The 1098031-nt window shown below is 34.7% G+C and overlaps 22 protein-coding genes and 1 pseudogene across 43 annotated transcripts; 11 read left to right on the top strand and 12 right to left on the bottom strand.

The window, feature by feature from the left end:
- Window positions 1-15551: 15551 nt before the first annotated feature.
- Window positions 15552-35335, top strand: LOC143177622 (uncharacterized). Of its 4 annotated transcripts, none has more exons than XM_076375677.1 (9): window positions 17493-17597; window positions 24273-24742; window positions 29795-30017; window positions 31818-31954; window positions 32034-32255; window positions 32336-32518; window positions 32616-32732; window positions 32814-33015; window positions 34424-35335. In XM_076375677.1, the coding sequence occupies exons 2-9, from the start codon at window positions 24614-24616 to the stop codon at window positions 34489-34491; spliced, it is 1281 nt and encodes a 426-aa protein (XP_076231792.1). In that variant the 5' UTR covers window positions 17493-17597; window positions 24273-24613; the 3' UTR covers window positions 34492-35335. The 4 variants fall into 4 exon arrangements, with proteins under 4 accessions (XP_076231794.1, XP_076231792.1, XP_076231793.1 ...); XM_076375678.1 differs by having other exon boundaries at window positions 17517-17993; XM_076375679.1 differs by lacking the exons at window positions 17493-17597; window positions 24273-24742; window positions 29795-30017 and adding exons at window positions 15552-15963; window positions 16038-16225.
- A 2937-nt stretch (window positions 35336-38272) lies between these two features.
- LOC143177624 (zinc finger TRAF-type-containing protein 1 homolog) lies at window positions 38273-43229 on the top strand. Its single transcript, XM_076375681.1, has 6 exons — window positions 38273-38522; window positions 41184-41422; window positions 41502-41713; window positions 41960-42120; window positions 42201-42403; window positions 42494-43229. Exons 1-6 carry the CDS (start codon window positions 38289-38291, stop codon window positions 42519-42521), a joined length of 1077 nt encoding a protein of 358 aa, XP_076231796.1. The 5' UTR covers window positions 38273-38288; the 3' UTR covers window positions 42522-43229.
- On the bottom strand, window positions 43109-61960 carry LOC143177621 (atrial natriuretic peptide receptor 1). Its single transcript, XM_076375675.1, has 19 exons — window positions 61448-61960; window positions 60741-60909; window positions 56732-56897; window positions 55076-55150; window positions 54551-54830; window positions 54373-54482; window positions 52944-53132; window positions 51452-51672; window positions 50971-51210; window positions 50557-50677; window positions 50272-50480; window positions 48987-49137; window positions 48692-48851; window positions 46658-46818; window positions 46421-46587; window positions 44927-45073; window positions 44658-44850; window positions 43659-43932; window positions 43109-43473 (listed from the first exon to the last, which is right to left on the bottom strand). The coding sequence occupies exons 1-19, from the start codon at window positions 61545-61547 to the stop codon at window positions 43187-43189; spliced, it is 3420 nt and encodes a 1139-aa protein (XP_076231790.1). The 5' UTR covers window positions 61548-61960; the 3' UTR covers window positions 43109-43186.
- Window positions 61961-61966: 6 nt separating this feature from the next.
- Window positions 61967-65701, bottom strand: Ttll1b (Tubulin tyrosine ligase-like 1B). Its single transcript, XM_076375680.1, has 9 exons — window positions 65640-65701; window positions 65341-65472; window positions 65200-65265; window positions 64947-65122; window positions 64683-64869; window positions 64402-64603; window positions 63775-64005; window positions 62574-62683; window positions 61967-62184 (listed from the first exon to the last, which is right to left on the bottom strand). Exons 1-9 carry the CDS (start codon window positions 65699-65701, stop codon window positions 62049-62051), a joined length of 1302 nt encoding a protein of 433 aa, XP_076231795.1. The 3' UTR covers window positions 61967-62048.
- A 3517-nt stretch (window positions 65702-69218) lies between these two features.
- Window positions 69219-70502, top strand: LOC143188792 (uncharacterized protein CG13380-like). Its single transcript, XM_076393235.1, has 3 exons — window positions 69219-69539; window positions 70046-70262; window positions 70366-70502. Exons 2-3 carry the CDS (start codon window positions 70083-70085, stop codon window positions 70441-70443), a joined length of 258 nt encoding a protein of 85 aa, XP_076249350.1. The 5' UTR covers window positions 69219-69539; window positions 70046-70082; the 3' UTR covers window positions 70444-70502.
- Mrpl23 (mitochondrial ribosomal protein L23) lies at window positions 70306-71491 on the bottom strand. Its single transcript, XM_076393233.1, has 3 exons — window positions 71342-71491; window positions 70925-71204; window positions 70306-70833 (listed from the first exon to the last, which is right to left on the bottom strand). The coding sequence occupies exons 1-3, from the start codon at window positions 71353-71355 to the stop codon at window positions 70684-70686; spliced, it is 444 nt and encodes a 147-aa protein (XP_076249348.1). The 5' UTR covers window positions 71356-71491; the 3' UTR covers window positions 70306-70683.
- Window positions 71492-78097: 6606 nt separating this feature from the next.
- LOC143188791 (uncharacterized) lies at window positions 78098-78955 on the top strand. Its single transcript, XM_076393234.1, has 2 exons — window positions 78098-78335; window positions 78798-78955. Exons 1-2 carry the CDS (start codon window positions 78098-78100, stop codon window positions 78929-78931), a joined length of 372 nt encoding a protein of 123 aa, XP_076249349.1. The 3' UTR covers window positions 78932-78955.
- A 7153-nt stretch (window positions 78956-86108) lies between these two features.
- On the bottom strand, window positions 86109-89015 carry LOC143177249 (uncharacterized; the record flags this gene model as incomplete). Its single annotated transcript, XM_076375112.1, has 1 exon — window positions 86109-89015. A coding segment is annotated over one exon (537 nt), but the record flags the coding sequence as incomplete, so codon positions are not given.
- On the bottom strand, window positions 88877-142191 carry LOC143177176 (TWiK family of potassium channels protein 18). Its single transcript, XM_076374988.1, has 6 exons — window positions 141278-142191; window positions 96283-96715; window positions 91858-92215; window positions 91300-91691; window positions 89961-90408; window positions 88877-89128 (listed from the first exon to the last, which is right to left on the bottom strand). The coding sequence occupies exons 2-6, from the start codon at window positions 96535-96537 to the stop codon at window positions 89016-89018; spliced, it is 1566 nt and encodes a 521-aa protein (XP_076231103.1). The 5' UTR covers window positions 96538-96715; window positions 141278-142191; the 3' UTR covers window positions 88877-89015.
- On the bottom strand, window positions 127509-128141 carry LOC143177247 (uncharacterized; annotated as a pseudogene).
- Window positions 142192-193041: 50850 nt separating the features above from the next.
- Window positions 193042-221332, bottom strand: Galene (potassium two pore domain channel subfamily K member galene). Its single transcript, XM_076375111.1, has 11 exons — window positions 221135-221332; window positions 219483-219602; window positions 219281-219407; window positions 198990-199116; window positions 198099-198200; window positions 197900-198022; window positions 197669-197814; window positions 197455-197607; window positions 195970-196212; window positions 195615-195893; window positions 193042-193361 (listed from the first exon to the last, which is right to left on the bottom strand). The coding sequence occupies exons 1-11, from the start codon at window positions 221330-221332 to the stop codon at window positions 193042-193044; spliced, it is 1938 nt and encodes a 645-aa protein (XP_076231226.1).
- Window positions 212543-218988, top strand: LOC143188674 (uncharacterized). The gene is made up of 5 exons (XM_076393069.1): window positions 212543-212655; window positions 215530-215712; window positions 218033-218177; window positions 218251-218346; window positions 218737-218988. Exons 1-5 carry the CDS (start codon window positions 212543-212545, stop codon window positions 218986-218988), a joined length of 789 nt encoding a protein of 262 aa, XP_076249184.1.
- Window positions 221333-294168: 72836 nt separating the features above from the next.
- On the top strand, window positions 294169-814799 carry Sli (slit guidance ligand). The gene is given in 30 exon segments (XM_076393084.1): window positions 294169-294278; window positions 761743-761814; window positions 763824-763967; window positions 775441-775512; window positions 776005-776076; window positions 776210-776423; window positions 777163-777326; window positions 778144-778215; window positions 778293-778364; window positions 778440-778511; window positions 780480-780623; window positions 781725-781888; window positions 789183-789333; window positions 791672-791818; window positions 795220-795291; window positions 795369-795440; window positions 796846-797009; window positions 797804-798005; window positions 798094-798165; window positions 799817-799888; window positions 801204-801275; window positions 801355-801557; window positions 804722-804920; window positions 807886-808195; window positions 809047-809260; window positions 809654-810115; window positions 810978-811124; window positions 813308-813475; window positions 813985-814130; window positions 814565-814799. Coding segments are annotated over 30 exon segments (4269 nt in total). The 5' UTR covers window positions 294169-294231; the 3' UTR covers window positions 814652-814799.
- A 10556-nt stretch (window positions 814800-825355) lies between these two features.
- On the top strand, window positions 825356-849153 carry Axo (axotactin). Of its 10 annotated transcripts, XR_013001524.1 has the most exons (31): window positions 825356-825565; window positions 829196-829546; window positions 830922-831247; window positions 832701-833033; window positions 833125-833282; window positions 833659-833762; window positions 834757-835109; window positions 837272-837440; window positions 837518-837633; window positions 838340-838446; window positions 838523-838868; window positions 839674-839951; window positions 840319-840559; window positions 840618-840848; window positions 840928-841335; window positions 841417-841620; window positions 841758-842157; window positions 842248-842495; window positions 842575-842853; window positions 842926-843125; window positions 843186-843483; window positions 843623-843773; window positions 843882-844047; window positions 844118-844274; window positions 844446-844624; window positions 844764-845193; window positions 845966-846045; window positions 846635-846796; window positions 847435-847532; window positions 848142-848196; window positions 848448-848530. XR_013001524.1 is itself a non-coding variant. In XM_076374753.1 (30 exons), exons 4-30 carry the CDS (start codon window positions 832715-832717, stop codon window positions 848594-848596), a joined length of 5988 nt encoding a protein of 1995 aa, XP_076230868.1. In that variant the 5' UTR covers window positions 825356-825565; window positions 829368-829546; window positions 830922-831247; window positions 832701-832714; the 3' UTR covers window positions 848597-849153. The 10 variants fall into 10 exon arrangements, 9 of the variants coding, with proteins under 9 accessions (XP_076230868.1, XP_076230870.1, XP_076230872.1 ...); XM_076374753.1 differs by lacking the exon at window positions 847435-847532 and having other exon boundaries at window positions 829368-829546; window positions 848448-849153; XM_076374755.1 differs by lacking the exon at window positions 847435-847532 and having other exon boundaries at window positions 843885-844047; window positions 848448-849153.
- Window positions 849154-855436: 6283 nt separating this feature from the next.
- On the top strand, window positions 855437-855850 carry LOC143177245 (uncharacterized). The gene has a single exon (XM_076375110.1). It carries the CDS (start codon window positions 855437-855439, stop codon window positions 855848-855850), a length of 414 nt encoding a protein of 137 aa, XP_076231225.1.
- Window positions 855851-862084: 6234 nt separating this feature from the next.
- On the top strand, window positions 862085-864304 carry LOC143177443 (nudC domain-containing protein 1). The gene is made up of 4 exons (XM_076375338.1): window positions 862085-862524; window positions 862610-863579; window positions 863660-864024; window positions 864092-864304. The coding sequence occupies exons 1-4, from the start codon at window positions 862410-862412 to the stop codon at window positions 864289-864291; spliced, it is 1650 nt and encodes a 549-aa protein (XP_076231453.1). The 5' UTR covers window positions 862085-862409; the 3' UTR covers window positions 864292-864304.
- Window positions 864305-864554: 250 nt separating this feature from the next.
- Window positions 864555-868070, bottom strand: Cmtr1 (Cap methyltransferase 1). The gene is made up of 3 exons (XM_076375334.1): window positions 867508-868070; window positions 865141-867388; window positions 864555-865041 (listed from the first exon to the last, which is right to left on the bottom strand). The coding sequence occupies exons 1-3, from the start codon at window positions 867515-867517 to the stop codon at window positions 864555-864557; spliced, it is 2745 nt and encodes a 914-aa protein (XP_076231449.1). The 5' UTR covers window positions 867518-868070.
- A 312-nt stretch (window positions 868071-868382) lies between these two features.
- Window positions 868383-881909, bottom strand: LOC143177442 (uncharacterized). 2 transcript variants are annotated; one of them, XM_076375336.1, is made up of 4 exons: window positions 881857-881909; window positions 881588-881719; window positions 878736-879186; window positions 868383-877378 (listed from the first exon to the last, which is right to left on the bottom strand). In XM_076375336.1, exons 2-4 carry the CDS (start codon window positions 881617-881619, stop codon window positions 875723-875725), a joined length of 2139 nt encoding a protein of 712 aa, XP_076231451.1. In that variant the 5' UTR covers window positions 881620-881719; window positions 881857-881909; the 3' UTR covers window positions 868383-875722. The 2 variants fall into 2 exon arrangements, with proteins under 2 accessions (XP_076231451.1, XP_076231452.1); XM_076375337.1 differs by having other exon boundaries at window positions 878736-879180.
- Window positions 881910-882385: 476 nt separating this feature from the next.
- On the top strand, window positions 882386-908670 carry LOC143188830 (leukocyte elastase inhibitor). 3 transcript variants are annotated; one of them, XM_076393299.1, is made up of 7 exons: window positions 889753-889967; window positions 903210-903514; window positions 905698-906033; window positions 906426-906682; window positions 906992-907121; window positions 907209-907730; window positions 907791-908670. In XM_076393299.1, exons 2-7 carry the CDS (start codon window positions 903212-903214, stop codon window positions 908145-908147), a joined length of 1905 nt encoding a protein of 634 aa, XP_076249414.1. In that variant the 5' UTR covers window positions 889753-889967; window positions 903210-903211; the 3' UTR covers window positions 908148-908670. The 3 variants fall into 3 exon arrangements, with proteins under 3 accessions (XP_076249413.1, XP_076249414.1, XP_076249412.1); XM_076393298.1 differs by lacking the exon at window positions 889753-889967 and adding an exon at window positions 882386-882431 and having other exon boundaries at window positions 907209-908670; XM_076393297.1 differs by having other exon boundaries at window positions 907209-908670.
- A 1724-nt stretch (window positions 908671-910394) lies between these two features.
- On the bottom strand, window positions 910395-915327 carry LOC143177185 (GTP-binding protein 2). 2 transcript variants are annotated; one of them, XM_076375009.1, is made up of 7 exons: window positions 915090-915327; window positions 913746-914024; window positions 913359-913655; window positions 912971-913231; window positions 912507-912894; window positions 912146-912431; window positions 910395-911692 (listed from the first exon to the last, which is right to left on the bottom strand). In XM_076375009.1, the coding sequence occupies exons 2-7, from the start codon at window positions 914020-914022 to the stop codon at window positions 911408-911410; spliced, it is 1794 nt and encodes a 597-aa protein (XP_076231124.1). In that variant the 5' UTR covers window positions 914023-914024; window positions 915090-915327; the 3' UTR covers window positions 910395-911407. The 2 variants fall into 2 exon arrangements, with proteins under 2 accessions (XP_076231124.1, XP_076231123.1); XM_076375008.1 differs by having other exon boundaries at window positions 915126-915327.
- A 2783-nt stretch (window positions 915328-918110) lies between these two features.
- LOC143188701 (BTB/POZ domain-containing protein 7) lies at window positions 918111-950122 on the top strand. 4 transcript variants are annotated; one of them, XR_013003565.1, is made up of 12 exons: window positions 918111-918548; window positions 921204-921481; window positions 921681-922045; window positions 922310-922860; window positions 922995-923158; window positions 923249-923633; window positions 923709-923861; window positions 923938-924094; window positions 924208-924386; window positions 945510-945722; window positions 947756-948530; window positions 949957-950122. XR_013003565.1 is itself a non-coding variant. In XM_076393105.1 (12 exons), the coding sequence occupies exons 3-12, from the start codon at window positions 921240-921242 to the stop codon at window positions 948047-948049; spliced, it is 2703 nt and encodes a 900-aa protein (XP_076249220.1). In that variant the 5' UTR covers window positions 918111-918548; window positions 920473-920638; window positions 921204-921239; the 3' UTR covers window positions 948050-949933. The 4 variants fall into 4 exon arrangements, 3 of the variants coding, with proteins under 3 accessions (XP_076249220.1, XP_076249221.1, XP_076249219.1); XM_076393105.1 differs by lacking the exon at window positions 949957-950122 and adding an exon at window positions 920473-920638 and having other exon boundaries at window positions 947756-949933; XM_076393106.1 differs by lacking the exon at window positions 949957-950122 and having other exon boundaries at window positions 924214-924386; window positions 947756-949933.
- LOC143188702 (uncharacterized) lies at window positions 924803-942033 on the bottom strand. 3 transcript variants are annotated; one of them, XM_076393107.1, is made up of 2 exons: window positions 941951-942033; window positions 924803-926742 (listed from the first exon to the last, which is right to left on the bottom strand). In XM_076393107.1, exon 2 carries the CDS (start codon window positions 926733-926735, stop codon window positions 925500-925502), a length of 1236 nt encoding a protein of 411 aa, XP_076249222.1. In that variant the 5' UTR covers window positions 926736-926742; window positions 941951-942033; the 3' UTR covers window positions 924803-925499. The 3 variants fall into 3 exon arrangements, with proteins under 3 accessions (XP_076249222.1, XP_076249223.1, XP_076249224.1); XM_076393108.1 differs by lacking the exon at window positions 941951-942033 and adding an exon at window positions 935450-935583; XM_076393109.1 differs by lacking the exon at window positions 941951-942033 and adding an exon at window positions 926978-927347.
- Window positions 950123-976833: 26711 nt separating the features above from the next.
- On the bottom strand, window positions 976834-1025027 carry Apolpp (retinoid- and fatty-acid binding glycoprotein apolipophorin). The gene is made up of 26 exons (XM_076375501.1): window positions 1024877-1025027; window positions 1001273-1001299; window positions 999938-1000122; window positions 999568-999750; window positions 994444-998997; window positions 993842-994351; window positions 993573-993759; window positions 993268-993484; window positions 992769-993061; window positions 992044-992238; window positions 991737-991963; window positions 991115-991607; window positions 990850-991034; window positions 990559-990779; window positions 989881-990454; window positions 988685-988929; window positions 986994-987237; window positions 986659-986895; window positions 984955-985091; window positions 984419-984576; window positions 983552-983735; window positions 983285-983423; window positions 981886-982074; window positions 980716-980961; window positions 980380-980586; window positions 976834-977781 (listed from the first exon to the last, which is right to left on the bottom strand). Exons 1-26 carry the CDS (start codon window positions 1024950-1024952, stop codon window positions 977752-977754), a joined length of 10143 nt encoding a protein of 3380 aa, XP_076231616.1. The 5' UTR covers window positions 1024953-1025027; the 3' UTR covers window positions 976834-977751.
- Window positions 1025028-1098031: the final 73004 nt, after the last annotated feature.

Below are 1098031 nucleotides of genomic sequence, written 5' to 3'. Positions count from 1 at the left end.
AACGATCCTATTAATCAGGAATTTTGGACTTTGAAGTTTTATTCACAAGTCTGATTCTTTGTGATGTACATGTAACTATAATATTTTATCGACTGAATTATTTCACATTGTCGCCGCGTGTTCATTTTTGTTTCTTAAAAATGCTAATTATATAATTATTATTGCACAAGATATTATGGCTCTACTTAAATGATTCTGCACAATGTTAAGAAATCAGATATTAAGTCATTTTTGAATGTACGATCTTTAGTTATTACAGTTTGGATATAAAAATATCGTATTATAATAGGTAAAATGTTATTGTATTATTCATGAGTTTATTAAAGACAGATCTCTGTTACTATATTGTAATATTATTTAATGTCGTACTGAATGAAAAACAGACATTTATATTATTACAATTGAGTTGAAACAACTATTGATAATACTAATTTATTTGACCACTACTTTGTTATTTGAGTTCCTGATTTTACAAGTATGTACATAAATTTAGGTACTTCCCATGTTCCTGAATTTTTTTTAACATCTGTGTTGTTACTATGCGTGTATGTTATTGTTATTTAGTAAAAATTGTTGTTAAATGAGTCAAGGCTAATAAGATTGAATAATAAAGGAGTTGAGAATTGAATTTTCTCTTTTTATTACATTTAATAATAGTATATATCTATACTTTCATTAACATAACTAAACCTCCTTTATTAATATTATCAGGTGAAATTTGACATGCTCTACCCGCTACCCGATAATGCCGATAACAGAATTTACCATGATAACGGGAAGTTTCTCGTAACTACGTAGTTCTAGTACTGATTACTCATCGTCACACTGTTCATTGATTGATCGATTTAATTTCCTGTTTCCGAACCGTGGAGGCTTACGTGAATAACAGGAGAGCTATTATTGCATCGAATCAAGTTCCGATGCACGAGTAGATCTTGATTTAGAAAATAGGAAACTGTTTCCTTATTATCCATTCAAACTCTTTATTGATAAAGTTTATATTGTAATATAAATTATTTTATTACTTCAAGACTTTCTTCTAAGAAATGTGTATTTCTCAAATTGATAAAATATTCAAAATAATGTTAAAAAAAATTACACTTTAATATTGGGGACGTTATGTTACTTTATATTGAATGTAAGAAAATTCATCTTTTTTCAAAATACAAGTCTTGCAACGAAAAGATTGAAAAGACAATTAATGCGTATTTAAATTATAGTATAGCGAAAATAATATTTAAAAATAATTAAGCTTTAACAGTGGAAATTCAACGTATCTATGTACATACGTATAGAGCGTAGAAGGATGCAATTTGCATGTTCTATTTTTTGGTAAACGTTATCTTAATTACACCATTGTTCAATATTCATGTTTTGTAGACAATGATTCAAAAATATAAGCAAAAGTACTTTTAATAGCAAAATAATACTATACGCATAGACCTAGACTCCGTTTTTCATCAGTCAACCATCATATTCTCTTAACTTGGTACCATTGAATCATCATTCTCTATTTTAATATCCCTTGAATGAAAGAAATTACCATTTAACGCTTTCGCTGTAACTAAAATTTAGTTTTTCTTTCTTAGGAGCGGTATATTTTTTTTATCAAAAATATCTTGTTTTACGAATAAAGTTCTTCTTTGGCATCTAAGGACGTGACACTAAAGGCTGATTCGAATTACTTTAGTTATATTCAAGTAGCTTGATATTAAATTTGTGTTTACACAAGCCAGGTTATTTAAATTCAATTGTGTAGTATATACATAATAGTATACATCAATCAATGTATATTTCAAAGCAAAAGGAAATTGAAAGGACCTCAACTTTATTTGAAGCTTAAAAGCATATTTCAAATCAAATAAAACAGCATGTTCACATTAGTCAAGTTTCCTCAAATTACTTACATTTAGATCACTTATAAAGCATTCGAATTGAAGTATCTTGTCTAATCTAAACCAGCCTAGACAAAATAGAAACTTGAAAGGATATTTCAACATAAGCGAATAAATAAGATCACATTGGTGAATTCGTCCAAAATTACTTGCATCCAAGTCGCTTAAATATATGTAACTTGACTAATCCGAATGAACCATAATGGATATTCGATAAGAAGAAAACGCAACAGTAGTGTCGAGAACATCGTTGGAAAAATTCACGGAACGAACCATATGTGTCAATAGTAGCGAAAGTGTTGAGGGAAATTCTAAGCTAATTCATATCTTTTTATATTATCGTATCTATCAAAGAATCGGTGAATTGAGTTTGGTATTTACCGATTCCCCTGCGACCTACAAACTCAGCTGAACCTTTTGCAAGGTAGAGGAATGTTGTAAGTTTGATTGTTCCCTCTCTGTTCCTCGGTCGCTCCGTTTCGTAAGAAATGTGTCAATATTGACGCACTGGCATCCTGTAAGACGAGAACGATTTCCTGGTTAAAGCGAGCTACGGCTTTCGGTGTCGTGACACTGATCGTGCAAACGCCCGAGGAACCGTTCTCCAGGCGACAGGTCGATGGTTCGCGGATCGCGGAACGCGAGGAACGTCGATTTAGGAACGCGATAACACGACGAAAAGCTTATCAGTCATGGTTACGCGACAGAGAAATGAATATCGTCACTGATACTGTACAACCAACAAGTTTTTTCGTCGTATCTCTTCTTTTTACATTCCTTCACTTCGATGAACACGTCCTATCTCCTTGATTATCTTAATGGAAATTACCGGTCCAGTTTGTCGAAGATTCTTGAGGAACCATGAAAAACGATAACAATCGGATAGTGATAAGGCTTAAAGAGGATGTCGAAGTACTCATGGCGAGTTTTTGAGGCGATGCGTTGGAGAAATGTACGAAGTCGGAGTGTTGATGGTGTTTAAAGTTGAAAAACAGGTGGATTTTGTGAATCAGTGAGGTTTTTAGGGCACTTTTGTGAGCAAAAATGGTAAGGATTTTATGCGTTGATAAGATAATCTGTGGGCGATTCGGAAGGAAAATGAAGGGAATAGTGTTCATATACAGAATATCTTGAAGAAACAGAATTAAAAAATAAGAACTAACATCACTCTTATTTCGAATCCTATGATTGTATTATTTCATGAAATTTTGATTTCAAAGTAGTCGCCTACAAGTATTGAAAGATTGTTACTATTCTTTTGTATTTAAAAATTTCAATTATATAGCTTCTTTCCTTTATTTTAAATAAGTCGTTAAAGTAACCCTCTCCAAACTCTGTGAGTTAAAACTTCCTATTTGAGATCCACTATTTGCAACTTATATATTTGAAGTAAACAATCAAAGAACTAAAAGGAGTGATTTTTAAAACAAGAGTAATCTCTGTTACAATCTTCAGTTTTCCTATTTGAGTCAATCACTAACACAAGTGTAAGTAATTTTAACTTCAGTCGAAGAATGCAGTAAAACAGAAATAACAAAGATTTCGCGATGGAGATTGCTTTGGTGAAAGATTCATCTCGTGGGTGAGAAAATTGAGTCAGATTATCGAAAAGCAAGAGATTAGTATGCAGAACCTGGAGAAAGTCCTCACAGGGATTGTGAGCTACCGTTTTTCTTCGTGTATTCACGTGACGAGCCACGAGCCGAACGAGAGGAAAGCAACAGGATCTATGGGAGAATGATTGATCAGTAAGCGAGACACGTACGTGTAAGGATGAATAATATAAGACTGTAGCACGACGTAGGTACATGAAGAATTGAGAGGAACGCGTGTATGCGTACGTTCCATCCGGTTCTGACTATGTATTTGGATTTTGGATATCTAAGTAATTTCCACCTTTGAAAAGATGGACTATTACAAAACATGTTCTGTACGTAATCCTTTAATACTTTTTCGAAACGTAAAGAAGTAATTTGTGGAGTCCAAAAGTTATGATGTATTTGTTAAGTAGGTATAAGATTAACGTTAGTTATACTATTATAAAACAGAGGCGGATTTATGTATAGTTTGAATAGACTATAGCCTAAAGTGGTAGATTTGAGGGGGCGGCAATTTTTGGGGAAAATTTCAACTTGAAAGCGCATAAAAAATTATTTAGGGTAGAAAGACAAATCTAGATTATTACATGCATTAACATTATTCAATATAGAATAGGACGTTATAATTTTATTGATTTTAATTATTTAATCAATACAGTTGCAGAAGTTAGGTGTACTTAAGTTAATTACTGATTATACAAATCTTATATTTTTGAGAATTCTGCATTCTGTTTTATCTCAGTACAAATTTGCATTAGTCATTCAAATATCTAATCATTACTTTTTAATTAGATATTTAAATACTTTTATTGTAATCAGATGTACCTATATTATATTACAATTAAAGAGGGGGTTTGACAGAGTTTGAAACTATTTTATTTTGAAAAAAACATTCATTGCTAAATATTGGTTCTTCAGTACCATTCAAACTGCATGTAAAATATTTTTTGTGTCGTCACAATTAGAGAACGAGATATTTAAGTGGCATTGTTTAAGTGGACCACCCTGTATACATACGTAGACTAGAAATTATAATAATTTGACAGCATTAACGCGGTTTTTAAAACCAGAAATATAGATAGTGTCATATAAAAATACAATTTTTTGGAAGGTCTTCTTCAACTTTTCGATGTTAGTTTTTTAGATCATGTATTATTGTATATGAGTATTATGTTAGCTATTATACAGGGTGTAACAAAAATGTCGCAGTTCTTTAAAAGGGGTGATTTAGGGGGTGATTTGAAACAACTTTTTCCTTAGCGTAAATGTAAGATGAGGCTTCGTTAACGAGTTATTAACGAAAAACACCGGCCAATGAGAGCGCGAGTTTGCCGCCCGAGCGACCGCGGTAGCGTTGGGTACGCGCGCTAGATGCTACAGTTGTACTCCGAACAAGAAAGTCGTCATACATCGAAGAAAATAGCATTATAATAGCAATAGTATATGTTCATATGAATGAGAACAATTTTCTTCAACGATAAACAAAGCAAACTTTTGTCTTTAATCGAGAATTTGTAATATAATGAACAAATAGATTACAATTATTATAAAATTACAAATATTTTGATTAGAAAAATAGTGGGAAATTTATTTACAATATATGTAGATGTAGAATACAAAAAATAAATATATTATTATTTTCTTCTCCTATGAAGAGTAATTTTAATTAATTTAGAAGTAGTATTTGATGAAGCGTATCAGAAAAATTGGACGGCACCCTTGAAGAAGGGAAAAAAGAACGAAAGTTGCAAGAAAAGAGGAATATAACGAAAAGTGGGCCGCGGTCGGCTGTGCAAATGAGCTAGTCTGTTCGACGTAGCTTTGTGACTAAAAGTCAGTTGCCTGCTAATTACAGAATAAACAGGTATAGAGTACCTACAACGTGGGGTTTAGTTTAAATGAATTCCAATGGGTAACAAATTTTCATATCGAGAAACTGTGACTGTAAAAATTTAAAAATAAAATTGAATAAGCTGTCATTCTAACTTTATCAAATTGTAAATGATATATCTATGACGGTTTCAAGGGCAATTGTAAAGTAGCGATATTGAAGTTGAGTTCAATGAAATTATGGATTCAACGATAAGGTATCGTTGCTTCTAATTTTCAAGATATAAATTGGAGATTTAGTCGTTAAAACTGATTGATTTATCTACGATTCAACCTCTTATATGCTTTCTAGTCTTAATTCTGACTAATTAAAAATACCAATTAGCTCTATTTAAGAGAGCAGCGATAACAAATCGCACCTGGTACCTTCTTGACCAACCAGCTATTTTACAACCAATCCATAATTGCGTGACACCTTAATTTGCGAGCTCTCGATACGATTAACGCCTTGATTGTTAAGTTCGTTAAAACTGTAACTCTAATACGTGCTTAAAGTGAATAGAGGAATGCTTGTTTGAAGGATATCATTTTTACCTCAACTTTTTCATAAATATTAGAACATCAATTTCAATTTGAATTGGCTGACTGATATTTTTATAATCGCTAAAATATAATTTTGAATTTTTCTTATATTTGTCACTCTAAATTGTGTTTTAACATTTAATTTTACACGTTGGATTTTTTAATTGATTTACACATGATATATTCAATGATCTTAATGAGCTAAGTTTATCTCTATAATTTTGGAGTGCTGTATATTTTTTACTAAGATAGGTAGAAGTACATTATCTACATATATCTCAGAAGTGGAGTATATTACAGACAATATCGTACGACTTTTTCATCGATATGATAATTGCAATAGACAATCACAGTTTCATCATTTATGTTTGTTACCCTATTTTAACCTAGGATCTGAAATCTAATCTAAAATCTAATCTAAAGTCAGATCTAAAATATTATAAATAACTGTTTTATCAATTCTCTTATAAGAAAAACTTAGTAAGGCAAAAACAGTACCGACAAAGCATTTAAGCATTTAAAGTTTGGCTATTTTTGGAATATTAAATTATAGCATAGCTTTATAAGTAAACGCCGAATCGTGCCTATTATCATAAAACGTTAAATGAATTTTATATGAAGAAACAAAGTTAGGTAAAATTTAAGAACAAAATATTTCAAATATTAATTTGGGTAGTACATATTAGAAAACAATATTTTGATAACTGAAAGATTTTAATTTTAATAAACTAAAGCACAAAATAAGATATTTTCAGTTCCTATCTTAAACATTACTGTTTTAAACTTATAATTCAAATATCGTTTAAAAATCGAGATAAGATAATCAAAGAAATGTTATTAGATATAATGCAAAAAACCATAATTTGCAAAAGAAATTCATTTTTCATTTAAATATCTACAACTATATGTACACTCAATAGAATCGGCTAAAAATTTTAATTTCTCACATTACAGCTTCTACATTTTATTTTTACTGTTAACTGGCATTTGAAATACATATACAAAATATCCAATAAAAATATTTAACATTATTAAACTAAAAATATGGTCTCTTTAAATGGATTAAAAGTGAATTAAAAAATTCAAAATAAAACTACTATTTACAATACTGTTACAAATAAAATATTAAATATAATTCTAAAAACTTAATTCACGCGAAATACTACCTTATTTCCATAATATGTACTTCGCACGTTTCAAAATAAAATGGACACTCTTTAAAAACTTATATTTCACTTTCTATTAATAGATTATAATATTATAGTCCATTATATTATTATAGTTTATTATACTATAGTCTATTGTAGTAGAACCTTGATTACCCGAACTAATTATGGGACATGTATATCGAGAATGGAATTTTGGTACTATTTTAATGTCGATCTTTATTTATTTCAAAAAAAAAAAAAAAATTATATATCGTAATAGCAGTCACAAATAATAAATTTAAACCTGATTGAGTTAAAGATTTGTGGGTCCAAAATTTAATTCAGCTTCAAATACTTCAAAATGATGAAAAATATCATCATAACATTTATGTCACATGTTATGGTTTACATTATTACATTACCCTATTATATTATTACATTATATTATGTTGTGTTGTGATTGTACTAGACTAAATCGTTACAACGTAAATGGTGTTGTGTCCGGATTACTTTAAATTGAAGTGTTTATATAATAAAACGTGTTCGGATAACTAAGTGTTCAGATAGTAAAGAATTTGTATAACAGGGATTCACATAATCGTTATTCTACTGTAATAATAATATTAGTCTATTAGTTTTACACTTTCTTTTAAGTCGCCATGTGTAATCGAACCGCTCATTTGCTAAATCGATTAACTCCACAAAACAAAGATATTAACATTTATTTTAAATATAAAAAGTTAAGCATCAGTCAAGTACTTTGGTACTAAAATTGAAAAGAATTAAAAAATTGAAGTTAATCACCTTGGTCGGTAAACGGTTCAGTTATCAAACTACGCAAATATCATTAAGCATTAAATCAGTTTTATTAACAGAGAAGGTTGAGTGAACTACAGGAAAAAACCGTCGATGTTAGTAGAGGCCAAGTACACCTTCACGTTCATCTGCGCGCATGTACACGCAGGTGAATAGGTACAACACAGAGCGTAGTATGATGTCACCGATCCGAGCTTGGTATTTGGTACAGGGGAGCGCGTGATTCGCATGAAAAAGCTCGCGACAACGAAGCGACGCTGGCGGCGGCTCTCGAACGATTTGGTCAGTCGGTTCTTTGCCATATCCGGTCACCGTCGGTCTGACACGCGCGCTACCCAAAACCGGAAGTCACGGAGCCTTCGGGGGATCCTCGATGAGCGTGTCCAGGAACCTCTCCGACGCTTTCTACCTTTATGCGAGTATATTTTCGTCCACTTTGGGTCATGCTTCCGGTAAGGTGCGCGCTGGATCGCCGAATTTGATCCTTTTTTAGAAATCGTCGCACGTTCGCGAAGAAACCTGTCAAGGCGCGGTAAATTTGAATGTAGGTGAATCATCTTTATTTCCCAGTGAAATATCGAACAATATATATTAGCATTCTCTATGAAATATGGGAATTTTCTATTAAAAGTTTTATTTTAGAGGTGAGTCAGAATCTAATTTTTAAATTCTCGAATCTCGAATTTGAAATTTTGTAAAATTTCGAAATTCTTGAAACTTTTGAAAATCGAAATTCTCGAAACTTAACGTACTGATTTTGTTTTCTCAAGGGAATATTTCGTTTTAAGAATATAAGTCTCAATAAAATTTTTGTATACATTTTTAATGATCTGAGTTAGACAAGTCACAAATTAAAACATAATTATATACATAAACAAGTAATCTAGATTCTTGTTCGAGAACATTAATATCTAAACTCTTTCTGGATCTCACCTATGTATTTCTTTTCTGTATCGACTATTATATCAGATCTGTTAAAAACTCTTTCAAAGAATACTGTTGATGGTAGCTTGTTGCAATATTTTTTGATTATTATTTTAAATATAGATATATTTTTGTTACCAGGGTTTCGAAAATATCGAATTACAAAAAGGTACAAAGTTTCGAATTCTCAAAACTTCAAATGTTTTGGGTTTCGAGGATTTCGAGTAATCCATACCTAGATCATTCATAGGCTGAATTTTTTTTATCAATCATATAAAGAAAAGTAGGGAATTATTTGTGTTAATCGAAAAAATTAGCAATTGTTTGTTATTTAATTATTGTATTTAATATATATCATCATTAAGAAATGAACAAATAGCGTGAAACAGAGAAGTTTTGTAAAAGACATCGTTGTTAATGATGTTTGATCTACTACAATTGATGGAAAGCTCGCTTTATGTACGAAACTAATTTTCACAAAAAATATAGGTATTTACTAGAAAATATCATTTCTGAAGTGTGAATGCTTATGCATTTATGGAAAAGTTAAATAACAAAAAATATATAAAATGACCAATTATAGATGATATATGTATAAAAGGCAGAACAAATATCTGTTTAGGTTCTATTTATCTACTTCTGTTTATACAATAATTAATAAATTTATACATAAATTTATACATAAATTTATACATAAATTTATTAATTTAATTATATTTATACATAAATTTATTAATTTAATTATATTTATACATAAATTTATTAATTTAATTATATTTATACATAAATTTATTAATTTAATTATATTTATACATAAATTTATTAATTTAATTATATTTATACATAAATTTATTAATTTAATTATATTTATACATAAATTTATTAATTTAACTGTTTATACATAAATTTACATAAACGTTAATATTCTAGAACTAGATTTTCTCATAGGAATCTTAATTTTTGTGAAAAATACAAAGTGATATAAATCTTTCATGTTCCTTTTCTTAATCTTTTCAGATCTACACTCAGTTAACAATATCTGTCACAATAAAAATTTCATAAAGCAATATTTCTCATGCTTAATCTTATTGTATTCATTAAGTTATTTGAAGTCACCAAAATAAGAGAAGAAGTTCTTAGAACAAAAAGCCCTTCGCCATCAATTAATCCTTTAAAATGTTAAGATTACTAACATTTGAACTATTTCTTTAGCAGAGTACAAAGCGCCAATAAGTAGCCATCAACATGGAACGGTTTCGCGAGCAATGCGTAAACAGTCGCAGAAGCGTCGATAGAGGCATCTTCATTAGCGCCTTGTCTACCGGAAGGTGGTAATGCGTTAAAACTGGCAGTACGGAGACCGGGAAGAGCAGAAAGCGGTGATTCGAGGTGGCAAGACGAGGAGGAAGAAGAAGAGGAAGAACAACAATCGGTATCGTCGACCAATAGAATGAGAAGGGCAAGGGAGCTTCCATCCCCTCTCGAGTGGTCAGCTTGCTCTTCTCCACATCCGGCGACGTGGATATCTTCGAAGAGTCCCGACGCCCACGCTATCAGTTAGTTATTTGGCGAGCCTCCAGGCTTGTGCAGGTGTCTTTTGGATTACACGTCGATCTATCATGTTTTCCGTGCGACTTGTCTTCTTCGTTCTTGTTAAAGAACAATTGCTTGGCGTCGAAGAAGATAAAGACGGACAATGAGAAAAATTGGATATATCCTCGCCTATAAGAATCGTTCAGGTGTTGATCGAGTAACTTTATTTGAAAAGGAAAGAGGAAGCAAGAACTAGGGTAGATTATATGAGATGGAAGACAAAAAAGTGGAAAAATGTAAGTATTGTTGATAGAAGGTAGATCATCCGTATTTGAAGTTTTTGGGGTCGTTGAGAGTTTTCGTAGAAATTTTTCCTAATCTATTAATTTCTTCTACATTGATTCGAATTAAATTTAGCTTAATGTTGCTAAGCTAACTCTAATTTTAATTAATTTTTATTTAGAAGAAAAGGATTGAGAAGCAGAGAAGTCTGACACTAAACACTCTACTGATCATTTATTATCATTAAAGAAGGCGGGATTTATATAAACTGAGCGCCTCGAAGGCAAGATGTCGGCATAGCTGATGTTTTCCAAAATTCGGCTGTGTCACATCCAGCCAACCGAACGTTCAGGTGTCAACGTGTTTTCCAAGTTTTGTTGTCTTTTAAACAAGTACGCATTTGATAAGTTTTCTAGTGAAATTAAAAGTTTTGGATAATTATTCAAGTGACAGTATAAAAGAGTAAGTATTAAACAATACAAATATTAAAAAAGAAATAAAAAATTTTAATACAATTTTAGATATACTTTGACAAAAAGGTTTGATATCATTTTCTACTTGTATATTGACTACATTTTACTGGTCGCAAACTATCTTCTTTATAGAGTGCAAAATACGCGTTTCTTTGATTCTAATTAACGAGAAAAATCAATTTTTTCCATAAATTATCAGTCATAAATCAAATGTAGATAGTAGTAGCTGAAAAGATAAAACATCATAAAAAAGAAGGAGAAAGATACTGTATACTTTATTAATTTATTACTAATAATATTTATTATTAATTCTAATAATTATTTATAGCGTTATGTCGCGGAATAAAATTTGTTTAAAGTCATTTTACAAGTGACGCATAAATTACAGGAAAATAATATATGCTGAATACTTTGCCTGTCAAGTATGAAATAATTCTGACAAGTAGGTTGCGGACGTTTATGCAAATTTCTATTTTCATACATAAAATTAGAGAAATACAACCTAAATAACGACTTATTTACTTATATTTTTCAAATTTTATAAAATGGATATATCTTTCAATAATTTCTGCATTTCTCTATATTACATGGTGGATTCTGTTCTTTCGTGCGCATTAAAATTTTCCATAAATGCATAAAGATCCGCAGTCTACTATTAAGCTTATTTTTATGTTTCTGATAGTCAGTTAGAACAATATGAATTTCCATTTAATTATCATTCGACTTATTTTTTATTTAGAGTTGCTTGAAAATGAAGGATCCAAATATGTATTGCAATCAGTGGAGAATTAGAAGATTTAATTTATACGATGACGATGATATGGATTTTTATAAACCAGTGAATCATATGCGACACACGTAAATCGTTTTTGACTGAACTTCAACCGGATGCGATGCCGTCTCCAATGGAAAGCGTCGTAACGTGCTGCGCACGCTAATTAATACATTAGAAGGACTATTCTTTCGAATTGTTGTACCTACAGTTTTTCTCAGTACATGACAGAGCGCAATGGATTCAAAAATACTATTCTTAAAGTTCATTTTTTTAAGTACAATGTAATCGTTCAAAATCTTTTGTACTTTAGTGTACTAAACAGGCCTAGAGTTATAGATATGAGATCTTCACAGATTAAAGTGATAAACTCCACTTTTTGAATTTTTTAACCTTTAATATTAAAGCACTTGATTGATGCTTAACTTTTTATATTTAAAATAAATATGAATATTTTTGTTTTGTGGAGTTTAATGGATTTAACAAATGAGCAGTTCATGTACAGAACGAATTTATACGGTAGGAAAGTAATGCAATATTTGGCTAAAATATATTCAATTTACATTTAAAAGGTTAACCAATGTAGCTTTTATACAGTATATGCACAATACATTGGTACCATAATACGTATGTACATATCATCAAGGAGATAAATTGTTTCATATTCAACTCACGATCGAGATCTAAATACAAGAAACGCAATACTTATGCTTATAGTCAATCCCGTTATGATTCAGATTTTACATAAAAACGTTTAAAAATGTAAATTCAGTTTTCCTTCTACTTTTATGATAGAGAACTACGAGATGACAAAAATTCTTATCCATAGCCTTTTTGCGATGATTCCAAGCGAATGCGTGGAATTATTGATAATATAGGTACTACAGTTTACTTTACAGACTTTGTTAAAACACATTTGCAGCAAATATTATATTAGTAACAGAATACTTCATACTTTGCGATTTAGAATTAATGTCTCAAATTGTATATTTTCTGTTTGTCGTATTTATAATAAAAATGATTCATAATTATCTCTTTATTGAAAGGGCTAAAATGGTGCATGACTTTACAATTTTCAATGAGAATCTATACATATATATGCATATACGTACAATCATTTTCGTAAAGCAATTATTTTTACATTTATGATTGCCTCACGAGAGTTATCTATAAAGATAATTCATTAAAAATGAGAAAACCTTACTCCGTAAACGTTTTTTCGGTCACTTTAAACCCTGAGCTAGGGTCATTTATGTACTGAAGGTTTTTCGTAGTGTAAAAGTCTTTGAAAAAAACTAAAAAAGAATCATATCACTCTTCGAATTTTCTAATGTGAGATTAGAATGGAACATATTAAAAATTATTTACTTAAATATATTAGTATTATAAACATGTAAAGTGAAACACGAGAAAAGTAGCGTTATGTTTAAAAAATCATAAATTTTGTATACATTAGGATAAAACAAAAGATCACTCAGGAAATTAAAATTTAAAGTTCACATTTTGATAAAAACGATAAGCTACGTTTATTGTCTGCAATTAAATTCTTAAGTTTATGGTATGAATAAACGGAATTTTGGAGGTATGTAAAGTAAGGTTTATATAAATATTAAAATTTGTTCCACTTTGAAACATTCTTTAATACAATAATGAGTGTAAATGAATGGTGTGATATTAAGATGTTTTGTGTAGATAACAATTTAATACAAAATAATACGTTACTTAAGAATTTAAACACTGCGACATTCTTATTTCACGAAAATACCGCATGTTCAGTGAAAGATCGATTTTTTTACAGAGAAGTAGTGATTGTGTATATAATTTTTTTACATAGATATACGAAATAATTTATGAAAGTAGTATGAAAAACAAGTTTTTAATGAAAAGTAGAAATTTACTTACCTCCACGTAAAGAATACGCAAGCCGTAAACCAGATATACACGTGTCCACAAGCAATATTCACTGGTTGTTGTCTATTAACAAACTGACCTAAATGTACTGTACAGCGACGTCGTACACTCAAGTCATTTACCCAACACCTGTTTTCTTTCTTTTCTTTTTTTTAGAAACAAAGCCAAGAATCCGCTATCTGCTCGTTTGTGAGGAATTATTATTTTTAAAATTTGCTAAGATACCAATTGCTCTGGTTTACGGAGCAAGAGTTAATAAATTAAGGCAACTAAACAATAAATATGAAATGTAGCATACTTTAACTTATTAAATAGATGCTCAAAATGTTAGTCGGCTCCGTGCAAACTGTGATATCACGCTACTTCGTGAATCTTCAATCGTATATAACTTTTGAAGGGTTAATTGTAAAGAAATGTATGTACATATGCATACTTCAAATAATAGTTATGGAAATGATTATAGACGTATATCGCACATGTATTTCAAAAGTGACACAGCTCAAAAAAATGCATTTTCTAAGTGAACCAAAAGCTATTTATGAGCTCAGAAGAATATTACTTACTATAAATAAATAATCTTGACATGAAGAATAGTTAAGAGTAGTTACCTACTAAAAATTATCTTGCTTGAACAATTCGTCTGAGGAATATTTATGCGTTATTTCCAATAGATAATTCTGTGCCTGAGAGCCAATATGACTCAAGTCCTTTTTTATTATTTTTAAGGAGAACTGAAAAAATATGCGATTATCTATTTCTGAACATAGTACATATAGTGATGCCATATTAACGGTAGGGATCATATCTGGACCATTATCAAGGGTGGTACTACTTCTAGGAATATTCGAATATTTTTTCCTCGGGCTTTCTTTCATCGAGGCAGGTGTGAAGGTAGTAAGAGTAAGAGTGAGAAATACTGAATGCAAGTAAGACACGGATACCCGACAGGGGGTAGCGAGGTCATTGAGACTCGTTATGGGCTACTTGGTTTATAATGTGTCACTCGGGGGTGTCAGTTCTAAGAATTGGTGGGGATAGAAACGGATCGTAAACCCGGGAGAATCCTGGACCGATATGCCAGCATCACTGTATTTGAAATTTGAAACAATTTATATATACTATTAAAATTCCTTTCACTTATAACGTAACTTAACTAAATTCCTAATATTCTAATCAAACGAAAGGAAAACAGTAAGATCCTGTAAAAAACTTAATTTTGAAAAAATAAATAGGTTTGAGTTAGTCTGGCTCTCAGGTACAGAATTTTCTTCTCATTATTTAAATAATTTGTAATTTATGTTTGAAGAGTGCTTTGAATGAAGTTTACAAGTTCGAAATTTAGTATTTGTAGAATGATGTGGTATATTTAACAAATTTTGTAGTAACCCGAAAATCGTGTTTTTTAAGTTGTGTCACTTTTAAAATATATATGCGATATGTATAATATATTTATATTTTCTATAGAAAATTAGGAATCTCCGTAAACAATTATGAAGTCATGTCTTAATAAATTTGAAATCAGAATGATTAAAAGTAGATTCGTCTGTATACACTCAATAGTCCTTTAAGATTATGTGGCCCATCCTTGTATATTTTCACGTTATGTTTATAATATTTCCTTTATTTTCGCTACATGTTTCATCTGTTTTTGAAAAAAGAATGAAAAATTGGTTTCAGTTTTAATGTAACGAATTTTATAACGATGAAATTCGTAGTGAATACGTAACTGTAATAAATGTTTCCTCACGTTCGCTCGTTTTCCCGTCAGGTGTCAGCAGATACAAAAAGAAAGCATGCTGTGTAAAATGTCAGAGTATAGGTTATGTCGCAAAGGATGTAAAGGGAAGAGAACTTCCGATTGCAAACCGTACCAAAGCAATAATATGTGAGAATTTCGCGAAATGTTTAGTCAGTTTTACGTAATATGTAGTCAAAATAAATAGAGCGTACGTTAAACAGTCAAACTTCGTGTAGTCCTTTTGATGATCAACAAATTAATTAAAGAAGTTATGTTATTGGGCTGTCCGTCGGTACAATTTTTTCTTCGTCCATCAATTTCGTGACCCGTGCTTTACTATCCCGATGAAAAATGAACAATTCGAATAACAAAGAAACTATAAATCTTCTCGATCTGCTGTCAGATAGCGATACTGATGTATCAGATTTAGTGCTTACTCCTAAAAAGAAGAAAGTTAAACGGTAAGAAGGAATTTATAGCTTTTCTTTTAATCTATCTTATTTGCATTATTTAAATGATTTGTTTCATGTTACAGAAGACATAGAAGAGGCAATGCTGTTAAAATGAAGCAAGGCGATGCTTGTGGTTGCGGCAAATCTGACATGAGAATTATATCATTATGGTTGGCAGCAGTTTTAATTACATTCTGGCTAATAGCTTTATCTTGGCTGGCTGTTATATTGTATGGAGAAATTAAAAAGATGGATATTTCTATAAAATCAGGTAAATGGATAATCTTTTATTTATATGTGTTATTAAAATTAGTTGCATTGTTGTCTTCCCTTTGTTTGCAATAATGGAGATTGAGATACTGATATATTTGCTTTGCGCTGTTTTTATTCTGGAACCGATAATGGAAAAAATCGAAATGATCAAAGTTGCAATTTGAACTAATGTTGCAAAATAATATTAAAAACAATTATGTATTTAAGCCATTTATTTTTGTCATTTTTACCTTGATTGCTTTGCGGCCATTAAATATATTAATATTTTTGTATTATTATTCCTAATAATAGCACTTAATTGAAATCAATATAAAAAGAGTATTACTATAAGAAATAAAAGCTATTATACTGAAAGAAGTTCTGCACATAACATTTACATATGCTTTATACGATTAACCTAAAATAGGTGCAGCACCCTTGAACCCCTTACATACGAATATCTATTTTTGCTCTTTCCAATACCATTATAAATTTAGATCGTCATTCACCTTTTCAAATGTAAATGCGGAAATGCGCGTAGAATACTTCGAGAAGTATAATTCATATGATCGTTTTATTTAGTGTGTTGTGATAAAAAGTAAACAATTTTTTTAAATTTCTTCATACGATTAATATTTTATTAATGATGTCGTTAGTTTGTATTATCAATAAGTTTTAAGAGATATCAATTTATTGATGTTATTATTATACTCTATCGATTGCATACTTATTAGTATTAAATATGCAAATGAATATCGATAGCTTAAACTACTGTGAAGTTTTTAGGTCTATTCATATTTAGCAACATCTTCAGTTGTTAAACATATTAATACGTATGTATTACGTTCGAATCTTAACTTATCAATATTTGAACGAATAACATCGATAGCATGCATTATCGATTATTTGCGAGATTCATCGATATATCGATATTTTTGACGCTATAGCGCGCTTACTTTTCAAATTTCTTGTTCTACGTGATTTCTTATCTTCTTCTGTAATCGTTATTTATTCTTCAAAAGCAACATATTTTCACACGATACTAGTTAGATTTTGTAACTTTGTTAACTATAAGTCATTATAACAATTGGTATCACTTATGTCACTAATGTCGTCAGCGATATACCTCTAAAAAGCTCAAAATGCGCGCTACTTTTTCTCATTCCAATTTTTTTCGTATCAATTCGAAATTCCCTATGCGCAGTGAATTGTTATTGCAAGAACCCCTAGCAGATAGGCACCGCGAGCCGTGGTCGCGTACCAACCCTCAGTTCAGTCGATATCTGGCGCACGGCGCGAGTGGCACGCAGCAAAAGCGGAGGCGGTGCCCGAATAACGCTTCGCGTTTGTCGTTCATTTTCCAAGACAGATTTATCAACGTGAAAATACCGGTCAGACCATTAAAATCCTTTCATCGTGCCTCACATTCGAAGTTCGAAAAAGGAATTTCAATTGCGGGGTGTTTTGGCGGACCATTGATCGCAATCGTTCTATAATTTATCCTAGACGTAGGTCAAGTTCCGCATGTACGAAGCAGTCGAGGATTGAACCGCGTCGAGTGGCCTCGACAGGTGTGCACGGTTTCGTTATTTGAGGTGAACACATCGATTCCCAATCGTGGTGGACTCAGCGAACACATAGAAGTGTCTCCGACGGAGTGACGCACCGACAAGGCCTTGTCGTAACGATGAGGGTGGAGATACGGAAGGGTCGTTCATGTGTTAAAAAGTAGCTGATGCTTCTTGAGGGCGTATGTGGTTGTTCAGGTTACAGAGCATAAGTACATGGTAAATGTATGGTGTGTCTCTAAGCTGTCGAGCCTGACTCAGCATGCAGGGAAGCGCGAGAATTCGGTTGTGGATAGGAGATACTGGTTGATCCCTTTTTGGGGTTGCTTTTAAATTCTACGATTTTCGTTCAAGTACGTTTCATCGTCGGTTATAGTTGTTACTATAAAATTAAGGAAGGTTTTAGAACAAAAGATAGCTGAATTAGATCTGCATTGGACCGTGAAAATGGTAGCTTAGAACTTTTTTGGAGGGATTGCTGAAAAGTATACAATACATCTGTGGTTGTAATGCAAAATGACCTAAGTCACATGATTTTGTTCTTGAGATACTAGTATTTAAGGTACGATTTCACGTGACAGTAAAGTTGTAACGACACTATACAACAATGCAATAGCATTAGGTTTTATTGTCACCTCTAGTTTTCACGACAACAAAAATCATGACATTCACTACCACGACTGTAAAAGTCGCGATTTGATACTACGTGAAAACGCACCTTTAAAGTTTGTCACTTTCATACTGTCTTCTAGACTTGCATTTTCTTGAACCCTTATTTCTAAATGAAAAGGTTCTTTTAATGTCCTTTCTTCTTTTTGAAAATATCAATTCTATATTCTAGATCTCGATTAAAATCTTAACTTCAATGTTTTGAAAATGTACAACAGGTCATGTTATGCCATATAGATATTATCTACGTGATATTTTGCATATTATTCATTTTAAACGGTTTAGGAAAAAATGTAAATGTATTTAATTAGAGTAGCAAAAAAGCATTTCAATGTACACGCTTGATGACTTTATAAACGTAAATATTAGCAGGCGCTTATTAAAATTAATAACACGTTGAACGATTAAGAAAAAAGGCTAAAAAATCGATGACATTCTAGTGAAAAAAGACGAATGTTATGACACATAAGTTCGAGATCAAAGTCTTCATCTGTTGCGTGCAGGTAGAATAGTTATTTACCTAACTATTGAATATCATAATCATTTTAGAATACTTTTAAACTTTTTCATTGAGTATGTTGATCATGGTCGAGTAATAAACCAACAAAATGGTAATAAAAAGAGAAAACAGCGACTAGTGTAGTAGTAGAATTTCCAAATAGAATTACGATCTTGTTTTTATCTTAAGGAAAGAAATGGCGACGTAGTAGAAAACTTCACGTAGGAAATTTATATAGCGTTTATAAACGTTTCTTTTTAGCTTAACCCGTTATAACATTCAGTAATTTTAAAGTTACATATACATGTATTACATTTTTTAAGATTTATTTATTTAGCTTTTCTTTTATTTATTTTTATTATTCATGAACTTCTATGCCTGATCTAACGCAAATATCAATAGTCTGACTAATTGGATTGACTAACTATATGCTCTTTTTGCCAAGTACATAATATTACATATGGCACCATCCATTGCGACTTTAGAGTTACAAACCATTTTTTATATGCATAACAACGTACTTCTAAATTGTAATTGAATTATCAATTCTTACTTAACACGTAACATGTGTCATATTTTTAATTTAGGTATATCATTTCATTTTAACACATTAAATAAATATTACGTTTTAAAGAGAGTTAGATTGAAATATTTAAATTTGAATTACTTCGATAGAATGCAAAATTTTTATTTTAATGTATAATGTTATCACATCACGTGAAAATATATCATTTTTCAAGTGATATTCATAGTGTGAACTGACGTTTTTTTCTTGTTTTAAATCCATTATGCTATAATATGAAACATTGCTCTAATATGCAATGTGATTGCATATGATTTCACATGATGTAATATTAATGTGTTTCTGCATTAAATTTTTTAGTATCGTATCAATTTTTTTTTGAACCTTGAATTTTGCAAAGAATAAAACATGGATTAACAGTGCAACTTACTACGTGCGTTGCGCGTAGTAAATAACAGACGTCATGCCGGTGGCTCCGATTAAGTGTGAATCAACCTAGTAATCCGTTTATCATTTCCGCCACTGGATTACGTTGCGATTACAAAAATGAAAACTGTTCGACGTAAATGTGAATTTAAACAAAAAGAAAGCAGAAAGGACGTATTGTGTTTTATTTTCTTTTTCTTTTACTTCGATGAAAAAAGACATTGTTGAATATTTCATGAAGTTACTTAATTTCGCATATGTGACAACATCTCATGAGTTATATGTACAATTATATAGTAGATAATGCGTATCGGTTGTTAAATTGGTAATATTAGTATAAGCAATGACTAACATATACCTATTCTAACTTGTGCTTAGTCTTAATAGTAAATTTAGAAATGAGAAAATTTAAAAAAATAAACTGTGCTTATACATCTTTTTTAGTGCCAGTTAGTACCAATTTAAAATGGATATTGTATTCTCAAAAAGCAAAGTGTACGTAATACATAAAGTTTATCACAAACCAAATTCATTAATTCCGTATAATAAAAAGTTACGAGATAAATTTGTTGATAATGTAAACATTATAAAATTTGAAGAATGAATTGGTTTGAGTTTAAAGAGATTTAATTGTCGACATCATTTTGATAGCTGAAATGATTCTAATCTCAACAATATATTATATCATACATTTTTGTCATCTAATGAAATCTTTTATCATAAAATGTCGTAAATACTTAGAATCCACGAAATCAATTCACACTAAAGCTGCGACTTTTGCAGTGTTGTTTTTAAACTCTGATATCTTATCGAGCATGGCGCTATATTGACTTAAATGCGTGAAACTTTGTTTTCACTCGGTCTGTTATTCGTAGATATTTCGTTCAGGGATATTCCGATTCAATTGAAAACAATCGATTATTTTTTTATCATATCTAATTCTTGCTTTTAGTATTGTTCCTTCTTTGAACAAGTGAAGTTTCTCAATACACTAGACTGCAATATGGTGAAAATTTTCACAGATAAAATTTAAAATTGAAAATTAAGTTATTACTTCAAAATAACAATGTGTTGTAAAGAAACCTTGTTCTCGCAGAAGAGTGAAATTTTCAGCCAATCAAATCGTGTGGCATTACCTCTGTAGGAGGAGTACTACTCCCACTCTTACTTACTTTGCAATGTAGTGGAAGGTATACAACTGATTAAGACTTTTCATTGGTCGACGACACTAAATACGTTACTTCCTTGTTATAAACCCGCGATTCAATGCATGTAATGAGTTTATAAAAAATCAACGGTATTTTCCTGATGCAGCTTGTATGTTGCTAATTTTTATTGTTTGCTTTTTCGAGATGTTTTTAACAAAAAATACTGTATTTTCGAAAAGTTTTACAATATAGTACAAAGAAACAGATCATTTGTGATGTATAGGCACTTTTTTCAAAACTATTTATTCGCTTATGAAAGCGAAATTTGTTTTTGAATCGAATATCATCGATTGGTTTACTTCATTTAATGCAAACTTAAGTTCACTTTTAATGAATTGCTAATGACGCCTAATAAGCACGTATTATCATTTGCATTGCATAGATTCTACGAAAAAAAAAAAGAAAATCACGCGTCTTGTTGGTTGCATTATGTTTGTACTCACTCTTGTAAGTTTTTAACTGAAATTGTTTCAAATATAAATCGAAATGAGAATTTTTCGAAAATTTTTGAAAGACTTATTGTGGAACATAGAAATTGTATGTTATAAGTAATCCACCGATATACATATATCGCTGGTATGTTTCAATGAATTATAAATAAATTATCAGTCTCGAGAAATGTAATAATTAGAGAAGTATACAAAAGTCTTAAAAGCCTTGATAAACTCTTAAGGATAATTAACTACATATAACAGACACAAAGATAACGAAGTCTCATTTTCCAACTTTTATTACTCAAATAATTTTTCAGTAATTCAGTTAACAATTTTCTTATATCATTTAAAACGCTTCATTCGTTTTATCCATATGCAGAATAATTTTATACATCTCATTAGGCAAAATTTACAAGTTACCTTGAGCGCTCTCAGAGCTCAAACTCTATTAAAATTTCACGATTCAATGAAACGATAAAAGTAGAAAAATTGACATTATAATATTAAACTTAAAAGGAAATTTCATGTAATTTCGTGAAAACCACTGACGCCTCAATCCTCTTTGCATGCATCTGACGATTATTCGCGACAGATACGCTCTGCCAGCTACGTGATCACGCGTACTCAATTTACATCTTTGAATCGGCGCGTGTGTACACGCGGAAAGGTGTTATTTGCGCATGTGACACAGTGCAGACGCACCAACACGATCGCGTTTGTTACCTGTAGTATCGTCAGGTAGCGAGGAGACCGTGATAAGTCACCAGTAAGACGTAATTCGCGACGCGTCGTTTGGGCTGCGACATGATTCGTCTTGATTGTACTCGGTTCGTTCTTGTTACTCTCAGCCGTGACAGTGATCTTCCTTGCGTTTCGTAATCCTGATGTCGTAATACGATCTGTACTTGTCACACGGACGATATAACAATTTCTTTCGAATAGTATCGAAACAAACGTTCGTTTCGATCGGTCCTCTCGGGTGGGTGTCCATATTTTCTCAGCTTCCTTGGCAATGATTGACTCTGTTTAGACTCTAATCAAGGTTTTTTGCTTGCGGTATCTATTTAGTTTGATCGTTTAACACTGTACTGCAAGGTTTATTCGAACAGGTCGTTTTATCTTCCTTATCTACACAAGTCGACTGCCTTGAACAGCTACCACTGATACGTTTAAATCGTCGTAATCATCGTGGCCCCGTTATCGTTCGTCGTTCCCATTTTCTTCATTGTCTTCCTTACCGTTTTGTCTTGGGCAAGACGCTTCAGTTGTGTTGCGTATGCTTCTCCACCCTTTTGTTCTCTATGACCTGTTTTGGTGTGAGTACAGGAGCTACCTTCCCTTTGGACCTTGTTTGATCAGTGAGGTGAAAATATTGTTATCGTGACGGTGAAATATGATGAAATGAATGATAGTGCTCGTGGAGATAGCGTTGGCCACGTGATACGCAAGGGATTATGGCCTTCTTCTGATTACCTAAGTTGAGTTATTGGAGTAGGCAAAGGGAACTAAATTTTGGAACGTTTCAGAAGATTAAACTAGTTGTTGTAGTGGTATAGTGCCTACTTGTCAGTTTGAAGGATTGGCAGATTTTGATATTTGAGTGAAACAGATTACTGAGATTAGTGAAAATCTATAGGGACCTCTGTAGTGAAAATCTATAGGGACCTATCGATTAGTAAATAGTGATGTTTATTAGTTTAAATACATATCTCCTACAATCAAACTAAACGTAGTGATCATTGAAGTTAGACTATTGGTTCAAACTATGTCTTTGAAACTTTTTTCGAGCTTCGAGCATCTCATTATCACTAAACTGCGGACTTTTATGCATAAACGTAGTTAAAGAAATAGAACCTAAATAAAAATTTGTTCCACCCTTGAAATATCTATTTTAATGTTTACTCTACTTTCTGTATTTTATACATTTTGGAATATTATATTTATTCTACAACTTCTTACATGTTCTAAATTTCCATAAACGTATAAAGATCCGCAGTCTAATTATCATTGTTGCAAATATTTCGTTGTAGTCGCGTGCTAGCATACGATCTACCGACAACATCACGCCGCGTGACTGTTTCCACGTGAAACTGTCGTAGGCAGTGATTAGTAATTTTTAAGCATTGATGAAATATGATTGTCAGGTCCTCACTTTTACCCTGTATAATTATACTATTCGAAGATATATTATTCTAAAGCGAAAAGAATTCCTTTTTAATTGGTATTTTCTGGTCCTCACCTCCGATGTATTATCACATTTCACAGTTTAATAGTCAGGGATTTAGAAATACTGAATTTCGACACAGAAGTCGAGTATTTCAATATAATTTATGGTGGACCATTTTTTTATTTTCTAGAAAGATTGCCATGTTGTAATAAAACAGTTTAAAGGATTATTAATCTAGCAATAACAACATTTGTAAACATTTTTAAATACTCTCAAGAGAAGTATACCATGTGATAAAGTTACCTAAGTTAAATACGATTAGCACTTATTGCTAGATACTGGGCGGCGCAAAGATTAACTCAGACTGTTTAAATCCACAATAAGGAAGCACCAGTGATTAGCATTTGATGAACATTTAGTTAGAGACCATAGATAGTTTAGATCGTATTGATTCTGTGCCATAAAGACACTAACGCTTAGAAGCTTCTCACCCATTCCTGGAGTCGATACAATCTCATCTGCATGACAAGTGGGAAAGACGAGACTCTTGAACGCCCGAAACTTGATTTCAGAAGTGGTCACGTGACTCGATTTCAAAGAGTTCGAAGAACAAACGCGACAGAAAAATGTGACTGCAAGCGGACAATGATGGAGTATCGCCGCGAAAATCATTAGCGATATTTTAGTCCTTGACGAGCCGCGCGATATCGTGAATCTTTCCGTTATCGTAAATGAGAAGGGTGAACGGAAGTGTGCGATTTTCGGTCGCGGAAATGAACCCGTCCAGAGCACAGCAAGGGCCACGAACATTCGGCGATAGTGCACCGTGCTAGGGTCCGACGAACGATCGTAAGTTGTCGCGTGGGATAGCGTGTAAACGTTCGCGAAAATAGGCGGTTCGGTGTTGCTTGAAATGGACTCCGTGGCGGTGACGGTGCCGCTTCGTCAACCGACGAAGAAGATGAAGAAACGGAAGGAGCTCGATGCCCTCGCGCCTCCTCATACCGTCTCCCGTCGGAGTTCCGGAAAACGTAGCTCGCAAGTACGTATTTTCTCTATCGATTGATTACGCGTTCACGATTCTCTCCTCGTCGTTTCTCGTTACTTCGTCTCGATCATCGAAGGTTACGTATAAGGTGGATGAAGTTTGGAGAATAATTCATTTTAAACCTTTATTTTGATAATTAACCTTGGAACAGAACAATGTTTTCTTCAACTATCAAGTGTTACACTGGGTACTTTCAGGCTTGCCTTGATTTTTGCACATTGGGAATATGTACAAGATTCTGTAGAGATTTATTGAAATACTTTCGAGTAGGTAGTTTAAAGCTATAAAGGTTAAATGTTGAAAAACTAAAAAAGTTTTATTTATTTTGTAATAAGAGTAATGAAAATTAATATCCCGCAAGAAAAATTGTACTTGAGGGTGTATAATGAACAGTAAAAACTGGTCTTATAGATTAACGTTTATGATTTTAAGCTTCCAGAAAAAATACTGCTTCAACAAATTTTTTTATTACAGAAAATAAATATCATAAATTTTCACTTTATATTACATTTATATCATAAATATCGAATAGACTTTCTCTCTCGATTCGCTGTGAAAGTAGTTTTATATCCTTATTGTGGAAATTGTTTCTTCACATCTTTGCTTTATCAATTACAAACATAACTTTCATAATATTACGTTAAAAAATCTTCTTATTACTGTACATAGAATTCTTTTATATGTATATCTACTAAGTATTCCAATCAGTTGAATTTAGACTTGAACTCAGAGTCTAGTGCATATTTTCCTAAATTCTATTATTAATATTAAGATTTGTTACAAAATAGTGCCAATCTTATAAAATAAACCACTTTTTATTTATATATGCAAAAAAATACTAAGGTTATGAGAGATCCTGGTGTGCCATTTTAGGGTTAACTCCTTGCTTTGTAACGAGTTGTACTTGTTCTACCAATTATATTTGAAATGTTGCAACAGAAGTTGTAATATCATTGAACTTATAAAAAAGAAGAAATTGTACAATCATTCTAAAACAATAATGTTCTTTGCAATTATTTAATTTTTACGTTAATCTATTTTTCTCTTCCTGAAATTAATTATAATGCATTTATCCTAAGGATAATCCTAAGTTACGCGATTAAATAGATGTGAGGCAACCATCGTCGAAGAAAACTTTTTGAAACTGTTCACAATCGTTATGTTCACGTTCGTAATTCATTTTCTGATATCTATTTTAATAACCACATTACATTGTTGTGAGGTTCAGAAAACGATTAAAATGCGCTCTTTTCTTTTTCTAACAAAATTAATTGGAGACTGCATTCGTTTCAATCGTTTACCTTTAATTTTATTTTACTTCCTCCAATAAAAAGAATAGTAGAAACAAGAAGAATATATGTTCATTTATTTTCTGCACTTGAAAGTAATGTAATGCGGATATTAAAACAGAAATCAGAAAGTGAGTACTAGAAACGTTACGAGCAACAGTTATCACTGTAAAGTGAGTGTGTACAGTTTTAGCTCATAAAGGCCCAAAGTTGTGTAAATGCAACGTTATTGAAAAAAGTCAACGTATACCTTATCTAACTGAAACAAAAAAGCAATATTTATAATAATAGACATTATGTAGATGCCCACAAAATGAAATGATTCACAAAATAGTTTGGCTTACCAAAAGCTAGTGTACTCTAGTACTATAAATACTTCAATTCATTCAATTTTCAACACATTGTATGAACAACATCAGAAAGGAGAAATAGTAATGAAAAAAATATTAGTTTTTGGAATCCCCTTTCAAGAAAGGGGCTTTTTTGGAAGAAACAGAGTTCAATAATATAAATTCACTAAAAAAATAGCGAGTGAAATATTGCGTTTACGCAACTTTGGGTCTTAAGGGGTTAAAGACTTCCTCAAAGGTGATGTCCTTACATCATTTCCAAAATAAAATTTTTAAATGAATTAATTTCGAAACTGTATTGTCACTTTTCGTACAAGAATGGGTTTATGCCTTTCTCCATCGGTTATGTATCTCGTTCAGACTGTAACGTATAAAACGTAGATGTTAATAAATAATTTTTATGCGTACGGCGTGCTCGGTTTTTGCTGCTCGCAGACCGAGTTGTATACTTCCGGGAGCGCGCAGAAGGTTATGAAAACTGACAAGAAAAGTACTCGAACTCGAAAATTCTGATTTTAATAGAGCTTCGTGTGAAGAAAGAAAAACGAAATATAATACCTTCTCGCTGTAAACTTGAATTACTTTTTCATTTTTATGCAATCGCGCTTCTGATAAGGTAAAACGTGTTGCCGGTACACGAATTAATTTTATCCTACGCTTCTGATATCTTGTAAGCTCGTTATTTGCAGCACGTTGCAAGTTTATGGCGAGTAAATACTGTATACCGGAAACAATTTGCTTTTCCAGCGGAAAATGATTTTCAAGGGATGAACTCAGCTGTTCAAATTATCGCACCTTTCCATTTTTACATATAATTTTGTAATAATAGGGGATAGAGTAAACCTTCAAATATAAAAATTGTTCAGTTTTTATTACATCATTAGAATGTTTTCTCGCTACACGTAATCATAAACGAATTTACTTTTATAAGTATTCATGTATTGATTCTTAGCTATTCCTAATATGAAAAATAGCTTATTTTCAGTGTCTTATTCGCAAGAAATAACTTTTTACTTTTATAATTATGTGCTTAGTCTATTAAACGCTTCCTATTACATTTTATATATTTTTTCTTGTATTTTAAACACTTCGAAAAATTTCAGTATCATGCATACTATCGTTTCAAAGTTCGAGGTCAGTATCTTTTGTTACATTTTAGTATGAATGTTTCTAACACTTAATTGCTACTACCTATTTTTACAAAATGTTTATTCAGTACAGTTTAAAGTTCAAAAATTGTAAAATAAATGTACGGTAATAATAAAATTATTAAGTATTATATAATAAAATTAAAAGTATTTGTATTTTTGTATGATATACAATTATTATTTAACTATTATTTCAGTTATAAATATAAAATACCCTTTAATGTTAATCTTTTATATGGTTATACAGATCACATAAAATTACAACATTTTAATATTTGAAGGTATGTTCTATCTATGCTGTAAAATTGTACTTAAACAAAAATAAAAACACTTAGTACTTTTGATGATTGATATCATCTCTTCAAAATGAAGGGTATGTTTTCGGCAGTAGATATTAGGTGAAGAACGAATGATTTCTTTGTAGTCAATAAATAAAATCAGTTTATAAAGGTTTCCACAGGCCAACGTGTGAAATATTCGTAGCGTCAGCGATTCACAGTACATATTTCTCGGTGATGTATGCATAATCGAATTATACAGAGTGTTCGACACAGGTATCAACAGTTTTAAGAAATAATTCTACGAGCTCAAATAAAATAAAAGTCAAAGCTGTCAAGAATGCATTTCAGGCTTCGTTTCCGAATTATTAATTGTTAAAGATACACTCAAACTTAAACTGTACATGAAGTATGTCTGAGTTCTACTGATTTGTTCTACTGACATCACTGCGTCTGACTAGATTAAATCAGTAGAATCAGTTCCAAGTTAGACACATTTCACGCTAACTTTAAGCGGTTTTGTACTGATTTATAACTCTGAATGAAAAGTGAAACGCAATTTCATCATTCTTGATTCTCGATCTATTTTGGCATGTACATAGAACCGTGTCTTAAAATTTTTAACACCTCTAGTGGAACATCCTGTAGTCGTGGCGTCTTACATATTTAATATTCGCTTATATTTTTACAACTCTTACCTTATTTACTCGTCTTATCGTCTTATCACTTTATCGGAAGATCTGTAGCATTAATCGATCACGTACGAATATATGTCTGATGTGTTTCAATGCGAGAACATTCGCGTGGTACTAGTGCTTGTACAGTGCAATGTTTTCGAGTTCTTTGGACGAAGTAAATGAAGTATTGTATTATGCAATATAATATATTTATATAAAGTTTTATTAAAATCAGAATCTACGAGTTCATATACTTTCTTTACAATAGAAAGATATAACCTTAAACTCTTAACGTATTTGGTCATTTCATATTTAATGTCGATTCTATTTCATGGTTTTTTAAACTTGGAAATTATTCAATAAATGCTTATAGAAAGTAACAATCTACATACCAATAATCTAAAAATTATATAATACAAACTGTATATTATAAAATTATAAACATTAGTTTTCCTACAAGATTATTGCATCTAAATGACCTTCAAATGTATAGAATTGTTTGCATTATTGTGAAATGACCTAGTATTTTTTTTCTTTTAATCCTTCTGTCCACTTGGAGTGCTTTTATTCCATATCTCAGTGATCGCTCCATGCGTTACAATCGAGTGAAATACCGTATGATCGCATGGCGAAGCAAACGGAAGGATCGACACAGAGAATCAGTAAAGCGTGTTTACTTCTTAAGCGGACCTTCTCATCAAATTGCTTAAAAAATAGGTGACTATTACGATTTTTTTGAAAGTAAAGTATACAGTCTATAGTAAAAGCTGTTGTGGCTTTTACGAATACACTGTTGGAGAGAATGATAAAATTTATTTTTATCCCCCGTTGCTGTATTTTCTAAATAGCATTTACTATACTACTGCAGACGAGAGAAGCTTCGATTGTCAATTAGAATATTTCGAAATTAGAAAACCAAATAAGTTCTCAAAATTTACATATGTATATTCATAGCTACTGCATCACACACAGTACATGTTTTATTCATATTTTTGAACGTAAAACAATCACTTTTGCTTTTCAATTATGGATTCAATGATTGTAGGGTTACCATCCATCGATATAAATATAAAAATTTTGTTAATCTTTTAACTTTGGAAAATTCAACGCCAAGAAAATAAACAAGATACGTTGAGCTCTCAAGTAGTGTAATTAATAAAAAATCCAAACAAATTTTCTTCATTACTGCATACTTTGTTTAAAAACAATCGTAAAAATCATCTATTGTTTAAATGATTTGATGGAAAGGTCTCCTTAAGCATTGAGAGAAGAGGAGTCGACACTGACTTTGCCTGCATTTTTAGGAATTACTATCAGATAGCAGCGACGAACGGTCGGAATACTGGAATATATCCACTAGAAATGGCCGCAAATGCAGAGGCAGACGAAGTCGAGCTTGCTCCGGATTTTTTAAAGCTTGTAGTGCCTTTCTGGCTTGCGCCTCTGTATTAGCAACCGCTAGTTTGATTTGGCTGTTCATCGACGTTCGTCAGCAACTCACTGCACTACGGACCGAACTGGACCAAGGTATAATACTCGAGGGTGGCAGAGAGATCAAACACGTTCTAAAGATAGCAGAAAGATGGTTAATTAAATCGATTTTTTCATTATGAGTTCCAGAATAGAAACGCGTCTAACAGATATATTAACTGCTTGTATATGATCATGTCCTTTCAGCCGATCATGATACTTCATGGATCATAAATACTTCTTAGATCATATTGATAGCATGATGTTGTAATCAGCACATAACGTAGCGATCAGAGGGTTAATACGCTTACCAAGTAAGATCATGAGACGGAATGTTTAGAAATAATAGATTACGTATGCTCTTTGTTGGTCGCATATGGAACAATCTATTATGCTCCATCAAGCGAGCCTCTGGGAATGAAAACGTTTATTATGTAAAGATTAGAGAAGAGCTTATACAGTTCTATTAATGTATATAGTAATGTTACAGTGGCATTGTTTAATAAATGTAATGGCACTATTGTACCATTTATTGTATATTTTTATATAATAACAATGAATCAGGAGGTTCTACTTTGGTAGTGTATTCCACATTTCTTGAGGTTAAAAAAGAGGCATACAAACATACGTCCAAAAATTCTTTTTATCCACGATATAAACACTTTTTATTTATGATAGAATTTTTTTTTTTTTTTTTTTTTGCAATATTACATGCTTCACATCCATATTTCATGAACTTTTCAAGGTGTTAAAAAATTCCTAATGTGTTGAAAATTTTGACAAATGCGGTAATAGTACGGTTTTTAAGTGTATCTAGATTTCGTAACAGCATTATTATCAAAAAGTAAACCTTTTGTTTGTTCTTGAAAATAAAATTCCATGTAGTTAGGTTGGGAGAGCGTGCAGGCCATGCAAGTAGTCCTCCTCTGTCAATTCCTTACTCGTGTAATCCATCATATAAAAACCGCATTGAAATATGAATATATCAGTGGAAATTACTACTTACTATCCTCCTAATAGGAAAAATTAAAAAACAGATAAAATAAATAAAAACTGTGTTTATATTTCACATGGACGAGTTTTGGACTTGTGTTTATATATCCTTTTTCTATTCTTAGGAAAAATAGAATATACTATCAAAGTGGGATCACCTATTTCGGTGTTACCCTGTATGTCAGAATGTGATTGTATAATTGCTGCACAAATACATTGCAATTGGGACCTAATCACAGTGTGATCACATTATTGTATTATGATGTAATGTAGTCATATAGGTATTGTTCTATATCCGCAGAATTGTCCAGTTTGTACATAATTGAACTTTAGTTGCATAACCAGCATATAGCTGCTTTATAGTTGAACTATATTTGTACAGGCACTCTGTGATTGTCGTACAGGCGAAATATACTTGTAATATATTTTAAAATTGTATAAATTTGCATGATTGTGTAATTGTAACAACATGAGTAACATTAGTGATTGATATTATGCAATGAGTTTATCGCTCTCGTTCTCAGAGGTTCAGTCATTCAATCGTTTACTTATTTCTAATTTGAACAAATTCGTTTTACTAAAAGAACAAATATAGTACTGATTTGCAATACATTCGCAATTTGAAATAAACGACAAGTGTATGAATAATAGACACCTCTTTCAAGATAATTTATGTATCAGGAACTAAACTTTGTCTTATGAAAGCTATAAATGTAAGAAAATGCGAGATTAATAACCAGTTTGTAACGAGAAAATACATTACTATATTTTCAGTGAGCATACTTTTGAAATCCTTCATTATGCATATTTATTGTATATTATAATACGTTTAATTTCTTAGACAGGAACATTTCTATTTTACAGTAATTGCTGGCAGCGAAGGCGTTCCCGACGCATTGCAGAAATGTCATTCCCTATCTAGAGACCTTCAAAACAACCAAACTATTATATTCTCTCATTTATCCGATCTCAAGCTTCAGATTAATAATTTTACGACACAGGTAAACTTCTTATTAAAGGCAAATAACTTGTTGGGTTATGTTTTAATAAATGTTTGATTTCCAATGATATCGTTTTCAGTTAGGGGTTATTCAACGCGATTTACATAGAGTAGAAGAGTGGTTCAAAGCTGATCCCGAATTAGCCAACGTACCAAGAGACTTGAAAGCACTTTCAAGTAGCGTGGTATCATTTGGAAGCCAAATACAGGATCTGAGTGCCACAGTAAAGACTCTGAAGGAGTCGAACGCAAGGGTGCAAGATGCTCAGACTGTCATGCAACAGAATATTACTAGTATCAAGGTTAATAAAGAAGAAATGATATTCTTATCAATGGATAGTAAGAGTTCATGCTAATCATTTATTCCTTTCTCAAATTATAGAACACAGTATTGGAATTATCTAACATTACCCAGAGGCCACAGATGCTGACCACGAACGAGACGAAGATAAAGACTGATGAATTGGATGCAGCGATAGTACATTTAACGAATAACTTGTCACGAATCAACGAATCACTATCAAGAGCTGTGCAATGGGTCGCCGAGGATCAGAAGAAGGATCATGTAAATAGAAATGGATAATTTCACATAAATAAATTACATAGTGACTATGTAATTTATGTGATAAAAATTATATAGTAACTAATATCATATTTTTTAGGAAACGTTGGTATTGCTTGAAGAAACAACGCAAAACGTTAGCATGAAAGTAATATCTCTACAGAGAGAGTGTGTCAAAACTACCGTATTAACATCCATTCAAAAATTAAACGATCAAGTAAGTATTAATAGAGAAAACTATTTGATATTTGTATACAGTATACTTTCAAATTTCTTAATTAACTGTGAATTTTTTTAGGTAAGCGAGATTTACAGCGTGAATGCTGGACTTAATGAAAAGGTGAAGCAATTGGAACAGTCATATGGCACTTTAAAGAATTCCACAAATTTAATGCTTGCTGTAATGCCAGAGATACAGAATCAGAAATTGAACAAGGCAAAAAGTTTGGAACAATCTGTTAGTGAAGATATAACAACAGAGCAAAATCGCAATGTATTGGGTAAGTGGATTCGTTAAATTAATCAATTCCTTTATTTTGAAGAAAACCTTCTAGTAAGATAAATGGAACAACAAATATTTAACTTTCGCATTAAGAAACCAACTGATATTATCAGCTATGTGTGCAGGAATGACTCTGTTCTCTAGATTTATTACATATTTTTATAAAGCAAACGCATTTTGTTTGTACAAAGTAGAACGCGTATAGTCGCTTTCAACTGTTACAGTACATTGATATAAATAAGTTGTCCTAAAAATTTATTTTATAGATCATAATGATTTTTATTTAAATTAATTGTAGCAGGATATACTTTACCCCTTTATCTTGTATTAACTTTTTTTTATTTATTATTTAATTGCATAGTAAGTTGTTTTAGTCATTTTAATATAGGGTGACCCAACATTCCTGGTACAAATGAGGGCAAACCGATTCTATGGCTCAAAATAAGACGAAAATAAAGAATAACAAAATTGCATTGAAGGCTTCGTTTTCGAAACAAATGCATTTAAAAATTAATCTACATAGTATTTACACAACCACTAAATTGACGATGTTATAGATATTACTATTGACAACTACTGTGAATGTTTTCGCATAGAAAATAATGTCAAACACTGTTTAGTATCAATATTTATCTTTACTAAATCGTCGTTAAGGTTCGTAATAAGTGCATGTAATAAGTGCAGATGCATTTCTATCACAAACCACCAATGCAAAAATCATATCAGCGTATTCTTCATTGGTGTACCGCGTCATGTCGCTTGTCCTGATAGTAAAAGTACCTGACATTGTATCATATACAAAAACAATTATAATAACCGTCATGCATCAGCTAGGTACACGATTAATTATAAAATACATTTTTCTCGAAAATGAAGCCTCCAATGCAATTTTATTATTCTTTATTTTCGTTTTATTTTGAGTCATAGAATCTCTCTGACCCCATTTGTACCACGAATGTTGGCTCAGTCTGTATACATTATTCTTTGTATACATATCTATTTTTTATGTAACTTTTCTTTTGATATTCCCTTTACACATGTCTTGTTATGTTTTTATCTTATAGTAACACATAAGCACAGTTTATCTTATAGATTTCTTAAAGAAGGGAATAAGTCCAAAAGCACGATAACAGTTTAAAATTAATCTGTAAATTTCATGGCAAGATTTTTGTTTTTTATCACTGCTAAGTAGAGCAAGCTTTTACTATTAGTAACAGTATCGTAATTTTGATTTTTTGTCTTTATTCGTTTCTTCAAATTACCGATTTAATGTGTATTAATACCATATTTTCTTTGAATTATAAGTCGAATTTACAGTCATTCCTGTATTATATAGCCAGTAATATAGGTAGACTACACTCGTGTACACATGAGTGAGCATCAATTTCTTTTCTTTTACTTTGCAGTCACTGATGAGGTATCAATAAAAAAATCTTCGACGAGTAGACCGAAACGCTCAAGATTAACCCCGTAATATATATTCGACAATATATTGCGGTAATATTTGAGCGAAGTTTTACTTTGTACGATAAAGTAATTCTTGTCCTGAGGAATACAAAGAATTGTGTGTATTTGTAAATAATAATAAATTAAGTATGTTGAAAATTTCATGTATATAGGAAGGTGAATATTTATGCCCTGGATCATGTCAGTTTCATGCACAGAATAATCAGCAAGAATTATGCCGGTATTAATATTTTTGTTAAAACGTGCCTGTGACCGAATCATGACCAAGGGAGAAGTTATTTATAACGAGCAATAACGTATACGTTAATCTAGTATCACCAAAATTGAATACTATGTATTTGAAGTGTACTTCGAATATAACAAAATGCCAAACTCTAGATGATGCTACGGCTACATGTAATTACCTGAGTATTTCAGATATACCATTGAAAAGTACAAAGAGCGTTTACACTTATCCTTGCGTTGCAAACAAAGATGTAGAGATGTTCAAATTCCAAACGTTTGTGTGTATTCGCAGTAAACTTTTCTACTCTTCTACTGTTTATAGCGCAGTAATAGCGTCCATGAATTTGCCAAACTTTCGATAATATTAGAGAAAAATCAAAATTTTTGCTGAATTCAAAACTTCAATCCCTATTTCGTCCTTCATTTTTAAAGTATTAAACATTTTGGTGCTGAGTAATATACAGCGCATAATAAAAATGATAGCTATGGTAAATACGCTATCCGTATCACATCGGAAAATTATTTTAAGAATGATGTAACACATAACTAATGCAAAGAAGACAAAAATTTTATGAATCTTTTATCATTACAATTAAATGAAATATACAAGACCATAATACAATGCGTCTTGATTGATTTCATTTCATATTCCTGCAACAAGACATATAATATTTCAACATTTACAGGGAGTTTGTTTATTTATATACAAATACCAGGTGTTCAATTCTAATCTACAAAAAAATATATTCTGAAAAATACATTGTATTAAAAATAATTAAATATGTGCTAATCGATTAAAAACATCTACAAAGAAGTTTAGATCTAGTTAAATTCATTTATTATCTGCTTCATATATTGCTTTAAGAAAAAACTGACCTTTTTCTCAGTTTTTTTATTTAACGTATTTTTTAATGAATATATATTTCATTGTTGATTATAATAGGGCACACTGAATAAACATATTTAAATATATTGTATTCCATAATTTGTATTATTAATTTATAAATGCGCTTTAATATGAGTTGCACTATTCGAAAAAAACGTAAAAACGAATATTCCACGCGAATTATGTTATATGTTTTTACGTGTAGTCATCGAGTGGATTGTAGTGTTCTGTGCATATAATATATATATACATATACATATATGTATGTATATACATATATATTTAACCGAGTGTTCGTCCATTCTAGCCAGAAACAAAAATATATTTAGCAGAACGTATCATTTACGACATTTATTAATAATGAATTATACAAGGGGAATATATAAAAAGTTTATAAATTTAGAGGGGATTACAAAGTGCAAAACAAATAAGATGACGTATCGAATTGTGAATAAAGAATTGATTATGCAAATTTAATTATCCAATTTTATTCTATCTCCTGTTACTTATTTAAATCTTATTCTACTTTTAACCAAATACTGGTATTATTATTGTCATATTTGTAATCAATAAATTTTATTTCACCATTGAATAAAAAGAAGCATCTCTTTTTTATTAATGAGCACAAAATTCGTAATAATAATTGGATTAAAGACTCACATTGTATGAATAGTATGATCCGAATTTTAACCTTGATATTGAAGTTTTCCAGTAACGTTGCTCTTGCCAACAAATACTGAAAAATATAAATTTGTCAATTTTTCATGAGCTAGTTAATGTAGAAATCATACTTGTGGATGTATATTAAACAAACAAGTACATACAAGGAACACATGTAGACAAGTATTTAAATAAATGTGAAATAGAAACCTCTAATATGTGGGTACTCGTGTACATATCGCACACGCATTTCAAAAGTGATACAACTCGAAAAATGTAATCTTTTAATTACAACTATAAATCAGGTTGGTAAATGCACTTCTATTCATTATAAAAGTTTATTAGCTAAAAATCAAAATTATTGAATTTATTTAAAGAAATCTTCAAATGTAAATGAAAAATTATTTAAATTAAAACAAGAAAATCACTTAACGCAAGTAACACATACATAATTATTTTTTACACTAATTATTCAAGTAAGATAACTTTCATTAAGTAAAACTACTCTTTATGTCAATATTATGTATTAAACAAATAAATTTCTCCTACACTCATATGTAGTTTGTTGTTTCCCCTCGAAAACATACTTTCTTGAGTTGTGTCGCTTTTATAATACATGAACAATATGTACATACACGTATAAAAATTACATAAATTGAAGTATAAATACATTTAATATATGTGAAATAGTGATCTCGAATTTATAGTTCGAAAATTTGATAGAAACCGCCATTTTATAAAGAAGCAAAAACCGTTAAAAATTTTGTAGACGACAGTTACGTCATTAAGAAATGCTAATTTTATATCATACAAAAGTAATTCTGTAACATAATTGTAATCTGTGGTATTGCATATTATTCTTTATTAGAGCACCCTTTAGCAAAGATCTGAAAATTGAAACCAATTCACGATACTGTGATACATGACTGAACACAGTGTCCAAGATATTTGAAAATTATGGTACAAAAAGAAGTGGATATTTCTGTAAATATTACACATTTATGAACGATGATGTAATAAAGTTGAAATTAACGTGCCTCATTTAATATTTTCTTATAAATAAATGTATTTAACAAATAAAATTCAATCAAATACAAGAATATCGAAGTCACCCCTTCGAGACTCCGTGATCGACTGTTGTCCGCCGGGAGCGCGCGAACTTACGTCGAGTTTCAAAACTGTATTTGAATCATTTTATTGGTCAATGTCTACCCATAATAGTAATAGCGAAAATAAAATTAAAAATAGATTATAAAATATATTAAATTTTAATCGAGTAATTCTTTGTGTCATAAACAAAATATAATAATTGATTAATAGTTTTTTATATACAGTTTTCATAATTACTCAAAGGTTTGCGTATCGATAAAAGAATAATATAATCGAGATTGAGATCAACAGAAGTGTAGACACATGAAATTCAATGTTCTTATTTCCCATTATTTGAAAGATGCAGTTAATACATGTAAATAAAAAATAATGCACATTCCATTTTAAAATAGAAACTAAAGATTGTTAGATTTTTCTGATCACCAATCGATGAATAATTGCTTTAAAAATTTTTTACTACCTATGCTACCCATAACAAATATAAGAATTTTTAAGTACGAAACTAGCATGAAAATTATTAATTTTAAAATCAATTTTGTCTATGCATTTCTTATAAGTACATATAAGAATGTTAGTAAACAGAAATACAAACGCCTAAACAGTTATTACATCAACATCATAATCGAACATTTTAATTCTACCTTAAAGAATACCAGACAATAAAAAAAAGGTTTATATGTAATTCGATGAAAAAATTTGTTCAGTCTTTTAAAAGATAGTTGTCAAACTTACATCGTTATCAAAATAATTCGATAAGAGTCCGCTGGGAATCCAAGAACGAGAACATCGACACGTTCGATAAAATAGGGACCAAGTGGCGGATCAGTGGTTGCCCCTATCTAGGCGACTATTGCGTGGTCTGCGTTTGACATCTGCGCATTATTTCTCGCGGCTTGTGGCGAAGAAAAATCAAAACAATCAATATGGCGGACCCGAGCAACGAAGCTGCTTCGTCGAGTAGCGTTTCGGAGCAGGCCCCTTCGGCTACCCCGATTCGCGACGACCTCGAGAAAATAGAGGACTTCCTCGAACCCGACAAGAAACGCCGTAAAGTGTCGCGAAGCGATGGGAAAACCGAGCAGAAGTTGGAGCATCGCTTGGGCGGCATCCTCTGCTGCGCAGTTTGCCTCGATTTGCCCAAGGCGGCTGTCTATCAGGTAAGTTTCTAATAATCTCTTCCCTTGAGCCCTATTTGTATCATCCGCAGTTGATATTTACGTATTATACATTATTCTGATCGATATTGGCTGTATCTTAACGTTGGACGTCGTTATTACGACCGATGTTGTTTCTATCCGACATTTTCACCCGAGGTCGATGGGTGACTTCTCGTTGTACCCTACTGCAACATGTATATACGTATATGTATATAGTATATCTACATACTTGCAAACATGATTTATCTAAACTTGCTCTTGATCGTATACTGTGTACTGTCACAATTTGTTGCGTTCTCCGTCTGCAACTGTCTTTTGTTCGTTCTCGGTTATTATTCTTTAACTGTGGTCAATATTCTCGTATCTAGTAACAGTTTCGCGTTATTTAAGATAGAATGTACAGTGAGAGTTACATTGTTGGAATTCCTTTAGAAAATTGCACCTTTATTATTTAATTTCTATATTACTTTGATTGTTAACCGTTTGAGTGCTGTGAATGTTGATGGGTGTTCAGTGTACTGCACTACAATGCTTGAGGTGAACACCTATGAGCATTTGGCAAATGTGGTTGACAAATATACTTGTAGGATTATTGCACATAGCGTATGCCGAAGCTTGAACTGTAAAGAGAATTGACAAACAATGAATACCAGTTTTGACGAATGATCAAAGGTCATGATTTGTTATATGTCGTTATCGAATACCTTCTTGTGATATTATTACTGATTTTATTGGTATTCTGATTGAGTTGAAGTTTTGATCAATTAACAATGATCATTGATACTACTTCATTTTTATATTGTTGAATTCTTTCTCTCTCACTCTGCCCAATTTTTCTTACCTTCCTTTTCTCTTGACAATTACATGTTTTTAAATACTTTGTCCTTTTGATAAGGTTTATTTTTCTGGTATTATAGGAAGATAAGATCTATAGTTGTATAAATTTTGATTTTATTTCAGTTGTATAAATATTTAAGACAAATTAAACTATTTTCTTTGCAAAAACCTAAAGAAATCATTCATATTGCTTTCTTTGAAATAATAAAATAAATGCAGGTAGGTAACTAAATGTTTTTCTCAGTAAAAATGGTATTAAATGGTGAAATAGCAAATACATGAAATATTTTATTGTTAAATGTATTTATAAAATTAGCAAATTCCAATTTATAATAAAACTTTGTTATACATAGGATAACAATAAATTTTTTGAACTAAAATTTAAAAAACATTTAATATTGCAGTAAATTACATTGCTTGCTTCCTATTGTACTGTTTATATTGTACATAATGAATCATACCTATGATAAAATATGTTTATGCATGCATGTAAAGTAATTCTCATGATGAGGTACGTTCTATGCGAATTCTTGACAAACTGCGAGAAAGAAATATACTCAATATGTCAAAGAGAATTATTGTATGTATGCATGCTCAAGCAATGAGCCCATTTTTTAGTAATATTTATTTTAAAAAGCTCCTCTATCATTAAATTTGTAGTATTCCAGTCCACTTGTACTATTATGTTTTGTTCTCAGTTGGTCCCTTTGGATTTTATTAACAGGAATATATGTATAACACATTCTATATTCGGTATTTTCAGTAACTGTAAAAAAGTGGGAAAAATATTGCGTTTATTCCCATCACAGTAGAGACATGTATATATAAGTTATTTATTGCGCTGATGAAGCGCATAATGTACCATTTTTATTTGTGGAGGTACACAAATTGTATTCATGCATTTGTGAATTTGTAGATACTACGCAAAATATTTGGGTTTTATAAGTATGCACAAGTAATTTAAATTTCAACTTTACATTCGTGTTAGTATTTCAATAAAGTCAGTTAGAAAGGTAAAAGATTATTTAAGTCACCAAATCTTTATAGTCTTTAGTACATAATATTAAAATATTTTTTTATTACAAAGTATTATGTTTATTGTAAGAGGCAATATCGAAGTGGAGGAAATATTCAGAAACTAGTTACTAGGAAAAGTTATTGTAGACCCATGCGAAATTGATGTTTATCAATTATAATTAATAGCGAGAGAGTGAGAGTGAGAGAGAGAAAGCGTATTTTCAGAAAATCTGTGTAACATGTATAGTTGAGAAGCATTAAACAAAATAAATATTGTTAAAGGTTATTAGTTAGTTATTTCGCATATGATACCCTTTTTCACTTATCCCAAGCATCATTATCCTTTTCTCTTCCTTTCTATTATTAACATTGGCAGTATTAATGATGGTTGCTTTTGGCAATATTCACATTGTTTTGAACCTGCTGGTTTTGCAAATAATTACTTGAATTATTAATAGCACTACTACGATTTTGTGTTTCAGGTTTAAAAACATCAAAATCATGGTAATATACATGACATTAGTTTTGTTATTCTAGTTTGTTTAATGTATTGTTGCAAGGGTTGTATATGTTTCTTAAGAAAGAAAATAGTATGGGAGCTTGTGCAAAATACTAACGACAAAGGAAAAGTTTTTAATTTCAATTAATCTTATATCAATAACGATAGGATTAAAATTTTGCACATAGCTGTACATACTTTACGGTAAATTTACCTCAGGTTGATCAAATTTTCAACAATGTTAGGATTATATTTTCCAGAAGATTGAAACTAAGAGCATTAGTAATATGTTGTAACAATGTTCACAGTGTACAAATGGACACTTGATGTGTGCTGGTTGCTTCACTCATGTCCTCGCAGATGCCAGGCTGAGAGATGAAATGGCAACATGTCCCAATTGCAGAATTGAGATCAGCAAAACATCTCCATCTCGAAATCTGGCAGTTGAGAAAGCAGTATCAGAATTACCAGCAGAATGTCAATATTGTGCCAAGGAATTTCCTCGAAATTCCTTGGAACGCCATGAAGAAACAATGTGCGAAGAAAGGTGACTAAAGGTTGATAGGGGTAAAAGTGCTGATAGATACGTTCATAGTATTATTAATATTATTTTTTCCTTTGTACAGAATATCTAGCTGCAAATATAGTAGAATAGGCTGTCCATGGCGTGGGCCCAATCATGAACGTCCAGAACATGAAGAACATTGTGTACATCCTCATCGTTCAGGCTTAGACGTTATGGAAGCTTTACGTGAAATTGACGCCCGAACCTTAGAAGAACGTAGGCTGTATGACAATGTCTTTGATCTTTTGTCCTACGAGAAAATCACATTCAACGGTCTGTATCCGTTTCTTGTGCATTAAGGCCTTTGAAATCTCATTCAAACTTTATTTTCTGCTTTGTCTAGCAACAACAGGAATAATTGTCTTTCATCAGATAATTGAATTAGACCTGATTCTTTGTGTTTTTTGTATCATTGACTGATTTGGAATATTACTAATTACTATATTCAATCTTTTCATTGTCATTTTCTAACGTTTAAACAGAGAACGTAATTTATCTGTTGGATTTCATCATTTATAGATTTACAGATGAAGCCGTATCGTACAGACGAATTTGTACATAAACTCTTTTATGAAACTTCACGTTTTACGGCGTTTAACAATCACTGGGTTGTAAAAGCAAGAATCAACAATAGTCAGCGTGATCCTACACAAAGTTCTGAAAGGGACATGACTTATCAAGTATGTGTTATGTATTTTTATCGTGCGATTGTGAAAATTTTAGGTGAATGGAAATCATTAAAAATATTGTACTTTTATAGTTGATTTTGAAAACAAAAACAATCTATCCGTTACCGCTTCATTATTTGATATTGAAAGGTCCCTTCGGAGATATGAAAGTACAACCAAGAATTCATAAGTTTGAATTTACTGACCAAGAGAATGAAAGTCCTTACTTACCTTTACCCTTACCTGATACGGCAGAGTGCAATAGACTTCTTGCTGCGAGAGCTATTAATTTTAGGTGAGTAATCAGTATGCATTTACACAACAAACTTTATTGAGCCGTTTTTAGAGAATATCTTTAAATGTACATACTGCTTCACTGTTACAGATTAATAATGTTCCTGGCATCCAAGTAGTTTGACGCAGTAATTACTGTTGTCAAGATTTTATGATAAATGAATTATTGACACTTTTTAGAGTTAACAGTAAAGAGTATAGAACACAGAGGTTTATAATCAATTATGGTAGTGATAATTGTAACGATAATAAAGATGCTAATTCTGCTGTAGTCTTTACACATATACACATGAAAAAATGTACACTGTGTTGATACTAAATAGTATGGCACAAATGTTATAGCAAGTAATATGCAGATACTCGAAAGAGTAACTTTCGAAAGAGCAACAATTTTTATTAAAATTTCTTTTGGTAACCTTGCTGATTTCTTTTAACTAAAACAAACAAGCTTTATGTAGATTTATTGTTGATAGACAAGTGTACTAAATTGTGTTCATCAATGCATCATAGTCTGCACAAACAAAGATTAAATTTTTAAATAGTTGTGCTGCCATTAAAATTGTCAATTTAATGCACATGTCTGTCGACAAAAGCCTATTGCAGATTCTTCTATTTATATATAATATAAACTATATGTCATGTAAAATTTTGAATCCACATATTGTAATAGATGAAATTTAAATAAATTTATTATAATTATAATTTGTAGCGTGAAATTTAAGTTATGTTGAATATGTGAACACTGAAATGGTATTTGAAAGTGCATAAAAAATAAAAATGCATTTTATTGTAGCTCAGATAAATTAATAAAAGTATTATTATTTGTCTTTGGTCCGTTTGTATTATTTGGAGGGAATATCAGAGGATTCAAATTGTTTTCTGGAGAACTAACGCTATGTCTACGGTATTTTGGAGTTGGTAATCTAGTATCTGGTTCTGAGCAACCTTTCAGCCAGTAGGAAGTCACTCTTCCTTTTCCCTTTAGCTCCACTTCACCCCTGAGTTCCAGATTGAAAGATCCAAATTTATCGAGGATGCGTTTCGTTGCTTCAGACACATGGATACGTAATGCTGCGTAATAAAAATATTATTTTATAGAACTTAGACTTAGACTTTTATTAATTATTGTTGAAGGAATTTAAGCGTAAATTTGTGCCTTTTAAGGATTAGAATCCAGAATATAATTATTGAACAATCTAGGTTTTGGATCTATTTATTTTTAACGTAATATTATTAAGTATTTTTCCGAAACTTACGTAATCCTGAAGATTCCATTCTTGATGCAGTATTTACGGTGTCACCAAAAAGACAGTAATGTGGCATCTTTTGGCCCACTACACCGGCGCAAACAGGTCCACTGTGTACTCCAATCCGAACACTTAGTTGAGCATTCTGTTTGTGCATTATAGTGAAGGATTTTACGGAATCCAAGATTGCTAGTGTCATCAAAGCAATTTCTCTCGCATGTTCATCACCATTTCTTTCTGGTAAACCGGATACTACCATGTATGCATCACCTATTGTTTCCACCTGTGTATATTAGAGTTCATTTATTAATATTATAAAAACAACAAAATGTTTTTGGCGATGGAAGTCTGGTAAGCAAAGCATTCTTATAACTAATTATAAAAAGTATGTTATTTTTTACTAAATTTCAGTTGTTCATATGTACATATATCCATAATAATTAAATTCCGCAAAATGTTTTTTATCAAATCGTATAGATTAGCGGTGGGTTGAAACTTAATTTTTAAATTCTCGAAATTCGAATTTCGAAACTCCTAAATTCTTGAAACTTAAAGTGCTGGTTTTGTTTTGTTTTAAGAACTGAAGTTTCGACAAAATTTTTAGATACATTTATCGACCATAGTTAAACAAAATAAAGACATAACTATACAAAAAAGGTAATCCAGATTTTTGTTCAAGAATACTAACGTCCGAACTCTTTCTGAATCTCATCTACTTCTTCTTTCTATCGAATATAGTGCCGGATGTACTGAAAACGTTTTCAAAGAATACTGATTGAGGTTTGATGTAGTATTCTTTAAAATTTGGATACTTTCTTTTTATCTGGGTTTCGAGAATTTCAAATCATGCAAAAGTACAAAGTTTCGAATTCTCGAAACTTGAAATGTTTTTAGGCTGTGAAGGATTTCGAGATTTCGACGTTTCAAGGAACCCATCCCTAGTATAGATATACATTGTATGTAGAAGTGTTCTCTCTGTAGATAGCATTTAAAATTAAGGAAAAGTACCTTGTAGACATCATAGAATTCGATAATACGATCGAAGGTACTGTAGAGGTCATTCAAAAAGTCCACTACCTCCATTGGTGTGCTTTGTGCACAAAGAGCTGTAAAACCCACTATGTCGCTGAAGTAAATCGTCACACATTCAAATTGCTCCGGTTGTACCAATTCACCAGCCATTAATTGACATGCTACTTGTCTGTAACAACCGTTAAAGTATACAACTCTTTTTTTGAAGAACAGTTACTGAACAAAATAGTTAAAACAGGAATTACCTTGGAAGTACTTGATAGAGGAGTTCCTCGCTTCGTCGCTTCTCCAGACTTAGTTGTTCCGTTTTCTCTTCAACAAGAGCCTCCAGATTATTAGCATACTGCTCCATTCGTCTGAGCAAATCATCCATTAAATTTTCGCAGTAACCCCTGGAAAATTATAAAAATTTTCTACGATGTTGCGATACTTTCCCGACACTGAATAAGTAGCTTATTATGAGAACTTCTGCCCGTGGTGTTGAGAAAGGTAAGGTCAATGTTCCAGTTCCTAATACCTCAATACTTAAGATACATCTCAGTAAGTGGACAATCGGAAAATGTATGTATATCTCAACACTTGAATTGTAGCTCAGTAATTGAACATACTATTTTAGGATATTACTTTTTGATTTTTATTAGGTAAGTACATTAGAATTCAAGCTTAATTTGAAATTAAATAAAATTAATATTACTATTAAATAAAATTAATATATAAAAACTTTTTTACTTTCGTAGATTCCCTGCCACAGAAATTTCATGCAGTTTAAGAATACAGGGGAAAGCGTGATAAAACCATATACTTAACTTTCTAGGCTTATAACTTCTTAATTTATAAATCCAATTGTAAAATTCAAATTTTACCTATTAAAAGCATTTTTAATTAACATTTTTAATTAACAGTTGAAAAGTTTAAACATACTACTTATATTAACAATAAAACGAAATGTCTACTTTTTCCAGTTTTGCCTAATAGAGGTGGGTAAAACCGTATAAGGGAGACTACATTGCCCTTGATCTCGACTAACAATGGAGAAGATAAAAATTTCATTCACCATATTTGGTATATTGTTCCCAATTTTCATTCAAGCCATTCTTTTGCAACTATATACACAAATATTACTTTCACTATTATTTCGTCTAAATTCATTTAATATTAAATTTCGTTTGTTTTCGTTAATTTCTGTTTTTTAGTAATATTTGTGTTCTAGATTGAAAATTGTTATGATTTCAATTAAACATTACTTTACGAATTGTTGAGTAAATCGAAAATAAGATCGAAGCATATAAGTATAAATACAATTGAATAATTCATTAGAGCACACGTGTTTTATGACAAAGTTTATGGACGAACAGTTAAGTATCACTGAAGACAATTATCAAATGGTCATTGGATTTTTCTAATTAATTATTAAAAAAGCATGGTATACGGTTTTCAATTGATAGACCCATTACTCAAAAAGAATTTTTCAGGGACTGTCATGATACGCGACACGAACGGTTTTACATACATATTTGGATAAAATAAAAAATTATATAATTTTTGATATGCTCAAAAGATATATAATAAAATGTCAAAAACCATAGATTGTCATCTTGTTTATTTTGTTATAAAAAGTCTAAAAATGACATTTTTGTTGTCTCCTAGAAAAAAATCTTTCCTTAATTTCGTTTTATTTTGTCTTACATTTATTGCATCGACATCACTTTTTAAGCAGAAATAACGACGGAGGTTCTTACTTCATAATACCACGTATTGTTCCACGAATCGTGTGAAAGGACGGCCGTTCCTCGGGCACTTCGTTCCAGCATTTCTCCATCAAGGATAAGATATCTGGAGGGCAGTCTTTCGGAGTCACTTCCGGTCTAAATGGTGGCGTTTCAGAGGTTGCGACACGGCTGACGATCTTTATTGAATAAAAAAAAAATTCTCAACAACACATGTAAATAGATACTTTAATTACAAGAGTTAAGTACCTCTTGCGAGGTCATGAACGCTTTGACGGTCTCGTACGGCCCACCACGGACGACAATTTCCTCTAAAATAATCGCGAAACTGTAGACATCACCCTTTTGGGTCGCTGCACTTCCTGGTGTCACTGTCACTGGCAGGAGTTCTGGTGCGATCCAAAGCAGTTCTGTTAAACATTTTTATTACAACTTTAAGAGATTTAATAATTCGAGGAGACCACAGAAAGTCAATACCAAAGCACTGATATTTAATCTTATCAAATCAATTTGATTAATTTTGGTACTATTTCCTAAGGATGAAAAAAGTCACAAACATACGTTCAGAAATTCTTCCTATCCAAAATATGAATATACATAGTTTTCAGACATTGAATGTCCCGTACTATCTATTAGAAATCGTAATATTGGTAATACGAGTCTGAATGTGATCTATGCACGGTGGAAATTTAGTCTTTTTTAAGTTTGTTGCAGACGAGCGTTGTTTTGCCGCTTCGGCGATTTGCCACAGCGAGTTGTAGCAACAAGGATAATTCCTAATTTTCAATTGTAGAAAACATGGAAAGACATACTAACACGGCAAAAAACGCATATTTGCAGCGGGCCTTTGAACTGTACGAAATTATCTTAATGACAATTATATTGAGGAAGACTAATTGCATGATTTGCATGTTCTACTGACCTAACTTGAATTTTTATTTACGGTGACATTTAAAACAATTATTTTATAACAATAATACACACTTAATACACACTAATAAACATTTAAGAACTGAATACGTAATTGTCATATGTGACAAAATTCACAATACGTTAAGAATTTTTTGATACCTTTAACAGTTCATGAAATATTGATACCTATGAGGCGTACATAATAATGTAAAATAGCAGAAGAAAATAATTTTCTGTAAAATAATTATCTCAATAAATGTTCCCAATAAATGCGGTTTTATATTATTTTTTTTAATCCTTTTAGAATTTATGCTTACAATTAAATATAATTAATTTTAGTGTTTAGGTATCGGAACATGATCAGCTACTGGGAAATAGACTGTAACTTCCTTAAGTAATTTTGAAGTATTTTTAAACTATTCCATCATAAATAAAGAGTACATTTATCGATATCTTGGATAGGAAGTTTCGAGATCTGTGTTTATATGACCTTTATTCAGTTTAGGAAGCGTAGAATACGCAACCAAAGTCGAACTATCTATTTGGGTGTTACTTCGTATATAATAAATTAACATTTAAAGTATTAATAAAAAAATCCTTTCAACCCTCTGTCTGCAATCTGGGTCGTTTACGACTAAGACTATTTTTGCTTTTCAGTTGTCTTCAAAATGGAAAATAGGCGAAATCTGGATTCTATTCTTAATAAAAATTTAAGGTATAAATGTAGGATTCTGTTAAACAAACGACGCATTTGAATCGTTCGTATTCGAACGCGAACGTGATAGTTTTGAGAGTAGGTCATAAATTACCTAGGTTGCAGACTGCATCAGTTTTTTCTAAGGTTTGAAAATTTTGCTTTTTGCGGGTTTTTATTAGCTTTTAAATTTTTACGTGCATTAAAAGTAGATATTCAGTTATTAGATCAGTATTTTTTAAAATGATGAAAAGAAACGTTGACCAATTTATTATTGTACAAATTGCATATGTGTTGCATGTAATGAGTATTAAGTTAAATAATTATAGCTACTCGTTTAGGTCGGTGTTGCCAAATTATTTTTTTCTTTAAACATCATACTTAACGTAATGTAAAAATCCCCAAAAAATGTTACTGTATGTCCATTAATTGACATACATTTGACTACATTTTTCTACATTTTTATTTACGTTTTGCTTTGTATAAAAAAGTTAAAGTAGCATATAGTAATAACATCTATTGGATGATGTTTTGGAAACTTGGAAGGTATATAAGGAATTTTTTTAATTCTTTGGATCCAGTGTACAGACAGCGATGCGCGACGTACCATCAGTAAAAATCTACCATATATTTAGTAATAAACAACAAAAAAAAGAATCAAATTCATTTTTACATACTGGTATAGTAAGTGCCATCCATGATTAGATCTGAGGGTGTAGTGAGAGTTTTCAAACCAAAATCTGAAATTTTTAAGACAAATCGACCGTCAATTAGACAGTTGCACGATCGAAGTTTTCCATGTGCTGAAACTTCACTGGCATGAAGATAGGACATTCCCTGTGAAAAATACAAGATTTTTAATACTTATGAATTCTACTTATTATTTTTGCGGTTGCTAGAAAAAGTAGCATTGAGTGAACAGAACTGAAGTTTTATAAAGAAATAAACGCACAAACTCTGCACCTGCTCTACCTTAACAATATCGTGGATTAAGGACATTCGAAAATTCCAATCCAGTTTGATGGCGTCATTCTCGAGCACATCCTTTAAAGATCCTCGAGGACAATACTCTGTCAGGATTAAGACTGTTGGTGAAGGGGAACAAATACATGCTCCGATAAATCTGAAACCAATTTAAAATATTTTTAAATTACTTTGTATTTTGAAATGTTTTATTGCTAACACCTCTTTTTAAATAATTTCATAGTTCAACAGGTTTTAAATTTGGACTTTACGATGGTCATTGAAGAATGTTTACAAAGAAACTTAAGTCACGGTAATCTATTCTTTTTCAAACTTTTTAGAGTAATTAATGCAGCTCGTCATTTTCTACGCACAAAAAAGTATTAATCTATTTATGATAGAAAATCATTAATCTAGAAAATATATTAATCCAACAATTACAAAGGGATAGTAGTATACCAATCTACGATAATGTTTTTTATGGGATACATTCTCTTTTACGAAATAGTAAAGAAAATGAAACAAGTTCATCCGTATCACTTCGTTTACGATTTCATTAGAAAGTTTGCGTAACAAAGCAACTAACTTTTCATAAACTTTAGTATGGAGTATATTTTAAAAGATAATTGATATTAGTATCTAAAACAAAATGATTTAGCGGTTAGTCTGGTTCAAGTTATGTCAAAATTCTATGCTATTTTGTAAAAGACTATTAATATAGTCTCCGTGATACGTAATCGTATCACTAAATAATACATAAATCTAAATAAGTACAAATATTACTTCTCTATTTTCAAATTAAAACATCCCTTAAATTAATAGTTTTATATTAATTTACTTAGTATGTTTTTGTAAAAAATACGGGTTGTATTAGTTGATATATTAAAAAGTATGTGATTTCATTTAAAACAACAAACTTGACCTTCATATTTCTATCCATAAATCATATACCCTTATATCATCCTTTGACATCAAATTAGGTGTCCCCTCGAAACCAATCAAGTTTGTTCTGATGAATTTTTTTATCACTAAGAGCAGGCGAGTTTTTGCAGTGATCTGTTTCAGTTGCCTCAATGTTGTACATGTATGTTGAAAAGTTTATGTAATTTAGCAAGCAACAGGTTGTGGAATTCATAAAGAGGTATAAAAACAAACTGTCAATTTCTAAATCTTTATTTAAATAAATAAAATTATAAAAGTGACTGTTCTTTCATTTGAAAATTAAATATTGTTTATCTTGTTTATCACAAAAGTGTCTGTTCTCTTATTTGAAAATTTCTATATTTAGTCGTACCTGACAGTATTTTCAGAAGTAACATCTCTCACTTGCTTGATCTCCCACAGCAGCTTCTTCGTGATGTCAACGACCTTTTTCTTGGTAACTTTTTTAATAGCCACTCTTTCGCCCTTGTAAATTCCAACTGTGGTAAAAACTATAGTCGGTGGCAGAGAGCCACAACTAAGTTGCGATCCTCGTCTAATTCGTGACTCCAACCCAAAATTCTATCACGGTAGGAATAAACTCAATAATCTCACTTAAATTTCCTCTTCACATAGTTTATTTAAATCTTTCGCTCACCTCAGCTATCGCTTGGTGCAAATTAATTTTCGAAGAGAAGGGTTTCCCAATTTCGAGAAGCAATTCTTCAGGTCTAATCCTCCAAGACATATTATTTAAATCCGCAGACAACCTCAAATGTCTGTAGAAGAATCAATTGAATCGGTGAATTGAAGAACAGGTCGAGTTAAAAAACATATTTTCAGATATTTAATTCCAACATGTAGTTCTACGTTTTTTACATATCTGTATCCCAGAATCAAAGTGCATTAAGTCTACTGATTGTTAATGTAACTTAATACACTTTGGCTCTGGAGTCCAGATATAGTTTTGAGATTATTTGTAAATGGCTAATTTTTTAGTTGTACTGTTATTCAACTCACAGATTCTATTCATTTTAGAGTGAAATTAATGTTTTCTAATCGAAAATCTTACCTATACAAGACGCAAGTAGCAGCAACAGCAACCAGCAAGAACGCTGTCAAAGCCAAGCTCGTGTAAGCGACGAACGTGTAAGCCTCTGTCCTCGAAGTACACGCTGGGTCATTCCCTAGGAATCCACATTCAGGAACATCCGCTGGAGGACCTTCTCTACCCCCAGGCCAGTGGATCTTCTTTCCCGGAACTGGGCTGTACTCTCGGTTCACTCCTAAATAGTGAGCCACCACCTCGAACCTAGCAGTTTCATTCTGATGTTATCTAATGTGCTGTCATTCAGGCAACAAGGGTCACGGTTGATATTTTACTATGAGATATTAATTACGCTCACTTCAACGGTCTAAATGTCATTGAAAATTAAATTGAAGGGGGATAGAGAGACTAAAGCTCCCCAAACTAAATTCGTCTCTTATCTTCACAGAGAATGGGGCTTGATTAGTATGGCCAACGATAGAAGGAGCGTTTAATTGCTTCTGACCTTCCTGTGATGGGGTCTAAATCCAGGATGCTGTAGTCCGCGTCCCGGTCTCCATTGTCGTCTATCCTCACGTGTCCTGTAATACCAATGAAGTCCCTGTCCCACATCCTTTTGGTTATCGATATACCATCCCTGATGTCGCCCCCTTCAGCCAAAGTCTCGTTCAGTGCTATCCCCAGCAAATAGACGCCATCGTAGAAAGCTCCGATGAAAAAGTTCACCTATAAGTTTGGGGATCAATCAGACGTTTCGCTTGTGATCCTTTAGGGGCGGCAATTTCTTAGGGGCTCGAAAAAGAGATACGTATTCCGCAATTTGTAGAGACAGGATATAGGTGGAAATTAATTAAATGTCCCAAGTTAGATTTTTTTCATAATTTGATGGGAAACCCCCATGTAGCGCAAAGACGTCTTAAAAATGTCTTGAAGACATTCGATAAAGTCTTAAAAGTGTCCAAAAGGCGCTTTAAAATGTCCGAAGTTACAACGCAGTGTCTTTAGGACGCCTTAAAGACGTCTAAATTACATCTATTAAAACGTCTTTGAGAAGTTCAAAAGTGTAAGTCTTTAAGACATCCATATAGAGTGTCTTTAAAACGTCTTATGAACGTAAGTTTCGAAAATCTTTAAGACGTACGCTGTCGGATGTTTTTAAGGCTTCTAAATTATGTTGTAAAACATTCAGGCATAAAATGGACATAAAACAGACATTTTTAAGACGTTGTGTGTTTCTGGAATATTGATAATTAAAGCAGATATGGCTCTCATATTTAGTTACGTAAAATACACAGAACTACACGTTGAAATCAAATATCTCAAAATGTGATTTTCGGACTTGGACAGTTCTCCAACTCTCCGACTTAATTTAAATTTTAGTTTCACAAGAATAATTATAAGAAGAGAAAGGTTTTTGTATTAGTTGCATGTTTTATTTATAAACGGTCGTAAGTTTCTGAAAGTGTGTACAATTTTTGTAATATCTGCCAATTTATTTATATTCATCGAGTAACGTGTATAGCAAAATACATGTATACTAGCAGTGATATCTTTGTTAGTAATATATAATTATAAGATGTCCCAAAACTGATGGTACAAGCAGAAAGGAGGTGATTCTACATGAAAAAATAAGACGAAAATGTGGAATAAAAATTTGTTATATCATGCTTCATTTTTGAGGAAATTGACTTTGAATTTTGGCTGAGTACATGTGTACCGAATTACAGTTTTAAACGTTTGAGAGGTAAACGGGGAAAGAGAAATGTTTCTAGCACATTGTAGAGTTAGGGACCCAGTAGAGTTCCCAGTAGAGTATACCGTAAAGTTCAAGCATTCAAAACTGCACTTCCATATATTTGCACCTGACCATAATTTCAAAATTTATTCTATATTTTCGCCTTCTTTTTTCATATAGAATCACTTCCTTTTCGCTTATACCATCAGTTTTGGGACACACATGTATTTTAATATTTATCATTTTCATGTAACTATCTCACCTCTTCTCCTTCCGAGAACGTATAATTATAATCAGTTTGCGCCCTCTGGCGGACAGATTCCGCGAAATCCTGGAACCTAGGACTGGTTGGTTGCAAAAGGGAAACTCTCAGTAAAGCTTCGTAAGCTTTTCTAGCCACGGCGTCATCTTCATCACCGACGTCCCAGTCGTGTTCACCCCAATAAGAACCCTGATTATTTCGAAGATATAGTGGAGGGAATATAACTTTAACACGTTCGCTACCGCCGTTTGAGGAAAAAGTCGATTATTGTAGCTCACGTTTGGATTATATTAGTTTTGCACAATATGACACTCGTTTTTGTATATATGTATAATATTATTATTGAAATATGCTCAAATCTGAAGCTGAGTCGTTTGTATATTACACTACACAAGCATGACGCTGGATTATGGATAGAATTTTCATTCTTATAGACCACCTGTCAACATATCGCCCATTTGCTGCAACAGTGACATAACTAAAAAATCATGATCTTCCTGAAAACGAGGTGATGTCATCATTTAATGCAAGAAATATTTTTTCTACTAATAATTCAGAAATAGAAAAAATTTCGAGCCGTGTCATTATTGTAGCAAAGAACTATGTTTTGAGATAAATAAAATAAAAATATATTTTATAATGTATCGCTTTTATTTAGGATCATATTTTTTAAGACATAATGTGTAAAAATACTTAAACTGAAATGAAAATTCTAAGTGTATTTCACCACTCTTTTTACTGTGAAGAAACATTTCCATTAATTAAAAAAAAAATTACGTGAATGTATAAAACTGAAAATTGAAAATAAATTCTATCCCACCTACGTGACACGAGTCTTTGAAAAGGAATAGGGGTGTCTCACTATGTGACGTATGGTAGCGAACGTGTTAAACCTGTTGTTGCAAGGCAAAACGACTTAAGTCACATGGTTTGTTTTCGAAATATTGGCGTTTAAAATTTTCAACTTCAGTACCATCTTATGGACTTATGTCTTCTCGAAACCTTATTTCTTTAATCTTTAAGTGAAAAAATTCTTTTAATGCTCTCTTTTCTTTCTGTAAATATAAATTCTATATTCTATATTTCAATTAAGGGCTTAATCTGAATTTTATGAAAATGTGACATACACTATCCTACGTAAATATTTGGATGCTTACATTATTGGAATTGAACAAAATACACTTCAAGTAGAATTTTTTAATATAATTTTGGCTACAGATCTTACCTCAGACGACTATTGTATAAGGTTTATAAATACCGATAAGAATAACATGTGACATCAATTAATATAACTAAAAACGTGTATTTCATGCACTTTCAATTATGTGAAAGTGTCCAAATACTAATGCACATTAGGGTAGGTTGTTTCGCCTTATAGTCACAGAAATAATGTAGCATTTACAGACGTGGAAAATTTGGTTTCTCCTACCTGGAAGATTTCTACATCCAAAAAGGCCCAATCACCCCTCGTCATCCCCAAATCGTGGGCCGCCAACATGAATTTTCTGACTAAAGTGCCACGAACACTGAGAATCAAAACTATCGACAGCAGTTTAGGTTTGTAGTCTTGCTTTAGGTAACATGGCTTTAGAATCTGAGATATTTACCTCTAGCATACATGCTGGCGTCGCGCAAATAAAACTGGTATGATTCGTTCTCCGAATTGCCATCCAGTTCCCTGACGAATTTCAACAGTCCTTGTTTACGTAAACCATACTCTAAATTTTTCCCTACTGTCCACGAGAATAGGTCCGATCTGTCCAAAATCAATGCTACGTGCGACCACCCAAATTCTTTGAAGATACTGGAGAAAACCAATCGAAGTCGGCATTGACAGTAGGACATTCGTGTCAGGGTCGGGTACTTGGTCTTATCTTTGAAAATACCCTTTCAACAGAGATTAAAAGCTTCTGAAGAAGCATTCGTTTTATCCCTGGTTGCTTTAACAAGATAGTGGCTAATTAAGAATACTAATGGGCTATAAATATGATGGAAACGACGCGATATAGCCTTCCGTGCTCTTTTTCAAATAAATTGTAGACAGAACTCACGATAATTACGAAAATACCATTAATATAATGAAGAGCTATGTAAACAGTTATAGAAAAATTATTAATAAAAATATTTTTTACCGAACTCTCGTTTTTCCATTTATTGATCCTTCCGAGGATGCCTGAGGTCACGGACAGTTCGCCTTCCGAGGGTGGCTTAATTATTAAAAATATTTCAATTATGTCAGACGATCTTGTTTATTACTAAATAATTTTATTAGTTTATTTTACGTATTTCTATTATTGATTATATACATATATACTATGGTTTAGTGTTTACTATAAATTTATGTCTTATTGTAATTTTTCTCTGAAAGCAGGAAGTTTCTTTAAATAATTCTTCGTTTATTATAAAAAGAAATTCTACTTTTTAAACTGCAATTAAACCAAATACTCAAATTTACAAAAATTGGGACTTATGTCGTCTTTTTTCCAGCCAAAAATGTACCACTAGAAATTAATCATTAGGTACATAAATTGACTTCAAGATCAGCAAACATAGTATTTTCTCGAGTTCAGCTATGTTTTTTTATTTCATTTTTTCTTTTAATCATAAAATAAAACTCTTACAAAACCTCAGCTAAAGTTAGGAAAAGTTAAAAAACTATAATAGTATAGTTTTTAGATTCTAGAAACTAAGCCGGGTTGTAGCTCTGTTCCAGGTGAATTTAGGAAAAAGTTGTAGAGGAAAATTTTACACTTTTGGGACTTTTTTCAGAAGTACATCGGTGCACTAATTATTAACTAATTTTTAACATTGCTCCCAATTACTTTTTTATGCAGAATACTCTACAGAATCGATCTACCTGAAAGATATGCAGCTCCAGTTTAAAAAAGTGCAGTTGCACATTGCAAGTGTATCGATGCACGTATGAAAAAAGTCGTACTATCTGATCATAGAATCTGTTAAATATAGTGTAAAATTTTTTTTCACAACTTTTTTCTAAATTCACCTGGAACAGAGCTATAGTTCAGCTCAATTACTACAATCACTCCGTATACTATACATATAGGTATATGTATATCTACTACTTGAAGTTTAAAGACAGTAGTAATAAAACTTTGACTTATAAAAGTAAACTTCGACTTGCAATGGATGTTCTCTGAATCCGAGTTACGAGACTAAAATAATCTATATAATCGTATGACAAATAATTCAATTTAAAGTAAATTTATATAGGGTGTCTCAGAACTGGTGGTACAATTAGAAAGAGTGTAATTCTACATGAAAAAATAAGAGGAAAATGTAGAATACAAATTTTTCATATCATGCTTCGTTTTCGAGAAAATTAGGTTTGAATTTTGACCGAGTAAAAGTGCACCTAAGTACAATTGTAGGTATTTAAGGGGTAAATGGGGAAAAAGAAATACTTCTAGCGTCCCGTAGAGACAATCAGTGATCAGATTGAGAGCGTTCCCCTGACTCCGTGTACTCTCCAAACACCCAAAACTGTACTTTCGTACACATGCTCCCGACCTTAATTTAGACTTAATTTTCTCGAAAACGAAGTACGATATTAAAAAAGTTGTTTCTATATTTTCGACTTTTTTTTATGTAGAACCCCTGCTTTCCTCCCTTTCTGTTTGTATCACCATCTCTGGGACACCCTGCATTTTGATTTGTGAAAATTTCTTAAAGAGATTTTCGAACTATCGAGATTGGAATTATTGAGACTCGATTGTATATTTGTAATTAAAAACTGAAATCTTGAATCAATCGATTTACTCGGAACATACTTGATCTCCCATCCCAGTGATGATGGGGGTATTCCAGAAAGCTGCAAGTCTTGCGACAGGTTCGAGGGCAAAAGCGCAAGCTGGCCCTATAAATGCGATGACATTGTCCTGGAAGTGCATGTCAGCCGCCAGACCGGGCGCCATGGCTCCACTGCACGATGGATAACTATTCAAGTGTAAAAGAACCATTTACTTTCAACCTACGATGTTCGACGGAACTTATAAGGAAAAAGAATTTGAAATCATCTAGGACTTAATGAAATGATAGTTGGTAAAACGAACACTTGGTGAAAGAATCTTACTGTTACTATTAAAACTTCCGAAGAAGTGAACCGAGAACCAAAATAGTAACATTATTTATCATGAGACCGCGGATTTTTATGCAATTTCATAGTTTTATAAAGACAAATAAAAATTTGCTTCATCTTTCAAATGGTATAATTTGTACTCTATTTTTTATATTGTCTGTATTTTTGAATAGGTGTATTATACATATTCTGTAACTTTTTATACGTTCCAAATTTCCATAAATTCATAAAGATCTGCAATCTATTTATCGCAGAGGATTTATTCCTTAAGAATACTGTATTTATTTTGAGTTGCTCTTATATATATATCATAGTCATTCAGCAGACGGTCGAAGAAAAACCAAGTTTTTGTGTCATTTTCTTTCATTAAAAAAAATCCATCGAATCAATTGTCCGGAATTTTTGTGACAATTTTTCTCAGTGTTTGATCTTTCTGGACACAAGATTTCAAAAACTTTGACCTATTATTTCACTCTTAATTTTGTCGTTATATTTCTCAATATTGCGTTTCCCATAAGAATGCATGTTAAATTGAAAGTTAAATATTTTAAAAACTACCGAATCAATTCTTCCAAAATTTGTCAAGGGGTTTTACTATTGCATAAGTATTCATTCCAAAAATTTTTGCTTATTTTTAATAGTACTGAAGTTCATCCTTAAAGAACTTAACTAATTTTTATTTCAGAACTACCACATATACATGTATATCTATACCTATATTCACTATAACGTATCAAAAAATTATTAAACGTGTTATAAATTAACATTAAATAATATACATTCACTTTTTTCTTCTTCAATACTGCTTCATACCATTACAATTTTTAAAATTTTGTTAAAGTCAAATCATATTATAGAAATGCTAAGTTGTGTTCTACGAGAGTTGTCTGTGATTTACTATTGGTTTTGATATATTTGTTGATTGAAAAAATTTCTTTCTGCATGATTAAACTGGAAAAGTATAAATAAATTAAATGTTAATATTTCAAGCCACCACGCATTCAATAATATGAACAATAAATATTAATTGTCTGAGGATTATTTTAAATTCATAGAAACGTACACAGTGATCATTGATCACTGATCAATAATAAATATCGAAAATTTTGATAGGTGATTCTACATGCCAAAGCCGAAATAGGACAAAAATGAAGAATGTTTTACTTGGTAAGTAAAGTGCAGCGATGCCAGTAGACTAAGTTAAGTCAGTTACAGTTCACTTGCATTTTATGTGCACGTATCTACAATTAAATTAACAATTCAGAACTGAAACCCAAATGCAATTTCATCATTTTTGATTTTCGTCTTATTTTAGCATGTAGAATCGCTCCTTAAAACTTCTGACGTCTATCGGCGAACACTTTCTATAGAATGATCAGCTTTAACGTAACCCCTGTATCAATATTTGCTGTGGATTGCTTCCTCGTTCACAGGCGCAATCTTATACGATCACGCGGTCCATATAGGAGTAGTAAGTGCGATTGATTCTTTTTTTCGGCGGTACGACCCACTTATCGTGGAGTGGAACAAGAGGAAGCCATGGACAATGGGTTATCGGAACCAAACAATATCGCGAAGGGGACGAGAGTAAACGATTTGATGGATGATCACGTTCCATGGGGGCAAACATTGTACTATACGATCGAATTACTCGGTCTAGGCAATCGAATCTTGCGTGATACGAGTACCCCGACCGACGTCCTGAGAGAATCCGCAGATACATATTCAGTTACGAATGATCGCAACCGATGCCTCCCCCTTCGGTCGAACGATCGATAATTGCCGGGGTGTAGAATCCGCTGTCATTTTAAGTGTAAATAACAATTTGGGATAATGATAGATTAATCGTGTCGGTGAATGGGCAATGATTGGATTCTGATCGATGTACCGGGAATTATCGTCGAAGACGATTCTTGCCCATCATTCCCTTCTTTATTGAAGCACAATGTATTCACCCCTGCTATCCAGTTAAACATTTTAAAGGAAATGTTTCTTGGATCTTCCGCGTCATTTGTCTTAGCTATTGGTTTTACTTTAATCCTTTGTTATTGAATTAGGTGACGAAATATAAGTCTTTATTCATTTTTTGGAACCAGTTTTTTAATCGTCCATTTGCAATCTGAGTCATTTACGGCCTAGACCATTTTTGTTTTTGAATTTTCTCTTACCTTGTTTAAAAAAATGAAAGTGACACATAACAATAAAAACTATTGGCTGATATTTTAGAAATTTGGAAAACTATTTAAGAATGTTTTTGGATTTTTAAAGTACAATATAAAAAAAAACTAAATAGATTCGCTTTGCAGATGGCCTCAGTAGAAATGAGATTACAAGCGGAGGGTTGAATATTCAGTATCTTGATGTTTAACATACGTATACGATTGTAATTGATTGTATCGAGTATGCGTTAATTTAACACGTGGTGTAATCAAGCACACGCATATTTCAGTAATTGCGTATTCCAGTAATTGAATGTTTTAGTATTAAAATGGTCTGTATTTCCTCAATATGGCCTTTTTGTTACATTTGCTACAGATTAAAATTATTTAGAGTGAAGAAGTTTTATTTATGAGCACTATTATTTCGAATTTTTTATAAGACCAAAGTGGAATACAATGAGCATGAATTGGTCTCGCAAACGTGTTCAACGGTACAAATTTGCCAATGGATCAAAGACCCTATATCGAGGAAATACTGTAAATTTAAATATCAATATGTTTACTATTGGAGAAAAGTTTTACTCATAATTAATATATGGTTTCTTGATCTTCCACCATTTGGAAAATAGATTAACTGGAAAATAATATCATAAAGCTGGGTCTACACAACATGGTATTTAAATACATTTTCTATCGTTATAAGTTTGATGTTCTTTTCATTATGTCCTGGAATTAGAGAAATTAAATTTCATTTTCACGCATTCTCATTGGTACCTTTATCTTTGTATGTTATCAGCTTCTCATTGACTTTTAGCTGTTAGGGTACGTGTCCATTTGGGAGAAAATTATTACGAGCTTCTCTCGGGAGTACTCTCCGATAGTATGTCTATCTTGGACTATAATTCTCAGTTACTCACAACGCAGTGTCTGATAGTGAATAATAATCTGAGAATACTCTCAAGAGCAACTCGTGATAGTTTTCTCTCAGGTGGACACGTATTTACCCTAAGCCTATATCAAGGAAATATTTTACATGCAATCGCTAAAAGATATCGTGTGTTTTAACACAAGTAAATCCTTAATAATAGAATCTATAATTAATTCTCTACCCTTTGCTAACCATATAATTCATCAAATTATGAATATCTACTTATATTAACTTAGAGCACAAAAAATTTGTCAATCGATTGCACAAACGCCCTAGATCTCGCATAAAATTTGGTTCATATTCACTTTCGTTTCACCTAAACGTGATGTAGTTGTCGAATCTCGTCGACTATCGAAGGCCCGCTTTTTCATGCAAACGTTTGTCCAATTGAATTAACGTAACGGTATGGAAGCAATGGAAACACGTGGTCAGAAGCGGATCAACTTTCGCAGGGTCATCCAGTAAACGTATCTAGGACAGGCACAGCCTCTCTTTTCGTTTCTCATACACGTCGAACATCAATCGAATTGGCTGAAAAAATTCTCTAGACGCTACACGTAAATTTTTCCCATAAATTAGGGACAACGCAGAAAGGGGAACAAAGTTTTTCGTACCTTCCTTGGACCTTGCGCAATTCTACGTTGTGGACGTTTAAGAAATCGTTTACTTCGGCCAAGGCCAAGTCGACCGCTGGGCCACATCTCTCGAGATCGAAAGGACTATTCAGATGGGAAGCCATTAAGACGCCGACGTTGTAGATCCTTGGGGAATTTTCATAATACGCTGCATAATGAAGGTTAGATAGAACGATACTGTCCATATGATTACAATGGGACAATTTATGATATCGAGAGGGAGGACTGTCACAGAAAGTTAATGGCGGAAAAACTACAACGTTCGAGTTTTCAAGCATTCTCGCGCCAGCAGAGTCCAAAACCAAGCAGACAGAATTGTTGTGTCAGCCGTCGGGTCAAATCGCACAGAAAATATGATTATTTCATTCATTCGTCCAACTGCTCGTGACACCAAAAAAAAAAGGGACGGCCGAAGGGATGCTCGATATCATTAATATTGTGTCACCTTGACAAAAGGCGGTAATATACTCTATCGAATCTCGTGAACGTAAATTGGGTCAGAAAGGATGTTGAAGTTAAAATACTCTCGGTGATTTTTTATTCGATTTTAAATTCCGGCATTACTTTATATTGTACAGAAAAATTGAAGAGGAATTTGTGGCGCCAAGGATAAAACTGTGCAAATAATTACTCGAAATATACATCTTGGTTAAATAATTGACAATAAAGAATAATAATAATCTTACCTGGTGAAACACTGACAGAGCACAACGTTTGAGCTATCGCAACGATTATTAGAAACTTCATACCCATGAACAGCGCGTTTTTGCACAAGGCACTTTCCATCTTCTTTACCGCGATTGTTTTAAAGATTCTATGATTCACATTCGGCCGACATGATTATGTTTTAATATTTTTTAATTTAAAACTCAAGCACAAAGTTCGCGAGGAGAATCACGTGACGGAGCGCCGGTTCGAACACATCTAAACCACCCTCGAAGAAGATACATCTTTATATAGAGATTGTTATAACGTATTTGCAATCCTTCATTGAAGTTGCCTTTCAGAATTTGATAACTTTGACAGTCGGATGCCACTTTCTCCAACTTTTCCCTCGATAGAATCTTAGTTTCGCGACACATGGGAGTAAGAAGTAAAATAAACTGGTTAGAACAGTACACATTTGGAAGTTTTGATACATGCGCCTTACTGCCAGCGGCTTGCGAACCACCCCTATTGCGTCTACGCATGCTTCAAATTCTGCACACCCTCTCGATGAGGCAATGTTCCATAGAATCGTTCTAAACGTAAAAGCGGTATGTATCAATGCAAAAGCAAACGAATCATTTATTTCCATTTACTAGAGGAGTTTCGACATTTGCCAGAGGAACATTCTTTGTCTTCCTGAGCGCACAGTTCCTCGTCTAGAAGGAGTTCGAAATTGCCCAAGGCTTCTGAATGCGGGCATTTGTTCCATCTTACACTAAAAAATGCAATCTTTAATGCTATTTCATGGGAATAAAAAAAATTCGTTAAGGCGAATTTAAATGTTTTCATTTTGGATATGCATCGCGGATGATTCATTTACTGTGAATGTGAAAGATGAAAGCTGGAGTATTTACAACAGTTCAATAGTTGTGTAATTCATTTCATTAGTTTTCAAATAGATTTGTCACTATCGTTTTACTACGAATTAATCGTCCATGTATTTCATCAAAAGTGACCGGCCCTACATACTGCGTGCACAGTTCACTTTGGATGAAATGCAGATGAAAACAATTTCTACACCTTTTACTGTGGATGAATCTTTCGCGATGTAAATCCAACGTAGAAAGTCTAAATTTGTCTTTAGATAAAAGCAAAATAACCTACTCTGGCACACCATCCGGAGGCACAACGATCGAAATGATATTGTCTATCAATTTGTACTTTAGGATTCGATCGTTTGCTGTAGTAGAGGTCAACGATGGAGAGGCATTCACCTAGACATATTACAAAAATTGACGTTTTTCTTAAATTGACAAAACTGATGAGGCAGAGTTTGTATTCTCAAGTCTGTTCATATGATCGAATCAAGTTTCAAGTAGTTGCTCTTCCACGGCCGACCCTTGAGTAGCTTTTCACGGCATTCACACCCTTGCTCCAAACAAACAGACTTTCTGAACGTAACTTGAAACTGAAATGGCTATGTTTTGTGGCTAATGACACTTTACGTTGGATATGTCCATGGTGGGTCACGCTCAAATGCTTTCAGCAACAAGGATACAGACCATTCCACGCTATCTCGATCATTTTTGCACCTCGATGTCAGGGATTCTGATTACATTGAAATATGTTGTAGACCATGTGCAATTAGGGGAAGTGTCATCGTCTTTATAATTTTGAAATTATTTAACAAATACAAGCTTTCGAACATTACAGTTTTTACCGATTTTTATGTAAACTGCCTTCACATTTGAATTTACATATATCTTCGAAACTATTGAAAACACAAACTTACCTTTCTTTTTGTTGATCTTAAAGGATACGCATATCTTGATCATTTGAATAAATGTTCTGAAAAAGATTTTAATTAAAAAGAAATAAAAATATTTCTGTTTTGCAAATTTGACACTCGGTTAAAAAAGTGCAATTAAAATACGATGGCAAAGATCGCAGTGTACTCGGATTACACTAAAGCAATCGGTGCGGGCGACTAAGTGTTGCTAAACTAGTAGTACCAAAATACCTGAATCTGGGTACAGTGCAATCTTGAAAAAAAAATGTGTTCAAATTTCATATCTTTAATAGTTTCGGATATTATATATAAATTATAATATTAGTATAAATTCAAATGTGAAAGCAATTTTCGTAAAAGTCAACGAAAAATGTAAGTTCTGGGGGCTTGTATTTCTTAAATAGTTTCAAAATTATAAAAATGATTGCTTAAATCCTCCTCCTAATTGCAGATGGACTACAATACATATTTCAATATAACTAAAATCCTTGACATCCAAATACAAAAGTGATCGAATTGGCCTGAAATGGCCAGGCTCATACAGTAACGTAAAAGATGATGAAATGATTATCGAACCTCTATGAGCCACGGTTTGAGCTCGTTGTCGATAATGATATCGTAGCCGTAACATTCGAAGCAGTGTCGATCATTTGCCATGACTGGAGCTACTGCCTTCAGAGAATGCACAATGCACCAGGTGATATTTGCGAATAATTTTTCTGTGACTGTTTTTCCACGTGTACTCTCCAAGTATAGTCTCAAATTGTGCACGCTCAATTTTCCACCATGTTTGCTGTTGTATTCCTCCTGGAACGAAGATATTTTTTCACAATAGTAAGATCAACTGACATAATATAAAATACGCGACTATAAGACAATAGAATATTGGAGAGCCTTGTCAGTGTTATCTGTTGTTAAATAATTTAATCAGTTACTTTGGTCTCTATTTTTTTAATTGTCATTTGTTGCAATTAAGTGAGGATATCAGAATATTAGCATGTTTTTGCTGCAATAAATCCTAATTCGTTAAAAAACCATAGATTTGGAGGTCTATGTATTGGAGTATTGGTGTATTGGATTTGTAAATTGTTTTGTCTTATTCTTCTATTCTTTGCATTAAAGGGTTTAATCCGTGAATAATAATAAACATTATTATTATTAATTTTTAAAAAAAGAATAAGATAATTTAAAAATTGTACTCACGCCATGTTTCTGCACTGATACATTCGTCAAATGCACATACATATTGTCCAATTCCTGTATACTGGTATCATATTTGACAGTGCAAAAACGGCAAAATCCTAGTTTGAACAAGTACGCTTTCAAAGGACGAAAGGACGTAATAAGAACGTACAATCGAAGATCAAACTTTTTTCCTCCGATTAGGAGAGGATTGTCGATGTACCTGTATATTTGACATTTATTTTTAACAATATTTATTATCATTAAATTTAACAATATTTTCTTAAAAAAAATCGATATACCTAGATATAACGTATGATTCCTTCGTTAAATTCGGATTAAACGGATTTTTAGCCTCGCGAGACCATCTTTTCAATTTACTCAATTTGTTGATGAGAAATATTCCTGCGCCCTGCGACTTTCCACACGGTTTCATGATCCACGTACTTTGTGGCGACTTCCGGTACTCCTCCACGAACATATTATAGTCTATAAATGAACACAGGCAGTTAAGTGTTTTGATCGAAATGTAAAACAGATAAATATCGATTGCAATTGTACTTTGCCTGCTGGCAAGACAAATGTGACGGGGATAAAGTCAAGATAAAGATATTTTCCACCGTCTCCCCTCTCTGCGAGCGGATTTCCTTCCCGCTCTAAATCCTTCCGGTAGCGTTTTATATTCTTCACCAGAAGATCCTTTCGTGTCAGTTCGTAGTGATTCGGAAAGTGATTGATCATTCTAAAAAGCAACAGGGTTATTTTTGGGAGATGTAATTTCATAGACATTTATTATATAGCATTAGGTAAATGTTTAACTGTCTGTCGTCCATCCTGTATCCAGTTTCCACGCTGAATATACTTCTGCACGATTGAGTGGCCGCCCTATAGCAGTAATAATAGTAATAGCCGAATAATGATACTGGTTGCTTAATACGGTATATTCATTTTTTCTTTTACCAATAAAAATTCCAGTCATCATCTGGACCAACTTGGACCCATCCCCTTTTTTCAAAATTATGTACTATCACGGACTTGTCTACGTCTGTGCAAAACGTAACTTTTACTTTATCCGTCCCACTCGTTGATATTCTGTGAAAATAAAATTTGAAAGAAAAGCATGAGTAATCACAAATTTTTAAATAATTTCTCTCCTTTAAATATTATTGTAATACATATTCGTGTCACACTTTACATTTTATTATTATTTAATCAATTGATTATCGATTTTAATGTTTTATGTATACATGTCTATTTACCTGCCATAATTAGTGGTTAAACTGAAATTTGCAGCACGTCTGCCTTCTGTAACCGACGCCATTCCTGACGCTATCGTAAGTTAGATCGATTTCCCGTAGTTACACGGGGTTTTAGTATTCTATAATTCCTCGTATCACGAATACATATATTATTTTTACATAATAAACAAATAAAGAAAAATAAAAACCCAGAGAGAGAGAGAGCAATTTTGAACGTATCTGTTATTATATTCAATGTTAATTTTATTTTCTATTTTATTTAATTTTATTTATAAAAAAAAAATTTTGTTGATATTTTCATTTTATGGAAGCTGTTTGTATTGTAATTTAATTTAATTCAATTATAATAATATTATTTATGTGTAATTACGAACATACAACTTTTAATAATAGTATAGTATTAACAGTACTGATACATATGTGTATATTTTATCTGTTCTGTTTCGTAATATTGATTAATCATGTTGATATGTCGGGTATTATAATAGTATTTAATAATATACTGCACTAGTATTTCTTAAATTATCTATTTAATACACATAAAATAGACATTTTTGCATAAAAGTTAATGTAATGCATGTTCTATGAGAAGTCCCCTGGGAAGTATTGCCTCTAATGCTTTCCAGGGAACTTCTCATGGAACACGTGCAATAGTTCGTACCTACTTTTGTAATATACGAATTGCTTATTAAAGATATCTATTTCAAGCATATTTAAATATGAACCATATTGGTATCTATAATATTATTCTCATAACCATATTTTTAATTTAATTCATGTAATTTTTAATAACATGGAAAAATACCCACGTAGTAATTTGCAAAACAACAAAATATCTATTTTGCAGATTACAGATACAATTGAGGACAAAAATAGGTGGACAAGTAGTAGGTCAGGGCAAAGTTTAATCTAATTAATATTATTGTTACATACATCAATTTTCATACATCAATTTGATGTTGACATACATCAAATACTTTATAGTATATGCATTATTTAGTACATAATTGAAGAATAATATTTACATTTTTGAATAGAGAATTCAATTATTTTACGAATTAGTCAGCTATTTTTCGAGAGACGAAAATAAGTGGACACTTGTTACAATGTCGTGGCAGAGCGCTAGATGTTTACAAACACTATGCTTTTATAGCGCTTACCTGCAGAAGCCCTAAATAAATATGTTAGTACTTATTCAAGTTTTATAAAAGTAACATCACGCTTGAAAAAATATCAAAATAGCAAAAACGGAAGAAATTTCTTGAATTGTTTCGGACTGCCGTAATAAATTAAGTTACTGTGAAATTGCGCGGAAGTACAGTGTATCGAAAGATGCTGGAGAAAAAATTTATAAAAAATATTGAATACATAATACTGTGGAGAATTTAAGTGGCCATGAACGCATATGTTGTACGACGGTAAAAGAAGATCGCCGAATTGTTCGAAAATGTAGACAGGATCCAACAATCGCCTCGAGAAGTATTGCAGAAACATTGCAACTAAATATTTCAACAAAAAGAATTAAAAGAAGACTGCACGAAACTGGTTTAAAATGTTGCAAGGCTAGACGCAAGCTACATATTAATAAAAAATATATGAAAAAACGTTTAGCTTTTGCTAAAAAATATGTAAATATACCAATATCGTTTTGGAAAAGTATAGTATGGACTGATGAAAGTAAGTTTGAATTGCGACAATTAAAAAAGAAACAAGTTTGGAGGAAAAGAAATGGAGCGTATAAGAAGCCGTTTGTTACGCCAACGGTTAAAGACGGAAGATCATTGATGGTATAGGGGTGCTTTTCCTGGAATGGAATCGGTACATTAGCACAGATTGACGCAATAATGACTGCAGATAAGTATATTGATATATTAAATGAAAATTTAGGAGAAGCAATATTAAAAATGAGTCTCGACGAAGAATTTGCCTTCCAGCAGGACAATGATCCAAAACACACTGCCAAGAAAAGTGTAAAATTTTTAAGGATTTGGACATCAACTTGCTTGAATGTCCGGCACAGAACCCCAACATGAATTCAATAGAGAACTTATGGAATTTATTAGACAAAAAAGTTCTTTTGGATAAGCGAACGAACAAAATTAAATGTTCTAAAAATTTACAGTTTGCATTTACAAATATTAGTAAAGATTATATTGAAAATCTTATAAAAAGTATTTCAAGTTGCTTGGACGCAGTAATTAAAGCAAAAGGCGGCAATATTAAATTTATTATGCATTTTATTTACCATATATTTTATTATGTGTCCACTTATTTTTGTCTCTCGAAAAATAGCTGACTAATTCGTTAAATACGAATTCATTATTCAAAAATATAAATATTATTCTTCAATTATGTACTAAATAATGTATGTACTATAAAGTATGTAATAAATAAAATTGATGTATGTAACAATATTAGTTCGATTAAACTTCACCGATACCTAGACCCTCTACTTGTCCACTTATTTTTGTCCCCGATTGTAAATTAATTAATCTTTCATTTTGATACAGAAAGATAAAAGCATAATACGGATACTGAAAATTGAAATGTATAGTTACTCGCATAGAAAGAATATTATTAGGCTTAGTGTATACTAAGCTGAAATGAAAAAATCAAAATTGTGTAAAAAGCTAGTTTTTGTTAAAACAACGTTTGAGGTGTAATGGCCTTGATATTTTAGTTTTTTGTACTTAAAGATATATTTTAAGAATTTTGTATATAAGTAAACTGTTACATTTCTCTTTAAATGGAGATTCATGTAGAAAGATAATTTTATCCTTTGAGACTTTGCATTTTTTAAAATTTTTATTTTCTTTTATACTTTAAAATAAAATAAATAAATGTAAGAACAGTTTGTAAAATAAATAAAATTAATTATTTTTAAGTGGCTTCTGGCGTCATAACATAGTTGTTGATCAAACTTAGACTTTGACGATTTAAATATCATTGTAAGAGGCAAGTTTCATCAGCTATCAGCAATCATAAATAACAAAATTTGCACTATGTACATTGTGGTAGAATGAAATATAAAGACAGAATTAATTTCATTGTACCTCAATGTACTGTAATACGTATTTAGAAGTATGACCTCTAATTGTATTACGGCAATTTAAATTAGAACATATAGCAGTGAAATGACGTTATACCTTGTTTTCAGAACTATCATAAATTAGCACGTTGAATTATATAATCATATCCAATTAATTCAATCATACAATCCAACGCACATTTCCCTGCTAATTGAATCCAAATTGAAAGAAAAACTAACGTGACGAGCAATTCGTTTTTGATATACCTTTTCGCCATATCTACTAGCACCGTGGTTTCCTGTAGATCTCAAATCGATCATGCTTTTATTCAATTTATTTTATTGATATTTACATCGTGAGAAAGGTGGGATAGGTTATAACCCTAAAAAATATAACTTTCAAGCTCAGCTGGTCATAGTTTGTATTTACGATAAACGACAACCGTCCAATTTCTAGTGCGTGTGTTACTTCGCGCTCTTACTTTTTTTTCGTCTTTGTTCATCTTCGGGATGGACGCTTCACGAGTCAGATACGCGTCAGCACACCGACAGTCAAGACGTTACAACAAAGAGACTATTTCATCGGGGTGAATCCTGTCGTGACTTGTCACACATTTTTCAACCTTCCATATTTTCTATTTTGTGTTCTATTTTTTGTCACGTGCTCATATACCAGCGAAAAATACTTCAAAAACGTATTTAGTCTACTGATCCGTACATTACATACAGGATCTAAAACCAGCAGAAGAACGCATAAGTATCTACGTTGGAGAGAAATTCAAAAACTGTGGGGAATCGAGCAGAATCGAGACGTTTAAAGTATCCTGGGCTGCAATAAGAATTGAATACAAGGCTTTACGTGAATTTTCTTGGTACGTTATCATTTATATGTATTATTTTAGTTTCAAATTAGTTTATCTTCGTCACGATCTGGGCACGCGTTACTCTCGTAAACAAACGGGACATACCCGTTCTGTCACGATGGATTCTTATTTGAACGAGGTAATGCACAAATTAGACGTAAAAAATTAGAATCGCGAAGAGGCGGCTGTTAATTTGTTAGGCGGAAATTGAACTCCACTCGGTAGCACCAAAAGCGTCTGCGAATGTTATTGCATTCTCTGTTGAGTGAATCACGTTTGCGCATAGGAATTTGTGTCACGAATTTAAAATTCGAGCTGCATCCTTTCTTAATGATACCGTTCATAAGCGCGAGAATTACATTTTAGAAAGTATCTGGTGCAATGCGCGATTTTCTGTCTATTCTGAGTGTGAGTGTGTTTCAATAGATTTTTATTGGATAAGTGAGATTAATAAGCATTCATGTGGTATTGTGTATCAATTGCTAAAAGTATATTTATGTTATTTGTTGATTAAGAAACGTTAAATAATTTAATTGGGAAGACACAGACAAAATGTTTGTCAATGCTGGAAGGTCCGACACTGTCAGGGCAGCAAAAGGAAGGGGAATAGCTTTAAGTCATTTACCTCCTAATAAGTGTCTGTGCAATAGACCACATTGTTTTGTACTTTGCAATGTGTGTGGATATTGGACAAAGGGTAGAGTACGTTACTGTTGCCCTCTTCATCCACAGGTTTGTTTATCATGTATAAAATTTACACAGATGTGTGCTCATGTGCTATTTAAGTTTGATTTTTAATGTTCATAATTGTTTGGTTTATTTTTTTTCTTTTCAGACAATCTTCTTATTTGACATTTCACAATGCCCTCAGTGCAAATCCTATGGCTTTATGTTGACTGAGTTGAAAGATTAAATAATATATGCTTCTTGTTTAGTTATTTCTTAAGTAAGAATACTTATATATGTACAGATATGCCTTATATTTATTATATGCAGCAAATATTTTATTTTGTATATTCACTCAAGTATTGTATCTGAGATGTAGTTGTTAAACAACAGTATTATGTTCATTATAAGAAATGTAACAATGTGGTAAAAAGAAACTATGAATTCTACAAGCTTTATTTTTTTTTAAATACATAAGTAAAATTTTTTATATTCTAAACCATGAGGGTAAACCTGGCATTGTATTGGGTCTTACAAATTGTTTATATCCTTTTTTGTACTCTTCAAACTTTTCCTCATCGGTCTTTTCTTCTTTTTTTTGGAATAAATCAGGGTATGTAAATGTCTGGTCCCTGGGCTGTAATTAGACAAATAATATGCATAATTGAGATTTGATACAATAAATAATTTAGTATATGATGCAAAATATTTTCATTCTTTAAGTTTACCAAATGAACGTAAGCAATTTTTATGTCATCATCTTTAACAACACAATTCTGTTGTGGACAGATCCTTGTTCTCCCAAGTGCTATTCTAGTGTAAACTTTAACAGGATTTACATTGTAAATCTTTTCTAAATAATTCTTAATATCATGTTTTGTCATTTCCATTGAACAGTGAAACCATACTATATAATTTGGTTGTTCATAGGTAGGCTTAACGAGCTTTAACCAAAAATTTGGAAGAAAGACTCTAAGCTGCGGATTACCTTTCTGATATAATGGATACCTGAAGAATGGGTTACACAGTTAGGGCAAAAACTAATGAAATAATTATCAATCATGTTAATTTACTTCAAAATGTATCGTTGAAATATTTTTAGAAATATTGTTGTTGAGTTGGTATTCCATATCATTAGTACTTACCAACGAGTTGACATTTTGGTTCTGTAAGGTAAATTTGAAATTCACCGTTTATGTTGAATTTCCTTATTTCGGATAGATTATTTACAAATAAAATGGTATTATTGATTTATATACAAACCATACAAACAGTAAGGTTACATCGTATGTCTCTCATAAATATCATTTTGTCCAATTTCATCTAGATGGCGGGACTAATCTCATTCTAGTTCTACAATTCATTAGTAGAGGGCTACAAACTGGAACTATTCCTCACAAGTTATGCGATACGGAACAAAGTAAGCCTTTGTAATTTAAATGTAAATTCAGTTAAATTACAGTTTAAATGTGAATTCAGTTAAATTACAGTTTAAATGTGAATTCAGTTAAATTACAGATCGAGTATATCAGTACAGTCGAGTATATCGAGTATATGGTACATGTTTCTCGTCTGTGATTAAATATTGCGATTATTTGTTACGCTGTATTTACTTGCTATAAATTGCCAACCCAATACCCCTAATGTTTAAAGTATGTTTCTGGGATTAAGGGTGCGAACACACTATTATTACGTCATGTGAATTCGCGTCACATACTATAGCAAATTCATAGTGTTAGTCTAGATTTTTCCCTGGCTTTAAACCTGTTTTGCTATAATATGAAACAAATTTGTTATATGTGACGTGATAGTAATGTGTTTGCACCCTAATTCGTGCATTGGCAACTTATTTTATCCAACTAAAGACGAGATTGAGAAAAAGTAAAATATTCTGGTATTATTATCAGTATAAGTATTTCCACAGACGAGGTAAGGAAACGTATAGGTATACGTATAGAATAAATTGTATTACTGAAGTAATCTGCTTATCCCATGACTTTACCAGCGACGAGAATCTTCGTCTTCATGAGCTTTATTATCACTTTTGTATCATGCTCAACGTTAGCGGCTACGTATCAAATGATTGCAACACTTCGAGCGGTAAGAATTAATACAAGGAACAATCGTAGTAATGTATGTTTATTTTTGTTAAAAATAAAGGTATATACTATCTTGATTTGAATTTGGCGGATACGCTTGGGGCGTCACACTGCTAGTGACCATGTGAGCTTGCGGTGTATGTCTGTGTACGAGTTAGTATGTACATATGAATACTAGATGTTTGATAGCAGATTCTAAAGGTGGAATTTCTTGCACGCGTCTGGACCTGGAGTCCTGGACGCTTGCGGCTGGCGCTGTGTCTAAACGTTGGAAAAAGGAACGTTGTTGCGTTTGTGTACGCAAACGACGGTTTTCAATACACATATTATCTACTGCATTTACTTTTCATTGCCTTCTTGATGTGTAGAGGTAAGTCGCAGCGTCAGACGCGTACTGTGCTCCCATCGTCCCATCAAGAGATGATCCCCGGGACGGCACAGGGGCAAGAAGGGTTTCTCGATCTGCATTGTGTGTGTATCTGGCGGGGCGAATCGTATGCGAGAGCCGAAAGTATATGTGAGACTGGGCGTGTCCTCTTCCACTCTGACCAATTAGATCTGCATACCTTTCGGGAATCATCTCTTGAGCAGAGCACAGTGTTATAGAAGATCTTGCCTTAAATTGGTAGGGTAGTCTCGTGACTTTTCGAGATTGACAGGTCGGTATCTGCTGTTACAGTTTTCGTTCAGGAATAGTCTTACCTATAAACACGTGGCTGTCTGATGATGGCGAGATGAAGTCACTTTATGATTCCAAATTGGAAACGCGACTTAGAAAATTTCCCCCTTCACTATACATACTATTACACGAGTCACGTGTATGTTGTTTCTGCGCATTGGATAGCTGAGAAAAGTCGAGAGAGAAGGCAGATGTGACCCTTACTTTCTCGCTCTTGAAACGTTGAGATTCAACTCTGTTCAAGTTGTCGGCAAGCGACATGAGCCACGCACGATTTTTTCAATTGTCAAATATTTTCCTTTTTCAATTTGTTAAAAGGGAGCAGTGGTGGATCTACTCTTCAAGAGGGTCGAGATATCACCAATTTTTTGAGCCCCATTGTAATAAATAAATTATGGGCAATATGTATTGTTTTATTTTTATACAAAATTAAATACACATAAAATTAAGAATATTTGGATCAAGTATTTGAAAAGACATCTGTTTTACATTTATTGCGATAATAATGTAGCTATATAATCCACACTCTAGGTGTAAAAAGCTAACAATAACTTAGTATACTTTCATCTGATTTGCTTCAAATTTTTGGTAGTTGTTGTTAATGCTATTCTGTTTAATTGCACCACCTATCTTGCATTATCTATCTTTATATATACATATCTTTGGAAATTAATAATAGCATTCTAAATGAAGGCTGTTGGGTTAGCTGCGGATGATGATTTCTTTCTGAGTGTTAGATCCTGCGTTCAGTCAGTACCCGCTATGGAAAGAACTTTATTTATTTTTCTAAAATATTTAGATTGCATGGAAATTTTTTTTCATTTAAAAATTCAAGTATAAAAAATATACTTGAATATTCTTACTTACTACAAATATACTTGAATTCAAGTATAAAAAATATACTTGAATTTTTCTCTAAAATAAGTACATATTACATATATATATACATGTATGTACGTGCGTATGTAGGTTTTACGGAGAATTAAAATAACGTGTCTGATGTTCCGGTCAGTTTGTCAGTCGGTTCTTTGTATACTTTTTTTAAATGAGAGGAAGATTCGATGTATCGACATTTAAAATCAATAAAGACGTGTCCCTGTGTTGTAAATACTATTGTGTTTTATAAATATTATAAATTAAACTTGAAAGTTAAAATTCAGGATTTGAAAATTTAAAAAGCGAGTTTCTATTATTTGCTATTTGTTTTTGTTTCAAGCTCAACAGGCATTTCCTGGGCAATCCATTGAGCTGCTTTCGTCTTGTAGGTATTAAGGTAAAGCATGTTTGTTTCTTCTAATCGTTTATTCATGTGGTAAACATCAATTTGAATGTAAAGGTTCAAAACGGCAGGGATGATTAATTATATTTTGTTTATTGTTTTATATTATTTTATAGTGACTGTGAATATACATATGTATGTATACTTGCGAGTAGTAACATTCTTTTTATGTATCTATTAAGTTAAGAGTTTTTCAATAAGATATGATAAATGGCCTGCTATAATATTGAAAACATTAATGTGAATACATGAATATTCATAATTGAAAAAGCATGGAAATGAATGTTAGTAAAAAGTATGATATGACTTTGATTGTCATGTAGTGGAGATATTGGATCTTTCGATTTCATTACTATAAAAGTTATGGAATAACAATACAATATAACTTCATATGAAGTGAAAACTATCACGTGATAGAATTAAATGTATAGAATTATTTATCATATTCGTATATCGACATTGGCGGTAGTAAATACGTATTAGTATAATATAAAAAATAATTATCTGTTTCATTAGAATTCTTTCTTATTAAAATTCAATTGTGTAAAAAGAAAATGAATATTCCACTTTTTATACAAGAAGACATTTCGCTATGGGTAAATTTTGTTATGATCATGTAATGAGCCTGAGTAATGATGTTATACTTGTGTAGAAATTTTTTTCTAATAATGCAATCATCCGAAATGTATTTAGTAGTTTGAATTTTTTGAAATAGAGTTTACGTGTGAATCTTTTTTCACAAAAAAAATTTCCAATACCGTGCTTTGGTTTTGTTTTATATAACAAATTAGCTTTTATCTGCGGCTTCGCTTGTATGGATGTTATTGATTAATAGTTAGCTATGAAAAAACAATAAGGAATCGGTTGCCATGCGACGTGTGAGGCGTGGATCGGCACTAGGTCCGAGATTTTTGTTTGTTATGCGTGTATCAATATTGGTCTCTTTACATAGCCTAATACAATATAAGATTAGTCTATGTCGCTCGGGAAAAATAACCTTTTAAACAATGAAAGAATTTTTTAAATCGGTTCAGTAGTTACAGAGTTTACCCTGAAAAACCAAAGCAACTTAACCTGTTTATACATAGATATACAAGTATACATAGAAGTATAGATATACAGGGCGTTTCCAGATATGCGAGACATTTTTGCAGGATAAATTCTACATATCTAGACAATGAGTTCATGCGAGTACATGTCTGGAAATGCTTAGTTTTTTAGTTATACGTTATTTTATGTTGCGTTAAACGCTGGTTCGAACCCTGTAGAAAATAAGAAAAATGCGAAACACTTTTGAAGGATAGATTCTATAGATATAAACACAATGAAGAAAGTTTAAATGCATATATGCCCGAAAACGTACAGTTCTTTAGTTACATTCTAGTTTCTATTGCGTAAAATACTGGCTCATTTCTTGCTTGCATGATACGCTATCCTCTTTAAGGTCGTAGTAGGCCCAGGGATACAGGCTGTCCCAGAATAAGTGTAAGTCCTGAGAAGGGGTGATTTCTGGGGTAATTCTAAGTAACTTTTTCCTTAGCGAAAATTTGTATTCCGGGTCCTTGAATGAGTGGCACACTGTAATAGATCGTAAAGAAACTATCCATATGCAATATAAAATAGCATATAACTAAAAAACTAAGCGTTTCCGAATACATATACCAATATACCCACAAAAAATGTCCCATATGTTTGAAAACATCCTGTAGATTCAATACAATTTAGAGTTATTTGGCTTGCTAATACATGTAATTTTGATAAAGTCAACTCATCTGTATGTACAATACCTATGTAAAATTAAACCTTAAGATCTGCATTGTGGGTTTCCATAGCCTGAGGAAAGGCTGTAACACAATTTCAGTTTTCTGGAATAGTGTTGCATACCATGGGATATGGGTACGTAGGTTTTTAATTTTAGTGTTGAGGGTGTATGTAGCGTCTTGTGTGGCTACTTGCTTACAATTAACGTCTTGTGTGGCTGCTTGCCTAGCGCCCTATGTGGCTGCTAATAGGTTTCTGGTTTTCCTATTTTTATTCAAGGACAAAAATAGAGCAAAAAGGTTTTAATACGTCTTCGTGTGTCTTACAGTTTAATTTTTATAAAGTTTTAAGAATCCGAGCTCCATTTCTTATAAATGTGTCGGGTCTTTAAAGCTTTATAAAAGTTAAATCGTAAGATATATAACAAAATGTATTAAAACTCTTTTCCTCTATTTCTGCTGTTTAGCGCATCCGTAAAATTACAGAGTCCTCTGATTGTTAGTCTAACATATAGGAATGTTAACTTTAGGCCATTATTATTGCAAATTGAAGGCAGATCGGACAATATGTCATAGGATATTTTGTGTTCCATTTGAGTACCTCTTCCACTCTAAATATTGCTATGTATATTGTTATTACATATTTACTAACTTTCTTGAAATATTACTTGCTTGATATTTTTCTGAAGTTTTCACATTAATCGGGAAAAATAGAATATCTAGTAGTAATCGCATACATATATTTCTACGTGTTAATACTTATCTTTTGGCTGTTTCTTCACATACGAATCAAATAAATACGTCTTTGTTACGGAGTTGTTTTTCCTTATGTTCTAACTGTATGGATATCATACAGTGACAAAATCTATCCGACCGATCAATAAGATACTAGATAAACAAATACATAACATTTATATATGACATGTTAAATATTATAATTAAATAATATTTAATTATAATATAATAAATAGTTAAATAACTATAATCGTGCGATTCATAGTTCACTAACACCGATCAGTGATTTCATCAGTGTTTCAAAGATTTTGCTGTTGTGCGATATTTAAGTAGGATAAAGCCATAGTAAAAAAATGAGATCATTAATAAAAAGCAATCTAAAGTAGGTATTGAAAGAATACAAAATGGAACTTCATTAACTCGAAATTGAAATGGGGTATGCATTAAACATTTCTTCAGTCCGTAAATCTACTTCAGTTAATGAATAGTTTTCAAACTGACAGTTATATATGAACAAAGGTCTCAAAAAACAACATTAAATTTCTGTTCATACAATTAGAATGTGATTTCAGTTAAGCAGTAGAGTATGTACATGCATAATTCCTATACAGTACATATTTGTTGGCTATAATTTCGCAACTTGGTATCAGTAATAAAGCTAACGCTGAAAAAGAGTCAGAAAATAATTTCGAAAAATGAAAATGTGCCTATACTGCAATGGAATTTATTTTTCAAAATTATCTGACTCTAAATTAGCATCTCTTCAACCGTGTAGTATTTCCATAAAATGTAAGTCAATTTTCTTTTATTTTCAGTAACATGGAACGAGTATTTAAAACTTAAAGCTTTCTCAGACCAAATCGAATTTTTCGTGGCATTCTCTTCGCCTCAATCTCAATTCCTAAGTCTGTTTTCTCAATTCGCCGCGAATTCGATGTTGTTGCGGAAAATACGCTTTGGCTGTGGGAGCCTTTATTCTTGATTCACTGAAGGTAGTTGCAAATCTTACTGATATTAATTCTGATTTTTTCTTTTCTGTCATTTGCGATTTCCTCTTTCAAATATCATAATCGTTTGAATCGATAGTCATGATAGAATCGATAGTCGATTTTACAAAACATTTAACTTCTGAATCCAGATCCAACGTTGCAAAAAGACGTACAGATGTACGTCTTCAGCTAAATTAACAAGAATATGTTTCACGAAATTGCTTTAGAAACAGTTCCATTTTGACATTGTAACACGTTCAAAACTATTGCCTTGATTTCGCAAGGGATAACGAATTTTTCGAGGGTTAGGTTGAACTCGATTTCCAAGATTAAGACGATTTAAATTATTTTCAATCGAAAATGAGTTGCGATTTGTTACCGGAGTGGCTAAACCTCTTTTTAGACGATGTAGAAACCACTTTGTGCCTGCCTATATTACTTGTCATGGTTCTTTGTACCATTCAATTTATAGTTAATCATGCAGTGGATATTGGTACCACATTCTATCAAACTGTAATCCAAAAATCGGGTGAAGAAGATGACGAAGCGGAAGAGGGTGAGAAGGAGAAGGGTGAAGGTTTTATGGATAAAATTAAAGGTCGGTTAAAATTTCTTTCAAGCAAAATCCTCTAAATTATTTTGTTGCTTTAATATTGCTAAAAAAAAGATTTCCAATTTAATTTAATACTAAAATACAGAAATCAATTTATTGAGGATGCAAGTAAATTTTTGTTTTTTATTTCTGTAATTTTCGAACTAAACAACGGATTTTTTAAATGTTTTCATACATTTTGTACAAAGTATTCAATTTTTGGAAAAACTTTCAAATTTATATTTGAAGAAATATTCATTTTTTTGGGTATAGAACATTAATTTATTATTGTTATTCTTTACCAGAGCGTTTAGTTACTTCCACACTAGCTTTTCTTCAAATTTTCTTTGTCGCAATAGAGTATTAGAGAGAATAATATAGTAGCACTTGCATCTTTTTTTATTTAAATTTTCATCATCAAGACAAAACTTGAATGGATTAAGTATGATGATGTTTCATACTTTGCAGGAATAATATGTAATTTGATGTCTCATAACACTAATACGGATTCAAAACCTGAGAATAATTTGGTGATACCAAAACGTAAGCCAAACCGTCGAGAAGAGGAATGGGATTACTGTGAGGAAGATGACGATCTATAACTGAAAATTTTTAATAAATATCGTGAGACGAAATGATAAAGTATGTTGATGATTGAGATGAAGTTTTTCTATACTTTGTGTAACAAAAAATTTAATACGTGTGTTAAGGCGTAATGTGATTTTAAAGTGATATATGGCATTAATGTTAATAAATAATACAACAATAAAATAGCATAATAAATTAGAACAAGGTTTTTTGAAGGTCTAAGAAAATTTTTAATTACCACTTTTCTCAAAGCATTGAAAAAATTGAAAGGTTAAAAGGTTAAGAAATGTCTTACCTTAAATTTTTCAGAAGATGAAGTTTGAATTTCCTTTTAATTTCGTGTCAAAGTAGATGTGCTTGTATTTGACAGATTCTTGACTGCATTTATTGTATTTTCAGTAGAAACTTATAAATTGATAGGAGTTAGTCAAACTTTTATTATAAACTTGTAGACAGGCTTCAGCTTCTTGGTTTTTGTAAACATCAAGTCCTATTGTCTGCGGCCGTTGTATAATTTAATTTTGAAGTTCGTTAACATCGCATTTTGGCCGTAATACGCCTGTCGTTGTGATAATTTTTCATTATTTCAATAAAAAATATTGAGATACTTTTGAGTAGTTCGTGGATAATCAAAATTGTCCATTAGAAAGGTGGACAATTTCCAGGAAAAATGTCAATATTTCCCATGAATGTGATCAATGTGATTAAATGTAACTGTAATTAGATAAATTAGTGTTTATAGCTTTTTAATCTTCAGTCTAGTCTTTTAGGTAAGTGATATAGGTTTTATATTTCATATTTTGAATTTATTATAAAAAATACCGAGCTTTGAATTTTGCGATTTTTTGCTCTTTTTTGTGAAAATCTCAGAATTTATTTATCGTATTCAGGTGTTTCTACTTTGGTTTTAATTGAGAAGAATTGGCTTTTTCAATCAAAAGTTCCTTTTTTTAACCAAACAAAATTTCATTTTTTTTTAATTATCAGCTTAACGTCGCATCAACTGCTAGATTATTTGCGACGACTGGCGAAGTGATATTATGCAAGATACTTTATAGAATTTTGTTAAAGAGTTATGTTTCTTCTATGAATTTCAATAGATCGTTGTTTTTTTTATCTTCTATGTTATTCTTCATGTGTGGTATCAATGTGTATTTCTTCCGAGATATGCTATACTTTGGACAGTGTAAGATTAGTTGGTCCATTGTAATTTGTGTATTACATTCCTCACATAGTGGTGCTGGTTCCTTAGTCAGAAGATATGATAGGATGATTCTGGAATGTCCTATACGAATTTGGCTGATTACAACTTAGTCTCTTCTAGGTCAATTGGCAGGTGTTGTGCGGTTAATGAAGAAGTTCTGTTGTATGTTTATGATGGGTTGCTGTTTGTCTCCATTCAGTTTGTCATTGTAATTTTAAGATATTTTTGGTTATTTTTAGTGCATCCTCCATACACAGTTTACAGTATTGGATTATTGGTGTAATAACTGCTTCTTTAGCAGCTTGGTCCACTTTTTTATTTTCGACTATTCCTATGTGACTGGGAATCTATATGATTTTAATTCTGTTTCCATCTAAAATAATTTTTTGTTGTGTTTCTAAAATCTGATGGATGTAGTAATTTGGTGATGACTTGTTGTTGACTGATGTTACACTGCTATTTGAATCAGTGAATATAACTGACTGTTTGTAGGATTCTGTATGAGCAGTTTGGAAAGCTTGGTTAATGGCTATTGGTTCAACTGAGAAAATTGTTGTTTCGTTTGAGAGTTTGGGTTTGATAGTGAGATATGGTGTAATAACCGACTATCTGATTCTTGATGGGGATTTTGAGCCATCAGTGTAAATATGTATAAAGTCGTTTCGATAATAGTTGCTACTAGTTGCTGATAGATTTCTGAGTTGGTGCAGAATTTTTGATGTACTGTTAGACTTGAATCTATTTCGACAGTATTGATTTTCCAGCTCCGGGGGGAGTTTTCTTGGAACTGCGCTTTGTAATCTTAAGTTTCATTCTGTTGCGTATTGTTTAACTTGGAAGGTATGGTTTTATTGCATTCTTTTGGGTGTACTCAATGGTGCTGTGATTAGAGAAGATGTTTAGATATGTGGGTTTGGTCGAAATATTCGCGATTTTTATTGCTCGGTTAATAGTTGATAATAGTTTTCTTCTATATTGAAGTGATAGTTCCTGCTTCTAGGAGAATGCTAGATATTGGGCTGGTTTTGAAGGCGCCTGTTGCGATTCTTAGAGCTGTATTGAGTACTGAGTCTAATTTATTTAGTACTTCTTTTTCTGCTGGTCCGTAGATTATTGAGCCATAATCAATTTTAGCTCTAATAGTGGCTATATATGTATTCATTAATAATTGTTTGTTTGCTTCCCAGTTATTTGCTACTATTATTTTTAATACGTTTAACCGTTATAGACATTCGTTTTTGAGATTTTTAATGTGTGGGTTCCAGGTAAGTTTGTTGTTCCATGTTAAACCTAAGATTTTAAGGTAATTAACTTCTTTAAGGTCTAAAGTCCCGAGATACAGTTTTATTTTTGACGGTTTTTGTTGCCTGGGAGATTATGTATTTGGTTTTAGTTTCTAAAAATTTAAGTTAGTTAAGTTAAGTTAAGTTGTGTGACTTCTAAGCTTTTTCCTGTGTATAAGATGATTATGCCATCAGCGAATAAGTAGGCGTTAACTGAGTTGGTTGTTTTTGATAATATTCCGTTTATTGATATCAAAAATAGAGTGAAACTTGGGACAGAGCCCTGGGGGATTCCGTTTTAGACGGTCAGGGTGCTAGGAAAGGTGTTTTTTATTCTGACTCTCATGTGTCTTATTTTTAAGAAATTTTCGATGAATTTTAATAAACTCTCATTGATGCCTAGTTTTTTGAGAATATTTATGGTTCTCTTCCTGCATATCTTGTCGTATACTTTTTCGAAGTCCATAGCGATTAGTGTCATGCATTGTTTCCTTATGAATTCGTCACTTATGTTTGTTTTCATGACCAAAAAATGAAGTTGATCCATTGTTGAATGAAACGCTCTAAATCTACTTTGATCAAGGGATATTACGTTATTGGTTTCAAGTACCCATCTAAGTCTATGGCTTATTTTTTCTTAGTTTGCATAAGGTATTTGTTAATTATATGTGTCTGTAACTATTTGGTTCACTTGGATTTTTTCCAGGTTTAGTTATGTTACTGTTTTTCTTGCTATCCCTTGAAGTTTTTTGAACATAATTAGGTTTTCCTTTGTTTTGCCTTTTTTATATTTATTAAGTGCATGCTTCGACTTTTTGATGGCTATTTTGCATTCTTTGTTCTACCATGATACCGTTTATTTATTCCTGTCTGTTTTGGTTGCCGTTTTTAGGATGCAGTCGCTTGGAGTTTGCTTTATGATAAAGGTAAGTTTTTCTATTATTTTGTCTATTATTTTGTGGGGGTTTAAATTAATAAATGTGTTCAGTTGAGGAATGCGTCGGTCGATCAGTTTACAGGATTTCACCCAGTCTGCATTTTCTCATTTCCATCGTGGGATTGGCTCACAGCGATTTGCGGAACGATTTGTGTGGATTTTTACTAGGATCGGAAAGTGGCCACTATCGTAAAGTTCTTGCATTATAATGCACTTGTATGCTAAGTTTGGATTGCTCATGCATAGATTATTCGTACTAAAGGTCCCATTTGTCACGCTGAAATGAGTTGGTTGGAGATCACTGAGTAGAACTATCTTGTGATTTAGTATATTTTCTAGGGTTTTTCTTTTACTATCAACTTTTTCTGATTCCCATAGAGTATTATAACTATTGAAATCGCCTGTTGTTACAAACGGTTTTTATAACTTTTCAAAAAGTTTGTTTTATTCATTTTCGATTAAGAGGTTACATCTACCTAGAAGCCCGGAAAAACTATAAAACTTCGAGAATTTTTTTTTTATCTGTGAATGAAAATAATGCAAATGTTTTTCTTCTCAAAGATACATCTTTCAACTGTATTATCCTAAATTTTCATAAAGGAATGTTAACTAAAAGACATATTGCCGTCAATAGAAGACGTATTTTTTTTTAAGCATTTACTGGTGGATATTCTTGAGCCTAAACTGAAAGCAAAAAACTAAATCGATATTAAGAATAGATGAAATTAGAAGTCTTTGACGGTCTCTAAATTTTAATTTTGCATTTCATTAGAAAATGGCAGCCAAGTAAAGTAATAATTTGGAATTTCGATGGAAAAATCGTCGTTTTTTCTATTATTGAAAAATTGGAAATAAATTTGAAAAAGGTTAGATCGTCATGAACAACGTAAATTTCTTAATAATATCTCTTATAAATGTGAAGTGGTTCTCGAGATATGATGTCCACCGGATTTGAAAATCGTACTTCAAGAAAAACGCGTTTAAAGTTTTAGACATGTAGTTTCTTGTATGTAAATAGTAGCACACGACCGCGCGATCCTGTACCGTTCAAGGTAAACTTTATCAATTTTTGTGATATCGATATGAAATTTTCAGGATATATTCTTGAAATCTCAAGTTTTCCAAGCATGTAAGTAGCTGTTTGGTATGTACATATTGTAGATGTGAATGTTTGTGTTTAGGGTTAGTTTTGTTGTTACTATTTCCATATTGGATGTAATTGAGATTTGTTCACTGTGAAGAGTATTTTTAATTAAATTAGCTACTCCACCACTTGCATGTTGTGAGATCCGATTTGCGAAGTATGAATCGTAATTTTTGAGTTTTATTATTTGGTCAGGTTTGAAGTTTGTTTCCTGGAAGCGTACTACATGTGGTTGATATTGATCTAGCAATAGAAGTTCGCATCAAACCTTCAAACCGTTTGGATGTGTTTACGTTGACGTTCTCGAATGCTAATTGATCTTAAGTGACAGTATAACAAGTCAAATTTATAAGCGTATTCAGTCTATACATAGGCACCTCTCGTCCGAGAGTGCATAGTATGACTAACCACACCACCAAATGGAAAGTAGTGAAGAAATAGTAGTGGATATACCTGATCACAGAAATCTTGAACCAAAAAGTCCACCCAAAACCATGGAAACTCCAACAACTAAATCAACTCCTTCTTACGCTATACATAGTTACAATGACGAACATATACCCTAGTAAAGAATCCATAACCAATTACGCTTGTGCTATAGAAAAAATAACTGTGAAACAAGCGATTCGATTCATATCTCGAATATCTAACGACCATATATGTGCATTTTGACTATAAACAGACTGTACACTAACTTCTATCGCAATACACCACAAAAACAGTCAAGAATACCAGTATCATAATAAGATCACTAATCGCTCCGTCATACAGAATAATACTATCAAATGTGTCACCATGCATACCCAATCAATTTATAGAAAGAATATTCATACAAAACAATATAAAAAAAAGTTCCAAAATAACCTTTCTAAAGGCCATGATCCAAGAACCTCGTTTCAGTCACGTCATGATTTTTAGGAGACAATTATATGTAAACTTAGATGGCATACCAAGAATATCGGAATCCTTTATAATAAATTACGACAACACAGAGTATCAAATATTTACATCAACAGATAAAATCGGGTGTTTCATATGCAAGAAAGAAGGCCATGTAGCAAAGCAGTGCATTGCAAATAATAAACCCGTTGATACAACCATTGAAAATCTGAAACCAAATGGAAGTAACATTACAACTACCCCCATAGAATCTGACAATAAATTTCCATCCATCGCTGATCCTCAACTAGAAACAACAACCTCACAATCAAACGTTGTCAATACAGGTAACAAAAGAACACTCACTAAAGATACAAACTCCTCCAGCTCTACCATTCTATAAGACAATGACATCATTCTTACCCCATTAATGCCACAAACAAACATTTTACGAAACACAAACAGACAAATCAACGAACAAATTAAAACCCAACAAGCAAATGACGGAAAGTAGTATCAGATCTAACCAAAAACATTGAAATTGTGATCGATTCAGTGTAAGACATAGTAAATGATCAAAAAGCAGATTTCCCATAATTAATTAGCTTTCTAGAAAATGCAATGGGAGCTGAAAACGCGACAGAAATTGTACGAAATTAGACTCAAGGCATAACTGTATTAATTAATATGCTGACTATAATCCACCCCCATCTAATTGGAAGAGGTATAAAAAATAGAGTTCACAGAATAACAATAAAACTATACAGAAGTACACAACTTCAAGAAACAACGTTAGCAGATAATGTAGTACTCAACATTACCCCATACTCGACAAAAATCCAAGCAAACCACAACCAACACATATCTACGAAATTATCAATAACACCCAACCAAAAATGACGTACGCAATTTTACAATGGAACCTAAATGGAGTTTTTCTTCGCTTACTGCATTTACAAAATTTCATTAGAAATGTTAATTTTTCCTAATTAAAATAAAACTTGAAGCACCTGAATACGATAAACAGTTTTTGATGTTGGTGTTCCACAACGGAACGTTTGAATTTCGGCAAATTCAATGATATTGAAGTTCAATGTATTATTTTTATAAAACGGAGATATTACCGTATTCTTTTACAAACATTTTGTAATCCATTTGTACTTTTCTACTATCGCCTAAATACTGTAAAATATATCAATCTATATTTGATCTTGTATGTGTATATAATATATCCGGTTTTGAATGTAATTAATTATATTTATACTAACTATTTAAAATATGAAGAAATCGTTTTTGTAAACACTTTTTCATATTAATCCTCGTCTATCCATACCCGGGTCTTTTCCAACCCAGGTGTGGGTCTCCCCTTAAACAGCTAGGAGTGCGAGGGTTTAACATTTCAAGAAATTATTATTGACAAACATTTCAATATCAGTTTTATTTATTTTTAATGGAATTGCATATTTTTATTATGCTCATCTTATTGCGCATTTAAGAATGCGTCTAATATGGTATGTAAATTTATATAAATAACTTTTCTATTATTTTTATGGATGTTAATTAACAAATATTGATTTTGGTTTATGTATCTCGGCAATGTTATTCAGTCATTTTTTTTATCAACAGACAATAATATTCATTTAAATTTGTCGTGAACTGTACAAATACATAATATGTAATGAAAATGTGTATTTCTATTTAAAGAAATAAACTTAAAAAAAAATATGTATGCAAATAATATTGCATAGGTATTATCAAATACTTAAACCTTTCTCTAAATTTGTCCTTAAATATGAGAATCTATTTGTATAAACAAGTTCCTCATATTTTGTACAGTTCGAGAAATAATTGAATGCATAGATTTAATAAACTGGAGGTACTCTTATATTTTAAGAACTAGTTTGTATGCTCTAAAGCTAGGGGTTAGAAAATATAAAAAAAAATAAGCACCATTATGATTGTTCTGTTTTTACTTCGTTTGTTTTAATGAAAATCCATTTTTATCGAGAAAGGGACACGTATTGTATATAAACAGCGTATTTGAACACTCGTTTTGAGCCTCGATTCAGCCTATAGGTCAAACGATTTCGAAGTCACCGACGACGACTTGGTCCATTACAATACCGAAACCTTCCTTTAACGTTCCACATTTCGATGATTCGTACGAATTCACTGTTCCACTCATTCTGAATGTCTTACGTGCAGCATACTTTATTCATACACTTGCTTATTAATTTTCATATTAAAATTAAGCGGTTCTCAACGGTTCGGTTAAACGAGTTCCTTAAGAATTACACTAGGACAGACCGTTTCGTAGCCGTGCACATCTTTTTCTCTTCCTATACTTTATATTTATCTGTCTTTTGTAACAATAATTAATTGAACCGCCAGTGGGGCGCGTTTTAAGGCTGTGTTCTTCTTTCCCCTTTTACACTGCCTCTTTCTTCGTAGGTGTGTATGGGAAAAGTATCAAAACAAGTAGTAAAAGATTAAAATAAAAAGATATATCTTCTGTAGTTCACACAATGTATGTACTGTAAGAATATTTTCTTATTATAATTTATGAATTTTTGACAGCATCCACTTTTAAGATCATTTTTAATGTGCAAAAGTATAGAATGGAATTTCAAATACAGTTGAATGACAAAAGATTTTTCATTAAAAAATGGGTGAAGAGTGTGTTATACAAACTTTTCGCGCGGCATTTCTGTTTGAAAAGAAATCGGATTAGAAGACTTTTATCTATAACCCCTCCTTGCTATTCAGTTTTTAATTTTGTTTGTACATTATGTTCTATTCTTTTACACCAATTTTATAATTTTCATACATTATATATTTAACACAACTTATATAATCATTTCTTATAGGAGAAACCGGAAAAATAATTTCTTATTACAAGTAGTCTCCAGTTTCATTAAATATCGTACGTATCATAGGCGTTGTGAATATTTAAGGGCAATGGGATTCTCGAAACAAGGACAGAAATAGGTATTTATTAAAAAAATACTAAATTTTGCATTTCTCATTAGATCTTCAGGAGAGTAAAATTAATAGATTCTTGATGCCCTCTATTACTAGTAAAAGTGATGCTAAATGTGATTTTATTGGGCTACTTTTAATAAAACTTGTATTCCTTGTTTTCACTACTTTATTGGCAATCCGTGTGACCTTATCAATCTTTGTTTAGAACCTGCTTAGTAGTTTTTTATAATCCTATTTATTGATTCTCTCGATCAATGTCTAAGGCCTAACACGAGTTCCCATTGTCTAGCAAATAAAAAGTGTTAGTTGGAGCGATTCAAATGCGCTTATTTAGGGCTGATAATGCCATTAATAGGAGACTACTTTTACTCTATCACATTCCAGTTTTAACACAATTTGCATTCAAACAAAAATTACGATAGAGAGAAAGGGACAGTGTAATCGCGTGTTTTGGTAATTCGCTTGTCGTACAAATTAAGTTTGCCAGCGAAACCATGATTCCGCGGACGGTAGTGTAACCTATCAACGATAATGGTAAGAAGAAGAGTATCAGCAGCGATAAGAGTTATAATTAGTGTTATGGTAACTGTTGTTATAATTTAAATGGTAGAAATCTAGTGTCCTTTTTCTCGAATTCCGAGAATTTCTGGCCTCTGTTTTGTTGACCCTGCCTATAGCAGTTTAATATCACGAACTCTGTACACAAGCAGTCTTATCGACGAATAAAAGCACAAAGGGCTATGGGAAACGTCATTGTGCTCTTTGTACTCTTCTCTTCTTTTGTGGTACCTAGATTATGAATAGCTTACCTTGCATTCTTCGTGATCATTATCAAATCGTATTTCTTCTTGTTTTTCGTTGCTTGCTTTTATCTTATTCTCATAATTTATTCCTCAGTCTTTTCCCCGTTGTGAGACAAACACTTCTTTAATGATGTAGACACTATGTATCTATTTTATTATTTCCACCACCTGTTTATCAAATTTCTCCGATTACTTTGAAATGTGACCAATTTTATAGTAAACCTAGTCAAACTCCCTTCTAAACGCTCGAAGTATACACTCCCAAAAACTTTCTTAAACATACTCCAGAGCTTAGTTTCATACAGTGGCCCTATTCATCCATGATTACGTCACATAAAGACATTATCCAGGCCAGTTACGTTCTTCCTGGTAGGCGTCGAGGTGGCACAGTTCACACCTTCATCCTCGAATGTGACCATTTTCTCGCGGCTTCTAGTCGCTGAACTCGAAGATTCCAATAGTCGGGACTGATTCGAGACGGCTTGATTCGCGGCGGAAGCTACTGGCGGCGCAATTGCTGAGGAAGGTCTCAAAACGGAGGAAGGCGGCGGGGGTGGAACAGCAATGTCGGTGACCGTAGCAGCAGCCAGGTTGAACTCGCTGACGCTACGGGGCACGAAATACTCGAAGTGCAACGAGCTCTCCTGCTGGCGGTGCTGATGGTGTTGATGATGATACTGAGTGGGCGACAGACAGCTTCGCCTGAGCGACTGAGCCCGTTGAAATTGTTGCGTTTGAGAGGTGTTTCTGGCTTCTGAGGGTGTCTTCTTGCGTGGTAGAGAATGATGGCCTGGCGATGGTTTTAGGGCAGTGCTGGACGCATGGGCCAGGAGCTTCCCGTCCCCGGGGCTCCTGGCCTGATGCTGTCAGGAGGCTGGCACCATGGACATTGCGATTGCTTCTTCTTCCTGCTCGGACAGCCGTGAGTCACTGGTACCTCCTGTATCGTCGAGGTCGCTTTTGAGCCCAGGGCCGGCACCTGTTCAGAAAGAGTTTATTTTTTATGATGACGATGTTATCGAATCGTTGGCTAGGTATTGAAAAGGGGTTATGCAAAGTGGTCAAGATGCTTGAAATCCCCGACGCGATCTGATCAGAACCGCTCTTTGACGCGTGAAAACTTGTGGATTTCAATGGTAACTCGATCCTTCATTATGGGGAGCAGAATTCGGAGAAATTGAAAGTGTAGATTATTATATAGTTTTTTCTGAGAATTAGTATAAAAAGTATACAAAACAGCAGCTAATTTCAACAGAAATTTTATAGATCTTCGTTTCTTAAAAAATGTTATCACATAAAACATATGTACATATTTATAGAAATTTCAATACGTAGTTTTAGAAATTTAGGATAAACACTAAAAAACTATTTTTCCATATTTTTTATGACATTATTAAGAAATATTCAGGAACTAGTGTAAAATATACGCATAATAAGGATTCCTAGTCGTGTAAATTCGCAATAAAAGTTATAAATAGTAGTTTCTGTATATTTGTTAATGTTTTAATAGAAGATGTGGATAAATAATTTTTTATATAAAATTTATGCTAAGGTCTTGTGTCTAGATTCTCAAAGGGCTATCTTGACTCTAGTATTTTTATTGCTTACATTATTGTTAATGTCCCTATAACGTACAATATCATAAGAGAAGGTGCAGCAATCGAATGTATTATAAGGCGTTTATAAAACTATTATTTGTAATAAAATTCTGCTTCCCGTAATAGTGCATAAGGTGGACGGAGCCGAGAGATTCTTTCTCGTCCAGAATACGATTCTAGCGGTTCCCCGTCGAATGCCTGCATCAGGGATACCTGTACCACCGATAGGTCCGACCACCACCCCCGACGACATGCCGCAGGTTCTACCGAAGACCCTGACCACGCGTACCACCTCCTCCTGGACGAGGTTGAAGCACATGGCGATTAGGCCCATCCCAGCGAGTATGTAGAGGGAACAGGCGCACAGGCTAAGCTCCTCCAGGGTGGCGGACGCGGCGTTTCGTCCGATTGGCATCAGGTCGCCGAAACCGATGGTTCCGAGGCTGGTAAAGCAGAAGTAACCGCCCTCGAGGAGGCTCCAGCCCTCCAGACGGTTGAACATCACCGCACCCCCACATATGTAAATCAACATTATCACCAGGCAGAGGCTTATCGGTATCCTAACGGGATTTGTCTCCACCACGTAGCTGGGTGACGAGTTTGCCGATAGGGACAGCGAGCATGGGTGAAAGTGGCGTTTGCCGTTGCCGGATGTCACATCCTAGTGATCAGGAAAATGATATTTTTGATTGCACTATAGATTACAATTTGGAAGCTTGAATATTGATTTCTGATGATGATCAGATATTTGAATTCACAACAAAAATTAAGCATATATTTTTTTCAATTTAGTTTTCAACGTTTTTAACATCTTAGCGTGATTTTTTTATTCTACTCGTGTCTATATTTTTAAGATGTTATTATTTCAAATTATTAGTAGGTATTATACAATTTATTAAAGTGGTTAACCGTTTGCTTGTCTATGCTCAGCGTGACTAAACAGTGTCGCTGTGAAAATAATTACGGACTGCAAAAGGTTATTAATTCTCCGAATCTTGTATTACTTTTTTGAAGGTAAAGGAGAATCTATAAGTTTTTAGTGAACGGGGAACATGTTAAATTTTTAAAAATGGATGTTCTTTCTTACCTATTGTATATAATTTTTTAATATCGTTAGTGTTAATTTACAATCGAAATGTATCAAAATATATTCATTAAGAATTTTTGGATAAACCTGTCATGTATAATTCGCTAGTTTTCGAAGTATTTTCAAGAGTAATCATTTATAGGGATAATTCGTGAATGTAGTGAACCCTTTGGATTGAGTAATAATATTAGCCACTTAGGCACCAAGACAGCATGCTCGGTACACCTCGATACTTGTGTTTTAGCTTGTGATATCAGTTACTCTTGAAAATTCTGTATTATAAAATATTTGTGATATTCAGTAATATCATTTCTTCAAGCCCTTACACTATTGTTATTTAATAAATAAAAGGCTTTACAATTTTCTATAAGGCTTTCACAGTACCTCAGTACAAATTTTGGAACTTTAAAATTATCTTGTGCTGTGAAATCGCAATAGGTATTTATAAAAAAAAATTGGATGTACCTGAAGCGCAGCGGTTGAGCTAGTGGTAGCATGTAGAAGACCTTCGCTTCCACAATCAAGCAGAATCGCGCTGCTGGTACCACGTGTTCCCAGGTCGTCGCAGGAGCTCTCCCTGCTGGCTGAGTAGTAATTACTAGATTTCGAGTCGACGTGGTTATCGTATCTATACGTCTTGCTCATGATACCACCAACAGGCGGTGGTGGTGGTGGTGGTTGTTGCTTTCTGGTGCAATTTCGAGGCCTGCAGAATCGACCGTACAGGCGTCGAAAGCTTCTCGCGAGGACATCACCCACAGTGCTTAAATAGACCAACATTAAGGGAATCCCAGCCAGGGCGTACACTATTGTGATCAAGCGACCCCAAACTGTACGTGGCGCTACGTTGCCATACCCTAAAAGGATAAGTTAATTTGGGTAGTGTTCGTGTATCGTGATATGAGTTAGGACTGTAAACTATGTTAAGTAGAATGACTCATAATTTTACTTTGGAGCTTAACCAAAGGATTATGAAACTTAAACATTTTTAACAGATGAATTGAAATTAATGTAAAATCTTACCGATTGTAGTGATCAACGTCAAGGAGTATAGCAAGCTACCGCTGAAAGTCCATCGTCGGTGCATTCTTTTGTCCATGGGATGATCTCTAGATCGGGATGATGGTCCAATCGGTTCGTATTGAGAAGAAGTCCTCCTGAGTCCTCGTGCTAAATTTTCTTGAAACTCGAACACTTCCCTCGCTGCCAATCGTGTCCAATTTTCTTTGTATAATACATTCAGATCCTCCGTGATACTCCAAAGCCTCTCAACGGTGCGCGCTCTGAGTTCCATTGTCATAGTTTCATCCTCGACGCTTGGCACTACGTAAGATCCACCTTCAGTCTTCGAACCGCCAGGAACAAGCAGGTCATTCGACTCCTGAACCAAGCATGAGTAGCTGATATTTTAAGTTAGCATAAAGGCAGCTTCCCACGGCACGCAATTTGGCGAGCCTGACTCGGCGAGTGATACGGTGAGCCTGCCTCGGCAAACGTCGTTGACTCGTGGAAGCTTGTACGAATTTGAATTTCCAGGTTTGCTGTATCACTCGACGAACCAGGCAGGCTCGCCGAGTCACTCGACGAGTCAGATTTGCCGAGCCAAACTCGCCAGATCACCCGCCGTGGGAAGCCGCCTTAAGATAATTGTAACTTTGCGCTGGCTCGAGATACTTTCAAAGTGGATTACAAGCAAGAGATGCCTATACCTATTGGGAAAAGTTCTCCGAAGGAAAAAAATTCATTAAAGGAATAGACACGATAAGAAGCATTAAAGTAGATTAAAATTGTGAGCGGGTCTTGAAAACTTATTAGGTGAAACATAGCTTTTGCGAGTCAGTTACGAAAAAAATTGTACTGCGATATTTAATTAAAAATAATGGGATAAAAACAGTTTAATTAATGAATATAAGCAGGGATAGTTTAAAGGCTTTAGTAGGCTTTAATATCGTCTCTTTAGTAATCTTTATGAAAATATTATTCTTAGGCCAAGCGTGTGTTATAGGAGTAGTGCAAGACACAATATTGCCACTGATGTTGCTATTCCAATATTTTTGTAGATGTTATGATATTCCAAGCGCATTGTTACGATAAGTCGTCGTTCGTATTTTGTATGGAGTTTGCTATACGATTCAGTACCCGTATATTTATTGCTGTAAGGCGAAACAACATAAGTCACATTTTCATGAAATAGGAGTTCTTGCATTAATTGAAGGCTATAATAGATAAGATTCACATTTTGAGCATAAGCAGTAGATGTGTGTTAGAATTCAAAAATATCGGGTCGGGTCGGGATCCTGAGGATCTTTCTCAGGATAAAGTCTACTCTCCAAAATTATCTTGCGACTCAGGGATGTCAGGGTCTCTGTAAACCTCGAGAACTTAAATCTCATTTCAAGATAGCCTTTTTAGGAAACGAATGTTTTTTCGAATTTTACGATGTTTAAGCTTATCGGGATTGAGATTAATAATATTTTTTCAAATTCTATGTGTTTTATTTTAAACTAGTCGTTTGAAAATGGAATTTAGGTTTTCGATATTCTCAGGAATCCTGAGGTTTTGGAAACGCGAATTAGTTTCGGAATCCTGGTCTGATTCGATCTGTCTCGACTTGATCTATCCTGGACCCGTTCCAAGCATCGGGTTCCCGACGTTTTCGGGTTCTCGCAAACCTGTAGTGAGCAGATCAAATTGAAAGAACTTCTCCCTTGAAAATAGTAAATATATTAAATATATATTTTCAGTATCTCGAAAATAGAAATATGTGACTTATGTTGTTTTACTTTATAACTGCAGATATTTTTAATGATCGTCAACAGTCAAACTACGGTATGTCACATTAACATTCGAGCACTAGTATAACTTTAACTTGTAAGCTCTATATTTTGAATAAATATAAAACCAGCAACAAAAATGTGTTACCCAGTATTACAGTATAGTATACAGACAAGGTGTTCGACAACAGGTGTCGAAAGGGAGCGATTCTACATGTTAAAATAAGATGAAAATGAAGATAGACAAAATTATGTTTCAGACTTTGTTTCCCAATTATGAATTGATGAGAAAACATCTGATCTAAAATATGCGTCAAATGTGACGGATTTGGGACTTATTGTACCGACTTCGCTGTGCCTAATCTACCTAGTCATGTTTAGTGGCAGTAGAATAAGTACCATGTCAGACACATTTCATGCAAATTTTAGACCTATCTGCAACAATTAATAACTCTAACACGAAGCCCCAAATGTAATTTCGTCATTTTTTATTTTCTTCCTACTTTGACATGAAGAATCACCCTTTTTGAGACTTGTTGAACATTGTGTATAGGTACGACAAATGAGAAAGCTGATTTGTTACATACTATTGTTTTAATTTTAACTAAAAAGTGAATAAACACAAATTTTAATGTTACACAAACATTCGGCAACTCAACTTAAAATAATTAATCCAGAATAATCATATTTTCATAGAGCTTAGAATGTGGTTATATATAGTCTTTGTTCAATAACACGTTTTAAGTTATCAGAAATTATTTTTCATAAATAATCAATTACTGATTATTATTCTTTTGTTGCGTGATTTTATGCTTGTTCTATAGCATTTATTTTTGTTTTTAAGATTTATACGGACCAATTTATTTCATAGAAGTGGACATACTTTTGCGATAAAATCGTTATTTTAATTAAAAGAATTTAATTTGTAATATATCTGAATATTTGTATGGTTTTAGAATCGGCATGGCTTCGATTGTTGTTCAAATATTTACACATTGGTATATGATACGCTTACAGTTTTTTTTTTTATTTTCAGCGTCTATTTACTAAAAAAATATAGAATTTAAAAGTATTAGTGTGCGAATATTAATCAGGGTTACGGTCTATTTTCGGTGCGAAATAGTAACGATCAAATCGCGCATCGTGTCGCAGTCTACACTAAGTTAATGCCTCGTTTAAATTAGTCAAATAACTGGAATTCAAGGAGTTTGACTTGCAGGCCTTATTAGTCAAGTATTACTTGAATTCAGGCCTTTTGAATTCAAATAGCTTGAATTTAATTAATAAAACTTGAAGCAGGAGCTACTCAAAATGACATAAAAGGAAGTTAATAATTACTTTTCACGTACCATGTATTTGCATTACCTTGCTTTATTAAATTTATTATTGCCACAAAAAAATTCACACTGTTCAAGATGTACTGTGTATTTCACATTAAGGAAAGTTGAAAGAACCTCAGTTTCGCTTAAAACTTGAGAGGACACTCAAATCATGTAAAATAACAGGTTCATATTGGTGAAGTAGTTTCAAATTATTTGATTAAAAGCAGCTTTACTAATGAGCACGAACGGAGAAAGAAACGAAAAGGTATATGAAGGAAAGTATGTAATAGGTTTGGTAAAATTTTTGCTAAATGGTTTGAAGTTATTCGAATTGAAGTAAGTTGACTAGTCTTGGATTTAAGATCTTCTGATCGTTTTCTACTTCTCGCACATTCAGTAGTCGCCATTGAAATTGTATCGCCTTACAAATGTCAATGTTTTTGGTGTAATTGCCATATGAGAATACACGATATCTCGATGACGTCCATTTTATGTCTGAACGTCCTACAACGTAATTTAGATTTCTTAAAAACATTTGACAGGTTTACAAATTTTCGAAATTTACGTTCATAAGACATCTTAAAAATACAATACATGGATATCTTAAAAACGTCCGAAATTTACGTTCATAAGATATCTTAAAGACATGCTACATGAACGTCTTAAAAGCATCTTAAATTTACATGCTTAAGACATCTAAAAGATGTACCAGGTGGATGTCTTAACATCTGAAATTTACGTCTTTTAGATGTTTCAAAAGGCGTATCATACGTTTTCTACTTATCACAAGTCCCAGTCTTCTACTCGTTACATGTATTGACGTCGCATCTAATGTCTTAAGATGTCTTTAAAATGTCTGTATGACGTATTAAATACGTCTTAAAAACATCCTATAAGGCGTTTGGAAGGCGCGTGTAGGACATTTGTAGTACATTACCGGTATTTGTAAGACGTCCTGAATGTCGGGAACAAACGTTTTTAAAATGTCTTTCAGATATCTGTATGACATTCTAAAGACGTCTTAAAGATGTCATATTTTGTAACAACAGATGTTCACATACCTTATCTACGACGTTTGCAGAATATTACAGATGTCGTTGAGACGACTCAAATGTTAGGTACGAGGTACGAATGTCTTTATGACGCTATTAAAACGTTTCTGTGCTATCTAGGAAGTAATCAGACGATTACTGTCTATGTCATTTGTCATTAATATAATTCCTTTTTTAGATATCACGTTTATAATTACTTTCATATACAATAAATCGTATTTTCACTGAGTGTTGCAATTTTGTTGGCTACTATTGTATGTACAAGAAAGACACGTTATTGTTATGATTATTATTGCTCACCGACTTAAGACCACCTTCTAGGGCCATGAACGCGAACGCGCCAAGCAGCGTGTAGCCCAGCACGAGTACGCAGACCCCGAGGCTGGCCAGCAATCCAGGCGTTTTGGTGGAGGTCGCAGTGCTGCAACTGCAGCAACAGCAGAGCAGTTCCGCGCCTCTAACGGACGCGCTGATCCTCAACGCCTCGGCGTTCGCGTTCGCGTTCCTTCCTGGACAGCATCTCGGCGCCCTCTGATAGTAATCGGTGCTCTGCATCGTTCAGCGAGCGTTTCCGTTTGCTGGTGCACGCTGCTACCGGCAGCGTCGTCGCCGCCGTCGTCGCAGCTGCAGCTGCAGGTGCAGCGACCGACGCCGCAACTGCAGCCGCAACCGATCCCCTCCTATCGTTCTGCTATCCTCCCTGGAGCCTCGTCCATCTGGCGCGTTGGCAAGCCTGTCGCAGAGATTACCCGCCCCTCAGATTAGATGTCAAACTAATTGCTCCTTACTTGGCAATTAGGGAGGTACCGTGAATCCTAAGATGCTGGGCTAAACGTACACTAGATGTCGCTGATACCATGCTGGGTATATTAGTGATGAGTGTTAGAGATCGTTCAGGTAGACAAGAGTGATCGATGACCCTGTGATAGCGTGAGAGATTTAGAGTGCTAATTTGGAATTTTATGAGGGATTGCGTTTGTAGGTTTGAACTTATGGGAGTTCTAATATAGAATAATAGCTCAGGGGGATTTTAGAGTTTATACACAGATCATAGAGGGTGGCTCATGAGTTACTTTCCTGTTCAAAAATTCAATAATGTTTCTGTTTTCTGAATTACTTGTATTTTTTTGTAATTTAAAATGTAAAACATGAATTTTTTTACTATATACGTGAAAGGTGTTATCGCATAAATTATGCCTATTTCCATTTCGCAAACAGGAGTCCTTTCAATATTTTTCATCACAGCTTTTAATGCTTTTCGTTTCAGAGCTTGAATATTTTCATATACTTTGTTATTTTTACGCTTCTACTTTGTTCCGGGCTTCTAGGTAAATATTCGGCGTTTCAAATATTCTCAGATTGTTTTCCTCGTCAAAAATAGAAAAGTTTTATTTTCACCGTTTTACATCACGAAAAAATGTAATATATATGAGTAAAGAAGAAAAAGTATTCATTTTTGAAATTAAAATGTGACTTATGCATCATTCTATACTATTTATAGAGTAAAAATTATGGAACCATTTAAACTTTCTCGATTTCCACCTTGTGTTAATGATTGCTATTGTGAGAATTCAGTTTATCGTTGATTATTGTAATTGTAATTATTTTTCAGAAGTAAGTATGGATATAAAAGATTAAAAAAGTCTTCTGCGTTCATCCTTTAACTTTTTCATTATAATTATACATCAGCGGCCAAAAGTTTGGAATCACTTCCCAATGCGCATTATAAGTTATACTCACTGCATAGCAAAGTAAGTACGTACCTTTGAGTCGAAGTTAACACTTTCAACAATAATTATAATGTTCGTTATATTAATACACAACGATAAATTATAATTGATATAATTGTTTGTTATTATTTTAGTAATGTGTTTAATAAGCTAAGTTTAATTCTCTTTAATTTAAAAAGTATTTTCACGACTTTGGCTGATAGTGTACAATTATTACTTACAAAATGGAGGATATAGTATAGTAAAATGTCATGACAAAAGTCGCTTAGAATATTTTGATATGAACTTCATTATTGTTTCTGATCTCATGATAAGAAATTTTCTTAGAAACGATAAAGGGGCATGGGCTTGAGTACCTATTTAATTTTTTCCTAACAAAAACTTCAACTGTCAGACGTACTCTATAATAGAACATTGATCGATGCAGGAAAACTGAATTAAAAGTACGTGTAAATATCAAAATTAGACTAATACAGAGGTTCTTCGATGTTTTAGTGTTAATACTTTTAGTTTATATATCTTCATTATCAAACAATCACATCATTGTTTAATGAAATACTAAATATTGTAGTTGTTGTAAAATTACATTAACATTTGTATTAATATTCATACAAAAATGTTGAATTTCCACGTAAAAGCCACAATTAGGTACATAGAAGAATCAAACTCAAATCAAAATGAAGTTAATAATCTAGAGTCACAAGACAAAAGAGTATTATATGAAACATGCTTTTTTCGCGTTATGTTGTAGAAAATAATTTACTTTTTACCACTGATTCGCAGTTTATTTCAGAACTCGGGCTACTTTGTGCAGAAATAGTATTATACATTTAAAACACTATATCAGTAGATAACAGGAGATATGAGATTTTTATAAACTACATATGTATATCGCGTGAGCTAAAACTTGCTCCGTCACATTGGCCAGGAAGTTTTCTCGCTGGCGGGATTCTTGTTTGATAAAATGACATCGTTAGAATTTTTGCATGCGAGAGATGACGCAGCAAAGAAAGGAAAAAATGAAATAGGAACGAAGAAGCTGAAATCCGCGCATTTTTGGTGTTAAAACGAAAAATACTTTCCCTCTATTTTTTGTTCTACGAGTGTGACATGGGTTCAGGAAAGGAGACGACCCCGATAAAGAGGTGAATAAATCTTACAATTAGTGTTGCTTAATATTTTCTAAAAATCATAAATATACTGCTGGCCAAAATTATAAGAGACTTCAAAAGTGATTAGAATAAAGACTTTAATGAGTACTTAATATTAAATAACGTAGGTACTTAGGTATAAAACAGAAACATTTTGTTTAACTAACATCTTCATAAACTCAATGAACATTAGAACAAATTTTCAGTTTAAATTAAAAAAATACAATGTCACTTGGACAAAATTATAAGACACTGTCTTTGAAAATGAAACAAAATTGTCACATGTTTTTAATTTCGCATGGTGTATAATTTTAATAATTTAATCCAAGTCTATCCCAGAATGTAAAATCGATTTTCCTAAAACTTACTCATTAATGTTATTAATTGTCACCTCCATACACCTTTTTCTTAAGTTGTCCATATACATTTTCTACAATATTAAAGTCCGAAGACCATTAATTTTCTCATTATTCTAGGTTTCGAATTCAGGAATGTCATGTGGAACAGTTAGAAGAATGTCAAGTTAGACATTGGTATTTACGTCTTTCTATGTAAGGTCTCGTTTTTTGTTTCTAGAGCCTTATATTCTTTTTTCTTTACCTCTGTTTAGTGTAGATTACGTGTTCTAAATTTTAGTCATATTATAAGTTAGGTTATTGTAATTCTTAAACAGATTAATTAAAACGTCTTTTGCTATCTTTTCTTCCTTTTCATTGAATTCCTCTCTTGCCACTAGTTTCTTTGTAGAAAATAGTGCAAGGGATTAGAGACGAGGGAGAAGGATAAAGGACTAAGTAGTGTACATGTATATCTACTGTTTATACATGTACAGGATACGAGTTATGTACGACATCTATAACCTTTGAGACAGAAAACAAATTTTCCCTTTACATTGTCTTGTCGTCTACCTTTACAGTTACTATTGCTTCTTCAGTCTTGGTACGAAAACGAAAAAGGGATCAGTTGAGACAGAAAGCGAAATTGGAATTCAAAAAGTGCGAAAGGGGAAGTTTTATTCCTACTTATTGTTAGTTTCAGAACAGATTGAGAATACACTGTAAAATATACTCATAACCATACATGTTGCAACTTTTAGAAATTCTGGTTATTTAATCCTCAATTGTGATTACAGTATTTAAATACTAACACAGCTTTCGTGTTCTGCATGAAAGATATCTATGGATAATTTACAGAAATTAATAAACTGAAATTTTTTAAACTATCTGCACACTGTGACCATTTGTTTTTTGATATAAGTAATGATATCGAGATATTAGTATTTATTATTACATGAAAAATTATAATAATGTCTTATGTATACAAGGAATACCAGCAAGATAACATTAATTCAAGTTTAAATGTATTAAGACAGAGATTTTTAAGTGCGCGTAATTATGACACTAACGTAACACAATGTTACATTATAATACAATAATTAAAACATTAAAAATTATTTATTACATCTTTTTATTTTTTATTCATAAGTGTACTCAAAAGTACAACTAAGTATATCTTTAATCATAGTCATAAAAGTGTCTTAATCAATTTGCTCCGAATATTTAATGATGATTAATTGAGTTCACAAATGTTTAAAAGGTAGTGTAATTTAAAACTAGTAAAATCAGTTAAAAACTTTTAAAAAAATCTAATGATTGACTATCTCTACGCACAATTTATTGAACTCTTTCTTTTTTTGTTGCCAAAATATTGAATTCGTGATGTTCCATGAAAGAACTTTTAAAAACTGCATTATGCTCTGTACTGTAGGTACTTTATTGATATAAGTTTTTGTTGCTCCTATCTAGTCATTAGGAAGGGTTAGGGTACGTGTTTACTTCAGAGTAAAATTGTAGCGAGTCATTCTCGAGAGTATTGTCAGGTACTGAATCTCAGACAGTATCTTCAGTTATTCTCAATACAGTGTCAGATAGTGAATACATTATCTGAGAGTATTATCGAGAGTACTATCGAGAGCAACTCGCGATAGTTTTCCTCTCAAGTAGACACGTACGCTTAGGAGAATTATTTTTGTAATCTCTTCAACTAACTCTTAGAATTAATCTCTTCTTCCTTTTTTCTTTGTTCTATTTTTCCCCACAAATATTAGATGAAAAAGGAAGTAAGTGATAAATAAAGGGAGGAGGGGAATTGTTAGTTCTTTCTATTAGTATCTCTCTATTGACTAGAGTCACTAGGGACTAGAGTTTAGTCCCTAGTCTCTTTTCCTTTTCATTGTCACTTTTGTCCTAATGTAGCTACACATTGATCCCATTTCCTAATCACTAATTTCAATCTCTAATCCATTTTCCTAATTTCTGATTCTTTCTTAAGATTTTTCAAATCGATGGATTATAGTCTCTGGTGTCTAATTCTGGCTACATTTGCATTTTGAAGGTTCGATGCATATTAACCTACGCGCACACTTACCGACAATCGACGACTGACAATTTTGTCGGTCTAAAGGCTGCTTACAGATTGAACAATCTTTCTTTTTCTATCTTAGACCGATAAAATTGTCGGTCACCGATTGTTAATGGGTGTGTGTTTAGGCTTAACATTATCAAATTCGAGAGAACAGTTCCACCCTATTGGCGAACATATAATTAAATCAATAAAACGGGAGGAAATTTCTTTGACTTCCTTGGACCCCTTGTGGAAAATAACTCCTAAACTAACTCACGTTGTATCTTTGGTTCGGTTTAGGGCACAGTTGTCTAGGAATTCTACGTTCCCGGCAATAAAGAATCTGCGAATTGTTTAGACGATGTCATCGATGACCAAACTGTGGCTCGCGAGTCACATCTCTTGTAAATACCTACTGTGGTTTCTATGTTCTGATTGCCAGTATTTAAATTAATTTATAATAGAGCTGCTGCGCCAGACAACGCCCATCTGTAACATAGTTGCGTTGCTTGGAGAACACTCTAGAAAAGGACGTGTAAGCACGTTCTGCAAAATCAGCATCGGCATCTTTGCCGTCAACGATATTGCTACCAGGACCATATGGTAATGTGTGACCCCACCGCCACGCTGAACAGAATTCGAACATACGCAGAAACGAGGAGTTCGAAGGCGACCACGACCAAGCATAGGTCGAAACGATCACTTGTAGGCACCCTATCTTGGTTAGATACTTAGCTCAATAAACGGAGATTTGTTGAAATCACCCGGGGGATTCTGATCTTTCAACCGCTCACGAATTCTAAAGATAAAATCCCGTACCTTGTTCTGCGAATCGTCTTGCGGGTTACAATAGAGCTATTGTCTCTGAAAAATATTTTTTTAGATGGGCTTATTCTACATATCTATACACAAACGTTCCATTCCTATCCCAATATAATAGTGATATCTATATACTATAATATCTTAACTGTATCCACAATAGTGAATATTCATATGTATAAAATAGTACTCCAATAGAGGATGTAGCTTTCGAGTATTTCTGATATGCAAAATATAACGGTTGTTACAATAGGGTTTGGTCTTCAGTCCTCTATGTATTTATGACACAACAGTCATATTATTAAAATATACAAATCTAACGATTTATATTCCCCAAATTATCGGGTGTAGTATACACATAAAAATATGAATAGCCATAGATGCACCATCGCACATAAAATACATCGAGATCAGGGATGAAAAATTCCGATTGGATTCTCAATTTGAGAACCAGCGCTCCAAGAAATGTCTTTCCATTATTCTCAAAATTTCGCACGCGAGTACCGTGAACTCTCATTTCCCCGCGTTACTGCGAAAAGAATCGAATCCCAACCAGCTAGATTTGTTCCGGCGTATTTTTCAATTTCCTGCCAACGAATGTGTTCCATTACGTAAAGGGAAAGAGGGGAAGTTAATAATCGGACGGCTCGATTTCCCGAAATAAATGTCCCGTTTTCGCGCTTTTAACCGGCTTTCAACGGTCGCGGAGGAGAGCAGCGGACTGATAAAGCGATCGTCCCACCATCGCGGGTACACGCGCGCAGAAATAGCCACACAATCGACCTCCCCCTCTTCCACGTCGGTGCAACAGCCACCGTGTCCTTTATAACAGATGTACCTGTGCACGATTCCGCGCGTTCTCCCGCTATCGCGGCTGAACTACATCGTAAACTGCTCTTCGCTTCTCCTCTGTTGCTCGCGTCCACGTTCTCGTTTCGATACACCCACGCGTGTATCGCGTCCCCTGTATCTCCCTTTTCACCGACCTGGTTATGCGCACGTTCAGTGGAAGATATAAGCTGAATAAACTCTCCTCGAGACTTGCTCGAGAATTTGATGATTCGGAGAAATTCTCGGAATCCTTGCTTCCAAGAAGGTTAACACGGTGGTCGCTTTTCGTGACGTTATATTTTGATCGTAAAAACTTTTTCTTCAGCAAGCTGATATTTTCGTTGTACGCATCAGGATATTTTATGGAATAACGAAGTAATTGACAGTTTTAGGTAACATTGTAGAAAATTGATGGTAAAGCTAATGAACTTGTAGAACAATGAAAATTTTAAAAACTATTAAACTCTCGTTCGTATTTATTATTTTCACGGTATATTCTTATTTTTCAATTTTTTACATATCGCACATGTATTACAAAAGTGTATTACATAACTCAAAAAAGTATTGTTTTTGAGGGGAAGCAGAAAACTATTTATAAGTTTAGGAGAAAATTATTTTTTTAAATATATAATATTGACATAACGAATAGTTTCACTTAATGAAAATTATCTTACTTGAATAATTAGTCTAGAAAATAGTTATGTGTTACTTGCATTAAATGATCTTGTTATTATTTAAATAATATGTAATTTACATTTAAAGAGTTATTTGAATAAATTCTATAACTTCCATCTTTAACTAGTAAACTTTTTATAATGAATAGAGGTGCCTTTAACAAACTGATTTATAGCTGTAATTGAAAAATCACGTTTTTTGAGTTGTATCGCTTTTAAGATACATGTGTGATATGTCGTTGGAGTTATGTAGAGATATAAGTAATTAATTTTAAATTACATGAGTAGAGATTTAATAAATTCGGCGTAGTAACTAGGACTTGGATAATAAGTTACAAATTTAAGGAAAATACAGATAAAATTTATATTTCTACAAATAGATTACCTATTAGAAAAAAACAAGTAATCACAGTAGTAACTCGAAATTTATCAACGAATCGCGCCTATAGATGAACATGTTTGAAGGTTTGTTTCAATATTGACAAATTATCATGTTCTTAATTGGTCAATTTTCTTGTGATTTTTCATGTTTCCTGTCCTTAACTCCATCGAGATTCCTAGAGAGGGACGATTTGTCATACCCACCCTCCTTATTATCCGAAAAGCGTGTGACACAAGCCAATTCGCCTCAGTTCGACGAACACGGTGAATCGAGAATTCATCCGTGAATAGGCGTATAACGGTCGGGAACATCCGCGGTGTGCGCGTCCGTAACGTCGACGTCGACGTCGACATCGTCGTAGGACGCCACGCGGCGACCCACATTCCGTCGAATTTAATTTCATGCCTTATCTCTGGTAACCACGGTACAATGTCTCAACTGGGGCGGCTGCGAATCCTTCTATCTTTCCTTTCTATACTTCACATACATCCATGCAACCCCTTCGCGCACGACCCTACCACGATGTCTTTAGCCCCCGTTTACAACGCATAATTTTTGCTCCAATTATTTTCACTTATGTAATGTGTTTTACTGTTGTGAAATTTCTTGCGTGAATTTTGTTCAAGGAATTATATTTTCCCTGTTATACACTTTTTGTAGTTCTTGATTTGGTAGATTATTCGTTCGTAATTACATTTTGCTTTTGGTACTGCAAATACGAATCGCTAACCCATAAATTGACTTCAGAAAGATACTTTTTAGTTTCTATGAGTTTATTTTTTACAGTTAATCGCGAGTCTATAGTGAATAAATAGTGTTAAATGTACCGAATAATGTAGGGTGATGAGGGAGCCTTTCAAGACTCACTTCAAAATGAATAAAACATTAATTATATGATCGAAACGTTAGCATTAGACTCACTAGATATATTTGGATAGAATTTCTAACCAATATAGCATAAAAATCAAATTGTGTTAAAATACCTAAAAATTTTTATATAATTCAATGAAACTTTTTGATATTGTGCCTGAAATTTTCAGTTGCAAGTTTTAATTCAGCATAACCTTTAATTGAATCAGAAATTGAGTTAATGTTGATATGTTCCATTGATTCATGAAAAAAATCGACTACCTTCTTTTTATACGTTCGCCAGATTTTGTTCGTTATATGTTCATTAGTATCCCAACCATTTGCAGGGTATATTCCTCGAACTTAATCAAGCGTGAAACGTGACATTCATTGCTTGGGACCAGGAAGAGATATTCACACACACTCATATCTTTTCTCATACACTTCTCTTCAATTGCCAATTGTTGTTATCAAAAAAACGTAGAAGAGAACCGAAGACTCAATGTTATGCTTAGACAGTTGGCCCTACTTCAAAGGAGGTATAAATTAATTACTTTGTACGCGATATATGCTCCTGATCGGTCTTAAACGATGAACATTAACGAGAATTTACTGTAGACCTTGATATATCTATAATGCTGAAACCTGGTCTTGCACAATAAACGAGTTCTTATATTTTGGATCCTTTTCAACTATTACGTATGTACATAGACGAAAATTTGAGAAACGGTCCATTAATAAGAATTAATTTAATTAAATCAGAATTGTGATACTTCATAAAGTTGTGAATAAGATCAAAGCCTAACCTTTCCATACTTCTTCCTATGTACATATCGTTCATTCGCAGCAGTAGTAATATAACTAAAAAATTTACTCCTTTTAAGTTATTAGTCTATAGAAAGAACGCTTCTTGTATTAAATAGTGATGTGATATCATTTTTCTAAAACTCATGACTTTTGAGTTATGTCATCATTACGGCAAATGAATGCTATATAGTATAGCTTTGCGATGATATATTACCCTTTTAATTAAAAATTTGTCGATTACCTTACGGAACACCCGGTATAAAATTCACGGTGTTCAGTTGCAAGGTGCGTTAATAGGTCGAGAGAAAAAGCACGTAGGGATGTGGAGAAAAAGAGGGTGGAAGGGTGGAAAGATACGGTCCGGTCGCGGTATAATCGTGAACAGGGTAACTCCGCGTAACGAGTTAGCACAACGAACTGGAGCCAGGGGTCTTCGTGGCCCTGGCAGCTCGCAATCGATAGTCGGAGTAGCTGGAGGCGTGGGAGTTTGCAGCCTCGGGGTAGACAGACGGCGAGGGAGGGACACAAAGAGATGTTGGACCGAATTTCTTCAGCAAGGCAACCAACTTGCGAAGAAGAACTGACAGAAGGAGACGAAAGAAGAAGGTGGAGATCGAAGAAAACGCGACGCTAACTAAAAGCCCAGACACCGGATGCAACAATGGTCTATTGGAGTGTCCAGTTGCTGACAAAGGGAGCGTACCGAGCTCGAATTACAAATTTGCCTCTAATTTTTCACAGTGTGCGCGTACTGTGTGGAATAACGTATTGGGACGAGGATACCTTTTTCGAGTGTATAATGAGCTGAATTGAAACGGAGGGGTCGAAAGTCACGGAAACCTTTAGGAAATAGGTCGAGAACCAATAAGTCGTTTAAGGGACTCTTCACAGCTTAGAGATTCATGGAGCTAGGCTTTTAATTAAAGCTTGACCGAGCTGTCCCGAGTTTTCCCTTGGACCGTACTTCGAATAACAGAGAATTGCGTTTAAAGAGGTTACAATTACGTCTAGGGAGATTGAAGTTGCAACTTTTCAGAAACAGACATTGGGGACGCGTACAGGAACCTCAAGAAGAAGGAAAAGTTTGAAGGCAGCGAGTCCTGCTTACGTACAAATATGTACAATGACATTTTTCTCAACTTTTGAAATCAGTAATTCCCAAATTATTATTGCTAAGCTTTTTATAACATAAGTCTATCCGATGTGACATTGATTATTCAGATGTTTATAAACTCTGTTAATTACTTTTAATAAAAATTTTCAAAGGATTTATACCCTATAGGAGTAATTAGGATTAAGTTATGTTTCACGAATTTATTTTTCAGTATTGAGTAGTTATAAGCGGTTTGATATTGTGCTTCGTTTTCGAGAAAATTGAATTTGAATTATGATCGGATACAAGCGGATGGAAATACAATTTTGGGTGCTTCAAGGGTTGGGGGAACATTCATGGTCTGACCATGAAAACTAGATGCATTCTCTTCTCCCCGTTTACCCTCCAAATGCTGAAAAATATATATAATTTTATTTTTAGTTAAAAATTTAAAGTTAATTTTTCCGAAAACTTACGATTAATATGATACCAAAACATTTTATTCCATAATTTTGACTTATTTTTTCATGTCGAATTACCCTCTTTCTCCTTGTATTATCAATTCTGGGAAGCTTTGTATTACAAAGGATAAAATTTTCTTATATATATATATATATATATATATTACACTAAAAAAATGATAATTTAAATTTGAACTTCATTTCTTCAAAAACGATCGACCATTCGTGACTGAAATGAGCATAAAAAGTCTTCATTAGAAATGGTTTATCACTTCTCAAAGTTCGGCTAGAATCGATAGAGGTTAGTTTCGATCAGCTCCTTGTTAGAAGTGGTATTCACGTTACCATTACACATTGCTGCTGGTGCCAAGTTGCCGGTGTGTTTTGAATGACCATTAGATATATTCTAGCGTGTATATAAGTATTTAGACATTTTCACGTTATTGGAGTATGTAAAATATACCAAATAAAATTCTATAATATAGTTTTGACGACAAAGCTCATCTCAAACGATTATATCTATAAGGTTTACAAATACCGAGGAGACTAACATTTGATATCAGTTACTAATAAATAAAAAAGTGAAGGTATTTCATACATTTCCAATTAGTTGATAGTGTCCAAATACTTATGCACTGTACTGTTTTAATTACATTTAAATATGAATCAGTAATAAATCAAGTTTCTAGTTAGAAAATATATAAATATAAAAAATGTATGAGTTTGTCCATTCCAAAATTATTAAACAAAACTAAATAATGCGAGACAGTAAGTGCATCAATTTGAATTTAATAGCACCTGGCGATATTTAGATCTGAGCCCCCAAGTTCGATTCCTTCCCAGTAGCAAAGGAAATGGAGAAACTTACAACTGAAAAGGCGCGAGAGGAGAATCGTGTGCCGTTTGGAAAATATTTTCTCGCGACGTTATCGAGTTTCTACCATTCATTCCGTTCGAATGCCTCCGCTGTGAAAAGCGTTCGTCACGATGGAAGTTACGCGAGAAGCTTTGCTAATGTGAAACTGGAGAACCGTTAAGAAGAAGTTAAGGGCCCGTTTAGATCCAGGGAAAGTCGCTGAAAATCCTGTCGCCTTGTTACTGAAACTTTCCGTCCCTTTTACAATTTTGTTTAATTTATAGCATAGCATGGAAATGTTTCTTGAATCTCCTCTATCGTTGTAATTCACTCAACTCTATTGGACAATGAAAAATGAATATTGAAATTTAGTAGAATGGGAATCTCTTTGTACGATAATTTTGGCTTATAGTGTAGAATTCTTATTACTTTCGGAAATGGAATTTTGATATTAATAAGTATTTAATTAATCTTGTTGACGTGGGAACGCTTTTGTCGTCATTAGTAGCTTATAAACACTACATACTACCAATCATACTGATGTAAAATTTTGTTGTGAATGCCGAAGTGGAGATATGTAGGTACATGAAAAAGTAATTAAAACTTGAGCTGTTTTAATTGCGAGATTTGAGAGTTCTCCATACTGGGCTATGATTACAGCTTATGTAATTACAAATTACTATGTATACATTTATATTAATTTTAAATATTGTTTTCAATTCTTAAATCTAAAAGCATTATTGAATGTTCACTTTGTAAACACCTTAGATAAGTATTTAAATATTAGGATAAATTGCTTAACCCTTAAATGGCCAGACAGGGCGCCATAAAATTAAAATAAGAAAAACAACTCGATCTCCGTATGAATTGTTGTGACGGTGAGTCGTCGACGACGGCCAAGTCCTGCATACTTCACCCTCCGACATTAGTATTTTATTTACAACTATGTACAATAGTCTGTTCGGTCGTTTCACATACGTAAGTCACGAATGCGTTCATGATTAGGACTGACAGCTGTCAAGCTATCAGTGCAGTCGATCTTCGCTCTTCGACCATCTTCTCACGAGTACCAGTTGGCTGTGGCTGCATACTGGGTGCTCGCAATAGTATGCATATGTTACAGACTTTTTTGTCTAAATAGACAAAGTCCGAAGTGTCTATTCAAACCAAAATTCAGACCTATCACTGCTAAGCAATTCAGACTTTGCCTAGACAAAACGGAAATTGTCTTAGTTCCGCCTTCGTCTGTAATATACCAATATTTAGTGTAGCGCGAAGATACAGTATGGATCGTAAATCATGTCACAAGTGATGTCACGAAGATTCTATACAAAATTATATTCGAGGTTTCGTTTTCGGAAAAATACATTTGAAAGTCAATGAAGTACGTGTGTACATAATTATTTAGGAACTAGCGTTTCAGCTTTCACTACAGACAGTGAGAGAGTTACTGTTACCATTTTTGTGCGAAATGCAATGTCTCTTTTATTAATAATGCTTACCTATTACTCGTTTATATATCTTGTTTGTATTGTGTGCAAGAAACACAATGATTAGTAGTAATAATCTAACCATTGTAGTTTTAATTAAGTTATTAGCTTAGATTATAGGTTTCAATTGAGATATTGTTTAAAATGTCAATTGTTTTGTCAAAACTTATGATGTTTCTCAATAACTTGACATTGTACCACGTGTAAGTACAATACATAAGAATATTTTCTTTAAAAATTCGCTTATTAGAAAATGCTTGATTTTACTAAAATTTTCAAACAACAAATTAGTTTAAGAATAAGTTTATATTTCGTATAATAATTAATGTATTGAAATACATTTTTTTTCACAAATACAATACATTTTGTAAGTTTCATGGTTCCTTCACACTCCCTGAAAATTTTGTTCAAAAACAATGTCTTTTACGAGAAATACATTAATTTTCCTAGAAAAAGTACAGCTTCTAAAATACACATAATTTTGCTGGCTGTACACTTAAATTTTGCTCTGAAAGAAAGACGGTTAAGTGCTAAGTATGGAAAAGAATGTCGCTAAATGTCCTCCAGGGATTCGTGTGGTACGGAAGAAACCGAATTTTTTATGACATTCTCACATGTCATAAATCAGCCTCAAAGGTCGTGTAATTGAATTTCTTTGGTCTATTTCTTGTGGGAATACGCTAAATCTCGGATCCATGTTACAATTAACGACTTTAAGAACAACGTTACTCGTGTTATTAGTGAAATTAATGAAATAGAGCCTCAATTGTGCGAGAATACCATGAAAAATTGGGATTCTTCCAAGAAGTTATTAAACGAAGCCGTTGAAGATATTTGAACGATATTCTTTTCCATACTTAATTGCACTGAATATATTTTAAATTTAAATGAAGATTTTTACAATACTTTACATACCTATAACTAATTTTATTTAATTTTAAAGATTTATCACTCTTAACGAAAGACCCTATCCTATTTGTATCCAAAAAGAAATGTCTTGAAAAGCATGACTCCGTGTGTTTTTCAGGGAACTTTTTTTTGGTCACGAATAATACTTGAGCATTGTTGGTCCAAAGGGTCGTGTTGAGCGTTTACGCAAACCTCGAGAAATTTGGGTCTTGCTGGTCTCTCGAAGGATGGAACACAATAGTGGAACCAGTTGAGCGTTTGCGATCCATCTCTCAGAGCAGGTACTTTAAAAAAGTAATATACGCGACAACCACAAATGAAATTTACACACTTGTTGTTTTCTCTAGATCAAAGTACAGTTAACCTTCTTATAACGAGACTAATTCGTACCGTGTTATAAGAAACTCAGAATTAATGTAAATCAGAATAATTTGTACCCTAATAGTGATGTACGCGCATGAAAGAAGGGGGGTTCCTCATTAATTTCAACCAATTATAGAAACATCGTGTTTTAAGACTACCGCGATATATGGAAACCGCATTATGTGAGTAACGCATTATAGGTGGGTTTACTGTATTTCCAACTTATGGGCGAGATTTTCCTGATAAACATGAAACCAAACACGACGTAATTCGGATAATTTAGAGCCCCATTTTAAAAATATTGTAAACATATTATAATATGTTTTATAATTTTATTAACAATAGGTACTAGATAGTAATAAAATTTGTCACCAGTTAGCAATATTTTTATTACCAGTTCAATTAAAAACAATTAAAAAACATGAAGCAAATTTTTGTTTTTATTAAAAAAAAGGAGACAATTTTGTGGATATTTTAAATTAGTCAGAATTTTATTGGAAACAAAACATCGAAAACAAATTCAAAGCTAGTAAAATAATAAAAATAAGTTGATATAATTATGTCCATTAATTTTCGGACACCGTAATGCTTTCAATTTGCACATATTGTAAAAATATTTGTTTAGTTGTTTCTCGTTATGTTAAGTACTAATTGTAAATTACAGAAATATTGACAACTATTTTGTACTTGTAATATTTCAACTTTAGCAAGGCAATGTATGTATAGCAACCGCGTTATCAGAATATTTGGACACTATCTAAATTAAATGTATATAGTTAAAATAATAATTTGTAATTGAATATTAATACTGTGTGAGATATTCAGTTTCTTATGTAACTTATGTTAAGTATATTAGTGTATTAAAAATAACGTCTTTATAATGACGAACATGAACATGGTGTTATTTCCACTTAGGATATGTTTTAAAATAGTGTTAACTACCAGCAAAGAGCTATGTATGCCGATAATTGAAGATTGTTTCTAAAATGTACAAGTGATAAGAATTTTTGTCATTTAAAATTAAAAATTTGAAAATGTATATAGACTTATCCGAAAAAGTCTTAATTAACTTAAAATATTCAAGGAATAATTTAAGCTCTTTTAACCCTTTGCACTCGGTTGTACCTTCTAAGGGGACAAAATGAATGGAAAATAAGAACCTCGGTGTGCAAAGGGTTAATAAAAGCAAAAATTGCGTTTTTTAGTGGATTTTAATTGTACTCTCCCCTCGAAAAAGATGTATCACTGTCTACTATAAAAACATTGTTAATACAATAAAACTGTTACATCCTGAGGAGGTTCTTTTGCTAGGCTCACGTTCATGTTCGCTGCAGTATGTACCTGGGGTTAGGTGCGTATTCGATTTATATTTAAATACATTGTTCTCTAAAATAAAGTCGTCAATGTAATTTTGTTACGCTTAATTTTTGTCTTATTTAGAGTCATACAAATTCTGTTCTCACTTGTATCATAGATTACGACCCACCCTGTCATTTGATCCTATTATCTTGAAAAGGAGTAATCTTCAGAAGTATAGAATTTCAACTTTTTAATGAATGAGTATCTCGAAGAAGATCGTATGTTATATTTCATAAAATTTAGAGAAAAGCGAAAAAATATTTCATTGCTAACTGTAGCAATTTTTTTTTGTATACTACGACAGGTTCTTCTTTGATTTTGAGAAATAAATAATAATCCAATGATGGGAAAGTAATTTACTTAAGTAAAAATACAAAATTGAATATGAAGATGCATAGTGTTAGACTAAAACGACATAATGGAAAATTTGTTATGTTCTTCAGAAGTTATAAACTGTACCATATGAAGTCAAACTTTGCCAAAGCGTTTTCTTTAAACATATTATTTAAAAAAATTTGCGACATACGCCTTTCTTCCAGACACCTATTCAATTATGTATTGAATCAAGTGTATATCCCTTGGCCACGCGAAGTAACTTTCTTACATTTTTGAAGCATTTGTTATTTACTTAACGTACACTATTAACAGAGAAAAATTGAGATGGGTTAAAATATAACGAGATTGCGGCTTTCCTTCGTATTCAATTATTTGAAAAAAAAGACACGTTTAAAAGTGTTCGACAAAATCGAGCGTGATAGAGATCTCGTGACGAACGGGACGTAACGAAAAAGGCGGGTGAAAAAGGCGGGAAGAAAGTGAGCCGGGGCAACGAAAACCGATATTTCGCGCGTTGAAAAGGGGCAGATCAGGGGAGAAAGTTTTCAATTTAGCGGAAGGAATTAAAGCGTCGACGGAAACGAGAAGTTAAAGCACGAACGTGAAAGCCGAGAAATAGAGAAGCGTCGAAAAGTATTTTTGTCTTTTTTTTTCCGTCACGACTAACGAAAATTTTCAAAATGCAACTCTCTCCGTCTGATTTTTACGATTTTCGTCTAGCGAATTATGGGAAAAAACGCGCGCAACCGAAAGTACTACCAGTTAACGAACAATACCTTGCTGAAGGGTCGTGTAAAGCCGTAAAGAGGATTTCGTCGCGACGAGCGGAGAAAAATGCCTCGCTTGGAAATCGAATATCCCAGTTTTGTTTTAATTAACTGCAGGAAATGGTAATTTTTGCTTCAGTGATATTTTTCAATTTTTTTACCATCATTTTTCAGAGAGACATTTATTCATACCTTCATATTGTAGATTATCCCTCCATAATGCAAGCTTTTGTTTTACTTATGAAAATTGTATTTAATTTCAACAGATGAATATAGTATCTAGTGATTGTGCGTTGGACAGAAATTAATAATGAAATTAAACTTTATATGCAGGTATCTTGTTACCAAGTATCGATATATGTAGCAGTAATATCATAATGAATGACAGTGATAGCTTTGATAGTACATGACGATGATGGGCTACTGCGTATCATTTGGAGCGAAGACTACTGTCTATGTTTATATGGGAAAGATTAACGTTTTCAGTACTGAGTAGAAATATACAAGGTGTAAACAATATACGTGGTAATATTTTAAAGAGTGGTAGGAGAGCTCAAATGAAATACTAAATGTGCTATGACATAATATCCGATGTACATTTATTTTGCAATAATATACCTATATACTAAATTAATAATCAGAGGATTTTGTAATTGTACAGGTGCATTAAAGAGTAGAAATAGAGTAAAAATATTTTAATGCATTTTGTTGTATCTCTCAAGGTTTAATTCTTATAAAACTCTAAAAATTTCAAATGTTCGTAGGAAATGGATTTTGGATTTTCAAAGCTTTATATGAGTTAAACCGTAAGAGACACAACAATACGTATTAAGACTTTTTTGCTCTATATCTGCTCCTCTATGCACGTGTAAGATTACAAAATCTGCTTATGAGTTTAATATACAGGGTGTTCGACGACAGGTGTCGGAAATTTTAAGGGACGATTATATACGCTAAAATAAGACAAAGATTAAAAATGTTTAGAATACGATTCAGGCTGCGTTTCAGAGTTATTAATCTTAGAGAAAATGCATAAAATACGCGCGAAATATGTCTGACTCAGAGCTTACTCTACTACTGACGTGCACTAACTAGGTCAGACACAGTGAAATCAGTGGAATAAGTCACACTGATCTGTCTTAGTCGGACACATTTCTCGCGAATTCTAGGCGTTTACTCAAGAATTAATAACCCTAACACGAAGTTTTAAACGCAATTTTGTTATTCTTGATTTTTGTCCTAGTTTAAGACGTAAAATCACCTCTTGAAATTTTTGACACATATTATCAAACACCCTATACAAGGTAGGTGGAAAATCATAATAAAACCGGCCAGAGGGTTCTATGTAAAAAGATAAGGAAAAAATCGAATTTGAAGTTTGCTCACCTAGGCAATATAATTTACTCATCGTGTATTCTATTATCAGTTGTCTCTGTTTATGCTAGTATTTATAAACACTGATAATGATAGGATACTGTAAAAAATACCCAGATAGTTCGATATCTGACAGAAGTCATAGTTTCTCAGTCTGCGTAAGAGTTCATTTCGTTTCTATTGTTGCAAATTATTAAGTTATGGCAAGGTATTTTAATCGAGAGTATGTTGACATGTTACTCGCTTTGGGAGCTTGTGGAGGTAACACTTCTGTTGCAAGTAGATATTATGCAGAAAAATTTTCTAATCACCGATATCCGGATAGGAGAGTCATACAGAGAGTGGAGCAAAGATGTTAGGGTGTTAATTATTTTGTTATCACTCGTATGTTTTCATGTGCATTAGCCTTTAGCATGTAACGCGACATCTAGTGTAGATAGGCTAGAAGGAGTACTGCCCATTGCTTCTGAGTGACTGTGTTGTTGAGATGTATTCTATTAAAGTTTATAAATGTTCACATTAAGATATAAGTATATTCTATTTACTAAGGAAGTTGTATTGTTTTTTTTAAATAATATATTGATGTTAATGAACGAACAAAGGACATTATTTTATTAACAACAAAAGACTGACTCATTTGTAGCGTATCATAAAAATCGTGGTTGTAGCCGACGATTGCACAACACCATTGAAGAAAGTGTTCTTCAGAGTGTAAATGACACACCTAGCATTAGTACAAAAAATCTTAGTTCTACACATAATGTTAGTACCGAAACAATCCGTTGTATTCTATACAATAACCACATGTGTCCATACCACGTTACGCGGGTACAGAATCTTCTGGAACGGAACTACGTGCCAAGAATGAATTTTTGTTAGTGGTCACTCGAATGTTATGCCGCAGATCAACGGTTCCTATCACGTATTTTATGGTCCGACGAGTCCAAATTTACATGAGATGAAATTTTCAACGTCCAGAATACGCGTTGGTGGTCAAATAAAAATTCTCGTATTTATCGTGAAACTCACTTTCAAGAGAGATAAAGTGTCAACGTTTTCAAAATCATAAAACCTTATTTTTTCAATCAATTATGATCAAATTGATTATGATCAAATCATAAGACCTTATTTTTTCCTAGACAACCTAAATGGCAGCAGATACTTAGAGCTTTTACGTGACACGTTGCCTTCATTGTTGGAAGAAGTATTTTTAGATATCAGAACTAGAATTATTTTCCAACATGATGGTGCCCTGGCACATTTCACGAGATCAATTTGAAATTTCTTAAATGAAAAGTATTCGTGCTCGATAGGTCGTAGCGGTAAGATACACTGGTCTCCAAGGTCCCCGGACCTCACACCCCTGGATTTTTGCTTATGGGGACACGTCAAAGAAGAAGTGAACAAAGAAAATATTCACAATATTGCACAGTTAAAACGAAAAATTCTTCAAGTGTTTTAAAAACTAAAAAATTATCGTTTTTTATTATCATACGTTACCATTCATTCAGTTGTCTTTAATTCGTCAAGCACAGTTATGTAGGCAGCAACGAGGAGGACATTTCCGACAGTACTTGTAAAGTAATAAACTAAAATGAAGGTAATAAACTTCAAATTCGACTTTCTCAAAAACAAAGCCACGGATGAAAAAATTGAATTTTAAATTCTTTCCTTATTTTTTTATGTAGAATTATCTCCTGGCCAGTTTTACTATGGTTTTCCACCCATTCTGTATAGGCATGTTAACACATTGCGGAAAGGTGACGCAAACTTCCGTCGGAACGATGTAATCGTAGAAGTCGGGCGACGCAATTTTGCGTTTTTAACACGTGTTTTGTTTCCACGTACTATACACTTCTCTCATGCGTCAAATATATCAATGCAGAAGGTAGGTTAAAAGGCTATAAATCCCCAGGAACAGGCATTTAAATTATTTAAATACCCCATCTGCAATGTGTTAATAAAATGTCTAATCCGGAATATGTTAACTGTGAGGCATTATTATTACAAAATGAAGGCAGAGCAGACATTATGTTACGTATATTCCATTTGAGCTTCTCTATCACCTTTTAAAATATTTCAACGTATACTTATTGTTAGTACAACCTACATATTGACGAATATACATATCCAGTCAGTAATACTGAACAGATCATAACAATGAGTGAAAGTAAAACGAATGAAGTCATTTTAATACATTATTGCCAGAGCTATACTTTCGTCTAAAAATATTAGGATGTTTGTTTGATCACAACAAATACGTATTATATTTGGAAAAAGAATTTTACTGCATGTTAAATTTTGTTTTGTACTGTTTTAGATTATAGATATATTCTATAAATAATCCATTAAATATCTTATCTATAACATTAAGTAATATTTATGTTTCTTTTACTTATACATACAGGGTGTCCCAAAACAGGTAGTACTAGTGGAAAAGAAGTGATTCTACATGAAAAAATAAAATAAAAGTAAGAATAAACTTTTTTGATATCCTGCTTCGTTTGTAAAAAATTCAGTTGAAATTATGGTCGGATGCAAGCGTACAGAAGTACAGCTTTGGGTGCTTGAGGGGTACACGGATTAAGGGAGAATACTCTTGGTTTGACCAGTGACTGTCTCTAGGTACGCTAGAAGCATTCCCCTTTTCCCGTTTACCCCTCAAACGCTAGAAACTTTAGTTCGGTACACTTGTACTCGGTCAAAATTCAAAGTCAATTTTCTCGAAAAGAAAGCGTGATATCAAACATTTTTATTCTACATCTTCGTGTCACTTTTTAATGTAGAATCACTCACTTTTTGCTTGTGCTGTTAATTTTGGAACACCCTGTATATCCATCTCGTTCTCTCATACATGCATTTACACTCCCAGGTGTTGCGTCGTGACTATTCATTTTGATATTGTGTCACATGTTATGTTTCTCATTAACTTTCTAAAACTTGGAATTTTTTAAAACTGCCTGTAGATTTTAGAATGAATTACACAGAAGATACATTCTGTAGTTATTTAATAGTTTTGAGGATTTGAATAATTAAATTATTCATATCATCTAGCCAGAGTCCATTTAATATATATTTGCAATGAAATTTGTGAAAAGAAGGGATTTAACATTCACAATTTATATTGTAAAGTAAAAGATTGTTGAAAGTGGTAGATATCCTAATGCTTTTGGACGGGGGTATATGTATACAATTTAAATTGGAACTTAGTAGAGGCTTTTTGAAGGAATATTAAAAAAATGTTCAAAACATAAACAGTAATAAAAGTGTCATAACCTAAAAATAGAACAGTGTGGCGTGACAAAACAGTTTTGAGAATAAATTATTTAAAAATTTCATTTTGAAAATTAAATAGACGTGCTATTTTTGGGAGCATACACCTTCTGCTGTCTGGCTTATGCCTGTGTTATTTTACTCTAAAGTTAAAAAAGAAAATTGAAAAAGTCACAAGAAGACAAATCAGACAAATAAGAAAAACGCTGCAATGCTGTGACTAATTTTTCAATTAAAAATTCCTTCCTTCAAGTAGCTAGTTATGTGGGAACATTGTCACAATGCAAAAGTTGCAACAAAGCATTTTCAAATCAAATGTTATATTTAATTAATTTTCGATCTCTCCAAGACTTTGAAGAAAAATCGTCGATTGGCAGATTCATTGGGTGGAAGGAATTTATTCTCGATTATTACTTTTCGATTAAAGAAACAAATTAACATGGTTTTTGTTTTTACTGTTTTCACACGTTCAGCCATTTTAGTGAAAAGAATTTTAAATTCAAATTAAATAAAACGTTGAAGCACCTCCTGTATTTGCCTGACTTATCTCTTTGTGATTTATGTTTCACTTTTTGCTTTGAAAGGGATAAAACAGATAGGAGGAACGTTACAGTAGAAACATGTGTACAATTTCAAGATGAGTGGTTTGAGGATGTTGGACTGACAAAAGTTTTGAATTTAACAAAGGTATTACATATATGTGCACATAAGCGTGTTGAACCCAATTAGACCTCAAACTAATTTTGTTAAAATTTTATTGTTCGTTTTTTTTTTGTTTTTTTTTTTAATAGATTAAAGCGAATCGAAAATCATTAAATTCCAGCACATTCCTATTGTAGTACCTACTATTTGTTTATACTTTTTATTTGGTGCAACACTCTATTATTTTGGTGCATAGTTCATTCGTCGCTACATTCAACATTCGAGCAATAAATACACAAATACCTACATAAATCAATCAAGTATTTGTTGGCAATTGAACGTGAAATAATTCAAAAGAAATCGTAAAATAGACACTTTAATAGTATTCATACTAAATATAAGCAGACCTTACCTGTATCATGGTCTTTTATTTTAGTGAGCATTCAAAGAGTTAATCAATAACATAAGATTGGAGCGGATAGTAATGCTTTTAAAATGATTCCTACCGTATTTGGGACGATAAGCATAAATGGGTTAACAGATAAATTCTGTTAAATAAGAGTATCAATAAAAAGACATAAAAAAGTGTATTTAAAACTGATTCATAGAATGATATCAGTGGTTTTAATATACCACTGCCATATACTTTTGTATAAAACGTTCTCTCAATAGTCACCATAAGTACCCACCATTTTCACTATCTAATAGATAATTATACATATATCTATCCTTTGCTACTCCCTGTGGCTGTGGAAGAGATTAAAGAAATGACATTTCACCGTGCATCAACCCGGAAATTCTCGCTTGCTCTTTGCTGCAAAGAAAACGCGTCCTCGTGCCCTCTCGACAGTAATTACAGTCATTAATCTTCTGCGAGAACAAAGAGGCAAATGAAACGTGAGTTTATAAAACGCGTCACTGGAGAGCAAGAAGGAAGAGACTGCACACATTCGACGGTTTCACTCGGCGCGAAATGGAAACGAGATATTGGCGCGACTACCACGCAAAAACGGGACTTGTCTATTGAATTCTGCGAAACTGAGACAGCATTTTCGCGTTTCAATGAGCAGGAGGCTAAATCGCGGAGGAACCTAGGGGGTAAGTTGAGAAGGTGGGGAGAAGCCGTCGCTCAGGGATGCAATGGAATTTTCGCCCGCTTTCTTGGGTTCTCCCTTTCTCTCTCGTTTCTGCCCAGTCAAGAGAGTGTTTCGCTGTTTCCAGTTACTCGAAAGTCTCGGCGACTGGTGGTAGAATTTCCCCAAAAATCTCCGCATCCTTAAGGATTGCCAAGAAATTTTAATTGCAATATTTTAGATTATTTTGGGCTACGTAGAGTGAACAAATATAAATAGAGTGTGTTGTATATGAAATTTTATTTTTTACGTCCAATCAAATTAAGGAGGGAGCATTTTGTGACTTGAATATAAGGAAGATTTTTAACAATTTTTTGTAGAATAATTAAAGCATTGAGGCTAATAAGAATGAACTCAACAATATTGAAAATACTTTTATTTTATTCGCTCTTATAGAATATAAATAAAGAGCGTTTTTCACATTACAGAAATTAACTTCGAATACCATATCATCTATACAGATTCTACGACAGTAGTCTAAGCCCTGACGAACTCTCTTAAAAAAGAAGAAAACATATTATTAGCATGTACCGAATTCGACAATATAAATAAAAATATAACATGGATACATGGATACCTTCATATGAAGGAATAACTGGAAACGAAAAAGCAGACTCCAATTCCAAGAAAGCAGCAACACTCCCATTAAGTTCTTTGGTCCCTATACCCTACCAAGAAGTAACAAAACATGGAAAAAGTTATATCGAGGAAGAACAGATTCGAACATGGATCACATCGAACAAGATAAAAATCCACAACGTAGTTAAAGATTTTTATCAAGAAATGACAAATAAGAGAAAATAGTAATGTCAAAGCTAAGGGCAGGACACTCCAAAATTACACATGAATATATACTAAAGAAAACAGAACTATCCTATTGCAACAACTGCCAAAAATCCATAACGACCCACCGTCCTCTATTTAAATGCAGAAAATTTGAAACCCATAGACAGAAACATGGAATCAACTCGAATACTACTGTAACATTTAATTACTTAATAGAATCTATCTGCTAAAATATGAACGAAACCATCGATAATGACCTAGATTCGATACGACGTTAAACTCGTACATACACAAAACAAAGCGTTTTTCTTGAAATGTGAATTTGTTGAGTTCACGTTTACTACCTTATACGCATCAATTCTAAGGTATCATATTGTTCTAGGTAGATTTATCTATACTTATTTAGATTTGAGTTTCGATTCTTTTATATTCGGAAATTAGATAAATTTTATTTTTTAATTATTAATTATTTTTTAATTATTTTTTAATTATTTTAATTATTATTTGATTATATTTTTTAAGAAACTTATATCAACAATTGGAAAATGCTATGCGTTATAGATTTGTCAACAAAATTTTTAAGACTGCAGTTACAGTCAAACTTCCAATAGAAATAGATACTATACCATTAGATGCCGAATAATTGTGAATGTATCTAATTACAATTTTGGTTACATTGTTGTAGAGATTTAATGATAATCAATTACTATATTATAGGTATATATAATATTGAGTTCCATAGCAGTGGCGAAATACTCCACGGCAATGTGAGTAATGAGAATTCGATTCCGCATACATTGTTTACATTTACTTTGTCTTCAACACACAATTAACCCATTAAGGATTAATGTTATGTTAATACATTTTGTTTGGAATTTCATTTGATCAATCAGTTTCTATTTCTGTTATTAATAACAAAAGAAACAAAAAAAAAAAGGATTATTATTTATAAGGCAAGAAACAGAAAAACGGAATTTAAGAAAACAGTATAGTATTTATTGAAGGAACATTACTACTAAAAGAATTAATTCTTTTTAAATGAACTACTAAAATCTTATAAATTTGTTGTCCTGTCTTAATTTTGTAAAGAATATAATTTGTAAGAATGAACAGTTTTAACTGAAAAATTACATTATTTTATTCTGTTGAGTGGATATAACTGGCTATTAACTGGTTGCTTGAAAATCAACTAAAATTGCATGTACAGTACCGGACAAATGTATTCGGACAAATGATTTCTCTTAGTTTTTATGAATAAGTCACGATATTAATATAAAATGAATTGAGCAGTTTATGAAAGTCAGGGTGATAAATAATGTGTGTAAACCAATTTAGCAAATTGTAACATAAAATATATATTTTGAACAATAAACAAAAATTTGATTGACAAAAGTATTCGGACAAAACTTATATCTTGAAAAAATTATAATATAAACGTATGTTATTCATGAAAATAAAAGAATAAATTAATATTTAGTAGAATAACCTCTAGAATCAATAACTGCCTGCATTCTTTTGGGCATAGATTTCAAAAGACTATTTAATGTAGCAGGAGTAATGTTTTGCCATTTTTGGCAAAGAGTGTTGTACAATTTAGCAGTATTTAGAAATTTTTCATTTTTTATGGATAGTTTCAAATGTTCCCAAAGATGTTCTATCGGATTTAGGTCCGGACTTTGCGATGGCCACTTAAGAACGTTCACATTATTTACACGAATCCAATTTTTCACGGCACAAGAGGTGTGTTTTGGATCATTATCATGTTGGAATATCCAATTTTCGTCCATGATTTCCCTTGCATGAGGCAACATGTCTGTCTCTAATATTTCTATGTACTGTTCCTTCTTCATTATACCTTTAATTTGCCGCAATGGACCAACGCCGTGACCGGAAAAGCACCCCCAAACCATAATGCTTCCTCCTCCATGTTTTACTGTGGGAATTTGATAACGCACGTTGAATCTTTGACCTTTTGGTCGACGTACCCACTGAATTCCATCAGATCCAAATAATTTAAATTTACTTTCGTCGCTGAAAAGTACATTGGACCAGTCTTCTATTGACCAATGAAGGTGTTCCCGAGCAAATTTAAGTCGGGCCATCCTATTCTTTTTCGAAATCAATGGTTTCTTTACTCCATGTCGTCCATGTAACCCAAAAGACATTAGACGACGTCGTACTGTACGCACACTAACGTCCAAGTCGTCAGTTTCGATTAAACTTCTATGGATCTCTACTGCAGTCCTCCTGGGATCAGCAATTGACAGACGTCGTATTTGCCTGTCTTGTCTAATCGAGGTCTTTTTCGGACGGCCAGACTTTAATTTATTTTTTAAGTGTCCTCGTTCTTGAAATCGCTTTTGAATGCAGTACACGGTTTGTTTTGCGATGTTAAAGCGTCGGGAAACGTCAGATATGGATTCACCATTTTGTAAAGCATTTACAACCTGTTCCTTCATATATTTCGGTAAACTTTGTCCTCGCACCATCTTCGTAAGAATAGAATAAAAGCACAAAAAAAGAATTTAACAAATATATCAATATTAAAAAATAAATTACACGCATAAATGAAACGTCCGAATACTTTTGTCCAAGCAAATTCGAATAAAACCTATCTTATACGTAATATAGAGTAAATATCTACCTCTAACTTCCTCGTGAGCTAGCTTTCAACTAATAGAAAACAAAACACAGAGTGGCCTTCTCCCACCAACAATGTCATAGTGTAGGGAAACAAAAATATTTTTGTCCGAATTCATTTGTCCGGTACTGTACCTATCTTGTAAAAAATGTCACACACTCTAATATACACAAATGCATCACTAGTAACAAACCTTATAACTGGGTCTATGTCTACATCTGATCAAAGATTTTGCGTTTTAACAAAAATGCATTACCTATAATTTGACATGCCATTGTATCAGAGTGCAACACATACTTGACTACCTTATCTTTGTTGGTGTATGTACATAAAATATATATTATTTTTTAGCACACTGTATAGTAGAGTATAAAATCTCGCTGAAATGTCTCTAGACAAAAAACTGCATAAAGCAGTCTGCATAAAGAAGTCTCATCATAAAGTGCAGAAAATACCGCATCAAAGGATACGTTATTTTGGTCTTCGGTCTTAAACCGATTAATCAAGATCCAATTGTGTAAACTCCAAACGTAAATGTTAAATTCAGCGAGAAGTCCAATTCACATCGAGATCGCCAAGCGCACCGAGCTCAACATTCAGAGAAAGAAGGTGAGACAAACCGGGGAGAGACAAATAATCGCTCTATATTTATCCTTTCACAGAGCAACAAACGGTGTCAGTATCTCGTTAAGTAATCTCATCGGTCGCGAGGGGGTAGTAAATAAATAGTCGTCATTGCAAGACACGTTAAACGGTCAGGGGTATTTATAGCCGCGGCTTAAGAGGGGTGACGAAGGGAGCTAGATAAGGAAGGAAAGGCGGGTTTTGTACCGGCTAGGGGATGCTAAGGAGAAGGCAGAAGCAGCCTTTTTGTCCTCGGAGGCCGGTTCTCGTTCGCAAATGAGGCACGAGCGTCGAGAGATAAGGGGGTGGAAAGCCGCGGGCCAGGCCACGGTCGGGGCCGTATATACGCGAATAAAGGGCGATCAAATGCGATAAAAACTCCGCTCGAGAACTGATAAGACCTAATTGAATGTTCCCTCTCGATTTTAGCCGGCCGTACAGCCGGAAACTTTAGACAAGGGCTGCTGCCCGATAACCCCTCGCTCGACCTCTCCGCGCAGCCCCTCGTTCGACACACATTTCGCTTTTGCATAACCTACTTCCCCGACACAAGGACGTCGCATCGTCGGCTCCTCTTCAAAACTTGTTCGTTTCGCGAGCATAATGCGCAGAGACGGGCGAAACTTTCTTTTAGATAAAAATTTTTGAGTGACAAGTAAAAGTTCAACGTGACACGACCTTTGTAAATCTCTCTGTCTGCTGTTTTGGAAGCTTTTATGATTTACCATTACTTTGTGCGATCATTTACCTGTGAAAAATTTTGGTTTATTTGTTTGTTTGGCAACTACAGATAGAAGCTAAAACTGGGAAACATTTTGGATTGGACTTTTGATCAAATGAGTTTATTGGAATAATTCAGGTGATGATGGATTTTTATTTGGCTGAGATATTGAACCAGAAGGTTCAATATTTGAGATAAATGTTCATTAGAAATAGTTCGAATAGTGTCTATTTTGATAAACAATTAGTATTATATTTATAGAAATGTATGAATGCATTAAATTAAATCCGCTTCATTTAAAAGAGTGCATCAATTCTGAGAAACAATCGATAAAACTGTATAGATGTTCTGCAACTTTTTATATTGCACTAATTTGATACGAATAGAGAAATTGTGTTTAAAAATTATAGTTGTAATATATAAATGTTTTTAATTGCAATGTTTCAGAGGAAATTAAGTATATGCAGATTAATAGCATTAAGGGAGCAGACTACAGTAGTTGCTCGATTAAGAACCGCATCGAGCATCACGATCGAGAGCTACGGCTATCCCCACTACCTCGTTTGATATGTGCGCGGAGAAATCAATTCTTGGAACCATTGCGCTCGAGCTCGACGCCCGAGAACAAGGGGGCTATAGAAGACAAGGATAGCATTAGGGATTAAGAGTAGGAAAAATTGAAGTTTCTTATTTGCAAACGGATTTTCACGCAAGTAACAGTAATCGATTTCTTGTGCTCTCCTAATGAAAATGATATCAAATAAGACGTTATTCCGATTATTTATAACAAAGATACTTAATAATTTAATTTGTGAAAAGAAAGAGCTTACTCGTCTGTGCTTCGATTTATTAATGCGCTAAATATCATTCAACCTTTCTATGCACATAGTACAGAATTATATATTATTTTACATATACAAGTATATACTAATGTAAAAATATATATGTATATGGAGCATCGACAGTCGAGCGAGACTCTCTTTTTGTTTTTGCTATCGTGTATCAATTGTCTCCGCAACCGAGAGCAAAGGAAGCCGAATCGATTACCATCACGATAGAAGCTCGCGCCCAGACTCTAGCGCGGCTCTTAATCGGGCAAGTACTGTAATCACGTGACTTTTCGAGATTATCAAGTCGGTATCTGCTATTACAGTTTTCGTTACAGGAATAGCACTGCCTACAGACACGTAGCTGTTTATTGAACGCGAGATGGAGCCATTCTATGATTTCGAATTTGGACGCGGCTTAGAAAATTTCTTCTTCCACTATACATACTATTACACGAGTCACGTACATGTGAGCTCAGCGCATCGACAGCTGAGAAAAGTCGCGAGAGAAGGCAGATGTGACCCTTACTTTCTCGCTCTTGAAACGTTGAGATTCAACTGTTCAAGTTTGGCAAGGGACACGAGCCACGCACGATTTTTTCAATTGTCAAATATTTTCATTTTCAATTTGTTAAAAGGGAGCAGTGGAGGATCTACTCTTTAAGAGGCCCAAGACATCACCAATTTTTTGAGCCTCATTGTAATAAATAAATTGTGGGCAATATGTATTTTTTTATTTTTATGCAATATTGAATACACATAAAATTAAGAATATTTGGATCAAGTATTTGAAAAGACATTTGTTTTACATTTATCGTGATAATAATGTAGCTATATAATCCACATTTTAGGTGCGAAAAGCTAACAATAACTCAGAATACTTTCATCCGCTTTGCTTCAAATTTTTGGTAGTTGTTACTAATGCTATTCTGTTCGATTGAATTGTTGCACGTACGGAATTTCTGGTGAAGTAATGCATACGTACATATTTTTCGAGACCCTGTCTTACGGTTTTCGAGGTGACTGTTTGTGCGTAAATCCGCTATTGGTGAGACCCCCAGAGATTTTTATGAAATTTTTAAAGATGAGTCTACACTGCGTTCACTGAGAGAACGCAGTCGTTTCGCGCAGATGGCTTCCATTGCCCCGACTGACTTTTCCACTGAGATTGGTGAAGGATTCAAGAGCCTAAAAGGACACGCCTTGCTTCTTTCTACTCTGTATACCTAGTGTCCAAATGAAACAAATGTTTCTATCTATTAAGAAACAATATTTATTGAGATATCAATGTATAAGAATCCACAGCTTATTTGATTATAAAGAAACAGCAACGGTAGAACTGTTTCCTGGATTTCCTACAAAATGTTCGATGCGACCAGGTAGTTTATGACACGGGAAATCTAGGGTCGTTTATGGTATTGCAACGCAGTAAGAATTCTGACTAGTACCAGTACGTTTTCGGTCGACAGAGACGATATTCAAGAAGATTTTTATTTGCTAACAGAGCCGCATTAATACTATCGGAGAAAACTAAAATCTAAAAGAATATCGTTTGCTTGCTCAAAATTTCTTTCACACCGTTTATGCGCTAACACTTGAAGAAGTGACTTTCTTTAGAAATGGTAGAACCTCCAAGGGCCCAACAAGGGGTTCATGGGTAGGGATGTGCTCGGGAGTGACAGAGCCAATAACTAATGAGCATAGGCGTGAACTGCGCAAAGGGTACGAAAACTCGTCAACCGACAACTGCGTTCTCCCAGTGAACGAAGTATAGGAATAATGACGTTTTGTGGAATATCTCTATGCGTATTTTTTATGAACAATCAAAACAACTCTATATACATATCTTTGGAAATTAATAATAATATTCTGAATGAAGGCTGTTGAGTAGCTACGGATGATGATTTCTTTCTAAATGAAAGATTCTCGTTCAATATCTAGTATGGAAAGACCTTTTTGTCGTCTTAAAATATTTAGATTATATATAGTGATGGTGATTTTGTGGATCAATAAACAAAATATATTTATTCACTTCGACTTTACATCGTATGTTAATACACGCTGTATCGTTCAGAACTACGCAATCGAATCTAACAGACAGAAAACAAATTACGACCGACAGACACCACTGGCGCTACACTTGCACACGCCTCGTGCGTCTCCAGTACCGCGCGTATTTCAAATGTGGGACAAATCTCTATCATTCCCCCACTTTTGTCACACATTTAACTCTCGTAAGCACAACTCTCATACAATCTTAATCTGTTTGAATGAATACATACTATGTTATGAGGCAATGCCTTTGTAAGTATATCCGCAACATTATCACTGCTCGCGACATATTTTAGTTTTATTAACCCTTCCTCATACTTTTCCCTGGTTATGTGATACGCTATATCTATATGTTTTGATCTTGATCTTTCTACTCTACTATGGGTAAAATCTATAGCTGATCTATTATCGCACCTAACAATGTATGGTTCACGAGGAATATCTAATTTTTTCAATGACCGTAATTCTTTGAACATCATGTTCATCCATATTGCCTCTTTTACAGCATTTTCTAACGCAACATATTCCGCTTCCATAGTTGAAGTGGATATGGATTTCTGTTTACTGGATTTCCAAGAAATTGGGTTACCTCCCAAAAATACTACCATGCCACTATATGAATGCCTATCGTCAACATCAGTTGCCCAATCTGCATCGCTGTATATTTCTATATCATTACTTCCCTGACTATACGTTAAAGCTTTCGTTTTAGTAGTATACAAGTATTTTAACACTCTTTTCGCTTGCACCCAATGTATCTTACCGGGATTCGACACAAATTGCGCTAATTTCGACGCCGCATACATTATATCCGGCCGAGTCGCTAACGCTATATACATCAACGATCCGACTAGTTGTCTATACGGGACATTTTTCATCTCGTCCTTTTCTGCTTCGCTTGAAGGACCATGAAACTTTGATAATTTTAAACCCAATTCAATTGGCGTGTTAGTGGTTTTACATTCTATCACATTATACTCGTCTAACAGTTTTTGTATGTACAGCTCTTGCGATAATTTCATGGTTTGGTTAGTAGTGTAACTTATACTTATTCCTAGTAAATAAGATGCTAAACCTAAATCTCTTATTTCATACTTTGACATTAATAGTACTTTCACCTTTTCTAACGTACTCGCATTTTTACTAAACAATACAATGTCATCTACGTAAATAGTTAGTATGAGATCACAATACGTGTATACGCAATTATTACTTACTAATCTTTGGAAACCATTTTCGACTAGAAACATATCGATTGCATTGTTCCAATTCCGACCCGATTGTTTCAATCCATAAATTGGTTTCTTCAATTTCGCCACTTTGGTATCTAAACCATTATATCCTGGCGGCAATCTCATGTAAATCTCTTCGGTTAACTCTCCGTATAGGTATGCGCACTTAACATCTAAATGGTGTACTTTCCAACCTTGACACATGGACATTGCTAGTAACAATCTAATTGTTGAAATACTTGCGACTGGGGCATAAGATTCAAAATAGTCTACGTTCTTTTTCTGACCGAAGCCCTGTGCTACTAACCTCGCTTTATATCTAATGATGTTTCCTGCCGGGTCTGTCTTAACTTTATAAACCCATTTGCTTCCAATACATTGCATGTGTTCGACTTTATCAACAATTTCCCAAGTATCCCTATTCTCTAAACTTTGAAGTTCCTCATCCATGGCTACTTTCCACTCCTCGCATTGAGGTAAAGACATCGCATGTTCAAACGTTAATGGTTCTATTACCTCAGCTAGGTTGATCTCTACGTTCTTAGGCTTACCTTTACAGCCCCAAGGATTTCTCACTACCTTTCCCCGTCGCCCAGTGCGAATAGGTGTTTCCTTATAGGGTACTTCTTGGAAACTAGCATCGTAATCAACATCAGTCTTTTCATTGTTATATTCCACTTCCTGAGTTTCGTTCGTTAACGAGTTACTCGTATTTTTGTCTTCACCTGGTTCTGTATCTTCTTCTACCTTTTCTAATTCTGCTTCATTCCTTGTATCAACTATAGTTTCCCCGAAGTCACTTACTGCCTCATATGTGTTCTTCCTGTAAATATAATCGAATCCACATATCTCCTCCACAAACTCTACATGTTTTGAATGTATAATATCATCTTTTGATGAATCCCATAATCTATATCCTCTAGTCTGATTCGAATAGCCTACAAATATGCACTCTTTTGCCCTCGAGTTGAGTTTGCCATGCTTTGGAAGGTGCACATACGCTAAACATCCAAAAATCCTTATGTGCTTTACGCTTGGTTTATTTCCAGTCCATATGCCTTCTGGAACATTATTGCCAATTGCTGCATGTATTGTTCTATTTTTAATATAGCATGCGGTTAATAAAGCTTCCGCCCAGAACTTATCAGGTAATTTTGCTGTTTTCAGCATTGCACGCACAAGATCAAGCAACGTCCTATTGACTCGTTCTGCTACCCCATTCATCTGTGGAGTATACGCGTTCGAGCGCTCATGCTTTATTCCCAAACTGTCAAGAAATGTAGTCATATCTTTATTACAGAATTCTAGACCATTATCTGTTCTTATTCTTTTTACCTTTCTATCTGTCTCTCTCTCTACTCTAACAATATATCTTTGTATGTAGCTCATTACTTCATCTTTAGTTTTTAAACAATAGACTGTTATTTTTCTTGAGTAATCATCCGTGATTGTGAGAAAGTACCTCGAGCCCCCTATTGACTTTACAGGTAAAGGTCCACATAAGTCTGAGTGGATTAGTTCTAATACATTCTTCGTCTGTCTAATCCCTATGTTTCTACAAGGTGCTTTTGTAGATTTTCCTACACTACAACCATCACAATGGACATCCTTGATTTTTACCTTTTCTAGTCCTCTAACTAAATCCTTACTAGATAGCTCATTAATATTTCCCACGTTCACATGACAGAACCTTCTATGCCATTTATCACTATCATTCAATTTATTATTGCAAGTAATATGTGTCTCAGCTGGATTTGAACTATTTCTAATGACCTTAGCTCTAACTATGTATAACCCATTCTTGCAAATGGCCTCCCCCACTATCATATTAGTCCTTTTATTTAATATTTGTAACTTATGATTATCTATAATCAGTCTTTTCTGCCTACTCTCTATTTGTGACGCAGATAACAAATTTCTTCTCACATTAGGAACATAATACACATTATACAATGTAATACTGAACGTCTTATTGCCTACGTAGGTTTCTATGTCAATGTCGCCAATACCTACTGCCTTTAAACTATTTTGCGCACTGCTATCCGCTGAGTAAATGGTTTCATCTACTATAGGTTTATAATTACTAAACCAGCTTTTGTTTTTGCATATGTGATGTGTCGCACCACTGTCTACTAACCATGAATTATCAAGCTGTACATTATTTAATTCTAGCAAGAACGCATCTTTGTACTTACATTGACTCGACGTACCACTTTTCCAATTCGCCCTTTTATTTTTATCTTTTAACCTACAGTTGGTAGCAATGTGTCCTTGTTTTCCGCAGGCGAAGCACTTCCTTTCATCCTTCTTCTGTTCAATCTGCTTATGCAACGTTCCCTTAACCTGGTGGTATGCTTCCTTCCGTTTTTCTGTATACGTAGACTCCTTCGCTGTCCTCCTCTCGTACTCGCTAAGTAGCATTCCTTTTACTTCTGATGACTTGAATTTCTCGTCATCAAGGTTTGCCAATGCCATCACAATTCCCTCATAACTGTCTGGCAAACCGCACAGCATCGAATATGCCAAATCGTCATCACTTATGTCGTAACCAGCCTCCTTCAGGCTGTCGCTGCATATTTTCATTCTTGATAGATATGACGTCATGGTTTCATCTGTCTCAAGTTTTATTGAGACCATTTGTTTCTTAAGCTGTAGTATTCTTGGCCGGGATTTTGGCTCAAAGACTTTCGCCAAAGTTTGCCAAGCCTCAGATGGCTTTTCGCAGTCCATAATATGAATCTGGTGTTCTGGTTCGATGCTAAGTGCTATCGTGGCCAAAGCTTTCTCTTCTTTTCGGTTAAATCTTTCTCTCGCCTCTGCATTGTCTGCCGGCGGCTGACCAGCTTCGCCGGTTACGTGTTGCCACAATTCGCGTTGAACTAAAGCCATTTTTGTGTTGTATTTCCACGAACGATAATTGTTTCCGTTTAATTTATCAATTCGATCCACGATCTGACTCGAATTAGCCATTGCGTTTTTACTTTCACTCGTTCGTCTATCAAGCACGTGGTTGTACGAACATAACCTTACTTATATAGCCCTTTTCACGTGGGTAATCTTTCTTTACTTCGTACTCACTTGCCCTGATTTTTGCGCAGTGGAATCATTGCCTGGACCCATAACCTTGATGGTGATTTTGTGGATCAATAAACAAAATATATTTATTCACTTCGACTTTACATCGTATGTTAATACACGCTGTATCGTTCAGAACTACGCAATCGAATCTAACAGACAGAAAACAAATTACGACCGACAGACACCACTGGCGCTACACTTGCACACGCCTCGTGCGTCTCCAGTACCGCGCGTATTTCAAATGTGGGACAAATCTCTATCATATAGCATTATTTCATAAATACTGCAGTTGTTTTGTACAAATTTTCATTCTTGAATACGTATCTAAAAAATATATTTGAATTTTTCTATAACATAAGAATATATATTACATGTATACAATGCATGTAGGTGCGTATGTAGGTTTTATGGAGAATTAAAATAACGCGTTTGATGTCGCGGTTAGCCGCTTTGTTCAACGCACACAACCGCACACAACCATACACAACACATGAGAAAACAAATACAATAAATCACATATACACGGAGACGTTGCGTTGTGTCTGTTTCGACACTGCACCTAAGCAGTGGAAATTCCTCGATAAAACACAAAGAAAAAAGTAGAAAAAAGTTCAAATATATCTGTTAAATATTTATTTACGAATCAAAATTTGTGTAAAAAGATTACAATGTTTGTAAAATACTGTTATATGCAATTTAAGTATTTAAAAAAAGAAAGAAAGAGTAGTCTGTATACTAGGTATCGAACCTGGGACCTGTCACTTACAATTAAATTACCATTCGCAATTACCTAACCGCTCATTTCGGGATACTATTAACTCCTCAACATATGTATAGGTTGTGGCAGGGCGTATGGTACAATTGAGAAGAGGGTGATTGGATGAAACTGAAAGTAACGAATATAATCTTTGTACATGGTACTTAGTTTTAGTTTAAAGATTCGTCTGATATATGTGTATTTCATTACTCCTGGGACTCATACATGTATGAAAGTATAAGCGGTGCTAATGTTATTACAGTTCGTACTCCAGTCTGCGTATAGATTTGTTTTAATTGTTACTAAGAAATACGCATTAGCACGAGATATTTCACAAAATGTCATCGTTTAATTTCTAGATTCATCCCTCAGAATTTCATACAACTCTCTGAGGGTCACACTGAAGAGTCTCTTTCTAATTGTAAGTTGGAAAGTGAAAATATTTGGATCATCCAAAAGATCGCGCGTGGCTCGTAACTCTTGCCCGCGACTTGGATAGCGTTTGAGTTTCAAGAGCGAGAGAGTAAACTTCACTTTAAATTGGGCTTCTCTTTTAACTTTCCGAAGCTGTCTGAAGTGGTCTGAAATACCGAATTCACGTACACTCAGCTGGCACGGTAGTGTGTGTAACGAAGAGGGAAATTTTTAGTAATGCACGTCGCCAATTTGGATATCACAGATTCCGATTGCACATCGGCAGCCTTCGTAATTAGGTACCGCCTCGTTTGCACAAGCCCAACTAAACTTGTCACATGTTTTACTCTGTTTTATCGATAACCCAGCAAAAAGTAATGCTGATATATGAGTTTACGGGAGCTAATTTTTCGTCTTTATATGAGAAGCTTTTGAGCTGGGAAAGGGTTCATTCGAAAGAAAAAAGTTCAATGGAGCGTAGTTAACTCGTGATTTTGTTCAAAACACTATCTAAATTACATAAAATTGCTTGTATTTCACGACTGTGAACGATTGATTTTTGCTCTGCTTTATAATACTCGTATTACTAAATATTAGCAGAATCTCGTTACATCACAAGTTGACAGCGCTGCATTGAACTTTTTTCTTTCGAATAAACCCTTTCTCAGCTCAAAAGCTTCTCATACAAGGACGAACAGTTAGATCACGTAAACCCATCAATTTTTTTGAAACTACAATTTATATCATTTTTTGTTACAGTCACACATGTTTACTGTATGTACTATACTTATGTAAATATTCTTTAATATGTGCTCACTTAAATCCAATTATAAATCAGGTTATCACTTTTTAATTTTTACTTCTTAAAATGTCTTACTTATTCCTACCTCTAATAATGAAAACATATTCAGAATAGAATAAATAAGTGTTAGCAGTGTATGCGTGGTGGGATTAAATGAAATAAATATTAATATATAGTTATTACATGTATAATAATAATAATACTGTTACGATAAAACATAAGAATAGATGAATGAAAGTAATTTATTGATTTATAGAGATTAAAATTTTAACAAAAGTTATTTCATAATTGAATTGATTAAGGAATGAAATAAAAATTCTAGGTAATTTATTTTTTGTTACAAATAGAATCCAAACAAACGTATTTGTGAATAAAGTTTCAGAAACAGGAACGTCTTTTCAGAAATGATTTATTGACACCTAGACTGTCATGTTACATTTTATGCAATTGCAAGTGATATTGAAAGAAATATCCAACGGATATCACTAGAAGTTATAAAACAGAACAAGGTACTATAAAATATATATATATATAAAGATGATTAGAAACAATATAATTTTAAATGTTATATTTAAATTTGTTTGTCATTTTTATGACTTTGATTATAATTTTTAATAATAATGGCGTCGAAATCAAATAGTTCATCAAGTTAAAATTATATATTAGAGGCTATTATTTTCATTTTCTATTTGAAATCTGCGCCCTTCCCCGAAATTCAAAGAATTCACAGAAAAATCTGCAACCCCCCTACATTTTTATCATCAAGGTTTTCGAGGGTTCTAAGTTCCGAGAAGCTTTTGTCGCTTCGGAGACAAATCGAATTCTCTAAAACCGCAGAATCTTTTAGAGATTCCTTTGCACCCGAGCTTGTCGAAACGAACGGTAAACAGCTTGGCTCTCTCGTCAAGAGTGTTAAGTGAAAATTGTTCTACCAGAGGATTAATTTGTTGAACCTTGTATCATTCCACGTATTTATCTACTTCATCCAATTACGCTGGACGATATTAACGTGGTTTCTTTCTCTCATCTCTCGTGCGGAAATTTCCGCATTCCGAAGTGTTCGCCACAAAATGGCGCGAACGAGAGGCAATTCGAATTTCCTCCTATCCAATTTCTTCCTTTGCCTTTTTTTCTCGTCAGGTTAAAAAACAGCGCTGGCTGAATGCTTTCGAGAGGTTGTAATCCTAAGGGTCTCCCTGGTAAATGGGGCTTTCCTTTTTCACTTTCACCCCCTCCTATCTCCGTGCTCTTACGCCTTTCTTTCTCGTCCAGCTAGAAGAAGAGGGATTAAGGGTAGACTTTAGGTGAGTATCCTTGCCGTCTTTCTTGGTCCTTTGAAGCCTTTATTAGCGACGTTTATGTACTCCGGGGCTCGTGAAACTCTCCTTTCCGGAAACTTATCGCCCCGAGCATTTCGAATAACACCCCGACCACGATGTTTTCTTCCGGCTCTCGCGCACGCCCTGTTTTTCCACCCCTGCCCCTCCACAGCAACCCTCGTTTCTCGCCGCAGCCGTCTGCAGCGTCAGACGCGGAGCTTAATTAAGCTCCTCTGCTTCGACATATCTTTCGCGTTTCGTATTTCGCGCCAGACGGTTTGAATTAATAAAATGAAAGAAGGAGAAAGGATAGGATGATCTAAAGATCGAAATGAAGCACGTAGATTTCAAGGAATTATACATATATGTCTATCTCGAGGTCTGAAAGGAAAATACAAGTTGAGGGATTTGTTTAGGAAAAAGTGTAGGATGGAAATGAATTAGTTTTTACATTTTAATACCTAAGATAAATATGTACCATAGTAAGTGATGTGTCTGCCTGGGTTAGGTATAAATCATTACAGTATTTCCATGATATAGGCTTATTACTTAATGGCGAATTTATAGCGTGAGATTTATTATCGTGGTTAACTCATGCTTGTAGAATAGTACTTTAGTCTTCTCAAAAATGGTAAATGGCAGTGCTTGCAAATAAAATTTTTCCACTCTAACAATTTCAAATTATAGAGAATGCAATAAGAAGGAAATGCTGTATGTATACAGATTTGTTATTGATGTGTGTTCATAAGTTTTTTTTATGGGAGACTAAATTATTGTTAAGAAGCTAAGTTAATGTTTCTTAATGTTATCTTCACTGTCCACTAATGTCTATATTTACAATAATGTAGTAGAGAGTAGAAATCATCTACACATTTTTGATACATATTTATTACTTATTAGAAATTCTTTTTAGATATGTTTCCAATCGACGAGTCTGGGGTAAATGCCGTGGAATTTATCACAATCCTCTTACCAAAAGCTCTCCTCTTGGCCACATTCTTCAGAAACAATATTCCTATTTTTTAGCAATATGGCGCCGGGCCGGTTGCCATCTTTAAACACTCGCTCTTCTTCCAAACAGTCACGTGACACCCGATAGCTTGAAGGCCCAACATAGGCATTAGCCATTGATCGCCAACGGGACTGTTTAGTTTCATTCATGACCTCTTCCATGGCTATGCACCCTGAGTCCCTATAATAAATCCTTCTAAAGTCAAATAGCCTGGCTAACTGCCTTCGAAACTCTTCGAAAATAAGCTATCGCTAACATATTAGTATTATGCATTACAATGGGGCATCAGATTTGTCCATATTTGTAGTGAAGAGTAGTATTGCAACGTTAACAATTAGTAAAGATGTCTCTACCAATATGAAGTCTGTGATTTATTTCACGCAAACTATAAAATTAGACAAAAATTATTTTACACTTTAATACAGATACATTACTAACAATATCATATTAGGTATGATTAATTTAATAAATGTATTTGTCTTAAGATGCGAGATACTTTTTTATTGGCTGTGTAAAACCAAAAAAACAAGAACAGCTAGAAAGTGCATTGCTTGGAGATCTTCAATTGTTAATCATATTTTCTTACAAAATACTTTATCACAAAATAATGATGACTTGAAAGTGAAATATGAAATACATCAGTGTAGAAATAATTCTTTCATAATTATTAAAAAGCTGGAATTGAAATTAAAAGGAACCATATCGCCGAGTATTTCTGCATTCAATTTGTTTCTCAAAAAATACATTTACTAGCAACTATATGTTTGTTGATCATTAACATTTTTAAAGATGAATATAGAAAAATCTAATACATGGTACTTAACTACACGTTTAGTAGGGTTCCATGTCCCAGAATAAAATGAAAATAGAAAATATAGATATTGCATTTGAGACTCCGTTTCCTAGCCGTTACTAATTGTTGAAAATATGCGTGAAATGTGTCTGACGCGAGGACTTATTCTTCTTCCAGCAGACGTTACTTAGGTGATTCGCAACGGAGCTAGTAGAATAAGCCGTTGGCAGTAGTACGAGATAATCCCCTGTCAGACGCGTTTTCTGTGTACTTTTAAAAGTTAGTAACTTGAAAATGAAATTTCAAACGCAGTATTGTCATTCTTGACTTTCGTTTTATTTTGGTAGGTAGAATTACTCCTTAAAATTCGTAAAATGTGTCACATATTTTGTGTAGATATTGTTATTATTTCATAAATAAGTGTTTGTATCAATTTATACCTGAATTTTTTTCTGCGAAATTGTCTGAATTTGTATTTTCTTTCTGCCCTGTACGATTTACTTTTTCAAGAATACGGTAAAACCTCAATAGTGAGAATATTAATTAACAATGCGATGAACTATTGGAACACTCTTTTACAGAATATTTGTTTAGCTAGCTGTAAAATTAAGAAACCGAAAAAATTTACTAAATGCTGTTTTAAAGCATTTTGCATTTATATTAATATTAATGAAATGTTTCAACGTAAACAGTTTTTTTGCCATCGAATCCGATGTATTCTGTTATCCAAGAGCTGTATGGTATAATTTATTTTGAGTAGCTGAGGTTTTATAGTGTAGAATATAACATAATTATCACTTTTATTATTTGATAAATCAAACAAGAGTGTATTTATTATCACATATAGACGGTTTCGTAAAATGTAAAAAACGAGATTCTGATAATAACAGAATAAACACACATTCTGTAGAGTAAAAAGTTGATACAATTTATCTGAAAATTACACCAGTGATATTATTATCGAGGACAGTATAATCTCATTTTGCAGAGTCAGATGAGCAAAATCCCCATAAACTGTCAATCATTTTTTCGATATTCTATAAAAATATTAGAATCATGAAAATATTCGAATTTTTGACAGTTAGTCCCCGAATAGAAAATATAGAATACAGTTTTTCAGAGAGTGCTTTATTTTGGAAGAAATTAAATTTTAAGGTAAAACCGTGTACGAAAAAACTTCATTCTCTATTTCCGACTCAGTTTTATAAAGGAATTATCACTCTACTGGTTATATCACGATTTCGCAAACATTATATATAGATCTTGTTTCATAAAATAGATAGAAATCTAAGTCCGAATAGTTCGTACAGCTCTGAAGGACATTTCCTACTGCACAGTAGTCACATTCTTTATGTAGATTCTACAAAAGTGCAAAAATTAGTCGTCGTTTTCTGCATATTTTTTTGAAGCCTTTCCCTGCGCTATAATACAGAGTGTTTCAGAATCGGTAATATAATACAAGCTGAAGCTTAGTGATTCTACACAACAAAAGAAGTAACACATATGGAATAAAATTATTTGAAACCGTGCTTCGTTTTTTGAGAAAATTGGTTGAATTTTAGCCGAGTACTATCGAAGTACAGTTTTAGATACTTCTGGGGTAAATGGAAAGGGGGGAATTTTTCTAGCTTACAGTGGAGAAAGTCAGTGGTCAGACCGTGAGTATTCCCCTTACCCCGTATACCCCTTAAGCATCCAAAATTATACTTCCGTACGTTTGCATCTGACCATTATTCGGACGCTATTTTCTCGAGAACGTAGCACGACATAAAAAAATTTTATTCTATGTTTTTCATTTATTTTTTCACGTAGAATTATTACCTTTCTGTTTGCACCACTAGTTCTGGTTCAGGTGTACTCTATATACGAGGTATTCGACAAGTGTTAGAAATTTTTAAAAGTGATTCCACATGTTAAAATAAAATGAAGATACAGATAGACGAAATTGGGCTTCAGACTTTGTTTTCAAGTTACTAATTGTTGAAATATCTAAGAGATGCGTGAAATATGCTTGATTCAGGACTTATTTTACTAATACACACTGATAGTAGAATAGATCAAGATACACAACACGTGAAATTTAGACGTTTTTGTCACAATTAATAACTCTAAAACAACAACCCCAAACGCAATTTAGGGTTTCGTTTAGCAATTAATTGAAACTTAATTTTCTCGAAAACGTAGCACAATATTAAAATGTCCACTCATTATATTTTCCGCTCATTTTTTTACCACTTATTACTTTTCCATTTGTACTGTCAATTTAGGCATACCCTGTGTAACCATAACTGGATAACCCTATATTTAGAAAATATTCAAATTATACTAACTATTTGAATGATCAAGTAGTTTTCAAATATTCAAATACAGGACTCAACAAAGAGTAGAAACCTCACTTTATACCACATTTGCGTGATATCAACCTGTAACTGTCCCACGTAATCTCGTCGTTCCCTAACCGAAAATGAACCTCAAATTTCCTAAATTGTCCTCGTGGTACAATAATAGTAAACCAAGGGGAAAACAAAGGGCGTCATTTGTGTGCCTCATGCGTAGAATACGCATGGGACCAGTTACGTTAAAAGATTCGTTATACGTTCTCGGAATTACAAGTATGTTCGAGGTGGTGGTAAGAGGGGTGAAAGAGTCGCGGTAAGACAGGAGCAACGTGAACGAACGAAGCCAAGAGGGAGAGGAAATAACGAAAAGAAAAGGGTCGATGGGAAGAAGGGCTGAGAGGAAGAGGTTTCCGTGCGCGGGAATGACAACCATAGCCGGAGCTTCGTCATTATGAATTATCTATGTGGAAGTGACGCCTGCGCCTTTACGCCGAGTAAAAGCGAATTTCACTGACGAATCGACAGACGCGTCTCGCTGTTGCCGATCGAATGACATAACTGTACAGAAGAACAGCCCTTACGGGAAATCATTCTGATCTCGTTCTTCGTCTCGTGCATATAAGGTGACCTAGAAAATCTGATGTTCAAACAGTGATCAAAAACGTATAATTTAATGAAAATTTGATAAAGGCAGAGAAAAATAATGATCGATGTGCGATTCAATATAGTAATTGAATTTATATTGGATTATGTTAGAAACATACTATACGTATGATCAAGCAAACCATAAATCATGTTGTATGTCATAAATGGAATTTAAATTGAATCGTATTTCTGTGAAGATTGAATTGCAAATTTATACGATGCTTGATGCTTTTTATAGATAATATATTTTGTGTATTTTAAAGAATATTGCGAGATTAATATGCGTATTTCATTTCTGGAATATTGAACAAAAATCTTAATGAATATTTGCTTTTGATCAAGTATAAATAAGTAGACAGAGTATATCTGGTATAGGTATGCTATGTCTGCGAATTATATTGTTGACTAATACACCTGTAGCTGCTGATTAAAATCATACTACCGTTCATATGGCATTTTTCCTATAAAATAAAATTGTAATTAGAAATATAAGTATTTTATAAATGAATATGTTTTATAATTAGTCTTATATATTTTCTCATTGCTGTGGTGGCACCTCATATATGTATATCTATTATGTCTAAATTTTCAATCTACTTTTTAAATCGCTGGTATATTTCTCCAATGATTTTTAATATTGTTTTCGTCTTAGTTAAATCTTCCATCTTTTATGAATCAAAATTTTGAATTGGAATTTGTCTTTTATCACTTTTTACCACGTCAAAACTGACAAATTTAGTTAAAATTTGGTGAATCTAGAGAACATTTGTCGTGAATTGGATTCGAACGGATCGTTTAACTTTTCACGCTCGAGGAGGCCTCGTCGGGTGAAGTAATTTCGTCGATGTCCTGTTCATAGTGTTAATAGCTTCCGATAAATGTCCCTCGTGTCTTTGTTGGCTGTTCCGGCACGTTTTATGTCCGTCGATTCGTCAGCGAAATTCCCTTTCATCGGCTTTCATCGAATGACTTTTAGAACCACGTTCGAAAGCTTGGTCAAAAACCCAATCATCCTAATCTTGGTTCGATTTTCGTCAAATTTCTACCTGCATTTTAGAGGACGTATGAATGAAATAGGACAAGAATGGCATTTAACCTAGAATACAATCTTTTTACTGTCAACAAGTACGTATCTCCAGTTTTGTAATTCAGTCACATATTCGTATCATTTTTGCAAATAATTTAATTCCCTTCTTTGTTATTTTGTATACATATATTATATAGGTAAGCTAGAACAGAAATCTAGCAGCGTCAGTTGCTTTATAGATCAGAAGCCCCAGCCTACCTACCTAGGTTAGCAATGGTACCCTTGGGATTTTTTTATTTCATAAGTATGTACTTAAAGTGTTTTCATTTCGAAATATAAAATTAGTAGATCTTTCATTTGCCAGATTAAAAGGTGAAGCGCACCGGAACTGCGGTAACTGACGATAAAAATCGCGAACGTGTCCCGGATCCACGGCGAGCGCACATGTCTCCGGCAGTGGCGCATTGATTCGAGGAACCGTTCGAAAAACTTTCTTCGAAACTCCTTCGCAACTTCCCACTTACCTTGCTAGTCTCGTATCGTGGCAGCCTTCAATATCCCACGGCCGTTTCGCGAAGCATTTCAATCCTGAACGAAGTTTCCCCAGTTACTCGTCGAATTGCCCGAATCTGCCTGACAAGAACGCTGCTGCCTTTTCTGGCCCAGAAATCTTGAAAATTCACTCCTTGAGCGATTTCTTCGTTAAAACGACAGTTCTCGAAATTCTTTGCTGCTGGTTGATTCGAAGGAACACTTTATGGTGGAACTGACGAGATGATTTAGATCCTTAGATGGGGTTCCTTGATTCGTAAGAAATACACTGCCTTGGAAGGTGTGACTGAAGTTTCGGACACTGACCGCACTGATCGACAGTCTTGTTTTCTATAACTCTACTTTTGGGTGTTTACTTTTGCTTGAAAACGCCTAGGAGCCAACTTCCCTGTTGTGTACATTGATTCACATTCATAAGCACAGCCCTGTCATCTATTACTTATGTATGCTTAACACAGTCTCTTCACCGGGGAAATGAGAATCATGGCTTTCCAGCGAATGGAATTTAAACTGCCCTGTTTCTTGACAATTTTTGTTGAACCAAGCTTTTGTTCCATCTTGAACGTTCGATGACAAGAAACCCCAAATATTCCACTATCCTTCGTCAGAGCCATTGATGGAATCTGTGTAGAAGGTTCAGCCTAGCCCTACGTGAGGATATATTTCTTCAACTTGCCACGTTGGTTTGCGCTTCGTCTCAACGCAGCATCCTCGCAATCCTGACGCGTACCCACGACATCGAACCTTGTTTGGACGCAGCTGGACGTGGGTGAACGGTCGATGGACATCGATCAGGACATCTGGCCGATGAGGGTCAGGTCACAGCAGCAATATCGGTGCGATTCGACGAGAGAGGCGAGGTTGGAGATGAGACGGCGTTCGTCGAGTGCCGTGGAAACTATCTGCCGTCCATGAAGAGCGTCGCCGGCACGGACGCACCCCGTAGACGGGGTGCATAGGGCGCAAGATCAGCCACCAAAGGTTCCTGTGCGCGTGCGCAGCCTCGTGCAGTCCGATCGCCGCATAAAGTAACGCCGCAGCCCCGTTCCGACGACCCTCTCCTGCTATTTCTAGCCTCTCACACTTTTATCCCTCCTCTAACCGTTCTCTGAAGCTTCTTCGTGATCTTCCGTCTTCTTCGTCCTTCCTGACTAGCGCGGAGACGTCGAAGGCCGAGGCCACGCGCTGCGATGGGCGATCTCACGATCTCTCGTTCAGATACTCTTTTTTGCTGGATGAATGCTTTACGGGTGAATCCTATTAGGTGTTTTTAATGTAGACCAATTTTGCTATGTACACGTGGCGTGTCAATAAAGTTTTGAGAATAATTTCAGAAATTTGATTTTTAAAATTAAATACAGGAGAGGCTATCTTGTTCAAGCCAATCTTCAAGTTGTATGTAACAGTAGAAGTCACATTTTGTCATGATAAGAGGTTCATTTCGCCTATCAGAATTAATCGCTATCAGAGCAATATTTTATGCATATATTAAGTATATAAATGTAACGTATGGGACAAAAGATACAATTATTGTCATTTTAGGGATTAATTTTTGAGTTTATTGCATAATGGCTTATTATTAATAACCTTGAAATGTGAACTGTCGAATTTCCGACATTGCATACCATGTTTTTCGGGAATCCCCTTTTATAATAATCAAATTCCCATGTAACAGAAAATATACATTGAATCAATGACTTCAATTTTTTTCGTATAATGCACTGAAAAAAGTAATTAACTGGCTACCGAATATTAATAACCAATTATCGCTAATGATAAACCGCTTAAGCGGTTTTGGTTGTAAGCGATGTAACAACCTTAGCAATTACTCAAATAGTAAATAAAGAAGCTGAATTAATTAATATCTTCTATTATAACTATGTGGTGTGAACAATTATAATTTATAACAGGACACATGATATTCTCAAAATAACTTGTTTCGGGGATCAACATCGCGTCGCTTGAAATGCGAACAATTGAATAAATGAACACGACTAGATAAGGGATTACGAAAAAAACATTTTTTTGAAAGGGTTATTCCTGTTTCTAAGACTGATAATAACGATATTTTTTTAGTAATCATAGCATGTGACATTATATAGTTTTTCACGGAACTTTAGTTATATTAGAAGCATGTTCACATATTTTATACATAGATTATATTATTGTATACAATAGAATAATTAAAATACTTGCATATACTTCAATATTATAACTACGATCGTCATACTTATCTAAACTAAACTATACAATATTTCTTCGCTATAAGCATATCACCAATTGGTCACAGCTTGAAATGATTTTGAAGGAAATAGTATCTCTCAGATGCACTGTCACTCGTGTCTTTGATAAGACCTAAGTAGACTACCATGAACTTGAGCTGATTAGCTGAAACATATCTCTCGATATAAAGTCCTGAGCCATGAACTTACATTGAATAAAAAGTGTGTATTGTTTCTACTAAAACAAAACATAATATTAAAATGTTCTCTACTCTAGCAAAAATTTATATTGATTTTCCTACTTCAGTTTTAGAAGAAATGACAGATTTTACATTAATTTAGATCCTTTGAATTATTCCTTTTTAGATGATCTAAGTGATTAAAATTAATCGTTGGTACAGCTTGAAGAAAGGTTAAATATTTTAATTGCTGTGCAGCATCAAAAACTTGAATTTAATATAAGTTTAAAATATATTTGAAATATAAATATGTGTATGCAGGGTGTGACTGATACGTATTATAATTTTTTAAAAAATAAAAGTTGTAGCAATTTGATTAAAATGTGGTGTAATTTTCCAAATGGAACTGTTAGAAAATTGCTATGCAAGATCGCTGCATTGTTCAATTGCAGCACTTTAATGCAGTATGCAATTTGCTATATGCAAATTGTACTCGCTTGAGTAGCAATCCGTCATACAACTGTCGGCGTGAAAGATAAGCAGTACTCACAAGACTCGAAGTATGTATCGCTAAATGCAAAGGAAAATGCTTCTGTGTTTATATTTGAACAGCACAACATTCCTGTTTATTGTTTAAGTATATTGGATATTCTGTGTTTGGGGTTCTGTTTCCATAAAACAAGTAGGAATTGTAATCATTGACATACGAATTAACCTCTGAAGCGAACCTCATACCTTATAAGCCATGCGAATACAGAGAGAGTGAAGCTCTCTCTCTCTCTCTCTCTCTCTCTCTCTCTCTCTCTCTCTCTCTCTCTCTCTCTCTCTCGTGTGTTGGTGCGGCCAAAATCGTCTGAGGTAGGTGTACATAATAAGTTTAGCAAAACTGTGTTAGTTGAAATTAACATGAAAACGGACATACGTTTTGTTGATCATCTTCTGTCACACACCTTTCCACACCTCTTCTGTTACCTCGTAATTTTATGTTACACAATATAGTAAATACGAGTTTCGTGGGTTACGTCGTACAGATTTCCACTTTTCATGCATCAATATCAAATACATATAACAATAGTGGTCAAACCACGATTCGCAAGTCGCATATGGCTATTTTAAATAACTATTGCAGCTCCTGGGTCCACATTATTAAAATTAATTTATAATACATACAGTTATTCTCTAAGAAAGATATTTGTTCTATTCTACAGCAAACTAGAAGAATGAGTCCCAAGTCAGACACAGCAAAGTTAGTAGAATGAGTCTTAATTCAGGTAAAGCGAAGACAGTGGAATAAGTTCCGAGCCACACACAGCGAGGCCAATAGAATAAGTCCAAAATCAGACACATTTTATGCGAATGTTGAATTTTTCAAAAATTAATAACTCGGAAACGAAGCCTCAAACACAATTTCGTTATTCGTGATTTTTATTCTGATTTAGCATGTAGAATCACTTTCTAAAATTTGTGGTATTTATTGTTGAACAACCTGTACTATTGTATAAAACTGTTTTAATGGAACCTGCAGCTCTTGAGTATTTCTAATAAGCGGAATATGGTTCCTATCATAACAAGCTCCAGCCATCACTGGCATATAGTATACACCATAAAATAGTTCCATTCAAAAGAGTTTTTCTAAATAATATTTTAATAGTTGCAGGTAATTTATTGTAAGTAGATGAAAATAAATAGGCCATTCTGTCCTTGAAGCGTCAAATACGCATCGTGTCTATGTAACTAACGCAAGAAATTTGTATTAGGTATGACTTTTAATCACGATTTCTTTAGAGTGACATTTTTCATATAAAAATTTTAAGGTTTTCAAAGATAAAGAGGCAAATGTTTACGACTATTTTCAACGCAGCCTTCATTTCTCATCTACCACCAAATGTACCTACTAGTGACGATACACTAATAGCTAGCTTCGTTGAAGAAAGTTCCGTGGTTAACATTAAAACGACTTCGCTCCAGGGGACGTCTCGCTAAAGCGTCTTTTGATGGTCCAAAAGGACGATAGCAGAACTCGAAGTGTCGTGGTAAAACCTCGTTCTTATGTGTACAACGTGTGTCTCAAAATATACTTGATGAACATAGAGAAGACAGAGAAAATTGTTTTTCAGAAGTTGTCAGGGTTGGGAAAGCTTTTGAAGCCACGTTTGCATGTGTACAGAATGCAGTATATGATATAGTTAATTACGTTGGTGATGTGCCTGTAGAAACGTGGAATAATGTCACGTCTTGAAGAAGAGTGTTTTTCTTAAACTTCATATAGGTAGTGGAGAACACTTGTTGAGTTATGTTTATCGTGGGAGTAATCGTGATTAATGATCTTTAATAATTATACAGCGTGGTCAACGACAGGTATCGTCGGAAGTTTTGAGGGGAGATTCTCCATGATAAAATAAAACGAAAATTAAGAATGGTGAAAATCCGTTTAAGGCTTCATTTTTGAGTATTATTAATTGCTGCGAAAAGGCTTAAAATTCGCGGGAAGTGTATTTGACTTTTACTTCCGGCGTGCACTATACAGTTCAGACATAGCTAAATCAGCAGAGTAAGTTCTAACTCAAACAGATTTAACGTAAAAGGTGTTGTCCCAATGACTAATAACTCTGAAAGGAAGCCTTAAACGCAATTTTATCATTCTTGATTTTCGTTCGATTTTGATATGTAGAATCATCCCTTAAAATTTCTGACACTGCGGATGTTGTTATAATTTAACCCTCGGACGGCGAACGCTGGGTCAAAAGTGACCCTGAGACCACTCGCTCTGCACATGAATGTAAAACTGTCTGCTGTCCAAGGTTTAAAATATAAATTTCTATACAAGTTAATATTAGGAAAAACAATTTTTTTCAAAATATTACGCATTTAATAATTTTCAGTAAATGAAGGCCGAGTCCACAGAGATCAGTGATCAAACAAAGATTTCATTACAAAATCTTGCAAAACTCTTGATCGTAAAACTTTAGGGTTCCTCTAACTGCGAAGAAGTCCCGCTACGATTTTACTTCAACGATTTTCGACATTTATCTAGCGATCGTAAGACCTGACAAAGTTCCCTGCGTAAAATGTTTAGGAGTCATCCCCTTTCAGCATCTCAAGAAGACACTTTTCACGTGACTACGTCACGTAAATCGAAACTTCGTCTATCCTTGATGTGCCACCCCCATCGATCGCTTCCGATCGCCATGTAAGCCACGTACAATCACGTTTTCGAGATATTCCATGAATAAAACGTAGCAAGATTGAACTCACCGAACGTCGTGGAAATTGTGGAGCGCCTCGGAGATCAGGCTCGATCACCTGTCGCATCGAAATATATATTTCACAGTACGCACGAATCCGCGTACCTTTGCGATCACCTCCTCCTGCATCAAATTGAAGCACATCGCGATCAACGCCATACCTGTAACATTTTCAGTGATAAAATAATAGTAAGAATAACTATGACAATATTGATGGAGATACATTGTGATAGAACGAAATTTTAGAAAGTATATCAGTTTTATATGTGTAAAATGTTTCAGTGAGAGAGTTTTTGAAACTGCAATAATTGATGAAATTACAGCAATGGTTGATGATCCAATATTTTAGGTACATTTATTATGAACAAAATTTTCAAATTTGAAGTTATTCTTGATCGAAGTTAATGACACATGATTATCTATTATCATATGTCACACCGTCATTTTGGAACATTAAGTAACAAGATTGTTAATATGTTAAAATAAAAAAGCAAGGTAAAATACAAAAGAAACTTAGAAAATTGAACAACATGATATTAACATAATAATTAGAAAATTTGATTAAAGAATCTCAATATTTCATCTAATAATTATGGCAAAAGTTTAAAATTTATTTTGTCTGGCTTTCAAGATGGCGTACCCCTTTAACGGCAGAATTATATTTCTTATTTATGATTTTTAATAGTAGGTAAAAGTTATATTCTATAATCGTATTTAAATTTAAAAAATTTGAAATTGATTCAGAAATTTGTTAAGATTCTATTAGTTATTCAAAAATCTTTGTTAAAGATATTCTTAGTTCTTTGATTTAATAAAATTTTATGGGTACTTTTTCATGGTTCCACGAATTTGCAATGATATTTTATTCCGTAATACACTCTTTCCGCAATACAATCTTTGCATAGACAGATGCAAATACATTTGGTGTTAGAACCCAAATATTGTAGCTTTGACTAGGTGTACAAGTAATTTAATAAATAACAGTTTTAGTAAATCATAATTATACTAAAAATGACATCAGAAATAAACTATATTTAGTTCTTTGTTATGAGTTTGTAACTCATCGTTAGTACAGGCAATGAGCTCGTGGAAAATATTTTTGAAGTCCATTTACAAGCTAAATGTTCTGTCAAAGGACAGGAAAACCGAAAGAATTATTTTGACAGAGATTGACGTTTATAATGAGAATGAGATTGAGTTTACAATGAGAAGATATTATATTTGAATATTAATAAAAAATTATATTTGAATATATTAAAAATATATTGTTTCTAGTTTTCAAATTCTTAGAATGCACCTTTTCTTTTACATTTATGTTCATTTCCATAGAGATACCGAATTACAGTAATCCCTCGTTAATAGATCACATACGGACCAACTCAGTGATCACTTAACGAGAATTTAATGCATATACATATAACACAATATCGAGGCAGACTCCACTAACTGATGCAAATATCATCGTTAAAGGTGAATCAAAATGGGGCTTCAACGCCAGTATCAAGAGGAGCTTGTCGTTGTCAAACTTTTGTTCCGTTACATACAAAGTGGATGGGTTACTAGAAAGCAATCGATCTCGTAACCCTTGACACGTTTCGCGACGCTTTCGGCAACCTCGGGGGCTTCATTAAGTGGGACGAAACTATGCACCTTAAAACTTTCTGCTTCCTCGGTAAATCGAACTAAGAAACTTGGGAAATAGCTCTACGGTCGATCTTCCTGATTCCAGAAAATCGAGAATTTTGATTTTCAAATAGTTTCGTGTGATTTGCTCGCGTGCTTAGTAAAGAAAAAAGAGTGTCAGTCGGTTATTGAACACATCGAATAAACCTAATGCGCTTACGCTTATCCAAAGCGGATACAAAGTCCCTGTTCGAAAATTAAAGCTGTTCAGTTGTTTTAAAACGATTAAGTCTGCCCATGCGACATCGAGCTACTCTTTTACTACATGGAAATCCTTGGAAATCCATGGAAATCCGATTGTTGCTTAGGAAGGGAACATTTACGATGAGAATTTAGTGTTTATCCGTTCAGTGAAAACTGTAGTTTGTTGATAGCTTGTGAATATTTAGGGTTCGGATCTATCGATGTCTGTCAATTTTTTCAATATAATTGATGAATTCTTTTGTGATTATTGACAGTTTACTAGTTCAGTACGTAAATTAATAACCTTTTTTTCATCCTTATACTCTTAGAGAGACCTTTTTTTATCGATTTTCCACGTAGTTATAAAGTAATTAAAACAAAAAGATTTATAAGAGAAGCATCCAAATTATGCACTTTTAATTTTGATGTACTTTTTCTACATAAGTTAAAAACATCCAATAGCGCTACACGCGAGTATCTATGGTGCTCACTGAACAGTTTTTTTTTATCGCTACTTGTTGATTTGCTGTTATGAATAATGGAAATGAACTAAACGAATTGAAAATTCATTTCAATTTTAAAATATTATAATATATACTTCACTTTTCATACTTTGTATGTTTTTGTATGTTATATGCACTTTATATTTTTGTGCATACTTAAATTTTCCATAAGTGCATACAGGCCTGCAGTCTTTTGATAATAATCTATTTAGAGAGATTTTCAATGAAATAAAGATATGGACGTTTTAATCAAGTTCTACTAAGTCTCCAAATAATTGTAGACAGTAATGTATGTAATAAAAAGAAATTCCTTTTCAACGCGTGACACTTGTGAAAAGTAACTTTTTTAAGTACTTTTCAAGTGTTTCTAAATTTCCTATTCATGTTCCGCACATGACAACGCAATTTGAGAGTTCGTCATGAAACGTAGGTTACTTTGGCCTGTCTAAAACTCAATCTATGGTCCGTGTCTAATAACCTCTCCCTCGAGATAATAATCCACTTTAATATACGATGCGACCCTTCGACCCTCCGTTTGCGATCTGTCTCGTTCCAAACGGCGGGAACCCTCTTAACCATGCCACCGTAACGAAACTGCAACTGGACTTTCACGTGTTCATAATTCTATTTAGATTACCTCGAAGCGCGTGGGTAGTTAGCTAGACATTGGCAAATGAATGAAACGCTCTATATCATTCGCGATGAAACGTTTTATTGAAACGTTTGGATGATGTCTTATCTTCGAAAAGCTAGACTGAGTGTCCCGTTTTAATTTATAGATGGAAGTATTTTAAATGATACATTCGCCCGATGACTGAGATGAAGCTACTGACGAAGAATGTGGTTCTTTTTCGAAGTCTAAGTATAAACAGTCACTATATGGAGTCAAAAGAATTTTTAGCCTCTTGCATTTCTTCAATTTTTATTAATATCTTTTCTTAAGTCAAATGTAAGAGACTAATGGAAAGTGATCAATACACAATAAGTTAGTTTGTTGAACTAAATAGATAACATTATCAACTAATGTGTGTAAGTGTAACATTAAATAAAAATGAACTGAATTAATTTACTCAATAAATGATTATCGTCAGAAAATTTCAAGTCCAAAAATTTGAACCTTCGTTATAAATATACAGATTGTAATATTATTTTTAACAATTAAAAGATTTCTACTTTTTTAAATATTAAACTTCATAACTTGTTATAAACTTCAATTAATATTTGAGGAAAAATTAAAATAGTAACAATATTATTAAATCGCCCGTGATAGTTAAGTACTATATCCTAGTATTTATTTATCGAGTGACAATTAATACAAATAACGAGCTTATAAAGTTTAAGAAATTGTTACACAGATGAACAAATGAACGAAAATGCTTTTTAATGCAGATTTGCGGCTAATCCTGCCTTTAGGTGATTATATCTTAAATTTTTTAGAGTTAAATATTATGAAATGAAGCCACGTTTCTACAATTAACTTCAGTGTTTTCACTTTTATCTTATTTTATCATGTTCATTTATTTTTTTAACTTTCTTCCATGTACGGTTGGACATTTAAAGTGATTCAAAAAAGTCTACATACATTGTACATACTTCAGACAAGTTCATCTAATCTGAAAATTCTGATTTTAATGGAAATTTATGTGCATGTAGAGCAGGACGGATTACAAATGACGCAATTTTTTTAAATGGAATATCACTTTAAGGAGATAAAATCAACGCTTAAAATTTCAGCATTTTTCTTTTTCTGTAAACGTAATTTTACAAGACACAGCAAAGTTTTTCCTGGAAAAAAATGTTTAATTTTTTTTTACAATTATTCCATATACTAGCCATTATGTTTTACATGCACATAAACTTCCATGAAAATCAGAATTTTCAGGTTATGTGAATTTTTTTTGTAAGATAGTGTATGTAGACTTTTGTGACTAATTGTATAAGTACCTATGTGTAGTGAGTATACTTTAACTGCTAATCGCAGAATAAAATACCACTATTTCTCTTATCTTTCGAGTAGAAGTAGGTAATTAAACGTCAAAAGTAATAAAACTCACCAAGCATCAAGTACATAGAACAGAAAATGAAAGATAAATCGAGAGCCTGAGCTGCGTAGATCTTGTCACCCGGAACGATATCGCCGAAACCGATGGTCGATAAGGAGACGAAGCAGAAATAGGAGCCGTCAAGCATGTTCCACTCTTCCCATTCGGAGAACAGGATCGCTCCGCCCCAAATGTACCTGAAAAGTCGTTCAACACGAAGACTTCAAATCTCATTGGAGAAATGAAATGTTATCGAACAAATTAAATAGAGCGATTAATTCTTCCAGTTGTCTAGTCACACGAGACAGAAAGAAAAGAAATAGCAATTGATTCAAAAATATCATAGTGTTTCAGTGAGAGCAAGTTTATATCGTATAGTATTTACTCGCAATTTTGTATAAGTAACGAGCTTATGAGCGGTCCGCACACGATCAATGATATTGTTCATTTAGTTTGATAATAATTTTGCCAATTCATTTCAATGTTTTTGAAACCGTACGTACACGACTAATATTGTTGACAATACATTGATTCATTTAATAAAGAAGAAATAATTTAATACATACCCTAATTAGTGTGAATATTGATTTTAGGTATTGAATCTTAACTGCAAATTGTTAATATTGCACTTAGGTCACAAAAATAAAAATGTTATCAATATTCAATCACTTAAATTGGAATTTATCGATGAGTACGTGAACTATAAGTGGCTATTTAAGTTTTTAGTAATTGACTAAGGAGAATATTCAGTAAAGTAATAAAATATAATGTGTATGGTTTTTGTAATTATACTAGTATAAAAATGTGCATTTTACTATTTAGAATTAATCGTTTAATTAATTTAATCGTTAACTCTGTGCCCACAAAAATGATTCAAATAAATTGAAAAGAATACTATATCAAAATAAATATTATGTAACTAACAAAGATATTTATTTCAGACAAATTATTATAATAAAATAATATTTATTTGATTGATATAAAAGTAACAATAGTCAAAAGTATGCAACACCGGAAGGATCAAAATGGTTTAGTTATAAATAAAACAGTCCTAAATTTCAGTGAAAACTGTTTATGACGGCAAGAAATACGAATAACCCTTATCAAAGTAAAAAGAACACGCTATGTATGCGAGATATGCAATTCACTATGGCGCCGAAGTAGCCATCACGTGTGAGAGACGCTATTCCAATCTAAGTGGTTAATCTTCATTCCTTCAATATCAACTACACACAAACAATAATATTGTCAATGTTTAAAAGTATTGACAATATCACTGATCGTGTGTGCGCCCTTATATGGGGTGTTACAAGCATGTATCAATATTCATAAGCTGGTGATTTACTTTAGTCTTAACAATAAGTAGACAAAAAGGAAATTGAGACTAATTACAAAAAATTATGCTAATAGCAACTACTTTATAGCAAGAAAGTATTGCTATATGCAAACATACCCAACCATTATCGCGATGCAAAGGGTTAGAGGCACTGTGACACGTTGTGGGTCATAGGTGCTGCTGCCGTCGCCATCATCGTTATTTCCGTCATCCTCTCCCATCCTTTCATCGTTTTCTAAAGATTCGTTGTCTAGGCTGGACACGTCGATTTCGTTTCCATGCATATTGATGAACTGTTGATACATAATAATACAATTTTTTGATATCATGCTTCGTTTTCGAGGGAATTGATTGGATTTCAGCCGAGTATTGAAGTATAGTTTTAGGAACTAGAGGGGTAAACGAAGAGAGGGGAATGGTTTTAAATTTCAGTAGAGAAAACCAATGGTTAGCTCGTGAGTATTCCTCTTATGTCGTGTACTCTTTAGATATCGAAAACTGAACTTCTGTACCCTTGTATCGGACCATAATTCAAACTTAATTTTCTCGAAAACGTAACACGATAAAAAAGCTTTATTCTATATTTTTCATTTGTTTTTTCATGTAGAATCACTACCTTCTCGTTTGTATCACCAGTTATGGAACATCCTGTATATGTATAGTCAGAGAAAAAAGTAAATGGATAGATGATGAAAATGAAATTAATAAAATTTAATTAATATGGCATCATAATTACATGTTTAAGCTTTATTTAATGTTTATCTTTAGTATACAGGGTGAGTCACCTAACGTTTGCACCTCAAATATTTGTATTGCCTTTAAAATACGTCAAAAGTCTCAAGGAGAAAGTTGAGTGGTTCAATACAGCTCATAAAGTACCAAACAAATTTTTATTTTTTTGCCATTTTTTTAGAGATATCAAAGCCAGCTCCATTTTTTTAAACAAAACCACCACTTTTTAAACACCTAGAATGATAGTTCCTTTCATTAGAAATTCAGTGTCTATAATTATTCAAGGTCATTTAAGATCACGAACAGAGAAAACGTACAAGAAAAAGACAATGGAGCGTAAATGTGTAGTGTGATATTTTGAACGAAAAAGTCATTGGGCCATATTTCATTACCGAAACGATGACAGGACAAAATTGTTCTCAATTTTTGCAAGAAGATCAATTTTGTTGAAAGATGTCTCTTTACAAAACCGTCATGATATGTGGTATCAATATAACGGCTGTCCTGCTCATTATACACGAGTAGCTAGAGAAACGTTGGATTCTAGGTTTTCAAACCAATGGACTGGACCAGGTAGAACTGTTTCATGGCCAGCACGTTCACTTGATTTAAATCCACTGGATTTCTTTTTGTGAGATCTACTAAAAGAGACCATGTACATGAATGCTCCAACACAGTTGAAGATATGCATCAGGGTATTATCATAGCATATGTAAATATCATCTCGAATATACCTATCACAGTTTAACATTCTTCTAGAGTCTATTTACAGCAATGTATCGATGTAAACGGCCATCATTTCGAACATTTATAAAACACAGGTTTTCGTTTTCATATTTTAAATCTTGTACGTTTTCTCTGTCCGTGATTTTGAATGATCTTGAATAATAATAGTCATTGAATTCCTAATGAAAGGGACTATCATTGTAGGTGTTTAAAAAGAGGTGGTTCTATGTAAAAAAATGGAGGTGACCTTGCTATCTCTAAAAGAATGATAGAAGAACAACAATTTTATTGATATTGTGTGAGCTCCTTTGAATCATTCAATTTCGTTTTTAAGACATTTGACCTATCTCTAAAAACAACAAAGATATTTGAGGTGCAAACGTTAGGTGACTCACCCTGTATAGATTACTGTAATGACATTTAAAATAAATATTAACAGCCAGTGCAAACCCAAATTAAGTTTAAATAAAAAATCAACCAACAAGATCACGAAGAAACGTTTAGCTTTTATTAAAAAATATATTAATATGCCTATGTCATTCTGAAAAAACATAGTACGGTTTGATGAATCAAAATTTGAAATGCGGCAATTGAAGAAAAAACAAAGAGTCTTGAGAAAGAAAAATAAAACATACAAAAAATCATTTATCACACCAACGGTTAAATTTGAAGGTGATTTAGTAATGGTGTGGGGTTAGTTTTCATGGAATGGGACTGGAACCTTACTACCAGTTGATGATATTATGAATGTTGATAAGTACATTAGCATAATCAACGAGAATTTGAAAAAGGCAACAGTAAAAATGAACTTGAAGGAAGAATTTATCTTTCAACAGGACAATGATCCGACACATGTTGTCAAAAGGAGCATGAAATTTTTTAGCGATTCAGATATTAAATAACTCGAATGACCAGCACAAAGTCCTCACTTGAATTCGATGGAGACTTTGTGGTGTGTGTTAGTTTCAAAACTTCCTCTGAACAAGCGAGAGAATAAAATGGACTTTTTTAGTAACTTGAAATCAGTTTTTGACAATATTAACAAAGATTATATAAAAAATCTTATAAATAATATGCCGCAACGACTAGAGACCATAATTGCAGCAAAAGGCAGCAGTAGTAAATACTAATTAGCAATTGTTGGTAGTGTCCATTTACTTTTGTCTTTCCATAATTGGTTGATTTTTTGTTTAAACCTAATTTGGGTTTGCACTAACTGTAAATATTAATTTTAATTGTTAGTCAAATAATCTATATACTATAAGGATAAATGTTAAATAAAGCTTAAACATATAATTATAATGATATATTGATTAAGTTTCATTGATATCCTTTTTCATTATCTATCCACATACTTTTGACCCTGATTGTACATAGAAGATGTACGAACATGCATATGTATTTTTGGGTGTACTATCAAAGTTGGATTATCTATTTTAGCATTGTTCATACTCGTGTTAGTTAAAATTAAAAAATAATTGATAAAGGAAAATGATAAACCAGCCAATATGAACAAAAAAATGAATTATAATTGTAATCAAGGATGCAACTTTCAGTGCTTACAAATTTTTACATATGTGTAAATAGTTCTGTGTTAAAAGATAGATGAATTGTCATAATTTGGAAATTACTCACTTGCCAGTGATTTCGCCTGATACTGACGCCATCGTATTGGGTGTTCCTCGTCGTCGATTCACGGGATCTCGTACGACACCTTGACAAAGGACGACTTTTATTTCGTGTTTCACGTCGCCAAAAAAGGGAACAGAAATTGTTCCAATTCAAACTTGAGTTCTAACGCTACTGTAACGATCTATTGAAGTCTTATTCTTGGTGAAGATTGCATTGGCTGAAATGGATGAAATAGAGGAACGATGCTTACTTGCACAAACAGCAACGAGCATAGGTCCATTTGAAGCTTTTCGCGAGAATGTCGCCGATGTTGCTCAGATAGAGTAGGAAAAGTGGCATGCCTATTATAGCGTACACTATAGTTACCACTTTACCCCATTTTGTTTTAGGACAAATGTTCCCGTATCCTGTGAACCAATGACCAATAAAATGATTAGAAAATTGCACTTACGAGTACTTATGGCATGTCGATTATCGATGTTATGAAATGATATTATTCTGCTTAAGTTTACTATTACATACTGGGTAAGTGGAATATTAACTATAGTACATATGGTAGGATCACTATAAGCTATCAGTGATCCATGCAATGGGCGGTATTTTAAAAAGGATATTGTAGATAAAAGTACAAAGGTATTCGGTTATAGGTACATTTTTCGAATTCACATATGAAACTGTTTGCAAGGAAATAGGCGACTTGATTTCAGGAATGGAAATCGAGAAGTGGAAACAAATGAAAAGGTTCTGAAAATTGTTAAAATTTAAATATTTGGAGAGTGAGAGATATGAACATGTAAAAAGTCAAAAATTTGAGAATTGAAGATTTAAAATTTGTAATATTTAAAGATTTGCAGGTCTAATGTTGCGATAAAAGACTGAAAAATTAGTATATTTAATGATCTAAAAGTGTGAACATTTCAAGGTTTGAAAGTTTAAAAAAATGACGATGTCAACATTTACGATTCAGGATTTATGCCGTTGGCAATGTGTCTATTGAAATATTATTTATTATATTTAGGATGCTTGTCTTTCCATGCTGAAAAATATTTTAAATTAAACATTTATTCACTGATGGCCCACGGCAGCAAAACACGCTTTTTTCCAAATATGTTTTAGAACTTATTCCTTTCCCTAATAATTTTATTTTATAATAATTTCTTTCTTTCTTTAAAATCGAAGCAGTTATCTCTTCATAAAACTATGGCTCGATATAAATAACGAGTATATAATGGACAAAGGATATTTGATATCAGATTAATTTATGTACAAGTTGGGAAGAATAATTCATCTCGTAAAAGTTGAGAATGTAAGAAAATTGAAAGTTAATAATTCAAGGTAATGCAAGAAGAATTAGGAATATGTAGGTTTATAATGAAAAGATACTATATTAAAAACTTCACAAGCACAGGTATTTACTCATATTCATAGTCTTTTCATTTCACTTGACAGTAAAAACCATTATAGCCTTAACGCCAGCAGAGAGAAAATTTCCGATGAAACGTTCTTATGCGTAGAATTAATTACTCAATTGACCATAAGTTACCATGGATCATTTCCACGCAACCGATCTTCGTTGTTCGACATTCTCTGATGATCGTAAAGATCGAGAATTCAAAAGTTTTTCCAATACAGCGGAAAATCATTTTCTTCACGGGTGTTTCTCTGATCATGTTTTTACGACAGCGCTAGCGTTACTCTCAGGAACCTTATTCCTTTGTCTTATGAATCGTATTTGTGAGATACGGCAGAAAGGATCGTGAATATCGAAGGAGTGCTACTAAAAATTGTTTACAGTTGCAGTTTCAGCAAGTTTTCTCAATTGCTCGTTTACGTTTTAAGCTGTTGGCGTCTATATTGCACTTTGTGTTAATTGAATATACTTTTTAGGTAGTATACGTATACGATTGGTAAGCGTTCAGACGGAGAAAATGCTTATCGAATTGATTGCAATGAAATAAGTCAGCCTACACGGGCCGCAATTATAGAGTCGGGCGACATGCATTTTCATTATTTGGATGAATTGGTTACATCTACTAAATGGTACCTGTAACTGACAAAGGTGGAATTAAGTATCGTCCCAACTGTCAAGTTACCAGACGTACACAGTAAGAGTAAGTCGTCGTGAATTTCTTCTTCGATTGAACAGCATTTGATTTTTTCTTGATAGAAGTATTTTGGAAAATTTGTGTAATGCGATAAATTAAACGTATTAATTCTTTGATTTATAATTTTTTTAAAGAAAACTACTATGCTTTACATGATAACTGGGAGAAAAGAGATCGAATTTTATGTAATATGATAAGACAACTCCAATAAGACATCTCCATCATATCTATATCGTTTTAGTTTATTAATTAATGTAGTATACATAAATACATGTTAATATAATATATTAAAATTTAGTCTTGTCCCTCGCTATAATCCTTTCTTTAACTGCAATACTCTTTATGTTCTGTTAAACTGAGAAGCAAATATAAACGATAAAGTAAATTGTTAATAAAATGGAATATGCATGTAGGTACTACTATAATTTTATTAATACAATGTTTTATCTGTTACCCCGATTAAGCTGGCATAAAATCACCTTCTTCACTATCTTTCGTTTACTTCAAATGTATTTTCGTGATCAAGAATCATAAAAGCAAAAATAGGAATAGTTACTATGGCAAGAAAAATATAATTTTGTATTAATGGTTACTGTTATCTTTGTCTGTTAAAATGAAACATTTATTCCAGTGCAGAAGCACATAAAACTCAGCAAAATGTAAAATCGAAGGTGTGAAATTCGTCTGTTGGCTCAAATAAAAGATAATTCTCAATGTCTGAAATTATCAGAACCTATATTAATATTGCTGTTATTATTAATATAGTAAATAATAAGTCTAATAAGAGGGTTACTTGAGAGAAATGATCAATTTTATTCAGGAATTTACTTACTAAACTGTTTTTTCACTGACAAATATAATAAGGATTTAAACATAGCATTAATAAGCTTTCAAGTTCATAGATTTTCTTCCTGTAAAAGTTTATAGTAATCCATACGTTTTTGTACTGATACGACACTAGAGGGGAGTGCAGGAATATGAGATGCCCATTTTATTTTTTGACCTAGAGAGTCTCACAATAGCCGTAAATTAAATAATCAGGTGTATAATTTTACGAAATTTTATGTGACATGTGCAGTTTAAATATACATATCTATTGCGAATTTTACAGAATCTTCGAATATTTTACTGCTTCTAAATTGAAACATAATTAGACGTGCAGGAATTTAGGTACTAATGTGAGACAGTATCGCTTTTGCAACATGCTTTTAAATACTAAATTCATAGTTTATTATTAGAGTGTGAACTCTGTCTCATAATATTACTATAATACTGTTTAATATTATTATCCTTATTAGTATTATACTAAAATAGGTAATAGTATCTTACAATTAGTATTCAGATACTAAACTCAGTACTTTACTTCTTGTCATTATATCACATTTTAAAATACAATATGCCTTAAGTTCTCATTAATATATAAGAACTGCAATTATTATAGAATAGGTTACCCTCTTTATTCCCTTGAAAATTAAAAAATAAAATCTTTCTATTGTGGCCCAAATAACAAAACGCCCATTAAACAAAAGAGCAATAATAAATGACAACAGCTGCTGTGAGCAGGTGTTATAATCTTCATAATACTTAATTTTTTATCATTGTAATATTTTATTATAACAAGGGTAATATTTTAAAGGGTAGTAGAGGAGCTCAAATAGGAGACAAAATGTCCTATGACATAATCATCAACCTGTTTCTTTATTATAATGAAGTCTTAAAGTTAACATACCTACATGTTAAATTATCAGTTAGAGGATTCTGCAATTTTACAGATGCATCGAAGAACAGAAATAGTGGAAAAAGCTCTTAATATATAGGGTGTCTTGCATTTGCCGTTTATATTTCGACAGTATGTTCTACGAACGAAACTAAGACTAAAATGATATACATACATATATTGTATAACAAAATGTCCATAAATGCTTTGTTAAAAAGTTATAATGCTATTTCTCTCAATCAGAATAAAACGAGATACATAATATTTATGTTAAGTAACTGTTATGTTAGCGTTGAAAATACTACGAGTAGTCCACAAGATTATGATTTGTTTATAAGGCAAAACGAAACTGAAATCACTACATTCAAAGTGTATAGTGTGCCTTCATGTGGACTCAATATTACAAAACTAGTAAAAATATCCTAATCTACATGTTTATGTCATATTTAACATAAATATTACGTATCTCATCTTATCCTGATTGGGAGAAATAGCATTATAATATTTTTCATATTTCATATTCTTGTTATAACTTTTTAACAAAGTACTTGTGCACTTTAATCTTATTTTTGTTCGTAGAACATACTGTCGAAATATAAACCGAATAATGCGGGATGACCTGTACTTTGTTGTATCTCTTATGCTTTAATTTTTATAAAGTTTTAAAAATCCGAAATCCATTTCTTACAAATTTTTCGAATTATGTCATAGAACATTTTGAGTTCCATTTGAGCTTTTCTACCACCCTTTAAAATATTTTAATGTATTTTTAAAATACGCGATAATATTATGACATATATTGTTTATATGCTCTACAAGTATATCAAAACTTGATGTTTATATTTCTTGTTCCTATCCTGTTTCATATTCCTACCCTCTTACCTACAGTAAAATTTCATCACAAAAAAGTATAATTAGCAATTTCGCATGGTACCACAAACTTCTTTGACAACAGAACATTTTCATCAGATGTTTGCTGTCCAGAAGTTGTTGAAAATTTACCCCGACACGAGACACTCGATACGCATTAGAAATCAGCCCCGTTCACTGAATAAACGAGGCGTTCGTCGACAGCTTTATTCTTCTCCATTCTTTTCTGTTAGTTTTAAATATTTGCAGCTGACGTGGTTGCAATTAATAAACCAGCGAGAAGCCGCGGCGGCCCGGTTTTCGTTCAGCTGATTTTTTCGCCGCGATTTTCCGCCAAGTTCTCGTTAACTATTCGTGCGTCAGGAAGTCGGGTAGCGTGTGCATACATATAGGTACGTATATGTGAGCTGTATTGTGCGATCTCGAATGACAAACGTGTACAAAATACCTTGCGCTTTAATACTCGTACAAATGCATCGCTAGTAACATAACCTGAATATGATTGGTCCCATGCGTTGCTCCGTGGCTTGTGATTGGTCAAATTGGCAGCGTACTCGTGTTAGAGTGCCAGATACCTTTTGGTCGGTGCACATAACAATAAAACCGCGCGCACGGATTATTTTCAGGCAGCCCGAGGTATTATAATTTATCGACTTCGCGGAATGATGATTTATTTTGCACCGTTTTCCCTGTGACAGAATTTTCGAGGTCCAGTTGTTGTCCATAAAGGAGTCGTGGCTATTTGAAATTCACGCGCACTTTGAGGTGATTTTTCGAGCGAGTAGAGCAGTTATAGAAATAAGTAGGGGAGATCAGAGTAAGGTGGCCTTGTAAATAAATGTAACTTTTATATTACTTATGCAAGAACAAAACTGTTTACGCAAAAAATTTTACATATTTTAGGAATAAAATAATCTTATTGTTACCTTTAGTTTAAAATAAAAAATTAATTTGTGTGAAGGAGCCACCTTACCCGACTATTGGGTAAAATGGTTCGCTTACTAGAGTAAGGTAGTTTTTTTGATTCAACGATTACAGACCTGGGATGTGAGTGAATCAATTCTTTGATATTTCGTATAAGATGAAGTAGTTTGTGGCACATATTGTGCTTTAATGAAACATAAGCATGTTTCATATCCTGTAGTGCAGTTAATAAAGTATTTTGTGATCACACTCATATTCATAAATCAACTTGATTTTTTAACACTATCTGCAAGTCGCACGCAACAGAATCAGCATTAATCTTCTTCACAGATAGTGTGTTAATATAATTTCGTGGCATTGTAGTGAATAACTGTAGAATACAAAAATTATAAAGCAAATGTTTCACCATCTTACTCCCGCCATCTCACCCCACACAGATATATGGATAAATAATATCAAAAGAAAATTGAGACATCAAATTTCTTTTAAAGCACTATGTGATATTCTTTCTGCACTTGTGCAACTGCTAAAATTAACTGTCCAAAAAAATTCACTTTTACTTAAGTTTGCATTTACTAGTTTACAATTTGAAATTCTTATAAATCACACACGTCAAACACGTAATTTCGTTAGAACTTTTTGTTGCATCATCTTCTGCCTACTTTATCATGCTGAGTTAGATTATTGATTCATGTACATAAATGGCGTACCAAGTAAAATCGGCCTACGTTACCAACAGAAACAAAAACTAACACTGGTCATTTTAGGCCTGCTGCAGATGAGCGTTTTCAACAATTCCCAATTTTTAGTTGTGAAAAACGAGAAAAAACAAATTCACGCAAAGTGACGAAACAAAATCTCCGTTGTATTAAAAATATGCAAACGTATCGCCAAGTTGTCGCGTTCGTACACCTTTGCTTGTTTTCCACAATTGAAGATTGGGAATCGTCCATGCTGCTACATCGCACTGCGGCAAATCGCCGCGGTGGCAGAAAAACGCTCGTTTGCAGCAAGCCTTAGTTCCGTTGGACATTCAGAATCGTCGGCATCAAAATCCGTCCCGTTTGTCCGGAACGAAGACCCACGAACTGCCATCCGAATTGAAATACGAGCCCCTCATACTCGCTATCATACGATTGGTGTCAGTGAGATCGCCCGCGAACTTTTCGTTGACGATCTCGGTAATAGAAACCAAGTCGTAATAACTCGGAAACGAAGTCCGAAACAGTATTTCATCTGTCTTCATTTTCGTCTTATTTTAGTATGTAGAATCATGCTTTAAAATTACTGACACTTAAAATTTCTTGTTTTAGTATGTAGAATCATATTTTAAAATTACTGACACTTAAAATTTCTTAACTCGAAGGTAATACTTTTTACAATGATTATAACGTTTTCTATTTTAATATAACATATTAAATTAATATATGTGATCGTTTGCTACGGTTTACGCTGTGTATGTATAATAGTAGCAGAACACTTTTGTGTATGTATAAGTCGACTACGCAAACTTATAATTAGTGCAATGGGATAAGTGTTGTGTTCCCTTAACTTTATGTTTTATTACAAGTACGAAACTTACAACTATATTATTATTAAACGAAAAACGTACACTTGTCAATGTATAATAGATATTCGTACATGTAAGTCTTAGACAATTAAATGGTCTGTTGTTGACGAATAGAAGTAAAAGTCTGCCTATCGAAACCAGCATTAGATCTATATATATGTTCAGCAATTTTAAGAGTGGGGTTATTTTGGATGTAATAGATTATCAAAGGATGAGACACTGAGGACAAGGTTTGAAAATGGATAAGAAATGAATAACTGAGGACAGGATTCACGGATGACTCATGAGAAGGACTCATGAAGGAAAGAATTTGGGTACATATTGAGTATTAGTTTAGCTTTGCAAGAGATACATGATAGAGATTTAGAAAGAAGAGGAAAATTCAGAGTTGATATACAACATAAACTATGTATATATATAGGCTGAACAAAACTAAACAAGCAATCAGTTTCTGTGTTGCTTAATTATTAGTTACTTAATTATTACAGTCCTCGTTCATTGATTTTCATTATCATTTAATTGTTCTTTTAATCATGGTTTCAAATGCATGGGAAATTAGAGACAATACATATTAAATTATATGTATTTATATGATAGATTTTTAAATAATATTTAACATAAAATATTACAGTGTGTATGGAAATGTATGGAAATCATTACTGTGCAAAATTCTTCTGCACATAAATGTAGAGGATAAATGTCCCTTTCTTCTATCTCTTTGAGTACACAAGCGCGCTGCGCCAGTCGCGTCAAGTTCGCGTGTTTAACCTGAAATGTAGCTTTAAGCATATATGAATGTATGGTTTATTAAATTAGGTGAGCTTTGTTCTACCTGTCACACATGTGGAAACACAGATTTAAATTTACCTTGCGTCGAATGTTATAATATAGAATATAGAGGATACGTATTAAGAATTCTCCATAGGAGAAACAAAGTGTGACGTAATGATCTTCTTAACAAGAAGTAAACTGCATTCTCAGCAATACAAAGTTTCGCTAAATGACATTTGAAACTAAGATAGAAGAAGGTAATTCTTCTACGTACATTATTTGCTCGCACCATCAGCCAAAAGTTTATAACTATTTTACAAATTAGAAAAAATACAATGGTACTTATTTTATTAAACACACAATTTAAATAATAGTAAACATTTCCGATAATCTTTTTTATATGAATATTTATGTCGCCTCAACTGTACAATGTGGTTATTACAGACGACTGTCATAGTTTGAAATAATCTGATGATTACAATTTACTAGAGAATAAGGAATATTTTAGGAATGAAATAACTTACGATATTTACTATTATTAAGGTTATTGTGTAGGGTTGGTTTCATTTGAAATTTGATACAAGATTCTATATATTTAGAATAGTTCAGCGCGACACGCTTTACTGTAATTTTGGAAGCTACAAATATTATACATTGTAAAGTGACTTTGGAAATTAGATGGGAATATGAATTTTGAATGCCCTATTCTAAGTCTATTTATTACTACTTATTGTTTCTGGTCGAGATGTGGTGTAGGTATTTAAAGATCTATTAAGGAATTCTTCATGGATTTTCAAAGCGTGTGGCTTTGTAGAGTGCTTCTATTTATTGTTCTAATGGTGTTTGGAGACGTTGTTCAAAGGTTTTTTGAAGACCAGATGGGTGAGTTTTATATGGGTTCTCTGCTGCTTATTGCATTATATTGTAATAGAAAGCTGTCACGGCGTGATACACGCGTTTAAAATATTTATTCTTATTCCAGTTCTGTATAGCTATGTATTTTTATTATCTACCAATAGCTTTTGTGGATTTTTCCGTCAAATGTTGACTGTATTAGAGAACGTGACTTAGCGTTTATTACTTTCGGGATAATATAGTTACTTTACGAGATGTCGTAAACAGTTTTGGAAAAGTTTTGTGACGGTGTCGGAAAGGTATTAACAATAACCATCTCACTCCCTACTCTGTCCGATATAAAGAACTTAAAGAAATTAAACTACCAATAGAAGTTACCAAAGTTCAATAACCAATGATGTCTGTGACAGAATTTTTTAACGTCTACTTCTCCATCTCTAATATCGTGATACGATTCACTACCAACCTACCATACCAAAGAGTATTAAATTCATTTTGAAACTCACGAAATACATTTTAAAAACCAACTTACGAGCTGATTCTTGGCTTTAAATTTTCAGTAAACTACCTATAACAACTTTAGAAACAAAGACATTGTAATAATTGTTGAATCATCTTTAAGTTAAAAATGTTTTGTCACATTATAGTATAATTTTAATGAAAAGTAACAAGTGATCTGAAACTTTTCGCTGGTGGTGTATGTTCTAATTCTAGTACCTTTTGTTTTACATTTTGTGGACTTGTATGTAACGAAGTGACCGTAACATGCACCGACGAGACGTGCAATAGAAACTTTAACATTACACATGCTATTACAGTACCTACATAGTGTGTTACGTGTGTGGAAATGACGTGAAACACGCATTACCGTGTTCTCAGACATACATTACGCTTGTAGAATCGTGGCTTTAACAAGACACAGCGTCGACCGAGAAAATTATCGTTGCGAATTAAAGAAATGTATACCTGAGAGTCAAACGAAATTAACTTTCATTTACTGTTTTAAGAGAATAGGAATACAACTATGATCATTTATTTCTTTAAGGTATGTATTCACCTGAGAATTTTCCATCATAATTGCTTTTGAGAATACTCTCAAAGTATGTGTCAATTTCTAGTTCTGCACGATAGTTGCATCTCCACGAGCATTCTTTGTATTGTATACATTGTTGAAGAAGGAAAGTCAAAAATTACGAGGTTTATCGGTCTTCAGGCACTTAAAATTTTAGTACGATTCCATTCTATAAGGCCATGAAAATACAACTATTTATAGCTAATGTGATGGGAAAGCTGTAAAAAATGTAGATGAAATTAACGGTGCACCGAAAAACGAATTGGAATTTGTCGACTTTAATGTATTGAATATATGAAATACAAAAATTTAGATGCTCTTTCGCGAAAGAAACTTGACATTTATATGGTATTTAAAAAATTGCCCAACTTGTTAATTACTAATCATAGAACGTAATAAATAAAAGTAAACTATTAAATATAAATATTCCACACCATATGTTTCTAATTATGCTCTGACTTCTAAAATAAGATGAAATGTATTGTACACGAAAAATTATTGTTATATTTGATCCTTCTTTTCTTCGGATCAGAATTTATATTTTATTTACTGATTTTAATGTTACGATCACTTGAGGTAAGTAAGATTTAATTCGTCTTTCGGTACACCATCAATTTCATTTACATTTTTACCACTTAAATGCTTAAAGCTACATTTACCTTAAGCAACTTTTAGTTGGGGAATCGAGTTGGTCAATCTGAAGTTGATCAAAGCTATCCGTGTAAACATAATTTCAACCAAGTTGAAACGAGAATTTTAATTGACTTTAGGTTAAACTAACAATAAGTTGACTTGTGTAAACGTAACTTAAAGGACTATAAATTTTGTCATTTTCTACATTAGTAAATCTTCTTTACTTATCACATAAGGCAAATAGATTTCTATTCTTCTAATGGATTGTCCGAAAAATTCATGCTGATTTTTGAATAAAATAAGAAGCTTTTATATTTTACTGTACTTACGTTTTTATCAAGTTAGATGTAGACTATAGATACACCATTTTTTTCTACAATTTTTCGTGATCTGTGGGTTTATTCGAAAATTCCATTTTTGGGAAAGACGTCAGATTTTTTAGTAATAGGTACACTGAAATATACGGGCTTACAATCATGCACCATCTTAATATTACAAAATTAAAATGAAGAAAAAGCAGCAAAATAGTGCATAAAATTTAATTTTTAAAAAGTGGATTTGTGATAATTTAGCTGTTCGCTATAAAAATAATATGAGAAACGACAATTGATTCGTTATAGATCAACATTCAATCGCAAAGAACTGAGTTTATGGATTCCAGTAGACAAATATTTTTGAATTATTAATAAATTAGAGGCAAATAAAGCAGTCCAGGCTCGAATCGTCGAACATGCCCGCGATTAATCTTGATAATTGATTGGCCCACGGCGAAATTGCTGGCCAGGGAGTATAACAAGCGCGTACGTCCTCCTGTCTATCAAGGGGATATCGGTTTCCGTACTTTTGGTTAATCGCCAATAATTTCTTGGCATTGCATCACCTCACCGCTAATGTTCTCTATCCGTCAACGAACGTCATTCGATACTGATTACCACGTCGTGAAGATCATCGATGATTTATGCGTTTCGTGGCGTAAGTTCGAAGAAGTTTGACTGGTGGATGGCACGAATTTATCGGCTCTTTGCAATTTATGTTCCATCTTCGAAAAACAGGCCGATAACGGAGTAGCACAACTTATTTAGATAAATCTATTTTTATGGTGGCTTTAAATAGATGCATACTGGTACTAAATAAGCTTAGAAAGGAGTTATTGCAAATTTACATGCAGAAAGTTTTTAGAAATGAATTTGCAACCTTATATGACTAATAATCTCCTTTCAACCACTTATAATAATGAAATAAAGAAAAATAAACTGAAAAAGTAAGATATAAATGGCAATGTATGAGAGGTGAAAGAATTACTTTTCGTTAAAGAATTGGAAAATAACTTTTCATTGCCTTAATAACAGGTAAATTTTGTTCTGTATGTTAAGTAATAACTGACAATAAGTAATGAATTAAGTGATCCGTGTAACAATACGAATGAAAAGCTTGCTATAGGTGTTCAAAGATTTACATAGCGTGAAATATTTCAAAGCCCATGATATAAAATCCATACTTTTCAGTACTCGTAATATGTATTAATTTAAATGAAAAAACTTTGTATTGGTCATGAAGTAGTCGCTTACTATTTCTTAATGACATTTCATGCCATTCTTATACAGTGTTTTAATTAGAGAGTGTGGATTTTGAAGCCAATTTTCAAGTTAAAAATTATATAAATTGATTATTCTTGACGAGAGCTTTCCAATGATATATGTACATATAGATCTTACTTGGGTTAGTTTACACCTTAGAGATTTAACATTGTTCTTCATTTATTCTACAGTAAATGTTCAATTTCGGCTTCAAGGTATTTTCGTGGAAAATTTTGCGAGCAAAATGAGTTATAGATTTAAGACTTGAAATAGTTTGTCAGAAAGACACCTATACTGAGCATTTGAAAAGTTATCTGAACAACTAAATATTTGATTAAATAAAAGAAATAAAAAATTATCTTATTTGAGAGTCAAGTAGGAAAATGAACTAAAGAACACTTATTTGTCTGTGCAAATAAACTAACACACGATTATTTAAAATAATATCAGACCAAATAAAATAATATATTATCATTCCTCAAAAACTTTATTTCGAAACGTCTAAATCTTCTATGAATAAAGGATAGTTTTTATTGTACATAAATAGTAGTTTATAACACTAAAATACAAAGCCCTTGCGAGAGATTCTGTTCCGATAACAAAAGGTCCGAATAGCCGAATGTTCGGATGTTAGAGTATTTGGATAATATAAGCGAGGACATGGTAGGCTCTAGTGGCTACTGTATTTCACGATTAGCGTAAGATTCGCGTAACCCCAAATTTCGACGCGCTTCAAGCGGTTATCGTGGCGAAGTCGCATGGGTCGGCCCGCGAATCGATCTGGCTGTCGACTAGTCGACCCTTTTAGGCTGATGCTGCTGGCCTGTAATCACGGTCGAGATAAAGTGGATAGCGGGGTCTCGTCTCGAACGAGAAGAGAGAGCAGATGGGGTGAGGGGCCGAGGAGTGGCACGAGAGACCCCCCTGGAATTAATTAAACGGTCGCCACCGCGCGCCCCCTCTAATGTGCCGAAAGTTCGCGTCGTTAATTCCCTCTATTGCCGCCCGCCACCTCACGAGGCTTTGTCTAAAAAAGAAATACTGGGGAAAAAGGTCGAATGGAATTTTTATGCGAGGTGAAAACGTGGAATTTCAGTTACATGGGAGGGGAGTCGTGCGGCCACCACTGTTAAGACAAGTTGTCCTCGATGTGGATTTTCGTTAAGGCAGGCTTTTCGGAAACTAAATTAAATCAGAGTATTTTTAGCGTAGAATGAAGGGTTTCCCACATATTTGGTGAAGTTGAAAGTTTTCAGATGTAAAGATTTGAGGGAGAATGGTTATACATATGTATGTATAAGAACATAAGAAGTGAGTGTATGTAAAAGCAGTTAAATGTTTGGAAAGAACGGTGATCTGGGTTTAAATTTGAACTGATTTTCGAATGAGAAACCACTACTTTCGAACTTACCAGTTGGTACATTCGTCATGGAGTAATGTGTACATAAAAAGGGAAATTAATAGGAACACATTTTGGAGTCTGACCGGTTATAATATTGTTAGTCGGCAACTCGTTAATTATTCGGAAACGCGAGGAAATTTAGACCATTGTTGGTTATATTTGAAGGGTGAAATCGATAACGACGCAGGGGCCGGTTTACACGAGAGATTTTGCTCGAGTTTACTCGCGAGTTTGTTACTCGTTATACAAATTGCGCATCGTTCGATCATTTGGGTACACAGAGTCTACCGTTAACCCGGCAAAGTTTCGTCGAGCTGTTATCCCAACTGAGCCCTTTGTCAACAGGCACGTATTTTCGACAAAAATATTCCAAGATCATGACCGGTGACCGTATCAAACGTGTAAATTAAATGTTGACTCGAACGTCGAGAAACAGAACGTTCGTTCTACTGTCCCGAAAACGAGATTACAAGCCTTTAGACCTTCGAGCGTGTAACGTCCAGTAGAATAAATCTATATGAAACAGAATCATTGTAAACTATACAAAGTGAGTCACATAACGTTTGTACCTCCAATATCTTTGCTGTTTTTAAAGGTACGTCAACTGTCTTAAGGAAGAAGTTGAATGGTTCAATGGAGCTCACATAATGCCAACATTTTTGTTTTTTATCATTTTTTTAGAGATATCAAGGTCATCTCTATTTTTTAAATGGAACCACTTCTTTTTAAAACTTACTTACAATGATAGTCCCTTTCATTAGGAATTCAGTGATTATTAGTATTCAAGGTCATTCAAGGTCACGGATTGAGAAAACGTATAAGATTTAAAATATGAAAACGGAATACCTGTGTTCCATAAATGTTCGAAATTATGGCCGTTTACGTCGATACATTGCTGTAAACTGGTTTTGAAGTAATGTTGAACTATGACAAATATATCCGAGGTGATATTTGTGCATGCTATGATGATACGCTGATGCATATCTTCAACTGTTGTTGGAAATCTATATAGAATCCAACGTTCTTCTTGCTACTCGTGGACAGCCGTCATGTTGGTACCACATATCATGACGGTTTTGTAAAGAGACTTCTTTCAACAAAATTGACAGATCTTCTTGCAAAAATTGAAAATATTTTAGTTATTCCGGTAATGAAGTGTGGCCCGATTATTTCGTCGTTTAAAATATGTACCACGCTACACATTTACGCTCCATTGTCTTTGGTCAATTTCTCGCAGCCAGTGCGGATTATCAGCTGATCAATAATGGGTGTACCATAGATTAATTGAGCTAGAGAATATTTGAAAATATTTAAGAATATGGCCTTACTATGTTTACAAGTCTCACTCCTGATAAACGTATTTTGCTTTCATATTTTAAATCTTGTACGTTTTCTCTGTCCGTATCCTCGAATGACCTTGAATAATTATAGTCACTGAATTCCTGATGAAAGGGACTATTATTATAGGTGTTTAAAAATGAGTGATTCCATTTAAAAAATGGAGCTGATCTTAATATCTCTAGAAAAATGACAAAAGAAGAACAAAAATTCTTTTGGTATTGTAAGAGCTCCATTGAATCATTCAAATTTCTCCTTGCGACATTTTACGTATTTTAAAAAATAACAAAGATATTCGAGATACAAACGTTAGGTATGTGACTAAACTCATTGATGGTCAGTGACTTGTTATATCATGTTTCGTAATTTATTGCTTAAAACGGAAGAAGAGTATATAACACGGCTGTTCCTTCACCCGCGTAGAAACAATGATTTGTTTGTCTTTTCTACTCTAAAATTTGGGAAACGTAACATACGCCCTTATTCCAGACACCTAAACAAGGAGGAGTGAATCATGTGGCGAAATTTGTATGTTTAAATGAGTGAAGTACATATATTTTAGGTACATGTATTAAAGTATCTGGTTAGGTTCGATGCACACGAGGAATATTTTGACGCACAATCTCGTTGCAATCGTATGTCTGTCTTCGTTGTTTATAACTGGGAAAAGAAAGAATATATGATTGCAACGAAATCGTGTGTCAAAATGTCGCTCGTGTGCATTGGTTCTAATAATTACGATTTAAGGCTGTCGCTCACTTAATAGCGCAGCATCGGACCAGCAATGTTAAGTTGTCTACGTATTGATACTGGAACGACATCCAGTGTGATCATTTGTGTGTCCTTTTTATTCGTTCATATTAAAATATTCAAATAATGAAGTATTCAAGTAACTAAATATTCAAGTATTAAGATACTTATTAAAGTATTAAAATATTGAAGTGGTCAAGGTAAATTGATTGATATCATTTTCAATTTCGATTCGATTATTGTGATTTCTTTTTCCAAAAAAGAGTTTATCTTTCATGATACTCTTGATAATTAGCAGTTTTACAATAATAAAGTTCAGATTACGTATAGAGTTATAGTGATTATTAATAAACCGAGAAAACTGTTTGTCTGGTGCTGTTTGATTATCTAGCATTTGTGAAGAAGCCTTTTGATTATACAGTAGAATTTCAATTAATCCTGTTTAAATTGTGCACAGTCGTGTTGATTCAGGTTTATTTTTATTCAAAGTAAAGTTAATAAGAATAAACTAGAATATTGATTAAGACTTGGAATATGATACATAACAGTCTATCGAAAATAATAAAATTACCTATTAGAAATGTACTTCAGGTTTGAGGAAAGTGTTGAGTCAATTAATCAAGATTCTACTATAATTTTTTTCAATTTTCTTATGAAGTATGTGTAGCACCAATTATGTTCAAGAAAGTCATATAGGCTACTTTTCAAATTGGAATTAAACTTCAAAAAGAGTTTACCAGTCCCTATTGCTATTACCCATCAGATATAAAAGATTAGGTGTTATACAGGGAATAAAATCGACTTTAAGCGCTAGTGACCTTCGCTGGATGATCTTCTGAGGTCACCGGGGATATGAGTCAATTAATTTCCAATTCAGCGTCGTTGACCGCATTTCCCAAGGACATTCAGCGCAAACCAACGGCAGTCTGTTACTTACGGTAGGCAGTAACTAAGTCTTAATTGAGAAATAAATTGCCTATTAACGCATTTCGAACGAAAGATACAACCACGTGCGACGGATACCAAAGTCAATCATTTTGAGGAAAGTGGACGGTTCAGCGGTAACCCACACCGTTCAGAATATAATCAGAACGACTTCACAATTTACAAAATAATAAATAACTATAATAAAATTTTAAAATAATTAAAATATTATATTAAATAAAAATTTCATTATAGAACGCGATTGAATAATTATTTCATGGGAAAATATTTTTCTACTGTAAAAGTTTAGTTCTGAAAGATTTTTTGTGGATCATTCATAATTTCCAAGTTATAAAACATTTCAAATATTTCTCCATGCCAGACTATCTTAATTTCATATCCCTTAATGGTAAAAAGGTAACCTGAAACTTAAAATTGCCTATGTCTAATGATCGACATATTATACAATAGGCATACATATACCTACATTTTTTCATTGAATAATTTTGGTTTGCCACAATAATAATAAAAAGAAATTTTTTATGGTAATTTATATTAAATTGTGAATTTTTACGCATGTACGGGGAATTTCAATATGCAAGAAAGTCTAGAATCCATATAATAATCTTGGAACCAGATCTTTGTTCTACTTCCCTGATTGTGTTTATGAAACTGAGAATTTGCATAAACATCTGTAGTTTTAACTCCAGATGATAGTAAATGGAAAACATGAACATTAATAACATTGTGATATTTCTGACAAGATTTATCTTTTAAATTTTCTTTTGATCATTGCTACTATAATAATCAGAGCGTCCAACGTACCACTGATATAAGTGAAAAGATGATGCTTTTACATGAAAAAATAAATTGAAATCAAGAATAACTACCTTTCGATTTCAAAACAGTTGAGTGGAATTTTCAACGGGTACTAGTATAGAGAAGTACAGGTTTAGGTGCATGATGGACGCACGGAAAACGAGGAACGTTGTCAGTCTAACTACTGACTCTATCTATTGTACGCTGGAACTATCCTTCTCGCTTCCTGTTCTTCCTGATCTTTCAAAGAATAGCATGCACTGACAAGTGTAAGCTGATAATAAAACGGAATAAATGTACTGCTAACTCGACGAATTAGAAGCCCAAAAAATGTGCGTAGAATCAGTCATAGGTTACATCACTAGCGATACATTTGTGTAAGAATGCAATTTAACCGATTCTGTTTATTATACGTATACCTCATGTATTTAAAATAGAAGGGTGTTAAAACAAAGTTTAGAACTATTGGAGCTTATAGTTCTAATCCAGAGAAGTAAAAAACGTTTAATCAATATAAGTCCTAAACACACAATAAACTCGATGTAAAATCAACTTTTATTATTTACAAAAAATATATATGTACGTCATTCTATATAAGGATATAAGTTTTGTATGAAAATGGAAGGAAGGTGTATTGAATATCTGACTCAAATGTGAGAATGAAGTTTCGTCTTTTTTATCAAAACGATTATTTCCAGGAATTATGTTCATTAAGGGGTTAAATATCCATTGAGAAACCTGCAAGAAACCTAAGGTACGAGGAATAAAAAAACTATTAGTGGAAATAGTGCGAAATGTTTTTTTACTAAAAGATTCTTCTCTTAGCTGTATTGTCCTGAATTTTCATGAAGAAATATTATCAGCAAAAGGAGACGTGTTTTTTTTTGTTGGTGGACATTCCATAGTCCAAACGATGTATCTGAAAGCACAAAGCCGAATGAATATTAAAAATAATAAAATTTAGAAGTTCTTAACGATCTAACTTTTTAAATTTTATTTTCAATACTTAAAAAAAGAAAGAACAATTTGTCCATCGAAATACTTCAACTTCACATGACAGCCATTTTGTAAAGATTGCAAAATTGAAATTTGGAGATCATGAAGGATTTTTAAATTTTATTTATTTTTAATATCCATTCAGTTTTTTGTTTCTAGATGCATTGTTTGGACTAAGAAATGTCCACCAGCAAACCCATAAACAATAAACACACGGTTTCTATTGACGACATCTCCTGTAGTTAATAATACTTTTTTAATGAAAATTGAAGGTAATATAGTTAGGAGATGTACCTCGTAGTGGCAAAATATTTGACATCACTTTCACTGAGTTCTTTTTTTTTAATTTGTCGAACTCAAATGTATGTTTTCTGCAGGTCTTTAAATGGATGTAACCCCTTCAATATTTTCTGCTATTCTCGGAAAATACTAAAACTTTTCAAATACTCTACACCGTTTGTTTGAATACCTTTGTATATACTTACTTATAATATTGTATATACTTACTTGTATATACTTACTTATTATACATATATACTTACTTCAAATTCAAAGATAATTTTCTCGGGCTCGAAAACGAAGCGTAGGATTAAAAAATTGTAATTTATATTTTTAATTAATTTTTTCTCAAGGATAAGATTTCTCACTTTTCAAAATTTTTAACTTTCTCAATTTCAATTCCGACTTTTCACCCAAATATATAGGGTGTTCAATAACAGGTGTTAGAAATTTTAAGAAATGATTCAATATATCAAAACAGGTGCAAACATGTTTAAAATTTGCACGAAACGTGTCTGAATTGTTGAGTCTTATTCTTCTGTCGGCGTGTATTACTCAGCCCAACACAGTAAAATAAATCCCGAATCAGGTATATACAAACATTTTAGACGTTTTCTCAACAATTAATCTTTTTCTTAGCAATTAATAATGGCTTATTGTTAGTTTACGAATATTTTCTACACCCATTCTATGTACAATGAGATTTCTCATTTCCTTACCGAAAAATTTCCAGGTTTAAATACAAAATAAGGTTCAGTATACAAATCTTAAAAAAGAAATCAAATATACGGGGTGTTCAATAACAAGTGGTAATAACAAGTATTAGAAACTGTAAGGGTTGATTCTACGTACCAAAGTAAGACGGAAATCAGGAATGACAAAATTGCATTTAAGGTTTCTTCCCAGAGTATTAATTGTTGAGAAAACATTTCAAATTCGCGTGTCTCATTTGAGACTTATCCTACTGTCTTCGCTGTCTGACTTATCTAGTGCACCTTGTCAGTAGAATAAGTCTCAAGTCAAACACATTTCATGCCAATTTTAGACGTCTTTGTAACAGTCAATAACTCTGAAATGAAGCTCAAACCGCAATTTTGTTATTCTTCCTTTTCACCTTATTTTAACATGTTGAATTATCCCTTAAAATTTCTAAGATCTATCGTCGAACAGTTTGTACAATTCTCTATACACTGCCAACTACTCGATGCCATATGAAACATATTATTTTTCTTAATAACAATACTGATACTACATGCCAATAATTCCATTAACTAAAACATCGATTTATTGCAGTAGTAGCAACGTTCGATCTTTCCCGATCATCGACGCAACTTCGATCTATGTAACGAAAATCGGTGAGTAGAGGATTAATTAATCGGCGACGATACGCAGTGTCAAACGGAAAATCGATTAAGATCAACGTTCTCTCAAGTAGCTTCGTTAATCTCAGGAGGTCGGCCGATTGCCGTCTCGGCTCGACCGTTAATTAATTTCCGGCCTAACGAACTCCCTCGCGTATGATTCGCAGCTTGTCGGCTGTCGTTCCTGCACCGAAGTAATTTTCCAGCCTGATACGGAGATACAGTTTCAGGGCGATTCGATATCGGGGGAAATACGAAATCGTTGGACCGACGTGATTAAATTTTTAGACGTCCTCATTGCGACGGGCATCAGTCTAGGCCATTTTTTTGCAGGCCGATTATTAGTCAGGGCTCGTTGAACGCGAATCCTCGTCCGTGGACGTACGCAAATATCCCTAGTATGTTTCTCTGTCTAGTGCAATTTGCGCCACACTGCAAACGTTAAACCTCATTTTTCGGGGCAAATTTGCTGGCGTAATAGGATCGTAAAGAGAGAGAGGAAGAAAGAGTTAAATGCACGACCTGTCAAGAATATTCGAGTGGTAACAAGGACATTGATCGAACGCGGAGAAGGTAAACTCACCGATCGTTGTGATCACTGTGAGAGAGTAGAGGAAGGCACCAGCGAAGCTCCATCTCTTGTTTTTCTCTGAACCATCGTAACCGTTCTTTATGGCAGTTACCATTTTTCTCTGATACTTCTCCAGAATTGCTCGTACTTTCGCCTTCCAGATTTTTTCGGAAAACACGTTCTCCTGTGCGAAGAAAAGGAACAACATGAACATGAGTATTGGTGGGTGCTTCAATAAATAGGGGAGAGTTGCCTAAATTGTACTACCTATTTATATGTATGCATAAGTCATTTTACGTTATGTTTTAGATTGATTTGTTCAACCGTTAACATTGGATATCGTATACTATATTCGCGTTGAAAATACGTATTGCCACGTAATTAATTATTTTTTGGGAAGAAATCATTTGTTATAGCTGTTTTTCTAATACGATGTAAAAATAATGATTTAAGGCAGTCTACTGTAGGATGAGATATTCAAAGTTTTCTGTACTTATTTTTTTACAAAAAACTTTTTACCTTGAATGTTTGTGTACATATACGAAGGTGGGCTGAAAAGCAATGCACATTTACATATATCTTGAGAGCGGAAAGAGATATTTAAGAAAATCAAAATAAGAATTCGTTCTTATTTTGTTTCGTTTACGAGACATGAAGAAATACGTTTATTTTTCAACATAATCCCCATTAAGGGATTAAGTTTTTTCATTGAGGTATTCCAGCGGTTGATTCTTGATTCAGGATTTTCATAAATTCTGTATGGTACATCGAGCCACTGAGGAACTTGATAGGACGTGTGTAACATATATGAAAATCCAAGAATTGGTTATGTTACGAGCACAGCACGATAACGTTGGATCACAGACATCGCACGTAGCTTTTGACGTTCTCGGAAAGTTAAAGTTTGAACTCGTCCCACGCCGCCTATACTCATCTGATTGGGCACCCTGTAATTTTTATCTCTTTCTACATCTCTAATGAGATCTCAAATGCAATGGAGTCATGGATAAAAAATCAACCGCTGAAATACCTCAGCGACACAATGAAAAAACTTGTCACACGTTGAGAGAAATAAAAACGAACGTGTTATTTTGAAACTAAGAAATTGTACTTTTATTCTTATTTCGATTTTCTTCAATATCTCTTTTCATTTTCAAGGTATACTTAAGTGCGCATTACTTTTCAGCTGACCTTCTTATATTTAAATTTTAGTCGTGTTTAAAGATTTTTTGAGAGAAAAAAGTCAAAATTGAGAGTAACGGTTGTCTTGATTTTAATCATGCTGTTCATCGGAAATAAAAGAAAATGAAAAGAATTCTCAATTTATGTGAATTAAGGGGGTACAGCAGGCACGTGATTTTTCGAGATTGACAGGACGGTAGCTGCTGTTACAGTTTTCGTTATAAGAATAGTATTACCTGCAGACACGTGACTGTCTAATGAAGGTGAGATGGAGTCACTCTATGGTTCCAAACTGTAAACGCGAGTGAGAAAATTTCCCCCTCCATTACATATGTTACGATACCAGGTACATGTACGTGAGCTCAGCGATTCGGACAGTTGTGAAAAGTCAAGAGAGAAGGCAGATGTGACCTTTACTCTCTCGCTCTTAAAACGTTAAGATTCAACTGTTCAAGTTGCCGGCAAGCGACAAGAGCCAGATACAGTCTTTTCACTTGCCCAAATATTTTCTTTTTCCGATTTGTAAAAGGGGGCAGTGGCGGACCTAGTCTTCAAAAGGCCCGAGAGGTTTCAAATTTCTGGAGCCTCATTAAAATAAATCAATTATGCAGAATATGCAGTGATTTATTTTTATGCAAAATTAAATACACATAAAATTAAGAATATCTAGATCAAGCATTTGAAAATATATCTGTTTCATATTTATCGCGATAATAATGTAGGTATATAATCCAAGCTCTAGGTGTTAAAAGCTAACAATAACTTCGTAAACTGGCGCAAACTATCATCCAATGTGCTTGCAATTTTAGCAGCGGTTACTAATACTATTCTGTTAGTTTACACGTACGGAATTTCTGGTTAAATGATGGATATTTTTATTGTATAGGGGATTCCTGTCTTATGGGTCCCGGGGCAACCACCTAGCGCCTGTGCATAAATCCGCTACTGACGCAGTCCCCAGAGATTTTTATGAAATCTTGAAAGATAAGTCTTGCGATCAAATGATGACTTTGTGAGGAATATCTCTATGTATATTTTTTATGAACAATTAAAACATTGTCTGTATATATGTACTTAGAAAATAATAATAGTCTCATGGAAGTGTGTTGACACATCCTGTGTTGGATACTCAGTATAGAAAGGATTTTTCTGTTGCCTTATATTAAATATTTAAATTGTATGTAATATTACTTTAGAAATACTGCAATTTTGTTATACAAATTTTCAGCCGTAAATACATATCTAATAAATGTTTGAATTTTCTCTACAATAAGTAGACAGGGTGTAACAAAAATGTTGTAGTTCCTTGAAAGGGGTAATTCAGGGGATAATTTGAAACAACTTTTTTTCCTTAGCAAAAATGTAAGATAAAGCTTCGTTAACGAGTTATTAACAAAAAACACTATATATATTGCATGTATTTACAGAAAATTCAAATAACATGTTTGACGTGTGGCCAGCCGCGCTACGCTACACATAACCACACACAACATATAAGAAAACAAATGCAATCGATCACATATCACGGAAACGTTATGCGTGTTCGACGTTGCTGCATCTAGGCCCTAGGCAATGGAAATTCCTCGATAAAATACACAGAAAAAAGCAGAAGAAAGCTCAAATATATGTACCTATACTATATTCGATATGTATTTATGAACGAAAATTTTTATAAAGAAATTACAATATTTGTAAAATACTGTTATATGCAATTTAACCATTTTAAAAAAGTAGTTCTTTTCATACTAGCTATTTCGATACCCAGCTTCGGCTGAGACGTGTTACTTATAATGAAACTATCATCAGCAGCAACTCAACCGCTTGTTTTGTGGGTACCATTAACTTCTGAACATACATTGTATGGCAGGGCGTGTGATACAACTGGGAAAAGGATGATTCTACATACATATAAAAATAAACAGAAAACAAAGAATACAATTCTGCTTATAAGGTACTTAGTTCTCAGGAAAATTGAATATAAAGCTTCGTCTAGTTTATGCGTACCTCACTATCTCACTACCTCACTTCATATATACATAACGGTTATTATTTTCGGTTTATTTTTACCTGTAGACGCCTTTCGCGGCTGTACCACGCGTCCTACTGCAGCCTGTATATAGATTGGTTTCAATTGTTAATAAGAAGAAATACTCAGTGGCACGAGGTATTCCACAAAATGTCATCGGTTAATTTCTGGATTCATCCCTCAAAATTTCATACAACCCTCTGAGGGTCATACCGAAGAGTCCTTTTCTAACTGTAAATTGTAAAGTGAATATATTTAGACTTTAGACAATTGAAATGATCGCGCATGGCTCGTTTCAGTTTCAAGAGCGAGAGAGTAAGGTTCACTTTAAATTCGTCTTCTCTTTTGATTTTCCGAAGCTGTCCGAAGTGGACCGAAACGCCGAGTTCATGTACACGCGACTCCTGCGGTGGTATGTGTAGTGGATGGGGAAATTTTCAGAACTCGTATTGCCAATTTGGGTATCACAGATTCCGACTCCACATCGGCAGCCTTTCAAATTAGGCGCCGCCTAGTTCGCAAAAGCCCAATTAGTTTTGTCACATTTTTGGGATGTGGACTTTCGCCCTGCGACTTTTCGTTTTTATATGACAAGGTTTTGACCTGGGAAAGGATTCGTTCGAAAGAAAAAAGTTTAATGCAGTGCATTCAACTCGCAATTTCGTTCAAAACACTCTCTAAATTACAGAAATATGGTTGAATTTCATGGCTGTGAATGATAGGTTTTTGCTGTACTTTGTAACGCTCGTATTACTAAATATCAGCAGAATTTCATTATATCACGAGTTGACTGTGCTGCGTTGAACTTTTTTCTTTCGAGTGAGCCAATTTCCAACTTAAAATCTTCTTATATAAGGACGAAAAGTCGCAGAGCGTAAACCCATGTTTTTACCTAATTTTATCGATAATGTCGCCGCTTTGACATATCTCATCGTAGCCCCTGTTATTGAAATTATCAAAATAAGCACAAAAGAACAATAAAAAGATGACAACATTTTGAACTTTAACTTTTTTCATTTTTTCATATCTCTTATGGATTAAACGATTTTTAATTAATTTTGCTAAATACGGGTGATATTGATGCATGCAATTAAGATATAGATTAAGTTTAAAGACTTCATTGTTAAATGATTGCGTTACTCCACCTTCAACTTTCATTCTTGTTGTTTAATAAAAATGTTTGAATGGTACTAAAGTATGAATATATGCATATACCTATGTACTGTGGCAATAGTAAAACATTCTGTATTTCATAAAAGATTTAAAAAAGACCTAGAAATTCTGCCCTATAATATAACACTTCTTTAAAAAACTGGTCTCCTGAATCATACTTGTAAGTTTTCAAAGTTGTATGTTGTTTAAACGTGCTGAATTTGCAAGTAGAAATAATAGTAAGAATAGAAGTAACATCCAACATACAGGATGAGTCATTTAATTCTTTCACTCATATTTACTTGTAAAATATATGCTACATGAAAAAAATGTTTCCAGCGAAAGTTATTTGGTACAAAAAGGAGCATACAATACGATAGTTATTTTTTTCACTTTTTTATCAAAGTATGAGGGTCAGTTTGAGTTTTTAACTATAACGTACAACATTTGATCATACCATTCGAATGTCTATTGGACATAGAATGAAAAATTATTAAGGTGCATGGTGGAACTCTTGTTCATGAGAAATCCACACAATGCTTACTTCGGTTTCAATATTTATAAAATGTCTAAAAAATGAGCTTTATCGCGAGCTATCTACGACCATTGAAGATATGATTGACAGCATCGTCAGAGCATGTGCTAACTTCAGAAACACTTATACATGTATTACTCCCATTGCTTGATCTCCCACGTGCTTGCGTTAATTCCAAGAGACAACATTTTGAACATTTCTTGCATTAAAAATCAACTAAGGAATATCTGGGTAACTCTTCATTTTTTACCTCATCTAACTTAATAATTTGTTATTCTGTATTCATTAAACATTCTAATGGCATGATCAAATGTTGTATATTATAGTTAAAAAGCTCTAGGGGACTTTCATATTTTGATAAAAAAGTGAAATACAAAGAGACTAAAGTCGGGGGCTGTTCTGAGAGAGGGAATAGGTTTTCCCTTTCCTTCAGTCTGCCGCTTCTTCCCACATTCACCTGCGCTTCTTTAGGTCCGGTACTCTTTGGTGCAGCAGGCCCTTCTACCTATGTTTTCAACAGCGGGGCATCGATTGTCTGTTCAAACACACGCCGCAGAAGATTTACTCAAAAGATGACAGAAAAAGTAGAGGATGCTTGGTATATGTATATGTAAACATACCAAGGGGTGTCGGGCCTGAAGAAGTGGTGGTGGATATGGGAGGAAACAGTTCAGAAAGGCCCGATTTTAGTTATTGCACTGTATGTTCCTCTTTATACCAAACCACATTCTTCCGAAACATTCAGCGTATAGTTTACAAGTAAATTTTCGTGAAAAAGTTAAATAACTCATCCTGTATAATGATTTAAAAATAAGATATTTTTTTATATTAATTCACATCCCATCGAACATGATGTAACTGTTAGTGAGGAATATATTTCTACTATTCAAATTTTGTTCAGTAAGTAGAACAATATTATTTATTTTTATTTTCTAAGAAACTTTGCCTTTTTGTTTTGCCGTTTTGTTGAAGAAGATTTACTTTCTCTAAACTCTCACGTAAATGCATACATGAACTAATAACTATATATTTGTTAAACGCCCAACTTACAAATCTTGTGATCATACGATTTAGAAATCATGCTCAATTTACTGACAAATATTAATTCAATTTTCATAATAAATTTATATATATTATTCTGTAATGTTTTACAGGAATTCCACTTTTAGAAAAGTGCACAGATATAAAATGCAATTGCATTCTTAGATTATAATTAGTAGAATGTGAGTTTTTATATATTTATGAAAAATTTATATAAATGACAAAAGTTCAGAATTCATATAATTTGGTAAAATGAAGAAATTATCACAATATAAATACACTTTATAATATTTGAAGGCTGAAAGAGATCTTTAATTATATTCCATTTCTCCCTACTTTTGTGCAGAAATTTTCGACAATCGGTGACCGACAATTTTGTCGAATTAAAGGCCAATTACAGACTTAACAGAATTTTATATATTTATTGTTTTCTTATTCATTAGGTAGAAAAAGTAAGATTATACAATCTGTAATCGACCTCTAGAACGACAAAATTTTTGATCACCAATTGTTGATCGTGTGGGGTTAACTAAAAGCTAAACATTCGCAGTCTAACAATCATTAAAAGTAAAATAGTCAGAAGTTACATTCCATCGTAGCTCGCACGATGCAAGATTTAATCTCGAAATATTTTCTTTCTATTTCTCATTATTTGTGCATTTTATATTTTCAACACTAGGGATTATTTTTATTCGCTATACCAAAGAAATCAATGAGGTACAATTTAGGAGACCAGTACAATGCGAACAACCTTCCCTTATTAAGCGCGAGAAACTTCATACCCCGCAGAAGCACAGTAGTTAATCAGGGACTCCAATATTTCACTAGTAATATATTTATCGAAGCGAAAAGCAACGGGGGATAAAGAACGGACACAGAGAAGGCGCTAGAAATAGGGAAGATTTATTAACTTTCCTTGTCCCCCATCATTCTGACATTTCCTGAACATTTTTCTCCACATACATATGTAATGTTGCGTATCCATATTTCAGCACGTTTCCAAAGACAGTGAAAGTGGACATGTACATTAAATGCCGTTCCATTAATAATGCGATCGCTTTGTTGTACATTATAACAAAAACTGTCGACACGTGGTTTTCAGAAGTTCCACGATAGGGGGCCATAGGGAGGAAGGTTAAAAATCGTGCTCCAGGAAACGAGAAAGTTGTTGAAGACAGGAGTTCCTGGCAGAGAGCAAGTGTGGAAAGAGGAGAAACTCGTCACCTCGGAAGTGAGTTTCCAGAGGTTGGCAGCTGTCACGTTTCTCAGCCTGATCATGTCTCCGGCAACGTCCAGGTTGTTCCTACCCTCAATGTGGGTGAAAAGAAAAGCGCCGGCTATAGTGTATCCGACCACCAGGCACACTATACCGACATTGCTGAAGAGGAAGGCTATCAGGGTCCTGGTCCAGTCTGCTATCCTCTCGCCCCACGGCTTCCGTTTTCGTTTTCTTCTTCTTCCGCCTCGGCTACGATAACTCCCATGCTGCCAGTTTCTGGTCGATGACGAATACGCTGCTCGATTTTCTTCCATTTTTATTTAACTGTCCTTGAGATGTTGGTAGATTTTCTTATGGTTCTTCATGGTGTTTTCCTCGTTTTTGGTCTTAGTTTAGTAATCAGGAATAGCTCTCCATAGCGTACGTTTCATTTTTGACCACTGTTGTACGACGGTGTGTTGCTCAGCTATGGAAAAAGTAGTATCTAGTAAAAATATTTTACTGCCATTTTGCACTGAAACAAGATTCAAAATGTCTAAAATTATCCAAAAATGCAAAAAAACAGTTTCACATTTTTGTCTAGTTACTGCGTTTCTCCATACATTATTGGGCAGTTTAGAGTTATACCTAAATATATTCCAATTTTTTGCTGCTTCTTCGTCTTTGTTAAATTGTTAACTTAACCCAAGAATTATGGATTGTATAGTGATCATAAAAGTATATGACTAAGGGTATTATACAGGGTATTTTGTAGTATGTGAGAAGTATTGCGTTAAATAGTTAACGAAAAAAATTCCTATAAACATACACTGCTAATAGTGTGTCCTCACTTGACTTTTTGTAACTTTTCATGGTGTTAACAAGTGTAGTCTGATCCTACGACAATTTAATGTTTATCTACATTTAATACATTGACTGCCATGTCACCCATATATGAATGACAATTTTTACGTTATTATAAATAACATTAAAAAGTACAATTATAAGTGGTGTTAACAAATATATATTATAGTAACAGCTAATTAGAAAAGGGGGAACACTAGAATAAATACAAAAATGAATTACAAATAATTTTTTTAGGTTGCAGCCTCTGCCAAAGTGATCTCTAAGGAATTTAGCATAGCAGTCTACGTGTTAATATAGTGGCTTTTTTATTACTAAACTTTTTTTTACTTATTAAATCCTCAGTAAGTAATGATTGCGCTCGTATAATGGTTTTGGTCGACTGTATATGTTTGATAAATTACGAGTAGATTTATAATTTAACTCATTTAACTCGATCAACGGAAATCTAATGTTAGTGTATCTTTATGACATTTACATGTAATTAACAGGAATAAAATAATCCATAATAATGTTTGATATTTATTTTCCTTTTATTCAAAAAATAAGTTAGAATTGTACTCTTCTGACTTTCTTATTTCACAATTCATCAATAAGGTTTGACCCAGTGAATTAATTATTGTGTAAAACGTTGTATTAACGTCTATAAATTCCAAAACCGTTTATGTTATGTGGTTATGTAATTTGAAGCAAAATATAATCATAGAGACGTCGGGACTCCAATTACTGAATGTTTTTGTAGTTACCAAATACGTTTACGGTTATGTTTATATTTTTATTGTGAATGTTGGGTAAGACCCGCTGCAAACGAGCGTTCTTTTGCTGCCGCGGCGATTTGCTGCAGTACGTTGTAGCAACAAGAACAGTTTTTAATTTTCAATTGTGGGAAACAAGGAAAAACATACGAACGCAATAACTTGACGACACATTTGCGTATTTTCAAAAGGACGCTGATCTTGTTTCGTCGCTAAAACTTGCTGCAAATGTATCGCCAAGTTGCCGTGCTTGTATGTCTTTTCTTGTTTTTCACAATGGAGAATTTGGAATTGTCCTTATTGCTACAACGCACTGCGGCAAAAAACGCTCATCTGCAACGGTTTTGTGTTTAGTTTTTATTGTAAATGGGCGTTTAGAGAATGCAAAAATTACACTGTCCAACAAATTTTAACTTTTTTTTTGTGTTCCGATATTCATTATACTTTTTTTTATAAAATTTCATGCGTTGATTACGAATCTGAAATCCGTTTTTTTTCTATTATCCTCAGTTTTTGAAAAATTTAATTTTTACGAAATTACACATTTTTCAACTTTGAACTAATTTTATGACGTTATTACAAAAGATATTTCAGTTTTGTTTATATATAATGATTCTGTAAACTTTCCTCTATACATTGATGCCAATTTTAATTCTATTGTGAATGATTATACATATATCTATATTATACATGTATACATATATCTAAACAGTAAAAAGTATCGTAAAAAGTAAAGGTCCAGCATAAAATCTTTTTTTCTCAAGGAAACGTTCTGGAAAAGTGGGAACACAAATATTTTTTCCTAAGCAGGAGGCAAAATTGATCCGTAGTCCTTTTATTTGCAAAACTGTCTTATCTTACTTCAGTATTATATTTATTTTTATTATATTATGTATTTATTTTCTTATCATTATGCATATACATATATAGGGTGAATCTCGTAACGTGACCAGTGTCGAGTAACTTATGTGTAGCTTGTGGTAAGAAAAAATGTTTTAAACACATGTTCCTTGGTTTATAAGAGGACATGCAGTATCGTAATTTGTTTTGGTAATTATTTAGAAAAGGGACGCGTTCTCTATTTTGATGATTTTGATATATGTTGTAGAAGTTAACATTTTGAACAACTCTGACAAATTTTTACCTGATGTGGTGTAGGTATTTGAAACTAATACTTAAATATTTATGATATGTAGTGAAGGGTACTTGATTTCATAGTATAAATAATGAGTATACTAACCGAGTGGAAATATAGTAATCGATATTATAATGAAAATAAGTATACTATTAAAGTAAGATTTGCAAACAACACGGTAGCATTGTATTAAATGACAAGTCGCGTTGTGTCACGTCGTGTCGAGCGCTCGCTGTTCCTGAGCACCACTGTCAGCAACTCAGCGCCTATGAAACAATTTTGCCTCCTACTTAGGAAAAAATATTTGTGTTCCCACTTTTCCAGAACATTTCCTTGAGAAAAAAGACCGCTCTATTGCGTTGTGTAGTTGGATTTTATGCTGGACCTTTACTTTTTAAGATATACTCAAAGATCTGTTGCCAGATCGGTGTCACTTAATCTTCAATGACTGTTTAGATATATATAATTAATAACAATAGAATTAAAATTGATATCAGTGTATAGAGGAAAGTCTACAGAATCATTATATATGGACAAAACTGAAATATCTTTTGTAATAACATCACAAAATTAGTTCAAAGTTGAAAAATGTGTAATTTCTTAAACATTAAATTTCTCAAAAATTGAGGGTGATAGAAAAAAACGGATTTCAGATTTATAATCAACGGATGAAATTCTATAAGCAAAGGATAATGAATATCGGAACACAGATTGGCTGTTGGACAGTGTTATTTTTTTTTTTTAATGTGTAGTAGTGGCCGCCCTAGTATTTCGGTCACTTGCATGCATGTACGCACTGCAAACCTACGAAAATCAATCATAGTTTTGTTGTCCAATTACAGCCAACTATCAGTTGTTCATTCATTTTCATAGAAACTGACTCTTGCTCTACTAAACACAGTTTGTGTACTAACTGTTGTATTGACAGTACAAAAAGTACCCGATAATGTGTATAAATCTTCCAAATAATGTGTTTATTTTTCATATAAATAGTAAAGGATTGTTACGTCTATACATATGAAAGACTGTTGCAACACAAAATAAACTGTATTTCAGAAATAACGTGATATCCAATATGTACATTCACATGAACTTAGTTTGTTATTTTTGTGTTGCAATACTTTTCACCTACTACGAAACACTCCTGTATATCAGCAAAGAAAAAATAACTCGTAATATATTCGTAACAAATATTTAACAAATATTTTAATAAAATTATAAAACATTCAGATTGTCGGATACTTTTGTGATTAACTGTGTTAGATGTTTTTTTAAAGGTTGCTTCTAAATCATGTGAGTTTAGAGAGGGTGCCTCGGCTGTTACTGAATGTATTATGATTTTTATAATAGAAAATTATGTGGTAAAAAATTCCCTAGCAAATGAAATAAAGTAAACTAAATTGAAATAAAAAGTTGGCTTTGGGCCAGCTGTAATGGTCTCCATATACATCTATCCCAAATTGTAAGTAAAATGTCATGTTCTAACATTAATGATAATATGTTTTTTAATCACAAAATGGGTTATTCTAAGTGAAAAAAATTGTCATCGTGGTCTGCGTAGTGCAAATTTATTTAAAAATCTTTATTCTATGTAAAATATAAAAAATTTGTACTGGATTAGTAGCACATGTGTTTCGAAGTCCTATACTCAAGACCTCTATGTTAACACTAAAATTATCAACAATTAGGGTAGTAGTTTTATTTTTATCGAAGAATCAAAATAAGGTCTTTGAAAAAAATGTAACTGACGGATATAATGGACATGTGTGTCTTGTTTGAATTTTATTCAGTAACAATTTTATTTAACACATATTTCATATGTTTCGGAAATAGTTTATATATAATAAATATTTGTATCAATAATTTCCATTATTCTAATGACATAAAATGATTTAAAATGATTTACGTGAGTGAACTGTAAAGAGATTGAAAGACACTTGCTATATCTCACGTACAGGTTACGTAAAACATATAAGACGTACAAATATCGAAAAATGAAATCATATTGACCGATTATGTGTTGTGAAAATACATGTTAGGGTAGAGTTATAGAAAACAGGTTAAATGCATGTAAAGATCACAAAGGAAAAATGTGACAATTCACGTTACAGGAGAATAATTTTGAAATTGAAGATACCTCAACTAATTGCTAAAATTGTATTCTCATTCAGTTTTACGGAATCAAATGCGTATTTTCTCGTTCTCTTGAATATTAAAAAAAAAAGGACATTATTTATCATTATCATTAATATTATCATCATAATAGTTATTCAGTTGTTTTTTTTTTTTACCAAATCGTGGATTTATCAGCTTTATTCAGGTTAATAATTATTTGTCGAACTATCTATTTTTAAGTTACCCTCAAATTGTCGTTTAATTCCGCAAATTATTGGTTAAAATTGTTTCATAGAATAATTCTACTTTATATTCAATTTCTATTTTTATTTAAAAATTTGTATTCAACCTATCTTTTTGATTGCGTAATTCGATATTTTTCGTTTCGATAAATTATTAAATTTCTCCTGAATTCGAATTGCACGTATCGTATTTTTGTTTTGCGGTCTAATAGATTTTCTCCTATTTCAGCGATAGCCGACATATGAAAGTTTAAAATTAAAATTGAATGCAAATTATGAATACCTGTAACCTCCATACTAAGTATTGTATTTTGTATTGGGAGCATTCAGATACTAATATTTTTTCATTCTATACATGTAACATAGATTATAGATAGTTTGTCATTTTTAGGTAAAATTAAGATATATTTTTCTTTTACTTATCTATTAAATTTTCTTTTGAAATTTCACGATTAAATTTTCGTTTGAGATTTCGAGAAGTATATTTCTTATTTTTACCTTTATAAAAATTGTTCTTTTTATTTTAAAATATTTTCTAGCAAAATATTCTAATACACACTGTGCTTCATTTTTATATAATAATCACTGTTCAAGAGACAAATCATGAAATTCTATTTTCAAATTTGTTATTATAAAACCTAGTTGCCTTAAAATAAAACAATGAAACTTTTAATTCGTGTTAGAGAATTAAAGATATCGTGTTCGTATTTGATTTCCAGAAACTGAATAACAGTAATCAAGAGTTAAGATAGTCTCTCTCATCAGTTGACATAAAAATAACAAAAATCAATACAAATGGACTTATCATATTTTCTCTTGCAGTCTTCACATGCTATTAGCAGTTACTTCAAGATTTCTACTCTATTCAGAAGGTTACCTGAGCGTGAAGTCTGGTCTCTTTTTCTGAGATCAAATTGACAGATGTTTCTTCGAGGAATCGCAACTTTTACGATCCTTTTCAGATAACCCAATAGGAGGACATGCCAGAATGCTAAAAAGGGGAACGCAGATTATACGCGACCGGTGACCCGGCGTAATAGAAAATTACAGTAGCGCATTTAATAGAAAATGTCGTATCGCGGTCTTTTCTGCTCCCCTGAATTATATCATTCGAGGGTCTGGTATCGACTTCGTCACGGTCCGTGGAGAATCGAAAACGCGTTTCGCGGAACAGCCTGCCGCTTAACGAAATCTATTGTGAAACCGTTTACGTCCCGCTGGAAAATGATATATTCCTTAAAGGGTCAAAACTGTGCCGTCTTTATCGTTCGACGTCCTAGAACGTATCTCAATCGTGACACTTTTTCGGTGACACACGATTGTTCCACCTTCATTCCTCTATTTCTCGCAACGTTTTCAAACTTCATCGTAAGATTTCCCTCGTGGCCTACCCCCGGCTAAACATAGACGCGTTTATGTCTTCGTCAGCGTAGAACACTCTAACGCGACAACTTGCCACGTGTTGGCACCCGTTGCACACTCGATCCTCCTCGACAAATATCTACGTTTCTTCATATGGATCACCTCTGACCTTTCTTCTGTTCGTTTCGAAAAAATTGTTTCGCACGTTCCACAACACACTCTCCTTTTTTCGCTGCTGAACCAAATCTCGTCAAGGGTTGAAGATTTTCCTAACACTCGATGGCTACGATTCAGCACGCAGGTTCCTGTGGCTGGTAGAGGACATCTCAAATTGAGGTTTCTCTGAAGATTTTTCTGTTTTTCTATTATTTCTTCGATCGGGGTCTGCTTTTTCACGATCACTGTAAACAGTCGCGACGAAACGAGCAGCTTCCTCGAAGTTTCCTCGGGCACTGATTCCGTACTGCTTCACTCGATACGCTGACTGAAAATAGCATGTCGCTAAAAATACGGAGATCCATGCTGCCCGTCCCTGACCGGATTCTAATTTCCTGGACACCCGGTAGACGTGGATATCGTTCGGAAAAAGACGATTCAAGAATTTACCGTATATGAAGTAAGAGGCTCTTGATGCTTCTTAAGCGTTTTCACCTCATCTTGATGAGAAGTTTAGGAGCTCTTCTTGTATATGTATCTACTTGCAGTAAGGAAATAAACCCATGAAATACGATTCTGCAGTCGTTTAGAGCGAGAACCATCAATCTGACGTGAGGATTTTCTTAATTTATTGAAGAAATGGAATGAGAAGGTGCAGTGTTCATGTGCTATAAGTTCGCGACTGGCTCTAACATTTCTACTGTTTCCCTAAGGTTGCTCTTGATCTTATTCGATTTTACTTGCAACGAGATAGATATGAATTTTACGATTAGTTGAATTGTCATTACACATATATTAGGTTGTTCCATAAGTCCTTTTCGGTTTTCCATTAGACCGATCGTACAAATTACGAAAAGAACTTATGGGACAACTTAACATAAAACTTCTCAACTTGAATTCATTAACGTTCCTTATTGGAAGCATATAATAAAAATCTGCATGAATATTCTTAAAGGCTTTGACGACTTCAAAATGTTCAGATTTTTCAGTAAAATATTTAAACTGGCAAATTAGTAGATATCTAAATTAAATATTAAAATTTTTTAAATTTCTAATAGTTGTGTATAGTAGTTAACATTGATAGTATTCCAATTTTCAAATATTCCAACTAGTCACGAAATTTTATTTTAAGAGAACATACGGAATATTAATTGTTCTGTGTCTATTAAGAACATATTAAAAAATATATGGCATACTTGCGGAGATCTCTTCCTGAGAAGCATATCTTTTACGCTTTATAAACTCATTACTAGTACTAACTCGCGAGACTATAACGAGTGAAGACTATCATGTACAGTATTTTTTCAATATAGTTCTTTAGTTCTATAGTTCTAATAGACTGAAATTATTTAGAGTAAAGAAGTTGTATTAATGAGCCTTATTACTCAGAATTCTTTATAAAATCAAATACAATGAGCATGAGTTTTCCTCGAAAACATATCCAACGGTACAGATTTGCTAATGGAACAGATACTCTATGTTGAGGAAACACTGTAATGCATACAGGGTGTAAACAATATACGTGGTAATATTTTAAACGGTGGTAGGGGAGTTTAAATAGGACGCAAAATGTCCTATCTGTCTCTATTTTGCAACGATAATGTCCTAAAATAAATATACTTATCTGGTAAACTAATAATCAGAGGATTCTGTAATTTTACAGATGCATTGAAGAGCGAAAATAAAGCGCAACGGTTTAACTGTATAAAGCTTTAAAAATTCAAGATTCATTTCTTATAAATGTCACAGATTTTTAAAGCTTTATAAAAGTTAAACCGTAAGAGATACAACAAAATGTATTAAGACTTTTTTGCCCTATTTCCGCCTTTCAATACATGTGTAAAATTTCAGAATTCTCTGATTGTGAATTTAGCATATACGTATGTTCACTGTAAAACATTAGTATTACAAAATGGAGGCAGATCGAACATTATATCATAGGACATTTTGTGTACCATTTAAACTCTCTTACCATCACCTAAAATACTACCACGTATATTGTTTACACCCTGTATATATTGAACCTAGAATTTCGGGTTTTCTTGTTTCACGTCTATCTATAAATGCGAAGCGAATGTTGTTCTTTATAAATAGAATATAAGGTTAGGAGTAACTAGGATTCTCCCTTCGTAAAAGATGACCAATATGGCGACTAGACTTACAAGGAAACATCCCGAACCCGGAAATTCAAAAAATTATGCAACTTCGGGTATATGTAGAGCATATGTAGGTATGTATTACGCAATTTCTTTTTTGCTGCACAAATTCACTCTAAGGGGTTGAAACTATCCTTCGAAAATTTAGCTATTTTTCGATTGTATTTTATAACTCGTGAACTATGCGAGATAGGAAAAAGCTTTTAAGACAAAACTTATTTCTTTCGTTTATATCTACCAAATGGTAAAATATTGATCAATTGTTTAAACAATTAGAATAAAGTTATAAACAAAAATGTTGATAACTTTTAATAAAATTAGTTTTTCACGTGAAAACTTAATCGGTGGTACAAATAATTATGAAGAAGCATAATCCATGTTTTTTTCTATACGTATATAACCTGTGTAACATTGACGAATTGTTCCTCGATAAATTCTAGATACCCTTGTATAATTGTACAAAAGCCGCACAAATTCTGGATACCATTGTATCTTATTAAACTGTATTATTGTATTATAGATACGTGAAGAGCAGTACTCTTCTAAAATACATATGTTACATACATACCTATTACATATGCTCCACATATACCCGAAGTTGCATAATTTTTTTAATTTCCGGGTTTGGGATGTTTTCTTGTTAGCTGCGCAGTAGCAAAGACCATTAAAGTTCAATCATGAAATTCTCAAGTCAGTTTAGGAAACTTCCAAGTTAATTCTTAAATATAATTTTGATATAGTCGACGTCAAAGTGCGATTTAAAGCAGAAGAGTGAGGGAAGAATGTCATCACGAGTGAAGTTACGCGACAGGTATTCCGCGGGCGTTCCTTGTCATCGAGTGAGATCGAGGGTTATCGAGGGCGTAGCCCTCGAACTCGTTGTCGACCTCGTCGTTGTATTCAACGTCGTACGCGTCGTAGTCGTCTACATCTTCCTCATCATCGCTCTCTTTGATGATCCCGAGCCTCTTCGCGACGTTCTTCACATTGTTGATGACCTCCTCTTGGACCAGATTAAAACTCATCGCCAGCAAAGCAATTCCAAATAACAAGTACAATGAGCAAACAGCGATCCCTTTGTGTGCGTCGAGCTTATAAGCCGGCACGAAATCTCCGAATCCTGCAACATGTCAAATCCCAAGAAATTCTTACCATTTTTCACTATCATTCACGGCAGTATTTGGCTTTGATGACTATGCTAGTAGTTTTTTACGAGAGAAGATGTGAAAATGACAGCAACCTTTCATCTATCTTTATCATAGAGTTTAGACGTGCCTGTTTAATACATAAGGTGTATCAGAAAATGTGGGACATTTTTGCGGAGCAGGTTCTGCACACCTAGAAAATGAAAAAAATTCGTGTGCACATATGTCTGGAAACGTCTAGTTTTTTAGTTCTATGGTATTTTGTATTGCGTAAAATGCTGATTTAAATCTCATAAAAACTAAGAAAAACATGGACACTTTTGGAGAATAGGTTCTAAAGACAAAGAGAATGAAGAAAGGTAAAATGCACATATATAACAAATTTGTTTCGTTTTGCTATACAACATGTTTCGAACATGTTTCTAACATGGTATATAAGACGTTATAAAAGTATGTTTTGCGACAAAATTACAAATAAATCTTATGTAACTTTTATTTTGCTTTACAAAACACGAAAAATGTTATATAACATGTTTCTTTTTCTTTTGATAGGTTTTATGTGTAGATACTGTAGATCTACCTTTCAGTTTGCTAATTATAAACATTTAAAAATTGACAAAATCCGCTCGAAACTTGGCAAATTCAGTGGCATAATAATCACGGCTCCTCATGGCCCAATTCCTGTTACGAGCTTCGCCTTGACATTGGTGAAATTCTACTTATTAAATTCAGGCAGAGTTTTCTCATTTTTAAGCTACATAGTTGTCCCGTTTGGTCATAATCTGAGAAATAAAATAGTCTTCAATAATGAAGCCATGTGCAATTAATATTTTAATACGATTGTACCGGGGCAACTACCTTAAACCTTAAATGCTTGTAATTCACAAATAAAGGTTTTACCGTAATTTTATTATTCTTGACTTTCATTCTATTTTGATGTCTAGAAGTACCCCTTAAATTTTCTTCCACCTGTAGCTGCACACCCTGTACGTACCTAAATATTTAAGTACTGTTCAGAACAGACGAGTTTTAACCTGGAAAGCTACATTTATTGCGCAGAACATTTCCTGCTAATGTTATGGAAAATATATTATTTCTATAGCATACAGTTCAATTACTCAAGCATGTGCGTAATGTTAAATAACGTATCAAATTAACATATTATGATAAATGATATTGTTTTGATATCTTGTATTGCGGTTAATAGAATCACATCAAAATTTATTTACTTGCAACGGCACATGTATTTATTCATGCACCTACTTCATAATAAGTATTGTTCCAAAATTAGCTATTTTCAAATAATCTGAAAACTATATCTGGATCTCAAAAGCAGAGTGCGTTAAATAATTTAATTTAAATTGCGCAGAAAATAAGTGAACTTTTACGTTGGGATCAAATATCTCAAAATATGGTTTTTAGATTTGTACTGTATCTCAATTTATTAATTCAATTGTAACACAATTACTTTCATTATAGCGTTTGCTATATTTATTGTAATGTTTAATACTATTGTAACGCTTATTGTAAGTGACATACTGATTATATTTGGTGCTGGAACTTTACTTAAAACAGCGAGTAACTTTCAGCATGATGGTATTCTGTGATAGAATAACATTTAGATATAGAAAAAATTCAAATGGTTAAAATTCTGATTCATTCTTCTTAAGGCATCACGACACAGCAAATTTGGAAAAATAGTCACTATTAGTCGCGGTTCTATTAGTCTTCTTTGTAAAGAAATACCATGTTTTGAAGTTTTAGGTTCTCAATAAACTTTAAACGACAGAAGGGTTTGTCTGAATAGTACTGAACTTAACTGGTTAATTACTATGTTTAGGTTACGGATTCTTATGCAAAATCAAACTTACAGATACTAAAATGTATTATCTACATTTTTATACATAGTGTACATTTTGTACTTTTTTACACATTTTTGTTTTAAATGCATAAATACCCGCAGTCTAGTTATGTCATGCATATATTTAATTTGAATACGCTGAAAAGTAGGGCTCATTTTGCATTGGGAATGTTAATTCTACCATAATAGTTAGAAAAAATCCACATCAAATGTTTAACTACGTTCACAGCATCAGTTTTTATTCCTTCAATCTACCTTTGTTTCAAGGAAAGAGAATGTGCAACAGAAACATGTTGAAAAATTAAAGGATTATACTCCAATTAAATAAACCAGTACCCTAGTAAATAGAAAAAAAAATGTTACTAACCAATTGTAGTGAGAGTAATGAAGCAAAAGTAAGCAGAATCGAGAAACGGCCACTGTTCCCAGGCACTGAAGAGGAAGGCACCCCCAAATATATAACTGACCACCAGAAACACGCACAGCCAGATTGGTACTGGTTTTACAGGCTGTCTATCGTTATCTTCTACAGTGGTATAGTATTCGTAATCAGAGTCAAAGTCATCGGTATAAAGCTGTCTGTGAATTGGGAGTCCCATTTGCGGCATCATATCTGACGGTAAGGTGTCTCGTCTGTAGGATCGAGCTGAAAAGTTCATCAGTCGAAAGTACAAAGTTAAATAAAATTTTAGGAAATGATTTTTTGGTAGGAATACACCTACCGACAGGGTAATTGCTTCTGTAACGTCTGGTTCTGCTTGTTTGAGATCTTCTTGTATTCTCTATTTCTAGATAAATGGAAGGTGTTCGTAAGGGAGGCGCCAGATTCGTATTGTAATTCGTGGTAGCACCCTCCACTGATAAACATCTTCTGGGCAACGATCTCGTGGTGTAAGCAGCTGGTTTCTGTTCGCTGTTACCATTGTTCCCTACTTCTGTGTCTCTTGACTTATTCGAATTGTTCACTACAAGTGAATTAGGCGATAGAGTAGAACTTTCTACATCTCAATCCTCATTTTCTGATAATTCTAACATTTGAACATTTTGTTATCCGTACAGAATATCTCCCAAAAACCTCGATTTTTCCGTTATTAATATACACATAGTATTTCCAAGCAATAAATATATGTTTTCTATCTTTACAGTATGTACAATTAGCATACAAGGTGTTCGATTGCAAATTATATGGTACAGAATATTTATGAAATGATTCTAGATGACAAAACACAGCGGAAGTCAGGAATAAAGGGTTCATGGTTAAACTTTCATGTTTCAATTATAAACTGATAACAATTGGTGAAATACCATTTCACTTTACTTTTGCCAACAATATTTGTAGTACCAATTGATAAAGTATATTGCATAAATTGTCTTCAGCTAAAGCCGGAATTAGTGACGTAGGTCTGTAAAGACAGATGTTGAACTCGCTGAGCACATGGAGGGAGGTCAAGTGGGAAAGGAGAAGGTGGCCTTCACCGGTCTACATCGCCGATTTCGATTTTAGACAAATCAATTGGAATCATTATCAGCGCGAAGTTTAGAGATAAGGTCATGGAAGACAGTGATTACCATAGCCACTGTCTAGGTCGAGAATTATAAAATTCTACCGCAGCTGTGTGAGACAAGTGCCTTTGTGATAGTTTTTTTAGAATCTTATAATCAATAAATATCGGTTCAACCGCAATTTCGTAATCTTGGTTTCCATCTTACTTTTACATTCAAAATCATCCTTTCAATTATTCTCCACTTGTACCCAAACAACTTGTATACTTTTTTATGATATTGTACAAATTAAAATGCAAACGAAATGATGGTAAAGAAGTGTTTCCTCATGTCGAAGCATTTAAGATATTTAAAAAAGTTCATCGATGGATTGAGGCATGAAAAGAATGTAACTCCACAGAATTACTTATGTTCAAAAGTCTATGTAGTTTAACAGTCAAGAGATATGGGATTCCTAAGTATTGTAAAAATTGCAAATTTGTTCGTTTCTACTTGGATAAATGAAGTTTAAAATCAAGAAAATGATTGTTCCATTATTTGAAAATCGTTTTAGCCATATACTTTTGCCTCGAATACAGGAGACATTGTTACATATAGAAGCTATGTAAATGTATGTTTCTTTAGTAAGCTTATAGAGAAGGAATTTATCATTGATTTGGGTGATCTAGCTGTCTTTAGTTTACGCGTTAAGATAACATATTTACATCTGTTTTCAGTGGCAGCTTGCCATCTCTGGAATTCGTTCTCCAAGTCGTCTAGAGCATACTTGTTGCACAAAACTGGTGAACGATCCGTATCATTCAGAGTGCGGTTCATCAAGAGTCTTCTATCCAACGATTGTGTCATCTTGGGGCTAGCTAATCATGAAGGATAATTTTTTTTTTATAAAGCTTGAATATTTTATATGTATTTTGATACCTCTTGTAATTTGTGGATTCTCCATTGGTAAGTCTGAGTACCTAGAAATTGTCGCAGATTTGAAACCTAAATTTGGGTTTCCTGAAGCTTGGACCGATGATCTCGGTCTCTTATGTTCCATATCTTCGTACCTTCGAGTATTATATCTACATGAAAAGAGAAAAACAAATAATAATTATATTTGAGGTGTTATATAATTTCCTTTATAATTATATTCTCAAAATATCATACTTGTATTCCACATCGGAGAACGAAGATCTTGCCATACCTTCTGATAGACCCAAAGCTGAATCAGTGGATCTTTGACTTACTCTAATGGACCGTCGAAAACTACCTCTACTATTCCCATATCGTCTTAAAAGAATGATTTCCTATTACATATTTATTGCTCAATTTAATGCTACTTTATTCTATAAAAATATATACTTACCCTGGCTGTCTCATAGAGTATGATCTGCCTAAAGCAACTCTTGGTCGCCTTTTTTTCGGTGGTTTTGTACATACATAACAACAGACCTTCCAATACAAAAATCTAGGAGAATATTTATGACATTAAAAACTAAAAAGAAAAATTACAAAATTTAGTGATATATGTATCATTAAAAGTAAGTTCAAAATTAGCAGTGGCAAAATTTATTTCTTAAAAATACTCCCATTTGATTTTACGTGATACAACTGCGTTCTACGTTGATTAGACTGTATTGATAGTTGTTAAATTAGTGGTATAGTTAATCTTTAAATTTCAAACACATTTATACTCATAATTTTTTAAATTATATTTAATGTTGTATCAATTGCTCATAATGATAATTGACGGCACTATAAAAATTGCTTAAATTAAATGAACTTAACTTTAATAAAAATTAACACAGTTTTTCTGCGTGAAATTTAAATCAGACTATCAAACGACTTCGTTTCTTAAAGAAAAGTTATGTTGTTAGGGAATGTATTGTATTAAAATTTGATGCTATTTGTTTTTCCAGACGAGCAGTTGGAAATTTAAGACAATCAATGATGAGGTGTTTAATGTCTCTACCCACTATATAATATTGCAAATATCACAATGAATAACTGAATATTTAACTCAAATCATAGACTAATATTCAAAGCAAAAATTAATAACCGCTTAAAGTCACTTTGTAAGCACTGTACTTTCATCTCATTTTTAATTACCTATTATATTACCGTACGACTTTCTTCTCTTTATATTTTTAAAAAGGTAGTAATCATCTTTAATTCAACTTCTTAGGAGGATATAACCTTGAAGGGGCAATATTTTTCGCTCTAGACGTAGAGTGTCAGATGCAGTACGTTTAATTACCTGAAACTCGACGCCATAATGTCGCCTATATTCGAGAGGCAGAGTAACATCAGGGGAATACCCACGATGGCGTAGAATATGGTCACGACTTTCCCGTTCTTAGTCTTCGGGGCGATGTGGCCGTATCCTGACAACCAGGAACGCTCGATTAGCCTTGCGTAATTTCCCGCTTGCGTAAAATGTAATTAGTCCGTAACTAAAACCTTAACTGTAAACTTAAGGCGAACTATCTTTGCTCAGACAATAATTACTTCCTTAATTTTTGTATCTAGTATTTTTGCATGTTTCTATTTCATTAGACTTCAAAATTTTCGCTAAATTTGGGTAAGTTTAAAGTAATGCTGTACTTTTAATGGAAATACAAAAAACCAGAATTAAAACCAGAAGTGTCAAGCAAGCTTATTCAGAATGAGAGAACTTACAAAATTTAGGAGTTTTAGTAAAAATAGTGGTTGTAATAGTTCTTCCATTAACCATACTTTTTGTGAACTATATCATATAGGAAAAAAACTAAAAATTTACTTTTAAAAGTAATTTACCTGATATAACGGAGGAATATCTTTTTTTCCTGGAAATACATATTACTCATTTTCTGCAACAAGTACATGACGAGACAGTTACGATTTTTCGAGAAATGAAGTAGGTTATAATTTTATTTCCCGGAAGAACCAGTTTTAATAATAAATCAAAAATAATTATTTTTTGAGTTGTCTCATTGCAGCAAGCAAGTGATATATGTGCATATTCTAGGTCATACTGCAAATATGACGAAAGGTAACATGAATATAAGAAGACTAATAATGTGGTTTCCTTTTGCAATATCTTGCCAGTTGTTAAACAAATAGTAGTTTTGAATCGTGAAGAAGGTACTAGCACAAGGTTAACAGTCGAAGTAATTGTCAAGGTTGCTTTAACCTCCTACGATTACGCAATGACCTTGAAAAAATGTTTGTCTCTCAGATCCCATCCGCGAATCTGGGTCAAGGTTGTCGGGATTCTGGTTTCAAGCAGCTCCTTCAATTGTCGAGTAGCATATTTCTCCGTTCATCGAACACCAATTTCTAGTCACTTCAAATTTCCTTGTTTTTATGTTGTAACGCTCTGAATTTCTTCTTCAAGTAATCAAACCACTCATACATTATAAACCGGAGAAAGTATTCAACGATTCGAAAAAGTAAAAAGCGAGAAAATAAATTGCATCCGCCGGATATGGACAAGGATCGATCGATCAAGCATAAAAGGGGAGTAGATGTCGAATGGTTAGTCTGATTTCGAATTGCAACTCGGCCACACGCTGTGTGCCTCTGTTCCATTGATTCTCCTTGTGTCTATGATACGGTTGTGCCACCAGATTTGAAATAACACATCGCAGTATTAATTTCTCCTAATTCTGTAATTTTTTTCTTTTTTTGTCTTCATATATTTTAGTGAAACTTTGATATAATTATAAATACATTACTAGTTTGATTTAAATACAGGATATTACGTTTGAGATAGATTCAGCTATATTTGAATTACATTTAATGTTCACTTAGCCTAAGTTTGTGTTAAATTTTGATTAAATGTACATTGCTATTCCAGTAATATGCTAGCCTTATACCAAATCTTAATTAAATCTGAATTAAGCTTACGTAAATTTGAACAAGAGAACAAGAAGAAAGGTACTATTAACTCCTTTATATGTAATTAAATTATACAGGGTTATTTGATCATTTTAATACAACCAGGCAGGAGGTAATTATACGTAAAAAGAAAAGGAAAACTATTGGTGTAACATTTTTTGTTCGAAGCTTCAGTTTTAAAAAAATTGATTTTGGAAACTGATCAGATAAGCACGCACCTGATTGTCATTCAGATAATGGGCGAATGACTGATTGTATAGATACGCAAGCGACTGACAAATAATGGTACGAGACAGTTCAAATCGATTGGCAGATTTTTTATTCTCTCACTACTAATTAATCATTACTGACTTTGTTTGATGGGAATATCCTGTAGTGGGATTTATGACATACGTTTCAAGCAATTGCTCTTTGTAGAAGACAATTACTTAGTTGACTCCAACAATCATTTTCCACATTTTCTGCATAACTTTCACTCGTTGCCTCCGACAAGAGCCAAACGTAACACATAGGTGGGAATTTCCAAAAGGTTGAGTAATTCATAGCATTGTTGACAGGTTGAAGTGACTAGGTCCCTAGAAAATCTAGGGTTCTGTTGCATAGGATCATCAGATATTCGCCTCAACGTCTTTTTCTAGTCATCATCAGGGTTGCTGGAGGAATCCCCTTTTTCTCGTTTGGGAGAAATAGGAGAAGGTAGTACGGGGTAGATCGGTAGGGTTTCTTCCGGTTCTTTCGCTCCACCGATTTACCGTACTACATTCTCCCACTCCCCTTCCAAACAGGAAAAAGGGAATGCCTCCAGCAACCCGGATGATGACTAGTAAAAGACGTTGAGGCGAATGCCTGACGATCCTATGCAACAGAATCCTAGATTTCCTCGGGACCTAGACATTGTCTCGTCATTCGAATGGTTTTGTAGCCCCAGAAAATAAATACCAATGTTCTTGTATCAAACTTTCAACGTTTGTTCTGCCTGTTTCAAAATAAATTGGACACTGCTTATTAACAATTAGTCAGCAAGGAGCAAAAGAAAACGCGTTTAAATTAAATTTCCATACCCCGTACACATTCATACTACTTTTGATATTGATAATATAAATATTATTGATCCTGAAAGGTTAAAGGTATGAAGGTTGGCTGTTACTGAAATTTTGATATTTTGACAACTACGCGTCAGTATTGGTAGTGGTGGGGATATTGGTGACTAAAATTTGAGATCCTCGAAATTTCTGCTAGTGGCAAAGTACCGCGGAGTGACCACTAATTTTTTCTCAATGGGCAGAGAGGGATGCATATTCGTACTGTTTCTTTTAAAAAAAGGTTTTACCATTCTTATAAACTGTTGCAATATTCACTCTAAAGTAATTAGAATAGATTTATCAATATCAGATTTATTATTGAATAAATTTATATGTTAGATTGCTCCCGATTTTTATTACATTGTTCTATTCATCGCTTGCGTTTTATATAACATTTTGAATAAAAAAAATTGCTATAGCTAAGCACACTCTTTCTTAGCTTTCATATTGTTTGAAACAAAATCAACAAAATATACAATAACTGAAATACATATTTCAAATACAATACAGAATGGTATGCACAGCGTGGTATCTTAAAGGCAACTAGCAGAATTTATAATTAATATGTATAATATATTGCAAAGTACTAATCATGTTCCGTTTCACAAAAACTTAATAAGATTAACAAAATTATTGTCAAACTAAATTGACAGTATTATTGATCGTGTGCGGACCCCATAAGAGCATAGACAGCTTTTTCTCCACAAAATTGTGAAAAGGTTAATCGACGAGGTTGCTAGCCAACGACTCGAGGAACATAAAAATCAGAGAAAGCGAATTACAGTCCCCTCGTAACTTCTTTGCTCGAGGGAAAAGTGAATTTCCTTACTAGCCGGTGCACCGGCACCACTGGAAATGACCTTGATCATTGAATTTTCTTTCGAAGATACTATTTGATCGTACCTTTTTCCTGGGAATAGAATTATACCGAGAACGAAGACGCGCCGAGTGTTCGACCATTTCCTTCCTTCGATCAAAGATTTCGTCCTAGAATCAGCCTCTGATACAATTTCCACTGCGTTTCCAAGTTGTGCAACGGTAATGCCACGTGAAAGAAAAGCGTAACTATTTTATATCCACAAGAAAAAATTAAAATTAACATACATTGTGTTAATATATAATATATTTTATATGTATCTTTCTTTTTATGTTTGAAAATAAATAACGTTTCACCTATTCAGTACTGTCGACGGATATATCCGCCAATATACACAGCGTTCCAGAACTGGTGATACAAGTGGAGAAGGGATAATTCCATAATGAAAAGTAAGTCGAAAACATACGATAAAATATTTTCAAATCATACTTTATTTTCGAGAAAATTCGCTTTGAATTTGAACATACGTTGAGTGTATCGAAATACAGTTTTAGGGTTTTGAGGGGTGAGCGGGAAAAGGGAAATGCTTCCAGTTCACCATAAAGACAGTTAATAGCCAGATCGTGAGTATTTCTCTTATCCCGTACACCAGCGATGCTCAAGTGTCTCTGAGGAATCACAGAATCGTTCGCGAGCTTTTTCAAAGCCGACTTTAGCAGCAGTAGAGTAGGGAGCCGTCGAAACCATTCTAAGACCGTTCTTCAAGGAGTGGGGGAATCGCTCGGGTTAGGCCGTTTGCGAGCGATTTTGAGCTTCTAAACCTGTACTACTGTATACTTGTACTCGATCGTAATTTAAACTCAATTTTCTCAAAAACGAAGAATGATTTGAAACAATTTTATTTTTATTTTTGACTTACCCTTTTACCTGAAATCACCTCCTTTCTACTTATGTCACTAGTTTTGGAACATGCTGTACATTATTAATCCGTACCAGAAAGGTTAAGTTAGGGTTTGAAATGGTTTTAGAAATATAGTAGAGACTTCCATTTTCGAACTGCTATTTCGTAGCCAGAAATCTTGACATTTAAACGGACGACGTAGATTTACATAGGTTCTTCCACAATTACTTGCTATTAATCGAACATGTATTCGTGAATGGTTACAAATAAAAACACGGAACGGATATACGCAATATAATGATACTCAATGTAAAGAGCAAGAAGAATCCATATGTTAAATGCTAATATCTAAACGTTCTATTATCAAATAGTCCTGATATTCAAATAAAATGTCTTCTAAGAAATGTGCTTTCTTTTATTACAGTTATATAATATTTAAATGTAAATAATACATATTTTTCTCTTTTTATAATATCAAATACACATATATCTTCTCGCCATAAAGATGATGATGAGAATATATTATATATATAAATTCTACGCAAAGTAAAACAATAAGAACCTGGTCTTATTGTCATTCGACGCATTTGAAAAAAAGATATTAATGAATGAGGACACAAAAAAGATGTAACTCTATAAAATTACTTATCTTGAGCAACTTATGTCGTTTAGTAGTCAAAAGAATATGCAATTGCTAAATATTGTAAAAGTTGTCAATTTTGTTGTTGAATAATCATAAATAATTATAAATCATAAAAATTTAATGATATCGGAGAAGTGATGGTTCTATATTCTAAACATTCCTGTATACATGGCTTTATTGTAGCTATTGCGTAATATTTATTGTATAAGGTGTTCAGTTACAAATGGACACAAATTTATAGGAAGTGATTTTATACAAATACGACCAAAATAGAAAATAAAGAAATTACATTTAAGCTCACATTAATCAAGTGGTACAGTAGTGTTACGACGCCAAATAGCCATATTTCATTATACTATAATGATCCACTTTACAAGTGCCATCACGTGAGAAGTAATCATCTGTGTTTTTTTACTTTAAATTTTGATGACAATATAATTATTTTTGTATTCAACAAACAATATTTTTAGTTTGTGCTGTAGTTTTATTTTTTCGAACGTCAGTACCGATGTTGCAATCAAATAAAAAGCCGTATACATATTTTAATGTACTGTAGTGGCTAATAGAATTACAACACTAGCTAAAAATAAGATCTGTTGAATATGAAAGTAATTATAATCCTGATAATTAAATACATCTAAATTGTTATAAATACCAAAATTTTGAATAAAACAAGGGAATACGGCCTTTAATAACTAACACAGACGATTAGTTCTTACGTTAGTCAAACCAAAAGCATCGGCACCTGCAAGGTAGTATATGCAAAGTTTAGCTGGCACAATCGATTAAATTTATTGGAGTTCTACGCATGGATACTTTAAATCGTGAGTATCATTTGGACCGTAGCTCAGTTCTAAAATTCAATGGTATTATCCTAATATAATGTTCGTACGACCTTTCGATTAAACCTAATTTCATCAAAATTAGTGCATCTGTTGCAGAGATCTCGCGATGAGATCCAGAAAAGTGTCACTTTCAACATCTTATTTTTAAGACTTTTTTCTCCCAAGACTGGAGAAGTACGCATGCCCGGATGTCCGTCACGCAAAGGCGCAAGTGCAACCATACATTATGCGAGGGATACCTGGCGCGGCAGATTACTAGTACTCGATGCCTCGATCTTACAAAATTAAAATTTCATCAATATTTAATCCATCCTTCTTTAATATCAACTGTAAACAGCCAATAATGTCGTCAATAATTTTCGATAGTGATGATATTAATTATTTTGTGCGGGTCCGGTACACAATACTTGCGTACAGGCTTAAAGAGGATAATAATATTAAACAAATTATGTGTTACTTTCATAGCGATAATAATTACTTTTCCATTGTAAATCAGTCGTATACTTTCAGTGTTTTAGCATGTGTATTACTTTAACACAAATCAATACTTAATCCACTTACACATAAGGAAAAAGAAAAATATACTTATTTTGCAGCCATTTATACAATTAATAATTTATTGACAACTACGTACTTTGCAACTCTTCAATTTCTGTTCTTTTAATGACTAGCAACATTGGATCTATTTCTCATTCAAGAATATCTTGTGGAACTTCATTAATCAAATTAAACAATTCCTTATATTATTAAATAAGTAGCTTTAATTTAAAAAAGTGTGTAGCATTTCTCCTTTAGGCTCAAATCAGCTTGATTAACAATAATCAAACATTTATTCAATGTCATAAAAAGGCGTGAAATCCTTCCATAAACTTTAAAGTGGTAAACAAAAGTACGCCAAGTATATGCAGTCTCTTGAAAAATCTACCCTATAGAATCCAACCTCCCACAAAGCATCAATCATTTGAAAAAACCAATTTAAGATATTAGGGCAAACAAATCCATTGAAATCATTGGAAAACGTCAAGTGCAGGAATTTAATCTTCTACCCAAACATTGCCAATATTGGAATCTCAACAAATATCACTTGTAATCTTATTTCTGTCACCTCATTGTGTCTCCCACTAAAAATATTTTTAACACTACTTGCACACGCTAGACGGAAATCGTGTTTCATCCTATGAAGTACACCTTCATTTTTATGACACGAAATCAACTTACAAAAGTCATTGCTTTCAGTAGCTTACTTGATTAAAAAATACTTGGCGGGCCCTTTTGTAAAGAAATTCAGTTGTTACAAACACAGAGTTACTACAGAAGAAGTAGACTCTTTTTATATTTTATACAAACCAAACTATTATAGGTATAAACAAACATATGTTACCTGGTTTTATGGCCAATATATTTAAGTTTATATTAATCGGTTATAGATGGTCTATCTGCACATCAAGGATGCAAATGCCAATGCGATAGTTTACTTGGGCAGGAATGACGATCTGGCGGCCCGCGAATTCGTTCAGTGTCTGTAGACCATATGAGAGTGACCCGTGGTGGAGAAAAAACTCCTTGCCCCTGACTATCCTTACTGCTACAAGAGAATTGTGTCGTCATTATTATAACTGAACTTCTTTACAAAAGGGTCCACCAAGTAGTTTTTAGTCAAATAAGCTATTAACTGTAGCATAGGCAATGACTTTTGTAAGTTAATTTCTTGTGATAAAATTGAAGGAGTGCTTCATAGGATGAGACATGATTTTGCGTGTAGCATGCGCAAATAGCGTCAAAAATATTTTTAGTGAGAGATACACTATAGCAGCAGAAATGAGATTAAAAGTGGTGTTTGTTGGGACTACAATATTGGCAATGTTTTGGTAGAAAATTAAATTATTGCGCTTGACGTTTTCCAATGTTTTCAATGGATTTGTTTGCCCTAACATCTTAAATTGGTTTTTTCAAATAATTGATGCTTTGTGGGAGATTGGTTTTTGTAGGGTAGATTTTTCAAGGGAACGCCCATACTTGGCGTGCTTTTATTTACTTTTTTAAGGTTTGGGGGGGGGGGGGGGGGGGGTATGTATATAGGGTGCTAAAAAAAAATGTTTCAAGACTTTAAGAACTTATAGTGCTCGGCTAGAGGAGTAAATGTCAGTGACATTTTATGGGGAGCGACTATAGTCGCCCGTAGTAACGAAAGGCTTAATATCTAAGACTATTTAATAACGTGAGTGAATTTTTCCATGATGCATTGAATGTAAATAAATTGATTGAGAGGTACGTTCAAGGTTATCAATACAAGATTATTAAATTACCATCAAGAAGGATTAGTTTATAAATAAATGAAAATTTAAGACAAGCCTTCTTTGTTACAGTAAATGTTCGACTTCCTTCTGTTGCAATGAAAAGCTCGCATCTACTAGACGTGCTATTAATACTAAATGAAACTCTCAATACTAAATGAAAACTGAAAATTTGTATTACTTTTGAAGCTATGAATTAATCTTTGTTGATGATAGTTTAATAATCTTGTTTTGACAACCTGGAAGGTACTTCTAAATTAATTCCTCTATTTACAGTCGATGCGTTGTGGAGAAACTCATTCACGGTATCGAATATACATACGTAGATATTAAAAGTCAATTTTTCGTCGAGAGGACTGACTTTAGGATCTATGTCGATACGACATTTTTCACTTCTCTCGCTGAGTACTATAAATCCTTAAAGTTTTGAAACATTGTTAAATTCCCTGTATTTAAAAATTCGTGAGATTCACCTGAAACATTCGACAAACCACCTGAGAAACAGTATTCGCAGCATAAAGTTCGTGGTAGAACAATGACTATCATGAATGTTCGAGTTAAGTGAGCAATATTTCACCGCATCTATGTAAAAGAAGTGGCTTTTCGTGGTAGTGATTATAACAACCATTGCTATTTTTAAATGTTTGTAATTAACAAAGGAAACACAATCGCAATTTTGTTATTTTTTATTTTCATTTTATTTTATTTTCACGTCTAAATTCACTTTCTATATTTTCCCCTAGATGCAATCCAACACTCTGACGCTAAAAATTTGAAGAGGCGTTCCTACAGATCAAAATAATCAAGAATGTCAAATTTGCATTTGAAGCTTCGTTTGTGAGTTATTAACTATTAAAAATGTGCATACATGCTCGTACAATTGTGCCTGAGTTGGGGACTTACACTACTGAGATCGTTGTGTCTGCCTTGGCTAATGTACGCATACACGGTGACAATTTTACTTATGTCTGTAATAATTAATAATTGAGATACGAAGCCTACAACGAAATTTCCTCATCCTTGATTTTCGACATGTAGATAAAATTATCCCTTGAAAATTTCATCACCTATTAGACATTCTTTGGAACTTCTGATAGTTACAGAGATCCAACATAATAATAGTTATAAAGGTCCAACATAATAATGTAATCGTTATAATTTATAATTATAAAAAGTTCGAATTTATATCGTTTTCTATTAACGTAGTACAGTTTCCTCAAATTTTGAATGTCTATTGTATCCATAGAGGTCTCATATCAATTTCAAAATTGTTCTCCTATTCACTTTAAAGGGATTGAAACCTCTAGATGTCCGAAATTATGACACTTCATTTAATAAAACTAAGAGACATCATCTAGTTGTAAAAAAAGTTTCGAATTTTGAGCTCATGAAACTTTAAGTCTGGACAAAGATTAGGATGAAAGAATTGCTCTCTTTGTATATTGCAAGTACCACGGCACTGTCATAAACAAAAATGACTCGTTTAATATTCTATTTTCAGTTCCTGTTTAAATAATTAAAGTAATTAAATTTATTTGATTAATCTTACTTTGATGGAATTGGAAAAGAAAAAATATCTAATATGTAACTTATGTTGAAAGTATTCAAGTAGTTTATGTAGAATTGTTTTTTCTATAGGTATTTTGGTCGTTTTTATAATTAAAAAACGAATTTTCGAATATTTTTTGGTATGAATTGATCCAGTACAAATAAGGAGTAGGAGAGATTATCATATTGTTATTTACAGATGTTTAATAATACAGAGATGCGTGATTTTGATTACGCTTTCCCAATTCATACGTGAAACTCTTGATAAAGAATTCCATGACTCGTCTCAGGAATTGTAATAGAGAAATTAAAACAGATAAAAAGATTTTCAAAATATGAAAATTGAAGAAATTCGAAATTATAAATATTAGAAAATTTTAACATTTTAATTGTTGAGCACTGAAATATTGAAGTGATATAAAATTGTGTATTTGCATATTAGGAAATTAAGGTTATTTGAATATTAGGGTATTTAAAAATTTGAGTATTTAAATAGTAGTACATCTGAAATATTAAGTAGGCATTTAAATATTAGAATATCTCCAGATTTTTTAATTAGAGATGTCCAATCGGAGAGGATGAAAGAGATAGCGGGTTTGTGCGATTATAATTTGGGATAAAAATCATAAGTATAATCAGATACTTCTGTATAAATACCCTTTTTAAACAGTCAAAACAGTGAAATAGTTTCGCAGGAATGTTATTTTTCAAAACACGATGAAAGTTTCTTTTTATGTTATAGTATCCTTTTAATACACATACCTAATTCCTTAAAACATTACATTAGAAAAATCATTTCTACAAAGAGTTTTACTTGAAACATTAACAATTTAAAAGTTCAAAATTCTCAGGTCTAATAATAATAATTTATACAATTAATATAGCATTCATGAAGTTTTTTAGTAGTATTAACACTTAACCGTCCGATTCTTTCAGAGCAAAATGTAAGTGTACGGTCGGCAAAATTATGTATATTGTAGAAGTTGTATTTTTTCTAGAAATATTAAAGTATTTCTCGTACAAGACATTATTTTTTAACAAAATTTTGTTAAAATGTGAAGAATCCATGAAACTTACAAAATATATCATATTTGTGAAACACAGTAATGTGCTGCTGGACGGTTAAGTGTTAAAATAATAAGTTTTAAATTAATAGCACCAAGTTATGGATATTAAGCTAAAAATGTTTGAAATTATTCAAAGAATGTTTAACAGATACACCTATAACCAATATAAAATCAGAATTAAATCGATATTGAAACTGTAAAAAAACTATACAAAATGATATCTTCGCTTGTGCCCTCATAACAGTTACAGACAGTGCTACTTCTTCGATGCTGCTTTGAGAGCTGAAATCGACATTACAACAAGTTTCTCGTCCCTGGTTTAAATCGATAAAATCTCGAAGCAGTTCCAGAGATTCGATTCGCGCCAGGAAATCCACTTCTACGATTTTCAGCCTGTTAATTCGTCAGACATGCTTTCCAACTTGCGAATAGGAACGATTACAAGCGGAAGGAAGGTTCGGAGTCATTACCGTCTCCTGTATTGCGCAAACAATACAAGAACGTTCCGATTATTGTAACCCACGATCGAGGTCGCATCTGGCGTTTTTACGTAAAAAATTGTCATCTTCGTTAGTCATTCTCGTTTACCTACGAACAATGCAAACATTACACGTCTCGTCTTATGTCATTTCACTTGATTTTATTCAAAGAAAGAGGCCAGAGAGAGGACCACCTGCAATCGGTCGCTCCCCTCTCCGAGACCACGGATTTTCCCAGATCGAAGGACAAGTACGAGAAAGAATGGGTCCACGTAATCCTCCCACTTTTCGCTGACTACCTCATTACGTCCACGCACTGGGTGCCTATCTGTAGATATTTGCCATTTATCGTTGCGTGTTCCACGACAATACAGAAAGTAATTCGTGTCAATGTTATTCCACTGCATCGCAGAATATCTTCTTTTAAATGGAGACCTCGAGATTTTGGGTGAACCAAGGTTGTTCGTCCTGAGGTTACAAGGAAGATCTAATCTTGTTGAAATTTAATGTTGAACGCTGTCTGAAATGTTCGAAGGGGAAGTATCAATGGGAGGAAGAGTCCAAGGCTACTGAATTCATTATGTTGGGCCTCGTCTGGCTTCTATTGGAACATGCTCTTCACCTTTTAAGTGTCGGTCATTCACCTCGAGATGTGGTCGTGCCAACTTGGCTTGGACCAACTGTTAATATAATTATGTTGATTTATTAATGATATTGTGTGAAACTTATTTTAAGATCAGCGTGAAAGAAATCATTTCTAGGAGAACCACTTTCCCCGTATATAAGTTGTGTGCCAAGACCTTTCAAAATATTCGGACTGATAAGTTGTACAGTAGACTTAGTGAAACGATTTTCCTGAATGTATGATTTACTGCACCTCTATCGAAATCTTACCTATTATTTAAATCATTCGCAAATGCTATCCTGATTATTCCAGTTACAGTCAGTGTTGTGTAAACGCAATGTGTGTGTATATTGTACTTTAAACTCACGAAAACGGAAGAATAAATAGTATATATAACTTCTGGGTGGAAAAAATACGCGATTGAAGTTCAACTTGATGGAATTGTATACGCAAACAACTTCTTAAAATTTCTGTTAATAACTGATACTGATAGCTCGACAGAATTAGGTTCTACAAGAGTTAAGTAAACATTTATATTAATTGAACCAGTAAAAGTAACCCTTAGCTGGTCATTTATGCTAATTCAAGTTTTTATACTTGACATAAGAAATGTTCATGGGTAACTTACAGAAATGAGAAAGAAGAAAAATTGTGAATTTTCTGTATCCTATTATTGATATTACATTTTTCATAATAAAACCGTAGAAATCTTCCTACCCTATGTTATAGTACTAACACAATACCAAATGAAGAAGAAAGGTGTAGGTACTGAAACACAATAAAAAACAGATACTTCCTTTTGATTTTATTTTTTAAAAGGTTATCTTTAAAAGAAAAAACTGTCCTCTGTTTTAATAGTGATCTGTGTACAATGGCTCAAAAGTTTGGAATTGGTTTCTAAATTACGAAAGTGAAAATTACTTTGTTCAATTCACAATTTAAGTACCAGTAGTTACTTTGATTAATTTATTACATTCTCTTAATATAAAGAAAATTGTAATTACCGTAAAAATAATAGCTTCGGGCTAAATGTATATTTGCTATATACTATATGTACCTAATTCGAATGAGAGTTAGCAAATGATTTCAAACTTTTGATCGATAGGTACTTAACTAAAATACTCAAACGAGAGCACTAGAAAGGTAAGCTTATTCACTCTAAATAATTCTAAGATATAAGTACATTAACAAATTTATAATAGTGGCGCAATTTGATGGGCTTTATCTGAGCGATCCAATTACATGAATTGTCCTTTGTCCCTAATATGTCTGAATAAACGGAGTTCTACTGCACCGTTTCTGGCGCTCATCCTATTTCTGCAGGTTTCCCAATTTCAGTGACCGAAATTACCGTGGATAGGGTTGGCTCTCTTTGAAGGGTGAATCAACCCAGAGGAAAACTGTTGATCCGAGATTGCTATCGAAGGGACCTCGAAGTGAGCCACACGGTGCGTTCACCTTCCAACGGTGCATATATAAAGAAGCGATTCACTTTCACTATCGTTTAGTCGTATACCAGTGATATTCGGCGCTGTGAAGCTGACCAATAGCACCATCGTCGGTAGTCTTTATTGGAATCCCAACTACCACTGTTCTCGTCGATGACCGAAATTTCGTGCGATCCAGCGACATGAAGTCCTTGATTCCTATCTGTTGCATCACGTTCATCGTTGTCGCAGTACACTCCGAAAATGATGGATGGGTTTGGAAGGATGTCGAACAGAAAAGCGAGGCAGATAAAAGGTGCGCATCATTTAGAGTGCTTTTTTGGTCTTGAATAGCTTTTCGATTTTCTGGTTATTTCTTTTTCCTCACTTTTCAACTGTCTGTCGCTATTTATTAACGTTTGTCAATGGCTACCAGTTTTAATTATTGAATACTTGTAGTTATCGGTTGTGAATACTGGTTATGAGATTTGAAGAAATGCTGTTAATGAGAGTTAATAGTTACGAGTAAATATTGGAACCTAATTTTGAATATTTATCAGTGACTATCTGTATGTACTAATAACTATAAATAGTTTCTGATGATTAACAAATAATTTTAATAGATATATTGATAAGTATAAATAACTTTCTTAATTATCAATGGCTGTAATCAATGTGTGCAGTCGGTGGAAAGACTCGAAGAAGGTACGCAAAAAATGGCTGCTGTAACTCTTTCCAGTCTGCGCAAAGGGCGTAACGAAAGAAGATGCCTTAGACGGCCTGATTACCACTGACCGAAATTGCGATCACCCAGTACGAAATCACACCCTACCTTTTTAAAGCCTTACCACCGACTACATTAACCCATTAGCCAATAATTATTAAAATTATTTCTATATATTATTATATCTATCACGTAACTGTATCACCTGAATTTTTTTTCTTTTTGTAAACTATTTCTTGTATGAAAAAATGTTTCAAATAAAAGTTGATTGGTATCGAGAGTATACTCCTCTTTGGTATGCTGCTCTCGATACCAGACAACTTTCGTTAGAATTATTTTTTAATACAACAAATGATTTACAAGAAAATTCAGGTGATACGGTTGCATGACTCACCCTGTACATAATTCTCTATGGTATTTCTTCTTCTTAAATATTGGTAACCATAAATAATTAATTATTAATAACTATAAGGGTTTATTAATATTTATTAGCCACTATCAATAACTACGAATTAATAGTATTATTAATGAATATCATTAATGTTGATAACTATCTATTCTATTATAACAAGCAACCTATTACAATTAACACGTTCACTATCAATTATTAAATGTACTGTTATCACGTTATCAGTTACATTTACGAAATCTATCATACATGCTTTATTTAACTGGGTATGCCTACTTGGAAGCATCCATTTTAGTCGATTTTACAAATTATTACAATGTAAGTTTCGTGTGATTATCTATATTATTACCTAAGTTATTGCATGTTGCATATACCTACAGTAGAAAAATCAAAGATGATACATAGTGTTGTTAATTAATATGAGTGCAATTACCGTCCGAACTAGAATAAAGTAAAAAAATATATTCTGGCAAAATTCCAGTTAACATTTTTTTCTGGTCATTTCTTTGGAGACAAAAAGATTATTGCAGATATGGACATAATTCTATTTCAGAAGATAATTAATCGGGTATGTATTCTACATGTGTGTAAAATTTAAAGAATGTCGAAGCAAACTATTATTAAAATATCATAGCAATTATTCAAAACGATACACGCCGAAAAATGTGCAATAACTTGAATAATAATAAAGATAATTCCATGAATATACACTGTGTTATCTGGAAAAATGATTAAACATTTAAGAAATATTTTTAAATTTTGGGTTTGTAATTCGGTATAGTCTGGTATAAGTATAATAATTGCTTATTATAAAAATCATCAAAAAATCAATGCCAATAAGTCGAAATACCTCCTTATTAATTAATTATTACTTTTTACGTGAATATATACTGATACCCACATCTTTAATTTCTGTACGCTGTCCAAATAGCTGTTACGTATCAGGCTATTCCACGTACAACGTATAGATTCATTTATATACTAATGATAATGATGTTTATACATATTTATAAAAGGGTGGTTGGAAAATTAGTAGACAGATGAGGAACAGATGATTATAGAATTATTCTTATCGTTAATAAGAAGGTACATAAGAAGGGCGTTGAAAATATTACATAGTTAAAGAAAAAAATTATAGAAGTATTTAAAAAGTTAAAAAGCGAGAGTACATTACAATCTGGTCAGTAATCTTCCATTCGTTGAGCAGAGTTATGTATACAGCAACTGAGGCAAACATATTTAAAAATTTATAAAAATCAATGATCTATAAATAATCATTTTTATTACTTGAATCACTTCAAGTAAGGGAATGACACACATAAGCCGTACTCATTCTTAATTACAGGTATGTCGGACAGATTTTCAAAATCGATTTTATTGAAAATAAAGATTCTACTAAAAAAAAGATTCTACTAAACTTTTTCTTACTTTTTTACGTACTACGATTACCATCCTATCGTATCCTGTATACATTATATGTATATAGGTGATTGTTAATTATAAATACATTATTTTATTTCATATTTTTCAAAAAGAGAATAATATGTAGTATTTAAGACCTAAAATTCAGTAAATTGTACGTAAATGAAATTGGTATCGTGAAAGCATTGAAATTAAAATTAAACTTCGGTTTAAATTAACTCGAATAGGTCACAACAAGGAAAAAATAATTAAATCTTTCCTGCCTATTACACAAAATTGACAAAGCATACATTGATTTACTCAAACAGGGCACAAGGGAAAAATAATTAAATCTTTGCTTACCTATCATACAAAAGTAACAAAACATATACTAATTTGCTTGAATAGGGCATAGAGGAAAAATAATTAAATCTCTGCCTGTCTATCAAAAAAAAACCAATACATTAACTAGTTAGTTAATTTCATACTATACTCATTAACTGGATAGTTAATTTTATACTATACTTTTATACTATACTCATGTAACTTATTACGTAAAGCCAAAACTCGAAGCGCCGTCAAGAATTCTTAAAACTCTTCTTTGTGCGCTTCATACAATAAAAAGTGGTCTACATATTTGCGTTCTCGACTTATAGGTATTTGGTAAACGAGAATCTAGATGATTTCGACAACAACAGACCTTTGACAGGATTTAGACCACAAAACGCCGGACCTTACGGTCCTAACAGTAGACCCATTGTACCTGCATCATATCCTGGCAACAAAGGAACGCCACCAGTTCTTGTCGGACCGGGTGGGCCAACAGGCATTGTGAAAAGGTATTCACATCTTTTTCGTTAGCTTCCAACCCAGTAACTTTGTTTCGACGTTTGCTTCCCGATTTTATTGGTTTTATATAATACGTATCATTAGAGATTATTCATATGAAAGCAGTCTGTGGAAAACTGCTCTGTGAAAAGCTGATATAATCCGTTTAGAAAATTTAGAATTTATAAATTCACAGAATTAGTGAACATCCATTCTGTGTAATTTTATTACATCTCTACTTTAAAGAAATGCGCTAAGGGAAACAGAAGGAAAACGAAACAGAAAAGGAGTGTTATATAATAATATATGTAATATATATTATTAATATATATTATTACATATATTATATATATATTTGAATATAATTTTATATATATATAAAACTTGGTATAAATAAAACTTAATGGAAGGAGATAAAAAATGTTATAAAAATTTATTCATTAGAATTAATAAGTCGGAAAAGTAAGGAAGTTGCAATTCGTAGGAAACGAGAAATTGTTATCCAGTATCGACCAACAATTTAATTAGCAAATTTTTACATTTAAATGATTAATAATATTAATAAAAGGACTTTCAAATGTTATAGTTGCATTCGAACTGTATTTTTACATACACCACGAGTAAAATAATTAATATTCTTTTGGTCGATGCATTTAACTTGTACCTAACCGTCACATTCCATACACTGCATCCAATTTTCATCAAATAATTCCTTACAAACAATACACTGAGTGACTTTTTCATTAAAATGTGATCTCCTGTTTATTACATTACCGCAGCTTTTTTATTTGTATCTTCCCCTAACTTCCTTCTTTTATTTTTTCAGATTTTCCTAATTATTGTTTCTCAGCTTTTCTCTTCTCTCCTCTTGCTTTTCCTTTTTTTCACTTTTCCTTAACTCACTTCTAGCTCTTCTTTTATTTACATTTACCTTCTTTTTAAATCAATTCCTTTTTTCCTTCAAGTTTATTTATAAAATTGTTGAAGTTATAACGTTAGTTTGTTGCGTTTGTTTTTTCCTTTTTTGTCTTTGCTTCTAAAACTTCATTTCTAGGAACTTAAAGCATCATCTGATTTAGTTTCGGTTACCGATAGATTGAATTTACAGATAAGAAAGAATTTGATGTATATTGGTTAATAGTCGGTTGGTCGATACTAGACAATAAACATGTGAAAACTTTTTAGATTATGGTGTATTAATCTATAAAGAAGATTCCAAAGCAAGAGCTCTTCATTATACTTGAAAGATTAAACATAGTATACATTAAAAAACTAATTCGTTTATTTACTTGAGATTACACACTGACTATCAATGAAGATGTTCATATCTCACAAAATCGAGAACAGTCGAGTAACTAATACGGCTCAGAACTATTTTAAAAATATATCAGCTATATTTATTTGTTTTCCTAAACAATAGCGCTGTTCTCTGTTGAAAAAAAAACCGATAATTAATTTTGGTTGATACTGTAAGCTGGTCGGTATTGCATGACACTTTCCTAAGACTTGTCTACTTTGTATACAGTAATGGTGACCAAATCTTATTGTGTTGGACGCCCTTGTACAATAGTACAAGTTGTTTAACAAGTATTAGAAACTTTAAAGGGTAATTCTACATGCCAAAATAGAATAAAAATAAAAAATGACGATATTATTTTTGGGGCTTCGTGTCCGAGTTATTAATTATTTCAAAGTAGAAATTTATTCTACTGCTGGTTTACTTATGAGGTCAGACGTATCAGTATCAGTAGAATTTTAGGTCTATTTTTACAGTTAATTACTCAACCCGAAACCATTCTTGAGTTTTGTTCTAGCTTGACGTCCAGAATTATGCTTTAAATTTTGTTTCACCTTTAGCTAAATACCCTGTACTGTAGTTAAAATATTGTGGTAAATGTCATTGTTATATTGGATCAAAATTTGTAGAGGTACATTTGTTGTAGAAACAAAGGCGAAAGGCTATCTTCCATATAAAATAGGTATATTAAAAATTAATTTTAATAATCTGGACTGATCTGGTTTGATCATTATTGCTATACAGTAAAGAAAAATTGAAATCTTTTATTTACAATAAAGAGCAACATAGAAATGATTTGCGACGGTGCAAATATTTGATCTCCCCTTTTAAGAGCGCAATTCATATGTGTTGATTTTAATAAATCAATGGATAAATGTTATTTAATAATTGTTTCTTCGAAAGAAAGTTTCATTGGAATGTTAGTCAATATACTATGAGCGAATTTCTCCCAAAGCCTAATCGACATAAAAGTCAACCACAGAAAAAACAGTGTTATTGATGATTCATAATTGATTATATGTCGATCTTTTTAGGCCTCCTTATGCTGAGAATATCGACAACGGCTATTTAGATTCCGGTTTCGTGCCATCCTGGGTCAGGGACGACCCTCGATACCGAGAATACGATACTTGCAGGTGTAGATACAGCTTCAATTGCCCATCCACGGGATTAAAATTCGTGAGTATCAGAATAGAAATAAACTCACTCTCATTATCAGTATAAAAAAATGATTTCTTCCACAATTTTTCAGGGGAGTTGTTCGAAGGACAAGGTCTACTGTTGCTTCAATAGTAGGAAGTATCCAGCCTTGGTTTCTGGCCAATATGGCGGCGGACCGTCGTACCCGGTAGGTTGTAAAGTAATTCAAAATGGAAACGAGAAAATCATTAGAAACTGAAATTAAATTTTTTTGACAAAACGAAGTTAACTCTGAAAACCAGTTCTGTATTCCAATTGTATCAATGTGTATAGATAGTACTGTTTGTATTAACGATGTCCATATATTTGTATACTCATTGGTTTGTTTATTAGGAACTGTTTCGGTGAGCTTTACAATCAGGGCTATATTGTAATTATCATGATAATCTCTGCATGATCAATTATTTGTATTATCAAGTGAATCAAAAAGTCAATTCGCCTGTTACAATCATGACATGTATTCATGGTTTTATGTACACGCATTTCCCCTTTTGTGGACATAACTAGTTACAATCAAAATTTTCCATATTCATTTTAGGGTTATCCCAACAAGTATGGGCCAGTAAACTTTGGCCAATCGCCAAATTATTATGGCAATCGGAGACCTCCAGGGAGCTTTTATCCTGGTAACAGGTACCCTTCTGGAAATTATCCAGGAGAAAATATTAATTTCTTCTCAAGACCACAGGGCAACTCTTATGGATCACCCTACGACTACGATGACATTGAAATATTTAGTCGATCTTTAAAGAAAAATCAAACGAAAACTGAGGCTAGTGAGAAAGCTTAATGATTATGTTTGATTGTAGGAAATATACGCAAATATTTGTTGTCAAACTAATTTAATTAAGCATTCCTAAGTATGTTGGTTATATTAGTCGACTAATTTTGAGTTTTATCAATTTGTCCATATTTGGAAACTTATAGCCTGATACTTCGACGAAAATACCAAAGACAATCAAAATGTTCTGGGCTAGTAGCCGAAAATTGTATTAATAAAGAGTCCAGTATCTCGTATGATATGTAGGAAATTCTTAGTTTTATCAGAAAACAGTTTGGTGACTTCTATAATTTGAGCTCACCAATCGTCGTGATGACCACAATTGAATAAAACAGAGCTCCAGCAAATGTCCACTGGATATCGTCTTCGCCTTCTCTGCCATCCCAGCCTTCCTTTTCCATCATCCATATGAGATTATTTTCGAAATTCTGTAGAGTAATAATTACGGAGTCTCCAGTGTTTACTATGAACATTTATAAATGTATATTCGTTTATAAATATACCTTTAATTCGGAGATCGCTTTATCCGTCCAATTTTCACGGATCAAGACTTCGACATCTTTGGTAATCTTCCAAAGGTGTTCTGTTATGTTTCCTCTGATATCTTTGATACTTTTTTTTACCTGTTATAATTAAGATAAATGACAATGAAGGAAATTGGTAATAAATATAATGCAATTCTTTAGTAGAATGTTTTGCAATATGATATACTGCCTTGTAATTGCCCAACGTAGATACACTTAATAAGTGCGACAAATGATCCCTTAATGACTATCCTACAACAGCGATCGGTAAACTGCGAATATTTGTGCAAATTCGTATTTTTATAGACAAAATAGAGTCTTGATTAACAGGTCTTCCATTATTTACGATTTCTTTTATTCAGTGTAGTGCATCTTGAATGCACTAATGGTATAAGTAAGATAAAAGACCCACATCTTTATTTTGCTGAAAGCCTTTCTAAATGGATTTTCATTAATACATGTTATGCCTAGATACCTAAGGATGCTGCTAGTACGAGTTGTGTATCAAAAATTTGACCAGCAAATGGACTATTAACAATAAATTAAGAATTATACTCTGACCACCACAATCATTCGATTGCAATACAATTGAGAAATCTTATGGCGAAGTTCGTCGTAAAATGCGAGAAAAGCGTAAAAGCTTGCAAAAGTACCTGTGAACTTATCTATAAAACGTTTGAAACAGCACTCAAGAAACAACGTTAAATAAAATAATTGCTACATTCTTTCTAACAGTTAATGGCGTTGTTACTCGACGAGACGAACAAAGTGGTACTACTTTTCGTCACTTTTTTAGTAGGATTGTTAATGTATAATTCATGTTATTTCTTTCAGATGTTAATCACATTTATTCCTATGAATGAATAATGTCATAAATGCATAAAGATACATAGCCTAATCATCATCAAATAAAGTATTGGACGTATCACAATATTGTTTAGAAAAATGTTCAATGTATCTTCTTAATAATTATTGTAATCGTTCTCACAGTACTTTTGCGGATAAAAAATATGCCATCATTACAAGATTCAATTAAAGCTATAAATGTTCTACTTATCTTCCACCAAATATTCAAGTATTTATGGACAATGAATTATGAAACATAAACTCAATAGCAACAGGTTTTACTAATGAATTATGTTTTGTTTACAATATACACAAGCTGTCGTCTTTAGGGTGCGGCCATACAGACAGAAAGTGACAGAGCGTCAGGCTGGTAATTTATAAATACATTAAAACTATGTGACAGCCATAAAGATTATAAAATTAAGTCTGCCACACATAATATATGGGAAGTAGTAGAAAAACAGTATAGTTATAGAAGTAAAAAGTATATTTATTGCTTACTGTTCTGTCGCTCTGCCGCTTAAATTACGTTTACATTAGGCAACTGTTTGTCAGGCAACTAAGTTGATCAACCTAAAGCTGATCAAAATTGTCTTTTCAGCTTAGTTGAAATTGGATTTACATGGACAAATTTGTACAACTTCAAGTTGATCAACTTAGTTGCCTGACCAAATGTGGCCTCATGTAAACGTACCTTTACCGTCTATATGGCCGCACCCTTGTCCATTCATTAATTACACTACAATATATATTATTTAATAAGAATATTAATAATAAAAAAATACCTCTTTTTCATGGCCTGCTTCGAGTGCCTCAAAGGCATAAGCACCAATCACACAGTACACCACAACTAACGAAACTAACGATACGTGGGAGAAAACGCATCTAAAGAATTTCCAGAGGAAACGCAGAAATCGGATGCATTTGGAGGGCTTCCGTGTTTCGACTACCAAATCGAACGTCTCTTGTCGCGAACGCGGCATCGTACTTTCCGTTTTAATGCACAGTCTCCTCTTAAAACTTTCTCTCTTCACGTCTCCATAGTTGCTCTTCGAATCTTCCTCCTCTTATTCCGATTTTTCAATATTTTCCGCGTCATGTAGTTACACTCTATCAATTCTCGAACACTCGAGGAAACAAGCACGTGTACTCGGCTCAGACTTGTTTTAATTACTTGAACGATCGACAGTTCATGGTTTTACGTTCGCGTTAACGTCCGTACGTAATCGTCTGACATATTGGTTTGGCAAATGGTACACTCAAGAGACTGAGAACAGCGCTTTTATTATTTTTTATCCTTCAGTTGTAGAGGATTGTTGGGTTCTCCATAGCAATGGCGACGTTCAAGAAGCTATCCCCGACGCGTAACTGGCGTGGATACGTGAAACGCAACCGTGCGTTTTGTGCGAGATGGTTGTTCCAAATTTATCCCACCTCTACCAACGTTAAAATTTCGTTCCGAGGCGACGTGTTATGAACAGTCCACCTACAACCACAAACCGCACGCTTCGAAAGAATTCGTTTCCTTGTCTTTGATTGCCTTTCGGAGCACTCGGGGTCCGTTGCTTTTCGTTAAACAGAATGATGTGTGATTTGTTAGCGTATTCACGTGTCGAGGGTTCGAATCTGTTCGTATTTCCTCGTTGAGAATAACGCAAAGTTGAAAAGATGTTTAAAACGGGGAGCTCGACTAAGCATATACTCTTTGCATTTTACAGACAAACTTTTTTATTGTATTCTAATAAGAATTCTAGTAAGACTTTTTATTATATTTCATTCTATTCTAATAAGAAATTGCAATTTCAAGATGCAATTTTGTGGGTTAATAGCTTAAATGTAAGATTTGGATGATAAGAGTTGATATTTCTTACAGTTGAATGAAAACATTTGTGTTGTCTTTAATGTTAAAATTTGCAGACTGAGTGAGGCCTTTTTTAAGATGACTGTATGTATACAGAATGCCCGCGAATGGATAGTATTAGCTGTAGTATAATATATTTTCGTAACGCATTTCATTTTTGAAACAATAAAATTAAATTTTTTACTGGGACCTAACGTAAAGGTCCTGAAGGTACTGTTTTAAATGCTTAGGAGTACACAAGACAAGAGGAACACTCATAGTCTGACCGCTTGCTCTATCTACTGCATAGTAGAAGCATTGCCATCGCGCTATGTGCCTCTTTGGATTCTGTGACACGTGTAATTGAAAATACATTTGGTATAATTTTCATGTGGAAGTCTTACATCTGTGGAAGATCCATGAAGAATACATTGATGGGACTAGTGCCAAAATTCAACAAAAAATATGTAGCTTGATACTTTCGATTCCTGAACTCTAGTCCTTCCATTTTCCTTATGGAAATCTTAGAGCATGTTGAAGGACAATACACGAAATTAGTGTCAAGAAATGTATAATAACACCACGACGGATTCATAATAACCGGAACAATTACACGGACTTTATTAAATTCTTAAACAGCTAAAACTGAACATATGTGTATCGATGTCTACATATGTAACTAAAACTCAAAGTCCATTCTGTGAAAAATGAACTGCGGTATAAAAAAATTATATTGTATATATTTACTTATTTCCCATACTTTTAGGATTGTAAAAAAAAATGTAAAAAATAAAGTTTAGTGATGTTTTGTACACGACATTGGAATCATAGATACCTGCTGAATCGATCCTTCACGAGTTAAATTCTGTTCACCATCTAATGGTGCGTTTCGCACCAAGAGCGAAATGATCGTTTTTCTCTCACTTCGGCAAAATTCAATCCTATTATGAATGAAAGAATGCTCGTGTTATCCGAATTTTGCTGAAGTGGAGGCAGAATTGGAAAGGTCGCTCGCTTGGTCTAAACGCATTAACTTGTTTTCATCTGTAAATTTTCCCTACAGTGGATTGTACAGATTTCTACATTTATCACTTAGCAACCATTTTATTAGTTTGCTGTGTGAATGTATCGACGCAGTTCAGAATAGATCGACGGACGAGTATACAGGATAAACTGGACAAGAAATGTTTTTTCTGTCCCCCACCCCTCCCAATTTTAGAATTTGGAATTCTAAAGCCCCCATTACTATTTGTGTGTCACGTTCAACATTAGTGACTATACCCGAAATAAGAGTGTAGCACTATCAATCGTAAGAATTACAATTATTGTTATGTCTTATAGTACAAATTTTGCATATAATATACCGAGCTATTACGCTCAGGAATCTTACACGGTTGTTAGCCATATGTAGCCCCCTGTGTGGAAGCAGACAGTATCCAGATCTCCATCAAAAAGGGCTTTCAGGAAGGTCAGCTAGGCCGTCTTCTCTCTTCTTTTTACGCCCTAAAGCTAAGGGTTAGAATGACCATTTTTCAAGGGTCATCACTTCGGACGAAACAGTTATACTGTCCACATCGCATTGCTTGTTTCAATAAAAGTATCCAATACAAAATAACTCTTTTTTCTAATTAACAACGCATCAATTCGAACATCATAGCTGATTAATATTTAGATATTGTTACGCGATCTGCTCTGGACGAAAAGGAGCTTCGCGGACGTAACAATTGTAATACACAAAATTTAATATACCATAGACTGAATTAAATATATCAGAAACGATGAGTTTCAGAATAATTGTTTCGTATTTTTATATAGAATTTCGTCTTGTGTAAAATGTAGTTTCGTTTATTATTTGAACTTATAGAAATGTATAAAGGAAGATTCACACATAGCCGTACCGTGATGTGTAAAAAATACTGTTCTCTAGCTTTGGAACGAAGCGGTTCACGCTTGCCCGTACTTTTTCCGCTCGTGTTTGAATCATGTGTGTACCATAAAATCACGCTTAGTACCAGTGATAAAAATATCGTTTCCTTGTTTTTGAATGGATAGTTTTCATACTAGTCCGCATTTTATTGGCTGTACTCGATCGGTATCTGTACCATCTGTTCTAGTAATGAACATGGTTGATGATGTTCTAGTAACGAACATGGTTGATGATGTTCTAGTAATGAAAATTCTAAATTTTATGTTTCTTAAATCTTATTAGATCTTCATAGAAATGTCATCGATCGATTTTTTTTTTTTTTTATGAAATGGTACCAAATATGATATAAGTCTGATTACTTTTTCGGATTCTATTAACTCGAAAACACTGAAGAATACTGTTTGGATAGGTCTGCTTGTCAGTGAAATCAGGGTTGCAGCATGGTCATGGCACGATCACGGCATGGTATGGCCACGGTAAGGCTACGGCCCAGATAGCACACGACGTTTTGAAGATGTCTATTTTATATTCATTGTATGCCTGAACGTCTTACGACATAATTTAGACGTCTTAAAGACATCCAAGAGCGTACATCTTAAAGACTTGCAAAATTTACGTCTATAAAACGTCTTAAAGACAGAGTACATGGACGTCTTAAAGACTTATGTTCTTGGACGTCTTAAAAATGTCTAGTTTTTATCTGAACGTCTTATATATGTAATTTGGACGTCCTTAAAACGTCTTATGAATGTTTCTTAAGACGTCATAAAGGCATACTGATTTATAATATCGAGCGATTCAAAGACGTCTTTTGAACATTTTTAGGACTTTACTGGACGTTTTCAAGACGTTTTTAAGATGTCTCTGTGCTATGTGGGAAGCAATTGTACAAAATACTATCACCTTTTAGATTTTGAATTTCTGTAATTATAAATTTACAGACACCATATTTTTGCCAATTTTGTCCCAATTTCAGCACTTTCGAGAGGTTTAACTACTTTATATTTTATTTCAATAGTTAACATTTTGTTGTCCACGGCCTACGTTGAACCATTCTGGTAAGTTAAATATTTATTCGTTTATTGATAAAGTCAGTGTTACCATTCCACAATGACATATTTCCATCGGTTAACCGGAAAGATAAAATAAGCGCGACTTAAAGTTCAATCCTAGATGACTAATATGAGAGCTGCCCACCCTAGATAACTAGTTCTTTTGTCTGCAACATCGCCACGAAACGCTGTTCGGATAATAGTATGTTCAGATAACAGATCGGTCGGGTATTAGAGTATTCGAAAAATGAGTGTATGGATATGGGAAGCTCTACTGTATATCTAATAAACAAATATTTTGTCGTTTACAAAATTTACCAGTATCAGTCATAAAAATGAAGACACAATGTAGTTCTTACATCTACCGTTCGAAAATCGCAGAGGACGCTCGAAAACCAGTGGTTTTTTAAGAAATCAATATTTCAGAACTGAGACATGAAACTTCACAAGCTGTTCAGTCTGCTTTATGTACTCGTCTGTGATTTCAGTCACTTTTTATTCAATTTTCCGTTTCATACACTTCACCCAAATAAGATATCATTTCGGTTTAGAACTTTGTTACCTTTACGAACTCTCTTTATTACCGAGTGTAGGTAATCGTAGATTACCAGTATAAGATACGAAAGTAATGTGGTATTTGTTTCATAAGAATGGAAGAGGGCGCTGATGGATCGAAAATATGTATGACAATACCTACTCTATCAGCAAAATTCTTAATGTTTTATTAGGATGCAAAAGAAAAATAATCCTTTGTATAGGGAGTTCTCCAAGTGTAACATTCCTTTTTTTAATGAGGCTTTGGTTATTTGTAATAATAATGTGAATGGTTCATGAAATACATGTATATTACTTAAAATTAGTAGACAAGTAAAGATGTTTCCCTGTGTCTTATTTTCTTGTAAAATTTGAACAGTTGGAAATTTCAAATTTCAAAATACTTAAATTTAATGGAATGAAGAATGATATTCTATTAAAACACTATTTGTAGGCTGCAGTCAACAGTATCGGTATTAATATTTTTCCTACAGATAATGTATTAAATACCTGATTCTTAAAAGTTCATAAATTAGATCACTTATAAAACTCAGAAACATTAACATTATTTCAAAACAATAATTTTTTTATCAGTTTTCCTATAAAAATTGTAAATTTCCATTAGACTTTTTAAACTATTTGGAAATATCCTCCAAAATACCTATTTATAACTGTTTGCAACAAGTTAGATTCGGTCAAAGTATATAAATAATTATTAATATCATTACAAAAACATTTGAAATAATTCCAATATTATGACATCAAAATTCAATATTGCATGGTAGACGTGTGTAACTCGTAGATTACTTAATTGACTCCATTTCGTAACATGTTATCTCGTTATCTTGGTCCTTTTGGGTTGATGATTCGGTAGCGTGTTGAAAGTCATTCACGCAACGTTTGTAGACACAAATGCACGCGAAACAAACTAATTTGGCAATTTGGCGTTATAGCCCCATTTTTTCTACCCTCCACTCTTAATAGATCCCCATAACCATTAAAAGTCTTCCTTAATCAAAATTTCACACGAAAGAAAGGTATTTACGAGACTCTGTGATTTTATTTTAAACAGATTTACAATTAGTGTAGCTAGATTGTCAAATGAAGTAGACGAATACTTTAAATTAATTACAATAGAATAGATTATTCACACCTCTGAAAATAAAGAAAATGATCAAGACCCACTTTTACAGATTTCAAACGGAAAATGAACTCATAATGGAATATAATGTAATCCGCGGAATCTTCTTCCAGAAAGACTGAAAGAAAAAACAGTTTGGAATTCAAATAAACGAACCAATGCAGACAGTGCAACAACCGAATGCTCACTTTGCGATCGAGTTTTGGGAACAGGTATGTACGTACCGCGTTAGTTTTCGTCTCTGGTTGTCTTAAAATTGATTTCGTGCCGCTCTAATTGGGTTTCTCTGTACCCTCTATTTATATGTTAGTTATGAGGCGAATACTTCTGTTAGAAGATTTAAAAACGTATCTTATTTAACTTAACACTAGACGAAAATGAAAGCTAGAAAATGTAGAAATTCGTGGTAACATTGGCAACATTTACTTGGAAAATCAGTTTTTGTACTGGAATAAGATACTACTGTGGCATTGAAATAATAAACTTCTATGCCAAAATTGTATTCATTATTTTTAAGACCACAGATGTTTATGTATATTAACTCACAAATTTGTTTACGGAGGATTATAAAATTAATCTGACTACTTTTTGTATTAAGGTTAAGGAAATAGAACAAGAGTTGAATATAGAAGTTGTAACTAAGACAAATAAAGAAGACATACAAAACAGTAGTTTTTATAAGTGGTTAATATTTTGAATACACGTAAAGGAATCTTTAAGTTATTGTATTATATACAAAGTTTTCGACAACAGGTGTCAGAAATTTTACAGGGCTATATGTCAAAGTAAAATAAGGCTAACGAATGACAAAATTTGCAACGTTTGGAACTTCGTTTTAGAGTTATTAATTATTGCAAAGATGTCTAAAATAGACGTGAAATGTATCTGATTTGGGAGTTATTCTACTGTCGACGTGCACTAGTTAGGTCAGACACAGCAAAGCTACTAGTATAAATGTCAAGTCAGACACGTGAGTTTTAAGTGTTTTCTAAATAATTAATAACTCTGGAAGGAAACCTCAAATGCATTTTTGTCATTCTTGATTTTCGTCGTATTTTAACATGTAGAATCAGCCTACACTAACAATAACTTGAAACATCGTAAATTTCTACATTATAGTAACTTCATGAAAAGAAGTCATACACTAATCTTTCTGGTGCTATTTTAAAGGGCGAATTGTCTACTTTCACATTCGCAAGTTAAATTTTCACGAAGATGTTCCTACACTAAAAGCCAAATAGAAAAGTGAAGATAGTTTTTCTCTAAAAAATTATACAAATTCTTCGGTTTCCAGTTTTGTTAAAATATTTTTTTGCAATCGAAATCACCATATATAACATTGAAGTCTCACATATACAAGAATCTTGATAGAAGATCGTATACAATTTTTTATTTCCGAGTTATTCCACTTTGAATGAAGGGAAATGATCGAATTTAATTTGTATTCTGGATATTTCGATGTCAGTAACATATGGCATTCAAGAATATCATATGATATTATATACTTCACGTATGCCTTAGCATTAACTTCCATAGTCATTCAAAAATATCAAGTAGGTGTTTTTTGAATCATTTCAAATCTATTCTGCATCCTCTCTCACAGATCGTGTATATTGTACTCTTGTGTTGAATACAAATTAGATTTTAAATGGCTCCAAAATTAAAAATTAAAAATACAATATTAGGTTTAGAACAGAGTTGGGTCACATCGCTTAGTTCATTGCTTTGCAAAGATGTTATTTAAGTATATTCTCACTGTGAAAAGGAAACCAAGCAGATACACCCTCGTATACGGGCCACTCAAGAACTAAAATATGCTATCAGAAGTGGGAAAAATCTTATTCGATATAATATACATGTTATATTTATAGCTATAAGACATGTATTATTTTGTGCATTCTCCGTAACATCTATAGAAAGACACAAAGGAAGAAGAATATTATTTGCACCCACATAGATGACTGTAATGACAGATGGATCTTGGAATAAATTTTTCCTTTCAATATTTTCTAAAGCAGCTATGACACATTCGTCTTTAGCGACCAAAATGCACTAGAAGCCGCACCTGGTTTTGCGGTAAGCTGGATTTAAGCGAGTTCTTAACAAGTTTCCACTTGCAAGTTATCTGCCAGCCGACTAATACTCGCGACGCCCACTTCGCTCGTGATAAAACTTCTTATCGGATCGCCGAAACAGAGTTTTAGATTAGATTCAGACGTAGCTGCGCGAGGACTTTTTAATGCACTTGTCGACTAATAAGAGTCCGAGAAGCAACGTCTATAAACGAATTACAAGTTAACTCGTTCCAACACACAGTGGTTTCATCTTCCTTATCGGTACATATCGCCTTGCGTCCTACGGTACACTTCTTTCATTTCTTTTTTACAGCGACAAAGGAACACCGGAAGTCGTTGTTCATTCGTTGATCGCTGAAAAGGAATCTCGTTCTGGGACGCTAGCGTGGATCAGAAACTCGTTTCCCTTCGCTTCAGGTGCGTCTCTGGTTTCTTGAAATACTTCGTAAAGGAAAGGATAGCTTCTTTGCTACATTGGAAAGTATGCTTATTCGGCAACTATAAAAAGCAGAAATGAGTGCCTTGCTGTTTTGAGTAAAATATTTATAAGTAGCTGATAATTATAGTTAAATTCGTTTAACAAATATCTATAACTGAAGGTAACAAAAAAATTGGAAATCATGAGAGTAAAATTTAATACTGAAAGTAAAATATTTAACTTAGTATGTTGTACATTTTAATTCAACCTAATTTATAATATTTATTAAATGAGTATTATTGACGAGCGAAAAAAAGGTTCTTTAAGAACTTTTTGAAAGAAAAATACAAGGATGATTAGTTTGAGAATTTAAAGCTGTGTAGAATATTGTAAAGTAGAGAGCATTGACAAGTTTTCTCGTGTAACATAAAAATGAAAATATTTATAGTTGTTTTAAATACCTTATTAAAACATCTCTTGCTACTTTGTTTTTCTTCTGTCTTTTTAAAAATATATACGTTGATTACCTACCAATATTTAATGAAGAAGAATACCTTTCTAAGGGAATTTAATCTAAATTGATTAATGAGTTAATTTTGAACTCAATCACGTAGAGGAAATTCAAAATGGTCTAGGCGTTACATTTATCAAAATTGTAGATTCAGTTAATTGAGATTTCAAACTAAATCCAGTACCTGGATTCTGAAAACTATCTTAATTCCGACCAAGTTACCTATATGTATCTATAATTATTATTGTGTTCAAGGCGACCCATAAGATCATTATGTACATATTTAAACGAATAATCGTAAAACTTTCATTTTATCTTTGAAAACTGAAGCTCATAACTGCCAACATGAAAACTCGTAATAGTATCAAGATTATTAATATTTTTGTCTTAGGACTTAAAAATTTATTATTTTACACTGGAATATTTCCGATACAGGTAATTCATAACGTAAAATTTTACCACGAATAATATGAACACTGCTTCATGGCAATTTATACTTCCGCATACCGATTTTGACGACAGCTACTAACAATTTTAAGAGTATCATGAACCGCGCTTTAATGACGCTCCCGCCAGAAACCATTCCTGCGGGACTTAAATTTATAGCGCTCTATGGAATCGACAAGCAGCGAACAAAACTCTCATCGACGTAGAGGCGTTTGAAAATGAAATAGTCGTGGGCTCCTCGTTTATGTACGCTCGATTGCGAGACATCGTGTTCCTCTGTCGATACGTTCAAAGCAACGCTTAACGCGCATGTTTTTCGCAGCGTCGAGCTAAACCGCTGACACTATTGGTGTCCGCAACGATTTGCATTAAAGCGACATGCTGCAAAGCGGGGAGAAACATTAATTGAATCGGCTGAAAAGAGAAAAACCTGGTCCGCATTGTTGTACGCTTCCATCCCCTCAGTGAAACAGAAAGTTTGCGTTCCTGTTTCGTTCAAAGCAGCAGACCGAGGGAGACGATTTAATTTCGCGCACTCCTCGCAACACTTCGCGAAGGCATCGTTTTATACGTACGATCAAAGGCTTTTCTTGCTATTTACTTGCGGCTGCCGCAGGTAATGTTGCCTCTGCCATTTTGCGCGCATTAATGTACCTTTCTTTGCACCAATTACCACGCTTTGCAAAGATCAAACGAGAAGATTGTGTACGACTCCTGGATGTCATAATCATTCGTCGCAGCTGTTGCGACGCATTCGAAGGAACGATTGAAGTTGAGTGCTGCAAAATAGCAAGATGCCTTTGAAATGAGGGAAAAGAGTCCTTTAGTCTTTTTGAAGGAATCCCATTGTTTAGATTCGCGGACAGGAGGACTCGTTTGTCCTTTGTTGCTTCGACACTTCATTGTGAAATTAGCAATTCCTTTTGTACGAAACTTGCTGGTAAAAATATGCTGAAGCAACAACTCGATTTGGTCTTCATTGGCAGAATAACAGGGACTATATCTTAAAGGTCGTGTTACTTTCACGTCCAAGTTCTCTGTTTCCTTGCGTCTTCGTTTGGAACCTCTACAGAAATGGAAGACAATTTTCATTAAAAAGGCTGGCATCCTTAATTGAATCATAATGCCGCAACATTATGTTCATTAGAGTAATGTTTCGTTAGGTGATTTCGAAAGATGGAAAAGTAGTAAAAAATTAAATACATTTTTGGTTAAATGAAGTTAAAGCAGGGGTTAATTATTTTATAGTGTTTTAGAGAGAGAGAGAGAGAGAGAGAGCGATAATTAATTTAGTTACTATTATTTGTGCCATTAGTAGTCGTACAAGAGATTGTCATAGTTTGTAATCTGCAAACAGATTTAACATGAAGTGAGTTTCTAATTCTTCTATTTAATATTTACGTCTGATTAACGACTTATTCAGACTTTAACAAATTTGACTATGAAACACTTGTATCTTCATTACCGATGATTTTATATGAAGTACAGGAATAAAGTCCTTATCATAATATTTACCCTAATTAAAACCATTAATCATTTGGTGATTAGTGGGACATGTGCGTGTTATTAAGAATAAAATAAAAGAAGATTAAATAAAATTAAGAATAATAGATGTTGAAGAAGGAATCAGCCGGTCCCGATAAGATTAAAACAGAATGCTGTAGCTATTATATATGTAGATATTATATTAATATGCTAAAATTGTTAAAAATATAAAAATGTAATGATAGTACAATATTAAAATATATAGAATACCATTGTATAATTTGAAAGAATAACTATGTACTTGCTATTAACTCTAATTGAAATAGATATGCATAATTCGAATCCTTCGATAGAAAGTAACGTCTAAGCGACAGTGATAATGATGCATCCACTGCTGCTATAATTTTGACCCGGTTTTCGACCAAGCAAGTTCCTCCCTACCACATTCCCTGTGATTTACAGGTTTGTGGTTAAACACGTTACAGGACGTTTGGGACCAGCCTGTTACACCTCAGAATCAAAGTAACTGACCGCATGTACCACAAGTTTATGACGCGTCAACCTCTATTAAGGACTTAGGATCAACGTGTCCATTATCAGAACACCTTAGCTACTGACACGTGTAAATTCCTTTACTGGCCAGTTCAGGTCCTTATCATCCATATTACCTGCAATCCAATCTCACAATCTCAAACCAAACTTCTACCCATAGTATCCTACAAAATCTTATCTGACGATTGCATCAGAAACTCAACATCGGCAAGGTCTATTACAGTCTGACCTTCGCCAGTTCGTTCAAACGTCTAAAAGTCTAACTGCTCAGAGACAGCACTTCCTGTGACACTCGTTGTGACCTTATTTCGCCTAGATAGAGAAGGTTCGCCCTTCACATAGAGCGGCCAGACCAGTCCGCGAGGAGGACGCGCAAAAAGGAGTCTCGACTCGATCCCGTGCCGTTGGTACTTGTCACGGATCCGCTCGAAGACCTTTGACAGTTCGAGGAAGACGAAGAAAAGGACAAGGTACGGAACGAGGCACGGCTTGAAAAACGACGGAGGCATTGATGTAACGAACGTGACCGGCACACCTTCGACACTATTACTCGGCTGGAAAAAGACGCGGGCCAGCGATTCGATATAAATCGGCGTTAAGTCGAAATTACGATCGCACGGGGGTGTCAGTGGCGCGACGGTGCGTGCCGTAGCAAGCGGACAGAGGCTTAAGCCTCGTTCTGGCACCATCTGTGATCGTGGACCGGACGATCTCCCGCTCCTGCCCCCGTATTGATGGTAATTGCTCGCGGATGGGCCATTTGCACGGTTTTTATGTGGGACTTCCCGGCTGGACCGACGGTTTTGTCGTTCGATCGTTGGACATGACGCTTATTGTTCGTTACGCGCCTGGATAGACGCGTATGTCGATTCGATTTCTTTGGGGTGCATGTATGATAGGGACATTTTCAGTTGAGGGAATCTGTGTGATTGAATGTTTTGATACTGGAAATCACCGTAGTTTGTAAGTCGTTTTTGTTTTACTCCTGATTTTATGGAGAAAATTTGTGTGAACTGACAGAAGGGTGTTCTATGTATGCAAGTACCTATGTACGTAAATAAGACTACCTTTAAGATTTTCAAAAGATTACGTTAAACAGAAGTTGTATTATGTTTAAAATAAGAATGTTAGGTTTTGTTCTTTAAATGGAATTACATGATATTCAATTTTAGTCTATAAATACGAATTACCTGTTGTGTAAAAAAATCAATCAGTGGGGAACTGAATGGTTTCATAGACTACAAAAGCTACTGCAATTGGTTCTTCTGTAAATGAACGCATACAAGTCATACGAAGATCACACAGGTTTTTTTTTAAAATAGAACTATATAGAATTATTAATATATCAATTGATACAGTTTGTTATTTCCTGCAAAAAAGTATTGAGCTATTTATATCAAGAAACTATTAATTTAGCAGATATTTTCATACGAATACAGTGAAATTCTATTTATATGAACCTGGTGGGGGAAAAGTAGTTTATATAACCGGGTAGATTCATATTTATAATTTAATCATACATGTGGTTCATTCTTCAGATTATAACAATACTTCAAATTCTGAGAATTTGGAAATGGATTGTGGGGACAATAATTTCATAAAGCTTGATGAACAAATTCTTTATTTAATTAAAGAGTGAAAACAACAACTACAAATATGCTTTATTATTTAGTAAACATGGAATAGACATTAATACAAAATATATAATGAAATGTTAATTAGTAAATATACATATAATGTATGTTTTGTTAATTATAAACAGAGTTAATTATTTATAATTAATTACAAATACATTAAATTAGCTTCATTTGCTGCCGGCTATACTTCCAACAATTCAATAACTGCATTTAAAGAATAGACGGCGCCAATATGTCTGGGAACTAATTCATTATCGCAATCTGTAGTATTGTCCTTATCTTCTGTTGGATCTGCTGCTATCAGTACTTTAGTATTTCCGTGTGTTGCTTTTGCTAGTATTACATTATCGTTTGGATATCATAATTGTTATTATATTTTGTTTACATTTTTGTTAATAACAGATGTTCAGATAGGAGGATTGGTGAAGTTCCCCTTTAAGTATTTTTTCACAATACTCCAATTAAAATATCGCCTAAATAGTTTCCGAAGATACTTTTTTATGTAAAATAATAGGTTAGATCAATAATGCGTTAAAAATTATACGCATTCATTTATAGCAAAAGTAATTTAATTAGGTAAATCAAATTATGTCTCCCTTGAAATCATTCAATTCTTGTCCGAACTATTTTTTCATACAACAAAGAACTTTTGAATTGGACATGCTGTATACAATTTCAATTAATTAAGTAATTTTGCATTTATTACTATTTACTCTCACAACGATCTTTTTTAAATATTATACGAATTTTCTACTTTAAATCTTCTATATTTTCAGTCGGTATAGCGTAGACTACGTGTTGTAAATGGTCACTCGGGAAAAAGTCAAATACAAAAAAAATAATACTGCCAATGAATATGAATTATCGTTTACAATGTGAATTTTTTATCTTCCTAGTGTCACATAAAACAAAAAATATTATCTTTGAAGCAAATGTCTTGATATATGTACCATAACGTTACAAAACTTTTATTGAATTTTTATATTTGTACCGTTTGCGAGTTTTTTATAACATGTGTATAGGTTTTGTGATTACTTATTTTCATCAAAAATATTTATGAAATATTATCTAGATATCATGTAGTTCAATGAATGGTAGATACTACTAGGTACCAAATGTAGTTAAATTGTTAACACAATTTCTGCAAAGGAAAGTCCTACAATTTCGAAACGGTATTCATTTACTTACTTAGTATTACTTACTTAATATTACACTATAGCTATTATAGCTTCAACCTGTTTTAATGTTATAGGGTAGGCACTTCAGTTTTTGAACCTGTAGTAATGATGTGAAGATGTAGAATTTTTTCACGATAACATTTTTCGTGAAATAAGGAGATAGAGTTATCTCAAAACAGGCTTGCGAAAAAGATGTTGCAAAAGCAGCTGAGAGGACAGAACACAGGAACAGTATACAGAATGAAAATTTTTAATCGATAGACAAAAGCTTTGATTCATTATACATAGAGAAAAAGAAAAATAGTCTTTCCTCTTAGAAAGTAGCCATCACGGTATAATTATTTCCCAACTAATTATTAATCCTTTGAGGCTGCAAGCCGCAGATTGCGGTCACCCTATGGGTCTCAGGCAAAGCTTTCCATGTGATAGGAAAATTCTATTCTTTCTTTTTTCATTTTTTTTGCAACTGTTTAAAAAAGTGGAAGCAAAGGAACACGCTCTAAATGATTCTACCCCTAATCGATTTCATTTTCCGCTGCTTTGACTATGCAAGTATGTATTCTGTGTACAGGAGACTCTTCCATGAAAAAAGGAGAAAATAAAATAGGGCGGTTCGTTGCTTGACAATACTTCAGGGATAAATCAGAGTACAAAACAGGAAAAATATATGAACATCTTATATACAGGTGATATCATTGAATTTATAGGTTAAGGAGAAATTGGAGTTAAATATGCTATAGTTTCCAAATCATGAAGTAAAATATTAGGTTTACACTCAATGGATTGCCCTTACAGTTAGCGCTTTCTTTTAAAATGTAAAAATGATGAAATACTTTTGTGTAGTTTTGTAGAGCAAGGTTACACAATAATCTTTAATAACTTATTCTTTGCCTGGTTTAGTTTTACTCTTGAATGTATTATATGTTGATGAAATATCTATACTTTGGTTACTTATTAGTTTGAATAATTGTGATACACATTCCCTGCTAATATGAGCCCCTTAGTTGACAAGTGAATTAAATCCTTTTTCTGAATATTGTAAAAATTGGACTTCGTGTAACATCGTATAAAAAATTAAATACAAAATGTAACTTTATTGTAACAAGATAAAACGAAAGAATAGTAATTATGTCATTATAACTTAAAATAGAATTCATATTTTTTCCAATAATAAATAAACAATAACGTAATGAATAATGAAGTGCCATTATTGCACTGAATTGTGATACCACTTCTTTATGAGAAAGTGACTTATGCCATGACTATTAACGTATTAATAATCATAAGTTACACAAATATTATTTTTAACACACTACAAATTTACTGAATACTACATATTAAAAAAACTTATTCGTTGCTGAATTCTTCACCACTTTCTTCAGCTGGTCTTTAATGCTTGAAAAAATGCATGATGAATTGGAGGAATAAATTTCAGTAAGTCTATCATGTCCTTTTTTTTGGCCGCAGAGACAGGACGCACAGATGGATATAAATTTTTCTCTAGTATATTTTTCAACTGCAATGACCTGTCACACCGAGTACGCTGAATATTTAATATTTCGAACTCAACATCCAGAGAAATTTTAGTTTTATAAAAAATATCAAATTCTTTTCTACGTTCATAATGTAACCACTGAATTCTGAGCCAATTTACAGTTTGTACTAATGTATTTTTTATGCTTTGTTGTTGACTGTTCTAGTTGTTTAGTTGAAAAAACTTCGTTTCTTTTCATTTTATAAATCACAAACTTGTGGTTATTCAGGGACGTAAATAGACGAATGGTGTGCTGCAGATTCTACACGTCCAAACCTGAATCATTTGGTAAAAATAAATGTCCCGATATTAACTTTTGTTCTATATCGCTATAATATCATCACTTTGAACTAATTTTAACAGAGACAAAGCTATTTTTATATTACGATTTTGTCCAGTACAAGAGTCATTATAAATAGTTATCTTTTGTTTATTACTAGCAACAGATTTAATATGTTTAACTAAACATGATGCTATTTCTTGTAATCCTCTGGATGCTAATGTTTCACCCCAAACATAAAAGTATCCTTTATTTTCACGTAAGTCGTGAATACCGAGATTATAACAATATATATTTTTTTTATAATACGCAATCAGAAACTGTTAATATTGAAAATGGTAATGCTTCCTATAAATCGATACTACATACATAAATATTATTTGAACACTTTGCTATTTCTATATCCTCTTTCATAGAATTACGTGTTACTTCAGCTTCTCGTAAATGTAACTCATGTTCATCTTTGAATATAACAGTGGAGTAAGTCCATTCAAGTAAGTCCTATTCAAGATATTTTTACAGTCACTTCATTTATGATGTAATATTTTTATTAACATTAAGCAAAGTATACACAAGTTGATGTGTTAAGTAAAACAAGCATTCTTAATATTTATTATTTCTGTAGAAAATCCATTTTTCATAATTTTGGACTTATACCACTTGTTAACTAAGGGACTCATATTTCAGTTTGTATATCTTGAACTCTATGTATAGTCGTATATTAAGTAAAGTGTGACTATATTTTATAATCAAATTTATATTTAGTGCATTATGTAATGCATATTAAATTTTCATTTTAATTTACTAATCTATAGTGATATTTGCAACACCCTTTATATATACGAATCTATTCACATGCTTCTATTTTTTACAGTTTATCAATGAAGTTTAGAGAATACGAATTCATATAGTATTTCTTTCTCGCATTGTATTTGATATTCACCCCTTAAAGTATCCCACTCTATTGATTCTCCAAAAGCGTTATTGTATTGGAAAATTTACACGTGCATAATAAACCGTGTTCATTCATTTACGCCACTCGTGCCATCCACAGCGACGCTTATGCTAATTCTAAAGCCCTTTGAATCGTCGCGAAGGGTGTGGAATACGAACTGTTCGCACGAATCTTCGTGTCAGCATCTCATCACTGTCACCTGGGTTTAAAATCCGGTTCTCAATTCACAGTGCCTTATATACGAAAATAATAAAGCTGCTAGATCATACCAGTGATATTTTATTAGCGTATTCAATAAAATTATATTTCAATGCGCTAAACGAATAAAAACATTTTAAAATATTACCAAAGATAAATTTGTTCTAAAAAAATAGTAACCAACGCATGTTTGTCATGAAATTTACTACTGTACTTTTTGTTCTAATCCAAGATGGGACACAGTTAAAGTTATATGGTACCATTATATTAACTAAACTGATAGCGACTCGGATTTTTTTGCTGCCAACATTATGCAAATGTTGCATGTGCAATTACACGTCCAAAGTCGACTGATGTAATATCGGGAATTTAGAGAAAAAGGAACACGATAAAGTCCTTAAATAAATGGTGTCCCGACACATTTAAAATCGTTTTAAATTGCACAGTTCGACACGATTGTTATCAGTTAACAGTCATCATTGGTCAGTTTACATACCTGGACTGCGTTATCGATCGACATTCCCGGTAATTACGTATTGTCTGTGGAACGCTATACTGTGAGTATTAAACAGCACAGCGCGTGTTTCAAAGTCTCCCTTTCGCGTGTGTACGACGGGGTTCCGTGAAACGTGTCACAAACACGTCCTCGGTGCCAATAAAATGGCATTCGCGACAGGAAGAGACGACCCGGTTAGATTCTTTCACCGGATAGAGCGAAAAAATTAGTTCTTCACTGCATGCAGTCTAGTGCCGGGATTGTCATCGGTTTTATATTGTGTTTTCAACGTAGAATGAGGTTCTGTTCTCGCATTTATTTTGTGTGATTGATAACTATCCCCATCTGCAGTACTGTTCAAACAGTAGGTGCTGCAGTTCGTGTTTTATAATTAAAGTGCTAAAGACAATATAAGAGAGTATGTTCTAATAAGAATAATGATTAGTTATTATAGAAATATCGTATACGTTAGGGTTGGCTAAAGGTATTTTTTAATGGCGGTGACGCAGTATTCTGAAAGATATTAATTATTGTAGTTATAGTAGAAACTAGCGTGAAAGAACTCCAAAAATTTCATTGAAGATGGGAGACCGTATCTACTAATACCTTTTCACTGCAAGTTTTGAAATAAGAAATTATAATATTTTCTTAAACTATGACAGTAGCTTCAGTTACGTATATGGAGTTAAAGAAAACAAATTTAGTACAAAATAGTAGAGTTTTGAAGAAAGGATATCGAAGAGGTTTGAAAAAATAAGCATATATTTTAACATCATGTAGAAACTAATTTGAACTAATTGAAATGTATAGTATTAATATTAGAAACTACCACACAAAATTCGAAGTAGATTGGATAAAAATTAACTGATAATAAGCTACATACTGATCCATCTAGTTTGAAAAATACGGTTTCGACGAAAACGCGTTTAAAGTTTAAAGTAGCCAGTTTCGAGTATTACACTACATCTAATAAAAATTGCATAATTTTGTCAGTTTTGTAAATTTTACTTTAATATTTTGAGGGATTATTTATAAATCTCAAATATTAAAAGGAGATGAAAAAGAATTTTGTATCTTTTGCAATTCTTCTCAGTGGTTTTTCCTCTCAAGTTCCTGAATCATTGTAAATCCTTGTTTTCAATGTTATTTATTTATAAAAACAGTTTAAACAGGATAATTTTTGCACAGAAGTCTCTACAACCATAAAAAATGCTACTTAACGGGTTATGTTTTCTGGAGTAAATGATAATGTTAACATTTTATTATTTTATTCTTCACAAATCTTGTGGTGGAGAATAAATTGCGAAATTCTTGCGAAAAAAGAAATGGAAAAATTTGTAATAGTAGATGCTCTCTAAAAGAGTCCATTTTTTTGGTACTGAGTTCTTTAATTCTTGCATAAATTAGTTGCTGCTTTTTAGTTCGTTTATGTAACTTAGAAATTAACAGAGAGCTTGCGTTCAGAACAGAGAGTATGAAGCAGAAAATTTGTACGCCATCTAAAAAACCTCATTATTTCCGCAATATATGTATTCTTAGTTCAACAACCGATAGACAATTTATAGAGTGTATTGTTCAATAGGTCTATGCTTACGGGAAAATGAATTGCATTTTTAGCATTTAACTGTAGTTAAACACTCAAGTGTAGGTACCATGACATTGCATTAATTATATTCATTTTTATATACTACATTTGTGTTTTGTGTAATCTATGTCGGTACTTATAATATTTAATTCTTACTGTTGAAGTTTTCACTGATATGTATGAGTGTGTCTCTTGAGATAATTCTTCTAAAAGGGCACAGTTTACACCCGAAAACCTCAACAGTAAAAACTATATGACGCGGAATCGTGGAAGTCTCAAATGTCTGTAAAGTTTTTAAATTTATTAACTGATTCTAATAAGAAATATTTAAAAAGTACTACAGTTTTACTCGAAAGATCGAAACTAATATTCTCATTTCTGAAAAAAATGGAGATAAAAGTATTTTAACTTCCAAAAACTAGGTCAACATACAGATATAGTTCAACTAGGTCCAACACAAATGCTGATAAAGCTCAATGAAAATTCTGAAATTTCATGACATCTACCCGAGACACTATATTTTTCCATGAATTTGTTCCGAATCACAGTCTGAGAAGACGTATTACAATGTTTAACATCAATAAAATCACAGTGGATCTTTTAAGTTTTCCTGCAAGTACGGAAAACGCAGACTGAGGCATTTCGTATTTCGTGCAACAAGGGCAATCGTTATTACACTCCAGGTACATTTCATAATTTACCCAAATATAGAATCTGAACTACGTCGGAATGTAGTTAATGCCAACGCGAGTCTATGATGCGGTTTTAATTGCATACAAGTGGGAATCGCGATCAAAGCAAACTGCATTCACAGCGCGGTAACGTTAACGAGACGGGCTCTCTTCCGTTCAGCCCTTCGAAGGGAAAGTCAAATAGGAACGATCGCAGGGAAGTTCCATCGGAAATTGCAAGATTTTTCACGCGGTAAATGCACGGAAGGCGGCTCGTTCCTATGCAAAATTAAATGGCGCTGTTGTCCGGCGAAGTACTGTTGCAAACTAGGCTTAATCCCAGAACGCGAATTTGAAATACTTTTACGAGGCGGCGCGCCCCTATTTAACGAGGGCTTAATGTCACTATCGGCAAACCGCGTGGGGAAATTTCAAGGGCGATCTCCGCCCTCGAGCCTTCCGACGCGACACTCTTCTATTTACACGACGCAACGCCGCTTTCCGCAATTCGATTTCTTCGAGGAATTTCTGCTACCGGTATAATTAATTTGCAGTATTTAAGATGGTACATGATTTTGTAAGCCAAAGAAAAAAGGTGCATCTAATATTTTTTTTATTAGGCTAACTACTGAATAAAATATTGGTATCTTTTAAAGGATTGTTAGGCAATATTTTAATTTTCTTTCGTACCTTATTTATTAGATATTTAATATTTTTGTTATATCGAATTGGAGCTTGTCAGTTGGCATCGAAAGTAATTAAAACAAAAATACTGAAAGCTTTTTATGATTTACAGACTGTGTCATAAAAGCATGGACGCGATATCTCAGTGCAAATAAATCTTTTTTGTAAAAAATGTTACATAGGTCGAAAGTCCATCTATAAAACTAATACGCACTCACGTAATAATGTGTCCAATCACCACCATTAGCGATTATTGCTTGACAACGTCTGGGCATATATTCAACCAACTTTTTGGCATATGAGACAGGGAGTGATTTCCACATTTTTCGAATACGTCGAACGATAGTGTTTTCAATTCTAAAATACGCTTTTCTCGGAGTTCGTACTTCATAACAGACCAAACATTTTCGATCGGATTGGCATCAGGGGACTGAGATGGCCAATCTAACACGTTAATAGCGTCCTCTATTTTCCATTCGGTACAAAGACGGCTTCGGTGTTCGGGATCGTTGTCCTCTTGAACTGTCCATTGTTCTCTGGTTCTATCAAACCAATGTTTCATCGATACTAGGAGACCCCTTTCGTACAATTTAAGCATCTTCTGGGCATTTAAACTATCCGTAAAGACGCAAAAGGTCTCGAAACCCTGAACGTTGAAGCACCCCCAAACATGAACTTTTATTGGGTGTTTGATGCTTCTTTGGATAATTGGATTTTCATGAGCAGACCAGGCTCGCTTGATAGGAGTCCAAGCCCAAAGAGATGACTCGTCGCTGACACAACATTGTTCCAATCATGATCAACGTTTTCGTGTGACCATGTCAACCGTTTTTGGACGTGCTTTGTTGAAAGCAATGGCTTTGAAATTGTAACTACGGCATACAACTCTGTTTTCTTCCAACCGACATTTGATTGTTAACCTGCCTATATTTATGCCCTTTTTTGCTAAAACTGTTTGTCCTTTACGTAAGGAAAGTGTCGGATTTTTAGAAAAAAGCTGCAAAATCACTTTATCTTCCGTGTTCGTCGTAGTTCGCTTCGAACTTCGATCAGGGAAATCATCAAGACACTTTGATTCCTTATACCGTTGCACCCACTTATTTACAAATTCGGGAGACTTATGCAAATATTTTGCTGCATCTCTAACACTCATTTTGGGTTCTTTCGGGTAATAGCACAAAAAGACCGCTTCGAATCGTTTAGCGTATACGGCACTCATCTTGAAATGATCTGAGCTTCTCAGTGACAGAAACGATACTAAGAGAATTGGGGTATTACAGAAGACTTTGTATGTTTTGACTAATAAAATCTTTGACTCATTGTGGTACTTCTTGTGGTACAGACTATTTGAATAAAAATAGATTTTCTTAGAATGGTGACTTTTAGAAAATAAATTCCTTTTTACTAATATAAAATTCATGTTAAACATTTTAGATAGTTTAGATCTGCTGAGTTTCATGTGAAAATTCATGGTTTCGAAAAACAGACGTTAAAAGTTTTATCGGCATATACAATACTATTCTCTAATCATGCAGATTTAGGCAAATTCGTGTGCCACAATATTCTTAATATATGAAACTTAGAAAACGTAAATGCAAACGGAAATTTTTTAAAGTTAATAAAGTGATGGTGTACAATCATAAGGAGGAAAGGAATAAATTATAAAAAACGTTTTATTAGTCAATCACGAATTAAGTTCGGGAAATTCATATCACAAAAAAGACTTTGGAAATCAAATGAAATTTGATTCCTTTCAAAAAATTGTATTTAAAATTTTTCATACTTTTTTCAGAATCTAAATCTAAATAGTCACTTCATATGCATTACTTTTCTTTAAAAAACGCATGCACGAGAAGTTCAATCTGAGTAGCGCTAGTTTAAGAAATGTGTAGATATGGCTGATTTGTGCACTTTGAAAAATGTTATCGAGTATCTACTTACTAGAATTGTTCAGGAATTACAATGTTTCATCGTTATAGGTTTATGCGTCATTGATAAATTTATAGTGAGCGACATGTTTTTGGAATTAATTCATAAGTGATACATAGTGTGCACTTAGCAAACTATATTTGCACTAAATAATTTTAAGATATAACGAATATAAGAATGAGCTTGTGGCAAGAGACTATGTAGTGTAGGTATAGAGTATGTACTATGTATGAACCTGCTTCGAATGGTGCAATGGAGAATAACCGAATACTTAACCTTATAAGGGTAAGATGGCGACACCGGCACCATATTATAATACTTTTCTAGAATTGATGGAATTTCAGTATTGTTTCTTAAAATAAATATGCACGAACATATAATCAAGAACTGCAACCTATGTCAAAACCAAATGTTAACGACTGATCAGATATTGTACGAGTATAGAGAAATTGAACTAGAAACATAAAAAGTATGAAATCAGACATGGTCTTAACAGCACAGAATCATGAAAAACACAGTAGACCATCTTAAAACAATAAATATTCTTAAGTACAAGTCGTTTACACAAAAATGGGAAAAAATAGTAAAATTCAAAGCCCTATATTTCTTAAACAAATCCAAAACCAGTAAAATGATGATTTAAACCCCCTCCCTCTAATATCACATGGACATCATATTTCAATTTGATCTAAATCTTAGACATCAACGGGTAAAACTAATCGATTTGACATGAAATGACAGACAAAAAAAATGTTGTCTGGATATACTTTTGATGGTATATTCCTTTTTCTTGGAACTATTTTTCCACTTTATCTTTTTGTAGCTTATAAGAAAGTAGATTCAAATGACTAAATAGTGTATAAATTGATCTTAAAGACCAGTATCGTACATTTTACAATTTGTTTTACAACTTTACAATCGAAATAACACTATATTGGGGGTATATTTTGACCAAAGTAGTATTTTAAAAAGCACCTCAGAAATTGCTTTGAAGATACTTTGGATAGTTCTTCGACAACGGATTTGCAAGTTTTTCACAGGATAGAATATATTATGTCTACATACATGAGCAAAACAAATTAGTAAACTTTCTCACAATGCATCCATCATTTTCATCTCAATATTTATTCCAACGTTGACGTACAGAAAGAGACGGGGAAGCCTTTTTGTTATGCACAGCCGCTTGCATAGCTTAAAAGGAGGCCTCTAAAAGGAGGCGACGTTGGCAGCCGAAATGTGAATTGTAGCTTTCCAAAAGGTATTCTGCTGTAACGAAATATGAAATTTCGATGGAGAAAATTTATAACAAAAATTTTCTTTCAATACAGTGCATCGAGTTATTGATAGGGATTCTTCATTGAAAGAAATTTTTAAAGTGATCCATATTTACTTTTGGACGCTAAATATTTTCATAGAAATCAGGTTGGCACACTTTCAACCCTTTGACTATTTAGAGCATCCTAGAAATATTGCAGCGATATTGTCATTGTATCATGTTATTCACGCGGAATGTTTTGTCAGTGCTCGGGGTTCAGTGTATTTCTGATTGAAAATGCTCTCATGTACCCGTTAGTCATCAATTTTTTTCAGCTACTGATTGTTCGAGTTGTTTGCGCGTGTAACAAATCCAGTTATTTCAAGTAGACTTCCATACAATCAATAGGAAATTACGTTCTCCTATATCAGATGTTGATACAGCTTTTGTTACGTGTCCTGGAAACGCGTCACTCGATTCCGATAAGATCACTTGCCATTGAGTACTTTTTAAACCTAATTAAACATTGAAACTTCGCAATACTCATATGATTCAGATTCGATTGATTTATCAGTTTTCTTATTCGAATATTTTTGCAAAAGTACCTGATATGCCCAGATAAGGTGCATACCAGGCAGGGACGGTCATTTGATACGCGATGCAGTGAACGATTATAAACTATGTCAAGAACGTCATATCATTGTCTTTTGTACGTTTCTTCGATTGTAGCTGTTGATAAGTTAGAAAAGTTATGAACATCGTTAGAAGAAGAGAAAGGTTTATTTTATATGTTAGAACTTGGCATTTAATAGTATGATAGGCCTGTCTTCCTTTATACAGAATGTTCGGCTACAAGTTGGAGAACATTTAAGGGGGGACTCTACATATCAAGATAGGATGAAAATTCAATATAAGGATGTATTTGCATCCTTGTTTATAAATCGTTGGACTGGGCATGGACCGAGCGCATTGGGCTTTCCCCTGTGGGTCGTCATCATCTAAGGGCTGATGAGACGTCGTCGTTGTATCGCGTCGTTAGGTTTAAATTAAGCTTTCTATTCGATATTTAAAAATCATTTTTAATATAATCATTCTTACCTTACAAATATTTATACAACCACAAATTCCATAGTAAGGCAATAGCAGCAATACAACTTGAAAGTTTGTCGCCTATATTTTAATTCGGTTTAGCCTAGGCGCTTATCCATAACCGGCGAACGACTAAAATGTCGCCGAATCCGCGTACACGTTCAACTAAAGACGATTCTTTATTTGCAACGTGCATTATAGTTTTTCAATGGCAATAGGCCTATGTTGTAGCTTTCTCCGAGCCTAATCTTCTGTCTAATCGACCTTGGTTATCATAGCCACTGACCTACATCAACATTCGTCTTATACGTATTGGAATTTGACATAAACGCTACGACGTCTGATGACAGAAAAGAAAAACATTATTAACACTGCGTTGGAAACATGTTTTCTTCATCCAAGAATAGATGTCTTCGATTTTAATTAATAATTCTCATATTAGTTAAGACAGTTACGTGTATTTCGCTTAATGGTTTATACGTTGCAGTGTATATAGGATGTTAACAAAAATTTGGGATACTTTCATAGCGCAGATTGTAAACGTCAAAATAAGGAAGGGAGTTCTGTTACGTATACATATGTCTAACAACTTTTAACTAGATTTTCAGATACACTCTAATTTATACTGTCTAAAGTATTAGCCCAGGACACATACAAAAAAAAACAAAATAAATAATACTTAGAATGAAAATAACAAATCATGAAATATTTTCGGAGCATAGATTCCAAACACGAAAGAGTGAAAAAAAGTGCATACATATATGTCTCTGGGGAAGTTTAAATTGTTATAAAACACGTAATATCTACATACATAGAAATAACTCTGTAATATAAAACAGTGTTTAATTAAAAACCTAAATTTTCTAGAGCATGAATTGTCAACGTTCTGAGGCAGTACTTTTGATTAATGCAGAATAGTCTATATTTACATATTATAATCAAGAAAGCATTATAGGACACATTTGTAGATATTGATCTTATTCCCTTAGTTTCATGCCTCTAACCTATCCTGTAACGCTGCCCCGTATTTTCATCAGCACCCTTATTTTACTTTCTTTATTTATAGTATTTATTTCGCGCCTCTGTAAGAAAATTCTCACATCACAAGTAAAAAATACTCAATTTTTATTTAATTATATGCAGCATATTTTAAAAGGTATACAAATTTATAATCGTTTAAAATTTTAACTCACATCCGTCTGTCATATATTCAACTTCATTTGTTACATGGTATCAAATTGACACAGTACTAAAAAAATTAGTATACAAATAAAAAATAAATATTATAGATACATTCTTCACATTGTTTACAAATAATAAAGCAATGCGCAGGTTACTTTTTTGCACTTATCACACATTTGAGAAAAAAATGTATTAAGCTGACACCAGGCACAGTTGAGCATTAAACAATAAATTTCTAAGCAAATTTTAACATATGTTTTATAATGATATAATTAACTAATTTCGCAAATAGAAATTGTCTTTTTGCGTTTTTCAAAAATCTCACAGTTTTGTCTTCTGACACATTTTCTCGCGAAGGTGCAATGTATCTAATTATTCTCCCCATTACTGCCCAATATGCTCTTATTACTAGCATATAAATCGCTTCAAACAAAAAATCCTGAAGAACTCTTACAACAAACAAATCCCTATTCCACGCAAGCTTGTCAGAAATCTGTCCAACTGACAAACTCGAATCATCATATTCATACCAATTACCATCAAATTTCTCTTCAAATAAAACTTCCCTATTTCACGATTGCAAGTTCCCCGAGTGACAGGTACAGAGGGAAGTTAGACAATTTTTGCGGGCCGCGATGATCGCCGACAGTGTCGTAACGCGCGGTAATATCGCCGGGCAACAACGCTTCCCGCTCGGGCGCATTCGCGTGGCCTTTTACGAGTATTTTCTTAACATTATGCAAAACGATTCCCGGCGGAATTACCGAAGGCACTCTGATAATTCACGGGGGCGCGCCTCGGGGGTGCCAGTTGGATTCGTGTACGCGAATGGAAAGTCGTTTCGGGGAAAAATTCGCGTCACTCGGGGCGACGGATACTACACCCCGTCCCAGTGTACCGAAGGCGGGCTGAAAAAAGCATTATGTGGAACCCCCTGTGGAATTGCCCAGCAAGATACACCAGGGGTGGAGGAGGAGCAGGACTCTGACAGACGCGCGGAGAGACGAAAGATGGTAAGTGTATGCGACTATAGGTCGTAATAAATGAACGGGAGTCGATACCGAGGGAACTTTCTTTTGGACCGTGTTTTTCGGCTCGTATCCTGTTATGTCGACAGGAAGTTGCGTAAAAGTTATGTAACGAGCCTGCACCGTTTCAGTCGGGAAAGATTCGAGGAGATTTAAAGCGCGACGAACGCGCATGTATCGAGTGGCGTCGAGTTACACGTATTTAGCTATCGAGTGGCCGAATATTTATGGACTTCAGTATTTCGTGATTATTTGTATCGTCTATATTTTATTTTTCGTCGAGGCAATTGGCAGGAATGATACATCGAGCAAGAAAATAACTTGAATGTACAGCGTGTTTCAAAATGAGATTTCAACGTTTTTGGGAGTTCGGTAGAGTTTGTTAAAGCTCAGGGAAAATTCTTTCCGAAATTTGTTAAGAAATTGTGCCAAGAGGTACTCAGAGGGACATGAGTGTCCTTGAAGATTCCTCGACGCTTTCATCGATTTTTCTTCTTAGCATTTCAGCGCTTCCTTTTAGGTCCACCTTCCCTACAACCCATTTATTTGCACAATATACTTTTCGAAATGTAGATACTATCCATTTTGTAGATTAAAATGAATAACTCCAAACATAGAGGAAAGTGAATACTGAATAGCGCTAGCAATTTTCGTATTAAATGGGAAATGAAGTCAACGATCATTCAAATTCTAAGTAAACTACGGTTTTTGTAAGTTCGTCGAGACTAGATAATTCGATTACGAGGATTACGCTGAGAACTGTCGGTTGAACTAGCGAATTTCTCCCGATGGAAATAGGGATCGACCGCGGGAGAATTCAAATCTAAGAATTTGCAGCTGGGTAAGACTTCACGTGCTCGTACGATCGATCCCTGACACTTCCTCAGGAAAATTTCAAAGTTCGCGGATGATTTCTAGAAGGTAGCACGGAAGTTCGAACGCAGCAAGTTTCGAACGACAGGCAAGAATAACGCTTCATGGAAACTTGTACGGAAGTGAGTGCAACGTTTGCACGATTAGGTTCGTCGAAGTGCTCGAGTTAGAAACTGGTGAGGAGGGAAAATTGAATGCTCGTCGCTACTCTTGTAGAATTCGATAGAAGATAAAATGATTTATTGGGATCTAATATCTCTGAATAGTGTGGAGTAGTGTCAAGTTTGAGAAGGCAGTGACTGAGGTAGCGGAGACATATTAAGGGAATTGAGTAACGTAGATGGTATTTAATATAAATTACTAAGGTATTCGTAATAGCGCTATCATTATTCTTACTATCATTATTTAATGGGAGAGTGACAAAACAAGGAATATTCATTTTTAGTTATTAACGTTGAATAAAATTTATTTTATTGAATAAAATACAATTCAGATAAAAGTAATTTAAATGTTATTCTCAGATTATGAACAATATAGTACAATTTTTCGATCTCTGTATTTTTTACCGTTGGATGAAAATATAGAAATTGATAGTCTTATTAAAACTGTTTTGTAACATTTCCTGGTTTCCCTTTGCTTTCACTCTTCATTTATGCTACGTACTGTTAGGAGTAATGATACCGTTATAATATTTTTATGATTACATTACCAGTACCATTATTATCACTATTACTATCCTTACTACTATTTCTATAGCCATTATTACCATAATCAATATAAAGTAAAAATAAAAGTAATGATAACGTTAATAAAATTAGAACGTGAATGGTGACATTACTATAAAAGCATAAAGGGATAAAGGTAAAGGCGGACAAAACTGAAAATTTAATTAAATTCAATTGAAATATTTTCAGTTGATGCCCCAAATAAACCAGAATGTAGATCAATAAGTATTGAGTCGAATACTATAAAAATTTTTGACAGCGGTTATGCTATACAAGTAAAATATATAATAAAATCATAGTAATAAGAGATGCCGTACTTTTTTAAAATTTTTATTTATTTTTATAAATTTTTATTTTATTTGTTTCGGTTATTCTGTGAAATGCAATAATAGATAAGTTCTTTAGACTCGATGTTTTATGATATTATATTGAGTAATGTAAATTATTTTTAAGTGCAACCTTCATTCTTACATGTATTATATTACAAGAGCGAAGGAAAAAGTTACTCATTAAATTTTATTTTTAATTTTGAAACAGTATGTTATTTGCAAAATCACACCAAGGTTACAATTTTATTATCTATGTCTGACACTTCGCTAATGTAGCCGTGACTGCTGCAAACGAATTTTAGTTCAATGACAGACAAATATATTCGACATTTGTTTACCGGAGGATCCTTTCTTCAGATGTAGTCGTCACGAAGTAATAAATACTCATAGTTTTATGATGATACTCTTGAAGGTTACGAGCTGCAACAGAGGGAGGATATTGAAGAAACAAATTTGTTTTATGTGTACATAATACAAGAAAATAATAAAATAATAAAAGTTGTCTTAATCAATTATTTTGTTTAATTTGTTTCAGGAACAATAAAGCTTCCAATTTTTAAAAGAGTAATCAATTGAGGTTGATTTAGTTAAAAGGTCAGTCTAATCAAAATATAATAACGAATTTATAAAAATCGATTTAAAGATTGACAAATATAATTGAAATTAACGTTGTCTTCATATAGCTCATGTGATCGAACCAAACATTTTTAAAATAGGATTTTCAGTAAGTTTTGGCATGTATTTTGCTTCTTATTATAACAATTATTTAACTATAGCACTTGCTAGTAACACAGTATTTATTTTTCCGCTGTTTGTAAACTGGTGTAAAACAATTTAAAAAATGAATATTTCCAACTTCTGGAGCAGGTGTGTAGCAAGAAGACGCTACTTTATCCGGAGGTTGAAGGATTATGTCATACTCATTTAAAAGTTTGAACGTTAAAATATTTCATGTTAATAAGATCCTTAAGAGAAAATTTAATTTATTACGTTTTTTTTCAGAAACAAAAAGCATGTTTGAAAGTACAGTACATTTTTACTTTTATCGCTTATGGAAAAGTTATTTCGATTTGCTTCATTAACTGATATGTTTCATTTGATTAGATAAATAAATAAACAAACTTAAAATAGTTTTTAAAGTTAGAAACACAGAATATGTACCTATATAACTAACAATTGTCAAAGGGATGAAGAAATATTGAAGATAATAGATTTAGAAAAAACATAATTGTTTAATACAATACAATTTATTACATTAGTGAGATCAATTAATGAAAACGTAGTGACTGGAATGTAACAAATAAATTAATTATACTTGGATAACTTCATATTGTACTTGAAATGAATATTGGTACATGACTTTAACAATGCTAGTGCTAACGTTCTATACACCATTTCTTAACTTTGTTGCTTCCAGTGCTGAATTACTTTTTTAGGTCTGTTGTTATTGTTTTTTATTAAAATGGTTATCTCTTTTTTTGTATTTTACAATTAATTTTTACTTCTCAAATTTATAAATTTAATGTGAAACTTATAATTAGTGTAGTAAGATTGTGATATTTATGTAATCTAAGAAAAAGTCAATAATATTATGTTTATAATACCTAAAGAAACAATAATTATAAAATTGATGGTGATAGTATTTTATTTTATTACATTATCCTATATTAGAACTTATCATATTATAATCACACATGATATATTTTACATAACATGTTTCAATAATCAGTCACACCACTAATTACTATATCTGACAATGGAAAATTAGATAATTCACACTCTATAGTGTTCGAAAAGCAACTGGATGGCTGTCTAACAGCAGGGTGGATATTACAAATTTCTCGGAATGAGTTTTTTCGTGAAACAAGAATTAATGATATGTTGAAAATGCTTTTGCAAATTTATGACTTCATACAGTACAGTTTATGACTTTTGAAAAATATAATGAATTTTATATCCTATCAACTTCAGTTAGTATTTTCTACTTTTGTACCCACTTTTGTGTTTGTAGTTAATAAATTGCTTTCTTGTCATTGAATTATCATTAACTTTTCAAAATAGAAGAAGGGTATATGTTACACCAGCTGCTCCTTTAATTCCTAGAGCGAGCAATAAAATGTTTTCTCGCTTTTCTATAAATTTTCCGAAACGGAACACACCCTTCTTCCAGACAACCATTCAACTACCCTTATACCGTTGACAGATGTTATTTAGCCTAAGTGCCACAAAAATTTTCCTGAAATTAGCTTGCCACTCAGTAACTCAAGCAAAGAAAAACGAAAGGGATACACGGTTCCGCGGCACACAGCCGAAGGGTAGAGGGGGTAGCGTGTCGTGTCGGGGGGTTAAGCCTAAGGTACGATACGCACGAGGCAAAGTTGCGGCGCGCCGCGCAGTCTCGACGCCGATTGGCTGACGTGAAATCCGCGCGAACCAGCGGAGACCAGTTGAGCGCGAGACTCCGAGCCGAACGGTTGTATGTACGGGTGCACCGCTTCGTCGAGAATACGATACGCTGAATTTTTTCGTCCGACAATAGTTCTTCGCGAACGGTCTCCGCGTGCTTCCGGCAATCAACGAAAACAGCGTTTCCCAATTTCGGTTTTTGCATTTCCATGCCGTGCGACCACGCGCCAGTGACTGGTGACGCGCGCCAAATAACCGCGTTTCGAAAGTAGTGATCGTCAAAGGTGACTTCGTTCAAGTGGCTGCTTGTGGATTTTTATGCAGTGAGTCCTCCTCGTCTGTGACGTTTATCTTCAAGGGTGTTGCAACGACGCGGAGCATCGTGGACCGGTACACACCGGTGAGTCCGATGTTTCTGTTTCATTATTTGCGACCAGTGCGCGCGAGGTGTTGCCTCTTCGTTGAAAATTCGAATCCCCGCGATACCATAGCGGATCAGTGAAGTTGGCGTTGACTGACAGCTGCAGTAGGTTGCGTTTGACGGAAAGGTGTCTTATGGCGCGTATGTAATGCCTTTTGAAGATTGATAGTTCTCGAGAATTTGACGGTACCTGAGGATGTTTTGGTGAGAATTTTAAGCGAAGATTTACTTTCTGTGGACGATGAGGGAAATGGATTTGACGTTCGGAGAGGGTTGAGTGGAAGAGTATTTGATGTTGATTTTTGAAGTTTGTAGATCGAGGAAGTTGTGGTGTTGAAAGTTTGAGTTAGGAATTGACTTTAATGAATTGTGAAATTTTGTGAATTATGAATTTTTGAGAGTCCAGTGGGAATAATTTTGTGGTGGATTTCTTGTAGAGGATTTTATGACTGAACGCTAGTTGGTACAAAATTAGTGCTAATATAAGTAAAATAGGAGTAATTGATGAGAAATCTACGCGAGTTGTGTGAATTTTAAAAATTACATGAACAAGTTGAAAAAACATTGTCGTTGTGTGGCTCGAAAGAATTAGAAGCTGAAGATACAGGACTGAATTAGATGATTGGAGTAACAATCGTATCAAGAAAATTCGTGTTTTAAAGTGATAAATGACATATACATGTGTGTACATATTATTAATTGAAATTTAATGTGGAATATTGGAATAGTTTTAAACTCTTTAAAGATAACAATGAGTAATACTCGTGATATAATTTATATTTCGAATTTGGACTAACGAAGCAAAAGTTGTATAACTCTTGAGGATTTAAATTACTGTCGTACTTTTTTTCTAATAATCATAACCTTATCAGGTAATTCGTATACTTCTTTTTTGTTTATCAACCAAATAAAAATCGTAAATCTAGGAATTAACCTCTATTTTCTATACGTGTCAGTGAATCTAAATGATAGTTTACACATGTGTTAGCTTTACTGATTCCCAACAGACATCTTAAACTACTTTATATCTATAGGTTTCATTTTTCATATTCCAATATCATAATTTTCCATTGTTATATTCATAATAATTAAATTCAATAACAGATATGGAAGACATACATAAATACATATACATACATGTATACATATCTGAAATGAGTAGAAAATAATATAATAATACTGAATAAACAATAATCAGCATTGTTATATTACAAACAGATCGTCTTATTATATGTAAAATTTAATTTATTTGAATATCTTATTTTCGTAAAATACAGGAAAATGAAATAAAAAATTTACAAAAGTAGTAGTTGAAAAATTTGCAGCTTTTAGAAATTTCTTACCTTTATTTGATTAATATTATACATTCAAATTCTCATTCTTATTTCTTCTGATAATTAATTAACTTCTTGTAAAATATAAAAGAATTCTAGATGGAAAATTTGTGGCAATTGAAATTGTCAATAATTAAGAGCAATATATTCTCAATTTTTCATTTGATTACATATTTAAATGGAGATATGATTCTTAGACAAATTCTCAAAAATAGAATTCTGCGAATAGCATACTTTCAATAAATTTTCTTAAAGTAAGGAAGCACGATGCTTGAGAAAACCGTGAGTAATCGTGTGGAAATAGTTTCCATTAAACATACAAATTTTGTATGTAACTCACAAAGTTGCATGGTTCCAGAAAGAGTTCGATCGAAGAAAATGACATTTTGCTGCGTGCCAACCGAGAATATTTTGCGGGTTTCTTGCAAGGTATCGACGTACGCTCCCGCGAACCTCTTTTCCGCCGTGCTTGCTAGCAGGAAATAATACGAAGACCTTTAACAGTTCAGGCAGCTGACTGCAATCGACTAAAAAAGAAAAAAGATGGTCTCCATTTGAGAACGGATCGACGTGTCTCGCACGTGACTCCGTTTTTCGCGAGTTTCTTCGGTTACTGAAATTCTTCTCTATCAGTGTTCTATTATACTTCATTCCTCCGTCGCTCAATTAAACTTTATTCAAGCGTTCGCATCATCAAAAATCAATTGGTGAGCTGTTGAATACAAAAATATTTCATAATCGGAATAGATGTCTATTAAGGTTTATCAGATAATTATAGAAATCTTTACACATATCTAAAGTTTATTATCCTATAAAGAAAAGAAGAGAGGATTCACACATCGCTGATTTTTGTTTACGCTTCATAAACCGCTTTAACACAATACTAGTAATAAGTTGAGTAGGCAATAACTTTTTATAACTGATCTTTAGTGACTTATATGTATTATGATTTAGTTTTGTATTGTAAACTGATTTGACGTAAACAATTTACTACTAGCAGATAGTGTTATTTCGAAATCAAGCAAGTAAAAATATAATCGAGTAAAAAAGTGTTATACTTAATCACGTTTTTTGTGATAGCAGTCAACCTAAATCATCATTGCGCCTATTCGTTCAAATATGTAATAGGTATCTTTAAGCAAAATACATCTAATTATTAATGTCTATCTTTCTTGTAATTATACTCTTGAAAAACAAGTACTTCGGTTAACAAGTATAAGTAGAGTATGTGAATTGAAATTCACATTTAGTTATCAGTTATTGCGTTAATTCTTTTAATACAAACTACTGGTACAATTACTCCATACGCTTTTGCGTTGAAGATTGCCGTCGGTCTTCGTTGCTTACGGTATTTAAGGTCTTCATTAAATTTCAGTCACATTCTGTGTATTATAATTTGCTTTATATGAAATGATATTCGTATAGATATCAGTTGCAAGAGTATTCCTACTAGGAATAAGATTGATACTAGATTTTTAAAAGTGTACTTCATTGTTACGATCAATTTTAATCTAAATTGCTTGTAATCGATTAACTGGCTTGATAATTATAAACTTTAAACACATTCTCAATTATGTGCTTCCATAATTGTTTAGCTGACCCATCAAAAGACTTTTAATTAGCGAGAAATGAACCAGAATATGAGTAGGTATATTTGAACAATAGATCACGCCTGATGAAACTAGGTGCATAGCTTGCAAAAGCTTTGGAAATTCCTTTCGAAAAGACATTGCTTTCACCTAAAAATTTCAATAATGCGATCTAGTATATGATGCCACGCCATGAAAGTCTCAAATCTTTAAGAGGAAACCGGAATAATTGGTAACACAGTCCGCCATAACTTTCACACGTACCATTACAGGCGATTCTAAACCCCAAATTTTATAGCCAACATCAGAGAAGCTTAAACGGAAGTCATAACGATAACCACGACTCCTGCTCAAATTTGGCGCGCCTTTTGAAGTGCACAAGCCACAGCGTCTGGCGCCTCTGTTTTTCTTATCTGAATTCGAAAGCGTCTGGCGATTTAAAGCGCCTCGAATTGGAGCAGGAGGGACAATCAGGGGTGGCTGGGATATTTCCCGCTCACTCCAAGGCGTGGCAGTAGTAGAAGTAGCGCAAATAGAGTGTTTGGAACTGGTCTCCTGATTGATCCCGTTTTTGGTGGGCTCTTATCTCGATGGTGAGACACTAAGGGAATCTTGAGAATACCACTGCAGAGTATTCTGGTGCAGTAATACACGTCGATTTTCGATATTCCATGAATCGGAAACGGCGTTCTGACGGGCTCCCTTCTATGAATAGTTGTTAGGTTATAAAATTAAACGCGCGAGCACGATGAACTGTCTGTAATTATACTGTGAGCAGGGCAATTTGTCGTCGCGGGGCGGGGGGCTATCTTTGACGTTTAATTTTGCCTCGTGTAGTACCGTCGTTATAGCATGTTAACTTTCTAGCGTGAAGCTGAAGTTCAATCAATAAGGCGGAAAACAAATTGCTAGGTTAGAACGCAGTGATTTCCATTCGACTATCTAACGTTTACTTCGCCTTTTTTTTCATCGTTCTCAATTTCCGATTGGCTGTTGGCTTATGAACAGGAATTGAAAATTTAGCGTTTTCCGCAACTCGTTGAGTGAAATTGTTTAAACGAGTTTTGATAATTACAGTGATCGTTTTATCTCAACATATAATTGAAATTTGCTTGGAAGGAAAATGAAGTTGGGCGTTGTTTGACTGCAGTTTAATTTAAATGTTCTAGTTTTCTGTTTGGACGGCGGTAGGTGGAGCTAGTTGTTTCTCGTGGGATGGAAACTGCACTATTCGCAACTAATTATAGGGACAAGTAATTTGCATATGAAAAAGTATGTTGTAATGAAATGTAATCAAAATTTTTTGGTTTATTCTTTATTAAAATACTAGTGTTGATTCTACTTTTCATTTTGCAATTTATTTGTACGTATTTACTTTTGAAGCGTTTTTAATTCTAAATTCAAATATTTATTTTCTAATTTATTATTAAATGCATTCATTGCATATACTGAGATTATATTTTTTCCAAAGTTATTAACGTTAGTTCTTCCATAAGAAATACATCTCACGCTTTTTATTTTTTCTCTCGAATTGTAAAGTTTTTACTCCAGGGCATGAATTTTCTAATGCTTATTGTTGGCAATATAATTAATAAGTACATTTTGTTTTCAGAACAAAATTTCGTAATTAAAATTATAACGCGCACTATATTCATATTAGTATGTATATCATAAACAACTCATTTCATTATAGTTATAATGCAGTATAGATTCTTATGTTTATGATGTATTTTAATGTTACATAATTAATAACTTATAATTAATGCATCATCGCCTAATCATCCAAGTAGTTATAATATATTAGAACTGTAATTAAGTATGTAGAATTGTAATTAACTATTAATAAATTCTTTCTAAGATGTTAATATTGGATACTAAAATAAAATAGTAAATATTATAGTCCTTACTATTCTAAACATACAGTATTGTATGCTATGATACATTATAAATTATAGCCATTTAAATAATAGTGGAAAGTACTGCTTGCTACTAGTACAGTTTCTTATGCCATGAATATTCCATAAATGTATCCAGGATTTGTCACGTATAGTATTGCGTTTCACAGTGTCTTGAATATTGTAAACTGACCAGACTGCCACTAGCTTAGCTGCTTAAATTTTCATCGCCTGCGGGTTCACAGTAGTGCTCCAAAACTTACACTTGTTACATCAGAACAATGGAAGAAAATATATTTCCATTAGTTTTAAGCAAACTGTTCTTGACTTTGGTAACTTCGACACAAAATGTCTTTCACAAAAATACACTAGATACTCAGTTTTATAAGTATAAGGTCATGAAGATTTTGAGTCTTGTATGTATCTTGCGGTTAAAATAATATCCATTTTAGGACTTGGATTTTTTAAATATTTGGGTGTATAAATATTTCGATATATTCTACAGATTTATACATATAACTTATGTACGTAAGTAATGACATAGAGCAAATTTAATTAAATTTTGTTCTACTACGTAATCGTATTAGAACACAATCTAATCATCACTTAAAAAGAAACAAGTTGATCAGTTCCTCACTATGGCGTAATTATATGTTTTTAGTAGGACTCTAAAAAATACTTAAGAAGCAGACTACAGTAATTCAGTTTAAAAAAAGAGTTAGTTTAACTTCTTCATATGTAGTTATTTTTTACCATTTTGTCTTGAATTTAAATTGCTGGATAAGTTTATCAGTTCGATGAACGTTTCATATCGTATAAACGTTATAGACCTCATTCAACTCATGCATAAAGAAATATGTATGAAAAAGAAGATAGCAATCAAACGAAAACTGATCATTCATATTATTTTCGCATCGTATAGTTCTGGAGTAAACTCTTCGCAACCCCCCGTAATCCAGCTATTCTTGCAATCAGAAGCTTCATGATGGTCGTTGGTCTTCATAACTTCTAGAAATCCGTGCAATTATCCTTTTCCAACAGTTTCAGCTTCGAAAACGGACTGTTTTTTTGCTCTTTCAAGAAGAGTACTTACATACATACCCTTTTCTCCCTCGGGAAAATCGCAACAGAAACAAGGGCGTTAGAACTCTGCTAGAGCAAATCGTATGCGAGCGCGTGAAGTGAAAAGTTTGAAAAATTCCGCAGAAAGTAGGCCTTCATGGAACATAGGAAGTCGCGGGAGCGAAGACACTGACGAGATCGATCCACTTTGTCAGCTTAAAAGACGGGAGGAACTCGAGATACCGAGGGTTCACTGAGACCCTTTTTTAAGAAGCTCAAGGGATGTGCTTACGAGACCAGCTTAAAATTCTCTCTGCTCGTTTCTATAGATTCACCTATTTACACTCTACCGTAAGAAGTTTTGATGACCTTTCGTCCTTTGAACTAAACCTGAAACTGTTTATAAAATATACGAATAATCGCTGAAGCTTTGCATCTTCAATAGAGTCTTGAACCAAATGTCAGATTTTTCTGTGTTTGAAAATTGTTGTAGCTTAACCGTTTAGCAGACTAAAATATAATTCAGATGTTACATGAAAAGTTTCGAAACTGATGATATTCTGACGATAACTTGAAAAAAAGGTGATTTTACACGAAAGGATGACACTTTTCTGTATGAAGGCTTATTTCGTCATACTTACATAAGTCGAAGTTGAAAGTCGATGTTCAAAGTGAATCATTTCTAACAATTTTAACATTAATAAAAAAAGATAATTCTCGAGTAAAAGACACTTTTGTTTCGTTCTTTGATTTTATACGATTAATATAATAAATCCGAGTAGTAAAGATGGCTTACAGTGATATCTATTGAACTTACTTATTCCTAAGAACAACTGTGCCTATATGAATGAGGACAACTACAGACGAATCAAAATAAATTTGTCTCGAGAGAATACTTCGTATGAAACTATATTAGTTTATATTTTTCACTTATTTTTTCACATAAAGCCATCATCCCTCGAGTTGTACCTTGTACCTCTCATCTAGAGACCTTTTGCATACTAATGTTGGTATTTCTGAATATCCAAGTAATAATACACTTATGAATTGATTTGTGTGACGAGTTCAGTGTTTTGAATTAAATGTCCATCTTATTTATATAACATCACTGCATAAATATTTCATATGCAAGTACTATTATGAAGTACTTCGTAAAGTGTTCTTCGACAATTCATCTATATCTGCACATAAACAATTTGACCTAAAACGGTATTGTTTTTCTCATCATTATTCTTAGTAACTTAGAGAGGCTTTACAACATGGAATCGCAAACAAAGAATACACTACAGTCTTTGCATAAGTTCCCGCACTTTTACCAGTAGACCGTTAAGCCGCTTATCTGGTCTATCGAACCCTATTAGGGCTAACAGGAATATCCGTTGCCAGATAACGAAAACGCTTCGTCTATTGACGAAGGTGAGCTGCACGAATTCCGATCCTCTCATGCAGATAAGCAGCAGATGTCGATCAGTGCACGAGTTATCGTTGACCGCAGAAATTCTTCCATTGTTCCACCTCACTGTTAGACATTCGAGGAATGATTTTGGAGTTCATTCCATTTTGAACTTGTCGTAACTTTCCGCAGTTTTAACATTACAGAAGGAACTCTGGGTATTGGTTACCATGGCTGATGGACATCTTGATCACAGTGGCTATACACATAGTTGATTCGCGTTCGAGGCGACATTTTTGGGTCCTGTTCATTAAATGCAATGACTCATACCATGTACACTTGATTACGTTTCGTTATAATTACCTCGAGTATTCGGAGATTATGTTGTGCGATAGATCTGTTGACTATTGAGGAATTTGTGATTTATTACTTGGTACCTCATTTTAAGCACTAAGTGACTTCCTAGGTTCAAGTAAAAATTAACATTAATTAGAAATTTTGACGTTGAAATAGTCCCATTCTTTATTACTAACTTTTTAATTAGTATTTTATAAATTATAGTTTGAGCAGAAATACTTTACATTATTGAAAACCTTAATGTAATAATTTTAAATTAAATTTCTTATATTTGCTGTTTAGTATTCTCTGTAGTCCTCTCAAAAGCTAAAGTACAACTTTTTCGTCCCACTGTTAGAACCCTAAAGTACAATCAACGCTGTATACTTTGCTAATAAATTTAAGCAAACAGTTTCCTAAAAAGATCCGTAACCCACTTTCGTCCGTTGAATAGCAGTGAAATCGAATTCAAACTTGCCGCCTAATTGCTTCCGACGGGCAGGCGTCCCCAGGCAGGCGGCTTTAATCTCGTCTCGAGTTTCTGAAAACACGGGCAAGGACAGTCGTTTTGTGAGCAAATCGGAACACAATGGACGTCTCAATCGGTGAGATTCGTGGCAAGTATGCAACGATATGTTGGGCGCCGCAGGAAGGGTCCTTTCGGTCTACGGAACGAAATCCATTTGTCTCGCATCGGTTGGGTAGCGGCTTAAAAGGCCTTTCCATCCTCGTCTCTTTGCCGTCTCAGTGCCGGACGAAAATTACTCGTAACAAGATTTATTTCATTTAAATGAGGATGTGCGCTAGGCGCCCAGCTAGAGACATTCCATCGTCACTCCTCCATCCGAACGCTTTTTTTTTTCTCACTCTCCAGTGCTCACAGTCTGCTTAAATAACCGTACCAAGTGAAGTCGAGGCGTGAAACGAATTGTCCTTTGCCGTGCTTCTTTCTCGACTATTAGGGAGACAGGACGACGATCGATCGATCGTCCGCTCGGCGTACTCTTTCCATCCCCCTCTGATCGGGAATATGGCTGTCGATATCAGGTAGATTTCATCTCTATTGCACCGCGAAGTATCCAAAAGTCGTAAAGCAATCCGCGGAAGAGAAAGCCGTTGCCTGGGAACCCCAACTTCGACGAGTCGGGGATTTATTCGGCCTTGTAACGCTGGATAGCCATTTATTGTCTTGCTATGTTAATCTCGTACGCTTTGTTCCTTATGGCTTGTGAATGTGAACAGATTGGTAGGTGAGGTGTAAAATTTTACAAGATGGTAATATGTATAACCAAAGAGAAAATAACGAAGAACTTTATATGTAAATAAAGAATATATGGGATGTTCAGAGTTATGATGAACATCCCAGCTGTTATACAGAAGGTTTTCTGAAACCTCATTTTGCTGCAGACCTGATTGCATTTTAAATCATGAAAATAATCAATTTATCAATAATTACTTCTTTTTTCTGCATTCGCAATTATACAATGACATTACTGTTATTTCAAACAAAACAATATCTTTTTATTATGAGATAATTGAAAATTACGAACCTACATATTATTTCAAATGGTAATTTTTTATTTTCACTTCAAATAAAATTTGCCTAAATCTTTGTTATATTCTGTTGTGAAATCAAAAGTAGCGTTTACAGTATTTTTTCATTGTAAGTATAATTTTGCGTTATATTCGTTATAGTTTGCTATTAAAGAACTAGAGTTTTATTTGCATGCACTATGTCTACCTTGATAAGATCAAAACGAGCTACCTCAAAGATATGTTCTTCGTTATAAACTCATCATTGAACCGTAAGTTTATACAGTACTGTCCCACACAAGAGCTGCATATCAGGACTATCCACAGCCATTTTACGAGACCGGTATATTGTGTTTTGCCTTTCATTCTCGGTACGGCACGACGAGGGACAGGCACGAGTCATAAATTTCATTCGGCACTGCCAGGATACATGTGCGACGAGAAAAGATGGAATTAGGATACTCTAGCAGGTTGAGTCGCATTCGACATACACTTGTCTCTTATTAATTGTTGGATCGCCAAATGTACTTCCCAAGACATTTCGCGATCCAATCTGCTAATTCGTGGAGCGTTTACATACATCCTCTTGGGCGTCAAGCCTCGAATTGTCGCGCCAGATGGGATTTTATTACAGGTTTCTTTTTTGTTCAAAACCACAAGATCACATACTTTGAGGCCATTTCCTGCGCTGCGCTTTTGCAATCTCACACTCTGATTTTTCCATGCATTTTCAAAACTGCAGAAGAACTCTCTGATTGTTAGTTTAGCATATTAATATGTTAATTTGAAGGTATTACTATTGTGAAATCAAGAAAAACTAAACACTAACTAAATAAACTAGTAATTCATCTATATCTGTACATAAACAATTTGACCTAAAACGATATTAACTAAATACTACTATAAACTAGTAGTAACTAAATAACATATGTATATGCATATTATCCTTAATGTTAAAATAGTTAGTATTTATAACTATAATTAATGTTTTAGAATCAATAACAGGTGTATGGCAGCGATTTATATCCGAGCGTGATTTGTAAATGTACTTCTCCGCGTAGGCTGTGTCATGTACAGGTACTTAAAGGTCAACATGAGAAAAACTATCCTAATCGTCTCTTTTTCCTGGCATACGATACACCGACAACATCCAGAAAATTTATGGCTCGTTGCTGTAAGGATCCTTACTGTCACTTGATGAGAGAATCCGCTAAGTAGTGGGGATAGTCGCGAGCTGTTTCCAGCGTCTGAAAATGATCCTTTTTGTGGGACACTATTGTATTACGAATGTTAATTAAAATTTTTTCTTGTTTTGTATCTTTGTACTATAAAATGGAAAAATTTGTTTTTTTTTGTTATATAATCTGTTAAAAACTTCAAAAGTTGGTTATTACATTCGTTTGACAGAAACGATCGGTACTAAAAATATCTACATATCAACCTTTGTTACCCATTCACCAAAGGTTAGGGTAACCTTTGTTACCCAAACTTTCTTCTATTTTTGAATCACTTTTTTCTTGTCCCCAAAGGTGTCACTTTTACGCTTTTCCACATAAAACTTCCACGTAAAACTTCTTGGATAAAGCTCCACTGTCGCTGCAAAGAATCATATTAAAGGTAGTCGAATTTTCACACGGAAGTTTCAATCATGGAGAGGTAAGGAATTTCTCACGACACATTCTCCCTTAATAATCTACGATTCAATTTCGATATCTTAATCCGAAGCATGGTCGCCTTGCGTGCCAACGGAACTCGAGATTCCGCGCGCTATTATCTCCCAGTGGCTTTTTGTTCGGCGATCGGAAGCTCGAAAACGCTTCGTCGCTGATAGAGAGAACCCGTTCCAGGCTCGTGGACTTGTTTTCGACCGAATAACCGTAAATTCCAGGGCCTCGAAGGTGCTAGCAGCTCTCCTCGTAAAAGAATATCTACGAGTCCGTGCGACGGCTGCGGAGGGACGCGAAGAGATGGCGGCGACGTCGGTTCGGAGACGTCGTCTTGGCCGTTCGCGACGCGAAACTTCGCCCGTATAAGTCAGCACGATCATATAAAACTATGGTCTCGGATGTTACGACTATCCTTAGAAATCGGTGCTGAATATTTCATACGCCCAAAGCGGTGGAAAGAGGGACGAGTAATTTGTGCGTTGCCTCGAATTCGCGGCTGCCGGGTCCGCCAGCCGTAATCTGCATAAATTGGGCTGTTACTTTCGCGAGCGACTCCAGAGGAAGAGAGAGGCGGACAGCGACTTAAAAAAGTAAGTTTCCGTCAATGCTTCTGGTGGAGCTGCCACGTGAGAAAGTCGGAACTTCTGATTTATAAAGCGGCCTAACTGTTCGAACTTTTACCCGATCGGTTTTCAAAGATCCTTGGGGGCAAGGGAACCATTATATCAAGCCGTATTGGAATTACCGATTTTACGGAGAAATTTCATCGGACCTGGCATTGATACAGTTGCAGTGTGAGTAGCTTATCTCTCTCCTGGTCGTGTTCTTGGTACACTTGCCCTTTTCTCGATGCTTTTTTTGCCCTCGTGTTGGCTACAAAGTAGCCACCCGTAAATCCTGCGGTTCGTGGGGAAATAAATTGGATATTTGCACACAGGTCGGTGGTTGCATACGATTACCAGGCCTGTGGAAATTTTGAATGTAGGGTCTTGTGAGCGTTTCATTTGAATTAGCAAGGAAATATGAATGCATAAAGAAATGCTTGATGTTGATATACTTCAAAGAATGTAATTTAGCTTTGATATGTGTGTCAGGAGTTAGCAATTATTAAGCCCTGGGATTGTGTTCATTTTTTGGGTAAGAAGATAACAAGTTGAATCGACATAGGGATGGCGTTTTTTTTTGTAATATCTGGAAATTTGAAGTTGTAATTTTTTTATGCATTTGGAAGAAATATGTTTTTCGTTTTTGGCCATTTGCTTACATGTGTTCTTGAAGTTCATAATTGTTTAGTTGTGGAACATAACCTACTTTAAAACCGGTTTTTTATTTTTTTATTACTGCGTATTTTTTATGTATTTTCATCATATTACTATGTACTAAAATCTGAGTTCATGCTTTTAAAGTTTCAACAACTTCAAATCATATAAGCGGTTATTACTACGTCTTGTAATATTATCACGATACAATAGATTATTATTATTATTGTCATCGATCATTATCTACCGCTTGAAATGATAATTAAAACAAAACTTAAAACCACTGCGTCACATCTTGATAGTTAACTTTCTTTATCCTGTGACTACTATCAATTTATTTGAAAGACTCGGCATAATTTTTATAACAAAAATAGATAAATCTATGAGTAGTTGTGTTTCATCAAAGCATCTTCATATTGTTGTTATGGTATACTAGCAAGAAAAATGTTTTAAATAAAAGTTTATTGGTATCAAGTGAATAATTTATTCGTAGATAGTTATAGGAAACGTTCAAATGTTCTTTATCGTTTTTCAAAAATATTTGAGTCTGTTTTCCAATTTTGAGGTAGTCTCTAGCACAGTTTTAAATTTGTAATTGGTATATCTCTTTTTTTATATGAGCAAATTCCTTTTTGCACATGATGCTATATTTTAACATTCACAATTTCTTCTAAAATTTATTTACTTGGAATCTAGTCTGGCTTACTAGTTATCAGCCAGCTGACTAATGAACAAAAAAACCAAAAACCTATCTATGTAAGCGTATTCAACGATTGTTCGTCAATTTCGTCAGCTTTATTCATCCCATCCCACAGTAGGGATGATCCACTGGCGTGTGATCACGGTGGTTCGAAAGCCGTTTCCTTCCTGCAGTGGTCTCCGGGTCCACATCTACACCACATTTTACGTGCGAACGAATCAGAAGGGATGGAATGCAGTGGCGAGGATTCGGTGGTTACAGGCGATAGGAAAGTTAGATCTCTGCAGTAGATATCGAGAGTAGACGTTCGACACGAATGGTGAAGCTTGACATGCCGATTGTCATCACGTTTGTCAGCTGCGCTTTCACGAGGCTGGTTGGCCGGGACCACGATCGAAGACATAGAATCCTCTTTTCCATTCTTTTTTTCATCTTGCAGCGTCGACCGACACGCGCAGTCGACATCTGTCGCGCGTCATTCGGAAGGACACGTGTCAGCGTGCGTTGTTGCGTGGTGAACGGGTGTCAACTCGACACTGTCAACCAAATTTGATCCGTTGTCTAGCGATGGTAACGAATTCCTGTTGTAGAGTCCCATCAGAAACGGGTGTTACTTATCCAGGAAACGGCCGAAAAACTGGGGACCCACTTCTGTCGTTCTTTTTAGTGTATCTTAAGAACTACGAGTCCGTAATTAATTATAAGAACTACGAGAACTTCTCAGGCTCTACGTGCATGGACGGGGGAGGGGGTTCCCCATCCCGTAATTAATTAGTTTTCGAGCATACACGCGTGAGACGGCATCTTAATTAACGAGAACGCGGTGCACCGCTTTTTCAGTCGCCCACGTAAGAAGATAAGTGCGCGAGACTTTTATGTAGCCGCCGGTAGAAAAGTTTCCGTGTATAATGGTAGCCTCCTTCAGAAGTTAAAGAGCTCGGAAGAGTCGTAAAGAGTCGCGGTAAACTGCGAATAACCACGGCGAATGCGATTTGTTAAAGCTGTGATACAACTGAGAAGACGCATGGGAAACAAGTAAGAGACATGATCGAACGTGCGAACGCAAACTGTGGTCAAAGAAAATTAGCGCGACTTGCGGTTGTCGTGTATATTTCGGAGCAAGTTTTAACTGGTTGCTAATTTTTCACTTTGGTATGAGTGTTATGCTGATTAGAACTAGGAAATAAGGTCGAGTACATGTTCAGAAACAGAAGAATCGAAATTGTATGATTTTTTGAGAGTAGAAAAAGCTTGACTTTAATCTTACAGATTAAGTTTGCAGAAACTTTAAAAATAATTTTAAAATGATTCCTTAGGTGCTATAAGAGTCTTCAGATTTTTCTTAAATATATTTAAAGAATGTTATATTTATCTTTTTTATACTCTTGAAGTAAAAAATGCTTTCTCATTATTTCTTTTGAAATAGAATTCATGTTGGTTTATTGAGTATCCATATTACTGGAAAGTTTTTAATTTTTTTCATATCTTATCGTTGAAAGTATTTTTATAAAATTATATGGAAGCAGGAAAATAAACTAAAAAGATTGTAATTTTTTAATTACCGGTAGTATTTTGAAAATGTAGATGTAAAAGGCAACTTTCATCCACTATTAGAAATTGTAAATAGTAAAACAAAATTCTGCTCTTATATTTTGCTGTATTCTAATAAATAGTGCTGGAATATAGAATTAAATATTTGAGATCACAGTATCTCTTCTAGATAAGTTCGTAGCTATCTTTAACATTGTTTCCACGTATTCTGTTGTTTCCTATTATTCGTATTTTCAAGTAGCTGAAAACGAGGTAGCAACACAAGAATTAGTTTCATAAAGTTATAGCAAGAAGGTACTTATGATGATTGTACGTTAAAAATGTTTAGTTTATTACATAAAATGTCTTCCAATGCATAGCTTTAACATAATTTTTAATGTGAAAAAAGACAGCAACTCTTTATGCATTTATGGATGTTTTGAATATGTAAAAAAGGGAAAAATGTACGTAATATGTAAAAATATACAGAATGCAAATTTTTATTTATAGATCCGTTTTATAGCTGCGTTTATGAAAATATGCATTTCCTTAAAAATCTCAAATCTATTCATAAATCGGTAATTAAGTAATTTCCCAAAAATTTTTATATTTCCGACTTGTAACAGTTTTCTTCCGAGAGTACGATACATGTTGGTAGTCGTGAAAAAATTGGTCTACGAATATGATATGAAATAACATTATACATTACCTATTGATTTCTGTAAGAAGCTCTAGTCAACATACATATTCGACAATATAAGAAAATACCATGATTAATTTTCAAGAATTTCGTCTCGTTATTCTACAAAATCTCCCGGAGAAGAGCATAGTAAAGAGATCACTTCATGTGCCAAGCGCATCACGAACGTCGATTTGAATTTTAAATTTTCCGCATCTTGCATTTTGCCTACTCCGTTAATTTTCAACAGTATCGTCACTCTTGTATAAGAAGTTTCATGTGGAATAATTAATTTTCGTCTTCTTTTCAAACAATTTCTAATCTATGAGATCAAATATGAAAACATACGTAAAAAGAATTTAAATATGTATTCAAATAACAATTGACGTCTGTATTTAAATATAATATTATAGAATGGTCTAGATGTAAGTATAAATTTATTTTGACTATAAACTTTATAAAATGAATGGAAACGCAAACTTTAGTTAGGAAATTATTTATCATTGAAGCGGTTTTTCTTCTAATTAGGTATGGATAATCATATCCATTACATAGTCACTTTTTGACCGTTCACATATTTGAACCCCTATTACAATATTTATTACTATTTCAATTAAAATTTCAGGTGATATATTGCTTATTTTTTCAGAGACCTGTTTTAAGTGTTTTAGGTGACTCATGTAGGCATCAGTATAATTAAGACTTAAATACAAGATACAAATAGAGATTAACTTTCGTAATGTTGATCATGCTAAATTTATCTTTGACAAGAAGTAATTAAATTTTCATAATTTTCATATACATATACTGGTAACGCGTGTACATATTTCCTTATCCATTATACAATTTTTGCGTTATACTTCCAGAAAAATCAAGAAATGCAAAACTTATTAAAAGTGAAGTAAAATAAAATAAAACGATTCTTCGAAATGAAAAAGTGACCTTTGACCCACACTGTAGTTAATTCCCTACAATCTTTAACCGCTATAAAAAAAGTTCGGTTAATTTAATATTCTTTCCGTGATAGCAACTTGAGTAGTAAAGTAAAACGTCTTATACATCTCTTTTCACTTTCACGCTATCCCCTTTGTACAAGCTTCCTTAGAATTTTTTACGTCCTTCCCGTTGACATAGTTTTCATCATAACACGATTTATCATAACATTATTTATGTTTCCATAAGTATTCTGTTAATTGAAAGCATCACAAAAAAGTATTGCAACAACGGCTCAAATATCCAGCCGCGTTATCATACCGTTCTTCCTTCGTTCCGATAAGCGCTGGTCATAAAAGTAACTATTCCCGACAATCATTCGAATGTGGTGGTTGCGGAATGAGAGAGGAGCGAAACGAGCGTGAAAAATTGCGGAACGTAAAAAGTGCACGCTCGTTAATCGTGATCGGCAAGGACGTTTGGCCCGGGCGAACGATTAATCGCTCGAAATGATGTACCTCGGGAAAAACAGGGCGTGTCCCGCTGTCGAGTCGTGTTCGTGAGGCACGATTCGCGCGTGAAATACCCCGGTGACGCTGCAACGTTATTTTTCAACGGGACAAATACTTTTTCCACGGGAACGTACAATGGCCTCGCGTTGATTTAGCCCCGATACTGTGCTAAACCTTGTTTCTGTGCGTTTGATCCACGTAAAGCTCCTTTGAATTCTTAGCGAGAGAAATATTCTCGCTGTTCACGCGTCGAAAATATCTTCTGGACGTTCTGCCTGCCTGGTATTCGGAATCGTAAGAAAGGAAGTTCCACGGGTGGATCTTCCGATCTCGTTTTTCACTTGAGAAACTCGTCGAAAAAGGTGTGCACGTCTTCTTCCGCACGACTTTCACGTGCTCTCGTCGACAGAAGAGCCGCGATACAGGAGAGGCGTGGCGATAAAGGAGCAACCGAGAGAATTCATCGACTTGACTCTGAGAATCTTCTTTTCACCCTCTTGGAGACGAGCTTATTTCTCGCGTAACCCCCGCCCCTCTGTCCTGAGCGAAGCAATCGTCTACTTATCTCGAAGATACTACGATCTTTGGGTAAAATACAGTTGAATGAGCTGAGGTTTCTGCGGGGTTTCGCATGTTTCGTGGCTGTAGGATAATATTGACTGCGTCAATGATAGGGTATAGCACTTTACTATTATTTTTATTAGATATTGAATACATATCAAATTTTACCATTTCTCTTTAATATTATAAAATTCAAAGAACTTAGCCTAGAATTTGAAAAGGTAATTTTATAATGAATAATTTTTAACAATTTGAAACGTCTTTTGAGATATCTTGAATTGAAATATTGTCGAAGACTACAACAAATTTCAACTTTTAGTGAATTCCAATGTTATTCTAAGAATATAAATATGTTAATCGTTAGTGTTTGAGTAATTTTAACGTTAATATCAATTTTCAAGAAAATTTTCTGGTAGATATTGCCACAATTAAAAATTAGTTTTTTATCTACTGATTGTAAATAATTATGATATTTTAACGTACACAATGCATCTCATGAATTTTTTTATGCGTAATTATTAAATTCATATATTCAATTTTCAAAGATATTTTACCTGTTGTGTTAAAACTCCAAAAAAAAAAAAAAAAGAAAAAGAATATGTATGGTACACAAAAATATAACCTTCATTATTGTAGGGTGTGGTAGGGGATTCAAATGGAAGCATAAAATGTTCTACATCCTATGGTATAGTATCCGATCTGTCTACGTTTTGCAATAGTAACATCGTAAAGGTAACATATCTGTATGCTAAGTTAACGATCAGACGATTTTATACCTTTACAGATATTGGTATTGTACGTCAGAAATAGAGCAAAAATGTCTCAATACATTCTGTTGTATCTTTTACAATTTAACTTTTATACAACTAAAAATCTGCGATCCATTTTTTACAAACATTTCAGATATTATAAATAATTAATTTTTATTTAAAGTATAAAATTAGCAGTCGAATTTGTACTATTATTCGAATATAAATCAGAGTTACTGCAAGTAATCTCTTATTTTAAGTACTTCCTAAAGCATTACTACCTTCCCTCGCTATATGAACGTAAATGGACACAATCAGCTCGTACATAACGAGACTCTACCGTATTGCAACAGATTATTTCCTCATGTATTGTGCTCATCTCTTCCAAATTTCACGTTTTATATTTTGTTCTCTCAACAGTAAGTAGACTTTAGACTTGATTCATGACTTCAGCAGATCATAAACTTGGCTGTACTGGCGAATAGAATACAAGGTAATAATCGGTCTTCTATTTTAAATAAGTCGAGTAAGTTTCTTGAAAGATGTTCCCGCGCGTCTATCGCGTACATAAAGTTAAATTGGAAGTACGACGAAGAGGAGTCTTTGCATCGAGAACGCGAAACGATACGTGCGAATATTATTAACGACTTTTGTTCCCAGTCGTTTCTGAAGACACAATAACATTTTCATTTTAATACGTTCGACTTGTATCGTCGTCAGGAGTCGAATAAAATACGGAAGTTTGGCTCCAGTCGTCGCCTTCGGTCCTTTTGCCTTGAACAAGCTATTGTGGGATTTGAATTCATCGGCGTTCGTTTATACACGAGCAATGCTAAGCACGGAATAGTAAGATACTCAACGATTTTGCGAAACCTATGTATTTTCAGCTGCATCCTCGACTAACCCATTTGTCTGTCTTCGATCATGAGTTTTTTATTCTCGTTCCAGCGTTGACATTTTTTTGTGGTGCCCGATTCTCCGACTCCCATTTGAATTCATTAGTCCATTCACGACTGCTTCGTTGTTCTCGTTCCTCTCCGCTGCTCCGTCCTTGTCAGCTGTTCGATCTCCCAACTCGTCTACTCCTTTTTCCTCGCGTTGCGCTTCGTTAAGGATACAGAAGTTTCATTAAGGACAATGTATCGCAAGATATACGTGAAATATGTGTTAGTAACGATTAAACCGAGTCTGCTGTTTAAAAATTCATAGCAAAAACGTGAAACGGTCGAGGAAGCGCGCGGATGTGTGACACTGGTTCAACAGGGTGATTCACGGATAACATCGAGATACTTTATAGTGTACGCTGCTGGCGATTAACTACGTCTACTCTGTAAAAGTTCGTTACTGTAATTTGAAATATTAAAGAAGTGTAGGAAATTGTAGTCATAGTACCACAGGTCAGAGAAAAGAGGGTTAAATATATTTGAAGATAAGGGGCTGAATATATTCATAAACATACAAAATATACTTTGAAATAGCTGCTGAAAGCAAAAGACATGTTAGAACAATACAGTAATAAAATACTAAATACGCTGCAACTAATAATTATTTTTATATAATCATCATTTTTTGAGTGTAATACTTAATATAACTATAAATAATAGATAATTTCCATAGAGAGCTCCCTAACTTATCAAACATTTATTTTAAAAAAATTGATTCATAAAAATAATTATTATAATCTAGACTCCAGACAACAGCTAATTTTTATCGATTGTATAACAACTGTATTAGCAAATGATAAACAAACAGGGATAACATCAAACTTACCAACTAAATTAAAATTTTATTTTCATGTACTAACGAAATTCCTTTTATATTCACTGAAATGTAAATTATCCCGTAATGTTAACAGAAGTGTATAACCTATGTACTCCATTAAGATACACAATATTTGAAGACCCCATCAAAGAATTTTATTTACAGAGTACAGTGAATATCTGAATTTCTTTCAACATAAATTTACCTCTTTGATTCACACACGCTCCTAGGATAGTAAAAAATGCTAGTGAACGGTTAATAAATTCGAAATTTAGTCAGAGTTCGTTGCGTCAAATGCGAAACATGCGTCATGACAAACAGCATCCCCTCCGTCGACAAATATGTCCATTTTCCCCAAAACGAAAGATAAATCGCAGCAACGAGAATAGATTGAAATTGATTGTAGGCAACTAGTGTCTTCAAACGTGTAAATCTTGTACAACCGAATTCATGTTCGACTGGTCATTTCGACATATGCCAGGTCTTAGGCTATGAATGTCAAATATTTTAAGCACAGTTAGAAGGAATCCTTCGTTACCTCCGTCCACATTCGAAATTAAACGGTCCACGATTACGACCTCATTTCTGTAAATTTAGTCCTAACTTGGTCCGACACGAGACGTACAAATGGCAGAAGTATTAATAACCAACGTGACAACGGGTGGCCCAGAATTTCAAGCGTTCTCCACAGAAATCGAGAGACGACAGGGTGCGCTGGTCGATTATCGTCGCGTAGCGTTTAATTTACACAAGAGAAAGAGGAGAAGTCGGAAAGTAGGAGAAGGGAAAGAAACAGGGTCCCTGGGTCCACTGTGAGAGCTGAATTATTCATGGTTCCGCCAATGGAACCGATGATAAGGAGGGCTGAATAAGGGGGTCGCGGTGGATCGTAAATTTCAATTTACAAAACTGTTAACCGACCCGTCCACTCTTGGTTCTACCTGCGTCTACCCTCTTTTTGACCAACTATACATGTATATGCGGGTATTGGCGAAATTCCAGCTATTTTTCGGAAAAAATGGAAATCGAAATTGGGGAATAGCTGGCGGTAAATATGCAAATGGGAAAATGTTGATGTCTGCTAGAGGTGCGATGCAAAGCCCTTTCAAGGAGTTTCGGAAATATCTTGGTTAATAGATGCAATTCAGCGAAATTTGAATTATTTTAGATTCAAAGTATTAAGGTTATAAATGTTTATTTGAGATGAAAAGGATGAGCATCGCTCGTAAACTGCTTTAACAAGTGTCAGTAGTACTGTGTCTTGTTATGAAAATCACTCAGTACAAGCACATATGTATATGCATACCTATGAAGATAGAATTGATTCTATCAAATACATTGTTTAAACAATTTGGTGTATATCCACTGACATCTCCTTATTTCGAAAATCTATATTTTCCTACATAGAGCTTTATTCATCTTCAGAGTACAATTCTTCTCTAACGGTTTTAATTTTTCAATTTTCTCTGCTCTTCATATAATGTTTCAAAACTAAAAGTTATCAATAACAATTTAGTTAATTCTTCATGTACCGCACAGAATGTAAAAACAGATCAATTACCTTAGAATGTATAAAATTATATCCTACGTATTCAGGACCATCTTTTTTTAAATCTGTGCAAGAAAAAAGTTCCTGCCACCTTTTTATTCTTTCTTTTTATTCTTTCTATATTAAGGACCAATCGCTCAGCAATCGGTTGCATTACGATTTTCGTCCCTCTCTATACGCATACGTGCAGCATACACCTTCATCAGGTTACATCGATCTCCCTCGCTCTTTCATGGCTGTCACTGTGCGCGTATACGCGCACGTTCCGTTTCACCTGTCTGTTTTACCGCGTTTCCGTTGTGTTGTGCCCATAAAACGAACCCTAGCCCGCTCCCATGGGGTCGCACTAATGCCCGTCGAGAGGATGAGGAATGCCTATGCGTGTCAGGGAGCAGCACACATCCACGTGACCAGTTTTCACGGTGTCTCTTTGCCAGCGATCGCGCGCGTACGCACTCTACAGGGGGTAGGTCCGTATACCTCAAGCGGTGGCTTTTCTTCCCACGTTTCGAGGGGTGAAAATGCGCCCCCGGCGAGCAGGAAGGGTAGGTAATTGTTTTGCTCTAGCTAGCCCCGTCCTCGTTTCTCATTCCTACACGTTCGTCTTTTCGTTTGACCCTCGCACTGTTTCTGTCTCTGTTCAGCTTTAGAGGCAACCTTTAAGACAAGGGATGAGGTAATGTTGTTAGTTCGTTTCTTACCAGTGGCAGTTTTTAGATTCTGGTCTGATATTTTGATCTCTTTTTAAGCATATTTATATGGAAGAATTTAGTTGATAACTTTTGTACGAAGTATAGGACTTCTGCGTAATAATTGGTATGGACATACTGGTACTATAGATATTTTCTTATTGATTTGTGGAATTTCACGTGTTAGCAGTTTTAAAAAAATTTAAGTTGCAAAAAAATTTACGTAGGTACAAGTTAATTCGTCGATAAAAAAAGGAAAGGATTTTTGCTTCTTTGTAAGGTTGTTCTACGTATCCTACCTTATATTTAAAAAAGAAATATTTTAAAAGTTCAAATTATACATAGTAGATGCAAAGACATAATTTAGGCTTGAACAAACCTATAAAATCCATGAATTTGAGTTGATTCTAATTCCAGTGTAATTTATGTTTAATTCTACTTAGCCTGGGTCCAATCTAAATGTAGTGTACACCTAGCGCAGCTACAAATTTAACGCATTCAAGTTCAAATAAGTCAATTTCTTCAACCTTAAAACTGTGGATACTTTTTGACAACGTCATCACGTTACCGTCATTTATTCCCTAACCATTCGCCATTTAGTCTGACTTTTACAAAACGATCGTATACAGTTAAAACCTAAGTTACTAACCCGCGATTTTTCTCCGCTCAGGTATGGTTCACTCTACTCGTTAACGAGGACCGGTGCATCACGAGCTCTATTCTCGATGCTTCCGCGATGAGCCGCACGATCTTCCATTTGACATGGGATGGTCAACCTGTACACGTCTAGCATATGGTATTCGCCGCACAGTTCGTGGCCAAAAGATCCGCCGATCTTTCGATATGTATGACGAGATAGATCGAAGTACAGATCGGAAAGAGGATGTTGGGCTTGAAGGTCTTCACACGGGGGCTACGGGGCTTCTAACATCGCAGCGTCACAGCCGCGATATTTATCATAATTCGACGGTAGTCGACATACTTGTCTCCCTGAGAGCCTCGTGAAACGAGAATTTCACCGTCCCGGCTTTTTCCTTCCTTCTTTCCTTCCTTCCTTCCATTCTATTTTTCCTGGATGCTCGACTAGCCCCTTCTATCTGGCTGATCTAACCTCCCTTGGACTTCCTGCGCAGAATAAAGAATAAAGCCGCGAGACCCGTGCCTGATCGCTATCTATCGTGAAAGAGTACATCTCCTTCGTTGTGTGTTGGCCATGATTCCGTATGTAGCCGCCACGCTAACGTATTTGCGGGGTGTATTGCAATTCCATGGTCGTGATCTTCCGCCGTTTTCGACTTCGTCCCCGGGTCAAGTATTATCTGAAATGAAACTACGTTTCCTCGTTCTCGATACATTTTTTATTATTAAAAAGTGTTTTGCTTAGTTCTGCGCTAGGAAAAGTTGAACACTCTTTTCCTTAAATTATTTCTTGGTTAGACATAAGTGAAATTCAACATTGAATTTATGTGTAACGCATTTTGTAATTTTAATATACTATATGTATATGGGCGAGGGAAGCTTCCCTTAGTTCAGCGCTTGCTTTCTAACTAATTTTTACGAGTTTATAAAACTCGTTGAGTCAAGTATGTTACTACCTTCCTTTGAGAGTAAATGTATAGCTAGTAGAAATATTAATGCTTGTATCTTTGGGTATTTCATATATTTTGAAAAATATTGGCTATATGTTCACATAGGGACTATTGCCATATTTGGTTTGCAAACCTTTGTTTGTGTAGTACCTATTTACTTAGATATAACTCGTTCGTCTCTGAAGCAAAAGATTCATTATAGCATTCCTTCATCATACTTACATTCATACACCCAGGGTCATTTCAAACCCAGTGACCTTCTTTACCGACTTTTTTTTTTTAAATTTAGCGTTTTGTATGTTTACTCTTATATATCGTTACTTCAAAACGGGTATTAGTTTATCCTGGTAATTTTTCATTTGCACGTAATGAAACTAAATAATTATTTCGTCTCAGGTTTTTTCTGAGAATGGTATGCATTTATCAACCTAAGTATCACTTCAACAACAAAAGATAAACGTTTTACGTAGTGCATACACTACGCTTTAACGCTCGATAAGCAGCGTAATTGATTAACAACAGAACGGAACCGCTCACATTTCCTGGGGTTGAAGTGCGCCGTGTACGAGCAACGAATTAACAGTGCTCGCTAATGTACCCGACATCGTTATCAGGGTTGAATCGAGATTCGAAGCGCCTCGACATGGAGCAGAGGTGCGTGATCGATCGTGCCTAAGTACAACGAACAAATTCGTTCTTTGTATGCTGAATCATGCGTCAATAGTCTGCTTGCAATACACCCTGGCAACCGACAAATTTCTTTCGTAAAATAGAAGACCATTCGATGTTCGTATTTTATTCTTGTCTAGTGTCGCGTCATACGTTATATCTATAGACAAATAAGAAAAGACCTTACTAGATTAGCGATGGAGAGTAATTACACGAAGATGAAGTTTACTGTTGTTAGTAAGTTCGTATGCCCGACTATCTGTTTGAACTTTTTATTTAATTCTAGCATAAGTGGATGTGTTAAGACGATTAATTTGGAAATTTCCAAAAATAAGATTACAAGTTTTAAGAATGCATTTACATAAAAAAGATTATATGATAGATATTACCTTGGCTATGAAAAATTACTAAGAAGTGAGTAACCAAAGCATATTGGCTGGGTTAAAATCACTGGATAATCCTTTTCGGTAGACACTAACTAATCTTTCTAGAGTTAAATTCAAGAGTTGGTTACTCGAAGTCTGGCCACGAAATTTTCACCATTCTATTCCAACTCCTGACGCCATTTTCCACTTCTCCTCACTTTCTCCGTCCCTTACCTGGCCGTCGAACCACTAACTGCCCACGGCTACCTCCTCAATTGAAAATGAAATATACATCGAAAGACGATGGAATTGCGCAAGTGTACGAAACGATCCCCATTAATCACGCGAATGGGATTCCACGGAATTAAAAAGTAACCAAGATATACGTTTCCTAGACCCTGGCCGGGCACGGTGTGAACGCGGAAAGGCGTAAATAATATATTTGGAGTGGGGAAATAGTGTTGCTTTCCGCCTAGTATTTCATTCGCTGCCATGTTTTACAGCCAAGAGCGAGATGTGTCCCGAGGACACCTATGTGCTCACACATAGGGACCTTGGTACAGTTGCCATGGGTCAGCGGACCATATCCACGCACGCGCGGCCAATTTCGATAACTGTTATACGTAAAACGATAACGAGCTGCGTGGCTATCTCTTGTATGGGGTGCTTTAAGATAGGATACTGTGGTTAAGTATGACCCAGAGTGCCAAGTATAAACTGTATCGAGACGTTTAGTCCCTTCTGAGAAGTTCTCATCGCTTCGACGCCGTTGATAACGAGGCACTGTCCTGTTAACGAGGGATTGTTAACCATTCTAGGACAGGGCGCCTTTTAAAGACGATTATCCATCCGGGTAAAATGGTTTCTGCAAGAAATGCAATTGCAGTTTGACGAAAATCGTCAACTAGACAGATGGCTCTCGGCCAAGCGCTAATTGTCAGACAAATGTGACCCAAATCTGGCCTAAACGTAACATGGGCGGTTTGCTTTCTCTGTTTTGCGATGTTCCCGAATAAAGGACGTCGAAAATGTGGAGCAAGGCTTTTTTCACAATCCCTCATTTTTAGAAAAAATAACAATGCAAGTGGTCATGTGTCTAGCTGTTAAGAAAATGGCTTCAGTGATTCTCAGTAGCTTCCTTGGTGTTACTTCTATTTGACGTTTTATTGCTTATATTATTGTGAGTAATTAAATTTTGCATTTTAGACAAGTGTCCAATGTAATGTATTTAAAGTTACCAGTAAAACAACTTTAGATCATCGACAAACATGAACTTATCTTAAGATTGATATTTTTTTATTTATTATCGACGGGATTATTCAAATATTATTCACAGTCAAATCAGCATGAAATGTTTGAATGTCATATGTCCAATGTATCGTTTCACAGCGAGAGATTTTACTTGGAATTCGATGATATTTCCATTCACGACCGTAGAACTCGATGAAGCAGTTCTGCCAGTTGTAATCGGACAAATAGAAAAGTTCATTATGCAGTCAGCGATTATCGCGTCGTGCAACATCCTTATCAGTCTGTTCATCTTATCAGGGACATGGTGTTTCACTTGGTGTTGCATTTGTTATCCATCCGTTCGCATTAGTCGTCCTCAAAAGTGTATTTCGCCAGAAATAGATCTGCTCGGGTTCTTCGAACCCGATTTATCGACGATTACGCGTACCCAGGCCTACGTGTCCATCGTGTCAAGATTAGATACATGTCTCTGCTTACTCTCTACGGGAAATTATCGGGATACATCGAACTGGAGGACGATCGATCTTCGTCTTTCGAACTGCTTCTTTTTGTAAGGCCCAAATGGTAGACGTTGTCCATCGAAACGAAGTCTAGGTGTTTAAGACGAAGAAAAGGGAAAAAGTACAGCGAATCTTTCAGAGACCATTATAGATTTACCATTAGCACACAAGGTAGGACCTTTTGGTGGATGACTTTATTTAACAGTCGCCCTCATCTCGGAGGGGAAAATCGCTGACTCCGACGATCCTGTCCGTGCTTTTTCCTTGACTCTTTTCTCTCTGTTCGCCGAGTGGCAGCGGAATAGATTCTTTCTTCCGTCTGTGCGGTGTGATTAATGTCGCACACGTGTGATAAGACGGCGTCGTGTCAATATTGGGCTACGATGACACCCTAGGCGGATATTGTCGCATCCATTTAAACACTATTCTCGTCGTATTGGTCTGAACGATAAGCTCGGAAAGTTTGACGACCTCTCGATGGAATCAATGGAGCTCCCACTTTTGAACCACGACTACTCGTGAGAAAATTGGTGTGTATTTGATTGATGGGTATTTATTTTTTTTCGTTACTTGTATTGATTTACGCTGATGAATGTTATATCTTCGTTGATATGATAATATGGATCTTGACCGTCGATTTTTACGTATGTGTTTTCATTGCTCTTATGACTTCCACTTGCCCTTGTTCGGTCGATTGACATACTTACACGCTCTCATGATTGAACATGCTGCATTCCTGAACTTGTCACGATAAGGCCATAAATTTTGTTGTCCTTTCTGATGAATTTATATTCAATTGTGATGTTGGAGCTGTGCAGGCAATTAGTATTTGAGCTCGGTTTTCATTAATAGACGTTTGGTTAATAGAAACAGATAATGTAGACAGAACTATCTGAGTCAGTTTAATTTTCTACGTCATGAATTTAAAATGATGACTCAATCAGACATATTGAATCTAGATTGTAGGATGTTAGGCTATACCTTATCTCTGATGTCGGTATACTTGAAATAACTTGTGTTTGGTAAATCAAACATCTCATATTTGATGATCGACTCCAGTTATTAAAACAAAAATAACTAATTTCCAACTGTATAAGGTAAGAGTGGATTGAAATAGACGTCACGTAACGCAGAAGGAATGTACTAAGAATATTTTTTACATTATTTACTAACATAGTCTGTTTACAACTGCCCAGACTTGGTACTGATTTGCTACTTATTTTGTTGTAATTGATGCAAATTTTTAATAGACGGACATCGTTACCCATTTAGATGGTTTAAGCTTCGAAAATCAGTACTTAAATTAAGATAAATGAATAAAATAAGGATATAAAGCATTCAGTTCAAGGCAACAGTTGTGTACTTGGTTATCGGCACTTCTCATCTGTGGTGTAGAATATTGTCCTGCAGTCAATACGTTTATATACATATTACTTAACAGAATTCTAGGGATGACACTAACTGGAATAATAATGGGAGATTTTTCAGTAAAGTTCGAGCAGGCAGTTCATTGATTTTCGTAAAAAAATAATTGTGTAACTTGTACTACTTCTGCATCAGATTGTAAACTTTTCAATTTATCTTTCTATGTCTGGTGACTACTAAAATGTGTTATAGTTCGTTCTTTAAGATTAATCATTTGCTAACAACAGTTAAACAATAAGAACTTCGTCTTAAAATGTATGCTACCTGGACACTTGTAATATGTATAATAATAATATGCATACATATATCCTTTATTCAAGATTATTGTTATTCAATACAATGGCAACACAAACAAAATAGAACATGAATTGAAACTTGTAATCTATGTTAAGCGAATTAATCGAAGACATACTCTACAAAACATGTTACTTTAATGTCTAAAATTGTAAAAATCAATTATGATGTTATTATTACAGGAAACTGAGTTTTAAATTAAAGATTGATTCATAAACTGACTAATACTGCAGTAAAATGAAATACTTGTTTCTTTAATTTTCCGACTATTATTAAATTATTGCTTGAATTAATTACAGTAAGCCTCTCAGTTTTTTACTGTTCCTAAGCTAATTTGCTACGTTTCTCTTAGATACATATTTCTACAAGTTTTTCTACAAGTTTTTATTACACTTGGCATTTATATGCACAGGTTCAGTTATTGCACATCAGTTTTAAATACCCTGTATATAAAAATCAAAAGTAAAGTATGAGAGTATTAATATTCCATAATACATACTTGCATTCTTTATTTAAATTGCATGCTGATGAAATAAGCATCCGGTTGTTTTGAATGATAGTGTGTACCACCGTGGAATGATGGATACCAACCAGTCGAGATTCCTCCATCGCGAAGCTTCTGCGAATCCACGGAGCTATTAAATCTCGCCGGTCGGCAAAAACTCCTTCCGAATTCTATTTGTCTTTCCCCAGGCCCCTTTCCATCTTCCCCATCCGCGTTAGAAGTGGAAGTCCAGCCACTTCCGTCGGTTTTCTGAGCCCGTCTCCGAGTTCCGGCGACCAAACGCTAATCGGTCTAGACTCCGCTCTCCCTTGCCCTTCCCATCCTTCCTGTCCTACGAAATCTTCATCCCCCTTGTCGGATCTTTCCACCCGCGTTTCTTTCCTCGCCCTCCAACGTTCGTTGCGAGTTCCGAGGGGGACACTTTTCTTGCTTCTCGAGCGAACGTTCGCGGGACACGTCAGCAATTGGCCAGCTACTGGGGATAGATGGAGGATTTTACTCTAGGACCTGTTCAGACGCGAGGACTTCCGTTATCCGGAAGTTCTAATATTGAGGGCGAATCTACCGTTTACTCGATCCAAAGTGAAACCGACCATTTGGATCTGGGAACTATCCGTACTTTTCGTCTAGTTGCGGACGCGATTAATGAGTGAAAGGAACGAGGATTGTTCTTTAACAGAGTTTTTGTCTTGCTTATGGTCTGGCAATGAATAGAGTAAAGTATTTTAGATAAGGAATTTGTGTGAGAAAATCGAGGACAATTCTTGGTATTTTGTGCAGGTTATTAAAAGTTCTTTCGGATATAGATAATAATATTGCACATTAGCTTTATAACGGTCTTGCAGTTAGTTGTGATTTAACTCAGTTTCTCAATAATTTTCCTGTTAAAGACTTAATTTATCTTAAAATTAAAGAAGGTTGGGGGGGGGGGGGGGGGGGGGGGTTAAGATATTGATCATACAGCACATAAGTAGTTGCTTTGTTCGTAACCGCTGCTGTTAAAAGCAAATGAGTTTTGACCTCATTGTGTCACTTAGAATATAGAATTGAAGACATTACATCATTTATTGTATGTCAATGTGTCTATATTATGTATCGCATAAATAATAGCAACGTATTACATAGAATCACTTATTACCTATGTCGAACGTTTTAAGCCTAGGTATTCCATTTGCATCACAATCCTTCACTGATTAAACGTCACCTCTTTGTAACAGTATTCTGTTTAATCACTAATTCTCGTATTTTATCTCTACTCACAAAAGCTTATAGACGAAGGAAATCCTCCGTTCTGTTCTGTCTATAACACTCTATAACCTACGTATTATATTAACCTATAATCAAACATGCTGAGTTATAATACACTATCCAACGTGCTAAATAATGAACAGTAGCAGTAGATTTCCATAACTTCAACTAGGGCATCATTCCAGTTTCTGAACTTACCGTTAACTCACTCATTAAAGCCAACGCTGATACCCAGTGACGTATAAAAAGCTAAATAAATACATTAATTAAGGAACCAAGAATCGTCCTCCACCAGGAAGAAAGTTTCATCACCGTGATCGGAGCTCTTGGTGAGAACCAACTACCAAACTCGTTACCGAAGCAACATTCCCGGGACTGTTAGACGTTGCGTGAGATAATGTACGACACGGTACAGGACGAATGCGAAATGTGTCCTAAGTGATCGAGAATCGGGCCAAGACAGCAGCTACCAGATTTCTTTGCTGCGGTTGCTGTCGGTTGGCGGGTAGCTAGAAGCACGCAATGCGCGTGTAGTCCTGCTAATCAATGCGCTATCGCGGGAGAAAATTTATAGATCCACTGTAGGTGACTCGTAATCTAATATACAACACGTATATGTAGCCGTATGGATAGTTAGCCGCAGGTGGCTGCTGGGAATTGTTCGGTAGCAGTTACTCGAAGCGTCTGGTAATACAGGTCTGCTATCTTGTGTCGGTATCGCAACAGGCGACGAGATTTTTGCCGTTTTTTAGCCTCTTTCCCCGACCACCTAATTGAATGCTCCGCCGTACCTTAATCGATTCAAATTATCGACCAGTCGGAGGAAAAGGGAACGCGTTTAATTTATCAGGCAGCGCGCGCCCTCTGGATAAACGCGGCAAGATGGCGGTTAATTCTTCCATTCTAACGGACCGATTTCCCGCTCACCCTCAGGCCCCACGACGCGTCGCCCATTTGTAATTTATCGGAAGCGTGTAATTTCTGTGCCGCGTTTACGACCCGAGCCCGATCCTTTTTAATTGCGCGAGAAATGAAACTTTCATCGGTTGGTTCGACGCGATTTATAAAGCGGCTCTTTGGAAACATTTGACGTCGATTACATAGCACTCGTTACATTTTGCTGCTCTTCTAGATCATTACTGCGTAACGCATGCAGAATGGCGAGTGGCCGGTTCTTTTGGGATGTGTAACTTGCCGAGTTTCCTGAATAATAATGATAGCGATATATCTTTGTTGGGTATGGTTTGTGCAAAGCCTGAGGGAGAATCGTATAGGTAATTGAGGTTAGAAAGAATTTGCTATTGTTAAATCTAATTATACATATCAGATTTCTGTAATGAAACATTGGCGTGACTGGAAATGTGTAGAACTTTGAATAAACGATGAAACTTTGGGGGAGGTGATCAGCAGAGTTTGACTAAAGATTTTTTCAGACATTCACTGCTCATATGTACACCATCGTGCATAAGTATTTGAACATATCCATATCGTGGGAAATGCATCAAATATAATTAGGGACATATTTGTGAAATCAGAATATTGAGAATCTTGTACTGACAAGCCATTATAGTTTTTCTAACAAGCAAAACACGTTTCCTCTATTTACAGCACCGAGCTTATAACAAGACGATACTGTATCTATGGCGAAACTACTTAATAACTTATTACAGTAACTTATTTCAAAAGTACAGGGTAAAGTCGTCTGACGTTTAACCATAGACTATTTAGATGATTTAAACAAATACTTTATTTAGAAGTATAAAATTGACTTTCGTATTACTTCTATACTTTGAGAAAACATTAACATCAGGTTATGTCCTCCTTGGAGCCAAGTAAAATTCGTTTCATCAATTTTTTCTATTAGATATCTGTGTCTACCACTATGCCTCATCCAGTAGATTAAAGCAAGTTCTTGATTAGACGATGCTCCAGTTGATCATCTCAACCTTAAGCTGGATGTAGTCGGTCCCTAATTTATCAAAACTCCTCGATGAAGGAAAGCGGTATTGACTCGCGGCAATCACCGAAGTGTCGATACATCGTCACAAAATACAGCCTCTCAGATAATCCTTTTCTACCTTTTGCGGTCCCAGGGGCTGGCAGGAGTTGTTGCTAAAAGGAATGAAAGAAGATCCTTCCCCGATTAATACATAGCACGGTCGGCGTGTCACCAAGGGCCGACGCGCGTTCCACACTCTTGGACTTCCCTCTCAAGAACTCCGAGAGGTGCAAAAGAGAGGGAAAGTGCTTCGCGTGCGCTCTATCATGGAGGGTGAGGTGTCCAATTCGTATCTAGTGTGATTTCCCCAGGGTAAAGTCGACCGATCAACCGATCGAGTGGGTGGTTGAAAACCGCACTGGGAAACCTAATATCTGGAGGTCCACCCTTCTTGCTTTCTTGTCGTGAGATCTGTAAAACCTATATAAAAAGGTATATTCCAGCGATGTATTGCTTTGAGCGGGCCGTTAGAGCTGTTTCATTTGTTGCCAGTCGATATGATTCACGGGACTGCGTGTTCCTTCTTAATCCGTCGATTGCGGGGAACGAAATGTGTGGATTAATTCACTGATCAGAACTGATGTGAAAGCATTTTGCCGAGATTTGTGTAGTTTAACTATTGTAATATAATATGGCACATATCGCAGAGCCCCACAAGAAAACTGTTCGTTTAATTGAGCGGAGTGTCTCCTAATACACAGATTTAATTTATTTTAAATTTATAATTTTAAATGGTAGATTTTGCAATAAGTTTTAGGTAACGTGTAACATATGTTTAACAATATAGTAATTAAGTAACTATGCAACTAGAAATTTTGTTTTCAGTTTTCTTTAAAATTCTTCTTCGGTTTACTGTTAGTTTTTTCACAGTGGTGGAGTGACATATTCACGTTGCTTGTGAAGGTATGTTTTGCTATTGTAAGGTGTCATTAGCGATAGGACTAATTCAGTTATTATTTTAGAAGTTCTAATTAATAGAATCAATAATTGTTCAGTACTAGTGAATTGTAAGTGTAAGCAAGAAGTATTTATCTGGCTCAACAGAATGAGCAATACTTATTGGTTATAATCAAGTATATAAATAAAAGTGTTAGAAAAAAGTGAAGGTTATATTTGACAAGTTTTTCTTGTTGTAATTGTATTCATATCAGACTTGCGATATGATATTATCGTTTAATCTACAACGTTTTTATACATATATATTACCGTATCTGTACTATCTTATATGCCATTCGACATATGTATACTGCGGTGGATATACTGTCAGTATTGGAGAAAACTGTTTTACATTTCCTGCTGACTGGGCAATTGCGATGAACCGATATAATTTCCCAAATATCGCACTAGTATTAAACAATTAATATAAACTTATTAACAAATACTTACTTGCGAAATGTTGATAAATTCTGTATTTAAAATATCCTGAAACATTTTTTCTAATAACTATATAATTGATATGTTTCCGAAGACATAATTCCCATCACAAGAGACTACTAGAGCATCAATAGTCATACAGAAATTAGTCTAGATAATGCGTTCTTACTTCCCTCTGTGTCAATTTCCATATTTGAACTTTACGTGTTTAATAAATATGCATCAAACCATAAATTTTCAAATACATAATCTATATTGTATAACCTTTATGATTCGTATAATACGGAACAACATATTCCTCGTGTTATGTGGGAGTCTAGCGTATTTTCTCATGCCACTTATACGATTCAACGTAACATATCGCTCCAGAATTAATTGACCCCTCCACGATAACACTTAATCTATCCTGCCACCTTGTCCACTGATCGTGCTTCCATGAACTCTATGTCCCTCGGTGATAATTAAATTTGCCGACAACCCCGAAAGAAGAATTTAAAAATGCGTTCAATCGAGTGGAAAGGCTGCTTGTTGGACCAATGCACGTCAATAATACTTGCGTCTCGTCGCTCTCGCGCATCGAACATTCATTATACGCGCATCAAGGTCCCGGGGATAACAGTTTCGCCGTTTCCATCAACTTTCGATCATGGTCTCCCGTCGTACATACTCTCGTCACGGTCCTCATCGGGGACATCGATTCTCGATCGATCTCGTTCTCTTTTTCTCGCGCGTACAGCGTTCTAAGGACGGAAACCTTAAAAATCCATTTCGCACGGGCCATTAGGCACACATGTTAACCAAACATCTCCGCCTCCGAAGCAAACCATGCCCCTTGGCGGCGGGCTTTTCACCGAAAAATCATCGGCTCCGTGTGTCTCGTCCGCTTGCCGATGGCACGAGGAAAGGGACGGTTGGAGGAAAATCGTGTTAGCCAAGGAAAAGTCGAGAGGAAATGGGAAACCACGCGTGCCATCCCCTGGTGTTATGTTTTCCGTCGTTACCGAAGCTTGCGCTTCGAGACGAGGGATGTTCGCGATGGCTTTACCCTTTCTCGATCGCCCTTTTTACATCGTATGGTAAATTCTGACGCGTGTCGCGATATCCGAACAAAAATATTTTGGGAAATTTGTATCGATCGTTAAGGTATATGTTCAAAGGTGGCCATACAAATTGCAACACCTTAAAATATCATTGGTTTTGGTTTAATCCTTTGCATTTTTGTGTTGAATGTGACTTGACAATAGTTATCTTAAAAGATACTCATACACTGAGTCAGTCAGATAATATAAAAAAAATTGGGAGTGTAAAGAGTTAACTTGTATTGGAGCAGATCCGTTTGTGTCATTGGGTATTAAAGGTTTAATTATCCTTTTTTACCTAAAGATTTAGTTTGTAAAACAGTTTAGTGTAGCTACCAAGTTTGGAATGTACCCACGTACTGAACAAATTGTATTTTAAAAGTAAAAAAGTACTGGGGTAAAATATAAAAAACTGATTTGTTTACGAGATGTTTTATACCTTCTTTCCCTGACATTTCATTAGTTACGATTTGAAACTATTATATAGTCCACCCTGTATATCTATTTTTCCATGACACGTTAGAGCTATTTCACATTATTTGCATCGCATACGCGTGTATGCGATATGCATCCGATATGCCGCCGACCGATCGAGGATACCGAAAATCAGTATCGCGATTCTATATCTCACGAGAATAATCATCTGATAGATATTCAGTATATGCATATGAGATACAAGCATCATAGTGTGAAACAGCTCTAAATTTTGTGAGTGGTATATGTTATGTATTATATCCACATAACATTTGAATAGGTGAGTTGAATAACAGAACAAGTCCGAAACCACATTTTGAAATATTTGATCTCAACTTGTATCTAGCTTTGTACAGTTTGAGTACATGTATTAAGTCCATTTGTTTTCTGTGCGACTTAATATATCTGAACTCTGGGGTTCAGATATAGCTTTAATATTATTTAAAAATGGCTAATTCTGGACTTGTACTGATCATCAACTCACTGATTCAATTACTATTAAATATATTAATTTTGTGAATGTTTGATATGCTTTAATTAGAATCGAACCGACTCTGCCCGTATTAATGTCCGAAAATGGTGTCAGTAATTAAGAGTGAAATATATTATTTGCGACCTCAACTATTAATATTATAAATGCATAATTGTAATATAGCTGTCGTTTATACATTCTTGTTATATTGTGTAATACGATTTCTCTTTGATCGAAGTTAATATTTCCTACGATGATTGCAATGTTATTTATTTTGCATCAATTAGAGAAATGGAGTTGTTTATCCATTAATTTATTAACTAAATGTATTGATATGTAGAGGAAACCAGTACTTCTCTTAATTGACAATGTGATTTCAATTTGTTCTCGACAATACGTATAGGCAATATGACAATTAATGCAAATATAGAGATTTATATAGAAAAGGTGTTCCTATTTACAGAATAACAACAAGCTACGACCAGTGTGAAATTAACTGATTGTTTAATTGTTTGATACAAAATTGCCACCATTCGATGTTTTGTTTGGTTCTGCATATAGTATACATATACATATGAAAATATAATTTACACTTCGATATGTTTCCTTGTGAGTTAACTATCACACCCATTAATAATCATAAAAGGTTGTCATAGAAAACCATACAGAATCTGTTTTACATTATTAATAAATAAATTACTTTGAATAGTATCAAATTGACTTATTATTAAACAAGTCTAATATACAATTCTGTTTTATTAATTGGTAGATGCATCATTATAGTATATATTGACGTAGATTATTAGATAAAACTATTTCCATAATAATTCTCCCTAATCTATGTGAAGTAATATAGAAAATTAAACGTAAAGAACTCAAACAAGATATTGTTCTAGCAAGATGTGGAGTGATAAACTAAGAAGAAATTGGCAAAGGTTTCACAGAATAAATGACTTCGAGAACAACTGAAATTTGTTTGCTATTATCACGATCAGCCTGAAACTGAAGAAGATAAAGGTGAAATAAATGTGGAACAAAGGGGCTCCCGTTTCGATGAAACTCTCCCTTTCTGTCCTTTGTTTCTCGTGAGAATATTCGACGAATAATCGACCTCCCCTCTGGCGCAGTGTAATGATATATCTCGAAGGAATATTCCTGTATCCACCTGCCTATACTCGCGCGCCATCAGATGAAACTGTCTGGCGAAGTGGCTTACAAATATATTACAATAAGAACGCAATATTCCCGGGGAACCGTGTATTGGTTATCCTCGAACCGTCTGATTTTCCCTGCAGTCTACCCTTCCAAAGGGAATTCACTGCTCCTCCGTATATCATATACTCTTGGACTGCTACATGCGTCGGAAGGACTTTGCAGCAGCCATGGGAAACGTAATTCAGTCGACACGAGTCCTTTCATCATAGACACGAGTCTGGAGTCGATATTAGTTTCATCTGTTTCTTCCTGGTACGTTTTCGAATCGGTTCACTTCACTGGTTACCAGTGTATTTAACCATTGCCTAACCCACGTGATAATTTGATTGGTTTCAAAACAGCGGTTTTTGCACTAAATGAAAGCATGATTTTTTAATTGTGTTATAATTCGTGCACATTAGAGAGGTACAATTAGATTGAGAGAATAAAAATTTCTTAAAGGATACGAACACAAAACTAATCTGGAAGATAAACAACTGTCATTGGAAACAGTGCCTACTAATAAAGAGATAGTCTAATAATAAATGGTATGAAAAATATTTGAAATAAACCACTTAGTACGTCCATCAGGGCCAAACGCGCAATCAAATTCGCTGTAAACTTGTTAAGAAGCTAAAGGATCACGACAGTTCCGTGTGCTTGCTCAATTAATTCCATTAAAAGCTACAGCATATGTCCCCGTTTTCGTTTCACAATCTGTTCCAAAGGCGGAGCACAAATTGAAAGTTGCAACGTTCAACGGGGGGTCGCTGCATTCTCGTATCTGTGTCAATATTATCCTTTCAGCCCTTTTTTACGGGGGATACACGTCAGCGGGCCATTGTTTGCCGAAGAATTTTAAAAGCATTAATACACTTTCCAAACAAGTAACACAGCCCTATAGAAAAAGAAAAATAGACTCGTTGAATCACGTGATGATCGAGCGTACTTGAAGTGTCAATCAATGGGGCGAAGAAGGCAAATATTTGTTCTCCCAATTATTCCGCCGACACACGAGTCAACGAAAGACAAGGCAAAATGTTCAATTCTGTGCTGTTCTCTCCGCGACGGACGTCTGCCCCTCTCTCCACGGTTCGATTTTATTGTAACATTTAATTTCCCTAATTACATCAGCTGCACGCACCGTCACGTTACGTTTCGACCAGTCAAGGGCTCCTAGTGACAGACAGAATCAATTTTCCGCTCCTTCTCTTCTCTTCTCTTCACGCTTTACGCGTATCGGAAGGGGTTGAAGGGGCAAAGGAAAAAGTTTCGAACGAAGCCAAGCGACGGTTCGCTACCCTGCCTCAATTAATATGCACTAACGTTATTAATTAATGCTGAGCACTCGTCGAACGACAAGAGAATGGAGGGAAAGGAGTATTCTCTGTCCTCGGTCCGTCTCTTGTCGCGTTCGGAGTTGGCGCCACCCCCTGGGCGTCTTAACTTCGACATCAGAGGCTGGCTGGCAGGCCCCGATATTATATGTACGAGGACGCTTGAGAATATTATACGTGCGTGGTGTACATATCCCCTCCTTCCGGTACCGAAGGCTAGCTACTTTAACCACACTCTGAAGCACGACGGCGCAGCGTCTGCTGAGAGAGGCAGCGTCTCGCCTAACTGTTCTCAGTGTCGACTCTACTGTTAATCGAATTATCGACCCTTGCCCCATGTTCCTCTGTCCAAGGGAATATTAGATTTTCTGTCGAATCTCCATGCGCGACGCGAGTTGCCGCTCGGCAGCTTCTTTCCATATTCTGCACTTTACAGCGCTTCTAAGTAGGTCGTTTCTGTTAGTCTTCGCATGCACGAGGTATTAGCTTTTATGTAATTGGAGAAAGATTGGAAAAATTGGGTTCTGTTAGTTTTCGGAGTCTGTTAGTTAGTGTTAAGTATTTTTTATCGAACTTGATGAAGAATTGTAAAAGTTAAAACTAGAATTATAATTGCCATTGTGTTGATACTAATTCGATGGTATAATGATACTTTCTTGCAATTCTTTCATTTTATGTAGTCCTAGCTTTTGGGAAGGCAAAATCAGATTGTTAGTGTATAAATTGACTTTCGAAATTAATTGTTTATATTCTCGAAACTTCTATGTGATTTCAAGTTGTAACTTTGTAATGAAACAAGTTCAATTTAGTAGTATTAGATTAGTAATACGAATTGTATATGAGTTGACGTTTTAAATATTCAAATACTAACAATGTTCTAGTATTCGAACTTTTTTGTTTTCAAAGATTCCAATATACATATACAGGTTCAACTATTTCAATACGTAGGTAAATATTCTATTATTCAAGTACTCAAATTTTGTAATATTCATATCTTTAAAGTTTTTTACTTTGTTTCAATTCTTGGAGTTTGATTCCTGGAGTAAAATTGTCTACATTATCATAAAAAATTTCACGTACAAATCTGAAAAACCTAATTGTACACACGTAATTCTGTATGTAGATAGTAATTTAAAAATTGAACGAGGAGACCGCTGTGACATTGAAATTATAGTTGCCCCGTTTTTCCGAGTTTCTCCACATTTATTTTTCCAGTAGACTTCAAAGAGAAAGTACATTTTTCATATTTAAATTTATGTAATTGTGATACTTTAAAAGAGAGGGAAAGTATTAAAAAGTTCTGACAAAAATTATGGAGAGAGTAGTGCAATAGGGATACAGTCACAAAAAAGTTAATTGACTTTTACTTGTTCTGGGAAAAAAAACTCAAACACAACACTTTCCTTATTTTGTCAAAATTGAAACACAAACAGCACATAAATAACTTTTCCGAGTCGAAATATAAATTCTATTGTACTAGGACTGCACACGCTTGGTCGATTTAATTCAGAGCAACTGTGACACGCTTTATTTTGCGTGCAACGGAGACGCCAGCAGACATTCTATTTCCAGGTGTTCCCAGGTACTGATAAATCGTGGAAACGTATCTGGGAGCACTTACGAGTGAGCAACATGTACATGAGACATCACGTGCGGTTGGTTCGAGGCACGTTCCCTCGGCAGACGAGTAGAAAAGAAAAGAGCAGGAGGGATGACGAAGGGGGCGTGTAAAGAAAGAAACGGAGAGGAGGGAGCGGGGCGGAAGGAAAATGTCGGGGAAAAATTCCAATATGCCTCGCAACTCGAACGGCTGTGCATGGAATGCGTTCGAGTCCTTGATTGTGCTTCGAAAGCATATTTTTCTCGTACTTCCGATATTGCAACGGTGAGTTCCTCTCTTTGTAACGGCTACGCCATTCGGTTTCTTCGTCTTCCTCCTTTCTCCTTCCGTCCGAGAGAAGAACGCTCGGCGCATTTGCTTACATTGGAAGATGTATTTTTCGTCGGCGCGTATCGGCTATGACGGTGGAGAAAAAATTGTCCCTCCGTCGATTCGCGACCGCGTGTTGAGCCTCTCCTTGCCGTAGGGAGGGACAGTAGTTCCCTCTATCTAGAATACATCCAACTTCCGCAGCCAATGGTATATCATATATGCGTGGAAGACATCCATCTGACTGACTGAATTGTGGGTTTATTGCGGAGTACAGCTTGTACCTCGCCTCGAACAATTTCCACGCATCTAAATATCCTTCGAGAGACGTAGTACGCTTCTCGAACTAATGCACATCGAACGAAAGCTGTTAAAACTACCGTGTTACTTGACGTCTTCTACTTATAAATTTCATACAATTTGCTCACGTTCGTTTTTTCCTGTTTCCTGTTCCAGGTGATGCATTATTGCCGCGTCAAGTATCTGGATCAACCGGTAGGCAAATCGACGGATCTATTGCCCATTATAATGCCCGTGTAACGAGAAGTTTGCAATCGTGAACGGAAGTTTCGCCCAGAAAAGATCAACAGATTTTGCAAATATCTATCTCTACTTTTGTTCTAAAAGAACACGAACGCTCACCGAAATACGTGAGAATTGGAACACTTGAAAGTGGCAAACGTAACAACACAAATCGAGAACCAGTAAATGACTTTCGTTATATCGTTCCTCGGACAACCGTAGAACCGCTGGAGCCACGTACCCGTCGGGGTACGTTAGATACTAGGAAACAGACCAGCGTCAAGATAAAGTCAGTGAAAGTGGTCGCCCAGGATGCGCAGGAACGGGTGGTGCCGTTAGTGGTGTACAACAGCTCGCCGGAAGGACCTGTGGAGCAAGAGGGGGGCCACGAACACGGCCCCCAAAAGGGCCAGCTGGATGGTCTAGCTCACGAGCAGCCATCGTCAGTAGCCTCAACCAAGATCGATTTGAAGAAAGCCAACGAGAAGGTTCCATCTTCGGCGGAGGACCTCGGTGAGGTGTGTGGTCCGGGTCTCGCGGTGGCGAACACTGGATACGTCTCCAAGGTGGATGAATCGAAGATCAGCGAGGCGTCGAAAATCGAGCGCGGAGTAATTTTGAACGAGACGTCAGTGTTGGTGCATCAGTGGCAACATCAAGAACAAGCCAGCCCCGCGTTGGATCTACAGATAGGGGACAGCACTGAGGTCCGTTCGAAGCGGCCACGGAAGACGACGTCGATTGATAACAGCGACGAGAAACCCGAAAGAAGAGGACACTGCCCGGCACATAGGCAAAGAGTGTCGTCGTCTGGCGTCTCGAGGCATTGCGCGGATAGCACGCGAAGGAATTCCAATCGATCGTGCCGCGTTCATGGTCGAAGGAGGGACAGGTCACGAGGTACAGCTACGGAAAGACAGGGTCCGAATTCGAGGGATTTGACGTCGAATGAGTTCGAGTGTTCGGTCATACGGTTGGAACAAGACCCGATTCTCGAGCCAGTGAGGATCCTCGGTTGTCCGCCCACGGAAGGACTCGAGATATCCTCGTTCCTTGAACCACCGCCCAATTACATTTACCCAAGCATCACCGTCGGTCGGGTAGCCAACAGTGGAGAGACGGCCTGCTTCAGTCTGTACGAACCAAACAATATTCTACCGAAGAGCCGCGCCGGGAGCATCGCCAAGATCCTCGAGGGACCAAATCGTGCCGTGAAAGACATTAATCGAAAGGTGTTGGCGATGGCGCGTGCCATGACGCCTGCCTGGTCGCTGCGTTTACTAGGCGTCAGCTGCGGTTCCGTGGTCTGCGCCTGGGGACTCCTGCTAATCTTGTCTGTGTTGGGCGGTAGCGCCTCTCACGGTACCGCCCTCGGTAGTTTCGGTCTTGGTAGCCTATCCGGGACGATGGAGGACATGAACAATGCTAGATGTCCGTGGTCGTGCACGTGTACTGGTCAAGAAGTGAACTGCTCTTATCGGGGACTGATGCAGATTCCTGCGAACCTGGCCACCCTTCTCACTGCCGAAAAACTGTGAGTACAATTTTATATCTTTCGGATTGAAACTGGATGGTTGTGAGTATAAGAAGTATAGTGAGTCTGCAGATAGATTTTGATAGTACGAATATAGAACGCAGTAAGGTCTGGATGTTAGCACTTAATTTTATTATTTTCGATAGAATACTATTAAACTACAGTTCAAGTTTCAGTTAAGTGTATTTTTGCCATCGTTAAACCGAATAGCAGTTAGTTTTATTACACGAAATTGCATAATTTAAACCTAGTTAATCGAATTTATACACTTTATACGGTATTAGATTGAAATAATAGCCGAGAATTAAAATGCATCACATGTCTAGCTTGACCTAACTCTAAAGTTACTTTAGGATAAGATACAGTACTCTTTATTAACCTTTCATCGTAAAGAGTCTGAACATAATTTAGATCAGATGAAAAGTACTCTTACGAAGAGTAGAAAAAAAAATCATTTCACAAACCAGTTAGGTGTTCTCCGATTACACTATACTTATTTTAGACTTAATATAATATAATTTAAGTTGTCTAATTTAATTATAAATCTTTAAAAGAGCTAATATCTATCCGGATGCTTAAAGTATAGGTTATAGGGGGATTAAAAGTGGAACACAGAGTTAGATTTACAAATTAGATACAGCAATTCTGTATTTAATTACTTTGAAACTCCACATTTTCTGCGATTCATTTTAGTGTTTGCAGTATCTGAATTTAATGTAGATACATATTTCTCTCGAAGGAGTATACGTGCATATAAAGTATCTTCCTCAATGTCATTTACATTGTACTTTATAACGTCATTTTCTGCCATGCTTAAAACCAATAACAATATCGATAATATCTGGTAACCAATAACCATTTACAAAGTACTACACTCAGAGCTCTCTTTTACCAGATATCTCAAAGAGTAGCACAGCCTTTTGCAGACTACATATTACGTACTTAATCAAGCATCGATGCAAACGGGACAATCGCCCCCGTCGCAATTGCGTTATTACCCGTCCGATTTCTTGCAACGACAAGCGATTGAATGAAAAATGCAATGGACGAATCGTAGTACTTTTGCAAGGAACGCAATTTAAATGGAATCGCTTTCAGTTTGGTACGTTGATGCGTAGAAAGAGAATCGAACACTGGTCGTTAAGCACTCTCTTCCTCGTGTTCCCTCTCGCATATTTCGTCCTCTGTTGGCAGGACGCTGGTAGCAGAACGCCAGTTTAATAGTTTTGCATTTCCTCGAGTGACGGGGGTCGAAGCGGTGCAATAAAAACGCAACGGTCGCAGTAAAACTCGTTACAACGGTGGAATAAAACGTCAAGGATATCGTATCCTCGAAGGCGGTCATCGCGGGCTGCGTTTTATCGATGCGGTATCGCGATGGACATAGTATCTCAGTGACATGGGAATATACCCATCATTCGCTGGTAGAAAACACTTTGCTCCTCTGCTATATTGTCAAGTTATTAACCCTTTAACATGTTCACTGCTCACGTCTCAGAACCAAGACGCCATAAACTTTTGCGTCGGGTCTGTGTCACAATCCATTAAACGGACCTTCTAGAATCTAAATTGATGAGTTCCATGTTTTGTAAAAAATTCGGTTTTATCACCGAAACAATTTTGCATAAATTGAAAAATTATTACGTACGTTATGAATGTACATGTTTCGGTATACAGTAAGATCTTAATTAACCCGCTTAATACGAAACCGAAACCTGAAGCACTCTTTTGATGGCTACTTTAATTATTTTTGGTAGTCTATAATTAATCCGTACTTCAAATCTATACTGACGAAACTCAATTAACCCCTTATGAAACAATTTTCCCTAAAGCACTTAAATAAGAATTCATTTAAATGACTTAAATTTAAATTACCCAAAACTTAAATTAACTAAGTGGTTCGCAGCTTTTGACCTGTAGTATGTATAATGAGTAATATTTTTAACAACTATATACATATACATAAGTTTGATATCTTATTTTATATATTTTCTTCGAATTATTGCAATGCCTAAGGAGTTAATCATAGTCTAATCAAATTTAGAAAATTCGGTATTAAAAGAACAGTTTAATTTCATTTCAATCTGGTTTAAAGGTTGATTCGCACATATCCGTCTGTCCGTCTCCATCCGTTTTCCTCTGAGGCGTGGTGCAGACGAGCGTCTTTCGTCGCACAATAGTACATCTGTCTTTGATATTTTCTACTGGAAAAACGAGGAAAGAAGTCGCTTGTCTGCATCAGGCCTAAATCGAATGCGCATCATAACCTGTAGACTGTCCTGACTACAATTTTTCAATGACCATCAATTAAATAAGTTTAGACCGAACTAGACCGAACAATTGTCCATTTTTCAATTACTGTTACCTTGTAAAAAGAAGTCATGCATTAACCTTCCTGGTGTCATTTGAAATGGTAAATTTTCCATTATTACATTTCCAAGTTAAGTTTCCAAGAAGACGTTTCAACATTGATTATAAGAAGCATATGAGAAAGTTTCTGTAAAAAATTATACTTTTTAAAAACGCTGGAGTCGTTTGAATTTTCACAATTTATTGGCCAAAAACTTAGTGTAGAAAGATCTTCGTGGAAATTCAATTGAAGAATGTAAAAGTAGAGGATTCACCTTTTAGAATGACATCAGGAAGATTTACTGTACGACTACTTTTCGGGAAGTGATAGTGATTAAAGAATGGACAATGTTTTGGTCTAGTAATTATCTTAATCAATTTGTGAGTTACTGTATTTTTATTATACTTATGTTATGAAGATCTCATTTGTAATTCACGAAAAATTTATTCTCAAAAATCTAAAATTAATTTGAGAAACCTGTGTGATTAAAAAAAGGGGCCGAAGTCCGTTTTCTAATAGTTTTGGAGATAATTCATTTGTGAACGCACTGTACATAAATATTAATGAAAGCTGAGCAATTTTAAGCATTAGTATTTTTTAAATAATTTCCAAGTTAAAAAACTTACGTAATTAGACCTGCACTACAACGTATTTTAATATTGCCAAAATTACTAATACTGAAGAGCAAAAGTAATCGAGTTGGTGTGAAAGGGCCTACAATTATATTATGTAAAAACGTTCACAATGGATCGCGTTGGTACCACATGAAATTGAAATACCTACGTTTTTCATTACAATTATTGAAAATATTCCGAGTTACGTCATGTTTGGTATCATTTTCATCAGGAATACATAAAGAATCTAGTAATAATAATACTTTCATAGATAACTAATAAGAAATATAATTAGGTATCTACATGTTTATTAGAAGATGGCCTACTGTTTCCTTTTATGACGGTCCCCCGTGGTGCGCCTTTCAAGACGTTCGACTCGAGAACCCATCAGGGTCATAGAAAGGGGTCTACTTCGCCCGATTTTCAAGAGGCCTTCCGTCGGTCTACGGCAGAAAGCGAAAGTATCGTTGCCAACGATATTAGGTTTTCCAGACGGGTACGGACAGAACAGAAGAAAACTGATGTCCGAATGGAACCATACGTCGGTTTTGCCGAACGACCACTGAACGTCAAGTGTGAACCACTCCATTTAAAAACAAGGGAACGATATTTTTTGTAACGGAACAGGACGAAACAGATTGGACGGCAACGGATGTGTGCTAATCCACCTTAAGAGGAAAACGGATGGGAATGGACGGACAGGCACGAATGGATATGTGCAAATCAACCTTAAGTCGATAAATCAAGTTCTTGGCTGTGCTTGCACAGCCGCAGTCAAAAGGTTAAACACGGAAGTTAAGCTATTTCTTTGCGAATCTGTTCTCAGAATCAAAGGTTCTCGAGAGTTCTTGGCTGCTGTCGACACGTTGTCCTTGGGCGCATAATTACTTGCGTCGGTCGCCGACTATAAGTTAGACGGGCAATATCGATATGCGTGAATTTCACTCGCGACATGTTCCATCGTCGCCGATAAACGCTCCTGTCGAGCAAAATAATTTATCAGATGAATGGCGGAGATTCCTTTTCTTGCTTTCCTCTTCGCGGTGGATCGAGGCTGCGCGCCGCGGTAAACCCGCTCTAAACGGAGACCCATTAATGACGATATCGATTAGCATACGATTAATATGCCGTCGACGGCCGAAGGGATACCGCGAATAATTAAATCCTTGAAATACATTATTACAGACGCGCTGGCACGAAAGCCCGATCCGTCGCTGAAAGAAATGTTTGTTGCACGACCGTGTGAACGAAACATGAAAATGTCTCTGCATAGAATGCGTAATTTCAGGATGAAATTGTTTTTCTCATGATACGACGTTACATTATTTTTAAAGAGAAATTCAACAATATTTTTGGGGAAAATGTTTCTGATTTGTTTTAATCTCTTGTTGAATAAAATATAAAAACAAGCGTAATTGAAATTTTACTTAAATCTAAGTATAATATGATACAGACGTAACTTAAATTTAATTAAGGTTTAATAAAGACTTGACTTGAATTTAATTAAGACCTTATTTAAATTTAACCCAGATTTAATCCTACTCTTGAATTTTAAGATCAAGATGAAATCTTGGAGCTCGATTTTTTTAAAATGAATGTTTGGGGAAGTAAGGTGATTTATCTATATGTATAGCTAATTTGTTGGAATCGTGACACATTTAATAAATTTTCATTATTTATATACATATTTGCAAGAATTAGGTTTATAAGTCAGCTATTTTTATTTGAAAAGTATTACTTTTAATTTAATGTTTTTATTTCAATTGTTTCTTCCATTACCCTAGTAGTACGTAATAAACCGAAACAACATTTTATTATAGATTCTAATAACGATTCAGAAACTTATTGGCTAAGTTGTAAAAGAAAAAAATTTTCTTCCTAATGTCACTCTTCTAACTAACTGTCAACTTGTTTTAATTTGAAAAATTTCTTTTTTTATTCTTCTGCACTTATTTGATAAAGTGGTATGAGTTTAAACGGAGAATTATACTTCAAAGGAAGAAGTCATTTTACAGAATAATTTTTAAAATACAATTTAAGAAGATGTCTTAAATTACAATTTTTGCACAATCTGCACATGGCAATAAGAAATGACATCAGAAAATTTTCTCACTTCTGGAACGGAATTTTGCAAAAGCTTTTTCATAAATGCTTGTTCAATATTTTTTATGGTAAAGTAGTAATTAATCAGAAAGTAGCTTTCGTATGAATCCTTTTGTTTCGTGTAGTACTATAATATTAAATAATTTGAATTTCATATTATTCAGTTCGAGTTGGTGTAACGATATGTACATACATAGCATTGTGCTACCACTTATTTGATATTCTTTGATTATTATTCACTTTCCACGTACTTAATGAATGAACTAACAGTATAACAGAACTTAATAATACTTAGTACATATTTAACTCTTAATTACTTCGCTATCCTTTTCATGGATTTAATTATGTCTAATTTAGTTTAATTTAAAAAATTATAGTGATATTTAGTAACACACGAGATGAACGTATGAAATTATAAAAAATCTCACTGTTGGATATAATTTTATAGTAAATTTAAATGATGGAGTAAAGGACTATTAATATTTCACACATGTGGTTAAGATTTAATATCGTCAATTGTAGCTTATTTCGTTAAACAACTCGTATTTTAAATATAATTTTCTTATAAAGAGATCACAGTACCTCAATTACATTAAAATCTGTTGTAATATTAAAATCACATTAACTGAAAGCAAATGATAAAATTCCTTCAGTCAAATTTCCACCAAAAAGTAATTATAAAAACTGAGTCAAAATCCTGTTCATATACTGAAAATAGTTGTACTCCGATGGCATTACCACCTTTCACAAATTCTACTTTCATATTTACACGAAGATACTCCAAAAAGTATCTTCCTGCATTCCCTCGTGCAGTTTGCTCTCGTACACATCGTACCTGGTGTAAAGTTTCGGTCCGTTGAGGATCACTGTTCTACCTGTTCACCCGTAGCGACCCGATGTCAAGATAATTAGGGACTGGAGAGCGGGGCCAGATTTCCCTCTTCGTAGTCCGATCTAAATCTGCGGTCTGCGGACAGCTAAACAGTCTCGTGTTATACACGAGCGCGTGGGCGCACCGATTGCTAGTGACACGGGCCATCAGAGTTTCCAGCAAATCTCCTGGGGTTGTTTTAACTCGCCCGCGGATGTTCTTCGCGTATACGATGCGCCCGTAAGTGGCTCGTCCTAACGAACTCATCGAGCTTGAAAGCAGTTGCAATAACTCCTCTAGCTGCGTTGTGAGCATCAATTTCAATTTTTGATGATACTTGTCTAGCCAGAACTTGGGAAGAGCAAGTGGTGCTTGAACTCTCGTTTCCAGGTGACAGAATTGCGTATTGTAGTTGAAACAAAAACAATTGGCTGTTCAAGGTCATTCTTTTCATCATACAGATAGTATCGAATTTTTGTAAGTTGATGTATTGTACTATTATTGTTTGATCAGTGAATATCAAATTGCAAACGTAAATGAATTATTCGAAATAAAAAGAAGATATCTTGCAGTGACTCGGACTCAATTGCGGTAGTAGTGAAAGTGTCTTGTGACATGATATTTGTGAAAGTACCATTAAAACACCCCAAAGAAATACCGCGATTAATTTAAATAGTAATACTTAGGTGAGCGATATTTTGATGAATCGTAAATTTAATTTTAATGTACTATTCCAAAGTTTTCAATTTAATACTTTTCAATTTTTAAAATCTTTATTCGGTGAGAAAATAATGCAAATTACTTACGATCATTATTTTACACATGTAAATAACATTTAAATACAATTATTTCACATTTATCAAATGTTTGTATTCTCACAGTCGACAGTATACATATGTAATTAGTGTTTCCGTATTTTCCTCTCCGCTAATAATTATAAGTAGTTAATTAACCTCGTTTGATTATGAAATAATATACATCCTAGAATATAGAGTGTCCCAGAACTGCTGGTATAAGAGGAAAGGGGATGATTCTACACGGAAGAATAAGACGAAAATGTAGAATAAAATTTCTTCGTATTCAAGAAAATTCACTTAAGTTTTAACCGAGTACAGGTGTACCAAAGCTCAGTAATAGGCATCTGAAAGATAAATCGGAAAAGGGGAATGCTTCTAGTTTACGGTAGAGGCAATCACTGGTCAGACCAAGAGTGTTTCCCATACCTCATGTATTCTTGAAACACCTATAACTGTACTTTCCGTACGCTTGTGCCCGATCATAATTCAAACTTAATTTTCTTGAAAATGAAGCATGATATCAAAAAAGTTTATTCTATATTTTCGACATATTTTTCCATGTAAAATCGTCCCGTTTCCAGTGGTACCACCAGTTCTGGGACTCCCTGTATAAACGAACTACTCTTCGTTTCAACCCCACATCTTCCAAATACATACTCCTTTTCTGAATCACGATTGTTCAATCACGGCTGATATTTCCTGTTTCTCACTACTTATTTAGTTATCTGTTTTCCCACAAATTTTGCGCCCTGCTGTAAAAACATACCTCTTGTAGCCATATCCAGCAGTTGAACCGCGTGAAGGATGCTCATGATTTTTCAATTAAGCTACACAAACAGTACGCAGTAAGGAAAACAATCGCAACATGGCAGGGGCGAAGTGTTTGAGGAAGCCCGATACGATGTTTTCCCAAGCAACGGCGTCTGCCGAGCGTCGCCCTACATTTCCTTTCGTCTAGCGGGAAAATATGATTGAGGCGCTTTTCGGCGCTGTAAATACACGGCGCGGGTCACGTGGAGGCCAGAGAAGCGCGGCGATCGATAGCCCACGAAGCTGTGTAACTCGATTTTTCCCGGAAGCCGAGCGAGAGAAGTCGCTCCGTTGAAAAGTTGCGCTGGAAACATTAACTCGAACTTGGGGACTCTCGGTGGCTTGAAATTGCCTTCCTTTCTTTACTCGTCCACGCTTCTTCGAGATTCTTCTCGCGAGTGCTTAATAAAATTCATCAGCCGATAAGCAAAGGCTAATGACCCAAATTAATCCGATTTACCCTGCTCAAAGAGGCAACGAGAGATGCGCGTCAGCCCGCTCGATTATCCTCGGAATGAGGGATGGTCCAGAGAAGAGGTAGGGCGAAAGGGAAAGTCCGTCAGCGACGTCGTTCCTTCTGCCCGCCCCCAAATTGTAATTAAATTTTTTCGTCGCGGTGTTTCACTGCTTGGCGACGCGTGAAATCGAGGAACACACGCACCAGACCTATCTAGATTCTTCTCTTCGGGTGCAATGTGGCGGCCCGCATAGTTGCTCGCGTTGCGTGAAACTGCTGTGCCCAGGAGACGCGATCCCTATGAAATACTCGTGTTTACGTTTCAGAACGACGCACAGTGTTCTGAAATAGATATTGAAATAGGTAGCAATAGAAATCTTAACCATTTTCAGTTCTTTAATTTCTGATACCATTAAGTTCCTAAATTCTTGGGGATACTTGCTTAGGATGTTATTTGTGTATAAAAATAGGTTTATTTTTACATAAGACTTTGTAATCTCTAGGACCTTCAAAAATGCTAATTGGCAGGTTATATCTTAGTTTACAGTAAGCGGTTATTTTCTTCTCGTTCATGGGATTCGTAGGTACCTATTTTATTTTTCTAAAAGACATACGGAAAAATTTAGAATAATTTCGAGTAGCTATATTAAAAAACAGCTAACTTTTTGGTGCAATAATTGTAGTTTTTAGGACGAAAGTCAACCTGCCATAGCTGGGTTAATAACTTATTGCTTAATATTCAGTCTTTTATTTTTATCAAAATTAGTTGTTTCCTTTTCTTACTTTTCTATAACATGATTGGAAGAGTTGAGGTTCAAACATTTCTAATACAAAATTGTGAAATGAATCTTAGTGCTATTTCGAAACCCACTCCTTTGGTCTTTGACGTTGATGAATCCTTTAATTAATCAGCTTACTGAAATTCAAACCGTTTGAATTCAAGTAATTTGACACTACATTACCAACATAAACCTGTTATTTTACTTAACTTGAAAATTTGAAATATTCTTTCAAATTTCAAGTGAAAGTTAGGTTTTATCAACTTTCTTTGACTCGAATATATCTTGAATTATGTGCAAGTCACACAAATGTGGATTATGTGAAGGCTAAATTATTAATTTCCATCGCTTCCTTTTTGGTTATCTATTGCTTTAAACTAAATTAATTGAATTCAAGTAACACTTGACTAATCTGAACAAGACAGAGATCATAACTCTTCAGCGATCGCAATATCTTTATAATCATCCTATTTACAGTAATTCGCTTGGGACTCGGTTTACACAGTGGATATATATCATGTAAAAAAAGTCGTGTAGAAATTGATTTGTAAGTTGTAATATGGAATAATTTGTACACTAATTTTGTACACGATTTTTTGTCGTGATACAGATCCACAAAAGATCTAGGTATAGTCATATTATTCATAAGAGTCAAGTAGTTATTCTATGCCAACTGTCCAAAACTTAACACATTCAAAAGCCAACGTCCATTTAGGTTCCCCGTAGAAAATATTTTGTTTTGCTTGAACTTGCTAGTTCTGAGCGTACAATTGCCAAATTATTCGCGGCGGCTTGCATGCGCCCATTCGGTGGTCTTCATCTCGCAGTTATTTTCCTTAGCCATGCATAATACGCGCAAAGGCTGGACCATGGTGTATCGTAACCCGTCGGATGGGGAGTTGCTACATTTTGCTGCCGCAGAACGGGGAAACGCTCGGCTAACCGCAAATATTTTACGCCGCCTTCGAGCGAGCCTCACGTAGCTCCGTTTAGGTGTACGCGGTGGCGAAGCTGGTGTCTCTGGGCCTGGCACGCTTCCTGGGGCTTGCAGTATTCGAATTCCGCGCATGCACGTTACTCGAAGTTGCGAAGGATGTGTTTAATCGTGTCGAAAGCTCCTGATACTTTATTTTCGGCTTCCTGCACTTCGGAAGAATTTCTCGTCGCCTTTTTTTACTGCAAGCTGTAATTGCGGTCTTGTATTTGGCATTAGCGGTGCTGGCTGTGATATTGGAATTTCATACCAGAGGTGTTTATTCACTTCTGCATGGTTGGTGCTGTGGGTATCTGATATTTCAGGTATTTGGTGCTTTAGACTGTCTCCACTTTTTGTGTTAAATAGTTCAGGTATTTGATACTTTAGGCTTTCTATATTTTTTATTTTCAATATTTCAAGCATTTAATGCTTCAAACTTTAGTTTAGTATTCAATACTTTGAATATTTGTGATGTTTTAGACTTCCTATATTTTTGATGCTTGAAATTATGTTTGTTGTTGCTTTGAGTATTCAATTATTTAAAAACAAATATTCAAAGAAATTAGTATTTGTTACGAGACTGGTACTCATTGTTAATTCTTGAATACTGTTTATGCATTATTACAGTCAGTAACATCTGATGTGTTAATACTTAAGCAATCATAATTTCAGATGCATCTGTACACAAAATTTATAAACCTCGTTTGAATACCATGATTTGTCAATATTTATACAAGAAAATGTTTAGAACATTAATAGACGGATAAAAAATAATTGTAGAACATAATGATAGAGAGAGAGAGAGAGAGAGAGAGAGAGAGAGAGAGAGAGAGAGAGAGAAAGAGAAATAGTTGATGGTTATCCTCTTCAAAAAGGATAATAAGATAATCTACAAATTATTATTTAAATTACTATAAATTAATTAATAAAGACTTCATACAAATATATCTGTTATCTTAAAAGACTGTAAATCGGATAAATATCGCCATGATCACGTAAATATATTCATTTCCAGTTTAAAAAAATTCCCAAGAAAAATCATTTAACGCTTTTCATTTCTTTTCAATTTCATTTCGAACGTAATGGTTAAAATGATTTAAATCTTTGAAACGTCTATCCATCGAGTCACTATCGTCGAATCCTCACCTGTCACTGGTCGTAAACACTGTAATTAATTCACCGATCTATAATTAAGTCGATGATAAACGGAGTGTCTGCGCGATGATTAACATTATTATTTATAATAACACGGTGAGCTGTCGTGCGTAACGCGCCTTCAAGCATATGCACTGCCTCTGGACAATTAATCACTACTCAAACAACAATTACATCCGATTATAGAGCGCAGACTGATCGAGATGTACTGTAATTTACATTATTGAGTCAACTTAACTTGCGTATAATAGAGTATAATAAAATATTATCGTAGAATTATTACCTTAAATAGAAGTAGCAGCATATACTTTTTATAGTCTTTACTTACATTTATAAAGTCTATAGTTAACGTCTCTTTAGTTCTCAAAATTATTTCTGTTCAAAAGTAGTTTCTGACATGTTTACATTTAAAGTTCTAGGTGCTTCCATAACACCATTGAACTCTATTTTCTCATGTAGTTTTGTATACATTATTCGTATGCTTTTCATGGTCAATGAAATTTATGTAACAATAAGTACAAAAATTTTAATAATATTCAATAACTGCGCTGTAATAATTTGAAAATTAAATTTTAAAAATCGAGTAAAAATTAATTTCGACCTTACATGAGTGACTAAAGATTAATTCTGTCCTAGTGGAATCCTCTTTACTGTTGAAACCAAATTTTACAGCTGGTACAGTTGTAAAATTAGTTAAATTCTGATAAAATATACATATTTTGTTTTTATCAAGTAAATATAATGAAACTTCAGAACAGGATGAGATCTCAGGTTCCTTATAATGTTGTAGCAGGTTAAACTAAATCATTAAATAAAATCTGAAAACTGTAGTCACTTTATGAAAAAGGAAGATAGTCGAGTAAAATAACTTTATTAACTTTATTTGGCGACCATGTCTTTTTTCTACACCGATTTGTTGAGCTTTGAACATAATATGGTTTGTAAATTTTTAACAAACTTAATTCTACGCCTCACACTCTCAGAATAATAGTTCTCAAAAATTTCAATTTTTTCAAAACAGTACTCATAAAAACAACATTTATTGAAAATACAACATAGTACTATGAATGTAATTGTAGAACCATAAGCACATCGCACACGTAGAAATAAAGTCCGCATTCCCTTCATCCAATAGAAAGAAATCGAAATGCCCGTCGCGACGGCGCGTTTCCCGCGAAAGGAAACCACTAGCAGCAAGTGTTTTGCCGAAGTCCCGACTCTGCGCCGGGCATTTTCGCCAGCTTCCTTTTATTGTTGTCTGTTTGGAGCATACCTACGAGTGCACTCTGATCGAGACTCGGCGAAACTTCCATTAGATGGTTGCTCCGAAGAGCTTCCATCGGAATTCAGGAAAGGGTGTCGATATGTCTGGCCAGGCACGATTTCCTACCTGAGGTCTGTCCGGCTCCATTCTGATGGTGAAATTAATGGTTTTCTCTCGACGCGAGAGTGGGTAGGTCAAACAAAGAATTACCGCATGGTGGGTTACTAGGGGGCGAGGGCGGTGCAGGGGGTTGCATTTTTTCACGTTACGGGATTTAAAGGTCCCCGAATTTCTCCGGGACATTGTACCAGCGAGACTTTCATTGAAAAATGATCCCACACGCTGTTTTTTTCCTGTTTCTCGAACCGATCGACCATTTTGCCATGTGTCCGCCGAGCCACGGTCCATTATCCGTTGATATTTAATCGCGACCACCTTTCGTGCTTCTGCTTTCTTTCTTCCTCCTGCCTGGTTCACGGGGAAATTCATTACCGATCTGAATTCGCTAATTTAATTTAAGGACGTTGCTTCTGGGTGGAGATTAATGGGTCTCTCCAAGACAACGTGTCCTGTCGAAGGAACTCTATAGCCCCGAAAGAAGTTGCGCGTTTCTTCGTGCTCGATTCTCTCTCTCACTCTCTCTTTCTCTCTCTTCCTTTCTCTTCGTCATTCCTTTTTCAGATTCCAGCATAATGAACTCCTGCAGTGCGTGTCTCGAGTTGGAGCCACTTTTTCGCAGCGGGACTGTTGCGATTTCCGCGGTCGGCTAGCGTTTTTCTGGCAGTTTTCGGAATGAATTAACGACAGGGGTGGCTGCTGGATACGTGGCACGTGACCGTGCATCGGCCCGCGACCATTTCCGAAATTTTCGACGACATTTCACGATGCGCACGTCCGCGCGCGCGTTTTTATGCGGGGGCACGTTTTAAAATTCCGGTTGATCGCTTGGGCGCCGGTAGGTCTCCTTTTTATCTGCTCATTTCATCGACGACACGGTTATAATACTGACGAGTGACGCTCAGTCCATTTGTCCGATCGCTTGTTTGTCCAGTCGTAATTAATTCTAAATGAAATGAAACACTGAATTTTTGTAATAATTTTCTTGATCTCTCGTAGAAGATTTATCTAGTTAATATACTCTACCATCTTAGACTTTAATTATTTTCTAAATTAAGAAAATGGAAGTTATCTTGTTAAACAAACAGTTTAGGTAATAATAAGTAAATTGTATTCATTTATACTGTTGTGTTGAAATAAATACTTTTATAATTCTTATGTAAAGTACTAACTTAAAATTAAAAGAACCTTGGCACGAAACATAATTTTACTAAAAATTAGCAAGGATTCCACATTTTTGGTTTATTTTGACGAACTGAGCAATTTTCCTGTAAAAAATTGTGTTATTCAAGAAACAGAAATTTATTTAAAAACATTGTTCTCTAACTGCTGTGACATTATCTATGATTTTACTTAACAGTGCTACATTATTCTGCATAAATATTCTAACACTTTCGACATCTAGATATTAATATTTTTCTCTTGACTTAACTGATTTTTTATTTAATAGATTTTATTTAATAGATAAGCAATCAATTTTTTATTTAACAGATTATAAATAGTTTGTAATAACTCTTAATCTGTAAGTATTAAATGGAGATCTTTAGACCTAATACGATTAAAAATTAGGACATTTTATGGCACGTCGATAATTAGTCGATAATAAAATCAAACAGAAACTGAAAATTAAAATAGCTTCTATAATATATATTTACAACTAAACAATTATTCAAATAAATACATATGAGCAAACTTATGAATTACCATAATCCGTGTACTGACCATACTACTTTCCATTCGTTCAGTAATAGCGAACATATTCGTCCAACGTTTAATAGACCACTAAAGAGGCGAGATCCACAGTGCACAGTATCGCGTAAACGGCTAGGAAGAAATTCGACGATGGTTTACGCGAAATCGCCGATATAAATCAGAATTAGGGCTGGAAGCTGGCAAGCTGCACGGTCGATTTAGTCAAAGGATGTCGATTCGTGAGCATAAGGGCGCGCCGGCTGTCAGCGGACAAATCTCCGTTTAGAGGGGCCATTGTCGGCGGATTATGCGCCCGTGGAGATATTCCGAGTGCTGGCGGACTGTACGGAATCGCGGGACGTGAAACCCGTTTTGGGAGCGTCAGATTTCGGATTTTCAATTGGGAGAGAAGAGACCTGTTGAAGGGTAGCCCAGCGGTTAGAATGGCACATTTTACGAGATTATCGGTGAAGGCTAATCCGGCCGAACGTTAACGACAGCCAAAGTATTCCCTCGGAAAATGTTTCCGCTCAATTACCCTCTGGCCGCGTTAAATTCCGAACGGCCGTGTTATCGTTGGCTCAGGATCCTTGATCGCGTGGATCCCTGCGGTGCAGACTTTCAACGTCACGCGAATGTGCCCATTAAAAGGTGATCGATTATTTCTTTTTCCCTTCGTAGTATCAGAGGTTGGAGTATTTAAAATCACCGTGTGTATTATAGGTACATAAATCTAATATGTATAGATACTAACGAATGTGCTCGTCGTGCATGATCACTGATTGATGTATACATACAGTATGTCCGGTTTAAATATCTACACGCGATTAATTATCTAACTATTAGAAATACAAAAAACTGTTTCAGGCAAAAGTTGTATGGCGTTAAGGAACAAATATGTGTGACCAATTCAGCCGATAAGGGAAATCTTTATGTGTGTTTCTATGAAGCCAATCAGATTCGTTGATATCTTCTGAGCTCCCGTCAGTACATTATTATTACATATTAAATTTACATTATTATTACTTATTAAAGAAGAGATCACTACATACTTAAAAATTTTACAATTTCGCTGTTTTTGTTACGTTATCGGATGTAACAACATTTCCTTCAATGTGAAGTTTGAGACTTTCACGACTTTATATCATACAGTTCTCATTGTTAAGATTTTCGAATGTAAGTCGTATTCTTCTAAAATAAATTTCTTAATATTTCACGAGCATTGCAGTTAGCTTCATCAAAGGTTCGAATAGCACACTGACACTGTACTAATAGAGAACTGAGGACACTCACTTTCAGTGAAAATGCTTCCTCCAGTATTTGAACATGTCTACTTGATACCACAGGTGAAACTCGTTGTAGGGCAACGAAACACCTCGCCTTCCTGTGAAACAGTGAGTCACTGCACCGAAACTCAATTCCTCGTGACAGCATTTTCAGCCACAAATAAATCTACGTGGTTGCTTTGATCGTAAGTCCCATGTTCGTTACCCATGTCCCGGAGCACATTAGCGTTTCGATATTCTTGAAGAAGCATCCGGGAATCTCGACGCGAGAGGCGCGCTACGGGAACCGTAAATAACAGAAAAGGGGGGACGTTGGTAGAATGATGTAGAACATCGCAGTTTTCACCGCGGAACGCCCCTGGACTTTCGGGATCGTGTCCTCCGCCCCGGGGGGCGAGACTGCGCGTCCGCCTCGACGCGCATGAATCACGTGATGCATGCAAATGAAAAGATGCGTGCGGGGGTGGAAGCGACTTTCAAAAGATCGTAAGTGTGGGTCGAGGGGAGGAAATCCATGAGATGGACAAGGAGAAGCTTAGGGGCGAAAAGGCAAGAAAGAGAGGTGGACGTGGCGAACCTTCTTTTTCTTGAACGACCACGCAAGTACAGTGAAAATATTGTTTCAGTGGCCAAAATTTATAGCGGCAGTGCATTACATGGCTTGCTCGAAAACATAGTTTACCTAAAGGTTGCTCTTCGTGCTTCTTTTAACTGGCAAGAACGTTCAAAAGGATGTTTCAAACGTCACGTCTATTGATGATGGAATTTACATGCATGTTTTGGAAGACTAGTTAAATAGCACTGTAGAATTTTTTAAAGCTTATTATGGTCGTAGGGAATTCTTTATATGTTTGGAATTTATTATTTTTTCTGTTTATTTCTTTTACCTACATGTGTGTGTGCCCGCGCTATTTTTGTGTACTTCTATACACAAAAACCAATCAAACATAAATGCCATCTTCTCAGCTCCCAAAAGTAAGTATTTACATATCCATCTTTCCACTGTGCCATCTCGCACCTTTGTAGTTATACCTAGTAGCTATAATTCACAGTAAAAAAAAAGGTCACGAACCGATTAACTCTGTTCCAATTTAATCATAAGTTACAAATTTCTTCTTTCACATTCAACAACAGCATTACCGATAGAAAGGGACAAAAATTGAGATCTCAGAGTAATGGAATCGTAAAGGTAAAAGTTTCCATACATTTTCCCTGCGGTTTTGCCATTCGACCCCATAACGTCTTGCTCCTCCATGTTTCCTCCCTTCTAAACTATTTTTTTCTCGCCCAGAGTCCATTAACATTTATATTGCCTCGCTTTCCGCTCTCTCTCGACCGAGCTCCACATTTTTCGGACAATACAGACCGCCCGTGGAGAACCGCGCGAGAATCAACGCTCCAAAGGGCCTTGGAGAAGCTTCTATTATTCGCACAAATCGCGTCGAGAGCACCACGACATCTCACCTGGGGGTCACCGTGTGAATTCGATCAGAGTGACGGATCGCACGCACCATGGGACGATGTTCCGAGATCAATCGTGCGGAATTCTAACCCCCTCAAGGACTGTCGATTACGCGAACGCTTTGTACATAGACCTCGGCCACCGTTTGTGAAAAGGCAAGAAAGCTTTCTTCGGGTAATAGCTCCTTTTATTGAAGTGGCCCACCTAAAGCGACCATCTCGAATATCTTTATTTCAAGCAATTTTTTCCAGAGCAGAAAGCCTTCGCAGCTTTAAAGGCTGGATAATTTGAACTTTATCGCTTAGCTTGTATTTAGGAATTTAGAATTAAGAAACCTTTATGTTTTGGAATTTTGCAATTGTTGTTTGGAAGTCAGTATTTTATTGGGTAGTTTTAGTCATAATGAATATAAAGGTGATCTGAATGATGATTTTAATTTTTGTGAGAGGTTTACTTAAGGTACTGAGTTTACTAAACTTCACAGCAGGTATGGTAAAAATAATTTATTGATAGAATGTGGATGATTATCGAAATTTCTTAAAGTTTGACACGGTTTTTTGGAAAGAAAATGATAGTAGCAAAGAGAGGTAGTGAGTCTGTGATAATGATAACAATAACTTCATATCCGTAGTTTTCGAAAGCAAGAATGATGCGATGTTTATGAAGATCGAAACTGAAAGTGTAAATGAGTAGCAGAGGCACGTATGTATATTAGATAGTTCTGGTTCTGACGTACTGAATTGTGAAACTTTCCCAACTTTTGCGTTAGATTAGTATTCTGCACTTGAACCTGTTCGAAAATTCTGAAACTGTTCAAGATTACTCAGAATTGTGGTCTACAAACTTCAGCTTCCAGTGGCTAATCTCAATTCTCAGAACATTATAAACTTCCTTTCAAAACTAGAAGTCATGTAATTTTTCCCAATTTTCTGTTCTGTTAACATACTTAATCTAGATCACATGATCAATACAAAAACTTTTGAAAATCTTAATCTTTGATTAAAATAGTGTAACATAGTAAAATCTACTTAAGTAAGGAATATAAAATTCACAATCTTCCAGGTCGTTGAAAGCTCACACTGGCTAAAAAACATAGTTACACTTTTAATTTAACATGTAGCTTGAACAGAAATAACTAGTCTGAAAACTTACAATGAAACTGACTACGGCCTATTGAAGAAAATGCTCTAATTGTAAGTATAATTTTGCCGAAAATACTGTCCTAGCTAATATATATAAGTTACAATTGAACTATGACTAACAATAAATTTAGCCTACGCCTAGTGAGGAGAGGATGAATAGAGTCCTAGATGACTAAATGAGTAAGCATGATACTTTATGAATTGTATTTTGAAGTGAAAGCAGGAATGACTCGTTGTTTTCGATAAGCTAGCTAGCTAAGATTTCAATTAGTCTTTTTAGTAACCGAATGTAACTAGTGGTTCAGAAAGCTGGTCATCCAATTAGTTGATTACTCTCTGTGTTACCTATAGATGCTTTCAATCTCAAATATTAACAGTTGAATCAATACAAGTCCTATAACCCAGCCATATTAGGTCAAAGTTGATACTAGAACTCCAACGTTCTGTTAGAATCTCTTTTTTGAAGTCTTTGCTACATATCTACCTACTAGTGTTATTCTATTACAAGACAACCTAATAGATAGAGTGGCATAGAGAAATCAACACAAAAGGACTGATAATGTCTTTCACCAAGCTCAACCATTTACCCAACGTTTGCGTACATCCAAGCAGTACCTTAATATCCCCGAGAGGGCGATCGAAGGAGCGGATTGGCGCGTTAAGATTTCATCGCTCAACGATTACGGAAGGGGACACGAAATGAGGCGATGTTTTGGCGGGGGGATGGGGATGGGGAGGGGGAGGGGGGGTAGCTTATTTTTCACGGGCAGAGAATCTGGCGAGAGATGATGCGCGGGTGTTGAGCGCGAATAAGATTTATGTGGGCAGCGAGTGAGAAGGAAAATAAGTGCACCGCGGGACGACGAGATATTAGAGGATCGAACGAGATGACAGGCAGGACAAGAAGGGCGGAAGGGGGCGGGCAAAGAATGAAAGGGAAGTGGGTCGTTCAAAAGACGAGCAAACAAAATGCGTATGTATCTTTGGCGTCTGTCAAAACAAGAGACGTCGAGAGAAGGATTTTCTGCGAGCATCACCGTGTTCTCGTCTCCTTCCCTTGCACTCTTTTTACTCCCTCGCCACTTACAAAGGCCACTGATGCTCGAAAAACACCTTCGTACAGCCTCATCGATAATACACCGAAGTCTCATAAAATTCTTGAAATTTTCCTGCATTTTTAAAATTTTTGTAATTTACATTCAGATGAGTAGATACTCTGTTATATGTAGTAAATGAACGCGATTGCAAGGTAGAATTTTAAGGTATTTCTAAAATAGTAGTAGAATTCTGTTAAATTTTCTTTTCCATGAAAATGGGGTTGAGGAACTTGTGAGGTGGAAAGAGGTGTGTAATACTCTTCATCAATTTACGACCGCCTCCTTCTCTATAAATCGCGCCAGGGGAGATTGAATGGTGGGAGCAATACCCTTTGGCGCTCAATTGATTTCGTACTTACTATACGGTGGGTCTCTGCGGTGAAAGATACCTTCCATCATATATAAATTTATTTTTAGTGTTTCAACTTCTAAATCTTCAAAATGACTTCAAGTGAAAAATACAACTAATGCTTAATTAAGTGATGCGAATATGTAAAAGGTACATTCAGTCGTATCTATATTATAACTTTATTTATCACGTCAGAAGAAGTTTGTAACAATTTATTTTATTACTTTATATGGAAATTATTACAAATTTTAACCTTAATGTACACAGTCAAGTTTATTTCCTTTTAGTTTTTAACATTATTGCGGTATCAGTTACTTTGCTTTTGTCCTTAAAATTTTAAATCAAATCTACAATGCGAAAGTCAATCTTAAAAAATGCTCTTCAATTTCTTATCAGTTTATGATTTATGTTTGCTTGTATTGCCAAATTATAACGGATTGAAAATACCGTACTGTGTTATATACATAAAACTTTAACACATACTTCGTTTCCTGCATTAAAGAATCAAAAGTTAACTAAAAATTTTGTTTCTCCAAACTTGTTGCAACAGTGAATATACGTCAGAACGTTATTCCAAATCACAGAAAACAACTTTTAGTTAAAAAAGTTGTTACAAAAAATTTATATTATCTTGAATTAGTACCATTCCGATGTTGCAATGCGTCATTTCGAATAATTAGAGAAGAGAAATTCAATGGGCATTATCGTAACAATATTGGTATCCAATGGTAATACACTGGTCTATTGGGTCATTATCGATTTCCTTCATCACCGCCTTGAAGACTCTATTCATGTTCCTTTCATCGAGCCGCATGTCAATTAATTACCCGGTTCTTATATTTCATTCTTTGTAACTTTGATCGGATGGCCCACGGAAAAATTGATTAATCTTCAGGCCAGAGGCGAAATCATATTTCTGACCTGGCTACGAAACGCCTCCGCGCGAAATCGATTGAGAGACACGGAGTACAGAGCGTCCCGGGGCTTTCAAGGAATTCAGTCGTAAGCCTGGATTAAGTTATGACAGTCTTCTTTCTGTGCATCTCCCTCGAAGTTTTTTTTCCGTGACACAGAGAAATACCAGTAGACTTCGCTTCAGTTCCGTCGTGATATCAGCACAGATTTCTTTCGCTACTGCTTCCTTGCGGACGAAATGGGGCGGGGTTCGGAAATAATAGAGTCGAGAAAGGGGGAAAGCTGGACCAGGGAGAACACGCTAACCGAAACAATTAGAAGATCGTCTTTATGGACCCGTTCCTTGAAGCTAAGCAAATAACGAGAATGAAAAGAGTATGCTGTGCTTAACGTCGGAAGTGAAAGAAGTGTATGTTTAATGCACTGACATTTTTCTTGCGAAGTGAAATTGTGCTGTTTTTAAAACTGTGATAGCATCGTGTAATAAATGGGAGAATCAGTGCGATATAATTTCTCGGAATAATTATTTTCTGCTTCTTTATTTAACTATGGTGAAAATGGTCAGAATGTTTAAAACCGTATCTTTTAAAATGATGTTTATGTAATTGAATGCGATTTGGTTTATAGAGTTTTAACTTATGATGATATGTACAGTAGTAGTCAGAGGAAAGTCTAACTATAGTGATTGAATTGAAAATATTCGTTATACAAAAATGGAATATGATAATTGTTTACAATTATAGTACACTGTTCATTCATACTTAATAAATTTGTAATTAAACAATTTAAGAGCACGTGTGAAACTTGCTATAGCCGCAACAAAGTTAGTGACTATTCCAAGCCACTTCCCCCACCATTCCCTTTTTTATCTTTTCATATACACTTATGGTCTATAATCTTTTAAACTTGTTAAAAAGATTATAATTACATTAACACTGAATTTTTATTAACAAAATGTTTATTGAACAATTAGTAATAACTCTTCAAGAAAAAATAGGTTCCTTCGCAATTTTTGCACAATTGGAAGTAAAAATTATATCATAAAGCTTGTTTTTCATATCATTTAATATGATATGAGTCTCTTATTTAATGAATAAGAGTCTTTACTGCGTATGGAGTCCATTCCTGGCGGTTACCATTTCTTAAATCATTAAATCATCCTCTAATTGTAAGTAATGCTCTTATACATTTCATGTTTTGACCGAAGAGAGTAAAAATTTTTGTTAAGCAGAATGAGAAAATGATCCGGGTGATGAAAAATCATCATAGACAGTAGCAATCTGAACTGTAATGGTTAAATATGCTGATATAGTAACAGACATTAATTTTTTTTTAGAAAGAATATAATTTTCAATAACAATATTTATGGAATGCCCTAATAGTATAGAAAGTTGTGAAACATTCTCTTTTATGACACTTCACTTCATCGAGTTTATAAACATCTCTATTTAATACTCAAACACGGATTAAAATTATAATCTACTTAAGAAGATGGCGATCAGAGATTACTTACTATACTTCATTATGGTATATGCGGCACAGAATGGGGGTTCCCTAGTCTGGCTCTCCATGAGGGGTTGAATTCCTCGGATCGATCCCCGTATTAACATCCGAGACAAGTTTTTCACCCTCTCTCTCGCATCACATTTCCCGGCCTTGTGATTAAATGTCTTCGACGTAGAGGAGAATCGACGTTGCGATGGAAACCCAGGACTCTTGACGTCTCATCATCAGACGTAGCAATGAGGCGTTTCTGTCATCCCCGTAACGAAAGATCGTCCCGTTCACGAGGGATGGTAATTTTCCGGAGGAAATGATATCCCGGACGTGGGCACCGATAAGGCGAACCGCGTCTACGTTTCCTCGTTTCATGTGGAACACGCAAGAACGTGGAAAATGACAGAATGCTTTGATGACTGGTACGCGGTAGTAGCTGATACGCTACTCGATATTCTTATGAATCCTAAATCAGTCAAAAGGCTATTCAAATAGGGTACTCCAGGAAAATGTTTAATAGGTATTAGAATTTTTAAGAAGCTATACTAAATTGTTTTTAATTTCTACTACATGAACAAAGCTAAAACAGGTGACAAAATTATTAGTATATTACCTCAGTCGAGCTCATTTATTAATAAGATGCATGCCGCATGTTCTCGATTAACCGACTTAACAGCAAACGCAAAGTTGAAGCGTCTTATTAATGACTAATTTTTTTACTTACTACATACTGATATTAAATTAGGGTTTGAATTTTAGTCGATCATTTGTTATTCATTTGTCGTTAATATAGTGAATAATCTAGAATCTTGATATAAAATATGACAAGTTGGAAACAAAGTTCTTGAGAAGAGCGAAAAATAAATTTTTATTTACAAAAATACTAAATCACATCAGAATGAAATACACGTTAACTAATATTGGTTGAAAAATCTATCGTTTAGAAGTAAAAATGATGGTAGAGTTATTTATTAGATGTTCCGAAACAACTAAGTGAAAGTGAAACTTGTTGACTGATGACAGTATCCTGACGGGAGTTCGATATGTCTTCATTACCTTCCTTATTTTTTGAAATTACTTTCTTATTTTCTTTTATCTATCCTGTTAATATAACAAAAACAAGTCATGAGTGTTCAAATTGATTTTCGAAAAATGCATTTTTCTGTTCAGAACCTTATTGTTTGTATCAAATTGTGAGTTAATATTAAGTAACCATTGTACGAAACACTAAAAAAAGCTTTTGGTTCATTGCTATTCCCCCCCCATCACAGTTCATGACAAGAATGAGAAGTAGAGTAGCGGGATAGAAGGAGGGAAAGGAGTTCGACAATGTGGTAGGTTAGCCACTCTAATGGTTTTACGCAGTTAACCAATTGCGTCTCAAGTTCCTTTTACTAATGCTTTTCACGCCAAAAGACCACTTAATATTGCGTACATAATATTTCAATTTCAAGATTCTATTCTTTGACATATATGTAGAGTAAAACTAGAACTTTCAATTCAATGTAGTATTCAATCTAACCGATATAACGAATTGATAGGGATACTTCACACTTCAACAAGTACATATATCGTATCGCGATGGAAACTCAGGTCTACAAAAAAATCTGAAAAATAGAACAGAAGCAAATAGAATACTACAAAACAGGATCAACAGTTATCTTGAACCTTCTCATCTCCAATTTGCAGAAACCTGTAAAAGTTTCGTATCCTATAAATATCGTGAATTAGTGAAGCAGAACCCGTTGAAAGATTCGAAATTTAATTCGAGTGCCAATTAATTAAAACTCAGGAAAAACACTTACAGCAAGAAGCCAATTCCTGTATTGCCGGGAAACATTTGTAGATCAGGCCGCGAGCCGCTCGATACATCACTCGGTTGAGTTAAGAGACACTCTATAAATTATTACGGTTCTCGCGCGGTTTTACGCTGCATACTTAAGGTGGATCGTTAATTGCGCGTCCCGAACGATGGGAGGAAGACGCTGGAAAGTGTAATAATATAGTATAAATGGAGTTCGAAGCGGTGCAACGGCAATAAATTAAGGCGGAGCGAAGAGGTGTGTTCTCTTTGGTGTGCGATTACGGCTGAGAAACGCTGCCACGCTCTCTCGCCTTTGAACAAATAACTATACCCAGCGGCGGTGTTGGCTGTTTGGATTTTATACTTTCTACGCTTTAGAATATCGCTCGTTTGCTTGGATTCCCTTCGTTGAGTTCGCGCTCCGTAGTTCCGCGCAGTTAGAGGGCGCGCACATCGCGGCGCTGCAATCAGACGATTGGGACTCACGATTTTTCGTGCTAAAACTCTTGCATCGACCTACGAATCTATTTCTTCCAAAAAATACAAAAAATCGATCGACTATTGAACTTCTTTAACTGCATCTGCAACTGCTTAAATCAGAAGTCTATAAAGTTTTTTGCTTGTATAAAAAGGTATACATAGGCGAAAGTGGGAGGAATGTGAACATAAGACTTAAGGAACATGATTAGTGCGCAGGACTTAGATACTTCCAGTCAACTGTAGCATGACAAAAAAGTACAGACCATAAAACACTTTTGGAAGACACCAAAGTGAAAGCTAAAACTGAAGTGTATTTCCCTAAGAAATATAGGGAAGTAATGGTAATCCTTGAACATGTCGAAAACTTCAACAAGAACAATGATTACAACCTAAACCCAGTTTGAAAGTCATTTCTACTGTTTTAGTGATTCAAATGATCAATTAGATATTAACAATCACATCTGTAACAAATGCACATTACTATCAGTGGATTTAAGGAACCTTATGAAGCTATCACCAGCAAAATGTTGCAAGTGTTAGATAATAAACACGATTATGAAAACCTAAGCAGCAGAAATCTAACAGAAATTCTGTGCTAGAATTTGCTATCAATTCTGCTAAAATAATTACTGTATATTTCACAATTATTAACCTAAATATTATCAGTTGTTTGATCGTATATGAATTCCTTGATGTGATTCTCACTATAGAGCCTCCACGAATGATCGAACTTCTTTTACGGAGAAATCACACCCGGAGTTGCACCCGATAGAGGATTTCAGTCAATCGTGAGGATTTCCTTTAAATTCAGTTACGGATATCGAATATCGGTCGCGCAGATTCGCTATTATTTCCCAAACGTTTCATGTAAAGTCAACAAACGAGTTCTACTGGCTCTGTATACAGGAGAGAAAGAGAAAGGCCTGGCATGTATGTCACTAAATCAGCAATGCCCGCCGAAATGGGATGGAAACGTTGTGCAGGTAAGATTCATGCAGCGAATCATTTTCTTCGACGTGTACACATGACCCCCTCGTGTCTATCGAAAAAGCTCCGATACTGTTGTCATTTCACAATATATGTAATACGTTCCTTTTGGCTGAATTTCGTGCATATTTCCGAGGGGAACAAAGCGGCATCGAATAAATGTCAAGCTGTCCTCTCGGTTAAACGGTAAATCGGTTTGAATCTCGTGTCTAGAATGGCTCTACATCGGACAATACCTTCGCTCAGGTTTGTTCATTGATTATTCAGTCTTTTTCTTACAATCTTTTTGGTTAAAACATGTTTAGATTAACTAGTTTTTATTTCTATCATACTGTTCCAATTTAAATACTTTACACAAACTGAAAGCTAGGTTGACGATATTAAAGGACCAATCTAGTGAAATCTAGAGATGGTGAATTATAATTTGACTTCTAATTGTGGGTTCTTATGAGATGATAAAAAAATCTAATCTAGAAGTTACCTTCGTGTTTAATCGAACTCAAACCTAGAAAGGGAATTGCTAATGGGTTTAACGCAGCGTTTAATTCAGCTGTGAAGTTACTTGCCTCTCATCTCTCAAAGCGGTTCTAAATATTTCAACTGATTATCCCAAAGGGGAGGATTATTCAAATATTCATAACACAGTATTTCCTGTGAAAGAACCTTTAAAGATTACAAAAGGTCGGGCCGTGTGACATTTTCGAAACAAGAAATTGTCACGCATAAGTCTGTGTCAGAAGTATGCTTATCGTAAACCTTGATCTTTTCCTGTGCTTTTAGAAAGATAGTTACGTTTGCTTTTCGAAGCTCCTAGAGATGTCTATTCGCGCCAATCTTCTTCCCTTCTCTCCGTAACAGAGGCTGAAATTGCCTAACGAACACAATACGGCAGCGATTAAGTTTATTACTTAAGACCTGACCATTAAAAGGGCCCCAGTTCCTCCTTGGCTACGCCACCTGTACGCCGATGTGCGCCGGATACGAGGCGACGTAATTGCTTTCGCTTTGATCCAGTGTTCCCGAAACGGAGATTTATCGCTGTATGATCGTCGATGCTAATCTACACGGACAGTGCGAGATATATGGCTGGGTTTTATATCTGGTTGTCCACTCTTTTCTTGGTTAACCGCTACGAGGAATCCGAGTCTGAGACTCATTCCCTTGGTTCTTGGAAATTAAAATCTATGTACATTCATTTGTTCAGTCAAAAAGGAACAAGAAGAGGTTTATCTATTTATATTATTTTATTTTTGAAGTTACTTGACGGTTCGGGAAAAGATTCTACAACACTACATACTGACTGTTATTTATATGTAAGAAATGCATAATGTTATTGTTTTCATTAATTTTGGAAAACTACTCCAATTTCACAGTTTTAAATGTTGAGGTTTGCTGGTAACAGTGGTATCCTTTTGGAAGACATTTTCCAACATTTCACAAATTCTAAACCTAGCTTCATCCGGGGTAAACTTACACATTAATATTAGTGATTTATGAACTAGTTAAAAATCTTTTGTTTTTTAGTAAGTTAGATGGATGATTAAAAAACTGGGAAGAAGAAGTTCCAAATTGCACTGCATTGTTATTGTTGTCGAATCTTCGAGTACTCCAATCTCAGTTACAATAAAAATTTAAGCCCTTCCAAAAGCTATAAAAGTTTTATTTGAACGTAAATAACGAAGCACTCTAAAAGCTGGCTGGAATCTGCTCGAATTATCATCAAACGTTTCGCCAGGACCACTTTCCAAGATGAAATGGAGAAGGCATTGTTAACGTTAACGTCATAATTTGTCAAAAAATTTCGTGATTGGCACCAGATTGATTGAAATCAAAACACATCGTTGCGCTTTGGAACCATCGTACGTCAGCATAAATCGGAAGTTTATTTCTGGGGACCAGTGGCGTCGACGCAGTCGCTGTTTTCGTTGTACAAGGACGAAACTCAAACGTCAAGTTACGGCTTGACGGTTAAATTCGTTAAGGGGAGTCGTAATAAGGTTAGAGCAAAGTTTCGTGATGGTGTGCAGCTGCTCCCATTTCTCTCTACCGACTCTGGGCCAGTTTGTTTATGACTGTCTACTGTTTCCTCAATGTGACAGTTCACTTAGCTGTCACAATTCGAATTTATTCAACAAAAGTGACGACGAGAGCTTTCTGGGAAACGTTGATTTTGGAAGTAACGAAATTGTACATAAGATTAAGGATTCTGTAGGAGCTTTTGGGCTCCTTCCATGCATAAGTTCATGATTAGGCTCCTTTATTCTTCATATGTTATATAAAAATATAATTTTTCATAGATTGTATTCATTTCTCCAAAATAAATTGATTTCGCAAACTAACTGTCTATTCTATACTATGTAAAGAGATAAATAGATATTATGATATCTTTGTAAATCAGAGGTAAATATCTCTAACATCTACTGAATGTTTAGAAACACATATTATGTTGTAATGTGTATCTTCATATTACTATGGAAATTTCACTTTTTCTCAAGGTCGTTGTTATATATTAACACGTTAAGTGTTATACAATTTTTCAATGTTTATTAAGCTCTTTTATTTAGTCAAATATCTATATCTTTCTAAAAACACATTAAATTATATAATTCAGTGGTGTATTTAGTACAAATGACACAATGATGGCGTCATTGCAAAATCTCGAAACTAGTGGTCGTCATACTGTTAATGTCAGTAGGAAGTTTATAAATGTTAAGATTTATTTATTACAATGTGTCTAATCTAATCTCGAGTGCTAGTCACCGGTGATCGCTATGGCATTCAACATCTTAACATACTCAGCTAGGATGATGTCATACGACTTCAAAACGTACGAACGATCTATATGCACAATGTCTTAACACATCACACACTAAATTACAACAAAGCAAAGAAATAGGATGCAGAACACAGGATGCATTTCCCAAAATTTCAATGTACCGAACGTGTCAAATATTTCTACCCTTATTCAGCCAATAAAAATTCAAAGTGAACTCATCAGACGCTTCAATAAGGGATACAACGGACCAAGCCGAACGAGTTCCGTCTCTGATTTAAATGTAGCCACAAAGGTAGCGGAAAATTGGCTTTCTTCGCCATAAAAAGTCTGCAATAACCACGGCTTCCTGCGGCAGAGCCTATTTCGACGCGAGAATATTACAGCGGAGGAGTCGATGGCCTTTCGTCGCGACGCTCGCACGTCCTTCCCGAAAAGGGCGTACCCGCGAGTCGAGTGATTAACGGTGCACGCATTTATTCCTCGCCGGGCAATTTGTCGCGTTAATTAGCCGTGTAACGAGGCCCCAGACACGCGTCGACATCCGACCAGAGCCTCGAGCTTGTTGCTTGGACGCGTTCCGGTTGCCGTTGGACCGCCAGCGCTCGTTCGCCGCCTTGGTCGTCGTGGAAAAGCTACCTGGCTGACGCTACGTTGGGACACGAGCTCGTAACTCACGTCAGGATCCAAATGAGTTACAGATTCCATTCACCCGGGCGCATTAACCGATCTGCACAAGAGAATTTCCATTCACACAGGATTCTGATACCGCCGTTCCCTTCGTGTTCTATTTTCTCGCTTTTGATCGCTGAGGTGCTCACTTCAGGTTGAGTCTTGGGTTTCCTGGCACGCCGCTGGGTTATTTACGGCCTGGTAATGAGCTTTCAACGGTCGAGATGATCTTCACGGTGATTCGTCTAAGAGATTGACGTTGATGCGTCCGGTTGTCACGAGGATTGGCACGGAATCGTGGTCTTCGGAAGAAACGATTGGGTGTTTGAGTCCAATTGCGAAACTTTGGATTGGGGATATTAGTAGTGGACTTGACAGTCCCTGGAAGCAATCAGGATGGGTAGTTTGAGGGTCTTTCTCGCACATTTTCAAAGTTCTCGAAAATTTTAGGGCAAAAAATTGATGTAACTGAAAGGACTGAGAAAGTTTGAAAATCGTTTTATTGCATGGATTTGCAGAATGTTTAAAATTTGTGCTTAAAATGATTGAACTGTTGTTAAAATTTTGAATTAATGTATGTGATTATACGATAAATTGACGACATGAAGCATTGTAGCTTCGAGGCCGTTATCTTTGAAAGTGCAGTATGTACTTGGAAAAGTCGTTCAAGATTGGAGAACAATCTCATCCAGACTAAGCTTGGCCATTTTTTCTTCTTTTTTTTTTCTTTTAATGTACTTTCATTTCGCAGAATCGTTCCTAGCGCAATAGTGTTCTAAGTGAACATTGTAGTCAGAGATTCCATTAGACGAACGGCTACTGCCAATATTGCTTCCCATTTACAGGCAGTTAATAGTCTGACTTCACTTACGTTTTCTCTTTATAGCTTTATAGGTCGCAATTCTGCTATTACTTTCATTATCATTAAGACCTGAGTTAGATGTGTAAATTAACCCTTGTAAGCAAAGATATCATTTCTAATCACAATATTGTATCTATAGAGATGTACAAGTTATACATGTAAACTTATTATATTATAAAATTTTAACGATAAATCTCATCCGTGGGAAGGACTATATTCTAAATATTGGAACAGGTATTACCACATTGTTGAAGGAAGGGGTATGGGATTGTGTTCCAGTTATTAATTCATTCTCTTATAATTGAATAATTGTTTAACGAAGGATCAATTTAAAAAAAAAAATCATACTTAAATATATCAATATACCTGTACAAATTATATTCAGAGACAGTATTAATTCTAGACAAATAGAAAAAAATCTAACAAAGCTAAACAACTATAACGATAATAAGAATGCAAAATATTAAAATTTTTACATTATAAATTAAATTGGAAAGTGAAGTTAATTTGAACATAACCTAGACCTAACCTAAAACTAATCCTTAAATGGCTGTTTTTGAAGGAAGGAGCTGTACCCAAAGATGTATCATGACGAGTGTACTTGATCACCAACGTGCATTACGCACATGGTGCCCCTGTTACTTAAACCATATGCGACAAAACGAAGCTGAAGCCCAGTCTCGTTTATCCATCGAGTTGGTTTGACATCGATTACGGACATAAATCTCGCTGTATCCCATACAATTTTGTAATAATACCCGCTGGTCCGCCGAGACGTCATCAAATATGCTGTATTACGTTGTTTCAGCGCGGAACGAAGGTTTTATCTAAATTATACACGTTTTCCCAGGGGTCTCAACGCGCGTAGTAGATTACTTCCCGGCAATTACTTCCGATTCTTGCATAAATTTCCGGTAATAATACCATTCGTGACATTGGGGAGTTCGTTTTGAATCTTTCTACCTAAATAACGAAAAATGGAGCGGATTACTCGTGAAAAAATAAGTAGAGGTTGTGAAGTGCTTTTCTGTTAACTGGACTTGAATTCAAGCAAAACTTGAAACTAGTTGAACCTAATTTTAAATCGTTATAACATGAATTTTTTCTGGGAAATATAAATTTTATATTTCAAAATAAAATTTTTATTAAAGCACCGTATAAGGTTTGTGTGGGGAATTTACTTCTGTCCCTAATTTTAACATCAGTGGAGACAACTGTAATATTAGAACCAAAGCTTCCTTTTTGCAGATACCAAATGTAATTCAAAGATAACATTCAGTAGAAAAGTAATATTTCTTTAATATGCTCAATTTAACAGTAGAACTACCAGAACAATTAAAATTATTAGTACGATAATTTTTTATTCGCACTTTATTTTTTACAGACGTTAGGTTTTTCTCAATTAATACCAAATAAAATTAAAGCAATATATAATTAAACATTATTTCTGCGAATTATCTACTTTTTTAAAAACTTGTAATTTTAAAACACCATCAAAAATAGACATAGGTATATTAACACCTCAGTAGTTCTAGTATTATAGCAGTACACCTATTTCTCTGAAGAATTTCACAATGTAATCTCGGATCGCCATTGTCTTTGTCTTATTATTAATATACACAAATTGCTCTCCAAAAATGTTTGATAGTCTCCCGTAGCAAAAATAAGCATTTCCAACGAATCTTACGATACTCAAAGCGCGAAAACAGAGGCAAAACACGGTACTGAATAAAAACGGTTTCACGCGAAAACAGAAGTCACCGTTCCCCACTCGCAGCCCCCTCGTTTCCATCTAAAATACACTTAACGCCAGAAGCTATTTATTTCACGAGGGTTAGTGCCTCCTCTCGCAGCGTGTGCGCGTACATACGCCTAACATTTTTGTAATTAGTTTGCTCGCGACTCCGTGGAAGAAGGGAACAAAGGAGGGTTGAGACGCGTCCGAGACAACGCTGTTTGCGAGTGCGTATGTACACGCATGTGCTCGAGCGCGCAGACTACTACCACAGGGCAACTGTAAAAGGTAGTTTGAGAAGAGAAAGAAGAAAAGTCAAGAGAGCACGGAAGTGAGACAGAAAAAATAAGGGAGTGAACTAGTAGCGTTTCCTCGAGGTATTTGTATGTGAAAGGGAAGAAAGGGGAGAAAATGGTGTTTCGAACAGGGGAAAAGGAGGAAGGCGAGGGTCGCAAGCCGCGCGAAGAAGAAGGAAGAGGAGAAGCAGGGACAGAAATTACGAGGTACGCGATACGAGGTGAGCGCCTAATTGCTGGCGGCGCGTTACGGGTGATTATTTTTTAATTGCTGCGATTAAAAGAACAAGATCACCACGCGTCGGTGCGTGCATTGGGACCGTTTGATGTCCACGTGCCCGCCCCGAGACACACGATGCCTTCGACGGAGGGAAACAAACCGCGAAAGAGTCTTCGAGGGGGATCAAACGTGGATCGGAGGGTGGTTTCAGTTCCGAACGAATCACGGAGGGATATTCGAGTGGACTCCAGAAAACGGAGTACTTTGTTTGCCCGCCCCTCGCGCTGCCACTCTCTCTGTTCGTCATTGATTTTACACGACGCGTTATTTGCATACTTTACAGCCGATACTTTGCCGCCGCCTCCGCGTTGCCACCTAGCTATTGACAAATTTATTCGACGATTCAACCTGAAGTTGATTTTATCGACGCTCGAGTACCTTCGTTAAATCGATCCACGGGATTGGCGGAATTCCATTTTGTTTACGTTGTGACTTTCTTTTTTAACGAAGTCACGCTGGAAGACACTTGGAAGCACAGGACTCCGGAATGTGTCTTGTGACGCCTGGTTATCGTGAGAAGAAGCCCAGATGGTAATACACAGTGTGTCCGTGTGGGTTTTGATCGATACAAGTTACTGGTGGGAGTAAATCTATTACTACTTAAAAATTTAGGATTGAGATAAATAACACGATTCATTTAGCGGTATTGAATTGGTATTGTGAGAAGGAAGAATTCATTAGACGTGTAAAATACGCGTGAAATGTGTCTGACGTAGTACTTATTCTACTGACTTCGCTGTGTTTGACCTGGCTGCATATTGTACGCCGGCGTGGAATAAGTCCAAGCCAGACATATTTCATACGAAGTTTGGATGTTACTCCAACAATTGACGACTGTGAAACGGGGCCTCAAACACAATTTAGTCAGTCTTGATTTTTGTTGTGTTTTGTCATGTAGAATTAGCCCATAAAATTTCTAACACATCTTGTCGAATACCTTGTACATCAAGTAATACCGATTTACTTAACCAGGAAAACATATGAGGATTATATTTGAGAAGTTTCTTTCCTAAGAATCGTGCCCAGAGGTTAAAAATAAGATCTACTATCTTTTAGTTTATTATCTTTCTCATCTAACGAATTACCAGCTTTGGAAAATTGTCCTTTTTTTCTCTTTCAATATCAATATATATTTCAAATCCTACCGTATATATGTATTGATATCATTATCAACATATTATTAGATATTTTTCCTACGGTCCTATACTTCTGGTGAAAATGTTTTTTTTTCCAAGGTGTGAAAATTAATACTTGTAGAGGATCGTAGAAAATTAGAGTTAAGTAGTATTACTTATATTTTAACTGTTAGTAATGTCGTTGGGTTATGGTTTAATATTTGGTACAAAAAATATTTATCGATAAGTTGCGTTAATCAACAGAGAAATTATAAATTCTTTAAATTCTACCATTAATAATTTTTCATAATAAAATCACAATAATCGCACATATTTTGTTATAATAGTGGAATTGTGCCAGTGGAGGGTTAAATCTATTACAAGAATTTTTCCTCTGTCGTCTTATCGTAAGAAGACTTTGAATTGTCTTAAAATATGTAAACAACTGTCGAGTTTCAAAAGTTTGTGCAAAATTGGTCTATTTAAGATCTTCACAATAGGCAATTTTCAGAATTTATTTCTTCAGTAATAAAGTGACTTATAGGAAGATACGATCGATTTGTCTGCCCGAAGTGCGAAAGGTCACACAGTATGAGATATGTAGAAAGGGAAAGTGGATTGTCTGTAGTCAGACGTATATTATAAACAATCGATGCATGTTTAACTACGTAATATGATTACATTGTATACGCATTATTTAAAAAATTGATTCAAGCGAACATTTTTCAAATTAATGAGCACCTTATAAATGTATGAAAAATTTTAAATAATAATATTTAACATTATTAAGTTAAATTCTATACTAATATGGACCTTGTGTAATTAAACGTTCTTTAATCCCAATTTTATAAACGATTAATGAATTTAAGTAACTATAAAAGAAAACTATTTATATCTACTAACCTAACCACTATTCAATTGTTTTCTCCCAAACACAAATATTCTATTTCTTAAAACTTAGCTTGTATGTTAAAATCACAGTATTTATTCAAATGTTTAGGTTTAAAATAACATATACAAATGAATAATTTATAGAAATTAGTACATGGAAAAATTATGAATTTCCTGTAAACTATTTACAAATTATTTTTCATAGTGAACTTGCAGTAACCTTGTTATATTATAATACTAACGCCACAAATCGACCACGGATTAGAATAACAGAAAGTAGAGCTATAGAAATTTAAATACGATTATATTTAATGACTTAGAAATGTTATTAATGAATGAAATGAAATTAAGAAATTTCAAAGCTCTTAAACATTCGAAAATTTCCAAACATGTATTGAAGTAGGAGAGTGTCAAACCGCCGCCGGCATCGGTGGCAATGCATTAGTCGAGACATTAGCGAAGGTATCGAGCCAAGCCATCGTATCGTATCGTCATCGGGTCGGTATGCTAAAATACCGTGTAATCTCGAGGAAATTACATGGTCGGTATACTACTGGGTAGAGGGGATGAGACTAACGGCATGTGCACAGCACGCTGGTGTAATATCATTGTCATATTTAGAAAATGGAACTCGCTGCATGCCGCGATAAAGTACCACTGGCTGGCGAGCCTGAAGTCGTCTCGTTAAGACGGAAACAACCTTTATTCAAATTCAAGTTGGTTAAAATTAGACACCGAATAATATTTTAAACACAAAATACGAGACACTGGATTCAGTTGTAGTTTTTAAATTGTAGTAATTTATTTAAAAACTTAGTCACTTCCCATCTCCTAAATTTAGTTTCTAATTCTAATTATAGTATGGAAGGAAAAATTGGAATGAAATCTTAAAATGAAAATGTAGTGATTTGGAGGGAGGGCAGGCAGATTGTTAATTTTATTCCAATTATAATTTCTACGTAATAGAATACTTTGGAAGTAATATTAAAAAATTTTAATTTGTCCCATTCGTAATTTTAGCTTTTGAATCTATCTATAGAAATGAAGGAAAAGTTGGAATGGAATGAAATTTTAAAGGGGATTTACTTCATATTTAATTTGAAGTATAACTTCTATATTCTATTATATGTAAAAATAATATTCGTAAATTGTTTCATCACCTGTACATTAATGACATTTTTATAGTATGCATTTGAAAAGTTTATTCTCCAATTGAAAAAATTTGTTCTTTAGTAACTTGTTATTTAATGCAGTATTAAGTAGCCATTTTATATATGTAGGTATAAGACACTAATTGCAAGAAATAAGCTAATTTCATTAAATAAATTTGTCAAACATCCTACGTATATCGCATAGAATATCAGTTACTACCAATTTCCCACAAAACAGAAAATTCATTACATTCATTAAAATTCCACAAAGTTTACCGAATACCAAAACTGAATGCACCAATTGAGAAGATCAAGAACACCCATTCACAAGTAGTGTCACAGCACTTCCGAGGGGCGCAACGTGGCACAACAGAACTGAATTACTTACCTAAGTCAAAAGGAGGGTGAACAAGCAGTTTGTCTGAGAAATTGAATTTATCGTCCGTGGGAAGCATTATTGACAAGACTAGCTGATCGGTGTAATAGAGAAGACGTGCGTGGAGATCTTCAGGCTGAGAAGAACGGGCGAGAAGACCGATGTCAGCTAATGAGTCGGGTCTCTGAAACTGGTGTTTCTCTCTTTTCTCTCTTCTCGTGGTTCGCTCGTCGCCGCCGCTGCTCCATGCTCGTCACGCTCATAGAAACGTACGTGGGACGACGGGACACGCGAGGTTATAGTAATAATTAATTTCGAAGTCGCTTTGAAGTCAGCTGCGACGAACGGGGTCCGCTTTGAGAGAGAGGAGAGGCGTAAACGTCAGACGAATATCCGACCCTGTGGCGTACACCTTGCACCCTCGGATTCACCTGAATACTCCTGAATTTAGCCCACCTATGCCTTCCGCGGGCACAATGGGCGACACGTTGATACAAAGGGCTTCGATTTGACGCCGTTCCCGAGACAATTAACGGCTGCTGGAATTTATGCAAATCCATGGAACGTAATCTCGTGTTGCTCTCGTATCGTTCACACGATTTCGAAAGCAAAAAAGAACTTTCGTTGTGCTTGTAAGGTACGTATACACGAAGAATTGTGAAGATATGTCAGCTTTCATAGATATTAAAATTAGTGAAACTAGGTGGCGGTTAAATGTAAAAGGTAGAAAGAAGAACAAAAATGTGCGCCATCGTATTGTTCATTATAATTGATGTCTTAGATACGTATCAAATTAATAAATAACGAATTTGTATATCATATTTTATCTTTCGTCTAGAAAGTATAGTGGCTATGTAGAATGTTATATAGTTTTCTATACAAACTTTGTCTGTTTTCTATAGGTACAGATAAAATTAAAATGTCATGTAGAAAAAGATTTATAAATGTGAAACGTGATGTACGTACATATGAATAATTTCATTTCAGAGTTTCGCTCGCTTTTTTACTCATAGAAGTATGACATTAACATAACTATTGAATTTATTGTGGATTAAATTTTCTCACGATTTTATCCAATTTCTTCACATGCGATGTTGATTCTCGTAACTGATCCAGTTCGAATGCATATTCCTGTAGTTGAATAATTTTTCATAATATATAAACATACTTTAGGAAATATTCAAAAGGTAATAATAAACATTGAGTATTGAACTCACAAGAACGTAGTATAATCTTCTTTTTTATGTTTTATACTTCCATTATAACTTCTGAAGGAAGTATTTGTCTATAGGCCTCTTGTCGCAGGATATTTTTACAGTTTCATTGTTTTTTATAGAATACATTGTTAAGGTGTGTATGAAAAATTATAGGGCACCCTGTATACTGAATGAAGCACCTAATATTATCATCCTCATTTATATTAACATTACGAGGTATTTGCAGTAAAAAATGTTTCAAGTAAAAGTTAAATAGTCTTAAGAGGACGACATATTTTGATATTTTTTTGTTGCATTAATCAATGTAGCTTGCCATTCTCAGTTTCTTGCAGTATAGAAGATGTCTAATTCATTTTTTACCCAAAAATCAATTAGCACGTTTACTAATTACAGGACAGCGCGTTCACTAAGGACTAAGAATGAGAATCGTCTATAATTTTCAGTAATTTCTTTTAATATTCTGCCTATGTACACTTTTATGTGTACACACAGAATATTTAAATAAGTATACCTATTAGAGCATGATATGTAATTCTATTTTAGCTGCAGATACGTGTCCCTTTGAAAAATATAAAGACCCATGCATGTCGAAAAACTAAGCATTCATTGGTTAACATAAGCGTATATTCAAATTGAAATTTTTAAACAGTTATAAACATTTGCATTATTCAGTCACAGTGCCATGTTTCATTATTGTTGAGTGCTCACCATTCATATAATAATGCTATTGATAACATATCAAACATTCTTCTTTTGCATTTTGATATTCTAAAACTCTACACCATGGGATGTACTAAAATTATAAATTGATTGTGCTTACCTATAAAACGATAACAACAAATAATATAATTATAAATTATGCACATGATTTATTTTGTTAGGTCCATTATGTTTTGAGACAGACATATCTATGATAATAGAGGACATAAAATAAAAATTCACGACTAACTCGCATATACATGTATCAATGATGAAAGAATGTTTCAGACACCGTGGTATTTTATTTCTCATTAACATTATTTTTAAATATAACCAGCACAGAATAGCCAAGAATGTTGATAGCAAGGAATTTAAATAAATAACTTTGAAATATGAGTTTCGGATTAGTAGTGAATGATGTTATATTATGACCGATTTTACTTTGACGTTAATGTGTTAGAAAATTCCGTTTTCATCCGGCCTATCGATAAGATCAACCTCACACGGTTGGGTGACATTTAATCCATACGTTCTAGCGACAGAAGGGTGAAGTTTCTTGCACGCAAGAAACAGTGTGCGCGAGGAGCTTAGAGTTTCATTGCAAACTAAATTGTCGAGGTTTCTGGGTGCTCTTGCTTAAGATCAAAAAACAGTGTCGGGGATCTAGCGAGACGTAGCGAGTACATGCTTTAAATATTTCAAGACGAGGATTCTGACGGCTAATCCCTATTTTATCTTTAACAGTGCGAACACCTTCCAACGACAGAACATATTTGCAAATTTAATTATTCTCAGTATGTTCGGAGAGATTATGTTTTATCCTCGAGCCGATTCAAGAGGCTTTATGTCAAATAGCATTTCGAAATGGTCTAGAATGAGGGATTTAACATTGATCATGTGTTTCATGAAAGCCACCGTTGTGAATGTATTTCAAAATCAAATTTATGTGAAATTACTTGCAGTGAGGTGGAGCATTTGTGAAATATTGTACAATATTAAATTGAAATGGTTGCTTTAACACTTACAGTGTTATGTCAGATTCATTAAAAATTCACAATCGTTTTTAATTAATTTTTTTATTCACTTCATAGGAGTCCTCTTCTCTTCTAGTAGTTTCCGCTACAATTTCTTTATAATATAATTTTTAATAATATAAGTTAATGTTCATACTGATATAAAAGGTGTTGCCCGTAAATAAGTGTAGCCAAACTAGAAGTGTTAAGAATTTAGTAATAGGTATTTAATACTTCAAACATTAGTCTAATATTTTAGGAATACTGTATTTTAAACATATTTAACAATTTATGTTTGTGATGCCCAAATTAGTAAGTACTTGGTACTCAGTGTAAGTGATACACTGTGATACCTACTTATAGATGTATAATATGATCTTTCTAGTTGGATATTATAAGAAAATTAAATTTCTCTTCTATTTTCTTGCAGTTTTTCATCTGAAAAACAGGATCTTGAAGTATTGTAGACGAATTAAAAAAATTAGAAGTCCTTAAACGTAGCAGCGTGCACTCAGAAATTGGAGCGCTCCGTTACTTTTGCAAGATTGAAACGAAGCTAATTTTTTACACAACTATATAGCAGATGCTGCCATTTTCTATTTTTCAATACTTTTTATTTCTTCAAGTTTGAACGGTAATTGCGTCCATAAAAATGGAGAATCTTTTTGGGTTTTTCACTTCAAAGAAGCAGAACGCAATCTTTCTAAATAAAATTGATATTTTATTTAAAATTGATATTTTATTTAGATTCAAACAATTTTTTAAGATGCTGTAACAGAATTGCTTTAACTTTGAACAAAATTATTATTTTTACATGAAAGAATTTTGCGTATTCTTTAAACGTTGATAAGTAAAACTGCTTAAAAGAATTCTCAAACGTTGCTTCATATTCCAACTGTCAAACAAGGAAGATTTCTTAAAGTACCTTGTATATAATGTAGGTTACTTAATTCTTTAGAAGACTGATATTCAAGTTATTCAGTATTTAAGTTACAAAGTACCTACTCAGACTGCTTAGTATTAAAGCAATCAATATCCAATATACGCACTTCTTAAGGCACTCAATACTGAACTTACTCAGAGCTTAAAATACTCATACTTACGGTATTTTTAGAAACTTAAATGACTCATGTTTAAGGAGTTATTTACAATTTAACCTACTTATTGCGCTTAAAGCATATCTCATACTGAAAACATAAAACATACTTAAGACTCAAAGTTACAGTATTCAAGGTTCTTCATACTTCAATTTCTTAGAATTCTAATCCCCAAAGGAAGACATGTTGCGCAGAAAACACAGAAGACACTATGTCAATTTCTAAAATGAGAGGCAAAGTAATATGTCTTACAAAGAGCTCAGGCTAACTGTCTAATTGAGTGCCGCTTTCTAAATACGTACAATTTGCGGTCTGGACGGCAGCTACTGTCTAATATATCGTCGGCTGACGTATGACTCTGTATTTTCCGGTCGAATATGATGCTATCCCGGCAAACCAGCCAGCATTATTGCTGCATACGACGACGGAGAGATATAGACCCGTTAAGAAGCGGCTGTCTTCGCGGTTCACCGCCGTTAACGACGTCGTTACGCCTTCGATCCATCTACATTCGCGGGCTGCATATGCACCGCGATCCGTGTAGACGTTGAAACGAGCTTTTCACTTGACGCACCTGGCCACCGATGGAATTAGCGTTTCCTCGCGATTGGCATTTCCGCCTCATCAGTGCTCGTAAATCAGGATTAAAAGATCGAGCAGGCCACTGACTAAATCATGCCCCTTGACGGGGTATACTTAACGCTTGAGATGGTTTGTCAGGTATTCGGCGAAGTTTTGTTCTTCTTGGGACGCTGCGATCCTGTTGGACCGGTAGCAATTGCGGTAGAAGCGTTTGAGGTACCATTGGCTAGAATTTATACCAATTATGAGCGAGTGAATGTAGCGTTGGAACTTAATTATAGGTATTTACTCTAAAGACTAATCCTTTGTCTACTTTTGCCCTGCGGCAATAGTTGATGAGAATTCTAGACGGACTTAATGGGCATTAGGAGAGATAAAGCGTCATACATATGTTACCATTTAATAATTGTAATTAGATTTTAGAGAGTTAGGTTATATAGTTGGAAAAGGTAAAAAGTATTTGTAATGTCTCCTTAATGTAAGCTCATAATTCATCGGAGAGTTGCTGGTGAAGTAGACGTTTCTGGTATCAGTTTATGTTCATAATAATCCACTTTGACTTTATGAAATATGTGAGTGATAGTGGAAGCCAATAAAATTTTTTAGCTATAATTTCTAGTTATAGCAAATTAGTGCCGGTCTCATAACGAGGGGGTATTGTACGTGTCTTAATAGAACATTGCGTGATGATTAATTCCTCGCTCCTTTTTCTTAGCTCAGTCACTGAGTCCTGGGTGACCAGTCGATCCTTACCAGACAGGAACAAGTCAGGGCTTCTTTGAAGAGGTTATTAAGTAATGAAATACTCTTCAAGAGATTGTAAAGATGCTTGATGGACAGCTAATGTCCGCGTGCGTCTGGATAAAAGACGTGTCACGAGGACTAGCAGGTCAAATAAAACCTGTTCCCTCATGTTACCGCAAACAGTGAATACGCTGAGTCACGTTGTTTGTTTCTGCAAAACGATCCACTCCTCGCGTGAATTACGATCGTCTGACCCGATTCTTCTCGGCGTGTGAGGTCTAGCGAGTCTCGTCAATATGCACATTGGACACGTGTTTGCCCAACTCGAACCATTATTCGCTTTGAGAACGGTCCTCGTTTTCTCGTGATGACCTTTGGCTTCAGCTTTGCTACTTCTTTGCGGTTTGAAGCTTTAAAACGTTTTACCACAGTTGTTCCCTCAGCTAGTTTAACGAGGGTTCTAGGTACCTTGTGATACTGTAATAATTTTATTGGCTTTGAGCATATCATAAATTTGGAGTTTGAATAGGTTCTGAGTCTATCTCGAATACTGTAGACGTTGTGCATTCTGCCATTGGATAGATCAGATATTTGGAACTTTATTTAGGTATTAACACGTTGAGCGCGGCGCCGAAATTGCTGTCTTTTCCGTTCAGCCGGCAGCGAGCGAACGCAGACAATTGACGGATGCACTCACACCGCGGTTAGGTGAGGAAATTCCAATCCAAGTTGAAAGAAGAATTGTTCATAAACTACACAAAAAGGGAGGAGTCGTACATAAAGTCGGAAGATATTGTGAGGATGTTATGATAGCAATTCAAAACTACTTGGACGCAAGATGGCCAAAAATTTGACAAAAGAAGTTGTCACGTTTTGTAATATGTGTAAATCAAAGCCACGTTTTTGTTTAGAGTGCTTTAATAAATTTCACTGAAATGACTACATTTATTTTTTAACTTTAATACTGTCGGTCCTAGAGACCGACGCCGGCCAAATGGAAAGTTCACTGCGCCGCGCTCAACGTGTTAAATACTCTGAATCAATTCTGCACATTTGATTGGTGTTTGGATGATTGCTTAACGACTAGGAGCAGAGAATGAGTAAAGAGTACACAAGCTCTATACATTGAGTGGCAATCCTATCATGGGCAACTCATAAAAACTCTGAATTCTTGAAGATTATCCTACTCTGTTTAATGCCTAGTAACGTCAGTTGTTTCTTCACGTAAGAAATCAGGAATGTTTTTAGTCTTCAGAGCTCAATTATGCAGGTGCAGTGTTTTCAGTCTTTAGAGCTCAATTATGTAGGTGTATTATGTAGCGTGTTCTAAATATTAGGTACCTAAGTATTCGTTATCTCCAGTTTTGAAGTTCAAGAAAGTTTATGTCTCATAAAACGTATCCACCGCTACCACGTGAACCACCATCAACTACTATTAAATGATCTCTCAATAAAAACTAAATTATAATACATAACAAATTTAAATTTTACTACGTACATAATCTTCTTAAAAAGTACATACTTCACGAACAACATAATCTGAAATTTTCGGTCAACATGATCTGAAAATTATAGAAGTACTCGTATGAAATGCATTTTAGCATTGTTATTTTAGCAAATGGTATTATATATATACATACAATATATGTATGTTTATTATAACGTATATTTTTGTATAAAAGTGCACATAAAAACAAGTCAAATTTTTGAACTTTTGTATATCATACATCGTTTTATGTTTATTATTTTAAAATAAAATACTATGGAAAGAATGAAATATATTTTTTTATTCATGTTAGTTCACTGTTAATGTCCTAAATTTTCTGCTCAGTCGCCGTCTTCACTCTTTTTTCAAAGAGACTATCAAATTTCGTATGTATGTATTATTTTATTGTTGTTTAACAAATATGTTTCCTATGTAAATATAGGATATCATCTGATTGCACAAAGTATATGATTAACAAAAGAAATTAATTAAATTCTATGAAGTTGTCGCATGTAAAAGTCCACTAATTCCACAATGTAAGTAGCTTGGGGAGCTACTTCTTCGCTCTTTAATCATCTTCACGCTACCGCTGTCATCAGCCTGTTCGGACAGCAGCACGTCGATGTATCTTTTCTTTCTTTAACGCCTCCGACGATGGTCTGTCGTTGAGCATCCACGCGCCTCGTTAAAGCAGAATGCAAACGTGCATCGCGAGACGATCAGGTTACTCTCCGCAGGCTCCTGGCTCTCGTATTCCTTTCGATTGTCTTCTATGTCTGCGCTATACATCATCATCCTGCAGTTGTTACCTACACAGAAAAGAAAACGTCTTTGTATGCACTCTCCAAACTTTGTACATAATTAATTTTGTAATAGAGCACTGTAACGAGCCCGATAGCCTGAAAATTCACGGGTATTTGATATATTAACAAATTAATTTTTACTTGGAGACGTTAAGGTGGTCAAAAGTATTGGCAGGATTTTAATAAAAACTAGGTGATAGTACTAAGTTCATTTAAGATTCTACCTTTTATGATGTAAATCTAATCTGTATACCTTCAGTTATGTTAAGTAATAAGTGAAGTTTTATTAAATAATGAGATTTATATTAAAATTGATATCATTGTAATGGATATAAGAAACTTTAACTATCACTTGGGATTTTAAGTATATTAGAGGAAACATACTGATCTTTACAGTTAACATCATATTAATAATATGACAAAGCATAGTAATAGAATTTGTGCTACTATGAAAAAATATCTGTTGGAAGTTCGTAAAAGTGAGGTGGAAAGACAGAAACAAAGGTAGAAGTAAGTCGGAATAAACTTGAAAAGATATTAAGTATGATACATCGCGGATGATACATTGCTTCGGTTAAGTAAAAAGATTTGTGTGCGTGAGTAATTGTAATGGCGACTACATTACATCCGACCAAGAGATTATATTTTCTTCTGTAATAACATATTTTCCTCTTTCACTTTGAAAAGCACTATCATTTTATTTTTATACAGAAAAAAGTCATTGTATACAAGAGTATCTAACATATCATTTACAAACACATGATATTGATCAGTTCAAACTTGGCTATGGAATATGTATTCTCGATTTCTAGTAGAGACAAGTCAATATCAGTTCACTAAAGGAACAACAAATAAACATCGTCGAAACGATTCTCACGAGAAGACTGTGCTATTTGAAAGGGTGTGTTAACCAATGGCCGACGTCACAGGTCCTTGAGCCTTAGCTCGGAGACACCGAGCTAGCGAGGTCCAAGAGAGGCTAGCACTTCCTGCTACGCAATGGTCTGGCCTCCTTCCCTGCTTCTCTATCCGTCGGCCACTCAGACAGGGCAAGAGTGCTTTGGGGATCCCTCGTTTTCCTCCCCGAGTTAGCTGTCCCTCCCGTGGTCGATTCGCATAGTGTATCCCCGTGTGCTTCAATTACAAGAAGGAATGCTCATTTGGCGCGCGACAGGGGACCCATAATGGTCAGCGACCACTCGAAACTATTATCGAGAGCAGACGAAGGACGCTCCCGCGACATATAGGGTCCCCCTACGAATTTTTAATCCGACTCGGGCAGACTCCGGCAATCTCATCGAAAGCACTCTCCAGCTTGGCCAACGACGCAGCGCGGCGTCTTGCGCCTCGACGCAGCCAGACGACCACCGACGCTTGCATTTCTTATCATGGTGATAGTGTGCACGCCACTGGAGTGGAAACACCAATCGAGCGATGGAGATTGCGACGCTAACCTCTGGGAAAAGCCCTTTTCTACTAGAAGCCTTCGTCCTCTCCTTGAGCCTTCTCTCTTCCCCTTCCTTCATCCACCTTGTCTTCCTCTTTAACCGTCTCTATCTCTTCATATTCGACGCGGAGATCCCCAATCTTGCATATTCGATGCGTCACTTCTGAGAGATTAGATTCTCTCCTTTCTCGTCTCGGTTTCCGCGATCGCTTTTAGGTGGCTCTACGGCTCGTAAAGGGCTATTGAGCCGTTCAGCTTGCCTCTGATAGTTACGGTCATACCCGCAGCGGGGGTAGAAAGTGATTAACGCGGACGCAACTGTCGGGTTCGAGAGTTTGCTAGCAACCTATATAGTTGCTCTTGGATGTCTTTGGTCGTTCTCGTTGCTTCTGTTAAACTCAGCCTCGCGCGTTTTTGTTTTCCATCGTAGAGAACTTAAATTGGATTGCATTGTGATTAAATATGAGATAGTATACATATATTAAGCCCTTATTACAGTAATATGTGATATCAGAAATTTTAGTTTCTGTAACCAGTGTATACTTAGACTTATCATTTAATATCTATTGCAGAGTTATAATATAACCTTTTAAGTTAAAAAATGTAATTTAAAGTATCACCTGATCGTTTAGGAGTCAAGTTCGGGCAATGTACCACCGTCTGAGTTTTTGTTTTTTAAAGCAATCTAGGCTCAGCCTAGGCTTAATACAACCCTTTCAGAGACCCATTACTCAACTTAACTTTCATTATTCAATTTCATTATTCCAATTTAACTTTGAAACTATCACAAACAGTTAATCACTTAATCAAGTATACGGAGTTCTCGAAGCTCATATATTAGATGTACCTGATAAAGAGAGCAACAACTCTTAATTAGCCACAGATGCTAATCCACAGAAGTCCTGTAACACGCGCATCAATCGTACGAGACTGTGAGGTACAACCGCGATAAAAATACACGGGAACCATTTTACCCGCATAGCGGATAAAAATACTTAATGTATGCATCGGTGGGACGTTTATCTGGACGTGTATGCATGGCGCGAAGAATGTTAATACCTTTCCTGATTTCAAAAATAAATTAGATCGTCCTTTACGGAGACCTGGTCCCCACTAGATTATATGACTTCCTTACTTCCACCATCGTTCTTGAGCAAGTACCTGGCACGCACGTGTCAGTGGCTATCGTTGCGCCCTTAGGGTCACGCACGCAGCTCGAGTATGTAAGAACATTGTTATTATCCGGACCAACGAGAGAAGGGCGCCGTGCCGTCGCTTCGACGCAATGACGACATCTCAATCTAGATTGTTAGAACTATTGAGAGGATAAGTAGCTTATGTTTTTTGCGAATTTTATGTACCAATTTATTTGATTGTTTGTAGGTAGAGATAGATGAGTTTAAATCTGAAATGGTACCTTGAGGCGAGTAACAAAGATTTGTTCAGCTCTGTCCTCAATGGAGGCTTCTATGCAGGACACTTTTATCAGTCTTTGTAGATATTCATTAGTCAGTAAGTAATATTGCTTCTCAGATTTCGCGTTCTGAATAATAAAACTAAGTTAACATTCAAATTTTCTCAACAGTACTGTTGATGAGAACGGTATCTATTGTTCAGTAACTGTTCCAGGAGTCCTTTGTTGGCTCAGTGATACAAAGCTCAAAGAGGTTGTTTGGACTAATGAAAAACTTTTACTAGAAACTAAATTATATCCAGACTTAGTTCAGGTTTGAAATAGGACAAGGATTAATAAAAATTGGGAAAGGTGTGAGATTGAGTTTGAATTGATACGTGCCTACAGCAAAATTAAGCTACAGAATCTCCCGTAATAAGTAAGCAATACTTCAGGGACTGATTCAGGGTCTAAAAATAATGAAAGAAGTTCATATAAACACATATCCGTATTTGACCGTATTTACGAGATATGCGACGATACTTGAAATACTTAACATACGCAAGGCGTGTTCGAAGTGATGTAATACTCTGGCACATAATTGAACAAGGGTTTGAATAAATTCGAGGAACAGTAAAGAGTATTAATAGTATAATTATATCAATGACGAGGCGTCTCCAAACATGCGTTGAAATGCAAGGTAGACATTTTGAGCATCTCCTATGAAGTAATCATGTACTAAATGATAGAACACAAAACTCGCTATATCTCGTAAAAGAGGTCAAGTAGGACATATGTTTATATGAACTTTTTTCATATCGCTTAAATGCTGAATCAATCCGTGAAGTATTTCTCACTTATCATAGTACACATTGTGTAATTGTTAAAACGAGATTTAAAATATGACTTCCGGTATAGTGGAGTTAAATTGAATTCAAAGTCGTCTAAATATTGTAACTCTAATAATTTTAGCTTACAATTGAGCTCAATTAAACCCTTGCAGATTTTTAGATCAAATGAAAAAAATGAGTTTAGTCTAACATTCAAAATGGAAATATTTTAACTCTAACAGTAATAGAAATGGTGTCTTGTAACATGTAGAAGTGATTTAGGAATAGCTTGAATACAGCAAAAGAATAGAAGGGGTTTATTTAAATATATCCGTATTTTCGAATTATAGTAAATATATTTTTTTAACAGATTGTATATCTGCTTATTTCCAAGAAAGTGTTCTAAATGATCTTTTGGAATTTGAATACAGCTCTACAGATATTCTATTATTGACTGTCTTACTGACAAGACACGATGAAATTGAATTTGCTGAAAACTTTGTTCAATTCTCTTTCTTCTCATTTTCTTTATAAATAGTCGGATGGAATTAGTGTAACTACTTTCATGTGTTGAAAGAATTATTGTGACACGGAACTCATCATAATTCGGATAAAATGTTACATAGGATTTATGTTTGTATACATTTTTTTAATTCTTTTGACATGACAAATTCATCTTTAAAATGACTTCTATTACCTAACCAAAATTCTTTTTCAAAAGTCTTCCATAATTTTACATCACATGCGTAAATATTCCTCCAGTGTATCAGACTAGTAACTACTACTTGTGCTGTGTTATAACGTTATTATTTTTACTTATAATTCTTCAGATTTTCTTCTTACAACTACAGTAAATAAATATGCAAATTAGCAAAGTGTCTTCGAGATAAAATCAGCATAATCCTTTCAGCTACAAAATACCACTTATTGTTCTGGGACTCGCAGAAATGGATAATGGTATGCAGTAGCATTTCATCGATAATCGGTGTAGGGAGCGAGTTTCATCTGACAATAAGATCACTTCGTCGCGAGTTTATTTTACGTGTCAGAAATAGATCCCAAAGGGAGCGTGAGAAATTCGACAGTGGTGTGCGCGCGCGAGCACGCGCAAGCGCGCGTAAGAGGGCGTAAGAGTGCGTGCCCACGCGTTGAATGCCTCAATCACTGCGGGCTGATTGTGCGTATCCAGCCGCGTCACGTACCTCTTTGTTCATGTTAAAAGTGGACTCCGTGTGGTTGTATTCGTGACTACAAATACCGACACATGACGGAGCGTTTAAAAAGGATCTAAATTGTCTCGAGAAACCGAGGGAGAACAAGAGCGAGAGAGACGGGAAGTAAGAAACCTTTCGGGGGATATCGAGGGATCGCACTGCGCTAGAAATCTTCACTCTCCCAGGAGTGCCGTTCGAAATTCGCATTAATACGAGTGCACTTCGCGGCCGTGTATCATTGATGCCTAAAGCTGGGCAAAGAGTGGAATAAAATCGGGAATCCTCGTTGTTGCGTTCTTTCACGATAAAAAATTGCTTTGCTTGAGAGTAGCGCTCAAACTGGCTTTGCTAAGGCAGATTTCGATTGCTAGTAGCGTAGATTTGTAGCAAGTTTGATGTTATTAGCAACTGCAGACTGAATTTAGAAAGCGTTATTTGTGGTCTTTTCTATTTGGTAATGTTAACGTAGACAGTTTAAGTCAGTATGTGACATCAAAAGTGTTTATAATAGAAATTATTTAAGAAATATCTAGAACCTATATTCTCCGAATTTAATGTTCAAGTATTTTTTTATCTTTTAATGTAATATGACAAAATACAATTCAATATTATATGTATATGGAGGAAGGTCAGGACAAGACATCCAGAGCCCGAGGATCTAAGTATTAAATTAAAAATATTGTTTTACGATTTATCACGCCTCACTTTATATTAATGCTGCTAATTAATTCTAGTAGTACTTTGCTAACAATAAATTATGGGTATAAGTATGGGTAATATGTTTAACGAAAGTTTGGTATGAACATTGGCAGAGATCTAAGATGCATTACTTAAAATCAATATTATTCAAAAGTAAAATAACTGTACACTTCACAAAATTGTTAACAAAATATGATAGTGCAAAATATTGACCCCTAGCTAGTGGAATAATTAAAAGAATGATGGAAGTACAGTCCTATGGGTCTCTCTGTTTATATGGATCGCTACTATTAAATCGCTTAATACGGCATAGCATATTAAAATTGAAATCTCTCTAGATACCTCTGAATATCAGAAACTACGATTTTCTTTTACTTGAATTTGAATCCCCTTTTTCTTGCGCGTCGATGAACACATTCAAGCGAAATGGAGTTCAGAAACTGGAGTTCGGGGCTAATAGAATGAGCCATTTCAGGCGGGGTGTCTGGTTCTCAAACAGCAACTTCGGAGGAACACGAGAAAACTGTTTGCCAGCTCCTCGTTATACGCACTCCGACGATGTATACAGGTTCGTAGCTCCATGAAGGGGTTGACTCGCGAGCTTGTATACGATAACGATTAAGGGTGGCCGCGTACGAGGGGAAATTATCGTCAGAGGACTTTTGTTCAGTGAGAATAAAACCCAATGCATAATTGCAAGGAATAATAGGCACGCTAATATTTGTCCCGCAGTACTACAAATTAACTTTTGCTATAAGGGTCTTTGAGATGTGACTTCTCGAGAATTCGAGTTTTTCAATTTTTGGTCAAATTAAGTTGCAATATATTTGAGCAGTTAATGAAGGATATACATGAATAGAAAGAAGTAGCCAAACTTGACTATATGTATACGAGAATGAAAGCATAATGTAATATTAAGTTACGTTTCTTTCGTTAGTAAACTATTACTCAGAACACAAATGAAATTTCTACCTATTTGTTTGTTAATACCCTCCACTTACGTTTAAAAGAATTTTGATCAAAAGCGGCTTTCACAAATAAAGAAGCTTAAAGATACAATAAATCAACTTTTAATGTATAGTTCTATGCCTTACGCATTATAGGAGAAACAATCACGTAGATTAAGCGGTCCTAAACACTAATAAATGAGAACTTAAAATTTGAGTAAATCCGTCCCAATACAATGATACTAAATAAGTACTTAAGTTCGACTACCATACAAAGTAAGACTACTCGCTTCTGTCGAGTTCCTCACAGAACCTGTACCTGTCGAACCCTTCAACCCCGATCAACATTGCCTGCTGCGCACGTGGAAACACAGCTTAACGGGTCCCAGACGGTATCTTTCTGTCACAATCGGACACCATCAACCAACGAGATGAGCAGTGTCCAATTCAACCTCCGGAGTACGAAAAAAGGAGGAGGCAATACGAAAAGGAGACGAGGGACTCCACTCATGGGGCGACAACGTTCCATAACGAACGGTTTGATTTAGATCGGCCGATCGATAGAATCACAGGCACAGCCGAGCTGACTGCGTAGTTGTAAGAGGAAAGAGTCAACGAAAAGAGGCACAGTGATCGGGGACAAAGAGTCGTCGAGGCACAGCTTCGTCATGACATTGGGTGGGCGGACATGCAGCGACGGTGGTATCGAGCTAACCGTCGATTTCTCGGTTATTACCGCGTATTGTAGACACGGTGAGCAGGTGGAAATAAAGCAGCACAAGTTGACCCCGAGGAGCGGGATTGCGAGAAAAGGAAATAAATCGAATAGGGAGGAGCTAGATGAGCAGCCACCTACACTGTCCCGGCTCCAGTTATAGCGACACTGCAGGCGGCGGAGTGCAATAACGTGATATTGGAGGAACTGTACGAGCTAGGTTGGCGAAGGAGCTGGGGTCGCAGGGAGGCAAAGGAGGGTTAATAAAAGCGAAGAAAGACGCTCTACAAATGACCGAACCCGCTGATCCACCCTCGGATGGGGCCTCTCTCCGCTTTTTCAATAAGCGAATCGCAGCGTTTCGGGCTAATTAAAGCTGGACGATGGCCTTTGTCGCGGATCAAGGTTCTCTCGAAGACAGTAGACGGTGTTGGACACGGAAGTTCTCTTCCTCCGTTCCGCCTATGATAGAGGGTTGGACTTGGCGCGCCGAATTCTCATTATGGAACCCTCCTTTTGAGAATAAAACGAAGTAATTAAAGTTCGAGATAAGAAGAGGAATACCGCGGGTGGGGAAATTACGTCGCCTCAGGATCACCGGGAAAAAAGGGCAATTGGATTGAAATTTCTCGCTCGATTTTGAGCGTAACACCTGTCACCTGCAGCGTTTACCCCTTTCGCGATAAATTTCTCTTTTAAAGAGGAAAATTTCAACGTTTGGAACGATGGAGAGCTTTACTGGTAGATTTCTGTGGGAACAATCTCGCGTTAAATCAGTACATACTTCTGTTTTAAGGTAGTGGGCAGTGGGTAATATATGTTTGTAGGCACGGAATTATTTGAGGTTACTGTGTGTAGATATTTAACGTTTGGAATCCATTTTAGGTTTAAAGTCAAAATAAAGTTTTCTTTACCGTTGCCATGAAGAATTGCGTTATATTACTAAGAATTTGCTAAATCAGCTTGAGTGGTAGGTTATTGAAGAATAACTCAGATTAAGTTTCACTGTTTCAATGTATCTCCTTTCGTTTTGTATATACACATGTATAAGTATGTGTAAGTATCTATACTTATAGACATGTAATAAACACTTTGAACCAAAAAAGTGGAATATACAGTACACGTAACTTCACACAGTTATGAGCAGCCAATTAATGTTGTTGTATGTATTTACTATATCACTTGTATCACAGTTATGAAATCTAGAATTTATTTATACATTTTATCTCATTTTTTTCAATATGCTGAACTTATGTACAACGTATTTGTTCTACTTATTTCTTTCACTCTTGTTTAAAATATGCGTTGGTACGTGATGTTATCCAATTTTAATCATTAACTTTTTCTTTGTTTCAGGTAAGTACAACTACCTATGTCGTACCCACAAAGAAATTTCTTCAATATTGGTATGTCAAATATTTAATCCATTCGCTTTCTCTTAAAATCGGCTTCATCGACGATTTCGCCGCACGAAGTCATCGGGTGAACGTAAATTTCAATGTCTCCTTTATGTACTTTAAAATTCACATTCTGTACAATCATAGCTTCTTATTTCTCAGAGGAACATTTGGAATCGTAATGTGATACTGCGTTTTGTAAAACGTCGGCTCTAAACTACGAATGTTTAGGTCTGTAGGTAACTTAACCCTTGGAGACGAAAGATATTTGAATGTGATTACTAATCTGGAAAAGAAAGCTTGGGACTGTTTATACGAAATCCTAAGATTTATCATACGTATAAAACTAAAAGTAATAAAATCTACATACTTCAATTTTTAAAGGCATAAATTTCTCAATTTCATTAATGTGAAATGGCGCTGATCCAGGTGTTCCGAACTAGATATTTTCATATATCACAATTTGCAAAAGCATTTGGTTGCTTGAAGTATGCATTACCGCCCTCATACATTCAATCTATAGATTGTACCTGTGACAATAGGACATCTCACGATTCAGCTTCCATATCTACTGACAACAGTGTCACTTCCAAAACAAAATTTCTTTCAATATTATGAAGACTGTACTGCAGTTCCAAATATAGAAAAAACATTTCAAAACTAATATCTCCAGGTGGTTAATTTATAAATCTAACACTAAAACTACCAAGATTGACACTACCGGCTATATCCATTTTTATTCAAATATCAAAATTAAAGGTTTCCAAGAAGCACATAATTCACAAAAACAATGTTCTTTTATATATTTATTTAGTTTTATTCAACATCACCGAAGAGAAGAACGTAATACTTATAAAAAATAAAATATACATACGAAATAATCGTGTAGTGTAGACCATTTTGACGTCTCTGGCAGTTCTAGTAATAAAATCCTAACCTCTACGATCCACGTCTCTAAAAGTCAGCAAGACTATTCATCATCACTTTGAATCGCTCGTTTCTTAAGTCGTTTCTCTTTGTGTAATCGAGGGAGCCAAACGGAGTTATCGTATTTTTACGACCGATTTCCAAATTCATTAGCACGATTTACGGCGCATCGAGGCACATAGATTCGAATGTAAATGCGGGGTCCTCAACGCCGAAAAAATACGAGCAGGAATGACCAGTGACATGCATATATCTCGGTCCTGTGCAGCGTGTGCCATCAAAAATTTTTCGTCGTCTACCTCGCTGGCTTTATCATGCCATTCCATTTCCATATGAACGGACCCGGTAATTCGATTGTTCGTTTTTCATAAGCGCACCAAGCGCGGACAAGTGCATAAGCGATGCAGCTCGGTAGTTGCAACACTCGACGCTATGCATGATTATTAACGCCCGGGCCGCGCCCCTCGATCCCGCGTTTCCACTACGACGGGAACATTCTCTCACTGCTCCTTTACCGCTTTATAGTCGCTCGAGATTACGTTCCTTTGCCTTCTGGCTTTATTACCGGTCCCTCTGCGCCCGTTCTTGTCATCAAAAGTCTTTTTCGCTCTACGATTGTCTCAGCCTGTTACTATAAAACGCTTAGGTGAAACTTCAATTTCAGTTGGCAGAAAAGATTGAACCGCAAGTTATCATTATTTTCTTGGGGTTAGATTTCTTTCTACAGCATGTAGTGATTGTTTATGAAGTACTAATCGTTAGAACCGTTACTTAATCTTTGTTATCTCTCACTAATGATTGAGGTTGATGAGGAAAGCTACCTAAATAAGGGTAACATTTATTTTGTAATAGGACTGCCAGTTTGTAGGATTGATATGCTTTTGATTTTGAATAAGATAATCGTTTGGTATACATGATCAATAGACTACGAGGTATTACTGATGGTAATCCATATGATTAGTTTTTTCACATGTTTCATGGTTTTGAAATTTTTAGGTATTCGAATGTTCAGATTAACGAGTTCTTATCAAACGAGTTCAAATCTCTAAATTTTGTAGTTTTCGAACTCTCAAATATTATAGGTTTCAAATTTTTCAATTTTTGAATCTTCAAATACTGAGATTTGCAAAGTTTCAAATCAGTTAGTAGAATAAGTTATTGAAATATGAGCAACCGTGACGTTATCAGAAGTAACCAATAAAGTATCAGTGAAAAAAATTAAGAATGACATCACTGACAAATTTGAATTTTCACGCGACTGAAACTGACAAATGACGGCTGGTGAATTTCAAACAAGAGAGCATTATTTTTATGACTGACATTTTCATAGAACTGGTGCAGCAGAGCATTGATACGTCTGAATATTCGAACACTTTCAACTCGTATGATGTCAAAGATTATGTATGTAAGATTATATATATGCATATATACATGTGACATTCAAACCGAACGTAGACTAAAAAATGTCAACACATAATGATACAACGTTCCGAAAATACTAGAAATTTATCTAGACAGTCAAAAATATTCCACCTCGAACATGTCATAATAAAATGACTGCGATAAACGATAGACCATCACACGCATTCCATCGTGGTCAATAATTTCGATACATCGAGAATGAGGGGACATTTGTAACCAGCCACTTAATTTCCCTCGGATTCTCTAATGAATCACAGTCGTGAGTAATGATGACCGAGCAGAGGCGGTCAGCAAGGCTGTCTGATGTCGTTGAGGGCTGGCTCTTTCCTCAGGGCTTGCTCATAATATAATCTTCCCGCGAGTAGTTACCATCTCGAATTACATTATAGATGAAGCAGACTGTGGGACGATCCAACATATTTGTCAAAAGAGATCCGGGCGGCGGTCTCTCGTATAAGATTACAGGGGGGCGAACAATGTCCGATCCCACGTGCGTCCCCCGAGTTTTCATATGGTCAAGAGCGTGCTCGAGCGCGTCCAAAAGGATGAAGATTGCGCACGTACGCTTTCATAATACGCTCAAAATGGTGTCAAGCTTCGTACTGATAGGGTTGTCGAGAATTCTCACCCTTTGGCGACTCGTTGACAGTTGGAAAGACGTAGTCCCGTGTTGTTTGGAAATTATTTTCTACTCGAGTAGGTTCTGCGAGTTGACTGGTTGACACTGCAAAGCAATTACTGCTTAGTAGCTGGTTACCCTTCGGTAGATCTTAGATGCAATGATCGATGGGTATTCCTGATAAGTGCCAAGATTCAGTTGCACGTGTTTTGTAGAAAAGATTTAAGCACAGGCAAAAATTTCAACTATGCTCGATTTCCTTTCTTTTCTGATCAAAACCGTGAGCGCAGGTTACTACCGTTGGTGTTCACTTTGAAGTGTCCGAAAATTCGAAATACATAGATATTTTCTATGAGATTGCACTATTCTTCTGGTATCCAGTTTGTTCATGTTAGTCTGTGGATCAGTCTCTTTCAACAGACAGGACCAAATTCATTAATCATAGTCTTGGTAGATCCAAATAGGTACGATGATTCATGGAAACTTCGATGGTACTCCAATTCCACCCTCTCATTTGTGGTTATCGAAAATACAAGGTAGATCGACTGTCATAAGAATCAGGGGACAAATTTATTCTACAGTTATTCGTAATTTTAAATTGCTCGATCTGACACCCTTTAACTATTTGATTAGTAATCCTGCTAAATTACTCTTTCATTCTCTATTCAGTTATATCGCATTCTCAAAGACTATTGTGTTTGATGATTAATGACAGTGTTGCTGATTTTCTTAAATATTCATCTATTCTGCAGTTTTTCACAGGGTACATTCTTTACCAAATATTGTGGAAGTATAACAAGATTTAAGTAATCTATTTAGATTTATTTATATGTCCTAATACTTCAAAATTTGTTTTGTATAGTAATTATCTATCTGTATATAGTAATAAACTATTATTTGTGCCTTCTGAACTTTTAGCATTATTCAGTTATATTTCAGTATATAGGGTGTCTAGGCTGAAGCAGGCTATCTAAATATTTCCTTTGGTTTTAATGACACTAAAGTTTAAAAACTAAGAAAAAATCATCCTATACAAAAGACTGTTCTTTCATGATATTCCTTTTTGGAAACCATTCAGATTATGCCATAGACGATTTTCGTGTTACTAAAAGCACCACATTTTTAAAATATTTAGATAGTTTGCTTCAGCTTGAACACCTTGTATACATACCTAAGTACTAATATCGTACCTGCACCAGAAAACTGCCATAAGTCAAAAACATAGACTATAAAGTTGGAAATTTGTTATTTATGGCACGTTTCTAGCGGAGTTGCAATTTAAATTTATAGTAACCGTATCACTTTATCAATTAAATATAAATTAAATCACACACAATGGTTAGGATTACAAAATTTAAATACAAATCTAAATTTAAGGTTGAAATCAGTAATCTTTAATATCTACGCTAAAATTCCTCGAAATACCTTTTTTCCTAGTCCATCATTATAAAGTTTTTCCTCACATTTACGTTCTTCTCCCATCAAGAAGCTCTCGTAATTGCTTTCGAATCCACTTGGTGCCCTCTGGCCTTTCCTAGACGTCCTGAGTTAAGGCAATAACGATTCTTTAGGCAGCGTTAACCCGAAATTAATTGACCCCAATCGGGGCTGGTCGCCGGTTCGCAACACGATTTGCCCTGACGCATCTGCCGAATCGAATGTATGTATGGTTAGACTTAAGTTGCTCGACGAAATCGTACAGCTACCCGTTGCCAAGGTTTTCCACAAAAGAAGGAAGGCAAGAGAGGACGCGATCCACTTGGGTGAAGATTCGTCTCTTGTTCATTGCTTTTTGTAATAGCCACGAATCCGGAAACTGTCTGGGCTTGGGCGGGAATTAAACTAACCCTGCTATCTGCGACGAGGAAACGCTTCCTGTCTTCTCCACTCTACCACCACTGACTCGTGTTGGAAAGTCTGTAGGAGGAAGCGAATTGGATCAACGGAGATTCCTGTGGTTATTTTTATACGTGGTCTGGTTAAAGAAAGCAAAGGTAATGTTACACTCGTCTAATTACTGATATTGTTCATTTTGATATATTGCTTAATATTTAGTTACTGATACTTATTTTTTGTGCACTAATATATTTCGAATATAGAGTATTAAGCTGTGATTAGATGTACTTGCTAATGATAAATACTTCTAAAATTCATGTGACAGTAATAATTCTTATAGGTTTAGAAAGGAAGTACATACATTATATATTATAGATTATTTATAAAAAATATTCCGTAACGAGGCAGAAGGTACAACTTATGTAACTGTGTTATTAGTTAAGGTATCTACTTAGATCTCTCAGAAGTTTAACGAAAGCTTTTAGCTTGTATAATATGGCTTTATTCGTTGTTGATAGTACATGTGTTCGCATTATTTTTAACATTACTAGAGTATTGTAATGGTCAACTAAATTTAAATGGAATGTTTTATAGTATATTGTATATTAAGCTTTTATCGGAAACATTTCTCTTAATTATGTTTCTCATATACGTGGGAATCTCCGAAAACTTCTGGATAGATATACTATACTATAGTTTACTACAATTTGTTAAAGACGGAGGGTGTGGAGAAAAAGTTTTTCACGTATTGGTTTATAACCCTCAAACGCTGAATGATTTTAGCTTTAGCAACGTGCAGAACAGATGTTAGGTCCGAATGGACACACTAGGCAAAAGTTAATGGATCAATAGAACATTCCTAACGAAATAAAATAAGCCGAAAGCATGGCACTAATAATCTTAAGGTGACGAAAATGAGCTAAATCGAACATAAAGACTCACACAAATGAGCTATTTAACTAGAAAATCATTTAATACACAGACAATAAATTTTACTTACTGTGTGTTTCATAATGCTGTAATTACTTAATTTTGTAAACAGAAACTTTCTTTCTGTTTTCTTCAAGAATTTTAGTTTCCGATTTATGCAGTTTTCTCAGACAGATACGATGTGCTTCTTGTAACAGAGAAAGTAATAAAAAAAATGCGTCTGAGAGACTAAGCTACTCAACAAAAGTCATATATTCAACATCTTCCCAACTTTAGCTTCCTAAGAAAGGCCAACTAGCTAAACCTTATCCGTACAAAGTCATTTTCAACAGTGGTGTCCGGGAGGAAGCTAGATAATGAGTGGATTCCTCGAGTTTCCATCTAGGATTAACAAAACCTTCGGGGTCCATTGTCTCGACTGGTTCGCGGCGTCTCGATCACGGCGAGTTTCTTAGCTAATTTCTTGGCGCGTGCTGCGAGTCTAGCAACGTGAACGAAATTGCGCGCTTGGTGGAAGAACGCGAGGGATGGGACACCGTGTAGATAAGGTCGAAAAGGTAATCAAACTCTCGGCGGCATGGCTATTAATTATCCGCCTTACGCGCCACGAATTCCAAAACTCTTGCATCGTATAGAGAAATTCGACGCTCGGAACAGGGTGGCGTCGCGACGCCGTAGCTAGGGTCCAAGACTCACGGCTTTACGCTCCTCTTCGCGCGTACAACGTTTGACTTTATAATCTCATCGGCTGGTTTCCGGGATGAAATTCCGCCTGACAACTGAAACCGTCTGAATAAACATGAACGACCCCGCCGACGGGGCGCGACACAGCTTCTCGCGTAATTAGCACGAAAGACGCAATTTAGTTCCGGTGGCGAGTCGCGCTGAACGAAACCGCCATCACGGGCATCCTTGACATTTATTGTACTTGGATGTTCTCCGCCCTCGAAGTTGTGACTTCTAGGTATAGCACGTCCTCCACGAAGTTTTGAATGTGGGAGCTGGCTGAACTGTTTGACGGCAGCGTTTTACAGGCTCTGTATTATTTGTCGAGCTTAGACAGATTTAGAGTGCAATGAAGATATGTGTGTTCAGCGTAAACTCTTCGTAGTGAAAAGGAGATCTTTGAGGTTAGGTAATGAAATCCTTTCTGTAGATTTTTAAAGTTTCAAAATACATGTAGATAAAGAATTTAAGAGGTAATAAGAATAGTGAGAATACTTAGATTTCAGAGAGATTGGTTTAGATCTAACTTAGGTGTAAATTTGATCTCTCTTCTAGACCTGACGTAATACTGACTCAAGTCGTTACATATTCGAGAAGAGCACATAAGACATCACTCGTTCAAGCAGCACACCCCTTCTCTGGTCGAGGAGACACGCCTTCAGGGCTGAGAAATGGTAGTAGGTAGTGCCCAGAATAGGTAGTGGGGCATAAAAGAATATTCGACCTAGTGGTTTCACAAATTACTCTCCAGTATATTTCAAATTACAATCTAAATGTAGCTTTATAATTTATTATTAAAGATATAATAAGGCGAAAAATATCCAAGAACTACAAATAAAGCTTTGATAGTTATCAGGACATGTAACAAATTGGTGATCAGTGCAGACTGTGTATTCAACTCATATAGGAGTCAGCGAATATGGTTGAGAGTTGAAAGACAGGTTTGCGGGATTTTCGCACACAGAACATGCAAGGTATTAAACTTGCCGCATTCAGAGGGTTAATAGCCGATTCGCGTATATCAGTTTAGTGTCAGTTATAATGAAGGAAAAATTATGTGACTAATGCAGATAAATGTAAACCTAGAGTGTAGACTAACAGGAAAAGGCTATTTTCACACTGCCATTGAAGGAGTTACGCTATCGCGAATACATGTGGATCGAGAATTGTGTATAAGCAGTACCAATATTTATAATTTATAGCTAAGAATCATGTTTCTTAAAAGGCTAAAATCCTTCCGCAACACATTGAATTCGCGCGTGTACGGGTGTCTCCTACCTCTACAATGGTATCCCAAACTGAAAAAAGGAGAATATGGGAAAGTTACAGTTTCTCAATCTGTTTCACATTCCACAACATGGTTCAATATTCCTTCAGTCTTCACCTCTAAGCCTCCACCTCCACGAAAATCAATAACACTGTCAGAGGGTTCTCCCTTATCCAGCGCGATAAATTTAAAGATAGACGCGGTGTTTAACGCAGTCCTTCGCTAAAGCGCGATCGTGGTAGATTCATATATCGCTCCGCGGCACCTCGAATTGGGATCAAGTTAACCGTCCTGCCTCCCCGTGTGTAACAATCGCCGAGTGCTGCGGTAAGCGCCTTACAGGATGTACAGCTTGACGCATGGAGGGTGCAAGAAACCCCGTTGCCTTTGTTTTCGGCTTATAACCCGCCCCAGCGTGCACTGAACTCTCTCTTTCAGTCATCTCGTGCTTCCCTGTCCTCTGGGGTCTTGATTATAACACAATAAGCAGCCTTCAATGGCTCGTCCGACTCCGCCGGGACCACGTCTAGGGCGCTCTCTTTCTCTCTTTTTTCTCTCTTTTCTTGATCCTTTCTCGCGTCAAGAGATTTTTCGAGTTTCGACGTTCCTTTTGGACGATTCATTGAGCCAGACCTCGTTAGAACGGCCCAGTTGCTCATGCGATTAACTAGAAACCAATGAGCCCTCTCAAAGCACAACGAGAATACCGCAAGTTGAGGGACCAGTCTGCAGCTAACAGCGAATCGTCTGTTTTCTTCGGGAAAGTGATTACTGACTGCTGAGCCACGCTTCACTGGCAGTAAACTGGGAAACTATGGCCAGACTTTCTTCTGCACTGGATTAATTAATCGAAGATATGTAACGATAAAACTCTATCTAGAGATCCCTCGAGTTCGCTTTGTCTTTCATACTTCTGGAATTTAATGCAAATTTGGCGAGAGTTCCGTGTAGCAGCTTATGGGAAACGTTTGGTACAGATTCAGGATGATTAGGATTTTGTTAGAAAATGAAACAAGTATGTCTTGAGGTTGCTTCTGACTCAAGTTCGACTTAACCTGAAGTATTTACTGTTTTAGCTTAAAAGCTGAGTTGAATATCAATATTTTCAGTTTGTTATGAAAAAATGTTATACAAATTTAGGTTACAAGATACTTGCCATAAGACTTATAGACTTATAAATTAGATTTAATCTCTACTGATGATGCAGGTACAATAAGAGTGTGAGTATTTCAAACTCATTTGATGGATATCTACTTCATACATTCCACATTTTAAAAAGTATTCATTTCTACCAATATTTCTAAAATTAAAGAAAAATAGAGCGCTTTAAAATATAGTTCAAGTTATCCAATTATCACGATGTAAATGTGGAGGTTTTTTTTACGTAACCAGATTTTTACATTCATGTCCTTCTAGCAGATAACGCCTCAATATTAACCCAATTTACGTTTTCCATTTTAGGTCAAAAGTTGAGTTAAATATAAATGTTTTTAATTTGCTACTAACAATAAAAAGTATTATAGAAATATAAGTATAGGGTGCACGTTATCGCATTTCGTCTGAAGTTTCTAAGTACAAAATTACTTGCTTATTGCACATTTGTTACGATGCACAATATATTGGAAGACATACATTGAGTATAAAACTATTTTACTACAGTAAGATTAATTAATTTCATGAAACTGAATATAAAATTACTGAAAGACAGAACTCCAAAATTGCTCTTCAGTTTTAAGATTTAAATCATGCATGCGTATATATGGATTATGTATGTGTATGCGACATTGGAAATCACGTAAGACATATGACTATAAAACCAGCACAAAATTTAAAAAATTTGTTTGTTTGTGCACATTAGAAAGTTCAATGATGAAAAAAAGTCCCAATTTCAAGTAATAAGTTCTCATTGTCGAAGCAAACACGTAAAAATTTATTCACAGTACGACTCGCATTATAAATGTAATTATTATGTGAGTCGAGACAAACGAAGACAACGACACTAAAGCGACCGATGCGTAACGTATTATCACATATCCCGGCCGTCATTACGGTAATTTCCTACAGACGGAAACTTTGGGCCAAAGAATTAAGCCTTCGCGGTGGTTCGATGCTGGTTGCCGCCGCTACTCGCTATCATCGATAATAGGAAAGCACTTGGTGTAATTTCGATGCTCCGCACTGCGTTCGCCCTGTTAATAAGTCGAGAATGCCGGCCTGTTACGAATTCATGCGGCAAGTCCAATTTCGGCCAGCGCGGGATTCAATTACACGCGCGTTTAAGCAATTCCGAAAATGAGCCTGCTGGCATCGATGCTCCTATATCCTAAGATCGGGTTGCGGTCCCTACGTCCTCTACCCGTCATTATTGTTTACTGAAATCAACTGACAGATTTGATCGATTTTGACTATGAGATTAAATGAACAGCAAGGGAAATCAATTTATAATTATTAAAAGGATATGGTTAGAAATTCTGATATTATTTTGACATGTATACTCACTTTATACGTATATTATTGTTGAAAGTATTAAATGATCTTAATTTAGTAGCTTGGGTGTGGGGAAATTAATTAATCGCTTAAGAACCGTTTTCGATAAAATGAATTTTTGTGTGTGTATTTGTAGTATACACACAATAATCATTTTTAAACATAAAATTTTAAGCCGTGTGCGCTATTTGGGCCAATTTTATTCGAAACCTAATTTTAGTCTTTAACGCTTCTTTGACAACAATTTAATTGGCATTCGTAAATTTTGCGTAATAGTACTGAAAGTACACTTATATTCTTATTTAAAAATGTATCTTACACTATTTTATCTAACATAAGCAAATTGAACTTTATTTGGAAGTGATGGTTATCTGGATAGTCACAAAGACCAAGTGCACAATTAAGCGCATGTAAGTATATTTGACATTTATAAGGCACTAAACCTCTAGAACCAAGCAAATCAAGCAGTACTTTGTTATGTCAAATTACAGTCTTGATAGAACCACACGACTACTCAATGTCATTGGGAGGAGTTACTCCCACTACGTCACTCAGACACACCCACTGTAGCACTTGTTACTCCCAGAATAAAGGGTTTATAGTGTTAGTCGACCGCCCGATTTTATCTCTACTATTTCAACACCATCAGCTTCCTAAAAAGACTAAACAGAAAAGCGGCCTCCAGAAATATTGCCGCTCCAACTGATTAAGATTAACCTTACTCGATGAAGGGGCGAGTCTTTATCTTCAGAATACATTGAAATTACACGACTTGTGCGAGAACAAAGCGATCCCAGATACAGCACGAACAGAGGACGATGGGGTCCAACAATTCGGGATCACGTAGGAAATGGAGGAAGTCGAGACAGGGTTATATATATTGAGGGTTCTAGCGTGAAAAGAAAAGTGACGCAGGGGGTTGCTGGGAAGGTGGACAGAGAGAACGTCTTAACGATCCGTCCAGCACACGGCGTTCGTTGCCGTTAAATGGCAATGCAAGGCGCATTATCGTGGTCTCACGTCCCGGTGGTAGCGCGTCGAAAACGCTTCGAGGTAACCTTTTGCTGGTCGCTTTTTATCCTTTTAGAGCCTTTAGTCGGCCGGAAGTATCGGATTACGGGTGCTAGTGTATCTTATGTACGGCTTTCTGGGCTCTTTTATGTACACCTATATATGTACACATACATATACATTATATGTATGAGAAATGGACTTAAATCCCCCTCCCTCGGTTTCATACCGATTTTTTTCTCCAGTGGAAGAAACCAACCCTGTATCGCCACAGATTCAAGACGAGTTTACTCAACCGTATACTTTGAAGAACGAAGTGTTCAACTTGAAAGCGTAAAGAAGGAACAACTTTTTTTTCCTAATCTTAAAGAGAAATTTAATCAAATGGAGACGCATTGATCTGATTTATATCCTCACTTTTAGAAAGTAATATTATATTTTAAAATCAATGATTGAGAAACGGCTGTTTATTAAATCCCACCTGCCTGTAAAGAAACTGTAAAAATTATTTAAATTTTGTTCCTTTTTGTCTTGGAAGATTTTATATTAAGATATTTCGTCATCAATTTCAAGAAATAGACTTTCTAAGTAAATTTTAATCTATAATCTAATCTATTCATCGATAGTATGTCTAACACCATCATTTAAAATGCAATCACGTTTCGGCAAATTATAGCCACTGCTTCATGAAACAAAAGACGTTCATGAAGGTTGTCCAAACAGTCAGGTTTCCTAATCACCAATCCCACGAACCACTCAGGAATTCAAATGCCGGGATCCCGTAGCGAAGAATTAAATCTCAAGGCTGCCCAAACTCCGTGCAAATTGAGCGTCGATAGCCCCTGGCGGGATGAATAATTTGCATCGGATCCGTGGGAACTCAACCTAATTCCTGGGTTAATTTCTGGTCCTGGGCTTACCCGCGCAGTTTGCACCGAGTTTCAATTCGGGGACGTAAAACTATCACTTGGTCAGTTCTAACTCTAATATCCCTGAATAACCAGTGGCTATATTTTGGAATCATGCAAATACTCGTAGGAGTTTATTATTCAGCAATTCGAAATAACTCGTATAACACGAAAAGTTTTCAGGTCTCAGATTACAAACATGATTAACAAAATTGCACCACTCCTTAAAACTAGTGTTCGTTGAATATTATGTATATATAGAGAGAAACATTACAACAGTATGATGGTTACATTCAATTAAAGATCTCAGGTGAAAAACGTATTATAATCATAGTCCATTCAGATTGCAATTGAAATTGTAGCATTATTTGTTAGAGCTTCGGGACGCTTTATGGCTTAAGTCTGTATTATAACAAATGTAACAAACTAGGTAGAACCGAAACTAAATTAAGGACCAGAGAACCCTCAATTTGGAGAAAAACGGTGGGTGTCATTTTTCTCTAATAGAAGAATGATCAAACTCCTATTTAGATGATTTTTACAAATTCTGTCCTATCCTAGAATCTATTTTCTATCACTAACATCTTCTTTTTAGGAAAAAATTATGAGAGATTATACTCGTCTTCAGTAAAATAACATTCTATCGAAGTCTGCGGCATGAAAACAAATTTTACTTTCATAAAATTTTAGAACGGACTGTTTAAAGACATTTAATGTTTTTAAAAAGGTTTAAAAGCCTGTCATAAAAAAACTACTAAGTTTTCGACTGTGGGGAAGATAGTGGGAGAAAATTCACAAACTTTTCCAGGGGAATAACGAGCACAGTCACAAAATGGAAAATTTTTAGTAGTTGAAAAACAGAATATATGGATTCCCGTCACTGTACTTAGACCAAAATGAAATATTTTCCTTTTTTCTAGATACAAAGTTAAATTAACCCGGTTACTTGTTACTGTTGATGTGATAATTAAACCAAGACACTAATATTTGTAACTCTTACCTGGCACAGTGTCAGTATTATGATCATACATATTTCATACTAAATATTAAAAATTAAACAAACAAAGGAAGTTCAACACCACTACATTAGTCAAGGATCAAAACGGCGCAATTTCTAAGGATACTACCGTACATAGCACAAGTTTATGCCCTAAAAATCATTTTCCTGCAGAGTTAATATCACTTACTCGAGGCGACGTAAGTCACAGGAACCACAACGCCTGGCGAAACACCTTGGCGGTTGGCGCGTGACTTAGCGACGCCGATTTCGCATTACTTGGGTCTCGTGGTGCGAGTTTAACACTTCCCCGACCCTAAACTTACCGAAGTTGAGCGCAGGAGGAAGTGCGCGCGTAACAGTTTGTCCGCGAGCTATCAGCTAGCCTACCGTTCTTCGGATTCCTTCGCTTTTACGAGGCGAAACTCATTTACGTGGCGGGATTTACGGCGTAGCGCGCCCCCTACGTTCCTCACGCGGGCTAAATGGACTCGACCGTGCTCGAACTCGGCTCACCTTTCTGCAGCATCATGCAGTTTTTCTCGAGGAATTATAGTCCTCTGACAGGGGGATCCTCATCACGCGGCTCGTCGAAGTCCGTGGACTTCCGATTGGTTGGTATTTTTAAAGACTGACACGCGATAGAATTCCAGGCGACTGAAGAGCGACTCTTGTCCGACTGGATCGTAATCCCCTTTTGTTCCTTTCATTCGATGTCCACAGCCTTTTCTTTTCTTTTTCCCATTGCGACTTTGATGACTGTGATAGGGGAACAGAGACGAGAACGGTAGCTCGAAGTTTAAATGTTTTATTTATTTAAAACTTGATGAGTCATCAGGAGAGGTTGGGTCTAAAATCTATGGGTCGTGAAAGAAGTAGTCGACACGATTCTGTGGATCTCAACCGTTTCAGAATTTAAAGGTATATCGCATTCCTACGAGAAAATTGTTACGAGTCGAAAATGTAAAATTTTTTGGAAAAGGGAATAGAAAATTTTTGTTTCCAAAATTATTTATCTAATTATTCTATTATATGTTAGTTAAAATTTAGTCAAACATTTATTGCCTAAATTATAAATGACGACAAGTTTCTCTATTAGAATTATAAAATGAACAACTAAATGGGAATTGAACAATTTTGACTTGAGACACTTTTCTTGCAGAGTAGAGCTACGATATTTGTCTGACTTGTTTAGTACTGAAACTACCAGAACGGTCAAATGACGGACACAGTTACTCCTTATAAATATTTTGTTCTGTAGGTACATAATAATTTCTGTCCACTAATGTCGAATAAAACTAGATAAGTGTATAATTGATGGTTGTTCGTATGAATTATGTATTTTATCAAAGATCTATAATTGTGACACTTAAACAAAAACAGATATATATTACCCTCAGTAGTTTTAGTGATAAAGTCACTCCCGAATTTCAGTTAGGTTGATCAGCTATAAATATATCATCGGTACATCATTGATTTTTATTATCTTAAAGTAATCTTAGATTGTTACTCCGTCACAATATGTGTAGGTCTTAAACGGTTGAATCTTATCTTGGAGTTTCTCTATATTCCAATTGATTATGAGAACATATAGTAAGAAATTAAAAGAATACCTACTTCGAAATTTCCATTGGTTCTTCACACAACGGGAAGAAATACTCTGCCCTAGTGGTACGTTTGCCCAAACTAACTAGTTGCATTTAAACAGGCCTTTACAAGTAAACCTTGTGTTTATAATTTCTGCTCCCTTTCCAACACCGCATCTATCTACCTAATGTAGATAGATTAGGTAGTGATCACACAAGTATAACAAAAAATTAACGTAAAATAGTGTTGAAATATAGAAATAAGGCAGATATAAAAGGGCAATACTACAGTAAAGTAATAAAAATGAAAGTATAAATATGATAAGATGTAATAAGAATAATATATCATTTTTAGGAGGATAGTGTGTAGTAATAGTAATATAGACTTCTGTCTAAAAGAACATTTAAAAGAAGTATAGGAGTTATGGAAAAAGTCTAAAAAATGTTCGTAACGGTTTGCGTTGATTATAAAATTGAACAATAAAAATAACTGAATATACTAAACCAAATAAATGTAACATTAATGAAAACAATTTCTTAAAGCATTCCCAAGCTTGAGTTTATCTTCGATGATGATTAAATTATCGAAGTAGGTATGTATTAGCAAATTCTCGAGTCAGATGTTTCAAACGATTGACGTCAAAATCATAACCAAAATCCTATTAACAATTCCATATTTAAACCATTTAGAAGGCAAATGAGTTAGCAGATCTACATCGCGTCCCAAAAGATCATTAAGCAACTGCTTAAGGGTGCCTCTCGTGTCGGACTAGTAGTAATAGAGGTTGTTTGTTTCCCGACAGAAATCTTATAACGTGCGGTTCCCTCCCTTACGTTGTTTCCTATGCAATCCCATTTGTTCCGCCCACCAACCGCGAGTCGCGATCCTCGTGCCGTACAGCATCGAAAGTAAAATTTATACTTTTATTCTACGAATGAACAATCGTCACGAGAACGCTGTTTCGCGAAAGGTCGCTGCACGATTACTAGCCTATGTAACCCTTTTCGAAGTGTTTCCTATGCTTTGTAAAGGGAAGTACACAAAAAATGGTTTCCTCGAAAATATGAATATTTCTTAATACGAAGCAGTTACAAGTAACTTTTTCTGGATGTGTTTAGTTGCTGAAGTAGGGATTCAGTATTTTGACTTTTTAAGATTACAGGGAACTGTTTCTCCCACTATGCAAGTTTGATGCTTCGTCCATGCTTATTTTTGATCGTCAGTACTACGAAGGGGTGAAAGAAGAATGTAAATTCTCCTGAGAAAATTAAAAAATTTTTATTTGTATTATATGACATAATTTCATAAGTAGGTAATGACGTTCTAAATTTCACATTTAACTTGAAAAGTAAGAATTTATTCAGAAAGTGATTTAAATGCTATTTAAAAATGCGAAAGTAGTTATACCAAATACAAATCAGCGTACCAGTGGATAGGGATGTCAAATAATCGGATTTTTTTAATAACCGGTTAATAGAGTTAAATTAGTAATGTACAAAAATAAGTGAAAGCATTTTTTCTGAATCACATTTATCTAGTTATAAATAATTATAATAATTAACCGGTCGTAGATGCGTTTCATGTTGTTCGAGAATTAGATTTTATATTAGTCAAATTCTCACATATGTACTGTGCAATAAATGAACCCTTCAAGAGGACCAAATTAATCAACTCCACTTTTTACCACTGTACGATTGGTAAATAATATTTAACATATTTGTAAAGCCAATTTGACAAATTTTAAGTTGAGTCAAGAATTCAATATGTTAGAAACAAAACCATCTTAATTGTTACCTTTCATTAGAAAATTTTTGATTCTCAAATAATAAACCTCTAAATTCCTGAAAAGTTCTTAAAATAATTACAAATTAGGCAAAGATAATGTCAAGCCTCGTAAATGTACCTTGACCTAATTCTGTAACCTCAAATTCCGATTCGAGGTTTATTGACCTCAATGGGATTTTATTAGTGGTTCCTTTTATTCAAAATCACGAAATGTCAAACTTTGAAGCTATTTGTCGACGTAACTCCTAATGATTGAAAAATGGTAGATCTGTATAATCGATTCATAGTCAGATCTTTCTAGAGATATGTAAACTCGTTGTATGTTTTCTAGTTAATAAACATCCATAAAATTTAACAGTACCGACTTAAATAGCTTGAGATTCTCATAAAACAGATTTTCGAAAAATTAGAGTCAGACGCTTGAAAATCTCTCACACGAAGACTCAGTTTGTTCCTTCTTCCTCCATCCCTTATTGTTAGTCAAAGGATACGACAATTTACCTATATTATGGAATCTAGAACGATAAGCTAAATTGTTGGCACAATGTCTTTTTTGCCGCAGTTCCACTCGCGTGATCGTGGCGTACAGCAGCGGCCACTTTGTTCAGGAACTCCATGCATCCTGCTCCTTGCTGCTCGTTCCTTTAAAACTTTAAGCATTCCTAGAAATTCCTCGGGCTGGTTTGCATAAAATAAAACGGTATACTACGAGGTGCAGACGTTGGGGTCGACTCGACAAAGGGTTGGCCGCGAAATACGCGCCCGCCCACTCGTGGCCCTTCCTGCCCCGAAGAAAAAACTTTTCACTTAAAGTTAGCTGGGTAATTCGAAAAGGCGCACCTGCAACAACCATCTCGGACCTTACTTCGTTGAAAAGTTCACCACGTGTATCAAGGCTACGCGTTTTCATGTTGGTCTTTCCTTTCTAGCCGAGCCAATGCGTAGCTGACGAAAACTTGCTTCCCTGAAGAAAAATACCATTGCAAAAATAATAAAACGCTCATTAAATATTTTCGGGGACATTACATTGTGTTTACAAATTTGTAAATTAATCGAGTGTTCTTGTACTTACGTTGAAGAGAATACTTGAGGGCAGGACACAATAAGTGGACGTGTCTCAAAGTACGGCTGCTTGAAACTTTGTTCAATTGTATGAAGTCCTTGGAAAAGCTGTAAGGACATCACAATTAATGCATACCTTAATTTCAATTTAATTTTAAGACGTTTAATGAAACTTGAATTCTTTCTAGAAAAAAAATTGTTACCATTAAGACGAGTCAGGACTGTCAGAAAGCTCAAGGGCTCAAGCGTGGTATTGTGCGACAGATTGGTTTGCATTGTCAGAGAGTTACAACAAAGCGTTGTGTCAAAGAACAAAAGTACCCTAGATGAGAAAAAGTGTCATGATCTTTATAAAACGCTACCAGTTCCGCTCGGCTTCTTGCGGAATCGCAAGAAGCGCCGCTGGCATTTTCTCAAGCGGGTTGCAGGGAGAAGAGGCTAACCTCTGTGTTTCTGTTCACTGGTTGAGATAGTTCTATTTTTAGAAGAGAAATTAAACGCTTCTTTAATTCTTGGCTTTTTCGTTGCCCTCTTTTTTAGACAATTTAGACTATTTGCAGTTTTAAGATGAGAAAACTCATTCGCTTGAACAAAATGACGACTTTGATATTTTCTTTTGATCATAAATTGCACAAAATATAAACTTTAGTTTTCAAACTTTTCGCACGTACCGTTTTCTTAAGATTATATTATAAAACACTTGAGTGATATAACATTATTTTATTTTCATATTGCATGATAGTATTTTCAAAATAATATAGTATTAGTATTATATATACTCATATAGTATTTTTGAAAATAATATTTTTATTTTTTTGACACTGTATTCATATACAACGCAAGATAGACATTATTTTTAAATTGAACCACAAGATTTCATTTTTTTTCAAAATTCCCGCATACACTTTTTGCTTATTGTTACCAACACCTGGTTAAAATCCCTATAAAGTAAATAGTAGACACTAAACTTCAATAATAATAATAATAATAATATCATCTTTTCCAAACAATGCTTACGAACTACACGAAACCATGTTTCTATTTTCTTCACTTCTTTCAAGGTATTAATTTCCAAGTAAATACAAAATAAGTATATACTAAAAATCTACGTAATACCCAAAGAGACTTAAATAATATCATTTACTTAAAAGCACCATACTCAACAAAATTACCTTCAACACATGTAACAAAGAAACCGTCTTCCCTTATTTTTCACATTATCTCTACACTCAAGGTAACATAATTCGCAAATTACACCACTAACGATCTCGCCTCATTAGCATTCCTCTGCACGCCTCAAATGACGATCTGAAATATAAAAACGCGTAACCCGTAATTAATTCTCTGAAGTGAACGCACGGCAAACAATGGCAAAACACTTGGACGAAAATTAACTGCTTCCTCTTTCGTGGTTCCCCCAACGCGCTCAGTGGCAAATCATAATTATTGCCGATGATATAAACCTGAAGAGAAGGGCTGGCATGTAATTCAAGACGAACGAGCTCCGCGTAATTAGCCTTGGGATAGAGTCCACGTCGGAAGAGGACACTTTTACAACCCTCAACGCGGTTGCGTGGCGAACGACGGACACGGCAGCCACTTTCTCAAGGAATAATCGTACGAAACAATTCGCTTGTTACCGAGCCGAGTTGGCTGCGTCGTGTCGGCCTGTCCGAGAGAGGAGGGCAGCAGTAGGTAACGTATACGGAACAAGTTTCTGTTGCCTCGCTTGAAAACGATTAAGCATGTTCTACAACGCCGGATCCACTGGATTGTCCTCTGTGTATACTTTTGGTTTTTGTTTTATAGCGCCGTTTTCTTCCTTTCCCGTTTCCCTTAACGGGAGCTTCTAGCTGATTGTGGGATGAAATAAAAGTTGCATGAGGAGGGCTTCTTTGAGGACGTTATGAGCCGCTGGTCTTGGCGAGATTGGCAGGTTCTCGTGCCGCGGAGTTTGAAGATGTTTGTTTGAAAAGGAAGGGCAGTGGGACTGTGTACATATTCTTATGTCGAAATGTAAAAGTAATTGATTTTAGTTCATATTTGGGGTTTGCTCAAAACATATTATAGTACGTGTATTATATTATTAAAAAGTAGTAACTACTCAGTATATTGATACAAAATTCGTAATTTTTCAGTTTATTCATTTTTGCAAGTTTTCTATAAAAAATCTAGGAAAAAGTATACTTACATACATGTTGTGACATCACAACAACATAAATGTTAAGATTTTTAGATTAGAAAGGATATTGAATTTGAGTAGATGTGGTATCAATATTTAATGTAAGTAATGTATTTTCGAAGATCCCATATTATAAACATTTTTGTCTTGGGTTTCACAGTTAGACTTCAAAAGATAAAAGTTTGAACATTTGTACATACGTGATCATAAAACATGAGGATCTAGGTATATCAGTAATTAAATATTGTTGCAAATATTAATTTAATAAAGTAACTTTTAGAGACATTCTTTCTGGAATGACTGAATAACTTCATTAAAAAAAAAAATGATTTAATATTAAAAACGTAAGCTAAGCGTTATCGCTTACTTATATTAAATGCGAAGTATCACATGTTTAATATGTTATTCAATTTCTTACACTTATTACCATTAAAATATGTACAATCTGAATTACTTCCATATGCTATAAACATCAATATCTATGCATATTTCTAATCGACCAATTATTTCACAAGAAAAATTTATAAAGTAATTTGTGTCACTGCTTGTGTACAATACAATATCTCAATGCTTGCAATTTTCTTTAGACCTTTCTCCTTAGAGCATTGTCAAACCTCACGTGTGTCGTCGAAGAATTGAGAATTCACATGTGATACATCGCATCGAGTATAAACAATGACACACAGATACTGGAAAACGTTTACCATCGCACAAAGATATCTATGTCACTCAGATTGCAATCTGATTGAACAAGCTGTATGTTTGTTTATGGAAATTATTGAGAACAATTATTTACGATAAATATTGAAATTTGTTTTCGCCAAGAGTTCTCTTTTTTTTTAAGAATAATTTTAATAAAATAAATAATTTTTGTAGACACCTTGTATCCAAAGCACCAAGTCAACTGAATCACTCTGTCACAAAAATCTTATTCAAACGCAACTCACAGAATAAGTTTAAAAAATTGCATAATGGAGCTTCAAAATTCTTCTTGATCTCTTTTAACCCAGTGGATGCACATCGTGTAAAAAATCATGTGAAAACTAACTTACAACAAAGTATAAAACTTGTATTTAACTAACATAATTGTAGCTAACGCAACTTATATATAAAAAAAATGCAATTTCAAATGTAGAAATGCATTCACTAAAAATGTTTTATTCAGCAAATATATAAAAGGAAAATTAACGTGTCGAAGAAAATGAATTTTTTAAAAAAATAATGTTTTTAAAAAATCGATAAATATTTATTTATCTTACTACTAGAACAAAGTTATTTTTGTCGTTTAAAATACAAAACTTGTCTTATCATTTTATGTTAATTGTGGCGATGTTTGATTTCTTTTCTCAAATTATTTGGAGTTTACATGTTAAAGTAAATGAAACGTGCAAACAAAATAGTGTAAATATAAACCGTGTAAAAAAAGTACCGTGTAGAGAGGACCAAATGTATCAATGATCGCGCCGCCAGTCTTTAGACTATAAATCGCATTAAATAAATCCTTCTCCAGAACGGAGTGAAACCGCACTACACAGCTACTTGAAATGATCATCGCATTTTCACCTATCCTCTGTGCACACTGTTGATTGATGGCTGAAACGGATTGAAAACAGGTAGAAATGGTAGCCTAGCGGACGTAATTGAGGGTTCTTCGTCGAAAGGATTATCCCGTAATTAATATCCAGGATGCAACAGATGCGTGACGCATGTGACGAAAGGTGAAAAGGGCACGGAAAGCTTCGTTCTCTCGACCCCCTTCTTCTTGTTTGTGCACTACTCTCTCGTCAGTTTTCCGGCTTTTACGGGCTTCCATGGCACCGCGGAGCTTTGTGTCATCCAAGGAATTTACGGGGATGAAAGACGAGGATTTTGATCCAGTTTCTTTATCGTGGTCGTATTTCAAGACATTACGCAACGCATGGGAATGCAGCGACACGGTTATCGGTTCTGTGTGCTCAACTAAAGGCAGGAAGTCGAGGACGGCTAGCGGGGATGGGATTATAAGGGGACTGTTTCGAGAAAGCCGCGTTTTGTCGCTAAATCCTGGGAGGAAATATCGAGGATTTCGGGTTACGTTGGCGAGTGGTAAAAAGCTTTCGAAGACACGTTGCAGCAGGTACAATTTGAATGAACGGCTGATGGGGCTCTCCCGAAGTCGATCCTTTCTTCGGCCTCAGGGCAAATATGTAAATACGGTGGATAGGGGCTTATTCTGGTTGGGTAGCAGTTGGCCAATTTATTTTGGTAGTTAAAGCAAAACGATAGTTCAATTAGTTGGCGTTAAAAATAAAAAGCGCTAATGGAAAGTGAAAGTTTAAGAAGAAGATTGGCTTAGCCGTTGAGTGTAAGAAATATACTGCTTTGCATGCATTTACTGCGTCCTCCACATTGATGACCTAAACACATATTGTGTAAAGTTGAGACTACTCAAATGACGTAAATGTTCCAATTGTCCAGATGTCCAGGTATTGACCTGGATCCTTAACATGTTCAATGTCCCAGTAAGTCGACAACCTTTTTAAGTATTCCTATACACGTCCCACTTGTCTTACGCCCCAGTAGCTGAATATACTATTTTAGGATACTATTTTTGGTTTTTATTAGGTATATTAGAATTAAGTTTAAAATTCAATATAACTAGCGTTAGTTTTGAAGTACAGGGACATAGACTACTGGGTCATTTATGAAATATGTATTGAGATATTCGGAACATTTTTAAACTTGCCTATTATTACGTAAGTAGCATTAGAGTAAAACTTAAATATAAGCTTAAATTTATTAAACACTTATTAACATTAATAAAATGTTACTTGAATATATGTATATGTACCAAATACTATGTACCGAATATTATAATTACTTCAAGAATATTCAAATATTCTAATACAGGAGAACGAGTATTTTTGATTGAGAAATGATATTCCAACTCTCTAAAGTTATTTAATAAAAACATTAGATATAAAGATCACGGACCTAAAAATTACGAAGGAAGTATAAAAGAAACTCTGGTAGAATAGACCCAAGAGCGAATTTGGCACTAGTCCCCAAACTTAATTTGATTCACTGCCGTGCGGTTTTTCATCATACTCTTGCCCTTACACGTATAGGTACTATTTTTATCATGTATAAGCTAAGACTTCCTACCAAAGTGTCTGCTTTTTAATATTGGATTGATATCAGGCGGTTCTTATTATTATTTAAAAATATTACTTTCATTAAACTTGCTACTCTCGCTCAGCCAATAGACATCTGTGCGGGATAACAAATTAAGATATCTAATTATTTTTAATAAGAACAGTAATAAGAAGGTATGTTATAAAATGGATGATAAGTTTATTAAAGAAACTAAAAAGAAAAGGTAAACAGGTAAAAACAGTGGCAAATCCCGGCCAAAAAGGTAATTCCAGGAGTGCAGACGGAAAAGTGTGGAGAGGTGGTGGAGCAAACATCGACGAGTGCTACTCGCTGAAAGTATATTCCAGACGTCGAGAATTCGCGCGAGTAAATAGAGAAGTTGGCCAGCCTGTATGCGACACTAACGAGCCAACGAAAGTTCGCAGTTCGCTCGGCTGATCGCGGGAAGATCTCGTGGCAGTTGATCAGGCCACTTTCCAAGTCTCGCCTCGGCTGGCGACGCTTCCTTCTCCTCCTTTTTCCTCGTTTTTTCTTTTTCCACCTGAGGGAGTTCCTACTTTTGCTCACGTTCGCCACGGGGGATGGTTAGTGATCCGATTCTGCAAAGTCAGCCAACTTATCGCGGCAATTAGGGATCAATTAACCGACACCTGCAACGACCGGCCGATCGATCTCTAATTGCCCGCCAAATTGCCCCCCAGAAACCGGAGATGCTCGATCGCGGATCGGAATTACGACGGTGATTACGAAAGACAGAACGCGCTTGGCGAACGCGAGGAAAAGGCTGAATTTTCTGAACTGGGCCGCGCGTAATTGCTCTATCTTTCCGGTTCGAGCGAGTTCGACGTGGTTTCATGTGGATTGGCTGATTGGAACGTTTGTTCTTGGAATGATAATTCGGTGGTTAGCGTGTAAGAGGGAGAAAACTATTAGTTCATCGATTTGTGTACTATAATCAGTGACTATGGGGTTAATCACTACTGTTCGATGGAGAGATGAAGTGTTTTTGATTAGCGAAACGTTGAGATACTAATTTAAAGCTTTTGTGATCCAGGCTTTAACAATAACGGTCTGCTAGCAGAGTCAGCTTTGTTCTGGACAATACTGGACAAACATTTATTATTTAACTCTTTAATTGCTATTGACGCCTATAGATGTTGTGTAGTCAATGCAGACTGTATATTGAATATGTATTGCCATCGATAAATATAGTTAAGACCTATATTTAATACCTATAGGAGTTTTACACATAGCAAGTGCGAGGCATTTGAAGGTATAGGTTAACAGGACATGAGTGAAAATTTGAAAAAATTCAAATTGCTAAATTTATGCCTATTAATGTAGTGGTTTGGAGGCATAGATATATGCAGAGAAATGTTAGTCAACATTATTTTCTACGAATTTTAAGTCGTATGTTCACAGACTTATTTCTTGAGAACTTCTGATTCTGTAATAATCTCCGGGATATAGTGCTTCCTCATTTGCATTATATTCTCTTCGATATCGTATGCAAAATGAATTTCAGACAATTTATATTGCTATGCAGTGTATCAGTAATATCAACTGTGTTTTTCTTCTTGTAATCAAATATTTATTTAAATTTAAACAAGGTGTCACAAACTTTTAATTTTATCCTTTCTTGTTATGGTTAGTATGAATAAATTGATGTCCATTAAAACAAATATTTAACATATCTAGAGACTCATGAAAAAACTCAAATCTTCTACCTGTGGTTATATTCAACTGAATTCTCTCAAAAGATGTTCAAAAATTCACTTGTTTAGTTTCATTTACACTGTTCTTTTCCTATAGACTTGTAGTTTACTCACGAGTTTATAATGAAGAACATGTTTCTAAGATCACTTTCTGTGTTAACAGCTCAATAGTTTTACCAAAAATGTAAGCTATCCAATGTAGTTTTACCAAAAATGTAAATAAGTCTAGAGACCAATAACTTCTAGATATAGTCAATATCACAATAAGCTTATAACGAGAAAACATTTTCCTTATAAACTGATAACTTCGGCATAATGACGAAATGATAGATATCGAAAAACTCAAGAACAGTATTGCACACAGAAAGTTCGTCCTGGTTCTGTCTCCCTGAAATCCTCCAATAATTCGCTCGCATTTAGCGTCAGGACACTCTCGACTTGCAAGGAGATCGGTCTGGCCGTCTGCGCTGCGGAATTATTTAATTTCCATCCTGCTCTTCTCAGCTCCTCCACGCTCGAAACTTTTCCGGCGGAATCGTTAACGCGGCTCGCAGACGGGACTCTCCGGATTCTCTGAAAACTGAATAAAACTCGCGTCGTTCCACTGTACAGTTAGGGGATGAGAGAGCTCAGCCGGAACAAGGGTAGAAGGGGATAAGAAGGGGGTTCGAAGATTCTTTTACAGGGTATGCTGGATATATGTTGCTGGGCCTTACGACGGTACAGTAGGGAGTATTAAAAAAAGTGTTAGTAAATATAATTTTCTTGATTTCACGAACCTTGTTTTAAGGTGTTGTATAAACTTTAGTTGATAGGATCGGTCATTGTAACCGAGAATTTCCTTACAACAACCGAACTATTCAGTTCCAGTTATAATTTCAAGTGAAAGTCGGAAATTAGATCGTTTAGTACCTTTAACTCTAGTACAATCTCAAATTTTAAAAGTATTTGTATTGTAATTTGAATTCTAATTGAAAAGTTCGAACACTATAACCACACTATAACCTCGATTAATACAACCGAAATATTCAGTTCCATTTGTGATTGTAAATAAGAGTGCAACATTAATTTATTTAATCTCTACAATTCTAATATGAAATTATTCAAGTAATTGTTGGTTCACAATCAAAGGTTGTAATCATAACCATAAAAGAAATTTCAAAACTGTCTTACCAAAAATAACCCTATCTTTTAATTGGAAAAGTTTCTTGAACTGCACTACCATGCACAAGTATTTGGACACTTTCACATTATTGAAATATGTAAAATACACCAAATTCTATTCTATAATACAGTTTTGACTACAAATCTCATCCCAGATAATTACATAAGATTTACCAATGACGACGAGAATAACATTTAATATTAGTTAGTATAAATAGGAAGATATAGGTATTTTATACATTTCAACATTTCCAATAATATGAAAGTGTAGAAATACTTATGCACGGTAATGTATTTTATAACGACACCAGCCCTCTTCAGATTTTATGTTTTTTTCTTCATAAGAACACATTCCAGTACCCAGAAGCAAGATTCACAACATAATAGAACCTGTTCTATCAAAAACGTACCTAATACTTGTTGTGTAATGAATATATTGTTACAAAAAAAGGGCCTAGCCGAATAAGAAGGTCAAAAGTGCCCCCAAACCAAATTCGATTTGGGATGAGCCATTCTAGGCCTCAAAAAGTTCTACAACATGTATCTTGGTGTCTGAAACATCTCTGATTTTTTGTCGAATTTTTTATTCAATAGGGTACGAGTAATTTCCAAAAAACATGATTTTCTATTTACCCTTATTACTACCCCCCAGATTGAGATAGAGAGTTGAAAATTGGCACAAACTAGTCTTTTGTGATAAGCTATCGAATGGCCCATTAGTCTCCTTATTCGGCTAGGCCCTTTAATCTGTTGAACAAGAATTAAAAATTGCCAGAATATTCATTTACTCTCTTGAAAAAGGACAAAAATTGATAAGGGTTGTTTTTGTTACGAACCCTTCAATTTTGATGATCGATATCCTGACCTATAACCCAATTTCGACTTCTATGTACACCTTGTAGACCATGAGTCCCAGGCCCGGAAAAATGTAGCTCTGTTGGATGCTCCCAGGTCTAGTAGTCACCGCGCGTCACGACGAGTTGATAATTGGATGCCTCGTTACTTCGCGTTACTTTCACCCCCGAGTTCCCCTGCTTCTTTCCTTTCCCCTTTTCACAGGAGTGTATTCTTCGGCGGGCGAAGTCTGAACGTCTCGCGGGCTAGCTGTTTAAATCCTGTCGCTGGCAGGCCAAGCAGCGGGTAAGCGTTGCAGAAGGCACTTCGTTAGTCGCCAAAGGGCAGACGGGAAGGGGGAAAAAGCAAGAAAGTCCCTACCAGTACTCGTTAACGCTGGGTTGCAGGTGTGCATCCCCGTGAAATTACACCGTCGGCATATATGTATCGCGCGTGAGGATTCCTCAACACAAGAGTCCCTGGCGGCTTTTTAGACGGGCATTATGCGTACACCAGTCAGTCTGGCCAATAAATCTGTGTTGCTGGTAGCGAGAATCTCCGTGGAACTGCTTCCCTTATCTGTCCGCCATCGGATTATCCGGAGCCTTCGTGGTGTCCTCACGACTGGTTTAATCTGTGGGATGTGCCCTTGGTACTGTATTTGCCCAGAGGATCTATTAGGCTACGATAATGTCTATTGTTCCTAAACGAAAGTGGCTTAGATTTAAAGTACATTCTCTAGGTGTCTAATATATGATATGTACAAGTGAGAATAATTGAATTTGGATCTGGTTTTAGTAATCAGAATACAGAATCTGAGAAATATTTATTTATTGATTAATGTGTTATCCGGCATCGCATGTAATAACTTATTGGGTAGGATACACTTTCTATTGCAACAGTGTCTGTGCAGTGTTCCTTTAGTTTCATGGCATCCTTCAGATTAAAATTATCTTCTTATATTTGAAACTTCAGAATTTAAACATTTTTTCTTTAAATATGTAAAAATGTAAAAATTTAGTAATTCAAGCGTATAAAATCGTTGGTAAACAAGTATTGAGGTGCTTGTGTGACCTAACATTGGTATACATACCAAGATTAAGTTAAGTTAATACTTTTGTGCTCTTTACTTCGACATTGACAATGTCTAACTCAGCGATTCGAATAGTTAGGATGGACAGTGGATAGATGTAGAGACTGACCATAACCCTGACACGTTGCTTGTTATCGTAAACTGTCAGGGACATAGCTAGGAGCATCTTGACTGCAAATGGACAGCATCTGGACTCAGAACAGAAGAAAATTTGACGTGCCGCCTGTAGACCGTGCAATGAGACGGCAGAATCGGGTACATCGGAAGGGGTGATAATGGTGGAATAAGGAGAATTGTCCATCACTCCATATGCGGACTCTGCACTTTTGAAAATGATGACGTACTGGGAAAAAATCGTTTCTGTTGGTTAAAACGTATACACATAACTAGAAAGACACGGAAAAATGAGATATTGTTGAATCTTGGAAATGAAGAAGAAATTGTTTGGATATGCGAATAATCATACGTGCTTAAATTTATGATATCCTGACAACATTATGATATCCTAACATCATTTCCTAATGACAACATTAGGAAACAAGAGAGAAAAGCATAAGTATATTATGAAATGTAAGTGGTTCCTGTGATTCTATGTATAATGACAGATCACAAAGGCATTTAAGAATGAAGATTGTAAATCTTCTAATCTAGCAGAAATGAGAGACAGCCTACTTTTGGAATTCGTATTAAAGTACCTAAATGCATTACAACTTCTTCAGAAGATTAAAGTGTTCTAAGCTTAAAAAGAATGATACCCATAATCTGTCTGCCATTTTTAAAGAAATTGTCAACAAATTTAGATATAAAAGTAAACCTTTAGGGAACAGAATTCCTTTGGTAACATCTTACGCAAGATTAAATCATAAATAGAAACTGGGATCTCTAACCTGGTGAGTTCCAGCGAACATTTAACAAATCACGAAGCTTCCAAAGGTCAGCGCAGGCCCATTACACAGGAACTCAAGACCGAGGGATGTATCAACGTCACGATAGCCTGCAGCAAGGGCACATGGTTGTATCCTCGTGATCTGACTTATGAAATATCATGGGGTCAGGTCGTCATCTATGTGCGTCAACGCGAAGGGTAGCGTCTTAACAAGCTCGGAACTCGAGCCCTTTATATTTCGCAGGACACCAGGGCCAATTTTCCCCCCTGTGGAAGATGTACGCGTAGTTGACATGCGATAGCCCAAACGACCAAGCCGGAAGCTACGGATTCAATGGATAAGGGAGAACAAAGAGCGTGGCAGTTAGCCCCGGAGCCACTTCCGATCCCTAATTGAGAAGCCCGACCGGATATCTGCTCTCGTGGATCAAAACTCTATCTGTGGCCTCCAATCTCCCTTGAGCTCTGTCTTCGTTCCATCTTCCGTCTTCCTCTAGTTTCGAGGCATTCGACACCTTGGGCCGCCTCGAAACAAGCGTCTCCGATCTGATCTACGAGTCTTTGTCCGAAGTTCCGACGACAATCGAACTTCTCGAGCCCGTGGGCCACGCTTAACCTGTTGAGAGGCGGTGTGGGCGGCTTGTTGAGAGTTTGATGGACATGAGGTGAGATAGGGATGTGTGTTTTTCGGATGCTGTCTGGATTAAACTCTGGAGCCCGATAATATCGGCCTGTTTTAGAATATCAGTTGTTACTAAGTAATTGTTTATATGCGGAAATATATATTTTTGATATTTAAATGAATTTTATTCGTAACTGGTTTGCTAAGATCACTATATTTATACTAACTCAACTTTCGGCTTAACAACTGAGAAGAATTATGTATGTTTTATTAATTTTATATTTTACTAGGAGTTATGTACTTGTATTTTGTTAAATTCATCTAATTCTAATTATTTTCTTGTTTTTTGTTTCAGGTAAGTGCCGTTTTATTTCATATTGCCGTCATGTAACCTGGGACTCGGTATGGACATTTAGTACTATTTAAAGAATAGTATAAGTACTTAACTGATAGGATGTGGGCCATAGCATTCATATGAAGTCAACTGTTGATTTCCTATCAGATAACTTGAATTTCTAATACCTAAAACTTTTATTTTTATCATTTTAGTTTCATGCATGTATCCATTTAAATCCTGTGGCCTCCTCTAAGAAAAATAAACGATAATCGCAAAATTATCTATCGTTGAACTTATAAAGAAGATTTCGTATAAGAGATATGTACCTTGAATTGTCAGATTTCAAGCCAGAGAAAGCGGCCATATCGCACTCCCACGGCCCTCGTTCCTTATCAAACTGCGATCTCCTGATTACCACTCCTAAAGGTTCAGTTTCTTCGAAGCGATCGTTGCCTTTTCGAGACTGGAACAATTCGTAACGATCGACATTTCCACCTCTTGAGTGGTGTTGTCAGTCACGCTTGAAGCAAGCTAATAATAAAGAGTCAAAACTATAAATGTTCCTTCAACAATTGTTTCTCTTTAGATACAGTTTGCGTACTTAGCAGTTCCAGACTGATCAAGTTCATGAAATCGTAACGAATGAGCAGAATTTGCTTATTTTGTAAATTAAAGCTGACTGGAGTTGGAAAATATTCCCGAATAATCACGGAAACTCGAGGGTTGTTGCGCGTGTTCAGTTCCATTTATTTGTCGAAGCTTAAGTGGCGATGCCTAATTAAAAAGTTCCAAAACTCGCTGGGACACGATGTCAATTATAATTTTCAGACAGCATTAATTGTTCCTATTCCGCTGCGTGACTTTGAACAATGGGAACCACCGTGCTATTAATTTTTCTGTGAAATGCGGTTAGTTCGTTAGTTTTCCTTAGGCGATGAGTGTTCCCCACGCGATGCATTTTTCGATGCATAAAAATATTTTTGAATTTTCGTGAATAATTTCTTTTATAAAAATGAAAGGTAAAAAGTTTATTTTTCTAATTGAGCCATTTTTAAGTCACTTCATATGAAGAAACATTTATATAATCATTTATATATATAATCATATATATAATCATATTATAATCATTTATATAATCATATTATTATCATTTATATATTATACACATCGTTTTGTTCCAATCTTGCTGAACATTATTGTTAAGAGCATGTCAATTAAAATTAATAAAGTGAAAATAGTAATAATAAATATGGTGATGGGGGTAAAAATTCAATTGATTGAAAATGTAATCTTCATTTAGTATAATGAACAAATAAAAACAGACGGGTAAAGTCTAGACAAAAGCATATCAAATAGAATTAATACACTTTCTACTCTGTGGGTCCTAAAAGGCCCTTGATATTGATTGCAAATGGAATTTACATAAGACGAATAAACTCATTCTGGAATTTAGAATTGCAAAAAGTGGTGAAAATCTAAATCATCAAGAATTTAATTAACTTGCTAGTTTTCTGTAATTGTATATTGCAGTCTCATTTGCAGGCATTTTAGTCCCATTTGAAATCACAGCATGATAAGTTCCCATTTTGAATGTCACTTCATGTCATCCGAATACATGTAACATTTTTGTTGAATGTCATGATTATTAATTATGGTTACCGAAACCATAATTTTGTACCAAGTGAGAATCACGCCTAACGATCTCATCACTTATTCAGTTTCTTCAGAGCAAGCAATCTCTGGATTTAATATTTGTAATATCCTAATATTTAAATTTCGTAATTCTTCTATTTTTCAGTTTTTGAAATCTTTTTACTTATTTCAATTTCCACATTTTCATTCTTACTTATTATTATTAATTAGTAAAGAAATGTACACTAAACATTAGACTCATATTGTCTCCCAACCATTGTCTTCTGACTTTCTAAAGATTTACAGTGGCAGGCAAAGAAGAATGTAAAGAGTAAGGGAAACGAAAGACATAATGTTGTGCAAAGGAGGTACGAAATACTTACGTTGCACGAAATAAGGAGATATCCCAGGGTAGTATTCTTCAAGTTTTATGTTTTTGTCATAACTTCATAATGAAGCATTTAAGTACTTTTTGTTACATAATATTACTTCTATTATTACCTATAGGAAACACGAGCGAAGTTTGAGTAAAAAGTGCATAAAATTTTGTATAATGTAGATACAGCTTTGTACGCTAATACGATTTCTGCACTAGCAAACCCAAAAGGTAATTTATATGCTTTAGACAAAAATATCGATTCGTTTAAAAGCTACTACCTCAATAACCTTCAGCTCATGGCCAACCAATTCCATATCGATTCGCGCAAACGATTTCACGACGATGAACAGGATGTAAACCCGGCACATCGTTTATTGTCGAAAAAGGAGCGTGTAATTTTCAAGGAAGCCGATACGCAGCAGTATTATTATCAGTATCGCGAGTAATTGCGAGCGGCGTATCGATAATTGAGTACAAGCAAGGGGCGTGTTGATCGAGTTGAAATCAGCGCGGCAAAACGCGAGAAGGGAAGAGGGAAACGTTTGCAATTAAAGCGTGTACGCGTTTGAGTTACGTAAGTTTCGACTCGTCGAGAAGCGAGAATTCGTTCCGACGCGATTTATCGTCGCGCCAGGAATCCTAGGCCGCGGACGGGTAATCGAGCCGATGATTTAACGCGCGCTGGGTCGCTTCTTCGCGGTCGACGATCATCAAACCCACTGGGAGAAATGATTAACTACATTTCAGGGAAAAATTCCTGACGATGTGCAGGGAGTTTCATAATACAGTAGGAGTTCGCTTATTACCGAACGGTTACTATAACTTTCAAATCGGGAACAATTACAGAGTGGCAATACTGCGAAAATTGGGGTGAGGATAGAACAAATGATTTCCGGGTATTGGCACATTCTAGTCACGTATACATAGAGAAAGAAATGAATTCGTTGTCGTCTTCGACTGTAAGTGAATGTTTCATGTAATTTCAGAGTATGTACTATATTTGAGTGTTATATTTGTCAGAGTTTTATGATTAAAAATATATGGAAGACATTATTATAGACTTTGATAAGTACCTTTTCAGTTGCTGTTGAGTCTTTTCAACGCAATGTTCTCACATACTGAGATTCTTTTAAGATGATTGTTGGATTAACTGTCCCGTAGTTTCGGACAGCATATCTCTGGACAGTAACAATTCTTCCTTTTTTACGTTCAATGCTTAGTAGAATCTGAATAATGCAATGAATGGTCAAAAAAGAAGATAATGGAATAAAAACGATTTAGAAAAAGCAGTTAACAAAATTATATTATTATAATTAGCCTGAGAGAAACGTCCATGAAATATATCATACCAGAAAGTACTTCATTTAATATATATCAAGATATATCATACATTTGAATATTCACTGGCTTGAATAGCTCTAATTTTACTTCAGATCTAATCAAGAATTGTAAACTAAAATAATAAAAGTTTTAAGTGCCAATTTAGAAACTTCGCAATAAGAACCAAAAACTGACGTTATATATGTTATTTTACTGTTTCATAAAAAAACACTTGTTATAATTATGTATAAACAAAGAATTGAAACATTAAATACATTGCTGAAGACACTGACTGTATGTTCACATACATTTTGCTTTTTACAAAACCGTATGTTTAAGTAGGTACATGTATGTTCAATTGTTTGTAATCCATAAATTGACCTTGTTTCAGAATTACAGCCATTTTGGCATATCAGTAATATGCAACTACTTAGCTTCATATAGAATGCTCAAAATAACCGTATGTGGTTTAATATCAGAAAACAAACTAAACTGGATCATAGGATAGAAGTGTCAACTAGATGAGGAAGTATCATGGAGATATCGGTCACTGTTTACAAGCTATTCATCAGAATCAGCTACACTAATTCAGTTTGTTGTTTGGAATCACTCGAGCACAAACATGGCTACATGTAACTCTAAAACAAGATCAAGTAGAATACATGTTTGTACGAACTTTTCTCCTTCTTCCAATGTTCACCCCTGAAGTGGGTTCCATGTGTTATGAAATACTCTACACATTGGAGCAAACCGTGGATTATTGCCAAATCAGCGACATAATCAATGATTCGCCACTAACTATTGGCTTAGGACGTTTATTGCCATGATAGAAATTTATGAACGACGATTCCAGCCGACATTTTCACTCGCTTATCACACTGTTTTCGGCTGAGACCTACCAACTAGGAGAATTCTTGTTTCCCCTTTTCTTGGGTCGTACCCTCCCAAGTAATTTTTGTTTCGCAGTGAATTGTCTGGAAGTCTGAACTGCATAGATACAGATCGGTTATGGGGTCAATCTTTTGTTGGTATTCCTCCACTTCCGCTATGCCGTGGACGTCACAGTGAACAGTTATAAGAGTAATTGTTAAGTAATATTGTTAAAATTGTTAAGTAATTGTTATAAGATAATAGTTATTTTTCTTTGATTTATTTTGAACAAAGAATATCGGATAAGTGTGACACATTAATTTTGTATGAAAGATGGCATAGTATTAGAGCACGTGAAGGTGTACAATATTTTTGGGTGGCTTTTTACGTAAGCTACAGTATCAATGAAATATTGTGTACGTAACTGAAAAACTAATTGAAGCAAATTGCAGTGCGAAATATAAACGTTTCTTGTTCTTATATGAATCTTACATGATTTCTAAATAGAACTTGGAAGAAAGTCAAACATAATTTTACTGTAGTTTACTTGGATATACACATACTTCTATTAATATTTAAATTCAATTCAATTTTTCAAGTACTTTTTAATATTTTAACTCTCTAAGTTATGCTCTACCATCACCACCGATCGACGGCCAGTCACCTATCAAATTTTAGACGTATGTAGAAATTACAGGTTCAATGTAGTAATTATATCTAAAAAATAACTAGATAATATAATTAGTAGATAATTTGTAAATAGCATTATTATTTTTCAAATATAATTATGCACGGTATTGAACCTATCATTTTTTTGTTTAAATATTGATTGGTCGATCGGTAGTAATATTTGAGTGTGACTGCTCCCTAATACAAATACGATTAATACAAGTAACGTATAACTGATTTTACATATTCCCTTCAGTGTTACGACTGGTTAGTTTAAAAGTTAATTTATGTACTTGATGCATTCAAGTTTTAAATATTTTCTTATTGTTTGTATACTTAATACATTCCTTACGTTCGTTATTACTTCTTCGTTGCCCGATATAACTTCAATGTATGAGCACGTTGCTATATTAATTAGAACTGGAAACTGTTATACATATGTACATCTGTCTCTTTCACATTTCATGTGCGACAAAAAGACACTTCTAGTACATGAATTGACTTTTGAATACGTTACTTGCTTTAAACTTAACGTCAGTGATCCGCGATCCTATAGTGAGAAAATTATTGTATATTGAAAGTATAGGAAAACTGTAATACCAGTGAATTATCTAAGTACTATGTTAGTAATTAAAATTGAATTAGGAAAACTACATATATTATTTTCCCTCGAGCTTGTAATTTAAAATTAGCAACGATTTTACGAAGTATAATAATACAAATGTTTGGATCTTGTTTTGTTATAACATTAGATGCTAATCAAAGAACATGTAGCTAAAATTTATTCATTTTGAATAATTTTAGAAAACGAACATAGCAACGAGCTTATAGCGACACCATACTTTGTTGAATATTTTCACGTGGTTTACCACTAATGATAAGTTTCATAAAAATCAGTATATCACAGTTCATTGCGAGCGATATTCCTTGAGGGTGCATCAAAGACGATGTTAAAGACTACTGATTGTAAGATAAGACTAAATACATCAAAGGCATTTGAAATGTTGTGACATAACAAACTGTCCTCATTCGTTGTCCATAATCCCAAGATCTCTCACTAACGACGTTCGTTTCGTGGTCAATCGTAATATAAGTCCAGTGCACCGAACGACTGCTGGTCTTAATGCATGGCAAAGACGATTCGTTGTGGCTACGACATGCCGTCCCTCGAAGGAATTTGTTGTAAGCTGCCGCATCGAATCGAATCGTTTCATCTTCAAATTTACGGTTACCACTTAAACAGCTGATGCTCGGCCCAGCGTGTCAGGTCCTCTCTTCAAATGGGTCTTTGAACTATTAATCTTACCATGCCTGTATACACACGCACACTCACGCGCAAATGCATACCCACACGCATACACACACACATACAACAAAAGCATCGAAATAATTAGAGCTTCGACATTTTCATACATTACAACATCTACAAGAAAATCGTTTCAGATGTCCAAGCCTCGCCACTGGAAATCACGTTGGACCATATTTAACACGTCATGTGTTGTCTCGTGTCATTAACGACCGTCCACTACGACTTTCCGCCGCCTCCATTGTTCGAATCGTTGAATCCCTGGACACCCTCACGGAATAGGTCATCGAGTGGACTCCATTTTTCACTTGCGGCCACCTCTTGTCGCATTTCCTCCATATGTTTGGGCGTGGAGACGCGGTTGAATGCCACTCGACCTTTATAATCTACTCGTTGCTCTCGGCTATAAATTAACTGTGACATGATCATGGAGCAGTCAATTCTAGAGGCAGCAACGAGCATTAGAGTTTATTGAGAAACAATGTACACGTGCAGATGTAATGACTAACTGAGGCGTTATCGAACGATTCTATTTGTAACGGAAAGCTTCTGTTATAGAATATATTCTGAAATGCTTGGAATTTATATTCATGTTGACTTGGTGATATAGGTAGGATAGACTGTTCTTAGTTAGCTGAATTGTTTTATTAAGTACTTGAGTCTTAGACATACTTGTGATTTTTCTTTCTCGTTACTACTTCCTTAATATTTCGAAAAATACAGAATAGTTATAGCTGACATTTAAATTTCTATTTATAAGATATTAAATTTCCAACCGCAGTTTTTAATTTTAATTTTACATTCTGGACTTATATTACATTACATTTAAGAGGAAAACTTTTTTAACTGAATGTACCTTAATCAAAAACGTAGAGTTTATTCAATGCATAAACTCAATTTATCATTTTACTATCTTAGCATTTTTCAATCGTATTTATGTGGAAGTCTTTAGATGCAATAATTGAGTGATCTCATATTTGTAATTCTGTAAATGATTAATCAAGTTTTAATTAACAAATATGAAAGTATCAATCACTTGTACATATCTTGAACATGAAATTCTTGAAAATGCAAATACTGAAATTGCATATATACTCAATCAATTACTTTGAAAATATACGACAATACAGTACACTGTACCTACAGTATTAGTTTTCTGCTCATAAACAGTTTCAAATTTACCCCTGTAATGAAGATCAGTGAAACGCACTGAATTCCAGGAATCCAAGTGCATGATATTAACCAATAACGATCCAACTTTCTAACTATATAAGGTCTGATTCCCATCGGAGCAGCACCTAAACAGCAGCGTTAACACCTCCAACAATCGGTGAAACATCGTCGAACCTCGTTCGTTCCTTCCGCACATTACAATTTGCATGGTGAGAAGGGGACGAGGGGTTGGCGAGGACGGTGTAAGATGCAGAGCTCACGAAAGGGGTGAAAGAAAGCTGGGGAGCCAACCTGTGGGAGGAAAAAAGGAGAAAGTTGAGCAGAGAGAGTAAGAGCGAGAATTAGACGAGCGGCGGGAGAGAGTCAGGCGAGGAGAAGCGAAAAGCACGAAACTCGCATTTCCCTAAGTATAACGTATGCTCTTAATCCTGGAATTTATGCGAGCGGAATTAACGTGCGCTCCAGCCTGCTTCGAGTCGGCTCGTCTCGATTGCACGCGGGTGTGGTGTACTGGACTGAGAACTCGACTTAAGTATTTGCGCGCGTGACTGTGTGCGTCGTACTGTGCGTGTGCATCGATGACGCCCGTTGCATCGACACCGATGTACAGCGTCGGAAGACTCGCCTGCCTCGATTCAAGGTATAATTTCGCTAGAACTTTCACGGTTTCAAAGATCGCAAATTGAAATATTGCAAACTGTAACAGTGATTCTCAAAGTTTTATACTTGGTTCCCTTCGTTAGACAGTATGAGAGTATCACGTTACTTCCCCTTTTCCATGTAGTTATACATATACAATGCGTTATGGTTTTGAATATGCACCAACTTAATTTTTCTGAATTTAGTTATTTTGCAAGTTAGATTACTGCGATTGTTAACCAGATCTTTTCTATACCATAAGTTACTCTTTTATATTATAATTCATTTATGATTTGTAAATTTCCTAAATTAGTAGGATCCTGGCTATCGGTCCGATTTCATAGAACTAGGAATTTAGGGATCTATGAAAACGCTATCTAAAGTCCGATTTTCTAGAGGTGGGCCCTGGTGATCGGGTTCTCCAACTTGTGAATGGTGCTTCTCCCACACGACGTGCGCCTTACTCATTGGGCCTTAACCCCTCAACGTAGGAGCAGTTTGTCGAAGAGCAGTGTCGTGCTGTGTGTAATTTCCAATTGGTGGAAAAGCTGGACCCTCCTTCAAGGCCGTCATTATGTAGTCGGTTTGGGAAAGTATTGTCACATTTGAGAACTATTAGTCGTCTCGTTGGAAAAATAAATGTCCAGGCGGAGTCAAAATACATACGCCTTATCCCACTAGACGTTGGGTGCGACCGCTTTCGCTACGCCTCCACTTCAAATGCTTTGACGAGCAGGACTCGTCATTCCGTGCTCGGAGCCACTTTTTCTGTTGCAAGTAAGACTCGTCAATCTACGTTGAAGGGTTAACCAGTTGTCTACGAATACTTAGTCGTGGGTCCTCATAGGTCCTTGCTTTTTCCCTATTTTTGTCTGGCGTCTATCGTCTTTCCTTCTCAGGAGGGACCACCTAGCGCTATTTCAATGACGGTTGACAGGGTTGTCGAATCCTATTGGTAATTTAGGGAGGCTCATACCACACAGAAAAAATTGCGGAAAACTTGGTTTCATTTAACTCAAACTTAAAACAGGTTAAACAGTATCTTAAACTGCCTCGTAACTTCTTGCAGGCCCGTATAATATTAAATCGCTGTCAAAATCCCTTAGATTGATAAGCGAATACGAAAAGGTAATCAAATTAGCATAAGATGTCTTGGAGATGAAGGGATCTGCTTTATCAAGTCACTGACAAAGATGCATTTGCGTCTAAGGATAGAAAGAGAAATCGAATTGGCTACACAATCTGACAACATTGTTTGAAATACGCACCTAGCCGGCCGCTTGGCACGCCCAGGGTTCAATTCTGGAAAATTGCACTGTAAGTAAAGCTGTCTCTTTTCTTTTCCACTTTCCCACTTGTTTTCTGTTATCATGCATACTAAATCAAAAAGTACTTTGCATTACCAATTGTAAGGTAGAGACAGCAGAGACGTAGACCTAATGATACGTCATACTTCTTATTAGGTTACATGCATTATTATGCATTTGTGTTGAAATATAAATGACTTGTCAATTTGATCAATTATACGTCTGAAAAAGCCATAGAGAACCGATTACGTGTTGTGTTATTAATAGAGCATTTCTATTCCAGCACAGAGTAGGTACTGTTCAGAGTTCAGAAATGGTCCCTGGAACTAATCAAATCCGCATTATTTCCAGTGATTCTTCTGAGCTTTGAATAGAATACATAGTTTTTCTTAAGGTATGTGTGATTGTCCGTTTGCACAATGTTCGGTATCTACGAGTCATATTAACAGAATATGGTATGTGTAGGGAGATGGGCCAACGTTAGGGTATTCTATCTATGGGTACTACTGATCTATGCCATAGCCTTGGTTTCTCAGAGTATACTATTATTTCACTACAAACTTAAAACTTGGAAGCAGTTAGAGATTTAAAAAATACAAGTACACAAATCAACTTCTGCGTTAGCAATCGGAGTCTGTCTTCTTACAAGCGAAGACCAAGTAATGTAAGTAGTAAAGAGCTTATAAAATGTAAGAAGATCGTTTTGAAGTTAGTTTATGCGGTAGCAACTTGAATTCAACTTTTCAAATATAATTGACTTATATCTATTATATATGGGTTATAGGACCTACATGGAGACAAACTGTAATAGATACATAAGAAATTACAATTAGAAAATGCTTATATAGATAATCATTAGCTAAAAAAAATAACATTTACATTATCTGTAAAATGACCTAATATTTAAGGTAGTTGGTTAAAAAATGATGATAATACAAATTTTGTTGAAACTTGCAGTACGATTAATCTAGATATTTATATGTATGTATGCTAAATTTCAGTACGATTAACCACATAGTTTGCTAGAACTCTAATTTTGATTAACATTGTTAGGAAACAGTCGCCTTAAACCCGAGCGACTCAGTAACGATTTTCAGATTACATTTCAGTAACACTATAAATTCAAAAGTAAGTTACATTTTTGGATTTCTGTTTTGGACTGAGACCTCTATTTCCCCTTCTTTTCTACATACACACTTTTCATTACCACAAAGAAAGTTGCAATAAAAATCGCATATTATAATACCAGTGCAACTTCAAAAGAATCCCAAGCTCTGGTGAAACTGTTTCTCATACCGCTTCCCCCTCTTCAATTTTGAACGAGGCGAAAGGTGACTGTCGTCCTCTCAGACGTTCCTCTCCTAAATTCCCGTGCGTGTATCAAGCCCCCCTGCGCTCTGCTTGCCTCCTCTCTCAGTTGTGCTCCTTCCGCCATACACTCGAGCGACATAAAGCAGAAAACGCATGAGCGCACCCGACCGCGAGAATCGTCTTGCTGTTGCGTTAAGCCAGCCGGAGCAGACCCTTCCGAGCGGAGGAAAAGGGCCAGGACGAAGGGTTCCGGGAATGTCGGTGCGTGAGTCGAAAGGCCTGCGAAGGGATCTTTGGCGACAGACGCGCTCTGTTATTTCGTCGGCGGGTCCTCGCGGAGGAATTCTCTGCGGCTGGCGGTTTCGCGCGATTTACTCTTGATTGCGAGACGCGGACGGTGATCTCGGCTCGATTGTGCAAGCCAAGGGTCGCCCGCTCTTGGCAGAGATTGAAAACTGAAACAATAACGGTCCGTAGTCCTCCAGATTGTTGCAAACGGTCGTTACACCCCGTAGCAGTTACGGGGAGTTAGAATTTAGGAGATGTGGCGACAATTGGGGTGGCAAAGTTGCCTCTAATGGAAATTCAAGGTAAAGATTGATAAGTGTACAGTGACCCATTCTAGTGTACCATTGGTAATGTTTTTATTGCTTTTAGAGAGGATTATTTCCCTAAACTGAGTCTACGATGTGTAATAAAGCATGGTTGTATATCAAATTTGTTTAACTTTATTATACAAAATCGGGTTGGTAGATCAGTTTTCTGCTAATTTTCTACTAATCGTGGGACATTTTCTTCAGAATGTCTTTACAACAGTTTCGACCAAAACATACATTATCATACTTTCCATTTTAATTAAGGTACAAATTTGTCTATCTAGTAATCTAAGTGCCCTGGTTATCCTCTTCCTACTAAACAGCTAGTTTTTTTAAGACCTAAAATGGTATTTTGAAGAGTAGCATTGTTCATTTGGCAGTTTCTATACATCAATTTTATTCTACATAGTAATAAGGAGCAAAAAGTAATAAAAATAGAAAATTATCTGATACTTTTCTTACGATTCTCTACAAATCTACCAAGTTGTAAAGAAATTAGAATTTTCAGTATACCAAAATTGCCTTTTGTATCAGATCAGTTAGCTTAATATTTAGTTGTAATTCGCATATATGTACACATGTGGAAACGTTACAGGAATGTTATATTGTTAAAGTATGACGTTTCTCATCTGAGGTTTTAAAGATAATCTATGTATGTACGTATAACTTACGTATAACATACGTAAAACTTTTTTCAAAAGTCGAATTTTTGTGAATTTTTTGGTTTTATATTCGCAGAATATTTGGTAAAAGAATTTTATACACTTTCAATACCGAAGTAATGAAGTTATTTCTCTGAAATAAACTACATGTATTCAAAATAGTATGAACTTCAAACTTTAAAATTTAATTTCTTCAATACTGCAATTTTCAACCTGTCGTTCAACAGATTTTCAAAAGTATTCATCCGATTAACAAACTTTAATACATTATTCTATAAAATTATCTAGAATGTACTTTATGATTTTTGCTGTAAATTAATATGTTGAATGTTTATAAACTTTCGAAGTTTTACTTTCATTGAAAAAAAAGGAACTTTTTCCAAAAGTCTACCTCTCCTTATTTCTTAAACTTATTAAAAAATCGTATGCGCCACTGGAAACACGTATTTTTATTTAAATTATCGCCAGAGGTTACCACTTTATGTGCTCCAATCGCTTTTAATACTGAATACCAACTGAAAAGGTCCTGTCAGACATGACAGTAGACAATATTATAATTTTAAATAACGTATAAAAATAAAGTTAAAATATTGTTAACTCCTAAAGAATACTGATATTTGATTCCATATTTATTTGACTAAAACAACTTTTATTATGCTTGCTAAATGTTGTACTCCCTCAATATTTTAAATACAAATTAAACGTAAATCTACATAGCTCGTCTGTCAAGCATAAATTGTTCCAATCATTTTAACATGAACATCGCTGCCTAATGAAAAATACTCGTTGAACATTGTTCAACGCTTCCCTTCCATGTCAAGTTCCAGTAACGTTTCGGAGATTATCGTTCGGGCGATGTTCCTTGTAAACTACGAAAGAGCTCCACGGCACGTTATCGAAAGCGAGAAACGCGAAATAACACGCTTCAACGAGGTCAATCGGCAATTCCTCGGAGTGTCGCTTGCGCGGCTCACGCGATCAACAGTTTCACTGTCGACCACAGTCGATCGAATTAGATCGCGTTCCTCGAACGTAGTCGGTAAATCGTCCGACTATCGACACTACAATGATCTCTCCTCTCACCATTGAGACTCATGTCACGTATAAGGATTGACGGTTTAAAAATCCACGACTATTGAATGATTTTCTCTTTCCCTGAGCGTTTCTTGGTTCATTAAAGGGGTATGTGGAGACAACTACGCTGTATCCTGTCGCGAATAAGGACAACTTAGACGTGTTTGTACGCCTCTCGTGATAAGTTCTTTGACGTTGGCGGGTAACAGGTACCGTAAATTACTGTCGAACGCATGGTAGAGTAATTTGTTAGGGTACGATCGGATCGAAGATGAAAATCACTGGTCGCACCAAGCGGCTAAGTGATATCGATCCTGTCGATCGCGGAACGCGCTAGTGAACCGTGATCGAGTAGGTCGTATCTCGTTGTTGCTCGTGTCCTATGAATAATGGAGGTAATAAAGCGCGAGCAAAAGGGATTTTTGACCGGTCAAATTGAAGCTTGCCGGAGTCACTTTCGCGTCATGCTGCGGCTAATAAATGTGGGTACTTTGAAACGCACGTTTTTGATAATCCTCTGTCCCTTTTGAGAAATTGTTCTAAGAAATGAACATTGTTCACTGTGAGTTTTGAAAATGACTAGTGTAAGATATTGGGTGTTATCATGAATCCTTGTTATTTTGTAATGGGAAAGTTAATGATTGAGGAAGATATTTGAGTGAATAGGAATATGGAAGTTTTAATTATTGATTTTTATAGAGTATTTTGTAGTTTCATAATTGTACACTCGAATATAAGATGTTTGATTACACTAACACATACAGCACATGTATGTACGATAAAAATATAATAAATACAAGGCCACCACATCAAATGCAAGTAAAAACTATAATATTGTTGTATGATTGATCTTCACTGATCACTAGTATTAAATTTAATTAAAAGTCATGTGGTTCGATATTTTTAGTCCGTAAAATTCGCATTGAAAGAGCCAAGTTAGTATTTAAGCACATATTAAATATTTAAATGTATTTGAAAGTGTTAAATTTTATTATTATCTATTAGCTTATTCATTTATTAAGTATTCGGTGTAATATGGGTACATACTTTAGATTCAGTACAAATATTGATGTGTAAGTACTCGGATATATGCTGCAGGTGTCTAAAAACCACTAAATTCGAGTACCAAGTAAGTATGCCCTAGTATTTTGTACTTGAGTGCGAATTAAACTTATTTTAGTATAAACACTCAAGTATTATGTACATATTGTCCATAACTCAAAAAGTATGACTTTTTGTAATAATCTCAGTTCTCGTACTAACGTAAGAACAATCGTAAAATTTGGAGTTATTTATTACAACAAATAGCAATATACTTGAATATACATAACTATATGAATTTTAATACAAATGTAACTGTAAATACTTGCGTATTAAATGCATATGTTTGAATGCAAATACTTGAATGTTAAACGGAAATGTTTGAAGACAGCATTCAAATATTAAATACAAGTGTTAAAAAGTAGTGATGAATATTTGGATACATGAGTAACTCTTGAATATCAAATATAACTCAAGGTAGTAGAATATTACCAATGCACCACAGTATTATGATACATATATTCTACAAGTTCATTCAAGTTCACAGAAATTTTTAAATTAGATAGGTATACACATACTTTTACTATAAAAGTTTAAACATATATACAATTATATAACTAATGAGAAATTTATAACGAAAATGATTATAAAGATAATTTGGTGTACGCTTCATCATGTTCTTCGCAGCGTTCAGTTTAAATAAATACCATTTATTACAATGTACTTCAATCAGACTCAGAGTTAAATTCTTCTTATCTCAGTAATCACAATGAAATCGCTATTCACGTTGATTCTTGATTGCATAGAATTCCTTCCAAAGGTCAGCAACGACTGGTCAAACTAGCCAGAGATCCTTTCACAGTGTTCCCATTTTGAAGGAAAAGTCTTTTTCTTCAACATTTACCACGAGAAACTTATCGTAGGGCAAGTCTTTTCTAAATGAAAGCACGTCAGACTGTTATCAAACGACCTAACTCAAATTAAAAGCAAACAGGTGGACCGACGAATGAGAATCGCAATTCCCACGATACGGACGTCTAGTTTCATTCCAAGAGCAAGTTGTAAGAAAGCGAAAAGAAAACTTCGCATAACGAAGCTCGTTCGTACCAGTAGTCTACTGTTTCTTTCTCTGATAAATCTTTCTGCCGCGTCGGTTTCAATTTTTCAAGCACGATTAAATCGTTACGTGATCTATCTATCTTGAAATTTAAGGAAAAAATTTGTGGTACACTACTTATTTGGTATTAACACGTCATTATCTTCACTATTTCTTATAAAGAAGAAATTTACCTTCTTCAAAGTTGTTAGTGTCAAGAGCATGCTCTTTTTTATATGCTCCTCTCGATACCAAACAACTTTCATTTGAAAGATTTTTTCGTACAATGAATACTTTAAAAGAAAATTTAGGTGATTCAGCTGCGTGACTCACCCTGTATGTCGCACTCTTACGAGAAAAGTATTTCTAATTAAAAATATTTATTTTTTATTTAATTACGTGAAGTAAAATCTAGTATATACATATTTTATTGTTATTTTGAATTTTAATGTATAGATACTTGAGCTAGCTAGTATATTTCATATCGTAATAATTAAATAATTCCAAGAAAATTATTCTAATAATGAAATCTTTATTTTTCATTAACTTACTTTTTAGTTACACAACTTTTAATTTTGACCCTTAAAATAACAAGGTTGGATCATTCAAGGACCACTAACTTTTAAAACTCTCAAATTTTTAAATTACCGATTCTTCAAATTTTCAAATATCCAAGTCTTTAATTACAAATTTCAAACTCCTTTATATGTATCTCAAATTTCAACGTTTTAATTCTTGAAATTTCTATTAGAACTCAAAGTGACCATACTTCGATATAATAAGAATTCATTTTAGTTTTCTGAGTAAATTTAACTATCACATATTTTATAGTAGCATAATTAAAGTGGTTGTCCCGAAAAATGATTTATTGAAAAATTTCTTGAAATTTTAATGGTGTATTAATGTAAGTGTGATCTACATCTAGTTAAAGTTTTAAGGAATTTCACTATCCCAAATCCCGAATTTCCCTTCAAAGTATCAACTTCTAACACGTAATCCTTATACCGAGACCTCACTGAAGTGAGTTTTAGCTGTGCGTACCTCTAAAAATTAGCTTGAAAATTCTATAAGAAAGTAATATGTGATGCTAAACACCCATAAAGCTACGTGTATATGAGAGACAAACAATAGTAGAGTTTAGAGAAAAATCTCGGTAGAGACGTGTAGAGATGTGTAAACACCATGTAGAGATGCACCATCGAGCTTTATACTATCTCCATACGACAGTCTTTTTTAAGAGATTTCTCTACCGTGTAAATACCTTTCAATAGAGAAATTTTTGTCTCTACATTGGCTTTACGAATTATGCATCAAGATGTATAATTAGAGCTCTAGTAGAGCTCTAATTCGTTTTACGCGTTTTGTTTCTTGACAACACTTAACATTCAGTAGTTCTGTTAATTAATTGAAAAGAATGTCTTTAAAAAGAGGTCGGGGATGCAGTGAATATGTTTGATCGAAGGATCAGACATCCAAATTGATTAAGTTATTCGAATCACAATCAGAGTTATGGGATGTGTTAAATCCAAATGCGACATACGCAAACAGTTTTTATAAGTTTTAAAATCGACGTTACCATATCATCATTTTCTCCCGTCCATGTTAACGTTTCTTCTATCTATAGAAAGTAATTATGCGTATATGTGTAAACGGCGAGCAAAAGGGGTACAAACGTATCGAAAAGTACTGTCATATCCTGAGAAGCACAGTAGTCTTGATAATGAAGCATTGCGCAATTTACTTTATAATACTATTGCACGGGGGTAACTATCTTAAGTATATTGCAAATAGAAATTTCCTCGCTCTCTTCTCAAGTATTCTGTATTTACAATACATTTGTTGCGTGAGTGCAATATATCAGGATCATTACGTCTGATCAACAGAATCTCCTTTCATACCGAAAATACTCTTTCAAGAGTAAAATGAAGAGCGAATTTAAATCCACTAAAAAAAACTGTTTACCAGTAGAAGAGAGCGGTTGTTCGTGAATCTTCCGTTTTTTTCACCGGGTCAATTGGACTAATTAGTGTGCGCGGATCGCATCGCCCATAAATCATTCGAAACCGTGCCAAGCCGCGTTTTTCTCCAACATACATTGGCCAGACGTCCGAACGGAAATTCATGCGGAATTGAATGGTTCTTGTGTCACGTGATGACATAATTTTTCATTACGCCCTGCGATGCGCGCTTATCGTTGCGCATTATGCGTGCAAATGCGTTCGCACGCGCAGTGCAACGTTTTGCGATATTTCTCGCGGCGTATTACAACATGTAATGTTCGTATTAGAAAGGCAGAGACGATTTTTACCCTGGATGCCGATTAACAGACCCGACGCGTCCCATAAATTCGCCGTGAAACGTAAAGCACTCCATTCGCGAGGCGAATTATCGGCTACAGATTGTTTAACAGCCTTTGTTAACGCCCGAGCCTTGCGATCTGGATCCTGATAACGCTTCGAGATGCTGAGAAGCCTGTCAGTAATATTTCACTGAGCGATATTTACATTGTAGTCCGCTATACTGTTATGTGTTTGCTATTTCATTAGCTAACATATTACTTTCCGAATGAATATTGGGAAACTGGCCTGACGTTTAGGTATTAATCTTGGAATATGGAGCCAAGTTTGAATTTGACAGTTTTGGCGGTTTGAATTGAGAAATTAAAATTTAGATTGATAGTGATAACGTTCTAAATATATGGAATGGTTATGATTGTAATTGGCAAGGTCCAGTAAGTTTGAAGGCACAGGAATTACTGCTGGTGATTTTGAGGCCTTTGTGTTGCCGAGATCTACTGTGAGTTTATCTGTGAAATTTCGTTTGATTTATTTCATTATTAGTTGTGGTATTTTGGACATAATTGTTTTCCGTTCACAATAGTTTAATTATGACTGAAACTGTTGGTAACACTGATTTCCGTATCTTTGAACAAGTGTGGAGGAGGAATCATATCTATCAATTTACATTGCATTGCTTTAACTGTCAGTAAATTAGAAAAAATAATATATAATTAATATATAATTAAAAAGAAATAGAAAAATTAATATATATTTCTTTTAGTTAAAATTAATATATATTTCTTAACTTTCGGTATGTTACAAAAATTTCCTGAGAATTACTAATTTGGGTAACTTTTATCAGCCACAGATGTGCGTGTTAAACAAAAAAGATTAACATCGTAGGTGCTTATAATTTCGAAAATCTGATCCTAATCTACATTAATAAATAACTCGAGATAACTTTCCAAGTAGGTACTAGAAAGTAAACATAGAGGATTCAGTTTCCCAAGAATTTGGGCAGACCTTTGGTATGCAACAAGTAGCTAACAGCAGAAATAGGTCGTCAACCGACACAGAAGTACAAAAATATCGCTGTAGAGTTGGAATTTTCCTAAACTAAGGTAATTCTCATGAATTTAAAACAACGGAACAGTGATATTAATACGAACATCGTATTTAATCTCTTTTCTAACATTGTACAGTCTGTTGTAAAATTAATACATACATGGATATAAATATACTACTTTTGCTTTCTATCTTCTGTCTCCTAAGCCACTTAACATTGAATACAAAAATACATTGTGCTATGTTATGCAACAATTTTCATATACAATAATATAAGATATTATTATATAATTTAATGTACAATAAAAACACATATCTAATGGTACAGTATCAAATAAGACTCAGAAAGTGGATGAAATTTTCGATAAAAATAAATAGGTAATTTAGCAAAAAGTACCATCACAAATTTAAATCATAGATACATTCTACAAGAATTTTTGTTGTAACAGTCTGCAAATATTCTATTATATTATCATCTATCCATATCCCGTATTTGTATCTTAATATTAAAAAATAAATGAAAATTTATAAATTGTATTGATTCAAAAAGTCAAAAATTTGACTGAAAATTTTAAAAAACCATTAAAAAACGTAGCATATGAACGTTGATTATTTTATCAAAATAAAACTGGGTTCTAAAATGATATACTTTTTCGTTTATTACTGCCTAAGTGTATAAAGCATTCATAAAACTAAATTTCGGACAGATCGCAAAGTTGCGCTAGAGTGTTATAAAATAATTAGACATATTTTCAAATTCAAATCACTAATCTGATCCGGAGATAGAGAAACGTCTTGGGAGTCCAGTCGCGTATGAAGGGAGCTCCAAGACGAGTAGATTATAATAAAAATTGCGGATCGCAAATCGAAAGGAAGCCAGACGACCGCCCTCCGCGGTTTCCAATCACGCAGATTTACATTTTTAATTTCCGTCTCGGCAGTCAGCCCTTCGCTGCTGGTTTAATTAACTCCGTTTTCTCGCTTCTTATATCTCTCGGTTGTCGCGTTCGCCCCCCCTCCCCGCCTCCACGGTATCGACTTCCTTCAGCTATCGACAATTTTTCAATTACCCGAGCGTAAGCGAAGTAAATTAATTGTTACGCCGACTCGGTCGGTTTCCCTTTTCCTTCACTTCGCTCCTTCGCCCCTCAACGCCACCCTCTTCCTCTCTTTTCACCCGTTTTCTTTTGCTTCACCTCGCTCGAACGACGCAGGTTCACGGAAACGAGTCTCCGCAGGTCATCGAGTTTCGCTCGTTCCTCCGTCGGGGATACTTCGTTAAAACTGGAAAAGCGGTAAAAAAGAAGGAGCGAGGTTTCAGAAGCTCGAATTCCACGCGAAGTCCTGGAATCGAGCTCGAACTCCGAAGTCGACAATTGACTTCCGCAACTAATGATTGTTGGCTACAGTCTTCGGGAATAGAGATGGATTAAATAAGAGAATGGTGGTTTGTTAGAATTTGCAACTGTATCGAGAGACTCTTGAGAGAAATTTGAATGTTATTTGGAAGTTCTTCTGCTGTTTCGGGAGCTGTTTTAAGTCATGTTTCGTAAGAGATATTACAAGTTTGCAGATAGTTGAAGACACGAAAATGTTTTTGTAAATGTGTACTAGGTTTAGAGGAACTTGAACTTAGACCTTTGCATTGAAGTGCAAAAGTGGTCTTAGAGTTGCTGCATTATGTACGTTCTTTTTACAATTTGTTCTGTCGTTTCTATATTGCAATATGTAGTAGAACGAATTTGATAGTAAACAAATTAATCAGTAAACGATAATGAAATGTTTATAATATATGAAATAGAGGATATAATATCAAATGCTAAACGTGAAACCACTATTAAATGAACTATTATCAAATTATTAATGCTAATCCTGAATATTGAAAATGTAAAGTAGGTCCAGTGTATTATACATATACCTTTTGTGTGATTAGAGGATTCATGACTTTCAATATCTTCAATATTTGGAATATTCAGAATAGTCAGAGCACTTTGAAAAAATTAAATAAATGGATTAAATGTAGCAGATAAGGGATATCGATTAAATTGAACCACTTTAATACCAAGGGTACCTCGAGCTATTTAAGTGCCAGGTGTAAACTGATTACTTTTAGAGTACGTATGTGCATTAAATATAATAAGTTATTGAATACATTGATTGTGTGTTAATTATGGACACATTTGTAATTTAACAAGAGAACATGGCGATACTGAAGCACAATAAAGCCAAACCTGATACAAACTAAAATTATTCAAGTATTAATTGTATTTCATAAAAATTAGAATACATTAATTTTAATGAAAATCATAAAATCGAAAGTACTACTTTGCATTCAACCTTCGTACTTCTCGAAGTCGTCGTTTAAATAAAAAGAAAATTATCATCCAAGACACATTCTGCCGCCCCAAAAAACTTTACCCCAAACTCTGGCTGCCCCTTCCACTGCGGAGAGTTCGACGAGCTTTCGACAATAATTAAATCTGATTTGGAGCGTCGAAAGGCAGTAAAGGAGTCTCGTCGACGGTGCTCTGATCAAATTCCTCGTTCACCTTCCTGGACGTGACAGTCGATCGGCTGGTTTTATCGAAGATTTCTCCCGTGCCAGGAAAAATTGATAGAGTGCCGGTCGTGGACGATGGGGGATTTCATATTTTTCCCTGCAGCCGTTCGCGCGGCGAATGAGAAACAGCTAATGGCGCCAGGTGCGACCCGTTCGATAGAATATAAATAAATACGGGGCGATCGATCAAAAGAATCGAACATGTACTCCACGAGGCGACACGCATCGTCGATCGCGTGAGGGTTTGAGTGCCTTTCTTCGCTTTTTCGGAGGGGTCAACATTTTGTTGGCAAGTCGCGCTTGATTAGAACCAGAACTTAGCTAATTCGGGGAAACTCCACATGTGTTACAGTCGTGGTTCCCCCCTTCTTTCTTCTACCGTACTTTTTCGTTGAGACTGCATACTAGTTGGATACATTCGTATTTTTGTCCATAAAAAGAAAAAGGGAGAAACGAGTTGGGAAGTAACGAACAAGATTTTGTGAATGATTAATGTCGCGTCGCAAGCACAGTTTAAGTCGGTGCTCGATTAATGCCAGACTGAGGGCCTCGAATCATTTTTCTTCCATTGACGGATGCTCGTTTCGGCCTGGAAACGTTCAGAACGATGTAACACGATACACGAAAACTCCGGGAACCTCCTTGTCAATCACCCTGAGGCACTAGGATTTTCTTGTTCTTCGTTAACCAAGCATCTTGCTAGTATGTTGCTTCTAGATACAGCTGATTGCTTTTCTATCCGATGTTTATTGTATTTCCTTGTTCGTTGAGATGGTTTCATTTAGGGGGGTTCCAATAAGTATTTTGGAAGAATAAGGTCTCGACTTAATGGCATATGAATTATAATAAAAATATGGGTTGTAACGTGATAAATTTGATAATTAAGGAGAATTATGTTTAACTGTAAGTTATTTTGTTAAGAAATTTAAGCATAAAAATTTAGGTATGTAACTCTAACAATTTTTTCTGTTTTTTGTTTTAGGTAAGTCCATTACGCTGTCTGTTGGTACTGTGTGTCCTAGGACTCGGTATGAACATTAAATAGTAATTAAGGAATCATATCAATGTTTACATAATATGATGGAGTCACAGTACTTGTAGTAATTCGATTTGTAATATTTGCTATAAAAACATTATTAATAACTTATAGAGGAGAGTAGTCTGAATAGTTGCAAATTTTTCTGATATTACTACTACTGATTTTTTTTGTAATAAAATAGCAGCGATTCCATTATATTATAGTATAATGCTAATACCATGGGAATTACCATAACAAATAGAATGAAATACTATTAGCAAGTACTAACCAATATTAGAAATAGTAGACAGGGTTAGAAGAATTGTAAAACTATATCAAAAAGTAGCAGACAAATAATAAAAACTGGAAATTTTGTTAAGAACTCTAATAGTATGAAGACGTTAAGCAGTAGCATTTATAAAATAGTATTAAAAAGTATGAAAAAAGGATAAAAATTACGAAGTAATATTACATTTTACGTACCATTTCACTATTAAGCAAGTACTTCGTATTTTTTACAGTATAAAGGGTAGTTGTGAGATGAAAATAATAATTGCGTGTTATTAATCTTAACAAAAATAGATTTATTCAATGAAGTGAAATTTATTCTTCTGGAAAACCTTTGTCAACGTACAGTCCGATTTTCTAGAATTTGACCATGATGGCCGGGTTCTCTGATTGGACTTTAACCAATTATCTACGAATACTTAATCGTGGGTCCTCACAAATCCTTGCTTTTTCCCTATTTTCGTCTGGCGTCTGTCGTATTTCCTTCTCAGGGGGGCCACCTAGCGCTATTTCAATGGGGGTTGACAAGGGTGTCGAATCCTATTATCAATTCAGGGAGGCTCGTATCGCACAGAAAAAATGGCGAACAACTTGCTTTCGTTTAACCCCTCAGTGTGGATTAACGAGTCTTATCAGAGAAAAAGCAGCTCTGCGAAATAGCTAAAGCGGTCGGACCCAACATCTATTGGGATAAGACCTATGATAAGGCATCTGCACATTTATTTTTCCAGTGAGACGACTAATGGTTCTTAAGTCCGACAATACTTTCCTACAATAGTACTCAAATATGTCAATACTTTCCTAAACCGGCCACATAGTTACAGCTTCGAAGGACGGTCCAGCTTTTCCACCAATTGGAAATTACACACAGCACAATACTGCTCTTCGGCAGACTGCTTCCACGTTGAGGGGTTAACTCAAACTCGAAACAAGTTAAACAATCTATTAAACTACCACGTAACTCCTTGCAGGCACGTATAATATAATAATATACTATAATAAAAATCGGTATCAGAATACCTTAGACTAATAACCAAATACGAAAAAAGTAATCAATTTAGCATAGAGTCTTACAGACGAAGGAATCTGCTTTGTCGAATTACTGAGAAAGAAACAACTTATTCCTAAAGTTAAAAAGAGAGACCCGATTGGCTACACAATCTGACAATATTGCGTGAAATACGCATCTAGCGTTGAGTCCCTGCCGGACCATGTGCCGTCCGCTTGGCACGCCCAGGGTTCAACTCTGAAAAGTCGCACTGTAGTCGCAAAGATCATAAAACATTTGTTTGCCAAATGTGACCATTGCCTACAATGACAGTCAACTTTCCATTAGGACCTCTAGGGATGCCCCCATAAGTATTTACAATTTTTCTTACGCCAATACATTGAAAAATTGGTATCTACAAATGTTTATCGTTGTGTGTTTAAAAAGCTACGCTTCAGTTTCCTTAATTTATAAAATGATTACAAACTTTTATTCGGTACGAGTATCTACGTCTAGATATATATAACGCTTGTAAAGAATGAAACATGTACAAGGAGTCATTATACCAGTTATTTTGTCTGTTCTGTTAGATTCAGTATTAAATATCTCATAATCATCTTTATCTCCACATTACGTTCAACTGGAACCATCCGACCACCAACAAACTGCACCAAAACGTACCCTTCCACCTCTAAGAGCATTAGTCGGCTTAACTAAATTTTCTCACCGTTACTTTGGGTCTACTCCGAGGGCATCGTGGGACTAAGATGGCCGAGAGAATAAAAAGTAAAAAGTGTTCGTGGCGGAACCGGCGCGTAAATACGAACGATTAGCGTGTCATCCATCATCCCCCGTGACGTTCGGTTACCAAACATTCGTTTGGACAGCGTCGTCGCCGGTGTCGTCGTCCATCCACGACACGCTGCGATGAAGTTCCGTCCCTCCTCCTTTGACGGGCACAGCAGACGTTTGTTGTCCGCCCCCTTCCGGTGATGTGCTCTAAAACGAACTTTTTATCGCTAATCGGATTTTCTGAATTCCTCGTCAGAGATAAATAGATTCTTCGTGCGTCCCGCATCGATTCTTCCCCCCTCCCGTGGCGTGTCTCCTGTCGAACGCGTCTCACGATCACGGGCAATCAGTTCGTAATAAGATCGCTGGATCAATGAGATTGTTAGAACGGAGGAAATAGGACGAGACGAGGAGGACTACGACGTTCGCGACGTATAATATCGGTCGTCTCTTTTGAAGGCTCGTCTAACGAGAATTGCGTTATTGACGGCAAGTGGCTCTGTTTGGGGAACGATTCGACGTTGTCTCGGATCTCGGGGAAGGTATAAGTCAGGGGCTTATAATATTGTCTGATTGCTGCATGATTGCACCTTTCTTGGTGCCTTCTGTCCTTGCCATCTACCCTTACCGTCTACTTAAATATTTTCCGCTCGGGGATGAACTGTTCAAATTTTCTTTGTTCAAAACTTGAACAATGCTCGAATTTGCGCTGCATCATTAACCTCTATCTTGCCTCCTGAGTAGCTAGAAACGGAGTACTTTTGCTTCTTTTCACTGAGATTGCTCATTTTTATCAGTTTTGAATTCTATATATGTTTTCTCTTTTGAAGTTTGTCCGACTATAAACCGTGATGTCTTGAGGGCAGAAAGTTTCTCTGGAAAAAGTATGCGAAGAATAGAGTAAAGGTAGAAGGTATGGTTAGTCAACAAATTACTCCCAGAAGGACTGCCTGTGAAACTTTTGTATCTTTCCGTGGAAAATTGTAACGAAATTTTTGTATTCTTCTTTCGAGGATATTCGAGGGTGTTTTACGAATGACTTTTCTTTTGAAAAATTTTGGTATTATTTTGCGGTGAAAGAAAAAAAGATTTGTAATTTAAATTTGGAAATAGTCATAAATCTTCGAAACTTGTAAATGTCCTTCAGTTCTTCTTTTGTAACACCGGATATGCATTGCTGTTTTTGAAGTTAATTTTTATTTTAAAATTTTTCAATCTTTATTGTAATTTTAGAATTGAGAGTAATGTGTAGGACAGTAGTGCGTGTAAACCTCAGAGTCCGAGAAATATTAGCAACTGCTGGAGAAGTTCGACGGGTTCCCCACCTTTCATCAATTACCCTGCTCCCTTTACCATGCTGATTATATAATTAGCATATATTCTAGTATATACTATTTAAAAGATAGGAAGCTTACTCTTATCCTATCAATAAATTTAAACTCAATTATATAGGTACATTTCAAACAGCAACATTTTATAACTTAAGTAATCGTAATCGAGAAATAGGATCCCCTCAAAGAACCTACGTGTACTACGCCTTAATGTTCGCTAGGGAACGTTTTCGAGAGTTCTATCTGGTGTACTGGATCCTCTTTTTTCCCTTTGTTCTTCTTTATCATGTGATGCTTCAAGATATTCTCTATACAGTCAGTTTAGCCCGCTTGCAATTTTATGACATCACCCGTACTAAACGTGTTATTTAAATTCTTTTTTTTGGCAAAAAGAAGATTAATATAATTGGCAGTCATAGAATTATCGGCAAAAGAAAGGAGTTGTTATTACCTTTGCAAACGTGTTGTCTCAACAACGTCGCCCAAGGACTTTCTCAGTCATAACTATGATTTTTTAGTTTGCAAGCGTTATAACTCGCTAGGCAGAGTCATTAAACTCAGCATAAAATTCCGTAGATAAAATCTCTGATTCCATGTGACAAATACTATGTTTCTTGCGACCCGTGCGAAGAAAACGCGCGGGAGAAATTTACCCCTAACCTCGATATGTCCCGTGCGAGTTTGGCAGAGCGTATGTATTATCTTTTTTCTTGCGTTCCGTAGAAAATCAATTGCGGCGCCTAGTTTCCCACCGGTATTCACCCACCGAATTTACTGTCTCGGATTCCCTATAACTCATCGTCTTTGGGTTCTATCCAACAGTTACGCGACCGCATTTCTCACGGCCATTTTGTCTCCATTATTGCACGCACCACGCTGGGGTCCAAGAAGTTGAACACGGATGAATGGATAAAATGGATTCATTGTTTTGCCGAGAGACATAGATTCGTAACAGCATTGTAGGAGTATCACGTAGGAGAGATATAGTGCTGAGAGATGTGTGATAATGAGTAGAGTAAAAGAAGTTAAAAGATGCGAAGGAATCTAGGCAGCTTTGTTCCTTTTGGATGTAACATTGAATTCTAGTTTTACTTAATGCAGTGTTTTAAGGTTTAAGATTTGTGGATAGTTGAGTTTTTATCTACGTTATTATCACTTACTTTTAATCTAAATTTATGCACGATTAACGAAGATCTGCATAATAGAAGATCTTCATTTAAGCGTAATTTAACTTTTAACTTGTTTCCTAGTTAATGATATTCCAGCAGGTACTTGAATCTCAATTACAAGCTTCTGTTATTGAATATATATAGACCAAATTTAAATGGAACTTAATCCTATATGGTTAAAACCTAATACATCAGTTGAAGATATCTTTACAGTAAAGTTTGTAGATTACTATACATATGTGAACACATAGCTAGCTTTGAACACAACGCAAAATCTAAACTGAACTCCAAATTTAACACAGTTCTAGTAATCACTTACAAATGTGGTTTAATTCAGACAGTTACACATTGCCTTTTTGGTTAGGAAACTAAGTGAAGGACACGACAGTTGTACAATTTTCTTACCAGGTAGACAATACAAACGATTCCTTGAATCTCTTCGTTAGCCACGTAAACATTCTCTATCCAAGTCGATTGAAGAATTTATTCCTGCTTCAATAATTGTGATATGCGAGCACCTCTTGTGAAAATCTTCTTCACGAGATTCGCATGTGCTGCACGTATTTTCGCAGACTTTATCACTTCCCGCACCACTCAATCATGTTAATTATCATTCTCTCGATTAGCTATGCCAAACAGCAAAACTCGAAACTTCTTTCTGCCTGCCCCGAATTAGTCTCTTTCTCCACTTTCCCAGCGCAAAAACAAATGAAGCTGAGAGGTATTTTCCGCCAGTTTCCTGGTCATCAGTGCCAAACACAAGGGAATTCTAAAACTTTAGCAGTTCTAGGCTCCGCGTCGAAAATAAACTCCATCTCGCGAACATGATTGATTTCATCGTCCACGTCCTCGCAGTTGACGAGAGAAGTCATCGAACCGTGTTGGCTAACCCCTCAGATACGGATGCTTGGCTGCGTGAATGTAGAAACACGGTGCAAGGGAAGAGGTGAACGAGGTGCGGGTGGCGGAGGAGGGCCAGAGTTGAACGGATCGATCACCCCTTTTTCTCCCCCTGGTCTCGTAAGCACACCTCGTATCGTCAAGCAGCATCTACTACGTTTCTCACCGGTGGCAATAAAAGTCTCCGCAAATCATGCGACACGCCAAGCTATTAGCTGGGAACGCACGCCCAACGATTTCCCGTTTCGTTTCCCGGCTCGTTCGTTTTCCAGTAGGCCAGTCGGGACAATTAGCACCTGCCCTGCGGCGCGCCGCACACCCCTTGCTCTGTGGCCTGCTATCTCTCCACCCGCGAGCCTTTTTTTACGATACTTGCTCGCATTAAGCGTCGCTACGATGTTACTTCGACGCGTACTCTTTTCCCTTCCTTTTATATTTTATGGGAATTGTTAATATGAAAATTATGATAATAGAGAGTCATTTAATGAGGTTTGTAATTACAGACACGGTTTCAGAGCTTGATGTCTCATTCTTCTAAAGTGGAGTCCAATTAGATTTGACAAAGGAAATAGAAAGACTGGTGTATTTGCATTTGCTGTTACAAAAGAATTGGCATACTTTTGGTTTGAGTTATGGTATATCCCATAGTAGGACTCTTTGAGGTTGTGGCTCCAATAAGACTACTCAGTGAGATCAGTTCTGAATAATTTGGTAGTAATAATTTTATAGTAAACGCACGGCGTTATTTTATTTTGGTTCAATTTATCTTATACTCATACTTAATTGTAAATTTATTAGTGTATGCTCAGGTTTTTCTGCAGTTTTATCATTTATTTATCTACTATCTTCTGTCTATACATCAAAGAGAAAACAGTGATACAATTTTGAGATTTTACTGAAGTATCAAAAGTTAAATTTACGTTATAACTTTATTGAAATGAAACCGAAGGTCGATAATGTCGTCAATCGAAGAACATTATACTAACTCAAATTGTTAAAACTTCAATGTACAATATTATGATTCTTACATTCTATTTCTGTTATGTTATAGATCATGGAAGTACATAATTTCAAAGATAGGGAAATAAATATTATGAAATATTTATCAGTGTCTTGTTTTACTGTAATGGGGTTAAATAAGGGTTAGAGGATATTCATAATAAGAAAGACATGAATAATAAAAGCAGACTGTCAGTTAAGGTTTATTGCATCCCGAGCAGTTATGATCGATTGCAATTTTGAACGTACATTTATTTAGCTACGATTTACATTTTTACATGTTTGCAATAAGTAACCTAATTTTTTAATTAAAAAATTAAAAAACGTTTCAATATTCTAGTATTTAGTCATTTAAATATTCCATTATTCAAATATTCAAATTTTAGTAGTCCTTTTATTTATTTAAATTCAGTTCTGAATTTCTAAAAAATTTGCATGCATGATTCTCTCATCAGGTCTAGTCTCAACCTATTTTATACTCTTTTTCAAAGACCATGTAACTAAGTAATATATTTCATTGTTCTTTTGTACAGATGTAGAATTCGCCTGCGTTAATGTTCCTGATACCATTAATAGTGAATGATGTTCACAAAATTGGCGTGTTTCAGGACTTACTAGTATGGAACAGATTGAAGTTTCGTATAAACAGAGAAAGAACCTTGTTTTATTAAATCTTTTTCGTACACTCGTAAATAAGGTCGCATTCGCGATGCCGTTTACCGAGAAGTTGCGCAGTTTGTCAGCAATTTTTTCCGCATTATCCCGCCGAACTTTTACAGCTGGGCTCGCAATTAAACTAGCGCGAAAACTTCCTTTACACGTCAACTGGCAAAATAGTAAACGGCGTTGGTCCTACGCCAACGACCGTCTGCCAAAAACGCTAATGAATGCAGGCCCTGTGAAACGCGCAATCTGCAATAAACGGCTCGAAGGAGACACATTATACCTTTAAGTTCCTGAAAATTTATGACAATTGCCTTTGCCCTTAAATTTTAATTTAGGTGTTGAACAATTTTCGACTATGAAAACCAGCAAACTTTGTTACAACAATATTGTGTACAGTTTTCTATTTTCATACTTAAGATTTAATCTTATGAAACAAGACTTGATCAGACATAATTGCACCTGCAGCTGGCAGACTATCTGCGTTATTTTTTTAATAAAAGATTTTGAGAAATTATAGGTAATTTTATATATTGGTAGATCGATTTTCTTTCAAAATAAATGATATAACAGTTACAAGTATTTTTGTCCTTCAGTTATGTATTTCATACACCGACATAGTTAACGATAAGTATATTCTGAATTGAATCATAATTGAACTAAATCTAGCACAGTAGAAGATCTTGCATGAACGTAATTGAATACATTTAGTTTAGACCTAACTTACACTTAATTAAAATATTATTTACTGATAAACTAATATACGTAATAAGTAATAACGTAACAACGTAATAAATCTAGTGGTTCCGCACTTTTTACTGATTGCGTACATCTACTTCAGACCTAGTTCTACTTTTAATATTAGTTTAACGAAAGATGCGAACGGATAGAATGATTTCTCCATCGAGGCAGTCCTCAAGTCCATTTGGGGTTTGTGGTTTTCTCCAAAGGGTGCACGTAACCCACCATTACGATAGAAATGGTAGGCCCCAACGGTTATTCTACTATCCGCTTTTACTTTGTCATTGGGTGGTTTTTCGCCTATTTCAGGTCTGGGTCTAAAGAAGCGACTTAACCTACTTTTTTCACGAGGATTTAACGGCTCATTGATTTCTATGTCCCGATAACCTTTTATTACTAATAACTTATTAGTGACAAAACTCTGTGTGTATTTATAATTTGTACATACAGGCTGTTTCCTTTAACTGGAAACGGTGAAATATCTTGTGAACGACTGGTGTGATAAAAAAATGTTCTTACAAAAATTATCTGGTATAAAGAGGAACATTATATGGTGTAAGTGATTTTTTAGTAGATAGACTGGTAGGGGAGATTTGAAAACCACATTATTTTTTTTAAAATGAAACTTTACTTTTTTTATATATTACGCGATGGTATGTGTTGAAACAAATTTAACGAAGTGCCATATGTCGTAATTTCTTACAATACAGAGTTAAAAGCGTGTACATTCTTCAGGAGTCAGGTAAACACGAATCACGTGTTGATATTAGTTTACTTGCTGGAAACAAAAATCCAACCCCTTAAGTCTCTCTATATTATGGTTACTACATATCCCTATAAATGTAGCTATTGCATTTTGATGATGTATGAAGCCTCATTGATTCTTAATTCGTTGAATTCGTCTCAACAAATATCATTGTGTAATAAGTAAGAAAATATAAGGTTCTATTTGAAAAAAATAATTTGAATTTAAAATCTCCCTTACTACTCCATCTACGAAAAAATCATTTAAAACAATGTCCCCCTTTTATATCATATAATTCGTGTAGGAACATCTTTTTATCACACCAGTCGTTCGCGAAATATTCAACCGTTCCCAGTTAAAGGAAATACCCTGTACATGTGTACTTTGCATAACTGGAAAGAAATGGCACGGGATGACGCAGAGGCACAGGAGTCCCTTCATAGAGGTAACATCCCGAACTGCTTCGACATACAGTAGTACGCTAGAGCTGAAAATGTGAAAATTGGTCACTCTGGCCAATTAAACCTGCATTCCTTTCGCGATACTGTTTTTCAACTCTGCATAATATGTACATCCTAGTGAGATTAGATTTTTAGTTCAAACGCTGAGTTTTTCTGTAATTAAATAGTATTCTTTAAACTTAAGCAATCTTGTGATGCAAGCTAAACACTTGAATTGATATAATGTTTTTTCTTTTGTAAATCGATTTTCTACTCTTTATTATTTTAATTCCAGCTTTCTTATTTGTCTTCGACTTAATCTGTAGAAGTAGATTTCATCTAATTTCAGTCCATATTTGCCACACACCTGTAAACATAACTCAGATCTAGTTCACGTTTAGTAGTAACAGAATTACAAGTTGGTGAGCATAGAAAGCAGCTGATTTCTGCATCAAACACAGATTCAGATCTAACTCATATTTATTCCGAAAAATACAAACGCAGGCGCAGAACCTCGATCAATTCTGGCAGACTTCAAACCAATTTCCTTCAAGAGTAAATAATAGTAGAATTACATACCTCCACCCTTCGCTAATTTTCAAGCCCATCGTACCCAAACGTAAGGGCGGCTAGGTATATTTTCGACAGCAGTAGCAGGTGCAGCATCAATCTAAGGTCAAGCGAAAGGAGGAGCGTGAGGAACGTCGAGAAAGGAAGTGCTCAAAATAATATTCGTAAATCTTTTCTAACAGATTCGGCAAGGAGTGCGGGACAAAATAACCGATTATTCGAGAGACCACGTAAACCAGTAGCCGTGACGGGAATTTATTTGGTCGATTTGGGCGCAACCCAGTGCCGTTGACGGTTCTGACTGATAACGGCCACTTCACGCAGCTTCCCGAGCTCCCTATTTTCATAGCGGTCGCCCACACTCGCGAAACCGCTTAATATTCCATCGATGTAAAGGCGGAAACCGAATTTGCTCGAAGGCATCGGCGTGAGATCTGTTCCCGTGAAAAGTAAAGTCGATTTTCGGCTAGCCCGAGTCTGGGCCGTGCGAGCCATCAACCGGAGTGTGTCCAAGGCACTCGACAAATACTCCGACGGACGTGAATTTAATTCCTACTGCCTCTCAAAATCTCTCGTTTTCAACCAGGAACACGAAAATCGATTGCAAGGTGCGTGTTTACAACTGCTGAATCTTGAATCTTCGATCGATACCGCTACTCACATGCAATTATGCTCTCATTTTGTTTGTGGATTTAAGTGCGCTTTTGTATCACTCAAGTTCGGTTTTGCTTATCTCGACCATTTTCTGTCCGAAGAAAAATTAGGAGTTCGTTGGAGAACGTAATTAAGTAGTTAAAAGTACCTGTTACTAACAAAAGTGATTCTTCGTTTTTGGGTTTTGCTAGTGTGAGTTTTTTGGAAAATTAATGACAAATGGTTTTTCAACCTCTTTTCTTTTCCGTAATAAAAATCAATAGTATTGGTTAAAAATCGAAGCAAAGAATAAGCAGTCTATAATCAGATTCATTTATCATATATCTACATATTCCAATTTTTTCCCTTTTCTCGCTCATGAAAAAATTTTTGTAGTCTTTTTACTTACTTCTAACCACGATTGTAGGCAGGATTCCAGGAAAAGGAAAGAATTCTAGGAAAGAAGTAAAGAAGTGAGATTAGTAAATGTATGAGAGTAAATGAGAATAGAAATAGCAATAATCGTTGAACGTATTAAATTTGATTCAAAAGCATTTTGCCACAAAGAATTATTTTAACGAAAATTACCAAGTATATAGTTTCAACCATAGCTTATATGTGTATAATTAATATATAAAATACCTTTCCATTAGAGAATACAGTCCTCGAGTACCTTTAATAAACGAAATATGGTTCCTATCATAATAAAGTTTAGCCACCATCAGTATAATTAGAGTCCAACGTACTTTGCCACGCAAATATAAGTTTAATAAGAATTAACAAGTAATTTGGGACTTTTGATTCGCCAATCACTTTGTTGAGAATTTCACAACAAAGAACAGTATCATTGCGTGAAAAAATACCGTCACGGTACATTACAGGGTCAAAGCCATGGAACGAAAGGGTTAAGCGACAGCTCTCGACAGGAATGCGCGGCTGAAATACCGGCAGCGCGCTCGTGGTCGCTTCGATTCCTGAACCCCTTCCGAATAGCCAGCATATTTATACAGACGGTGTTGAAGTCGTGCAGCGGCTTGCGAAACAGGGTAATCGCTTTCGATCTCGACATGCGCGAAAGGGCAGCGAGTTTTCGTCTGGCCGGCCACCCCGATCATCGGACGCGCACTTTACTTTTTGAAATCGACGCGGGCGACGGCAACGTTCGAACGATCGTAATTAACGTCATCGCCCACAAGCCTCACCCTTTCGTCTGTTCCCCATCTCGGTCCCTTTCCCACCACTTTTCCATACGACCCTGTCAGCCATTCCCTGTCAACGCTCTCCGCGCTCTTCCCACCGACGCACGTATAATTAGTGTCCTCTGTTTCTCTCGGCTGGCAGACGCGTTAATAACGGCGTGCCACCGGCTCGATCGCGTTTGTGGCTTCGCTTATCCGTTTGAAAACGAGATTCAATTACGATCGCACGCCCCCACCCACAACAGGTATTGGTATCGTTGTCCGTTTCGTTCGAATCTCCATGTGCGTTTTTCCTTGATCATTCTCGGAGGACACGATTTACGGTTGTTGAAATAATAGTAGGGAATGAAAACTTTATTCTGTGCAGTTTGGTTTCAGATTAGGGAGTGTTAGGTGAGATTTTTTAAGGGTTTCTATTGTATATTGAACGGTATCTGTTGAATAATGCTTTTGTGATTACTGAATAAAATCAGACGAAATTTTTACGAGGTGAAAGGAAATGTCTAAGTTAGCATATGTCTAAGTTAAGACGGCTTTAGAGTTTCTTACATCATTGAAATACAGTCTCTGGGGAACAGAGACGAAAAGATATTTGATAAGTTGGTTTTCTTATTTGCAATTAATATTTAGAAATTTTAAGTGGCTTTCAAATATAATTCTAGTAGATGGAAAAACGAAATAGGGGACTAAACCTTGAGGATTGTCACTTCAAGCATTCTTCAAAGGCCAACTACTTTCACAGTAACTACAAAAAGCTGTTTATTCATATTCATATATCCTGAACTGTGATTTTCTTAAGTTTATATAGTATAGCTTCTTTTTCTCTGTATCTCCATTTGTTGAGTAACACTAATAAATGCTTTATTACACTGTCCCATAAATAATGCAATCACATTTTTCTTTTCCACAAGCCTGAAAGAAAATGAATTATTTATAACCGTCAGTCACCTGTATTTTTTGTAGTTTCATATTCATACCCATATTTCTTATTAGCAACTGTAATAATATTTTATCTATATTGAGTCTATTAAATTTCAGTTGCCCACATAAAAATATACCCATAAAAATGTACCTATATCTAACTATTGACAATTTGTGATACTTTATGCACTATTTCTAAGATAGCTTAATAACTAAACTGTAAATAAATTTCTTCTACTTATTATCATAATTGAATCCTAATAATTCATACATATTAAATCCCCGCTTTAGAACTATCAGACGTAGAAAATATAAAATTTTTGAGAATTCTTATGAAACATACTTTAGTTAAAATCTACTAAAAACTCTATTTTTTAAAATAAAATACCTAATTAACAGGGAATGCATATAGGTATTAAATCATACTTTATCACTAATACAAGTTGAAAACGTTTTACTCATACTTTTGTTATTGAAGTGCAATATAAATATTCCTGTTTTTGTTCCTTCCCTTTTTTACAGTGCTGAAATTCACGTAATTAATGAATACTAACTAGACACCTTTAACACACAGTTTGAAGGGAATAGTAAAAAACCTACTATAAAATTAAAAAGAAAATATTTATTATATTTTTCATGACTCTAAATATTATAGTTTTAAAAAGATTGAAGCAAATCTAGTGCATATTTCCAAAAGTTTGATAGTATTTTCTACTTCACTATTCCATGAGACTATCCTTAAATAATACTACGCATTCCTTTTCCTCCGAAGGATTTCGTATCGAATTCCACTTCGATGAACCGCACGGTACATTTACATCCACTCTACAAATCATACCAACAAAAATCGACACCTCTCGACAAGCAGTAGGTCGACCCACTTCCCTGAAGTTTTTCGCAACGGAGAAATGTTTCACGAGTGCACACGCTGAGTTTCCTCTTTCCTCTTTATACGGAAAGCGAGTACGTCCTCCTCTGTAGGCGCTTGCACGTGTCCTTAATTCTTTATTAGGCCCTCCGACCGAAGTAATGTGGAGACGAACGGGGGATGAGGATAGGGGGAGGAAGGAGAAGGGTACGCGTGACTAGATGCCGTAGAGTTTCTTTTGCGTTTCCGCGAGGAGAGCCGATCGTATCTGCACTCACGATTTCTGATCGTGTCGCGGGCCTGACGTCCCATCGTCGGACAACATAAATTATTAATGTGGCCGCGCCATGATCGTGAACGCTCGTACGAGGGGGATGGCTTCTCGATCGGCGAAGAAATCGGACGGCTACAGTCGTTAAAAGCAAAACGTGGCTTTTTGGGAATAATCGGCGACGGAGGAAGAAACTTGCTGACCAGAATCTTGTTACTTCCAGCTTCTGGGCTGCTTTACAGTGAAAGGAGAAGGATGCTGCTGGAATTTCAAGCGGTGTGATTTCGACTCACGTGACTAAGCGATTCCGAATTGGCAAATCGATCATACGTATATCTAGTATACGCAGTTGCAGGTTCTTATGTCCGTGAACTCAGCTTCAGTTTTATGGAATGCTTCTACAGAATAAGTTACAGACATTGAGATGAGGAAAAATATCAGTATGCATACATCTAGTCGAATGGGAAAAGCTGATAATGCCACTTTTTTTAAAATCGAGATATGTATTCTTTCATGCGTATCTAGACGAAATCTATCAATTTGCAAAAGATGATACATGTATATCACATAGTTTAAAGTTTACCTATTGGTTGACCTCACTTTAAAATAGCTCTACTAAAAAATTAGAATATCATGACATATCAGGTTTACCACTTGATTACAGATATATCCGATAACGCTTAGTTTCTTAGTTGTAGACTCACTGTTTTTTATTATCCAATATTCTACTCCAGCATGCTCCCAAAATAATAAAACCGTGGAACATTTTTGACAGACAGGTTCTAAATACGAAAACAACGAAAGTAGTTCATATACCTGTCTGCTTAGATGAGGTCATTGTCAATTTTTCTAATTGAATACTATTTAATTCTATCTCATCTATCAGAACTTTTCCTTTCTTTTGTTTTTGTTGTGTATATTCTGTAACCTATTTTGTGCAAGTGTTCCACATTTTTATTATTATCTTATACAACGTGGTTCTGAAAGTTGGCACTAAACTTTAGGAGCATGTAGCACTCGTCAAAACAAGTAAAAAAGTTTTAATTTCGAAATTATGAAACATTTTCAACGGTGAAGTATTATCTACCTCTCTGTACACCAGTCTATAGCAAATGTCCGATACGACCATTTTCTCCATTCATTCATACATTGACTTCTATTCAAATTTATAAATCAATTCGTTATTACACAAGGTAACAGCAAACTGAAAGTTATTGTTGCTGAATGACATCGATACATCTATACGATATCAATGTGTATTGTTTCTACTTTGACTGAACTAACGGCCTAGTTGATACGTTGTAGTTAGATACGTAGTGACTTTTTATGCTGTTAAAAGCTCGTAGTATAAAATATCTTATAAATACGAAACTAATGATATTCGAATCCATGTAAATTAAGACCTTTTTATTTCTTTTGATGAGTACTACATGTCTCTAAAGTTTGGTACCAACTTTCAGAAACACCCGGTGTATTATATTTAGCAATAGGGAAATGATAATATCCTGCTGAAAACCTTGGATAGATAAAAGAATTGTTAAAAATTGTGTGCCAATTTTGACGTCATACGTAGCGTATCACGCGACTTTCTGGGTACAGCCCGAAGAACATATTATGTACCTATAAGACGCTCTGGTGAGATAAGGAATACAGAAGTTGTGTACCTGCGAATTGTAGAATGATCTTATATCTTTTGTTGCCAAATAGTTTTGTATTCACATACTTTATATTACTTATAAAGAAGTCGATTTAAAGTCCTAATCACGTTTTTATACAAAATTTACACTTAGGATATGTATTTGTGTCTCCAAAATATTAACATTTCAGTTTTAGTGTTAGTGTTTCAATTTAATCTAGTAACACAATCATTCCGCAGTAACCTCAAAATTTAGAATCGTATTTTAAGGTTTGATAAATATTTTCTACGAGAGTTTAAGTTTCACTAATCTTTAAATATTAGCAAACTCAGTCAACAATAACTACAAAAGTATAATCAAAATGTCGTTAATGGCACCAGAAACAAATTTTAATGTCTTTTCTACCAATGGTAAACAATCGTGTAATTAATCTAACCTCGCTTAATACCCTAACATCATCATTAGACAAAATAAGCTCTGAAATATAAATTTGTCTAGAGAAATGTACAGGACCGTATAAAGAACAAAATCCTAGCACGTTCCTACAATCCGTAACTTCAAAAACTCATAAGCACTATTTTTTGAAAACTACAAATCATACTTTGCCTACTACCCATGTGCTAAACATTGACGAACTTTTAATTAAATAATTATCCGAAGCATCGAATATTTCCTTGAAAAGAATCCAGAATCCTTCTAACAAGGAGTGAAGTTCGATCGTGCAACAAGTAACAACGTTCCTCTCCATTGATCGTCCGAAAAGAGTCGCTAGCGTCTCTCGTTACAAGACAAGTCGCACGAATCGAAATCGGCTAGCCAGTGGTCCTCGAACCGAGGAGAGGAATTACTCTTGTCAGCAACCAGTTCGTTCGGATTGCTTCGGCTCTCAGACATCATTAGATGCAATTCCATTCGTCGTCCTTCGAGTTTGTTCCGTTCCTCGACGGTCCTCTTTCACCAGGGGCCAGCAGGCGAAACGGTTTGCGTCGTAAATCCCGGAATCGAATCCTGCCTAGTCTACCCCAGACTGAGTCTCTCTCGTTTCTGTCTCCTTCTCGTCTTGTCCTCGACTTCTTCACCACTTTGAACCAGGCAGTGCATTACCTGATTTCCCATGGATGATTTCTGTATTATATTTCTCCCACGAGGTTACCGGTGATTGCGTCGACGGGATCAAAGAAACTTTATAAGCATAGGGACGAACTTTAATACAGAAAGTATTATTCGGAGGGGAATTTCATAGGTTGACGGAACTAAAAATGGAGATTGTATAAAGTCCTTAAATATTGTACAGTATATTCTAGTATTTGAGAAAGGTTTCAGTAGCAATTGAAATGAAGTTTGAAGGACCAAGGTAGAAGTATTTGACGAAAAAGAAATGGATACTTATATAATATATACGTATACAATAAGTACACGTACATCGGTCATGTTTGATGAAGAAAATTCCTTACGTAGATCACCGATGCTAATGTTGAAACTGGAACATTCGATAATGACTGCAAGCTTTTAAAAAATTTATCTTACTTTGCAATTTATTTCATTGGAAGGAATTTGAAGCAAAGCACTTGAGGTTAGCTGCTATCATAATAATGTGTTCTAATTCTATGGTAAATAAATTCTTCACTAAAAAGTTGTGTTAAAATAATCATTACTCTGGGCAAAAAGAACCAGGTAACTATCATACGTCATATCTCAGGTCATTCTAAGATTATTCATCCATTCCTTCTGAGAAAGAAACCAACGCCACGGTGCGAAAAGAACAATGCACAAATAATAAAAGACTATCTAATTTAAAGCCAGAAAAAATGATAAGTTATCATTCATTTTTAAACAGAATTTGAGTGATAAAGAAGTCCGTAAATTATGAAAAGTTAATCAAAGAAAGATTAAAACTAATCATACTTCATATGATATGAAATCATAATAAATAAAAAAGAATTTCCCTATTGCCTGGGGTTTTTATATTTATGTACTTGTCTATTATTAATTCCATTATCGTATGCATCTTCACTATTAGCCTTAGAAAAGTTCTCCCAAAATACCAAAGAAACAGTAGTCAACCACTTTACGAATACAATTCCAAGTATTCAATTAATAATGCCCACAGCTTAAGTCGGTGTCTTGTAGCGAATTGCCAGATTTTCGAGCGGAAGGCTCACTAAAAGGGTATTCATCGGTCCAGCTTATGGCGAGCTTCAGTCCTTGATCCGTTCGTCCTCGATCCAAGCAGAATCGCTTGGGATTAGCCGTTCGGAACTTTGATTGAAATACGTTTTGCCGCCGTTTACCGTGTTGCGGTCATGTTCCGATTATAAGCCCGACCGTGACGACCACATCTCGTCCGCAATATTCCTCGGAAGCGGTTGAAGGCATCAAACGAATTGCTCGTTGAATGGCAAGCTAAATTTCTTGCTAATCTGCAATCTCCTTGTGGCTTTGACGATCATTTCTCTCGCTGGCGGTGACCATTGTTATGTAACTTCTCTGCAGTGGAGAAAAGAAGGAAACAGTCACTTCACAACTATCTCTTCTTCTTCGGTTCAGCAAACAAATTTGGAAAAAGGAGATTTCTATGGCATACTGAAACTGTTCAAAGATTTAGTCTTCGTGATCTTGTAACAAACCGTAAAGTAGTAGGCGACATATGGAAGATCTTTTGCTCTAATCAATCAAATTTTACAAATATCAATGCTTTCTTCCTTTAGTGTTTGCAAAAAATATTATAAAATATTGCCATGCATTGGGATTACATGTGAATATGTTTGTATTATTTCCAAAATACAAATCTTATTAATCACGCTACCCAGCTCTACATTTCGAATATTTCAACTATGAATAGTCGAAGAGATATTCCTCGATCTGTACAGATATGAATGTTTTTTTTTGTTCGGAATTCCGAAGAGTTCGAAGGTCATTGGCAAAGAAGCGAATATCCACGGAATTAATAAAGAATCCAACGGTGGAGTAAATAGTAGACGAAATACTGTACTTGTTTATCTAGATTCGTGAGTGAACGGATACGATCGAAGTTCCTGGTCTATGTACTTCGAAGGCAGTAAAAAGATGATATACGAAACAGAGTTGAAACGAAGGGACTGCTGGAAAAAGCAGTCGAAAGTTTTCCAAGTCCGCGACGAAGATCGTATAATAAAACAATCGTATTCCGAGGCAACGGAGCGAAACGCAATAAGGGCGCACCGACGGTCCGAGAATATTCTTCAAAACAATATTTCGCGATGTCCGACGGGGACAAACGGCGTCGATCCGGTTCGCTAGTAGTATCGATGGCTCGAATAGACACGACGAAACGCCGTTGGCGTTTCGTGAACTCCGCCGTTTATGGATTTTCGATGCCGTAGAACGACGCCTCTGAAAAGTCGAATCCTGCCGCATATACACGCCCGCTGCCCATATAAAGTTCCCTCTCCTGGACCGTAGCCTCCCTTTATGTGACTCTCACGGTGGAAATGCGCAAACTACGTCAGCGCGATTGGTCTTTTCTCTCGAACTGTTGATGGCCTTGAGAGTCGACCTGGTATGATATAATAGAAAGATGCGACCATTTTGTGAATTGATGGAAACGAAATTTTGCGTTAGGAGACTCCTTAGAGGTAGCACTGTATTAAAATAAAATTATACCTACTTAAGAGCAAGCGCCGAGGTATCACTCATAATCAGTCAAATATTCTCTTACGTCACACTGTAAATTTCAGATATTTAATAGCGTTCAACCTAATGCATTGCTACAAAATAGTAAACTCCACGTTTACTATCGCCAAACATAATCCTGAAAATCATTAGATGACTCGGAGGAGGTCTAGACTGGTGATGTAAGGTTACTTGTACATATTGCGATTCGACAAGTAGATATTGGGATTTGACATAAATGCTAAGACATCTGGTGGCAGAAAAGAAAAACATTACTAACACTGTGTTGAGAACACATTTTCTTTTAATACCATTTCTATGCGAAGGATTTACTTCGTCCAAGAATAAACTTCTTAGATATTAATTAATATTTTCACGTTAATTAAGATAATTAAATGTATTTCACGGTCAACACAATGTTATTTACCATATATCGTGCATGCTTCCATGTCGAATTCCAATAGTAGATATTGAGAGCTAAGTTACCAGTTTTTCTAGACACAAGTAATCAGTATAAGAGTATAAGATCATAAGCTAGTAGCTAAAAGTTTGGAATCATTTTATAAATTAAGGAAAGTAAAAGTTGTTTAGCAAAACACAGAGCTTAAATAGTAGTAAAAAGTTGTAGTAATTCATTGCATTATATTGAAAGGTAAAACATTATAATAATTCTTGAAACTATTAACTTTGTTGTAAAATAGTTTTCCATACAGTGTAATTTTAATTAGAACTAATGTCCCCTTTAACGTCCAGATTTCTGGCCATTTTAGCCCTACTTTATACCAAACTGCTTTACGGTTGTATTTCGAAAATGCCACTTCTTAAGTCGTATCACTTGTGAAGAGTGTCTATGTAACGGACATGTTAAAATTTTCATTTTGACTGATGCAATCAGACCCAAATTTAACAGATGTCGTAATCCGTAGTTGTAATCCTGGAATTAGTTGAATCGTACTCATCGAACCAAAACCAAGAATTAGTTTTATATGTTATATTATAATATCTATAACTCCATAAACTATAAAACTCGCAAACAAAGACTTAGAACTATTCCATACCTATATAGATTAAAGGACACGAGCTCATAATTCCAACGATAAATCTTCTAACTGGTCAACAAAGTAATAATACGCGGCGACCTCTGCCCCGAACTTGAGTGTTCAAAACTTGAGTGATAAAGATCAATGTGAAAATTTAGTTAGTTTACTGACGGAGTCTCTATTTTCCGTAGTATCATAGAAGTTCTTCGAAACTGCCAAAACACTCTACCTTATGATTTCTGGATTCTAATCGGCAAAAATGGTGGTATTCGAAATGAAAAAATACCAACGTAGAGTGAATATATTCAGTCCTCGACCATTTTCCAGTATTTGAAGAAGAAAGTAGAAATTGAATTCATTTCATAAACTCTTCTATACACACAATATTCGGAACGTCTTGAACTATGTTATTCCAATTGACAATGGTATTCCACTCGTAGGGAAGTCGCGCCTTATCAATATTTGCTGAGAGACATCAGTACGAGACGATAGCTTCTAGCCAGCATGGAATTCGCGCCCAGAACCCCGAGTGCAGAAGCTTTTAACGCGATACGCGTGCTTACACGTGTTCTCGGAGGAACCGCCTGTGGCTATGTCTGCCTGGAAGCTGGTAAATCGCTTCCCTACGATCCATTTTCACGTCTCGTAGTGGCATTGTCGGCGTTGCCCGGAGGTTAACGTTTCAACGAAGAATGCGAGACGATCTGTTCAGACGTCATTGTGCCCGATTAAGTACAGACTTCCTCGGTTCGCGTGAACGAAACGCTGCTCCCTGGTTGAGTTCCTCCTCATCATCGCCTATTATATGATCACATCGCCATTATATTGTCACGAAGCGCTGTCTATCGTTTGAAGGCGGAACCCACGCTGCCGAGTGAATTGAATGGAATTTGCAGGCGAAAAATTGCTCTTAGAGTAGGCCTTTGTTCTTGATTCGGGACCGCGCAGGATAATGTTTACAGGCAAAGTAGTATTTTTATTGCAGGATTTGGTTCCTTAAAGCTTTGATAAGTAAAGTGAGTAGATGCAGAGACAGTAAACAAGATAGATGTTATGTTACCGAGATTTGATACTTGAAAAAGGTGCCATATGCCTTATCATAGAGGGTGTTCCATTTGAAGGAATCTCGAAAGCACGTCTATATGGAGAAGACTTATGAGCGATAAAATGCTCTCTCTCCCCCCCCCCCCCCCCCCCTTCCTTTCTTAAAATAGAGTAAGGTTAAATTAAAACATTTTTTTAAAGAAGCTACAGTGTGGAAGATAATTGCGTGAGAAACTTTAAATGGGACACCCCATATATCATGCAATAGTGAGAATTTTAAGTTTTTATCATTTTGATTTTGAGCGTTTGAAAATGGTATTAACAGATTGATGAGGTTTTCTCGAAAACACTAACAAACACTAGATCAAATAAATTAATATTAACTTAATACCTACTTACTTTGAATTCATGATCCTGGATAATCCTAGATTGAACATAGTCCGATGCATGTCGTCTTTGGGCTTTACTAATTCATTTGAATTATTTTAATAAAAGTGAAATGAGAATAATCGAAATTAAAATATTTTTTGACAATATGTTTTTGTATAATTAATAATATTTAGAATAATTTTAAAACAGATACCTATCCACTTTCTTATTTTATGATGTTGACGGTCATCCAGAAAACTTCACTAGCTGCAGACTATTAAAAATCAATCTAACAAATTCCAGTAACAAAGTAACTTTGCACTAAACTATACTTTATAATATAAAATGTGCTAGTACAGACATTGGTTAGTTTAAAAATTACAAACGGAGGTTCAAGATCCTTGTTTGGAACGTACCTGCTGTACTAAATTGTGAATCAAATGAAACGTGATTAAAGATACTTAGAAGCATCCAAACCAGTGAATCAACGACGGCAGAATGGGAATAGGGACACAAAAAGAAAAGAGTAAAAAGGGAGACGGAAAAAGAAAGAGGCCAGTGGACTCTTGACCAAAGATAGTAAATTTCTGTTGACCTCCTGGTGGGCAAGAAGAATGAAATCTAGCGGGATCCTTGCGCACACCGCGGTTGATTATTTCGGTTTTTGACTGAGACACTGTGGTGTGTGGCATTTTGGAGAAAAATGACGCGAACGCCGTTTTTCATTTGCTATCGAGTGAAGACGAGGTCGACCGATTTGTTTCATAGTAGTAAAAAGCGACGACAGCCGCGTGTTGAAAGGATAATCGTAGCGATAATCGCTATGACTCTGCGATTCGGAATATGCTTGACCTGAGTTTCCGTTGCGAAACGCTATACGTACGCTTCAGGAGTCCTCCATGATGGGGGAAAAGAATCGATGAACCGCTTCCGGGATTACTCGATGACTTTTTGTCAAGCGACGGAAGAGTTGGGGTGGAAATGATGCAGGCAGACGGACGTCTCATCGATGTGGATGCCCGAGCAGACTGATGCTGATTTATGGGAGCTGTCAGGACTCGTTTCTGTTTGGAAATTCTTGAACTCAATCTTGTGATTATAAATTAAGGCAACGTTTGAAGAGTTACGCTGAAGAAACTATCGACGCTGTTTACTGAATTTCTGACTGACTTAGCCTACAGAAATATTAAACACGACACATCAACTCATGAGGGGTCAAGTAAAAGATAGAGATATAACAAATTATAAATAACAATGAACAAAGTGGTTGGTTCTGAATTAAAATCCAATACCACTCTGATAGCCGATACTAATGCAATTCAGAACTTATTTCTACATCATTAATCAAAGTCACTCAATCTAACTGATGTCGTTCCAAGAGAGCGAAGAAACGAACGATCTAACGTAATTACACGCTTACAAATGAGATGCAGTGTACCAATTCCTTTACAAATACTCTTCGAATTAAATAGCAATCAATCTTCACCCCTAAGTGAGCACGACGGAACACCTACCCTCAAATGGAGAAGACGGCAGCTCGGAATCGAGGTGAAAAAACAATTCCACCTTATTGTAACCCTCTTCAGTTGCATGTTCTCGACGTTAACGAGTTCGTTCGACATCGAATTCCGTCGACGTAGGCGTATCTGCTTATTTATTGTCCGCATAATGGGGGTGGTTCACCCCTGCTGGCTCGAACAAAGCGACGAGAGACGAAGGAATGAATCGGCAGTCGAGTGACGACTCGATGAAGGGTGACTTTCGCTATTTCAATGACTAAGAAGCCGGTAGAGAAACCCTAAAGGAGCGCAGGGGTTGCAAGGGGTGGGAGATCAAGCGAAGCTGGTGGTTAGAATGATGTTGGAGCGATCGTTGTACTATCTCCGGGGAACAAAGCCAACCTAACCCTCCATTCCGGAAGCCTCGCGTTGAAGGGGGCGGAAAACACCCTGAGACTTTCACTTCCGGTTCATCCCTTCGCCAGTGTGGAGAATCGATCCTCTGGTACGAAATTGCGTTTGGATCTTGAGGATACCATAGAGGAAACGCTTTCTGGTGTTTTTCTTGAAGAGGGGTTAGATCTACATTCGATCCGAGTTTAAAGAGGATGAAAGTAATTTGGTTGCTCAGCCATCTTAACGAAATCTCATTATCTCCTCTTGATAATAGTCTAAACTTAGATCAGATCCAGATAATATGGCGCACTCTAGCTACAGACAGCCTCTAGCGATTTCAGCCAATCGAACAGCGGCTCGACACTGATCAACAATTTCTAAAACAGTTCTAGTTCGGTGCGAATCCAGCCACTTGCACATTCAGACGCCGTTTCTACGCTAGCGTGAACGGAGACACAATATCGGGCGAATCTCTGTTCACTATGTAGTCTGTATAGACTGCAATGCGGGATGGTTGGTGCTACTGCAAAACGCATCGAACCTAGAACTAATAACTCGAATGGAAATTGGCCGGGGGCGGTCGAGATATCTACTGGTTCCTAGCACCGTGTCCCTCTCTCAATTATGCGTCTTTGAGATGTTACCACTTACCATAAGATAGCGGAATTTCAGACGGTATAAAGGGGTGTCGCAACACAAACTCGGAACAAGATTACAGACATGCAAATTGTGACACGAATTATTGACCATATAACTTCCACACAGATTGGAACTCAATATTCTATAAAGAAAATCTCATTCAAAAACTGCAGGGTAAAGTAAACAAGAAATTGTGCGTATTATTGCGGATTCGACAATAATATAGTACAATTTTCATAAGATTTCATTGTAATAGAGTGTTCGCTCGCTATAGACTCACAATTCATTGAAAAGCTTACGTTTCCGAGGTGATCTTGTGCACTAGTAGCCTAACGAGGTCTGAATAATGATGCGATAGTGTATGAGAAAACTTGTTTAAGGATATAATAAATACAGCAATAAGCTAATATCGGGGAATACAGCAAGTACAGTGCTTCAAATTTAATTCTTTATACATGTCCTGTTCAGGAAGATACTATTTTTATTTCGCTAATTCAGAACGTAGAGTTAAATATATGTAGGATGTTTTGCGAAATATTAATCCCACTTCGGGAGTTGATTATATGTCAAAAAACCATAAAAATAAGTCATATAAACACATGTTCTATCTGTCTTCGTTTATGAAATATAATGAATTTTATAAACAGAGAAAACTCTCTGTTTGGTCTCTCTTTCCATAGATCGCAATAGATTGTAAGCAAGATTTTTAATTAGATCCTTCTTTCTTGATGTGAAACTAACAGCCGCAAAGTACATTGACTTTTCAACACGCCTTTAAACAAAATATTAGAGAAAGTTCCAGTCGATATTAGACTTTGTATGTGGTTCATGCATGCTGAAGCTTCGCCGCATTTTAACCGAGTGGCTAAACAATTTTTAAATCAACATTTTGCAAATAAATGGATTGGTCGTCGTGGTTCTATTGCATGGCTTGCTCGTTCTCTGGATGTTATTCCATTAGATTTTCATTTGTAGGAACATTTACAATCTGTTGTATACGCAACATCGATTGAAAATGCTGAATTACTGCGAAATAGAATAGAGCAAGGCTTCCAATAAATTCGACAAACACAAGAAATGATAAAGTAACCAGATCGATTACAGGACGAGTGCAGGTTTGTGTTCAAATGCAAGATGGTCATTTTGAACATCTTCTGTAAAGATAATTGAAACAGAAGATTCATTGTATCTCATAAACGAAGAAGGATAGGACATGTTTTTATATAACTTTTTTTCATAGTTATTGTACAGTTGGTCCCACATGTTATGAAACACTCTATATTATACTACTGAGCTTTAAGAGTAACTTAGATACATATACAGATAAAGAATTTTATACGAATGATGTCAAACAATTTCAAGTAGTTAAAACAGCTGGAACAAAAGGATTTTTTAAAAATCGAAATCTATTTTTCCACTTGACGATTCAGGATTCAATATTCTTGTATCAGAGACAGATATATCAATAATGGCCTATACTATATATAGACTATAACATTTATATCTAATTGATCAAGGTCCCATTACCCACATATGAATTCAAGCTGTTTGCTAATCTCAAAAATAATATCTTTTAAAATCTGTTATACAATACAATGAACACTACTGCAAAACAAACTCGGCTCAATGATCCTGACATCATTGAAGTTCCTCAAAATTACCACCTAAATTCACTCTTAATCCCACCCCGAGGTAAGTCGCAAAACGGAAGCAGCTAAGTTGCTGCCGAATCACTCGACGTGTCCACCAAGTTTTCCTTGATTTACAGAAGACGTAAACGTCCCCCGGCTTGTCGTTTCATCCCCGAATCACGAAGTGCAGCTAACTGTGATTTACCGCCTTGCACTTCGCGCTAGGGTTGTATCAGTTCGGATTCACTGTACCGCAAGGACTCGTGTGATTGGCGAAGGCAGCCAGTGCACCGAGTCCGCATTATATCGGTACTTTGTCGCTGTCCTCGTAAAACCGGGCTAGGAGGCCCAGGGTTAACTTATTTACAAGACGACCATGGTTATGGTCGTGTAAACACGTCCGGCGTATTTACAGGTCCATAACCCGATACGAGACGCATGTCTCGCCGCTGCCTGCATCTCTTACCGTGGTACTCACGCCGTAACGGCGTCGGGGACAAGCGTGAAATATAGTTTTCTGGCGCGTCATCGCGACGGACCGCGACCATTCTTACCCACAGGATCCCGCCGTTTAGAATCCTGCTGGATGGATTAACGCGACCATGTTGGATGGTAGCAATTTTATCGCTTGCTATAGATAGACTTAGCGGGCGAGTGGACGTGTTCTAAACTTTACACACGTGTACAAGAATCCTAGGTAGCTCATTTTCGAAATGACATTTTTTGGCGAATGGGAATGGAAAGCAGTCAAGATCATGTAACAAACGACTGTAAAAGATACAGTCTCATAGTGTACGTTATTTGTGACTATGACAACATAGAATTCCTATAGAGAAATTAACTGAGACTTTACGATGATCATCAAAAGACTAATACTATGTTCAATTGACTTCCTTCTACCATCCCATTTTCACGATACGTTCACCAGCAAACATAATGACGATGCAGAGATAGGAGACCCCGTAAAGGACAGGGCAAAATGTCGCCAATTGCTCATTAAAGCCGGCCGTTTCTGTCTTGCAAGACAGCGGTCGCAAAATTCATTACGTCAGAGCTTTCAGAATGTAGCCTATTGGAAGGATCACGAGAGTTATAGGGGTCGAATGTATGAAGGATCCTTATTGGCATATGGTGTTCCGTAGTTCCAGACCAAGTAGGCGAGAAACAAAGCTGTCCTCCTTTGTGTTTCTCCTTTCGCAATTACTTTTGCTCTATGAAACGGATATGCCGTCGTTAATCTTGACCTAACCAGTCTGTCGGCGGATAACGTAAAAAGGTGCAATGCGTTTTGATCCCTTTAGTCCGGGAAGCCACGTAGCGTGGAAAAAACTGGCGCTTCGGTGAAGCTACGTCCAACAGAAAAGAAATAAAGTTTCTTCCGCGGCCATAGCTGCGGAGAATCCTTCAAAGACAGCAACCTAGTGTTATTCCGTGGTTATGAAAATAAAAGGCCAACGGTTCTCGTGGTTAAAGATACCACGATATTTACAAAGTTTTCTGGGCCAAAGGAAATATTTTTCTAGTTTGGTACACCGTGTCTGTTCTTTTGTAAAAGACTGGTCTTAAAATGTTTGCAGGGGACATATATTATCATTTAACTTATTTTATAAAGAGTTAATTTTGTAGATATTGATGTTCCACTTTAATAAACTTTTCTTTCTTGTTAATCAAATATATTCTAGATATATTTCATTTTTCTATGTAGATCTAAAGTACACCTTGCTCCTGAAACTACTTCCTTTTCTTGCCAAACACATATCTCAAAGTTATCTACTTCCTCACACGGTCATACTTCATCTGCAACCATCTACCTCATTCTAAATTCACTTCCTCTCCATTATCAGTTTGCATTCCCCACGAACATCCCCAATTTTCAAATATACGCTTGGGCAATGTGGAATGGGTCTCGGAACAGCCGTTCCGACCAGTATGTTCGTCAGATTGCGCGAAAACGAATGATATCCTATATATCAAGCAGAACCCCTGCGCCGAAGCGATCTACAGCTCGTCAAAGGGTTTTCGACTCGTCTTCGAAACACTTTCAAGCAAGGGGTGGGAGAGACTTTGATGAGGCCAGAGTCGAGGCTCGCAATTGCGCAGACCAGTCTGTTGGCCTTAATAAGAGCCAGACGCGGCCACAAAGGGATGCCACGAGAAGCGAGCGTCTAGGTCTCGAAGATGGAGTGGTCAAAGGACAGTCGAAGCGAGCCTTTTCCACGATTTCCCCGCTCTTTTTTACCCGCGCGGTCGCTTTAAATGCAAATAATGCAATTACCGCCGGGCGACCGTGACAGCTGCGCGTTTCTTTGCCGACAGACATAATTCATGTTCGCGCTGGTTGGAAAGGGACTGCATGGAATTAATTTCGGGGCTGCCTGATTCGACGCGTTGTTAATCGAAGGGATTTCCGTGTTTGTACTGCTGCGTGGCGGGATTGCGGGACATGTTTCACAGGCTCGATGCTAAATTCGCTGGAATTGGAGTACTGTGTAGAATGATTGTAATAGTCACGGAAGTTAGTAAGAATTTAGACTGAACGTGTAGCTATTTGAGTACACGATTTTTATAATTAATGCAGTGGCAGTGATAATACAGGGTATTTTTAATTTTGAAATATTTTGAAAGTGGTAAAGAACAACTTCGATCCACTTGTTATATTTAGTCGTTGATGCATTATGTATAAGAATATTAAGGATTTTATCTAGACTTTTTCTAGAATTACGGGTCACTGATAACTGATAAGCAGTTAAGTGCTCATAGAATATAAGAAACTTATGTCTGACAATAAGATCAATTCTTGTACTACCAATTGTTAAACAGTTTAACCCATCGTCTGGAAGGACTACGTAGAACTAATTGTATTGTAGATCACGATACTAACGATGCACTTATGTTAGGATACAAAGTCTTATGTACATATAGCAAAATATTATGTATATATGTAAACCACATTATGTAATATAGTTAGAAGGAGACAGACTGACGGAAGAGTATTCCATCAATGAACAATACTGATCTATACCATAGACGTGGTTCCTTGAAGTACAGTACTGTCCCGCTGCAAGCTCAGCACTTGGGATCAGTTAGAACTTAGAGAGTACAAGAAACTCCTTTCTAAACGTGCAAAATGAATGAATAGTTTCAAGGAAGCCTATTATGTGACAATACTTATGCCATGTTAAAAATGTACTACAGTACTAGTATTTCTATTGCTTCTACAAATTCGTCTCGTCTGTTAAACTAATTGGAAAATAAAAATTAACGTTACGTTCTACCCAAGATGGTCATAGTGTGAATTTTTCATTCAAAATTAAGGAGGAGACGTAAACACAAAGTGGAAACGCTCAGAGTTGTAAAGGAAGTTCTAAGTACTCACTATTATCCGACTAATTCCTTTCAAACGGGACAAAAAGATTCGCGTCAATTTGCAAGATTTCCACGGGACCGCAAGGGTCCGTTGCATCCGAAACATTTACAGAGGAAAAAAAGCATCGTCGCGCACGAGACGCATTCGCGACGGGGGTGGAAAAGTAATCAGCAGCTCCCATCTTTCGGAACGCGTTTTAACAATTACTTCGTCCCAGGCGAAGCAAGGAAGTTCTATGTGGCATTTCCACCCTGACTTTCTTTTCAGCCCCTTGGGCAGGCTTCTACCACGAAATTCCTGGCTAGTAGCCGGTTTCACTACCTTGTCTCCGTTACGATACCCAGCCATTTTCCCTCCTGTTCCCCCTTATTTTCTTATCGCCACTCGTCCTCGCTATTCCCGTACCCTCTTCGTCATCCCGCAGTCGTCTCCTAGCGATCTCACCCTCTCTAGGTTCTTTCACCCTCGCGGAGGGATAGAACCATCGAGGGAAGGAAGAGCTGTGCGGCAAATTGATATTAAATGCGGAGGTTGGTCACCTTGTATATTTCTTTATTAACTCTACTGCAATGGACCGTCAGGTTACAACCTATATTTTCTTATATGAGATGTCCCGGGAGGATAAACAAACCCTTCGCTGGATTATAGGGTCAAGTTTTGGACAGAAAATGCCATGTCGATGGAGGTCTTTGGCCTAAAAGCTGTTGAGGTACGATTTAAGTTAGTGGATTTCTCCATGTATTTCTCTACATGTCAAAGTGAATGAGATACTACTCTGATCATCTACATACCAAAGTAGATAGTTTGAGTTTGCGTTTTAATAATTTGATGATATTAATAGCTGTCATGGGTGGGTAATTGCAGTGGATGCTTTAGGGGAAATGTAGCTAATTGTAAATCAGATCTGTAATGAAATCTCATTACAGAGAACTATTCCAAAAATTGTAGGGAGTATGATGACTGACAATTAAAGTGAACTGGTGTTTCCAACTACTTTCTGAAATTTTATTTTAAAACATGTACCTATTACTCTTAGTAGCAAGTGAGATTTAATCTAATTATGTCGTTATTTAGTAGCAATCAATAATCAACATCAAATCAATTAGAAAAGGTAACAGAAAAATGCTGTAACGTCACTTATTCTGGAAACTGAAAAGTGTTTCTCCATCAAGGAGCTCTAATCAAATCTTAAAATACAAGAACAATTAACTATTGCAAGATAAAAACATAGACATTCCAAATCTATACTATTTCTGCTAATTATCCTAAGCTTTTATCATTTGTCAGAAAACTCGAATAGAGACTAATTTTAAAAACAATTTCACCATTAGAGTAAATAATAATCTTTCCAGAAGATACAGAGTTGTTTGATAGATTGATTTAAATTTCACTTGTAACACAGTTTCGTTCTACATCAATGTTTGCTATTAATAACCATTATAAACAATTTATGAGCCATTAAACTCTATTAGAAAAATCCTTTGATTCCTGTTCTGCAACTCATAAAGCCTCACCGATACTCAATATTTATTTTTTTTTTCGGAGGGCGGTATAGGGGACGCTCACAGCTCACTTGGAAATGAGGTTATTCGGGAAGATTAACGGGACCGAGGAAGCTCGTGATTGAAAAAAATCGGTAGGTGGGATTCGTCGCCCGATTTAACCGCCCAAGTTCCTTCAGTCTTTTTCAGTGACAGTTCTCAGGCTAGAGGAAAAAGCAAGCAACTAATCCGACTGATCGGCGGGTCCGAAGGCGCAGCAGGTTCCTGTTAATTAACAGACACGTGCGTCTCATTAACGGACTTTCAGCCACAAATCACAGCGAGCAACGCGCGGCCACGGGCATAAATACCAATTATATGTAGAGTAACCGGGTTGCCTACGAGAAGCGAAGGGTTCGCAAGGCGTTCCCTAAAACGAAACCGCCCGGGCATAATTATAATTCATATAAACTGGCGGAGGGGTTGCTTTGAGATTAAAACTCCTTTCTTGAAATTAGCCCTTGACTGGACTACCTTACGCGCCACCAAGTCGCCATTCATGATTCCTTCGTTTCATTTTGTTGAGTTGCTAAGTTTGGGAGCTAAGTCAGAGGCCACGTCATGGTTCTGAACTTGCTTTATATTTTCGTAAACAATGATCGTTGAAAGAAACAATAAAAATATCTAAGGATAGTTCTGTCAAAATAATGGCTTGTATGTATTAACCTTTTGGACTTGGTTATTTCGTCTAAAAGGACAAAATGTATGGAGAATCAGGACCTCCGAGTGTAAACGTTTAAGAAACATAAGGTTACGTAGGAAAGCTTTTTATATTGTAGCAAATATAACATTACTCAAATAATAAGTTGTATGAAATAATGAAAACTTGTGAATTGATCGCAGTAATTGAAACAATAACGAATAAATTAACTAGATGTCTCCAATAGACAGTCTTTATATCACGGTCAACTTTACTATTTTCCTTACATTTCTAGGCAACTCTGAATAATTTCAGTGTCTAAATGGTGTTTAAATTTGTCCAAATCCACTTTAGCAGGAGGTTCATTCCTACAATAATTAATAGTGAAATGAGAAACATACTGTCGTTTCCCCTTATTTAATAATCTACATCCATACAAAAGCAAGATACAGGTAGAATATCCAAAAACGGAATTCGTAATAAATAGTCCATGAACTGATTAATCTCTTACCTATACATGTATCATAGCAACCTTGAAAATCGTTAAAAACAGCGAACACTAGATAGGCTGGTTGTTTCACCCTATTTCGTAATTTCACAATTAACTTTTTTTGCCAGTCGTTTGTAGGTGTAGCATGCAACTCTTGCGATTTTACGGCATACATGTAGTACTTACGTATATTGTCCTAATATAGGGAACTTTCCTGACCGATATATGCGCCCGGTGCCTTTTATGCGTTGACAGATTGTATTAATAAATCGTGGCGCATAATGGCGGTAATTTACAACATGGCTTTTAGTAAGGGTTAGCTAGCTGGCTAATTAATTTACACGACCTCGGAAATTATCGTCTGAAGAATCGATCCAATTTAATTACTACTTGTAAGTGAAAGATTAAACACAACACCATGTATCGCATTGAGCTTCCTACATAACTTATTTTGCGATAGGTATACGCGTATGGGACTTGAGCTTCAAAAATCAATTTTGAGATTATATTGATGGAATACATAAAGTCGTGCCATTATGGACTCCTAACTGCTTTTTAGGTTTCTAGATACATATTGTTTTTCCAATCCTGGTAAACCTATCTGACAAAACCACCCTTAGAGGCTTAATTAATACTAATATTCTGTGTCAGATCTTTTACCCCTGTTCATTACGATTGGAAACATTAAAATATTATGTTCTACTATTGACTCTTTATTGATGAGTTAATTTTAAGCAGTCAGTTGATCTTGTTCCTTCAGAATATATTCTGGTTTAACATACAACATCCTACCATCATTTCAGCTTACCATGTCGCAATACGCAAATGGTTCGCAGTGATCCCTAACTAGTAATCCCTAAACCCAAGTAGGACTCGTTTTTACAGGGATATGAACGCGTGCACACGTTTGTCCAACTTTCACCTCACAAAGAAGCAATAGAACAACGTTAGCGCGGGAGAGGCATTAGCCTTGTTCGCGAGCACTTTGCAGCTCCCATTACCAAAGTTTCTACCGGTGATTAAACCTTGAGCAAGTCACTCAGAAGCTTTTCGACGTTAACTCAACTTCCCGTTGGCATTCAAGATCTCGAGCAATTTCGCCCGGTTTCGCCTCGTCGCCATCTTCCGTATTTCTCGTTCCGCCTTTTACATCCTCAGATTGTTCCTCGTCGCGCTCCGAGAAAGACTATTGATAAGGCGCGACGACGGAATCGTCAGGGCTGCGTTGTTTAGACTGAAAGCAAGTACAGATTTCGCGACTCAATTAGCGAACGACGATAATGGAAAGAAAACAAGCACGGAGCCCCTAGCAAGCTTCGCAACTGTGATGGCACATGATAAAGTGCTATTTGTAGCTCTATAGAGTGATCCACATTGATATTTTCTAAGTGGTCTTCCTAGTATCTCGGGAAGTTTTGTGTTACTTATTAGAAATATATGTTTGCAAGGTAGATATTTCTTTTGTTATTTTGAAAACTCGTTCTTCACTCACATTGTTGTTCACACGGTTTAATTACTAATAATTTGCCCAACGAGACAAAAATATTCAAATGCGGACGTTGTCTAGAAAGATCCATGACATGAATTGGTCACTCACATGTTATGCTCGACGTTCTTCAATAAGAGAATGTTTGCGTAGTATCAGTGCTTCTGCAGTGAAATGATTCCGATCTTGCTAGATTAAACTGGCACGATATACTTGAGATTGGAAGTCTTGTAAATTGACGTATATTATATCATCGTTACATACATATAGTTCCAATTACATTTAGTTTAGATTATTGCATCTTTTAAAGGTAGTTTACTATAAGAATCCTTATACACACATATTTCTCTGTAGCATATGCAGATTCACCAAATTGATCTTCATCAATAACTAGCATACGTAACGTTAAAACTAATTAACACATCTTACAGTAACAACTACAAGTAAGCTTGCACATCATACAGTTTGTTTATCTCAGAATAATCCAGAAAGTACACCAGAGGATCCTGCAGATTGCTTTATAAGACACCCTATATATTCAAACCGTCAATCGTTTTCACAAGCACACTGGAATAAAATTTTCAGAGGGTCTACTAAGGTAAACTCAAACATAATTAAAATCGCAGTATCGATCCCTCGAGAAGACAAAAATATTCCAGAAGGCTAAAAGGAAAAGAGAGACACGATGTTGCGTGGGATAACATCGACTGACATAATACATTATTAGGATATTCGGTAAGTTGGCATGAATAGAGCCATAATACCGACAGATATAACCGCGCCTCGTCTCCCAAGGAATATACTCGAAGGGATGATCGGTAATGGGCGAAACGTTACCCGAGGGATTCCCACGAGACTGTGGGGGATTCTTTATTTAATATCCTCGGGCTCTGGTGTCAAGAAATATCGTATATTGCCAAGTCATTTGCTCTCCTCCTTGGTTATTCGTATTCGTAGGATTGTGTCTTTGTCGAAGTACAATTTGTAGACCGAATGGTGTGTATCGTCATTTCTTGGCCGAACGAAGTGGAATAACGTTGAGGGTGAATAATGGTAAAATAGGGTTACCGTTGGTCCGTAGTAAGTACGAGTTGTAAAGATTTCGCTTGTGGTTCTTGGATAGCAATAGTTCGATAGACAAAACTAGACTTAGGGTTTCATATTCCCTTATCTTTTCGAATCATTGAACCATTCTGTCGTAAAAACATTCGTTTAGCTTTGAATATCATTTAGTGTTAAACTTTAGTGTCTGAGAAATCAATGAAGTGAATGAATATTTTTGAAAATTTTTAAATTGATGCCTTAAAATTTTTACTAGTTTTACAGAGTTCAAGTACTTTTGCCGAAAGAGGTTTTGTGCTTTCAATATATTTTGAAGGTCTGAAAATTCTAAGACGCCTGAAAATGTCAAGTGTCCTAAGGCTACTCGAATCCTAAAAAGTTCTGAAGATCTGAAAAATTTCGAAAGTTTTCAAAGGTTCAGAAAACCCTAAGGGTCTAGATTACCCCAAAGTTCTGAAAGTCTCTAAAATTTTATACGACCTTGTATTGCCTAAAAACCATGAAGAACCCAGAATCTTTACAACTTTCGAACAAGTAAATACTTCTGAAATGCTTCAGCATTCTACCAGTTCAAAAGGCTTCTTTACTTTGAACTTCTGGCAGGCAATTTTCAATGAGCTTCAATAAGTTAATTCTGTCCCTTGAAACACCCAAAAAGACAAGCATTTTACCAGCAATAGCCAGGGACAAGAAATTAACTGAACACGTACTTCAATTTAAATTTTGTCGGTCCAGTTGTTTTCTCTGCTTTGATGTTGCACGATTTCTCTCACTTCGTGGTTTCGTAACGAATGAGCCCCTTAATAAAGACGCCAACTATCAACAGAAGAAAGCAACGAAAACACGAAGTATATTCCTTGCACGTACTTCGGAACTTCGATATGATGAACTAGAACTTGGAAACTTTTCAAGAGGAAGTGTTACACGGATATCTCGTACTTTTCCTCGCCACCCGAACTGATACTGAACTTTGCCAGAAATGCCTGAAAGTCCATAGTCCTCACTGTCCACGTACTTCATTCAAAACCAAGTATCCATTGAATCTTCTCCAAAAGATAAAAGTCAAAAGCTTATTTGGCATAAAATCATTCATGGTTTTTCAAACCACGTGAGGGACTGTTAGATCATCCTCCTACTTTCAATTTCAATGCACTGTAATCATTGATTCAGTCGCGTGCATTTTACTGCTCTGCAGAGCGCTTTCAATGAGAAAGAGAAGAATGCGATCGAAACCATGCAAGTTGTAGCTTTGAAAATAACAATCTCGTGGGAAGATACAATGTCGTCCTGATATCAGCTTGCGACTTAATACGTTCGCTGCCACTGTTCAAGCATTGTCGACGTAGTATATGATGGTCCGTGTGACAGGTGTCGATAGTGCTCTACTGACAATGAGTATTGATTAGTCTCTAAAGGTAGGAATTCATGCCACTAACATTTTCTTACTTGCAGTGAACATGTTAAAAATATTTAGAAGCTCATACAATGTAACGTCTAAGATCAAAGATCAGTTCACACATTAGTAACTTCAATTTGTTTTCTCAAAAGCTATAGGTAACCAGATAAGTGAAAGGATAGTGTCATCAAGACAACATTGTAATTTAAACGTAAGAGTAGGTTTTTAACTAGATTCTCAAGAATGAGAACGATTTTGGTAATCTTTGAGCTCGTTGTAATTTCCAAAACTAAACGTAGAACGTACTATAATTCGTGCTCTTTATTAAGGGACTTAAAATCTCCATGACACTGTGTACACACGAATTGATCCCACCACAATGTATGGCTTTAGAGATCTTTCTTTCTAGCTTTCGATAACTGATATGTTTTCAAATTACGAAAGAGGATTCTAAGTTGAACAACCCTGACCTGTTACAATGTGAAGAGTAACTGACATCACGGTCCATACAACAGAATCTGTAAGTTGTTTTAATTTTACAAAGAACGCATTTTGATCTTCAGAAAGAGTCAATTACATGGTTTATATCTATTTCACAATAACTAACTCTTCTAAACATAATTGTGGAACGAAGCTTTTCATATGTAGTTGACAGTGATGTAGGAAAAGGTGGAAGTCTGTATAATGTATGGAACTCATCTTTGAAGATCCTAAGATTGCTCATACCCAGATTTGTCTAGTTATGAAACTATAGCTTGTAAAAATAGGATTACACCCTTGTAGATACTCCATAAGCTATATCCGAAAGAAATGGGTTGTGCAGACCTGGTTTTTAGCAACGCCAAATACTGTTACGCTACTGGTCGTAAAGATATACTACAGTATGATCGCTATTGCGTATCTTACATGCTAAACCCTATTGCTGACCTTAGAGTATCAGTGTCTGTACGCTTATGGGTTGCTTCCATTTTGCGAATGTTGATTTGGAAGACATAGTCTGCTTGTTTGTGATCGCGCACTCTTTTTACGCGCCAAAAGACATTTGTAGTCACACCTATGACAGGCTAAGATAAAGTTATCAAGAGAGAAATATATGTTTAGTTTTGGACTTACATTCTTTAGTAAAACTTATCTAGCTATCGGGCTCTGCCATAGACATAATATCGAAGCTATTTCAAAGGATACATTTATACTAATGCTTTATTCATTAACAACTTTTGAAACTATGTTAATTGTAGCCTATCTAGCGGAAATACGAAAAGTTGTCATACACAGAACTCATGTAGGGGCTTAGCTATCTCAAAGCTGTCAACATGTTTTCCCATAAAGGGCTTCACTAATACTGTAATAATTCTCGAACCTACTTTTCTGATTCATCACAAGTTCTTGGTCTTGCTTTTACCTTTATTCACAAGCAATCGACTTTGTTTTCACTCTTGACAGCCTAGTCGAATAGACCTCTACTTTAGAGAGTTCACACAGTCCAAAACACATAGTCTACCGCAGTCAACGATTTGAAGCATGAAATGAAGAATGAAGCCCCCACAGGAAGAAAGGGCGGCAATTTCGCGAGAAAATGACGATGCTGGGCCGGGTAAATATCACTGGTGAGGATGTTCTCTATTTACAGGACTGTCGACGATATCTGTTAGTTCCGTAGACACGTGAAATTGAAGGGGACACCCTCTGTGTATCACGGACTCGCAATATCCAGGGCCACCCTGTTTTCTCTCTTGCGTGTAAGCGTTGGCTTACGTGCACTGAAGGCGAAACGGAACTCTGGATAAAATCACCTGACGCGTGTAATGCGTTTTTTATTAAAGCCCCTCTAGTCGCTGACGCGCGCTGTTCCCGCCATTTATAATGTATAATACACGGCGAGGAAGGAACGCGTATCCTTGCGCATCTCTTTAATTCCCCGCCCCCCTTTCCCACTTCGCGCATTTTCGCGGGACAGGCCAGTGTTGAGAACCATGATGTAGATTTCGTATACAACGCATACGTACATTCTTTGTCACTTTCCACAATTAGAAGTTTTTGTGTGCTTTAGTCCTGCTTGGATTTGGTCCTGTGAAAAACAAGGATAATTTCTAATTGAAATTTGGAAATTTTGAATTTTTGATCTTAGGTTGATATATATATACTACAATTTTATGGTAATTTTCAATTTTTATATTATAAATTTATTTAGCTATACTTCGTTCACTGGGAGAACGCAGTTGTCGGTTGACGAGTTTTCGTACCCTTTGCGCAGTTCACGCCTACGCTCATTAGTTATTGGCTCTGTCACTCCCGAGCACATCCCTACCCATGAACCCCTTGTTGGGCCCTTGGAGGTCCTACCATTTCTAAAGAAAGTCACTTCTTCAAGTGTTAGCGCATAAACGGTGTGAAAGAAATTTTGAGCAAGCAAACGATATTCTTTTGGATTTTAGTTTTCTCCGAAAGTATTAATGCGGCTCTGTTAGCAAATAAAAATCTTCTTGAATATCGTCTCTGTCGACCGAAAACGTATTGGTACTAGTCAGTATTCTTACTACGTTGCAATACCATAAACGACCCTAGATTTCCCATGTCATAAACTACCTGGTCGCATCGAACATTTTGTAGGAAATCCAGGAAACAGTTCTACCGTTGCTGTTTCTTTATAATCAAATAAGCTGTGGATTCTTATACATTGATATCTCAATAAATATTGTTTCTTAATAGATAGAAACATTTGTTTCATTTGGACACTAGGTATACAGAGTAGAAAGAAGCAAGGCGTGTCCTTTTAGGCTCTTGAATCCTTCACCAATCTCAGTAGAAAAGTCAGTCGGGGCAATGGAAGCCATCTGCGTGAAACGACTGCGTTCTCTCAGTGAACGCAGTATAGACATGTAGATATAGTATTAATATAGTTTAAAAAGAAATATGCAGTCTGAAAATTAATCTTTAATTGGTATGGTGAAGTCACAGAGTTGTATTTAGATTGACTGGATTTAGATAAACTGTTTGTAGTACACATATATTAAATATAGGTATATCAATCTAGCTGCTTATAAATACTAGGCCATTTATTGGTAATCTATGGATTCGTGTACATCTAATAAGCGTTTTGTGTACCAGTTTATTCTGATGAGAGGAATAAGAGCTAGTTTCTAAAGTTGCTAATAACCTACATAGTTGTTAAAGCGTCAATAAACTTTAACGAAAAGAAAGTAATAATCTCAATTTTTTATTCTTTTTTTTTTTTAGGTAAGTTGCTCTGCCTTCTTACTGCATTTTTTCTCAAAGCCACCGGCCACGGTTATTATAAGTTTTCACATCAGCACTGTATTATCAGGAACATTTCAGCGGAATTTTCAAATACGTATAAAATAAACACGAATGAGTTGATTCACTGTACCATCACTAATAAATATTTCGTCAAACATGGCTACCACGAGGCTCCGGCGCGTCAATATCGTATAATTATTGACCGAATCATGGGACGGCTTCGTTTCGCGAAAAATCTAATTACCGCGAGCATTTCCAATTGCAACTTATCGCGGGCTTGCATCTAATTGGCCACGCGAAAACCGATTTCTGCGGCGCAGACGAGCGTTATCAGGCACGCGGCGATCCGATAACGACGATAATTTTTCGCGAGCTCGGTTGAATTCGGCCAACAGTAGAAAAAATCGTAAACCGCCACCGTGTAGCGGTTTATGCGGTTCCCAGCAATTTTTCGCTTTTCGGAGTCAGCGTCGCGTCCATAATTCGGCGTACCTCGAAATCGATGCATAGGGAAATTATGAGGCGCGCCCTCGAAAAGCCAGGGGTTGTGGCTCGTCGTTCGTGAAATACACAATTTTTTGGACATGTTTCGCTGAGAATTCAACAAAACGATTCGCCCACTGTTTTTGTTCATAAAAATTCAGGAAACGATTATTTTAGAAAAAGGCAAAGCACCTCTGTAGTTAAGAATAGATGTTTCATTATCTTACCCAAATATACGTTAAACGTTTATTAGAAATAGATTTTAAGTTGTTTTATTTTTTACTGATATTTTACGTTTGTATCAACAATCTCCGTATAACATGCTATTCCTATAACGTGATTTCCTGAGGCTTTGTCCTGCCTTAATGTCGTACAACGACAAAGTCACTTTGACAAAACCGATCGATGTCGGTAAACAATGAATGATATGATTGTAGTAGTATTTCGAATGTGACCCACGTATCTCAATGTTATTTGTTTGTGTATTGTCGTCTTAGTAGGTCGGACAGATTTGTCGGATATACGAACTCCAATCGAGATATAGAATAACGTTACTAAAGGGTAGAAAAAGCTTTAAAAAAATTGTATAACGATTTTTACTTGTTTTTAGTAACGGATTGTAGGTAAACATTGGTTACTCAGCACATATTTGTGGTATTTTCGTCGGTGTGACTTGGATGCTTTCCTGAAAAAACGAAATGCGTATGCTTATGACAGCAACACCTATCCAGATTATATAACTCCCTTGCTTTTTTTTCATTTCAGATGATCTAGCAGTAGGTATTACATATTTTTTTCGTCTATTGATCATGCACTTATTCACAGGTTTTGTTCTGACTTTTATACAAATCAAAATTTTTAAATAAACTGCAGTAGTTTCATAAATAATAGTTCCATGATATTTAGATTATTTTTTAAGTAAGATTTTACAGCTTCGATTCTAAACCAAAGGCACAAACCAGGAAAGTCATTTTAAACTCATAAAAGTTAACTTAGTTTTTGCATGAAAAATTGTATACAATAAACTAAACAGTTAAAAGTTAATATTCAACTCGGTCAGAGTTGAATATTATCAACTTATATACATGTTATAGTTGCATTGTATTTTTAAAGAAGTTCCATTTACGCTACTAATACGTATGCACACTTTATCCCCAATTAATACCGAATTAAGTGAAAGGTACGGATAAAATACAGTTCTTGATGTTAAGTAACTAAATTAGAACCGAAATGAATTTTCGGTTCCATTTCTGCTCTCAATAAGGACATCATAAGACCATTTACAAAAGGAGTCCCATTGAAGCACTTGTATCTGTATGGGTCTTAACATGTGCTTAGGGTCTTCCGAAACAAACACAACCTTCTCAAGCAACCGAATTCTCTAAGTCAATGGACTCTTTCAATATGTTTGTTTCGCTGATATGCACGAGCTACTCTTCTTTTCACAAAATAGTGCTAAGTTTAAGGCGTTATTATTACAAAACGAGGGCACATCGGACACTATGTTATGAAACATTTTGTGGTCCAATTCAGATATCCTGTCATCCCCCAGAATATTGCAACTTATGCATGTTGCATCTGGTATTTAAAGAACTGTATTCTATCAGTGTCTTCTATTTAATTCCATAGCAAAATAAGCAAGTTTTCGGTCCCGAAAAGAATTTCGGTTGCAGGACCAAATAACATCTATTTCAAGAACATTTACAAAACTGAGATTTAATTCGGTTATCATTTAAAAGACTAGTTGTAAAACAGAAAAGCATTTCGGTTTTTAGAATGAGACCGCTCTGTAAAACCAGTAAATAAAGTTTTTAAAACGGCATCATAAAGAAAGACCGTATTAGGTACGGTCTATTTGAAAAGGTATACCAAAATCAAAATGAATTTCGGTTTTGGGATCAAATACCATCCCTACTCACAGTGACTTTGCCAAAAGCTACACTGTGTATATCACGGACTGCTTATTAATCCACGAAGTTTTTCTCGACAAACTGTTCTAAAAAGGTCACAACATTTGAAACATCCATGTCACAAACTCAGATTCCAGAGGAACTGAACAATGTTAAAGAACAGTTAAGTTAAGAAGGGAGGGGGGAGGATGTAGGGAAACAGAGAGGCGTGTCGCGTGCATCGACGAGGACAGCGGATCGCTTCGATATCAGCGTACATGCTATCGGAAATCTGCGAACGAGGCTGGTGGGTCGGTTTGCGCGGCGTCGGACGAGCGTCGTAATTTGCAAAAATCGCTGGCCGATCGCGATAAGCGAGCTTGGCCGATGTTTGCCAATTAGCGTGCAGCAGCCAGAAAAGATCGGGAGGGTGGAACAGAGAGAGAGAACGATAGCTGCGTTGCACGACGGGTGTCGGCTAATGGCAAAGCCGCGTCTCGTTTTCTCCTCGCGACACGACCCGCTTGACACCCCGAAGCGTACAAGTACAAGTGCAACAGCACCCTTATACTTTGTGCGCTTCTTGCGCGGAATATCGTGCTGCGCCCGTCACTGAACGAATTTCTCGTTGAATTTCTTTGCTCCGTTTATTCGTGGGACTCGCTACTCTGAAATTAAAAGAAAATTTGAGGAAAAAATACATCGTCGAGCTGAGTGAAATTTATTGTGTATTGAATATGTATGACAAGAACAGTTTGTGGAAAGTAATGTTCTTTCGTTATAAGCTTGTTATAACTTATTTGAGAGTATGGGCTAATGTAAGTTCTTCGTTATAAACTCGTTTGTGAGCCAATATCGACGTCAACATTGTAGAGGCATATTTTATTGGAAATAGTGATTTCATCATTCATGAGATCTACTGAATCCATTGCATGTACAATTGTAGAAAATTAGGTATATATGACAAAAATGTTTGCACCGAATTCATTTCAACTATAAAATGTAGATATAAAGTTATACACTTTCACAATAATACTTTTTTAACGCTAATGTTAATTGATTTATAAACAGTGACATGTTAAGTATGTGTAATATACGTATGTATACATATACATGATGTAATAAATATTTCCAGTAGTACATACTAGCTCTAAGCCAGAAATAATTCAGACTTAACCTAAATGTGGAGTTAAGTTATAATGTTAATTAAATTCTGGCCGAAGATTTAGTTTAACGTAACCTGGAGCTATAGAAAGCCTAATGGAACCTGATTAAATCATAAATTTATATGAAATAATTGAAATTTCTTTCGAAATAGAGGTTTATTTTATTTGTATAATTATATTAATATTATATAGTAATGCTTGTATATAATTATGTAACTATATTTAAAGTTGACGGAATATTTATAGTTGACATAACGTAACCAGTTGAATGTTAATTCAGGTTTACCATTTAGCCTTTTTAAAAACAGTTATGAGTGTGACATAACAATAAGGCTTACTTTAAATGCAATTAACGCATTAATTAAAATCCTGTTTAGACATATGTATATTTTAATTCAAACCTACCATCGGTCCATACCTATACGATCTAAATTTTTTTCAATTTCATAAACTTTGGGGAAATCTAAATTATTTCACTCTCAAACAGTCTTAAATCAAATTTCTGCTATGTCATCCTATAATATAATACATGAAATATAATACAATGCATGAAATTTAAAGTCTCCATAGTACCAGACTATAAGTAGACGCTTCTTGTGCCAAAATAGAAAGATGCTATATAAATTTTAATAACGAAATAATGTGAGTATAACGTGCTGTCATGTTGCATCGTACAGCGTGGTCGTTGAGCGTTGATAGCGCGATTGCCCTTTGAAGCCGAAGTGACCATCGCGGATAGGGGCTTCAATGTATAATAAGGATGGTAATTGAGGTAATGGACTAATTGCACGATTCGTCGCAGCCTTCGGCACAGCGGTAGGCATCGTTAATGCGATTCCCAAACGGCTTTTGAACTTAGGATGCGCCGCTCGTCCAGCTGCCTGAGAATCAATTTAACGTCACATCGAGCCCCATCTACATTTAAAGTTTATTTTTATTACACTTTCTTACATTAGACATTCGTTCCGAATCGCAAGGGTGGGTCTTGGCTTGCGTGGGTTACTTCCTGCGTTTAAGTTATTATCCGAGTATGTGGGTGATATTGCAATCCTGGAATTGAAATGATAATCATCATCGTGTTTTTCTTGTTATACACTTAATAGGAGAAAGTAGTTTTTTCAAAGGTGATTTTTTCTTGGCGGAGAAAAATTACTAATGTATCAGAAAGCTTCATGAGAAACGTCGTAAATCGATTATAAGTTAATAATATTATATATTTCTGTAATATTTCTATACACAATACTAGTTACAACTAACCAGTAGACTAATCGTTCTGTCAAGATATTAGTTGTCTAAGTCCTTACAATGGAATATGTACAAGACTGAGTGTTTACTCTGTAACAATGAAATTGAACTGTGGAAATGCTATCTTAGGTCTTACATAGAGTTGTCTTACATAGTTGTTTGATGGGGAGAAGATGATTGGATTTCCTAAACTATTAGATGAATAATTTTGGTTCTGTACGAATTTGTACTTCGAAATGGAAAATATGATGTTGTTTACGTTTTGGATGAAGCTATCACAAAGCTCTTATCAAGGAAGTATTTAGTGACTAATAAAATGTTAAAAGAATTTATCATCTGAAAATAAAACACAATAGTTTTAAAACATAGTTTTCTGTCTCAATACGAAAATATTTTTTTAGTTATCTTTTTCAGTATCATCATGAACCACTACAACAAAATTAACAGGAATGTGATATTCTGTACTCATCAGCCATTGTATTTTAGGAATCCATACTCGAAGAAAAATATTAAATAAACAAAGTTTACATTCAAATATACAGTTTTTATCTAAACAATTATACCTAATATACTGGTTACTCTAGTACCAAAAAGAACATAATAACAATAACTCTTTATAAAATTCTACCGAATCAAGAAAAGGTTGAATATCAACACACCGAACACTAATGGTACCAACGAAGTTAGTTCCTGTTAAGCTTGTTCACCCTCGAAAACCTACTTTTGATTCAACATCCGTCTCTTTACATTACGTCGGCAAAAGACTATTAAGAATAACACATTTAGTCGTGCTCATTGTCGCGACCGGGTCCTTTTTCAGCCGCGACGAATGGGACGTCGCGACGCCGGGGGAGACTGCATGCGAGGCTCGCATGCAGTTCCGCCAATGGCTGACCGCGGTGAGATTTTTATGCGCGTCAAAGCGTCGACGCGCGGCCGTGAGTTATCGCGCCACGGCTGAAATTAATTTCACCGCCGAGAGAAGGAAGAGCACGCGAGAAACGGGCGTTGAATGCCGCGCTGGGAGCTTCCGGCCTAGTCTAAACCCTTCTCTATCCTTCTTTCTTTTTCGGATTTCGGACTCTGTCAACTGTACTTCGTTATGCTTTATATTCCACTGAACTCGGGCGTAACTTTTAGTAGACATGAGCTAGATTTAAATGTCTGAAACTCTATTTAGGTTTGTTAGTCAACGGAGTTCTCGCGTAGGTAATATTAGGCTTAGACTGGAGCTTACTTCGTTGAACTTCGTTAGATTGTGTACTCGATCGGATTCTTTTCGATTTCATACTTATTAGAGCTCTGATACATTTTATGCTAAGGTTAAACTAGATTTAAGCTAATTGAGTCTTATAAAACTTTACAATCAGTTAATTCAGGTAGAAGGTGTGTACTACATCAATTAATAATATTATTCAAGATCAAACAAAAGACTCCCATGTCCAGCTTCAAATAATAACCATCTCGCAACTAATCGAACCTCTGAGTGAAGACCCTCTTCCTTATACTCGCTATTTGCAATTTCCAGAGCTCGTGCATTCGCATACTCTTTCTTTTCTTTCTCATTATAAGTTTTCCATAAATTAGATCTCTGAAAATTTTTCCCACTCCCAAATCTTTTAAAGTTAGAACTTCTTCAGATTCTCAACCCGATGATTTCACGAATCCTCAAGACCTCGAAGTAAAAAAATTCGTTGTTTTCATGAACAAGAATACCAAAAGTCATAGGATCTACAACAAAAAATAAAAATATAAAGCTTTACAGTCAGTTAATATTTAGAAAGGTTAAGCTGTGTTTTAACTAGACTCACGCTCGCTGACCAGTCTCTTAGTACACATAACATTAATGACATGTGGTACATGGGTCAACATTTATTTGAAACACATCTTTTAATTCGTCTCAGTGGGTTTCAAAGCCTCAACACGTTAACAGAGATAATATGCAGGGCTTAAATGGTCAATGATCTTGCAAGCATTTCTAATATTCGAAGAAAGACTCGTAACGTAGGTCAGTTTCGCATTCCTTTTCGCAATTGAAGAGTTCCTGCTATCAGAGGCCATTGAAATCTTAAGCACTGCGTCAGATTATCCGGGGCTTAATTATTTCGAGGGATTCTGTTAATCCCCCTTTCCGTTTCTCTCGGAATATCTGATAAGCAACTAGAGTCTGAAAGCCTCGAACTGTCTTCTGGTTTCAGGATTTGATTATTTCGCCCTGCAAACTTTCCTTGTCTATGCCGAGTTGCTAAATGCTGTGTATTCTCAACACTCTAACTCAACTAATAGATTTGTAGTGAGAATTCGTATAGGAGCTTGTTGTTCCAGAGACCGCAAAACCAGCAGAAAATGGGTTGCTTTTGATATTAGATGGACGATATATTTGTAATACATTGTTGGGGGACTAACTTTTTCCTAATATCCTGTTAGTCTCCAGGCATCTACCTAATGAAAGCTTTATAAGAGCTTCACTCAAAACAAATTATATAATCTAACACTTTCCTCTATGAAGTACAAATTAACAGAAAATCAGAATTATCCATCTAATTACATAAGAACTGTCGTATTCTTTTCTTACCAAACAATTTGTTTGTTTACGACTTAAGATAATATTCGTAAGAGCAACATTTTTCATTTAGCAGATTCTATATTTCAATTACATTTGTACAAAGTATATAGTTTTGTATTTCAGTTGTTGTTGGATAATTTATGTTTTATCAGATCAATTTTTTATACGATTCTCTTTTTCTTATGGTAGATGAAAATTTACGGGATTCTTCCTATATGTGTACCGCTGATCAACCTACAAGGGTGGCTCAAGAATATTCACAAAGTTTTCGCGCGGCAAAATTGAGTAATTATCGTAGATTTAATATCGCCAGCTTTCCGTAAACTCGTTACGCTACCTAATTGAGATTACGGACGGAATATTTCCCTAAGAAGAAGATTGCAGAATACACCATATGTGCCCGAATACTTCCGGAAGACTTATCGCTTACAAAACTTTGTAATAACCTCTCTCCACAAGTTGCACAAAAGACTTCAAAGCGAAACAGTACTTTAAAGATCCTATGATCCAGCGTTATTTATGGCGAATTAGTCGTGGAAGTGTTTTAATGCTTGAACAACTTGAGAAACAAGGAAACCTAAGAAAGAGCAGACACTTTTAAACACCGCACCTACTTTTCTTCTATTTACGTTTAATCGCGCTATTCTCGTCGACATTCTACCCACCATCAAATACACTTTCTTGTTACGTGTAAATATAATAACACAAGATATCTAATAATATTTATAAGTAAAAAGGAAAATCTGACGAATAGGTACACTGAGGATAACAAGTTCACCTAATCAGGGATTTAAGGTTTTCACGCTCCGGCATCATACAGTATTAGTGCGTCATGTGATGCCCTCATGAAGTTAACCATTACTTACGAAATTTATTCCAAAACAAAACGATTTATATCTGGAAGCCTGAACGGTGAATTTAGGATCATGTATGAAAATCATATTCTCTTAATTATAACAGTATGCCATCATATGATGAAAATTGCCCCTGACTGCACAAATTATTACTAAATGGATAAGTGATAATCTGTATTTACGTAGCAATTAATTGATTACTAACTGCTTTCGAAACATTTAATCCTCATGGTTCATGAATTTTCTCAAAGATAATCTCCAGGTGCTATCTCCTATTGGTGTTTCATTATTTTGTTGTATGTACTTGGACTTTCATTATGAAAGACTTAATTAACCAAAAATTAATGCGGAGAAATAATAGGATACCTCAAATATGAAAAAGTTAATACTTATTATTAATTTTATCAAAGATAGTCACCTACTTTGCGTCAGATTGCAAAAAATGATTAGCGATATAAGCAAAACGTTTCACTAACTCGAATACTTTGAGTAGTTCTAATTCAATTGCTACAACTGTACTACCTCAAGTAATACCATCAAAATGTTAAATGTCTAATCCAAAGCTATGATTAATAATTACGACTTTTTAATCTTTTTTACTTCTCAGTCCAACAGCTCGATTTATACTAATTCTGAATACTCAGTTTCAATCCAAGGGTTGTGTTCCACCCACTCGTAGACGTAACAATTTCGATACCCCGGATCTCGGACAGCCTTCACCTCTGAAAGGCGGCGCGAGCCACCTCACCTCTTCGAGTTACAGGGATTTTTTCGTCAGACACAAGGAATCTCCGTACGAGATTACGAGGTCGAGAATCGCGAGGGGCTGGCCAGCGTGGGAGGGTGGAGACGTAGCTCTAACGAGATAAGTAGGTACGTAAATGCGGCCCGGTTCCACGTGCGAGCTCCTATGAGAAGACGTTGCCGAGGAATGGGCCAGGAACCAGATAGAAGGGAGAGATTTGCGGTGGTTCCGGGTCGTTGGATGTTTGCAACGCCTACGCAGATACGGACCCACTTCCACGAGCTATCTCTCTTCTTCTTTCTTCTCTTCGTAACTTACTTCCCTTTTTCTCTGAATTGTCTTCAGTTTAGCCATTTAACGCAGTTTTTGCGGCGGCGATCACTCATTGGTGATCAGAGTTCAAAATTTCGTATTTGATTGCTAGGATGTTTCGGTAGGTTGCGCTATATAGGATCGCTTTTTCTTGTACTGGATTTAGGAGTACTGTTGTTATTTTTGGGGGGAATATCAGTCTTGATTGACCTTGCTACCTGTTTCGTTAGAGGTGAAAGAAAATGAAGGGAAATTTGATTGATACAACAAGCTTTTCTTTCTCATTAGTTTGCTTTATTTGCAAGTGTAACGAGTCTTTACAAAGATTCATTGACCTAAACTTGCCATTAAACCATTTCCCAAATTTTCTGCTTCTTAGTAATGAAGGAAGAACCTGAACTGATAATGGATCTCTGCAGAAGGTCTACACTCAATCTCAATCACTTTTTTCTGTTAATGTAATTTTCTTAATTACTCAATGCAAGTGTATACCCAGAGATTAACGTACGAAGACCTTAATAAAAATGTCTTGTATAAGTTTAGGAAGGAGTGCAAAGGTTAGTGACACCTCAACACTATTACTAGTATTGCTAGCCACTATAAAGACACTGAAGCAACGAACTTCAAAGCCGAGCAAATGTTGTCCCGAAACCAACGCTATTTGTTAAACTCCACGTCGGAAAATTAGCGGGAACTCCAATCCCAACTCCTGCCAACTCGTACAAATTAATCATCACAAAGTGGCACAGCTCGCGGAAGCCACTAGAAATTAATGCAAATTGTCGACCTGAACCGTGTCGGCTGCCATGCAAACATCAGTCTTCTCGTCTATCCACCTCTAAAAAGACTTGCAACGGGATTCCTCTATCGCGGAAGGACTCACCTTCAAACCCTTTTAGCTTTCGATTCTTGGCTTTCAGTCAGTGCTACAGTGCCGTCGTTAATAACGTATTCAACGTGCACGCTGGTGTCAAACTTTCGTATTTACTAACGCCTGGAGAAGCAGGTTGCAAGAACTTTCCATCGTGATCCCAGACCCTCCGTATTCATCGTATCGCATCACAGCACATCTCGTGCGTACTCCGTGAGTTCCCTTTCTTCTGTCAACTTTCAGCGAAATTACACGACAACGGAAGTCAAAGGTGATGTAGTGTTCCGTTGCATTTCCATGAAGGCACCAAGGGGTTGTGAGGTTTTCTCGATTGTCGGAATCGAACTCTACCAGGACACGTTCTCCAATTCTGATTCGACGAAGTTCTGCAGAACACTTCGCTGAAACGTGACGTACCTCAATTGCCATCAGATCACTCACTTGTTCGATACTTAGAAAGTTCTGGAATGTGCGAGCGAGTTTTCGAAAAATAATAATATGCCATATGTCTACTGTGTGTTGACAGAAATATGTCAAGCGAAAGTAGTGCTAGTTCGATTAATACACATCCTGGCATTGCATGTCAACTCATTATGTTCCTTTGCTAGTTGAGAGTGTTTATATTTGCAATATTAGGAAACCATCAGTATCTTTTAAGCAGAACGACTTATGCAGTTACATTAATTTTTTTTATTACGTATTAAATATTCATTTTGCAGTTTTTTAATCTGAAGCTTCTTTTCTTGATAGGATACGTAACTATTTATGATAATTTTGAATATCTAAAAATTGCATTCGTCCGTTTCTGAATATATCTGTGTCGCCCTATTAAGCATTTGTCTAACGATGCATAGTAGATATTTTCATTATTATACTGAATTCTGGATTTTTAATTTTCTGTTCAATCTTGCGCTATGTTCTCCAAGTTTTCTGCACTAATACTTCTTGAGTTCTATGTGGCATACATGTTTTGGAAGATCTACTATACAGATTTTCGCTATCAATAATCCTTACCGTGTAAAAAGCAGTAGTTCTCGTCAAGTCACCAAAGTTAAGCCTCACTGAACATGATTACTGTGTAGTTGGTTGACCACATAAATTGCTGTATGCGGTAGGTGAATTTATAGCTTGAAACTACTGTTAAACTATAGATCCCCATCAAGTAGCCATTTCAATGAATGCTGATTAGTACTTCACAACACGTATAAGTCTACCTACCTCTGCCACTGTTTTCTCTTTTGGAAAATGGCTTTTCTAACAATGATTCTATATTCTATCCATATCCACCAACATAATTTTCTTAAATGATCTAACCTTCGCAATCTTATTCGCTCATGTTCACTTCCTTGTAACAATATGTACATAAATGCACCATCGCGTGCACCGAAATGGAACAAGACAGACGATTCTTCGCGTCAGCTTTCACCTGTTCGGTGTCGGAGAAGATCTCCAGCCATGCGCGCGCGCGCTCGCGCGACTCGCGACAAGATTTCACGGCCGTGGCTCTGCGCGCGTGCAAATCTCTCGTTTCTGATCTATCCACTGTAGAAAGGCGTCTGTTGTAACCTAAGCGGCTTGCACTTAGTGCCTGTTTATCTCGTTAGAAGCGAGGCTCTAACCTTCCGGAACATCTAACGGCACGATCTACTCGTAATCTCGTTTGACTGTTCCCGTGCTCTTCGTGTCTCTCTTGGGAAATCCTATTATGGCGCGCGCGCGCGCGCACTCGCGAGTGGATCATAGACATTTTGCGAGCATAAAATTTACGAGACGCCTCGCGAACTCGGGTGTACACTGCTATCGAGGCAAAGTGATCGATAGATCCCCTGTAAACAACATGTTTCTTGAACGACCGGTATTGTTTCAAATGTTTTGTCAAGGATGGGATGGGGAACTATACGGTTACAGATGGACGCGATCATGGAATTGTAGTTAACTTTGTTAGGTAAAATTTAGGATATTCTGCCTGTAAATATGAAAGATTTTGTTATGTACAGTGTTTTAGAAATTTGTTTAATTTTTCGTAAAGAGAATAATGGGGTATTTCGATATTTCACGTCGACTTATGTTTCTATTTTAGTATTTAAGTTTATCCTTGGAACTTTGGGAATTGTCATCTTTGGGCATTTTTTAAAGCTATTGCAATGGTACAATAGCAATGGTACACTTATGAATACGTTTTCAACAAAACGCTTTCTGAAAGCGTTCTGATGAGAAATTTATTGAAACAGGTTACATATAGAAAAAAAAACTTTTCGCTAAAAAAGTTCAACAGCCTTTTTTTAAAAAATTCCGAAAGATGCATATGTTTTGATCGCTTCTGAATAGCTATCCCCCCTTAAGGGGTTACATTTACCTAGGTAAATTAAAAAATCGATTTTTTGCTTTTTTTTTACATGTTTAGAAACCTTCAGGTTTCTAGAATGTATCCTGAAAATTTCATATCTACGTCTCGAAAATTGATAAAGTTGTACAGCTTTGAACGACATAGGGTTGCGCGGTCGAGTGCTGCTACTTACGTACAAGAAGTTACATATCTAAAACTTTGAACACGTTTTTCTTGAAATACGATTTCCAAATGCGGTGGACATCATATCTCGGGAACCACTCGACCGATTCACTTCAAATTTATAAGAGATATTTTTAGAAACCTTGCGTTGTCTATGACAATCTAACTTTTTTAAATTTTACTTCCAATTTTTAAGTAATGAAAAAAAGGACGATTTTTCCATCGAAATTGCAGATTATAACTTTACATGGCTGCCATTTTGTAACAAAATGCAAAATTAGAATTTAGAGATCCTCAAGGACTTCCAAACTTCATCTATTCTTAATATCGATTTGGTTTTTTGTTTTCAGATGCATTGTTTAGTCTAAGGAATGTCCATCAGCAAATGCTTAAAAACGAAACACGTCTTCTATCGATGGCAATATATCTTTTAGTTAACAACATTTCTTTATGAAAATTTAGGATAATACAGTTAAAAGATGTATCTTTTAAAAGAAAAAAATTTGCAATATTTCTATTCACAGTTAAAAAAATAAAATCCCCCTACTTATATGGCTTTTTCGGGTTTCTAAGTGGACGTAAATTCTTAAGGCAAAAAAGACTTTGCAATTTGGGTAACGTCTAGATGAAAACTGTATCTACTCTTTTCACTGTGAATGAATCATCCATGTTAATCATTCAATATGAAAAGTTTGATTTCGCCTTTAGACATAAAACTTAAAATATCTATTTAATAAAATGCATTTGGTGGCAAGGAAGTTTTCAAATTTCTAAATGAGAATTATTACGTGAATCCACAAGAAATTCCGAACAAAATGTTCCATAATTCAATTAAGATGTCAATAGTCTGTTATATATTTTTCGCTTTCTTCATATCTGGCCACCACACAACATATCCCATCAGTCGACTATATGGTTTCTTAAGGTAGTTGCACTATTAACTGCAAGAAAATCAATACGGAGCGATGTTCCACTTTACGTGTTGTTTCTGCATTGTCTCGTTGGACAGGAAGACAGGGAAAACCTCCTTTGGAAGCTTACGTATACTGCGATTGAAATAAGTCGTCGTAATGGCGCAGATAATGCGTACGGAGCGGCAGTTCTGTACTGGACACATTCCAGCTGTGCTCTCGAATATATTGGGGGCCTTGTAGACGCCCACGTCGCGACACGTAGCCACGGTGCCTTTTTGAAAACGCGCCACCGTTTCAGAGTGCTCGAAGAGATCGACCACGAGAAACGACCGGATGCTCGCCTGTCACTATCACGTTAAGATAGTGTACCCCTCTCAAGTGTCACTGGTGGTACTTCGATTTTAACATGGTAGAGCATTACAGAGGCTATTAAATACGGTTTAAAAGCAAACTAGCGAGTGAACTGTATAAATTAAGTAATTTGGCGGCTGGAAGAGATGAGAGCACCTAATAGTGGCTGGAGTTTAATTGATCTTATTTATGAAATGAAATGGAAAGGACTGGGTCGACGAAATCTTAGGGATGAGCAGGAGATCATTAAGGTTTTCATTTTGTATTTTTAAGGTCTTGACGTTACTTAAACGTTAAACCTCGCTAAACGTTACTTAATGCATAAAATTTAGACAATAACAGATTTAAAGTATAGGCCTCACTACAACGTGATACAAACCTACAAACCTGTAACACTTGCCAAGTTCAGTAAAACTTTACGAACTACAATTTTAAAGCGTCTTATAATATCCTAATAAATTTTTTGTAGGGACAGATGACTTTATCCCTTTTCGTTAGTTACAGAGTGATTAAATCAGTTTTTGCTAAAATTCGGATTTTGTGAACGCAGATGTAATGTATACTAAAAACAGGTGTGAGTAAAATACATTTTGCATAGATAAAGCTTATCGGATGAATCCGATACTGAATAAAATCTAGCAAAATGCTAATTATTTAGCAGTGTGTATTACGAGGTAATCATTTTGCGAATGCGTAACTTTAACCAGCTTGCAACATATAACGTATGAGGATAATAGAGACAAATAAAAGTAATGAAATTAGGGTCTCCAAATTTCCAAATTCACCTACCTAGAGCGCTTTCTTGAAGATCTGAAAAATCACCCAACCGCTATTACCCTGAAAACAACAAAAGGGACCTAAAAAGTCGAGCATCAAACTCCACGATCCTTTCAAGTAAAGCAAGCTGACGTCTCGACGCTGGAACGACTCAGCCAACGGCTCGTGCAAGAGAACAAGGTCTCGGGATGTGGTTAAAGTGTTCGACCGCAGTGTTGAGACAGGTGTGTTTTGCAGCGAGATGCCGTGGCCAGTCGAAGAGGCAAAGAACGGCAACACGTGAATGACCTTCGACCCTGCCAGGCAGCCTGCTATTCCTCCATTCCTCTTCTTGTGCATCTACAGTGCACGTTTCGTTGCACATCCCCCTGCCATTCCGTCATTCATCTTCATACCTACATGCCGTCGCGTCTCTCAATTGATTTTCTCTTGTCAAAGGGACTTCGCGGTTGTCTTCAATTTACTATCTGAAACTCTTTATAGTTTTTTCTTCACAAGTCTTCTTGTGAAACGTCTTAAAACTTTCAGAAATTTAATATTTTACTTTTGTTTCCTCCTATCGCATGTACAATTTGTTAGGAATACTTCAAAAGAAATGGTAATAGATACCTGTATTGGTGGAAAAATAACTTCTTAATCAAATATAGATAAAAAATGAGAAATATTTTCTTTTGCAAGACGTTCTTTTTTCTAAGCTAAACAACGTGAAACAGCAATAGCTAGAAGTATAGCTGAGAACCACTGAAACTCTTGGTACATACGCTTCTTTTGAAAACGAGGACATCACCGACAAAGAGTAATATCATACTTTCGGCCCGTTGTATTATAAAGATCCATCACTCTTTTACTTATCCCATACTATGAATTCTACCAAGGAAAATTTCAAAAAAGACATACGGGGATGGATCATAAGAAAATGGTAGAAGGGTTAAGACTAGATTCTTTAGCCAGTTAATATCATATTTTCGATTCATGTTACTATTAAGAATTATAACTCTTCTATTTACGATTTCTATAATGAATTTTTCTCGAAAAATTTGAGAGAAAAGAAGCAAAAGAGGAAAGTGTTAAAAAAGTTCAGACTAGACTTTTCCATATAAAGACATACTTCTTCACCCGTGGAATGTAACAAGCCATATCAACCTAAATTTCACCGGTCTTATCTACCTCTTTTAAACCCTCGTCCAACACTTACCCCATAAACAACCCCTTTGCCTGAACAAGAAACTCGATAACGCGAAGTATCCGTGCCAAATTCAAGTGTATCACTACTAGCTCGTAGTCCCAGCTCCATTCATCTCGGTGGTGCGCACGAGATCCACTCGGAAAAAAACGCAGCTCCACCCCTGTTTCTCTAAGACCACAAACCTCGAAGCGGGCACTGTTCGCGTGGCGGCGTTCCGCCGTGTTACGAGCGAGGAAACGTCGACGAAGGGACTCGAGAAGCACAATAACGTCGGCTATATATTTATGCTTTGCCTCTCTCTGCGGCTGTTTCGTGAACACGTGAATCCGCAGGAAGATGCAGGCGGGTGCGTTCGAAGGTGGAGGCAGATACAAAGGCTCGGGTTCACACAGACAAGCGCCAACGAACACAGCAGGGTCAACACTCGACGGGGAACAGCTCGGTTCGAGCCTGGTGAATGTAAGGTACTGTTAATGCAACCTCACGATCGCGAGATCGCGAGATGAGAACGGAGGATCTTGCTCTTCCGACGCGTCACCAGGCCCCTCTCCCTCCGCAAGCCTTTTCAAGGCGTCCTGTGCTTGTAGAACGATCGCTGTCCCAATCGATAATTCACCATGGCTTCTGGGTCTACGTACAGGTTGAACGGTTCCTATTTCTCGTTGGGTATCGGGTGTCAGAGGTGAATGAGGGAATTTTTGGGGTTGTGTTGGGGGTCAAGACCTATAGTAAGGTAGATCTATTGTAGGCCATAGGTGTTGATGTCTGAAGAGCTTTACGTGGTGTAATAGAAAATAATTTGACAATGTGATGTTGGTTTAAGAACATTTATAATTTCAAAGCATTTGTCCAAATGTACTAAAAATGTTACTCTAATTACTAGACCACAGATTTTTATGCGTTTATGAAAAATCCAAATGTACATAAAAGTATATAATATATGTAAAATTTAGTAATGTTTTACTTCATTATGTACGTTAAATATTATTCTAACAAGGACAAGAGTAATAGCTCAACACTTTTACGTAGGATGTGTTTGGTACAAGTTGTGTGTTAAAAGGTTATTTTGTAAATTACAATAGATTCGTTTAAAACCTATCACTTAATTGATTGCTGTGAATATAAATTATTCGTAGTGTTTAAATCAATTGATAAGTAAACGTCTCCTTGCGGTTTGGTGGAGAGGAACTGAATTCGATAAGTCGTTACTTTTTTCTCCGCGAACGTTTTCCTAGCTTCGCGTAAACGAGGAAGGTAAAGTCACTTGATAAGTAAATGCTCGGTCATTTCCATTTCAACTGTTTAATGAATCGTAAAAGCACGCGTCGCGAAGGGACATTTACATAGAAGATCAGGCAAAGTTTTCACGATGGAAACTGAAATTGCGTAGTGCAATTTGGGCAAGAAGAGTTTAAAATACTTGTATCTACCTCGTCAAGTCTGATTTGATTTCCCCACAAGATTAAATCTCATGAAATCTGAAAACTCGCACAAAACACTACGCGGAAACAAATTTGAAACCAAACTAACGTTCCACGGGACCAGCCAGAGCTCCACCCTTAGAAGTACCGAAAGACTCCCAACCCGAACAGAGTCTGTAGTTCGAAACAAGCGGAATCCCAGTCATGGCAACAACTTCTCGTCGTTTCAAGAAGAACAGACACCCAGACATACCCGTTAGCAGGCAAACTGGAAAGTCCCGAGTCATCGATAGTTTCCAGCATCACAGTGCTCGAAACTCCTCGAGAGGTCAGTCAGAGTCGCGAGATCGAATGAGCTTCTCTTTTCCACGAAACACGAAATCCTTTGGTCTCTGCTCTGAGTTTACCGCTCCTCCGACGAATTACCTCCGACGATCTCCCGCACCTTCTACCCTTTACTCTTGGTGTCCTCTCTGGTTAGCGCCTGTCGGTAGCCAACGTACCTGCTCCTCTTCGGCTCACAGTCCTGACATGCCTTGAGTGGCGTCTAAGCAGTTGGTAGTTGAGGAGCTCTGGGTCCCTTCATCTGCTGACATCTCTCCTCCCGTTCCACGCTCTTCTCTTCTTACGGGCTGCCTCAAGTCTGCCGCCTAGCTCTGGCCGCTCGCCACTTTAAAATTTCTCCTAATCTCGGTAACGGAGCTCGCGTTCTACCGTAAGCTGCCTGTGTCTCCTCTTCTTTTCCCTCCAGGCCGTTTTCTTCTGGCCCTGAACCTCGCCGCGTTAATGACGACGATAAAAAGATTAACCGGGATTGCTCGACGTGAGTTCGGACGACGACTCGACCCTCATCGGAATTAGGAGAAGCTTGGAAGGAGTCTAATTCCAACGGGAGTCTGGTTAAAAGCCTTCTAGTGCTGGCCTCGAACTTTGTTATCTTCCGTAATGCACTGTCTTTGAGCGACACAGAGATTCAGGTGATCTTTGGTTGAAGATTTCAGTGGTACTGCGTTGATCGAATGTCTGCTGTGTTATCTCGATTCCTAGTGAGAGGCTAGACCTCATACTAGTCAGATCCGAGGGATAGTTTTTTCTCACTATAAAACTAGAAGACTCGGATTTCGAGGTAGGACGCTTTTTCTGGCTTTTTGCTGTAGCAATCAGCGTGAGCGTGCTTGATGAATCTAGAATTCTGATGAAGGAAGGAGTGCAATTCAATATTCTGATGAGCTTCGAAAGTTCTTTGTCACCTTTGTTGTTTGGTTGCCTTTCATCTCGTAGTATCCAAAGTACATTATTACAAAAGATAGTAAGTTATGTAGAAAGTAAGGATTTGTTTTGGTTTTCAAGAAAAAATTTTTTAAAGAATCATCGTTTCGTATAATTTTCGTAACTTTGATTTTACAGAAGAATCGGTCACAAAAGGCATATACAGTGAACGTCTGCAATGCTAAAAATTAAATTGCTTATCTTCTTCAATACAGAAAAGTATTTTCAAAATCAAATTATTCTCGCATATTAAATTAATTCACAATTTCCCGAAAGCTTGAAGCAATCAAAGTTCCTCAAAAACTTACGAAAATATTGACGCAAGAAAAAACATTGCGTCAATATTTTCAAGAATTAAATGCGTTCATAGTAAGGAGCAACACGATTCAGGCTTTTCTAAAAGTTAATACCTTTTACGCGTATATCAGCGTTATTGTCCCAAACAGGTTATCGCAGTTGGCAGCCTTGACTAGGAGGCGCCAGCAGCGCCCACAATTCTAACCAATCGAAAAGTAACTGATCGTGCGTTAATTGCGACGGCGGCCTGTCGAGCTGCATAACACCGAGCCACGAATTATATGTAAACAACAAATGGCCAGGCGTTTCGAATGATAAACGGTCGCGGCGCGACAAGCGTTTCCCAATTAATGAATTTCCAGCCCTAAACCACCACTATGCTGAACGGAATGCACGCAAATAAGTTAGAAAGGTTGTTGATGATGAAGAGAGCAGAAGTTGAAATTAAATTTTCTGCATTAACTTAGACTATTTTAGAAATTGATCCGTCATGAAGATCTTATCTCTAACTTGTGCTACAATTTGTTTATTTTATTATTTGTACCTTTGATATCTTGATGATAGTATATTGATGGATGAAGAAAGAATAAGATGACGAAGAAAATGTAGAAGAAGAGAGAGAAAGAAAGGAACACAAGAGTAGTAGATACCTTCTAGTTGAGACATAATCTTTTGTAAACCCTAACGCACCGTTACCAGTCATTCATCTAATGTTTTTTACACATATTAGTTTATCATGCTACGATCTAATTTTTTGCAAATATCAGCACATTGCTACGGATAATACCTCTAAATGTTTTCGACAATAGTTTGGTCATCCAGAACTTTTATTCCTTTCCCTAACATCTTCCAAACTATTTAGACCTTCAGCCTAAGGGTCACAAAGGTCTCAGTACCATGTCTTAATGCAATTATATTTTGATTATTTTTAACATAGACTAACTCTTTAACGTGACCTCATAAACAAAGATAGAGTAAACTTCAATCTAGTAAACTAAACAAATTGGATCCACACAGTTCTTTTTATACATTCATATTTTAAAGTATCCAAAAATGTTCTTAAATACTCTCCCAAGTATCTAGAATTATCCAATAACTTTTACTGGTATACGTCACCTTAATTTTTTTAAACAAAGCAGGAGAAAATTTGAAAACAAGAAAACTCTCTTAGTTGGCTAAGTGTTGCAGCCATTGCCAAATTACAAATGAGATTTCATCATTTTTTGGCAATTGTCAGTCGCACCACCTGTGAAATCTACATAACGAGTCAACTCGTTCTAGTTCTCTCCACTTTTGTGTTGGAAGGAGGTGCACCGCGAAGCGGGATTAATTGTTTCTTTCCAGCGGAATTACAAATTCTTGCTGAATTTCTTGGAAGTTTGCGGAGAATCCACGAACGTTCCAGGAATGCGCGACTCCCTCACAGAAAACGTGTTTGTTTCGGGAATAATTGAAGAAGGAATGATTAACGAGGAGTAATTAATCTCTTCAGAAGTTGTACTGCACTCTATTGTGCTGTCGACAGGGGCGAAGCGAGATGAATTCTCGACTACAATGAATCGTTTGACAATATGAGAAGTAATATAGAAGTTTCCAAAAGAATCTGTAAACTACTCTCCTCTTTGAGCTTTGAAGTTTTCATGGTTATCCCACGGAAGGCACGTTTAAAAACCAAATTCCCCGTTTCCTTCGTATTTTATGCAGCTCAAGTTTACGCTCCGCCTAGGAATTCGGGCTGATCTTCACCACGAAATTTGTGTAAACCGTTAATGCGAGTAGTAATGGTATGGAGAATTCGTGGTTTCGTTTACGGAGGAATGTTTTGTTCCATCGAGTTTCCTGAATATGTTTCGTTTAGCCTATAAATCGCATAAGGCGGCTTAGTGTAAGATAAAACGAAACATGGGGTGCTTCTCATATGTAAGGCTTCCTCAGTTCGACTGTCATGCCGATTTAAATTCGAATGATCATGAGGATTGTCAAACAGATAAGAACAAGTGTAAATTCGTTATGAGCCATTAAGTTCTACTCAATTTTATTGATATTTATTATTAAATTTAGGTTTATAACTTAAGGTATAATCAATCATAGATCCGTTTATTAAATGAATTTTTTTTTATAAATAATTTCTGTGAACTCTCCCCTTAAGTATTTGTCTTACATCTGTTTTCACATGGTAAATTCCAATCAATAAGTATCTAATGAAGTTACAAAATGTTCATTATTACTACATTGCCTCAAATAGATTCAAAAGAAAGGAAAAATGTCGGCTTACACTATGGATGTCTCGTAAAAATCATATGCTTCCGCGTGATGTAATATTAGTCTATTTCTACCTTATGTCACATTCAAATAAGCGAATTAGATATTAACAAACAAAATTTCAATGAATGGAAAATTTCATACATTGTAATCCTTTTGGATATTTATAATTAATTTTTGTTAAACAAAAAAGGAATTTTTTATGCTTCTCTGTTTTTGTGTAACGGAATAATAAATAATATTAATTTATGTTGCGTAAATTACAATATTGAAATGTTGTTTTTTACTCTTTAATCGAACTCTTTAGAAACACCAAGTGTGTAAGGGATATTCCTCGATTTTGCTTGTATAACATGAAGACACAGAGCAAGTTTCACGATCGAAGCGACCGCGTGCGGTATTGTGCCGGGGCTTCAAGGCTTAGAATTACAAACAAACGCGATTACGCCACTCCCTTGCACCTTCTTACGCGACCTGGGGATCATGTCCATGTTAGACGCGGAGCCATCGATTCGCAAGTAAGCTACTGATACCATGAGACACGCTGATCTGTGGAATAACTTGCACTTTCTCTCTTTGAAACATTATTCTTCGCACGTATGAGAAAATATTTTGCATTCTTCAGGAATTATGCAACGAAATATTGGTCTCGAGTTTATAGAAAATTACACAATTTTAGAGTGATATAATGTAACGATTACGTAGTCATGCAACAATTTTAGAGTAACGATTTTTTACAAAATGGTTATTTGTGCATATAAATTTGCCAACTTTTTCTGAAAAGTTCTAAGATATATTGAAACCAAATTCTAACTTTGCGATTGCACAAATCAATACGTGAATTTTGTTATATCTTGTATTCATTACCAACACTTTTCATTGAAAAATATGTAATATTATTTGAAAATATATGTCTATAATTCCAAACAGTATTTTTGAATTGTAATATGACTGAATTTTGTTTTGATATCTCTTATAGTTTTCGAAGGAAGGGTACCTACTGTGCTCCGCTGACAAGATGAGCCCCGTAACCAATAGATTTGTATTGTTGTCAGGGTTCATCTTATCAACAGAGCACTATACCTACATAATGTCATAATGAATAATATAAGCCTTTTTGTTTCACCTTAAATACTATTAATGCTTTTTTTAAATAGTGGACTCTACTAATTAGGTTTTCAGTTTACAAATTAAGTATGTATTATACACTATTGACGTATGGTCAACTTTTTACACGAATATTGAAAGAAGTGATAAAATTATATGAAGTTAGTAGGTACTTTACTAGTTACGATTAATAGGATAGTGAAAATACACCTATACCTACTTATAATGTTCAGCAAAAATCTGTACAGTAGAATAGGGGAGACAGAACAGCAAAATGTCAATTTGGATATTAATCTATTTTCTACAACCTTTCCTTTTTAAAAATTTCACTTAATTTCCTCATAGAATGATACATTATTCATCTCTACTCTTAATTAAGAAAAATGTTCCACATCATTTTATGTTTAAGTGAAACATTCCTAAAATTATATATATAATTTAAAATATTCATCAACTTCACTGTTATTATCGTGCGCTTTTTAGATATCACAGAGGGGCACTATATTGCCGCCCCATTTCGTCCCCATGTTTCGGAGTCACGGAAACGCAGCTGTACCGGAAGAAACAGGGAGATTTTCCTTTCCCTAGATCGGGCACATTTATCTGTGTCACTTTTAGTCACGGAGATGCTTAGAGATAGGGACGCGTATCCCGCGTCGAAAGTCGAATAGACTCGTAAAGTTTCGCGGCCGCGACGGGATAGAAACACGAAAATGTCCCTATTTCTATGCGGTTTTTGACAGTCGCGTGTTTCTATCACCGTTTTATCCCCGACTTCCCTCGCGGGGACGTAAATCAAACTGGAATTCCGAGGCGAGACGGGTCTCTTTTCTACGATTCACTCGGTTCTCCCTTCGTCATTACCGTTCCCAGCTCCAGAAAAATATATTTTCTGCCACGGAATTCTGCAATGGAAATATCCGTGACGAGAGAAACCTCCGTGAGCTTATTTCTCGATAAATTAGCTTCCGTGCTCGGCTGAGGATGCTAATTCAGAAATGTCATCTAAAAATTTAGCATGGTACTTCTCTTCTTAAGATTACCTTTTACTAAAGTTTAAGTATCTATTTGCAAGTGATTGATAGGGTACACTTAGACTGACTGACAGTTTAATTAAAATATTTGTATTCATATACTTAGAAATAAAAAATTACTTTAACATTAACTTATTTACGTCAATAAATTTAGGTATATAAAAATATAAAGAAATTCAATATTTTAGTTATGCATGGAATATGAAGTAAAATTTCTTCATTTAAAGGTTGCCAAATTTTCTAACCGTAGATTTATAATGACATTTATTGAATTAAAATTAAGAATTCATTAAGTTGATGTGCACACGAAATGGAAATTTTATGTAGAAGGTTCGAGTAGATTGAATAAATTTTTTACAAACAGCCAAAACTGTTTTATGCCTTAACACAAATGCGCTGCCAATTTGATCGACTGTAATTCTGATGGAAACACATACAACCAATCATAAATTATGTTACTCGTAATGAATGCATATTCCTTGCCGATTGTAGAAGTCACAGTACGCAGTCAATATTATTACATTCAACAACAAGATTAATCCATATGAATTAATATGTGTTACTAAAATAAATATTTGCAAATTCATGTGCATTGACACAATGGGTTCCTTCTTAATTAGTTGACTCTTAGCTGGTATGGAATCAGTGTTGTCATGTAGTACGTAATAATGTAATAGGATCTCTAAATGCTAGACATTACACAACTTTAGAATAATCGAAAGTTGGTTGATTGAGGGCGCAATCAAATCACTTGATTACTGTTAACACTCAAACGCAGTTCCGCCTTACGACTCACTATTCGAATTAATCGACGAATTACCGGCACTTGATAGCTTCATGGGCTTAAACTTGAGCAGGATAGGCCCTTAAACATCGCAATTATAGAGGATCTACACGCGGAATATAACACGCAAGGCTTGAAGGCGTTCCTTGAGCTTTCGTTGATTTAATTAAGTCGCATCAATAAATTCCACCGCCTTATCCACAACCTACTCGAACGTCTGGAATTTTAATAGACCGCCGTTCCCTTACTTGGACGCGTTTACGATTTCGCGTTATCTGCTCTGTGGTTAAGTGGACACGCAAACTTCTGTGACGCCTTCTTTCTTCCATACGTTGAATTTGTGATCTCTTCTACACTCTCAGTTAATTTCTATAATATTTGAAGTATTCGCAGCATTGAAGAATATCTGCATGTAAAGCATGGATAGGATTTGTAAAAGATTTAACACGCAATCACTTACGTGGAGTACCAGTGATTCTTTACATGATTGCTGAAATCTAATCGTCAAATTATTGCAGTGCAGTTTTTTCTGATCTCTTATTGTTGCTTAGTATAATCAACTCTTAAGTTGATTATTCACGAAGAAAATTACAGAAACAATTCAAACAAAGATATACGAGTAATTATTAAGAATTCGAAGTGCTGAAGAAGTTCTCTTTACGTTGCATAAAATAAGCAACAGATATAAATGGATAAGTATTTCCAGAAATAAAGAGTTATAAAGTTGTGTTGACCAACTTCTTGCAGGCATTCTGTTAATCACCAGATGTCTCCTTGATAAAGGCTTTCTAACAACCTCGTCTAAAATAACATAGGTATCATTCCACTTTTCATTCCAAAATATAAATTCTTACAAAACCAGAGTTACTCCTCTACATAGTAATTTACAGACTCTGGGCAGCTTCTTCCCACTACACAGCTAGTCCCTTTGAGACCTAAGGGAGCATTTTTAAGAACAACATCTACATTTAGCACTTTCCATATTTCAATCTCATTCTTGTAGAGTACTTACTTGTCATTAGTCTTGTACTCAAAGTGTACTTAGATGATTCATGTCTTGTTAGACGGATTAATCTAGTATTTACTTGTCATTGATGTTATTTATAAAAACGTTATTGATATATGTACATTTGGGAAAGTTTCTTATTCAGTTTTCCTTTAGTATCTACATAGTACATAGTGAATAATTTTTGAAAAACTTTGGTGCTGAACGTTCAGGAAGCTGATTGTTATAGTTCGAATCTAAAAAAGAACGATATGAGTGAAATGGTGATGTTTGCGTCCTAAAAATCGTTAAAGTTACATTTTACAGCACGACGATATCAGAAGATGCTGACTTCTTCCATTTTGAAGTGCATATAGTGCGAAGAGAGACAAACATCATCGTAATTTAGGAAGGAAACGGTCAACAAGGATATTGAAGTACTATCGATTAAGAAATTTACAATTTGTCGAGATTAAAAGTTTGTAATCGAATTGTGAACAGCTGAAGATTAATAATAATTATACTTCGGTACAAATTCACGATTTAAAGTGGTCTAGTTTAGAAGCTCAGAAGGTGTAGGAAACTTCTTTCTGACGAAGAACGTTAGCATTACGAATCCTCAAATTTTAATTTTAACTTGGCAAATAGATAGAGTATCGAAAAATATTGATTGTGTATTATTTTAGAGCTGTCTATATATATTAGAAAAGATAGAAAAAAGATATTAATGTAGATTTTAGAAATAATGTGATTTTTCCCTAAAAATTAGTCCGTTTACACAACATACATATCAAGGTGATACACGCGAACTTTGTTCAACGATGTTAAATTGTTTATGAGTAGAAAAGATCAATGTTGATTACATCCGATCATAATACGACTTATTTTGCAATTATAGAGCAACTTTACCTGGATAAGTGTAGAAATATTTAAGATTTAATTTTGATCAGTTGTTTAATAAAAAATCAGCTTGAATATGTTTCCAAATTCATAAAGTTAATACCTATCATTAATAATCGATGAATTTTTATAGATTATAAATGAATTTCTTTTCTTAAAAATATTCATCGTACTAATGATATCTTTTTAATTTTAAGGGAAAAGAATCAAATTTTAAAAAGATAATTATTTGTATTATTGCGAAGACCAGAATCAAGTAAAAAAACTAGCAGTGCCATCGAGCAGTGCTATATTTATTTTCACTGTATCTATCCACATCTTTGAGAAACCAATTTAAAATTCAGATCTAATAACTAACTCCTCTCTAATTCGGCAACGCTATAGTTAACAAAAACATGGAGTGCACTATAATATTGAGTTTATATCGGGACGATATTGTAATTCATCAGCAAACTACAGACAACCGTGTTAAATAAATATTGTAAATTAAGGGATTGACGATCAGAATAAAAATACTAAAGTATTACATAAGTATATTCACTTAAAAATTTCTAGAAGATGTTGAGCAATTTAATTTGTAAGTAACTGAGCTTAAATATTAAATAAGCTAAAGACTAAATTATTGACACAGAAATGTTATTATTGTGAGAAACGTACTCATTAGCATTTCTCGTAAGTGTTCAACGTAATAGTTAACTTATCACTCCTTAAATGTGACATTCTTCTCTGAAATACTTCTTTTCCAGCGTGACTCTGGAACATATACAAACAGGGAGTAGGAAGACTATACTTAGGAGGTTCTAAACATTTGGCCCAGCTCCCAAAAGAGCCGAAAAATATATGGCCCGTCAAAACAACAGGCAGTCGTAACACCCGTGCATCAACGCTCGCAAAATGAGAAACGCATACCCTTCCGCTGTTTCCCTGAGATATAATTAGATAATTAATGTCACTCGTGCTCTCGCATAAACGAGTTTCCCGTTTCGCACGACCTGCTGCAACTTTTCACTAAAGCTTCACGAGTTTGTACACGCTTTCGGCATTGGACCTGCATTCTTCGTAAACATGAGCGAGATAATTTGGCCAGAACCGGAACATAGACCTAACGTTGACCTAACCCAAGCTTCATGGAAAAGGGCGAAATGGGACTTAAATCTATGCTACGCAGAAATTAATATAATATGTAATAAATTAATAATTATAATAGTAACAGATAACAATGAAATCCAGTGAAAAATGATATTTTTTTTAGTCACCTTTGACTTCAATTTGACAAAATCTAACTAAAGAATATATACAGCAGATTTATTTTAAACTAAATTAAATTCTAATTCAAATAAAAGTGGTTGAAACGCAGATTTAAATTTTAAAACATTCATAAACTTAATTTAGGCTTTTTGCTTAATTTTAATTTTAAATTTAGAGTTTAATGTATCAAGCAGATTTGAAACGCTATTATCAACATCCCCATTTTCATCTACAACTTAAATAAAGAACTCTAAAACAATTCAGAATCACACAAGAACGAGTAAAATCCTCTCAAATTTGGAATATATAATCCCTGACCTGACAGACTCATTCCGTGCTAGAGTCTCGCACTTCCACAGCAATCTGTCTATCAGACATGTTTACAATATGAAAAACAGCAATTCGGTTACCTGTGAAACACTCTTCGACAGACAATTATCTGCTCGTGTGTCTCTGCTTGTCTGTTTCATCGACCGAAGGTCGCTCCTCTCTGGGTGTAAAAGGGACGCGACAGACAGAGGAAATTCGGTGACGATTATTAACAGGGATTCTTCGGTTGTCTCGACGTCACTCGATGGTCACGGATCGTTAAAACGTTTGTGATTAATTGCCACTGGTTAGGACAATATAACGAGACCCTTCAGACGCGAATAAAAATAAAGGATCGCTGGATGTAACAGCCAGGCAGTAAATGAATTTTAATTGCGCGAACGAAAGCGAGGAGAAAGATTCTGCAGTAACAAATAATCGATCCTGACAATCGAGGGACCTATGCCTACGTTTACTGGTTGTGGTGGCCGTTAATGTCGATTGAATCTGGCGTGGAGGTTATGAGGTTGTCAGAATTGGAGTTAGATGATCGCTCGATGAATTCTCGCCAGTGTGCCGAAGATACTACGGAATCTTCATAATTCATTAGAGAGGTGGTATTTCGCTAAAAGTGTATCGATATTTTTCATGAATAATTGAATGATGAAAATCAAGCACTATGTATGTGTACTTGAGAGAAGTTAAATCTTGACATAATTCAATATCAAACTCATCATCATTAGAAGAACTTGCAGACTTAGCTACATACGCGCTTCCCGAAAGTGATTACTAAACAGTTCCTTCCTGTCAATACACCCTCTGACCTGACCTAGTCAGTCAGTAATGTCTAGCAAGTCAGAAGCCTGGTAACTAGACTTTTTGACAATTTCGCTGGCAGGCCTAGAACGAAACGCATTATTCTCTTTTTTTCTTCTTCTTTCCACCTGTATTACTTAGAGTTAGCTTTGTAAACATTCAAACGTCACAATTCTAATATGTATTTACAATACTAACTTCGATACATAGCATCATTTATTAGCTATTTCAAATTACGTGTCATTTGATATCATGAATTCCTATGAAAGAAAACAAAGTCATCAACTTTGATCACTCAAGGCTATTGAAAGGTATTTTCCATTATGTCGATTAATTACCTTTTCTTATTCTTCAAATGTATGTACATAAAACGCGCAACTAGTATCAGCACGAACACAAAAAGTGAGGGGCCACCTTCTAAAGCTAAAGAACTGAATGGCCAAAACTTGCGATATACTGTTACATATAACATCTGTATGTTGCACAGACAGCAAGCATTCTCCTTAATTCAAAAGACACATTCCACAGTAGGTACATTCCAAGTTCAGATTCGTAACAAACAATTTCTAGCAGATCTTCAGCAATTATGTATTACAACAGGATGATCTTGTACCAAAAGTCTAAACTGGAGACGTTTGAGCTCCTAGGAATAAAAAATACAAATTACACTTAAAAAAGGTATTAACTAGTACAGAAAGCTTATATGCATTCCATCTCCATAACTTAGGAAGCCTTCAGCAGACAAGTGGCTTGCTTTCATGTTTATCATTTTTCCTACCCCTTAACATGTACCGCCAACAAATGGCGGTATAAAACGTGGTTCCTCGGGATTGCGTCAGTAATCAGGACATTTGCGCGGCCGCGTTTCGTGCTTACGAATGCACGTACACGTTGGTTGCCTCCCAAGCCTGGTAACCGAACAAACCCACGTCGTTTATGAATAATGATAATGGCCCGTTTAGCCCCGTAGGAACAATAGACGAGTTGTAGCCCGGTCGTGGGTGGAGACTCTCGAAAAGATAACGAATGTACGACCGTGTCTTCATCGCCTTGCTCTGTGCGCCGATTAATTAAGTCTGTATGGTTTCGTTGCGTGGCGAAATGCAAATGAAATGGACAACCTATTTTTTTTACTTCTACCTGTAATTGGTTGTTTCGACAGTGGTGAATACGAACGCCTGTCTTAATGATGATGAATGGCTTTTGAGAGCAACCTATCCCAAGTTTTAGAAGTATGTTCCCGTTTGATAAGTTTTGGGGCAAACTTTTAATTGCATGTTTGTTTTTGTTTCAGGTAAGTTTCAAACTTTGATGCTTTACTCTATGGCTTTCCTGAATATGTTAGATTCAGAGGATTCGTAAGTAATTCCTAAAAATATTACACACATATACATGTACGAGTATTAGTATTGAAGGGAAACAAATGATCCTAGGATAATGTGTCCTGTAAACTTAAAATATTCGATTAGATATTTTACAGTAGAGTGAATTAAGGTACCTTGGAAATAACGTTTGATAGTTTAGGGAGTTCTATGTAACAGGGGACTCATAAATCTAAAATTCCATAAAGCAAGGATACAAGTAACTTAGGTTTGTACGAAGCTAGAACTCCTATATAATCAGGTTAATTCAAACACAATTTTCAATGTAACGTCACGTTGATTAACCGGAGTCTTATTGTGAACACCATAATTACACTTTAACCATGATTACACCATAAATAAATAACTTCCGAATTCATTATATCTACTTTCATACCTATTAACCTCTTAGCCACGGGCTCTATATTGCATATAGACTTCCATTTTTCCACATATTATTATCACCATCAAGTACACACTATACATCATACATCGTACTATGATTTTATTCAGGAGAATTTTTCTAAATAGTTTTACAATAATTAAATTGATAAACTCAAGAACAGTACAAGTCCAAAAACACATTTTAAAATATTTGACCTCAACATATAGTTCTATGCGTTTTACATATCTGAACCCAAGAACCAGAGTGTATTAAATCCACTTGTTTTCTATGCGACTGAATATACTTTGGTTCTCGGGTCCACATGTAGATTTGAGATTATTTGAAAATGTATAATTTTGAATTTCTGATGTTCTTCAATTCGCTGATTTAATTACAGAATACGTGTATACAAACGTTACAAACGTTAACACCACTCCCAGAAAAGCCAAACGTAGAAACATATCACCTGTCATCCCCATTTCAGAATCGTACGAATTACCGGTGAGATCGGGTGATCCGACCAAAGTCAGCAACCGAACATCAATTACTTTGCATGGAAATATTCCATCTATCGTGTAATCGAGCATAGAATAAGATACTCTTTTGATGCGCGGTGACAGGCGAAGTCTGCGGATGGAGACACATTATTGTCCCACCTGGGGCTTCGACAGCCACCACTCCCCGACTGTCGTTTCATCACGCCGAAGCGTTCGGAAGGCATTCGAGTTCGTGGTCGACAAAACCGCAGCACAAATGAACGCGGTCGTGTGCGGTGGATGCGTTCGAGACCGCTCGAAAAACACTCTTGGACCAGGACAAAAGCCCGAGCAAAAGCTTCTCAGTCGTTAATTCTCGCATTGTTCCCTTGGTACGTAGCAACTCCTTCTAATTTGAACCATTGATGTTAGGTATCAGCTACATTCGAAATTGAATCGTAATGAAATTGTTTCATCGAAAAGGAACGCTGTGGAGGACCGATTAATTCCATGAATTTTTCCTCCACACGTCGCGTCGCCTCTTTGACACAGGGGCGGTTAAAATGGATTCCGATATCGACGATGTTGGCAATCTGGTTCTCCGATAGGATTGGAGGATTGCCTCGAATCGATCTACGGGATGCTCCAGAAGCTACGTTACCATACTGTTTCCTAAGGAGCAGCTGAATAATGTATAACAATAGGGACATGGTCTGAAACTCGCGTGAGGTATTGTTAAGAGTTGTGTCCTGTTGATGCAACCATCGGGATTGCGAAGTGGCTATTGTTTGGAGTACGTGTGCGTTCGATACTGCCGATTTCAATTAAACATCGACAAATGTTAGTGGGAGATGAATTAAACGAAGGTGACGGTAAAAGAGAAACCTAACTCCTTTGTTTCATGGCTTACAGTCGCAGACGTGAAAGTTTCTACTTAGAGCGTGTTCGTTGTATCGATTATTGCGTCGATACTGTTTCGAAACCTGTGGAAAGGTTCCCGAGCTTTTGTCTTCTTATCAGCTAAGATATTGGCAGAATGTTTAATACTATTTTGCAAGGAAATTGAGAAATACGGAGAAAGGTTAAATACAGGAATAGAATCTCTACTAATCCGTAGGAATAACAGACTAGTACAAACTGAGAGTGTTCTTAGTAAAACTAACTTACAACAATAATAATAATAATAATAATATGTCTTTATTCTCTAAGAAGAGTAAATCACATTAAAGGTACATGCTTATTTCATAATTTACGTATTTAGGTATGGTACAGTCTGCAGTTGCTTAAAACCTCACCAAACTTACATATCTGCTGATGAATCGTAGTCAGTTTTGCTTCAGAAAAAGCAATAGTCAGAAAAAATATATTATAATACGAAATATAACACGAAAATACTGTATCCAGAGTAAATGAGTTTCATCTTCATGCCCTTCTCACATTGTTAACAAGAAAAAAAATAAGCTATCATTGCATTACATAATTTGAAAAAAATATGACAAGGTAACACCATTGTCTCACAATATCAAAATTATACTCAGAACGAAACTCCAAATAACTAAAGTAAAACAGGGAATGTAGCAAATCATCAAGAGGTACATCTTCTACCTTGAACGCAGGATACGATGATTAAAGGCTTAGTGGCGATTTGGGGCGGAAAATACACTTCTTATCGTTGCGAAGCAACGCGAGCACACCGAGGCCATTGTTAACTCTTTTTTTCCTCCATGAGGAGTCATGAAAAATGTATGAAGCTTCCTAAGGAGATCAGTGTCAGAATATTTCGCGATATATACACGCGCGGACTATTAAAAAAGGAACGATATTAAAATTATATTGAAATTTTGCTTGAAATTGTGCCGTGAACTAGAAGGTTCTCGAGTTTCAGCTCACGAACACCTCTATGCATCACAGAACAAAGGTAGCTGTACTCAAAAATGTTTTCGATGCAAATCGACGTTAGTTAGTTCACTCGTTTACCCAGGAAGGTCGTTGTTGAGCGTTATCGAGATAGTTTCATTATCGTTACACTTGATTAGGAGGTCCGTGTTTCCGCTGATCGCTGGTTATACGATTGCAAAACTGAACGATCTCCCACGTACCTGACACAACGTCGGGATTCCGTTGGTATAATGAACACGAAGGTAGGGGGCAGCAGGGACTATCGAATGGTGAATCTCGATCGATTGCAAGCGCAAGCTACGCTCGACGTTTAACCAGATTATTCACGCTCCACCAATGAAAAGGGGCCAATGAAATTGCGATAAAGCCGAAATTGTGAGCTCGTGAACCGACAGAGAGGAAGAGAGGGGGGGATGGGTGCTCAGGCCGGCAGCAAATATCGCCGGACGACTTTCATTTTCAGCGCACTAATTATTCACCTAGCCCCCGTGCTCGTTCGTTTGTTTCTGCCGCTTTCGCAAATAAAAGCGCGAAGCGAAATGGATGCGCTGGTCGCGACGAAATCGCGGATGCAGTCTCGCTGAAACTCGGTGTCGGGGGGTTGAAGGCACACTTTGCCCTATGTCCCTGAATGCCATTCGTGTGTTTTTTCCATGTTCTCCGATCACTGATATCTTTGACAAGCGCTTTTAGAGAAGTTGTTATGCTCTCGTTTATGGTATACTTTACATTAAGTTTTTGATGTTTCTGGAGCTTTGGTGAAAAGGAAAGAGCTCAGACGCAGGGTTATAGGAATTGGATACCAAAAATGGGAGCAAGTACGACGATGATTTGAAAACTTAGAATTTGTGTATTTAAAAGTTTCGGAACTTTATGAGTCAAAGTTTAAAATACCTGTGTTGGAGTAATTGTATAGGAATTCCTAAGGGACCGGATCCTAGTATATTAAGGGTTAAAAAGTTAACATCCACAAATAGTTGAGAAACTACATATGGTATAACAAACTACCAAGTATTTAAACTATTGCATGATTGCATATTGCATGATGGATGCATCCATTATTTCTTAGTTACGAGGCTTTACTTTATAATTAGTACCTATGCTCTTTAATCATAAAACATGCCGTAGTGAGAACAACTGAAGGCTGTTAAAGACAATTTGTAGTTTATGCTACTTTCATCTTCAATGGTAAAACCGCAACATGAATCTCAACATTTTTAGAAGGTAGTTCGTAACTTGAAGAAAGTTCTCATATTGTTGCAACTAATTCCTGTACCTCTCTCAGGACACATCAATTTTGTCCCAAAGCAGTAAAACCGCGTCTAGGAAGAAAAGGGTTAGGATCAGAGGTATTAATGGTGTCTAACCTATTGACTGATTAGCAACTTTCAACAAAATTAATCAATTAGTGACCAGTTAGAAAGCAATGAGGCTACACAGTAGTTTTAGTTAAATTCACATGTAGGCAGGTAAAAATTAGAAGTCAGATAGTTAGAAAGTACTCGGGCTTTATTCAGTTGTATGTTAGAACCAATGGTCCCAATCCAACAAACACTTGGTCAGTACTTCGAGAAGACATAAGCAAAACATGATGAAATATTCAAGATTATGAATTTATTAGTCCTTGTAGCCCTAACGCCCAGGGCGGCTTGATTGTTACGTTACTTATATAGGAGGATGTATTTTATTTATGTGTGTATGTATTATATTAATTTAAATGATTACGAATTCACAATGAGAAATTCCTAATGGAAGTTATTTAAAAAATAAAAGCATTATAAAGTGAATAAAACGTAGTTCCATTTAACATTAAAATCACTGTGCATGTACTGATGGAACTTCTAGTAAATGTAGCGCTGTAATCAAAGTGTTAATTTAATTGCACAGTGGAAAGAGGCGGTCTTTAATTATAAAGGGGCACTAGATTACGTATAAAATGAAATTTTTATTATTAGTAAGATAGTAATTACTTTACGGCATTTACAAGCACTTTGTTAGCTAATGTCGGTCATTTAACGCTATCTGTTATCGCTTTTTCAGATTTTGACTAAAAATATAATATACATAATAATATAATTAACGAAATATATAATAAACTTTCAACATCTATAGTAATTGAGGTAGTTTAATGCTTGTGTATATTTACCAAACTGAACAAACAAAATTATGCGAACATAACCTCACTCATTTCTCGTTAATTCATCAAATTAAATTTTAACCTCTAGCCTGTTTATTACCCTCATGTATGCCACAATCCTACATACATTTGTTTATGAAAAACAAATAATAACATCATCTCAAACAAAATACGTACCTATGTACAATAAACGCCATTAATATTCAAATACTAATATATTTATAAGTTTCAAGTTTTATACCTTGAGTATATAAAACAAATACATATATTATATTACGTCACAACATACCTATAAATACAAAAATTAAAAATATTAATAATTTGTAACTTACGGTTGTTTAAATGATAGGAAAAACGACTAATTGTAAGGAGAATGATGCTTGATATTTGATAATGATATCTGGTGTCATTTTTGTTGAAGGATTTTAAAACGGTTTGACGCGTTAGATGTTATTCTTTATAAATAAACAACGCTGACTGCAAATGTCACTTTTCTCTCTATCAGAACGGTTTTTAAATTTTCTTTAGTAGGTATTGTTCTTGTGAATTCGGTAGTTCAGTTTATTTCATAGAAATGCTGACAGTTATGCAGAAAATTATTATTTTAATTTTGAGACTTAAATAATGTGTGGGTATAATGTATAATATGTGGGTAATATTTCTGTAATGATAGAATCTATACCTCCTTAATTCTTGTTTTAATATTTAAACAATAATACGTGACAAGTCAATACTATTTTTTCTTTCGAGCATCTATGTGTTATCAAATTGAACCACTATTCGTTCCGCAAACTGCTGAAAGGTGGTTCCGTTTCAGAAGACAGAGCGATTTGTCTAATTAAATCAGCGAGGGTGCATGTCCAGTGTCGGCAATGTGCGCGCACGACCACGTCCACCGTACGAGATTACAACGGAGCGAGGAAAGGGTATGGATTAATGGCCTGGCCGATGATATGTTCGGCGGTGCGCGGCACGGCGCGGTTAAAAGCGATAATTTCCTCGTAATCCCGAAACGTCCTCTCGTTATTATTAATTAGTCGCTGTCAGTTCAGTGGTCCGTGTCAGGGAATGGTGCGACGTATCGCCACGTTTTCTCGGGGCTACCCCCTACGATACCCGTGTGCACGAAAATTTGTCTGGATCGTCTCGCTCGTTAACTCTATGAGGAAAGCCGAGAGGAGTGAGCCCACGTGAACCTGACACCGGTTAGGTTATCGCCGCGAATTGGTTTATCAAGCGACACGCTGACCGATTATTTATGGCTGACGGGAAGTCAAGGTTACTCCAAGTGGGTTGTAAGAGCGTCGCGCATAGATTAATGGCGGTCCCTCGTATGGCCTTGCCTTGCTATTAACGGTAATAGGAAGCAAAAAGTGCGAAATAATCATAGGCACTGAGCCGCTATAATTGTACGTATCGAACTTAGGAATTACCATTTAAAAATGGAAAATATGGTCTTTATTCTATTTCGGGAGAAATAGGAAAAAAATATCTTTTTACAATAAAATGGAGTTCCTGCGTTCCTTCTGTAAATGAAACTGTAAAAGAAGACAGTAATGCGCACCAGTGTCCACAATTTGTTCAAACTAACGAGAACTTCTCGCTTGAAGGAAAGAGATTTATAAGACGAGTTCGCAACCTCGTTAAAATAGCTAACACGCCAACGGTGCTACGCGACACTCCAGAAAAACAAAAGCTCTCTCGAGACTATTCTACAAACAGGAACGTTTGTTTAATTTGATCAGAACAACGAACAATTCTCCGTTTCCTGGTGCAACACTGGCTCAGGAATTCATCGGCTTAGTTCCAATTAACGCGTTAACTTTTTCATTTATTTACTCGCTATTGCAAAATAATTTTACTGTTAATTGTGTTTAAATTTCAATTCTGACAAAAATTCTGTGCGCTCTAAAAGGAAACAGTTCACATTGCATCACATCAAGACCAACATTTTGTCGTGAATGTTGTTCGAAGGTGACGCTACCTAGGTGCCCATAATTCTGAATTGTTTTAAGTTTCAACATTTTCGAGACTCTTACGTATGTTTTCGGTCAATCCTGGATCAATATGGAATACATAGGTCACGGGAGTGATTGTCATGAGGTTCTACTGGATATATTAACGTTATACCAACGTGCAGTAACTAATTAGACCACAAAGTTTATCGGTGGTGTAACAAAATTTGGGCTTGTCGCGACGATCGTGGTCCAGACACGCACAATACGCGTCGGGACGCGATAATTGCCAGGCGCGTTGCCAATTTGAGGTCCTTCTGTTAATTGATTCGCAAGAGAACCTTTGTCGAGTGACGCGTTAACAAGCTGTTTCACTAATCGTAGATAGAGATCTTAAAAACGAGGAAAATTTCATCCTTATTGGGACGAGAGGTCCATCCATGCGCTTATTTGAATTTTATCGTTAATAATCACTGCGTCGTTTACCATGCAGTCCTCACCGGTGGGACTTTTTAGCTGAAACTTCAGTTTGAAACCATTAATCAATTACGGTAATGCGCAGAGTGCTTCCAGAGCCCAGTGTTTAATCGTGACAAAGAGACGACATGATATTTTCTTCCGAGTCAATTACACCGCTACCGCGGTTTCCTTCCCCAGTCGGCGTTCTTTCGTGTTTGAACTGTGCCTCAGATGCTTTAATTAACTTAATACGTTCTGCTGTAATCGGACGATTCTGGGTAACTTCCGCGGATGGATTAAGATAACTTTTTACTCAGTAGTCTACTTGAACGAGGAAGGGTTATACTAGCAGCCAGCAGACGAATGTTCGTGAGCCCGCCTTTCTCATGGAAGTTTTTCTGAAGTTCAAGAGTGAGGAAGCTGGTGATTTACAGTATTATCTAACCAAAATAGTATTGTCTAAGTTAGGTTATGTTTTAGACCAGCATCTAGAGTATGAGCTCCCATACTTCAAGCTTTAAGATTATTATCATTTAGTACTGTTCTCAGTGCTTACATTGCCATTATAAGCAATTATATTGAACGGTGTTCAAGTAAAGCATATTGTAGTGATTATTGAACGTATTAGATTTGAATTGGGAGAAATTTTTTTATGCAATATAGTTATAATGAACATTGGCAATTGATTCTAGATACTTCAAGGAATTATACAATATGTTAAAATAACGATTATTTGGTGGTTTAAGTGAACTTATTGTCAATTGTGTTATAATTCTTTAGTATTTTCTATTTCATAGAAATATATAATTAACTTCAAGTAATGTAAAAAATTATGAAAATATTGACTTATAAGTGAAACGACCATTGAACTGAAAAATGTACGACATTTTGTAGTCATGAGAAATATGCATATGGCGGAATAATTACTGAATTTATAGTAATAAATTATATTCGTATTGAAACTTATTTCATTCTGCTTCATTTAACAAATGAGTTGTACACTCCTATTTCAGATCGAAGTTGCACAATACTTTTACGATTTCTGCGGCACTATATTAAAACCTGTTTTCTTCTTATTTTTCTATTTTCATCTTATCTATTTCATTTTGTATTTTTATCTTTTATGTCTGACATTATATACTGTACTTACTACTGTATACTATTCTTTCTCTATTCCTTTATCAAATCCATAAGCCACTCAACCTTTCATAGCATTCATACCAACCTGCCCCTTGAACTACTTCAAGCGACAATAAACCAATCGCAAACTCGACGCCTCGTTACCCAGCGTTGAAGTATTCGTCTATACAACCGCCTGGTCGACTTGAAATCGATTTTCTTTCCCAAAGTTTTCCCATTCATCGCGTCTTCTATCACCTCCCTGGGGAGACGTCATTGATAAGAAGTCGGATCCGACTTCGCATGTCCCGTGACGAAAACTCGCTACGGGATGCTATCGATTGGCCTCGTGGGGTCACACCACCTTCCTTTGGGAACCTAACGACCAGAGTATTATTTATTTAACGGCCGACAACAAACAGCCAGTAATTTTTGTTTCACCCGTGAAAGCGGCGAAGACATGGTGGAGTAGAGGTTGAAACGAGCCCTACCAACGAGGGGCGACATATACTGAAATTTTTATCACTTGCGAGCTACACGTCGCCAGTTCTGCTTGTTTCATGATTGCCTACATATGTCAGTCTTAGTATTTTTTCTTATTTTTGAGAAGAAACTTCGAAATTGGGGGATCTGAAAAATAAATTACGAGAATAATTTCGATTTCTAATACTTTTATTGTATTTTGTTTCATATTTTGTGTATATGATTCGTAAATAAAAGGTTATAATAACGATAATAATAACGATAATAATAATCTGAAGAAGCAGTTAAATTGAATTAAAAAATGTTGGATTTTATTTATGTTGCCGTTCTTGAAAAAGCGGGTATTTTTATTTAAATTTGAATATAGACTCGGTGGCAATCAGATGATTGCCACTTGTTGCTTTATTTAACTGTTATTTTAAAGATTCCTCTTATTCATATTTTTCTTGTGAAAATTTCCGGGGTTTATGGATAATTGCAGTTCTAGCGAAGTTAACACATACTATAAACTTTTCTACACTGATGTATCTTCTTGCTGCGGGTACAATAAAACTCAGTAATCAGTTACAGAGGATTAATTAGGATAGCAGAGTTCTGGTTACACGAAAATCCGGATTAACGGGGTTTCATGGTAGTTTGGATATTAGCATTTCCCACAGGGAGTAGAAATTTTGAGTTTAATTTATTGCAGAATGCAGGAACTGCTTTTCCCAATATAATTTTACCTTATTTGTCTTCGAATCATTTTCTACAACTTGTGTTGCCATATTTCTTTGTTTAATTTAAAGCATTGAATAACCCAACGAGGGAAAGAGGAAAGTACATACATGTGTAACTTTTTCTCGCTGTACTCGCTGTCGTTTCACGAAACTCTCTCAGAAAACCCATTGTCACGTTCTCCAACTTCAACAACCGTGACCGAGCATTGCGTCACGTGACAAGATGTTTGCAGGGTAATTTTCTAATGACACGGTCGCATAAAGAACAGGAAGCTCTGTCACATGGACAGTAACACGTTTTCGATAGCTTGTACGAAGAGTTTTCGCGAAACCTCATTTGAAAGTTTGATTAAAATTTCCGTCGAGCTAACTATGTAATGGACAAACTTTCAACCAAAGTTTTATGTATCGAGGGATTCTGATGACGATTTTGTAAAGCGTAAGGATAACTTTACGAACCGCCATGCATAAATTTCATTCGATACGTTTCGATTAAAACCCGTATCCTTTGAGTCAATAGTGTCTCAAATGGAGTTACTGGATATCAGTTAAATTGAGTCAGATATAACGTCAAAGAAGTCTCATTACTAATATAACTAAAATTTGTTATTAGTGGCAGTACATTCAAAATGTGGGAATATAAACTTTGTCAATTATACATGTCAAAGTAAATTCTGGTGAGATTTCAACGGATTTATTCCGGGGAGCAGACTCATCTGGACATTGTCATTGAGTGAGTTCCATTATCACGAAAACAAAAACAAACTTAGCACTTTATAATTTGAACCAACTAACTTAGTAAGGTCACACTGATTATAAACAGATTTCAATAATATCACAAATCAGAAAAACAACAGAACTATTACAATTTTGAAAGAAAACATAGAAACACAAAATAACTCTAAACAAATTTCACGAATCCAACACTCTCGATGCCTATCTACATCCGTCCCGTTCGCTTCGATGTTCGACGTGTTACTGAAATGCGTGTGTACTTCCTAGGTTGCCTAACGTTAGCCGATAATAATAATAGTGTTGATCCCAATCCCTCGCGTCGACATACGCATAAATAGCATTTGGATTTTTATACGTAACTTCAAGAGAATCTCAAAACTAGAATAACTAAAATTTATTTACAGTGGTGTAATATAATAAGGTATTAGGAATATTAACCGAGGTTAATAATTATGCATACATTTGGATCTTCATACATACATATTTACTTAGGCATTTATAGTTTGAAGGAAGTACCAATTTATACATCATTTAATACTTAACCTCAAAATTTCTTGTGGTAATCAATCGTTGCAGATCGAACCATTACAACCTTGCTGCATCCCTTTCACGGCCACACATAATAAATGAAGTTAGATGCAACTGTAACTTTGAAACTCAAGACCTAAACCATGTTGTTTAGCAATGTTCTCTACTAAATTCTCAAAGGACTAAACTTATAGAAAGACTAAAAAAACTTGAGTTACTTTCACCACTTAATGTTAGATTCTTACTTTACAAGCCAAATATTGAAGTGTGTTCTCTTATATGTAATTTTTCAAAAAATGCGTTCTAAAAGTTTAAAGTTATACACGTATTTAGATTGTATAATATCAGGTATTTACTTGGTAAATATCTTCTAAGTTATCTCATTTAAAGAAAACTGTAATCGTATGTAACCCTCATGTACAGCTTTATAACTCTCAATAGAGAGTTCTATTTAAAAAAAAGCAATAAGGTTTACATAAAACATATGCCTATAAACTTCTGTAAGTGTCCAAAAGCTACATTTGTACTACAAAAGAATAAGTAGATATTATCTTCTTCATTGCATTCCTTTTATCCATAAACTTGATACAGATGTAATCGAGAACTAATCCAAACTTAACATAATAATAATTAACTAGGGAAGAGTTTCTCTATCGTATTTTTTCTTCTTCAACATCGAACACAACAAATTTCCCAGAGGCGGAATCAACAGGCTCCATACTGACCCTAAATTTCCATCTTTTCACACACAGTGAACGTTTACCTAGGCTTTACGTGTAATCTGGTCGCAACAAGGACCGTGTAAGGCCATAGTGTGTCCACGCTGTCTCTGACGGTTTAATTAATTCCGAGGGAGGAGCTTGGTACGTGGCGTTAGTAACCCAGATACGCGACAAGCGAGGCTTGGAAAAAGGACAAGAGGGAAATTCTACCGATTAGGAAGGAAGTTGGACGACGGTACGCGCGGCGAATCCGGAAACAGATGCCTCTCGATTTAACGGGCTACCCTTGCTGCACGATTTCGGTTGCTACACCCGAAATCTGGCATATCCACGTGTTCGGATGCTACGCGTTAGTTCTGACGGCTTAATTAAGCCCAGGAACTAGAGAGAGGGTTAGGAGTGTTCCTCGGGTATTCACGGCTTCTTCCCTCCACTCCTCTCGGCAGCTTCTCGCGCCTGTTACCCCGACGTGGTAGACTCAGAAAAGGGTCCAAATATTTATAGAGTCTGTTGGTGAGAACGGATTTATGGCGCGTTCTAGGTGCCTTCTACGGAAAAAAACGGAAGTGCATTGGCCAGCCGTACGCCCTATCCCATCTGAATACGAAGAGATGCAGGTGTGGTCGGAACGCGATGAAATCTATTTCTAAGATCTTGAGAATTTATCGGCTTGTTTGGTCCAAAATTGTTCCTTTTCTCTGATAGCATCTGAGGATCGTTTTATCATGTGCTGATGAAAGATTGTTAAAGATAATGATAAAGACTTTGTTTAGAACCACCTTTTCACGTGTCGAGGATTAGGTTTGGTTTGAATCAATGGAATGTCTAAATATGACTGAAGAGAAGAGCGAGTGACGGTGTACATCGTAAGAAAGAAAGATTCGATCTTCTCTGGTGGATTCTTACAGTCCTCTACACTTTGTTAAATCCTGAAACAAAGATACAAATGAAAGTGATTCAAAAGACTTGTCACGACATAGGGTCCTAATGGTCTTACCACCGAAATCTACGCATTTTAGCTCCCCGTCAAGCTGTCCCTTTTATTTCTTGTTTTTACCCTGTTACAAATGGTCACACAATGTTCTTCTTTGTCGAACCAACTAGAACAGATCTCTCGTAGGTGGGTGATGAAGAGAAGGCGACCTTTGGGGCTTCATTTGCCGAGCACGACGCTGAAAAGAATGAAACAAGGTGGAATATCAACTGGAGATTATTTATCGCCGGCCTGGAGATAATTGGTCGGTTTGGGAACCAATTAACCGTTTCACTACTTTGTTTTTATTAGCTACTTTCAAACTGCAAAAGGCAAGGACTACGAGGAACTTCTATTAAAAGAAGTTGTCTTAACTCTCGGCTGCATGAATTACGGCACACTGCAATCCATTTCTCTTGCAGCATCATTTTTTCGCAAAATTTACGAGCTTGATTACAACACGCTTCACCAGAGGTCAGCGTTCTTCGTTAGAATTCCAAATAGCTAGTTTTGGGGGTATCAAAAAGTCAATTTGGGGCAGGTATTTTCGTGAACAAAAATTGCCTCGCATAAGTCTGCGTGGGAAAACGTGTGACACGGTTCTAGTTTCCGAGAAAAATTTGCATTTAAGTTCACCGATGCTGAACGAATGAAAAAAATCCGAGTTGTTGGTCAGCGGATGGCCCTATATCGAGCATGCAGAATCCTGGGTATGTGTTTCTGACTTTGACGCGCTTTGACGATGTTTCGCCATTAATCTCAATACGATGGTTATCCCTTTTCCGGCTTTGTACGATTCCTGTTGGTTTTTCCCAAAATCATTGCCTTTGTAGATCTGGCTATTATTGCGGAAAAAAGTAGTGCTGTAGCTGAAATTGGGTTAGTGAGCTAGCTATTTGGATGGCATTAACGAGCATTCTAGTCGCATCAGTCAGAATATAGTTATCGGGATAATAATCGATTCAATACGTTAATTAAATATCGATGTCGAGGGACGTATTTTATAAGTTTTTAGTCGCTGTTTCATATCCACAATTTCGTTAAAAATTCAAAATTTAGCATTGAATTTCGCTTCAATTTGACACAAATGAATCTTTTCCGGCTTTGTTTGTTTGTTAATATTTAATTTTAACTATCCTTAATTGACCATTTTAAGACTCTCGTCCCCATAAAACTGTAGTACCTAGTTACCACATTATCTATTCAATCTATCCAACTATTGACTAGCTAACATTTACAATTAGTTGTCACAGCGACATTTCAAGCAGAACAGAAAGACGACAAAAAAACATTCCAGATTTTTCGCTTTGCCACACTTCTTTCTTCCGTCTCGTCATTCCAACTTGGTGTTAATGGTCCTCGAGGCCATCTATCACTGTGCCTAGCCTCCACGTATTTCACACTGTCTACGATGTCTCTGGCTTGTCTCGAATAATGTTCCTTTTGTTTCCTGATGCACCTACTTTCACGTCCTGTTGGAGGAATCTAGATACCTGTCTGAGTTATGTCGAGCTTCACCGTTTCGGTTGAAGAAGCTGATAAAGATTCCCATGTATCTTAAGAGCGATGAGTACTAAACTAGATGTGGAGAGTCATGCGCAGTTATTGTAGAATAGATGATTCAAAATCCTTGAGAATTTATTCAGCTTAAATTATGTAGAGATAGATGACCTATCACTTGGTGTTGAACTCCAACCTTAGTCGCCTTTATATATTTCCTTAGTTGAAGTATCTATCAATAGAATAATCTCAAACAATTTTGAAGAGCCTGGCTCAAACCTAATTTAAATCTAATAGAAATCCTGCACGAGTTCTACAAATCCTCCAGATTGGAAATATTTAATCTTGTACAGTATATATTGTTAGAAACCCTAATTAATCTGACCGGACATTAATTACTTATGTTCAAATACAATGGGACTAAAGGATTGAGTACTCTACAAGAATGAGATTGAAGTATAGAAAATGCGAAATGGAGATACTATTCTTAAAAATACTGTTTTATTGTTATGTCTCAAAGAGACCAGCTGTTTGATGGGAAGAGAATGTCCAAAGTTCTTAATTTGGACTTTCCAAAGTAAAGTAATTACCTTCCAAGTAATTTGGGTTTTGTACGAATTTATGTGTTGGAATGGAAAATCTGATAATACGTAACTTGTTTTGTGTAAAGCTGTTACAAAGTCCTTCTCAAAGAAATGTCTAGTGACTAATAGAATGTTTACAGAAACTTGGTTACTTAACAGAAGATTCACTTAACGTCACTTAGTTTTAGATAGCGCAATATCCAATGGGCACAAAGTATCCGAAATTGCTCATAGAATGATGTGGTCCTTCGCTTTGAACGCGCCTCATCAAAATCCAAAGCACTTGAGATCACATTTGTATCACCATTTCGTCTTTACCTACTTGAGCTTGCACAGTAAAAGCGATCACAGTCCATCGAGCATAGAACAAGAGCGATAGAAAGAGTACGGACGAGCATAGGATTTTGCAAGCGAGGTAGGATGAAGACAAGAGGACAAAGAAGTCTTTTAGGCAAATGAAGAGCAAGGGAACGACGCGAAAAAGGGATGCCCGCGGCAAAAGAGAAATGGGATAGACGATCACACAGGGGGAGGGCACACTCGATGGCCATACTTCGTGTCTGCATTTTTCTGCTCGTAAATAAAGCGTGCCACGATACCCACGCCATATCCTCCCTCTCTCCTCCTGATTCGTCGCTCTGGAAAGTAATCCGTGCTTCTCAATAATAAATCCGTCCTGAATACAGGATATAGCTGGACCATTTAAATCCAAAGTACATCGAGCAGTCGGCCAGAGTATTCGTGCGTGTAACCGATGGCTTATATCTGCCCTTGCACACAGAGGTAATACTTAAACCTTTATTCTTGAGGCCGCGTGCTGCGTTTTATAGCCGCGCCGGCCAGTCTGGATACTTTTTTACGTTCAATACCCTGGGCCCCGTTAAATTATTTCGGTGTATTACGTTCCAGGATTGAACCGGCCACGTTGTACCACCTTCGGGAAATTCTCTTTCAGACGCACTCGGGAGTAGAAAACGGCAGTATCGGCTGCATCCTTGAATTGTGTGTGTGTGAAGGATGGCGCAAGGTGTTTCAAAGACACCAAATTCCTTACTTTGCGATTCTCTGTCTAGACACAGCAAGAATATTATGCTGAGACCGTCTAGCAGATGATGAACCTATGTTTGTACTTTTGACGATGCAAATAGGATGAGGATTTTTCATGGTATTTTGCGTTCAAAAGCTACGGTTTTAACAGGTTTTTGTTTATGGAATTCGACGCTAATTCTTAGCCACGAATAATCGGTTCTGACGGAGAGAGACGGACCGCGAGAGAAATATTACGCTCGTTCTTTTGCAAGCGTTTCGCGGGCGACCCACGCACGCTTAATGCTCCACTTATCCCACGTGCATTATGAGCATTGACTTATTAATGAGGCGGCTTTATCCTCGCAAACGGACACAATGCGTTACGTGGGCCAACACAGAGTGAAACACATGCCTGTTTATTCTTTATGAATTGAAATAGAGGATCCAGTGGCTGATTACCAATGTTAACGGTCTAATTGCAGTTATTGCGTTTTCTTGTCACCATTCGTAGCCTGGGAGCATTTGTGCTTGTGAGACATAAAGCGGATCGTATTTATGACCACGTAATTGGATTCAGCCTCATTGAGGATATAATTTATTCGTGGCAGTGTGACAGTCATGGGATGATTCATACATTTAGCCTCGAATTAGGCTATCTTTGGAAGAAAAAGATAAAAGAATATATAGAGAAGGAAGAAAACACAAATAGAAATATACTTAAACATAAGGAAATTAGGGAAACATACACTATAATAGGATAACATAAGGAAGTATCAAATGATAAAGCAATATATAGCCCAATTTTGATACTTGTAAGAAGCATAATTACATATGGATCTCTATTCTATTCTATCAAGAGATGATAAACGTGTAGCAACAGTTTATTTTCAAAGAGCTTCAGAGGCAGATTTAGAATTTATATTATAAGAATTTATTCTATTCTATTATAAGAATTTATAATAGGAATTTAGGATATGGGATCGCCAATCAAATCTGAAACTCATACCTCTAATTCACTTCTGCTTTCGACAACTTCCTCTCCCGTTAATCATCAGACCGTTGTTCTCTAGGGGAAGTTCCCCTTAGCCCCGGACAGTACCTAAACCGATCAGTAGCTATATTTAAAAAAAAATGAAACATGACTTGGCGGTTAAACCGCAAAAGAGGGAAATCTCTTTATTTTAGCAGTTTGGTCACTTCGTCACATTTCAGTTTTTAAAGACATAGCTAATGTTCAGCATTAGGTCATCAACCCTTCTTCTCTTAATTAAGATTTCAAATCGTAACTTGATCACATTATATTAAATTAATTCTACATTGTATTAAATATTCTATTCTGTTAGTATTTAATCTTTCACCTAAATGGCATGTCTATACAACGATGGTGTAGGACTTAAACGCTGTCTTATGAGTCTTGAAAGTTCTTAACTTTAAGGATTCAAACATCATCGAAGCTAAACAATCCTCACAAGGAGTGAGCAGGAGATAACTGGTATGTAATTGAGCCTTCCAGCTATTCAGTATCATAGGATTAATTGTTTAAAGAATAAGGGAACGTTTGAAGATGTTATACAGCCTGAAATTATATTGCTAAAGTATAAGAATATTTTTTTGGCGGATCTGGCTATGAAGTGAGGAAAGCAACACCTTTTGTTAAGACGACTCCAATAAACTCCATAGGTCACTTGCAAAGTAATTGTAACAAGCGTGATTAGTTAATAGCGATAATAAAGAGTAAAAAACGGATATTAATCTGAAATTTTATTAATATTATAAGAAAACAAAATCCCGTACACCGAAAAAACACAACAAAGTGCCTAAAAAGATAGCAAGCAACAGAACATTAGACGCTACAAATGAAACAAAAGGTAACACGAAAGAACATACCAGAACGTAAAATAACATTTAAGGATCTAAAGGGACATAGAGGTATAGGGGGAATAAAATCTCCCCACAAAGAGTAAAAAGCACTCTAAGAGGGTGGAAGACCAAAGAAAGAACAAAAAGAACACGGAATAGTGATTACAGGAAATCATAAGCTGCCTGTTAGGACTACACAAAGAAGAACTGGACTCCGTAGAGGGACGTTGATAGCGTGGGCCACGGGATCCACGAAAGGAAAAAATGATAGGGTTGCGTTCGATGCGTAAACGCCGTCGAGTCACGCGAACACGCGGCGCCTACGCAATTCGACGAATCAACTCGTCCTGCTCGCTGAGCATTCGCTGGGGTTGCAACATCGCACAGTTCTCGGGGGAGACTTTCACCCTTTCTGTTCATTGACTGTTCACCGTTCGTCACGAAAACGACTGCTGAGCCACGCGGGTTGCAAATTCTTCGGACTTCGGCACGCGTACCATTGTTTCCGTATTACGTAATCAGCTTTTTGTCGCTTTCTGTTATGCAACGTTGAACTTTCGTTGTTGAATTATTCATCGGGGACCTTTTTAACGTTACAGTGTTCTTTCGACTGCAGCACCTTGATAATAGGAAGTAAATCGCACTAGTACTAGAAACTCCTGGCTCCACCAGACCAATTCCTCCCCTTCTTTTTGCTACTTTTTTTGTACTTCTTTTTGTTCTTCTCAGTATTTAGTTTCTAGCGTTCTATTACCGTTAGTTCTATTTTCTTTCTACAGCACTTTGTTTACCTATACTATAGATATCTCTCGTTATCCTCATTATCCTTGCTACCTTTTCGCCACTAGCATTCCTTCCTTCAGTATTTGTTCTCATCCCTGATCTTATTTCTTTATTTTACACTATATTCTTTTGGATACCGTTGTCTTTGACCTAATATTTCTTCTAATACTTTTTTTAAATATTTTTTCTACTTGTCAGTTTTTGAATAATGTTCAGCATTGGCCACCCAAATATTGTTCGAATTAACGATTAATAACACTATATGAAAAATGAGTACTATCGTAGGCAAATGCTTCTTGAGAATATTAAGAATTTGTTAGGCACCGAACTTGTTTTCCCAACGATTAAACGGTAACCGATTTATTTTTCATCAATGACGCTTGTAACACAGTTTGCGTACAAGATAGTTTATATTGGCAGTTATTGTGGAATAGATAATTTAGGAATATGATCGAATGGTATTTGAAACCCCGAATTACTGTTGGTCGATGTTAATTCGAGATTTCGCAACTTGCCATGGTTAAATTTTGCCATTCCGTCTACCATTATGACGTTTGATTACCAGTGTCGGCTGAAATACAAACCACGATGTATCAAGTATACACTACAGAAATCATCATCGACTACCCATCATTATTCTTACCAATACATCACACTCCGTGCTACATGAAGACAGAATATGAAAACTGTATCGTTATATAAAGGAGTTATTATCAATTCTACTATTCCTTTCAAAACCCTGGCACGATTATAGAGAACCCTGGACCCAGTTAATAAAAGATCAAAGGAAATAATTATTGAAGTTTATTGCTGCAACCTAACAACGTAATGGCCAAAAATTGCGTGTTTATGGTCATGCCTGCGTTTAAGTTGAAAATGACTTAATATTTACTGTCTTTAATAGATTTTAACAGTGTTTTCAATAGATTTTAATGTCCGAGGTCCCCATTTTTCTGGACTTGGGATGTAAGGGTTCTTTCAGCACCTTTAGGGTTCTGTCCATGTTTAGAATCCTTTTTATTCGCCGAAGATAGAATCGCGTGTCGCCGTTACCAGTCGCAAATTACACGACCAAACACAGAGGGGGGTCTACCGTTGTTATCAGCGGCATATACGTCGGCAATTAGTGGCAACGACGCGGAAACTCGAGCCGCAGGGAAATTCTTTGGAAGTAGAAGGCCGATTACCGATGACGTACGCGTCATGAATACTTAATTCTCGACGGAGCCGGCGGGAAACGTGTGAAAGTAATTGCGCATAATGAGAATGTTACGAACGGACTGTCGCCGAGCGATAATCTTTCGAAAATCATAATATCCTGCTATTACGGAAATTACCAGAGCGGCTTGACATATCTTTGTATCCACGTTCCGTTACGCCACCCTCTTCTTCACAGGATTTTATCATCCCCTGTGGTTATCAATCCCTCTGTGGTTAAGACACGGATAGCTTCTTTGAAAATATCGAATGAAACTTGTTGGGTAGAGGAATTAATGTTGTGAGGTTTTCAAGAATGTTCTACTTTCCATTTGATTTTGGATATAAAAATACAATCTTTTCATTTACTTATAACTTAAAGAATTAGTCCTGAATAAAACACTTCTGTAAGTTTGCTTCTGCTTAATATTTATTACCAATACACTAGTATAAGGCGTTCTGGCAGTGTCACATGACAAGCTCGTGGACGCCATATCGCATAACCAGTGTTTTATGGTACAGTTGCTTGCACGCTCCGAAGTGGTGCAGATTTCCAAAATCTTCCGGAATGATGGGAAGTTTCCTTTTACGAAGATTACGAAATATTTTATGATTTTCGTGACTAATTAGAAGTTGCTCGCATCGCACAGTCCAAACCACGGGCAAAGCAAACGGACGAAGAGAGAAACAGAATCGTGTGTCCTCCGCTTTACTTTCTTTCCGTGGTCGCAGCACGCGTCCACGTTGTTTGCTCGGCTGTTTGCTCAACTTCCAGCATGCACAGCCGCCGAGATACGTTCGCTCGAGCAAATTTGCAGACCTGCACGTACGCGAGCAGCCCGTGATTGTCGAAGATGACGGCGGATCTAGACTTGTTTGGACCTTCTGTTTCCCCAGTGCCGATGCACGAGCATGCATGCACGGCTCCTCCAGACGGTTTTTACGAGCATCGCATGCAAACCCTTGAATTTGGAGGAACCGGTCGTGGAAACAAATTCCGACCAGCTCCTACGGGTCTTGGAAGGGTCAGGATCAATTACGGAAATCTGTTGACCACCCATAGGAACTTGAAGTAGAAGCTTCAGGTGCACAGTGTACTTATAAGTGTAACTTTGAACAGTTAGAAATTTAGAAATATTGAGGATTTTTAGAATACTGTTAATTACATACTACGTATTTATATTAATGTTCTTCAAAAATTTGTTATCATTCTTAAATAAATTAAAAAATAGAAGGCACTAGGATAAATTACTATCACATTAAGGACGATTTTTAAAATTATTGCCTAATTTTTAGATTCTTTTTTTTATTCGTTGTTATTTAATGAATTTAATTAGAGGAAAGAAATGTTGGGACTCTTAAAATCCGTATTTTGATTTCTACATTGAGGAAATTAAGAAAAATACATATTTCGCGAGTTATTACTGTATCACGTATTATTATATTATATATTCACGTATTACAGATATCACGTAGTTACAAAACTTAATCTTTGACTACTTATCACATGAGACTAAAACGAGAGTCCAAGCCAATAAACATATTTTCTTAAGACAGTTTTGTTTTGATATTTTTGAAAGGTAATTGGCAGTTAGGCCAAATATAAAAAATGTACTTTTGTTCCCGCTCTGTCTTATTTAAAATAAAGCGGAAAATGTAACTATGCTGTGAAAGAAGAGTTTCAAAGGAATATGTACCAAAAGATGATAACGTATAGGCAGAAAGAATGTCACTAAAGGTGGGAGTGACAGAAGGATATAACAAATGAGAAAATTCAAAGATGACCCGAATGCAGAATGAGCAACTTCGTAGAAAATGGATGAAACCAGAGGAAAAATATGACTGAAAAAAGAAGAAGATATGGTGGCTAACCCCCCGATAGCGCCTAGTGATGTCGCGTCGTAGTAAAGTAATAAAGGGAAGATGAAAAAAGAACGATAAACGAAGTCTGGTGGTTTGCTGAATTTGAGATAATACGTTCTAGAGAAAATACAGTAACAGAAAATACACGAGAGTAGATACACTATACACAGAACTAACACACGAATTCTCCATAATACGTTCCTCTGCGAAATTTGTGCACGTTCGTAATCGATTCCTTTATCCGCGAAAGAATAATGATGGAATAGTACTGTTTCTTTATTTCCTCTAGCAGTTTTGCGCTAATGTGCGACATGCGTAATTACATTTTTATAGGTCTGTCAACTGAACAAGAGGTTCCAGTCTCACAGCAAATATAGCGTCTCGTTAGTCGGATCTTGTGTAACTTTTCGCCAGTCGATTATTATTCCATAGTCATCGCTTAGGATTCCACTAAACAGGATAAATGCTGACATACAGTTTATAAATGTGTGTATTTTTACCTTTTTTTATTACTATATGTATATGTATAGTGTGTTTGAGAACAGATGTGAGACATTTTAATGAGTGAGTCTAAGGGTGCAAACACATTTTTGTCATGCTACGTGGACTCACATTACATATTATAGCAAATCCACAGTGCCAGTAGACGTTTTACCCTAGTTTTAGATCCATTTTGCTATAATATGTAATGCGGTTTCACGTGACGTGACAGTAATGTGTTCACATCCTAAAGGTACATTTTCACGTGACATTAAAAGTCACGATTTTTGCTGTCATGGCGTTGTATAATAATTTAATAGTATGATGTTTCATTTTAATATCTCGTTTTCACGACGACAAAAACCATAACATTTAGACCCGATGTACACGAGTGATATTTTGATGCACGATCTCGTGGTCATATCTCTAATTTGTTGTTTATAATTGGGAAAACAAAAAAAACGTATAATCGTAACGAAATCATGCGTAAAAATATTGCTCGTTTATATTGACCCTTATTGTCATGGCCGTAAAAGTCGCGATTTATTGTTACGTGAAATCGTATCTTAAGTGACAGAATAAGACAAAAACATAAAGTGATGAAATTAGATTCAAGACTTCGTTTTCAAATATTAATTGTTGATAGAATGTCTAACGTGCATGTGAACTATGTCTAACTGTTTTATTTTACTATTTGAAGTTATTACGATTGACCTCGTTAATGCACGCTAGAAGTAGAAGTCTCCATTTCAGACACATTTCAGGTGTATTTTGAGCGTCTCTTTAACAATTAATAATTCGGAAAGAAAGCCTCAAATTCAATTTCTCCAGTTTTGATATTTAATCTATTTTGACTTGTACAATCACTCTTAAAAATTTCTGATACCTATTATCGAACGTCTATGTTATTTAAAACCGGGTTTTTGAAAAATGGTACAGCAAAAATATAACAGAAACTTATTTGTATGTTCTGGATCACTTTGACCTCCTTCTGATAGGTTCTGAAGGGTCTAAGTCTGTGGATTAAAGAAATTTGCAGATACTTGTAGGTACATTTGTTACATTTATTAATTATATGTATGAAATTTTATCTTCTCGAAAGACTAATATGATTACCGTAACGCAACGCGAGAACCATCGCCACCAACCTGATCTTTTTTCTCAGAGGTTCACCATAGTAATTGTTACCAGAATGTCCCGAGAAGCTGGGAGATCGGAATGCCCAATGGCAAAAGGCATTCGTAACCCATAACTCCTCTCTCCCTTCCTGTCCATGATTGTGGTTTTCGGACAAGAGGCGCCCAGAACCTGTGGAAAAAAAAGATAAGTTTCCTCTAGGTTCTTTTCCTCGGGCTTTGCATACCTCTGGCATTACTGCCGACACGAACCAACACAAAGTATTTCCATTACTCACAAATGTATTTCATTGGGTGCATACTTCACTAGCAACGATTTTGCTCTCCATTTGAATTGTAAATGGTGACTTTTCCTTCATGCAAGCGATATCTTTAAAGGGGCGTAGTTTTTCCGAGGATTAAATGGCAGTATGATTTGAACGATTGTTCAATCGGCTAAAAAGTATCTTGAGTTCTAACCCAAATATGATGCGCAGGATTGGGTGAAAGACGAAAAACTAATTTATAGGTTATATTATTCTTCGATTTACTGTACGGTTTTTGCTAGTAATATCTACTAAATATTGTAACATTAGTGTATAGGTAACATTACTTCGTTCCTGGTGTTCCTTGAAAAAGAATATGTACTTGCAATTTCTTACACATCAACCAGATACATATGTATATTCCTTCTTGTGTAGTATGCGCGCACATGTCAAACATGTTCTCTTTGATTAACTGTATAATTCAATGAATACCTTATCTCCATTAAAAAGTAGTTGAGATTCGTTAACATATATTGATTTTACATTGACGACATATCAATATTGTTACACATTTTTAATATATTGTTTAATATTTCTAAAAAGGTTACTTTTAAGTTATCACTATCATAGAGTTAACATAGTGCTGTCCTATAAGTGCCTATAACTCTTTTCTAAGATTCTTTAGTAGATATTAATGATTTTTATCCATAAAAATCGCTATTTTCATAAAAATTTGGATAAAAATAGTTATTGAAACTCCAAATTCCTTTTCAATACATTAAAATCTAAATCCCATAGACACTAGGTAAACATTCTATCCACAGTACGGATGTACGCAATTATGAAAAAGTCAAACGTAGTCGCGAGTCAGGCGTTTTTTCAGCACTATCTCGACGTTTTATGACATACCTTACGTGGCTGATTAACTGTCACGCTCGTGCATTATAAATGTACGAATCTCCATCTGATCTATGAATAATGCCGGCCCGCTTCGATTTGATACTCGCTTCGTGCGCTACGAACCGTTCGTGAAACGCGGTCAGAGAGGGCGGAAACGGGGAGATTTCGCAAAGAACGCTGGCGTGTCGGATTTCCTTTTTAAGTCCTGCTTTTAAAACAAAAAAGCACAAGGGGAATTTCGTTAAAAAATTTGGGTACGGTCGAGATACGATAGAGAAGTCGGAGGATTTGCGCGGGAAACGAACGTGACATGTTTCTACGACGACGGAAATAAATATTATCACGGTTTATTGTGCTAACTATGTGCATGCATCGCTGTAGAGAAGCATGGCCTGCCTTATCCGCTTCTCTCACGCGCACGCGAGCTTCCGTTTCCTTCGCGACCGTACAATAATTATTATCTATTGCGTCGACCTCCTTTCTTCTCTCTTTTTTTTTTAATCCCACCACGTACATGTTAGTTGCATTAACGTTATCGGCGCGAACTTGGCCGCGGGCTTTTGAAAACACGTGATCGTCGGAATCGAGTATCGTGCACTAGCGTGTCATTCCATTTATACACGAAAAATTGGTTCCATTAAAGCCTCGTTCAGATTAGTCAAGTTATTTGAATTCAAGTCACTTGGATTGAAGTAGCTTGATGTAAAGTTTGTGTTCACACAAGTCAAGTTATTCATGCTGGTTATTTGGTTATATATTTTCCAAACAAGACATATACTTTTAACAGGTTCCTTGACGATCACGTATATATTTGTCCTTTCACTTGAAGTTTGCCTTCTGTGGTACAGTATACATCATGGTACATATCCATTGATGTGTACTTCAAAGCAAGAAAAAGTTGAAAGTAGTGCTGCACAAGAGTCAAGATAAGACATTATTTGTTCCTGAAAAATCTTGAAAATTTATATATTGTCTTGGTTTGGTTGAAAGAATCTTGTATTGTCTTGATATTGTCTTGATATTATATCCAATTTAAGATACAATTTGTTAAGTTAATTCTAAAGCATAGCAAACTAATTATTTAATTTATAATTTATTTCTTATAATTATATATAAATATAACCAGGGCAAAGCAAGTAGTAAACGGATCGAAGTAGGAACGTGGACGTCTTTTTAAAATAAACGTCACACAAGGTTTTAATTTAACTCTTTTTATATTATAATCTGCGATGGGTATTAGTAAGGGTGTAAAAAGAAAATGGCAAGAAACAACAGGGAAGGAGGAAGCACATCTAATGCTTTCTCTACGTCACAGTCAACCCCAGTACTAGTCATGCTGAATGAAAAACTGCAATACTGCAAGAATTCGATTTTGTTAGATAGAGACTGGATAGACAGAGACCCATAATGCTGTGTGTCTGTGGAATCTGAACTATGTTAGTGTACTTCATGCTAATCAGTTAATTGGGATTAAGGTTAATGGGTCTGAACAACCTTAGCAATTTTAGATTATGTTTTTGAGTTATTAATTGTTACAAAAAAGTGTCAGACTAAGAACTTGTTCTACTACCAGCGTCCACTTACAGTGCCAGTAGCATAAATCAGTAAACGAAATTAAGTTATACAGATTCACACGTATTTTAGATGTGTATTTAACAATTAATAGATAAAAAAATAGATCTACAACAAATTGATTTTAATAGTGTGAAACAAAAAAACGTGGTTTGGCCACTATTGATGTAGTATATGATAGTATATGGAAATGAAAAACAGGCTATTATTAGAGTGTCTAACTGTGACAAATTTCGTAGGACTATGGATGGCGACGTACCTCATTCAGATCACTGTACAAGAGATGATTTTGCTCAACTGCAATATAACCGTTTCCTTTGAAGTAAATGCTATCAAAGTTTTACCTTACCATTGTAATTTACTCAAAATTGATAGAATCAAGATGAAAGCTGTTCGACTCGAATTTCAACTAATTACACATGCAACAGCTAGCGATACGTAGGGTTCATTTTCCCTCGAATTTTGGTAATTTCACTTTGACCAACGGAGGAACGAAGCATAGTCAAAAGAGAAATGGCCCCAGGAGTATGGGGCTTAAATCTCCATACCTGAACCTCCCCTAAGTAAGGCTCTAATCATATTTTCTCCTGTCCAAAACTCAGAGTCCCTTCAAAATACCAATCAGCAACTTACATTTTCCCTTCGGTATCCAAAGAAAGAACGACAAATCGAGTTGTCGGAACTTATGATCTCTTTAAGTCTACAACATGGGGGAATAATGTTTCCTCATTCTAAAGAGAACACAATAAGACTGTAACTTCCACACCGCCTAATATTAGTTTTTACGAGCGCTCTGCCGGCGACGGCTAACCAGATTTTTCTCGAATTTTCGTGGATGCTGAATTAACGTGGCGCGAAGATTAAATGTAAATAGAATTCGTAAAGCACGACGGAAGGCGAGCAGGAACGCGCGTAGTTCTCCATTCACTGAGCTCGGGCTACTGTGAAATATCCCGTCCACTTTTAAATTTACATCGCTAATGCGCGATGAGCAGCTTCTGTTATTAGATTGTCTAGCGAATATTCGGGGTCTAGTGAAACACGCGAAAAATGACGCTATGAGTAACGATATCGATAAGTAATGAGGATTACGTACAATAAAATTGATCGCTACAATTTAGCAGCAGCAACCATGTAAGTTTCAACATAACAAACTGACTAAACTTGTACCTTGTGATTCAAAAAATTGCGTTAGGGAGTATTAGACTGACAGTAAAATCATTAATAGTTATTCATACAATTTTTTACAAAAAGGTGTCTACTTTAAAGTATTATATTTATAAATAATATCATCCAATATACTACGCTTTCATCTAACAGTCCTATTTGGAATGTTAGGAATAAAAAACATATTTTAGAAACTAATCAAGACAGAAAGGACTGAGAAATTGAGAAATTAATTTTTTTATGAAATATATAATCTATGAGAAATTTCTAAAAAAATCGTAATCGCGTTTTATAAAAAAGCTTTTAGATATGTACGTGTCTCTCCGATCTCTTGTCTGGACGTGTGCACTAGAACTACCAACTTAGCCGAGTTATATTCAATTTTCTTTAATTGAAACCATCTGTCTATTCTTGCGATTATTACATTCGTTTGAAAGTACCACACCCCTCTCCTTTAAACTATTCGGTGTCCCTTCATAGGAAGCTTCCTTTTGCATTCGATCATACTCTTGAAATCAGAACATTACCCTCCAAACAATAATAACCACACTTTGCACTCGTCAAAAAATTGACGTAACGTTCGTTCGGTCAATTTCCCTGTGTCGATCGCCACTGGACCGCGTCTGTCGGTGCCCACCAGGGCTTGACACAATTACAGAAGCTATTAATCGCGCTGCGTGTGGTGTCATTCGGCACTCGACAGGTCAAAAAGCAGGCTGAAGAGCCGCCCCGCAGGGACGCCATTAGTTATACGCGGCTGAACACGGTTCGCTGTATACATCGGTCAGGGAAGTCGCCGAAAGAGAGGGAGGTTCATTCACCAGAGTTGGGGTGTCTCGAAAAGGGTCTGCTCGATCCTCTGTACGTTTAAGGAGGAGAGAATCTCGAAAGAGTATCTTGGTTGGCCGCACGCCTGGAAAGTTTAAAATGGTCAGCTGGGCGACTCGATGTAAACGACCAAGGTGTCCCTCGGGTCTTTCACCGACAGCTGAAAGGCAATCCCATGATACAAAATTGCGAGCCATTGAGAAACTTTTGATCAGCTTATGCGAAACGCAAAGTCAAACGATAATTAAAAGTGACATGTATCACCTCTTGAAAACTTTTAGGGGATCTATCAACCTGAGTGCTTCGTAAATGTCCAGGTGTGGCTTTTTATGTTCCTTAGTATTCGGATAATTATGATTAGGTTGCAGATGTTTATGCAAATTCCTATTTTCATACACAAAATTAGAAAAATGAAACCTAATTAAAGAGTTATTTCACCTTTGAAGTATTATAAAATGTATTTACTTTTTGATAATTTCTACATTGTTCTATATTATATGAATTCTATCTTTTTTTGTAGGTTAAAATTTCCCATAAATACATAAAAGTATACAAAATTTTTAAGTCAAACATACAATTCTACATAAACTTAATTTTTTCCAGTCTAATTTCGAATTTTTAATTTTTATAAATCACAAAATGAAACGATGCACGTTAAAAAATAATGCAAAGCCGATTTTGATAACTCCAACTAGCTGATACTTAGTAGTGGTTAAAAACATTAAGGCATTAAAAATTGAAGAAATTTGGTTTTAGATTCGGCAATACACAAACGCACTCCAATCCCTCAAACTACATCCATTACAGTAAACGAGTAGAATGCATAGGTACGTAAAAAATTTTTCTTCCATAGAACCCTCATTCTGCTAAATTCTCGTGCAATGGAAAAAATATTCACAAGAGCTCCCGATGTTTCCTTAATCGAGGTTTCATTATTCACGGGGTTCCTGGTGTACCTCCATCTGCTCTCCCGCCTCCAACTACCGAGTCGGGGAATTGTAGCTCTTTCCGCTAGAATAATACGTTCCTCATCGGCTCGAATTGTTTTCGTTCGTTTGGCCCCACTTGACGTGCTCGTTCCACGAATTTTCCATAGGTCGGCCCGCGGTGGGCGAAATGAAAATTTTATTCGTTTGTCCAGCGGTTTTCATTAAATCCGCAGACACCTCTCAACCGACTGGCGTCCCTTTGAAGGTTCGTCAAATAATTTTGTAATAACGGATTATCGAATGCTGAGTGTTCGAACCAGACGGGGCCATATTTTTCACGTTCCACGTTAGAAAATATTTATTACTTCACTATTTTAGTAGGATAAGTTATACGTTTGTTTGTGACTTCAATATTTCCATTGATAAACAGGATAAACGTTAATTTGTGAAAGTATGTTGAAATAATTTTTACTGTAATTTACAACAAATTTAATCTACAATTGTTATGAATTATAAATTTCAAATAATAAAATAAGTCTAATTAAACGCAATGTTGTCATACAGATATCCCTTTTTAACAAATAGGCAAATGACTCATTTTTAGTTCTTCGCTTAGCAATGAAATGTAACAGGCTATAGAAAAGGGGAAACTTGATGGTAAAGCCTGTGACATTTCGTCAATACGTTGGTATAGTATACGTAGTTCATGAATTGTTAACCACCCTCTCCGGCGCGATATGTGACGTCTTATTATCTGTAAATTGCGAACGACTAAAGAGTCTCCATTTCGTTCGGAATCTACATCAATTTTGCATACGTCGTAGGAAACAGGAAACTAACTCTTGAAATGGAAGATAAAGAGGTTAGGTTCTTCACGCGTTTGCCTCCTACGTCTTATATGTTGCTACATAAATGCATTTTATTGGAAAACAAAAAAGGTTTTTCAAATAGAACCAACGAATTTAAAAAAAAATATAGTAAAATGTAATACAGATGACGTGCAAAAATTTCACGAGGACTAAGCATCGTAGGAATTTCGAGAAAGTCGCCATAATAGATAATTCGATAAAACTTTGATGCTGAAATTCTTCAGCAAAAGCTACACCGCGGTAAAAAGTCATCTAAACATACACTTAATTGCATTTCCTTATATTCGCTTTCTATTGGGTTTGCCTTTGATACACGGTCTCAACGAACTACCGTTCGATCTCGTTGATGGTTGGCGACTGGCAATGCCAAAGGTCGACGGTCTCACGACCTTTGAACTATTTCGTGTACACTTTTTGCGTGCAGCCAGCACGGCGTCGTACACGTCAATCATATGAGAAGGGATTTGCGAGGATTCCAATAACGGCTACCCTGTTAGTCAAGCTTTCTTAAAGAGCGTTGGACGTTGAAGGAGAAATGTAACTTTTTTGGTCGATGACAGGTCGGTGGTATTCAATGGTTAGTGTATGTTTATCCGTAGAAAAGGTTCAACTTACAAGGCATTATATTTTGTAAGCTCAGAAATATCTATTGTGTACCGAATATTTTTAGAGTATCGATAAGAATAACCTCATATTGTTAGTTCTACTAATCAAAAAGAAGAATTAGAATAGAAATTAGAATAGAAAAGAACAAATAGAACTATTGTTTCTAGTTTGTTTTAATTTAATATTGCAGAAGAATATACTGGAATGAAAAAATTAACGGAATATGCACTGCTAGGCAAAAATTTGGAATGACTTGTTAATTGTTATTAAAATTATATCGTAATATAAAGTATTGTTAAATCAAAACAAATACTTTCATGAATTACTGTAACGTTTTTATTGTAATATAATGCAATAAATTAATACAATTTTTTATTAGTGATCAAAATTGCGTGTTCAACAAAATAAATTTTATTTTCCTTAATTTATAAAATGATTCAAAATATTTGGTTGGTAGTGTAAATCCTAGTATTCATTCAATATACTCTATTGCTAGATATACATACAGCGATCATTACATAATGCGGAACTGCGCAATAAAATAGACATTCATATGTTCCTTATCTATCTTTTTCACAAATGCAATTTAATACAACATTTTAACTTCACATTCAAAATTACGTGAAATTCTTCCAATTAAAAGACTTGTTCGGCATTCAAATGAACGAGTGCTGGAAACTCGTAGGTCAAAATGATTTTGGAACAATCCAGGGCGAATGAAGGGCGGCCTCAGAGGAATTCCCAGGATTCTATTACACACTTGACGTGAATTGTTCGACGTTTCTTGTGCACGTTCGTCCCTCAGCTCCTGCAATAAAAATGGCGTGGTAACGATTCCCAACAGTTGCACGACTCTATCATTTCGACCGTCCTCTTCCTCAACGGTGAAACTTCGCCGCGTGGTCGCACGATCTTCCCAGTTCCGGTATTCACCGTTCCTTCGTACCCGGAAGAAATTTCCTCGGAATTCTCGCGTACTCGTCCTCGAGTACGCCGGCCGAATATTACGTCATGTACCCAGCTATCCCTTTTTATCGGTGCGCATAAAACGTAGTAAAACGATTCGACGTCAGTGGGTTCCGCTCGTCTTCTGCCACGAATCACTTGTTCCCTCGCCGGAACAGCTCGACGAGATACGAAATTTTCTGCGTATGCTCGTTTTATGGTGAGTCGCCCAGGGCTTCCTCAGAGTTATTGTCTCTCTTTGAATTTATATCAAATTTTTGCGGGTGCTTAGCGAGCTAACAAGAGTTAGAACCATGCGGGCTAGTTGGGAATTTTTGTTAACTTCTGCGTACGCTTTTTATTATCTGCATGGAGAGTTACATACAGTAAATTCAACTGTCGTATTCTTGTTCTTCGTTGTGCAGTTTCTGCTCTCTGTGCTGGAGTTGAGTAACTCTTACTTAGCGCATTAAGGCAGGGTCAGTCAGGGTCACTCAAAGACCTCAATACTCCTTCAACATGAGGGATTTTAAATTTTCATATCCTTATATCTTTGGATTTTGAAATACTTAAAATCTAAATTTGTCACCTAACAAACCTTCAAATTTCAAATATCCGAAGTTATCAAATCTTCGAATTTTTAAATATCAATTTAAAATAAGAATCTTTAATTTCTTGAACTTATAGACTTTCAAATCTTCGAAGTCGTTTTATGTATATACAAGGTGTTCGACAACTGGTATCGGAAATTTTAAGAGATGCTTCTACACGTTACAATAAGACAAGAATTAGGAATGACGAAATTGCGTTTGGTATTTCGTTTAAAAGTTATTAAGCGTTCCATTAAACGTTTAAAATTCGATTGATATATATGTCTGACTTCAGACTTATTCTACTGCTAGTATGTATTAGGCCAGACACAGCGGAGTGAGTAAAATACGTTCCAAGTCAGATATATTTCATGCGTATTTTAAGTTTTTCCTCAACAACTAATGACGTACAAACGAAACCTGAAACGTAATTTCATCTATTTTCATTTTAGTCTTATTTTAGCGTATAAAATAATTTTAATATTTATTTTAATATTTGGGTTCGAATTCGTGAACTCTGTACACAAATAAACTTTTTAATGCACATGATAAGTAGACTGTGGATCTTTATGCATTTATGGTAAATTTTAATGTACAAAAACATGCTGAATCTATACAATGTACAAAATTTTGTGAAACATCGAAAGTTACATACACTGTATAATATTTGAAGGGTGAAACAAGTCTTTTAATTAGGTTTCACTTTTCTTATTGTATTTATGACAATAGGAACTTGCATGAACATCCACAGTTTGATGATAAGGATTAGGACAACAAGAGTTTAGATAGTTAAAGTCATTTGATATAGTATTTTACAGGAGGGTAAGTATATAAAGTGCAAGTAATAAGGTTTCTAAGAATTCTTAATGAAAAAGTTTAAAAAGTCGTTAATAGACAGGCAGAGTATTTTCTTTGTACAGTTGTCTACTGGTTTATGGTCGTTGTTTTCAACTTTAATGTCATTCAGAATTCTTGGAAATGTCGTTGAAAGTTTTGCATAAGCTACATATGTTCCCACAGAACGTTTTGTGAGAATAGAAAGGTCGCTCAATTGCTGCATGAAAAATCAATGCAGTACGTACCCACTTAAGTGTGTATAACCTCCTACTGCCTTCTAAGGCTACATTTTTATATGTACACTGCACAATGTAAAAGTTTATTAAGATATTTATTTCCTGTAATATATTTTTGAAAAGCAGACGAGCATTGTACATTTTAGGTCGATTAAATTTTACTCAATTCCCAGAATTTTGATCATGCAAGATTAACTGAGCAAGTCGATACACACATTCTGCAATGGCACTGGAAATTTCGTTCAAGCGTTTGAAAACTTCAAATCCTATGATTCATATAATAACATGGATCGTGAAAACCCCTGCATTAAGCAAAAAATTAATAGAGTTTTGAAATATTTCGAATTTCATAAACCATTAAAACCGTGAAATCCTTCAATTAAAGTTCAAAATTCATCCCTCAACTTCCAGCAATTACGCTCTAAGCGCTACCACTAGGAACAACCACCATATGCTGGGTTAGAAGTGGATTGGAAGGTTCGCTCTCCCACTGTTACTTTCCCACTGTTTTCGCTATCGTGCTTATTTCTTGCGTCCAGCATCCCCAACTCCTGTTCGTTCTTCATTTCGAGAGACACCAGCCCCGTGTACTTCTCTTAACCCACCCCTTCCGCGCTCTTTATTGCATCTACGATCTTTTCCTTTATTACGGAGACGACCAGCGGTCTTTATGGATGCAATTATCGGGCATGCTAGCGGCGATTCGCGACGTTTTATCGTTGCGCGCATGCGATTCTCGTTTTTCTACCAGCATGAAAGGAGCCGCATGTTGCAACTGAGACAGGGGACTCGAATTCACGGAGAGGCGACGAAGTGGCCTCGGTTTTTGCAACAGGCCACTGTCAAACCGACCTTCTTGCAGAGCATGGTGATTCACAGGGACGTCGAGAATTGGAGAAAAAGGTAATTGCGTGTAATGCAACTTTGTGACTATCACGTCACGGTACCACGTGGGCGATGAAAAGAAATACTCGCGTGGATCACTCATCGTTAAGGATCTGAGTGCAAAATTAGAGAAGGATATTGTTATATACTTATCTAAATCTACTTTATTGTATTTAAAAATAGCATTACAAACATAGTTAAACAAATTTAATATTATTACTGATACATTTAGTACGTGTGTCTCTCAACCACGCTATGATACGACGGTCCCTATGTCGTGCAGCATCTCGACTCGCGCGACCTCTACTCGCAACAGATATCGCTTTAAAGGTTTAGAAATATAGGACAATTTTAAACTTATATCCTGGGATGAACTATTTCGATTTGAAACAAATTTGTTTGAAAATATTCTATATACATAATCTTTGGCGACAACTATTAGAAATCTTAAGAGATGGATTTATATGCTAAAATAAAATGCAAATGAAGATAGAGGGAAATGCGTTTCAGGTTTCATTTCCGAGTTATTAATTGCTTAGAAAACGCTTAAAATACGCGTGATATGTACATTTGACTTTGGATTTATTCTATTGATACACACTGGCAGTAGAGTAAGTCTTAAGTCAGATATACTTCACACAAATTTTAGACGTTTTTACAAAAATTAATAAGTCTGAAACGGAGCTCCAACCGCAACCTTGTTAGTCTCGATTTTTATTCTTTTTGACATGTAGAATCATCGCTTAAAATTTCTGATGAGTACTGCCAAACAGCCAATATATCAGAATTAAAATATTAAACAAAAAATTGTTGAGTTTTGAAAACCAATGAGATAGTCTTGAACGGAAGTTCTCAGACCTAGAAGAGAAATAAAATTAAGTGGACGATGATGAAATAATCTGATTATAATATTAGCCTTTCTATTTAGTACATTCACATTTATACTATCTATTTTTCATGGTTAAGAGTTTACACATAAAAAGATTTTGCTTATATATTTATATCCAATTTATATATATATCCAAGATCCGGAGTTTTTATTGTTAGAACAAAATTTATAGACATCGGGTTAAAAAACGTGTATCACTTACATAATTCAAAACACATGAATTACGTGACTCATTTTATATACTTCAAATACTCGCACTGGCACATGCTCGTTCTCACCCTTATTACAAGAACCACTTTACTTTCTCCTTCTACTAGGCATTCAAGTTCTCCACCTCCTTCGTTCAAGCAGTATCGCTTTCTGTTTCATGCAGCGCCACACAGCTTTTTGCCTTGTTTCCGTGAGTAATACCGATATCCCTGCGGCAATGTCACTGTATTACGAAAATATAATATTCAAGAGGGGTAAAAGTAAAATTGTCCGACGAATTCCAACGCACGGTCTCGGCCAATGGCCGTGGAGCAGGCTCGTGTAGAGAACAACGCAGAGGGTTCGAGTGAAATATGGAAAGTGGATAGAGTCTGGCATGAATGGAAACGAAGGAGAAAAATCTGAGGAAGATTTTAGTATTTTCCCTCGCTGCTTCTTCTGATAAAACGAATGCCTCTGGTAGTTGCATGTGTTGCAGTGGGAGTTAAAGATAGCGAACCTTTAGGATGGGAAATTTGAAAATGGGAAGACTTATCTAGAGTTTCATTATTCCCTTTCTCGATTGGTTATCGGAAATTGGAAATAGTATTCAAATATGGGACAAAGTTAGTATATCCTTATATCTCTGTATATGTAAAGTTCTAAAAGTTAAATATTTGTCTCTGTTGTTTGTATTATCTGCAAATGTTAATTATTTTAGAAAACTTGCAGAAATCGTAATACGACAGAAGTATATAATCTTGAAGACAAGATTAAATCATAGCTATGTTTAAATCTAATTCCTTGAATCGATAGAAAGCATGAACTTATTTATGAAAAAAGAAGTTCAATTGAATATCTACTGGCAATGTCATAAAATGAGACAATAATAATGTTAGAACATACGAATTCATCATAAATAATGTAAATGAATTTTTAAGTATTTATACACATACAATTGAGATATGCCGATGAGCATTCCTATTCAATGAATAATCAAGCTAATGAACTAAGAGAATTTCTAAGAATTACCCTTTTCACCTAAAAAGTTTATATCTCACAGAATATTTCCAGAGCACTCCATTTTCATTGCATTATTTCCTAATATCGCTAAATAATCCTGAAGCAAAATAAAGTCTAAATTCTTAGTTCAGGTTATCACAGTAAAGAAATTCTAAAAAAGAGAATCCTTCAATTAAAAACTATATTTTGCATTTGTCATCCATACAAAATTTCAATTGCGCTCTTTTGGCGTCATTTCTGACCTCAAAATCAACATTTCAAAGGACTTTGCGTCCAGCATGCCACCACATAAGATCGTCAGCGTCGCGTCATCGATAACACAACGCAGAATCGCTACGCACCCGGCGTTTCGCGCTTTGAAGCCCTAAGCCACTGCCTCTCCCTTTCAATCCAACTGCAAACATCCGTTTAACATATAAGACATCGCTGCGTTTCACCGAGATCAAAGCGACCTCCGTAACGCGTGCATACCTGCAGGCTCCTCTGAAGCTCGGCATCCATGAAAGGCCCTGGAGTATCCCTCATAATCTGATCACCGTTGATCGCCAGAGATCGCAGTCGTGTCAAGCGTTATTCTTCCCCTTTCGTTCATTGTTCTCCCCCCTCAACTAATTATTTGATCGTTAATTAGCTCGCCTGTGTGTTCTATCAAGGCTCCAGTATGAAGGAACGCCCCTGTGGATGACGGAATTGCCCTTTAAGAAGGGCACAAGATTTTCTTCGGGACAATCGTGAAGAGGGATCAAGCCGAAAGTTTCGCCCTTTGAAGTGGGCCCCAGGAACGAGGGTGGCTTCCTTCGCGACGCCGACGTGACCCTCAAAGAGATCGCGATCGCTGACAGGTGTACGATAAATTGGCTGGGCACGGTAATAAGCGGCAAGTCGCCCACTGTCCCGGAGGGCTAAGATTGGGGATATTCTTTCTTGGGCCGTTGACGTCCCCGTAAATTGCTCCACGAAACAACGTGCAATCTCGACACGTCGTAAATCGCGATTCCTTTGATCGATCGACGTTAAAAGCCGGTGGTCCAGGTTAAACGATTTCATTCGTAGAGACTTTGATGAAGAACTTTAACGGATGCCGAGGATCATTGGCTTCTGCGAAATTTGAAGGTGCAGCCTTTTATTACTTTTGAACGATATCGTTCTTGAATTGAGGATACGTTAAATTGGTGAGATTTCTTAAACAGCTTTCGAAGGCAAGAAAATGGTAGTTAATTAGAATCAAGGTGATATACTATGCGAGTAACTAAAGTTACTCGCTAGTTAGACATGGACAGTTTTCTGTTGTTTGCTAATTATATTAGTATTTTTGTGCTACATTATACCTACAACGGAATTCTAGTGCTTACATTACTAGAGAGAGTAGAGTAGACCTTAGTTCTGGAACTACTTGCACAGTAAACTTTAGCGAAAGTTGGATAAATCCATAAATCGTTCTCACTATAAATGTTTAAGTTTTAAATCATTACAACTTATGGTTTAGAGTTTTTGTCACTATATGTCGTTACCAATGTATTTAGTAACGTACTAAGTTAGGTTTTGACCTCTTGTCAGTTTTTTTCTATCAACACCACTCGCACAATTGACTTGCGCAAAGACAGTACAGGGAGTTCGAAGAAATATGAGATACTCTCCTGGCGCTAACGTTGTAAATCGTTCAGCGCAACGACACACAGTTTCTATGCATCGTAAATCGCGTTTTTTTATTGATCGAAGTTAAAAAAACACTGTCGGTTGTGCGTTTAATTGGTACTTGGACATTTCAACGGATAACATTGAGTGATGTGTATGGACAGAGTACTCTGCATTGTTGGTACACCCTCTATTGGTGATGAAATGGCTATGGGATAGAATTGTATCCATTCAGTTTAGTTTTCTCTTTACACGAGCTATTTTGATAGCAAAGCTATCCCGTGGATCTACTTAAGAAAAACAAATTTCTCGAAAGTAATAGTTGATTAATGAAACGATCAGGTTTTACAGAGAAACATGTAGACTACATGACACTACATTTTCAACAAAAAGATGCGTTCTGATTTATGATTTTCAAAATGTACATAAGCCACAATCAAACATTATTCAATAATGAGTGATCTCTGCAAAGTAGCCTGACTAAACGAGGCGTCGCACAATCAAGAAGCGCCGGCCGCCATTAGCTCTGCCATAACATTCTCGAATCCCAAATTTCGAGATTGATTAAGTCAGTTACATGTGTACGTCGAGCAGAACTTGCATCATGTCGTGTTTGGCAAAGTAAAACTGAATTAACCATAGTTACTATTTACATGCTAGTGACTGATAGAAATGCTTCCAGGTGACAACAAAATCTGAATTAGTCGCCAGGTGAATTTAGATGTTGGCTGGGGATTTCGTAATTCACGGCAATGAACAGTTGAAATGCATCGTCGGATTCCAGAGACGGTTTAATCGAGGCCGATACGGCGTAATTATGAGTTCAGAAAACAACCCTCGACGGTGAATAGTTGGAGTCGATTATACGGACTCGTTGCTTCCGTTCCATCGATCCGATTCATTTCAAACATCGGCTAAGAGCGACGCGCTCCCCTGAGGTACTTGTCGGTTCGTTGGTACCAATTAATTCCAACGGCTGTCTCTGTTTTGTCTAACAGGAAATTTTCCTTCCTGATGATTATCTGCGGGTCCGTACATACACTTCAATAATTAGGGTTCAGTGTTATAAAGACAAGTGTAACTATTGAAGTTGGTTCTAATGTTGCAAAGTTGTAACGGATAATAATATTGCACTATTCTCTAATAGTACAGTTCGTTGGACATGTAAATATACATATTTTAAGCGTGGTATCTATACTCAATTAACTTATAAGGTAAATTTTCAAATATGAAGGTAAATCAACTTTTTAATGTATGATAATACATATTTCGGAGTCAATCCAAGAAATTTATATTTCTAAAACGATACAATTTCTATAGCCACCACTGTATATATTTGTAAAATACTATCAATGTTCTTTTGAGTGTTCACTTTGAACAATTTCTGGAAAGATAGTTGAACAAGTGGTATAATAGCAAAATAGCTGTAATTGAAAAATAAAATCGTATCATACGTATACTTATATCAATTTTTTTTTTCTTATTTTAGTGTATTGAATTTGCCTCTGAAGTTATGCCCACATGTTTTGGAATACTCTGTATGTACATATGACTTAACTGAAAGTTAGCAAGTGATTAATCGGTAGTATGTATGTTTTATCATGTAATTTATACATAACTTTAGTAATCTACATCTGTAGAAGATAACGTAACTGATTTGTATCAATGCCAGGTTAAAAGCTCTGACCTATCGGTTTGATCTATCCTTTTTCACTATAGTCATGAACACATTGTCTACGAAAACCTTAGTCTATCTTATATCTATTTGCATAAAATTTAGTTTCATTTCACAGTGTAATCAGAAAAGTTAGTTATCAAGGCGTAAGTAACAAAATATGTTTCTATCTGCTTTTAATAGAGCATTACGTAGCTAACTGTACTCATTCATTTTGAATTCAAATGTTTCCGCCAGACGTGGATTAGCGTCAATGTCGCATCGGCGCATCCAACTGGCGTTGGAGTTCATTTTTTAATTAAAAATCTGCCAACCTCAACCAAAAGTACCGTCATCTCGTGTGACAACTGCGTTGGGATGTGGCGCATCCTCGTCATCGCTATGCAAAACGCGCGTTCGATTTTTGTCGCCGGGAATGGGTCCATAAATAAATATCTCGCGCGAAATGGCTGCAAACCGATAGGGTGGTTTTTAATCGGCAGAGAAAGAAACATTGCGAGGGTGCGCGATATCGTTTTTTTCAATTCGCTGTGCGCAACGATTTATCTCCACTTGTTTGTTTCTCACTGAAATCGAATCTTTTCTTCTCGATAAATGGGGAATAGATTTTATTTCCTAAACGAGAGATCGCTTGTGACTGTTATTTTTCGAGAAAAATGTAAACACATAATGTTAAAGTGATTAAACGTTCACTAACTAGGCATATGGTTAGACTGTACTGTTTAGTAAAAGATATTAGGTATTCGATCATTTGTAAACTTCTTTCATTGAAATCGAAATTTGTACAGAGAGACACACTCAATTATTCAGTCACTGGATATCATTGTCTGGAGCTCTCACTTCATCGTGATAATTAAACGTTTACTCATTTTAATTGCTTTAGAGATGAAAATAATTATATTATATGTTTTATCACAGAAAATGCAATCACGAAGAGTTCCTTTATAATAGAATTTCAACAAAAGCAGAAAAAGAAAGTTCAAGTTTTGTGTTGTAAAGACTAACATCCAACAGTTACATTATGACACTTTGACTAGTAACACGGATGAGACAACCTATTATTTTCTTTACGGTTCCTGCACTACCAAAAATCATTTCACTGTGTGTTTATCTTAGCGTGTAAGTATAATCATACATAGTTAGCTTGTTGTGCACACTTTTGTAATTTATGCGTCGTCAAGAGCACTTTTCAAACGTTCTTGATTTTTTCCGACCATGTGCCACACAGTTCTCGATGGACAGGCAATCAAAACAATCACTACTTAGCACATCTGTGCCCCGAACACTTCACGTCCCACTGCGATCACTTAACACAGTTTCTAATAATGGCTCTTGACAAAATCTGTTAGGCATCAATGACATTAGGTACTTTTTTTGGGAGAACCACTCAGTACGCTTGAAAAGAAATTAATTTTCAAACCACTATAACTGAAAAAAATATTAGACGTTCATCATTCCTTCTTTTTTAAATTTACTTGTATATATAAGGTTAAAATAATACAATAAAAAATAAAAAGATAAAGAAAATCAAGTTTTGGTTTCAAATCTAGTATAAGTTGCAAATGGAGTTTATTTATTAAATATATTGAGTACCCATTCAGTATTTCAAATATTATGGAAAGCAGCTTTAGCTACTAGTTCCTACATACGTATAATGGATTTATAATATTTACTATCTCAACTTTTTACATTTTATATGAAATATGTCTGTATGTAGGTTAGTTACAGGAATTAATAAACTGAAAAATTGTGACATTTCTATGCATACTGCTGTGAATTACTTTTAATAATGGTTTCAGTATTATATTTAAACTTAATATTAAATTATGTTTAACAATGAAGTTACAATATGTAACTCCATCACAGCATATTGGTATTATGAAGTAACGTTATTAGGCATTAATATCTAATAGATTTACGAATAATATTGTAATTAACATTTAAATCTTCCTTTCCTCTGACAAATTTTAGCTTTATTCCATTATATGCTTTGTATTTGCTACAGTGCTGAAAGAACATTAAAAAGAAAGTTCCCACACAGTGCAATTGAAAAAGAGAGGACAAAAGTATCGAGATGGCGAAAATTTCAAAAGTGCTGGCTCACCAGTCGCGGATAATAACCTTGAGTCCCAGTGGAATATTCAAAAAGGAGTTGGAATGCGATAACTAAAACAATTTAGAATAGCGTAACACGGTCCTCTGCGAGTCGAAATGAAAAAAGGCACCAATGGAGAAAAACAATGGCGTTCGATGTCCGTCTGTTGTTTCATATCTTCCATTTCCATCGATTCGTCGCCACCCGCCATCGGTTTATATAAAAAAAAATCGATCAAATTTGCAAAGACAACTCGTTTAAATACAATCTTCGACTATCCACGAATATGGAATTGAATTAAATTTAAAATCGAATGCCGTGACAAATTCAAAACCTTTATAGACGATTGATTTGGCTTTCATTTGGCCGATTATCATCGCGTCAATTATTGAAATTTCCGAATAAACTTCGTTTGTTTTCGGTAAACGTGGAATCCCGAGCGGTTTTACCATATCTAATTTAAGCTATCTTTTAAAATCATCCGACCGCGAAAAACAATTTTCTGGAATTAAAAATCGCTGACTTAATATTCTTTTTTGTTTTGTTCATAAAGCGTTACATGTAATACGCTTTATACATCATTTACATTTATAATTCTATAAAAATTATTTCAATTGCCAGTTTTAAAAGTATCTAATTTTCTACCGCATGGAATTAACAACATATTTAAAAAGTCTGTAGTATTCACGACATGGTAACTAGGTTTTAAAAAGACTTCAATGAATTATGAAGTACAGTACTACGAATTTGAATACAAATATTACTTAATGAATGTATGAAATTAACAATAAATTGACTGTCTAACATTGTGTTTAAATAAAAATATTGTACTTACAACAAATATCTAATTCTCTATAAGATACAAAAATATCACGAATAGTACTTTCACATGGTATTATGAAAATTATGTTAGTTCTGAAGGCTTTAACGTCGCATATCTGTAAAATTTCAATAAAAATATTCATATCTAGACTCCGAATGTTTATGCAAATTCTTATTTTCGCAAATATAATTAGAGGAATAAAATCTAATTAAAGACTTGTTTCATCCTCCAAATATTATAAAGTGTACTTAACTTTCGATATGTTTTATAGTTTTACATGTTGTATGGATTTTATATGATTTTTCTATAAATGAATAAAAGTTCGCAGTCTATTCATAACTTTTAAAATGTACCCCTCAGAAGTTCAACATCTTTCACATCACAGAGATGTTTCTCGAATACACGTACGCTATTCTCCAGCTTGCCTTTTGGAAATCTGGTCTGCAGAATGCTACGAAAAGACGATAGCAGGCGCGGCATGTATGCGCTACGTCGGTATTGTGCGAAAAACAATGCGATTGTTTCTAGCTAATGTGGAAGGCCGCGTCGCGTCCATTAGACGCAGTTGAGGAACTCGTTTCCGGAATCAACACGCGTACAACTCTCCTTTCCATGCACTTCGCAACCCTTAGCCATCGTTAATTCGACCCCGATCCATTGTACGCAGACCAGAGACACCTACGAGATGTTGTAATTTATTTGCGTCCGAGTCTTAGTCTATTTAGGATTTTCGCTACGACTTCAAATCGAATTTTCACCATTAATTATGATTGTTAATTGCCTGAGTAACTGATATACCATTCCTTTCGAGCATTTCAAAGTAAAAATGAAGGTGTTAGTATTTTTATACAGATACATAATATTGATGAAAATGGAGTTGCTGATTTAAGGCTAGTTGAGGTGAAAAGCTACTGCTTTCATGGGTTAACTTGATACTTCGGCGAAAATACTTTGTATACAGGGTGTTCAATAACAGGTATCAGAAATTTTAAAGGTTGATTTGACATGTTAAAATAGAACGAAAATCAAAAGTAACAAAATAGCTTTTAAGGCTTCGTTCCCGAGTTATTAATTGTTGGGAAAAACGCTTAAAATTTGCGCAAAAAGCGTCTGTGACTTGGAACTTAGTCTACTGACTTCGCTGTGTCTGACCTGACTAGTACATGACGGTAGTAGAATGAATGAGTCCCAAGTCAGACAAATTTCACGCGAATTTTAAGTATTTTCTCAGCAATTCTTGACTTTGAAATGAATCCTTAAATGCATTTTCGTCATTCATGATCTTCATTTTGTTTCACTGTATAGAATCGCCCTTTAAAATTTCTGACACCTGTCGTTGAACATCTTACATGCATCGATGGATGTATTATGTTAGTTGAAATACTGTTCAAAGCTGGTAAAGTTGAACCCGGGACAACGCAGAAGCAAGAGGGATTCCTCGCTCGCATCAATTGAATTTGCCTTTCATCAGTAACTGTGACCGCTTTGGCTGAAACTACGTGTGAGATCAGACAGGGCCTATCCACTGTGACCAATTAGACCCACATTTCTTTCACTGGATTCCTTTCCACTTTTGCACGATAGTTACAATAGTTAATATTTAGATCCAAAAAAGACACCATATCACCATATCTTCAGTCAGACGCGGTGTTTTAAGTCACTTGAAACTATACGTCTGACAATGTACTAGGCCTCTGATTTTGGCTACTGAGTCTACATCTAGAATCACCTAAATCTAAACATTCTGTATTTAACGAGTACAAGTTCTTTCCAAACACTTGAGTTCAATTTGTCTTTACCTTTGAAGGGGCAGTCAGTCTGAGTGCTCCGTACCACGATTTTCATCATCTGTATCACTTTACGATCCTCTAAGCAAGGACAAGACGAATTTTTAATCCTACAAGCTGAGGACCGGCCTTCTCGATGCATAATCAATCGTTCCAATTTATCCCTCCTAATTGTCATCGGCAACAGAGACTGTAGAAGGGCCGCTAATTGGCACTGCAACCAGGAGCACAGAGGCTACAGCTGCGATGCACCAAGCAAGTCAAGGACTCTGGAGACCTTGAGCGTTGGTACTGAATGGCTGAACGCCGCTGGCAATTTATAACCCGCCGGTCGATTTTGTTCGGTCTCGAGCGCGTGTGTGCGTGAACACGCAGGCATAAGTCCAGAACCAGGTCTGCTGGAACTGGAAGAACGGGATTGGTACTTATACGACCTTAATGCAGCCCGAAACTCATTCCATTCAGCGATCCACGAGGTCCCCGTCCCACTCTGTAGCGGACGTCTGAGTAATGGCCCAGCCATAACCTACAATTTTATACCCAGCATTTAATAGAGAATCACTGCAGAAGAAACGTAATGATCATTGGAGGAAAGAAAGTGGTGTATTATCATCGTTGCATTCGTGATTCGTACGAAAAAATAAGCCAATTGAAACCAGATCTCTGTGACAAAATGAAACACTATGTTATTTTGCAATGTGATTGGTGACACTGACAGTGGTCACGTGATCACACATTTTGCTTTACAGCATGGTATCTGTTTAGGTTAAAATATGTTTCTGTGTTATTACTGTATTAACTCATTATTTTTGTAGCGGAACGTGCTGAGTTTTATTTAATATTAGGCATGATTGTTTTTCTCGTAGAAAATTAACTAACCTAATCACAAAATTTAGTCTTTTCATATTTAACTTCATTTCGAAGTCATGTTGTCTGTCTACTCGTGGCGTATTTGATTTCATAATCTCTTTATGCGTGAAAATTGTTAAGAAATGTAAGTAGTGGAGTACACAATCACAGCAAATTATACTGAATGTCCCATTAATCGTTTGCGGGAGTGACTGCTGTGAAACGCTTTTACTGAGATCCGGCGATTCTAATTTCGACGCCATTGTCTGGCATTTTATGCCTGCACAATCGTGCGGTAAACGCGAGATTACTTCCGAAACATGAAATATCGCAGCTCACCTGTTGCACGGTGGTACAAGATTTTATTCCAAACAGCGGGCGAATGTTGTTTAATGATCTTCCGTCGACGTGAAATAATATTTACCGACTCGTGCGCGGGATGCTTTGAAATTCGTCACGAGCGTCTGACAACGTCAACATTTCTTGTCAACGAGAATAAATTTCAAAAGAGAATTAATTAGTTTCAATTATTAGTCTTAAAAGAAGCCTACATTAGTTAGCTATCTAATTATGCAGAAATAATGAGAACTAAGTTGCATGAAGTTTAGTTCCAAGTGCTAATATAAACTAGTGCAAACTGCTTGTTAATAATTAACACTATTTGTTTTGTTACCCTGCACAGATAACCAGTTGTATTGATTAGTGGTATTAGTCGGTATGTTAACTGCTTCTGTTAATTAGCACAGTGGCTCCTTGATTCACTGAGTTTCGGTTGTACTCCCTGTTTCAATTATCCGATATAACAGGGGATAGCAGTGACCAGTCGAAATTGGATTGATCTTCCTTGCTTTACTTGTTACTAATGTCAATTACTATTTCCATCAGTTGAACTCAAAATTCACACTAAATGTATGAATTTTGTTTCGAAAAATAGCGAATCGAAGAATAGGACTCAGATCTACTATGAGTGTAAATTGCAAAATAGTAAATCGTGAAAGCAGGTAGAAGTTTCTTGTTCCTAAATACAGTAGAATAGTTAGCTAAATCTTCAACTTTAATTATAATTAGAAACATTAAATGGAATTGACACAATAGAGCTACCTGTATAGATGTAGAACGCAATTTAACCAAAAGCAATAATTGTATAAAAATAAAATTATGTATAAAAGTAAAATTGTTGTGTAACTTGTTATCTGAGAATAAATTGAAATTTTCTTGGACTAATTATTACTCTTTAGACAACATTTTAAATAAAAAGATTCTGTTCAGGATGCTGTGTTCAAGTAACAATTTTGCTGACTAAGTGTTTACAACTACAACAACATTTCGTATTTTTCAAATATTTATTGCTAATGTTTGCCACATTCATACACTGATTCAGATTTGTATTTTCACGTTAGCAGTACTGTTATCCGAAGGGATTCAACTGAAAGCGTCCCATTACGGAAACGCGATCGTAGAGAACAGAAATAGCCTGTTCTCCCGTTTGGCTCCGTTAAAGATTTCTCACCTAGCAGTCCATTTCCGTTTCTAGAAAATGGGTTCGCACCTGCTCCGTACTCCGTACGCTTTTAAGTTGCACATTCAGCACTCCTTTTACACTGACACACGTTCCCGAAGACCTGTTGAACGTAAAAATATCGATTCACGTTGTGAAATCTGAGAAAAGTCCTTTTAGCAATCTCTGTAATGGTACTAAATCGTGCCTCTCCATAGTCTTATTTTATCGATACGAGATCTTTAACACGCGTCGAGGTAAAAGATCAAAGGCCTTTGATAAGCCTAGGATTTTTAGAGATGAGAATTAGATTACAGAAGAAACAACTTTAAGTATCTCAAATTTTAACGAAACAGATTTTGCAAGTTAATTAGATCTTACAAATTCACTTAGAGTTTAAATTATTTGAAAGTATTCGAAGTTTCTAAGTTTATACCTCAACGGGCCATATAAATTATCAGTAGCATTAGTTTGCAAGGTTGCTATGGTCATTAATGTTTCGCATAATCCTTAGTATTCAAGAGCCTTCAAACGAAGTGGACAGCTATATACTCTGTCATTCGTGTCAGAAATGTCAACTTCAACTTTTGGCACATCAAAATTGAAACAATGTCCTCATCTAGACATGATCAAACAACAGCGAAGAAACTCTCGACAGCGAACAATGAATATTTATCGTTTCTCGAAGGAATGCTCTGAGAGTGTCACGTCAGAGGGTCGCGTGAAGCCACTATTTCCAGTTCTCCTTTGCATTCCAGCCAGCAGACAAGCAACATGCGCTTCGTGTTAAAAATTCTTCGTGTGTTCCAGTGTCTTCGGTGGTAGCGAAGATTCGCACCTGTTTCGTCGGACGTTTACTTTTGGGGGAGCGTCTAACGACATATTTCGTGGAAAGAAAACGCGAGGTCCCGTCATCTGCGATTAAGGGCTGCTTCTGTTGTGTATACACAGGCGTTGGCAGGTAGAAAGAAAGGGAGGGACCGGTGCACGATATAACTACCGGCACCTGGCGCATAAAGTGCTGCACTGCATACATTATGAGGGACTGCGGGACTGCATGCACCACCCGTGACGTTCTCTACTCTAGATTCCGTTTTCTCAATACTAATTGGAGAATTGTGAACCATGATTCTAAAGGACTTTAATTGCTGTCTGGAGTTATTAGATAGTCACTAATAACTTTGGTCACTTAATGGTTATCAGATTCAGGATTAACTTTTGGATATAGAATTCTCTAGCAGCACCGAAGTTGGGTATAAATAATTTTAAATATACATAAACATGTATATGTAGGTTTTGTTGTAGCTTTGCAATTATTTTTTCAAAATACGTTTTTAATTAATGTATACCAATAAAAAAGGAGGAAATGTACGCGTTTGTAAAATATACAGCAACATTTATTATATTTAGTGAATACAAACTGAAACCAAATAATATTATTTTTTTTTATACCTACATTTTACAAGCGTTCCTTTGGCAGATTTGACACCTTATAGTACATTTTTTAATATTGGCAACCTAAATATAATGCTATGAACGTTTTCTAAAAGGAAATTTCAGCTAAACGTAGAACTTATCAAGAAACGAGATTGTTTAACAGAGTTTTCTCTCATGCTGCAATATAGAATACTTTCTACGAAATTTATAATTTCAAAGCATTAGTCCCTACCGCATTAAATAGGTATGTCACCGTTCATATTAGAGCGTTAAATATCGAATCAAAGCTCGGTGGATGCTGCTGTAGCACCAGACCAAATACGCTGAATCTAGTGCCCAAAGGTTAACAGTTGAAGACCTTCTAGCCAACTGAAAATTATGACTCCTTATTTAGGGACAACTGTCAAAAGGAACTATACATCTAATAATAATACCTAATAATAAAACTCCCTAAACCACTTCATATCAGGGTTTTAATAATTCCATACTACAAGCGATTCAAAGCGATAAACTCTTCTAGTAATCAAGCCAATATAACCGAGTCCCTATTCTAGACGTCCCACTCGGTCAAATCCCAGCGCAGCATTAACATCCCATGAAACTTAACCGGATCATCAAGCCCAAACTGTTGTCAAGCGACCACGAAACGATTATCCTGGTCGTCTCATCAGCGATTCATACGTCTGCTCCCCAAAGTCCGACGGAACAGGTGCAAACTGTTAATGGCTATCGATGGGACTGTCCTATGCGAAATCGTTAGGGCAGTCTTATGACGGTCCATGCGGAATCAGACCTGGGCGCTGAGGTACGGAATCCGTGCACGGTATGAAACCAGCCTGTCCCGTAGCTCGTGTGTGCGTAAAGACAATCACGGTGAAACCCTTTGGGCCAATATTGACGCAGGCTGCTATCGCAATAATGGACAGACGCGTAGGGATAACGCGATGCCGCGTATATTACGCTCGTGCCTGTGTTTAGACAGTTGCACCCGTGTGCAGGAGCCTCGTCGTCCATTGTGTGCTGCACCATGTCTGTTCGTGTGTACACGCTGGACAAGCATAGACTGGTCTAAGGACCATTCGAGGTGGTCCCTTCCCGAATCGCGCTCGTTTCGACAGGATTCCAGAAAGAGACCGCTGGCCCCTGGTTGTTTTCTGCTCCATCGACGATGGTGAAGGGGTTAGGATTTGTTTGGCACGGAGGTCTCGAGAGCAACAATCAGGACCCTCCTGTCTTAGCGGTAAATGGGATTTTCGTGTTGACGAGTCCAGCCGTCTTGCGTTGTCCACAGCGAAACTTAAATCCGGATCAATATTTATTCGTGCGATGTTTGGTGTTGTAGCCGCGCGAAGTGATGAGTTATCAATGTTATGATTGTCAGAAAGGTTTATTTCTCAAGCTAACTTTCTGTTTATAGGAATGTAAGAGTATAGTTCATTGCATTTATCTGTTGTTCTGAATTGTGTTTTCGACTGTGCTTTTGAGTATAAAAAGTAATCTACAGAATAATTTAGTGAATTGTATAGGGAAAAGTACATTTGGAGCTGATAGTAATAATAATTTGTGAAGTACTTAAGTTAAAAAATGCTGAAAAGATATCGGTGCAGAAATATAGAGATCTGGGAATGCTTCAGCTTATTTAGTTAACTAGAAAAAACTATCTATTTAGCAATAGAATAATAACTAATAATCAATAAGGCGTCTAGTACATAATTCAGATCTACATAAGCGAGAATTGTCTGATAGTTGTTTCTCAGAGTTCAGGAATTAATATAATAATAAGCATATGCAGAACTGAATAGTCTTCAGGAAGACAAAGTACAAAATAGATTATCTATCCCTTAACGTTTCTATTTTATTCGATGCATCCTGTTTCAAGATTGCACACATGACAACTTGTTGCGAATGATTGATAGACATCTCTAAAGTGCGATTAAATTCGACCATCCTAATCCTCCTAGCAGAACTTCGCGTAGATTGCAAACCTAATGGAAGATGACGTTGTAAAATACAGCAAATTTCCGGAAGATAAATCGTCCGAGGACGAAAATAAATCATCGCCCATACGAAATTGAATCTCTAACGTCGGTCCATCGTGTTTTCGTATTGGACGTAGGAGTATATTCTTTTGTCAGCTTCAAGTCAAATATCCTTTCAGTCTTAAACTATGGTCTCCACTTTGCGCAAGACATCTTTCGCTTCAGTCGCTTGGAACAATAATTGCAACAATAGCTCGTCTATTTGCCAAAGAACAGAAACTCACTTCAAATTATTGTCTTGGAGACAGCCAGTGCATCTTACTTGACAGGAAAAGGCGAAGGAACCATTCTTGCGACTTCGAAATACGAGATACTTGTTCGCACAGGATTTATTGTTCATCCAAGAAAGTGAATTCAAACGGGGTAAACAGTCGTCAAAGCTGATCTATCGTGATTGCACGAGACAAAGGAGATCGTCGAATGATGAAGGAGGTTGAACTCCTTGGCTCGGTTTCTCTGCCCGTTTATCTTTATCGTGAGACACCGCTGCCGTTTTTCAATACCAAAATCTGCGTATTTTACTTTTAACTGGCCTCCTCCCTTAGCTAACGCCTCCGATGTTTCTCCGTGAAATATGAATTTGTTTTTAAAAATGGAGACCTCTTCCTAGGCTTACCGTGACAGCTCGTATGAGTTCGCATAACTTTAATGGAATCTTTTCAAATTGATAGAACGATGTGTCTTCCTAACTGGTTCGAAAGATTTCTCAATTTCCATTTTAGACTTTTATAGAGTATTGTAAAAATGAAAACTAGAAACATACTTCTTTTTCAAGAATTGACCCTTAGTAAGTTTGACAATAAAAGTGAATATAATAGAGTCAGAATGAATAAGATAGATATAGGGTGAGTCATCTAACGTTTGCACCTCAAACATCTTTGTTGTTTTCTAAAATACTTCAAATGTCTCTAAGAGAAAGTTGTATGGCTCAATGAAGCTCATACAATACCAAAAGAATTTTTGTTCTTTTGTCACTCTTTCTAGAGATGTCAAGGTCAGCTCCATTGTTTTAAATGGAACCACCCCTTTTTAAAGACGTTCAATGATAGTCTCTTTCATTAGGAATTCAGTAATTATAATTATTCAAGGTCATTCAAAGTCACGGACAGAGAAAACGTACAAGATTTAAAATATGAAAAAGACAATGGAGCGTAAATGTGTGATGTAGTATTTTGTCGTTCAAAATGCCACGCCACACTTCATTATGAACGATGACAGGACAAAAATATTCCCAACTTTTGCAAGATCCGCCAATTTTGTTGGAAGATGTCTCTTTATAAAGCTGTCATGATATATAATACCAACATAATGGCTGGCCTGCTCATTATGCACGAGTAGCAAGAGAAGCATTGGATTCTCGGTTTCCAAATCGATTCGCTTGATTTAAATCCATTGGATTTCTTTTTATGAGGTCTGCTAAAGGAGACCGTGTACATGAATGTTCCAACAACAGTTGAAGATATGCATCAGCGTATCATCATACATGTGCAAATATCACCTCGGATATACTTGTCACAATTCAATATTCCTTTAGAGCTTGTTTACAGCAATGGGTCGACGTAAACGGCCATCGTTTCGAACATCTATGAAACACAGGCCGATTTGAAAGCCTATGAAAACGACAGACATTTCGTTTACATATTTTACATCTTATACATTTGACCTTGAATAATAATAGTTACTCAATTCTTAATACTATAATTATAGGTGTTTAAAAAGAGGTGGTTCCATTAAAAAAAATGGAGTTAATCTTGATATTTCTAAAACAAGTGACAAAAACAAAAATTTGTTTGGCTTCGTGTGAGTTCCAGTAAACCATTCAACTTTGTCCTTATGACACTTGACGTATCTTTAAAAACAACAACGATATTTGAGGTGCAAACGTTAGGTGACTCATTCTGTACATCAAATAGAACGATTAAGATGGAGACTCGTCACGAAGTAGAATTGTCGCGTGCATTACGATCTGTGTTGTCCAGCAACAAAAAATCCAATTTTTATTCTTTTTCCTTGAAAGCGGTACCAATTAATTGATGACATTTTTGCACAAAAAATAAACCCAAACGCGACATAAATTAGTGTAAGATTAGCCTCTAATCACTAATTCGGAGTAATACATTCAAACTAATTACTATGAATACTGTTCGCTTCATATCGTGTTTGGGGTAATTTTCCTCGGGGAAACTTCGTTAGTTCAGTGATATTATTTTTGTAAAGGTAATATGAAATGTAGATAATTATTGGATAATATTCAATGCATCCTATACAAGTATCAGAATGCGATTGCTCGATGTAACATGTCTATTCGCTCATTCTCGTTCTACTTATTTTCCTGGACATAATTTCACGATATTGACAATGAGATAATACCTGATAATGAGAATGGATTATTTAAATTTAGTTAAGCAGATTTCAATAAAATTTAACCAAGCAAATTTTTGTACACATGTGACTAAAAGTAAAGCATCAAGCAGGCTACAGTAAAAAATCTTTCGTTCCCAAAGTTTACATTCGACAGACGTTCATGAAGACTACTCCTCTTCGACAAGTTTCATCAGCCTTGTAAACCGTTTACACTTACTGTTTCTTAACGCTGCAATATTTTCCAGGCGTACCGAAGCTTTTCCCGAACGGGAGTTCGAGTAACTTTACGACGGCGTTGTTTTAATTAGCTGCAGGCACAATTAGTTCGGTTTAATTCGCCGCCGTTTCGCAGCTCCAGACGCGCCCCCTTAATTGGAGAGCGGCGAATAATTGCTCTCCCCCAGTTGCCCACCCTTTTCGTCGATCAATTCCACGGATCTAATTAATCGGCTGGCCGCCACGTTTTTTGATTTCGCGGAACGCTTCTTTCCCTGTGATAAACCGAATTTGCCTTCATGAAGTCGAGCTGCCAACGGCAGAAGCTCGTTCTTCCGGCTCGGGGAAATAATTAAGGGAGAACTCGCTCGATATTGAAGTCGTTCCTCACAGTAAATGGATCGACGGTAGATCTTTTGATACGCCTTCCGTTTCCGAGTTCTTACGATCGGGAACAATGGCTGACTATTTCAGTTTGTTTTCAAGAGATTGAGACCATGAGCTACGCTAGAACTATTTAGCTTGTCAAGGAACAGTACTTTAAGAATTTATTTGAACAAATTATGGAGGCAAATTTATCTGGAAGAATTTAAGAAATTTGATTTTATTCAAATTGGAAATTAAAGTTTGAGGGTTATTATTGCAAATTCTTATGTCTAACCTGTATATACCTGTATATACTGTATATGAATAGTTAGTACCTATTGCTTAGGTCTCGTGAGTGTAAGTTACGTCTAATGAAGCTTCTTCAGCATAGCTTCTTCAGGGGATGAGATACATCGTTACCAATTTAGTTTTTGTAAGCAATGACTATACATATCTGTATTCCAATTGAAAATTTGATAGACTCCAATGTGAGTATAGTCAAAATATGTACAGTTATCGCCCGTTAGAGAAACGTCAGTATCAATGCGTCATCTAATTCCTTAATCGTGATATGCAATTACTGTTGATGAAACGTGAGGATAAAGTTCCTACTGAACATAATTTAGTCTCATAAAGTTCCAGCAATAACTGTACAGACCCGTAAAAGCAAATATCTTAACTTTCTGTCTCTTGAGTAGTAATAATATATGTGCATACTAACATCTAATAACATCTTTACTAAAATAACACCTTTATTTTATTTCGACTAAATCACTAGTCTCGCCGTCACGTGATCCTAAAAGGCAAATAAATTTCCGTTTTCCTGATTTTGCAGCAGGTCGTTTCCTTCTCCATAACTCGATTTCCCAGAAGGAAGTTGCCGATGAGTTTTTCACGTTGACGAAACTTCAACGATATATTTCTCCCGGCGGAAAGTTTCCGTGAGAATTTTCAGCGTTGGCTTACTTCACAGCCGGAAGTTCCCGCTTAACAATGACACACGGCCAAAGTCTTTGGCGGTCTTCAATCGCCGAGAGCATGATATATCGCCGCGTATAGTAAACTCTAATCGTCGGAAGTTGATCTTCCCAGTCTGTAGAAATTTGGTCGTTTTAATAAATTCGCGATTGGTCGGTTGTGCTTGGGCGAATATTATACATCAATCAGCTGGTCAAGAGTCTATCCTTTAAAACTGACTTATTTACAAGGCAGGGAATGAAAACTGAAGGAAACTTCAAAGTTAGGCAAGATGTAGAAATTTGACTATGTCTTATAGTATAGAGAAACGTGATATGAATAGTTTTCAGTTAGGGTACTACATAAGTTACAGAACAAGAAATCTGTATTTCAGATATGGACAGTTTCCTTTAATTAGGCAAAACTGGATCAATAAATTCTTGACAAAGTCGTATAGTTGACGTTTTAATTACGGCATGTTGATAAAATAAACAGTGGACGAAAGGCACGAATGTGTCTTGAGTCTACTAGTTAGTTTAATTAATTGTAATACTGACAGGGTATTTTCGATCGAAATACGAAGATATTGGGCAATATGGATTCTACTATATATAAAAGCCTATTATTGATTGATAATCTTTTGATAATCTTTTAACAACAAATCACGTGTAGACACCGCTGCATCTTTAATAGAAACAATAGCGATTAATTAACTAACAACAAACGTCACAGTAGTATTAATGCGTTTCAAATTTAGATCACCCAGCTAATTCACTACGGAATGTTAAACTAAATATGGAGACATCAGTAGCCTACAGTAGCCTCCTAAAACATAAATTAACGTAGAAATGTACAAAGAATAAGAATCTGCAACGGTTTTGCGGTATTTTCATAAAAAAAAAACAAAAAATTAATACAAGGAAATTTATAAATGGGTACACGAATATGCAGTTGTGTACAGAGAATTAAGGGACAAAGACTTCTACAGCATCAAAATAAGCTTGATCCTTTAGCTCACACCTAGAGGATTAGTACAAATTCAAGAACAATAATCCTGAATGCCGAATCTCCAAAATTCCCTATGCTTCTCTGTTACAAACTCTGGGCAGCAAACATTCCCGAACAACGATCCCTCAGGGCATCTATTCCCCGATTTTCCTGGGCAAGCTAGATTTCAATCAAACTCCAACCACAAGTTAGCATCGCTTCGAGCATCGGATCCCTTTCACGATAAACGTCTTAAGCTCGATATCCAGCGTCGTTTCGGGGACGATTAAACACGGATACTGCGAGACCAACTTGAAACAGCTTAATTCTTGTATTCGATTATCGGGGCAAAGAGTAATACAGTGGAGCAACCAATAGCATATCTTTAATCGTCATTTGACTGGATTGCGCTAAACGAGAGGAGACGGACAGTCAATAGTGGTGGCCTCAGAGGTTTGACGGGACACACTGACAGGGAAAACAAGGGTTGAAAGCCGTGATAGGAGAGGAAACGCACCTACACGGTGCAACCTATCTGCGGTGGAAAAAAGGCCTGGACGGCTGAACTGGTGAAAAAGTTCGGCGCAAAAGGGAAGAGGGAGCGTGGGACGGATGCAAAATGGAACAATTGAAATCGGACGCAGTTTCAATGTGCATATACCCTCTGGTTCAAAAGTTTGGCTGCTAAACATGAGATCTGACGCTTCCTTAGTTACTTGTTACAACTGAAAGGTAGTGGCCATAGTAGCTGCAATAGAATGAAAACAAAAGAAGTTTAGAGTATAACCTTATGTTGACTCTATTTAAGCTACATTTCACTCAGCCTACTGTAAATTCAACCTAACTTAGGATTTATAACTGATCTAATATAATATTGATTTAATTTTTAGATCTTCTCAATCGTGAAGGTGATGATTTTTCGATAGGTATAGAAAGTTTATACAACATAGCGAAAAAGGGTTGTACCAGTGATGTAGTATCACAAAGTACGTAGTATTTAGATATTATAGATAATATTAAAATTGGTAATATTTGTATTGATCAGGGTAATCTTATATTGCCAAACAATGGAGAAAAGCAGCATCTGCTAAAAAATATTTCATTGCTTTTTTACTAAAACAAATCAAGTTCACAGTTTTCTGTAGTTACTACATTTCTCCATAATTATACAGTATAGGACAAAGTAAATATTTCTTATTTCCAGCTTCTAAAAGTTAGATTTTCTATAATTATTTTAAACAGCGTGATATAAGTTAACTACGATAAAAACAAAATGGTGGAACTATCAGTATTTTTGAATAAGGATTTGAATCGATTGTCTATCCTACTATTGTTCATGTTTTTTTACGAATTCAGTCAGAAATAAAAATAAGCTATATTTGAGCAATTTCTTTTGCACTAATTAATATTATTCTTCTCTTTGTTTTAGGTAAGTCCAGCATCTACGTTCTTTATGCCCCTAACTCCCCAGTATATAGTAAGTACAACAGATACGAATTACACGTTCCATATCATACTTAAAATGCATTAAAGGAATCATTCACTTGAAAACTTAAGTATCGCTTAGAGAACATATTACACGAAAGAAGAATAGTACTTTTGTTAACTGTAATGATTGAAAGGTCTCGATAAAACCTACTTGAAATGATAAGAGTTTCTTGAAAACTGCACCACAGAAACCATTTTTTTTCGAGAAACCATAAAAATGGCTACAAATATATTCATAAGCAATAAACATCTAGCAATATCTCTAACTCCGTGTCAACTGAGATTGCAGCACCACACTCGTTCTCCTGGGTGCGCTGATAATATAAATCACAATTTTCCCAGAATGTCAGGCTCGTAACGCGGACAATCTCGATTATTCCGTTTAAATGATAACACGCCGCATCGATGACGTCCTCAAGTCGCTTATTTAGATATTCAGCGACCGTCAGGAAGATATTTCACTTTATCTAACATCGTATGCTGAAGGATTCATTTTTCTAAGAACGTCGCCACGTACTGCGTAACGAAAGAAAGCTATCAGCCGCTCTTGTCACGAACATGTGAATTTCCTCTTTTTTCTTTTTCCTTCAAATTCACAAACGCGTAAATTATGGAATAGATAATTTAATTCTTTTAGTGCCAAGGTACCGATCCATCAGTATTAGGAGATAGTGCTAAATTTGTTGCGGGTCTTTCCATAGTTACATACCTTAAAAGTTTTCTAACTTCTAACTTTGTTTATTGTTAAAAATGTGGAAAAAATACAATTTTTGTTCGGCTAGAGTACTCTGAAAGAATTTATCGGTGCTTAGAAAAAATTTCGTTTCCTAGTAACAACATTCGTCGTGAATACAGAATTTTTTTTTAATGTATCAAAGCTAGAGAAATATGAACTTGGCAATTCTGTCTATACCAATGGTTAGGGTATGCACTAAGAGGATTAAGGTAATAAAGAAATTCTAGATAATCAACGAATAAGCATTGTTTTACAAAGTAACACTTTTGACACTCATAAATAATGCTTCAATAGCGGGTCCTAAGGTATAGATAATTGAATAATAAGGTATCTTATTTCAGAATTAAATTCAATAAAATGAATAATGATAGTTCTTTTGAGATTCTTTGCATGTCCTTAGAAGGACTGCTACTTGAACAGACTAATATTTGTAAATTAGTTTTTTTACACTTCGAATGCCACATTTGTCATATTAAACATCAGCATCAGATTCCAACAGTTAACAGGTTAAGTACAATAGAAATTACATATATTGAACGGGATGAATAATCATGATTATAGTTTCTTTTATTTTATTATTGACTTCAAAGTTACATCTCAAAACAATAAAACATTTTATGTATTGCAAGATAACATGGCAAGCTCCTAACATTTGTCTAAAGTTACCTACAAGCTTCCCAGCTCTTCAACTTCGTTTTCAATAACTGTCAAGTTACATCTCCATCATTTCCTAACTGTTTCTAATATTTTTCGCCCTAAGTCGACTACGTCTCCCGTCCAATGGAATTATTCAAAAGTGCACGACACACGGGCCCTGTAGATCTTTATATCCATGTTCCTCGCGACGGGTGCAGCGAGTATTAGCATAATATTGGTTCTGAAATATGAGAGAATAGGGAGGCTAGCGAGACTGAGGTGAAGGGGTTTGCTGGTGACGAAGGGAAGGGCTGGTTTTCAGCCGCGCCAATAATGCATAAAAGATAAGAGAAGGATGGCCAGAGGACAAAACGGGGTGGCTAAAACTTACCCCCTCAGGCGGAATGGAAAAAGAAAGAAGAGAAACTTCGATGAAACTCGCTAGTCCGTCTTCGTGCTTCGAAGTTATTTCCAAGAATTATTGAAAGTCTTCTACTGGCCGTCTCCTTCCATTTGTTTCCTCGCTGGGGATCCTGCTGCTGGTTCTTCAGCCATCTGGCTGTAGTTTTCTCGAAGGCAGTAGTGAGATAAGACGGATGTAGCTCGACTACAGCGTCCACTTCCGGTCTAATGAATAGGATCTTAATGGATGCTGCGTTGTTTACGATCCGAGTTTCTTCGGCTAATTACCGGTCACAGACGAACTTATTAGCACGCTGAACGGCCAACTTTCTGGAAAGCTGCAGCGATCACCTAACTGTGAACCAACTGAGGGAACGCAATTGGATGCGTCCAAGATGGCGCCATGTTCGAGACGAGTACCGCGGGTCCTCGGGCTTATCGAAGAACTTTCCCCTAGCAAGATCCTCCAAAATTTCTAACGAATTTTTTCTCTCTAGTGGATAGATTCGGCTGCTACTGAAAACTCCAAAATCAGTTTTGAACGAATCAGTGAGTAGTGTCAGAGTCGATCCAAGCGTGTTTCGAGTCAATGAAAAGAATTGAAGTTCGTGATATACTCGAGGCATCGATATGTTCCATTATTTGTGCTACATTATGTTTTTTTGAAGAAAAGGTTTCTTGTAGACTATGAGCCTATGAAGAATAGAAAATGTCCTGACTACTTTGAATAGACTAGGAACTATTCCCAACCAGTAACAGAGGTCACTATACCTTTGATATAAAGAAATGCTTCCTTCGAGTTATTTTTACACATTTGAAAGGTCATTCTGCATGAATAACTTATATCCAGAAGTTAAGGCTAATTACCTAGGCAGCGTGTTTAAGTATCATCTACTTAGTCATCTCATAATGAGTAGTTTACGAGAAATATATTTCCTCTGAAAAATATTTAAATATTTATGTTTCGTCACATTGTGCAAATACGACAGAAAAGTTTTTCGAACACATATATTACCATTAACTCCTACATAGAAGATATAACTAGAGCGTCTTCGCAGCAGAGTACAGAGAAACACTGGGAAGTCATGGAGTGCATGGCCGAGTTCTAACAGGTAAGACGATAGGAAGGTGAATTGCCTGTCTGCAGTGAAAAGAGGAAAGAACAAACAAACTTGTTATCGGTTAACGCAACGGAATCTACTGCAACTGGTTTCTTCAGCTGCGGTTCAGGCAGAATCTAACGTGCTCACCTATTCATATCTGGCTCTCCCCTTTCTATCGAGCTCCGTCTTGTTCCTCTTTTTACATGTTTCCTCTAGCGGATACCGCAGCGTGGTTTACAAAATTTTCGTCTAACCCCATGGGAATACACGAGAGATAAAGGCCTGGTTTCTTCCAAGAGGCCCGTGGATGCACGGACGATAAAAGTAAAATTCGCTGCTTCAGTTGTTGCAGGGAAACGCGAGTTCGTTTTATCTTCCCACCAATACCCTCGAACAATCATACCTTTATCCCACAAAGAATCGAGATATTCGAAGTTTGAGGATATGTGGCGCATACACGATAACGTTGTACGTTTTTGTCATGCATCGGAGGGTTCCGGATATCTGAAACAAGATCTCGTAAGAGTTAGATTGAATGATTGAAGAATCAAGATTTTAAGGATGTAAACTGTAGAGAACGGTGTACAGGTTACGTAAGATGAAGTTGCTGGGTGTAATCGTCTGATGAGATTAAATTTGTGTAGTATAACAACTGGCTGCTCTAGGTTACGAGATTGCGCATCTAATCTTTAATGTTGAGGTATTCACAGATAGAAGTTAACAAATTCTCCCAATTTAGTTCAACCTCTATTAGTGTTCCATAAAAATTAATAAGATACGTATCGAGTCTCATGGATTTTGTCTCAAACATAACTTGAGTGTTCAAAAGAATGAATGTATCAGAGCACATACGTCCGACATCTACGGTGAAAAGGGTTGATCCTAAAGTAGATAATCACAAGTCATTTAAGGTGGGCAATTATTGTGTGAAAGCACTTCATTCACCTCTATCTGTTAATATATTCAAGAATCTCGCGTGTCCCCTTAACTGCCTACGCATGAACTCCTCACGCACTCCATCCTAAGCGACCTATGGACAGGCTCATTCACCTGGAATGAGGTTTACATTTCCCATGGTCCATCAAAAATTCCCAGCAAATTTACGATCAAAGAAACAATTTCCAGGCGAACGTGTTTCCAAGGACAAAGCCCTTCGCGGCACAAAGACCTCCCCCGATAGGCGATCGCTACTCGATATCCCGTGGTAACTCGATTCCGGGAGCTTTTCATATTTATAAGAGCGTGCAGGCAAGCGAGAGAGAGAGAAAGAGGACAGCTATGGAGAACGATTTTTCCAGGACGGCAGAGCACGTGAACGTAAAGCCGAGTGGTGCGTATGAACAAAGTGTAATACACACTGGTGTGTCTTTCACCCCTCCTCCCCTGGAAGCTGACCCCACCCAGAATGAGCGTTGGCCAGGTACGAAATTATTGTACGATATACAAAGGATAACGCGGTCTCGATGATAACCGCCACTCCCCGTGTCGAAAGGGTTAGCAGAGCATACTGAAGTGCACTCCCCACGTTGGGTACAGGGGAAGCACGGTTGCAACGTGTTTGCAGTGTTCAGAATGGTCGGAGGATCCCATTGTCCCGGAGAGCTTGTTTCTATGCAGATGAGATATACGAGGACCAACGAATGGACAGACGGACGGAGATTCTCTTTCCTTCGTTCCTCTCCGCTCCCATCCCACCCTTTCTTGTCTTCCCCCTCGTTCCACGCCTCTGTACCGCCGTTCGATGGGCTCACGAGGGAAAGATGCGTTTATTACTACACGACCGCTATAAAGAATTAAGGCAGAACGTGTTGAAGTGGATACAGGTGTTTACGGGGTGGTTTTGTAACTTCGTTTTCGGGGACGCTTAATCGTATGCAGAGGGCAATTTGTGGTCGTTCCAACGGAGACCTCACTGAACACGGATACCGCAAGATTTTTCGTATAGCGGGAGTTACATGTGCAAACTAATCAGACTTGAAAATTATTTTCGCATTTGTAAGTGAGCGGTGATTGTGATGGTCTTGAGATTCACCGAGGTATATTAGTATCTGAAACACAAACTTCTTACATTCTTTAATTAGTCACTTCTAAATGTGTCGGAACATCCAGTTTTTAATTTTTAGAGTTATCACTGACTCCAGTTACAAATGATTAACTTTCTATACCTCACCAAACAAAAATTACTCAAACGGGATCGGGAATTAATAACTTAATAACCTAGCGATAACGCAATAAAGATATTCAATAAATCAACACCCATTAGGTTGTTTAAACACAACCTTTCCATTAACTTCGCTTATTCGTCAGCACGTCTGCGACGTACGAGCATACATCAAAGCCCCAATACACAATGGTCTTGGATATATGCGAACCCCGCAAGTTGGAGAAGCATTCACTCGAGACACCCACGCCGCAGCAAAGAACATCTCGACGATAGAAATTCTTTCGCGTGATCATCAGCTCGTTTCTTAAGACTGTTGTAGTACATACCATCGCTGCGCCATCGAAACACGCTGGAAATCCTTGAGCGACGGGGAAACAACGCGAGACAAACAACGGACGCATCACCGATAACGATAAACGGATTCAATGAAATCAGAGGACGCCATCTGCGTAGACAGGCTGGACACGATTACGGTGGACAGTGTAACGCATTGAGTTTAATTAAATTTGCCGTTAATTATGGTAACGACGATCGTTAATGCCGCCATGTCAATTTCTAGTCAACGGACCGAATTAGATTCGACTGCGTTTCGATTAAAACGCCATTACCGCGAATCCACACTGATTCGCCGCAACCTACCCCTGGAATCTACATGGAAATAAACAGCAAGTCGATACGTTTCGTCGAGGGAAACGTCGAACTATTTTTTGGTTCGCCGTGCCAGAAGTCGGGGGATCATGGCGGAAGCCCGTCTCCTTATTAGCAACTGTCGCGAGGGGGTTCGCGCATCCCCGCGTTCTCGCTCTTTTTTCCAGTCAGCGGAGAGGAAAGAGCGTTGGTCGAGAGAGCTCTGGCTTCCCTCGCCAACCTCCGTCTCTCTCGCTCCTCCGAATTCTGTTTCCGCAACGGCTGAATGTGGAGAACAGAACGGAACCAGTGTCCTGGAACAACGGCGGCTGGCTGCTGACGGAGGAACGGGGGAGAGACAGGGCAGACAGAGAAAGGAGGAAATGATGGAAAGATGGAACGTAGACACTGTGTGGCGGACCGGAGATCGGACTATTGGAAGCGAAAGAGAGATACAGCGGGGGAGAAGCTGAAAGGTAAAGAGACTCGGGCCTCGTACCATTAGAGTGTTCAGGAATCGTGATTGTGCTTCAGAGTTCTTTGAATGAATTTCAGATTTTATTCCTGTATTGTATCTTTTTTTATGACTAGTGGTGGTGAAAGGGTCTAATAGAGTTGTTGCAGGCTAAAGTACAATACACAGATATCTACAAAGTAGAGTAAAATGTCAATGTATCTTTTCTGGATGTCTAAGTTTTTACTCTCCGAACTCTTTGAATTTATCTGAATAATGAATTTGATGATATTATCTTCTGAAGGATAGTAATGATTTGATTTGATGTCTTCAGAAATCTACCTATACCTACATTGACTAATAGTGTTCAACGTTATATTAATAGCAAAGGATCACATTCGAAATAAAATGAAAGATCTTTATAAATATGATCAGTGTTTAAGTTAATATATTGTCAATCCCGTTATTTTTCGTATTATTCTTTTGTTCTGTTGTATACTTAAATCTTAGGTTCAATACTGCTTGTTCCATTCTATAAACCTTTTGAAACCACAAGATTTCATGTATGTCTCCTCGTAACCCGGGAATACCCACATCACGCTAGTCATATAATACCTAGCAGATATATCTATAAACATCTCGATTATTACTATTACTACTATCTGCTATATGTAGTATAATATTATACATACTAAGAAAGCAATTTTAAATAATTGCATAAAAGACGAGGTATCGTCAAGTGGATGCTATAAACCTAACCTATAATGGAAACGTATATTCCATAGCACTCCCTGTAAGGTTCATTCCAGTCGTAACTTCACGAAGTAGTGATTATATATTTTATGGGTAATATGGTAGCAACACACACATGTTAAATTTAGATACTTAGAAGTGCTACTACTTTTATAGTAAGAGACCTAAAAACCTCAGAAACTTAAACAATCTAAGAAACCACAAAATATAGAAAACTCAAAAAGAACTGAAACTTACAATCAATCAAATCTTATAATCTGATTGATATAAAACTTTATATTCTCGAAACCCAGAAATATCCAGTAACTCGTAGGTCGAACAATGTCACCTAACTTCAATTTATTATGTGGCTGTTAATAAAATCCCCGCGAGGCTGTGTCGATTCGCACTGGCGAATGAATATTTAGAAGCTGCTATTAGAATTCACACTAACCGCCAACTAACGCGCGGCTGGTTTGCCACTTGCCCACGAATTTATCCCGATGCAACGAACATGCATTAGCATTAGCATTTCGCGAGCAGCGCACCCCGAGTATCGAATATCCGTAAAAACGCAGTTAGCTTTAAAGGAGAAAGTAGTAGGAGGTTCGCTTCTAATATAGACAATCGTAAAAAAAGGGAGAAAGAAAAAATGATGTGGAATATGACTCGATATCCCTTTTTCGGCTAATATTAAATTTTAATTTTTTACCTATAGAAAAATGATTATGGTTAGTATTTTATGCAACATGCTGTCCTTCGATTCATATAGATAAATAGATAGTAGTATATTTTCGCGATTTTTAAGTAATTAGCAACTATCAAACTATTATACGTTTTAAAATTATAACAGAACACAAGAAAAATAAAAAATTAAAATTTAAAAAGTGTAGATACACAACCCAGTAATTTGAACTAATATAGAAAACCAATTGTACATAATCATGAATGGGACACTTTTGTTTAAGACAAAATAACACGAAATATAAACGGTCATTCCAGTTCTAATTTGCACTAGTAGAAAGATCGGTTATTTTACTATAATAATTTGTAATACCAGTAAGTTTTTCCATTTTGCACTTGGATTTATACTTTTAGTTTATAATTGCACAGGGAAATAGATTAACATGTGACTAGGCAAATAAATAGAAATATATGTAATTATAGCTGGCTTCGTTATCAATCAACACACAATAATATCATGTGAACCAATTTTCTACCTCTAATAGTTTCCGATATATCAATTAAAATATGTTTCACACCCTCAACTTCGAGAGTTAGTAAAAAGATACGAGTCAAATATTTTTATAGGAATTACTTATTACCAGCATTTCATCGAAATCGGTGATTCTCATATCAGGATGTTCCGGTTTAAGTTCCATTCGCAGACTCTCCTCCTTTCCTCTCCACGCCTCTGTTCTGAGGTTCTGCTTTCATTCGCCTGGGCACAATGCAAAAATTGCTCGACGGCTAGTCCATTGTGCCGGCATAGACATGGCAAACTTGTAAAATTGAAAAATGCCGCCGCTTCAATGCTACATATAATATGCACACGCAGCCGGTAGACAGAGAACGGTCGATCGTTATTCCGTTGAACTCCTCGTTTCAGCGAGGCTAGGGCCGGTGGCCGATGGGCACAGGGAACGATGACATCGATGACAATGGCGACAATGATGAGTATGACGAACGTTGCTCTCTCCCCCGTTCGTACAATGGTCAAGTCGCGGCGTTGTGCTCACCCGCACCGCTTTCCAATAGAATCATCTGCCGGTCACATTCGCGTTTGCACACGCCCTGATTGTTGCTTCCTTCAAAAACGTCCTGTTATTTATTGGCGATTATATTCGTCAGGGATTTTCCTATGGAACACGCAACAACGACGTGTATTTTTGATAAACCGTTTTCCGTTTGTCGCGAGTCGTTTCGTTTTCAGGACACGAAAATAGGGATTTTCTCTTGTCACCGACGGAATTAGCCGTTGCGTTGGGTGACGGACCGATCCGATATAAAAAGTCCATAGAAAACGTGCGACGAAGTTTTTTCATACAAGCGACCGTTTTCGAGAAAATCGATGTCGACTGTGTACGAGACAGCAACGTTAAATCTCAAATTCTAGAATCTGTGTGTAATGTGAGCGACTGGTGTGGTTCCAGCTTTGGAATCGAGAAAATGTGTTGCTTCCTGAGTTGAAAGTTTAACTTCTTTAATGTACAATTGGGCGCAGCGCGTTCTTGTAATAGTATTCCTTTCATCGAGTTAATTATCTTGAAAACTAGAGTAAATTATTTTTCATGTTATTTATGGAAAGAAAGTAAGTACTTTTTCCTTGTAAACATGTCGGTGCTGTGGCGAATTCCAGAAATTATTTATTACAGACTTCATGTGAGTTTTTGTAGGTTCAGTAGTGCCCATTGATAGTTGCGATTTTACTCTAAATTATGTAATATCTATATACAGGGTGTTTCCGTTAAGTTATGCCACTATTTTTTAGGCATTTTCAGTAGTACAATTAAAAAACGTTTCAGATAAAAATTTATCAGTACTCTGTTGACTACATGTTCGCAAATTCTGAAATCTCAAAAAATGCTTTTTTACGTAAAAAAATTAAGGTCGCCTTGTCTTACATCTCTAAATTTCAGAGTTTTTGAAAGAATTTTTTGAAAGAAAAAGTTCAAGATTTTGAACTTTTAAAATGTCCAAATTATTAAATTTCATCACCCACAATTTTTCAAATCTTGAAATATTAAATTTTAAAAATCTTCAAATTAAAAAATTTTTAGTTTCCAGAGTTTTAGCTATCACAGTATTTAAACGTTTTAATTTAAAATATTTTAAAAATCTGTTTAAGTATTTAGATTTCTGGATTCCAATTTCCAAGACAGAATTTCTAGAACAAAAATGAACCAATATTATCTAAATCTATCTTAAAAGTAGTCTGTGACTTTATAACAAGAAATTTCAGTTAGTCTAATATTGCACACATTAATAAATATAATAAAATAATGTAGTTATAAAGCATCTCAGATCGCTTTTAGTATTCCTCAATTAACCGCTGTGGCTGCCTAAACGACAAAATACCTTTAGTAAACTCAAAACATAATTTCTCTGCCATCCTGAAATTAGCATGTTAATATTGACGCTGTTCAAAATTGCAGCAAAATCATGCAGGCCATTTACAGGGACGCTAGAGTGGACGGCGTTATAATTGTTCTTAGGACCGGTGCTGGCTATTGGAAATTTCGAGCGAAGGGTGTGGGGGTGTATTGCCAGTAAATATCGCGTTGTTCGCGAACTGACAGCGAAACTCTGTCGTTCAACGGCACTATCGGCCACGGTGCATGAGTTTCACCTTGGCCAATGTTGCAATGACGTTCTGAGGTCAGAGAATTTTCCAGTCGACAATTATACCTGGGGAAATTCGCGTTTTCTTGATGAAATTCTCTTGCACCCAGAATGTTTCTCAAACCACGTGACGATTTCCATTTGTTCCTTCGAACTAGAACCCTCAACTGCACTCCCTTACGCTCTGGACACGTTCAATGAATATTCGCTTCCAGAATATTTCGAGAGTAGAACGTGAAAAGGCCAGAATAGGTCCAACATATTTTTATATATATTGAACATTCCTATGTTTCCGATAATGGTTATCCATTCAACGGCTGCTTTTCGACATTCGTGAAGCCATTGATAGAAAATGTAGAGCTACGGAACACGGAAAAAAGTTTTTGATAAAATTTGTTTTGAACTTTTTCAGTTTTTATTGTCGTGGACAATAAAATTGTACCGCTCCTTGAAAATATGGTTTGTTGAATACGTATTATATATATATATATATATTGTCATTTTGATCGTCATTGATTTTGAGCACTTCGGCAGGAAAAGACCTACTTGCACGTTTATTGTGGAGGTTGGAATGCTAAAGAGGTTAGGAATGCGTGAACAGTGAGATTTCAGGAGGATTTTGAAGTATATATATATTCAGTTGCTTTATAAATTAATTTTTCAAGTACTTTTTAATTCCCAATGACAGATTATTATTGCTTATGTGATAACTAAATCAAAATTACTGATATTTTGAAAGTTTTAGAATTTCTATGACCGTTACTCTGCCTGGATTAATCTAACTCTGCTCTTTATGGTACATCCTTTTTATATAAATTAAGCTTGTTCCGTTAATAACAGTAATAGTAATACATGTTCCCGACTACTATCCCTAATATTTTCTATATTAAATAGGACAACTTCAAAATCCTCCTGAAATCTCACTGTTCACGCATTCCTAACCTCTTTAGCATTCCAACCTCCACAATAAACGTGCAAGTAGCTCTTTTCCTGCCGAAGTGCGCAAAATCAATGACGATCAAAATGACAATAGAAGAATAAACATTATGCAAGTGCACGCCTACGGCTGATCTGTGGTCACGCATAAATCGGTCCCTAATTAGATAATCGTCTGATAATTCAGTCAGGGGTGCATCCCGGGCAGAAGGGTTCTGTCTAACGAGTCCGGGGTAAACTTTGGTTTCAAAGGTAGAGGAGGCCTAGCACCCTTTTGCACGAAGGTATTCTAGCTTTTACTGTTCCGTGCGAGCGCATCGGGAATAAGGGTTGACTCGGCGGTGGAGGGGATGCTCGGGGATAGGGCTTCAAATGCAAACTAAGCTTTTCGCCGCGGGTCTAATAAATGTAAACCACCATCCCATTGTGACGAGACTCCATTGAAAAGTTTCGTACGGATCACCCTTCTACACCTCTTCCACCCCTGGTCACGAAGTGCCCCGAGGGTGGCTGACCACTCGCCTGTTGTCCACCCCGCGGATGGATGGATTTACGAAGGCGCCCCGCGAACTTTGCAATTTTCTCCGCTCGTTCTCGCAATACCGTACTCTTTGTCACGCAGATTTTTCCGCGCACCCCCGTCGAAACGCGACGAGCGATTATATCTGATACAAGGGGTTGAGGGTAGACGTCAGGGCTTTGGAGACCCTTCAGGTCCGCACGACGTGATTTTCCCGGCTATTACACATACTTTTTGGAATTTTATTCGGAACCCCTTTTCCTGGGGTGATTGGATAAAGCCGTTGACTCGTTCTGCGCGTGTCGCTTGACGCGTGATGAATGTGAGATTTTTAAGACATAAGTCAGAATTAGGAGTAAGGGTGTTCACTTGTAGACTATAAATTACCTCAGTGATAATTATTTGTGATTTTATAGTTACCGATCATGAGCATTTGGACACTTAATAAAACTTGATTGTACAGTGCACTCACAATTCTATTATTGAATAAGAAAAAGACTTATTGTAAGTAATCCATAAGTACATATTTCTACGCATTTTATTGTCCCGAATGAACTTCTTTCTTACAATCCCAGACTGATACCACTGGAGGACTATTCGTACCTATTTTGATTAAAACTTTTTAAATAGTAAATGAATACACTAATGTACCAACATGACTTCGCTATTTGTAACAATGTGGTGACATTATTTTATATCGATAAGGCATATTCCAGATAAAGTCTACGATTTTGTTTATCATGGCTTAACGTCATATCAATTGCTAGGTTATTAGCGAGGCCTGACATGTATGTTCTCTGTATTACTCCATAATACTTCTGTAAACAGGTTGGCTTTTTTGTGAATATAATAAGACATGATTCTTTTTGTCTCCCAAGTTGCCCTTGATTCGAGATTTCGGTGTACTTTCCTGTGAATTATGTTGTACTTTGGGCAGTACAGGACCGGATGCTTTATTGTAACCTGTATGTTACATTTTTCACATCTTGGAGCCGCGGTTGTAGTCAGCAGATGTGTATGGGTGATTCTGAAGTGTTTTATTCGTATTCCGCTTATAAGCACTTAGTCTTTCTTGGGTTCTTTGGGGGTTACTTTACAATTTTTGAAGAAAGTTTCATCTATATCCTTGGCACGGGATCAAAGATATATTTACACTATATTTTAATAGTAATTGGACTTTAAATCCACGCTTGAGCCTTCTGCGACAGTTACAGTACTTTGTATATTAATTAATGATCTTCAATGACCACCAAAAGACAAAGACACTTGCAACAATGAAAACGTTAATAAACCTTAAGCTCTTCATTACTTTCAGCATTTAATTACCATACACTTTCCCTACGTTTCTTCTAAAGTTCCTACGCAGTCGATGCACAGCAGTTGCAGAATTTATTACGCACAGTTTCGTTCAGTGTACCGATATCTTGCTCCGAAAGTGTCCCCGCGTGATTAATTGCCAAACAGCTGCCAAATAATTAACATTCATTATGTCGCGGGACACAGTCGCGTTCCAAGCGACCGGGCGAAAAAGGAGCGAAAGACACCGGGTGGCGCTTGAAATTACGCAAATCTTGGCACGCCCAGGGAACTAGTCGCCGGCGCGTGTAAATAAGATCCATGGAGGCGAGTGGCCAACCGGGAGCCGGCCCATTCAATCGGCGTTCAAAGTTCTGGCTGTGTTTAGCTTTCGAACAGCACACCCCGTAGGCCGCACACTCACCGCGGTTTGCACCTTCGTGTCTCGTAAACGTGTTCCACGAGATGCCCTCAACACGCTGCAGTTGCTGTTTAATCTAATTAGTTGGCCAACAGTTCCGGGATATCCGCTCTTTCGGTATTGTTCCGTGGTCCTCGACACCGAACACCTGTGCAGAACTCCAAGTATGAATTTTCGACTTGAGGATAATCGACTTCACAATAGGAGGGTCACTCGATCTGGCCAAGATCTTAGCTGGTCATGACTAGGACTTGTCGTCTTGTTGGCAAATTATTTTGCAGCTGGAGAACAACACTGGGCATTTGAGACCATACGAAGGCTGATTGTTGAGAGTCTGTGATCGATAGTCTGAATACACCTGTTCGAAATGATGAAGATATTCGGCAATTTAGTTCCATTACAAAAGGACTGTGGGGCGCAGAAATTAAAATGTTTTGTTGTATTTTAGGGAAGAGATTTTTAACCTGATAAGATCGATTGGCGTGAAAAGGCTCACAATTATATTATGTAAAAACGTTCACAGTGGGTCGCTTTGGTATCGTATGAAATTGAAATATCTATACATATAGCTACGTTTTTCATTACAATTATTAACAATATTCAGAATTTCTTTTTTTATTTCAGAAACCTAATTCCTATCTAATTCTACTTTCACTTACCTAGGTTTCTCTCGTGAGAACAACGTTTAATCATTCCAAAATTAATAGAAGTACGTGCCGAAACCCTTTAATTAATTTTCCGACAGCTTTTCAGCCGCATTTACGGTAGCTACCTGGCGATGAGCTTTTTATGCTTAAGTATTATGAGGTTCAGGCGTGCCAGCAACGGGTTGATCAATCTTCTTAATGGTTATTGTTGGATTCAGGAGGCGTTCTGACATGACATGCCACGCGGTCTCACCGCGGTTGCTTTGGTCGGTGCTACGTCCAAAGGTGTCTGCCATTAATAGTGAACTGATACGACGGGCTTTGTGTGCCTCTGCAAACAGACTGGCGAAATTTATACACATCTCATCTCGCGGTGATGTTGCGTGGCAACTTTGATCAGTGAATTGCGCTTCTGACGTTCGTAATTGTATACTACAAACACGGGGAAATTAAATAAGGTTTACTGTCTCTTCAACAAGATAAAGCCGAAGAAGAGTTTACGGATACTATGTAATAAAATTATATTCGTTTCTGTATTTATTTTTATATATAATGAGAATAATTAACGCTAGTAAGTTTCTTGGGTTATTCTCAATCCAGTCACAATTTTCTTCCTTTTAAATGTATATTCAGTTTTAAGCAAAATGTAAGAAAATTATCCAGAAATTCATTTACCGAAAACCTACTTAGATTGTCAGTTAAAAATAACCAAACACTTGATAAATGTGAGGTATCAGTATTTAAATACGTAAATTTGTATAATAATGATTGAAAGAAATTTACACCACTTTCTTATGGAATGAACAAGTCCTCGTATTCCTGACATAAATAAATTTTATCATATTATAATACTATACCAGACATAGACATACATACTGAACCACCTAATGTGGTTCAGTACCACCATTATTAATGGACTGATTAAAATGTTTGTTGTCACAGATGATACAATATCGAAGAACCCTTCAAGGTGCAACATTACAATGTACATACAGGGTGTTTCTTTTATCCTGCACATTCAAATATCTTCGTTATTTTTGAAGACAAGAGCAACAGAACAAATTTGTTTGCTTCAAAGACAGAAATATTATGATTCGTATGCTTTTTCTCTCAAGGTAATTTTTTCCCGAGTTTTGAAAGTCACGGCCATTTTTTACATACTAACATCTATTTTTTATGATGCAGCATTGTAATGCACATCAAGACGAATTCAATGATCTATGACACTATGACCTTTAAATAACCTTGAGTGGAAAAATCACGGTAGTCTCAATCATGCAGTACTACTGACGTGATTGAAGATTATCACTATGTTTATAATTTCGACTATGATTTGTTATGAGATCAAGCGTATGTGAGTATCTAATGTAAACAAAAATATTTCAAGTCAAATTATTCTAACCAAAAACTGAGGCACAATGTTTAAATGCAGAAAATATCTCGAACGCCAGGGTCCATTCAAATCCTCTTTCAACCGATTACTTAAATTGTTTGAAGAAACAAGATCTGTAACAAAGAAATTGCTCCATGATGCACCCTTACATTACCAAAGAATGATGTGATTTAAACACGATGGGTGTCTAGCCCATTATGCGAGAAAGCAAGATTATGGAATTTTTTTCACTCAAGATCATTTGATTGAATTTTTTTCACTCAAGGTCATTTAAAGATCATAGTGTGATAGATCATTTAATTCATCTTGATGTGCACTACAATGTTGCATCATAAGAAATAGATGTTAATATGTAGAAACTGGCGGTCGACTTTCGAAACTCGGAAAAAATGACCTTGAAAGAAAAGCACATGAATCATAATATTTCTAGCTGCCAATCAAATAAATTTGTTCTGACACATTTTTTCATAGCAGTAAAAATAACGAAGATATTTGAATGTGCATGATAAAAGCAACAATCTATATAAAATTAGTTTTCACCTGAAGTGTTTATATTTCAGGTCCTTGAATTCGTCTCCATACTTATTAACTAACAAGCGGAAACAAATGAAAGGGTTGTACTATAAACAAAAGTTCAAAGTGCTCTTGAAACGTATTTAAGAGGAAAGGGCAGAAAAAATGTTCTATTATTCATGCCAAACAAATTTTTATTGTTCCACTAGCAACGGAAGCAATTGAAGCGGTCACGGTAGGTGACCCACCCTTTATTTGAATTTTAAATTACATATATTCTATTAAACGTAAGCAAGTAACCGAGAACTTTTGACTGGCAGTGTCTCCCTAAACTCCTTATTAATTTACATTATACTTTCGTTGATTGGAAGTACCTACATAGGCACTTGTGATGCTACTTTGCTCCACTAGCTACTTGGACTGTACAACGAACGGGAAAAAAAGGAGAGATCAGAGCAAAAAGTAACATTCGATTTCCTGTGGGAGTCTCCGACAAAAGTTTCGAACTCCTATCGGGCGTAGAATCTGTGAATGGCTGGACCTGAGATTACATTACGCGATAGCGCGACAGGAGACGCCTCGAGGTAAAAAGAGGGATGAGAAAAAACGGGGGTTGTATTAGCGACCGGGCATGTAACGAACGAGATTAAAGGGATAAGAGTTTAAGGTGTTTTACGGCGGTGGACATGAAACTCCGTTGTGTCCTAGGTCATAAAAATTTGACACGGGGAGCGGGGGAGGCAAAAAGGACGAGTCAACATTAAGCGCATTTTAAAAGATTCTCTCGGCGATTTACAGTTGCTGTAAAAAGCAGGCTAACGCACGCCAGCGTAATTTTACGACCAGATAAATCTGATTATTTACGATTCCGCGGCATTTTAAGTAGCCCGAAGCTCGGTTAAGGATGCGACCGATTATGGTGTGTATCGGGGACAAATAACTGACTTCTTCAGAGGATTAAAAGAGTAATTTTATAGGTACCATAATGTGTTTATACATAATGCTACTAATAATTTTCATCTCGCAAAAGGGCCTTCCATAGAGAAGCTAAAATGCGTCTAAAATAAATTTTTGTATTAACGTGTATTAACATAGGTCATTTACATTACCTACTACTTTAATAGAAATTTATTGTTTACCTTTGACGTAACAAATGAGATTCATATAGGCTCCAAATATAATGCAATTGTATATAATTTTCCTACCTTATCAGAATTGGTGCTACTATTCTGTATAAGCTTATGTATTTTGTACGCAGTCAATTTTTGTTGCTTTATATTTATCACATAGTTGGCCAGTAAATTACGTTAATCTTTATTTTAAAGATTAAGTATAATTCTAGTTCACCTGACATGTTAACAATTAAAAATTATTTATTACTATTACTATAGTAATTATTTATTACTATAGTTTTGACCACTAGGTAATATGCACAATGACAGGTTCTTTGTGAATAGATTGCTATGCGTTAAATGTTTGTTGCTATAGGAATAGATTCCTATTTGATAATTAAAATTATGTAACAATAGACATAACGTTCTTTAACACTGACAAACAGGTATTAATTTATTAGTCCTTAGCAGCTTTTAAACATTTACACGAATTGTTAAGTGATAATATACATAGTTTACAGTTATTAATATGTGTTAATTAAATAGTAACTATTCCTATGAATATTAATTTATTAATGGTCAATAATCGACATAGTGATGATTATTAATAATTACTAAGATAGTTTGGTTAGTAATTCAATAATTATCGATTAATATCACCTTTTAAATGCAGTAGAACATTTCGTAAAAGTAGGACTTTTCAAAATTGTGTTTAATTAGGTTTATGTACACATTAAATATCTAACAAAACATATCAGATAGAATAAATTTTGTACCTTACATGTTAAAAATTGAAACTCTGAAGACAACTAACTTGAATTTGGGATGATGCAATTCTTTAAAATGTTAATCAAAGGTAGATGAGACTTATATTACGATGTAATTCAAATTTCAAAATATTTCTAAGAAACTTGATTTCAAGAAGAACTATCTTAAATTGATTACCTTCAATCACAAAAACTTACTAAAACTGTAAAAATCAGTTTTTTTTATAAACAAAAATGTAGTCCAACTATAAAACCATCCGTAAATATAAAGCCAACATATCCATATTAAAATCTCTTATTTTTCCAATAACAAACTTTACAAAAAATATTAAAAATATTTACAAAACCTTCTCCCATTATTAATATGTTCATTATCTGTCGTACAGATTTCGATTTATATATTATGTAATAATTCATGTTATAACCATATGGAAAAAATGAAGTATGCTTGTTATGTTTATACAACTGAAAGTCTACAATTTCTTTGTACATACAAAAATATAAGAAAAATATGTTATAGCGTGTAGTTTATCCCAGCCTACCATAGTAGCGAATATATTGCCTATCGTAGTATTTTAACTTTATTTTCATTCCATAGTATCCAGGGAGGCACAAATAAACGTGTCAGAAAAATTGCAACAGCCTAGGATACGATGGATTTTCTTTATGAATGCGTGCCAAAGAGTCCCGAACGATCGTAAACTCAATTAGTGTCCAGAGAATGACCATGTACAACTCTCGCCAGTTTTCTCGTGTTTATTGAAATTTAAGGCCCATAAAGACACGTTTAATTCCTTTAATTAAAATTCTGAGTGACCGTCAACGCACGCACGAAGTCTGGATGCCGCTTAAAAATAAAACGACACGTCATGCGCGTGCTCGCGTGCGTTTATTTGTGGTCACCTCAGCGAAACATTGCCGTCAGATCCAAGAAACATTTCCTTTGAAGGCTCTTCACTTTCAATCCTAATTTGTTGTTCGGCGCGTGCTTCATGGATTCTTAACATGATAAAAGTATCTACAACACCGATAACTGATGAATGTTGACTAAACATCGAACGTCACCTTAAATTCCTGGGGAAGTCAAATGAATCATTGATAAAGCCATCGTTAAACTAATGACTGATAATAAAGCGAAGGCATATAGACGCTCCCACTAACCCTTTCGATAAGACCATGAAGTAATTTTGAAGTTTCCTTTCAATTTATTTAGCGTACCGACTAAGTTAGAAGTATGTAACTACGCACTAGCAACTTCTGTGCGATAAAGTTAGGTAAATTTGGTAAATTCTGTGAGTGGCGTCAAGTTTGGCGAATGCAATGAATTGCAACGTAATAATATGAAAATTGATTATCAATTACTCAAGTTTGTCATCAAGTTTAGGTAACTATCCAATGTATGGTTCGTTCAATGAAACCCTAATTATGAATTCTTTGAGTTCCAGTTGCTCTACTTAAACAAGTTTCGTAACGTCTGGTAATATAGTGCTGCGTAAAATAACAACTTCTGAATATTTTTGTTATATATATGTATAAATCTAATCTAATTGTATTAGTTATACAATGTAACATTACGATTTAGTATACAAGGGCTATTTAATGATCCAAAAGGTTTATCCAATAGGAGATTGAATATATTAAGTGTAGAAATCGTAATAAAAGTTGATAAAGAGACAAGAAAGAAAATTTCGGAATAAGTTTTGAACACTTCATAGAACCTAATTAAAGCAATCATATCTTTATTCTAATGAAAATTTTCTAAAGGATTATTATTAGTACAATTTATTAATGTCTAGAAGATCGAGTACAAGTTGCATGTTTAAAATTTTATCATCAAATGAATGATTAGCAACCAATTAAAGATTACGCAGTATCCATTACAGTCACTCGATTTCACCTATAAACAATCCATGATCAATCAAATGGATCGTAAAATATGAGATAAGTACTAAAACATGAAAAAATAGCTGCATGAAATGCTATTATTGACCAACTAAACAGATATACAGACAAACGAAATGTTTAATCATTTCCATTCATTCTTTGGTCAAATTTTTAGTATGTAACCTCTATAAATATTTTTAGACATTAATGATACTTATTGATAATAACGCATTCTCATTTTCAAGAGACTTTAGTAAGTTAAAAATAGGTATAGGTTAATGTTTTAATTAGGTTTCACAAAATGTTGAAATATGTCTAAATGACAGAGTATATTCCAATGATTTTAACCGTTTGAACTCGATTGTCCCTTCTAAGGGGACAAAATGTATGGAAAATCAGAACCTCCAAGTGTAAAGGGTTAATATTTTTTAAAAGTGTTTCCAGCATTATAAAGAATTGTTTCGTTTGATCCATTCTAACTATGTTATAGAAAAAGTGCGTAAGTATTTTGACACTTTCACATTATTAAAAATGCATAAAATACACGTTTTTATTTAAAGTAACTGATATCAAATGTTATTCTCCTCAGTACTTGTAAACCTTACATATATAATAGGCGTCTGAGATAAGATCTGTAGCGAAAATTGTGTTAAACAATTTTACTTCAAATGTATTTTATGCATTTCCAATCATGTGAAAATATCCAAATACTTATGCACAGTAGTGTACCTATCTATATGGCAGATCCTGAGTGTTACTTATGCATGCGCATCTTCTGCACATTTGCAAAGTCAATTTTCTCAAAAACGTTTCCCACATTTTATATACCTTGTAGAGTAAATCACAAGTACCAATTTCTTCTCCAATTGAATCACATACTTAATTTTTATACCTGCAGACCTTTTCGTTCACAAAAGGTTATCCCATTCGCAATATTATCGACAAAACGTAACGCTGTACCTGGAAACGTACGATTCATTTCTAGATAGCAAAATATTTCGTCGAGTCCACGATAACAATTTAGTGGTCCTTTCAAGCACGTCGCAACGGGTCAGATGGACAAATTATTTGCCGAATAAGTTTTCTCGAGAAATTCCTTTCAAACTGACCGTTACAAAACCTCTTTTCGCGCCATGAGACGGAAGCTTTCAATGAATGTTTCACGTGATCCCGGGAAGAGTTCGTTCGTGATACGCGACGAGAGAAATAGTGTCTAGCGACGTCGGACATTTTTCAGCGCGAACATTTTGCGCTGTCGACAATTCCCGACGGCCGGAAGTCGAGGTTCACGGATTCGAACTGTCGCGGTTCGCCTTTTCCCTCCGTTCTTCATGTCGTCTGACTTTAAATTGATTCGTGATTTCATCGGCCACCACGCGGAATTTTCATTCATTCTGACGAGTACGAAATTGAACGATTGCTAAAGTATTTTTGGAAAATGTCGTTCCCCTTTCGTAACGGCTGACAGTTTTATGGCACGGTATACGTTGGAATTTATGATTAGGAAGCGATATATAGCCGCGATGAAATGTAGTTTAAAGTGGTAGTAATACGGATGGAAACTAAATACTTCTTAAAATACATCTTAAAATATAGGACACAAAGTTGCTAAAATTTTTGAAATTTTTAAGCTGTTCGAAAGTTATGCTTAAGAGAATGAAATACTGTCTTTCTCAATAATTATCTTTGTCCTTTATTGATATTTCTGTGTGTCAGTTATAAATATATGTATTAATCCTCGTATTCTATTCAATTATTTCAACGAAATATGATCCGACCAACTTTTTAATTGAAAATTCGAAACAAGCAATAGTAACTGAAGGCCAACAAACATTTTTTTACAAATATAATAATTTTTATATAATTTTCATAAATAGCTTCCAATCCAAAATAAACATTCTTCTTAGTTTTAAAATCACATTTCTATAACTCAGCATAAAAGGCTGCTAAATTCTTTGTCAGAAATTCAGGACACCTTACCGAATACACAATTTTTGGAAATCAAAATCATAAAACTGAGTCCAGAAGAATTTCAATTACATCAGGGATATTCTACAATCAATATTATCAAGAAAATTTTCGATAAATGAATTCGTGCGTCCAAAAGTTCCTTCCTTCGCACCAAACGTGAGCAGCGAAATTATTTCAGTCCGGAAATAGTGGGAGAGCGGAGGAGGCGCAGTGTGCTCCGGGAGCAACCATGAATCTTTTAGCAGCGTACCTTTTCACGGTAATTGCGTGGTGCCGTAGATAGTTAGCGTCTTCTGCCAACGATGGCCATTCTTCATTTAATTGGCTAGTTAGGCAGACGGCCGGAAGCACCGTCTCGAAAAAGGAACCAACGCCCCTCTGTCCGATTCGTGGGTTGGGAATCGCGTATCGACAGGAATATCGAGCTTACGGAAGCCAGCTCATAGTTTTGTCATCCTTTTGAGAATCGCCGTAAATCAACCGACAGCGAAGCTCGTTGGTGCAGAATTAATGACGCGACTCGTGTTTCTTCTCGTTCTCCTAACGAGACCACACTTGTTCCAGGACTCTAATTGTTTTCGCGATTAGGTGTCGTGTTTGCATGCTCGCTGGAGGGGAGGGGCTGGCTAGTTGGTAATCGAAGGTAATTGTTAATGCATTGGACACGCTCGTAATGGGCTCACTGTAGCAATCCGTTACGGTCGATTGTGAATCGGTTGCATGAGAACAGGTGTTAAATGATTGAATTTCGATTTTGGCAATTGAGTGTTGATGGAGCTCATGATGGATATTGAAGGAATTAATTTTCCGACTACGTGGTTACTAATATGGTAATCTTTAATAATTTTAGATTTGAAAATACATCGTGAATGAGGGTATATAGAATTCATAAGATAGGTTAGGTTAGTGGAAGTAAGGAGTTCTGTTCGAATTTTTGATGCTTTTATATCAATGTTTTTCATGCTACTTAATCAAATGGTATTAGAAAAGTATTGTTATTATTGTCCATATTTTTACTGTTGCTTAGTATTATTATATATTAGCATGCATTAATGTCTCTTGAAATTAATTTGAAACAATCAGTTGTATGTACCTACGCATGTAATTAATAATTGTAAGATGTATAATCATTATATTGAATATGCAGAATTTATAGCAAGTATTTTAGTTGAATAATCCTTGAAGAAGAAAAAGTAGGTATTATAATACAAACTTAAAAGAACTAAGTATAAAATTTAAGTTTATTATAAAATTAAAAGAAGAAAGATCATTATAAAATTAAAAAAGGAAGAAATAGTCTAAAAATTCAGTATTCTACGATAGAAATTGGAATATAAGGATTTAATGTTGTATTGGTTGGTAATCGAAGGACACTTACTTCTAGCGTATTGTATCAATAATTTCTGGAAATGTCCTCAGATGTTTGTTCTTAATAGATACAAGGATTTATTTAATGATTACTAAATACTTATAATTTGAGTATTGCATTTGCATCTACACATAGGATAGTACAATTCACAGCCTTAGTAGATAAGAGGTAGATACTACATAGATCTATACATACATATAGATTTCTTCCTTTTTGCACTTTTAAATAGTTTCTAGAACTTGGCATGCATTTCACAAACTTTTACTTCTGTAACATGTACTTTTTCCCAATTAATGATTTAATTATAAAAAGATACAAGAAAAAGATGTCAAGTAACATGAATTTTCAAGTCAAGATTTGATAATAATTGCCATTCATAGTATAATTTAATTCCCAGTTAAAATAATTACCGAAGCAAATTATTCGTCCTAAAACGTATTTTTTTTTTTATAAATTTATAGTATACGTGACGTGTGCTTATTTCCCACTAGCTTTTCATTTTTAGGTAGTATTAATGACTCCAGACAAGATAGCTGCCAGTGAACTTCAACTAGCAATAAGCAAAGTAATATCATGCGGTTTAAAATCCAGTTACTAAAGTTTGGCACAGTTTTAACTACTCTGCCTAAAAGAAATCTGAGAATTCTAAGAAAACTACAAAAAAAGATCTGCTTTGCACATTGGAACTAAAGTTTCTTTGAGAAATAGTAGGTTTAATCTCCTGAAAACTTAGCCTTTTGTTGTACTCATCTTTCTAATCCATCTTTTCCAGACAATTCATAGATATCTCCTCAACCTACAGCAGAATCCACGATCCAACAGTAGACACTGGTCCAAAAATCCCCGATTCTCGCATCACTCAACCATCAATCCTTCTTTCGTTGACCAGAACCGGATCATTTATTTCCCCCACGATCTCCAATCACCTTGCTGTCCCTTTGCTATGCAGCGTGCCAAACAACCCTCTCGCAACATCACTAGTTCCGATTAACCGTCCAGCAGACAACAAGTACAAGAAAACGAACAAGTCCCCGTATTTCCCTCTTCTATCTCCCGAGGGAATGAAAGAAACGCAGATCTTCGAACGAAATTTTCTCCGTGTCTTCTGTTCGATGGCCGTGAACAGGCAAGAGCGGAGTCCCCATCCGCCATCATCATTAGTCCCGGTCCACCGGTAATCGCGATCGTTCTTACGGAGGCACAAATTGCCTTTCAAATTGTTCCCTCCTGAGAAAACAGGACCGGTGCCAAGGGTGGCCTCTTTTTAACACAACGGTGAAGAGGAACGATACAGCAGACGAACGAAAGAGATAAGGAGGATGAGAGTCGAGACCTCGTCCATTTCAGCTTCGTTCCTTCGTGGAAACACGGCTAATGGTAGGGGCGCAGTTCTATCGTTTTTCTCGATTCTGCGTGCGTTGATGTCGTGTCGAAAGAATGCCGAAATCTTTCAACTTCTGTTTGAAGAAAAGTTGCGTTAGAGGCATATGATTACACTCTGTAAGTTTCATAGGTCATCTAGTTTGGGTACTTCCTGGCTGTACATGACTGTGAGAAATCCCGAGATGTTCTACGTTATGTTTCATGCACTGCAATCGTAGATGGTGCATTCTTTATGGGTCTGACATTTGACAGAGGAAATTTCACAAATGCGATCATTCATATAAATATATCTTTTGATGTTACATGATTATCCCTGTATCCAAGATAGAGTTCTGGTAGGTAATCCTGCTAATAACGAGAAATTTACTGGGACCTACTGACTAGGTCCAGAATGAAATGCATACATTCCTAAAGTCTCGAACACTCTCCTTCTAATACCTCTATAAAACACATTAGCACTCTTTTAAATAAAAAATAAGAACAGCTTCCTGCAAATCTTCAAACTACTTTAAAATCGCTAAAACCTACTATATCTTTCTTCACTTCTAAAGTATGTAAATAGTCACAAATATTTTATGCGTGCAATCGACGAAACAAAAATATTAGAAGCTAGTGAAAAATGATCGTTACTTAATCACCAGCACATGAAAGCTATCTTGTCGAGCAAATAACACGGTATAAGCTTATTTTAACTAAACAACGGACTGTCGTGCAATTCCCTTTCGTCGAATCACATTTCTTCAGACATCAGTCGGCACACGTTTTCCGTCTCGTACTCGTCTGAAGTACCCGTTTCAATTATTTAACGCTTGTTGCTCGGATTGACTTACGAACGTAGCCGTGTACTGTGGTAAAGTTAGCAACGCCGAAAACTGGTTCAATCCATCCCAAACAAATCATAACACGTGCATATGTGCAGTATGTGTGGGCGGAAATGCAAGGAAATATGCGTGTCATGGTTTGCGCACTTGTCGAGGTACCATGTATATCTAGTTAAGTTTGATGTATCGACGCTGCAGAATACAATTGTATTCTTCGATACATTTCAACTTTCGCTTGGAGTTTTACCCGTGAGCAGAACTTTTACAGATATTCTTGTTAGTATCTATGCTATATCAATCTAAGTATATCAATTTTAAAAGAAGGATACAATAATTCATTAGAAAATAAAGTTTCGTAATATACAAGGTACAAGGTAATCAATAGTGTATGTACTATAATTTTGCATACTTAATTTAAATACACAGGGCGTTTTCCATTAGACATACTTCCTTATCTTCGAATAATGAAACATCTATCACAAATAAACAGTTTGCAGAGGTTGAGTCACTTGTGAGTCTATTGAAGTAGATGGCCTCAATTCAGACTAATAAGGAAAGTTTCCCAGATGGGTAATTAGTTTTAAAAAAATAACGATTGGAAGCTATAATACTCCATTCCCTAATAACTGAAATGAATGTCGTTCGCTCGAAAAATTTGATATTCGTTAGAAAAATAACGTCAAAGTTCGCAATAAGCGGTTCCGAAAGTGGGTATAAATGACATTTTTTCTTAAATTTTGTTTACATTTTGAGGTAAAGTACTATAGCTTCCAATCGTTGATTTTTTAAACCAATCGCCCATCTGGGAAACTTCACTTGTGAGATATACTCGCATTCATGAATTTAATCGGCCAAAATTACTTTGCGGATAGTAATGAGAACTCAACTCCCATTTTCTGAAGATGTGCATACGCTGCAATTAAATGGTGTACGACAAGTTAAGTAGAACAGTGGGAAATTATCCTTTGAGTTCACTGACTAGTTGAAGCTTATACATTCTATGTAGTATAGTATACATTATACTAAAATACTATGTGGTACAGTGACATTATATATCTGTAGAATATAGTATACTAGAAGTATTTAGTACATTTAGGACATTTTTGCAAAGGAAAATGTTGTTTAGAATCATCCCAGGAATCTCCCATTTCCGGCTCCCGCACTTAGTTTGGGACACCCTGTATGTATAGGAGGATAATGGACGGTATAGTGATATATTAGAGTATACATATATATTATGTATATGTATAGTGTAGTATGTACTTGAAAAAATATCAGGAAAATTCCATTATCATTTCTTTTCTGATAATTCTATGCACCTTTTATTGTAATATAAATATACAATATTTTAATTAATAAAAGTTATGCTTAATAGAAGAAGGATCGAAAATACATTTGTATTTAGAAACGAAACGTCTTTTCCTAGGTCAGTAGGAATGTACTGTCTTCAAAAGAAAATTGTGTCATCAGTAATTTCATCTGCATCTTAGCGTGGAAAATATTCGAGAAAAAATTTATTTTGCCTTGAAGGTTCAAATTTTGAGTGGAAAATATCTGTTCAAGGAAGATTTAAAATTTTTAATTTCTGCACATTAATTGACGCTAAAGAGTCTCACACGTTGATAGCGGTATGGTTATCGTGGTAATATACAATTACAAGTTCAACAGCATGTCATAAACGTAAAAAAGAAAGAGGAGGGTTGAATAATAAAGAGACGGAACGAGGAATTATCATATAATGGCCACATTCTGAAGGACTAACAAGCCCTTGGACAAATTTGATTGTTCCCATTTAAATGCTCTGAAAAGTGATTTATATATTGTAAATGTTACTATGTATATTCGCAATTATCGTTAAAATTTCTACTATGCTCTTTCCTTTGCTTTTCTACTTTAATTATTCGTTCTAGTTTCATAATGTCCCATTATGCACACATTTTGGATGACTAATGCGCGTGCTTTTATTCACAATCTTTTGTGATATTTGTGCGAGTTATTTCAGCAGAAAGCGTTTGTTAAATATGAAAAAATAGTGAGTTTAATTAAAACTTAAAGTGTAGCTCCATTTTTACTGAAACGTGTCCCTTTATTGAAAAAAATTAGATAACGCTTTTTTGTCATTTTATACGCATTTGCGGACATTTAAATGATACGTACTTTTTTTTATTATTTAAATAGGCTTACTGAATTCCATTCTAAAAAAAAATCGTTCACAAAACTGGACAAATTACTCTATTAAATTACATCTATTTTAAATATGTACTTGGATATTAAATTATTATTTTAGAGTAACATATAAATATCTATTTGAATAAAATAAGGAAATGAATCATGATTTGATTAAATTACATATGTTTGATCAGCATTCAGCACGATCTCAATCTAATTGAAATTTTATTTTTGTACCAAATGTAAAGTCAAGTAGATAAACAAAATCTCTGTTAGAAAAAAACTAACTTATGGAAACTACTGTACAAAATAGTTTTGATTAACTTTTTATCATTACATATATTACAAACAAGCGAACTGAAATTCGCAATTTTATTGCATACTAATTCTCAGCCTTTTTCACCTAATCTAAAAAGTTGAAACAAAAATAAAACAACCTTGATCTGTCCAAATATTAAACAAAGTGTATGAAACTTTTGGTACTTTATTTCTATCTAATAACATGCAAATGTCTAATCAAAAAGCAAACCTAGCATTAGATAATCCATTGAATCTTCCTCTTATCTTTCGTGTACTTGGATTCAATACGCGAAACTTAATTTTAGTCTTTAATCCTTTTTCAACAAGAAATCAATTTACGTAAAGTTAGTTGATTTTTAATACTAGTATTTAAGGTATACATTCTCATAACAATATATAATATATATTAGGTTATGCAATAGAAACAAATTTGATTATATTCCTATGCCATAACTATTTGAACAATACATAAGAGTTGAAAATATAACTCTGACAGAACAATTCATCTGCTCAAGAAATCGTTCATAGAAATTCTGGGCGGTCGACCTAAAGAACACAAGGTAAGAGGCTCCATAAATAACAAATCCAGCCTCAGCATCTCTCGAAACCTCGCCAGGCGATTCCCTAGTAACATCCATCCATAAGAATCGACAAGATCTTTCGCGAGAAACAAAGGGAAGCCGCCCCACCGAGACGAATCGACTTCCACCCCTGCCCCCCCCCCCCCCCCCCCCCCCATTACTTGAGTTCCCTATTTTTGCCTCCCTTTTGTGGATGGGTGTAATCAGTCTAATCGGCGGGCTTTGTTCCTGTCACAACCCGTATGTCGGATATGCATGGAGGAGGAACGAAAAAATTGGGTGGACGGGACAGATCGGTACGTAATGGAAGGACCGACCACCGTACATCCCCCAAAGCCGCGAAATTCACGATGAATAGCTGGTATCACTTTATCAGTGATCGGGCTCGATTGAAAACTGAAAAACGACAGGGACATGGGCGACAAAAGTGGGACGGTTCAGATATATCGAAGAGAATTCTGTGATTTCTCTGACCTTCCATTTATTTTCAAAATAATGTGCTTTCTTAGATTTGAAAACAGATTTCTTGCTTCTTCCCTTGATATATTTCGTTGAAACTGTGACTGAATGGCACATTTGTTCTTCAGGGTTATTCGTGTATATCTGATAAGTTTAAAATGTTGTGCTTGTAACTTTTAAAGTCATTGATAATAATGTAGATAGTATTTGTGTAGTGAGAAAAAACGGATTATGATTTTGGAAAATGTGAAATAAAATTAAATTGGTTTTCGATGAATGTTTTCATAAACTAAATCTCAGTGGTTTTTTTAGGGTATGTTCTTCACAAATAGTATCTATTCTATTGTATTCTTTAAATTATTAGTAGAACCTATAATAACTGGTAAATTGTGGATGAAAATATGCGTATGTAATAAAGTTCACGAAGTTATTCAAATATAGATATACTTTTGTTGATTACTAGATGCACGTTAAAACTAAAATTTACACTATCACTTCTATTTTAACTTTTGATTTTATCAATTTCATTACTAAACTTCATGTCTATCACTCTTTGATAGAGTGCAAAGTGCAAGTTGTATTACTGTACAGGGAGTTTAACAACAAGTATCAGACGTTCCAAAGAATGATTTCACATGTAAAAGTAAGACAAACATTGCACAAAAATTGCATAAAAATTGAAAAAAGAAGAAGGCGAACTTGCATTTAATTTCGTTTCTGAATTATTAATTGCTGAAAAGTGCCTAACATTCGCGTGACACGTGTCTGATTTGACTTACTCTACTGTCAATGTTGCGCCTGACATGGCCTAGTTAATGCACGCCAGCAGTAAAGTAAGTCATATCTAACACACTTCACGAACATTTTACGTGTAAATAGATTTAACAATTAAGAACACGGAAACAAAACCTCAAACGCAATTTCCTGAGTCTTGATTTTCATCCTACTTTGACACGTAGGATCACCTCTTAAAATCTGACACCTGTTGTCGAACACCTTGCCTTGTATACTACTACTGTAGGTAGAATGAGTTTCTACTATATGTAGAGGAAAACATTACGAGTCAAAATTAAACGATATTAGACGTGGGATGTATTATATTTATATTATTTTTCCCATTTTTGTACACTGTCGCATTGTAAACATGTTTGTATTTTTTCCTCTTATTCGTTTTTGATTGGATCGTTTAACAGCCTTGTCGTAACTTTTTACGCTTTACCAAAGCACGTTGAATTTCTTCCGTGTGTTATCGATCGCACGTAAATGCTCATAAAAAAAATTGGATGTGTCAGCTCTAACGATCGCAACGATCAAAGCAATGGACTTCGTCTACTGTACAATGGACTTCGTCTACTGTTTAACTTTCTTTCTACGTTTTACTTAATATTCCCCAAGTTTTTGTCGATGCTACGTATCCTGACTTGCACAAACGCAGTGATAAATATCTCGTCGTGGATGTTCCATTTTTTTTCTACCTTCTCCGATCTGTTCCTTCCCAATGCTGCTGATTCACAAAAATCGGGAGCGTTTACTGATACGGCTTGCAGCTCGAGACGAAATAACTCTCTGGACGGTCGTGAAAAAAACAGAAATCGCTGACGGTATAGGAAAAAGTGTTTTCTGGAGACATCGTTGGAGGTATTACGCGTGAAGTAAAACGTCTCACCCAGGAAAGTATTGATGACGTTTTCTACTGTGTCGATATTCCACTTCCGTTAACTTGGTTAGCAATAAAAGTGCGACAAAAGGCTTAATAATATGAAATAGATATGAGCAACAAATATATACATAATAATATTTTACAATTTATGTTATACAAATTTTAAAATTGGACTGCAATTGGAACACAAATCTCCACTTAAGAAAATTAAGAGTTCACAAAAATTTTGTGTACGACAGTTCAAGTGTTAATGTAACATAAATCCGAGTTTTTCTTTGTGAAACAATATCTAAGGGTGGTAGAGTCTCATTAAATTTTACAGAATAAAATGTCTCAGTATAGTGTAATTAAATTATTTTAAAATTTATTAATGTAAAATTAAATCGATGCGTAGGGTAGTCGCAAAAGGTTTTCAAAAAATCTCGAGAACCACACCGTATGCAAAAGCAACCAACGTGGTCCTTCACTATTGCCATCCACGTTTTCTTTGCTAGTAACATAGCTCCACCTATTCTCATTCTCAAGCTATTGCCGTGTTAAGAAATGTATAGTTACTTAGAAAGACTTCTGAGACACTGTAAAAAGGCTTTTCAACCATGTAACTGATGCAAATCGTCGTTTCTATTTTGGTCCGCGTCAAAACAGTGGCTATCAGCGACCTCGAAAAATTGTCTCCTTAGGAAATGGAAAATACACGTCCATACGAACACAGCGCATTTAGATGGCGATGCATTCGCGGTACGAAAGCACGAATACCCATCGGCACGAATGCACGTGTTACGGATGTAAACGGTGAGCATGGCGGTGAATTTAAAATCAGGGAATAACTTGCACAATCGGTGTCCGCTTTGGCGTTCGGTGTTTCCCGTTTGCATCGAATCCTCATTTTTCCTTGTCGCGCCCCAAGTTTTTTCCCATCCCTCTTCCTGAATTGATCTCAGTTTCCTCGTAATTGCATCGTTATTACGCGCCGAGGATGTCGGTGGATAAACCTTTACATGATTGCGACTACTGCGGAATCTTAATGCTTGCTGCCTTGATATTCTGAGACGAACCTAGTCTGCTGCATTCCTTTAAGAAACATAGGTATGATTACTTAACGAAGATAAGCAAGGTGTTGTTTCAAGTATCATCAAAATGCGAATTCTTGTGTTGTTTTTAACTCTTTATATCTTGAGTTGTGTTAATCTAATTTTTTGCTATAATCTGTATTACAGATACGTATGGATAATAAATATATGTATACAAATATTTGTTTGTTTAAATAGTTTGTTCAAAATAATCATTATTATTATAATAATAACAACTAAATGATATTAAATATTAATACTAATTATTCGTGTAAAATACTAATATTTTATACAGTACAAAAACATTGAATTTTTAATTACCATGGTTTTGAGCTTATTTAATTTATGATAGTGTTTTAACATACTCTAAAGAACTGTCAAGATATAAAACATTAAAGTAATTGCATAATAGCTTCGGTTATAATAAACTTACGAGGTTTCTAATAGCTGTATTTGTGAGTTCTTACTTCTAAACATCATTATGGATAATAATTTAGGAAATTTAAGATAAAAAGTCTAAAATTAAATTAAAAATTAAAAAAATTTTAATATATGTTTTATATTAAAAGCGGATTTTGTAAATACTACTATAAAGACAACGATATATCAAACTTTTACTTTCGGTCAAAATAATCATTAGAATTTTGCAAAATTTTTAGAGTTTTTGTGACAAAATCAATTTACAGATGCAATTTGCAAATATTGATTTGCAACTACATAATTTGCTAGGTTTTTTCATAAAGAATCAATTCGTTTCAAAAATTAATTTATTCTTCTATTTTCTATGTACCTCACGAAACGTCCATACTAATAGGCAAAGAAACCCATTCTGACAAACGACCCTTTATTGTATACAGTTTAATTAATTTGTTCAAAGTGTTATAATATCAATATTATATATTATATCTGTATTGTATAATATGATATGAAAATTCATCATACCTAACAAAGTATTTCTTTTTTGTTTCAGGTAAGTCTGCAAATTATACTAAACAATCTAACGGAGAAAAGGAGTGAAGTTTCTGCATTGGGACGTCAACCATTGATATAAAAAATAACAACAGCTGTAGAAATTTCGAGACAATTATCCGAGAATGGTTTTCCGGTCAACGAAATATTTGACGACATATGTATTACATATTATTACAACTATACATTGTTCAGAAACTGGGTTAGGTCTCAAAAAGTAGATTGTGTATGGTCCATTCCCTTGAAATTCTCCCTAGAATAAAGTGCCTCGTAAGTATGTATTGTTGTTAGGAAGCTAAGTGAAGTCTTTTGGATGCTCCTTGATTATTCTTTTTTGGATGAAGGTTAATGTGTCATAGTTTAGCAGTATTCTTAATAAGCATTAAGTTGCCTACGAAGACCGCAGGATTTTGTTTCTTTTTGCTACACTCATTGTTCTATACAGAGATAAGAAGTAGAGCAAGGTGGCACGAAACCAACTGGAGTAAGGTAAGTGTTCCAGTAGCTAACCATGTCTTGTTGTTGGACAGTGATGCTAATTTTATTTAATTTTAAGTTTAAATTCTAATGCGCCTAATGAAAAAGGTTAGTCTTATAAAAGGAGTATATTCAGCTACTGGAAAGCAATTCAAGTGTCGGGAGATGTCATTTATAGGTTATTCACTTACTAGGATATCCGCTACCTTAAGCGTCCGGATATTGGGACATTTACCTCACTTCGTTGATTCTGCATGACCTTGTCTGTATTATTGTATCCATGAATTAGTGACGAACCCCTCATGTCGTAAACGTACAGACACGCTTGATTATAAGAACAAAACAACGTGCTTACGTATCCGATTCAAGAAAAGGTTGACCATAGACTTCATTTAAATTAATCAATTTTTTACTTGAATTCAACCAATTACACTCCAGGCTACTTTACCATTGTGAACCTCTTATTTTACTTCACTTGATATAACCTATCAAGTTTCGAAGAGAATTGAGGTTCTTTCAGCTTTCTTTGACTTGAAATAATATCTGCATTTTGAATTATGAGAGCTTCGAACAAGCTGAAACGAATGTGTGTTACCTGAAACATAATTGCTAACCTTCGTCGCTGTTATTTTAGGCGATTTTAGAACATTTATCCGCTTGTTCCAGTTAAATTAAATCAAGAGATAAATTGACTAATTTGAATAAAGCAAGAAGGAGGAGTTTATACCAAAATCAGACGGACTTGCATACCTTTTGCTAAACTTCTTTTCATTTCTGAACAAGACACTCCAAAAAAAAAACATTCTTCAAACAATACATAATTAAATACTATCTTCTAGCGGAGTCTTCCACGTCACTCGTCATCACAACGTCATCAAAAGAAATGATTCTTCACAGTCGAGTGGGCTGCGATCAACGCAACGAAATGTAATTGGAGTGTAAATCTCATTACATGCCGTAACAAAGAATAATTGGCCCCTAGGTAATTAACGAATGAAGTGGTTGTCGCGATTGTCGCGTTCCACCCCGAAATAGTTGTTCAACGAGAGAATTCATCGTCGCGTTCGCGCCACCGTGATTAGACAGTGAGTCAATTCACTGAACCAGTCTTTCATTTATTGTAAAAATATAACGAAGTGGCTCGTGTTAATTAACAGTTAATTAACAGTAAACAAGATTGATTAAATAGACGACGAGCACGAGCAACTTTTGATTCTTCTGCTCCGTCGAACCATCTTTGTCTTCAAATAATATTCCATTTCAGGAAGATCTTCATGGATAGTTTCTTACGCACAGAGAGAAAAGAGGAGACTCAGTTCCGATTCGAATGTAAGAGATCCTCGAGGCAGGGAATCATCCTGCGACAATCGCGATCGTCAAAGGGGACGTTCATTATAATTGAACGGTCGGTGATCGAATACTATGCTGGCTGCGTGTAATTGGAGTGTAAAACGCTCGTTGTGTCTGATGACAAAGAATAATCAGCTCAAACAATGTTGGAAAGCTGTGCCAAACTCTGAGACTTGTTTAATTAACCCTTTTTCGCTTGTTGAGAAAACTATCGTAGCTTTGAATCAACGTTTTTTCGTCTGTTTTTGAAGGTTTAATGACGTAGCAGTTCGCTCACAATTCATCTTATTTTTCTATTTACATTCTCTTCTATTTAAGTATAAGGTATTTCTAAATTATTTTTGGTATTACAAAATGTTATTTATGTAAGTGAAAAGGATTTTGGTACTGCAAACTGCTCTTGAGAATTTATTTTCTATTTAGCTGTCAAACGAAGACAGTGTGAATCAATGATCATAAATTTCTATTATATCTCTCGGTGAGGTGATTTCGAAACTTCTACGAGATAATTCCTTTTTATTGGTAGCTTCGAATCAAGTTAAATGGAAAGGATACCTTTCGGCCATATTTCTGTTCACGCACAAAGAGATTTTATCGAAAGACAGTTCTCCGATCTTCTCGTTCGAGAAGATGATTTTCCACGTTCAGTCGACGCAAGGAATCGTACGGCATTCTTGGTCACAGTGATCAAGAGCTTGAATCTTAGATCGAATTTAAAATAAAGAATGTCTATTTCTGACTATGGTGAGCTTAAAATTGAACGGATTTCTCGGGTCTTTGTGCCATTGACAAATGCTAAGAAAGATTAAATTTTTGTAACTTTAATGACCACTTTTAGTTGAAATAATTCAGTTAAAAGCAGTTTTCAATCAGTTAAGAAAGTAATTTTAGATAATCGAATAATCAAAATAGAATAATCAAACAAACAAGAGAATTACCCAGTAACAAATAATACATTAATGAAAATTCTAGCAAATAATGTGTAGAGCATTCTCAACATTTTCGCGCTGAAATATCGTTTCAACGAAAATCCCGATTATAAGCATCGAGCTAGCCAACGTACCCTTGCTTTCGCTATTCAGAATCTGGCTCCTCCCAATTTCAACGTTTCATCAAGGTTTCGACCCGTACTCGATCAAAATGAAACCAACAAAAAAGGTAACGTGCAAATAGAAGAAGTAGATCGTGGAATACAAAATAATTGGCTTTGGAGGCTGCAGCAGACGTCGCGCTCGGGAATCGGCCATATTTTTCTCTGCTCACAAAAAGATTCCATTCGGTTCGAATAGGTCAGCCGCGACCTACAGGTTCGACCCGCTGCCCAGGGTCCGTAGATCTCCTTGTCTTGATCGTTTTATTTGGCAGAGGAGGTGGTCGTCGAACCATCGACCAGAACAATGGTCCATTTCAACTGGTACAAGGCGCGCGTCGCCCTCGTTCCTCTACGGTGTTCCCCTTGTCTCCTGTTTGCGTTCTTGCGGTTGTGGACAGGACTCTCGCAAATTGCGTTTCGTGGAGAATTCGAAAACCAAATCTTCCTGAATGGTGAACACCAGAGGAAGACCACACATGACCTTTACACTTGAAGACCTCTGGAGAAGAACTTCATAAGTCTACTTTCTTCGACTTTTTTTTGTGTCATCTGATAGCTAACTGGGACTGCCTTAATATATCAAGATGGAAATAGTAGGAAACTACTTATTGACAAGATCTGAAATATGATGGGTACAGACATATTTGACCAATTCAAATGAAGTAGGGGATTATTTTGATAAGGCCACGAAAAACTCAAAATTGTTAAACAGTACCTAATAGTTTTATTCAATAATACGGATGTATATGCATACAAAGTATATGGAATATTTTGAGAGTGAACTAAACATTCGTTTAAAAAAAGTTATTAATAGAAGAAAATGTAGATAAATCAAACGAAGGTTTGTGAAATATTAAAAAAATAATTAGTATAATGGAAATAAACGTTTCTTATATTTTTAACAGGGAGAATAAAACACATACTTAGTTTGATAACGAAATAAAAATGTTTTATTAATGAGGGATTGGCCTAGAACATTTCGAACTTTAAAATTACTCTTGTTTAAAATTTAGGAACCGTGACTTATCAAATACTTCCTGTAGTATTCACTTGTAACCAATAACTACTCCTTGTTTGACTAACAATAAGTGCTAAATATGCTAAATGGTGTCAAGGATATTGTGTCTCATTTCACGCTGATTTTTATATTTATAAATGATGGGAGAGACTGAATACTTAAATATTTTAACAAATATAGAGAAATACATTACGTAAGAATTGATTAGACAGTTATTGTTACTAATATATATAACCAACGTAATACAAAGAAATTAAATAACACAATTCGAAACTAAAAATTACAATCCCCTTTTAACAACTTTGGTAAAGGGTGTATACTTAACTCTTTCAGATGGTATAATATCATGTGAAGTTACTTCTCCCTTAAACTGTACTTTCATATTAATGAACTTTTAACTTATCTTTTTATATTTATATTTTATTTTGTACTGTAGTTCTAAAAAAATTAAATGGTACACTCTCAAAAACGTTGTATTACCTATTCGGTTGCTCAGGGATTGCTTCCACTGACAATGTTGTTAAATAGGGAAATGACGAAGGGGTCGTATGTAGGTGAAAGCTTCGAAAAGTTCTAAATATGAACATGAACCGCGGAGCAGGGAAGGATCTAAAGGCGTAAAAGTAACATAAGAGTTGAAGCTTGAAAGCAGTTCGTTAGGGCAGACAGTGATAAGCGGGTCAACAGGATATGATGAGCTTCATAAATGTAGAAAGCGAGAAATGGTCGGAAGAATCTCTCGCCTTTTTTTATTCACTCGTTCAAAAATACACATTTCGAAGAGAAGAAATTGAATAGGTTCTTTTCAGTGTAATCACAGAAATGATTCAAAATTAAAATAAATCGAGCATTTTAACGTAGACGTCTCTTTCATAACTGCGGATATAAATAAATTTCCAATGAAAAGATACTGCCATTATATTGAGCTCGTTAATTTCTGGAATGCTGCACAAGCAATATTCCGAACTATGAGAAACAATAAAGTCATAAAAATTCAGGGCCAGCCTACGTTTTAACAATCGCAAATTTCCTGCTTCACAGTTGTGACAAGCAATCTAATCCAAATCCACTTCTTCTAAAATTAAATTGTATACACTATTTTATTGCTTTTTCTTCATCGTATGAAAATTATATACTAAATTAAAAAAATTTAATGATATACACTGCTTTAAGTAAAGTGTTAAAAAATGTTCGATCGCATTTGTTTTTTCACTATTCTGAAATGTAACAAAAAAGGACTTAAGTTAGTTTGGCTTTCAGTTACAGATTTTTAATTGAAGTTTCAGGCAAGTTGCACCAATCGATTCCTTGTATTTTCCCAATTATCATCATCCTAAATACAACATAATTCGGATCATTTATAATGAAATTATATGAAAAAAACAATTTATACAATTTTAAACCCGTATCCAAATGTCCCCGAATTTTTAGTAAGAAGCTAAAGTACCGCCTCATCCTTACAAAAGCAACCACCCAATCTCCAAAAAATAACCGCCATTTCCAGTAATTGTGTCTACAATTTTACCAATCGATTACCGTCAACAAGATCATCGATTAACCTTCGTGCTCCCAGTTGGAGGAATCATTGGGGCCGAATCGCGTACTGTTGGTCGTGAACTCGGCAACAATAGCGATTACAGCGCTCATTGTGCACGGTATTTGAGCGACAAAATGAGCGTGCGCATCGGACGAGAGTTATCCGAGCGACAGGTCGACGATCCTGGCTGCAGTTGGCAGGAAATAATTAAAAATAAATTGTGACGAGGACGGAGGAAGCCGGATAATCAGTGCAAAGCGTTTCGCCTTACCAATTACACGTCGGATAACGATTTAGTCGCGTAACGATATTATACGGTATAACGTCGTTAGGTCGGCATAACGTAACGAAAAAGTGCCTTTTCCATCTCTGTTCCGGTGCTACCCTCAATCTCCTGTTCACTCTTTCTCTCTCTCTCTCCCCCCACCCCCACCCCCTCTCTGTCTCTCTCGATTCTTCGTGATTTTTTTTATTATTGTCCGAGGCCTCTTCATTACGAAAGATTGAAAAGGCAACGGGACGAACGGTTCAGCGGCGGCCAATGCGCCGTAAATTCTGATCGAGCCGCGTTCCGAAATTGGGGGTGCCCTCTGAAAGCAGCCCCGGTGTATCGAGGGCTTTAATAATTGCGCTGGAACGAGCATTGCTCGCGGATCCGCCGATCCGATTGGACTGTAAACACGTGCCAGCTTCGAGAGAATTCTTTTTTTGGGGGGAACAGTGTTGGTGGAGGAGTACGAAGGTAACGTCTGCTCGAGTGGATTAGGGTGGAGAGGCTACCCTGCTGAAACTTGCTCACTCTTGTGGGTTGCGTAGTTTTCACACAGACTGGCAAACAAGACGTGGGTGGTTCGTAATCAATGTGAATGACTTCAATAGTCCTCTTTTTAGGGAGATTAGTAGTAAATGCACAGTAAACAATATCTAGGAGTAGTTAATATAACAGAAATTTAGGTGGGAAAAAGACCTTCGATTTCATTTGGTTGCGTCAGATATCGCTTAATACATGCTGTCATTTTTAATTTTGGAACATTAAATCATTATTTATTGTAAATAAGGAAAAATTATTTTTCAAATGATTCTTTATTCTTAAACAAACATTCTTGTATAAGTAAGATGAGATTTGTTAAAAAATTCTATTTCTTTTGATCAATATTATTTATTTAATAAATTACTTTCTTATAAGTTTGAAACAGTGTCACGTTTGAAACACATGTGTAAGTAGGAAGGAATAAATTTAAAGAGACTTTATAAAGCTCGCTGCAGACGAGCGTTTTTTTGTTGCCGCACCGTGGCGATTTGCCGGAGTGCGATATAGCAACAAGGACAATTACTAATTTTCAGTTGTGGAAAACAAGGAAAGAGATACGAACGCGGCAACTTAGCGCCACGTTTACGTATCTTCAAAAAAACGGAGATCCTGTTTATCCACTTTGCGTGAATTTGTTGCTACTACTTGTCGCAAAGCTGCCGCCTAGTTGCCACGTTCATATGTCTTTCCTTGTTTTCTACAATTAAAAATTGGGGATTGTCCTTGTTGCTACAGCGCACGGCGGCCAAAAGCAGAAACGCTCGTTTGCAGCGGACCTAAATACTCGAAAAATGAAGTGTATTCTGTTTCATATTTTAAGTGTATACAGCAGATTCCGTAGAAAACATTATTTCTACAGATATTATAAAATATCTCTTCAGTTATGACATAGAAGACGTTAAGAATAATTTAGCTAAAAAGAGGGTCTACTACAGAATTGCGACACTTTTTCTTCCCCATGAAAATAAGTTTGATTTTCTTATTTTAGATAATTCAGGATAGAAAAATCCTGTCAACCAGCGAAATTTGTTCCTTCAGATGGACTATTTTTAGAACCTCTTACATCTTGATTGAAAGCAGATTTTGCAATATCCTTTCTTTTACGTAATATCAAAAGTCCGTAAATGCTATGTAAAATACAAAAATTTTCTTGTGACGGAATTGTGTTCACAAAAAAAAAGGTAAAGATAGCATCATTTTCGGGCCACCAAAGTGACATAATCGCTCAAGTAGAATTATAATGTCATATTACCAACTCAAAGTCTTTCTGAAAACATTCTAATTATTTTTATTTCACGAAATCGTAGCCTTCTTGACTACTCATTCCTTAAACTTTGTTAACACTAAATCTAATCATTAAATTAAAACACTAGATTAAAAAATAAAAAATGTGCACTATATGCGAAAACGCACAGGATATCCAAAGTAAAATACATGTTGAAACATTTAGAAGGTGAAAAAGATCTCTATTTAAGTTCCATTTACTTACTATTATTCGTACAAACATGAATTTACACAAACATTTACAGGTTAATAATCATCGAATATTTTGTATTAGCCTGTCATCAATTTTAAGTCATTTGAATTATTAATTCATGCTACATATGCACACAGCAATCTTCAGGATCTTGGTATCCTCCACTGCAGAGGTAAAACCCTTGCGTCGTTTTTCATTAGAATATCAAGACATGCAGTCGTCTCAATTTCTCTGGAAGAACAAAGAGCCAAGTCACGTTACTCCTAACCAGAGTAACGAAGAACACGATTGCCCGCCTCTTCCTCGTAGCATTCAAAAGCAATGTCCTGCAATCCTTCGCTGAACCTATCAAGAATCACGTCACGCTGCTACTTGCAGAGTAGCTACAAGGATTAACAATGTTTTTCGTTGCGATATCAGCATAATTTCAACACTGTCACCCTGCAAGAACACCAGTATGCACGAAGACAGAGAAAAATCGTGATACTAGTGAAGGGGTTCACAAATCAGCCGTGTGAACCGTCGTGACGGAGCGTGTCCTTATTAATTAAACGCCCCCGATTGTTCCAGCTCGATAAGTCCGCTCGGAACGGAAGTGAAACGAGCTGGATGGTCGTTAGATGGAGCGTGGCGGGAAGATTTTTATCGTAGATCCGTAGTAATAGAAAGACAATCAAATCGGCCGAACTGGATCACGACTTTGAACTCCGGTTAGAGTTAGTTCCCTATTCGTGCCTGTTCTCAGTCCATCCGCGATCCGTTTTTTTCTACTACCGAGGACCGATAAAACAATGGCATTTCCTCGGTGCCAGGGAGTCACTTAGCCCCGACGTGCATTGGCTCGAGAACCAATCTCGGATAATTAATAGCCCGGTCTCTATCGATCAGAGACGACGCCACAGGATCTTGAGTTGAACGGGCACAATGCCACCGTAATTGCTTTATACTTATAATTTGCGAGCCCGTTTGCCTGATTTCCTTTGACAGCATATTGTGCCCTGTAAACCCCAAACAAAAGGTGTACTCTTATATCAGGTACTTCGAAAGTAGTCTCCACGAGTACCCTCGTCACACTTTGCGCTGAAAGGAGACGCATTCAGTAACCCGTAGAATGTTCTTTTAGACCAACTTTCAGTGAAAACAGATTATGGGAGACTTGACTACGTGGCCTAATAATTTTGTAGAAATAAAGGTCTGTTTGGAAAGTATACAGCCATGTTGAATATCTTTTGTTCCAAATCACATTATCCTAATATAGTTTAACGACCATTTAGGTTCGCTGCAGACGAATGTTTTCTTGTTGTTGCGACAATTCGTCGCTGTGCGTTGTAACAACAAGTACAATCTCCAATTTTCAATTCTGGAAAACAAGGAAAGACATACAAACGCGGCAACCAAGCGGCACGTTTGCGGCAAGTTGTAGTGGTAAATTCACGCAAAGCGGCGAAGCAGGATCTGCGTTCTTTTGAAAGCATGCAGAAGGCAAGCATGCCGCCATGTTATCGCGTTCGCACGTCTTTTCTTGTTTTCCATAATTGAAAACTGATAATTGTCCTTGTTGCTACAACGCGCTGCGGTGACAAAAAAACACTCATCTGCAGCGGGCCTTAAAATAAACCTTATTATATACGTGTGCACACTTATTCTTCTAGGAGGTTATTTTGGAGGAATTATTGCTAGACATTGATATATGACAATGGTAGTATTGACAATTACAGATTACAACTATCTGATTATAAGGGTCATTATAGTTATAGCGATATCTTTCTCTTTCTAACATTGAAATCGTCAAATCACAATCCTTTATGATGCACCTATTTTATTCAGTTTATTATTTCATTCAGTTGTCAATTTTATTCATTAACAATAACTAAATTTTGCTGAAGGTGGGAAAAAGAATTAGCATTCGCTCGCTTAGCCTGAACGCGTTATTAAAGTTCAATGGTTACTTTTACGAGAATCGATTGCTCTAAATATCAGATTACTTATAAACACATACTCGCATCGTACACTCATTTTAAGGTTCAAAACAAGCTGGTACAATCTGAGTATTTTAGTATGTTGTACATTTAATTATACACATAATTTCTTATGTGTAGTAATTAAATCCCATGGAGTGAACTTTTCGTATTAGTATTGACTTAGTTTTGGAAATTCCTATTGAAATCTATCACCGTCTTCTACTACATACCATTTTTTCAACAATATTTTCGTGTTTGAAATCATCTGTTTTTAAAACGCCCAAGTATATTCTAAGTGTCAAATATGTATACGAAGCACCCCGTATTGTATGTGTTTGTAGATACGCCCATTCGATCGGTTCCCACGCGATCAAAGAAAAAGCTCGTTACCGTAACTTTCTAAGTCCTCCTTTCCTTCTCAGTGTTTCCTCTTCTTCTTAGCGATCCTTCTTTCACGCTGTCCCCCTTCTCGTTCAATTACACGGCTAAAGTAATGATTGATATGCGGCTTATCGTGTTCAGGGAACGGTCAAGGTCCATTTCATGGCTCTCTCGGTACCCGGCGTCCGCGCACATGCGTACACACGTGAAATAATGACAAGCCCTCTCGCGAGTGCGCGCGCGTGTGTATACGCTGGTGCTAGCCGAGCTACGGATTTATGGGGTTGACTCGTTGTTTTACTGCCCAAGAAACCCTGGTGCCTTCGACTGAATTTATGTCTATATAACTGCAGTATAGTTTTCGGCACCATGTTGCGATCTCTGACAGCGTACTTCCGTTCGATTGACTCGAAGGATATTGGCGCTTTGAAATAATGCTCACCACGATTTGTACGGACTATGTTGTATTGCGAGATATTAATTCTAAATCATTCAACTATGAATGAGACTTCTTGGACTCGAGACTTAAAACTTGCTTTGAGAGTTAATTACGATTAGTAGAGATTTACTATTACTTTTTACTGTTTCTCTTGCAAACACTGTGCGTTCACATACACCTTCTATTGATTTACGGGATGTACAATATCTATTCACAACTAGTTAAATAGCTGTAACGATCAACAAACATATTCTTTCAACAATGTCTTTGATTTTTGGTGCACTTTCTTGTACTGCTTATCGTGCAAAATAAATTTCTCACCACTCGCTCGTCCTCAAAAAAGTATCTGAGTAGAAAGTATCAAAAGTATCTGGCAAAAGCGTTCACCGTTATCGGCTTCGCGTCCTCTTTCTCAGCAACTGCTCCCTTCAACGGGGCGTTAAAGCGAATCGCTGACTGGAACACCCGGCAGCTAGCTTATCTGTGCGGCAGCTCGGTCTGTTTAAACAAAATACTCGATCCCAGTGAGAAGCTGGTCGTAAAATCAACGGTCGTACGACATACGATGCGACCCAGCTTGCCACAACCCATAAAGGGCGATTACTTATGATAGCCTTCTTGGCCTTTGCAACCAGGATCCTCTTGCGAGGCTCCTCCTAGCGAAATGAAAAAGAAGAACGACAGTGAAAGTGTGTAATATGTCGGTGAATCGAGGAGTGTGGCATGTTTGTTGTCGATTTCATTGAGACCTCCTCTCTATTTGTGAACCGCAGAGATAGAGGGAGAGTTCTTGGACAAAGGGGGCTCGAAAACGCGTTGGCCAAGGCTGGTGCAATTACCATGGTCGTATACCGGACAGTAGCTATGCAAGCAGATTGCGTTACCGTAATTGATTAGGCGACGGTAATTGCTGGTAATTAGAGGATCGAGAGTACCTCCCTGTCTCTGGTGGTTTCCTCTCGATTCCGTGCCAGTTTCTCGACCGGCAATTACGCGATAACTCGAACTAGCTGTTCAGTTGAGAACAGGAGGGGCGATACCCCGAATTCGGTTCCTCCCACGAAAGAAGTTTACATTAATGCCGATCGCGGAATTCGAAGAGCGATTTCATTAAACACGCTCTCTGTGGCTATGAATCATTGGGGACGATGTGGAATCATGACGTTGATTGAACTACAGTTGCCTTTGACGAATGCAAATATAATTTTGTCGTGTGTGGTTTATTATATGCGCTTGTAAATAGGGATATTCACGATGATGGCTTTATATCTGATGGCAATTCTCTGTTGCGTTGTGTAAATTAATGAAATTTACATTGTCAACTAATGACTGTTGACAGACCCAACTATTCTGGTTATAGAAATTGAAATTACATTACATACCTGAAAAATAATCAATACCTTTAATTTAGGACAACCATTTCTCAGAACGATCATCTAAACTCTGTCACTAATTATCCTGACTGTAAGAATTGAAGTTACTTTTCCTGTAAAATATTACATACTCCAAATTTGGAGTCGCTAGTTCTCAGAATAGTCATATAATCTATGAGATTTCTACATATATGTTGACTGCAAGGATTGAGATACTTTATATGTAAAATATTATGTACGTCAAATTTAAGAATATAAACTTTCAGAATAGTTAATCTCTAAGATCACTATTTATGACGATTATAGAGAAATTGAAATTAAGAAATTACATCTAAGATTTCGCGCATTCCAAATATAGTTAACATTTAAAATCACAGTTAGCCAAAATTTCAATTTCCACGTGTAATGGAGCCGAGGGTAAAGTAGAACAACATTTCCTTTACAGACAGAACTAGACCAAATCCAAAATGGTTCATGTACTATGTCCCATACAAGAGATTGAAACGATCCTGCGAACAAACGTTTGCCCAGTGCATAGGAAGAGCGAAAGTTCGCACATCAAAGGAAACGTGAGTGTTGTTGCACACGATAGCCATGTCCCGATACGATCGAGTCTGACCGTTGCTTATTGATAACGGACCGCTCGACGGCTCTTCGCTCCATTGTGTCGCGTAAACGCGTCTAAATCCGCTTTACTCAATGATCTGAGCAAAGTAGCTATTCTCCTATACATTCTAGGTGCATTAATATGTCTTTGGAATCACAGCTTTAATGTTTCCGAAAGAAATTTAGCGAGAAAACCGGCGATGAAGGTGTATACAATGTACAATATTTTCTCATTATAGACTCGTTGTTACCACCTTTAATTTTACAAATCATACAATTACTTTTTTCACTCTCCCCTGTGATGAAGTAGAAGAGAGCATTAACACATTAATAGACTTGTTTTAGATTCTGCCATATAATCAGTAACATTATTTAGGTACAGAAAAAAAAACAGTATAACTCACAACAAAGTTAATTAGTTCTAACCAGCCATTCCACAATTTCATCTTAACAAATATACTATGTAGCTGCACTTTGATAGAGAAAGGAAGACTAGAGAAAAGGAAGACAATAGAAAAGAGTTGAAAAGTGGTGTTTAACGAGTGCAGCGGAATTCAGGGATTCGTGTTTCCGAGGGTACATCGAAAATAGAGGGGAAACAAATAAAGAGAGAAGGATGGATTAGGTAGCGGCACGTAAACTTCGACGTACGCACGACTAGAGACCAATGTATACAAGAGCCTGCCCCGACGTGTACACCTTTGTTTGCGTTCGATTTTAAGTCCGTTGCTCGTCGAACGACCAGTCCCGCGAAACTCCGCTTTCCCTCTAATTATTGTTGACTCCGGTCTGGCCCGATAATAGGCTTACGCGTCCGATTATTTCCGTGTTTCCAACGTTGTCGTTGCTATGTGTCTGTGTAGCGCAATGTGTATAACCAACTCTGTCTGACAGTTTCCGCAAAGTCGATCGCTGGTCCATGTTCCCTGCGAGTGGTTCGTGTTGCATCCATTGTTCTGTCTCGTCGCATTCAGCTCGGCCGTTTTGCGCAAATAGACAGCGTTTCGTAGCCATAAGAACTGGCTGGCCGAGCATGGTGGTCACGTGACGCGTCACGTGTTAAAGTCCATCTGGAATTAATGATGGAGAGGTTAAATTAGCATCGTTTAACCTATACTGTATTAACTGTAACACAGGCACCACTAGTGTATTAGGACGTCAATATTATTACAGTATTGTCCTATTATAAACTCGTCCTATACATTTTTATACGATCAAAATGCAGCATCACCTGATCCACATCATATTATTCATTCTGGATCATGAGTGTATAATAAATAAAAACTGCATGTCAATATTATTATAATAATACAATGATACAGTATTTGTTACTCCATCACTCTGTTGCTTGTAAATGAATGGGTTTTATCGCTACAAGATTGTGTTTATACCAGTACACAACTACAATACACCTCGATGATGGGTATTCCACAACTGTACAACGCGAAGTGATTTATTTTTCGAACGAAGCTACATCAGCTTATGTGTACTCTGGTAGAGAAACGAAGCAGGTTGTTTCGAACTTGTATTAAATCGCCCGTTCCCGGCACGGCCAAACATCGATTGTTTGCTTTCAAATCGTACATAAACCTGGCGTACCGTCGAATCGATATATGGAACGAAAACGGCTGCGGGATTAAATGACAAAACAGGTCTGTAGTCGATCAGAAAATAACTAGTCCAGTTATCGACAACACCACCACGAACATCAGTTTCAAAACGAATGATGTAAGACAATATACTTGACAAAATCTTCTTATTGGACTAGCTTTTCTCGATACCAAGAAAAAGTTTTGCTTCAGAAAATAACCTCTGCGTTTGAAGTACAGGGATCAAAAATATTAAAGCTGAGACAGAATACTTCTATTATCCTTTATTGTTAGTGGTTTATAGAATGCGGATCTTAATGCATTTATGAGAAATTTCAACACACAAAAACATACAAAATTTATATAATATGCAGAAATATTCAGAATATTGAAGGTAAAATATACTTTATAATATTTGGAGAGTGAAACAAATCAGATTCTATCCGATTCTTAAATCAGATTCTATTTCTCTAATTATATTTATGAAAATAGGAATTAGTATAAACATCCGCAGTCTAGTGATTGAAGTACCATTTTTTAATGCAATAGTAATTCCTTACCTGAAAATCAGATTAACGAAAGTTCATTGCTTTTAAAAGTGAACTTTACACATTATCTAATTTTATACATTTATTATTATGTCTATTATTATGTTTATACTATTTTATACATTATCTTATTATGTCTTCTCTATTTTTAATAGAATGTTAAACACTTTAATTATAACAGAAAGGGACTTACTGATAATGATTTTAGTATTTAAGTACATCATGCGATTAAATACAAACTGGTACCCTATTTTTTGTTTCAGGTAAGTGGTATACATTATCTATGTATCAATTCCTTCAAATCTGTTGCGTTCAATCGCATGTTAATCTACTGTACAATATAACGCTAGCTGGTAGCCTTTGATCGGTAAGTAATACGTCGCGTAACCGTTCTTAATCACTAGGTTTCTGCTAACGTTCTGTTGGTCACTATGCATTTCCTCGACAAGGGCTTTGCATTCGAAATATAGCAACTTCGCACAAACCGTAGGATTTCAGGTCTTTCGCACCTTCTGAACGTTACGGTGGTAAGTTAAATGTCTAAGAGCGAATAAACGTGTTTTTAGGATATTAGTTTCTTCAAGTTCTAGGGTCACACAAATATTCAATTTTGTAAAATGTTTTGAATTAGTTTTATAATCTATCAAAATAAACATTTTTAAATTGAGGAATGCAAAAGAAATATCAAACATGTAGTACGCGTGATTTGATTTTAATGTGTGACTGTAGCGACAACTACATCAGTAGAGTGTGACTCGTCTGAGTTGCTGCGTTTCAGCCGAACACTATGTCAGCTCCGTTCAACACGACTATTCATCATCACATCGTTTATTCTAAGGAACAAATTTGTTCATAATCAAATCTTATGTGAATTGAATTCGTATCAAGAAATCATTACAGTCTGAAATTAAGTCTCAGGGCAGACTGACCCAAGCAATACACAAGGATCAGTCAAAATTCTACTGTATTGTGAAAATATCATCACATCTATCACATTTCTCATTCGAGTTTCCAACACCGCCTCCGCGTGAAAAGCTGACCCCGCCAGTCCCTGAAGGATCAATGACCAAGGCGAGACGGGCCACAGACAGCTTCGCGGCGCGGGAATATAGTAGAACAGAAGGAAAAAGGCAGCGAAATGTCTGACGACGTGTCTGGTTGTGGGTGGAAAGTTAAGTGCGTTTCGCAAAACAGTCGAGATTCCTTTGAAACTTCGTTCCACGCGGATAAGAAAGGGTTCACTGTCCGCCTGTTTCGCGCCGACTGTCCTCATTTCACTTGCTTTTCAGCGTCCGCCGTCTTCCTCTAATCCTCTCTTGTACGTTCTCGCGCGGGGTGACATCTAGATCCCGAGCTCAGCCTTTAAAGTCGAAGCTGCTTTCACCCCCTGGCCTCGTCGCCAAAGGCCCCGTTGACTCGGATCAAGCTTTTCACTCCTTGTCCGCGTCGCTTTGCTTTACGCACTCGTCTGTGACTCCGCTACCGGGATTTTCTATCGAACGCGGTCCTCCACAGCTATAAATAATCGACGTCTTTCCTTTCCTTGGGATATCGGGTTGTCTCCGTTAGTGACGATTTGTAATTTACTATTTGGTGCTTTCGTGCGGTAAATCATCACGATGATAAAGGATCATTGCTTGAGTATTGCTAGAAGCATCTGTGTTTGGGACTAAGATTGCAGCAGTTTGTTTAGGAGGGACTTTAAAAAATTAAATCAGTTGTTTGGTTATTTCTAGTAAAATCCATTTGCTTCGATCGAAAAACTGAAAATTGTACCTATTCTGTAAATCGTGTGTTAATACTTTATTTAACAGATATAAGTATAATAATTACAACAGATATAAGTATTATAGGCTCTTGGTATGTAAAATATTAAGAAGATTAGATTAGCAATGGATTTAGGTGTCAAAATAAAATTTCGCATTGTATTTAATTTGAGACTTATGATAGAACTTATGTTCAGGTTTAAAGTTAAAACTTCAAAAATAGTCTACATGGACAATAAATATTAACTCGATTCTTAAATTAAACTTAAAATACGTTTTAATTCTAGGCTAACTTGTAAATACCTATGTAAACTGAAGTTAGCCTAAATTTAAATTAGCAATCTAGTTTAATGTAAAATTTGAAGTATATTTTTTTACCTGTTTTTAGATTCTACCAAACGATTATTGATTTTTTAAAATTACTAGAACTAACAGAATTACTGATATCGAGTATTCAACAAGCTACTTGAGAACTAGAGAGATTAGGACTAGAAATTTATTACTAATGGCAACCCCATAGAATACGAACTATGTACTTTCCCTATAAAAAGTGCATCAATATTAGTTTAATATTAAACTAGAATCAAATATGTTTTGAATGCATTTAATTGTATTCATACAAACAATTCGTTTATACTTTGAACAGTTACAGGAATCATTCTTTTTTCTTCAGTTTTAGACTATTTTCATCCAGCATTGTAAATCTTCCTTCTTAATTACAAAATGATTCCAACAATTTTTCAGATTATTCAAGCACTGCAATTGTAGTAATCAACTAGTGAGTAACTAAGTACACATGGAGTAAGTAGATGTCTAGATGTACATTCCACTAAAGAAGTAAAATTTACGCTCATGACAATGATAGAGGGAACTTAATTTCCTCCATGCCTAACTATAGAGATGGCATTTAAAAAAAATACAGTTGCATACCAGCTGGCTAATCATCGTTGAAAGGGCTTACACCGCCGCCAACAGTTGTCTGTAAATAGCTGCTCGCAGCGGGCGGTAATAAGCGCTTATCTTTAACGCGATAGGAAAGAGCTGCCCGTTAGGGCCGCGGACAATCGCGGTTCCGTGAGAGCGGAAGAACTCACTCGAGGCGATCCACCAGGCTCCAAAGAGTGCTGTCGCGAATACCTATCTCGTTTTGGATTTCTTCTTGAAGTGTGTTAGATGATTCACATGTGCTATCCACTCAATTAGATCGCTCTCTTATAAATGCTGTGCTTCAAAGACACTAGTTTCCTCGTTAGGTGTACCGTTGAAGTAGACATTTGGAGACCACAATCTATTGTTAACCCTCAAATTCTACAGCTTCTTTGAAAAGAGGGAAAACATACAGTTTATAGAGAAAATAATAATTAGGATTTCTTTCGAAGATTGTACCATTAGATGACTCTGTAACTCACACTAAAGCTCATCTCTACCTTTCAAGTAATAGCATGACACATCTTATTTTTTTATTTTAGTCTAAGTACACGTAAATAAACTTCATCACTACTTCACGTTGACAAACATCAACCACGGAAGTTTTTCGTCACGGATTAACTTGATTATAGCGGTAGTTAGGAATAACACGACATCAAGGGCGAAACTCATTTACCATAAAGCAACCATGCTCGTTTCAGAGAGGAAAATATTACAACGAATCCACGACTTCCTCCGCAAATAGGAGATTCTATTTTTCGTCAGACCACAATGATGGAAGAGAATTATGCAAGTTTTCGCCTAGGAGTCGTTACCGTCCATGCTCTCCGAGCAATTAGCTTTGGTTTCCGCTAGTCGTACTGATGTTAATTGGACTGAAACGCACGTCCCTTGCGACGTATTAAGATCCACTCGCACGTGCGCAACGATGCAGCGGTGCAATTCGCAACGGGTTGCTTTGAGTTAGTGCTGTTTAGCGCCAATTTGGCGCGGGAATTCGAACCCCCGGCTTTGGTTCGCGTTAAAGGTCGTTAAATGTCAAGGAAGCCGACATTTCCAGTCCTATAATGTGTGCATTGACAATTGTAACAAGGATGCAGTTATAATGCATACCGAATACTAATTTGCCTGTAATCTGAACTATCATATCTTGTACGTACTAAGGTATTTCAAGTCCGTTTTAAGAAACTTTTAATTTTCCTGCTTAATATTGGGAAATGATTCTTATAATTGCGAAATGTTCTGCGTCTTCTATGTTCTAGATTAGAATATGTAGATTCACATTAAGAGGAAGAGAAGATTTTTGTAATTACTGAGAAATAGGAATATTTGTCAAGATTGGGACAAATCTCTTAATTAAAAACTAGAAATATTGCAATTTCTTGGAAGCTCTTGGTAATCTTAAGTTTAGCATCTCTTTCAATGATACTTGCAATGCTTAAAATAGTTTTAGGGTTCCGTTAGAAACTGAAACAAGTTGCGACGCATAGCATCGACTTTCTGAGTTTCATGAAATTGCATGGGTTTAGTTCATTTTCACATTACTGATTCATCAAGTTGAACATCCAGAACAATATTCTGATTATTTCAATTTGCTCCCGATTCCACTAGTCCAGTACCAGTTTATACACATTACAACTTACTTCGTGAGAACCTGAATGTTGATATCGCATATGGCACCATCTTTCAGTATACGTAGGGGACCTTAGAAGACCTTAGATTCTTTGAAAAAGACTATAACATTCACTGAAAAATATAGAAGTCATCGTCATCGAAAAGAATAAAACTTGCTAATCAGTAGGGCACGTACGTCATTATTTTTCCTTTAATAGTTTGATAATCCTTTCGCAACCCCAGAATTTTTAACATAGAAGGAGACGGCTCAGCGTCCTTTCTTTGCACCTTCAGACATGAAGGAAAAACAGGCGGTCAAGAAACACGAAATAACGGCCTTGAGGGCCTTGACTGAACCATTTGTCACTCTACGAACGTCTCTTGCAAAGGGTCGCTAGGGATCAGAACGTATCCCAAGGAGACCACAGAGCAGGCGGCCTCCAATTTGGAACAGGACGAACACAGGTAACGTCTCATACACTCTGATACGATCTCTTATAATGTATTCGACCGTCCTAGCTTTCTGTCCCATTCTCGTAACCCGTTCCCGTGACTTCTTGTCCCGCTTCTTTTGCATTTTCTTCTCTTGCCCACGGTAACAGCTCTTCCTTTGAAAAACCTTTACGCTCGATAAAACCGGTGGCTAAGGAATCACGATCCTCATGGTCGAATAGGGACCATTCTGAATCCAGAGAGAAACCTGATGTCTCCCTAGCTGGCTTCCAGCTTAGGGACGTCATATTTGAAGGTAGGTCGATCATTTTTTCAGTTAATGATCGGTCAATGCTTCAATGAGATTTATTTTTTTGAACCATTTCAGTTACTTGACGAAATCATCTAGAGAGGTCATATTTGGAGATCCTTAGATTTGTTTAGAAAATTATCGAAGTACTGCGTTAATTCCGTGTTGGGAACCAGACTAATGAGCGAATAAACAATTTTAGTTTGCCCGAAATAATATATTTCAATATGGGTACAATGATTAAAATTAATAATGTCTTCCCTTAAAACAATTAGAATTCTAATGATTTCTAGGACTAAATATTTTACTCTTTTAGTTGGATAATTAGCACTGCTTGGACTAACTTGTTTTGGACAAATGTGACCAGCATTGCTTAACATATTGACCCTTTGACTAATTGTAAAAATAGGGCAAGTGATTCATGAGTTATAGATGGTTAATTAAATTCACATTTTTAGGATGCTATTGTAATATCCTAAGTAACAGTTCAGATTTATGTCTTTTAAATAATGAAATCTTAATTATGTGTTACTTAGGACATAAACGTGGCTTATTTTTTATTGGGTACGTAGCTACTCTCACAATCAACCCTATGATTAAGCTCACAACTTTGAACTCTTGTAATCTTTCCAAAACCACCTACTTCTTGGAATATGGTTTTAACATCTCCCATGAGTTAACAAATTTACTACTCAACAGAACACATAAAATATAACACCATAGCCTAATTTGATCGCATACCATAAATTCCAATTGTAGTGAATTCTCATAAACTACTTTAAGTCTTAACCCTAAGAAGTATCCTCCTTTTAATTTTTACATAAACGATACTTATCAAAAAAGACAATTTAATATGGGATCTTCTTCGTGCAGCTGATAATATGCACAGCCTCGAAGAAAATGGTTCTGCTTTAAATCTTTCCCGGAAGTATTTCCCCTGCTCTTACAAAGATGAAAAAATGGAAAGGGATTAAGTAGGGGGAGACATAAAATTCGGCCTCATTCTGTCCTCCACGTATTTCATTAAAGGAAAAAACAAATCAACTCTGTCTGGGTTCTTAAACGAGGCTAGAATAGAGGAAAATACGTGACGAGGACAAGGAAAAGGAAGATAGAGAAATACCGACAGAAAATGAAACACGAACGCAGAGAAAGAATCCATTATGAGGTGGAGCAGACTTCCAAGGAGGTCTGGAGAAGAAACATTCAGTAGGAATTCAATAAACATGCACGAGAGGGGGGATGTCTCGAGTCGAAAATTAATGTCCCTGTAGCAGTCATCGCGGCAGGGGGCAAAGGGGGTGGTACGGTCGAAAGGCCAGCCCTTTAACTCCAATGCGACGACCTTTTTCAAGAATCCGGCCTGGAACAACGCAAGAACTTTTACGCGGGTCTCCTCTTATTGTCCACAATCAATTTAACATATCCGCAAGATCACAGAATAACTCATCCTCTACGTGCCGAGCTGCACTATGGGTTCCAAGAGACAGTACAAAAAGGAGGAGTGGCTCCCATCGAACTTCGATGCCAAGTGAACGGGAAACTCCTGTCCCCAACCTGGACTATAGAGCGTCATGAAAATTTATAGGATTAGAGGAACTTATTCCCTTGATCTCTTTATGGACGACATGACAAGTAATATTCTACGACTGTGGAGATTCTCCATGTTAATCGAGAAAACAGATGTCGGAATTGTTTTGAATCCTGGGAATGTCCTATAGTCCAGATGAAGCTTCATTCAAGCCTTAAATAACCTGTCAAATATTTGGTCAAGGGTGTAGACTGACATGTGTCAGGTATACTTCATGTCAAGTGATAAGAAGGATGTCCATATTTTTTCTGTGATAACTGATTAATTTATCAATGGGAATTCAAGAGTTGGTATAGATTTTTTGTCAACAGAATTTCAATACGTTCAATCTGTTATTGCTTATTAAATATTGTTAATTAATATAAGGTTTAATTACACTTGCCTCCGTCTTATCCTATTTCTTTATTCCAACTACCTATTACTGTCATTATCACTTGTCGTTGACAGTTTGTTTAAGGTGGATCATCACTTCTGAAGATAGCTTGTTCCTTCTTTCAACTAGTGATTAATGAATGCTTCTACGGAATTGAATTTGGTTACTTAGACAGAATATTATAAGAAGTCACTTTTGCTTAAATCTTAGAGCAATCCCGTTCATAAGTTTCTGAAGCTCGTTATTCTTTTGAAAGTTCGTAGGCATACGGTCATTAAAGTTTAGAAAGCGCATTTCTAGAACCCATCTTGCATGGTACGATGAGTATGTAATGTAACGTCAATTCCGGGCCACGCTTTTCATACAGTTTTGATAGGTATGAAAGTTCGCTAACTCCATTTAATTCAACTAGCTGAAAAGACACCTATGCCTTAGAAGGTTAAAGAAATAACAGATTAATCGTCGAGTCTTTAGGACAGTACGCTTTAGTGCATAAACTATAACCTCCTCTATTTTGATTTGAAGTCTTTGATACTTGCTTTGTGGTTTGCAGTTGATATCTAGTGATACTACGTCTATAGAACTAACCGAAGGCATTATATCCCCAGAAAGAATATATTTCCTGATTGTTATACAGAATGGTAACAGAACGTAACAAAGCATTAGCTACCCATTTAATCAAAAGCTCGTTCACTAGTGAATATTTTTCTTACTTACGCCAATCATCGCTAGCCTTCACATTGTAGATTTTCCAAAATGGTATCATAACTCTGTGAAGCCTCCGAAAACATTTCCAAGCGATCTAGTATACCCTCATTTTGCCGAGAATCGGGATCGATGCTTATCTCGCGATTCCGTCGTCGCTCGTGCGAGAGTTCCGCAAAGAAGCCAACCCCCTGTCTCCCGTCGAAATCGAATCGACTTCCGGCCCCGTGAACGGGTATCATCCCTCGACATGATGTGAATCCGAGAAGCCTGAGAACCCGGTCGTCGTTGCACAGGTGTGTGTACATATGTGTATCGGTTAAAAGTCGCCTTTTCTTTCTATGATGTCGCCTCCCAACCGGTGGGAAATCAATATTCCGTTGTGAACCCTTCCTACCGGACGTACAGACGCGCAATTTATTTTTCTTTCGAACGGGACCAGTGTCCATCGTCTTTTTCTCTTTCGTGTTGCGATTCCGCGCATGACTCGCTCGCCAGGGGTAGAAATCGAGAACAGAATTCAATTTTGGGAGAAGACTGCTGCGCGGAATAACGGATACTGTGTGGGAGGAACGTTTAACCTTATAATAGTGTGTACCAAGTTATCACGATTTTGGCGGCGATCGTTCGCAGTAGAAAGAAGGTGGTACACTGTGTCGTATGACCAGCTTTCTGCTACCCTTCTGCTAGTCACTAACCCTTCGAGAGCTAAGCTTCCTTTTAGAATGTGTTCAAAGAAGTAATTTTTTCTCTGTGACTAATTGATATGCTTGCGTGAGTATCATTCATTTAGGCATCCTTTTTATAAAAGCTATATTATAATTTCGTCTAAAACAACTTACGTATTATTTGACTTTTTACTCGAACTAAAGACTTAGTTAAACAGGTAGTTTGTGCCAAGGTACCGATCTATCGATACTAGGGCGTAGTTAGCACTAAAAGATTTATAACCTAGAAGAGAATTTTCAAAGAATGTTTTCCCTACTTCTATTTCAGGGTACTCAGACTAGTGTTCCAGTTATACATTTGTAACTTATATCTTGTCAGATTAATTTAGCGTAATGTTTATATGTAACAGTATTCTATATAGAAACATTACCAAAATATATTTCATTGTTGAAGTATAATTAGTCCAACTATCTTACTTCCTGAAGTCTCGACTTTTATATCTATGGTAAAATCGTAGATGAAGAGCAAAGTATGCACTTTAATTTGGATCTTTCATGATAATTGTTCTTAGAAGAAAGTTAATATTACCAGGCGAGTTTGTAAAGCGAAACGGCAATGAAGGGGGCGAAAATGGAGTGTTAAAGGAATACCTATTTCCGACAAATAGCGTGGAAAAGGGAGAACTATCTGATTCTGGAATTTTTCATTTTATTTTCCCTACTGGGGCAGAGATCCGTGCGTGTAAACGCGTGCACGGGGAGGCCTTGGGGACATGCGTGTGCAAATCTTTTTCGCTTGAGCACGTCGAACCTTATTTCGCCTGGAATTTGAAACAGACTGCGCGTGAACAAACTTGTAATAAGGTTCGATGATACGAGTTTTGAAATTAAATTTCACTTTGCTGCGATTATACCGTATCTGGTACATGTACAACGGGCAACAGAGGGCATTTCGCGCGGGACTTTCGATTTACATGCATCGAAAACTTAATTGCGTCGGTTTCATAAAATTTAACGCGGTGTCGACCCATGGTACGCAGAAAATTAGGTGCGGAATTCGGGATTTTAGGCAAACGAGAAACACTGTAATTTGGGTTTATTCGAACAAATTGTAATTCTGATTGAATGGTGATTGCCGTCGGCTGAACTGCCGCGATTCACAGATTTTGCGTTGCGCACCATTGGGCATAAAAAACTTCCAATTATGGGATCCGTTAATGGCAATGTCCTGTACCCGTAATTTTGTGACGCGTTGGTGATAGCCTGATATCTGTTGTAAACAAAAACGTAATGGAAGTGGATAGAATCGCTTAGGTTGTTGTTTCGCTAAATACTACCCGTTAACGTTTTGTACTGTTGGTTGTGATCGGACAAAACTTTCAAATTCTGAATATATCTGGTAAAGTTTATTTAAAACTATCATGAGAGTATCAGATCATCATATTTTTAGGTTTTAAAAATTTTAAATTCTTAGATTTTGGCTTTTAGATCTTCAAACTTACAGATTTTTAGTTGTTCAAGCTTTCAGAGTTTTCCAAGTATACAGTTTATCGGCTATTTAAATAGTAAAGTGTTGAAGCTTTCATATTTTTACAGTTTCAGACTCCTAAATGTTCTGCGTGTTAGATTTTCATATTTTTGAAATTCGACTTTAAGGCTTTCAAATTTTTATCTGCCAAACTTGCAGGCATATACAGACATCCAAACATTAAAACCATTGAACTCCTAAACATTCAGATTTCTAGCTTTATATAGTTTCAGATTTTCTGATTTTTAATATAGTAAACTTTAAAATTTGTAGACTTTTAAACGAATAGACCTCTGAACGTTCAAATTTTCAATGTTTTGAGTTTCCTAGTCTATCGGATACAAATATAAGAATCAGATATATCAGGTAACTAATTCATCAAGTTTTCAGCACGAATGAGATTTTAAATTTAGCTATCAACAGCCCATTCTTTAATATTGCCCTCAATCTTTTTCTTTTATAATGAAACTTGTAGATAAATAGTTACATGTACAGATATTCATCAGCCTGTAGGAATATGTTAAGTGGCATAGAATTCACTAAGCGGAACTAATGCGTGGTTTATTGCAAATAACATGTTACACGAATGGTTAAGTCGACACCGTGATCTTATACTTAATGAGGCAATCATTTATGGAAAATGGTTCTACCGAAAAGAATTTTCTATAGAAAATGGTTCTAGACATTACCTTTTCACCTGATTAAGCTCACAACCCTGTCGTGTTACAATGAGAAAAAGACTTGTGCTACTTAGTTTCTGAAGGAGACAAGCTTTCATAAAATTATTAAAACACTCAGTCGTTTTCAGTAATCGCTACTTGAAGCCAGTTTCATCTCTCTAAAAGTAGAATATTCAAATTCAATTAGACACTGCATCAAATCAAATTAAATTTACTATATCAATCAAAGAATTTGTTTACTTTGTTGGGTCCCAAGATCGGTTTTTGTTTGATCAGTTTCTATGAACAGACTCATAAAGTTTTAAATCAAAATGGAAGAAATTGTAATCTGCAGAACCATTTCAGTTTTAAATTTAAAGAAATTAAATTTTAAAGTTTACTTTTTTTACAATTAACTTCAGATTTTAAAGGTGTAGGTACGTATAAAAGTTCGCTCAATATAATAACTTTGCTATTCTGAAAATACTTTCTGAATGCTTGTAGTCAACTGTATGCATAACATTATTTCTACTGCAAACAAGTCTAACGCTGCTTATTTAGATTGGGTAAACTAAGAAAATTGTGTCCAAATATAAACTCCACTTTTTTAAAATTATTCTACATTTTTCACTAATATTTACTTGAGGAATTATCTCTCTGCCGATTGTAAGACAATATCGCAAACACTCGATACAATTATAACAAATCGTACTATTTACTTGGCAAACAATAGTCTATACATCATTGGTTCAACATAATTGTAAATATTACTTTTCTAGAAGTAAGATAATCTTCAATGACATCAGTCATGACATAACATAAAACTCTTTAAGAAAATTTACAAGCTCTCTGATATTCTGCGTTATTCAGCAAATACACACGAATAGATAACATTTCTTAGGACTATCACGGAACGTTCTGTAAGCCGCTTAACGATTTAATACCGGAACACGCATTCGGAAGTAGCGAAACCCGTGTACCAGATCATAATACGATTAGATTCGTGTTTTCTCTGCGCGGTGTACCAAGCTCTCACATTTGCACAGACGTATGTTCCATCCAAAAATACGCGACACGAGATACCAGACGCAGCACCGCGATAGATCCCTTATCAAGCTTATCAGACTGCACAATTTATACCATCCTAACTCGGGTGCGCCAGTTGCGCCCGCTTCTGTTGCTCCGTGGACTCTTTCCAAGATTCAACAAGTCCCCCCGATGCCGTGATAAACTGCGGGTCTGCCTTCGGTTCAACGAGACGCTTTGTTTCGTGACGGAACACACTTTCCTCCCGTTCCTCGCGCGAAAACGTGAAGAAAAAGGGCCAGGGTAGGAAACCTCACGCGTATGGAAGCTACGATTCTCAACGCTCCTCGACGCGGACCCTCCAGCTGCGCTGTGACATTAACAAATATGTTAAGCGGCGAAACACAAATCGTCGGTGTAATTGCTCGGGAAGAGGAATGGCTAGTGACAAGGCGAAGAGTAAAGTAAATACGTCCGGGACGTTCTCCCGTACTCTCGTTCAAATACCCACCCCCGCCGGCTCGTCAAACAGCCAAGACATGGACTACTTTGTATAAATAGTAAACGGCGTAACGGGAATTCATCGCAGGCTAATCTGTTTGCGTTACATTGTTTTAGTTAACGCCTAGCGTGTTTGCACGGGAGAGGGTTTTTAACTCTGCCAGAAGCGGGCCATGTTGGCTTCCTGCGTCACGGGTGTCTTTTCTCTGTTTCGACTTTAGTTTAACTAGTTTTGTGGATTGTATTAATTGTGGGCAAAGTAGAGCCTTCCGTATTCGATGTAAGAAAGGGACAAAGGTGTTTGGATAAGAGATTTTTCGGTTAATAGGTTTGTAAAATTTTTGTAAGTATATAGAAACCTACACAATTGGCAATTTTTGCAATATTTAAATATCTCATATTATCTTTGTAATTCAAATCATCAGAGTCCCTTTCTACATTTTTTACATATTTCGATGTGAAAAAACACCGTGATATTTATGTCACTATTATCGTTTTTATCACAGGAAAGAATACGTAGGCTGCATATAGCTGACATACGATGAATAAAAGAAAGTATACATATATTTACATAAAGTTTACCATGGCAGATAAAATAAAATTTAAAATTGATATTTGAAATCCAGATTTCTCATAGTTCTATCATTCAGAGTCAGTTTGCTACAAACGTTTTTCGAATTCATTAGTACTCAGAGATATACTAAGAGTTACAGTATTCATAAAAAATTTATTCGTTTATAGACTTATGCAATTAATATGCTACGTTTACTTGTAGAAATTTAAAAAAAGAAATGAGCTAAGTAACTTTCTCTGCGAGAAGTGTAGGTAGAAATTAAATAAAAATATCTGTAGTAAAGTGCAAGATTATACTTTTTATGTGGTATAAAATAATCATCAAGTAATTAATATTGATATGGAAGAAGTTGGATTGTTCTACTTTTATTTTACTTCCAGAAATAATTCAATTTTTTACTTCTTGTTTTTTCATGTTGCTTGGAAAGTATTCATCATCGAAAAAGCGTACAACTTCTATTGGCCACGACGATTTCTTCAGTTATCGATATTTTTTAAGTAAAATATGGAAAAATTTAATTAATAAGCGTATATGTCAATGAAATGATTTGGTTCAATTTCTACTTGTACCTTTTGGAAACACATATTTTGATTCGTATTTCTTTTTACAATAAACAACATACGGACACAGTTAAATTTTTTCTGCAGAGAAAAATAGAAATATTCCTAGAACAGTGATTGTCAAGAATGTTTATTATTGTATGATAGTTTTCGTTCAACTGAATTGTTAAGTCAGATAATTTTTTATAGATGAATAAGACATGTAATTACTGAGCATGTAAAATTAGTACAATTTGACTAAACATCAAATTTTAATCCATCCTTATGTTTCAGTTGTGATTTAAATTCCTGATAATAAGAGAAAATAACTTACTTTCAATTAACACGATATAATGAAATATTAATTGTTTCCATTAACTTCTTCTAAAAAAACACATCATGATTTTATTGAAACTTTTTTCTTACTTCTCTCTATTCGTATACGCCATTCTAGCTGTACACTACACATTCTTTTTAAAATAAAGATCCTAGCCACTAGAATACAAATTATAACTTAAAACAAAAACCAGTAGTAGATACTCTTAGCCTCAGCTACCAAAAGGAACTTTTGTAAAGCACAGTTTCGAGGCAACAACTAGTCCTCTGATTGTTTCACCCCTTCCCAGGTCAAATTTTGTTCAAACAAGCAACGACACCCGTATTCCCAAGCACACAGCAAACTTCTCGGTTCCAAGCCTGAGAGATGCAAACACGTTTCGTAGACAGAGCTAGCGACTTTCTGCATACCCTTGGCCAGCAAAGGGCTAATGAACTTACCGCAATCAACGTTGCATTTACCTAAAACCTGCGTACCCGCCACGTTGGAGCCTCAACAATTATCGATCCGTCGTTCTACGAAATTACTTCCCGAACAAGAAAAGGATAATTTCGCCAAATTGAATCCCGCGTGGAAGGCTGGCTATCGAACAGGTCGAAGAGAGGGCGAGCCACCCTCGAGGCGCGTCGTGGCACGCGAACGAACGCATAGCAATTTATTGCAATCAGTGTCCTGCATGCGACTCGTTCGCCAGAAAGGGAAAAAGTGGTCGATGATAAAGGGATCTGCGCACATCTGTATCGGTTCCGAACGCAAAGGATGATGCAGTTAGACCAAGTACGTACATATGTACACTCAATACGTGTTGCATAGGCAAATTCGTGGCTGTATACGAATAGAACACAAACGGAAAGAAGTGGAACGTGCCCCGCCATTAACCTACGGAATTAGCCCTAATTTCGTGAATAATCGAGTCGTTTCAACGCCTCTTTTCAGTCTTCGGTTACCTTTTGCCCAAAACTTTTCATCTTAATATGTATGCGAAATTGCCTTCATTCACGAGAGAGATTGAAAATATTACGTCTATTTCTTTCATGATTTCTGGAAAAGTGAATGTTGTCATTTGTTGAAAGGTGATTCAATAACCTTGTTGGTGGAGGGTACGTTTTGTGAGCGATTTGCTAGAAAAATTATTAGTTTTCGTAGAACAAAAAATAGATTTCCTTCAATCATGGGTATAGTGTTTTGTTTTAAATTTGTAGTAAAAATAAGCTCACTGTTTACTTACTAATTTAAAAATTCACTCCTATGGAGACATTTCCATAATGCCGGATTCATAGAAACAAATAGGATGATGAAATGAATACAATAAGATTAATAAAATAAAATACTCTCTATTACATAAAAGAAACAAATATAAACACCATAGATTCTCCCACAGAAATCATAATTCCCATTGTCTAAAATTTGTTCTTATCGCACCCTAAATCCACGCTTCACTAAAAAAGTATGTCACAATCTCCACCCTAAATTGCGCATCTCAGTGTTCAAGAAAATATTAGACATCAAAAACGCAAAAAAGTAAAACGCAAGAAAGTAGTAGCCCCCTAAGAAGAAAATAGAACCCCTGTCGATGCTAGGAACTTTAAAATACCCGTCAACTCGTGGAATTCTCCTCGGTAAGAACTCGCGTCATCGTCGAATTCGCTCCTTTAATTATCGTTCCCCTTGGAATGCGTAACCAGCATAACGAGTTCCCTTCTTACGCAGCCGCGAGACAAGAGCCCATAAGAAGAAATGAATTCTGTGGAGCCTGAAAGAAGGGTAGGACGATCGAGAAAAAATGAAATAAAAAGCTGTAAAACCATAACGGACGTAGATCCATAGAATCATCAAGGTGTTATTCCATTAAATAAAAATTAAGATTTTGCTTTATTCTTTTGATATTGATGGTACTCAATTTTTAAATTTTTATAAAAATTTGTAGGATTAACGATTGAGGATTATAAATATATCAAATTATCAGACTATTTTCGATTCTTTCGAATTTCGAGGAATACAGTTTTGAATTTTAATTTTGAGATTTTCTAACCTTTAAATTTTTTGATCTTAAGCTATATAGACTTTCAGATGTTTAAACTTTCAAATATTTTAAACTTTCAAATCCTTAAATTTATAGAATTCCAAGTCACTTTAGGCTCTTAGCCGTCTAAACTTTAAAGTCTTTAATTCAGAATTCCGAACTTTCAAATTTCCATGTGTTCAGGTTTCTGAACATTCAGGTTCTTAAATTACCAACTTAAGAAATTACCAATGTGAATTTTGTAGTCTTTCGAATACAATATAAATATCGGAATCAAATATAATAGGTAATTAATTTAACAGGAGATGCGAATCCATAGTTAGAAACAAATCTCGCGGAGCCTACAAATAGAGAGAAACTCAATGGCCGATGGAAAGGATAATAGGGAAGTTTATATTTTCGTTTATTCATATTTAAACAAACTGAGAAATCCGTCGGTGGGATCAAGCCACCCGCGGAGGATTTTCCGCGCTTGCAAATTACGAGACTGCAGCTGCAATGCGGCTACCACGGGAGAGACAGAGGTGAGCATAGTGGTAGCAGTGATAGGGGCCAAGTAGGCGGAGAAGGGGGTTCGTTAGAAGCCGTCAATTAACACAAATCGAATTAAGCCGATGTACACTGGGCCTCGAAGTCACTCCGACCTGCAGGCACAGACGGTTTTGGTCCGGAAGATATCTCCGTTTGCTTCTCCAGTAGCACACTTCCCTGGTGCGCGCGTTTGCTTTTTCGTTTTCTGCCCGAGCGATCGTTTGGAAGAGTACCATGGAAAGAACAAGGACTCGAGGAGAAGAGGGAATCTGCACCCCTCTTGTTCATCTTAGCGCTGTTACATAAGGACGCTTTTTCGCGATGTTTGCTATGAAAACACGTGCCCTTCCCATCAGCGTGGATGGGCGGAAGAACCAAAAGAAGGAAGAAAAGGGGATGGGTCACTGGAAATGTTATATCTTAGGCATACTTCGTTACAACGCATCACATTTTCCTCCTCGTCCCTTATTGCTGGCAATGTTTCGAAATTCTTCTTTCTATGTACATATTCTATTCATCCATGGCACCAGACATTTCATGTGACGGCTGGCTCCGCGAGAATATGCTCCAGACAGTTCTTTGATCGCTCCTCGCATCATGATGTAGGTACTGTTGTCTGTCTGTCTTTTAACACCTACCACTTGCCTGTCAAATCTATTTCCCTATCTCCTTCGTTCTACTTGTACAACTTGTGACGTTCTACGAAGTTGCGAAGACCATTTGGTTTGCTGTCTACTTGTGGAGAAATTGACACTTGTTTGGGTAGTCGTCAAGATAATATATTCGAAGTGTCACCAAGTCTAGATGTTGTTCTTGATTATGATTTTTTGTGCGCTTTGTAGAAAACGATTTCACAATTTTCAAGTCTGTTAATTTTAGGTACCTTTACTTCAATTTATTTAATTAGTTAGCTTTTAATTTAGGAATGGCTTGAATAGTTTCAAGAGTTCGGTTGTACGTTTGATAAATATTTAAGAAGTTGAGACGTATGCAGTCATTTGAGTTAATTTCAGTGATTACGGTTTATAGAACACCATGGTTTCCATAGATTGTTTCTATAATATTGATAATATTCAACGTGGTTACCGAGTCGCTAATTATCTGTTTATGGTAAAGTTAACAGACACACTGTAATAGATACTCATTCATTGTCTAAGTTACACATTTTATCAGTTTTAAACGTCATTATTAACACTTGAACAAATTCATGAATTATTCTTAATTTGCAAGTGTATCTTTAAATTTTAGGCAGCGTACGCTGATATGCTCATTTAAAAAAGATCTGTTAAACAAGTAATCAAATATAGTGTATATGAATTTTGCACTTCTTCGAATTGATACTCTGTGAAACGATTGCTTATGCCCAATTATACTCACTTGCTAACCTTTTGGGTACTCAGTAAATGGTAGGTATTATACATATATTGAGGGATAATCCGTCGGTAGTACTGAAAAGATTAGTGCTTTCAGAGATAAACCGTACGCTTTTGGGAGAATTTGATTTCCTGATGAAACTAGCTGGAATACTTATAAAATATTAATATACTTCTTTCAAATGGACATAGCTTATCCCCAAAAGTTTAACACGTTCGTTACTACTGTTTAAGAAAAAGATGCTATCCTCAACCTAGCTTTCACATTTTCCTCACATGTTGATCACATATGTATATGTGAAGCTAGTAGCGAACGTGTTAAACAGTGAGAACTACGCGGTGCCAGTCCATAGAATCGTCATTTTCTGCTTATGTTCAAATGGTTACCAATATGTTAATTACGTTCATTTCTGAATGCAACTATCAATATTCAAAACCTCTCAGAATTACTAGAAGCATAACACTCTGACCACTAACTCGAATCCTTCAAGCTCCTAGAATCTCATCGAAAATTGACTTCTACCTGCTATACAGTTCCATATCCCAGCAATTTTCGCCCCTCACTACGATCGGGTTTCGCGTGCTCAACTTGTTCAGTGAAGAAAAGGACGTCCAAGAGGGGATGCGCATCTGCACGACAGAGGAGTGACGGGCACACCTCCCTTCCAGCGACGCGTCGGCTCAGGAGATATAAATCTGCCGAAATTAATTAGGGTAGGTAAGCCGCAATTTAACGTAGCGCCAGCCAGTGCCAAGACAAAGTTGTCCCTTTCTCGTTTCGCTCGTGGCCCCCCTCCCCTAGCGTCGGAGAGGAGCTCACCCTCACCACGGTCTGCAGTATAATATCCCTTATTAGAACACGCCTGGCAGAAACTGCGGAACGTGGATATCGGAGAGGAACACGAGAAACGATGGGGAGCCGGTTCGGGGCGCGGGAACGGTTGACGGCGGTTTACTTGGCAAGTCAAACATCCTACAGCTTGCAATATCCTGCTAGGGCAGGCCTGTAAGATACCGGTAAGGCTGAATTGGACGCCCCCTCTCCCCCACCCACTCCCCGCCACCCACCTGCAGACTCCGTTACAGCTGCGAAGGCTCAATCCTGACCACATCAAATGGACTGGCCGCCTTTCGGTATGCAAAGTATGGCCGCTGTTAAACCCGTACCGCGAACTTTGCTGGCCGACGTAGGCTTTCGACGGGACGCGTGATTAGAGCAAGCAGGTGACGCGGCGTTAAATGCAAACAGATCAATGCCGGTGATCGAGCCCGGAGATGGATCTATCAATAAAGCGACCGGGTTACTTTGGATCCTGTGTTTGATACTTCGCTGGTGAGGAAACGACGTTGATGTGTTTCGAAAGCGATTGTTGCTGATGAATTTTCAGGAGAACATGCTGTTGACGCTTGACTTGTCGTTTTGTGATGATCCTTCTCTCTTAGCTCGTTCCATGGTTTAGATAACTGTATACAGTATCCTCAAGTTATAACCTTGTTTATGGATCCAATATAACTTGACATTATTTAGAGCCAACGAGTTTTGTTGGATAACCCAAACTAGACTAACAATCTAACAATATGTGAGTCTATTTAAGGTATATGTTTTTCAGTAGGGGTTCATCAATTGTGATTCTAAGAAAAGATATTGTATTTGAAACATAATTATAATGATTACTTTTGGAATGTTGTATAGATATAATTTATATTTGTTGAGTATAGAAGACTCGGGACTCTATGAGTCCTTTTAGTTTATCGAGTCAAACAGCGATTAACCGAACTTTGATTATCCATGTCCTCTATTATGTGGTGTTTCGATTGTTCAGTGAACTAATGATAAGAGAGCAGATGGACTTAGAGGGAAGTTGAACTATGATTGAATGACATATTAATGAAATTTAAAAGAAAAACATCAAAAGTTTTATTTTCCTTATTTTAAGTTAAGTTAATTAATCGAAATCCTACTGTAATCTGGAAGTTTGAATATCTGAAGGGTGTTACCAGAAAGCAAAACATATTTTGAACTCGATATATACAAAAATGGTTAATGAGTATTATGACCGTTGTACCTGCAGTAGTGACGAAACTCATGACAAAAGTGCCATTAGTACCATCTTTAAGTAATGTTGCTACTGTCACGACATGTGCACGGCTTTAAGTCTCTAATTCCCATAGGTAATTGCAGATACCGCTTCTTCTTTTTCACATAATGAACCTGGAATAATGAACCTTACACGATATAATTCTTTCTATAGTAAGCAGAACAGTATTTCTACAATTTGTATCAACATATTAATATTTTTACAATTTATATCAACATATTAGTTCATAGACAGTTCTGATTTAATTCGTATCTTAGTTTGTTCCATTTTTAAAAATTTTAAGTCACTTGTGTTTATCAATACAATTAGAAATTATCCAAATTGCCCAAAATGGGTTACTTTATGTAATATGAGAATTGAAGAGTTAATTGTATTATCATATTTCACACTTCACACGGTTGACCCATTATCCGAAAGGAATACATGCGCACAGATACGAGCCGCCAAAGGAATCAATAAGCATCTCACGAAAGCACCAGGGATTAGCATTTAGCACGTGTAATTTGTTATAATCCATTTTAACCGGTTGACGTGCGTACTTTGTTCTATTTTCCATGTGTAATCGTGTTAACCCGGCAAAGAAGGATATTTCAGCAGGTACGCGCATTTATTCACCGCGTTATTCCACATCCATGCGTCCCTATGGCTTACAAGCGGATAAATGCTGTCACTCAGTTGGTGCTTCAATGTAATTCACTGGCGATGCGATCCATCCGTCCACCGTCTTTACACCCTACAATCTCAAACGGCCTTTCAGAATACCACTCATGCCTGTTCCAGTATTAGGAAGAGGGGGGCGAGAGAGTGAGAGAGAGAGAGAGAGAGGTGTGCGGTTTTCTACGCGAGAAATCGGCTTTATACCACTTGACGAGGCTTCAAGCGATGTACGCATTTCATATATGTAATTTTTATTCATTTAGCCTTTTAAGCAATGTGGGTGTTAATCACTGATATTTTGGATGTATTTCTAATTGTGCTTTTGATATACTAACTCATTGCACTAATTATACTTTTCCATGTCTTTCCTAATAAATGACATTGGTAATTAAATGTATACTTTTACGGTCATACGTGTATTACAACTTAATTTCACAATGATAAAATGCAGTTTATTGAACAGAGGCTAACCAGGATATTGGGAGGCAGTAATTTTAGATTTAATAATGAATATGGGGTTAATTATTGTTTGTCACTAATAATATTTAGTACTACTGCGGTTTATGATAAAGAAACAACTTGTGGCAAGTAATTTGGAGACGAATTTAGAAAAAATAAATAAATTGTATTTTCATATCAGAATATAGTATATTTTAAATATTATTATTAAAAGTCAACAAATCTTATGTAAATTGCAATTTTATTGTGAGTTAACAAATATTAGTCTAGTATATTATCAATAAATATTGCTCGTTTGAAACTTCGTTAATAAATGGGTTTAAATAAATTTACAGATGGGTACAACGAAAACAACAAGACGAATGTAAAGACTAAATTTACACCAACACTCTAATAAAATCCTTTTTCGTACTTCATGCGATTCAAAAAGGTAACAGCCACTTTAACGCATCATTATTGAAATATAGCAGCTTACCCATTCTAAAACCTCGAAGAAGAACTCGAGGTTTCCGCAGGTAATGACGACAACTGTTCCGTTTGAAGCATGATACTCCTCAGATCTGGTAAATTTACCATCCAAGAGACTTTCCATCAAAACAAAGTGGTTAAGTTGAGATTTAGTGGCTCGTAAAGAACGAAAACAGAAGACGGTGTTCCGTAACAAGACACAAATACGATAATTAATGCAATTAAAACTAGCTGGAAAACAGTTCTCGACTCCCTGACGCAAGATCTTTGAGAAACTTCCAATTCTCTGGTGGATCCTCCTGATATAGCGATTTAGAGTCGATTAAAAGTGACGGTGTTTGTAGAAACGCACTATTAAGTATTTATGACACAGAAAAAGGTCGTTATCGCAAGATTTTAAAAGTTTACGTGAAGAGGGTAAGAAAGCTTTCTATGGGGAAACTGGACCTCTGTCAGAATAATACAATGGGTATTTAATAATTGCATTCTCTGACCCATAAATTAGTGATCGTGTTTAAATGGGGGTGTGTATTTTTGTTCACTGGCTGCGGTAATTGGGAAAACAGGAATTTCGAAAATAGTGAAAAGCGAGATTGGTGTTGGTAAATGTTGAATTTCAGTTGCACGAGAATTGAAGCTTTGCTAAGCCCGAATGTACTGAATTCTTTAATACTATATGTAAATTTAAATGGATTTTCGACTTATAATGTTTGCTTTCGAAATTCATTTCAGAATATTTATAATTCATTAACGATGTTTTAGCGGTCGAATCTGTGATTTACAAGAGAAATAGGTTAATGTTATGTGAATAATATGTATAATATCTTTAGTGTTTACACACTATAAACTCGTGGTTCATTGTTGGTAGATACAAGCACACGAAGTCTGTTTCTAAGGTCAAATATGTTGGTAGCTTGTGTCATGTTGTTACGAACACGAAAAAGAACAGCCGAATATTTTGAAGAGGTTAGGTTTCGCCTGTAACTTAACCTATTATTCTTTTTATTCCTTATTATATGTATAAACTACTAAATAAGAGGAGACACAAAAGTATCAATAGCAGGTGTAAAGTCTATAGATAACTTGAAATACATTCTTCAGTAAAACATTCTAACATCCCTTCTTTTCTTATAAGTATCTTTGATCATAAGTTGAAATGGCATAAGTTACACATTTTGATTGTCGAATTATAGACGTTCCCAGTTCTTATATTCTCATACTTTTACCAAAAAAATTCTGCTTTGAATATAAATTTTATCTTGTATATTTTATAGTTACGTTAAGTTCTAAACAGCAAATTTCTGATCTGTTCTTCTGCTCTATTCAATCATGTTTCAGCAAACCATGATTCCTATTTCTATAAAACAACTTATGTCATAAGTAAAATTGGTACTACGTAGGCACAACAGTACATAAATATTATTCCTCGAGACTTATATTGTTTTACTTTACACCCACAGTAAAAAAAAATGATGTAATACATTTATATAATACATTTATATAATACATTTATATAATGCAATTATTGTGTAATCCACAAAATAATTTTGTAATAATACGTTTAAACGCTGAAAGCTAGGTACAAAGACGTCGTAGTACGATAAAAGGAGACATTGGCGTCGATCGTCCGAGTTTCGTTAAATCGTACCACAGATAACTAATTTCGCCTGTGTCGTATCGCTGCAATATCCCAGCTTAATTGCAGCGTTCCATTTCCGAAAGCATTGTCCACCGTCGTCGATCGGGAATACCGATTTCGATCGAGAGCTGATCGTCGTCTGTTTGCCAGCTAGATTTTTAATTACGCCGACGACAGAGATTTCGCAGGGCGAAAGCAGGAGACAAAACCTTTCCCTTCGCCCTCTGCAGAGGGATGATACTCTCCACGGACGACAATTCACCGGGGTTACCCGGCCAGTAGATCGTCTCGCGTCCAATAAAAGTCGAACGCCAGCGGTTTCTCGATCGCGGTATATCCCCAGGCAACATATCACGTCCCGCCGATGGCATGTTCCAGAAATTTATTTTTGACTCTCCCGTTCTTTTTTTTCATTTGCCTGTTCGAGGTAAATTACAACAGCTCGGAAGATTGAACTCCCAGGCCTTGTGCTTCTGTTTCAATGGGGTAATCTCGTTGCTGGTCTTGTTATAACGTCGTAAGTATGATTGGGTGATTCTCATGATCGTCAAGGTTATGAGTAGGCATGATTAAAGCCTTGTTCAGTTTAGTCAAGTTATTTGAATTCAAGCCACTTGTATTCAAGTAGCCCGATGTCAAGTTTATATTCACACAAGTCAAGTTACTTGGATCCAAGTGGTTCGAATTCAAAAGTAATTTGAATTGAAACTGTCAGCGAATAATAATAAAAATGGCGCTGAAAGAAGTGGGACATCCTGGTTATTTGATTATGTATTTTTCAAACAAGACTTGTACTTTTGACAGTTTCGTTGACGTTCACATGTTCGTCGATTTGCTTGAAATTTGCCATGTATGGTACAGTATACACTGTATCAGGAAAATGATAATGGCGTGTCGTGTACCGCCAATTTCTATCTTTAGAAACTAACAAAGATGTTAAATAAACCTAAACAAAGCCAATACAATTAAGAGCGCAGAGGGTTAAGTAGTGACATTTTCTTTCTTGTATAGAGTTCAATAGGTTTATGTTTGCCGTAGGGAGCTACCCTTCAGAAGCATTAAAAAAGAAAATAAATATTCTATAAAGCTTGATCCAAACGCTGTCATCGGCACTACAGTAACAAATCACATGTCTGAGTGTATGAATCTTCGATAGTGAACTTGTCAAATGTTTTGAAACGAGGTTCCGTTTTTAAATACTCTCTCCTGAATATTAACTGCATGCCAACTAAATCATGAAAATCTTGAAAAAAGGTTCAATTAAAAATCTTGCTTACAAACTATTGCAGTCTATGGAAAGAGATGCCGGACAGAGAGTTTGCTCTGTTTATAAAATTCATTATATCTTATAAACGAAGACAGATAGGACATATGTTTCTATGACTTTTTGTCATTGTTTTTAGGCAAACAATCAATTCTCTAAGTGGGCTCTACATGTTATGAAACACCCTGTATATTACACTGAATATTTATAATTATTGGCCGCCTATTTGTAAACTTCTCCTTATACATTCAACAGCATTGATTTCCAATTACGGAATTAATAACAGCCACTTTATAAATATATAAATTATTTCTTCAAGTACCTGCAGTATGAAACAAACTCAAATACTGTTAGAAATTTCTTAATTCTTAAAATTCTAACTTTATACATACCCATAACTTTTCTAAAAAAAACTTGACCTCAGTTTTATGTTTACATCCAAACCTACCACAAATTTCTCACTCAATGCGGGTTCTAAATTTCTCATAAGTAGCAGTAAAGTCGTGTCCCTGGGCTTTCTCCTTGTATACGTCACGTGCAATAAAACTTTCGCGAAATAATTAACGGAAACAGTTCTCTCAATTTACGTACCATATGAAGATGTCCTCCGAACCGGAAGCAATAAAAGAGCGTAGTGTCAAGCAAAGTCAGGGCGGTCGTCAAATAGCGAAAGAATCCACATCCCACTACGATCGTTGATCGCCCCTAGTCACAAGAATCCCCATCTCGTCTGCTCGATTATCGTTTCAAATGAAGAACTGAATGAAGCAGTGGCATAAGTGCAACCGCGTGGGCGGTTGTATAAATAGCTTGGCCCCTCTCGTGGTCGTAATTCGACCCTCTCTGCGTCTTGAGAAGGCACGCGTATAAAGACACGCAAAAAAGAGGATTCGCGACGAACGGTCGGGCAAGAGGAGAAGAGAGGAAGAGACAGGAGAGGATAGAAGAGTTAGGGGAACCTCGAAGGAAGACACACGAGCGGAATGGGACATCAGGAGGATATACAGGCGGCATGGCCACGGAGACGAATTAATGGCCGGGCTCCTCTTGAATGCGAGGACAATTATCTGGGGAATTTTATTTAGCTGCCAACCTTCTTTTCGACGTCAAAATATTTCCAGTTTTTTCCGATGATCGACCGCCTTCCACTCCCTCCTCTTTTTTCTGTGATGGCCCGACGCCAAGACTCCCTCGATCCCCCTTCCGCCGTCTTTTTCTCTGCGCGTCCGCTTCTTCCATTTCGTTTTTTGCTCTTCGGTCTCTTCGGAGATTATATACTCGAGGAAATGTATCGCACGACTGACAACTACATTTTTCGACACGCGCCTCTTCCACGGGGAATAATGGGGTTGAAATCTCTTGGCATCTTGAAACGATACGATGGGGAATGATGGGATTGCGGTACGTGGCGGGAGATTTAAATGACGTGAGGGGAGCTGGGGCCGCGAGGAATACCGACAACGATCAGGAGAGGAAATGTTTCATTTCAATTTGAATTTTATCTCGAGTTCGAGAATTAGGAGATTGTTGATCTTTGTCACTCGATGGACTTGGAATAATGTGCGTCGATGGGTAGAGGATCGAGTGTCCTTCAGGAAAATGAGGATAATTCTGCCCTCGTTTCTAGCCTTTTACAGTGCTTTGAATTCACAATTGAAATACTCTCTTCAGAAATGTAAACTCTTCAACTTTTAATACTAATGAGTCGTTATCCCCTTTATATCTCTTGAAATTGCATCGTATTGGACGAAATTGAGCATAATCCTCTTTGTAGCAGTACGAGCGAGGGTAATATACAGCAGAATTGGAATATCGTAATCATTTCGAAGGCTTAAAACTATTAGTTCCTATGCAGATATAAATTGATATAAAAACGTTTAAAATTCGTACTTATATATTCACGCATAACTACTTAATTAAGTAGAATTTTCTTACTGCGTATACTAAGGTTACGTATTTCTTCTGAGAGTCCTTAAAATTTCGGCAACATAGATATATAAAAATAATCTTCTTTCTCATAACATTGCGATATATTTGTCCGTGTTTCTGCTTATCTCCTCAATTTCAAAGTTTAACACACTCTTGAAGGAAGCACTTCGTCTTCCTAGCTCCAAAACTTGCCAATCTCTGGCAAACAAGTCTCAACTCAAGACTCACATCAGAATCTACACGAGATTATTTCACGAGATTAAAACTGTCACATAGCAGCTCTCGCAGTGATACACGAGTATTTACTTCTGCCTCAAACTTCAGATTCTCCACACCGCAAGACAATCTTCTCAAAAGCCCAAAACACTTCAATTCGAAAGATCAATAGACCCCTATTCTCTCCAAGCTTGAAGAAACGCAGAACACTCGAAAATCGAATCTTCGATAAAGCGTAAACGCTGTCATGGCTGCAAGTGACGCGAAGAAAGAAATTCGCCGAACTCGGAGGCAAATACCGGAAGAAAAGGAAGCAGATTACCGCGTGAAAGCATAGTTACCTACCATACCGCTTCTGAAGCGCGCGATTCCGGTCGGATGCAAATGAAGCGCGCCAAGAGCGATACGATCAGCAGCTCACAATGGATTTAATTTCGTGTCTGGTGGTGTCGGTAATTGCGCTTACCGATGTTAAGCTCTTGAGGCCATCGGGGATCGTCGAAGCGCGGAGGAAAACGCGAAAACGTGTAGGCGCGAGGTGGGCGTTCCGCGCCGCGTAGTCCCGTGTTAATGACGAGGAAACGATCGAATAGCAAAGTTAAGAGGAAGCCGATATTATTCAGAGAGAGAAAGAGAGTGAGAGAATCGCAGACTTGGTCATTATTTAGGAAAAATATTTTAAAAATTGTTATTTAGATAATGTATCATCCTACTTAACTACATTTTATGCTCAAATAATTATACAATAGCTCATTTGAATAAACAAATGATTTTTTCCGAATTTTTTCAGTATTTCATTAAATGAAAGTTTCCTCAAATAATTTTTAATTGTATTATGTTAATATTATCAATTGTGCAAAAAATACAGACTTTCTCAGAATGCCTGATATACATAAATTACACATAATACGTAAACATGTACATGGAAAAACGCTCATCTAGTAATCTAGAATTCCAGCTCCTCTTCCTTCTTAACAGTTCATCTATTCAAGACGTAAGACAGCATTTTCCATTTACTACTTTGTATACTTCTATCCCATTCTTACAGAGTATTTAGTCTTGCATTCTAAATGATTTTAATAATTTACATCTTATCACATTCATTAGCTTAATGTCTAGTTGTAACTGGTGTTGCACGTATGTATACGAAAACATTACCGAAATATGTGATATTATTAAAATGTAATTATTCTGTAATACTTCTTACCTAGATTTTTAACAAATGAAACAAACAACAGCGGATAAACAAGACTACGTGACGATCTGGGTGGCTGAATAATAGGCAGAGAATGATGACCGCGTACCAGGGAACTTCTATTGTCGCGAACGCGTGTCCGGCAGGCTTAATGATTTAATGCTCATTGTTGCTCCTTCTCGTGATTATGTTCAGCCATTGTATCTGGTGAACTCGCGCCACTGATGTGAGAGGAAAGTGTATCACCAGGGTTGAAGGATGTGGAGGAATCTGGCAGTTGATGGTTAATGTAAGGCTTGATGATGGGTGATTTGGAGGATTCTGGTTGCTTGAAGGTCAGTTTAAGTAACTGCGTTAATTGAATAGGTGATATGTGATCTTTTAACATAAATATGGTGATACATTCTTAACAGTAATGCTTTTTGCCTTGTCAGCTATGGTTCTGCACTCCCTTTAGTTCTTCAAATCAACTGTATAGAAATAACGATAATGTATTGTATTACTCTTGCACTTGGTGTTTCTCACTTTAGTCCTCCAGCTGGTAATTTTTGGAAAGTTTTTTGCTTCAATAATACAACAAGGTTTTGAACCATGTATAACTGTGTATGATGAAAATAAAAATCTTGTGTTGGATGCCGGAAACAAAAGACATACTCCACTTTAACGCTTTTAGAGTTTGTAGTTTATGTTATTCTTATTGGTATAGTTGTGGAAATATTTTCTTTACAATAAACGGTTGTATACATTATGATAGAACAAGGATAAACTGCTTTTCTCTACTAAACTATATAACAGGCCGATCTGGATATACATATTGCATATGAAATATGTTACAAGCTAGATTTTATGTAAGACACAGTTTGTGTATGACAGGCATGTAGTTTGTCAAATAAAGGCGTTTGGCGCTCGGTAGCAACACTAGCTAGAGTATTACGTCATCCTATGTCCTATGTTAAAATACAGGTTTGCTACAGTTTGCACAAAAAGTTCGTGATACTACTCTTATAATTTTCATAAGGGACTTTAACATCGAATTAAAGAAAGAAGTGACTTAAAATTAGTAACCAACCGAAATTTGAAGCTAAAATGACCTAATTTTCTAAATTTCATTTCACCTCCATTGCGTAGTGGTTCCAGCTCTACTTTCAGTCTTATTGTACTCATATCGTTACTACACGAAGTAATCGAAATTTCGTATGGCAGAAATTGTGAATAATCAAGGTTTGACTAACTTGTACGTCTTTTATACTTTGTTCTTTTAGAACTATCGGATGGAAAGATAAGAGCGAACGTTGTAATAATAGAAGTCCAAGATACTTTCAAAGGTATACTATCTACATAGAAAAACAAATTTTAGCAATGAACTTTATCCTAGATATACTACCCTAGCTGAATCATTTTACGAATATTAATTACTTTCTCAATCATCTTGAAACGCCTGTAACATCCTATTATGTATTACACTGCGTCCAAAATCTCTGTTATAGAAACTTCAATTTCAACTAGCTAGTTTATGTAACCTACTTCAAATGCAAATCTAGCGCCAAAGATATAGGAAATATCGACAGTCTATTCTTCCCGTGCATCAACAGAATCAGCATCATCGTTTAATCGGATCAGATTACCCTCCAACGCGTCGACCTTATCAGCCTTACTGTATCGCCCTACATCAGTATTCTCAAAACGGTTCGTTCGTTGCTTCCGATTAACTGTAATACAGTCCTATCGTTCGAAAGCTCGACCAGCTATTGTCCCGCGTGCATATCAGGCACTATTCGATTATCAATTCCCTTAGGGAAACTCGGTAGTCTCTCCCTCAGTTTCCCAGAACAGCTGCGAAACGGTTCATCTTACTTATTCACCGCACATTTACTTAGTGCACTAGGATCGAATTGCTCCTTCGAGATATTTTCGGTTTTACGATTCCCAGTACTTACGACGCGTTTAAACTGGACGATCAGGCTCGTTTCAAGCCCCTTTCGGGCCAGGCTTTTATCTCAGCTCGAACCAGTGCCGTTAGACGCTTCCTTGCAGGCCTCCAGAGATTAAATGGGTCAGAAAAATCGGCAAGGTCATGGAGACTGCGTTTTACGAGGACGATCCTGCGGAGACGGTATTAATTGTTCCGAGGGTGCTGGATTTCCCAGAGCTTGTCGCCAAAATTGCCCAATTAATCACAGAAGGGTGGCATTTAAACGGGGTAATAGTGGGATGCGCGGATTTCTTTGAGAGAAAGGTGACATTTGATAAACTCAGAACAGAGTTCTTGCACTCATTTAGTTACTCACCTAATGGAAAAAAAATCGCTCAATGAAATATCGGAGTGGCAATCCAAAGTATGAGGAGAATTCATTCCGTTGAGTTACGCTCACGCTTAAAAGCCTCTCCCTACCCCAGGATACATTTTTCATGGATGTTTTTCGATGGAGTTATCAATTATTGAACGAAACGTACGTGAGCAGAAGCCCGAATCTACCTAGCCACTTCCGCCCAAAATGTTCCGCCTTAGAAACTCGACCGGATTTCCACCGGCCCATCGCGTGTCCGTTGACGTTGAAGAATTGCAATCTAGAACAGTGAGAAGAAGTGGGGAAAGTTGCAGCAACAGTAGACAAAAATTTTAAAGTCGTTGCAATCGTCTCCATTAGTGTTATCCTCTACTGATAATTTGAAGCATTGCTATTAATTCTCGTCTCGTATCAAGCAGTCACAGAGCTTCCGAGCACGACTCTTACAGGGCTTCACAGTAATGGATTAACAGCACTGGTTTATTTAACACAATCTTTTTCTGCATATACTCACGCTGACACATCAGAGACTAGGTTGTTAGGACTTGTTATCGTCTTTCTTTCGACAAAACTTGTTAGACTTATTGAGTAGGAACTGGAGTATTAGATGAACAGCCTTTTGCTAACATTCTATTAGTCATTAGGCTTTGGTAATCATTAAGCTTTTTGATAAGGGTTTCATAACAGCTTCATTCAAGGCAATGTACACTTTCCATTCCAAGATACAGATTTCTATAAAACCTGAATTACTCGTCTAGTACTTTAAGGATTCTGGGCATCTCCTCCTTACCCAATATCTAGTTTACATGTATAAGCCTAACTTAACATTCTAGGGAGCAACAGTTTCCATTTGACATTTTCTGTAGAGGGTTTCCAAGAAGAAACTTGTCTAGTTTACACGTGGCAGTAATGAATAGGTAGATTGCACTAACAAAATATTAAAATTTGGATATCAGATAAATATTTAAATATTTGAGATACAGGATTCCAGTAACACTTTTTACATTTTGAACACTGACAGAGTTCCACACAATTCTAATTACGATATTATAACAGTAGGGAAAGTAAAAAAATGTAGCAGTTTACTTGAATGTGCCTTTTGTCTAGTTTCGTAGATTTCTCTACTAGCAACTTAGGCATTAGTTCCAAGCGACATTCACAGCACTGTGGCAGTGAGTAGTAGCCAGACTCACCAGTTCTACGTAGATGTAATTAAAAGTTACTATACACTCAAATCTACTTTTCAGCTATAAGGGGCACACGCGCATTACTACCTTGAAATATGCACTAAAAAATACACATTTGGCTTCCCAAGTAAGACTCAGAAAGCGCAATCTCGTAGCACCAAGCAAGTCTAATCTCCAAGAGCGCCAATGTAAATACATTCTAGTCTGGTTTCTATTCTCTTTGAAGTAGACCTCAACCTCTGTTAACAAAGAAGTGTCATGGAGATCTCTGAGTAATTCTCAACAGAATTTCCCAGACTCCCGGTGGATTTTGAGAAAGCCCGAACAGCGAGTGACGCGGGAATGAATTATAGACTCCGACGCGGTGTTCGTTTGGCCATAAACGACATCATAAAATGTCCTCAGTGACGTTTGTCGCTGGTCGCTAATGAAGGTGCACGCGTGCGGACAACTTCTCCATCGTGATAATTAATGGACACTGCAATTACACGACGGACCGGTTATCGGCTTTTCTTCCGGATAAGATAAAATATTCCGCGCGTCGCCGATCGACTGGACACAAAATCGGCGGCCTGTACGCGCCGCGTTTTCCGTATAATTCTGCTCGCTCGCGCGTAAAGAAACGAATGCGGCGAAACGTTAATTGCTTTTATCTGGAAATCGATATACACGCTCGGTTCGCCCGTTTCAATGGGACCTCATGACGCGCTGGGGTGCCCAGGCCAGGGGTGCATTTTGAAAATCAGCGAACGCGTTTCGACGCCGTAATATGGAATTGATAAACGCACGTCGATTTGCGTTAAGTACACTTTTGATGCGTCGATACGCGCGGTATAAAATATTTAAAGTGGCCCCTGATATAAATGTCGAACGTTGATTGGATTTTAATTACACTTGTGCGCGCAATTTTGCATGTCTACTCAAATAACGCGTTACGCTTGTCTCGTGCGCGTGCACGTCCGCCTATTTTGTTTTGCTACGGGAGCAGATGCGAGAAATAATGTGCGTAGAGCAAAAAGGCTGGAATTTTAATGGGAAATAAACATTACAGAGAAACGATAGGGAACTGTTTGTTTTATGATAAAACAAGGTGTGGTTCAAATGTAACTGAAAACTAAATTAGATTTGATTTGACCTTAAAGTCGGTACAACAATAATTTGCGACCTTAAATGTGTTTTTTTAGAATTTTGGAAAATTGTGACGTGTGAAATTTTATAAGTAAAAGTATGAAACTGCGGTTTTCTTGCTTTTGGTTTTAATATTTTATTCCCCATGAATCAAGATTAAATTACGAACCTTCATGAAGCTTTATGTATACATATGTATATACGAGATGCACGATTTATGTGTGGGTTTTAGGGTTACTCTTAACCTAAATTTATTCTGACTTCATGATATATAACTAACATGCCTGTTATGTTTTACTAATCGAAACGGAATGTATTCGTAAACTTGTCCTGTTTTAAAATCAATCTAAACTTAAATTGACTGTTGTGGTACATACTGATCGATAAATAACCTAGAAATTGAAATATAACGTGGTTGTGTCTTATATATTTTCGTCAACTGTTTAATGTATATTCAACAGGGTGACTATATAAAGGTATCGATTTTTTGATCTTAAAATTGGTCAATAGTGATCAATTCCTTCTATCTTTAAAGAATAAGCAAAAGAAAAATATTGACGGATTTTGAAATGAATTTGATTGGATGTGCATACAATTGCATACACACTGATTAAATAAAACAGTGATTGCTCTTATTTGACAGTCAGTAAATATATTGCAGGCAAGCAGGTAAGTCAATATTTAACAAAACAATGAAAATAACATTGGGCCATAGGCAAACACAAGTGCCGTTGAATATTGAACGTCATTCGCTCGACGACACGAAATTATCGACAGAACGATCCATTAACGAAAGTAGAAATTAATTATATTTGAATTGGCATCGATGGTACTACTGACTACAAATAGAACGTAAAATTACATTTAATCAAGAGTTATTTTGGAATTAAAACAAATGTAAAATAAACTTTTATTTCATTCAATTGTAAGAAGGAAGCTGTTGTATTATTTTCTAAACTTTGAATTTATAGTTCAAATAAATATTTAGATATGTGCCTTTCCAAAAAAGGAAAAGATATTTTTTCGGTACAAGAAATTCTTTTCGTGATAATTGGCATTCAGAACTTAAAATATACGGCGAACTGTGTTTCAGTGGTTCTTAATTCGCATTATTACATGTATCAAATAACAAACTTATTATACCTACATCATGATTATTTTAATTTTATTAATTACATATTAATCTTTTCAGCTTATAAATGCTTTAAAATATTTATCTGATTTACATATACATAATAAAAGAGAGTTTTATTTACACATGTCAATAAGAGTATCTCTGTATTTTTTTAGATTAGTTGTGTCACCTTCTGATGTATAAAAATGTATAATCATTCTTACGAATATACAGATACATTCATTATTTTCCATCATACAGTAATCGACTTTGTTGAAAACCGCTGTTCAGCTACTCACGCCTCAACAATTTTTCGAGGCACTTTCCTCGAACAGAAAAGCGTGTAAAAAAATTTTGTTTCAAGATTTCTAATAAACAGTAATAACAGTTTCCTGTAATTTTTAAATACACTCGAATTACTACACGCGAATGCATCAGAAACTGCAATACGTGCCAACAAACAGGACGCGCAATTAACATCTGGTGCGTGAAAATCGATACGCAGGTTCTAATGTTTTCAAGCAACACAGGTTTGAAACCGACGGTTTATCCGCGGATATCATTTTGTCGCTTCAGCCGAGTGATTCGTTAAAGCAATTTACAAGCTCGTTTGTAAATATGCCGCGCTCGATTTGTTCACGCCTACGTATCGACGACCGAATATATTCGCTTTAACGTTGCAAATTAATGTTGAGTCTTGTGCGTACGTGGAATAGTACTGTCATATATTATCCATTCGTGAAGGATGTATACAATGACGCGTTATAGTTATTCAGAGATCTGAAAAATTTTAGTATAATAATTCCCTAATTTACATTAATTTTTATTTGAATTAGTTTACTTAAACTTATGTTCATACTATACAATTCGAATTTTTCCGTTTTTCATGTTATAGCTATAATACAATAAGCACCAGAAATTTTCAAGGGTGATTCTATATACTAAAATAGAACGGAAATAAGTAATGGCGAAATTGTGCTTGAGATTTCGTTTCCGAGTTATTAATTGTTAAATGCTTACAATACGCCTGAAATGTGTCTGACTTAGGAAGTTATTCTATTTTAGGTATACATTTGCTAGGTGAGATGCAACGATGTTAGTAGATTAAGACAGTAGAATGCCTAATCACTCATATTTATTTAAACCTTATGGAGGTTTAATTTCATACTTGAAAACTATTATTTTTTATACTCTCTGTTCGTAAAATTTTGTAGCATCATTTAGTGCTTTAAGGAAACGAACTAACACAAATTGACGCGTCTTATAATCTGATATAATCTTAATACATATTTCGATAGATATGCATACATATAATAGTCTTATTTCAACTTTCGTTGATCACTTCAGAATTAATTAAACTATAAGAACTATCTCCGTAAGAGCCTAATTTATTTTTATTTGTATTTTTAAATACAATGCACATGCACACATGTAGAGAATTTTGTTTAACTGAAATTCACTACGTTAAAGTAATTTGCGAAGTGGCAGTCAGTTCATTAACCTCCTTTCTATAGGACATCTTTCAATTACTTCCAGTAACAGAATTGTTGCATAGATTTTCTTCCAAGTAATAGTCGGATGACTCGAATGAATAGAAACAAGCAATTTGCATCAGGGCGGTAAACTCTTCCATCGAGGCATTTCTTGTCCCGAAGACATCGTTTCCTCCCTATTCATCCGGCCAGACTTTTCATCGGCCGCGTCTCGCCTCTTTTGTTAACCGGCTCGATACTTTATACTTGCTCCAATAATCACGTATCCAGCGTGACTGGAACAATTACTGACAGTGCCGTTGTAAGAGGGAAAATGGAGCTACCGTCGCCATTCTCTGTCCGCGCCTCAGTTTTGTCAGCGCGAAATTGGATTTGTCTGGAATGCAAATTGAGAACTGGACCGGAGAGTTCGACGCTCATCCCCCAAGCGGCTATGGAAAAATCTAGAGAGGACTGAGGCTCTATCAGTTCTTCTCTTTTCTTTTTAATTTCTACATCGTCGCAGTAAATTCGATCGAATTTCTATTTAGCTTTGCCAAAGCCTTGCCAACGTTCCTATAGAAGTTAATACGTAGTATAGTATGACATAGGATAGGGATGCTTGAAACCTTCATTGATTTTGATGGTACTGCGAGATATTGGATGATGAAGCTGGGTTAGGATTTAAGGAACATACTTTGAGAAGGTTTAGATATAAAGTAGATCTAGTGCATCTAGCTAAAGGCTTAGCTTCTAACACAGACCTCAAATATAGATCGGATTTTACTCAAACCTTATCCAGATCTACCAGAAATCTAATTTAGATCCAGTTCTAGTTCTCGTTTTAGTTTATACTGTGACAGAAGGGACGAACGATTGTACTACTAAGGGAGATGGGTTCCTCAAAAGAGTCACGCTTTATCTACTCTTACGGTACATACACTATAGTATAGATCTCTCAGTGGCCATTCTACTAGTTTTTTACCTCGTTTTTCGGTGATTATTTTTCGTCTACTTGTGTGCTGTGTGTCAAACCCAACAGTCAAACCCAGCATTGGAGTATTACTGTTAATGTTGGTACTAGTCATTTTCAAAGTGCAAGAACGGGGGATGGGAGACCTTAGAGAAAGTCAGCTGATATATTCCCGGCACTCCCCGATGATTTCGTTGAGATCAGGTCTAATTCCTCCACGCTTGGGAGATACAAGGAAGTAATGAAGACACATAGTGGAAAGTGGAAGTCACCTCGTAATGGCCCTGTGAAGCCAAAACTCAAGAAATCTGTTATATCAAGAAACGAATCTATTCTTTAAATAGCTTTGCTTTCTACATTTAAAACTAGACTTAAATAACTATCCGTTACTTTATATGTACCTCCGTTTAGATATATTTTACGATATTTTTGAGCTTAAATCTACACATTTAAAAGTAAATATAAATCTCCATATACTCTTAACACATTCTGGACGGCGGTTTCTCATTGTATGAAGATCTTATTTGTCGATATGATCCATTGATGGATCATCGCATTATGGTTTTATTTGACTAATATGAATAAACGTGCACATACAACATTTTTAGTATAATATATGAAAATGACAATTTAAAGAAAACACTAATATATTTAATAAACGAAAAATCAGGAAAAGAAAAAGTAGGCTTTAATAACAACAATTTTATCAATAGAATCAACTCATGAAGTCACAAACAAGTACAGACAAGAACAAGCATTTCGGAAATATCATTGCGATTATGTATTAAAAACCCCATAAGAGGTATTTATAAAATGTCTATGGCCATATGCTCAGAACAATTTTTCCGCCATCAGTAAAGATATTATATTGCTCTCACACTAAGAACCGCCAACGCGAGCCACGAACATAAAGATGAAACACGAGCAAAACGCAAAATCGACAGCTCCGATTCCACGAAGAAGGGGAACGGTCCAGAGAAAGCCTAATCGGATTTCGTTCGATTTATAAGAAGCATTTGCGCATCTTGTCTGCGTTCACGAGAAGAAACCATAAAATCGTACTTTCTATCTGGACGATCGGCTCCAAAGTGAGCTGATATTTTGCATTTCGTTTTCTGCATTGAATAACAGGGTCTTCAATACCTCCATCGCGTGGAAGAAAAAGCTTCCCTAACACGGTTCAATTGATTGATAATTAAATGTTCTTGGCGTGTGCCTAAGTTCGCTTCATCGAAATCATTGAACAACTGCGACATATTCACCAATGGGGCTGTGATTGTTCTGTTTAATTGTCAAAAATGTGGAATTGACCCTCTATGGGCCGCAATATCGTTGGAGGAAACTAATGGAGAGCTATTTCTGCGATATATTGCTCCGTTCATTATTGAATGTCACTTTTTTTCTCATTATTGCAGGTCATAACGTTTTATTGCTGAATTCTTAACACATAGTAGGCAATTCTGCTATTTTTTATTACACTACAGTGAGTTCTAGAGAAAATTCTTTTAGAGAAATTTGTATGCTTCTTTTGAGTGTAATGTTTTTGATATCTTGTTCTATAGATTACAAAATGAAAGAAAATGAGAAAATATTTTCTATTAGTAGGAGGAGGAATAGCAACGAACTTATAAGGTGAAAATATTCTATTCTATTGTAAAGCACTATAAAATATGTGCTGTTAGCTACGTTTCTGTAATAGCCTGCAAATACGTCTTTTTTAATCTACAAGTAGTTATATAAAAATTTATGTAACAGAATATAAATATCGCAGAACGTAACTAATGCAGATATCAAATAACAAAAAACAAAATATACTTGAAAAAGAAATGCGAGTATGCTCCATAAAAAAAATACAACAGTTTTTAATTTTATACCTTTAATTTAGTATATGTGTATATCACAAACATTTCCGAATATGTTCGGCACTCCATAAGGCAAAATGGTAAAATACATAACAACTTGGTTACAAAATGTTTACAGATCCATTTTTATGCATTATTTTTTCATTACAATCTAAAAATTACAATCACTACAATACATTCTAAAAATTCAGAAAGATTTCTATATCATTTATTTGATGTAATCATAAAAGCCTCCAGCGTTTCAATTGTAATTGTTTTGTTCATTATAAATTGGAATTATTTGATTTTTTTAGAATGAAAATGTGTAACAAACAAAACTCGTTTATTTAAAATTTTCAAATATTCTAATGTTACAAACCAATTGCTGTATTGACTATACAATGTAGTCTTGATACAAGCTCGATGGTACACTCGCGTTTTCTTATAATTATTCTTTCACGTTACCCGTTTTTTACCTTTGATAAGACAAATTTAAGTTCCCATCTGAAACGTAAACCCCTAACCGATTCAAAGGTGAGAGCTTCTCTCGAGACAGTAAGTTAGGTCAAGGAAACGAGAGTATCCCACTAAGGTTGTATCGGAAAAACATTGCATAACCTCATCAGTGAGCTGTGAGCCAATAAAATAACAAGGGTCCACTGTAGCCCAGGACAAGGAGCACTGAATGCCCTCGTACACAAACTGCAGTGATCGAATCCAGGTCACGGCTCAACTAGCCCAAGCAGTTCCCCAAAAAGTCTTCTCGAAGAAGGAAGAGATTCTGCAGCATATTGATATTCATGCTCGTTCGTAAAGAAGTCATCGTGAAGCTCATAAAATCTTGAGAATAAATTTTCTTTAGGTGAGTCACGTTACCTCAGTGAAGGGTCCACTTCATTAGCCTGACGAGGAAACGAGCTGGCGCGCGAAACGGGAAACGAATGCGGTCGGGGACGTGCACCCTCGCCGCAGCGAAATTTTTCAACGCTCCGTGCTCAACACGCTAATTCTCAAATGTGGGTCGCCCTGGGAAGAGAAGGCCGGAAGAAGGTCGAGTGCCGAATGCATCGGAGAAAATGCAAAGGAAATTGTGGTGCATCCATCCTCTTGGCGTTGTCCCCGCGATGGCTAGTCCGGATTTCCGCAATTACTCGGTAAGAAAGAGGAAAGTTGCGCGAAAAATTATTGGGGTCGGCAGTTCGACGCGCGGGGTCAAGTCGCTCGGGCTGGTTGGGAGCTTGAGCACGATAAACCGAGGTATCGCGTGACCGCGATGATCGATGTCCCCTGCGCCTTAAATAATTCAACGATCTTGATCTATAGTCTAAAACGTGTACTGCTCTTCCATGCCTCTGTCGTTTCATTGCTTCAGCTGGCCAGACCAGTTATGTATTCACAGGCAAGCGATACGATAAGGGAAGTTCGGGGTGCAGGAAAATGTCGACACTGACTAATTTTTAGACGTTAACGTGTGGAGTGAGCGATTTGAGACATTAGTCAGTGGGTCAGGCGATTTCGAAAATCAATAGGACTAAGGTAGACACAGTATAGGAATTGGATTTCTGTTTTTGCATGAACCAAGAAAGTTTTTTGTGAGTATCTGCTCATTTGTAGAATTTGTTAAGCAGAATACATCAGTGTCTGCTTTTAGGGGCATGTAAATAATTTGTAACGTATTAGTAAATATTACTGACTCCAATTACTTTGTCTTCTTACAATTAAAAGCTTCGAATATTTGATTACTGAAAAATTTGTAAACTTTTAAAACCGTCTTTTTGTAATGCGAATATTTGGAAATTTGAAAATACGATGACAACTCTAATACCTGAAAGTCAAAATATTTAAAAGTTTGAATACTTAGATATGTAGTCTGTAAACCACTACGTACAATAATATAATCACTCGATTTGCGTTTTCAAGATTTAATTATACAATATATCACACACTAATTACTACTTGAATCGCTCTAAGTGCAATTAGTAGATTACATACTTTCACTCAAATTAGTGGTATACTAAATTCATGAATTAGTAAGCAATTATTTCAGATAGCAGTACCTATATGTACATTCCACAAATTTACATTAATCATTTCAACTGTCAGTTACTAAAACACCCCAGTTTATACGTCACTAAATACATTAATAACGCAGAAATCGAAATATGAATAATTTTAACCACCAATCAACGAACTAATTACTTCTAGCTTTGATCATCTTACACACAAATGACCACAACTCGTACCGCTGATTTTTTCCTCTTAATACCGGAACTAAATTAAAATTAGTAGACTAATATGTAGATCACGTGTTCTTTGGCTTTAAAAAAAGACTTCTCGGCCCCCTGTGTTGCAGTAGCGCACGATAATAATCTGGGATTAGTAACAATATCCTTAAAGCCGTGCATTGCGCCATTTCCCAAGAATCAGATTAAAGTTTACAATAATTCTCGAGCGTGGCACGCGGGGTCGGCGTCGTAAAGCGTACAACGGAACATTTAAATTTTTTTATTGCGATTCCTATAGTCCCACGGAATTACACCGCGTCCAGATGCCGTGGAGGGCCGAGATCCACAAATCATGATCCATAAATCAGTGTTGATTTCACCGTCGCGAGAAAGCAGCGCATTTTGAATGAATATACGTAAAATATTCTGACTACCCAGCCGCAAAATCTTATGAGTGCGCGCGCGCACGCGCTAGCTGGAGAATGTAGAGATGATTTTATCTGACCACGTCGAGGACATTAATTTCCATTGTTGCGCATTATACGGATCATAAAGCTACGACATTGCGCGTCGAGATGGCGAATCTATAACGACGAGATCGTTGTGTCGATAATCGTACACCCCGATCCCGCCCGCCGTTTTGCTCTCAGGATCGTTTTTAGCATCGTTTTAATGGAGTCGTGCCATTTGCCTGGCGCGGAATGTGACCGAGCGCGTAACTGATCGTAGAAGGGCTTTCGACAATGTCGTTTTTGCCAATCGCGGGTTCGATCTGAGACTGTATTTCAATTGAAACGGCTAACTGTGTAGGCTGCACACGTTGTGAGAACACCGAAGGGGTGATATTCAGGGTGCGCAGTTTTCTGAAGGTGTTCTTCACCTTGGTTTCAATTGTAGCAGATACGAAAGAGGCTTGACTGTCGTGTTATGTAATGTTTAAATTATCATGAAAAAGAGATTGTAATAACTGACTTTAATGTACTTACTGCTGTCAAGGAATCTTAATCTTAAAGATGTGTTATTGCTCTACGTGACAGGGACTTCATATAAAATGTAATATTTAGAAACGCATGACTATTGTTATTCTAAAATTGGCTTAATTTGATGAAAACTGCTTATAGGAATTGGAGACGTCCTAAGAAGATTTAACCTTGAATGTAACTTGTTAAAAATAACAATTTTCCTCTGTTAAATTGATTTAATTAACCTATTCACATTTAATATGTTTTCTATGATCACATTTGTTCGTTCATTGTTCTCTAAGAAAATGTAACTTTTCATGTGTTAAAACGGCTTAGCTCATAAAAATGATTATATATTGAGTTAATTCGTACCATGAAATTTTAGGTTTTAAAAAAGTGATCTCAAAAGCAAATTATTTCGTTTCGCCTCGAATTATTCTAGTGTAGGTACTACAAAGTCTACCTGTACATGAAATTTTCATGATTTTCCTGTGTAATGGTGGCTTAACTCTCGCAACCTATAGTTTATCGTAATCATTTAAGCACTTAAAATTGTCGGTAATAATCAAAAGGTTCATTTCATGCTTATCTAAAACAATGATTACCCTTTGCTTTATAATAACTAAATATTTTTTACAAAATAATTTCATAGTACACTGTAGCTTCGTTAGTATGAAGTTTAATGTCACATAAACATTTTTGTACAGTAAGATATAACCAACTCAACTTTCAGTATTTGACATTTAAATATTAGTGGATAATTTGAGGAAATTAAATAAACTAAAAAAGTTGGAATATTCTATATAATTTCTATATTATTATATAATCATATTGTATTATAAAAATTTAGTAGTCCTATTGCATCATGTAATAACACTAATATCACTCCAGTTGAAGGTTAAGAATTTTACGTTCACCATGTGCAAACAAGGCTTTACTTGCAGCAGCAAGACATCGTTCCTATCTCCTCGGTGAATCTAATTAAGTTCCGTCTTTTGAATGTAAACTGATACGCCTAGTGGGATTGTGCTCTTCTCCATTGTGTTGGCAGTATTTTTCTCACCAGATGACTATCGCAATTGGACGACGTACGAAGAAGTCTCCACGCTCCTCTATGGAGACGGAAATTAAAATCCTTTTGCGGAACACAATGACACGACGTTAACATTCATAACGATCAGGACGTTGTGTGACGATTCAATTCACAGCTTGGAACAATTATCTATATCAAAGCTATTTGCTGGTGCTCTAGAACTCCTTAAATTTATGTATATTTGCATTCAGAAAAAGTAGTCGGTTACTTAGCGGAAACATCTGGCACATTTCGTTAATAAAGTCCTTTCAGATGGAAACTTCCTTGAAAGCTCCTCGTGTCGTAATTACCGAAATGAGTCGCAATCAATCAAAAAATTCCTCAATGTCGTTCCTTGGGATATTAATTTATCGTGGACGTGCACTTTGCGGGATTAGAAATTGGCATTTCATGCCCTCTCCTACCCCTTAATTTCGTTCCAACCAGGTCATTAAGAGTATCTTCATTCGCTAAAGTTATGCAAATTACGACCACGTTCTATAAAAAAAACGAATACGAGCTATATATTAATAGCGTTTATGGATATCCTGTGGAATGGCTACTATTTAATTAACGAGCGAACTTTTACGCGAGCATTATATTTCTTCGTTAACTGCTGCGGTCTTCAACTTTGCATTTTCTCGTAAATAGAGCCACACTGAAGCGATGGTCATTAATAAAGGGTATTAAACCTTCAAAAAATAATATAAAATAAATTACTGCTGATTGTTGGATTCTGTTTTGGTATCATAACTTCATGTTAAAATGCTTCAATGTCTTTTTAAATGCATTTTTAACGAACCAAAAAACAGGTAGGACTTTAATTACTTTGTGTGAAGAGGACGTAAGTTATAATAAAAGCAGTTATTCTATTGTTTACATATTGACACAGGTTAATAAAAGTATAATAATTTTCGAGTGTGAAAAGGGCTAATATGTCGAATTTTTTATTTCTTATGTGTAATAAAGACTTAATGTAAACTGAATTCAGATTACTTTAAATATGTTCACTATTTGGCACAGCGAAGATACTCTACTATTACTTAACATTTAAATATTATAAATACTCGTAAACCCCACTTTCACATGAACAATAAATTAACATTACTTAAGTTAGACACTCCTTACAATCTATTGGTTTTTAAATGCAAACAAGTAGTGACAATCATTTCGAAAATTTGTTGTACAGTGCAAATGTGTACATGGTAAGGTGACTTAATACCTATAAAAGTAATATCAATTACGAGAATTCTACGTGAAAATGATTTAGCTTGTTCTAGGTAACGCAATTTCCCGAAGTAACAAAGATTGAATATCAAATATAACTTGTTGTAAGGGTGCACAATTTCCTCACACCAAAAAACATTATATAGGTATTAAAGTTAGCGAGTTTGTCCTGAATAAGGGCTTAATAGGATGTATTAACTTCCCGCAAATATTATTATCTTCCTGCAGGCAAGGGTTTTACTCGTCGAAGTCATTACAACTGCCCTGTATAATGAAAAGCTAACTCGACATGTAACTTTAGCCAAGATTCTCGCGATGGGCTCTTAATTCGATACTTCACGAGACTCGGCAACAAAAGTCACTAAATCATCGGCCGATACTATCCCAATAGTCCCTAGCATTCAGCCACCCAACAAAGGATAATAATAACCCAGACGAATAACAATATCCGATAATAAGAGGCGGAATCATTCCATATAGATGTATCTTCTCTCCAAGAGCCGAAGAATCATGGCAGCGTCTGAAACGATACAAAAGAGGGATCGGAGGGAGGAAACTTTTTATACTTACATGAAGCATTCGCGAAGAGCCGAGTCCGAAACGGTCGCATTTATATCCCTGCGCGACTCCGTAACACACTTCACGAAATATCCATTTGTCGTGGCGCACGGCCCAGGCAGCCGGTATTACTTTTATTCGAGCGTTATTGATAAACGATAAAATCTAGACGGAAGTGGCCCGCCCATAAATTTCGTGGCACTTCCGTTCGACGGACCGCTCGCGACGAATAAATCACCCCTTTTTTATTCTTGCTCCATCGGCGAAAACATTCTCTGGGTAACCATGATTCCGAATATCGGCGAATTAAGGAGGCGATTCGATTAAATTATCGTATGATTTATGCCAGGGGAGATTCTGGCTCTGTTGTTGCGGTCTTCTTCGTTTGGTTGGGGCTGAAGGGATTGAGGGAGACTATTGGATAATTTGTCATTTCTAGACCATGATGTAAATTATAATAGCTTTATACAAATATTTGGAGGTTGTTTTGTTTATTTTTTAATTCCTGGTTATTGCATTAGAAATCTTTTACTAATATGTATAAACGGATAGAAAATATTTAATGATATAATGATACGTTTCTCCTCTCACTTCAGCAAAATTCGAATAATTATGTATGAATTAAACCGACAAATGAATAAAAAAATGCTCGTGTCACTTGAATTTTGTTAAAGTGTGGGAAGAATGAGTATTTCCTTGCCTGGTTCAAATGCACCATGATATAGATGCATTGCTAGTAGTACAATCTATGATTGGTTCTACGCCTTACTTATAGGAGGCTAGTGGTCAAATTTCTAGTGACACAACTTATGATTAATTCTACGCGTTACTTCCAAACATGTGGTTCCTCGATTTAGTGATGTATTTGTATTAAAGTCGCAAGGTATTATTTGACTAATTATATACGATACACTTCAAATTGTGAGAGTCTACAAGTTTATAAATCATTTTAATTGTCATAGACTTTTTCTGCCACAAATTCTCCCAAAGTTTAGCACCAGTGTGCGCAGATCGTTGCTACATAGTCTACATTAGGGACTCCAATTGTGTACTTTGGACAGTTTAACACTGTACATTGAGATAGACTCACTTAAAGCTTCACTATGTACAGAGTAATTCTAACTTGAAATAAAATGCTTTTCAATTCATTTTTATATTCATTTTATGATGCTTCCTTTCTTTTAGCAGTTCTCACTACAATTTTTTGTTCTTGTTCACAATCATATAAATATTGTTGCTCATATGTAGATGGCATGGTATTCAAAGTGATTACAACGTTCTTCACTTCTACATATTTATATGTATATACCGTGACGCACTCTTTTTTATTTGCTTCCATTCCAGCTTCCACGTTTAGCTCTTGTCCACTTTAATTTCGCTTTACTTTTATCTTAATTTTGACACGAGAAGTAGAATACTTTTAAAATTTAAATATTTAAACAAATTTTCATGGATATGACAAGTTAAAGACTACTTTAACCGAACACTGAATAAATAAATACTTTTAGTAGAAGGTATTATTTAAATACCCTATTATTTCTAAAAATTAAAATATTACACTTCAAAGAGATAGAATTGCACCTGAAACAGTATACCATTTTATAAGTGGTAGTAAGAAGAATCAGAGAATTCTACCAAAAACAAGACTAATAATACTTGTCTACAAAATTTAACTTATTTTTTGTTATTTAATGTTTAATACCTGATTTTAATAGAATTTGTTATGCTATATCCGGATCCAGAACTCGTTTTCCCCTATCACGTTTAGTATTTATGTAATTCCGCTTTGAATCACTAAAACACGCCGTTTCCCTCGTATGTCGTACGCTCTCTAGCACGGCGATCTCCGCTCAGGCGTACCACATGTTTCTAGTTTCATTTTGGACCAAAACTGTTTATATTCTACTCGTCCTTTGCTTACTTCTTATTAGAGATTAGAAAATTACCATTTTTGCTATTCTTGAAACCTGCTCAGCGTTTAATAAAAGCATAAATCATAATTTATTTAAACGACAGAGCAGATCTCAAGAATAGTAAAAATGGTAATTTTCTAATTTTTAATACGGAGTAAGCAAGGGAAGAGTAGAATAAAAACAGTTTGGACTGAAATGAAATAAGAGGTACGCGGCGGACAGTTGGGCGGAGACCGCGGCGCGAAAGCGTGTACTACATATGAGCGAAACGGCGAATTACAGTAATTCAAAGCGGAATTACATAAAAATTATACGCAATAGTAAAAAACGGATTCCGAATTCGGAATCAGTAAGAAAAGCTATACAAGGATTCGTACAAGTATCGTCTGTACAAAGGTCTGTCTTATAAGTATTATTTGCCAATGAACCACAAAATCAGCATTTTTCAGTGATTCAAAGCGCAATTACATAAAATCTGTACATAATAGAAAAGAACGGGTTCCAGTTTCGGATTCAGCGACAAAAAATACATAAGGATCAGTTTGAACATTCTCTGTAACAAAAATTGTATTGACCAGTGTAATAAGCGAGTTGAATTCCAATTTGAAATTCTTAAAATAATACTTATCGATTTGTGGTCAATTCTAGTGGTTCTCGCAACAACTGCGTCATCTGATTAATTTCCCGACTACCGTTTCGAAATAGCTGTTTAAACCTCGAAAGGGAGAGCATTCAGTAAATCAAGCCGCTTCATGAGAAAAATCGGAGACGTTCTGTAGACGGAAGCATTACGGAATGTAAAACGGTTCCCATTGGCTACACTCTCTTTCTGTCCGTATCGCGTCACGACACACGTTCCCCACTGCAGAATGCTACCACGCTGAATTACTTATGGCGTTCCACATTCGCAAACCCGTAAGTACATAGCTGTATTTCGAATGGAAATGTATCTACACGCATGCCCGTCGTGTTTTTCGTTTCCTTCGTCTCCTCGTATTCTTCTTCCGCTACTTCCGCTACACCCCAGCTTTGCCACCGCCCTACTCCCCCTTCCGCCACCCTGGTTTCCTGCTCGATTTTTTTCTTACGCGAATGCTTCCCTTTCATCTTCAACCGGCTACGCCTCGAACTCGCAGAATGCAAATCGTATTTTACCGTAAAACGTGTCACGAAAGCTGGCCCATCGTGGCAGATGTAGATATCACGACGACGAATCGGGGAAAACAGGGAGACGGTGCCGTGATCAGAGGGTGAGTAAAGAAGTTTTCGTCTGTGTCGTTATTGGCCTGTCAAAATTCATAAGCCGTCCTGCGTTAAAGTTTGAATACGTAACTGGAGGTGTTGCCTAGGCATGAGTCGCTTTGAATTCGAATTGTATCAAAGTTCAGAGCTAAGATAAAGTTCTGAATTATTAAAAGTTTGGGAAGGTTAGACTAGGATTACTGAAACAAAGTACCTTTGAAATTTGATGCTACCGAACGTTTAAAATACGGGATTGTGTTAGATATATGTGGAATCTCCTGAATTTTATGGTATCTCACTTTTAGGAAATGTAATGAGTTTTCTAGCTATCGAATTTTCAAACTATTGGATTTTCAGCTTCCAAATTCTTAAATTATCGAATTTCTTTACTGCTAAAGTTCTTTGTTGTTGATTTTTACCGCTAACACATTCTTGTATTAACGAATTCTTCTGATATTAAATTTTTAAATTACCATTTTACTATGCTACCGAATTTTTAAAATAACAAATTTTAAAGTAATGAATTTTGATTAGGAAACTTTGTTGAGCTTTCAAAATGTTAAGCTTCTGAATTTCTTCACTATCAAACTTCTGATGTACAAAATTTCTAAACTAGTGTATTCTTAAGTTATTGCATTCCTCAGCTACCCAGTTACCACGTTACCAATCTTCAACGTTGCTGAATTTAGCCGTTGTCAACTTTTAACGCGATCCAATTTGGAGCTTGTAATATACTTGCCACTTTCCATGGCAAGGAAATGCAAATTCCCATGTCTACGATGTTCTCATTCGCCGTATCCGCATCTCCAATCTTCCTTTTTATCTCCTCTGTCGTCCCGCATAAATCTTCACTCGCCCTAAATATAGAACCCAATCTACCATCCCAAATTATAACCGAGCAAGGACCATCGATTCCAAGGTTTTCTTTAAACTTCATTTAACATCATGGCCGCAAACAATTCAACCAGAAACAAACCACCGCAGAACCGCCACCGGCTCCAACAGTTTGTCTCGATTCTCTGTCTGCATTTTTACACGTTTTCAATTACAATGGTGAAATTTTTTACGCTTGTGCGAGGCCAGAAGCGATATATCAAGGTGCCACGCGCACGAAATTCGAGCACGTGTGCTGGAATACTTGACATAAAAATTCACTGCGTTTCATGGCCGACTCGAGCGTATTTTTCTCTCGGCCCCACCCCAGGCCCCTTTAACGGACGCCTATCTGGCTATCAATCCAGCTGCGTAACGTGTCACCCTACAGAGAGGGGGCGGATAAGCGTGAAGCACGATGAACCATGCAAGCATAATCTAATTACACTACCGATGCCCATAGCCGAGACTAACCCCGTCCTCTGGACGCGAGCCTGTACATATCGGCCGCAATTGTCTGATTTGCATGTAAAGCAACGTGCGCGACTACTCCGAGACTGCGGATTATTAACACGGCGACACGGGTCTGAGTATGTGGCACTTTGATACGCATTTGACGTCGTGGAATTTTGGCGCCTCTAACTTTAGATGCGGTTAAACTTTGTCGCCTCTAAATATAAGTGTCTGCGACATTTCAGCACCATCTGATTCTGATGCTTCTGAATTTTGGAAAGTTCATCTTTCCATATTACTGACTTTTCAACGAATTTTCATTGTGAATTTTTATATTGAATTTCTGTGGTATGAAGCTTCCATATTAACGATTTCTCGTGTTACCGAAATTTTAATGTCATTTATGTTTAATAATACTATATATGAATTTTTAATGTTGCTAAGCTGTTCAGGTAATGGATTTTGCACGCAATCCAATTTTTATAGAAAGGGATTTGCATTACTATAACGTAAATTTTACTGCATAAGACTTTCTAACGCAATTTTGGTCAGAAATATCTCTTTGAATGATTCGATCTTCAGTATTTATTTCAAGGCTAGTCAATATTTAATCTAACCATATTGTTAGCCTTGTCTAACGGAGGTTACTAAAATCTTAATGATTTTAAATCTTGCCATTAACGCAGGCCATTAATCTTGCTTTCTAACGCATTCGAATTTTTATGTTATTTAGTTTTGATATCAAATATTTAAAGTGAGTGAGTTCTTAATTCAGTTAAATTTTAATTGCAGCGAAATCTTTAACGCAATTATATGCTCTTGCTCGAATACTTACAAAACGATATTTCTATCTATAGTAACCCAACTTCTGCCTCCATCAAATTTTTAACGAAACATCGGTTGCAAATAATTTTCCTACAGTTCAATTTTAATCACAGATTTCAACATAACTGAATTCTTCATTAATCCAATCCGTTACCAAAATTTCTCAAAATAATCATTCAACGTTTGAATAACTCGAAATATTATTATCTCCTACTAAATTCAAGGCATTTCAGTGTAAATATTAAAAAATTTCAATAGTCTCAATTCCGTATACTATTTTCCAACGCCGAAAGCCTCGAATTTGACGTTGCTCTCCTAACTCTCAATTACCATAGGTTTTTTCTTTCCTATCAAAGCCGTTGAATGTTCTGCATGCTGAAAGCCTCCACATTTGAACGCGCACTATGCTCCTAGAGCAGAGTGTATAAAAAAAAAAGTCCCGATGACGCATTGACCGGCGGGAAATCAAATTCGCCCACGCGCACGGGGTAAATAGTACGCGGATTTCCGTGTCGTTCGTTGAACCCCTGCTATTGAAAAAAAGAGTCCAATCGCGTCCAGAAATAACCGAGCCCCGGCTTGGCTGCCGTTTCTACCGCGCTTCTACTCAATCCATCTTGCTCCCTCAATTTCAGCCTAGCTGAATTCCAAGGCGAAATGACTCGGCGGGCCGCGATTCCACCTGCCCACCCCTTCGCCCACTATTTTTTCTCCGTCTCTCCGCTCGGTTCCTGCTGCTTTTGACAAACTAATTTGTCGCGAAACAATGACGTCGCGCCGACGCGGCGTGCTTGACATCGGCGACGAGGCGAATGGAATGTGTCCAATCATCGGTGTGACAGAGAACGGTGCATCACGTCAACACCTCAACCTCTGCCTACACCCTCGGGCGTTTTCCCTTACTTCCTTTCCCTCTCTGTCTTTCATCGCATCACCTTGTCTCCCTTACTTATCTACCCTTCTGTCTATCCGCTTGTCTAGTCGACGGATCTTTCCGATGGTATCATGTTCAGGGGTCAAAGGTAGAGGGTGGAATCAAGATCGACGTGGTCGTTGAATAGCGATACTGATAATCTGATAAGTAGCCTATAACGTAACGGTCTATGCTTAGAATCTTGAGGTATATATACTGAAATTAGTTTATTAACTGATTGGGAGGTGTAAGGAGCTAACTGGCTGAAGTGGATAAGTTTAGTGGAAATTTGAATTTAGAGGTGGAAGATTGAGGTATGAAAATATGAGAAGTTGAGATAATACACGATGAATATTGAGATTAGTGGAGCTTGAGGAAAAACATATGGGCACTTTGAAATTTTCTAGAAGCAATTTTTCGAGAGATACTCAGAGTTAGGGGTTGCTGATTTTAGGAATTTAGGAACTTCAAAATGTTAACCCTGAACTGATATGGTCTCAGTGTTATAACATATAATAATATAATAAGAATGCAGAATATTGTATTAAAAATTCATGATTGTGAAGTTTCTTAATCTCTTTAAATTTTTCATGAATATTTTGTATCTAAAATATTCAATTTTTTTAGGTAAAAGCAGAGATTAAAGAAAGGAGAACATCATACGCATTCATTAGCGATACTGAAACCTCACAGTTTCATATTATGCATTCCTATATAAAAATTAAGTATTTACCTAAAAGATAATTTCAGCCATACTTTATACTGCAAAAAATATGCTTTGAAAATTGATAAAAACAGTTTAATTACGGAAACGTAACGATAACAATACTGTACGGCAAAATTATGTAAGAAAATATATACGATCGCATGAGTACGACAACATACATATATTGAAGCAATTTCTTTACGAATTCTTTCAACGAGAATGCATAAAATACGTCTACTCACGGTCTTAATACGTTAAGACCAGGAAAAATGCTTGCAATGTTTGCACCATGAAAATACATTACAAACCTATACTGGTAACCAACAGTTTAAAAATAATTTATGAATTCCAATTGTAAATAAGGCTGCTTTTTATTAATTTTCTTTATTTTATGATATGTGTTCCGAAACAGTGACAACTTTTCAATAAGATCACCTCATTTTTAAATAGAAGTGCAATATGCTACATCGATTTTTTATTGAGTATTGTGTCCTCCTCTTTTACATTTATTATCAACATGAGATCAATTAATTTTTAGTACATAAAAAATCTCAATAGACAGAAATAGTAGATATACAGAAAAGATATTCTATAATTTATTGGAAGTAAAATAAGCTTTGTCCATATTATTGATAAAATAATCTAAGACGAAGAAATTCTAAAAAATCTGACGAAATAAAAATTAGAAATGGCTCCATATTAATTTCCTAACAAACTAATACAAATTGGAGGTCCTCTTATCATACTCGATACAAATATAAACCCTTCACACTAATGATAGTAATCGATCGTACAAATCTACTGGCAGTGTGGGCAAGTGTGTTCGACCAAGTGCAAAAGAAGCATCCTCCTGCGTGGAGAGGATAAAAGGAGAAATGAATGAATGATAACAGGGTAGACGGCAAAGAAACTGAAAGAGAACAAAATTGTTGGGGTACGTCAAAAGTCTTTGAAATTTTATTTCCGCTTGAGATAGCACCCCTCACGGCATGGCATTTGCGTGGCGGCGTAGTGCCAACCATAGTACCGTAATTACCTATAATCAGTCACAGGATTACGTGGACTCTGCAGTTTCGCCTATTTTGTATCTTTTTTCTACATCTATTTTGCACGCACACTCGAGTCTCCTAGACTCCGTAAAACTTTGTGCGACGACTGTTAGTAAACGGGTACAGGTGCGCAGAAACCTGAGCCACGTCCGACGGAGATTTTTTCTAATCTCCGCAAAAACACTCGGCCATTTATTTCTCGAGTGAGCCTCAGGAAATAAGATTAGATAGAATGGGACTGCATTTTTTTGTGTCAGAATGGACATGATCTAAATGGGGCGCGCGATTTAACGTCGTTAGTATTGAGAGTTTCGCATTTTTCTGAATGAAAGGACGGATTCTCTCGTTGAGTTTACTCCACGCTTATTTGATACAAGTCAAGCTAAAACAGCTGAAGTTGAAAAATACAATTTAAGGATAGAGCTCTTTAATTAACTCTTTGAAGCATAATACAGTTAAAACTGTCTCGTCTTTTTACAATAGTACCTAAACATGCATAATGGGATACGTTTTATACCACCTTGAAAAATTCAAAGTAGGTACTTGAATCACAACAATTTCCTAATAATTAAAGTGAACCTACTTTCTTCAGTTTTATAAGAATAAGATTATGCGATATGGGCCCTTTTATTTTCTAAAATTTCGTGCTTCAAACAATTACGGAAGAGTAGAGCTTATACTTGGCCCATTAAAGGTAATTTTAATGTTTCGCACTCTTCAGGAAATGAACACTTATATTACGTTCCAGTAACTGAATATACCTATTATTTTGTAATAATACTTTTCTTTTTTTATTGGATATATTAGAATTTAAGCCTAAAATTAAATAAAAGTAGCGTTAGTGTTCAGGTACTGGGACATGGCGAATAACTGTGACAATTACCTGATATCTTTCAACTATATTTATTAATGCCTATAGACGTTCCTTGCTGTCTATACTGGTAACTTACACGTTTGTGAATGTCAATATCATTCAAAGAGTTAAGTATCCAGCTCGAACGTAGTCAAGACATTAGGAAAAGTATGTTATAGTTATACTGTTACAACAATTATGTAAACATGTTTTAAGTCTAACTCTGTTTACAGTGTCCCTTCGCCATAGGCTCACTACTCACTGCTCAGTAGCAAATTTATAACGAACGGCATATTTTTAAGAATAGCTCTTGCGCTTGTTACGAACCGCAAGGGCGAGTGGAGCTCAGCTGCGTTGCCGAGGATTGGTAAATTGAGCGTTTTGTTAGTAGCAGACAAATCCGTGTTTGATTAACATGGGGGCGTGCAGGAAAAAGACGTATGGACAAATCCGTGTGTGATTAGGAAGTGTGAACACACTTGTGTAATGTTAGTAGACGCATAACTTACAATTTATAACAATACACCCCGAACGCTAAGGATGTATTGCCTATGGGTTCGGAGTAATGGGATTTGAATGGTGACTCTTGGTTTTTAAATAAACTAAACGTATTTTAAATTTACAACTTAATAGCTATATTGTTCCGTGGACAATAAGACTTTCACAATTGGTGATTGTGCGGACTTGTCGCGGAGTTAAACCACTCAGTTTTGACGCGCCGAGAAATGAGGGGGTCTCAGAGTAAAATAATATATGATGCCTAACAGTAACTATACGTACTGTACGGTTAATAAGATCCGAAAGGGACTTGAATCCAATCTTGCAAAGACTAACTGACAAAGTAACAGCGTTGCTAGCTAGTAAATTCTATGAGCCCACGAAGCCTGATTTCTAACCTTTTATATACCCAAAATTTGGCTATTAAAAGTGGCGGGGACACAGGCGTTACCTAACGTTTTCTTTGGGATTCTTCGAAAAAGTGTTATATAAAATACGTGCACCCAAGGGGTGCTTATCTATGCGTCCAATGCATTTTAGCGCTCAGAAAGGATTAAAAAGATCACGTAGGCGATGCATACGTAATACGCTGCTGGTTCACACTGGTTTTTACCGAAGAAAAATGCAAAGCTCGTGCGACCTCAATAATTTCAGGGTGTAGTGGATATAAAAACGAGGTTATGACGAAGAAATAGTGCAATTAACTTGTTATATCTAACCCAAGTCCAAATTGAACCTAGATCAAACTACTGCAGGCATAATTTAACTACGATTAATTCATGTTTACATCGTCTTTATCTGGAATCTAATAAATTTCTGGTATATATCTCGAAAAGTATCTTTTTTGCAATGAAACAAACGATGTTTCAAATATGTTTGTTAAAAATTCGTGATTTTATGCATAGAAAGAGCTCGAGTGCTTGAATGAGTGTACAGAAAATTCGTAACGTTTAATGAAGCCCAGCCCTCCCCATTGTCTTTTTCAATCGTCCACTCAGTCCCAGCAAGTGTGTCAGGGATGCTGCAATGGGGTGAGTGCGGCGATGATGAACGACCGCTGCGTACCACCCCAGTCGTGGTACGGGGGTGCGTATGCAGTTATGCAGAGTTCACCGATGCGTCACTCTGGTGCATTATACAACACGTCCTGGGATCGCGTATTCCCTGGAGAGAACTATCGCGGGAGTTTCTCCTAAAATATATTCTCGTTGTCATATGGGGCAATGCTTGACTCGTTCGGATCTATCGTTTCAAGAAATTGTTTTCTCTGTATGTGATCGATACCATTTTTCTCTTACGACGAGATTGAAATCGGAATTTAGAAAGGAAAACTCCAAAATTTTTAAGGGAACTATAGAAGCCCAAGTTTTGTGCATGTTATTATACTAGTGTACATATTAGTGAATTGGAATATCTTTTTTTTCAATTTAAGGGATTACAAGTTAGAACAGGTTGGACATTAGTTATGAGTGACAGTTCAATATTGTAATTAACAATAAGTACCCTTTTCACTTTACTGAGTAATGTTAATGCTAGAAAATAAAAAGTAGTGATGAAGGAAAATCAGTAATAGCACTTAGAAGTAAAAATAGATTTATACGGGAACTTGTGGAATAGAAAAGGTTATTTATATACTGGTTTCTTGACATTTAAAGTACATATATTATCGCTATGGTTTTGTAGATAGTGCCACATTTTATATTCTCTTTTGATGAATGGTTAGAACTTATTCTTTTGCAGACACTTCCTGCAGATTATCTAGCAAAAAATTTATGCTTAAACACCTTTCAGTTCTTCGATATGAATTCTAAAATACTACATGTATAAAATTATGTTTGTTAAAACTTCAAAATATTCAAATTCAGACATTATGAGAATAATATATGTATATTCGAATATAACGATTTGACAAACTTAATATCTTCAGACTTCAATGTTCATAAATTTAAATATTTTAAAATTTGTATACCTCTCTGCGGGATCTTTCACGATGACTGAGAAGAGAGCACAGACTTTATTTATTATGACATTGAGTACATAGCGCTTGGACCCACATTGAGAAATATCGGCACAGAGATAAAATTAATATTATCAAACGTCGAAATTACATCGAACGTTAAATGTAGCCAGGTCCGGCTCCAGTTCCCTGATTAATCCGATCAAACATAATCTCATTTGGTTGTGAGTGATAGTATCGCGTACCGTTGATTCGATACATTGTTAGAAGATTTGCTAATGAGAGAACGTCACGCAGAAGTGCGCGATCATCGGATTTAATTACCAATATCGACGAGGTACCTAGGGCTGGTGTGTGTATCTGAACCGAAGGCAGTATTTAATCTGTCGTGAACCGGTTTTCATAATCGTAATCTGCAAATATCGCAACGCCCCGGATAATAAGACCATATTCATGATAGATTGCTTGACGAGAGCTCGTTATTTCCGTTTCACGGCGACAGATTCATCGCGATTTCGCACCGAGGAAACGAATTACGCGTGTTTACACCGTATCTCAGCTCGTCTGCGCGAGTCATTTGAGCTTCTAATGAGCGATCGAGATTCATCGCCGACTGCATTTCAATGAAAGATGCTGAATGCGACTTAATAACTCGTACACATGGTTCATTCATTGTAGGGAATTTGTCATGTGATGAATCATTGGTTATCTACTCTAATCAAACTAAAACGCAGAATTTAATGCTTCAACCACTGGACGTACTTTTTCTAGTGCTTATCAAATTTAGAATAGTTTTTGAAAGTTCAAAATACATATAAAATGAACAGTTACTATTTTTTCAATCAATTTTTATAGGATCTAAGTATAAATCGACAAATTAATTGTTTTGACTCATATTCACCCAATTTATTTAGTTTCAGCGACACAGTTATTATACAACTGTATCATCTGGATTAAGCAATTGAAAAAAGTGATGCATGAAAAAATGTTCAAATTTTTTCACTCAATTTAAATGCACCTATATTTTGCTGAAAACCATTGTTAACTCGCCAATTGGATAACTCTCGCAATGCATTAAATGACAATATTTTAAAGTGAAATTATATCCCAATACTGGCCTTAATGTAAATCCATATGAATTGGTTATTTGATTATCGAGCATTGGTAGCGCTGCCAGCTGTAGGCTGCCGTAAGAGCAGTTTCTGCCTCCTAAGTCATATCTTAAACTGTTCAGAATTTCGCGATATCGCCTGATCGATATTCGATATTCTTCAACGACGTGATTTATGCAGATATGTACGCAAACATAAGGCGCGTTATCGTCATAAATACAGGCGTTTGACAGCGTCGTGTGTACACAATTTTGCGGGCTACGCACGGGAAAATCGGTCCTATCGATCAGAGCCTGTAATTAAGAGGGAGCGCCGAGAGGGGGGAGGGAGTTAACGAACCACAGTATTTCAATGGTATAATAATCGAGCAATGCGGCATTGCCGTGAAGGGTCGCATGCCAGCTTCTAGAGAGATAATGCCGCGGAAGAGATGCAGCCACGAAGATTGATTGCAATCGATCGCTTGCGACAGGTCGAAGGAGACGCGACGCCTGTTCAACCGTTACTTTCTTACGCACCATAGATGCTGTTACGTTGTGAAAACCTTAATTAAGGACATTCAACGAAATTTAAACGCTTCAGGATCAGATGTACTCGATACTCAAAGCGTTAAATTTATGATCCTTGTAGTTTCAAGGTGACATATTCGAATGCTTAAAAATTCTGGTGTCGAAACTTTAGGAAATCAAAATTCTATGACACCCAATTTAATGCTGGGTGTCAAGAGCTGATGGTGCCAGAATTTAAAAGCATTCAGATACTGAAAAGGAAATAAAAATCAATATGAAATTAGAAATCTGGAGAATATATAGGTTTAGGGTTACAAAATTTCTTGGGAATGAATTTTTGATGATCTTAAATTTTTAAAAGTGTTTTGTTAGATTTCTAATATGTTAACATATGACTACTTTAAAATGCTATCGTTAATCTCTATTGTTATTCTCTTGGGTATTTATATTTTTCATTTGAAAATCTAGCGTAGTTTAGCTATCTTCGTAGCGTGATTATTGCACGTCAGGGAATTGCACAGGAGGTTGTAACGCGTGTAATTATACAGATTGTAACGACACGTCGACTTCGGACGAGGCAACAATAGGATATTGTAATCTTGGAGTATAGTTCGAACGGTGAATCGAAATGACGCCATTCTACTCGAACTATAACATTGTTATGGTTGCAACAATTAAATGGAGGCGTAAGGAGGGTCATGTTCGTAATTACTGATTAATTATGTATACAGTTTCTAATCGAAGTTATGGAACTTCGATTATTATGCTGAGCATATTTACGTAGTTATATAAAGTATGGCTTAGTCAGTGCAGAGTTGTGTACAAATCATTGCGCATTTATATGAAAGTAAAGAACTTTGTGTTATAGTTTCTAGGAACCGTGAACAAGTTATACATACATTAACGCCCAAAAGTTTAGAATCATTTGCTAATTTTCATTGCAGATATGTTACATTGTAAAGCACTTCTGGCTCAAAGCATTATCAACATTATAAACGGAAACATTATATGTAGTATATACATGAGAAATAAAAATGTATGTTCTTTTTCGTTTTAAATTCATAGTGAAAAAAGAACGTTTGTCAATGTAAAAATTCATTTATGTATAAATTTTCTATAACTTAGGACGAATAAGAACAAAATAATTGAATTGGAAAATAGATATATGTAATTGTTAAATAGATATCCCGAAACATATGTTAACAAATTCTGAAAGGCTAATAAAAATTCAGTACTATTCCAAAAAGTCTGAAAGATCTGGTCACTTTATTTGTAACAGTCCACTAAGGATGAAACTGATTGTGAGGTTTTATTGTGTCCGTACCAAGTAAAGGAACCTGCTAACTAAAAACTCTGAACTAACCCCAAATTCCTCTAAATTGTGAAGTAATATGTAATTCCTCGAAAGTAGACGCAGCACACTTCCCTGAAAAATAGGGAATCGTTCCTCCACATCTCAAGTTCCCATCGATGCAGTGCCCCAAGCAGCACTTGCACCCTCGTGGTCCAACCCCAGTACACACTCGCGGGTTACATTTGGCCGGATCAATTGAATCGATCAACCCCCTTGTAATTATGGGGGTGTCTCGACTGGACGCCACATTTTGATGGTATAATAATCGAGACTCTGCACAGGGGGGCGATCAGTCGGTTGCGCGGAGATAATCCTATGGATCAGAGGAGCGGAGCAGCGACAACGGTGCCTCGTAAATTCCACGATGGCGCGTGACTCACGACGGGGGTTGGATTAACCGCTCTGCGAAAGGAGGTCCTCGCAAAAACCCGTTTCAGATGCGGCGAAACGAGACGCGAGGCCGTCGAAGCGAAAACTTGGAATCGGTTCCGTCTAACGGGGCTAAAAGAGGCACCGCGTGCTCACAGATGGACGACGCGAATCGCTTCGCTGCATCCGGAATCTACCCGTGACCAGGCCTGTCCAAATATTCGGAAGAGTTCCGTGATTCCGCGTCATTGGCGTTTATGTATCACTGACTGTAGAGAAAAATACAACTGACGCGATCGAAGTCATACGTTTTGCAAAGCACTGATTATTACTTGGGTTCGTATGTAACGAAGGCAGTTTTTCTTCATGGATGGTAAATTTATTCATATGCAGCAAATTATAAATAACCGAGTCCTGATTAACCCTTATGTCAATAACCGGATACCTGTGTACCCTTTTCCCCATTTTCTTCAAATGACGACAATTTTGGTTATTAACATAAGGGTTAATCGAAGTTCTACTGTAAAAGTATGTGAGTGACAGTGTGACACCTGTAAGACCTCTCTATTATTCAGAGTTTGACTTATTCAGTGTACCAACGATAAGAGTGCCCTAGATATGAAGAAGAGGTTTTAGATTTAAATCTGGACATAAGTCAGTTAGCTGAGGTCCTACTGCATAAGAGTCACAATGGCCATAGCTATGGAGAAATGCTGAACCTGTTAAATAACCAATTACAGTTATTGCTTTTCTTGGTGGTATTTCGTAGATACATTCTTGTCAGAAGGTAATAAGGATATTACGGACTTTCTTAGCAGTGTAATATGTTGTACTATCTTTTTGTGTGACTAAGTTCGAACGGGTCACTGTTTTGTTCCTGATTCATTTATGTATCCTCATGTTGTGTTTTTAGTTTTTACCAAAACTCTATTCTAGTGCTACTTTCGGTGCATAGTTTCCTATTTACTATTGTCAATGTTTTAACTTCTTCCTCAATGTTTTCTTTTAAGTTTGATTAACTTTCGCGACAAGGTTCTCATGAAGCGATGTTTATCTTTTGATTTATTGTCTTTTTACTTCCTCTAAGCTTTCTGACCATCCTCTGTGTTACTACCTATCTTTCCCGATACTAATTCCTATTTTTCGTTGTTTCTTTCTTCTTAAGTACACGCAAGCCCTTGTGTTCGGTCAATCTAACGGTCTACCCGAAACGAACGTCACTCTAATCAAAGTCAATAGTAATGCATAATAAGTAGATTGTGATTTCAATCATAGTACCTCAGAAGTAGAAATGATATTTTTAAATAGAACTCATATTATTAGGGTTGGGTACATACTTTTTTCTCGTATGAACTGAATTAGGATAACATGATTGTTCTGGTTTGGTAACGTTATTTGTTTTTAAAGAATATCATTTTAGCATTTTCAAGATAAAAATGTACATTACTATTTTTGCATATTAGAAATATAACATTTACGATAGAAGTGCCATTCTATCAAACTTGTAGAAAATTCAATGTATTAACATACCATGTAATATTTTTCTACAGTGTCCATGCTATTGAATATCAAATCAATGTATCTACACACAGAAACGCATCAACATTAACTCTTCTCTTGCTCACGGCTATGAACCCCAAACCTACGAACCTGACCCAAGGTTTGCCAAAGTATCCATCACGCAACCCCTTGACCCTAAACTACGACAAGAAAAAGAACTCTCCACTGAAGTAGCAGCTAAGGTCCAAACCCGCTCCGAAATCACTAAAAGGCATTCATGTTGGGTAGTAGAGCCCTCTCGGCTCAAGGCAAACATTTAAATCCACTAGCCGGCTCTCAGAAACCCCGCAAAGGAGGACGCACCTTAACAAGTACACTCGCTCGTTCTTCGCCCCGTTGTCGCTCTTCTTTCTTACCTACGCCCTCTGAGTCGGGGGACAGTGTCGGTGAGGCGCGACTAAGGAAATAACGTGGCACAATGGCCCGGAGATGAAAGAATGGCTTCTTAGCATTCGCGATTGCATTAGTCAAATTCCGCTGGCGCTCGGATTAAGGAGCGCGTTCGAAAAAGAACAACGAACGAAGTTAAGCGAAGAGAGAACGAGCTTTCCCGTAGGAAGAGGGTAGAAGTGGACGAGAAAGGAAATAGAGGAGCAAGTAGTCATTCCCGGTAGGGACACTACGCTATACCCGTACGTCGTATTGTAATGCGAAACTAAAACAGAATTATCCAGTGGCCCGTGTCTCGGGGGTCGAGCCTCCTAGCGAGGGTGGCTGCTCGTCGAGGCGACACTTTTCTGCCGAAGGGTGCATTTTAACGTGGCTAAAAAACGACCTGCTTAAAGGTTCGCCCCGCCCACGGGACGCTGGGGAGATACGTGTGCACGACTGATGCTCTGTTTTATATTTGCTAATGGTATGCCCTACTGACGGCCCATTGATTTATATTGTTTGAAACGATGTGCAAGGTGAGATAAGATGGTTACTGTATTTGATAGAGGAGGGCTGTCATCTTTTTTGTTGAGGCGCCTTTTTTTGCATTCTCCTTTCCGTTTTGTCCACTATGAAAGTGTTGAGGTGAATGGAATGTTAAAAAACAACACTATTTAAATGTTTAACGTTTGAGATCGATGGTAAACTATCTTTGTTCACGATTCGACAGTATTACTATTAAGTTTCAGAATCTTAGTTAATCAGCTTAAGGACAAATTCGAAGCTAAAATAAGTTAATAAAATGAGCAATACAGAATGTTGATCATCAAAATCCGATTCATTGAAGTTCTACTTTACACTAAAATTACTGTTCAGGAAACGTTAAAGTATTGTCTAAAAATGCATTAACTAAAATTTACTATTTGTGTTCTAGTGACTGGAATTAGCTCTATCTACAATTTAATTCTTAACTGGTACGGTTTGATAAGATAGTAAACCAAAAAGTTACAAATTAGCACTCTACTATAAATAATTTTTAATAAAGAAATATGGTAATTCAATCAGAATATGACACAAGCCCAACATCGTATCAACTGAGAACTACGACTTTGTGAGATACTTGAATTACACTTAACTTATCAGTACTGGGTACCACAATAATTTCTGCCTATGATATCTTCAGCTTTGTGTGTCACACGCAGCATCGTTAGGACGCTATTGACATTTATCGTAATTGTACTAAGCATATAGTCCAGTGTAGCGTAAAGAAACCCTAGGGGACCAGGTCTACCCCAGCGGATGGTAGTGCGTTAACGGAATGGCATAATCTTAGCTTGGTTCTACTCTTTTGCTCTTTCCTTTAGCTTACTTAGTTTTATTATTTCTCTTGTTACTGACATTTCCTTTGCCGTTTGCTCACTTACCCTAACATCTGTTCACTGCCATCCGCACAGCCTCCTCTAATCTTTCTTATCCAAAAATACCAGCAATCAAACGGAAACGGTGCTGCGAGAAAGTCAATTCTCTTCAAACCAATCCACGTTTATCCACATACCTGCTCCGTTTCAAATGCAACTGCACGAACCACCGATTTGTCAAGGTAGCAAGCCGAACGAAGTGGATTGCTCTCATGATCGAGGAACATTTCCGGGAAGAAATATCCAGCCAGGAAAAAGGAACGTCGAACGATCTTATTTCCTTCCTGGTTCCTCCGCTGTGAGCCAACTGTGTCGCGGAATAAGCCCGGAAACATATTTCAGGCTTACGTATGCCCACGTCCATTGCCAAATTCTGTTGCAAATCCCCTGTCGGGAGGCAACCGTGAACGTAACAGACACGAAGCACGGGCAGATTGCGCGGCCTGAACAAAACAGTGTGACGTGCCACTGCACCCTCGTGAAATAACCTGAAAACTTGCCAATTTGTTCGTCTAGGCTTCCTGGACAGCAAGATGCTATCATGGCCGATGATCGAGATACTAAAGGCAAAACGATACCATTTGGCAGCGTTGTTCTTTGCCTTGGAAAATAGTGAGCTGTTTTTCTGGAAAACCTTTCTTACTGTTTAATTGGAGCGGGAAGACCAGCAGACTGTGAATGGCGAGAAGAATAGGGATAAAAGGTTGTGGGGGAGCTGATGGCACTACTCAAGGAAAATTTAAGGAGGCGATACGTTCGATACTTCTTACTCGTTTGCTATTTTTGTTCAGAAAAGAATTAAGTCTGAGGATTTGTTATGTTGCCAGTCACTTATTATAAATGATAGGTTTTTCTCCCCAGTTTAGTAAGATTTTAAATAGTTTATTCTAGTTTTGATCAAAATTTACAGGTTTTACTGGGGTTATGAAAACTTAACTAATTCAGTTGTTCTTTATTTTTAATAACAAAATCTCGATTCCTCGGTAGCATTAAATTACAAGCAGATTACCTGACACCCCGTTGTACTAGTTCTCCCTTTTTTTTTCTCCCTTCTCGAACAGTTGCTGATAATGCGAGATTCCCTAACGCAAGGATATCGTTGTTGGTCGGCTTTCTAGAGACCACCATATCGTCCAACAGGGCCAGGGACAAGGGTATTCGGTTTCAATGATATCGATGCCATCGTTCTGATACTTCGACAGCCCCTATCGCGACAGGGTGGCGAATACGGGGGTTGAAACAGAGGCAAAATAATACCTAATCGTCTACTAGAATATGACAGCGTATGTGGTCAATCTTTTTTCATGGAAACGTGTTATTGTATCTGACTATAAAAGTAAAATATTATATATGATCAAATGAGGTTTATGAATTTCGCCAATGAATTGTGAGTCTATAATGAAAAAAGAAAACATTAAAATTAGCTTGGAACCGGCTCAAATCTATATCGAACCTACATCAAACTAACGCAAACCTAATTCAGTCATCTACATTTGACTTAACCCAAGGCTGGCAGCACATGAGTTCAGAAATGTGTTCCTGACTATAATAAACATATAAGGTTCATAAACGTATTTCCAACCGTGTTCCAGGAACACAAGAACCTTAAATTACCATCCACCAAAAATACTCAACTGACATTCAACCTCATAAACCTTCAGCTCAAGGTTCACCCGGGTCAAGAAGCGTTTAACTGATTTATCTTACTTCTCCTCGAGTTTCGAGTTGGTTTCTTCCTCATCAAAAGTACCGGACTCTCAGCGTTCTTCTTTGTTGGACCAGCCCGCAGGGTAGACATTCGCAAGCAATTCAATCATAAACACGGACGATCGAGGTCAGAGGCCTCTCTACAATAACAGTTACTCGTTATTGCTGCATGATTTTGTTTCTTGTGATAGAATTTCGCCGACGGTGGTTACTATTACTCTATATCATCAGAGTAGAGGTAGATAGCCACGTATTTCTCGATTTTCGCAACGTTCATTCGGTCGTCATCGCACGTTTCGTCACGCGGCTCCGATAATACACTTATCCGCAGCCTGGACGGGGGAAACGCTACAAGGCTGACAACAAACGCGATGAATGCTGGCTTGATTGGCGCCTCGAAACATGCGACGATACGTCGAAACGCGACACGCCTGTGGCACGCGCGATTCGATTACCGGCCGCGCTGTTTGCCGCATGAATCCACGCCGATTCTATGAAACAGCTGGCGTATCTTCTTGTGGGGAGTGCAGATTGATTCGTGCTAAATTCTGTCGTCTAATAACGCGTTTAAGATTCCGGCGCGTGTTTCTGTTCGTTTGAGCATTGACATCACGTATACTAGACGTACAATAGTAGTCTCTTGGTAACTTCGTTGAGGTGCGACAAGTACTACAGATAAAGTTTCTAATATATTGTTGGGTGACTAACATTAGTCCTAATTCATAAAGGATAAATATGATAAGAGATATCCGTTCAAAACAACTTAGTTCACTTTTTGTGCACACTTTTTAAATCAGAGTGCAAAACATAGTTTCAATTAGTGACTAAGCTAATGGCTAAGATCCTGATTTTCCCTCCAAAAACGAGTCATATACAATATGTACCTGGATAAATCTAAGATAAAGAGACAATTCGGTCCTCATAGCCTTCCTCGGCAATATGTACTGGTCAGTCTTCAAAGTCCTTCTAATTATTATAGCCGTCTAAAATACATTATTTAGCTGAAAGTATAATTGTGTATTTTAATACTTGCGGGTTTCCAGCAATATAACAAAGAAATGTAAAGATGTAGTTTCAAGTTTGAGGTGTGAGTCTTTGGATTTGTGCGATGAAGACTTAAGAACTTAGTATCTAGATTTTAATCACAAGCCAGTGCCTTTCTAGATTTTAGCCTAAAAAATTGTATAATTGCAAAATTGATTACTGAGAAGATTTAGAAACTTGGAAACTGGGAAATTAGACTTTGAAAATTGGGTAACTAGGAGGTCCAAATATTTGGAGTTCGGTCATGCACACTACTAAAACTGCTTAAAGCACTTGAAGGGTTAGAAGCTTAGAAACTTGAAACTTGGGAAATTAAGGACCTGGGACGCTAAGTATAAGAAAACTAAGACATTTAAGGAATTTAAATTTAATCATATAGAAAGCCATAGGGTCATTCCACGCGAAATCGGGCACGTTTCGGAGCAAGTTCTTGTAATTTGCTCAAATTTGAATATGTTGTAGTCTTTAACGATATTTAAACGTGCCCCAAAGGATTTTTCAAAATTTTGAAAATTGTCGATTTTACAGCTGTTTGAAGTTAAGTGCTACCTTTTTTTTAAAAAATTATAGCTATTGAACTAGTAAGCGGATGGAGATGAGCTTTACGGTGCTTATAGAGAAAACATTGAAGTTTGTAAAAAAATTATTTCATTTAAAAAAACTTGTTTTTTAATCATCTTTTTTGCAATTATTTTAAACAAATGCAGGTTTTTAAGATGATGCGCGATTTTAAAAATCTGAAAAAAAAGGAGAATATAGTTTGATCCTTCCCCTTGATGGACAAACTTTCAAAAAGATGGACATTTTAAAATTGGCCCTGTGAAAATTGCTGAAAGTTGACGCTGCGTCGAGTCGCACTGCTGTGGCGGGCGCGTCGTCGCTGGCAGCCTACTCGTGTCCAGCGGACGAACGTGCGTTATTATTTGCGATCAAGGCGGCAAATATTGGTAACTCACTCTTTGTCAATGATACTTATTGACAAGTTCACATTCATTTTTGCCATGTGAAGTTGCAAAAAAGTGCCATTCTGCATTAATACCAAAATCTTCGAAATGAAAGCTAGGATTTAAGAGATTATATTTATGTTTTCAAGAATAAGACGAAGATTGAGTTACCAATATTTATTGATTGCATTAAACCTTGCAAATGCTCGGAGATAATGTAGAATAATGTTGGGTGAAGTCGCCTTGATTCCAAATAATAACGCACGTTCGCCCGCTGGAGTCGAGTAGGCTGCTAGCGACGACGCGCCCGCCACAGCAGTGCGACTCGACGCAGCGTCAACTTTCAGCAATTTTCACAGGGCCAATTTTAAAATGTCCATCTTTTTGAAAGTTTGTCCATCAAGGGGAAGGATCAAACTATATTCTCCTTTTTTTTCAGATTTTTAAAATCGCGCATCATCTTAAAAACCTGCATTTGTTTAAAATAATTGCAAAAAAGATGATTAAAAAACAAGTTTTTTTAAATGAAATAATTTTTTTACAAACTTCAATGTTTTCTCTATAAGCACCGTAAAGCTCATCTCCATCCGCTTACTAGTTCAATAGCTATAATTTTTTAAAAAAAAGGTAGCACTTAACTTCAAACAGCTGTAAAATCGACAATTTTCAAAATTTTGAAAAATCCTTTAGGGCACGTTTAAATATCGTTAAAGACTACAACATATTCAAATTTGAGCAACTTACAAGAACTTGCTCCGAAACGTGCCCGATTTCGCGTGGAATGACCCCATAGAGTCAGAGATTTAAGAACTGGAGACTTAGGAAATTCGAATTTAGGAACTAAAAAATCTGGAGATTCAAATTTTGTTATTTGAAACTTCGAAGAGCTGATGATTCTAAATCTTGTAATTTAGAAAATTATAATTTCGAATCCTAAAAGGTCAGAGAACTTGGAAAACTGAGTATAGCCAAACTTAAGTAATTAGAGGGAAATGTGTCTTAAAATTTTCAATATCTTAAAACTTGAGGAAGTATTTATATAGTCTATTTGAAAATTCCATTTTCATCGTCGAACAATTATTAAGATCGAACCGTACAGACGACGAGCTAACAATAACGCATCGCAAGATCCAATTTCAGTATACACCACAAGCACATTGTCAGAGATGCCAAGGGTACACGCATTACTACTTGTATTATGGAATGCCTTTGACGTATATTACGGAACAGAGCTATTATAGATTCACGTGAAATCAGTGGTAAACATAATTACAATAATTTTGTGGGTACCAATCAAAGAGCGAATTGCTGTACCGGTCAGCAACTACCGTATCATGTTATTGCACAGTTACAACGAATATATCATGTTCCCATAATTTTTCGTGGGTTTGCATAATTCATGTGATTTTCAATCATATTCATTTCAACAAAACCTGTAATAAGCATACATAAATCTATACGCAAAGGTCGTCGTTACGCATTTATACCTTTCCATAGTAGGTTGTGATTAAACTATTCTTTTTATTTCTGTCAAAGTAAAGTAGGAATGTTATAAACCTTTTGCTCCACAGTATGAACTTGAAGATACATACTTTTTTTACATACTTTGTTATCTAAAATTAGTGATAATTTTAATTTAAGAATGAGGTATTTCATAGAACCCCATGTTATAATAATAATATCAATCTTTATATAATATATAAATTAATTATAATATAATAATAATATCAATCTTTCAAAATATATAGAGTTTTATGTAAAATAAGTAAAAATGTAGAGATTCAATGAATCTACTATCTAAATGTCTTTAGCCTTGGGACCCTTGTAGTAGACTGAGGACAATTTTATAACCCAATTTTTTCATTAAAGCTATCTTCTAAACTTAATTTTAAATTTTAAGAATGAACTTTCAAAGGTATCAGAAAAAACTCTTTCCAATTATGTGTTCCTACTTTCATTCAGAAACAAACATTTGGCTTCAAAACTTTTTGAAAAGCGATGATGCGACTTCTCCAATAATCTAAATATTAGCTACATAACGTCACATCCTGTGTTTATTTAGTATGCGCATTAAAACTACAAGTTGTTTCTAAAATACTCTTTCATGAAAAAGTTTATTTGAAACCGTTTACTGGCCCAATTTTCTGACTACTTCAATTTCTCTGGCAAAAGCTATCATATGATCTTAACCCTAGACCTTAAGGATCCAATTCCAAAAGTGTCATTGCCCTAGTACTTGTGACATAAATCCTATTAGTGAATTGTGTCTTGAATTATGTGCTTCAATTCTTGTTTAAAAATAAGCATAGAACTCACAAAACCAAAGAGTAAACAAAAATGACAATATGAGTACATCATAACCATAACTTTGGCTATATGTTCTTAACATCTGTCGCTAATCCAGTATCCCTGTAGGAGCCATCATTTAAGCCAGACATAACCCTGAGGTAATCGCGACGTGACTAAATCTCCAGTGTAAACCTGGTCGTGCGTTCTCAACACCTTTCACGTAGCTAGTCTCTCCGCTGAAAGCATCCCTGACACGTGTAACATGATCCCCGTTCGAATGAGCAGACTCTGGTCAAAGATGAACCAATCTCCCGGCGGCTTTCACGTCGCTGGGAAGAAAGAGAATAACTTTATGCAAATCAGCGAATCTCGGTAGGATCGACGCACGATCCGTCCGTCTACGGTTTTCGCGGAAATGGCAAAAATCGTCAGATTATGCAAATAGTCTCGCCCCGAGGAGCGCCTCGACCGTTGCTCTCACTGCGTCAATGGAGGATCGTGGTCGTTAATCTCGCTGCTCGGCCGTCTTATCGTTCCGGATGAATTAAAGTCAGTCGCCGCGAGGGCTGCTGCAGCGGGGACGCTTTTAAATAACGAACGCGATCGCGTAATAACAGGCCGATCGGCTTCTGCACCGCGTCACGCGTCCCCTCGAGCGATAGTCCGACCTCCTGCCTCCTGTACCGCTTCACCACTGGCCAGCAGTTGGTCATGCCTGGAAAACTCGAGTGCTACTTGAATTTCTGCCTGCGTCCGATTCAATGGTCTTTCAAACGACGTGGAGAATTAGAGCCTCCAGGAAACGTGAAAATCGAGACGAGGGGGCTCGTTGACATTCTTTGCGGGATTTGAAGCCCATTTGTGACGTTTATGACTGCAATAGGGTTAATAGGTCGTAATAGACTCGACTTCGATGAATACAGATTTATTTCACTTGGCTACTTTCTAGCGCTGTTATGTAAATTAGTCGAAAGGATCCCGTTATCAGAATATGTTTAATTAACGTTGACGTTTGAAATTTACCGGACCTCTCTGGCGTTGAAGGATTGAAGGTATACCGCTTTCCTTCGATATTGATTTATTTGTGGCAAAGTTTAATTAAAAATACATGGTTTAATTAAATCCTGCTTTCCCCCCGTCTTAATTAAAAACTTGTTTGTACTATCAATTCGTGTTTGACAAGCATATTTCATCTTGTCGGATTTTATTTGATCTTGAAGTTAGGATATAGAGTTATCATAAATTGTTTATGTGAAGTCAGTTGCTTTATGTGAAGTCACAGGAATGCGAACTACAAAAAATATAACTAAATGGTCGATCGTGGATACATTATACTTTAGAAAATAGGAAGAGGTAAGGTGGCAATGACCTAGTTGGGGATGAAAATCGGCGAACTCGGGCTGTTATCCCGGAAAATACGGTCCGTTGATAGCCCGAAAAATTGGGTAAAATTGGTAGTATGAATTTCAAATGCTGCTAGTGAAAGACAGTTGGCGAAATACTTTCCTGACTACGACCATTCAAACTATTATCGTAAAGAAATGCTGCAAATGGCGGAGGCGTATTCGACTATAGCCAAGTTTCTTTTGCTATTTTTCGTTTAAATTTTTGAAATGGTGCCCACTATTCTAACGCTATCTAGGTCAAATGAATAAGTAAAGTAATACAATGAAATTGGTAAAAAATTTCTACCAGTAAACGGGGAATCTTTGGATAAAATTAAAGGTTACTTATAATAAATATTAATTTAAATAATTTCAATCACTACCCGGCTAGTCTGATTCTAGTCTTGCTTTACGTTAAATGTTTAATACATGAATATTCAATTTAATCCATCATCTAATCAGATCATTACACGCTTCCATATTATATTAAATCTACTTATAACTCGAATCCAATCTATGTAGAGTTTCTACAATACAGTGTAACTATCTTATCCTAATGATAACCTATTGTAATCCCATCTTCCTCTAACCCCAGTTTGAAATTATCCTACTTCAGACCAATTTCTTTTAAATCACACATGCTTTATATTCTTGGATTAGACATAACCTAAACTTAACACAAATCTCCAACAAGCTATCAAAAATATAGCATTTTTTAAATCCTTAAACTCATTCGATCCAATAAAATAGCAATTCAAATCGTACGTTCGATAAAAAAATGTATTTTTTGCGTCACTTTTAATTTTTTTCCAATAAATATCTGTCAATCAATCAAAATAATTCGCGTCGAGAAACGGATCGATAAAAACCTGAATACTGAACTTCGGCACGGCCAGCTGAGCATCGGGTGCATCGATTTTCCAGATAGCTAGGTGCAATGTGGCCAGCGATTAATAGTAGAACAATTGTTGGTCAACGCGCCGCTGTTTCCATTTAGTGTTCGGTTAGCGCGATAATGGAACTGTAAATCGTTCGACATTTGTAATTAATCAGGGCCGACTAGTCGATACGACGGTGTGCCACAGCAAACGGTTTCTCTAACACTCGAGACTCGATTCAATGAAGATTGTCGTTCTAAGAGTGATCTTAAGGTTCCGTGTTAATTAATGTTCCTTTCTATCGAATAAGGTAAGACTGAGCAATGCGCTTTATATTTAAAAAAGTGATTAAAAAATATATTTCACTGACTCATAAATTCATCTGTCAATTGCCATTAATTATTTATTTCTCTTCACAACTGTTCTTTAGTTATGGATAAAATATAACAAAAAGTACAATAGCAGAAACTAATTACTTTCTCAAACTTTAAGTGGGAAAATTGGTAACACAATATTTAGATGAAATGCCTCATTTATTTAACATATGTATCTCCACATAAATTAGTAAGTATTTTGTATTACTTTCAATGAAATATTATAGAATTTTAAATAAAGTTAACAATATATTTAGAAAAATAAGTAGGATAAAATCCAATGAAATTATATTATTAATTCTCCATTGTCTTGATGAAGTCTGTTTTAGTTCATAATGTTGTTAATGTAGTCCTGACATATTCTTGCATTGTATCAAATTTATGAAAAGAGGAACTTTATAATTAGTAAGAAATATAGGGCATATCATTTCATAACGCTTAAGCCATTTTATTTCTTAGATATAAAATGCGAATTTTAAAATATAAAACTTTCTCCATTGAAATATATCGTATTAATTATTTGTATAAAAAGGTAAAACGCAATTTGTAAAATTCACTTCTCTTTTGTTGAGTGATTTCAACAAAGATTTTTTTGCATACTCCTTGAAAAAGTGTAATGATTACATTCATATTATAAGCAACGTTTACAGACATTTAACTTGGCATTGAACATGTTTACAGTAATTCCTGTTTGTGTACGTAATACGATAATGGGTTGTTTAGCCAACCCAAACGTATTAGGTACTTATTTGTGCTCTAGAAAAATAAATTCAGCTTCCTATTCTGCACGTTTTATTTTTCAGCTTTTCTGGATTTCCCCTCGTTTTTTAGACTTACAAATTTAAAGTTCCAAAGAAATGTTTGAAAACACATGAAATAGTTTGAATTTCAAATTTCTTCATCGTCAGTTCGATCCACTGCATTTTTATTATTCTAGACACTTGCCATGATTTTACAAAGTTTAGTTTGAAAACAAAATGAAATTTGCATAAAAATTACCTTTGTCAATATCATACAAATTTCAAAGCTCTCAGAGGAATTGTCGCGGAAAATAGGTCCAGCGAAGACAGAGTCGCTGGTATAGCAACGTTTTTTCAGAAGTTTATTAGGATCTGTTTTCTTCCTTTGGTCTGACAAACTTGGAAACTGGAAAGAAACTTCGGAAAAGTTGGTTGGAAGTTGAAAATTTCATAGAAAAAGTACTTGCCACAGTAATAAATTCTCATTTCTTGGAAAAGGAACTGAAAGTTTTGAAAATTGTTCCTGATAATTATTTAATTCGAACTTCAGTTTCAAGGTAATTTCAAACTTTAGATCATTCTCCTTGAAAATTATTTAAACATAGAATCAAATCTTAACTCGAAATTATTTAAGCAATTATGTATATGTATATTTGTTGTAATATTTATTTCGGCTGACAGAAGATTTACTTGACTTACATGAAAAAATGTAGCGCTCTATGTAAGTATCATAAAAATATATGTATGCTATAATTTTTTTCTATTGGATATTTATTCTTCTATTGTATTCTAATATCTATAAATATTTAGATGAGTCTATTCAAAATTAATGGACTGTTAATAAATGTGATCTTCGCCTAATGCTCATAGAAGATAAATTCTACTTGAAAATGAAATCTGGAGTAGGATTGCCCAGACTTTTACTATCAACTCGCAATCTGGACCCAAAAGAAAAATTGAGCTTTCAACGCGGTAGCTGTTCGCGCCCATAAATAACGATCGTACTGAACAGGAACGTCATTAAAAATCCCGCACGAGTTTTCAGGTACACATCGCTTGATCAGAATGAAATATGAACAGTCAACTCGTAGAAGCTTGTCTCGCATAATGAAGTTACACGCAACGTTGGCTTTGTACGATTTTTTTATTTTTTCCGCGGTATATGATTCATGGGACCTGACTCTCGATCGAAACTGCGTTAACATTTCCGCTTCACTCGACCATTAACGATACTATACGACACTGTGATTAGCATACTAGACAAGCGCAAAAAGCGTAAAATGTCGAAATCGACCGAGTTCCTGCGACCCAAGAATTTGATCTACGAGCAAGCACAGCGAAACTGGTACCCCAAACTGGACGACAAAGCTGCACAATAATTAGAAAGGGTCACATCAAGCTATCGTTGATAAATTTGAAAATGCCGGAAAAAAGAGAGATTCTTTGCTTAAAAATTAATTATAATTCATAGTGAATTTTTTTTAGTCCAGACTTTATTTTCAATGAATTATTTTGAAAATGATTGTGCGCGCGCACAACAAAAAATCCCAGCGCGCGTGCATATCCCCCAAGTATTTAAAATCATGCTTTTTTTATGGAGAGAACTGTCGAAGGAATTTTAAATAAAAGTAAAGTTTCTAACGATCAAATGTGTTTTGCTAGAAATTATACCGCTTGCGTCTGTATTCATGATACTGATAAATTAATTCAGCTTCATGACTAAATAAACTTCTCTTTGCGTTTCGAAACAATCACTAATGAGAAAATCATTGTTTCTATCGAATTTAATGCACATTTAATTATATAATTAGCATTTTCAAAATATCTACCCATATTTTAATAAGTATGGAAGCCCTTGTAGCATTTGTAGTGTGGAATCATATGAAAGGGAGGAATATGAGCCAACAGTGATTACTTTTAATACATCACTAATGAAGATTAATAAGTTGGACGTGATCAGGCTTTACGTCAGGTTGGACTGAATTCTCGAATTATTGGTAAAAGGGTCAATGGGAGGTGCAGCATTTTCGCCTGGTCGAGTGCTGCAACATTAGCGCGTTTTCGCATACAAATTTTCACCTGAACGACGAGATAATATAATCCTTTTTTTCGTCGGTCATCCCGTGCCTTTTGAACATGTGTTGCAGTGGCGCGTGTGGGGGTAATTTTGCATATAAATTGGCTTCCAGACAGCGAATGCCGAGAAATGGGAAACCGGTATTCAAGGTACTCTCATAGGAACAAGCGAGAAAGGGGAAAGAGAGGAAAAGAGAATAGCCGTGAATACGATTAAAGCGCGCGCGAGCACACGCTGGTCACTGAACAAATTTCCTGCTTCCGACAGAGAAGGAAGTATATCACGTCGGCCTACTTAATTCTCTATGAATCGCGGTGGAAAACGACTTTTCGAGCGGAATGTGTAATGAAAACGCGATGAAAATGTAACGAGCGAAACGGCTTAATTGAGGAAAATCCTTCAGACGGTGAAGGGAGCTCGAGTGAAATGTATGGGTTGGGGAAATGTGGAGAGAGGAATTCTGACAGATATTTGTAGGACACGACGTAATTCATGACAAAAAAATTGAATAGCTTCTGTAATCTCTGGCTTTAAATTAATAACATATCTTCTAAAGTGTTTAAATACTATAATACTGATTCATTTCTACATTTTTAAATTTAATATTGAAATCTTTTTATACTATACTTCTTTCTGAAGAGATTAACTTTAGCATTTGTTAAAAATATGAATAGTAATGAATTCCCACAATGGCACCCCTTAAACTTTATTACTACTTATGTTCAAAAGCAGCAGTGTATCAAACTGTTCCTCTTAAAGTAATTTAACATATTTCAGTTAACTAGAAATTATTCTCTGGACTCATGAAGTATATTACATGTACTATTATTAGTTTTCTCTCGCATGTTTTTCAACACCTTATTCAATCTTGTTCCTTTATGATTGAAAGTTTGCTCACAGTTACCTGCAAATTCGTTCAAAAATTTGTTAAGCCAACTGATATATCAAATTTCCAAGCTCCTCTATAGCAGTCTTGGCTTATCAAGTTAACATTCACAAAGCCAGACTAGTATATAATCATCTGCTGTAAAGGAAACGCATAGTATCATAACGAGATACGATGTAAGATTGCAACCGAGTGCCACATAATCCCGTTATTTATTATTAGTTCGTATCGGATGCTGAATCGCGAAGTCATAGACCGAGCAGTAGACAGGGTCCTCCGCAAGTGCTGTTCAATCGAGCAGGAAACTATGAATGGAGCAACGATCCAGAACGCCAGCTGCTACCGGCGTTTTCATCCTCGTCAGTTTCGCACGTACAACGGCGAGATTTCCCTTGTGTTCTGCGCAATTACCTCTGAGGAAAGTGTGCTGGTCGATGGAGTCTCTTTTTCCCACTTTCGTCGCAAGAACACCTGAATGAATGAACTTTGTGCCTCTAGACAAGAGTACACTGCCACTTGAGCATTCCAGAAAGCAATTTACCGACGAAGTATAAATGTTTATTTTATCTATGTTGCTGGAGATGACGATAAACAGTTCTTTATGAAACTGTATTCTTATAATAATGATCATAATTGGTTGTGACAGTTAATGCTAACTTAAGGATTTTCATGTTGAAGTTAACTGACTTAGAAGTAGTATCTCTTATCAGTAATACGTATGTAAAATTTTGTTATGAATAGTTAACTGTCAATAGAACAAAAATGCGATTAGAATCTTTTGTAGATACTTTCTTTTGTCCATCACTAGATAGATATAAGGTAAAGGTAAATTAGAATCTGCAATGTTGGACGTCCTTTTATTACTTCAGTCTAGAGTAACACGGTATACATTCGAACACTCTTTTTTCTGAAAATCATTTCAAATAACATCACAAACATAATATAGTTACTTAGGTATTCCAGCCCGTCAATGTCTAGCACATTGTCTAGAGAACATAGTAATTATCTTATAACAACCCGCCTCTGGTAAATATTGTTCCAATTTTAATCACGTTTAGTAGTCGATGTCCAAAAATAATTATCATTTAACCTGCCGACAAGTATGCAATTCCTCACGAACCGTGAGTCATTGACCTATGCACAGCACATCTTCACGTCTGACGCACAATTAATAATATTAACGAACCTAATGCAAATGAGCACTGCATGCATTGATTTTTGGACAATTATCCCAGTAGCCAATTAACGTTAAAGGTGTTCCACACGAAGCGCAGGCCATTTGTTGGAAGTTCCGCGAGAGCTGCGTGACTGAAAGCGTAGAACTCAAGGAAGCCACTTTAGAGGAGGCAAGTTTCAAGATAAATTCGAAAACCTGCTTGCTCTGTGTTGTATAACAGAGTTTCAAAAATGTCAGCGTGACTTGTACAATTCAAACTTTAGGTCCCATCCAGACAGATTTTTTTCAAACGCAAACAGAGCTGAGAACATCCTATGAGGATAGGTCAATGGAGAAGAGATGCTGCAGGCAGGATTAGAAGATTCAGGGGGTTACCGAAAGTACCTAAGAATCGCCTAGTTCAATGTTTAGATAGGCCAAACTGGCGTTGTTCCGTAATTCGCCGCGCGCGACGTTCATCCGTCCAGACAGTACTGAACTGTTCGCCCCGAATATAGCTTAAGCACTCCTTCGAAGACTTTCGGGTACTTTTGGTGACCCCCAGAATCTTTTAACTCTGTTTGCAGCATCTTTTCTCCATTTATCTATCTTCTCAGCTTTGTTCGGGTTCGCAGCGAACCTGTCTGTACAGAGCTTTAAGACACATGTGGAACAGCGGTTTAGGGTAGACAACTATAAAGTCGTAATGTTTAGTCTCTGAATTCCTTTCTGATAGGTCAAGAACAATGGAATGCAAGTTGTTTTACGATGATATTGGATTTTGGGTTCACAATGAGTCTTAGGGACCTAATACTATACAGAGTGGAAAATCGTACTACAATTAGGCAGGGGGTAATTCTACGTAAAAAGATAAGGGAAAAATTTGGTATTCAGTTTTTTCATCCAAAGCTCTGTTTTTGAGAAAATCTAATTTGAAATTTATTACATTCATTTTAGTTTATTACTTTACAAGTAAAGTTGGAAATATCCGCCTCGTTGCTGCATACACAACTGTGCTCGACGAATTAACTCTTTGGGATTAGGTGGGTTAAAAACTGTTCCACCTTTTGCTTAGCTTTTTATACATGGTACGATATATTTTAATCCACCTCGAAAAGTTTGAGTTACTCATAGTCATACAGTTTATTATTTAATATTTTATTTAAAGTTTTTCATTCGGTTAGTAATGCTATGTACCAACGGTAAATACGTAAATAAATGAAAACAAAAATTTGTACAAGTCAAAACGCATTAGTAAGTTGTTGACACTGTTGTGATTAAGGTGTAACTTGGTTTTTTAACAAAGAGTTTAATTTCTCAAAGAGTTAAAGATAACTCAACAGATTGTGATGTATTATCATTTTTGGGGTTTTTTGAGTACTTGGAGAATTTTTTACTTTAGCTGTGAAATATTGTAAATATTTCCTCTGTACATGTCTTCTTTGACATGTTCTCATAAGGAAAAGTCCAGGCGTGTGAGGTCCGGAGACCTTGGAGGCCATTGTATCTGACCGCCACGACCTATCCAGCACGAATACTTTTCATTTAAAAGCTGGTATCGTGAAATGTGCGGAGCACCGTCATGTTGAAAAATAGTTCTAGTTCTCATATCTAGAGGTATTTCTTCTAACAACGGAGACAACGTATCACATAAAAACTTTAAAGCGAACAATATGGGTATTTTTTACAGCATCCTATTATTATGAATGTTTATAAACCAGAGACAACTGGTAATAAAATGCATGATTAGTAAATCGCATTGCATAGTTGACTAAATTCCAAATTCGATTTTCTCGAAAACAAAGTCTCGGATGCAAAAATTGTATACCACACTTTTTTCATGTTTTTTTTACGTAAAATTACCCCCTGGACGGTTGTACTATGATTTTCCACCCATATTGTATAGTTGCGTCATTCGCAACTTCTAATTCTTCATCTTGTGTAACGTAACATAGCAACTCACTGATAAACAAATTTGGACTTTTGGTCTACGGTGATCTTGAAAATCTGAATACTATGAGATATATCATTTATAACTTCTAATCCAATCTCCCCTCAGCTGACAGAACGTAACTATTGACTACTTAGCGAATATTTCATTAATGCAAAGGAGGAAACAGCAAGTGGTTAATTTGAACATCAGAAATAGGAAAAGAGAAGAAGAACCAGGGGAGAAGTGTTAATACGTAACGAAGTTACAAAAAGGAAGAAAGTGTTTGAAGCGAAAGAATCGTACTTTTAGGGGGGCAAAATGACGTAGTAAAGCCCCTCTCCTCTAGGTGTGCGTTCGTGTAGCTGCCTGCGGGTCTGCCGTGTATATGCATAAAAGATGCTAATCTCAAACGGTAGCTCGCATTGCCGCGAGTGGAGCAGGCTCTCCAACGTTCGCCAACTGTTCACTTAGCTGGTCGGGCGGACGGTGTGCAGGAGATCCTGGAGCGAGATTGCGATCCCATTCATGGGAGAGAACGCGTACATGTGCAGCGCGTCTGACGTTGCACTCGTTAGCGCCGCTAAATGGACACCCTTGATATATATCGAAGGTAGAGCTCATTAGACGCCCCCGTAATCGTTCGGCCGATTTGCTCGGGAAAAATATCTAATTGCCGGTGTTGATTTTATAATTGCCCTGATTCGCGGACATAGAGATTGCGCATATTCGCTTATCGAAACGCACTGCTTCTGTCGAATAAGATTATAGTCACTAATTGACTCCTTGATCGTTGGGTGGGGTCTCCTTCCTTTTTGGCCTTCTTTTGGTAAGGCAGCTGAAGAGGTAAGATGGAATGATAGCAGCTAAAATGAGCTATAACTCTTAGCTTTTAGAGCTATGTGCCTGATAAAATGATCTACAGGCTTTAAACTTAAGTTAATAAGGAAATAGGATGTTTAAGTGTTACAATTATTGATGCCAAACATTATAATTACGTAAATTAACCAGATTTTCCAATTTCCTGATTTGAAGAATTTAGGAAACTACTTCAGCTTGAATTACATGCTTGAATTTTTGGAAGGACTGCTTTAACCAAATTTAGAAAAATAGCTGAAGAACTCAATTCAAGAAGGTTATCCAATGAAGCCAAAAGATCACCCAAGAACTTAACCTCAGACAACCACGAGAAAACATGCAAAGCAGCGGGATATAAAGCAGCCAATTTACATTCAATACGCAAACATTACTCTCCAAGTAATTACTGCTAACAATTTAACGCCAGATAAAGTAATTGACGTTTAACGACGTGGACTAATAGTGTTTCCCAGTGGTAGTTTCTCCTTTCGCTCATCGCGTGCATTAATATTTAACGCTCGTACTGGATCGTACGTGTGATTCTTAATGCAGTTCAAGAATCAGTGCTCCGTTAGACGAAAATCCACCGGTGTTTATCTGGAATGTGCATCGTGTCACTGAAAAAGAAGGGCAAAACATCGACCGCAGCACGTAGAGGGACCAATGGCGGGAATGATAATCCATTCACGGCATAACGCGTGCGTGCACACCGTCCACGGAATGGAATTGCACTCGTTACCGTTGCAAATGGAGGCCTGCTTCAGAGGGAGCAGCTCGCTAAACGCTTCGATAATCGTTTGTCTGATTTATTAGGGAAAAATTAGGTAAATGTATGATAGGTAAATGTTGACTTTGCAATTTCAATGAAGAATCTCAACGGTACTTCGAAATTGCGACTACCGCTGATATTTTCGCGATTCTATTCCAAGTATTGTGTAATTCTAGTATTCTTTAGAATTATCTTTAATATGCTCGCGAATGATAAAAAATTGGCTATAACTAAAATCAAATTGTATGCGATCGCAAGAAGGTGGCTAGTATTTGAAGCAAACCATTCAAGTTGATTTCTTACACTCTAAGTTCTGTGGAATCTACATTTACAGAAGTTCTACGATTATGAGTAGTATTTCAGTATAAATATACTGCGAAGATTAGTTATGGAGACTGGATTAGGAGAATTATCTGTAACCAAGTACTCCAACAAGTGGAACCCGTGATCTATAGTTAGACTTAAGATAACTAGATCTCCTGAATTTCGATACTTTCCAGAACAGCTTCAGCAGTATTGGTCTCTTAAGGATGCTGGTTTATCTGGGTTAGCTTGAATATGACCACAAGTTACATTTATCATACCCCAGTTTCAAGGGAAGATAGTACTTGATAAACAAACAATACTCAAGATCATAATACTGTAGGGACTATAATTTCAAGATTCCAAAATGTAACGTCGTAACTACGTGAAGACTATTTTAACCCCTAACGTGTTTGTTAAAATAACGACAAGCCTGGATAGCATGCCCAAGAATTCAAAAGGCGGGTAAGTTGGAGTACACGAGAAAAGGTAGACACTAGAACAAACAGATTCTAATGTTGGACCGTTGGACTTCACGCGATAGAAGACTTGTTCTTTCACAGCGCAAGCTTTTCAGACAAGCTCTCTCACGTGAAACGACGATCTCTTGCATCACATCCGTTCGCGTTCGTCATGCTGCCCGAAAAGGTTCGCGAGGTATGCCGACTGCGCATTTACTGCCTACACTAACAGATCTAGGACCGAGATTGTGGCCCATTCACGAGATAATACTCGTGCATCATCTTCGTGCCCCGCTCGTTAGTCGCGGTTGTGCCCCGTGGATTATGCTGACAGACGGTTGCCAGCCCTAGAGGCAACGGATTCGAAACTATCTGTGAGTTCAAATATTTGGAAGATACGTATGAGCTTACAGGTGTAAATATTAGAATTACTATAGATATTGAGAATAGATATCTTTTGGATACAATTTAGGACGTTGACCTCAAGGCTATATGTATAAAATATAGTTTGGAGTATTAAATGAAGAGGTCAGCAATGGTAATGAGTTATCGGATTTACAGAAAGGATTCTATTTTGCAGAATATCAGCAGGACGATAATGGAATTTCACTCAATCCGTAGATCTAATTAACCTCTCGTTGGATGGTGGAGCAAATGGTACTACATCGTCAGGCCTAGCTAGTAAAGAAAACAAAATTATATATACTTTAAGTAACTAACGGTTGGCTCATTTATCTTGTAGGTAATGGTTTGGATTTAAATCAAGAATGGTTTACCTACTAATTAATCAGTGTGAATATACATTGAATTAGTGAAAGGGCTGACGATGTAAAGAAATAATAATGGACGGTACTACATTTCTGTGAGGTTCTACACGTACGAAATTTATATTTTCTGCCATTTTCGTGACACAATTTTCAACTTTAATATCATACAAAATTGTTGGAATATTCCAATTATTTTTAATGTTACATAATAAAGACTTGTCCTAGTATAATGAATTTTATTACTATTGAACACACATTTACATTAGCAAACACACTTTTCTATAGCTTAGGACCACATGACCGACAATTTTATCGGTCTAACTAAAGGCCGATTACAGACTTCTTAGAATTAGAACAGAATTTTTATCCATTTGAAAAAAAGATATTCACGTCTCTAAACGACGTTTCGAGACTGATATTCAAGATTGACGTTCGTGTGCGCTTAGGTTTAGCATGATTTATAAAATTTCAGCCTATTTCAAACTTAAAAAACATAACATTTCGTATTCACTAATTTAATATTTTCATCATACATCTAGATCCTGAGGCAAAAGTGTATAAAATCGCACAAAATAAGTAGACTGAATACACTCTGGCTTTGGGATCCGGATATAAATTAACACTAAGTAAACACTAAGAAAAATTGTATTCCTTAGTAATTCTTTGGACCAAGGCCTAAAAACAATTCATGGAACACTTTGACTTACTTGCATGTTCACTTCATACTAATCTCAAGTTTGATGTAATTCTAGACGATGTCTCTTGTGCGTCGTTTTCCTAAGCGTATTTCCACTAACTTCTAAAAAAGTCCAGTACCTCTGCTCTTCAAACTTATCATTGAGTCACAGTGAATTTCAGTCACCTTGACGTAAATCAACAAAATAACAATCCTCTTGGCTCCCCTGCAGCGTAGACTCGAAGGAAAAGTGTGTAACGTAATCAACCGGAGACTCGGCCAGTCGGCAAGATAAATTTTTTACTCTGCATTTCACTTTGCTCCGACCGAGTTGTGAGCTCATGAAACGCAAATGGCTCGTACTTGCGGAGCGGTTCCGCGATAAGTTCGCCCCGGCCACGTAGGACTTGAAAAGGACTCCGTGCCCGGCGACTTGTGCTCGATGCTACTGCTGCTACGTTGCAGCTAAGATCTAGGGGCGAGATTGCCGCCTCATTCAGCGCATAATGCGTACAGGTTGCTCGGCGTATCGTCGTCGTCGAATTGCACTCGTTAACTACCGGACAAACAGACCGACGGAATCGCACGAATCGGCTTTGCCATTTCCTCCCGCGACGACTGCAACTGAGTTGATCGCTTGAATTCTGCTCGATTTTCCAATCAGATAATTAAGATCCTGGCAGAATCGATACGGCGGAATTGTTAGCACTAGACTTAAGTAGTTCTCAGTTTCCAAAACTCAATTTGGTTTTATGCACATCTGGTTGATAGTAGTGCTTTCGTAGGTGAAGATACTGGCTTTAATTCGATTACTTATGCTGAGTCTTATCATATGGCGAGAATTATACTATGAAAGTTTATCACATAAATTTCAGAAGAAATGATGTCTTATAGCCATTTACGCATTCGTTCACGGGGGATTGTTATATTTACGTGTTCAAAGTTTCAAAATATTTTATATTTTGGGTCAATATTAAGTAAACTAGACGAAAATTAGATGTGAAGATGGAAATGGGGCAAATGAAGAAAAAACATATACTATACAGGGTGTTCGACGACAGGTGTCAGAAATGGTAAGAGACGATTCTGCACCCCAAAATAAGAGGAAAATTGACAAAGATGAATATGAGCCTCTGGGCTTTGTTTCAGAGTTATTAATTTTGAGAAATGGCCTATAATACGCATGAGGTATGCCTGGCTTGGGACTCATTCTACTGCCGATGTGTACTAGACAGTTCAATTAGTAGTATAAGTCACAAGTCAGACACGTTTCACGAAAATTTTAGGCGTTTTCTCAACAATTAATAACTCTAAAATACAGCCATAAACGCAATTTCGTCATTCTTAATTTTCGTCCTATCATGAGGTGTAGATTCGCCCTTTTAAATTTCTAACACCTGTTATCGATCACCATGTATAGTTAACTAATTGTCTGAAATATGAATCTGTAATTGTCTGAAGCAAGAATTTGTAAGTTTTAATATTTCCAATAATACTTATAAAATCATACAAAATGTCTTTGCTAATTTAACTTGCAATTAATCACATTTCTGTGTTATTGTACATTATTTAGTTTTTCTATTATATGACACAAATAAGGAACCTTAAAACTGAATAAGGATGAACAGTTGAAAATAGACGATCTGCATATTCGCCAATTACGTTTCAACAAGCTGGGACAGAATATTCCCAGCAGTCCATGAAACATGAACAAACTGATGTTTACACGCGGTACACGAAAACCTGTTGAATCGCGTTTCGAATACACGTTTGTTCAAAACTCATACAGGTTGACTGCTCTACGCTTGACCAATCAATATGTAACGGGGAAGTTTGTTTTGTCGTGTGTTTCAATGCAGTAGCGTGCCACTCTGTCAGAAAGAGAGAGAAAGAGAAATGGGTAGTTTGCTGAATATAATTGGTTAGATCAGATGTAATAAAACGTTTTTGAACAGTTACTAACACGACACATAATGAAGAACCTGACATTTGTCAAAATTTGATAACTGTAGAAATGTTATAGGGAAAACAAAAATTGATTGACAGTAATTTTGCCGAAGTTTGGTAATTTTTCCAAACTTGGCTTCCCTTCGGAATCGACACGAATATCAAAATACGAGAAATATTATTTGACATGTAGCGTACACATATTTACAGTTGTGCAATTTATTTCTATATCGTGTAGCAGGAGCTCAATTTATGATGGAGCAATATTTTTATCACTTTATTTAAATTTTATTATTTGAATTAGTGTTTTTGTAGTTTGTATGAATGTAAAGATTTTCAAAGAAGTCCTTCCTTAATACAAGACTCATTTGTTTCATATAAGTCAAAGAAAATAGTGCTACAAAGTAATTTTTGTTAAGTAAGGGAAGGTCTTAAAGATTTATTCTAATTGGAGGATTAAATAGATTAAGCAGACTTTCTTGCTCAAATTAAGAACGATGAGAGTAGACCTTCAGAGTTACACAGGATTAAGGAGACATTTTTCTTAATGACGCCGTTTTATTTGGTGCCTCAGAACACGAGAGAAAAATGCTGACTAACGTTCCCTTACGTAACATTAAAACTCCAATTCAGGGGCGTTTTATAAAATTCCATATCGATTATACGTTATAGAAGTTTAAGTAGATCAGTTACCTGCAAACAAAATTTGTTCGAAGAGCGGTGCAAAAATCAGTTTATTTGACATCTAATATTATACAGGGTATTTGACGATAGGTACCTGAGGGGATTTTTCTATACGCCAAGATCAGATGAAAATCAGGAATAACAAAATTGTATTTGAGACTTCATTTTTGAGTTAGTAATTGTGAAAGGTACACCTGAATGAACGTGAAATTTGTCTGACTTACTAGCTTATTCTACTGGCGCAGTGATGTCAGTAGATTAATTGTAAGTTAAGTCAGACATCTTTCACGCGTACTTTATACATTTCGCTATTTTCAAAATAAAAATCCACTCACAAAACTAACAACATGTCTTTCGTCTAGATGTTTTCAGCATTTTGAATTTCTTTTGCTCCAACACCAAATAACTTACCAGCTCAAGAGTTAGTCTATGATTGTGTTTCCCACTATACAGACTATACACTCGTCAGTGACCCGTGATCTGATAGCGAAGAAGTCCCCTATTTGCAAGACATTAAGTTTAGACACATGATTCATAATAAATATACATAATACAAATTTCGAACTATAAGCAGTCTCAGTATAATATCATAATATTATAATCACATATGACCAATTTTTATAATTACCGTTTATGATAATCGACGCTATAGTGTAGTTAAATGTCAGTTAATTCATCTAAATTGTCATAATACTACAAACTACACAAATTCTATTAAAAATATATCGTTCCTAACAAAGTACTTTTTTTCTGTTTCAGGTAAGTCTGCGATTCCTGCTAAACAATTTCCTAAGTAGAGAACAAACGAAGTATCTTCACGGTAAAGTTAGCCATTAATATAAAAAATGATGACCTCTAGAGCGATTTCGAATGTTTGTCTGGGAATGGTTTCCTGGCTAGCAGAATATTCGTTTCGTGATAACTCGTCGTCGTCGTCGTCGACGAGTGAAGGAGGCGCGCATAAATAAAACTTTTATTGATGCAGTAAAAGTTTATTGCTGTCATAACCGGTGCTCGTTTAGTTTATTTCAATTATCGCCGATTCCATTTCATCCGTATTCCCTGTTAATCCCGCGTATTAGCTGCGTCAATTACCTATCCCGCTCGTCAGATTCGGCCTCTGCCCCCATTTTAGTATTCTTCGTATAACGCGCGGGACGCTAAACATCGATAACGCGTGTTACGCAGATGGAAACAAGTTTTAGCGCTGGTTGTGGGCTCAATCGGGAAATTAGATTGAGCGATGTTCGGTTTAAAACGCGAATTGGAACCTTTGACGCTTAATTGACGATGCTGACATTGAGTAACGATTGAATTTCTATTTGATGTATGATTGATGCTCTGTCGAGCACAATTTTTTGCAAACAAGACTTAGAAATAAAGGTGAAATGACGTGATTCGACCTTTTAAATTTTCTTAAGACCTTTAAAAATAGGTATACGAAAATCTTGGTTGGTCGTTAAATTTTATATTAATTCTATGATCACGAGTCTCTTCTTTAATGCTTTATAGAGCAATATAATATAAAATGATGCATTATTGAAAAATAATGTAGGATATCTTTCTTCGTAGGAGAACTGCTTTTCAAGAAAATCAAATTTAAAGGTACAATATTGCTAGGTACTTCAGTTGTTTCTTTTACAAATTAATTATATTCTATTAACTGTGCCTACTAAATAGATAATAAACTACTAAAAATCTCGTAAATAACTTAAGTCATCAAATACGTTAGTAACAATTCTAACTACGTATACGTGTAATAATAATACGTGCTATACTTTTAAAAATTCATTTGACCAAAAACATTGATTTTACCAAAGAAATGTCCTTTTACATTTTTCTTATTTGAGCAAGAAAAATAAAATATTGTTCCATTTTTCTAAGGATTACTTTATACTTAAAATATTCTAGCAGTATCTGTAATTAAACTTGATCGTTACGTCAAAGTACTCATCACAAATATTTCAAAAATCAGATTCCATCCATCAGATTCCGTAAAGTGCATAATCTGCAAAGTGGTGATTAACATTGCAGAACCATTGGACCAGAGTAATGACCCTCGCTTTCATCACCCCTTTTCCTGGGGTGTCGATGGAAAAGCGTTCTTCCGGCTGCCTGATCCCGAATTTTCAGCGGGCGTTTAACGCCTAATCGCGCGCTTGTCGTTCGAGTACTTTGAAATAGGAATCGGAGTATTCGGCTCTTCCAACATCGGTCGCCCGGAGGGAAACGAGCTAGCGAACACGGCTAATGGATTCGCGAGGAGACATGTACGCCTACAGGCTAATTCAAATAACTCGTTAGAAATAAATCTCCGGAAAGTAGGCGAGATACCGACAAAATTTTAATTGCCATGCAGGAGCTTTATCATTATTACACTTTAAATCATATTTACAATAAATGTAGATACATCACTCATTCTCAAAATTATCAATTTGAATTTTAAATTAATAAATACTATTGGAAATACTGTAAAATACACAAACTTATTTTACAAATTATAGTTAATCAGTAATGATTAAAAATATCGTTACATATTTTATTACTCGTGATATCTGTAAGTATTTGGACGATTGAGGTATCCTATGTGCTAAGCATCTATATCTGTGGTTGTAAGGCAATATTATCTATGTCACATTTTCATTGAATCTAGAATTTATATTTGCAGAAACAAAAAAGGGCATTCAATGAGTGTTCTGATTTAAAAGACAGCGTTGAAGTTAAAAACTTTAACTCTCTAACAGCTTAATAAAATTGCTAATTTAGGTACAAAAAATGTTTTTTTAATCTTTAAAATACTTTTATACATTGTAACAAGTGTAGAAAAACATGTTTTATTTTTAATTTACCATGCCCAGGGTGTTCCTTGGAATAAACAAATCGGTACTTCACGCTATACCCACTTAGGTCATTTTGCCTTACAACCATAGATATGAGCATTGTTCAATTTCGTGAAAAGAGTCACAAAGTTCTCCCATATAGCTCTTAAAAATTAGTTGAACTGCAGCATGAAACATTTGTCTTCCTTTCTAGCGACATTCCATGATCTCAACTCTATCTCCTTCGTCAGATCTATTATGAATTGAACTAATAAATTTCTTTCTATCGAAATTCTTTTAAAACGGATGAGAAAAAGAATATCTACCAGTTCAAATGAATCGTCCTGTAGACGCACACAGACGTCCAAATGTAAGTGAATCCTGCACACCAGGTCCATATACGCGAACACAAAGGTAATGTTTGTTGCGTGGATGTAGCGTGATACATAGCAATGCTGGAGGGAGGGCAGGCCTGTGGCCCGGAGGGCGCCCGAAAATCCGCAGGAATTAACACAACTGAATTTCAAGTCCCCGTCCGCGGCTACGAACTTCTCCACCGACAATTTCCATCCGGCTATATCGTTCGGAATCTTGATTATGACAGGAGTAGTTTTGACGGATGTACGTGCGAGTCTCTGGAGAGGGTGAATGGTAGTCTTGGCGTCGGGATCAGAGCACAGAAACGCAGTCCCCAGCTGTGAATTATTTTATGACGCTGTTGAATAGTTGTTACGCATCCTCTCTGAATTTCAGATGGTTGAAGTTGGCGGAAACGGGGGTGTGACTCTTTACTGTGCCGAGTTTATTCTTAGAACTACTAATTTCAGACGTGCAGCATAACAGTACTTTGAGTTTTAAGCTTCCCTTGACACACTGTTGTGGTTTCTGTACTTTCTATATAGAAATGGTTTTTTGCGACTTACCACTATCTTCTTTCCACTTGGTCGGCCATGTTTTAACTTTGTTTGCTTCAGATACTTTGGTTTACGAGGCTAGATCCTTTGGACCCTTAGAATGCAAATTTAAAGATACACTTCTGTTAAGATTCAGTTCTTCTACAGCTGCGTTCAGCAGACCAGGCATTTCCAAGATGAAAATATATAAATGGATTAATTCATAGATAAATCACAATAACAGAATAAATGAAGAAACCATTCGCCCTTCAAAGGTTCTATAGTTTCGCAATCTTTGATAAGTTTGATGATGGCGCAATGTCTGCTTCATCATTTGAAATATTATTTATATTAGAATGGTTATTATAAGGTAAGGAGTTAAAATCATATTTATATAGGTATTCATCTTCTAAGAAAGTCTGACAGTCTTGTGTAGAACTTCAGACTCTAATTTTTTAGGACCTCAGAATTCCAACTATTATGGACTAGATAACTAGGTAATACAATGTGTTCATTAACCATAATAGAATTTTATTCTAACGAATAAGTAATATTTCATATCATGATTTTCGACATTTATCTTGTATTCGAGATTGCTTTCAAGATTTATCTTGTACAACTTAACCAGGGGCATGATCATCCCACAGAAGTTAGAATTTTAGTCAATTGTGAACAGAGTCATAATGTCAATGTGATCCAATTGCATTTTTGTATGTGCTAGCAATCCTGTTCCACTCTTCTAATTATAAATTCTTAACTATTAGCACATTTACACTCAGATTTTTTAAACTTATTAGGAACTCATTCTAGGACCATTTTTTTGTTGCTATTGCAACACAAATTCTTCAGCGCTGGGCAACCATAAGAATTGAACCACACTATCGATACGTATAAGGTCTGCATACTCTCTGCTTTCAGTTCGATTAAGTATTATTTCATTGTAAATATTTAAGTGTTCACATTATGAGTAACGCTTCAATATCGGTTCAGCCGTATGTTAGAAGAGTGTAGCCCAAAAAATTGAGCGTGAGTGAACCGTGAGCGTATCAATAGTGCGGTTCAATCCTAATACTGCATACTTTTTTCGATCCTCCTTCACCTAAACTGAAGCCACAATTCTCTTCTTAATCTATGTAATGGACATTGAAGTACCCGAATTAGAAGCACGAGACCCTTTCATGGGAATTATGCAATACCTACTATAGAAAATGGTCTGCGAAAATACACCATGAGACGGGTTACACAATACCCCTGGTGATTCGACTCGTTGTTGTTGCTGTTCCGTTCTCGCGTTACATAAACCGGTATCGTGTATGTTTAGTCTAATCTATTCTTATTCCCATTCACAAAGACCACGTTTAGGTTATCCTGTGTGCACGCGCGCGCCAATATCAGTCATGCCCTATCGAGACCTAAAACTCAGACTTGTATATCTGGTTACATTCATTCCGGCGATTATGAAATCTATTGTGACGTTAAAACTAGTGTACACTCTCGATGAACGGCGTTATTTGTACACTCACTGTTGGCGAATTACGCATGGTAACCTTTCCAAACGGTCCTTGGAAAGTGTCTACGAGGAAATGGTTGGCAATATGTCAACTTCAGCGAACAAACTTGATAGTAGCAAACGGTGAATGAAACCGTTGATTGGACAGGGATGTATGCAGAAAGTCTCTTTCGAGGTGAAGTGAATTACGTTCAAATCAGGTTCTGATGTACTAACCATATTTATTAAAATTATGTAGTTATGTGTCTTGTATTCTAATTATCTCGTCGTCACTTTAAATAAAAAGTGTTGGAATTTGGCGACTATAAACATACTTATTAAAACCGATTCTAATTATTTACTAGATTGGTAACACCTAAACTGACGTGAATATAATTTGAACACAAATAATAAGTATTTGACGGTTGGCTGAGGTATGACCTACAAGTCGAAAGTGATCCAAACTTAATCCAGATGCAATTTAAATCTAATGTAGTTTTAAAATTCGATATTTTAGTAACCACTACTAAACCTGAACTTAAGTCTAAAATATATGCAACACAAATATAATCTAAAACTAACATAAAAGTACACATTTTAATTTAACCCAGACCTATCTCAAGTTCAACCTGAACACATCTCTATAAATGAGATCCTCATCCGCCACCACTTATTTTCCCCTCCAAACTCATTAGATTATGTAATTCTGTGAATTCCATTAAAACTGGACCCATCTGCTCCAAGCTGAGAACCTTCGTTCACTTTAAATGCGGTGCAGGTTTCTACGCTGAACTCAACAACAACATGCTACGGTACAACCAAAAAGTGCATCGGCGGTCCCCAACAGTGGGGGACATGACCAGGTGGATTCTTGCGCACGATAGACTCCAAAATTGTCTGCTTTTGACGTAGAAAACTTTCGCATTGCTTCGAGCTACCGCGTCCTCGTGAATCCCATGCAAAACAGCGAACCTGACGCTCATCCTTTGACACGCTTACATCGCGTTGCATAATTGAGGAAACGCAATACCGTAAGAGACGCTTCAGTATTTGGACATAGTTATGTCATCGCGGACACCCGTCGTTGTTAAATTCAATACAGACTGGTTAGAGAGCCGGAGTTCTACATAGAAGACCATTAATGGAAGCCGTGGTCGAAGGATCCCTTCAAACCATATGGAATTTCCCATGCAGAAAATCGGATATTATAGCGGGAATGCCTGCTGACCATTGTTCCACACCACAGATATACATTTACCCACTACTTTGCGATGTTTTGAAGACAGGCAATGTTTTAATATTTACGCAAAATTCTTTTGCTGTGCAAAGCAAGCAGCTCGTTGGTTAGGCTATGGTACAGCTTAGTTTGGGATTTTCCTTCGAAATTCGTGTTTTTAAGATCAGCTGAGGAATAAAGGCACATTAACGTTCAGCTAATAATGGAGAAACGCTGTAAGTTCTTATTAAACATCCTGCAGTAGGTGTAATCTATTGTACAGCGTGTCTCACTTAAATATAACACCTAAATTATGCTTGCTGTTATTGAAGGTAAAAAAAAAAAAAAAAAACAAGAAGCGTTTAAATTATTCTAAAATTATCGACATACAAAGGACTTTTTTTTTAACATTAGAAGAGCATTTCGAAACTTTTTACATTCCTTTTATTATTATCTATTTTGATTTATTCTTAATAAAAGTGAAAATACTTCGATTGTTAAGTGTAAATGAAACACTTTAAATAACATCAGAGGATTGCAGCAAGTGCTCAATCTCTTAGGAAACATGTTTAAAATTTCATCAAACTTTCCCAACAAAAAAGAGTTTAATATCACCTTCCTCTTGGAATAAGGCATCCTTTTTTTGATAACGATAAAGTAAGAAATAACTCAGTAAGCTTGTTCGAGGAGCAACTCGATCTCCTTAATCACCCAAACTAAGTGCAGCAGCATCCCATCGGAGGCGTTATCATCCCAAAGTCTGACTGTGCTTGAGTTAGGTCCGCGGAGTTATTGTTCCGGAAGCGAACCACTCGAAGCAAGGCCTGAAAGTTATCGTTGCAGACCGTCTCAAGAACTTGAGGCAACCCTCTCCTCCTAAGAAGTTCAGAGTGCTGTTTTTCCGTGAAAGCTCGAACGAACTATTCTGCCTGGCCTACGCCTGAAAAATCGAAAGTGCGCGTAATGCAGTCTGTCCCATAAGTGGACGGGTTTGAGGAGACGGGGGTAGGGGGAGGAGGCGGAAGCTTACTGTGGAAGACGGAAATTTGATCGAAACGCTTGATAACCTATGCTCTTTTTGGCCACCACACTAGCTGGCGGAGAGACACGTCTGGGTTCGATGTTCATCGACCGTTTTTCATAGCTTATGCACTTTCCTGTCACAACCTTTGAAGCAGAAGAGTGAATGCGTGCTTTGAGCTTGTTATCGATAGCAACGCGTTTAGGGATTGATTGATGTGTGGGTAAATAAGGTACTAGAGTGAAGGAGAATTTTAAAAGACTATAAGTACCCGATCCTGGCTGTAAAGAGGTATAATGGAAAGGTTCCAAGAATTGGTGAAGCGATAGTTCCTAGGGGACCATTGCCAGGTAATGTAGTTTATAGTATACTCTACAGATAACTAGAATCTCTGTCTATGTTTGGGGTTGAAGGATTCACAGTTTTAGGTTACAATGTTTCATTCATACTTAAAATACATTCATTTTTCTAATTTCGAATTCTAAACTTAAATATGGTTTCCCAAGTATTTTGTCTTACGTTCGATCTTAGATCAGAATATTTTTACATTTATTAATTACACGAACAGGTTCTATAAGTAAAGGATATAATAAATTTGATGGTCGTGGCTTTCAGGAGTGTATCTACACCTCTGAATCGGTAAACATTTGCAAAAAAGCCCGTCCGCAAAATTGTTTATAATACTGAAAATTAATGTTAATTTTTCTGATTACGTAATTGCATTCAGATGGTTTAATAGAGAAAATGTTTGAAAGGAACCATAAGCTACAAACGAACCGTTTAATCAGGAAAAATTATTAAAGATTTGACATCGGTTTGATTGTGTAAAGTCATACATAGGAGTATAGGCCTACCACTACTTTGGTACACGGCAACGTCTACCCTGAACGTGAGGCCCAACATAGTGGTGTGCCTACCCCAATACAGGATGCCTGGCAAGGTGCATTGATCTAATGGACGCAATTTAACTAACTTTTTTTTCCTTTCAATACTTTCAATATGATATGGCAAAATTAACAATCGTGAACTATTGGGTTATATACAATGGTAGGTAATACATTTACTTACCAATTTAATGTTTAAGCCTTCTATCCTCTTGTTGTTTCATCTTACTTTTCGGAGTACGTTCCATTCAGCACTAATTTAGTCTTAATTGTTACAAGTTTACTAATAATGAAACCACTTTTAATAACACTGACAATCAAACATAAACGATTAAGCACTGAAACACTAATAATAAATACCATTGCTCCACTGCAGTAGACTAAAAAAATATAAACTTCAATTAAGGTATAAAGGAAATCAACTGTCACCTAGAAGTGCTTTCGATGTCGTTGTTAAAACGATTCTGACCTGACCTGAGTTCTGTAATACCCATTCCATCTGAATTTTTGCAAATGCAGGTGTCCATGGTCTTATCAAGTAAGTAGGTAGTTTCTAGATCTAAGAGTCAATAAGTGTAGGATTCAAAGAAGCTGTCCTAAATGAAATATTCGATTCTTAGCGCATCATCAGCTAGAGCTAATATTGTAACGAAGTTCAGGGGCAACGATCGTTATTCCTTGGCCGGAAGCCACGGGCAGGCAGGCGTTTACCCTAAGCACGTACACGCACGTGCGTGTGTCATTCCAGCGTGACGCGTGAGATCCAATAACGCTCGACGAAACACTCGTCTATATGATAATGAAGCGGCGTCGCCGAAATTAATGCCGCTGTGTTACGAGGCCTCCCGTCGAATCGATCGAGACACATACGACTGGATGCCTCGCGCGCATACGACATGACTTCCGCGATCCGCCACGGTCGAATGAAAATTCAAATAGGAAACCGACGAGCTTGGTTACGGGGTGTCTATTGCACCCTAATCGACAGGGCTAGTTGCAATTTTCTCGATGGCAGATAACTGGTCGATAACGAATCTGGGTTAATCCAAGTTGCAATCCACTTAGTCCATCACCAGTATGAGTACTCAGGATTCATAGACTCTGTGTCCATTCCTTGATTGATAGTAGAAATCCAGGTTGTCCGGACTTACGAAGATCTAATGGTTTAATAATGGTGCAAAACACTCTATCATAAGAGAAACGTGCTAACAAGTTAACGAGATTTTCCTTTTGTTTTCTAACGACAAATGAACCTAACTGACTGAGAACAATGTAGGTCCAACCCTCCCTCTTCGATAACTAGTTAAGGGCGAACTTCCTAAGCCCTGATTTAATGCACTGCGCTCGCCCTTAACTAGGAACGTGGGGTCTTCTTCGTACTTCTCCCCAGGGTAATGTTTGAATCTGTTCATTTATATTCATAATACCCTATCTTCATCATTTTTAAATCAACGTGATGTTATAATGGGATTACCAATTTTTGAACCATGATCATTCGAAATCCTGACATTAATTTAAGTTTCTAAAGTTATGTTGAAATGTACTTTCCATGAAAGTAATACTAAATTTTATATAATATGCAATTCACTTATTACAAGCTGATGATCGGATACAAGGGGCAAGCTTATAAAAAAAGTCTATTTACGCAAATAAAATTACCTGACTACATTATAACCCCTGCTACGATTCCTCTATTCACGTTCTAAAGTGTCGTAGTGTCATAAACTCAACATCAGCAATTAATTAAACAGGTCTGTTCATGCCCAACCTTTCCCTGTTCTGGGTCAAAGAGATTCTAGTCCAAGAAAGAATAAAAGGAGGGGCGTCATGCCATTCTAAAAACACTTGTTCGCCCGATAACAGGTGCTACTCGGCCCTTACAGAGGAGGACGACCCTAGTGACTTGGGTGTCTGACGACCCGTGAAAGTCGACTTTCTCACAGAGAGAGAGTAACCCTACCTTGTGACCGCGTGTCTGATCGTCGGGGCGTGTCCTGTTCCTGCGGGAACAGAGCGTAGGTTCCCTCCGGCAGGATGCAACGGCGAGACACGCATATATCCCGCAATTATTCAATGAATACATGAATACGAATATTTAGCGGGCTGAACCGGCGACCGCACCAGGCCAGATGCATAATGCGCGCGCTCTCAACAACATGCAATCGAAATAACTAGAGGTCAAATAATTTCATAGCTTGCCAAGGCTGTTTGGACACGGCTAGACCAGTGAATTATAATCCCAAGCGAGCAGGTCATTTGCGTGTAAGACGATTCGATATTTTCACACATAAAGAACGCAACAATGGAATTCGATTCGATGCAACGAGTTATGACTGTAGGGCGTAGGTTGTCGGAGAAAATCTCCTGTAGAATACAATTATCCGCTCAAGTAAAATCACTGATGAATCCATTTCAAGACGGTTAAATCGAGTCTTCCTTAAAGTTGTCTTTCGCTGAAGTGTGAAGTTATCGTCCAATACTGATTAATTTCGTAAAGTTGGTTTACGATATTTTTCATCGTGATTTCTAATAAGACACTACATTTGCGATCGTTTCTTCGTCCCTTTTCTAGATGTATGTATCTTAACAGCCGAAGTGTACTGAACTACATACCAGGACAGAGAAGATATTTAGTTGGCCTGCTTCAGCGTGAACATTCTATATAATCTTACTGTATAATATAAATCTATTATATTGATATACCTGAATTAATAAGTTATTCCTAGTTTTCTTTGAAACGTCAACTAAAGATCCATTAGACAGGATTCTTATACCTGCTCCTTGCCCTCCCCAGTCAAGTACTTTCGTGGACCCTGGAACAACGGTGCATCCTACGGGACATTTTCCTGTACAAGATCCAGCAGGGCGCATTTTAAACAGTGTATTCAATTTTTCCCGCGGCAGATTTCACGTTTGACACGGAGAGGATAATCGAATTCACCGACAAATGGGGCGTCCAGGATTGGCCGATTCGAAATGAGCTCGTATCTGTGCCCGATAGCATCGAAAGACGCTTAATATCGTTTCCAGGACGAAAGACAAAAGCAGCACCTGCCCTTTCTCATGGCACGTTCTGTGTGCGCGTCTCCTCCTGACGAAGGACGACCGAGGGAATGATGGGAGGAGTAAAATAGTATGATCAGTCCTCCTAATTCAATCCCGTGGGATATCGGCAGCCTTCCGTCGCGTAACCAGTGGCTAGGCATGAATCAGCAGAGTCGTGAATTATCCAGCTCGTTTATAGAGGAAATTGTAACCCAGGAAAGACGCCTCGGACGTGTCCCATTGTCTGTTGACGGCCTCTTACGTGCACGGTTGCGTAATGCAGCTGGGATTCTGGGGATAATGCGTGAGAGCATTTTCAAACAGCTTTAGCCGAGTTTTGCTGAAATGAGCCCTTTAACGTTAGCTGTTTAAGTAAATGAGTTTAAAAAGTGATTTTTATTAAGAGATACTTTTTATTTTCTGCAGATACAAGTTTCTAAACATATTTTAAAGTGAAAATGCTGTAGATTCTTTACAAGGACTAGTATTGTATAATTGTACGGTATACGAAGCACATTTAAGCATGATATGTTACTGAAATGGAATATCTACATATGACTTGCAGATGTTCTCTCATTTCCCTTGCGACGAGGTTATTTTATCTTGAACTTAAAAAAAACGGCAGTTTTCTTATTCTGGAGTTGGAGATAACGAATGTGTTAAAAATAAATGAAATCATACAATCTAATGTCAGAGGCATTTAATGTCAAGAAATGTAGCATTATTTGTATACTCTTTGAGACAGACCTACAAAAAAGCTAAGCTTTTCCTCGCTTATCACATCATGGGTTATATTTTATACAATTTAATATTATACCGTTATTTATATTCTTTACTATAATAAAAATGATAATGATAATAATAATAATAATACGTTTACCTATCTGATGAATTAGGTATTACGACGAAGTAGATTAGCACTTTTGCATAATTCAGGTCAATTTGTCTCGAAACTAGAGATCCCGATTCTGTACTTATATTCAACATACACGTTTATACGTGTATACATGAAATTAAAATATTCGTATTTGGATCTGTGTAGCGTTTAGTACGCGGTTACACGTGTATCGAAATACACGGACTGTACTATACAGATACTCAGATCCGGATCTACGCAGTTACACGGATCCTAAAATGCACGGGTACGTGGATCCTGAAATACATGGTTTTACTGCCCTGGAACTACATACATGGTATATAGGTATACCTGTAAATTTTGTGTTTTGGTTCATAGTACTCGCATATAAATTTGTGAAACCCTCGATCAACATTTAGTGAATGAAAACAACGAAAATATTCTATTTTTTAATATACTTCTTAAATAAATTGATATTTTCAAAAACCATTTACATAGCTAGATTTGGAAAAATACGTAATCGCTCCATTTATACCATTTTGCTCCATTTACACCAATAGTTTTCGAGGTATTAAACAAAATGTTTTCCACTTCCAATTGTGAGGGTGGTCTTGGCCCCCTTGACATGAATTAGAGCTGCTAAAAAAATACTTACAATATCACATTAAGAAAGTGGGTTTCAAGTAATAAAAATTAAAAAAAAGCCATCAAGAACTTCTTAAAGTTTGTGTGATGTTTTGATTCGACATATAATATATTTGCACAAAAAAACTCCATTTTCGACAGAAATTTCCATTTTTTAGCCACTTTGAAAACTTTTAAAATTGCCACTAAAAAATTTCCTTTTGGAATATAAACACATGTCTAAAAAGAGTTTTTTGAGAAAACGTTTTTCAAAACAGATATTTCAATTTTAAAATGTCACCTAATTTTTGTCCACCTTGTATTTCGATGCATGTGTACCTATGTATTAAACAGTACATGGATTCAATCACGGATATTTTAATACACGGTATTTAAATACGATATTTAAAATACACGTATTGACACTACATGTGAAATGGGGATCTCTACTCAAAACTGATTTTAAAACGGTAAGAATACTTCCCTATAAAGAATATTTTCTGCCAAAAATAATTGCAACTCTTATTCTCAATACGATACCCTGTTACCAAAGCATATCAGTCTGTATTGGTGTAGCCAAAGCACCGTGTTAGAGGTAGATAAAATTAACAATTAATTGAACACGGTTTAGAAGAAAAACTTTCAAAAAACCCAAACACAGCTAAGCTCACACGTGATAATCTCTAAATAACCGTATAACTTTCTATATCCTAAATCAACCATCATGTACAGTTATATGTGTTTCGTTTTGCAATTGCAATTAGAATATATTTATATGCATATGTCCATAACTTTTGGCTATAAATTAACGAGAAAAGACAAGACTTGTGAAGTAAAGCATTCTTACCAGTAAAGACTCTTCAATACATAATGATCACCACAAATGTTTCAATCGTATATAACAACCTACAAAAGGAGAATACAACTAAACAAACATGATTCGTAACAGCATCCAAAGAAAAGAAAGTAGAAAACGCATGTGCATGGGTGCACCCGTCAATTCTGCAGAGCGTAGAATTAGAAATTGGATCCGGTACAGCATATTCCCCCTTCGTCCATTAACCACGTAGTCCTAGTTAATCCCATAGCCTAGACACCGCGTAAAAGGGGGGCTCGTAGGCAGGAGGCTGCGGCAAGTGGAAACCCTTATTGCGCGGACTTGCACAGTCATGGAACCGAAGGGGCAACGAAGCGACGAGGTGGCGGAAAATAGTTACAAAACAGACGCAATCGGGGATGGGGGGTAGCTGTGCGGAAAAAATACTTCTAGGGGGTCCAAACGGCTCGGCGTGAGTGTGAAAATATTCCAAGGGGGGCCCATAAGGTCTCCCCGGAATCCATGGGGAGCCTGAAAAAGATTAAGTATCCCTTGCTCCAGGGGCGCACGTGGATCGTTTCTCGTTAGATGCGTCACTCCGTTCTTGTCGATATTAATATATGGATATAGGTGCGTGTAGAAGGATAATATATATATCGAACAAAGGATCTCGTTAGCAATGACCGCGATTTATGTACCTTTGCGGGGACGAAGGAGAAATGTCTTTGTCCCGCAATTTAATTGCTCTTCACTTAGATAGGTGTTGTTTGGAACTGTCAGAATGAAATGACTCCAGCTATTGGTATATTATGATTTACTGATATGAGGTTTTTAATATTCTTTGGTTTTGGGAAAGTGAAGCTGTGGTTTGGGAGATAAATTTCTGTTGCACGTATGATTAATATTGTTGTTTCTTGATCAGAGAATTTATGAAGTAAAAGCATTTGCATAACCACGGTATGTACAATACAGTGCGCTAGTACCGTTAAAGAAAACCCGATAAAAATGAAAGAAATTTATCTATGGTGACATTATTTAATATTTATATATCTATACAACTTCTAGTCAGCTATTGACACTTTTAATACACGTGTTTCTCACACGGCGAAACTTCTGATGGATAATTTTATTATTTTCGGTAGATTATTATTAAATTATAGTTAAAATCTCAGTTGATATTCTACTAAACTCTTACTACCATTCTGCCATTACATCAAACAACTGTAATTCTGAATCAAAAAGACGAGGGATAATTGAGTCACGGTTATCAAGAATCTAATGCACTTTTGAAAGTATAGCTATACTAGTACAATAATATAGTTTTGTATGTACAATTGCCCAAAAACATATTTTCTTCTAATATAAATGCATCGTTAGTACCTAATATATCTTGTGATTGATTCTACTTCTTTCTTTTAGACCTGTCCGCATTAATCGGTAATGTTGGTTTCAAAATCAGTAATTCATCAGGCTATATTACTTAGAATACAAAATATTTTTCATTTTTATTATAGAATTTAAAATAATAAATGATCTAACAAGATTGATTAATAGCTATTAATAAAATTAATATTTCACTTTAAACTTCAAATATATTTAAAAAATTTTAAGCAATTTAGAATTACCAAAATAAGAAACAAAATTAAATCGTTTAAATTGTTGATAAGAAAGTATTTGAATTCTTTCTAGAAGACATTAACTACAGCTTTTCAAGGCATGCATGAATACATTTGAGAAATATCTTTTGTTCTGCTTATAAACTCAAAACAAATTAAGTTAGTATCAAGTATTGTATTTTGAGGTAATAAAATTACATCAGTAGCTCAAAAAAGTAATCTTGAAATATTAATCAAAAGGCTTCTCGAATACTCGAACACAATTTCATATCATCAAAAAGAAAGCTAAAGTTAACCAGAGAAAGTTCATATTCCAGGAGTCAAAAAGGATACAAATGTAACTCAAACCTAACATTCACCGATATGGCTAATCGCTATTCCCACGACGATTCGTTGGAATGTCACATCTGTTGTTCGTCCACAGTAACTTTAAATCCCGCGTATTATTAGAACTCTAATTTCGTTTCGCGGTCCAGCGAACATTCGATGCGAGGGTAATCACAGAATGACTAGCAGCGCGAAGATACTGCGTTCTGTGTTCGTGGGGGGTGAGGGGGTGAAATAAGGGTATGAGTGGCTTTAATGTTTTTAATCTAATTCCCTGCGTGCAAGTCCAGCACGGAACTCCTCCCCCGGGGATCAAAGTCCGACTCGCTGGGGAATTTTGCATTGTGCACCCATCGGGGGTGCAAGCCTCCCTTTCGAGGAATGCTCCGTACGAATCCACTCTGTGATCCATCGTGCCTCGTCTACACTTTCATTTCTCAAAGTCTGAACTACGAATATTTTTTATTGCACAGCAATCGAGTATCTCCTCTACATGGGGTTTGTTTGTGTACTCACCGCCTGCATAGGGGTTCCGAGGTATCTGGTTACGCGATGCTGATGATTTAGTGTAGATAGCTTTATGTTTTTATGGAATTAAAAATACAGGGTGTTAAGGAAGGGGTCTGAAACTTTAGAAACTTATAGTATCCAACGAGAGAAGTAAAAGTATCTAAGTAATATACATTTTAAAGTCGATCCTTTTAACAGAAAATACAGAACCTTGTTTTCATACTTAATTTGTTCATGAATCTTTTACCGTTACTTTATGTTTCTCTGCATTTCTTGGAGTTATTTTGCAATATGAAAATAACTGTATGTAAAAAGTTCGTAAAATCAATAGATAATTATAGCCACTGAAATCCTCCCAATGATTGTTTCTGGTTCTGAAGTGGAAACAGATTAATGATGGGATATTTTTCCGCGTACAAATAACAGGTTGTGCAAGTGTTTCCAATGGTAAGATCACGTGTAAAGTGCATATTTACCATTTCCATGTTAGATTAATACCAGACAGTGCTAATGACGTGACAATCATTATAAATGCACAACGAAAATTTGTGATAGCTTTATGTCTAATTATTAAGTAAATTTTTTTGATGTTAGTAAGAATCTTAGATTGTCCTGATGCTTCTAAACTAATTTACAATCTGTCGTGGAAAGAGTCACTGTATCAAACGCGCGTGAGTAGTAAAAGTTGATTTTACAATCAAAACCATGAATTATAGAATCCATATAATATATGTTAACTAGTTATTTTTTACTTTTCTTGATATATAAGGAAGCTTCCAAAATTCCAGATCATTTTTTCAACCTCTTCGTTTTGAAATTTGTATAATAAAATACGCATAACTTGTGTAGAAGACATACAAAGGATTATATTTAACTGAACAAAAATAATCCGTATATTCCAAATTATTCGCAACATGCAAAAGGTACATCAGTTGCAATAAGTTGTGTTTACGAGCGATTCATCTTGATCCAGGAAGTTCGAACGGGACTCCAGGATTAATCGCATCATACTGCTCATTAGCAATAATTCAATACGCGCAGCTGTGTGTCCCGTTGCATAATTGATTGTTTAGACTGGCGCATACGTAATCGTATTTCCCTACTGATTGTATTGACCGTAACACACGATAACCTAACGTATCGGAAGTAGAGGTGTATACAGATGTACGAAGGCATGGAATGATGAAGTGATATGGATAAAGAGGGATAAACACGGTCTACCATGACGCCAAAGAATAAAAAAATGAGAAAAAATATATTAAAAAAAATAAAGAAAAAAATACAAACATGAAAATTAATACAATCATTGAAATACAAATCAAGCAGCAGCCTAACATATTTTAGAACTTATTTGGTATACCGCAGAATGTAAGAATATAGGGTAAAAAGGGACAAAACGATTTGAAATTATGATAAAAACCAAAGAAAAAAATATATAATTACAAAAATGCAATAAAGATCACAATAGATCTAGTTTTCAACACTAATAAATGTAGACACACAAGAGCTTACACTAGAATGGCAACGAAAGCAAAAGAACAAGACAATAAAAGCAGTGGAATGCCCATGAAAATCGAGTTCAACGCGGATGCTCTGAAGGGGTACGTGTTAAAGGCACTGTATGCGTAACTCGGTGTACGCGTTGTCCACCTACGCGCACATGGACCACCATGGAGAGCATGTAAGTGTTACCAGAGATGGCGCGACCGTGGCAGTACCTTTCGGAATCACTTAAACTGATTAGGCCGCGAACTCGCTCAGGGTGGTCGGTGATTTACGGCCGCCAGGCAATTTCGCGTTTTCGATAGCCGAATGGTCACGCTCGTTACGCGGCCGTCGTAAAACAGCACGTGCCACCGCTCAGTTAATGGCACATCCAGATGGAATATGTGAACGAAGGAGTGCCCCCTTTTGTGAACAACGAACAGGTACTTCAAGACTCAAGACTACTAGCGGTTGTTCAGTCGGTTAGATGATTTCAATATTTCAGAGTAAAGTGTAGGATTCAAGTTTCACGGTTAATACTTTCTTTAACAAAATAGGTTGTTAATTAATAAAGATGTAATTTAATTATCATGAATTTTTTATGGCAATTCTCGTGAAAATTCTTTAACACAATCAATCCGTTATGACTTTACTTATTTACCAACAAATCCATTATTCGCTTTCCATAAAGTTGTGAAACCATTGAAATAACAATAGAGTAAGAGATAACTCTTGACCGTGGATTAACTAAAATATTTCCTGTAAGTAATATTTTATAGGAGAGATAGAATAACTACGATATTCTACTTTCATTGTAGTCGTGACACTCAGTTAATTTGGAGATATTCAGGCTAAGATATTCATCCTAGCTTATTATGTTATTACTTTAATGCTAAAATGTACTTAGAGACAGACAAACAGAGAGGTACGAGGTCGTTGCAATTGGAAAGCGGGTTTCAGTCATCGATGCTGATTTATTAGTCAGACACAGAAGAGCAGAAGGCTGTCTGATAAACGAGCGCCGAAGAACACGCTGTTATACCTCGAACTCTTCAATCTATCTCGTCCTGACTCGTGAGGTGTCGTTATTAACTTTAATATCAGCCTCATTACACCGGCTGGTGGATATTAAAACGGCAAAGCCTGATTGTGAGTGTTCAATGATTAATCGGTATAACTGCGTTTACTCAATTCCAGGATCAATCCAATCGTTCTGGAAACATAGTTTTAATATTCATTCTGGCCCCCGTAATTGCGACAGACTCGATGGAAACGGTACCTTGTTCACGCCTTCGTTTAAGGAAACGAAAGGAAATTATCATCCGTGTGAAATATAGCAATCATACATAATTCTATAAAACTGTGTTTGTAAAATATGCAAAATGTACCTACATATAGCAAATTCCGTCAATATTTTTCGATTATATTAACATATATATTGAACAACATTAAAAATTATTCATAAGTACCTCAAAATGAGATTAGGACGACTTCGGAGAATTTCGGATAAGCCAATTCTCTTTTATCAATTAGTGAAATATATTCATTTATTGGTTAAAATTAAACGTCTTTATAAGCAAATTAAGCCGTTCTCAAGCTCAATAACTCCAACGCGGTAAACCGCAGAAATCCACCGTTTCTTGGCCCAATTAGTTCTATATTATTTTATGCGAGCCACGTTCAGCTCCACGACTTAATTCCACGACTAAATTCCAGTTTTGGCTAGAAGGAGGTTAACGTGCACGCTGTGGGTTCAAGTTCTTTAGAGATAATTAGCTACGTAGGGGAGAATAATGCGGAATTTAAAAAAAAAGCTCTTTCTTTTATTGCGATGTGCGTCACGGAGCAGGACCATTTCCTTTTACCAGTAATTAAAACAAGATGAAATTTCTCTTCAAGCCAGTAATATCTCCACTGGAGAAGGACAAATATAATAAGGTAGCATGGAGGAGGTAGTAATTAAAAAATTCTGGGAAACCCAAATGTAAACTATAGAAGAGAGGACAATTTCCAAGGATGAACTACATCACTACTGCAATCCATCAAAGCGGCAGCTGTTCTTTGTTTGTTTTCTCAGATTAACCTTCCTTTCTTTGATAGCCCCAAATTTTTCTTTTAAACTTTTATACTCGTCGCCAGAGGTGATATAACTGCAACAATCAAAAGAATGATACATTTCAACGAACCGCTATTGGCAAGCAGCTTCACGGGACATTTGGCACGGGCCGTCTTCATTTTCCACTCGGCACGCGGGATTAATGCTCGGCTTAAATGTTTGACGGGCAAGCGTTCTCGCGCACAGCAGCGTGTCAAGTGATGGAATTAATCGTAGATGGATCCCTCGAGGGTGGCGCATGATTCACCGGGAACCGCATCGCGCCACACCCCGCCGCAAAATGGTGTGCATGCTGCACACGATTATGCGACAGCGGGGTGCATACTAGGTGCACGCGCGGACAGACCTTCCGCCTTTGTGTTCGTCTACGCGCACACACAGGCGAATGGAGCAGGGGTTGCGACAAAAGGACAGGTCTAGGGCAGGTTGTCGAAGCTGTTATTCCAGTTGTCGTCAGAGACCTGTGGATGTCGATGCAGTTTCTTATTGTTGCATGCTTTTCGTTAGAGGATATACGTACTTCAGCAAATCTTGCGTCATTGTGACAGTTGTAGGGATGTAGGAATATTAGTAAGACAAACTTGGATAATGGAGCATTGTATTGTTGCTTATGCTTCTAACTAAAGGATATAGACTTGGAGTTCTCCAAGTCAAATCAACAGAAGGAGGATGTCAAAGAACACTTCTACGTACAGCTACCTAAGTTGCAGGAGGTAACATTCAACAGTGAAATCTAAATACATATGGTCGCAATCCAAGGATTTGCGTAAACAAGGATTAAGTTATTTACTTTTGCCTGTAATACAGAATAACCTAATTAACACAAAGCATAGTAGAAGTCATGATGTAGCGAGATCCTAAAATCGGTCAGATATTAAGGTAAATATAGTAAATGATTTTATTCTATTGTAGAATAATGACAATTAGTTATGTATATGTTGTTACTCACTTATCTTGTAGAACTCTAAAAACTCTTAGATGAAAAAGCTCAAGAGTTTAATTTATATCGTCGTTTATATTTTGTTAAAACTAGACAATACATACATGACATTACAAAAATAAAGCAATTATTGGTTTATCAGACACAGTTGTTTAAATGTGAGAAAGAACTCCTAAAAACAGTAAAGTACGATATTTCACAAATATTCGAACACTGCAAAAAATCGCTAAATTTGAAATAACGATATGACTTTCCACAAAGATTTAGGATTTGATTAAATACCATTTTCGTGCAGTAATTCATTTTAAACGGTTTAGCATATTACAAATAATTTTTATAGCATGTTAAACAATACTATATCATTCTTTTATCAGACAATTTATCAATTTTTATTTAGCATTTATTGTTGTTTTTTACGAATTCTATGATTCAGCGCATTTCAGAAAGATGGCCGTGTCGTTGCAAAAATATTATTTTAATTTTAAGATTTAAATTTATAAAATAAAATAAAGTCTGCAGCTCTTATTTTTCGTTGCTGGTTCCATAATTATTCACAATCCGAAGATCAGACATGAAAAATAGAAATTAAAAAAAATTAAAAATATCCTAATACCAATATAGGTACAAATATCAATTTTGTCCATTTTAAACCTTAATCCTAATACAAGTAGAGGTCTTTCTTGTAGAGGAAGCAACAATCAGCTCTTACTATCCCCGAACATCGCATCTGTTCAACCCAGGACTTAACCTTAACCCAGATTCAAGTTCCTCCTCGCGTAAGAAAGGTTGCGCTAATATCCCCTGAGCATTAAGTCTGTAGAGCAAAAATGAATCCATCTCGAAGGATTAAACGCGGGACATTTTCATAAGGGAGTGACGTAGAATACAGAACTACGAAATGCGGGCGCAGTGAGTGCAACGCAGCATATGTTGCGATATTCTGTGGTCGAATTTACACACGCGGGACGGTTGGGTGCACGTATGGCTACCGACATATCCGCGTCTCCGAGGGATCCTCGTATCTGCACGAACAGTAAGAGCATCGATCACACACCGGGGACAATATTGGCATGATAATCGGAAGGGATTCGGCACGGTTACGTAGTAACACGGGACAATGGGGGCCCCACCGATTGTAGTACGGATCAAGGGGGCGCTGAGCAAGATTATTGCCGCGCATGGAGGCCGCTTCATAAATAATAGTTGTTGGAAAAGTGAGCATAATATGTTTCGACTCTGGCCGATACGTGTACCTTAATTGGTACCTTTCTGCGGTTATGCGTCAGTTCTCTTCATTTTCATGGAGTCATGAAGCGTTGATAGGTTGACAGACGTCCTGAAAGGGCGTGCATTGTTTGGGGTGTTAAGGAGTGGAGGCTGGCGGGGAGGGTGTGTGTGTATTTCATTAGCCTTTTTGAAGCTTTACAATTGTTGTCCCCTATCGTCGTTAAAAGCTGCGCTACACTATGCGAGAGAAATTGAATGTTTCAGAATGTTGCTCTTGGAAAATACATTTCTGATCAATAAAGCGCATGATGACGCATCAGCTAACAATTCACTAATGTAACATTATATCACTTGTTTGCATCATATGTAATATCAAATATAAATTGATGGTTGTTTCATTGCGTTTTGTGTCAGTCCGTTGCGATTGCTACAGTTCACGTTTATAATTACGCAGTCTGCATGCATATTTTTGATTATACATGAACTATGTGACCGCAAATGTGCCACATTCTGGGACAATGAGTGTACTGTCGCGAATTCCTGTTCATTTATTTATAATTCTACCATGCGGTTGTCACTCTAGCAGACGCGCGGCAATTCTGTTAAAAATATTACAACGTATGACATATTTCATGCGATACTCCAGACAGAAAACCCAAAGAGACGTTTACAAGATTTCTCAGATCCTTGAAATGTACTCTTGCATTGTTTTGGATGGCATTCAATAGGTGCATCGCATCTCCATAAATCTATGCATTATAGATTCAGAAATACAAGAGAATCCACACCAGATAAAATGTGATATATTTGTTAATTAACAAGTGAAGTTAAAAAATTGATCTAAATTATTTATTTAATAATTTTGAATGGAGTGCCAAAATAAATAATTAACAAAGCACAACTGTTAAGTGAATTGCGCTTTAAAAGTAATACTTAAGCCTTAACCCCACATTTCTACATATTTAACACATATCATGTACTTAAAAAATTAACAAAAATTTGACTTCTGTATACTTATGGTACGTATAAAAAGACATCTTTAAGTCATTTTCCCATATTATTATTACAAATATAATGTATGACATATTTCGAGCCGTTTCATGAAAAAGAAACGTAAAAAGACTGAAATTCTTGAAACTTCCTCTTGTATTCTTTAATTTTGGTATCATTCAATACTTGCATCGTGCCTCCATGAATTTCAATCCTCGAAGCTAAAGGTAGTCACTCCAGAAAAGTACACAGAATACAAACCCCTTCACGTGTGACAACTTGTTGTGCGATTCATGTCACGACGAGCCTCCAAGACGGGTCAATAGCACTTCCTGTGTTCACCCACGACGTCGCGATAATTAATAATTATATTCGAGAAAGTACAAGCCGGTCGAAGTTATAATTACACGGGGAACAATCAACAACTAGTACCGTGGCTCCTCGAAGGGGTGGATTGGGGGTGAGTTTGACGGCAGAATTCGAGAGGGGTTTGGCGAGGAAACTCTCTCGAGACAGTGTACACCCAGCTTGACAGGGAACTTTATTCCTCGCAACCTCGTCTCTCTCCCCTTCTTTTTTCTCTACTCCTTTTTTTCATCCCTGCAGCTCCTTTATCTGAAGGTCTCGACCCTCGAGAGTACGAGTCCCGAGGTCGTCTTCTCTCTACTCATTCAGTTTATCTCCCGGCCCTTTTCCACCTCCTACAGTCTTCTGCTTCCGGGCACTTCATTCAACCGTGAAAGGAAAAGTTTGCAATGAAATAAGTAGCGAGCGAAGTCCCAGGATCATTATGCTCAAGCGAGAGGGAGTGGGCTCTTCTACAGCTGGCTACTTGTAATCGTTACTTCGAACCGGCTCGGACTTGGAGGTGTGCATGCACGGTTCTTCGTTAGAAGGTGAATAATCCCCCCCTTCAGAGCCTTCTTTCCTTCAAATAGTTTGCGACTTGAATCCTTCAGTTTCGATCTTAATTTGTTGGCGAAGGAAGTAGACGGAGTAAGCTTTTGCGTACACTGGAGCTGGGATTATAAAGCACCGCATTCGTTCATAATGTACCCTTCAGGCTAGAATCTTTTTAATTCCTCCTTCGGAGAAAATGTAAACATTTCCTCCTAGCTAAACGTAGTTGGTCGAGTCGCAACTAATAGTGGTAAAATTGGTTTCTACCATCATTCTTTTTTCTATTTACAAGTGAAAGTTGATTTGATTCGTAATACACTTTTCAGGCTAGGAACTTTTTAGTTTTTTCTTCAGGTAAAGTGTAAACATTTTCTGTACCTAAACTTAGTTGGTTATATTACAACTAGTAGTGGTATATTTAATTTCTACCAATATTTTTCTTTCTATTTACAAACGAAAATTTATTCTGGTTTCATATGGATAACATTTCATATAACAATAAAACGTACAGTTTACAGAATATAAACATTCAATATTAGCAAACCTCGGCTACAATTCAATAAAATAAAACATGCAGCAAGGTATATTTAATAAAATAGTACAAAATACAATGTGACCAAAAGTTATATCAAAATCGTCGATATCGATGTGCGATCTACATGAGGAGTTTCTGCTGTAATGAAGTAGCAAAAATAATCAACGTAGGAGACTAAGAAGTGACTGTAAAACGGTTAAATCATTCATTCGAGAATATTTTACTTTGACTGACACCGTAAGTCCAGGCTCAGTTGCAAAGTGCTCAAAACTACCCTCGGAGTAGCCAAGAAGTAGACATAATTCAACTTTTATACCCGAGGAGCACTGAGGAGGGATAATAGACGCGGATCGAGCAAGTTTCGCGGGTGTAAAAGTGGAAGACGCTCTGTTGTATGCTTGTTTGTAGCTCGGTGAAGTGGCCCACTGGAAGAGAAGTATGCACAAAGGAGCATCGTTGAGAAAACTTTCTTTTTTTGCTTCCTGTAAAGCAAGTGTACTTACGCACGCGCCCGTTTCGTGTACTGAGGTAGATGAGAGAGGCCGGCATGGACCATCGATGAAACGCTCGCGGTTAATTTCATGCTTGAATAATGATCCGATAGCTCGTTGCTTGATGGCGTGCGTCTATTCATTGCCCGTTTGTTGACAATCTCGCGTAGAGCAAACATTTTCAGCTTGTTACAGAGGAGTAGCTTGTTTCCATCGGGTGAGCTGCGCAAAGCTGGTTCAAAGATTTAAATTACGAACAAGAGTTAACTGAATTATCGGCGTTCACTTGTCTATTTGGGGCTTTTTCTTTACGATAGTTGATAGTAATAATTAACTCTTTATCGACAAACCCATTTTTTTGTATCATTATTGGTATACATAAGTATTTGACAAAACGTATACAAACAATTATACGTACATGTATGAAGGAACTTATTTTCATTTCTGTGTGCACACTACTTTTGCAAATAAACATTCACTACATTTGAAGTGTTAATAGTCGTAACTTGGTTATCAACAATCAACTGAATCCCGTCGGTGATACATGTTTGCAAGCACTAGTTAATACCTTATGGCAAAACCTTTGTCAGTCGTAAAAATTATGAGCCTTGTATTCTAGAGTTAGTAATAATTTGATTTATTCCTTTTTAGTTGATAAAAAACAATACTTATTATACACCTGACCAAAACTTATCTTGCTCTCTAACACAAATACATATATTACCTACTAGTAGCTTAACCTAAAATTGATTTTACACATTTCGCCTAGGTCAGCAACTGGTCAAATTAGCAATGTATTTATATTAGAACTTAAATTGTGTGAGCTTGATATATATGTACGTATATGATCAATGTTACATAGTATGTAGAGATTTTACAAAATAGATCAATGGTGCCAACCTGATGCATGAAAACTAATGGCACCAACGTAATACATAAAAACCAATGAGGACTGGAATTTCCTTCTTATCACTCCTGCAGCCTTCTGATCGATACACTTTCATCGAAAATGAGAACCATAATTTTCCGCTGCTTCGGAGAGCACGTCCGAAACGGCATTCGGCCTTGCGTGTGTTTGTTGGAACGTCACGCGGGAATACGGATCGCGCACACGTCGATGGTACTTACGGCGACTTACGTAAGGGTGCAGATAAGTGCTTCAAATTGCTCGTAAAACGTGCTTCGGGTATTAATTTACTTGGTAACGTCAAAGTAAATACGGAATTACTTTCGAGCCATAAGTAACATGGGCTTGGACGCGCATGTTTCCACGGGATTACTATACTGTCATTCTCATAATGAGCACGTGAAAACGCGGCTTTCGAGCTTCTTTAAACCTGACCAGATCCAACTGCAGTACCGAAATGTCACCAAACACGAAATGTGTTAAACTTAGCCTTTTCACTGCAATTACCGTCCGTGAAGTCCTGAGGGGCGTATGATAGCTCTGAAAATTTTACAAGCAAAGTAAAGCTTTCTACGTTAGAAATTCGTCTTGAAGGTTAGACGTTCAGACTCCTAAGTTGAAATTTAATAAAGTGGTCTTTAAATAATCATTTTAGAATCATAGCTATTTGGAGTTTCAAATACCATCACAGAATCTATCGGTATACTATACTTTACTAGAATAATGTTCGTAGGTATCACTATGGTAGAATTACGGTTTTTATTGAATAGAATCGAACTGTGCACTAATGAACATTTTGTTTGTACTGAGCGTTGAGAAACAATGGTCCTAAATATTTTTAATTTAAGGTGATCTACTAGTATGACTACATGAAATCAGGTCTTGGGTTTAAACTTGGTTTAAAAATACAATGTTTAAGTATTCTCGTATTGTCGTGACTTGACGATATAAGAAATCTCAGTGTTATCATTTTTCGTGTAAGGTACTTTTTTTAAAGTTAAGACCAACTATTACGATCTTTAATAGACTGTTATGCATACCTTGCGGCTACAGCAGAGTGGTAGGAATCTATTCTGTATTATGCAGAGAGTATTCGAAAACAAATGTTGGACATTTTAAAGGGTGCGCGAAAAAAGACGAAAATGAAGAATGTCAACAAACTTCGCTTCAGAGTTCTTAATTGTTAAGGAAATGCCTATTTGCCCTAAACACCCCATGAGATATGTGTCTGACTTGGGACTAATTCTACTGCCGATGTGCACTAGCCAAATCAGATACAGCGATATCAGTAGAATAAGTGCCAAGTTAGACATTTCGCGTGAATTTTAGTTTCCTTAGCAATTAATAACTCTGAAACGAAGTTTCAAACATTTTCATCATTCTTGATTTTCATTTTATTTGCATATAATAAATCACGCCTTAAAATATCTGACACTTAACGTCAAACACTGTATAGTAGCATAAAAAAAATTCATCACGATACGTAAAATTCGATACAGTTATTGATCAGAATATTGAGCTACCCACTATACAACATAAGATAGATAAGCATGCAACAGAAATAACTGTACAAAAAATGGTGCAACGTGATAAACGAAAGTATCCATAAATTCGTGGTCGGCTTATATAACTGTTAATACCTGCAACCGAAGAAAGATAATTGATGATATGAAAGGTTCGTGAACTGCTCATCTTGACCTCGACAGAGCGTTAAAAAGCGATTGGATTTAGTGGAACACGGTCATTAGATGAGAAAAAATCGGAGTGATTTACCTCGCTCTCGTTAAAACGCAAAGCAATTAAAATGATTTCTGTTGAGCATCGTATCTCTGCTGTTTAGCAGCGTTTTTAACGCGGCGCACGGCTTAATATTCTCCGTGATTAAAGCACGTCGCATCAGCGCCACCGCGTAATTGGAAAACGTGACGTTTGGTAAAATAAACGCCCACGTGAATTTTCGCTGAATGATAGGGCAAAAAGTAAGCCCCTGGGAAAATTAATTAATGCTACCCATCCGTAGAATGTTATATATGCATAATTGGTCGTAGTGAAACAAATAACTGTGGTCCACTGGCTGTCGTTTTTGCAATGTTAATGTCGCGGCATTCTGCACCGACTGTTTCAACGTTTCATAGCATTTTTATTTTTATTCATATTGGCTCTCAGAGTGTAAAGTTTACTACGGTTATCGTAAATTTTTATCGTCTGCTGAACATCACTTGATGTTCTGCGCCAAAAGAGAAACTTTTCAAGGGAGCTTTTTGAAAAGAAAGAGAATTATTTGGTAAATAGGCTGATTTACGCATTATGATTTTATATTACATCAAGAGATTGTATAATTGGATATTTTAAGCTAGGTAGCGCCAGTCATTTCTGTAATGTTAAGCTGCAATTATGGTTTATGTATGCATACAGATACAGTTTCATTTATACATATTTCGAAGAACTTATGCCACTTCATTTTCAGAAAATGAGATATGAAACAAATTTAAACTCATAATTCTAAGGGTGTCCCAAAACTAGTGATACAAGCGGAAAGGCAGTGTTTCTACATGAAAAATCAAATTGAAAATATAGAATAAAATTAGTTAATATTACAAAAATACAAAAGTACAGATTTAGGCACTTGAAGGTAAATGGCTAAGGGAAATACAATTGAACCTCTACTATGAGCTAGAAACATTTCCATCTCTCTGTTTATCTCTTAAGTGCTTCAAGCTGAACTTCGGTACTCTCGTCTTCGACTTACATTCGAATATCACTATTCTTAAGTGTTCCTTGGTATTTCGTATTTTTGTTTATAACTGTTTAATAAAGCGTTAAACAGCCTATGCTCGTATATTTTTTTCTTATCTAGATCCATAGAATATACTTACAAAGTTTGATACTTTAAACCTGGAACACCCTGTATATTCAGTACACATCATACAGATTTGAAAGATTTAGTACACTATTTTATCCACAGTACGCGAAAAACAATACACAAGCCACGATAACACATGTGGGAAAAAATTAAGATTAGTACCTACCGCAGAAGTATCTTGTAGATGTTCAAATTTCGCTCAACCTCGCCTAACTGAAGCCTTCGCAAATCAATTAAGCTCTTTATCCGAAATCTCTGAACCCAGTTCAAGTAACCAACACGCTCCTCACTCCGCCGCTCGCCTAAAAACTCGCTATCCATCACCCATTCAATTAGCAACTTCTCAATTACGGTGGGTTCGGCTTTTTTCCAGCGGTTGATTGGCTATTTAGTCTGAAAACCGTCGGAACGGATCGATGATCGAACGATGAGAACTGACCTGAGTCAGGCTCGAATTTACGAGCAAGACGCGTTTGATTTACGACACGGGGCCTCTTTCATCGATCCACGATCGATCCGTGTGGAGAGGATGATCAAGGCACGTCGGCGAGCAAACACGCGATACGCCAAGTTAATCGTTATTCTTGTCGGTCGGATAATTAATAGCCAATCAGCGAGTGTATCGGGCTGAATGTTAAGCAGACTCGTGGCTCCTCTCCGCGCGTTCATACACCCCTGTTACGGTCAGCGAGAACAGAACTTCTACATATCGATTTCTCACCGATTACTGGGGAAAATGATAAAACGTGTGCCCGTGTCGTTTCGCGGTAAGCGCGGAAATTGAAACGAAATGGGCAATTGCGCGTAATGCAGTGTCGTTTCTATGTCGCTTTTGCTAACTCCTTCTCATGGGGAATGATCACGCGAATTACACCCAACGGAAAGATAATTCAATCATGTGATAGTTATAAATTATATTACTTCGGTTTATACTAGGTATAAACCTATATAAACCAGGTGTAGATCATTTCAAAAGTAGTTTATTTTACGTGTAAAAAAGATTATTCAAATTTTAATCTCTGAAATATTCATCATTATTTTCGATGATTGTGTTTCATTAAAGCAATAGTAACATTCCATCTGGAAAAATATGATGGTTTTAATTTAATAAAGTAAATGATTTTGTGAATCCGAAGTCTATATTACCTATACGGAAACATATTTTATTGAAATCTCGTTCTTAAAAGAAACAGTTCCTTGAATTCAATCTGTTTTTACGAAAAAAGTAAATATGTTATTTTATAAACTTCAATCAAGTCATAAATTCAGTTTTTTGAAAATCTGATGTAGGTCATTTTACCTTATAGCCACAGTATTTATTAATGGAGTAGTTCATCTACGTAAAATTTATTTATGACTAGACTCATGATTCTCACAGTTAAAGTTTCTTCGGCTCGCAGCAGTCCAAAGAAATCGCTACTGTTCACAATCCAAGCGAAACAAACTTACAAATTCGAAACGTTGTGTCCGCAGCATGCACAGGAAAAATTGTTATTAACCGTAGTTTAAGTAGTACAAAGTTTCAAACTCCGGGAAGGTAGTCAGTCCACCTCAGATTCACGGAAGAAGTTTCTATTACTTGGAAGCTTAAACGAAACAATGTCGTCAACTTCTGGGCGGGCGCCACAGTAGCTGGAAATTATCGTCACTATTCACGATAAGAGGAAGCGAAAAACTCCCAAGTGGGGGTCCACTTCTTGCTGTGGTGGTAACTGCCGCCGCTTTCGATCAAGCAAACAGAATGGCGTACGCAATAATGCCGTGCACCGCTATCTGTTCCATTGGCTGGATGTGACTAATGATAGACAAAAGAAATTATAAATGTCAAGTTATAATCTTACTTATATCCGAATGCCGAATCAATTGGCATATTATATTTGATGGTTGCGTAACTAAAAAGTACTTGTATTCAGTTGTGTCATAGATCTATAGGTACATATTTCATAATTAAATCGATGAGTTGTAGAACAGTACTAGTCTAGAAACGACATTTTGAAATATTTGATCCCAACGTATAGCTTTGCGCATTGTACATATTTCGATTATAATAATGGATATATTGGTATTTTATACTTTGTAGCTATGTAAAGAATACTCTTATTCATTTATATTCTTGACTGAATGCATCGATATATTCGTTGAAAACAATGTACACATATGATTGTGAGAGTATTCTATTATGTCTACAATCTGTCGATGGATGTGACTCGTTTGCTGTCAGAGTTTTATTATCGCGTTAATTGTGTTAATAAGGCAGTTTATTACATTCAGTAGGTTTAGAAATTATTCATAGCCAAAACTCTGCTGAAATTTAACAAATACTGTTAGAATTGTGTAATACAGCGAAAATTTGGAACAATATCGTATCGAACAGCAACGACTTCTGCTATAATGACAAGAAAACGCATTATTAGACGGACTACTGAGATGAATTTGAAAGAGTTATTTACTCTTTATTCGAGTATGATACTGAATAAAAGCATTTCTTTTTTAATGAGACATACAATATGAACATACATACTTATTACTACTTACATTTATTTGATACCTAACGAATTATTGAAAACAATTATAGAAGTATTTCACATTCCATGATATAATGAAATAGGTACATAGCACAGATGAATTTGATTTATTGATCATGATAGAATACAAAACTCTAGATGAATCGTCTATTAATTTATTCCATATAGATATTAAATATTTTACACCTATCACAATTATAAAATCATTCGAAGGTATCCATCTCTGGATGCGATCAACATATCGACAGATTGCTCCAGCTGAGTCTAATGCCAGTAACAAACGCGAGTAGATGACAAGCAAGTGTCCCATCAAGAATTTCCTCCTGTTGCGAGGAATATCAGCTTCCTGGCCGAGGATTCAGCGTTTTGTTGGGACACGAGGCAGGAGCACTTTCGAGGCCGATGTCTCGTGTGAGTACCTACAGCGTGGCTCGTTCCATGAGAGCAAAATATGCAGCAGATGCATGGAACAGATAGACGCCCTGGGAACGTGAATTCTAAATGAGGATAATGTAACGTTGGCCACAAATAATCCTAGTGTGCATGCACCAGGCACCCTTTCTCTCTCTTATTCCCAGACTTTGTCGCAACTACCCATGTGTTCTTGAATAACGAGACACCACTGCCAGGATATGAGCCCGTCAATGGGCCAGGGGACTCATTCGAGAATTATTCAGCAATCTTCTGATGAAGCAACGATGGGTTCTATCGTTCAAGTTGTCTGGTCTGTACAAGAAAATATTTATAAACGCGCCTTCAACTTATAACAGCCATATTACGTGGCAAGCGGTGTCTAGCAGTTCTTCCTTTTTACTGGCTGTTCTAGGGTCCTTGAATATTTTAGACAGACATGGGTTTAGGAATTTGTACTTTACTAGAGCTTACAAGAAAGAATTTATGTTGTTTGCATAGGCTAGTAGCTTTAGCCCCTTGCCTTAAGGTTCCCCTAGTAAGCTATAGGTATCTAAAATACTTTGAATAAAGAAAAAATAACTACGGACATGTTAAAAAAGTTTAGCATTGATACTATTTTGTTCGTGTTGGTATTGTGCAAACCTAGCTAAAATTTATCTTGAGGATTAACGCAGGTGCATTGCCGTAGTGTTCTAAAACTGGCGGTACAAAGGGAAAGATGGTAATTAGATGCAAATATGGGATAAAATGTTGGATTTTGTGTTTTGTTCTCAAGAAAATTGAATTTGAATTTTTATTGGATACGCAAGTACCAAAGTACAAACGCTTAAGAAGTACATATACCAAGCGAAGGGATCGCTTCTATTTTGCAGTAAATGGAGTTAGTCATCAGACTGTTGTCGACGAAAATTATGTGATATGAAATAAAGACATATCTATAATATGTATAATACATTGAATGCTTTATGCTTTGTATTGTAAAATTATATACCTACTATATTTTTTAACTATTACCAGCTTTCAGACGTTATGTATAATAATGTAACCTAATTCTAAGATTAATTTCACGCACTAAAGCGAGATCAATAAGTGGTTAAAGTACTTAGTGAACTGATTACCTAGTAAACTAATAACGCACTGTGATAGAGTACATAGTAGAACGAATCTTTTTCGTTAGACAATGTAATTAATACAAAATTTTAATTATGCGGTTATTATCACGAGTTCCCTTTGAAGAACTTTTTAACAGGTTAATGCTCCATCTCGCAAAATTCTGAACTTTCTTCTAAAATATTAAACTATATTTCGCTAAGGAGAAGGTTCGTAATGTAAATTCTTTTGTTAAAGAATATTACAGCACAGCTGCCTTTGAAATGAACCAGCTCTCAATCACAGAGTACTTGTAATTTTCTTCTAGCACAATGGCAAGTTAGCACAACAAATAGAAATTCCAGTTCCTCAAACGATATTGAAATACTTCTTGTTCATTAACAAGTCGTCGGAGGAACAAACAGTATATCGTCTTGAAAATCAGCGGAGTGAAAACAGGTCGCGAAGTTACAGGGCCAGAGGCAAAACAAGCGCATCCAAGTCCAGGGAGGCGCTTTCCTATGCATGAAGCTGCAACATGCACGCCAGAGTTTTCGCGCTAACACGGTCGACGCGTCCGTGCAACTGATGAGGTCGCTGCATAAAGCAGATTCGTTAAAATATTCGCCAACCAGCTGGTGTTAATTATCGTCGCCAGCGCGGCAGCTTCGTTCTACTTTTATTCCTCGTTTGGGACACCGTTGTTCTCGATTTACAGTGCCGTACCTTTGTCGTTGCGTTAGCACTAAATCCAGGAAATCAGCTTCGTAAATCGAGGAAAATTCGAGCATGTCCGTTATCGGGAATTCCCGAAGCGGCGACCAATTACATAATGGCGTTCTTGAAGCCGAAGATACGGGTTCCCATCAGCAGTTAGGAAACGTCGCGTCACTGCAGGATCGCTATCCTAACGCGCAGCCAGATTTGGCGATGGTGCTACACAGGCCAAGCACAATATAAATTTCGTTGCTAACGAGGTCCTCCGTAACGACCGAACCCTTGAACCAACATACTGCATGGTATACACCGCTATCTAATAAATATACATAACGCTGATACACACAATAATATGCGCTGCTCGACATGTCAGTATAAACATGTACCCTGGCATAAACGCCGGGAAGATGAGCCCTTCTGTCTATCCGAGGGCACCCTACGTTTGGAGAGCGACACGAGTAATTTCGGAAGTCGTTCCCGGGAAGTAACTGTGTCCGCAAAGGAGCTCGAAAGGAGATTGCGATTATGTGACCGAAATCTCGTCTGAGGAAGCTACCCAGGATTTCTTGTCGGTATGAGATCCTCTGTGGTTTGTTAATAGTCCTACACTGCAGTTCAAACACTATGTGGCGCATGTTTGGATTGAGAACTGGCGCAGTGCTATGTCGGTGGTAATATTAACATCTTGTTTTGATGATTTTGATAGTATAATGATTAACGCCTTCACTAACTTAGTATTTTCTAGTACTTTGTACTTATATTGAGAGATTTTAAGACTTTTGATATATTTAATACTTTTTCTCTTTTAACATTTTTAATACAGTTTACATTTTTGACACATTTGATTTATTTAATATTTTAACATTTTTGTTACTCTTTTAATACCTTTGTTGTATGTAGTACATTTTATGTTTTCATCTCTATTAATACGTTCAATATTTTTAATATATGAACACCTTACACCCTTAACTTTAAGGGTGTACTTTAATATTTATTACGTTTTTAACACCTTTGTAATACGTTTAGATATTCGTTATACCTTAGCACTTATGGTATACTTAATACTCTAAACATTTTTAAGTCTGTTAATACCCTTTCTACTATTTTTTGCACCTGCAACTTTATAAACATTTTTGATAAATTCAACCTTTTCACATTTTAAACCATGTTAACATCCTTACTTTTTTACACTGTTAGTGCTGAAAAAATTTGTAACACTATTAACAGCTTTAAAAGCTTTAATACTTTAACATTTAATACTTCTAGTGTTGATATTGAGCTACTGTAGCGTTAAAAGTACTAAAATCATTGAAATTGCAAAGTGCGTTAACTATATTAAAATTGAATAAAATTACCTATACAATACAAAAATGAATGAAGCATCAAAAGAATGAAGCATCAAAAGTGATAACATTATCGAAATAAGTAACAAATTTTAAGTCAATAAAACTAATAAAATCCTAGGACAATAAGTCTAATATATCAAAAGAGCAAAGGCGTAGGAAGTCTCTAGGATAATCCTCTCACTTAACCTGCAATTAAATCCCATAAATTTCTTCGAGCAAGATATACGCTCGAAAACAAATAACAAATGTACTCTATACCCTGTCTTTACGAAGCCAAGAATCAATTAACTTTTATCGCCATTCCGCGCACGTTAAGACAAGAATCGCAGAGTTTAATGCAATCAAATGCACGTCCGAGCTGTTCCGCGGCGCTAAAACGTCCAAAGCGACCTCTCGTGCATGCGGAGATACGTCTCGTATTTTTACACCGCGGACACGTTTACGCTACAACACGAGTGTTCCGTGGCGCAGCTAGACGAGACGAGATAAATATCCCCGCAAGCTGCAACGCGTTACACGGTAGCAGACGTCCATGGTTTTTCCATGCAGTCACACGAGCCACCGCACACGCGTCCACCGTACAAAGACGCATTTAAGATCGGCGCGCGGCCGCAGTCACGATGCGCTGCTGTGTCCTAATGACGCGTGCAGGCCATTCGGGCTACTTGCGAGCACGCCTCAGTCGCTCTCGAGCACTTTTCTTTTCACGCAAACTAGTAGGAAAGAAAAGGAAAGGCAAGCAACAGCTTGACGAATTGTGAGATTATGTCTAGAGCCAGCTATCTTGTTTTGTCTTTTGGCCTATTTGGAAACATCGGAAACCCTGTTCACGCTTCGCGATCAGAGGTGAAAATACGAAAAGAACTTGAAAGTACTGCATTTGTAACTTGGCAGTAACTTGCTGCCAGTGTTCGGTTAATCGTGAACCATTCAATGGTATAAACTGATTAACATAGTTTCGTTGTTGCAACGACTAAAAGAAATTATTAAAAATGTATTCCATCGTCTCTTAAATATTTTTCGGTATAGCATAATGTGTATATAAATTAAATTAGACTCTTGTACATAACGTATACATTTCTTTAAGTTTTTTATTTCAATTTTGGATAGCTAATAATAACTTGAGTATCATGTAATCAATAACATTTAAGTAAAATAAAACTTGTTTTTCTGACGATTATATTTATTATAACATGACACTCCAAGAATTCAAGGACTGGCAAATAAATGTTGAAAAAACTGACGAAACCGTTTAACTGTAATTAGAGAAATTATTTTAATACTTAAGTGGGCTTTTTTTAGAACTTGGCAGGTTTTCCTCTAGGATCTCGTACCTCAATAATAACCTTCTACTTCGCTTTTATATAATTTCACTAGAATACAATACCTTGCAAATGTATCCCTTTTCAAGAATTAATGGAAACCACTCATATGTCTTCCAAGTACAAAACTTTGATGTACGGACACTTTAACCCCTCAACATAAAGCCATTCTATTTTAGAACAATTGAACAAGTTTGGAAAGAATTCCTCCTTAAAACATTGTAATATAATAAACAACACCTTCTGAGATTATCCAGGACGATCATCTTGATAGAAATAATCACTTGAGTCATGGCCAAATGCAAAGTCGCTCTTATATCAGACGTTTTTCTTAAAGGCATTTCTCCTAAGTAAAAGACCCAAGATTCCTCAACCACAAACGCTTAGTTTTCTTCCAACATCATGTTGCATCAACAGTACTTAAGGCTGTGATACTGAATTCAATGTACCTTATATTCCTATTTTTATCAAATATTAAAATTTTGAGTATAATATGAGTATAATATCACATTCAACCATTTCTTCATAGCAGCAACTTCATGTACATACAACATCATTTGTCGTATCATTAAATAAATACACGTAATTCTCGCGTACTATGAATAAAATGAACGTATAAAAAATGCATGTGATGGTGCATTTAGACCAAACGAGCGAATGCTCATTTTTCTCCTACTTCAGCAAAATTCAATCCTTTTATAAATACATAAAACTGTGTCTCTGAAACTTTGCTGAAATAAAGGAAGAACGAGCATTCAGTTGCTTGATCTAAAATTCGAAATGCATCGTGAAAGGGCCTGTCATGCACTGAGTAATTTAGGTGGGTCACGTAGTGCTAGCGAAAGCTTGCAAGTATAGCACACGAACACGAGCAAATACTCAAAGCCATGCTTGCACCATTCGTGGTGCTCGAGTTGTTTGTTTACTTACGTTCACGAATGATATGGACACAGTATAATGTTGTACTCGAGACACGCGTATAGAGATAATGACGCTCCAGCTTATTGAGATATCGTAGTAAAAGCGCGCATCGAGGCTTTACAAGTCTCCGTGAAGTAGAGCGGCTGTGATTCCCAACGCGAGGTAACATGTTGAACGGTATCGATAGAAGTACGTGCTTCGGTGTTTTATGCGAGTGGATCGTGCTAGCCAGCAGCGAGGAGGTTAAAGCTATCGCGTTTGAAGGGAAACGATCGAACATTCCGCAGCTTTTTAATTTCACGTTACATAAAGTTATATGACGAGAAGTGTGAAAATGATGATATTGGATCTCGGTGCGAAACGACATCGCTAAATTATTTAACATCTTCCATGTATGCAGCTACATGACACTGCAATGTTGCAGCGGATTGTTACGAAAATTGTACAAGCTGGGAAAATTACACATTCCAGCATCAATAAGGGGTTCTATATCAAGTATCATTAATATCAACAAATAACTTGTACTCTAACATAGATGCATTTCTAATTCGTACAGTCGCAAGCCCCGAATACACACGCAGAACCAATTATAGTTTATATTACCTAATATAAGGTATATTGCAGTTAATATATAAGTAATATAAAGTCTGATCAAAGTAATTCTGACTGTGACATAAATAAAGTAAATAACTTTAGAGAAATTTATCTTTCACTAAAAGGGTGCGAAAATAACTTGTTAAATACTAAAAATGCTACATTTAATATCCAAATATACGATACATTGTTCACTCCGAAACTTTCAACCCTTAAGGGCGTTTTAATAGCTGTGACGATTTCTTGAACACCGTGTGGAGGATGTCTGGACGTCAGGTGGCGCCCTCCTCGCGCCGCCGTTTCATTTAAGACCAGAAATTGGAATAAAAGCACAGCATGACTCAATTAACCACCGGCAAATATTTAATTACAAACGCAAATCTTGGCTGCTTCGGTTCTCCTTTGAGGCAGAATGGCCGGAAAGGAGCCATTGAGGCCAGCCACCGCCTGCTTGCACGCTGTTTCCGTGAATTTCCTTGAATGCAAGGGTGGAAGGAACGGGGAAAGAGGGAGGGAGGTGGAATAAGGAGACCACCACCTCTTCAGCCAGACACAATTTCTCTTTCTCCGATTTGCCAACTCCTGAATTAATCCCATCGAGAGTCAACGGGTCGCCTCACAAAAGATAAACGGCTACTGGTTAATGTTTCTGCTGAATCTGAGAAGTTAACTACTCTCTTTTTTATTTAAAATTTAATTATTTTCCGCCTAAAAAGGTATCTCGTATGCGGATTAAATTAACGAGTTACGAGAAGCTATTCTTTCCTTCTTACACTCCACATTTCCTTTAAATAATAAATCCCGGGAAAATTGGTCTGTATCACACATTGACGATGACCAATTGGTTTGCCAACGAGAGTGATAGTCAGTAAACCAGGTATGCGAGATATATTCCCCTTCCAAGCTTCTAAGTTTATTACTCTACTGTTTTATAGAAGTGGACATGTTTCTTATGTGTTAATTCTAGTTCCCCTAACAGTATCACTAAGGACGGTATCACCTGCATTCTACGTTCCTCGCTGTTCCATGACCCACCAGTTATCATGTGGCACGTGACACGCATCCCCATCAAGCACCCCACGTTTGACTGAAAAATATTCATTCCCATTTCCGTTCTTCTTCCGCTCGGGCAGTTCTCCAAACTTCGTAGCTCCACGTTCATTCCAAAAACCGTCATCAATTCCATGCCACCCGAAAAGGAACCATCTGAGGAAGCCTCACGCCCGGAGCGTTCCTCATTCGTCCCTTCTGCTCGTTTCCCCTTTGAAACACCCGATACGTGGTCGTACTAAGCGCATAGCTGGGAATTTTACGAAGCAGTACCGGTTAGACTGGCTGGCCTGACTCGATTGCGATTCCCTTTGGTCGGCAGGTGCACAGCTCTACACGACACGAGTTCACGTGTATTGGACTGTTTCGGTCCCGTTCCCATCACGGTGCCACTTTTACACGAGCTTCCAGTGTTCCACCTACCAAGCTTGTAACGCGTGTAAACATTTCCATGCGCAATATTATGCCGCCGGTGCACAGTAGGCGTGTAGAACACGCAGCTACACGCGAACCGACACTTTTTCCGGTCTCCTTCACAAGTAACCGAGCCGATTCAGGGATTCCTCTGTTAGGAGATTGTTACAAGGATCTACTGAAGCCTCCGGATCCATTCATGGACCTTTCTAGCAGATTGCTGTAGGAGAAATTCTGATGACTCTGCTTGACTCGCGAACCCCTATGGTGGAAGATTAGGCTACAAAGAAATCCCTAAGATGTTATCATGGAAGATTGGCACTAAGGTTTTTTGAAGACTTTACTGTGACGAATTAGTTTATAACGGATATTAGAAATCGAGAGAGAGTGGAGGTCAAGTTGTGAAGGTTTTATTTTATTGAAGTTTCCGAGTATTAGAAGTTTGACGAAAAAAATTTACTTTCAAATGTTTTGTACAGGAATTAATATTTCTCGAATTCTAGTAATCTAAAAAAGGACAAATTCAACTTTTCAAAGTTAATGATTTTGCGATAATAAAAGTTTGAGTCATAAAGGCAAAGTTTGACTTGCAGAGGCATTCTGTAAATTGGAGTTACTGGAGCAAAACAACGCATCTAAACAAATAGCAATAATTCTAGTTAAAGCCAGCGAATATTTCGATTTGCAAAAGTTTTTATAACAGAACAGAAAGGAATAAATAAAATAGTGGTCTTATCTTCTCTAGTAGAAACTTTCGGATTGTAGAAGTTCGAGTTATCGAACTTCGCCTATACATTATATATTTAAAGTGGATCTTTCTATTTAGAGCTAAGTTTTACTTTCAAATTTTGAAGTCAGAGATATTTATGACTTACTTAGTAATCACTGAAATTCTTCGTGAAAAATTAGAATTGTCAGCAGACACATGGCTTTCAGCTTTCTAAAGGGTCGAACCAATTACTGCTACCAATTTGGTTATACTTTACGCCACGTTCAACGAATGCAACATTCAGTGTCTGGACACCGTGTAAACAATCTGCTCCATTATGTCCCTATACATATTCGTAAGGGAGTCACCCTCACGCATGAGGAAGATCAACAGTTTTCCCTTTGAACTGTCCAAACAGGCAACAATAACGCGCACATATCAAACAGGGTAAGAAAAAGCGTCGTTCGATCAAAGTCTCGTCTGAAATCAAAAAGTTTCAGACTCCATCGAGGGGTTCCTTCCGTTCTTGATCCTTCTTCGGCCTACTATGTTAAAAGACCCTTCAGAAATCTACATGGAAATTGTCGGATGGCGTTGACTTTCACAAACGCTTCAAAAACGTTGGGACGTAACGATTTCCTCGGCTGTTGCTGTTCGTCAAAAAGGAGCTAAAGGAAAGAAGCGGGTGCCATGCACACCGAGGTCGTGTGTATCGCGACAAGCGTGCACGTCAAAAGACGAGAGATGGCTGGACGAATATCGTCACATACGCCAGAAAGAATGAGCACGCGGGTGGAGAAGGTCGTTAATAAATCTTGCCACTCTGAAGCGGAGAACTCAGCCGTCTAATCTCTTTTATCCAGACTCATTACTTACGCAGCGGCTCTCATGGTGCACCGCGCCGTCTATCTCCCGGAGCAACACAACTCTGAACTCTGACAAGATTCTATGGTCTTTCGTGCCTACTGGCTTGCAATAGTAACCATTTTAATACAAAGAAAGTTTGATTATTCGAACGCAATTGAAAAGAACTAAGTTTAATTGAAATTGTTAGAGTAAAAGATTGTCATGCGATCCCTTTTGATAATGCTGATGATGTACAATAAAAAGGCTGAAGAATAATTTGAATACAAAGGAAGAGGGAGGAATGCTGTTCATTTCGGGCGAAAGGCGAGGGAGAGGGGGCATGAGATTTAAATTTTGACGGTTTGACTGTTATATAAATCACTGAGCTGTGCGATAATGTTATGGTTCACGGGACAAAGTGGGTCTCCGCTGCGGGCCTTACGGTTTACGCGTACTGTGCAGGTGGACGTAAACAAGTCGGGCGAACGGCTTAAAAGACACGAGAACATTTTTAATAAAACGCATGTCACTTTGTGCGAGGGTGAAAGTGGCTCCCGCCGATCGAGTTTAGCCGTCGGCAACCTCCGTTTAATTCCAATTCTCTTTGATGCGCGCGAGCGAACTGTGCCCGCGTTCGTTTTATAGTTCATGTGTATTCAAGCTTTAGCACATGCGCGCGTATTTATTGAGTCAAGCTGGATAGTTCACTATTTGACTGAACTATTCGGAAAAGCGGCAGTTTGATGCAATTTTGTGGAGTGCGTTCACATTGTGGAAATTTGCCTTTCTCTCTCCCTCTCTGTCTTTCTGTGTATATCTTTTAATAAAGAAGAATTTCAGGTCACAGGTCGAGATATTTTGAAGATTCAAAGTCCTCAATTTATCTAAGTTATCTGAAAATTAGAGCTGAATCAAAAAACTACATTGACCTGAATTGTTCACTTCAAGCTTGTTTAAACCTAATTGTCACGATCCAGTACTTATTATTATTGCTCACACTAGAAGTAAATTGTATGCAGATAAGAAATACTGCAGAAAGTAGAAAACACTAGGAAGTAGAAAGTAAAATTTTCTGTATACGAACTAGTAGGAAGACATAAGTTAGGTAAAGAGATTTTTGGGTAACAGAACAATCACCTCCTCTAATGCTAAACTTCATTTGCTTTATTTATTGAACTTGATCGTTTGTTTATGTATTTATAGACCTTATACCTTTCTGGGTACTAAATTACGTAAATTTCTCAACACACCTTTAACCCATTAAGGTTGTGACAGTCATAGGCTCACGTGATGCTCGGGCTGAGTTATTATCTCATATTTCTACTTTCCTTAACTTACAATTAAAATAACTTGTTTAACTATCGAACAAAAGAAAAAAGATAGTCAATTTTGGACCACTTTCTTCAATTTCACGGATCACTTAAAAGATTAAACTTTTAATCTTTTCGTTTCGTTGTAATCTTGCTTTTTAAATTGGCACAATTAAAAAATCTCAGCATTGTGTGAAGTATCTTATAACCCAAAAGTTTACATAATGAAGTAATTAATTTTGCATACAAATTTCCTTTTCAGTAATTTCAAGTATTTATCTATTACTAATTATTATAAAAAACACTTTGTTCAAACAATAGAACATTGAAGTTGTAGAACATTCAAATACACAAGAATATACTTTCAAAGTCTCTTTAACATTACAAAATTATCTATGACTATATTATCAAAGTAATGAAATGTCTAACAATAAAAGGCATATTTTAACGAAAGAAAATGGCTGCTGTACGCCCGATTAAACAGGTGCACTCAAAACGAGCGATTAAGTAGATTCATCGCGTCAAAAGTTGGGCGAAGCAGCCATGAAAGAAACGAAATTGAATTAAGTCAAATAGCCGCGAAGAAGGAGTAGGAAAGGGTCTGTCAGAAGAGAGTTGCAATTATTAGAGAGTGCATTCGCCGTTGGCAAGTCTAGCCCCGGGTACTTTGAGGTCGGAATCTCATCGAACGTTGTTCACCCTCGATAACTCGACAGTTAAATACAGAGAGAAGACGAGCGCGCTGGAAAGCGTTTCGTGCGGAAGCTATCGACTTCTGGCTTCCTTCACTCGTTTTGCTCTGTCTTCCGTGTCTGCCGGCCCAGATGGATTACGAAGCCGAATTGAACGAGATCAAAGTGAACTATACCCGAGGTAATGCTGTATCAAGTTTAGAGAGGAATCTAAAAATATCAGGGGTCTCTACAGTATTAACTTCGTCGAATGCGTTTCCTTTAGCCGCCTTGAAGATTCAGACGGATTCGCATATAATTATCTCACTGGTCAAGAATTTCTTCAATACTGCGTATGTAGTAATGTCAATCTCGTTTAATTTCGTTCGCATTTGACTTGTAAAAGCTATACATTTTTATACACGTCTTAGTGTATTAAGAGTGGAATGCTGAAAATAAACCCAAATTATTTTTATATGTTCCTCGTCGTGATTTTTTCACCAATAAATGTGCGAAGGATATATTTTCAACATTTATAAAACCATTCTAATAAACAATTACAAAAAGAAAACATAAATTCCTTATATTAAATCAATAAACCTATTATAAATTCGTCAGTGGGTTATAAGCATATTAAGCATGTAGCGAAGAAATACCTACTATATTTTTAATCCTCATTTAACAAGACGGAATCATCTTCTTTGAACTTTTTGAAACGTATATACAGAGTTTTAGGTATGGAAAACCAGAAATAAGAACAAATATTTACCCAAAAAGTCTTCAAGGTTAGAAAGGTAAAAGTATGAATATTTAAAAATTTTGAATGGTTGAAAGTTCAAGACTGCAAAAAATACAGAAATTGAAAATTGAGTAATTTGAAATCGGTCAAATTAAAGAAATATCCAATAAGCAGTATGTCTTGAAGTTATTTATGCCTAAAACTACGCTTAGTTACTGATATGTTGATTCCTATTCTATATCACTATTTCTCAGATTATAAACAATATTCGCGTCACTTTTTGAATATATTCTTATTTTCTTAAGACTATTTAGACTATTTCTTCAGACAGTATTTAGAATATTTCATAAATACGACAGTATTTAGAGCATTTTACTTGGTGTAGGTATACTACGAGTAAAAGGAAGGATATCCTTTTTTGGAATTTGTTGTGTTCATACAGAAACATACTTTATTTGAAGAAAAAGCGTCTACTTCACTGCAAATCCGGGAGAACTCCTTTGGTCTCCTTCGAATTTTTGTTACTCTCGGTTGGCTACCTTTGCTCCTTCCTTTTCGGTATTCTCGGACCCATTCCGAATAAGATTTTCGGAACACGGAACCACTTTAAAAGGGTACAGTCAAAATTTCTCCGAAAGATTCGAAAATCTATTTTGCCCTCAGTGACAGACGTCTCCTTTTAGGATCGCATCCTACGAGGACCTCTCTTGCGCTTTGACCTTTATCGAGAGCAGATTACGAATACAGCCAACTGTCTGATGCCATTATTGGCAACTTTAAAGCTGGAATGACAGTACGTACAATGGACAGAAGTAGATAGTGGTCTATGTTTGAACTCACTGGTTCATATCTTAGTTATTTGTAATAGGATCAAGCTCGTTACTTTCCTAACTAACAAATTGTTATAGTTAACAGAAGCTCTGAATTTATGAACGATGATGAGAAGGAGGCAAACTTTTCTATAACTCTTTTATAACGTTTTGATGGAGCTTAGGTGAATTTGTTTTAGAACATAAAATTCACATTGTCCAAAATAACAAAATTTTCGTTTAAGTATATGTAAATCAGAATTTAATTTTAAATACATTTTATTTCTTGTACTATTTTTTTTCCTATTTACTATTTCTTTAGATATAATATACATTTTTTTAAATAACGACTGTATTTTCAAAGTCCTTGCATATAGAATAAATATATGATGAAAATGTTCTTGCAATACTAATGTCGGACTTAAAAAATTAAATCTTAAATATTACGAAAAACTAATAGATACATATTTTCTTTCTTTTACTTTAAAAGTCAGTTTTAAATTTAATTCATGTTAACGTTGTCAATTTCTCATTTAGCTTTACAAGAAAGCTTGCTTCTATTTGGAAGTATTGTGATGAGAAGGAATTGTGTTTTACTAATATTTCATATCATGTTATGTAAATTAATATATCATATTCATATTATTATTATTAATATTTATATTAATTTTTGTTATTGTTACTGTTCATTGATCGTTAGAAAATATAATAAAATTAAAGAATTGTAGTATTAGAATTAGGTACTCACAAATTACTTAGTTTATATTGGTGACGTACTAGGAGAATTTAATTTTTGGAAGAATTGAATATCTATTAATCAGAATCGTCAATGTTTATACGCATTCAACGCATAGTATGCACCGATCGCCTAAGTGCAGATAGGTGTGCATGTATAGCACTTAAAGGGTTCATTTCGTTGTTTATGACATCAGTGCGCATTATCGATCAATACCTCGTTACTCCTGATTACAATACCTACTTGTAGTATTCAGTATCGCTCTAATCTAACACATTCAGTACCATGTCATTCTCACGTGGAATGGTGTTCTAATAAATCACACCTTGTTTGCGATAATCCAGCGTGAGACATTAGAATTTCATTCTTCATACTACGTCACTTTCTTTATGAGTAATAATATTACCTCGGCTATTTCTGTTTTTTTTTTTTTGTGATTTCTTTAAAAAATAGTGTGTTTTTCTCTGCACTTGGGATCTAAATAAAACTTATTAATTATATGATAAACTAGATTATACTTCATCTGCACACACAAAAATAAAAAATATAATTACTTAGATGAAGGATATCTGGAATAATAAATTCGTACTAGAGTTCAGCATACCTGAGCTATCTGAAATGAGAATCAAAGTTATCATTTGAGCTAATATTTACACTTGTTTTTATTTTTAACCATCTTATTTTTGAAAATACGAAATATATCGATTTAATGTATTTGAGATAATACCGATTTCAAATACATGTCTCATTACTTTTTTTTTTTTTTTTTATTTAATTTTTAATGTTGCATCTACCCTCAAGAGTCATTAGCAACCACGGTTCATATACATGGCTTTGGCTTAAATTTGGTTTAGTAAGTTAACATGTTTCAAAAAATTTATAACATCGGAGCATGATTTTTCATTTTTGATCGCTTCTTTGAGATTTCCGCAGATTTGGTACAGATTCCGTTCACGTTGGTATATTTGGCAGGAAGTGATGATATGTTCCATCGAGTTTTTGGTGTTACAAATGGTGCACAGTGGTTGGTCTTCTTTTTTGAGCAAGAAGGAATGCGTGAAGTTTGTATGACCAATTCTTAGCCTTGTGATGACTACTTATGTCTCATTACTGTCTTCTTTCAAAACCTGAAAAACAGATAATTACATTTTAGCTAGTTAAATAAGTAAACTTATAATTATTTCTAGAAACAAAATAAAAAAATTGTTGAATGCTTCGATGAATATTATTTTAAATGTGCCTAACATATACATAGTTACGATTTACACGGGAAGACATATTCACCACATGTTTTGATTCCTCAGAGCGAACAACTTTTTATTTCCATGTATCAGTAAAGCAATGCTTAAGTAGATATGTTGCATGCTTGTGACAAAATTTATTTTTGTTCCATCATTTTGGTCGGATTATTTAAGAACTTTACTAAAGATAGGAACTTCCGATGATGTAGGAAAACTGCTTGTCTCATTTAACGATCTATAATAATTGATAGATTGCCTTGGAAATCAATTCGGGATTTTTCTTTATGTATATGTTTTTCATTTCTGAATAAGAAAGAGAGATCTGACAGTCTTTATCATGGATACCGTCGAGTCATTTCCCTTCACAGCACTGTGCTTACCCAAGATTAGGCATCCCAATTTTTTAATAGAACGTCGAAGACCTGAACCAACTACTACTGTCCAAAACTCTTGGTGATCGTTATAGTCTCAAGGATTTTGGGAATCCTTAAGTTCTCGCCCTGACTCGTATAAAAAATTATTGCGTTGTATCTGGATGACTTTGCTTATATGCTTTGAATGTTCCATCTAGACATTCGTCCATTGAATGATTTGCTTTCTTTCAGGAATCTTCTCCACTTCATTCAGAAGAAAGACGAAATACGCCTCGTTACAAACGTAACAGATATTTAAATTTTTTAATATTCAAACGATGTAAACTCAAGTATGACTTGAAGTATACTTTCAAATTTCAAACGATGTTGAGATTTTTTCAATTTTCCTTGACCTCAAATAATAAGTCTTGAACGCTAACATAAATGCATGTTATATGAGAAATAAGCATTAATCTTCTTCGACACTATTTTCAATATCCATTGCTTCAAGTTGAAGTAATTGCATTTAAACGATTCAAATTTAAGAATCCTGAATTCAAATAACTTGACTAATCTAAACGAGGTATATCGATGCTTTAGTATACAAATGTTGTATGTCAAATGTATTTATATTTAATATAAAATCTATTTATAATACAAAAGTTGAAACTTGACCAAAAATAGACATAAGTACAATGCTTATGCATTACGCCACTGACATACGAACTAAAATCGATTCTATTATACAAGGTTAAAAATAATTGAGTTTCTCCACCTTCTGATCTTCAATATCTCCGTTATCGTTATTGCAGTTGTTATTATGATCTCTGATATTTCTCTTTTATTGATCTGGAGGTTCTTCATTCCCTGCCGTCGTACACGTGCCATTCTAGACATTCTAAAAGACGGTGCCTGTCGGTGAGAATAAGCTGGCACCCACGTTCGCCATGTACGGACGATTTGTATCGCGGTTTTTAATCAACGAAGGAAGCTCTCGGACTATGACTCCTCGAAGCACTATGCACGCCAGAAGAAAAAGAATCTGCGGGCAGCCGAGGTCGGACTAAGATTTATTTTCCACGAGATCGTCTCACTCGATATCCGAGGCCCTTTCGCTGGAAAAATCAAGCCCTCGACTGGACGCGAATTTAACCGTAGCACTGATTAAACAAAACGAAATACTCCTTCCTTGAATTTTGCTCCATCGATTCCTAACGTATTTATCCTTGATCATTTCGCCGGTGAACTCGTTTAATTAAACGTGGATTCCAACGGATTTCGGAGAGCAGAAAATTATTATCAACGGAAACGAGAAATGTACATTGCTCTTTCGAAAAAGAAATTGAGAGGAAATTGCTTTTTCCACGTTCTTTCACTGAAAAAACAGAGGAAAGAGAATTGAGTGGAAGTTTGTTAAATGAAAATTTAAACGCGTTCTTAACCATTCATTCAGCTTTGAAAAATTATACCCAGGTTATAATAAGTTAAACATTATTTAATCCTTAAAAATGTTGCCCTGACACACGACGGAAGCTCATTTAAAAAGGTTTGATTTTTGAGCATTCACGGAAAGCTGATAACGAAGAAAAATTGACATCTTTTCCTGTATTTGCAGGTAATACAATTACAAACCTGATTGACGCTTTCCTAAGGAAATCTGGAACAAAAAATTAAATCGTCAGATATAGGTTAACTGTTAAATTATTTCACTTACTGTGGATGTTTATGCATTTACGGAAAATTTCGATTTGCAAAAGCGTATACAATCCATATAACGTGCAATATTATTCGAGATATTAAAAGTTAAATACATTTTATAATATTTAAAGACTTTCGTATTAATTAATAGGCAGTTCGGCTGGTCAGATTAAACTTTCAAATCTTTCATGTCCTACCGTTAAGCAATCTACCTCAATCAAATAAAGTTTCTCTTTATAATTGTATTTAGTTCATATAAAGAACATTTGGACGTAGATTACGAGTTTTAAATGGTAATTTCACTCATTTAATCGTAGTAAGACATGAATAAAATACTGAAGCTAGAAAACGGGGTACAATAATTGACTAATTTAATTTCAGACTTTCCGCGGACCCGTTTAAATTTAAACTTCCAGGCAGAAAGTAATCACCGGATAATTTGCATATTTCCTACAGACCGCGAGATTCATGAAATAATTTGGGTCAGTGAATCTTTTAATCGCCTGTTAAAGTATCTCTTTGTTCTTTGGGAAAAGTTGTTGTTGATTCATGGAACCATATTTGCTTTTAAATTTTTCATTCGGACAGTGATGATTTTTCAAACCGAGATAAGGACTTTAGGGAAGTATTACCGATTGGCTTTCCAAAAAAATTTTGGTAGAATATACGTTGTCGACCAAAAATGTGGGACTAAGGTAAGCAATAAGTAAAAGTAAAAAGACGAACAATACTTACTGAAAATTTAGTATGTAAGAAAATTATAATAGATGTTGTATCATGAAATAGTATTCGTGTCATAATCATATCAAATGTAAATACTGACTATGTAAATTGCTGTAGAATTAGTCCATATTTCCCAACAGTATAAAAGGAATCGAGTGTTCAATTACAGATTAGTGAGCGATCAGTGATCATGATTAATGGATAGATAATAGAAATACTCAAGTGTCGTAATGAAAGGACATGATTGACTGAATAATCATTAATCACATCATTGTACTTCTAGTTATGACTGAGTCAAAGATTAAATGAAAAAATAATTTATTTACATAGTGAAAATTATAATTTGGATATAGAAGTATAGTTTGTTTTTAATATAATTTTTATTGCAATACATACACACGTACGCACATAATATACATTATTGTTTCTACTAAATTGCAAAGTCATTGAATAGTTATAAATTATTGATTTGTGCTTAATAGGCTGTAGATTTGTATGTATCATATATTTATAGACACAGTTAAAAAAGTGAAACCTAAATAAAAATTTGTTCTATCTTTCAAATACTATCATTTGCACTCTATTTTTCATATTTTCAGTATTTTTTAATATGACATACATTCTATAACCTCACATATTTAAAATTTCTAAAAATGAATAAAAATCCGCAGTCTAATGACTACAAGTTACAAAATTAATTATAATCACTATTTCCTCTTAATAATGATTAAGTCATAATTATCAAGATAACTTTTTGTAATCGATTACAAAACAATCAATTAGTGTTCAAATCTGTGGGGTATTATTTAACGATAAAACAACATTCAAAATATCGCACTGGATGAAATAAAAAACCTTGGTGGAGAGTCGTTTCACTCTCACGGTCGATTTCTCCCAAGAACAAGGCTCGCAGGAACGCGTCCGGCAATATCGACTGATCGGGTGCCATCGATTACAGAGATTTAATTAAAATCCCTAGCACGACAATGACGAAGAAATTGGGCGTGACGCGTAGAGTATCTGTGGAACGATGAGCGATCGCGGTGACCAGGACCGTGGAACACAGTGGCTGAAGTCCTCTGTTCCTCGGCCTTTTCGTGCAGTGACAGGCTGACTTTGAAAAGTTGCACCCGTCCGGCAGGCCTGTCATCTGGACGACTTGTTACGGCCCGCGCAGCTAACAGACAGGGACAAAAATACGTTTCTACACGCCGGCTACCATGTTCCTTTACGCGCCACCGTGACCGACTTCTGACTCCGAATAAATTATCGCCTCCACCACGATTTGCATAAGTCGATAAAATCGCTCCTTGTCGAATTCGGATCGACCGTCTCCCCACATCTCGTTATCTCTTCTCTCCGCGCCCGTATCGACGTGGAAAATGTTCGACAGATGTTCCGTTTAGAAACTCGATTCCCTTGGCGAAGAGGGCTCCGTTTCGAGACAACTATGTAGGACTGACCTGTTACTTCGACGAGTGTTGTTTTCTAGATTGTGTGACTTGAATACTTATTATGCGGTTCTATTTAGGTCTAACTCTAGCTGATGACAAATACTTAATTATTATTTGCTTATTTTAGAATTTACTACTATTTTAGAAGTTTCCTGGAAAGCTATTGGAACCTTCTATTACTAGATTGTAAAGTACAATCCCTGTAAAGTACAGGAACTCACAAATTAAACTACCTGTATGCAGAATATGGTAATGTAATCTTGATATGATAAGCTAATCGTAAAGAGAGCAAATAGGATTGTATTCTTATTTTTTTCAGATTTTTAGAGTGCTCACTGCACAAAAAAACGTTTTTCTTTAAAACAATACTAAGAAAAATAATTAAAACCAATTTTTAATGAAATAATTTTTATTTACTACTTTAATGTCTTCGTTATAAGTTACTACTCTTATTATTCCACTTCAAGCGGCTATAAAATCCATAACTTTTAAAATTGTGGAAAACTCTTTGAGATACATTTAAATATCACTAAAGACTACAACATATCTGCATTTAAACGAGATCTGAGATGTCACTCCAAAATGTGTAAAATTTCGTATAAAATGACTCTATGATAAGAATATTGATTCGGTATTAGTTTATTTGAATAAACAGACCATTGCCCTCTAAATTGTTGATATTAGATATGTAATTGTATATGAAATAATTATTGACGTGATACAAGTTTTTTGTAAATATGATGCTTCAGGAAGGATTTTTTGGTTTAGTTTAAAAAAAATAAGTTTTTCAATCTCGTACTCATCTGAGATTTTACTTCTATTTTCAAACAAGTAATTAACACAAAGTATTTTGAAATTATTTATTCAGTCCACAAATAAAATAAAAGTACTTTTTGTAACTGATCTTTCTTTCTTAATTATTCTTTCAAAATTTCTACTGAGTTAAACGTTAAAAGTTCTGTTTCTTTTGGTTGGTACATGTCTTGTTTGTATCTATTATATCAAATGAACTCTTAGATGGGATATCAGGATTTTAGGCATCCTTCTAATTGTAAGTGGTAACAAACGAAAGGTTTCGTTCCAAAATGGTAATAACAGTGATTATCAGAGATTCAGGCTTCACGTAAGTGATGTGTAGCCTGGCGTTGCACTCTGACCGCTTATCAGATCCTTGGTAGATGTCTGATGTGTCATCCAGGAATCAGAGACACGACCATCGAGATATCTAGGTGACAGTTGAACCGGTGACTAGTCGTGTAAATAACAGTTGCGAGGTAAACGTAGCAATCTATGATGAAATCTTGGAAATTCGCATTTAGCAGAATGACGGTATAGTGTTGTCTCGATACAAGCTCGCTAGTACACACACATATGTTTGCTTCAACTTAGTCTTTTACTTCACGTTATCCTCCCCTTTTATAATTCAAATTAAGACGCTAATGCGAAAAAAGTCTAATCGTAATTGCAAACCGCGAGCTTATAATGAGACAATACTGTAAGTATTTACTTACATTAATAAATACGACAATATTATACATATCATGTATAATAAAAAGTTTATTGATTAGGGGTTAGGAGTAATGAAACAAGAATACTATAGAAATTCTGGACCATGGAAGATGATTAAAATAAGGGCACAGTGGATGCTTATTAATTTGCCAAAGATTTGCTTATCAAAGAGTCAGTGAAACTCAAGTTGAAGTACATAATCTAATTGAGGGAAACACTTTTAAGCGCAAGACAAATATAGAAGCATCGAACCATTCCAAAATGAAATGGGTATGCGTTTCTAAAAATAAAAATGTTTGAAGAAATGGTGAAAATATAAATTTGCTAAAATTAGGCTAGGCATCATATTATTGGCATAACCGTCTCATTAGTGAAAGGACCAATACTGCTTTTTCTAGCATATGTGAGAGCTCTATTGCCGCGTTGTACATCCTTTTTAGAAGTCCATTCAATGAAATTTGTTCATTTATGATATGAATTTTAGCTAGCGGAATGTATTCCATGAAATAATTTCGTAAATAATGTGAGTGAAATACGAATACATACAGCTACTATTTCTCACAATAGACAATATTAAAGCTTCATATTTTACCTTTCGTCTGACAAACTAAATTTACTGTGCAAAAATATAAGATTTTTGTATTTTGTCTTTTATCGATAAATATAATAATTAAATATCGAATAATTTCTGACACAGAGCAAATATGATTTTTATGTCCAGTCTCTAGTTATAGAAACTATTTTCAATATAGTCATTTAATAATAGAAGAAATACATACCAAACATTTTTTACCTCTGTTCTATCGGTTCCATCAGCCTATACAATTTGATCAAAATTAGTACCTAATCCAGACCCATTCATGTGATCTTTTTCAATACAGATGAATTTATTTTATTACAAAATAAAGAATATTATCATCGCTATTATGATTATTACTACAAATTTAAGAAATTACATTGAACATAATTATAAACACATTATCAAACTTAAAGAATAATCCACAGAAGAGAAGCACATAATTGTCAAATTTTTCTATACCTGAGTATTCAAATAGTTCAATAATTTAATCAATTGGCAGATATAATTCGAATAATATCAGAGTATTATTAGTACGTAAAAATGATTGAAATATTTGTGTTTTCGAACATGTCGTGAACTTGAACAAAATAACGAACAGAAAGCACTTGATTTATAATACACGTCATATTATTTGAATATGTACCACATACAAATATCTAAATATATAGGTACGTATATTTGCTTCTAATACGTATTCAAACATTAATAATATTCGAATGCTCAGCTATTTGAGACATTGAATTAGGTCCTTTTAGAATATGCAAATATTGAATTATTTGAATTGTGCCAGCTCCAGTGGCCAGTCCCAGCTTCGTCATGATAATGAAGGAATAATGAAACCAAAATTTAATCTTTCAAGTATTAATAATAGAATTCCCTGTAAGTACCAAATTGAAAAGCCCAAACCCAAAACCAAACTGCTGGGCGTCGATTTACATTTTTCTACAATAAACGCAACTGGACTCTGTTTATTTAAATTCCTTCTTAACTGAAACCGTCTAAATGGAACTTTTACTAGACGCCATGAAAATGGGATTATTTCAGTATTCCAGCCGCCCTAAACACCAATTGCTACAATCAGACTAACAGGTTTTCATTGCACATTGTATCTCATACGTTAATTACCAACGTCTCGAGATACGGAAATACTTCGAACGGAGAACAGAACGTCTCATTTCATTAGGACATACTGTTGGTAGCTGGCTGGCGCGGATATCGAACGTGATCCGGATAATCCGGTTAATTCCGAGTAATGACAGATTCTACAGCCACTCGTGTTATTGGAACGATGTTCGAGCACTACGTGACCCGGCATGTTTGTATTATTCAAATGTTCGCGAATCCCTTGCGATTATGCTCGATTTTTCATAATAGTATACCTGAAGGAAGAAATAATACGTAGAGAATCATCCTTTTCCATTTTAGAAGTAAAGCTTTAAACGCATTCTTAAACATATTTTTTTGAAGTACTAGATAATAAATGAAAATGAATTCTATATGAAAATCAAACAACTCTGGTTTTGAAAAAATCTAATAAAAAATAGCTTACTAAGGTGGGGTCATTGAGGTATTTTAATACTAATTCCTCAATATGACTGAATTCCAGTTTTCAAATTTTCAAATATTTAGAACACAAATTTTTCATTTATGAAATCCTCATATTTCCAAATATTTGAATTTCAAGTCTCCAATTTCTTAAATTTTAAATTTTGAACTTTCAAGACTCTAGATCTCTGATTTAAAAATTTTTAAATTTAAAAAATTTTTAAATTTTTAATACTTACAAATATTCTTGTGTACGTATTTATTCCAATTTATGAATTCCAATTCCTAAAACTCTGTATTTTAACTCTGCGTAAATCCACCTTTGTATAATCAGAATTAATACTTTTCAATATTCAAAACTGGGTATTATTTTGATAACTATTATAATATTTTAACTATATACAACATATTGTTTCAATGAAGAATCTAACACATAACAGGATAAGATTTAGCTACTACTGACGTAGACATTGATTATAGGTAATAAAATTGTTTGATACCGTAATAATACAACAATAACTATATAGGGACCTATGTTGTGCTCTCTTTTAAGCAAAAACGAGGATCTTCAACACCAAAACATCTATCCTAATCGTTAAAATTAATCTTTTCTTCGATCAGATGGCCAATGAATTCATTTCAAGGTTGGACAGAACGAAGATTGTCGTTTGCGCAAAGATTGCTTGTCGCGGGTCTGAAACTTCCGTACGTTACTCGCTGGGCTATCACGAAATTACGTTTCGACGGTGTTGCGCCCTTGCGCGAGCCCATTCTCAACGGATTTAAGCGTTATCCAGCCACAGTTCCGAAGTAAACGCGCGTGACTTTAATCGAGCATAAAACTGAAACGGGGCATAAATGCGGACCCCAGTCGGGTCGATACTACTACGTAAGCCGACGTTGACGAACGTTTCGCGCTTTCAAGTTATTTCAGTCACGATGCCCCTTCCCTTCCCCTGAAACCTTATGAATTATGGTTATTATATTCTTCGAGCATTATGAACGGCGGAGAGCTATTTTACAGCAGAACTCAGTTTTGTGACACCTGTTAAAGAAATCATTCTATTTATCAACGCCGATCGTTGACTGGAGGTCTATTTTAACCTTTCATTGGTGTAATATCAGTATTATATCATAATATGATAAAATTACTGCCATTTCACTATTAAGAATGATTAATAATAATAAACAGAAAGTTCATAGCTTGCACACATTAAAAGTAAGGTAATATTAATGATGTGACCCCACCATACTAGATAAGGAATAAGTATTTGAATTATTGATAATTTTTAATAATTAAGTTACGTGTATCATCCCGGTTGACGTTCTCTATATTCTAAAAATTAGAGTAACATAAACGATATTCCAGACACGGCGTCATATATTCGGTTTAACCTCTTCACAGTACTAAAATCTCAAAATTTAACCACTTTTACTTGTTCAGATAGTAAATAAATCAACAATCATGGAAACAGAACAATCATGGAAAAACTGTCGAGAAATCAGGGTTTACAGTAATAAAATTTACTATAAGTATGAAATAATAATAATAATGAACTAAAATTTTAGGTTATGGTCGAGTCTTGCTTGAGTTAAATTGTCGAAGAGTTCGATATTTTTGAGGCACTGAATGTTTCTACAAAACTGTATTACAAAATAATATACAACTTAATGCTAAATTACACTATTAAATGAAATATTTTTTTTGTATGAATTTTTAACATCACGTCAACAGCATTTTGGTTATTAAAGACTACTATAAATATTATTTACGATATAAATATTATAATACTAGGTACTGATGTACTAGGTTTTTTGATTGCTAATTAGGAATTTAACTCTCCTCATTTTGTTTTCTTCTTATCTTTCCTGAAGTTTCAAATTGGTCGAGATGCATGTCAATTTAAGGAAATTATTAGTTCAAACCTGAACTAACTTTAAGTTAGTTACCATTAGTTATTAAAAGATTTTACTCCTCGTTTCCCTAATTGTAAGTTCAGTGGTGCAATATCATCTGTTCTAATATTCAAAACATAGTTTTTATTAAAAATGTGATTCGTTATTAGAATGATCTTGAGAAACAAATTACTTAATCTCTTGAGCATTCTTGAATGATGCAAGCTTGAATGTCCTTTATCAATTACTACTTTATAACTATTAATACTTTATACCTATGGTGCAAACCTATCAATGTCTCTGATATTATCAGAACATAATACTGTATTGATCACTTACATGCTTAAGCCTTAAGGTACCAATAGAAATCAAAGTATCGATTCAGAATACACAAATTCAAGAAATTAAATTGAATTTCCAATTTTGTTTATAAAGCAGTTACTATTGATTGCCAGTTAGATTTTGTACTGTTGCAATCAATTAATATAGGTTTCTTATTATATCTATTTTCGATAAAACAGCAGAATGAAGTTCTGAAGAAGACTAAGGACATTTCTTTATTGAACGCGCAAGGGGAGAATTACAGGCTCCTTTTGTTTTCGTTAAACTACAACCTTACGATCGACTACTGTAATCGCGTGTTCGATGTGACGAAACGTGGTTTTCGGTTGATCTCAAGGTAGACGGTGGGATCACGTACCAGACGATAGGTTTATTATAAGGAAGGAAGATCAAACACAGCGACAGTTGCAGAGGATCGCATGAACTAAATCCGATTCCTCATCAGTCAGTGTTAATGCCTAAATAATCGCCATGTACACAGAACACAACAGCTCCAACAATAATCAGTATTGTTCTATAGTTCTTCCTATTAAGGCTTTCGGGTGTAGACTATGTTTTTTCGAAGAAGTATTCCGATATTTTTTAAATATTGTGGTTAGTTTTGTCTGGAATTAAATGTTTGATATTTTTAAACACTGGTAGTTTTTGTACTAATTTTTACAAACAAAACTGTTTAACCTTTTTCTAAAACCCACTTTGGCGCTGTTTTAACATTTCTTAATGCTATTGCAGTTTTCCTAATTCGTTGATTATCTTCAACAATAAAGATTCTTATGTTCCGGGTCATTATCCTTCAGTCAAAGATATATTGAATTAGTCAGCTGAAAATTAGAAAATATTCTACTTCCGCGGAATCTAAACTACTGCTGAATTGATGGATAAATGAATATTATTGTGAATGTGAAAGCAAATATTTATATCAATTTTTCGACTATAAGATGAATTCTAACAATTAAAATTCGAAATTGTCTGACCATTCGATATGAAAATAGTCATTGAACGAAATTTGCTAGACCTACGTTTTCAACTGTTCCAAAGTCCTCCAACCCAGATGCAAAAGAGGCCGGAAGTTAGTCACTCCGTTATCGCAGCTACCCATTCTCTCCCGACTCTCCTACTTGTCGGTTTCGATCGCAGAAACTTCGCATTCTAAAGTGGTAAAACCACCGAGAACAGTTTCTTCCTTCAAAGAATAATTTGGATAAAGCTTGCATATACAGGGTGTCATGAAAACCTTAATACAAAGCAATTACTTTGAAACCTCATTGTACGTTCGAAAATTGAAGGCCATAGATTTGAGAAATGAAAGATATGAGTCTATAGATTTTGAGAATTAGAAATTTGTAATTTGAGGAAAATAAGGAAACGATCCTAATGTACTTAGAGATTTTAAAAATTTATAAACCGAGGAATTAGAAACGTTGGGTATTTGGTAATTTAGAGAAACTGAAAAATTCATAACAAAAATATGGAGATTTGATGAATTGGAAACTCGAGAAATGTGGGAAAAAAATCTGAAGATGTACAAATAGAACTTAAAGAAAATAAGAAATAAAAATTTAGGAAACTGAAAAATTAAGGCTGTGTTGTATGACCAACCTTCATACAACATTACTTAGCCCTGCGTCACCGATAAGCATTGCTTGTCTTTCCTGTTTTAACTTTCTATGTCAAATACAAATTCGTCACTCTTACTCAGAGTTATCTGAGGATTCTGGTCATCCTCTCTCCACCATATTCAATCGTCTATATGTATAAGAACGCACCTTTTGACATTCTTAGACATTATACTAAACTCTACTACAGCTCACTTGAAGTCTCAGATCAAACTCAGACTTATCTATACCACAGTCGTATACTGCAGTTGTATTTACTGCGTGTCGTCACATCGATTAACTTAATATTTAGTTGTAACCGGTGTTGTAAATGAAGACGTTACCGAAGTGTATTATATTGTTAAGTATAACCAGTCTATGGCATTTCTCACCCGGGAATCCAAAAATTGAATTAATCGAGATATTTAACAAATTCAGCATTTAATTATCGTCAATGCAGATTGTGAGTTAAATGCCTTTGACGTCAGCGAATATAATTAATAGATAGAATTGCCGAATTATTAAAGAATCAGGATTAGAAAATTTAAACAAATTATGGGATTTAAATTTAACAATAGTAACAACCTAGCAAAATTATTTAACGATTATTTAAGATAATTTAACGATTTAACAAGATTAGAGACTTGAACATTATTTAAAATTTTGACCCTCGGCCAGTATAGTGTTAATTAATGCTAAAAGCATAATTGAGTTAAGGTTCTGCAATTCCATCATAATACAATACTTACACTAGTGTATAGCAAATTTACAATTGTCCGATTATTAATTTCCGAAAACTATTCACCGACTCCTTTCATACCGAAGAGTAAGGAGCACAGTGCATGGGTGATTTAAGATTTGAGAAACGAAAGGAAGCTTGATGACTTTGAAAGTAGCCAACAAGTCAACCTAAACGTTTTACTTTACTCTTAAGAGCCCAACTCCTAATCTTCGATTTTCGACCATCCTAGCGAAACTACCTGACAAAAACTCAACCGAGGAGGAGTCTTCAGCAGCAGACTCCTTGGCCTCGTTAGCTACCCCTGATTCAATTTTCTCAGAAACGGCTGCACGTGCGAAACCAGCGGACCTTTCTCCCATGCGAGGCGAGGGTGTCGCTCTAAATATACAGCCGCCTCGTGGCCGTGGCTTTTCCGTTTCGCGGTGTCTTCAGGGATCCGACAGGCCCAGTTATAGCATTATGTCACGTTAATAACGTCCAGCCCGTGCACACAGAGCCGTTTCTTGATCTTTCGGGTATCCACGGCATTCGAGTAGCGGCAGGCGAGGGTGCCGTGGCGACCGACGACTTTGAAGCTTTAATTAATGACAGCCACGAGACACCGCCACGGCAAAGAGGAACGCTGAAATTGCGTCTGTTCTAGTCATTTGCACGCCGCCGTACGACGCTTCACCGTCCCCGCGATAAATAATTGTCAACGTCGGCGTAATCGTTATTGCGATCCCCCAGATCCTCTGACGATTGAATTCGTCGTGAATCGTTGAGGCGTCGTTTCAAATGTCATTCGCGGATTCTAGTTGGCTGGCTAGCTTTGTGACACAGACTTTAAACGGCAAGTCGCGTTTATGGCGTTCGTTCCTCATGGCCTTTCTAGTATGTTAGCGAGGGAACGTAAAAAATAATTAACCTTTATGGCCGTGTTCCTATGAAACACAATTTAACTACAGCTTATACGACAGATACAGGGTGATCTAAAAAAGGAGAACAGGATTATAGGTACACTAATTTGCGTACATACATGTATTCGGTTGAATTTTATTCGATTTTGATTCTGGTATTAAAAGAGTAGGCACTCTAAGTGGGATTAAAAAACGGTTTTTTCTTTTTTTATTTTTTGTTAGTACGGAAGTTCTACGATACGTTGTCGAAAGAATTTTTAAGAAATGCCAAATGTTTGTGAAATTACGAAAATTTGATGACCAAAGTGTGGAAGTAGACGGTAGAATGCTGAGTATACATTTCTAAAAAGCACGTTTTTCAAAATGATTGATATAATTTTTCATGAACGAATGTTTATGGCTCATTTTTCTTGGAAAAACTTCACTAACTTATTGGTATTACTATTAATAATGAGCCATTGAAACTTAATGGCTTATTATGAGATAATATGATTATGAGATAATAAGCCATTAAAACTTACAAGGAAACTCTACAGGAAGAGGACAAACAAAACACTTTCATAAAATAGAAAGGAGAAAAATTACTTATTGAAAATGTGACAATTTCTAAATTTCCGAATCAATTCACACTGTCGATATTCTGTTTTGCTTTTAACCAAAAATGTGAATGATAAAATGCGCAAGCACAACCCTTCATTCTACTAATTTTAAACTACAAAGAATACAATATCGACGTCATAGCAAATCTTTCCAGAAGACTTTTCTGTAGCTGTCACCTTGCACTATAATCTCCAGACGAGCTTATGCTGTAGTCACGGTAAGATTAATGACTAGCAACTATAATCGTCGTCAGATACTGAATAGTGCAACAGATGTCAGCGAATAACTCCAAGAAGAAGAAGCTTACAATTAGTTGCGAAACTCACGAGTGTAACAAGTCAATGGAAATCTTTCTTTAGCCACTGCAACAGAGGTTCACTTCGCGCGTTGGTCCCCTATTCCCGGGACACCGAGTGTATTTCGCACATAGCCAGATTCAAGGCACGATAATCGACGGTGATCGACCTCTCGGATACTCGAGTGCCGCCCTCTCAGGAGTTCAACAAGCCGGTTGTTCGGCGAGAGAACGGACCACGTGTGATTCGCAAAAGACGGTCGATCGGCTTCTTATTTATAAACCGTTCTCGAGAACTTCGTAGCCGATGTAGAAACTAATGGAATAAGATGAGGAGTTTGGAGAAAAAACGAGTTCAACCGATCGCTGCTTCCAGTTATATACAAAACTATTTCTTCTTGTCTAGTTCTAGGTGTTAAGTATTTAAAACGGAGGTAGTTGGCAGAATCTCGACTCATGAAAGTTTATAAATAAAAGTTCTTATATTGCAGTACATCTGTGCATGAAAGGGGATTCCCTCCTTATGTTGTTTCAGCGCTTTCTATGTGTTACATTTTATTGTAGGCAGCACAATACTAATCAATACTGTGCAGAATTGATAAGGCTGCACCTGAGACACATGTTGACGTAGTAGTCATTTTTTGTGTATGGGAGATATGTCGATACAATATGTAGTTATGTCTATTTTGGTTAACAATATGCTATGTCTGAAAGTGCATATGAAATCTGGCGATTCTATTTACAGTAACCACCTAGATCCGTATTTTCTCCAGATGCAACCTTAATACCTAATTTAAGCAAATATACAATCATATCTCAAATTCTTCAAAGTATGAGGGATTTGTTTATCAAAAAGTATCCTGGTCCTGAGAAAAATCTACAGAAAAACGTAAATATTTGGTGAAAACATTGTTTGCAAGGATATCAGCATTAAGCTTATTTCTTTAAATTAAACTGCATATGTCTTTTACGCCACTATCTTTATAGTAAAATATCACATCTTCACGAGAAAATTGTCATGAATTTAAAATATGAAAGTTTTTAGGACAATAAAATAAATTTTATATAGAGGATAGCTTAATGGTGGCATTGTGATACATACGTTAGTTAAAATTGACTGAAAAATCGACATTTTAAAATTAAGAATGACAGCAGATCTATGTATTAGTAATTATTCCACACAGTAAAATGAAAACCAAAAAGTTGTGACTTGTAACAGTTTTCTCGCAGGGATATGTCTTTAGTTCTTTGAGTGTTACGGTTTTGATATTGCAGATGGACTACAATATCCTACTGCTACATCTACATATAATGTTGAGCACCCAGTTTACATAGATTATTAAAACACTTATAGGTTAAACGTAAAAAAAAATGTTTTTGAAAAATTGTTAAAAAATTTTTACTGATTATCTAGTTTGATATTGTCTCTTTATGAACATCTATGTGTACCTTACAAGATGAAATTCCTTTCTGCCCTCATTATATTCTGATTAAAATTAATGTGGCTGTAAGAATGTCTCAGAAAACAGTGGCAATCAATCCAGTAAACACACTAGAATCTCAAGTCAGAAGACGTCTTCCTCAAAATGCAAATCAGCTAACCTAAGGAGAACAAAAGCATCTTCTCTCTGCGGCATTGACCCAGTTCCCAGCATTAAATTATTACGGTGCAGCAAGCCCGTAATGGTGCGTCCCTGGGGCTCTCAGTGAAACAATATCAAGCACTACGGTCAATATAATCAAGCCAAAGGAAGCACGTCCAGGTTTTCGGTGCAAATTCTTGTAGAAATTCTAACGATAAGATAAACATGAAAAGTGTTCTGTGATGAATTACTTAAGCGTGTACTTGCGATTCGTCAAACAAAACATTTATAATCTTATGATGATTCTATAATTGAAATTTGGAGATATTTACTGCAGAAATGAAAAATCTACAATACTGTTAATAACTACTTACCTAAATTACAATCGTGTGCAGATTTTTTGCAAATATTATCAAATGATTTATTAAGGACTGAGTTTTCTCTAACTATTAGATAGTAATTAGAATACTATCTCTTCAAAGTAGTATTATATTGGTATCTCTTGAAATGGGTACTTAAAATTAAACTAAATATTCAGATATTAAAACTTTTTTATATTTAAGTGACTACTCAGTCTTTCTATTATACGATTTTTCAAATTGCAATTCGGAAAACAGAATCTTTGACGTACCTTTTTCTATACAACTCCAAAACTGAGCAACTATCTCGAGACACCACTATGTTAATAATGCAAATAATAAAATGTTGTTAAACCGTATAGATGAATAGCAGACATGAATATTCGTGAGAATCGGTCATATTGAACATACGTATGAAATTTACTATACAGATAAAGATTAATGGAAGCCAACTAGTAGCATCTGCTGAAAGTTTCGCTGCAACATGTACAATGCCACCATTGACACTGTATTGTACAACAATCACATAAACCACGATTTTTGTGCGCAACCAGGATTAACTTTCGAAATCCTGACCAAACTGTCGAAAACGGAAATTCAATACCCAGTGCAGGAATTAAAACCCAATCCACGTAGCGAATATTTTACGCCGATCCAATCGTTGCACCCTGTCCCTAATACCTCCGAAAACCCCACAGATTTTTTCACGTCCGCCAAATTGGACACAAAATCATCACCCATTACATTGGATCGCCGTCATCGTCGCATCATATGTTCCAGAAGAGAGGCACACGACTACAGCTACCCGAAATGTTTGGTCCGCGTTGTAAAAGCGAATTTTTCGACGCTTTGAGGAAGGATGAAGAAGGGTGGTAAAGCTCGAAACGAGCGCGTTTTACCGTCCCCGAATGAACGGTCCAGATTTTATGGAATTATTACGGCTAATGGACTGGCCTGTGGCTCTGTTACAATTACGGGGTACGATGATAAAAAGCACAGGCAGCGGGTTCGCGAAAGGGGCATCGAGCGGTCGCGTGAAACTTGCATGACACTGTTCGATGCAAATGTAATTACTGTTGGCAACATTGATATTTTGCTGGGCGCATTGAGCACGGTTGCTAAACCGTTGGGGAACGCGAGTTTAGTAGGGGAACCGAGTGATTTACACTTGTTGGAGATTTGACGCGACGTGCCTTTAACACTTATGAAGCTTAAGTGAATTTCCACGATTTATTCCTACGTTTTTCAGGCTGGCGTTAAATCCGAACTGTGGACTCTCATTTGCTTAAATGTGAATAGAAGAAGGGTGAAGGGAGCCTCGTGGCGAAATGGAATTAGCGTTCATTTTACTGATAGTATTGGCATTTTTCTGAAAATTATGAAATTTCAAAGAGAATATTTCATACTTGCATGACACCAACGAGTTTATAGTCTGTTCATAGTCGAGTCAGCAGATATGCACAGGGGTGACATAAGGACAGAGACAGTCGACACGCCTAGATTTACATTTATTGACTCCTCTCGTTAAATGGATTCTAGTCAGTTTATAGTCCTTATGCATGTAGTTGCTAGTTTTCTATTTCCTATGAACTGACTCTTTAATCCTACTCATTGTTAATGTACTACAAACTTGTATAATGTACCAGAATGTATTTTATCTGAAAGAGAATTTCGAGTACACTCTTGTAAATTTAATAATCTATGAATAAAGATGACATGTCTTGTACTTATTTAATTGAACTTAATATTCTCTAATAATATAAGGAAAAAGGATTATATGATTACGTTTGTAAAACACACGATGGCCATGAATTCGCCATGAAAAGAAACAATATTCGAAATTTTTCTTACCGTCATATGTTGGTCACGTATAATACATAAATTTTTGATACTAACATTCTTTACTACGTTGTCACAAATGATTGAAAATTCGTACACCTGTAATTGACTCAGAACTGAGGGTACAAGCAAAAAATATTGTGATTTTGTATGAAAAAAATAAATCAAAATTGTAGACTGAAGTTTTTTGATATCGTACTTCGTTTCGGAGAAAATTGAATTTGAATTCAAAGTGAACACGTGTTATATTGCATTTTTGACTTATTTTTTTCATGTAGAATCACTGCACTTATACCATCAGTTTTGGAACTCCTTTTATATTGCACATCCTATTATATTTATCTATTTATTCATGGGTAACTTTTTTATTATACATACATGGAAGAGAAGAGCACAGTCAACTCGAATACATAATTACTAATTAAAAATTGCTTTTGTAGGACATAGTTTACAAAAATTATGGAATGAAGTATAAACAAAAGCTAGAGAAAATAGAGACAAAATAATAAACACTGTACATCAAATATGTGAGTACACTGAATAAATAATAGTTCGATACTTCCTAACACAATTTTTCTTTTACAGTCTTCTAATCATACAAGCCACTTTGTCTTCGACAGTAGTTCTAATGTTAACAGGAAATTTATTTTGGTGTATTTTGATAAACAAACTTCAACCCATGTTTAACGCTAATTTATAAACCTATTATCAAAGGAACTTTTTCTCACTGTCCTCATCTTGTTCCGTTCTCTACCCTACGAAATTTTCTACTACACACAAACACTTAACTTTCTTTCTCTCCATAATTAGTCTCTTCCTCGGCAACAACGACGCTGCTGTAATTAACAAGCAATCCTAAAAAAACTCCATCTTCGAACGGAAGATAAAAGGTCGCATAAAAATCAACTGTAAACCTCCCACTTGCCCACTCCCACTTCGCCAGCGATTCCACGTTCTTGGCGCGGGAACAACAAGCTTTTGCCTTGTATTACCGTTGTTCTATGGGGCTCTCGGTCGATGGAGCATTAAACCAGCAATAATTACCCACGGTCTCTCGCGGTGCACCGTCGTAATGTCTTTATGGTGCTTCCTCGCGGCCAATTAATATCAATCCGATATAGCGGGTTTATCGCGTGTGGGGAGGTACGAAGCCATTAATCGACCTCGTTCCTAAGAACGTTGCCCCATAGTAGACTCGCAGTATATATGTTTGTGGAACAGCTTAGTTAGTCAGTCAGTCGGTTAAAGACGTTAAAGTGAAACTATCTTCTCCCTGTTCTCCCTCGTGACGCCTCTATTTGTTAGTTCCCCAACAGTAGCTGAAAATTTCTATCTTCTGACTACAGTATCGCGGTTTACTGCACTTCATTTGTATTTAATTGAGCTTTATATAGACGAAGGATCTGGAAGAAAGATAATCATAATTACGAAAAGTAAAATTTTCAGTATTTGAAAAAGAAAGTTTGTGAATCCGCAATATACATACATAATTCAAAAGTCAGTATCCTTTTTTGCTATAACAGGTTTCTGAATATTTTTAACTGACTCTTAAAGCGACTCTTAAAAGGTTCCTTTATAATCTTTATAAAAGTAAAGTTTCTTTTTATAGACCAAACTTTGATCCAACGTTATTTTAATAAAAACGATTTTGAAGTCTTTTAGGAAAAAGAATTTTTTCAATGGAAGTAAATATCATTTTGCTAATGATTATAGGATTAATAACTCACGATAAAGATAATTATCCAAGAAATTATCCATTGTTCATTTTTCCATGATAAAGAAGATCTTTTTTCTTGGAGATACAGGGCATCGATCATTCTTCCCCGAACCCACAATCTTTTAGTCCTCCTTCTTTCTGAACTATGCTCGTATTTTCCCTTATTATACTATAGTCTGCTAGATTTTGCTAAACGATAGATTTTAAACTTTTAATTTTAGTTTGGAATGAACTATCACTGTTTCTGCTCTAGATTTTCTACATGTGAAAGAACTTAATGAAATAATCATATATAAATGATACATGTAAAAATCGAAGTAAAATATGCATATACTATAAATTTTCTATGTAGTTCGTTTAAATGTCCGACTTCATTTTTGAGAAAAAATTTGTGTTAACTATTTGGTACAGTAATATCGCTAAAATTTTTGAATACCTTCTTATGTTTTAGTCTTTTCGATTAAAAAGTTATGCATTTGTATAAGTAGATTCCTTCCAGTTTTTAATAAATATTATACAGTAGAAATTTTTCCAAAATAGTTTCTGTCACCAACCTATAAATATTTAAAACTTGATAAGAAATAAAGGGGTTAATTTGGCTTTACCTATTTTTAAATGCGTTAAAGACGAAAAATGCGTTAAACGACATGACCTAATTACTTGATTCACTTTATCCACGCACTAAATATTTAAAACAAAATTTCTCGGCCTGGACATGTATAAGTTATTTTTTCTAAAACTGTAATACTGAATAATTGCGTACATAATGAATGTGAAAATTTCTACTAAAATTGTTATAATCCAATGAATTCTAAAAGACTAGAAGTATACCTTGATTTAATCACAGAAAAAGTGTATGAAAAGTGAAGAGAGACGGGTTTCTTCGAATCGTGACAAAGAAGAAACTGCAGTCTCACGTCTCATCATGAACGAATCAATCATCCAGATTTATAGTTCGAGGAAAGATTTCTCCGACCAAACAACTACTTCACGCTTCCATCAACACGTTAAAACCGTTGGTATCCACAGGCTCGTACATTTACATTCGTGACACGAAGTTTCTCTAATCGAGACATAGAAACAGTTTTACCTTAATGATCTAACAAATGTACTGTAATGGTATTATTATGCTGTTTTCAGAATCGCGTGTCGCTAGATCGAATGGGATTGATAACCAGATTGCAGTTGCAATTCTGCTCCTTTTTAGAATTACTCAATCATATTCTAACATTTGAAACTTTACTTACCATACGTACAAGCTCGAAAACTAAATAAATCGAGAAGCGAAACACCGTATTAATTGAACAATTAACTTATATTATTGGTTAAAAGGTTAAAATCATTTTCTAAATCAAGAAAAATTGAAGTTACCTTATTCAATGAACAATTTAAATAATAATAAACAACTGCATAAAATTTTCTTATTGTCCTATATGTATAAATAAAAAAAAACATTAAAAATTATATGAATGTCGATAGGGCATTGATTATTCGGACTACTGTGAGATTCAAACCTGAAGCACCCTTTGATAGCTAGATTTATTATTTTCGGCAAACTTTAGTAGATCTGTACCTGAGAATGAAGCAAACTGAAATCCAATATTTTTAAAACTGGCAATGAGTTATATACGTTATCTTACAGTTTTCTCTTCATCCTATCAGAATAATAGGAATCCATTTACTCTAATTGTAAGTAATAAATAATGGAGATTCAATGCTATAAACTACTTTAAGTTTTTTATGGATAAATGCCTGATCACATTTTTCATTGTTCTGTTCTCCTGAGAAATAACAAAAGAGGATTTGGGTCAGTTTGGCTCTCAGGTAAAATAGTAGCAAGTGATTGCAACCTTTTGCACTGTAGTATACATAAAATTTATAAAATTGCAGGAGTAAATCAACTTTATTATTCTACGAATTATTATTATTAGGGTTTCGGGGTTCTACGTCGTAACACTTTCGCTCCATATTTCTGTTTTAAACCATGGAGATGGCGCAGAAATTTTACAGAACAAGAGGATCCTGCCGTAAAAACTAGCAGAGTGAGCTAATTCCAAAATTCAGGCATGGAAGTGAACATTTTTAACTTCTCATGAAAGTTTCACTTCTTCTCGCACGACGAGGAACTTCCACTGTTAGAGTGCAAATTGCAGCGTCGAAATTAATTGAATTTTGATTAGACATTACGGGTAGATTGCCTTAAAAGTAGCTGCGGAGACCATCCCGACGAACGAGGGCGGCTCGATTATTAGGCGTGGAAGTGGCGCAGCTACTTAGAATAATTTTTATCAAGAGTTTGAAAAGAATTTCAAGGGAGGCGGAGTGTTCGTGGGGCTGCGGTACCTAAGGGCATGATTATGCCGAGGTAATATTGAATCGAGCACGGACACGCGAGGTCGGACATATTAAGATTATGAATCCATTAGCCAGAAACGGGTAGATGAGGTCGAAATACTTCTCCAGTGGTATTGCTCTCTAATGGAACTCTATTTTTTATTGCCCTTCCTTCCGTGCTTCCGGTATAAAGCTCTCTGGGCCACTTAACCTCGAGAGGTCAATAATTTTGCCGGGAGGCAATCGTAAAGGTGAAGAGTGATTAGAATTCTTGCACTTAAGGGAACAAGCCTCTCCAAAGCAGAAATTACGAATCACGATATAAAAACAGCTGCAGCAAAAAAAGATATATAATGTCTTCATTTTGCGGAGAGGAAATTGGGGTAGTTCTACGTGTTTAGAATTCAACTGCTTATTATATTTTTAGATATTGTGTTAGCTTTTTGCATTCTTGTAAAAATTGTTTACGTTTGTAAAAATTGAATGGCCAAGAACTTTGAGTGGAGATGCAAATATTTGTTTTATGAAAAGTTGTTTCAAGAATAAACTGCTCGATTATTTTAAGGACTAACTGCTCGGGATCATTGACAATAACATACGCCCATGTCCCTCTATTCTCGCCTTTGTTTCTTTTACTTCGTTTGAGGAACTTGTACATAATGCACTTCATGTACTTTAACACGTTCAGGAGGGCTGCGAAATACACAGCATATAAAAATCATTACCCGATGACCCGTCGATGGGTTTTGAGCGTATTATTTTCCAGAGATTGAAATCTAGAGTATATTACGTACATGTTTAAAATAAAAATAACTGAAACAGTTCTGCTTTTGGTTCAAAATACTTTGTACCACCTCTTCTACCCGTTTTTAAAGTATATTCCATTAATAAAAGCTCAAAAAATTGACATATAAAAAGCAAAAATGATGGGACACTTGAAAAAGAACAATGTCAAATTGCAATCCATGACTTAGTTAAAAAACTAATAATCTATAACACAATGGTAAAAAATGTAGCGCCACAAGTAATACCATTATTTCATCAAAGAAATTCAACTGCTTTAACAAATATGAAATGACCGCTGTTTGGGTTTTTGGTGTACCAACTTTCCTTGAAACGCATGATTCGTGTAAGTAAAAGACAAACCTGATATCTCATTGTTAAATGAGCCGAGTGTGTATACATAATTACGAACAGTTGATAGTGGACTCCGCAAAACGCCTCCATTAGCCCCTGGGCCGCGGCTTCGCGGTGGTTCGTTTGCGTAATTAAACCAACAAGTAGGATTTAAGCCGCAGTCGTTAATAAACGAAAAAAATAAAGACTCTTTATACGATCGACGACCAGTTCCACGGGTATCAACCGGTGCTTCCGTTCGTTGCGCCGCGCCTCTTTTATAATTACGCGCTGCAATTAAAACGTGTGCGAACGCGACCTCCTTACAATAAAAGCCGCGCAATTAAACTACCGCATTATGTTAATTAAAACGTTGATATTTATTGAAGGCAACCCCGCCCCCCTTGGCGAGGTGATTTCTCAGAATACTGAACAGCTTGCTTTTGACAATATTTTTTTCCATTTTTTCCTTAATTACCTACTTGGAAGCAACGACGAAGGACGTATGTGTGACTAAGTGACATAAATCTTTGCAAGAGTAAGAGGATCATGAAGAAGAAAATTCTTTACCATTTGGAGAGATTGAAACATATGATTATTTTATTTAAAATTCGACACGAAGGTATCTTAATACTTTTTTCTAGTATTTTGGAAAGTGGAAAATTTAACCAGTTTTTGAAAATGATGGGATCAGCCATCAGGAGACAGATGGCTGATCTGTCAATCTAATAATCTATCAATGCTCATCTAGTAAATTATTAACCATTTCATTTCTTTTGTAATTTATTCTGTCATTGATGTAAAAATTGTTGTAGGATTTAAAATCTTTCTTAAGAGTAGAAATAATCTTTCTTAAAAATAATAAATAATCTTTCTTAACAGTAGAAATACCAAAGTAGCCAAGACGACTAGTGCACGCATTTCTTTGTTTCAAACATAGTGCTAACTTTAAGGCTTTATTACTGCAAAACTAAAGCATATCGATTATTATGTCAGAATATTTTATGATCCAATTTGGATTCTCCACCACCCCATAAAATATCGTAAGCTATATTTGGTACACCCTATACATATACATTTTACTCTTCGCAAACGTTACTTTACACTAAATCAAAGTAAATAATAGATATATGTAAATAAGTATTTTTACAAATTATGTATATATATATTTTTTCCAATAATTTGCAATTTTGGTATATCCTCGGAAATATGCACGTGTGCGACAACCTCAGTAGTTCTAGGATTAACGTTAATGTTCTTCGTTACAGTACTTCCTCTGAACATTGAATACTAAATAACGTTGCAGAAAGGAATCAGCAAAAAAGTGGTCTTAAAAAAGTGACAGACAATATATAAATACCTAATAATTAAAAGTAAACTGATATCACTGATTTATTGCATAAAACCTGTTGATACAATTTCAGAAATAAATTATTCGAAAAATTGAACAAAAATCAAGAGTAAAGCTATGATAAAAATCTTCATTGCAAAACTAAGGGACGGAGGGAGGGAAAGGAGGAAAAGGAAGGAGGCAAAAAACTGTGCCTTCTCTTCGTGGCTTGTCAATTCAGAACCGTGACTAGCTTTTCAAACAGCTCGAACAGCATAATTTATCATTGACAGCGTTATCGGGCTGAAAGTGAGCCGCAGGCTTTTCCATTTTGCCTATCACTACAGTTTACCTGAATCGTCGCGTTGCCAAAACGCCCTGGATACAGCAAAGCACACCTGGCAAAACGGACGGGAAATCGTTCAGCTTGGCAGCTGATAGCGCGATTCAATGGCCCTGATATACCGTGAATATCTTCGAGACCGGTCGCGGCTTCGCTTCAGCCACGAATTTCAACCGAAAAACTCTCTTTTAACAACGTACAAGCTATGCTGATAGCCTGACGTGGCACGCGTAATCGATGGAGTTTCTCGTGAAATGTTACACGATGATGAGATCGACCTAGGGGTTGAGTGGGGGCGATAATAGAGATCCCAGAAGGATAAAGAGGATCTGTTGAGAAACGGGTATAATCGGGTGCACGATTATACCTGAGAGATGATAGTTATAAATATTTAGTTGAAAACGTCAAAGTAAAGGTGGGATTTTACATACATAACTTAGTGATCTTTAAGGGAGTGATTAGACAGGGTGTGACATGCTGAGAGGTTGAGATTTATTTACGCTTAAAGCAGAAGTAGACAGAGAAAAAAAAATATAAAGGGAAAAGAAGAGTGTCCTGTTTCGCGTTTATATTAATGATTTTTGTACAAAATAATTATTGTAACTGTTTCATACTTTTAAGTTTTAATACTTGTATATGTATGTATTTCGTCATTGGTTTTTCCTAATTGGTACATACTTTATTAGTACACTTAATAATTTTGAATTTTTCATGTCTAGGAACAATTTTCTGTAATTGTTTAATTACTCCCTTCAGGATTATTAACATGACTAATAGCTACTTCAGACGATGCAGTATTTTGACCCATTCGATCATTTTGTCGAAACGATAATAAGGTAATGTCCATACGATTTCATGTATTTTCATCGAAAATTTTGACTTTCGTTATTAATGATTCAGCAAAATTACCGAATTCGTCAAAAAACTTGTTCCTCTGAAGTAGCTGTAACATTGTCTCATTTGACTGATTGCTCACTGTTTCTATGAGGTGTGCGTCGGACACTGTCAGTCGTAACTTAAAGTACATTTTCACGTGAACCGTTATGACTTTTGCTGCCATGACACTGTACAACAATATAATAGCATAAAGTTTCACTGTCAGACCTACCTTCCACAACAACAGAAGTCATGACATTTACTGGTATGACTGTAAAAGTCACGATTTAGTGTCATGTGAATACATACTATTTAGCGTATAAGAAATCTCACTTTCGCTCTCCGTAAGCAATCTGGATCATTGGCGGCAACAGCATACTTGCACATTTTTCAATCTTTCCTTCGAATTATCGGGTGGATTGGAAAAACCTTTGAGAATTGTTGAAAAACCGCTAAAATAGATATGAAATGTGGCTACTGTAGGACATATTCTATTAGCTTCACTGTGACCGATCTGCCTAGTGCTCATCACAAGTAGAATACGTTTCAAGTCAGACACGTTGCATGCATATTCTTTGCCGTTTCTGCAACAGTTTGGTAACTCTGAAACGAAGCCTAAAATGCATTTTCGTCATTCTTGATTTTCGTCCTATTTGAGCGTGCAAAATCACTTCTTAAAATTTCTGACACCTATCATCCAACACCTCGTACATGCAGTCACAAACTGCGAACTGCAAACAAAGTCTCGAGCTATCGTTATCCTCTCTTCAAATTGAAGTGTCGTAAATAACGAGACGCTTGAATGAAAGTCGCTGGGGCCGAATAAAACATAATTCCTTCGAGGCCCGCGAGAGTAAAAAAAGAATGGTTCGAAACAGATTACATCGCGGGCAGCGTTGGTTACATTTTAACCTCGTGGCCGCAGCATCGTTAGCTGGCAATAAAGTGGCATAATGCGAGAAATATTTGTCCAAAGTATCTGACGGGGGAAATGGAGGGTCGTAATTACGTAAAAAAGTGGCTTTTAACTGAAACGCGTTATACGGCGAGCGCGGGCACGCTTTAACTCCGTCGCCGATGAATAACAACCGCCGATTAACGCGTAACTCAGCGAGAAGTTTAGCCGTTGAACAGGAGCGAATGAGATAAAAATTAGAAAAAAAAAGAGAAAAGAAAGTGAAAGACAGAGAAAACGAGAAAAAAGGAAGAGGATAAAGGAGGCAAAGGCATAATATCTCTTGGAGCGAAAAGAAACCGGTGCCCGCTTGGTTTTAATCTGTTCGTTTTACGGCACTTTAGACGTTTTCGAGCTTGTATTTTCTCATTACTTATTGCTGTGGCGTAATTTATTACCGACAAGTCATTTATGGCCGCCGTATATAATGCGCGATACGCAAGGAGGGAGAGAGGGGGTAGAACGTGAAACTGTAAATCTTCATTTAGATCATCTTTAAAGGGTGATGTTAACAAAATGGCGACGCGAGACGTGAAAATGGGAAGGGAGTGACTGGTGCAGGGGAGAATCGTGTTACGTATTCGTTCAATTTAACTTGAAGGCTGCGACAAAATATTAACAGCGACGTTAATTGAGATAAGGGAAATATCGAGGTCGCGGTCACGCCATCGTCGCACGCGGGGGTGACAAAATTTTTATTCTCCCGTCGTTACTGGTTCACCCCTTCAGGTGCGAAATGAATCGCTAATTTCGTTTGTAGATCTGTATAGTTCTCCTTTTTGACGTCCTGCCTTCGCTCAAGAGAGATTAGCATAGAAAGAAGGATTTAATTCCTGTTCGTGTGGCTGTTAAGGGTATTTTAACTACGATTTTATCGAGTTTTTATAAAACTCGCCGCTTCTGATTGAGTGATCGAATAATTAGAGTAAATTCTGGCATTGGAGGTTTTATAGGATCGTTTAGCGATTGTAAAATGCTGGGATTGAAAGTGAAAATGCATGCAGATGACAGAATCGATAAGAGTCAAAAGAAATAATGCAATCAAAGAAAGGTTTACAAGCAACAGTAGAGATTTAAAGGAGTCTTGAAGCAAAAGAGTTCTAAATTTTCTTAGGTTCATAAAACTTAAATAGTTTTTAAATTCGTTTGATTTTAGATAAGTTTGACATTTTTGACCGCTTTTCAGCCTGTTTTGAGTATTCAGAGTTTTAAAGCTTTTTTGAGTTTGAAAGATTTTGTAGGATTAAAATTATTATAGCATTGAAAATTTTTGAAGAATATTATAAAATCCAAGAGTTCCAAGAGATTTTTAAAAATTCAAGTTTGTCTACGTGTTTAGATATTCACTCCAAAATATTTTGAAGAATATTTAATTAATTTTAATTGAAGAAAGAATTTGAATATTTAAGTAAAAGTTTCCCAAAATTCCAAATTCAAAAGTTTTCAAGAAATATAGAATTTGCAAAAGTTTAAAAATGTTCGAAATTTCAATAGTTCAGAAGAATTCAATTTCAAAAATTAGAAGTGTTATCTATACATTCAATTCTTTCGATAGCTAACAGTGGAGCTAAATGATTGAATTAATGCATCAATAATCCCATGATATTTGTTTGTCAGAAAATATTCCATAAAAGAGTCAAAAAGTTCTAAACAATTTCGTCGTCTTTTACACTCTTCCCGATCTTAAAAATTCCGGTGTTCTTAAATTTAATTAGCTGAACAAAATCGAATTACATTGAACTTCGTGTAACCACCCTTCTATATTGTCCTAAAATGATTAAAAAAAAACGAAGCCGAACAATTTAGTGGAAGAACGTCCCTACTCCGCCCAAACTTTTCGCGGTTGTCACGCTTGTTATGATTTGCGGCTGGCGTTCGCGTCGCGGTTGATAAATCACGAACGCGCGACATTCGCAACGCGTGACGCGTGATGAACACGCGCAGAGTGTTCACTGCTGGCAACGGACAAGCCGAAAGGGTGCGTGCTGCTGTACGTAGCAGGGCACAGTGTGCTTTCATGCTTGGAAATCAGGCGTCTAAATCTAAACGACGCCGCGACACGACGCCTCTTGCTGCGCTCGCGCGCATAGTTCGACTAATTACCGTTAACGCGGCCCGCTTAATTAACGGCAACTTTAATGCCTCACCCCAGCATCGTTCACCCCCCACTGTCCCTTCAGCTTCCTGACTTCCGGTCGGTGGAAATCATTTTAAGAGATTTAATCAACTGATCATAAAGTAAATTTTATATTACCTCTCGAGGTGAGGCTAATTTGATAAAGCTGTATTAATTTTTATGTTTTACATTGATTATTTTTAAGATTATTATTTTTATGTAACGTTTAGAGTTATCTCGTTTTTTAGGTGAAGAGAGAAAAGTTATTGTGATTGGATTAAGTGGAATATTCGAACGTAGGTAAATAACAGAACATGGTGTAGTGTGAGAAGTTAAATACTAAGTAAAATCAACAAGTAATACGTAAAACTTTTTCTTAAAAAACATATTCACACAAAATTTTCAAAGATTTCAATAGTAGAAATTTGAATACTTATACAATTTAAAAACTTCGAATATTTGATAGTGTAAAAATGAAAAATTAAAAAATTTGAGAAATTTAAATTTGTATTTTAAATACTTACAAATTTTTGGTTTTCGTCTAATCTTTATTTGTAATGTCAAATGGTATCTTGTTATTATTAAATACTTACTACTATAATATACATAGCTACTATGTTACATATCCCTCTACTACAAACTAAACGATACCTACTCGTGCTAAAGGCAGCCGTACATTAGCAATCATGCTCACTAAGCAATCTTACTAACTGGCATGTCTACACAATTTAATGTTAAAATGTGTGGACAGGTTTGAACACGTTGGCGAGCTTCCTCGCCAGCTAGTAATATAATAGCGTAAAGAAACATGTGCTACATTGATATGTGGAGCACGTAAAAGATTTGCACTAGGCTGTAGCAACTACAAAAAGCTACAGAAAAAATAGAGTGATATAAAAATTTGTTCCGGGTCTAATCTTGATCTGGTTGAAAAGTTCTGCTACGAAATAGAATGGCAAACTAGTATAGTGACAGTGTGAGAGATGCAACGCGTGTATACGAGAAAATCATACAGAACAGGAAAGAAGCGAGCGTGCTGGGCGAGAAACCGTAATGGAACTATTAACTCGAGAACTTATGAAGTGAGCAAAGTTTCTACGACTCTCGAGGTGTACCTAACGACAACTTTGTATCGAATACTAGCGTATGGGGCACGCGAAACGTTCAATAACTCTTCCAGTGTTCAACGTAACAACATCCACCTACAAATACCTCAATAAAACGGCGATAGTTCGATTATGAAGCGGCATTCGTAACGCGTGCCTCGAATACCTTTACCTCCGACGATAAATCTGTGGCAATAAGGCAAAACAACCTATACTACATTTTCAAAAAATTCAAGTTAAGGCATAATCGGAGATTTAAAATATAGAAGTTTTATTTCCAGAAAAAAAGGTATTAAAAGAATTTTTTTCACTTAAAAATAAGGTTTCTAAACGACACTGGTCCATAATACAGTATTGAAGTTGAAAAGTGTAAACGCTAAGATCTTGAAAACGGAAACATGTAAATTAGGTCATTTTGCCTTATAACTATGGTAATATTAACCTTTTTGCATTATTCGAGTTAATTTGACCCGAAACTTATTTTTTATCATTAATGCTTGTTGGATACTAATTCAGTTTACGGAAAGTTTGCTAATTTTGTAATCATGTCATATTATATTTAGTAAAGTATAATTTATGATACTGTACGTGAAAGATGTTAATTCGGTTGTACTTTTATGTACAACAAATTCAATAGTTATTTGAACAGTACGCAAAGGTTAATAACATTTAAAATCTATCAAATTACCTGCGTCATATCTATGCTAAATATTTTATTAAAAGATTCTAATGACTCGTTTTCTTTTGTTTTAGGTAAGTCCATTACACTTTGTATTATTGCCACGTATTCTGGAACTTGGTATGAATTTTAAATAGTACGTAGAGAATCATACTAATCCTTAATGGCATGATGTGGGTCAAAATATTTGTATTGACTCAACTTGAAATACTTGGGATGGAAAGTTGAGAATTTCCTATATATTAGTATTAATAATTTTTTATAATCGAATTTCAGTGATTCTACTATAATATAATGCCGATATCATGCCAATTGAGATATACAGACATAGATACAAATATGTATACGCATATGTGTGTGTATGTATTTTAACATAAAAGGATTAAATGATAATTAATCACGTAATACTATGTCCTTTAGTAGACTTGCGTTACTTCGTTCCAATATACAGTAAAATGGTTATAGAATTAGTAGAGAAGCTTAGATAAACAACAAAACATATCATATTTACATATCCGATCAGTCTCTCTTTTACAGTAAGTAATAGTACTTTTGCAGTAAACAAATCAGAGTTATTACTGGACTAACACGTTGACTGCCATACACTTATGCTTTCTCGCTTTTTCTAGATCTTCTCATTTAGTGTAACCTGCATTTTAAAAAATAAGAATATTTTATTTTCTAATGCTATTAATTTCTAATGCTATTACACTGAAAAAAGTGAATAGACATTGAGGTTCATTGTCATAAATATTTTAAATGAATAGTATAATTCATCAGTTGTGGTCATCGGTAACCACGTACTATGGTAATCAACGTGTTAAGATGCTTGACTTATCTGTAACTAAGATTGATTAGTCAACGCTACATGTCAAATCTTCACAGATTTATAAGGATTAAACGATGGTGCACAATAAACTGCAAAAATTTCAATAACACCACAAAAAATATGAGTCAAAGTGTTTATCTACTCTATTTAATTTCACTGAACATAGCTTGTGTACTAATAGTTCCATTGACATTACAAATATGTTGCGCATGGAGAATATTTTTCCGTTACTCTCCCAAATATTCGAGTCTCTGCCTGTTAAAAGATAACATCCTAGCACTTTCGCTTTTTGTTATCTTAACGAGAGCGCGACTCCGAACAGCTGGGTAGCAACCACGACGCTGTACCACCGCGAAAAATTTCCTTATATGGAAATTTCAAACGAATCCTCACTCACTTTTCGGCTTATTGTATAAACCCCAAGATTTTAGCCCTAATGGGTTCAGAACAACATGGTCACGTTGACAGTCGAGTTCATCAGAGTTAGTTACTATACAGTTAGATCGGGCTAAAGTTCTCTTTCGAATCTACACTTTAACCTTATAGAATCTGCAAGTCGACATAAATTCTATCTGACAATTTCTACGACCACTCTGTAACTCCCTACAACGTCAATGCATTAACACCTAGCATCTAAAATCATACACTTTACGCGAAAACACTACACCATACATCTGTAGGTAAAGACTGATTTTATAATATACGAAAGTATTCATTGCAATTTGACTAGATTGTTTCCAAATCTATAATTACCATAAGCGATCCCATCCCAAGTTGACAGATCCTCCACGATACAACTTAGCCGCTCAAGTTGTATCAATTAATAATTAACAAGTTACGAGACTTACTAACATTTCCTACGGTCCTCTGATTCCATATCAGATTCGTCCGCATGCCCTTACTTCTAAAGAAAATTGTATCCAACCTAGTGGCTCCTCGATCTACTCGAGTTCGTCCACGAAAGTTAACCTATTCAGCAGCTATTTGATTTTACTTCAGATTCGGCTGCATCCTACAGCTACCTGTGATACCAGGTTCGTCTGTATGTTATCCAACCTCTTTACAGCTCCCTGATTGTTCATCAGGTTCGTCTGTTTGAATTCGCCAACCTCCTTAACAGCACCTCAATTTATTTTGAGTTCGTCTGTGAAACTGATCCTAGTGACTCCTTGATTACGCATCAGGTTCGTTCGCGAAATTCACACTCCTGCGGCTCACTGATCACAGATCAGTTCCGTCCGCAAGCACATCTATCCTCAGAGGCTCCCTGATTTTTCATCAGGTATATCCTCGTCTATAATAATCCCAACGGCTCACTGATCTCGCCGCTTCAGTTTCGTCTGTACCAACTAACAATTCAACCAGTATATTCTTTGGAAATACATCTATCCTCACCGGCATCTCGCGCTGCTCATGTCCCGTCTCGTAACAAATAATACATAATAGACTTTGTAAATTAGTCAAACCTGTCAGCCCATAAATCTTCTAGATAACCAGTAAAGCAACATCCAACTATGCTGTACTTACACGTAACAAGATTGGCGCAACACATAACAGACTGCAGCTTGGAAACAAAGTCATAGTGAATATACGTTTACATGAACTGTTTTTTGTTACTTTTGCCACTTGTTCTGTAGTATCGTCCAATTTGCGCGATTACAAATTTGAAGTATAGCAAACGTTTGCTGAAATACTTTAATTTACTTTACAGTAGAAAATACATGGATTGTAATCAGTCGATTTTTCAGAGCTTTCTGTTGACTAACAAAATTTACTGAAAATGTTGTCTCGTCAACAGATTTTTTTCTACACATTCGATTAATTAGCACATTTTATTGCAACTAGTCTATTATCAAATTTGCTTTTGATGATATTACGAATCTTTATGTTAAAAGGAAAAGGAAAACTTGTATTAGGTTTGTAGGAAATATGTCACGATGCTAGAGGAGGAAATATAAGCCAGAGAAGGGTTCTATTCTGTCTGAGATTGGTCATTGCAATTTTCAGTCTTCGTTGTTTTCTACAGAACAGCGAGTAACAAGCAACTAATATTTCTACAACACCGCGATGAAGTTTGTCGCAAAACATAAGCTTATTATTCTAGAAGTTGTAAACACTGAGTCACGTTTTCGGACGAAGCTTAGCATTCGACTATGACCAGGTGCACACAAGCGACTGAACGACAATTTTTGCTGTTATAAAAAACAATGAATTTTTCTTTCTTCTCCGCCATCTATTTTATCGGTCATGTGCAGTCTCATTCAAATTCATTATGTCCGTTAAAACCGAAAAAATTGTGCTTCTTCGATTTTCGATCGTGTGAGTCTCACCTAAGGGGATGAACAGTACTTGACCAGTAAAAAGCTGAATAACTTTAAAGCGAAATTTGACACATCGTGGCACCGTTCCAGGAATCTCCATCAAGGTTCTGACTTACTCCCAAAAGCAAATCGCCGATTCACTAACCACGTCCAAACGCTTCATGATTGATTCGTATTCCGGTCGCATTTTACGATTTCAAGTCCACAATGCGCTTGCCCGTTAACGTCTGCTGGCAGAATTGACACGGAGAATTGTTCCGCGAGTGCATATCCGAAGCAGCGAACAGCATTGTTCCGGCGACAGGTGATTCGTTAGTCGACGCGACTGGCTCAGCAAAGACAAATGTTCTCCGTTGCTCGACGGGTTTAACGAGCGACGCTGGCCCAGGCCGAATACTGCGGAAACGATGAAAACACGACGGTGGCTCTTAAGTTTTCGCCCGAATAGGATCTGCTGGCCTGGTTTCGCAACGTTATCAAAGAATTGCGACGCATCGAGATCCGATTTTTCCCTCTAGCCTCCTTTCCCTGTCGTTATCCACTCATCGTTATCGTTTCACCGTTTGTTATTACGTTCGCGACTTTCCCCGTAGTTTCTGGGCTAATCGCCGTGTTTACGCTCTCTAGCTTCTTTCTGCTAATCGCACGTTTCATTGTCTTTCTACGCGATTGGAGGTTTCATTGTTTCTGTGGTCGACTCGAGTGGATTTATTCATTCAACTGTCGAACTCGTGGGTGGATGCACAGTCGCTGTGAAAGGATCGACTTGTGAAACGGGTCTTTTTAGATAGTTTTATCTTTTCAATCTATTTTTTTCTGACTGAAGGGAATAATTGAGTTAGTACGTCGGGACATAAGAGGATAAGAATTACAGTAGTTTGCAAATTTGTTCGCATGTAGATATTCGGAGTATTCACTATAGAAAATACTGCGGTGTATTTTTCTTCTAGAGTTTGCTTCGTTCACAGATTTTCAGTTTAATTTCTATCCACTTTTCCATTTTTATCCATTATAGAACAAGCAGTGAAATATGATTTTTCTGTAGAAGATTGATCTTTATAAAACTGCGTACACATGTGAGAACATAAAATATATCAAAAGATTGATTTAATATTTTAGATAATTGCATTTGTTAGTTATTCTTTTAAAGAATGAAGAGTTACATGTTTTTTGTCTTTTAGGAGTAAATAGCTTATATGTAACAAAATATTTAAAATGAAAACAAGAAAAATAAAATTCAAAATTCTAAATATACAAAAAAAGTTGCAAGTAGAAGTTCACATTAACGCAACGTTTGTCTCATAGATTAAATTTAATATAAAATGTAAAGTATTTTGACATTTTGAACATGTGAATTTAGCGATTCTTTTTGAACAAGTTTGTGACTCTCCATACAAGGTGTTCGATAACAGGTGTGAAAAATTTTGAGAGATAATTCTACACGCTAAAATAATATGAAAATCAAAAATGATAAAAATGCAATTTTTTGCAAAGTATTTATATCTCCTCACTGTAGATTTTTTGTGGCTCACTAACGAATTTATAACGGGAACATTTGTATTTAAATCAATTTATAAGTATGGTGGTTTGCTTTAGTCTTAACAACGACGTGACTGATGGTACATGCAAGTAAAACTTTTTCATTTTAAATAATTTCAAGTTGCTGTGTATACCTCTTTCGATAAGATCATATGGATAAAATAGTATATGCAAAACAGAAAGTAAGATTATCAGCAGAGTCCACAGGAAGCGAAGAATAATGCCTAATGGTTAATCTCTCTAGATAAGATCAGGATTTAAGTCCTTTCTTTCAAATTTATCTTGCCCGTAAGAAAACTTTTTAATTAAAGACATTACATAAGTGGAGTATATTGAAGTTATTCGACAAATGATAATTAATGGCCACTTAACTGCCTTCAGAAAATATCCAGTAATAATATTGTTAATATATTGTGTGTTATCTAACAGACACTTGGCAGCATAAATATTCCAGACTCTAGACTAGAGGCAACTATAGTGTTATCACTAAACCTGATTTCCACCTTCTAAGTTGTAATCTAAAACCCTGCACTTTTTCATACGTCAGTCTACAGCTAAAGGAAGTTTGCTAGATTTCAGGCACATGCAGGAGGCACAATTTTGCCAGGTTCCATCAAGAGATAGACCGATTGCTTATCAGAGGGAACGACGAACTCGGGTTGCTACGACTGGTATAAAGTTTATCACGTTTGTCTTCTTGGCTGGGCCGTAAAAACATACCTCGTTTACTTCGGTTTCACGACGAAACGTGAGCCGCTAAATGCTCAACAAGAATTGCGTTGGCAAAGAAATGTTCGCGATACTCTGCTCTCGGTAACAGGACTGGATCGTTCGAGTGTTTGATACGACCAAGGAATCTGAAATTCGAGACAAGTGAAGAAGTACCAAATACTTATCCTGAATATGTTTTGGGTAGCTCGACGAAACCAAATGTCATCGGACATAAAAGTTATAATACTAGAGAGTAGAGAGAGTAGAGAGCTATAATCTGTTCTTCGTATTAAATGATAAAATATTTAATAAATCATTTTAGAAAGTAGAGTAACTAAATAATCCTGTAGATTAAATTAGTACAGAAAATTAGATAAATGAATTATCGTAAATGAATTCTATTATGGTATTATATTATCACCATTTTCCATCTTCCATATAATTTTTGTCAAAATTCCTTTTGTCAAAAAGACTTCTACCGTGAAAAAAATATGGAAAACAAACTTTATGATTGCCTTTTGTCAAGATGTATGTTTATAAAATGTTTAATTTATAAAAGTAGGTATAGAAATAATATTTGTATAAAGTAAACGATAAAGCTATATGCAAAAAATTTAGAAAAATTTGTTTCTTAGGATGTAGATGCGCACAATTCATGGCACGATTTTAGACATCTAATATACATGATGTATCAGAAAATGTGGGTCATTTTTTCAGGGTAAGTCCTACATATGTACACGATGAAAAAAATTCATGTGTACATATGGCGGAAATGACTAGTTTTTTAGTTATTCAATATTTAGTGTTGCGTAAAACGCTTGTTCAAAAGCCGTAAAAAGTAAAAAAAGCGTGAGAAACTTTTAAAGAATAGACTGTAAACACAAAGTCAATAAAAAAAGATGGAATGCATATAGGCATGAAAACGCATAATTTTTTAGATAAACGCTATTTTATATTGCGTAAAATGCTGGCCTATTTCTTGCTGGCGCAGTATGCTATCCCCCTTAAAGTCCTACTAGGTCCAACGATATGGCAACCTATTAAATGAGAGGTACGCAGTCATGAATATTATAGAAAGTGTTACACCATACGCAATATAAAATAGCGTATAACTATAAAGCTAAGCGTTTCCGAACATATGCATATGATTTTTTTTCATTGTCTTAATATCTAAAATTTACCTCCCAAAAATGTCCGACATTTTCTGATACACCCTGTAAGTGATCCATTTTTTTTCTTTTTACATCGCTCAGAAACTACTTACCACGTAAGCATAGGGACGAAATTAGAATTAGTATTGAAGAAGGGAATTACGCACAGTCATTTATAATATAATTCACTATTCTCATCAATAAGTAATAAATCGGGATTGCTACTTAACAATAAGATACAGAAAATAAGATAAAATTAAAATTATTTATAATACTTTAGATTCTAAAATATGATTCCAACTATGACCAAAGCTTACAGTAGACTGTGTATAAAATAAAAAAGTGCTGTAGGTCCTACTAAAATTGATTTTATTTTTATTTTTTTCTTTATAGTGTCTACTTATTAGAATTACACTTAGCATATTTATACAATCGCCACAAAACTGTAACACTTAACACCATAAATAGCTGAAGGGAGAAAACTATGTACAAGAAGGAAACTCAGTCCCCTTAGCCTATAAAGCATGTAATTCAAACGTTCACACCAGTCATGCGCATGACAACTATCTAAGCATCTCACAAGGGTTAATACTACTAAAAATCCGAGAATTGCGATATGTTTCAACCTTTATCACCCCATTGTAAAATATCCCTCGAAAGACAATACACGTTCGTTACACCTTCCGGTTCAGTGATCCCCACAAAGCGCTCTGTACACTCATCGACCGGGCTCGCAGAAAAATCGTGGCCCTTGCTCGGCTCGTAAATCTCCAGTCAGCCGGTACATGGAAAAATCACGGGCCAATCGATGCTTGACGCGATCGGGAACGCGCAATCACTGACACAACGAACGGCGTGTCTTTCTCAGGCATCGCTCCGGCGTTCGTTACGATCTTATCAGGGGGGCCGCGTTTTTTATCAAGTTTATTGAGTTTCTGTGAACGTGTGCGTGGCGCGCGCGCAATCTCAGTCGCGCCTCGCGCGCGCGGGGTCACGATTCGATAAATGTTACGCGCGCGATTTGCATAGGGGTCTGTGCAAATGCCGCGGCTGCCGCTCGATCGCCACGACGCCCACGCGTTCGAATCCAAGAAGTTCCTTCGCGCGAAACGGCGCGGCGTGTCGTAATAAACCGAGCCTCGTATAAATTACCAATCGACGCGAACGTTTATGAATCTATAACCTGCGCCACGGTGGGAAGAGAAAGATGTCCATTGGATGTTAAACGCTTCCCCTCCCGAGAAGACGAGGAACGTGGAAGATGGAAATGATAATGTTGAAGGTGGGTATGCTCGGAGATGTTGGGTCGTTAAAGATATTGCGATACTACTGACCGTGTGGCTCCAGGCGATTTACATGCATGGAAAAAGTTTATGGAAAATGCTACGGACGGGAATGGTTCTCGTCAGGGACTGTCTGGCGGAAGGGATGAGGCCCGATGTTGGGTCGTTAAAGGTGTTGTTATGAGAATTATTGAATATCTAAGTTGTCGTGGTTTATGCATTTGAGGAAGATTTGTGGGATTAATTGAAGAAGAGGGAAATTTTGCTCGAAGTATATGGTCGTACAGAAGTAATGATGTTGGTTGTTATTGCGATTGGGTGCCAGGCTGTTAAAGATGTTGAGAGATAAAATAGTGAATATACGGCTTTGGGTAATTTAAGTATTTGAAGAGTCTCGTGGAATAAATTATAAAAGAACGAGAAGGGAAAGGCTGTTGAAAGAAAATTATGTTGTGTGTGAATCTATTTAGGTGTTAGGCTATTCAATTTGTGGCTGTACACATAATTTAGAATTATTTACTCCTAGAAAAGTATTCCTTCAAAAAAAAAATTGGCTATCTGCAGAGACATCTTTACGCCTCACCGGAAGCTTTAAAATAGCGTTACGTATAATCTAATTTCAAGATAAGTATAAAGAGAAAGTAGGGGCTAGAAAAAATGACATCCTTAGGACTTTTTACAAGAAACGTGTAAAATGAAAAGTCTGAAATTTGTATTTAAGTTTACATACTCGTAATTTCTTTTTTACGTTAGATTAGTTTTTAGTTGATTACATTATTAATAATTAGTCTCACTTTAAATGTTATCAAATCTACTACTAAAATGAGTATTGTATAACAAAAAGTTTCAAAATGATGACTACAAAAAGATGGAATACAGAAATTTATAAAAAAATGTAAGCTAGGTATATATTTCTGTTAATGAACTCGTTGTCTGTAACCTTATTTTCACTGACACCATCTATAAACTAGGCCCGTGTAATCTTTTTTTATGTTTTTATATTTCAAAATGTTCAAAAAAATTCTTGAATATTCTTCTAAATTTCTAAAATATCATTCAATAGTTTTGATTACTACTCATATATATTACTTCAATTTTTTTAAACAAGTTAGGAGAAAATTTAAAAGCAAAAGCTCGCAAACGAACAATTAAAACAAATATACATATTTTATATTTTTACGATCCTTTCACGTGAAGTATATGTACAGTCCGAATTGCGTTGACTGCCATAGTTTCATTGAACTGGCTGTATATTTCGAAATATCTTTATAATAACACTCAATCCATCAAAAAATAAAAAATACATTCTCAACAAATACATGAAAAGATATCTTTAAATTTAATATCAATTCAAGTCAAACCTGGATAAAGTAGCTCTGAAAGAATTAAGGATATTTTCAAAGATATCCTCTGAAGCAGGTTACGAGGTATCACGAAATCTATGCTAAATATAAGTCGAACCTGAACTAGAATTAAATTGGGTCTGCGAATTGAATGTGAGTTAGTTCAAAGACTCAGTTCTGTTCAAAGGCCATCTGCCTGTATGTACAAAAATCTTCTAATTAATAAATATGTACTCGACAGAAAGCAACCTTCAAACAAGCGCGAAGTCTGTGACTTGCTTCAAGCTACATTTGAATCTGTTTGCGTTCCTCTGGGAACATATTTTCTCGCAAAACTTGAAAAGAAAAAAAAGAAAACAGAAAATCCGCTCGCAGCTGACGCGCGTTTTCTTTTCTGTTAGTCCTCCTGTCGCAACGAGCCGCGTTCATTAAAAGCGCGTGTATTATTTACGCGAATTCGTTCACGATGTCGGAAAAACGTCGCGGCCCTTGCGTGTCGTTTGCGCGATGCACGCACCAAACCGTGTGAAACTCCCCCGGGGTGCCAGCCATGGCTGCAATTATATCGTCGAGAGGGAAACGAATCGCTGTTTGTCGACTCTATTGTAACGGAAAAATGCCACCGGGAAGGGGCTTTAGAACTCGATTTTAATATTTAATTATGTCTGTGGTGATGGTATGATCCTTCCTGTTTAATTGTCCTGATTACAATACCATGAATTGAGCTGCTGATTGCATGGAAAGAAGAGTAGACCCGTCCGATTCATAGAAGGAAAATTCTCTGTAATCTTCTTTGTGAATCATCTAGTAACTTTTTGTATAATCCCTTATGTCTGGATCGAGGATAGGATGAAAGAGTATTTCTTTTTTGTTTTGAAATTTTCATGAAAATTTTTCTGCAAGGATTACATATCAAGAACCAGCTACGTTCGTATATAAGATGTGAAAGGTTCGTAACGAGTTTGATAAATTAAAGTCGAAATTAAACTGGGAAAAGAATAGTAGTAGGAGTGGAACTGTTCGAGTAATTGTTACATATGTATAGGTATAATCGAATTAATTTCTAACGCATAAGATTCTGTAAATTATATTTTGGTATAAGAATATATACTTTGAATACAATTATTAAAAGTCAACTAATTTTACATAATGTGAATTCTTATTCAAAAAATATTAAAGATTGAAATGATTGTTCCACTCAAATTGAACACAATAATGCTCAGAATTAAAAGAAATATCAGAACATAGATAAGTTAATACTCCAAGTATACTGAGAGAAAATTATAATATTAATAGAGATAAAATTATATTTGTATAAACTATTATGTTTTCGATGATCGATAAAGTTAATTAACTTAAGACAGTTAAGACGGTTCTAAATGATTTGAGATATCCCGTATTGCAAAAGCAATGTTTACAATAAAATAATGGATAAGAAAACATTTTATCTGATTAGTTAAGTCAATGCACCTACGTAGTATTCATTATATTATGTGTATAATATGCAGGATAAGTATTTGAGAAAATTTATAATTTTTAATATTGCGCAAAGAGGAAAAATTATAATAAAAGATAATTAAAATAAAAGCACGGAGAACCTTTTGTAAAATTTGCAAAATTGTTTCGAGGAATATTCAACAAATAATTAAAAGTAAAATTACAGAGCAATTCAGAAACAAATCACTAGGTTCGTTAATGAACAAGCATGTCATTATTTATAAATTATTTTCGGTCTAATAAGGTAATTAATTTCTTGTAATAAAATATTGAAATAATTTTTAAAATAATTTCATGCAAATGATGTTCAGATACTTCAATACTTTGACAATTAAAATAAACAAAATAAAACAAAACAAAATTTCAATACAGCATTTCCCCAATTAAAACTCGTGAATTGTTACTGATAAACAAGACTATAAAAAGTGGAAATATGTTTTTGTATAATCAAGTTATGCGTCGACTTATTTTTGTCTCATTAGAGTGAAACAGAGACAAAAAAAGCAATAGTACTAAGAGTCTGCTGAGAAGTCTGAATACGAACACTTCCGTCGCACTTGAAAATTCATTTCAATTTATAATTTTTCCATCGAATTTAAATGAGATAATTGTGGTGACTACTGTATAATTTAGTCTTTTGTTAGTCATCACGTTGCTATAGCAGTAAGGTTTTCACTTTCTATTCGTTCTTCTAAAAACCAGTAATATTCATCGTTGACAATTCATATAAGAAAACTTTCATTTAACTCTTAACTACTATATTATTACGATAAAATAGTACAATAGAATTACTGTAATTCCTTTATCCAAAACAATTAATAATAATACACAGAAAATTCACAAATTTTCAGTTTACGATTACGTATAAGTAACTTACTGATATTTTATGCGACAAATATTAACAATGAACTAGTATAAATATTGTGACCTTGTCATGTCATCGGAGGGTTAAGATAAAGGTATAAACGTTTCTATTAGGTATACTGCTAAGTATCTAATACTTATGGACAATAGTATACATAAGCCACCCTACACAGCAAGAAAATTCCACCCAGAAAATGACTTGAATAGTGCACTCGAGCCTCAAAAATCTATCCTCGCCCACATTCCTCTTTCAAAGAGACAAATGTCCAGTGAATAATTATACAAATTTTCGCAGCGCGATCGCAGTACATATTTCATTTAATTAACCGAAACGAAAGTGACGCGTTCAACTGCCAACGGCAAATGCGCTGCATCATTTTTCTCTCCCCTTGGGTTTTTCATGGTTTTTGATGTCACACGTCCGTCTCTCTATCAGCGTTGGCTATTTTCGCCGACGTGACGCAAGGATAATGCATCATGCGGTCGTGTCCTCGCGCGTGTCATCGTGTTACATGGATGGCGTTAGAGACGGGGTTAAAACACCGATCGTACGCGAGTATTCCCATCGCGAACGGATCGTTAATATTTGATTTTACTGGGTTGACGGGAATGAAGAACAACCGGACGGTTACAAACGAAAAAGAAGCTTCTATCTGGAGGCGAGCCAGCTCGATAAATTCAGACGCCTGGTTTCACAACGCTGCACGCTGCCTTGAACATTCCTCGAGTCGCGGTATCCTTGTTGCATCTTCGTCGCTCGGTTGACAGGTGAAAGGTATTGCAAACACTCTGCTCGGGTCGTTGCAATAAAATCTGAATGTTATGATACGGCGAAGAGGGGAAGATCAATTTTGTATTGCGCCTACCCAGACCACGGATTTGCAGCTTTGTCCCGGCGCGTGACTACTCCGTTGTCTCTTGTCTAAGTAATGGAGGGACCAAACGTCTCTAAATAATGATTCCAACGAGTCGTTGGGCGATCTGTTGTTGTCACGAGCAAATAGCTGCTTTGGTAACCGTTTAGCCGAATGGATATATGAACAACCAGGTACGCACTTTGTGAACTGTAATGAGTGTGTGGCTTAAATAGAGGAATCAAATTGTTTGAAATGCTGGATCTAAGAAGATATTAGGTGATCAGTTGTTGTCGCGGGATAGTAGCTGTTCCAGTGATCTCGTTGTTAACTGAGGACTTGAAATTTCTGATATTTAGAGTCTAAGTAGTCTAATAGGTTGTTGAGATCTAGAACATCAACTCACTCTTCAAAGGATATTTCAAATACCTACAGTGGTTCATATTTTGTCTACAAATAGTCGAAACATTAATTGTAAAAAGTACTGTGATGATTTTAATAACAGATCACGAGCAGTAAAATGTCTTTAGAATTTGAATATGTAAATTTAATCATCCGTGAACAAATTCATGAGTCACCATAAATCATTCATTTGCTTTGAACAGTTTTATGATCGATGTCACAAGTTTTTATCAGTTCTATTAAATAATCAGGCGTCCTGTTGCTCTGGGGTCTACATAGTTACATAATCTCCTGCATAGTGATTTAAACAGTTATGCGATCAGGTAAGATTTAAACGGCTAAGGGATATGTTGCATGGCGATCGAAGCGATTGCGTTATCAACTGATCCAAGATCTAAATCCTAACTGATTGCGTGATAAACTATGCAGAGAACTGTTTAAGTAGTCTCTGCATCAGTTTCATAGAGATCTAACTACTGTCCTGATCAGTTGCTTAGAAATCTAAGTAGTTTCCTGATCAATCGGTCAGAGACTTAAACAGTTGCGGAACGAGCTACTTAAAGATTAAATGCGCCGGTTATCAGTTGCTTAAAGGCTTAAATAATTGCGTGACCAGCTATTTAGGACACTCAATTGCTCTTTACCTAGTTTATTGAGAAACTACATAATTGTTCAACGTCTTTCTGTATACTTTTATAAACAGATAGTTAGTTTCAATAGTCATAATAAATATTTCTTATTGACGAAAGAATCTACAGGAGTCTTATAATTTTTATGCTCTCATTATAAAAACATTGACTCCAATTTTCTTGATCTTAGAGATATGCAACATTTATTTGTTTTCTGCTACGAGAATACTAAAGTGATTTTGCCTTGACTAACAGCTTTTTTCAATCCCAGTTTTCCTAGTTTTTATTTAAAATATAGGTTTTCTAAAAATTTGTAATTATCCTGACGAAATATAGGGATAAAAGTATTTGGAAATCGATATATTCCAATAAGTCCAATATTCGAATTTATCGGTGTATTCGGATTTGGATAAAATGACAATTTTTAGGATCATAACTACCGTGTTACAGTTAATTATTACACATAAAATTACAATGTAATTTTCGAATATTTTGAGACACCTCAACAACTTCGTTAGTCAACTTCAAATTTTCCTAACTTTTATCCACTATCAGAAGTTGTAAGTAAACAACATTCTGTCCTTATATTTTGTTCCTCCCTTGCGTATATTACTGACACCCAACCACAGGAAAAGATATAAACGAAGCTTACTGGAAGACAGCAGGAGATCTAGAAGAGCAAATAATTCATGTGTGAAAAATATTGGCGAGCCGGGAGGGCGAAAACAATCGATTGGTTCAATTTATCGACAGTAACTGGGGTTTTTCGGTCCGCAATTGTATAAATTTGTCTCCATTTGTGACGGGAACCCTGCTAGGTGCGTCTATATACACTATTCGCCACGGGGAAAATGGACGACGCACCTAGCATTCTTTTCGTTTCTCCTGTCACGATTATTCGTGAGTAGCAAGTGGAGTGGAAAGCCGTCGATACGTCAAATCGACTCGGGAGCCACCCTTTTCTTCCGCCCCCATCGGAAAGCTACGAAGACACGCTGCAGGGCGTCGATGCCGCGCCGATAAACTCAATCAAGAGATTCCATTTGCATTTCGACGTCGAGGCGCGTATCGTAAACCCTGTTTCGCGAGCTACGTCGGCAAATGGAGGCTTGGCGTACTGAAGCTAAGGGAGAATTCTACTGTTTTTTCGCCTTCCTATTTTTAGCTTACTCGATCGTTCGAATATTATCGAGTTTTCTTGAGTCTTGGGGGAATTTTGAAAGAATACGGTATATTTGGGAAAGCACTTCCGAAGTTTCGAAGTAGAGATATTGTAGAAGAAGTAATAGTTGTGACGGTTATGTCTACATAGATGGCTACGTATACCTTCGTCCAAAGTTGAGATACTTGCTTGATTACAACAAATATGTATTTGCAAAATGTTATAAAACTAGTAATATATTTACATAATTGTTAAGCATTTATTTTCATATACAGAGTGTTCGATAACATGTGTTAGAAATTTTAAGGGGTTAATTGTATGTGTTAAAATAGAACAAAAATCAAGAATGACAAAATTGTTTGTTTGATTCCTTTTTAGGATTATTAATTGTTCCAAGAACGTCTCAAATTCGCGTGAAATATAACTTCCTTAGGACTTATTCTACTAGCGGCGTGCATTAGTTCAGACACAGCAAAGTTAGTAGAACAAGTCAGAAGTCAGACACATTTCACATATGTACATACATATAAGGAAATGTTATTTCGTCTATCTTCATTTTTGATTTATTTTAGCATTTAGAATCACCCTTTAACCTTTTTGCCACTTATCGTCAAGCAACTTGTATGTTATATTAAATATCTTACCCAAACCATCACATAGTATGTATATTTCCCTTCATAATCCTAGAATCTCTTCGAATTTTTCACAATTTTCTAGAGATTTCAGAATAGAACACAGTGAAGGCATGCCACGTACAATTATTGAATAATTTTAAGGATTGAAGTAATTACATTAATTACTTCTATACAGCTAGAATACAAACAAATTCTATTTATGTTCACAAGATTATGATAGATAAAGACACACCTTTTTAGCATGTGTAAGTTGTTCTGAGCAATTTCTCGTGCATGTCAGGTATAAATTCTTTACTTTCATCATTGACGATTTCTTCTAGTCAATGTCCCGATTCACTCTTAGAGTTCCTACTTTCGATCGAACAATTTTGCAAATGAATTGCGACATGTTCTTTTATTTACACTACTTGTTTCAAGTGCTATATCAACATTACAAACATTACAAAAAGTTTAAACAACAAAGAAATGATAAGTATTTACTGCACCTTCATGGTTTGCTTTGGCTATCTGCCATATTATAATAAGATGCTTCGCATCAAACAGTAGTTGATCAAATATGTTAAGAGAGATCTATTACTGAAATGAAAAACCGTATTTTGACGAACACAAAGAAACAAATTTATTCCATAGAACATGTAATTATATTCTAAATTTACAATAAAGCAAAACATGGGCATTAATTATCATGACAACTAATAAATCTGTACCTTATAGCCAGAGTAATTCAAGTCCTTTTTTGTCATTTTTTAGGAGAGCTGATAAACAAATACGATTACCCATTGCTTAACATAGTATTTAAAGTAGTTTATACTATTAAGTTACTTTCGCTTATAACGTAACTTAAGTAAATTCTTATTACTCTAACAAAATCAAGAGAAAACAATAAGATCCTGTAATAAACTAATTATAAACAAACTACAAATTATGACAAACTTCAAAGATTCTCTCAATTAACATGTTTGTTACTGTTGTCGAAGCATCGACGATGTAGAGTATAATATTCTATGTGCCAGGCGTCAACAGTGCGTCGATAAAATATTGGTCAGTCTTTAAGTGTAGGAATCGATGGCACACAGCATGCCACTAACATTTTCCTAACGACTGCAAACCTATTAGCTCTTTAAAGCATGGCAGAGTTAATCGTGTCCCTCCTTTTTAATACGGAAATATACGTAGTGGAATATTTTTTATAACACTTTGAAAAATTTAATTTCCTAATAATAATTAGAATAAACTCACTTTATTAAATATTGTAAGAATAAAATTCCTATGTAATATGGGCCTTTTTGTTTTCTAAAATTCCGTGCTTCAAAGAGTTAAATAAACACGTGTTAGAACATTCACACTTCTACACTCAGAGAACACAGAAGTTTTTAGAAATTTCTAAAATGTTACTGATATACTAATATCGACATCATACCAAGAAAGTATAATCATGTTTTGCACAAATATCAAAATCATTGACAACATATAAAAACTAAAATTAAGATATACGAAGGTAGTCCCAGAAGTACCTGACCTAACAAAGAAAACACAACGAATTTGGGAAAAAATATCTTTATTTCTCTGCATAGTTTCCTTTTAGCTCGATACACTTTTCCCATCGATGTTCAATAGCTTCGATACCCTGTTTATAGTAAGAACCGTCGAGCTCCTCAAAATAGCTATCAACCGCAGACTCCACCTCTTCATTGTTGGCAAATCTTTTACCATCAAGCTGTTTTTTCAAGTTTGGAAACAGAAAATAATCCGAGGGAGCTAAATCTGGCGAATAGAATGCGTGAAGAAGCAATTCGAACTTTAACTCATGACGCTGTTTTTGTTCCACTGTGAGCAAACGTGGCACCCATCTTGCGCACAGCTTTGTCATGTCCAAATTTTCAATTAATATGCAACGTACAGCACTTCTTGAAATGCCTACCACGTCTGCTAGCACATGCTCTTTCAGTCGACGGTCATCCAATACCATTTTGTGGATTTTCTTCACCATTTGGTCGACCACTGCGATGTTCGTCTTGACGATTTCATGTGCAACAACCTAGTATATTAGCACCTTCCAAAAAGTCACAGCCCCAGCAGCTGCCAATTCCTTCGAGCAATAGGCCGTACCGCTACCGCTATAAATTGCGAAAGCGCTAATAACCCAGTCACGTCCGTCTCCGGTGGACAGAAATATCCCAATAGCCTCAGTTAAATTTACCGGTCCCTAAAAACTGATGCACGACTTGTTCTGCGTAGAGTGAATGACCGTCGTCAAGAGGTGACGATTCGCGGGCCATCGTTACGTCGCCATCTGTAGCCGTCGATGGCATCGTCCACGACGAAGTACAGTAGCCCGCCTGGTCGGAAAGGAAGTGCCGTTTCGGTTCCCTCGACAGATTTGTGCTTCCAGGAACGCTAACACTGCTTTCCGCGGTGGTCCCTGCTGCGTTCAATTAAAACAGCCCGCCATCTTCCCAAGCAGCGATAATGGCTATCACCTTGCGTTATCGTCCCTCGTACGGGATACCTATGGTTATTAAATCGGATCGAGAACTGGCCCCAAATGGCTTTTTGTATTGGGCTCGGACGATTTCTCTTTGATATAGGGGAGGACTCTCGCTCGCTTTATCGGATGGCAATTAATTTCTGGTTACGAGACTCGAACGGGCTCCAAGCCACCGTCGCCGCCGCTACCGAAGAAGTTAATGGCGAATGATGAGATGCTAATTGAAGCGGGACACCGACCACGCTACAGTAATGCGAAGAATGTTTGCAGTTTACGAGGTGGATTATGTGCCGAGGGAACTGGGCTGAACAGCACGGACGGTATTAAGAAGCGAAACTTGAATATTACGAGAAGACGCGCAATTTATTAAATTACATAGTTTGCGGGCCGGATCGCGTTCAAAGGGAAGAAAATTTTGACCGGGAAAGCGTTTGAACAGTTTTGCTGTCTATTCTGAAATAAGGATATTGTGGAGGAGGTTCTTTAGTAATAATTCTTGTGCTACCTGAGTACATACTTATATTCTTGTGATGAAATTAGTGTAGGAGATAATACATATTTGAGGTAATTCAATTTTGAGGTAATGTTACAAGAAATTTTTTACATCGGATTTTAGAATATTCTGAATACTTGATACACACACTTGATACATTGCTGATCAAAAGTTTGGAATACTTTTTAAATTAAAAAAAAACATGGATTCCTTCGTTCAACACATAAGTCAAGTAACAGTAAACAATTGCATGGAATTTTTTCATTGTTTGAAACTAAAGAACGTTGTAAATTATTGGAGGTATTAATTTCAAGTAAAAAATGATTTGTTATATTAGTCATTGTAGCATGCTTTCGAGATATTGACTTTTAAAGTTTTCAATTTGAATACTGTTTTATGAACCTGTATCTTCTTGAAGCATCATTTTTAAGCACAAAAATATTTTAATATCCTTCCTTCTCTCTACAAATATAAATTCTATAATTCTAGATCTGAATTAAAGCTTTAAACCGAATTTTTTCGAAAATGTGTAAGTCGTTTTGACTTACAGCTACAGATATAGTCCTGTATACCTTTAATAAGTAGGTATTAGCAAGTGATTCCAAGTTATTGGCTTGTAGTGTACTTAGAATGTACTGGATGTCCCAAAAATGACGGTACAAATAAAGAGGCCTACCTCTTTATGCCTATCTAACAGTAAGAATGCCTACATTCAAGATAAAACAAATAAGTGTAAAATATACAATACATTTTTTTAATATGTTTCGTTTTTCAGAAAATTGAATTTGAATTACGATTGTTACAAGCATACGGAAGTACAGTTTTGAGCGTTTAAAGGGTCCACGAGATAAGGGGAACACTCTTGGACTGACCATTGACTTTCTCTACTGTAAGCTAGGAACATTTTCTCCCCGTTTACCCTTCAAATGCTGCAAACTTTACTTTGGTACTCTTGTCTTCAGCTGAAATTCAAAGTCAATTTTCTCGAAAATGAAGTATGATATCAACAAATTTTATTGTATACTTACGATTAATTTTTTTCATCTAGACTCTCCACCTATCCGCTTGTACCTTCGGTTCTGAAACATCCTGTGTATTGAACATCTATAATATCCAGGATGTCTTAGAATATATTAGACACCTAGGATACTCAGGAAATCCGGGTGTCTCTCGTTCTCAAATTCGTATTGCCATGTAACATTTAGAACACTTGACGTACCTGCTGTTACAACGGAGTATCCTTATCATCCCAAGTATACTGAAGATCTAAGACAAACTTAAGATATTCGTGACATCCGTGATATCTTAAGCCAATGTTAACTAAATTCTACTTCTCATTTATGAAGACAAATTATCAACAAGTAACGCACTTCTTTAACTCTAAAACTGCAATATCCATAAATAACACATTTTTGTATTCAATATAAAATTAATAATAAAAAGGAAAAGAATAAAACTAATTAATATAAACATCTTTTCATATTAGAATTCCTGGAAATGAAGAAGAAGATAAAGCAGCAAAGAAAGCTATTAACGACCCAATTACTGATAAATATACAGATATATACGTTTTCAAGAACCTCTAATTATGCGAATGAAAACTAAATATTAAAAAGTATAAAAACGAACTTAAATGAACTAATGCAAGCTCTGAAGTGATAGGAAGCACTATCAGAATCAAACATAATAAGGTTACAAAGTGCAAAGAAACTAAAACAACTCGCATTTATAAAATCTTTAAACAGACACAATCTCCTTTACGAAATTTAGAAAGCATAAATTTACAATAATTAAAGTTATATACTTAAACATCATTTATTCTTATATATTACATTCAGACAAATGATTTTTCTTGGCACTTTTACTATTCACATTCTTCCATATCGTTTTAAAATACATATATATTTCCATTAAAATTCTCTCCTACAAAAATACTCAATTAATTTCGTATTAATATGTATGCTATTGAATCAATTGTCCAAAAATTCATTTGTCCGTTACTCTACCTTTTCCATAGTTAGAACAAATGAAGAATTAATTGGACATTACGTAGTTATTATGCTCACATATTCATTTACCAATTCCTAAAGTTTGTAACATTACTGTGTATTTAAGAGCAAATGTTTCTTCTCTTATATGAGTGTAAATTCCTAGTAATTGTTCGAAAAACCAAAACTGGTGAAGAAAATTATGTGTACCCTTATTATATAAACAATTTGATAATATAAACTTTCTTGCCCCTCGGCAGGTTCACACAGAATTCTACTTGGTGATCGTCAACTGAAATCGACGATCATATCGAAGATATTAATAATAGTCTTTAGAAAATAAAAAACATTTTCCATTAAAAGGGTGTTTCAATTTTACGTTTGTTCGTAAGGCGATTAATCAAAGCTTAATTACAATTGAAACAATTCGCCTCGTCAGATTGACTATTAGCCACAGCCAAGCGATTGAGGTCCGGTGTACCTTCCCAATGATTCAATTCACGAAGCTACAATGACATCCAGCGGAAATCCAATCGTGTCCCGTGAGGCACATTTTCATCGCCGCGGCATTTTTGACAGGCGACTCACGTGCTACCGGCTAACAAAATTACTTTTCGCGTCGTCGGGACATTCACGCTTAAATACGTTTCTACGAGCTTTCTACGAGCTTTCCACGAGCAGAGTCGAGCTTGGTAAATCTACTACGACGGTCTACCGATGGAGGAGGTCCATGGGATGGGAAGAGGGAAGGGTGACCGAAGAGCAAGAGAGGCCGAGTGACTCGACAACGGACAGGAATAAGGTGTCGGTACGCGTCTATATTTGTGCTAGCGCTAGATGGACCGCTGGCAGATGTAATCAAAGTTTGCAGACGACCACTCCTGAGATTCTTCTATCGGCAATGGCCAAGACAAGTCGGAACGAATGCGTACCTTTCTCGTATGTTGGTGAATTCTGAGAAATTCCTGTCGGTATATGAAACTTTGCTGCTTTTGGAAAATAAAGAAAACCCACAATTCCAAAGATATCAGAGAATCAATTCTTTTTTTTTTGTTAATATCCGGGCGCCTAATGAATTCACGTAATACTATTTAAATGCTATTTAAATCTGTGAAATAGTAATTGAAAGCAATTCTCATCACTTTCTTCTGGAATAAACGAGTTCAAAATTAAAAATGATTGATTTTATAAAGCTATCAATGGTTAAATAAAATTAAATGCGCAACTCTTTGACTCATCCTTCATAATTTGGATATTCGCTTGAATTAATCACGTTCAGTTTTCCATGAATTCATTGATTTGTACTAATTTCATTCTATGTTTCCTGCAGGCACTTTCGTATGTGTTTATTAACTGTGTTTATTATCATGATTTCATTATTTTTAATTGTAGATAAACTAATTTATACATAGAAATCAGTTAGATTGCATCACGACATTTTACTGTACGTAATAGTAACAATCACAAATAGAAGATCATTGTAACTTGTTTTATTTGGAATTTAAGTTACATTTTGTCAAAGTTAAAAGTAAGCAAATGGTCAGGTATTTTAGCCAGTAGTGTACATTTTTCTGTACAGTTTGATAAAATTTCATTCGAACAATGAACAGTAAGAATGCATAAACTTTTATTTAAAAAATTGACTGTGAATTATCGGTGTTTCTTTGAAAATGGCTCTCATATGAAATTGTATTTTTTACTCATTCCGTTTCTCCTTAGAATCCAAAAGAATTATATAATACAATAGAACCTCGGTTATCCGAATTCTCTACTACTATCCGAACACTCCGTTATTTTAACTTTGTTATCTGAACGTTTTCTATGTAAACACTTCAATCTAAAACGGTTCATACACGATACCATTTGTTGTAGAAATCAGTAAGAATTTAATGTTCACAAAGCATAATATCATGGTACAATGATGACGATATGTCCTAACATTTTGAAGCATTTGAAATACAATTCTATTATTGCATTTAATTTAGTAAAAAAGGTGTGATTTAACAGCTAAGACTTGAAACCGATAAATCATTAACCAAAACAGATTTAAGTATATTCTTCGTGATTGTTATTATTATATGAATCCAATATCGTATTTTTTGTTTTAAATAAATGAAAATGAACATCAAAAATGTATGTGTTTTAAGAACAAAAATTACATATTTTAGAAACAAAAATATGTGTACAAAGATAAATAATTTTACTGTTATCCTTAGTTTAAAATAAAAAATTGGTTTATGAGTAAAGTGATCATTCTATCTGACCATTAGGGAAGGTGACTCATATTCCGAAGTAAGATGGTTCAATAAAGGAATTTAAAAAATAATGTTTATATTCCGAGAATAAATGATTAATCGTTCATCACTTCTTGAGTGATATATTAAGTATCGCATAATTATTTTCTAAAATGTTTATAAAAGGACTATGTTTTGAATTTATTTAGCACTATTGGTAGTGTACTCAGTCGAAATTTGATTGAAATCGCTTCAATAGTTTGCGAGAAATGGGGTCGTTTGGACAATTTTGCATATAAATAGTAGGCGGTTGTGGATTGCCTTCAGCTGTTTTTATACCACCTGGTAAATGTATATTTTTGTGCACTTTTTTTGAGTACCATTTGTATCGTGCGTGTACGTAGGAAGAAAAAAAAATATTTGTCACAGTTTTTATAAAATGTAGCAAAAGGTGAAAAAAGCGAAATTGATTTTTCAATTAATCAAAACATTAATACTTTCTTTATTATTTTCTATTTTTCTTGTAAGAATTTAATGTTAATTTTGGATGTATAATTTTGGAATGCCCTGTCTTTAGCCGAGATATTACTGCTCTCTCGTTCATGTTGAGTTCGGTATTTGGGATTTCTTGATAAAAATCTTTAACTACATTGTGGATTTTTGCTTTGCTCTATGTAATCTATGTTTGGTTCTATTCTTCTTTAATATAGCTTTTTTCATGTTTTATAAGTTCTTGGTAGGGTATAGGGACCAGAGAATTTAATGGAAGTGTTGTTGCTTTCTTGGAATTGGAGTCTCCTTTTTCGTTCTCGGTTATTCTTTGGTGTAAAGGTATCCAGGTAATAGTAATATTTTTGTTTACGTAAGAGAGTTCGGTGCATATTATTCATATAAGGCGTATTATCTATTGTCATTACGAAGAATCGAGGAATTTCTTTTAACATCCTCCGGGTCTATATAGATTTGCTTCCAGAAACTTAAAATATGTGCGAATTCAAGCTCAGATATTCCTGCTTTTAGAGATGTAACTTCTGAACATAATCTAATATTGTTTCTTCTGCATTTCTTTTCTATCTCAATATTAGAGATTGTAGGAGAAACATTTGAAAGTGCTATATGTTGCGCTGGCTCTAACATTGATCTTGTTTCTATTTTTGTGTTATTTATTTGTATTACTTGTAAGTGTTAACGAGTAACGAAACATGAGATGTCAATGGCTGATCGGGCGAAGCTCCGAGGAGTCTGCGTTTTGTAGACATTAAGTGAAGAGTCTGGGTTTTCCGGGGCGACACGTTTGAGCAAGAGTTCAATCTTAGCTGGTCCACGACATTGAAAAGACAAAAATATATTATATTATCACTTGTTTAACTATTTTGTGTCACTGCAACACATCCTACATACTTCCCAGATAGCACACGACGTCTTGAAGACATCTATTTTATGTTCATTTTATGCCTGAACGTCTTACGACATAATTCAGACGTCTTAGAAACCTCCAAGAGCGTATATCTTAAAGACTTGCAAAGTTTATGTCTATAAAATGTCTTAAAGACACACTACATGGGCGTCTTACGTCTTAAAAACGTCTAATTTTTGCCTGAACGTCTTATATACGTAATTTGAACGTCCCTAAAACGTCTTATAAATGTTTCTTAAGACGTCCTAAAGACATACTGATTTGTAACATCGGACGTCTCAGAGACGTCTTTTGGACATTTTTAGGACTTTACTGGATGTTTTTATGGCGTTTTTAAGATGTCTCTGTGCTATTTGAGTTTATATTGATTGGTTAGGGAGGTGACAGTTTCTTTCTTCTCTAAATGCATACAGATCCTACCATTTGAGATTTGGAATATGTACCTTATTGCATTAGGGTGGACTATTTTTCCAATTACACAGGCATACTTTTTAATGCTGATATCATCCATCGATGGAGTATGCCAGCTTGGTGCTTGGTAGGCGTATTTTTATATTTAGTGGCATTTGTGTAAAATTTTTCTTGTTGTGTTAATGTGATACTTTCTGGATTCCTTTCTGCGACATTAAACGCTGCAAGATCCCACTACTCAGAAGTCTTGCTTAACTGCTGTTTTTCTGATAGCATCTTGCCATACATATAAGTGATAGTCTATTTAGGTTGACCAATTTATAATTTTTGAACTTCGTTTATGGGATCTCACTGACATGAAAGAACTACACCAGCACGACACAAATCCATTACCATCTATCCCTGTTCCTATTTCATTTCACCTACTGCGTTATGTTTTGCCACACGTAATCAACAAAAAGACGTCTGGACTGTGTGATGGTTCAGTCGCCACTGCTTTATTATTTTATTAATTAGCGCATACACAGATTACGAAAAGAATTGAGCTCAAACTTTTATGGCCAATTTTAGCTAAATCGATAATGTACTGTACAAATTTCCATTTTTGTTGATTTTCTGATGCTTATAATATATTATTTAGCAGCTACTAAAGAGTATTCTAATATTACCCACTTCATAAGGGGCAAGCCTATTAGGCCCAAAGATAATAAGCTTTTTAAAAATACACATGTGTACAGAGAAATTATGTGACAAATGATACTGGAAATGATTTAAGAAATAATTTGATATTAATAGCAAAGTGTTGCATTAGAAACACTTTACATGCCACAATTAAATTTTAAACTTTTACATGCCACATGCCACTCCATCGCTATCATAGTACTCGTCACTTTAAAACTCATCTGATCCCAACAGTGCTACTGTAGATTTTTATAATCCGAAGTTCGTAATAATAGTCGCTATCAGGGAAGAATAATAAAGTGAAATTGACCTTTTCTTGTGTAATGAAAGTTCTTCGATGTAATCATTGATGCCTACGAAGTTTTAAGTAGATTTTTTAGGCCTGAGTTAAGAATGTTATGGTAATATTAAAAGTTACGGAAGGATATTAAGTTCCAATGATCCACGTAGTTAAGGTGAAATGGTGTAAAAATTCTATCATGAAAGACGAGATCGATTTTTGTGGTGATCAGGTTACAGAGGTGTAATAAAAAAAGCATAGTTAACAGGTTATTTTCTTTTGACTATTCTATATTATTTCTATTCATAATTTACATCATTTATAATTTAGATTACCTTTTTTTTTTAAATTATGCTATTTATAATTTAGATATTCTGAACGTTTAGGGGAGTTCTGACTGTATTAGAATTTTTGAAATTTCTGTAAAATCTAAACACGTATTCTGTATACTATTCTGAAAATAATAATATATTATTTTCATCTTAAACGTTACAGATATTCTGGAGGTCTGAAATCTACAAGATATTTTAATTTTGTGATGTCTCTCGACATTGTCGAGATGTCATTGTCTCGTAGATGTCATTTATTTCAAATAAACTTATTGAATGTCCTAAATGTTTGTAATTATTCAAATATTTTAGATAATAATATCCAAGAAACATCATTCATAATTATGTAAATTAATATTATTTATAACTATATAAGAACTGTCACTCATATCCAAGAAAAGGTAAATTTATGCAACAGACGAGCCGAGCACGAGCCGAGCCGAACGATTACACCGTCGAAATACGTATTGCTAGTGCTTTATCATTTGTAACCATTTTCGTAAATGGATCTTAACATAGCACTCAAAATATTAAGTGTTATAACCTCATAAGTATTTGTTTCTCACTTACTGAAAAGTAACACAATCATATTAATTAACTCTCAGAAGCAACTTCACTCCAATAGTACAATAATATTAAAAAGAAACTAAAAAGTGAGTGCATCAATAATGATTTCACAAACATCTCATAAAATTTTGCTCTACTTTCTCTTTTGGTTGTAAATCAGCCTTATTAGAAACTCCTGGTGGAAAGCCGAAGGGAAGTTTTCAATGACATTAAAGAGCGTGAAAAAGGAAGAGCGCGAAAACTGAAGTATGCGAGGCTCGATCTCGTCTGTATTACAGCGTCCATAACAAAATTAAAAAAGTTTTCACGGTATGTTAAAAAGAAATATGCGGGACAGGCGGTTATTAGAGATTCAATAAAAAGAAGAAAAGACTTAAGTAACACGGAGTAACACTCCGCGTAGAGGGAAAACAAGCAACGCTAAGCCCTGGGGAATCCTTATCGAAGTTGAACGGATTTATCTCACCCAGGAAGATTTTTCCATCGAAGGACACGCTTCCCGCGAAACAGATTATCTTTTTACGGGCTTGTTACGCGCGTCTCACGACCGTTACGGCGTTACAGCCTTCGCCCAACGTCCTGGGCGACGTCGAAACGAGACGAGACGAAAGGATGATACCTCGTCGTCGTGTTCTTCGCGTTGGCTTCATTAGCCGCTGTCAACCGCGCTCGTTTTACCTCGTCCAGGGTTAATCGAATCGACGATAAAGTGGATTACGCGACCAACCTCGGCTGCATCCGATTCGATAACACCAATTGATCGTTCCTTGATCTGCAAACGATGTTTCTGACGCGTTCGCTGCATAGAATACGATAATAACATGACAACTTACACTGCAATCTAGTACTCGCTTATTGCCATTCAACGAGACGATAATTGAAATTAAAATTCTAGTCCCTGACCATCACATTAGTTGTTTCTGAATTGAATTTTCTGCATTGTGGGAGAATTTTCTTGCTTATCAATTAGTAGTAAATAATACTTGTAGAAATTTAACTAAACTTTATAAAAAATGTGTGTATCTGAGAAGCAGTCTAATCCAAGTTCATGTTTATCAGAATTAAATTTTGTACAGCATCTTATTGCTTTCTCTTAATTTTATTAGAATATATATATATAATAGAAATCTATTTAACCTTTTATATACACTGTTTGATTACTCCAATATCTGACTTAAAACATTAAAACTGTCACTGCAATCATGATTACGCCTTTTCCTTTTTTGCTTTGTATTGAAGTATCTATATTTATTACTAATTGCTTTTAAAGCACTTCAATGTAATAAATATGATGACCTTTCAATTGGTTTCACTGTAATTCTCCAGTGAATTAAAGTTAAAATAAGTAGAAAGTATTATAACTTGTATTATTTTTCGAAAGAAATAAAATTCTTAAAAAGAGATAAATAAGATTTAATAATATAATACTAAATACAAAATTACTTAATTATCATAAAATATTCTTTAGCTTTTACTCAAACATCTAATGTTTAAAATTGACAATGATATCTAGACAGTGCATTAGAAAATTTCGCAAGAGTCGACATATTTATCTTTTTGATATTAAAAACTGAATATTGGAAATGCTTTGTTATGTTTTTGAACATGTGACTTTCATATAAAGTATAACAAACAAATAAAAAACTAACCGTTTATAAATTATAATTTATATTTCAAATCGATGCATTAAATAAGTATCACATTTTAACAAATTTAACGTAACTCTATTTTCGTTCGTATCAGAACCGTATAACCCCTCCAGGTATTTCAAGAATAACGTGGTAATAGCTAATCCTCTTCATATTCGTTAAATGAAAAAATGTGTCCATGGTAAAATAAACATACACGGCTGGAATAGTCTGTCGAACTAATAACGGTTATGTGACTTCGATCAATGCTTGTTTTCTGCATTCGCGTGTAACTTTTCGCTTCTATGAAGAGGATTGGCGTGACACGAAGCTGAACATCTACATGAGAGAAAAACAACGAAAGTCTTCTATCCTACTCGTTTGTGCAACGGCTTTTAATTTCGTCCAATGAAGAGTTGATGCTCGTAAAATTGTTGTCGCTTTCATGCACACAGAGATTTTTTTGATCGTATCTTTAATCGTTTTTTTCATTAAAAATATGTCACGCCATGTAACTTTCGAGTGATCGATACAAACGGATCCTATACCTAAATAAACTGTTGAAAATGTTATAGGTCGAACGTGTGTTCTACAAATAGCTATGAACATGTAGGTGTTTTAATTTTTATATTGGAAAGGTTCTACACTTTAACTATTTGAATATCCCTGCCCGAATTGGTACTGTACATATGGTAAAAATACACAGGTTTTTGTGACTTTTTAGTTTTTTTTAAATCCTCTGATCTCGTGAAATTGTTAGTTTAGTTTTTCTGAAATTAATAATAAAAGATTTCAAAATATTCTTTACACGAATCGAATCTTTGAATCCAAGAATTTAAAACCAAGAATTGAATTAGTAACGTAACCATAATTGATGAATAACAGAAGTAGTCGAAACTGTTGTACTCAAATGACCTGATTGTATTTGCATCAATAATTTCATAATAATTATATAGATACAGATGATTTATTTGGATGATAGAAATTTATGAAAATTATGATTTTGATATACAAGTATAGTTTGCTTTTATAACATACTTAACTCTCATTTCAAACATCTACTATGTACTGCATTTAGTAAAATATATATGAATCATGGATCGGAGGATTACAAAATGTTCTTTGATTTATCTTAATGACTATTAACTGGTTAATAATTAGTATAATTGTTATGGTTACTTTTAATAATTGATTGCAGAAGTGATCACAAAAGAATGAATTACCATTTAACTTTGGTTACTATAATGATCACTACTGACCACCTCTTTTAACTCAAAATACTGGTTTAAAACACATATAACATTTAAAGCTTAACGCATTAGGAAAAATGCAATGGTTTCTGCACAACTAATTGACTCTAAAACACACTACGATATAACAAATATGACAACGAACTTAAAGTGAGGGAACACTACATTATAATATAGAAAAAAATGTCCCTCAACTCCGAATATTTATCCATTAACAATATCAAATTTCAATTTACCGCGATGCTATGACTGCCTAGGACACTCTATTATTGACCTATACTACTGCAACCAAAATTCCCACAAAACGCCTAACCCGCAATTCAACTTTCCACCAGAAATTAAGCCTACAATTAGCACCTACCATACACGAGGAAACAAGCACGCTGCGTAACGCTTCAACGTCCAAAAGCAGAACCAAGAATAAGAGTACCTGAAACCTGCGCGGTTTTCATACACTTCGCCTGGAAGGCCGCTTTGCCTGTTTCCACGCAATTATTCCGCCACGAGTGAAAAGCGCAACGACAATATCCAGCGGCAGAAATAAAGGGAGGAAAAGAAGTGGAAAAAAAAAGAACAAAGAGAGAATGATCCAAAACGCGGCTGCCACGGTGAAATTAAAATCTCACGCAAGGCTTAAAAGTGCCGCTAAAAACGGTCCCCCGTCTCTTTCGTCGTCGAACGTGGACCGTCGAGGAACGAAAACGAGGAAATAATTCACGTTTTCTCATCGTCGACGTCGTTGTCGTCGCCGGTCCAGGAAGGAAAGGAGAACCAAAAGAGGAAGAAGGATGAGGCAGGGAGGAGGAAAGAATTCGCACGGAGGAAAATCGGCGAAGTAGGCCTGCCTCGTTACTCCGTTCCTACGTCGGCTGTTTTTTGTCAGGTAAAAAGGTTCCAACGGAAGAAAAAGGTACCAGTTTAATAAGACCTTAATAACTTAGCTGGACTGGGGTTGCAGACGGCTGTGTTTGACGGCTACCTCTCTCTCGACCCTCCTCTTCCATGGGAGAAGCAAATTCGCACTTCCTAGTTATCGAGCGTGCAGCAGTCGAACAATGATGTTCGGTCGACTAGGCTTGACGACGAGTCTAACTTCTCAGTTACGGTGCCTTAGGGTAGATCAACAAGGAAAGTGTGCGATAATATATGTGTATATAACAGAAATTAATTCGATTATACTTGCATATAATAGTTACATACAAGTATAATCGAAAGCAGATGTAATAGTTGCACACAAGTATAATTGAATTAATAGTTACATACAACTTGAACAATGCATCAGAAAGCAGTCACGCTTAAGCACCGTTACGAATTGACAGCTACCAACCAAATTTCGAACACTGAAATGTTGTGACAGGTTCAATACAATAATTATATCTAATAAATAATTCGTAATGAATAATTTGTAAATACCATTATTGCATATTTTAATTTTGTATTTACTCTACAGCGTTTAACAGCAGGTCACAGAAATTGTAAGAGATGATTCTACGCACTAAAAAAAGACGAAAATCAAGAATGATAAAAATGTGTTTGAGGCCTTGTTTCAAAGTTATTAAGTGTTGAGAAAACACATAAAATTCACGTAAAATATGTCTGACATGGGACTTATACTACTGACTTCGCTTCGTCTGACCTAGCGTATAATAAGACACATTTTATGCGTATTTTAGCTGCTCTCTCAACAATTGGTAACTCTAAAGCGAAGCCATAAACGCAATATTGTCGTTCTTAAATTTCATCCTATTTCATCATGTAGACAAAAATGTCTGTCTTCTGTTGTCGCAATCCTGTATATTTCTTTTTACCCATATAAATTTCAATATTTAGCTAACAGATGTAAGAAATATATATACGTTTGTAAATTTGGACATAAAGTAGCTGTGGTCACACTGTAACGATGACTGTCAATCATTATTAACTATTTTTAATTAATTTAATAACTGGCAAGTATCAAGACGCATTAATATTGAAATTCATTCTAAAATATCAGAACGGATTTACGACATTCATGGTTCAAATGACAACTACCAGCTGATAGTGATCGATAGTAATCGATGGTCAGTGCATGATCATTTATAAGATTTTAGTAATTAGTTGGTAACAGTCAATGATAGTCGGTGATGAACGATGGTCGGTGCAATAAGGCTTAAAAAAGCTTCCTCACGCCAACGAGCAAAGAAAAAAATCTTCTCAATTAAATACACTAAATATCGTAGGTATTAAAATATTTTGTAAAATAATTGACAGTCCGATTAAATCTACTCCTAGCGTTTTCCGATTCACAAGAGCCCTCCTCCCCTTAGCACGAAATAAATGATTGTTGACGCAGCAAAACATTCGTTAATCGCATCGCGAATTCCAGTGTACTCGTTTCACAGTGATAACGTTGCTATGGGGTGGTTTTGACTGCCCCCATAAACGGCGACAGCGTTTTAAACGGGGGGAAAAAAGAGACTCGCGATAAAATTCTCCGTTGGCCGCTCTTTGTGCCGTTGTTACCTTTTGCGAGAGACAAATATTTGCGCGTCCTGAGAAACAGAAATACTTATTCACGACAAATAAATAAGCCGAATGGTAAGAGAGGAGGAGAGGGGTGGATGGCTGTGGTTGAAGAATGGAATTATTTAGTCGAGCACCGTGGAGAAGGGTCCTCCTATTGTACTCGAAAGTACAAACCTTGGTGGAGACACTCCCATCGAAATTTTTATGAGATTTTCGATTGAAGGGTATTATTACATTTTCACGATGGTGGTTCATATTATAGTAGAATGTACCTGGAAGTTACGTCTTCATTCGTTTTAAAATAAATGACGCAAGTCGAAGTAAAATTTATGAATATATCTACAAGGATTATTTTACGTTACATTAAAAGATATATTTTAACACAGATGCGATTACTATGAGGAAAAAAGCATATTTTTTTTACGTGGAAAGTTGCATGAATTTATTATTATTAGAGTTTCTCTTATTAGCCTATTTTTTAAAAATTACAAAAATATTATACATGAGAATCAACTTAATTTCATGTAACTAGAAAAAATACTTTCTTAGATGATGCTTATTGCAACATTCGAAAAAACTAGATTAAACAAAACTATACTTACGTACTTAAACCATATCTTTTTATTCTGTATAGTTAAATAGTTATAACAAAAAATGAAGATTGATTCTACAAACTACGTTTAGGGACAAGTATTCTAAACTATATCAATGAGATAGATAATTTTTTGAAACATTTTACCAACCACTACTCTTACAACAAAGAATGTTTTGTAAAGAAGAAATACCTGGTGCTTGTGAGTACGTCGATTAACAAATACAGTGGAGTGTCGATTATCCGAACTGAATTTTCCTCGACCTTTGTTATGTAGAATTTTCGGTATTTGGAACACTAACGATAAAACTATACAAGAACCTCAAGTAAACCTTAAACTATCACTTAGTAATAATTTATCTAAAATAAAAAAGATTGACCGTGAATTTTGAAGTTAGTGTTAATTCCAATAATCGACGTCCTAATATATTGTGAAACAATATTTGCAAAAGACTTTATAAGTGTTTAGAAGTCCAAGGATATCATTTTGAACAGTTAATAAAATAACTGGAGAATTATATTTATTTTGATATTTTTCGTCTTCTTTTCGCTTCCCGAAAATTTTTCTTCAAAAAACTATTTTCTACTCTAAACTATAGTTATGTGGAATGTAAGCGAATGAGTCAAATAATTGTCATTCAATTTAATAATAGATTGATATATTTATTAACACGACAAGATTAGAACTAGTGAACTATTTAATTTAAAAAAGAATATATTGATATTTTTACTAATTTCTGAAAAAAACAGTAGTTAAGCTTTTGTAATGTACATAAAGATACTAAATACAGCGACCTCGATCCATTTCGAGACGAAATTGTACGTATGTATATGTTATACACTCATATATGTATAATATTATTTTGACACTGCGCTGAGAAATTATCAAAATTAGTAATATTACATTTAAATATGTAGCCATATATACAATCAAAACCACTTTGCACATTTTTACTAAAACCTGATTAACAAAAAACAGAAATTCATATCACATAATCATCACAAATGAGAAGAACATATGTATATATGAATTAACATAAATTGAGATCTCTTTTTCTCTTTTATAAGTCGGAGTATTACTGTATTGATATGTACTACTGTCGACGATTAATTAATTCGTTACTTTCTGTTCCAGGGACCTTCAAGGAAACAATGTGACGGTGATATTCAAAACGGACTTTGAAGATTTACCAACACTTCACGTGCTGTGAGTAACAAGTCTAACTTTCTACTTAGTAAATAACGAAGAGAATTATCTTGGGTGTATTTGACGAAATTAAGTGGAACGCCGTCTGTGGCCATGATTAGGATTATTTGTTGAATTCTTTTGTATTTAAATGTGCAAACTTCGGAAACTTAAAACTTAGATATTTCGAAAATATAGTTCAAATACAGGATGATCCTCTGCTTGGAGACTCAAAGACAGTACTGTTACGAAAACATTGCAGTGAGACTCTATTGTGACTTAAGAGGCCCACAACGCTCTTGTGCATTTCATGACTGAAAATTAACAGATCGTATGTACTAATCGTTTCCCATAAGAAGTTCCCTGGGAAACTTTTCTCTTAATGTTTTCCAGAGGACTTCTCATGGGACATGTATAGGACAAATACAGTGTTCTCGCTACGGTGTTTTGTGGCGGCAGAGTCATTGAGCCTCTAAACGATAGAGTCACCCTGCATTATTCGAAAACTTAAGTATTCAAATATTTTGTGAAAGAATATGGTTTCTAAATGAAATGGAATTATTAAATTCTTAGGAAATACTTTTAACGACATAATATTCGAATAATGTCCATCCTAAGTTTACGTATATTTTTATTGCTAATATAACCATTAAAAATAATATACACTCACCATTGGCTAAAAGTTAGAAAATATTCCCTAAATTAAAGAAAGTCAAACTTAGTTTGTCAAACACACAACTCATAAAACAGTAAATAATTGTATTAATTTATTGCAAGATATTAAAATTTAAAACATTATAATATATTGAAAGTAATAACTTTGAGTCCAAAGTACTTTACCATATAGAATACATAACTTTAATTTGAATTAAGTAATTCTAAACTTTTTAAGATGCAACTTACATCATAATATACAGTTGTAATTTAGTAATCGAATTCAAACATTTGAACTTTAAACTTTTGGCTTAAGTTATCCTAGACGAGCCAAGGAAAACGATTGCACCGACGAATCACGTATTGAGATAAAAATCGTATACAGTGTTTCATCATTTATAACTGTGCATTTGTGATTGTTCGTTCGTATAATATTTGCTCGGCTCGCACTTGTCTTGTCAGTAATGCAAGAGTCCAACCAATACGCTCACAATCTGCCCTTGTACAATTCTTGAAACTACACTCTTCTAATACATGGTTGAATCGAAATTGGAACATTACTCATAATTTAAATACGTACATTCAAAAACAATGAAATATAATAAAATAATACCTGATTTGATTAAACGATCGAGCAGAGAGTGAGCGGACCGTAAGCGTATCTATAATTGATACATAGTGTGGTTCGACCCTAAATTGACCCATCCTAACATTTGAATGCCCATGAAATATTTTTACACGAAACTACTCGAATCGTTCCCATTAATAGCCCTATTAAAAATTAATTCATAGAATGAATTACGTGAAGTACTATTCCTGACTTTTACGGCGCGACACCTGAAAAATTGTCGAAAGGAATACAGGATACAATCATAAAGTGGCTTTAAGAGACCGGTTCATTTTATTCCACTTGTTAGTCGTCCACGCTATGAGTAAAGTAAAGTCACAAATGAGGACAATAGAAGTCTTAAGAGAAAGGAAGCACAGTAAAATTCTGTAAAACTTGCAAACAATAGAGAAAATAACCTTGTACAGAGGAAATAAGAAGTTAGTTAAATTTCCTAAAATTTTAAAACTATTCTTATGATGTCTTGTAATCTTTTGTACAAATGTGCAATAAATAAGACTATGTTAAAACTAAAAAAAGATAATCTAATATCAGTATGAATAAGCAAAACAAAGTTCTATTATTTTCGTATTAGGTTGTCCTATAAGTCTTTCTCGTAGTTTTTGCACTCAACTCATGACAACTTGATATATTGATTTTTATAATTCAAATATAAAACTACCGAAAAGCTAACTAAAGAGAATCTTTTCTTATGATTATACGAAGTGTATTTTTCATTTTATACATATTACCACATTTTTTGTTACAGTTGGCTGTCACATAATCAGATTCACACCATCGAAAGAGGTGCCTTCCACGATTTAGTCGGTGTCGAGAAGTTGCGCCTTAACAATAATCAAATACGTCACATCCCCGATCTTCTCTTCAGTAATATGATGAACTTAAAACGCCTGTAAGTACTGCAAAATTAAATTATTCTCTCTTTTTGTCAGTATACTTATTAACATCAACGAAACCTTCAAGGCACAAAAGTGGCAAAAAATCGGGAAACAAATTTAGAATAATTAATCGTTTCAAAACTTACATAATTCTATAGCTGTAATTTTATTAAACAGAAGGGACCATTATTTTCACAAAAACTGAAAGAAATTTGAACTCAATTTACTTTCGTAGATTGACTACAATCCTTTATGTTAGCTTATAGTTCTGTTGAATCATTAGAACATTGATTCTAGTTTCGAGAAATTGGATATCACATGTAAGCATGTAAGACTGTAACTTATGTATGTATGATATGGCAGTCAAAGTGTTTCTTGTGTAAAGGAATTCCAATGTAACTGACACGCTTCGATGTCTCCAATTTGTTTAAAACACATGGACAACGTTCGTGAAAGTCCACGTATGGCGTATTTATCCTCACGGCAATGCAGGACAGAGGTTATCGCGTAAACTTTTTAGGCTATGACCTACATACCAGCTACACGTACGTGTACAACGCGGAAGTACATGCGTTCAGTTTATGTAACCTATGTGTGAATTTCCTTTTTTGAATCTACACGACTTTTTTAATTTCAAGCTCGAAACTTCGTTTTCTTTTCAAAAGTAATTTCTTGAATTTTATTTCTTTGCTTTGATGGTTCTACTGCAAGATGTTTTGAATAGAAATTTACCATTATATACATTTTACTAGTTGATGTTGGCTGTAGCAAATATAAATCAAAAACGCATACATACCAACTGCAGAGTATTTCATAATTTCTGAGTTTTTAATAACCTTGAATTTCTCGTTAATTTCTCAAATTATTCTTCCGTTTCATTGTATACCCATTATAAAAATATTTCAGCTTTTTCACTTCGACATACATTAAAAGCATCGTCTTTTGAGTATGGACAAAAATGGAGTTATTAAATTCTCAAATGTGATCTTCAAATACGGGATCAGTGTTTACAGAATGTTCCACATTCTTTAAAAAAAAAGAAAAAAAAGGGGGCGGCTGGCTTTTTGAAAGTTTATTTTAAGCTTATATTGATATTTATACTTATTTTTACCTTCAAACTAAGTAGAAATACCTTTCAGAAGTATTTTTTTTAACTTAATTAAATTTTAAACTTAAATAGGATGTTATCATCGTCCCTATCTCATATTATCATAGGGACAAATGTAAAAATTGACATACTTTAAAAAAAGCTTTGTTTAAAAAAATTGATTTAATATATTGCTAGTTCTTTTGTTTGATTACGTTGTTTAATAATGTAGGTTTGCTGTCCTGTTCGTCCTTTATACAAATTTTATGGAACTTAAAAGTAACAAAGTCAGAAACCCAAATACGTTTGTCCCTGGTTTCCCCTGCTATAAAAACTAATAATAAGACTAATACTCTAAATTCCTATGCATTCATCTAGTACACTAATTCGCCGCCAAATGAAAGACTATCTTCAAATTATACGTACAGAGTTAAAGATTCCTAAGAGTTCCATCATACTTCGAGCAGCCTCTCGGGCATCTCTTGTTTCCGTATCCGTCGACTTATCCACAGCCAGATGAAGGATTATCAAGCGTCCCGAGTGCTCGTGAGAACCTGGCCGAAGCTCGCAACATAATACGTCCTTTTGTACGCTGGCTGATCCCGGTCTTATCATCAGAAACTGTAGGTTACGTGTGTCCGAGGGCAGCGGGGGAAGGTCTCAAAGTCTCGGGGAAGTTTCGAACCTCGTCTGGCCACTTCGCAGGATGATAGATGGCCCATCTCCATTTCCCGCCTGTTCTTTCTTTCCTCCTTTTGTTTCGCCTTTCGGCTTACCGTCTTCCCTTTTCGAAATCGTCGCTGTCAGTCTTAGATGAGGGAAAGGGCACGACTTTTTTTTTCTTTCTACCGCTGCTTTTTGATTCCTCGAGTGGATACTAGCTAAGCATCCTTAACACAGAAGCCACGCATTCCCTCTCTCGATCATGATACAAACACCTTACTGTCTTTTCTGCTTTCTCCGCTTGTATAGGTAGGTAGCTAGGGGCTCAAGCACGATTGATTAAGATTCAGGGTCAAACGATATCGTTAAGGAAAAAATGGACCTTCTACTTAATCGCATTGGATCACAGTTTTTTTTGTATTCTTCTTGATTTGCCTGTTTAAAAGTTAGCCCACCGGTTCGTGGCGTTATTTTCTAAAATAGATTGATTTGGACAGTTGATCGTGAGAAATGGTCTAGTATTAAAGGAATTCATAATTCAGTTTCACTCTTAAGGGAAATTGCGGAAATTCAGGAATCATTTTATCATACATTATTTTAACTGCTTCAATTAAATTCTGACTGGACAATTTATTAATAGCAGATTTCTAAATACATTGAATACATGGGTATTTTATAAAACGTTTACAAAAAGTACTGCTTGATATTTACTAAATCATTTAAAAAGCGATGAATAGTCATTTTTGTTTTCCAAATATTGGCATTATTTTTTAAATTCTTTCATTGAATAGATTTGGTAATTTTTGAGAATTATTTTAGTAAATTTGCTTTGCTCCAGTTTTTCTTAAGAAAATGATTTAAAATAAATAAAAATACACTTCTGTAGGCCAACTTTTACCGATAAACGGCAACAATTCATACGTTAAAGATTTAATTACTAAAATGAAGATGTTTACACTCCTAAGGCTTCATCTTATCAATTATTCACAAAAATATCTATTATTGTAATAGACAATAAAAAGAATAATTTTTTCACATTGTCTGAGTTGTAGATTCTCTTAGAAGCCTTATCAAAAGTTTCCGTTTTCGTTTTACCAAATTCAATATAATATTATACAAGATAAGTAAATATAAAAAATTCAAAAATGTCCAGTTACAGTAGCATATTATAGTTATTTCACTTTACAAACTATTAGTTAGACCACTTTTTTGATTCCTCGAAGATAACAATTTTCAATTTTCAAATTTTCATTTACTCCAAATCTCAAATATTCCTATATTTACATCTAGATATATTTAAATAAGTATTCAAATACTTGGAATTCAAATTTTCAAATTTTTTTAACTTTCAAAATCACCCACCTCCGTATGAATAGTTCCACGAGCGTACCCATAAAGTATAATAAAATACAAATAAAATTTGCCATACGTAGTATAGATATCAGCACATCGCACAATAAAATGAGCCAACAAAAAGTCAAGAAACAAAAACCAACATTACATCACAATACGAATGATGAAGCACCATTGATTGCACAACTGTTAATTAAACCAGTACCTCGTGCGTAAAGGCTCCGACTCTAATAACGATTCTCCTCGGTCGTGGACAGACAGCGTCGACGAGACGTGTGATTAACCCATCGCGCAAAACGTAGAAAGCCATTGGAAAAGGTGGTAAGAGGATGAAACTCGTCGGTAATAAATGGTTTGACACAATGGAAAGGGGCGCGGGCTTACCGGCTGATTAGTATCGCTCCGTCGTTGCAAGCATATTGCGCGCGCTTGAAACAGTTGAAACGCGATACCACGTACCCTGGACGAGTCGGTGAACGGTACAAGCTTGTATTTACGAGGCAATAACATTTGTTCGCTGTACACTTAAGCCGATAATAACCGGGACAAACGTTTCTCCCCGTTGCTTTGACAACCCGGCGCGAGTCACGGTGATTTAAGCAACGAAAACGCATCAGTCGGAGTATCTTACGATCCTCGGCTAGCTGAGAATTGACTGCCGCGTGTTATTTCGACAGTTCGATGGCTGATTACTCATTATAGAACGCGGTCTTGTGAAATGTATTAGTAATCTAATTGATATCGATACTATTCGAACGATTCGATATGAAAGTCCTTGATGAAAAGTATCGAAAGATATCGATATTTTGGGTATAGTTTAGGTATGCCAATTCCTATTGAAGAAATCAATTTTTTAAATCTATACGGATTGGAAGTTAGAAAATCGATTTATTGAAAACTTGACCATCAAAAAATCGATTTTCGATTTTGATGAAGAGGTTTATAAGTAAATAACACCGGCGAAAAAAGTGCTATAACTTAAAGAAGAATGTTTTTCAGGAGAAGCGAGAAACTTTTCGTAGTTCCATTCAACTAATTTCATTTATACGTAAAATTAGATTCTCTTGCATATTGTTTGATGTAAAAACAAGAACTATTAAAAAATATTCTGAAGTAAAAAAGAAAATTGTTTTTTGAAAAGAATCGATTCAATTTCGTGATGAAAAAATCAATTCATAGTGAAATCAGCTAACGAAAGATCGATACAAAAGATTGATCCACTGCTGTAAAACAATCGATCTTTTGAAAAATCATAGGGATTGGCATCCCTAGAATAGTTGGAATAGAAACATAGCGTGGTCATAAAATTAATTAAACGATAAAGTTGAATATGTTTGGGGCACTAAATAAGTAAAGTGACAAGAATATTGGAAGATGAAGGCTTCAGCTTCTTGCAGTACCATGATGTGTTGTTATTATCTATTTATATTAGGCAGCACTTCAACTCAATGCCTCAATTTACCACACTATATGCAGTAGATGCAATTTAGACGTCAAGTAAAGAATGCAGGTGTACAGTGACTCAGCTTCGTTTTCAGTCAATATTCCAGCTAGATGTCCACCAGCGATTAATAAGAAAACTTTTAAATTTTCTAATTTTGAACTTGTAAAGTTCAAGGTTCAAAGCTAAATTCTTTAGATAATTCAAAGTTAGTATAACTAGTTGTTCAATATTAATATTCAATACCAATACTTCCTGAAGTGATACCAAATCAATACTATACCGAATCAGTATAATATTGATACCCGCTTGATACCTGAACAAGATGTCGATACCAGTTTGATATCTAACGAAATTATCAATATCCGGTTAGTATTGATTTGCCTTTCATGAAATAAAACGTTGGTATATATTTAAATTTATTTCAAACGTGTTGTGTCAAAGACTTTCTTTTCAAAATAATATTTTCTCAATTTGTAAGGGCATCAACATTCTTATTGGTGGAGTAGTTTATTTCTTAATGATATTTAATAACTCAGAAATACTTAATACTTTGTAATGTGAATGTAACGTCATTTATTAATGAATAAATAAAAATTAAGAAAATATGGCGTTATATGCTTTTAAGGACCTCAATTTATATATTTGCTTCTATCATATATGTGTAGAGTATTTAACAAATTACACGAGTAGAGTACATGTTTTTCTATGTAATCTCGTAATGGTGCAATCAAGCGAACAAATGCTCGTTACTCCACCACTTCAGCAAAGTTCAAACGACATGAGCATATTTTCATTTAGTTGTCGATTTTATTCATTCATAATAATTGAATTTTGTTCAAGGTGGGAGAGGAACAAGCATTCGTTCGCTTGGTCTAAACGCACCATAAGAAATCATTATTACTGTTTAAAGACATTACCGTTACATGAGAAATACGCAATTCTGTTAAGGAATTCTTTATAATATACTATACACATTTGAATTGTCTACGTCATTATGCATAAAACTATGCTAGTATTGTAAGTATATGCTATCTTCTGTACATAAGTTATTAATATAAGGTAAAGAAATAATAAAACACGCAATTCTCCCCATTAGGTAATTCTCTGTGTTCCTATTTTAATGTGTTATTCGAACTGCTCATAAAGCTCACTGCAATGTTTGCATAATGTTGAGAAATTTGTTAAAAGGACACAGCTTACACCTGGAAGCCTCAACAGTGAGAACTATACACTAATAAATTTGGATACTGCATAGGTTTTAGTTTTCAAAAAATATTTCCCAGCTTTTTTGCTTTGAATCTGGCAGCTTGACGTAATCTCTTTAAATAGAACAGAACTTTTCTCCAGTTTTAAATACTTTATTTTGTAATCCTGTTTTTAACCCTTTAAGCGCACAAAGTTAAAAAAGGAAACAAATAATGTCCTGTACTCTATAAAATTTCGTTCCATAATTTCAAACAAATCTGACTATGGGTACAATATGTCCTTCCGTCATTATCAAGTATATATTAATTAAGAAGTGTTGTATCAAATAAATAATCTTCTTCTCCATGCTTTAGGGGTTAATGTCGAACTGTCTATAAAAATAATTGTAATATCACGAGTTGTTTACATAAGATATTTCATTACTACAAAAATAGTCAAATGTTACGATGAGGGTAATTTCTCCGTATAATCTATCATACGTTTCCAATTATTAACATAAAGAGTTAATTGCAAATATACAAAAGTAAGTGTTTGGTAATTGAACTAAATATTAAAAAATCCATTATGTTTGTTGAATATTTGAATTATGCTAGTTCTTTATGAATAAAAAGTATTTCGCATATGGAAGTGAAGAAATATATAAATTAGCCAAAGTTTTTTACAGTTAACTAAAATTTTCTACGATTATTAAATAATATTTTTTACTGTGAAAATCTTAATGCATATTTCAAACACAAGCATATCATGCTTCCACACGTTATAGAGTCACGACACGGTAGTAATAATGGGTTTATAGATCATAAAAGCAGATATGTATAATATAATACATACTTTTGACAATAATTGACGTGTCAATTATTTATTTTATCAGAGGTAATGTTAGAAGAAAATCAGAGTAATTTCGAAGAACAAAATATAGATAACAGAAACAATGATGATCTTATAACAAGTAAATAATATACTATCAATTGATAACCTTTCGATTTATTTAAAGCTTGTTTTGATATCAGTTAAATAACATCCTCATTTCGCATAAAATGCCTTAAAAAATAAGTACTATACATTCCCAAAAAAATAGCTGCATTTTGCCTCGAAAGAAACAAATTTTATATTCCCTTTAACTCCTCTCGAGTTAAAATTTTTAAGCTAAATCAAGATCAACGTCGGATTTGATCCAACACTGTTTACAAGTCCATTTCCCATTTTTCGAGCTTTTACAACTTTTGTTTCAGTTAGTCTACTAGAAATAAATAAATAAAAACTTACACTATACAGAGATAAAAGCTAAAATCTTCTCTCCAACAACTTCAATGAAACAGCAGAGTTCCTTCGCAAACACCGTGTTTACAGCGCTTTCCCATCTTAACGGTAGAGCCAGTCACAATAAGTAGAACCCCCGCCAAGTCGGTGGTCCATTTAAATAGATCGCGTCTCACCAGAAGATTCACGGGAACCGCATTCAGGATGCTAACCAGACACTCGCGATGATAGGTTAGAGGTCTCGGTGCTCGGTTCACCGTTGACCATCCATTGGCTGGGCCGACCCAGCAGCCTGTAATTATGTTCGCTGGAAAGACCACGAGCGGAGCATCCCGATGAGATGAAGACGAGAAACAAAAATAGGAAGTGAAGGCTTCAGAGGCAAGGTCTCGAGACCTGAAGAGGACGAAGAAAGGCGCATCCTGCGGTGTATTCCGAGAGCTCGGGGGCGCGAACATACGGCAAGAACCAGCAGATTTAGACTGTTGCTTAGCGGTGCCAATCCCAAAAGCAATTACCGAATTTCGGCCACGTAGACACGGGGCAAAAGGAAGACAGAGCTTTTAGTGGTGCTGGTTTCATTTGAGACCGCAGCTGCAATTTGATCACGATAAGTTCCTAATTTGAACAAGCAATCCGGTAGGATGTTCCTATTGATGGCGATTCAGGATTACGACAGAATTGAAGCCATTTCCTTTTTCCTTTCCTTCCGTCTTCCATAATTCCATGTGTCGTGGTAAACACGCCGGAGAATTTCAGTAATTTCGAGGCGCACAGTGAGACCGACAGATTAAACTCCCAGCGCCCCAGCCAATCCAGAAAGCAATTACCGAATTTCGACGTAGAAGTTCCTTCACTGGAAGTAACAAAAGGACCTCCTGGACCTGGACTCTCTCGCGGCTGCTCAATTCTGAATGTCGCTGGCGACGTGCTTTGTGTGGTCGCGATAAGAGTCGAATGAAACGAAGCCTGTATTGATAACGCGGGGGGATCATAAGAGGAAGTTTCGTGTCTTGTCACTGAACGTTTACCCAATCTAGTTTTTGTTGAAACTCGATGATCGTCCAAACAGAAATATCAAGCTACTTATTTTTACTTTTTTATCCCAAATATTATCAGTTCATAACAACAGATTATTTTTTTCTCAATTAATACTAAAGGAAAATAAAAATATACGTGCCTATATAAATAATCGTTACTTTTGTAAATTATATGTACTTCTTAAAAACTCTTAGTTTTAGCACACTATTAAAAGGATTTACCCTGCTCGAAAGTATTGACATTTGTTTAATCATAAGAAATATTTAGAAAGAAGTTGACTTCGCTAAATATTAAGTTTAATATTCTGTCTTGTACCATATTAGAGTACATATTCAATAAATAATCCGTATGATATATGACCAAGAACAATAACTCTTATTTATATTAATTTTTATTTATTGGTATATTTATCTCATATTTGCATTACTTTTTTACAATTGTGAGTAGTCTATTCATTCACGTTACATTTAATTTTTTAATTATTGTAAGGAGACTTTCTGTAATTTATATTTACTTTACAAATCTTAGAATGTCATTAAAATTTTTGGAGAGAAGGTTAATCACGTATAATAACAGCTATGAGAAAATTTGTATTAATATACATGAGTAGTTAAGAATTGAAACGGAATGCGGCAAATTTCACGATATTTTTTTAAAAATTATGCTGGTTTAATTCTATAGGTATGCATGGCTCGGTAGCTTTGAAAGACTTCAGAGTTTTTGTGAATAATTTTTGTCTGGGATTTGCCTCCAAAGAACAATGGATTCTAGAGGTTTAGTTTTGGCATACTCAGGGCAACCGACAATAATTTCTTCTGCAAAATTGTGCAATGATTTATATTCTTTGCTATATATTATATTTAATATAATTAGTATTACAACTATGACTCGTTATTTATAGTTAATTATGTTTTCTTTCCTATTGTCGTTTTCAAAAGTGATCATAAATACGGTTCAACAAATGTAAAGTTTATATATTTGTTTTAATTATATTTGTAATAGATACTTTTATGATCAATATTGACTTTGTATATTTAAAATAATATAAAATAATACCCCTCAATTTATTTCTCTATATTTATTCCGCAATGTTTAGAGACTGAGGTTTGTTGTAGCTCACCTATACATATACCAAGATGATTCAGAATCTATTATCTTTTACCTTATATAGACCAATCTTTATTCATAATTAATTGAAGTATCAAGGTACAGGTACACATTCTGCGTTTAATAATTTATTGTCTACTAAAGAATGCTTCTGTAAGGGAGATTTGAACAGAATCAAATTTTACTTAAACATAGAATGAAATTCTTTCTAAATCAAATTTCAGTTCAAACGAAATTAACTTCAGCCATATGGAACTGGTTCCTACGAAATAGGGCCAAAATTTAATCGAATCGAATTTCAATTGCACGACGCTGAATTTCAGCAGACTAAAATCTATTTTAACTAAATTACATCAAATTTGTCCTAATTCGAAATATCTAGATATCGATTAGTAATAAGCCAAATGGAAAAAGGTGTTGACTAATTTAAACTCTTCTCATTGAAATTTTAATGAAATTAATGAAATTAACATTAAATTGAATTTCAATCGAATCTGAATTGAAAAAGGATTTCACTTTGTTGCCCGCTGTATAAGAAATAAGAAAAACGTAGAACAATTTTAGAGCATAGATTCTAGACACAAACACAATAAAAAGTTCAAATGTAGTTATAGTACACACTATAAGAAACAAGAAGCGATAAAATGTTCCTCGTTATCTCACAATGAGTGTACACATAGATTGAAGCTAATAAGAAAAACATATTATGAATTCATCAAGTTATTACTTCTAATTTATTGGTATAAAAATGAGTCATTCGATTGAATGACATTAGTATAAAAGTAAGAACAATTTCTTGTACAACAAATTTTAATTTATTATAAAATTCGTACAATCACAATCAATCAATTACTAACTGTAGATTAAAAGTAATGCTGTAAATATAAACTGAAAAAAAAACGAGAAAAAATCAAGACTGACCTAAGAAATGTCACTAGTATCCTTATGTGGAAGTACCTACGTATAAACACGAAATGAAAATAATAAATATATAATTCAAAAACTTAGCTGTATATGTATTTATCTTTTTACTCGTTTTATCTATTTATGTGTATATAATCTATGTTTTGGCACTTTAATCTATGTTCTGATCTTAATTGCTTTTAATCTACAGTCATTAATAGAAAGTCTAAAGATTTATGCTGTACTAGATTAAAATACATTTTATAGACTTCCACTAATTAATTACGAAATTATCAATTATCCTTTAATCGAGGACGATTTTAATTCGTCAATGAGTTGACAATTTCAAGTGTCCCTACTCTAAACTTATCAACTACTTTCTATCTCAAAGCCAGCTTGGCACAGTAAACCTGAGGATACTTTTAAAACTTCCATATTCATTTCAAAAATTACCTACAAGATCGGGAGGACAAAACGTACCAAGAATCGAGCGGTAAATGAAGATCTCGGTAAATACACAGTTCTAAAAAAATGCCTACGCGCATTTTTCCAAGTGAATATTTGACCGAGATACGAGGGGCGCAACTGAATAATCCTGAAACGAGGTGAAGGAGGTTTCGAGAGTTCCTAGGAAGTCTGTATGTCACGTGAGGCCGTGGAAATGGTCACTCGTTACTTGTGTAACGATCCTCTGAAACCTTAAAGAAATCTATAGCCGGCCACGTGAACGTGCACACGTGCACATGGTTGCACGTGAGTTGACGACTCGTGTTCCATTGCGAATTTTCTACGAAGAGGAGCATCTGGATGCCCGCGGTGTCACTCGACTAGCCACTGAATAATTTATCGCGAATGTAGAGCGAACTCGAGACCAACTACGACAAAGTGGAGCACACACCGGTGCACTTACCCATTGGTAACCGACCTTTAGCCCGACCAGAGAGAAAAGTTCGAAAGGTCGACGCACCAGCTATTACGATGGAACTTTGCGGGCGTAATTGAACAATACTTCTTTCTTCGACGGTCTACTAGATTCTTTGCGATTACGCAATCAACATCACCTAGCTTATTTTTCATTTAAATGACAAAGACAATGCGAAATTTTGCGTTGCTACAGTGGAATTCCTTTGATAAGAATAATTTGAATTTCTGATGAAAATTTACTGCTGATTTGTTTGTTTATTCAGGCGTTAAGTTTTCATGAAATGTTTTTTTCTGGCGCTGTCAGAATTGTACATCGAGAGAAATAATGTTAATAAAGAAAATTATGTTTCAATAATGTAAAGCTTAATGCTGATATATTTACCCTGTGGCTGTAATAATTAATATTTATTGTATAATAAATTGCAAAAACTGATAATGTAGTCTCTTCGATTCAGCATGGAAACTTTTAATAATTTTATGTTTATTCTTAATCTTTCAGGGATCTGAGTCATAACCAAATTGCCACAATTGGACCAAAGACACTTCGAGGAATTTCATCTTTGAAGTATTTGTAAGTAGATTGAGAATAATTTTATTGTGAACCGAATGATACATTATAATGTTATTATGAATTTGGACTAAGTCTTTGTTTAGCTTAATTCAGTAGAGTATCTGGAAAATAAAATCCTAGTTAAGTAGTAGTACCTATATTGGTCAGACGCTCACTACAAAGTGCAATAAATTCTACTATAATTTGGAATTCCTTCCTACCATAAAAAGATAATTCAGTGTGGTATAAAACCAACATTTTAGAGTATCTTTACGATATACCGTTTTTAATTTACTGCTTTACCGAATGTTTACGTTTAATTAATAACTTTCGTATCTTTATAACTTTTATACTACAGTGAAATTCTTTGGTAACTCTTTTTGGATTTTCGCGTGATATTAAAATATAAAAACCTTTTTCATTTATAAAATGTGATGTATTTTAATGTCTAAAGTCTGCTTTTCAGAATTAAAAAAAATACTTGAAATGATTTTATAAATTTTTTGTTACCAGACAACTTGACAACAATGTATTGACCTGCATCGATGAGGCGTCGATACGAGAATTGAAGGATTTAGAAATATTGTGAGTAAATAAAATATTTAATTAAATACCATGACATTAATAATATAAATTAATGTTAACTTTAATAAAATAAAACAGTTTCAATTTTTGAAAATGCATAGAAAATGAACTTTGTGTTTGTATTTTGTTACAGAATGCTGAGTAACAATAAATTGACGATGCTGGGTAAAGATATGTTGAACGGGTTATCGCATTTACGAACGATTAGGCTCGCGGATAATCCACTGTCTTGCGACTGTCATTTAGCCTGGTTCTCGCTACATTTGAAAACATTTCCTCGACTTGGTCAACATCCTCGTTGTGCCTCTCCAATACATTTGAAGGATCGAAATATCGCCGATTTACAGGTTTGAAACAATAATCAAATTTTAATTATAGTTAATTATACAATTTTTATGAAATCATATTCTTCAAAAACCTTTTTAATATGAATGTAATCAAATCATATCGTCTTTCAATTTAATTCTATATTTAAAAAATTCCGAGTACAAGAATTTCAAACATTTCTAGAACTACTATTGAATCTTTTTATTTAATTTCAGTAAAATCAATTTTAAACTTACGCTGAAACCACTTGCAAATTAAAACAACGAAAACAGTAGTTGCCAACTTTAATTAGAGATATCTCAATTTTAAAATATACAATCAGAATCTCTTAAGCTCTACATCACACTTTCAGTACCGTCAAACGTAACTGTAGCTGCGTACTAACTTGTTTTAGTTTCATTTAATAAAATTGCAAACCTGAAAACTAATTTGATACTACAAATACTTTAAAATAATCACAGTTACACCATAACGGTAGTATTACGGAATTAATTAAACATAACTCCTTTCATTAAAAGTCTCAAAAGACACTCACAATTTTATACCTGCAATTTCACCAAATAGCTCTTTAAACCATTAGTAGTTCTACAGGAATTTCTCTAATGATATTTCAGTGCTGAGCTCAATACACTACCTATCTTCAAAGCTTCAAAAGACATCTAGCGTACCCGTAGCTGTACCCATTTTATTATCGTTTTACTAGAGTTTAAAAGCACCGTTCCCCTATCTAAAAATCTCTGTTCCCTTTTGCACACGCAGGCGTACGAGTTCAAGTGTTCTGGGCCGGTTGAGCGCACAGGATCAGAGTGCAGCGCGGAACCGCAGTGCCCGCATCCTTGCAGATGCGCTGATGGTATCGTCGACTGTAGGGAGAATTCTTTGACGAAAGTACCCACCCACCTTCCCGAGGACACCATGGAACTGTTCGTAAACGCGATCTCGTTCTACCTACCACGTAGAATTGCCAAATGTCTGCTTTATCTCGAGAAGCCCTGTTCAAATGATCAAACTTAAGATAAACTATTCTCTGTATGTTAGAACCAATTACAGTGGAACCTCCTGTACGCGAATTAATACGAAATATTAATGTTCGGATAAAGATATTTTTAGGTAATAAAGTAATCATTGTGATAGTATGGAACTAAACTTTGTTTATTGAAATAGACATCTATTTATTCTATATCCTTCTATCTCTTTCGGGCTGCTAACATTTTTCAATATAAATGGTGTTCGAGAACAGATGTCAGAAATTTTTAAAAAGTGATTCTATGTGTCAAAGTAAGACAAAAATGAGAATTTTGAAATGAGGAAATTTGATATTTCGCTTCTGAACTATTAATTACTGAAAATGCATCTAAAGTCATGAAAATGGGTCTGCCACGAGGACTTATTCTGCTGTCGGAAGAGTCAGGTCAGGCGCAGTGATGCCAGTAAAACATGTCCTAATGTTCTAGAACTTGGGATGAAGTGTTAGTTAATTCAAGGTATTATATTGTGAAATGAAAGAAGTATTCAAACCTAACACCAGCTATTATTATAGCATGAAATCATATTTATTGTTTTGAATAATATTTATGCTAATTCCATTTTACGATGATTCGAACTATTTTCTATAATCATTTATGAAACTGATAAGTGAGGCTTCTCGAAATTCATCAAGCAAATTCTACGTGGAAAAATCAAATTATTGTAAGTTTATCAATTTGCTAACCCATTTCTTCTGTTTTGAATTATGCTTAGGCGTCTGGAACAAAACAAAATCACGGAAATCCCGCCAAAAGCCTTTTCTCCATACCGAAAACTGCGCAGAATGTGAGTAGCTGCAAGATTCTTTCAATATTCGTGTAATATATGATATCTTTTTTTAATTTTTTATTATTCTTTCGCAGAGACCTTAGCAATAATCAAATTGAAAAGGTTGCGGCTGACGCGTTTCACGGATTGAAGTCGCTGGAATCTCTGTATGTATGACATCTTAAATACACAACGTGAAATCGTAAGTTCGGATTTAGTGGAATTTCCTATTTGTGTTATAGTGTACTATACGGGAATAGGATCACCGAACTTCCCAGTGGATTGTTCCAAGGATTGACCAATCTGCAGTTATTGTGAGTCAATATACATTCTAAATTGTAAAGTTTTAACTGTTTAATGTACAAATATTCTGATAATCGTATTTAAGTTGTATGATCAAAATTCTACTATTTAAGTTCAGTGTCTTACATTCTATTGCATTTCATATTCTAATTGTAAATCATTCTATACGTTATTCTACACTCCACTTTCTATTATCTTATTATTTTACAGTTCCATTATTCTAAGACATTTCCCACTATCTTAAAACTTAATACCATTTTACAGTAATAAAATTCTACATCATTCTGTCACCTTTCCAAAGTATTCTACCATTCTACTCTTTTATCACACTTTACAAAGTTGCTGTTTTGTAATCTTTGTAACACATCTTTTGTTCTATATTTTACATGTAATACTGTATCTTTATGCCTCTACGCTTATATTATTAGTAATCAACAATACGTCTTACATTACCATGTTCTATATTTCTACATCATTTTTCATTATTTCACATCGACCTGCTTCGTTCACGTCATCCTGAATTGTTATAAAAGAGCATACTATCAAACGCCATTCTGTTGCGTCAGACACCCCTTTACGTTATTCTATCTTATTCTACAACATATTGCATCGTTCTATATTAGTTTGTCGTGTTTCACAGCGTGTCAGTCTGTTTCCTATCGTTATATGTATAGGTACAATACTCTAATATTTTGCACTATCCTAAATCATGCTGGTTCAGTCTACAACAATGTTTAATTTAAAACAATGTGTTCAAACACAGGTGTCAGAAATGTTAAAAGGCAATTCTGCACACTAAAATAAGGCGAAAATCAAGAATGATGAAAATGCATTTGAAGCTTCATTTCAAAGTTGTTAAATGTTGAGGAAACGCGTAAAATGTGCGTGAAATATGTATGTCTGACTTAAAACTTATTCTACTGGCGACTTGCCCTAGTCGGGTCAAACACAGCCAAATCAGAGAATAAATTTCAAGCCAGACACATTTTCTGCGAATTTTAGACGTTTTCTCAACAATTAATAACTCTGAAACGATACTTTAAATAAATTTCATTCTTGATTTTCGTCCTGTTTTGAGGTGTAAAATCACCCCTTGAAATTTCTGACAGCTGTTGCCAAACACCCTGTAAGTCTTCCTAAATTACTTGGTTTAGCTTTATATTTAATGTCATTTACTTTACTACTCTTACTTCCATTCTAAACTAATTTGAATAACTATGTGTACATATTATCTCTTTATTGACCTAAACCTATTAGGACATTCTACGCCAAGTCGATTACTTTCTGATCTCAATGTTAAGAATAAGAATTGCTGAAGTTCGAGAGGTATAGAAGGAGGGTTTTAGTTATCCTTTTACTAGACTTAGATTTGTTTAACAAATACGTAGCTTTGAGTTTTATTATTTTTACTGATCTTCGTGAAATTGGACTGTAGGCTTATGAATTACTTTACCAAACTGTTTTGTCACGTCAAATTAAAGCTTCTTTTCTTTTAATTTGAAAATTTTTACCTATTCTAATAACGTTCTATTAAATATGATAAAAGTTATAAGTACAGTCCTCTTTCACGAAAATGCGCAAAAATCGAAAATTGAGAGTTGTATCCAATTATTCTATCTTTTAACGGTAACTTATACAGAACACTCTAGTTTAAGGAATTTAATATGCCAAAAACACATATAAATCAAAGTATATATAGAAAATTGAATAATTTCTACTGGATATAGTCGCATAATTAAACTTTCAAGAAACGTAGTTCAATAATCACGTTAATTAGTATTTAGAAGTATCTATACATCCGTGGATAGCTAAGTAAATTTAAAGCAGCTACATGTAATAAAAAGCCAGAAAATTCCCAGACCTTTAATAGCCATACTCAACGATTGAATCTCTTTACAAGACCGTCATTTTGTTATCGTACGATCGATGATAGCATTACAAGTGGCATAAATTCACGAGATAAAACGGGCTCTTTTCAGACTGCTGAACGCCAACGAGATATCCTGCATACGGACCGATCTGTTCCGGGATCTGACCAGCCTGACTCTGTTGTCCCTGTACGATAACAACATCAGATCCCTGGCCAATGGAACTTTCGCCAATCTACGAAGGATTGAAACGCTGTTTGTATCACTATACCACTGGACCGTTAATTTATACAAATTACCATGGCTTTAACGCTTTCGAGCTCACGTGTTACGCGGGATCGAATTGCATATGCGTGAATCCTAGCGAATTTCTACTTGGATTTTTTGCTTTTGTTAAGGGTTTCGAAAATTTTGGCTAATTGTAGCCATTGGATGCAGAAACGAATCAGAAACAGTTTCTGTTTGTTTCCCTTATACTTTACTTAAATACTTTTTTACGTGCATTTGAAGTAAATGTTCAGAAGTGACGCAACCGTGATATTTGTCTATACGTAAATTTTAATTTTTAGTCACTCAATTTTTTTGGTCTACAATTTGCTGTAACAATTATGAGTAACCTTTTGCACAGATTTTATTTAATATAGAAACATTTTAGCCCTTTAAGGACAAAACATTTTTACCTACACAAACGTGCAGACAGACATCAAAATTATGTGATTAAGAAGATTGTTTTTTCTTATAAAGTTAAACAAAGCTAAACAAAATTGAACAAAGTTAAACAAAGTTAAATGGAATACACGCATTTTAACATTGTTAATAAATGAGCTAGAAAAATTCATGTGCATACTACCATAGGTTATCTCATAGATAATGTCATTTTTTATTTCACAATTGTATTTAGAAAATTATAAACTTTTTTTTAAATAAAAGGATTAGATAATTATTTAAAAAATAGTCTGTATTAATAATGAAACAAGATACTAAATACTAATTTTTTTTAAAATAACATAATGTTCAGCGAAATTATTTATGGAATGACATAATAAATTGTGTAGGTATTTAATGTTGTCCCTGAAGGGTTAAGAAAAAACTATCTTTCAATTTTCATTCTTGCACATCAATATTCTAGGAACAAGATTTCATATTGCATTTAAGATATTTCTTGAACTCCCAGAATTTTCGTAACTCAAGAGATAAAGGATAAAACGAAGTAAACCTTCGCGAAAAAGAATTCCGAGAGATCTCGCAAGGAATCCCTATGAATTTGCATTTCGAAGAAAAAGTTTCGCGAATACAGCCACGAAATGGTATACACAGAGGCTTGAAAGAAACCTTTCCCTCGATTTCTCTCTGCAGACATTTGGCAAGGAATCCGTTCATCTGCGATTGCAATCTGCGATGGCTGAGCGCGTACCTTCACGCGCACCCCATCGAGACGTCAGGCGTTAAGTGCGAGTCGCCGAAGAGAGCGCAGAAGCGGAAGATCGATTCGATGCGGGACGACAAGTTCAAATGTAAGGGTAAGCACCACTCTATTTTCTTCGATATTTTCTTCTCTGAACACTCCGTCGACGGAACACGGACACAGGTCGGTAATTCTTACGCACATCTCACGCTCACTAAATAAGTCGTTAAGTAAAAAAGACAACAGAAGATAGAAAATGTATCAGTGATTAAATTATCTAGGTGGTATTTTACTGATATTTGGTGATAACTAGCATAACTTTCGTGTTAAAAGAGAGTTCAGTATGCGCAAAAAAGGTACACTAATGAACTGCAAAAAGTCAAGTTTTATATCACAATTGTTGTGTGCTCCTAAGTTGAAATATTGTTTCGTTCACATTTCAAAATATTAACATAGAATCACGAAGTAAATCTATCATATAAAATATTGGTATTATTGATATTATAAAATATTGATTAGAAGTGACGACAGTATGATTAATAGGATCATAAGTTCCATGTTTGGTATTGCTGTTTAAGCAATAAGAATACATAAGAGAAATATGTATTACTCAAAAGAGTGGAGTAGTTGACATATCCATTGATCAGTTTAAATAGAAAGGAAAGCTCCGCCATTTTTCTACGCTCGAATAAGACAGTCATGCTGATATGTACATAATTGTGGTACAATAGTTAACATTATTAAGTACAATCATTAGTTATCTATATATTTCCTATTAGATTCCATAGCAACTGTTTAATTCATCTAATAATTTTCTAATCCTCTTTTTATAAAAATGTATAACTACTCGATCTGTAGTCTCCTATGGGCTACATATAGAATAGTCTGATGTACTTTTTACTCACAAAAGACGCAACAAAATTTTCCAACCATTACTAATAATATGAACAGCTTGCACATCGAAGTTGTTACGTCGTTTGCAACACAATTGAAAGCAGAAAGATTACTAAAATACCTAACTGCTACTATAAAGTGCGATAAATTTATGGCTACTCAGCCCAACCACTAAACATACTTTTAAGCAAATTAAGAACGATATACGTTAATGTATCCTCCACGATGCGCTCAAGGAAAAGTAATCTGTCTACCAATCTCTTGCATCTCACTTTCCAAGAGTCTCAAGGGAAAGCTGGAAAGCTCGAAATTCTTCGCGTCAGAAGTTCAAAGAAGACTCGACCAACGTTCTTCACTTCTCTTAAATTCCCCTGAACACTCGGCTGAGACTTTTGCGTAAATTTTTCCCACGGCGGAGGCGAAAGTTACGAAAAGTTTTCCGAGGCAAGTTTTACGTGGACCACCGTAAGTTCTCGTTCGTGGAAATGCGGCATAACGATAATGTGCGGCTACAGAGAGAGAGAGAAAGAGAGCAGAGCGCATACATGCCAGCTAAGTGTTTATTTTTCGGTGTCATTTGCTACGTTGCGATTATATTTTGCTTTCACGCGGATAGTAAACGCAACTAGGGAAAATATACAGCCATGAAAAGGAAAGGCGCGAGAAGTTATTATTTTTAAACACGTGTGCTCTGGAGATTGCTCGTCGCGAGCTCGCCAACCGTCCTGTATACTCGTTTCCAAGAGTTTTTATCGAATGCAGGACTTAATTTCATGGTCAAGTTTAACTAAAAAGCAGAGTTTTCATAAATGAATGCAATATGTTTCATTAGTAAGAGTTGCGTAATCAGGTAAATCAAACGTGACACCAATCCTTTCCAATTCATCTTTAGAAAAATTTCACGGAATAAATGTCCTTACAGACATATGTATGAATTGCAAAAAAATGTATAACTATATATATATATAATATTTATAGTATTATTTACATATGTCAACTATTAGTCACTAAAACAAACGAATATTATTCGGTGGCCATTAAAATAAAAAAAGTAAAATAAATTTTTTCACTTACCTATAGGATGCAGACTAAACGCTTAAAGGATTAAAAATGGTATTCACTCGAAGATGAAATATTATCGTCGATTCTAAGTTGCAAACATTCCTCGAGTAAACACTGCATACATTTAAATTGATTTGTGAAACACTGTTGAATGTCCAGAATTTGTTATAAGGTATTGCGGAACATTTTATCTTACGACGCGACGCTTGTTGTAACTGAATTCCCAAATTTACAAAACTCCAGTGCTTTATAAAACGACCACTGAATGGTTAATAATTGGTAATGAAATTAACTAGTCAGTGGGTCAAGGGACCATCAATTATCACCTAGACAAGAGTTTTTTGATGAGGAAGATAACCGATATCTTCGTCTTGGGTAGGGATGAACGGAACCATAGCAATAATGGAAATTTCCTTCAAGTGAGGCACTTGCATGGCACATGTTAGTTTCTAGGACGAACAGTCTAACTTATCCTTCGGAAATCACGCGTTTATAACACATCATTGCTATAGAGTTAAGGAACAGGAGACATGTTGAGACATGTTTTGCGTTTAATAAACATGTTAATCATGATATAAAGTCCTGTAGTTCAAAAATGGCAGACGATCTGCGACTATACCATAAACTGTATCAACGATTTGCCCGAACAAGCCAAATTACAATAATCTTTCGGTATAAGCTCATAGCTACACATCGGCTCAATAGCTTAAAATCACTTGCTAAATATGATTATTAGTATGACAAAGTCTTATTGACTTGAAGTCTGTACTTTTAATAATAGTTACTATTTTCATCCAGTATAATGGAAACAGTGAATGCAACTAGTTGTTGCAATCGAAATCGTATTATACACAAAATAGGTGACACTAATTTCGCTAGTGTTCTCAAATTCACCATCTATGAGGAATTCATTAACTCATAAATAAGATTGCAAAATAACATTAATGTAAGGCCTGTAAAGAGAATGAACTTTGTTTTAGAACATTTCAACCAAAAATAAAAATATACTGGTGAATAATAAACATTTTGTAAGATGTGATACAATCGCGTAAGAAGTTCAAGATGATTTACACAAAGCTCTGTGTTTAATAAGACTTGTCTTGTTTTGTATGCAAATTTAGTACTAGGACGGACAATCTGATCAGTTTGAATAGTAAATTCTAAAAAAGAATTCTCTTAGACCAAGTTAGCAACCCTTTCCACTATGGTATGTCGAAATTGCGTACGGCGGGTATGGCAGTTTCGCCAGTTGCAGCTTCTTACTATTTTGATCTAAAATATCATTAAAAATCACTTCTAAGGATAATAATTCATTGTAGATGTCAGATAAGACTCTAAGCTCTATGAAACATTACAAAATTTCACTACATATATATTTAGAACTATTATAAAACGTTTTAAACATTAGAATGGCGAAATTGGGATCACCTATCTTATTTAACTTTTTCCCTGTAGTACATAGTCCGCTACAATTTGAAACTATATTGTTGATAAATCCAAAATGTGCTAGCATAAGCATGAGTTAAATACAGAAACTCGTCTCTCTATAAACATGCTAATAAGCTGTAAGTCTATAACAAAGAAACACTGTAACCGGACGGGAGATGAATACTTGGCAGTAGAAAATTTTGTTTCAAACTTCTTTACTTTCCCACCCCTTTTTAGTAAACCCTCCTTAAGCCATCAAATTTGCTTGCGCAACTAAGGATGGAGGTAGTGACCTTAAAGGGCCATTTGACTTTGTTCAGATTATAGCAAACCTTGCGATTGTAAGGGTTACCCTGTAGCATTCTAAACGAGCTGGTTTTCAAAGGATAGACTGTGCATGTTTCATTCCCTTGAAATTCGGTCCAAAGCTAACTCCCTTGTAGCCAAGAGATCAAGTGAAGTCTTCCGGACCCATCTCGGTGATTCGTTTTTGGAAAATAGCTAATTCATCCTTTCTTTCTTTGGTAGCGATAGATGCGGAAAGTTAATATGCAATTGCAGTAACCTTAACCTGTTTGCTACGGTGAAATTAATCGCGAATACGTTACCACTATGTTGGAGCAATCAAGACATAAACGTACATACACTTCATTGCGGACAGTTTTACTTTGCATTCGATAGTTTGTCGCAGCAACTAAACTCTCAGTTTCTTAATCAAATTATATTGCACTATTGCATGAAGGATTTTAAAGAAATGAATGGTAGAATAATCAAATCTGAAAAGTTGTTTAATAATATAGATAGTATAATGTGAGCGTTCCACATTAGGTAATTATAGTCTCCAGTAGGCTATTGCAACTACGTGATGATAGGACTATTATACATATGTATAATCTTCGTTATTGAGGCTTCCGGAAATAAACCGTGTCCCTGTAAAAGAGTGTTCCCAACGTTTCACCGACATTGTAGTCACCTTCATCAGGAAGTTAAATGACACACTAATCCTGATACTCGTCCAACCGCCTGATAAAGTTAACTGCAATGTTGACGAAACATTAGGAACACTCTTCCACAAGAACACGATTTACTCCCGAAAGCCTTTACAATGAAAACTATATCACAGGTCCGTGAAAGCCTCAATTATCTGGGGTGACTATAACCACTGTCTGTCAACCCTTAATGAAAAGGTTAATACTGTTAATAGGCGATGTTTGGGAAACGCGTAGAGCTTAGTGCCACTCTGGTGCACTCATTGACGCATTCCAGATTCTAAACGATAAACAAGTACCCTGAATCACTCCCAACGAAATGAAATCGCGAGTAGACGAAACTGGCAGAGAAAGTGGCTACGCGATGCCGCGTATAGCCCGCATTATTAAACGCGGGACGCAAATTACGGATATAATTACGTACTTGTATCGCGGCGGACAATTTGTAACGCGGCGTATAATGCGATGATAAATCACCTGCGCGCCCGTACTCATACATAAACATATTCACCTCGGGAGCACATGACATTCAACACTCAATTAACACGTGCGAAAGAGAGGGAGAGAGAGAGAAGGCGCACTGTTACCGAGCGCCGATGTTTAATTTAATGGTATCGCCGCTACCACTGTTCATTATCAAAATTTATCGCCGCGACGTTAACATGGTAACCCCAGTGCGCGGCGCTACCTCTTCGAATTCAATTAATCAACATACTTACGAAGAACTAGGAAGAATTTCTCTTGAGAAGTCTTACAAAAATAATGAAAAAAATTAACAAATTTTTTGTTTAAAGCTAGGAAATTAGGAGCTTCGCACATCTAATGGCATACAAAGTGTGAGAGATGAAAAAGGTTTAATACTTTGACTGCAATAATTGCTATATGTAAATGACAATCTTATTTGAAGACCTATGAATGACATTATATAATTGTGAATGAAATTGATGAAGATTATGAATTGTAAGTTTAGTAAAATAAACTAAACGGTGAAAAATTAATAGAATTTTTGCATCGAAATATTGTATAGGAAGATAAAAATGTCTCTCCAAAGTTAAAATTTAATAGGTAAAACAGAGTTTAAAAAGTAGTAGCAAGTGGTGAGAAAGAGAGTAGTAAACGTACTAAGAATGACATTACAAAATGAAACATTTAATGAAAAACAAAATTGTTCATATAAAAATGATCTTTACGTATACATTAACAGTCAAAAATATGTAAAACCATTTGACATCTTTATCGCATAGTATGCTGTTGACCAGTATAGTCTACACGTTCAATTTAGTCTTTACCTGCATTTAATGCAGTGACTTTATTGTCATTATGTTTTTTTAATAAAATAATGGCTTATTAGTAAGTAATGTTTATATTTTTACTAAACTATGGTTCCATACAACTTTGTTCGTAATGCGTCCTGAATCTTCAACTTCAGCGAATTCTAAGTGATTATACAGGCAATTTATTAAATTGTTTCGTTTCATTTTACAAGCTTCAAAAATATGCAAAAATATACATAGTTAATTTTGTATCAGAAACTCGTTTTCAATGTTTTAAATAACTCTGCATTTTAAAGAAATTCTGGTGGTACAAGTGAAAAGCCAATGATTCTACATGGAAAAATAAGTCGAAAAAATAGAATAAGCTTTTTTGATATCATGCTTCGTTTTCGAGAAAATTAGGTTTGAATCATGGTTGGGTGCAAGCATACGGAAGTACAGGTTTGGTTGCTTGAAAGGTACACGAGGTAAGAGGAACACTCTTGGTCTAGCCACTGACTTTCTACGGTACGCTAGAAGCATTCCTCTTTCCCCGTTTACCCCTCAAACGTCTAAATCTGTAATTTGATACATTTGTACTCGATCAAATTTAAAGTCAATTATCTCAAAAACGAAGCACGATATTAAACATTTTTATTCTACATTTTCGTCTTACTTCTTCATGTAAAATCACCTATTTTCCGTTTGTACCACCAATTCTGTAACATCCTGTATATTCTAGAATATTTTTAATTGACTGAATTTTATTAATCATAAACCAACCAGTTGATAGCAAAGAATGGACAAGAAGAAAAATACCATGCAAGACCGTCTTTCAGTTTAAGATTTATTGTCTCGCAAATAACCCTGTCCACTTTTTATATCAATGGCTCTATAAATAACATATTTTAATGAGACTACATAATTTTAATATATCTCTCTTCAGACTTATGGTGAACGAATTGTATGTTAATAATTCGAGTAACGATTTTAAAAATAAATATAATAACCTCGTCTGAAATACACGACGGGGTAATAATGTCATTCATTCGAGATATTTCCATTCTTTCCAGTGATAGGAAAGAAATAATTCATGAAAAAGTTGCGCTATGTATGAAGGAAAACATTGTGAAGAAATAGTTTCTATATGAACAAAAGGATGTAAAAAACTATGCAAGTCATTCTTCATTAAAACTGTTCTAAAATGTAATAAACCTGAAACTCCTGGAAAATCTTACCTGGAATACTTAAACGATTCTCTGAGAAACAGAACGTATCTGAATAAAGTTATAAAGGTAATCAAATTTCATAAACTGAAATAAAAAGAATATGCAGATATAAAAACATCACGTTACTCTTAAATAACACAGATACATATTACTATATATTGCCAATAGTTATACATTTTTATAAAAGGAAAATTGGAAAATTAATATAAATGATTGATAGTTACAAATGAACTGATTTACTTTATTTTTTAAGAAATACCATTTATATCATTTATAGACTGAATTAATAAATTAGGAAAAAAGATAAACGACAAAGAATAAAAGTAACTATAATGAAGTATGTACCAGACGAGTTTCAAAATACACCAAAAGAAACCAGGAAGGTTAATAGTTTTTTTAATAGATCATTAAACCAGTTGAAGGGATATATTATTCAGTTCAAGTGTTTTAATCACTGATTCATTTACGAACGACACGTTTCTGTGGTCCCAAGAAGGAAAGGCAAATTAGACAGGATTGCCTAAAGTAGAATGTATCCGGTTGTTTATCCCTAGGCGACGAGGAACTCTTGACGAAGAGGGCTGGCGAGTGCATCCTGCCTGGAGAATGTCCAGCCCCGTGTACTTGCAATGGTGCAACCGTCGATTGTTCGAACAAGAAACTGACTTCGATACCAAAGGAGCTGCCCATCTACACATCCACCTTGTAAGTATCGTGCTCAACCCTTTGATTGCTGTTGGCGTCTATAGACATTTTGATGATGAATGTAGACTTTGTTTTAAACATGTATAGGCGTCTGACTATAAGGCGAAGAAATAGAACTGCAGAACTTCCGCGCAGCAGGTACTGTTGAGAGCTGAAAAGTTGACTATACAGGGAATCCCATAACGAAATCGTATACTCTAGCAGTTTTGATTAATTCGTTTTGAAGATATTTTAGATGTTTTATTGATGAACAGCAGTCTTATGATGCCAGTCTATTTCTAGACTATCATATTAAATTTGAATAACAATGATCTATCAAATATAGGTAACGATATTCGGTTTCCACCTGGGGCGCCCTGTGTGTGTAGATCTCTACACAGAGGAGGAATAGCGCAGGTGCAAGAGAATATAACTAGCCATACACTGACATTCTTTCTACGAGGAAAACATATGATCCTTCTTGTTATTATTTTCCTTCCATAAAATCAACAGAATTCTAATCGTGTCGTCACTCACTAACTCGAAAACTTCGTTTCTTCTTGAAAATACAAGAAATTGAGATGACGATAATAAATCAAATATTCCAGAAATTAATATATTATAAATAGGTGGTACATGAAACGCCAAAAATCCTTTCGTACTGTACAAACTAGATTTTTTTCCATACGGAACCCATTTTGCTTACGGAAAGAATGCCAGTGTATGGCTATCATATACTTCGCTGATTCCGTGGAGTCCTATTTGTCATTAGTAGTCCAATGTGTCAAGTTTCAGCCACATTTTACTAATTCTTACTTATAGTTGAGAAATCACAGCTCAACTGCAATTTCATTTTGTTTTTAATTTTCGTGTTATTATGATATCTAATAATTACCCCTTAAATGTTCCTCTACTTGTACTTGAACATATTGTGCAACTAATCAGACTCGCAATCTTTCCATTAGCCAACTTTTCAGTTCTGAATAGCATTTACAATCAAAGAGTTAATCATTTTCTAGTAATCGATAAAAACAACGTCGGGCAAAATGCGTTAAGATAGACTAATCGTTGTGCCTCAATAAACTTATTAGTGATTTAAGCCTTTTATGGCTCGGCATTATACAAATACTCACTGTTAAAGTTTTCAAGTCTAAATCATGTTCTTTTGAAAAAAGTATCCCAACGTTTCACAAGCATTAAGCTACTTTCATCAGGGCTTGGAATAACACACTGATGAAGGTATACTGATATATACCTAATGCTGATCCACTGTTTAAGTGTAGCTAATATTGTGACAATAATAGGACCATTTTTATCAAACACGCTACAATCGAACAGCAACAAACGCAGCTATAAATGCAGCTACCGTCAGTAGGGACTTATAAAATAACTTGCTCATGTGAGAAAGTCTATGTTGACCAAACTGGAAGTAGTATGAGCATTCGACTAAAACACGAACTATGTATCAAACCAAAATATATTCAGAAGCTGTATATTCAGTCAGCTGTTACAAAGTGTCAGAAAGCAACAGAATACAAAGTCTTCTTCGACGAAGCAAAGATAGCTGTTAACCCAAAGGATTCTTGCCTAAAAAATATATGGAAACGTTGTAGATAATGAAATACCGTCATAACATTCATAAGAATACAAACTATTATTTCAACTTAATCTGGAACGCCTTCCTCCCACTTCTTTAATTATCCAACTGAACTACCTTTATGATGACTATTGCACTAGAACGTGAGAAGTTAACACTTACCTACACTTACACTTAACACTTTACCTATTGGAATCCTATTATTAATACGGTTTATAATAGAATTTATTGGTAAATAAAGTATTAATAATAAATCATCACAAGTCACAAACAAGAATCATTGTATTATTCGAACCTCTAATGAAGAACCTTCGAACCCCAAAAGAACACGACTCACATTAAAAAACCTAAGCATTGAGTACTTTAATTGTAAGATTTGTCAATCATTAATTGTGTTTGACCTATTCTAAATTCTGGGCATTGTTTAGCGTCTATCAATGTATTACTGAAATGGTATGATAAAAAGGATCAATCGAGTGGATCGATCACACTGAATGGCGTTCTAGAGGCCTCGTTTCCTTCGCGCTCGAGAAGACTAATTCAATCATTCGGCGAGATAATTATCTGATTAAAAGCTGCTGCTCCCTGCGGGGGGTGAAGAGCTGTAGAACTCTTGGTGCTATTATTCGAAATAAATTATTCCAAGTCGTTTAATGGATCGACGCCCTGGGGCGCGATTAATTGCCCACCGTATCGAACCTGCCGATACAGACTCTAACTTTCTCGTCATTCACGATCTTTTTTCTTTGTCCCCGCGCACAGATTGTTGGCCAACAATGAGCTGGATAAGATCAAAGCGGACAGCCTGTTTGAGAAACTGCCCGAGCTGCAGCATTTGGACCTCAGGAAGAACAAAATCTCGCGTATCGAGGCGTCGACCTTTCAGGGAGCCCACAAGCTCACCGACCTGTAAGTTTTTACGCCCATTCACCCTTGCACTATACTTTTCTTGTCTGTTTAATACGACATATGTTATGCTAGACTGTGGATGTTGTGAGTGAACATAAGCTGAGTGAATAGAACATAAATAGAGAGTCACTTTTTCCATATTTAAGTTTCCGATAAATGCTTAAACTTCCACAGTTCAAGCATGACCCTATCAACCACGAAGAAAATTTTTAATGTACAGTATTTCAACGTGAAGATAAAAATGAGAAATTTTCTCCTAAAATATGAGTAACTATTTTTTTTATACATAACATGATGATATAGGATTTTCCAGATTATTATACACTTTTTAAATGAATCATTCGTTTACCTGGTTGCTATGGATAAAAAAATTCGTAACGAAATGAAATTTAACATTCAATATTTTTTACTGATTAAACTACACGCGTATCGCATACATGTATAATCGTTATCCTATCTCCAGTGTTGCTTAGTGATTTTACTCCTATTTTGTTACCAATTTATTAATATATTTTTTATAGAAAAAAATAAAATCTGAAATTTGTTAGTTTTACCGAACACGTTTTAAAAAATAGTAATTTAATAATTAAAAAATAACCGCTTAAAATAATGATACCCAATTATTTGTATTTAATAATATTAATCTCAAACACCATAGTTCAATTCTATCGATGTTTTTTTATATTTCAAGTCTTGATATTTTTAGAGCTTTCAAGTGTTTTTAACAAATATAATGGAAATTGTATTATAACAGAACGATATAATAATCATTAAAAGATAAATTCAAATTTTTAATTGTTTTTCCTTATACTATTTTCGTATCCTAATTGCTAGTACAATTAACTGACTAATTGGCTATAAATAGAAAATCATTTTATAGCATACTCTATAGTATTTATTTGTGTATAATAACTACATACAGGCTGCGGCATAAATTAGTCCCCACGATTTTTCAGCCCCTTCGGATGGTCTAACAGAAAAGTGTTTCCTACCACAGTTAATCAGTATTTAACCGACAAAAAATTGCAGTTTTCTAAATTTAAAAAAAAATTGATTTTTAACAACAAATCAAGATTGCCATCATATCTTTAAATGGAATTGAGTATTTTTAACTAATTATTTCAAATATTCTGGCAACCGATTAATGGCGATATTTTCTTTCAAAGTTATTTTAAAGTCATCGTATAGCAGGTCGTTGAATTCGTTTCAACGTCGCCTACAATATTATGAAGTTAATAATATCCCGTTCCATTTAAAGATATGACGGCGACATTGATTATTTATTAAAAATCAATTTTTGTTTAATGTAAAAAACTGCAATTTCTTGTTCGTTAAATACTGATTAACTTTGGTAGGAAACACTTTTCTGTCAGATTATCCGAAGGGGCTAAAAAATCGTGGGGACTAATTTGTGCCACACCCTGTATAACGGTACAAAATGAACTTAAAAATTCCAATAATTTGTAGAATGTGAATTCCATTTTATACACATCAAAAATTATTTTTTAATGCGATAAATATCCAAAATTCCCAACTACCAGAAATAAAAACAAAATCCAGTCGTTACGAATGCTATCGTGAAAACATTCCGTGTACATATTGTTTGTTCGGATATCATTACTTGTTCTTTTAATCAAACACTTCCCGCTGAGAAAGTTTCGAATAACGGAAGGGAGTGTATTCAGTGTCGAGATTGCCCGCGTTATTTGTGCCTAACTCGATCAAGACTCTGAAACGAGCTCTAACGAACCAGAATAGGATTTAATTTTCAAAGGCAATTAATGGGACAATGGGTCGATTAATTAGATAGGTCCCAGGTCGGTTGCAGCTCGCGTGTGTTTTGAATCGGAAGAACGCGAAGAACCATAAAAAGATTACACATTTCAGAAACAAATTGAACAAGCTGCTACTTTCAATATAATTAGACTTCAGTGTGAAAATACTTTCGTTCACGCAAATTAAATAACAAAATTGCTTAAAAAGTAATTATAATAATGATTCCCTTATTAGCAGACACAAACAAAACTAGAGTTAAATTTCAATAATTCGATTTCAATAATTTTGTTCATTCTCTTCCACATCGCTGTAAAAACCTCTACAAGTCGAAATACAAACTTACTTCACCTGATATTACACATTTGCCATACGTTTACGTATGTTATTTTAGGTTTGCAATTCAAATTCGGAGAAATCCGACCTCTGCAAGTTGTGATTTATCTCTACAAATCAAATTTTTATCACTACTGCTTGTTGTAACTTGAAGTAATTAATGTGTCACAACATATTAGTAACGAACCATTCGATACTGCGCTCTTTTTTCAATTTTTACAATTGTTGCGAATGCCCGGAAATATAAAATGGCGCCCATTACATCTCTATCTCTTGACCCTCGAACACTTAACATTCTATGGATTTAAAACACTACGAAACTATCTATCATGAAAAGGTGTAAGAATACTGAGGAAATCATATTCTCTGTCCTGATCACAGTTGAAAATGTTATTGATTAACAATGTGTTTAACGCCGCAACAGAAAGTATAATTACAAACTTGTTTTAATAACAATGAGTAATAACTTTATATTCATTATTGAATCAATTCGAAAAATTTTAACCTTTGTTCAGAAACTTTGTGTGTCAAAGTTCCATTCATTAAACTTTTTTTGAAAATCTTCTGTCGAACGTAATCTCCATAAATCATAGATTTTTATTATTCCCCTGAGATTGGAATTAACGAGATTCGATATATTTAAAAACATGACGTTACTTTAGACCCATCATATTTCATACCACTGTAAATAAAATACTGTATACAAAATAATTACTGGGTTCGAGATATTAATACAAATTCATATTTTTATCAATGTAAGCATACCTAAGCAAATAGAGCCTAAATTAAAATCTGTTTTGTATTGTAAATAGCAGAATGTGTAGACGCTTTACTTTCAACATTTTATATACTTTTGTATACTATGTGTATTTGTACTATATTTGCGCATTTAAATTTCCCCTACATTTAAATATTCGTTGAATAATTGCTATCACCGTGCTATCGACATTTCCAGCAAACAGCTTCCCAATTTCCAACAACAATAGTGCCCGAGTTTTCGTCGTTCAACAATTATCGGTATTCGATTTCGGCCCACTCGCACGGTTTATCAGAAATGCAGCGATTTAACACACTGCACAGACCCTGAATCAAATAATAATAATTCCCCTGTGAGTTTTTCCATCGTTTTAACGGACCACCGACGTATAACGATTTCCATCGATGCGTAAAGAGTACCTCTATAGCGCAAGGCCTCTTCCTATTTTCTGGTTCCGTTTTTTTTACTTCTAATACGCCAAAACTTTACGCGACGGCATCCTTGTCCCACGAAATAACGAGCCCTCGTTTCGCAGGCTCTTGTCGGAGAACAGGCTGAGGGAAGTTCACAACAAGATGTTCACCGGGCTGACGAATCTTAAGACTCTGTGAGTAGAAACTTTTATGGACGTCCATAAAACGGTATCGCTGCAACGACTATATCCTCCGAACTTCATTTTCACAGGAACCTTCAAGGGAACAGCATTACCTGCGTTATGCAGGGCGCGTTCGACGGCCTGACGCACATACGCACCATGTAAGTTCCTTCACAACCATCGACCTTTTACTGGTATCCTCTTCCTTTTAAGACTCGAACTATTTTTTATGGCCATGGATAGTTTTATTGATTTCAAGAACTTGGGAGATTGATGGATGCATGGCATAGTGATGGAAAATATGTAGATAGATATTGTAGGGTAAGATGGAATGAAAGTTGAAATTGCGTAACCTTTTTCTAATAGGAAAAAAACCTTCGTCTTTCTTTGAAATATTCAGAATTTTGTTAAACACAATTTTAATAGTATATACTTACTTGTGAAATTTCAATGTATTGTTAGTTAAAGCATAGTTTAAAAATCTTTTATTATTTTATGGTTTGTACGTTAGAGGTCAGATATAATTCTTCATATTTCCTTTTAAGGGAAAACGGAACTCACATAGACAGACAGTTAAAATTTTGTATATCTACATTGTTTATCTTTTCTTGTATCTTGTAACAAGACCGTATCTGTGAAAAAATGTCATTGTAAATTAGAGTGTTCAAAGAGTTCATAAAATTTTATAAAATCTAAAAAGTAACTGCAAAAGAGTTTCCTAAAATCAATAAAAATAATTTTGACGTAACTTATATCTTCTCAAGGAATATAATAATCAAATTTTGAAAAAGAAAGTCTGTCCTTTACATTTCCTTTCACCCTATAGTAGGACTTTTTAAGTAATATTTGCTGATTATTGTTAGTTATGATAGGTAGGTAAATGTATTACAAATTAAGCATTATATTGTATGATGATGATATGTAGATAAATAATCTTGCTCTTCATACTTTTGAAACAGGCACAATTGTTACTGATAATTATTTGCTGATATTCTTGATATAAATAGAAATAGAAAGTCGACACTAGACAGCCTAGTGATGTACAATAACTTTTTTAAATCTTTAAACTTTGTAGATTCATAAGAAATAGTTTATATAGTGTACATATGTATATTATACTGAAAAAAATGAAAGCTAAAGAAAAATTGATTTCGCCCAATAAATGTTATAACATGTACGTACTTTACTTAAGATATCTTTTGCAAATTGTGTGCTTTTTGTAAATATTTGCACATTGGATTCAAAACATTCACAAGAATTGAATATTCATAATTTCTGGGAATAAAAAATAGTATTATTCTTACTATTAAATGCTAAAATAGTTCCTTCAATATTAATGAATAATTGTTGTATTTTACGTAGCTATTAAACCATCAACACTATACAAAAAATGAATGAAATTTGAATGATATTGCACGCAATATACTTAATTTTGGTCATACAAAAGCCATTAATTTTCTTCTTAATGTGTCTTACCGGCAACTTCCTTAATACTCTTCGCTAAAACGTTTCATGCTTTCGTGCGGATAATTAACGACAGTTTAATAAATTGCACCTCATTTTCAGCAACATGCAAGGCAATCCTTTGTCCTGTAATTGTCATCTCGCGTGGTTCGCCGGTTGGCTAAGGAAACGTGACATGTCTGGCGTGGTTGGACACTGTCACGATCCGCCACGATTGAAGGACGCCGTCATCAAGGATATCCCTCATCACGAATTCAAATGCACCAGTATGTTGCATTGATTACGCACAGATAAGAAAAATTAACATAAATTAAAATTCACATTTGAGTCATTCTGTATTAAGACATGTTTTCATAAAATTACCCCGAATATCAGTGATTTCTGGGTGGAGAGTAGAAAAGGACAATATTTCATAGAAATTGAATTACATTCTAATTCAGAAAGAAATTAAGAAATTATTGCAAACTGTAATTTATAATTATCTAAATATATTATATTTACACATTCTCTAATGAAGATAATTATCATTTTATAATTTTATAAATTCTTTATGATTTTGTTTTAAGTCGGATTATAGTCCTTGTATCTTCATTCAATGAGAATGTGTCTGCTTCCTTGATCTTATTCTAAAAAAGAAAATAACTTGATCCCTCACATACAGGTGAAATCTCTATTTTTTATTTAATACTTTAAATACTCAATAATAATTATATATGTATACAAATTAAAAACTTATTAAAACAACACAAGAAAGAAGAAAGAATTCCTGTTACTCGTAGTCTCATGAGATCACTTTTAACAAAATAACAAGATTCTCTCAGAGTAACTGCTGTATAATCTTTACATCATGGCCAAGGATCTTCCACAAGCAAATGAAAAAGTACAATATTCGATCAAATCTTTTATCTTTTATTCTAATCCATTAATAACAGTTTGTAAAATAAATAAAAGTAAACTTGAAGTTGAAAAGTGCTGATTGGAAGATCCTCGTCGATCTGTTCTCTGATCACCTGAATTGATTCCGGGATTAACGACCCATTACCTATTTTACGAACCGCAGACGACAGCGTGGGTTGCCTGGGAGACGATTACTGTCCACCCCAATGTAATTGCGCTGGGTCAGTGGTGAGGTGTTCGAGATCTCAACTTACAGAGATTCCACGTGGAATTCCACCAGAAACCACCGAGCTGTATTTGGACAAGAACGAAATCAAGACGATCCAGCCGGAGAGACTGAACCACCTGAGGATTCTCACTAAACTGTAAATAAAATACACCCGTAACCTCGCTCCTTTTCTGTCCCCATGGACATTGGGAAAATATTGAAAACCCATTCTATCGGTTTTCCAGGGACCTGAGCAACAACCAAATCGGCATGCTGTCCAACGACACCTTTAGAAACCTCACCAAACTGTCATACTTGTAAGTCGACTCATTTTATCGATAAGATTATACTCCGATAAATGAAACTTAACTTTAGTTCCAACCATTTGATGGGGTTAATGAGATAAGAGAAATAAAATATGTCCGATTTTTAGTAAAATTTATTGTAATTGGACTATGCTTTCGCAAACAGTTATTTTAATTAATGTATAATACATAGCACATAATTCCATATTTTAAGAAATCTTTATTTTTGGGTAAAACATAAGAAGTACTTTAACTGTTATCGTGTTGATATTTTTTCATTTTTTCCAAAAAGTTTCTACTTGAGGAGATAGGGAATGTGTTTTATGCAAACGTTCTTTTTTAATTTTAGTTTTAAATGTATGGTTGGCGGAAGATAACTATAGAGTTATACTATGAATATGAGGATATTACTTTGCACATACATATAGAGTTGTAATTTTAAAAAAGAAATGCTGAATAAAATAAAAGTATTTTCTATACTGCAAGTAATATAAGACAATCATATAATAAAACGACAAGTTTTTTAAAAATAAGACAACAATAAGTTTTGCGAACAAAATTTTGATTTCCTAATCTGGTGTGATTTGTTTTTCGAAAATAACAAAGTAGTTACACAACTACATATTTTTATCATGAATAAACTATTACATTTTTATTACAAATAAAATATTTATTTTTATTTAATTTCATGAGCTGTTATTTATCACGACATATAAATCAATATTAATACAGTATGTTATATTTTAATTATTTACATCTTCAATAACTTATTTTCAATGCGATTTATCTCCACTTGTGGTTCTTAAAATGTTTCATTTATATAATTATTTATTTAACCGAATTAATAACGCAGATCCGAGACTTTCGTAATGAAATGGGATAAATTATGAGATATAATTTTAAATAACATGAATACGTATATTTACATCGATATAAATTAAGGCAATTGAAACATTATTCAAATATTGCGATTATCTTAATTTTTATTCTATTTTCTGCATTCAATACGGTTTACGAATAAACTTTTCAAGTTATGGAAAGCATGAATGCTATCAATTTCTGCCCTTAGAACTACAAAACACATTCTACGCAAAAACGAAATTACATTTCAGTTTCTCTTACACCAGTGGTGTCAACCACTCGGGCCGAAGCTTGAAATTGATTTTATTAAAATAGTGTTGCGTTGTTAGAAGTACGGCAAGGGTGAATTCAAGACAATAAAATAAGGAAAAAAGTTCATATAAACATATATGAACTTGTTTTCGAGTTATACATATAACACCTTCTATACCAAAAACATTATTATCGCATAAAATTACACCTTATACTGAAAACATATTTTTTGCCGAAAAATGCCAAGTTTTTAGTAAAAATTTTTTTAATTTATCTGATTATAAATTTTCTTGTAACATTTGATAATAATACCTAAAATAAATATATTTTTAAAATTCTTGTAAATTCATTAAAGAAAAAATAAACAACATTTAAATGAATTTTTTTTCAAATATACATAAAAGGCATTTTAATTGTTCGCTAAAATTTTTTTAGGAGACTTTATGCACCTACAGCCCATAGACTCTAAAACTGTACATGTTAGGTATCAATTTGACACCACTGTCTCAAACCATTATAAGAGTTAACAATCCTACTTTTATTTTTCCAGAATTATCAGCTTCAACAACCTGCAGTGTGTCCAGCGCAACGCCCTCGCCGGCTTAAAATCATTAAGAATAATGTGAGTGCGGATTATCCGTTATATTCTTCCCCTCCAACAATACACAGATTTATATCTTTGTTTTGCTAACTCGATATTTCGACCACCCCCCCAAAATGAGTTATGGGAACGAGTATGTATTATGGGAAATAACGTGGCAAAGAGGTGTCATATAAACGGGGACCGTTTTTCTCCCAGAAACTTCCGCTTTTGAATGAAACGCCGCGCCGAAGCTTTCGGCGTGCTTTCAGTTCTTGCTGAATACAAAACGGACAGGAAAAGAACAATTGGTAATGGGGCATGCATTAAAATTCGATAATGGAATAAATGGAATCCGTAATGTCGGAGAAACAATCTGGGCCGAATTAACGACCAAAGCATCCCGTTTTATCGGTCACAACGGTCCACCTGTGATGCATTATTGGCATTTGTTTCGTTGATTGCGCCGTTAATTTTATTTTATGCGGACGACCCGCAAAACGATTGTGTTTGGTGAATGACATTATTACAATACATTAATTAAATCACTTGCGTGGGCATGAAGTCGTCAATGATGGTTTTGTGAACGTAATATATCTGGGTGAATTTATGCAATATTGATGATGTTAATAAGACGTTTTCTTCATATTAAAATTAATACTATTCATATCAAATTATCGGTAGCTTACGGAAGAATATACCTATGTTTGAAATGATGACTTCATTATCACTTACCATAATTTTATACTACAATTTAATAATCTGATAAAATTTGTTCCATAATTTATTGATCATTATTATTTAATATTCGTATAAAGTTATGTTAAATTTAAATATTACCGTATTATATTATTTAATATAAATAGAATACTTTCAACGGAGAGATATTTTGTTAATATTTGTATTATTAAACATTTATAAATGTCATTTATAATGCATTCACTTGTTTTGTATTACCATTGCTTCATAAATGATATTACTTTTCAATAATTACTTAATATCCTATTACTCAATATAAACAAGATTCAGTATATGATATACGTCTTATGAAAAATATTTAAAAGAAACATCATCATGAAAGCTAATCTTCAAGCAACGTTACAAACATTACTCTACGTGCTATTTTATTCGGTAACGTCTAAAAAGACATTTTATCTTATTTACACAGATCCTTATGAACTAGTAGGCAATGCATTAGAGAAGAAAAATAAACATCAGTTACCCAAACGATCTCAATTACAATCTGCAACATAAACCTCGTACCCTCAAGCAATACGATTTCAGCAATTTTTTCTATATAAAAAAAGAGAGAATTGTATCAATCAGTAAACATTCAATAAATTTCGATTTGCTCCAGGTCTCTGCACGGCAACGAGATATCGGTAATCCCCGAGGGCGCGTTCGAGGATCTTAAATCTATAACCCACCTGTGAGTATCTCTCACGTTTCAGAAGAGAACACACCCTGCCTACGGCGTCGATAATTCACCAACTACCGTGTGTTTACAGCGCTCTGGGGTCTAACCCACTTTACTGCGACTGCAGCATGCGATGGTTAGCTGAGTGGGTGAAAAAGGATTTCGTGGAAGCCGGTATCGCCAGATGCATGGAACCCCCCGCAATGAGGGACAAACTACTCCTCACGACGCCAGCGAGCGCGTTCCAATGCAAAAGTATGTATTTCCTTAGCGAATAGCGTGATCGTGACAACAGTGGCCAGTTTCATCGTCTACTTATTACACGTAATGCAGCATTGTCTGTCTTTCTCTTTGTCATTTACGAACTTGCGATTTGCACATTGGTCACAGGGGTTTGTACAGAGGCGAAACTGACTGTTGGAATATTTTGATGATCAAACCTCCGAATTTTGAGATACTTTTGTACGGATAGTATTGTCGGCTTTTGAAAATGTATAGCGTGCTCGATAATAGGTATCAGAAAGTTTAAGAGGTGATTCCACATGTCAAAATAGTATGAAAATCAAAAATGACAAAATTATGTTTAGGGTTTCGTTTCAGAATTATTAATTATTGCACAAACGTCTAAAATTCGTGTGACTTGTATCTGACTTAGGACTTGTTCTACTGTCTACATGCATTAGTCAGGTTAAATCAGATGCAACGAAATTAGTAGAATAAGTCGCGAGTAAGACACATTTCTCGTGTATTTTAGACGTTTTTTCAACAGCTAACATGTAATTCGAAATCAAAGTCTTAAACGTCATTCTGAAATTTTGCCTTATTTTAGCATTCAGAATCATCCTTTGAAGTTTCTGATAGTTGTCACCAAACACCCTGTATGTTGCCGCTAGTACTTTTTATCAGGCAGTGGATAAAACAGGAAAGGCACTGAAAAAATTGGGGAGACCGCAATTTTAAAGATGTAATATTATAAGTAGTTACATAAATTCATTTGTTTGCTTCTTTTTCAAACATTAACTCTTAACTACTGATTCGTAGTCTCACAGACTCTGTGTAATACATTCCTTATTTTTAGCACACGTAACAAATTTTTTTTAACTTAATTCTGAAATTTCCTAATAGGAATTTGAGATACGTGTCATGCTTCATTTTTATAAGTATTACTATTATTATAAATATTTAATAACAATATGTTTTAATTGAAATTTAATAAACTTTATGTCCACATTAGTCTAAGAAGGTAAGTGTCAATAGTTAAGGGGTAATCAAGATATAATTTATTGTGGAATATGTTTTCTTTTATCTGATCTTCTTCTAGTTTTAACATTTAACTCTTATCCAGTTTCCCTAATTTTATTACAAATAGTAAAATATCTTTAGAATTGAAATGTGTGAATTCAGTAGTTCTTAGTGAAAAATACGTGAATCACTGCCGTTTTTGTTAGTAGCTACTTATAATTGAAGAACATATCTCAAGCAAGAAACCTGCATTTAAGAGATGCTTACAGTTTTATGGAATTGACTTTATTTAATCATGATATCTCAGAATTTTTTACTGCTATTCACTCTGCTATTCCTTAAAATTAAAAAATTAATGAAAGGACGTAGATTAATAAATGGGTGTAAAATTAATAAAAAATAATAAATATAATTAATAAATAAATTAACAGAAGAATAAAAAACAAAATAGGCATTGGAGATTAAGATCTAAAAAAAATCAGAGTTTCACGTCTGTAAAAGTCCTCTGTGATATAACTTTGCAAGGAATTAAAGTTGTATAGAAAGTAAAGAGTTGATTGTATCAATTTTTGGCAATCCACAGAAACTAAAAATTATTAAATATCGTTTCTGTATAATATTTCAGTAGAAATATGTTTCTTCAGTATTATACTTTTAAATACATATAGTATGAATATCATTGTTCCTTCCTGCGTCCTATGCATATATTACGAAAAAATAATCTAAAACAGTAAAGTAGATATTTTTATATGTATAATTTATACTTGTCGTTTTGAGCTCTTGCGGATACTTTGCAATCATTTATTTTTTACTTGAGTACAATAAATAAAAATTTCGCCTTTTATTCTTCATAATGAATAATGATAGAATATAAATTTAAAATACTACTCACGACTCGAAACTTTCGATATACAGGTTGTCCCAGAACTGAGGGTACAAACGAAAAGGAATTCTGTATGATGAAATTCTACATGACAAAATAAGACGAAACTGTAAAATAAAAACTTTTGATATCACCCTTCGTTTTCTAGAAAATTGACGTCGAATTTTGACCAGGTAGAAGTATACCAAACAACAATTTTATGCGTTTCAAGGATAAACGAGGAAAGGAGAATGCTTCTAACATACCGTAGAAACTGTCAGTGATCAGACTATAAGTGTTCCTCTTACCTGGTGTACCTTTCGAGTGCCCAAAACCGTATTTTCGTACGCTTGCACCCGACTGTAACTCAGTTTTCTCGGAAACGAAGTACGATATCAAAAAAGTTCATTTTATATTTTTTTTTTAATGACTATATTAAGTCGAAGTTTATTTTATGTTTTCGACTTATTTTTTCATGTAGAATCACTTCATTTTCGCTTGTACCATCAGTTTTGATATACCCTGTATATGTACGTATGTATTATGAAAAATCGTTTGTTCTATTGATATAAATCTCTCTTTTATGGACTATTGGATATAGATCATGGGAAGTGTAGAAAATAACAATAATAGTATCAACTTTCAACTGTCTGAGAACATGATAAATACGATATTTTCTAATTTACAGTCTAAATACATTCTCAATTACTTCATTTCATTACTATGCAAATTCCTATATGCTTATGTATATTATAATATTTTCTCGTTATAATCTTATCGTTACCTCCGCTGTTTCTTAGAATTACTTATGATCTCATTTTCTGATCTCATTTTCTTTTAACTTTACGTTCCTGAAAATTCGAATCAGTTAAGGGATTATGCGACTCTAGCAAGACCAAAACAAGCGCTATGGTAAATATCAAAAGTGTACATGGATATAAAAAATGAATTAACAACACTGAAATATATTAAATTAATTGTATGACTCACAAATCTTTCAAATCCCAATAGCTTCTGATATATGAAAAAAGAGAATTTGTATTTTTTCAAGCCTTAAGTGAAGCTTAACCCCTTAACTTGATAACATAATTACATATCAGCTCGCTGCTGGTAAGGCGTCGCAAGATTATAACGAGCAAAGATTGTTACTACTTTACCTCGTCTTGAACTAGCCACTGTTGCCTCACGATCGGCCCAAATTCTCCGCACGTACATGATGTTTTTGATTTCTCACTGGTCCGTGACGCAGTCTGTTTAGTTCATGGTTTTTTGGTCCGTCGTCACAATGGGGTACTAAAATTGCTCATTAATCGTAGACCTTTCTTCCGCGCAGCCAACCAACAGCCAGCCGAAGTCTTGGCCAAATGCGACCTGTGCTACACCTCGCCATGCGAGAACGGAGGATTTTGCGAGGCTCTCCCGGACAGGCAGTTCCGTTGCAAGTGCGCGCCAGGATATCATGGGGACCGGTGTGAACATAAAATTGACGCGTGCTATGGAAATCCTTGCCGGAACGCCGGAACTTGCAAAGTATTGGAGGAAGGAAGATTCAGGTACCAAACGTCCCGAGCAGCTGCCAAAGGTAGACACTTGGCTAGCTCGTTTGGGGCTTTTCAATATTTGCTCGTTCAGTGGTGCCCGTAGTAGTTAATGTCTGCGACAGGTTCTCGTCAAGTTTCGAATATTTCGTCGAATATACGATTTTCATGATCACCTGGAAAGCTGGTGCTTTTAGTGCCTTCTGTTCATAATTGCAAAATTATTAACACGTTCATCATCGTGTCAGTCGTATACATATGTATAGAGTGAGACACATCAGACGTGATAAATAAGTAGTTTAAAAAGTACATGCAATAAAAAAAGATATTTTAAAGCTGATCTGTTTTAGAAGTTCTATCTTTTTGCTTCTTTTCCTTCTTTGTTCGTGATTGTATCAAGACAATTTTAACGTCATTACCTATTTTTTTAAATGAAACTGTATCTTTCATAGAATGCATAAGTGTAAACTAATTTCAAATGAACTCAATTATTATTTTAGTTACTGCAGTAGTAACAGTTTTTAATCAATAGTTGTAAAAATATTTACTTGATACGTTTTAGTTGCTCAACGAATAGATTATCAGCCAACAGTATAGAATCATGTATTTCAAAGACTAGCTTCTATATTGATATTAATATTTTTCAGAAATAATTGTCCTTTAATAATGTAATTATTTACAATTTCAGTTTAACAATTCAGAATTTCAATTTAACAATAAAGCTTTTACATCCCTCAATGCGCAAAGCTCATTAAAACTTTTAATGGGCAGTGAATACGCAATAACGCATCACACTGCTTTACACATTTCACTTGTATATGAGTGATTGTTTTCTTAGCCACGTAGTTCAAAATGTAAGTCACATGAAACTAAAACGTAGCAGTGCCTATATGTTTAGTACATTGATGACAAAATAATATTTGAAAAATGTTTAGGAAATAAATATTTTTTTTCTCAAGTAGTCATTTTTGTATAAACCAAGTATATTTTTATATGTTCTATGTAATAGGTACAGAATGTTCGACAGTAGAGATCAGAAATTTTAAGGAGTGATTCTACGTGTCAAAATATGATGGAAATGAAGAATGACAAAATTGCGTTTGGAGCTTCGTTTCAGAATTAGTAATTATTGCAAACGTTTCTAAAATTCGCGTAAATGTGTCTCTACTCGGGACTTCTACTGTCGGCGGAGTGCATTAGTAAGGTCAGGCACAGTGAAATCAGTAGAATAAATCCCAAATTAGACACACTTCACGAATATTTTAAGCGTAATCTGAATAATTAAAAACTCGAAAATGAAACCTGAGACGCAATTTCGTCTATCTTCATTTTCGTCTTATTTTAGCATGATAGGATCACCTTTTAACATTTTTGACACCTGTTGTCGAATATCCCCTACTACTTATTGTTTAATAAGAAATGATTTGATTACTTATAAAGTAGACGTAAAAAAAGGTAGTAAAATTTTTGTAACTTTTCAGCGATATTACTATTCAAAAACAAGGTACTTAATGTAATTTTATTCATGAATAATAATGTTCAAAATAAGTTCATACAATCTACACATACAGTACATGTATAGAAAATCTATTTTCAGGAATGATTAAAAATTCAAAACATTAAATTCAAAATAAAAGTTATTCCAAAATATCGCGTTGCTCACAACATAGAAGCTGTTTAATCAAGTCATACATAGTGTACGTAGAATAAAGTAAAATAATTATGAAATTTTCATTAGCTTAATCAAACAATGTTCAAAAATGGTAGAGAACGTGTTAATATTACTAAAACAACTTTTGTTACAATTAAAATTCCTTGATTGGAACCCTGTTGCAGACATAAAATCGCGAAATTGGTAACGTGCATTTATTATAAACTAAATGATTGACCTTCCCTATTACGAAGACGCAACTGCAAGTAGTCTTGGTCGACCGTTGAGTAGACATGCACGAAAAATTGAAGTATCATTAGTGGGACAGTAATGTCGAGTATTATTTGCAGTAGTCGTAATATTCGCCGATTTTAAAGAAACTTGAATTTTGTAAAAGTAACTGTAGACAGTAGTAAAAGTTAGACCTTGTAAATATATTTTGATACTTTAAAAAAAGTTTAGATCAGTGAGTAAAACGTTTTCAACAATTACTGGAATGTGTAAAAAGTGCTGACGACAAAAGATGAATGTATTTTTAGGCAACTTTATAAATTGAGAAGTAGATTATAGAAGTAGTTTCACTAGCGCCAAATTGCTCGTGCAAGAAACGTGGTGTCTCATATAAATAAATAAAACGGAACCCCTGCACGTAAGCCCCGAAGAGCAGCAACACGTAACCACTTATCGATGAAATGATTATTCAATAATTCTTATTTGTAAAAATTCTCAAGACTTCACGAATTAAATTGTTTAAAATTAATAATATATACATACTACTACAACACTAATGCACTATTAGTTACAATATTAATAAAGCAAAGCTAATTTACTGAGAAAAGGTATCTCTCAGTATTAGTTCATCTTTAAATTCACTGAACTTTGAGTCTACGGCGTGTTCCTGAACTGGTGGTATACAGTAAATTTGTTTTATATCGTGCCTCGTTTTCGAGAAAATTGCGTTGGAATTACAATCAGATACAAGCGTACAGAAGTATAATTTTTAGTGCTTGAAAAATTCATGGGGTAAGAGGAACATTGACGTTGTGACCATCGATTGTCTCTACGATAAGCTAAAAGTATTCCCATTTCCCCATTTTCCCTTCAAATGCCTAAAACTAAAACAAAACCCCTTTCTCGCTTTTACCACCAGTCCTGGGACATTCTGTATAGTTCCCAAACACAGTATTTATCTTAAAATCTGCTGTTTACTGACAAAATGATATTTTCGTCGATAAGTAAGGTACGTGTACGGCTATATCAATCGGTGGATATACCGCGATTAAAGGTCATGGTCAATGTCTCGATTGACGATCAGTCGGTGTGTGACAGTTGCGATTGCGCCCCCGGGTACAAGGGACAACGATGCGAGAACAACGTCGACGACTGCAAGAATAACAAATGCGCCAATAACGCGACCTGCGTCGACCTCGTACAAGCCTACCGATGCGACTGCGCCCCAGGATTCATGGGCGAGTACTGCGAGGAGAAAATACCCTTTTGCACAAAAGGGCACGACCCCTGCGAGAACGGAGGCCGATGCGTCGATCACGGGACCCACTATAGCTGCGAATGCCCGATCGGCTTCTCCGGCCTCAATTGTTCCACCAACTTGGATGACTGCATTGATCATATGTGCCAGGTACTTTGCCATGTTACAAATACACCTTTTAATCTTTTTATATGGGAATGTGAAGTCTGTGATTACTTGCGAACCTATGAGGACACTCATGTCCTGTTTCAAGTATTATGTAGGTATTCAAGCTTCCGATTATGCTATGGGATTTCAGAATTTGATGATATATAAAGTTTTTAGTAAAAATTTAGTTATTAAATAAATTAAGTAATGTATTTAAGTATGACTGACAATGAATAAGTGTTATGTATGTAGTACTATATATGTATTACTATTTCATGGTTAATTCTATCAATTATCTGTCAGATAAGTAACTTAATTTTTAATATAAAGCTTTTTCAAGTTGAAGTCCTAAATTACAAAATTTATGAATTTTAATTACAAAATTTATCCTCCATATGTAATTATTTGTTTTCACATTATGTTATCACTTCACCAATATTTTTTATATGTTATAACTTTATAGGTTCTGCAGTTAGTGTGACTTTTTAAAAAAATAATATGGTTTTTCTTATAAAATAATACATCTGCCGCAAACACTTATTTATTATCGTTACATTAAGCATTAAAATTTAGGACCTTAACAATACAATGCAATTTAGAGACAACCTTGGATTCCATTTTTCTCGAGTATTACAAATTTGAATTGAATAAAGAGTTATTCAAAATGATCAGATAAAGTAAATTAACTTGTATAATTTTATATATAAAATGAGTAGACAAATCCTGAAATCTTACTTCAATTACTATGGAATTGAAAAACATTATACGATTATACTTATAAAATCAAAGAAATCACTTGTACTTAAAAATTTATTTTATAGAAAGGTTAATAATAAAATTTGTATATTTTTCAGAACGGTGCTACTTGCATCGACGGCATAAATAATTATGAGTGTAAGTGCGCGGCGGAATATACTGGGAGATATTGTGAAGCTGCACCCTCGACAGCCATGCTGTATCCACAGACCAGTCCGTGTGCCCACCACGACTGTCAGCACGGTGCATGCTTCCAACCAGCTCCCGCTTCCGCCGCGGACTATCTTTGCCAGTGCCACCCCGGCTACACCGGTAAGTAATTCATTTAATTACTGTATTAGCTGTTACAAAATTATTAAGTCGTTCCATAAATAAAGTCGCTAACGATTATTTTCTTGCTACGAAAATTAATATTTTGAATTATACAGGGTGTTCGTCATTGTACACAAAAGAAATAAGTCGAAAATATCGAATAAAATTTGTTTATATAAAGTTTTTGATAAGTGCTGCCAACACTTGAATTTAAGTAACTTGACTTGTATGGACACAAACTTGATGTCAAGCTACATAAATATTTATATTTTAATTATAACTAAAATTCAAGTAAATTGGTTAATCTGAGCGAGCCTTTAATTTTTGAATTCTCAGTTTCACAACCGTAACGCGTGAAAAGTTATAACGAATACTAATCAAACATCTTTTAAGGAAAACGATGCGAGTACCTGACGAGTTTGAGCTTCGTGGACAACAGCTCGCTGGTCGAGCTGGAACCACTACGCACGAGGCCCGAAGCGAACGTGACCATCGTTTTCACGACCACGCAGGAAAACGGGGTTCTCCTCTACGACGGCCAGAACGGCGATCACATCGCTGTCGAGCTATTCAATGGCCGTGTACGGGTCTCATACGACGTGGGGAACTACCCAACTTCGACGATGTACAGTTACGAGATGGTGGCGGATGGCAAGCCCCACGTGGCTGAACTTCTCGCGATCAAGAAGAATTTCACGATGAGAGTAGACCGCGGTCCTGCTAGGAGCATCATCAATGAGGGTCCAAAGGAGTACCTAAAGCTTATCACGCCGATGTATATCGGCGGTGTCACGCAGGAAGTTGCCAACATCGCATTCACGGAGTTCCAGTTGAGGAACGTCACGAGTTTCCAAGGTAAGCGACGCTTACATTAGACGTCTACATTACATTAAAACCTACGTAAAGCTTGGTAAGTTATACCGGATGATATATCATTTTCTGTGAAATTACTAACGATGTCTCGTACAGATTTTTTGAATGATAAGCAGAACACCACTGATATTCATTCGAAGTCACAGGGAGCATTTTTCTGTTTTTTAAATATAACGATATATACGTCTTCTTATTTCCTAGATAACACTTGTTATATTTAACATTGTTTACTTTTAATATTTCTCCATATTTTACATAATTAAAGAATTCCAACGAATAAATCTTCACTTACGATTTATTAATCGTATACTTATTTAACTAATTATTTATTAATTGTTACTTGGATGAATTAGAATAGAATGCATAAATATAGTTATATACATTTATACCGTTTTCCTATATTTCAATGATTTATTACATCACGAACAAAATGGTTTTATATTATACTCATGAACTTCAAACTCCTCCGCTGCAAACTATTTTTGGGTATAAGTGTATAATTTTGCAGAATATAGAAAAATGTTGAGTAAATAAACGGAGCTATTAAATGCTATCTATTTAAAAATATCAAAACTACACTATTCTATTAAAACAACATAAGAAAAGATGCTTTTCCTCATCAAGAGTGAATATTAATCAGGAAAATATTCCGAATTAGATAATAATCGTAGTTAATCAGTTTCACTATTTTGTGTGTGAAACTCAAAAACGAATTATTCAAGACTTATACAATATATTAAAATTACGTAGTAAACCATAACTACGCTTATTTCATTAAAAAACTCGTACTAGCTAATGTTTGCAAGGTGGATTAATTGTAAATGATAATATTTATTTTCCGTAGGGTGCATCTCCGAAATGTGGATCAACCATAAATTGGTAGACTTTAGTAACGCCGCGAAGATGCACCGTGTAACTCCTGGATGCATGTCGAACGAGGAAGAAGCGGACGAGGCACGAGACGTCGTTGAACCTGAAGGAATTATGAGCGGTAACAGTAACGAAGAAACTATACCCCAGGAAAGCGTGGATCACGAACATTCCGGTGAGTACGATATATGTATAACGAATTTCTATCTCATGCATTATACTGATTTAACAAAATACACTTCTACGATAACCTAATTTTAGCAGACTCTGTGGTAATAGAAATAGGTATCTGACTTTTCCTTTTTAAACCAAGTAAATCAAAATGTAATATACCAATTTTATACAATATCTGCACATTTTTGAAAATTTTTTAGATGCTAAAAATATTGCAATTATAAATATATAAAATTATCGAAAAAGAAATTTTCTACTTAAATTAAATTCCTTTCTTAACATTTAACTTAACAACTTAAAATTAATCAAAGTTATCCGTGGAACACCAATTTCAACGAAGTTGAAATAACAATTTTGATCGACTTTAGGTTGATCAACACAATTATCTGACCAAAAATTAACTGATGTAAACATAGCGTAACTATACATAGAAAAAGAAACAGTAGCGGAGAAAAATGATAACGAAAACGTAAGTGATAGTGGAACAGACATAGTCAGACGCGTTGCACATAATGTATTGAACATGTTGATTGCCAAAGCGATCACCACAGATCATTAGCTTTAACTCATAATATTCCTTTTCCCGTTTATTCATATCTGGGCAATATCCAATTACAAAATATTTTTATTATTTATAATATAATATATATTTAATCCTTAATATATGAACGATTAATTCTTTGCTCGAAACTCGATTGAACATATAAAAGTTGACGAATTTACATAAGTCTTAAAACATTAATTTGTTTAACTATTTTGATATTTTTGAATATATTCCTTACATGAAAATGCATAATTGATACGTCAATGTTATGTTATATCAAAATACAAATAATACTAAAATCAGAAGAATTCATGTTTGTAGTATTATTCAGCTTCATCAGACCGAGGTCGACTCATCTTAATTTAAATATCAGGGCTCCAATATAAAGTTTCAAGAATTGGAAGACAGAAATAGAAATTAACAATTTCAAATTTGTAAATGTATAATAGGTTGAAAATTCTATATTGGATAATTTGAAAGATTAATCGAATATTGGAGAGTTTAAAGTTTGAAAATTCAACAGTTTGGAAATTTTTACGTTTGAAAATTTAAAATCTACAAAGACTAAAATTTGAAAATTTGGGAAATTAGAAATTTATACTTAAATATTTAAAAGTTTGGTGATTCGAGAACTTGGAAATTTATAGTCACTCCTTATTGGAGAATCCCATACATAATGTCTGTCAAGGTTATTTTATTGATAAAAAAGTAAACATTTAAATTACATTCTATTACTGATGCACTGCTTCTTATTTTGTATAACTATTTCTCAATTTGTGAATTGCTGAATCAATTCTTATCTTTACGAGTGTTAGGAATATTGCTAGTCGTGAATATCGCACTCTAACTGTGCTGCCTAAAATCTCGAAGGGTTACTCAAGTGACGCACATTGCTCATTCAGTTAACTGACTGACTGATTTCGAACGTCTAACATATTTCTAAAAACTTTGAAACCTTGATGCTTCCTAAACTGTCCACGGATTGGTCAACTAGTGCTAATGAAACTAACCAACCGGTAGGTTAGAGACCCTCAGTACTTCTCTTCTCTTTTGTGCTTAACGCACTTTTCTTGAGGAGGAAGGTGATTGTTACCTGTACCTTGGAAGGTATGATCGGGACAGTAGTAGCGACGGAAATTTCCTTTAGGTGACGCGCCTGTGTGCCGCCTGTTGGCTCTGGAACTGACATTCTGACCTACGACCTTTCGAAAATCCCGCAGTTTATGATACGTTATTGTTATTGAAAAAGAGCAGCGAAGATCCCAGATTCTCTCTAACAGTCTTCAATTTCTCATGGGCATGTATTGCGACTAATAAATCTGTGAATTGTAGACTAAAGTCCCGTAACTCAAAAATAGCAAATGTTCTTTGGCCGCACCCTAAACTGTGCCAACGATTTGCCTGAGCAACAAATCTAAACCTAAAACTTACGATTAGAGCAACAGTATCTATAGGATGATTTAATAGTATTGAAATCTAATAATCGAATTAAAATTTTGACACAAAAGACACTTAATTTAATTTGAAGTCAAAATGATTGAAATTACTAAAATACGCTTTTCTGATTTCAGACATCGTCATGACAGTGCCTGGCACAATAATTTCCGATCCCTGCGCAGGGAATGAGTGCAAGAAAGGCTCGCAATGCGTGCCATCACCGATCGGAAACAACTATGTGTGCCGGTGTCAAACTGGATGGCAAGGACGATACTGCGAGAAAGGTAGAATAGGTTTTAGTATACCCCCAATTTTAGTACTCTAACTGTATAATATGAATGACTAAAACAAACCTTGAATATTAATTCAAGAGTCAGAGTATCACATAAAATTGAAAGTATATGTACACAAGATTTCCGATAGCAAGTGTCAACAATTTTAAAAGATGATTTACAATCAGGCCACAGGCAGAGAGAAAAGATGTCACGATCAGAAAGAAAATCAAGAATGAGGAAATCGCTTTAACTATTGCAAAAGCGTCTAAAATTCGCGTGAAATATGTCTAACTTGAGACTTATTCTCCTGGTGGCGTGTGTTAGTCAAGTCAGATACAGCGGAGTCAGTAAGAGAAGTCTGAAGTTAGATACATTTCACTTCAACTTTAGGCGTTTTCTCAACAATTAAATGAAACCCGAAATACAATTTCGTCATATTTTAGCATGTACAATCATTTAAAATTTCTAACACCTGTTATCGAAAACTTTGTAATTGTCAAAATAATTAATTTTAAGATTAACTTGGACAATATGTGATGTCTTTGTTTGATTTGTAGCACCGACGTGTCGCAAGGAGCACACCAAAGAATATTATAGCGAGAATGGATGTCGGAGTAGACGACCAGTAAAACTTGCCAAGTGTTGGGGTAGTTGTGGCAACTCTTGCTGTTTACCACGGAAGACGAAACGACGCAAGGTAGGGTTTCATATTATACGAATTATGAATATATGCCTTAATATTTAAATAATATTTAAAAAATTAGACATTGATATATACATTACTTTATTAGCAAAGTTTAAACAGCACTGTATTAGAAGTAGACTGCGGGTCTTTATGCATTTATCGAAAATTTCGATACGTAAAATCCTATAAAATCCATATAGATTGTTAAAATCGTACAAGACATCAAAAGTTACATACACTTTATAATATTTGAAGGATAAAACTAATTTTTAAGCTCTACTTTTCAAGTTGTATCTTTGAAAATAGAAAAATAGAAAAAAATATCTTTGAAAATTTTTCACTTGTAACACTTTTCTTACTGGGATGTGATGATTCAATCATTTTCAGATACTCTTACAGCGACTATATCGACTATTGAAGATAATAAAAATTCGAATTCGTTACAGGTTCGACTGATCTGCGCAGACGGTATGCGGTACACAAAGGACGTCGATCTAGTGCGCAAGTGTACGTGCACTCGAAAATGCTACTAGCCAGAATCGTGGGAGACTGAGCGCTACAGGTGTTCCATAAATACTCGTCGAAACCGTATCAAGACCAAGTGGAAACCCCTGAAAACCGAGCAGTGCCCCAATTCGAACTTTTCACGTGTATCACCGACACGGGAGATGTGTTAGAAGTCAATAGTGGAACCGAAGTGGACGAATTTATGTGGACCTCCACGCATCCTCGTGAAACGTGTGACCATGAATTGGGTGCCAAAGGCTGAAACTTCAGATGGACACACACTCGCAAGCATACACACGCATATATACACACAGCCGGCTCAGTGTGATATACATATATATATATACAATACATATATATATTCGACGCGGCCGAAAAAGAATTCTATATTATCGTGCGTACGTGGATTGTCGGACTTGTCGATATTGGCAGCAGTTTAACGCATACTAGGTATTATTATTATCATTAATCGTATGTTTAACGTTGTATCGATCAAATATGGAGGAAAGGTGCAACATGGACCGCAACACACGTGTTCGCACATATATGCAAGAGTCACGCAGAAACCACACAGAATCGTTCGCTCAGTGTGAAATAGATCTAATGAGTGATGTTACTGGTGGGTGGAGTATGATCGAATGTAAAAAGAATTCACGCTTAACATTGCGATCTCTCAGAAGTTGTTTCACTCGTGTCACTTTTGAAACGTTCACTCATCAAAATAAAATGTAAACTTAGCGAAGCAAGACGTGGGAAACAATAAAAAACAGGGTTCGCATTGGTGATGTCTTTAACTGATTACCTAAAAGAAATTATCGAATAAGTAAGTCTCAGTTTCAGAAGGTATCCAAAATTAGTCTGAGAGATCGAAATTTTGTATTAAGAATTAACATCAGGTATAGTATACGCTTCGCTAGCGAGCTGAGCTTCGTGCAACTATTTTCCAAATCTGTTGCATGCTAACTTAAACGCCAGACGATTTGTAATTGTAACTTAAATGCAACGCAAGCAAAGGAAAACGATACTGCATAAGTATCGAAAAAATGTATAGAAAGTCTCGCGTTTCTCCATTACTTTCCCAATTAATCGTGGAACTTGATGGACCGTTAGGTCTATTGTCCTCTGAGTAAACATTTGTACAGACACATGCAGTTGTGTTACACATCATGAAGAAGCGGTTGAAAACTCTGGAAAGATTCTTAAATATTATGTTAATGATTGAGAAAAGCTAACTGCTAATACCATTTTTTATCTTACTAGTTTACTTGTATGTGGTGATTACAATTATTATTTTGTTACTATATATCTTAATCGTTCAACCCTTTATGAAATATTTTTTTTCTCATGAATGTTTAACGTTTCTTCAATTAGTGGAATAATTTAAGCGCAAATTAACGGAAGAAATTGTATATTTAAAAGACATACGGTATTTCTTGTCCTTTTCATGCATTTTGTTGCAAACACTGATAAATATGGTGTCAATATGACCCTTCACTGTTTTAGAATCTTTGAGAGTAGGTATCTTTTTTTTAATACAATTATTTTACCTAACAAACTTAATATTAATGTGAATGAATGAATATGGATAAAAAATTCTTAAATCGATGGATGCAACTGGATGCTTGAAGAAGAAGAAAAATCGCTAGAAGCTTATTGGCGTCACCAAGGAAGATTAGGGAACTCTTAGAATCTCGAATTTTTCATTCCACGGCCTAATGTAATGTTTCGAGATCTAATATATGAAAGGAGTCGCTAAAAGTATCGAGATTGATAAAATTGAATGACCAAATGTAAAGAAAACGAATTGTAAGTGAAAAAGCGAGATGATTGTAATTAAATGTAATTTGAAGGAGTTCAGTCTGCATCTAAGGGCAGAGGACACGCGTAATTATTTTTGTATGAGCGCATTATTTATATAATTGAACGTCGACGATGATTTTTTGATTGTTTTTGTCGAAGTGGCGTGATTCGTTTAAACTACTTAAGTCCCTCTTCGTATTTCGCGTATCTATTTAACGTGTATCTACTCTGTGGATAACAGCATTACATCTTCCACTGCCAGTATTTAAGTCGTATTTATTCGTCATGGACGGTCAAAATGAAAAACTTTCACTATATTTATTGTTAACGAACTGCCGTTCTTCTTGCGCCTTCAGACACTTAGAACTCAGTTTCTTAATGGTAAACAAATGTTTAGAGAACAAATACCCTTTGCACTATGAGTGTTCTATAAAAATAATGAATAACTCTCTTAATTTTTAATCTTCCAATAATCAGTTTTTATATATTTGCCAAAAATTTTAGTTAGTTTAAGATATTGTTTTAAAAACATATTTAGTGTGCGAAGGGTTCAGTTTGCCAACAAAATACTTGACAGTACATGCACAGTGTTCAACATTTTATACCCTTTCGGTACAAGTGATTTTTTAAAAAATTAAATTGCGACTGGATCTATCAAACTTTATTAACTCTTATATCCAAGCTTGGGTTTTAAAATATTATGCTCTACTTCAAATTATCTTTCTTTTAGAGAATTTGTTGTAGTTTAATGCGTCTTTTTACTTTTTATCTTACATGGTTCCTAAGTTTTATAATTTAGTATTATGAGGAACTTTAAAACTTTCAGACGAGGTTCTAGCATCTTCATCGTGTCATCTTTTATTTGAAACTTTATATAATATTCTGTTTCATAAAAATTTGCTACATAAATTTTTTTATTGAATGCAGAACTAACTAATTAAGATTAAAAAGAAAGCTTGATGTACAAAAATGTTTATGGAATATATAGTTATTTAAAAAAAATATTAGTGAAATCATAAGAATTTAATACACTTAATAATTGTACCGAAAGGAGTCTGATAAACTTTTTAACTACATGTTTAGATTATTTTAAACAATTTAGTCATTCATATTTTTTACGCATGAGAAAATAATCTTTTTATTGTACCTTCTTATTATTCCTGTATTAATATTTTTGAGGCAACATTTTTCAACAGTGTTTTATAGAATTTTTTATGTTAAAATCATCTTATTGTTTATGTACTCATTTTTAAGAAAAAGTATGAAACAAAAAAAGATGGTGAAAACGACATAAAATATATATTATAGCGCCATCGACTCTGTCATTTATCGTTACTAATTTTCTCTTTGTATGCTGTAGTAAAATAATAGGTGTACCATAGCAATGTATTTTACGATTTTATAGTATTAATAGTAACGTAAGTTGCCTACAGCATTGTGTTTGGACATTAGTTTCTTTACGATTAGGTTTAAACATATTTGAGTTTGGATTTACAGATATCGATTATTGGACATTGTTGTTGTTAACACATTGCTTATCAAACAAGTATTTTATAAATTAATATAAATATTTCATTAGTAAATGTTTAACTTACATGATGCATAAGTTTTAAATAAAATTCAATTCTTTAATATTTGATCGTGCAGAATGTGCATGATAAGCAATGTAACGGACAGAATACTTTGTAAATCAAATAAACAGAACCATGAACAGATATGGTTGAAAGTTTTCGAAACTTTGATGCGAGTTTTAAGCTGGCTCTAGAAATTTATCTGTTAAAACGTAACTTGATCATAGTATGTAATCTACACTAAAATTTGAGACAGTGTAGAACCTTGCCAACTATAGAATACTGTTAAGTATAGAATTTAATCTACTGTAGAGGTTTTGTGTACTTCGATCCTTGTAAAATTTTGTCAGTGAGGCTTCAGCCACTAAGTTTCTATAGAATTTCTATTATTGAAACTTAATCAATTTGAAACTTTAGCAAATGGTAAACTAAATCAGTAGCCTTAATTTTTATTTCAACTTTCGACTGAAACTAAATTCTATATACAGAGTGTTTCCGAATAACATGTACAAGCGGTCGATAAGTGATTCCTTGCGAAAAAATAAGAAAAATATAAAAAACAAAATTTATTTGTTTTCTACTCAATTGTCGAGATAATCAAGTTTGTAGATACGCACTTACGACTAAGATATGTTACTCTCAGAGATGTATAATGTCTATAATCTTTGTAAATAATGTTTACAGGGTATCTACAAGTTACTACATTCTGGAGAAAACAAATAAATGAATTTTGTTAACTATTTTGCTCTCTGTGATAACGAATGGTAGCAGACAAATTTCGGTTACAGTTTCCGATTCATATAAGTCGTTGACGTTGCAAATTGAAGAAAACTGTGTGTTCACGGTTAGCCAACGATTTGAGTAGCATACCAAGAGTCGTAAAATATTGCTTATAAACACGATAGACATTATACGTCCCTAGGTTAATTATGTTTTAGCTGTAAGTGCGTATAATACGGAGCAAATCTGCAAACTTGATTATCTCGAAAACTAAGCCAAAAACGAAAAACTTTTATTCTTTATATTTTTCTTATTTTTTCCATAATGAATCATCTAACATCCGCTTGTACATGTTGTTCGGAAACATCCTGTACATTCTACAATAAATGAATTCTCATCAAAGTTTTGAAAAGTGGTCGATTCCATTTGAAAAAGAGGACACAGCGCCAGACTGAGAGGTCTGAAACTTGCACTAACGCCGCCGGTTACACGAAGGAAGTTGCGAGGGCCGTAGTCATTAATGAATTCCGCATTCGACCAAACATACGTGCGAGTAATTCTCCTTGTAACGAGATTAACGTCGCGCTGGACGTTTAACAAAGAGAGGAGGAAGGGAAGAGAGGAAGAGATATAAGGTTTTCTACGAAGCTTACGTCTATACTGGACAATAATGAGAGGTGAGATAAGAGGATTCGGTTAACGATGGAGAAAGAGTGTTCGAGACTTGTGATTGCTCGAAATTCCTACGAGTTATATTTGTACATTTACTTTACGGAGAAACCTTAATATATTTCACGAATCGGTGGATTATAGCGCATGCGACTGAAGTATACCAGTTTTAAGAGTCTTACGCTTAAAATATAGCAAATGCTCTCGTCCTCGGACCAGCCAAACGTATTCTTTGAAGAAAAAACGGAAGAAGGAGTTTCGGATACACTTCCGGTTACGTCTGTCCGAGGTAAGCTCCTTTCATTTGGGACATGTAAAAGCATTTGTTTCGTCGACTCAACCTACCTAAATAACTGTAAACTGCGTAATAAATATAATTATTATTGTTCCTTCTCGATATTTTTGTCGTTACTAATTTTTTACAACCTTGAATCCCTAACCAAAAATTGAAGACTCTACAGGAGACAAATTCTCTCGAATATATGATTTTTCATATAATCGGTTTGAAAGGGCCAATTCGGTGAATATACTCTAAATTAAATTTTCAGATATGAATATTTATTGTGTAAAAGAATACATATCTAAGGAACGAGATGTAGTACAAAAGAATAAATTAAACATTTTTAAGTATCAAATTACGAATTTCCTCAAACATAAATTTTTATAGCATCTGTTTCTTCTTTTATGCATTGCCCACTACAATACAATAGCCAATGCATTTTCAATTTCATTAATTGATAGGATTGTACATGGACAAGTAACTACGACCTGCCACGTATTCATTTCTGTCATCATTTTTGTAAAGTACACATAAAATAATATCATCACTCATTTTATATGCGGAATTAGTTTTAACTATGTTTAACCATCCCTGAATATCGCCTTCAAATCCAGGTATATAGCGTAGCAAAATTAGCATAATTGGTCACTTGGATAACCGACATTTGGATAATCAACATTTAGATATAATTTGAACAATTAAAATTTCGATTTATTTTTGCATTTAATTTTAAATGAATGGAAATATTCCAATTACATTAGAAAATAGTTTCCTCCATCCAAGCGATTCGAATAAAATTTTAATAAAAATTCAAACTCACTATTTTTCAAATTAAATTTTTAAAATTGGACATTATTATAAAATTATCTCTTTGGCATGAAAACTTCGTATAAACCCCGTCTAACTACCAATTTTAGCAACAATTCCTCTGTACTTTCACTGAACATAAATGATTGTGATTGTGCAATAAAATTTTTCTAATTTAATGTACTTTGATGATAAAAGTTGGAATCGTACGAAAACATCATAAAAAATTAGTTATCTTCTATTGTCATGTATACAGTAGAAAAGAACGTAATATGTCAGCCATTTTGAGTTTGTTATTATATACTTAATTTAATAATTAAAAATCGTAAGTACAAAAAAAATATAAATCTGCAAAATATTTGCACAAGTATGAGATTTAACCTAATTTAAAGTAAAACAATATTTTATCAGAGGATTAGAAAAGGAAAGACTTTTTGTGTGACATTATCGTATATATTATAATCAAGAAATTCTACTAATTTTAATGTAATAAATTGTTAAATAATTTCAACATTACAAGTCGAATGAGCGATAGAAATTCGCAGTAAGCAGCTAAGTGAAACAACGAGTAACATGTAGGTCAAATATTTTAGCAACAATTATCGCATAATGATTACACCGTCGCGTATTGAGCGCTCGCTAACCACGTTAAATCGACAAATTTAGCTGACAATATATCACTACTGAATAATTAACGATGAAGTGCTATTTTTTAATTAAGCGCATCAACAAATTAGATCTGCTGAATATAACTTGCACCTGTACTTGATGATGTTATCCTTTTGACTACGAACATATGATTTCATTGGTATAAACCTTTAGTAAATATTAATCTACAAAAGCCTGTGAGTCTAATTTGCTTCTGCCGTTTATAATAACAAAATTAGTAGATTAAAAGGAAGCAACTATATTTGATAATTAAACTGTATAATATGCAAAATTATAAAGAATATCAAAAGTTTAATACATTTTATGATATTTGTAGAATGAAATAAATTTTTAATGAGATTTTACTTCTCTACATATAGTTATGAAAATAGTAATTTGCACAAACGTCCGCGGTCTATAGATAACATTATCTTTCTAATTATTAAAATTTAATATATTTGGTTATTGAATATTAATATAGATATATTTACAAGATAATATTTATTATATCAGTAATAGTAAATTATATCTTCAATTCAATATCGTGGAAATATTGATATATTCGAGGAATGCAATTGCACATGATAATAATTTTCCATAAATAATTAATATTCCAATTTATTTGCCTTCACTGGATGCAATTTAATAGTGCGTCGTTAACTCTAATAGCAAAATTAGATAAATATCTCCTCTGGGACACCTAATTTATTGTACTGATATTGGTGTAAATATGAAAGTACAATATCTTCACGGTGTCAAAATGAATTAAACTCGAATGATATTTCAAAAATTTAATCGAAAATATTCGTAAAAATATAAGCAAAAGTAAAGTATAACTATATGGTCGTTTGCATTGGTGATTATAAGTGTAACAAATAAACCTGATTGTAAGATAATAGAAAAATTTACATCAAACATCCTATATCTTGCTAGTCGCAAATTAGAAGATTACATTTCGTCTACGATAAGAGGATTATTGTGCAGGTTTTATCTACAACAGATAATACACATTTTATTTACCTATTCATCTACCAGCCTAAAACTCATTGCAAATTATGAGAAAAAATTTGATTTATAAAAGATACTTTATGTGTGGATAATAATATTCAAAAATAAGCGTAATAAATAAAATTCTGTTAACTTGATCGTTCGCTTTTCTTCATCATTAAATTAAAAAGACACTTCTTAATATTTTATTCATCAAAACAGAAAGAAGCATTCGTGTACATATTAGTCGAAGCCTGCTGTACACATACCATTCTTGATAATTGATGAAAGGATATTACTAATAATTTATTGAGCAGTGTTTCATAAGCACTATAATCTATTCAAGATTATCTAAAAATTTTAATCTCATCAGTGCTAATATTTTGTTAATAGATATTCCTACCTCTAATTCGGAAATACTCTGTACAGCTGTTTGCAGAAAACTTAAGAGATGATTCTAAACATTGGTATGAAAATAACGAAGTTATGCTGCTGAATACAAGAATAGCTTGAAAATATTCAGGCGCTTTAATGTAAAATGCATAAATAGATTTTTTACTCTTTTAAACAGATACATACTCCAAATTTCATTGGAGCTATAATAAATTGAAATCGAAGACATTCAACGTATAAAATGAATTGAAGTGGGAAATTCGTAGATACTTCTTCATTCGTTTTCATTACACAGATTATATCTCTTCCAATTTTACATAATTTTATTTTCAAATATTAAGTTAACAAAGAAATATAATGTTAACAAACATCATGTTCTACTATATTTTAATACTTTATGCAAGAAGAACGTGATATGACCGTGACTGAAATTAGTTTTACTAATAGATTTATTATATAACATCATATATAATATGATTTATGTTATACTAATAAAGATATAGAACAGTAGTGTTGAATTTTGAAATCTTTTATCTGGAATATCCTTTCAGAAAATTTCAAAACAACTTTACTACATATGAAGACTATTTAACTCCGTAATGTGTAGAGATACTTTTTTTGCAATTCATTTTTAACACTGGGACTTTGATAATTCAGAGCAAGACTGAATTATTTATATACTATCTTGCTTATTTTCTCTTCGTTTCACGTGTTATTATATCTAATACGAATCTGTTTACATTGCACTATAAATAAACAAAATTTACAATACAATACAAGTTCAAAAACCACATTTTGCGATAGGTATTTGATCTCAACGTATAGTTCTATGTATTTTACGTATCCAGACCCGAAAGCCAAACTGCGTTAAGTCACCTGTTTTCTGTTTGACTCAACATACCTTAGCTCTGAAGTCCAGATATAGCTTTAAGATTATTTGAAAATGGCTAATTTTAGAATTTTGTTATTCTTTAACTGATCGATTCATTTATTTTTTTGCTCTTTTGAAAAGTAATAAAAAATGATTTGAATCGGTTTGAAATTTACAATAAGACTCAAGAAACCAAATAGTACCAGTATTAACGTCAAGTTGGTGGCAGATAGCAGGTGCCAAACGATATGATGGAGATCAGTGATTATCGTAGCCAAAGTTTAGACTACAACAGAGTGTCGTAGAATTACATTTCAACTTTGCGACGCAAATGGCTCCTTATATCAGTGACTATGACAACCACTACTTTCCTAAATGGTTATAATTAACTAAGGAGAGTCAAATTCGTTACTCTAGGCTTTTATCTTAGTTTAATGTCTATGTAGAATCACCTATCCACCACCCGTAGCTGAACATCCTACATATATACAGAATGTCGGTTGCTACTCCATAGGCGCTATGGACCAATAGGCGGAACAAAATAAAATACACAACCGAAATCCATGAAATACTTTTTTAGTTTATACTAACTAATATCAAATGTTATTTTCATCAGTATTTATAAATCTTATACAATAATCGTATGTAATGAGATCTGTAGCCAAAACTATACTAGAGAATTTTAGTTGTGGTGTACTTTATGGATTTCCTATAATATAATATGAATGTGTGCAAATACTTATGCACGATAGTACATAATTAAAAGATGAGGCTATCAAATATAAGCACCCGTGAATTTCCATCATTATTTTGATGTCTATGACCAATCCCCTGAAAATATACCATATTTTTAACAAAGCGCATATTTACCTGCCCTATCGTTCATAAGTATTTAGACACTTGGTATTCGAAAGTTTTCCTAAATGAATTGTCTTCAAAGAATATTATTCAAGTCTAAAAAAGAATTAATACAAGTTTAATATTATTCGTGTCCCTGGAATCCATTAGGGGCAATGCATTATAGGGGACTTTTCATGGGACACGAATAGTAATTATAGTATATATTCAAAATTATACTAGCAATATGACGATTAACAGCGACCTTAAAATTATAATAGTGACCATCACAATCACCCAATTTGAATTCGATTGAGAAATTGTACAATGAAATGAATCGTAAATTCGTAGGACAAGTGCTCAAACTCAGAAAAATAGCTATGCATTTATCTATCAGATAGCTGGAAGAAAATTCAAGAAACATTATTAAAAAAATTAATTGCTAAATTATTTTAAATAATCAACGTTATTATTGTCCAGCCAGGAAGATGTAAATGGATACAAGTTCCAGACACCAAAATAAGACAAGAATCAAGAATATTGAAATTGCGATTTAGCTTTCAGTTGAAACACGATGAATCAAACAGTAAGTACCATTCTCAGCACGAAATTCGTGGCAAAGATCAAGCCATAGAAAATAATGATTATCATAACCCTTGTCCAGGTCAAAAATCGTGGAAAACTACCATACTTTTGTAAGACAAGTGTCATCTTAGATCTGTAATTATGATAGCTCCTACATTCTTTAGATGCTTATAATCAACAAACAAAGACTTAAAAGTAATTTCGTTATTCTTAATTTTCGCCTTCCTCAACAGTAAGAAGCTGTCGTTAAAATAACGATATGAATGGTTTAATCAGGATGCAACAAGTATACAAATGCTTATGGACAATAATGTTACTAGTTTGATCATCTACATGTTCAAAGCTACAGAGGTGAGAATTTCTAGCAGTCAATAGACCACAGTTTCATGCAGAAATTATCGAGTTAACCGGATACCTCCAAGACACCTTCTATAAAACTAGACCTCGTGATAGTCCCCTCAATTGATACGCGGTTGGCTGCGTGGGTGGAGGAAAAGCCTGTAGTACGACGGCGGCTCGGAGAATGAGTTAATGTGTTAGTCGTGAGCGCGATTCCGTCGCGTTGCGCGCTTCGAGGGACCAGCAGCCAGTAAAAGAATCATTTTTAACTTCGACAAACTCTAATAACAAAACAATACAATTAAAAATAATTTCTCGTTTGCTTCGTTGTGAGGAAATTAAACAATTTTGCTAAGAGACATGGTTTTCTGTGAAATTATTTAGAATGTGTAGCTAATTACCAGCGGTAATTTTATGGACATGTTTGGAAAGTGTAAGTAATTTGATATTAAAGGAATTTGCGAAAGATTAGTGAAAGTGTAATTTAAGGAAAGCGAAAAGCAGTGGTTGTTTCGGGAACTGTGAAGAAATAATAGTGTCTGCAAAAATTGAAGTAAATTTTGAGTGATGCTGGTTAAAGAAAACGATTTGTAAAATTGAAAGTTTATATTACAGAACGCGGGTAATATTAGAATATTGAAAAATTCTCTACTTCAACCATAACCATAAACAAATAAATATAAAAATTCAGTTTTGCAATAACTGGTACTAAATACAAATGTAAAATACGAATTAACAAAACTTTTCACTCTCTATCATGTAGCAGAAATTTTTTTTTTTTAATTCAATAAATTACATTCAAAGGAATGTAATATTAAATCCTTAATACCTGTTTTCAATAAAGAGTTGTTTATTTTACTTTGTGGTAGGGTAGTGTGAAAAGGTAAAGCAGCACGAGTGAACATTTTTAAAGCATGACGCGCTTAGAGTGGAGCTCCATGCACGGCGATCATTAATCGCACCAATTAGAAGGTCATCCCTAAAAATTCAATTCGCTTGATGGAGCAGGACATCCGAAAAAAATTACCTGTGCTTATAAACTCGAATTGCTACAGATAATGTATAATTTTTTTATTTCTTTCGATTTTCTTCAAATACCATATGCATAAATAACAAACTACATATGTATACAGGTGGTTCAACACTTTATTTCCATTTATCAATAGATAATAATGGATCCAAAAATAGTACTTCTACAATTACTATACAAAATTAATTAACAGTTTGATTACATAGCACTTTGAAATTCTAATCTCTTTAACAATATTAGATTTTAATACTATTGTTATTCCCTTTAATACTGGAACTGTTAATGGCAAATGCATCTCTATTTTTATTGAAATAATCAACAGCTTTCTTGAAAAAAAAATCATAATCCAAAACAAATGACAATACGACATTTATTCAGCTTTAATTGAAACAACAATGTTGTTTCGATGTAAGCTCACAATTTGGAATCAATTACAAGTTTCTAAAGTGAATACCACAGAGGAAAAATTTGATAAGTCCACTTCATTCGATTTTCTGTTTTTGATGTCATCTGATAGCTAAAAAGGAATTCTATTACACATCACAATTGGAAAGATAAAAAACTTGACAGATTTCAAGACATACCTAATCATTTTCATAATAGGTATACAGGGAAATAACTTGACAAGTTCAAATGAAATAGTATAATTTGACAAATCCATAAAAACTCAATATTATTAAATAGTAATAAAATAATAATAAGATTATTAAATAACATGTTAGTACATACACAAAATACGAAAAGTTCTGAGGATGAACTAAGAAATAATATGAAGCAAATAATTAATAATAATAATACCCAAATTCTTTTACACTTTTACAGAGTGAAAAAAACACATATTGTACCTAAAACAAATTAAGAAAACACAATTCTTTTATGTGAGATTGGTATAGTTTTCCTCTCAATTTTAGAAAATGTGACTTGTCAAGTTATTTACTTGTTGTCTTCAAAACTAATTACCTTTTTTCTAAGATCCGTTTATGCACTTGCAACCTGAATTTGCCTTTTCAAAGTCAAGAATGAGATAAAGTATAAGAATGATCCCAAGAAAATATGAGTATACCGTCAAGCCTGTATCGAGACAACACTGTAAATAATACTTGTAAGCAATAAAGTATTTGAGGAGCAAATTATTTTAACTGGTTTAGTAGTTGCCAAGCTGTAATATAAGTAACCATAAAATTGTTTGTTGATCGAATAAAACTAATAAACTAAAACTTTAGGTATAAATTAAAACTTATTCTACTTAATCAAGAATTAATTTTATCAATTTTTGATATATCTGTGGTAAAACAGAACGACCTAAGTCTAACTCACATGTGCTTGTTTTCAAGACATTGGCATTTAAAGTTTTCAATTTCAACACTGTCCTATGGATTTGAGTCTTCGTAAACCTTTATTTTTAAGTTCTTTTAATACCGTTCTGTTTTTGAAAATATAAATTCTAAATTCCAGATCTTAATTAATATCTTAATTTGAATTTTTTTGAAAATCTGAAGTAAATCGTTTTGTCTTACAGCCACAGATGTTACAGCTTGGCTACTACCAAACCAATCAAAATGATCAGTACAATTTACCTGTTAATTATTTATATAGAATTTATAGTTATATAAAGTCATAAAATTATATTAAACTTTTTCACATAAAAATTTTCTTAAAATCTCCCAAAATAAAACACAAAAACAATACAGTAGTTAGACGGCTGACTCATCAAAGGGTTCACCGGCTAATTCATCCGTCCCCATTGATATGCGCGTCCGTCGTTCAGGTTCTAGGAGATAAACTTTATGTAAATCGAATCGTCTCCCTTCGGAGGATAAGATCGATGTAAGCGTCCTACGTGATTTCCGGTCGCGTAGCGGTCTTTCTTCTTTAAACGAAATCGTTGTATCCTCAGGAAGAGCGTGGACAATGAATTGCTTTTCATTCTGAGAATCGAGGTTCGTAAGCATCATCTTCAAATTCAGTGGCTATCTCGTTATGATTCATACAAATTAACTATTCTCAGTGAAACAACCCTCGCGTTGATAGAACTTAAATTTTCCCATGTGTCATTCTATTCATTTTTCATTCTTTTAATTTAATATTGAAAGTTCTGGCGGATAATTCGAAAGGAACTTTTTATTCGAAAGTTAAAAAATTGGAAAATATTGTTAATCTAATTGTAAACATTTTCATAGTGCTGTTTACTTGAAGAAAATACGGATAGATAAATGAATTTACAAAAATTGAAACGTAACATTGTTAAATTTGAAGAATACTGCTAGGTTAATAACAATTTCTTTGAACTCTGACTCCATGTAAAACTTCATTTTCTGTGCTTCATTGGTCTTTCTTAAAGAAAATTTCATGCGCTCCTTTCAGTAATACTTTACTACTGTAGGAAGATAATTAACGGAAGAGATGAAATTCGATTGCTCATTAGGTAAATGAGAAAAGGCTATTCTCTTGCTCGCGTTCTCCTCTTTAAATGTACGACTGCTACAATGACCCAGTCGCCAGCGTTGCTCGATATATCGATTTTCCGAGGACAACAGAAGGAGTGCCCGTGGAAAAGTGCTTCATCTTGCTACTATGAAATAAGAAACACTTCGAGGAGAACAGCAAAAAATTATAATGTCTAAAACGAGAATTTAGAATAGCGTACCTTGATTGTTTCTCTTCAAAGAAGAGAACAAAGAAGAGAACATTTTTAGTGGAAAGTTTCAGTATCTGCTCAGAAGCCTACAAAAATGTTAGGACGTATATACTGTAGATAAAAAATTTAGAATCTTTTTCTGAATTGAAGAATATTAAGTTGCCTCGTTAAACACATAAATTGAGCAACGATAAACAATCATATTAATTTTTCATTATAGTACCAACTATAAATCAAAAACACTTTATCACACAGAATACAACTAAACGATAGAAATCTAAAATGAAGACCTTGAAAACTTTAAACTGAAAAACTGTAACAATTAACTAAATTCACATCCCTTATTAAGCATTCTTAACAATTCCTGCTGCTACTCTCATTTTAAAATTCTCCAGTTTTAGAAAACCTTATGTTTATTCCTGATACCGTGACGATTTCACTAAAAGAAAGTAGAAAACAGGCAAAGGGTTGTGCGGAAAAGTGTCGGTGGTGACGGGATTGCAATGAAAGTCAATAAACCGTGATGAGTAAGAGAGAACATCAGTCGGAGTGGTATTAATAAATTAGTGTCTAGTTGTTACGAGCAACGGCAGCAGGAGCATCAACAGGAGGCGGAGGAGCAACGGTTAGAAGAGGAGGAAGAATAGGAAGAGGAGACGTGATGGCGATGACAGGAACGACAATGGACAGTGATGAATGTTCGATTCTCTCCCTCGCATGCTTTCGAACTGTTTAGGCGTGAGAAGGTTCGAAATTTTTCAGTATTATATGAAGTTTATATCTAAACATATTTTAAAAAGCTTTTTGGAAAATTTAAGTCATACTCCAAGAAACACGAGTCTTTTGAATCATTAAAATTTCCCCTTTATAAATTTATACTTTTAAAGTTAGTATTTTCGCACTATTGGCGTCCACGATTTTTAATATTCATAAGACGTTTATCTCATCATTATACAGATTTGAGTTTTTACTGTATTTTTACTCTGAAAGGAAAAGTTTCCTTTAATCTTTCCTCTACTAAAAATACAAATTCAAAGATAAATTTAAGTTTTTTAAAAACTTGTGTCTTTCAACTCTACTGAATTCAAACATTATTATCTAAGTCTTCAAAATTTATATAAATTCTAAACGTGAAAACTGTTGATATATTTGATTTGTCCGAAATAAGGAAACATTCTTCAAAAATCTCATATTTGATAAATTATCAAAATTATCAAAATAACATTTCAAACATAAAAGTAGCAATACATTTATCTATCTTAATTTAAAAAAATTTAATTTTTTTTTTAATCTTAATTTAAATGTATAAATTACTGATACAATTAACTCTTTCAACTTTATATATTATTTTTAAACTTTAACAAGTAACTTTGGGTAAATTTTATTCGAAATGAAAATAAAAAAGAAATACTGGGGATAATACTTAAGTTCATAGTTAAGCTCTAAAGATAAAAGATGAACAAAAATAGTCATAAAAATAATTCCAAATCTTGTGGCAAATTTAGTTATTACCTATTTGGTTATTTGCTAATTTAAATAGTAAACTGATTAGTTTCAATAATATTTCTGGAAAATGTCATGAAATTTATTTTATTTCATAAATTAAACACTTGTAGTTGAAAGATGAAACAGCTAGAAATTTAAAAAATGCGTTATTTGAAACAATATGTGCTTATGTACTACTTCTAGCTCCTTGACGTTACAAAAATCTTTAAACAGAAATGTTAGTAACACATTTAACTTTTTTGAATTTAATACTCCCAAATCTCCCAATTTCTCAACCAAATCATTCTACCCTTCAAAATCACTACCTCTGCAGATACAGAATCCATGAATACATAAAACAGTAAATTTGCTCCGATTTCATTACAAGAAAGTATCCATAATAGTATACACAGAAAATTCATAATTCTCCAGTATATTAATTTTTGCAAATTATCTATGAATATTTTTCATTCCAAGTTGTATAAGTTGAGTTAAAACATATGTGGCCCCCAACCTGCCGGTTAAAGGCTTACCCATTCTAAGCTTCCAGGACATAAACATCCAATCCGCTGTAAAATTTCGTAATCTAGCTCGGTGTCCAAACCGATTCAATAACTTCTCCATCAATTCACCCAGTGATTTGAATCATCTCGAGCCCGTCACGACGACTAGGAGGATGAAGGTGGCAGCGTAAGGGGTCGGCGAGGTCGGTGGAGGAAGAGGAGGAGAAGGTGGTCAGAAGGCAAAAGTGAGCAAGGAGGAAGGAGGAGAAACGCGTACAGTGCGTGTAGCGTAGATACGCGTGTCGTTCGTGTGGGATCAGATTGTCGGTGTGTGCCAGTGCGAAAGAAGACAATTGACTCACAGCAGCAGTAGCCGCCGCCGCCGCCGCCGGGGGCCTTCTGACGTCACATCCTGTCCTCTGGCTAGTCGCGATCTCGTTTGGACCACGGCACATCAAGGTACGCAGATTCGTGCGTCCTCAATGTTTGGACGCAGAAAACTGTCAACGAGGCTAGCACGTGAAATCACGCCGCCTCCGATAGTTTCTCTTCAGCTTTATCCTTTCTTTTTCTATTCGATCTTCTTGTTTGCTGTTTCTTCAAGAAAAAATCACGAGGAGAATGAGAGATAGATATGTGAAAGATTAGGTAGATGTTTTGAGCTCCGGATATTTATTTATTATAGGGGATGAATGGTATTTGAGAACGTTTGAGAGTGATTTGAATTGGTATATGTGAGAGAAAAAACGTGTGAGAAGCTTTAAGATTTCTAACTTTTAAAGAGAAAAGGTAACTCAAGTCAAATTGTAACGAGAGGGTGATGTTTAAGAATGTTTGAAAGTGATTTGAATTAATGTGTGCGGAACGGAACACGAGTGACAACGTTGAAAAACATTTCTCAGTTTTGATCTAAGAAAAAGTAATTTCAATTATAGAGTTAACTATGGAGGAAGGATCATGTTTGAAAACGTTAGACAGTGATTTTAGTTAATGCGCATGAAATAATTTCTAAGGTTTAAAAATACATGATTCGTGTTTACGCATTCTTTAATTATACAAGTAGGGTAATGTTTGAAATTGTTTGAAGGTTAGTACGTTTGATCTTGATAAACCACAAGTATAATTTGTTTCTCTAGAGACAGAAATGTCTTTCAAGATTTGATAAAAAAGAGTCACTCAAATTCCAGAATTTTATAACTATAGAAGAATATTGTTTGAGGTTGTTTTAAAGTGATTAGAGTTGATAGTTCAGGTTTTTATCTAAAAATTTGGAAAGAGATTTATAAATTTCAGTAAAAAAGAAAATGTGACTTGAGATCAAGAACTTGCGTTAATTTTGATAGCGTTTGAGTTAATTTGTTATGTGATATGGACTGAATTTGCATAGAACTCAACTTAGGTTGAAAAAACGTGATTCAAATCCAGAAATTTCTTTATAAAACAAGAATGCTGTGAAGCTCGAAAATTAACTGTACAAAGCGTAAAAATACTGAATTCAAATTATAACTCAAATTTAAAACTTCAACTATAGGGTAAACGTGTCAATTGAAATAAATTTGAATCGTGTAGAAAGAAATAAAATACAATTCGAAAACAAGTTTAGAAGAAACAGGAACTACATAACAATATCAAGAATCATTTCTGATACTCAGTATAAGAGAGTACAATATGAGCTATAAAATTATTCATTATAGGAAAAGATGTTTGAGATTGTTTGAGAACTAATAAAAGCTAGTTGTCTGAGACATATTACATACGAAAACTGCGGTTGAAAATTTTTATCGTATGATTTAAGTTAAAGACAATTCATAAATTAAAAAAATGTCATTTAAGATGGTTCTAAAATTAATAGAAACGCATTAGAACTCATTCATTCAAAAGTAAATTTTTGAAAAAACTTTCTTAATTTCAGTGAAAGTATCGACAATGGCTAGCTACAACAAACGGATCTTCATGATCCTTACGTGGACAAACATCAGTACAATGATCCTAGCAAATCTAACCGATTCATCAGAAATGGACGAATTTGACGAAATGGACACGTATACTACCACCAAGAGGTCATTTCCCGACAGGTGTCTGGTTAAAACCGAGCCAGGACCCTGTAAACAGTACGTTCACAAATGGTCATTTAACAAAACAGAAGGAAGATGCAGAATGTTTCCCTATGGTGGCTGTTTGGGTAATGAAAATCGCTTCAACTCAGAAGCCGAATGTCTTCACTACTGCCTGGGTGGTCCTGAACGTAATAATCTAATCTGCTTTATGGTTCATATGATTGCAAACAAATTGAAGCATTAGATATAATTTGAGGAAATTTTTTCTAATGTTTCTAGACACGTTGCCACCTTATTTGGTCACAAAAGGTAGCGTATTTGTGACGAGTACAGCGACAACAAGCACACTGCCTTCTACCACCGCCATCACCCCGCGTCCGACATTTACGCCTCCAGAACCAACCAGACCCCCAGTACCAAAGTATAAAAGAGGAAAGGTAAAATGATTAACACAAAATGTGTAAAATTATTTACAGAAATTACTTCTAGATGTGTTAGATTTTAGTGATATAAAAGTAATAAGTCACTGAAAGTATTCTAACGCTCTTAGTTTACCATACGAAAATAATTTCTAAGTATATGAAAATGTGAAGGAGAAAAGATCAAATCGCGTATGTGATAAGTTTACACTACATTGTAGTGTCCTCTTTTTGTTCAAATTTATATATTTACTTAAAGTGCAGAAAGAAATCCTGATAATGTGAATATACTAATTATAAGTGTAATTACTTAGAGTTTAGTGAACAAGATTGGAATATTATGATTTTAAAAAGATTGAAATTGTGAAGAAATTGTTGAATAATTCTTCCACAGGAGTTAACATTTATGGAGTCCGGCTATGAGAAAACATTTATGTTTGCACAAAGTAATACGTTCATCCAACTCGATGGAACTGGCATAAAACCCTTCCAATTACGGTGAGTGCATTTAAAACTCTTAATTGTAAGAAAGCTCAAAATCCAGAAATATAAATTTATTTTGACAAACAATAACGACAATCAATTATTCTATAAACTTTTCTGTCTCATAAAATGATTAAGTCTAAATTTACTTTAAATATTGAGTATATACAACGGTAAACAAAAGAAAGTTTAAAAAGCAAACTAAATGAAGAATCATAATAATTTTACAAGACAAACTTATTGTTTATTTATGTTGTATAGAATGCGGAGTACCACAAACTGGATAAATCTTATCAATATAAAGTAAAATATCTATTAGAAAAGTTATTAGTAATGATGTATACAAAAATCAATTTTAAACTTTCTTTTGTCCGCTACTATGCAATCATTTATGTCTCTTTTACAAGGCAGTGTACAAGGTATACGCAGTACAGTGTACAAGCGGAAGAATGATTTTACAAGAAACAGTAAGTCGAAAATGTAGAATAACATTTTTGATATTATGTTTTTTTTCCGAGAAAATTGAGTTTGAATTATGGTCGGGTACAAATATAGTTTTGGGTGCTTAAAGGGTAGATGATTTAAGTTGAACTCTCTGGGTCTGACTATTGACTGTCTCTGCAGTATGCTAGAAGCATGCCCTTTTCCCCATTTACCCCTCGAACATCAAATACTATAGTTCAATACACTTGTACTTGGTCAAAATTCAAAGTCAATTTTAATTAAAAATATTTTAATTAAAAATATTTTATTCTATTATTCTATTTTATTCTATATTTTCGATGCATTTTTTCGTTAAAGTGACACATTTTCCCGCTTATGCTGCCAACTCTTCGGTACTCTGTATAAGTTTTATCTTTCACGTAACTGAGAGAAGATATTCGCCTCACCTATCAATTAAACAACTCGTTTATACATAAAAGCTGGTCTCTTATGCTCTTCAATTTTAGTTGAACTCAACTTCTTTAATTCTGATTTTAAATTTAGTTTCTTCAATTCTAATTTCCAGTCTCTGCCGTGAGATATCCTTCAAATTTCGCACAAAATTACCACATGGTCTACTAGTGTATCACAGTGTCAAGGATCGACCAGAAAGTCTAGATCCTTACGCTCTGTACGTGATTGTTGAAAAGGGTCAATTAAAAGTGGTTCATGTATTTGGAAAACGATCGACTAGTTTAACAGTCGGCGAAGGGCTTAACAGAGACGAATGGCACAGTGTCCTAGTGAGGATCGACGTTCACGGAGCGAAACTAATAGCCAGAGTGGACGATAAGCAAGAGGAGACAACGCTTAAAGTTCTGGAACACGTGATTAATTACGGTGTGTCTGAGGAGTTAGCATCTGTCGTTCTCATTGGAGGTAACAAAAATCTTTCGTTTATTTCATAAAATTTCATTTGAGAGGGGACACCCTAAAATTAGTCTATGAAAATTTAGTATGTAGAATAGACTTCAAAGTCGTAATTAATATAATTAATAAATACACAAGGCGTCCCACATAATTATCGACACGCAATCTCAGAATTTTCCTTAAACGTTACAAAAATTGTATTGGACAAATCTTGAACAATACTTAATTTTACGTAACTGTCATAAATCAGAATGTTCTTATACCTACATTTTGCGAAGATATAATGTTAATTCTTGTTTTTGAAATGAAATTACAATTCTTTTTAGTTATCTTTTAGTAGAGTGAACTATCATTCAGCAACAATAAACACATTACAAAAAAAGAACATAATTTATACGACATGATTATAGTATACTGAAATAAGTTATAGCGACAACAAATTCAAATTTATTTTATCGCCCAAAACTGTATGTACTTATGAGGAAACATACTTACTTTTGTTGTTATTATTACTATTCAAACACTTATTGTAAGTGAATATATACCTACTGTAGCGCTACACACGTTATATTCATTATTTAAATGCAATTTATTTTCTTTTTGTGGCATGAATTTATATTCGTTGAATTTGTTATGATCTGATCTGATAAAATATATTTTTGTAATATTATTTTGCCATCAAAAATAGAAGTCAACATTCATATCTCCAAACAAATGCAGATAAAAGAGTTAAAACAGTCTATACAATATTAATGAATGCTATATGTGTATATTTAATTGTACACTAAATACAATAACAATTTCTTCATTAACCATTTTGTTATCGAATTTTCCTAAATTCGTTAATTTTGATATGAGTTTTTCTCAAAATTGGAATATAAATTAAGTCACGTTGTATAAAAAAGCTAAAAGTTTTCCAACAGAAATACACAATCCTACGATTGTTTCTATGCATTTCTGTCAAGTTTGCAATTATTCAATTTGATCATTCATTTGTCCTAGAAGGTAAAGAATTTGTTTAGCCGGTTGAACAATTTCAAAGAGTACACTGCACAATTGGCCTGAGAACCATTATGTTGGTTTACTCTTATTAAACTCTTGAAGAAAATGTGCCAGACACATAAAAACATTTTTAGTTCCATTTAAGTTTTCTTTCCGCCCCTTCAAATATTTCAACATATCTATACTGATAATACCCTGTGCATAATAGAAAATTATATTTTATAATAAGGTAGCCTACAAAGTGATTCAGAATTACAAGTGGATCGTAAGGGAAAGGTCTTTAAGAGAAGACGATTTAAATTACATTTACATTTTTTATTGAATGAAAAATGTAAACTTTATTACCTCGTAAAACTTGAAGATTTATCAATCACTATTAATGATCAGATTTCTCGTTACATTTACTAAAATGAGATAATTCGTTTTAGCAATTATTATTCAAGCAACGCATTTTAGGGAAAAGTTGCCGAATTTGTGCCACTAAAATGTTTTTTACCCTAGGCAGGTGATAAAAAAAGTTACTATCTACTAATGTTTTCAAGGTAATATAATTGATTTTTCTCAAGATATATATAATACGAAAAGTTAAACGAGTAATTTTGTATGATTGTAGTATCAATCAACTTAAAGCAATCGGTTTCCTAGAATGGACCTTTGATTTTCGAAGTTGAATCACTGGATTAATGTGTAAAAATGATTGTTTTTTTTTTTTTTAAGAATAAGTTAAAAAAAATATATTATGTATATATCAGCATATAAACACAAATATAAGCGAAACATATTGCTTGGAAAATTACCTATACATCACAAATTACGGTAGTGGTCCAACCTAAACGCCGGCTTAAATTCGACAACCTTCTTTTACTATTTGACACATCATAGTAAAAGTCAATTTATAAAAAACATCATCAAAATACCACAGAAACGTGAATAATTAATATTTGCAAGACCGAAAGCTCTATTTTTGAAGTTTCTCAATTAAAAAATAAAACGAGATTAAAAATAAATGAGAATATTGTATTCATAATCCCTTACCACCCCTTGCTCAATTGACCTATAAATCTGACCTCGTTATATTGTAGGCTACCAACTTAACAGATTATACCTGCATAATAAAAAAATGATGAATGCTAAATCAATCTCTACATGAATAATGTATGCTTCGTTAGGATTGAGCTCCGAAGAAAGATTACACGGCGTTAAGTACATAATAGAGTCCTTTGTTGGATGTATCAGAGACATGGTTCTCAGTTCCGGTAAATCAGCCAGCGATTTGTTACCTATTCAGCCACTAATCGCTACGAAGCACGAAAACGTGAAAGAAGGCTGCATAGACAAGTGAGTTCTCAAGAGATACCCTCTTACATAGCACCAAGCTCAAAATCCTCACAATACAATCTCATGGTACATTTCAGGTGCAGAACACGAGAGAATCTTTGTTTCATCTCCAACCAGTGTGTAAATCACTATAACAGTTTGACCTGCGATTGCTTCGGGACCAAATATGAAGGCGAACGTTGCGACGTATATAGTACGTATATTAAAATTAAAATTTCTGAAGAAACAACCCCATTCTTGATACAGAAGTACAATATTCCCTTGTTATATGTTTCTTGCTATATTTGCTATAGTTTAGTATTGTTTAAGATAAAAGAATTTCAGTTATAAACACTGTTACTCATTTTTAGTAAAATCAATGCGAATTATTACAATTGACCTCAAACATGTGTTCCTCGTTATAAACTTAATAGTGAGTTATAAACCTATATGGTGGAAATGTTGTACATACAGGGTGTTCGACAACAGGTATCAGAAATTTTTGGGAATGACTATACACACTATAATAAGACGAAAATAACAAATGACAAAATTGCGTATAAGACTTCATTTCAGAGTTATTAGTTATTGGGAAAACGCCTAAAATATACGTGAAATGTATTTTATTTGGCACTTATTCTACTAATATTACTATCTGATCTGGTTAATACCTGTCGGCAGTAGAACAAGTCCTAAGTCAGACATATTTCAAATATATCTTAGGCATTTCTGTAACAGTTAATAACTCTGACACGAAGCCTCAATCGGCCAAACATATTTTCGTCATTCGCGATTTTCGTTTTATTTTAATGTGTAGAATCACTCTCTAAGATTTTTTATACCTGTCGTTGAACACCCTGTATATTATGAAAACCAAACCGAAGAAATCTTAGCAGAAACACCGTAAATTATTTTTTTAGCGGCTACAATTCTAACATTGAGAGGCTCCTCCTATGTATCTTTTCGCGTTTACGATTGGAAAGATAGAGTTCATTCATCCGTGAACAGAATAAGCCTTGCATTCAAGGTAAAAACTAATTAGCTGATTACACTAGACAGTGTCTTAATTAACAAATAAATAATTAATTTGTCGATTTACATAGACAAAATGGGATGACTCAGCTTTGTTTTACGCATCTGGCGAAATCGATGGGACGCCACATTATGTGGCAGCTTCCATCATGAATGGATCAGTGCATGTTGAATTGGATTTTGGACACAACTCGAAGATTGCTACTGTGCTTGGTGATTACGTTACTTCGAATCATTGGAACAATTTAACGATATTCCACAATGGATCCTTAGTGTTCGTTAGTTTGGATGACGAAATAAAGGTGTTAGAGGTACCTGGAGACAATTATAACATGATTATTGACCCTGAAATTTATATTGGCGGTGGTCCTGAGCTGCACAAGAAGAAGGGTCTTCTTTCGCACAACAACTTCGCTGGTATGTGCATATAAATTTTACTTTAGTTTCTACTTAACAAGATATAGGAATTTGTAAGGCAAAAACATCTACATAAAATCTACATAAAAAAAAATTAACAATATCAGAATGCGTCCGTTTCAAAACCTTTCAACTCTACCTAAATCATTTTTTATTGCCTATCATAATAATAATGTAAATCAAGATGGTAATATCTGGTGAACCACCTTGTGTATGTAAGTGTGTAAGTGTTAGAATGTAATATATAAAACCCAAAATCCGTCGATATCCGATCTAACTAAATAATTAAAACTAGTTTCGTCAAAGACTTTTCATCAATACTAGTAATAACCAGGTAATTTTAGATCTGAATATGTATATCGATTAGTACTCATTCCAATTAATTTAAATCAGTATTAACGACACATATTTATCTTCAAAACCTGTTTTCAGAAAAAAAAAAAACTAGAAGTAACTATAATTGCTATCTCATAATTTTATTTGTCAGTATATAAAATAGTAATGTGATTCAGATATCTGTTATTTAAAGTAACTAGACACTTTGGGTTTTCTACTAATTTTGGCCAGTCATACATGTATTAACTTTCTTGAGTAACAACAAGTAACTATAAATAGCTATAACAAATAAGATATAGTTAATTTATCTATATTTCAGCATCTTATGAATTTCTATATCTATAACCTTTTCATTTAATCTATGTTTTCTTATTTTATAAATATGCTAATACTTTTCATCAAAATGTGAATAATATCGTCTTCTTCATCTTTTGTAATTAAGATTAATTAAAATTAATTGAATATGTAGGCTCGCTAAAATACGTATTCTTCAACGACAAGTCCATTATCTACGAACTAAAACGATTCAACCCCATGGTACATTATATCGGTGTGCTAGAGCCTGAATATTACGAAGCGGATGTTGACGTAATCCCAATAACGTATCCATTTGCTGGAAGTCATATTTGGTGGCCGATAGTACGAACAGATTCCCTTAAATTAAACTTTGACTTCAAAAGCTCGAAGCCTGTAGCGGTGGTCGCATCAGGGGATGTAAAGAGCAATCGTGGCCTTGGATATTGGGAGGTAAGTCCGTGAGAACTTAACTTCACTCGTAGTTCAGATTTCATTAATTTTGGTGAGCTAAAGCGAGTTGAAGCGAGTTTGAATGAATTGAAATTAGTTGAAAAGAATTAGAGCGAGTTAAAGTTAGTCAAATCAAATGGAGCAGATTAAAATCAATCTAAAAAGATTGGAACGAATTTGAGAGAGGTATATGAATTTGTAAGATTCAACTAAAAAGACCAACTGAAAAACTATGAAGAGAAACTGATATAAACTGATATAAAAAGATATAAAGAAAGTGGCTTAAATGTTGTTTTCTGCCGTTCACTACTAAAAAGTTAAACTATAATTTGACTTAACTTAAAATATTATTCTTCTATGTCTTCAGCTTCGCCAAGTCAATGACGAAATCCGTTTCCAACTAATCCCCGTGTTGTCAGAGAACATCACAGTCTCAGCAGCTGTCAAATTTCCACCTTACAACACATCCTGGCACGCAGTTGAGTTGAACTACACCAAGGGGGAACTTAGTATCCTAGTGGATTACAGAAACAAGCAAAGCAAATTGTTCTCCATGACATTCGAATTGGGGGACAAAGTTATCATCGGAAGTGGAAAGAGCAACGCAGGTATGTCTGAAGATAAATACATCATAGAAACAGTATAAAATAGTATTCTCTGACTTAGGCTTGGTCGGATGCATGCGTGAAATACGAGTGAACAATGAAAGAATAGAACCCAGATATGTGGTTAACACCGAAAGAGTTATTGGGGAGGTTGCTCTGGACAACTGCCAGTTTGTGGATCCTTGTACCAGACCCAACACTTGTGAGCATGGAGGCAAGTGCTCGGTGAAAGAGGATAGAATCACTTGTGATTGTACTGATACCGGTTATATTGGAAAAAATTGTCATTTCGGTCAGTGGATCTTCGTAATGTAAAAAAGTATTGGTACAATATGTCTAAAGCAATAATGTGGAATTATGATTCATTTTAGCTCAATACAGAAAGACATGCGAGGAGCTAGCTCTATTAGGCTACACTCAAGATGATGTCTATAAGATTGACATAGATGGAAACGGTAGATTTCCACCTGCTCTCGTGAAATGTGAATTTCAGTCCATCGAGGATTCAACAAAGACTATAGTGGAACACAATCTACCTTCTCAGGTCGACGTCAGATCTATCGCCGAGTCTGACTTTTCTTTCAACATCAAGTACAGACAATTTACCGCAGAAATGCTTCAGGAATTGATCTCTCATTCATTATACTGCAGCCAATATGTCAAATACGATTGTTACAAAGCTCCCTTGGAGTTGCATAGTGCTACTTGGTTCCTTGGTTCAAAAGGAACCACCGTAGATTACATAGGAAATGTTAACAGAGGGTCCTGTCCTTGCGGAAGTGAGTGTCAATATTTTAAATGGCATTGGTTCCCTTTCAACTTTACATTTGTGACTTCTTTAATTATAACCTGTATTTCAGTGAATAGGACTTGTGTTGATCCCAACTTGAGCTGTAATTGTGACGTTTCTGCTGGGAATGCGGGCAAGTGGCTTTCTGATGAAGGTTACTACGAAACACCAGATTCCTTAGGCATCACGGGAATGGTCTTCTTGCAGCAAAGAGATCTTGAAGAGGATGCGCAGGGTCGAATTACTTTGGGTCCATTAGAATGTGTTGAAACGAGTAAGTAATAGTCTTATCAATTCTCAAAGCGTTAGGTACTCATAAAACACCTTCTTGTCAATACATAGAAAACGCTCACCCCCAGTTTTATTTTCAGTTCCTTTCTTCTATTAAAGTTCAATGTTCAAATTTTTCAGACACCCAAAAGTACGTCGTCACTTTCACAACTTCTCAATCATATATTGAAGTACCAGGTTGGCGAAAAGGAGATATAGCGTTTAGCTTTCGAACAACTGGCGAGAAAGCTATTTTGCTTTACCAACCACCTATCAGAAGCAACTATCCATCCTTCATGGTCGCTCTAACTTCAGAGTATCGTTTGACATTCAATTTCACTCTGAATACTGGTACTATAAGAGAACTAGAAGTAAAGAGCAGAAGAAAATTGAATAACGGCGAGTGGCAAAAGATCTGGATTGACTACAACGACTATCATGTTAGATTTATGATCAACACTGATTTCCAAATGGTTGATCTGCTGCCTGAAGAAGAATTTGGACCCTTTGAGGGTTCTATGTTCATTGGTGGAGCTACTGCGTGAGTACTCTTGAAGGATATGTATATGTTGAATTGTATTATCTTACTATAAAATATTAATTTTTTTATAATGTATTTATCTTCTTTCAGAGAACACTTGAGGACCTCTTCAGTTCGCCAAGGGCTCATTGGTTGTTTCCGTGGTCTAGTCGTAAACGGTGAGATCTTGGACATTCACAGCTATATGTCGGTTCATCTGTCCGAAATTATAAAAGACTGCAAGCCTTCCTGTCAACCGAATAAGTGTCAGAACGGTGCCAGGTGCGTAGAACTCTGGAGCAACTTCGAGTGCGTCTGCGAGAACAGATGGGCTCATCTTGGCACCTATTGCGAGAGGAGTAAGCTTTTGCACCCAATTCGAAGACATTTATTTCAAGATTCTTTTCACCTGTAACGTGACCATTTCTTTTCGTTCAGACATAAATCAAAAGGCCTTGACTTTTACATCGCAAGAAGCTTTCTTGAAGAAGAACTACTTTGGTACAGATGAAGAAGACGAGGAGAAATTGTTACTGAAGAGCATACTATTGCAAAATATATTGATTAACCTAAGAACGTACGACACACATTCGTTGATTCTTTATGCGAACGATCATTTGAACAATTTTGCTCATCTCTATATCTCAAATGGAACAAGCATTGTCTACTTATTTAATGCTGGAAATGAGATTAAAAACATCACTGTGGAATATCCAGGTAATTGAAAATATTTCACCATTAAAACCTTTTATCAGAGATTCTTATCTAACCACGGTACATCTACTCTAGACGTGAATACAGGAATTTCTGTACAAATTGCTATCATTCGAAATGAAAAATCAACGACATTGCACGTGAACGAGTACAACGCTACCTTAAACGCAACCCCTGTACTACTCGACACGTACTCGAATAAACCTTGGATAAACCCAGAAAAAGAAGTCCTAGCTCCACAAAGACCACCAGCACCACCCACCAGCTATTTTCAGGTGAGCTTTCAGGATTTTAAATTGAATTGAATGTACGCAATGATCAGCAATCTTACATAGGTGAATCTAGGAGGCTTTGACCCGGATGATTTGCTGAGGGTTGGCAAAGAAGGCATGCTGATAAAGGGTTACGTTGGCTGTCTGCGTGGATTGATGATTGGAGAGTATCTGGTGGACCTTCCGAATTTGGCTAATGAAGCAAATCACGAGGGAAGCAAGGGGGTCCTTCCAAACTGTCATATGAAATGTGACGCTATACCTTGTAAAAATCTGGGAATCTGCACGGAAGATTTTGGTAGGCAGGAGTCTTCGTGCAATTGTGAACTCACGTCCTATTTTGGAGAGTACTGTGCTGATGGTAAGAATATATAAAGTCTTGGAAAGCATAATTATAATCATTTACTTAAGTTTAGGACATCTGTCCAATCTAGATAACGAGTGCAATTATAAAAACTTTTATAAGCTTTATAAGTTTATAAATATTTATTTTCTATTAGAGAAGGGAGCAGACTTCAGTGGCGAGAGCGTTCTCCAACGCGAATTCGACCTCGTTGGTGAAGTTACTCAAGTAAAGGTTCAACTAGCATTCTCCACAAACGAACTTCGACAGCGCACCACAGCACTTTTACTTCTACAAACAGAGAACAAGTAAGTGCTTAATGATCCTTTTACTTTCTCATTTCATTACTTTTTTTATTTTGAGTATCCAAGTCGCTGCTTGAATCTCGAATGTCTTTCGAAAACTTTTCTATCCAGAAGGAGCTACTACCTGCTGGTTGCGTTGACATCAGAAGGCCAGTTGATATTTGAAGAAGACAGAGAAGGATCGGCTTATGGAGTACGTTTGAATGACAGGAATTTCTTAAATGGTGCCAGACACAGTGTCTACTATGTTCGTGATAACAACACAGCTACACTTTTAGTACGTTATTTATATTTCATCAGAAATATCACGTTTTAATTTCTTTTTAATAACATTTTTTCGCTTGCAGATCGATCGTGAGCCTGTGCAACTTTTACCAATTCCAGTGCTCAATCTAGGGGACGATGAAGATGAGACTCCAGGTGTCACCGAAATACAACTGGGTGGTCTGAATACAACAGATTCTAGATTCAGCGCGTATAAAGGATACACTGGCTGTTTGAGCAGTGAGTGACACGTTAAATCGTCAATTAAATTAAAAATCTGTCACCCCAAATCGATTCATCCGCAGTAACACGCGATTGCTGTTCTAATAGGACACTGTCTTTTCTTATGTTAGACAAAACGATCATCAGCCACATTGCAAATTCGAAATGACGGATACCCTCTTCTTATAGACGTCGTGGTATCGATCAATGACGGTCCTGGTATGAAGCCGCTCGAGGAATATATGCTCTTTACAAAACAGGGAAGCGAAACCGTCAGGGCGACAATTCCTGCTGGCGTTAGGAGCGCTCAGTGCGCTGTCTTTCATGCACAACCACGTGGACTCGACCCACCCCGGAACGATAGTGTGGTAAGGACTTGACATTCTCTAAGCAAGCCTATAATCTTTATGTTTTTACTGTGTAGACGTGACTCTTACATTTATTAATTATTATTCAAATTTTTGCACCAAAAAATGTGTTCAAAGTTACTTGAACTTTCTGTCAAAGGGTCGCGATAGAGCTTGGGTAGAAGATCCCCCAGAAAGAATACTGTACAAGTCTCAGTACTCCGACGCGACACAGGAGGAACAAGGTGCTGGTACTTATATTTTCATTGCACTGTGCTGTGTATTTGTGACAGCAGTAATTGGTTGTATCTACGAGGTTTGGCGAAGTGCGAGGAAAGATCGACGTCGTAGACGAGCATCCAGCGTTACTGGTACTTCAACAGTGCCTCCTTCTGGCTCTCAAAGATGGCAATCACAGCAATATACAGAGCCTTTGGCAGCTGGAATGAAAACGGTGGGCTTCAAAAATGTGAACGAAGATGAGAAGAGACCTAACGGTACGCACGTGAAGCCCCAAAACAAAGAGTACAAACCATTACCCAACGTAGAATCTAAAGACTTAATTAATGATAAAAGGATTCATATAAAAGGTACGTTCTTTGGAGTCTGCACTTTTGCTTTAAATTTCAAGCAAAAGATATAATAGCAAATAAACAGCAGTTGAGGAACATATTAATGAGCAATGGTTGATGAATACAAGGTGTTCGGTTATAGATGGGAGAAAATTTAAGGGATGATCCTAATCTTAAAAATGAGACTTCACAAACGAGCCTTTATTTATCAATTATAAGCGTTTAAAGAAGACAGTGACTATCATGTCCAATATCTACTGGTGGAAGAGAAGCATTCACTTCACAAAGCGACGATGGGATGCTATGACTCTCGACCCAAATGATAGCTATGATAATCATTATCTTCACAGTCTGATTCCTGCTATGACGATGTTACTCAAATTTCCAAACTTCAATCTTTTTAACGCTTATAATATATTAACAAATGTAGGATCAACCGAACTTTCATTACTTTTTATTTTCACCTCATTTTTATGTCTAGAATTATCCCTTCTTTTTCTTTCACACTCAGACAAACCCTTAAAGAAGTCCATATGGAAAATATTATGATCAAAGTTATTGATGACAAATATTAGTTGTTTCTATCTAATTATTTGGTCAATATAATTCAGAAACTTAGTGTTTATTTAGAGCTAAATTTCTAAATTTTTAAATATTTCTTAAGTAATTTAGAAAACAAAAATTTTTATTTTACAGCAGATGAAGAATCTTAGTGTTTATTTAGAGCTAAATTTCTAAATTTTTAAATATTTCTTAAGTAATTTAGAAAACAGAAATTTTTATTTTACAGCAGATGAAGAATCAGAGAAGAAGGAGCTCCTAGGGGTAAATACAGGCAACATCACTAAACCTCCGAAACCAAATCCATTCGTAAAGATTTTTTCTTTTTTTTATAAAAATTACATATTAAATTCTAAGTAATTTGCAAAGTGGATCATACTGCTTTCTAATAATGTAATTAAAATGTTTAAACACAGATACGGAATATTCAGCAACTGTATGATGAACAAATGTTTTGTTTTAGACATAAATTTATACTGTGCCTACTTTGCAGATTCACTTTTGAAAACATAATAAAATTTAACAAAACGAACATATTTTAACAGTATAATTGCTTGTTAAAAGTAACTATTAGAAATTCTGAAGAAAATATTTGATAGTGCAAAGGCAATCGAAAAAGAATTTCAAACACAGATAATAACAAAAAATATACTTTTTATCTAATTATAAATTGCATTCAAAATATATATATAAAATATTCAGTTCATAAAATATATAAAAAAGTATATGTAACAAATTTTTTTATTAGTGCTACTGTGCATATTGTTTATTTGATAGATTTTAGAAAATAAAACACTAAATATGCATTTATAATATTAAATTCACAAAAAATGTTGAAATATATAAAAAAATGTCAATCCTAATTCAGATTTCAACATTCTAAATCATGTATTCACAGTCCATGGAGGATCTACAGGAAGAACCAGAACTAGAAGAGTGTGAAGAAGAAGAAGCACGTGAAGAATACGAAGATGATAATTCAAAACAGCAAAATCGGGACACGAGTGAGACAAATCAACCAAAGGAGGAGAATATTGATGACGATAATTTTGTGAAATCGGTAAGAAAAACATCAAAAAGTTACTCCTTGAATAGATAAGCTAATGTCTTTGAAAATTGTGAGTACTACATTGTCATAATAAAATTTAAATCTTTACTTTTCGAAACTTTCAAAGTATTTACAATTGCAATAAAATAAAAATAAATTGTGATCTAATGCGTTTAACTTAATAGAACTTGTAACACGAGAGACCTAAAACTTAAGAAGCTGATGAAATTTAGAAAACGCTATTAACTGAAAGTTGCAATCAATTTGAAGATATTCAAGGAATGACTTACTTCTATATAAAATTAAGTGTCATCAGTTTTATTGGATATGTTCATTAATACTTTGCTGTGATGCAACACACCAATATTATTCATCATTCATTATCATACATTTGTTATTATTTAATTTGTCAATTTGGTGTATATGTTTCTTTATTTTTTTTTTTTAATAAATATGCAATATTGATTATGTCACATGAACAACAAATAAAATACCCTTAAGACAATTGTTTTAGAATACTGTAAGATCTCCCTCTTCGAAATTCCCAAAAATGAAATATTTGTCAAAGAACACTTTGATAATAAAATTATTAAGAGAAATCTAAAATTGTTAAGGGTGATAAACACAATAAAAAAATATGCTACTTTCAGCCAGAAAATTCTACTATGATAAACGTTGAGGAGCATATTGAATCATTAAACACCAATTCTGAATACGATGATGCAAAAACACAAACCGAAATTTAGAGGTATCATTGTTATTACAGAATCTGTTTTATCATCTACTTTCTTCATGTTCTCTAACTTGTAACTATATGGTTCACGTCTGCACATTGAAATCGGAAAAATATTATCTGTTTGAAAATAATTACTAGTTAATTATTTTAAAATGTAATTACAGCATTATTTTTTACCGATTTTGCGAAAATTTAAATTTTTACCGTTACTCAATATGTAAAACGTGAAAGAGTACATTTTATAAATTTCTATTGCATGATTTTATACAACATATATATATAAAAAAGATTATACACTGTATCTTAACTACAACTTTTTCCTAGCCTGTCAAAATATTCATTAGTAAGAAATCAAGTACATTAAAATTATTCAATAAGTAGCAAGATTTGTAGTATACAAAGTCGACATAATAATCAAAGAGATGCATAAATCAATATTGCATGAATTACGAATGGAATACGAAAAAAAGCATCTATAATTGCATGTACATAGAAACCTTCTTTATCATTTCTGTATTAATTTTAATTATTGCTTTTAATTTCTTCCATCACATAAAACTAACTTAAAATATTAATCTTAATTATATGAATCTATCTAACAAAATATTTCAACCTATTTAGGCAATCACTAACAATGGTGTGGAACAAGCGCCGACAATCGAAAATTTCTCTGTAGGTCAGTATTAGTGCACGGTGTGCATGTGAAAACAAAATTGTATACATCAATTAGTTACAAACAGAATTAGTTTTAACATTAATTAAAATTTATCCGGATAATTGAATATAAATTTAAATACGTGAAAATATTGTTATTCTTAGAAACAGAAAATAAAATAAATTGTCAAAAAAATTTGAAGATAAATGGTGGATTACGTTATCTCCCTCGTAGCTAGAATTAGTTTTTAGTATTCATTTTCAACTTTTTAGATTCTACAAGGCCTTTGATTGTCAACCTGCAACCTATCTATTTACCAGACGGTCAAAGAACATTTGGAAGTCCATTAAACTATCTTGGAGCCCCAAAATTTCAACCGAGAAACAGAAATTCTATAGAATCAGTATTGTCTCTGGACTAATCATTAAAATATAAATATGTACAGAGTAATTTGTGCCGAATTTTCACAATGCTCTTTATTTGCATAAAAAACAACGATTTTTTAAATTATCAAATTAAAAGGTGTTCAGTAATTTATCATCAGAATGTTCTATTTTCTTAAAATAAGGAAGTTTTTAACAAGTTTACAAATTATTCCGTACTTGGAAATTTAAAATTAATTATTTTAATGCAAAGTACATATTAAGATTGACGAGTATAATTCTTAATCACCGACAGCTTGAACTTTAAATATTATGTGCAACTGACCGTGCGAAACATTTTTATTAGAAATTTTAATTATGAATGAAATCATTGAATCGAAATATGTACGTGATATTGCTACATTAAATATTCTAATGTAGTTCTCATACTTCCGACAGCAACACAATATATTGTAATTTATGTTAGAAGTAACTTAAATATAAAAGCAAACCTTTCAGAAAAGTGAATCGAAATCAATGACGTGATAGTCCCGCCATTTTTTCATATTAAATGTTGTCGAAAGAAACTTGTTCACAATTAATATTACAACTGGAAAATAATAATAAAATTATTTCTGATACATGTACGATCTTATATTGTCTTCCCTATGAATATTTATAAATACCTAGCAATAATAAATACGTATACATGTACGATTTAATTTGAAACAATAGAATTTGTTTCTGTTAGAATTTGGGTCGTAAATAATTTGATGACATTCTTATATAATTTCAAAAATAAAACCTTTTAGACGTGTCTGAGCCCATAATCGGTTAGAATTCAGTCTTTGACAAATATTGTACTTTGGTTAAATGGAGTAATAAAAAAAATTATTACTATTTTAGTCCTAAACGTAATACACAGAAATCGTACTTTGCCTAAAAAGTTTTATTTTTGAAATTATATAAAAATGTCATCAAATTATTTACAACCCGAATTCTAACAGGTTATAGGCCCTGTGTATGGTATGTAATCTATGTTCTATAGTTCTATGATTGTAATAACACTTTCTGTCTAGAGTCTATACTTTATATGTAGTTTATGTACGTGGTATATTTTCGTTCGTTCACATGTGCTTAAGTTACGAGTACAAGTAACCAAATAGATATCGTATCTACAATTTTTCACTTCAAATACGTGTCATCCAATTATTTACGACCCAAATTCTAACAGGTTATGGGCCCAGACATGCTTAAAAAGTTTTATTTTTGAAATTATATAAAAATGCCGAACGAAAATCAAAATAATTTTCAAGCATCAACAGCACAAGTATCCTTGCCGTAAATAAAAAGCATGAGCACGAATATTAGCATAGAAAAGCTCTCAGGTGTAGAAAATTATAATAATTGGAGTTTTCTTATAAAAATGATGGTGGTAAAGAAAGGTCTTTGGAATTATATTATGGGCCCTGATACAGATGCAATCCATGATCAGTTGGCTCTTGCAACTATTTGTTTGAATGTTCAGTCACAATGTTTTCCTCGTGTGAGAAGTGCAGGACTTCGAAAGAGGCATGGACAAACCTTCAAACTGCTTTTGCTAACAAAGGAGTTTGTAGACAAATTAGTCTTGTGAGAAAGTTAATGCAAATTAAAATGAAAGACTTTGCAAACATGGCAGAATATATAAATGGTTTACTGACAATTGTCATGCAATTGGAAAAAATAGGTCATAAGGTTGATGATGAAGAAGTTGCAGCTATAATGCAAGCCACATAAGCCACATAAGAAAAGCCCACAAGTGAGTATGTTAAAATATGCTTGATGCAAGAGAAACCTGAGTTATATTTTGAGAACACAGAATCTAATGAAACTGTGTTTGATGCTATAAGAGAAAATTTCTATAAATAAAGAGCAGAAGAAATCAAGAGAGCAAAAACTGTTGAACCTCATTGTCAATTGCTGAAAAAAACAGAGGCAGGAAGATGATATAGGCAATAACAATTCTAATATCAAGAAATCTGAAAAGACTTTGTTTGCTACTGCATTTGGGGCCTCTACATTTAGCGATAGGGATTGGTACATGGATTCAGGCAGTACTTGTCACTTAATTAAACACAAGGAATGGATGGCTGATTTTACAAATGCTGAACATACAAAAATTACTGTGGCCAATGACCAATGTATGTCAAGTGCTGGTGTAGGCAACGTAAAAGTTGTTTGTAAAAATCAGGAACCCAGAACTTTTCTTGACGTTATATATGTTCTAAATAGTATTGCGAATCTTTTATCAATCAGTAAAATCGCTGAAAGTAGTTATGTTGTATTTGACAGAGACAAATGTTATATACATGATAAGGATGATACCTAAGCAAGATGAACTTAGGGAAACTGTAATGTTAAATAAACAAGTTTCAATAGACATTTGGCATCATAGATTGGGACATCTTGGGTACAATGGCATTAAAAAACTAAGGAATCAACTTGCTGATGGTATAAAATTTGATGAACAGCCAATTCCATTAAATTGTGTGGCTTGCATCGAAGGTAAGCAAAGTAAAAAACCATTTCCCAGTGGAGTCGCAAAGAGAGCTCAAGAAAGGTTACAATTAGTTCACACAGATTTATATGGACCTATGACTCAACCAACCTATGGTGAAGCTCGTTACTTACTTACATTTGTTGATGACTTCACAAAAAACATTTGGTTATTTATTAAGAAATAAAGACGAAGTGGCGAATAAGTTTATTGAATTTAAACAGTTGATTGAAAGTCAAACTGATTTAAAAATAAAGAAACTGAGGTCGGGTAATGGCAAGGAATTTTACAATCAGACTATGAATAAAATATTAAAGACGAATGGTATTATCCATGAAACTACTAACCCATATACTCCTCAACAAAATGGAGTTGCAGAAAGGTGCAATAGAACCGTAAGGAACAAAACTAGATCTATGTAACAGGATTGTGATATAGACAAAGGTTTTTGGGATGAGGCAGCTATGAGAGCTATTTATTTGAAAAATCAAAGCCCCACTACTGCGGTTCAAAATTATACGCCTGAAGAAGTATGGACTGGATACAAAGTAGATTTAAGTAATTTAAGAATATTTGGCTGTAAGGCCTATGCTAAGATTCCAGATAATAGAAAACAAAAATTGGATAGTAAATCTAAGGAATATATTATGATTGGATACTTTGAACATTCGAAAGGATATAGACTGGTTGATATAAAACATCCTTCCAGAAGTATCAAATCACGGAATGTAGTTTTTATTGAAAAACCCAAGTCTAATAAAGTTAAAAATGATGGAGAAATGTCCAAGGCAGATAACTTGGATATACACGTTAACACAATTCAAACGCATGGGATTGATGATCTGAATAGTGATGAAGAATTTCCATCTGTCATCGATAATGATGATGATACTTCACAAATAGTTGAAAGTGAAAGTACAGAAAATGAGGAAAATGATACTCTAATTTCTGAAAGGCCAGCTGGCTGGCTGATTATGAAACGTCATTTATTGCAGGTCAATCATAGAATAGTCCACAAAGTGTGAATGAAGCTTTACAATCTGAATACAAACAAGAATGGATTGAAGCTATGAAAAAGAAGTTTGAATCATTTGTTGTTCATGATGTATGGGAAATAGTTGATAAACCCACAGATAAAAATGTTGTTAAATCCAAATGGGTTTTTAAAGTAAAAGTTGGACCCGGTGGTGAATTTGAAAGATTTCAAGCTCGTCTAGTGGCACTAGGTTTTTGTCAAAAGTATGGTATTGATTACTCTGAAACTTTTTCTCCTGTAGTGCGCTATTCAACTATTAGATTCATGCTGGCTTTGGCAGTAGAAAAAGATTTACATGTACATCATTTTGATGTTGCTACTGCGTTTTTAAATGATGATTTATCTAAAGAAATTTTTCTGGAACAGCCAGAATATTTTGCCAAGGATGCCAAAAATAAAAATGTGAGCCTTACGTATTTATAAAAAATATTGATAGAGTGTTTGCTGTTACAGCTTTTTTATATGCTGACAATATTTTCTATTTTTGTAATAATATAAAAGAAAAACACGGGTTTGCTGAAATTCTAAGTAAGAATTTTGATATCAGAGACTTAGGAGAGTTAATTAACTGTTTGGGCATGAAAATTGTCCGTAACCGAGAGAAAAGTACTATAAGTTTAAGTCTAGAAAAATACAGACAAATAGACAACAAAACGTTGGCTATCAAGTACAAAAGCACAAATTTAATGATCGCCGATGTGCTTACGAAATCTTTGCCTAAGGTAAAGCTTCTTAAAAGGGAATCCGGAAGGAAACAATGTCGGGACGATACAATTATAATAATAATTGTCAACCAATTTATAATAATAATTGATTGTGGCCAAATACGCGACCAACCACTTGAGTATGCTCGTGGTTCGATGGGAGCTAGAAGGGAGCTAGAGCCACAGCTCGCTCCAGAATCTGAGGCACAACGTCCAGTGCAGAGGGAACGGAGACCAAGGCCTAGGCCTCAGGGTAATCTCCGCCCTCCCAGAGTAACTGGGGAGAGGGGTATGGCGCCTCCGCGCCCGCAGAACCTCTCAGTTACGGCTACCCAACCAAAAATCGACCCACAATATCTTGAGGTGTTCGTTCCATTACCAGGAATCGAAGGTAGGTTCGTCGCTCGGGAGATTGATCAATACCCGGGTTTTTTATGCTCGATCGGGTATTGCTCAACAGCTATACGAATTTAGCGCTTCGGTTGACACGGGGTTCGCCAAACGCGTACCTAGTTCAGTCTTTACTGCGCAAGTATGGCTGTCGCCCGTCTATTCAAAATCTTAAAACAGATGCAAAAGAGATTTTATTTATGAAAAATTTACTAAAGGAGCTGGGGCAAGATGTTGGTACAATTACATTATACAGGGTGTTTCTAAATTCGTGGGAAAATTCGGAGATGTAGGTAGAAGACAAGAAAATAAACCGAAAACTTCCTATGCAATATTCTCGGAAACGCTTAGTTTGTTAGTTATACGCGATTTTATATTTCGTAAAATACCGATGTAACAGTGACCCATCCCCTTTAAGGTCAGTGTCCGGGCTTCGACGAAGCCTCGAGCTTTTAAAGGTCTAATCATTTCTGGGCCTAAGTGAGCTTCTGGCGACTCGCAACGCGTGTCGAGAGATATCTCATCGAATGGGAAAGCATACTTTCTAATTGAAAATACTATTGATATTTATCTACAATTAACACGTTGACTGCCACGCGCGTTTACAGTGAAATCCCCGTCAGGCCACGCGTACCGCTATACGGAGCGTATTCCGATATTTAAAAAATGCGAATCGTTTATTGTCCCGAGAACAGCTCCCCACCCCGTTTGTTTGCATGGTATGATGCTCGGTCATTTATTTTCGCTACTTCGCACTTGTTTCTTATTTCGGTATTGTATAGGATCAGTTTGACTCTTTGCCGAGTAACGAGCGGTATAACTGAAAATCTCTACCCTAATAATTCGTTGAAATGTCGAAAAGGAAAAGGGAAAACTTATTTGTTCGAGAGTAAAATTGCAGTGAACAAGAAAGCTCTTACGAGGTTTACACGAATTCAAATAGCAGCGATGAGGAAGAAATCAGATTTCCTAGAAATAGAAATGTAAATAGAATTGCATCATCTGATTCCGATTCGGATATTGATGAGTGCAATGGTAGTGATACTGAGTGTAATGAAGATTCCATTGATGAGAATTTACAAGAATTGATCATTGATGAAGACAGGAGGACTGATGATACCGAGGAAAATACAATTCAATTTGGCGAATGGAATGAATTTAGTGGTCGGCAGAAGTCATTTTCTTTTTCCGAGACGGGCGGCCTCATTAGACAATTACCAGGTGATGTTCATCCATATGATGTGTTTGCGCTGTTCGTCGATGACGAAATAATAGACTTACTGGTATCAGAAACAAATAGATACGCGGAACAAAAGCTAAATAAATCTGACCTACCACCGTGTTCACGGATGCATAAGTGGAAACCCACTAATCCCGAAGAAATAAAAAAATTCTTGAGACTGATTTTATATATGGGAGTTGTAAAAGTAAACCCCATTGCCAATTGTTGGTCGAAAAGCCCACTATATAATTTTCAATTACCGCGTACTATAATGTCACGAAATAGATTTGAGTTACTATTGAGTAACTTTCATTTTGCCAATAATGAGTCCATTGCCCGTAACGATCGACTTGGAAAAATACGTCCACTTTTCGACAAACTGGAGGGAAAGTATCAGGAAATATTCACGCCTGGAGAACATATTGTTATTGATGAAACGTTGATTCCGTGGCGCGGAAGACTCATTTTCAGACAATATATACCAAACAAAGCGCACAAGTACGGAATCAAATTATTTAAATTATGCTCAGACACGGGGTATACATGGGCGATGAAAATTTACTCTGGTAAATCGGCTGATGGTATTAGAGAAACGGGATTGGCACATAATGTATGTCTTGAGCTTGCAGAAAAACTTTTCCACCAAGGACGCACATTGTATATTGATAATTTTTACACCAGTTATGAGTTAGCAATATCATGCCTAAACCGCAAAACCCATGTCGTGGGAACACTTAGGAATAACAAAAAATTCCTTCCAAAAGATATTCTTCATTGCAAACTGAGAAAAGGAGAGATGGTATCCAAAGAAGATGATAACGGGATTGTGGTACTTAAATGGAGAGATACAAGGGACGTAAGAATTTTATCCACAAAACACGCTCCTATCATGGTCCCAATTGCAAAAAAAAATCGTAGCATTCGGACTATTTCTCCAAGTGAACACTCAAACCACTAGCTGTTGTCGAATATAATACAGGAAAGTGTGGCATAGATTATTCCGACCAAATGGTTTCCTATGCCACTACAATTAGAAAAGGAATCAAGTGGTACCGAAAGCTTGGCATTCAATTGCTTCTGGGAATTTCTGTTGTAAACGCCTTGACGGTTTACAAAACTGCAACGAAGAAAGATGTAAATATTAGAAGATTTAGGGAAATATTAGCTTCAAAATTATTTGGGTTGTCTGATAGCACAACAAGTCCATGTTCTCGTCGAAGACAGCACCATATCGCCGTTCGAAAAAGTGATTCCGGAGGAAGCATTAGACGCGCATGCAAACAGTGTTATGCAGATAAAAGTCGTCAAATGGGCAGATCAAGAACACGAGATAATGTAAAGAAAACAACAACTTATTGTCCAAGTTGTCCCAACCAACCCCAGCTTTGTATAGAATGTTTCAAAGCTTGGCATTCTCCATAATTTTCTTAATAAACCATTTTCAATTAAATTCATATTTATAAATATAGTTTATATTAAATAATATTCAATAGATTTGTTACTTATTCTGCGAAATATCTTTCCAAACACATACGAATGATCTGCGCAAGTAGTCAAATAAGCGTCACCCCAATCTGTACCCTTAACAGAACTGCATAATTATTAGGTAAATGTACAAATGCTCAAATCGCCCAGCTAATTCTTTGAATGTACCTATACGTGCAGGAGCAAGCCTTACTATCTTACTTTTCTGACATGAAATACACTGCTTTGTCCAATTTCGAACATCTACATTGATCGCAAGCCATACAAAACGCTCAGTAACCAACTTTGGGGTCGCTCTCACTCTTGGATGTGATAACCCATGAATAGAATTAAAGATTCTACGACCGCAGTACCTTCGGTATAAACTGCCTAACTGCATTTCCTGTGACGTCACAGAAAATATCTGCATCCTCTTCTAGAAACCTAACTTTCTTTAATTTAAATGCACTTGTATCTGAATCTAAAACCTCGCGCAATTCCTCGTTTTCCCTTTGTGCTAACTTGAGAGTATGATGATCAACAGCTCTCGAAATCACCTCAACACGAGATAACGCATCGGCAACCTGGTTTTCAAGACCCTTAACATGTCGAATGTCCGTCGTAAACTGACTGATATAGTGAAGATGACGGAATTGACGCGGAGAACATTTATCTAATTTTTTATTAAACGCGTACGTCAAAGGTTTGTGATCCGTATATACAACAAACTATCTCCCTTCGACTGCATGATGAAAATATTTAATAGCATTGTAAATTGCTAAAATTTCGCGATCGTACGCGCTATATTCCCGTTGTGCTTGAGACAAGGTTTTTGTGAAAAAATGTAAAGATTGCCACGCATTATGCATTCGTTGTTGCAATGCTATCCTCATAGCGTAATCAAAGCGTCAACAATTATGTTAATTGGAGTCCCAAGCATAGGGTGGACTAATAAAACCGCATTAGCGAAGGCGAATTTCTAAGAAGAAAATGTGTGTTCTGCGTCCTCGATGAACGTTACGGGTGCGTTACCCTTCTTGCTACCCTTCAACAACTCATTGAGCGGAAGCAAAATTTTAACAGCTCCCGGAATGAAACGCCAATAAAAATTTATCATCCTGAGAAATCTTCGTAGTTCCTTTATCGATTTCGGAATTGGATATTCCTTAATGGCCTCTATACATTCGTCTAAAGGTTTAATACCTTGCGCATTTTCTAAATACCCTAAAAACGAAATGTACTCAACATTAAAAATACATTTCACCGAGTTAATAACCACTCCGTATTTACTTAGTCTTTTAAACAAAGTATTGAGATGTTCGTAGTGTTGCTCTTTATTGTCGGATGCGATTAAAAAATCGTCGATGTACGCGAACGCAAAGTCTAAACTGCGTATAATTTCATCCACAAACCGTTGACATGTTTGTGCAGCATTACGCAAGCCGAACATCATATTCGTTCCCTCGAAAAGACCAAAAGGAGTCGTGATGGCAGTCTTGGGTACATCTTCCAACGCTACAGGAATCTGGTGGTACGCGCGAACTAAATCGATTTTTGAAAAAACCTTGTTACCGTATAACTTCTGCGCGAAATGTATATGAGGCGAAGAATACCTGTCCGGTATGGTGCGGGCGTTCAGGGCCCAGTAATCGTCACAAGGACGCAAGGACTCGTCCTTTGTGTGGACGACGTGGAGCGGCGAGGCCCACGCACTCTTCGAAAGCCTGATAATTCCGCCTTGACATCTTTGAGCCGGTCAGGAGCTAAACGTCTTGATTTGCTAAAAACCGGTGGTCCTGGCGTCGTACAGTGGGGCCAGTGTGGAAAAAACCCTAAAATCTGATAGTTCTATTTTAGTGTATCGATCACTATATTTCGATAAGCAATAGTCCAAAGTATCTAATTGTGTAAATAGATATGCCCTTTGGACATTAGTTATGAAATAAAATTAAGTAGAAGTTACCCTTCTGTATCATCATAGACATCGCATGTTATGCTCTCTTACAATATTCATTATTTCTTGAGTGTCTGTAGATATTTACGATTTTACATCTAGTATGTTTCAAATATACATGGACTCAGCTTATGCAGGACATAAGTGGTTTTCAAAGATAAGTGGTCAGAAGTATACTATTTAGCTTGAAATGGGGATAACCTAAAAACTCAAGTTGTCCAAAATTGTCTTCGGAATACAAAAAAAGCTCCATGGTCCTCCAAGTTCTTGATGGCACTGTTTGAAGGCATATACTATTTACTAATAATCCTGTAAAAATTGGTTACTACTTTTTGCTACTTTAGCTGTTACTGATAAATAATTATAGAGGTATGCTATGCATACAAGTTCGAATGAACTTTTGTCGGGGCGTTTACATAGGAATTGCAGAGAAAACCTCGTAATTCCATGTTTCTCAATATTTTTTAGCACTTCTATTTCATATTACTTGTTAATACTTCAATGTTATATGAACTGTAAGACAGTAGATACAAAATTTAAAAAGTTGTATTTATAAAGAAGGATAGCAAACTTAAATGATAGTTCAGGTGTAATTTATGAGACTCTTAGAACTAAGCAGAGGTAAGTTATATTTGTGGAATTTTTCAGTTGAGAACAGAAATGGTTCAATTTTTTATTTCATGTCTGTTTCTGTTTCGACAATCTTTTTACGGTATTGTTGATAAAGTTCTGCAAAAACGACCGAGCAAAATATCCTTACATGGCCTGACTTTTACAGTAGAACACAAATTATATTTCACAATGATTGATGGAAAAATTGCCCAAATCGTAACAAATACTTGATCAGCTGGTAATTGTACAATATGTAACGCAAAACCGTCCGAAATAAATAATATATCAAAATTAAGCAAATCAAATTCCATAAACAATGATGTTCTGACATTGGGTATGTCCAGTTTACATGCACGTATAAAGTTCATGGAGTATATATTACAGTTAAGTTATAACTTAAGTTTTAAGGCATGGAGAACAACACAAGCAACAAAAGCTATAAAAGATGAAACTAAAAGGCATACTTAAAATGCATTTAAGGAAAAAATAGGTATTCTTGTTGACATGGTTAAACAAGGGACGGGCACAATGAATGATGGAAATAGATCCCGAAGATTTTTTGCAATTACAACGGTAACGGCTGAAATTACCCAAATTGACGAAGAGTTAATAAGACGTTTCGGCATTACATTGGAAGTCATTTGTTGCAATTCTCCGATTAATGCTCACAAATATGAAGCATATACACGAGCAACTGCCGATTTAGCCATCTCGTTGTATCCGTGGTACAATATGCCAGCCACTGTCCACAAAATTTTAACTCACGGCAAGAATATAATAGAGTCTGCTGCTTTGCCCATTGGTTCGCTTTCAGAAGAGGCACAAGAAAGCAGAAATATGGACTATAAACTTTATAGAATATATCACAGCAGAAAGTCCTCCCGAATGGCCACAAATGAGGATGTATTTCATCAGATTCTTATATCTTCGGATCCATACATTAGCCACCTACGACCAGATCCGAAGAGTAAGTCGCTTTCACTTAATGAAGAGGCAAAATTATTATTACAATAATTTTTATATATTACTGTAAACACTAAGAAACTACTGTGTTTTGTACGTATCAAAAATATTAGTTTACTGTACATAATATATGAGAAATGTGAGAGTATGAGTGAAACAGGTAAATGACTGCAATAACGTGAATAATTCTTACGTAACTATTTATAATCACCTGAAAATTAAAATTATTTTGCAGAGTGAACGTGGAACATATTATTATACGTTTTAACTATTATTTTATTACCTACCTTAACTATTAATCATTTTATCAAGCTTAAGAATTATATTATGTACTAAAAGTTTATTGTAAATAATGTGTATAGAACGCGAGAATATGAGTGAAACATGTAAAAGATTCCAGTGGTGTAAATAATTCTTGGATAAATATTTATAATCGTCTGAATATTAGGATTATCTTACGAAGTGAACGTGAAATATATTATTTTACCTTTTTCACTACTATGTTATTGTGTATTTTAACTATTGATTATAATTTTATTAATTATTTTCACAAAAACTCATTAACTGTAATTCTACTATATAACTGTAGCATTTTGGTACTATTATATTATTTTATTCCGTGTCCTAATGTTCACAGATAATAAATAAGTTGTTTATGTAACACTAAACAAGTGTATATACATAATCGTTATACTATGGTTTTACTATACACAGCGTTTATGGCATAAATTGCTATTTTCTTTATAATATATGCTTTCATTTTGTAGTCATTACTGTGCATGTAACGTCGAACTAAAAAGAAGCAACATAAAAAAAAAGTATCAGGAAATAATGAAAAACATCGAAGTTGAGAGGTTTTTTCCACGATTCTTATGTGAACAGACCCACTGTGCGATGCCGTATTGCTAAAGAATAAGAATATTGTTCTTAAAGGATCTGGCCACGAAGTGGGGAAGGCTATGCCTTTTGGTAAGAGGATTGTGATGAACCCCATGGCCCTTACCCCAGAACCTTGTGCAAGGAACGAGCTTTCGGGTAATTTTCTGACATGTACATCATGTTGATGTTGCTACTGCATTTTTAAATGGTGATTTATCTGAAGAAATTTTTCTGGAACAGCCAGAATATTTTGCCAAGAATGTCAAAAATAAAGTTTGCAAACTCAATAAATCAATATATGATCTTAAGCAAGCAAGTAGATCATGGAATCAGAGGATCAAAGATGTATTACTGTCCGATGAATACAAGCAAAGCAAATGTGAGCCTTGTGTATTTATAAAAAATATTGATGGAGTGTTTTCTGTTGCAGCATTATATGTTGACGATATTTTCTATTTTTGTAATAATATAAAAGAAAAACACAGGTTTGCTGAAATTCTAAGTAAGAATTTTGATATCAGAGACTTAGGAGAGTTAATTAACTGTTTGGGCATGGAAATTGTCTGTAATAGAGAAAAAGGTACTATAAGTTCAATATGACTGAATGTAAGCCAGTGGCTACTCCTATAATTGTAAAAAATCATCTACAAGAGGAAAAAGATGATGACGACTTGAAAAATGAACCATATCAAGAGTTAATAGGAGGATTGACATATCTTGCTGTATGTAGTAGACCAGATATAACACATTCAGTCAACGTACTTAGTACAACACGAATCCGAAGAAAAGTAACTGGATAGCAGCAAAAACAATCTTGAAATATCTACTGGGCACTATTGACTATTATTGCCTCACATATCAAAAAGGAAACCCATGTCCACAAATGTACGCTGACGCAGATTGGATGGGCTCCGTAACTAATCGACAATCTTATACAGGTTTTGCGATGATGCATAATGAGATTATTAATTGAGAATCTCGTAAGCAGATGACAGTAGCATTATCAAGTACTGGAGCCGAATATTTAGCAATTAGCGAAGCTACAAAAGAGATTCTATGTATGAAAAGTCTACTAAAGAAGCTGAGGCAAGATGTTGGTACAATTACATTATATGATGATAATCAGAGCGCCCAACAGCTTATATCAAATGCTGGTTATCATCGAAGGACAAAACACATCGATGTGCGTCATCATTTTGTTCGCCAACAAACAGAAAACAAAACGTTGGCTATCAAGTTCAAAAGCACAAATTTAATGATCGCAGATGTGCTTATGAAATCTTTGCCTAAGGCAAAGCACGATTTCTGTGTATCATTTAACTAAAGTACAATATTTGTCAAAGACTGAATTCTAACAGTTTCAATAAAGATAAAAAACTTCGAGAATCTTGAAAATTTTAAATGGTACAAGAATTCTTAAATCTTTATTATCTGTTTGTCTATACCCCTTCAACAAAATCTCAAATAATTTTAAGATATTCAACATGTAAAAAATTTCACAATTCTCAAAAACATGCGAAATTTACAAAACCACCAATTGCAATAACGTACAAAAGATTTTGAACTTGTTTATACTTTTCAGGCTAATTCAAAATATTTTGAAATGATTCAAATATCTCCAAACTTATAAGTAAAAATTACCTTGCTAAAACTGTTCATCGATTCTTCTACTAATGCATTAATACAATATAAATATACGAAGTATAAACAAGTTCATGAATATTTAATGCGAATTTTATAATCTTTAAAGATAATTTGTTAACATTACGACTGCCCGTTTGTATCTGTCCCCTACTTTTATTTTTAATGTCATAATCGCAATGGTTCTAACAACTATCGATACTATCGATATTATTGATACTATCGAAAATGCTAGTCAAAAGAAGAGATGATAATGTTTACATTGTTTCATATTAAAATGAACTGCTTTTAAATTATTAAATACCTATTGTTAACGTTATTTACAAACATGAAAGGCTAAAACGTCAATGGTAATATCTTTTTAATAGACAGTGCATACGTAACAAGAGTTATACATTAAGGTTATAAACTTGTTGTATTACGTTTTATCTTATTCCTACATTTAAGTTTTGAAGGAAAACGTAAAATATGACAAAAATTATTGAATTAAACCCTGATCAAAAATTATTGAATTTAAAATTCGAGAAATATCAATTCTGTTCTGATGAAATTCCAATAGCAACTGAATTAGATTTAAAAGCAGGTGAGTACTGGTTAGATAGGTAAATTATCATTTAGAATATAGATATAATAACTTTTCTCTAATAAAATATTTTGTATTTTTATAGATGTACGGAGACTGGAATTATCTTTCAATCAAGAGTCATTGTTAGAAGCTCGTTTATTTGCATTTCATAATCATTTGTTTAAAAATCCATATAATATGTCATGTTGGTTCATAGATGATAATTGGTCAGTTTGGCAATTTAAACATGATGGTACTTTAAAACAGATACACGTAATACATGATTCCACTGCAAATGTACAAAATTTATTATATAATGCATCCATTGGATTTACTAGTAATAATATTGCTGTAATCTCTGATGGAGGAACTTGTTTAAAGATAATGTTAGTACAAGAACAAACTAAAGTATTTGTGCTAAATGGTGCAGAACCTGGAGTTATATTAGATGTACAATATACAAAAGCAACATCTACTGTTGTAATTGCAATGTGTAGTATCAAAAGTGTAGATGAAAAAAAATTTACCAGAATCTTATTATTAACATATGTTTGGAAAAATGCAGGAAATTCATGTGAATGTTTTGAGCTTCTTGAAAAAAAGGGTTTAAAAGTAAATGGTGCTGTTGAATACGTATACATAGAAGAGAATAGTAAACATTTACATTCCATTTGTCAAGATTATATTGCATTTGAATGTCCAAGAGTACAAAAATCTACACACAGTGAAAATGATTCAGAAAAAGCAGACATAAAAATACCAAAATACTGTTGGTCTCAAGATGAAGATTCATTAACAGTTTGGATTACAGTAGAAAAAGAAGATCAGAATAAAGTCAAAGTATGTGTAACACCGTTAGAACTATCAGTAACAATAAATGATAAAGTATTGATACAAGGTCAATGTCAGCACAGATTAGATGAAAACTTAACAACATGGGAATATAAGCAGAATGTACTTAAACTTGAATTATTTAAACATGAAAATGGTTTGATGTGGAGCGAATTAATTAAAGGTGATACTGGTGGTGAATGTTTACCTAATGAAACATTAGCAGCTGAAATTCATTCCAAGTATATTTTTAAAATATCGTTATGAGTAAACTTCTCTTTTAATTTTGTCTTCTTAATATCATATTTTTTAAAAATTTTAGGTTGGCACATTTGTGCACAGATCGTGAGGATGGTAAATCAGAAGGTCAACCTTGTTTAGGGTTTAATGCTGAACAACTAGAAGAATGTGATCTTGATGGAAAAGATAATCTTTTACAGAGAATTGATCTTGTTACAGAAGAGAACACACATTTAGCTATGCTTGGAACAAATAATCATGTCTTATTTACATACAAAACAAAACATGGCCAAGCAATATGTTTGAGACATGAGAATGATGGTTGTTTATGGATCACTGGCGAAGCAGATGACAGTAAATGGAACATGGAACATTATTATACTTTCCCTGGTTTTGGTTATGTCGAGGCCAGTAAAACTAATAAAAAGTTCTGTGTTTCTCCAATTGGTAAATATTATCAATACATAAATCTATTATATTATAGATATAGTATTTTAAACTAATATACTTTTAGATGGTTCGTATGTAGCTATACTAGAGCACATAAGACACATATTTCTTTATAAAAAACCTGAAATAACTGACAAGATTGGAAAGCAATGGATTGTGGATTTGGGTAATGAAACTTGTCCTATTATGGGGGCTATTGCTACAAATAAATACTTAACTATACTTACCAAAAATAAATTATACCGTTTGCATATTTGTTTCTAGAAGTAGTTATATTCATTTATCATGACCGCATGTTTCCAAGAACATGATTTACATTTTTATTAGAATTATATCCTCTGTCTACATACAATGTCATATGTATTTACAAATACATACATTTGTAAATTATTTTTTATTTATCTTCGTATTTTACTTTGGAATCTGTCTCTTATAAAATTATACACATAAAAGTCAATTACTGTTGGTAGTTAAGTCATTAATCATTGATGTCATATTTTACATTTGCTGTTTCGTATTTTACATTTTTAATACTCTAAAGTTACTTCAAATGGAGGAATATGCTTTCTAAAAAGCTGTACAACTTTTTCCATAGAAAATGACTCGTCATCAGGCCAATACCAAATCACACGTTTTTCAAATGTCTCAATAAAACCTGCTTCAGCTGAAGCAGGTCTATGCAAGTCAAATTTCTTATCCCCAGTTTTACGATTAAAAACATATGTCAATTTGTTACTTTTACTAACATGTCGAGTCCAAGGATGAGCAGTACTTTTCAAAAAAATTACACTATGTGGTATGAAATATGGTTTGTCATTGCCATAATCATCCAACCTTGTTTCTAAATATTCATATGCCAATGCTTGTCGATTATTTTTTAGTACACGATACGTTAAGTGCAATTTTTCTTCTATATCTAAACTCACAGGAAATAAATCTTTTACGCGTATACGAGCGTAATTACTTCCGTCTGGTTTCCACAAAGCTTCACAAAATTTCTTAGTGAGTTCATGCCTGTTAAACATTTGTATTACTTTTATAATATACAGAAAAGTTATTAAAATAATTAGTTACATATTACTAAAGTATTTACGAATAAATTCATGTTATTACCTCTCTCGCAAGTATTTTCTGCTTATGTCTTCTGAACCCAGAACAAATGCATCTAAAATATGCAATGCAAAAACTTTTGATAAGTGTCTAAATTCGTTTCTCATTTCATAGACAACTTCAGCGTACACAAGGGTATTTGGTGGTAAATCTACAATAATATCGTCCACTGGTAACCAAGTACCTTTTATATAACGATACACTTTACTCCTTCCCATACCCAAATACAATGTGGCATTAGTCTTTTCACCAATGCAGGATCCAGTACCACAAGGCATATAGAACCAATCATATGGTTCTTTCAATATCGTAGTCTCAATGTTATCTGGCGTTAGCTTAGTTGCAGTACTAGAGAGAAATGTAGTATTGTTCTTAAGAAGGGCTTTCAACTTGTCTTGAGGTTTCATATGTCTTGGTATTGTTCTACTTTCTTCAGGAAGTTGCCAATGTTTGAGACATTCTTTACGCATATCAGCTTGTCTTGTTTCAATAAGAGTAATATCCTCGCAATATGCGGCGATTTTACGAAGACCTATTATTTGTTTTCTACCTAAATATTCGTTAGATCTTCGTAAGTATTGCACAAATTGTTTTTCTCTTTCTAGTTCTTCAAGTGCTACTAATTCTAAAACATCTCTATTTTCATCACTTTCTAGCAGCAAACGATTAATGTAACTGAAATGTTGTATAATATGTTCTGTACCTGGTCGTTTACTTTTACATACTAAATAACGTTCTGAATTTGCTGGTCTGGAAGAATTCGGTTTAAAAATGCAAATTTTTTCAAAACAACGATACATTAAATAAACTAATCCTGCGCTAAAGGGTGTAAAGAGATCAAATAATTTTGTGACAAAATGACCTTTTTCACGTACAATCATTAATGCTACTAAACACTGACAGAGATATAGTTGTTTTGAAAGAATTTCCTGTATATTTTCCTGGCCTTCAACTGAAAATCCTCCATCTGACATCATGAAATGTACTCCTTTACTATTGGTATGTTTCATTATGAGATCTCTAAAACCTTTTTGATTATTAGGATCAAAAACATCACCATTATCCTTTGGTCCATAATAAGGATGAAATGTTTCAGGAGAGCCTGCATAAAAATCAGCTAACTTAAAGTCATTTTCATTCTTTAGAGTAAAGCCAAATCCTTTTGCATGCCATTTTTTTCTCCACAAAACATATTCACTAAAACCGCCAGGTCCGGCACACACGTCCGCAAAGTAAAGCAATTCATTACTTTGTAGCCCGTCTGGATTTGTAAACATAAAATCACATGCTTTATCTATGTTTGCCATTTTAACAGCAGCACGATTTAAGAAAATTGCACCACGAATAGTTTCATAAGGATTGCTACGTGTTCTCGCACGACGCAATTCAACACTATCTAAATTATCGAATACTGACTTTGAATTGATGACATTTACTAATATACTGCCATCACAGAATTGAGTTTCATCATCTATAGTAAGTTTTTTAGGACCAATTCGTAACCAATCTTGCATTTCATTTGAAGTTGGCAAGTTACTATCTAAAGCAGATATCCATTCCATGTCTTCTTCAACTTTTATTTCTTCTTCTGTTACATCCCACTTAAGACCAGAAGCTTCAAGACCAGGTACATGATGTCCAAGACCTCTACGGCCATGTTGTTTAGGTGCTTGTACCGGTTCCAAACGACCTTGTTTATGTTTACCGAGACCATGACCCTTCTCATATCCCATCATTTTCATCATTCTTTCAACTTTAGTTTTTCCATCTAGATTGCCCTTACATTCGTTTTTATCAGGTTCTTCCTTTGCATTATAAATTTTGTCTCTTACGATTGTATCTTCATTAGTCTTATTCTCTCTGTAAACTTTCCTTATTTTATTATAGTGATAAGGTTGCTCATCTTCTTCTCCTTCATCATTAGAATTTGATAATCCTTGTTCAGTGTTTTCATGTTGCATAGTTCGATAAGACTCACTTCCTGAGCCTTGTTTGTAAGATAAATCTTGATACATAGTGCCTGATCTGAACTTTCGGTTAGAATAATACTCAGAGTCATTCAAATTTGAACCATCACTGTCATTCAAATCTAAGTTTTCATCTATCATAGCAGCATGACTCCTTTTTTTACCATATTTCTCATCGCATGACTGATCAGAAGAACTACATGGATACGTTTCTTTTTCTTCCAGTCCTTGATCATCGCTTTGATTACCTATACTTCTATCTTCGGAATCACTTTCATCTGAATCTAAACCATTAATTTAAAAAATATATAGTGAGTCAACATAACAAAAGTTGACATGATTATACAGTCACACAATATGTATTATTTCTATTAATTAATGCGTGCACTTAAAGATTACTTACTGTTTTTCATGATTCTTAAACTTGCTTAAAATGCTTTGGCTTCCCTTATATACTATTCCAACAAACACACACAAGAGAAATCTTTTATTTCTAAATAGAGAACTTTTATTGTTTACCCTTATGCTTTCTACTCAGAAATGATATAACCATTTCAGCATCACGTTAGTATATAGGTTATATACTCACAGTAACAGTACAAATATCATTTAATAACTTTTTATATACATAATTCTTGTTACAATAAAAAATAATTTACGTACGTCACACTGTCTAGCTGACAAGGTCTAGACACCATAAATAAACAATAGTACCTTATAGAAAAGTATCTTTAGCGGTTTAGTGGCACATACTGTAGCGCCACAGGTGACATGTTTTGTGAATTAAAATTTAAGCGCGAGCGGGAAATATTTTGAAAATTCATATTTAACTTACAAAATTACTATTTATATCTATAATATAACGTACAATATCATACCTTTTCTTACTTCTTATCTTTAACGCGTAAATTTAACTCGGGTGCTTCTAATAACTATGAAAAACCAATCTTTAAAGGATTACTTCATAAATTTATTCAAAATGTATCAAAAGATATTTTTTGCATCTTGTTTAAAGTAAAAATGTATAAAGTTTCAACCATTAAAATTAGAAAGTTCAAAGTCAGTACATAAAATTTTTCTAACATTTTATTTATTTGCATTATACGAAGATGTATAATTCTATTGAACATTTATTATAAAAAACTGGTTTCATTCATTTTCAATAATAAATTTAATAACGTTTTGAAGACAAAAAAAGAAACAAGACTTGTAACAGAAATATACAAATATACTTTAATGTAGGAATAGACTTTGGAGTATATAGACACACAAAACAGATTACTATTGCAGTATTTATTTTCTTATATTCTATCATAATACTGTGTAACATACAAGAAATGCACTTTAATGAAACCTACAGAAGAGAATCTGAATATAGAACTGTTACTTAACATTGTTTATGCCATTCGTCTTTTTTAATCGTTCACGTTTGTACGCTGCCTTATATAAAATAATTTGTGTATGCTCTTCTTCACTTTGTTAGAAAATCATAAATGTCGTTAAACGTACGTAATTTATAAAATAATCGATTAATTAGTTCTAACGTACCTCCAATAAACGTCACTTGTTTCTTGTATATCTTACTGAACATTGCAATAAGATATTCGCACCACGCATATACTATTGATTTGTGTTACACTATAGATAGAAAATCATCTCATGGTCAACTAAATTAAACAAGCCACTTTTGTATTACCTCTCTTTGGTCGTAAAAAGTATTTGTTCTGCAGTAAAACGGCTTATATGGTTAGAAAATTGATTCATTCATGTCATCCGATTCATTTAAGATACACAAATACAGGCGGAAAAAATACTAAAGTTTATATGTAATCCAGTTTCTACAGATGCGAATCTCAATACTGATTTACCGTACTCATGAAATATGACTCTGCAACGACATATTTGTTTCAAGTAAATATTTATTGATGCGAAGGTAGTTTTATTTCATTTTACCTCATATTAGAATGCAATTTTTGTATTAGAAATGTAACTTTCTTTTCGAAGTAATACTTCAAAGATAAAACATTTCTTCGCTGAAAGTGTTACATTTAGCAACATGTAAGAAGTATTCACACATTGTGTTGTATAAAAGATATTCACTTCAATATGACATCTTCCGGCCCACTAAGAACCACAGTTCAACAATAGAACAATTTCGACTAGATTACTTGTCACCATTAATACATTCACTGCCAAGTTTACCATGGCAAGCACACTTCGCAATAAATCATCAGATATAAGGCAACAGTGAATCTGTTAATAACACGATGGGCAATTACTTTTCTTTTTTCCCACACAGAATATTCTGAGATTTACGTATCTCCTAACAGAATATTCTTCCTTTAAAATTATGTGTGTATATATATAAATATATACAGACATAGTATGTACATATGTATAAATAACTGATGAATACGTTCTTGCGTGGTAAAATTGACACAAATGCATTATTATCTTTTTATGTGTATCTTGTATATTCTTACTCAAGAAGAATGGAATACAATTGTATGCCGTCTTCCGTGCTGCAGTTTAAACAATTTACGAACGTTTATTTCAATATTCATCCGAAAACGACCAAGGAGCGGTTTTCGTTTTTTAACTCTAACAGTATTATTCGCAATTTCGCATACACGTATTGGACATTGGCCGAGCTCTTTCATATTGTAAGGCGTGATGATTCAATGAAGCCGTAATAACACAATACATATTTATATTCTGTAATGTATACAACAGCGACCTGATCTTGCGATTTCTACTCTTGTATCGTCCGAAATCATGTACACTAAACTATCACGTTCTCGTTTTTCTCGTAGTTTAGCATCCTACAATTATTAGCGTCTCTCAAACTATCCTTTTTTCCACTCTTCCTTCCTAATACGCATTCGAAACAGATGCATCAACAAATGAATTATTAACAACAGGAAGTTTACCGTGCTGTACTGCGTTTCCCCGTGACAATCGTATAATTCTTACACATATTGCAATTTTTATTTCACTTCAATGCCTTAAATTCAAAATCATTTTCATTTTCACGCTACATGTCACTCCTAAGAATCATTTAAATTAATTTTATATGAATGAAACTGTTGTTCGAGCAATTTGTGGTTTTAAAACTATATCTAAATATATGTTAGATATGATTGTTGCGTACTCTCAACTATAAAAAATGCAAATACTCATTGAAATAAATACTTGTAACAAACTGTATTTTTTACTACACTTTTATGGCTTCAACCTTTTCTGTACTAGATTTAAATAGGAGAAATTAACTTTCTAATTGGCTATAATAGCTTTTAGTGAAAAAATTGAAGAAACATATAATATAATAATATAATTAACTATGAAAACGGATTTACACAGAACTAATCACACATAATTGAATACCATGTACAAATTGTAAAATGAATGTCTACAACAGCGTATGTTATTGTAAGAAATGATGCTATTCTGTGCATTCACTTATGAACTCAATACGCAACAAGGTTTAAACCTAAACCACTGAAGTTTAGATGAGATGAACAAGATTTGTTAATTTAAAGGTCTCAGTACACATTCAAATTACTTAAAGACAACTGTCTTTTAGAGAGTAGTCCAGGCTCAAGTATGTACCATTATCATAAAACGCATTATGTAAAATTATAAATATTTGTGTTATTAAATACAAACTGTATTGAATTCATACAATTTCATACAATTTTGCACAGTAAATTTTGATGTCATATATTTTGATGCAGTCTTTGACATTCATATGTACAATTATGAATCCACATTTAATATTAAAGGGAGAACTAAATTTGTTATAAGGAAACAAGTACCAAATTTACCTATATTGAAAATAAAATAGAAAATATAGCAATCAAATTTCCATTTCGATTACAAATTCTCTTTAAATTTAAATAACGGAGGTACATCCATTACAATTCATACAATATGGAAACGCACACAATTTTTAATCGTTCTCCAAAACGATTAACAAGCTTCAGTACATTTCCCCAGCTGTTTACCAAAAATAGCAAATTATAGCAACAATGGAAATATGGTCGCGAAATAATAATTACAAGTTTGGCAATGCACACATATAACTACACGAATAACGTATCGATGTTGCTTTTTATATTGAACAAAATACATACATTATATAGTAAGATATGAGTTTGTCGACTTATCTGCAAAATTTAAGCTGCAACTCATTCACATTACAAAGAAGAATGCAATATAGGAACTACCATGAAACGGATTGTGTTGTTGTAATGTTCCTTTTCATTACGAACGATTTTAATCAACTCAGAACAATAAACGCGGTGAGCAATCGTCGAAAAATAAATGAAACGCTTTTAAGCATGAACTACCCTTCGACTTCGCATTGGACGAAATTACAGAAGGAAACGGAACTCGTGTAATTACTCTCGTCACGATGCACCAGATTTACTAGCTTTCAATAAAATGCACAATACCAACACGCACCCGTTATCGAACTAATACAATAGTACCGTCCCATACGGCACTATTCACGTAAAACAATATTGTTATTAATTAATAATATACAAATAGTCTATCTGTAGTCTACAGTATACGAACGTATCTGCGGTTGCTAAACTTGTGTAGTATAAGTTGGCGAGATTCAGTCTTCACATATAAAGGAGAATAGTACTCTTTTAACATTACAATATGCACATTTACGTTTATAATAATAAAAATGTTTTATGTACGCGATATCACAGCGTTCAGCATTAATTATTAAAAAGGTACTCGTGTTCCCGAAGCCATTAGTCGTCAATCAGTTTCTTTGAATCTTTCCGAAGAAAACAATAGATAGGACGCGAATAAATACAAAGTTTTATTTAATCGAACAACCAGAGTGACTTGGACAGTGCTTGATACAAGCGTGAAGATTCTACGAGAACATTTTCTAGACCTCTTTGACCAGACGGGAGGCATGTCACGAACATCTTCAAAACTACTCCTCTATTCATCATTTTGCGATCATTGTTGGAAACCGATAGAAAAATATAGTTTACTAGGAATACATCGACCGATACACTGGTTGATTGATGTTGGGGAGAGTTTATATTGAAGATACTTTAATTTCATCTTCCTTCAATTTGCAACAATAATAGGGCAACATTTCTTAGGGGAATATTACATAACTGAAGATATCTGATCTCATTAAACTATAAATTACCAAAATGATCTGATCAAGAAGATGAAATAACAAAAAGATATACACTACAACCCAAACTTGTCGACTAGTAGGAAAGCTGCGATCTTTAAGTATACGACATAGCTTTTTAAAAATAAGCTATCACATGCTTTTCCTATGCAAAGAAAAATTCATATCTAACAGTTCCTTGCACGCTTCTTGTTAGTACGATTCGAAATGAACACAGGATTTATAAATGATCATTGACGTAAATAAAAAAGAAAACGCAGGAAAGTAAACAGAAAAAAGGGCTCGTAGCAGTGCAGTACTAAATCTCTATAAAAACTCCTCTGTTAGCGACAAACACGCGAATATTAGAAGACTATATCTTAACAAATAGACAAATATACAAAAAGAATGGATTCATAGTATAAAAAGAAAAAGAGAAGAATAAGTCTTGTTCGCAATTTATACTCTCTTATTAAATAAATTCGTCATAAATTATATTATGATCAGATTTCTATGGATACTCAAGAAGGAGAATACTCAACTTAGAAGTAATAAAACTATTATCTTTCAATTCCTTCTCCCTTCTTATACCCTGGCAATAGACGAATTCGCACGGTAAACGTAAATAAAGGAATACTGATCTTTCGCTTCAATAACTTTTGTTTCTCTTTCCCGAGACAGCAAGCTCTCGCAGTACACGTCATTGGAATTACATGATTCGTTTATCATGTATAAAACTGATAAGGTACGTTTCTTATTTTTAATCATGATGCACAATAGGTAGATCTATAAATATGCTACATCTTACATATCACAGAGCTACGCGTACACCCACTATCAACATTCAAAATGCAGGCTGTGATGGTAAAGCATTTGCTTTACTGAAGACTCAAGAAGGCAGGGTTATGCGTTCTGTTAAAAAATAATAAAGATCGAATATTAACCCTTTGTTACCTTAGGCGAAGAGTTTATTTCAAGCAAAATATGATGTAATATTAACTAAAAATTATATGTTAAATTAGAATAAAGATGTATTGTTAAGACATCTATATTCAACATCTTCCCAATGAAATAATTTTTGGAAAAACGGTAGCAAAATCCAAAGGGTTAAATTTGCAAGGCTTTTACAGCTATCTAAATGTAAATTATGTTCACTTGGAAATAATTTCAGTTTATCATCAGCATCATAGATTTGTAGCAATTAAACTTTGTCAAATCCAATGATACTGTTTAAATAAATCTGAATAATTTACAAGAACACAGTATGCATTCAGAAAGACTGATAGGTATATCTGCAGAAATGTAAAATCTATTCTATGTTTGGAGAATATACAAATATATGGTAGTATTACGATAGAAAACAGAAACACAATCCAAACATTTTTGGCGTATTAGAATCAACTAGCTTCTGATTAACTCCAATAAAACAATGCCAAAGAAATAAAAATTCTAAAAAGGGTGATTTAATAGAGGGCATACGCAATGTATGAGTATTCAGAATTTTCCGATACTCGTAGCATACGCTTCCTATTATTATATCACTATTCGTTCTGACATACACCGAATGCAATCAGATTAACACATTAGGAGCTTAAGCATTCACAATGTCCGAAGGGCAAAGACAAGTGTATCGTAAATGCCTAGACTTTCTTCGCGACCTACAGTTTGAAGTCCGATCATCGACTCAGCGAAAGAGAATATAAAGACTACGTGTGAACCTAGAAACGAATCGACAAGTTCCTTAAACCCTCATCGAGCAAAAATCCGCTGGAAAATCCGCTGGAAAATGCGCATAACGCATTTGAACCAACCGAAATGGTAGTGTGCACACGTATTGCTTCACAACATTTTTTTACTACTGTGCGTAATTAAGTAACGAACTGTGAGACTGTTTCACCAAAGCGTTACATGTAATTATCACAATAATGTCGTTCGCAAACGAGTCCTTGCTCGAGTGTATTCGAGTCTTGCATTCTTCTCTGTTTAGCTTTTTCTACTATTCATTTATTTGAGTAGTGACGTGTATAGAGTAATCTGGAGGCCCGCAAAAAATACTATACGTTATCCATAAACGATTCACGCTTAATTTATGACATGAGTTCGTTCTTTTGTCATGTAAAATTTTTTGCGAGTCGCTTCGAATGGCCTCGGAACGATAATGACGATTACCGCAACGAGATTAACTTGTTCCATGTGCCGTTAATACATTTATATAGCGCATCGAAACGTTCCGATTAGAAAAAGTCTCGGATAGTCTAAACCGTACGCTTAAAAAATAGCAAGAATTTCGACGAGCGCGAACTAAAAAACAGGTACAACTAAATTCATTCCATCGCGGCCAGTCTGCGCGTACCTACTTCAATACGGGGCACGCATAGACAAGACCACTCAGTGGCCAGTTGCATAAACATCAAACAACAATGTTTCTCTTTTTTTCTCTTTATCATTCGTTGGTTTAACAACAAATTACTTTCGATATATATTATAAAAATAAGGTATCAAACTTTGCGCCGAGGTACACAGCCATTGTGACTACATGCTTAATTTAAGTTGTCCTCTAAAGTTCAAGTTTTCCTTTATCTCCCGTTCCGGTTACTTTGAACCATTCTAAAGACCGGCTCAGGATGGTCTCGAAGTACTCGCTTTTGTACGCTATATAATTATGCTGAATATCCTCACCATCAAAGTGCTCTAATTTTTTGTCTTTAATGAGATTACTTTCACCTTATATCAGAGATACACACCCAGTCTCATTACGGAACAGAGAACACGAATGATATTGTCGTGTGCTTTGTAAAACGGGTGTACGGCTTAATTTTTATGCAAAAGGCCTTACACTTTGAAGAGCATTGCCTGTACATACATACATACATATATATGTGTGTATATATATATATATATATATGCAAAACATATAAATAAATTATCAAGTATGAAAACATTAACCCGCCCCCCTTCTATATGTTTCGTGCATTTCAAGAAAGCATTAAATGTCGTTTACATATTGCAAGAAGATTAATTAGTTTTTAGAGATATGACCATTTTATAAGTCTACATATCTGGTCATAGTCTACATCCAGTAATGATTATATCAATGTACCACTGCTAAACAACTACCGCTATTTTAAAAAACTCAACTGGAATGTGCCTTAGAGATTGACAATGTACGACATTAATTTTTTTCTTCTTCATGTTGAACATTATACTCGTCCTTTTCTTCAAGTTAAATAATACATTTATAATATGCTTTGTACGAATAATCAAATCAATTTCGACTTTGCTGCGTATCAAGTCGGCACCATTCCAGAAAATAATAAATGACAAAGAAAAGAAGAAACATTATATTACGTATATATTCGAAAAAGACCCAACTTTCTACACAAACCGTAAACATTAGTGGGCCCAAGATAGACAGGAAAAATTCATCTTACTTAGCCTGCACTCTTACCGATTTACACCTTGAAAAGCGTCACTGCTGCACTGGTGTGGGCGGATAAGGATAGCTGTACGGTGGCACAGCTTGGAATTGGCCATAGCCCATCGACTGATAAGCACAAGCTCCGGTGTTTGGCGGTGGCCGATTTGCTTGGAAGAATTTATTATTCACAAGGCTTTGCATCCCAGAATCAGTGTGTCCATTGGATGGCATCATGAATGGAGGTGGCATAGAATACATGTTTTGTCCTCCGGTTTGATTGCCATTATATGCACTTTGTCGACTATGGTATCGATTTCCTTGGAAACCTCCTGTTCTACTATGGTATCTGGGTATATTTGCATTTTGATATCCAGGTTGATAATTAGTACTATTACTTTGGCAGCCATTAGTATAGGCATTAGCTTGCCGTTGCTGCTGCTGCTGCTGCTGCTGCTGTTGTTGTTGTTGTTGTTGCTGCTGCTGCTGTTGATAATTTGGTTGAAAACTACTTTGACGATTATTTTGATACCCATTTGGTTGACGTGCAACAATTCTCTCTTGGCTACTAGGGCTATTATACTGATTGTTCTGAGAATGTTGATTTTGCCAATTATTCGTGGGGCTACTGTTATTTCTAGGACTTCCACCCCCGTTGTGATCCTTGCTTGAACGAGAATGACTCCAACGTTGACGACCTTTTCCATACTGACTTTTCATCGAATTAGCTAATTCAGCCAGTTGTGGGTTTATCACCTGCCCAGCTTCCTCCAAAACAGAGATCAGCTCTTTCGCCTGTCTTGCATTATTAGGTGTGAAGTACGCATAGGCGGTGCCAGCACTTTGACAACGTCCAGTTCTTCCTATGCGATGAATATAATCTTCCGAACTATTCGGATAATCGAAATTAATTACATATTTTACATCTTCTACGTCTAAACCGCGAGCAGCAACATCAGTAGCCACAAGAATCATCGTCTTGCCATTTCTAAATTCAGATAAAACATAATCTCTTTCCGGCTGTGATTTGTCACCGTGAATAGAGATAGCTGGCCAACCTTCTCGTTTAATAGCCTTGGTAATATCATCTACTTTCTTCTTCGTTTCAACAAAAATGATCATCTTGCTTCCTCGATCCTTGCCGATCTCTCTGAGAAGAGATGAGAGCTTTGTCTCCTTTTCATGTTCCTGACAGATTTCAATGATCTGCCGAATGTTATGATTAGCAGCCAATGTCAAGGAACCAATGTTTATTTGAATATAATCTGTGAGGAAGTCTTCGGCAAGAGCTTGAACTTCCTTAGGCCATGTCGCGGACCACATAAGTACTTGCCTATCAGGTCTTATTTGTTCAATGATTTTTCGAATTTGAGGCTCAAAGCCCATGTCTAACATTCTGTCTGCTTCATCCAGAACAAGATACGTGCATCTGCGCAGGTTCGTGGTTCCTTTCTCAAGAAAATCGATCAATCTGCCAGGAGTAGCAATACATATCTCAACGCCGCGTTCCAAATCACGAGCTTGTGGCCCTTTCGGGGAACCACCAAAAATGCAAGTATTACGAATACATGACGAGGAACCGAAGTCTCTAGCAACGGATTGAATTTGTTGAGCTAGCTCTCTTGTTGGGGCAAGAATCAAGACAATTGGACCATCCCCTCGGCTTAAACGTGGCTGATTATTAATGTGTACTGTCGCTGGTAATATATACTGAAAGTATCCAAAAATATCTACTTAATATAATTTTATTACTAAATTTTGCTTCAACAATTACTGATACGTAAAAATAAAATTTGAAGTAACACTTATTGCGAAAAACTATTCCACAAAATTTATATATTTAAGAACATGCACAAAAACGAAAAAATAAATTCCAGTTAAATACTCGTAAATCTTACATATTTTAGGTTTACTGAATAGAATTTATCGAAACAAAATTACGCCACATTTTATTCATTGATCAAAGAATCTTCATTTTTTTAATACTACCATCAATACCAATAAATACATGAAATTCATTTTATATTGATAAGTTTTAAAATCATATTTTCATTTTAATAAAATATGTAAATTAATTTTTTGAAAAACAAAATTCATGATGTAAAAAAAAAAAAAAAAATAATTATTTCTCTTATAACAGAAACACTTGAAAATCCTCTCTCATTTAAATAAACTTTTGCAAGATAATAGATATTAAATATGCACACTCAATAATTTTAGAGATGGAAGTAATTTAACGTTTCCATCTGTCGTATAAAAAGTTTTTTCATAATTAAATAGACTTTATTACTACACAACTGAAATAGATTGAACATTTTTTACTTTATGTAAGCTTTCACCTCTGTAAATGTACTATGATTTACATTCTATCTTTAATGAATATAAGTATACAATAACAAAATAGTAAATACTATAACGATGCCATCTAGCAAATATCCTTTTTTTTCTTCTAATTAGTTTTATATGCAATAGTGACAATCATATACATGATATTGAATAATAATCATGCATATATTGCAAAACAAAAACAAATATTTATTAGTATAATAACAAGGTAACCAAAATTTAAAATCTGAAGACAAGATTTCTGGTGATATACTATTTTTAATATAAGTATCTATTTTTCTTCACCCAATCTCATACATACTAGAGATAATATTAATTAAAAAAGAATATATTATTCACTAAATTGCTATTTGTTTGTCATGTTTTGCTTTTTTAAGAGGTAATAGAAATCGATAATGAGTTGATATGAAGAAACAAGTAAAAAATACATAGCAATAATTCTGAATTTCGTGTTTCGTTTCTTAGTGAAATTCAAAGTAGATTTTCTCGAAACGAAACGCGTAATTAAAATATTTTACTCTCTAATTTTTTACTCATGTTTTAAATAGTACATTACGATCCTTCCACTTATACCATCAGTTCTGAAACATCCTGTATTTTCATAATACACATGAAAAATGTAAAACTGATTAGTTACATCTTTAAAATTATTGAATATACATACCTATATGATACTTCATTTCGATTTGTAAAATATTTTTTTAAGAGCAAAAATACATACTGCTAAGGTTTTCCCAGATCCAGTTTGAGCAATTCCAACTAAATCACGTCCACTGAGTGCAATTGGCCAGCCTTGTGCTTGAATTGCTGTAGGTTCAGCAAAACCTTGTTTCCTAATTTCTTCCATTACATAATCTGGGAAGTTACTTTCTTCAAACGCTTGAATTGGAGAAGGTGTGTTGTTTCCTTTTACAGTAATCTCTTTGCCAATATGATATTTAGTAACATCATCTGTTGACCGTTTCAAGATATTGATATGCGGAATATACAGATTCTTAGTAATCACTGGCAACTTAGTCAAATCCCAGCTAGGCTTCTTCAACATATCTCCCGGAGTTCTTCGCTGGGCTTGCTTTTTCATTGGCTTTTCCTTCTGCGTTTGTTGTTGGCTATTCCAATATGTGCCACTACCATTACGACTGCCAGACTCCCGGTGTCCTCTGGGTCTGTAACTAATCATTTTCACAAAATCGATAGTATAAAATACAATTAATTCATTAGCTATCAGGGTTAAAATTAACTCTTTTATTAATAGGTCTCGTTAGTACTTGATGACTCACTTTATATTTGTCCAACGTAATTGATAATATTTCCAAAATATAAATGCAGGATTAAAATTTGTATATTCCTAGAATAGTGACGAGATATAAAATTCAACGTATTGTAGACCGATCGATTTATTGTGACAAATATATTATGGAAACATGTTACTTTTTTTAACAGAAATGTATTTTAACTAAAAAATTTCATTGCAAAGTCTCCATACTGCTGTCAATACTCCTAGCATGATAGCTATTTTTTTTTACATACTGAAGTGTAATGTTCGATATATTTATCAATTGTGTAGTGGAATATTTGATCACTATAAACACGTAAAATCTGTGAACATCTGCCTATAACTTGTAAAGTAAACATTACTATAAATACTTACTTTATCAACACATAAAGTAACGGTGCTTTTAAAACTAATATTATTGAAGTTGCTTGCTTTACAAGTACATAAACTAATATTCCTTTTTTATGTTACCAATTTGTAAAGGAAATGTCATTAAATATGTTTATTTTATCAGCTTGCTATATACAAAACATATACTTAAAGAAATCACTTTTAATAATCTTAACTGCAAAGGTTTCGTAAACCTTTTTATAAACAATGCATAAAAAGCATATTATCATATGAACTAATAAACATATATATACATACTTACTGCACTACTTTGCAATATAAAACAGAAGCATCAATTTAATCTTATTAATGAAGTAGGCTTTATGCACTAATAATGCTTCAGTGTGCAAAAAAATGGATACCAAGCTCGAAGTCTTGACAGCAGTATAGAGGCTTTGCAATGGAATTTTTCAGTTAAAATACAATTCCTCTAAAAGAGTGATGTGTTTCCGTAATATACACATCAAAAAGAATTGATTGGTCTAGAGTATGTTGAATTTCACATCTTGTCACTATTCTATGAATTTTGCCTGATATATAGGGTGTCCCACATAAGGTGGCGGAGCCGTTAAGGGGAGATTCCTGGGGCGATTCTAAACAACCTTTTCCTTTGCAAAAATGTTCTCTGAAACTTTGTTAACGAATTATTAATGAAAAACATTGACCGATTAGAGAGCGCGGATAGCGAGCACTCGGCCAATCAGTGGCGGTGAACAAGCTACGCGTAAAGCGTTTGCTCTCACTATACTCGTCCGTCTGCTATAAGCGCTCTCTGATTGGTCGATATTTTTCGTTAATAACTCGCTAACAAAGCTTCAGAGAACATTTTTGCAAAGGGAAAGGTTATTTAGAAACACTCCAGGAATCTCCCTTTAACGGCTCCGCCACCTTCTGTGACACACCCTGTATAATAGTAACTGAATGATATCAATTGTAAACATATATGACCTATTGATGCCTTTTGGAAATCAAATAGGGTAACATATATAGTTGTTGACCTTGATACAATGACTGACCCTTTTCATTAGTAAATATAATAGGTATTATAAATATAATAGGTATTATATTTACTACTTTTCTAGGAGTTACATATCTTAAATAATATAATACCTATTACATTTACTACTTAGGAGGTGTAATCCTAAAAAAAATTCAGAAAAGGATCAATCACTGTATGAAGGTCAACAATTGTATATGCTATCCTATGTATTACCAATAGTTATGTACTAATATGTAGCTTATATTTGAATATATAAAATGAAATGTCTATACATTTCTTATTAAGTTTTGAACCTTTAAACAAATATGATTAAGTTTTGCATAGTTATTACTTAGGTCTATAGAAAATATAGATTTTAAAACATCTGAACAACCTACTCTTTCCTACTCATTTCATCTCTATGCTGATGTTCTAGGTATACAAATCATAAGTAAAACAGGAAAGTTTAAGGTACTAAAATTATTTTATACCTACATTTATAAATTTATATAAATTACTATCTTATATTTTATCTGTATTAACATATATGTTATTCAGTATTTATATTACTACATATAAAATGTATAAAAACGTTAAAAAAACCAATTTAATAATAATATCTATGTTCAAATTACCTCCTTAACACTGAACTAAATAATAAAATACTAATTTTGAAATGTAAAAACATATTTATTTCCTATACGATTTGTTTCATCATATTGAAGAAAGAAAAAGCTTTAGAAAATGTCAATTTTTAATCTGGAAATATAATCGAGCAATATTTCAAGATCAGTGATCAGGAGTATTCCGTGAACAAAATGGTGGAGAACACGACATCACAAAAAAAAACTTCGCTGAATGAAATTATTTAACAGTATTCTGCTTCGTCACGATTGGCGTATAAAAAATATAAATGATCATCACGCACCTGGTATGATTCGTATAACTATTATTATACATCTTGACGAACGTTACGAAGAATCCGCTCCCTGACCCACAACCAGTTCCGTAAGGACGATCTTCGATTTTTCAGAAACTATGTCAGCTGTACCAGTTACACCTGCGGAGAAGAACAGACACCTAAAAGAATCTGTCACAATGATTATGCAAACAAAAGCATTATCTTTGTGCTGATTCTGAGTGAAATGACAAAAGTTTTACGCGTTTCAAACCCGAAAAATGTGCGGAGCAACTTACCCTGCAAGACCCGGCGAGCAGAGCAGTAATGGCTGACAGACACTAGGAAGACGGAAACGGGCAACTGGGCAATGCTTCCGTTACTAAATATACGTTACACACACACAGAGAAAGCTGATCGCTGATTGGCCGATTCTTTTATAGATCGCAAGCCCAGCCAGGCCGACCAATCACGACGCAGCGGAACAAATCAATGAATTTGAGAGTATGATATATTTATCGAACGTGAAGGCAGATATGCATGAAACGAATATGATGAAATTTGACACAGTAAATTCTAGAAATAATATATTTTAAAGTATATATGTAAATTTAAAGACTCAAAACTATTTAAAAATTTTAAAAACACTTCCTAATTTAAAACTTGTCATTTATTTAGTAATTTAGTGTTTAGTTTGATTACGGATACTCTACCGTTGGTCGAGGAAACGTATTTTATACATTATTTGCAAATGCTAAATACGCAGGTTCGTTGTTAAAAATAGCAATTTTTGTTATACTTTATTAGAAATGTCTCATCTGCAAAATTGTGGTATCACTTTCTATTTATGGTATCAATACATCGTTGAAGATAGGTAAGATAAGTAATATATTTCCCATTTTTTAATTTATTAAACATTTATGATATTCTTATTTAATTTACAAATAAAACTGTAATTCCTCTTATGATGTTGAAGTATTCATTATCATTATAATAGAATTATTAAAATGTCATTCAGTTTTCAACAATTGAATTCTAGTAATGATTCTGTTTGAAAATCGAATAATAAATAGGACAAATATAAAATAAGCAAAAAAAATTGATGATAAAATTGAGTCTACAAAAATTTAGTCTAAAGATTTATTTTAAATGTTCAGCAAGGAAAGTCCTTTGATAGCATTTATTGTATACATATTACCCCCACTACTGGAGTCCTGTGGTGGGAGTACTCGTGCAATATAATACATCGTACATTATAAAGGCGTTGTTTTGCATTGCACATAATGGCATAATATGTAGTAGTTGAAGGGACACCGTGTCTCAATTTCTATCAATCTCTATGTAAAATGAAGAATAAACAGTTTTCACTTTCTTTAAAAATTTAGTCTATTATTTTGCATGCAATATTCCCTTTATATCCATAATGCTGTAAATTAATATAAAAATAATACAGAAAGTTCAAATGACATTCATCGCAAGACGTTTTTTATATATGTATTACGTTAAAAGATTTTGAAGCACTTTTATCAAACCAATTTTTGGTTACATAGATTTGGGGCGTACACGCCCTACATCGTACGGAACGTGTTAATTTATTTCCGAATAATCTGATCTACAAAATCAAAAATGAAATTTTTATACATCTTTCAAATGCTTACCCAGATAGCACACGACGTATTGAAGACGTCTATTTTATGTTTATTTTATGGTTGAACGTTTTACGACGTTAGTCCTACAGACTTACGCTTTTAACGTCTTAAAAATGTCTAATTTTTGTCTGAACGTCTTATATACGTAATTTGGACGTCCCTAAAACGTCTTATAAATGTTTCTTAAGACGTCCTAAAGATATATTGATTTGTAACATCGGACGTCTCGGAGACGTCTTTTGGACATTTTTAGAACTTTACTGGATGATTTTAAGATGTCCCTGTGCTATTTGGGTAATATAATTCAATGATTTAAAAACTAAAATCCAAATATATTCATGCATACAAACACAACTATTATGATAGATTTTATAAGCGAACGTAATTTCAGAATCGAAAATTTTTAATGAGGCGAATATCTTGGGCCGTGAAACATCGTCGCCCACACGTAATGAATAAATTATTGAAATCGTTGCTATAAATAAATTATTAAAATTGTTGTTAAAATTGCGTTTTGTGATTAGTTTGCCTCGAAATGTAGGACAGAATATTTTCATTCGATTACGAAAGTAATTGATTGTAATGTTTATGCAAAAATTATGTAAAAATAGAACTCGGTATTCCCAGGTTATATCGTTGGTCTAGATTTCGTTAAGTCATTGTCTAAAACTCATTTGCATAAGTCGAACACCTCTTAGCACTGATAATATACGACACAATTTTCTATTCTCCTCATTGATCTGTCTATGTTCTTGCTTTGTATGTGAGCAAAACCTTTTTCACTCGTTTCATTTTTTTTCGAAATACATTGTGCAAATAACTTTTACTAATTCATCGGATTCTTTTAGTTTCAAAAATACATCTCATATGCAGATTACAAAAACGTTTACTGGGACTTCATTCTTTTAAGAATGAAGAAATTTCTTTTCAGAAATTAGTGTTAAGTCTTGCGAATGATTATTCATTCTGCAAAATTATCAAAACAATGAATGTAAAAATGAAAGATTAAATGTTACGAAAGAGATTGAATTTCTGAAATACATATTGCGGCATATTAAGTAAAAATATGAAAAAAATGCTGTATTATCACGTTTTTTACTATAGCATATAAGTATTTTGTAATTGGGGACAATTCAAGTTCTCAATTAATTTATGTTTCATGAGTTTACTTTCCAGAAAGGGAAAAGCAGAGGACTTCAAAAGAGGAAAATTCATTAATCTAGTTTCTGATAGAAACTAATTAGCGCATTTTTGCGAAAAGCGTATGTCTAAACGATTTTCTATTTATATGTCGCGCACATATAAATCATTGACATTATCTTTCTCTCAAGTAGCCAATCCTTATTATCGATACACATCATTCATTAAATCACTAAAACATGGAAGAACGGGTTACGTGGTATGCTAAAATAATCCTCGTTCTTATTGAAGATAACTGTCCCGTGACTCCCACAGTGATTTCCGGGGATCCAAATCCGGTTGTTTAAAAAAACCCCTTTGTATGCGTAATTAGCCATGCGTAAATGGGAATTTCACTAATGCTTCATTCTGGACACGTACCATGGATAACTTTGGCGTTAACAAGTTTAACCCGACGAGTGTTGTGGCAGAATTTCTGCTTCTCGATGAAACTCGGAAAACTATTTAAGAAATAATGTTAAGAGACATGTAATCGTCTTTAATAATAGAGAAATAACAATTATATTAAATTCATTATAGTTTCAGCTTTGTAAAATTTATCACAGTTTCAACAATAGTAGGCAACACTAATAATAATATTTGACCCTAATAGTTTGACACTAAAATACTTAATTCTTCTCAAAAATTCTGATTATTCATACACAGAGTTTCAAGTAAACTCGTAATTTAATAGAAAAAACTGAATTGGAAACAAATAAATTACCGAAAAAGTTGAATATTCTTATTTTGATCTGTAAACAAAATTTTACAGTTTTCCTGAATTTAGATTTTTAGTTATACACATGTATAAGTATAGTCGACGCGTGACGACGAGATATAACAACTCTAGTAAAACAACATCTATCAATCCTTCACACTTCTACCAATCGATGTTGCCCCTTTTGCCACTTCTAGAGCTCCAAATTGACAGGAGCGAGGAAAAAGTATCCTAGGTCGTTGCTGGGTCCTCGGCTGGCTACCGCAACGTCAATTCTTAGAAGTGTGACAGACCAATAACCTGCTGTTTTACTGGATCATTATACATATGTATGTATCTCGCCGTTAACTGTACCTACGTTAAGGGAGAGACTGAAGTAACGGGTCAGAAAAATCAATTCATTAAGACTTCAAAGGACAATAAGACATCACAGGACAAGTAATGTTTTAGAATTGTTTTTATAAATAAGTACTAAACGAAAGGTTTAGTCTTTTCAAAAGAATATAAATATAAATTTTAGGTTTACTTTTTAACTTTTTAAAAGTGAAAATAATTTAAAATGGTGGAATTATTCGCTGTTTCCGAAACATTTATTGGAAGAACATTGATTGCTGGTTACCACATTATACAAGGACTAGGAAGTCTGAAATAAAAATCTTTTGCTGATTCATAAACTAGGAACTAAAAGTTTAATGATTGTGGAAGTGGTTGTAGCTTAAAATGAAAAAATGGTTTATACCCCAAAAAATGATTTTTAATCACTTATAAAAAATCAAATAATCGATTGACTAAATTAAAAGAATCGTAGGCTACATTGCAGATAGTAGTTTCTAGTTCATGAATTAACAAAACTTTTTTATTTCCGACGTTCCAATTTTTGTCTAATATTGCAACCACCAATCGATGTTTTACATTTACTCGAAAAGAACACCGAAGAGTTCCGCCATTTTGTAATATTTTTATATTTAAGAAATTGAAAGGTAAAACTAATACTTACATTTATATTGTTCCAAAATGACCCAATTTTTCATGTGCTGGTTAAATGTGAAAAAAAATTCTAAAAACATTGCCCCAAGATGGTATTTCCTCTTAAAGGGGATATCACAGCGTACAGGAAAGTCAGTATTGCTAGCGTTGCACGTAATATAAAATACTATACACATAACTAATGAACTACGCGTTTCCAGACATATGTATATTTGAATTTTTTTCGTTATTTTCGTATCTAAAACCAATCTTCTAAAAATGTCCTACATTTGTGTGATTTTTACATGCTTTGAAACTGCATTTTACGTAACACAAAATAACGTACAGTTAAAAAAACTAAACTTTTTTATGCATATTAATATACCCTGTATATTTTGCGATGGAGTGGATGGATGCGATATTCCTGGATCGATAGGAATTTTTTTATGAATTGATTTTTAAATATTCAGAGTCGTAGTCAGCGTCTTTTCCGGTTTATAATCCTGTAGTGTTTTTCCCGCAATTGACTTATTTTTAATATTAACCAAATTTAATTTAATTAATATTATTTTTAATATTAAAATATTAATTAAATTTTTAATATTAAGTTGATGAATATTTGTTGAAAATTAAATAATCTTTAAAATTACAGGACACTACAATTTCAATGTATTTAATTGCAGAAATATATCAGTCAACTTGACTTCAACTTTTACCGATAAAAATCCTCTTATTACATAAGCTTCTAAATATGTAATATTGTACATATAGTGTACGTATTATGACATCAAGTCAGAAATATCCTAAGCATTGCAGATTTTGAAACTTGTCGCAAAAGGGTTTCTACTGGAGAATGTCGTAATAAGAATTAATAAAGTATCGTTTTTATTTTACAGTTTTCTAAATTTTTTTAATCTTCTAAAATGCTCCTATATTTCAGAATTTTTTAAGAATATAATTTTTTACCAACGCAATAATGCCATGAACATGAACTACAAAAGTTGATTAAAATCAAATTATCAACTAAACTGCTTTTGTAAAATGCATGCCTTTAATCCTATATTTTGAACGTGCATTCTATGAAAGTTATCTGTCAGTGCAAACTAACACATTTTATGAATAAGTCATCATTAAGTGCTACAATATCGAGTTCATTGAAGTAGATAACATTCAACAAATTGCTGATAGCGTTAGCCTATATTCAAACATCTAGAAGTAAACATAAAACTTATTTTTAAATCTGCAAGCGTTAGAATGGATACTAAACGGTGATTCACAGAAAATGATAATCTTCGATTCGATCATATTTGATATTAGCCTACATTTGCAAAAATAGAGCTTCCAGGAATATAGCGTTAGTCAATTTCAAGCAACGCTTTTTCGACTTGAATCACTGAATCACTACAAACTGTAGTTTGATGTACAGTACTGATGGGTATTAATAAATATCGCAAAATCGATACTTCTTTTTAAATATGTTATTTATGTAATCTTATAAATAAAAACACCGCTTTAATTTGGGGTAAATGCGAACAATTCTGCCTTGAATTTATGCACACATAGCTGTATTAACGTCAAAAATACCTGCCACTACAGTATAAAAAATTAATCTGGATGTTAAAGTTGAAGTAAAATCAATCAATATAGTTAATATAACGTATTCATGGATATTTGGCAAAGTCATATGTAGCTACCCCATCCCCTATCCCAAAAATCCGATCCAGAGGAAATCCATTTACCTAGCTGAATATTAATCTCATATTGAATGTGTCAATAATTAACATATATCGTAGATACTTTGTGGAAACGTGTAATATTTAAATTTAATTGTAACTTCAAGCAATCTTTTCTGTATAAACTTATTGAAATACAAAAATAAATAAGATTTACAATCTGTAGAATTATACTTTATATACCAAAAGTTGTAGATAAGGTGTGGTAGCGTATTTTGGGCGAAAATAGTAACTTATACAAGTGATGTAATAATTATAGTACCCAAATTAAGTATTTAAATGATATGAAAAATTTGACAGAACATAAATTTTACTATTGAAAAATAAATTTTCCAAATGCAACTTGAAAGAATGCATTTTTGAAATCAACTCAAAGCGTATCTGTAAAGATACTTAAACTCCCCAAATTATTACCTGGATGTGTTAACAATTCACAATAGAATTATATTAATTTAGTAAAGAATCATACTGTAAATAATTATATTATAACGTGATTTGTTATTTTAAATATTCTTTCTAGGAAAATCGATGTATTAAAATCTCTTCAGAATGTATAAGCTACTATTAGAAATCGTGGTCATGTCCGACATGCAGCCTATATTTACAAAACTCATTATCATTTGAGTTTTACTTCATTAATTTACTTTCATACTTATATCCTCCACCGCTTCTACAAAGGATCATATATGTTTTCTAAAAGTGTATAATGTTTATTAAGAAAACCCACGACTCAGGAGATATCAAAAGAGTAACTTTTTTTATTAATTTTTTATTCTGATAATATAATCTCTATATACATTAGTTTAGTAAAATTGTGTTTATTTCTGAATATTAGAAGTACATAAGTTCCTTTTTAAAAGGTTTAAAAATTTGAATTATTAACAAATAAAAACAAGGGAGAAAAAATGAAAAAAGGAAAACAAATGAGGAAAAATAAATGTTACAATAAATTGTATTTCTTTCATCTTTACTCATAGAAAAATTAATTTTCTACTAATTGTATTTTTATTAATTTTTATCTACTTTATCAAGATCTAAAACAGCTCATTTAGTGAAATTGTTCATGATAAATTCTAGATATACCAAACGAACGAATTTGAAAAATAATACTTACGTTTAGAGAACAGTAATCATCATTCATTACTTTTTAAACGATTTATTACATGTCATGTAATCTTCTCCCTAAAAAGTATCCAATTTCACATTATCAAAAGAATGTTGATAAAAAGTAAGTCTTCTTTTAAATTGATTTTAAATTCCTTTAAAATCCTTTAAATGTATGAACAAATACAAAGGAATTAGCTACATCTTTACTTTCTATCCTAAAAATTTACTTTCGGGAAAATCCGCTCGTGAAATCAGCGGAATCTTCGGTTTAACTTCATCTTTCATCAAACAAATCGTTTTCGTTTCCTAGACAACACTTACGCTAATCAAATCATGCACTCACCAGTGTAAAAGTTCGTTCTTGGGGAATTCCTTTCTTTCATATCTCCGGTCTGCCCCCGGATGCGTCATTTATCAAAACAAATCATTTCCGTTCTTTCAGACGAACCCAATACCACAAAACTGCAGATTTAACCCTTCTTCTGCTCCTGGGAAATCCATCCCCTTCTTAAACTCTTCGCCCACTTCGCTGATCTGGATCATTTTTCCTGAAGTCAACCATTGACATGTTCTCAATTCAAACAAGTCTGCGCGCTTTAGTGAGTCTCGTTCTAAGAAAACTGATCGCTAAACACGTCCCCTCTGAAACAAACGATATCTGAATCGCGCGTGGAACAACCTGTACAGGTTTGGCTTCCTATCCGCGACCCTGATGACCGCTTTCATGGAGAAGCGACGGAGAGAAATGCGATAAATACGAGTAGAGTAGAACCGAGGCCGCAGTGAGTCAGTCCTCAGTCGTGTCGTGGCTGTTCATCGATTCACATCGTTTAAGTCGCGATTCATCCTATTCGCGAGGAGATTGTATACACGATACACGAGAGATTGCGAGGGTCGAGTTCGAGGTTCTTTTTGCGGTTAACGGTGGACGATGCTGTGAAACAACAGGTCCGATTCCTGACCGGTGAACAACTCGAAGTATACTTGAGAGTGCGATCGAGAAAAGATCTTCAGAAGAGGAAGATAAGAAACAAAATTTTTGACATATACAAACAGAGGTACAGTTATTCGTTTGGACATGCAGTAGTGACCATTAAAATTGCACCATCCTATAAATGTTAATGCTTTTGATTTAACTGTCATATAAGAATTAAGTGATCGTCTGTTATTTGTCTGTGTTATATTAATCGAATTCTCTTTTATTACTTAAAATTTTTATTTGCATTAGAATCTAGATATATTTAGGTATCGCATTTATAATTAATTTCGTATTCAAGAAATAGTATTTTTAGTAAGTGTTGCAATTTTATTGACCACTACCGCAGTTGGACATAGTAGATGTAAAAGTATATAGTTGATGAAATAAATTTAGAGAGGTTTTAGAACAATAAAAATCGAAATTAGTGATTCAATTGGGAATTTTGAGAATTTAGAATTCAGGAACACGACTGAGTGATATTTTTTGGATGTTGTGTTTTAGTTAGCTTTCACGTTTTGTTACGAAAAAGGAGAATAGTTGATTTTGAATCTTAGGAACTATTTATCAAATTTGAAACTTGGGAACTACCTGTCAGATTACAATTGTGCAAACTATCTGTCAGGTTATTTATGGCTGCCTAGTCGACAAGTATTTGCCTTTTTCACCATACTTGTAATTTATGATGTAAATATGTAAGATTTATAACAGTAGTTGGAAGTCCTGATCTCGCAAAAAAATTTGAACAGAAACTTTCTGTGGCGAAACGTAAAGAACAAGTTTGTTACCTTGAACCCTGCAGGATGTTTCTGCACCTACACAAACTAAGAAATTTTCGAGAACATCATGTTCTGTTCCAACACTTATGGATAGCAATCTGTGTTCGATTCGCAATTTTGCAGAGTTGATTAATTTGATTATTATTACTATGCTTTTCTGTTATACCTAATACGAGAATCGAAAATCTTGTATATTTTATCATTGATGAATCCTAAAATGTAGATAAACTTAAAATTTGGTTATGAAGTCTTTTTAAACAGTATTAAAATCAATTATGTACCTGGAAAAAATCGTAATTAAATGGAAAAAATGTGACGGAGAATAGTACGCGTGTTTTTGTTATTTTTAACTAGGAAAACAAGGAAAAGCACACGACGAACGGCGCGCGTCGTACTGTCCGTTATATTAACGCTCCTGTAACTAGGCGTTAATACTTACAATCAGAGAATGCTCTGTTTCGAAAGAAGCGAGCCTACAACTTTTCATGGCAGTTTACTTCTTGGTTAGTTCAATTTTCCTGGTCTCCTATGTAAATTCCGACACGTGGATGCAAATTTTGCGGTTGCAGCTGGCGGAAGCAGCTTCGCGAGTCATCCACAGTCGCATTGGTGATTATAATTGCGTTTCTTTCTCGTAAAATACATAACGACATAGGTTGACTCACGTCGTATTTAGTTGAGCAAAAGCTGGTTCCTAAATCGGTAATTGTAGTAACAATATAACTCAGAACAATTATTCTGTTTATTGTTCTCTAGTGATGATTATCCCGGACGATTAAAGGAGGACCTAACTACGCACACTGTTGTTCATAATTTGGATTTAGTAATGTTTCTTACCTACTGCTGGTTAAACACAGTGATGAACAAAATTTAGTTACACGAACACTAATAAACGTTACACTTGTACATAATTTTATAACCTGAGGGCAAATATGCAATCAAGATAATTTTTAAAGTTGAGTAGTGTATTTATGATTTGAAATTTGGTTTGTTTTAGTTTTTTTATTTCTCTGATCATGTCAAATTGTGAAAAAATGGATAAAATTATTTTGTCACGTTTTTGAAATAAAAAAAATACGGTAAACCTGCAGAGTCACACCATCACCGATTTCGATGATCTTTGGATGTATTGTTAGGTTCATCATTTTGAACAACTTTCTCCTATACATATAATAGGCGGTCGGCTTTAATTTCCGAGATATTTGAAAAAAACTGTTGCTACTACTACACTGAATTCTGGTTATACGTACTCGTCTGTAGTAACGGACGCGTTATTTGCGACGTGACGGCCGCTTTTCTGCTGTTTCTACAAATATAACACGGATCTGACAAACAATATTACAAGGGGTCGATTATTTAGCTTTAACCATCAAACTTGAGCATTTTTTTAAAAACTTTACTCAGTGGAATAAGTTGACCCAGTGGATACAGGTAATCTAAATCTAACTATCTTGGATTCTATCTTTCGAGGATAATTCAGTGTGCGTTACCTTTTTCCATTGGGTCAACTTAGACCCACTGGGTACTTATAAGGTGTTGGGTCGCCTGGGAGATATTTTTTATTTTTTTTAGACTTGTCTACTGGGTCAACTTATTCACACCATCACTGATTTCAATTTTTGCTTATAACTTTAAAACTATGACCCACCGCTTATTATATGTATAGGAAAAAATTGTTCAAAATCTCGTCGCTTATAATATACCTAAAGATAATCGAAATCGGCGGTGCTGTGACTAATCTGCAGGTTCTAGTGCAACAAAATTCCTTAAAATATATCACGTTGTTTCAACTTTTTTATACGATGGATAATTTTTTTAACTAAGCAGTTTAGTTACTCTACTTTTCTTTTCATTAAAATTTTCGTTGATATATGTATACAGAGTGTACCAGAACATGATTTTTAGGGAGCAGATTCTAGACACGAAGACGAAAATGTAAAAAGTACATGTGCACTTATGTCCAGAAACGCTTAGCTTTTCCATTATATGTTATTTTATATTGCGTACGGTATGACTCTTTAAGATCCGTGACTGTGCGCCACTCATTCAAAGGGTCGGAATATCCTGGGTCTAGTAAGACTCTAAAAGAGATAACACACCATGCAGGCAAGGCACGAGTCAGTGCTTTATACGATATTAAATGGTTTGTAACTAAAAAACTGTGCGTTTTTGAGTACGTGTTCACATGAACTTTTTTCATTGTCTACGTATGTAGAACCTACCCTGCAAAAATTTCCCACACTTTCTGGTACGCACTGTATGTATGGTCAGCTCAAACGATTCTGACCACACCGATATTCTCTATTTCTCTATCTTTTTTATTCAACGGCTCCCGTGTAAGGAAGAAATGTTGTTACAGATATGATCAGAATTGTCTAAGCGGGGTGTACCAATGGTGTGTTACTTTTGTTTTAGTGAAATGAGTTATCGTGAAAATTTCGACGTTTATTTTCAATAAATTTGGAGAAAAATGCGTATTTGATTAACTGAAATAAACTTATTCTTTTGAGACTTGCTAATGATATAAAAGTATAAATGCGACCTTGAGACTTATTGTTAGTATGTTAGTTAATTTTACATAACTCAGAAAAATGTAATTATGTAACATTATTTCACAGAATCATATGTGCTTTGTAGAGACGGATTTAAATTATTACCGTCCTAGGCTATTATATTTTTACTGCCTCACAATGAAAGAAAGGAATAGGAAAGATAATTTTACGTATTCTTTGAAGATGAAAGTGACTGTTCGAAATCTTCTTTAAAACATCTGCCGTTCTAGGCTTATAGCTTATTCAGCTTATACCTATCCAAATAACTACGACATAATTTGAATGTCTTAAAAACATCCGACAACGTACGTTTTATTGCGGACTTCCGTTTGTACCCATAAAACATCTTAAGGACACATTACATGAATGTTTCGAAACGTCCAAAATTTACGTTCATAAGATACATTAAAGATATGCTACATGGACATTTACATTCTTAAATTTACATTCTTAAGACATCTAAAAGATGTACCAGATAGATATTTTAACAATGTTTGAAATTTACGTATCAGATGGATGTCTTTTAAAAGCGTTCGAAATTAATGTTTTTTAAACATCTAGGAGGTGTATCATACATTTTCTATTTATCACAGACTCTAGTCTTCTACTCGATACATATATCGACCTCACATTTGACGTGTTAAGATGTCTTTAAAACGTCTGTCTGACGTATTGAAGACGTCTTAAAGAAATACCATTTTGTAACTTAAGGCGTTCGAAAGGTGAGTGTATGACATTTATAGAATATTACCAGAATTTGTAAGACGTCCTGAATGCTTAAAACAAACGTCTTAAAGTCGTCCTTAAGACAGTTGTATAAAGTTCTGAAGACGTCTTAAATGTCACGTTTTGTAACAACAGACGTTCACAAGACTTGTATACGATGTTCGCAGGATATTATCAATGTCGTTGGTTCGTCTTGAATGTTAGGCACGGTATGACGTCTTTATGATATCTTTGTGCTATTTAGGTAAATTCGCTTTTGATACTTTGTATTGTACTGTGAATATACAATATCTAAAATTTGGAAAATTGACCTCTACCTACTTGACAATAGAAAATGGAAAGTACATTTAAATTCAATGCAAAAAATAATTAAGATAGTTCTTAGCTTAACGTCAAAATTCAGGACTTTGTTCAAATTTTGAGCAAAACTCATTTGGACTACGAAAATGTTTGCGCGAGAAGTTATTATTAAGATACGAGAAATTATTAATAAAAGTTGATGCATTTTAATACCGTGGCATATGACGGAATTGAAAAAAAACTACTTCTTTGCTACTTTTTATGTCTGAAACAGTAAAATTATGTTCAACAACCTTACCAAAATTGGCATGAAATTATATTGAAATGTTATGAAGCGAATGTATTAATTTCAATAAAACTGGCCATACAGCTTTTTCGTAATTGCTAATGAGTTGTAATATGTAAAAAGTTTCCTGTCAATTACAATGAAACTAGTCAATTATAGCTAAATACTAGTCAATTAAAATTAAACATCCTATTTTCATATTGCAATCATTAAGCTACATCTACGTTGTGACAACAATGAAGAACATTTTGTCACCACTTGTTGCTTATAGCATGTAACTAAAAAACTATACGTTTTCGGGCATATGTATATGCACTTGAACTTTTCATTGTCTGTGCGTCTAGAACTTATTCTCCAGAAGTATTTTCCTATTTTTTTACGCACGTAGTGACAAAATGTTGCTCGCTGCTGCCTTATTATGGACATAGCTTTATATTAATATTTAACTTTTTTTAGTAAATCTAAATAGTGTTAAAAGTTATTCCTATAATTTGCATAGTATCACACCACTTTTATATTCATCGTTCAGTAACGAACTCTCATTTGATTAGCATAGTTGGCTAAGAACTACTTTAGTAAAATAAAATAAAACAGTTACATAGCTATGTAACAAAAAATTATTTTCTATTCCTGATCAAGTATATATTAAATATTACTATATGCAACACAAATAATATTTTTAATTGTGTATTTATTTATATTGTTAATTATAATACATATTTGTAATAATAATAACAGACGAACGCTTGTTGTTTGCCGCGGCGATTAATCAGCGAAAATTCCGCATATATGTAGTTTGTACTGTCTTAAGGAATCCCAGTTTGGTCGAGCAACATCCTTTTACGGACAGCTCGCGATAAGGTCAACATGTACGCAGAATTACCATGTGATTAATCAAAACTTTATTATTTTCACTATATATTACCTCTTTGTCTTTGACCGAGGAGAATGTTGTTTCTTGCATCGCTATCTCGTAATAATTTTTTAAAAACACGTTCTTCAGAAATTCTGATGATTACAGCTCATCGATGATGATTAAACAAGCGAGTACGAAATTGCTTTCTTTAATTTCCTAGCGGAGATTTAAGAAACAGAGATAGCTTTAGATTCATCGTAGCCTTGGAGAACCATGATTTCGATTCTTGATTGTGCATTCACTGGTTGATTGTATCCTGAAGGCATCTGTGTTCAGGGACAGTCTAATCGAATATTTCATTGTTATAAATTTTTCAAATCATTTCTATGCAAAATTTAATACATCTTTCAGGTCATGACAGAAATACAAGATGTATTTTCATTGCTTGAATTTTGTACAAATATTTTGCATTGATTAAATCGACATACTCTTGATTTTTGCAAATGTTTTGCTTAGCGGGATAGTATTGAGGGCTCAGAAATTTGGCAAGAAATTTGTGGAACTTAAAATAACTGGCAATCGCTGTATTCAAATCGATAGAGGTAAAATTTATTGAGCTTTAATCATAAAAAAGATACGTTTTTTATTCTTTTTTCATACTTTTCTCAGTTTTGCGATAAGTTCTAGTTTGTTTTTTATGATATTCTCGGTAACATAAGGAAAAGTACTCAGCGTAATGTTTTCCTATAATTAGATATCGCAATACGTCTTTCCTACTTATTTTTTTACTTTTATTTTATTTACTGATCAATTTCGTAATTTTTAAAAAATTTTTTCTTTATACTATTATTTTCTATTAAATAAGATGGTAACGATGACTTTCATTAAATCGTAAACAGTTAGGCACATCGCAATTCGAAAAAAAGATAGAATTGTCAAATAATTTACATTATTAATGAAACTAAAGGAAATTAGAGGATTCTGTAATTTTTCAGATGTATCACAGAAATTAGAACAAAAATATTAATCTATTTCGTTGTCTCTTACAGTTTAACTTTTACCGTTTTATAGGAAGTGGATCCCAAATTTCAGAAGTTTTATAAAAGTTAAACCGCAAAAGATATAACAAAAACTATTAAAACTTTTTTACTTTATTTCTGCCCTTCAATGTATCTATAAAATTACAGAATCCTCTAAATATTAGTTGAGCATATATTCCAGATAGCACCGTACATCTGAAGGACGTCCATTTCATGTTCAGTTTACATACGAATGTCCTGCGTCCATTTTGAACATCTTTAAGATATTCTTAGGATTTAAATTGTGGAGATTCTAAAAACATCCATTTCTTAAATCTTACAAATGTTTTCAGGACTTAGAAGATCCGTAGAACAATGTTCCTAAGGCTTGAATTTCGTATATTTTAGAAATGTCCGTTTGGAAACTCCTATATGGGTGTTTTTAAGGCTTACATTTTGCATGTTTTAAGAACGTTCGCCTTGAAAATCTTTTAAATCTTCTAAAAGATTAAATTTCATATGTTGCAAAAACATCCATCTTATAAATTTCATAGACGTTTTAAAGAGCAAGATTTTAGATATTCAAAGAACAACTATCTTGTAGATTTAACCGATGATTAAAGCACTGAAACGTTTTTAGAACACTTAAAATTAATACTTCAGTTAATATTTCCCAAATGTGTATATTTATTTCAAAGATAATCAAATCTTCTACATATTATGTATAGGTGTCATAATGTCTGAATACGCGAATTTGGCATAGATCAACGTTAAAAGTGACCTGGTTCACTATCACTATGTCCCGCGTAATTAATAGTAATTAAAACGTTTATAAAAAGTATAAAAGACATTTTGTTTAGTCATTTTAAATTTTTGGAATACGTTTCTTATACACCTATCAAGATATTACGATACTGACTTTTAAGATGTTTTAAACGTTCACGGAAAATACAGAGAATGTTACTTTCGAATATCCGGTAAATGTTCTGAGGATGTTGATACAGCACATCCTCAGTACATCTTATGATGTAAATCAGACTTTCCTACGATATTTAAAGAACTTAAGAAAGACATGTAGGAGACATACGAATCGTATTAGCATGTCCTCTGAATGTAAGGAACGTCCAGATTGGCCGTTCCTTCAACATACATAAAATATATTTGTACTATCTGGGCAGATATATTAATATTAAGGCATTGTTATTGCAAAGTGAAAGCAGATCAGACATTATGATATTCATTTGAGCTCCCCTATCACGCTTTAAAATATTGCCACATATATCATTTACACCTTGTATATATTATAGACATTATAAATTATGCATACAATTGAGCAGTTTCATTGTGATTGCATCATGTTCTCATTTCGATGAAATTAATATACATACTATCAGTATCGATAACTTAAGTATCACTTCCTGCGTTACACACATGTTGAAATATAATGCTTGCATAAGGGAAATCCCATGTTTAAATTATCAATGTCATGACCGATTGCCAGATCGTTGATTAAATTTATTGCGCATCTTCCGCATATTTATTGTTCCAATCAACCATGGTCTTTCTCGTCGTCCTAATCCTGTCTCAGACGGATGCTCAATCCGGGTTTTCCCAATGCATGCACGCACACTTCCACGAGATTGTCATCTGAAACGATTAGCGACGTGTACAAAACACTGCTATAAAACCGCTGGACACGAAACAATACTTACTGTTCGCTTACTGTAACAAGAACAAAACATTGTATTATCTCCTTGTTTCTGGGATGCGTTGAAGGACGAAGATGTCTCCCGGAGAAAACAGTATATGTTGATCATCAGTAGATAGAAGGGATAGATAGTAGGGGGCACGGGTTTTCCAATCGTTAACAACTAAACTGGTTTCGATTCTTTATATCTTCGAGACTCTCGATTTGTGACACAATCATTAATTCTATAATGTATTACGAATGAAGAAGTAGGCAGACTGAGGAATTTGTATCTATAGATAAAACAAGATGTTGTTTTGGAGTTTTATAATTTGTCAGAAAACAAGAATTTACATTTTGCAGAAAAAAAATAAAGGATGACTAATTTTGATATAACGAGCTTTTATAGGCAAGCGTTTTAAAGGCAAAGAATCTACTTTCTTACTTCAGTATTAAATTTTCTGGATGACACTTTTATACTCAAACGGGGGATGGAAAGAGAAAGGTGATTTTTCCTGTAAGATTCTCGAAATTCAAACGTTTCTATGGAGCTTTACAACCTTTTACTGCGATACATTTTACAATTAATTTAAAAGCGTAAGTCTCTCATTTACAACGATCCCTTGAAAATTGATGTACGATTTATTTTGCCGATTTATCTCACTTTGGAAAATTTTCGGGGAAAAAACTATCGTCACTTTCCTAACTCGAATCGAATAACATATACAATTTTTTTCACGAAGTTACAGTACTTCAAAGATTAACAATTTTTCAGCCCAAAATTAGTGATCTTTTAATTTTGTTACGAAGTGTACTTATATTAGATAGGATGTTAAAATGATTTTAAATCGGTTTTGGTAGTCGTTTTTGTAACATTGGAGAAAATAGAGTACACAATACGTTTATACAATTTTAGGACTGATTTTCGCTTGAGAAAGGTTGCCGAAATTGGAACACTAAAACATTTTTTACTATATGCTGGTAATAAAATATTTTTAATATTTAAGATATAGTGGGGAAAAAATATTATTACCTATGCCTTCAAGATAATATAATTGATTTTTTCCAAAATATAATATAAGAAGTTAGACAAGTGGTTTTTTATAATTGTGACATCAGCCCACACAAAGTAACCGGTTTCCTGGTATGGACCTCTCTGGTTTCTTACATTGGACCGCTGGACTAAAGTGTAAAAATGATTAAGTTTTCTTAACAAGTTTACAAAATATATTATATAGATGTTAGTATATTGAATTTGTAAAATCTTATAGTAAAAGTCAACAATCTAAGCAATAATATTCTTTTAATTTCGTATCTACTCTTACCTACGGTGTATGAACCCAGGTGCAACATTTTATGCGCTGATCATATTTTCTTCCTCGATTTTCTCACACAAGGTGCAAAACCACTCAGAATCCCTTTTTTGCCCCTTAAAATGATGCTGTTTTTGTAATATCCTACCATTGCCTATTATGAATTAGTCCAATGAAACAACTACTTTTGGTCTAACCTAGGCAACTTAACCAAATAATTGAAAATATTTGACCTAACCTGAATTTTAAGTAAAAATTAAAAAATGAATACAGTAAATTGTAGCTTAATACTTGTACCTTCTGTATATATAATTGAAAGTTATGATATTAACTTTAGAAAATTTAGAGAGCTTAGAGTCAGATTCTAAAATAGTAAGTTCTCATTTGTTATAACAAACGCAGTTTGGTGCTGTATATGATAGCAATTATCGCATTAATTAACTTAGTATATAAGCAAAATATATTGCCTGTAATACGACGCAAATTGTTCATACATTATAAGATACGCTGGTGGTCGAACTTAGGTACCGCCTCTACTATTTGAAAGATTAAGTGGCTGTTATTGCGACTAATTAATGAGATATCTAAACCAACGATAAGATTTATCACAAGTTTTATATGTGTAACCACATGCGTTTCAAAATAATTTTTTGTTGAACATAATTGTATTATATTGTATTATCATGGAGACAAACATTAAACAATGAGTTTCTTTTTTTTTTTAAGTGGGTAAAACTGTAAAAGAAACTTGAAATGTTGCGTGCAGCATGTAGAATCCCGATTGATGGGACAATATCTTGATTTCACTGAAAAACTAGACAACAGTGTAACGCGTGAGCTGAATAATACTCCAAAAACTGATTTGTACAAAGAAATTCAGAAGTTACATGATCGTGCCAGTAGATACATAGATTTACGAGAGAAGTATGTTGAAGACTAGAAAGGAATTAAGTTATTTTCTTGATTATTGCGATCTGTTCATGGATTTTTCGCTGGAATTTAAAAACTTTTAGATGTACTAAATTAAATGCTTTAATAATTTTTTTTCTTTCTAGCATATTATGGCGTATACCAATGTACTGTAAAATGAATCTTCAACTAGAATATTAGCTATTAACTCATTTATTGTAATAATAAAATAACACAAGAAGCATAATTTGTCGATAAATAAGACATAAGTTACAATTTCTTGATAAAATTTGTAGGAGGAAATTACATTTAAATTGAAGCTTATAGAGAAAAATATGTTATTGTAGATAGAATTATAGATAGCAATTGTGTGGAATAATTTTCAAAAATGAAATATGGATCATCATACATTTCTTTAAATTTTCATAGATCAACAAATCAAAACTATTTAATTTTATTAAAACCGTATAGCGTAAATACAAATAAACGAATAAAAATGTGAAATTCATTAAGAATGTATCCTCCTATTCTAATAAATATATATTTGCAACACATTGCCATCTGATACTGAGTCGCTTTTCAACTAGAAAATTTGCATAGATAACTGATTGCAAGGAACACTACGATAATGTTCACAAATAAAAAATTTCTGAAGCCATGTGTTTACGGGAAAACGATAGCCTGGAAACCATGAAAACCATGTTCTTATATTATCTACAGACAAACAGTTAATAAAATACGATATTCAATGTGGCATCGCATATCCGGTTGTCAAACAAGATTGTTAGGGGCCATTTTTATTCCCTTTTTGCTTTATTATTTTTGTCATAAATAAACAAACAGTGCTAACGGAAAGGAGTTCTTTCTAAAGAGAAAAAAGTCAATGTTTTGAAAATATTGATGGTGTAATTTAACGTAATAGGTATATAAATAACAATATTGATTTTCGAAGTGGGTTTCGTTTATATTAGCTTTCTCGCGGACTGTTAAATTAGTTTTATGAATTTATATTTTTATGTGTAAAAATGAATGATAATAATACTGGTTTTACTTAAAATTACCTGAATAATCTAATCAGGTATTTTATATGTTTTGAAGAAGTTTGAAAATGGAAAGTTCTTTTGCACTTTTATTATTTTAGGTTTATATCAGAGACAAATTGTAAGACCTTCTAATTAAATTTCACAAAAGTTTATATTTGGGCATTAATTCAGCAGATCCCATTAAAAATCTAGAACTTTAAATTACTAAAGTTTTTGCGAAAGTAGAAATACCTGATCCTTGTGTCATAGTCATTATTAATCCTGAAATCACTGATGACTGAACGGAAGATATAAGATTTATGAGCAAAACGACGATAAGCATTTTACATTCCACATTACCGTAATGTAGAAACGGATAAGTATCGAACAGGTTGACAACAATGACATGTTAAAACCGGTTTATACTATTTTATTCTATAAATCGGTGGAAGATTATCTTAGGGATGATAAATTAACCTTGGAAATATCCTGCAAAAGACTTCGAAGTTTCAAGGAGAACGTTGTGAAAACTGCATATCGTTGTATACAGATGAACTCAACAGACGAAATAAAAAAGATAAATCCTTCTTGTTCTTGATGCTACTACTATAAATATGTCGAAGATTTTAATTAAATGCATGAAAGTATAATTTATCTTTAGAATTATATTTTGTAAATATTATAAAGATTATTAACTGCAAATCAAATAGTTATAAAATATTTTCAGAGAAGTCCTATAAACGATTACAACTATTTCGATTAGAATCTTGAAATTTTGGCAATTTTATTATTATTTCAGATTATATGCATCTATAAGTGTGTGCTACACTTTTAAGCGGAAGAAGAAATTAATCGCATATCCTCATTGTTACTGCTATGAATACTGAATCTTAAAAGCGCAACAGATCAAGAAATTGAAGGATTTGAAAAGTTATATCGAAAAAAGTTCACCATTCTCTTATTATGAATACAAAAAATTAGCTTAAAAATCATTTTAGTGAACATAGCCAATATTTTTGAAGTTTAAACAATTTTCTTGAACCGAATAACATTGCACTAGGAAATGTCGAAACACATATGATAGCAAACAATAATTAGCATATTGAATTATTATTATTCAACTATGGCGATAATAGCGTAAAATCCAGATGTAATTTTTCATTATCGGGTTCTATGTTCCTTATCTCTTTTCATGTTACATACAATCACATCCGTCAGACATTGCCTTCAAGTATAATACAATAATAGTTGAATCGTTGAATATATGTATCTTATGTAATTATACATATATCACTGAATAATATACAAATATATGCAGAATTCGCCTAATGAGCAAAAATATAGAAATTATCGAAAGTTAAATAAAATAAAGTTAAAATACACTGTATAGTATTTGAAGGATGAAACAAATTTGTAATTAAGTTCTACTTCTCTAATTATTATTATTATAAAAGTAAGAATTTGCATAAACATCTGCAGCCTATATGTATATTACATTGATGTGCGTTACGAAAAGTCGTATATCTCAAATATCCAAGAAAAAGAATATGTTTTATCTTTTTTTATGAATACTTATCTAGTATCATGTTGTGGCTTTACCATGAGAAGTATCTAATTTATTTTACCGTTTCGCCACAAAGGTCACATTTAGACATTTGATAGTACATACATTGCATGGTTTCTTTCATACCAAATTGTACAAATGAGCTCTTCTTTGCGGAGGAAAACAAAACGTAATATCTTGAATCACATCGAAAATAAATATGTTCTTTTTTGTAAGTAAATGAGATATGCTACTTTTCTTCATTTATTTGTATCAGTTTAACATATTTTCTGCAATTTTTGCATTAAGATTTTATCTATTTTGTATTACAGAAATGATGATTACACTGGTATTCCTCAACATCTTAGCCTACAGTTGGGGCCAAATTATCTTCCCAGATCAATTGAAATTGCATCGAACAACCACGATACCTCCAAGTGTCTATTCAACGATCAGCTCTAGCCGTAATGGAAGACCCCCAATAAATATAAATAAACAAACATCATATTCTATAGAATACCCAGGCTTTGGGGCACAAAATTCTATTTTGCAAACAACTCAGGAACCATTACTATCAGCACAGCAGCGACCAGCCATTACACAAACAGAAAATCCTTTACAAGACTGGAGCGATCACGTAAGCACTGAAATGTTAAAACTTTTAAGTGAAAGGTGTTGATGAGTCGTCTTAATAACAACTTTGGGAAATAATTATTCAGTAAATTTGTTGGGAGAAGTAGACGAGTTTTAGAGCTGTCTAAGAATTAAACAGAAGATGGATAGTTCAAACTGGATATTATAGTGTTTCTTGATAATCTTTTAATGGCAATGTACGGAAAATATATTATTACGTATAGAGGTGTAATACCTAACTGAAACCAGATTAAGTACTCCATAAATAATGATTTTAGTGAAACATGTTTTACATAAAAGTTTAATGGTTTTAAGGATTTACAAGTTAACATAATTAGTTTTGTGAATCAATGCGTAGTGGACATATGAAGGCTCAACTTCTTTCTTTAAATAGAATCGTATATAGAATGTATTACAGAATGTGAGAAAATTTTGCAGGGAAGATTTACATGCGTATAGAATAAAAAAAGTTCATATGAACATATGCCCGGAAACGCCTAGCGTTTTAATTATAATGTTTAGTTATAATTATCGTGTCCCATTATTCGAGAAGGACGATGAAAAAAGATGAAATGAGCCTCGGGTCGGGTTGGGATCTAAAAGTTTGTGATACTCGGGTACCCGAAAATTTTTGGTAATCAAAGTTGGATCGCGTCGGATACTAGAAAATTTGTAACATTCGAGTACTGGAAACAACAGCTAGAAAACACCTCGCTATTCCTGCTACACAAGTATCTTGTAAATGTCTATTTTCCGATGTTGGCAACGTTGTAACAGTCACGCGAACAAAATTAATATCCGAAGAAGTTGAACACTTATGTTTTTTTCACAATAACTTAAAATGAAATAATTTTCATGCAACATATTATAAATTGCTTTCTTTGTTTGCGAATCTTCAAAATCCGATTTCACGTAAATAGAATACGTAAACATTTACTTATACGAATAAGCGTAAAATCTGATTGAAAAATCACCCGATACACGACAGAACAATGTGAGTACTCGAATGTTACAAATTTTTAGGTTCCTGATCCGATTTAAACACGACCCGACTCAACTTCGATTTCAGGTGCCCAAGTATCGTAAATATTCGTGTCCCGACTTAAATCTGAGAAAAATACTCGATCTGAACCTGGAGTCTTGGGTACCCCACCACTCCTGAAAAATGCACAGTTTTTTAGTTACACGCTATTTTATATTGCTTAAAACATTGACTCGTTTCTTGTCTGCAGTCTGCACGGTGTATTATCCCCTTTAAGGTCTTACTAGGACCAGAGATATTCTGACCCGTTAAATAAGTGGCGCACAGTCATGAATCTTAAAGAAGTGTTTTCGGACATAAGTGCACATGAACCTTTTTCATTGTCTTCGTGTCTAGAATCTGCTTTCCAAAAATATCCTACATTTTTTAATACACTGTGTATTTTTCATTACCTTAACCGATTCAGTTCATCATTCTCTGTAAAAAAGTGTTAATCTATTCATACAAGAGAACTGTTAATTTAAGAGATGTGTATTTTAACCTTAATTATGTAAACTGGCATAACTGGAACCATTACTTCAGATAAAATCTATGTATATGGTTTAAAGAGGGCTACCTAATGAACTATTTGATTTGTTCCTATCATTTGTAATTTTCAGAATCATTATAGTAACTTTGGAACAAAGGATATTCACAAAACGATAATCTTTTGTTTATATTATTGTTGACATTTTCCAATTAATTTCCAAGTAATTAAACATCTAAAGCACCAGTTTTCGGTATATTTCATTTGAAAAAAGAAGTTCTTATGATCTTTGTATGTCAATGCATAAAAACATTAAACATATCAAATTATATCCTTCGCGAAACCATTCAACTTTTATTTTAAACATTTTTTATTAAAATCAATATTTGCAGAATATTAGAAATAGTTTCAATACCCTTCCATATGCTATGTATTATAATGAAAATGTTGATTCAAAGTGTTCAGAAACTAAGATTGGATTCCAAGATACTCAGTTACTCTTGCTTTTTCTAATCTGGCATGACATGTATCGAAGAAATGACCTCGGTAATACATGCGTTATTATCTATGACTCATCAGCTTTTTTCCTTCCTTTTTTATGTTAAGTTTACACTGGATTTTAACAAAGAGCGTTGACTTTTAAATAATAGAAAAATAAGTCAACACTAATTGATTTTAGGTAAACAATATCATTGCAAGGGGTACACTAAAGTTTGCTTTGGATATGGAAAGAGAGATCTTCAGAACTCAGAATATTGCCATGATCGATCAACGAGATAACATAGTTTTCTCGCCGATCAGTCTCACGGTGACTTTGGCGATCATTCTCGCAGGTTCTGCTGGCAGAACCTTCAGGGAAGTGTCCAAAGTTCTTGGACTGGAAGCTGGAGTCGACATCTCGCGAAACTCAGAAATCGTTCATCAAATGTTCGGTATATTGTTGAATCAGCTTCACAGTAAGATAGACGGATCCCCTGGACCGCGACTAGATTTTGCCACAGCGGCATTTATACAGGTAAATATATTTTCCTTCAAGACATTGAAGAAAGTAAATGTTACAATAGCCAATCATGTTCCAGTATCTAAACAGTAATACTAATAAAAACCAAAGATAGTATATTCAGCTACTCGGATACAATTCAAATGTCGGAATATGCATTTTTAGGTTGTTCACTTAGTTGGACACGTGATATTTTAAGTGTCTAGGTATTGGAATATTTACTTTACCTCTTTAAACACACACCACACCACACGCACGCACGCACGCACACACAGAAAGATTTGTCAAGATTTCCACAGTAATGAAGAATTCAAAGATTTCCGAAGAAAATAAAATAATCAAATATTTCTTAGTAAAAGTATAAACTACAGAATCATTTTCCATTTCAATCGTTTTTTGTGTAATAGGATGGATATCCAATACTTCCTGAATTCAAGACACTCAGTGACAGAGTGTATAAGAACGAGGTAATGAATGTAGATTTCTACAGAAATGGGAGAATGACACAGGAATTCATAAATAACTGGGTCAAACAAAAAACAATGGGCAAAATTTCAAGTATCTTGGACAATCTGCCAGATCCAGCTACTACTATTATTCTTTTATCAGCACTCTACTTCAACGGGGAATGGAATCAACCTTTCTTGCCATACGCCACCAAAAGGTCCGCTTCTCTATTTTTCAAATATGAGATTATTATTTAAAAAAAAAAAATTTCCTACAATTAGAATTCTTTCGATTTCTATTCTCAAGGAAAAGGAAAGTAATTATTGATATTTGCATTAGCATATTCTTTCAAGTCAATACATTCACGAGTATATTCGCGGTTGACAGTGTATTTAGGATTGTCAGTACGCTGTATTTTATATGTATTCCAATGAAATGGCAATACAAAAGAAATCGCATAATTTGGGCTGGCAGAAAATGAATTATTAAGAGAAAACAAGGCATTCAATCTCTTTGTTCTATTCAGAAAACCGTTCTTTATTGAACCTGATCAATCTATCGACGTCAACTTGATGTATAATGGAGGTACATTTCCCTTCTTCGAGGATAAGCAGTTAGGCGTAAAAATACTTGGTCTGCCCTACAAAGGCCATGAGGTGAATAGAAAACTTGTAAAGTGTCCACTTACAAACTCGACATAAATCAAAGACTAAAACTCATAGCACTCTTTAATTTCTTTCCAGACCACGATGTACTTGCTACTTCCAACAGAACAAGGCGCTAAGGCACTGCGAAATTTTCAGAATCAGCTAACGGTTGCCCAGATCGAAAACCTTATACAGAATATGAAGAATGAGAGCTGTATCATTGGTTTGCCTCGAATGAAGCTGTCTAGCAGCTTCAGTTTAGCGTCAGCACTCACAAACCTGGGCTTAACCAGTTTATTCGACCCAAATTTATCAGATTTGAGCCTCATATCCCAAGCACAGAGCAAGACATCTACAACAAGCCCCACGGGAATGTACAATCAGTCGAACCAGCTAACTAATTTCAATTCTCGTATAGGTGACGATAATAACGTGAGTCACATTGTACGGAGAAATTACTTCACGTATGAGGACAAGTTACGAGGTGTTACTGTGCAACAATGGTCCACCGGGTTTTCTATTTCAAAATCACGTAGTCGTCGTGACTTCAGAGACAAAGAAGCGAAAAAGCCTCTTGGAACTGACGAAAAGAAGGAAGCCTACGTAGTGGATGAATCTGTAGCGAATAATAATAACGCGAAAGTTGTAAATCTTGAGAACAATAAGTACCGTTTCCAGGAGCAGAGGCGGAATGTAAGAAGTAAGAGGCAAGGTAGACCAATCGATCAGAATTTCCTTGAATTTGTTAGACAGAAGAACTTCCCATCGTATGGGCTGGATGACCTGAGAAACAACGCGAATTTGGTGAACCCACATCTGTACGCTTCGCAGGTTCTTCACAAGGTAGAAATCGATGTGACAGAAACAGGCACCGAAGCAGCAGCTGTAACTGGCGCAATACTGGAACGTGACGGAAATCAGAAGAGACTGGTGGCGAATCGACCATTTATCTTCTTTATCAGACACGATCCCACGAAACTCGTGCTCTTCTGGGCCACACTGAATGCTCCTACTCCCAACTTTCCACAGACGTAATCACTGCAGACAACTGCTTCAAATGACCATGTCGAAGAATCTTATAGCTTTTAATCAATGCTGTCTACAATTTAACTTATCGTTGTAGCTTCAATCGCATCAACAGACATTTTTATAAATGCTAATAATTTGTTATGTGGCTGATGACCATTTATGAATGGCTAAATGCGCGTGGTGTGAGAATCAAATGAAATTTGGTTAGCTAAGAGCGAAATTCACACTTCATGTTCTGCGTAACGAGAATATGGACTTTACATACAATTTATTTATTTGTCACATTCCTACGGAGGTAGTGTTGTCTCCGTAGACTCCAATTTTGCGCATATTCACGTAACCAATCAGACTGTAATTTTATCGAAGGTAAATCTGTATTCCTAATGAAACAGTATTTCCCTTGACACTTAATAACGTAATTTAATGAACATTATATTGTATTAAAGAAAACGTATTTTAAGTGCCTTAAGTTATTATAAGAATGGTTTTATATAATCGTAATCAATAAACATTTATACGTAATCGTGAATGGTGTTAGTCACTACGGTTATATTTAACAATAATTTAATTCCTGAGGTCATCCGGTGAGGTCAATGACTTTCTCCGACGTACTCTTTCTTAGCCTTGTACAGGGTGTAACAAAATTTTGTAAGACGGCTTCTCTAAGTAATTCTACACTTTTGAATCGGTAGAGATCTGTGAAAAAAGTTGTCGCAAAATTGATCTTGGCCTTGAAATTCAAGGTCAAATTCTTTTATGCTTATATGTATGCTTCCATTCACTACGAGGACCAAATTTGTTAAAATAACCATAGATCGCAACCAGACCGTTCTCTTATAAAATCATATTAAAGCTTTCAACGTTTCTCTTTTGCGTTTTGGATTTTTTCTTCTTTATCAAAACATAGAACCAACGAGATTTATACCTCTTAGTAATCGAGGTGATCACCAGCCTCAATGTAGCCACCATTGTTCCGTAAACAGTTTCTTAACTTCTGCTGAAAATTTCTGTGAACTTTTTTGTGAATATTTGGTGTAGCCTTCAGATGTCGAAAAACATTTTCAATTTGTAATTTTAATTGTTGCCTAACTCTAGCTAGCTGTCCTGATTAATTTACAATATTCTTTACTTCCCCCAGAAAAAAGTCAAGAGGCGTAAGTTCTGGAGAAGCTCTGATTACAAGTAAGTAAAGTGATGATTTTTGTCCTACCCACCGATTTCTAAATAGTTCCGATAAAAATTTACAATTATCTAAAAAAAATTTGGCACTATCAATGATATGCCTCGTATAATTTATAAAATGTGAAGGAAGGAAATTATCGCTGATATGCATTGGCCCTTATAGAAGAATAGTTGTGTCAAGGTTCCTTTGACATATTTGATTTCTCGTAGTAAGTAAAATGCTACGATGCAAGCATAAACAAATTTGACCTTGAATTTTAAGACCAAGGTCAATTTTGCTGAAACTTTTTTACAGATCTCCACTGATTCAAAGACGTAGCGTCACCTGCAGAAGACGCGACATAAAGGGCAATGTTAAGTTTTTAAGGTGTGAACAAATCGAAAGAACGTGCAGTCAGATTTCGTTAAACCGAATCGATTTATATAATTTTTAACTTCAAAATCAGATGAGAACACAGCAAAAATGGTCTCAAAGTTAATGATCTTGTGGTCTTGAGCCAAAGAAACCAGTATTAAAATCCCATTTGGCCCAAGGGCCCAAGATTCGACGCACACTATAGGAAAATTCTGAGGGTATAGGCGTACCTCAGCGCAGGTTAGGTTGTCAAATGCGTCTTCTAACCTTTGTTTCAGGGCAGCGTTGGGCCTACACTTCTAGTCTATGCACTTTTTCTAATGTTCGAAAATTGTTCAAAATCGGCAGTAGGCCCAACGCGATCCTATTGCCAGGAGCCCGCAATTCTTGAGCATCACTGCTTTAGAGGTTTAACATTGTACTTTTGTTACACCCTATGTATACAAACTTACAGACGTTGTCTGCAGGTGAGTGTCCGCAGCAGAATCAATGAATGTTTGTGGACTGTGCGCAAACGTTTAACGGTTTTTTGTGGACTGCAGACAGTCTACAGACTGCTACAGACTATCTACAGATTAACCGCAGACAGTCCGCGAACTATAAATCTGTACAGTCTTTACAAATCCTTCTACTTCTTCATGCTGTGCTTTATCGTATATCTTACTGCTTTACATAATATATGAAAAGTATGAAGAAAAATTAATCTAACGTAGATATGTAAACTTTTTTGGTTTATTTCAAGATATTTTACAGTTTATGATACAATGTTCTGGTTACGATTTAATAGATATAAATCGAAAGTATTACTTTGGACGCTTGTATAATCATTTACAATATAGTGTTTCAATACATGGACGATATGTAACTGCCAATAATACTAAACGTTTTCAAGTTAAGCAAGTATAAACATACAACCGCATGTAATTAAATATATATAACTTTTCTTTTCAGATACAGTCCTTGATTTTACAATATGAAGAGTCTTTTTAACTCTAAAACTTTATAAATTAATCTACTGTACTCATTATCTATCATTTGATGATAGAATTTGAGCACAAAAATACTTATTCTATTTTTTACAAGTTGTAACATCTCCTTTTATTGAAAACAAAATCATGGTCAACACAAATTTCTTCTCTTTTTTGGGGAGGAAACAGTACATTATTATAATGAATGTTTCCACCAAAAATTTTTTGTATCGAGCATTATATGCAAAACGTTAAGGTCAAACTAATTAAAATAACTTTTTTCAACGCAAAATGAACATACTAAATGATTCTTTTATGAATAGTATAAAGAAATTTATGAGATCTTTTTAAAAGGGATCTTAGTCTTTATACATTCCCAGAAAAGTTCTATATAAACAGCATATTTTTAATAGCTGCTTAATATTATTTAGATTATTTTACGTTAACTGCAGTGATACAAATTCTTAACAGACCAATTAGATTTTCTAACAGCCAAAAAATACAGAAAATCAAATTAAGTATCTACTTGTACATGTACATATACTATATCCATCAAAACAATCCACTTCACGTTCTGTTCACAATACAATCACAAAGCACATTCTTACAAAGACTGTTCCAAAAAAGTCACGGATAATTTCAAGATACGCTAGATACATAATGTCACTCTATAAAGTTAAAAATAACAAAATTTCTTGTATCTAACCTTCACGAAAGACTCATAGCGTCTGACACTTTTTACATGTGAAATCTCACTTGATTTATTGCATACCGGTCTGTTGACCGATCAAAGGAAATATTTGTGTGATCTTACCAATTCCTTTGGTACGACCTTCTCTAAGTAAAAGCCGCATTCCAACATGCAGATATTCTGGATGACTGACAAACCTGAATAACACAGAGGCGGTATCGTTTGTTTGCAAACCTCTACCTTTTTCATCCATTATTCCCTTAATAATGCATGTCTGTCTCACGTTCCCTATATGCACTGTCGTTTGGAAACCAGAAAATATTGCAGTGGCATGGTAAACTATTAACACGGTTGCCTGAAAAATTTACAGAAGTTATTTTTTTATTAACATATATGTATATAGGCTGTAGCAGAATGTGAGATACATATTTCTTTAAGCTCTACATACGTAGACAATAAAAAAAAATTCATGTATAAACATATGCCTAGATTTGTAGATATACTCTACTTTGTATTGCGTAAAACATTGGCTCAAATCCCGTAAAAAGCAAGGAGAGGTGGAACACTTTTGAAAAATAGGTTTTAGGTATAAAGACAATGAAAAAGGTTCAAATGCATATCTGTCCGAAAATGCACACCGTACGCAATATAAACTAACGTATAACTAAAAAACTAGACGTTTCCGGACATATGTGTATATGAACCTTTTTCATTGGTCTTGTATTTAGAATCTGACTCTCAAAAATGGTCTCACATTTTCTGGTATACACTATATTTAATATGAAACCTTAAATTACGCTATACATACTTGGAAAAACAATGTCGCATGTGGCTGGTCCCATAGTGATACTAAAACCATTCCAGGTCGAAGATGGGGCAAAGGGGGACTCCGATTTGTTGGCGGTGCTAATGTTAAACTGGCACTTTGTGAGGCTCTTACTAAACAACAGGGAGCTTTGTTACGATGTAAACTAACGACCTTGACAGGACTGAATTTACCGTCTGGTAAAGGACCTACTAATAGTCGAGTGCCAGGTGCAATTGCTCCTTTCACAAGAAGTCCACCCAAAACTGGTTCGTTCAAACCCGCTACCCTGCAGTAAAAAATAACCAATACATCAAATTTGCAAATAAAACTTAACTTTCCGATAAAAATTTGTAGAGCCTACCTAAACGTTTCGTCAATTTGAAAAAGACACGATTCTGAATCCGAATTAGAATTCACATCATGTGGGGATAAATTTTTGATGAAATTTGTTAAATCTTCTAAACCTTCTCCTGTGACACAACTCACAGTAAAAATTGGTATCACATCTGATTCGTAATTCCAAGGAATTTCACAATCATTATACATCACTAACTGTTTGGAATAACCCTGCGTACTAATTGCACTTTCTAACTGATTTATGGTTTCAGGCAAGCTACAAAAACCAAGGTCAATTTTATTTACAACTATGAAGAATGGAAGTCCTAGCGTGAGACACAGAGTCATATGTTCTTGTGACGCTTCATTCATAGGCGGTGCTACAACCAACATCACATGATGAGGTGAATATCCTAAAAGCATCGTAAATTATTTCTTCAGTAATGATAAATTATGTAATGTTTGGAGATAAGCCAAATTATGCTATACCTGTTAGACCAAGCACAGTAGTTCTCAAATATTTCCGATGCCCAGCTAAGTCTATAAACGTAACGACCTTTGAAGCGTGTTCACAGATTTCTTCTGCAGTTGCCATTTCTGCGTAATTTAAGACGTGTCCCCCGCTATCGAATCCTATAATTTCGTGCGATATTGACGATGTACGACCTGTTCTTATTTCGTGAAGATGTCGTAACATGTTGAGCCTTGCTCTCCCTCTACCATTATCTAATTCACCCTGGGTCAATACACCTATACGCATAATGGGATTAAAATTCGTTTTTGGTAGCAGTTCCATAAATCAGACAAATAATTAATATAGCAGAGTAAACTCTATGTATATTTCTCTACCTTAAATGTCCTCTGCTAATCCTCTCACCTAAGAGAGTTGATTTTCCTGCATCCTGCGCACCAGTAACAGCAAGTCTCAAATCGACAATACAATCTTGATCCTCCCTGTCTCCTTTTCTTAACTTTTTTACTAACACTTCTGCTACTCGTCTTTCCTCATTGTTGTTACTGTGAGTAGACATATTTTTATTTTTAGAATTGGCAAGTCTTTCACGTAATATACTTGTAGTGGCTCCTAATCTTGCTGCCATATCATTTAGAGTTTTCAATGATGCATTCATATCCTCCCTTGTTAAGCCTGTTAATTTTCCATTATTTTCTACACCTATGTGACAAAATGAAAAGAACATAAGCATAAACAGAATCAAAGGTGAAAGTATTTATGTATGATTTATGAAGCTAAACTGTTTTATACCTATTTGATAAATTGCTTCTCCATTGCCTTCTCTGAGTCGCCACTTCATTTGCGTAACTAAATGTTCAAATCGTTGACTAGATGGGTTTATCAGTTTTAGTTTATACTCAATATTACCCTGTTCTGGTTCTGGTGGTAATCTCTCTTCTTGATCATCATCACCACTTGAGTTTTCACAATCTGATATTCCATTTCCTTCATTTTCAGAGTCGTTCCATATCTCTTTTTGTGTGTTTTTGTTATTTTCTGGATCAAACAATTCCAAGAATGACTCCATCTCTGTAAAAACAGGAAATAGTCATCAGTAACAGTAAAACATATATTAAGATTTGTGAATACAAATAAATAAATAATGAATAAATGGTTTTGCATAAAAATAAAAGTATTGAGAATAATTATACTATTGAAGATTATAATATTCAACTATTATTTTAGCCAACAAACCCAAATGAAATCTAGTTCACTACCAGTTTAAAATTTATATTGCATCATAACATTGCATCACATTTAATTGCATCACAGTTATATTGTAAACAATATATGTTTTGGTACAATAACTATTATTCACATACATATACTAAAAAGATCTCAAGAATCTTTACATGAAAATGATAATGTCTAAATCAAGGTAACAAAATATTGAAAACATAAAGAGTATAACAAAAAACAATATTGCTATAATTTTTAAAATATGTAGAATTAACAATTACAATTAAAAATCTTTCTATAGTAAAATATGTTTTATAACAAATTGTACATTTGTATTCAATATAGCTTATTAAGCAAGTAGATGTAGATATTACATCAGTATATTTTTTAAGTGTTTCTCGATATAATAATTTTATTTACAATTATACATAAAGTGACATATAAGAATATGTTCATTTAAACATCTGCTTTGTTACTTAATCATACCCACAAATGCATTAATTGTAATGTTTTTTGTGTAAATAACATTTCTTCATTATCTTGCGTGTAATCCTTTTCATACAAATCTCAAGGTTCGGCATGAGTTGAGAACGCATTCGCAAGGACATTAACAATATGCAAATATTCAAACGCGCCAAAACGCTATATGTATCACAATACGTTTTACCAGCTGTATACACATATGTACATGTAGTGCACACGTCGAAATCGAAACCAAAACTACGTGTATGTGTGCAAATGCAAACAAAGCATTCAGGAAGTTAAAAGCGAAAGTGTATTTGTGGATTCCACGTAAGGCAATTCCACTTAGTAGATTGATAAAATTTACGAATTTCTCAAAAGCAATCTCATTATTGGACCACGGTTGCACAATTAAAAGTGACAGCAAGTGACAAAGAAGCATTGAACGCGTACCTATGTCATTCAACGAAATACGTTTTAAAGACTTACTGCATTTTACGAACAGTTTGCCCTCTGCAACTGTACGGTCACGAAAATAAAAATTTCGCCAGACACTCTCGAATAAACACACTACACTCGTGCAACCTCTCACTTTCCCTCCTGTTTTTTAACACTCAACCATGCACGAGTGAACCAAGATCGACCCGTTACCAAGCTTCGCTAAATCATCCTGAGCTCGAAACAAATTTAGTTCTAACTCGACACTCGACATCATTCGCAGATGGCACTACGAATGTGTGAACATGATTTTCTAATTTACCGCTAGAGGGCAATAGAAGCGAAATGATTCTCGCAAGTTCTGTTTTCGTGGGAATTTCTATAAATAGTATTTCCCACATTTAATTAAATTTATTGTTATCTGAAAATGTATATCGCTTAAAAATTTTACGATTAAATTTAAAGGAAATGTAACTTTGAATCAGTGATAATTGAGAATCACTGTCAAAATGGTGTTATAAATATGATTGTAATGTCAATTTTGGTTTTTGAATCAGCAATTGTTATTTATAATTGTGAAAAATTGTAGTATCTGAAAATTAGTTTCGGTTACGGTTCTATAACCTTCTCTTACTATGTTAATTTCGAAACTGTGTGAAATAGTTCTTTATTGATTCTGTATTGGTTCTGCTGTACCAATGCAAAACTCGTTTTAAATATGTACTAAATAGGAGTTGAAATTTTCGATTTGTGACGGTTCCCAAAATTGTTGTTTGTAATTGTTACATATTAAATAAAGGTAAAAGTGTATCTACAAATTTTAGCCATGTTATCTTTTAGTTTGATTCCTTTCACATCATATTAAAACGGGGCAATTATTTTTTATGTGAATTTAGCCTAGTGCAGATAACATAAATGAAAAAAGACTATATAATTGTGAGCGAAGAAAGGTATTAACTTATGAATAAACAGAGAGTAGCCCTTGATTTAAAAGGTTTCAAATGATACATGTTTCAGATACAAAATCGAATTAATGTAATAATAGGTTGTGAAACCGCAAACAAATTTACGAGTAAAATTCGATTAAGAAATTTTATCAGATTTTTTAAAATGAAGTCCCTCTTAAAATTAATTTTAATTAGTTTGATTTGGTATTAAAATTAATTTAGAAGAAAAAAAAAATAAAAGATACTTAATATTCGATTGAAAAATTCGTCAATGACCAGTAATGACAAGTGTAGCTAAAAAGTTTTTTCAGATATTTAAAACTTAATATTATGATCCCGCCCATCACTTTTAGGTACACTGTGAAATATATCTGTTAGGAAGTTAATATTAACAATAAATTTAATTTAGTACTTAAAATTGCTTCTTTAGATTTTAAAAGAAATCGATCGTTAAAGTACTTTTAGAAACTTGGAATATTAATTTTTCCTTAACGTGGACGAGATTTTAAAGAGTAGTGTGTAATATACATAAGTTCTTATTACCCATAAACCAATAAATGTAGACACTCGATAATTTTAGAGATATAAGTAATTATAGGTTTGTATGTTCTGTATACAGAGGGCGAGTCACATAATTCATACACCTGAATAACTTGTAAATATACTATGTATACTGTGAATATAAAGGTATGTACAGTTTTTACACGCTATAGTTTTGTGTTTCATTGCCAGTAATAAACGTATTATAGAGAATAATGGATGAACTTTTTAAGTGAATTGATATGTTGACGATTCGTATTTGTTTAACCGAGGTATGACTAAAAAAAGAATGAGAATGTGTACAGTGTTTCCGCGATATAGGCGCACGACTTATTGACAATATTATAGCGAGAGGTGTGTTATTTAAGATTGACTCATGCTTGTGATAGCTCCCTTTTGATCTGATCAAAGATGTGAGTAACGATTTAGTACAATAGAACCTCGATTATGTTTTCAAAGTTTCTGTTAGTCAGTATTACATATAATCGGTGAAATAATAATAAAAGTACAGTAGATAATTGATTGAGGATTAAATAGTGATCTATCGAAGATAATAAAATTAGCTATCAAAATGGTGCTTCAGATTTCAATTTTGTGTTATTTCGAATAATCGAAATCCTACTGTACTTTTAAGACGGAAAAGAGAAATAGAAGAGACAATGGTGTGCAAGTAAATACTGTATAATAAAGGCAGTAAACTAAAAGCAGGTATTTCGGGTGTTTTATTTACTCAAATATGCAAAATGTACACTTATATTTGGGAAGGTACGTAAAAATTTCAATCAATAACCTAACAATAAGTGTATAAAATAATTGGAACGTTCTTGGAAAATGGCAGTAAGTATCAAAATTGACAAACTTAGTTTGTTGTTAAAAAAATGTTCTATGTGTTATATACTTTTCATAAGAATGTTTCCGTTATGTATTATAGACGTCATAGCTTGTTTTATAATTTATATTTCTATGTGTTACATACGTTTCATAAGATTGTTTCCGTTAGTATATCTTAATAAAGATTCTACAAACTTATTAATAATGTAATTAATTACTATACAAACTTAAAGTGATAACAAAGTAGTTTATAAATAATTCCTTCACAAATCATAAATCATTTCTAGAATAAACGCGTAAGTTCATTAAAGCTAAAAAGTTGCATCAAAATTGGCGCCAAAGCGATCTATTTGAAAATCTTCATAACGAAGTTCGCTATACTAACACGGTGGCTCCACCTTCAGGTCAAAGAAGTCATCAGTTCCATGGAAACGCAGGATAATAGCTTGCAGAGATCGCGTTTTTCCTATGGGAATTGACTTAAACGAGGAAACGACGCGTTATCCTCCGCTAAATACCAAATATCATTGTTATCATCGATAACGACCAAATAAACCTAACCTAATTCGTCTGCCGCGGTATCCGCGATCCCATCACGGAATCTGGGACCGCGGAATTGTGTATTCGCGCATGATCAGACGAATGGATGTTTCCGTGTTAGAAAGATCCCCTTCGCTGTGTGCAGGCCTTAAATGATACGCTGTTATCTGTGAAAGCGGTCGCGCGAACGTAAACAAACTGTTCCCCGCGCGATCTTTTTGACGGTTCAGCACGTTATTCACGTTATTCTTGTCCCGCTATCTTCGAGCAGCCACAGTGAATATGACCACCGTCGACGTTTGTTTTCGCGCGACTGGACGGTTCTCTGTGCCCGCAATAATACGTTCTCGGTTGCATTGTCGCGTTCACTCAGCGTGGCTGACCCGCACCTCGTAGACGATCCCCGATTTGAGTTCGGACTCGCTGATATGGAGGAGAACGGGTCACGGCTCGGAGCGCAGTGTGCCGTGATAAAGTTTTATTTACATGCGGACTGAGTTGACGAGTATAAACATGGCCGTCGCGCTTTGTGATGATTACTCGTGTCAGGTCGAATCTGAAAGAGTCCTACGAGATGGAGAATAATGGACGAAGCCCATGCACCCGAGTTATTCAGGTAATAAGACGCCTTTGTGCTTCGTGAACCGTTATCGACGTTCTCGACGGGACAACCGATTCATCTCGCGTATCCTCGATTTTCTTTCCGTACGTGTACTTGCACATTTGTTATATGGAACACCTATTTCTCGATTTTATTTCATTTTTGTTTGCTTCCCTTCCATCACTGCAATCGAGAAGGTGACTGAACCCTATAGACGTCATATGCATCGTTAACCACGCAACGCCGTTCGCAATCGTAGCTCAGCTGACTACTATTGACCTATTGGTGTATTGCTGTCAGTAGAAGCTCCCTGGTTTGTGTTGCAGTTTCGGAATGCCTCTAGCAATTTTCGTTTATCTTTTTCACTGTGGTGTTATGGTTTCTGTTTTGTGCATTTTGTGCATTTTGTGCATTTTGTGCATTTTGTGCTGCATTTCAGTTTGAGCAATGTGTTGGTGAAATTGAACTGATTGTGTTCTACTATGAGTGTTTGCATTGCACTGATAGTTGTGAACTTTGTTCATGTATATAGATTTATGTATTTATGTTTGTTGATTGTTAGTTGGTGTAGAATTATATAGTTTTATTATTTTCTGTAAATTATTTAATTTAGAGTTAAGTTTTAAGTTTTACTATTATTTTTATTTTACTTATTTATTTATTTTAGAATTGAAAATGTATTTGTGAAATATTCTTATTTGTATAATAATTATTAGCTGTAATTGAATATGTGATTTTGTGTGATACATTATGTTTCTTTCTGTTTACTTATTGTTAGAAATATATTTAACTTGTAATTTTTTGTAATTTATACATATAGATATTTATGTTAGAAATACAAGTATGTGTCTTTATATCTGAATGATGTATGTTGGTTGAATATGAGTGATAATATTTAATTTAAAGCTTTTATAACATAGTTTATTGGTGCAAATTATTGTAAGTTCGAAAAAGAATTAAATAGAACATAAAAATCTTTTACTATATTATTTCATTTGGACACTTTGTTGCAATGCATTAAATATTCTAGATTTACAAGTCCACAATTAATTGAAACAAAATATAATGACTTTGATACATTTAAATCCATTTAAAACATTTTGTTCTATGAATTATAAATAATTAATTCTTTGTGTGGTCACATGTATTATACATTAACTAATATTCTAAGAATCTAATATGGTATTTTAGTATCTATTGAATTTACAACAGGTGTATTTTCTTAAGAGTCGACTTTCATCATTTAATTTCTGACGTATATGTTCTTAATTATTCCTCTGACAATTATTTCAATTGTGTCATTGTTGTGTTTGCATTTATAGTTTTGACATAGCTTATGTATTACATATTAGATATTAGAGATTACTTAGTTGTTGCACTATATTAAAAGTTTTAGATATATTATAGTAGAATTATATCTTTTAGGTTTAAAAAGATCAAATTTTGGATGAAAAAAATTCGGTTAGTAGTCCTATTTTAATATATAATTACTCTCCTTAGTACATGCATACATGAATTCAGTATTTATTGTGTCTGCATAAAAAAGAAACATAACTACTGTGTACCTATTCATTATATCATTAAATACAATGTAGTAGATGAGTTAGTTAAAGGGTTATAAATATTTTTAATTTCATGTTGTAATAATTAGTGTCTCTACCATGGTATCACTTATCATGTAAGGTCGTGATATGAAACGTAAATTCAATTCATCTTAATGACTAGTAGTAGTGTACCAGTGACATCAAATAATAAAAGATTCCAAGAGGTCATAAGTGTGTTAATGTTATCACTTTTCTGTTAATACGTTACTTGAAAATATTTATTTCGCTGCACTTGCTTGCAAGCAGTTACATTTCATAGAAGTAGTGCTTATTTAAAGTTTATTTGTAGATAAAGTAACTGAGATGTTATTAAAAAATGTTAATTTCTGGAACAGACTAATAAGATAAATATCAATCAATGTACCAGTTAACATGTGATGACATCCCATAACTTATTCCTTCGAAGATTCAGTAATTTCGTCGAGAATGAGTGAGAAAAGTTTCAAGCATTGAAATATCCAATTAAAAGGTGCTTCTGAATCAGTGCAGTACACTTTTTAGGTAAATATTGTACATTAGCTAAGAAAGTGAAAGTTTAAGATATAATCTGTGACTTTCGTTATTTTTACATAAATAGTAACATATTGTATGCAACTTTTTGGAAAAAAAAACAGATTTGAGACTTGTGATAGTAAAATTACTTTGAATATACAAATAAGAAAGTTCATTTTAGCAATGATTGTGAATAGCAGCAAATGAAATTGAATATATTGCATGTTAATTATTATATGTCCATTAAGAAAGATATGAATTGTTGTTATATCTATTGCAATTTTTGCTTTAAAATGCATCCATTTTGAGTAGCATAACTATGTATAGAGATAGCGATAATTTGTGTGGTTGTTTAAATTATTATTTTATGTTAGTATTTAATATCCGACAGAAGCTGTAATGGTTAATATCTAAAATGGACTCAACAAAAAATGGTCAATAAATAATTTTATATTTATTTGTTTGTTTATAATCGAGATACATCTAGTTAATTTTTAATGGTGTAATCTGAAAGTTAGTGTATTTAGGTACCAGATAAACAGAGAAATTAATGGAAGATGTTTGTTCTATACAGGTGCACAATAATTTCATGCTGTTGTCTGGGTGAGCAATGAATGTATTCCAAATTTTGACACCGTGTGTATTGCAACGTAGACGATCAAAGGAGGTAGATAATACAGATAAAAGGGATTGCTGGTTCGTGAAAAGACGACGAGGAGGAGATGCTTCCTACATGATACATAGAATGGGTGCTTCTGCATCGTCAAGCATCACCAGTGTAGGTGGAGATTCGGTCCAAGCAGCTAGGCTCTCATCTTCTGGTAATCCTGATCAACATGGCATTGCTATCAGGTATGTAAATATGTACCTTTAGATTTGACTATCTCTTTTGTTTATTCTTCACAATTTATTGTCTTGATCAGTATTGATAAGCTTCATTTGTGGTACTAAGAATCTTAATAAACATTTATGATATTAGATTAACAATTATGAAATGAAAGATAATAATGAATTAATGAAAAACTTACAGATTTTTCTACTTGACTTTCAGGGAAAAGAAGAAGAAAATGACGGGATTTGCGACACTACGCAAAAAGTTCATTAGAAGGCGCAGGTCTTCTAAGGCCTGCGATCATGGAAGGATAATTCGAGATTTGGTATCAACATGGAGCCACCTAGAAGCAACTGCACTCTTGGAGGAGTATGAGGCGCTCGCTGCGTTAAAAGATCTTCATGTTCAAGCCGAATTAGCTAGACCACCAGCTGCCACGTACAAACAAGATTTATCAATGCTGTATGACTATAAACATTGCTCTGATGTGGATCTCGTCTATCGAGGAGCATGTTTCCCTGTTCACAGAGCTCTTTTATCGGCACGGTGTCCATATTTTCGAGATTTACTAGCTGGGTGTCCAGGTAAATATACCCTACAAACATATTTTTTCAACTATTTGAAATGCAATGGTAAAATAAGTAATTATTGATTAAACTTAGTAAAGTGTATATATTGCTACTTGGTTTAGCACAAAATGCCACAGTAGCATTTAGTTCCTTAGATTTTTGAAGATATGAAAAAATTACTTCACTTTATCAGTTAGAACCAGAAATTCATTAGTTAAAAAGAATAAGTTTACCTTTGCCTTAAAATATATCCTGAAATGTTTTAATTTTGAATTTTAGGATACGGTGCTAGGATATGTCTGGAGTTAAGAACGCCAAACCTCGAGATACCAATGTTTTCGGCACTTCTACGCTATCTCTACACTGGTGATATTTGTCCACACGATGCTGCTTTGGAGGCGAACCTTTTGCGACGACTGGGAGATGAATTCGGTACTCCAAATCCATTGGAACATGATCTCAGATATTTACTGGATACCGGTGATTATGCGGACGCCGCGCTAGTGTTCACGTCGGATAGTGATTACCAGAGACCAGATAGTGGAAGTTCAGAATACGGATTCCGGCCAAAATTAGAACTGCCATGTCACAAAGCGATACTTTCTGCGAGATCCCCGTTTTTCAGAAACTTAATACAAAGACGGACTAGATCTGGAGAAGATCACACAGAAAGGGCGCTTCACATACCTACTAGAATAGTTTTGGATGAGAGTGTAATACCTAAACGATACGCCAGAGTATTATTACATGCAGTGTATTTAGATACCGTTGATTTATCGTTAATAATGAGAGGTAATGGTTGCGGGAACAGCGCTGGTAGTCTGGGAGAGGTAATTACATCGTTTTTCATCAATTTCTTTTACAAAAAATCTTCGAGTTAACGTGCATTGATTTCAAAAGAATTATTTATGAAACGTTTACGTGTTTCTTCTCTGAAACACCCACTTTTTGTATCGATTCTCAGGTTCAAGCTCTTACTCATACTGGACGAGTTCGACCAAGTCCCTTAGAAGAAGCAATGGAGTTGTACCAAATTGGCAGATTTTTGGAGCTGGATATATTGTCACAGGGTTGTGAAGATCTTATTTTAGAATATCTCACATTGGAGTCACTTCCTGCTGTTTTAAAGTGAGTTTCTTGTCATCTATTACTTATTTAAATAACTCTGTTTGAAAAGTTGTCTTCTAATTGACATTTATTGTTTTGCTTTCTCTACAGGTGGGGTAGTCAACCTCATGGATCTGCATGGGTGCACAGACAAGCACTACATTACTTGAGGGAAGAATTTCAGCCTGTCGCTTCGTCCTCCATCCTCCATCAACTGGACCACGCGCATTTGGCAAATGTTTTGCAAAGTCATTTTTTGCAAGCAAGTGAACTTGAAATACTGCAGGCAGTACTCAAGTGGGGGGAGCAGGAATTAGTGCGTCGTATGGAGGATCGAGAGCCTAATTTACTCAGTCACACGGTGCATTCTGTTACCAGAAAGGGATTGAAGAAAAGAGATCTAAGCGATATAGAATTGCGAGAGATACTCAGTGAACTTCTACCACTTGTCAGAATGGATCACATACTACCGCCTAACAGTGAAGCGCTGACTCAGGTACTGAATCTCAAATTTCAGAAACGATCAACATTGACTTCTGATTAGTATATAATTATTTCTTTACATATTTAGGCTATTAGAAGAGGATTAGTTTCAACTCCACCGAGTCACATGATAGGAGATGAAAGGGAGAATTTACGCATGAATGCTTGGATTAGGGGAGGAAAGAAAAATGGATTTTTTGTGAGGCCACGCTTATTTATGCCTTATTATGAGGAAATAAAAGTAATTACAGTTATCCTTTAATTGTATTCTTAATATTTGTATGTGTATATTGATAATATTATTAATATTTTTACAGTCTTTAGTTGAAGAACAAATGGTCCAAGAAGCAGATCTGGTGAGACTGCGAAGGCCACGATACGTGGCCGATATTCCTGATGCCTTGTACATGGTTGATGAGAAACCAAGACCAATGGGCACTGCTGGAGTGGATGTCCTTGCTGCAGCCTTCCCAGGTACTTTCATTTTCACTCCTTTTGTGAGATTATTTGAAAATTTTCAACAAAACTGTACGACAAAAATTCTGTTTTTGAAGGGTAGGCTCTGTTCTATATGTATTTTGTTTAAGTTCCAGATTCTGTGACCTTGGCGGCTATGTTGAAACGGGAGCAAAAATTAAGGCAATCTCCAAGTTGTCAGAGGGCTATTAGTTTACCACTTTCGTCGCGCCATGAAATTAACAGGCAAGTGCGACTACGCGTTGTGAGGGAGTTCAACTTACCTGACACAGTAGCAGATCTTCTGGAAGTGAGTACTTCACTTTTTTTTATAAATTTTAAAAATACTTCAGAGTATAATTAAAACAAAATACTTATTGCTTTAGAGTTGTAAGTATTGCTACGTGAAATACATACACGTACTTCTTTATTTTTTACGATTAATGGACTATCTTGAATTAATTAAACGAGTAATTCTTTAATCAATTTTCCAATGCACACTTTGATCTTTAATTACGAATATTACTAAATACTTGATTTACTTATTCAGTGTACATGCCTATTGTTTCTCTCTTTCAAATGACATCAATTAAACTTCAAATTTTCATTTAGAAATTCACCTGTTCAAACAACTGTTCAGATTATAAGTTAAATGTGTAATTTAAGATCAAGTTCTTCACACAAAAGTAACATTCGTAGATAATGATATTGATAATGTTAAGACAATTTTCGTGTAACAATTGTCATTGTTTAATTATGTTACTTTATTCGTTTATTATATCATTTCATTATATTGCTTAAATATTTAATAACACATATTTAATACACACAGGCTTATAATTAGCTTATTTAACTTAATCATGAATAAAGAATTAATTCAGTTTATTATGCTAGAATGACGCGTTACATAAAACAGTACGCATTATTATCAGATTGTACCGCACTAGTCACAGTAGAATAAAAATATAGTGCTGTTTGTTACATCTCTATTTCACTCAACCGCAAATTTCTTAGGCACATAACCGCTGCATCAATTGAAGAATCATAAATAAATTTTTTAACGATTATAGTTTACATGTAAAATAATATGACTTTTTATTATAATAGAATAGATTTCTTGTTTCAAAATATGGATGCATGCAATATAAAAATTTGAGAAATGTTACAAATCTTATGAACATATTTGGTCATTTCTTAAGATTACATGAACCTCATAAACTAAAAGTTATTTAATAATTTTTTCTAAATTTTAATTTACTTTGTATACATTAACTCCCATAAAAATATACTTTGTTGCACAAGCTTCAACAATATATATAAATATTTATTTTCCATAATTTGTACTTTAAATACGTTTACGTATAAACATTCTATTTAATTTATAACAAATTTTCTAACAATACGAAAATAACAACAACAAATGTTATTTAAGCAGCCATCCCAACTTATCAAAAAGTTTTACAATATGTAACAATGACTGTTTATAAATTGTATCGCTGACCATGTGTGAGAAAATATCATCATTTACGTCTTTCATTTCTGGCGCAGACCCTCGAGGCGCTTTAATTACTTGGGCCATCATGATGCATTGATAGAACTTACAGGGACCACAGTAGCTCACAATTTCATCAAATGTTTCTTTGGAAAACTTACTAGTATCAGTTTTTAAGGTTTTCAAATATTTTATAAAACAGGAATAGTAGTAGTCAAGCATATCGCTGAACTTATTGTCCAGGATCTCTGTTTCCACACTCGATACGAGGAAAAAGATCAAGTCGTTAATGCCATAATCGTACGCACTTAACTGAAAGTCCACAATTTTAACATCGATTATTTCACCGTTTTCGCCATGTCTAAACATCATATTGTTCACCCAGAAGTCACTATGAACCAGCGTTCCCCAGGGTTCCTTCGGCTTCTGGGTATCTTTTTTTATATTAATACCAAACTCGATTGTCCTATTAACACGATCTAGGTACGGTTTTGCCTCCTCAGTGTCCTTTATATCGGCTCGCGCTTTTTCAATCATGCCCATAACGCATTTTTCTGTTGTTTCGTTTATAATTTCTGCCATCACATCTGATATCATTTTCTTAAAGAGTTGAGGCTTTTTAATCTTCAAGGCAATGGCAATTGCATGCAATTTAGCCAGTGCTTCGAGTGCGTGCTCTGTATGCTTCTTATCGAGACCCGATATTCTATCTTCAGTGCTGTAGCCACTATACTTCAAGTTTTCTAAAACTATAACAGCTTGTTCATCGAATTCTTCTAGGTTGTGTAGTCCTAGTCTTCCTCCAAAATATTTGGGCGTAAGAATGTCCAGGTCCTCATCTTTTACTCCACTTTCTAATTGAAGATTTATGAACTCCTTTGCCATTGTACTGTAGAACAATAGCTCTTTTTTAAATGTCACTGGGCTGTCAAACAGCTCTAGTAGATATTTTGAGGTAGGTGGAAGTTTAGCGACCAAGTACAGCGTTTCTGTTTTGTTATTTCGTGTTATCGTAACATCGACGGCCAACATAATGCTTCCAAAATTTTCTCCTGGAGCAGTTAGTGGTTTCCATTCCAGGTGGTCTATTTGAAAATCTTTTCCAAGGCTTTGCGCCAGAATCGTATCCAAGTCCTGTACTGGCAATGGTTCCATCGACGGTGACATTATTTACCTAGAACATTTATTGTGTTTGTAATTATGGAGAAGGCACTTTAGGATTTCTTTTATTTGGAACAAACTTTACATCTCGTTAGAGAATTAGAATTAAAATGAAGTTAAATAGTAGTTAACACGATTAATAATCATCCTATATGTAATCTTAATAATAATTAACAATAATCTTTTTTCTTATAGCTTTGTTAACTTTGTCTGTTACTGTTTAATCTGTGAATAAAGAACGTTCTCACCGTCTTCGAGTTATCTCATCATGTCAGCAACGTATGTACAGAATACTATTGGTGGAAGAGAACTATTTATACGCGACATCACTACAACATTAGTCATCTCCTTTGTTGATTGTCCACGAGACGTTTTGCGTTTAGAAATTGCATAATTTCATTTATCGAGTATTTGTTTTTTATCAATATACGTCCGTCTTTGAATTTCATTCATTATTCAAAACGAAGTCTCCTGAGTCGATTAGTCAAGAATAGTCAGATACATATTTGTTCTTCGCTAAGAGTTATCACGAGATTACGAATAGCTCTATTGTAGGGATGTACTTCTCTAGTATGTCAACTTTCTTTTCTTCAAAGAGGTCTCTTGAATTTGTGAAATTAGGTTAAACTATATGACTGAATATGGTGTTTCTTATCAGAGGCGTGAACACAGAATGAGCTTTCGCAAGTGTTTGAAGGCACATGGTCTGCGACCAACGATAACATTTATCAGCAATATTCGCTTTTCATGCTGACAAACGACATACCACTGTTATGATACGATGCATTCCAATTTATTTATCTTTTATTGTTGACCATACTTTGCCATTTTATTCCATTTCTATTCGATTTATTTTTTTCGTGTCCATTTATAAAAAGGTTCATCATAGATAGTTAATCGTAAAAAGGTTGAAGCACTATCTTTGATTCTTTAAAGAATCTGATCGCTCTTTTGGATATCATCGAACCGAGAAACATTAACTTATCTTCAATGTCTACGACTATCAAATGTAAATCACTTTTATAGTTCAAGTTTTCTGATCGATATAGATAAAGGTATACAACACTTCGCGGAACACGTGCTCGGTAATTTTCAAAAAAATTGCATCATCAGATTATCATAAAGAAATAGACGCCACTCGTACCACTCGAGAAAATCGTTTGTACCTTTAACTCTGCGTGAGGATGATTGTGCAATCATGAAAATGAGCGGATGCGTCGGTGTAGCATCTTCACCGTTTAAGGATGCTCGAGCAATTTGTCGTAATTTGTAAATTCGCTTCGTCACGGCAAAATATTGTCAAAAGTGTGCTTAACTCAGTCTTTTGTAAATGTTTACTTATTCAGATAATTGTACTTACATATTTCTAAAAAAATGTGTAGTATCCAATTATACCAATCTGGTAATTCCTTTTTAGGTGTTTATGTTTGATTCAAAGTTGAACGAAAAAGAAATTTCTTCGTTCACTTGATTAATCTTTTTAAATGACATGAAAATATTAGATATCGAGGGTGATAAAATTTTTAATACTATCAATTAAGGAAATGACGTTTTTATGATTCTACGTTGTTTTAAAGACTGATGTGAAAACGATACGAAATTAATAGGTAACACTATTATTTTTTTGCGCATATGCAATCATTCATTCAGTTGTCTATTATATGCCAGTTTGATTTACGACACAAAGCGATCAATTTTACTATCAGGAAGACAGATATCGGTTATTGATGCAAATCGAGTACCCCGATCGGTTCAGCGTAAGAAGCATTACAACAAGGCTCTAACGCTTTGATCTTTTACGAGCCTTTATGGGCTATGACATTATCGAAATGAACGGTGAATCGTATAGCAAGGCTATTAGCTAACTTCAATATTTGTACATAATTCGAAGTAAGCAAAGCAATCCGATGTTATTGCAAGCATATTAAGCTGTTGACTAAACATTTCATCGGAGTAAGAGTGTATTTAGAAAATGTTTCAGGGATTAGTAGAATTGGTATTTCAGGGAGTTAATTAATTATTCTGCAATTAGAATTTATTTTACCTTAGTAATAATTTAATAATAATAAAAACAATAAGATCAGATATTTGAAAATGAAGGAAAAAATGACGAATATAAAAACTGTAATGGAGTGGAACCTTGATTGATTTAAATGAACAGCACTGAAAATAGGTTTTAATGAATAAAGAAAATAAATGGCTTTCTTATTTATTTTAATTTTATTTAATTATATATTATCTATCGTGTAATTAGTAAACAATACAAACGGAAACGGGTGTTATTTCACGTGGAACATAAGTCGGAAATGAAGAATAAAATTTTTAGTACGAGGCTTTGTGCAATACGACAATTTCAGAGTAGATTTCATTCTAGATAGACTGATTCAGTTTTGTTAAAAAGCTGATCTACTCTGTTTGTTTCTAAACATTGCTAATATCTTTATTTCTTTATATTAATCTATGTTTCTGCATATGTACATATTGTGTAAAAGATACGTTTTCACGAAACAGTAAAAGTTATTGTTTTTGTTGTCATGACACTATGACCGCGTGATAGTTTTTTGCGACTCACGAAATTTAATATCACAACATTTAATTACTTTCAATCGTGCTGTTGACTGAAGTAGTTCTGGCTGCTGTTCGCGTTGATGGCAAAATTATACATTTTGAAAGTAGTAGAATGAATGAGAAACGGAGGGAGAAAGGTTTAGTAGGGTATTTGGTCATATTTCTGTGCCTTCGAATTAAAATCATTTATAAAAACAGGACTTTTGTACATCAACTGAGAAATTATTTCTATCATTCAAGTTTTTTTATTAACAAGCAAGTTTTAACAAAAAGTATTACGAACAAGTATCTTACGCGAATAAATGTCGCGATAGTTAAATTCAATTTCACGTAGTTTTCATGACGACAAAAATCATGACATTTATTGTCATGACCGTAAAAATCGCGATTTACTATCAAGTGAAAACGTACTTAAATGCTTAGAGTATATTACCAGGTAGAAATTATTTATTGATATTGCCTCATTTACTATAGTATTTTTCAAAGTTATAAGGAGATATAAACCTATTTGACCAAAAGGTTGGTTTAGAAAACGACTTTTATGGTTTTTTTATTCAGACTACTGATGATTAGCTATTTTATAGTCTACATACTTATTTATACATATTTAGAGATAATAAATATTGATTTCTACTGAAATATGCTAATACTGTTAAAAAATATATCTACTTAAGTAATACAATGTAAGTAATTGAGAAACCTGATTTCGTGAATTCTGTTGATTTGATACGAATGGTAAAAGTTCATACCGTATGTTCTAGTCTATTTCGACAAAAACATAATTTAAAAATAAAGAAGCAGTGAGATTAAGTGCTATAAAAATATTTTGGAAAGAAAAGAAGTTTTAAAATAAAAGTTTTATAGAAATTTGAAATTGAATAAAAATTTAAGTATTTTAATGATTCTAATTTCATTCGGGGAATTATTTTTATTTTATATGTGTATTAAATTTGACAAAAAGTTGTTTACTAATGTCGGAATTTTTAGGGAGTCTAAGAAAAGTGATTTTTAGTACAACTAACTCTAATTATTATAAGTATTATTAAGAAAGGTGTCCAGTAAATCATAATACGACTAGCGAAGAGATAACTACTTATTGAAAAATAAGTAAACTATACAAATAAAGTTTTTTAATTGTGTATTTAATTTCTGAGAAGAATAACTTTGAACATGAAATTAAAATATAACAAGTTTAATTTAAATAAACTATACGATGTTCAACTCGAAATTTTTTTAATTTATTTACTTTTAAAGCTAAAGTATATTATGCTTAATTCAGGACAAGTTGTTCACGACCACGACGATTCTATAACTTGTTTAATTCTAATTCTGAAAACAATCTTATAAAATACTATTATGATTCGTCGTGGTTGTGAATAACTTGTCTTGAATTAATTTTAATATACTTTGGCTTTAAAGGTATTCCAAAGTAAAGATAATTTTTCAGTTTACACATAATGGTGTTTGTTTATATTTTTGACTTTCACTATAGACAGTCATCTCCTCGTTGGTTGTGCCTTTTACTAAACACCATATACATATATTAATTTCCATCTTTTCGTTACACTTTTGAATTTTGATACACTGAATTTTGAAATTAGAAGGTCTCTTAAAATAAGGTCCATTTACTTGTGCCTACAGTTACCGAAAATACAGTTTGAAAAAAAATATTTTGTGAAGTATTCATCAATTAACGTTCTTTATCAATTTTATGACTGCAATTAAATAAGGATTGGTTTGAGTGAAATAATAAGTAATAATTATGATCAGAACCGTAGGGTTAACGTGTTAGCAACAATGGTCACCGGTGATCTCCACTTTCAGCTTACAATTTTTATATGAAACGCTTGTAACAATTGAATATTAACAGTTATTAGTTTTTGTCTAGCGATAAAATATTACGAACTATGTACAGTAGTAAGTGCAATATCGAATTATTTTTTTCGCTTATTACATATCTGAATAAATGAGAAAGTCTAGAAAATACGAAAAAGCTATTTGACAATCAACTCACTTAATACCAATCATCACTTTCATTTAATGTCAGTAGTCACTTTCATCTTGTTCACATATATTCACTTCTGTAGGAACTTATGATTCGTATTTAATATGTTAAGCTTTAATGTGTTATTAATTGAAATAACTACAGGTTTGGGAGAACTACCAACTCCCGACTCTAGACAGTACATGTGTCATATTTTATATACCACTACATTCATATGATTCATTGTCATACCATGGTGTGTTCATGTTCATACACATCGGTTGGATTTGTGCAACAATTTTGTCGCCGTACGACCTTCAATTAGAACAAAGTATAATCGTTGTTTTATTTTTGAAATCAAACAAACGCAAATTCCGAGACAATGAAGTTCATTTCGTACTAGCTTATTATAATTAATACCGTTATCTAATAAATATCACATTTTCCTTTTTCCTCAAACCTTCGTATCTACATACATGTGTAGCATTTAACTCTTACAGAGCCTTCTCAATTCTACTACAAAAAAATAAGCTATTTACAAGTTGAATCCGAGTATTTATCAATCCCTCGTAAACAAATTCGTGAATCACTGTACTCATGTTAACTCCATTCAAATGACGTATATTTGAGATCAGATCTCTACATCTTGGCTGCATTTATTATGAAATAGTTGGAGATTATGAAACCGCCTTAAGCTTCTTCCGCAACGAGCTAAACGCGTTTTCTTGCGATCAAAGATTGCACAGGCTCGTGATAAGCGAATCGGCTACCGGTGTTCCCGAATGCAAAATGACGACAAATTATTTACGATGGCAAGGAGCAACGCGATGCTATCACAAACGACTTCCGCGGCGGTTCTTAAACGGCGTTTCCGCACGCGAGTGGGAGGAGAGACGGCCACGTAGGTCCGAACAAATTGCTGAAAACTTGTCGATTCATCCGTCACGCGCGAGCGCACGCATACGTTTTCCTCATTGTTTTGTGAAATTCGAAAATTCATCCATCGATTGAGAGATAAGCGCATTCAGCAAAGGTTTCGGCGATAGACCGCGTAGCCGACAGTTGTTCCGACTCGGTTGCGTAACAGGCCGATGTAACGCAGTTGAGGCGTCTAATTATACACGTGCCACACGATCATTATTTGGAAAATTAAACGACTTCTCGGACATAGCAGCGCATGTGAAGACGATCGTGACAATCGTTTCAGCGAGTTCTATTTTCTACTGGGGAATAATAGTTATTTAAATCCCGAATTAAAATGGTAATTTTCTTTGTAAAGGCATGGCCACCCCTATAAAATGAATTGGACCGTGGAATTCGTAGGAAATACTAAGTACTAAAAAAAATTAGAATATTATCTGGTAAAAGAATACACTCTGCATTAGTCGTTTACAAAAGGTAATGTACATTATGCTTAACTTTTTAAAACTAAAACTAAACTTTTTAAAATTAAAACTAAATCCTAAATCTCTGTAGAAAGTAGAAATGTCCTATATATATGCATGATGTAATTGGTCGTAAAATACTTGGAACCTGATAACTCTATGTTTGCATAATATTAGCACTACTTAAAAGCATATTTCTACAGAAAAGAAGCACAAAAGTAGTATACCGTTTTACAAAAATTTTCAAACATAATATAAATGTCATGCCAGTAACTCCAAGACGGCAGTAGTAAAAAATAATTTCAGATGTAATCTCAGTTACGATAATAAATGAAAAATATACAATATACTTTAAGGAATGATTCTAGAAATGTAAACTCGATATCATTTTTCCCGATAATTTTTATAACAATAAAACGTTTTACTTTCAAATAATGGTATAGTCTTCAGCCCTGAACAGCTTCGATTGTACTATCACGAAGTAACGATATCGTTCCAGCAAGAAAAAACAAAAAAGTTATGCGCCCAGACGGGAGCATAATAAAATCAGATAACCGCCTCGCGTTCCTTTAGCTGCACTTCCTTCATAAATATTTATTTGTCAAGTGGCGTTTCGAGCCTACTTTCTCGCAATTAACTTTTAATTCTTCAAAGGAGAATTCAGAACATCGGCCAAAAATTCACAATTATTTTTTAAATTAAAAGAAATAAATATTAGTTTGTTAAATACAGAATCTTAGTAACAGTAGTCACTTAAATTAGTCTTTTAATTTGCTTACTTTAGCGTACTTTGCTATAACATAAATGAAAATTAGTAAGTGATTTCAATCTTTTGGACTCCAGTGCATGTACTTATGTATAGAATAATTGTTATTTTAATATGTTATATTGTATCTCATGTTCTGCCCACTAATATCTGAAACTTTGCGATTGTTGAAGTTTCTCTGTTATAGAGTGATTTTATACTAATAATGTTGAGCAATTCTGTTTAATATATCCCATTAATTAAATAACAGATAATTACAGAAGTATGCAAATTATTGAACTCACGTAATAAGGAAACAGAGGCCAAGACTTTTTTGTAAACTTCTTTATAGAACAGTATACTATGTATAGAATTGATGTTTACTATGTACCTATGTTTTTGTTTTCTAATTGACAAATTAGAGACCCATTCAAGACGAAAATTTTATTATAAGAGGTTCCCCATAGGAACCGGAAACTTTTTTCTGTTTATGTCGAGGAATAACATAAAAGGAAAAGTTTAAAAAGATAAATATTGCAGACATTGTTTGTTAAAAACAGATGATGATACAAGATACTGGCTCATTAGCAATGTGATACGAAAAATCGATGACACACTGTAACACATATGATGTGTTATCAGTCTTAAATGGGTTAACACGAAATCGCATGGTATTGCTGAGATTTTCATAGTTTTTGTTACATTATATCTAAATCGGTTCTAAATTACACAAGCAAATTTACAGCATTTATATTATTGGGAGAAAAGTTTTGCATCTGAAATTGAGAATTTTCTCTATGCTAGTACTTCCAGTGCCGTGTATAAGTAGGTATTTAATTTCAAATTTTGATAGAAGTTGAGCGTTTAGTACTTTGTGGCTTTCAAACATATTGACTATCACGTTGCATTTATAAGTGCACGGTAAACCTAATTTTAAATAAATCTACTTTTAATCATTTATTATAACAAAATACTCTCATCGTTAAAATATCTGTGGTTTTCAGACAAAACAATATAAATTTCATATTTCTACTTTCCAAACCTTAGCGTTTAAAATTCTGGGTCTTATTTGTATATTATAGACTTGCTACTTGTCATACTTACGTTTTTAAAGGAAGAAATTCTTTTAATTCAATTTACTCATGTCTAAAACATGAATTCTATCTTTTAGACTTCAATTAAGGTAAAAACAAATTTCTTTTTAAAATGTAATTTATACGGTTTTGCTTTATAGCTATAGACATACTACTGACAAAATTGATTGCATCGCTTAAATACTAGTGAAAAATTGACAAAATTCAAAGAATCATAACGTTGATAATTAAGAAGAAATTAAATACAAAAAAGTAGATGTAGCAAACAGTTATTAGAGCTTGAATCTTCTATATTTCCTCTTTTATCTAATTTTCTTTAACACGTTAACTGCCACTTTAACTTCATTAAAAATTCTATCACTTTGGCTGTGATTCCAACTTTAAAGAAAATTGTTTTTAATTCATTTTCATGATTATTTTAAAATGTTTTGTCTCTTTTACTAAGTGTCGCTGAAATTCTGTATATTACTATTATTCATGATTATGTAACTTACCGTTATTCACAATCATGTAAAAATTGTCACCCACATATGGGTGACATGGCAGTCAACGTGTTAAATTGGTATTAAAGGAGTCAAATTTTCTCTTAAATAGGAACTTGTCAAATTGTATCTAATAATTTCTTCATGTTTGACAAATAATGTATCTATGCGGTAATATTTGCAATTTTAGTGTATATTAGAAAGTGTAATCATTTTCCTTCAAAACAAACGAAACTGTTTCAAAAAAAGACTTATGCATTATATTATAGTCTTTTACAACATTTTGTGAAATTTTCTCCCGTAATGCATATTTACTAGGAATTAAGTATAGCCTGGACAGTACAATTAAGATTGTCACGTCTACTTGGGTTAATGGACGAAGTGTCAAATCATAATCTTTTTTATATATATATATAACGCAGCCCTGAAAAATTGAAGACGCTTTTGTCACGCAAAAAATACCTAGAGCGCTCCAATTTTAAGAATCAGCTTCAATTGCCCAGCCGTTATCAGTAATCCAAATACTGCGTGGAAGTCGACGAAGAAAACGTAGTGACGACAAATGTTGAAAAAGCACTGTTAAACATGCCGTCGTTTGGACAATACTAAGGCCGCCCGATGCGAACGCTATTTATAGTTTGCGCAGCGCATCGAGAAATCTAACGTAATGCGATAACTGTCGCGTGCACGGCACAAAATCCTAATGGTAACGCGTACTCTTCCTCCGCCTTTAATGAAACTGTTTCATTTACCAGAGCAATTTGCCGATATAGTCGTACGTCTAGAAACCACTAAAGCAAACCAGAAGTATGTGAACGATTAAAGTTAGCGCAATCCTGTCGTGTTTGTTGTTTTTCTATGAAAGTACCAGGAAATCGTAGCATAGAAACCGCAAGTTGTTAAGCGTTCAACTGTTATGTATCATGACTCTGGGCTCTAGGCTTAGATCTGGGCATGAATGATAGTAGGTAAATATGTATATGTGTATATTGTAGTAGGGTCAGCAAAACTGGTGTGAAACAGAAAGCAGGGAATTGTTATACATTTTTAGAATTATATGCTAATTGGCAAAAACATTAAAACGAAAGAAAATATTCCAAAACATAATTTAAAAGCAAATTTTGAAAGAGATGTTTTAAATAAATTTGTATAGTTTTTAAAATCTATAGATCAACTTAAATTTTTACACATTATATTTAATAGATACTAAATACCCCATGTACTTTTCTGATAGAAGTTAAAGAACTGTAATTTATAGTATCGTGAAATTAAATCAATATAATATAAACGCTTAATATAGTAGTTGTTGATAATCCAAAAAGATATACATTGGATTTTAAAGAAATAAATGTTACAAGATGACTTTTATAGAAACGAAATTCAAATAACTTTGATGCCTTCTTTACCGAGGTAAAGAATGATGTTCAAGGAGATTGAAGGACATGTAAAGCTATTTGTGCATTAGCGTCAGTCAGCTGCTTTTAGTGGATAATTCTTGAGAGAAAAGTTGAACTCGTTGAAGGTATAATATACATATGATACTACGATAAAGAGATTGAAGTAACTTGTAGATTTTTTTCATTGGAGATGAAGGAATGCACACGAAATGGTTTTGCACATAAAATGTATCTCAATCATTGTCTAGAAAAAGCAACTGATGTGTTCTTTTATGGATTGAGTTCAATAATTTGCAAACCACTGTGAATTTCAAATGAAATATTTGTGAGGAATTGTATCAAAAGAAATTTAAACGAGAAATGCGATGTTTCTTTAAACACTGTGTAGAGCTAAAAACTGTCGATCTGGTTTCCTTTCTCGATGCAGTTTGCCAATTGCTAAGATATTTGACAGAGAGAAAGTGTTGGAAACTTGAATCATAACGGCTACTTCTTGGCTTACCGATACTAATCTAATCACTAAACCACGGATATATATGCACCTATAGGAAATTTAAATGTACAAGAGAGTATACAATGCACATAATATTAAAAAATATATAAAATATTGAAAATAAAATATATGCTCTAATATTCAGAAGACGAAATAAATTTCCATTTATGTTCTATATCTTTGGCTAGGTTAACTAAAATATGAATTTGTATAAATAGTTTGATATTTGAAGCAATTTTATATCCTTTGAAGATAATTATTTATCTCTGATAAATTTATATGCTTATTGATAGTAGAGTTAAAAAACAATGAAAAAAAAATCTTTTTTCTTTTCTGATTTTATCAGGATTGTCGATAAATAAAGGCGATAAATAAAGGAAATATAAACTTGAATCTTCTGCTTTTTTTGTGTTCGGAAACAGTATTCTCACTTTGATAAAGTTCTCAATATAAAGTGGATACTATGATAACCTTTTTAAATACTTTTCTCGTGAGTTGATAATGTCAGAAAGTGCGTTCAATTATTGTACAAAATTCTATTTTTTACACTGTTTAAATGGTACTTCTAAAATTAGGGTTTAAGCGAATTAGAGACGTTGTACTCATGTAGGTGAGTTTCTTTTCTTCTTCTTCTTTTAAGATTGTAGTTTATATTAATACTTTAAATAAAGCAGAAATATTAAATTCTTTACCTAAGATTACATTTTGCCATTTAGAATAAACTAAATTGTGCTTAGAAATAGCTTCGTCAATGTGGGAAGAGTCCTAAATGAAGTGAAGGACTTTACCTTTTATTTAATTACTTATATTTACTACTTTTCTTTTATATTTGACGATTTTCTGACTTTAAAAGTCCTCTAAACTAAATGATATTTATCTTCTTAACTACAAGTTTATTTTCTTCCTCTAATATTTAAAGATGGTTTTTGGTTTCAGAGGAATTCTCTCTGTATTCGAAATATTATTACTTATTTGAGTCTTAAAAGTCTTAATTTCTCTGACTTATCTTACTGAAATAGGAATAATGAAATAACTTCGAAGTAATGTTAAAAGCAAATGCATGGGATATAAAAACAAAAGCAGCTGAAAGAAAGTTGCAGAAAAAAGATGAACAAGTTGAACGTGCGAAAATGCAAGTTGTTACTAAAGTATAATTTTCTAAAAAGATTAATACTTTACTTTTCGGCCATATTATTTATACATTAACAAACGGAAGTATCATTACCTTTTCAATATTTGTTCTTCGTTATCGTCGTATAAATAAAAGTATTGAAAGTGTAAATAAATTTAATGACCTCCTCTTTCTTTAACGTAAAAGCTCGAAATTTGGACATTTTGTAATTAAATGAGATAAAAATGTTATCATATTATATGTGTGAGTGCACTCAATAATCTCCGTAATAGAACTATTAGAGGAGTCAAACTGTCTATTACGATTGTTAGTTATACACATTTTATGTTTTATAAACATTATTTTTTTAATTTAATGCTAACTGAAACGAGGAAATGTTAGTTTTCCAACAATGAGAATATCTATTTTTTTAAATGTAATTGCAGTCTATTATTAAAAGTAGACATACAATGACTCACACTAATATTTGAGGTAATTTTTATATTTAAGCTCTTGAGTCACTATGTAATGAGCAACAACTATGTTGCACATTAATACAGTGCTATACAAAAATATTTAAAAGGAAAAATAGTGTTGATTTGTTACATACTATTGTTTAAATATTAAACGAAAAATCGAAGAGGTGCAAATTTTAATACTACACACATATTTGGACATTTCAAAAATTTAGGCTTCAAATTAAGATAATGTTTTTTTCTCAAAAATGTGAGCATGCCTATGAAATAAGATGGACTGTAGAATTCGTGAAAAACAACAAGAGAAGTTAAAGTTTTAAAAAAATTCTTGTGCAAACTTGCGAAGTGTCCGAGCATTTCTGTAACATCAAAACGTTACATGTTTTAATTTTTTATATCCATACGTCGCGCTATAGTGTGTTGTAATACACTATTATGGCTTGTTTTATATTTATTTAAACTGTAAATCTTAGAAGTTAAAATTATGCCAATGAGTGAATATTAGTGGGAGTTATCTATGTTAATATTGGAAGTTTTAGTGTTAACACTGTTTGCTGGTTTTATAAAAATCATGACCATTCCTTTGAAATAAATTCCTGTTTCCTTCATTTACAGGCTTCTAAACCAAACAAATTGCTGCACTGCCTATGTAGGTTTTTGGTTCTTTGTACCAAACTCTTTAAGAACAATTTCATGACTTCAAATTATCTCTATGCGTCGTTACCTAAGCCAATTTTCTGTTCAAATATGGCACTAACTACGTTTTTAACAGTACTCTATCTGCCCCAGTCAATTCACTGTTTCCCCCTACGCTTGTGGAGGCTTATCCTCATGCAATCCATATCAAACATCAAATATTTGCTCATTCGTAAACTAGGTTACACGAAGAAGTACTTTAAGAGTAGTTTTACAGACAGTCCGTCGTCGAACGTCAAACACTCGAACGTGCGATATTTTGTTTACGATTACAGTGCAATTGGTAGAAATGTCAAACGTTAATGATGCGTCGCAGACGTCACCATAGTCCGAAGACGCTTTGGAACGATAACACCGGGATCTAAATAGAAAGAGCGAGTTGTGTTTTATCGCCTCGAGCACTCACTCGGTAAACAATAAATGTGGTATGCGTTTATAACGTCATTAATTAACATTTGCATGTTAAACAGCTTCAAGTGTCGAAGGTCTCGAAGGTTCCGCAATGCTGGCTCACGAAAAGGCGGAAATCTTTTCTTCCTAACGAAGACTTGGTTTGATCGTTGCCTCGGTAGTTTTCCAATCGATCACTTACCCATCTAGTCGGTAGTTATTTTCACAATTACGCAATCGCGGTCACACGAACGGTTACACGATCGAACGCCTATCGAACAGTGCACTGACGATCATAGGGATCTATTAGGTCCGAGTGGAACGTGTAATGTGCATGGAGTTACGAGAGATGTTAAGTGAAAGATTTAGGGCCGTTTGAAAAATTTGATTTAAAAGGTTGGAGAGATGTAGGATATTTCAATAAAAACGTTTCACCAAATTCCTTGGATGTAGAGAATGTAGACAATTTGAAGTTTTATAAATTAGGTAGAGCTACAAATTTGGCATCTGAAATTTGTGGATAATGAAAAACTAGTTTAGCTTTATTGAAATCTGAAAAATGAAAAGTAAAAATACTCTGAGTGAAATTGTTATTATTAATTATAAATTTTGAAGAAGTTGCAAGATAGGAAGATGTTTAAATATTCGAGATCTGAAGTTTCTAACTTCTAGAAAGTTTATATCTAAAAATCTACAGAATTTATATAATTTTAATGAAAATTTTAAAGTTCTTCCGTAAAAATATAAAAGAAGTTTTAAAATATGTATAAATCGTGATTCGAGAATCATAATTCAAAGAATTTTTACAATTTCAGCTAAAACTTATGTTATTTATAAATTTCAAATGACTTGTACCTCTCCAATTCAATAAAATATCTTTATACTTCACGGCGAAAATGTTAAGCTGAAGTTATTGAAATCACTTATAGAATTTACAATAGTACTCTAACAAGCCTGAGTTTAATAGGATTAGTAAAGAGTCAACTTTGTAGATTTAACAAAGCTGCTTTAACTGTAGTCAAGCTACCTTTGTTAATTTTACAAAGGTCTGTAACAGATTCTACAAAGCTTAACCTACTTAAATCTACTTAGAAGATTTTTGCAAGACCATTTTGTCCGTATCCTTACAATTCTGAATTATAGAACTCTTCAAATGATATTATATTTCAATTCTTAGAATTCTAAAAGTTGTGTAAATCTTCAAAATTTTTTGTTAACAAACTTAGGATTCATAAAACTTTCATTCTAAGTTTATGACTCCATAAACTTAAAAGGATTCAATTTATAAACAATGCAATTGCTTTAATTAATTTAATTTGACATGTCATTGAAATAATATTTTTCAATACAAGTTACGATGACGTAAGAGACTCAAAATATACTTACAACCATTGTATGTAAATCTGCTAAGTTTGGCCTTATAAAACGTGATTTAAAACAATTGTAGAAAGTTTTATTAGATTATTTAGGAGATAAATAGTTTACTTTTACTACTTCCGCTGTTATACTAACTTAAAATTGCTCTGCTATTATAGTAATATGAAAAGTTTAATACCGCAATGATCGTTAATAAATGAAAATGAAATCTCAATATACGAAATATCAGCTGTTTACAGTTCAGTTTCACGATACGTGCATAAAATGTGTAGTTCCTCAACTTGAACGGAGGCATTGTACTCATGAATCAACGATCGTATTCATGATACATTATTTATACGTATCTTATTCGATGCATTAATAGCTGTTTTCTGTAATTGTCAAAGTCTGCTATTGTATGCGATTCTTGCTTAGTATTTCATATTCTTTTACTTTATATTGGTTTCATAAACTATCGAATTCACTATATCTATTTTACTATGACAATAATAAAACATTAAATCACTGTAATTACTTAAATAAGTTTTTTACATTCGCTCTGAATTATTCTATCTCCTCTCTATTCTCTGAGACAATTTCTCTCTAAAGATTTTGTAGAATGTAGAGTGTTTTACATCTCACAGATTTCCCCGTACACGGAGATGTAGTACTCCTTCGTTATAAGCTCCTCGCTACATTGCAATATATCTATAAATTATACAGAGCAAACGAGTTTTACTTATCATACATTGTCACTTGCATCTTCGATAAGGCCAAAGTACGCTATTAGAATCTGAGTTGATCTCAGAAACGAGTCCCTTACTTTAAGCTCATCAATGAATCTTAAGTCTACAAGGGGGCAGCACTTTATGCCCTAAGAGTCAGCTTCCGATTGATGTTTAAAAATAAGTCTCCGCAGTCCCCGTGGTCATAAGTTCAAGCTTCACCCGTGATTGTTTCAAATGTCGAAGAGGAAGTTTTAGACGGATCGAGTTCACGCGAATGTTAGTTCTCACGAGAGAAACGATAGAGGTGGCGAAATACCTGTTGCAGCGTCCAAAGCTCGGAATGATCAGACAGGATTGCAGCCGAACGCGATCGACACAGCTGGCCAGCGCAACGAAGCCGTGACAACTGAGCCGAGCTTCGTTACCGTTTGACTTTGACCCCTATTCTCCCTCTTTTCGACGCTCATTGATGTTATCCCCCGTCTTCCAGCTTCAATACGGATTAAAATAAGCGTAACATCGTGGCAGAGTTTCCTCTGTCGCGAGGAAACGGCGAGGATCCGCACGCGTCTACTTCCCACACCTCTGGCTTCCTAACGTCAGCCATTGAAGTCATTTTAATTGCAGGATTTTGGGATATCGTTAAACACTTTGGGTCCTGCAGCTATCCAGCCAGCATCAGTAGGTGTCGGAATTTCTCTATCCGAGCTTCTAGTTATAGAGTTCGTTAAGCGTTGTTAGTTTTACTTCGAAATTATGCTTGCTTCTGGCTATAAGCGTTCTGGTAGCAGGTTGCTTTAGTTAGAATTGTAATTTCACTGCGATACGAGTTACCTCTTATTTTAAGGATAAGTATTTTTGAACGAAGATGTATTATTATAAAGGTTATATCTATGATTGTAAGGTAAAGTGACTTAAGTCACATGTTTTTGTTTTTGAGATTTTGGTGTTTAAAGTTTTCAATTTCAATACTGTCTTATGAACTTGTGTCTTCTCGAAAACTTATTTTTAAGTGAAAATGTTCTTTTTAATGCCCTTCTTCCTGAAAATATCAATTCTATGTTCTAGATCTCAATGAAAGCCTTAATTCGAATTTTTTAAAAAACTGGCATAGATCGTTTTGCCTTACAGCCACAGAAGTGAGAATTAAAAGAGATTGAGGAGAAAGAACTACTTCTACTTAACGATACTTCGATAATAGCAAACTGATTAGTCAGATATTTTATTGAATTGTTTAGTGTTGATTCCTACATGGACGATAAATAATCCTTTAACAGAAGCACACTTGTGATTGATCTGATTATAAAAGAATACGAATTGGTCAGAGTTTGTGGCGTGTGCCTCTAGGAGGCAGTTCGTCAATTTAGTATTGGTCAAAGTTAGTAGAGAGTACTTAATATTAATCGACATGAATTCTCAAATTCTTTTAACACTAAGCACTTTTAACACTTTCAACACTTTTAATCCTAATGCCAACATTGCAGGTTTATGTAAACTACGTAAGTCGCAGATATAATGTACATTTATACATTCCTTTAACTTTATTTAACGATAGTGTAGAAACGCGTAATTCTTTTAAAACCTTTTTTGAACGACCATAGAACTGATTCGTTCATAATTAGTTAACGAGGGAAACTAATAAATTATTTTACATTTTAAATGGCACATTATTACATATTTGTCAACAAATGTCAAAGCAAAATTAAAATAGCTGCAATGTAGGACAAACAAAAAATATTCACAATAGAGCGATTCATTGTAATCCTCCAACTTTGAATTATAAATAATAATAGTACTCCAAAAGGATGAATTTGTGGACCTATGTCTTATACACAGGTTTTTATTAGATAATATAAGTACTATATGTCTAAAAATGTAAAATCGAAATTTAAAAATATTATATTTTAATTAGTGAGGAAATTACAATAATAGTGAAACAGTACTACTTTTAATAGGTACATTTTTTGGCAAATATGCTATTCTCCACGTATACCTTGCATTACCGGCTAAGGACCTCTTCACACCACATATCTGTCTAGCCAGCAGTAGGCTAGCCTTCGTCAAATTTTTTTTAATAGGTTTTACATAGTGACCGCTGGTAATCATGGTAATGATACCACGCTGCTGTGGAAGCCTGCCGTCGGCTAGACAGATAGTGTGAATTAGACCTAAAAGTTTAATGCTATAGTATATATTCGTTAAATGCTCGAATTATTCCCGCGGTTACATGCTTGGCGTTATCCCCACCACTGGGGGGAGGCACTTCGGTTCTCGTTCCCTCTGCGTCTTTCACTCGGTGTTTTTCTCTACGTCCACAAAGCCTAAATGAGGCTCAAGTTTCGTGTCCTTGATAGCTATCTGCTCGCAACCAGTCCCGAGCTGTGAGCATTTAGCGAATAAATACTGTATTAAGAGATATCAATGAAAATCTAGTAATTAATGAATATCGAGTAATAGAACTTGATATATATTTCTTATCAATGTTACACTCTTATGATAATATTTTTTAACTCAAAGTAAATATTTTCAATAATAATTACCAGGTTTATTATCTTTTTGGCAAAAATTATCCTTTTAATGTAATTATATCAAAATCTCTTTGCAATAAAAATATTGAATAATAAAATTGCGCATTCTTAAAACAAGAAAAACGCGCGACGCTCAGCATCTTGAGTTCGCCGGACTGAGACTGCTCCGGCGTTTCTGCAGCTCTAAAAACAGCTTGTCCTTAACGTTGTTCACGCCTTGTAGACTCAACGTGAGCATCTAATTCTTGCGTTCTGGCAACTTTCATAGCTCTAGTTCTGCTAGAGCGACGCGATAAGTTTGATTTGCGCTTGTGTGTCATATTAATACCAATTTGTTAAAACAAATTTAGCAAAAATTGTTTAAAAATAAAAAAGAATATGGAAAGAATAACTAAACTAAAGAAAAATTAACCTAAAATTCCAAGTTATAAATGAAACATACAATACCAACTGAAAAGACAAAGTCAGAAATCAAGAATAAATTCCTAATATATCAAGCATAAATCTTCAGAACACAATAGCTCTGTAAGTAAAATGTCGCAGGTAACGTCCAGCTTTATAGGTCTCACATCAGAGTGATCCAATTGCTGAACTGTCGCTATGGTTCACAGTTTGGCAAGCGCAAGAGTGAGCGTCCACCACGGTACCAGTGATAGTCTTTTGTTTAGCTATGTGACGGCAAAAGACAGACACTCTCTCTCTCTCTATCTCTCTCTCTCTCTCTCTCTCTCTCTCTCTCTCTCTCTCTCTCTCTCTCTCTCTCTCTCTCACTCACACTCGCGCGCGCGTGCCAATCCAAGGCCTATAGTGAGGGTAGTGCGAGATAGAGAGAGAAAGAGAGAGAGCATTATGCTCTCTCTTCCACCAGGGCATCAGTGACAGACTTTTGTTTAGCTATGTAATAGCAAGAGACAAAGACTCTCCTTCTCGCATACCAATTGGACTCCATTATTTGTTAATTCGCTCTTCTAGAAAAAACTAATTCATTTTTGGGGATAAAAAGTATCGTATGTTCTTCTCCAGATTTCAGGCTACATTTCTGCCAAATTTTATTGAAGTCAGTTCAGTAGTTTAGTCGTCAAGACGTAACAAATAGACAAACACACTTTCAGGTTTATAATATTAGTAAGAATGTATATTATATTTTGAAGACTAGAATATGTTATATTTTTTATTTAATCATATTAAATTCATTATATTAATTATATTAAAATATATATTATCTTTTTAATATAATTTTTCTATGTTCAAGAGTAATAGAAAAAATCATATTGTAAACTCATATGTGCAGTTCTTATATGAAAAGCGCTTCGAGTTTCATGAGATCGTTTTAATGTATTTTTGCAGAATACGGCCGCTTACAACGTGAAGGAGCAAAACGAGAGGCTGACCGATATCGAGGACAGAGATTCACCGGGTATAGGGATTAACCCGAGAACGGTCCCGCCATTATGCTATGGTAGAAACATGACGTTTCCAAGGCCAGCCTCGTCCTGCGCGCACAGACACGAGCTTCCAGCTATAGTCACTGAGGGTGAAAGCTGCAGACTTCTTGCAGAGGTAAGGAATATCTTGGAGCACTGTGCTCCGTTAATTGAACATCTTAACTTCAGTCCTGGCGAAGAAACCTAACCGATTTGAAATTGCACGGAAATCCGAGGTATCATTTATTTCCATTATCGGTAATAGAAACAACTCTTTTATTTTAAACTTCATTTTGAAGCTAAAAAATCGCATTTTTTTGCAATATTATAATCTATGTGAATACCAGAAAGGTTACTTAGTATTTGAATAACGATTATTGTACGATAGAAGAAAAGAATACACCATTTTGAATAGACTTTGAATCACAATGGCTTACAGTTTTAAGTATAACTACTGTTTTAATCGGCTCTAGGCATTAGTGTCAATTTTTTGTACTATGAATTTTGATGATAAATATGCTTTGAACGCTGTAGTTAATTATAATTTAATTAGTTTATCTTGATGCAATTTAAATATCAAAATAATTCTTGTCCCGAACTTCTGTAATTAATATTGGGATTAGTATTACGATTCACTAAAATGGCGACAAATAACACTACGAAATACACGCAATTGCCTTAAGTAACGTGAGAATGTTAATTGAAATCGAAGAGATTTATTTTTGGGTGAAGACAGATTCTATGCATAGAAATGTTATTGAAGGAAGGCGTATTTTCAATGCAGTATTAATAATGTTTTTCTTTTCTACCATCAGACGTTGTGCCGTTTATGTCGAATCCCAATAGAAATTAGTATAGCAACACTGTAATTATTTAATTTCAAATGCTGTGATCTAAGTTAAACAGGATGTACGTAGCATCAATGTTTGTTACTTCTATATTCAAAACTAAATTATTTTAATAAGAGTAAACAGTTGTTTATTATACAGAGTGTAACAAATATAGCTTTCGATATTTGAAGGGGTAGTAGGGATCCAAATGGAAGCACAAAATGGCGTATGAAATAGTGTCTAATCTGTTTTCGTTTTGCAATAATAATGTCTTAAATTTATTGTATCTGTACGCTAAACTAGTAATCAGAGAATTTATAGCGTGACAGATGCATTGAAGCATTGATGCAAAAATAGTGTAAAAAAGTCTCAATACATTTTGTTGTATATCTTACGGTTTACCTTTTACAAAATTTTCAAAGAAGTTAGTAATTGCTATAAAGCTTTAAAACCTGCAATCCATTTCCTATAAACATCTCGGATTTCTAAAGCTTTATATAAGTTAAACCGTTAGAGATACAGCAAAATGTATTAAGACTTTCTTGCTCTATTTCTATTTTCAATGCATCTTTAACATTACAGAATTTATAAGCTTGTTAGCTTACGAATATTTTAATTTTAAGACAGTATTATTGAAAAAAAAAAAAAAACAGATTGGACACTGTGTATGTACCTATGTCATTTTGTATTCCAATTTGGATCTCCTACTAACCCTTAAAATATTAAAGACTATATTTGTTACACCCTATATATTTATTTGTAATTGCAAGGATTTTGCTCAAATTTTTAATTATCTTTTTAGATTGAAAAACTCATGGTTTTCTAAATTTTTATTAGAAATACTAACTTCTGCCTTAAAATACACTTATAGTGAATTAGACAAGAACATTAAACAAATCTTTATCATATTAGCAATAAATAGATAATCCTAACAATGTTGAATAGCAATTTATCAAATCTTGGTTTCTAAGTGCAGGTACTATTGCGAAATCCATCTCAACTTAATCTTTATTATATTTAAAAACGTCTATGGGCCAAGTTTTTCTCAGAAACATATACTTCAATCATCAATGTTACTTTCACTAGTCAGCTCTGATCTATAGATCTTTCATATTATTAAGTATGACAAATATCACTTATTCGTCCCTCAAGAAATCTAATCATTGTTTCCTGTTAACAATCACTGTTTAGAATATTTATGAAGATCACCTTGAATTTTGAATAGTTTCCCTCATAACCTGATCGAGATACTCCAATTATCTGCTCACAATAGAACTGATCAATTGTAAGCTATATTAAACAGGGAGATAAAACCAATTCTCGGTTCCCCCTGTTACAGCAACAGGAGAATAATTCCTGTAGCGACGGGCAGTTGTCGGGCGTAATGCCAGATGTGGCAATGGCGACAGCTTCCTTTGGGGCGTTGCAGCTGATAGAAGAGCAGGAGCAGGAGCTTGAGCTAGACCTGGGCGACGGCACCTCTCATCTTCTGCAGCACGTTTCGCCGTCGAATGGAACAATGGGCTCGCACAGGTCCTCGCTCCCTCATCAGCATCAGAGGCATTTCTCTGGGCCACCCCCTCCACCGTACATGTACCATCGTGCTGGCACTGCCTTACCAAGATTTATTTAAGATTTCTATAAGATAAGAAACTGCATAGCGACCACCATGGATTTAATTAGCCGTTTTTTTGCCGGGTAAAAAGCGGAATTACTGACCGTGCTCTTCGTGTACCGTCACGTTTGCTTCTCCAAGGACGTTTTTATCAGAATTTAGCTAGGTAGAAGCTAGTTCTTTAGTAAAAGCTAGTTCAGCTAGTTCGAGCTGATGTAAGTGGACACGTCGCTTGCATAAGGTGTATGTTTTTAGTTATTGTATGTAAGAACGCCTGAAAGGTGGACACTTTAAGCAAGTCCCTCTGTCCATGACGACCAATCATCGACGTTCTACTGTCCTCAAGGTTGCTCTGGTGATCGATGTTCGGTACACGAAGATATTCTTTATTGCGAGTCCGTCGCGGTTAGGAACGGAGCTATACGCGTAGTGTATCGATCGAACTTCTCGTTCTGGCGGGTACAAATTCACCTGTACGATGAACCCATTCATCGTATGCGTAAGTTTTATTTAAATGCAGCTTAACCGAGAATAGTGGATCCTTGGTTTTCAGGATATTTATAATCGTACCGAGTACTCGAGGGGCGCATACCTCCCCTCGGTCGTGGAAAGTTCATGCTTATTAGGTACAATCACGTTATTAGACGTAACTTCTAGGTGCAGACGCGTGAAGAGATGCAGATGCAGCTGTGGTTCGTGAAGCATATGCAGGGTATCCTGTAACAAGTGGGCAATACTTTAGGGACTGATTCAACATATAAAAATGATAAAATAGAAATACATATGAATATATGTTCTTTTTCACTTTTTTACGAGATATAGTGAGTTTTGTATTCTATCATTTCACAACTGACCATCTTCACAGGAGATGCTCTAAATGAATACTTTGCAATCCAACGCATGTCTGGAGATATCTTATCATCGATCTGAGTACTTTTCCAATACTTCTTGATGGTCTCTAAATTTGTTGTAACCCCTGTTCAATGTTCAACACTTGCAACAGGCCTTGAGTACATTAAGAATTTGAAGTGTCCTTACATATCTCGTAATCATGGTCAAATAAGACATGTTCATATGAACTTTTTTCATTATATTTACGTGCTGAATTAGTTCCTGAAGTATTGCCCATTTATTACGGTACACCCTTATATACACTTGTATATGCTTGATACAAAATGCGTGTGAGTGTTCGTACACGAATGCGCGTGCTCTCTAAGTACCATATAAAGTGTTAATTAGATGATATTGCCGATGTTTAAGATGTGAGTGAGAGAGAAAGAGAGCGAAAGAGAGAGAGAGAGAGAGACACAGAGAGAGCGAGAGAGAGCGAGAGAGAAAGAAATAGAGAGCAAGGGAATGCATGAGAGTGAGGGATGCAAAGGAGTGGAAGATGTGAGAGAGAGAGAGAATGAGGCTGAGAGAGGAAGAGAGTGAAGGCCACACAGAATGTACAAGTATACACGATCAGTGTTTATGAACAGTAATTGTTCTTTATTTAAAAGAAACGCCGCTGTGGGTATGATCTTTGCTAATTCATATTACCTATGATATTCAATAAAAATTATTTAAATATTAGTGGACGCGCCTCTTGTTCTCAATAACGTACTGTATAAATTATTATTTTTCGTACTTTAAGTAGAAATGTTTCGTTCCATTGTATTAATTCCTTAGGTACTACACGTATAGACGTCTACAAGTCCGTGCGGAGAACGCGCTTAGGCGTTGCGGGCTGCGATTAACATACGCGACCACGAGTTGTCCGCATGCTATGTGCGGTCAACGCCTACAAGTGATGCAAACCCGCGTAAAGCTCCATGAACAAATAGGTTTTGCTTTCGTACAACGATATTCGTAGTTTTTGTCACGGAAAACGTGAAATAAACCAACGTTCGTTAAAGAAGACCCGCGTTTTGATTCTTTTGCAGAACTTTTTGCAGACTGAATGAATCGCTGTCGTTTTTGTGACATGAACCGAGGTTACAAAACAGAAGACGTGCAATACAATGATGATGTAAGTAAAATACATGTTACTTCCGTAATTGTTAATTATACTCTGTGAACATGTCATAGATTTGTTTAGATGAAAATTGAATTTTGAGGTCATTATTTTTTTATTAAAAGATTTTCAATGTCATGAAACGATATAAATTACATGCTTCGTTTTTATGGTACGTAACTTTATAGAACCTATTTCTACACAATATTTTGTTCTATATTTTTTATATACATATATTTTATGGTTTTTCGACATGTCAGTACATCAGAAGTATGTTTTCAAAAGTTGTAATAAAATCGTATCTAAAATAATTATTTTTTTAGTACTACATTTAGTAAAAATAGACAAGTAATTTCAATGCTACAGGTTGATTCCTACATAGTTTGTAGTTTTTCTAGACGTTTGTTACTTTGTCTTTCGACCTTAGAATGAGTCGTAGATACATAAATCCAATACCATAATTATTATATAGCATAATATGCGATATAAAGCAATATATGTATTTCATAACGACATATATTCTTATATTCCGTATGTAAATGACTTGGGTTCGTATTTGCTTTCCTCATATCTAAAACTTTTCACAACTGTCCTTCTTTATTGTCTTTTACCAGTTCTCCTTTTTGTTGTTCCGTCTATTTATGCCTTTGTACTCGTCTGATGAATATTCTAAAATTTTTAATTTATGTTACGTACATATCTTGCATTTATGTTCTTTTAGTTCCCAGTTATTTGTTCGTCACTTAACGAGTACTGTTAGTGTTTATGTTTTATTCTCAAGTTTAAAGCTTCGCCCAATTTATTTGAAAAACTAATACATAGGAATAGTTCCGTGAAAATTGCAAATAATTGTACAAGTTATAATATACTGATTCGTTATATGCATATGTAGGGAAGATTGGGGTAGGTGACCAGTGTTAGTTTTTGTTTCTGTTGATAACGTAACTAATTTTCTTTGGTACGCCATTTATGGCGTACAGAAATATTTTGTATGCTCTTTAAAAAGTTTGAAGGAACCATTTTTTTTGAAGTTGCAAAGTTGTTAATTTTTTTTACGTATAATTTTATAATCTCTTTTATTGCATTGTGTAGTTGATGTAAAAATACGTTCAGATATGTACAGTACATGACCTTGAAATGACCTTTGACTTCGAAAATTAAAAGGAAATGAAAAATGTTTGTTTATCGAGACTTTAGAGACGAATACGACGCGCGGGAACCTGTAAGTATAAATAAATATGTTTACTGTTCACCCGAGGGAACAGAATAATAATGGCTTATACTGCAATTAATTCTGCAACATTTGATAGGGTCAGAGAGTCTCTTATTCTACGATTCAGAAAATATATCGATGTGGAGTGACACCATGTCGAACATCTATTGCAATGATAATTAAAAAAAAAAGGTTCGTAAAACATATTCAAAATTCATAATAAGCTTTCCTAGAGATTAATTCACTATTGTTTGTAGTGCGAGAGTAAGTAGTATTTTTTGCAATATAATGGTTCCTTCAAATTATTCAAATAGCATACAAAATATTTGTTGTACTATCACAATTGGAGGAGATATTTAGGTGGCCTTATTTAGGCGGACCAACCTGTATAATTTAACATGATAAAGTAGACAGAAGATTTGGTAGCGTTCTATTTTAAATTTGAAAATCGCTCGTCTGTAAAATTTAGAACATGTTACTCTACAAGTTTTTTCTTAATACATTTTATTAAAATAATACATCGAGTAAAGCAAAGAGCATAGAAGAAAGTCATAAGTAACAATTGGGATAAAAGTAACAACTTGTTACTGTTATCCCTATTAGTGACGTTTCTCATAAACGTGTCCTACATACTAATCTAACTTATACATACTCATAACAACCTTTATACCTACATATAAGTTCAATATTTATTGAATACAGCACAAAAAATGTCAAAGGAGTTTATGAAGTCAAAACAGAAGGATACGTAATTGAAGCAGACCTTACAAGTTTAATTTTAATATACTATTTCAACAAAACGTTAAAATACGAAGAATCGTTTATTACCACGTATTGCCAAAAACTGAAGTGTAGGAGTGATGGAAATGACATACAAAGATAGAAGCAGAAGATTATCAGTCAAATGGTATTTGTTTTATAACGTTTGTCGTCCCACGTTATGTTTGTCCCTGGTGTAAAGGTAAATTTTTCATGGGCAATTAATTTTAGCATCTGTACAAATGCAGAAAGAATATCACATAATGTTTTAACAGAAATATTGATGTCTCAGTTTTGTTTTGATATTATTTATCCGTAGGTATGTATAATCCGTATGAAGTAAGATGGTGCACTTATTATTTTATTAGGTATGTCGTGAGACATTCGCTTTAAAATTTGTGTATTCTACAGTTATCAACTACAATGTCACTAATTATGTTTATATACTATCTAAAGGGAAGGATATTAATGCCGATACTATATTTTGTATTGTAGTAACAATAATCGTGGGTCACTTAAACGCGACCAATTTGAAATTCCACTTAATATTTCATAAGCAATATTTTCTTCATATCTACATAATAATAATTCATACACCTTTTTTCGAAAACAAAGATTTCGTACTTTACTCGATATTGAACTTTCTGAATCATTTTCTTCTGAAACACCTTGTACGTAATGTCAAACCTACATTCCATGTTCATCCTTCACTCTCTTATTTACGATAAAAAATAATTCACCTACGCATCGCTTTATTCTGGTTTCACTAAAATTTCGTGTAATTTATTGAACATGTGATTTGATGTACACCAAGCGTAACATTCGAGACAAGCAGCTGTAAATGGCACATTTCGGTTTACGTAACTTGTGTCGCGGTCGCCTGGGAAAGTGTCAAAGACACTTATAGCAGAACTAATTGCGGTCCCAAAAACGTAGATCGTGATGCTTATAAGAAGGCGAAAGAATTCGATGCAAGAACGAACATCAGTCGGAAAACTTGTAGGTGAAACATTTCTTTGGTGCATAACGTTGTTAATACACGATCTTTTTGCTGATGCGCGGCATCTCGCATTGAAATTAGAATTACAATAGAGCCACGCGTATCTGAACTAATAGGGTAATAAAAGTGTCCAAATAAGGAAATTTTCGAATAAGAGAATAACCAATTTCCTGATATTACATTTCTGTAATATTTAAGTATCCCATATTTCTTCTTTCAACATACCTACATAAATATTGTCAATATCAAGATCCAAATCAAAATTTTATCAATATTTTCTTCTCATTTATTCAAAATCGACTGCACACGATTAATAATAATTGTGTCAATTATCGATTAATAAGTGATCAATAATCAAAATTGATCATCTGTGGGCTGCTTATAGGCGAGTCTTTATTTTACAAAATGGTGATTTAGATTACGAAAAAGATTATTTATGATAACTGTAGTCGTTTGAATTTTTATAATTTTTTAGAGAAACACCAGTTTCCTTTTCCTACTTGCTTCTTACAATTAGTGCAGAAACATCTTCAAGGAAATTCAACTTAGAAATATAAAAGTAGAGAATTAATACTTAGAAGTGACTCTAGGAAAGTTGTTATATGACTTCTCCTCACAAAATTATAGCAATTATAAAATTGGCAACTCAATTGTGTTACTTGCCCGACATTGAGCGGTTAGTTTACTGTTAGAAGAGTGCATTTTTGGTGAATATTTTTGCACTAAATATGTTATTTCTGAGATTGTAGTTTAACCAAAGAAGGAGTAGCATATACAAGCATGACATATTTTTTATAGTATCCTTTACTGCAAACAGAAAAATCCATTATGTTAAAATTATTTATTTATAGAAATTTGTGACAAACACGCGTGTTCAGGTAAATCCCCTCACCCCCATGATCAAATCTTTTGCTGTGTGAGATTCACAGTGTGTGTGTGTCTCAGTGTGTTCATCAAGTTCGCTCGTTCGTTAATTTAATTTCATAGGTGGTTACATTTAGAATACATTTTCTTTATTAACAAAGTTTGATATGTATTGGATAGTCAGAAAGTTTTTATTAAATCGGTGTTCAGGAACTTCGCCTTGAACTTTTCTTGCCTTTCAGAATTGGTGCGAGTTGCGTTAAAGTTGTAGATATCTTGGCAGACGATCGGATATCGTGCTCGTGAGTTTTGCTCAGTTTTCTGAAACAGTTCTTAGAAGGTACTCGTTAACAGGAAGACGTTTATTTTAGGATATAAATGGACTGTTTATGGATTGACATAACATAGTCGACTTATTTGATTGTCGATCTGGAAATATGCACTATTAATCTGCAGATACATAATCGCATACAGGAAAGATGTAGAAGTAATTATAGACGTTTTTTACTAACGGTCATAATTATTTGATTAGAATCAAATCTTGTGTGTACTGTGATTAATATCGTCTTGTAGATCTAGAATCTAGAGAAATGGGGTAGTTTTAAGTTTTTATCTTACAGTAATTATTTAGTAAAATATCGTGACATTTTTAAATCATGTTATGCAACAGTTTAGCTCTATTTTTGTTTAGTTTCTATTATTTGAAAATCATAAAATGGCGGAGGGATATAATATTGTTTTCTGTCATGTTTGGTAGAACCTTGACAGGTGGCATATACGATTAGCAGGTAATTCGAATTGTTCATTCGATTAACTTTAATCTTACAGTGGTTATGTTCATCAAATTGACTCCTAACGGTAGTGGTGATGTAAGTCAAATTGACTCTGTATCACTACAATAGTGACGTCTAATTGACTCCGTATTAATAGTGGTGACTTAACGTCCTCAAGAGTGATGTTTTGACGTCAAATTGACTCCGCACAAGTACTATAAATGTTTACATTTTCTATTATGCTAATTATTGATCTTGTATTAAAATGTATGGTTGCATTATTGTTAAGTGTATTGAAGTAAAATTCATTGTGATAATTGTATTAATGAAGAATATATTTTTTTTATCAAATGTTATAAATATAATAAAATTATCTAGAAAATAACAAATAATTGCATCTTAATATAAATGGAATATACTTTCATCTAGGGATGCGTCAAATAGTTGTCATGTGACTACTAGCGATACGGAGTCAATTTAACATCAAGTCACTACTGTTGATATTAAAACAGTGGTCACCACTTGAAAGTTAAATATGCAAATTTTATTTCTCATAAATATATTTAAAATGTATAACAAAATTGCATCTTTTAAAAGAACAATTTTTTCCTTCACTGAAAAAACGCATCTATAAACATTCATAATATTATATTAAATTAAAAAGTATTGAAATTAATTAAGAATAATTGTAAAGATCTGTTGAGACGAAAGTAAAAAATATGATTTCCAGAAAAATGAATTTGAAATGTCTAATCTCATTATTTTAATTTCAAAACATATTTTTCAAGAATATTTCATATGTATAAAATTTAACAAAGTAGTGGACAAAAGGTTGGTATATCCTCTTATCTAAAAAATATTATTTTCTTAAAGTGATTTTTTATTTATGGCTTTGCGTTATTTGAGAGCAGGTTATGAATATTCATGATAATGAAATAGAATATCTAAAATATACTTCGGTGCATGAATTTGCAGCAAAAGACTAAAGAAACTTCTTTAGAATTAAAGTTATGTAATCCAATTCTGATTAAGAAACCAATAATATTCTAGAGTTAATTCTTCTTGGTTCTCAAGAAATTGATGTATGTAAATCGAGATAGAATTGAAATTAAAATTCTAAAAATATCTCATTTTTTGTTCTAAAATTAAGAAAACTCGATAACTGTTAAATGTAAAACTGAAGATAAAGCTGATACAGGAAAAAATAAACCAGATTATATAATTTTTACGATTATCTAACGTTATGCACATGAGACGAATCTGCGAATTGTTATGTATATAAGGTGTAACAAATATTTAAGAACAACCCTTAACTAATACGATGTCAGTATTATAACAACGTGATAGAATCGCTGCTATTCTATTATGAAAAATAATTAGTAATAGTAAACAGAGAATTTATAGCTACATAGTTTATCAATATATATAAGTAATTCACTAATATTTTACAAAACAAACGTTAAAAACGCAGTAGTAAAAATAAAATCCCAATTTTAAAACTTAAATAGATGCGAGATCATTACCCTTCAAAATAGTTCCTTTAAAGACAGCAGTTTCAAAAAGCATTTTGTGCTTATTATGTTGATAACAACATTAAATTAAATACACGTCTGATATAGGACGCGAGATATTTTTGGATTGATTGTATTGTACAAAACAAGCTGTGTATTATAAAGTACTAAATAAACGGTCAATGCAAGAAACTTAAAAATAATTTTTTATATCCATCATAACTTGAAAAATAGTGTCTATATAGTCACACCCTTTCTTCTACTTCGTGTCGGAGAAGTATCTTTCGAAAAGTCACTTTTTGTATAAAATATGAGTTTGTGATTAACAATTGACGCTTGGTTAATTAAAGTCTTCAGCATATATTTTTTTGCAAAACGTGAATCGACATAAAAATGTGCAAAGAATGGGGATCTGAAACAATTTTGTGATATTTTCACAATACAAAAAGTTAATACTCCAGTTGTACTACATAAAGGTTAATGTACAATATCTTGAATTTAGAATTTTTAAAAAATTGACTGGGAAAATATTTGCATTCTTTTTTGAATCACCTTGTACATGGCAGGTAGCCGTAGAAACATAGTTATCAGTGAAGTCAACGACACACATTCTGCAAGAGTGGTGGTCGTCAAAGGGTTAAGTGGTCTCGTATCAGCCAAGTAGGTCAGTCAAGTAGTAGATCTGTCTGCTACGGATTATACGATACTACCCGACTGATTCCATTTCTATGCGAGCTTGGTCTGGAAGCTTCCACCTATCTCAATTTCCTTTTCAACAACCCTAAGGATTATGAATGTCTTCGTGTAATTAAGAGTTAGAAAACTGAGAGAATTGGAGTTTAATGAATTTAATGATAAAATATAGGGATTTGAAACGGAAAGCATCTGTTTCACCGATAAACTGTTAACAGGGTTATTCCGATCTAGAACATAAAAAAATAGATTTTTTTATTTTCTTAAATGTCGTTAGAGTTACATAAATAATACGGTCTGCAGTCACTTTAATATTCTCTCTCTGTGGCCCCAGCTATAATCATATTTACATTTCACATGAAAAATTATTATTCTTGAGATTTTTAATTTCGAATTAATATACTGATAAAAATCAGCAACGTAAGCGATAATGTTGTTTTCTCTATCGTCTACGTTCACATATTACTATTTTATCATTAATGAATATTTTAATTTTAAACAGTTGGCATGATTTCTCTTGAAGTGTATAGTATAAATAAATATCGGGACTGTGAAAAAATTGTTGCCTGTAGTCTTCGAAGAAAAAGATTCCTGAATAGTAGCATTTTATGACAATTTATAATAGTTTAGAAGATCCTCCCCTCAATTTCGACATTAGGTGAGTTTCATTTGAAGAAATTACTTATTAGATGCGATGCATCTTTTAGATATTCAACTTCTTAACCTCTCCAGCTAAATACTTTCTATTTGGGTCTCCCCATGATGAGCAGGACTCGCCAGAGGATGTTGAGGAATTAAGCAAATTCCACTTAGGTGTAGTACGAATTATGTTTGAAATATCGTAATTTTTTCATTTCTGAGAAGTTAAGCAAAAGGAGGTGTCAAACTACATTATCAAATTAATTAGAGTACATTGCTTTTATATCACATGAACGTCTGAAAAAATTCCACAATATTAAATATATAATATCCTATTTCCTATTTATTTTGCATAACATGATATTGAATCAACACTTTTAAAAATTAGGTAGTGAGTAGGTTATCAATTTATATTTTATTTTCTTGTTAAAAGAAACTCTGGCATGCGCAACCTGAGAAAATCAAGACAAACTAAGGCTAAATTTTCTTCAAGTGTTCTGCCACGACAGAAAATTTGTTTTTGTATAGAGTTTTATGTATGTGTTTTTAACAAGAACAGATTCTTATAATTTTAGTATAATATCATATACATTTGACATTGAAAGATTGAATTTTGAAAAAAATGATATTGTTTAAAGTTGCACAAAGTTTGAATTTTTAGATTTTCCTAAACAAGATAGATAAAGATCTATCAAGGTGTTAGAAAGATATTAGAGTGTTGTTAATACATAGAATTGTAAGATTATGTGCATATATTAATGAGAAAAAGAGAATATAGTTGGGCAAAAATGCAACAAAGAAATGCTAATAATTCGATTTACTGTAGACGAGCGAACTGTAAGGTTTCTTGTATTGAATTGTCGTTCTTCTGGTTCGTTTTCTATATTCAATCCTTTTACCTTCGGCTTCGTTAAGTGCACCAAAATTGAAAATTGTTGCTAACTGTAGGCATATTTTACTTGAACGGCCATTTTTATGAACTTTAAAAATGAATTTTTGAAATTATGAATACTTTTTTCATAAACTTAATCTTTTAACGGTGAGATTTTGCGTTGAAAGTGAACATTTGCTAGTGTAAGTAAAATGACGAGTATATTCGCCAGACACAGAGTAAATACACATATTGTGAATATGAAAAAATTATAATAAAATGGCAAGGCCTACAAACAATATTTCATTTCTTCGTGAGACGAGTATACTCGTTATTACCATAAATGTGATCATTTCCTCATGATGAATATACTCGTGAAACACCGTTAAAGGGTTAAATAATTAAAACTAAATATTTTTGATCTTTCTATTAATATAAGTTATCATAAATAAAATGTTCTTTTTTTTTTAAATAATAGCTTCTTAAATGAATAATGTTTGATAGTAACTTATGCAGGGTAATAATAAAAAGTAGTCTAGGTCCTAAAAGTCCTAGAACCAATCCTTTCGCTCTAAAATTAACTTTTGTTATTTACGAACATTCGATATCGTAAGTGACGAGATCACTTGACCTCAACCTTTTAGCTTGCTTTTTGTTGGGTCACGTAAAGACAGTGGTCTACTCATCACCGATAGTTAATGTGTTGGATTTAGAACAACGAATAGAAAATTCGTGTTATATCATATAAGACGCAGAAAGAGTTTTTGAAAATACACGTCGATCGATGGTCTGTAAATCTGAAATTTGCATTGAAACGGAAGAAAAAAAGATTGAAAATCTACCACATCTATGATATTGAAGTTTTGCATGACAAGGAACTTTTGTAGTATTTACAAAGGTTAACTTCATGTATCTATGAAGTAATCTCTACTAATATTAGTAATAATGTTTAGGTGGCAATCTTCAACTTCAAGTAATGTTCTTTTAATAGATCAATTCCTGTTTACACGTAAAGTGTTGCGAAAAGACTCACTTACGATATTGAATGTTCGTAAATAATAAAAGTAAATTCTATAACGAAAGAATTGGTTATAGGACCCATGTTGAATAGACATTGTTTTCTCTCCTCGGTGATTATTACAAGCTTTTAAAGTTCCAGATCTTTTTTTTATTATACTGTATAAGTGTTATTTCTAGATTAGTATTTTATAGAACGCCAGAATAGTTACATTTTCAAGTAATGCTAATAGAGGCAGGGCGGAAAATCGTAGTACAACCGGCCAGAGGGTCATTCTACGTAAAAGAATAAGGAATAAATGTGGCATTAAATTGTTTTGTCCGAGGTTTTGTTTTCGAGAAAATAGGGCTTGAAGTTTGCTCAACTATACAATGCTATTTACTTATAGTATATTTTATTACCGGTTGTTTCTGTTCGTGCTAGTGTTTATAGACATTGATAATGATAGGATACTGTAAGAAATACCTAAATAGTTCAACGTCTTACAGAAGTCATAGTTTATCAAACTGCGTAACAGTTTATTTCGTTTCGTTTGTTGGAAATTATTCAGTTATGGTAAGGTATTCTAATCAAGAGTATGTTGACATGTTACTCGCTTTGAAAGCTTGTGGAGATAACGCTTTTGCTGCAAGTAGATATTATGCAGAAAAATTTCCTAATCGTCGATATCCGGATAGGAGAGTCATACAGAGAGTTTATCAAACAGAAACTAAGACTGGTTCGTTTGTATCGTGTCATGAAAATCGTGGTCGTAGCCGACGATTGTACCACAGCGTTGAGGAAAGTGTCCTGTCATTATCAATATTTATAGCACTAGTATGGAAAGAGACAACCGATAATAGAATACACGCTAAGTAAATCGCATTACGTAATTGCAAACTTCAAATTCTATTTTCTCGAAAACAAAACCTCGGATGAAAAAATAAATACTAAATTTGTTTCCTTATTTTTTTACGTAGAATTACCCCCTCATTTTTATTCGAAATTTTTTTTCATATCAATTAAAAATTTCGAAAATATTTCAGACTTTAGTTTTACAACTAAATGGTTCGCACTTATGGTTTTGTACACTAAATATATATATTTTACATGTGTAATTTAGTTATATGATGATTAGAGCACCACATTAAAGTCAGTTTTATTATTCTATTTATAAGTGAATTATTCATTATTGATAAGTCACAAATTTAAAAATTGTGATTGTGTAGAAACAAAAAAGGAAAACGTTGTTCTATCAGAACTGTAGAATATTGCGTAACGCTTTTATCATGACTACTTCAGGTAAATGTATTGTATTCATTTTCTATATGAACTCAAATCCAATATAAAGATAAATAAGATAGTATGATCCTATTCTATCTAAATAGATGCGAATACGTATTCTGTCAATATGTAACAATTTAACTTAATATGTATTTTGAATTTCTACTTGATTATTTCCAATATTTGGTACCCGAAGCTAGAAGTAGTATCTGAAAAACACAAAACAAAATATCTCTCGAATGGCGGGCTCTTTTTATCACAATCATATACATGCGAAATTGTTGAAATAAATAAAACTGAAGAAATATATTATATATAATTATTCAAAAGATATTAAACTCCAAAAACATGTAACCTTTACAAATAAGAGTTAAGGTCTGGGTTAGGCGTATATTCAAATAAAATAAATAAAGTGTGTATTCGAATAATATTTCAAATAATGTCGTTATTTTTATACTACCAAGGACACTCTATATGACGTCACAAGTCGGTTGTCCGATTTTGATAAAAAGGGCCCACCAAATACACCTTAGGTTTAATTTTTCTAGTTTTCACATGTATTCGTTATTTATGAATCCATTTAAAACATTAGTATTTTCTAATTAACGTGTTCTGGAGCACACGTAATACCTACTTTTGATTTTCTTGAACTCAAATGGATTAATGTTTCCTAATACTACTTTTACGTATGAAAATAGGGATTTGCATAAACATCTACAGTTTAGTTATTATGCAGCAGTTATGACTAATATTCATATTTTCATTTTCTAGATTTCTCCAGTAAAATGTACTGAGATATTTGGATAATTTATGTATTCAAAATTGCACCAATTAGAATGCCTTATTACGGAATATGTATGTAGTAATATACGTGTATTTAAACACAGCTTAAATAATATACACATATGTATACCTGTATTCACATACCGGGAGTATCAAAAAATGTGGGACACGGGGACAGTGAAAAAAGTTCACGCACACGTATGTCCGGGAACGTTTCCTTTTTTTAGTTATATGCTATTTCATATTGCATACGCTGTGATATTTTCTTTAAGATCCATGATCATATGCGGTTCATGTAAGAGGTTTTCCTGTTGTGATTCCCTCAAAAGTAGTGAAAACTTTGGAACTTAATTCTGGAAAAACTACAGATACGAGTTTACGTATTTGGGAATCTCAATAATAATACTTTGAACATTTTATAAATAAATATTAGTACTTGTTGAAGTTATATAACTTTATGTCCATTGGCGTTCTTCACCCGCGGGCGTATAACGTACATGATTTTGGATTCCTGATTCATCTGATGTAGAAAAACAAATTTTGTAAATTAAATTGTATTTTCTATCGCGTTACCGACCCTTTTTTGTGATCCTGTTTAATTGGTGAGAAAACAATGTATTTTGAAAAATGACTATTATTGCTTATATTTCGTAAACAGAAAATGTTATAAGAAAGTACGTGGATTGCATCATAGCAAATACAGTCTAATTTATAAAAAAAATTTGTTTTTCTGTATTAGATCAATCATGTAGTCAAGATCATGTATTTACAGCATTCCGAAAAATGACGTTGGACATGAAGTTACATAACTTCAACAAATATTAATATTTTTTTATAAAATTTTCAATTTATATTTATTGAGATGATTATTAATAAATTACTTAAACTGAATGAAGTCGTATTTATAATTTTTTCCAGAATTAATTCTCAAAGTTTTCACTACGTTTGAGGAAGTCATAGCAGAGAAACCCCTGTAATGGCCGAAATATTTCTAGGTCTCGTAGAATCTTAAAATGAATAATACACCGTGCAGACAAGAAATGGGCCAGCGTTTTGTGCAACGTAAAATAGCATGTAATTAAAAAGCTAGGTGTTTCCGGGCATGTGTGCGCATGAACTTTTTTCATTGTGTACGTATGTAACAAAAATGTTTAACATTTTCTGATACACTGTGTGTATTTACCGCCGTTTGGCTTTAGTTTCCGAGATACATATTTGTAAAAAACTTGATTGAAATACAGGTGAAGATTACTGTTGTTACAGTTATTTTACAAGATTCATGTTTTTGAAATATTGATAATATTTTACACCTGCGCGGGGAGGGACTCCCGAAAAGAATCTAGCTCATACATAAGTGTATATGTACGCTCTCGCCCATAAGTGTTAGGACACTTGTGATATTTGTATTTAAGACTGAAAAAAGAAATGGTCTTTCATCAAATACAAAAAAACATACTGAATAAACTAAAATAAATTTTTAATTACAATTTTGTGCTTTAATTATACAAGTATGGTAAATAAAATTTGTTATAAAATGCTTTTGTAGTATCAGTATTTACAATCGGAGAAGTAACTGTCATAACTACAAAACAGTTAATATAGTCGAAAGATTCTTTGTATACATACACATATTTTAAACCTGATACAACTCAAAAAATGGGACTTTTGAGTTACTACTATGTTTTAAAAATTTTACTCGATTGAATTTCGGTATTGTAAAGTTTATTAAAAAAACTCTTTAAATATGAATTGCAAGTTATTTGAATAATAACAAGAAAATCACTAATTGAATAAACAGCGCATAACTATTCTTCAGACGAACTATTATAGCAAGATAATTTTCAGTAGATAAAACTATTTATTTCAATATTATTTATTTAGTAAGTAATTTTCTTTCTAACTCATAGTTAGTTAGTTATATTAACTCGTTACTTTTGCACTACATGTGGCCATATCTTTACCTCAGAAGTCACTTTCTTTCCAGTTGCACCACAATTTCACGAATGCCATATATTTTCCTGTAGTAGGAAACGATACGCAATAGTATTTCCAAAGAGTATCCGCTAACAAGTACGTGTATCTCTGTTTTACAACTTCCATTAAACTCATATCAAATTTATGTGCCCCGCATTTAAAATTAATTTCCGCAGTCCTGGCTTTATCAACCTCTAAACTCCTTCCCCATACTTTATTTACATGTTGTACATCACGTTTCGAGCACCCCTATAAATTCTGGAAATCCTCCCCGTTTCGAGTAAAAGAGTAATTTACGAGTAATTAAAGGGGTGTGTTTTAAAAATAAGCAGACCGCTCGGCGAACGTCTGTTATCTGATGAACCTCCCTCATTAACCCGGCAAGGAATTTTGATTTCCACCACAGATACCGTAACGTGGCAAGCGTAAATGGTGTGCATGCACACGTCTCACGTCAATGTGACCGACATAACGTTCGCGTTCACGTCACCGCGACAAAGAGGATGCTTAAAAAAGCACTTCGATCGGTTAAATACTCCGAAAATAAGGGAGCGTGATAACCCTCTCCCCACTGCGTTCCACAGAATGAACAGGAGAAAACGAAATTAAAAACAGAGGGTTGGCCATTTTCTTTTGATCGAGACTGTAAAACTCACGGTATTATTGGACGAAGAATCGAGCGTTGGAGGTGCGACGGTAATTGTACGTTTCTCGGGGACAAACGGACTACGTTTAATAGATAAAATCAATGATAAACGACACGTCGTCTCGCTCGCCGGATTTTCTCTGAAACGCAAACAAACCGACGCTTTTTTGACCCTGAGTTCATAAATATTCATCCCTAACGCTCTTCCACTCGCCCTCGGACTGGTTCCCATCATCCTTTGGTCAATTTGTTTTTTAATTACGCTGAAATTTTCGTCGTAAGTAGTGTTTTATTTAAGTCAAAGCAACGTAAAGAGGATACTCTTAATCGTGATTGTCAAAATGGATGATTTCTGGTCTATTTTCTGGTTAATTTATTTCGTTGTTTTAAAATTTCTGTTACCGATGAAATATTATTAGTTAAGCTTCATTGACCTTGAATTTGTTAATAAATGTTCATTTCTAAGAAGAATTTTTCCTTGGCCCATATTGACAACACTTTGTTTATTCGACTTTGAATTTTACATGTTAGTATTGTATTGTACGAAAAGTCCATTCCGATTTTGTACAGATAACAATATTGAATTTATAAAAACTGCTAAAAGTTAATGAATACATATGACAATTACGTATCTGCTAACAAGTTATATTTTCAAATATATGCTTTATTGAATAAAGAAATAAATTATAATTGTATTAAATTACAAGACTACTTTAATTATTTAAGATTTAATACAAATTGTTCGGAAATCCTAATATTGCGACATCTAAATCTAGAACAAGGACATGTGGTTTTAATTGCCAATAATTAATTTATTTTCTCTGAACTGCAGAACATGTTAAATTACATATCAATAAATCGATCACGATTAATTATGAAAAGCATACTGGTTAACCTACTTTCCATTTTTTATATGTATAGATTTTATATTACTAAAGATGTAGCAAAAGAAAAAAGAATACCTATTCAGTTTTTCTCCCGATAATGAAAAGTTCTGCAATTTCACCGTGAGTTCATAAATATTCATCTGTGCAGTTCTCAGCTATTCATATCAAACACTATTCTTCCGAGAATTTCTTTCGTAATTATTTTGTATATTTTAATATTTAAATTATATGTTCCTCTATAAACTAAAAATATATTAATTTTTATATAGAAATTAGTTTTATCTTTATTTAAATTATGGGTAATAGTATAAGAAAGGAACATCAATAACTATAATTTCTGAATGTATTTGAACTTTTTTGTATCTATCAGTAATTCTAGTTGTTTAAATCAAATTAATCTATCAAATTAAAAAGAAGCTATCTTATGTTCTGAACTAGTTTTAGATATTAAAAGCTTGTCGATATGTTGAAAAAAAATTTGGAACTACTGGAATCAACGAAATTTATTTTGTGGTTTGCGACTAAATGTCATATTAATATCCATCGTCATTTAAGCGATTGTAAAACTTTGTCTTTACATAATAGTATTCAAGATATATATTCTTATGTAAACACATTACTTTGGTGAATACAAAATAAAGTCCTTAAAGTGTAAAGTAGATAGAGTGATGTCACGTGTACAGTATGACCAGTTTAAATCATTACGCGTGATTATGTAAGTATTAAACAAATGTTGCAAATATTTTAGATAAAAATTGTATGATATTGAGGAAGGAATATGATGATAACATTAATTTGATCTTGAGATAACCTAGAAGAAGTTTTTGAAAGTCATATTTAAATTTTTAAGCGGAATCCTATATTTTTCACTGCATATTCTTATAGCTGATATCGATATGTTTTGAATATGTATTTTGCGTAAATCATTGTTAAGTTATTAACTTTTAAAGTTGAGGTGCCTTTGGCATTAGTGTTACCCGATGTATACCAAGAGTGGGTTGCTCGATCGAACTTTATACATCATGGTGGTCTTAAACAAAACCACTTTAGAAAAAAATGATGGTTGATATGTGAATACGTCAAAATAACGAATGTAAGCGAAAGTAATAAAAATTATTACTCAGTGTCCTTGTATAACATTCCTGTCAACGTCACTGGTGGATACAATTTCAGCCGTTCTGCTAATATGAAACAAACGAGTAAATAACCATCTTTATTAGTATAGATGTAGCTATACTGTGAACCAAAATTTTAAAAAAGTCTTAATTGTTTCTAATTCTTTTAACATGCTAAAAACAAGTTCAAAATTTTGAAAACACGGGCATCCCCACCCCGTAAAAAGGTGTAATCCAGGCAAATGATCCGTCTTCCTTTTGGAGTTAGGAGAATTGTATTGACATGTATGATGGAAAATACAGAATGAACATTTCGTTGAAATTCAACATTGAAATTGGTCAAGTTTAATCTTTTAGTTTACCCGTTATATAAGCTGCTTAACGACTACTGCGACGTGTTCATAGAAATAAAATAGATAAGCGGAGGCATCGGTCTCACGCATACGCAACTGTGTAGTACAAAAGTAAATATTTCGGAAACTAAAGCCGACTGCCTATTAGATCTAAAGGAAAAAGTTGTTAAAAATCGCCTGCTTTATGACATATTTGAAAGTCATAAAAATTGGTGAGTAATCAGTACATCGAGAACTTCACCATAAAAGGAAATGAACTTTTCAAAAACTGTACTCAGTATTATAGCTTACAGTATGCTCTGTTATGTCTATTCACAAGTTGGTTAAATCTGACTATGCTAGTGCACCGATAGTTGCACCGATGTTTATTGTGTAAATGTTAGATGCTCTATCCTTGTAAGCTAAAATAGTGGGTACTTGCATGCCTTATCTATGATTTCAGAAATTTAAATGGTGTAAAATTTTTGGAAAATTCATTTTTTTAAGTAGTTAAGTACTTGGCGCGAACTTTGCACTTTTAATATTTGGGGGTGTGGGGGAGGTATTATTTTTAGATACTAAATAGCGTCTTCAATCCCAGTAACTGAATAAGTATCTACTAGCCTTTTATTAGAATTTAAGTTTATCCTGCAATATCCTCGTGTTCCCAAGTGAGCAGTCGACCCTTATCGATAATTCTTGGAACACGTGGTAGGCGGCACGTAGCTCATTTTTTGTATTGACGGTATAAAATAAATCGATGTTGGGTGAAAACGTGTAAAGTTATTTTGAGATTCCTTACAGAAATCAGAAGCGGGATTCGATCGGTTTGTATATTCCTGCAAATGTATTGAACTCTGTTTGTCCAGTGGCAACGAATATTGTGCTGAGTGATCTTTTAACTTGTTCTGTTTTTGATTTTAATGAGACGTTAAATACGATTTTTAGTAGTGAACACGTGTAAATTTGGTATTAGCAAACGTGAGATATGAACCCGAGTGACTTTAAAGTGCCCCAATTAAAAAGTGTACTGCAAGACTTAGGACTTGTAACGAATGGATACAAAGCTGAGCTGATAGGTCGCTTACAAGTCGCTGATCCGCAAGTTCACTGGATGTCCACTCTCATCGACAATTAGCATGGCCAGGATGAGGTCGCTGGACGTTCTAATGCGAACGTTAATTGAAATCCATTTCCTCTACAACCTCAAAAGTTCACCGAGACAAATGATGATTTCAAACTTTTAATCGGGCAGATGATGATCGAAAGCCGAAGACAAGATAAACTTTTCTTACGAATGCTAGAACGGGTGGCTGTAAGTACTCTACCTCGGACGGAGCCCTGAATTATCATGTCGTGTCAGACTTATCTAAAATCATTCCTGACTTTGATGGCGAAGATGGCGGAACTAGAGTTCGAGAGTGGCTAGAAAAATTAAATAACATGCATCTATTGTATAGATGGCCTGATAACTTTGTGCTAGAAATGGTTAAGGCTCATCTCAAGAAGGGTGCCGCAAATTGGTTTATAATTCGAATTATACATATAATAGACGTATTCGAACACGCTGAGTTTCAACGCACCTTTAAGTACATATTTTATGTTCTGGAGAGTACGAGGCAAAATTGGAAAAGCATCACGTTTTGATTCACAAGGCAGGGATGAGACTATTATCTTGCATAATCACCAGAAAATCAAACTGTGTCGTCGACTTGAACTTGATTGCAAGGAAACTCGTAAACAGGTGTTTGTCGGATTATAGTCTAAAGATTTTTGTTCTGACATATCGTCAACCAAGAACGATTAAACAGACAAAGGATCGAGCATTTAAAAACAATCGTGAAGGTGATAACAATAGCAACAGGCTGATGCCAGTTAGCTCATATTAAAACATGTCGAAAAATTCAAATCAACCAAGCAATGAATGGTAAGGAAAGGTGTAACGAACTGAAGGTATAGTTGACAGCGAAATATAGCAATGCCAATAAAACAGCAGGGTATCAGTCCTCCATATTTTAACAATTGACGTTGTGGTGGCCAACTGGGGACCCCGGTACGAACCAACATATTTTTTTCTAATTCATACCAATTCAGAGCTCCACAGTTAGCAAAAGGGGTAAAGAAGTCCTAATTCTATAAGATACATTATTCAATAATTTACACATTTAGTCATCAGTACAGTATTAATAATTAATCAAATATTACAAATAGTAAAGAACGTAACGCAGAAAAAAAGTATGACATGTCAGTGATGCAGATGTTGAATGGTGAGTTTTAGCAATTTTTACGTAACTAGATACTACGTAATTAATTGACAATGCTGTATTGATGATAACGCTCCTTCTGCAACTCCTGGGTCTCCGAATTGGAAGGACTTAGGATAAAAGGTGTAAGGACCCATACCCTGCTGTTCTACTAGAATTGCTATATCCCGCCGTTGGCTATACTTTATTCCGTCGAGGACCCAAATGTTTCAATTGTTTGAAAATGGGACATGTGTTGCGGGAATGTTCTAAACTCAGACCGAGGTCTGAAGCCTGTTTCTAATGGGGACAAGCCGACCACCTTGCTGCAAATTGTATTGCACACTCTCAATCCGTGTCTTGAACAAGACCATCTATAAACGCTACGACGAACGACACTACGAGCCGTCTAGTTATTGCGTTCGTATGTCTTTCCTTGTTTTCCACAATTGAAAATTTGGGATTGTCCTTGTTGTTACAACGTGTCTGCAGTGGGCCTAAACGAACAAGGGATCAAGCTAAATGACGCAGATATCACAGCAATTGCTACTTTTCCTGCCCCTTAGAAACGCAAACAATTGCGGCGGTTTTTAGGCCTTGCTAGTTATTTTCGCAATTTGTGTACACTTTTTAGGTACTAGATACATTCTTCTTATATTTTATTAATTTCATTCTTCTAGATTAGACAGCAAGAGTAGAAATAGATTAGCGTGCACATAAGTATGCATATACACATGTAAAGTATGTATAATATGGTATGTGTCTACTTATACAATATAAGTACCTACATAACAGGAGTGTGTAATGAAAATCTAGAATAAATGAAAATGTATATGCATTTTTGCACGTACATACATTCGTAAAACTTTATAAGTGTATTATACTCGAACGCAATTCGAACTTCGGCAGGGATAAATATAAGAGATTTTACACCCACTAGCGGTATTGGAATATGAGTTGTTTTTCTATTCTATTTATATTACTTACAAGTACCTAGGAACCCCCAAGATGTGAACAAGATTTACGCAAAAATATGACATTTTTATATACTCAGTTTCGGAGCCGCTAATGGCAGATTTTGATGCCATTATTTTATCGAATACCAAATTTTCCAAGCGAACGACATTTATTTCAGTTATTAGGGGGTGGAGTACTACAGCTTCCAATCATTGTTTTTTTAAACTAATTGTCCACCTGAGAAACTTCCCTTTGTAAGAGTACTAAAACTCGCGAAACTATTAATAAACTCAAAATGTATTTCCATCATTTTCGAACACCGAATCATTTAATAACTGATCGCGAGACGTCCTTCACGTCAGATGAGTTTGCTGAATTTATGAGACACAACGAAGTAAAACACGTACAGATAGCCACAGACTCTTCTTAATCTAACGGTCAAGTAGAAAGGGTCAACTGGTTCCTACGCGCAATTTTATCTAGGATTTCACAAGCCGAATCCTGGGATAAATGGCTACAAAAATCCCAATTTGTTATTTATCACCACTAACCAATTACCACAACGCCCAATATACTTTTGTACGGATGTGTTCAATACTGCCATACAAACGATGAACTAAGAAACTTATTACAGAGTTTAATACAAGTAGACTTACAACAAAAAAGGGAAGAAGCTAGAATAATTGCTGTTTAGAATACTAAACGGTCGCGGGAATACGGTAAGAAAATGTACGATAAATGTCATCAAAAACTTACACGACTATAAAATAGGTGATTACGTTATGATAAAAATGGCTGCTATCTAGGTACACTTATTTAGCTACCTTATAGTAATCTCCAAACCAAAACAAAATCTAAAGGTTCCTCTGATTATGTTGCTTCAGTATGAACAAAATGTTTCTATAAGTTAGTGTTTGTTGAAAATATTTTGGAATATGCAGCAGGGTCATTCCACGCGAAATCGGCCATTAATCACCCGACATTATTCTACATTATTTCCGAGCATTTGCAGGGGTTTAATGTGATCAATAGATATTAGAACTCACTCTTTATCAATAGTACTTATTGTTGAAAACATAAATATAATTTCTTAAATCTTAGCTTTCATTTCGAAGATTTTGGTATTAATGGAGAATGGCACTTTCTTGCAACTTCACATGACAAAAATGCATGCAATGGTGTTGGCGGATCTTTGAAACGTCTTGCAACTCGAGCAAGTTTGCAAAGGCCATTAGAAGACCAGATAACTACACCACAGAAATTATGCGACTGAGCGACTGCTAATATGAAAAATATTAATTTTACATTCAGTACAGTAGAAGAATATAACGAATATTTAGCAATATCAGTAACGAGACGTGAACTCGCCAAAACAATTCGTGGAACGCGATAGTTTCATTCCTTCATTCCAACAGACATAGTGTCTGATTTATCGGCCAGAGTCTATTCTTATAGTACAAAGTCACAAATTGTAAAAGTTATGAATTAATTACTTGTAGATCCAGTTGTTCATTCCGTTACACACTCATTGATATGGCAGAATCCTTAACCCAATTTCCCACGATATCCCATTCCATCCCGATGAAAGAAAACTCACAACCTTCTCATGATTTCCATTAGACTATGGCAACTGAAATGTTTTCAACAATAAGTACCATTGACAAAGAGTGAGTTACCAATATTAAATTGATCGCATTAAACCTTGAAAATGCTCGGAGATAATGTAGAATAATGTCAGGTGAAACCCCCTTGATCGCAAATAATAACGCTGCCAGCGACTCGACGCAACGTCAACTTTCGGCAATTTTCACAGGGCCAATTTTAAAATGTCCATATTTTTGAAAGTTTGTCCATTAAGGGGAAGAATCAAACTATATTCTCCTTTTATTTCAGATTTTTAAAATCGCGCACCATCTTAAAAACCTGCATTTGTTTAAAATAATTGCAAAAAAATGATTATAAAAAAATTGTTTTTAATTGAAATAATTTTTTGTACTAACTTCAATGTTTTCTCTATTATGAGCATCGTAAAGATCATCTCCATTCGCTTACTGGTTCAATAGCTATAATTTTTTTAAAAAAGGTTAGCACTTAACTTCAAACAGCTGTACGTTTAAATATCATTAAAGACTACAACATATTCAAATTTGAGCAATCTACAAAAACTCACTCCAAAACGTGCCCGATTTCACGTGGAATGACTCAGCAACTAGACACGGCAAAATGGTCCTCGTTTCTACTTCAGTGGACACATGAGCCTCTTAATTGACAAGTGAATTAAATCCCTTAATATTGTAAAAATTAGACTTTCGTGTAATATCGTATAAAAAATTAAATACAAAATATAACTTCATTGTAACACGATAAAGCGAAAGAATAGTAATTACGTCATTATAGCTTAAAATAAAATTTATATTTTTTTCAATAGTAAAGAAACAGTAACGTAACGAATAATGAAGTGCCATTATTGCACTGAATTGTAATACCACTTCTTTGTGAGAAAGTGACTTACGTCATATGACTATTAATGTATTAATAATCATAAATTATACAAATGTTATTTTTAATATACTGCAAGTTTACTGTATACTATATGTTAAAGAAACTTATTCGTTGCTGGATTCTTCACAATTTTCTTCAGCTGTACTGGTCTTTAAGGTCTTCAGGGACGTAAATATCTGAATCATTTGGTCAAAACGAATGTACTGATATTAAGAACTTCTGTTCTATAACCTTTGCTGCAATATCATCACTTTGAACTAATTTTAACAGAGACAAAACTATTTTTATATTACGATTTTGTCCAGTACAAGAGTCACTGTAAATAGTTACCTTTTTTTTATTACTAGCTACCGATTAATGTGTTTAACTAAACATGATGCTTTTTCTTGCGATCCTCTGGATTCTGGTGTTTCATCCCAAACATAAAAGCATGCTTTATTGTGTACGATTATCGCGTATACATATACCAGTTTCCTTTAGTCAAATATAACAGTGGAGTAAGTCCATATGTTCCGCAGAATAATGGAGTAAGTCCAAGAAATTGGACTTATGTCACTATACAAGATATTTTTACAATCATTTTATTTATGATGTAAAGTTGACTTTTATTTTTTATTAACATTAAACAAAGTATACACAAGTTGATGTGTTAAATAAAACAAGCATTCTCAATACTTATTATTTCTGTAAAAAATCCATTTTTCGTAATTTTGTACTTATGCCACTTGTCAACTAAAGGGCTCACATAGCTTTCTTCATATTTCTGCTACTGGTGACAATGTCGTCGCTTGTTGCTTGTTTCTATTCGGAAAGGTTTTCAGTCGCAGTAGAAACAAATGTTTCTTCAGTCTATACGTTTTGTCGCCCGATATTGTAGCCGCTGAAACGAACGTGGTTTATACGTGTGTATATACGTAGACAATTTGTTGTAGGTAACAAATGTAGCCTACACAATCCAAATGTTCTTTGGATTGTGTTGCTGTAGTGTGGATATAAGGTTTCCTTAAGTTACAGTTGGTTGGAAATCTTGTGGAACATGCAGCAACAAGAAGAGACAAAATGTTGCTCGTTGTTGCGATAGTGGAGCTGCACTTTAAGATTTCTAACAACTAAGCATAAGAATGATACCATCAGTATTGTAATTATAACACATCACTTTTTTATATTAATCGAAATGTAACCCAAACCTAAATCTAATCCAAATTTAGCTCAAATCTAACCTAAACCTACCTCAAATCTTAAGTAAAAGAGTACATTATACAGTATATACCAGCTGGTGGTACAAGCGCATATGTGATAATTTTACATGAAAAAAATAAGTTAAAAATATACAATACAAAAAATTTGCTATCATGCTTCATTTTCACAAAAATTAATTTTGAATTTTAGGAGAAAACGATAAGTACTGAAGGTTGAAGGGAATGTTTCTACTTTACAATAGAAAAAGTCTGATCAGACAGTGAGTATTTCCCTTACCTCGTGTATCCTTCAAATACCTAAAACTATAGGTCCGTACGCTTGTATCAGACTGTAATTGAAACTCAGTTTTCTCAAAAACGATGTACAATATCAATTTTTTTATCAGTTTACTTCTTCGTATACATATAATCTTCGTGTATATGTAATCACTATCTTATCACTTGTACTACGAATTCTATAACACTCTGTACAGAATTGAAAATACTTTTTGGGATATCTCTGAAATTAAAGCCTAGTAGCGGTTATATGTGCAGGATGAGATTATCCAGGATGTTGACCTTAACAATATATTTAAAGGTCACTGAAATAATTGCCGAGGGTGATCGCGTTGTATAAAACAGTTTACTATTAGAACATTCAATCACGTTTTTAAATAAATAAGTTAGACGAATCACGTTTAATGCGCTTTAATTAGAATAATGTATACTATCATAGTATAGTATTTATTATTTTACGATCTTTATTAATTTAATCAGAAATTTCGAAATCAATTAAATGCTAAAAGTATTACCTTTCAAAACGTCTCGATGTGGTGTCGACACCCTCGTATAAAAAGCAGTGCCATCGACATTCCATTAACATTTCATCGACATTCACACCGAACGTGTTTCGACAGGATTTAGCCGAGAGCACGTATGAACACTTGACCAGTTTTCAAACGAAAAAAATTTTATTCTTTTTTTCCGCTCATTTATGTCCACCTCGCCCTGCTCTCTTGTACACTTGCTCTGAGTATCAGTATATGTATATAACTGATACTACAAAAAAATGCTTATTTTTAAATGTTCAATGCTACCTATTGTATTTTCTACATCAATTATTAAAATTGAGATCAGATTAATTACCAGGTTTGTTTGTTTTTGACAATTATAAGATATTTGTATTTTGTGAAAATTGCGAAAGAATGATCAATATGCCATTTCACATATCCAAATTGATTAAATGTAATTAGTAAATATGATCATGACAATAAATCCAGCAGTGTTCTTTCCTGATATATAATTTTTCTACATGACAAGATTGCTTGTTATTCTGCAAAAACGCGTTAATATCAGTAAACTACAAACTATTTTCTTTCCCAAATTGTTGACATTTAACGGTGAATTTTTAACTTGGATCAATCTTTCGAAAAATTATGATTGTTTTGTACAAAATGGAGAGAATACGTAGTTAGTCTTAATTTAACCTCGGCTGTCACACCGTATCAAATTAACCCAGAGTTTGATTTTGAAAAACGATATCTTCAAGACGATGCTAATAATGGTTCTAATTGTTTTGTCTACTGTTAATTTCAACTATTGGCTATTATGTGTCTGGTGGTTATCACACCAGGAATACGTTACGTTACATATTTGGCAACTGTTAAAAGTGAGTGTAGGGTTATTCTGACTCATGTGTCACAAAGTCGTATTTTTTGTTAGAATCAAAATGGTAGTATTTTTCTTGAACAGATTTATAACACGGCTCCTCAACGGACTTTACTATCTTTGAGCTGAAGATTTTTTTTTTAAGTTATTGTAAGAAAAGGAAGAAACGAAGCATTGAACTCTGAATTATCACTCTTCAACCTTTACACTCAATGTACGATGTATACCGCAATTTCTTATCTATTCAATGTAGGGGCATTTTTAAAATTGTAAAACTATTGTACTGTTTGTTCTGATTTTTGTCGTGTATTATAATTACACTACTTCTCTTATTCAAAAATTGTCCTTCTTGAATACGTTAAATAAATGTCCTTTTTAAAACGTGTACTAAAAACTATTTTTTTTCCTTAAATTACTACATCTCAGTAGTGTCGACCTAAATTTTTAGCAACGGAGGTTAAAACATGTAAAAATTATAATTTTTTTCATAGGAATGTGTTTTTTCGAAACTAACAGTCCTAGAAACTTTTTTTGAACATGATTTCACCTCACTTCTTAATTTTTTTTCACTGGAACATATTTCACAATGTTCAAACTATGTATATTTCAAAGTTTTTTTAGTTAATATCACTGTTATTTTTTGTATAACAAATATTTGAAAATTGTATTAGATCTGTATGACCCAGTGTGACAACCGTGTTTCGTAGAATAAGTGTGAGAAAGGAAGATTAATTATTAAATTAATTATCGAATGCAGTGTTTATGCAATGTGATATATTATGTGATTAGATAAAATTGTAATCTAATAATTAATTTGAAATTTTCGAATTTTATTTGTAACCTTCAAAGATTTTTAAAACACTTCATTAGATTATACTGCCAATTTCAATATTATCAAGTATAAATTCATTTTAATTTACTAGACATGAAATTTAAAGGGATGAACTAGATTGACGAGTTAAAAAAAGAAATGTTAATAATTGCAAAACAAATGTTTAAGTAATAATTGAAATTCAACATCTATTTAGGTCTCAACATCTCAGAGGTGTTACTGTTCGAGAAAAATATTCTACGCGAAAATGATTCGTTCTCCACTCATCAAAAGTAACATTAGAAATATTAGGTTTATAAAGGTAATCTATATTGTGCTAACTTTACAATTAAATATATATATTGTTTTAAGTAGACTATGTGTATAATAATCGTTATAAATTAAAAATTTGCAGTTTTGTTTTATTTGGCTCGGTGTTGTAGCAAACACGTAACTAAATATTTTTTTTTCTTTTTCACGAACAAGATTACAACTGTAATTGAGTATATATTTTCTACAATATTTATACAGTTCAGAAAAATTGTAATTTTTAAATTTAGAGAATAAAAATTTAACAACTGGGCAAAATTTTGATTAATCTCATTGAGAACGAATCTATTAAAATTGGGAAGATATAGCTTATTGTCTTCGTCAGTTCCATTTACAATTAATTAATAGAAGGATTTTGTTTCTTTTCCAATGAAAGACACCAAATTTTATCTTAATGACTAATATCTAATTGACATATTATTGTCAATAATGTTTGAACCAGTATTTTAAATAATTAAATTCATGTGTGTCAATATTTCCATACAAGTTAAAAAAATGATTTTATGTCAAGTTCGGTAATCACGTAGTAAAATCTTGTGAACAGTCTTCTATGTCGTTAAACTATTAAAAATAAATATTTGTTAACCCTTAACTGGTATGGTACAGATCATAACGTTCTAAAAGATGTTATAAATAATGCTACATTAGATTATAATCTTATAAGAGTTGAATTAGTACCTTATAAGATACTAATTCAATTTTCAGCATTTAATATAAAGTACATTTATGAATAATTTACAGGAATTAACAAACTGAAAACTTGAGAATTCTCTATATACCACTGTTAATCATATTTTATTATAGAAATTTAGTAATCCAACTGGATTATATTACAACATTAATACCACACGAGTTTAGAGTTAATATTTAGGACGCACAATAGAAGGTGCGAAGAATATACTAAAGATAATAGGACACAACCCATTTGCGACGAAAGATTTCTTATAAGACGATCTCCAGGAGCTGAAATTTTTGTTTTGATCATGTATTGTACGCATGTTGTGTCATTCATCCTTTTCGCAATTACACACCTTATATATAATGTGTCTCGAACGGATTAACAGGGATTTATCGCCAATGAGTAGTCTTGTGGTACATGTAAGAAAAATGTACATATATTTCTTCAGTAACCATAGGACACAGAACGTCATGCTCGGCAACGATAAACGGTGCGCGGGTTAGTCAGGTATTGAATTCAGATTAAGTTCGGGTCTAGTAGCATCGGTATCTTAATTTAATAAAAGTAAGCCGTACAAATCGTACCGTAGATCGAATCAATGTCCCGTAATACGCGAACGGGAATGCAAGGAGGGAAAGGTGGGGGGTAAGTTTCATACAATCTTTATCTTCGCGCTTCGAACGTTTATTAATACCTGCCCCAAGAGGGTACGAGACTTAAACCAAGCCGCGACGAGTTGGACTGGCTCACTAAATAAACACATTTCTCGCTGTGTGGGCAAGACAAAAAAGAGATGGGACGATTGTGTACATTTTGATGGCAATAACTTCTAGATGTAGGTACCCAGTCTACCTCGTAATGTTCCGCGGTTGAGATGCCCGTCGCTTCAAGAGACGAGGTCTAACGATCTCACCGTTTATACAAGTATCAAAAGACGCGTATTATAACAAAGTAACAAATACATTACACCTAAATTAATTAATAGTGGTAGCCTGCGCTGCGTTGACGGCGCCGTTTAGCTTTTCACTCCTCCCTTAGTATGTCTCTGAAATGATCAAGTGTCGATCGATTATAAAATTGATTCAAATTCTTCAACAGAATAATTGAATTGGTGAGTTGTAGACCAGCATAAGTCCACGTACCGCATTCTGAGATGTTTGATCTCAATGTGATCTCAATTCTGTGCATTTTACATGTCGCATGCTTGTTTCAAAAGTGACACAAATCAGGAAATGTAGTTTAAAAGTTGTCACCATAAGCGTAGGCATACGACAATTTTTTCGGTCTAAGTAAAGACCTAATAGATAAAAAGACAATCGATATACATATAAAATTCTGTTAAGTTTGTAATCGGCCTTAGTTAAACTGACAAAATTGTCGATCGTATACGCCTTTGCTAAAGTAGTTTAATATGAAGTATATTTTGGTAGATACACTTTTTTGATTAGAGCCAATTTTAAAGCAAGTTTTTGATAACTGAACCCTGGAGTCAATGTGTATTAAGTCCACTTATTTGCTGTGTGACTTAATACACTTTGTCTCAGAAGTCCAAATACAGTTTTCAGATTATTTGAAAATGGTTAATTTTGGATTTGTACATACTATTCTTCAGCTCACCAATTCATTTAAAATGAGAGAGTGAAATGAATTGGACATGTTGGGGACTCTGTGACATCGGTTATGTTAGATTAACAATGAGAGCTCGCGGGCGAGGAAATCGCTTTTAGAATTTGTAACATATACATAGTGTAATAAAATCCTTATACCATTCGTAAAAATGGGTTTTTGGTCTTGAGGAATTTCACTGTAAAGTTGTATCATAAATCTAGACAATGTTTAACGTAGACACTTTGTTAGTTATATGTATGTACATATTCCCTCCAAAAGTATTAGAACACCTGCGTATTTAGTATAAATTCTAATTTTTCACCCAGTGTAAATAATATCTGCTAGTTTCATGGCATCATATTATCGAATCATAATTTACCCAGTTATTGCATTTTGTTCATTAAAAACGTATGCTAAGTGTATTTTATATTCTTTGCTTGTTAAGAGATACACATTGTTTTTCGATATGATTTCTTAATATAGTCAACGACCTGAGTGTTTTCTTTTGAATTTCTGTTTACGTCGAACTCATTGCTGTGTAATGTCATACACTATTGGTAATTTGACGCATTGTACGTGACTATGGAAAGCGATTTCGCTGACTTTGCTTTACCTTCATTTCAAATCTTGTTTGATCACTGTGTCACGAAAGTTAAGAGACTTAACGGTAGAAAAACGTACAGAAATTGTAACTCTGTCAAGAGAAAGCTATTCCATAAGTGAAATAGCTATAAAAACAAGAATTTCGAAGTCGTCAGTGGGATACAGAATCAAAAAGTTCAGTTTTACTGGAAGTGTTAAGGCAGCGAAACATTTTGATCGACTTAAAAAAACAACAATTGCTGAAGATGGTTTTATTCAAACAACTAGTAAACGGAATAGACGAAAAAGTGCTCGGGAAATAGCAGCCGAAGTGAATGAATACCGCGATCTTCCGATTTCCGTGACAAAGGTAAGGAGATGCTTACACGAGGTTGGTCTTCGTGGATGCGTAATCATAAAAAACTATTACTGAGACCAGAGAATAAAGTAAAACGATTAAAGTGGTCTAAAAAATATCGGAATTGATTAGTTGAGAAGTGGAAAAACGTTTTATGGGCCGACGAATACAAATTTGAAATATTCGGTAGCAAACGATGAGTTCGTGTTTTTAGAAGACCTGAAGAAAAAATGATTCCTGACTATCGTACCCACAGTTAAACACAGAGTCCGCTCAATAATGATGTGGGGATGTATTGGAGCAAATGGTATTGGTGACGTAATAGAAATCGAAGGGATTCTACAAAAAAAAGAACAATATTTATTTATTTTACGCGAATATGCCATACCATTTGGAAGGCGACTAATGGTCCAAAATTTTGTTTTCATGCATGATAATGATCTCAAGTACGCTGCAAGGGTTTGCAGAGACTATTTGCAACACGTAGAACAGAATTATGAATTAAAAATAATGCATTGGCCCCCTTAGTCTCCCGATATGAATCAATAGAGAAGGAGAATTAGATCAGAAAATCCGGAAAGTGTGTCTAAAATTCGAAAATGACTTGCGGAACAAACTACATGACACATAGAACCAAATAAGTACCGGAAATAATAGAAAAACTAATAAATCGGATACAGAAATTAGTCGAGCAAATTAAAAAACGCGATGGATGCATTGACAAAAAGAAAATTTAATTTTCTTGTATAAAGATGATGTTATTTTTATTATAATGTTAACTATATACTTGTTATAGCTTAATATAACTAACTTTAAAATACATTTAAGAAATTGTAACAATTTCCTAATGGTTTTCCAAGTTTATTTTATTTTCTGTGAGTGTCCTAATACTTTTGGAGGGTAGTGTATATTTCTGATGATATTTACATTTCGGGGCACATAGAAAGAAGTTTCGTGTCGGTTTTCAAAAATATAAATTAAGTTTGTTTTCCAACATTATGTAGAATTAGTGAATGTTGAATTAACATTTCTGAAAAGTTGGGCTTATTGTAGATCTGGTACTAAATAAGAAAAGGTAAGAGCTCAGTTTCTTACCGCTGGAGATTCTTTCTCTTTACGGCCAACAATTTTGCATTGAGCACGACCGGCAACACCATATTCAAGCTCACACGAACAATCTTTTTCTAGTTCTAAATTGGCCAGGCCATCAGCAACCCTCTTGGCTGCCACTTGGACGAATTGCTTCTTCTGATTCGGTTTGCCATCGAGGAAATTGTTTGAACTGAACGCTGCTCCACCAGACTGTAACAGATTAATCCCCATGCTCGTGGTAATCCTCGATTACGTTGTCGTGATACGTTAGGTATATAGATATCTCTTTTTCCACCCCTTGGATCAACGATAAATGAAAATTACTCGTTGAACACTTACAAGAACCGCAAAGTCAGCGCAGACGTCGTTGGTCGTTGGGGAAAGATTGCTCTTCATATCGGCGCTTCCGCTAAGGGGCTTCTTCTTGCTATCAGCGAACGTGTACACGCTGTCGTGATCGTATCCGACAATATTCTTCTGTGGCTTACCGGAAACGAGCAAGTCACCAGGGAAGGAGATATGGTAGTAAGTGAGACCGCGGTCTTTGTAAATCTTCTGTGCCAGTAGAAGCCTTAGTTGTTGAAGCTTTTTAAAGAAAAAAATATGTAATTTGAATGGCCAAGTTTCTTCAAATATTGTATACTGATTATTACTATCATTTACTTTTGTATTCAGAAAAATTTAGAAGATTCGGAAGTTGAAATTAGTAGTAGTTCTCCGATAAAATTAAGGTAAATGTCCTAGTAACCGACCATATCCCGATATTTGAACACTAGCACTAATTTTATTTAATTTTAGGGAAAGTTGTAATATACCTAAATTTTAATATACGTAATATAAAGTAATTCAAACGTCGGGACATGTATTTTTAGGCTGTCCACTTACTGGGACATTTGACGTCTTAAGTATCTAGGTATTGGTACATTTACCTTATATGTGTCATTATGTTTGAATATATTTAACAATGGTTGCGAATGTTTGTGAATGTTTTTAAAGAAATAAAAATAGTTTGTATCGTTTATGAATTAAACATAAAATAAATTAGTTACTTTAAATAGTAACTTTAGAATTATTAAATCCTCCGAAAAAAATTAGTATTGTTTTTAACCAATGTGATATTACAATTAACATGGTATTAAAAACAAAGATGAAGTAAATATAATTAATAATACGAAACAAAAAAATTAAAGTGTGCTAACTACAGATACTAACACAAAGTCGCAGCCTCATATTACAGTGACAAAAATCCCAATTTCAAAATATAACATAAAAGAAATATTTGGAACACAAAATCGATTAAATATTTATCCAATACTTTCAATTTAATTGTATTCTTACTAAGTTAGAAAGAGTAAAGTTCTTTCTAAGTTAGAAAGACTAATCAGGATTAAATGTGTACGTAATTGTTTTACTTCATTACTTTTTGATTTAATTTACAGATAAATTATAGACACAGTATAAATTTTCGGAGGTTCAGTATGACGCAATACAACACAAAATTTTACTTACAGAAACTGGGAATGGACTCTTCTCGCAGGGGTTAGCTATGATACCAACAACTGCTTTCGCTGCACCAGGTCTGAATGGGTAATTAATAGCTTCTTCATAGGCATCAGTCAGTTTGTAAGTTCCCAGTTCGACCTGCAATCTCTGCTGCAGATAGGTGAGCTTCTTCTTCGTGTCGCCTTCCTTTGCTTCCTAGAAGTGATTTCCTCGTTTAATATGCGCGCTAAAGTCGACGAACGACGCCACAATTTCTTTAAACTATGTTAATGAATGCGGTGACATCTGATGAAACATGTAAGTCAGGAATAAGATTGAACAGTTCTCTGAAATACAAATACATAGAACGTGACTAAATTATGTTTACATGCATTATCGTTTAATCAATTGATCATTAGAATCCCATGAATATTCACGACCGTTTGATACTGTTAGTCAACGCTGCTTTTTCCAAGCACGAATTTGCATGCTTCTCCGACTAATGATACTTTTTGCGCGGCTGGAAAGAAATAATAGTGCACCTAGGAAATCCTGAATCATGCCAGAAGAGGAAAAACTGCGAAGGGCGATGATTCAACTGCACTATCTTGAAAAGAAATCATGAAAACACGTGGAGCATTACCAGCTCATCAAAGGAATGTAAACGATGCGGAAATCGATCTTTATTATGTCAGGAGTCGGGATTAAGTGTAACTGAACTCTCGATCGATTCTTAACGCTTATTCAACTTACTTCATTGCGTATAATTTTTAATAATAGCTTCAGTTCAATTTCTATGTTGAATTACTTTATTCGAAAGGGTAACAGTTTCTCAGAGGGTATAGGGTTTGCCATGGAAATGAACGATTTGAAAATACGCAGTGTACAAGTCTAAGTCGGGTTAGGGGATGCTACTGTTTATCTTCATATTGCTCAAGCTATGCCATTTGCTGAACATCATACAATAAGACACAGTGTAGCAGCGCACTCCTGCACAGTACACTTTTGTGTTTCAGGCGTTTTATTATTATTAAGCAGCTAGATGGAGAGCTAACTATTCGTACTCCGGAGAACAGTGCATATTTTCACAAATAGAGTACATAGGATTTTGCATCAAGTCGCCTATAAAATATTGTTAGTTCAAAGCAAAATAATTGAGGAGAAATAATACAGGTTTGGCCAGAAAATTTACATATTACTGTGTGTGATCTATGTCGTTAATGTTACCAATATGCACATAGAAATACCACACATTTGACAGATGTCATTTGAAACATAAATGGCATAATTTAGATGTGTTACTACCATATTTTTAATTACAAAAATTAAATTTTCTTAATTTTTAACCGTATTTTAGTTATCGCCCGTTTCCCGACGGATCATGTAGATCTAGCATGAAAAAACTGAAAAAGACTTGAGTATTTACCTGAAGTGTTACAACCGGCTTTGCTTCTTGGAACTTCATATTCTTCACTTCACCGTCGATGTTAGTGTCACCGTTCAGGGTATAATGTTGTGGCCATTTCATGTTGTCGCTGTATCCAATTAGTCCAACGTGCACATCCCTGCAGAACCAAGCGAAATCGTTATTTGATTTTAACGATGTTCAAAGCGATAGGAGCATCCAATGCTAGATTATAAGATCATTCGATTCCCTCTTTAACGACAAATTGAACTGAAATTCGATACTCACGTCATTCCCTGGTGTTTCAGTTCGTCCCTGAGCTCAGACATCAATGGCATAACCATTTCCTTGAAAACTTTGTCGTTTGGAGTCTGTTGTTCCACAACGAACACGATATCAGCTTCTTTCTTGGGTATTTTTACGCTAAATGTGTCGCCAATGTCGACTTTGTTGTTGCCTACTTTGCAGTTTGCTGAAATTAAATAAGGAGACAATAAGTATTTGATGTTTCTAACACCTAAACTTTTGTAGGACTCTCTGAGTTTAACGTAGTTCTTAGCCAACTACGTAAACTTATTTCGAAAGTTTTATAGAAATTAATACATTTTCTTCATAACATTTCGCTATAATTTCGTGTCAATTTTGGTAAGGTTCGTGAATATGGTTTTCCTGTTACAGATAAAAAAACTAAAAGAGAAGCAGTCTTCTTTCTTTTATCTGTTATTAATAATTTTTAGATAATTATGTGGTAAAGCGATTTCATATTTTGCGCCAATATTTATTGCCAATATGCATATTCTAAAATTGAAAACTGAAATTATGAAAACTTTAACGCAATTATTAATTATTCTATTATCAAACATGATTATCTCCTTTTGAAAAAGTTTTCAGAACTGTATCGAAGTGTTGAAATGCCATCGTTGCATTTACATAATAAAAAATTAATTGTAGTTTTGTAGAGGATTATTTATTCGTTTAAGTAAAACTGCTTTAGTTTTACGTTAGTTTTGTTATTCTTCCTTTCATTCATGTGTGCAAATTTTTAGCCACTCTACTTTTGTAATTATAAATATATAATAATATAGTGCATTATCGAACAGCTTTTCAAGGGAACGTGATATGTCAATAGTATAGCACAAAATGAGAAAAACTTACAGCAAGCTGATGGAATACTAGTGGTCATGAGTCCAGCTGCATAGCAAGAGTAATGGTATGCTGTAGCGATTAAGCAAGCTCCTGATGGTGTGCCAGCAGCAACAGCGTGATCGCAAGCATCACGATATTGAGCTGGGTTGACGTAGTTGAAGCAAGACCTGTAAGTAATTACGTTCTTGTAATCAATTCTATTGATAGGTACCTTTTTGATAGCCATTTTCATTCTTCAGCTTTGTTCGAGTTAATTCGACCCGAAAATTAGCTTTAATCTTTCATATCCTTTTGATAAGAATTAAATTTGCAAAAAATTTAAAAGCTGACTTTTAATAATGGCATCTAAATAATACTATAAATAATTAATTCAATTAGGTGTAGGAACTTAAATATAATATCTATTTGAGCAATGTACAAGATTTAAGGATTTTAGATTGGACTAGTCACTAGAATGATTATTTTTATTTTCTTATCTTGTTTTTTGGTAATTTTTTGGTAGTTATTTGAAGAACCCCAATTGATTTTGTTGAATGCTGACTTACTTCAGTGGAGATTTCTGGCCAGAGAAGTATTCTGTACAGACTGGAGCGCGATCCATTTTGTGTTCGACAGCAGTCGCAGCTGGACAGTCAGGCTTTAGTTTGTACGCGTTTCCAAATTCTGTTGCACTCTCAGTGATCTAGAAAAATGTAGAAAATAACGATACATCTGATCCCTATGAATTTTAGATAAACTAGCAGTCTAGATTCCTATCCAAGATATTTAATTCTAATATAGACCTTTGCAAAGTATTATTGAGTTGCTCGTTCGCAAAATCAGCTAAGTCCATAAAAAAATACTTATATTTATTTAAACATAAATACCAACATGGCCATAATTAGTCCATGCCGATATTTGTGGGTTGAAATATATGTATGTACGTGCTGTTTTTACGGAATAGATGAATACAATTTTCTAAGAACTTTTTAATACCTTTTACAGTTACCCTTCAAGTTATCCTTAAAATTGTGAAAGATAATTTCATCTTTCAAATTTGAGTTAGGCATAATTATTTCTCGTTTTAAGATATTCTATAATCTCCAATTCTAACGATCAGAATATCTTAATGTCCAAACGTTCTACTATCCCAATACAATGTCTTCTAACCATGGATCTATAGGGTGCAGCATTAAATGGACTTTTAGACGAGGGGGTGAATCCGTCCTGTTACGAGGAGGGGGGGAGGGATTTATAGTTTTTGAACACATAATTGTAGTGTTGTACAATGTGACAAACAAGTACTATCCCTATAAAAAACACAGTGCAGTATAATCCCTATTAATTTAATACCTCTCTGCATTTAGTATCAGTTTTTTCTCTTGTATTTTCTGGAAAGTGGTATCTCTAAAGCTTGAATAATGAGAAATTAAATTTATGTATGTATCTAATTTTTTTGCTTCTTCTATTACGCTTGGATTGGAAGGGATCAGCGTTCGAGTTTTTAACCTCGTTTCATTTGGCCTGTCAAATCATTCTCAAATTTAAAATAGCTTCATGATATGCCATAGGCGGCACCATTTATCGCCCACAGTTAAATGGCGACGGTGATCACTCTGCTCTTCTGTCTATGACTTCCCCCCCTCACCAGGAAGGCTTCATCCTTTAGATCCATGCTTTTAACAAGCTTGTCTTTTGTCGTCCCAAATACATATGTAGTATTTACATATATTTCCATAACTTTATAAAATTATTTATGTTGAAAAACCTAACAAAATTTAGCAGCCAGAAAAATATAGGATACTCAAAATATTGCAAAAGTAGCTAACTTATATTTAATTAATTTAATTTATATTTAACTTATATTTAGTTAACTATATTTCTTAATTCTCACTGGCAAAACTGTAAATTCAAATATTACAAAATTTTAATTAAAAAATTTCCTATCAAGTTTCGCAGGTCAAGCAAAAGCTTTACGGAAACTCATTTAACGTATTGCTTTCGAAATTAATATAAGAAATCTTTTCGAAATTGATGCTGTACTAATCATTTTTTTATCGGCGGAAATAATATGCCAAACAATAATAAAGAGGAAAAAGTTAACAAACAGAAAATTTAACTCTTGTTAACTCGTTCTCTACGTATGCAATTAAACAGAACATTGCCCCCTAAAGATCAAGGGATATTCTGAGGCGCACGTAAGCTTCCACGAACTCGCCATCCTTCGTGACCAATAAAAGCGTTTTTTCTCTGTGACAGAGTACACGTACCTTTCCAGAGGGCAAAGTGTAGTCGTCGTAAGGTTCATTGTTGCCATCACCGAGTAGACCACGTAGCTTGCCTAGGTAAAAGCCGGAAACGTGGACAGCACAGATCATGGGTGCTTTATTCAAACATGTAACACGGATGCCGTAATCAGACTTGACATTGACGAAAGGTTGGACGAGATATGGGTGCAAGTTCTTCGTGCCAGTTGGGTAATCAGCTGGTTTATTATTGACCAAGATCTAAGAGGACGAAACAATCCCAATTGAATCAGAAATATGTTCCCATCCTTCATTGACGTGAAACCTCTTCTTGGGTTGAGAACGATTTAGATACTTACGTTTCCGTTGTTCTTTAATGTGATGCTCTCTTTTGGTTCGGTGATCGTAACGCTAATCAAATTTCCATTGTTGAAGTTAGCGACCACGGAGAAGTTGCCATCTTGCATATCCTGTGCCAGGATGTAAGTGCACGTGCCAGGCATGGTTAGATGGCGTCCGTCGAAGGTAAAGAAGTGTCCTCCATCAGCGACTACTCCCGATACACGGAATGGTGGTAAAATGTTGGCGGAGTAGAGATTTGGTCTAAACAAACACGATTGGGCTCGATTTAGACATTTTAGTCACTATTATGAATTATAGATAGGTACTTATGTAGAAATTAAGAAGTGTATTAACATAGAAGTTCATAGAATATAGAAGACATTAAACTGACAAGAGTACATCCCGAAGTGTAAATATCCGATTTTAATGAAACTTGGTATGTTTGTAGATTAGCCAAAAATATTAGACGTGTATTTTTTATGTACTGGTGTCCATGTTAAAGGGATAAAAACTACCCCCACGTTGGGAGTGGAAAACATATTTGGCATAATATCTCGAAAATTATTGCGTATAGTGAAATGGTATAATTGAGGCGATTGTATATTTTTCAACGACGAATCCATCCATATAAACAGTTCCTGAAAATATCAATTTGTTTAAAAAATATTCAAGTTCAGTTAAATGATGTTTACTGGCAAAACTCTAATTATCATCAAACTGTTTGTAACGAGTGCGAAACGTTGCGAATATTCTCTAGCAGTATTATTATTTATGCGTTTAGTACACAATGAACAATATATATCATAATATAATGATCAAAGCATTATAAAGATATATATTTTTCATAAAGCCACTCGTTTCAAAGCTCAATTTCGCACATGTGGTTTAACTAGGATTGCTATTATTTTGTTTATAGTGTAAAAGTTTAAAATTCTATTTTATCCGTATTTTGTATTTTGGTTCATAGTATTTACATATAAATTTGTAAAAAGATTGATCAATATTTAGTCATAGAAAACAACAAAAATATGCTATTTTTAACATATTTTTTAAACAAATTCATATTTTCAAAAACTGTTTATGTAGGTAGATTCGTTGTTGGGAAACATGCGATCGCCCTATGTATATCATTTCACTAGACGCAATAGTTTTCGAAATATTAAGCCAAATATGTTTTCCAACCTTAACTTTGGGGGTGGTTTTTCACCTTTAACATGGATACTAGCAGATAAAAAAAATTCGTGTCTAATATTTTTGGTTAATCTACAAACATGCCAAGTTTCATATTTACACTTCGGGATGTTCCCTTGCGAGTGAAACATAAAATAGACTTATTGAAGCCTTTAACTTTAACTTTAATCCTAATTTGATTTAAATAACTTTTTCCTACGTGTTATCTACATTATCCCGGCAGGATTTAAAAAACAGCATTGTGCTGAATCTCGCCCCTATTACGTCATTAATAATGAAGAAGAAAAGAAAATTTTTTATTATTATTACAACCACTGCTTTGAAATCCATTTCACATGTTCAGATATGTTCTGATTGTGAAGTAAATAAACCCATACCTCATTAACAAAATATATTGTTTCTGATTGAACTAGCTTTCTGTTGGATAATAATTCTATTTGTAAAGGTGAAACCCGGAATATGATTTGATTACGAGCAGTGGTTGGACAAAGGGACGTTTGTGCAAGTAATCCTTTACCTGAAAGCATAGTATAAATCCGAAGGCGTCGGTAGCTCGCCGTTACGTAACAGATTCAAGACGGATAGTTTAAGGGTGGAAATCCCCGGGAGTTTCGACAAAAGGCTCAAATCAATGGGCTGCTGGATTTGGACGGCGCCCAATATGTTGTCTAACGTCGCCTGGTTTTGTAGGAGTACGAGTATGGATTGTACTGCGGTTACAGCGCTCGAATAGATCTTCTTCATTTCAGTTACGTCGTCAACCTATAGAAAGGAGTAAACTTCTTGATAACGATTTCAAACTTAGAATGTCAAGCATTCTAAAACCTTACACCTAACTGACCGTTGATGTAATAATCAGTCAAAAAATGTCTTATGCTCTAACACAAATGTGTTTAACATTTTGATCAATTTTTCATCTGGCAAAAACTCGTGGATTGTAATGTGTGATACACTTTTGATAAAGCAATTTTCTATTGATTTGTGCAAAATACATAAAACTAAACTAATACGAGGACTTCATTAATATGAAGAGCACTGATCATTTGGACATGAAACGATAGAGTAATAATTAAAGTGAAAAAATATTATCTCAAAAAACATCAGTAAAAGATAGATAAAAAACATTAACAAAGATATAGAAATATCAATTTTTTTACTTCTTTATCTGTTCGGATATTCAATTAGAAAATGGTAAGAAAATGTAAAAACGCACGTTATTAACACTCTTTTAGTGCTAATGTACTGACTTATCGGTATTAAAATACAGTGCTAAAATTAATGCAGACTGATTTTTTAGTATCTGCTATAAGACTCTTAACTTCTACCTTTTCTTTAGTGCTAAATATAGGATGTTTCCGATTAACATTTACAAGTGAGCAGGATGTGATTTCGTATGAAAAAATAAGAAAAGTATAAAGAATAAAAATTGTTTGTTTTCGGATTTGTGGTGGGTTCAGAATTTTTTTTAATGTATAAAAACTAGGTAAATATTAAAGGTTATTACTAGGTAAATATTATTAGGGTGTTAGCACTAAAAGGGTTAATAATATCAGCGGACTTCCGACGAAACTAACTGCTGTATTGACAAGTTCGAATAGTATTTCAAGAGGACGTTAATACTGCGGCCCGTAAAAGCTTATTAAATTATTAATTCCTTTCTGGGATTTTAAATCTAAAGGTTTCTGTCAAGTAATTCTAGCTTTAAAGACGTACCTTTTCACGTTTTATATGTTTAACAATGTACTGGCAAACGAGATCAGCCAGTTGACGTGACTCATCTGTAGGTAAAGCGTTCTTAATCAAATGGCAGAGTTCTTCAATGGGACCTAATATAGCCTCGGGAACTTGGAAATTCTTCAGTTCTTGTAACCTCTCTTTCATCATCTCATAAACCGGTAAAGCTTGGAGTTGGTTTACAAGCAGATTGACAAACTCTTCGAGATCTTTCTTGACTTGTTCTAGCGACTTCGAGACGATCTTTGCGAGATCTTGTGCCATTCCAGATACTATGCTCAACGCATCTTGCAATTCCTTTTGGTGTTCGTTTATGAGGTTCAAGACAGCCGTGAGGTAGGTACTGGCAAGCTTGGCTGCTGAATCAAGAATCTCCATGCATTGTTGTAATATCTTCTCGTGAGCTTCCTTCAGTTTAGGAAGCACCGCTTTTAAGGCATCCTTCACGTGAGCTATCAACTCGTCGAACTGCTTTTGCAATTTTTCAAAACTTTCCGTTACTTGTTTCATGGTTTCTGCAGTCACAGCTATGACGCCGCTCAGGTATTTGTTTCTGAAAATTTATTCCAAGAAGATTTTAACTTGATCATACCACATTCTTCTTATAGAAGAATTTCTTTTTCATTAATTAAGTATCCAATAGTTGAAGATACTTACAAAGTTGCCTGAATTTGCTTGACAGTCTCATCTGCGTCGATTTCGTCTTTTATTTTGTTCAACTCTGCTTTGTAGTAATCCAAAAGTGGTTTCATGTTTGGCTGTGCCTTCTTCAGATGTTCTAGAAGGTCTGTACTTTCAGCCTGTACTTGCTGCATTACATGTTCTTGGATTTCCTTCAGTTTCTTGACAAGTTTGACGTTCTCATTTTTCAATATATCCTAACATATTTATCATAAGTTAGTGTTTATAATAAACTATTTATACTAATGGTAATAACAATTTGCATACCAGAAGTTCAGCCACGTTTTTCTTACTGTAGCCGAAGTCAGGTTTCAAGAATTGCTTCTCGTCAAGATGGACTAAGACATTAAACAAATTCTTTTTCGCGCCATCCTTAACGAGGTCTGCGTGGATCTCTGCTAATTGACCGAGAACAATTTGGCCGTTAACACTTAGCTTGTTGTTGGGATTTTCTGAAAATAAAATTTTTCAATGTAAAATGTGTATCATTTGGACAGACTACGAGTTTACTATTTTGGAAGTGGTAATTTACCCTTCGAATACTGAAGGAACTTAAATCGGTTTAAGTCATTGGCCTCGAAACTCATCACTTCTGGCATCTCACCCAGTAGAGACAGTTCTCTGTCTATTTTCTGTTGGTTTTTGGAGAACTGCATCTTCCACTCATCCTCTATCAATTTTTTGTCAGGCAGAGCGACTAATAGGTATGCGTGATTCATGTCAGCGGATAAGAGTGCGCCTAATGTCTTCGGCTTCTGTTGTACGTCATTGTAGGTAAAGAAGCTACCAAATCCTACTTCTTTGGTGCTGACAGCTAAATGAGATTTAAGATCCAGTTTCAGTTGTTGTCCACGACTGTTCACTTCGACTACGCTAGTTATATTCTTTCCATTAGGGATATCTTGTCGCTGAACGTTAGCTGTAATGACAATCTTTTGCGATTTCTTGGCGAAGACGTCGATTTCCAGACTGCCATCTAACAAACGTTGGCCACCGCAGTGAAGCCTTCCTTTTACCAACATATCCTTTAGGCAGAAACGTTTACTTTTTAGTAAAGTAGTATATAAAATGATGTCTCTTTGTTCTTAATAGGTAATAATTCTAAACATCGAGAAAATTAACGAAATTATGTTAAATTATTGAAAGTGCTATACCTTAGTCTGTGTAGGATATGTGAATTTCGTTTCTCCGCTAAGAGATAAACTGTTTTTATCAACGTTTATGTCTCCACTAGCCGACAAGCTGGTCTTATCGGATGGTTTGTTCTTTCTGTCTAAGTAGAGAGACAGGTCCAGTCTGTATGCTCCAGTTTGCTTCGTCTTTGGTAAGTCATAAGTCAAAATAACAGCCATTTCACGAGAAGGCAAAGTCAATATGGAAGCTGTAATCATAATTGACAGAAGTATAATGACTTTATTAATACATAAATTGCTATCAACTTAATAATAGTTTAGTATTTACCTGTTTCCTTAGGATGAACGTAGAGTTGGTAAGTGTACTCAGACTTTTCTTTCGTTGTATGGAGGTAGAGGTTTGTTGTATGGTCTAATACTGAGTTCTTCAACTGAGTATTGGTCTTCAGCCCGAACTCAGCTGGTACGTTAAACTTTTTCAAGTCGAATTGAACCGTTACTTGGTGCTTTACCAAGGTCGTCTCTGAAAACGTGGCATGAAAATATTAATTCTAGAAATCAGATATTTTTGAGACATTAGTTATAAAAAATTTTCGCTCGACGTACTACAATAAAATTTGATGGTCGTATTAAGTTGATGCATGTGAAGTATTATATTTTTAAACAAAAATTTAAATATATTCTAATAACTAGCTAATTTTAGTATTCCTAATTCATAAAAATAGTAAGTTCTAGAATTAAAAAAATCTATGAATGTTGCTTTTGCAATCTCATCATTCTGATACAATTTAGTCATTGAAAAATTGTTTATGTATTTAGAAAAATAATAATTAGTACGTGCAAGGATATGTTAACAGAAGGGATATTAGAAATTTCATATTTTAATTCATGAAATTTAATATAAACTTTGTTAATATTTAACGCACATCAGTAAATGCCTTATTCATAAATGCGACTTAAAAACATTCATAATCGGATCAAATTTAATGCATCTATCAACTGAATATGTAGAATTCTATTAAAACGAAATTTCATCTGGAAAAAGTCACTTACGTTCCGTGTCAAGAGTCGATTGAAGTTTGAAGTGAGCGCAGTCCTTATTCTGTTCACAGTAGCTGTTGAATACGTGAATCTCCTTATCTGAAAGTTTCAGTTCGCCCACGATAGCCGAAGGTCCAAAATTTGCGTTCAAAACCATCGCCACGCCAACCTCTCCATCGTTTTTGGATGTCAACTGTTGGCGAGTGTACTTAAAGGAGGAGCTTCTGGTGTTGTCGCCAACCTTCAAGCTTCCGTTGCCCTCTATCACGATTTTTCCATCCTCGTCGCGTTTTTTGTAACTCGTGCTGGATAGATAGTGCAATCTTAGTCTATATATAGAATTTGTTTGGATAATCGAAGAACAATGTTTTCACCTTGTTTTACGTCTTTGCTTGCAAACATTCTAATAATTTATTCTTTAGTGAGCAATAAGACGCGAATTTGGGAGAATTTATAGATTTTGGTTCTGGAATACCATAATAATCTTGTAAAACAGTAATTAATGTTATACCTTCCTGTTACGATGTTCTGACCGTCACTGGTGACGGTAATCGTGATTCTCTTTCCTGTTTTTGCGGTGGGCTTGTTGGCGATTTCAGCGTGGATCTTGCGATACTTGACCTTATCGCTATCAAAGTTCGCGTTGATTTCGAAGTCATCGATGCTCTCTAGATTAACGTTTGCGTCAGCTTTGACAAATCCTTTAGGAGTTTCAACCTTCCATTCACCTTAACAGAAAATCGATTGAGTTAAATAGAGAGTTCTACGTTCTACACTGACATCAAATGCATTTGTACATATGTTTGCTCCTATTACCTTTGAATTCCTTTAAACCGAGTCTCTGGAACTTGGATAGTATTTCAGTTTTTCCGTTCGGGCAGGATGTTGTTATGGAGAACAACTTGTTGTTCTCTTGTAGCTGAATTTGGCTTTGCAGTGTGTATTTGGTGCCATCAGCAAGGACAGTTGCATCCAATGATCGTAAGTTTTCAGGCTTCTGATTCTAAATCATAAAAGCTGCATTATAGTTTCGTTCAAATATGCTGGACATCTCTCTAATCTAATAATAATCTTAAATAGAATACCTTGTAAACAAGTTGCATTTCGAGGTTGCGAAGTTTCTCAAGAAGCAGGTTACATTTAATGTTCGTATTGACAACAGCCAGGTCTGGACGGTACTCGTTATCAGATTGAAGCGTTATTGCCTTGTCTCCATAGCTGGCACTTAGATCAAGATTGGCAGTCTTCTTTTCTTCCGTAGGAGTGAACTTGTAGTTGCCTTTCATTTTCAAAGGTGGAAGTTGTAGGACATTCAGGGAGAATTCTCCTGTGCCTGAACTTGCTCCTTTCAGTCCCTTTGTTAATCCTTGTAATTTCAAGTGTGACTCCGCCTTGACTGTTTTATCATTGTTGTAAGTCAGCTTGAACGACTCTTTATATTCCATGAGATCGTTTTCTACACTTGGTTCCAACATTTGGCTGGACAGCTCTAACTTCAGATTACTGAGTTTCTCTAATGGCAGTTTCATATCCAAAACACCTTCTAGTTTAGAAGGCTTGTCGACCCCGTTTCCTTGTTGGAAGCTTCCAGAACTCTAAAAGTTGAAAAAGGCGAGATTTTGTAACAATTTTAGAAGACTAATTTGTACCTTTAAGTATAAAATATTTTAAATAAACAATTGCTTACCGCCAACGCAAGATCACCTAAGGACGACTTGGCTTCGTAAGATCCTTCTTTTTCGCCAACATTCGAGCTCAATTGAAGTCGTAATTTCTTCGGAATCTTTGCTCCGCTCAGTTCGACGTCCAGTTCATTTTGTTCCTTTTTGTCAGGCTGTACCGTGCTCTTCATGTTCCAAGCGAGCAGAACATCTTTCCCATCGAAATCGACTAACTGTAACTGAGCTTTACCGTGACCTGTTTTAGCTTGCAAGTCTAAATCTTTAACTTCAGCGGTATAAGCAAGTTTTCTGGAATCTCCTCCCTTTATAACATTATCCACTAGTTCAACGTCCACTTGAACATCGTACTTATTATCTTTCTTTGCAGAGTTGCGTTTGATTTTAGAGACTAAGAAACGTCCGTTGGGTAGAGTCAAGTCCATATGCAATTGGAGTTGGTGGTCAGATGTGGTACCCTCCATTTTACCTTTGGCATTTAACTCCAATTTCTGGTTTAGAATTTCTAAAATATTTTTTGTGTTAATGGATGTCTTCGTGATGTCAGAAATGGTGGACAATTTGATACGCTTGCTAGGATCTTTTTCAGCGTCGTACAGAAGTTCGAAGTTACCAACGTGCTCTGATCCTGATACAGCTACATCACCGGTAGCCTTCACTTTGCGGTTAGCCTTAGGTAAATCAATGTTGAGATTTGCATTTCCTTTGCCATTTTGATAGACGAATTGGCCATTAGCTGTCAGATAATTCTTTAAATTCAAGTTCAAGTTGCCACTTGGATTTGGAGATTTTTGTGCCTTTAACATGAATTCAACATATTTAACGCCATCGACTTTCACGAAAGCTCGGGAATTAATCGCTTGTGGATTAGCCTCCAAGCCAGTGTCCACTTTAACTTTCTTTCCATTCAAGTTGAGATCACCATCCAGTTGAACATTTATGTTGCTCTTGCTCACATCATAAATTACAGTTGCATCAGCGTCGTATTTACCACCGGGAGATAGCACAAGCGAGTTGGTCAGTTTACTCTTGTGGGGTCCGAGAATTGCACGCCTGGATTTTAATTTAATACTGTTTTGCATAAGCTCAGCCTCCAGTTCGACTTCATAATCGCCTGGTTTTTCTATGTTCGTTTTAGCTGAGAGCTCTGCGCCAAGTTTAAACTTTTCATATTTGATTTCAATTTCGCCGCTGATCGATTTTCGAGTTAGCTTGCCATCAAGCTGTAACTTCAGATTCATAGCAGGATAACTCAGCTCGTTAGATGTGGACAAATGGAGGTCTTTGGGGTCCAGTTTATAGGTAGCACTTTGCTCCAAAGTCAACCGATTTACTTCAGAATTCTGATCAGGTCCGTGAATAAAGACTAATTTGTTTTCCATTTCGTTCTGTCCTCTTTTAAATGCCCATTTCAGGTTGAATCCAATGTTGGGGTCAGTTGACGGCATGGCAGAGACAGTAAGTACGTAGTTGTTGTCGGCTAGTTTTTTACCCTCTAACTTAAGAGCTAAGTTCTTATCAGCGTAACCAAGATTGGTGTCCGCAGCAATAGCGTTCGGTGTCCAGGCCAATGAACCATCAATGATAATGAGCTTTTGTCCACTAACCAAAAGAGCAACTTTATCAAAAACGAACTTTTGACCGCCTTCGTAGTCAGAAACTTCCACAGTACCTTCTATGTTGTACTGTTGGCCTGCTTCCGCTCCTGTTTTCCCATTGGCTAGTTTCGCAATGTGTTCGGGTATTTTGTATTCCAATACGGGCTTGTATTTATTTCCTACAGACTCAATGCCAACTCTAACGAAGTATTCATTTATATCATGTTGGACTGTGACAGATAGAGTACGTTGTTGAGGAGTATTCTTAAGTACAACTTGTGCAGATGCCTTTTTGATTGGTGAATCGAAAGAGGCTCTAGCATACATGTCAGGCTCTAGGCCTGCCTCCAAAGCCAAAGATACATGCCTGTTCGTTTTGCTGTTAGGAGTATCCAGTACAATTTCAAAGGAACGTTTCTTCGGCTCTTGGTCATTCAAATGAATTTTAAAATGGAAGTTGGAAACATCATTATTTTCGACGCTAACTGCAAATTTAGCTGGTCCACTCAAGGGGAATAGAGGTTTCTGTTGAATTGTAGCTAAGTTTTCGTATGGGAAGGAAAGCTGCCCACACACTGTTAAACCAAGAACTGTAGCCAGCTGATCGAAGCAATCAGCATACTCTTTTCCTTTTCCAAATTTAGGAGCCACATACTTGTTTCCTTTTTGTTTGCTGCTAAACAAAACTTCACTGCTGACAGTGATGATTTCTTGCTTCTTCTTGGGGATTCCAAAGTTGACATCAATACCTTTTCCGTTCAGCATAGAAACAGACACATCACTGCTGGTAGCTGTGTGCAGCGTGCTGACCAGTTTCATACCAGACTCAGCTCCCAAACCTCGTACGACCATGTTACCAACAATTGTAACAGATACACTGGGCTCGAGGGCAACTCGGAAAGCTGCGTTCTTTGGATCCTTCAGTATAGCTGGAATGTCGAGTTTTCCATTGGTCTTCATGCGAGCAGCACTTGTTCCAGTCACTCCAAGGCTCAAAGCGCAACCAAGATTGGTTGGATAGACCAATTCTGCATCGAGGAACTGAAGATAGTTCTCTAAATCATAGTTTAAATTCTTAGCCATTGAGAAACCCTTGTCGAGATTATCAAAGACCTTATCGATGAGTGCTTCTGGATTCAGCTTACTAGTGTCACCCTGATAGCTCAAGTAAGCGAGTTCAACGCCGAACAATTTCATGGAAACATCCAGATCCAGGTCTTGGTCAACTTCGGTGCCTCTTAAATGAACGTTCCTTGCAAATTTATCCAGTTCCCCTTGTTTGACTTCTCGTTTTCCACGCACAGACTTTTCATAACGTTCCTTGATGATTTTACCAAGCTTGGCAGCAAGATTAGCGTCAGATTCTGCCAGTTCCGAAAGATCCTGCTCCCAAACTTTTCCTTTAGGTCCCAATAAGTGTTCAATCACTCTGTCCAAGTTCTCGACACGAGTATTAAGTTCAAGGAAATTGAAGTTGCGACCGAACAATTCCATGGTTACGTTTAAAGTTGCTGAACGTGGCACAAAGCTATTCTGACTGTAAATTACGTTGTTCTCTATGCTGGAGCCAAGACCAAAAGCATCAAGTTTATAAGACAATTCGTTATTGTACGAAAATTTGCGGAAGTCTTCGGGGAACTTGGTACGAGGTTTGATCAGTCCAAGCTGGTTCTTAGCTTCCTGTTTGTTAGGATCTGTTGAAGCTCTCAAGTTTCTTAAGTGACTTTGAATGAAGGATCCAACCTGATTGATGGTCTCCTTATCCAACGTTTCTTTAAGCTGGTTAGCCACCATTGGACAGGGGCAAGCTACCAACGATAGATACGTTTTAATTCTAACCTCGCTGTCTTCTTCTTTATCGGCTAAAACCTTGAACAAAATATTCTTCCACTTCATAGTACATCTCGTAGGCAAAGCTTCTATCGCAGCCACTCGGACACGGTTTCGCACGTTCTTGTCAGCAGCGATGTTCGCCAACTTCTGCAGAGTAGTGTCATCCAAGAATTGAGTATTTCCTAGAGCCTTCAAAGCGGAAATTATCCCGTTCTCCTGTTCCCTGGTCTTGGATTTGCCATTGCCTACTTTTTCACGGATCTTGTGTACCGCTTCCTTCACCTCTGGCACATTTTCGCAGGAATGATCTTGGCAATACTTGCCGATCACTTGGCCAACTCCAAGATAGCCGAGTCTGGGCAGATTGGGCTGGTCCAAAAGAGAAGTTACAGTTGCTACTGATGGAAGGTTTACGTGACGCACTAGAGCAAGACTGGCATAGAAGAGAAGCGCCTGAACGCCTGAAACTTCTTTGTTTTTGATTAATTCCACAGCTACCTCCGCTGATTCACCGCTACCTGCGCGAAGCAATGCATCCAGCAGCAGTTTCTTATCATCCTTATCGAAACCTGCTCCAGCACGCACTTTCTGATAGACAGATAAAATATCGTTCTTGTTGCTAACTCTAAGAACCTTCACCAAATCTGCGAACTTGCTTGCAGCATTTAGCTTTACGCCTCCAGCTACTTCAGCCTTAGCGGCTTTTAAGGCGTTACTAATAGCGTCCGTAGAAGACTTCAGAATTGGGTGAGGAGCTTCGAAAATGAGAGACTTGGGTTGAGCTACGGCTGCCGTGGGGTTGTCAGCTTTTTCGCCAGTCAAGGTCAATTTAGTTTCTACAGATGTTTTCGCACCAGCCTCACCGTTGCTGAATGGTCTCAGCTGGTAGACTTCGTTAGATGTTGCACTGTTCAGAACACCGCGTTTAAAGTGTTGCTCAACCGATTGTTGTGCTCCCAAAAGTGGAGAAGATTTGATTCCTGCTGATGTGTCGGTGCTAGCAGATATGAGGTCCTGATTGATGTTTTCACGGAAGGCGCACTCTGCGAGGTTCCTGTTCTTGCGGACTACTAGAGAATCCCCATCCTTTTGGAATGTGAAGTGTGTTAGACAGGCTCCCATCACATCGGTCTGAAAAGTATATTGTATTTTTAGATTTATCAATTTGTTACCATTTATAAGTTGATAAAAATAAGGAATACAATTAATTCTGTCTTCCAGCAAAAAGGAATAGATTGATAAATTTTTATAGGCGCTGTTATATGTTTATGTTATAATAGCCTAATTTTCAGCTTTATATAGTTCGAGAATATTGAAAAGGGTAAAGTTGGAAGCTTTAACAGATTTAATAGTTGCTAATGAATTGTCTTTGGTATAGAGTGCTTGGTTAAAGTTGTGTTTTTCAGGTTCGCATGCTAAATTAATCCCGAGAAGGTATACGTATACATACATATGATGTTGTTCTAGGAATTAGAATTTAGAGACCGAAATAAATGAAAAAATTAAAATTTTAAATATTGAACAGTTAAATGTAAAAGATTCAGTATCTGAATATTATAAACTTGAATACTTCAAAATTTAGGTCACAATTTTCTTTGTAACTAAAAAGAGTAGGGTAGTGGGGTTTTCACATGTTATTATAATTCGAACTGAAAATTGCAACTATAACTGCTTTTCTATATATTGATTTAGGATCTGAACCTCGTGGTGACTAGTTGATCCGCTTTCTTGCATAACAGCTGACTGGAACAAGGAGATAACTGCCCTCTTGATATTTAGGGAGGCTTGAGAATCTCCAGATTCAGCACAAAGCTCTGTGTCAATGTGTCCATTATGATAATTGAATTGGACCGCGTGTTGTTCAACGTCTGGCGTAGTTGGAGGCTAAAAGTTAAATGTAATTGTAAAGTGAATTGTAAAGCAAATAAAACTTTTTATATTGGAATCATCAAATATCTTAAATCTAAATTGACACAATAATATAAAGAAACTGTTTCAACTTAAACATCTCCTGTAAGATAGGTTTAAGAGATGTGCGATTTTTAACTTTTTAAAATTTTGAAGAAATTACCGCTCCATTAAGCTCGACGTTCTTCAGCCGCAGTTGGAAAACACAGTCTGGCTTAGCGGACAACTCTACAGTGGCCGATAGCTTCAAGGTAGCATCTCCTTCAGCTTCAGTGACAGATGTCACCGACAGTCCTTTCAGATCGTATACATACGTGCGTCCTTCCTGGTAAGCCTTGCTTGTGTGCACTACAATTCATCAGGGTAAGTGAAACGTTGTATTATTAGTCGCTAGTTGTTAAACCTCGTAAGATGTTGATGTGAGCACTGAGTGAGAAAGGGACGATAATTAAAGGGCTACCATGAAATTGTAAACTGTGATTTATCATTTTGTTGCCTGAGATCAAGTAACGTATTACGTAAACATATGACACCATTTGTCAGATTTCACATTTTCGTTAACAGGAGCTATAGTTCTATACTTTGTAGAAGAAAGACTCATGTACTAAGCAGTAGACAATTTGCATAAAAAATGATAAGGAATTAGATTATGGTGTATGCTGAAAAATACAATAATTTTTTAAACTAATATGGAATATCGCCAAAATTTTATCAAAAAGCAAGCATGTATATGCTGATATTTACAGCAAAAATCTAATAAGTGGAAATTACGTACTTATAAAAAAATTTCAAAATTCTAAAAATTACCAAGGTTATCGGCTGTTAAGTGCCAGTTGCCTACTATGAGTGTCACAATTTTAAACACGTTTTTCTCTCAAAATCATTTTTCGAATTGGTATAACAAACATGTCAAGAATCATTTGTTCAATTTAAATGAATCCTTCTTTAAATTAAAGAATATACTTATTCACAGACAATGAACCTATGATATTTAAAATCTTTCTAAATTTACTAATTTCTAAGATACAGAATCCTGAAAAAATTGGTAAAAAATAAGGTTTAACTTTACAGCATCTGAAAATGATAGAACAAAATGATTTGTTCACTTTCGTGGGTTAACTACCTCGGAAATTTCATAGGTTTTAAGAATTAAAATTGGGTTCCAATTTACAGTCGAAATACTAGACGTTCCACCTCGTTCAAAGACGATTTTTCGAAAACTAACTATAGTACATGGCACGGATGCTCTTAATACTTGAATACAATAAAAAATGTACAACTTTTTATGTGCTCGAAAGATATACATATAGTAAAACGCAGATAACTACAGATTGCCATCTTATTCATATCGTTATAAAAAAAGCCCTAAAAATGACCTTTTTGTAAATGCCTAGATCAGAACCCCCTTGAATATCTACTTGATAACTTAAAACATTAGTTTTTAAACTAATACTTGCTTCTTCCACTTAAAAATGTGTAATCGATTTAAGATACTTACTTCCATGGCAGCCGACTTTGCATTTACCTGTAACAATAAAAACAAGCACATATCAGTAAGTATAGAAATTGAAACAATATTGAGTCAAAATAACTAGTTAAATAGAAACAATTTTTCTTACGAAAGAAACAGGAAAATAATTAATATTATTCATCTTATTAATTAATTAATAAAGTTGAATGACAGTCATGTAGAGATCTTTGAAATAATACAATGAGATAGTTTGCTAATTTTCAACTGAAAAATCTTTTCACTGAAAAAGAACTGTAGTAACTCCTGCTTGAATGCATCAAAGTACATATCAGCTATGAATTTGTGACATTATTTATCATATTAATGTATACGGACTAAGTTTATCGATATTTACCCTCATCCTTTAATTCTACATATAATCATATTTTATTGACTTTAAAATAATTTAAACTACGTCTGTTAGAAATAAAACAATTTTTTGAAACTAAGTTTATTATAATTTTAGTATCATTAATTGTAATATTAACAGTAAAAACCAATAAGCTATTATAAGTATCTAAAATTTAGAAAAGTTTAAAGATACGAAGACTCATTCAATATTTTGTTATAGAAAACAATTAATAATTTTAAGATGACTTTATGATAATGATTACCTTAAAAGCTTTAATTAGTACAAAAACCAATAATCATTCAGCGGTTTCGAATTAAAACTGTAGAAGGAACTATTAATTTGGTCTAAAGAAGAATTGAATACTTATTGATTATAATTTCGTAATAATGAGTATTATATTAGTTGTTTATTAAGAAGTAATATTATATTTCTGTTATCTTCCTTCTGTTACATGTTTTAGTTAATATATTGTCAGCTTTAAAAACAATCCATTTTTGTTTCTTGATAGGCAAGTGTGTAATTGTGATAGATCGCTACATGTATCTAAGTTCCTACAGACATCGATCACATTCAATATCCATATAATAAGTAGAGGTTGCGAAACTTTGCAAGGATATTTTCCCTATGACTAATGTATATATGCTTCTGAGTTTATTTAAAAAATGAAAAATTGTACGTAAGTTGGTTGGTCAATACGACCCTGCTGTCTGCCATCAATTTTAATTGCTTTGATTTATTTTGTTACCAGTCCGTCAGTCATCAATTTTGGTAATCGTTTACAGTCAATGGGATCAGAGAATCGCATTCAATGAACTCGACTGGCCCCCGAGACGACCATTTGAATCATTAAGAGGGGCCCAAATAGTTACTTCATCGAGATTTGTTTCGACCGCGTATAAGCGCGGCTTGTTGGCGGTTGGCGCATAATAATGTGTAACAGCATAATAACCAAGGATAATCATGCCAATAACACGTAACAACATAATAACCATGATAATCATATCGTAATCGACGGCGACATGATAACAAAAGACAGTAAACGTATCGATTACTCCCCTTCAAAAATTAATCGCCCTGCGTATTAATCGTATGAATCCGTCGGGAGCCTTTCCTTTTCCACGTACTGTTCTTTGTTCTTTATTGCTCGATGAAACGCCTGTATGCCGTCGAAGGATTTTTCGGACGTGACTGGAAATCTTACCTCTGTTCGACGGGGCTCGATAAATTGGGGACGTTGGAAACGTGTGGGAAACTGCCCCTAGGCAATCGCACACGTGAAAGTCAGAATTTGATACACCGTTTATCCTTCTTTTTCGTTGCGGGGGAGTTTGAACTCTAGATGTTTGTTTTTTTTTAACGTCTCTTCGTGGTACTTTCCTCGCTTTCTCATGATTGATGGAAAAAAGTTTCTTGAGGCAAGCACAGTGGGAGGAGTATTATTTAGTTTTGAGTTATTCTGAATTGACGAGCGTCTTCTATGAGTTATATTACTTGTAAACAAATATTTGTGTTCTGAATTGGGGATTACTGTAATTGCTTTTATTAGCAAGCATATCAATACACTTATTCTAATACCACGTATACGACAAAAATGAAATTTCGTAGGAGAGCAGAAATACTAATTATTTTAGTTTAGTTTTATAATTTATGTAGGTAATTATACCCAGTCGTTTTTCCTATAGGTGGTACTAACAATAAGAAACAGTGACTCCATTTTTCCGTATGAGGTACATATTCGAATTCAGGTGATATGTGTTATTAAAGACATGTAAATCCTAAATTTCGTCAAAAAAATCCTTGATTGCTGTAAAAGGTGGCCCACATTCCAGTAACAACTGTCATTAAGAATTGTCATGGAACTTATCTCGTAATGTATACGTACGTACCTGTACGCAACAATACATGTTAAAATACATGTTAATCTTTACTGAAATATGAATTTTAGGATCCACAATAATGAAAGTCGTAATTTGACGAACTAGTTATTATTTAAGATATGAGAAAAAAATTTGTTACAACTTTCTAGCGATAACGTTTCAATAAATTTTAGTTGTGGTTTCACATTCATTTTAGAATCGTATTTATAATTTGCTTACATTAGATGCTTTACATGTACATAGTTAAAAAAATGTTGATGCTGGATAATATGAGCAACACAAATATCAAAGGATCAATATACATGCATAATTTTTTTAGTTATAATTGTAACAGTATATTCTATAATCCTTAATTCATAATAGAAATTCTTAATTTATTTAAATATTAGTGGGCTAAGTATATAACAATCAATCAAATAACTCCATTATGTTATGTACTACAAAAAATGTATCAAGGAATTTATATTTTGTTCAATAAGATATATCGGATTCGTAAATTTAATTTCTGTGAATATTAGGCTTTGCGAGATTTCAAAATAAGTAATCTTAATTTTGTTCGGGTAAAATATCACTTTTCAGTTATGTTTTTTTTTTTAATAGAATCTACACGAACATACGAGTGCGTCCAATAACGTGTGAAAGGGAGCAAGTAACTACGGAATTGTAAATAACCTAAGTGAAAAAAACAGCTTGGTATACAGGATAAAAAATTGGACGCAGAAAAGGATAAAAATTTTGACCGCATCGGTAAAAAAACCGCATCATCTAAGACAGTCTGACAATGAGTTTGAATTAGTTCTAGTGCTCGTGATATGACATCGAGCAAACAATGAATAAAGGAATATTATAATAGAAGCACAAGCGGTCCATGATTCAATCGCGAGAATGCTATAAAACGAGGAGCTCGCGAACACTCTTTGGAACTCGTGCTATACTTTCATTTATCGCGTTGAAATACTTTATTTACGAGGTTTTAGTTCAAGTTCTATCTCAAACGATTTTCTATAAGTCAGTCATCGGAAGAGTATTAACTCAAAAAACCTTTTATTGTATGCTTGTAATTTTTTAGAATTTTCTACGTCCTCGTTAATACTTTGTCAAAACACCCCAGTGTGTAACGGAAAAGTGCTCGAGAAACCCATATAGCACAGTCACGCGCAACGTCTCTGAACTAGAAGTGAAGATTTCCTTCGGAAATCAGTGACGATAATTGTTAAACAAGTAGATGTATTTCAATATTGTTGTATAAATTGTAGAGTAAATACGCAGACAATTACAGAGTGCACATAATATGCAAAAATATCCAAATTCGAGAACACAAATAAGTAATCAGAAAAGTTGATTTCCCCCACTTGTGTATGTTAAGGGGAGCCTAAGAGGAACTATCATAAATATGAGATACATATTTATTTTGCAGTTGATTGAGTCGCAGAAATTGAAGTAAGTACACATATTTTAACAAATAGCTTCAGCTCTCATGTTTGCTAATCGAGCAATCCTGCAGATGTATTATTCAAGCAAGGTAATTTTCAATAGATTAACAGTGGCGGATCTAGGGCGGCAATCGCACCTCCCCCAAGAATAATAATAATTAAAAATATTATGTCAAGTTCCGGAAAATTTGTTAAGAATACACTTGATGCATAAATAATTAAGGTGAATTTAATAACCTCGTTAGGCTGCAATATCAAGTAAGAATATTAAAATAAAAATTATTAGCTAATTTCTAATCGTGTAAAAAGAGGTTCGAAGAGGTTATGAGGTGTTCAAAATTTATACTGGCAGTGTTACAGGACTTCCTTTTAATAAAAACAATTTGTGAATCAAGTCACTGTTATATGATAATATATGCAGAAATATTCATAGCTGTTTTCTACAAAGTTAGAAAGAATTAAGTAGTCATAGATTGAAAACTACTCACAAATATTTTAATAACTAGAAATTTTCCCTCTCTTAAGATCTTTGAAACAAATTTTTGCTAATACATAAACATACATAGTAAAGTAGACGAATAATCTAAAGCCACAATTGCATAATCAATAATTCGAATTTTTAATTAAACAATCTTTTGATTTTGATTAAATCAACTACATATAGGTAGACCTTTTCTAGTTTTTGTGCTTTTTTTATTCAAAGATCGTTTACAGTATCTAACTACTTTAAAATTTATATATGCATTTTAGTATGTATTTTTTTAAATAACAAATATTTTTTATCAATATATTTTGATATTATTAAGAGATACATGGACTGCAAGTAACGTGTAACAATGCAAAAGCTAATACTCTTAGCATTTGTATAATTAAATTTTTTATTCAGTGGAGTGTAATTATAACCAATAAAGGTTCTTCGGCAAAAAGAAACGTTTTGAAAGTTTTGGAATTAATCAAGGTTTCAAATAATTATTGCACAAACGAAGATATATTTAACATCTAAAGTTATTGGAAAATGTAAAAAAAGATGGAGGCTTCTAAAATTCAAAAACAGAATACCTTTTAACTTGAAATGCTTTTATTCTATTATGTTTAATGAAAAATTACTTTAAAAATCGAGGAAAAGTATACATCAAATTACATAGTAAACTTCAAACTTTTTTTCTCTTCTCGTCTCTGTCGTTAATAATTGACATAAATAGTTGATATGAATTGAAAAATAATATCATTGTTTGGAAGCTGTAAAAATGATGATAAGCGAGCACTATTAATGACTTTTTACGAATGGTAATAGGGTGGATAAGAAATCTTACTAACTTTAAAATCGATAAAGGTTTACGCGGTGTGTTGGTTTGTCTTGTAAAAGATGAAGATGTGTTTATGCATAAGAGATTGAACTTTGTAGTAAGGTCATGTCGATAATTCTGATAATTATTGACTTTGGTGACCCTCGATCTTGAAACGCTTATTTTTAGTTGGTTAGACTATCCTTCGACGTGAAATTTATGTTTATGAAATTGCAATATATATGTGACAATTTTAGTAAAGTTTTTGATACTGACAATTTGACGAAATACTGTTCCATTTTAATATATACATATTTCTTTTAATTGTACAATTACTAATCACGTAATTGTTTTCATTTTCTCAAAAATTTTCATTTCAAACTTTATGTTGGGTAATTGTTTTCTTTTTAAAACTGTCGAACAAGATGACTGAAAATAACTTAATTGAAAACTCCTGAACCGTTTTTTTCAAAGCATAGTTTTATTTTGTCATTTTAATTAGAAAATTTTTCCTACAAAATATCTTACTTCGACTTACAAAATTAATAGTAGTCATTAACACATTATACCTTTTACCAGCAAAAATTTTCAGCTTAGGTTCCCATTACCTACATTTTTATTTTTCAAATAATTATTAGTAACTATAAGATCCTTAATTTCCATTTATTCGGCGAATCTTTTCTCAAGAATATATTGTCTCAATCTTCAAAATAATAATTATGTCTCCTTTTGAATTAAAGAGTTTGGTTAAGTTCCTTCTTTTGAAATGATTCAAGAGTTTCATTAAAATGTCAGAACCACGAGTTAATGTTATACAGAAACAATTCCCCAAGAAATCTTCAAATAGATTCTTACAAGGTTTTCAAAAAAATGGGAAGAAAGCAAGTTTAAAACGAAAACCACTTTTCTATATGCTTTAACGCAATTCGTAACGATAGAAGTGATTTGCAGCAGCCCTTTCAAACTGAACCGCTTCTAATATCCCGCAAAGCGAAATAACGCAACATCCACACGTTTCTTTTATAAGAAAGGTCATGATAAATTACGATAAAAACAAAGTCACAGGGAGTTGAGAGCGTTTCCTGTCACGTAGCAAGCCGTCATTTGTCCCCTTTTACTGTATCCAGATTGGGTTTAGCTGGAATAGAGCCCTGGGATGGCGCAAGGAAATTGAAATTAATATTAGTCTCTGATAACGATGACGCAGGGTTAATCAAACCAGTTTCTCCAAATCAAGACTACCGTAGTTAAGTGGACGAAGAAATCCAACATTTTGTCGTGAAGGATTCTTCTATTTTGATTAAAAAGTGGTCCATAGTACTTATGAGAAAAATAAGAAACATTTTTTTCGAAAGTTTGAAGAGAAAGAATTTTATTTTGTTTATCTTTGCAAGGTATTCTTTTGGTATTCTTCTTAAATAACTTCCCATGTTTAATTCTTTGCATGTAATTATATAATGAAATATAATGGAATCATGCTTTTGTGCACAGTTATTAAGAACATGAACATCACAAATACATAATTGACCTATGTCGTTGTGCGTGATTCTTCCGAAATATTTCTATAAACTTCCTGTACTTCTCTTCTACATTACTAGAGCCTGTGGTTTGGACAAAAAATGAATGGGAAGATGAACACATTAATCCTTTCCATTCCCAAATCTCATAGGGAATGTTTCGATTTGCCTTATGGATTGTTGGGAGTAGGTAGGTTTATTATTATTCAATACCCTTCGATTTTCTACAAAGCGCGTCGCAGAATCATCTAGCCAAGACCAGTATCGTTGAATTTTGTTACTTTCCTATCAGGTAATTCATTCGTTGTTTCAATGGCAAGGATTACCACCACTGCGATTTGATCAGGTGTCATTTGCCACGCACCTGATGCGATCGATATTGCAAGACAGTTTGCCTGATTACAGACGGATTTTACCAAATTTTTAACTGCTTATAAATAATTAACGAAGCTCTAGACAGCGAATCATCATTCTTGATTTTCGTCTTATTTTGACTTCTAGAATTGCATTTTAAAATTTCTTCTACCTGTAGCCGAACACCCTGCATATCTGTCATGTTTATTTCTTTAAATATTAATTACATCTCAAAACAGAAGAATTTGTGTAGACTACATTAAATTACCTAAGTACATATTAAAGTTAAAATCTTCTTTCCTATATCTCTCTGTGTCACTACTAACCCCCATAAGTGAATGATCTGATTATGTCGTATATGAGAGTTGTCACGTCCTGACTATTGTTAGCTTAACGTATTGTCAGAGTCAAAGGGTTTTCTTAGTGATCATAAAGTTAGCCAACAATACAGAGTTGCTGGACAACTACACCCCAGATGTCGAGAACCACGTTTTACATTTGTGTGATGACGTCCAACAATTTGTTAGTTCATTTTCTCCTTCTCCGTAAAGATTTCCAAACTGCATATATTATTATGTCATTGTCTACCCTTGTTGAAAGTCCACTAGAAGGTTTTTTAGTCTGTCCGCCTATAAAATTGAAGTACTTATGTACGTAATTTTACTTTTAATAAATCCTAGAGAACTTGTGGTTCGTGCTGTTATTACTAGAAGCAGATAATGACTCTACTGTTAGACTCCACTTACTAGCAATTTAATCGCTAAAATTGTTTTTCTAAAACTGTATTGTTATTGAAGAATTATCAAAGTTGAACTTGAAAAAATTGTTCTAAAAACAATTCTAAAAAATCTTTATGATTTTTAAAAATATTTCAATTTTTAAAGTTTTTTTAGCTGTAACAAAATTATCAGGACGTCAGCCTTGAAAAGTTTGTCTGATTTTCAATGAAACTTTTAATTTCGGAAATCCTGTTAGTTGTATTCATAATTGTGAATTACTAGAGTCCAGAATATATCAAATTTTTTCAAATTTCAAGGGATCTGTAATTTCCTCTTGTTTCCTCAGTCTTCGCATAACTAAAATGACGCAAGAAAATTGGAACGTGTATTTTGAGCCATCGAATCTCTCCTTTCCTATCATTAAAACAGTCATGCTAGGAATTTCCCAGTTCTTCATGAACATCTGCAATTTTAGGCACGCTCAGAGTGAACAGAGTTAAGCCTATAATTTTCATGCGTAACCCTACGGCTGATTACGCGCCGCCATGCGGAAGAAGGAGTCTCTGATAATCAGATAATGGAAGAGGAACTGCAATTGCGGTCGACCGATTAATTTCATGTTCCATAGCTGGAGTCCTTTGAACCGGCTTTATTACTATGGAAAATGTCACGAAACTGATACATGAAAATATTGAGAACTAATATTCTACGTATTTCTATTCTTCTAGATTCTATTCGAGGTAAGACTGAAAGTACATGAGAACACTTTTAAATGTGTTTGTTCATGCTGTATCAAAAGGATATTACTAGTTTGAAGACCTATAGCATTTATGTTTTTTTTTTTGCGAAATTTGTTATGTTTGTATTTCCATTTTGAAAAATTTATGTTTTAAGATATTTTGTACATTGTTGAGTTTAATAAATTAATTTTTTGTTAATAATATATTCTGAAAGCTTACAAGTACTAGTAATATATTCATAAATTTCTAAACAAGAACTCGAGAAATTGTGATTTGTACAATAGTTCCAAAAAACGACTGCACTCCAAACTTAATGAAGCAATCAACTTTAAATTTTATGAATATTTAAAAAAATTTACTCAAGAAAGTAGATGACAAAGAATAAAATATATTTATTAATTTTAGTTTCCACACACAAAAATCTTGATTATAAATAATCAAGAATGAATATTTTTATTTATTACATGAATATTTATCAAAAATTACCGTTTGAAAATTACCGTAAAATGTCCCACTTTTCGCGAATGTTTGTCTTATATTCAATATACATTTTTATTTCTTATAGTAGCATAATTACTAAAGCATTGACATAAAAACATTTTATAGATTAGATAATATTCTAGATAACAGTCAGTCATACTATATCTAGTATTATAGATATCATTAACAGCAAGTAAACAAGTTGTAACAGTATTTTCGAAAACTGATATTTCATGTTTACTAATAATTCGCATGATAATGAAATTTCTCAAAGAAGGGTTTAATACAAGAGAAATTACTGTCCTACATACAGCGAATAATAACAGGTGTCTGGTAGATATACGTCTGATGTACAAAAACAGATACATATTTTCCACTACAATAAGGCATTCTTTGAAGTCTTTAAACAAGAGCCCAAAGTGTTTAATTTTCTATAATGACTTATAAATTACGAAAAATTATAAAGTTTATAGATATATTCATATTCTAAGTATATTTTACTTTTATTTATGAAGGGTTATTACTTCACACGTTCATATTCTAATGGCTTTTACCTCTTATATTAAAAGTGAGGAAACTGGATGGGGGTTAAATTGAAAACTGAAATGGAATGCGAATACTGTGAATACACGTAAAGTCGTTATACATGAAATAAATACTTATATTTGTCATTAAGACCATTTGTACACACACACACACATATACCAAAAATAGAATAATCTCATTAATAAATTATACATTTTAGATAAATTTTTTTACAGTATAAAGAATTAAACAACTTGTCAAATATTCAACACTAGAAAATGTGTTAAACTAAACGTGTGACAACTTTGGGGGTTGATTACGCCCTTTGAAAGTGAATGTATATCGAAAATGAAATTTTCTCTCGCATACTTTTGTATTCCTATAAAGATTCATTAAATCTAACTTTCTATGGTTTTAGTACTCCCTTTTGAGATTTTCATTCTTATGAGGATCAAATTTAATCTTTCGTAGAATTCCAAACTTCTGATTCAAATGTATAAAGAAATGTCTGCAAGAGGTCATATTTCAAACTTCAAACGTTTCATGAAATTCTTTGAAAGCAGAAGTGTATTTATAAGATCTAGAACGTCTGGGTTTTCCAAGCCATCAAACTTGTACTTTCTCAAAGATGAAATGCTTCCTCTCGAAAAGAGAAAGGTACGACCACGAAAGCTGTGCATATACATATGCAACGACGCAAGCGGCGTATCGTATCTGGTCTATTTTATTGGGAAGTAGGGACGTTAGATCAATTTACCAAATATCCGGTTGAACACGAGGGACTCGTAATCATTTCAATGATATAGGCTTCGTTCCAGGCGATTATGTACCGGCGAGGTACCGTACATTCGTGTATTAGAGGCTTAAAACAGTTTTAGGTACCTTCATCGCCATATTGACCAACTAATTGTGTCTTAATAGCTGGGTTACTTGCTAGACTGGGTCTATGCAAGCACTTTGATCTTCGATCATTTTATTAATACTAGAGTGTTAGGTTATTAACCATTGCAAGCTTATAGCCAAACACTTTTCGTTTCTAATAGAAGGTTCCTTCAAAGAAATTAAATCGGTGAGTTGAAGAACAGTATACATCCAAAATGCACATTTTGAGATATTTGATTCCAACATGTAATTCTGTGTATTTCATATATTATGATTTTAAAGTCAAAATGTATTAAGTTCACTTGTTTTTTATATAACTTAGTACACTCTAGCTCTACATACAGTTTTGAGTTTATTTGAAAACGGAAAATTTTGAACTTGTATTATTTATCGACTCATCGATACAATTTATAGATTTGAAATTTGGTTTATAAAAGATCGTAGTAAGAAGGTTGTAGTTGAATCAATTTAGAACCAAGGTATGTACTCACAGTATATTACGCCACAGAAAGACGTAATTCAGGATTACTATTATTCGGTGTAACAATGATGAGAGCACAATATAACATTGATTGAGACTTTTAGTGTGATTTAGAAGCCAATAGTAGGCTTCTGAAAATAATGCAACTTGTCACCAGAAGGGTGCTTCGGGTTTGAGTCTTGTGTTGAATTGGTTAAACGAGGTCCTACTGTATGCATGTTCAGTAGTTTTCAAGCTGTACCTCATGAAACGTAGTGTTCGGTTATTATATCATGTACTGTCAAAGTTTATAGTTATATAAATTACTTTAGCAGTTGTAGTAATAAAATTAAATAGTCAAGAATAGCAGTTGTGGAGTATTTACATTTACTGTGGATGATGAACCAAATTTTTTAAATTTATTGTGATCTTTTGATGTAGCATTACCCATTGTAAGGGGGTTTACAAATTGTCAAAGATTTATTGATATACATTGCTTTGTATAAATACATTGTATTTATATTAACACTGCTAAAATGATATAAGTTTTCAAGTTTTGACAACATTCGGAGGTTCAGTCTGTTGCAATCCAGTGTAATGATAATGTAGTAGTAAAAGTCCGTGTAAATGCAATTTTACTTTAATATGGAAAATCTATTTTGCTGGCAACGCTTAAGTAGAAGTAACTTTTTTCTGCACTACTTTTAAAAAAGTCGTACAACAAATGTATGATGGCATATTTAAAATATACTAATTTTGAAGCTAATCAGTAGTTTTCTCAACATTACTTCAACTACAAATCATTTCAGGCTTTCAGATTTCAACTATTAAAAAGACTTTCAGATTTTAAAAATTCAATTAAAAAATTTTATTGATGATGAATATAGTGTGTACTAAATTGTTTCACGGTTGTAGTTCACAAATTCCGTTCATCATTTTCGTCTGTTCAAAATGCCGAATACTAATGATTAAATACCGTGTGTGAATACTATTTATTAATGAGTAAATATCATATATAGGTTTTTAATGCTTGAAAAATATATTGATAATGAATTATTTGTAGACTATGATATGCAATTCATTAACTTCAAATATTTTTAAGTTTCAAAGAAAAACTCATTATAGGATAGCAATAACCGTCAAATACAGACTATGAATTAAAAGATAAATTTTATTAAGAAACAAAGAAATCTTTTATTGTTATTTGAAAATTCATGACTTTTATTTGATGTAGATTTTTAAAATACTATTTAGTTTCAAGACATTAGGTATACTGGATACTAAATGCAACCTATATAACAGATCCAAAATTTTTGGAACATTAATAGCATCAATGTCCCATACACAGAAGTCACCATAGCAAATTTCATGAAATTTCGATAACTTAGTCCAGGAATGTAAAGTAAAATAGACGTAACAGCATACATACACAAACACACATATATTCATACATACAGAATTTAGTAATTGGTTTTAGTCTAGAATTAGTAATTTGATGCCTGATAGTGAACTTGAGCAACATTAGATACATTATGGAGAGGATTAAGCACATTCTTCAATCATTTTTTCTAGGCTTTCAATCAGCTTTTTATGACGAGTTAGTAGTAAGAGGAATCGTTGAAATCGTGAGTTTTCTTCGCGAGGCTATTCACGAGCCAGCTCGCCCTATCGATTCGCCCTGCCAAGCAATGTGTCTTTATTACTGGAATCATAGTCGTTCGAAGGCAAGTCGGTTAGGTCGTCGTGGTGAAGGTAACTGTGGTCAAGTAATTTACGCCACTTATAATTCTTCGTGATACATTGTTTCGAGCGAGGGCCTTTGCGTGCCGATCGCGTGGAAAACTACACGGCTGCACATCCGCTTATCGCGCTATAATTATGCTAAATCAATCTGCTACCGCTTTAGATATTCGTTTCTGTCCTCTATGGAGATGTTTGAATGATCCCCTGTTAGTTTCACTTGATTTATAACAGAAAAGGACAAGAAAATATTATAATACAATATTGTTTGTTTTACGTTAGACCTTTTTTTAGATTCAATGATAAAAGAAAGATTATAGAAACAATAAAAGTATTTCTCTGAATAGTAGAATTAATTTTAATTTTTAGCGATAAAATGAAAAATACTCATTCACGTACATTAATGTAGTGTAGTATAATAAAAGTGATAAAAAAGTTGAATACTATATAAATAGTAAATGTGTATCGATTAAGTAATTACATTATTCATTGCTAGGAAGTAATCGAATATGAAAGGAAAACATCGGATCGTAATAATTTTTTACTTAATATCTAAATTTATCTAAAATTTTATCTAAAATTTAGCTAAAATTTTGTAAAGTTTCTTAAGATCATCATATACAAGGTGACCAATTTAACTGGAAACCCTTAGAGTCTGGTTGCATTTATTGTAAATGCTGTTAGCATTGTAAGTGCTACCAACACTCGTTAGAAAGTTTCCACTTAAATTGATCACTCTGTATATGTATCTAATAGATACGATCTATTATTGACTATTGTTCAAATTTTTTTAAATAAAGTTAATTATCCATGATTAAAAACATACAGAAAAAGTATAAGAAAGTATGAGAGTAATTAAGGATTGAGGAATTCTGTACGTGCTAAATGAATTAAACATAACATATGTAAATATATAACATGTGTAAACAAAATCGCAGTCACTTAAAAGGGGTTGTTTTAGACCAGCAACGTAAAATAAAGATTATGCATATACTTTTGAATGTATTCAATAAAATGTATGCAGTAATTATAGTAGGACCACACAAGGTCCAAGCTGGAGGTTCTACATCTTACACCTTACGCCCTATGCCCTTTCTAAATAGCTGAATCTTTATTTGCAGTCCTGCGAAAAACTTACTTCCAGCAGCTGCCATTATCATCAAGTAAGTGACAAGGACGAAATTAGTCTTTACATAAAGAAATACATAAAGGAATCAGTGGAGTCGGTTTAAAGGACTTCACTTGACTTCCTGGTTGCAAGGAATTTTATATTCGGCTGAATTTAAAGGGAATGAATTATGCACGATGTAGAGAAAATATGTATGTACAGTACTTGACAAAACTGTCAAAAAAGTCCAATTTTCAGTACCACGGAATTGCAGTAAATTTTTATTTACAGTAAATAGGTTCTTGAAAGCGTCACCATTTCTGCTACCTATAAAATACCCTTCTTTGAAGTGTTTTTAATATTTTTCTTAGGTTTTTAATTCCAATGAATTCATTAAAGTTTAAAGCCGAAAAATATGAACAATATGAGAAGTGTCATAGAAAATCTGTAAAATAAAGCTTTCCTCCTGAAGAACTTCACTGCCGCTTACTTAACCCCTGGACAACGGACTGTTTTACGTTTATGTGTAGAGCCATCTGACTAAGGGTCACTTTTGACTCAGCGTTCGCCGTCCGACGGTTAAAGAAGCTAAAGAATTACTATACGAAAACAATTTCTATAGTGATCAATGTACTGCAACCAAAACATTGCATTTACTTGTCTCTTTATCGAGTTCTTTTCTCCCTCGTTGATTTTCTCTGCAAACAATCAGCAATAGGAGCCAATTTTATCACGACGTAGACCGTAGGCTGACTAATTCTCAACTCGAGGTCACTCGGCGATAGAACGAAGCGTGCTGACAGTATTGTTTACGAAACCGTTTCTTACGCAGCATATCTGCCCCTCGCGACTGATTAGGAATATTTTTTCCGTTTAAGTTAACATGGAAATATCTGGCTAGTGTATATGCTAATTATAAAACTGTGATCAGCTGTGTCAGCTGTCGTTGGTAGTGTTATCAAAACGCAGGGCGATTCCTCGTGACAAAAGAAGTGGATGACGCGGGATAACGTTTTTTCGCTTTTTGTGGAAAGACACTTCGAAAATGGCGACGCCACTGTCAGTGATTCTTCATGCAAATATCGTTTGAATATATCTTTGTTACACTCTAGTGCAATGAATATTTAGTATCGTTTTCAATTGTGGTAAAGTAATGGAAGTAGTTAGGCACTGGTTACATATAGTTTTTCGTATTTCTACACGCATACTTCCGTTTAGTAAAATTTTTATTGTAGTTTCGCGACTCGTTGTCAGTAATGAGTTTATAGGGAATAACTATGTATACAATTCGAGTTTGCTTTCTTGACATCTGTTTAAAGAAAATTAGAATGTGAGAGATTATAGTGAAAGGGCGCTGTATTTTTTCAATACTTTTGAGTACTTGATTATTACAAATGTTGCCTAAGTGGTGGACCAATTTTGCATTTTTAAATATTTCGATATCCAACATATTAAAAAATCTTTGTATCGATGTCTAGTATATTAAAAAAAATTTTTTCATACAAAGGTTTAGCTAAAGTATATAGAAACTTTTTTAGGCTACGAATTTTTTTATAATTACCCAATTTATGAGAGTTTTATGAGTAGTTCGTAAACATGTAACGTATTTAGTACCTCAGATGAAATAAATCATATAAATATTACAACATATTCGTAAAATGAATAATAAATAGTTATCAAAATTGTTTGTGGAGAAAAATATTAAAAGTTTTAAAAAATTACATTTCATGTTTGATTAATTTTTATCAATATTCTACATTTTCTCATCGATGTTAATAGGATTTCCAACCTTAATGTTTTGAGAACTTTAAAATATTCATGAAAAAGTAGTCCAATATATGGCACAAAATCGTATCTTTATATTTTCCTTCATTCTTGGTTCGATATTTACATACATAGTAGATATAAATTAAATTTTATCAAAAATTGATCAACATGCAAGTGACGTGTATCACTGTTACAAAATTTAATATGTTAAATAAGTATCTACTACACTTTTTTAAATGCAAGTGTAAATGTTATTGATAAATACAAAATTTTAGGGTCTCATGATTATCAACACAATAAACATAAAGTTAGTGTCTTCTAGCTATTAAAAATTATGAAAATTCTCTTTATGAAATATTTACTGAGGCATTTGATTACTTTTATCTTTTAAGACCACTAAACTACTCCTTAAATACGAGTAACCTCAGAATAAGTCAAATTCAATTTCCTTGAATGATCAATATACTAAACGTTTAGTTTGGACTCACGTTTGACCAAAGGGAAAGCGAGCTTATCAATTTTCCACGACGATATCTCAGAGGAAACTTGAATTTTCTTTAATCGAACAGGGTTGTACACATTATATATATAGGGTGAGTCACGTAAATGTATTACCTGAATCTTATTGTGAACCATTTGTTGTATGAAAAACTGCTCCAAACGAAAGTTGTTTAGTACCAAGAGCAAGCTCCTCTTTGGTATACTCCTCTCAATACTGAACAACTTCCGTTTGAATCATTTTTTCATACAAAAAATGGTTCACAATACAATTCAGGTGATACAGTTATGTGATTCACCCTGTATACCTATCAGAAATCAGATTTTGTGGGAGTCATTTCTATGCATACATAGTTAGGTAACAAAGTTTATACACTCAGTTTGCGTATAACAACTTTACATAGGGGAACAGTACAGGGTATCCTATTTGAATCTATTATTGCAAATTACTCGTAAATTACTTGCTATACGAAGAAATAGTTAAGGTAGGATTAAATGGATTCGAAGGGGACATTTTAATGTAATTGTTTTTTTCGTAGGTAAACGCGTAGAAGACATGTGTGGGTATAATGGTCACGTATACTTTTTTAAATGAAATTATATGTATAATTTCTAAATACCGATCAAAAAGTATTTTAAGAGATATTTTAGTCGCAATATTGCAAAGTAGTATTGAAAAAATTAGTCAAAGTTTATATCGCTCCGTGTCATCTCAGTACATTAAGAATGGGTGCTATATGTGTAGTGCCACATGCAATATTGCGATTAAAATGCTTCCCAAACTAATGGTTTTTCGACATAAATCGGTTAATAATTCCAATACTATTCTATAGGGAACGGATAACGCAGAATTATTGTTGCAAACTGTTTCTAAGGAGGAAACACTGTTTCACAGGTTTATCGATAGAAACGCCACGTAATAGTCTCTATAATTCTGTATATAACATTGTCTTGCGTGCGCGTTGACTGAGTAACCATAATAGAACGGTTGATAATGATTCAAAGAATTTACAGATCAAATTTTAGTCACAATTTCTGGTTACCTAACGTTTGTACGACTGCGACATGAGAAAAAATTTAATTTTCATTGTTAATTCCATCGAAAAGAATCACAATTTTCTAAGCATATTCCGAATATCAACAGAAGATTGAGGAAATTAGAAAGTAGTGAAATTGAATACTTGGTAAAATTCTAGAACAGTTACCTCTTCACCTGTTTCGATGATGTTGAAATTCTGCACAACTTTTTTCTATACGTATACCTAGCAGTCAGCTTTAGTATTCAAGATATTAACAAAAATATATTCGATATCTATCATTCTACCATTCAAACTCAAAAGGAATCAGTGCTAACTTCAATGACGTTGATCTTGACGAATATCGTTAAGGCGACTCTCCTGAGTAATCCTCAAAAGGCTTTAATTGTCGTTCATTACTTGTTAAAAAGTTATTAACAACCCTAACCTAGCCGTAACTTTGATCCATAGCGGAAATAATGTATACGTGTAACATCCCTTGAATTATAATAGGCGAACAGAATTATAATAATTGAAGTTACGATAATAGATAGGTACTAATATAAACGTGAGATTGATATTGCTATATTGCTAATTTTGGTCGCTAAAGGAACGTTTTATATTATTGATTTTTGCATTTTGAATGCTCAAGGTTGGTACGTTTTACATTATGCACTAAAACAAAGTGCTCAAAGAAGTTCAAGTACATAAGAAAGTAGCAGAAATGCATTGTATTAGATCCATGATGTTAGAAATATTTTTTAATATAAATATCTCAAAAATTACAGCCGACCGTCAGGTACACCTCTAGGAAAAAGTTGTTTAAAATGTTGATTTCTACAACATATTTAAAAATCATCGATATCAATGAGGAAGTAACTTTTCTAGAACTTTATTGAATATTTTTTGTATTGAGACATTGGCGTTCTCTGCTTCGATCGAAGGTGAACCCAGGTGGTTGGAGTCCTTTGAGACTCGACCCATTTCGTCACGGTACTCCATTCTCAAGATGGAACTTTGAAAAATTTATTTTAAAATTAAATTACGTTTTTGTACGCATTGAAACGTTTTACAATGTTGTTAATTTTTGAAAATTAAATTTCTCTTAAATTGATCACTAATAACTTCTAGTTAGCAGTTAAAAAATAAGTGATATTTTATAAGGATATTTATGAAGTTTTAGTTTTGACAAGGTTTCGTTTTGAACTTGATAGCTCTTCTTAGGTGATAATATCAAAATTTCAACAATTTTTCAGGAGAAACTGAAGCTAAACATTTTTTCAGTAAATTCAATAATTCATCAGATTCTGTGAATAATTTTGAATTAACAAAATAGTATGAAAGCATTCATTTCACGTAGATCCTATGCAGTTACACTTTCTTTAGGATCCTTCCATATGTTTAAAAATCCTTCAGATCTTTTTAGTTGCCTCTTACAGAACATTTTTGTATATTTTTCACAGCAGTTAAATATTATTACAAAAATTAAATCAAAATTTCATAGTAAGATTTATAATAAGAATTTTGTTCTAAAGTCATTATCAATAACTAATAATAACTTTTTCTAACTTTTTTGTAAACAGTTTCAAAGTTCATATGATGATGATCCTCGTGATAATCGTTTACCAAGAAAAAGAAACTGTTGCTGTCTGTGTATAGAGGTCAATGATAATCGTGCAAATATCGCATTAATTTTACTAATCACCGTTGTCTCATCGTTAATGTTGCATTTCACAAATATTTCGGAGTTTTAGTTGTATTTATTTGTTAAGCATGTAAGCTTCTTCCAACTGAAAAACATATGCTACATTCTTCTGATATATTGTTCTCAATATCGACAATTGAAGAAAATTTCAAGAGAAGAAGGATAGGTTTACATCTACTTTGATATTACAAATATAGGGCTTTGTCTTAATTAGACGTTGTACAACGATAAAATCCATCCAACCGATCAACATGACAGTGCACAAACCAGTAACATTTATGTGTCGCATCCTAAATACTACTACATTCATATATTTCATTGTCTATTGACATCGATTGGTTTTGTCCTTAAGGACTAAGGTTTTGTCACTATACAACATTCAATCAGAACAAAGCCTAAGGGCTGAAGAAGAGTAGACACTCAAACAGATTCTTAGTTAAAGTTATCCAATTACCTTGTTTTGTAACGTCTAGTCACGTTTACTTCACAATTTAGATTATTAATTCTGAAATACATAGTACTTCTGCTTAGAATATAACGAAGCAGAAAGAATTTACAACATTTGAACGTGATTTTTTAATAATATTTTCAGTTAATTAATAATTGGGAATTTATTTTACACGTATCTTCCGTTTATAGTAAGAACCTAAGAAGAATATAGTAGTAATCAACTGATAATGTGAGAAAGAAACTAAAAGCATTAATATTTTTAAGGTAAGTGCAATTTGTATGGCCAGTATTGTACCTAAGGTAATAAATCAAAACATAGAAAATGTAAACAACTAACTAGAGTGGGTCTAATAATTAAAGAAGGTGTTAAAATAGTTAACGAAAGAAGCAAACATTAGATGTTAGAGTTTACCAAAAATGAATATTTTGAAATGTTAAAAAGACTCAATTGGAATAAGACTTGTAAGTGTAATTACATATATTTTGTGGAAGTAGTTAAGAAATTAAATAGGTAAACTTTAAATGCAAATAACATGTGCTCAAATATAAATAGCGGTCAAGTATCTGATGAATTATTGTACATGACATTTAATCATTACTTCGATGGCAATTGTATACTAGTGTAGGGACTGATTCACTTACAACTTTAAAAAAACTTTAATATTAAGTGCCCATAATTATTCAGTGGAATCGAATTACAATTATTGTAAAATTGTAAGACAGACCCCTTCTATTTGGCATAAGGAAATGACTAATGGTCATTGAGTACAATCAAGTAATAATGGCATCAAAATTTGAGAATTATATTAGGGTTAAGAAACAACATCATATTTATATTATCATTTAATTCGCTAGGTTTGTTTGTTAATATTTTATCAGTTAAGAAAAAAACTTTGTTTTGTTTTTAATTAACAACAGTTATGACAGGATTGTTATATTAGTTAAAATATCATGTAGGTATTGATTACACATACTTTTTGTTATTAACATACATATTAACAAGTACTTATTAAATTTCGATACCTTTTGCTCAAGTATCGGTATATTTGCAAGAATATTGTTTCTGTGACTAACACATATGATTGCAAGGGTATCATTTCCGCCATTGCTGTATATTTTGGCTTTTATAACATAATGCACTTTTTAGTACATTATCAATGCGACCATATGTTTGCAAAGCAACAAACTCCTCACATAAATTATTAAGAAACGACTTGGTTACATTTATTGCTGAAATTAGTCATACCATTTCATTAACTAAGGTACTTATCTTTCATTATGTTTAAATAAGTATTGAAATATTCGAATACCAAAACAATTCTTAAACAGTCCCAATCCTGTATAATTGAAGGGTATTGAGATTTTACGCGTAAATTACTCCAAAAATCACACTTTTCACCGTTAATCAAAGGGAACCCCCTGTTTGCGGATTCCATAATAATTTTTGGTAACTGGTAATCTCTCTCAATTCTATCGAGTAGAATTAATCTTCGATTTCAACATCCGTTTGCCCGCGTTAATCTCTCCATCCTTGACACAACCAATAACCTTTCGACACTGGGGGGAGGGAGCAGAGACAGGCTCGTTGACCTTTTTCTATCATTCAGACCGATAATCAAAAAAGTCACACCGAAGCGGTCAGATAATCCATCAGATACGTTCGGTCGCCAAAAAGGTATCTGTTGGCCTCGATAACCACCCTTCTGTTTACGATGTACTTGGAATATTAAAAACAAGGTGATTCCAAATTTTTGTGCATCTTTTAAAATAAATAGATAAAACTTATTTTTAATTCTAGAACCCTCTTAGGTATTGTCATTGCACCAGGAAACAAAATCGCGTTGCTACCTTTAACAATAAAACAATCGAAGTTAACATATGTGTATTTTCGACGATATGCCAAAGATATAAATTTTTGAGGAAGTACATGGAAATTAAATGAGAAAACATAACGTGTATAAAAAATAAAATGTCTGAAAGGTATAATTGTGTTGGATAGGCATTTTAACTACTGCGGTTAAATTCTCTAAATCTGGAATCCTAAAAGGATATTAGAACAGATTTTATTTATTTATAGCAAGAATGTTAGTGTAGTATAACATATTGGTATATTAGAGATTCTCGAAGATTATGCAATTCGATGATACGATGATGTCAAGGACGTAGGATGTCATTTGCAAGAAATGAACTTTGATGAAAGCACACACACCTGGTGAATTTACGGAGGGTTAATCAAGACCTATTACGGCTAGTTATTTGTACTACTTATTACCTACTAGTGCAACGTTTTCAAAGAAATAAAAGCTTTCAAACATGATAATTCTATTATGTAATGTAAAGATTAATTTATGTATCTATATTGTTTAAGAATTTTGTTATGAAAACACAACTATACGATAAATTACAGAGTTGCTCTATAATTCATTCAACGAATTCATCCAGTTTCGATTTAAAAGATGTATAGTTTCTGCTAATCTGTCAGCGATTTAGGATTTCAAGAATTAAAATAATGTAACGAAAAGGTAATGTTGCGCAATATTCGTTTCTTTTTTTTTTTTTGATTTTGTAAAAGGAGAATAAATAATTTCTATTTAGCGAAATAAAAAATGGGGATGTCCTTTGAGGATACTAATTTACACATTTCCGTTGAGTAAGCGTTTTTATTCCTTTCAAAAGGTAGCATAATCCAACTGAAACTTCGAGCCACTTTTTTTACAAGAACTGTACCTACATACGAAAACTTTTATGCGGGATCTGTAACCGCGGGGGCGGAACCTTATTTACTTTAGTCCACGCAGAATCCCTGAGAGACTGCAAAGATGTACTTTCATGTATTTTAGACGCGCTTGTTCGCTAAGATAGCCTGTGCAAAACTTGAATGAGAATTTGTTGCTATGCAAGGGTGGCACTCGTTCTGTTGTAGTTGGTCGATAACATTCTTATGTAAATTGAATCCATTGAGTTCTTAAAAATATTACATTGATTTGCCCCTATCTGCACCTTGTACTCTTGGCAAAACAAAAGACCGATGTTTGTTAGGTCTACTGAATAAATTTGTTAGCGTATATTTGTTTGTTTAAAGTAGAGTTGAACCTAGCACTGTAGCCCGAAAAAAATTGAGAAATTGTGATGCGATAGACATGGTGTTTTTAAAGTATTGATTTCTTAATATTCTTAATATTTCAATTGAAATATTTCAAATTAGATATTTTAGATATTTCAAAATGAATTCAACTTATTTTATAGAAATTAATGCATTTGGTATTTAAGACGATATAAAAATGTCCTCGAATAATTAAATTATTTAATTTTGTATCATACTGGACGTTTAAATAGTTGACGACATTTCTGAGTAAATTTTTTCCTTCAATGAAAAAGTAGAAGATCATGTCTTTACAAATTATTTTTTTTCTCAAACTGAATAGATTCATCGATTAAGTTTTGAATTACTTAACTAATACCTATGACGTCCTTGTATTGAAAAATGTAAAAGGAATGTTCTCATTTCTTAAGAGCTGTCCTTGACCTTATATATATTTGCTATCGCCAGATACTTTTATCCTAATAGACGCGGATTAAAAGAAAAAGCTCTACTCTTTCTTTTAGAGCATTTTTCTTGGAAAAGGAACATACTGCTCATAATTTTTAAAAGACAACTTTCTTTTTAAAAAATTTAAGAATTCTCTTTAAAAAATGTTTACAACAAAACTTTCCTAAAGCTGGCAATATAACGAAAACGTAAAACAATAGGTAATATAAACAGGATATTATTTTGTAATTCTTGCATATAATCCACACTTCTTAATACTTATATAATTAATATATGATTTAATATATAATTAATATATTATTACAATTTAATATGAGATTAAAGCACACATTTATACTTGGTACATATCAGTAGTTTTCTTGCACCAAATGAATCCTTCCTTCCCACAATTCGAACTCGATATTGCTGAATTGCCGGGATTTATACTAACTAAAACTTTGTAAAGTAATAATTGACTTAGTCTTATCCTTTCTTCCCTAAATTATTTAACGTCTACAAGGAAATATTTGTACTTTGAGTACCTTGCGTGTCAAACATGTGCTACACGAAAATAGTCTAATATGTTCAACCCACTAAAATTGTCTTTACATTCGTTCCTATATCTCAGCAGTAGCAAATAAAGAATTTAAATAACATTTTATTTTCTCTAAGAAAAAATTATTTTGACTCTAAATTTGCAGCTTCTTATTTAGTATTTTAAAAACAGTCAAATTCGTTATGTAGAGATTTTTCTTCTGTAGAAAATACCTTTTCTGCTAATTAAATCTTGATCGATTTAGACTTCTATGTTTCTAGCGTAAAAGAAACTCTGCTGTCCTAAACTTTCAAGTTTACTACTAAAAAACTACCAACTGCTTTTCTCCACTATCCTCTTTATCCAAACTTAACTTTACTTAATTTCATGTAATACCAACCTCTATCCTTGACTTTAAAAACAATCCTCCTTACTCTAAACTTCACAAAGTTTCAGTCAACAGAAAAACGAGCAAACTTTTTTTCTAAATAAGTATATTTCTAATTCTATTTCTGACGCAAAAAAGAAGCTCCTTTGCTCTAAAGTCTGTCAGCTTTGATCGTAAAAGAAAGCGAGCATATTCTCCCCATGAAAAAGTATATTTCCTTCGTTTGCTTACCGGCTGATTCGGCAACCGCGAACAGAAGCAAGAGACATGCGAGGGCCGTCCCCCAGGTTCGAGGTGGATGTCCCATGACTCCCCCGTAGACAGAAGTCTCGGTAACACTGTCACCACAATATCTATCAGCCAAGAAACACGTAGGAGCGGCCACGAGTGAACACCACAAAAGCACCGGTGCTTTTCTTCGTCCGTGCTTTTATGCTCTCGCGATCCCCCCTCTTGGGCGTCTCGTCATCGAGTGTGCACCATGACTGCTGGACATTGGCATACACACAGATCATGTGTACTCTATTCATCACGCTGACACTGTGAGATAACGAGATCCCAGGCCACAGAAGGAAACACGATCGACGTTGAACCGAACGTTGCCTCGTAAACGTCCAATTCCTTGAACGTTTACCTAAACCCGCGCGTACGGCTGTTCTAAACCTTATGTGCCCGATAAACAGCCATTGTTCCGTAGCTCATTCGTCACTCGACGTTGTCTGTCATTTCTTAGTGCACTGCCGCGATAATGTGAACGTTCTTGACCTTTGCAATGAAGAAATCGCAATCGTGGCGAAGATACAGAGCAAAGGAAGTTGGATGTCTTTTCGGGAAGAAATGAGACGAATCAGGTGTTTGGAGGGAATGACCAATAGTATCTCATGAAATTGGATTTTGTGACACGCTTATGGGAGTATTGCTGCATGACAATCTTGTTGTCCAATAGAAATTGTGTACCATTTAGCTGGTGGTTAATCCTTTGCATTCTGAAATTTCAGTATGGGCTTTGAATGAATTCAAAGTATTGTTATATTGCTAATTTTAACAATTAAAAGTGTTTTTTCCAGTCAACATTTTTAATCGTAATTAGGAATTTTCTAATTTATATTGCCCAAATATGTTTGAATTTTTGGGCATACATACATAGAGGGTGAAGGGTAAGATGAAAAATGTTGCAAAGAAGAAGGATTCAGTATAAAAATACTATTTTTTAATATTTATGTAGAACGTCGTGAATAGTTTGAAAGGTATAAATAATATGTACCTTCAAGCACGGTTGAATAAAATTGTTGTAACTTCCGTATGTACGTATGAGGATTATTTGTATAAAATTCTAATACTTAAAATACCCATAAGGAAAGATATTCCCAATTTTTAACAAATAATAAACGAATATTAAAATCAAGAAAAAATTAAGCACAAATAATTTCGTTTAAAATTTTTTGTTTAGAGTTTGAAATTTGAAAATGGAAAATGTTATTTATATATATACTAAATAGTACTGTATGTATTTCTTTTAAAACGTGACATGAAACTGATTTTGTTTTTTACTACATAATTTCTCTAATTTTTTACCTTATAGTTGTATGTTCAAACAGTGTCAAATAGAACTTCATTACTTATCTATTTATTTAAAGTTTCTAAAGCGTTTTTAATATTTCTAAATATTTATTTTTGATTTTGGTAATTCATTTTCAACAATATTATTTGTAATTGAAATTATAATCTTCTATAAATGTATTATTTATTTACAATTTCGACACAGTTGATTAATTCTTTAATTCTTTAATTTTTCTTATGTTCGCTCTAAAAAGACTAAAAATGTAAAATGTTTTCGTTACATGAGATCTACACCATTCGCGATGATTTCGTGCACAACCATTTTAATGAATTTTGAAGAGCCAACGCGATTTTAATGGATTGGGTGTGACCTTTGCAGGAGCACTGTAATTTCCTCCTAGCTCGTGATGGTTTTCTGTAACATTAATTTTGTCTATATCACCTAAAGGGGATTTTTGTGAAGGAAACCAAAACGTTGCAACGTTTGAATAAAATATAGCGTGCAGAGCATGGAACAATTTTGATTACTATTCCGAGAAAATTACCATTTCAATGTAATTGTATTGCACTGGTTTGAAGAGCTATTCAATAGGATGAGAATATTTTATGTATGTTTCGGCTGAAAGAATTGAAGTTTTTATAAAATTCAATGGGATTTGTCGCTAATTTTGTTTCTGTTTTTCAGAATAGTAGCTCTCTACAGTAGCTCGTTATGTAGTAGTAATAAGCATAGAAGTCAAAACAAATTTTGTTCAGAATTGTACTGCATTCTGTTTATAATAAATCTTCTGAAAGTGCTTTTTATTCGTAATTTGTAGGTGATACCTCCATTTAAAAAACTACTTCCTTTATGCTTTAATTTTGCTCTCACTACAAGTAAACACTGTATTCGCATTTTAAACCGCAATGCTGATACACTAATGCAGAATACAAATTTAAGCACTTTCTTTCAACAGTAAATGATCCCTTAAAACTGATTTACACAATTTAACACGCAAAGCTTTGCATGATGTTTATTTTCTGTTTCACGGCGTTTTGTGTTTGTTTTCACTTAAAAACGCCGCGTTAACATTTTAGAGATCTTTTATGATTAATCAACTCCATAACTTCTGCTTTTTAAATATTTCATTCATGTTTTTCTAGAATTAAAATTTCAAGAAGCAATCTTGATAAAGGCTTTTTCAGCAAAAAAATGTCCTGGAGGATTACATACCATATTCTAAAGTTTCATGTCGATTTTATTCAAGGTCGCTCCTGAGGGGATATTATATCTTCAATCTAATGTTTAGTTAGAGTCAGAGATAAATCCATTTATGATTGCGCTATGTCACATGCAATCACGATCCATTTTTTCTTTTATCTCTGGAGACCCATGGCTTATCATGATGCATTGATTTTTTCATCTGTTTTCATAACATTCATTTCGTGGCGTATACATGTGCATTGGTTATATTTCTGGAAAAATATACCGACCGGAAAGAAGCAAACGTTTTTTTTATATTCTTCAACATTGTTAACCGTTATTTTAGGTTTTTCTTTTCCTTATTTTGATTTGAAGAGAAAAGTTATAACGAAAGCACATATCTTTGGATGAAATACTCGTATCTTGAATATATGCAATATTTTCTACTTTAAAGATAATCTCCTTACGTGGGTTAGCAATCTAACGTTGCTAAAAAGGTCATAAATATTGGCCATTTTTAAAAGAAGGTTTTTTTTGTATATTTCACATCTGGTATGGAGGGGCAAAGCCTATTTACACATTTTCTAAAGTATGGGGGAATTTGATGAGGGCGTGTCGTAGTACAAAGTAATGAACTCCAAGTTTCTGAAGGGTGGTTAACGGTCCCCTGGAACCGTGACAAGGACACAACGAATTATGGCATTTCCACATTGTTGCCAGACTTTCCTCTACTGAAGAACTTGTAATATCAGAGCTTCAGACCGAACATTGGGCCAACACCAATGCAATCGCATTTCCTTGTGCACAAATCCGTATAACTAAATAGGCAGTAGCAATTATTTAGTTGTCTGAGAGATAAATGAGAGATAAATGCTATAGAGAAGTAAACAGTGCGTGTCTCCGTAAAAAACAGTATTCTGTTCTAAGCAACTATGTATACATATAATTTCTCAGCCAAAATTCCCCAACCTAGCCTAAGCAGCCGAGCCTATAGCTCTCTGCAACCGAAGATTTGAGTCAAACACGTGTATAAACTCGTGCTGACCGAGGGAGAGAGTGTAGAGTGTAGAGTGACACTGGAGAAGGGACTTGAGGACACTTACAACCTATAAATCATGTTCACTTCGATATTGGAGCTGTTTTCATATGACGTTTCTTTTGGACCCAAGCACTGCTGGCCGGGGGTTAAAGGAAATGCACATATGTATATACATTTCTAAACACGCTACATTTCTCGTCAGTTAGTTAAGACAACCAAAATCGAAAAGGCAGCTGAGGATTCTGAGTACTAAATGTGCACAGTTCAACTCTCATATCGTATCATGTCAGTACTAAAATAATATGATAGGTTCACTGAGACATTTCCTTATAAAAAGTGATTAATTGTAACACATAGGAAATCCTTTAAATTTTAGTCTATTAATCTCTTTAGGTTATCCATGACTATCTCTTATATCAAATATTACAAATTAATTAAGTATAAATACTATGGCACCCCTATATTTACCACTTAAGTGTTTTCGAGCTACCGTGTCTGTGGTAATGGTGTAATCTATATATCTGTGGTTGTAATATGTAAGGCAAAATACGTTGATTTACATTGACGAAATGATTCAGTTTTTGTTTTCAAAATATTGACGTTTATAGTTTTCAGTACTGACTTATGGACTTGCTAATTTAAAAACAATGGTTTGAGAAGACACAAGTTCTTTTAATGCCCTTTCTTTTTTCTGAAAATATAAATTCTATATCCCATAACAGATCTCAATTAAGGCCTTAATTCGAATATTATGAAAATGTTATATAAGTCGTTTTACCTTACAGACACAGATATAGGCACCCTAATATACAGCAAGAGCCCTAGCACGCAAACAATCATAGTTCTCTGCTCAGCTTTTTGCTTTTCTTAACGTTAGGAGCCAAAAGAACATTCCAATTTCCAATCGGTTCTTTAAATATTTAATAGTACATACTCATGAATATTCCATATTTTACGGCCACTGTATAGTTGCTTAGACCCCTTAGCTTAGAGGTACCAAATCGGGCACATAAACGTTTAATTCTATCAAGTAATTGCAGCTTTGCAGTAAGTAGCCAAGCACAACTTTGGCAACTTGCACCTTCAAGGATACCAGCATAGTATATGCAGTATATATAATATATAGTATAACTTCTGACCTGGTTTAGCCTGCAAAGTTATTATAATACAGAGATGAGAAGAAATCCAGCAGAACGACACAGAGGCAAGAGGGGTCCGCCGATCCAGTTAGTGTGTGTAATCATTTCGACTAATAATATGCTAGAGCTAAAATGCGTGTGAGATTAGCCGTGACCGCTTTTACTCGAACCAATTAGATCAGGTTTGGGTATATTTTATTTCAAATAAAATAACATAATCATTTGAAATACTGAATTATTACCAAATTTTATTTTACAAATAACATAGGACAAGTAATTTCGTTTTGTATTTAGTTTGAGTAAATTATTTTCAAGTAATTTTTTGTTTGAGTTGATTCACTCAAATGAAATAAAAAATAATTTAACATATGAAGTTATAAAATTAAATTAATTATTAAACACAGAATTCGAGAATTTTCTAAATATAAACACATTTGCTCTTAAAATGATTCTCACTTCAAATAGGTCGTTAGAAAGAGATCCATATTTAAGTATTTGAAAAATTATTTGAATAAATATTGTATCAAGTAGGAAATAAAATAAAAAATTAGTTTACTTGAGAGTCAAACGATGAAATAATCTAAAGAAAAATCGTTTATCTGTTCAAATAAAATAACATACAGTTATTTCAAAAAACATCTAGCTAATTCAGATAATATATTATGTTAATGATCATATTTCAAATAGTTCATTTTGATAATATCCAAGTTTGGTATATAGATGCACATGTACATATGTCTCAAGATTCAACACAGATTTGTTGAGTCTGTGCTCGGTAACGAAGATAAGCTCCACCATAGGTCGCGTTTCAAATCCATTATTGAGGGTAGCGGTAGGTTCTCACTTTACGTTAGTGATTTGTTATTGTGATGAATTACAAAAGGCCAATCGCTGACAAGTTCAGAACTGTTTGAAAGGCCCTCGCCTCGATGACCTAGAACCTAGGACAAAAGTAGACGGACCAATTGAGTAACATGTTATTTGAATCTGGAGAAGACATATTTTCAGAACAAACTACTTTCACTGAAGCAATGGAGTTTAAAGTGTTACAGGAAATCTAAATTTTTTAAATAAGACTAACGATAAGTGTACAGTATTTAGCAACTTAGTTAAGGTAAACAATCTTTTTGTTGTCCGGCAATTTTTATTTGAGATTAATTGCTTCATAAGGCTATGCTTGCCTTAGCAACAAGTCGTTGCACAAGTTTGTGGTTCATGGAGAATGCTTCAATCTACATGGAATTACGTGCATTTAACGACGTGATTATAGAACAATTCGATTAAATTTACGATTATAGAGCAAAAGGCATCGACTTGCCGAAAAGGTGCTTCTTTACAGATTGCAGTGACTCAGAAGTATATTATCAAGGTCAATATTTCATCTAATTTTTATCTTTTTGGCTTTAATTTTCGAGAATTAACTAAAAACCTTCAGTACTATTGTATTGACTTCTGTCTATGCATATGAATACATTCGTGAGATGGTCACAGGCACAATCGACACGTTGGCCGCTTGGTGTATGATTATACAAAACATTGATGTCAAACCCTAAGTTATCTGGGTCCGTGGTTAATAGTGGGTGGTGTGAGCAGGGATGTGAGCTACATAGTTAACATTAAGTAAAGTATGTTGAAATATTGGGTGCGTGATTTACACTAACTGGTGTGCGGGGAATGTAGGATACGTGGTTAGCACTGGGTGGTGTTAATTCCACTTGTAATTTTTTTCCAAGCAAAATTCAAATTAAGAAGGTTAAACCAGTTAATTTCTATCATTATAATTTTTGTTGTCGAAGGTGTATTTTATATTGCATTTCCACATTTCATGCATTCTACACTCTCTCAAACACCATTCAGTGTTAACCACGAACCTAGATGGGTTAGAGTTTGATAATAATAATGGTTTGTGTAAACAGACGTGTAAACAGTCTAAAGTATAGTCGACGGCTGGTTATAGCGCTCCAGTAGATGTCAAATGGTGAGTTTTAGTAATTCTTACATAAATAGATACTATGTAATTAATTTATAATGCTGTATTGATGATAATGCCCCTTCTGTAACTCCTGAGGCTCCGAGTCGGAAGAAATTAGGAAAAAGTACGTTGGTTCATATCTAAGTCTCTGATTTGTCACTGCAACACCGATTGTTAGAAAATCAGAAGTGTAAAGAACCGATACCCTGTTGTCTTATATACCCTGCCGTCAACTACACATATTAACTAAATTAGTGTAACTGTAATTTCATGAAAAGAAGTCGTACATTAACTTCCATGGTCCACATCTCCAAATTGAAATTCCGCGAAGATGTTTCTACATTAAAAGAACACATAGGAAAATAAACATAGTTTTCCTCTAAAAACTCGTACAAATTTAAATGGCTCCAGTTTCTTTACAAATTTGACATTACCATCGATAGATGGTTGCGAAAATATAAAATCTTTAAATATAAAAAGATTGAAGTCCCGCATTTACAAAATGCTTCACAAAAGTTGGCATGCAATTTGTTATTACCAATTTATTCCACTTTAAATGAAGTGTGTTACTGAAGTATTCAGAATACAAATTAACTTCGACTATTCCATTTCATTCGAAGTAAAATAACTCGGTAAGGAAAAAACTTTTATGATGGATTCTATAAATACGAGACTTCAATCTTTAAATAAATGCAATGTCAATTACGAGAAAAAATGTTCGAGGAAACTGGAACCGTTCGAATTGTTCCAAGTTTTTAGAGAAATACTATCTTTACTTACCTATTTTTTTAATGTTTCAATTTTTTAATGTAGAGACATTTTTGTGAAAAATCAAATTAGGAATTTGAATCAGGGAGATTAGTGTACAACCTATTTTCATGAAGTTACAGTAATCTAAAAATTTGTTAATTGAAAATGTTTCAGCCTAGTGTACGGATGCTTTCTACACTCACTGTACATCGTCAATTGTTTTAATGACACATTGCGTGCACACACGATTTGACACAATGTATCAAATCTGCTCGACAACGTAGCGCATAGCAATTAACATTAACACTAATGTGCGCGGTGTTTTATTTTTTTCGAAGTCATTTGGATGTGATTTGTTTTTATGATTTTTTTCGTTATCTATGCATCAGAACAAAGTGATTAAAACAAGTTCGGTTCCAATCCATGAGAAGATACTTTTTTGGCAAGTGCAGTACAAAACGATATAGGTCACATACCTACTTCTATTTATATTTCTGAAATATTGAAATTCAAAGTTTTGAATTCTAATTTTGTCCTTTAGATACGCAATTAACTATACTCTCATTTTTTAAAGAAAATATTATACGTTTGCATCTTATCGCAATCTCCTTTTTTGTAGAGAAACTTCCTTTAATTCAATTTGCTTCTATCAAAATCATAAATCTCATCTTGCAGGCTTCATTTAAATTAAGAATTTTATTTTTTGAAAATGTGACTATGTCGTTTCGCTTTATAATCAGAGAAATATTGATCACGTCCAAAGCATAATACACAGTTCTAAATATTTAGTAAATAAAGCATACTAATAACTTGGGCGCATCTGTTTTAGAGTTTTTAGGACATGTTACTGTTACAAAGAAGGTTAAAATACTAAATCTCGGTTTTAGTTTGAATGTAAATTTAATGAATACAGTAGAAGAACTATGATGACATAGATTGTTCATTTTTGTAACGGATATTTGGATAAAGATGTTAATGTTTTAAGTGATACGTTTAAGACACTGTACTTTGTATTTATTAGTCTTTTACCACTGGGTTTAATATGATATTAGTATAATATTTCGCTTATTTTTATTTTATAGATATGTATCTATATTATGTAATACCTATGCTGTATTTAAAACTTACTTATAAACTAATTTATTAAATTTATGATGGTGACAACTTTTGTGAACTTTAAGATATCTGTAATATTTCTATATGTATATAATATACGAATATTTGTTGATACTGTACATTATTTTAATCTATACTTCCTTAAAAATAGATTTAATCCTTTGATATACAATTAAATCGAAAGAAATATTCTACTTAAACATTATTTACACAGTTTAAAAGAAACGATTTATATTATTTTAAAATTAAAATATTTGTAGAAAACGGACGGTGTGCCAAAATTGACATTTGACGTTGACGCCCTAATAAGTATTGTTATTTTTTAAACCATTCGTAATGTTACGCGGTAAATTATTTAATATTCATAACATCATCAAAACTTCGTCGCTTTTTGAAATACCATAATTTAATACGTAACATGGAAATTTTTGTCACTGATTGAATACATATATGCGCATATATTTCCTCTAAATTGCCTCCTGTCAAACTTTGCTTTGACATCTCGCTAAAACATCAACTATGTTGTCGGGTTAGAGCAGCACGTGTTACATAACTTTAGATATGTACCTCGTATATACGATGAAAATGAATATTCGATAACCCCTAGGATTCAAATAAATTATCACTCCGTTCAAATATCGACAATATTTATACTTATTCTTCGAACTGAATTTTTCTATTGTAGCTCAACGGTGCATAGTACAAAATTGGTCAGTTATATCGATCCCGCTGAAAATACAACCATCAGCGAAGCAATCACAGTGTATTGATTATGCAAATGTTTATGCGTAAACACGTCTTCAGATAATTCGACAAGACAGATACACACGGACTTGAATGGAAAATTGTCGGGGGACGAATTAATCATCGTCAAACTGCAGTGTAGATCTTATGGGAATACGGACTTTAACAGGCAAACAGATCGCGATAAAATGATTCTAAGAAATCGTAGAACCACAGAATTTTCGTAAACAATTTTTTACCTTGTTTTTAACCTAACGTGTTCAATTTCTTTGCTAGTCCTAACGAAGCAAAAAATTAAATAAATGTCACAAACAAATGTCACAAGTAAATGTTAAATTCTGAATATCACATAGTAGGCAGGAAACGTTACAGAAAACGATATTTAATTATAACGGAGAAAGAGGCTTGGCATGTTGGTCACTTGATTTGGTTCTTATCAAATTACAGTAGAACTTTTATTATTTAAACACTTCAGCTGTCCTATCATGCAAATATTCTCTTATTTGAATGTTTCCTTATTCGAGTAACATGTCGGCACCTTCATTCTAATATCACGTATCATTATTTTAACGAAATTTAGGCTTAAAATGTTCTAACGTTTACTTTTAATTTTGTATCGAGTCATTCTAATACAAAAAATAACGAAAGATTGTTTACAGGTTTCATTTACAATTAACTGAAATCACGTATCAGACTTAGCTGTTTTTAGCTTTTTTAATAGCACGTATTAGCTGACGTCGAATATCACATATGAGAAAATGATTTTTTTCGCGCGTTAGATACGTGGTATTATAATGCAAATATCGATATTTGAGTCTTCCAGCAGCAAATGAATTAGCTGGAAAGTACTTTTAAGTACTTTTAAGTACTTTGAGATTATAGAAATTTATAATTTATAAACTACAATGTCACAGAGGAGATTTCTATGATTTTAAATTCGCACAATGTATATAAATTTTTTTAGCTGTAAATCGAGATAGTTTTAACAATGGTTTGTCTTCATTCGTACACGATTACATATGTATGTATGTGTATGTTGCAACGATTATTATTCGTATAATATTTAGAAATTTGACTCTTAAGACTAGTGCGATGTATGTTGTGTTTAGGCTCTTTTTTATTGAGAAAATATCGCTAATTCATTAGTATTATCTTCAAAAAGGTAGGATGAAAATGATGAAGAATCAAATTTGCATCATTGAACAATGTTACACTATAATGCGCCTGAGGAACTAAACTGGTCAACTCTACTTTGTGTAAAAATCTCATTTTTATCACCGAAGCACGCGACAAATAGAGAGCTTTTCACAAATTAAAAAATTTATCTGTATAATTACATCTATTATCATAAAACAAAAGAGAATGTATAGTTGGTAAATTATATTTACCATATTTCTGAAGCTAGTATTTTGACAAATTTTAAGTTCTGAGTCAAGAATTCAATATTTCAGGAACAAAACCAATCATCTCTTAAATTTTAAATAATGGACTATAGTAGATTACTTTGGTTGTTTACTTCAAGTTGAATTTTAAAGTACATTATTTATCATATTGTCATTTTTTCTGCTTTCTACATTATGGGCCTGATCAGTTTGGTGTCTCAGTAGCTCATTTCCTATTACAGTACAGTGAGTACATTTACACGTAGTGTTTACTTTCTTTTACAAAACAAAATTTGTAATGTATAGTGCTTTGTCTATATTCGATATAAATTATAATAATTGAGCAAGTTTATCTGACACACTTATTTTAAGTAATAGCCACAAAGTGAACTCACAAAATACTAGTTAATTATTTTTTTCTTTAGCCACATATTGATTATTTCCGTTCATAAAATTATTTTAAAGAATTCGATTCAAAAATTTGATTTTTAAATTTGTAAACATCAAATTATACAATAACGTTATTAAGGTACTTTGAACACATTAATTTGCTCTTGTTAAAAGGTTAAATATATAACAGTGGGTCCCTTAAATATCAAGCTACAATTCAGTATTAACTTGACCACAGATTTCCCCTATGTCGACAAATTAGCACTTGTTATAAAAACCGTCACTGATTGGTAGTGTCCGTGCGTTAGTAATTTACGTAAATTGGAGTAACGTCACCCTGTTTCTCATCCACTTGAAAATGGCATCGTAATCTGTGCATTCTTTTGCCGATCAACAACGTTATTAACATATTCCGGCTGCCGGATGGGGCTCCCTACCGGAAATGGATTGTACTCACACATTGTACAGGAGTCAGTAGCATCTTCATCGTTCAGAATATTGTTTTGACGATGTGCATTTCGTCCATGTTAAATGATAGCGTAAAGACAATATTTATAATACTAAGTACCTCCTAAATACCTTCTGAAATTGAACGTTTTAAATACGTCGTTTGTAAATTTTTACAAAAAGTTAAGTTTTAAAAACTTTAATTAACTTTTAAATTTTCATTTTAGCTATAAATATTAGCAACATTGGTATTTAATATTTTCAGAATTTATCTCTTTAAATATATTTCATCGGTGCTATTACGGCATTAAGATTTCATTAGTGCTATTAAACAGTATTTTAGTATTTACGAATTTAATTTGAATTTTGTTATAATTGACATTTCAATAATTAAATATCAGCAAATTTTTTACGTGGGAAGTTTAGTACAATATTATAAATAATTTAAAAAATGTTTAATACAGTATACAACATTGTTTTTATTTGTCCTTGAGAATTCTATGTATTATATCGTTTAAAAAAATTATTGTATATATAATAATATCAAATGCTATGATACTTTCCTGTATACTACTGGGTAATACTCATAATGATATTGCATTGATTCCACTATATTATATAATAATATTGACATCATATTATCTGGAGGTTAACAAAATATATGTATGTATAATAGAGTTCTTCCTCTAACCACATTTTTGTCATTTTCATTCATAAAATTGAAAGCTATGAATAAAGCTTTCATTACGTGATATTAACGAATAAAAATGGAACACGATAAATTAAATAAAGTAACAAACTGTAATTGAATAGAAAAAAGTACTAAAAATAAATAATGATATAAAAAGAATAAGTGAATGTTGAATAAAACAGAATATTCCTGCCCGTTAAAAATAAGTTTTTGTCAATTTACTAATGAAATACCATTTATAATATGAGACAAGAATACCCGCATCACATTTGGTCGCATGAACTTTCTACCAACTGTAACATGTAAGCATCAATTTAAATATTAACAAATAAAGTAATTAGGCAGCGATTAAACACGAATGACTCATTTGGAAATAACGATTTACAGTAGTAGATTGATTAACTGAACTTTGGTTGTATACATTCACTGTTGCTTGGGTAATACCAATACACACATAGTGAATGTAAAAAGTATTCGTACAGTAATCAACTTGAACAAAAACTTTGCAGAACTTTGTTTATTACAAAAATACGTTAACAAAAACATACATACATACTCTTAGAAATCGATAAAACAAGTGTCATTAATAAAAAATTATTTATTTATATTTAGTATAAAAACATTAACACATTTCCAAAAATTGGCGTAAAATATACGCGTAATAAGCATTCGCACACTTCTAATTTTGCAACAAAAACTATAAATTTTAGCACATAAACGAAACAAAAATCAATCTATTTGCTATTTTAGTATCTAGTGGGATTCCCTTTAGATTGTGTAATCGCTTTAGGCCTTTGCCGCATCGAATTTACTAAATTTTTGGTTATAGTATTGGAAATTTTGTTTCGTTTCTGTAGAAGTGCATTTTTTAAATTTTGTTTCGAAGAAATGTGATGGTCTCAAGTTTTTTCTTCAAGATGACTCCATAAGTGCTGTATCATGTTTACATCTGGAGACTGTGAAGGGATTTTTAATTGCTGCGGCACATTATATAGAATCCACTGTATTATAAGCATTATGCTTCAGATCATTATCTTGCAAAAACATATAATTGTCCTGTAACTACATTTTGTTTGCACTAGCCTGAAGATGCTCTTTCAAAATATCGATGTAGGTACATTTTGTGATCCATGATACCATTGATAATGGAGGGATCCAATCCTGCTCGTACTCATACAGCCCCTAACTGTGACCGATCCTCCTCCATACTTTACGGTCGGTTTCAAATTTCTTTTTTCATGCTCGGTATTTTTTTCCGCCATACTGTACATCGTCCATCTGACCCAAATATATTATATTTATTCTTATCAGTAAATATTTACTGTAAATTTCATAAATCAGTAAATTTACTCTCATCATAAATATAATACGGTTCCAGTACTCCACAGGAACATTAACGTACTCTTTCGCGAATTGCAATCGTTTCTTTCTATTAATTTCATTTACGAAATATTTCTTACGAGCTACACTGCCATGATATCCTCTTTCCCGTAAAAAATTACGCACTGTACTACTGCGTACATTAATGTTCAGATCATTTTTAAGTTCAGCTGTGATTTTTACCGCACTTATCTTTGGATCTTGCTTTATTTTTCGAATTATCCATCGGTCGGTGTACTCATTCATTATTCGTTTATGTCCGTTTCTTGGATTATCTTTTAGTTTTTCGATCGCCATTTCTGTCAATGATTCCTTGAATCGTGGACATCGGTCTATTCAAAACTTTAGAAATTTCACTCACTGTTTTACACTTATTATGTAAATTTATAACAATTTTTCTTTCTTTTTCAGAGGTTTCCTTGCCTTTTCGTCCCATTTTACAGTTGATAATGTTTAAATTTAGGATACTATCTATACCAACAGCATCTCCAGATGCTAACGTTTACATATCATAGATTATTTTGTAATTGTTCTATGTAAAATGTTACGAATCAAGAATTCTACGAATACTTATTACACGTAAATTTTTCGCTAATTTTTGGAAATTTGTTAATATTTTCATATTAAATACAAATAACTAATTTTGTATTAATGATATTTATTCCAAAGATTTCTAAGAATACGTATGTATGTTTTTATTAATATATTTTTGTAATAAACAAAGTTCTGCAAAGTTTTTGTTCAATGAGGACTCTACGAATACTTTTTACATTCACTGTATTCTGTATAGGTACTAACGATAAGATCTTAAGTGGAATTGCTAATAAAACTGGGAATATGATTTATCCCTTAATCCTCAGTTGATATGATGGGATCAAAGTATTTATTTATACTACCTCATTGTTAGTATTTGTCGTATATAATATCAATGAATTACTTGCTCATAACAATAAACTGAAAAGCTGTGAATTTTTTGTGTACTGTTATTAATCATTTTGGATAAAGGAATTACAATAATTCTACTACATTATATTGTAATATTGACACCATACCAGTTAATGGTTAACATACTAATTGTGAATTAGACAAGAACCATGATAGTACATTTTCAACGAGGGTAAACTTAAATTTTCAAATTTGCACATCCTCAGATTTTTGAAACGTTTAAAATACAAATCTTCAATTTTTCAAATACTCCAACTTAAAGTTTGAAATGTTTAAAGCTTTCAAATTGTCAAGTCTTCAAATCTTCAAAGTCTTTGTATTTATTTATTCCACTTTCTAAAATTCTAATATTTGAGTTCTAGGTAATCCCATGATATAATAAGGGTTAATAATAGTATAACAAAATCAAGAAGATTAGGAATCAAAAGGATAAGGGCTTCAGTTTTAAATCTGTCAACTTTATTGGAACAGAAACTTAAAAGAATAATCCATTTTTCTTCATTGACCATCGCATTCAAAGTGAAAACATAAAATTAGGAGTCACAAACATCTAAATATCCCAGATTATTTTAAGTCTGCCGAATTGTAGACTCATTGATCACAGATGATGTGGTAAATAATTTTTTGCTTATCTGTATACGGTGAAACAAGTTTAAGTAAATTTAGTTTAAACGATAATATCAAAATGTGTGTTCCACCGCAAAAAGCCGATCTTGGAAAAACGAACGAATAAAAGTCAATTGAATCGTTTCGTCAGCGATACTCAACAAGCTAAGAATTATCGATAATGTCGCGTAGGCAGGTTTAGAAAGCGATAACATTATGACCGTTGCTGACTTGGGATAATAAAAAAATATTCGAGAGTCAAGAGTCCAGCCTAGTCGCTCGCCGATCGCACGTTCGCAGTGATTTTGTTGAATTTTAATGACAAACTATCCCCTTCCAAAACTATCGTCCTTTATTCAAATTGTTACGAGAGGGACGTGAGCAGCACGAGAGGCCGGTAGGGATAGATATATTTCCAAAGAATATAGTGGTTGGAATATTAATTTGTACAACGAATGAAATTGATGCGAGATCAGCGAGTCGTTGGGATTATTGTAGACGAGGACGAACCTGATGCAAAATCAGGGTGCTGTAAGGAATTTGGATAAGTACAGACGAACCTGGTACTACAGGTGGCTGTAGAATACAGGTGAATCAGATGTAAAATCAGATAGCTGCTGGATAGGTTAACTTTCGTGGACGATCTCGAATAAATCGAGGAGCCACTAAGTTGAATACAATTTTCTTTGGAAGTAAGGGCATACGGACGAATCTGATGTGGAATCAGAGAGCCGCAGTAAATGTTAGTAAGCCTCGTAATTTGTTAATTATTAATTGATACAACTTGAGCGGCTAATCTGTATCGTGAGGGATCTGTCAACTTCGAATGGGATCGCTTAAGATAAATATAGGTTTGAAAGCAATCTAGAAAAATTGTAATGAATACTTTAATATATTTGAAAATCAATCTCTACGTACAAGTGTATATGTATAACACAGAAGACATATAATGTAGTATTGTCGCGAAAAATGTACGATTTTAATGCTCCGTGTTAATATTGGAGCTAATGCCTACTTGCGGATTCTATGAGGTTAAACTGTACATTCGAAAGGGAGATTTAGCCCGATCCAACTGAATAGCAACCAATTCTCGAACTTGACTGTCAACGTGACGGTACGGTTCTGAATCCATTATGGCTAAAATCTCGGGGTTTATATAGACCGAAAAATGAATAGATTCCTTAGAAATTTCTCACGATTGGTACAGCGTGGTGGTTGCTACCCACCTGTTCGGAGTCGCGCTCTTGTTAAGATAATGAAAAACGAAAGTGCTAGGGCGTTATCTTTTAAGGTAGGTAGACAGTGGAAACTTTGGAAGAGTAACGGAAAACATTCTCCACACGTAACAAAATATCCAACCAGCAAGGACGAATTATTATACAGTCTCAAGAAGTGGATTATCTTTTGGGATATGTGAACGTCGGCAGACACGTATAATATTTATTCGCTATTGTACAATATCATCACCCATTATCATGAATGAGCTTGTAGAGTGTACCATACAGGTACGTTTCGAATGTCAAAAATACATTGACAATTTATGTCTGTATTGTCAGAAAATGAAAGGAAATACAATAATAATTTCAAGAAACAGAAAAAGAACGGGCTTATAGCGAATAGATACATTGCAGTCGGGTCTTGAAACTTCTTCTTTGTTGAATCTCGAATTAAATTCATTATTCTACCGTTTCGTTTGTGGGTGTTGTCCATACAGAGACTGCGAGGATTTCATTTTCTAATTATAAGTGGAAAATGTTCATTTAAACTTTGCTGACATTCAATTACAATAGTCTTGTCACTTGCCCTATGTAAAGCTTCTAAGTAAGTTTTTCAATCTTTTTTTTCATTTCTGGAAACTTCTTAATTCCAATTTTGTATAGTCAGAAATTTGTTTGATTTTTATCGAAAAGGATTCAGTCTTCCTACAATAATATTTTATCGAAATAGTCATTTTTACAAAGCTAATTTTGTATGCAACTTTTTCAGATTTCCGCAGTCTTTGAACTGTTTTTGAAAATATTATTTTTTGAAGTTATATGATACGTCACATCCCCGCGAGAAAACTGTTACAAGTTAAAAACATAATATTTATCGAAAAACAATGGATTAAAAATTTCTATTTTCATAATTACTTTATTACTGTGTTATAAAATATACATTGGCTAAAGTTGATCTACTCAAATATTTATTAGTTAAAATTATAAACTATGGTAAAGCTATTATTAAAAGATACTACAGGCAATTAAATAAAAATTGCAAACTTTTCATTTGTAACTGTTTTCTCGCAGGGAACACAATTTGCAGTATATTATAGCCTATATTTCTTCATTCAATATAATAAGTTCTAAAATCTTTTACATTTACTACAAAAAATTTCATTTGCTTTTTTAGATCCTGAGAAAGTAAATAAAAGTAGATGACAAACAAAATTAATTTACATATTCAAATGTGGTAACACTGTTAACGCAAAGCTATCTTGTGTTAGTAAATAAATACAAATATAGATATTGTAAAAATAAGAAGGAAATGATCGTGCCTATAAAACTAAAATTCGTTTCACAATTATTCCGATTGCAATGTTCAATTTCCAAAATAAAAATGCACTTGTAATGCTTAAAGTTAAAGAAAATTTTATTTCATAAAGAAATATTACATTATGAAAATTAACAATAGAACAAGTGATTTTTGTAACACATGTACGATTATGAGCTCCCTCAGTATTGCACTGGACGATTAAATAAAAAAAATAAAATGAGAAAATTACGAATCTGTGCATGCCTATATAAGAACGTACTACGCCCATAAAACATATTGTTCGCAAAAGACCCATTGTGAGCCTTCTGAAAAAGCGATAGGGATAAGGTCTAACTGGGAAAGTAGGAAAATCCACTTGGCTTTGAATTACACCTACAAAGGCACTCCTTAGAATAGTATATTTCGTTTCGATCGATTTTCCCTGGTCATCTGAGGATACTACCTACCTTCCTCTTCAGGAACGAAGCAGGTTTCCCTCTTTCCCCGGATTTCCGTCACGAGTTGTTGTCCCCGAGATCAAAGGGGAGCCAGGGCGTATCGCTGAAAATCGTGTTGTAGATGTACTGCAACATACGTTTTTGAGGGGTAGGCCAAACAAACGCCTGTTAGCTTAGCTTTTGTGTACCTTTGATTACTTGCCTATGGGCAAGCTACAACGCAGTTATCCTCGTGTCATCAGTTAAAAGGTGAAAAAAAAATTGGGGTCGATTGCATTGTAGGACAATGAAAGAGCGTTGAGAATGCCCTGTGTCAATTGTTTAGACGCGGTTTCAAACGATTCATTGGCTCGCGAAAACGTATTTGAAAATGAAACTTTAACCTTCCTGAGGACACTGACACGAATAGGTGTATTTGCAGTGAGACAAAAAGTATTTGTATACTTTTATTACACGCACACACAAACACGTACAGGTATTTAATAACGTTATATAAGTAGAGAAGTAGTATATTATTATAGTAAATATTAGTACTGTTCCGTTTAATAAAATATTGTTTATACGCTCTTTTACATTTACGTGTACCAAAACGTTTGAAATTTCTATCTACAATACTAATGATTTTCTTTTTTTTTTTTTTTGTGTAAGATTTTAATGTCAATACTAAATATTGCGTAATAAGAAAATAATAGAAAATAATAGGCTCAGTTATTCTACTATTGAATTGTTCTTTATGCACATATTTTACTTATTTCTAGAACGTTTATTAAAATTTGAACACTATGGATTTATAGGGAATTTCATGCTCTTACCTGATAATAGTCGAATTTAATATACAATCACAATTTAGACAATGTTTATCATTTTTATTGAAGTCTTCATTTTCCATATTAGGCCCGTGGTGGTTCTCATAGTATGGAATACTGTTTGAACCTATAATAATATGAAATAGCGTATTGTATCGAATTTGTTTCTCGGAAGAGGGAAAATAGGATACAAATAAATATTCTATATGTATTAACAATAAGCAGCAATTATGACGGTGAATGTATACAATAAAATCTCGATTAACCTGACCTGAATTATATACAGGTTCCTTATTCAGGACTACTGTTATTCAGTGTGATGACTGTATGTACAGTAGAACATGTATTAAGATATCAATTGTAATTTAATAGTAGTCTATCGAGATAATGCAATACTTATCGTTAAGAGAATGCTTCAGGTTCGAGTCTTCTATTATATCGGTTAATTGAAATCCTACTATATTTAATTAATATAGATTTATAATAATATAAATTTTCACTTACACTTAGTGCAAATGAAAGGTTAATTTCTATTTTCTATTCAAATTGGGAGAGTAATACTACGCTCTTTTACATTTACGTGTACTAAAAAGTTCATTTAACAATCAACAATATATAGGAATCATAAATATTTAAATAAAAAAAATTTAGTAGCATAAAAATAATTATTCTGTTATCCAAGGATTCCCTTATCTGAGATATGATCTTCCCCTCTCAACACGGGTATTGAAAGTTCAACTGTATTTCTTTTTAAAATGTTATTAACAACACTTTACAAATAGAGTTAAATTTTGAAAAAAATTTTGTCACTAACAGAAGCTCTAACACGATAATATTTCTTAAGTTGTTTGACGGAGTAATATGAATAAATTTTAATCATAACACAGTTTCTTTTCCTTCTTTTTGTCGTTCATAATCACTGCAAGTAGCTTACACGTGATTAAATTCCAATTAAGAAAAGATACAAGGTTTGACATTACTCGATTTTGTATTACTGTATATATTTATTTATTCATTGTTCATATATGGAAAAATTCCCTTTATTAGATAGATAGAGTAAATTCAAATTGCAATGAGATAATACTCCGATTCACTGCAGTAGAAGTGCACAAAAGTGGCTTTAGGATCACCATATTTCAATTACAAAATGGCCGATATGTTTACCAGATGAAAATCCTATTGATAATGCCTGGGAAAATACGATCTTCATATTGAAAAGAATAAAAAATATATATATCAATACAGGAATTAAATGTCGCAATCAAACATGCGAAAAAAGAAATTGCTCGCGAACAGCATAAAAACAAGAATTTTTCAATTATTTAATAATTTAATAATTACTTCAATTATTTAATAATTTTCGTAATAATTAGTTATACATGCAAGTAGTATAAAAATAGTTTCGTATTATTGTATTTTATTTATTTTTATGTATTTCTATAACAAAAGAATGAATAGTTTTTGTTATAATTACAGAAAACGTATATAATGCGTTGAACTTATAATTTTATTTAGCAATATAGTAATAGTACTACATAGGAGACACTAGATACAAAAGTGGACTAAATCTCATTTTTTCGGAATTGAGTTAGTAGTATTAATTTATTACAAAGAAACCCTATATTTTAGATAGCCTATTTTCGATTTTTCCGAGCACATAGTGGAGTTAGTAATTCATAATTCATCATATATCAGTAATTCATGTATATGAAGTAATTGAATCATCAGAAGAAAAGACAAAATTCAAATCAAACAAATGAGACATAAGATAAGCTTAATAGAATTACAAGACATTTACATTTAGTATTTTAAATTAACGAATTATTTTAAGTTAACACATTAAATCCATAATCTCTGTTAGCATAATAAACACTTCAAAGCGTTTTTAAATTTTATACTTTTATATAATACGAGTGTAATATCTGCGAATTTAAAAAATGAATTTAATCAATAATGCACTAAATTATTTCACACACAATTCTTCGTAAATGAAATCGTTGCATTATTCTTATCTTCTCCTATGACAGTGGAATTGAAAACTAATGAAATTAAGATATTGAATTTATTTTATCTTTCACTGCCTCTACTTTGCTTTGCTTGCTTATGGATGCTTAAGAAATAATTTGCTCCGCAAAACATTAAACGCTTTATTCTTTAGAATGTGTAAAAATACTCTTAGATTGTGAAAAATCGTTTATATTGTTACGAGTCCAGACGAGTTACGTAAACTAAATATGAAAGGGCTCAATTCAAAGCTCCTTCCGTTGACCTTTGACTTTGCCTGGAAGTCACCATGCAAGGGCCGATAGGCATTTCTGTTGCACCCAATTAATAGAATTCTTTGAAACTAATATCATTGAACTTTTCTCGGAGACTCTGCGATGCAGCCGAGTCTCCACCATTTTTCCCATAGATTTTTGAGTATAAAAAGGCCAAGAAATTCGGTCTAGCGGGCTCATTTCTAATCCAGTTCGAGTTTAGTATGCGGCTTAGACTGGAAGCAAGATCGAGCATTAGTTCTCCTTCGAGCAGAATCTTTGAGTACAGTACGTAAAGTAAATTCACTGTAATGCAGTCTTAACGACGCGTCCCCCGCATACCTCTGTGCATAATCTAGAGAGAGAGGACTTAGTTCCGCAACACTTAAACTCATCAACACTTGTATTCCTTCGAGTCAAACTTAAACTCGTAATAATATACATTTTTATAAGGTTTGTTAAAGTGGACTTAGTTCAATCAAAACCTTTCCTAAATCCAATAAGAAGCGAATGCGTAACGATCCCACACATATTATAATTTTACCGCTCGAGATATATTACAAATTTAAAAGTTACGAGGCTATACTAACACCTTCGCAATCCTTGCGAAGGACCCTTTCCTAACCTATAACTGGCTCCCGGTGTTGGCCATTGCGCACTGGTTCGTCCACGTCCCGTGGCTCCTGGCGAGTGCAAAGTTACTCGCTGGTTCGTCCACAGTATTTATTCCATCCTAGTGGCTCCCGATGCTCGCCAAGTTGAGTGTCGGTTCGTCCACGAAAACCTACCTAAAACCTAAGGTGGCTCCCTGTGTTGGCCGTTGCGCACTGGTTCGTCCACATCCGTGAGGTGGCTCCCAATGAGTGCAAAGTTACCCGTTGGTTCGTCCACGAAACAATAACAAAATTCCAAAAACCCTGACCTTCGGTCAGACTATCTAGCCCTCGGCTCGTAACAATTTCAGTCAAAAAGTGTGGATATGCCGATTAAAGGTATTTATAAATCAACTGCATACAGTTAAATAACATATTACTTCATCGTTTTTAAATGAAGAACTATGTATTACAGCTCTTCAACTCTTCCGCGTTCATTCTTTGTTTCGAAAGGATTTCCGAAAATGCATTGTTTACTTTGTGTAAATATAAAATTGTCTGCAATTTTTAGATGCGATGAACATTTAACGATTTATTCCGAAAAATATTACATTGACATGTAAAAAAAAGATTTTCAATTTTGACCGTTAGATTTGAATTCATTTTTGTTTGTATATAAATTGAACCGTTCACATGCCAAAGTGATTAACTTATTCACTTTTTGAAATTTTTAAAATTTTAGTGTCAAAGCACTTTATTGATTCTTAACTATTTATATTTAAAATAAGTATAAGTATTTTTGTTTTGTAGAATTATTCAATTTGGCAAATAAGTGGCTGAATTATTAAGAAGAGAAGTAACATCAAAACATTACAATTGAAAAAAAATTATTTTGTCCGAAAATATTTAGAATATCCTGTACAAATTGAAAATTCGTGAACACAAGTTAATAATTGTAAAGACATTAATTAATAATTAATGCAAAGAAACACTATCAAGAAAATCTAACTGGAACATATTCATAATGTCTGCAAAATGTATTAAGTTGCTTCTATTAAAAAGTCTAGTATGTAAAATTCAAAAAAGTAATTTTAATGCATCAGCTAACTAAGAAGAAAAAATTGTATTGCCTCTGCTTAATAACGAAAAAGTTTCTTGTATTACTCGTTTTAGAAGTCTTTAGCGTATTTCATTACATTTCCATTTTCAAGAAAAAACAATTATCGGGTTTGAATATACAATTTCAATGAAAAAGAAAATTAAGAAGAAAGTGCTGCTGCAAAATTTTCACGTGATTTACGAAGTACACGTGTGAAACGTGTCATTACATTGCGCTTGGTAAAAAGTTTTTCGTTATTACGTTTTAAGCTATGGTATCGGCGGCCGTCGATAAATATTAATTTCGCTTCGTCATATTTACCAGAATTCAGACTTTGCATCTATCATTATTACGTATTAATCTTGTTGCTCATGCTGTGTTACAAATTATTTTTACAAAAAGAAAAGAAGAAAACAGGCTTTTCATACTATAACATTACATCGTACTCCTATTACTATTATCTCTGATTGATAATTAGACTTGAGAAGTTCAGCTGGCATGCGAACTTTAAGGCCTTCAACACCAACGCGAATTTTCCGTGGTGCGGCGGTAGCGAAATTTTCGTGGCATCCTCTTCGTACCAATATCAATTCGTACGTCTGTTTTCTCAATTCGCTGCGAATTTGCTGCCGCTGTGGAAAATTCGCATCTGGAAGCCTGGTCTGTGGAAGCCTTTATAGTATTCTAATGAGCGCTAAACAATCATTTCCTTGTGTCAGTTTTATCGACGAAGGAAAGTGCCGTTACGATTATTCTGGTCTTTCACAATACACAGATCTATCAATATATTCTAACATCAAGTTCTGCTGCATCGGTGTTTCTTCCGCTGATATCAACGGATGACAAACAATTCTATGTAAACTTCCAGATACTGCTACCTCGTATCATACATATTCTACTTTCTGGAAAAGTCTTATCGACGTCTTTCTCGTGCAATTTATCGACTCCTTTTGAATGTAATCGGCAGAAATTATATTTTCATACTGTGCAAGTTATAATTACATTATTGTACTTTACGATATTTATCCATTTATTTTTTATGTTGTTTATCTTTGAGTCTTATCTTTAATTTTTCAGCTATAAAAATGCAAAAGATTGAGCGGATCCATATTTTTTTTATGAAAGTGGTGAAGAGTGAATATTTTTCATACGCAAGAATTTTTAAAAAAATTCAAGGATTAAATATTTTCAGTGTTCGGAAGATTTTTACTTTGAAAATGAAAGCTTTTGAAAAACATTTTCGATTTGAAAAATTGAACGTTTTGGAAATTGTTCAAAGTAATACATTTTTTAATTTAAAGAATTTGATACTGGGTGATTTCAGAAAATTAAATTTGGAGTAAGTTTTTCATACAAAAGTTTAAATTGATAAACGAACATTTTCCACTAGAAAATTCAAATTTGAGTATTAGGAAATTTCTGTATTATTGTATGTTGTAAACTTTCCACAGCTTTACCAAGGATTTCAAGTTGGAGAAGCATCAAAGTGAAAGCTTTTTTGGTTTCAAATTAAATAGTTATACTAATCAATAATTTCCGATTTGAGATCTATTTATATTAAAAAATATTCACTGAATACACTTTGGAAACTACAAAATATTTATGTTAAAAACTTTGTAAGTAATGCAGTTCTTAAGAAGTACATTGGCTACAAAAGAATTTTCAAATTGAAAAGCAAAAACTTTTACCGCTGTTAATGCTGATTCCTTGTAGTCTTGTTCAAAACTTGTATCTTTTATTGAAAATACAGAAGATAGAAGAGTGGTGATGCAACAGTAGTTAGGGTTATCGGTCGGCAATTTTTTCTTTACAATTTCTTCCCCATATAGTGACCTTTGTGTAATCATTAGTTTCACATGCTTCATTAATATTGATGTTCCAAGGATATTAAAACCTAAGAAAGCTGTTACGTTCTAAGTAGAAAGGTTTCAGACTTACCGATTCCGATGCAGATTTGAGTTACATTATCTTCCTGCAATCAAACAGAATACAAATACATTGAAATTGAATCGATCTAGTAAGCGGCTGTCAAATGGAACAAGACTATCGATCGTTAGTTGGTTCTGTACGAGATTCCTTTCGCTATCAACGCATGACTACCAATAAATGACTCAGGCATTGGACGTGAACGAAGTCCAGCATTATTATTACAGAAACTTCCGTTTATTTGCTATTTTTCTACTGGCCAATAATTTCTTATTATGTCATTTCCAGTGAAAATGTGCAAGTCTTCAGCAAAACTGCTATATTTGCAATAGAGCAAGTTAATATTTCATTTTATACGATATTTCAAAACTCGTTGATCAGATAAGACAAAATTGAAGAAAACGTCTATAATTTGAATAGAATAATCATTGTTAGTGAGCGTACTAAATTGTATTAAAATAATCGTTAAACAAATATATATTAAAACACATAAGCAAATGGACCCCAATTTCGTCATACTAACGTTTAAAACGTTGTGTAATACTTCTACATAGTGAAATTATCGAATGTTTCATAAAGCTTAGAATTTTATCTGACGCTTACAATAAATTATTATGAACAAAAGCAGAAAGGTTTGTCAACTTGGTCTAAGAAAATTCAGGGAGTTTACCTGTCACATTGAAAAGATTGTCAGCCGTAATATCAAAGCATACAAGACAAGACAAGTCTTATTAAACAGAGAGCTTCGTGTAAGTCATTTTTGGACCATTTACGCGATATTGTTGAGTTTTACAAAAGTGTTTATTATTCACTAGTATATTGTAATTTTTTAGAAGTTCATTCTGTCTACGAATCGTACATTAGTGCTAGTTTGCGATTTTAGCGATGAGTTCATGAATTTTTTATGGATTACGAATTTAAGAGCACTGGCGAAATTGGAGTCTCCTACCTTATTTATAATTTTGCTACTTGATTTAGAGTTTGGAACAGATGGCAGTATATTTACGCGAATGAAATTTTTGAAGTTTTTGTCTGTTGCAAAAATGAAAGTAAAAATGCATATACTCATTTAAGATATCACAGATAGACTGTTTTAAGAATGTTAATATGAGTAATGAGTGTATAACTTTTAAAAGTTTAGTATATCTATTTTGAAATAAAGTTATATTTGCACTGGAGCAACAGGTCTATTTAAAGTTTTCTAACTATCTGTTTTGGTTACAGAATTATAACATTTTCTGGACGTTTTTTCTGCAAGTCCACAAACGAAATAATTTACACAGTCACCACGAATGAATTAAATTAATATTTCCGGTTCATATATCCTAGTATCCAATGTAATTTTCTTTCTCTAATTTTATGTAGTAAATTCAAATTGGTATCCGCAATTTAACTTTACTGTACAATCCTGAAAATAATTTCTCTCCTAAACTCTTTTCGGACTCCCTTGAAAAAACGAAATTAAATTTCTCTTCCTCTTCTCTTTTAATGAATCCAATTATTACACAAGTACATTCCTAGTCATTAGAAATATAATAACATTTTTCTGACGGTGTTTCGTATGTACATTGCTAGCGAAATAAGGGTGTTGAATTTATGTTAGGCAGCTTTATTTTTAACGTGAACTCACAAAAGCCCTGCTTTTAAAGATCTGTTGCTTTAACTCCCGCAATTTCTCTGCTTTCACCTTTTTTAATTCCCTTTTACATGTTTTGCAAAATGTTGTTGAGTTGAACATCTCCTGTTGAACGAAAGCCGAAAGCTCAGAAAGGAGATAGAGAGTGCAAAAGCAGAGGTGGTGAATCATTGAACTTTACGTAACGTGTTGCGACATTTCCATTCAGCAATTTATATTGATCGAATAACATCTTGAACTATTGGACTTTTCGTCCTTTATGAGTATTCTCATCATCACTTTTCAATTAAATGTTTAGTTAATGTCTAATACGTCTACACTGTTCCAGTACCGTTTTTCTCAGAAAATTCCAATTTGAGTATTTTTAATCTAAAAATATTTTATTACTATACCATCGGATTGATATATTCCAATTTAAAGATTTTTTAATCTGGTAACTTTTCAATTTGAACCTTTATATTGTAGCAAACAGTTTGAATAGGTATATGTAAGTACTTCTGATACTATTACTGTACAAATTTTTGTTGAACAAAATTGAAAAATTGTAGCGCTTGCTATATTGAAGAGTTTTTAAGTAAACGTGCAGTTCAGTGGCTTTTCCCAATTTTGGCTATTTCGCTGCAGTATTATTTTTAAACACTTTATTTTATCATTAAAACGAGAAATCAGTCGGAGGTAATGGTAAGAGTACTTTACTGTTTACTGTTTTTTCGAATAACGTCAAATAAAAAATTTTGTTTCTGATAACAATACAGAGAAATAGGTATGATATTTCTTAGAATTAGGTTTCGAATTATATTAGCTTAGCTGCCATGACAAACTGCAAGATTACCAAATTTTTAACTTAACAATGATTCACTTGAAAATTTCTTAATTTGGAAAATCCTCAATTTGAGAGTTTCTTTATACATGAAACTTTTTACTTTGTTGCAATACCCCTTTGTTCCTTTTTTCATTATTATGCCTGATTTTCTTATTTTCCTTACATATATACTAAACAATGTGAATGACTATTTGAATAATTTGTTGTACTGCAAAATTTTATATAGAAAAATTTTTCACTTAAAAATTTGTCAATTTGAAAATTCTTCAATTTAAAAAATTTTGAATACAAGAGAAACTTAGTTTTACATTACGCTTTTACTTATTAGTACTAAATAGTGTTAGTTTGTTTATTTTGAATTTGAAAATTTTTGAGTTATAAAATTTCTTACTGTTCGTTTCTCAAAACAGGAAAATCTTGATTCAAAAACACCTTTCACAATGCTTGTCAGTGAGAACTAATGCTCTCGCATGCTAATGCACCGACCATTCTTTATGCATTTATCTACCTGGAAATACATATTTCTTACAGCATCCATCCATTCACTGGATATCAGTATTTCAAATTCCAGCTTGCTAAGATTCAACCATTTCCCACCACACCTTCTTTCAAATGAACTACAAAGAGCTTCTCGCGAAACCATTACTCTCAACATTAATTCAATTGCTCGTTCATGAATCCTTATTATGATTCGTACCCTTTTATCCCTGCCTATGTTGTTATTCTTACTTTTTACGATGTCTTCTTCCCTACTGAGCGTGGGATGAGCATAATAGCTACGATTTACAAAGCGCTGTATCATAATAACTTGTAACCTGTCTGCATGAGAATAAAATTCAAATGAGAGTGCGAAAGGGATAAAATTTTAAGGTTACAAATACTATGTCTATCATTATGATAAACTTTTATACAAAGAAATAGTTTATCTGATTTAATACGATTTATTTTTCATCTCTTATACAGTATTTTTTATTACAAACTTATTGCTATTCCACTCCTTTCTTGGAATTATTTTCCCACTTTTTTACTTTGTACGTTCTTTTCTTCTTAGTTTTGTCAAAGGAAAAACGCCGTATTAACACGTAAACTGGATTCAAAATAGTGCTTTTGTCTTTTTAGCATACATGATGTCAACGGAGGATTGCGAGGTTTCAAGACCTTTTTGTTAAACAAAAGAATCAAATCTTATGTTTAAAAAATTATTCTTTTAAATCATATTTATTATATTTTGTAAATAGGGAGTGTACCATGTAGGTACTGTAAAAATCGACTTATTTGTCTAACTAAACTCTACGTGCTTATGTAAATGAGCAATTGCACCTGTATGTGAACGCATGATTTATGAATCATTTCGTGCAAACATTCCGATCACGAATATTCGATTACGTCATTGCCCGACATCTTTCATACAGATTTATAAAGTCTGTGACGTCAGCGAATGTATTGTGATAAAAATACATTTGAGTTTCTTTTTTTAACTCAGGTTCAAATTGTACAGAAGGATAAGAGGTGTGCAATTAGTGACTGCAGATCAGAAATCGATGTCACCTTAGTAACCAAATAAGAACATCTCAAATTAACAAAACTTCAAATTGAGATTTTACGGGTTGATACAATCGTTAAGACAAAAATTGCGAATCTGACAACAGAATTTCGGTAACTCAATAGTTTTGATTTTTCTGAAAAATTTCCATGTTCTTCAGGGTGCGCGATTTTCTACTATTCTATTTGTATGTTTATTTTCACACATATAGTAAATACACGAACGTCTTTGAAATAGCAATGTGGTATTATAAGATAAAACTATGCATTAACATCATTTACGATCTGTGCTTTAACACTCGGCATACCAAGGCGGTATCACGTAGAGAGCCTGATACTATTTCCCCAACATAATCGAATTCAAATGTTAAAATTTTCAAGTTTTCAAATTCCCAACTCTTTCAATATTTAGGTTTTCAAACGTTCAATTTACTTTTCTAATTTCCAGAATTTCAATGTTACGTCCCGGGTACGCTACCAGGGACTAATACAGTATTTATATGAGGTTTAGGCTATGTATGCCTTCCTCGGGATCGTCGGAATGTTCGGGAATCGGGAATTGGTCAGGTTGTCGTCACTTAGCCCTTTATGCATATGTGTACGTATAGTTTAATTTATTATATCTCGTTTCGGAGATAAAAATGATACGTTATTACAAATATGATGTACAATAATTGATTTACCTTATAACTATGACGGTAGCGAGTGAAGAAGACCTAATGGCTCGGCGTTAGACTTACAAAGGTTTTCACTCCGCGGTTTTACGTCGCGTGACACTGACTATGGAACTGTGTACTCGACGGACGAAACATTCCTTACTTGAATTTTGATAAAAGAATCGGCGTGAGACAAAGGTTACGGCAGGTTTTAAAGGAGTTGATTGGAATTTTGTTCGAATGGTGGGGCCGAATAACCTGCCGTAATTAATGCTTACCTCGACGAAATCTATTAAAACGCGAATTATATACTAGGTCGGTCATCGACAGACGTTTGACACCTGCACGGTTAGTGTAATGCTGAGGTTGTCAAAATACCAGGTTATAGGGACACTTTGTTTGAAGCAAAACTTGTGTTGAAATGTTATAGGATAATAGAATATGATTAACCGGAACGTTACATCAATCTTTAAAAGGCTGCATTTGAACTCTCAGTGACCATACTTTGGTACGATAAGGGTTAAATAAAAGAAACAGTTCCGATTTGCCTATTTTAACCTTTACCAGCCATAATGGGATAACAATATTTATTATACTGCAAGATCGATTATCTGGAATATCACTATATTCAAACTTGAATCACTCTTTCGATAGCTACTTTTATCATCTTTGGCAAATTATTATTAGATAGATCATTATTTAAATCTCAGTCGATGGTTGACTGTACTCTCATTGTTATTACAGTGTAATCGAGATCCAGCTAATCGAAATTCTATTGTAACTCAAATCGACATGTATTGTAGAAAATTACACATGGGTAATTTACAGAAATTAATAAATCAAAAAATATAAATGTATTATACACTGTCATCAAGCATATCATATTAGAATTGCAGTAGTCACACCATACTATCAGTAATGTATCAACTGGGGAAAATACTTAATAATCATTACTTAATAAAAATACTTAGTAAAGTTACTTAATAAAAATACTTAATAATCGACAGTTTTATATTTTAACGTTTTGAGAATTTTTAAATTCACAATTTTTTCACACATAGAATGTTTGAGTTTCGAATTAATGAATTCTTATTCTAGTTAATTTGTAAACGGGTTAGAAGTTCTAAAAACTGAGAAATCAATATCTATCTGGATAATAGCTCCTTAGTTTACTAAATTTTGGTTTCCAAAATTTCTGGGTCATATAGATCTACTAATGGTGTACATTACTAAATTGTACAGTTTTAAAATCCTGATTTAAAAGGTCTATTAATTTTACATTTTCTTCAAGAAAGTTGTAAACATTAGTACATCGCAAATTTTTTAGCTATCCACGATTTCATCCATTTTAATAATCCCTAATTTTCTGTACCATTAATTATACCTTAATGAGAATTGTTAGTTATTAGGTAATGAACATTGTCGAATGTCGAAATCTGATAACTTGAACTTTAATAATGTTAATTCAAAGGGTGGAACAAGGTGAGCGCAGAATTAACAGTAACAAGCCACTGTAAATTGTTGTCAGCTCGGGAACTGCATTAACGAACACGTGGCACGTTGTTTACTGCTTAAATTCGCATAAATTCTAGAATGATGCAAAATATTTACAAAACAGAGTTCTACCCTTGCACTAAAAATTCGTATTTTCTTTTTTAATATGAAAGAACAGATGAATTCTTTTCTAACTAATTATAATACACTAATAATTGAATACATATAACCAAATGAACTATGTTACTAGTGTTTAAAAATTAACTTAAATAAAGTTTAAATTTCGATAAATATTTTATAAATTCTAATATTATTATTAGTGGCTTTGAAAGATTGATTTACATAAAGAAACTGTTTATTTATTTCAAACGTTTCTACAATTATTTCTTAACTATAGTGTGATAACTGCTTTTGTAATTGGATAACGATGAACGTGTACAGTTTTATATACATTTAAATTTAAAATTTATCAAATCTTTGATACAGAATTCTAGCGACAGCTTTAGAATTTTGTTGCATTCGGAGTAAGCATTTTTATGTTATTTTTATTCGCAAACGAAAAATGTAAGATATATCTTTTATGTAGAAAACTAAATATTAATAACAAAAGTTAATTACACTAAATGCAGTATCATAGATACAACTTTGGACTATACAATACGTAAGCGATTCAATAGTAATACGTAAAAATGATTAGTGATATCACGAGTGTTTGCTTCATACACGATTAGATAGCTATAAAAAATGAGAACATTGTATGAAAAGAATTAATGGAATCTAGTGTAGGAACACATGCAAGGGTGCTCGCAAACTTGTCAGTCTTAAAGTGGACGTATTACTTATCGTACTTCTTGTTGTATGGAAAACGTCTCTCTAAGTTATTTCTTTGACAAATGGACTATACAAACGTCGTGAAAGTAACGTTATATTCTCACATGTTATTAGAAATATTTACAATAGGTACAAACAAACTATGTATATTCATTCCTATATATCTATTATCTAGAATTTCGATTGTTCTATGTATCTCTATTAGGTATTATTCATAGCAGTTCAGTAAAATCATGATTAATACTCCAGCTATGACTTAAAAATAGTCTGTGAAAAATAAAGGTTAACCGATATTGTACTGTAGATGAATTGTATGAATATAATATAGTATAAAAATGAGAGGTCATATCTGTAGCTTTAAGTCAAGACCTATGTCACTTTTTCAAAAAATTAAAGTTATAGTCTTAATTAAGATTTAGATAGATTGAGATATAGATTTAGATTGAGATATAGAACTTATATTTTCAGAAAGAAGAATGAACATTAGAACTGTTTAAGAACTGATTTAAAGAACTGTTTAACTTAAAAATAAGAGTTCAAGGAAACACAAGTTCATAAGACTATTGAAGGTGAAAACTAAGGGACTGAATAAAAAACGAACACATACAATAATTTCATAATTTTAGAGGAGAACATATTGAAGCAAAGTTCATTTTCATAGAAAATGTGATATCGGGTTATATTTATTTTAGGTGATATATAAATTAGATAGTAAATAACGAGTGTTATTTTTTAGCTGCAAATTTCATTTTATAATTACATTTAACACTGAATGAATTGCAAATTTTTGTTTAATGACGACATTCATTGAACTATGTATGATTTAACACTAATAGGCTATAAAATGAATTAAAGACTATAATATATGAAATAATAGTGCAAAAGATGTATGTGGCGTGTACCCGTTTTCCACTGAGTCCCTCAACATTACAACCACAGTTATAATTACTGTATATTGTAATTATATGTATATTTAACGGTTTTAAGCTGAATTACAATGAAATATGTATATTAGAAGTGTGATTCTCTGTTCCTCATATTTCAATCCTTCTAAGTTGCTAAATCAATCTAATACAGATCCAAGCACTTCTTCAATTTCAATTTTAATCTCAAGTAGCGTTTTCGTTTGACATTAAAATAGAAGTGTAGTAGCAAAATGAAAAGAGTTGCTGAAGCTGGTTGAAAAAGCTGAACAAAGCGCTTGCGAACTTTGCCATTAGGAGTCCACCCAGGTCGATGCAGAACAGCTCAATTATCCTGACGAATCAGACAAAACCACGCAGCCGTAGCTCGTCAAACATACGCTAAATTGAATCCGCGTTTGCAGCTCGAGGCGTCGCGGACGATTAATTTTTAATTAAAAGGAAAGTGTTCGTTTACGTGTTTCATTTGACACGTGACTGTTGAAAATTTGTCCTAGAGAGGGTTAAATAAAGCAAAGTTTAATGATTAAACAGTGGCAGGGGTATGTATCGCAATGATGACAATGAGTAACTCTATTCTCCAGTTTTGTACGTGGAGTTAGAAAATTCCCCTAAAAAATCAATACTACCGACGCGACAATAAGTAGAGTTATAAGTAGTATAAAACGCTGTACATGTTAAATTTTTTTACTACCACAATTTAATACAGAATGTTGTATAATAGTAAAAAATATGATTACAATTTTTCAACGTTTTATTTTAAGATTTTCCCGAAGCTGCATCTACGATATAATAATAAAGCATTGTTATAAGTATAACGAATTTGCGTTTAACTTTGTTGAATACGATATTTCTGTAACTTGTCATTAGATTAGATATACCTTTTGAATGATAAGAAACCTTATTAAAATGGTGTCAAACGTTGAGAATGTATTTTCTACATTAGCAGGTTTTATAAACTACTATCTTGGCTAATGGGTCCTAGCAATGTTTTCTAACTTTCTTTGATTTTTTGTTTTCTCATTTTTGAGTTTGTTTTATAACTTTGCTATAGATATAATCGTATTATATCGTTATGTGTATATAATTCATAAACATATTGTATAGTGTAGAAATAGCTTCATGCTACGCTTATTGAGGTTAATTTAAATGCAAGTGAAAATAATGACACACACTAATTGATGTTTAATTGTATAATTATTGGAAACTAATTAGTGTATCAATAACTATCAAGGAGTATTTCAATCTTTCATTTTTGTTGTCTTCAATAATGAAACAACGCCTGCTTCAATATTAATCCATATTTAGCATTTATTCCATGTAGATAATTAATACTTGTTGTATGTAGTGTAAGTTTGACGTTATTATAGGGCAAGGGGATAATAATACACAGGATAGTCTCTATAACGGATTACCAACTATTTTCTTAGGAACTGTAAGAAATAAAGGTAAAACTCTGTCTTGACATTTAATGGTTCCTTGGGATCATTCGCAGGATATATGGAATACTGTAGCTACCAGCAGGTATATCGTACCTACATACCTACGTATCTCGAAGGAGGAAAGATTCTCGCATACTTCCATTTTCTAATATTTATATTTATACTAAAAAGCAACTCATTCAAAATTTTAAAAATTGTTTAATAGTTAACGTAAAACTAAGGTGCGTACATTTGTTTGAATACCTCTTCTTCGACCACACACAATTAAACCGCTCAGATGCCAAACTAATCTAATGCACGTATACAAATTTTATTTGTATTACCAAAGCACATACCAAGTTATCAATTTCTCAAAAATTGAAAAGTTTGCTTGTATACAACTTTGGTTGTTTATTACAAGTTGAATTTTAAAGTACATTATTTATCATATCTTTTTTCTAGTTTTTGTTTTATGGAGTTGATCAGTATGGCGTCTAATCCGGTCAATGATTTTAGAAGCGCGACGATAATTGACCTATAACTAATTAATTCTTTAACCTCAGTTTTGTTTTAGCAAATGGTCAAACTGTTGTTAAAGTTTATTGTTTTGCCACATCTAATAGTGTAATAATTATTCCTGCCCGAAGAGGCTAATTAGTTATATTATCTTATTTATACACGAATAATTTCAGCAGACTATTAAATCCTAAAAACATATTTTATCAATATAGTTAACAGTTTTCAAGAAAGTCGTTTGTAATATGTTCTATGTGTGATTCGTATAAAATACTTGCCAGAATAATATTGCAGAGAAACTGTATAGTATAATAATTAAGTTTCTGAAACATTTGGTTTTATTACTTTTTTAAGTGAAACCATATCAATTGCTGTTATTGATATTGCAGAGACGAAGTAAATAAATCCACCGACGTACATATGCATATTTACTTCTCTCCGTTGATATTTAAATGTTTTATATTTCAAATATTTTAATTTTCTAATTTGGTAAATTTTTATATTATTGTTGGACTTAATGAAGAGAATCGTACTGTGTACATAAACAATAGATATATTTTATATACAATAAACAGATTTTAAGCGATTACGACACTTTCTTAAACTTAAGCTTTCAGCTATCAATTATAAACAAAACACTCATTATTTAACGTGCGTAAATATAATGCGGAGTAAATCATCAGCACAATTCTCCTACATTATAAATCCTCAAATCATTCAATTAAGTGAGGCGCGCGAAGCAATATTAATTCTTAATATTTCATAAGTTCTTGACCATATATATCCCCAACAGTGGATATTGGCATATTTAGTCTAATAAATTGAGTAAACTGCCAAAAATTGATTAAAAAGTGTGTAATACACTTGACGACTTTTTCTCGTAAATATTTAGGAATTGTTCAAACTGTAATCTATCTTATGCGAAACAAAAGTTCATTTCTCTATACTCACGGTACGATAATTCTTTAAATTTACCTTTCCAACATTTTCCAATCTGTTCACTGTGCTACTTACCAGTAACACAGTAACAATCAGGCTATAATATTGCAAGTTGTATAACGTTTCATTGCAGTATGATTAGACAGACGGTATCATTGTCGACAGTGGATTTATTTGTATTTTTCTGCAATGTCAGGAGAAATAACTGATATGATTCTGTCTAAAAAAATACTTTAGCTTTTTTTTTTTTAAATAAAATGAGAATATTTTAAAAATCGTTATTACTCTAACTTAACTCTAAATTAGCTAGTGTGATTAAAACAGGTTTATATACGGGGTTTACGGATGGTGTGGTTAATTCTGTGCTGTTAATTGATCAGTGTATAAGTGCTCAAAAAAAATCATGGTTAAAGGTGAGCGGTAAGACCTGTTTTTATCATGAAACGTAAAAAGAAATCAAAATGCAAATTACCCTTGAAGCGATTAATGTCGTACATGAAAATAGTTTATATAATATGTTATGTTGCTATTCATTCTTTATGTAATAAGTAATGAAAACCTGTATCAAAACAATATTTTAATTAATGTTGTTCTTAACGAATTAATCTCTCTAACATTAGGTATGAATTGCGGTTAGCTTATAGCAAAAGATTCTATAGTTCTCTATCTTTTTTTATTGTGTTTTCTTCTAAATAGTTCAAGTTTACATAGTTTTATGTTATAAATTAACATTGTCTTACAATTGAACTGATGAGTCGAGGAACAGTACCAGTCTAAATTTAACCATTTTGAAATAATGTCAAAACTATATCTGAACCTGAGAGCGAAAGTGTAGGAGAAATTTCACGCCACGCGATCACTTTTCTATCTCGATGTCAGGGATTTTGATAATACTGAAATATATTGTAGTCCGTGTGCAATTACGAAGGGATTAACTCATCATTTTGATAATTTCGAAATCATTTAAGAAATCCAAAGTTTATAGTCTTTGCTGATTTTTACAATTGTCTTTACGTTTAAATTTATACCTCCGAAACTATTAAAGATACAAAATTTAACTTTTTTCTGTTAATCTTAATGAATATATACAGAGTGTTCGACAACAGGTGTTCGATAATTTAAGGGGCGATTCTTGGGGTGATTCTAAACAACTTTTTCCTTGGCGAAAATCTTTACTGCGGCTTTGTTAACAAGTTATTAACGAAAAACATCGACCAATCAGAGAGCGTCTTTAGTCAGCGCTCGGCCGTCCAGACGGGGCGCAAGTTATGCGTAGCGTTTGTTCTCGTCGTGCTCGAAGCTTGTACAAGAAACTCAGCATGCATTAAGTTATTCCTGAATTTCTCTTGAACTATTGGTTGAAAACCAATAGATAGATCCCCCCGGAGTACAAGGCATTGGCGCAAATATGTAGTGTGTTCTGTTTTACTCATAATTTGCTGCCTGTACTTGTTTTGACAGATTGTGCGAAGGAAAATGGATTCGAGGCGTAAGCGATAATGCGACGAGGGTGGTGAGAGCGGCGATCGACCACAGAGAGAAGGACGAAGTGGTCCACGACGGGCTGAAAACTCCATCAGTAGACTGACTGATGCAGTGGCCAGCCTGATTCAGCAGTCTGCGAACAATATGTCAAAGGTCGCGCCTCGGGGGGATGTTGTGCCAACATTTAACCCGGATGGCCGTGAGCAAGACTCACAAAAATGGTGTCAGAAAGTTGACGAGTTATACGTTTGGTGTTTAGCTGGTCGGAAGAGACCACTACATATTTTGCGATGACCAAGCTTCGTGGTCTGGCTGAGACCTGGTACAAAGGCCTACCTACGCTACAATTTACGTGGCAACAATGGAAAGAAAAATTAATGATTGCCTTTCCATCGATAAGAGATTATTATGAGGCGCTGCACGAGATGGTGGAGTGGAAAGAGCGACCCAGAGAGACTTACATCAAATATTTCCACGAGAAGCTGGCACTATTGAACGCTTGTAAAATACCTGGAGCCGATGCCGTATCCTGTGTTATCGGGGGTATAGTGGATAATATGGCACGTACAGGAGCGAGAGGAGGAAATCACAAAGAAATTCGAAACGTGGAGCATTTCAGCAACAGGGCAACTCCAGTGGATCACAGAAGTCACTGAACCAAATGAAGTATTTCCGCTGCGGCAAGCACGACATCGAACCAAAGACTGCAGTGAGACAGCTATTGCACGCTGTACATTTTGCCGTTGAACGGGACATTTGGAAGCAGGGTATTTTGCCAAGAAGAGGAGAACCGAGTCAACTAAAACTGTGGTGTGACTAGAGGAACAGCGTAAACCTCGGACTCGAAGTACTACAAGGATATTCTGGTAAATGGACTGCTGTCCCAAGCTTACATAGACCTCGGTAGTTCATGTACCACGATCAAAGTATCCGAAGCTAAACGACTAAAACTGCGTTATGACCAGGCGGATCAGATGGTGCTTCGCGGTTATGGAAATGGACGCGTTAGTACTGTTAGATCTGTCATGGCATCGTTCACAGTGGACGAGGTGACGGCCCACATAAAGGCGGTAGTAGTGCAAGACTCAGCGCAGCAGGTCCCCATTCTCATTGGAAAAACATTCGCTGAACAGCCTGGACTTATTATCGTGAAAGATGAGAAGTCGCTAAAATTCCTTCAACAACCGAAAGGAAGGGGTACTGGACATGACCGAATACAAGAAGTTCAAGATATCCCCAAGATAGTCCTACGGATCGTGCAAGATTGTATCATACCTGCTAACAGTTGGGGTCACACTTACGTGACCTGCGACGATTATAAGGGAGATGTTCTTATGGAATCAAGTTTGAGGTGGCCAAGAAAGCTGTAGGTCACGCACAGTTATCCGACTCGACGGGTGACAAGCAGTGCTAGTTCCCCTCTTGAACTATATCAAATACCGAATTCGTGATGGAAACCGATGAGATGTTCGCTAGAGCGCAGCCCTGCACTCTCGAGCTCGTTAGCCAAGAGTCACTACTGAAGCTAGCTGAGGATCCGGTGTCCAGATTATCACTAGATGAGTTAAGGATCGGACCTGTAATTAACGAGCAAAAAGATCTCTTGAGAATCTTATGTAACTATTCAGCCTGTTTCACGCAATCCATCAGCCAGCTGGGAAGTGCAAAGTCCGTAAGCATGAAAATCAACTTAAAGGAAGACAAACCATTTGCTTATAGGCCGTACAAGATGGCTAGAGCAGAACAAGACACCGTTAAGGACATCGTAGAGGAGTTCCTAGCAAATGGCATCATCAGAGAATCAGAATCCTAATATTCTTCCCCCATCGTGTTGGTGGAAAAAAAAAGAAAAAAAAATGGTGAACCTCGAATGTGTATCGACTATCGAAAACTGAATTCACTAACTGCCAAAACTAACTACCCGTTGCCCAGAGTGGATGACCAGCTGGATCGTTTGCAAGCGGCCTCGTATTTTACAAACCTGGATCTCCGATCCTGGTACTACCAAATTCCCCTTGCAGAAGAATCAAAGCAATACACCTTATTTGTAACATCCGTTGACCCATACGAGTATAATCGTATGCCGTTCGGCTTAGTCAATCGCTTTTTCCAACGGTTTATGAATAAACTTCTTAAACCGATATACAATAAAGCAGCGGTCAACATAGACGATCTGCTGCTTCAGGCCCAGACAGTAGAAGAGGCATTAAAGGACCTTGTTGAGGTTCTGGAGTTGTTTCATGATAAAGGACTAACATTAAACTTGAAGAAATATTCTTTCCTTATGACTACAGTCACCTTACTCGGATTCGAACTTGGGCAGGGTCAAATAAGTCCTGGATGAGACAAGACGAAAGCAGTGGAGAAATTTGCAGTGCCCAAATCCGTGCATTAAGTGAGAAAATTTTTAAGATTAACGGGCTACTTCAGGCATTTTGTCAAAAATTACGCTCTAATTGCGAAACCTTTAACTTCGTTTACGAAAAAAGAAGCTTTGACGACCAGGCCAGTACTATGTTTGTATAACTCAACTCTACCAACGGAGGTACACACGGACGTCAGTAGTCTTGGATTGGCAGGAATACTACTGCAGAAGCACAAGGACGAACAACTATACCCTGTGGTATACTTCAGCAGATAAACCACTGGTACAGAACAGAAGTGTCACTCATACGAGTTGGAGAGTCGAGTTGTCGAGAGTCTGAAGAAGTTTAGATTTTATCTACTGGGCACCGTATTCACTGTGGTAACAGATTGCAATGCGTTAAAAGCCACGCATAGCAAAAAACACCTCATTCCTAAAATCGCCAGATGGTGGCTTCAGCTGCAAGAGTTTATATTCGATATAAGGTATAAGCCCGGTGATCGCGTGAAGCATGTCAATGCACTCAGTCGGAATCCGTGTGAGGTTCCACGCAGTGGGAATGATGGATATGCAAGTTTCCAGTCATGCATATTGAACAGGCCGACTGGGTGCTGTCACGACAATTGACGGATGGAAAACTGAGGAAAATTCGTCAAGTTCTACTGAAACCACCTGAAACGGAGTACGATAAGCGTGTTTATGCAAGCTATGCTTTACGTGATGGATGAGTGTATTGAATAACTGCTCGGGGGCTGCAGTGGGTGATACCACAAGGGATGTGGCATACTGTGGTAAGGGCAGCTCATGATGACCTGGGACACTTCGGGGTTGAGAAGGTGCTGCAAAGATTGTGCAAGCATTACTGGTTACCACAGATGTGTGAACAGTGGGCGTGTAGAATAGTACACTGCGTGCTGCATACCCTATCTATATAACAAGAGGATGGCTGGAAAGAAGGAAGGTTTTCTTTACCCGATCAAATGGGCTACGAAGCCCATTGAGTTACTTCACGTGGACCATTTAGAACCCCTCCCAAAAAGTCGGAAAGGCCATTCATACCTGATCACAGGAATTGATTCATTCACCAAATTTGCGTTTTTGAAAGCTGTGAAATCAACTAGAACGAAACCTGTTATAGACTATTTCAAGGATATTTTTACGACGTATGGGGTGCCGAAAGTCTTGGTCACTGATCAAGGGAGTTTCTTCACTGCAAAGCGGTTTAACTTATTCTGTAAGCAGAACTTCATACATCATGTCCTAAATGCGGTGGCCACCCCCAGAGCCAATGGTCAAGTGGAGCGATTAAACTGAATTGTATTAGGTGCATTGAAGGAGTACACTGAACAAGAAGAGCAATGGAACGAGTGTGTACGAACGGTCCAATTTGCGATAAATAACACCGTAAGCAAATCCAGTGGCAAGACACCGAGCCAATTACTATTTGACTATGAACCACGCGGAGGCGCTGAAGCAATCCCCAAGGATGAAATAACACAAGGTATCGGCGGTCATTAATGACTTAATGACTACTCGACAGGAGGCGGCCCGCAAGAACATGGAAGTGAAAGACAATCAGAAAAAAATTTTTGATCGAAGGAAAAGAACCCCGCGTATATACAAGGTTGGAGACATAGTAATGGTGGAAAAGGCTATGGTGGCAACTGGCACCTGCCGAAAATTGCAACCACCTTACAGCGGACCTATGGTGGTCCAGAAGGTGCCCCCGAACGATAGGTATGTGTTTACCGATATGCCAGGATCTCATCGAACTGCTAAAAGAAATTCCTACGAGCGCACTGTAGCTGTAGATAGATTGAAGCTCTACCGGTCATCTGGGGGTCTGTCAACGGACACAGAAAGCGGAAGTGACGGAGACGAAATAGTACTGTCAGAAGACAATGATAATCCAGACGAAGAACACCTCAGGGCGAGGTGAAAAGCAGGATGGCCGAATGTAAGATGTAATTTTTGTTGGATCCTTTTTCTTGTGTTGTGCATGTGTTTACGCACTCCGCTACTCTTCGGGAGTTGGCGCTGGAGGTAGACCGAGAGCACGATGTGCCTGGATATAGAGGGTGTCTGTTCCCGCTGGAGGATTGGGACAGTTGTCGGGTGCCTCAAGAGGGCAGTTCGCTTTGTACCGTCGAGGAGGTAGGTCGTTTTGGCAAGTAGTGATATCATCATCGCCCTTAATACAATTATTCCGTGCGATGACCAAGCCGGGGCCTGGTGTATTGTTTTCCCCAGTGCCCCGTGGACGTTGAACTTAGGCTGGCGTTTGTCATTTCCCCAGTACCAAGTTGGGGCCTGATGCGTTATTTTCCCCAGCGCCCCGTGCGTATCATCGTCAGTGCTACAGTAATGGGACAGAAATGGTGTAGGGAGCATGATGCGACTGAATCCGTGATGTTCTGGGTCCCACTAGTAATTCAAGTTGTTAACTCTATGTTGCAGATTATCGCAATATTCAAGTTTCTTTTATTATTCCATGTTTGTTGAAGTTTAGTTTAGTTATTAAAAGTAGTTTATTAAATGTTATTGTTTCACTTTTAAGCAGACTCTGCCTCTTCCCTAAATTCTCCTCCTCGTAATTAAGGAATTTTCACCTCACAATAAGAACTAAATATATTATTATTACTTTTATTTATTATTTTACTTATATATAATAATATCTATTTCTTGATCTATAAAAATTTTGTGTCGGAGTATGTCTTGTGGCATGGCACCAGTGCACATCACAAAGCCGAACCTTTTCTGGGGCGGGAGCGACCTTTAGGGCGCACTATCAGGAATATGATACGAAACTAACATCTATTTTTACGTACAAGCATGAGCGTCAAGCGGTAACTCGACGACAACGATGAAGCCATTGCCGGTAGAGAGTTGGCTGCCCAGGATTGAAGCTGACAGAGGTTATCTTATAGCGTGTCTTCGGATTTGAGGAGCGGTTCAAGTACCAGTCGCTCCAGGATCACTCCGCCCGGGGAGTAAAGCGGTGCTTCGAGGATAGGAAAGGCTGTTGTAGCTCATCGAACCGACTCAAGGAGGACGCCGACGTCACGTGAGGGGGTTCCCCTCGCTCCGCGTTTAAGGAGAGAAGTCCCCATCGGAGAGGCGTAAGAGCGCAGCCACAGGCGCCGTATCGTTGGCACAAGGCGACAGAAGGAACCCGCAGGCTTTGGAGGCTCTACGTCTCGAGATCAACGCCGTAAGAAGAGCCTCAGGGGGGCAAACGGTGGCTCATGCCAATCCTCGTTGAATATCGATCTATCGCCGTAACTTATTGGCTGCGAGATCACGCGACACACGTGAGTCGTAGGGAGTAGGGAAGCACCGCGTGGCGAGATTCTGCAGCGAGCAGCGATCTTGTCCTTCTTCTTGCGCGACATGGACGAGGCCACAAGTGGTAAGAGCCTTGCTACTTTTTTTCCTGCGAATCCGAAACCCGGAACTTCGAATGCGATACTGCGTAAAGTCCGACTGCTGGTGGTCGCTACAGTTTATGTGGCAGGAGGAAGGTCATCGCCTGCGGATTATCTTCGGCCTCCGGACTTCGATGCAAGTCAGCGGCTACGTGCGAGCTTAGGTTAATGAACGGTTTTCACAAACGGGAATACCTTCGGCCTGCGAGCAATTGTACCCGCCGCCACGCGGACGGTTACCTAAAACACCTAAAACATGCTGACAACGTGCGTTTCAACCTCGTCGCGATTCGAAACACCTGTGTAACGCGGAAGCTGTAGCGAGTAAGAAGTACCTTGCCCCGCGGGACAACCCGCGTGTAAGAGTTTCGACACCATCAACTGTATATTACTCGCTAGAATATACCATTTTATCCAAACAGAAAAAACGAGTGCTGACTGGCGTTTTCGCTGTAAAGAACCTGAAATCCCATAACCGTTCCTCACTCTTTGCTTGGAAAAACGCAGCCCCCCTCTACCTATAGTAGTCCAGGCCGCGGTAAGAAACAGGAAGGCACGCTTCCACACCGGTATCGGAAGATAGCTGGTGCCCTTTACAAATTCAAAGCGTGCGAAGCGTGGAGGCTTGTTTTGCACGCTCGTTCAGGCTTGACCACGGCGCTACCGAAGGGGAACGTCGCAGTCTATTACTCTAAGATGTTATAATTACTTGTATAAGTACATGTTCAGGAAATGTTGGAATTATAGCATATTTGTAGAATAGCCAGAAATATTCATACATACATGTATATGTATATATCTATTGATTTTTTTATACCCGTACCTCAATGTTACCGATTATCTCTTTCTTAGTAATATACTGGCACGCATACAGTTTATTTTGTTCTTTATCATTGAATGTTATACATTATTATAACGTTATTCAAATGATGTACTAGACATACGAAGGCAACTAAAGAATTTATTAGAATCCCATTGAAATTCTTCAAGTAGTACGTGGAAAGTTCTCTTTTATTTTTTTATTGTACTAATTAGATAAACCCAATATTTTCTATTTACGTTTATTTCTTTATTATTTCATTTATATAGAAGCTGCATACATAGAATTTTAATTTCACCCATTTTCTCAGAAAAGTCTTTGGTCCAAAACACGTGCATCATAAACAAGAGATAACAAGTATATTAGAACCGAAAGACAAATCCATAACTCCTTTATTACTTATTATCCTTTATTACAGGGTATGTAATTTGAATTCAGGGTCACTTCAAGGGCATGATATATAAGGTCGTTGAATTCATTTTAACATTAGCTACAACAGTATGAAGTCAAAAGTATATGATCCCGCTTGAAAAAAACTTAAGGTCAACTCGGTTTTTCTTGAAAAGAAAGTTTTTTGGAAATTTTTAATATTGCAATTGCCCATTTAAAGCTGAGTAACTTTTGCTGAAAACATTTCTTTTTCTAAATTATCGGAAAAGTCTGAAAAAATAAGCGATATTTTGACACACGATCTTGTTGCAATCATGTCTGTCTTCGTTAATTGTAATTGGGAAAAAAAGAAACACGTAGACGTAAATCGCAATTCAGGAATCAGTATATGAAAGAATCGTCGGACACGAATTGTATACGTGAATTGCGATTCCCGAATTGCTGTGCGAAAGAGATCTTGATCTAAAAAATTGGAAACGAAAGGAGAAGAACCAGACAATGCGCATATATTTTTCAAATTTATTGACACTTGAACCGAAGTTTAAATTTGCAGAAAAAAATATTTTTCTCTTTTTGTATTGAAAAAATCTTTTTCGGGATACAAAAGAATTTAATTAGATATGTATCTCCTTCAAGATTAATAGAAAAAAACTGAATTTTGTGAAATTTGAAGGGAAGGTAGTTGTAAAAATTGGCAAAACTATAACCCCCAATTACACATGGACTACAATATATTTCAATATCATCGAAATCCCTGACATCGAGATAGAAAAGTGATCAAGTTGGCGTGAAATGGCCCGTAGGTATTAAATAACACAGAAAAAAGCGAACATAATGCAGTTGTACACATTGGGATCAAATACTTCAAAATATGGTTTTTTGATTTGTACTGTTTCAACTCACCACTGATTCAACTAAAATGATTTAAAGTACCTCATATCATGCAAAGATTTATGATGCAAAGAAATAAAAAGCTCTTCTTTTACAGAAGAATAATAGCGTCTAACACAATAATTCCTAACTGGCATGTGTATTATTTTGTTGTTAATAATGGAACTTTATAAAATAATATTTAAAACTGTGTCTGAAACAATGTTCGAACAAGTCTCGACAGTGTATCGTGTTCAAGAACACTCATAATAACACTCATAGTTTTAGTCAGGTGTTAGTCAGGTATAATGGTATTCAATGAATTCCGGAATCCATTTTTCGAAACTGAAACAACGCAATCTTGTTAGTCTGGATTTTCGTTTTATTCTATCTTGTTAAGCCTCGCATAAAAGCCAATTTTTAGATAATTAAGTACATGCATTTTATAAAACACCTTCATATTCACCAACACACTTACTTTTAGCCGATAACTCTCTACCAATAAAAGTCTTTGATTACTTTTCTTCCTTTCCGCAAATACGGTAGACCTATCGACAAATTCTAAATAAAGTTAGAATTTTAATTCGAAAGTTCACTAGAAGTGAAGATTCGCGACGTGTCTCAAACATATTTCAAGATTACTCTTGACTAGTTTCAATTCGTAGGAAATCCAGCGGCGAGAAGAGAAATGCCGTAAAGGTGTTTTATCCTCGGCACGAAGGGTTTGCAAGAACTCTAAACACTCGTCCATGAGATCCGAGGGAGATAAAGAAGGCGAGGTATACTCTGGGTCGAGAATTAACCGAGCATCCCTAGGATGAATCTCGGAAATACCCGCCATAGTCGATTTCCTACACCTTCGCGTAAGCCGTCGTTTCTCTCCCTTCCGACTTCATCCCACAGTCACAGTCGGATTTTCCCCGATTTCCTCCCGACTTCCACAGAGGTTTATTAATGTGGACTCTGTTTAAACGCAATGGATTTTTTTATTCGAGAATTCTTCCCTCAAGTAATGACACTTGAGGGAATGAAGTAAATTGAAATGGCCTTCACGTAAATTACTCTATTTCGCTTTTTTTAACTTTAACTCTTTTAGTGCCCTTAACCCGCTAAACGCATGTATAGTGAGAACCACCACGTCAATATTTAGTTCTAGTTTTCATGCATCAAGAACAAATCCTGTGTTCACCGCAAATGTTGTTATTGATGAACGAAACTTTTGTCACATGCTGACAAATCCTTCCAGAATCCTTCCAGAATCCTTCGCCAACCAAAGAGAGTTGTATTTTTTCACATATTTAACAGTAAAAACAGTTACGCAATTAATCTAGAATAGTTTATAGTAGAGCTCTTGCTATCCGGATATCCAAGTACTCGAAATACTCATCGTAACTCTGACTCGGATTCGAAATCCAGATCCGAGTGTCCGAAGTGCCGAGTATCCGAATTACCGAGTATTCAACTACCGATTAGATATGTCAAAACAATTCAAAACAAAATCGGCACAGCCGCGTAGAAAATGAGCATTATACCAGTTGATGATCGGTCAGCATTCATTTTTCAATTTTATGGCGAAAACCGAATAATATGAAATGCCTCTTACAATGATTATTTCGTGAACTCGAATATCAGGGGAGTAGGAATTATAATTCCTCTCGGATCCAAGTTTGGATATCCGAAATACTCAAATCTAATTTCGAATATTCCGATATCGGGTCCAGATACTCGGAACCGGATACTCGAGACTCGAATGCCCGGGACTCGGTTACTTGTAAATCCGAGTAATATTAAGAGCTCTAGTTTAAAGTAGGAACGCTGAATCGGTTCACAGCAATTTTAGCAGTGTGTCCTACTACCGATAAATCGGTACGTTAGTACTAAAAGAGCTAGTGTCGCATCAACTGCCCATAATGGGTATTAGATAATACAAATGACATATACTATTTGTTGGTGTCAAAGTCATTTTTAAATTTTGACTATATTCAATTTTTCTAATGAGCAACTAGAAATTTAGGAGAGACACTAATGAGCTGTTCATGAATGTAAAAAAATGAATAACATCGAAAAGAGCAAAACCACAGTTGTGTATATGATAGACGGCACGTATCTATACAGAGGATGTTCTCAACATGTGGAACACTTAGAGGAGGAGTTCTACATACCTAGACAACGAAAAAAGTTAATATAAACATATGTTCGTAAATGCTTAGTTTTTTACTTATACACTATTTTGTGTTGTGTAAAACGCTAGCTCAAATCCTGTAAAAGATTAAAAAACGTGAGACACTTTTGGAGGATAGGTTTTAGATACAAAAACAATGAGAAATGTCCAAATGCACATATTCCCAAAACGCATAGTTCTTTAGTTACAGGTTATTTTATAATGTTAAAATGCTAGCCTATTTCTTGCTTGCGTGGTGTGTTATCCTCTTTAAGGAGGTACTAGGGCCAGGCTTAGACCATATACAGGGTGTTTCTGAACAGCACGGAATAAATTTAAAGAATGATTTTAGAGACAAAAAATAAGATAAAAATCAAGAATAACGATTGCGCATGTGAAGCTTCGTTTGTTAGCTATAAGCATCCAAACATCTGATGGAAAACCAGAAATGAGCCCTCGCGGAGGCTTCATGCAGTGGTTGGCTGCACGGCTGTGTACTCCTGATGCAAAGGAGGGGACAGGTCAACTTTTCAATAGTGAGTGATTTTCATCTTACTTTGGTGTCTAGAATCATCTTCTAAAGTTATGCTGTGCTGTTCAGAAACACCTTTTTACTAATTTTACACTTCGATATTTTGTAATGTTTCGATCCTAATTTGGATCATCTTCAGAAACAAGATTAAAATACCATGTACTTGTTCCCATGTAAGTAAGGTTTAGACATCCAACAGTTAACACATCGTATGAGATTTAAAAAAGGAAAAACATATAGGAAAAACTGAGTAACTATAAACGGAAACGACACAATCATATCGAAAACTTGAGAAGTGTGTGATGTAAAAAATATCGAAGTGTAAAATTAGTTTCTTTGAATACATTGAAACGACCGAAACCTGGCACCAAAACCACTTAACCAATTAATAAAAGTAAATATGTTTGCTTTTGATAATAACTAATGTTTATGTTTGAATACGGAAGTATGAGTTGATATGCTATATGCATTCATAAGCGATTTTAACTTTTAAATGCAAACATTTCGAGATAGAATGATCAGAATAGTATGGTTAATATGGTCGTTAAATTCTTTTCTTTTTAAGTATAAAATTCCAGTTAAAAAATATTGATGACCTTGAAATCTCGTAAAAAAAATGGTCTTGACAAAAAAATTCTTTTCATGGTTATTATTTTCAACATAATTTTTCACATAATTATTTTCATACAACAATTAATAAAGCAAATATTAAATGATCCTATTCAGCTGCTTCACCCTGTATGTTATATAATATTGTATTACATGTGTAGCATTTGAGAACAATGCCTCAGTACGTTTGCACACAATTTTAGCCAATTAAAACTAGGCATTGGTGTAGAGATCATACCCCTTGCCCGTAGTTTCACATTGCACTGCATTCGTAAAGACCCATCCCTGTTGTCCTCTTATTTAATACCGCTCTTAGCACACAGCGAACAGGGCATTTGCACCTGGGCCCTATACTTGTTGAGGAGGAGAAGGGAGCACTTAATTATTTCTACATTTTGTAAAATTTTAGTGACTTGACTAAAGTAGTCGACATATCTAATTTTTAAAGACATTTTTAAATCTGTATTATTCTTGTAATAAATTTACACTACAAATAAAATCAGCAGAGATATGCTGTTAAAATGCAGTTTCCTGCGATCCTAATCTGTTCCATTATAATAAACGGCCTCCGCGCCAGGTAAAAATTATATTGAAATGTTTATGACGAATAATCCAAAGAAAACGGATGTTGTATTTCATATGTATGTAGCTTGATACATTTTTATTTATTTGCTTAGTCTATTTTCTGTAAACTATACCCTTTTTCTTTGTTTTAATATTTTCTTCTATTGTTCCTATGATAGAATTATTACAAAATAGAAATCATTCTCCTACCTACTTGTATAAAGACTTTCAGAGAATAAGACATTATACGATCATATGAAAACTGATCGTGATAATTTTATAATTGGGACCCTTAGTAAACGAATCTAACAGATTTAGCAATGATTGCTGGCGAAGGATTAATTATAAGAATCAGCATCCCAAATGAAAGAACTAAACAAAATCAAAATGAAATTCAACCTATATTGAACAGATGTAAGATCCACATAACGTTTTATATTTTTGTTATAAATATACTATTCTTATTACCATTTATCAATTTTTTACTACATGACATCTGATTCTTACATTTGCCTGTAGTAAATATTAGCAAAGTTTGTATGAGATACTGTAGAACACTCCTTACATGGTATCTTGTATTGTCTAAAGTTTACACTGTGAACCGTAAATTTTTCATTTTTGCGACTACGCATTTAATTTGAATTCCAACTTCAATACCAATTGAATCGATACAAATGACATTATTAGTTTGCTCTTTATGTTAAAATGTCATGTTCGTTATGGGCTGCTTGTTCGATGAAACATTCGAATACGAAGGATTAATATCTACTAGAGTTGGTGAAGCTTTATTCAACGATATTCACAGAACTTTTGTTGAGGCTATCAGTAAATTCACATCGTCAATCCTCGCCTCGACCGAAGCAGATTGAAAGGACTGCTGATATTCAATGAATGCATTCATACACCTCTATAGAATGTAAAACATAGAATTCAGAAAGTTCTTTAACATTTAATTACATGTTTGCAAACACCTCTAGCGCTTTTGAAACGGTAGTAAAAAATAATTAAAGCTAAATTATTTCACTTTACATTATACATAGCAAATACATACTACTATCCAACAAGGGATAATATATACAACAATGTTGTTTACTTAGTAAATATATAGTCATTCAGCCTTCATCTTTGAGTACAGTATTTTCTTGCTATTAGTCTGTCGCTAGAAAGTTGTAATTAGAGAATAAGAAATTAATCTATTCGTCTGAATTTCAGGCTCTCTTTGTTCTTCCTCTGTTGAATCTCTTTTGTTAACTGAGAGATTCATAACAAAAACAATCCTTATCTAATTTTACGACCTTGGTATAAGAATTTATTCTACTTAAAGTTAGAAGTAAGACTTACGATATAGAAGAGTCGATATAACAAATGTACTATAAGGGACTTTTTGTTAAAAAAATGTTTAATTCATTGTACAAAAATTAAAGATGTTATTTTTTCTTAATTTTGAAGTACCGGATGGTTACTAACAAGGTACTTATTACACGGACTCGCACTCACTTACATTATCAAAATAATATTTACCATTAAGACCAGCGGTTGATCGAAGATCCTTCTGGCTTTGTTGAATTTTTCACGTAGTGTGCCGACTAAGTGTTGATTCTCAATGGACCTGAAATACTCACGAATTCTATTTTGTATCTGAACTTAATTTTGGCGAACTTTCCTTTATATGAGAATGCACTTAGAAGGTGCAGAGAATAGTAACAAATAGGAGCTTTCGTTGCTGGTTCATGAGGCTAGTGTCGAGAGTGCGTGGGGGTTAGTCAGATGTGGAAAGTGCATGGTATGCGGTGACTAAGTCCCGTGGGGTGATATCACCTCGGAAAGACCCAAAAGATGAAGGACCCCAAGATTGCGAGCTAACGGAACATGCTCGATCTTGAGATTTACGATTGAGCAGGGAGTCGGAACACTAGAAGCGCACGCGTTCACCAGAATCATAGAATAATGAAGCAACATCTAGGATCCTTAATCTTCAAGGCAAATTAACTAAAGATTGCAAATAAACTAATATTATACCTTTCCAAAAATAACATGCCCAGTTCGTTGACATCGTAAACCTACTCTACCAGATGTCAAGATATAAATCATTTATTATGTTATTACAATGTAATACCTATAGGATAATCCAATGTTATATACATGTATTCAGTATTCGGAATTGAGTTCCTTTTGCACCAACAGGAATGGGTAATTCTACATATAAGAACAGAATGAAAATACAAACTGACGAAATTGCGTTTGGAACTTCATGTCAGTTTCTTTTTTTATTTATGCTACTGAACTCCAAACGGGGTTATTAGCATTATGCACATTGATGTACATATTAACATTACAAATACAATGTCACATAATAGCTTAATATACAAATAAGTCAGAGGAGTAGCATTCAGTACATGTTTGACAACAAGTTCTAAGAGAGTAGACTTATAAGAATAAGCAATTCCTCTTAACATAGTTTTGTATAATTAATAACGGTATAATAATGTTTATAAGGTTTGCCTAGAAATGCATGTATCGTATGAGGAGGAAAGAATCCCTGATTACAAAGTGTCTGAATCAAGTCTAGCATCGAACATCGGATAATGCCATATCACATGCTTCAGATCCTGCTCCGAGTAACCACACTGACACTTTGGATTATTGGCGAGATTGATTCTATGTAGAGACGACTTCAAATGATAGTAACTAGACCGAAGTCTGTTGATCCAACTAATAAAATCCCTGGAAAGAGTGTAATGATTATATCACACGGCTTGGAACCAGACTTTTAGAAAAGTGTGAAAACCTTAGTGCCCTTGAACTTAGCTTCTTTAAGTACTTGCATCTTTGTTTTCAACTCTAGTTAGCTTCCTGAAACTTTGAGTGAAATCAATGTAGGAAACTAAGATATTGTTGGAAATTTCGAGATGAGCTGCTTCTTTCGCTAGAGTGTCTACTTTTTCATTGTAATATATTCCAGTATAAAGGGAGATCCAGAAAAGGAGGAAGGTTCTCTTTCCTCGAAAATGAGAGTTTGTCATTTTTCTAGCGTAATTTTTCTAGTAGCTATCGTAATATACATAAACATTATCTTGAGAGTGCTTGGTGGCCAGTTCAATATCACAATAAATCGCTATGCATTCTGCTGTGAATATGGATATTCTTTTACTAAGATCTAGCAAGAGCGAAATATTTAATTCTGGTGAAAAGCAAGTATAACCAACATTTCCTGTTACCTCATTTCTGCTCCCATCAGTAAAAAAGGCACTAGTATTATGAGGCCTACTGTCTTTATGCTCTAGAAGTACATAGTTAGGGTCAGCTGAGTGCTGAAGGTGACAACCCAATTCAGTATTCATCTCTACTAAGGAGCATATCGTATTATAACTATTAAGATATGGTACAAAATTGTTTTCTATTCTAGATCGGATGTGTTGTAGGGCACCTATTTGTTTTGGAAGCATAGAACAGGAGTAGTTCACTAAACTTTTCCAACCAGGAAGGTCAGAAAACCTGTGTATTAAATTATACAAGTTTGATCCCCTATTCGATAGACTCTCAATTAATTATAATAATTTCAGAGTTATTAATTGTTGCAAAAACGTCTGAAATTTGCATGAAATGCATCTGACTTGGGACATATTCTAGTATCCATGTGCACTGGTCACATTCCTCACATATCTTGAGCATTTTCTCAACAACTAATAACTCGGACACAAATCCTGCAGCACAATTTCGTTTTATTTTAGACTATAAAATTGTATAAGACATGATACTGTCTTTTTATTGCTGAAGTCGTTTTGATTGCTTTGCTGTTTAAAAAAGAAAATAAGACTTTTTAAGTTTTTCTCCTACAATATGTGTTTTGCCTAATAAGTTCATTTTCTTATATTTCTTCTTTAACATGTTAAATAATTGAGAAGAACTTAATTCATCCAGGTAATCATATGCATCTCAAAAGACCGAAGAATGGAAATTCTTAGATAGGAAAACACGCAATTGAAAAGCGTCACTTTTATAAGAGAATATGTGTATACTTTGCACACAAGAAGCGATGGATAATTGAAACGAAATTTAAAGCAAACATGTGTTATAAATTGCACGAGAGTATGCTCCCCTTGTACATGCACGCAGAGTCACGCAATAATTTTCATTTCAATCGGCAATCCCTTCTGATAGCAACGTACTATGTAATACCCCATTATCGAAGGGAAGTTGCTAGGCTAAGCGTTGATTTAAGACCCAACCGCAGCTGCTCGTTTAAAGTAAAAATTATCTTCGGCGTGACCGTGCTTTGTAACGACAGGGAAAGTTTCGCAAACTTACTTAGAATGATATTTTTCCCGCGGGAGTTTCAGCGGGGCTATTACTCATTATTATCTCAATAACATTGGAGAAACTTCAAAATTTTAAAGACAAGTTGAGAAAGATGGAGAGAGGGATTTAAAGACATTCGCTGAAACTGTGTTTCATAAAAAACACAGGAAAATGAGTATTAGTTTTGTATGACTTTTGTTACTACTGCTTTTGGGCATTCGCGAGTTAGAGATTTTTGTTCGAAGCGTTTGCTCGAACTCTTTTTCTATTCTCGGTCATAGTAAAATTCGCGCGTGATAAAGTTGTAATAAATTTCAAAATTGTTAAATACATAAACTTTTACGTTTTCAAATTTTCAGAATTGTGAATCTTCAAGATACTTTTATTTGCTCCGATTTCTGAAGTCGAAAAGCATAATTATGTGCAACCGGGCATAAAATATCAAATATTAAATATCAAAAGTTAAAATTTAAAGTTCAAAACTAAATATTCAATCATCAACACAGAAGATTTATTTATCAAAATTTACATATTAATAAGATTAAAATCCAGAACGTAAAGATCAGAATGCAAGTTAAAATTCAGGTTACAAATACTAACATTGCAATATATTTAAAAATAAAATATAAGTAAGAATTCAAACGATGCAATTCATATTTACACCACATCTACTTAATTTTTATTGACCGTCTGACAATACAAACAGAATACTTAATATCACATAATTTGAAGAAAAAACACTTGATAGGTGTAAACATAAAACTTTTTGAAGAGAGATGTAAGGATAAACAGCTTGTCATGTGCAAATATGGAGACTAAGTCGATGAATTCATGAAAAGTTGAAAATTATTAATAAACATTTTTAAGCGCAGTAATACCAAGTTATACGATTAAAATACTTAGAAGGGAACTACCCGATGTAATAATTTCCGATTTTGATGAAACTTGGCAGATTTATGCATCGGCTGAATTCCACGTTAAGGGGTTGGAAGAGGGTGAGTTTAGCATATAGCTATGTTAACTTCAAGATCAGATATTATGTTATAGGATTTTGTATTTTATTTGAGCTCCACTAACACGTTTTAAAATATTGCTACGTATATTGTTCACACCATGTACATGAACGTAATTTTAAAGTTATGAAGTCACAAAAGTTCACCCTAACTACTAATCTTATAAGCTAGTGACGGGATATTAAAATTTTAAATTTAATTCAAGAGAAAGAACTTGAAAAGAAATAGAAAGTCGGTTTTGAACCATCTGCAATTCTATAAAAACATCATCAACATCTGCTGCTATCCCTTCCGAAATTTCGCATAATTTTATACTATTAGCACTGCTATGTACAGTATTGACTACACCTGTTACATTCACTACACCTAGAAATTATTTAAAGGAAACGAGTGTTGCTTGTTATGTTGCCACTTACATCTTTAGGAAGACCAGTATGGGCTGCCAATATATAAATATGAATTGAGCTCAGAATCGCGTTCCTGACTAGAAATTCGTCAGTGAATCTATAGCGAGGAAACACTGTGCCTCCCTTAATTCGACGCTACCCATTCCACGAAACGCGCGTCCGCTCGACACGCTAGTAGTGTTCGCTGATCCCTGCGGTATTGGGGAAATGAAATCGTGACTCCGGCTTCTATTTCGAACGGACCCCGCGTTGGTTTTACGCCAGTGGCACAATTAACACATTCCCTGCCACGCTACCAGTCAAATAATGGTAAACTGTGATCGAGGCGCAGCATAAGTCACGCAGGGTCAAACGATAGCTTTGGCCACCGTGCCACGCCCTAGCAAAGGGTCGTCGATCGACTACCTTCGATTTAGTTACAAATTTCAAATTCAAGTTGTGCTGACGCACTTCAAAGAGGAAAAAGAGAAAGACGTAACATAACTGATACTTAATCCTGCATTCATAAAATGTCATGACTTTGAGACGTCTATGATTTTAGTGAATATAATGATGTAGGGTGAAAATAAATCACTATGATCGTAACCTTTAAAATACTGGTACAATATAATAAAATATATTTTTTAAGGTAATTGAAGTATTATAGAAAACACTTGTTATTGTAATTTAATTATTAAATTCGTTTGTTTAATATTTGAATTGTAGTGACTGAGCGGTAGCAATATCTTTCAAAGTACGTATTATTCGTAAATTAATAAATTTATGAATAAAGCATGAGTTTTGGGATTAACATAAATTTATTATTATTATTGTAACTATATAATTAATATATTATATATAAGGAGACGTGTAACCCTTTATATATGTGGAATTATAAGAAACGACTTTTTATAAAAAATATATTAATATTAGTATAAATCAATAAATACAAATATTACCATAAATCACTTATCAGCCATTAATAATCTCGCCGCTGGTATTTGAAGACTTGCAAGAAGCCAGAGAAAAAGTCTGTGTGACCATCAAGGATGCTGCAATTGGTAATGATCTGATCGATCGTATTGCTTTCATCGTAGGTAGTTTTCGATTCACTCAGCTAGACGCTCATCTTAAGCGTCGAAGCGTAGAAGTTTATCAGACCGTGAAGAGAAACGCAATTAATATCATTGTTGATTAAACTAAAAATAAAAGTATTTGCTACAATTTTTCTACGCACCGACCACTTATCCAAATTGAAGGGTAATCATGACCTTTAAATGCTATTGGACAGCTCAGTTTGCACGCACAGAATCGGAGAAATTTATGTTAAATTCTGTCAAGCATGATCTCATAATTAGAGCTTTCAGCAGACTGTATTATTGAAGTATATTCCAATGCAGGGCGAACAATGGTAACATAATAATCGCAAAGTGTGAATTGAACGAAAGTCAGGGATAAAGCGTATAATGAAATCAAGAACTCTTGAGACTGAGTTAACTATATTAGATACATGCCTGACAAAGTATAAGGTAGAAGAAAAATGAATTTCTTGTGTTCAAGTAAACACACAAATAATAGTACATTATAAGAAATATATATGCTTTTAGTCGATAAATAAAGAATCTATTTATGTAATAATAACAGAATCAATCTGTAAAATGACAATAATGGAGATTTTTATCCTAATTACATATATTGTCAGCTAAGAATATGGGATCACAGCTTACTTAGTACAAGTACCAATATTATTTAGTGATAAGTCGATGTATAATCAGAAAAATGATAATGAGGCCTTTGTATTCAATACAGGAAAAATTAAATTAGATCACATTAATCTACAAACCGATAAAGGAAAATAATATTTTATTATGAAAAAAGCTTTAACTTAGATATAGTTGATGGATTTTATTATTATTTTCACGATTTGTGGAAAGAAAAGCTTATAAAGAAGACATGATTTGATGGAGGAGAATAGTATAGACAGCAATAGGCGACAGTGATAAAAATAATACTAAATTTAGTCGTAATAAAATACCTGTTGTAATAAAATAATGAAGGAACAGTTAGTTAAATATACTTGTCAGGTGTTCTCAGAAAATTGTATACGTATGTATAGTTGCACAACTATGCAAATATATACATCTTATATACTACCAAACTTACAAAAAAAATTTTTTACAAGCAGAAAGCATCAAAGTGTTATTGTAAACTGAATCCCTTTATTTCGACATTACTGATTCAGAATAATCTAATTTATCGAAGAATCTAGAAATATCAAAGAATTAGGAAATTACATTTTAAATACGTGAAAATTATGTAGCCATAATCTCATGACTAAACCGAGAATGTCTATATGAATTTGTACAATTAGGAAAATGGAACCTTTTCCATGGAATTGAATGGAATTAAAGTCTTGTTTCACTCTTCAAATATTATAAAATGTGTTTAATTTTTGGTATTTTATGCACTTTTGGATATTATCTTGTACCTCCTTTGCATACTGAAATTATCCATAAAGGTATAAAGATACACAATGATAAAAAACAAAGATGGTGCTTTATATTATTAATAAATAAACAATGTTTATTTACCATAAATTGCTTTCGTTTATCTTGCAAAAAAGAATTCTCTTTCTTATAATTTTGTCGTATCCTGTACCCATATAAAATTTACAAATCTAATCAACCTATATTTAAACTCATGTTACGGAAGTAATCAGCTAGAATATCTGTGCTTACAAAAGAACTATAATCGTTCTGGTAATTTTATTTACATTAACGTGATCACTACCACTATGTCACCCATGGACGAGAAATTTTATATGGGGAAGGTCCCCTAACACCGACCACTTTAAGTTTTTTTATTATAATTTGGGCTAGAGTCGACAAAATTCAAATTATCAAAAAGCAATTTGTAAAATGAATAGTACTCAATAAAAAAAAGAAAGCTATTACTTGGAAATTTAATAGTAAAGTTTGATAATTGGCAAAAATAAAAATGCTGTTATTCGTAGCAAAGCTATCCCCAGTACGGATCAGTTCTTTAATCAGTAGATTTTTTAGCGTTAAGTGATTAATAATATATTAGTAAATTGCATTTAAACGTTAATATAGAATACTCTTATCCAAAATGTCTTTTTACGTTCATACGTTCAACATATGCCCAGTCTTCACATTGGATGCACTATATCTAATCCTTCCTTGAATAATTCTTTACAGAAAATTTAAAAAATCTATCATTTCTTTCTAGTTCGTCGTTGAAAGTATTTTGGAATTTGCCCATTTTGAGAATTAAACTAACAGTTTTATAGGTTTAAATTGCTCTAAATCTATCTAGGTTTTTTTTATTTCCAGTTCATTTTTCTGTTTCCTTAATTTCAATTATCTTTTAATGAACGAAACAAAGGCTAAACAAATATCATTTAACCTAATTTTAGTTGTCAGCAAATTAAAATTGCAGTTAAGAAAGAATTTAATCGTTGTAGGTGGTCAGTACTGGAGCAATGTTGGATGGACTGTACTGGGCGACAAGCACGTGTAAAAGTAGGTCTTGCTATGAAATGTATAAAGACAATTGGGAAACTGCTGCACTTATTCACATCTAGCAAACTAAAAATTATGTATACATATATTAAAAAAGTATCATTTAAGTATCTGAAAAACGAGAAGTCAGCTTTGAAAATTATCTCGTACGTCATTGTTGAAGTCCATTCACAGCGGCAACGATGTACATGTACGGATTATGAAATTCCTTGTACATCTTAATGTTTATGTTAGATCCGTTTATTGGCGAGACTGTATTATGTTAGATCTTGAGTTGATATATCACACTAATCAACTAGTTTCAGCTTATGTATCCATCTTATGGTCTTTTGCGGAGCCTAGAATACGTCGATATTTTCTTGTGATTCTTTTTCTCTCATTTCAAGGTTGAAGTCGAGCTCCTGCTTTTCAAAGGCGATCGGTGATGTTAGATGAAGATGAATTGTAATCTGGTCTCAGAGTTGCTTTCAAATTCTTTCTCATGAAGGGAAAGCAAACTGCCACACGTTTCACACATCCAAAATCGAGAATGAATTGCATACTGCACCCTACTATTATTTGGGAGTACTAGTGAAGAACCATCAGGACTGGTACAGCTGTCCTCACTAGTCCCAATGCCCAACACCCAATAATAATCCCAGTCCTAGTTCCCTCCTCAGATGGTATGCGACGTCTTGATGATATCTATTTTGTGTACATTTTGTGCCTGAACGTCTTACGACATAATTTGGATACCTTAAAAACATCCGACAGTGTACGTCCTAAAGAGTTACAGAAGCTACATCCATGAAACGTCTTAAAGATATACCATATGGGCGTCTTACAGACACCTATTTTCTGTCTGAACATCTTATACAACGTAATTTGGACGTCTTTAAGATGTTTTATGTGTCCTTTAAGACATCCTAAAGACATACTGATTTGTAAGATCGGACGTTTCAAAGACATTTTTTAAACACGTATAGTATTTTAATGGATGTCCTTAAGACGTTTTTGCGAACTTTCCTTCGTGGCCAAGAATTTCAAAGCAACCCAGTCTGATTATTTTTATTAAAATATGAACTTTGATGAATAATACAATTTGTTGAGTAAAGCGTAAGCTAGCATTATTCACGTGAAAATGAAAAATACTGTATATAATAAGGAGTTTCGCTTAACTTAACTATTTTAAATATCTTCTTTCACGATAGAAAAAAATTTCGGAGAAAGCATTTGGTGCAGAAAAGTAAAGAAATGTTTCTCGAGGTCATTTTTTTCGAAATTTCAAGATCGTTGATGTTTTCTTATCATAAAAATAAGAGAAATGTTTAAGGTGGTCGAATTAGGTGAGACACCTTGTACAGCAAAACAGAATAGTTAAGAGTTTAGAGGATGTAAGGAACTCGTTCCTAAGATCAGTTTTCGCAAAAGCAACTGGAGTTTAAATTCTCAAAGGGGAAGACACACGAAACCATACAGTAGTTGCAAGTGAATATAAATTACCATTTAGTACCTATCGAGACCACACTGTATTCTCCAGATTTACTCCTTTGCTGTTTAGCAGTAGTTTCGGTTTGTAGAAATGGCCTGGTATAATCTGCTGTACAAGGCGTGGTTCCTATGCATAATGACGCTCCCGTGGATTATGGTCATGACGCCGCTTCTCCGTGAAATATTCTGGAAGCTGAATCGATCGCAGACGCGGCCGTGCTGTAGCCCCTCTCCCATGTGCACGTCGTCGGATCGGTCAGGCGACTTTCTTTCCTCACTTTCTGCTTCCTCTTCACCTCCTTTCGTCGATACAGCCTGAATCTTGATTACCGGGCCAACACGAACCCCCTCCATTACCCCGTGAACTTTGTGTTGGCTCTGTGTTTACTCCTACGGACGAAAGTTTGAGAATTTCTTCAGGTTTTATGTAGCTACTTGAGTTTATCCAATTAAGTATCTGAAGAATTAGAATTAGGATTTTCTGGAACTTAGAGTGTAAAATTCTGGATTTTGCGTTTCGAAATTTAAATTTAAAGTTATAAGAGCTGTTTTGATATCTTGATTTACAATTTTTGGCTAACTAATAAGTAACCAGTGAAATTGAGTTATTAGATTCAGTTGTTTCACTGCATTTTCATCCGCGTAGTTATAAGCTTAATTAACGTCAATATTCATCAAATAAATGTCTATTTAATATACTACGTAAACGATGTATACAGCAGTTTACCTTGGTTTTGCAGCAATCAATACTTATTAAAATCCTTACACACGCGCTTAATCAATTGCTTATTATAGTAACATTATTATTTATTAGCCAAAATAATAGACAGACTAATAATGAATATAATCTTGTTTCTAGCGGATTTTATCAAAGCTTAACATAGAAATAAATAGCTTTCGATTTTTTCTTTTAATATCAATATTTAGATAAATACCTCATACGACATTTAAAAATATACAGATTTGTACAAACACCTAAGAATTGATTGATTTAATAATTTACAATTTAAACAAAAATTTATACTGATTATGGTTTATAAAAGTTTTAGTGTTACAATTACAATTTATAATTTTTCTTTCAATTATTGAAATTATTAACAATGGTTGTTCTGTTACACATCAAATGTGAATTAATAAAAATGAACAGTCTTTATAGAAGAATAAACGAATTTAAATATTGATACATTTAAGAGACGTACAGTTAATAATGCTGAAACTTATGGAATTAGGCTATTAACATTATAAACTCTTACAATTTCATCAATATTCAAGTATCTGTGAACTTGTATTTATGTTTAATAAATAATATCTAATAAAACAGTAATAGTAATCATTATGAAAGTATTTCTTTTTCAAAATGCTTTCAAAATATCTTTTTCAAAATAGCTTTTTCATAATATCTTTTTCAGAATGGCATCAAATGGTCTTTCAAGTTTTTTGGGACGTGTTCTCTTTTGGACGGTAATTACTGAAAATTCTAAAATAAAACTCAACAAATATGTACATAATACGCTACCTGCCAAATATTCGAAACCACTTTATAAATTAAGGAAAAGAATAATTATCTCGTTAAACACAGAATTCGAATAAAGATGAACACCTACCTACATGACTTTTTTCTATTGAACCATGTAAATATTATTATAAGTTCTAACTTCAAGTCAAAAGTACTTAACTGCATAGTCTATTATTTTACTAAATATTAGCAAATGATTCTAAACTTTTGACCTTTAATTGGAACGTTCCAATTCTAACGTTACTATAGTCAAAATCACAATACATCATATGTCTAGACTCTTTATTATTATTGAAATTCCTTTTTAATCCAAGACAGATTTCCATGTAATCAAAACACGTTGGTCCTCCTTGTCCTTAATTTTGTTTACAATTGTCTGTAATGTTTTATTGTAGCAAAATGTTCTAACTCTAATTCTAATTTAGGAAACTTCATATGCTTATGCATTTTAACTTAAAACATACTTTTATTACTTCTTAGAATATCATAAAAATATTATAATCGTTAAAACACAGATTAATTTGAATAATAATTTGTTCTGGCATCTTATCGCAAACAGTAAAGGAATTTTACGGGGCGATAATTCTGTACATATAAACTAGAGATGGTGTAAAAAATTGTTAAAGGCTCGCAACATGCACAACTTATAATCGCAAATCAACATTACTTTGATAGCAAACAAGGAGGAACGAAGAACGATATTTTCACGCTAGGAAGTGCTTTTGTTTCGTCGAGGTAATCTTAATTTCACATTTTCAAGATTAAACTATCGTATCATGGCCGATGCTGTAACGCGAAGCAGTATAAATAAACGCGTTTCCTGCACGCAGTGGTCTATGTCTCTCATGTGTCAGACACGCAGTTCATTTGAATTTACGAGCGTCTGAGAAAAAATTGGGAACACCCCTCGCAGTCTGAGTTAAATTAAATTATCGAGCGTATGAACGGTGGTAATTGTGTGGAAAAGTTGTTCGTGATTTTCGTCGTTATAAAAATGAAGATTTAAAACAGTGAAAATTGCGAAAGTACAATAGGGGGATTTGAAACTTTTACATTTAAGATTATAAAATATGCTATGGTATTAAAATAGTTTTGTATGGTTGGTGGGAAATGATGATACGAAATGGAAGTTATAGATTTATGAATTGTCAAGTTAAGAATTAAAGAACTGCAAAATACAGGACTGAGATATATGCATGTGGAATGGAAAAATTAGCGAATTATAATGTAAATCTCAAACTTATAGGAAATTAGTTTTTCACAATTTCGAAATTTTACATTTTTTATTGAGATCATTTATTTTGAAGTATAATTATTATGTTAGGAAATATTAAATTTATACAACTAACTAGTATTCTAGAATTCTTTTCTAAATAAATAGAAATAAAAGAGCTATTACATGTACAATAATAAACAGCAGTATATATTTATTTCATTATTGTGAAATATTACACTTAGTGAAAATATTAACTTTAAGTTAAAAGTATTTTGCTATACAATATGCCCTCAATGAGAATTAGCAAAAGCTTTCAAAGTTTTGACTGTATCAGTAATCATTTATATTAAAATATTTAGATTAAAAACTTTTGAATTTGAAAAGCTGCAAATATAGAAGGTGAAAATATAAAGCATTAAAAAATGGATAATAATTGGATTAAAGAGTATCATATATTAGAATTAGAAATGTAGAATTTGAAACTCAAGGAATGAAGGAGCTAAAAACTAAAAATGTTATTAAATACTACAACATACATAGGAAAATCCTCAAACCTTCAAGTACAGTTCAATTACGCGATACCTTCTCCTTGTTACATTTAAGAAACATATCACGTTGCAGATAATCCCAATGATCTTCCCTCAGAGAAAAGCTCAAGTTAATTAGAAGCTTAATTTCTTTTGAACTAAAATTAAATATTCCCAGGATAACATTTCCCACTTTTGATGTTGTGTGTTCTGTCAGAAGCTACTATGTGTCATACGTAACATTGTAACTGGCATTTGTTAAACGTTGAACGTAACCACAACGGTTATTGAATATGTCTCGCACTGTGTGCGTGGAATTGTGCAATCTGACGTCAGGGTGACGTGAAAGTGGACATGCGCAACGATACAACTTGTTAAAACGTGCTATTTCAGAGTAACCTTTACCGAGGAGGTGTCTTTTTATCTGCTTTGCGTTATCAAATGGTTTCCTCTACCTGAACCCGTTTACAGAATGTTCGACAACAGATATCAGAAATTTTAAGAAATGATTCTACATGCCAAAATAGGATGAAAATACAAAATGATGAGACTGCATTTGGGGCTTCATTCCAGAGTTATTAATTGTTGAAAAAACGTTTAAAATTCGCGTGTAATATGTGTGACTTAGGTCTTATTCTACTGTCGGCGTGCATTAGTCAGACACAGCGAAGTCAGTAGAATAAGTTCTAAGCCAGACACATTTCATATGTATTTTAGGTGTTTTCTCAACAATTAATAACTCGGAAACAAAGACTGAAACGCAACTTTCTAAGGAGTCACCCCTTAAAACTTCTGACACCTGTTGTCGAACACTGTTGCACTTTTTAATAATAAAATTTTATTTCACATACTTTAGATAAAAAAGATACAATGCGGTTTATACTGACACGTATTCATAGTTTGGCTGATGAAACGGGAGGGTAGGAACACCGAATATCGTTAAGAAGCAGACTCGCGAGTGATCACGTGACAACACATATAGGGTGATTCTCTCGTTAGGGTAGACGAAGACACTGCTGCCGTCTAAACATTGCATCGAAAACCTATAGTATTCTAGCCGCTGTGACATCAGGTGTCAAGGACAGACAGCTACCGTGGCTGAGACGATTGTGTTACGTTCTGAACAGGAACATTTTTAGTATTTCCTTTTCTCGGCCATTACGTCGGCTGGAATATGTCACGATAATGCTTTGCATTTTGACGTCCAAAAAAATTAAGAATTTTATTATCGTTACTACCCGCTCTCTCCTTAGAGTCGTCGTCGGCCGTCGGCGACGCGTGTGTTTGCGTGTGTGAGAGCATGCGTAACAGTGTGTGTGCGCGTGTGTATGCGTTCTTCTGAAGCCTCGAGAATGTAAACGCAAACCTTTTGTTAGAACGAAAAGCGTTGTACACCGACATTCAAAATTGCGGGTTCTCATGAGCCGGAATCAATGTAATAGGAGCGTGTGCAATCTACAGCCTTATCGCCAATGTGTGCGAATCGTTGCGTGCAATGCTTGTTAGTACCGATAGCGAATCGTTCGCGGAGACCGAGTGCAATTGCATTTTGCATTACTTGGAACAGCTGTAGTCGATTTCGGGAAGCCTCTTGTAACGCGTCGACGTGTTATAGAAATCAAAATGAGAACCTTTTGGCGTTCAAATTTGGAGCTAACGCAAAAACTATGAACATCGCGCGACACGACGATGGCGTGAGCGGCGATGCCTCGTGGCGTAGGTGCTATCGAAACTTCTCGATAATGGCGGAAATCTAAAAGGTTTATTGCATTGATTATAATAGCGACCAATAGCTGAAAAATTCTAATAAGAGCGAAATAAATAATTGTAAATCCGGGAGCTGAAATACGGAGAGAAAACACATGCGATATATCGAAATACGAGTTTACAAATTGCGCGACGGCTCTCGTACGCTGCCTCACTTTATTCGTCAAGACCTCTCACGGATACGGCAGAAGATCAATGTGTTGGTGATCCACGAAGGATCCTGCTTATCCTGATTTCCGTGATCGATTACTCTTCGTCGATAAGTCGCGAGGTGCGTGACGGGAGCCTGTGGGTTAATTATATTTTCCTTCTTTCTTTCTTTCCTCAACTATTAATTGTTTCGAGTATAGATTCACGGGAGTGAATGTATGTCAATTTAAAATCTAAACTTCTTAATAAAATCCGCCTGTGTATTCTCTTTCTTTTCAGTACTAACAGCATCATTCGATAACCCGGAGCATTTAATATACGACGACCTGGCATTGATTTGGCAATTTCTCTTTTTGGACTCGATTTGGCTTCGTTTGGATTTTTGTTTCTTAGTATTCAGCGATTGACCACAGTCTCGCTCTTACATTGATTTCTTCAATTGCGTAAGTTACACAGATTATTTTATTTGATTTCGATTTTATTGATTTTGTTATTGATATTGATTGCTTTGTATTCTGATTGTTTTCTGATTTATTAACATGTGCTCGCCTTGTGCGCTCACGTGGCCAGAGGGGCATTAATGTCGCGAGGCATTCTGAAGTTTCCTGAATGTCCTATGGTCACGCTAGAGTATAGAATTTCGCGAGAGTGAGATATATCGGACTTTGTAAATTTTCTTTTTTTTTTTTATTATTTGTATTAACGTTCCGAAGATTGTATTATTTTTGTTTTTGTTTCTTGCTCATCTGTTTGACGCTACGAAACCATCATACAGCTCTATTTCTGTAAAAGCTGAATTTTTGCACTGGCTGAAATTTGAGAATATATCCTTTTGTTATTTTGTTACAAACATCTATATTGAGTTGTTTATTTTACTTTTCCAAATACAGTAATCCGCTTCTCGGGAAAATCAATCACGCGTAGCAGGGCCCGTATGGGACTAGATGATTTCCTAACCCATTTACCATTATCCTTCTTGGATAATTTATTAATGTAAATTTAGATATACTCGTGTATCATAGCCGAGCCTCTCTTGCAAAACAGCTCTGTTGTCGCGACCACACTACGATTTCGCGCTGTCTCAGCATAGCCAATTCATAGACAAAGGAGTGGCTCGGACCGAGCACTTATAAGAGTGTACTAATTTATAAAGAAAATCCATCCCGTAGTAGAAGTTGGTGGGGTGGTTGTGTATGAAATGAACGGGATTGCGACTCGGTTCGTAACCGAACTGGTGAATAAAGATTAGATCCTATGATGAAGGGCTCGAGAAATAAGATGAGCAGGGTTGTGATCATCATAGGCACGGCGGTGATGTCAGCTCGCATTTGTTTGTTTGCTTCGGGTGTGAAGCGCTGAGTTTAGTTCGTATCAATACGTGTGAAAATCCAGTTGTGACTCCGCTTTGAGTTTCTTATAGTTTTCTTTACTGTGTTATGATTTTGAGCAATCTCATTAAACGTGTCGAGCTACACGAGTTATATAGTACAATCAAATTGAGTTCAAGGTGTCAGGCTGCACCCTCGAATGGTACCATTGAAATTGTGCCTTAGCTGCACAAACTTGTGAGGTTCAGAACCTCTGTGTCTTGCTGCACATTGTCTTGCCACCGTGCCTTGCTGCACTCTATTGTGAGGTATTGTGCCTTGTTGTACACATTGCCGTGTCAAACTATGCCCTGCTGCATCGTCATTATTGTTCGGGCCCTCCTCGCTGAGAGTATCTAGCTTGGCGTGATCATCTCGCTGGGACGCCCGGTTCACGCGCCATCATCGATTAATATATCGATACCAAAGTCCTGTTACGGCAGACTTCATAACGTATGTCTGCCTTCACATTATTCAAATCAATCAGCTTTTTCATAGTTATAGTTTGTCTTGTTTACGTTTTCACGAAATATTGTTACTGTAATTTATGTATTCATTTGATTTGTATTGTAGTAATACGCCTTGATAAAACAACTGGTGGCATGCGAACGAACAGAGTTACGAACCCCGTTCGTAACAATTGTATGTGTAAATGTGTGAGCTAAAGGCAAGAAACCCGCAGTTGAAACAAAATAAGATCCTAATTGAAAAAACTGAATATGGAAATTTGTACTCACCGTTTTGTAAATTCTTTTTATAATAAAGTTTGAAAATGATTTCCTACGGTTTTTGTACTTGCTTCTTTAAATTTTCAAGAACAAATATCAACACTTCATCACTGATATTGTTTATTTCTTGTTTTATAGAGTTTTTACAATTTTCTATGTTTGAGGTTGATTTGCATACACACGACTTTTTAAGAAATCCCATAAGAAAACATCAGGCGGCATTAGATTTGGTAACCTTGGAGGCCATAGATTCTTTGAAATTATTCTACTGTCGAAAAAGCTTTCAATTTCTTTTAAAGTTGTTCATACCGTGTAACGTGGTGCTCTATCCTATTGGCGGTATCCTTTCGTCATTTTGTTATCAGTCAGTTGATTGACAAAGTCTTTAAATATTACGTTCGAGTAAACTTCTGTCGTTACAGTTGTATTAAAAAATATTGGGCCAATAATACGTCTCCGGCATATGCCACACCAAACCCCGATCTTTTCGAAATAAACAGGTTTCTCAGAAACTTCGTGTGGATTCTGTACTGCCCACATACGGGTATTTTAAAAGTTCATGTAATTGCTTACGTGAAACCAGGCTTCATCCGTAAAGAAGTAATGTCGAAATTATCCGAACGTTCTTGTACAAATTACTGGAACTATGTACAAAAATAAATATACTTCACGTAACCCACGGTCAGTAGTTCCTAAACAAAAGACAAGCGAGTAAGAAACATACACGAAGAGTAAGAAACATTAATTTCCTACGACGTTGTCAATGCATCTAATAATAACTTATCTCTGACAGTGTTCACAGTTTCTTCCGACATTGTGCGACCATCTCCAAGCTGGTTCAGAGCACTGCCCGTTGTTTCGAATTTTTTTATTAATCTAAAAATATATGATTTGCATACTATTTTATGATAAATCTCTTAAAATAAACGCTTGCACTCTGCCGCTGAGCCCGTAGAATAGTACCTTCGTGCAAGAAACACGTGATCTTCTACAGAATACATTTTGAATTTCGCACAATACTGTTCTGTAGTGTATTGTAAGCCCCTAAGTGGCACCTAGAGTGTTTCAGCTTGATTTATTTGTAGAAAAGATTTAAATAACGAGCTACAGTGGTTGTCGTGCAAAGCAGGTAAAAATGGACCCAGGCGGAATTTCCATTTTTGTACAGATGTGCTTGAAAGTAACAAAGTCATAAAGCATTTGTTCTTACAGCGGGGTTAACACTCGAAAGACTGGAGGCTTCGTCGATGGTACGGGAAGAGGTGCTCGGACCCAGCGGACCCAGGCACCACCGTGCGAAGGTTAAAAGTTACAAAAATTAGGAAAATGTTTAGAAAAATTTAAAAATATGCGTACAAAAGTAATAGAAAACTTTTATATTCTATTGTAAAACGACAAAAAACATTTTATATTTAAGTTTTTTAGATTATAATTTTACGAGACTTATTCTGTTTCAATTTCGACTGCAAAACTCTCGAGTTTAGTTCACGCATTTACATACAAAACCGTTTTTGTTATAGTAACCATCCGTCTTCAACCCCCCGATGGTACAGCGGCTACAGTACTATGGGTTATCAGTGCAATGTTTAGACGGCTGCACTACCTTCATCTACCCTAACGAGAGAATCACCCTGTACAGAGTGTAACATGTATATGTTTCAATATTTTAAAGGGTGATAGGATACTCCATTTGGGTCACAAAATGTCCTATAACATAGTGCCCTATCTGCTTTCATTTTGCAGTAATAATGTCTTAATGTTAGCACTATGTTCTGAAACGAAAAGCAGTTCCTGCATATTGGTGAGACAAACACATTGAAAATTCGGTTGCTTGAGAAAGTTGTGTTTGTTTCTGAAGGCCCTGAAAATGTGTTAAGTCCCTCATAGACACAAATCCTTCAATGGGACTCCTATTTAAGCGGTTCCTATTCTGTCGATCACTGGGTCAATATTGAGTAGCTGACTGCCGGCAGTTTTTTAGGTTATACTATATCTATGTGTGTTACCTACGTTCTTTTCTACAAGTAGTTCTTATCTTTAAAACTTAACAAAAATTGAACCGTAAGAGATATAATAAAATGTATTAAGACTTTTGTCTTCTATTGTTCCTCCTTAATATATCTGCAAAATTACAAAATCCTCCGAGTCGTAGTTTACCGTATAGACATGTTAACTTTGAAGCATTATTACTACAAAATGGAAGCAGATTGCACACTATGTTATGAGATATAACATGTCTCCTATCACCCCTTAAAATATTAAAATATATACTTATTACGAGTATGTCTAATAAGTGTTACGATTAGTTCGACTACAATATTCTATATGTATATACAACACTATGGGCGCGACATTTTTAAACCAAATGCAAAATATTTACTTTGTAGCAGCATTACGAAGGATGCCGGTAAAACAAACGAAGATGTGCCATGAAATGTGTCTGCGGCTGTAATACATTTAAAAATTTGAGTTTATGGCATAATTGAAGGTTATGCGATTAAATTTATATTTTGTTATAAGCAGATTAGATTACGGTCCAACTCCGCTTCGCACTCCGCTATTCAAATTCCTCGATTACCCTTTCAGCCAGGGTTTGAAAACGCTTATAATATCGATTCTAGTTCTCGAAACGGTTACGAAGAACTGAAATGATGCTTCAATTATTATGACTGTGAAAAGGTTCCGGCAGATATCAATTCCGATTCCAGTTCTATAGTCTATTAGTATATCGGTTCTATATTGGTTCTGAAACGATTTTGTATCAGCTCTGTAACCGTACAGTATACTACAGATTCAATACTGCTTCATTGTGAGGATTGTCAGATACAAGCTATAACAATGTGTAAAAAGAGCATAGACTTTCAATAAAAAGTTTGAATATAATTTTCACAGATGTCTCAAAAGATTTCTCAAGATCAAATAATTATCATTGCGATATTGTGCTTCTTGATACCACATTAACTATATATTTATAGGTATCTATTATAGCTTGTAAATCTAATATACATATGTATAAATTACTCGTTCAAGAATAAGACTGCGACTGATGGGACTGCCTTCATTTCAGAAGACTCTAGTTTCTCTTCGTGTGTCTATAAGTAAGGTATAGATTCTTATAGATAAGAAGCGATATACTAATAGACTGTAGAACCGGAATTGATATCGGCTGAAACGTTTTCACAGTCATAACAGTTATATCATCATTTCGGTCTTTCATAATTGTTTCAGTCAGAACCTTTATGTAACTGTTATTAACAGTTATTTTTGAAACCTTTTCGATCCCTGCTCTCAACTAAACAGCTTATCTGTATGTGCGTACTATTGGCTAGAAATGATTTATAAACTATTTTCAGCTACTGCTTTCATCAATATGAAGTTCATTGGCACTTTGGATCGTTAACATCTTTCGCAACAAATATGAGTGTTGTGAGTATTCATCAACAGTATTATTATTTATATCCTTATTAAATAATTCACAATATAAGTATATCATAATATAATGATGAAAATGTTCTAAGAATATAACATTTTCCTCGAAATATGTTCTCGAACTTATTTCAAAGCTCAATTTCGTACAAAATATGAACGAACTAGAAGTTATTCTTTTTTTTGTAATATAATAATTCATCATTTAATTTTGTCCCTATTTTATGTTTCACTTTATAGTAATCACGTACATATTTACAACAAAAGTTTAGTTGAAAAAAAAAAAACAACAAAAATATTTTTTTCCAACGTACGTATGTTTTAAACAAATAAGTATTTTTAGAAATTGTTTACCTAAATCTAGATGAATTCGCCGTTGAACCACCATTGTTAAGCCAAATAGGTTTACCATCCTTAACTTTGGGGGTGGTTTTAAATTTCTTGAAATACTTGTTGAATATTTTCAGTTGCTATACGAACCTACCAAATTTGATGAGAATTAAAACTTGACTCTTCAAGATATTCCCTTGTTAGAAGTGTAAAATCTTAAGAGATTTTACATACTCTGAAGTTCTGAAGAACTTTTAAAAGTCATAACCGTTCAAGAATTTTAGAAAATGTGAATGGTCTTGAAAATCCCTAAGGTCATAAAATTCAGAAATATTGTGAAAAGTTTGGGAATAGTTTGAAGTACTTTTTCGGACTATACTATAAACCATAAAATGATTATTTAACGTTGTAATTGTCAACAACTAATTGATATCTATTTTTGAATGTCACATTTTTAAAAAAGTACGTAATTTAATAGATAATATTTATTTATATTTTATTTAATTTTATGTTACATTCATATAAAATAAACATAGCATTTATAGTTAAAGTATACCAGTTACTTTGATTGTTTCATTAACTGCAGTGTTAATCTACATAACATACCGCAACATATTACAGCAAAATTTGTCCAATTTAATATTGTATTATTCCACCAGTGCCTCTTCTCATTAAATCCAATTTGCAACTAACTGTAACCTTAGATCTCCACAAAAAGGAAAATCAATAACAGTCTTCGAAGTTAAATTACTGTAGAACAAAACAAACTTAAAACTTGTTCATTGTTTCACTTTAAACGTTACGCATGCATTATGCAAAGTTCTCAAGTTGCGGGTTATTAATATTCACGATGTGACGATAATTCATTAGGGGCTGTGTGAATGGAACCGACATCCTCATCAATCTCGATTAAATTCATAAAGAGCCAGGGAAATTAGTAACCACGATTGAGTCCGCTGCTCGATTATTAATTAATGAAACATATCGTAATCGACCGTGCACTTTACGCTGTCATTTTGTTACTAAACGATTAAATGCCTCTTAATCTGGGTAGTTTATATTGAGTTCCAGAAAGACGACATAACCATTGTTGAAATTAAAAAGGAGAGGGAAAAAGGGTTTCATTGAAAATATTTAAGATGATGAAAATACGACATTCTGAATTTCTAATCAGCTTTTTAATTAAGTAATTCGATCTTCGAATGTTTTCAATTTATTGAATATTACAAATTATTGAAATATCAAACTGAGTCTATACCAGTGAACAGTTCGTGTACACTGTTTGCAAACTTGTTATCATCTTTAAAATGCGAATACATCAAAGTTCGCGAATTGTTCATACTGTGCATACTCAAGTCGTAAGAACTATCTGCACCTGGAATATCCTTCCTACCTCAGAGTTTGCTGACCCCTGGGGAGCTACCCCAGCAAGAGCCTGAAACTCAAGGAACGATGCAGTCATAGAAGCTAAAAATCGGACTAGGCCTTAGCAATTCAAAGTATGCAATTCTACATTTCTGATCATATTTCAATGCAAGTACTACTAGTTGATTCTGTATATTTTTCCGATGAAAATGATATGAAGCATAACACAGTTTGGACGACTTATAGAGGACTTACGTATAAAAAACTATTTGCACAATTTTAACCTAGTTTCATTCAAAACTATCGGATTTACGTAGAATTTGATATCATTTTAATCGGCAGAACATAAGAAATACATCTGTATACCTCTTACAACGATAGTACGCATAATAAGAAAGTTGATATTTTGCGACAAAGTCATAAACTTTCGATTGTCGGGCCATAAACCTACGTGAGTTCAACGCCAATAGGCGAGGGACCCTAAAGAGACCTCCTGGAAACTGGTGTTATTAGCGAAAATGTTTAAAATAATATGAATGAATACTTTATACTCTTCCTATGTTTATAAAAATGATACCAAACACGACACAATTCAGATTACTCAACCATTTATATTATCACGCGTGCGATCTGGCTGACTATTTATTGAATAGTAAAGTAACCTCGCATTCTCGGAGAGGTCCAGAGGTCCTCTCCAAAAAGGCTGGTTTGCATTGTTTTGTTTTCTCTCATTAGCTAATGAGAGCGCGATTTCGACATACGGTCATGTGTAATTGATCACTATGATCACGTCTCAGAAAAAAAATGTGTGTATACGTGTGCGTCCTCCTCTACCAGGTCCTAACATTCACACAAAGACACACTCATACTTATAACAATTAAAGATTCGCAGGTTATTACGAGCAATAGAATCTGGAATTCATGCATTTCAAAATACATCTTAGATGTATCTGTTGTGTAAAGTTACATTCAACCATACTTATAAACAAGCATTAAATTTTCATAGATTCGAGTTGTGTAGTGATATGTTTTCATACTATTACATTAATTTAAACATTTTACGATCTTGCATTACTTGATACAATTTTAGGTTGAACACAAATTTTTGGTTAATAACAATTTGAAAATTTTTGAATTCGCGGTGGTCCCATGATTTCGTACGAGAGACAGGCGAGGGGTAAAGAAAATTTTACCATTGTAGCGACCTTAAAATTCACTTATCTTTGATAGCTCAGGTTCCCATGGACTAGTTTCCTCCCGGTTGCACTCACCTGTTTGTTTACA

Source organism: Calliopsis andreniformis, chromosome 3 (genome assembly GCF_051401765.1).
Source record: "Calliopsis andreniformis isolate RMS-2024a chromosome 3, iyCalAndr_principal, whole genome shotgun sequence".
Classification (NCBI taxonomy): domain Eukaryota; kingdom Metazoa; phylum Arthropoda; class Insecta; order Hymenoptera; family Andrenidae; genus Calliopsis; species Calliopsis andreniformis.
Note: the sequence above shows the minus strand (reverse complement) of the source record. Positions and strands in the feature narration are given on the sequence as shown.

Excerpts from the sequence above, each read along its gene's own strand:
- LOC143177176 (XM_076374988.1), bottom strand. The coding sequence starts at position 96,537 with ATGCAGAGCACCGATTACTATCAGAGGGCGCCGAGATGCTGTCCAGGA. Across the intron at positions 92,216-96,282 it reads TAGAAGGTGGTCTTAAGTCG|GAGTCGAATGACCTGCTTGT; the intron begins GTGAGCAATAAT and ends TGCTTGGTTCAG. Across the intron at positions 89,129-89,960 it reads CGGACCTATCGGTGGTACAG|GTGCCGGCCCTGGGCTCAAA; the intron begins GTATCCCTGATG and ends CTTTCTGAACAG.
- LOC143177621 (XM_076375675.1), bottom strand. The coding sequence starts at position 61,547 with ATGGAAAGTGCCTTGTGCAAAAACGCGCTGTTCATGGGTATGAAGTTT. Across the intron at positions 50,481-50,556 it reads TGCACCAAGCGATAGCTGAG|AATTTTGGGTTGGAGTCACG; the intron begins GTGAGCGAAAGA and ends CTACCGTGATAG. Across the intron at positions 45,074-46,420 it reads ACAATACGTGGTATTATGAA|GGGTTACTGCGAAAATTTAA; the intron begins GTAAGAACCTCC and ends ATAATTTTCCAG.
- Axo (XM_076374753.1), top strand. The coding sequence starts at position 832,715 with ATGGCTAGCTACAACAAACGGATCTTCATGATCCTTACGTGGACAAAC. Across the intron at positions 838,447-838,522 it reads GAATAAGCCTTGCATTCAAG|ACAAAATGGGATGACTCAGC; the intron begins GTAAAAACTAAT and ends CGATTTACATAG. Across the intron at positions 848,197-848,447 it reads AATCGAAAATTTCTCTGTAG|ATTCTACAAGGCCTTTGATT; the intron begins GTCAGTATTAGT and ends TCAACTTTTTAG.
- LOC143177624 (XM_076375681.1), top strand. The coding sequence starts at position 38,289 with ATGGCGGACCCGAGCAACGAAGCTGCTTCGTCGAGTAGCGTTTCGGAG. Across the intron at positions 41,423-41,501 it reads GAAACAATGTGCGAAGAAAG|AATATCTAGCTGCAAATATA; the intron begins GTGACTAAAGGT and ends TCCTTTGTACAG. Across the intron at positions 42,404-42,493 it reads GCGAGAGCTATTAATTTTAG|ATTAATAATGTTCCTGGCAT; the intron begins GTGAGTAATCAG and ends TCACTGTTACAG.
- LOC143188701 (XM_076393104.1), top strand. The coding sequence starts at position 921,240 with ATGAATGTATTCCAAATTTTGACACCGTGTGTATTGCAACGTAGACGA. Across the intron at positions 923,634-923,708 it reads ACAGTGAAGCGCTGACTCAG|GCTATTAGAAGAGGATTAGT; the intron begins GTACTGAATCTC and ends TTACATATTTAG. Across the intron at positions 945,723-947,755 it reads GCTGCAGACTTCTTGCAGAG|CAACAGGAGAATAATTCCTG; the intron begins GTAAGGAATATC and ends CCCCTGTTACAG.
- Ttll1b (XM_076375680.1), bottom strand. The coding sequence starts at position 65,701 with ATGGCGTCGGTTACAGAAGGCAGACGTGCTGCAAATTTCAGTTTAACC. Across the intron at positions 65,266-65,340 it reads GATGACTGGAATTTTTATTG|GGCGGCCACTCAATCGTGCA; the intron begins GTAAAAGAAAAA and ends TTACTGCTATAG. Across the intron at positions 62,185-62,573 it reads CCTCCGGATGGTGTGCCAGA|TGTAAGATGGAACAAATGCC; the intron begins GTAGGTTATTTT and ends TGCATTTTTTAG.
- LOC143188674 (XM_076393069.1), top strand. The coding sequence starts at position 212,543 with ATGAAGTCCTTGATTCCTATCTGTTGCATCACGTTCATCGTTGTCGCA. Across the intron at positions 212,656-215,529 it reads AAAAGCGAGGCAGATAAAAG|GTATTTGGTAAACGAGAATC; the intron begins GTGCGCATCATT and ends CTCGACTTATAG. Across the intron at positions 218,347-218,736 it reads GCGGCGGACCGTCGTACCCG|GGTTATCCCAACAAGTATGG; the intron begins GTAGGTTGTAAA and ends TATTCATTTTAG.
- LOC143177622 (XM_076375677.1), top strand. The coding sequence starts at position 24,614 with ATGGACTCCGTGGCGGTGACGGTGCCGCTTCGTCAACCGACGAAGAAG. Across the intron at positions 31,955-32,033 it reads TTAATAATTTTACGACACAG|TTAGGGGTTATTCAACGCGA; the intron begins GTAAACTTCTTA and ends TATCGTTTTCAG. Across the intron at positions 32,519-32,615 it reads AGGATCAGAAGAAGGATCAT|GAAACGTTGGTATTGCTTGA; the intron begins GTAAATAGAAAT and ends CATATTTTTTAG.
- LOC143188792 (XM_076393235.1), top strand. The coding sequence starts at position 70,083 with ATGTTTGTCAATGCTGGAAGGTCCGACACTGTCAGGGCAGCAAAAGGA. Across the intron at positions 70,263-70,365 it reads GTTGCCCTCTTCATCCACAG|ACAATCTTCTTATTTGACAT; the intron begins GTTTGTTTATCA and ends TTTTCTTTTCAG.
- Galene (XM_076375111.1), bottom strand. The coding sequence starts at position 221,332 with ATGCCGCGTTCGCGACAAGAGACGTTCGATTTGGTAGTCGAAACACGG. Across the intron at positions 197,815-197,899 it reads TTCTCCGATGTGGAATACAA|ATATAATACTCGAAGGTACG; the intron begins GTATGATATTTT and ends CTTTTCATGTAG. Across the intron at positions 197,608-197,668 it reads GAATCCACAAATTACAAGAG|CTAGCCCCAAGATGACACAA; the intron begins GTATCAAAATAC and ends CTTCATGATTAG.
- LOC143188791 (XM_076393234.1), top strand. The coding sequence starts at position 78,098 with ATGAGTTGCGATTTGTTACCGGAGTGGCTAAACCTCTTTTTAGACGAT. Across the intron at positions 78,336-78,797 it reads TTTTATGGATAAAATTAAAG|GAATAATATGTAATTTGATG; the intron begins GTCGGTTAAAAT and ends CATACTTTGCAG.
- LOC143177185 (XM_076375009.1), bottom strand. The coding sequence starts at position 914,022 with ATGGAGTCATTCTTGGAATTGTTTGATCCAGAAAATAACAAAAACACA. Across the intron at positions 912,432-912,506 it reads CAAATTGACGAAACGTTTAG|GGTAGCGGGTTTGAACGAAC; the intron begins GTAGGCTCTACA and ends TTTTTACTGCAG. Across the intron at positions 911,693-912,145 it reads ATGCGACATTGTTTTTCCAA|GCAACCGTGTTAATAGTTTA; the intron begins GTATGTATAGCG and ends TAAATTTTTCAG.
- Cmtr1 (XM_076375334.1), bottom strand. Across the intron at positions 865,042-865,140 it reads AGAAAATACTTGCGAGAGAG|GCATGAACTCACTAAGAAAT; the intron begins GTAATAACATGA and ends AATGTTTAACAG.
- LOC143177245 (XM_076375110.1), top strand. The coding sequence starts at position 855,437 with ATGGTTTCCTATGCCACTACAATTAGAAAAGGAATCAAGTGGTACCGA.
- LOC143177442 (XM_076375336.1), bottom strand. The coding sequence starts at position 881,619 with ATGTATAATAATAGTTATACGAATCATACCAG. Across the intron at positions 879,187-881,587 it reads AGTTATACGAATCATACCAG|TTACAGACCCAGAGGACACC; the intron begins GTGCGTGATGAT and ends GAAAATGATTAG. Across the intron at positions 877,379-878,735 it reads GATCTGGGAAAACCTTAGCA|TATATATTACCAGCGACAGT; the intron begins GTATGTATTTTT and ends GGATACTTTCAG.
- LOC143177443 (XM_076375338.1), top strand. The coding sequence starts at position 862,410 with ATGACAAAAATTATTGAATTAAACCCTGATCAAAAATTATTGAATTTA. Across the intron at positions 863,580-863,659 it reads GCAGCTGAAATTCATTCCAA|GTTGGCACATTTGTGCACAG; the intron begins GTATATTTTTAA and ends TAAAAATTTTAG. Across the intron at positions 864,025-864,091 it reads GTTCTGTGTTTCTCCAATTG|ATGGTTCGTATGTAGCTATA; the intron begins GTAAATATTATC and ends ATATACTTTTAG.
- LOC143188702 (XM_076393107.1), bottom strand. The coding sequence starts at position 926,735 with ATGTCACCGTCGATGGAACCATTGCCAGTACAGGACTTGGATACGATT.
- Apolpp (XM_076375501.1), bottom strand. The coding sequence starts at position 1,024,952 with ATGGGACATCCACCTCGAACCTGGGGGACGGCCCTCGCATGTCTCTTG. Across the intron at positions 1,001,300-1,024,876 it reads CGCGGTTGCCGAATCAGCCG|GTAAATGCAAAGTCGGCTGC; the intron begins GTAAGCAAACGA and ends TTATTGTTACAG. Across the intron at positions 990,780-990,849 it reads AAAACGTGGCTGAACTTCTG|GATATATTGAAAAATGAGAA; the intron begins GTATGCAAATTG and ends TAAATATGTTAG.
- Mrpl23 (XM_076393233.1), bottom strand. Across the intron at positions 70,834-70,924 it reads AAATTGCTTACGTTCATTTG|CCCAGGGACCAGACATTTAC; the intron begins GTAAACTTAAAG and ends GTCTAATTACAG.
- LOC143188830 (XM_076393298.1), top strand. The coding sequence starts at position 903,212 with ATGATGATTACACTGGTATTCCTCAACATCTTAGCCTACAGTTGGGGC. Across the intron at positions 903,515-905,697 it reads TACAAGACTGGAGCGATCAC|GTAAACAATATCATTGCAAG; the intron begins GTAAGCACTGAA and ends AATTGATTTTAG. Across the intron at positions 906,034-906,425 it reads CCACAGCGGCATTTATACAG|GATGGATATCCAATACTTCC; the intron begins GTAAATATATTT and ends TTTGTGTAATAG.